The 1,015,831-nt window shown below is 41.4% G+C and overlaps 6 protein-coding genes and 2 non-coding genes across 25 annotated transcripts; 6 read left to right on the forward strand and 2 right to left on the reverse strand.

The window, feature by feature from the left end:
• Positions 1-42,288: 42,288 nt before the first annotated feature.
• Positions 42,289-284,386, forward strand: baz2ba (bromodomain adjacent to zinc finger domain, 2Ba). 14 transcript variants are annotated; one of them, XM_034195291.1, is made up of 41 exons: positions 89,038-89,043; positions 96,003-96,009; positions 99,647-99,651; positions 106,307-106,317; positions 109,412-109,457; positions 217,229-217,414; positions 228,701-228,892; positions 228,989-229,150; positions 229,750-229,946; positions 230,062-230,259; positions 232,556-233,170; positions 245,536-246,283; positions 246,401-246,664; positions 249,665-249,725; positions 250,428-250,536; positions 251,354-251,455; positions 252,092-252,314; positions 253,083-253,175; positions 254,359-254,420; positions 254,685-254,750; positions 255,433-255,498; positions 255,781-255,825; positions 256,075-256,107; positions 257,942-258,007; positions 258,298-258,438; positions 258,785-259,039; positions 259,298-259,521; positions 260,446-260,520; positions 260,601-260,832; positions 260,948-261,010; positions 267,684-267,828; positions 269,057-269,850; positions 270,003-270,255; positions 272,903-273,058; positions 275,524-275,684; positions 275,806-276,134; positions 276,483-276,618; positions 276,724-276,870; positions 279,863-280,164; positions 282,627-282,770; positions 282,905-283,061. In XM_034195291.1, the coding sequence occupies exons 6-41, from the start codon at positions 217,231-217,233 to the stop codon at positions 283,059-283,061; spliced, it is 7,200 nt and encodes a 2,399-aa protein (XP_034051182.1). In that variant the 5' UTR covers positions 89,038-89,043; positions 96,003-96,009; positions 99,647-99,651; positions 106,307-106,317; positions 109,412-109,457; positions 217,229-217,230. The 14 variants fall into 14 exon arrangements, with proteins under 14 accessions (XP_034051169.1, XP_034051176.1, XP_034051218.1 ...); XM_034195278.1 differs by lacking the exons at positions 89,038-89,043; positions 96,003-96,009; positions 99,647-99,651; positions 106,307-106,317 and adding exons at positions 42,289-42,307; positions 45,120-45,203; positions 75,550-75,560 and having other exon boundaries at positions 109,415-109,457; XM_034195285.1 differs by lacking the exons at positions 89,038-89,043; positions 96,003-96,009; positions 99,647-99,651; positions 106,307-106,317 and adding exons at positions 44,866-45,203; positions 75,550-75,560 and having other exon boundaries at positions 109,415-109,457; positions 282,905-284,386.
• Positions 284,387-285,992: 1,606 nt separating this feature from the next.
• Positions 285,993-366,122, forward strand: wdsub1 (WD repeat, sterile alpha motif and U-box domain containing 1). Of its 2 annotated transcripts, XM_034195457.1 has the most exons (15): positions 290,743-290,747; positions 299,497-299,502; positions 307,893-308,304; positions 317,058-317,245; positions 320,933-321,019; positions 326,345-326,438; positions 330,091-330,124; positions 330,205-330,245; positions 345,085-345,191; positions 345,312-345,329; positions 346,184-346,363; positions 347,516-347,650; positions 348,327-348,488; positions 350,673-350,675; positions 366,112-366,122. In XM_034195457.1, the coding sequence occupies exons 3-13, from the start codon at positions 307,907-307,909 to the stop codon at positions 348,476-348,478; spliced, it is 1,434 nt and encodes a 477-aa protein (XP_034051348.1). In that variant the 5' UTR covers positions 290,743-290,747; positions 299,497-299,502; positions 307,893-307,906; the 3' UTR covers positions 348,479-348,488; positions 350,673-350,675; positions 366,112-366,122. The 2 variants fall into 2 exon arrangements, with proteins under 2 accessions (XP_034051340.1, XP_034051348.1); XM_034195449.1 differs by lacking the exons at positions 290,743-290,747; positions 299,497-299,502 and adding an exon at positions 285,993-286,074 and having other exon boundaries at positions 307,891-308,304.
• On the reverse strand, positions 354,148-531,750 carry LOC117532145 (protein TANC1-like). Its single transcript, XM_034195439.1, is given in 29 exon segments — positions 354,148-355,527; positions 355,680-355,780; positions 364,812-364,958; positions 365,070-365,161; positions 365,244-365,273; positions 382,036-382,168; positions 392,694-392,869; positions 392,956-393,079; positions 394,914-395,050; positions 397,214-397,292; positions 397,491-397,700; positions 397,969-398,205; positions 398,302-398,424; positions 399,481-399,589; positions 399,723-399,826; positions 401,608-401,808; positions 404,019-404,327; positions 407,015-407,181; positions 412,231-412,462; positions 448,768-448,895; positions 464,892-465,053; positions 465,056-465,181; positions 466,442-466,558; positions 496,025-496,306; positions 504,224-504,500; positions 512,785-512,915; positions 514,280-514,372; positions 524,141-524,338; positions 531,666-531,750. Coding segments are annotated over 29 exon segments (5,634 nt in total). The 5' UTR covers positions 531,736-531,750; the 3' UTR covers positions 354,148-354,188.
• A 22,471-nt stretch (positions 531,751-554,221) lies between these two features.
• socs4 (suppressor of cytokine signaling 4) lies at positions 554,222-555,400 on the reverse strand. The gene has a single exon (XM_034195466.1). It carries the CDS (start codon positions 555,398-555,400, stop codon positions 554,222-554,224), a length of 1,179 nt encoding a protein of 392 aa, XP_034051357.1.
• An 88,486-nt stretch (positions 555,401-643,886) lies between these two features.
• On the forward strand, positions 643,887-886,925 carry LOC117532123 (C-myc promoter-binding protein-like). Of its 4 annotated transcripts, XM_034195403.1 has the most exons (35): positions 643,887-644,139; positions 745,078-745,408; positions 761,078-761,324; positions 765,923-765,992; positions 780,332-780,501; positions 782,405-782,664; positions 789,389-789,455; positions 789,669-789,727; positions 794,806-794,950; positions 797,375-797,550; positions 797,794-797,894; positions 800,679-800,894; positions 803,453-803,598; positions 804,657-804,695; positions 806,763-806,896; positions 810,177-810,309; positions 811,568-811,774; positions 811,973-812,101; positions 813,768-813,909; positions 816,092-816,211; positions 816,489-816,581; positions 827,834-827,953; positions 838,388-838,537; positions 838,619-839,775; positions 842,396-842,609; positions 845,096-845,199; positions 845,551-845,726; positions 849,262-849,429; positions 852,599-852,779; positions 856,991-857,245; positions 858,984-859,101; positions 862,183-862,209; positions 881,957-882,119; positions 883,236-883,300; positions 886,111-886,925. In XM_034195403.1, exons 2-35 carry the CDS (start codon positions 745,098-745,100, stop codon positions 886,245-886,247), a joined length of 6,000 nt encoding a protein of 1,999 aa, XP_034051294.1. In that variant the 5' UTR covers positions 643,887-644,139; positions 745,078-745,097; the 3' UTR covers positions 886,248-886,925. The 4 variants fall into 4 exon arrangements, with proteins under 4 accessions (XP_034051294.1, XP_034051303.1, XP_034051311.1 ...); XM_034195412.1 differs by lacking the exon at positions 862,183-862,209; XM_034195420.1 differs by lacking the exon at positions 816,489-816,581.
• An 8,157-nt stretch (positions 886,926-895,082) lies between these two features.
• LOC117532118 (cytoskeleton-associated protein 5-like) lies at positions 895,083-1,001,289 on the forward strand. Its single transcript, XM_034195391.1, has 46 exons — positions 895,083-895,144; positions 902,338-902,428; positions 907,546-907,739; positions 908,402-908,608; positions 908,714-908,885; positions 909,033-909,168; positions 910,800-910,894; positions 910,988-911,101; positions 911,182-911,286; positions 911,684-911,773; positions 913,051-913,215; positions 913,316-913,444; positions 915,666-915,809; positions 915,898-916,011; positions 917,369-917,479; positions 926,508-926,600; positions 935,298-935,483; positions 935,622-935,716; positions 935,818-935,875; positions 936,037-936,162; positions 936,366-936,502; positions 936,593-936,767; positions 940,111-940,224; positions 940,490-940,618; positions 941,163-941,357; positions 942,539-942,656; positions 942,771-942,856; positions 942,970-943,077; positions 943,316-943,438; positions 944,687-944,836; positions 962,408-962,611; positions 966,722-966,857; positions 968,205-968,398; positions 968,632-968,801; positions 984,503-984,688; positions 985,451-985,568; positions 988,646-988,825; positions 991,281-991,468; positions 991,884-991,956; positions 993,359-993,547; positions 993,796-993,909; positions 994,002-994,076; positions 997,961-998,123; positions 998,210-998,329; positions 1,000,321-1,000,433; positions 1,000,997-1,001,289. The coding sequence occupies exons 2-46, from the start codon at positions 902,372-902,374 to the stop codon at positions 1,001,192-1,001,194; spliced, it is 6,147 nt and encodes a 2,048-aa protein (XP_034051282.1). The 5' UTR covers positions 895,083-895,144; positions 902,338-902,371; the 3' UTR covers positions 1,001,195-1,001,289.
• LOC117504685 lies at positions 944,890-945,001 on the forward strand. Its single transcript, XR_004558879.1, has one exon. It is a non-coding gene; the product is annotated as a small nucleolar RNA SNORD67 (small nucleolar RNA).
• On the forward strand, positions 966,518-966,630 carry LOC117504691. Its single transcript, XR_004558882.1, has one exon. It is a non-coding gene; the product is annotated as a small nucleolar RNA SNORD67 (small nucleolar RNA).
• Positions 1,001,290-1,015,831: the final 14,542 nt, after the last annotated feature.

Consider the following 1,015,831-nt stretch of genomic DNA (forward strand, 5'->3'; position numbering starts at 1 on the left):
TCAGTTGTGTATACAGAGCACCAGATTCTTGTGTTGTGAAATTTACAGATAAAATAATTGAATTATTCCATCAAATTAAAAACAAAACACTTTTTATGTGTGGGGACTTTAATATTAACATAGAAAGCTCCAGCTGCCAAAGATTAAGTGATTTTGTGAATTCAATGTATAGTTTGGGGTTATTCCCCTTGATAACAAAACCAACCAGAATTACATCGCAAAGTGCAACGGTAATTGATAATATATTTACAAACAGAACAGATGAAATTATCAAGAATGGGATCTTCATGACAGATATTAGCGACCATTTACCAATTTTTTCAATATTTAAATCTAAAAATAGGTACAATAAAAAAACTGATATAAACTTTAAAAGAGATAAGTCAGTAAAAGCCTTAGAGGCATTAAAATATGACCTTAAAAATCAAAACTGGGAAGAAGTTTATGTCAGTGATGTTAATGTAGCATATAACTCATTTATGAAAATTTTGATGAAATCATACAATAAAAATTGTAAATTAATTGAAATTAGTAAGAAAAGAGTAAATAAACCATGGCTGACAAAGGGAATAAAAAATGCTTGTGCAAAGAAAAACTGTTTATACAGGTGCTTTTTAAAATTGCAAACAAAGGAATCAGAACATAAATACAAAAAATATAAAAAATAAACTATTAACAATAATTAGGAAACAAAAAAAAGATTATTACAGTGAAAAACTAAATAAGAGTAAAGATAATATGAGGGTAACATGGGGAATTATAAAAAGTGTGATTGATAGTGATGGAACGAAAGAAACTATTACAAATTACTTTGTTAAGGAAAATAAAGAGATATATGATATAAAAGAAGTTGCAAATGGGTTTAATGATTATTTTTCAAATGTAGGGTCAAGTCTGGTGGGAAATAAACCAATAATAGAAGATAAATTATGTACATTGGTAAATACGGTCAATAGTATTTTCCTGGACAATGTGGAAAAAGATGAAATAAGAAATATTGTAAAAAACTGTGTAAGCAAAAGATCAACTGACCATGAAGATTTAGACATGGTGACTGTATAATAGAAATTGTTATTGAACCATTTACTTATATTTGTAATCTGTCTCTGTCAACTGGGGTTTTTCCAGATGAAATGAAAATTGCTAAGGTAGTCCCATTATATAAAAATGGAGACAAACATAATTTTTCTAATTACAGGCCAGTATCATTGCTTCCACAGTTTTCTAAAATTATGGAAAAAGTTTTTGTAACAAGATTGGATAAATTTATTGAGAAACATCATATTTTAAATAATGCTCAGTATGGATTCAGAACAAAACATTCGACAGCTATGGCAATTATGGAACTAATAGAGAAAATATCAACAACAATAGATAATAAGGATTATTTTGTAAGTATTTTTATTGACCTGAAAAAGGCTTTTGATGTTATAGACCACTCAAGATTGCTCCACAAATTACAACAATATGGAATAAGAGGTGTTGCACATCAGTGGGTAAAAAGCTACTTAGAAAATAGAAAACAGTTTGTTCAGATAAATAATACCAAATCAGAATTGTGTAACATTATTTATGGAGTACCACAAGGATCGGTACTTGGACCCAAACTGTTTATTTTGTATATCAATGATTTTGTGAATGTATCCAATGTGCTTGGCAGCATTTTATTTGCTGATGATACAACGCTGTTTTACTCTGGATCAGATATACAGGAAGTAGCACAAGTGATAAATACAGAGTTGGAAAAAGTTAAACATTGGTTTGATATAAACAGATTGTCACTAAATATTAATAAGACAAATTTCATATTGTTTAATGATAGAGCGAAAAAAAATAATGTGTCATTACAAATAGATGGAATGGATATACAAAGGGTAAAAGAAATGAAATTTTTAGGAGTCATGATTGATGAAGATCTTACATGGAAGTCACACATAAATTACATAAAAGGAAAAATAGCGAAAGCCATTGCTGTTTTGCATAAAGTAAAATATTCATTAAATAGTTATGGTTTATTAACATTGTACAATTCATTGATTGTCCCATATTTAACTTACTGTGTAGAAATCTGGGGATCAACATATACAACCTATATACAACCTTTATTTATTTTGCAGAAAAGAGCTTTAAAAGTGATTAGTAACAGTGGTTTTAGAGATCCATCTAATCCATTGTTTATTAAGTATAGGGTACTTAAATTTCATGATTTAGTCGATTTGAAAATATTACAAACGATGTACCAAGTTAATAAAAATACTTTACCAACAAACATTCAAAATATGTTTGAAAAAAGAGTAAGTAGTTATAAATTGAAAGGAATAGAAGTCTTTAAAAAAACAAGATTTAGAACCAAAGTAAAGGAAAGGAGTATTGCAGTAAATGGTGTCAAATTATGGAACAATCTTAATAAAGAAATTAAAGAATTAAGGTTGCTTAAATTATTTAAAAAACATATTAAATTAGATGTATTAAGTAAGTATGAAACTATGAAGTAAGTCAGTGGGCTGCAAGAAAGTAAAAAAAAAAAAAGTAAACTTAATAATGTTTGGAGTGTCTTAAGTTTAAATGTAACCTATCAGTGATGTAATCTGTTAATTAATGGTCATAATTATGAAATGGGTCAGTGGTATGTGACAAGTTAAAGAAATGCAATCTGTTAAATAATGTTGACTATGATGCTGTATATTGAAAGATTGTATTGTTAAAAGGGGCAGAAATCATAAGACTTGTTCTTCTTTCTGCTCCTTTTCATTCTGGTATTGTGGTGCTTTTGTTTTTTGCTTTTCTGTTTTTCTTTTAAATGAATGAAATAAATATTAAAAACTCAAAAAAAAAACTCAAAATGTCCAATTTAGAGCACAAATAAACATGTTTACAGCCTGGTACAAAAAACAAACAAAAAACGGTTTTGGTCTCTATAGATACAAGTAGTTTCCCCCTCCATGACAACTGTGTGTGTGTATGTTAGAAAAAAAAAACATTTAGGGGCGTGGTTGCTTTGAGTGGCAGATGCTAGGCTGAATGCCTCCAAGTCGCATAATCTTGGTGGAGTTGATCTAACTTACAAACTTAAATTCAAACAACTTCATTCATTCTGGTTTTACCAGTTGTAACACTTTTTTATGTTGGTTCAACTATTCTCTTTTTTCAGTGTAGCTCAAAGGCGCTCGATATGGTCGTTAGCTGTTGTGGAGGGTCTGTCATTACCTCCGCCAAGGAGGTTATGTTTTCGGTCGCGTTTGTTTGTTTGTCTGTCTGTTTGTCTGTTTGTCAGCAGGATAACTCAAAACATTTTGAACGGATTTTGATGAAATTTTGTGGACTGGTTGGAAATGACAAGAGGAACAAGTGATTAAATTTTAGTGGTGATCCGGATCACGATCTGGATCCAGGAATTTTTAAAATGATTTTTCACCATTGAGGGATAGGGGGAATTTTGACATTCTAGTTTCTAACTCCAGAAAAACAAGGCAGAAAGGCTTGAAAAAAATTAGGGTGTAACATAGTCAAATGTTCTATCAAACAACAAAGTTTGGTGATGATCGGATCCGGATTCTGGATCTGGTGATCCAGAATATGCAAAAATATAGGGAAAATAGAAAATGTGTCAGTGTGAGGTGACAAATGAAGCTAGAGATGCAGAACTAACACCAAATTGTAGCTGAATCTGTACTGATTCAGTAAGGTGTCATCAGATTTGATGTAGCTTCAAATGTTATGGTCCATAGATCCAGAACAAAACCGCCATTACCAAAAAATCGTTTTTATACAATAACGTTTGAACTAATAAAGACATAAAAGTGATTCCAAGTTCTAGTGGTATGTTTTCATGGTCAAGGATGTCAAATATAATGGAAAGAAAAGTGTATGTATCATAGTTTTGGTTGTAACACTGAATTGTTGAATAGATCACTGTGCCAAGGAGGGAATCTCTTTAGGGTCAGTGACTCTATGGCCTTGTTTAGAGAAGTGTTTCATAAATGTTAAAAAATTCATATATTTGCAGTTTAGTTGAATAATAAATTGAATTTTGTGTCTTATTTGTGTTTGTCTATAAGCACATGCAATATCAATATCAGTGCTCAGATGACAGTAGCTTCTGGGAAAGGTGCAAGTTGCAATAAACTGTGATGCCAAGCACTAAGGATACATGCTATCCATTCACAGCAGATGAAACTTTTTTTTACTACTGAGCAAACATCATTGTTAGACTTTTTTAGGTTCAATGATTCCACGGCGTGTAGATGTTATGGCGTCAGTGACCCCATGGCCTTGGCGGAGGTTTGCACTCTCTGAGTGCTTCTAGTTTTGAGTATTTTATTACAAATACCAGGAAAAATATGGCTTGCTGTGTGGAGATATGTCCGAATGGATCATTGAAGACATCCCTGCTGCAGTATTAGCGCTGAGTGAAATTCTCGTCTTATTTATTGTTGCATGCTAATTGTGTTAGCCCATTTAGCAGTGATTGGTAGCTTGATCCATTAGGCCCATTAATGCACGATTACAAACAAAATAAGCAGCTCATAACTTTTAATGCCCACACCAGAGCAAACTGTTATGAAAACCACTGTGCAATCCCCAAAAATATGATAGGGGAGGTGATGGTCTAGTGGTTAAGGTGTTGGGCTTGAGTCCAGAAGATCATGGGTTCAAATCCCCGCCTGACTGGAAAATCACTAAGGGCCCTTCGCCTTGTGTGGCAGCACCCTGACATCAGGGTGAATGTGAGGCGTCTGATGCAGATGGAAAAGTGTTATATAAATACAGTCCATTTAGGATTTATTCAACATCCGACTCAAGATTAGCTGGTTCAGACTCAAAGATAGGGTGTGTTCAAGCTTCTTTGTCACACATTGAGCCACTCTCTACCTCCACCAGAGATGGTGCTGCCAACGCTGCCAACATGGCGACGCCCAGATCTGGGCTTCATATGGACGCTTATGGGTGTCTATAGAAAACCTACGGTTGACGTCATGCAGGGTTTGTCCAGTCTACAGCTGTTACATGCTGCTCGACTTTCAGAATAAGCATGCTCCCCTCGAGCAGGAGGCTACAGTCCATCCGGACCAGAACCTCCCGCCATAAGAACAGTTTCTTCCCCTCTGCCGTTAGACTCATGAACACCTCATAACTCAGTCACCTTAAGCTTAACTCTGTCACTTTATCATTTTATCACGGGTCACTTTAGACAATGTACTTTGGTTTTTAATTGCACTCCTCCCACTGCACTGTTTTTTCTGTTTCTCTGTTTTTCTGTTGCACACAGCCTTTCATATTTCATATTTCTTTTTTTATTATCTTATATTTTATCTTATTTTGACACATATGTTATATTTTATCCTAGCATTTTATCTCTTCTTAATGTTGCACCATTGTACCGAAGCAAATTCCTAGTCTGTGAATCCTGTTCACTGGCAATGGCAATAAACTTCTTCTGATTCTGATTCTGATTCTGATTCTTTGGCTCTACACAAGAGAAGCCATTGCATTTATTTAAAACCTTTCTCAGTGAAGGACAGTCAGATCAATAACAGCATTCATTTGGCATAATTGCTGAATTTCAAGTCAGTGAGTGAATATGGGTGCACACCGATATTCTACATACAGCAGCCGCAAATTGGTCCCATGTGCATCAGTCACACAGGCAGTCCAAATCATTGACTCTGTAAATCACTATATCTCATAAAGCAGTGTATTCAACAGCACTGATGTACTACGATGACAAGATGTTTGCACGGATTGGAAGAATAATTACAGTCCGTCTGAAACAATCAAAAACAAAAGATTGAATTAGAATCAACTATTATAGCGCTGTAACATGTCAGCGGCAAAGAAACAATAGCGCTCAACTCATTCAGTGCAGCAAAACATTGCCTTAATTTAATTTATTGGCTGTTTATTTAAAACATAGTATGTAGGACACGACAATCAGCGAAGCATAATTCAGTTGTATAAAAAGACATCCTTGGGCCACTTTTGCTGTGTATGTGAACAACACACTATATTTTAAGCTCCATTTATGTTGTTCAAATTAAATATCTCACAGTTGCTGGGAGCTTCTTGTGTTAATGGCGTGCCACATAGTGCACGGTGCGTGCAGCAGATGAATCTGTATTCCCTGAATGTGTCTGGGCAAAAATCAATAAATGCAAGCACAGCTCCTCGCTTGTAACGGCTGTCCCTGTCTTTGCATCGTGGACTAATAGAAAAATAATAATTAAATCCAAATCACCAGATTAATTTGTTTTCCCATCAGTCTCAGGAGAGATTTTTTTTCTTCCCTGTGTCTTTAGTGGCTTATTATACTTTCTAATCAAGAACAAAAAAAAAGAAGTCCCTCTTTTAGACAGACATGCTGTCTCCCTTCCCCCCTTTCCTTCCCTGTGGTGTGCTTTCTCGCATTGCAGTCATTGTGCTGGCACTTATTATGTTACAAATGACCGAGGTACGGCAGGCATTCTCAGTGTGCATGCAAAGAGGGCCCACCCTTCCAGGCTGATAGTGCCTTCTCCTAATGACAGTGCTCCGAGTGCACCCCAACACCACCCCGTGCAGCCATTTCCACCCCATGCGCTCTCTTTAATGAAGATTCTCCAATGCAATTAAAAATTCTTGCTTCTTGCTGCTACTGTATGACAAACAGAGCCACTGTCATTCTTCATCGGCTGTCAGCGCTTCAACGAGAGGCGGACGTGAAGGAGAAATACACCAGGGTGCCGGAGAGACAGATCCAGAGGAGTGTGTGTGTGTGCATGTTTAGAGAAAAGAGAGGAAAAAAAACAACACATCTCAACAGGTAATGGAAAGGAGCAGAGAGAAAATCAATGACCAAAGAACATGGAGACCAACCTTTTATAAAATGGCTTTAACAGCACAGTACAAGCTGAATAAGGGCTTCTGTGTTCACCCTCCAAAAATCAGCCGATCACTAATGTTGCATGGAACCCCCTCCCGTTTACACACACACACACACACACACACACACACACACACACACACACACACACACACATGCAAATACTTAATTTTTTCTGTTTATTACATTATACGTTTAGTCTACATGTGGCGTAGGCGCAAGCTCACACAATGGTAGAGCGATGCCAAAACCGGAAATGCCAAATGTTGAACTCTTCCTGGAGCGATAATAGGGGAGATCTCACATAAATTCAGTGGGTAGCTGACACAACACCGGAAATGCCAAATGTTGAACTCTTCCTGGAGCGATAATAGGGGAGATCTCACATAAATTCAGTGGGTAGCTGACACAACACCGGAAATGCCAAATGTTGAACTCTTCCTGGAACAATAATAGGGGAGATCTCACATGAATTCAGTGGGTAGTTGACACTGAAACTGAAAATACCAAACGTTGAACTCTTCCAGGTGCAATAATAGAGGAGATCTCTCGTGAATTCAGTGGGCATTTGACACAAAACTGGAAATACTAAATGCTGAACTGTTCCTGGAGCGACAATAGAGGAGATCTCATGTGAATTCAGTGGGCATTTGACACAAAACCGGAAATGCCAAATGTTGAACTCTTCCTGGAGCGATAATGGTGGAGATCTCACACGAATTCAGTGGGCAGTCGACACAAAGTCAGAAATACTAAATGTTGAACTCTTCCTGGAGCGATAATAGAGATCTCACGCAAATTCAGTGGACAGTCGACACTGAAACCGGAAATGCCAAATGTTGAACTCTTCCTGGAGTGATAATAGAGGAGATCTCACGTGAATTCAGTGGGAAGTCGACACTGAAACTGAAAATACCAAATGTTGAACTCTTCCTGGAGTGATAATAGAGGAGATCTCACATCAATTCAGTGGGAAGTCGACACTGAAACCCAAAATACCAAATATTGAACTCTTCCTGGAGCGATAATAGGGGAGATCTCATGTGAATTCAGTGACCAGTCGACACTGACACCGGAAATGCCAAATGTTGAACTCTTCCTGGAGCGATAATAGAGGAGATCTCATGTGAATTCAGTGGGCATTTGACACAAAACCGGAAATGCCAAATGTTGAACTCTTCCTGGAGCGATAATGGTGGAGATCTCACACGAATTCAGTGGGCAGTCGACACAAAGTCAGAAATACTAAATGTTGAACTCTTCCTGGAGCAATAATAGAGATCTCACGCAAATTCAGTGGACAGTCGACACTGAAACCGGAAATGCCAAATGTTGAACTCTTCCTGGAGTGATAATAGAGGAGATCTCACGTGAATTCAGTGGGAAGTCGACACTGAAACTGAAAATACCAAATGTTGAACTCTTCCTGGAGTGATAATAGAGGAGATCTCACATCAATTCAGTGGGAAGTCGACACTGAAACCCAAAATACCAAATATTGAACTCTTCCTGGAGCGATAATAGGGGAGATCTCATGTGAATTCAGTGACCAGTCGACACTGACACCGGAAATGCCAAATGTTGAACTCTTCGTGGAGCGATAATAGAGGAGATCTCACGTGAATTCAATGGCCAGTCGATACTGACACCAGAAATACCAAATACTGAACTCTTCCTGGAGCTATAATAGAGGAGATCTCACGTGAATTCAGTCGCCAGTCGACACTGACACCGGAAATGCCAAATGTTGAATTCTTTCTGGAGCGATATTAGAGGAGATCTCACATCAATTCAGTGGGAAGTCGACACTGAAACCGAAAATACCAAATGTTGAACTCTTCCTGGAGCGATAATGGAGAAGTTCTCATGTGAATTCAGTGGACATTTGACACTGACACCGGAAATGCCAAATGTTGAACTCTTCCTGAAGTGATAATAGAGGAGATCTCACGTGAATTCAGTGGGAAGTCGACACTGAAACCGAAAATACCAAATGTTGAACTCTTCCTGGAGCGATAATGGAGGAGATCTCACACAAATTCAGTGGGCAGTCGACACAAAGTCAGAAATACTAAATGTTGAACTCTTCCTGGAGCGATAATAGAGATCTCACGCAAATTCAGTGGACAGTCGACACTGAAACCGGAAATGCCAAATGTTGAACTCTTCCTGGAGTGATAATAGAGGAGATCTCACGTGAATTCAGTGGGAAGTCGACACTGAAACCCAAAATACCAAATATTGAACTCTTCCTGGAGCGATAATAGGGGAGATCTCATGTGAATTCAGTGACCAGTCGACACTGACACCGGAAATGCCAAATACTGAACTCTTTCTGGAGCGATAATAGAGGAGATCTCACGTGAATTCAGTCGCCAGTCGACACTGACACCGGAAATGCCAAATGTTGAATTCTTTCTGGAGCGATATTAGGGGGGGGGGAGATCTCACATCAATTCAGTGGGAAGTTGACACTGAAACCGAAAATACCAAATGTTGAACTCTTCCTGGAGCGATAATGGAGAAGTTCTCATGTGAATTCAATCAATCAATCAACTTTTTTCTTATATAGCGCCAAATCACAACAAACAGTTGCCCCAAGGCGCTCCATATTGTAAGGCAAGGCCATACAATAATTATGAAAAACCCCAACGGTCAAAACGACCCCCTATGAGCAAGCACTTGGCCACAGTGGGAAGGAAAAACTCCCTTTTAACAGGAAGAAACCTCCAGCAGAACCAGGCTCAGGGAGGGGCAGTCTTCTGCTGAGACTGGTTGGGGCTGAGGGAAAGAACCAGGAAAAAGATGCAGAGAAGGGGGGTAGAGATCGATCACTAATGATTAAATGCAGAGTGATGCATACTGAGCAAAAAGAGAAAGAAACAGTGCATCATGGGAACCCCCCCACAGTCTACGTCTAAAGCAACATAACCAAGGGATGGTCCAGGGTCACCCGATCCAGCCCTAACTATAAGCCTTAGCGAAAAGGAAAGTTTTAAGCCTAATCTTAAAAGTAGAGAGGGTATCTGTCTCCCTGATCTGAATTGGGAGCTGGTTCCACAGGAGAGGAGCCTGAAAGCTGAAGGCTCTGCCTCCCATTCTACTCTTACAAACCCTAGGAACCACAAGTAAGCCCGCAGTCTGAGAGCGAAGCGCTCTAATGGGGTAATATGGTACTACGAGGTCCCTAAGATAAGATGGGACCTGATTATTCAAAACCTTATAAGTAAGAAGAAGAATTTTAAATTCTATTCTAGAATTAACAGGAAGCCAATGAAGAGAGGCCAACACGGGTGAGATATGCTCTCTCCTGCTAGTCCCCGTCAGTACTCTAGCTGCAGCATTCTGAACCAACTAAAGGCTTTTTAGGGAACTTTTAGGACAACCTGATAATAATGAATTACAATAGTCCAGCCTAGAGGAAATAAATGCATGAATTAGTTTTTCAGCATCACTCTGAGACAAGACCTTTCTGATTTTAGAGATATTGCGTAAATGCAAAAAGGCAGTCCTACATATTTGTTTAATATGCGCTTTGAATGACATATCCTGATCAAAAATGACTCCAAGATTTCTCACAGTATTACTAGAGATCAGGGAAATGCCATCCAGAGTAAGGATCTGGTTAGACACCATGCTTCTAAGATTTGTGGGGCCAAGTACAATAACTTCAGTTTTATCTGAGTTTAAAAGCAGGAAATTAGAGGTCATCCATGTCTTTATGTCTGTAAGACAATCCTGCAGTTTAGCTAATTGGTGTGTATCCTCTGGCTTCATGGATAGATAAAGCTGGGTATCATCTGCGTAACAATGAAAATTTAAGCAATACCGTCTAATAATACTGCCTAAGGGAAGCATGTATAAAGTGAATAAAATTGGTCCTAGCACAGAACCTTGTGGAACTCCATAATTAACTTTAGTCTGTGAAGAAGATTCCCCATTTACATGAACAAACTGTAATCTATTAGACAAATATGATTCAAACCACCGCAGCGCAGTGCCCTTAATACCTATGACATGCTCTAATCTCTGTAATAAAATTTTATGGTCAACAGTATCAAAAGCAGCACTGAGGTCCAACAGAACAAGCACAGAGATAAGTCCACTGTCCGAAGCCATAAGAAGATCATTTGTAACCTTCACTAATGCTGTTTCTGTACTATGATGAATTCTAAAACCTGACTGAAACTCTTCAAATAGACCATTCCTCTGCAGGTGATCAGTTAGCTGTTTTACAACTACCCTCTCAAGAATCTTTGAGAGAAAAGGAAGGTTGGAGATTGGCCTATAATTAGCTAAAATAGCTGGGTCAAGTGATGGCTTTTTAAGTAATGGTTTAATTACTGCCACCTTAAAGGCCTGTGGTACATAACCAACTAACAAAGATAGATTGATCATATTTAAGATTGAAGCATTAAATAATGGTAGGACTTCCTTGAGCAGCCTGGCAGGAATGGGGTCTAATAAACATGTTGATGGTTTGGATGAAGTAACTAATGAAAATAACTCAGACAGAACAATCGGAGAGAAAGAGTCTAACCAAATACCGGCATCACTGAAAGCAGCCAAAGATAACGATACATCTTTGGGATGGTTATGAGTAATTTTTTCTCTAATAGTCAAAATTTTGTTAGCAAAGAAAGTCATGAAGTCATTACTAGTTAAAGTTAATGGAATACTCAGCTCAATAGAGCTCTGACTCTTTGTCAGCCTGGCTACAGTGCTGAAAAGAAACCTGGGGTTGTTCTTATTTTCTTCAATTAGTGATGAGTAGAAAGATGTCCTAGCTTTACGGAGGGCTTTTTTATAGAGCAACAAACTCTTTTTCCAGGCTAAGTGAAGATCTTCTAAATTAGTGAGACGCCATTTCCTCTCCAACTTACGGGTTATCTGCTTTAAGATACGAGTTTGTGAGTTATACCACGGAGTCAGACACTTCTGATTTAAAGCTCTCTTTTTCAGAGGAGCTACAGCATCCAAAGTTGTCTTCAATGAGGATGTAAAACTATTGACGAGATACTCTAACTCCCTTACAGAGTTTAGGTAGCTACTCTGCTCTGTGTTGGTATATGACATTAGAGAACATAAAGAAGGAATCATATCCTTAAACCTAGTTACAGCGCTTTCTGAAAGACTTCTAGTGTAATGAAACTTATTCCCCACTGCAGGGTAGTCCAACAGGGTAAATGTAAATGTTATTAAAAAATGATCAGACAGAAGGGAGTTTTCAGGGAATACTGTTAAGTCTTCTATTTCCATACCATAAGTCAGAACAAGATCTAAAATATGATTAAAGTGGTGGGTGGACTCATTTACCTTTTGAGCAAAGCCGATAGAGTCTAATAATAGATTAAATGCAGTGTTGAGGCTGTCATTCTCAGCATCTGTGTGGATGTTAAAATCGCCCACTATAATTATCTTATCTGAGCTAAGCACTAAGTCAGACAAAAGGTCTGAAAATTCACAGAGAAACTCACAGTAACGACCAGGTGGACGATAGATAATAACAAATAAAACTGGTTTTTGGGACTTCCAATTTGGATGGACAAGACTAAGAGACAAGCTTTCAAATGAATTAAAGCTCTGTCTAGGTTTTTGATTAATTAATAGGCTGGAATGGAAGATTGCTGCTAATCCTCCGCCCCGGCCCGTGCTACGAGCATTCTGACAGTTAGTGTGACTCGGGGGGTGTTGACTGATTTAAACTAACATATTCATCCTGCTGTAACCAGGTTTCTGTTAGGCAGAATAAATCAATACGTTGATCAATTATTATATCATTTACCAACAGGGACTTAGAAGAGAGAGACCTAATGTTTAATAGACCACATTTAACTGTTTTAGTCTGTGGTGCAATTGAAGGTGCTACATTATTTTTTCTTTTTGAATTTTTATGCTTAAATAGATTTTTGCTGGTTATTGGTGGTCTGGGAGCAGGCACCGTCTCTACGGGGATGGGGTAATGAGGGGATGGCAGGGGGAGAGAAGCTGCAGAGAGGTGTATAAGACCACAGCGCTGCCTCCTGGTCCCAACGCTAGACAGTCACAGTTTGGAGGATCCAAAAAAATTGGCCAGATTTCTAGAAATGAGAGCTGCTCCCTCTAAAGTGGGATGGATGCCGTCTCAGTGGACATTTGACACTGACACCGGAAATGCCAAATGTTGAACTCTTCCTGAAGTGATAATAGAGGAGATCTCACGTGAATTCAGTGGGAAGTCGACACTGAAACCGAAAATACCAAATGTTGAACTCTTCCTGGAGCGATAATGGAGGAGATCTCACACAAATTCAGTGGGCAGTCAACACAAAGTCAGAAATACTAAATGTTGAACTCTTCCAGGTGCAATAATAGAGGAGATCTCATGTGAATTCAGTGGGCATTTGACACAAAACTGGAAATACGAGTACTAAATGCTGAACTTTTCCTGGAGCAACAATAGAGGAGAACTCACGTGAATTCAGTGGGAAGTCGACACTGAAACCGAAAATACCAAATGTTGAACTCTTCCTGGGGTGATAATAGAGGAGATCTCACATCAATTCAGTGGGAAGTCGACACTGAAACCCAAAATACTAAATATTGAACTCTTCCTGGACCGATAATAGGGGAGATCTCACGTGAATTCAGTGGCCAGTCGACACTGACACCGGAAATGCCAAATGTTGAACTCTTCCTGGAGCAATAATAGAGGAGATCTCACGTGAATTCAGTGGCCAGTCAACACTGACACCGGAAATGCCAAATGTTGAACTCTTCCTGGAGTGATAATAGAGGAGATCTCACATGAATTCAGTGGACAGTCAACACTGAAACCGGAAATGCCAAATGTTGAACTCTTCCTGGAGTGACAATTGGGGAGAGGTCACATGAATTCAGTGGGCAGTTGACATGAAACGGGAAATGCCAAATGTTGAACTCTTCCTGGAGTGATAATAGAGGAGATCTCACGTGAATTCAGTGGCCAGTCGACACTGACACCGGAAATGCCAAATGTTGAACTCTTCCTGGAGCAATAATAGAGGAGATCTCACGTGAATTCAGTGGCCAGTCAACACTGACACCGGAAATGCCAAATGTTGAACTCTTCCTGGAGTGATAATAGAGGAGATCTCACATGAATTCAGTGGACAGTCAACACTGAAACCGGAAATACCAAATGTTGAACTCTTCCTGGAGTGACAATTGGGGAGAGGTCACATGAATTCAGTGGGCAGTTGACATGAAACGGGAAATGCCAAATGTTGAACTGTTCCTGGAGCGATAATAGAGGAGATCTCATGTGAATTCAGTGGGCATTTGACACAAACTGGAAATACTAAATGCTGAACTGTTCCTGGAGCGACAATAGAGGAGATCTCATGTGAATTCAGTGGGCATTTGACACAAAACCGGAAATGCCAAATGTTGAACTCTTCCTGGAGCGATAATGGTGGAGATCTCACACGAATTCAGTGGGCAGTCGACACAAAATCAGAAATACTAAATGTTGAACTCTTCCTGGAGCGATAATAGAGATCTCACGCAAATTCAGTGGACAGTCGACACTGAAACCGGAAATGCCAAATGTTGAACTCTTCCTGGAGTGATAATAGAGGAGATCTCACGTGAATTCAGTGGGAAGTCGACACCGAAACTGAAAATACCAAATGTTGAACTCTTCCTGGAGTGATAATAGAGGAGATCTCACATCAATTCAGTGGGAAGTCGACACTGAAACCCAAAATACCAAATATTGAACTCTTCCTGGAGTGACAATTGGGGAGAGGTCACATGAATTCAGTGGGCAGTTGACACGAAACGGGAAATGCCAAATGTTGAACTGTTCCTGGAGCGATAATAGAGGAGATCTCATGTGAATTCAGTGGGCAGTTGACACGAAACGGGAAATGCCAAATGTTGAACTGTTCCTGGAGCGATAATAGAGGAGATCTCACGTGAATTCAGTGGACAGTCGACACTGAAACTGGAAACGTTAACCTGAGAGGCGGTGCTCACCTTGACAGCCCTTGAGGTCAGTCAGTGACTATCTAGTGTGTAAATTACATGTAAAAAATATTTGGATATTTGAAAATAAGTAAACTTCTCTACCCTGAATCGTCAAAATTGATCCTGAAAAAAGTCTGAAGGACCAAGGTGAGATGGTGAGGAATGTCGGCGACATGAAACATATTAAAATGTTGTAAAATGTTTAAAAACATCAACCCATCCCATATTCTATTAACTAAATACGTTATAAATTAACTGTTTCAACCACACAGTATTCCAATGTCCAAAGAGGGAGTTTCCCCTGACTACCGCTGGCAGTGTGCTTGCTCAGAGGGTGGACAAGGTTAGATCTTGTGAAGCACTTTGGTGTGAGTTATGTTGTGATTTGGCACTGGATGAATAAACTGAATTAAACTGAATGAAATTAAACATCAACTAGTTCTTCATATTTAACTATTTTCAGTTCATTTGCAAGCACTTTGTGATTGATTTTGTGCTTAAATTTAATGCTAAAATCCATTTGTATTGGTAATAAACAATTAACCAGTCTGTCCTTGGTTCAAAATAGCTCAACACAAAATGTTATATTGATCATAGCCAGTAAATCAGTTTTTGACATTTCAAAGTGTTCATATTATACACTTTATCAGCAAGCTACTATACTTTGGGTGTCTTTAAAACTGACCATACATTTGTGGATAAAAGTACCCCATAGACACAAATGTGACATATCATAAAATAATGTCAGAGATATTTTGTGGTTTTGGCTTTAAAGGGGTATGCTGGTATTATTCAAGCTGACCTGCATTTTTAGATGTTTTTCAGTTTGTGTTTTCACTCGACAAAAACTATTTTAATTGGTACTGCATCGTGTGCCTGTCTGAGTGGAGAGCAGTGCCCTATAATGTACTGGAAGCTAAGGATAGTGGCTCACTGTATAACCGGACATTTTAAAAAAGTTTCTTTAACTTTAATGAGGTAAACATGCACATTTACGTCAGTAGACACCATATCAATGCTACCCAATATTTCTAATGACATTTTCACCTGTTAAATGGTGACAAGAAGCCATTCATGAGTGTTTTTAACTTGCCACGAACAACTATGTTTTTAGCCATATGGTTTGTGATGGTGTTTGCATTCAAAATCAGTACTGCCCCTTTAAAATTATGCATGTCCTGAGCAGTGTTGCCACAGTTACTTTGAAAAGTAATCCAATTACTGATTACATCTTGAAACAGTAACTTAGTTACTTTACTGATTACTCAATTTTAAAAGTAACTAAGTTAGATTACTAGTTACTTTATTAGTTACTTTCAGCGGCTGCCAACAACAAACCCCTGCCACCTCAACATGAAAATGATAACCCATTTTACCAATACTCACTTTATAGGAAGTGCATTTTAACAGTAATGTGAAGTAAACAATGTATGTCCTGACATTTTAAGTTGAACTTAATATTATTTCCTGAATAAAAAGTTTTTGTAAAACATGAAATAAAGTCAGTCTTTCTTGACTTCAATGACCATAAATGCTTGTTTTATAAAAATAAAATAAAGAGTCTTTTGTGACCTCATAATTAACTGTTGACAGCACTGTAACAATTTCAATTTATTTTCATTTATATAGCGCCAAATCACACAGAGTTGCCTCAAAGTGCTTCACACAGGTAAGGTCTGACCTTACCAACCCCCAGAGCAACAGTGGTAAGGAAAAACTCCCTCTGATTTTGAGGAAGAAACCTCAAGCAGACCAGACTCAAAGGGGTGACCCTCTGCTTGGGCCATGCTACAAACATAAATTACAGAACAATTCATGGACGAATATACAAGAAATGCTATTGGCGCACAGGACAGGAGGGTCGCCAACACAAATACAACTCCCATCTCTGGATGGAGCTGCACCTTAAACAGAGAAAAAACAGAATCAGAAGGAGGACATCAGAAGGACAAAAAATACAGTATAATTTGCCAGCATTAAACAACAAGAAAAACAGAAAAAATACTAAGGTGATCGCCGGCCGCTAGCCCTAAGCTTCACTAAAAGACCCAGAATTTAGGTAAAGTTGAGGCCGCGGCCCGCTCCAATTACTAATAAATGAATTAAAAGAGTAAAAAGCGTAAAACAAAACTGTACCAGTATGCTAGCCATATGAAAGGGAAAATAAGTGTGTCTTAAGTCTGGACTTGAAAGTCTCCATAGAATCTGACTGTTTTATTTACGCAGGGAGATCATTCCACAGAACAGGGGCACGATAAGAGAAAGCTCTGTGACCCGCAGACTTCTTATTCACCTTAGGGACACAAAGTAGTCCTGTACCCTGAGAACGTAAAGCCCGGGCCGGTACGTAATAAGGTTTAAGTAGGTCAGCTAGGTAGGGAGGTGCCAGTCCATGAATAATTTTATAGACTAGTAGCAGAACCTTAAAATCTGATCTCACTGGGACAGGAAGGCAGTGAAGAGACGCCAAAATGGGTGTAATGTGGTCAAACTTTCTGCTTCATGTCAAGTCTGGCCGCAGCATTTTGAACCAATTAGAGAGCCCTAATGCTATGTAACAGTAAAACTTACAATTTATAATCTACTTTGTTTATAAATGTAACAATTACATTTTTTCTACCATTTTCTAACATTTAAATTCTTTCTAAACATTTTAGTTATTCAAATTATTATTATTATTATTATTACTCATAACCATCCCAAAGACGTATCGTTATCTTTGGCTGCTTTCAGTGATGCCGGTATTTGGTTAGACTCTTTCTCTCCGATTGTTCTGTCTGAGTTATTTTCATTAGTTACTTCATCCAAACCATCAACATGTTTATTAGACCCCATTCCTACCAGGCTGCTCAAGGAAGCCCTACCATTATTTAATGCTTCGATCTTAAATATGATCAATCTATCTTTATTAGTTGGCTATGTACCACAGGCTTTTAAGGTGGCAGTAATTAAACCATTACTTAAAAAGCCATCACTTGACCCAGCTATCTTAGCTAATTATAGGCCAATCTCCAACCTTCCTTTTCTCTCAAAAATTCTTGAAAGGGTAGTTGTAAAACAGCTAACTGATCATCTGCAGAGGAATGGTCTATTTGAAGAGTTTCAGTCAGGTTTTAGAATTCATCATAGTACAGAAACAGCATTAGTGAAGGTTACAAATGATCTTCTTATGGCCTCGGACAGTGGACTCATCTCTGTGCTTGTTCTGTTAGACCTCAGTGCTGCTTTTGATACTGTTGACCATAAAATTTTATTACAGAGATTAGAGCATGCCATAGGTATTAAAGGCACTGCGCTGCGGTGGTTTGAATCATTTGTTTGAATAGATTACAATTTGTTCATGTAAATGGGGAATCTTCTTCACAGACTAAAGTTAATTATGGAGTTCCACAAGGTTCTGTGCTAGGACCAATTTTATTCACTTTATACATGCTTCCCTTAGGCAGTATTATTAGACGGTATTGCTTAAATTTTCATTGTTACGCAGATGATACCCAGCTTTATCTATCCATGAAGCCAGAGGACACACACCAATTAGCTAAACTGCAGGATTGTTTTACAGACATAAAGACATGGATGACCTCTAATTTCCTGCTTTTAAACTCAGATAAAACTGAAGTTATTGTACTTGGCCCCACAAATCTTAGAAACATGGTGTCTAACCAGATCCTTACTCTGGATGGCATTACCCTGACCTCTAGTAATACTGTGAGAAATCTTGGAGTCATTTCTGATCAGGATATGTCATTCAAAGCGCATATTAAACAAATATGTAGGACTGCTTTTTTGCATTTATGCAATATCTCTAAAATCAGAAAGGTCTTGTCTCAGAGTGATGCTGAAAAACTAATTCATGCATTTATTTCCTCTAGGCTGGACTATTGTAATTCATTATTATCAGGTTGTCCTAAAAGTTCCCTAAAAAGCCTTCAGTTAATTCAAAATGCTGCAGCTAGAGTACTAACGGGGACTAGAAGGAGAGAGCATATCTCACCCATATTGGCCTCTCTTCATTGGCTTCCTGTTAATTCTAGAATAGAATTTAAAATTCTTCTTCTTACTTATAAGGTTTTGAATAATCAGGTCCCATCTTATCTTAGGGACCTCGTAGTACCATATCACCCCAATAGAGCGCTTCGCTCTCAGACTGCAGGCTTACTTGTAGTTCCTAGGGTTTGTAAGAGTAGAATGGGAGGCAGAGCCTTCAGCTTTCAGGCTCCTCTCCTGTGGAACCAGCTCCCAATTCAGATCAGGGAGACAGACACCCTCTCTACTTTTAAGATTAGGCTTAAACTTTCCTTTTTGCTAAAGCTTATAGTTAGGGCTGGATCAGGTGACCCTGAACCATCCCTTAGTTATGCTGCTATAGACGTAGACTGCTGGGGGGTTCCCATGATGCACTGTTTCTTTCTCTTTTTGCTCTGTATGCACCACTCTGCATTTAATCATTAGTGATCGATCTCTGTTCCCCTCCACAGCATGTCATTTTCCTGGTTCTCTCTCTCAGCCCCAACCAGTCCCAGCAGAAGACTGCCCCTCCCTGAGCCTGATTCTGCTGGAGGTTTCTTCCTGTTAAAAGGGAGTTTTTCCTTCCCACTGTAGCCAAGTGCTTGCTCACAGGGGGTCGTTTTGACCGTTGGGGTTTTACATAATTATTGTATGGCCTTGCCTTACAATATAAAGCGCCTTGGGGCAACTGTTTGTTGTGATTTGGCGCTATATAAAAAATTGATTGATTGATTGATTGATTATTATTATTATTATTATTATTATTAGTAGTAGTAGTAGTAGTAGTAGTAGTAGTATAAAAAATGTCTTCAAAAGTGGACCGTTTAAACTTCAAAAGTTTGTCGTTTGAGCAGGAAGAATGTGTATTTATGCAGAAAGCACCATGAAATTGACAGGTAAGAAAGTTTAATCAGCGTTTTTTACACCATATCATCCTCAGAGGTCTTTAGGTGCATTTGGGTGGGAAACGAGCATTACTTTTTGTTGTTAAAAAACAGGTCCCGGGTCTTCAGCTGTTTTTACAGATGACACTCAAAGCAGCACAGTTTTTTTTTTAAAAAAAGCATAAAAATGTTTTTGTAAAACTCAGTGCAGGTGTGCTGCCATCGCTGTGCTTTGAGATACGACGACTGTTTTTTCAACTCAGAGCTGCTCTGCCCACAGGCCAGTTTTAATGCTGTGATCAACCCACGCTATTTCTATGTCTGCGATCGACTGGTCAGACACCCCTGATTCATACTATATAAAATAAAAAATAATAGTAACGCACAGTGATTTGGAGAAGTAACTTTAATCTGATTACTTATTTGGAAATATTAACGCGTTAGATTACTCATTACTGAAAAAAGCAGTCAGATTAGAGTAACATGTTATCTATTCTACTCAGTTTCCCTGAGGGAGTCTTAACAAGGGATTAATAAGGTTCCATCCAATCTAATTTAATCTGGTCCTGAGTGAAAAGACGAACCTCAAAACATCTAAAAAATAAAAATAAAACAGACCACAGACCTTTAAGTAGAAAAACACCCACTGAGAAAGAACCGGGTGTGTCTTAAAAAGCAAGCGGGAGTCCGAATATGGATTTCTGTGACATATGTCGCTGAGGTCTAAAATGAGCCATTTACGGCCAACATTTTACAAGAGAGTTTCTGCATGTGCAGGCATAGAATTTTGGGAATCAGATCCATATAGGATCTGCTGTGGTGACCCCAAGTGAAAAAGGGAGAAGCCTAAAGAATTTATATTTAAAACTCCAATGCTATTTAAATCCAAAATTGGGGTGGGGGGGGGGGGTGAAGATTGGTAAATGAACTGCATTTATATTGCGCTTTTTCCATCTGAATCAGAAGCCCAGAGCACTTTACAATGATGCCTTGCATTCACACCGATGTCAGGGTGCTGCCATGCAAGGCGTTCACTACAAACCAGGAGCAGTTTGTGGATTAAGGACCTTTCCCAAGGGCCCTTAGTGATATTCCAGTCAGGCTGGGGTTCGAACTGAGGATCTGCTGGTCTCAAGCCCAACACTTAACCACTAGACCATCACCTCCACAGAATACTGCCCTTTGAAAACATGTTCAAGTGATACCACATATTATAAAAGATCAGTTCTGCAATCAGATGACAATTCTGTGTTCTGTCAGTCGACTAATCATGTCTGTTCTTGATACCATGATGTAGCAGTGAAAACAGAGAAGAAAAGACACAGTCATGGTAATTTATAATGTTTATGAAGCATTAATATGAATGTGCCTGTAAACCAACACTCCATCATGCTGGTAACAATGAGTTCATTGAGTGTGTGTGTGTGTGTGTGTGTGTGTGTGTGTGTGTGTGTGTGTGTGTGTGTGTGTGTGTGTGTGTGTGTGTGTGTGTGTGTGTGTGTGTGTGTGTGTGTGTGTGTGTGTGATTTATGAGGTGTCTATAAACTAACAGTGAACACTTTGTTAATCCTGATAATACCTGTTAAAATGAATACAGCTCGTGGTGATGTGACATGTGCAAACACACCAGTTGGCTCTGTGACCCTCCCCGTCAGAATGGGGTGGAGAGGGGCAGTTGCCCACTCCATCTGTAAAAGCCCCCTCCCCTCCCCACCCTCTTGTTGTTTTCCAGTTGAATGAAATAATCTTCCCCCGTCTGGAAGCCCAGTCTGGGTCAGAGGGCCTGCATTCAGCCTGTTGCTTATTGTGTGCTCAGAAGAGGAGGTAAAGCACACAATTAGGCACAGATGGCAGTCTTTGCCAGCCAATGTATTGATCCTACACACAGAGGAGGATCTGTACCACTTTTTGTTGTTGTTGTTGTTGTTTTGTTTAGCAAATGGAGTCACTGATTTGTCTTCCATTGATCCCAATCTTCTGATGGCACAGTGTTTGGTAGATTTACGTGTAGGCTGTACACGTTTTTGCCAGAAAAGCACTGAAATCCAGGAAACAACTATTCTACAGAAGTAACTTTCCCCAAAATTATATTTATAGTTTGGTTGAAACTTTAAAATACACAATAAAAAGTCTTTGATTGTACAGTATTATGAATGAGATGGAACTTCATTTACCTCTGCGCGCTCACCTGACAGTATGGTTTGTTACGAATTTCACTGATGTATTGAAACAAGTGTGTTTCTTCATTCTTTTGGAGCCAGGTCAAAGATTTCTGCCCCAAACACTTTTTTCAAAGCAGAAAAACAATCACACCACACTTTCCAGTAGACTTTAATAGAGAATTTAATATTAGCGATATATATATTCTGGCAATGGAAAGAGCACAGCTTAATCTTCAGTTTAACTTATTTTAGTGATATAACAATGTAAAATTAATTTTTTAGATGTGTCAGGTTTTTTTTTGACAATTTATATGTTAAAGCTGTACTGCCTTTCAAATTTCACAAGACTGGCTTGTGTCTTGTTGAAACTATATACACAACCCCTGGCAAAAATTATGGAATCACCAGCCTCGGAGGATGTTCATTCAGTTGTTTAATTTTGTAGAAAAAAAGCAGATCACAGACATGACACAAAACTAAAGTCATTTCAAATGGCAACTTTCTGGCTTTAAGAAACACTATAAGAAATCAAGAAAAAAAGATTGTGGCAGTCAGTAACGGTTACTTTTTTAGACCAAGCAGAGGAAAAAAATATGGACTCACTCAATTCTGAGGAAAAAATTATGGAATCACCCTGTAAATTTTCATCCCCAAAACTAAGACCTGCATCAAATCACATCTGCTTGTTAGTCTACATCTAAAAAGGAGTGATCACACCTTGGAGAGCTGTTGCACCAAGTGGACTGACATGAATCATGGCTCCAACACGAGAGATGTCAATTGAAACAAAGGAGAGGATTATCAAACTCTTAAAAGAGGGTAAATCATCACACAACGTTGCAAAAGATGTTGGTTGTTCACAGTCAGCTGTGTCTAAACTCTGGACCAAATACAAACAACATGGGAAGGTTGTTAAAGGCAAACATACTGGTAGACCAAGGAAGACATCAAAGCGTCAAGACAGAAAACTTAAAGCAATATGTCTCAAAAATCAAAAATGCACAACAAAACAAATGAGGAACGAATGTGAGGAAACTGGAGTCAACGTCTGTGACCGAACTGTAAGAAACCGCCTAAGGAAATGGGATTTACATACAGAAAAGCTAAACGAAAGCCATCATTAACACCTAAACAGAAAAAAAACAAGGTTACAGTGGGCTAAGGAAAAGCAATCGTGGACTTTGGATGACTGGATGAAAGTCATATTCAGTGATGAATCTCGAATCTGCATTGGGCAAGGTGATGATGCTGGAACTTTTGTTTGGTGCCGTTCCAATGAGATTTATAAAGATGACTGCCTGAAGAGAACATGTAAATTTCCACAGTCATTGATGATATGGGGCTGCATGTCAGGTAAAGGCACTGGGGAGATGGCTGTCATTACATCATCAATAAATGCACAAGTTTACGTTGATATTTTGGACACTTTTCTGATGTTTGGGGATGATGAAATCATTTTTCAAGATGATAATGCATCTTGCCATAGAGCAAAAACTGTGAAAACATTCCTTGCAAAAAGACACATAGGGTCAATGTCAATGCGCAGATGTGATTTGATGCAGGTGTTAGTTTTGGGGATGGAAATGTACAGGGTGATTCCATAATTTTTTCCTCAGAATTGAGTGATTCCATATTTTTTTTCCTCTGCTTGGTCTATAAAAGTAACCCTTACTGACTGCCACAATCTTTTTTCTTGATTTCTTATAGTGTTTCTTAAAGCCAGAAAGTTGCCATTTGAAATGACTTTAGTTTTGTGTCATGTCTGTTTTCTGCTTTTTTTCTACAAAATTAAACAACAGAATGAACATCCTCCGAGGCCGGTGATTCCATAATTTTTGCCAGGGGTTGTGTGTATATATATATATATATATATATATATATATATATATATATATATATATATATATATATATATATATATATATATATATATATATATATATATATATATATATATATAAAACCCACATGAAACAGCTTCATTTGAATTCAGTTGCATGTTGCATCCATCCCCCATAATCAGGAACCGGCAGCGATGACCCGCGTCCCTGTGGGGGTAGGGGCACGGTTGGAGAGCCTCTGTGGTATACAAATGTGATTTTCCACCTTAACTTCAGAGCCAGAAATACTAAAGACTCAGTTAGAAATTTCATTGTTTAAATAGATACTAACTTAAAAAAAAAAAAGCTCAAGCCCACAAACCACTTTAGTTTCCAGTTAGTTGGATTACTTAGTGCAGCAGATAACGGAAACAATCCTTCACATGGCGATACAAGCATCACATTTGGCACGAAGGTTCTTCATAAATCAGTGTTTGAGAAAAAAGTGCTGACCACGTGAAAATCCAATATGACGGCCAGGTAGGGGTCAATGAAGAATGACACGGGTCAAAATTTAGAAATGCTCCAATCATATTGAAAGCTATACCAAATTATGTGTCTGATCACAAAGATTCCAAAAAGGTATAGTTTGGACTATCTATGACTGAATGTTATGGAGTTATGGGGTAAAAGCAGCAAGAATGGTAAGAAAGGTCAGTTTCAGTTTGTACAGGAGTCAGAGGTTAAAGTTGCTCCAATTTTGGTAGAAAGTGGTACAAATTATTGGTTGAACTAATAGGATTAATAAATGGAATAGTTCTGCTGTGTTGAATGCTTTGTTTGCAGAGGAAATGTCAAACAATGTTGACGTACATTGGATTCTATGGCATATGACGTATGTTACCCTGTAAAGTGACAACTAAGCATGACACATGGTGCAAACTATTCATTTTTAAACCCTGATTAACTCAACCAATAATTTGCATCACATTTTTCAAAAATTGGAGCAACTTTAACTTTTGACTCCTGTACAAACTGAAACTGACCTTTGTCACCATTTTTGCTGTTTTTACCTCGTAACTCCATAACATTCAGTCATAGATAGTCCAAACTATACCTTTTTGGAATTGTTATGATCAGACAAATAATGTGTTATACTTTTCAATATGATTGGAGCATTCACCCTTAATGCCCACCCAGGAAAACTGGGTGGGCATTAAGGGTGTTGTTTTAGACTGGTTTAGATCCTACCTATCAGAGAGACATTTTTGCGTCCATATTGGAGCTGTTGAATCTTGTGCAGCACCCCTTACATGTGGGGTGCCTCAAGGCTCCATACTTGGTCCGCTTCTTTTTTCTTTGTATCTACTCCCAATGGGATCAATTTTTAGGAGACATATCTCTCTTCATTTTTATGCTGATGACTGTCAAATTTATCTGCCACTGAAGCAGCAAAATGCATACTCTGCGAACCATCTCCTAGAGTGCATTGGTGACATTAAGGCATGGTTGTAAATAAATTTTCTACACCTGAATGATAAAAAGACAAAAGATAGATCTCAAAGATAAAAGGTGTTGCTGTTTGGACCTAGTGACACTTCCAAAATCAATGTTGATCTGGGTCCCATGAGTCAGTATCTGACACAGACAGCAACAAACCTGGGTGTAAAACTGGACAGTGATCTTAAATTCGATGCTCAGATTAGGTCAGTAGTCAAGTCTAGTTTCTATCAACTTAGACAACTGGCCAAGGTGAAGCGATTTCTTTCACGGCATCATTGTGAGATTTTAATCCATGCTTTTATCACTAATCGCCTGGACTATTGCAATGCACTTTACATTGGGCTGAATCAGACTCTGCTTACTCGCCTACAGATGGTGCAAAATGCTGCTGCTCGACTTTTGGCTGGTGTTAGAAGGTGCGAGCACATTACACCAGTTTTGGCCTCACTTCATTGGCTCCTAGTTCGTTTTAGAATTGATTTTAAAATTCTTTTATTTGTTTTTAAATGTCTTCATGGCTTTGCCCCGTTATATCTGTCTGACCTGCTCCATTATATGTCCCTTCACGCTCACTCAGGTCAGCTGATTTGTCACTGTTGGTTATCCCAAGGTCAAAGAGGAAGCGTAGAGGTGACCGAGCTTTTTCAGTCGTTGCCCCGAGACTGTGGAATGATCTTCCTTTGCACATTGGGCAGGCTGATTCTCTTTGGCTTTTAAATCTTCTCTTAAAACACATTTCTTCTCTTTGGCTTTTAACGCAGTTTGACACGTTTTGTTTTGTTTTTTTTTTTGTTTTTTTTTGTTTTTTTTAATGTTTCTGCTTTTAACTGTGGTTTATTTATTTATTTATTTTAACTTGCCTGTTCTTGTTGTGTACAGCGCTTTGGTTGTTGGTATGCATTTGAAAGTGCTTTATAAATAAATTGAAATTGAGATTGAGATTTTTTAATTTTGACCCCTACCTGGCCACCATATTGGATTTTCAAGTGGCCAGCACTTTTTTTCTCAAACACTGATTAATGAAGAACATTCATGCCAAATCTGATGCTTGTATGACCAAGTGAACAATTCTGGCCAAAAGTCATACTTATCTGCTCCACTAACTGTGGTATACTCTGATCCTCGTTTTCCCAAAAAGAACACTGGACACCTGCATCACATTCAGAATGCTGTACAATTTTAGGGCCCTATCTTGACGGTGTGTGCATAACGTGTATCTCTAATGCTTTTGGGGGCTCCAGGGCTGTGTCCACCTGTCTTATTTCACTAATGCCGCATTCACCTATTGACTGTAGAAAAACTGTCATTTTTTGGTATAAACGAGATGGATAATAATTTACTTAATTGAAAAACATAACAGTTTTAGCCTTTTACACAGTGTTATATAAAACAGGAAGCTTTACATCAAATGGTTGTTTAAAAAGTCAAGTTTTTATGAGGTTATAGATTGATTCCTCACTGCAAATTGTTCATGTTTACCTGTTTAAACCTGGGTGACTCTCTGCACTTAAATAATCCCTCTCTCACTGCCTGTTTTCCTTTTCCTTGTTAATGATAAAACAACATCAGATTTGTCCTTGTTACTGTGACAGGTAGCAAAAGTTGAGAACTTTTAACTTTTGACAGCAAGTGCCGTTGTGGTGCGTGGTTGCCTTCCACACATAGATGTGGCATAATTTTCCATCATGTTTTCATTGAAAACAATAGAACATCCAGTTTACTGTCTGCCGGTTTGTGCAAAGGCTCTGGATTACATCTCCACATTATTCAGGGTCATGTTTTAGGTATACCACAAATTCAACCAATCAGAGTGCTACCTGTGGGAATGCACCAAGTCCTAGACTCCTGTTATCAAGAGGGCAAGTGACAAGTTTTCTGGAATGAGTTTTTGTGCACAAAGCAAGTTAAGGTATCACAAAAATACTGGAGGTATAGTGACTTGCTATGACAGCTGGATTAACTGTATAGTTCATTACTAGGGTTGAGCCGGATACTCGTTTCAGACGAGTATCCGGATAAAGCATTTTTGATGAGCATGAGCATGATACAAGTAAACCTCATGCTGAAGGAAAATCCTGATTGGCTAACTTACTGTCTTCATGCTCTGTGATTGGCCAGTCACTCACATGCCTCCCTAGAGGCATTTCTCTGCAGCCTCTCGCACACACACAGACAGGAACTCTCTCTCTGTGCTTGGCTTGATTCTACCTCACGTTACTCTCTCAGTACTCCTTAGGTTTTCTTCAGTTTGCCTCTGTTTTGGTTTGTATGATATTTAAAGTTACTTGGTGAATTTGTTTCATAACGTACGTAGCACATTTGACAAGACAGAGCTGAAAATGGCTTGTGCTGTGTCGGTCACTGCCTCCACTCTGGTCTGGTATTTTTTTAACCATTTGTTTGCTCTTAGTTTGGCTGGTGATATAAAGTCAGTTGGAAAACTTTACTCGTACTGAATGCAGTACTTTTGAGAAGAATACAGTGAACAAGGCTGACATATTTTTTCCTTGTTTGCCATCACTGGATGTTTGCATGAATCACCATGTTTACACAGATCATTAAAAAATAAACAGTCTTAGAACAACCTCTCTCTCAGTCACACACACATGCACACGGACACACACACACAGACACCTTAATCAACATTGTTTAACTTTGTGTGAAAAAAAATCCCAAGAACGTTAGGTAGTAAAAATAAATAAATAATTGAAAAAATCACAGTTTGATCATAAAATAAAATAATAATAATAATAAAAAGTTGTGTTGAGCATGACAACTCTTGTTCATGCATACTTAGTGGTTCATAATTTCCTACTACATTAAATGTCAATTGTGAGGCTGTCGTGTAAATATTAATTCATACACTTGAATATTCATGTTTTGAGTTTATAAAAACTTGTTCTGTAAAATAGTTCCTTTACTATTGTGATCAAAAACACAGAATCTCAATTCTGAGACTGTTCTGTAAATATTCATTCATACACTTAAGAATATTCATGTTCTGAATTCATAAAAAACTTGTTCTGTAAATAGTTATCTTACTTTTGTGATCAAAATCATTGATTTGAATCTCAAATTTGAGGCTGTTCTGTAAATATTCATTCATACACTTAAGAATATTCATGTTTTGAGTTTATAAAAAACTTGTTCTGTAAAATAGTTCCTTTACTATTGTCATCAAAAACATTGAATCTCAATTTTGAGGCTGTTCTGTGAATTGTTTTCAAGTAAACAATAAATATAGCAACTTCTGATCAATCCATATCAATTTCAGATTTCAAATAATGTACTGATGTAAGCCACGCCTATTTCTAATCAAACCACACCCACTTTCGGTTTAGGCCCCGCCCACTCAATACAGATACAGATCATTTAGATGGTTGAACAGATACAGATAGTGGTGTACTTGCTTATCCCTAGTCATTACTTTGTATAATGATTGTTCACTGACCAAAGTGTAACTGTGTAACTCTTTCAGCTTTTGCAAGGGACCACACACACACACACACACACACACACACACACACACACACACACACACACACACACACACACACACACACACACACACACACACACACACACACACACACACACACACACACACACACACACATTCCTGAATTAATGCATGTACCGACACCCATTACCTGTAGTACTTTTTAAGGTAAGTGGAAAACTCTTCAGTTTGTTCTTAACTTGGCATTTGTTGTCATGCTTAATCTGGCACAGAAGTGAGATTTATTTTTGCTGTAAAGGTTGAAGCGTGATTATAGCTTTAGTATGTTTTTGTATTGTTACATTATCAGCAGTGTGTGTTTTCATGTCAAACATGTTCAAAGTCCAGACCCTGTAAAACCAACAACTCCCCCCCACACACACACAGATACACCCCACGCCGTCCTGTCCAACCACCCCAGTTGTGGACAGGAAAAAAAAAGCAGAACACGATTTCTATCTTTTTTTATTCATTGCATCAAATGAATCATGTAATATTTATTTTTCTATACAAATACAGAACAGTTATTAAAGTATTAGTTATTAATTTGTTTTTCATTGTTTATTACTTTCTTTGTTATTTTGTGTTCAATTCAGTTTCACGGTCCCATGATGTGCTACTGTGTGTGTGTGTGTGTGTGTGTGTGTGTGTGTGTGTGTGTGTGTGTGTGTGTGTGTGTGTGTGTGTGTGTGTGTGTGTGTGTGCCACAGACCCAATATGTGAGGCTTTGTGACTATTGTGCTCTTTAAATATATAAAACTACAAGGTTTTTGGAGATCTATAGTGCAAATGTTTCCTAGTGCCATAAAAAAAAGTTAAAATATGAACCACGAGAACTGAGTGCATTACACGTCTGCTTGTGTTTACGGAGTAGCATCTATAGTTAGTTACAGAGCAGGTTTTGAATAATATGATATCAACATGCAGTACACAGCCTCGGGCCAAAACACAATTTAGAGATCTAGATTTAATAGAAGCATACACAGCAACTCTGTGACTCAGGTCTTTCCTGCAACCTTGTGCTGTTCACCAGGTGTCCCGAAAACAGGTATTAAAATTTGCAGGCCAAAAATATCCTACAAACACGATGCATGAAAAAACTAGTCATTTTCAGCCAATCAAAAATATCCTGTTTCTCTTACTTTAAATATGAAGGAGCTGCTGACGGTGCTCTTGTTCTCTTTGGAGAAGGAGCATTGATGACTCCATTGCACAAACAGAAGTGTGGGCATGTCATTGGGATCTTACCCTATGGTCACATTAGCTACAAATGAGGACGACAGGCAGTTAGCGTTTGTTGCTTGATTGGCGTTTCCGAGGCGTGGCCAGCTCCTGGGTACTTGGAGTTGATGTGCACAATTTTTCATGATAGATTATAAAAGATGGAAAAAACCTGACACTGTCACTAAGATTTTTTTCCTCCATGCTTGGCTGTTTAACGGAACCAAATTTTGCTTGATTTGTTTCATTCCAAAGTCGTTCACAATGATGTTCCTGTATCGCTAGTTAGCATGCTAACATCGCTGTGCGATGCCCTGTAAATCACTTCAGAGGTGTTATCTGGTTCCAAAATCAGTGTTTTCAGATTTAGAAGTGTTTACAAAACACAGTAGTGTTCAGAATAATAGTAGTGCTATGTGACTAAAAAGATTAATCCAGGTTTTGAGTATATTTCTTATTGTTACATGGGAAACAAGGTACCAGTAGATTCATGATATGCACACTCTTAAGGCTATGAAATTGGGCTATTAGTAAAAAAAAAAAAGTAGAAAAGGGGGTGTTCACAATAATAGTAGTGTGGCATTCAGTCAGTGAGTTCGTCAATTTTGTGGAACAAATAGGTGTGAATCAGGTGTCCCCTATTTAAGGATGAAGCCAGCACCTGTTGAACATGCTTTTCTCTTTGAAAGCCTGAGGAAAATAGGACGTTCAAGACATTGTTCAGAAGAACAGCGTAGTTTGATTAAAAAGTTGATTGGAGAGGGGAAAACTTATATGCAGGTGCAAAAAATTATAGGCTGTTCATCTACAATGATCTCCAATGCTTTAAAATGGACAAAAAAAAAAACAGAGACGCGTGGAAGAAAACAGAAAACAACCATCAAAATGAATAGAGGAATAACCAGAATGGCAAAGGCTCACCCATTGATCAGCTCCAGGATGATCAAAGACAGTCTGAGTTACCTGTAAGTGCTGTGACAGTTAGAAGACACCTGTGTGAAGCTGATTTATTTGCAAGAATCCCCCGCAAAGTCCCTCTGTTAAATAAAAGACATGTGCAGCAGAGGTTACAATTTGCCAAAGAACACATCAACTGGACTAAAGAGAAATGGAGGAATATTTAGTGGACTGATGAGAGTAAAATTGTTCTTTTTGCGTCCAAGGGTCGCAGACAGTTTGTGAGACGACCCCCAAACTCTGAATTCAAGCCACAGTTCACAGTGAAGACAGTGAAGCATGGTGGTGCAAGCATCATGATATGGGCATGTTTCTCCTACTATGGTGTTGGGCCTATATATCGCATACCAGGTATCATGGATATGTCAAAATAATTGAAGAGGTCATGTTGCCTTATGCTGAAGAGGACATGCCCTTGAAATGGGTGTTTCAACAAGACAATGACCCCAAGCACACTAGTAAACAATCAAAATCTTGATTCCAAACCAACAAAATTAATGCCTCGCAGATGTGAAGAAATCATGAAAAATTGTGGTTATACAACTAAAACTAGTTTAGTGATTCACAGGATTGCTAAAAAGGCAGTTTGAACATAAAAGTTTTGAGTTTGTAGCGTCAACAGCAGATGCTACTATTATTGTGAACACCCCCTTTTCTACTTTTTTTTAACTAATAGCCCAATTTCATAGCCTTAAGAGTGTGCATATCATGAATGCTTGGTCTTGTTGGATTTGTGAGAATCTACTGAATCTACTGGCACCTTGTTTCCCATGTAACAATAAGAAATATACTCAAAACCTGGATTAATCTTTGTAGTCACATAGCACTACGATTATTCTAAACACTACTGTATATAAGGAAAATACAACACAATGCAACGTCTCTTCACTGGCTTGCTGTCTGTGAGATCAGATTTTAAGGTTCTGCAATTAGCCTATAAAATTATTACTAGCCCCTCCCTACTTAGCTAACCTAATTAAACCCTACGTACCAGCCTGGGCTCTGCGTTCTCAGGGTGCAGGACTACTTTGTGTTTCTAGGGTGAATAAAAAGTTTGCGGGTCACTGAGCTTTCTCTTATCATGCACCTGTTCCATGGAATGATCTTCCTGTGCCAATAAAACAGTCAGATTCTGTAGAGACTTTCAAGTCCAGACTTAAGACGCCCTTATTTTCCCTTTTGTATGGCTAGCATACTGGCATAGTATGTTACTATTGTGACCGTAGGATCTTTGTGGCCAGGACGGCGGTGGGATCGAACCTCGGACAGCTCACACCAAATACCATTCCGCTACCAGGTCAGCCAAAGGGGAATTCCCCGTTAGCCAAGCTAGCGGGAACCTCTTTTCAATCAGTACCTGGGACCTTCATCCCGCTACATATCTCCCCACCATTTCTGACTTCGTCCCGAAGTCACAGGTGCATTTAAGCATGTTCTGTGACTACCCACATCCTACCGATAACACCAGTTGTGACCGTAGGACCTTTGTGGCCGGGACGGCAGTGGGATTGACCCCGGACGGCTCGCACTAAAGACCATTCCTCTACCAGGTCAGCCAAAGGGGAATTCCCCGTTAGCCAAGCTAGCGGGAACATCTTTTCAATCAGGACCCGGGACCTTCATCCCACTACACTATGCTTCCTACCGTTTTAAATTCATTTTATTAGTAAACAGAACGGGTCATGGCCTCAACTTTATCTAAAGTCTGGATCTGTTAGTGAAGCTTGGGGCTAGCAGCTGGTGATCACCTTAGTATTTATTCTGTTTTTCTTTTGCTGCTTAATGCTGACAAATTATGTATACATTATTTGTAGTTTTTCTGCTGCCTGATTCTGTTTTTCTGTCTAAAAAAGGGCCGTTCTATTTGAAAATGAGTGGCAAGTCATTGCTTTGCCTCTTTTGCTTGTAGCTATAATGTGCCCATAGGGTGAGGTGTCACAGAGCTAGGATAAGTCAACATGTAAACTTCCTTTTTTTTTTTACAGTGCTAATCAGAGTTATTGGCAGCCATGAATTTTAAGTGAAGAATTAAAAAAAAATCCTAATGAAGGAATTTTGTCTAATCAGAAAATGTAATAAAACAGCCAAAGTTACTGAATGATGATGATAACAGTAAAAATGCTGTTATATGATGAACTATGAAATACAGACATATAATGGACATAGTTACTGGGACAGATCAGATAAGGTCTGGGAGCATGCGCTGGTGAGGCATCTGCCACTCTACGAAACCGCCTTGCATCCTGAATGGCACATATGTACCTGGCAGTCCATACCTACCTGTCGAAAGTAGTCATTTATTCCACAGCCAGGTAAAACTGGGGTGTCTCCTTGGCATTTTCCAGTTGCTGGGGTCGCTTTAGCTCACTGATTAGCACTGGTTAATTCTCACATCCACACACTAGGACAAAAAGCAAAAGTACCATAAAGACTTGGATCTTCTTTCTTCTGCAACAATATTGGCATTGCCAAACACCTCTGTCAAGGGAAATCATGACTCTACAAGTTCTTCCAGGGTGTTTCTCGGTCTCCAAGGCCAAGGACCCAGAGACATGAACATCAGTATTGAGAGAATTGAACAAGCCTGAAATTTTGATGGCATTTCGGTATGATGTTGTTGGATGAGTCCAGGAAGTCAATAAAAACCTGGGTCTTAGTCTTGGTCCAGGGCAATCACAAACCAAGACACTCCAACTCATCACACAGCTTCTCAAGGGCATCTATTGGCTCCGCAAAAATCATGGCATTGCCTGTGAAATTAAGGGTAGCAGACCCTTGCTCACTAAGAGCTATTGAAACAAAATTACTGAGCACCCAGTCTATTTATAAGCCACGACACATTCCTGATCATCAGGAAAGATCATAGGGAAAATCATCAGGAAAAGTCAGACTGTGCTCCTACTCGCCATAACACTCATGCTGTGGCTTTAGTACCTACCTATTAATAGAACTTGTTGGCCATCCTGTGAACTCTGACGTTGACAACTGACTCAAACACTTTGTGAAAATTAAAATAGGCTGCAAAACAAACAAACACAAAAACCCATGATCAATTTAGGACACAGAAACAAAAACTCATCTGTGATAGTAGACTGGACAGATGCTTGATTCTGTCTTGGGTAACTACTTTTTAATCGCTGTACATTATAAACTAGATTAGCTGTTTGTGATAGTCATAGAAATACGTCATAACAAACATGTCATGTCAGGGTGCTGCCATACAAGGCGCTCACTACACACCGGGAGCAACTAGGGGATTAAAGGCCTTGCCCTTAGTGATTTTCCAGTCAGGCGGGGATTTGAACCCATGATCTTCTGGACTCAAGCCCAACACCTTAACCACTAGACCATCACCTCCCCCACCTCTTTAACTCCTCCACAGTGGCTCCTAGTACCTTAAAGGCTCTGTGTCAGTGAATTTTTTTTCCTCCTGTGCAGCAGCATCTTTTAAGTTGAAAATCCCAGGATTTCAGACTGAGTGACGCTGTTACGTAACTGTAGCACTGTTGCAGGCAACCAATCGCACTGAGTATCTATATTCTGCACTATATTCTGCTGAGTGAGGGTGAGTACATCAGTGCATGTGAGACAGCGAGCGTGGAGCAGACAGGTAGGAATTTAGCTCCACTGTGAAGTAACAAATTACGAAAAAACATAACTGTGGAGCTGCCTTATTTGTCACTCCACTTTCAGTAACGGTGTGACACTGACGTACCGTCCTGTTCACACCATGTGCACATGCCAGTGACAATTATACTGAATTTATGAGATGACATTGATGTCAATTTATGCATTAAGCATCATCACAGGCAAATTAAATAATCAAAATTCCTTTAAAATGCAAAAATATATGAATGCATTGAAGAAAAAACATACATACATGCTTTAAAAAAACTGCAGTGATGTTCAGAAGCAGAAATCACATTAAACAGGTGAGGCCTCTGTCCTTTATTAGGCTGTTATTTTACAAATTTTAGATCTTGAGTTAATGTAGTTGTTTTTTTTCAAGCACAAAACATGACTGAGGAGGAGAAAAAAACAGGACGACTTCCATCACACTAAAATGAATTCAAGTCATAATAAAAATACAAGATAACTGATTTTTATGTTATTTTTCAAAATTACAGTTGTATGTAAAGGTTTGGGTACCCCTGATGATTTCCATGATTTTCCTTTATAAATCATTGGTTGTTTGGATCAGCAATTTCAGTTAAATATATCATATATCAGACAAACACACTGATATTTGAGAAGTGAAATGAAGTTTATAGGATTTACAGAAAGTGCACAATAATTCTTTAAACAAAATTAGTCAGATGCATAAATTTGGGCACCCCAACAGAAAAAAATACATACATTTTTAGTAGATCCTCCTTTTGCAGAAATAACAGTCTCTAATTGCTTCCTATAGCTTCCAGTGAGAGTCTGGATTCTGGTTGAAGGTATTTTGGACCATTCTTCTTTACAAAACATCTCACCTTTGTTGGTTTCTGAGCATGGACAGACCGCTTAAATCACACCACAGATTTTCAATAATATTCAGGTCTGGGGACTGAGATTCCAGAACGTTGTACTTGTTCCTCTGTATGAATGCCTTAGTAGATTTTGGGCAGTGTTTAGGGTCGTTGTCTTGTTGAAAGATCCAGCTCCGGCGCAACTTCAACTTTGTCACTGATTCTTGAACATTGTTCTAAAGAATTTGCTGATATTGACTGGAATCCATGTGACCCTCAACTTTAACAAGATTCCCAGTACCTGCACTGGCCACACAGCCCCACAGCATGATGGAAACACCTCCACATTTTACTTTAGGTAGCAATTGTTTTTCTTGGAATGCTGTGTTCTTTTTCAGCCATGCATACAGCCCCTTGTTATGTCCAAATAATTCAATTTTAGTTTCATCAGTCCACAGCACCTTATTCCAAAATGAAGCTGGCTTGTCCAAATTTGCTTTAGCATACCTCAAGCAACTCTGTGGTGTGTACGCAGAAAAGGCTTCCTCTGCATTACAGCATCATACAGCATCTCTTTGTGCAACGTGCACTGTATAGATGAATGATGCACAGAGACACTATCTGCAGCAAGATCATGTTGTAGGTCTTTGGAGCAGGTCTGTGGGTTGACTATGACTGTTCTCACCATCCTTCGCTTCAGCTTATCTGAGCTTTTTCTTGGCCTGCCACTTAACGTCACTTTGAGCAGGTGGGATGAGTTCATCAGTGAAATCACCTGCTGGAGTCAATGGCTGCAAAGAAAACCTGCACCCTCTCAGCCTTTTCTGGAATAGTTTGGACACCACTGACCTAAACCATGATGTTGAACAATCTTTGTTTTCAGGTCATTTGAGAGTTGTTTAGAGGCTCCCATGTTTCCACTCATTAGAAGAGATGCAAAGAGGGGAAACATTTGCAAATGGCCACCTTAAATACCCTTTCTCAAGATTGGATTAACCTGCGTAAGAAGGTCAAGCTAAATGATTGTGCTACAGTTACGTAACAGCGTCACTCAGTCTGAAATCCTGGGATTTTCAACTTAAAAGATGCTGCTGCACAGGAGTAAAAAAAAAGGTCAATGAGCTTACCAAACCAATTTTGTGTTCCAGTACTTAGTGCTAAATGTATTCAAATCAATAAAATGACAAGGGTGCCCAAATTTATCCACCTGCCCAATTTTGTTTAAATAATTATTGCACACTTTCTGTAAATACTAGAAACTTCATTTCACTTCTCAAATATCAGTGTATTTGTCTGCTATATGATATATTTAACTGAAATTTCTAATCCAGACAACCAATGATTTATAAGAGAAAATCATGAAAATTATCAGGGGTGTCCAAACGTTTGCATACAACTGTATTAGGCTGCACCTAAATGTTTTGGGCAGCACAGTGAGCTAGTGGTTAGCACTGTTGCCTCATTGCAAGACGGTCATGGGTTCGAGTCCCACCTGTGACCTTTTGTGTGTAGTTCGTGTGGGTTCCCTCCTGGTGCTCCGGCTTCCTCCCACATCCACAGACATGCAGGTTAGGTTGATTGGAAGCTTTAAAAATTGTCCAGGTCTCCCTTGTGAAAGAGATTGCAATGGGACTAACCTGGTTAAACTGATTTATTTCAAAGTGAGTTACCTCTTATTTTATTCTTACTTATTTTCAAAAAATATGGGAAGTCAAATAAACTTGCGCTGTTCTGTTCAGTTTATATCAAAGTTTGCCCGCATGTGCACATGTACTTTTTTCCTTCTTTATAAGAGTTTGGTGTTTGCATTTGTTCTACAGAGTTTTTAAAAACAATAAAATGTCAACACTTTTCTTTATAGCAGGTCTGTAATTTCAGAAATGCAACAGAAACAACCTCAAATCAGAAAAAGTTGGGACTAAATGTAAAATAAAAATTAAAAAAACAAAATGTTGCACTGTTCCCAGTTTCTCCACTCACACCCACAGAAACCAAAAATTATTTCAGAGTTGTGTCTTGGTGGCTTCCCTCACTCGTCTCTTCCCAGCATGGACATTTAGTTTTTGAGAACTATCTACGTGACAGCTTTACTGTTCGTATTTCTTAATGATTGATGCAAATGAAGTCCAAGAAATATTCAGTGACTTGGTATCCATCCCCCTGACATTCCTCAAGAAAACTAGCTGTAAAAATGATGAAATAATTCTTACATTTAGAATAAACTGCCCTGTCCCAACCTTCTTCTTTTATATATATTTAATATATTTTGAGGCCTTAAATGTAGTATTGAATGTATATATAACAAATACAATAAAGCTGACCACACAAAACATGAAATATGTTGGTTTCATACTGTTTGCACAGTGACATAAATAGAAGTCAAAGAAAAATCCATATAGTTGAACTGTATATAGAAAAACATTATAAGCTGTATTATCTTTATCCAGTCCATTTTGAGGTCAAATATGTTTCCAGAAGAATTTTATTTGTGGAAAACGGGACAAAAATGGTTCTTTTGACAGTAAAGGTTGCAGACCTCTGGGCTAGGTTCTTCCAGCTCTCTCATGTTATTTTACAAATAACTTTCCAGTGTTTTTGCTTCTCCGTTGGAGATCTTTGCTGCCGTTTTGTGTTCCTGAGTATTTGCCTCTCGTCTTTGAATTATTCACTCAGTATGATTCATCTCTGTTGTACCGATCAGCCGTGTACCTGATGTCTGCCTGTTTCCAGCCTTTTCCCAGCTATACTACTCATATCCCCGTGGGGCAATAAAGCTGCTTTTACTTACCTTCTGTTGTGGTTCTCTTCGTTGGGGTCCTCTGCCTAGCTTTTACAGTAGCACAGCATCAATCTATAGATCAGTTATTTGTGAGGATGCCACAAACAGACATGAACTGTCAGTTGAATCATTATAAGTTACCAAAACTTGTCTTCTCTAGTTCTTTCAATTTATTTGTAATTTATTTGTATGTTACTGCTGCAAATAAGTATTTGAACACCCTGCGATTTTCCCACTTAGAAATCATGGAGGGATCTGAAATTTTCATCTTAGGTGCATGTCCACTGTGAGAGACATAATCTAAAAAAAAAAAAATGTTACTGTTGCAAATAAGTATTTCAACACCTGTGAAAATCAATGTTAATATTTGGTACAGTAGCCTTTGCTTGCAATTACAGAGGTCAAACGTTTCCTGTAGTTTTTCACCAGGTTTGCACACACTGCAGCAGGGATTTTGGCCCATTCCTCCACACAGATCTTCTCTAGATCAACCAGGTTACTGGGCTGTCGCTGAGAAACACAGAGTTTTAGCTCCCGCCAAAGATTTTCTGTTTGGTTTACGTCTGCAGACTGGTCAGGCCACTCCACTCCAGAACCTTGATATGCTTCTTACGGAGCCACTCCTTGGTTATCCTGGCTGTGTGCTTCGGGTCATTGTCATGTTGGAAGACCCATCCACGACCCATCTTCAGTGCTCTAACTGAGGGAAGGAGGTTGTTCTCCAAAATCTCGCAATACATGGCCCCGGTCATCCTCTCCTAAATAGGGTGCAGTCGTCCTGTCCCATGTGCAGAAAAACACACCCAAAGCATGATGCTTCCACCCCAATGCTTCACAGTAGGTACGGTGTTTTTGGGATGGTACTCAGCATTCCTCTTCCTCCAAACACGGCGAGTGGAATTAAGACCAAAAAGTTCTATTTTGGTCTCATCTGAGCACATAACTTTCTCCAATGACTCCTCTGGATCATCCAAATGGTCAAGGGCAAGCTTAAGATGGGCCTGGACGTTTGCTGATTTAAGCAGGGGAACCTTCCGTGCCATGCATGATTTTAACCCATGACGTCTTAGTGTATTACCCACAGTAACCTTGGAAACAGTGGTGCCACCTCTCTTCAGGTCATTGACCAGCTCCTCCCGGGCAGTTCTGGGCTGATTCCTCACCTTTCTTAGGATCATTGATACGCCACGAGGTGGGATCTTGCATGGAGCCCCAGTCCGAGGGAGATTGGCAGTCATGTTTAGCTTCTTCCATTTTCTAATAATTGCTCCAGCAGTTGATATTTTTTCCCCAAACTGCTTGGCAATTGCCCTGTAGCCCTTTCCAGCCTTGTGGAGGTCTACAATTTTGTCTCTGGTGTCTTTGGACAGCTCTTTGGTCTTAGCCATGTTGTCTTTATGCAGCTAACAACCTCAAATAGGTGCTTCTAATTTGGAATAATAAGTGGAGTGGAGGTGGACTTTCTAAAGGCGGACTAATGGGTCCTGTGGCGTAGCGTCGACGCGCGGACCCGTCCGCATGTCTTTCATTAAAAAAATCTCCTTTAACAGTGGAATATCCGGAAAAAATGCTGAAACCGACTTCTTCTGAAACTTCTCTGTTCTCTCACGACGTCCTGGATCAATAGAGCCTGAAATGTGGAGGTTTTCAGCTTGAAACAGGCTGACGATGGCGCCTGAGAGCGCTGAGCGACGTCTCGCTCCGTGGGAAGTCCTTAAAGCGACAGTATCACCTCAAAATCTCTCATCAGCCGTTAAAATTTTCACTGAAAACCAGCTTAATTTTTCGAACCATGTCCACTTCGATGTGTCTCACAGGTTTAGAAAAAATTTTGATCAAACAACGCGCCAGTCTCTCAGCAACTTCTCAGACAAAGGAATTCCGACGAGGGGCTGGATGACTCCTCCCACAAGGAGTGCTCACAGGCGAATGACGTCACCGACAGGCGTGGAAAAACTCACGCATGCGCACGAGGGTTCAAGCATGTCTGACGTAAAAACATATGAATGAAATCCATATAGTTTTTGAAAAAAATAAAAAGGACCGTTACTTTATTGACAGCCCTTGTGTGTATATATATATATATATATATATATATATATATAGCTAGAGTGCTAGCAGGGACTAGAAGGAGAGAGCATATCTCACCCATATTGGCCTCTCTTCATTGGCTTCCTGTTAATTCTAGAATAGAATTTAAAATTCTTCTTCTTACTTATAAGCTTTTGAATAATCAGGTCCCATCTTATCTTAGGGACCTCATAGTACCATACCACCCCAATAGAGCGCTTCGCTCTCAGACTGCAGGCTTACTTGTAGTTCCTAGGGTTTGTAAGAGTAGAATGGGAGGCAGAGCCTTCAGCTTTCAGGCTCCTCTCCTGTGGAACCAGCTCCCAATTCAGATCAGGGAGACAGACACCCTCTCTACTTTTAAGATTAGGCTTAAAACTTTCCTTTTTGCTAAAGCCTATAGTTAGGGCTGGATCAGGTGACCCTGAACCATCCCTTAGTTATGCTGCTATAGACTTAGACTGCTGGGGGGTTCCCATGATGCACTGAGTGTTTCTTTCTCTTTTTGCTCTGTATGCACCACTCTGCATTTAATCATTAGTGATTGATCTCTGCTCCCCTCCACAGCATGACTTTTTCCTGGTTCTCTCCCTCAGCCCCAACCAGTCCCAGCAGATGACTGCCCCTCCCTGAGCCTGGTTCTGCTGGAGGTTTCTTCCTGTTAAAAGGGAGTTTTTCCTTCCCACTGTCGCCAAGTGCTTGCTCACAGGGGGTCGTTTTGACCGTTGGGGTTTTTCTGTAATTATTGTATGGCCTTGCCTTACAATATAAAGCGCCTTGGGGCAACTGTTTGTTGTGATTTGGCGCTATATAAATAAAATTGATTTGATTTGATATATATAAAATAATTATTAATTTATTAAAATTATATCAATTTAGAATAATTATAAATAAATAATCCTCCACACAAGGTGCACGAGACAACCTGCAGCTGTAGATACTTTCTCTGTGATTCTGGGAGCAGAATGGTTAGATCAGCCAAATTCTGAGAGCAAATGCGTCATTGGGTATGAAATGATATGGCACAGGCTTTATTTTATATAGTGTGGCGTCAAGTGGGAAACGTGGGACACATTGGCACGACGAATTGCATGGCAGTGCGGGTATCAAATTTGTGCAGGTGTCAAGGTGCCTATATTCAGTGATTTGGAAATGTTCATGTATCCAGTCATCTTTAAATAAAACTGGCTGTGAAAGTACTTCTTGCTCTTTCAGCTGCTCCCGTTTTGGTCGTGTTACCACAGCAGATACAACCACATCTGCTTTGGTATTTGGCAGAAGTTTTACACTGATGCCCTTCCTGACACAACTCCAGATTTACTTGGAGAAACACACACAGCCGCTGGTCTTCTAAAGAGGTCTCCCATCCAAGTAATAACCAGGCCCACACTACGTACGTAGGCTGACACAGAGCAGATTGGCTGTGAAAGTAGCGATTTACCGCAAATTAATAAAGGTGTCATTTTTGACTCCTATCAACATACATGTGGACATCACACCTCCAGATATACTGCTGCTTTACAGACGTTTGTTCATGAAATACTCTCCATCCGCATGATCTGTTGGTGCTGTTAAAACTCCTCAATAAATCCTGTTCACAAGAGGCATCTGTGCTGCTAAATCCAAAATCTCACTTAAAAAAGTAGAAAACTTTGTGATTCTTAATGTGATTGTGTTTGTCAGTCAGCAGCTTGTTAAATCAGTCACTGTGCTTTGGCTCAATCAGGGTCACTAACTTGCGGTCCGTGGGCCACGTTTGACTTGGCCTTCTTCTCTGTAGACATGTTTAATCCGGGTGTCTGGAGTTAAACTTTGAAGAAAAAAATAGGTACGCATGCACTCTGAGATCCACAGGTGAGTACACAATTAATTAACTGGAATCTGGTGTCTGATTTTTTTTTTTTTTGCAACCAACTGACACTACATAACTAAGATGCTCTTCACGTTGAAGAATAAAATTTTATACTAGTTTTCATTAAATTTATTGCAGACGTCACGTGAAAGTGACTTTAAAGTCCACCACAGTCACACTAAAATGTACTTTGTGTTTAACACACAAAAAAAATGCAAAATCCTTTCCACATGGAGTGAAAGAAAGAAAGGTACATCTTTGCCAAAAAATACAAGTTAAAGAAATGAAGGAACTGAATTAATCTTTATCCTTTTCTTGTATCTGATTGAATATACATTTTTTTTTCCAATCTCAATATGTTTAGTCATGAGGTGTTTTGAGCTCATCAGACGAAACACACACACGGGAGGATGAGCCCCCCCATTGACATTTCATAACCCTGAAAACATTACTTTATCTTTTAAGTCAATTAGCAGGTCTGAGTCCTTGAAATTCCGTCCTTGAATTTCTGTCTGGTTTCATTAAATAAGAGACTTTTTCATTCTTTTATTCATTTTCTGACACTTATCCCGGGCCGGACAGCAACTGTCTACATGTATATTCATAGAAGTATGGGACTTTGGAAAGGTTTATCATGAAAACCAACCAAATGTAACTGCAGAGGCTTAATTATAATACATTTTTTGCACAATATGACCTCAGTTTTCCGTAAGTCAGAACCAAATTGTCAAGCTGCATTTTGCTACTATACATCAAACAATCCTTTATTACCGAGCCACTACAACAGTTGTACCGAAACGTTAATTTCTGCTTCTTTATTCAGAATGTTTCTACTTTTATTGCAGTTCATAAAAAGTTAAAAGTATATATATATATATATATATATATATATATATATATATATATATATATATAGCCTTCTAAGTATTATGTTAATTTAAAATCTATACCATATTTAAAACACTTTTTGATATCGTTATGCTATACACATATGCACTCATCTGCCATTTTATTAGATACACCTGTTCATAATTGCTTGTTAACACAAATAGCTAATCATCCAATCACATGGCAGCAACTCAATTTCAACTCAATTCAAATAATTTTATTTATATAGCGCCAAATCACAACAAAGCTGCCTCAACGCGCTTCACACAAGTAAGATCTAACCTTACCAACCCCTAGAGCAAGCACACAGGTGACAGTGGTAAGGGAAAAAAACTGCCTCTGATGATTTGAGGAAGAAACCTCAAGCAGACCAGACTCAAAGGGGTCTGCTTAAGCCATTCTCACAATTACAAGGTTTTTGCAAAGTTTTACAAAGGTGAAGAAACAACAAATAGAAAATCAAACAACATAAAGAAGATGAGAACTCAATCGCCGGACTGTGGCCACTGCCCACTGCTTCTAGTGGTTGGATGGGTTAAATGCAGAGGACAGATTTTATTGTATGTATGTATATACAGTGACAATAAAGGCTCTATTCATTCAATGCATTTAGGCACGTACACGTGGTGAAGACGCCTTGCTGAAGTTCAAACTGAGCATCACAATGGGGAAGAGATTTAAGTGACATTGAACGTGGCGTGCTACAGTAGTTGTAGCATGATAATATCGATACCAACGCTGAATAATAATAATAAAATAATAATTTGCACAAGAGCAGGTATAGGAGTTGGACTACCAGGTTTAATTCCCAGTCACGCAACCTGTCTGTGTCCTTGGACAAGACACTTCATCTGCACTGCCCCAGTCCATTCAGTTGTACATGGGTATTGGCCTTGCCTGGGGAAATACCCTGCAGTGGACTGGAATCCCATCCAGGGGGAGCATTGGGACCAGTGTGTGTCAGAGCCTATACTGGACTTATTTCTTCTCCCTCTCTGCTGGACACCAAGGTGTTGTAAATTTGGTTGAAATTAACAACAGAACCTAAGCACTTCTGCATATGGTACGGGTACGGACATATTTGTGCGTTCTGATTGGTCGGTAAGACACTCTCCGTATCTTTAAAACGAAGTTCACTGAAGATACAATGTACGGATGAATTTTGAAGCCTTGCCGGACCTTTAGCCACATATGGTACGGGTACGGACATATTTGCGCTTTCTGATTGGTCGGTAAGACACCCTCCGTATCTTTAGAACGGTGTTCACTGAAGATACGGACAATGTACGGATGAGTTTTGAAGCCTTGCCAGACCTGGTAAGACACACTCCGTATCTTTAGAACGGTCTCTGTAGATACGGGTCCGTACCCATAGCCACGGCCTATATTTTAAGCAAATTCAAATCAGGTTAGGTGCCAAGGCAGACCTCCTGACTGAGAACGAGCGATAAAAATTTTGCAGGAGATCCCAATCTGATTTATCAACATTTCTTCAACATTTGAGAGAGAGAGAGAGAGAAAAAAAAAAATCAAGTTTGTCCAAATAAATAAATAAATAATAATAAAATACCAAACAACATCAACTCAGAATGATGTGGCTGTGTCTTAGTTGTTTTAAGATTAAAATTGTAGAAATGCACTTAAAAAAAAAAAGAAGTATCAATCACGAGTGATTTGTGTCAAATGAACAAATATTAAAAGTGCGCATGCAAACATAATGTGCATTCATGATAAAAGAATCCGACTTGTAATAAAAAGCAAAGCATCCGCTGGATTGTTTATTATTATTGTTATTTATTTACTGTTTTCGAAGATGTGTGAAAATGAAGCCATAGTATTATTATTTTTTTAAGATGCCACCGACACGGCAGGTAGACTTTCCGTGGGCACCGGTGCCAATAATAACGGTCACTAAGTGTGTCTGTGGTTTAGCTCACACGGCCGCTGCACAGTAATAAGTTTTCTTTGTGTGGCAGCAGTGAGCTGACGTCAGGTCGGTTCCTTGAAGTGGAGCTGAATAAACCTTGAGAAGAGTCTCCTTCAATCCGCTGTTAGTAACTAACACACAGTCACACACCGAGACTCAATTACTGCCCACTTCTCTTCTTTATCATTCGTCCTCGACCTCTTCCACAACCAAAAAGCGACCGAGGGGGAAAAAAAAAAAAAAAAAGAGGTGAGAGGAACATCAGCACAAGTGTTTAGCGGAGCGTCAAACCACGTTGGACATAAGTAAAGTGTCGAAAGTAAAAAAAAAGGTAAGTGTTTTTTATTTATTTTTAATCTTCCTCCCCCCTCCACCTCCTCCTCTTCCAGCGATAGGGCCGGCTGGCTTCGACTTTGGTTGTTTTCCACGCTAACGTTTAATTCATTTGGTGTGTAGCCGCAATCCAACATTTAGTCATGCCCGTAAAGTTTCTTTTTATTCCGTAAAAGCGACTGTGTTTCTTCCGAGCGGCGACCCGATAGTGGGAATCGTCTTTGTGTGTCCCTCTCTGCTTCTCTTCCCCCCCCCTTCCATGTACAGCTCACTCCTCTTATATGATAACAACTTGTCTTTTTGAGTTTTTTTTTTTTTTAAACTTGCCTTGTCTTTTTGTTTGTTTGTTTTTTTTAATCGTCATGTTACGCGTTGGGTTTGTTGGTCGCGGCTCCGTTTATGTGCTGGATGCGAACACCGAGTAGTTGTAAGTATATATGACGCTCCGGACTGTCTTTGGTCCTTCGCTGTCCGCTTTAAATCCATCCACTTTAATAGTCCCACGACGCCAAAATAAAACAATTAACGACAAAAACATAAATATGCCCTTCGCTTGGTTGGGATCGGGCTGTGGTGTCGCCGTGTCCGTGGGCAGCCTACGGAGGTGCCGCTGCTCGTCGCGGTGGCTTCCTCAAACGGTTGCAGCAGGCTAGCAGCCGCTTGGCCCAGTTGTTGAAATTTATCCCTTTGTGTATATTACAATATCCTCCATTTTTTTCTGCCCCTTCCAAAACAACAAGCCTCTCGCCATCTTGGCTGTTTTTAAATTCGTCCCCCCAGCAGCAGCACCTTTCGCCTCTCACCCACACACGCTACTCGAAAGGAAATTGATCCACGTTGTGTGTGTGTGTGTGTGTGTGTGTGTGTGTGTGTGTGTGTGTGTGTGTGTGTGTGTGTGTGTGTGTGTGTGTATTTTTTTTTCTTCCCTTCTGCTTCTTGCAAGTTTTACCAAAGTTTTTAGACTTGTTAGAAAAAGCTGTCGGAGGGTGGCGAAGGAAAGAAATAAAGATGATTGTGATTTTGTCAGCGATGACGTGAAAAACGTTTTGCCCGCACACTTTGTTGTGTAGACATTTGCTTTGAAAAGCAAACAAAACGTGACGTAAGTCTTCTTATGTCAGAAGCGTGCTTTTTTTTTGGAGGGAGACATCTGCGATTTTTTTTTTTTCGTAAATCAGTTGTGTAGTTTGTTCTGAGTGTTTTGGTTGCTGTTATTTCAGTGTTGTTACTGTTTTGTTGCCGTATCTGACTGAAACTCACCTTTCAATCACTTTTAAAGCAGTGGTGTCATTGTTAACTGCTTGGTCACAATAATATGGCTGATTATTTGTTTTGTTTCATAAAGTTAAGTTATAGGATTTAAACCAAGGGTGATAAATTACTGGTCCAAGGGCCAGATCTGGTCCACAACACAAGGCCCACAAAGATGGCATGTTGTTTGAGTTGTGTTGCCTGCAGCGCAACCGGATAAAATAATTAGTTCACAAGTTGCCTTTTGAGTGCTGTGCATATACCTGTGTTTAATTATGGATACAAATGTATCCAAACATACTGAATATTAATTTTTTACCCTTTTACTTTGTAAGTAGTACATCTATAACTGCACAATCATTATGTCATCTGTATAAAACTATCATTGTCAGACTCTGGTAGGCGATACCGGGAATTTTGGTATTGATCCAATACCAAGTAAATACAGGCCCAGTATTGCTGATATCGATACCGATACAGATACTTTTTCATATTTAAGCTTCATAGATCCAAAGGATCCAAAACACGTAGGATAGAATTTCGCAAAAAAGTTATACGTGACAACAAAATACTTTATTATCACAATCAACATTTTTGTTTAAAAAAATATCACACAACACAACTTAAAACAAAATCTCCTGAGGTAGAGGGCTGACAAACCACAATACAAGGGTGCACTGCTCCGTGTTGTATGACACATCGCAACACTGCTCTTACAGACAGAGAGTAGAGTTTGAATCTGCTTGCGCAGCAGTCAGTGCGTGTGGGAGAGAAAAAAGCTTGAGTATCGATCTTTTTACACAAGCATTATTCAATATCAATACCAGTGTTGGTATCGATATTATCGATATTAGGATCGATCCGCCCACCTCTACTGGTTACATGAGAACTGTGTTTGGATACAAGCTAGACCTCACTGCACATGTGGAGTACCAGTTGGTAGCCATGACTGAAATGGTCCATACATTCTAGATGGTCCACAGATTTTAGATGTGCACTTGTTCAAAGGTATTTAAACATTAACACATTAGAGAGCTGCTTAAAGCCCTGCTTAAATGTGTTCATCACCGGCCCCCGTAGTTCGCCGTCACACTGCACTGATCGGCTGACAAAAGCATACAAGTAAGTTTATAAGGATCTATATCCTTATCCTGAACCTATATCTAATTAACACATTAAAAAAAAAAATTATTCATTATTTTTGTTCATCAAAAGACAAAACACTAGCACTAGGGATGCACCGATCCACAATTTTTCACTTCCGATCTGATCCCGATACCTGAATTTGGATATCTGCTGATACCGATACTTTTCCGATCCGATACAGAGCTCTTTTTCCTTTAATATTATTATATTATTATTGTTGTTGATGGATTTTCTTAAAAAGGAGACCTGAAAGTTGAGCTACAATTTGGCAGAAGGTGTATCTAAGATGAAAGCCTAGATTTACTGTTTTCGTGAAAGAATTAAGTACTTTTATTTTTTATAGATGTTTATAGTAGAGCCCGACCGATATATCGGCTGGCCGATATTATCGGCCGATATAAGCCCTTTTCAAAGTACTCACTATCGGCCAAAATTTTGCCGATAGAGTGCCGATAATTTCTCATAAACAGAAAAGTTACTGAAATAATGTTTGTGTCTGCAATGTAAAATGTCCTTGCACCGTTTGTCCAGTAGATGGAGCTCTGACTCCATTCAACTGAGAGCTGCTTAAAGCCCTGCTTAAATGTGTTCATCACCGGCCCCCGTAGTTCGCCGTCACACTGCACTGATCGGCTGACAAAAGCATACAAGTAAGTTTATAAGGATCTATATCCTTATCTTGAACCTATATCTAAGTTTCAAGAACAATAGGTACAAGATCAGATGTATTTCACAACTCTTTTTAAGGATATGTATTTGCTAATTTCACAAAGGTTTAATTCTTTATTGCATTTTTTGAACTTGAAAATTCTTCATCATCAATAAGAGGTCAAATCTTCAGCTTTTAGCTCATACCTTTTTCGTTAAGGGTCCAAAAAAGAACATTTTATTCATTTAAAAAAAAAATCGGCTGATTTATCGGCTATCCGCAAATCAGCCAATTTATCGATTATCTGCATTTTTTTCATCCAAATATCATTATCGGCATCGGCCTCAAAAAATCCATATCGGTCTGGCTCTAGTTTATAGCCTTATTTTATAGAGTTAAAGAGAAAAGACAGCACTCTCTCTCCCTGCCTGTCTCTCTGTCTCTTTCTCCCTCTGTCTCTCTCCCTTTCTTTCTCTGTGCCTGTCTCCCTCTCTCTATCCCTCTCTGTCTCTCTCTTGCTTGCTCTCTCTGTCTGTCTCTCGCTCGCTCTCTCTCTTTCTCTCTCTCACTCACTTTCTCCCTCCATCTCTCTTTTTCTCTCTCACTGTTTTCGTGCTGTGCAAACTTCGGACTTTTGGGAAATATGAAGCCTTTCAACTGTGAAATAAATATCATCAGTGACGCTCACGCACAAGATTTTAATGGAGACCCTTTTCCCTTCCAGCGGACAGAATCTCTGTTCGGGTTCTCCTCCTCGGCTGCATGCTGAGCTGGCGTTTACAGCCTCGGGACAGTGAAGCGGCTAACTTTTTAGCACACATTTTCAGCAACAATTCGTGATAAATGCAGCCTGTGTACTTCTTTAAATTTAATTAGGGAAAGTCTTTCACAAGATGATGACGTACCAATCCTTATCCTTGAAACCTTCCCCGAACTCCAGACCCAACTCTTGTTCCCAATTACAAATAGTGTTATTGACTGGATGATTGTCCATTGAAAGAACAAGATTATATGTCCACGATATAAGAGCTTTCATATGAGACATAAGTTCAAAGAGTTCAAACTCCCATGAGTCACACCCTGGAACAAGGAAGAGGTTCTGAGACTTATTGATAGCGGCTCTATTGCTAAAGCAAAAAGTAAAAGGGAGAGGGGACAACCTTAACGTGTACCATGTGTTTTTGTCTAGCTCTCCTGGGCCTAGACAGGTGAGCCAGGGTGACCAAAATGTACAAAGCTACAGTAGTTGTAGTCGCACTGAGTTCCTGCAAGAGGTTGGTGTTGTCCAAGCAGGTGAAGAGAAACAAACAGGCATTATACATGGCAAATCAGTACAAATTGGGGTCCTTTAGCGCAATTCTGGCTGAGATATTTTTTTCCCCTCCCCTCGTCCTTCTTCAGTGATCATATCAGCATTTTTGGCAGAGTTAGTCACTGTGCTCAGTCAACAAAAGCTAACACTGAATGATATTGGGGGGAGCTGTGGGAGGACTGATGATGATAAAACAGGTGTCTCTGACCAACAAAAAGGCAGAAGCATCAATGACCATTACAAAAAAACCCAAAACATAAAACTGGGATTCCAAACAAAAAGTGCGAGGTTTGCACGGCAAAAAATTGTATAGTGCAGCGGATCATGGCGAATATGCCTGTACAATCTAAATGCCATACCGGAAGTCCCCAGGGATTAACACATTTGACTGTGAACCTATCAAATACTATGTGTTACAATGTCTTGTCACAGTAAATTGACCTACTTAGCAATATGGTCCTGCCCCGTCTTTACAAAGATTAAAACATAAATCTTATTCATGACCTTACCCATGGGAAGTACCTTGGGGCAGCTTATGTTGTGATTTGGCACTATATAAATAAACTGAATTTAATTACTATATTTTACAAGCGTAGAGTGCAGGTTTTTCCCAAAAAATGTTAGATGTGCATGTATGTGAATTAACATGCTTTAACATAGACCATTCAAGTGGTTTGAGTTGCGATGTGTTATAGTAGCAACCTGGTGCACCCATCTTTACAAAGGGTAAAACAAGTACTTCATAAGCACAGAGTACAGGCTTTTCCCCCATACTGCAGATGTGCATTTACATGGATTAACCTATTTTAGCATGGACTGATCAAATACTTTGTGTTATGATGTGTTGTCGCAGTCATGTGACCGGTGCAGCAACCCAGTTCTACGATCTGTACAATGGACGGATCCTTTATGTTGAAGTATGGCAGCAAATCCCTGGCTGCTGCTTTGGACAGTACGGTACACATGAAAATGAAGCACTGCATCGGGTTTAAACTTATAAAACTATTGTTAAAAGACTATTTTGGTATCCACATTAATAATTCACAAATAGTTTGATACAAAGCCCTGACACTGATATTAAAATATGCAGTTAAAATAGTTAAAATGTTAATTAACACCACACTCGCAGAGGTAGAATTCAAATCAACAGCACCTCTTGTTTGAAATGTGAAATAATGGTCCAGTTTGGGCTGCCATACTTTAGTGTGCTAGTTGGTATAGCACCTTTATTAATCTCCTGGAACCATTGCTTTCTTCTTTTTGCCTCAGTTGTTTTCTCGGGATCAAGTAAAATGAGAGATCTTCCCTTTTGTTGATGGAATGGCCGCCTGCCCGAGAATGTATCGTTCATGTGTTGTTTCACAGTGTTTGCACGCAAAGATTAAACGGCACAATTATCATTGGTGATGATGAAGCAAAATACCATTTTGTAAATCACAGAAATGGAAGAAGAAGAAAATGCAGTACTTTCTGTTCTGTGCAGTATGAGTATATGGACAAACTCAGAAGATTTTGCACTACTGAAACTGACCGCCACTTCCGGAATAACACTCTGGACGGCACATTGCTTAATGCTCATGTGTCTCTTGCATAGCAACCTTACACATTGCTTTCTCATTAATGGTTTAGGATGAAGACAAATGCAAAATTTCACTTAAATGCATCAAACGTCTGGAATTTTGAACAATACTTGCAGATCCATAGCATGGCTTTGTGCACTTTTGGAAGTCTTGTGCAGTAGCAGAATACTGATATGGTAAAATTATGGATGCTTCCACTTTCCCATACTGTGCTGAACATCTTCGACAACTCTTATGCCTGGGAGACACACAAAGGACTTTTTTTTTTCAGATGTCGTGACCTGTAACGGTACCTGAAGGCCCGTGCAGGCGTCAGGTTCAGACATGTAATTCTGTACATTACTGAATGTTACATCTGTGTAAACGTGCCTGCTGGCGCCTGGCACTTAGCTCTGGTAGCTAACACAACCTTCTTTCACCCTACATACATGTTACCTTCTCTATGTGTCCTTTTATCACTTTTTCAGTTTCCTCTAAGGATGCATTGCTCTGTCATTGCAATACTGATACTTAGCACAGTGGATGGGAGCCATTTACACAAACATGTCCTCAGAGATCATTGATAATGTAAAAAATGTGTATCCAGAGTAAAATAACGTATATAGGACAGGAGAAGCTGGTCTTAGCCACCACAGCTCCGTGCTGCACATTTGCAGCAATGTATATTTATTTATTGCACTTGTTGGGTAATCTTTATTCCCACTTTATTTTGCTTCTCTTCTTTTGACCAGTCGTCTATCTGCATGAGTTTTTGTCACTCTGGCAGCTCTCCGCATTGTTTTAGAAATTGCCTGTAGGGCACCCGAGTGAATGGCCCCCCATAGGCAGTTGTTTTGCTGATGTGCTTTGGCTGCAGTTGTACCCACATGCACATCTCACCTGTTCACAATACATTATTTAATGTACGAGGTCTGTTAGAAAAGTATCCGACCTTATTATTTTTTTCAAAAACCATATGGATTTGAATCACATGTGATTACATCAGACATGCTTGAACCCTCATGGGCATGTGAGAGTTTTTTCACGCCTGTCGGTTACGTCATTTGCCTGTGGGCAGTCTTTGAGTGAGGAGTGGCCCACCCTCTCGTCGATTTTTCATTGTTTAGGAATGGCTCAGAGACTGCTGCTTTGTTTGATAAAAAATTTTTCATAACTGTAAGGCACAACTGAGTGGACACCGATAAATTCATCTGGTTTTCGGTAAAAATTTTAACGGCTGATGAGAGATTTTGGTGTGGTAGTGTCGCTTTAAGGACGGCCCACGGCGCCTGACGGCGATCTGTGCTTCGAGGCGGCAGCGTCTCGCCGTTTCAAGTTGAAAACTTCCACATTTCAGGCTCTGTTGACCCAGTAACAGAGAACAAAGAACTTTCAGAAGAAGTTGGCATGAGGAGTTTATTCAGACATTCCATTGTTAACGGACATTTTGTAATGAAAGAACGTGCGAGCAGAGTCACATGTCGGGCCAGACCCGAGCGCGGGGGGTCGCGACAGGAAAAACACCTCCGTTGGAAACCTTAACGGGCAAGTTGGAACATACCCAAGCTGTTAAACAATTTCTCAGTTACTCACTTGTTGAAAGCCATCAAAAGCCGCCTGAATTTTACAAATGGTTTTCAACACGGAGGCGTTTTTCCTGTTGTGGCACAGACGGGTGACGACTCGGCGAATTTGCGCGCACGTCTTTCATTACAAAATGTCCTTAAACAGTGGAATGTCCGCATAAAGTCCTCATGCTGGCCTCTTCTGAATCTTCTCTGTTCTCTCACGACGTCCTGGGTGAATTAAGCCTTAAATTAGGATGTTTTCAGGTTGAAACAGGCCGACGACGGTGCCTGGGAGCGCTGCGCGACGTCCCGCTCCGTGGGAAGTCCTTACACCGACAGAAACACCCCATAATCTCTCATCAGCCGTTAAACTTTTCACCGAAAACCAGCTAAATTTCTCGAATAGTGTCCACTCGGATATCCCTCACAGGTCCAGAAAAAATTTTGATAAAGCAACGCGCGCCGTCTCGAGCAGCGTGTGAAACAAAGGAATTCAGCCGAGAGGGCTGAACCACATCTCAGTCAAGGCCTGCCCACAGGGAAATGACGTCACCGACACGCATGAAAAAACTCACGCATGCGCACGAGGGTTCAAGCATGATTGGTGTAATCGCACATCATTCAAATCCATATAGTTAAAAAAATAAATAAAAGTGTCGGTTTCTTATCTTATAGACCTCGTAGCTTGCAAAAAAATTTGTTTTTTTCCCCCCCAATTTGAATTCAGGGATTGATTATTTTTTTGTATTTTTGGGGGGGTAATCCTTTGATTTCCAATCAAAGTTGCATAATATTAATTTATATAAAGTTATCATTTAGCAAGTGGTTCTGTGAAACACATTGGCCAAGAGCAACAGCAACCTGACCACTGACACCACAACAGCTGTTTTTAAACCTCACCCACATTGATGTGTTTACTAGGTAGCAGGATTTTAGATGCCATACTGAACCAGTTTTCATGAAGCTTGGTGGAAAGGGTTGTCCATGTGTCAGAAAATAAAACACAACGGTTTGGATTTGGGTAAAGAGACAGATTCAGGACATTTTAAAATACCAGAAACAAGATGGCAGTGGGGAAAGAGGTTTGATATGTCGTAGAGAAGTACGATCAAGCTTAGAGGCTTAATAGAGTTGTACCAGTTTGCTGCTGCATCCAGGCGTTGGATAATGTGGTTAAAGGGGCTGTTACATCTTGGCGGAGTAATGCACTTTATTGACTGTCTAGTTGTTATTGAATTTGATGTGTCAGTTCCCAATGGCAAAGTTCATTTTCTTTTAAAGTAATAAGAGTTTAAAACATGACAACAGCAAAGATGAAGTTTTCATTTTCCTGCTGAGTGTTCACATGGGAGCAACCTGGCTTATGTCCCACAGGTAATATAGATTTGAGAACCCTCATTTTTACAAATTTGCATAAAGCTGGGCATTAATACTATATTATTTAACTGGTTGGACACATATCGTGATGATTGGACCTCATCTTGATCTGTGATTATATCCCAAAATAATCCATTTAACGTGGCAATGATTTCAACTATATTTCCAAATGCTAACTCTTCCCATTCACAAAACTGGCAGCCAGAGTATATTTTTAGACGTGTACGTTTTCACATGTAGCACTTGTCTTTCTCACAAACAACTCACACTTCAAGTATTTGGGAGAAACATTGGTGTAACGTAGTTCCAGCTACCTATTACAGCTGAGATGGGACATAAATTTACCAGTTCATGAATCAATTTGAATACTTGTCTGAGGCTGCCAAATATTAGTGCTGCTAATCTACATAACATATCCTAATACACACACACGCACGCACACACACACGCACACACACACACACACACACACACACCACACACACACACACACACACACACACACACACACACACACACACACACACACACACACACACACACACACACACAAACATATGCTATGCGACAGCCCTGACAGAGCTGTAATACTGGTTTGCAACCGTTTAGATCAGAGGCTCTTTGCAGAAACAGTTGTCTGCTGACTGGAAAACAGCGACATTATTCCATTTGTATAATCTATCTTGCAAACGGTCTTATTTTATCAGATGCATTTGCTCTGTCCTTAAGAGTTAGATTTGATCTCACTTTTGCTTCATGTCCAGTAAGCAGTTTAAGAACGAGGAGAGAGAAGAAAGCGGACAAATGCTTTGAAATGGAAAATCTGATCATTTCACCTCCCACCTCTTTTGTTTGCCCATTTATTGCTGCAAAGCTGGAGTGCAGAGGAGCAGATGTTTAGCCAAACACGAAGGCGCGGTGCCTCTGTCCTTATGGGGACGGCTCTCTCCCTCCTCTCACTGTGCTGATGCGTCGACATGACAGCTGCTTGATTTTGTGGTGCTGCTAAGAAGCCATTAGTAGTATCAGTGAATTGAAACAGAGTGGTGTCTTCCAGTTTACATCTTTTTTTTTTTTTTTTTTTTTTTGGTGGGGTAATTTTCGTGGAAATTTTGCTTGAACATGTATGCGTGAGCATGCGTGCATGTGGATGTGCATGTGCCACAGCTGAACATACAAAACAAATGGGCACTGATATACTTTTTCCGATAATTTGAGAGGGAGCGAGAGCAAAAGAGAAGGAAGGGGAACAAATCTGTCAGAGTTTATTTGCCATGTTGGTTGGAAATGAAAGCACACTGTGCTACCTCAAGCACACTCAAATCAGAGACGTCTCTTCTTGCCAGGCCAGTCGAAAGAAAAAAAAATCAACTCTTGGCTGGAGTTTTATTGCCCCCTCCTCCCTTTCCCTCTCAAATTGGAACTGTTGTTTTTGAAGAGATAAAGAAGGACTTCCGCTTGACTTGAACATTTAGGAATTAAGGATAGACATAGTTAAGCCCTATTTGCATGTCTACCAAAGTCACAGCAAACAGTTGCTATTGACTAAGCTGATTAGGTGAAATTAGGTTCACGAGCTCTGTGTCTGGGGGTGCTGAATCTGACAGAACTTGGACAGCTTTTGGAAAGACAATCCCCAGTGTACACTGGGCTGTATTCTCTATAATCCTTTGCTACTTAATATCTCTTTTTTTAAGTTAATGCTTTGTGTTTTCTGAAAAGAAATGAAGTGAGATCTATTAGGTGTGCATGATACTGTACATTGGTCATCTCACTGGCATCAGCCAGGAATTACTTAAAAGTGTTCTGGCTGGACTGGCATCAGGATCATGGCCAGTATATTAATGCAGCAGATAACAGAATATTTGCAGAGGAATCCTTCAAATCCGGTTACAAGCACCTTTTGGTACATATTTTAGAAAAATAACATTAGCCATTTGAATTTTCAATAGGGGGCCAAGTAGGGGTCAATTGAAGAACTGCATAGGGGTCAAAAAATGTTCCAGTCATATTGAAAGCTACACCACATTATGTGTCTAATCACAAAGATTCCACAAAGGTATAGTTTGGACTATCTATGACTGAATGTTCTGGAGTTATGGGGTAAAAACAGCATACATGGTGACAGAGGTCACTTTCAGTTTGTACAGGGGTCAAAAGATAAAGTTGCTCCAATTATGGTAAAACATGATGAAAATTATTGGTTGAGTTAGTAGGATTTTAAAAAGGAATAGTTTGCACCATGTGTCATGTGTCATGCTTAGTTATCATGTTACGGGGTAACATATGTCATAGGTCATAGAATCAATCAATCAATCAATCAATTTTTTTATATAGCGCCAAATCACAACAAACAGTTGCCCCAAGGCGCTTTATATTGTAATGCAAGGCCATACAATAATTATGTAAAACCCCAACGGTCAAAACGACCCCCTGTGAGCAAGCACTTGGCTACAGTGGGAAGGAAAAACTCCCTTTTAACAAGAAGAAACCTCCAGCAGAACCAGGCTCAGGGAGGGGCAGTCTTCTGCTGGGACTGGTTGGGGCTGAGGGAGAGAACCAGGAAAAAGACATGCTGTGGAGGGGAGCAGAGATCGATCACTAATGATTAAATGCAGAGTGGTGCATACAGAGCAAAAAGAGAAAGAAACAGTGCATCATGGGAACCCCCCAGCAGTCTACGTCTATAGCAGCATAACTAAGGGATGGTTCAGGGTCACCTGATCCAGCCCTAACTATAAGCTTTAGCAAAAAGGAAAGTTTTAAGCCTAATCTTAAAAGTAGAGAGGGTGTCTGTCTCCCTGATCTGAATTGGGAGCTGGTTCCACAGGAGAGGAGCCTGAAAGCTGAAGGCTCTGCCTCCCATTCTACTCTTACAAACCCTAGGAACTACAAGTAAGCCTGCAGTCTGAGAGCGAAGCGCTCTATTGGGGTGATATGGTACTACGAGGTCCCTAAGATAAGATGGGACCTGATTATTCAGAACCTTATAAGTAAGAAGAAGAATTGTAAATTCTATTCTAGAATTAACAGGAAGCCAATGAAGAGAGGCCAATATGGGTGAGATATGCTCTCTCCTTCTAGTCCCCGTCAGTACTCTAGCTGCAGCATTTTGAATTAACTGAAGGCTTTTTAGGGAACTTTTAGGACAACCTGATAATAATGAATTACAATAGTCCAGCCTAGAGGAAATAAATGCATGAATTAGTTTTTCAGCATCACTCTTAGACAAGACCTTTCTGATTTTAGAGATATTGCGTAAATGCAAAAAAGCAGTCCTACATATTTGTTTAATATGCGCTTTGAATGACATATCCTGATCAAAAATGACTCCAAGAGTTCTCACAGTATTATTAGAGGTCAGGGTAATGCCATCCAGAGTAAGGATCTGGTTAGACACCATGTTTCTAAGATTTGTGGGGCCAAGTACAATAACGTCAGTTTTATCTGAGTTTAAAAGCAGGAAATTAGAGGTCATCCCTGTTTTTATGTCTGTAAGACAATCCTGCAGTTTAGCTAATTGGTGTGTGTCCTCTGGCTTCATGGATAGATAAAGCTGGGTATCATCTGCGTAACAATGAAAATTTAAGCAATACCGTCTAATAATACTGCCTAAGGGAAGCATGTATAAAGTGAATAAAATTGGTCCTAGCACAGAACCTTGTGGAACTCCATAATTAACTTTAGTCTGTGAAGAAGATTCCCCATTTACATGAACAAATTGTAATCTATTAGACAAATATGATTCAAACCACCGCAGTGCAGTGCCTTTAATACCTATGGCATGCTCTAATCTCTGTAATAAAATTTTATGGTCAACAGTATCAAAAGCAGCACTGAGGTCTAACAGAACAAGCACAGAGATGAGTCCACTGTCCGAGGCCATAAGAAGATCATTTGTAACCTTTACTAATGCTGTTTCTGTACTATGATGAATTCTAAAACCTGACTGAAACTCTTCAAATAGACCATTCCTCTGCAGATGATCAATTAGCTGTTTTACAACTACCCTTTCAAGAATTTTTGAGAGAAAAGGAAGGTTGGAGATTGGCCTATAATTAGCTAAGATAGCTGGGTCAAGTGATGGCTTTTTAAGTAATGGTTTAATTACTGCCACCTTAAAAGCCTGTGGTACATAGCCAACTAACAAAGATAGATTGATCATATTTAAGATCGAAGCATTAAATAATGGTAGGGCTTCCTTGAGCAGCCTGGTAGGAATGGGGTCTAATAAACATGTTGATGGTTTGGATGAAGTAACTAATGAAAATAACTCAGACAGAACAATCGGAGAGAAAGAGTCTAACCAAATACCGGCATCACTGAAAGCAGCCAAAGATAACGATACGTCTTTGGGATGGTTATGAGTAATTTTTTCTCTAATAGTTAAAATTTTGTTAGCAAAGAAAGTCATGAAGTCATTACTAGTTAAAGTTAATGGAATACTCAGCTCAATAGAGCTCTGACTCTTTGTCAGCCTGGCTACAGTGCTGAAAAGAAACCTGGGGTTGTTCTTATTTTCTTCAATTAGTGATGAGTAGAAAGATGTCCTAGCTTTACGGAGGGCTTTTTTATAGAGCAACAGACTCTTTTTCCAGGCTAAGTGAAGATCTTCTAAATTAGTGAGACGCCATTTCCTCTCCAACTTACGGGTTATCTGCTTTAAGCTACGAGTTTGTGAGTTATACCACGGAGTCAGACACTTCTGATTTAAAGCTCTCTTTTTCAGAGGAGCTACAGCATCCAAAGTTGTCTTCAATGAGGATGTAAAACTATTGACGAGATACTCTATCTCCCTTACAGAGTTTAGGTAGCTACTCTGCACTGTGTTGGTATATGGCATTAGAGAACATAAAGAAGGAATCATATCCTTAAACCTAGTTACAGCGCTTTCTGAAAGACTTCTAGTGTAATGAAACTTATTCCCTACTGCTGGGTAGTCCATCAGAGTAAATGTAAATGTTATTAAGAAATGATCAGACAGAAGGGAGTTTTCAGGGAATACTGTTAAGTCTTCTATTTCCATACCATAAGTCAGAACAAGATCTAAGATATGATTAAAGTGGTGGGTGGACTCATTTACTTTTTGAGCAAAGCCAATAGAGTCTAATAATAGATTAAATGCAGTGTTGAGGCTGTCATTGTCAGCATCTGTGTGGATGTTAAAATCGGCCACTATAATTATCTTATCTGAGCTAAGCACTAAGAATCCAATGGACGTTGGTATTGTTTGACCTTTACTTTGGAGACCAAACATTCAACACAGTCAGAACTATTCCATTTGTTAATCCTATTAGTTCAATCAATAATTTGCACCACGTTTTACCAAAACTGGAGCAACTTGAACTTTTTACCCCTGTACAAACTGAAACTAACCTTTGTCACTATTCTTGCTGTTTTTACCCCATAACTCCAGAACATACAGTTATAGATAGTCCAAACTATACCTTTTTGGAATCATTGTTATCAGATACATCATGTGGTATCACTTTCAATATGATTGGAACATTTTTTAATTTTGACCCAGTGCAATTCTTCAATTGACCCCTACTTGGCCCCTATTGTAAAATTCAAATGGCTAAAGTTATTTTTCTACAATACGAGGTCTATTAGATAAGAAACCGACACTTTTATTTATTTTTTAACTATATGGATTTGAATGACGTGCGATTACACCAATCATGCTTGAACCCTCGTGCGCATGCGTGAGTTTTTTCACGCGTGTCGGTGACGTAATTTCCCCGTGGGCAGGCCATGAGTGAGATGTGGTTCAGCCCTCTCGGCTGAATTCCTTTGTTTCACACGCTGCTCGAGACGGCGCGCGTTGCTTTATCAAAAAATTTTCTGGACCTGTGAGGAATATCCGAGTAGACACTATTCGAGAAATTAAGCTGGTTTTCTGTGAAAAGTTTAACGGCTGATGAGAGATTATGGGGTGTTTCTATCGGTGTAAGGACTTCCCACGGAGCGGGACATCGCGCATTGCTTCCAGGCGCCGTCGTCGGCCTGTTTCGACCTGAAAACATCCTAATTTAAGGCTTAATTCACCCAGGATGTCATGAGGGAACAGAGAAGATTCAGAAGAGGCCGGCATGAGGACTTTATGCGGACATTCCACTGTTTAAGGACATTTTGTAATGAAAGACGTGCGCGCAAATTCGCCGAGTCGGTTCCGTGACGACTCGGCGAATCTGTGTGTGCCGCGACAGGAAAAACACCTCCGTGTTGAAAACCATTTGTAAAATTCAGGCGGCTTTTGATGGCTTTCAACAAGTGAGTAACTGAGAAATTGTTTAACAGCTTGGGCATGTTCCAACTTGCCCATTAAGGTTTCCAATGGAGGTGTTTTTCCTGTCGCGACCCCCCGCGGTCGGGTCCGGCCCGACATGCGACTCTGCCCGCACGTTCTTTCATTACAAAATGTCCGTTAACAATGGAATGTCCGAATAAACTCCTCATGCCGACTTCTTCTGAAAGTTCTCTGTTCTCTGACGACTTACTGGGTCAACAGAGCCCGAAATGTGGAAGTTTTCAACTTGAAACGGCGAGACGCTGCCGCCTCGAAGTGCAGATCGCCGTCAGGCGCCGTGGGCCGTCCTTACGGCGACACTACCAGACCAAAATCTCTCATCAGCTGTTAAAATTTTTACTGAAAACCAGCTGAATTTATCGAATGGTGTCCACTCAGTTGTGCCTTACAGTTTTGAAAAAATTTTGATCAAACAAAGCAGCAGTCTCTGAGCCATTCCTAAACAATGAAAAAATCGACGAGAGGGTGGGCCACTCCTCACTCAAAGACTGCCCACAGGCAAATGACGTAACCGATAGGCATGAAAAAACTGTTGCATGCCCACGAGGGTTCAAGCATGTCTGATGTAATCACACGTGATTCAAATCCATATGGTTTTTGAAAAAAATAATAAGGTCGGATACTTTTCTAATAGACCTCGTATGTACCAAAATGTATACACAGTCAAATTTTGGTGCTTGTAACTGGATTTGAACGATTCTTACAGTTATCTGCTGTACTATATTGCAAATTTTGAATATATGAATAATTTGTTTATTCTAAGCATGTGTGTGAGTTGTAATTTTTTGTGGACATATAGGGCAAGTCCAATTGAATTGCTTTGTTGTAGTATTTTGTTGACATTCTGAAAACACAACTTTCTGTAATCTGTAATGGAAACCCAACTATTGATATCACAGGTTTGATACATTTGTTAGCTCCAGGACAGTAGACGTATACAGAGATCTAGTTCCACAGATTTGTTGACCAAGTCTGATTGAAATTATGGAATAGGCTCCAGCCCGCCGCGACCCTTAATTGGAGAAAGTGGTTGAACATGAGTGAGTGAGTGAGGCTCAAAGTGCAATATAAGTAGCTAACAGTAAGAGCCATAATCCCAAAGGATCAAAGTCTGGTAAAATTATGAGAGAAACCATCAAACATGTCAGCACCAAATCTCCTGAATATTCTTAGAAAGTGTATTTAACCTGCATGTTTAATTCTTTACATATATATATATATATATATATATATATATATATATATATATAATGTTTACTAAATTTAGGGTGATTGCTACCACCTGTCCAGGGACTGCAGATGAAAAATAGCCGCTAAGGCTAATTCTGGTGCATTTACAGAAATGTTCATTAATGTACATTGTCCCTGTCAAATAAACTAATAAATAAATAAATGGTGTGAATATTTTAAGTTGCAGCCAATTCATATTAAACACAGTAGAGATAGCGCTCACTACCTGTAACCTGTAGTCTAATGACAGAACACTCATTTTAGTCCATCCATCCATCCATCCATCCATCCATCCATCCATCCATCCATCCATCCATCCATCCATCCATCCATCCATCCAGCAGGGTGGTGGCCAAGTGGTTAATGCGCTTGGTTTCAGTTCAGAAGGTTCCGGGTTCAAATCCCACCCCTGCCACATTTCTCCATGTAATGTGGAGTTGCGTCAGGAAGGGCATCCGGTGTAAAACCTGTGCCAATCCAACATGCAGATCCACCTTGGATTTGCTGTGGCGACTCCAAGTGCAAAAGAAGGGAGCAGCTGAAGGGACTTACATCCATCCATCCATCCATCCATTTTCTTCCTCTTTATCCGGAGTCGGGTCACGGGGGCAGCAGCTCAAGCACCAGCCGCCCAGACCTCCCGATCCACACACACCTCCCCCAGCTCCTCCGGGGGAACCCCAAGGCGTTCCCAAGCCAGCCGCAAAAATGAGCATATAGACTAAACATAGCTGGCAACTGCTAAGAAATAAAACAGGCAAAACAGAGAATCCTTACTCGGTATTTGCCATAATAATAATAATAATAATGATAGACCCACTTTTTATGTACATGGAATCTGTAGACTGCCGGCAAGATGGAAATCATCTGAAAATGCAGATACTGATTTTTCAAGAATTATTTATTACCACGAGAACATGTGATTGGACAAAGTCTTCTGGTAATAGCTGTGGAGTTTCAGCCAGCTGTGCTGCGCACGCTCGATTCAGTGGACTCAAGACAGAGTCAGTTAAAATCAGTCTTGGTGTCAAACTACTTACTTTATTATTAAATATTACAAATAATAATAATAATTATAATAACATGACCTGGACGTGGATTGCAGTTGAAAAAGAATGAATGAATGAATGAATTAATAATAATATATAAAATTAATTAAATTAATTATTAATATTAATAAATTAATAAATTAAATAATTCATTAAATATATATATTTTTTCAAATGAGTATAATCTGGTTATTATTATTTGCAAAAACTGCCTTTAAAATATCTTTGAAAGTGGACTTTTTCTCTTTTTGGGTTGGGGGAGAGCTTCCCCACCCCTCACCCTTGTGAGTCCGCCCGTGCTTGGTCTGTGTGCGAACTACAGAACATGTTACAAGAAAGAGAGTGCACTGGTTGTTTTTAAATCACTGTATTGACTCTGCAAGTTTGTGCTATAAAACAGTGAGGGGGACGCACACTGCTGACAATCGAAAAGAGACTTATTGTATATTTAAAATGAAGTACGAGGGCTGTCCGTAAAGTATAGGTCCTTTTTATTTTTTTCAAAAACTATATGGATTTCATTCATATGTTTTTAAGTCAGACATGCTTGAACCCTCGTGCGCATGCGTGAGTTTTTCCACGCCTGTCAGGAGATTTTTTTAATGAAAGACGTGCGGACGGGTCCGCGCGTCGGGACGCAGCCGACGCGGTGCGGCGGCACAGGAAAAACACCTCCGTGTTGATAACCATTTGTTAAAATCCAGTTGGCTTTTGATGGCTTTCAGTGGAGTGAGTATATGAGAAATTGTTTATCAGCTGGAGATGTTCCAACTTGTCCTCAAGGCTTCCAACAGAGGTGTTTTTCCTGTGACGGAGCGGACCCGTCCGCACGTCTTTCATTAAAAAAATCTCCTTTAACAGTGGAATATCCGGATAAAATGCTGAAACCGACTTCTTCTGAAACTTCTCTGTTCTCTCACGATGTCCTGGATCAATAGAGCCTGAAATGTGGAGGTTTTAAGCTTGAAACAGGCTGATGACGCTGCCTGAGAGCGCTGTGCGACGTCTCGCACTGTGAAAAGTCCTTAAAGCGACAGAATCACCTCAAAATCTCTCACCAGCTGTTAAAATTTTCACTGAAAACCAGCTTAATTTTTCGAACCATGTCCACTTCGATGTGTCTCACAGGTTTAGAAAAAATTTTGATCAAACAAAGCGCCAGTCTCTCATCAACTTCTCAGACAAAGGAATTCCGACGAGGGGCTGGACGACTCCTCCCACAAGGAGTGCTCACAGGCGAATGACGTCACCGACAGGCATGGAAAAACTCACGCATGCGCACGAGGGTTCAAGCATGTCTGACGTAAAAACATATGAATGAAATCCATATAGTTTTTGAAAAAAATAAAAAGGACCTATACTTTACTGACAGCCCTCGTATACTCTGAACTAGTTGATGACTCATTTTTAAAGTTATGAACCAGTAGAGTAAAGTAGTTATGCTGCTACATCTGCATCTTCAAGCTCTCATAAAAGGTCAAAGGTAAGTATGAGACCACAAAATCAAATCTTTGGAACAGATTTAAGAAAATAAAAAAGACCTATACTTTATTGACAGCCCTCGTAGTGTGTTTATCTATTTTTTAAAATCACAACGCTGTGTGCTGATCAAACACTGGCTGTTCACTCCACCTTGCAGATGAAGGGAGAAGACACACTTTTTCAGTGCACCAAGTTTTAAGTGATTAATCAAAAAATGCCTTTATCGGGCTGATTCTCATTGGATTCGATCAAAGTTTTGAGCTGTTCATCAACAGGGTGCACAGTGGATTTGTCAATGCTGCTTTGGAGGAATCAGTGTGGAAAAGCTGCACTCCACAGCTAGACAAACACAAGGCTGTTTTCAGGTTAAAAATGTGTTGTCATGAGTATAACATTACTGTAAATTTATTCGTAATGCCTTACATTACTGTGTTACAACAAAAATGAACACAGGACTGTGATTACATTACTTTTGTAACACATTGCTCCCAACACTGTCCAGATGATTGTGGTGCCTCACCACCACCAGCTCATTTTGTTTTTGCCTTTACTTGACATTAGGGCTGAAACAATTACTCGAATAACTCAAATAATTCTATTACAAAAAATGATCGAGGCAAATTCTGTGCCTCAAAGCTTCGTTTAAACGTTGTAGTACATATGCCAGGCCTGTGTGTGGCACTGTAATGTCCCCAGAAACACAACAGAAGAAGACTAGAGCATGCAATCAGGCTGTGTAACAGCTAATAATTTAGCCCTTAAAGCTACCGCTTTCCATTGCGACACAGAGTAAAATAAAGCCTTTTAAGAGAAAGAAGGTCCACACCGATCATCTGAAATAGACTTACTGTGCATTTAAAGCGAAGCAGTGTGTTTGTCTATTATTAAAAAACACATGGTGTGCTCGACGTGGTGAGTGACTATTGACCCGACGGCTGGGTCAAGTGTTTTGCTTTTTCTGGGCAATGCACAACGCTTCACAAACACGGTAACTTAAAACAAACAAAAAAAAACAACAGTAACTGCGAGGCTTGCATGTTCAACCTACTGCTGAAATGCATCTGACGGTGGTTGACGGTGTACACCGTCAACCCGTTCACATCTCTAACCGTTTTTCCCCACTCGACGATACACTCGCCGAGGATCAAACTCTGGTTATTGGCGACTCTGTTTTGAGAAATGTGAAGTTAGCGACACCAGCAACCATTGTCAATTGTCTTCCGGGGGCCAGAGCAGGCGACATCGAAGGACATTTGAAATTGCTGGCTAAGGCTAAGCGTAAATTTGGTAAGATTGTAATTCACGTCGGCAGTAATGACACTCGGTTACGCCAATCGGAGGTCACTAAAATTAACATTGAATCGGTGTGTAACTTTGCAAAAACAATGTCGGACTCTGTTGTTTTCTCTGGGCCCCTCCCCAATCAGACCGGGAGTGACATGTTTAGCCGCATGTTCTTGAATTGCTGGCTGTCTGAGTGGTGTCCAAAAAATGAGGTGGGCTTCATTGATAATTGGCAAAGCTTCTGGGGAAAACCTGGTCTTGTTAGGAGAGACGGCATCCATCCCACTTTAGAGGGAGCAGCTCTCATTTCTAGAAATCTGGCCAATTTTTTGGGATCCTCCAAACTGTGACTGTCTAGCGTTGGGACCAGGAGGCAGAGCTGTGGTCTTATACACCTCTCTGCAGCTTCTCTCCCCCTGCCATCCCCCTATTACCCCATCCCCGTAGAGACGGTGCCTGCTCCCAGACCACCAATAACTAGCAAAAATCTATTTAAGCATAAAAATTCAAAAGAAAAAATAATATAGCACCTTCAATTGCACCACAGACTAAAACAGTTAAATGTGGTCTATTAAACATTAGGTCTCTTTCTTCTAAGTCCCTGTTGGTAAATGATATAATAATTGATCAACGTATTGATTTATTCTGCCTAACAGAAACTTGGTTACAGCAGGATGAATATGTTAGTTTAAATGAGTCAACACCCCCGAGTCACACTAACTGTCAGAATGCTCGTAGCACGGGCCGGGGCGGAGGATTAGCAGCAATCTTCCATTCCAGCTTATTAATTAATCAAAAACCTAGACAGAGCTTTAATTCATTTGAAAGCTTGTCTCTTAGTCTTGTCCATCCAAATTGGAAGTCCCAAAAACCAGTTTTATTTGTTATTATCTATCGTCCACCTGGTCGTTACTGTGAGTTTCTCTGTGAATTTTCAGACCTTTTGTCTGACTTAGTGCTTAGCTCAGATAAGATAATTATAGTGGGCGATTTTAACATCCACACAGATGCTGAGAATGACAGCCTCAACACTGCATTTAATCTATTATTAGACTCTATCGGCTTTGCTCAAAAAGTAAATGAGTCCACCCACCACTTTAATCATATTTTAGATCTTGTTCTGACTTATGGTATGGAAATAGAAGACTTAACAGTATTCCCTGAAAACTCCCTTTTGTCTGATCATTTTTTAATAACATTTACATTTACCCTGATGGACTACCCTGCAGTGGGGAATAAGTTTCATTACACTAGAAGTCTTTCAGAAAGCGCTGTAACTAGGTTTAAGGATATGATTCCTTCTTTATGTTCTCTAATGTCATATACCAACATAGAGCAGAGTAGCTACCTAAACTCTGTAAGGGAGTTAGAGTATCTTGTCAATAGTTTTACATCCTCATTGAAGACAACTTTGGATGCTGTAGCTCCTCTGAAAAAGAGAGCTTTAAATCAGAAGTGTCTGACTCCGTGGTATAACTCACAAACTCGTAGCTTAAAGCTGATAACCCGTAAGTTGGAGAGGAAATGGCGTCTCACTAATTTAGAAGATCTTCACTTAGCCTGGAAAAAGAGTTTGTTGCTCTATAAGAAAGCCCTTCGTGAAGCTAGGACATCTTTCTACTCATCACTAATTGAAGAAAATAAGAACAACCCCAGGTTTCTTTTCAGCACTGTAGCCAGGCTGACAAAGAGTCAGAGCTCTATTGAGCTGAGTATTCCATTAACTTTAACTAGTAATGACTTCATGACTTTCTTTGCTAACAAAATTTTGACTATTAGAGAAAAAATTACTCATAACCATCCCAAAGATGTATCGTTATCTTTGGCTGCTTTCAGTGATGCCGGTATTTGGTTAGACTCTTTCTCTCCGATTGTTCTGTCTGAGTTATTTTCATTAGTTACTTCATCCAAACCATCAACATGCTTATTAGACCCCATTCCTGCCAGGCTGCTCAAGGAAGTCCTACCATTATTTAATGCTTCAATCTTAAATATGATCAATCTATCTTTGTTAGTTGGTTATGTACCACAGGCCTTTAAGGTGGCAGTAATTAAACCATTACTTAAAAAGCCATCACTTGACCCAGCTATCTTAGCTAATTATAGGCCAATCTCCAACCTTCCTTTTCTCTCAAAGATTCTTGAGAGGGTAGTTGTAAAACAGCTAACTGATCACCTGCAGAGGAATGGTCTATTTGAAGAGTTTCAGTCAGGTTTTAGAATTCATCATAGTACAGAAACAGCATTAGTGAAGGTTACAAATGATCTTCTTATGGCTTCGGACAGTGGACTTATCTCTGTGCTTGTTCTGTTGGACCTCAGTGCTGCTTTTGATACTGTTGACCATAAAATTTTATTACAGAGATTAGAGCATGTCATAGGTATTAAAGGCATTGCGCTGCGGTGGTTTGAATCATATTTGTCTAATAGATTACAGTTTGTTCATGTAAATGGGGAATCTTCTTCACAGACTAAAGTTAATTATGGAGTTCCACAAGGTTCTGTGCTAGGACCAATTTTATTCACTTTATACATGCTTCCCTTAGGCAGTATTATTAGACGGTATTGCTTAAATTTTCATTGTTACGCAGATGATACCCAGCTTTATCTATCCATGAAGCCAGAGGATACGCACCAATTAGCTAAACTGCAGGATTGTCTTACAGACATAAAGACATGGATGACCTCTAATTTCCTGCTTTTAAACTCAGATAAAACTGAAGTTATTGTACTTGGCCCCACAAATCTTAGAAGCATGGTGTCTAACCAGATCGTTACTCTGGATGGCATTTCCCTGATCTCTAGTAATACTGTGAGAAATCTTGGAGTTATTTTTGATCAGGATATGTCATTCAAAGCGCATATTAAACAAATATGTAGGACTGCCTTTTTGCATTTACGCAATATCTCTAAAATCAGAAAGGTCTTGTCTCAGAGTGATGCTGAAAAACTAATTCATGCATTTATTTCCTCTAGGCTGGACTATTGTAATTCATTATTATCAGGTTGTCCTAAAGGTTCCCTAAAAGCCTTCAGTTGGTTCAGAATGCTGCAGCTAGAGTACTGACGGGGACTAGCAGGAGAGAGCATATCTCACCCGTGTTGGCCTCCCTTCATTGGCTTCCTGTTAATGCTAGAATAGAATTTAAAATTCTTCTTCTTACTTATAAGGTTTTGAATAATCAGGTCCCATCTTATCTTAGGGACCTCGTAGTACCATATTACCCCATTAGAGCGCTTCGCTCTCAGACTGCGGGCTTACTTGTAGTTCCTAGGGTTTGTAAGAGTAGAATGGGAGGCAGAGCCTTCAGCTTTCAGGCTCCTCTCCTGTGGAACCAGCTCCCAATTCAGATCAGGGAGACAGATACCCTCTCTACTTTTAAGATTAGGCTTAAAACTTTCCTTTTCGCTAAGGCTTATAGTTAGGGCTGGATCGGGTGACCCTGGACCATCCCTTGGTTATGTTGCTTTAGACGTAGACTGTGTTTCATAATTATTGTATGGCCTTGCCTTGCAGTGTGGAGCGCCTTGGGGCAACTGTTTGTTGTGATTTGGCGCTATACAAGAAAAAAAGTTGATTGATTGATTGATTGATCTGCTGAATCGCAGAGAGACAGGGATAAAAAAAAAAATCACGTAGGAATCCAGTCCACCAACCTTAAAAAATCCCAACTCAAAATAGTTACATTTTACAAGTTAGGGAAAAAAAAAACAGAACAGAAAGCCACATCCCATCGCCATTTCAGCAAAATGTCAAGATTTTTTCACAGGGACATTGTGCCATTGCTTAGGGAAAGAGAGCCCCAGACTATTGATGTTTAAAAACACAAAAGTACTTTTTGTCCAATTACTCGATTAATTGCCAGAATAATCGGTAGAATACTTGATTACAAAAATAATCGATAGGTGCAGCCCTACTTGACATACTTGACATCACATTTGTTGGGGCCAGGAGAGGAGTATTTTAGATGATTACAACTGATTTCCTTAGACCTAGGATATTGACATTGACATTACCTGTGTTGCAAGAGAAACACAGGTAATTCTCACTTTGCATATTGAAGATATCACTGTGGACAGACAGGCAGACAGACACAACCTTTACAGTGAAGATAAAACGTGTGTAGGAGTGTGACAGTTGGCATTAAAGGGTGGACAACTGGTGTATAACAGCTAATAGAAACTTGTGCTGAAATAAATTGAATTGAATTGTTGTTAATGTGCATTCATCTGACTTGACTGACTGTAGAAACAGAGTTGAACTGTGAACTGTAGAAAACAAGTAGAGGTGTGATGAAATGATTCAGTGGTTATTATTAGTGTTGTGTTCATACTTCTTCAGCCTTCACCAGTGGTCACTTATTTACTTTATAGTGAATATGCATGCAGACACACTGAAAACAAGGACAAATCTAATAATCTGCCAAGAACTGAAGACCTTTGCAGGTGTTTTTGAAGCAGACATTAATCCTATTAAGGCTAATGGATCTTTAAGAAACAAACATATTGTAGAAAAGCCCTAAAAGCTTTTAGGCATTAGTTTAATAATGCGTCTCATTGTTACAAATCGAATTGGTGCTGCTCTTTGGCTCTGTTGGACTGCTGTTTGGTGCCGTTACAGGCCCACGCAGACAGCTCATTTATTGATACATGTTTACCTGGCTTCACACAAAGGTGACTCACGATTGATATACTTAAATGGCTTTGAGAGGGCTTAATGTCCTTTCACTTGAAAAGTTGGTTGCCTTGATATTTTGATAATACGATATGGCAGTCATTGGTTGTTTAAAATGCATGGAGCATCCCATTTAAAAGGGGGTGATATTATGAGCCTTTTCAGCAAAATAATGCACGTCACCGGCAACTTAAAAACAGATTAAAGTCTGAAGGCATAATGTCCCATAGGGGATGCATTAAAAACAAACAACGGTGGCAGCTGCAGTGGCCACCAGGACCCTGTGATGAGTAACAAGATTTCACAAGCAACTTGATAGAACTTTCCATTTTTATTTGCATGTTCAGAGATACCAACATGGGCCAAATTATGAGGTCCACCAAACCTCACCTCTGTCTATCAGGACCCGAAATTGAAGAGCTGAGCATGCAGTAGTTTTTACACTTGTAGAAAGTTTGTGGACTAACTGACTCACTAATTAATTGACCCTCATTAATCCTATGCTCGCCCTGCTCATCACAGGTTAAAAAAATAATCAGGTCTCAGAAAAGATCTGCTTCCATGCCTGTCGGTTTAACCTGAAAAGAGCCTCCACTTGCCGTGTCTTCTATTCCTTTGCAAAAGGGACCATGTGTTCCTTTTTCTCCAGGTGTATCATAGAGCCCTCAGGCTTGTTGGATGATCAAGCAGGAGTCCAGGTATAGACTTACTTTAAATATATTGAGCTGTTTCAGGTCTGCGTTTTGATCCTACCAGGATATTTTCCAGGGCCACAGTCATAGAATTGTGGGATTTTTTTTGTAATAGTTGTAGCAATAATAATAATAATTTTATTCTTGTAGCACTGTCAGGCAAATAATTAAAAGTCCTCTATGTAATAAAACTTCAAATGCAAAACTAAAAAGATAAAACATCCATTAGAACAAATTAAAATTCCAAACCAAATGCCCCCCCCCCCCACCCCCCCAAAAAGTAGTTAAAATGACGTAAAACCATGAACTACTTATACGAGGTCTGTCCAAAAAGTAACGGACCTTTTTATTTTTTTCAAACACTATATGGATTTGAATCACGTGTGATTGCATCAGCCAAGCTTGAACCTTGGTGCGCATGCGTGAGTTTTTCCACGTCTGTCGGTTGCGTCATTCGCCTGTGGGCAGGCTTTGAGTGAGCACTGGTCCACCCCTCCCGTCGGATTTCTTTTGTCTGAGAACTTGCTGAGAGACTGCCGCTTTGCTCCATGAAATTTTTTTCAGAAACTGTAGAGACAGGCAGTTGGAAACGATTCGATAGATTCAGTTGGATATCGGTGAAGATTCTGTCGGCGTCACGCGGATTGTGGACTGTTAAAACCTTTTTAAAGACGGCCCACAGCGGCGGAGGGCGCGCGGTGCGCCGAGCGGCCATTCGACAGGCTGGATCGACCAGATCATTTCTAAACTGAACGCTGTGTTGATCCGGGACATCATGTGACTACCACAGAAATGGCAACAGAGCTGGACATAGCACTTTTGTGGCACATTCCACTGTTACAGGAGATTTTGTAATGAAAGACGTGCGGAGGATTTTGTGCGTCGGCACGAAGCAGCTCAGGACACATAGCAAAAAAACACCTCCGTCTTGGAAGTCTCACAGGACATGTTGGGGCATGTCGAGCTGTTACACAATTTCTCGGATACTCACTCGACTGAAAGCCATCGAAAGCCGTCTGAATCTTCTGAATGGTTTCCAACACGGAGGTGTTTTTTTTTTTTAACTATTACTATCTTACTATTTTATTACTATCTTACTTACTCTTACTATTACTTACTACTATTACTATTACTATATATATTACTATCCTGTAATTTTGGCTTACTGTCTGATAATTATGAGTAAATCATGTCAAACATGAAATCTCAACCATATGTAACTGTAAATGGTAGATTTAAACTAGATTTTAGTCAGGATGACCCCATTAAATGTCAGATTTTTCACTTTTTCTGGATTTAAGGATATCTATCTGCATTTATTTGTAAAATGGGAAACGTGAATTGCCTTCGAGGCACTGGGCCAATGCCTTAAAAGGTATAGGACCACTAAACGTTTTAAGATTTAAGGCATAAAAATAATTTTATTTGACACCACTATAATTTTATTTTGCTGAAAGTTTGCTGGCAGTGGGCCAAGCAGTCACACCATGCATCAGATGGAGCCTTTGCAGTGAACTTTAATTTCCTTTTTCCTTTTTACTTACTTCAGGAGCACAACACATCTCTGTACACGTGATGTTGGTTGGATTATCACATGGGATTTAATTTTTGCAGCTGGGGTGAGGCTTTTCACCACAGGCTGTGGTTTGGTTCCAGTGTGCTCTGCGCTGTGAAAGGATCGTTGTTCCATGCTGGAGGTGAGTTTCATGTTTAATAGCGTTGTCACGGCCTGGGATACAGTTCCACAATCACACCTCCTACAGAGTTTAGATAATGATCTGGTAATAATATGTATATTACAGCGGTGAGATCCGTTCAGCTCTGACCTGCACCATGACACATTACTGCGTATGAGACCATGGAGCGGCGCAGTGGCACACGGTGCTTTTGGTTTGATTGTGCGCTGTTCACATTCACTGTATATGATGAATGTGTGCTGCATACATGTTATTACATATCAACATTTCCTTTGCCCTCCCTGGCCGGGGTCCAGTGGAGGTGGACATCTGTGGCACAACATGCCAACAGGCTTTACTGTGACCGATCAAGCTTAGAGCTCAATCAACTGCGATCACATCGTTTCAGATGCTGTTTTGATGCCATCAGAATATGTTGTCTGCGATCAGATGACGCAACAAGTGCATGTAGACCGCTATCAGATGTGTGTTCCATCTCAATGGCACCAAGAGTGTTTTGAACATGTGCAACACTCTCTGGCCAGCTAAGCGAATGGGACCAAATACGTAGATGCTCAGAATGCTGTCCGTTGGTCTTCAGACCGCAAGTCAATATTTCCCGATTGTGGCTGGATGTGTCATTCTGACGCCATTGGTGCATGTCTGATGGGGGTATTAACCGCTCCGGCCCGAACCATACGTACCATACCGACCCGGACTGCTCAGTGGAAACAGGGCTGTCAGCATACGCTGGCTAAATCATCATGGTGTGACAGCTGCATAACTTATTCAACATATACAACATATTCAACAAATTTTTCAAAACTCAACATACGCTGGCTAAATCGTCAAGGTCTGACAAGCCCCTAAAATACATCACCATAATAATGGTTGGCTTTCAGTAGAAACTACATTTTGTCAGTTTAGTGAAATTTTGGTGGCCCTATACCTTTAAGCATTTCCTATGTAATTGCTATAAACAACCAACAGTGGCCTATTTAAAAATAAAATTCTGTTTAAATGATTCAGCATGTATAGCAAATGTGTGGCAGTTGGTATTCAGACTCCCATCCAGGTTCTGGCAGTGTTCATGGCAGTGTGAATACCAATTGCCACACATTTGCTATACATGCTGAATCACACTTAAACAGAATTTTCAGTTTTAAAATTGCCTCTTTTTTTTTTACAAATGAAAAAAAGACATATTTACAAATACAGATTTATTTGTAAAAACCAACACACGTTACAATAACGTGTTGGTTTTTATAAACCGACCAACCACTGATGACAGGAAGCTCCATTTTCACATAAAGCCTTTTGGCATGTGTGTCTGTAAACGCTAAAACCATCAAAATTAGTGCATTACTTTAAAATATATAGCTGATATTTTCACTTTGTAAAAATGACAGAAGTGACATTAATTTTGATAACCTGTCCGGAATTAGTTTGTTTAAAATTTTAACCATAAGTCAAAACTGCCTTACTGTGCATGACTCCACACTGTAAAAAAAAGACTGTTGTTTTTACAGGGAAACACTGGCAGCTATGGTTACCACGGAATTCCTGTAAAAATGCAACAGCACAGTAGATAACATTACAGACATAATATGTAAATGGATTTACAGTGAATGAACCACGGCTGACTCACATTAAACAAACTGTTAAATCTACAAACAAGTATCAGTAGCTGCCAGAGTACTGGAGTCAATATTAAAAATTATTGGTTTAGCTTTTAGCTGTAACTTCTGCTAAAATTTTTAGGGGTTTATCGGTTTAGCTTTATAAAGTCAACTTTTCAGTTAGCGAATTAACGGTTATTGAAGCTAACTTTTTGGTTAGCTGTTCCCACCACTGGGAACACACTGCTCACAGAGGAGCCATTCGATTATGCTAATATTAGCCTTTGGCATCAATTTCAATTTATTTAATTTATATAATGCCAAATCACAACAAAGCTGCCTCAAGGTGCTTCACGAGTAAGGTCTAACTTTACCAACCCCTAGAGCGAGCACACAGGTGGCAGTGGTAAGGAAAAACTCCCTCTAATGATATTGAGGAAGAAACCTCAAGCAGACCAGACTCAGATGGGTGACCCACTGTTTAGGCCACTCTAAGAGTTACAAGGTTTTATTATAAAGTTTGCCTGTCACCATGGCAAACTTTATTCCAAACACAGACTGTAGTGTGTTACATCAGCTTCCGGTATAGCATCTCATGGTCAGTCTAGCGCAGAGGTGGGACGGAGTCACTGTCAAGTCATTCTCAGGTCAACAATCTACAAGTCCCAAGTCAAATCTCAAGTCAGCTTACAAACAACTGGTGGCCATTATGACTTGAGACTTGGACTTGCTGATTCATGACTTGAGAGTGACTTGATGGTGACTTCGTGCCACCTCTGGTCTAGCGCCCTGTGGTTTGCAGCTATCTATCTTGTGTGACATCATCAGTACCTCAGACAGAGAGAAAAAGAGCTGAATCAGTCGGCCAGAAAAACTACACCTAAAGTATAATTCAGCAGCAGTAAATTGACAGGAAAGCAGGGAGATTACTAATGTGGCTGCCAGCAGCTGGCCGTAAGCTTCACTAGCACACCCAGAATTTAGATATAGTTGACACCGAGACCTATTCCGTTGCTAATAAAATTAATTTAAAAGGATAGGAAGCATAGTAACATACTATGCCAGTCTGCTAGCCATACAAGAGGGAGAATAAATCGTCTCAAGTCTGGACTTGAATGTCTCTACAGAATCTGTTTTATTGATGCAGGGAGATCATTCCACAAAACAGGTGCACAATAAGAGAAAGCTCTGTGCCCCACAAACTTTTTATTCACCATAGGGACACAAAGTAGTCGTGCTCGGGCCGGTACATAGGGTTTAATTTGGCCAGCTAAGTAGGAAGGCGCTAGTCCATGAATAATTTTATTGGTTAATAGGAGAACCTGATCTCACAGAGACAGTAACCCAGTGAAGAGATGCCATAATGGGTGTAATGTGGTCCAAATTTCTGCTTCCTGTCAAGAATCTGGCACCAGTACTTTGAACCAATTGGAGACCCCTAATGCTGGAAAAAACCAGAAAATAGAGCAAAAAGAGGTCAGGGTAATGCCATCCAGAGTAAGGATCTGGTTAGACACCATGTTTCTAAGATTTGTGGGGCCAAGTACAATAACTTCAGTTTATCTGAGTTTAAAAGCAGGAAATTAGAGGTCATCCATGTCTTTATGTCTGTAAGACAATCCTGCAGTTTAGCTAATTGGTGTGTGTCCTCTGGCTTCATGGATAGATAAAGCTGGGTATCATCTGCGTAACAATGACAATTTAAGCAATGCTGTCTAATAATACTGCCTAAGGGAAGCATGTATAAAGTGAATAAAATTGGTCCTAGCACAGAACCTTGTGGAACTCCATAATTAACCTTAGTCTGTGAAGAAGATTCCCCATTTACATGAACAAATTGTAATCTATTAGATAAATATGATTCAAACCACCGCAGCGCAGTGCCTTTAATACCTATGGCATGCTCTAATCTCTGTAATAAAATTTTATGGTCAACAGTATCAAAAGCAGCACTGAGGTCTAACAGAACAAGCACAGAGATGAGTCCACTGTCTGAGGCCATTAGAAGATCATTTGTAACCTTCACTAATGCTGTTTCTATACTGTGATGAATTCTAAACCCTGACTGAAACTCTTCAAATAGACCATTCCTCTGCAGATGATCAATTAGCTGTTTTACAACTACCCTTTCAAGAATTTTTGAGAGAAAAGGAAGGTTGGAGATTGGCCTATAATTAGCTAAGATAGCTGGGTCAAGTGATGGCTTTTTAAGTAATGGTTTAATTACTGCCACCTTAAAAGCCTGTGGTACATAGCCAACTAATAAAGACAGATTGATCATATTTAAGATTGAAGCATTAATTAATGTTAGGGCTTCCTTGAGCAGCCATCCCCTCATTACCCCATCCCCGTAGAGACGGTGCCTGCTCCCAGACCACCAATAACCAGCAAAAATCTATTTAAGCATAAAAATTCAAAAAGAAAAAATAATATAGCACCTTCAATTGCACCACAGACTAAAACAGTTAAATGTGGTCTATTAAACATTAGGTCTCTTTCTTCTAAGTCCCTGTTGGTAAATGATATAATAATTGATCAACGTATTGATTTATTCTGCCTAACAGAAACTTGGTTACAGCAGGATGAATATGTTAGTTTAAATGAGTCAACACCCCCGAGTCACACTAACTGTCAGAATGCTCGTAGCACGGGCCGGGGCGGAGGATTAGCAGCAATCTTCCATTCCAGCTTATTAATTAATCAAAAACCTAGACAGAGCTTTAATTCATTTGAAAGCTTGTATCTTAGTCTTGTCCATCCAAATTGGAAGTCCCAAAAACCAGTTTTATTTGTTATTATCTATCGTCCACCTGGTCGTTACTGTGAGTTTCTCTGTGAATTTTCAGACCTTTTGTCTGACTTAGTGCTTAGCTCAGATAAGATAATTATAGTGGGCGATTTTAACATCCACACAGATGCTGAGAATGACAGCCTCAACACTTCATTTAATCTATTATTAGACTCTATCGGCTTTGCTCAAAAAGTAAATGAGTCCACCCACCACTTTAATCATATTTTAGATCTTGTTCTGACTTATGGTATGGAAATAGAAGACTTAACAGTATTCCCTGAAAACTCCCTTTTGTCTGATCATTTTTTAATAACATTTACATTTACCCTGATGGACTACCCTGCAGTGGGGAATAAGTTTCATTACACTAGAAGTCTTTCAGAAAGCGCTGTAACTAGGTTTAAGGATATGATTCCTTCTTTATGTTCTCTAATGTCATATACCAACACAGAGCAGAGTAGCTACCTAAACTCTGTAAGGGAGTTAGAGTATCTTGTCAATAGTTTTACATCCTCATTGAAGACAACTTTGGATGCTGTAGCTCCTCTGAAAAAGAGAGCTTTAAATCAGAAGTGTCTGACTCCGTGGTATAACTCACAAACTCGTAGCTTAAAGCAGATAACCCGTAAGTTGGAGAGGAAATGGCGTCTCACTAATTTAGAAGATCTTCACTTAGCCTGGAAAAAGAGTTTGTTGCTCTATAAGAAAGCCCTTCGTGAAGCTAGGACATCTTTCTACTCATCACTAATTGAAGAAAATAAGAACAACCCCAGGTTTCTTTTCAGCACTGTAGCCAGGCTGACAAAGAGTCAGAGCTCTATTGAGCTGAGTATTCCATTAACTTTAACTAGTAATGACTTCATGACTTTCTTTGCTAACAAAATTTTGACTATTAGAGAAAAATTACTCATAACCATCCCAAAGATGTATCGTTATCTTTGGCTGCTTTCAGTGATGCCGGTATTTGGTTAGACTCTTTCTCTCCGATTGTTCTGTCTGAGTTATTTTCATTAGTTACTTCATCCAAACCATCAACATGCTTATTAGACCCCATTCCTGCCAGGCTGCTCAAGGAAGTCCTACCATTATTTAATGCTTCAATCTTAAATATGATCAATCTATCTTTGTTAGTTGGTTATGTACCACAGGCCTTTAAGGTGGCAGTAATTAAACCATTACTTAAAAAGCCATCACTTGACCCAGCTATCTTAGCTAATTATAGGCCAATCTCCAACCTTCCTTTTCTCTCAAAGATTCTTGAGAGGGTAGTTGTAAAACAGCTAACTGATCACCTGCAGAGGAATGGTCTATTTGAAGAGTTTCAGTCAGGTTTTAGAATTCATCATAGTACAGAAACAGCATTAGTGAAGGTTACAAATGATCTTCTTATGGCTTCGGACAGTGGACTTATCTCTGTGCTTGTTCTGTTGGACCTCAGTGCTGCTTTTGATACTGTTGACCATAAATTTTATTACAGAGATTAGAGCATGTCATAGGTATTAAAGGCATTGCGCTGCGGTGGTTTGAATCATATTTGTCTAATAGATTACAGTTTGTTCATGTAAATGGGGAATCTTCTTCACAGACTAAAGTTAATTATGGAGTTCCACAAGGTTCTGTGCTAGGACCAATTTTATTCACTTTATACATGCTTCCCTTGGGCAGTATTATTAGACGGTATTGCTTAAATTTTCATTGTTACGCAGATGATACCCAGCTTTATCTATCCATGAAGCCAGAGGATACGCACCAATTAGCTAAACTGCAGGATTGTCTTACAGACATAAAGACATGGATGACCTCTAATTTCCTGCTTTTAAACTCAGATAAAACTGAAGTTATTGTACTTGGCCCCACAAATCTTAGAAGCATGGTGTCTAACCAGATCGTTACTCTGGATGGCATTTCCCTGATCTCTAGTAATACTGTGAGAAATCTTGGAGTTATTTTTGATCAGGATATGTCATTCAAAGCGCATATTAAACAAATATGTAGGACTGCCTTTTTGCATTTACGCAATATCTCTAAAATCAGAAAGGTCTTGTCTCAGAGTGATGCTGAAAAACTAATTCATGCATTTGTTTCCTCTAGGCTGGACTATTGTAATTCATTATTATCAGGTTGTCCTAAAAGTTCCCTAAAAAGCCTTCAGTTGGTTCAGAATGCTGCAGCTAGAGTACTGACGGGGACTAGCAGGAGAGAGCATATCTCACCCGTGTTGGCCTCCCTTCATTGGCTTCCTGTTAATGCTAGAATAGAATTTAAAATTCTTCTTCTTACTTATAAGGTTTTGAATAATCAGGTCCCATCTTATCTTAGGGACCTCATAGTACCATATTACCCCATTAGAGCGCTTCGCTCTCAGACTGCGGGCTTACTTGTAGTTCCTAGGGTTTGTAAGAGTAGAATGGGAGGCAGAGCCTTCAGCTTTCAGGCTCCTCTCCTGTGGAACCAGCTCCCAATTCAGATCAGGGAGACAGATACCCTCTCTACTTTTAAGATTAGGCTTAAAACTTTCCTTTTCGCTAAGGCTTATAGTTAGGGCTGGATCGGGTGACCCTGGACCATCCCTTGGTTATGTTGCTTTAGACGTAGACTGTGTTTCATAATTATTGTATGGCCTTGCCTTGCAATGTGGAGCGCCTTGGGGCAACTGTTTGTTGTGATTTGGCGCTATACAAGAAAAAAGTTGATTGATTGATTGATGGTAGGAATGGGGTCTAATAGACATGTTGATGGTTTGGAGGAAGTAACTAATGAAAATAACTCAGACAGAACAATCGGAGAGAAAGAGTCTAACCAAATACCGGCATCACTGAAAGCAGCCAAAGAGAACGATATGTCTTTGGGATGGTTATGAGTAATTTTTTCTCTAATAGTTAAAATTTTATTAGCAAAGAAAGTCATGAAGTCATTACTAGTTAAAGTTAAAGGAATACTTGGCTCAATAGAGCTCTGACTCTTTGTCAGCCTGGCTACAGTGGTGAAAAGAAACCTGGGGTTGTTCTTATTTTCTTCAATTAGTGATGAGTAGTAAGATGTCCTAGCTTTACGGAGGGCTTTTTTATAGAGCAACAGAGTCTTTTTCCAGGCTAAGTGAAGATCTTCTAAATTAGTGAGACGCCATTTCCTCTCCAACTTACAGGTTATCTGCTTTAAGATGCGAGTTTGTGAGTTATACCACAGATTCAGGCACTTCTGATTTAAGGCTCTCTTTTTCAGAGGAGCTACAGCATCCAAAGTTGTCCTCAATGAGGATATAAAACTATTGACGAGATAATCTATCTCACTCACAGAGTTTAGGTAGCTACTCTGCCCTGTGCTGGTATATGGCATTGGAGAACATAAAGAATGAATCATATCCTTAAACCTAGTTACAGCTCTTTCTGAAAAACCTCTACTGTAATGAAACTTATTCCCCACTGCTGGGTAGTCCATCAGAGTAAATGTAAATGTTATTAAGAAATGATCAGACAGATGGGGGTTTTCAGGGAATACTGTTAAGTCTTCAATTTCCATACCATAAGTCAGAACAAGATCTAAGGTATGATTAAAGTGATGGGTGGACTCATTTACAATTTGAGCAAAGCCAATCAAGTCTAACAATAGATTAAATGCAGTGTTGAGGCTGTCATTCTCAGCATCTGCGTGGATGTTAAAATCGCCCACTATAATTATCTTATCTGAGCTAAGCACTAAATCAGACAAAAGGTCTGAAAATTCACAGAGAAACTCACAGTAACGACCAGGTGGACGATAGATAACAACAAATAAAACTGGTTTTTGGGACTTCCAATTTGGATGGACAAGACTGAGACAAGCTTTCAAATGAATTAAAGCTCTGTCTGGGTTTTTGATTAATTAATAAGCTGGAGTGGAAGATTGCTGGTAATCCTCCGCCTCGGCCCGTGCTTCAAGCGTTCTGGCAGTTAGTGTGACTCGGGGTATTCTGTGTAAGGCAGAATAAATCAATATGTTGATCAATTATTATATCATTTACTAACAGGGACTTAGAAGAGAGAGACCTAATGTTTAATAGACCACATTTAACTGTTTTAGTCTGTGGTGCAGTTGAAGGTGCTATATTATTTTTTCTTTTTGATTTTTTATGCTTAAATAGATTTTTGCTGGTTATTGGTGGTCTGGGAGCAGGCACTGTCTCTACGGGATGGGGTAATGAGGGGATGGCAGGGGGAGAGAAGCTGCAGAGAGGTGTGTAAGACTACAACTCTGCTTCCTGGTCCCAACCCTGGATAGTCACGGTTTGGAGGATTTAAGAAAATTAGCCAGATTTCTAGAAATGAGAACTGCTCCATCCAAAGTGGGATGGATGCCGTCTCTCCTAACAAGACCAGGTTTTCCCCAGAAGCTTTGCCAATTATCGATGAAGCCCACCTCATTTTTTCAACACCACTCAGACAGCAAAGCAATTCATGGAGAACATGCGGCTAAACATGTCACTCCCGGTCCGATTGGGGAGGGGCCCAGAGAAAACTACAGAGTCCGACATTGTTTTTGCAAAGTTACACACCGATTCAATGTTAATTTTAGTGACCTCCGATTGGCGTAACCAGGTGTCATTACTGCCGACGTGAATTACAATCTTACCAAATTTACGCTTAGCCTTAGCCAGCAGTTTCAAATTTCCTTCAATGTCGCCTGCTCTGGCCCCCGGAAGACAATTGACTATGGTTGCTGGTGTCACTAACTTCACATTGCTCAAAACAGAGTCGCCAATAACCAGAGTTTGTTCCTCGGTGGGTGTGTCGCCGAGTGGGGAAAAATGGTTAGAGATGTGAACGGGTTGGCGGTGTACACGGGGCTTCTGTTTAGGACTACGCTTCCTCCTCACAGTCACCCAGTCGGCCTGCTTTCCCGGCTGCTCGGGATCTGCCGGAGGGGAACTAACGGCGGCTAAGCTACCTTGGTCCGCACCGACTACAGGGGCCTGGCTAGCTGTAGGATTTTCCAAGGTGCGGAGCCGAGTCTCCAATTCTCTCAGCCTGGCCTCCAAAGCTACGAATAAGCTACACTTATTACAAGTACCATTACAGCTAAAGGAGGCCGAGGAATAACTAAACATTTCACACCCAGAGCAGAAAAGTGCGGGAGAGACAGGAGAAGCCGCCATGCTAAACCGGCTAAGAGCTAGTAGCTGCACTAAGCTAGCGGATTCCTAAAAACACACAAAGTAAATAATGTGTAAATAATTTAGAGGTGATTCAGCAGAGGGAGTGCTTTAGTTAAGGCATGTGAAGATTACACTGTGAAACAAATCGTTATCTAGTTAACTAGATCAATCTAACTGCACAGATTAAACAGCTAACAGATACAGCAAAACACCGCTGTGCTCCGGAACAGGAAGTGATACAATACCGCAGTGAGAGCCAACCACCAGACCATTTAACCACTGTTAAATAAATATAGAGAATAACCGTTGTACAGTCTTGAATAAAGAGTGGGAATAGCCTTCATTCTACTCAGACCTCCACTTGTTTGCGTTTTGTGGACAGCCAGAACAGCAACAAGGACAACAGCTAGGCTAAGAATAGAAGAATAGAATAGAATAGAATAGAATGCTTTTTATTGTCATTATACACAAGGTACATTGAAATTAAACGACAACTCCCGTAGTGCAAAGGTGTAAAAAAGTTCATATAAAAAAATATAAAAAGACAAATAAGAATATATACATGCATTTACAAAGGAGCCAGTAGGTGCACATAAATAGAAGTCTGCACTATTCATTGCATTCACCTTTATAAAAATAAAGGATGTTTCAAAAATGTTTAGGAGTTTTAAAACCTGTATTTTTAGTGAAGTAGATTAGTAGAAGATTAATAGAAGATTTTTAGTGATGTCCATACGTTTCATGCTCAAAAAAATGTTTTTATCTGTTCAGTGGTGACAAAAAGCAGTTTAATTTTGAGTTCTTTGTGCCTCGTACAGTAACATTAACTAGCCTGTTTGCTTCTGCTTGCTAACATGGCATTTGAGTTATAAAAAAATATGCCCATTTCTTGTTGCATGAAGCAGTAGCACCAAGATTCTGTATATATGTTTTTTCCTCTTTATTTTTGGACAGATGTGACTCATACTCTAGTGCAACATACTGTCTAGAAATTACAGTAACAGCTATGCAAATTTTTCTCTCTCATTATGATTATTATTATTATTGCTATGTTTTACTGGATTACATATGGCAGATTATTTGCAAGAACAATAAGCACTGTAAAGTGCAAGTGGGTCACCCCATGTTGACTTTCAGGGGACAGAACACGGAGCAGCCATATTTGGGAGGGAAAGACGATAAGCTGCGCTTCTTTGCCTTTTGTCCCGTGGGCTTCTATTTATCATTCAATGTGAGAATTTCCTTCATGAAAGTCAAGGTTGTTTGTGCATGTTCTGTCTCGTTGGGATGCCTGTTTTTCCACCAGCAAGGTGAAAAGGTTGATTTTTTTTGTTGTTTTCACTCCAAAGAGATGCCTTGTTTGGAAAGTCCAGTCTAGTTTGGTTTAATGAAGTCTCAAAAGGTCTTGATGATTTTTCCACTTCAGGCCTGTTTTTCTTTTGTACAAAGTGAGGAAGTGAAAATACAATTTGTGTTATTTGCTTTGTGGAATCATAATGCAACATGTTGCCAAATTGTCATAAGTCAATGTTTGTCTCACAAAGACATTCAGGTGGTCTCTTTACATTAGCAGAGCTGTGCTCAGCGAGCGTCAACGTCAACATGTTGTTAACACTTTTGTTTGATTTAGTTTGTCCAGGACACCAAACATTAAGATTTTCATTAGTATGTTCCTCTCCCTTCTGTTTTCTCTTGGTGGGCATCCTTTTGTTTCAGAATCAGCAGGGACTCGATTATGGAAATGGAAATGAGGTCTGCAGAACCTGCTGTTTAGTTTGATATTTACTGCACCTTGACATTCTCATTCTGCAGTAGTGGTCCAGTATTTACACTTTTCTCTGGGATACACCTGTGCTGGTCGTGCTCAGATGGGAAAGGAGACTGGGATTGTAAAAGAAATAGGAAAAAGGTTTCGGATGTGGGAATGGGAATAATATTGGTTTCTCCACTGGTGTGCCTCCTGGGTCACTGGAGTTCTTGATGATACTAGAAAATAAGCTTGTAGCAGGTGGGGGAAGCGCTGAGCCTGCGATGTTGTTAAGGCGCATGTACACTCACAGACACACAAACACACACTTGCTATCAGAACACAGACGTTCACACATAGGGACAGGGCGTGCGCGCGCACACACACTCAAACACACACACACACACACACACACACACACACACACACACACACACACACACACACACACACACACACACACAAAAAAAATGCATGAGATTGTGCTTCAACTGCCCTCATTTATTGATCTTTTTCAGCATTTAAAATCTGGTCACTGCTGCCACAAATGCTTTTTATTTTAGCTGTGCTGCAATGGCTGCTCTAAGCCAAGACAGAATTTTAAATATTAAATCTTTATGTAACACCAGAAGAAATGGCAAGAATAGAGGAAACTCAAACAGAGAAGCAGTTTTCAGCTGTGCAATACCTCGTAGCGTGAAAAAGGTTGGGCATACATGGGCGTTTAGAAATGTCCCAAACTTTTCCGCACCTGTGCATCTAGCTCTATATTGTTTCTCAAAAGTCGCTAAAATACATATGATTCATTGGATGTCCAATATGTGATACATTTATGTTTTTAATACAGCTCATATACATGTTATTTGAATGCATGCATAAATTGCAGTGTGTGTTGTTGATGTGTAACCCAGATTTTTAATACTTTAATTATACTGCTTAGTGTATGTTGTATTTGCATTTTGCACCTTTTCACCTTTTCTTTGCCTTTATCCCAAATTGTCATCACAACCTACATGTTTGTTTGATGAGATTACTAACCCAAAGAATCTTAATCATTTTCATATTTATAGCTTCCCTAACCCTAACTGACCTGATTTTCAAGTGAGAACCCCAAACACACCTAGTTATGTCCTAGCTTAGAGATTGCTTTAAAAAGGGCATTCTGACCAGCTTTCCGTCTGGCTGCACCCCTGGCCTGCCCAACACAATCTATGAGTAGGAAGAATGGAAACCTATGTATTTTTGTGGAAACCGCTACCTGATTGACAGGTCAGAAGGTTTTACCTGTGCTTTTATCTTGTGCCATCTTCAGAAAGAGACTGCATTTTTTGGGGGGGGGGGAGCAGTGTTAGTATTGTTTTTTTAACTCACGCGGGTGTGCTGCTGTTGTTATTAGCTGATGTACCCGCCGTGCTAACACAGCCAGATGATGTACAAAGTTTAAAAGAAGCACAACCTGGTGCGCTGTTTTTGAGACGGCGCAGACTGTTTTAAAACGATCGGAGCTGTTGCACAAACTGCTCACCACTTCCAGTACTACTGTACTGACAATATGGGGACGGGTTTTCCGTTAGGCATACCAAATATACCGTGCTTTGATAATACTGTGATCTGGTATAGACCTGTGGTACATGTATATTAAATATACATTTTACATGTATATTTGTGCAAAAGTATACATTTTTTTGGTACTGAGCAAATTTTGCTCAGTGCCAAAAATGTTAGCGTTAGAGTTTATGAGCAGAGCCAGTACAGTTTATGTAAAACATAAACTGTAAAACATAAACTGTACTGGTGCAGTCAAGTGTGTCTTTGTACGCCTTTTAAATGGCCAGTTTGGAATTAAAAAAAATAAAAAATCTGCATGTACAGCAAGTTACACACACACACATGAACACATGCAAAACTTTAAAGTGGATGTGACACTTAAAGACAACGTAGTCTTATTACATGTAACAAAGGATATATAATTCGGTCAACCTAAGCGTTTTGGGAAAATGGACGTGGTTCTCCTGTTATATACAACATTTGAACGTCCCGCCACTGAAAAATGTGCACGTCCCGTGACCAGCTTCCCGCTGAGCACAAAACCTGAAATACGTCACTGTGTGTAGACTGTATCGGCTTGCACGCCTGGCGGGCGTTGTTTACACTTTTTTTAGCGACAGAAACTTTGATTAAACACAGCTCTCAGGGACTTGTTTGTCGACATGCCTGACCAGTGTGTCGCAGCATATTGCACAAACACAAGGGCGAAAGGTTTTATCCTTTTCAAGTCCAGGCAGACTGATCGAAAGCCGCGGTGTTGTGCGATGCACAAAATGTCAGGCTGCCGCTCGCTCTGCTCACACACTTGCATTTGCTCCTGACAACAGACACTTTCCTCTACCGTCTCCATGTTCTCACCGCTCACAAGAACACCTAAAATGTCAACCCCAAATAATATGTTCACAATAATCTTGAAATGGTCAAAGAACTTGTAAAAATATCAGTGCAATACTAGTAAACACTGCGGCAGCGTGTTCACTGTTGTTTTCGGCGATCTTTTTCGAAACTTTTGCCGTTTATTTCCTATTTTTTCATGAAAATAACGTAACTAAACACAGATGAATGCAATGCCAGGCACTCGAAAATGGCAAAAACCCGAAGGTAATGACGTTGGTTGTAGTAGTTTCACTATCACGGCTCCGGAACAATAACAAAGGTGGTAAACAGACGCTAGAATTGAAAATGCCATAATTATAGTGTTATAAACAGTAGCAACAAAAATCAAAGCCTCCCTTACCATTCCGTATTCTGCAGCCTTTCAAAATCCATCGGAATTGGCACGTCTCTTGCCTCTGCTTCGGCTCCACCATAAGCACCGTTGGCATTATTTTCGCTGCCAGAATGCTCCTGGTTTGAATGTTCGTCCGAAAGATACGGCTCCAATCTGTAGGGTCTAATCACTGCTGCGACATCCTCAGGATCCGAGTCAGAAATAATCCACACTTGAAGAGTCAGAAAAGTTCTCGATCTCGTCACTGTCCATGCTGAGGGCTATCTGTTCCTGTTGTCAATCGAACAGACAAAGACGGGAGTCTACACGTTGTGACGTCACGGCATCACATGACCGCTGATGGAACGCTGCCAGTGCGCTTTCCAAGAAACACAGTTTTGAGAAGCTGTACAAACTTTATTTGTGATAATAATTAAAACCACTTTCAACTTACTATGCTGTCTGTATATTTTGATATTTATAGTAGTTTTACCTAATTTTTTTAGGTGTCATATCCACTTTAATCTTCAGTTATCATTTTGGGTAACTGTCAGTGTGTAGTTAGTATCAGGTGTTACAGAGGAAATGCCTGACTTATTCTATTCATACTGCATAGAGAAATAATTTGTCATGAAAAGGTCAGTGCACATTTCAGTGGGTTTGTAATGCTTCCACATTGCAGTGAGTATTCAGGTTACATTAACATTACTTATAAAGATTTTCATCAGAGAGCTAAACCACAATGTTTTCCTTGTTCGGTTGAGCCTCCTGTTATTTTTGTTCTGTCCACTCATGAAAGCATGGCCCACTCCCTCTGTCTGATGCAGTGGCATTGTCCTGTTTTCCCCCTCTCTGTCTGTCCGTCTGTCTCTCCCTCTCTCCACTTGGGCTCTCTCTTTCTGAACGATGACACTGAGAGACAGCTGTAACGTGAGACGCCTCTCGATCCTGGCAGGGGCTTCGAAAGTCGAGGAAGAGGGAGGGAGAGGCCTTTATCTGAGACTGGGGGCGCTGACCTCCCTCATTCTGCTTCTCTTTTTCTCCTCCTTTCTCTCCGTGTCTCTACATCTGGTAACCTCGCCTATCCTCCCCCACCAGCAGAAGCCAACCATTCTTCAAAAATGTAATGCGAAAACAATGTCGCTCCGTAGCAGTGAGAAACCCGATGAATGAAATAGTGCGTGTTGGTTCTGTTTATACCATGTAGAGCTGCATGTGGTGATTTTCCTTCAGTGATTGTTGGGACATAGAAACGCCTATGCTACTTTTAAATTCTCAACATCTAACTGACTATTCTGAGTTTGATTGAACTCGTCATATTTTGTCCAGAGTTTGCAGAAAGTAGGGAGTGATATTTATTAAGTACCCACATGAGTGCACACAAAGGTGTAAGATTCTGTCCGAACAAGCCTTAGTTATCTGTACAAATAAGTTATATGTACTGACACCCCACAATATATTAACCTGTTTAGGTTCACATAATAATAATAAGTCCCTCATTCAGCTCTGTTTTTTGTTCACCCCCGCTGACACTTACCACCGTCATTACAGTCACATAAATGGACATTCAACTCAATTTCCTCTCCATGGCAGAGGTACATGATAGGCTCAGTGTATCCTTCTGGTCCCATCATGCAGTGCGCGGTGTTGCTAGGTTGGGTAAATCAACAGTGTAGCAGCTCTTATCTGTAGTTTACTGTCAGGCAGGTTTCATGTTAAAACTAGTTACAATGTCACATTAGGGTGCAACAGTCGGCTATAACAGCCACAAAGTGCCTTTCTATCAATTTCAAACAGAAACGGAAGGAATGCTTGGGTTCAAGAAGTGAAGCGACACACCCCGGGCTGATCTCCATGCATTCTGGAAAATAGTGCCATATTATGTGGGTTTTACTGTAGTACGTGGTTTAACAGATCATAGTTGATCCTTGATGCGAGCTGATTATGAGTGGAGCAAAAACTTGTGCGTTTATATTCGCACCATTTTCGTGAGCGCGCAGCGGGTTAGAGCAAAGTTGCTTTCCCGTACACAGAGCAGAGTCGAGTGCGCACAGGATATTTCTGTTTACTCAGATTAATATTTTCTCTTCAAAATATAATATATGCGCTTGTGAGAGTCCCACTGCACGCTCACGAAGGAGGTGAACGGAGCATGATAAAAGCAGACAGACTGCCGCTGCTTGTGCTCCATTAAGAGACAGCTTGTGAAGCAGAGACGTACTCACAGAACTCAAACACTGTCTTGTATTTCAGACCGATAACATAAAATATATAAAAAAATATTATACGGACTTGAAAGTGAAACTCCCGGTCTTGTTTAAATGTTGCTCATCATTAGTTTTACCTGCAATGAAAGAAATTCCAAATCTGTTCCAAAGATTTGATTTTGTGGTCTCATACTTACCTTTGACCTTTTATGAGAGCTTGAAGATGCAGATGTAGCAGCATAACTACTTTACTCTACTGGTTCATAACTTTAAAAATGAGTCATCAACTAGTTCAGAGTATACGAGGGCTGTCAGTAAAGTATAGGTCCTTTTTATTTTTTTCAAAAACTATATGGATTTCATTCATATGTTTTTACGTCAGACATGCTTGAACCCTCGTGCGCATGCGTGAGTTTTTCCATGCCTGTCGGTGACGTCATTTGCCTGTGAGCACTCCTTGTGGGAGGAGTCATCCAGCCCCTCCTCGGAATTCCTTTGTCTGAGAAGTTGCTGAGAGACTGGCGCTTTGTTTGATCAAAAATTTTTCTAAACCTGTGAGGCACATCGTAGTGGACACGGTTAGAAAAATTAAGCTGGTTTTCGGTGAAAATTTTAACAGCTGATGAGAGATTTTGAGGTGATACTGTCGCTTTAAGGACTTCCCACGGAGCGGGACGTCATGCAGCACTCTCAGGCGCCGTCGTCAGCCTGTTTCAAGCTGAAAACCTCCACATTACAGGCTCTATTGATCCAGGACGTCGTGAGAGAACAGAGAAGTTTCAGAAGAAGTCGGTTTCAGCATTTTATCCGGATATTCCACTGTTAAAGGAGATTTTTTTAATAAAAGACGTGCGGACGGGTCCGCGCGTCGGGACACAGCCGGCGCGGTGCGGCGGCACAGGAAAAACACCTCCGTGTTGATAACCATTTGTAAAATCCAGGCGGCTTTTGATGGCTTTCAGTGGAGTGAGTATATGAGAAATTGTTTAACAGCTGGACATGTTCCAACTTGTCCTTAAGGCTTCCAACAGAGGTGTTTTTCCTGTGGCGTAGCGTCGCAGCGGCTGCGAGCCGACGCTGCAGTCCGTCCGCATGTCTTTCATTAAAAAAATCTCCTTTAACAGTGGAATATCTGGATAAAATGCTGAAACTGACTTCTTCTGAAACTTCTCTGTTCTCTCACGACGTCCTGGATCAATAGAGCCTGAAATGTGGAGGTTTTCAGCTTGAAACAGGCTGACGACGGCGCCTGAGAGTGCTGCATGATGTCCCGCTCCGTGGGAAGTCCTTAAAGCGACAGAATCACCTCAAAATCTCTCACCAGCTGTTAAAATTTTCACCGAAAACTAGCTTATTTTTTCGAACCGTGTCCACTTCGATGTGCCTCACAGGTTTAGAAAAAATTTTGATCAAACAAAGCGCCAGTCTCTCAGCAACTTCTCAGACAAAGGAATTCCGACGAGGGGCTGGACGACTCCTCCCACAAGGAGTGCTCACAGGCGAATGACGTCACCGACAGGCGTGGAAAAACTCACGCATGTGCACGAGGGTTCAAGCATGTCTGACGTAAAAACATATGAATGAAATCCATATAGTTTTTGAAAAAAATAAAAAGGACCTATACTTTATTGACAGACCTCGTATTTAGGTCGATTCAGGGAATCTGCTTATTGATAATGTCACATCTTTTACTTTAAAACCAATTTCCATTTCTCCCCTACTTTATGTCAAATGAATGGTTACTTATTGAGACTCAGACTACTTGCATTGTGATCAGCTCCAATATTTGGTCATGTGACACGTTTCCCTGGGCATGATCCAGCACGCAGGTGCTTCAGTATTAAGGATCCAAGCAAATGCAAAAGACCAAGGGGATAACTGCATTTCACCTGGCTGGGGTATATAGGTGGCTGCTTTAGAGAGGTGGAGATGCACTGGTTTTCTGTCTGAGTGGTTGCTATCTGGGACCCAAGATGGTTCCGTGGAGGATGCAGAGATGGGCCCTACTTGTGCATGCTTGCACACCTGAGCTGGCCTGGCAGTTATGATTTAAATATGCTCATGAAGCTTGGGTATTGACCAAGCCCCAACCTTCGGCAGTCAGAAATGAAGCAAAATCATAAGCGAAAAATCTTGCAGTTCCTCAATTGGCCACTTGAGGCTGGCTCCCAAAAGGAGCTGCTTCCCATGGACTCCCATGTTAAAATATTTCACTTCGCTGCATAAGTAATCATTTTTACAACCTGGTACAAAAAAACAATTGTGGTCTACAGTTAGTTTCCCTGTTCATGGCAGTTGTACATGGAGTATTTTTTAAATAACTCATAAGTTTAATATATTTTAAGATACAAAATTATGAATAATTAGGTGCCGAGTTGTTTTGAGTGACATGTAGTGTGTGCAGTGAGCTGAGTCTAGAGCCCTGCTAGCAGAGTGAGCTAGCAACGGGTGCTAACTGTTGTGGACCAACCCTGTCTTTAGAAGTATGGCTTGTGGTGTGGTTATCTAACAAGTCAGTGCTCCAGTATTTCTGTTGAGTGAATTTTCAATTTGTTATGTTTACACCGATAGCAGGTATGGGTAGCTTAGCAACATTACCTCCACAGTTACTCATTGGTTACAAAGGCAGTAAGCTTGTCATAGTTTTTTTATACCCACACCCAAGTCACCCATCATGAAAACCATCTCCCAGTCCAAAAAAAGACTCTTTAATTAAATACTTGATGCAAAAGGTAGCCTGTTAACTTTAACTTGTTTGGTAACTCTCAAATGGAGACACATTCTGGTTTCATTCATCCCACCCAGGTCATGCAGGATTTTGCTCACGCTCCACATCGTTACCCATTTATAGGTTGGCTAGAATGTAGGTGAAATAAGCACTGCCATGATTTTAACCCCTTCAACACAGCTCTTCAGAAAACCTTTGTGTGACATCAGGGAGGGTTTGTCCAGTGTATAGTCTGTGGTATTGACTGAAAGATTGAGATTTCAGGTAGAAATGGCTGAAATGAGTTTACTTTACAGCACTGCTGGGCTCATCCTTAGAGAGAGGGATGAGGCGTCGCTCTGAGCACAGAGTAGAACCACTGTGCTTTTGTGTTGAAATGAGCCAGTTTGGTTATTTTGAACATTTCTCCCTGGGGTGCTTCCCATTGGACATGTCCAGTTGGAGGGACACCTTGGAGTAGACCCAGAACATGCAGGTGTGGCCTGGGAATGCCTTAGTATCCCACGGGAGGATTGAGAGGATGTGTCTGTGGAGAGAGAGATGTTTGAGCTCTCTTGCTTGGCCTTCTGCCACCTGACCACAGATAAGTTGTTGAAAATGGATGCATTGGTTAATCCTCTGGGGCCAATGCCATTGTATACGACGGCTAAGACCAAGTTTTACTAAATTATAAATAATGTTTGAATGATATGAGATTGAAACTTACTTTTTTTTTGCTGAAAAGTTAACTCAGCTGACTTTCGAGCCAGTCATCGGCCATCTTTGTACTCCTCATAGAAGCTGTGTGATGTGCCAATGTGAGTGTCCAATCGGAATTGGTTCACCGTCACATGGTTTTCCAAAATTCAATCGTTGTGCAGATTTACCTCACGTGAAAAGCCAAAGATCGTTTTCAGGAGTGATGTGTTACTAGTTGGCCCATTTGAATAGCCCCCTGGGTGCTCCAATGAGTGCATACTATTAGTACATACTCATTGCGCCCTGCGCCATTATGTTCAGTGATCAGTGAAAGCAGGAGCAGACGGAGAGCCTCTGATGACAATCTCACATGCTCAAACAAAGAGTGTGTAACTATCAGGATTGCTCCACTAGTTTGCATGTGAATGTTACTGGATAACTCTGTTGCTTTCTCTGTGTAAAGCACTGTTTACCATATCAATGGACAAAAAAAATGCATAGACCATTTTGTATATATTGTTCAAAATGTGCATTTGTGTTTATTGTTTGAACCTTTTTGTTGTACAATCTTTCACACAAGACCTCAAACTACCTTTATAAAGTGTCAAAACAGTTGTTTATTCTAGTTTGCTGTGTGTTTTGAATAAATGTGTGTGGAAAATTATTTTTCGCTTAATTTTTTCCTTGTCTATTTTTGATTGTAAACCTTTATTACACTTATAAAACACAACAAAAACATCTACATTCTGAAAGCACAGGTTGTCCTGAAAAAAGAGACATAAAACTTGATTGTGGGATGCAGGGAGAGCTGTTAACAGCAATAATAAAACATTTATGCCAGGTGAGTGAACTGTCCAAAAAATGCCCTCGGACCCCAGAGGATTAATTTTCCATTATATTATAGAAACTAAACTCCAGATTTATATTGGTGCTCTACACAGGCAGTTAACTATTTACAATTTCACCAGTTTATCTCATCCCAGCTAAGAATTTGTCTATTTGCACTACTGAATCATTTGCAGCTCTGTAATCATAACGAGACATAATAATCATAACAAGGTTGCACAATATTTATTGATAAGACTGACATAATTGACCACTGAAAACTGCCGTTAAAATCACATTTAACAGCGACAATAATGTTGATAAACTGACTCATGCCTGCAATTATAATGACAGTTGACATCGTGGCTCATTCTCCACATACGTGCATGTGTGTGTGTGTGTTCAACGCCACTCAATTGTTTGTGCGACTGATGTAGAAAACAGCTTTAAAATGTTAACCGACATCTCCGCAAACACAAAGACAATAATTCATTTTCTACTGTCCTTTGTGGAGTAAATTGACGCAACATTCAGATAGCTTAAATCACAGGATAGAGACCAGGCATGTACTCCCAAACTGTCAAACTGTCACAGTGTGTGTGCATACGCATGTATGTTTGCATGTGGATGGAGATACAAGCAACAACACATCCCCCAGACTGTAGGCTATAGTTGCTAAATCCTCTGTGAGAGCTCCCGTGTGTAATCCAAACATTTAGAGCTAATTTAAGCATGCAGGCAGGAGCGGCAGCATCCTTTAGGAAACATCTCTCTCACTCTGTCTGTCTCCTCTCGCTCTCTCCCCTTCACTGTGTGTGTTTGTGTGCACACTTCTGCTACGCATGTGTTTACGTGTGCATGTCTTGTTGTCGCTGGAGGGAAATGAAAGCACTCAATCACTCACCTGTCAGAGTCAGAGTACCTCAAATTCTGTCCATAACACACAAACTACACTGGCACACACACACACACACACACACACGGACACACGGACACACGTGCATACACACTTAGCCCGAAGGGTTTGACAGGACCGGCCCTTTATTGACTCCCTTGATCAAGGAGACAGCAGATCCATTTAATAGAAGCTCCACACACAGGCAAAGAAATCAAAGTGGCTTCACATCTGCTCTTCACTGTATCCCTTTCTTCTCATACAAAAGACCTAGGAGTCATTTAAAATTGTGGCTATATTGAATATTAGATTACTTTGAAAATCCAGTGCTAACATGAACAATGATTTTCATTACTGAGTTGTGCAAAATCGGCTAACAGTTTTCTTATCACTGTGTAATGTCTAACACATGGGGCTGCTGCTATTGAATTTTTTTGGAATAGAGTATTCTATCAATTATTTTATCGATTAATCGAGTAATCAGATAAAAAGTAGTGTTTGCATTTTTAAACAATATCAGTAATGGCAAGGCGCTCCCTAAGCAATGGCACAATGTCGCTGTGCCATCATGCAGATTTTTAAGTTTAGGATGTTTCCTCTCTCTGTTTTCCCGTGTAATTATTTATTTTTTTCACATTGTTAAGATTTTTGGAGCTTTGCCAAACCATAAGCCCAGGCGGTCTGTGAAATCTTCAGTCTGCAGACAGGACATTTTTTTTCTCTTATTGCACATTTTATTTGCATTTTTTATTACTGTAATTTATTCAGTGTATATTTATACATGCTGCACAGAGAGCAACTCAAACCAAAGTCAAATTCCTTTGCAACATTGCAACATTTCCACAAAAGCTGCCTGTTGATAAAGACTCTTACCAAATCTGAATAAAGGCTGTTTTTTTTTGAATAGTTAAACATGATTCATTTCCTTTCGCTTCATCTGTGGAGGTGAACAGCCAGTGGAGCAAACCGTGTTTTTAAAAAATATATACAAACACACTGCCTCACTTTAAATGCGCAATAAGACCGGTTCAGACGATCCGCGTAGACCCTTTCTCTTAAAAGGCGTTATTTTACTCAGCGTGTGGCTTTGTAAACTTGTAGCATCGCCTGCTACATTGATTAGCACTTACATTAGTTATGTGCATGCTCTATGGGCTTCTTCTGTGTTTTTTGTGGGGGTGTTACAGTGCCACATACAGGCCTGGCTTATGTACTACAGCTTTAAATGAAGCCTCGAGGCAAAGAATTTGCCTCGAACATATTTTTAGAATTGAATTCTTCAAATTACTCGATGAATTGTTTCAGCCCTACACAACCTTTCTCCATATCTTGGTGAAAAAGGGGAATGGTGTCCTCATACTACCATTTTGGTTGTAGGTAGTGACTCTGTCATCTGTCATACCCTTGAGGGGTTGGAGTATACTGGAACCTGGCACACTGCTACTTACAATGTGGACTTGAGTGAGAGGTTTTTTGGCTAGTTAACAGATTTGTGTGCAATACATCAAAACACAGTCACAGTGTCATGTCACAGTCACCAATGCTCCCTGATGTGACGCAATAAGATGAAGTTTTGTATTTTTTCACAAGTGCTTAATTTTATTTCGTGTATCTGGAATATTATTCGAGTATAAATGTATAAAAACTAAAAATACAATGTGCTCGATGTTCGACTAAATTTTATTTATTTATTTATTTTTTCTGTGGCGCAGTCGGTTTCTGCTGATTGACAGTAGAAAGGTTCCAACACAGCTTCTGACCACACCCTGTTTTAAAAACATGAACTGTCAAATGAATGCAAATGCATTGTCAATTTATAAATGTAGGCGCACTGGGCAAGAACATACGAAACTGCTTTGGTATGAAACTAATAATAACATTTGCAATGCGTTGTCCACTGCCTTGCACCAGGTGTTAGATTGGGCCCAAAGTCATCCCTTCAGTACCAAAGGATTCTCCAGTGAGATCTAGTAGCAAAGTCTGCCATTCATTTTCTTATGGTCACTAGTTAATTTCTAGGTCTCCAAACATACTGTAAGAGCAGTAATCAATCATTTCTGTTTAAAAGATGTTTCAAAAAATCTGTCATCATTCAGGCTCATGTTTTTGTAAAAAAGGAAAAGAGAATGGGACTGTGTTCAGCTCGTTTTCATGACAGAAAATAAGTACATAAAAGTACACATAAATATACTTTAAAAGACTCATACCCACTTTATTGCTTAAGCCATAAAAACCATGTGTTGCAAAAGTGCTATGACATTTGTATTTAGTTAGCTCATAATTTTGGCTTTATACAACTTAAAGCACAAACATGTTTTATTTTCACTGTTTGACATAATACAAAATCATGTGTCACAGGTTTTATGAAAACATGATGCTTTCTTATAAAGAAATTAAAAATACAGACATAGAATTTACCCATAACAGTTATTGACACACATGAATGAATTTACAGTAAAACATCACTTTTAAAGCCATTTTTTCCTGAAGATTTCTGAGTCACTAAATATTTCTTGAGAAATGGGAAATCTGTCTCAAATAGGTCAGACATCAGCCTAGATGTATTTACGTTTCCAGTGAAATCACTGGAAGCAGAATTAGTATTTTAACATTTTAGGGTTTGGCTTCCACCTTAAAACAGTTGTTTCTGGGCTGATTTCAACAGAATGAAATTACCAGTAAATATTGTTCATTGTAAGGCTGTGTGATATAACAGGATGTATCTTTTGGATGTTATAAAAGCAAAGGTGTCATATAAATCAGCACTTCCTGTCAGATACTTTAGGACAATAGGATACGGTAGTAGGGCTTCTCTGTCAACCCACCATACTGTCAAAGAGGACGGTTGGTCAGAACAACTTCAAACATGGTAAATAGCCCTACATTAATGTTATGAATGTAATTTTACATTTTATGTTTTGTGGCCGTACATGACGCAACACAAAACACAGAAATACCCGCTAAAAACTGTATGTCTCTACATCCGTCCATAGTTTTACATTTTGAGGCTGTTAGGGTGAGAATTGAGATCACCCCTTTTAAGGTTTGCGAGGAATTTTTTGACAACATTTTATATTTTGGAGTGTTTTTCATTTTGCGGCTGTACAGCCTACGTATCCCCTGGCTGTGGCAAATAGTTGGCTACTTTTGGGAAATGGGATAGAACACATGACTCTCTGGGTGTTTGCAAACTAAGACCCAGGTGCTTCCATAGTGGTGGATGTAGCAACTGGTGATGCAAGCACATACTCCAAGACCTGACATAACCCCATAGTTTAAAATAGGACTGACAATCAGGACCAATAATGCTGACTGAGACGGCACTTGTTTTCCTTGCATGAGGCTGAAGAATTAGAAACGTTCTCCATCAGATGGCACAGTAGTACCGAATTACCTCTGACAGACAGAAGAATATCTTCCCTTGTGATGTCACAGCTGCTTTTTTTGGCATATTTGTAACTCATGAGCTACATGGTAGGATATTTGTTGAGGTCAAGTAATTTCTGGCCAGAACCTTTTGCCGTTTTTGTTTTGTTATTTTTTAAGTAGAATATTTTCCTCTTTGTACTTCCTGCTGCTTTCGTGGTTTTATTGCCTCATAATACTTCTCCCACTGTTAACAGACATATTCTATCTAGCAGCTATGCTTTGTTAATTGTAGAGAATGTGCACATAGAATGCTTGAAACAAACTGAGGATAGTGTTACATCATATGTGTTGTCACTTAATTCATAGCAAATATGATTTTGCCCTTAGGTTATGGCTATGGTTTGACATTGTGAATTTATTAATGCAGTCTAATGGAACAGGTGCAACTGGGGGTTTTATGATATAGGGAGCATTTGTGGCTATTGTGTAGTTGGTGTTGTGCTAATTATTATGGTAATCAAACATCATGTTTTTACCCGGAGCAATTCTATAAACTATATTTAATTATAATTTTTTTTTTTTTTTTTTATAAATATCTTGCCCTATCTTGAAAAAGAACTTCCTGATTTGTTTTATGTATGTACCGATAATGAAGAGAATAATTTAGTGGATCAAGCTTATTTTTAAATGAACTAAATGCTTCCTGGCCTATATTGCTGCCTTGGTAAGCCATTTTAGTAACCCTGCCAAGGTGTCTTGGGTGCTAACTTAGTCAATATCCAGATAGTAAGTAGAACAGTAATTAAGTAGGTATAAGTAAGTAATAAATATGCCTTATCAAGTTAGCCGTCAAAGCTGTCAAAAGATAACATCACACTATTCAACATTTTGACACCTATCGATATAAAAGTTGGACATGATCCCCACCCCCCTCCCTTCTGGGATGTATTTGGCCCTGTGGACATCTTTTCTTATGAAATGCTTCCTCGCCAATTATGGTTTAAAGCGATCTGCCTCCTCAACACCTTTTTGCACATCACACGACTGCATCGATGAAGGTAAATTGTCATGAAAAAGGAATAAAACTTTGTGATTCATGAGCTGTGTTAAAGTTTGGTCATGACGGATGAATAGCAGCTCGTTAACTCATTGCTGTGTACCACCTCAAACTGTTTAAATGAGGACTACAAATTAGTGGCTTGTAGGCTATATTTGGCCTACCCTACCTTTGTTTTTTTTTCTGATTTCGTAGGGGTGCCTGGAGTTAAACTTTGAGGAAAAGTGGAGCCCATACACCCTTAGATTTGCCAGTGATGACCAGGGGATGGTTTCAGTAATTTTGCACATGGAGTGTTGCTTAAAATAAATATATATATTTTTGCATCCATGGCTGGTGGTGGTGGTGGTGGTGGGTGTTTACTGTTTGTGAAAATGCTCTTTGAGTATTCTTTGATATGTTCAGGTGCTTTTTGATGTGATGTATATTTTAATTTTGGTATTATTATTTTAACCAGTGATCAACCTTTGCAGAACAGTGGTAGAATTACACAAAGAATGAACACATCAGTTTAATGTAATTCTTGGAATAACAATCTCACATTAAAGCCAAAAGTGACAGGATGTGCCACGGATAGACTATTGGGATAGCCACAAACCTAAAGATTTTCTTTCACCAAAATGTCAAATCTAGGCTTGCATCTCAGATGTACCTTCTGGCAATTTGAAGCTAAACTTTCAGGTTTTCTTTTAAGAAAATCCTCCTCTATACCACTTCATCATGAAGCTATATAAACTGGGGTTACAAAATACAAAACATGGACAATGCACAATTTCTCCAATCACAGCCACAGAAGCCTATAACTTCTGGGTTGTCTGGGTGTCTTGGTGGCTTTTCTCAGACTTCTCCTTGTTGCACAGTCACTCGGTTTTTGAGAACTGTCTACTCCGTACAGATTAACCATAGAGTGCCATACTGTTTGTAATTCTGATGTAAATAAGGTCTAAGACATATTCAGTGACTTGGAAATGTTCATGTATCCATCGCCTGACTTGTCTGAAGAAAACTGGCAATAAAACTGATTATTTACAGGTATAATACCAAAGTGTTCCATTAATTATGCCACCCATCATCTTGGCTTTTATATTTTTAATTAATTTATATCAAGTTGTAGAGATTTGCTTTAAGTTTGAGTTTAAGGAAGATCATTTTATTAATTTAATTTTAATTTTTTTTATTCTAATTTTATTTTAATTTTCAGATAATTTTATTTTTTTTTATTTTGAGAAGCCTGATTTACTTTTTTTTGTATTTGAAATGGCATAAACAAATTAAAATGTCTGAAATTCCAAGGGGCCGAAAACCTTTGTAAGGCATGTGAAAACACAGCGGAACGCATTGATCGTGCTCAAGAAATGTTTCAGCCTTCTAAGAAGACAAAGTCCAAAGTGTGGGCATATTTCAGTTTTTAGCAAAGGAATGTTGAGGGGAAGTTGGTTGAAGCTGGTAACCCTGAAAACCCAGTTATCACTTTCTACACAGTAAAATCACCAGTGTAAAACTAACACTGACAGTGTTAAATTAACACTGCCATTGTACATATGGTCCCACTCTGGCCAGAGTGGGACCATATGTTCACTGTCAGTGTAACAGTACTGTGATAATACTAACTGTGAAAACATTAGTCTCTATAATCACAATATGACATTTTCATACCATTTCCTCTCCAAATCAGATTGTGTGGCTACTTACTTGTGTGATAGTTGCTTCTTTTGTCTCAAAGATTAGCAGTAACAACAAATTTTAGGAGTCAGAGTTGATCAGTATTAGACTCAGTGTGATTGCAGACGTCATGTTCTCTTTGAAAATAACATTTAGGTGCTCAATTTAAACATATTTAGGTGAATATATGAGGATTTCCTTTTATTGCACCAATCGTAGATAAATAGCAGAACAGCGGATTATGTGAACGGAAAAGTTTCTGTTGATGTCCTAATCCTTGGTTCTTTCAACATGTCTAAAACAGTCAGCACTCATCTCTGACTGAGCCATATTTCTATGCAGTTTATTCAGTAAATGCACTGATTTCCTCCATTCAGTTTTTTTTCTCTCATATGCATTTTAATAGTCAACTTCTGTTCCTTCATCTGGTTAGATGCATGTTCATCTGACCTCAGCGCTTCACAGTTTGCCTTTTTTTTTTTTTTTTGCACTGAGTGCTTTGGAAGGCCCGTTAGCAAAGTGGTTGCTGGGAAGAGATATGACATCTGTGTTGGTCACGGCTGCTCTGACCTTCACACGTCGCTGTGATGGATCATCAAGGCTGTAACAATACACTGAATTTGCTGTTCAGCTCTCTGCTCGCCCGATTATCCACTGGTGATGATCGAGTCACGTACTGTAGTGATATTATTGTTGTAAATGCAGCCGTGGACAATCGGCAATCAGGCTAGATAGGCTGACTCAGTGAGTGAAGAGGATATATTTTTCAAGGGATAGCAAGAAAGGAAGTGCCTTGAAGAAGAACCACAAACATACTTACATAGATGAGCAACACATGCACGCAAACACACACTGACCTGGTATTTCGCTTGTCCTTTATCTTCTTTCACAAATGGATTGCACTAATGTGCTGAGCTTTTCGCGAGTTGCAAAGCGCCTTTACTTTGCGTGTGGTGTGGTGTAACTCGTTCCCTTGAGATGGCACTTGCTCCATCAAGTCAAGGAAGAAACCATTTAGTGAGAAGACAAACACACACACACCCAGCACTTGTGAGAAAGCAGGGAGGATTTGAAGTGAATTTAGACTAAGTTTTCACGTGCAACTTTATTCCTGCACCGGTTTCCTACTCAAACATGCACAAAATGACATGCTAAGGTACTAACGCAGCTTCGGCTTTCAGCTTCAGATCATGTAACGATAAAAGATGCTGCCCTGCAGTTAAACACTGCCAGTAAATCACAGGGCAAGGAAAGCTGGGAGAAGCACTTATTTTTAAGCAGCATGAGAGACCACACTGGGGGAAGGGGGTTGAGATAGATAGACTATGAAAGAGAGAGAGAGAGAGAGAGAGAGCTTCTTTGTGCACTGTGTACTGGCATTGTGTGTGATGAAGAGATGAATCACTGCTATTTAGGGATTGGTTTCCTGCAACTGATTGTGTGACGACTCGATGGCGGACAGACTGTCAAGACTTGCCTGTTTTGTTCTGGGGGCTTCAGGAAAATGTCTGCGGCCAAGTCTCGCTCGCTCACTCCCACAGGGCTCGACGTGCCAGAGATCAACAGAGACAAACATCTCACCAGTGTCGCTCTTCTAACAAGACATCAAATATTAAAAAGCAAGGGATTTTAGGCCAATCTCAATGTGTGCATTTTCAGAGTACACTTGTTTCTCATGCAACAATACTAACACACTTGTTTGTGCAGCAGGAGCGAAATCTTATTCTTTCTTTCTTTCTTTCTTGCCTGCAAACATATGACCTGGACTGATCCTAAAACAACATCTGTGTGTCTGATGCAGAAGGTAGATTAGGGAAACCAAACAAGCCGTTTCAGAGTGATGCCATAACAGTTGGATTGTACATTGTCCATGTGCAAGCATGCCTGGAGTGCAGTAATTATAAGTTTGAGGCTCTCTGCTGTTATCCTGCAAGTTAATAAGGTGGAAGTAACTAAGTAATCATGATGGCTGCTGAAAGGGTGCCGCTTGGAGTGTCACTCAAAAAGAAATACAGTGGTCCCTCGTTTATCGCGTGAGTTACGTTCTAAAAATAACCCGCAATAGGTGAAATCCGCGAAGTAGTCAGCGTTATTTTTTACAATTATTATAGACGTTTTGAGGCTGCAAACCCCCTCACTGCACACTTTATACACTTTTCTCAAACAGGCATTAACATTTTCTTACTTTTCTCTCCTGTGTAAACACTCTCAAAAGTTCAGACCTTAGTAGAAAAATAAGTCCAGTATTATAGAATGAAACCAAAGATCAAAACCTGTTTTCAGGCCCAAACATTTGTTTGAGAAATAAAAATAGAATGTTTTCCTATACATTCCTATAAATAATTATGATGGCTTTTCGAACTAACAAATTTAATTTTAACGATCAACCTACAAGGTTGGACACATAAAAAATTATTAATAGTGACTCACCAGTATTTCATAGTTCCTCTGATCATGCCTCTTCGTCCTGGCGCCGCTCCGCTGTAGCATCTTTTTCCACTGAGTGACACCTCGGTGCAGGTGCCTTTTTCTGAGTGAAGAACACAGTTATGAGTAGTTGTTGGTGCTCTTTTTTCTTCTGGGCGAGAAGATTATAAACAGACACACGCAGAACACAATGCGTGTGTTGTCTAGAGCCCGACCGATATATCGGCCGACCGATATTTTCGGCCGATATAAGCCCTTTTCATAGTACTCACTATCGGTCTAAATTTTGCCGATAGAACGCCGTTAATTTCTCATAAACAGAACAGTTACTGAAATAATGTTTGTGTCGGCAATGTAAAATGGCCTTGCACCGTTTGTCCAGTAGATGGAGCTCTGACTCCATTCAACTGAGAGCTGCTTACACCCCTGCTTAAATTTGTTCATCACCGGCCCCCGTAGTTCACTGTCACACTGCACTGATCGGCTGACAAAAGCATACAAGTGAGTTTATAAGAATGTTGTTTGTAATAACTTTGTGCTTACATTCACCCCACATTTCTCCTGTTTCAGTTCAACTCAGTTTGATTAACTCAGTTTATGTAGTAAGATCAGATGTATTTCACAACTCTTTTTAAGGATATGTATTTGCTAATTTCACAAAGGTTTAATTCTTGATTGCATTTTTTGAACTTGAAAATTCTTCTCTGTTATAAAGTTAATCAATATGATGACAAAGCTTTTAGCTCATACCTTTTTTGTTAAGGGTCCAAACAAGAATATATCGGCTGATTTATCGGCTATCGGCAAATCAGCCGATTTATCAATTATTGGCATTTTTTTCATCCAAATATTGTTATCGGCACCGGCCTCAAAAAATCCATATCAGTCGGGCTCTAGTGCTGTCCCTTCGCAGTGATGCTTACTGGTGCTGCAACCGGCCTGCTTGATGAGGGCGCAGAACACAATGCACTGTTAAAAAAAAAAAAAACATGCAAAATTGGACTAAAAAAATCCGCGAAACTGCGAGGCCGTGAAAGGTGAACCGTGTTATAGTGAGGGACCACTGTATATTTATTATTGTAGTTTATTTTCCTGTTACTCTCCTAAAACAAGCAAAGTGTGTAGTTCTTATAATAGTAGAACTCATGAGGTGACCTTTGTGTTTACTTGTGTGTGGAATTAATGAAATTAATCATTGCAGCAGTGCTGTTATTGGTAATAAACATTTCACTTTTCTGTATGCTGTCGTAAGTATCAGCATTTGTTTTTGTGTATCGACGGTGTAATGTATACGGTGACATTTCTTCTGCTAGTCTTTGGTCATATCGTCCTGCTAAATGAAGGTAATTAGACTAACAGCCTGAATGTTTCTCAGGCAAATGATGGCAGACAGCACCAGCTTTCTAACGCAGTGTAATTCACCTGCATCGTGGCTGGAAAATCATTTTTTTGTGCTGAAGTCCTGTGAGCAGAAATCCTTTAATCATCTGCTAACAGGCCTTTATGAAAAAGCTGAAGATGAATTCAGCCTACCTGGCTCTCTGTTATCATTATCACTGCTCTGAATTATCAAAGTATTTGTGTGTCTCTGTAGTCTGTGCATGCGTGCGTCTGTCTGTCTGTGCAAGAGCGTGGTGATAATGAGTAGAACCTTTACAGGCCGATCAGTACGGTTATTAACACAGCGGTCACAGTGATACCTGTTCAGTGATAAATTGAGCTGTAATATATTATGTGCCGCAGACTTTGACATGGTTGATTGGCAGCCACAGGGGCAGAGAGACCCAGAGATTTTCTTTTTTAAAACACATGCCATGGTTCCTTTGAGGCAGATATAATAACAACAACAACAATAATGTAAGTCCCTTCGGCTGCTCCCTTGTTTTGCACTCGGGGTCGCCACAGCAAATCCAAGGTGGATCTGCATGTTGAATTGGCACAAATTTTACGCCAGATGCCCTTCCTGACGCAAGTCCACATTACATGGAGAAATGTGGTAGGGGTGGGATTCGAACCGGGAACCTTCCGCACTGAAACCAAGTGCATTAACCACTTGGCCACCACCCCTATTATTCATTCATTCATTCATCTTCTACTGCTTAGTCCAATTAAGGGTCGCGGGAGGCTGGAGCCTATCCCAGCAGACATAGAGCGCAAGGCGGGGTACACCCAGGACAGGACGCCAGTCTGTCGTGCTGTATTTTACTTCTATTTCAGTTTTTGTTGACACAAATATTGTACAAATTGACCAGATGTCATTGATGTGGTAATTGATATGAAAAAATACATGAATTAAAATGATAAACTGCTTTTAAATACATGATATCTGTACGTGAACTGTCACAGGAGTGATATACACTCAACAAAAATATAAACGCAACACTTTTGATTTTGCTCCCATTTTGTATGAGATGAACTCAAAGATCTAAAACTTTTTCCACATACACAATATCACCATTTCCCTCAAATATTGTTCACAAACCAGTCTAAATCTGTGATAGTGAGCACTTCTCCTTTGCTGAGATAATCCATCCCACCTCACAGGTGTGCCATATCAAGATGCTGATTAGACACCATGATTAGTGCACAGGTGTGCCTTAGACTGTCCACAATAAAAGGCCATTCTGAAAGGTGCAGTTTTGTTTTATTGGGGGGGGGGGGGGGGGGATACCAGTCAGTATCTGGTGTGACCACCATTTGCCTCATGCAGTGCAACACATCTCCTTCGCATAGAGTTGATCAGGTTGTCAATTGTGGCCTGTGGAATGTTGGCCCACTCCTCTTCAATGGCTGTGCGAAGTTGCTGGATATTGCAGGAACTGGTACACGCTGTCGTATACGCTGGTCCAGAGCATCCCAAACATGCTCAATGGGTGACATTTCCGGTGAGTATGCTGGCCATGCAAGAACTGGGACATTTTCAGCTTCCACGAATTGTGTACAGATCCTTGCAACATGGGGCCGTGCATTATCCTGCTGCAACATGAGGTGATGTTCTTGGATGTATGGCACAACAATGGGCCTCAGGATCTCGTCACGGTATCTCTGTGCATTCAAAATGCCATCAATAAAATGCACCTGTGTTCTTCGTCCATAACAGACGCCTGCCCATACCATAACCCCACCGCCACCATGGGCCACTCGATCCACAACATTGACATCAGAAAACCGCTCACCCATACGACGCCACACACGCTGTCTGCCATCTGCCCTGGACAATGTGAATCGGGATTCATCCGTGAAGAGAACACCTCTCCAACGTGCCAAACACCAGTGAATGTGAGCATTTGCCCACTCAAGTCGGTTACGACGATGAACTGGAGTCAGGTCGAGACCCCGATGAGGACGACGAGCATGCAGATGAGCTTCCCTGAGATGGTTTCTGACAGTTTGTGCAGAAATTCTTTGGTTATGCAAACCGATTGTTTCAGCAGCTGTCCGAGTGGCTGGTCTCAGACGATCTTGGAAGTGAACATGCTGGATGTGGAGGTCCTGGGCTGGTGTGGTTACACGTGGTCTGCGGTTGTGAAGCTGGTTGGATGTACTGCCAGATTCTCTGAAATGCCTTTGCAGACGGCTTATGGTAGAGAAATGAACATTCAATACACGAGCAACAGCTCTGGTTGACATTCCTGCTGTCAGCATGCCAATTGCACGCTCTCTCAAATCTTGCGACATCTGTGGCATTGTGCTGTGTGATAAAACTGCACCTTTCAGAGTGGCCTTTTATTGTGGGCAGTCTAAGGCACACCTGTGCACTAATCATGGTGTCTAATCAGCATCTTGATATGGCACACCTGTGAGGTGGGATGGATTATCTCAGCAAAGGAGAAGTGCTCACTATCACAGATTTAGACTGGTTTGTGAACAATATTTGAGGGAAATGGTGATATTGTGTATGTGGAAAAAGTTTTAGATCTTTGAGTTCATCTCATACAAAATGGAAGCAAAACCAAAAGTGTTGCGTTTATATTTTTGTTGAGTGTATATACTTGGGTAATATCATGGAGCGATCATCGTCGTACTCTTGTCAACACGTGAATGCACGGATTTCCCTGATTTGTCATGTTGTGTTTTTGTATTATTTCCTGTATTTTGGTAGTTCCTTGTTTTTTTAAGTGGCAAACACACTGTATTTCTCAGGAACAGCAGCATTATGATCATTCATTTGAACAAGATACTAAACTGTTAATGTGCATGAAGTGTAGCCTGTTATGTTGTCAGAATGAATTTAGGATATTCTGATGTGCTTCCGTAGGCCTGATTATGGGGTTCAGTCACCTGTGGTTCACCTATTAAATGTTTGTGTGAGTAAGTCCCTTCGGCTGCTACCTTGTTTTTCCTCTCGGGGTCGCCACAGCAGATCCGAGGTGGATTTGCATGTTGAATTGGCACAAGTTTTACGCCGGATGCCCTTCCTGACGCAACTCCTCATTACATGGAGAAATGTGGCAGGTGTGGGGTTTGAACCAGGAATCTTCCGTACTGAAACCAAGTGGACTAACCACTCGGCCATGTTTGTGTGAAAACTGTCTGAAATAGACAGTTATAAATGTAACGGTATCACATTATCATTTGTTCCGGTTCAGATGACCAGAACTAAAGCAGCCTTCAGCCGCTGAACAGAAATTACCCACTTTGTTACTTTAGTGCAGCAGGTTTTTTTTTTTTACAGTGTGCTGCTGTGGCACAGCAGTGTGAAAGCTTCATCAGATCAAGTTGAAACTGTCCACAGCACTTTCAGAAGCACAAATGTAATTGTGATAGCTGACCACAAGTCAAATTCAAATTTAAAATCAAATGTATTAATTTGTATAGCACCAATTTACGACAGAGTCGCCTCAAGGCACTTCACACAACACGATTCGAGAAACAGAATAAAATGAATTAAAAGATCAAAAGGCACAATAAAAGAATAAAAACATAAAAGAATAAAAAAAGATAAAAAACGCATAAAACATAATATACTAACAATAAGATTGGGAAAACAAATGGATCTTGAGTCTAGATTTAAAAATCTCCACAGAATCCAACTGCTTTATTTGTGTTGGAAGATCATTCCACAGAGCAGGGGCATGATAAGAGAAAGCTCTGTAACCCGCAGACTTTTTAATTCACCCTAGGAACATAAAGTAGTCCTGCACCCTGCAAACACAAGGCCCAGGCTGGTACGTAGGGCTCAACCAGGTCAGCCAGGTAGGGAGGTGCCAGTCCGTGAACAATTTTATAGGCCATTAACAGAAGCTTAAAATCTGATCTCACGGAGACAAGAAGCCAATAAAGGCATGCCAGAATAGGTGTAATGTGGTCAAACTTTCTGCTTCATGGTAAAAGTCTGGCAGCAGCATTTTGAACCAAGTGAAGACCCTTAATCCTGGACTGCGGCAAACCAGAAAATAGAGCATTGCAATAGTCCACATCAGTATTGAGCCACTGCATCCACCAGACTTTATTGTGTCGCTGCTGACCAGATGGATACGTTTAATATCAACACAACCTTATTAGATAGCTAACTGCACATGCTATAACACTCTTTATGTGTTGGAAAACGTGTGTCCGCTTCCCTGTATGTGCATCTGGGTGATGGTCAGCGGAGGTTGGAAGTATTTATTTATTTGTTTATTATGCACAAACAAGTTGTAACTGTTAGTGTGACTGTTTTAAACCCATCAGTTGTAATTAATTTCAATAAACGGCTAACAGCAAGTGTTAGCGGGAATTGGAATGCTTGAATAAGAGTTAATGTGTTAACGTGCAGCTATACATAACAGTTATCTGGCGTGAGGGTGGTGTGTGTCTGTTTATGGCGAGCTGCTTGGATCACACTCTGGCTCTATGAGCACAGGAGGGCCTTTGAGACAAGGTATGAGAGATGGGCGTGAGAACGCCAGCGAGGCTTGGTTCTCTGCAAGAACTGTCTTGTGTTTGGGAAAATATCCTCACACACTCAAAGCTCCAGTGTCTAGATCCATTTCTAACAAACAGGTTTGGCAAGAAAAGGCCCACGGAGAAAGAAAGCTTTGCTTCTTTTTTTTTTTTTAATTGTGAATATATTTCTGTGTTGTTTTTACATCCGCAGCCACAGCTGTGTTTTACACATCACTTTGTACTTTTTGTCTGATGCATATGGCTCACAATATGCTAAACTGTTATGAAAGTGTAACACAAAGGTCAATTTTTCAAGTTACATGTTTTTATTGCAGACTAGTTTGAAATTGTAGTACACATATTTCTTTCATAAACCACAAAGCTCAAGATAACTCATTAACTATTAACTTTAAAAAAAATAGAAATTAATAAGAGTATGGACCCTTGCGGATGTTATTTTTGACGGACAATTCTCAGGTTGTTTTCAACTTGTTATAATTTCTTAATACGCGTATATTTTATACAAATTGACGATGTATATCGGAGAATACATATTTCAAAGTAGAATGCCCATCTAAGTGTAAATGTTAGCTATAGTTTATGCGACTTTTAACCATCTATATCTCCCACTTGGTTTTGACAGACGGTGTAACATCCGCAAGGGTCATTTTAATTTAATTTTTTTGTATTAAAATTGACTCAAGGGCCTTTTATTTACTTTTAATTTTTCATTTCATGGGTTTTCTATTGACTAACGCACAATGCAATTGAATTGAGGTTGGTTTGAAAAAAATATGACCTGGTTGAAAAAGTGAGGTCCAATCGTGTTATAATTTCTTCTTTTCAATTTTTCTTTATTTTATGAGCAACGAAATGCACTCAAATTATGCGTACGATATATACATTAGTTACATTAGTGTTAACAAACTTTTCTATTCAACAATCCATATTTAATAAACACATTCATGAAGTACCTCAGGTGTAATATAACGGTTTAGCATATTGTGAGCCATATGCAGACAGCAAATAGTCATCTTTCTAACATATATAAAAGCAGTTTGTGGACTCTGTCCCTTGTGGAGATTCACACCTATGAGCACAGGCAGTAAAATATAACCCTTTAATGCTCAGTGTTGTTTTTATGAGAATCGCTTTAATGTTTTATTTCTGTTTTTTTTTATTTCCAGGTGTTACAGCAGTTATGTCAAAGAGCTGAAGACATCTCTAACAGTGAGTACACAGCACACTAATGAGGATTTAGAGTTCATATTTTAGATTCTATGATAGCCATGTATGTCATAAAATGATTGACGCCTGACTTATTAAAATATATATTTTTACACACGTCTGCTTTTTGCAGTTTGTTTTATGGTATGCCAGAACAAACTTGCAGACTCCTTGAGTTTAAGGCCTAATTTGATTTTCATTTATTCAGCGAAAGAGGATGTTTTCTGTTTTTTTTCTCTCTCTTTCCCCCAATTAAATTTAACAAGAGCCCCTTGAAAAGCAGTTGTTATGATTACATTACAAATCCGGAGTTCATTCAGTGAATCAAGCAATTAATTAGATTTCCCCCTTTCTAATCAGAATATTTGTCTGAATTGTACGAGCCTAATAAACATCCTCTGAGTTTGCTATCTATTCAGCGCTAACTCTGAATATAAATGGTTGTTACCGTGCCCTATGGTGCTTCTGGGTCGGGCTCTTGGATTGCGTGCAGTTGTTTATTCCCCTGTATTTTTTCCCCCCTTTCCTCTCTCTCACTCTTATTCTGTGTGTGTGTGTGTGTGTGTGTGTGTGTGTGTGTGTGTGTGTGTGTGTGTGTGTGTGTGTGTGTGTGTGTGTGTGTGAGTTGTACTCAGGGGCGCGGCTGCATCCTCAAGGCTTCACTTCACACACACACCAAGGTGGCAGTTTGTTGTTGCACAGACAATGACTTGCACTTTTCTTCCTTACTTGACTCGATGGCCTTGTGCCTGTGAGCGTGCCACCAGATCAAATGGGCTCTTTTATAAGAAGCTCAAGAAAGCGGTAGTTTTGGCTGAGACTGGTGCCGGAGCCTCCTACGAATCGAGTCCGCCGCTTGCTTGAATGATGCATTATCTCGCAGGTTGATGGTAGCCGCTTGGATCATTTATGATAAGTATTGATGAGTTCTCTCCTGGGAAATCAGTTTCTAGGGGCTGCAGCCTTGCAACTCGACCCCCTCTCCCACCGCTGGCTGCTTCTAAACTGGTGTCTGACTCTTCCTACAGCCTGTAGAGAACACACACGCCAGACAGAGCACGGGGAAAGATGGAGCTCATCCAAACAGCCATGGTGTAATTAGCTGACATTTGTTGCTTGGAAGACAAGAGAAAGAAAAAGGAAAGAGCTGTTCAGCTCAAACACCCAAAGGGATATGCAAATGCTGAGAGGGGGAGAAAACGAAAGAGAGAAATGTGTCTAATGGCGCTGATGTATAATTTTATTACAGTCCTGAGTGCGTCACTGTGAGCGCGTGTGTTGTGAACCCGTTGAACTTTCATATTTTTCCCACTAGAATACAGGGACCATTGTTCTCCAGAAAGGATGAGTAAATAGATCAGGCAGGACCAGAGTGACGAACCAGGATCACTCTGCCAAGAGATGTTACCTCATCAGAATGTGCAAAAAGCATTTGACTGCATCAGCTAACACAACTGCCCATATGAAACAGCCAGTCAAATCACTGTGGCCCCGGGTGCGAATCTCTGTTTCCGTTAACGTGGTGCATTCGCATGTATGTTTTGTTTGTGTGCTTTGGAGACAAACCACCGTACTGCGTGTGCGCCGTGTTTAAGCCGAGGTGCTACGTGATGGAGCGGCGCCGCTCACACGGCCCCATCTGCTTGAACCGAGCTTGAAATGCATTAAAGCCTTTTAATGACAAAATGCGGCGCGACTGGGAGGTGTGCAGAATAGCGGGATGTGTGCGTTGTGTCAGTGTGAAATACAGAGGAATAAAGGGAGCCAGGGAAGGAGAGAGAAAAACATCTCGAAGGTCAGGAGCAGCGGGCGGCCGTAGGGGAGAGACACGTGAGACAGAGATAGTCTTGCGTCAGCCCCACAGCAGTCCGCTGTGTGTGTGTGTGTGTGTGTCCTGTGGGACCAGCATTTCCATCTGCATCCCACTGTGTGTTGCAAAGGAGCAGCTTGTCTGTGTTTCTATTCTGAGTGCCTCAAACTGCAATAGATAGATAGATAGATAGATAGATAGATAGATAGATAGATAGATAGATAGATAGATAGATAGATAGATAGATAGATAGATAGATAGATAGATAGATAGATAGATAGATAGATAGATAGATAGATAGATTCTTGTTTTGTACATTGCATGCAAATGACTTAGAGGCAGTTACTCATTGAGCTACAGATAATTTTTTATGCACTCTTGTGACAGTGAAGGGGAAATTACACCTTGTAGCCTGAGGGGAAAGAATTTGTGTGTCTCGCCGCCTGTCACAAAATCTGAACGTGAATTCATCAATCCGAGCAACTGCTTTCATTTCTCAGCTCTAACTTGTGAGCCCTCAATGTTTCTCACACTTTTTTTTTCCCAGTACCCTTTAAACTGGGTTCTCTGTTAGAATGGGGAAGTGTTAAGAGATAACACCTAAACATTTAGTACTTTGTACTTGCCTCGGAGCTAAGATTGTTAAAAAGCTGCTCAGAGATTGTCCTCGGGTTATGGAGCAACGTAGATTTAACAGACACGCTGGAGCATTAGTTTGAGATTACGGTGCATGTCTCTAGGTCTCTCCCGTATTCGTGCTCTCTCTTTCTCTCTCCACACACACAGCCCGCACACACTCGGATACAAACATTCTGTCGAGAATGCACTGACCATTCCCCTTAACCCTCCCTTGGGCCACTTGGTCTCAACAGGATTCAGTCCTCTAGCGAGGCTTTGATTCATCCGCACTTCCAAACAGCCTCTGCTTCCCTTGTCCACATACAGCTTGGGGAGAGGCTGCGCTTTTATAGACCCTTGTGCCATGAATCACTGTGTGCACCCAGGGAGCCTCAGTCCACTCAGGATCTGCCTACCCTTCTGATAATGTGCGTGGTCATGAGGGGCCCATTTTGAATACAGGCCCAGACAAAACAGGGGCTAAAAGCGCAAGCTCTGTGTTTTCCTATAGAGGAAAGCGTCTGCGTATATGGAAGTGACAGGAGTGTTTGTGACACTACTGTGACCGAAATCTGTACAGAGGGATGGACGGTATGCAGGACAATACATAAAGTACCAGTCAACCATTAGGACACACTACATTGCCCTGAAATTTAGCCACATCATCAAAACCAGGAAATAAAATTCTGTAGTGACAAAAAGGTTCCAACACATATTTAAACTATGATGTTTAGGACTCATTGAACTTGTCATTGTTTTTTGTTATTTGTATTAAAATGTTAGTTATGGAAAGAAATCACATGAGGGTGGTGACTGGTATCAATGCAAAATTCAACACTCATCCATCAAAGAAACAAAGACTTGAACACACAGAAGCAAAGACTTGAAATGAATTTATAGACACCAGCTTGATTTTATATATTTGTTAAAAAATTCTTTTTGGTCATTGAAAAACAAGATTTAAGCCCTTGGCTTAAATTACCAATATGTACCGATTATGTTTGCGATTAGTCGACTAATCGGATCATATGTAATTTGCGTCTTAATGCACCAGCATGCAGCTGCTCTTAAATAACCATCATTAGCTTCAAGTTAAAGTGTTTAAGGTATGTGCTAACTAAAAAGAAAGACAATTAAGATGATAGTTCATTCAACTTTTACTTGGTAACAAAGTCGTTTATTGAAGAGGAACATATTTTTTAGCACTGTACGTAGCGTTATAAAACATTAACAGATTTCCCAGTCAAACATGACATCACTGTTATAACGTTATAGCAAACACATATGTATGCTAAGGCTAATGAAATTGTCATTGTCAATGTTAACGTTTACAGCTAAGTAAGTATAGCTCACTATAGATGTTAATGTTAGCAGCTAACTAGCTAAGTAGCTTACCAAGATGACTCTCGCGTTGTCAGAATCAGCCACAACGTGTTTCCTTCTCAGATGCGCTTGCATCGCCATTGTACTGCTGTGGAAGGCATGTTCGGCCTTGCAGATTTTGCATTTTTCTCTTTAATTTGGTTAAAATGCTACAGAACCATTGAGCTTTGTTGCCAACTAGCCATAATATTGTTTGGGTATAACTTTTCCGGTGACATCATAGCTGACCCGAATTACCACGACTGCACATGTGTGTCAAGGACAGAAAGGCAACGGACGACACAGCAGCAGTTTTGAGAGAAAAACAAAGTTTAAAAAAATAAACAATGACATAAATTAGTTGCCGACTATTTTGACAGTTGACGTAATCGTGACTAGTCGGCTAATCTTGGCAGCCCTAATGTACAGTGCTGGAATATCTCCTATGGAACAGCTGTGATCAGGTTCTATTGCAAATGTACATTTGATACAATGTCAACAAGAGTGACACAAGAGCAGCCAGGCCTTTGATTTGCTTTCATTCAGCAACTTTTCTGCAGCAGCCATGGCTTATTAGCTTCTTTTCCCCTCTCCTTTGTTTGCACCTACTTTATTTTTTATGTTCAGTGTGAAAAAGATGCTATGTATGTTTAATATATTAATGATCAAGCTTAGAAGAACATTAATTTTTGGCATGCCTCAGAATAAATACATCCAAATATATACAATCCCATATGCATTTGTCACTTAAGAGATGTGAGCCTTTCTGACTAAAATAGACAAGTTTCATAAAAATAAATGAAACAGAGAAAATAGTAGAGAAGCTTGAATCTTCGACTGGACTTCTCTACTATGGAAACCACCTGGACAACTGAGAGCCTACATACACAGAAACAGAGAAAAGGTGTGTGCGATTTGGAACTGTCACATACATGTTTGAGTACACAGAAACGTTGGATAAAATGTAAGATAAACAACTTGAGCTTAAAGTACAGATGTTCAGCCTGAATATTGGTGGAGAGTCAGTGAAAATGACTTGAAGCCAAGTGGCTTTAGTTAGTCTGCAGGTTTCAAAGTTGAAATGTACATTTTGGGTTTAATATACATGTGCATGGAGTGATACCTCCATCATGCCGCTGAAGTTGTTCATGAGACCGCTGACAAACACATCAGAATTAGTGTTATACTATTGATTCATATTGAGTTAGATATTTACAAACCCATTTTTAATGTGTATGGACACTGACCTGAATCGTGCCCAGTGGGGACCCAAGGCTTTTTTAAGGGAAAGAAGCAGAGTGTTGTGCAGTAGCCAGGATGATCGGTTGTACTGGATCCAACCGAGTGTACTTTTCACTTGTAGAAGGCAAAGCTAAGTGTATAATGCACCAACAATAAGCAGGAGGTGAATATAGTTACAGTGGAAGCCTCATAGAGCAAAAACGCAGCACCTGATGATGTCTATAGAGGAAATGATGCACGATGTCTCGCCTACTGAACACGTGAACGTGCTACCGGGCTGGAGGGCAAAAAGCTGGCAGCGCCATTGTCGAATTGTTGTTTATAACAATTTGACAATGATTTGAAGAGTGAAAATAGCCTCAATTCTTCATTTACAATGATGGTTGACACATGTAGTGTCATAGGATATATGGGTGACCGAATACGTGAACGAGAAAAAAAAAAAAATTCTAGCACATGGGGGCCAAGGGGCATGAAATCAAAGGGAAACTCTGTGACATTCTTATTTTTCTTTTAAAACAAATAAATAAAATAGGAGAGTTTAAACTTATCCAGCTTTACATGTACAGTTTTGTGCAACTGTTTCTTGTCTGTGCTCTTCTGGGAGTACACAATCTTCAGTTTTTAAGAAGCATGCTTTTTTACAAGCATCACAGTAGAGCACTCCATGCACATACCCAGAGATGAAGACGTTGTAGCCATGTAGACATTTGTATGCTTTCATAGATTCAGCAATGTAAAGTCTTGGGTGTTCACAAGGTAATTCCAAACGTCACCATATTTCACACAAGGCCACTTAGAAACACAGTATTAACACAGATTGTCCTGCACTAAAAACAGATCACACAAAGTTACGACACTAACAGAGTTTTTCAAGGTATCTGTTGCAATCTGCTGCTGAGAGATGTTCAAGATGTGGGTCATTTGATGAAATATCCAACTGCATTTTTGCTACTTTCTCTTTGTGCGAGTCAGACGGAAGTGAGGTTTTCTGGCCTCTGGTGTGCACGCACACGCGGACTCACCCGGATGTAAACAACAATAACCACTGCCTTTATCGGATCCAAACTTCAAGCTTTTGTTGACAGTAAAGAACTTGAAACCAGGTGCTTAAAACCTGCAGAAACTTTTTTTCAGCTGCTCCCCTCGGACACTCAGGGTCATCACAGCAGATCTAGAACAAATCCGCTTTGGGCTTCAACCCAGGTTTTACACCAGACACCCTTCCTAATGCAATTCCAGTTCTGCACAGAGAAACACTCTCAGAGATCTTGGTGTTCCCACGTGGTCTCCCAGCCTGCTCCTAATCAGGATGTACTCTGCTGCACTTTTGAGATCTGACAGGATCAGGTGTAGTCAGAGTGACTTGGATGTATCAGTACAGTAGTTGCAGTTTAGTTTGTTATTATACCCCCCCTCCACCCAGCGCACATGCACACACACACACAAATGATTGTGAAGACATATACTGTAAGCGTCACCCTGTCCATCCATCTGTCTGTACATGAGCTTTGCAAGCACAGCTCCTCCTAAACCATTTGTTTGTACTGAATGAAACATCACACAATGGTACCACACCATACAAAGATGTGTATGAAGTACGAGGTGTATTAGAAAACTAACCGGCAGTTTTATAAAAAAAAAAAAACACTATATGGATTTGAATCACGTGCGATTACACCAGACATTCTTGAACCCTCGTGCGCATGCGTGAGTTTTTTCACGCGTGTCGGTGACGTCATTCACCTGTGGGCAGGCTTTGAGTGAGCACTGGTCCAGCCCTCTCGGCTGAAATCCTTTGTCTGAGACGCTGCTGGAGACGGCGCGCGTTGCTTTATGAAACTTTTTTCGGGACCTGTGAGGGATATCCGAGTGGACACTATTCGAGAAATTCTGCTGGTTTTCGGTGAAAAGTTTAACGGCTGATGAGAGGTTGTGGAGTTTCTTTCGCTTTAAGGACAGCTCACAAAGCGGATCGGCGCGGCGCGGTCGGAGGTGGTGTCCGTCTGGCTGTTTCGAGCTGAAAACTTCCTAATTTAAGGCTCTGTTCACCCAGGTCGTCGTCAGAGAACAGAGACGTTTCAGAAGAAGTCGGCATGAGGAGTTTATGCGGACATTCCACTGTTAAAGGAGATTTTGTAAAGAACGTGCGGGCAAATTCACCGAGTCGGTTCCGTGACGACGCCGCAAATCTGTCTGCGCCGCGACAGGAAAAACACCTCCGTGTTGAAAACCATTTGTAAAATTCAGGCGGCTTTTGATGGCTTTCAACAAGAGAAATTGTTTAACAGCTGGGCATGTTCCAACTTGTCCGTAAAGGTTTCCAATGGAGGTGTTTTTCCTGTCCCGACCCCCCGCGGTCAGGTCCGGCCCGACATGCGAATCTGCCCGCACGTTCTTTCATTACAAAATCTCCTTTAACAGTGGAATGTCTGCATAAACTCCTCATGCCGACCTCTTCTGAAACTTCTCTGTTCTCTGACGATGACCTGGGTGAACAGAGCCTGAAATGTGGAAGTTTTCAGCTTGAAACTGCGAGACGCCGCCGCCTCGGAGCGCAGATCGCCGTCAGGCGCCGTGGGCCGTCCTTAAAGTGACACTTACACACCAAAATCTCTCATCAGCCGTTAAAATTTTCACCGAAAACCAGCTGAATTTATCAAATGGTGTGCCACTCAGTTGTGCCTTACAGTTTTTGAAAAATTTTTTATCAAACAAAGCAACAGTCTCTGAGCCATTACTAAAAAATGAAAAAAACGACGAGAGGGTGGGCCACTCCTCACTCAAAGACTGCCCACAGGCGAATGACGTAACCGACAGGCGTGAAAAAACTCTTGCATGCCCACAAGGGTTAAAGCATGTCTGATGTAATCACACGTGATTCAAATCCATATGGTTTTTGAAAAAAAAAATAAGGTCGGATACTTTTCTAACAGACCTCGTAAAAATAATACAGCTATAACATCTTCAAGAGCACATAATTGGATTTTTGTATGTTTAATTGAATCATTACATGATAATAATCTCTCAAGTGCACATTTGTGTTTATATCTTAAACTTTGAGGAGGATGTTTACATTGTCTGGTGAGAGGATAACAATAATAATAATAATTTTATTTCTATCCTTTCTGGATAAATACTGCACATTCATCCTCCTCACTGATCATAATTCATGCAGATCATTGGTCCTGGCAAGCCAGGACTAATCTAACTGGGTAGATCTAAATGTGCTCTGTTACACCAATAGTGGCATACATGTGACAATGTTGAAGCAGTGAAATACTGTAAATCTTACATTGGCACTGAGGTCCATTGGTGTCAGTGCTGAGTCATCTTCACCGTAGTATGATGTGGATGAGAGTCCATGGCGGCCCCTGGACAGGACACGCCATTCATCACAGGTTACTTCCCCAGCTGAGGTTGATACCTGTTTCCAGCTTGGAGGACTGGGACAATACAAAGTGTCTTTAGCAAGAACACAAACAGTGGATCCAGCAAGTATTCACAGTGCTTCACTTTTCCACATTTTGTTATGTTACAGCCTTATTCAAAAATTTAGTAAATTAATTTTTTCCCCTAAAAATTCTACTCACAACACCCCATAATGACAACATAAAAAAGTAAAAAATAAATCTGCAAATTTATTAAAACTAAAAACTAAAAACAAAACAAAAAAACCTCAGAAATCATTCAGACCCTTTGCTCAGTACGGTGTTGATGAACCTTTGGCAGCAATTACAGCCTCAAGTCTTCTTGAATATGATGCCACAAGCTTGGCACACATATCTTTTGGCAGTTTTGTCCACTCCTCTTTGCAGCACATCTCAAGCTCCATCAGGTTGGATGGGGACCGTCAATGCACAGCCATTTTCAGATCTCTCCAGAGATATTCAATCAGATTCAGGTCTGGGCTCTGGCTGGGCCACTCAAGGACACTCACAGAGTTGTCCTGAAGCCACCCCTTTGATATCTTGGCTGTGTCCTTAGTGTCATTGTCCTGCTGAAAGATGAACCATCGCCCCATTCTGGGGTCAAGAGCGCTCTGGAGCAGGTTTTCATCCAGGATGTCTCTGTACATTGCTGAATTCATCTTTCCCTCAATTCTGACTAGTCTCCCAGTTCCTGCAAACGAATAACATCCCCACAGCATGATGCTGCCACCACCATGCTTCACTGTAGGGATGGTGCCTGCTTTCCTCCAAACATGACACCTGGCATTCACGCCAAAGAGCTCAATCTTTGTCTCGTCAGACCAGAGAATTTTGTTTTTTGTGGTCTGAGATTCAGAACTCAGCCACATGGGGTGTGCAGCCAGTACATTCTGAGTGCCGGTCCCAAGCCCAGATAAATGAAGAGGGTTGCGTCAGAATACTGTTGGAAAAGTACAGAGAAGGACAGAAAGAGTTACATTATGTGTTTGTGGACTTAGAAAAAGCTTATGATAGGGTGCCAAGAGAAGAGTTGTGGCATTGTATGAGGAAGTCTGGAGTGGCAGAGAAGTATGTTAGGGTAGTGCAGGACATGTACAAGAATAGTGTGACAGCGGTGAGATGCGCAGTCGGAATGACAGACTCATTCAAGGTGGAGGTGGGGTTACACCAAGGATCAGCTCTGAGTCCTTTCTTGTTTGCAGTGGTGATGGACAGGTTGACAGATGAGATCAGACAGGAGTCCCCATGGACTATGATGTTTGCAGATGACATTGTGATCTGTAGTGAGAGTAGAGAGCAAGTTGAGTCTAGTCTGGAGAAGTGGAGATATGCTTTGGAGAGAAGGGGAATGAAAGTCAGTAGAAGCAAGACTGAGTACATGTGTGTGAATGAGAGGGAGCCCAGTGGAATAGTGCAGTTACAAGGAGTAGAAGTGGTGAAAGTAGATGAGTTTAAATATTTGGGGTCAGCTGTTCAAAGTAATGGAGAGTGTGGTAGAGAGGTGAAGAAGAGAGTGCAGGCAGGGTGGAGTGGGTGGAGAAAGGTGGCAGGAGTGATTTGTGACCGAAGAATATTAGGAAGAGTGAAGGGGAAAGTTTACAAAACAGTAGTGAGACCAGCTATGTTGTATGGTTTAGAGACAGTGGCACTAACAAAAAGACAGGAGGCAGAGCTGGAGGTGGCAGAGCTGAAGATGTTGAGATTGTCTTTGGGAGTGACAAGAATGGACAAGATTAGGAATGAACATATCAGAGGGACAGCTCAGGTGGGACGGTTTGGAGACAAAGTCAGAGAGGGGAGATTGAGATGGTTTGGACATGTGCAGAGGAGGGACCCAGGGTATATAGGGAGAAGGATGCTGAGGATGGAGCCACCAGGCAGGAGGAGAAGAGGGAGACCAAAGAGGAGGTTCATGGATGTGCTGAGAGAAGACATGCAGGTGGTTGGTGTGACAGAGGAAGATACAGAGGACAGGGTGAGATGGAAACGATTGATCTGCTGTGGCGACCCCTAACGGGAACAGCCGAAAGACAAAGAAGAAGAAGTGGTCTGAGATTCAGGTGCCTTTCGGCAAACTCCAGATGGGCTTCCATGTGCCTTTTACTAAGGAGCAGTGTTGTCACAGTTACTTTAGTTACTTTAGTAACTAATAAAGTAATTAGTAATCTAATTTATGTACTCTTAAAATTGAGTAATCAGTAAAGTAATAAGGTACTTTTTCAAGGAGTAATCATTAATGCGATTACTTTTTCAAGGAGTAATCATTAATGCGATTACTTTTTCAAAGTAACTGTGACAACACTGTTAAGGAGTGGCTTCCGTCTGGACACTCTACCATACAGGCCTGATTTATGAATTGCTGCAGAGATGTTTTTTTCTTGAAGGTTCTCCTCTCTCCACAGAGGAATGCTGGAGCTCTGACAGAATGACCATTGGGTTCTTGGTCACTTTCCTGACTAAGGCCCTTCTCCCCTGATCGCTCAGTTTAGAAGGGCGACCAGCTCTAGAAAGAGTCCGGGTGGATCTGAACTTATTCCATTTACGGATGATGGAGGTCACTGTGCTCATTAGGACCGTCAAAGCAGCAGAAATATTTCTGTAGACTTCATGCTTGGTTTGTGCTCTGACATGCTCTGTAAACTGTGGGACACCTGCATCAAATCAGATCTGCTCATTAGTCTGCATCTAAAAAGGAGTGATCACACCTTGGAGAGCAGTTGCACCAAGTGGACTGACATGAATCATGGCTCCAACATGAGAGATGTCAATTGAAACAAAGGAGAGGATTATCAAACTCTTAAAAGCGGGTAAATCATCACGCAATGTTACAAAAGATGTTGGTTGTTCACAGTCAGCTGTGTCTAAACTCTGGACCAAATACAAACAACATGGGAAGGTTATTAAAGGCAAACATACTGGTAGACCAAGGAAGATATCAAAGCGTCAAGACAGAAAACTTAAAGCAATATGTCTCAAAAATCGAAAATGCACAACAAAAGAAATGAGGAATGAATGGGAGGAAACTGGAGTCAACACCTGTGACCGAACTGTAAGAAACTGCTTAAAGGAAATGGGATTTACATACAGAAAAGCTAAACGAAAGCCATCATTAACACCTAAACAGAAAAAACAAGGTTACAATGGGCTAAGGAAAAGCAATCGTGGACTGTGGATGACTGGATGAAAGTCATATTCAGTGATGAATCTCGAATCTGCATTGGGCAAGGTGATGATGCTGGAACTTTTGTTTGGTGCTGTTCCAATGAGATTTATAAAGATGACTGCCTGAAGAGAACATGTAAATTTCCACAATCATTGATGATATGGGGAATTTCCACAATCATTGATGATATGGGGCTGCATGTCAGGTAAAGGCACTGGGGAGATGGCTGTCATTACATCATGAATAAATGCACAAGTTTACGTTGATATTTTGGACACTTTTCTTATCCCATCAATTGAAAGGATGTTTGGGGATGATGAAATCATTTTTCAAGATGATAATGCATCTTGCCATAGAGCAAAAACTGTGAAAACATCCCTTGCAAAAAGACACATAGGGTCAATGTCATGGCCTGTAAATAGTCCGGATCTTAATCCAATTGAAAATCTTTGGTGGAAGTTGAAGAAAACGGTCCATGACAAGGCTCCAACCTGCAAAGCTGATCTGGCAACAGCAATCAGAGAAAGTTGGAGCCAGATTGATGAAGAGTACTGTTTGTCACTCATTAAGTCCATGCCTCAGAGACTGCAAGCTGTTATAAAAGCCAGAGGTGGTGCAACAAAATACTAGTGATGTGTTGGAATATTCTTTTGTTTTTCATGATTCCATAATTTTTTCCTCAGAATTGAGTGATTCCATATTTTTTCCCCTCTGCTTGGTCTAAAAAAGTAACCGTTACTGACTGCCACAATTTTTTTTCCTGATTTCTTATAGTGTTTCTTAAAACCAGAAAGTTGCCATTTGAAATGACTTTAGTTTTGTGTTATGTCTGTGATCTGCTTTTTTTCTACAAAATTAAACAACTGAATGAACATCCTCCGAGGCCGGTGATTCCATAATTTTTGCCAGGGGTTGTAATAATTGACATTTAAGACATTTGTTCAGATAATAATAATAGTAACTATATTATTAATAATAAATGGGGGAGGTGTTTGGGGGAGGTGATGGTCTAGTGGTTAAGGTGTTGGGCTTGAGTCCAGAAGATCATGGGTTCAAATCCCTGCCTGACTGGAAAATCACTAAGGGCCCTTGGGCAAGGCCTTTAATCCCCTATTGCTCCCGGTGTGTAGTGAGCACCTTGTATGGCAGCACCCTGACATCGGGGTGAATGTGAGGCATTATTGTAAAGCGCTTTGAGCATCTGATACAGATGGAAAAGCCCTATATAAATGCAGTCCATTTACCATTTACCATAAAAATAATGATAACTAATTTATTTTTAACAGCTAAAAGATTAGAAGAAGAAGTGCCTTTATTGTCATTGTACATGCAACAAATTTGTCCTCTGCGTTTAACCCATTATAATTACAGTTAGAGGGAATCCGACCACTCGGAGCAGCGGCCGGCCACAGACACACTGTAGACATGCTGCCTTGGTCAGGAGAAAGCAGCAGACCCTAAATAAGCATGTTTTTGATTGTGGGAGGAAACCAACACAGACATGGGGAGAACATGCAAACTCCACACAGAAAGGACCAGACAGGCAGCAATCCCAGGGCTTACTTGCTGTGAGGCAACAGTGCTAACCACTAATCAACCGGGCCAATTGTTTGTTCAGTCAGTATTACGCCGTGTGTCCTAGTTTTACTGCTGCAGTGCTGCATTAAGTGGAGTCGATGAGCCATATACACATCTGTTTACTTAAATTTTAATAAATGAATAAACTGTTTTTTCAAAGTAAGATTTCACCAGAGGGCCCCAAATTTGCTTCAGTATTTCATGTTTTCCTGGGAGCAGCATGACTCCGGACCCCCCTAGCAGTCATCCTGCCTACATGAAGTATGCATTTCAGACTTGATGTCTCAGTCATACAACACCGCTTTCTCATGTTTTAGATACACCCTGATAATTACATGTCAGTTATTTCTAAAAAAACAAACAAACAAAAAAAAAGATCCTTTTACTTGATATATCATTGATATTCTAACAAATTTGGCTCTTTGGATTGAGATTTTGCTATTTCTTTCATGATCAATCAGCTCAGACTTAACTCATTTAGGAGGCATTTAGGAGGAGTATTAAAAATCATCATGGCAAGTTTTCTTCATTTAAATATTTTATTGATGGAACTATTACATGCCAGGGGAGTGAGTGCCCAGATGGTATTTATTTATGCATCTAGATGTTTTGGCCGTAGTCCGACCATGCTAGAATGTCAATAATGACTCTTGAACCTTTCCAAACTGCTTATGCCATTATCCTCCGCACTATGGGAGAGTATGGTAAACATAATGATAATTTGAAGGAATGGAGTTAGAGAAACAGGCAGTATGGTGCACTCTGCACAAGAAGGTCCTGTGTTCAATTCCTCCAGGGCCCACCTCCTTTCTGTGTGGAGTCTGCATGGGTTTTCTCCCACCATCAAAAAAGTGCCTTTGACTGCTTTTGACCCAAACAGGGTCTGTAGATGTAGAGCTGGTCCACGGGTGCTGGGCCATGGTTTGGGTGGTGGTTGTGGTTAACTGCAATTAGGATGGGTTAATTACAGAAGACTAACACCATTGTGTGCTATTTATAATGACAGTAAAGGCTTTTTGCTGGAGCATTCCTAGTCTGGCAGGAATGATTTAGATAGCTACCGATTATAATGCGTGAAACTGCCTTTGTAAACAGAAAAAGAGGGAATTGTTCTCATATATGTGTCTTTCTCCTAAAATACTTCTGCCTCCGTACCTTAGGGGTTGGCTTGTAATGGCTGTAAACATAATTGGTTTCAGCACATTTTGAATAAATATAGCTTTTGCAATAAACTGGACAGTCGAGTAAGCAGTGGAGATACATTATATGCTGCAGGATTTTGTCTGAGAATTACTGTATCAGTGCGCTTTGTCTTTTGTGGTAAAATTACTACTGCAACTTATACTCCATTGTGACTTATTTACCACAAAAATCACACATTCGACATTGAGAATATGATCAACAATGAATGCAAAGAAACCAATTTTGTATAATCATAATATTTAATAACATGTCCAGATTCATTGAACAACAGCACATTGTATTGATATAATGAAATAGAAAAAAATACAGACATAAAAAGTATGCCTAACACCATTATTAACACCATTAACACCATATTTTGAGGAATTTATAGGAAATCATCACTTTTATAGACAGTCTTGTTGATACTGGTCAGTGGATGGATACACGAACATTTCAAAGTCACTAATTAAGCAATAGACTGAGTGCTTTATCATTATTTTGTAGGGAGAGGGCAGTTCTCAAAAGCTACATGAATATGCAAGAAGTCAGGGTTTTCCAACCAGGCAGATAGAACCAGCTAACATTTAATGAGAGACTGCGGTGCTGATGTGCACCAAGAAATTTTGTGAAATGGTGCAATCTGACATTTTTTGAGGGGGGCTGTGCACAATCAATTTTTGCATCAGTATTTTTCATATACCTGGACATGGCCAGCAAAACCCCTTACCATTTGCTTACAGCCATCTATAATTGATGGACATAATTTCCACATTGAACATTTGAGCTTGACTTGGTGAAATGTTCTGAATTCCTTTCTACTGCAGTATATGCACTCCGTCTAACTATTCTATACCTTACTTTACTTAATAAACAATGTATGTGTGAAGCTCCTGAATTTTAGGCAAAATTACTTTATGCTTAAATATTACGAACAAACAGTAAGTCAATAATAATAATAATAATAGTAATAATTTATCCATCCATCCATCCATTTTCTATACTTGCTTACACCCCTGTCACACCTTGACGATTTAGGCAGTGTATGTCTACCGTATTAAAAATGCTGACATATGCTGGCGTACGTTTAATAAGTTATGGGTAAGTTTTGTTTAAATTAAGAGCATACTGAAGCAAGCTGATATTCGGGAATACGTTGTAGGTAAGTTATGCAATTGTTGACACATGTTTCTTGTAAGTTACTCATAAATAAAAATATGTCCATTGATGCTGTCAATTGATTGGCTCAATGCTGCAGTCCTTATGCAGACAGACTGTTTAAAATATTAAAACCATTCACACATCGAGTAAATATAAAGTTTTAATCTTACCTATTCATTTCAGTCAGATTCATCATCACAGCCTGATGAAAACCTATCCATATAAAGAGTCCTTATGTTGGAAAATGACATCTGAAAATACTTTAATTCCTTGTCATGGCTGAAGAAATGTAGCATTTTAAAGCAAGTCCTTCAGCGGTTTTTCGGCTCCAGGTGCGTTTCTCAGCCTGAACCAGGGTACACCTGCTCTTTGCGCCACAATTCAATTTAATTTCAATTTATTAATTTATATAGCGCCAAATCACGACAGAGTCACCCCATGGCGCTTCACATAATTCACAACAACACAAATTAATCTAAAATCAAAATTAAAAGCAAGAAAAGCACAGTAAACAGATAAAACACAGTAGAATATAAAGAAATTACAAAGCAAACACAAACAGATTAAAAAATTAATGATAAGACAGTCTAAAAAAGTGGGTCTTAAGTCTTGATTTAAAAATCTCCACTGTGTCAGACTGCCGAATAACAGCAGGTAGATCGTTCCAAAGAGCCGGACCACGGTAGGAGAAGGAACAATGCCAAGACAACAAGACAATTAACTTATTTTAACAGTTGAAAGAGTCACAACACCTCATTCATTCACGTCAGTGTTTACCACAGGCATCAGGATTCTTCAGCATTCTGCATGTGATGAAAATAAATCCCACGATCCACCAAGACAAAAATCAAATAAAATAATGTTAAATTACTCTGTTTTGTTTCTGTGTGGAAAAGAAATGGTTAGCACTGTTGCCTCACAGCAAGAATGTCATGGGATCAATTCCCTCCTGTGGCCTTTCTGTAGGGAGTTTGCATGTTCTCCCCGTGTTTGCGTGGATTTCTTCCAGGTGCTCTGGTTTCCTCCCACATTTAAAGACATGCAGGATAGGTGTATTGAAAACTTTATTATTGCCCAGGTCTCCCTTGCAAAAGAGAGCTTGATCTCAATGGGACTAACCTGGTTAAATAAAGGTTAAATTAAATTAAATAGGGCGTGAGGCAGGGTACACCCTGAACAGAATGCCAGTTGATCACAGGGCCATAATAATAAATTATTATTATTAAATTATGTTTTTCTTTTGAAGTAGTAGAATCTGGTTAATAGTGTTATTATTATTATGTACAAAAATGTCTAACATGGCTAAAGTGGACCTTTTAAGGGGTTTGTTTGGTGGGGGCACTTTCAGTTCAATTCAGTTTATTTATGTAGCGCCAAATCACAACAACACTGCGTCAATTTGCCCCCCCCTCCCACACACACACACACACACACACACCCTTTCCCATTTCTCACCCCTGTTGGTCTGCCCCTGCATTTCAGGCCTGCAGTCTTTGTGCAGCTGAAAAACAGACATGAAGAGTAAGAGGGTTCGCTGGCTGTTCTTATCAACTTTGCAAGTCCGTGCTATCAAACAGTGAGACAACCACATACTGTTGATGATTTAAAAGAGATTTATTGCATAAAGTGAAGCAGATAATTTATCAGTGAAGTTTTTGAGGAAATCATTGCGAAAACACTGCACTCCACAGCCCCACACAAAGCTGTTTTTCACAGGCTGTGTTCACAATGTGCATGTGCTGCCCTCCACGACTGTAATTTTACAGCGAATGCATCGAAATGAACACCTTTATCCTTTTAAAAACAAGTCACCATGACAGGAAAAAATCACACTCATGTAAACTTTGCAAATAATCCACGGTTCACCTGTGTGCTGATCCATGGCGGCCTGTAAGGATGAGGGATCAGCCATCATTCATTACGCCGGTATTGGGGTCTGTTGATGTAACTGGAGAAATATTCTGACCGTAACTGTACAGTTAAGGGCAGCCACATTAACAGTCTGTGTTTCTCACTTTCCCTCCATAATTCCATCTCTTGCCCTTTTTTCGTGTTGAAATTTTCAACAACTTCCTAACGTTAGTTTGCATCTCTGATATTTTCTCCCATTCTTTACTTAAAACAGCCACATGCCAAACGCAGGTGTTGCTTGTCCACTGGGTCGACATAGCAGGCTTCAACTCAACAGAGTCACACCCTGATTTTATGGATTGCTCTTTCTGCTCTTACAGCAAAATATACCCATGCTGGCCTGTGAAACTGTGACCGTACTAAGCAGCAGGGCAGATTTTCAATGGCTTCCAGAGGTATAGTGGTGCTTGTGTTGAGTACAGCATATATCTGATTTTACACGGATAGATCAGTGGTCAGTGTTAATGCTTAAGTTAGTCATGATAAAACCCAGTTTTTTTTTTATTTTGCATTTTTGGCATTTACTGCTGAAGAGACCATTTCTTACTCTTTCAGCCAGCCAGAGCATCATCCCAGGCAATGAAGATATTAAAATTAAAATAGCAGTAACTCTAAAGCGAAATCATGCCTCGAGGAAAAACTGTGGGAACTAGAAGGTGCACATGGACTGTGGATATCTCCTTCAGGATGGCAGTGGCTAACTATTATTATCTCAAATGTTTGACAGAAAAAGACTAGTAGAAATCTGACTTTTGGGCAAATCCACCTCAGGTTTACACTAGTCTTTTTCCTACCAGGCGGGAAATGATGCCAGCACCTTCTTGCTTTGAGGGCCACAGTGCTAACCCTAAGCCACCATGTCTTGAGTGAGTATACATTTTTTACTCATGTGGATGAGCTGTTTTGATGTTAGAAATGGGTTTACCAAAGTCTTTAAGTCACAAACGCAATGCTGTTGTTGTTTGGTTTTTGGCTGCTCCCATTTGAGTGGGGTCGCCACAGCGGATCCAGCACAAATCCATATAGAGGGTGTGCACTGGCGCCATCAGACCACACTCTGAGAAGGTACATCTTCATGCTGGATGGAAATTTGTGGAACAAAATCATTTACAACAGCTGAAAGTTCCAAAATTCCGCAACGTAAGAGCAAAATTCTTTTTTCAAGCAAAGTCAGACTGATCGATCAGGGCGTTTGTTGAGCGCACCGACATGCAGCAAGTGCGCGTTTATTTTAAAGAGTCACAGCTCTGATTAGACACACACAGAGAGAGAGAGAGAGGGAGGGAGAGCGTGCGCGCGCGAGAGAGCGGGTTTATTTTATTTTATTTTAAGGAGTCTGATAGAGGAGAGAGAGCAGGTTTATTTTAAGGAGACTCAGACTCCTCAAAATAAGAAAATCTCTCTCTCTGACAGAGAGAGAGAGAGCGAGAGCGAGAGAGAGCGCTTTTATGAAATGATGCGACACAGTGAAACAGTCCTCATATATAATTAGTCCAGTATGATAAAGTGACGCAATGATCTTGTGATACAGTGTTATAGGTGGAGATCACATCGACTAAATATAAACCTTATATGGTCTGACAGTTCAATGGACATAGAACATTGGATTATACATGTACATGTATTTGAGGATATACGAGGGCTGTCAATAAAGTAACGGTCCTTTTTATTTTTTTCAAAAACTATATGGATTTCATTCATATGTTTTTACGTCAGACATGCTTGAACCCTCGTGCGCATGCGTGAGTTTTTCCACGCCTGTCGGTGACGTCATTCACCTGTGAGCACTCCTTGTGGGAGGAGTCGTCCAGCCCCTCGTCGGAATTCCTTTGTCTGAGAAGTTGCTGAGAGACTGGCGCGTTGTTTGATCAAAATTTTTTCTAAACCTGTGAGACACATCGAAGTGGACACGGTTCGAAAAATTAAGCTGGTTTTCAGTGAAAATTTTAACGGCTGATGAGAGATTTTGAGGTGATTCTGTCGCTTTAAGGACTTTTCACGGTGCGAGACGTCTCGCAGCGCTCTCAGGCGGCGTCATCAGCCTGTTCAAGCTGAAAACCTCCACATTTCAGGCTCTATTGATCCAGGACGTCGTGAGAGAACAGAGAAGTTTCAGAAGAAGTCGGTTTCAGCATTTTATCCGGATATTCCACTGTTAAAGGAGATTTTTTTAATGAAAGACGTGCGGACGGGTCCGCGCGTCGGGACGCAGCCGACGCGGTGCGGCGGCACAGGAAAAACACCTCTGTGTTGATAACCATTTGTAAAATCCAGGCGGCTTTTGATGGCTTTCAGTGGAGTGAGTATATGAGAAATTGTTTAACAGGCAGGACATGTTCCAACTTGTCCTTAAGGCTTTCAACAGAGGTGTTTTTCCTGTGGCGGAGCGTCGCGGCGGCTGCGTCCCGACGCGCGGACCCTTCCGCACGTCTTTCATTAAAAAAATCTCCTTTAACAGTGGAATATCCAGATAAAATGCTGAAACCGACTTCTTCTGAAACTTCTCTGTTCTCTCACGACGTCCTGGATCAATAGAGCCTGAAATGTGGAGGTTTTCAGCTTGAACAGGCTGATGACGCCGCCTGAGAGCGCTGCGCGACGTCTCGCACCGTGAAAAGTCCTTAAAGCGACAGTCTCACCTCAAAATCTCTCATCAGCCGTTAAAATTTTCACTGAAAACCAGCTTAATTTTTCGAACCGTGTCCACTTCAATGTGTCTCACAGGTTTAGAAAAAATTTTGATCAAACAAAGCGCCAGTCTCTCAGCAACTTCTCAGACAAAGGAATTCCGACGAGGGGCTGGACGACTCCTCCCACAAGGAGTGCTCACAGGCGAATGACGTCACCGACAGGCGTGGAAAAACTCACGCATGCGCACGAGGGTTCAAGCATGTCTGACGTAAAAACATATGAATGAAATCCATATAGTTTTTGAAAAAAATAAAAAGGACCGTTACTTTATTGACAGCCCTCGTACATGTACATGTATGTTTGTTGACAAGTGTGCCATGCTGAAAGTGGAGAATGCTGAAAATCAAGTAAGTCTAGGTATGAAAAAATATTTTGGTCACAAAAATACACATGTACAGTAGATGGTCTTAGTAAGGGTTTACAGTTTGAATTATAGATATGAACACCTGGCATTTATAGTAGCTTTTAATATCATTTTAGTGCAATTTACATAGTAGAGAAGCTTGAATCTTTGACTGGACTGGGTTGCTTGACGTGAGGACATCCTCACGTCAAGCAACCCAGTCCAGTCAAAGATTCAAGCTTCTCTACTATGGAAACCACCTGGACCACTGAGAGCCTACACAGAAACATTGCAATTTACATGTTTTAAAACAGCAAAAATGCTTTGGCTCCGCGCTGGACCCGCCGGGGCCTGTGGCCCCTGGACCCTGGCTTATTTTCCTCTGAAAATCGAATTTGCCAATCTCATCCCTGAGTTTTGTTTTACGCTTTTTAGTCTTTTAATTTATTTATTAGTAATTGGAGTGGGCCGCGGCCTCAACTTTACCTAAATTCTGGGTATTTTAGTGAAGTTTAGGGCTAGTGACCGGCGATCACCTTAGTATTTCTTCTGTTTTTCTTGTTGTTTAATGCTGGAAAATTATACAGTATTTTTGTCTTTCTGATGCCTGATTCTGTTTTTTCTCTCTGTTTAAGGTGCAGCTCCATCCAGAGATGGGAGTTGTGTTTGTGTTTGTGACCCTCCTGCCCTGTGCGCCAACAGCATTTCTTGTATATTCGTCCGTGAATTGTTCTGTGAATAGTTCTGTAATTTATGTCTGTAGCATGGCCCAAGGAGAGGGTCACCTCTTTGAGTCTGGTCTGCTTGAGGTTTCTTCCTCAGAGGGAGTTTTTCCTTACCACTGTTGCTCTGGGGGTTGGTAAGGTTAGACCTTACCTGTGTGAAGCGCTTTGAGGCAACTCTGTTGTGATTTGGCACTATATAAATGAAAATAAATTGAAATTGAAAATTGTGTGTGTGTGTTTGGGGGGGGTGGGGGGGGGGGGGGGTCGATCCTGGAAAAATATCAGTACATGCATTTTCCGTGGCAGTTTTCTTTCTCTGTAGTACTAAATTAAAAACAAGGAAAAGGTGTTTTCAGGCTGACTGGACCATCTTTTTAGCATTTATGAATGTTTAGTGGCTCCACAAAGACACGCTGCACTCTGGATGCAGCCTCTGGCAAGCAGAGAGAGAGAGAGAGAGCGCGCGCGACATAACCATGTGACATTCTCTGACCTCTAGGATTGGCTATGAATCAAAGATTGTCTACAGCAGGGAATGAAACAAGAGGTGACACTGTAGTTTCAGGAGGTGGTTGAATGAACTCTTTGTGACATTCTGTCACTGATCTGTTAATTGTAATATGACCAAAACAGAACTGGACACACATGCATGGATCCCAGAGGGTTAAGACACAAATACAACAGTATCTGGTGTACTGCTATTCAGAAGGTGCACCTCAGAAGTGACAGGTTTTCTTGTGAGGAAACAAATTTACTCACTCAAATCACATGAACAGAAGCAAAAGAGTCATTTGCAACACTAAAACTCCTGTCAGAGTTGCATCACAAAATGCTAGTGACTGCTAAGAGACTTAGATCAAAACATGTAGCATAGCCTACAGTGTGTGAAGAATCCGTCTCAGTATTTTGTAATGTCTTGACTCAGGCATGTACATCAGGGGCAGCTGATTCAGATGGCCTTTGAGACAGGCCTCTCAAATTACCAAATGAATGGAGGGACGAGGTCCTTAGGAGTGCCTATGCCAAGATGGCTGCAGCTCCTACAACAGGATGGAAAGTGTTCACTCTGACTCAAGCTGATACTGGTTATGCCACACATCTGACGCACACATGGAGTGACTGAGTTTTTCTAATTTTAGGGTGTATGATTAGAGCCTATCATGGGTTTTTGTATCAAAGCATGGGGTTGAAACGCAGACTAAAGATTTATTATCTGTGGCCTTTGTTTGTGATTCAAACCATATTTAACATCCTCCTTGTTCAGTAATATTGGGCATTTTATTATCTACAGGTGGATATAATGATCAGCATGTCCGTCCGTCTGTCCGGTTGCACTTGGTAGCACAATATCTCACGGGCCAGTTGACCAGTTTCATTCATATTGAGCATAAGGGTGTACTTGGGTGATCTCCCGACACCAGTCGATTACCTTGACCTTGGGGTTAATTTCAAGGTCACAGAGATATTCAGGATATTGACATTTCCAATCTTTCTAGCATGATATCTCAAGAGCTGGCTGGCCAGTTTCATTCATATTAAGCATAAGGTGTACTTGGGGGATCCCCGACACTTTGTATTACTGTTTTGTGGGGACGGGGGGGGGGTGTCATCTCCTGATGACTCTTGTTAAACAAGCAGCTGTGACCTTGGTGGGCTCTAAAGCTCTGGTCTGGAAATGAAAGAAACAGACAGACTCATTTCAAGCTAAGAGGAGATGATGGTCTAGTGGTTAAGTGTTGGGCTTCAGACCAGAGGCTCCTCGGTTCAAAACCCAGCAAGACAGGGAAAATCGCTAAGGCCCTTTGGGCAAGGTTCTTAATCCCTAAGTTGCTCCCGGTGTGTAGTGAGTACTAGGGTTGGGTATCGAGACCCGGTTGTTTTCAAGTATCGTTAAGAAATGATTCGATCCACCCATATCAATAGCCTTTTTGCTTAACTATTCCCTTATCGGTCCTTCAGAGTGGCCGTTGTTTTTGAGGGTGTTTGTCGGGAAAATGATCTGCAGCGGCTCTGTAATCAACTGTTTCTGCAACGCGACACCACTTTGAAGCGTGAACCTTTGACGCAATGCTTCAATCCACTAGCTCATTGGTTCTTTGATTCTGCTCTTCAGAAACGGCAAGTCCGCTTCTTAACCCCTCTCAAAGCCATTAAAATATCGTGTTTCACTTTTGTGTGGATTTAAGTCACTAAATGGGACTCATGTCTTGTTGCAGTCAAGAAGCGAGAATCGTCCTCCGTTCCGTTGGCACAGCTCCAAATGCTGCGCAGCTCTCTGCTGAAACAGAGCCGGAATTAATAACTTCAAAACAAATTGCCGCTTTAAATAAAATGACACCTCTTACAGACATTGTAAGACAGACAAGAAACTGCAATAGACTAAAACGTTTTTTTTTTTTCGTCTCAAAATGATACATCCTGCATTCTTTATGAATTACATCCTGACGTACAGCACAGCCAGCTGCAAGAGCTCAGGTCAGATGTATGGAAAGACATTCATGTCAATAATGTCTGAAAGGAAAAGTTTTTGACAAAAACTACAGATTTTGTTTATTTCTGTTTATGTCCAGAGATCAAGGATCCACCATGTAGAGTTTATTATGTCCAACGTTTAAGGATCCAGTGACCAATTTCATATTTATTTACTTTAAGACTCAATAAAATGTTGTTTAATTTCAATTCAGTTTCAATTTAATCGGCTTATAAAGCGCCAAATCACAACAAAAGCCATCTCAAGGCACCTCACATAGAACAGTTCAACATAAAAATTAAAATAAATAAATAAAAATTAAAAAATTCAAATACATAATTAAAAACAGAAGTAAAAGAATAAAGCAGATAAAAAAAAAAAACTATTCATAAGAAAGAGAATAAAATAGGCTTTAAGTCTTGACTTAAAAATGTCCACGGACTCCGACTGCCTTACGGTCGCAGGAAGACCGTTCCATAGAGCTGGTGCACAATATGAAAAAGCTCTTTGACCCACTGACATAGAAAACCTGTAAAGCCTACTTTTAGTACACCAAAAATTCACAAGAGGTATCGATAAGGGAATCGATAAGGAATCGGATCGATAAACGGAATCGATAATGGTATCGATACCCATCCCTAGTGAGTACCTTGTATGGAAGCACCCTGACATCGAGTGTGTCTTTGTGAATGGATGAATGTGAGGCATAATTGTAAAGCGCTTTGAGCTTCTGATGCAGACGGAAAAGTTCCATACAAATGCAGTCCATTTACCATTTACACAACAGCAGAAGTTCCCAAATTCTCTTCTTTGAATGGTCACAAATTAATTCAGAATAAGTGTTAATATTGTGTGAAATACAAAAGTACAATTACATTACACCCACTCACTCAGTCATCTTCAACCGCTTACATCAATTAAGGTTCACGGGGAGGGTCGGAGTCTATCCCAGCAGTCATAGGGCTTGAGGCAGGGTACACCCAGGACAGGACGTCAGTCTGTCACAGAGCCACATATAGACAAACAAACACATTCACACCAACGCGCAGACCTACGGACAATTTAAAGTTTCTAGTTCACCTAACCGGCATGTCTTTGGAAGTGGGAGAAAGCCAGAGCACCCAGATGGAACGCACACCAACACAGGTAGAACATGCAAGCTCCACACAGAAAGGCCACAGGTGGGAATTGATCCCATGACCTTCTTACTGTGAGGCAACAGTACGAACCACAAAAACACCGTGCTGCCCCACTATTACATTACAATTGAATATATATCATACCCCAAGGTATCAAAGTGATTCCATAAAGGGTGCAGGGTTTCTCTGCATCCACCGACTCCAGCAAGTGGTTTCATTGATTCATCAGTCTGCTCAAAGTGATGTTAATCAGTGAAGTCACCTGGTGGAGTTGGTGTTTGCAAAGAAAACCTGCACCTGCTTGGCCCTTTGTGGAATCAGTTTGACAGCTATGTCATAGACAATTAACATTCCAAAGCTGAAATAAAATTTCTATATAATAAATACACGACAGTACTGTTAAATCTGCTTAACAGTGATTTATGAATTTGTAGCAAAATTTTCAATTGCCACACTTTGCCAAAATGTAAGAACTGCTGACTGTGGCCCGCGTTGAGTAGCCTGGATTGAGAGAGAGATAGGAAAAGAAGAACTCTGCTTTGGTTGCCAAGTCTTTCTTATTCTGTGGAATAAGAAATAAGATATTCTGTGTTATTCTGTGGAATAACAGCTATTTTCTATTTATTTAAGGCATAACAGGTTAGGAAAACACACTGTGTATGTTATGTGTCGGACGCAGCTCGGAGAACCGACCAGCATTTGAAGGACCCAGTATGAAATAAGCAGAGCACGGTACAAAGGCTAACTGAATTTAATACATAACAGTGATACAAAATACAACAAAAGAAAGTGCGATCTGGCGTGGTGCGCTCCCAGCAGCGCTAACGGTCCGGAGCCAGAAGCTGTTCGGACCCAAGGACCCCGCCGACACCCCCCAGGTGGCCGCAACAAACCGAGTCTCAGGAAGTGTGCTGACGAGCGTGAGACCTCACCCCCTCCTCTTTCACAGACCGTGCATCAAACCCTGGACGTTCTCTGCATCCACTGATGATGAGATGGCTCCCGAGACGACGATCTCACCCGTCTGGTCACAAGGTCGAGTCTCTGGCAAATACACACTGTATACTCCAGTCTTAAATGCCACCATGTTCCAATCCATATAGATGCACCTCAGCTGTGAGTCCTGACGAGCCGCAGGTGATCAGGGTGAGGTCCTGATAACCTCAGCAACACAGCCACTCAGTCCCAAATGCAAGCCACCTGGAAGGAAAAACAAAAGACAGAAACAAAAAGGCAGCCAGGCCCCCCAGCCATACAACAGTACCCCACCCTCACGAGAAGCCTCCCGGCGACCACACAAACCTGGCCCAGGAGAAACACCCCCCTCCAGGGACCATGGCTGGAAACCGCATCTGCATTCGTCTTCCAATAGAATGGTTGATGTCCTCTCCTCTGGCTGCATCCTTGCCTTTGTTTCAGTCAGTCACTTAGCACAGGTGTGGCCAGGAGTTCTTAAACCTGTGCAGTCAGCCTTTATCCAACCATGTGCGGTCATTAGTCATAAAACAAAAAAGACAAACACAAACAACCAAACCACCCCCCCCCCCCTCCCCAGGGGACCGTCCTATCAAACCCCGGGATGAGGAGAAAAGAAAAACCACAAAGTTACGCTTACAAATAAAAGCGCTAACTACGACACTACGGCTCACACGGCTGGAGTCAGAGGAGAAGAGAGGGCATAACAAAAAACAAAACAAAAAAAAAGAAAGAAAAAACAACAACCCAAATACCCCCCCCATGACCCCCCAGGGGACCGTCCCATCAAACCCTGGGAGGTGAAACTGAAAAAAAAAATAAAATAAAAAGAAAGACTAACAGACTGACATAAGGTTGCTCGGGTCCTTTTTTTTTTTTTTTTTTTTTTTTTTGGCAGAACTGCAGGGTCACAACCCCAGACACTAAATAGTGAAAAACAAAAAAATAAAATCCCACACAAAAACCAACTCAAAAAACACCCACACAAAATGAACTAACACAAAACAAATAAGTGATTTATACCGTCAAGCTCCAACAAATGGAACACACCTGTTCCAACTTAAGAGCTTGACGGTAATGTGACTCAGTCACCAAAAGAGGGAGCCAAAGTGCTAAAAATGAAAAACCCCCTTTGGTAACTGAGAAAACAAACTCATGCTGCCTTTCTGTGAACAGCACACAACCAAAAATGTGATTCAACTAAATAACACCGGAGCTGACACAACAGACGCAGTAGCTATCATTACCCGGGGAAACGGGGCTACGACTGTAACACAGGAAGCACCGCGACCCGTGCCACAGAGCTCCGCCGTGCGCGTTCACCCATTACAGACTCACTCCTGCAGCTCCCGTTCAAACCTCTTATCCGGTCGAAGTGCGACGCAAAGCCGTCGCCAGTCACACTCCACTACGACCCACGGATAAGGCACACACAGGAACACGGCTGCAAGAGAGCACGAATCAGTATTCAGTAATGGGTTCTCAAACACGCACCATCCGGGCGGAGAGCACCCGCAACTGATCCGGATAACTTCTGAACGTCTGCTGCCGCCTTCCCGGCGCGTTACCGTCTCTGCTACCACTGGGTCCGTGATGTTTGGCCAGAGACTACTGTTATGTGTCGGACGCAGCTCGGAGAACCGACCAGCGTTTGAAGGACCCAGTATGAAATAAGCAGAGCACGGTACAAAGGCTAACTGAATTTAATACATAACAGTGATACAAAATACAACAAAAGAAAGTGCGGTCTGGCGTGGTGCGCTCCCAGCAGCGCTAACGGTCCGGAGCCAGAAGCTGTTCGGACCCAAGGACCCCGCCGACACCCCCCAGGTGGCCGCAACAAACCGAGTCTCAGGAAGTGTGCTGACGAGCGTGAGACCTCACCCCCTCCTCTTTCACAGACCGTGCATCAAACCCTGGACGTTCTCTGCATCCACTGATGATGAGATGGCTCCCGAGACGACGATCTCACCCGTCTGGTCACAAGGTCAAGTCTCTGGCAAATACACACTGTATACTCCAGTCTTAAATGCCACCATGTTCCAATCCATATAGATGCACCTCAGCTGTGAGTCCTGACGAGCCGCAGGTGATCAGGGTGAGGTCCTGATAACCTCAGCAACACAGCCACTCAGTCCCAAATGCAAGCAACCTGGAAGGAAAAACAAAAGACTGAAACAAAAAGGCAGCCAGGCCCCCCAGCCATACAACAGTGTACCCAGGAACAAAACAAAAATAAAAATTTGTTACATAGTGTTATTCACTGACATTGATAGTGAGGTACACCATCACATGTGGTGTGCCAGTGGGGCTTTTACAAAGCTTCATAGAAGAGTCTTTGCAAATTCTGACCTGTTTCTAAAGACAAAGTTACTTGTATAGAGTGCTGTCATCTTGTATAGTGCAGAGGCTTGGTTTACCTACAGTAGGAATATCAGAGTCCTATTGAGATACCTACAAAAAAAAAAATCTTGCATAGCAGCTGGAAAGAGAAGTGCACTAACATCAGTGTTCTTGAGGAAGCAAATAATTAACAGCATAGCCACCTCCATCACTAATTACAGAATACATGCCTCCTTAAACAACACTGGAAAAAAGAGAATGTTTGAACCAACTTAAAAAAGTGTTACAATTTGTAAAAAAGTTGTTTGAACTTAAGTTTGAAAGTTAAATCAACTCTAACTTACAAACATAAGTTCAAACAACTTAATTCATTCAGGTTTTTACAAATTGTCACACTTTGTTAAGTTGGTTCAAACATTCTCTTTTCAGTGAAGGTACATACCACAAAGACGATCTCCAACAGGCTCCAAGAGACAAGCAGCAACATAGAAAGGAGAAAGTCTCCATAAAAGAGGCTCTTCCTCATGTTTCATGTTTTTGATTCCAGGATTGGCCTTTTCTGCTATTTTAAGATCCACCACAAGGTTCTCTCCCAGGAGAGCCGTCTTACTCTGTTTAGAGAGGTCATCGATGATGATGATTCAGTGAATATTATCACGTGTGTTGTTGTTGTTCTTTTTTAAATCATGCATTGTGTTGCAAACATACAAAATATTTAGATGTTTCCAAATCTGACAGGTTCCATAAATACTTGTATATTTTTTCATTAAGTAAAATTAGCATCTTATCATTTAATTCATTTTTAGAAATAAACTTTTGGAGCATTCGCTGATATACTTGTTCAAGGAAAAAAAACTTTTTTGAGGAGTGTTTTGATGGGGATACATTATACATTATACACCCTTTCAGCAAGTTAATGTAGGTGACCAGGTGCAGCCATGCCTCTCTGAGCACACTTGATCCCACCAGATCTCAGAAGTGAAGCAGAGTAAGTCCTGAATGGTTGGAAGGCTGCTTGGGAACACCCAGAGCTATGAGCATGTTTCTCCATGTCCAACTTAAAGTTGCATCAGGAAAAAAACTTGTGCCAAATCCTAATGTAGTCACTGTGGTGATTCCAAGGAACTGGGGGCAGCTGAAAGGAAAGGGGAAAAAAAGAAGAATAAGTAGGTTACCAGATTCCTTAAAAACAGATCAGCAAAAAAAAAAAAAAAAAAAAAAATCCCAGGTTGAAGCTGATCAGATTGTGGCACACACACTGAGCTAAGTATTATCACATCCCTACAAGGATGACACCTTAACACTGCACCAGTCTCCAGCTTCTCATGCTTTCCAACTGGGTGAGTGTTTTTATACTGACTGGAGTATCAAATGTGCCACCAGCCATTGTACAGAGATGAACCCTAACATGTTTGGTGGTGAGGGAAAAGAAAAATCACACAGACTTGGACAGAACATGCAAAATTCTGCAGGTCAGTAAAACAAAGCTATGACTGTTTAGCACTTAATGCTGCCCGTGAAATAAATGTAAAGTATATGAAGCTAACAGAAAATTACTTTTTTTGTTTAGAATAAACTTAAAATCTACATTTGTTAATTTATTTATGTATTTTTAGATTGGATTAATAAGGTGATGCACCCTTAAAAAAGGCAAAACATTGTATTGGATGTGTGTCACACGGTGTAGATTGCCTCACTGGTAGCCTGACAGGGTAAATAGGTATGTGGACTTCCGTGACATGTCACACATCTCTAAAGTGCCATTTCAGACCTAATTTGTTTTGTTGTTGTTTATAGTCACAGTGAAAGCATTTCATCCCTTGAAGATGTGTGCACAGTACTCCATCTGTGGTGGTTTACCACTGGTATTTTTTTTTTATTAAATTTAGAACTGAGGAAGCTGAGGAGGTGTTAGAAGTTTTATCAGTACTGTTCTTGTGGACACAATATGGGACCTCTAATTGAATATAAAGCTTGAAAATGTTTTTATAAATTTTCTGTGGCCTGCAGTTTATTTGCTTGAATTGTACATTAAACAGACAGCATTCAACTCTTATGTCACAGGACAACCTTTCTGTTTGCTTTATAACAAGCATTTGACTCCATGGTTAGTTTGATTGATCCCATCAAACAGCAGGTATTATTTCTTCTGATTGCTGTAATTGTGTTATGTGTCGGACGCAGCCCGGAGAACCGACCAGCGTTTGAAGGACCCAGTATAAAATAAGCAGAGCACGGTACAAAGGATAACAGAGTTTAATGAACATAACAGTGCTGTGAAAAAAGTGCGCGGTCTGGCGTGGTGGTTTTGCGGTGCGCTCCCAGCAGCGCTAACGGTCCGGAGCCAGAACCAATTCGGACCCAAGGACCCCGCCGACACCCCCCAGGTGGCCGCGACAAACCGAGTCTGTGAAAGAAGGAATCATTATGTGAGTCCACACTCAACACACAGAGAGAACGCTCAAAGGTGCACAAACAGCAAACACTCCCTGGCTTAATTACTAATCAGCTTCCCACCCTGCAGGCATGGAACACCCAGTTCACAAAACTCCACTGCAGTGGAAGCTGATTACACGACCAACATACAGCTCAATATAATAAGGTGTGAGGGACACCACATTTACTGACTGTATAAATGTTAGTCACAAAATCTAACGTACCTCAGTAAGTGTACTGACGAGCGTGAGACCTCACCCCCTCCTCTTTCACAGACCATGCATCAAACCTGGACGTTCTCTGCATCCACTGATGATGAGATGGCTCCCGAGACGACGATCTCACCCGTCTGGTCACAAGGTCGAGTCTCTGGCAAATACACACTGTGTACTCCAGTCTTAAATGCCACCATGTTCCAATCCATGTAGATGCACCACAGCCGTGAGTCCTGACGAGCTGCAGGTGATCAGCCTCAGGTGATCAGGGTGAGGTCCTGATAAACTCAGCTACACAGCCACTCAGTCCCAAATGCAAGCCACCTGGAAGGAAAAACAAAAGACAGGACAAAAGACAGAAACAAAAAGGCAGCCAGGCCCCCCCAGCCATACAACATTTATACAGTGATTTGTTGAGGCATAGTCCAGTGAGCCCCATTGTTCTTCATGATGAAGATGTCCCACACAGAGCGCTGCTTCGGTTGCCCCTTCTCCCCACATTTGGACCTGTGCTGTCCTGCTAAATTGGTAGCATGGTAGTGACCTGCAGAAGGTTGTGGATCGCGAGAGTTCTCTTCTACGGGCATGGAGCCAAACACACCAGTGGCTTCTTGTCATTCTCCAGTTCGTGCTTGTGTTTAACATCGCATTTCATGCAGCGGACAAAGTCCCCTTCTTGTTCAAAGTAGCCCCTCATGGCTCCAGCTTGAGCTACAAATAACAACTGCTGATGGGTACCTGTGATAAAACAAAAAAACATTTGACACAATGGCTTCACTGCAGAATCCTGCTATAAATTTTATATATATATATATATATATATATATATATATATATATATATATATATATATATATATATATATATATATATATATATATATATATATATAAATGTTTAGTGTTCTTAAGAAGCAACAACATTTTGTCTTTTTCTTTTCTGTTAAATGGCTAGCTGTAATGTACATAACAGCACAGTACCACCAACTGTGATACCAGTTGGAAATAGCAAGCGTTATGTTTAAAATCTCACTGGATGTCAGGATTTGGATGTTTAGTTCATGTTTGTTATTCTTGTCATCAAGTTTGCATTGTTTTTCTTTGTGGTGAATTTTCTTGCTGGTCCTTTTTTCTTGCTTGGGGTTTTCTGTCTCTATCTCTCTTGTCTGTCTCCTGGTATTTGGTGGTGGACATCACTCTCTGTCTGGCCACATCCTCATTCTGGGTCTTTCTCATGCACCTGCTTCTCATTTCTAACTAATCACCTGGGTGTATATAAACCTCACCTGGTGCACCTGTTCTCTGCCAGATCGATGCGCCTTGTGCCTTCAGTTCTAGCTCTGTTTCTTGTGTTTTCTCATACTGCCTGCTTCCTTGTATTTTTTGACCATCTGCCTGTTTTTTTGACCATGCCATTTCACCTGATGTTTTTGGTATATTTGCTGTTTTTGGTATATTTGCTGATTTTGAACTGCCTCTTTGTGTACCAGACCCAGCTGACAACCAAAGTAAACTGTCTTAACCCCAAGAGCTTGTTGTTTGAGTCTTGCAATTCTGTCCAACCATCTTTGACTGCAAAAATTGATACTGGACACTAATAAGAACTATTTTATTTATTTTTTAGTTTTTTTTATGTTATTATTTCTATGAACTTTGTGTTTGAAATAAACTGTTTGATTGATAATAACAACAACAATAGCAATCCTACTACTACTAATATTAATAATAATAGTAATAATAATCCATGCATCCAGTTTTGATACACATTTACTGCTATTATTACTCCTGGGGTAATAATAATAATAATAATAATAATAATAATAATGATAATAATCACATGCTGTAACATTGTACAATGCAACTATTACAAAAATGGACAAGGAATGTGTTACTGCTATGATAGGAAAGAACAATAACAAAGAATAATAAAGAACAGCATTCAGATTGTCATAATGTGTCAATATATCGATATACAAAACAGGATGTCAGTGATAGTCGTAGCATACATCTTGATGATATGACATGTCAGGCTTGTACTATGCGATGTGTGCAGAAACAACTGCAACACCCCCATTGTACATTTTTAACATTCTCAATCTACCTATAGCTGCCAGAAGTACGAACTACATTACCATTAAAAATAATTTCACTTGGCACAAATATTGCAGCACAGAGGTCTCAGATTACTCATTTGAAGATTTGACGAAATTTGAAGACATATTATGACGGATATTTGACATAAAATGGTCAAAACTATAGACACGTCCCTCCATAACAGCGAGCAAGCCACGCTCTCGAAGTCGAACTTTGGCTCAGCAACCTGTCACTCAAAGTGACCACGGCTCTAATTTTGCATATCTTTTATCGCTTCAGATGTCTTTAAAAAAACTCACCACACCCCTCATACAGTTGTCATAGAGGATCAAAGTAGCTATAGCGACTAAAATGGTTTACTGTACCAGGTTGTAAACATGTTTATTTCTGCTCTACAACTGGACATTTTAACATGGTCTTCAACAGCAACACTTTAACTGCATACAGATACACTTCTAATGGTGGTGTCCAGGATGTCATTGAAAGCCTGGAATTTAGTCTTTATCCAGCGCACTCAAACTCAGAAACCCAGATGCTATGAGTCCTCACTCAGCTGCTAAAGTGCTGCAATCAGTGTATCTGTTGCTTACGCAAAGATTACAGCCTTGGCCACAAAATCAAGTTCAGTTAACCTTTACTATCCGAAAAAGGCACTTACATTGTTGAACCTTTTAGCCATACCCAACACCCTGCCCATGCAAACACAGAACAACATAGAAACCAGAACACATCCTTGATCATTGGCAGTGTTCACTGAGAAGTCAGTGAACACTGAATCACTCATTATAGCTCTCACAGTTTCTGTGTTTTTGACCGTGAATGGTGTCCAGCAACTTATTGGGGATCCCAAGAATTCTCAGGATATCCCAGAAAGCAGGGGATATCATGCCCTTCAGCCTCCCCACACCCACCCAAAACAGCCACCATTTTGCATAAACTGCCATTTTTTAAAACTGATGTTTGATATCTAATGTCTGAATGTTTAGATCTATCATTTGTTACTTCAGCTGGACTGAAAACTGCCATCCTATGTATAAACAATGCATATGCATAGCAAGAACCTAATAAACATAAGACTTGAACGAATAAATTTTAGCTTCTCTCATTGCATGCATAATATCTATGGGTGGGAATCTCAGGGTTCCTTTTGATTCGATCACATTATGATTCAGTGGGCTGCAATTTGCTTATAAAATGATTAACTTTTTTCGATTTCTTTTTTCCTCATTGTGTATCAATTTGGTATCTTCCAAAGCAAAGTATTTCAAATGATCCGTAATGGATTTACAGTGGATCTGGAAAGTATTCACAGCGCTTCACTTTTTCCATATTTTGTTATGTTACAGCCTTATTCCAAAATGGATGAAATTCATTTTTTTTCCCCCCTCAAAATTCTACGCACAATATCAAAAATTTTTTTTTTGAGATTTTTGGAAATGTATTAAAAAAAACAACTAAGAAATCACATGTACGTAAATATTCACAGCCTTTGCCATGAAACTCAAAACTGAGCTCACGTGCAAGCTGTTTCCATTGATCATCCTTGAGATGTTTCTACAGCTTAATTGGAGTCCACCTGGGGTAAATTCAGTTAGTTGGACATGATTTGGAAGTGCACACACCTGTCTACATATAAGGTCCCACAGTTTACAGTGCATGGCAGAGCACAAACCAAGCATGAAGTCTACAGAAACATTTTTGCTGCTTGGAAGGTCCCAGTGAGCACAGTGGCCTTCATCATCTGTAAATGGAAGAAGTTCAGATCCACCTGGACTCTTCTTAGAGCTGGCCGCCCGTCTAAACTGAGCGATCAGGGGAGAAGGGCCTTAGTCAGGGAGGTGATGGTCACTCAGTCAGAGATCTAGCTTTCCTCTGTGGAGAGAGGAGAACCTTCCAAAAGGACAACCATTTCTGCAGCAATCCCCCAATCAGGCCTGTATGGTAGAGTGGCCAGACGGAAGCCACTTTTTAGTAAAAGGCACATGGCAGCCTGTCCGGTGTTTGCTAAAAGGCACCTGAAGGACTCTCAGACCAGGAGAAACAAAATTCTCTTGTCTGATGGGATAAAGATTGAACTCTTTGGGGTCACAGTAGCAGTTTGAGTGCTCAATAAAACATGGCTTTACTACATACACTCAACAAAAATATAAACGCAACACTTTTGGTTTTGCTCCCATTTTGTATGAGATGAACTCAAAGATCTAAAACTTTTTCCACATACACAATATCACCATTTCCCTCAAATTTTGTTCACAAACCAGTCTAAATCTGTGATAGTGAGCACTTCTCCTTTGCTGAGATAATCCATCCCACCTCACAGGTGTGCCATATCAAGATGTTGATTAGACACCATGATTAGTGCACCGGTGTGCCTTAGACTGTCCACAATAAAAGGCCACTCTGAAAGGTGCAGTTTTATCACACAGCACAATGCCACAGATGTCGCAAGATTTGAGGGAGCGTGCAATTGGCATGCTGACAGCAGGAATGTCAACCAGAGCTGTTGCTCGTGTATTGAATGTTCATTTCTCTACCATAAGCCGTCTCCAAAGGCGTTTCAGAGAATTTGGCAGTACATCCAGCCAGCCTCACAACTGCAGACCACGTGTAACCACACCAGCCCAGGACCTCCACATCCAGCATGTTCACCTCCAAGATCGTCTGAGACCAGCCATTCAGACAGCTGCTGAAACAGTCGGTTTGCATAACCAAAGAATTTCTGCACAAACTGTCAGAAACCGTCTCAGGGAAGCTCATCTGCATGCTCGTCGTCCTCATCGGGGTCTCGACCTGACTCCAGTTTGTCATTGTAACCGACTTGAGCGGGCAAATGCTCACATTCGCTGGCATTTGGCACGTTGGAGAGGTGTTCTCTTCACGGATGAATCCTGGTTCACACTGTCCAGGGCAGATGGCAGATAGCGTGTGTGGCGTCATGTGGGTGAGCGGTTTTCTGATGTCAATGTTGTGGATCGAGTGGCACATGGTGGCGGTGGGGTTATGGTATGGGCAGGCGTCTGTTATGGACGAAGAACACAGGTGCATTTTATTGATAGCATTTTGAATGCACAGAGATATCGTGATGAGATCCTGAGGCCCATTGTTGTGCCATACATCCAAGAACATCACCTCATGTTGCAGCAGGATAATGCACGGCCCCATGTTGCAAGGATCTGTACACAATTCTTAGAAGCTGAAAATGTCCTAGTTCTTGCATGGCCGGCATACTCACCCGACATGTCACCCGTTGAGCATGTTTGGGATGCTCTGGACCGGCGTATACGACAGCGTGTACCAGTTCCTGCCAATATCCAGCAACTTCGCACAGCCATTGAAGAGGAGTGGACCAACATTCCACAGGCCACAATTGACAACCTGATCAACTCTATGCGAAGGAGATGTGTTGCACTGCATGAGGCAAATGGTGGTCACACCAGATACTGACTGGTATCCCCCCCCCCCCAATAAAACAAAACTGCACCTTTCAGAGTGGCCTTTTATTGTGGGCAGTCTAAGGCACACCTGTGCACTAATCATGGTGTCTAATCAGCATCTTGATATGGCACACCTGTGAGGTGGGATGGATTATCTCAGCAAAGGAGAAGTGCTCACTATCACAGATTTAGACTGGTTTGTGAACAATATTTGAGGGAAATGGTGATATTGTGTGTGTGGAAAAAGTGGGACAAACTGCACTACTGTACAGCCCCTACTTGTCCTTCATTGAAGGGATCAAGGTACACACCACAGTGTGTACTGTGTTGTGCAGTTCTTCTGTAATACTCTTCCTTCCATAATACGACAGTATATCATTGTATCATTGTGTCATGTATGGCCGGCTACAGTGTAAATTTCTCCAAAGTGTGTGTGCACGTGTGCGTGCGTGTGTGCGTGAGTGTGTGTGTGTGTGTGTGTGTGTGTGTGTGTGTGTGTAAGATTTTGGTTTTGTAATTGAACTTGATTCAGTCCTTTATGCTGATCACATATACTGATAGATCTATTATTCAGCTTTAATTGATTTATATTTCATACATAAATGATTACTACCAGATAGAAGCAAATCAGCTAAATAAATCAGAAATATTCACATTGAAGAAACTGGAAAAAATGTATTACAAAAAACAACTTCAAATTATTTAATTAGTCATTAATTAATAGTAATTAATAGTTGTCAATTAATTTAACAGCTGATTAATAATCAGTTAAACATTGATCACTGCACCTCTAACTGCAGTCCTGAAATCCTAACGTGTTCAAATCAGTTGGCCCGGACATTAAGTGGATTTTAACCTGCCAGCTCTCGCTTGTAAAAAGTCAGCGTAACGTCTGATTGTGTGAACAGCGGAAATTGTTATCCTGAGGATTGACAGCCGGTGAGTGGGCATGTTTGTGATGGGAATGATGCAAAAACAGAAGAATACAAACATCCGAGGTTGAAGAAAAAGTGCCATTTACACGAAGCCACCACCGAAAACACTTAATTGAAGAGATAATGAAGTTAAGGTGTCAGAAAATTCAAGATACAACAAGAGTGATTTCCACAGTGTATATTTGGCTCGTGACCTCCTGCACGCCCGACACATGCACAGACCCCTTATCTTAGCCAGAGTATTGCAGTAAGTGGGAATGCGTCTGACGCAGACAGTCTCCTGTTGTGCGCTACATGTGTGAAAGGTCAACCGCAGACAGTGCTGGGACCTGATTCTCTGGACGTTGTCCGGAGTTCATATGAGAAAACAGTTCCGGCTACAGCTGCAGTCCAGAGGAGCCATTAGCAGTGCCAGGAGGCCGCCAGTTCCCAGCGAGAGCTCATTACTGTATTTGTGCTGTCGCACGTCTCCCTATGAAACACAGCAGTGTGTCTGGTGAAACTAGCCAGGACATCGAGCCTCGGGGAAACCATTACTGCTCCATTTGGAGTTCTGCGAGAGAGAGAACGAAACAGACAGACAGCGAGCGAATGAGAGTGTTTTATTGAAAGAGGAGAATAAATACTACGAATATTAATCATTAGACCAGCTTCCTCTTTACTCACGTAGCTGCAAGAGTGTTTATAGGAGTTGATGTGCTCTTTGTTATGTGTGTGTGTGTGTGTGTGTAGTCTCTGAGGCCCAGTTCAGCCGTCTGGTCTGGTGTGCAGATGGCCGATCTGGGGCCTGCTCAACGAGATACCCCATGTCTTTTCTTTCCTCTGTCGCTTTTTCTGTTCTTGTTTCCTTTCCTCACCTCTTGTTTCCTTGTTATTTTTTTTGTTTTTGTTTTTTGTCCCCCCACCTTGCTGGGTTTCGTTTACCAGTTTCATCCCTGGCTGCCTCCTCTCTTTCATCACTGCATCTGCTGAGGGCCATCTTAAGCAGAGTTTTGCACCACTCTGTTTTCTCCTGTCTCCTTCTCTACGTGCCTCTCAGGGCTCAGTGCAGCAGCCGTACGTGGTGGCTTTGGAATTAAATGTCTCTTAACCGAGCCATGTGCCCCGGAGCTACGGTAATTGCAGGTGAATTTCGGCTTCCTCTTTAAAATGCCATCTCTCATTTCCAGTTACCGGCCCCCTCTGTATCTCTCTCTCTCTCTTTCTTTCTCTCCCTCCCCTTCTCTCCCCCCTCCCCCCCGGCTGTCTTTCAGAGGCTTGTGAATCCCTCAGACTCCTGTGTGTCTTTCTGCCCCAACAGACACTCCCACAATGCACAGCGTTGATGGTTGCACAGTGATATCAGCCGTGCAGAGGACAGGGAGGGCCACTGCGTCGACACATGCACACTAAATGTGTGTATGCGTGCATAAGAGGGAGTGAAAAGACGCTATGGCTGACAAAGTAAAACTGTGTGTGTGTGTGTGTGTGTGTGTGTATGCGTGGGGGGGGTGGGGGGGTGTTTGAGTGCGCTTGTGTGTGAAAGAGAGACGGACACAGTGGGAAAAGAATTGTGCTGTGAGTGTGTGTGTGTATACAGCGTCAGCAAGGCGTGAGCTGTGCAGAGGTGACATCAAGGTGAACGCGGCGTGCAGAATGCACTGCCGACTCGGGAGGCAGCAAATGGCTCTGTGGCAGATGGAGTCGTTGTCAGGGAAGAAAAATGGCAGCGCGAGAGCGTCAGAGAGCGCCCCTCACCCCCACCTCAACACACACATCCGCCATAATGCACACAATACATGCATGTACACACACACACACACACACACACACACACAAGTAATAGACAAACGCACATATTGACACACATACATCTCCCCCACCCCATCCTTCCCCCCTGTCAGTGAGCTGGGCCGGCGAGCGGTGACCTTCCCCTGCTCAGAGGGTTCCCTGGCTGTTTGATCAATTATCCCTCTGCCATTGTTTATCAGGAAGCGAGAGTAGAGAGGAGAGACGGCTCAAAATGGCCACTGTCAGGTGGAGGGATCCATTTCCCTGCCAGCATAGGGGTGGGGGTAAGAGACGGCGAGACCAGAGCTGTGAAGCATGTTCAGCGGGAAGGGAGGAGCATCACTCCCTGGCAGCTGAGATGATATGACATTATAACTGGAGGTACAGCTCTGGCAAGAGAGCTTCTGTTTGTTTTTGCTGAACATGTTCTTAAATCACGACTGTTAGATCCCTAAACTTTGGGAAACCAACAACCGCTGCTTGTTTTTGTTCTAACACCCCCAAACATTTCTTTCACTCACTCACAGTGCATTTTCTGCATAAATCAATGCTAAATGAATTCCTGAGAAGTAATGTCAGGCTGTGTGATGCTGCATACAAACACGCCTGTTTGTAAAATGCCACAGTGCTGCAGGTACACCTCCTATTTTTAGTGTGGTGAAGTTGGGGGGGGGGTACTCTAAAGGTCAGGTGGCAGAGAGAGAGAAAAAAATGAGTGGGAACAAATGATGCACTAAGCGAATGACACTCTGAGGTCCTGCTTTAATATGTATGTATCGCAGGTTGATGGCTGATTTCATTAGCGCCTCTCATTGTTATGCATAGATTGTCCTCCTGCAGCAAAATGAATATTGTATTCACACGCACGCACACACAACAGCCATTTTTCCAGGGAATACTATACGTCCGGATCTTGCAGAAGGCTTGAACAAAAAAGGTTGATGTTTCCAGCGGCTGTAATCTGTGTCGGCTATAATTAAAACAATTTACTGTGCTGTCATTGTAACATAGGTTTTTGGTGCTCCTGTGCACAATTCCTGTCAGGTAGTGTGTATGATTATTTAGGTGTATTTGTTGATGTTATAGTGACATGAGGAAAGAAAAGTTGTCTTTGTTGAGATGTCTTGAGCAAAATAAGTTATGTCTACTGGATCAGTTTACACAGTTTAGTTTACTTAAATCTGTTTGTATGAGATAAAGCAAAAGATAGATTGATAAATTCATAGAGAGAGAGAGAGAGGAAGATGGAAGCACTCTGAAATTTTGCGATGGTGCAAAAAATCCTGCTCTAAAAAGTGAATAACTGGATTCATTTGGAGTAGATTGGAATAATGTGTAAAAGTAGGTGACAGTGGAAATCAGGTACAACATGCAGTAATTCTGATTTGCATTCTCTGATCAGAAACCCCCTTCTCAAATCTCAGATCCTCCTCTGTAGCATGAAACCCGTGTAAAGTGTGTTGCACGCTCTGACAGAAGACATTTTGGGGATTTTAACAGGAAACAAACTCAGCTTTTTGAAAAAAATGGGAAAATGCAGAAGTAGCATTTTGAGCACGTGCAAAGCAATCGTATAATGAAAATCATACGTAATCAGGTGTAATCTGCAATAATTGATTTCAGTGCAAACAGTTAATAGTAAGTGCTTTAATTCCATGAAAATTTTGGGTATGATTTTTAAAAATTTGGCACTATTTATTAAATTTTTAAATCAAGATGTAAACCTGGGCCAAAAATCATCATGGGAGGCCATCCTAAAGCCCCCGTCACACATAGCAAGAATTTGCCGGAAGCATGCCCGACACGGCAAATATTGCCATAATCCAACTCAGTTGGGAGGAATAGAGGCGTGGCCAGCAGTGTCGGAGCGCAGACAGACTGCCTAGTCCACACCTGTCAGATCGCATCCAGTGCATATGTAGATAACACAGACTGCTGTCAGATGGCCATGAAAGGTGCTGCAGCAGGGGTCGAATTAGTACGTGCATGTGCTAGTTTGTGCACGTGTTATTTGAGCGGTGTATGTAATTTTATACTGCACTAGCATTGGTGCAAGTAACTTTGTCCAAGTTTTATCAACTATAAGCACCAGTAGAATGAACCAATAAAGGAATAAATAAGGAAAGAACAATTTCCATTGTGTTGCCTTTGTCTTCCCTATGTTTTATGACTCTCACACACAGAGTGAGTTACCGTGCTCTTTGTTGTGAAAAGCTGACAAACGTTGCCAGCGGCGCCGTCCCTGGGTTCACCATAGCCTCATGAGACATTCCCAATTTGGGGAGATTCATTATTTGCTGCAGGAGCTGCAGCAAATATCTGGAGCTGCAGGAGCTCCAGTTTGAGGACCTCCTGTCCCGTTTGCGCGTGTACATGTAAACAAAGAAAAGAAAAAAATGGCTGCCGCTGCGGTTCTTTGCTCTGTCTCCCCTCAAACTCTGTCATAATTGTGTTATAAACCAGTCACATTTGTTTTATTATACATCTGTGTAGTTAATAAAATTATCTTCACAGACGATTAGTTCGTGTGCGCACATGAAAAAAAAACTGGCTGCCGCTCCGGTTCCTCACTCTCTCTCTCCTCAAACTCTGTCATAATTGTGTTATAAACCAGTCATCATTTGTTTTATTATGCATCTGTGTAGTTAATAAATAAAATAATCTTCATGGATGATTCGTTCGTGCTCGCACGTGAAAAAAAAACTGTCTGCTGCTGCTGCCACTGCTGCTGCTCTCCTCTCAGACTGTCCCCAGAGAGGAAGAGCCTGACACATCAGAGGATGAGTTTTAAGGTTGATAGAAGACTGACTTTTGGTTGTGCGAGTAACTTGTTTTGGTGCAAGTAATTTTTTTGTTACTAGCACCGGTGCAAGTAGGTTAAAAAATGTATTTCGAACCCTGTGCAGACTGCCCGATCTCCAAATGTCTGGATGGCAAACACGGGACCGCAGTGCTGTGTTCCTCACGCTCGCGTACACGCAAGTGTGCAGCCTGTGTGTGCGTGGGGCACACACGCGTGGGGCTGCAATTGTCACTCAGCCGTGTATGTGTGTATACATAATGCTCCATGGGCCACTAAGAGCACGCGTGCCACTAGACAACTTAGCTCAAAGTTTGCTGGCATTGGGCCATGCAATCCCCTGGTTCAGATGGAGCGCCTTTCCAGGGAGCCTTCTTTTTTCTTTTTTGCACCCTTCAGCAGCACAACACAACTGTGGAAACCGCGATGGTTAGATTATCACATGGGATTAATATTTTTATTTTGGGTGAGAGGATTCTAACCGCAGGCGGCTGTCCTGGCTTCATGTCCACATCGGCGCTGTGAAACACTCCTGGACCACTGTTGGAGGTGAGATTCATGTTTATTAATGGTGTAACGGCGTGGCACAAGTTCCATGTCATATCTCCTACAGAGTTATTCTCTCTGTATTATCTCTGTATTTATTATTCAGGGATCATTTATTACAGTGTGAGATCTGGGGTGGACATTATTATACCTGACACGTCCAGGTCATACCGGCAGGCTTTGTGGTGCCAGATCTATCTCGAGTTTCCCTCATATGTGCTCAAATCATTTTGGATCCCGTTTTGCCGCCATTTAAATATATAAATTGTGGTCAGATGGTCGTCAGATTATACATGGAACCTGTGCGTCACACTTGGCGCCGCCGGCCGATTTTGACCAACTGTGTCTGTCGACTTCCGCAGATGGCTGTCAAAACGTTTTGGAACTGAAATCCAACACTTTTCGGATGAGTGCTGATTCATAATTCTGACACCACTCTGCGTGATTCTGGCTATGTGTGACGGGGGTGTAAGACTCCCCAACTTTTTTGGGTGACGTTGGGTGACAATTAGACCTATATTGTCTATGGCGGATGCTGAAACATTGAAAAGAGTACCAAATGTCTTCAGATGAGTCATGCTGTAATACGGCTACTAGATTTTTGACTATAACTCCAGTGAAATTTGATCACATCTCACCTGTTTTGGCCTCATTCATTGGCTTCCTGTGTGAATGTTAGAGAAGGTTGTGTGGTTCACTTTATTGGAGGCATGTATAAATCACTTCCCCTTTTCCGTCAAAAATCTCATTTATAGGAAAACTTCACAACTAATAAATACCATGACTGGTTATGATGGACCCACCCAAAACACACTTGGTCACCATTTCGATGTTTTCACTGTCAAAGTCCACAAAAAACACTGATTTTGAGCTGGAAAAAAATGTTGTTTTCTTATTCAATAATGTCTCTGAGGTGGTGGTGTCTCACATGGTGTTGTCACTCATGTCAACCTTTCCTACAGGCTCACATTTCTGAGCATTTATCAGCAGCAGATGAAATCAAGCTAGTTTCCCCATGTTTATGACTTAATTTCTCACGGCATATGGCACCAAAAATAAAGCACAATACATCAATATTTTCATAATCCTTTATTTATTTGCACCGGCTTCCTCTCACATCCAGAGACATGCAGGGAGTCATAAAAATTCTGTAAGTGTGCGTGCGGATGTGAATGTGTTTGTCTATATGTAGCCCTGTGACAGACTGGTGTCCTGTCCAGGGTGTATCCCGCCTCACGACCTATGGCTGCTGGGATAGGCTCCAGCTCCCCCCACGACCCGAACTTGGATAAGTCATTGAAGGTGTGTGTGTGTTTGTATAGGCTTAACAGTATGTTAATGCATGGTAAATCTGTCAGGAATAGGCTGTTCCCGAAAATTAGGTGGCCTTCCAAAAAGGAGACTAGTGAGAGAAGTCACCAAGACACCTATGAGACTATTGAAGGAGTTACAGCAGACCTGGGCAAACTGCGGCCCGGGGGCCACATGCGGCCCTTTGCATGTCTCTGTCCGGCCCTCATGAGGTCTGTCATTATTATTACATATATTAAAAATGTCAAGCTTGTGTGTTGCAAATCATTAAAGAGGCTTATTTAGGTATATTTAAATATTTACATATTATTACAAGAATAAAAATTACCCATAAAAGCTATTAAATAGGTAATTATTTGTAAAATTTGTAATGGAGACAACCGAGTTATCGATGGTGTGGCCCTCGGACATAATTCAGGTTCCCTATGTGGCCCCTTGTAAAAATTAATTGCCCACCCCTGAGTTACAGGCTTCTATGGCTGTGATAGGAGAAACTGCATAGCGCAACGTTGCTAGTTATACAACCTCATGGTGTTGTGGAGCTTTATGTTGTCTACCATGAAACTGTAATTGGTGATGCAATAGGCAAGAGTTGCACTATGCACAGCAGAAGCCTATAAATCATTCACAGTTGTCGTGGGTGTCTTGGTAGCTTCCTTCACTTGGCCTACTTTTTGTTTGGTTACACAGACAGGTGTGCCATGCAGTACAATGCTGTTTCTATTTCACAATATCTTATTGTCAAACAACTGGTTAACTTAGGAAGGCTCAGATGAGGCCTACAGCTTGAATTGTGAGGTAACGTCAGGTATGACATTTTGGCCATGTGACATATGTCAATCAACTGGCTGTGGTAGATAGATGGCAACTTTCCAGAGGTAGGAATGGATCAGTGGGTAATTGCCAACCAGGGCTCAGGGCAGTTCAGTAGTGTGTTTGATGCATGACGCACGGCACCAGCGCATGCTACCAGACCTGACTTGAAATCAGTGAAGTACAAGACATAGTCAGTGACTTGGAAGTGTTCATCTTCTGACCTGTCTCAAGAAAACTGGCTGTGAAACTGATGGCACAACATGTCTGTAGTTTTATATTTTTATATTAAGTCATTATTTAAAAGTTTCTTGTTGTTGTTGTAGTAGTTGTTCCGTAACTTTCAGCATTTTATTATATTTTCTTAGTATCCTCAGTGGTTATATTTTCATGTATTTCTGAACATTTTTTAAAAATCTCTTTAAAAATCAGAGGTTTCCGTATAATGGAGAGATGACTCAGTAATGGAAATAATCATTAGTTGTGGCTCTAGCGCATATATGTTGATGTATTTATTTCCATGAGTATGTGTGCGTATGCTTATTCTTACCCGCTGAGAATGCACATGGTGAGTGCATGAAAATGTCTTCTTTCAGCTTCTTTCTAATCCTCCAAGATGACTGTGTTTCAGATGGAATTCCAGTCCTTAGTGGGACATGAGCAACTGTTCTCTGGGAGATATTAATAGCTATTGTGGGCGGAAAAGAGAGAGCAAAAAAAAAAAAAAAAGCTCCTGCATTTTTCCATATGTTTTGTAAGGAAACAATCCAGAGGAATTCCTCCTGGTCCAAAGCTTTTCCTTTCCTCTACCAGATGGAGTTCAGGTGGCGTTGGAGCCACACATTCTCACACTCCTCCCATTTGAAGTACAACAGACTATTGCTGATTAACACATCTAAACTGGGCTAGTTGAGAGAACCATTCTAAATCCGTTTCCATCTTGCTTCTCATGTGACTCATGGATGATGTGACTGTCTTTCTTCCTAACGTACCTCACGTTCCTCACAGTCACAGAGATATGTTTGTTGCCTTTCTGTTTGATGCCTGAGAAACCATGTTGGCTTGTCTTCTCACATTTCACACTTGGTTTCATCCCCTTAACCCGTAATGCTGAGACTGGATGGGCCGCCTGACCTCTCGAGTCACGGATGTTAGACACGTCGGCATCACAACAGCCACAGTCGGGCTTCATTTTACCCAGAGATTGCTAGCGAGCGACAAGAGCAAAACTCTGTAGTTCAAGAAAATCTTTACGTTATCATTTCAAAGATATGGGTGCAGTCAGTTTTTAAACATAACTTGTTAGATTTTCATTATGGTCTGTAATTTTTGAAGCTATATGTATTATCCCCTCAGTGTTCTCAGAACTACCAGGCAACAACCTTCACACTTGCACCTTTCCTGTGTGTGCACATGCACCCTCTCATTTGGTGGTGTGATGGGACGTCACATAGTTTTACACTGAGCTGGCACACTCAGACAGCAAAGAAGAGATGGTGTCAGGGCACTGCTGGTTAAGTCACTGTTTTATCCTGTTTCGGGGCCACAAAGCGTGAAAGGTGTCTGTTTATGACACACACATGTCACATACAAACACACACCTTATGCAGACCTCTTTGCCTTTCGCTGCCTGTTTGTTGACAAAAGCTTAAAATCCCTCCGTCAGTGACAAACGAGGCCCACAGATGCTACTTACAGCAACAGACAAAAGCTATGTGTGAATGCATGTGACTTTTCTTTTTTAGACACATGGTTTGTGGAACCAGGAAGTGTGCCACACTGACTGATCGCCTGCTGGATGATGTTTTGTCTGTGTTGAAGTGGGGCTCGGGATTTGTCGAAGCCACCGTCCCCTAAAATAGCTTTTATCTTGTGGGGCAGACAGGCTTTGTACTGATTGTAGGTTGTTGACTTCACGTCCAAGTCATGCTATTTTTAAATCAACAAATCGTGAAATTCAGCGATGCAGTAGCCAGGGCAGGGGGACTTCCCTCTCCAAACGGCACACATTGCTTTCAGCCTTGTTATGACTTGTTTCTCTTTGATTGGAGGATTTTGTCTTCTTCCAGAACAACTCCACTTAAAAAGGCTCAGCTCCAGAGGACGGGAGCTGGTTACACAGTAACAGAAGAGAAGCAAAGGCACGAGTGAAGACTCTGAGGAAGAAAACTGGAAAATAGTCTCAGCCTCTCTCTGTGTGCTTGTCAGGTGTGTGCTTACTGTTGTTGCTTTCATCAGTGCTGTGTGTTGTCATGTGCAGCTGTTTGCTCTCCGGTTAGTGTACCGTGTAGTGACTTAGTAGACTTACAACAGTGTGGCACTTCTCTTCACTCACAGCTTCTCTCTGATTTATTCTTAACATCTGTCTTTGGCAGGTGTGTGGAACCACAAGGTCCTCTCTGTGTGTCTGTGATGTAGCTATCAGTGGGCAGTAAGTGTGCACACTGCAGTGTGTATATACGCATTTGTGCAACACAACACATACTTTCTCCACCCCCTCCTTGGGATGAGTCATATTTGAACCCTGTGTAATCCAAGTCTGTGTGAGCAGACGGACCCTGAGCAGTGGTCTTGGTCCTGACTCCCTGTGGAGCAGTGAGTGGGTGAGATGCAGGTATCAACAACAGGCCCAGGCAGCTTTGGTTTCAGCCTCACCGCATGAGGAATCCACTTGATGACATGACATACGCATAAGCTCCCACAGGCCAACCGTGCCCATACATACATCCATACACACATACAGTGCATCCGGAAAGTATTCACAGCACTTCACTTTTCCACATTTTGTTATTTACATCCTTATTCCAAAATGGAGTAAGTAAATTTTCACCCTCAAAATTCTACTCACAACACCCCATAATGACAACATGAAAAACTTTTTTTTTTTTTTTTTTTTGCAAATTTATTAAAATGAAAAAACTAACAAATCACATGTACGTAACATATGTACAAACATATGGCCCTTGACAGATCCTTAGCCTGGTCTGATGGCTGGGAAATCCCAGGCAATCAGGGTCTGAGGACCTGGTGCAGCCTCCATCCACTTTCACAACTGTTTGGTTATAAGCCGTCACCTTTTCCATCTGATCTGTGATCAGTTGAGAACTTCTTGTTTCACCAAAGCCCTGTTTTTTGTCTCATGTTCAGGGTTGGGCCTTCATGGCTACTGTAGCAGCCACGGGCTCCAGCAATAAAATAATAAACACCAAAATTGAAAGAATGCACAAAAATCCCAAAAATAAAGAGCTGAGGGGAAAAATAAACAAAATCTACTTAAAGTTTTATTGTAGTTTTTCCAGTGCTGTGAGTGAGCAGTCCATGATCCTCTGCATCAGATAGAATCCTAAATGTTGTCTATCGCACATTTTATTTGTCCATCTGATGATTCTTTTTGCCCAAACTGCATTAAACAACATCAATTCCTTGTCCAGTGCATGTATGTTTGTTCATATTGCATATTTTTGGATTTTAAAAGTCCTTATAGCACACACTGTGGTGTCCCCATGTGCTATTGAGTTCCTGTCAGTTGCCAAACTTATTACCAGGGAAACTGCTCAAAAGTGAGTTTCACATACAAAAAAAAAAAAAAAAAATAAAAAACCTTATACAACATACTACAGTGCAACTTAAATATATGTGTCCCCCCAGGAATATGGACAGCATGTATATAGGTGACATTTACATGACAATTTATATGACAATATTGAGATACGATAATTTGGCCATATTGTACAGCCCTACTGTCAACTAGCTGAAAACTTATTAATTTACATCTACATTAAAAAATGCTTAAAGTGGCAGGGGGTTAAGAGGGCTGTAATTGGGAGGTCAATCAATCAATCAATCAATTTTATTTATATAGCGCCAAATCACAACAAACAGTTGCCCCAAGGTGCTTTATATTGTAAGGCAAGGCGATACAATAATTACGTAAAAACCCCAACGGTCAAAACGACCCCCTGTGAGCAAGCACTTGGCGACAGTGGGAAGGAAAAACTCCCTTTTAACAGGAAGAAACCTCCAGCAGAACCAGGCTCAGGGAGGGGCAGTCTTCTGCTGGGACTGGTTGGGGCTGAGGGAGAGAACCAGGAAAAAGACATGCTGTGGAGGGGAGCAGAGATCAATCACTAATGATTAAATGCAGAGTGGTGCATACAGAGCAAAAGGAGAAAGAAACACTCAGTGCATCATGGGAACCCCCCAGCAGTCTAAGTCTATAGCAGCATAACTAAGGGATGGTTCAGGGTCACCTGATCCAGCCCTAACTATAAGCTTTAGCAAAAAGGAAAGTTTTAAGCCTAATCTTAAAAGTAGAGAGGGTATCTGTCTCCCTGATCTGAATTGGGAGCTGGTTCCACAGGAGAGGAGCCTGAAAGCTGAAGGCTCTGCCTCCCATTCTACTCTTACAAACCTTAGGAACTACAAGTAAGCCTGCAGTCTGAGAGCGAAGCGCTCTATTGGGGTGATATTGTACTATGAGGTCCCTAAGATAAGATGGGACCTGATTATTCAAAACCTTATATAAGTAAGAAGAAGAATTTTAAATTCTATTCTAGAATTAACAGGAAGCCAATGAAGAGAGGCCAATATGGGTGAGATATGCTCTCTCCTTCTCGTCCTTGTTAGTACTCTAGCTGCAGCATTTTGAATTAACTGAAGGCTTTTCAGGGAACTTTTAGGACAACCTGATAATAATGAATTACAATAGTCCAGCCTAGAGGAAATAAATGCATGAATTAGTTTTGCAGCATCACTCTGAGACAAGACCTTTCTAATTTTAGAGATATTGCGTAAATGCAAAAAAGCAGTCCTACATATTTTTTAATATGTGCATTGAATGACATATCCTGATCAAAAATGACTCCAAGATTTCTCACAGTATTACTAGAGGTCAGGGTAATGCCATCCAGAGTAAGGATCTGGTTAGACACCATGTTTCTAAGATTTGTGGGGCCAAGTACAATAACTTCAGTTTTATCTGAGTTTCAAAGCAGGAAATTAGAGGTCATCCATGTCTTTATGTCTGTAAGACAATCCTGCAGTTTAGCTAATTGGTGTGTGTCCTCTGGCTTCATGGATAGATAAAGCTGGGTATCATCTGCGTAACAATGAAAATTTAAGCAATGCCGTCTAATAATACTGCCTAAGGGAAGCATGTATAAAGTGAATGCTGTTTCTGTACTATGATGAATTCTAAAACCTGACTGAAACTCTTCAAATAGACCATTCCTCTGCAGATGATCAGTTAGCTGTTTTACAACTACCCTTTCAAGAATTTTTGAGAGAAAAGGAAGGTTGGAGATTGGCCTATAATTAGCTAAGATGGCTGGGTCAAGTGATGGCTTTTTAGGTAATGGTTTAATTACTGCCACCTTAAAAGCCTGTGGTACATAGCCAACTAATAAAGATAGATTGATCATATTTAAGATCAAAGCATTAAATAATGGTAGGGCTTCCTTGAGCAGCCTGGTAGGAATGGGGTCTAATAGACATGTTGATGGTTTGGATGAAGTAACTAATGAAAATAACTCAGACAGAACAATCGGAGAGAAAGAGTCTAACCAAATACCGGCATCACTGAAAGCAGCCAAAGATAACGATACGTCTTTGGGATGGTTATGAGTCATTTTTTCTCTAATAGTTAAAATTTTATTAGCAAAGAAAGTCATGAAGTCATTACTAGTTAAAGTTAAAGGAATACTCGGCTCAATAGAGCTCTGACTCTTTGTCAGCCTGCCTACAGTGCTGAAAAGAAACCTGGGGTTATAATTAGTGATGAGTAGTAAGATGTCCTAGCTTTACGGAGGGCTTTTTTGTAGAGCAACAGACTCTTTTTCCAGGCTAAGTGAAGATCTTCTAAATTAGTGAGACACCATTTCCTCTCCAACTTACGGGTTATCTGCTTTAAGCTGCGAGTTTGTGAGTTATACCACAGAGTCAGGCACTTCTGATTTAAAGCTCTCTTTTTCAGAGGAGCTACAGCATCCAAAGTTGTCTTCAATGAGGATGTAAAACTATTGACGAGATACTCTATCTCACTTACAGAGTTTAGGTAGCTACTCTGCACTGTGTTGGTATATGGCATTAGAGAACATAAAGAAGGAATCATATCCTTAAACCTAGTTACAGTGCTTTCTGAAAGACTTCTAGTGTAATGAAACTTATTCCCCACTGCTGGGTAGTCCATCAGAGTAAATGTAAATGTTATTAAGAAATGATCAGACAGAAGGGAGTTTTCAGGGAATACTGTTAAGTCTTCTATTTCCATACCATAAGTCAGAACAAGATCTAAGATATGATTAAAGTGGTGGGTGGACTCATTTACATTTTGAGCAAAGCCAATTGAGTCTAATAATAGATTAAATGCAGTGTTGAGGCTGTCATTCTCAGCATCTGTGTGAATGTTAAAATCACCCACTATAATTATCTTATCTGAGCTAAGCACTAAGTCAGACAAAAGGTCTGAAAATTCACAGAGAAACTCACAGTAACGACCAGGTGGACGATAGATAATAACAAATAAAACTGGTTTTTGGGACTTCCAATTTGGATGGACAAGACTAAGAGTCAAGCTTTCAAATGAATTAAAGCTCTGTCTGGGTTTTTGATTAATTAATAAGCTGGAATGGAAGATTGCTGCTAATCCTCCGCCTCGGCCCGTGCTACGAGCATTCTGGCAGTTAGTGTGACTCGGGGGTGTTGACTCATTTAAACTAACATATTCATCCTGCTGTAACCAGGTTTCTGTAAGGCAGAATAAATCAATATGTTGATCAATTATTATATCATTTACTAACAGGGACTTAGAAGAGAGAGACCTAATGTTTAATAGACCACATTTAACTGTTTTAGTCTGTGGTGCAGTTGAAGGTGCTATATTATTTTTTCTTTTTGAATTTTTATGCTTAAATAGATTTTTGCTGGTTATTGGTGGTCTGGGAGCAGGCACTGTCTCTACGGGGATGGGGTAATGAGGGGATGGCAGGGGGAGAGAAGCTGCAGAGAGGTGTGTAAGACTAGGTCACATGAAAAGGAAAAAAAAGAAAAATGCTTAAAAAGGTGGGGAGTATGGGGGGCAGAGCCCCTCCAGAAGCTGAAAGGCAAAATAAGGAAAATGCTTGGGGCGGTCTACGCTCCCCGACCCCCCGCATCCATTTGCTTATTTGTCTATTTGACTCATTTTTTCCTTTTCTTTTTATTGTTGTTTATGCACCAATGACACCAGATCAAATTCCTTGTATGTGAGAACTTGGCAATAAATTTGATTCTGATTCTGCAGCCCCTGCTGCAATATTCATGCTGACTTAAATTCTCAACTTATTTAATGTTGTATACTAACGGCATTAGCATTTTTAACAGTTACTGGGAGCTTGATCTGTTAGGTCCTGTTAATGCAAGATCACTGAGAAAATAAGCGGCTTGTTACTTTTTATGCCCAAATGAAAGCAAAATGTTATGAGAACCACTGCTCAGTGTCCAAAAATATGATTTATTAAACACCGGGTCTGAGGTTAGCCTGTTAGCTTATGTGGTTCGGACTTGAAAATAGGGGTGTGTTCAGGCTTCTTTCATTACACAACTGAGTCACCCGTGTTCCACCTCTTTATCTATTTGTGGGCTTGTCATGACGAAAGCAGAATAAGCACTGCCAACATGGTGACATCCAGATATGGGCTTCATTTCGACTCTTCTGGGTCTCTGTAGACAACTTATGGGTGACCTCAGGCAGGGTTTGTCCAGTATTTATATATATATATATATTTGTTGTCTGTGCTTTTTTTTCTTCTTCAAGAGGCCTGTTTTACAGGTGTAACTTGTACTTTGGTGTGACTTGTCCTCTGGAGAATATGGTAATTCTGCGATCATGAGGACAGTTTAAAAAATATGTTGCGCTGATGTGACAAGTGGAATTGTTGGATGCTACTAGGATGTACTCGTGTGTCATTTTACATGCAAACGGGTGCCTTAACACAGTAGGAATGGATGTTTTGAAACAGCAGAAAACATACTAATGCTGAATGTTATGTTTCCTGACACAAAACTGGAATACTTAGACAAGTGCAGACAGGAGCCTTGTTAAATTAATGTTTCTTTAAATATAACTATTTTTGTGAATGTTTTAACATTATTATTATTAAATTGTTGTTTTATATCACATGCAAGAGAAACAAACAAACAAAAACATATTGGCATTATATATCAGCCATCATGTGTTCTATTGTCTAAAAAAAAAAATCAGCATTGTTCATTGAAAAACCCACAGTGGTCGAACAGTCTTTCACAGTCACTGTGACTCAGTCAGTCCAGTCTGACTCAAGGAATACTCATATACACTCATCTTCAGCCGCTTAGTCCAATTAGTGGTCACGTGGGGGCTGGAGCCAATCCCAGCAGTTATAGAGCGCGAGGCGGGGTACACCCAACAGGACGCCAGTCTGTCACAGGGCCACAAACAAACAAACAAACACATCCACACCCACTCGCACACCTACGGACAATTTAAAGATTCCAGTCCACTTAACCCGCATGTCTTTGGATGTGGGAGGAAACCGGAGCAACACGGGGAGAACATGCAAACTCCACACAGAAAGGCCACAGGCGGGAATTGAACCCATGACCTTCTCGCTGTGAGGCAACAGTGCTAACCACTAAGCCACCGTGCTGCCAGAATACTCATATGTATAGTATATATATCACACACACACACACACACACACACAGATCTCAGTATATAATTGTGGGAGTGTGATGATAGTGCAGCATTGTAAAAATAGGGCTTTCAGCAGCCAATTGAGGCTTAAATATTTTGACTTTTCAAGAGAAATCATACAGGGAAAGTGTAGTGACACAGGAAATAAGGCCATGTCACAGAGAAAAATGATTTCTGTTCCGTCAAAATTATCACTAGCATTTTGTAGCACCTCATTGCTAGTGTGACAAACTCTTTGAAAAGCAAAGCAGCGCTTTTAAACAGGTCTTTTACATTTGCCTGCAGGGAGGCAAAAAAGTGTCCTGGATAGAACAGCAGAAAGGTGATATGGGGGAAAAAATGGCAGCGTGAAGCTGTTCCCAGCTCTGATGCTCATTTATTACCTTCTTTTCTGGTATATAAAGGAAAGCGTGTCATATTTTATAGAGTGATGACATGTCATGCAGAAAACCACAGTCAAGTAAAGAATATTAAATGCTTTATGATGGCTGCTTGGAACAAGTTTCACTTAAAATTTTACATTCAAATGCATGCAAAATGATTTTGGTATTTTGCAACAACATGATTGGAGATTTATTTTTATCCCTTGTGGAAAAGATTCTTGGAATCTGTTGAGAACGGTTTTTGTTTTTCCCCAGGTGACCACCAGAGAGAAAAGGCAAATTACGAGGTCTATTAGAAAAGTATACGACCTTATTATTTTTTTCAAAAACCATATGGATTTGAATCACGTGTGATTACATCAGACATGCTTGAACCCTCGTGGGCATGCGAGAGTTTTTTCACGCCTGTCGGTTACGTTATTCGCCTGTGAGCAGTCTTTGAGTGAGGAGTGGCCCACCCTCTCGTCGTTTTTTTCATTGTTTAGGAATGGCTCAGAGACTGCTGCTTTGTTTGATCAAAATTTTTTCAAAACTGTAAGGCACAACTGAGTGGACACCATTCGATAAATTCAGCTGGTTTTCGGTAAAAATTTTAACGGCTGATGAGAGATTTTGGTCTGGTAGTGTCGCCGTAAGGACGGCCCACGGCGCCTGACAGCGATCTGCGCTTCGAGGCGGCAGCGTCTCGCCGTTTCAAGTTGAAAACTTCCACATTTCAGGCTCTGTTGACCCAGTAAGTCGTCAGAGAACAGAGAACTTTCAGAAGAAGTCGGCATGAGGAGTTTATTCGGACATTCCATTGTTAACGGACATTTTGTAATGAAAGAACATGCGGGCAGAGTCACATGTCGGGCCGGACCCGACCGCGGGGGGTCGCGACAGGAAAAACACCTCCGTTGGAAACCTTAACGGGCAAGTTGGAACATGCCCAAGCTGTTAAACAATTTCTCAGTTACTCACTTGTTGAAAGCCATCAAAAGCCGCCTGAATTTTACAAATGGTTTTCAACACCATTGGAGGAATTGGAGGAACAATTTGAGCCAAACTGGACGTTTTTATGGTGTGTGTTTACACTGAGACTGCTACCTGCTGCTTTGGACTTGAATTAACAGTCTTTTTCAAGACTTTTTTACTTTTTTACCTTTTTACTTTTTTTTTTTTTACTTTTTTACTGTGCTCCAACGCCTAAGGAAGACCTCTAACGGTCGAAACATCGCGACGGAGCACTTTTATCTGCTAACTTTCATCAGCGTTGGCAAGCTAACTAGCTTGCTAACGCTTTCGTTTTTTTATTTATTTATTTATTTATTTTTTTTATTTTTCTCTTTTAGCACTGTTGTCGTGCGTTGCCTGTGCTGCTTCATGGCCTGTTTGGTGCCTTGATTGGGGCACTCCTTCTGCTGAATCACCTTTAAATTATTTACACATTATTCACTTTGTGTGTTTTTAGGAATCCGCTAGGTTGCGTAGCTACTAGCTCTTAGCCGATTTAGCATGGCGGCTTCTCCTGTCTCTCCCGTACTTTTCTGCTCTGGGTGTGAAATGTTTAGTTATTCCTCGGCCTCCTTTAGCAGTAACGGTACTTGTAATAAGTGCAGCTTATTCGTAGCTTTGGAGGCCAGGCTGGGCGAATTGGAGACTCGGCTCCGCACCGTGGAAAATTCTACAGCTAGCCTGGCCCCTGTAGTCGGTGCGGACCAAGGTAGCTTAGCTGCCGTTAGTTCCCCCCTGGCAGATCCCGGGCAGTCGGGAAAGCAGGCTGACTGGGTGACTGTGAGGAGGAAGCGTAGCCCTAAACAGAAGCCCCGTGTACACCGTCAACCCGTTCACATCTCTAACCGTTTTTCCCCACTCGACGATACACTCGCCGAGGATCAAACTCTGGTTATTGGCGACTCTGTTTTGAGAAATGTGAAGTTAGCGACACCAGCAACCATTGTCAATTGTCTTCCGGGGGCCAGAGCAGGCGACATCGAAGGACATTTGAAATTGCTGGCTAAGGCTAAGCGTAAATTTGGTAAGATTGTAATTCACGTCGGCAGTAATGACACTCGGTTACGCCAATCGGAGGTCACTAAAATTAACATTAAATCGGTGTGTAACTTTGCAAAAACAATGTCGGACTCTGTTGTTTTCTCTGGGCCCCTCCCCAATCGGACCGGGAGTGACATGTTTAGCCGCATGTTCTCCTTGAATTGCTGGCTGTCTGAGTGGTGTCCAAAAAATGAGGTGGGCTTCATTGATAATTGGCAAAGCTTCAGGGGAAAACCTGGTCTTGTTAGGAGAGACGGCATCCATCCCACTTTAGATGGAGCAGTTCTTATTTCTAGAAATCTGGCCAATTTTCTTGGATCCTCCAAACTGTGACTGTCCAGCGTGGGACCAGGAGGCAGAGCTGTGGTCTTATACACCTCTCTGCAGCTTCTCTCCCCCTGCCATCCCCTCATTACCCCATCCCCGTAGAGACGGTGCCTGCTCCCAGACCACCAATAACCAGCAAAAATCTATTTAAGCATAAAAATTCAAAAAGAAAAAATAATATAGCACCTTCAATTGCACCACAGACTAAAACAGTTAAATGTGGTCTATTAAACATTAGGTCTCTCTCTTCTAAGTCCCTGTTGGTAAATGATATAATAATTGATCAACGTATTGATTTATTCTGCCTAACAGAAACCTGGTTACAGCAGGATGAATATGTTAGTTTAAATGAGTCAACACCCCCGAGTCACACTAACTGTCAGAATGCTCGTAGCACGGGCCGTGGCGGAGGATTAGCAGCAATCTTCCATTCCAGCTTATTAATTAATCAAAAACCTAGACAGAGCTTTAATTCATTTGAAAGCTTGTCTCTTAGTCTTGTCCATCCAAATTGGAAGTCCCAAAAACCAGTTTTATTTGTTATTATCTATCGTCCACCTGGTCGTTACTGTGAGTTTCTCTGTGAATTTTCAGACCTTTTGTCTGACTTAGTGCTTAGCTCAGATAAGATAATTATAGTGGGCGATTTTAATATCCACACAGATGCTGAGAATGACAGCCTCAACACTGCATTTAATCTATTATTAGACTCTATCGGCTTTGCTCAAAAAGTAAATGAGTCCACCCACCACTTTAATCATATCTTAGATCTTGTTCTGACTTATGGTATGGAAATAGAAGATTTAACAGTATTCCCTGAAAACTCCCTTCTGTCTGATCATTTTTTAATAACATTTACATTTACCCTGATGGACTACCCTGCAGTGGGGAATAAGTTTCATTACACTAGAAGTCTTTCAGAAAGCGCTGTAACTAGGTTTAAGGATATGATTCCTTCGTTATGTTCTCTAATGTCATATACCAACACAGAGCAGAGTAGCTACCTAAACTCTGTAAGGGAGTTAGAGTATCTCGTCAATAGTTTTACATCCTCTTTGAAGACAACTTTGGATGCTGTAGCTCCTCTGAAAAAGAGAGCTTTAAATCAGAAGTGTCTGACTCCGTGGTATAACTCACAAACTCGTAGCTTAAAGCAGATAACCCTTAAGTTGGAGAGGAAATGGCGTCTCACTAACTTAGAAGATCTTCACTTAGCCTGGAAAAAGAGTTTGTTGCTCTATAAAAAAGCCCTCCGTAAAGCTAGGACATCTTTCTACTCATCACTAATTGAAGAAAATAAGAATAACCTCAGGTTTCTTTTCAGCACTGTAGCTAGGCTGACAAAGAGTCAGAGCTCTATTGAGCTGAGTATTCCATTAACTTTAACTAGTAATGACTTCATGACTTTCTTTGCTAACAAAATTTTGACTATTAGAGAAAAAATTACTCATAACCATCCCAAAGATGTATCGTTATCTTTGGCTGCTTTCAGTGATGCCGGTATTTGGTTAGACTCTTTCTCTCCGGTTGTTCTGTCTGAGTTATTTTCATTGGTTGCTTCGTCCAAACCATCGGCATGTTTATTGGACCCCATTCCTGCCAGGCTGCTCAAGGAAGTCCTACCATTATTTAATGCTTCAATCTTAAATATGATCAATCTATCTTTGTTAGTTGGTTATGTACCACAGGCCTTTAAGGTGGCAGTAATTAAACCATTACTTAAAAAGCCATCACTTGACCCAGCTATCTTAGCTAATTATAGGCCAATTTCCAACCTTCCTTTTCTCTCAAAGATTCTTGAGAGGGTAGTTGTAAAACAGTTAACTGATCACCTGCAGAGGAATGGTCTATTTGAAGAGTTTCAGTCAGGTTTTAGAATTCATCATAGTACAGAAACAGCATTAGTGAAGGTTACAAATGATCTTCTTATGGCTTCGGACAGTGGACTTATCTCTGTGCTTGTTCTGTTGGACCTCAGTGCTGCTTTTGATACTGTTGACCATAAAATTTTATTACAGAGATTAGAGCATGTCATAGGTATTAAAGGCACTGCGCTGCGGTGGTTTGAATCATATTTGTCTAATAGATTACAGTTTGTTCATGTAAATGGGGAATCTTCTTCACAGACTAAAGTTAATTATGGAGTTCCACAAGGTTCTGTGCTAGGACCAATTTTATTCACTTTATCCATGCTTCCCTTAGGCAGTATTATTAGACGGTATTGCTTAAATTTTCATTGTTACGCAGATGATACCCAGCTTTATCTATCCATGAAGCCAGAGGATACACACCAATTAGCTAAACTGCAGGATTGTCTTACAGACATAAAGACATGGATGACCTCTGATTTCCTGCTTTTAAACTCAGATAAAACTGAAGTTATTGTACTTGGCCCCACAAATCTTAGAAGCATGGTGTCTAACCAGATCGTTACTCTGGATGGCATTTCCCTGATCTCTAGTAATACTGTGAGAAATCTTGGAGTAATTTTTGATCAGGATATGTCATTCAAAGCGCATATTAAACAAATATGTAGGACTGCCTTTTTGCATTTACGCAATATCTCTAAAATCAGAAAGGTCTTGTCTCAGAGTGATGCTGAAAAACTAATTCATGCATTTATTTCCTCTAGGCTGGACTATTGTAATTCATTATTATCAGGTTGTCCTAAAAGTTCCCTAAAAAGCCTTCAGTTGGTTCAGAATGCTGCAGCTAGAGTACTGACGGGGACTAGCAGGAGAGAGCATATCTCACCCGTGTTGGCCTCTCTTCATTGGCTTCCTGTTAATTCTAGAATAGAATTTAAAATTCTTCTTCTTACTTATAAGGTTTTGAATAATCAGGTCCCATCTTATCTTAGGGACCTTGTAGTACCATATTACCCCATTAGAGCGCTTCGCTCTCAGACTGCGGGCTTACTTGTAGTTCCTAGGGTTTGTAAGAGTAGAATGGGAGGCAGAGCCTTCAGCTTTCAGGCTCCTCTCCTGTGGAACCAGCTCCCAATTCAGATCAGGGAGACAGATACCCTCTCTACTTTTAAGATTAGGCTTAAAACTTTCCTTTTCGCTAAGGCTTATAGTTAGGGCTGGATCGGGTGACCCTGGACCATCCCTTGGTTATGCTGCTTTAGACGTAGATTGTGGGGGGGTTCCCATGATGCACTGTTTCTTTCTCTTTTTGCTCCGTATGCATCACTCTGTATTTAATCATTAGTGATCGATCTCTGCCCCCCTTCACGGCATGTCTTTTTCCTGGTTTTTTCCCTCAGCCCCAACCAGTCTCAGCAGAAGACTGCCCCTCCCTGAGCCTGGTTCTGCTGGAGGTTTCTTCCTGTTAAAAGGGAGTTTTTCCTTCCCACTGTTGCCAAGTGCTTGCTCATAGGGGGTCGTTTTGACCGTTGGGGTTTTTCATAATTATTGTATGGCCTTGCCTTACAATATGGAGCGCCTTGGGGCAACTGTTTGTTGTGATTTGGCGCTATATAAGAAAAAAGTTGAAGTTGAACACAGAGGTGTTTTTCCTGTCGCGGCGCACACAGATTCGCCGAGTGGTCACGGAAACGACTCGGCGAATTTGCGCGCACATCTTTCATTAAAAAATGTCTTTAAACAGTGGAATGTCCGCATAAAGTCCTCATGCCGGCCTCTTCTGAATCTTCTCTGTTCTCTCACGACGTCCTGGGTGAATTAAGCCTTAAATTAGGATGTTTTCAGCTCTAAACAGGCCGACAACAGCACCTGGAAGCGCTGCAGGACGTCCCGCTCCGTGGGAAGTCCTTACAGCGACAGAAACACCCCATAATCTCTCATCAGCCGTTAAACTTTTCACCGAAAACCAGCTTAATTTCTCGAATAGTGTCCACTCGGATATTCCTCACAGGTCCTGAAAAAATTTTGATAAAGCAACGCGCGCCGTCTCGAGCAGCGTGTGAAACAAAGGAATTCAGCCGAGAGGGCGGGACCACATCTCACTCAAGGCCTGCCCACAGGGAAATGACGTCACCGACATGCGTGAAAAAACTCACGCATGCGCACAAGGGTTCAAGCATGATTGGTGTAATCGCATGTCATTCAAATCCATATAGTTAAAAAAAAAAAAAGGGTCGGTTTATTATCTAAGAGACCTCGTATGTGGAAAAAAATTGGTGTCGTGGTTTCTATTATACAACTCAACTTATGTGACTGATTTTCTTGAATTTATCATTCTAAGGCCCCTTCACACATAGTGCGAAGTTTGGTCGAATACGGCGAAACAGTTTGAATTAACGCACCACGAAACATCGCGTCGACAGGCAGGTGTGCACGATCCCAGTGTGAGGGTTCATGCATGCGGCGGTGTCTTTCAAGCAGGAGCACAGTGCGAGGTGCACCACATTGTGGCGCTTATGTGGAATAAAAAAAACAAAAACAAAACCAACTGGTACCTGAGGAACCTCATTGCACCGCTTATGTGGAATAAATAAAACAAAAACCAACTGGTACCTGAGGAACCACATTGCACCGCTTATGTGGAATAAATAAAACATAAAACCAGCCAGTACCTGTGGAACCACATTGTGGCGCTTATGCGGAATAAATAAAACATAAAAAAACAACTGGTACCTAAGGAACCACATCGCTCCACTTATGTGGAATAAATAAAACATAAAAACCAGCCAGTACCCGTGGAACCACATCGCACCTCTTATGTGGAATAAATAAAACATAGAAACCAGCTTGTAACTGAGGAACCACATCGTGCCGCTTATGTGGAATAAATAAAACATAGAAACCAGCCGGTACCCATGGAACCACATCGCGCCGCTTATGTGGAATAAATAAAACATAAAAACCAGCCGGTACCTGAGGAACCACATCGCGCCGCTTAAGTGGAATAAATAAAACATAAAAACCAGCCGGTACCTGTGGAACCGGGCGGCCCGTGCGTGTGTCCTGGCCGACATGCGGACAGGCGCGCCAGAACTGACACGCATCATATGGAACAGAGCTCACGTGGGTGACGTGAAAGTCAGATCACTCGTTGCGTGTTCTGACTGTTCTGGGCAGTCTATCAATGGGCTGTAGCGAGGGAGCGCGCACATGCCGCAGCCCACAGCATATGTCGCCACAGCGATATATGTTTTTATTTATGTTCATGTGATGACAGCAAACAGACACACGTGCGTCACAGTGGGCAGTTGTTAGTCCATGTCTGTCCAAACACAGTACGTGTTGTCCAGCTGGGATGTCCAGATCCACAGATCTCCACAGCTGCTTCTGTCGGCGGACACACCTCCTGTCAGTTCAGCACACAGGCAAAAGCCAGACTCATGGGGAACTTAGACAAATTTCACTGCCAGCAAAACAGTGATTGTCTACACTGTTGTCGTACCAAGAGTGCGAATGGCCACACATTTTCGAAGTGCCAAACGAGAGGTGTTAGATGTTTGTGCATGTCATCTGGAATTAGGCCAACACCTGCCGTGAGAGGGTTTGATGGGCTCGCACAGCGCACACTCTGTCTTTCAGCCGCTGGGGTGCGCAAATTGTTGTAGCAACAGGTGTACGAGGTTTTTGACCCAGGGACGATTTTACACGTTTTGCACACAATTCCTGCTTCATGCGCACTTTGAGCGAACTTCGCAGAATGTGTGAAGGGGCCCTTAATTGTAGCCAAAAGACTCCTTGTAGATAAATGCCTGAGTGGTTTGTGTTGTAGTTAAAGTTTTTGTCATTGATCTCTAAAATTGTCCATTTTGCACAATTAGGACAGTTTTACAGCAGCAGAAGTGTTTGGATTCACTGCAAACTGAACTACTGGCACATTTTCCTCCACACTCCACTGGCATACACCCAGAGAATACATTTGCATCCACACACCCCCAGTTTAGCACACATTTGTTTCAACTTTTCATCTATGTACAAAGAAAGCAAACAAATTTCTTAACAAGTGTGTGGATCAGTGCACTAAGATTATTAATGAGTGTTTATCAACGCCGATGTGTTCTGGACTAGCATTTTACTTTGATTTTTTTAAGCTAACATTTAAGGGCGTCCAGCATAAAACTTTTACCCCAATGCAACATGTAGATCCACCTCAGATCTGCTGTGGTGACCCTGAGTGAAAAGAGGGGAGCACCCGGAGGTACTATTTGGAATCCAGTTGAAGTGGATTTAAATGGCTTTTTCCAAGTTATGTATTAATTTTCTCTCACTGCCTTCTATACAGGTAACATAGGAATTCTGTGACTTTTTTGTAATAGTTCTCTTTCTTACTCTTTCGCTGTAACCCTTCCTCTTTTTTGAACTTTCATCAAGTGTCTTTTTTGGGGATAGCGAGTCAAGTCCGACCTGGTCTTTTCCATGTGGAGTTTGTGTGGTTTCACTCTGGGTCCTCCGGCTTCCTCACACTTACAAAGGCATGGAGATTTTGAAATTGACCAGGTGAATTGGAAATTGACCATAGGTCTGAGGCCGAGTCCACATTACCTCGTTTTCGTTACAAGTGCCACCTTGAAACAAATGACACCCAGCCATATCTAAAAAAAAATATGCACATCGATATGGACCTGTGTTAACTTCTTTGGCATTTGGAGCAATTTATGCTGCATTTACACATAGGCAGGATGCACTAACGAATGTCATATTTGCGTTATTTTTGGCAGATTGCTGACATTCTTAACGTGACTTAACGCATCCGAATAGGTTTCTGAATAGTGCATGTTGGTGCGTGATATTTGAGATGATTTTTGTGGAGCATGTTTTTGGCTGTCAAAAAAACTTCCACGAATGTCACGCACCACCCTCATTTTGGCTCATGTCGTGGAGGTCGCAACTGAGCATGTTGTATGTATGCTGAAAAAGGACAGTGACGCCAAGTGGGCTAAAAGTCTCGTTCCAATGCTCATCGGTGCGCTCCTGCAGGTGTTCCACCTGCTGCTGTGCGTGATGTTTGGGAAAACGAGCGAGACGAGAGCTGAGTGGAGCCACACATTTGGCTCTCTCTGTCTCCTCCTCCTCCTCTCTGCACCACTCCATGGCTCAGAGCCCAACTAAGCATGCAATCACAAAGTTCTCCAGCTGTGGATTAATCTAGATTTTGAGGAGCAAACTGGAGCGATCTGAATTGCTCAGCAGCTGATGGTAGGATCAATATGGGTGTGTGTGTGTGTGTAGACAATTCGTCTCATTCACAGCGTGACAGAATATAACAGTGCGCTGTTACGTGCAATAGAGCAGAAGAGCGCGGAACATTATTCTTGACCGTGTGTAATGGATCCTGATAATTCCCCAGCAACACGTGTCATTAATCGTAACGCGTGGTAACAGGTTGCAGCAGTTCCTGAGGAGACCTGACGCCTCTGCCACAAATCATCACATTCGTGATCAGCAGCCAAGAATGTATACTTCGTGGCATTCATGACTTATCGTCCTTATGTGTAAACGCAGCATTAACTGCCAATGTAGCAGGAGGTTATCTGACAGACAAGCAGACATTAATGTTTAAAATGTGCTTGTTTGGGGAAATTAATGCATTTGTTCAGGTCTGTCATATTTAAACAATCTATGAACATATCTTTATTCCAGTTGTGTGTAAATACGTATCTGCTTTGGCCTCATTTTGATGGAGGAACACTTCTCTAAAACATCACTGGACCATAACAACATCTACACAAATGTGCAAACAACAATGCCAAAGTACACGAAATATGACATATTTAAAGGCATGTAAATAATAATGTTTATGAATGAAGGAATAAAAATTAAAGGACGGAGTAACGCTTGAGAATTATGCATGTTTGTGTGTAACTGACAAATCTGAAAAACAAACACCAAAGTAGATCAGTAAAATACAGCAAATAAATGAAACATTTAATTACACATGGGATGCACATGGCAGATGATGGAAAACGTAAATGGAAACTTTCTGGGGAATAAAATGTGCAAGTACCGTCACATTCCAAAATATTTTTTTCATTCGGTCATTGGAAAATATGTTTTTATCTTTACCTCATTATGATTAAGATTCTGTATTAGTGACACAAGAAAAAACACATAGGGAAATAGTATTTCAACTTTTGTCAGACATGAAAAAAACATTATTCATTTCCAATCAAGAAAAACTTTTTCAAAAATGTTTACCACAAAAAAGAACACACTTCCAGGCCTGGCTAATAATAGACCTTGACCTAAAATGACATTAAGTGCAAATTTTATGCAAAACTTTCTGCCCAAAGCATTCTGCATAAAAAATCTGCCTGTGCAGCACATTTTGTCTTTTCTTTCTTTTTTTAAATTTGGTTTTATGTTGTTTGGCTTGTCAAGCTAAAACAGCCTTCATTATTTTGTCCATTTTAAGTTTGTCAGAAAAACCTCACCCTGTACAAATTTGAAGTCATTGTACATGGCGTCGCTATTCATGGACAGCTTATTCATGAAATGTTACACTGATTAATGTAAAACATCAACTTTTGTCATAACTTGGTGCCGTTGTCTGTCTGGACTCAAATGATTGGACTCATACGGGGACAGTGATTCAGTCAGGGATACAGTCTGTGGACATGAACTGAGTAGGCTATATCAGTAGGGTAGAACAGATGCATGAAGCTGACCAGTGTATTGCATACACAGCACACAGTTATTGCACTTGGCTTCCAACCAGATTATCATTGGCTCAAGGTTGGCCATGTCCGATACTCCTTTTACAGCTGCAGTTGCCTTAGTAAAGCCAAATCAACATGTGGATCCCAAACTGAACCACCTGTGGTGATCCCAAGCAAAATGGAAGACGCCAAATGAAATTGAATTTAATGGTTTTACTTTTTGTTTGTTTGTTTGTTTGTTTTAAATAGAATTAGACTGATAACCCAGCTGCTTATTGTATTTAACAGTGGGGCAGTACCGTAATCTTTTTACAATAAGAAGCTGTTTTATGTTACAGTAGGATCACTATAGAATAACAGTATAATGCTGGCAACTCCAGCTGCCAGTAGGTTGCTGTAAATTAAAATGGATTTCTTTTTTTTTACAGTGAGCACTACACACGGGCACAAACTTGACCAGCTGTTGCACACTCGGCACATTGCCTGTGCATGATGGCTGCTTTGCTGAATTGTCTGAGCTCATGTGTAAAAGTGTATTTTCACTAAAGACATTTCTACTACAGCTTTGCTTAGCTTTACTTTACTACCATTCAGGGGGGGGCGAGACAGGGGGAGAGAGAGAGAGAGAGAGAGCATGTAGGGAAACACTGCTGTCTGTCGCCTATGTTCTGGTAACGTAATGTAATTATAGCTCACATTGGGTTTATGCTCCGAATGGATACAGTGCATCTGGAAAGTATTCACACTGCTTCACTTTCTCTAAATTTTGTTATGTTATAATTCATTTTTTTCCTCAAAATTGTAGTCACAACACCCCATAATGACAACATGAAAAAAAGTTTTTTTTTGTTTTTTTTGTTTTTTTTGCAAATTTATATATATATATATATATATATATATATATATATATATATATATATATATATATATATATATATATATATATATATATATATATATATATATATATATATATATATATATATATATATATAACCAACTAAGAAATCGCATGTACGTAAGTATTCACACCCTTTGCACAGTTTTGTCCATTCCTCTTTGCAGCACCTCTCAAGCTCCATCAGGTTGGATAGGGAGCGTTGGTGCACAGCCATTTTCAGATCTCTCCAGAGATGTTCAATCAGATTCAGGTCTGGGCTGTGGCTGGGCCACTCAAGGACATTCACAGAGTTGTCCTGAAGACACTCCTTTGATATCTTGGCTGTGTGCTTAGGGTCATTGTCCTGTTGAAAGATGAACCATCACCCCAGTCTGAGGTCAAGAGCGCTCTGGAGCAGGTTTTCATCCAGGATGTCTCTGTACATTGCTGCATTCATGTTTCCCTCAATCCTGAATAGTCTCCCAGTTCCTGCCGATGACAAACATCCCCACAGCATGATGGTGCCACCACCATGCTTCACTGTAGGGATGGTGCCAGGTTTCCTCCAAACATGACACCTGGCACTCATGTTAAAGAGTTCAATCTTTGTCTCATCAGACCGGAGAATTTTGCTTCTCATGGTCTGAGAGTCCTTCAGGTGCCTTTTGGCAAACACCAGGTGGGCTGCCATGTGCCTTTTACTAAGGAGTGGCTTCCATCTGGCCACCTTATCATACAAGCTTGATTGATGGATTACTGCAGATTTTGGAAGGTTTTCCTGTCTCCATAGATGAATGCTGGAGCTCTTACAGAGTGACCATCAGGTTCTTGGTCAGGTGCCCGACTGCTCTGTTTAATACCAGATGTGAATGTAATCTGGTTAAAATAATATCCAGATAGATATGAGACACATTAATGTAGGTGTAATAGGGGCCATCTGCACCAACCTATCAGAGCTCACTAGTAAATAGTGTGAACCAAAGCTCCCTGCAGTGAAGCATTATGGTGAAGTTTTGTATTTTTTCCATGTGTTTACTTTTATTTATTTTAATGGTTGTTCTTAATTCAGTTTTGTTGTGTGTACAAGCAGGGTGTACGTGTGTTGTGAACCCATTTATCTAAGACTTATCTGAGTTTTGGGCTGTTTAAGTATCAGAAATTCACTCTGCAGGATTGTAGACCAAGTTGTTGCTAACCTTTGGTGCAAGCACGTTCTGCTGCCAGGCAACATGAATATATCGATGTTGACCATCCCTCATTTAAAGGCCAACGTACCCATGGGTGCAAAAAAGAAGCCACTTAAACACAATGTGTAGGCCTGAGTGTGAAGACTACAAGTACATTAGGTGGTAACTGCAAATGACTCGTGCATTTCGCTGTGTTACTTTGTGACAAGTGGAGAATTGGCAGTCTGAAGTTTTACTTGTTAAGAGCATAATTAGATTTGTGTCAGATTTCTTACAGAGGCACAACTCTTTGTGAAGAAAGGCATATTGTCCATCAGTGGGCATGGAAGGGTGCAGTAGACCTGTACAACATGTTTTGTGCTGTTTTTGTTGTGTATAAACCATTTTTGCAAGCTCCTGAAGTGATGCTAACTTTAACTTGATCACACAGATCAAATCCAGTTAAAGTTTCAGATATTGATCTGGATCATATATTTGCAAACTTCAAATAATTTAATTAAATACTTGTGAGTTAATCTGATTCTGAAATTAGAAAATGGCTCAGCATTCTTGCTCAGAATGAAATAATGAGGCAGCTAAGTGGAGCCAAGAGACAGGACTGATGTTGTACCAAAGTTTGCCATTTGAATAGCATGGCCTGTATGATGCATACACATATGCACTTTCTGTAAAAGTCTTGTGATTTTAACAGAGTCTTGACGGAACTTACTTTACAGCAGATAAGATGCTTGTTTGACTCTTTAAATGCAACCAATATAACATCAAAAATGTGACTGTAATTTTACAGCATCCATATCTGAAAGGGGCTTTTCCCCCACTGTATGTAATGAAGTCACCATATATAGCATTTTTCCTTTAGATATTAGTAAATTCAATGTCGCTGTGTCTGCAGGGTACAACCCCAATTCCAATGAAGTTGGGCCATTGTGTAAAATGTAAATAAAAAGAGAATACAATGATTTGCAAATCCTCTTCAACCTATATTCAATTGAATACATGTTTCTGGATGTTGTTAATGTATGACTTTCACTTTGCATGTTAGAGTTTTAACTTGCACTTGTAGATGTAGTGACAAACTGTGTTAACTGACAATGGTTTTCTGAAGTGTTCCTGAGCCCACACGGTAAGATCCTTTACACAATGATGTCGGTTTTTAATGCAGTGCTGCCTGAGGGATTAAAGGTTATGGGCATTCAATGTTGGTTTTCAGCCTTGCCGCTTACGTGTAGAAAGTTCTCCAGATTCTCTGAATCTTCTGATTATATTATGGACTGTAGATGATGGAATCACTAAATTCCTTGCAGTTGAACATTGAGGAACATTGTTCTTAAACTGTTGGACTATTTTTTCATGCATTTGTTCACAAAGTGGTGATCCTCGCCCCATCTTTGCTTGTGAACAGCTGAGCCTTTTGGGGATGCTCCTTTTATACCCAGTCATGACACTCACGTGTTTCCAATTCGGTGTTCTTTGAGCATTCATCAACTTTCACAGTCTTTTGTTGCCCCGTCCCAACTTTTTTGAAAAGTGTTGCAGGCTTCTATTTCAAAATGAGCAAATATTTGCACAAAAACAACAAAGTCTATCAGTTTGAACAATAAATATCTTGTCTTTGTGGTGTATTCAATTGAATATAGGTTGAAGAGGATTTTCAAATCATTGTATTCTGTTTTATTTACATTTTACACAACATCCCAACTTCATTGGAATTGGGGTTGTAGTTTAAGAAATATATTTACATCTAAAAGTGCTACATTGAATCCCTTCATCAAAAACTCCAATATCAGTCAGCTTCAGCAGTAGGTCAGTAGGTCATGGATCCACTGACACACACACACACACACACACACACACACACACACACACACACACACACACACACACACACACACACACACACACACACACACACACACACACACACACACACACAATGTTTAAACTAATCAAACAGCGTCATTGGCCAGGCCCTAAAGCTGCTTTGGTCACTCTGGTCATGTGCAGCTCAATATTGACTTAATGAAAACCTTACAGTCACTTATCCAGTAAATCAACATGCAGATACTTGCCAGCATTGCTTCTAACTCTGAAAATAGGAGCCATAAAACATGCTAGTATAATGTAAGTGATTACTTTGTAGAAGGATAAACAAGGAGTGTGGACACTTTTGTCACACGGAATAACATGAGCTCAGAACCAGGGAGCATCACAGATATGCACTTAAGAAATAATAATAATAATAATAAAAAGACAAGATTCTGAAAGATTTGCACTTGACACTGTCGTACTCTCTTTCTTTGAGTCTAGAGCTGCAGTGTGGGAGTGAGTGCCGGGCTCTATTTGTGTGGAATTATCCACTCATTTCCTCAGTAAAGGTTGAACAGATTTACTAACTGTCATAGTTAGTTTAGAGAGACTAAGCTGTGATATTTAATTATAGAACCTACACAAATATAACGTTTCCTGGCTTCTGTGGTTTGGCTGCAGTTTGTGATTCATGAATAATATGGATGTAAATGAGTGCCTGATATTGAGGCTAGTGAGTGTGTGTGTGTGTGGTGGGGGGGTGCTTTTGCCACAGTATGAAAATGTGTATATTATATCAATTTATTTTTTTACCCCATTCCCCTTCTCATTACAAATACTAATGTCACGCTAATAAAATCGGCTTAGTTTAATGTTTATATCATTGCCTACACTCAGAGATTTGGCCTTGAAACTTCCCACATATTTCATGATGAATCACATGTTTTTTGCGGGCATACTATTCTGAAATCCTTCAAAAGGCATGAGCCCAAAGCTTGTTTTTTTGGCGGGGGGAATTATAGCATGGGTGCCAATATTTGTCACTGTTGCCAAACGTTGAGCCACAGCCTGCCATCCGTCCAGCATCTGAAGATGACAGTTAGTTTAGCTACAGCAGTAATGGCTTCAATGAGGGGCCTGCTAATGTAAACACTGTGCTAATGTGCTAACAGAGGTTTGTGGAGTCACTAGTTGTTAATCATTGCCCAACAGAGAGCTTGTCAGGCCCAACAACACGTCAGAGAGTAAATCATGGCTTTTGATTCCTGTTTTTATACAGAGGACATCTGTGGTGTTTATGAACCATTAGACTTTTCATGTGAACCTGTACAGTATTGATTAAATGGGAAAGTGTCTCCAAACATTTGCCTGGTAGTGTGTGTGTATATGTAAAGATGAAAGTGTGTGTGTGTGTGTGTGTGTGTGTGTGTGTGTGTGTGTGTGTGTGTGTGTGTGTGTGTGTGTGTGTGTGTGTGTGTGTGTGTGTGTGTGTGTGTGTGTGTGTGTAATGCTTATAGAAATCTACAAATTTGATCCAATCTACACCAAATTTGGTGTGGTGTTGGCTTTGTCACTTGGCTGCATATGGGCATATTTAAAATGTGTTTAATTACACATTTAACAGAACATTAACATTTCTTCTTCTGTACTGTTTAATCAGTGGGCAGCCATGCAGTGGCTATAAATAGCTTGGTAGTTCAGGCCAACCCGTCAATGGGAAACAAGGTAAAGCATGGGCAAGACTGCTTCATCTGGGCAGCACGAACATGGCATCATCTCAGAGTTACCGAACAAAGGTAACACATAACCTTAGGGGTGATTTATTAAAGCATATTTTTGAGGACTGGATGGTGGTTTTCTTGATGGGTGGCTTAGTGGGCTGTGGTGTTCAAAATGATCACCATCTTAGTACCTCATGATGGAGTGTTAGGATAGGGTGAGTGTGGAGTGGAGAAAATGTCAGCTAAACTATGATAAATGCTAGCATGCTAACATAAATTAAATATGAACATTTCACTCTGGAAATACTAGGCTGTAGACTTCTTCGATGATCTGTTTGGACAGTTTACCACAAACAAGCCATATTATTACAGATATTTCCCACAAAATGCTCAGAGAGGAGACACTCAGCTCATGCTAATATTAGCCCATTTGCATCACATTATATGATGCTAGCCATCTTAAAACCACATTTCCCATGATGCATTTGCAGTTCCCTGGCAAATCATGATGCAGTTTCTTCCTCGTCTACTTCCATCTTCAAACAAGGGAAAGAATGATTTCCTTAATTTCCAAAAACAAGTTCAGTACAGTGAAGAATGTGAAACAATGAAGTGAAAAATAAAATAAAACATGGACAGACTACGTGGTGAGGGGTGCCAGGAGTCCACCTGACAATTTGACCAAGAAGTTTATCGCGCATTTTTTTGGTCTGTTCAAAAATCTAGATAGATACTAGCCTAATGGCACACTGCAAATATTCTTATAAAAGTACCTGCCATTTAATGAAAACTCAGATTCTTTAAGTCACTTAGAAATTGCACATAAAGTGTCATTAGCTTCCCTAATGGGACATACGAGGGACGATTGAGATGTTTTGAGCCTAACCCGGAAAGGGCGTGGTTTTCCATCTTTTGCATTCTGAGAAACCATTTCTTGAGAATGTGTGAATTTTGCCTCACTGGATGCAATGTAGAGAAGTGTTATACCCCGTCACACATAGCCAGAATCATGCAGAGTGGCGTCGGACTTATGAATTGGTGCACATCCGAAAGGTGTCGGATTTCAGTTCCAAAACATTCTGACAGCCATCTGCGTAAGTCAACACAGTTGGTCAAAATCGACTGGCGGCCCCGAGTGTGACACACATGTTCAAAACTTTCCGGGCTCAGTCGAGATGGGACACCTATCTGACGGCAGTCCATGTGTTATCTTATGACCATCTGACTGCAATTTACATATTCTGATGGCTGCAAAACAGGATCTGAAATGATTTGAGCGCATATGAGGGAATCTCGGGATAGATCTGGCACCGTAAAGCCTGCCGGTATGACCTGCAGTGCCACATATACAACCCCATTTCCACTGAAGTTGGGACGTTGTGTGAAATGTAAATAAAAACAGAAGACAATGATTTGCAAATCCTCTTCAACCTATATTCAGTTGAATACACCACAAAGACAAGATATTTAATGTTCAAACTGATAATCGTTATTGTTTTTGTGCAAATATTTGGTCATTTTGAAACACATTTCAAAAAACGTTGCAACACGTTTCAAAAAAGCTGGGACAGTGGTATATTTACCACTGTGTTACATCACCTTTCCTTCTAACAACACTCAATAAGCATTTGGGAACTGAGGACATTAATTGTGAGTGTCGTGACTGGGTATCAAAAGGAGCATCCCCAAAAGGCTCAGTCGTTCAAAAGCAAAGATGGGGCGAGGATCACCAGTTTGTAAACAACTGCATGAAAAAAATAGTCCAACAGTTTAAGAACAGTGTTTCTCAATGTTCAGTTGCAAGGAATTTAGGGATTCCATCATCTGCAGTCCATAATATAATCAGAAGATTCAGAGAATCTGGCAAACTTTCTACGCGTAAGTGGCAAGGCCAAAAACCAACATTGAATGCCTGTGACCTTTGATTGCTCAGGCGGCACTGCATTAAAAACCAACATAATTGTGTAAAGGATCTTACTGCGTGGGCTCGGGAACACTTCAGAAAACCATTGTCAGTTAACACAGTTCGTCGCTACTTCTACAAGTGTAAGTTAAAACTCTACCATCTTCCTCAGAGGGAGTTTTTCCTTACCACTGTTGCTCTGGGGGTTGGTAAGGTTAGACCTTACCTGTGTGAAGCTCTTTGAGGCAACTCTGTTGTGGTTTGGCGCTGTATAAATGTAAATAAATTCAAAATTGAAAATTACCATGCAAAGTGAAAGCCATACATCAACAACATCCAGAAACACCACTGCCTTCTCTGGGCCCAAGCTCATTTGAAATGGAGAGACACAAAGTGGAAAAGTGTGCTGTGGTCTGATGAGTCTACATTTCAAATTGTTTTTGGAAATCATGGACATTGTGTCCTCTGGACAAAAGAGGAAAAAGCCCATTCAGATTGTTACCAGCGCAAAGTTCAAAAGCCAGCATCTGTGATGGTATGGGGGTGTGTTAGTGCCCATGGCATGAGCAACTTACACATCTGTGATGGCACCATCAATGCTGAAAGGTACATCCAGGTTTTGGTGCAACACCTGCTGCCATCCAAGCAACGTCTTTTTCAGGGACGTCCCTGCTTCTTTCAGCAAGACAATGCCAAGCCACATTCTGCACGTGTTACAACATCGTGGCTTCGTAGTAAAAGAGTGCAGTCCAGACCTGTCTCCCATTGAAATTGTGTGGTGCATTATGAAGCGCAAAATACGTCAATGGAGACCCCGGACTGTTGAACAACTGAAGTCGTACATCAAGCAAGAATGGGAAAGAATTCCACCTACAAAGCTTCAACAATTAGTGTCCTCAGTTCCCAAACGCTTATTGAGTGTTGTTAGAAGGAAAGGTGATGTAACACAGTGGTAAACATACAACTATCCCAGCTTTTTTGAAATGTGTTGCAGACATCCATTTCAAAATGAGCAAATATTTGCACAAAAACAATAAAGTTTATTAGTTTGAACATTAAATATCTTGTTTTTGTGGTGTATTCAATTGACTATAGGTTGAAGAGGATTTGTGAATCATTGTATTCTGTTTTTATTTACATTTTACACAACATTCCCAACTTCATTGGAATTGGGGTTGTAATAATGTACAGATATTTGTCCATTCCTTCCCATGGCCGACATAAATAATGTGAACTATTGTTTCCATCATAACACAGGCAGCTGTGCCTCTCCATGGTGCGCAGTAAGGCTTCATTGCACATGTCAGGCTCGGAGCTGGATGGATCTTACGCTGTAATAAATGATCACCGTCTAACTCTGTAGGAGATATGACATGGAACTTGTGCCAGGCAGTTACAGTATTAATAAACATGAATCTCACCTCCAACAGCAGTCTAGGTTTGTTTCACAGCGCAGACGTGGACATGAAGCTGGACAGCAGCCTGCGGTTAGAATCCTCTCACCCAAATAAAAACGTTACTTCCATGTGATAATCTAACCATCGCGGTGTCCAGAGTTGTGTTCTGCTCCTGAATTGGGCAAACAAGAAAAAAGAAAGTTCCCTGGAAAGGCGCTTTGTCTGGGGTTCTGCATGGCCCAATGCCAGCAAACTTTGGAGCGAAGCTGTCCTGTGGCAGGCACATGCACGTGTGCCCACATGCGCGCTTAGTGGCCCATGCAGCATTATGCATACACGCGCACACGCACACACACACACACACACACGGCTGAGTGATAATTACAGCCATACACTTGTGCACATGTGCGTGAGGAGCACAGCGCTCCCGTCTGCCATCCAGACATTTGGAGATCGGGTAGTCTGCAGTGCCTTTTACGGCTGTCTGACACCAGTCTGTGTCATCTACATATGTTCTGGATGCGATCTGACAGTTGTGCATCAGGCAGGCAGTCTGCGCTCCAACACTGTAGACCACACCTCTTTTCCTCCTGACTGCGTCGGATTATGGCAGTATTTGCCATATCAGGCATGCTTCTGGCACATTCTTGCTATGTGTGACATGGCTTTAGTTTCTCAGAGTGCAAAAGATGGAAAACCACACCCTAGTTTTTCTGGGTCAGGGTCAAAATGTCTCAATTGCCCTTCGTACATTAGTGTGAAAAAAATTGCTGAAACTTTTTAAAATAATGAAAAGCTGACAAATATTTAATCAGTTAACTGTGTGCCCATTTTCATTCATAGAAAACTACACTTGTATTTAAAAAATTTTTTTACACTTATAATCTTCAGAGGTAATCATTTGTTTTTCAAATTTGAAAATGAGATTTGTAACTTGATAATTGAGTTGATTTATTGAAATTAATTAATTTTTTTATGAAATAGAACAAATAAAATTTACCATTTGATTTAGTTGTAAAAGGAAAATTTGGTCATGCATTTTTTCAGTTGCCCTAAAAATCAAACGCTATATTTAAATTAATAAAATTATAGAGTGCTCTATGTTTATTTTGCACATTACAGTATGGCCATGTAAAATATGATTCAGTATTTCAGCCTGGCAGTCTTTCCAGGGTGTATCCCACCTCTCTGTGCTGGGATTGGCTTTGGCTTTCCACGGCCGTAGACAGAATAAACTGGTATTGGAATTTTTTTTAAGTAATGCTCAGATGATGCTGGATGATACGATTCCCAGCAGTGCCAGGGAGTTCTCTGATTTCATGCCATACTGTTGTTATGAACAGACACATTTACTCGTACTTGCTGTGCAATCTTGGACTTTCATCATGCTTAAAATTTGAGACCCTGTATACAACAAATCACACAAACATCAGAAAGACTGAGAGCATACTTTCCACAGATCGCTTGCTTGAATGCAGGGATAGTTAGTTCATAAACAGTCAACAGCAGGTGCAGCAGGTACTTCATAATAGGTTATTTCTTTTGTTTTTGTAACTTTTATAAGTAGGTTTATTTTTAAAAGTTAACAGAAAAAAGACATTACGTGAAAATGAGCTGCAAAACATTCACTCCTGTCACACTATCATAGGCCTAAGCTGTTAAGTAATTTTCTGGAATAAAGATGAATAAATATGTTTAGAGATACACCACTGATGATGTGATATTAATGTACTTATCAGACTAATTTGGATACTACATATATCACCATATTCTGCTGTTGCTTAGGATTTGCTGTCATTTTTACAGACATCTGCCGACCGGCTGCTTATACGAGTATACCCCAGTCCACGCACCCTCTAGTTTAGCTGAATATTGGTGCTTTGCGTCATTGTCTAGGTCATCAAAGTAGTTGCGACTCATCATGACGGTGCTTTTAGGAAACATTGTTTTAATTATCAAAATTTACTTGCATATGCCATGCGAGACCAACAATGGATCCTGTGTTGTTTTAAAAGCAGCTTTTGCCATGGTTGCTGCCAGTTGGAAGTGATATTGCAAACACCCCCCCAATCACAGACTGATGGATAGCTGAAGAAAAACATTGAATCAAAGCTGGTTGATTGATTGACATTACACACACATGTTCAACCCACAGCTGCTCTCAGCCCTCATACTGCAGGCAACTCCTTGACGTGAATAAATGTTGCTCGATCGGTAAAAACTGGGACATTGCAAAATAGAAACAGGGATTTTTTTTTTCTGACTTCCAAATGCACATCCTTAACCCACAATGCACTCCGCCAGCTGTTACAGATGACAACATCATTTAACATTGTGGTTTCTTTAATGGGAGGGGTTGGCTGTTTGCCACAAATCACAATCAGATGGAGTAAGTTTGAGTCACAAGATGAGTCATCGTCATTGTCTGTGCGAGAGAACACTGGGATTTTGAAACGTAAATAGGGCTGTCACGATTAGGAATTTCTGGAGACGATTAATTGTCAGGCAAACAATTGCGATTGACGATTATATTGTCTATTTTTTTCTTTTTTTTTCCTTTATATTCTACTATCACAGTATGATTACACAACTCTGGAAGAACGTTTGGCTTCTCCGAGTGGAGAAATAGTGCAACATTTTCATTTTTATCTTCATTTTACATATAGTCCCAACTTTTTCTGATTTGTGGTTGTTTCTGTTGCATTTCTGAAATTACAGAACTGCTATAAAGAAAAGTGTGAACATTTTATTGTGTTTTAAAACTTTGTGGAGCAAACGCAAACACCAAACTCTTATAAAGAAGGAAAAAATACCTGGACATGTGCAGGAAAACTGATAAAACTTAACAGAACAATGCAGGCTGATTAGACTCCCCATATTTTTTTTTTTTTGTATAAATAAATCATAATACAACAAGAGGCAACTCACTTTTAAAGAATTAAAACATATAGCTGCAGCTTAATAACTTTGAAAAATAACAGAAATCAGCAGCTTGTATTTTTATTCTGACTCCAGTTCATTTTACTGTGATGAAGTCATCCTTTTTTTCCTCATCAATCACGTTTTGTGCTTGAACATGACATTGGTTGTAAAACAGCTAACTGATCACCTGCAGAGGAATGGTCTATTTGAAGAGTTTCAGTCAGGTTTTAGAATTCATCATAGTACAGAAACAGCATTAGTGAAGGTTACAAATGATCTTCTTATGGCTTCGGACAGTGGACTTATCTCTGTGCTTGTTCTGTTGGACCTCAGTGCTGCTTTTGATACTGTTGACCATAAAATTTTATTACAGAGATTAGAGCATGTCATAGGTATTAAAGGCACTGCGCTGCGGTGGTTTGAATCATATTTGTCTAATAGATTACAGTTTGTTCATGTAAATGGGGAATCTTCTTCACAGACTAAAGTTAATTATGGAGTTCCACAAGGTTCTGTGCTAGGACCAATTTTATTCACTTTATACATGCTTCCCTTAGGCAGTATTATTAGACGGTATTGCTTAAATTTTCATTGTTACGCAGATGATACCCAGCTTTATCTATCCATGAAGCCAGAGGATACACACCAATTAGCTAAACTGCAGGATTGTCTTACAGACATAAAGACATGGATGACCTCTAATTTCCTGCTTTTAAACTCAGATAAAACTGAAGTTATTGTACTTGGCCCCACAAATCTTAGAAGCATGGTGTCTAACCAGATCGTTACTCTGGATGGCATTTCCCTGATCTCTAGTAATACTGTGAGAAATCTTGGAGTCATTTTTGATCAGGATATGTCATTCAAAGCGCATATTAAACAAATATGTAGGACTGCCTTTTTGCATTTACGCAATATCTCTAAAATCAGAAAGGTCTTGTCTCAGAGTGATGCTGAAAAACTAATTCATGCATTTATTTCCTCTAGGCTGGACTATTGTAATTCATTATTATCAGGTTGTCCTAAAAGTTCCCTAAAAAGCCTTCAGTTGGTTCAGAATGCTGCAGCTAGAGTACTGACGGGGACTAGCAGGAGAGAGCATATCTCACCCGTGTTGGCCTCTCTTCATTGGCTTCCTGTTAATTCTAGAATAGAATTTAAAATTCTTCTTCTTACTTATAAGGTTTTGAATAATCAGGTCCCATCTTATCTTAGGGACCTCGTAGTACCATATTACCCCATTAGAGCGCTTCGCTCTCAGACTGCGGGCTTACTTGTAGTTCCTAGGGTTTGTAAGAGTAGAATGGGAGGCACAGCCTTCAGCTTTCAGGCTCCTCTCCTGTGGAACCAGCTCCCAGTTCAGATCAGGGAGACAGATACCCTCTCTACTTTTAGGATTAGGCTTAAAACTTTCCTTTTCGCTAAGGCTTATAGTTAGGGCTGGGTCGGGTGACCCTGGACCATCCCTTGGTTATGTTGCTTTAGACGTAGATTGTGGGGGGGTTCCCATGATGCACTGTTTCTTTCTCTTTTTGCTCCGTATGCATCACTCTGCATTTAATCATTAGTGATCGATCTCTGCCCCCCTTCACGGCATGTCTTTTTCCTGGTTTTTTCCCTCAGCCCCAACCAGTCTCAGCAGAAGACTGCCCCTCCCTGAGCCTGGTTCTGCTGGAGGTTTCTTCCTGTTAAAGGGGAGTTTTTCCTTCCCGCTGTTGCCAAGTGCTTGCTCATAGGGGGTCGTTTTGACCATTGGGGTTTTTCATAGTTGTTGTATGGCCTTGCCTTACAGTGTGGAGCGCCTTGGGGCAACTGTTTGTTGTGATTTGGCGCTATATAAGAAAAAAGTTGATTGATTGATTGATTGATTGATTAAGCTCAAGATTGAACAAATACATACCTTTGGAAAATAACAGCTGTGCCTCTGAACATCACTGCACAGCTTTTCTGTAATTTTTGCTCAGTTCATTCATATATATTCTCATTTTTTAAGGATTTTTTTAAGGATATTTGACCGTTTATTTCATCTCATGATCTCATAAATTCAGTATACGAAGCGCACATGGTGTGAACAGGATGGCAACTCCACGGTTTGGTTTTGTTTTTTTATATATATGTTCACTCAGGTTAAAATCTTCTCTCTCTTCTCCGCGCTCGCTGTCTCACGTGATGGTTCACAGCAGAACTTAACGTCTCGTGCCTCCGTTCAGGAATCTCAGTCTGTCAGTCCGTCAGTCTGCCACGAGTTGACTCCGCGCACACACACACACACACACACACACACACACACACACACACACACACACACACACACACACACACACACACACACACACACACACACACACACACAGCTCCTTCGGTAAACGCACCACGTACACATTTTAAAAGGTTTTGAACAAGACGGCTGCTGTTTTAATCAGCCGTCTTATTCAAAATTTGAACGTCCAAATAACGGCAGGACGGCTCGCTGCCTAAAACTATGAATTGAGAGAAAAATCAAAGACTTAAATAAAATAAACGACTCGTCGACTACTAAATTAGTTGTTAACGATTTCAATCGTCGACGTAGTCGTGACTAGTCGAGCCAGCCCTACAAAACCGAAATGCATCCACAGCTGTGCCGTGGCTTTGGAACCAGAACCTCCTCACGCTCCATGTTATTATCCGAGCCTCGCTAACCATCCGACCAAGACGAGAGGAAACAGAGTGAGTGAGGCAGTGTGCGTCTGCTGCTGCACGATGACGTCAGATTCCAAGTCGTTTTATGCAACTTTGTTGATAAAATATATAATTCACGGTAATTGCGATTATGAAAAATATTCGCGAATATGAAAAATAATCGCGATTGGCGAATATTGTAATAATTGTGACTGCCCTAAACGTAAATATGATATGGACACTCTTTCCTATTCAGCTGAAGGGGAAAGTCTGTCCAAACCTTTGACTGTTACTCACTCTCTCTCTCTCTCTGTCTCTCTCTCTCTCTCTCTCTCTCTCTCTCTCTATATATATATATATGTATATATATATATATATATATATATATATACATACACACACATATAGTGTGTGTGTGTGTGTGTGTGTTTTGAGTTTGAGGGATACCAAGAGACAGCAGTCTCTCAATTATGGACACAGGACCAGCATATTAAAATGTTTGTTCATTTCACAGCAACTTCAATGGGATTTGTATCGTTTTATTTGCAGTCAATAACAGCTAATTTATCAACTAATTTCTCTTGGATCTAACGGGTAGCATTCTCTAACGTGCATTTTACTAGAATCTGAGAAGTGCTTGTTCTTTACATATTTAGAATACAGTTTTGTAAAATTGATTAGATTATGCTAATCAGAGAGATTCTGTCTTTAAAGCAGCATGAGAGGGCATTAGGAGTGTGAAGAGTGAAAAGGAGTGACAGTCCAGCCGCCATTACAAGCTGCTGATTTCTGCAGAGTGCTTCATAAAATGTCAGAGCGCTTCTCCCTGAGCAAGACACTGAAAAATGGCAGCGCTGTGATGTGCTGGCACCTCACCTGCTGCACTCTGTGTGTGTGTGTGTGTCTGCGTGCAGGCAAGATGTGCATGTCTCTATGTACATGCCCATATGTCTGTTGATACAGCTGTGTGTGTGTGTGTGTGTGTTTGTGTTCATGCTGGCCTCCCTCCCATGTTGCAGTGAAGCGGAACAGAGTGGCCGACTGCCCGCTGCTTTGCCTTTCTCTCTGTCAATACAACACTATTCTTCTTCCAGCCAGCCATTTTCACAAGTTTAACATTAAGTAAAGCGTCTATTTGAAGAGATGAAAGCAGCTGATTGGCATATTGAGTTTAATGCTTGTAGATTTCCTCCTGTCAGAGCTCATTTTGCCAGATTGTTGTTCTGAATCCACTGAATAGTTTTTGTGACTTTCATCTGATTTCAGTGTACATGTAAAGCACGTGTGCTACCTCTGGTTATCTCTCTCTGTATACACCTCACCTGATGTTATGCATGTTATACTTCACCTGTCATGGTGTATTTTGCTGTGTCCTTAGCAGGCGAACAAGGTCTTTTATTGGAATTATTACATGTGGTGTTTGCTGTTCAATAAAAAGAGACGTGATGGCTCCATCAACAGATTAGATTGTCAACATCTCATCTGATCAACAGAAGAGAGGTCAGGTCAGGTTATGGAGCATGCACTGATGGGATGCATGACTGTATCCACCACACCAAAGAATCACCTGGGGTCTTGGATGTTTTCCACAGTTCACGAAAGTAGCCATATATCTGCAGCAGTCTGGTGAAAACCCTTGTATTCCATTGGCCTTTTCCAGGTAGATTAGATTAGATTAGAACTTTATTAATCCCTTGGGAAGACTTCCTCAGGGAATTTGAGGTTCTAGCTGCATTGTATAGCAGCACAAAGGGTAAGAAGCACACAGAGCATCAAAAGTAGAAGGAAAAAACAATTTGCAACAAGTAAATACAAATATAAATACCAGAAATACTGCTCGCTACTGGCTTAATGGCTACTACTGTTCCTCTCCTTCCCGTCCCCTGTCTTCCTGTTACTCCTCCTCCTGCTGAGTGAGGAGTTGTACAGTCTGATGGTCTGAGGGACAAAGGATTCTTTCAGTCTGTTGGTCCTGCACTTGGGAAGGAGCAGTCTGTGGCTGAAGAGGCTCCTCTGGTTGCTGATGACGGTGTGCAGAGGGTGACTGTCATCGTCCGTAATGAAACTAAAGAGAAAACTAAAGAGATCATCGTGGACTACAGGACAACTAAGAGAACTGCACATACACCCCTACTCATACATGGTGTTGAAGTGGAGCGTGTGAACGACATCAAGTACCTCAGACTCTACATCACAGCTGATCTCACCTGGACTCTCAACACCTCATACCTCATTAAGAAGGCCCATCAAAGACTTTTTTTTTTGAGGAAACTCAAGCAGACAGGACTCCCCCCACAATTACTTGTGAACTTTTATAAGAGCACAATCGAAAGTATCCTTTGTCTCTGCATGACTGTATGGTATTCCAGCTGTACAGTGCAAGACAGAAAGGACCTGACCCGGGTGGTGAGAATAGCGCAGAGGATCATTGGAAGTCCACTCCCAGATCTGGACTTAGTGTATGCTGACCGCCTACGCAAGAAAGCCAACAGCATTACCAAAGATCCCACCCACCCAGGACATGATCTTTTTTTCCTCTTCCTTCTGGACGGAGATACCGAACAATAAAATCTCGGACTAGGAGGCTGAGGAACATTTTCTTTCCCAGAGCTGCATCATCCATCACTCCCTCTGTATTACATAAAACTTAAAATAAATACTGTCATATGTTGTCTTCCTTTGTTAAAGAGGTACCAGCCGGAATTTCGATGCATCATATATAAGGACAATAAAAGCTCAATTCAATTGAATTCAACAACTTATTCATTTATACCTTGCACTAACTCCATATTTTGCACTATTTTCTCTCTGCCATTTTGCACCACCTGTACGTTGTTATTATTATTATTATTTTGTATTTTTATTCTTATTTTTCTATTTTATTATACCAAAGTGCTGTATGTTGTCTTCTGTTGTAATATGTTATTGTATGCTGTTGTATGTTTTCCTCTGTTGTCTTTTGTTGTCATATGTTGTGTTCTTTTGTTAAGAGGTACCACATGGAATTTCATTGTATCATATACAATGACAATAAAGCTCAATTCTATTCTATTCTATTCTATTCTATTCTATTCTATTCTATTCTATTCTAATGTCCAGCAGTTTGTCCAGTGTTCTCTTCTCTGCCACCATCACCAGAAAGTTCAGCTTCATGCCATACTGAACACTGAGGCACCTGAGTATTCGATGATGCTTCAAGAAGCACACCACATTGATGTTTCCATCCATCCATTTTCTTCCGCTTTATCCGGAGTCGGGTCGCGGGGGCAGCAGCTCAAGCAAAGCCGCCCAGACCTCCCGATCCACACACACCTCCTCCAGCTCCTCCGGGGGAACCCCAAGGCATTCCCAAGCCAGCCAAGAGATGCAGTCCCTCCAGCGTGTCCTGGGTCTTCCCCGGGGCCTCCTCCCAGTGGGATGTGCCCGGAACACCTCTCCAGCGAGGCGTCCAGGGGGCATCCGGAAAAGATGCCCGAGCCACCTCAACTGACTCCTTTCAACGTGGAGGAGCAGCGGCTCGACTCCGAGCTCCTCCCGAGTGACCGAGCTCCTCACCCTATCTCTAAGTTAGCGCCCAGCCACCCTGCGGAGGAAACTCATCTCGGCCGCTTGTACTCGCGATCTTGTTCTTTCGGTCATGAGCCAAATCTCATGACCATAGGTGAGGATCGTAACATAGATCGATCGGTAAATCGAGAGCTTTGCCGCCCTACTCATCTCTCTCTTCACCACGACGGTCCGATACAGCGACTGCATCACTGCAGATGCTGCACTGATCCGTCTATCGATCTCACGCTCCATCCGTCCCTCACTCGTGAACAAGACCCCGAGATACTTAAACTCCTCCACTTGTGGCAAGGACACTCCACCGACCTGAATAGGGCAAAGCACCTTTTTCCGGTTGAGAACCATGGCCTCGGATTTGGAGGTGCTGATTTTCATCCCGGACGCTTCACACTCGGCTGCAAACCGCCCCAGTGCACGCTGAAGGTCCTGATTTGACGAAGCCAACAGAACCACATCGTCCGCAAACAGCAGAGACGAGATTCTGTGGTTCCCAAACCAGACCCCCTCTACACCCTGGCTGCGCCTAGAAATTCTGTCCATAAAAATAATGAACAGAACAGGTGACAAAGGGCAGCCCTGGCAGAGGCCAACGTGCACTGGAAACAGGTTTGACTTACTAAAGGCAATGCGAACCAAGCTCCTGCTGCGGTCGTACAGGGACCGGATAGCCCTTAGCAAAGGACCCCGGACCCCGTACTCCCGGAGCACTCCCCACAGGGTGCGCCGAGGGACACGGTCGAATGCCTTCTCCAGATCCACAAAATACATGTGGACTGGTTGGGCAAACTCCCATGAACCCTCGAGCACCCGATGGAGCGTGTAGAGCTGGTCCAGTGTGCCACGACCAGGACGAAAACCACACTGCTCCTCCTGAATCCGAGGTTCAACCATCGGTCGAATTCTCCTCTCCAGTACTCTGGAATAGACCTTACCGGGGAGGCTGAGGAGTGTGATCCCCCTATAGTTGGAACACACCCTCCGGTCCCCCTTCTTAAACAGAGGGACCACCACCCCGGTCTGCCAATCCAGAGGCACTGTCCCCAATCGCCACGCGATGTTGCAGATGCGTGTCAGCCAAGACAGCCCCACAACATCCAGAGACTTAAGGTACTCAGGACGGATTTCATCCACCCCAGGAGCCTTGCCACCGAGGAGCTTTCTAAGCACCTCAGTGACTTCAGCCTGGGTAATGGATGAGTCCGCCTCCGAGTCCCCAGTCTCTGCTTCCTCTTCGGAAGACGTGACGATGGGATTGAGGAGATCCTCGAAGTACTCCTTCCACCGCCCGACAACATCCCCAGTCAGGGTCAACAGCTCCCCACCCGCACTGTAAACAGTGCTGGTGGAGATCTGCTTCCGCCTCCTGAGGCGTCGGACGGTTTGCCAGAATCTCTTCGAGGCCGACCGATAGTCCTCCATAGCCTCCCCGAACTCCTCCCAGACCCGAGTTTTTGCCTCTGCGACTGCACGGGCTGCGGCACGCTTTGCCTGCTGGTACCTGTCAGCTGCCTCTGGGGTCCCACCTTCCAACAAAGATAAGTAGGACTCCTTCTTCAGCTTGATGGCATCCCTTACTTCCGGTGTCCACCACCGGGTTCGGGGATTGCCGCCGCGACAGGCACCAGAGACCTTGCGACCACAGCTACGAGCAGCCGCATCGACAGTGGAGGTGGAGAACATGGTCCACTCGGACTCCATGTCTCCAACCTCCCCCGGGATCTGGAAGAAGCTCTCCCAGAGGTGGGAGTTGAAGACCTCGCTGACAGAGGGTTCCTCCAGTCGTTCCCAGCAGACCCTCATGATACGTTTGGGCCTGCCAGGTCTTACCGGCCTCCTACCCTCCCAGCGGATCCAACTCACCACCAGGTGGTGATCAGTCGACAGCTCTGCCCCTCTCTTCACTCGAGTGTCCTAGACACGTGGCCGAAGGTCAGATGATACGACTACAAAGTCGATCATCGACCTCCGGCTCAGGGTGTCTGGTGCCACGTGCACTTATGGACAGCCATGTGCTCGAACATGGTGTTCGTGATGGACAAACTGTGACTAGCACAGAGGTCCAACAACTGAACACCACTCGGGTTCAGATCGGGGACATAAACGTCACTGCTGAGTAGAAATGCAACAAGAACAAGTTAAATAGTTTGCATGTACTGAACCATGACAAACTGTGCGGCCTACAACATGAATTATATTGTCATATTCAGATGTTTGTTTTAATGTGATTTTGCAAAATACAATGTAAAAACTTTAGGAAGAATGTTCAGGATGTGGAAACTGACAAGCCATTTGTTGAACATTTCAAGTGATTTTTAAAAAAAAAACTCAGTACTTGTGAGGAACCCTAACAAGAATGTAGCGTGAGTTCAACCGTACCATGACCTTGAAGCTGTGAATCGTACCAAACCATAAGTGAATGTTCACCACACATACACACTTGTGATGGCTGAGTCCAGAAAGTCTTTGAAATTCTGGGTCTTAGTTTTGATCCAGAACAATATATACAGATGAAAGATGAGTGTGAAATGTAATAAAGTGGAGAAAGGTTGTATGATTCAGTGTTGTGTTATGTACATTAAAAAGAGTTATTCACTCTGTGCGTAGCACAGGAAACCATTGACTTTAAGCTCGAGGTCTCAAATTCAAAACTTTGGAACTGAGGCCAAGTGGGCCCATAGAATTGTTATCCGACCCTGGACGTGCTGTAAAGTGTATTACAAAAAATAGAGATTGAATCCAAAAGTAATCCAGTTGTTGAGACCTGAGAATTGAGAACTGTCCTAAACTAAATATTTTTTAAGATTTTTAAATCTAGATTGAAGACCCATCTTTTTTCCCTGTTTTATTGTTAGTATTTTATGTTATTGTGTGTGTGTGTGTGTTTATTCTTTTTTCTTTTTTATGTTATTCTTTTATTGTGCTTTTTAATCTTTTACTTCCTTTTGTTCTGTTTTTCAAGTTGTGTTGTGTGAAGTGCCTTGAGGTGACCCTGTCGTGAATTGGCGCTATATAAATTAATAATAAATTTAAATACCAAAACACGACCAGAATTATGGAAAGTGCATGCATGCGTGCATACACACACACACACACACACACACACACACACACACACACACACACACACACACACACACACACGCACAGTGCTTTGTAATGCACCAGTTGCTAATGAGCAGTGGATATTAAAAGAGCAGCAACAGACAGTCTGATATTTTATTGATTCTGACACTTAATTAACTCGACTTTAGGAAACATAGTAGAGAAGCTCCAAATAATCACATATGAAGAAGGTGATAATTTATCCACTGAACTGCATCCTGATCAAGAATGCACACTTTTTTAATCTCTTCTCAGAGGAGCGCAGTCATGGTTGAATTTTTTCCACATATACGAGGTCTGTCCATAAAGTATAGGTCCTTTTTATTTTTTTCAAAAACTATATGGATTTCATTCATATGTTTTTACGTCAGACATGCTTGAACCCTCGTGCGCATGCGTGAGTTTTTTCACGCCTGTCGGTGACGTCATTCGCCTGTGAGCACTCCTTGTGGGAGGAGTCGTCCAGCCCCTCGTCGCAATTCCTTTGTCTGAGAAGTTGCTGAGAGACTGGCGCTTTGTTTGATCAAAATTTTTTCTAAACCTGTGAGACACATCGAAGTGGACATGGTTCGAAAAATTAAGCTGGTTTTCGGTAAAAATTTTAACAGCTGATGAGAGATTTTGAGGTGATACTGTCGCTTTAAGGACTTCCCACGGTGCGAGACGTCGTAAAAACATATGAATGAAATCCATATAGTTTTTGAAAAAAATAAAAAGGACCTATACTTTATGGACAGCCCTCATACATGCATGTACCAGAGAACTGCAGATCCTTAAAGTGCAGAGAATTAAAATATTCTCTTCCTGAAAATCCAGCAGTGACAATGGAACTGATCACAACCTGTGAATGTAGACACAATGTTTAAGGAAAAGACAAAGATTGGTGCCATGAGTCACATTTGATAAAATTGTCTGCTTCATATGTGATAATTTGCTATACAGCACTTGACAAAATGAGTTAACTGTTGGGAAAGAACGACAGACAGAAGAGGGAGCTGTGTGACGCTCTGTGCGTAACTGATGCGGTCAGTGATTAAAGTTCTCTGTAACCTGGTTGGCAAAAGGCAGGTTTCACGCTGACGCCGTCCTGATGCAGAATCAAGGCCGGACGCAAAATATAAAATTCACCGCGTTCAAAATGTTCAAAATCGATTTTTAGAATGACGTCTATTTTGTTTTTTTTTTTTCTCCTGGCAGTGAGTTGTGTCGTGTCTGCAGGAGGGTTTTCTATCAAAGTCTGCTCTGAGTGTCTCTGTGAGTGTCCGCGCTGTGGTTAAACTAAAAAAACGACCCGCGATGCAGTAACAACAAACACTAACACTCTTTTCTTCCCCCATAACCTAAAATCTCTTTCTGAGGACGCCATGACATAAATGCACTGATTAAAACCTTCTTACCTTTCAATCAGGTCACGCTTTCCACATAAATACACAAATTCTTGATTGTTCCTGCTGGGAGACTGGCAAAACAGGGGCGTATCCAGATGGAAAGAGGGTGTTGGGGGGGGTATCAGGGTAGAAAATAGTCATCAAAAAACCCTCCAGAATGCATCCCTGGACAGCAAATACACAAAATTTTCTGGGGGCCTTTAGCACCCCCAGACCACCTTCCATTAAATTAAATTTTATGTAGTTTAATCATCTTATAATGTGCCAAATCACAACAAAAGCCATCTCAAGGCGCCTCACACAGAACAATTCAATATAAAAATTGAATAAATAATTAAAAATGAATAAAAAATTCAAATACATAATTAAAAACCAAAGGAAAAGAATAAAACTGATAAAAAAAATAAAAACTATTCATATGAAAGAGAATAAAAATGGGTTTTAAGTCTTGACTTAAAAATGTCCACGGACTCCGATTGCCTCACGGTCGCAGGAATACTGTTCCACAGGGTGGGTGCACGATGAGAAAAAGCTCTTTGACCCGCTGACTTCTTCTTCACCCTGGGAACACAGAGAAGTCCCGCATCCTGCGACCGCAAAGCCTGGGCCGGCACATAAGGTTCCACCAGATCAACCAGCTAAGATGGCTCCAGTCCATGAACAACTTTATAAGTCAATAACAAAACCTTAAAATGTGCTCTCACAGCGATAGGGAGCCAGTGTAACAATGTCAAAATGGGTGTCATGTGGTCAGACCTTCTGCTACGTGTCAAAAGTCTGGTGGCAGCCAGCTGAAGACCCCTAGTGCTGGACTGCGGTAACCCTGAAAGTAAAAGTTAAAGGTCTGGTATCACCAATAAAGGACCCCCCCCCCCCCCCCCTACACACACACACACCCCCCCCTCCATTTCAGATCCTGAAAACAGGCCTGAGTCCTGAGATTTTAATTGGTATTGAATTATGTAAAAGCTGTAGAAAAGCTGTCCCCTTTAAAACGTGTTTATCCTGAAGTATTTAAATAATGTGTAGGTTAATGTCTTTCTGTAATATGATGCTGTGTTAGAAAGGAGCAGCAGTGGTTAGTGAGTGAAATATAATCTTGTTCAGCAGGAGAACAATTTGCTGTTTTCTTGGCTGTCTCCACCTTGTTCTAAGTTAAACTCTAGGATGCGATCACAAACGTGTTTCTACAAAGAAGTAGATGGTGAATACTGTCAGCTCGTGATTTTAAAAAATTTACAGTCAAAAGATTAAGATTATTTTATTTATTTATTTATTTATTTATTTATTTTGCTTTAATCCCGGTGCAGCTCATCGCGTGGTTTCAAGACTCATGCTGTCATCAAAATCCACACCACTGTAATATTCAGCTCATATTCTTTTTAGTTTGCATGAGGACCCTGCACTCTCTGCTGTTCATGTCTTCTCTCTCCTGTGGTGTGCACATGCTAACCGCTGGCTCCGTGTGTGGTCTGATCCTTTGGAACATCTGACAGTCATGGAAACAGAATGAGAACTGACCTGATCTCAACTAGAAAGACTGCTTTTTGGGTTTGATTTGGCTTGAGTCTTGGACCAGGTCTTGGGGTGTCAGTCCTGGAGGGATCCATGAAGCCTTGGACTTCAAACATTCCTTAATGTCATTATGCAACAGCTGTGATTTTGTAGACTTTTGTAGGGCCCGGTTTCATAAAGCGGTCTAATCTTGTTTAGTCGATTAAACTGACTTAAGTCAACTAATCTTTTGATGGTACTCATTGCACAAAGCACTTAGTCCGCTAACGTTTTGCGTTAGCCAGCTAAAGTTTTTAGCCTGCTACAGAGGAGGCTAATCTTATTTTAGTTGACAAAATGTCTGGCGGTTATGTACCACCATTTGATGGAGCAGGAAGGAAGGAGAGCCTTGCAGCAGGAGCGGGTGTTCTGGGACATGGAATAATCCATTGGAGATGTTTATGGATGGCGAGGCCGGGAGCGCGTCTCCTCAGGGACTGGTCACAGCCATAGTTGTACCAGATGACCGACCTGTACGTAATAAACTCTCACGCATTGGAGGCATTTCTTGGCGACGGCACTCGCAAGGCTGTTTTGCCCATGAAAATCATCGACTAATGTTAGATGGCTAATCTACAAGTTTAGTTGTCTATGTGAAACGGAGATTAGACACCTAATGTTGGGCGACAAACCTTAGTCGACCAAGTAAGTTTAGTAGACTAAAAGGTTAGACCACTTTATGAAACCGGGCCCAGAAGTCAAAGGTCATATTAGTAGGGAGGTGATGGTCTAGTGGTTAAGCTGTTGGGCTTGAGACCAGAGAATCCTTGGTTCAAATCCCAGCCTGACCGGAAAATCACTAGGGGATTAAGGCAAGGTCCTTAATCCCCTAGTTGCACGCAATGTGTCGTGAGCGCCTTGTGTGGCAGCACCCTCACATCGGGGTGAATGTAGTTATAGTAATAGTATAGTTATAGTAAAGCACTTTGAGCATCTGATGCAGATGGAAAAAGATGGAAAAGCGCTATATAAATGCAGTCCATTTACCATTTACCATGTTGTCACCTGTGCTGAGCTGCTACTGATTAGTACAGTATGTGGAGTTGTGTCAGGAAGGGCATCCAGCTCAAAACTTATGCCAGATCCCAATGTGGATCTGTAAAGGATCTGCAGCGGCAACCCCCAGTGATCAGAAGCAGCCAGAGTAAAAAAAAAAAAAACAGTCACAAAGGTAAATCAGCTAAAGAAGGCAGTAAAGATTGTAAAGCAGTAATTTCATAATGGATGTTGGTGTTTTGTACTTTGTTTGCGTGCATGAGTCAGTACAGTTGGTCACGTGAAGAAGCAGCTTTGTGCACAGCAGCAGAAAATTATTTGTATTTGCAATACCTATTCTGTTGTGTTACACAGCACACATTGTGTGTTTGAGGAAAAGTGAACTACAAATTTGTAAATTGTAGTCATGAATAATCTATTTTTGCCATCACACCACTTATCTGAAATCCTGTTACATATTTGAACAGTGATATCAGTTATCTGCAAGCAAAGCTGCATTTCAGCAGAACCGACTATAAACAGTTTCCTTGTATGGAAACGGACAGAAGGAGCTCCGACAACTGCTTAGGCAAGGCTTGCTGCTCTGTAAATATTCCATTGTTCTGCCGGTGTCAGTTTGTTGTGGTATTTGATGTGCATGTCATTTGCTTTATGTTTATCCAAAGTACTGTGCATGCTCATTCTTTCACTTCCTGTCTCTGTCCCTTCCTTGATAAAATCTCTTCCCTGATTGTACTGGTCACAATTCAGTAATTGATCCTATGGCCTATTATTTAGGTTCATATTTTTTTTATTTCCCCCTAAATCTATGCAGCTTGCAGAATAGTGTGTGCTCACTCATTACATGGAGCTAATCAAATTCAGCAGTTACAGTTTATAGATTATATCAGAATTGCATCAGGTTTTGCAGTATTATGCCATAGATTTCCCGTAGTGGTGGAGTTAATAGCCGTATATTCTTGTAACAGTTTATAAGTGTGTAACATCAGGGTTATTATGTTGTGGGAAATTGTGCACCTAGTAACTGCAATATAAGCCTCAAGGTAAATTTTTAGAGAATCGTCAGTTTGACACTTTGCATTTAATTATGCACAATAAAACTGTGAAAATTACACCAAAGGAATTGTTAAATATTATAATGCTTTCTAATTAACATTAATAGTCACTCACACCTCATATACCTTTTGTCGAGTTTATGTTGTGTACACGTGCGTGCATGTGTGTGTGTATGTTTTGTTCTTCCAAAACTGCTCCAGAGTCATTACGGACTCTTGTAGATGCATGCAGCCGAGGCCGAACGTATCTAGTTTCATCTGCTGAAAGTCCGTAATGAGCATTGAGACTGGCAGATGAGTGTGAGTGGCGAGCAGAGGGAGAAGGGCAGATTCATCAGGGATGATTGCCTGATGCACACTTCTGCTTTTTTGATGTGAAGACCCTGCTTGGTTACCATGGGGAGAACAATTAGCTTTGGCTGGATGCAGATGCGAGTGAGCGCAGAGATGGGAATTTTCTTGTTGGGCTTACTTCATGATAGTCACAATGGTGCATAGGAGTGTGACCGTGTGCAAACGAGGACACACACACACATAGTCGCTTTCCGCCAGCTCATTCTCTTCTATTTATGGCCAGGAAATGGGAGAAGTGCTATGTCTTATTGAGCTGAGTAACACTATTCTGTCACACATACGTTTGACATCAAACACAAGTGACAAGCCTGTCCCATTCCTCTCTACCGAGTCATCACCATGTCCCAAAATCACATTATTGTCACTGGGAACCCAGCAGAGCTGGATGGTGAGTAGGGGTGTTGATTCCCGCCCTTGGCATCTACAGTGTGCTTGAAAAGGCAAATAAAGCTATTTGGCAAGAGTGGATGTCTTGTCATTTCAAACATATACAAAATATGTGTGGCACGGTGTTCTGCTTTCTATTTGATCTAAAGCCGCTTACAGTCTTATGGATACACGTGTTTTTACAACTGGGGCTGGCGAATATAGAAGCTGGAAACAGTTGTTTGCTAACGCCGTGCTTTGCCTTTTCGACACACGTGCAGACCGTACCATGTCATTACCTTTTTGGCCTGGCAGGCAGTAAGCAGCTCTAGTGTGCTAAGCTCTCGTGTTATATGGAGGCAGGCCGTAGTGTGGCTGTAATAAGACCTGTAGCCAGCACCACTGCCAAGGCGGGGTGAGAGATGGTGCCCATCCCCTATATGCCCTGCTCTGCCATCTGTCACTGGGTCGGGCAGAGGGAGGAGACTGAGTCATTCTAGTTGTTGTCACCTACAGAGGCCACACTGGGACATGCTGCTTCTTTGTGCTGCATTCAGACCTTGGCTCAGTCTGCTGCCACTTCACGGAATGAATGCTTTGGCAAAATATTCTATTTACTGTCAGGAGTCACTGACCCTTCTTTTTGTAGGACTCCAACTATTAGTTATTTTTGTTATTGAGTATACTTGTGATTATTTTTATGATTGTGTTTGAGTAGTCAGACAGTTCTCTGGCATTTATTGAAAATAAGATGTATGAAATAGATTTGTTTAGAAGGGTGAAGTGTGCTCTCTGAAAGTAGGTCATCTACGTTGAAATTTCAGAGGGAAGTACTAAAATGTGTGTTGCTGTTCAGACTAAACTAGAAGCTGGGCAAATATCCGATTATCAATTTCACAGTGTACCGCAGTTTGAAAACACCACGGTTCCAAAACCGCACATATTTCCTGTTCTAAAATGTGAACTCCGTGAACAAGTCTGACATCATTCTACACAGTTTAGTGAGTAAGCATGACTGAGTAGCTGAGACATCTTTACTGAAGAATTGTGGGAATATTTTGGTTATTAAAAAAACAGACCACTACCACAACTTAACGGAGGAAATCCAATTAATGTGCAACGTGAGGTTTTGAAGAGTGACTGAAAGAGGACGAAGAAACATTGCACCACCCACAGCTCTTTGCTCAATTCACTTTAATGTTATTTTGAAATTATCTTCATCAAGAAATCAGTAGGGAGCTGTTATATTAGTGAAATAAATGCTCCAGCCTCAATAATGATGCAGATAATGTGGTTAATTACCAAGCTAACATCAGTAAGTTTACTGTGGTCAGAAAATGCCACCGAGTCAGCATGCTGTTCAGCAAAGTTTATCACGTTTTCCAGTCATGAAAGACGCCTCTAACTTAATAACTTCTTTCAGATTTTCCCTTTTTCCTAGGGGTCACCACAGCAGATAGGATGGGGTCTTTCTGAGGCAGCACCACATTACATAGAGAATGAGCGCAGGTGATCTTGAACCAGGAGCCTTCTGTTTTGGAAGGAGGAACACGAACCTGCATGTGGAAAACTACTTCTGTCTGATGTAAAGCAAATTAAGTGGACTAGCTGCTTTGTGACACTGCTTTGAATGTAGTTCGAACAAACTTTATTATCTGCACGAGTCAGTTTAATCTTCACTGAAAAAAAATTAATTCAAACTATGGTTTACATGAGCATTACAAACTGTGAATGTGCTGTGAGACAGGCGAGAGAGAGAGAGAGAGAAAGAGAGAATGTGTGCATCATCATTGAAATTGCATCCACAGAGGTGTGCAGCATTACATACTCTAGACTGGGTCATGTTTATAAAATAAGTAGCTGACATTTTTCAAGGGTGGTAATAAATTATGCAAGGTTTCTGTAATGATTTGGAATGCCGTGTGAGCCCAGAATGTAATTATCAACATTCATTGTTCACTGTTGTTAGCTAATATTCGTACTTTCTCCAAAAATATTAGTCCTATCAACGTTCCATTTTAGCGGCGTTCATCCTTGCCCCAAAATTTGTAAGCATCCAAACGGCAAATGTCAGCTCTCCCCAGTTTGTCCGTAGTCAAAATTGCATGCCATGCACACACTTTAATTTTTACACACCCACAAACAGAGACGGTCGTGGAAGACATCAAATGCTGTGTCCTTCTCACTCATGGTAACGGCAAGATGACACATAACTAAACTGACTAAACCAATTGAACTTCAAAGTCCAATTAATCAATAACACTAACAACGCTGTTACACTCATTTAAACTCATATAAAAATACAAAACCCTGAACTCCCATGGTACATTACAGCACAATGTCCATTGTTCATTGTTAGCTAATTTTGCTAATTTCTCCAAAAATATTAGTCCTAACAACTTTCCATTTTCACAGCATTCATCCTTGACTAAAAATACATAAACCTACCAAACAGCAAGTGTCAACTCCTCCCAGTTTCTCTGTGATCGAAGCCATACACACGCACGCATGCATACAGGCACACAGAGGCCTTTCATATGGCTATTATCATATAGCTTATTATGTAACGGCTGAGTGGATCCTCCTGATTTGGATCCATTTGATTGGTGGCTTGTATGTCACATGACTTGGATTATTCGTACCATTTGCCACTGTGTTTCATTGACTGCGCTTTTTAGCATGCAATTTTGGTGCTATATGAAATGTGCTACTGCATGCCCCGACTACTGTGCATGCTCACACTACCGGGGGCGGTTTTTAGCTAATCATGGCGGACAACGATTTGAAGGAGCTAATTGACACTGCTAATTCTTTTAACACACACACAAAAAAAAACACAAATCCACCACGCCATAAGCTGTCTGGAGACATTCACTGTTTTGCAGCAGTCTTGCGGTCTGTGCATGTTGTGAGAGGCTGGTTTCAGCAGAGTTACTGTTCAGGGCACAATGCCAACAAACCTCGTGAAGTGTTGACAACAAGACAACATTGGGGCATGGCAGAAGTCCATCAGAAATGCTGCACCTCCTCTAGATAACCCTCTCAACTTGGGAAAATGTGTCATCATAATCACCCATGAACTTGCAGGATCAATGCCATCCACATCCTCGCTCACCATTGTTTACATGCATTGTGAGACGCCGGAACTCTGCTGGCGCCGCGGTGCATTCTGGGAAGTGCAGGGGGCCACCAGCGGGATTATGGGAAATTTTAAAGTACCGAATGAAGAGCTGTTAGGATGAAGTTAGGATAAAAGCAGGACAAATTTCTGATGCCATTATTCGCTGGAGTGAGAAAGCAGATGGCAGTCTGTACACAAGGTCAGTGGATGGCAGCATGGACTGCTGAGAACAATTTTGGACTCCTGTTTGGACTGTTAAGAACCAGTGATGATCGCCAAAATGTAAGTCCCTTTTCTGTTGTATATAAATTAATAAAATATCAAATGACAAGGATCTATTATTCCCATTATATAAAACAAATAATGTTTTTACATTTTTCAATGAAAGAAGTTGTAGAGCACCAGGAGCGGCTGGACCCGCAGACTCCCACACTAGGCTTAGGTGTGGAGGAAATCATGGTCTTTATTCCAGCATCGGGTTTGGTGCACATGTAGGCAGTCATCGCGGCAGAGGTACAAGCAGGGTCAGGCTGAGACACAGTCATAAACGAGCAGAGTTCAGAGACACGAGCAAACACCGACATCTGGGATGAGGCAAGAGGCATGGTCGAAGAATACAGAGCAGGATTTGTAACATGGCAAGACAAAAATCAGGAAAATGAATGGTGCTGGAAAGTGTACGAGACAACAATCTGGCGGGGAAGCGAAGGACTGTGGGGTTTAAATACATGTGGACTAATTAGGATGTGAGATGAGGAACAGGTGGTGTTAATGAGGTGCACAGGAAAGATCTAGAAAGGGGGTGTGGCTAGTGAACAAAGATAATGCACGGGTAAGATTGTGAGGTGCACAAACCGGAGTGAAGTAATACACAAAGATATGCTAGCAGGTGCAAAGAGCGTGAGTGAAATGGAAACACAAAGCAGACAGAATCAAAGTGAGAGAAAAAACATAATGTCAGGTGCAGGGTGTGGAGTGAACATAAATAACTGGGCGTGAGAGCAAACTAAGAACAAAACTGAAAAGCAAACCCAAGCATAACAAACACAGAAGATAAACGACATAAAAACTGATCAGAGAATAATAGGAAATAAAACACTAAGACAAAACTAAACTGGAACAGACTGAGAAATAAACTATAAGTAAAACAGAGACTAAGTGATAACAAAACCTGATATTAAAGTACTACAGATAACAGAAATGAGATAAGCAGATGACTAAATGATAAACAAAACAAGAGCAGAACTGAAACATGGCTAAAGTATAAAAGTAACAAAGAAACAAAGTGACAAAGCAAAACTAGAACAGAGAATAACTGCATCATGAAAATAACAATTAATAGAACAAGGCTGGGGCAGAAGGAGAAAAAACAAATAAATAGGGAAAATGAGGATTAAAGCCTGGACCCGGGCCGGGCATGACAGAAATATTCATTATTTGTATGCCATGTACTGTTATATATTCCACGCTGAGGTGCTATACACTGTATATACGAGGTCTGTCAATAAAGTAACAGTCCTTTTTATTTTTTTCAAAAACTATATGGATTTCATTCATATGTTTTTACGTCAGACATGCTTGAACCCTCGTGCGCATGCGTGAGTTTTTCCATGCCTGTCGGTGACGTCATTCACCTGTGAGCACTCCTTGTGGGAGGAGTCGTCCAGCCCCTCGTCGGAATTCCTTTGTCTGAGAAGTTGCTGAGAGACTGGCGCGTTGTTTGATCAAAATTTTTTCTAAACCTGTGAGACACATCGAAGTGGACACGGTTCGAAAAATTAAGCTGGTTTTCAGTGAAAATTTTAACGGCTGATGAGAGATTTTGAGGTGATTCTGTCGCTTTAAGGACTTCCCACGGTGCGAGACGTCGCTCAGCGCTCTCAGGCGCCGTCGTCAGCCTGTTCAAGCTGAAAACCTCCACATTTCAGGCTCTATTGATCCAGGACGTCGTGAGAGAACAGAGAAGTTTCAGAAGAAGTCGGTTTCAGCATTTTATCCGGATATTCCACTGTTAAAGGAGATTTTTTTAATGAAAGACGTGCGGACGGGTCCGCGCGTCGGGACGCAGCCGCCGCGACACTCCGCCACAGGAAAAACACCTCTGTTGAAAGCCTTAAGGACAAGTTGGAACATGTCCTGCCTGTTAAACAATTTCTCATATACTCACTCCACTGAAAGCCATCAAAAGCCGCCTGGATTTTACAAATGGTTATCAACACGGAGGTGTTTTTCCTGTGCCGCCGCACCGCGTCGGCTGCGTCCCGACGCGCGGATCCGTCCGCACGTCTTTCATTAAAAAAATCTCCTTTAACAGTGGAATATCCGGATAAAATGCTGAAACCGACTTCTTCTGAAACTTCTCTTTTCTCTCACGACGTCCTGGATCAATAGAGCCTGAAATGTGGAGGTTTTCAGCTTGAACAGGCTGATGACGGCGGCTGAGAGCACTGAGCGACGTCTCGCACCGTGGGAAGTCCTTAAAGTGACAGAATCACCTCAAAATCTCTCATCAGCTGTTAAAATTTTCACTGAAAACCAGCTTAATTTTTCGAACCGTGTCCACTTCGATGTGTCTCACAGGTTTAGAAAGAATTTTGATCAAACAAAGCGCCAGTCTCTCAGCAACTTCTCAGACAAAGGAATTCCGACGAGGGGCTGGACGACTCCTCCCACAAGGAGTGCTCACAGGCGAATGACATCACCGACAGGCGTGGAAAAACTCACGCATGCGCACGAGGGTTCAAGCATGTCTGACGTAAAAACATATGAATGAAATCCATATAGTTTTTGAAAAAAATAAAAAGGACCCTTACTTTATTGACAGCCCTCGTATCACCATTCAAGAACAGATATTACAGCTTCACGCTCAAAAAATAAAAGCGTTAAAATCAACAATTGAAATATGATAATTTTTTTTTAAAGGTACAGCTAACCTTGGTCTTGAGCTGGTGGGTCTTGAGCTTGTTTTTAAAAATATCCACAGCATATGTTCAGATTGTTTGCCTGTTTTAGGACAACAATCTCAAAAGCACAGTCTGTTGTAGTTTTCAGTCTAGATTCAGAGGCTATGTTGACAAGGCCTCACAGACCTGCCCATCACTTAATTATCATCAAACACACAAACATTTTAAAAGTTAATATACCGCAATGCTAAAATACTCTCAGCCATAGGAGCATAAAAATACGAAACAGAATGTGACCTTTTGACCTCTTAAAATAAGTTAAGGTTAGCCATAAGCAAATGAGTGAGTTTTAAAATACAGATAAAGTTATTTTTATTAATTCAGATAAGGGAAGAGGAGCTCAACCCTTTCATTTGTTATTAATAGGAATTTTAGTTCAAATCTTTAGCCGATCTCCTAGTCCATTGTTTTTCTAGTCCTAATTTTGGTGCTAGATTTGTTGTTGTGTGTACATATCTATATGTATACAGTTGCTATTTACATTAATTATTAAGATCTTATTGTCTTCTTTATAATTTGCACTTGTTTAATTGGTATCCCAGTGCAAACTCTCTCTCTCTCTCTCTCTCTCTCTCTCTCTCTCTCTCTCTCTCTCTCTCTCTCTCTCTCTCTCTGTCTCTCTCTCTCTCTCTCTCTGATTCTTTAATATATAAGTGAATTTGCATGATTCATGCTGTTGGCTGTGTGAGCATAAAATAGGAAACAGAATGTAACCTTTTGACCTCTTAAAATAGGTCAAGGTTAGCCATCTTTGAACTTGACCACAGGCTGTGTCCGAAGAATGGTCTGTGTGAATTTGAAGACCCTGGCAGTAATAGGACTGGATTTATGCTGAGCACAGACATGCGGACGGATGGATGGACACGAGGCCTTCGTAATACCTGATGGCTATATTTTGGCCTCAGGTAAAAATTGGGTGGTAGTCTTGTAGATGAAAAGCCAAAGACTGATTTGCAGTTATTTCAGTCCTAAATTTAATTTTCTCATTTTCAGAATAATTTCTCTTATACCCTTTTTTCACAGTGTTGAAGTACTTATTAGTGTATTGAATGTCACAGTCATGTATATCTGTCACTGCTTATTGGTGTTTTTGGTGAGGCTTTATATCACACACACATACTGTGTCTTTAAATGACTGTGTTTTCTCAGCTGATATTTGACACTGGACAAAGGTTGTGGTATAATTTTTGCCAAGAACTCGGGTTATGTCATTTCCTGGCTGATGGTGTGTGTTTGTGAGTGTATGGAGGGAGGGGGTAGAGACTAGCAAGCATGTGCATGCTCTCTGCCCTAAGCAAAATGATCTTGCTCAGTTAGTGTATGTTATCAGAGAATGTGCAAAGTACAGACATCTACTTGCACTCATAAAAACAGAGAGAGAGAGAGAGAGAGAGAGAAAACTCTAAATGTGAAATTAGCAAACTGCAATAACAGGTACTGGATCTCTGACTACACACCAGAGATAAGACAAAGTCATCATCAAGTCACTTTCAAGTCATGAATCAGCAAGTCTCAAGTCAAGTCTCAAGTCAGCTTGCAAACAATTGGTGGTCATTCTGACTTGAGACTTGACTTGAGACTTGCTGATTCATGACTTGAGAGTGACTTGATGGTGACTTTGTCCCACCTCTGCTACAGACTGATGTCCATCAAATAATTTTTCCCATCAGTGTCTGTTTTCTCACACACATACTACTTGAGTGGACTGTCCACATGACTGTCCACTGACTGTATATTTTACAGTGTAGTACGGCAGTTTTAATTTTTCTGTCATTCTGATAGAATGACTCCATCTGCCACACCTTGATGATTTAGCCGGTGTATGCCGAGCACAATCGGGATCGGGTGGATCGGGAGGTCTGGGCGGCTTTGCTTGAGCTGCTGCCCCCGCGACTCGACTCCGGATAAAGCGCAGGCAAATGGATGGATGGATGGATGCCGAGCACATTAAAACACTGGCGTATGCCTAATAAGTTATGGGTAAATTTTGTATAAGAGCACACTGATATACGCAGAGTACCTCGAAAAATTTTGGGCAAGCACAATATTTTCGATGTATGCCAGGGTATGTCTCATATGTTCCGCACATGCGGGGCATAAGTTAAGATAAGATTAACTTTATTGTCCCTCTCGGGGAAATTGATCTTGAGACGAAGCACAGGAAGCTGCCACATACAGCAAAAAACAGACATGTAAGGGCCACAAGGACAACAATACAGTACAAATAAGTACAAATAATTAAAGTACCATAAAATTGCAGTGCAAAACCTGTACAACACAACACCATAAAAAAAAGCTGTAGGTAAGTTATGCGATTGTTGACACGTTTCTAATAAGTTACACATAACTAGAAATATGTCCATTAGTACTGTCCATTGATTGGTTGAAAATGGCAGTCCTCATGCAAACAGACTGTTTCAGATATTAAAACCATTCACACACAGAGTAAAGTAATCTTACCTGTTATGTCGTTTCAGTCACATTCATCATCACAGCCTAACAGAAAGTTAGGCACATAAAGCGTCCTGATTTTTTTAATGTTTTAATGCAAGTCCAGCAGTAGTTTTTCTGCTCCCGGTGCGCTTCTGAGCCTGAACCAGGCAGGGGTCTTATCAGACAGGGCCGGGGGGACCAATCAGGCCACGACGCCAGTATCTTGTGCCACAACAAGGCAATTAACTTATTTTAAAAGTTGAAAGAGTCACAGCTCCTCACTCATTCACGTTCAGCGTTTATCCCAGACATCAGTTGATTCTTCATCCGTCTGCACACAATGAAAGTAAATCTCATGATCCACCAAGACAATAATAAAAAAATAAATAAAACAATGTTAAATTACACTGTTTTGCCTCCGTGTGGAGAAGAGATGCCGCGTGACAGCATATGCGCATTTGATGAGGTGCTCGTCAGTATTTAAGTGTTCCACCTTCCAAACAAAAGGGTTCCGTCGGTGGTGGAAATGCAAACCAAGCCAGTCTTAACTTTTCTGACTCGCACCATACCATGCAGTACTGACCATGACCACTCGATGGAAATGGGGCTGTCAGCATATCCTGGCTAAATCATCAAGGTGTCTGCAAATTACATTGGTACACTTTTTCTTAACACAGCCTTTAACTATTTACTGTTGAATAAATCAAAAAGAAAGGAAAATATCAAAAAACTGTAATATTTCAGATTCTCAATTCTGGGTAGTTACTGATTTCTCAGTTCTCTAAATGTAAATGATTGCTGAGTCATCATCATCATCTTTCCTTTGGCTGCTCCTGTTTTTGGCTTTGGGTCAGGTGTGGATTTACATGGTGATTTGACACAAACAAGTGTTCTACATGGAGACTGGGACACGTGTGGCATTGAAACAGTAACTTTATGCTTGATTGATGGGTAATGAGGCTATTCCACAGAGCATCATTACTTACTGTTTAATCCCGAATAGCAAATCGGGGCACATTTTGAAGCTTCATAGTAGCTTCTTGATTCTTCTGTGTCAGTCTTGAACAAGCTTGGTACAGGTGAACCCCGTTACCTCGCGTATGCATTAACACGCCTTTCAGCTTAACTTATTTAGACTACTGTATAAAGGTCAACATTTTTGTCAAATTTTACCATTTTTAGGAGGGACAAGGCACGAGTATAAATTTGCGCCCGCCCCATGCGCAAATTTATACTGTATAAATTCTGGCCTGATCTGAACCAAATCAGATCATTGTTTCATTGTCATAGCATCCATGTCATCTCCAACAAGTTCTACGAAGCAAGCAAGTTCTGGTTGTTAAAGCAAGCACGTTTTCAAGGGTGCAAGTGGCCGTCATGCCCAGTCTTCGGAAGCATCTAAAGAGAAAGGTCAGATACAGAAATCCACAAATGAAAAACTTCTCGTCCAGAATCGCCTGCACTGATGAAGCCCTAAAGTGCAACATTCCAAGTAGGGACAAGATCCTGAACGTGCTCCATATGAAGAAATCATCACTATCCAGGAAGGAATCACACTTCAAATGGTCGAAATTATTGTAATATGACAAGGTAAGCTGATTTGAACTTTTTTGGCCAGCTTCATTAACTCGCGCTTTGAGCTAATTCGCAGGTCGATTTTGTGGACCCCAATTTGAGCGTGTTAACATGGTTTTCCTGTATATGTCGTAGTTACAGCCATCGTCAGCACCAGATTTGAAATCAGGATGAAAACCAATTGCAAGTTCATCCCGATTCTTGAAATTTTGTGCTGATGATGGTTGATTGACTTCGATGTATTCACAGGCTTAAAGGCTTCAGTCATGTTCGAACTTCTTCAAATGGGGTATTTGTCATGACTACAGCTTGAAACTTCTTTGATCGCGCTCCATCGGGGTAAAAATTTGAAGCCGATGCCACGTTGCTTGCAGTTTTTGTTCAGTTTTGAACGGCTCGATCATGTCTGCCCAAGGTCTGCACTTTATAAGCCAGCCAGTTGCCAGGTGTGCGTTTTATGAACCAGTTTATAAGGAGGCAAGCTGGATTAAGTCGTTTCATCCTGTTTTTGCACTTTTTCGGATTGTGGCTGATCTTAGTAGAATAGCGCCCTGTGGAATAGCTGTCTAAAAATATCATTTGGCCGTGTAACTATAATGTTTTTCGTTGCAACAAATCCTTTTGAGCTTTGAGTGAAAAGGTGTGCTGAAAACAACATTACTGTTGGCAAAATGAGCATTTTTCAACTCCATTTGGGACGTGGCTAACCACATTTGCGCGCACACATTTCAACACATAGTTGGCAAGTTTGGAGTTTCCAAAACAGAATTTACAGGTGCTCCATCCACCATACTAGTTTTTCCATGTGTGGTCATCCTTGTCAAGCGGTTCTGAATTGATTTAGCTTTGCAATTTATTTGAACTAAATTTGTTGATCAAATGCTGCGTGCAAGTGCAAGTGATTCAGAGGATGCAACAATGACAATTGCGTAGGATATAAACTAGGTATGACACTTGAAATGTGCACAACTTTGCTGTTGGTGGAAGATGGAAGCACTAATTGTGGATCACACAATTGTGATCTTGTTTATCAGCAGCATTCGTCATAACACATGTGATGCCTGCATTTCTCCTGTTTGTTTTTTACACTTGTAGATCACAATAAAAGGCAGGGAGCTGGAAATGTAGAGCAGGCAGTGGATGTTGCAGGTGATACAGTCTTTGTGGGCTGTGGGAAAGAGAAAAAAGAATGAGAGCTGGGAGTCACCATGCGTCTTTGAATGGGGTCAGGTCATCATGGGGAATAATGCATTTCCTTTCCCTTGCGCCTTGCGCTCCTTCCATTTCTGCTGGAGAAGAGACATTGTGTCCACACTCTGATTACCACTGATCCATGCTGATGACTTTGTTGGCGGATTATCTCAGTTAGTATCAGCCATCTGTTACTGTGTGTGTGTGTGTGGGTGTGTGTGCTTTATGCATGTGTGTGTGTTGAAGGAGTGAGGAGGGAAGGAAGAGCAGCAGGAGTGAGGAACACAGGAGGTTGAACAGTTCGACATACTCTTCTATAGGCGATCCTATTTGCAACCACTGCCTGTGTAACTGGGCACCATTTACACACACGTGACCTAAATATACAATACTACAAAAACAAATGCGCTGCTGTAAGGAAACATCCCAAGCAGAACGCGCCATTTTATTAGCACGTCTTATCACTCCCTTATGCCTTTCTGCACAGACTCCCTCCTTTCAGATGATACTGATGTGAGGGTTATACATGAAGGCCACATGCAATGACAAAACCGCAGAGCTGTTTATAGCTCCGCTATCTCCTGAAGGGCTTCTGCATCCAGCCGCTATTAGCGGCACTATTTGACAGCTGGGTGCTGTGTTGTATTTGTGGACATGATGGTGAACGCGGCGCTGGAACACATCTTATAAATCATAGTTCGGCCATTAGCATAAATTCTCCGTCTTCCTGCATCTGCGAGTCCTGCTGTTTGGAGTTGCACCTCTCCGCACTGATTGGTCGGTGTTGTTCAAGTCAAATTGATTTACCCGTTCACGGAGATTATAACACTCGCCTTGCACCCCGCCACTGTGGTTTGCTGTTAATTACCTATAAAATCAAGTCAATTCTGATGCTAAATCCATTTTAATTTCTCATAATTAAGTCAGGATTGGATCCTTAAATACCTCCGTTCTTTATTATTGTTGCAATCATTGTTGTGGTTGTGCATTTGGTGGTACATTGCAGAGGCTCAATCTTATTATTGTTATTAGATTTAATTGCACTAAGTGATCAGTTTGTAGTTGTCAGAGGGAAATGGACTTGCTTTGCAGTCGGGTTCTTTTTTTTAAATTTATTTATTTATTTATTTCCCACTGCTGTCCTTTCTCTCTCTCTCTTTGCGTGTCTCATCCCAGAAAGAGGCCCTTTGAGAGATTGTGAGAGATGAGAGGAGATGAGGGGGAGGGTAGCTCTGCTTTACACCTCTGCAAAGGAGCGATTGCTTTTTTGTTGTTTGTTAGAGGGAAATCAATTCTGTTCACATCATCACATTTTGACAAGGCGAGGCATTAAGTGCAGATATTGAGAAACGACAAAAATGGTTTAGAGCCTGTCCTTCATTTTCTTGTCTTTTTTTTCCTTCCTGCAGAATCAGAGTGTACTTTCTAGGTTATCCTTCCTCCCTCGTCCCATCTCTCTCGTTTGCATTCTCTTCCTTTCTTTCCTTTTTCTTTTCCCCCTGAAAAGGTAGGGAATGATCCGCTTCACTTACCAGCTGACACCACATAAGCTTGCTTGTCCTCTGAGACGTGAGCCTTTTGTTTTCATGTGCATTATGATAATTATGAAGGGCCACAGCTCCTCTCCGTTTTTATCACACGTATAATGATACCTACATTGTTTTGTTTTGTTTTTTGTCAGGAGTAACCATGAAAATCTCATCTTTTTTTTAAATAATGTGAGAAAATCTCTTCTATGCACTAACCTGACATTTAAAGGGTGACAGCAGAAGTGAAAGAGCACAAAGTGTGACAGCCGCTCATGCAACAAAATGTGTCGCACAGGTACACCGTTTTGGTTGAGATTACAATAAAAACACTTATCTTCATGTGGCCAGGAATTAGTTCAGATAATAATAACGATGGATTCACTGTTTTCCTGTGGTGGCTGATATTTTTGCTCCTTAACCCACATTCTGTCACCTTTCAGGAGAGGCCATTCGAAAGACCTTTGACCTTGCTCATAATTACACACCCGCCATCTTTCCACTGCAGCAGTGGCAGCCATGGCTGCCCAAGTCCGGCACACCAGCCTCCTCCCCGTGGACTGCAGCAGGTTTTCTTGTCATCCTCGCCTCTCTCTCCCTCTCTCTCTTTCTCTCCCCTCTCCCTCTCTCTTGTCAGTGTTGCTCCTGGCGAAAGGCTGATACTTGATATTCAGAGGATAGCAGCTTTTGTCTCAGAGATTTAATCAGTGGCTTTGCTCCCACTGCAGAGGAGAGCGGGAGGAGGGCGGCAGAGGGGGGAGCGGGAGCAAGGGAAGGAAAGAGAGAGATGGAGGCAGAGACTGTTTATGTGTAATGACACAATAACAAAGCCTGCCTGTAAAACACAATCTGCAAACTGTGCTTTTGAAGGGGATTTTCAGTCCTGGATTAGTGTCAGGCAGAGGGATATGGAAAAAGAGAAGAAAGAGAGAGAGAGAGAAAGAGTTAGGTCAAAGTGATAGACAGCGGAGGTGATTTTCTGTGTGTCTCTGTGAGTGCGTGTACACATTCATGTGTTTTGAGACTGTCGTTGTGTTTGTTTGTCCGTGCGTGTTAGCAGATGCGTGGGCACAGCCACATTGTGTTTTTCACTCGTAAGCAAAAGGGGATTATAGTTGAATAGTGTAAGTAAAATATTTGGTGGCAGAACGGCCGCATGTTTCTTGCGAGGGTTTATGTTGTTGGTTGGTTGATAATGACATTTCTGTGAGATTGATAATGGAAAACTAGTGTGTGGTTAATGCAGCCGTCAATTAAATGCCTCTTTATTTAGTTCCAGCTTCAAGTGAAAGGACTCCGGGAGCAACGTGGTCTTTAAAGGCCTCAGAGAGCACTTACATTAAAATGACATTCTTCTTCATCAATGAAGTTATCAAACACAGGTGTGTCCATGTGCGTGTGCACACGCGTGTGGCTGCGCAAATATATATGTGTGCCTGAGAAAACACTAAAGCAGGATCTTGAGATTCAAGAAAGATTTATTACATGAGCAGATCAGTCTATGCGTAATTACATTTGGTTCTTCTTGGTACTTAGCAAGATAACAACGAGAGCATAAAACAAGTTAAATTCCTTTAAATGAGCTACACCGCAGGATAGCAGATGCTAAAGGAGACCGGGATCAAGGCCACTGCGTACTTCATCACCCAACATCTTTTTTTGATAGCAGAAAGAGAGGGACAGAATTTGTAATTTTCCGACTGTCACATTTGTATTTTGGCGTCAGCACACGTTGTGTACATGTTGAAGTTTATTCACGCTGTTTCATCTGTAGATGAACACTTGCTATGAACATAAATTAAAAATGGATGTGATCACCTTAGTATTTCCTGTTTTTTGTTGTTGTTGTTTAATGCTAATAAGTTATACTGTATTTCTTGTCTTTCTGATGCCTGATTCTGTTTTTTCTCTCTGTTTAAGGTGCAGCTCCACCCAGAGATGGGTGTGGTATTTGTGCTGGAGACCCTCCTGTCCTGTGCACCAACAGCATTTCCTGTATATTCATTTTGTGAATTGTTCTGTAATTTATGTCTGTAGCATGGCCCAAGCAGAGGGTCACCCCTTTGAGTCTGGTCTGCTTGAGGTTTCTTCCTCAGAGGGAGTTTTTCCTCACCACTGCTGCTCTGGGGGTTGGTAAGGTTAGACCTTACTTGTGTGAAGCGCCTTGAGGCAACTCTGTTGTGATTTGGCGCTATATAAATGAAAATAAATTGAATTGAAAAATGGATCACAACAATGACAAAAGCGCAGCACTTGTCCACCATGTGTACAACAGGCATTTTCAAACAACATACATACATACAGTGTGCATGCCTATTTGATCTAGTCCAACAGGGGTCATGTGACCTTTGTCATGTGACGTTTGTCTGAAGTACGCTTCGTTTGAGTGCTGTACATTGCCTACATTTACCATGTACAGGTGCAGAAGCAGACCCTCAAAGCGCTTTACAGTGATGCCTCACATTCACCCATTCACACAAATCAGTGTCAGCGTGCTGCCATGCAAGGTGCTCAACTGCATACTGATTTTCCAGTCATTTCAGGGAATTGAACCCCTAACCCTCTGATTACAAGCCTGTGTCTCTATCCTTTAGGTCACCAAGGTGGCAGCCCATTATTCTTCATCTGTGGCAGTTTATCTTTGCAATCCAAGTGGCTAAGACAGTTTCTTTTGTAACAGAATGCATGATCTTGTTTAGAAATTCAAAAGTAGTTGTTAAATTGTGCCTTTTAAAATATTTTGAAGTGCTTCAGGAAATGGGTGCGGAATCTTTGAACATTTGAGCATGTTCTAAATGATGTGACCTTGTATGTGCTTGCCAAACAGATTTGCACAAAGTGAAATACAGTAGGAAAGCACGCTCTCCAAGTATTTTATTCCAGCCGCATTTGAAACCAGTCTGACCCGTGGTGGCAGAGACAGTAAATGGACAGATGCAGGCTAAAAGGTGTTGTAAGATATATGAGAAAGGAATTTCCTCATGCTCTGTTTAGGCTGTAGAGTCAAAGGTCTGTAAGATACTGAAATAGTCTTAATTTTTCATCTGTTGTCACTTTGGATATATAGATTATTTCAGCTATTTGTTTTAATTCAGAAGCTTTTTCAAATTGTCCATTATTGGCCATTTTTCTTCATGTTTGGACCATTTGCTCAGGCCCCATGCACTCAGTCTCACTTTGTAAGCCAAAAGTCAAGAGTGTAAACCCTTTCTGTTGCCCTCGTGCAGAGCTCCGTCTCAGCACGAGTGTTTTCCTGCATCAAAATGTAAAAACCTTTTGATGTCCTGCATCCTGAAAGTTATTGGCCTTCTTCTTAGCCCCGTATGGAATCAATAGACGCTGTGAGCCAGTGAGCGTGGCTAAATAGAAATATTGTTTCGGAGAACTCAGATGTGAAAAGAAAAGTGTCATGATGTAGCGAGTGTGTTCATGTGTGTGTGTGTGTGTGTGTGTGTGTGTGTGCGCTCCAGTGTGTTGTGTAGGTGGGACACCATACATTTGTGTAGGTGTTTGTGCGTGTACACACGGGTCTGCTTTGCTATTGTAAGCCCGCTGATTGGATTTTGTTTGACAGATATGGAGTCTGGAGAGCGGCTGGCCTCCCCTGCGCCCACCCAGTCTGCTGCTCGCACCTCCTCCCCTGCGGCCTCTTCCTCCTCCTCCTGCTCTTCCTCATCCTCTTCGTCATCCCCTGCTCCCAACTCTAAGAGCAGCTTGGCCCAGAGTCCCTCAGCACTGGGATCCACCCTCAGCACCTCTGGTACGAGACTCTTTTTTTTTTTTGGCTCTCCTTTCCTGTCAGTCTTCTGGTTCTCAAACATCACGCTCCCTTAAGAAAACTACCAGCACACTTTCCGTGTAATCATAAAACATTCCACGCAGGGTCACCTTTAAGTCCAGATTGAATTCCTCATTTCTTAAACAGGAAGAAATGAGTTTCCTCCCGTATTAATTATACAGTTATTTTGCAGCTTGTATGAATACACCTCTCTCTGCTACCAGGAATTGTTTTTTTTTTTTTTCCCTGACAGCTTGGGTTGCAATTGAAAAGCTGCTGCATTAATGAATCCCAAACAATTAGGGGGCTCTTTTGTGTGAGAAACACACACATGCTTCGCCATGTCTCCTGACAACCTTCAGCTCCAGCTGCCTCAGAGTCAGGCTCAGCGTGACATTGAGAGAAAAAAAAAAAAAAAAAAAAACCTCTGCCTGCATGATTCCTACTTTGTCAGGCCCTTGGTGTCTGGTCTGTCCACACTCCATCTTTCGTTCTAGGTATCGGTCAGTGCTTTTTGTTGTATATGTATAATTATTTGCTTTTACTCCGTCCTCATCCCTCAGTCTTTTTTCTTTTAAAGGCCAGTCGTAAGATACAGTCACGCTACTTGCGCTTAGTATTGGAAAAGCATGTGTTTCGTGTCTTTCATGAATGTTGTTTTCCTTCTTATGAAAAGAGAAAGAAGTGCAGGGAGAAATAAAATCCCTTGTTTTGTCCTCCATCTCCTCAGTGTTGCCCCAAAGAAGAAGCCATTAGGTGCATCTCTTCCTAATCCATTATACATGCCTTTTATCCCTCTGTGCCATTACGTGTGCTCAGATTTTCTAGATAAGCGATTTTGGACTGAGCGTCAAATGAAATGCTGAGAGGCAGGCTGTTAGCGCTGAAGTTCTGCTACATTTTTTGAGGGATCCAGCAAGACTTTTATTTATTTATATTTATATCTCACTGTGCAGACTGTAGCACAGTCATATGTATGTGTCTGTAATGAGCCTCATATTGTATGTGCGCTGTGCGTCATGTAAGTCGGTAACGTTGTGGAGGTGCAGCATCGCTTCAGATTTTACAGGCATTGATCCAAGGTCTCCTGCCATCGCGCCAGTTAACACTTAAGAAAAAAAAAGTAGAAGAAGAACATTAAAATGAGCACAGACTGTGCATGTGTGTCATTGATGAGGATATCACTCTGAGAATAAAAGCTGATCGGCGCTTGTAGCACTTTTGGGATCAACTCACGGATGCAATTAACTTAAATCTGTCTGTGGAAATTTGATTGACTGCAACAAACAACAAATTAATCCCCCTTCGGCAGCATCCAAACATGAAAAAAGCAGGCGGTGCAGTTTGTCAGAGTGGAGGGAAGGATTGAAACAGAATGAGAAAGAGGGTGAGGGAGGCAAAGACAGAGAGAGTACGGTGGAGTGACAGAGAGAGAGAGAGAGAGTGACGAGGTAATCCTAGGTATGTGTTTCCTGTGTTTCCTTCTTGTTTCAAATTTTTAGATTTAATTATTCACCTTCTGGAAGCCAGCATTAATATTGAAAAGGCATTTGCAGATGTCACTTTGTGTTGGCTGGAAAAGAAAGGGGGGTGTGCAGTGGGGGTGGTGGTGGTGGTGGGGTGGGCACCCCAGGCATAAGCGAATGCTGTGGCTGGCCTTTCTGAGGGTTGCAGTGCAGTCGTTTATCTTCGTATCCGCTCGCTGACGCTGGCAAAGCAGGCCCTACATATTCAGCATATTCTAATCCCATTCAAAAGGCACATTTTGCTGTCCTGGGGTACGAGGGCCTTCAACACAACACAAAAGACGACTGTCGCATGCGTCACACTACGGGCACGCCGGCGAGGTTTTGTTTCTCGCTGCAGAACTACATGCAGTCTGATTTTCACTTAAAAATGATGTGTGAGATACATGTGTACAGTGATGTTCACTGACAGCACTCTTCAGTGATTTGATGTCGCACACACACATACAGACACACACACACACACACACACACAGTGCAATGTAAAGCCCACTGGTTTATTAGATCTGCACTGCATTTGTTCAGAAACAGTGTTGTTTGACATTTTCAACCGCTCCATGCACAACGTTTTCCTTTTTTTTCTTCCAGTCAACACTTTTTTTGCATGTGTATTACCTGCCTTATGCAGAGGCATCGAGCAGACCCGCTCTCTCCTTTTCTGGAATAGAAATTGAATTTGCATGAAATATGCTCAGACCAAATTGCATCCGACGCGTGTAGAAGGTAATACGTGGCACTCGCTCCTGCCAGAAGTGATTGTGCTCAGAAAAACGCTGCACAGTGATGATGTTGATGAAGTATTCTTCTGTGCTGAAATTGAATGACAAAAGTGCAGAATGAGGTTGGCTTTATATATCTTATACAAACTTTATCAACACAGTATCCAGTCTTTCTCATGGTTTTTTTCCCCCGACACACAGTTTATACTGGAAAGTGTCTAAACATGAGCAGCTCTATGTTTAGATAGCATTGTGATAAAAAGGCTCTGTAATGTCATTCTGCCTGTTTTAAGTATATAGATAAGCATCATGCGGAAGCAATAGGCAGTCTGTCATATGCTAAAAGCGCTATTGCCACTTTTTAAAATTCTGTGCAATGTGTGCTCCCTGAAAGATAAGTCTGAAGGTAATTCTTGCACAAATAAAAGACAGCTGGTCTTCCTTTCTTGGAATTTTAATTATTCTCTTGTTAGGATGCGTAAACTTTATCTTCGAAAGCTGTTTACATCTAGTTTTGACACACTGTCAATCCCTACATCAGGGCCTTAGTGAGGTAACAGTGCCCTCACACTGAGAAGATGCCAGTGCTGCTAATGCAAAAATGGAATTTAAAGAAAATGATTCATAAACCAGGTCAGGTTTTTCTCATGGTGCATGACCCCTAATAGTCTATGTGCCCGTCATCAATTTTGACCTTATTGGTACCACTTATGGTGACAAAACAACACTTAGAGTCCAGCCTCAGTGTACTGTGGCCTATATAAAAATATCGTGCAGCCATCCCAGGGTGGCAGCTGTAGCCAGTTATGGGTCAGTGAAGAATTACACAGAGGTCAAAATTTAAAAAAGCTCCAATCATATTGACAGACACCCTCTCTACTTTTAAGATTAGGCTTAAAACTTTCCTTTTTGCTAAAGCTTATAGTTAGGGCTGGATCAGGTGACCCTGAACCATCCCTTAGTTATGCTGCTATAGACGTAGACTGCTGGGGGGTTCCCATGATGCACTGTTTCTTTCTCTTTTTGCTCTGTATGCACCACTCTGCATTTAATCATTAGTGATCGATCTCTGCTCCCCTCCACAGCATGTCTTTTTCCTGGTTCTCTCCCTCAGCCCCAACCAGTCCCAGCAGAAGACTGCCCCTCCCTGAGCCTGGTTCTGCTGGAGGTTTCTTCCTGTTAAAAGGGAGTTTTTCCTTCCCACTGTAGTCAAGTGCTTGCTCACAGGGGGTCGTTTTGACCGTTGGGGTTTTACATAATTATTGTATGGCCTTGCCTTACAATATAAAGCGCCTTGGGGCAACTGTTTGTTGTGATTTGGCGCTATATAAAAAAAATTGATTGATTGATTGATTGATACAACTATACCACATTATTTATCTGATCATAATGATTCCAAAAAAGTATAGTTTGGACTATCTATGACTGAATGTTCTGGAGTTATGGGGTAAAAACAGCAAAAATGGTGACAAAGTGTTGTGTGGGCCGCCAGAAGAGGAGGTACTGCTGGCCCACCACCAGAGGGCGCCCTGTCTGGAGTACGGGCTCCAGGCACCAGAGGGCGCAGCCGCCTCACAGGAGCAGCCAGGGTGACAGCTGTCACGCATCACCTGCAACAGCTGTTACCAATCATCTGATCGGCAGGGGTATATCAGCAGGACGACGTCTCCACCTCTTTGCCGAGATATCGTTCTACCTGGAAGGTAACGTACCTCAGCTGACTGATTGACAGTGCTATTTTTGTGACTTTGTGCGTTGTAGTGTGGACTACTTTTCCAACGAGAGGTGGAGGTAGTTTTTCCTGCCGTACGGATTCCTGGGTGCAAACGCGCCCTCCTTTAATTGCTTTTTTGTTCCTCGCCAGCAGTACCAGGTCTGACACGCAGAGGCAGTGGCCACCTGGGAGTTCGGGACTTGGCGGCTCCAGTATTCCCGGGGTCTGGTGGCGGAGGAAATCGTGTGGTTCCGGTTCTGCTTTGGACAGGCGTCTCCTATCTTCGAGCCCGCCCACACGACACCTTTGTGAATTGACACCTGTCTATTGTTGTAATCTGTTGTATTTGTTGTGCACATTCACAACAGTAAAGTGTTGTTATTTGACCTACTCCATTGTCCGTTCATTTGCGCCCCCTGTTGTGGGTCCGTGTACCTACACTTTCCCAACAGGATATCTCGGCCAGCGTCATGGATCCCGAGGGGCGTCAACCGGCTGTTGAACGGCCAATGGAAGAACAGGGCGCACAGGCGTCCGCAGGAGGAATGATCAGTGAGTTGCAGCGGATCCTCACCGCTTTCACGGCTCGGTTGGATTTAATGACCGAGCAGAACGTCCTCCTTAACCGCAGGGTGGAGGCTCTCGCCGCGCAGGTGGAAGCGCGCCCTCAGGGCGCTGCTGCGGCTCTCCCTCCTGTCGACCCTGTGCGTAACAGTGTCCACAGGTCGTTCAACGACCCCTCCCACCTTCCCCGGAAGCATACATAAGCCCTCCAGAGCCGTACAGAGGTTGTGTGGAGACGTGCGCGGACTTCCTTATGCAGTGTTCGCTCGTCTTCGCACAACGTCCTGTCATGTACGCAACTGATGCCAGCAAGATAGCTTATGTAATAAACCTGCTTCGCGGTGAGGCACGCACTTGGGCTACAGCGCTCTGGGAGCAGAATTCACGGCTCCTTCAGACATATGATGGGTTTGTGAGGGAGTTTAGAACAGTGTTCGATCACCCAAATAGAGGAGAGACCGCTTCAGCCGTGCTGCTGTCAATGAGACAGGGGCGCCGGAGCGCAGCTGCCTATGCAGTCGACTTCCGCATCGCGGCTGCGAGGTCCGGCTGGAATAGCACTGCCCTCCGCGCCGCCTTTGTACACGGACTGTCGTTGGTTCTAAAGGAGCACCTGGTGGCTAAGGACGAACCGCGGGATTTAGATGGGCTTATCGATCTCGTTATACGATTAGACAATCGGTTAGAAGAACACCGTCGGGAACGAGACGAAGGGCGTGGCCGGGCACGCGCCGTCCCTCTCCCTTCCGGTTCCGACCGCGTTCCGCCCTCCCCACGCTCCACGGCCCCTATGCTCCGTGTGGTTACAGCTCCCCCTGCTGACGAAGCTATGGACACGAGCAGGGCCACATTTAGGGCACCAGATAGACAGAGGAGGCTGGCCCGCGGAGCGTGTTTTGTTTGTGGCTCAATAGAGCATCAGGTAAGAGACTGCCCCGAGCGGTTAAACACCAACGCCCGCCCCTAGAAACTGGGCTAGGGGTGGGCCGAGACATTCACGTGGGACACACCCACATTGCCACACGACTCCCAGTTACAATCCTTTATGAGGATTTAACCCTGAAGGCCCCAGCACTGGTGGACACGGGCTCTGAAGGGAATCTGTTAGACAGCAGATGGGCCAGGGAGATAGGGCTCCCTCTGGTGGCGCTTACCTCGCCTGTGCAGGTGCGGGCACTAGATGGCTCCCTACTCCCTCCAATCACACATAAGACACCACCTGTAACTCTGGTGGTGTCAGGAAATCACCGGGAGGAGATCGAGTTTTTTGTGACTCCTGCTACCTCCCGTGTGATTTTAGGATTTCCCTGGATGTTAAAACACAATCCCCGGATCGATTGGCCATCCGGGGTAGTGGTGCAGTGGAGCGAGACCTGCCATCGGGTATGCTTAGGTTCCTCGGTTCCTCCCGGTTCCCAGGCTAAGGAGGAGGTCAGAGTCCCGCCCAATCTAGGGACGGTGCCGGTGGAGTACCATGACCTTGTGGATGTGTTCAGTAAGGATCTGGCGCTCACCCTTCCCCCCCACCGTCCGTATGATTGTGCCATTGATTTGGTTCCAGGCGTTGAGTTCCCGTCCAGCAGGCTGTACAACCTCTCACGACCTGAGCGCGAATCAATGGAGACCTACATCCGGGACTCTTTAGCTGCCGGGTTGATCCGGAATTCCACTTCTCCGATGGGTGCAGGTTTCTTTTTTGTGGGGAAAAAGGATGTCGGACTACGTCCATGCATTGATTACAGGGGGCTGAACGAAATCACGGTTCGCAACCGATACCCATTGCCCTTGTTGGATTCAGTGTTCACGCCCCTGCATGGAGCCCAAATGTTCACCAAGCTCGATCTCAGGAATGCATATCACCTGGTTCGGATCCGGAAGGGAGACGAGTGGAAGACGGCATTTAACACCCCGTTAGGTCACTTTGAGTACCTGGTCATGCCGTTCGGTCTTACAAACGCCCCCGCGACGTTCCAAGCATTGGTTGATGTCTTGCGGGATTTCCTGCACAGATTCGTCTTCGTATATCTGGACGACATACTCATCTTTTCTCCGGATCCTGAGACCCATGTCCGGCATGTACGTCAGGTCCTGCAGCGGTTATTAGAGAACCGGCTGTTTGTGAAGGGCGAGAAGTGCGAGTTTCACCGCACTTCTTTGTCCTTCCTGGGGTTTATCATCTCCCCTAACTCCGTCGCTCCTGATCCGGCCAAGGTCGCGGCGGTGAGAGACTGGCCCCAACCCACCAGCCGTAGGAAGCTGCAACAGTTCCTCGGCTTTGCTAATTTTTACAGGAGGTTCATTAAGGGCTACAGTCAGGTAGTTAGCCCCCTGACAGCCCTGACCTCACCAAAAGTCCCCTTCACCTGGTCGGATCGTTGCGATGCCGCGTTCAAGGAGTTGAAACGGCGCTTCTCGTCTGCACCCGTTCTGGTGCAGCCCGATCCTAGTCGCCAGTTAGTGGTTGAAGTGGACGCCTCGGACTCAGGGATAGGAGCTGTGCTTTCCCAGAGCGGGAAGACCGATAAGGTCCTTCACCCGTGTGCCTATTTTTCCTGCAGGTTGACCCCGGCTGAACGGAACTATGACGTCGGCAATCGAGAACTCCTTGCGGTGAAAGAGGCTCTTGAAGAGTGGAGACATCTGTTGGAGGGAACGTCCGTGCCATTCACGGTTTTCACTGACCACCGGAACCTGGAGTATATCAGGACTGCCAAGCGGCTGAACCCCAGGCAAGCCCGCTGGTCACTGTTCTTCGGCCGTTTTGACTTCCGGATCACCTACCGTCCCGGGACCAAAAACCAGAGATCGGATGCCTTGTCCCGGGTACATGAAGAAGAAGTCAAAGCGGAGTTGTCGGATCCACCGGAACCCATCATCCCGGAGTCCACTATCGTGGCCACCCTTACCTGGGACGTAGAGAGAACCGTCCGGGAGGCCCTGGCACGAAACCCGGACCCCGGAACTGGGCCGAAGAACAGACTCTACGTCCCACCAGAAGCTAGGGCTGCAGTCCTGGATTTCTGTCACGGCTCTAAGCTCTCCTGTCATCCAGGGGTGCGAAGAACCGTGGCAGTTGTCCGGCAGCGCTTCTGGTGGGCGTCCCTAGAGGCCGACGTCCGGGATTATATCCAGGCCTGCACCACCTGCGCCAGGGGCAAGGCTGATCATCGCAGGGCTTCGTGACTGCTCCAGCCGCTGCCTGTGCCCCATCGCCCCTGGTCCCACATCGGCCTGGATTTTGTCACGGGCCTCCCGCCATCCCAGGGCAACACCACCATCCTCACGATAGTGGACCGATTCTCCAAGGCGGCCCACTTCGTGGCCCTCCCGAAGCTCCCGACGGCCCAGGAGACAGCGGACCTCCTGGTCCACCACGTCGTCCGGCTGCATGGGATCCCAACAGACATCGTCTCCGATCGCGGCCCCCAGTTCTCCTCGCAAGTCTGGAGGAGCTTCTGCCGGGAACTGGGGGCCTGGTGAGTCTCTCATCCGGGTATCATCCCCAGACCAACGGGCAAGCAGAACGGGCCAATCAGGAGGTGGAGCAGGCCCTGCGTTGCGTGACAGCCACGCACCCGGCGGCCTGGAGTACCCATCTGGCCTGGATCGAGTATGCCGATAACAGCCAGGTGTCGTCAGCCACCGGCCTCTCCCCTTTCGAGGTGTGTCTGGGGTACCAACCTCCTTTGTTTCCGGTGGTTGAGGGAGAGGTCGGTGTGCCCTCAGTCCAGGCCCACCTACGGAAGTGCCGTCGGGTTCCGTTCTGCCTTGCTGAGGGCCCGGATGAGGACGAAGGCCCATGCAGACCGTCGGCGGACCCTGGCCCCTACGTACCGGCCAGGGCAGGCAGTGTGGTTGTCTACTAAGGACATACCCCTTCAAGTGGACTCCCCTAAACTGCAGGACTGGTATATCGGTCCATTCAAGATCATCAAGGTCATCAGTCCAGCCGCAGTGAGGCTTCAGCTTCCGGCCTCACTGCGGATCCATCCCGTTTTCCACGTGTCCCGGATCAAGCCCCATCACACCTCACCCCTCTGTACTCCCGGTCCGGCACCACCTCCTGCCCGGATCATCGATGGCGAGCCGGCTTGGACTGTGCGGCGGCTCTTAGATGTCCGTAGGATGGGCCGGGGCTTCCAGTATTTGGTGGACTGGGAGGGGTACGGACCTGAAGAACGCTCCTGGGTGAAGAGGAGCTTCATCCTGGACCCGGCCCTCCTGGCCGATTTCTACCGCTGCCACCCGGACAAGCCTGGTCGGGCGCCAGGAGGCGCCCGTTGAGGGGGGGGGGTCCTGTTGTGTGGGCCGCCAGAAGAGGAGGTACTGCTGGCCCACCACCAGAGGGCGCCCTGTCTGGAGTGCGGGCTCCAGGCACCAGAGGGCGCAGCCGCCTCACAGGAGCAGCCAGGGTGACAGCTGTCGCGCATCACCTGCAACAGCTGTTACCAATCATCTGATCGGCAGGGGTATATCAGCAGGACGACGTCTCCACCTCTTTGCCGAGATATCGTTCTACCTGGAAGGTAACGTACCTCAGCTGACTGATTGACAGTGCTATTTTTGTGACTTTGTGCGTTGTAGTGTGGACTACTTTTCCAACGAGAGGTGGACGTAGTTTTTCCTGCCGTACGGATTCCTAGGTGCAAACGCGCCCTCCTTTAATTGCTTTTTTGTTCCTCGCCAGCAGTACCAGGTCCGACACGCGGAGGCAGTGGCCACCTGGGAGTTCGGGACTTGGCGGCTCCAGTATTCCCGGGGTCTGGTGGCGGAGGAAATCGTGTGGTTCCGGTTCTGCTTTGGACAGGCGTCTCCTATCTTCGAGCCTGCCCACACGACACCTTTGTGAATTGACACCTGTCTATTGTTGTAATCTGTTGTATTTGTTGTGCACATTCACAACAGTAAAGTGTTGTTATTTGACCTACTCCATTGTCCGTTCATTTGCGCCCCCTGTTGTGGGTCCGTGTACCTACACTTTCCCAACACAAAGGTCACTTTGTTTGTACAGGGGTCAAAAATTAAAGTTGCTCCAATTTCAGTAAAAAATTATGCAAATTATTGGTTGAAATAAAAGGATTAGTTTTAGAATAGTTTTGACTGTGTTGAATGTTTGGTCTCCAAAGTAAAGGTCAGACAAGGTCACCGCCCATTGGATTCTATGACATGTGACATGTTACCTTGCAACATGATACCTAAGCATGACAGATGGTGCAAACTATTCCTTTTTAAAACCTTGTTAACTCAACTAATAATTTGCATCTTATTTATTTATTTATTTATTTATTTTTTTTTACTGAAATTGGAGCAACTCTGTATAAACTGAAACTGACCTTTGTCACCATTTTTGCTGTTTTAACCCCATAACTCCAGAACATTCAGTCATAGATAGTCTAAACTAGACCTTTTTGGAATCGTTATGATCAGACAAATAATGTGGTATAGTTGTCAACATGATTGGATCATTTTACATTTTGACCTCTGTGTAATTCTTCATTGACCCCTCACTGGCTACAGCTTCCATCCCGGGATGGTTGCACTATATTTTTGTGTAGGCCATGGTAAGCGTTGTTTCTTCACCTTAAGTGGTACTGAAAACCTGCTTGGCCTCTGGACTATAAAACAGATTTTGGTGTTGAATTGGTTCCAACATGCAACACATTGTAGCTTCTGCATTATGGTACCATAAGTGGAAAAATAGGCATTCCATTTACATTCTGTCATGTTTATCTTTTCAATTAAATAAGGACTTAAAACTGAAATTGGGCATCGGGTTCAGAAGGTTCAAATGTCAGTGTCAGTACATGAATTTCCTGTGATTTTCCAGAAAATATTCATTTGCATAAAATGGAAAATAGTGGTTGCTGATTATTTTAATACTACCTAAAATCTGCTCTGTAACCTCAGTAGCTACTCAGAGCAAAATCATAGGTGAATTTCATTGTTTTTGACCATTACTGTGGTGATGCTTCAGTTTCTGGCAAAGGGTTGCATGAGAGCTTAGAGAAACATGCATATTGCCGCCAAGCTAAAACCAGACAAAGAAAATATCCAAAATTTGGTATAATGTTCAGAAGCACAGGGTTAATGGATGGAGAAGCAGATGGAATAAAGTGGACTATGTGTAGATTATTTACTTTTTATGTAAATAATAAAATTCTAGCATAAGCGAGTAAAGCAGATTTTGTGTCTTTAGTGACCTAATTACATGATGTTGGATTGTTTGGTCAGTCTGTATGCATGTTAACAGTTCTGTTCTAGACCTTAATCTGACACACCTACATGAATATTTAAGGGCAAAACAACAGTTTTAAAACAAAAAGAATGCCATGATACTTTGGGAAACTAAGATTTTGAGACATGGTTTCCATTTAAACTACTCTGAAAGTAGACTGTCTGGCCTGCTAAAGTTGTTCAACTACTACAATTTCTTCACTTGTGGCCTTCATTCAGTACCTGGCCTGTTGAATGATCGATTAGATGTACTCGTACTCATACTCATCTTCAACCGCTTATCTGGAATCGGGTCACTGAGGCAACAGCTCCAGCAGGGGACCCCAGACCTCCCTCTCCTGGGCCATATTGACCACCTCCGACTGGTGGATCCCGAGGCGTTCCTAGGCCAGTCTGGAACACATCCCTAGGGAAGCGTCCAGGGGCCATCCTTACCAGATCTCCGAACCACCTCCTTGATTAGATGTTAAAAACAGATATTCACCTGGCTCTTTGCGTGTCTTTACCTCAGGGCGTATGTTTGGCCCAGTGGGAGAGCAGCCTTTCATTGGCTCCACATTGTCAAGTGCCTTCCCTCTGGTCAACCACCCAGCCTTCGGAGCCCTCTACGCTGCCGGAGCAGGCAGGCCTGAGTTTGGAGGCCTGGGCTCACTGGGCGTGCCAGCGGCACTTGCTGCCCACCCCCAGCTAGGAGCCCTCTCTGGTAAGACGATAGGACTACAAGATTGGAGAGTGTTGTGGCTAAGTAGACGTGTATCTACAGCTTTATGTGTTGTCTGTGTCTCCTTTCCTCCAATAGAATGGTGGCGAGCTGCTGAAGCCCATGGACGAGGATCTGCTGCCTTTATCCCTTCCTTCATTAGTTTCCCTCCATTCTTCACACCTCACATCCAGCCCAACCACAGCACCACCCCTGTTCAGATGAGGGTGGCAAGCAAGAATAGCCACAGCCCATCAAAAGGTACAGTCCAGGTCCAAGTGGCATAACAGAAATAAATCATTGTATTTGTTTTGAATGAAACGTCATTATTTTATTTAAAAAAATATTCTCAAAATTACCCTATAATATGTGTTAATGATGCTCTGGCTCTTTTGAAGTATGTGACTGAAATAATTACTTTCCAAGAGATAATGGAAAAGTTAAGTCTATCTCCTCTTCCACTATCTCTTTCTTTTTCTTCTCTCGTTCATAGCTGCTACTCTTATTCCATAACCCAAATGCACTTTGTCCTGTGATGGGATTTCTCATTTTCTCCAGAAATTTAATGATTTTCAGTCCTCAGTTAGCAATTTTGTCACCCTTATTCTCATGTTTTTCCTCTTGTAATCTCTCGCACTCTTTTAATTTTACCATATCTTTTAATTTATCTTTTATTATGTAAACCGGTCATGTTGGGGCTGGGCTGCACAGACTGCATGCAAGATATGTTTGATAGGGTTCTTTATTTTCTTTTAAATGTCTTATACTCTTAGTTCCAGATTTTTCATTAGTCTGTGTAGCATCTTCACAGAAGAGCCCAGGCTGATCAGCACTACAGTAGATCTGTTTTGTGTTTCTAGGAGTAAATGGAGCAGTAAATGGCAGTGGAGTCTGTCTTCCCACAACACAATTAGGGAGTGTTTCTGCAATGCCAGCCTCAGTTCAAGCATCAAGCAAGCCCACCAAAAATCTAGACATCTCTCAAAGTCAATGTAGCAGCCCTCAGAACAGTGCGGCTGAGGCAGTGATAAAGTTACCTCAGAAACCTGAAGATAAGGTCAGTGCCAGAGCTTTTATTTAGTCAAGCATTATAAAAGAAGCAACATGTCAACACACAGACGTTACGAGTATACAGTGAGGCTCATTCTCCCCCATTTTGCTTCTACATTTAGAAGTCTCGAAAGAAGCCAGTTGATGCTTCTGTGGTGAACAACAGTGAGTCAGGCACATCTTCAGACAGCTCCAGTGATGGGTCCGTCAGCAGTGAAGAGGATTACGAAGACGAAGATGACGACGACGAAGACGATGATGAAGAGGACAAACTGAGTGAATTGTCAGACTCTGAGAAGCTGGCAAAGAAAAGAGTAAAGGTAACAAAGAACATCAGATAATCAGTGGTAACTCCAGGTTGATGTCACGCCCACAAGTATTTAGAGCGTTTTTGTAATTCTGCCTCTGTGCTTGTAGAGTACAATTTGTGCTTTAAGTTAAGAGGCTTAATGCAAATGTTCCATTAACCTTTGGGGATTGCAGCCATTTTTATAAACAGTGCCTCCATGCCCAGAGCTCATAAGTAATTAGACAAGCTGAATATCACTTTTCTTTAAACAACAAATCATAACGAAATACAAACAGTATGGTACTCTGTAGTAAATTTGTCTTGACTCTGTAGTTTTCAAAAGCTGACTAACTCAGTGACTGTACAAGAAGGAGGGATGCTAGTGAGGGACACCCACACAATTCTGAAGAGGTTATAGCAGAAGTATTCAACTCATTCCAAAAAGGGCTGAGAGGGTGCTGGTTTTCTTTGCAACCACCCACTCCACCAGGTGATATCACTGATTAACATCACTTTGAGCAGATGGAATCAGTTAATCAGTGAAATCACTTGGTGGAGTGGGTGGTTGCAAAGAAGTAAGTAAGTAAAGTTTATTTATATATCACCTTTCAAGATAAATTCACAAAGTGCTTCACATCAGAACAAAGAAATTAAAAACAGCAGATACATAAAGCTAGGTAAAAGCCACCTTATACAAATGCGTCTTGAACTTCACTTTAAACATTTCGATTGAGTCCACAGATCGTAGGCCCAAAGGCAATGCATTCCACATTTTAGGAGCCACCACTTCAAAAGTACAGTCTCCCCTCTCTCCATATTGTGAATGCACAAAATTTTTCGACGACCTGGCTGTACTACAACATATACCAGTGTGCTTCAACATGCTCTTACCTTATATAACACTTACCCACAACTTATTAGCTCTATGCTAGCGGATTCAGTGTATTTGTAATATGCCGGCATACAGCAGCTAAATTGTCAAGGTTCACACCTTTGGTCTCCTTTCTGTTTTGTAACACTGTGCTCATTTACCAAGAAAGCAGACAGAGGAGCACCTTTAATGGGATATTTTGTTTGAACTCTTTGAATTAAAGCTGAAAGTCTATGCTGCAAACACATATTAATTGTTTCATTTTACGTCCACTATGGTGACTCGCAGATGAAAATGTACAAAAAAATGGTGTCTCTGTCCACCTAGTTGTGGATCTGACTGTATGTCTGAATAGTGTTATTTGTTTCTATATTTAAAAGTCTTGAAAGAAGCCAGCTGATGCTTCTTTGGTGAACAACAGTGAATCAGGCACATCTTCAGACAGCTCCAGTGATGGGTCCCTATTATAATAGAAACTCGGTATTATAATAGTAGTGTCTGTAATATGCTGTTTTTTTTTAAAAAAAACCTTTCATTGAGAGGTCTTAGAGATAAATCTTAGTATTGAATTATTTCTAGTTTTATGAATTCTTAGTCTTATTTATTACCCTGACATTTTTAAACGAGGCCAAAATAGGACCACCGGGTATTGCGGAGGCTTTGCGTCTGTCCGTCTGTCTGTGCTCATCATAAATCCATTTCTATTACTGCCAGGGTCTTCAAATGTACAGGGAACATTCTTGGGACACAGACCTTGGACAAGTTCAAAGATGGCTAACCATGACCTATTTTAAGAGGTCAAAAGGTCACATTCTGTTTCCTATTTTTATGCTCATATGGCCGAGGGTATTTCAGCATTGCGTTATGTTATTATATGCTGCTGGGGCTGAGTCATCAGTTTCTTTCTTTTCATGTGTCACTATGTTGTTGAATGACAATAAATGCAACTTGACCTTGACTTTGACTTTGATATGGAGATAAAGCCCAGACAGCAGTAGTATTATTGTAATTTCCTGATTCACATATTGTTGTATTTACATTTGCCTATATGGTTATCATGTTTGAGTTTGATTAGCTTTGAAACCTTGCATATTATCACTTGCACATTGTGGCTCAGAATATTCACTAATTAAAAAAAAACATCTGAAAGTTTCCTCTGCAGCACTGATAAAGCTACTTTTGAAGAACAACACAAAATCTAGTTGTTGTGGTGTAAACTTTAAGATATCTCCTACCTGGATGATTGAGAACCTTTATTGACTCATCAGAAGGAAGTACAGTATGTGGACTCCAGGCCACTGTGGGAATGAAAATTTATTAGATCCTTCAAATGTGTGCATCTTTGTGAAGACATGTCCTCAGCACACTGTGTACAATCTATTGGACTTGGATTTGGTTAATTATTGTAAGGCTGTTCTTTGCTTGAGAAATTATTAAAGTTTCCCTTTCTCCCCAGGTTTTGATACCAAGCACTGGAACCGCAAAGACTGACAGACCACTCTCTGGGGTCCCCATAGCGGAGCCCCAAGACAGGAAAGATATTAAGCCCCATAAGTCTCCTTCCAACCCTCCAACTCTGGTGCCCTTGCCCTGCTCTCTCTCCCCGCCGGTGCTGACTCAAACCATGCCACTCCCCCTGCACAGTTCCATGACCCGGACTGAACGTCCACAGCAACACTTCAGTGTGATCCAGTCTACTGGGCTGGCTGCTAACCCAAAGCCCCTGGCACTCCTCACCCAACCTCGTAGAGAGTCTTCCCCATCTTCCTTGCCCTTAGCCCTCAACACATCTCCAAAGGCACCATCCAGTACTGTCTCTCCTAAACCTCCCAAATTGCTGCCTTCATCCTCTCCCCAACACCTGCCGCTCTCACTCTGTTCCTCTCCGAAGCCGCTTTCTGTCCCCTCAACTCTCCCACCATCTACCTCCCCTAAACCATTTGGTTTAACCTCATCTGTTACGAGCTCCCAGAAGCCTTCAGTGAAGCATCCACCGCACAGTGCTGTGAAATCCAAGAGGAAACTGTTGGAAGCATCACTTGCACAGATCAATGAGTTCAGACTGAAACAGGTAAGGTACAAAGACACATTAAGATACTGAACTATGTTGCACATTAATCATTACGGTATAAAATTTAAACTGGAGAAATACAACTGTACCATCAGCTTGAAGTTGCTGGTTTATTCTGCAACAAATTTAGCTATTGGAGCTGAGCGTGCGGTTACATATTTTGTTTGATTGTTCATCATTACCACAGAATAACCACCATTTCTTTTATTCTGGTGTCTTGCACTATAACACAGACTACTGCACAGCTGCACAGTCAGTTCAAATATGAAATTTTCACTTTGACTTCTGCAGTTTGTCATTTGTAAGAGGTTGTTATAGTGTATGGTAGTGAAGCGTCTTCCAAAGGGCCTCTTGAAGTTATACCACAGCCTTTAGCAATTTCTTAAATCTGTGGTTGAACATCACAAGAGAGATTCTTTGTTTTGTACGGAGGCAGAAAAATATTATAATGATGTTTAGATAAATTAGACTTCAAAAAAATCTTTCTGTTTATATATTTTCTGTGACAGTTTTTGTTCTCATTGTACTGTTGGGACAGGAAAGGATTTATAACTCAGTAAATGATATCTTGTGGTCTGTAATTCCCTGCAAGATTAATGTAGTCACTTGTCGAGACAGTGAGTTCAGACCTGCAAGCATTCCATCAGTTACCTCATTTAAGAGCTACTGCATATTCGCCTCTGAAATTTTTCAGTGATGATATTCACATGCCTGTTGCACAGCATTCGCAGAGTGGTTGAACAGGTGGGCACAGTCATGCGGCTGCCCCAAATGTCGAAATCCCGACACACTAGAAGCCAAATGAAAACTCGACTGCCATTCGGCCAAAGTCGCACCGCAATCAAACACCTCGGACAGCTATCTCAGTGCATCCCACACAGTCAGGCGCATTCACGCGACCAGGCCGAATGGAGAGCACATGCACCCAACTGTCGAGTTGCGTTTGAGTCTGACTACAGTCTCAGCATTTGAAACAGCTGAACGGGGTCGGCCGGCATACTGCAGTGGCCAGCCAGCCAATATAGAACACGTCCAAATGCCCTGGATGTGGCATGGATGAGCCAGAGTGCACCTGAGTGCCCCCACAATGTCCCAAGGGGGGACCAAATGCAACACCAATGCTGGTCTAATGTCCCCAGTGGCCCCTCAATGCAGCATGACTGCCCCTGGACACTGCAATACGCATGAGGCGGGAACCGCCCCTTGAGCGTAGACCATGGTCAGACCACATTGACTGCAACAGCGGATAGTCTTGAAAGATGGGATGTTTGTGTGCCATCCAGCCACCACACGAGAGAGGGGGGGGAGAGAGAGAGAGGGAGATAGAGTTGCAGCACTCCAAATGTGCACAAATTAGTCGAGGCGGCTTCAGCCCACGTTCTGGGTATTTGCATGGCATTCCAACCTGGTCTCATGGCAAGTCGTGATTCAGCAGCACAAAATATACATTAATCTATTGGTTTGTCATATTGTGATGAAAAGCGCCTCATTTTCGTCACGGCAGCACGAATTCATTCTCATTCATTCCGTGATGGCTTCACAAAATTAAAAGTGAAGCGGGGGGGGGGGGGGGGGGGGGGGTGGGGGTCGTGGTGGTTATGGTTAGGGTGGGGGGAAGGAGTGAGATTAGGTTATGGTTAAGGTTAGGGTTGGGGTAGGAGTAGGGTTAGTAATAGTGCCCCGTCACGAAAATTTGACTCATTTTGTCACGGGAGCACGGAAAAAAAACAAAACAAAAACATGAGACTGGGCTGGGCATTAGTACATAGCTGGCTGAATATTTTTCTCTCCCAACTGCGTCACAAATTTTGGCTTTTTTTTTTTTTTTTTTTTGCTGATTCAGCTTCATTCGTGCTTTCGTGCTAAGTCCTTAAAGAAAGTAAGACATTTGAAGTTCTAATAGATCCAGGTGAGGACCAGTGAACCTCCTATTTTGGACCATGTTGTCATCTTTTGGTACGCAAAATAAAATAGACAAGATGTGGTTGGCTCTCACTGTGGTATTGTATCACTTCCTGTTCCGGAGCACAGCGGTGTTTTTCTGTATCTGTTAGCTGTTTAATCTGCGCAGTTAGATTGATCTAGTTATCTAGATTACGATTTGTTTCCCAGTGTAATCTTTACGTGCCTTAACTAAAGCACTCCTTCTGCTGAATCACCTCTAAATTATTTACACATTATTCACTTTGCGTGTTTTTAGGAATCCGCTAGCTTAGCGTAGCTACTAGCTCTTAGCCGATTTAGCATGGCGGCTTCTCCTGTCTCTCCCGCACTTTTCTGCTCTGGGTGTGAAATGTTTAGTTATTCCTCGGCCTCCTTTAGCAGTAACGGTACTTGTAATAAGTGTAGCTTATTCGTAGCTTTGGAGGCCAGGCTGGGCGAATTGGAGACTCGGCTCCGCACCGTGGAAAATTCTACAGCTAGCCAGGCCCCTGTAGTCGGTGCGGACCAAGGTAGCTTAGCCGCCGTTAGTTCCCCCCTGGCAGATCCCGAGCAGCCGGGAAAGCAGGCTGACTGGGTGACTGTGAGGAGGAAGCGTAGCCCTAAACAGAAGCCCCGTGTACACCGCCAACCCGTTCACATCTCTAACCGTTTTTCCCCACTCGACGACACACCCGCCGAGGATCAAACTCTGGTTATTGGCGACTCTGTTTTGCGAAATGTGAAGTTAGCGACACCAGCAACCATAGTCAATTGTCTTCCGGGGGCCAGAGCAGGCGACATTGAAGGAAATTTGAAACTGCTGGCTAAGGCTAAGCGTAAATTTGGTAAGATTGTAATTCACGTCGGCAGTAATGACACCCGGTTACGCCAATCGGAGGTCACTAAAATTAACATTAAATCGGTGTGTAACTTTGCAAAAACAATGTCGGACTCTGTAGTTTTCTCTGGGCCCCTCCCCAATCAGACCGGGAGTGACATGTTTAGCCGCATGTTCTCCTTGAATTGCTGGCTGTCTGAGTGGTGTCCAAAAAATGAGGTGGGCTTCATAGATAATTGGCAAAGCTTCTGGGGAAAACCTGGTCTTGTTAGGAGAGACGGCATCCATCCCACTTTGGATGGAGCAGCTCTCATTCCTAGAAATCTGGCCAATTTTCTTAAATCCTCCAAACCGTGACTATCCAGGGTTGGGACCAGGAAGCAGAGTTGTAGTCTTACACACCTCTCTGCAGCTTCTCTCCCCCTGCCATCCCCTCATTACCCCATCCCCGTAGAGACGGTGCCTGCTCCCAGACCACCAATAACCAGCAAAAATCTATTTAAGCATAAAAATTCAAAAAGAAAAAATAATATAGCACCTTCAACTGCACCACAGACTAAAACAGTTAAATGTGGTCTATTAAACATTAGGTCTCTCTCTTCTAAGTCCCTGTTGGTAAATGATATAATAATTGATCAACATATTGATTTATTCTGCCTTACAGAAACCTGGTTACAGCAGGATGAATATGTTAGTTTAAATGAGTCAACACCCCCGAGTCACACTAACTGTCAGAATGCTCGTAGCATGGGCCGGGGCGGAGGATTAGCAGCAATCTTCCATTCCAGCTTATTAATTAATCAAAAACCCAGACAGAGCTTTAATTCATTTGAAAGCTTGACTCTTAGTCTTGTCCATCCAAATTGGAAGTCCCAAAAAAACAGTTTTATTTGTTATTATCTATCGTCCACCTGGTCGTTACTGTGAGTTTCTCTGTGAATTTTCAGACCTTTTGTCTGACTTAGTGCTTAGCTCAGATAAGATAATTATAGTGGGCGATTTTAACATCCACACAGATGCTGAGAATGACAGCCTCAACACTGCATTTAATCTATTATTAGACTCTATTGGCTTTGCTCACAGTGCAGTGTATACCAACACAGTGCAGAGTAGCTACCTAAACTCTGTAAGTGAGATAGAGTATCTCGTCAATAGTTTTACATCCTCATTGAAGACAACTTTGGATGCTGTAGCTCCTCTAAAAAAGAGAGCTTTAAATCAGAAGTGCCTGACTCCGTGGTATAACTCACAAACTCGTAGCTTAAAGCAGATAACCCGTAAGTTGGAGAGGAAATGGCGTCTCACTAACTTAGAAGATCTTCACTTAGCCTGGAAAAAGAGTCTGTTGCTCTATAAAAAAGCCCTCCATAAAGCTAGGACATCTTTCTACTCATCACTAATTGAAGAAAATAAGAACAACCCCAGGTTTCTTTTCAGCACTGTAGCCAGGCTGACAAAGAGTCAGAGCTCTATTGAGCTGAGTATTCCATTAACTTTAACTAGTAATGACTTCATGACTTTCTTTGCTAACAAAATTTTAACTATTAGAGAAAAAATTACTCATAACCATCCCAAAGACGTATCGTTATCTTTGGCTGCTTTCAGTGATGCCGGTATTTGGTTAGACTCTTTCTCTCCGATTGTTCTGTCTGAGTTATTTTCATTAGTTACTTCATCCAAACCATCAACATGTTTATTAGACCCCATTCCTACCAGGCTGCTCAAGGAAGCCCTACCATTATTTAATGCTTCGATCTTAAATATGATCAATCTATCTTTGTTAGTTGGCTATGTACCACAGGCTTTTAAGGTGGCAGTAATTAAACCATTACTTAAAAAGCCATCACTTGACCCAGCTATCTTAGCTAATTATAGGCCAATCTCCAACCTTCCTTTTCTCTCAAAAATTCTTGAAGGGTAGTTGTAAAACAGCTAACTGATCATCTGCAGAGGAATGGTCTATTTGAAGAGTTTCAGTCAGGTTTTAGAATTCATCATAGTACAGAAACAGCATTAGTGAAGGTTACAAATGATCTTCTTATGGCCTCGGACAGTGGACTCATCTCTGTGCTTGTTCTGTTAGACCTCAGTGCTGCTTTTGATACTGTTGACCATAAAATTTTATTACAGAGATTTGAGCATGCCATAGGTATTAAAGGCACTGCGCTGCGGTGGTTTGAATCATATTTGTCTAATAGATTACAATTTGTTCATGTAAATGGGGAATCTTCTTCACAGACTAAAGTTAATTATGGAGTTCCACAAGGTTCTGTGCTAGGACCAATTTTATTCACTTTATACATGCTTCCCTTAGGCAGTATTATTAGACGGTATTGCTTAAATTTTCATTGTTACGCAGATGATACCCAGCTTTATCTATCCATGAAGCCAGAGGACACACACCAATTAGCTAAACTGCAGGATTGTCTTACAGACATAAAGACATGGATGACCTCTAATTTCCTGCTTTTAAACTCAGATAAAACTGAAGTTATTGTACTTGGCCCCACAAATCTTAGAAACATGGTGTCTAACCAGATCCTTACTGTGGATGGCATTACCCTGACCTCTAGTAATACTGTGAGAAATCTTGGAGTCATTTTTGATCAGGATATGTCATTCAAAGCGCATATTAAACAAATATGTAGGACTGCTTTTTTGCATTTACGCAATATCTCTAAAATCAGAAAGGTCTTGTCTCAGAGTGATGCTGAAAAACTAATTCATGCATTTATTTCCTCTAGGCTGGACTATTGTAATTCATTATTATCAGGTTGTCCTAAAAGTTCCCTAAAAAGCCTTCAGTTAATTCAAAATGCTGCAGCTAGAGTACTGACGGGGACTAGAAGGAGAGAGCATATCTCACCCATATTGGCCTCTCTTCATTGGCTTCCTGTTAATTCTAGAATAGAATTTAAAATTCTTCTTCTTACTTATAAGGTTTTGAATAATCAGGTCCCATCTTATCTTAGGGACCTCGTAGTACCATATCACCCCAATAGAGCGCTTCGCTCTCAGACTGCAGGCTTACTTGTAGTTCCTAGGGTTTGTAAGAGTAGAATGGGAGGCAGAGCCTTCAGCTTTCAGGCTCCTCTCCTGTGGAACCAGCTCCCAATTCAGATCAGGGAGACAGACACCCTCTCTACTTTTAAGATTATCTCTGCTCCCCTCCACAGCATGTCTTTTTCCTGGTTCTCTCCCTCAGCCCCAACCAGTCCCAGCAGAGGACTGCCCCTCCCTGGGCCTGGTTCTGCTGGAGGTTTCTTCCTGTTAAAAGGGAGTTTTTCCTTCCCACTGTAGCCAAGTGCTTTGCTCACAGGGGGTCGTTTTTGACCGTTGGGGTTTTACATAATTATTGTATGGCCTTGCCTTACAATATAAAGCGCCTTGGGGCAACTGTTTGTTGTGATTTGGCGCTATATAAAAAAAATTGATTGATTGATTGATTGATGTTCACCAGAACAGGCAGCACGGTGGATTAGTGGTTAGCACTGATGCCTCACAACAAGAAGGTCGTGGAATTGCTTCCCGCCGTTTCTGTGTGAAGTTTGAATGTTCTGTCTTTTTTTGTTGTTGATTTTTTTGCATGTTGCCTTTCAAAGCTGCAAATGTCATCCCACCCCCACCAAACAATTACATCTTTCTGAGCGATTGTTGATATTGAGGAACCACATCATAAAATGGTGGAATTCAACCTGACCTTATTGAACTAATGCTGCATAAACGGTACATTTCTTTTTACTTCACACAAGTTAGTCATATAGTTTTTACAGTCAATACATGTTTCTCTTTAGTGACAGTGAAACTGGAAGTAAGAAGGATTCTTCAAATATTCTTTTTTTTTTTTTAAATGCTACAAAGCAGTAGCTTAGTGGTTAGCACTGTTGCCTCACAGCAAGAAGGTCATGGATTTGATTCCCACCTATGGCCTTCCTGTGTGGAGTTTGCATGTTCTCCCCGTGTTTGCATGGGTTTCCTCTCACATTTAAAGAGATGTAGGTTAGGTGAATAGGAAACTTTAGAATTGCCCAGAAGAGGTCTCGATCTCAATGGACTAACCTGGTTAAATCACATTTTTCCCATGTGAAACAGACATCTGACATATTTATTTATTTATTTTTATTTTTATTTGTCAACTATTTGGATAGTTGACTAATTAACGATCATAGCAATAATTAATTTGTTAATCTGCCAATTAAGGCATCAGTTAATCACGAGCTTTGAATTGAACATTCAGCTTTTGCCTCCTTCCCTGTCTTAGTGTATAGCACGTACTGACAGGCAATAAAGATAAAAATTTAAACCAAATGATCAAAATACATTTATTGAATGACCCTTAATGAATTACAGGTTGTTGCTCGTGGCCTGTTATATAAACATGCAGAGTTCCTGAAATGCCCACAACTGTGTGTATATACATACTATGTGACCCTCATTTTTCAACCTCTAAAATGTCAAGCTGTGTGTGAAAATACCCTCTACAATCCCAATCTGTGATTGTAATAACCCTCTAAAATTCAATCTAGTGTGTAGGCCATTTAGCTCAGTCACGAAGCCCCTCACTCATTACCACATTTTAATCTTACCGGTGTTCACCTGACAGAGCAACGGAAACTCTTCCACTGCTGTCCACATCATTACAGTCAGACCTTTCAGTAGAAGGTGCCAGGCTTCAGAATCTGACATCCACCCCACAGATTTTAACTGATAAAATAAAAAAAGTCAGACAGCATAAAAAGTCAGATATTAACCTCCACCTGTAACGTGTGCAGTGCACATAATTTTTCATGAAACGCTCTCTCACTATTCACACTTTCAATAACTCCTGTTTCATATGAGACATTTGTGCTGCCAACGTGTCATTAAAAAAAAACAAAAAAAAAAAAACTGATTTGTAACGTGTTACAAGTCTGCATGAATGAGGGTTACTAACCGGCGTTCCACGGTGTCTCCTTTTGTGTGGACAGGATTTACCAAGGTGTCTGGACTTAAACTTCCAAGATAAAAGTGGGTGCACATGCACCCTGAGATCTGTCAGTGATGACTGCAGGATTCTGACAATAAATATGCACATTAAATATGCTTCTACCGAAATATATTGTTTCAACCCGATCTCATGCCAAGTTTGTGATGGCGTCACAAAAAGTGATTTCATTTTCATTTCATTTTATTTCATTCATATAGCGCCAAATCACAACAAAGCTGCCTCAAGGTGCTTCACACAAGTACGGTCTAACCTTACCAACCCCCAGAGCAAGCCCACGGGCGACAGTGGTAAGGAAAAACTCTTTCTGATGATTTGAGGAAGAAACCTCAAGCAGACCAGACTCATAGGGGTGACCCTCTGCTTGGGCCATGCTACAGACACAGTTGACAATACTGTTACACAGGGAATTTTTGGAGTACTTGCTGGTGCACAGGACAGGAGGCCTGCAGAAGAAGACAGTGATTTAGTGATTAAATCTATTACGAGGTCTGTGAGAAAAGTATCCAACCTTTTTACTTTTTCAAAAACCGTATGGATTTCAATCACGTGTGATTGCATCAGCCAAGCTTGAACCTTTGTGCGCATGCGTGAGTTTTTTCACACCTGTCGGTTGCATCATTCGCCTGTGAGCAGGCTTTGTGTGAGCAGTGGTCCACCCCCCTCATCGTTTTTTTATTGCGAATAAATGTCTGAAGCATTTGAAGCTTTGCTGCATCAAGTTTTTTTCCAGAAACTGTGAGACCTCCAGGTGGACACCGGAAAATTAATATGGCTTTCAGGGACAATTTTATGGGGATTACACAGATTAAGGAGTGATCCAGACGGTTTAAAGACCGCCCACAACTGCTGAGAGTGCGCTGCGCTCCGAGCGCCGATCGACAGGCTGACACCCCTCTGAAACAACCAGATCATTTCTAACGTGAAGGCTTTGTTGATCCGGGACGTCGTCTGACTTTCACAAAAAAGGCAGAAGGCGTGGACATCACCACTTTTTCGGCACATTCCACTGTTACAGGAGTTTTTTTCATGGAAAGAAAAGCGGAGGGACGCGCCACGGAGCCGTTCATTACGTGGCACAAAACCACCTCCCTGTTGGTCTCTCAGGACGGCTTTCAGGTGGATTTCAGATGGCTGTCGGTTGCTTTTCAGTTGTGTGATTATCCGAGAAATTGAGCATGAGCTAGTCATGCCCCAACATGTCCTGTGAGGCTTGATCACGGCGTTGCTTTGCGCCATGCGGCTCCACCGCGACGCGCGGAACTCCTCCGCACGTCTGTCTCAATGTGCCAAAAAAGTGCTGATGTCCACGTCTTTTCACAATTCCTGTGCTAGTCAGACGACATACCGGATCAAGACAGCATCCAGTTTAGAAATGAACGCCACATTCCACTGTTACAGGAGTTTTTGTCATGGAAAGAGGAGCGGAGTTGAAGATCAGCACCTCCAAATCCGAGGCCATGGTTCTCGACCGGAAAAAGGTGCCTTGCCCTCTTCAGGTCGGTGGAATGTCCTTGCCTCAGGTGGAGGAGTTTAGGTATCTTGGGGTCTTGTTCACAAGTGAGGGACGGATGGAGCGTGAGATCGATAGACGCATCGGTGCAGCATCTGCAGTGATGCGGTCGCTGTATCGGACCGTCGTGGTGAAGAGAGAGCTGAGAAGGGGGGCAGAGCTCTCGATTTACCAGACGTTCCGACCCTCACCTATGGTCATGAGATTTGGCTCATGACCGAAAGAACAAGATCGCGAGTACAAGTGGCCGAGATGAGTTTCCTCCGCAGGGTGGCTGGGCGCTCCCTTAGAGATAGGGTGAGGAGCTCTGTCACTCGGGAGGAGCTTGGAGTCGAGCCGCTGCTGCTCCACGTCGAAAGGAGCCAGCTGAGGTGGCTCAGGCATCTTTTTCGGATGCCCCCTGGACGCCTCGCTGGAGAGCTGTTCCGGGCACATCCCATCGGGAGGAGGCCCCGGGGAAGACCCAGATCACGCTGGAGGGACTACATCTCTCAGCTGGCTTGGGAACGCCTCGGGGTTCCCCCGGAGGAGCTGGGGGAGGTGTGTGGGGATCGGGAGGTCTGGGCGGCTTTGCTTGAGCTCCTGCCCCCGCGACCCGACCAAGGATAAGCGGAAGAAAAAGAAGTTAGACTGGCCTGTATTGTTTGCACCAATACAGTTGATGGCACAGTTGGTGAAGCTGAAATGGGTTGATCCTACTCTCTGGGTACTCTTTAGTATGAAAAATATGTGTGCATTGTTTTGTGAAAAGTATTTTTGTTTAGATTTTTTTAATCAATCTTTGCAGGACTATGGCAGGATTACATGAATCTTAAGCATGTCCCTTAATTTTGGCTTTTTCATTCTAAGCACTGCACATTTTTCTATGCAATGTAACTCACGATTTGATGGGGTAGAGTACAACCTGGCCTAAAAACATTCAAGGGAAACACTGGTATAACTATATTTCTTGTTGTTATTATAGATAGCATGTATTATAATGATTACGTTTGAGTTGCATGTACAGAAATTTAATAAATGTGAGGAATTCAAGTCAACATAATTAACTGTGAACTTTTGACATCTTTAAGCTTTATGAATAATTTTGCGTCTTTGTGTCCCTATGTATGTAAAATGGAAAGGCTATTTTAATTTAGTGCTGTGTTTTAATGCAGTTTCAATTATTTTTACAACCTGAAGGTTATTAAAAAAACAACAGATATGCTTTGATTTGCATGATTGGTTTGCATGACGAACAAAACAATTGCACTGTGTTTTCCACACTTCATAACCATGCACACAGCGCAATGCAAGTGTCATTCCTAGTTTCCACCTGACATGTTTATGGCTGTAGCAGAGGCTGTAAGGAGATCAGGTGGATGAATAGGCGGGCTTCTGGACTTGAAGAATTGTTCAAAAATACTCGTACATCATCAAGATATATTACAACCAGTGTTTTGATGCATTAGAAACAGGAATCACACACTCCCACCTTAACAGAAAAAGAATATTCACGCAATCCATCTGCACAACAGCACACACAATGACAGTGGATTTCCAGTTAGTCAGAAGGAACAGTTTTTAACTTACCTTAAAAAGTGATGCAGGCAGCCTTTGTTGATACTTCCATTCATTCAGGAATTTGTGTGAGAGAGTCACCTCAAATCCCAGCTATGACAGCAGTATCTTACATGCATATGTAACGAGGTCATCAGGTGCTGTGCGGTTAGTAACCCTTGCTATCTGACTCCAAAAGGACATTCTAGCAACAAATGTCATTACCCTCTGGTTTTCCCCTCCTTGTAAGAGTTTTCACCTCCCAGCCCAAGGTTGTGAGTTTGCATCCAGTGAGGCACAGACATAATGCAGTTTATACATTGCTCATGCAAAGTGGCCAATGAACAATCTTCATAAAGCAGTTGATATGACAGGTGTTAATCCAACTATAATACCAGTTGCTACTCTTCAAGTGTTATGTCTCTTTTGTCTTCTGATTCTATGGTGTTCATTATGCTCACAACTTCATGCACTCACCAGTAATCCTTTCATTTCTGAGTGTGTCCTTTTAATTTTTATTCACAATCTCTTAGTTCACCTGTGTCTTAAAGGCAGTAGAAGGTGATGGAGTGCTCTCTTAAAAATCAATGGCATCACATTTCTACCTGATGGCACTAATGTCTTGATTGGTTCCTCAGTTGTGATCCTGAGGTTTTGTCAAACTTTTTAGAAAACATTCTTGGATGTTGAATGTTCTTCCTCAATTATTTAAAATCTGTGTATAGATTGTACATTTGCTTGTGGCACCACACATCTTTTTGGACTAGTTCTGGAGATGAACGAGATGATGAAAGAACTGGACATGAAGAGATCCAAAATTGTGCTCTGGAAGCCTTAGTCTAATTCTTTAGGGTTTTTTTTCCCTCCTGCTCTTAAATCAAGAAGGCACTGGTTCTTCAGTTAGGCTCTTAAATACAAGCAAAGGTTCCCCTGTTACCCCCAGATTATGCTAAATAGTCTTTCAAAAGCTTTTACAAGTAATTCCATCAATTTATGGAATCTTCTGGACTCATCCATGCTGTCTAAAGAGGCATTCATCTTACTATATGTAAACCGTTGATCTACTGATAATCTTCACACTCAAGTCAAATGTGGGAGCACATGTGCGGACTGATATGTGTCAGTGCATAATAAGTGAAAACTGGGATAGCTATCTTACAGCTATTATTTTTAAATAACTTCATATGGAAATAAAACAAACATTTTAACTGACTTAACACACACATTTCTTAATAACATGGACTATGTGGAATAGCGGAAAAGTGTATATAGATGTATAACCCTGAGAGATACTCACTCAGTACCTCTTTATGTGAACTCAGCCCAGTATAATGCATTTGTATTGTTTGTGTTTTGCAAGAAACACAAAGACACAGTTAGGAACAGATAAGTGTACCAGACCAGTGGTTGTCATTATAGTTTTGTCACCTGCTCAAATGGTCAGTAGTGATGGAAGCTTACAGGTGGAGCCACTCCACATTGTTTGTCTTTTTCTTCTAATTTTTCTTTCATTTCTCCTTCTTTCTATCTCACTCTTTGTCTCTCTTTTATCTCCCCACTCTTCTTCTCAGATCACCCAAGGGCAGGCATTCCCAGCAGATCTTAAAAAACAGCAGCAGGGTCCAAACAAGTCTCCAAAGAAGACATCACTGTCTTCATTACCATTGCCACCCACTCTGCCTCCTCCACCCCAAAACAATCACTCCAACCTCTTTCTCTCTAGTGCCCTGCTTGGGCTTCCCGAACCCCATCATCCCAACGGAGTCATCCAAAACACCACTCAGGACGCACCTCTGGCCCTCATCACCAAACCTCGCAAAGACTGTCAAGGTAAATCCCCTCAGTCCGACTGTGATGCTGGTTCTATGCCTGTCAATCTGTGCACAGGGGCAACTAGGAGCCAGACCACTGCCCAGGTTGGGCCTCCGTCACAGCCCCCCACTACCTCACCCCATGCCACAGGCCATGGATCTAGAAAGAGCAAGACCCCCAAGGTTAAGGGACAGACACCAAGTCTGGTCCAGGGACAGGGCCAGGGACAAGCAAACCCTTTAGCTGACTGGAAGGGCTTCTCTCAAAACCATCTTGTGCAGTCTCTGGTAGATTTGTTTCGTGGAGGAGAATCTGGTATCGGGATTCCTGGAGTTAGTATCCCTGGGGTTGGAATTCCTGAGGTTGGGATCCCTGGGACTTGTAATCCCACAGCTGGTCTACCTGCTAACAAAGAGTCTGATGACTCAGTGGATGACGACGAGGAGGAGGAGGACAATGAACTTGAGGAAGATGATGATGAAGAAGAGTCGGATGACAGTTTGTCAGGTTGGTTTTGTTTTTCAAGAATCACAGAAATCCAGTTGAAAGTCACATTTCTAATTAGCCTTTTTAATTTTGTATTAACTCCTTATTTTTGTCTTTGTTTCCCCCCCCACAATTCAGAATCTGATAGCAACTCAGATAGTGACATCTCTGGGAAGAAAGTGAAGGACTTAAAGCTGCTGCCATCTGGATTGTCTTCTAAGAAGGAGATGACCCCTCGCAGGCTAACCAAAGGCCCAGAACTACTGAAAACCTCAACCAATCACACAGCCACCAGCTGCTCCCCTCTCAACCTACAGGTCATAAAGACTCCCACCAGTGACACCAGCTCCAGTGCCTTGGCCTATCCGGGCTCTTCCTCTTACAGCCTAGCTACTCCATTAGGTAAGGTGTTTAAAGTTTTGGTAATAATAATAAATTTTTAAAAATGCAGTTGATTTTTTTATGTGATTCTAGCCCACAAATTAATGATATCTATTACAGACCAGGTATAACCTCTTCACCAGTTTTTATGAAAATGTCTTCTAGCAGCACACGCTGTTTCGATTTTGAATTTTTTTGTTTTGTTTTACATCTTGCCTCAATCTCCATTCAAAAATGTTTTGAGTTCTTTCAGCTTATTTTAACCATTTCCTACTTAAAAACAAAAACCACCCACAAAGGAGATGTCTGCAAAAATACTTTATTGATAGAGGTCACAAATATTTGCTTACGGGTTAGTGTGTAGCTGTTTACTGATTATTTGAATAGGGGCCTTGACCACACTGTTACTGTGTGTTATACTGTGTAGAATAGAGAAGGATTGCAGCGCTTCTGGAATAACAGAACATCCTTCTCTGATGACTGAATGAAGAAGGCTGTTGTTTTTGTAGAGGCAGGAAGAAGGCTGTTGGTTGTCATGGTTCTGAGGTCCTGTAGGGGCATGCCTAACAACCATGACAACTTGTTTAGGACAATGAAGTTAATTTCTGCCTTCTTTCATTGCAGCAAGATTATACGATCAGAGAAAATACGATGCATTTAACTTACTAGGAATGTTCTAAACAAAAAAATCCAGCCCTTTGCCTTTAGGCTTTCTTTCTTTCATCTCTTCTTAAGTAGAATTTATTTACAAGATAATAGGATATGATTTAAACACTGAAAGAAAAAGGATTCCTATTTTCAGGATTGACATTTGAGGGGGGTTTTGGGGGGCGATCGAGCAGTGTTTAACTGTGCATATTTACCCTTTGTACTGATGAGTATGGTTTTGAGTGGTTACATCTAAGTTCTACATGTGGACTACACATTAATGAAATAGGAAACACTACCAGTATATGGCACTGTATGGTAAACCTGTTTGGCATAGGTAGCTCTCAAAAACTGAGTGATCGTGTAAGAAGAAGACTAATGAGAGAAGCCAACAAGACAACCAGGGAACTCTGAAGGAGTTACACGCTTCTGTTGCTGTGATTGGAATACCTGTGCATGGTGCAGCTTTTGATGGTAGATTGGAATACAGACGGATTTTCCTGCAAGAAAACAAGTCAGTTTGAGGATTGTGCACTGAAAAACGTGAAACACAGTGCACTTCATTCAAAGTACTTATTTACATTGGTCTAATGAAAAATTGTGGTTTCCAGTTTAAATCTGCTGGAACCACTTTACAAAATCATAAATATACATTGTGAGAAACTAAAAAAATTAGCTGTAACAAATTACATCATTTTTTTAAAGTTGATCCAAAGTAGCATTTTTTTCAGTGTGTCTCTTGTCTGCTTTGTGGTAATCTGTAGCTGTATTCAACAATATCCTTCTCTGTGCCACCCAAGAGGCAAAATTGTGTCACTGTCCAAACATTTATGTATTTCATTGCATTTCTGTTAAAGGTGTTAACATTTGGAATAATTGACCTGATAACATCAAACATCTAACATTATCTGGTACCTTAGTCAGCTTTTAAAAGGCTCTATAAGAACAATATAATTACTTGTTATAATCTGATGAACTATGTTTAAAGGATTTTTGTATTGTTTTTGGGTATTGTGCACAGTGTTTGGAATTTTTGTTTGATTAATTTATACTGTTTGTGCTGGCGATTGCTGTATGTGTATGTATGTATGTATGTATGTGTGTATATATATATATATATATATATATATATATATATATATATATATATATATATATATATATATATATATATATATATATATATATACAACCCCTGGCAAAGATTATGGAATCACCGGCCTCGGAGGATGTTCATTCAGTTGTTTAATTTTGTAGAAAAAAAACTGATCACAGACATGACACAAAACTAAAGTCATTTCAAATGGCAACTTTCTGGCTTTAAGAAACACTATAAGAAATCAAGAAAAAAAATTGTGGCAGTCAGTAACGGTTACTTTTTTAGACCAAGCAGAGGGAAAAAAAAAATATGGAATCACTCAATTCTGAGGAAAAAATTATGGAATCATGAAAAACAAAAGAACGCTCCAACACATCACTATTATTTTGTTGCACTACCTCTGGCTTTTATAACAGCTTGCAGTCTCTGAGGCATGGACTTAATGAGTGACAAACAATACTCTTCATCAATCTGGCTCCAACTTTCTCTGATTGCTGTTGCCAGATCAGCTTTGCAGGTTGGAGCCTTGTCATGGACCATTTTCTTCAACTTCCACCAAAGATTTTCAATTGGATTAAGATCCGGACTATTTGCAGGCCATGACATTGACCCTATGTGTCTTTTTGCAAGGAATGTTTTCACAGTTTTTGCTCTATGGCAAGATGCATTATCATCTTGAAAAATTATTTCATCATCCCCAAACATCCTTTCAATTGATGGGATAAGAAAAGTGTCCAAAATATCAATGTAAACTTGTGCATTTATTGATGATGTAATGACAGCCATCTCCCCAGTTCCTTTACCTGACATGCAGCTCCATATCATCAATGACTGAGCTCTCCAAGGTGTGATCACTCCTTTTTAGATGCAGACTAACGAGCAGATCTGATTTGATGCAGGTGTTAGTTTTGGGGATGAAAATTTACAGGGTGATTCATATATATATGTGTGTGTGTGTGTGTGTGTGTGTGTGTGTGTGTGTGTGTGTGTGTGTGTATACACTTATACACTTTACTTTTGTGGTAAAAGGGTTGGGCATTCATAAGCTTTTGCTTCTGCCCGCACCCTTTCAGTCACACAGGTTCACTGTTAAATTGTCCTGTTTATGAGTTTTTTGTTATTGTTGAGTCTGTGTGCCGAATAAATTCATTCATTCATGTACCTGACCATATGTTGTTAGTTACCTGGTATGATGAGGTTGTGGAATGTTACAGTACATTATGGATTCAGTCATACATGGTGCTGTTGTGACAATGGCTGAACTCTGTCTGCAGGTTTTGAAAAGAGGAAGAGGGTGACGGATGAGAAGGATTTGAGGATACCTCTGGAGTTAGGGTATGTACGGGAGCCTAAGAGAAAGAAAACTCCAGTTTCTAAAATGCAGACTGTGTATTTGGTTTTGTTGCTTAATCGTACACTGCCAATGTGCTGTTTTCACTGGCACAGAAGAGCAGATTTTAGCCAAACCATGTGGTAATCCTATGCTTTTCCACTTTGCCCATGCGGCAAGTGATACTCGAGCCAACCTGTGAAACTGTGGCCATGTGCAGGGTTCGGAGCGAGCAAGTAATCATGTTCTCTGGCCTCAGCCATGCCTGCTACATCTTGATCAAATCTCCATCAAGTGATGAGATAGCTCAATTTGTTCCCTCAATTCTTCTCTTGTTGACAGTTTTATTTTGTTTTGTTGCCATTACTACAAATTCAGAACTTAAAAAGAAAAGCACTATGAGATTCATGCAGAAAGCAACACACAGCAGCATTATGTTTCGTGTTACCGTTTGTTGTTCATATAGTAAAACCTAAAACACTGCTCACTCTAGTTGTAAAGTTGAGCTGCCGCAGTCAGACTATGGGTTCTGGTCACACTTGTTGATGTTACTGTACAGCTCAGGTATTTCAGCTGTGTGTAAAAGCAGCACTAAAATACAGGAATGCTCACATGAACATGCGAGTGCCTGCACAGTCACATGCACTATGCAGACTGTTTTTGATGAAAAACTGTTTTTTTTTTTCTTCTATTCTTAAAAAACTCAGGTGGCGGAGAGAAACAAGGATCAAAACACTGGCTGAGCGGCCTCAGGGTGATGTGGCCTATTATGCCCCCTGTGGCAAGAAACTAAGGCAGTATCCAGATGTTGTGAAGGTACCTTGGTCTAGTGACCCTTTAGTATCAACTAAAGCTGTGATGCAGAGGCAAATGTGTTGAGGCAAAGTAGATGAGCCACTTTGCACCTGAGATTACAGAGAGAAGGCAAAATCACTGTCATGAGTACGGCTTTTGATTTGCCGCGGATAAGATTTGCAACACTGCCCATCCACTTTACTCAAATGATTGCTTGTGCATCAGGATTTGTTTTGTTAGCTGCACAATCACTCCAGCTGCACCCCCCCCACCCCACCCCACTCCCCCACTTTCTGTGACCCCATTAGTGAGAGATTATATTCACTCCCTGTGCCACTTTTTCCACTCTTATTTTCAACACACACACAAAAAAGGAGTGGTTCATGTTGGGATGCACAGCTTTGGCCCCTTTGCGCCAGCATCTTATAATCTACAGCTTTCTCTCTTTTCTTCTTTTAAAGCTACAAATATGTTTGTCACAGCTGCCTCAGACTGCAGCGTCCAAACTGAAAAACAAAACAAAACAAAAAAAAAAAACAAAGATTCACTCACTAGGCAGCAAAAAGCCTAGCATGGCCACACATAAATATGAAAGGGTCTGAATTGTGCACCCCAAGGTCAAAACTGTTTCTGTCTTCTGAGAGCGTTTGCTCTTTTTTTGCACCCCCTCCCCTCCCCTTGCTTTTATAGTGATTAGTAGCGCTGCACAGATCCACGCTGTAATATTAGTCTCTCTCCAATATAGTGTCTTCCATTTACTTTCACATGTCGCTAATTTCCCAATAATTTTATTTTTATATCTGCCTAAACCAACATCAATATATTTTCTCTTCTGTAGTATCTATCCAGAAATGGAATAAGTGGCATCACGCGTGATAATTTTAGCTTCAGTGCAAAGATCAGGGTTGGTGACTTCTATGAAGCCAGAGAAGGACCCCAGGTGACTGCCTTTCATCTCTCTCTCTCTCTCTCTCTATCTATCTATCTATCTCTCTCTGTATCTCTGTCTCTCTCTCTGTCCCCTGATCCCTGTTCATCTTTTCATCTAGCGACAGGCTAAGCTTCATGCAGCAGTCACTGTCAGGGCCTGGATAGGTATCTGCCAAAACCTTCAGTAGTTGTAGCTCATAGCTCTGTCACTGTGCATGAAAAAGAATGTAATGATCAGTTCACATTACTTCCACAGGTGACCAGTCATATATCTCAAACTGTGTGTCTGTGATACTGAGATATCCTAAAAGTGGATGATTGTGTACAATGGGGAAAAACCAGAGGGGAAACAATTTAATTCATATCATTCTTAGGTGTTATGAAGTACATTATTAAGAGGTTGCCCCCAGTGCTGATAAGTAAAGTTATTTTAATTTAATTTATTATTTAATGATGCCTTACCTGGGCATTGTAGCAGGATTGTGATTAAAAAAGTGACATAGTGACAGAAAATTCTTAATTTAATCTTAATTAAATCTCTTGGAAACCAGATGAAAGTCTATTTTCGTATTGTTGTCAACAATTGATTTACTGTTTTCTCTCCACCCCTCCCAATGTCTCCATCTCTACCCTTCGCTCTATGAAGGGTTTACAGTGGAGCTTGTTGAAGGAAGAGGAGGTCATTCCTCGTATTTTGGCGATGGAAGGTCGCAGGGGACGACCCCCAAATTCAGAACGATCGTTGGGGACTGAAGGAGCCAAAGGTACACGGCGGAGAAAGGGGCGACCCCCTAATGTGGGCGATCCACTAGTCCCAGAGGGGCCCAGTCCCAGTGAGGTCAAACTTCTGCGGAAACTTGAGGCTCAAGGTTAGAAGAGGAAATTAGCCCTGAAATATGTTTGTCATAAGTGCATTTCCCATTAATCAACCAAGTATTATGCAGGTAGCCAAGGCCAGGCAGGGATTACGGTAATATTTCACTTTTCCTATAGTGGGCTATCCAGAATGCAGGGTAAACACACAAATTCTAAAATGCTAGTTTCCTAATTTCTTACTGTGTAGACATAGCTGGATACAATTGAAGTAGGATAATAGGACCTTGTACCAAACAAGATTCTTAGTGTTTGCACATGCGGGGCTTTTGTTTATCTTTGATAATATAACTGCCAGCAGAAGCAGATGCTGGAGGATGATGACAGTGGAAATACATTTTTTAGTATAGCAGCAGAACCCTCTAGTGGTGTTACACAGTTGACCGTACTGTACTAAAGTTACTTAAACAATGCATAAAAATTCAGTAAGGTATATCTTATAAATTATATTCCAATTCTAAGGTGGAACTATGCCAGTATACAAAGGTATATCTAAATATCTAAAAAGGAAGAGTAAAATAGGAGAGTAGAAAAGAGTAGAGTAGAGCCACTTAGACTAGAGTAGAGCATGACTTTAAATTAATAAAGAGGATGTTGATTTCTATTGGAAAAGTGTTTGTTTTGTAACATGCCTATAATTCTGCAGATATTTTACAGGAGTTATAGAAATGTCTCATTGAAACTGCTCAGCAGATTGTACATTGTTCAGCAGCATTTTAGGGAATCTCCTGAAATTTATACTGTTGTCTTTTTGTTCTGTTTAGAAATAGCCCGACAAGCTGCCCAGATGAAACTGATGAGGAAACTGGAAAAGCAAGCACTGGCGCGTGCAGCCAAAGAAGCAAGGAAACAGCAAGGTAAATGCTTTTTGTTGTGCCACTGTTTACAAGACCTCTGGTCTGCCACAGCACAGGGCTGGTGATTGTTTGGGTGGAACAGAGTCTCTGGGACTAGTTGTCCAACTTGTAAACTGTGGACCTTACAGTCCTAACCATTCCAGCGTGCTTCCCTGTTTTCAGTTTGCTTTTGTCATATGTTTTACACATACTGTATATAGTAGTCTGTCTCTGGGGGGGGTCTACAGAAAACATAATAGGCTGTAATATTAACATTACACTGTTGCAGGCGACTGGCAGCGATATGTGAAGGCAAGCTGAGTGTACGTATTATATATGTCATATTAACCTGCTTATGTAAGGTGCGACTGAGTGTTGCGCTTGAGACAGGACCGGATTTTAGATCTGGTTTTTGCTGGTTTAATGTGCAACTGTTTTGGGTTACCAGATGATGGCAATGCACCAGATCTGTACACAACCACACCTGATTTTCAGAACAACACGCTCTCAAGAGTACAAGTACTACTTAATTGTAAAAGACTGACCCGTTAAAAAATTTTAAATTAAACTTTACCATTTGCCGACTTCTCTGCTGTGTGGAATATGAGGTTGTTTTCCATCGCCATTATCCAACAGATGTGCAACGAGTAAAGTAAAACTTCTGATATTGTGCCTCAGGCTTAGATCTGGTCCAAGCTGTCTTGGTCAGACCTGGTGATTGGTCTAGCCAGTGTTGTGGATGATACTGTTGACTGGATTGACTTAAGAAAATATTGTGCTTTTGTTAGTTTACCCGAGATTAAGTTGTTAATCTTAACTTTTTAAAAAATCTATATCATTTACATATTTTCAAATGGTAATTTGCTTTACAGCCTTCTACTTTCTGTTTGCACTCTCTGACAGAGCTTCACTTACTTGAGTTTTACATGCTGATATTTGTAATGATGTTGTTGGATGTTATAATTAGCATGTCTGTAAGTGTGATGATAGTTTGTGGAAATGACTCATCTTAATTGTGATCTTGTTTGCATGTAATTTGTTCTCAGGTTTCTCTTTATGAAAGCACTTTGAACTTTGTGACGATTAAAGACGGAATGAAAGAAGTCTAATAATTGTAATTCTCCTGGATATGGATGTTATTTGTGCGGCTGGTTTGTAGGTCATGTGTGCGGTTACTAATACGAAACGGGCTTTTCTCTTGTAGCTATCAGGGCAGCAGAGGAGAGGAGGAAGCAGAAAGAGCAGATCAAGATTCTCAAGCAGCAGGTGGGTCTGCTTTACGAGTGTGCTGACAAATCTTTTTCTTTCTCCTCACCTCAGTGTTCTGACACACGTCGTCCCTGTTTGCACAGCAAGAAATGCTGAATGCTGCTTTTTCGGTGCTTTTAACCCTTCAATTACATCATTACTGCTAGCACTAACCTTATTGCGTTTTTTTTTTTGTTTGTGTGTGTTTGAAAAGTGATGTTATCAAAGGATGTTTTTCAGTTTCTGAAATATCAAGAGATTATGCTTCTTTTTTTTCAACAGGAGAAGATCAAGCGTATTCAGCAAATTCGAATGGAGAAGGAACTGAAAGCGCAGCAAATTTTGGAGGTACAGAATCAGATCCAACAGCACATTCCTGGATAGCTTCAGCCCCTCAGTCTATAGTGTTTTAATCTTCCTAAAGCTCATTACTGAACTGCAGCATGCATTGGAGGAGCTGCGTCTTCTTAGGCATAATTCCACATGGAACTAATGCTAAATTGGTCTTGGTTGATGGCTGTTGAATATTAAAATGGCTGTTGCTGCCTCTTCAGACCTTATTTAAATTGGACAGAAAAGTCCTTTTTTTCCATCACACAACACACAACAGTTTAGCATAAGTGGGTCGATAGAAAAAGGGGGTGGGGGGTGTGCTGTTTTTTTTTTTTTCACACACACAGAAACATGCAAAGGTGCATGCATGTTGACTTGCACAGGCACAATCTTTCACAGGCACATGCAATTATTCTCTAGGAGCTTCAAAGTGTTTTAGCAGGACTAAATCAATTTAGACTTCACACGGTTGGCAAGTCACTCTTAACAGGACGCTTCAGAAATTTCACAATTACATATTAAAGAGATACATTATTCATTTTCCTGTGTTTTACAAATTTGACTGGCATTCGGGGGCAGGAAATCGTTACTTAAACCAGAAAACTGCAAACAATCAGGGTGCAGAAAAGCCCTAACTAAAGACAAGCTGATTGATGCGTGTCTTTCTATGATTCTTGACCTTCATCTTTATTCACAGGCAAAGCGGAGAAAGAAGGAAGAAGCTGCCAATGCCAAAATATTAGAGGCTGAAAAACGGATAAAGGTACCATATGTGTAGATTTTCCGTAAAATCCTCCAAGCAGATGTAGGATAGCAATTAGTTTAATAAGGACAAGTGTCAATTGGAACATGGGGCAATTTTTTTCTCTCTAAAATTGCATTAATTAAAACATGTGCATTTACCGATATATGGAGCCTTGTTTTACTTGAGTTGTACATTTACATCAGTATGTCGACATGGGCTGAAATTCTATCAAGTTTCATGATATCGGCACTATGAAAGTGTATTGATTTTTTGCTCATCTTCTCTTTTTCTGCTTTCAAGGAGAAGGAGCTGAGAAGACAGCAGGCAGAGATTTTGAAACACCAGGTAGGCATTCAAGACAACTTACAGACCTCTTGAACATAATAGTTTATTGCTGAGTTACGTGTGTGTGTGTTTGTGTGTGTGTGCGCGTGCATACTATATGCGCATTTAACTGCAGGCATGTGTGAGTATATGTGTAAGCAGCTAGTATTCATGATAAAACTCTTCAGTATTTCTTTTCATGGAATCCTGTGCTTAATGGTAATTGATATGACTTCTGTTCCATAATATTTTGCCAACTCTCTCTGCCAGGAGTTGGAGAGGCATAGACTAGATATGGTATGGGTATGTTTATTTTTGTACATCTAACACCTGCATCGTGTAACTGGTTGTGTTATGGTTGTCATAGCAATGCATTAAGTGTAGCACTGGCTGCTGTCATACTACATTCTTCTGCATGGCTTTCCAGCAAAACCAACAAAAGAGAAACGAGTCAGTATGCTGCCTCCATCTGCTCGTCCTGAGGGACAACTGACCCTGTCACGGTGGCCCAGGCAGCTTCTGCCCCCCCCCCCCCCCCATCCTCCTCCCTTCTACTCAGAATGCATTGCAAAGACTGCTAGCCAATCCACACTCACTGTCTCAAAGTGCACTCGAGGAGTTTCCATCCATCACATTGCAATGTTTCACTGTTGTATTGGAGTAGCCTGTGTTGCCCGTGAGTGCTTGACAATTCGGCCCCCCCCCCCTCCCCTCCGACGTTAAGCTTCTGTCTGTTCGTCCGTGCATCTTTTCTGCAGTCCACAGAGTGCTGGACTTTAACCCGCCTCGTTCCAGCCTCTCTGGCGTTCACTGTTCCTTGTACTCTGCACAAAGAATGAGAAGAGCTACCAGGAATCATCTTGTCTTTATGGTGGAGTTGCATCAAGACAGAGTAGACCTCACAGGGTGCTGAAAACAACAGCGTAACCAATTCCACGATGAGGACAAATATGGTTCTGTGTTGCATTTTGTGGCCTGGCTGTCCCTGCTTGTAGCTCTTCTCACTCATGCACAGTTGCAGCTGACTCATAGGGTCTTCCTTCATCTTTTAACAGTGGGTTTGATTGTGCAATCAATCCCCGGCACCTTCAGTTGTAGGTTATTATGTGCAGTTTTACTGTTTAAATATCAGTTAAAATTTAATTAATGCAGTTTAATTATCGATTTAATTGTCCTCTTGTGGTCAATGAAGTGTTATTACATTGTGTTTACTGTAGCCTGATATGATCATTATCCTCATGTCTCTGAGCAGCAAAACAATCCAAATGCAGCAGGCTCTATGAGTGCAGACATTTTTTAACTCTATATTTATTAGGCATTCCGATTGGAGATGAATCAGGCCAGTATGGATACAAATCTGTTGTAATCAGGCGGTTGGCATCCACAGACATTTGTTTATTACAATGATGTCATTAATTAGCCTGTCTGGAAATGTCCTTTCTATTTAAGTCCTAATAGAGGCTGTTGTGTGAGGAGGTTGGATTTTTATTTATTTATTTACTTTTTAAAATCTCGGAGGGAATGACAGCTTGATATGTTACAGCAGAGAGTTGAAAGAGATCATACAGAATGATTGTCACTCACTTGTGATTCCTGTGTCCTTTTGGACTCTTCCATGCTTAAAAGGAAAAACAAATTATCCCATCGTGTTGTTTAAGCTGCCGGCAGCAGCAAAACGAGCCTGCTGTTTACAACTGCTCTTTACTATGCATTCCACCTCCTCATCCACTCAACACATTATCTGAATGATGCATCATATAAGCATCAGTGTTGGAGTTTAATATTTTTGGCAAGTCAGAAGACCTCTGACGGCCAGTATTTTGTTGCTTTTGTTGCGTCAGCTGTAGTCTAGAGGCACCGTCACCGATTCCAGCTGCTTCTTGTTTTTGAGCCTGTCATCACATCTACTTTGTATCGCATCTATATGTTGCTTTTGGTTGTCATTGTACTACTGTATTCTTCACTTATGCTTCCACCATACATGTGAAAGTGTATACATGTGAAGCATTGTACTGTGTTTGTTTAAGTACTGTATGGTGCCGCTATTGAATTTAGTATCAGCACACATTTATCTGTCATCGGATACTTTATGTACATGGTGTGCTTGTTAATGTATTTTTGTTTTCTTCTACTCCAGGAGAGGGAGAGGAGGAGGCAACATGTAATGCTGATGAAGGCTGTTGAGGCTCGTAAGAAAGCAGAGGTAGGTCACATGCAGCCCAGTACTTAAAAAGAGTCCAAGTCTTTATTTACTGGATGAGTTCCTGTTTCTCTCTCTCTTGTGTGCTCTTTCCGTCCATTCATTTTTTTTTACACGCTTACCAAGTCAAAGGATTGTGGCCCTCAAGCACTTTTTCCTTTGAATGCACTGCAGCATCAGGCTGAATTCTAATAGCACTCAGAAAACTCAAGCAAACCTTCGTGTCAGTTTTTTTTTTACACACGCACACACATTTCACTTCCTAAAGTTTCCCCGAATTTTGGATTCTCTAGGAGCGTGAGCGCTTGCGCCAGGAGAAAAGAGATGAGAAGCGCCTGAACAAAGAGCGCAAACTGGAGCAACGGCGGCTGGAGCTGGAGATAGCGAGGGAACTAAAGAAACCCAATGAAGACATGTGTCTCTCTGATCATAAGGTAATTAAAACAAAAAATAATACATCCTGTAAACACTTCTGTAGGCAAAAATGTCAACCTAATAAATGTTCATGTGTGTGGTGTATGTTATCATACATGATGTCCAATAAATGGTCAGTGCTTGCATGTAGTTGCTAGTAAAAATAGTAACTTTGACCAACAGAGAGGTATAGTCCTGAGGCTTCTAAGTTAATGAACTAAATAAATCATATGTTGGGTGTAAAACACTAAGCAGCAATTCTGTGAACATGTGTGCCCCCTAGTGGGTACATGATTGTATTACATAATGAAGATTTGAATTGCTGCAAATTGGGATGCACCATCACACGCACCTCTTTTTGTGCAGTCTCTTCCAGAGTTCTCACGGATTCCAGGGCTAATATTGCCAGGGAGAGCCGTGGCAGATTGCTTGATGCTGATGCAATTCCTGAGAGGTTTTGGGAAGGTTTTAGGGCTGGACTTGAATGCGGATATTCCCACGCTGGGCATGCTGCAAGAGGGCTTGCTCAATGTTGGGGACAGCATGGGTCATGTCCAAGATCTTCTGGTGAAACTGCTTTCTCTGGCTGTCTGTGATCCCGGTTTGCCACCAGGACAAAAGGTGAGCTACTTTACTTTGTGAAACAAAAGGCACATACACACAAACTGGTGAAGTTTATATAAAGTGCACTTTAATTTTGCACAGCTTTGAATTACCAAATCAAAAACACGTGTAATATTTGTTACATGCGTTATACATGTGAGGCGAAGGTCGAGCACTCTTGCACCATCTTTTGCAAACTTTCAGAAGTCAGATTAACTTGATTTTGTATTGACAATAAACCTTTTAACTTTTCTTGTATGTATCATCTTGTGTCAGACAAAGACTATGCTGGGGGACCACCTGACCAACGTTGGCATTAACAGGGATAATGTGTCTGAGGTGCTGCAGATGTACATGACCGCCCATTGTGCCAATACAGAATTGGATCCTCTGGCTCTCAGTCTGAAGACTAAGGCCTTTCAGGCCCACACGCCTGAACAGAAGGCCTCAATTTTGGGCTTCTTGGGTAATGAACTATCCTGCAGCAAAGCTGTCATCAGGTACGAAAATCATCTGAAGCATGAAAATCAACGTCCCAGTGAGCACGGTTCAGCCATCATATTTACTGAACTCAGTGCCATTTGATCCAGATTCACCGTCTTAATCTTTCACTCAATGTTTTTGCATAATTTCCAAGTAGTAGTATTTTTTATAATATAGTGAAAGTCTCACAGAGTTGTCATTTACAGTAGAGATTTATAATAATAATAATAATAATAATCTTGCTTATTTGTTCAATCATTCATTCATTCATGTCATTTCATGTCATTTCCCATGAATATTTTCCATGAACACAAAGGAACAGAAAGAAGATAAATCTTTTGTTCTCTGCTCCTTATAACAAAATAAAAAAAACAAATAAATAAAAAGAGAAAATCATTTGTTTCTTCAATTCCAACCCAAAGTCCCAAACGCCGTCACCTCGTCAAGTCATCAAACATCAAATAAACATCATGAACAATAATGCGATTGTCTTATATTTCAGCAGTTACGTCCATTTTCTTCTAATTTTCTCTATTTTCTCATGATTTTGTTCTTATACATTTTTTTTAATTTATAAACATTTGTACAACCTTTAAATTCTTCATTCAGTACATTCCAAAGTTTAACAGGACACTTCTGTTTCATAGCAGTCCATGCAGACGTAGTCCAAAAATGATATTTTCTTCTATGACAAATGGCCTGTGTAACAAGACTAAACAAATTTTAGAGATCATGTTGCTTAGCTTTCCACATAATAAGTACAATTTTTAAGTCAAGATCCTTAAATTTTAATTGACTAGTTGCAACAAACAAATTATTGGTATTCTCTCTGTAACCTTTTTTGTTGATAATTCTAATGGCTCTTTTTTGTAACACATAGCTGAACTTATTTACATGTAAAAGAATCAATGCAGCTGATGAGATTGTATTCCTTCTTCCAGTGAGATTGACAAAAGCCTGGATCAGATGGCCAATATGAGGAAGGACAAGATCATTTTGGAGGGAAAACTGAAGAAGTAAGCTTTCTCTAACTGTCAGAAATGAAAATCTTGTTTGTTGGGATGCAGTCATGCTGACTGTTTGCCTGTTGGTCCAGGCTGAGGGCAGTTTATGCCAAGCTTACAGGAAAGAGAGAAGCCAGTGTGGGTGTAGACGAGAACCAGTCTGTTGGCACGCCATCCTCTGGCCTGAAGCGCAAGAGAAAACTGGGCGGAGACAGCGAGGATGATGACGATGAAGATGAGTACAGTGAAGACCAGGCTGAGGACGAGGATGATGATGAGGAAGATGAAATAAAGAAGGCCAAAAAAATAGAAACATGTGATGAGGTAAAAATAAAAGGCGGTCGTGTCTGAACTTCATTGTGATGCTCCACAGATCCATCAATGAAGCTGATGTCTGATAGCGGCTCATGGACTGTTTTTATTTGTTCTATCCTCTCAGGATGACATGGAACAAACCACCACTGTCGAGGAAGTGGAGAAACAGATAGAAAAACTAACCAAGGTGTGTTCTTTGACATTTCATAATGCATAGTACAACTCACTTCAATTTAAGAGCATCATTATATACATTATATCTGACATCTGAACAAGGGAAAGTGATCAAATGGCCTCATTGGAGACTATAATGTAACTGCAGAAACATGAAGTAATGTTTGATTTCCCACCATCCTGATGAATGGCATGCTGCACATTCCTCTGTGTTTCTGTGCCTCTTCCATGCCTATTGATTTTAATAAAGAATAGATTTAAGTGATATGATTCAGTGTTGAAAATCACAGATGAATAAGTTGTAATATTAATTATAAAAAACACTTTATTTAATTTCATCCATATCAATCAATCAATCAATTTTTTTATATAGCGCCAAATCACAACAAACAGTTGCCCCAAGGCGCTGTATATTGTAAGGCAAGGCCATACAATAATTATGTAAAACCCCAACGGTCAAAACGACCCCCTGTGAGCAAGCACTTGGCTACAGTGGGAAGGAAAAACTCCCTTTTAACAGGAAGAAACCTCCAGCAGAACCAGGCTCAGGGAGGGGCAGTCTTCTGCTGGGACTGGTTGGGGCTGAGGGAGAGAACCAGGAAAAAGACATGCTGTGGAGGGGAGCAGAGATCGATCACTAATGATTAAATGCAGAGTGGTGCATACAGAGCAAAAAGAGAAAGAAACAGTGCATCATGGGAACCCCCCAGCAGTCTACGTCTATAGCAGCATAACTAAGGGATGGTTCAGGGTCACCTGATCCAGCCCTAACTATAAGTTTTAGCAAAAAGGAAAGTTTTAAGCCTAATCTTAAATGTAGAGAGGGTGTCTGTCTCCCTGATCTGAATTGGGAGCTGGTTCCACAGGAGAGGAGCCTGAAAGCTGAAGGCTCTGCCTCCCATTCTACTCTTACAAACCCTAGGAACTACAAGTAAGCCTGCAGTCTGAGAGCGAAGCGCTCTATTGGGGTGATATGGTACTACGAGGTCCCTAAGATAAGATGGGACCTGATTATTCAAAACCTTATAAGTAAGAAGAAGAATTTTAAATTCTATTCTAGAATTAACAGGAAGCCAATGAAGAGAGGCCAATATGGGTGAGATATGCTCTCTCCTTCTAGTCCCTGTCAGTACTCTAGCTGCAGCATTTTGAATTAACTGAAGGCTTTTTAGGGAACTTTTAGGACAACCTGATAATAACGAATTACAATAGTCCAGCCTAGAGGAAATAAATGCATGAATTAGTTTTTCAGCATCACTCTGAGACAAGACCTTTCTGATTTTAGAGATATTGCGTAAATGCAAAAAAGCAGTCCTACATATTTGTTTAATATGCGCTTTGAATGACATATCCTGATCAAAAATGACTCCAAGATTTCTCACAGTATTACTAGAGGTCAGGGTAATGCCATCCAGAGTAAGGATCTGGTTAGACACCATGTTTCTAAGATTTGTGGGGCCAAGTACAATAACTTCAGTTTTATCTGAGTTTAAAAGCAGGAAATTAGAGGTCATCCATGTCTTTATGTCTGTAAGACAATCCTGCAGTTTAGCTAATTGGTGTGTGTCCTCTGGCTTCATGGATAGATAAAGCTGGGTATCATCTGCGTAACAATGAAAATTTAAGCAATACCATCTAATAATACTGCCTAAGGGAAGCATGTATAAAGTGAATAAAATTGGTCCTAGCACAGAACCTTGTGGAACTCCATAATTAACTTTAGTCTGTGAAGAAGATTCCCCATTTACATGAACAAATTGTAATCTATTAGACAAATATGATTCAAACCACCGCAGTGCAGTGCCTTTAATACCTATGGCATGCTCTAATCTCTGTAATAAAATTTTATGGTCAACAGTATCAAAAGCAGCACTGAGGTCTAACAGAACAAGCACAGAGATGAGTCCACTGTCCGAGGCCATAAGATCATTTGTAACCTTCACTAATGCTGTTTCTGTACTATGATGAATTCTAAAACCTGACTGAAACTCTTCAAATAGACCATTCCTCTGCAGATGATCAGTTAGCTGTTTTACAACTACCCTTTCAAGAATTTTTGAGAGAAAAGGAAGGTTGGAGATTGGCCTATAATTAGCTAAGATAGCTGGGTCAAGTGATGGCTTTTTAAGTAATGGTTTAATTACTGCCACCTTAAAAGCCTGTGGTACATAGCCAACTAACAAAGATAGATTGATCATATTTAAGATCGAAGCATTAAATAATGGTAGGGCTTCCTTGAGCAGCCTGGTAGGAATGGGGTCTAATAAACATGTTGATGGTTTGGATGAAGTAACTAATGAAAATAACTCAGACAGAACAATCGGAGAGAAAGAGTCTAACCAAATACCGGCATCACTGAAAGCAGCCAAAGATAACGATACGTCTTTGGGATGGTTATGAGTAATTTTTTCTCTAATAGTTAAAATTTTGTTAGCAAAGAAAGTCATGAAGTCATTACTAGTTAAAGTTAATGGAATACTCAGCTCAATAGAGCTCTGACTCTTTGTCAGCCTGGCTACAGTGCTGAAAAGAAACCTGGGGTTGTTCTTATTTTCTTCAATTAGTGATGAGTAGAAAGATGTCCTAGCTTTACGGAGGGCTTTTTTATAGAGCAACAGACTCTTTTTCCAGGCTAAGTGAAGATCTTCTAAATTAGTGAGACGCCATTTCCTCTCCAACTTACGGGTTATCTGCTTTAAGCTACGAGTTTGTGAGTTATACCACGGAGTCAGGCACTTCTGATTTAAAGCTCTCTTTTTTAGAGGAGCTACAGCATCCAAAGTTGTCTTCAATGAGGATGTAAAACTATTGACGAGATACTCTATCTCACTTACAGAGTTTAGGTAGCTACTCTGCACTGTGTTGGTATATGGCATTAGAGAACATAAAGAAGGAATCATATCCTTAAACCTAGTTACAGCGCTTTCTGAAAGACTTCTAGTGTAATGAAACTTATTCCCCACTGCTGGGTAGTCCATCAGAGTAAATGTAAACGTTATTAAGAAATGATCAGACAGAAGGGAGTTTTCAGGGAATACTGTTAAGTCTTCTATTTCCATACCATAAGTCAGAACAAGATCTAAGATATGATTAAAGTGGTGGGTGGACTCATTTACTTTTTGAGCAAAGCCAATAGAGTCTAATAATAGATTAAATGCAGTGTTGAGGCTGTCATTCTCAGCATCTTTGTGGATGTTAAAATCGCCCACTATAATTATCTTATCTGAGCTAAGCACTAAGTCAGACAAAAGGTCTGAAAATTCACAGAGAAACTCACAGTAACGACCAGGTGGACGATAGATAATAACAAATAAAACTGGTTTTTGGGACTTCCAATTTGGATGGACAAGACTAAGAGTCAAGCTTTCAAATGAATTAAAGCTCTGTCTGGGTTTCTGATTAATTAATAAGCTGGAATGGAAGATTGCTGCTAATCCTCCGCCCCGGCCCGTGCTACGAGCATTCTGACAGTTAGTGTGACTCGGGGGTGTTGACTCATTTAAACTAACATATTCATCCTGCTGTAACCAGGTTTCTGTAAGGCAGAATAAATCAATATGTTGATCAATTATTATATAATTTACCAACAGGGACTTAGAAGAGAGAGACCTAATGTTTAATAGACCACATTTAACTGTTTGAGTCTGTGGTGCAGTTGAAGGTGCTATATTATTTTTTCTTTTTGAATTTTTATGCTTAAATCGATTTTTGCTGGTTATTGGTAGTCTGGGAGCAGGCGCCGTCTCTACGGGGATGGGGTAATGAGGGGATGGCAGGGGGAGAGAAGCTGCAGAGAGGTGTGTAAGACTACAACTCTGCTTCCTGGTCCCAACCCTGGATAGTCACGGTTTGGAGGATTTAAGAAAATTGGCCAGATTTCTAGAAATGAGAGCTGCTCCATCCAAAGTGGGATGGATGCCGTCTCTCCTAACAAGACCAGGTTTTCCCCAGAAGCTTTGCCAATTATCTATGAAGCCCACCTCATTTTCTGGACACCACTCAGACAGCCAGCAATTCAAGGAGAACATGCGGCTAAACATGTCACTCCCGGTCTGATTGGGGAGGGGCCCAGAGAAAACTACAGAGTCCGACATTGTTTTTGCAAAGTTACACACCGATTTAATGTTAATTTTAGTGACCTCTGATTGGCGTAACCGGGTGTCATTACTGCCGACGTGAATTACAATCTTACCAAATTTAAGCTTAGCCTTAGCCAGCAGTTTCAAATTTCCTTCAATGTCGCCTGCTCTGGCCCCCGGAAGACAATTGACTATGGTTGCTGGTGTCACTAACTTCACATTTCGCAAAACAGAGTCGCCAATAACCAGAGTTTGATCCTCGGCGGGTGTGTCGTCGAGTGGGGAAAAACGGTTAGAGATGTGAACGGGTTGGCGGTGTACACGGGGCTTCTGTTTAGGGCTACGCTTCCTCCTCACAGTCACCCAGTCAGCCTGCTTTCCCGGCTGCTTGGGATCTGCCAGGGGGTAACTAACGGCGGCTAAGCTACCTTGGTCCGCACCGACTACAGGGGCCTGGCTAGCTGTAGAATTTTCCACGGTGCGGAGCCGAGTCTCCAATTCGCCCAGCCTGGCCTCCAAAGCTACGAATAAGCTACACTTATTACAAGTACCATTACTGCTAAAGGAGGCCGAGGAATAACTAAACATTTCACACCCAGAGCAGAAAAGTGCGGGAGAGACAGGAGAAGCTGCCATGCTAAATCGGCTAAGAGCTAGTAGCTACGCTAAGCTAGCGGATTCCTAAAAACACGCAAAGTGAATAATGTGTAAATAATTTAGAGGTGATTCAGCAGAAGGAGTGCTTTAGTTAAGGCACGTAAAGATTACACTGGGAAACAAACCGTAATCTAGATAACTAGATCAATCTAACTGCGCAGATTAAACAGCTAACAGATACAGAAAAACACCGCTGTGCTCCAGAACAGGAAGTGATACAATACCGCAGTGAGAGCCAACCACCAGTAGAGGCCAATCTTAAAGCACTTAATAGAGTGTGCATTAATACTGTAAAATATGTACAGTAGTGTTCAGAATAATAGTAGTGCTATGTGACTAAAAAGATTAATCCAGGTTTTGAGTATATTTCTTATTGTTACATGGGAAACAATGTACCAGTAGATTCAGTAGATTCTCACAAATCCAACAAGACCAAGCATTCATGATATGCACACTCTTAAGGCTATGAAATTGGGCTATTAGTAAAAAAAAAAAAAGTAGAAAAGGGGGTGTTCACAATAAGAGTAGTGTGGCATTCAGTCAGTGAGTTTGTCAATGTTGTGTAACAAACAGGTGTGAATCAGGTGTCCCCTATTTAAGAATGAAGCCAGCACTTGTTGAAAATGCTTTTCTCTTTGAAAGCCTGAGGAAAATGGGACGTTCAAGACATTGTTCATAAGAACAGCGTAGTTTGATTAAAAAGTTGATTGGAGAGGGGAAAACTTATACGCAGGTACAAAAAATTATAGGCTGTTCATCTGCAATGATCTCCAATGCTTTAAAATGGACAAAAAAAACAGAGACGCGTGGAAGAAAATGGAAAACAACCATCAAAATGGATAGAAGAATAACCAGAATGGCAAAGGCTCACCCATTGATCAGCTCCAGGATGATCAAAGACAGTCTGGAGTTACCTGTAAGTGCTGTGACAGTTAGAAGACGCCTGTGTGAAGTTAATTTATTTGCAAGAATCCCCTGCAAAGTCCCTCTGTTAAATAAAAGACATGTGCAGAAGAGGTTACAATTTGCCAAAGAACACATCAACTGGCCTAAAGAGAAATGGAGGAATATTTTGTGGACTGATGAGAGTAAAATTGTATCTTTTTGGGTCCAAGGGCCGCAGACAGTTTGTGAGATGACCCCCAAACTCTGAATTCAAGCCACAGTTCATAGTGAAGATAGTGAAGCATGGTGGTGCAAGCATCATGATATGGGCATGTTTCTCCTGCTATGGTGTTGGGTCTATATATCACATACCAGGTATCATGGATCAGTTCGGATATGTCAAAATACTTGATGAGGTCATGTTGCCTTATGCTGAAGAGGACATGCCCTTGAAATGGGTGTTTCAACAAGACAATGACCCCAAGCACACTAGTAAACAAGCAAAATCTTGGTTCCAAACCTACAAAATTAATGCCTCGCGGATGTGAAGAAATCATGAAAAACTGTGGTTATAAAACTAAATACAGGATTGCTAAAAAAGCAGTTTGAACATAATAATTTTGAGTTTGTAGCGTCAACAGCAGATGCTAGTATTATTGAGAACACGCCCTTTTCTACTTTTTTTTTTACTAATAGCCCAATTTCATAGCCTTAAGAGTGTGCATATCATGAATGCTTGGTCTTGTTGGATTTGTGAGAATCTACTGAATCTACTGGTACCTTGTTTCCCATGTAACGATAAGAAATACACTCAAAACCTGGATTAATCTTTTTAGTCACATAGCACTACTATTATTCTGAACACTACTGTATGTAACATGTATATGTTACATGAGACATACACAAGCAAGTTCCAGGTCTATAAACAATTTAGTGTGTACAACTTTTAAAATGTCTCAGTGGTGTAGCATTATTGTTATTATTATTGCTAAATATTTGTTTTCCTGAAGTTCTGTGGAGCAAATAATGTTTAATAATCACAGGTTGCATTTTGTGTCACTGTAGCAACATCATCAAATCAGAAGAAAGCTGTTTGAGATTTCTCATTCTCTGCACTCCATGATGTACGGCCAGGACCGTTACCGCCGCCGGTACTGGGTCCTTCCTCACTGTGGAGGCGTCTTCATTGAAGCCATGCAGAGTGGAGAAGGTTGTCACACTATGAACAAGTCTCACATAAAAAGATTGGCACTTCCATTTGTGCAATCCACTGAATACTCAACATGGCTAGTGCGCACCGTGTTCCAAAAAAGCAAACAATCTGCAGATGCAAAGAACGGGCAGAAAGTTAAACAAGTAAAGTACATGTTAAGCACATACAGACTCTGCACTGACTTTAGTCTTCAAATATGAAATTCACCAACAGTGGGATCTTAGTTCATTCACTTGTGTGTTTTAATGTTTCATCTCCAAACCAGCTGGAAAGTTTCAAAGCATTTGTTATTAATCAGTTGGCAGTGTATTCATACAGACTTCAGAACAATGTTTGAAACATGTTTTGGAATTCTCAGGAGCACTGTTTCTGGTCAGCATCAATAATTTGTGTAGCCAGTCAAAGGTTCTAGCACTATCCACAGCCACGCATGCCATCTAATGTTTCATTTCAATTTCATCTACAGTTTAAATATGTAGAGGCCATCGTGTTTTTCCCAGTAGGTGCTAGCTCATTAGCTAGGCATAAAACACGTGTGGATTTTAAACACAACATCCACTAACCATCTGGTATTTGACATCAACAAAACAAAGTTGCTCTTTCAGTTGATGTGGTGCATCAGTGTTCACCAGATGCAATAGGGCTTCTCCTAATTAAGTTTTCTTTCAGTTTGGTGAGTTACAAAATGACATGTTTAATATTTTTTAATTATTGTCTACAGAAGCTGACTGGGAAGGACTAACTCACCCACTCATCTACATTTTTGCTTTTCTAGCGCGGCATTGGTAACAGTTCAGGGAAAGATTTTTTTTTGTTTTGTTTTGCGGGAGGTGATGATCTAGTGGTTAAATGTTGGGCTTGAGACCAGAGGATCCTCGGTTCAAACCCCTGCCAGACCATAAAATCATGAAGGGCCCTTGGGTAAGGTCCTTAATCCCCCAGTTGCTCCCGTTGTGCAGTTGAGCACCTTGCATAGCAACGCCCTGGAATCTGTGTGTGGGTGAATGTAAGGCATTGTTGTAAAGCACTTTGAGCTTCTGGTTCAGATGGAAAAGTGCTATATAAATGCAGTCCATTTACCACTTTATCTGCAAGTCGCTGTTATATTCTAAGAAATGCCTGCTTAGCTTCTAGACTGATCAGCACTTAATTATGAAGACTACACTAAACTATGGTACGTGACTTTTCGTCTGAATTCACATTGTGCAATCCACATTCCCACCAGCTCCAGAGGACTTAGAGGAGGAACGACGGAAGAGGAAGAGACAAGCAGAAGAGGTCAGTGTCAAAGAGGAACCTCAGGAGATGGAAGTCGACGAGGCAGAATCCACCAGCCATGATGGACCATGTATATACACACAAGGCCTGGGGCAAAAGAAAGAGGAAAAAAAGGAGCATGATGGAATGAAAAACTCTCCAACCCTTTTCTACCAGCAAGCAGGCTGTGTTTCCAAACTGTGCACACTTGAAAATGTTAGTAAAGACATTGTAGAGGCAATGGAAATAGACTGTTCCCACCCCCCAAAAAATCGTAGCCCAGTGGGCACTGCTATCGCCAAGTCTACAGTAATGTCCTCCTCACCTCCTCACAATACCTCTGAGCCAGCTGTAGCAACAACACCTTCCATGATGACCACTAATGTCCCTCCCCCGGCCTCATGTTTGTCATCAGTCCCGTGCCTACCAGTTCCACATGAAAGCCCAGAGAACACTCCTCCGGCTTCATCACCTGCCCCATCTCCACACCTCCCATTTCAAGCCAGTGACCAGCTACTTAGGGTCTTGACAGAGCGGAGCGGACATTGGTTCAGTCTGCTGCCTCGTTCCCCTTGTGACCTTTCTTCCCTCACTACAATTCCTCCAGGAGCTCCTCGTATGTCTCCACACATATCCACGCCAGCCAAGCCCAGATCTCCACCTCCGTCACCTGCGCTGCCTCTTACTCCTTCTGCTGCCTCAGCCTCTGCCAGCCCTCACCACCCTGCGGGCCTCCTCACCTACCCGCTGTCAGCCCTGCAGGTGAAGTTGTTGGCTGCACACCTAGAAAGATAGACATTTGTCTGTCATGTATCAGATCACCTGAATTGCTTCAGATATGACTCGGTGTTATATTCCTTTCTCTCTACGTCTGTCTCCACACCTCACACCTAAGTTTCTCCTTTTCTCCCCAGGTAAAGTCAGGTGGTTCCTTACTTGGAGTTTCGTTTGGAGGCTGGACCAGTGGTGTGATAAGTCCGAGCCTGCCTCTGTGCAGCAGTCCCAGCCCTATGGCAGGTCAGACTCTAGAGAGCAACACAGCAGCAAGTGTCTCCAGTAAAAGTGAGTCACCATTACCTCGAATTGAAAAACCCTCGTCCATGCCCTCTCCTGCTGTGGAGATTCCCAAATCACTGGACTACCCCACACCTCGGCCCATCCCAGAGGGTGAGTCCCAAAGAAACATGAAAACACTAAATTTAAGTGAAACTATTTAACCTGTTTGTGAAGACTTTTGTCCAGGATTAGTTGTAGACAGTTTCTGCATTGAATGCACATATTTTTATGCCGATATACAGTGGTATGTAAAAGTTTGGGCACCCCTGATGATTTCCATGATTTTCAACATTTTCAGTTAAATATATCACATAGCAGACAAACACAGTGATATTTGAGAAGTGAAATGAACTTTATAGGATTTACAGAAAGTGTGCAATAATTCTTTAAACAAAATTAGGCGGGTGCATAAATTTGGGCACCCCAACAGAAAAAAATACATCAATATTTAGTAGATCCTCCTTTTGCAGAAATAACAGCCTCTAAATGCTTCCTATAGCTTCCAGTGAGATTCTGGATTCTGGTTGAAGGTATTTTGGACCATTATTCTTTACAAAACATCTCAGGTTTGTTGGTTTCCGAGCATAGACAGCCCGCTTAAAATTATACCACAGATTTTCAATAATATTCAGGTCTGGGGACTGAGATGGCCATTCCAGAACATTGTACTTGTTCCTCTGCATGAATGCCTTAGTAGATTTTGAGCAGTGTTTTGGGTCATTGTCTTGTTGAAAGATCCAGCCCCGGCGCAACTTCAACTTTGTCACTGATTCTTGAACATTGTTCTCAAGAATCTGCTGATATTGACTGGAATCCATGTGACCCTCAACTTTAACAAGATTCCCAGTACCTGCACTGGCCACACAGCCCCACAGCATGATGGAACCACCTCCAAATTTTACTGTAGGTAGCAAGTGTTTTTCTTGGAGTGCTGTCTTCTTTTTCAGCCATGCATACCGCCCCTTGTTATGTCCAAATAACTCAATTTTAGTTTCATCAGTCCACAGCACCTTATTCCAAAATGAAGCTGGCTTGTCCAAATGTGCTTTAGCATACCTCAAGTGACTCTGTTTGTGGCGTGTATTCAGAAAAGGCTTCCTCTACATTACAGCATTATACAGCATCTGTTTGTGCAAAGTGCGCTGTGTAGTTGAACGATGCGCAGAGACACTATCTGCAGCAAGATCGTGTTGTAGGTCTTTGGAGCAGGTCTCTGGGTTGACTATGACTGTTATCACCATCTAAGATTTTTCTTGGCCTGCCACTTCGGGCCTTAACTAGTACTATGCCTGTGGTCTTCCATTTCCTCACTATGTTCCTCACAGTGGAAACTGACAGATGAAATCTCTGAGATAGCTTTTTGTATCCTTCCCTTAAACCATGATGTTGAACAATCTTTGTTTACAGGTCATTTGAGAGTTGTTTAGAGGCTCCCATGTTTCCACTCATTAGAAGAGATACAAAGAGGGGAAACATTTGCAAATGGCCTGTTATGTGCCGACGCGGGTTGAGGAGCGGACCTGCGTCTGACTGAACCCAGCGGTAAATAACCAGAAAGCGGTTCCAGAAAAAACAAAACAATTTATTTTCCCCCTTTTGTGCAATACTCATTGTACAAACAAAAAGTGCGTTTATCTGGCGGAGCGAAGGACGGCGCGCTCTCCAGCGCCCAAAGGGATCGAAGCCCGGTGCTTCTGGACTCACGTTCACTGCCAAACACCCCCCAGGTGGACACGACAAACCGACTCTGCAAAGGATAGAAAAGGTGAGGTAAGTCAGCAGCTACAACTAATATCCTTCAAAGGCACACACTATCAGCAACACATTCAGGTCTGAATTTAAGCTTTATGTAAATGAGCAGCTTCTCACAACAGGTGGAGGATCATCTGTCCGCACGCCATGGCCGTGAGAAGCGAGCTGCACAATTCTCATCAATATTCACATATACTGCGTAACAAAATACCAAATTACTGTTAACACTTTTTCAGACAATCAATCACCTCTGATGTGTGCTGACAGCATGTGTCCCTCACCCGTCCTCCTTCACAGGCACGATGTGTCAAACCCAGGCGCGGTCCTCAGCGTCTCACAAACGTCACAAGGTCGAGTTCCCGGCAATTCTGCTCGAATCACACATGGCTTAAATGCAGAACGCCATCTCATTATCTGCCTCAGCTGAAAGTCTTTAAGGTTGCACGTGAGCATCATCCACAGGTGCTGCATATCACGCTGATGAGGGTGAAGGACTCTTTTGCCAGCACCTTCTCCACAGACAAAAACCAGTTTGCATACCACCTCGAGAGCAAAGAAAAGAAAAGAACACCAAAATGTCCAGCCAAACCCCCCAACACACAACATGGCCACCTTAAATATCCTTTCTCATGATTGGAGTCACCCGTGTAAGGAGGTCAAGGGTCAATGAGCTTACCACACCAATTTTGTGTTCCAATAATTAGTGCTAAATGTATTCAAATCAATAAAATGACAAGGGTGCCCAAATCTATTCACCTGCCTAATTTTGTTTAAATAATTATTGCACAATTTCTATAAATACTATAAACTTCATTTCACTTCTCAAATATCAGTGTGTTCGTCTGCTATATGATATATTTAACTGATATTTCTAACCCAGACAACCAAAGATTTATAAAGGAAAATCATGAAAATTATCAGGGGTGCCCAAACTTGTGCATACAACTGTATCTTTGTGCTTACTTTGCTCTGACCTTCTCTTTTGTGCTTGCATGTACTCGTGCAGAGATGCTAACAGGCTGGTGGCGGGTGTCTGACATTGAGGAGCTGAGGGCTCTTGTCAATGCTCTCCACACCCGAGGCATAAGAGAAAAGTCCCTTCAGAGGCAGATCCAAAAATACATGGACATCATCCCCCAGGTGTGCACCAAACACAAAGACGGTAAGTGTTCTACTTCTCCTTCCAGCACATATGCATTCATTCCATTCATTTTCTATACCTGCTTACTCCAAATAAGGGTCACAGAGGCTGGAGCATATCCCAGCAGTCATAGGGCATGAGGCGGGGTACACCCTGGACAGGACACCTGTCTGTTGCAGAGCTCCAGCACATATATTGCTGTCATTTGTCTTACTTACGGACTGTTTGTCTCTTTGCTACCACCTTCACCACTAAAAGTCAGATAAGTTTCAAAACTTATTATCGTATTTGTGGAAAATAATTCTTCAAGAGGCTTATGTAAATTTTGATCTGCTCTGAAGTTTTTGCTGACATTATTCACTTTGAGAAAAGCAGCAGCTGGCTTCTTTTTTCAGTTAATGCAGTACTTGTACATTGTCAAAGCCTCCCAGCATGCCTCATGTCAGAACTTGATTTATTGTCTCCTGGTTGGTGCCATTATTGTTCAGATGACATAGTCATTGTTTGTGATGGTTGTTGACTTGTAGCTATTTAATGTGCAGTTACTAAGTTCAACATCAGTGAAAGTGGTAGTTTGATTCTCAACCATTCAGGAGGATAATTAGTGTGGTTATAATTACAGTAGTAATTTAATTTGCAGCCCTGTGAAATATAACACCTAAAAACTTTATAACGCTTGAAACCTTAATGGAATTTGTTCAGAAAAGATGTATTGTACCCCAGATATTTATAGTTGTTTCGCAAATATTTTCAGAAACAACAGTTGATTTATGGCAGTGGAAAAAATTGCAGAATCTTCCATAATATGGTTGGTTTTGTAGGCATACAAAGCCATGCTTGGTTTTGTAGCTCCATGACTCTGCTCCTGCTCCAACAAAAGGCTGACAACAGAGCTGAATAATATTAGGAAAAATATACTGTGAAATTTTAGGATTTTATCAAACGTACTGCAAAAGTTAGTAAGGAGAAAACTGGACACTACCCACTTGCACACGAGGAAAACCCTGGTGTTTGATTTACTTTGCCTGATGTAATATTGATGTAATATAGCACATTCCTCTGTGATTACTGCATGTAGGCACATCCTTTTATTAATACTAAAAATTTTATATCCTGCCACTGACAGTCACTGTATTGTGATCAAATTTTATGATGTGGTGTTTTTCATAGACACTCTGAAAATCAATGGTCAGAGAAAAGAGGGGCGTAAAACAGTGAGTGTCTGGATTTGTGGTTTCCTACATTAAAGCTAACATCCAAGTTTTCAATGACTACCTGGACTCTGTATGCAGGGAACATGTCAAGCTTGTAGCGATGTTCACTTATCTCGGCTGTGAGGTTCATGTCTCTGGGTCCTTGACCTTTGAGATCAAAAGACATCTGGGAAGATCTCATGGAGTCTTGAAGTTCCTGGACAGAGATGTTTGGTGATGCTGATACCTTTGATTGAGACTGAAGGTCCAAGACTTTGTGGTCTTGGTGCTTCCTGTCTCACTAGATGGTTGTGAAACGTAGGGAACCAACCAGTGACTTAAGGTGATGACTGGATGCCTTTGGTACAAGATCACTTCAGAGGATCCTTGGGCGCTACTGAAATTACTTAAAACAAATGGTTATTTAGGGAAACTCCGATGAGATATTGCATTGTACGGGAGCTATGATGTTTGACATATGATCCAGCACACACAGTGTTAAGGACATCAGCTGCTGTTAAAGGCCAAGTGCCCACATTCACCTGGCAGCATCACTGGTACATCATCAACTACTGACCATTGATCCTCGAGGTGTGAAGGGACCAACTCAACACAGACAAAATCAAAGAGATGATTATTGACCCAAGGAAGAGGAAGATACAGCAAATATTCCCATTCACATTGGAGCGCCTGAGGTGGAGAGAGTGAAAACTTAAATTCCTTGGAACCCACATCAGTGAAAATCTCACCTAGGCCACCACGACATAATTAAAGACAATGCACATCCTTAACACACCCTCTTCACACTACTTCCCTCTCAGGGAGGTGCTACAGGAGTGTGAATTGACAAACAGGGTTTTTCCCCACAAGCTGTAAGACTCCTGAATAATGTTAAAAGTTAACTCGAACCGTCATCCTCGTGCTGACTGCCACTGGATGTCATTAGGCACTGTGCAATTTATTGCATTTTTACTTTTTAATTTATGCTTTTTTAACTTTCTTACCATTATTTATTTAAGTGAAGGGAAGCAAGCAAAGTAAGAATTTCATTGCATGGTTTAAACATGTTTTTACTGTGTATATGGCAATAAACATCTTGAAAGTCAAGTTTTCAAAGAAGTATGTTTTTCTGTAAGAGGTTCTGGCTGTTAAATGCCAAAAAGACATTGATGACCAAATGCCTGATATTAAACCAAATGAATTAACAGTATACGTAAATGCTGCACACCTCTGCTGTTTACATAAGCAAATTGTAAAGTGTCTCATTTCAAGTTGGACATTTCTTCACTGCAGTGGCCATGATCGAGCTGTGTGAACTTGAAGAGAGCCAGGTCAGTGTGGAGTCTGTGCGTGGCTGGTGTGTGGAGGAGCAGGCGATGGAGATGGACATTGCCATGCTGCAGCAGGTCGAGGAACTGGAGAGGAAGGTCACTGCAGCCAGCCTACAGGTCAAGGTAAAATGCATGTCCACAAATACAACCATAGATGTGTTGTTGCCAATATTAAAGAAACTCCTCAACATTGCTCATTGTTGCATCCAGACATCAAATTACAACTCGGTTCCTCCTTTCCTAGGGCTGGACATATCCAGACCCTCAATCCGAGCGAGAAGACCTAGTTTATTATGAGCACAAGCCCCTCACATTATCAGGACCCGTGTCGGCACACACAGGAGACAAGGACTCCAAGGACTATCACGAGGACCGGCTGGAGAAAGGCGGGATGATGCGTCACCCAGACAACCCGCTGGACATAGCGGTGACACGTCTGGCTGATTTGGAGCGCAACATCGAGAGAAGGTACCTGAGGAGCCCCTTAGGTACCACCATTCAGATCAGACTGGATAATGTGGGTACGGTCACTGTCCCTGCCCCCGCCCCATCCACTAGTGCTGACAGGGAAGGGTAGGTCATTTCTCCAACCATACCTCTCCTCTCTCCCACTGAGACCCTTTCCACTCTGTGTGTGCTCTTCACTTCCTCATGCTGTTTAAAAGTGAGGGATTTTCACAAGAGATTTCCATGTTTGCTTGTTGCATTCTTATTTTCCCACTGTTTTGTCCCGGTTTCAGGTTTCCTGGCATTGCTTGTCTGCAGTCATCTGCATGCTGTTATGCATCACTGTCCTTAGTTATGGATATACTCCTGCCCCCCCATTTTTCAGAATACGCCTGCCAGCTTTCTGCATGAACGTCGTGTTTACCTGATAATATCAGTACAGGTAATATCTGTTCTCCTCATCTATTTTCTCAGGTGTGAGGAGGAGGTGGCCCATGGAATGAAGGTGTGGAGGAAAGCCCTGAGCGAAGTACGAAGTGCTGCCCAGTTGGCCATGTGCATCCAGCAGTTGCAAAAGTCAATTGCATGGGAAAGATCTATCATGAAAGTGGTGAGCAGCAGAGGAACCAAAACAATGTCTGATCACACTGTTTGACAGGCAGCATTGCATCATTTTACAGCTGTAAATTTGATTTAAATGTAACATTTTTTTTAGTATTGCCAAATGTGCAAGAAGGGTGATAACGAGGACCTTCTCCTGCTGTGTGATGGCTGTGACAAAGGCTGCCACACTTACTGCCACAAACCTAAGATCACCAGTATACCTGAGGGAGACTGGTACTGCCCCGCCTGCATAACAAAGGTAGACATAACAAAAATGCGTGCCATCATAATATCATACTTTTATTTAAATCTTACAATGGGGCGGTATGCTGTGGTTTGACAAACACAAATTGACACAAACCTCACAGAACCCTGGGGGTGATTAGAAACTAAAACATACCATAATGATAATAGTCAAACTAACAGGAGAACCACAAAATAACCAATTCCAAAAAAAAAGAAGAAAAGGGCAGCAAACCAACATGGAACGCAAAGATACCAACGAGTGCAGACAGGGAAAAACAGCACGACTGACAGACATGGACACAGGACTGAAACACAATGACTATTAATATAAGGAAGACTGACAAAGGACAGACCACAGACACGGACCAAGGACAGGGAACAGATCACAACAAAAAGTAATAAAAAAAATTATTACAAGTACAACCCCTGGCAAAAATTATGGAATCACCGGCCTCGGAGGATGTTCATTCAGTTGTTTAATTTTGTAGAAAAAAAGCAGATCACAGACATGACACAAAACTAAAGTCATTTCAAATGGCAACTTTCTGGCTTTAAGAAACACTATAAGAAATCAGGAAAAAAAATTGTGGCAGTCAGTAACGGTTACTTTTTTAGACCAAGCAGAGGGAAAAAAATATGGAATCGCTCAATTCTGAGGAATAAATTATGGAATCATGAAAAACAAAAGAACACTCCAACACATCACTAGTATTTTGTTGCACCACCTCTGGCTTTTATAACAGCTTGAGTCTCTGAGGCATGGACTTAATGAGTGACAAACAGTACTCTTCATCAATCTGGCTCCAACTTTCTCTGATTGCTGATGCCAGATCAGCTTTGCAGGTTGGAGCCTTGTCATGGACCGTTTTGTTCAACTTCCACCAAAGATTTTCAATTGGATTAAGATCCGGACTATTTACAGGCCATGACATTGACCTTGCCCAATGCAGATTCAAGATTCATCACTGAATATGACTTTCATCCAGTCATCCACAGTCCACGATTGCTTTTCCTTAGCCCATTGTAACCTTGTTTTTTTCTGTTTAGGTGTTAATGATGGCTTTCGTTTAGCTTTTCTGGATGTAAATCCCATTTCCTTTAGGCGGTTTCTTACAGTTCGGTCACAGACGTTGACTCCAGTTTCCTCCCATTCGTTCCTCATTTGTTTTGTTGTGCATTTTTGATTTTTGAGACATATTGCTTTACGTTTTCTGTCTTGACGCTTTGATGTCTTCCTTGGTCTACCAGTATGTTTGCCTTTAACAACCTTCCCATGTTGTTTGTATTTGGTCCAGAGTTTAGACACAGCTGACTGTGAAAAACCAACATCTTTTGCAACATTGCGTGATGATTTACCCTCTTTTAAGAGTTTGATAATCCTCTCCTTTGTTTCAATTGACATCTCTCGTGTTGGAGCCATGATTCATGTCAGTCCACTTGGTGCAACAGCTCTCCAAGGTGTGATCACTCCTTTTTAGATGCAGACTAACAAGCAGATCTGATTTGATGCAGGTGTTAGTTTTGGGGATGAAAATTTACAGGGTGATTCCATAATTTATTCCTCAGAATTGAGTGAGTCCATATTTTTTTCCCTCTGCTTGGTCTAAAAAAGTAACCGTTACTGACTGCCACAAATTTTTTTTTCTTGATTTCTTATAGTGTTTCTTAAAGCCAGAAAGTTGCCATTTGAAATGACTTTAGTTTTGTGTCATGTCTGTGATCTGCTTTTTTCCTACAAAATTAAACAACTGAATGAACATCCTCAGAGGCCAGTGATTCCATAATTTTTGCCAGGGGTTGTAGATTTGGTGTTTCCTCTTCTTAGGCCCCTGTCACACCTTGATGATTTATCCAGCGTATGACAACCATAGTAAAAAGGCTGCCATACGCGGGCGTACGTCTAATACGTTATGCAACTGTCACATCTTGACAGTTTAGCTAGTGTATGTTGACAGCTCCGTTTCCACCGAGGGGTTTGGGTTGTACTGCACGGTATGATACATGTCAGAACAGTTAAATCTGGCTTGGTTTGCATTTCCACTACCGTCAGAACCCTTTTGTTTGGCAGGTGGAACACTTAAATATCGACGGGCACATCATCAAGCGCACATATGCTGTTGCGCAGTGTCTCCTCTCCTCATGGAGACAAAATAGAGTAATTTATCATTATTTTATTTTAGGTTTGTCTTGGTGGATCATGGGGTTTATTTTCATCACGTGCAGACTGCTGAAGCATCGATTGATGCCTGTGACAAACGCTGACATGAATGAATGAGGTGCTGTTACTCTTCCTACGTTTAAAATAAGTTAATTGTAATGAGCCAGTGTTCTCTGTTTCAGGCTCAGAAAACCCACTGAGGGACTTCTTTAAAAACGCTATGTTTCTTCAACTACGACAAGGAATTAAAGTAGTATCAGACGTCATTTTCCAAAATCAGGATGCTTTACGTGGATAAGTTTTTGTCAGGCTGTGATGATGAATCCAGCTGAAATGAACAGGTATATTTACTCCATGTGCGAATGGTTTTAATATTCTAGTCTGTTCTCATGAGGACTGCAGCATTGAGCCAATCAATGGACACCATCAATGGGCATATTTCGACTTATGAGTAACTTATAAGAAACGTGTGTCTGCAGTCGCATAACTTGCCTACAACTTATGTCCCTCATATGGAACGTGTGGAACGTACCACACATACGCTGACATATGTCGAAAATATTGTGCATGCCCAGAATTTTTTGAGGTGTTTCAATTTGAGCTGGTGTTTATGTAGGTGTCATGATCAAAAAGCCAAAGTGATATTTCAAAATGAGAAACTGATCAGAGCAATGATCTGAATGCCCTTATTTCTCTTAAACGTAGAAAAGAACAACTTTCAATAATGTTATGAATAACTTGATATTTAATGTGTGTTTGTGTATGGGGCGGGGGGGTGTGTCCAATATTAGCAGGATATCTGTTTGTCTTTGTTGCACTCCTAAACCCCACTATTTATGCTGTCCAGGCAAGTGGCCCTTCTCCCAAAAACAAAAGGCCTCCAAGCAAGCTTGTAGCCTCTAGCGGAGGAGGCAGTAAAAAATGTGGAGAGGCAAAGAAGAACGGGAAGCAGGCCGGTAATGGGGAAGTGTCAGAGGAGGATTCAGCCAGTGCCAACAGCACACCCAAGAAAGGAGCAAAGGACACCAGCAGGAAAAAGAAAACAGAGGAGGGCTCACTCACACTGCAGTCGACCAATCAGGAGAGTCCTGTTTGTATCAAACGAGCGAAGACAGCCCGAGACAACAACAGGGACCTGGGATTATGCAGGTTTGTGCTCGTGGATTATCACATTACATTTGTCTTTATCTGGAAATGTTGCTTGTTCTGAATCTTTTAAACAACGATACAGTAGGATGAGCGGTGTCACAGTCATCATTGTTGTGGTAGCTTTGCATGATATGGACTATACAACCCGATCTCATGCCAAATTTGAGATAGTGTCACAAATGTTGGGGTAAGGTGGGGGGTTGGGGGGGGGGGGGGGGGTTAGGGTTGGGGTTAGGGTTAAGCTTAAAAACAGTGACTAAAACTTGACAGCATTTTGTGATGGTATCACAAAAAAACCATGTGACACTGGGCACATGGTTTTTATATATATATATATATATATATATATATATATATATATATATATATATATATATATATATATATATATATATATTTATAAAGTGCATCCAGAAAGTATTAGCGGCGCATCACTGACAACATTTTGTTATACTACAGCCTTATTCATACAAATGTCAAGGTGGCTTAACACTAGGGTTGGGTATCGAGAACCGGTTCTTTTCAAGTATCGTTAAGAAATGATTCGATCCACCGATATCAATAGCCTTTGTGCTTAACGATTCCCTTATCGGTCCTTCAGAGCGGCCCTTGTTTTTAAGTGTGTTTGTTGGGAAAATGATCATTTTTCTGTGTTGATTACAGACCCTGTAGCGGCTCTGTAATCAACCGTTTCTGCAGACACCGCTTTGAAGCGTGAACCAATGAAGCAGTGCTTTGATCCACTGGCTCGTTGGTTCTTTGATTCGCTGCTCTTCAGAAACAGCAAGTCTGCTTCTTAACTCCTATCAAAGCCATTAAAATATCGTGAATCACTTTTGTGTGGATTAAAGTCACTAACTGGGACTCTTGTCTTGTTGTAGTCAAGAAACGGGAATTGTCCTCCGTTTCATTGGCACAGCTCCACACGCTGCGAGTCCAGTTGGAATTAATAACTTCAGAACAAACTGCCTTTTTAAATAAAATGACACCTTTTTCCAAACGCTGTAATGCAGACAAGAAACTACAGTAGACTAAAACGTTTTTTTGTCCCAAAATGAGATGTCCTGCATTCTTTATGAATTACATCCTGACGTGCAGCACAGCCAGCTGCAAGAGCTCAGCTCAGATGTATGGAAAGACATTCATGCCAATAATGTCTGAAAGGAAATGCTTTTGACAGAAACTACAGATTTTGTTTATTTCTATTTATGTCCAGAGGTCAAGGATCCACCATGTAGAGTTTATTATGTCTAATGTTTAAGGATCCAGTAACCAATTTCATATTTATTTACTTTAAGACTCAATAAAATGTTCAGTTTCAATTCAGTATCATTTTAATCAGCCTATAAAGCGCCAAATCACAACAAAAGCCGTCTCAAGGCGCCTCACACAGAACAGTTCAACATAAAAAATTCAAATAAATAAAGAAAAAAAATTCAAATACATAATTAAAAGCAGAAGTAAAAGAATAAAACAAGTCTTGGCTTAAAAATGTCCACGGACTCTGACTGCCTGACGGTCGCAGAAAGACCGTTCTACAGAGCGGGTGCACAATAAGAAAAAGCTCTTTGACCCGCTGACATAGAAAACCTGTAAAGCCTACTTTTTAGTACAGAAAAAATTCACAAGAGGTATCGATAAGGATTTGGATCGATAACTGGAATCGATAATGGTATCGATATTGATAAAATCTCATCGATACCCATCCCTACTTAACACAGCACCAAACAGATTCTGTAGGCACCTTGATACTTGCATGAATTTGATCCCCGTATTGGCACACAATCTGGCGTGCCAGCAAATAAACTCATTGTACTGTTGCACTGTTGTACTGTTGTACTGTTGCAAACTGTGCGTGAACTGTGCGAGACTGCGTGCAAGTGCGCATAAAAAACTTTGAAATGTTCAAAGCTTCTGCCACAAATTAATTTTGTGAACTAGTCGTGAACATTGCCCAACCTATTCAAAAACAGTGTGTCACTGCGTGTCAGTGCGTCTCACTGCCGCAGCACAGCACATCTGAGCAGTTGTGACAAGATGTTACGTCCATAATGAACATAATTTTATATATAGATTATAAAACTCATGAGAAAGAATGAAAATGCAGCTGTTTTACCACTCCATTGCTATATATATATTATAAATAATTACCTTTGAGACGGTTCCAAAAGCATTCTTCACCGCACGATGCACACGAGACAATAAGAGATGGTTTCATCAGCCAAGTTCTGAGAGCAAATTCTTCATCAGCTACGAAATATTTATTTTATATAACGTGGTGTAAAAATGGTACAAAGTGCGGCTTCCAGCAGGACAAAGTGGGTCGCATTTGGTCTGTAAATTGTGCAGCAATGACGTGATCAAATTCGTGCAAGTGTCAAGGTACCTTTAGTGTGATCCAAGACATTAACCTTTTACCTAATAACCTTTTACCTAATTAAGCTTTTTTTTCCCCCCACCAGGGTGCTCCTTGCTGAGTTGGAGCGACATCAGGATGCGTGGCCTTTTCTTACACCCGTCAACCTGAAATCAGTTCCCGGATACAGGAAAGTCATCAAGAAACCTATGGACTTCTCTACCATACGTGAAAAGCTTGTGAGCAGCCAGTAAGTTCTGTCCACATAATTAGACGTCAGGTTAGAGTTAGTGAGACAATATGTTATTTCATTTTTCTTAATGTTGTGCATCATTAATTTTGTGTAAATATCTTCAGCTGTAAGTTTGCCTTTTTCTTTTTCAGGTATCAAAACTTGGAGACATTTATCATTGATGTCAATTTGGTCTTTGATAACTGCGAAAAGTTCAATGAAGACAATTCAGACATTGGCAGAGCTGGTCATAACATGAGGAAATTCTTCGAGAAGCGCTGGACTGAGCTTCTGAAGCAAACCAACTGAGTCTGTTCAGATTCACTCCATTCATACTCATGCGGCTTTTCAAATTGGAGCACGAGGTTTTCGTTTTTGTTTAATTTCCTTTTTTTATGTTTTTATTTGTGTTGTAGAGAATGTGACTTTGCAGGATGGAAAAAGTCTGTTCCTTCATAAAGACCCCAGCATGTTTGGAGAGATGTCACCTTGAAATAAAAATACATTTGTTACATGAGGTGCGCTGGAATCATACAACAGGGATATAAACCCCAAAGAGTCCCAGAGAAATGGGGTGTCGTAGTGCAATACCATTCCCTGTCTCAGAACACTGCACTGAATGAACCCTCAACTATCACTGTTGTGTCTGCGCTAAAAAAATGCTTTCCACTACTTGTAAATAAATGTTTTGTTATTTAATCGTATTATAGTGAATGTATTTAATTTTGTAATAATTATTTATGAATCAAGGTCCACTTCATTTTCTATGAAAAGGAAGAATCAGCTGAACTACTTTGAATTGAAAAGGAATGTGTCTTTGTGTTAATTTTCCCCCCAAATATCAAACAAAGCCAAGAAAAAAAAACCTGGAAAAAAAAAAAAAACAACTGTTTACACTGTTCAGTGCTTTGGAGCATCAGAGGACTGTATTCATTTGTTCAACTGTAAAACTGCATTTATTTACAGGAACAGCAGAGGAACAGTTAGACAATGGTGATTTATGTGTATATACTGTTTATTAATGTCAATATTACGTCTTGTTTGGAACGATGTGTAAAAATTGTTTAAGAATATTAAGATATTGTTTATGCCTTAGAATGATTGTAGCATTCTATTTTAGTGAACGTGATGAAAACATCATAAATATTGTTTGTACAGTATATACATATCCTCTGCAAACACTGTGGTATCCTTAATCTTGGTAGTGCCTACCCTTCCAACAGGGGCATGTAGGGGATGTTATTGTTTTTAGTTTTCATTCTTATGACAACCTTACTTTTTTTGTATGCGTTCAAACCAACAGGGCCTCCAAAGTTGGACAGTGACACAGAAATCATTCCTCACCATAGCAGAAAAACTGAACATCGGGCGTCCGGTTATGATTCCAAGATGCATTTCCTCAAACTTTGCCACAGTACAGACGACCTAACCTAAGGCCATTTGTTACCACTGTGTTGAACCTTGCTGTGTGTTGTGGCCTGATGGAGGCAGCTAGATTTTTTTGTACCCAAGTCAAGAGTACTTGAAGTTTCTTTATTTAAGATATTGTGGAATAAAAGTATCATTCTTTTGTAGGAGCTTTATTTTTCACTAGTGTGTGGCACGGACCTATTAAAAGGATGTTTTTCAATGTAGAAGGACTTGTTTTATTTTACTCTCACTCCACACTACTGCTTTTAATTAAATTGCCATATGTTACAACACGGAGCTTCCTTTTGGTGCTGATCATGTTTTGCATCTAACTCCATGGTAACTGACTACAATTTCCAGCCATAGGATGCTCCAGAAATAGCATGCTTTTTAAACATTTCAGAAATCATATTTTTCTTTTGAGCATTTTAGTGAAGACATGTTTGCTCAATCAAACATGGAAACCTTTAAGTTCTTAGATACATCATTAGAAATATTTATAAGCACATGTTCAAATTATGTAAATTCCAACAAACAAAACAAATATCTAGGTATTTATAACAAAGACTGAAATTCTTGAAATTTGATTTCTATTCTGTATTTTAGTATTTGTTTAAAATTGTTGTGAATTTATTGTCAAATTTGAGTAACAAAAATAGCTTTTTATTTCACATTTATTCATGAAGCCTTATATGACAGGTGCTTGGTTAGGTTCAACAAATAAATACTTGAATAACACAAAATGTTTCACGAACGTCTTCAATACTGGGTTATTTCCTTGTAACTAAAATTATTACAGGAATGCAATGTTTTCAAAGGCTGAAGAGTAAACTGATGAAGATAATCACAGGTAAACACCACTTTGAACTACTAAATTCAGTAAATTTATAACTGAGTCTAATTGTAGCAAATTTCCCCAACTTTTTAAGTAAATGAAAGTTTTGATATGGCAGGAGATACAGGCAATCTGACATTTTTTGGCTTTTACATAAATTAATAAAAAACATGCATACATTAAATATATGCAAAATTTATAAGCACATACTTCAGTACAGTATGTTACATGATAATATGTACAAAAGCCTTTATTCATTATATGGCATCTATACACACCTGTATTTCAACCAAATATCTATTTTTGTTAAATCCAATTAAGGGTCACACCTACAGACAATTTTAAGTTTCCAAACCTGCCTGTCTTTGGATGCGGGAGGAAGCCAGAGCAGGAAGGCCAAAATACATGAATTGATCCCATGACCTTCTTGCTGTGAGGCAACAGTACTAACCACTAAACCACCATGCTGCTGAGAGAACTGTGAAAGCTAAATAAAAGTCAGCATTGGTTTTTAAAAAGGTAATCTCAAGACCGATGCATAATAATTATAAGAAAAACATACATAGAAAAAAAGGTGCAATAATTATATTACAGGAGTATTTGTCATGTATGTGCAGTACTTTCAATAAAGAAAGTGTTTGAAATTTGCCCCAAATACAGCATGTCATCAACAATATGGAATAATTTAATATTTAAACAATTTTGAAAAACAAAATCTAATCCCATGTTTAAAAGTAAATTGTCTTTTCTGCTGTTAATTTTGAATTGAATCATTGACCTGTAAGACATTATCGAGTAATAATAATTTATAAATATAATAGTAACAGTAATAGTAATAGTCATTTATAAGCATAATAGTAATATTAATAGATATTTCTAAATATAATTTATAATAGTAATTTGTAGTAATATTATCGATTACTACAAAGACCATATTTTGACCAAATTCTGAACAAGATATTCATAATTATCATTATTATTGCTGTTGTTTGCAATATAATTGGTGACGTAGTCATACATTACGTCATAGCCGTGCACCAGGAAGTAAGGAACAGGCTCGAACTGACAGCACGGAGGAAGGTAAACAAATTTCTTTATAACTTACATTTTTATCTCATTTAGCTTATGTTGTGTTTTTTTATTTTTATTTTTTATTGGGGGGGGGGGGGGGGGCGCTGTGTTGTCGCCTCCATTTTTTTGTTTGTTAGATATAATGTGATACAGTCTGTGATGCTACCTTCTGTATCGTTAGCGCTATGTTAGCTAAACTGTTTATGTTTTAGTTTTTCTTTTGCCCTCCAGCCCCCCCAGCCCTTTGTTTGCGCCGTATAATTAGTGTAATCTCTGCCAAATCGTGTTTTATAGTCTCCAAAGTATAATGCTAATAACGTGTAATAACTGTAATGTAATGTTAGCTTTAACTCTCCAGCAGTCGCTATAAGTGTGTGCCAGAAAAAATAAATGCACAAGTTCCGTAGGATTCAAGTAGTGAGTGCTTCTTCAAACTAACCGCACAGACTGAATTCTGAGGCAGATCAGGGTTAAAATTCTAATCAGTCCTTGCTTATGGGCAATTTTTCCAAAAAAAAAAAAAAAAAGTCCAGTTTTTTAAATATCTTGCTTTCACATACCCTTCACCTTCTGTCAGTCAATGGGAGACTGTTGTACTCCAGTCTGACTGAGGAAAATCAAGCCAAGCATTGCCACAACAAAGGGATTCCACTTGTGATTTTTATTGCAGTATTAATAATAGTAAACTATTGCTTACAATACTGGAGTTAGTGGAGTACATCAGTTTTCACAGTTTGCCGCACCAGTGATTAAAATGCTTTCTATTAAAACACTAAATGCACATTTCAAATCTTTTGAACCCTCCAGACCTCTTTTGTCCTATGATCCAGATGTGCTTATCGTCTTAAGGGTCAGAGCTAAACACAGGGTAGCATCATTTATAGTCCTTTCAGAAAGTTCACAGTGCTTCACTTTTTTCCCCACATTTTATGTTACAGCCTTATTCCAAAATGGAAAAAAAAATCATTTTTTTCCTTAAAATTCTACACATGTGCCCCATTATGACTATTTGAAAAAGTTTGGTTTTTGTTTTATTTTGATTTTTGTTTTTAAGATATTTGCAATTGTATTAAAAATAGGTACAGTCACTTGCCCAGTTCCGGATCATTGCAGGTGTTGTGCCGAAATCAGCACCCCTGTCGTGAAAAGCACCCCCTTCGCGGGAATGTGCATTTGAACCTCGTTGCCTTAAACTCACATTTGACAGCACAGATACACAGTTTGTGCCGAAAAAATGTACACAAACCAATATGATTCTTATTCTATGTTACGTTGTCTCCAGATATGTGGGAGTGAAGAGAATATGTTCAGATTTACGAGTTTATTTTATTTTATGACATTTCATCACATGTGATGGTGTTTGTTTTAGTGTTTATTTGTTAAAATGATTTTAATTTTATTAATTGACGTTATTAATGACTATGCAGCTTGAATCACTGTGGAACGTTTGAGGACCCTGTTGAAATTAGTGTCCATTCCTAGTTGTCTGTGTGTGTATTATATCTGTATATAATATATTAATTTATTCACAGTATCCTAATCATCAACATCAGAATTATTGTTATGATTATTATGATGATGATGATGATGATTATTATTATTATAAAAATGTACACAAAACAATGGTTGTCATTCTACATTACTTAATTTCCAAATACAACACAAAAGTGAAAAGAACATGTGTATTTTTGGAAGTGTCTGAAATATATTTTCTGTCTAACTAGTTACATATGGAAACAGATTTATTGGCGGGGAAGCGGAGAGCAGTGGCAGTTCTACAATGAGTTACTCCCCAGGCGAGACCCCCTTCAAGCCCCCACCCCCCCAAAAAACCCACAAAACTTTGCACAAACAGTCATTTTTTTAAATTATTTTATTTATTTAGATATTTTAGAAGTGCCCCTGAAATTGCAATTGAAATTGACACCAAAAGACAGCAGGCTTCAATATAAATTAGCCCTGGATTGCAAGTTTGAATAAACACGCCCTTACATGCTAAATGTCTGCTATTAGATGCTTCATTAATCTGTCTTTCAGGGAGGAACAATTAGTTTTTAATGTCCATATTTGTCTCAACATTTAGCTAAATATGTAACTTGATGTTTGTAAATATTTGGATGAATGTGTAAATAACTAATCTAAAGAAAAGTTTTATGTTTCACAGAATTGTGACACTCTAGTGTTTTCCTTTTTGTCTCCCTAATTTTTGGTCTTCATCTGTGGGTCAAAAGAAAATCTAAACTGAAATGTTACCAGCATTCCCATGTCAATGAAATCTAATGTGATTCTTTTTCTCCATCAAATAAACCAGTCAGTTATGAAGATAAGCCTCATTTTAAATGTCATCATTTTTAATATTATTATTATCATTATATTAAGTGTGTGAAATATATTTTCTGTCTACATACACTGAACAAAAATATAAATGCAACACTTTTGTTTTTGCACCCATTTTTTTTCATGAGCTGAACTTGAGCACTTCTTTGCCGAGATCATCCATCCCACCTCACATGTGTGGCATATCAAGATGCTGTTTAGACGGCATGATTATTACACAGGTAGGACTCAATCCCACAGCCTTCTAACTGTGAGGTAACAGTGGGGTAACCACAAAACCACCATGCTACCCATGAATGAAATGTTGTGAAAGTGTCGTGACACGGACCCACAACAGGGGGCGTAAATGAACGGACAGTGGATAAGCCAAAAGTAACAATTTAATGTTGTGAATCACACAACGACAGAGACAGTCTTGATGAGTGTGAGGTCGCACACTCAGTAATCCCACAGTCTGTATTCAGTAAGGAGGGAGCACCTCCACCTCCAATCACACACTCATGCAGCTCCTGTCTAACCACTTATCTGGATGGGGTGTGAAGCGAAGCCGTCGCTGATCACACCAAACGCCAATCCCACAGATAAGGACACACCACAGGAAAACAGCTGCAAAGAAGTTCAGATTATTACTCAATGTTTTGAGTCAGCAGAGAAAATTACCTGATTGGTAGTTGATTTCTCGGCAGGGAGGTGGAGTTGCAGTCCGGCCTTTAAGGTGGTGGTGATGATGTGGATGAGTGACAGCTGATGCTGATGACGAGTAACAGCTGTCACTCCCGGTTGCTATGACGCCCTCTCGTGCTTGAAGCCCGCACTTCAAGCAGGGCGCCATCTGGTGGTGGTGGGCCAGCAGTACGTCCTCTTCAGTGGCCCACACAACAGGACCCCCCCCTCAACGGGCGCCTCCTGGCGCCCGACCAGGCTTGTCTGGGTGCCGCCTGTAGAAGTCGGCCAGGAGGGCCGGGTCCAGGATGAAGCTCCTCTTCACCCAGGAGCGTTCTTCGGGTCCATACCCCTCCCAGTCCACCAAATACTGGAACCCCCGGCCCTTCCGACGGACGTCCAGGAGCCGGCGCACGGTCCAAGCCGGCTCCCCGTCGATGATCCGGGCAGGAGGCGGCGCCGGTCCGGGGCTGCAGAGGGGTGAAACGTGGTGTGGTTTGATGCGTGACACATGGAAAACCGGGTGGATCCGCAGTGAAGCTGGCAGCTTCAGCTTCACTGCGGCTGGACTGAGGATCTTGAGTATGGGGAAAGGTCCAATGTATCTGTCCTTCAACTTCTGGGATTCCACTTGCAGGGGAATGTCCTTTGTGGAAAGCCAAACCTCCTGCCCAGGCTGATACGCAGGGGCCGGGGCACGCCGGCGGTCCGCATGGTTCTTGGCCCTCGTCCGGGCTTTGAGCAGGGCAGAGCGGGCGGTACGCCACACCCGACGGCACCTTCTCAGATGGGCCTGGACTGAGGGCACCCCGACCTCTCCCTCCACTAGCGGGAACAATGGGGGCTGGTACCCCAAACACACTTCAAACGAGGAGAGGCCGGTGGCAGACAAGACTTGGCTGTTATGAGCGTACTCGATCCAGGCCAGATGGTCACTCCAGGCCGTCGGGTGCGCGGAGGTCACGCAGCGGAGGGCCTGCTCCAGTTCCTGGTTAGTCCGCTGTGCCTGCCCGTTCGTCTGGGGGTGGTACCCAGACGAGAGACTGACGGTGGCCCCCAGTTCCCTGCAGAAACTCCTCCAGACCTGGGAGGAGAACTGAGGACCACGATCTGAGACAATGTCTGCTGGAATCCCATGCAGACGCACTACGTGGTGGACCAGGAGGTCTGCAGTCTCCTGGGCCGTCGGGAGCTTCGGGAGGGCCACAAAGTGGGCCGCCTTGGAGAACCGGTCCACTATTGTTAAGATGGTGGTGTTGCCCTGGGATGGCGGGAGGCCCGTGACAAAGTCCAGGCCGATATGAGACCAGGGGCGACGAGGCACAGGCAGAGGCTGGAGGAGGCCTTGGGCCTTGTGATGGTCGGCTTTGTCCCTGGCACAGGTGGTGCAGGCCTGGACATACTCCCGGACGTCGGCTTCCATAGACGCCCACCAGAAGCGCTGCCGGACCACTGCCACGGTCCTTCGCACCCCTGGGTGACAGGAGAGCTTGGAACCATGACAGAAGTCAAGGACCGCAGCCCTGGCCTCTGGTGGGACGTACAGTTTGTCCTTCGGACCTGTCCCCGGGTCCGGACTCTGTGTCAGGGCCTCCTGGACGGTCTTCTCCACGTCCCAGGTAAGGGTGGCCACGACAGTTGACTCAGGGATGATGGTTTCAGGGGGGTCTGACAGCTCGGTCTTGACCTCCTCTTCATGCACCTGGGACAGGGCGTCAGATCGTTGGTTCTTTGTCCCGGGGCGGTAGGTGATCCGGAAGTCAAAACGCCCGAAGAACAGCGACCAGCGGGCTTGCCTGGGGTTCAGACGCTTCGCGGTCCGGATGTACTCCAGGTTCCGATGGTCCGTGAAAACCGTAAATGGTACAGATGCTCCCTCCAACAGGTGTCTCCACTCCTCAAGAGCCTCATTCACCGCAAGAAGTTCCTGATTGCCGACGTCATAGTTCCGTTCAGCTGGGGTCAACTTGCGGGAAAAGTAGGCACAAGGATGGAGAACCTTGTCAGACTCCCCGCTCTGGGACAGCACGGCTCCTATCCCTGAGTCAGAGGCATCCACTTCAACAACAAACTGGCGCTTGGGATCGGGCTGCACCAGAACCAGTGCAGTCGAGAACCACGTTTCAACTCCCTAAACGCGGCTTCGCACCGATCCGACCAGGTGAAGGGGACTTTTGTGGAGGTCAGGGCTGTCAGGGGGCTAACTACCTGACTGTAGCCCTTTATGAACCTCCGGTAGAAATTTGCAAAACTGAGGAACTGTTGTAGTTTCCTACGGTTTGTTGGTTGGGGCCAGAAGAACAATTTAAGGACTATAAAATTAATGATGGAGATTTTTCAATAATACATTTTAATAGTAGAAGTCTTTCTCGGAATTTTTGAAGAATAAATGATTGTTTAGACACAATTAGCAAAAGTTTTTCAGTGATCGCTATATCTGAAACTTGGTTAACTAAGGATAATTATGATTTTGTGCAGTTGAATGGCTATCAATTGTTTTCTGTAAATCGATCGAAGAGAAGAGGCGGTGGTGTGGCATTATATGTTAGGTCTGATTATGACTGTGAATTGGTTTATAATATGTCATTTACAATTGATAATATCATGGAATGTGTTACAGTTAAGATCACATCTATAAATTCAAATAATAGGTTTGTTAGTTGTATATACAGAGCTCCTGGAGCAAATATTGATAATTTTGAAGAAGTAATTATGAATATGTATAATAAAATAAATAAGAATTCTCATTTATTTATCTGCGGTGACTTTAATATTGATTTTTTAAATCCTCATAATCATTCACAAACTATTTCATTTATTAATTCGTTATATTGCATGGGATTATTTCCGACCATCATTCATCCAAGTAGAATAACTTCGAATACTGCAACCCTTATTGATAATATTTTAACTAATGTTATAACTTGTAATCTTAATGCGGGAATATTGTTAAATGATATTAGTGATCATCTGCCTGTATTTACTGTCCTTGCATCTCAAGTTTGAGTGCTCCAAAAGGATTGCAATAGAAGGAGTAGGAATGTAACACCAAGGACTGTTGATAATTTTAGGGAGGATTTATTATGTCAGAATTGGAATAATGTTTATGTTGAGGATGTTGATGAATCTTATGATGGGTTTATTTCTATTATTTCTAAGTTATATGATAAACATTGTCCTCTTGTAAATAAGTTAGATAATAATAGATTTAGTAATAAACCATGGATGTCTAAGGGTCTTCAGAGGGCATGTAAAAAGAAGAATCGATTGTATAAGCAATTCATTAAATTGAGAACAAATGAAGCTGAAAGTCAATCAATCAGTCAATCAACTTGTTTCTTATATAGCGCCAAATCACAACAAACAGTTGCCCCAAGGCGCTCCACATTGCAAGGCAAGGCCATACAACAATCATGAAAAACCCCAACGGTCAAAACGACCCCCTATGAGCAAGCACTTGGCCACAGTGGGAAGGAAAAACTCCCTTTTAACAGGAAGAAACCTCCAGCAGAACCAGGCTCAGGGAGGGGCAGTCTTCTGCTGAGACTGGTTGGGGCTGAGGGAAAGAACCAGGAAAAAGAGATCGATCACTAATGATTAAATGCAGAGTGATGCATACGGAGCAAAAAGAGAAAGAAACAGTGCATCATGGGAACCCCCCCACAGTCTACGTCTAAAGCAACATAACCAAGGGATGGTCCAGGGTCACCCGATCCAGCCCTAACTATAAGCCTTAGCGAAAAGGAAAGTTTTAAGCCTAATCTTAAAAGTAGAGAGGGTATCTGTCTCCCTGATCTGAATTGGGAGCTGGTTCCACAGGAGAGGAGCCTGAAAGCTGAAGGCTCTGCCTCTCATTCTACTCTTACAAACCCTAGGAACTACAAGTAAGCCCGCAGTCTGAGAGCGAAGCGCTCTAATGGGGTAATATGGTACTACGAGGTCCCTAAGATAAGATGGGACCTGATTATTCAAAACCTTATAAGTAAGAAGAAGAATTTTAAATTCTATTCTAGCATTAACAGGAAGCCAATGAAGGGAGGCCAACACGGGTGAGATATGCTCTCTCCTGCTAGTCCCCGTCAGTACTCTAGCTGCAGCATTCTGAACCAACTGAAGGCTTTTTAGGGAACTTTTAGGACAACCTGATAATAATGAATTACAATAGTCCAGCCTAGAGGAAATAAATGCATGAATTAGTTTTTCAGCATCACTCTGAGACAAGACCTTTCTGATTTTAGAGATATTGCGTAAATGCAAAAAGGCAGTCCTACATATTTGTTTAATATGCGCTTTGAATGACATATCCTGATCAAAAATAACTCCAAGATTTCTCACAGTATTACCAGAGATCAGGGAAATGCCATCCAGAGTAACGATCTGGTTAGACACCATGCTTCTAAGATTTGTGGGGCCAAGTACAATAACTTCAGTTTTATCTGAGTTTAAAAGCAGGAAATTAGAGGTCATCCATGTCTTTATGTCTGTAAGACAATCCTGCAGTTTAGCTAATTGGTGTGTATCCTCTGGCTTCATGGATAGATAAAGCTGGGTATCATCTGCGTAACAATGAAAATTTAAGCAATACCGTCTAATAATACTGCCCAAGGGAAGCATGTATAAAGTGAATAAAATTGGTCCTAGCACAGAACCTTGTGGAACTCCATAATTAACTTTAGTCTGTGAAGAAGATTCCCCATTTACATGAACAAACTGTAATCTATTAGACAAATATGATTCAAACCACCGCAGCGCAATGCCTTTAATACCTATGACATGCTCTAATCTCTGTAATAAAATTTTATGGTCAACAGTATCAAAAGCAGCACTGAGGTCCAACAGAACAAGCACAGAGATAAGTCCACTGTCCGAAGCCATAAGAAGATCATTTGTAACCTTCACTAATGCTGTTTCTGTACTATGATGAATTCTAAAACCTGACTGAAACTCTTCAAATAGACCATTCCTCTGCAGGTGATCAGTTAGCTGTTTTACAACTACCCTCTCAAGAATCTTTGAGAGAAAAGGAAGGTTGGAGATTGGCCTATAATTAGCTAAGATAGCTGGGTCAAGTGATGGCTTTTTAAGTAATGGTTTAATTACTGCCACCTTAAAGGCCTGTGGTACATAACCAACTAACAAAGATAGATTGATCATATTTAAGATTGAAGCATTAAATAATGGTAGGACTTCCTTGAGCAGCCTGGCAGGAATGGGGTCTAATAAGCATGTTGATGGTTTGGATGAAGTAACTAATGAAAATAACTCAGACAGAACAATCGGAGAGAAAGAGTCTAACCAAATACCGGCATCACTGAAAGCAGCCAAAGATAACGATACATCTTTGGGATGGTTATGAGTAATTTTTTCTCTAATAGTCAAAATTTTGTTAGCAAAGAAAGTCATGAAGTCATTACTAGTTAAAGTTAATGGAATACTCAGCTCAATAGAGCTCTGACTCTTTGTCAGCCTGGCTACAGTGCTGAAAAGAAACCTGGGGTTGTTCTTATTTTCTTCAATTAGTGATGAGTAAAAAGATGTCCTAGCTTCACGAAGGGCTTTCTTATAGAGCAACAAACTCTTTTTCCAGGCTAAGTGAAGATCTTCTAAATTAGTGAGACGCCATTTCCTCTCCAACTTACGGGTTATCTGCTTTAAGCTACGAGTTTGTGAGTTATACCACAGAGTCAGACACTTCTGATTTAAAGCTCTCTTTTTCAGAGGAGCTACAGCATCCAAAGTTGTCTTCAATAAGGATGTAAAACTATTGACAAGATACTCTAACTCCCTTACAGAGTTTAGGTAGCTACTCTGCTCTGTGTTGGTATATGACATTAGAGAACATAAAGAAGGAATCATATCCTTAAACCTAGTTACAGCGCTTTCTGAAAGACTTCTAGTGTAATGAAACTTATTCCCCACTGCAGGGTAGTCCATCAGGGTAAATGTAAATGTTATTAAAAAAATGATCAGACAAAAGGGAGTTTTCAGGGAATACTGTTAAGTCTTCTATTTCCATACCATAAGTCAGAACAAGATCTAAAATATGATTAAAGTGGTGGGTGGACTCATTTACTTTTTGAGCAAAGCCGATAGAGTCTAATAATAGATTAAATGCAGTGTTGAGGCTATCAGTATAAAATGTATATAAAATGTATAAGAACAAATTAATTCATATTATGAGATCTAGTAAGAAAGAATATTACGGTGAGTTACTTATTAAAAGCAAGAATAATATAAAAAAATACATGGAATATATTAAATGATATAATTAAAAAGAATAAAAAAGGTAGAGATTATCCTTCTTATTTTCTTTTTAATAATACTGTGATAGATGATAATGTGATGATTGCTGATCATTTTAATGAATATTTTGTTAATGTAGGTAGAAATCTTGATACTAAGATTGATCCAATGAGTGATAAATTCATTGCAAATAAGATAATATTTAATAAAAATGTGTCAATGTTTGTTGGTGCAACGAATGAAAAAGAATTATTGATTTGGTGCAGAACTCAAAAAGTAAGAAATCTACGGATTTTAATAATTTGGATATGGCTCTTTTGAAAAAAATTGTTGATTGTATTGTAAAACCTTTTACTTACATTTGTAATAAATCCTTAAGTTTAGGTAAATTCCCTTCACGAATGAAAATAGCCAAAGTAATTCCTTTATTTAAGTCTGGTGACAAACATATTTTTTCTAATTATAGACCTATTTCACTTTTACCTCAATTTTCAAAAATATTGGAGAAAATTTTTGTTAAAAGGTTAAATAATTATTTACTTAAGTATGAGATATTGTGTGAAGAGCAATATGGGTTTAGAAAATCTAGGACTACTTCACATGCACTGATGGATTTTGTGGAAAATATTGCGACTGCAGTTGATAATAAGCAATATACTGTAGGTGTTTTTTTTGATTTGCAGAAAGCGTTTGATACTGTTAATTCTGAAATTCTGAAAAATAAATTGGTGAAATATGGAATCAGAGGTTTAGCATATGATTGGATTGATAGTTATTTACATGGTCGGTATCAGTATGTTCAATATAATAGCATTGATTCTGAATTCAGGGAAATCACGTGTGGGGTGCCTCAAGGTTCGGTGTTAGGTCCTTTGTTATTTATTTTATATATAAATGATATTTGTTTGGTTTCACGGGTATTGAGGTGCATTCTTTTTGCTGATGATACGACTGTGTTTTGTAGCGGGGATAATCTTGAACAGCTTTTGGACATTATGGAAGATGAACTGGGGAAATTTATGGCTTGGTTTAATGCTAATAAATTGTCACTTCATCTTGGAAAAACTAAATGCATGATTTTTGGAAATAAATTTATGTCCAAATGTAAAAATGTTACTATCAATAATATCGAAATACAGACAGTATCTGAGTATAAATTCTTAGGTGTTATAATTGATAATAGACTTTGTTGGAAACCCCATATAAATTATATAAAGTTAAAAATGTCCAAATCTATTGCTATTATGTATAGGGTTCGGGACATATTGTCCCAGGTTGGGTTACTTACATTATATCATGCTTTAATTGTACCATATATGATATATTGTATTGAACTTTGGGGTAATACCTATAAATCTAACACTAATCCTGTATTTCTTCTACAAAAACGTGCCATCAGAATTATTGGTAATATACATCGTTTTGAGTCAACACATTCCATGTTTAGGAATTTAAATTTATTGAAATTTAGGGATTTAGTGGATTATATTCTGATACAAACTTTGTACAAAGCTAATAACCAGGCTTTGCCCTTTTATGTCCAGAACTTGTTTAAGAGTAGGGAATTGGGATATAGATTACGTGGTTGTATGGTATTTAAGAAGCCTCCTGTACGTACTAATGTTAAGGGGTTTTGTGCTTCAGTTAGAGGGGTGAAGATTTGGAATGAATGTCCTGTGGAAATTAAATTATGTGGTTCATTGGCCTGTTTTAAGAAGTGTTATAAAAAATTAATAATTTCTGGTTATAATAATGGTGAATAATATATTTGTTTCTTTTTTGCCTTTGTATTTTGGTTTGTTAATAGTGCTACATTTGTATTGTGTGTGATTGTGTTTGCATTTAAATATTGTATGATGTACGGGGTGGGCGTTTAGAAGCTTCTGCGTCTGCCCACACCCTTTCAGTTGCATTGTTGGGTTATTTGTTTGTTATTTGTTTGAGTTTGTTTTATATGTTTAAATTTTTTGTGTTTTTTGATGTGTCTTATAAATTACAGACTCTGTTGCTGTTGTAGTTGCTGCAGTTGCTGCTGATGCTGCTGCTGCTATTTCTGTCGCTGAATAAAAATAAATAAATTCAAATAAAAAAAAAATCTCTCACCGCCGCAACCTTGGCCGGATCAGGGGCGACGGAGTTGGAGGAGATTATGAACCGCAGGAAAGACAAAGAAGTGCGGTGGAACTCACACTTCTCGCCCTTCACAAACAGCCGGTTCTCCAACAACCGCTGTAGGACCTGACGTACATGCTTGACATGGGTCTCCGGATCCGGAGAAAAGATGAGTATATCGTCTAGATATAGGAAGACAAACCGATGCAGGAAGTCCCGCAAGACGTCATTAACCAATGCTTGGAACGTCGCGGGCGCATTGGTGAGGCCGAACGGCATGACCAGGTACTCAAAGTGACCTGACGGGGTGTTAAATGCCGTCTTCCACTCGTCTCCCTCCCGGATCCGAACCAGGTGATAAGCATTCCTAAGATCCAATTTCGTGAAAATTTGGGCTCCATGCAGGGGCGTGAACACTGAATCCAAGAGGTAACGGGTATCGGTTGCGAACCGTGATCTCGTTCAGCCCTCTGTAATCAATGCATGGACGGAGTCCGCCGTCCTTCTTGCCCACAAAAAAGAAACCAGCACCCATCGGGGAGGTGGAGTTCCGGATCAACCCGGCAGCTAACGAGTCCCGGATGTAGGTCTCCATTGATTCGCGTTCCGGACGTGAGAGGTTGTACAGCCTGCTGGACGGGTACTCAGCGCCCGGTATCAAATCAATGGCACAATCGTACGGACGGTGCGGGGGCAGCGTGAGTGCCAGATCCTTGCTGAAGACGTCAGCAAGGTCGTGGTACTCGGCTGGCACCGCCGCCAGATTGGGGGGGACTAAAACCTCCTCCTTAGCTGTCACACCGGGTGGAACCGAGGATCCTAAACACTCCCGGTGGCAGGTTTCGCTCCACTGAACCACAACCCCAGACGGCCAATCAATCCGGGGATTGTGTTTTAACACCCATGGAAAACCCAAAATTACTCGGGAGGTAGAAGGTGTTACATAAAACACAATCTCCTCCCTGTGATTCCCAGACACCACCAATGTCACTGGCTGTGTCTGGTGTGTGATTAGTGGAAGAAGGGTGCCATCTAGCGCCCACACCGACAATGGTGACGGTAAGGCCACTAGAGAGAGCCCAACCTCCTTTGCCCATCTGCTATCCAGCAGATTCCCCTCCGACCCCGTGTCCACCAGTGCTGGGGCGTGAAGGGTTAGATCCCCACTCAGGATCGTGACTGGGATTCATGCAGATCGTCGGGGTTTCCCCACGTGGGTGTTGTGACCCACCCTTAGCCCAGTCTCTAAGGACGAGTGCTGCTGTTTTGACCGTTTGGGGCATTCTCTCTGTGTGTGCTCGGTAGAGCTGCAGAGAAAACACTCTCAACGGATCAGCCTCCTTTGTCTCTGATATGATCGTTTTTTGGCCCTGCTCGTTTCCATAGCAACGTCAGCAGGGGGAGCCGTTGTCACGTGGAGAGCCCTGGCAGTGGGGAAGTCGGCTTCCTTTCGGACCCAGGAGGAAGAGGGACGGCTTGTGCCTGACCACGCCCCTCGTCTCGATCCCGTCGGTGTTCCGTTAATCGGTTGTCTAACCGTATAACCAGGTCGATAAGCCCATCTAAATCCCGCGGCTCGTCCTTCGCCACCAGGTCCTCCTTAAGGACCAGAGACAGTCCGTTTACAAAGGCGGCGCGGAGCGCAACAGCATTCCAGCCGGCTCGCGATGCAGAAGTCGACTGCATACTTCGCTGCGCTCCGACGCCCCTGCCGTATCGACAGCAGCACACTTGAAGCGGTCTCGCCTCTATGAGGGTGGTCAAACACCTGTCGGAACTCCCTCACAAACTCAGTATAAACCGTTAGGAGCCGTGAATTGTGCTCCCAAAGCGCCGTAGCCCAGGCGCGTGCCTCTCCTCGAAGCAAATTGATCACATAAGCCACCCGGCTAGCGTCTGCTGCGTACATGACGGGACGCTGTGAAAAGACGAGCGAGCACTGCATCAAGAAGTCCGCGCACGTCTCCACACAGCCTCCGTACGGCTCCGGAGGGCTTATGTATGCTTCAGGGGAAGGTGGGGGGGTTCGTTGAACGACCAGCGGAATGTCTGTTTCTGGTATACGGTCAGCAGGAGGAGGTGCTGCAGCAGCGCCCTGAGCACGCGCTTCCACCTGGGCGGTGAGAGCCTCCATCCTACGATTGAGAACACTGCTCTGCTCGGTAACTAAGTCCAACCGAGCAGTAAAGGCGGTTAAGATGTGCTGCAGCTCACCCAACACGCCTCCTGCTGGCGCCTGTGCACCTCGCTCTTCCATTGGCTGTTCAAGCGATGGTTGACGCCCCTCAGGATCCATGACGCTGGCCGAGAAATCCTGTTGTGAAAGTGTCGTGACACGGACCCACAACAGGGGGCGTAAATGAACGGACAATGGATAAGCCAAAAGTAACAATTTAATGTTGTGAATCACACAACGACGTACAGACAATAACAATATAGTGACTGTCAATCATTCACCAGGTGACGTGTGGGCAGGCTTGACGATAGAAGACGCCTGGCGAGAGAAGAGCCGGATCCACACAGCTTCCACTGCCAACGGAGCTGAAGAACACCGGAGCCGCCAAGCCCTGCGCCCCAGGTGGCCGCTGTCCTCAGCAGTCAGACCCGGTACTGCTGGCAGAGAACAGAGACAGCCTTGATGAGTGTGAGGTCGCACACTCAGTAATCCCACAGTCTGTATTCAGTAAGGAGGGAGCACCTCCACCTCCAATCACACACCCGTGCAGCTCCTGTCTAACCACTTATCTGGATGGGGTGTGAAGCGAAGCCGTCGCTGATCACACCAAACGCCAATCCCACAGATAAGGACACACCACAGGAAAACGGCTGCAAAGAAGTTCAGATTATTACTCAATGTTTTGAGTCAGCAGAGAAAATTACCTGATTGGTAGTTGATTTCTCGGCGGGGAGGTGGAGTTGCAGTCCGGCCTTTAAGGTGGTGGTGATGATGTGGATGAGTGACAGCTGATGCTGATGACGAGTAACAGCTGTCACTCCCGGTTGCTATGATGCCCTCTAGTGCTTGAAGCCCGCACTTCAAGCAGGGCGCCATCTGGTGGTGGTGGGCCAGCAGTACCTCCTCTTCAGCGGCCCACACAACATGAATACTCTTATCGTTAACTGTTTTGTTTTCTTTATACATTCCAGTTTTATTATATATAATTATGGGTCCAAGCCAAAAGTGCTGGAGCCCTCTTGAAATTGCTACTATTATTATTATTATTATCTATTTCCAACAGTTTAAGAACAATGTTTCTCAACATTCAATTTCAAGGAATTTATGCATTCCATCATCTACTGTCCATAATATAATCGGAAAATTCAGAGAATCTGGAGAACTTTCTACAAGTAAGTGAAAAAGGCTGAAACCAACATTGAATGCCCATGACCTTCGATCCCTCAGGCACACACATAGGTACAGTCCTTTAAGTCACAATTCACCTACATGTCTTTAGAAGTGGGGCGCACACACACACACATCAAAATATTTGAGCAATTCCATAAGAAACCTAAATGAATAAACTGTTTATTGTATTTGAAACACCACTTTAAACATGACAATAAAATTAAACTATTTAAGCAATAATATAAAAAGTTAGCAAATAAACTGTCTTGTAATTATAACACCACTGTAAATATGATTAGAAATACAATATTAAAATAAATATTTAGACGATAACATAAAAAGTTAGCAAATAAACTGTCTTGTAATTATAACACCACTGTAAATATGATTAGAAATACAATATTAAAATAAATATTTAGACGATAACATAAAAAGTTAAGAAATACACTGTCTGGTAATTATAACTCCACTGTAAATATGATTAGAAATACAATATTAAAATAAATATTTAGATGATAACATAAAAAGTTAGCAAATAAACTGTCTTGTAATTATAACACCACTGTAAATATGATTAGAAATACAATATTAAAATAAATATTTAGACGATAACATAAAAAATTAAGAAATACACTGTCTGGTAATTATAACTCCACTGTAAATATGATTAGAAATACAATATTAAAATAAATATTTAGACGATAACATAAAAAGTTAACAAATACACTGTCTGGTAATTATAACTCCACTGTAAATATGATTAGAAATACAATATTAAAATAAATATTTAGACGATAACATAAAAAGTTAACAAATACACTGTCTTGTAGTTATAACTCCACTGTAAATATGATTAAAAATACAATATTAAAATAATTATTTAGACGATAACATAAAGTTAACAAATACACTGTCTTGTAATTATAACTCCACTGTAAATATGATTAGAAATGCAATATTAAAATAAATATTTAGACGATAACATAAAAAGTTAACAAATACACTGTCTTGTAATTATAACTCCACTGTAAAAATGATTAGAAATACAATATTAAAATAAATATTTAGACGATATCATAAAAAGTTAACAAATACACTGTCTTGTAATTATAACTCTACTGTAAATATGATTAGAAATACAATATTAAAATAAATATTTAGGCAATAACATAGTTAACCAATAAACCGTCTTGTAATTATAACTCCACTGCAAATATGATTAGAAATACAATAATAAAATAAATATTTAGGCAATAACATAAAAAATGGACACTGACTTGTAATTATAACACCACTTTAAACATAAGAAATACAATACTAAAATAAGTATTTAAGCCATTATATGAAAACCTTCATCAATGTGACACCCTTCAGTGGGGAGATACAGTAAGGAAAATAAGTATTTGAACACCCTGTGATTTTGCAAGTTCTCCCACTTAGAAATTATGGAGGGGTCTGAAAGTTTCAGTTTAGGTGCATGTCCACTGTGAGAGACATAATCTAAAAAAAAAAAAATCCGGAAATCACAGTGTATGATTTTTTTGAATAATTTATTTGTATGTTACTGCTGCAAATAAGTATTTGAACACCTGTGAAAATCAGTGTTAATATTTGGTACAGTAGCCTTTGTTTGCAGTTAGGGGAGGTGATGGTCTAGTGGTTAAGGTATTGGGCTTGAATCCAGAAGATCATGGGTTCAAATCCCTGCCTGACTGGAAAATCACTAAGGGCCCTTGGGCAAGGCCTTTAATTGCTCCTGGTGTGTAGTGAGCGCCTTGTATGGCATCACCCTGACATTGGGGTGAATGTGAGGCATAATTGTAAAGCGCTTTGAGCGTCTGATGCAGATGGAAAAGCGCTATATAAATGCAGTCCATTTACCATTTACCAATTACAGAGGTCAAACGTTTCCTGTAGTTTTTCACCAGGTTTGCACACACTGCAGCAGGGATTTTGGTCCACTCCTCCATACAGATCTTCTCCAAATCTTTCAGGTTTAGAGTTTCAGCTCCCTCCAAAGAGTTTCTATTGAGTTCAGGTCTGGAGACTGGCCAGGCCACTCCAGGACTTTGAAATGCTTCTTACGGAGCCCCTCCTTAGTTGCCCTGGCTGTGTGTTTGGGGTCATTGTCATGCTGGAAGACCCAGCCATGACCCATCTTCAATGCTCTTACTGAGGGAATGAGATTGTTTGCCAAAATCTCACAATACATGACCCCATCCATCCTCCCTTCAATACGGTGCAGTCGTCCTGTCCCCTTTGCAGAAGAGCACCCCCAGAGTATGATGTTTCCACCCCCATGCTTCACGGTTGGGATGGTTTTCTTGGGGTTGTTCTCATCCTCTAAACATGGTAAGTGGAGTTGATTCCAAAAAACTCTATTCTGGTCTCATCTGACCACATGACCTTCTCCCATGCCTCCTCTGGATCATCCAGATGGTCACTGGTGAACTTCAAACGGGCCTGGACATGTGCTGGCTTGAGCAGGGGGACCTTGCTGGCCTGCAGGATTTTAAACCTAAAATAAATGGACCTTAAATGCAGTCCATTTAAACCATGACAGCATCATGTGCTACTAATGTGATCTTTGTGACTGTGGTCCCAGCTCTCTTCAGGTCATTGACCAGGTACTTCTGTGTAGTTCTGAGCTTTCTCAGAATCATCCTTACCCCACAAAGTGAGATCTTGCATGGAATCCCAGACCCAAGGAGATTGACAGTCATCTTGTGTTTCTTCCACTTTGTAATAAATAATCATAACAGTTGTTGTCTTCTACCAAGCTGCTTGCCTGTTGTCCTGTAGTCCATCCCAGCCTTGTGCAGGTCTACAGTTTTGTCTGTGGTGTCCTTAGACAGCTCTTTGGTCTTGGCTATGGTGGACAGGTTGGAGTGTGATTGAGTGTCTGAACAGGTGTCTTTTATACAGGTAACAAGTTCAAACAGGTGCAGTTAATACAGGTAAAGAGTGCAGAATAAGAGGGCTTCTTAAAGAAAAATGAACAGGTCTGTGTGAGCCAGAATTCTTGCTGGTTGGTTGGTGTTCAAATACTTATTTGCAGCAGTAACATACAAATAAATTATTAAAAATCATACATTGTGATTTCTGGATTTTCATTTTTTTTTAGATTATGTCTCTCACAGTGGACATGCACCTAAGATGAAAATTTCAGACCCCTCCATGATTTCTAAGTGAGAGAACTTGCAAAATTGCAGGGTGTTCAAACACTTATTTTCCTCCCTGTAGGAGGGGGTGCATTTCGTGACAGACTGGCTTGCACCCCCCTAAAAAATATCCTTCTGTTAGTCCCAGCGTGAAATGCTTTTAGGAGTACATTCATAGCACATATACTGATAGATACAACAAACTTCATCAACGTGACACCTTCCAGGGGGGAGATAAGAGGGGGTGCATATCGTGTCAGACTGGCTTATGGCAAAATGCAACCCCCCCCCCCCCCCCCCCCAAAAAAAAATCCTTCATGACACCTACTTTTTACAACCCCAATTCCAATGAAGTTGGGACATTGTGTAAAATGTAAATAAAAACAGAATACATTGATTTGCAAATCCGCTTCAGCCTATATTCAATTGAATACACGACAAAGACGATAATAATTTTAATTTTCAAACTGATAAACTTTATTGTTTTTGTGCAAATATTTGAAATGGATGCCTGCAACACCTTTCAAAAAAGCTGGGACAGTGGTATGTTTACCACTGTGTTACATCAGCTTTCCTTCTAACAACACTCAATATGTGTTTGGGAACTGAGGACACTCATGATTTGGTATAAAAGGAGCATCCCCAAAAGTCTCAGCCATTCACAAGCAAGGATGACGCGAGGATCACCACTTTGTAAACAACTGCATGAAAAAATAGTCCAACAGTTTAAGAACAGTGTTTCTCAACATTCAATTTCAAGGAATTTATGCATTCCACCATCTACTGTGCATAATATAATCAGAAAATTCAGAGAATCTGGAGAACTTTCTACACGTAAGTGAAAAAGGCTGAAAACCAACATTGAATGCCCGTGACCTTCGATCCCTCAGGCAGCACTGCATTAAAAACCAACATCATTGTGTAAAGGATCTTACCGCGTGGGCTCAGAAACACTTCAGAAAACTATTGTCAGTTAACACAGTTCGTCGCTACATCTACATGTGCAAGTTAAAACTCTACCATGCAAAGCGAAAGCCATACATCAACAACATCCAGAAACGCCACCGCCTTCTCTGGGCCAGAGCTCATTTGAAATGGACAGACGCAAAGTGGAAAAGTGTGCTGTGGTCTGATGAGTCCACATTTCAAATTGTTTTTGCAAATCATGGATGTCGTGTCCTCCGGACAAAAGAGGAAAAAGACCATCCAGATTGTTGCCAGCGCTAAGTTCAAAAACGAGCATCTGTGATGGTATGGGGACGTGTTAGTGCCCATGGCATGGGCAACTCTGTGATGGCATCATCAATGCTAAAAGCTACATCCAGGTTTTGGAGCAACACATGCTGCCATCCAAGCAACGTGTTTTTCAGGGACGTCCCTGCTTATTTCAGCAAGACAATGCCAAGCCACATTCTGCATGTGTTACAACAGCGTGGCTTCGTAGTAACCTGCCTGCAGTCCAGACCTGTCACCCACTGATAATGTGTGGTGTATTATGAAGCACAAAATATGACAATGTAGTACATTCATAGCACATATACTGATAGATACAGCACATTTCATCAACGTGACACCTTCCAGGGGGCAGATAGGAGGGGGTGCATTTCGTGGCAGACTGGCTTGCCTGACTGTTGAACAACTGAAGTTGTACATCAAGCAAGAATGGGAAAGAATTTCACCTACAAAGCTTCAACAATTAGTGTCCTCAGTTCCCAAATGTTTATTGAGTGTTGTTAGAAGGAAAGGTGATGTAACACAGTGGTACACATACCACTGTCCCAGCTTTTTTGAAACATGTTGCAGGCATCCATTTCAAAATGAGCAAATATTTGCACAAAAACAATAAAGTTTATCAGTTTGAACATTAAATATCTTGTCTTTGTGGTGTATTCAATTGAATATAGGTTGAAGAGGATTTGCAAATCATTGTATTCTGTTTTTATTTACATTTTACACAACGTCCCGACTTCATTGGAATTGGGGTTGTATGTTTTATGTACTTTAAGGATGCTAAAATCTATGGTCAATTTGACAGAGGAGGCCAAAATAATAGTAATAATAATGATGATGATGATAATGATAATAATAATAATAATAATAATAAATAATAATAATAAATGATGACATTTAAAATGAGGCTTATCTTCATAATTAACTGGTTTATTTGATAGAGAAAAAGAATCACATTAAATTTCATTGACATGGGAATGCTGGTAACATTTCAGTTTAGATTTTCTTTTGACCCACAGATGAAGACCAAAAGTTATGGAGACAAAATTCTGTGAAACCTCAAACTTTTCTTTAGATTAGTTAATGTTCAGTATTTACACATTTAGCCAAATATTTACAAACATTAGGTTACATATTTAGCTAAATGTTGAGACAAATATGCACATTGATAAAGAGCTAATTGTTCCTCCCTGAAAGATGCACGTAGTGATATTTGACCGAATCTCCTCGCTGATTTGCTAGTTCAAATGACATCATCGTAGAGTTTATTTCAACATGGCGCCGCCCTTGGCAAAGTTGAGCTGGTCGATATTTCGCCGTATATGGCACCGACAAAATGGCAGGTTGCCAGCCGTCTAAATTTATTCACGACGGACGGAATGGCCACGGTTGGGCGGGAACTTAAAGGCGATTGGAGTTTAAGATCTCCTTATTTTACATTCATGATAGTAGCTCGATATTGGTGATTTTCATTATTGAAAATTGGCATATGTTACATTCACTATTTTCAGTGGTGGACTCTTCCAAGAGCTGGCTGCCCCTCTAAACTGAGCAATCAGGGGAGAAGGGCCTTAGTCAGGGAGGTGACCAAGAACCCGATGGTCACTCTGTCAAAGCTCCAGCATTCATCTATGGAGAGAGGAAAACATTCCAAAAGGACAACCATCTCTGCAGTAATCCATCAATCTAGCTTGTATGGTCAGGTGGCCAGATGAAAGCCACTCCTTATTAAAAGGCACATGGCAGCCCACCTGGTGTTTGCCAAAAGGCACCTGAAGGACTCTCAGACCATGAGAAACAAAATTCTCTGGTCTGATGAGACAAAGATTGAACTCTTTGGTGTGAAACCAGGCACCATCCCTACACTGAAGCATGGTGGTGGCAGCATCATGCTGTGGGGATGTGTTTCACCAGCAGGAACTGAGAGACTAGTCAGGACTGAGAGAAAGATGAATGCAACAATGTACAGAGACATCCCGGATGAAAACCTCTTGACTTCAGACTGGTGCAACAGTTCATCTTTCAACAGCGACCCTAAACACACAACCAAGATATCAAAGGAGTGGCTTCGGGACAACTCTGTGAATGTCCTTGAGTGGCCCAGCCAGAGCCCAGACCTGAATCTGATTGAAGATCTCTGGAGAGATCTGAAAATGGCCATGCACCGACGCTCCCCATCCAACCTGAGCTTGAGAGGTGCTGCAAAGAGGAATTGACAAAACTGCCCAAATATAGGTGCAGCAAGCTTGTTGCATCATATTCAAGAAGACTTGAGGCTGTAATTGCTGCCAAATATGCATCAACAAAGTATTGAGCAAAGGCTGTGAATATAATATAAATGAATGTAAATGTCATTTAATGGTATTTTATTTTTAATAAATTTGCAGACATTTAATAATAATATAATAAATAATAATAAATTTAATAATAATTTTGGAATAAGGCTGTAACATAACAACATGTAGAATAAGTGAAGCGCTGTGAATACTTTCTGGATGCTCTGTATTAATTTTATGCACTACTTATGTGGTACATTGTCGAGGCTAATTTATGTCAGGGCTCGAAGTTTTCATGTTCAACACAATAAATCCAGGTTTATGAGATTTGTGTATCACATGTTCCAGAACCTCACACCCTTCTGGGTTCAACAGTTTGCATTAGAGTGTAACATTCTCACTTCCCCCATTTTTATTTTTTGTATTTCCTTCATTTTTTTTCTATCTGCACTTTAGATCCAGCTCTGCAAATGGTGTCTCTGATATGCACTTTGCAAGACCACCAAGACGATGTCAACTGGTGTGCTTTCTCAGCAAAACTGTTGGCCACTTGCTCTGGGGACAAAACTCTCCGAATTTACAACACTCGTAACTTCTCTGAGTTGCCCTTCTCACCTCTGACAGGACACGGCTACAGTGTCCACTGTTGTTGTTTCAGTGCCTGTGGAGAGTTCCTCATCTCCTGTTCCACAGATGCCACTACAGTTGTCTGGTCCATGGTCACAGGTGAGATTGAGGCCATCTTGGAGCATCCTGGTCGCAGCCCTGTTAGGATCTGTGCACTTTCTCCTAACTCAGCCCACTTGGTTTCTGGTGCATCTGATGGCACTTTGGCTCTGTGGGATTTCCCCTCTAAACAGCTGCAGAGGTAAACGCTGACAGTGTTCAAACGCTTCCAGGTTTGTTATCTGTTTATATAAATATGCAATTAATGGCACATCTATGTTTTAAGATAGCTGTTCCATTATCCAGCACACAGCTGCCTCAGTATTAAAGACCTCAGTGGTTGGACAAGGCCAAGAGGATGTGGTAGATAGATGGTTACTTGTCCTTTCAAGAAGTGGGGATGAAACATTTGTCTGCCATCCAGGACCCAAGGTGGTTCTGTGGCGTGGTGGACGCAGCGACACATGGCACAAGCACATGCTCCCTAACCTGTTAAAGAAGCATAAATACAACAACTGTGTGTGATTCCTTAAACACCTGTGAATCTCTAACTTGTTCTTCCCTATGTGTAGATTAGGATTGTTATAGTATTTGGCTGCATGTTCCAGCAGAAAGGTCATTGATACAGGGAAATGTCCAGACAGTCCCAGCTAAGACTATACTCCAGAGTGCAATGAGCAAGCCTTCGATCTGTGTGTACTCCACTGTAAATATCCATGTGGATAATATAGGAATACAATAAAAAATAATCTGCAAAATGGATTAAATTGCAACACAGTGGTTGAATTTCATTGCCTTTGCATTATGTATCACCTTCTTCTTCCTTGAGCTGCTCCCGTTAGGGGTCACCATGGTAGGCCAGCCGTTTCATCTCACCCTGTCCTCTGTATCTTCCTCTGTCACACCAACCACCTGCGTGTCCTCCCTCAGCACATCTATTAACCTCCTCTTTGGCCTCCCTCTTCTCCTCCTGCCTGGTGGCTCCATCCTCAGCATCTGTCTCCCGATATAACCCTGGGTCCCTCCTCTGCACATGTCCAAACCATCTCAATCTCACCTCTCTGACTTTGTCTCCAAAATGTCGCACCTGAGCTGTCCCTCTGATATGTTCATCCCTAATCCTGTCTATTTTTGTCACTCCTGAAGAAGATCACAGCACCTTCAGCTCTGCCACCTCCAGCTCTACCTCCTGTCTTTTTGTTAGTGCTACCGTCTCGAAGCCGTACAACATAGCTGGTCTCACTACTGTCTTGTAAACTTTCTCCACCCTGCCCGCACTCTCTTTTCCACCTCTGTACCACACTTTTCATTACTTTGGGTAGTTGACTCTAAGTATTTAAATTCATCTGCTTCACCACCTCTACTCCATGTAACTGCACCATTCCACCTGGCTCCCTCTTATTCACAGACATGTACTCAGTCTTGCTCCTACTGACTTCATTCTCCTTCTGTCTAGAGCATACCTCCACATGTCCTGGCTAGTCTCAACCTGCTCTCTACTCTCATTACAGATCACAATGTCATCTGCAAACATCATAATCCATGGAGACTCCTGTCTGATCTCATCCACCAACCTGCCCATCATCATTGTGAACAAGAAAGGGCTCAGAACTGATGCTTGATGACGCAAATATAAAAATGGCATGGATACATCGTGTCTGCAGAGCTCATGAAGGCATTGTACTCTGTAGTTTGACAGTACAAATGCCTACAGCACATCCATTAGAGAACTCAATACTACAGATAATGGGCAATTATATTAAATATTTAAATGATGGCAGATAATATATTCACTGCAAAGCACATCTTTCAAGCGTTCCAAAAACACTTTATCAAATTGTAAATTGTGATTACTTTGTATTATGCTTGAGTGATTCTTTAAAAGTGATTTTTAACAAAGCATTTGAATTCATTGCATCACCACTGGCAGTTAAATTATTATTATTTTTATGTCGTGTCACTGTGTGACACTGTTTATGTCAGAGGTTTGATGCATTTGTTCACGACACGCATGCAAATATCTATGCAGAAAACTGTTTCATGTACTTCCAGAGATATGGTCATTTATGTATTCCAGATCCATAGTTCTCAATCTGTGCTACGAGCACCAGTGGTGGTACGCCGAGTCAACTGAATAAACAAATTTTTTTTATGCCCCTCCTCCAGGGAGGAGCACAGGGCTGAGCCGCAGGGACAAAGAGGGGCTCATGCCCAGGTGGGCGCATGTCAGTCTGGGTGCCCTGTGCTCCCCCCTGGAGGGATTTCATTCACCCAGGAATACTTTAGGGGAAAACCCACAATTTGTGTCCGATCACAGTGCACCATCGTCTGTTACAAATCAGCAGATTTTTGATTATGACTCGGGAATTCTGAGGTTACAGAGGCAGGGCTATGATGTTTCACAAAAATCCTGTATGTTCAGTGTCTTTGTTTATTTGTTTATTTATTTGGATCCCCATTAGCTGCAGCTACTCTTCCTGGGGTCCACACAAGTTTACAAACACAAATCAAAATACATTCAAAAATATATATAAAAAGACAAAAAAAGGAAGAAAAAAAAATAAAACAAATTCCAGTCAGATTAAATTAATCATCACACATGGTCAGTCTACACAAAAAACATCTATACATGATCAAAGGTCAAACCCAGAATGCTTATACCAACAGATGCAGTCAGGTAATAAATTTCTTTCCTTCATACCCCTGAATATGCCAGTGTTTATGGCATAGTCCTGGCCACAGGTAGCGTAAAGTTTCCCACCACAGCATGTCTAGTTATGTATCTATGAATTTCTGAACTGAAAGAAAAATTCCTGTACAAAATACAAGGTAACTTAGTGACAATAATCTTTCTGGTAAAAATAATCAGTGAATATAAAAGTCTGTCTTTAACTAACAGCAAGTTTAAGTTTTTATGCACTGTAGTGATGTTAGTCCTGTAACTGCACTTAAGTGCTATACGAGCAGCCCTATTTTGAATAATCTGTAATTTATGTATCATTTCTCCAGAGGCATTTGACCAAACTGCCTGGCAATAGTCAGTCTTTGTGCTGACGTGACCGAACACGACACAGTCTGAGTACATTTTGAAATATTTGTCTGAACCGAACCAACCCGTTGGGCCCGGATTGGGTATCCACACTTTAATTTGCAAGGACATGCAGTCATTTTGACAACTTCTCTGTCCTTCTCCTCTGTCAAAATGCACTGCAGATGCTCCACCGATGCTGTGTATGTGAGAGAAATCAGTTCTTCTTTAAATAAATAAATGGTAAATGGACTGCATTTATATAGCGCTTTTCCATCTGCATCAGACGCTCAAAGTGCTTTATAAATAATGCCTCACATTCTCCCTGATATGAGGCTGCTGCCATACAAGGTACTCACTACACACTGGGAGCAATAGGGGATTAAGGACCTTGCCCAAGGGCCCTTAGTGATTTTTTTCCAGTCAGGTCGGGATTTGAACCAAGGATCTTCTGGTCTCAAGCCCAATGCCTTAACCACGAGACCATCACCTCCCCCACCTCTCTCTCTTCACTGCTGGACACAGTTCTGGATGTTACAGGCGGTCAGCGATGAATATAACAACACTTTAAGCTCTCAACTTCAGTTTCAAGTGATCTAAATCATTTCTGCTTTCTGCTATTCTGAGCTGTTGTGGTGTAACCAAGATGCCACAATGCAATGGCCAGGTCAAAATATGTACACTCACAAATCACTCTATGGTAGCCTAGTTTCTTTGCACACTTTAGTTCTTCCAAGGAGTTTTCCTCATCACTGTTGCTAATATGCTTGCTCAGGGGGCTGGGTAAGGACCTTCGCCCTGTGAAGTGCTTTGGGGCAACCATCTTGTGATTTGGCACTATATAAATAAATTGAGTTGAATTGAAATATTTTAGTTCCAGTTGTAATGGTGGTATTGAAAATCCAAATATTTTCTAAGGTGATACTTATTAGTGCAGTAGTTAGGTCAAGTTTCTTTTACCTCAGGCAGCTTGTTAAAGTGAAGCCTTTTCTTACACATCGGCATTTTGAAACAGTAGTTCATGCCTTCATTACGTCTCGGCTGGATTATGGAAATGCACTTTATTTTGGAGTTAGCCAGTCCTCCCTTGCACCTCTCCAGTTAGTTCAGAACGCTGCCGCTCGCCTGTTAACTGGAGTATGAAAGAGGGAGCAATTACACCTATCCTGGCCTCCCTCCACTGGCTGCCTGTGTACTTTAGGGTTCCTTTTAAAATTCTTTTATTTGTTTTTAAATCTTTAAATGACCTTGCCCCACCCTACCTCTCTGAGCTACTTCACCCCTACGCACCTGCACGCTGCCTCCAGTCAGCTGATCAGTTGCTTCTTGAGGTACTTAGGTCCAAGCGAACGCTCAGATGGGACCGAGCATTTTCTGTTGCATCTCCAAAATTTTGTTTTTATTGTTATTGGGTTGCTTTCTTGTTTTTTATGACCCCCATGTACAGCACTTTGTTTCAGTTGGCTATTCAAAAGTGCTCTATAAATAAAGTTGAGTAACTGTAAAAAGATTGAGAACCGCTGTTCTAGATGATGACCTCTGGTTTGACCTAAACTCAGACATATGACTTTGACATGAGCTGTGTTATGAGAGGATGGTCCATTTAGTTTAGCCACCAAGTTTGATTGAAATGTCTCAGACAGACTGACAGCCAGACATAGATGTTGCCTCTTTCCACTTTGTGGCATGGCTAATTGTATAATTAATATTTGGTGTTTTTTTTTTTTCTTTTTTTCTGTCTCTTTGTGTTATTTTTTCAGTTTTATGGTTACAACTCACAATCAGAATGCTATTGATTTCTGAATGGATTTTATGACCAATAGAAGTATTTGTTCTTGCCTGCAAACATTTTTGAACATTGTAGTAAGATATTAATATTGATAAATCACACTAAAATATAACATTTATTTTAACTGTCCAGACTGGCAGTCTGTACAGGATGTGCCGTGCTGCATGCTCAGTGACTGGTTTGAGCTCCCTGTGACCCTTAACTAGAATAAACGGGTTCAGAAAATGGATGGATGGATTTTAATTGTCCCCTGTAGTTTGGTTTTAAGTGTTTCATGTGTATTACTATTATGCTGATAACACTTCATTTCTCTTCTCGCGATTACAATTTAATTCAATTTATTTCCTTTATATAGCGCCAAATCACAACAGAGTTGCCTCAAGGCGCTTCACACAGGTAAGGTCTAACCTTACCAACCCCCAGAGCAACAGTGGTAAGGAAAAACTCCCTCTGAGGAAGAAACCTCAAGCAGACCAGACTCAAAGGGGTGACCCTCTGCTTGGGCCATGCTACAAACATAAATTACAGAAATAATTCACACAACAATTCACGGACGAATATACAAGAATTGCTGTTGGTGCACAGGACAGGAGGATCGCCAACACAAACACAACTCCCATCTCTGGATGGAGCTGCACCTTAAACAGAGAAAAAACAGAATCAGGCATCAGAAAGACAAAAAATACTGTATAATTTGCCAGCATTAATCAACAAGAAAAACAAAAGAAATACTAAGGTGATCGCCGGCTGCTAGCCCTAAGCTTCACTAAAAGACCCAGAATTTAGGTGAAGTTGAGGCCGCAGCCCACTTCAATTACTAATAACATGAATTAAAAGAGTAAAAAGCGTAAAACAAAACTGCACCAGTATGCTAGCCATATGAAAGGGAAAATAAGTGCGTCTTAAGTCTGGACTTGAAAGTCTCCACAGAATCTGATTGTTTTATTGACGCAGGGAGATCATTCCACAGAACAGGGGCACGATAAGAGAAAGCTCTGTGACCCGCAGACTTCTTATTCACCTTAGGGACACAAAGTAGTCCTGCACCCTGCGAACGTAAAGCCCGGGCCGGTACGTAAGGTTTAATTAGGTCAGCTAGGTAGGGAGGTGCCAGTCCATGAATAATTTTATAGGTTAGTAGCAGTACCTTAAAATCTGATCTCAGTGGGACAGGAAGCCAGTGAAGAGACGCCAAAATGGGTGTAATGTGGTCAAACTTTCTGCTTCGTGTCAAAAGTCTGGCTGCAGCATTCTGAACCAATTGGAGACCCCTAATGCTAGACTGCGGTAAACCAGAAAATAGAACATTGCAGTAGTCCAATCTAGAAGAGATGAACGCATAGATCAGGGTCTCAACATCAGCCATAGACAGGATGGGACGAATCTTCGCTATATTTCGTAGGTGGAAGAAAGCAATCCTAGTAATATTTCTAATATGGAGACCAAAGGACAACGAAGGATCAAAAATTACCTCAAGGTTCCTCACTTTGTCAGTGTGATGTATGACACACAGGCCTAGGCTGAGTGTTAACTGGTCAAATTGATGCCGATGTCTCACTGGACCAAGAACCATCATTTCAGTCTTTTCAGAGTTTAAAAGTAGGAAGTTTCTAGACATCCAACTTCTCACTGATGCAAGGCAATCTTCTAAGGATTTTATGTGAACGAGATTACCAGCAGTTATCGGCATATATAACTGAGTATCATCTCCATAGCAGTGAAAGGTAATCCCAAAATGCCGCAATATGTGCCCAAGGGGTGCTATATAAAGGGAGAAAAGCAGGGGGCCTAAGACAGACCCCTGAGGAACCCCAAATTTCATGTCACTAAGGTTAGAGGTAGTGTTACTGTACAAAACACAGTGAGAACGACTGGTCAAGTATGACGTCAGCCATGCAAGTAATCCCAAAATGATTTTCCAGCCTATCAAGTAGAATATGATGATCCACTGTATCAAATGCAGCACTGAGATCTAACAGCAACAGAACCGTAGTAGCGGCCGAATCCATTGTAAGCAGAAGATCATTCACTACTTTAGTGAGAGCCGTTTCTGTGGAATGATATTTTCTACAAGCAGACTGCAGCGGCTCAAAGAGATTATTTTCAGTAAGATAGTCTACAAGCTGCCGTGACACCCTTTTTCCAGAATTTTAGAGCAAAATGATAGATTTGATATCGGCCGATAGTTTTTCAATACACTAGGGTCAAGATTAGGTTTCTTAAGTAATGGTTTAATCACTGCATATTTGAAACGTTTAGGAACAGATCCAGAAGTTAAAGAAAGATTAATAATTTCCAGCACAGTTGGTATAGGATCAAATAAACAGGTTGTGCTTTTTGTTGACGTTACGAGTTTCATCAGCATGTCTAGAGAGATACCATCAAATTCTGTAAATCTAGGTAATACCTCAGTAGTAGCGCCCACCTCAATAGCAGGGTGTAGTGGCTGGGTTAAGGCATGCTGGGATATGTTCAACCTAATGTTATCTATTTTCTTCTCAAAGTAATCCAGGAAATCTTGTGCTGTAAAAGGAGAGCGAACTACAGGTGGTTGTCCATGAATAAGTGTTGCCACCGTGTTGAACAAGAACTTTGAGTTATGCTTGTTTTTGTTGATCAAATCAGAGTACTAGGGCCGCTTTGTAGCCAATAGTGCATGCTTATAGTCTAAAATAACATCACGCCATGCAAGGTGGAATACTTCTAATTTTGAATGACGCCATTTCCGTTCTAGACCTCTCGCTTTATGCTTGAGGTCACACAGGTAATCACTGAACCAAGGTGACTGCGATTTGGGGGAGCGCGGTTTCAACACAGGTGGTGCAATCATGTCGAGTGTCGTTTTGAACACTGAGTTTAAACTATCCACAAGTCTGTCTACTGACTGGGTATTTGTCAGAAGTGAGGCTAAGACATCAGGCAGTCTAGCTTCTAGTTTAGTCTTAGTTGAGGAGTTGATGCATCGCCGTAATGATAAATAAGGTTGTTGTTCCACTAAACACGGCAGTGAAACTGTAAACTTAATAAGTGAGTGATCAGAGACCACTGATGTAAGAGGCATGATGTCAATATTCGTGACAGCAATACCACGTACGAGAACCAGATCCAGGGTATTTCCACTAATGTGCGTCGAATCCCGAATGCATTGCCGAAATCCTAATGCATCCACAATTTCCATAAATGATTTGCAGAGGGGATCAGAAGGCTTATTTATATGAACGTTAAAGTCTCCAATGACCAGAATGTTATCTTCTCTCATTGACAAGTTAGAAATGAACGCACCAATTCATCTAAGAATTCATAATATGGGCCAGGAGGCCTATATACAGTGACAAAGTAATACGGCTGATTTTTATTCTTCTGACCTTGGCAATGCGTAATATCCTGAGCGGAATGGAGAATCAGATGCTCAAACAAGTTATATTTGTGACCCCCAACCGCTAATAAGCTAAACCTAGATTTATAAATAAGAGCTACACGAGGGACGTGACTAAATGTATATGCTGGTGGGCAGGCCTCATTTAAGGGGAGGACAGCTGTAGGTTTAAGCCAGGTTTCACATAACCCAATCATATCTAAGTGATGATCAATAATTAAATCATTAATCAACAATGATTTTGAGGACAGTGATCTTATGTTAATGAGACCCAGTCTAAGGACCTCAGTGGGGTTGAAAGTTGAGCTGTTTGGGTTTATGGGTGGTTCCAGAGTGGCATATATAAGATGCCTAGAAGTAGGTTTAGGTTTGAGACATTCCACACGCGTTTATATTGCTGGAACAACCAGTGGGCCATCCTCAATTTCAACATGATCCAATATAGTAATGGGTATTAAGTTTGCAAAGCATATCCCTCTATGATTTTAATGGACACGTCTACGGGAGCAGGCCACAGTCTCAACTTATTGAAAATCTCTCCCTGGCAGATAAACTGCACTATCACCATAGTGGATTTTCTGCACTAATTTCCCCGCTAAGCTAATGGATTCCACACCCACATTTGTCATAAGCCTTGCAGGGTCTCTAATCACCTGCTCCGTGGCCTGCTGTAGATTCCTAATGATACATTGTTAATTCCTGATTCCTAATAATTACATTGTTAATGTCTGAACGCAGCTTGTGTTGTTTGTGTCTGTGAAGGACCGGGGCAGTAAGTGACACAACGATGGTGGCCTGCTCCTTCAGTCCCTGTGGTCAGCTCTTCATGACTGGCTCCACCTACGGAGATCTGCGCCTGTGGGACCTGCATATGAACCAGCTTTATGTCCAGAAGAACGCCCATGATCTGGGTGTTACCTGCTGCACTTTTGCTCCCGGCATCTTCAGTGGTGAGAATAAGCTGTGTAGTATGTGATTTTAGTGTGTAATTGACTGAGTAGAGTGACAGCACATTTTAAAGAGTGCACTTTACTGGAAATTGTATAGTACAAGCAATGCACATGGTAGTGCACGTGCAGACATTATGAACATGTTGAACATTGAGCATGCAGAAAATGCTGGAATATACGGTATGTAATGACTTAGAACCAAAGCCATTAGATATTGTGGTGGATTTTAAGGCAGCAGCTGAGTCAGGTATTTCAGAGAATCCAGTTTATCACAGTGAGAAAGGCTTTTTGCTAATTAAACAATTTTTCAAAAGGAAAAAATGGAGACACACCATCTGTGTGTTTATTTTTTTATTTTTTTAAATAAACCCTCTCCCCCCCAGATGAATCAGCACTGTGTTCATTGCACCCCAGTCATTGCAAGTGCTGGCGTGGTCCTGACATATGACCCTGCTGTACTCTCCTGACTACTTTGTCCAGTCATATAAGGCTGATCCTCCTGGTTTTGGTGGCTGATCTGCCAGTCAGCTGCAAACCACAGTATCACAGTGATATTGCAAAAGTGGTCAGGCAGCAGAGGGTGGGGAACGCTGCAGGGATTATTGGCTTCAGGGCTGAACGCCTTCAGGTTGGCAGTGGTCTTGTTTTCCTAGTGTTTTAAACAATCTTTGCTCCCATTTGTGAGAAGAAATGATCCCAGCAGTCTGGAAGAAAGGACTGTCTGTGGAGGGGTAAGGCTCATCACCCAGATGACAGCCCCAAGAACATTACACTTCTCTGTGCATAGAAAAGGTGCTTGCAAGGATCATTCTCTGCAGGATGCTTGCAACTACTTGCCGAACAGTAAGTAGCTGCAAGCATCAAGTCCTTAGGACACCAGCAACTGGGGATACATGGCTGCATTTGGAAGGCGCGTGTAGTTGGTAACCAGGACACTGGGCAGTTCTGTCGTGTGGTGGATGCAGCAACATTCAGCACCAGTGCATGCTTCTTGACCTGTCCTGATGAAAGCATTGTTTACATAGCAGCCATTGCAGTGTGGGGAGCATTTGCCGCCCCCCCTCCCAAAAAAAACCCCCCAAAACAAAACAAAAAAAAAAACAGCAGCAGTTATTCATTTACTTAGTTATTTATTGCAGTTTTGGCTGCTTTAGACCTGGGTAGAGGTGTACAGTAGTGTTCAGAATAATAGTAGTGCTATGTGACTAAAAAGATTAATCCAGGTTTTGAGTATATTTCTTATTGTTACATGGGAAACAAGGTACAATAATTGTCTTAATAATAATCTTGTTGACAATAATAGTAGCATCTGCTGTTGACGCTACAAACTCAAAACTATTATGTTCAAACTGCTTTTTTAGCAATCCTGTGAATCACTAAACTAGTATTTAGTTGTATAACCACAGTTTTTCATGATTTCTTCACATCTGCGAGGCATTAATTTTGTTGGTTTGGAACCAAGATTTTGCTCATTTACTCGTGTGCTTGGGGTCATTGTCTTGTTGAAACACCCATTTCAAGGGCATGTCCTCTTCAGCATAAGGCAAGATGACTACTTCAAGTATTTTGACATGTTCAAACTGATCCATGATACCTGGTATGCGATATATAGGCCTAACACCATAGTAGGAGAAACATGCCCATATCATGATGCTTGCACCACCATGCTTCACTGTGAACTGTGGCTTGAATTCAGAGTTTGGGGGTCGTCTCATAAACTGTCTGCGGCCCTTGGACCTAAAAAGAACAATTTTACTCTCATCAGTCCACAAAATATTCCTCCAATTCTCTTTAGGCCAGTTGATGTGTTCTTTGGCAAATTGTAACCTCTTCTGCACATGTCTTTTATTTAACAGAGGGACTTTGCGGGGGATTCTTGCAAATAAATTAGCTTCACACAGACGTCTTCTAACAGGTAACTCCAGACTGTCTTTGATCATCCTGGAGCTGATCAGTGGGTGAGCCTTTGCCATTCTGGTTATTCTTCTATAAATTTTGATGGTTGTTTTCTGCGTGACACGTCTGTTTTTTTTTTTTGTTTTTTTTTGTCCATTTTAAAGCATTGGAGATCACTGTAGATGAACAGCCTATAATATTTTGCACCTGCATACACGTTTTCGCCTCTCCAATCAACTTTTTAGTCAAACTACACTGTTCTTTTGAACAATGTCTTGAACGTCCCATTTTCCTCAGGCTTTCAAAGAGAAAAGCATGTTCAACAGGTGCTGGCTTCATCCTTAAATAGGGAACACCTGATTCACACCTATTTGTTCCACAAAATTGACAAACTCACTGACTGAATGCCACACTACTATTATTGTGAACACCCCCTTTTCTACTTTTTTTTTTACTAATAGCCCAATTTCATAGCCTTAAGAGTGTGCATATCATGAATGCTTGGTCTTGTTGGATTTGTGAGAATCTACTGAATCTACTGGTACCTTGTTTCCCATGTAACAATAAGAAATATACTCAAAACCTGGATTAATCTTTTTAGTCACATAGCACTACTATTATTCTGAACACTACTGTACATGTGTAACGGAGGCCAGCAGGTGTCGCTGTGCATGTGTAGTTAGTAAACCTCACTCCTAACAGCTGAAAAGGATTCTCTGGTCACAAGGCCAGAGCCCAGGGTTTTAGCCTTCTGGTTAGAGAGTCCGACTTCCATGCCGGAGATCGTGAGTTTGAGTCCCGAGGAGAGTGAATGGGCGGAGTCATAAAACACAACACAGAGTGCAGCCGCTACACATGTAGTTAGTGAAATTTGGTGAATTCATTTTTGATGAGTCTTGCAGGTGCAAATATATATAAAATATATGGCAAGGGTGGTGGACAAGTGGTTAGTGTGACTGGTTTCAGTGCAGAATGTTCCCAGTTCAAACCCCACCCCTGCCACATTTCTCCACACAATGTGTAGTTGCGTCCTGAAGGGCATCTGGTGTAAATCTTGTGCCAAATCAACATGCAGATCCACTCTGGATCTGTAGTGACCCTGAGTGAAAACGAGGGAGCAGCTGAAGGGACTTACTCATATATATATATATATATATATATATGTATATATATATATATATATGTATATATATGTATATATATATATATATATATATATATATGTATATATATGTATATATATGTATATATGTATATATATGTATATATATGTATATATATATATATATGTATATATATGTATATATGTATATATGTATATATATGTATATATATGTATATATATGTATATATGTGTATATATGTATATATATGTATATATGTATGTATATATATGTATATATATGTATATATGTATATATATGTGTGTATATGTATATATATATATGTATATATATGTATATATTTATATATTTTATTGTGGGCAGTCTAAGGCACACCTGTGCACTAATCATGGTGTCTAATCAGCATCTTGATATGGCACACCTGTGAGGTGGGATGGATTATCTCAGCAAAGGAGATGTGCTCACTATCACAGATTTAGACTGGTTTGTGAACAATATTTGAGAGAAATGGTGATATTGTATATGTGGAAAAAGTTTTAGATCTTTGAGTTCATCTCATACAAAATGGGAGCAAAACCAAAAGTGTTGCGTTTATATTTTTGTTGAGTGTATATGTATATGTGTATGTGTGTGTGTGTGTGTCATTAAACTCTGTTTTATGTTTTAGACTGTCAGATCGTACGGTTTCATTTGGCATCTTGTGGGCAAGACAGTCATCTGAAGGTCTGGGCTGTTAACAAGTTAAACTCCAGAGGTAAACGGAATATTACAAATTGGACAAGTTTTGTCTCTTTCCTTGTCTCAGATTTTTAACATAATAATGTGTATTTTTACCCTAAGTTTTGTTGTTGCCAGCACAGTTCAAATTTCATTTTCTGTTCATTTAGTTTGATGTTATTGATGTGAATACAGTCAGCTACATAAGTGCTTGAAATCCCCCCCCCCCCCCCCAAAAAAAAAATATGTGACTGACGTGGACTTTTGTGTTTAATTCAAAGGGTTTTAATGAAAATATCACATTAATTATTGAGGAATTACAGCTATTTTCATATGCCGTCCCTGTGTTATCAAAGCCCAAAAAATAATTGGATAAACATATATTGGTATTATTTTTAATATTTGGATGAAAATCCTCTGTTGTCAATGACTATCTGAAGTCTACAACCCGTGGACATGACTGGGTTTCCTCCCTTGATATGCTTTACCAGGTAGGAATGGTGACGTAGGGTTAAAATGATAACTAGCTCGTTGCCTATGGGGATCCACAGGCAACACGCTAGTTATCATTTAGATCTAGATCTAATTATCATTTAGATATAGATTGGGTCGTGTTTATAAAATAGGTAGTTGGCATTTTTCAAGTTTGGTAATAAATTATGCAAGTTTCTGTAATGAGTTGCAATGACATGTGAGTCCAGAATGTTTTGAGAACATTAGACCTCAACAGTTTTTAGTGAAAGAACTCACCCCTTTTATTTCCTGTTAATTACATATTTCTTTATGTTAATTTACTGTCCGAATGTATTTCTAAATTGTTTAAGTGTTTGTTATCATATACACGCTATTATCGTTATTATTACTTCTATTTTCAGAACTCAGAAGAAGTTTATTGTCATTTCATATTTCATAGTATTTGTGATGCTAAAAATATAAATAACAATATGCAACTAATGCTATTCATCACACTCACCTGTGGCCGAAATCCACTGGACTTCCACAAAGAATTTGTGTGAAGTGGAGATGAATGCTTTAATCATTTAAAATCCTTCATGACAGTTGCTGAAAACATAAAAAAGCTTCACGTCTTTAAAGGACCTGTTTTCCAAAATGCACACTTGAACATGTCCAAGACAGAGCCCCAGAAGGGCCATGGAGAGGAAATGATAGAAAACAAAAAAATGTAGGGCTTGACATGCTGTATGGTAGCACAGTGCATAATCCATATCCACCGGTTGATTTGGTTTGATTCATTTGTACACACAAGTTAATAGTTAAAAAGTTTTGTCAGCTCCTACACCAAGACATTCACATGCAAAAATCTATTCTGTGCTCAGTAAATGTATTATTGTTATTATTTACATAAATGCACAATAATAATGTCTGTCACTCTTAATTTAGCATGCAGTATGTGCCACAACTTGGCAGAGTGCACAAACTAATCAAATGTAGTAACTAATCACCATATGTTCCGGACTATAAGTTGCACCAGAGTTTTAGTCACATCTGTCCTAAAATGCATCATGAAGAGGGGAAAACATATGTGAGTTGCACCCATCCATAAGTTGCATTTATTTTTTTAAACACTGTGGTATCACTTCATGCAACAAAAAGCAAAACAGTTTTAATTGGTGCATTGTTTATAATGCAAACATCATGTCAGTCAGCAGAAGCTAATGAGCTAATTAATATTACAGCAGGAGGCACAAAGAACTCGAGTAAACTGCTTCTTGTCAGCACTGAACAGATATCATAGGTGAGGAAAACACAATGTTATTAAACGTTTGAAAACTTGGCACATTATCTATCTATCTATCTATCTATCTATCTATCTATCTATCTATCTATCTATCTATCTATCTATCTATCTATCTATCTATCTATCTATCTATCTATCTATCTATCTATCTATCTATCTATCTATCTATCTATCTATCTATCTATCATCTATCTATCTATCTATCTATCAAACAAACAAACAAACACAAACAAACACTGGCTTGGTGATCAGAAGCACCTCGTCAGTTTGTAGCCATAGATTACAATGCAGGTTTTGTTTTTGTTTTTCATATGTGACTCACTTTGGAATATATGTTGCAGGATCTCCACACCTATTAATAAAAACGTATCCCTATGACGTGTAGTTCGGAAAACATGGTCATGTGTAAATAAATTAACGTACCATTTGCATACATAGCTATGAATTGTAGTCATATATATATATATATATATATATATAATTTTTTTTTTCCCTCTCACTCTGGACCTCTGCGTTGAGCACAGATTTGAACAAAGTGCTCTACAATGTGCATTCCCTCTGCCCTCCTCCACTATACAAAGCATATATGATTCATGACATTATTCTGTCATATTCCAACATGTGGATGTGTTTGTGATATGGTAGTATCGTCACGTAGTTTGTTCCTCATGTGCTTTGAACTCTGTCTTCCACCATCCTTCTGCATGAGCTGCCTATATGCAGTGCATATGAAAACCCATCATCAATAGGTGTGCAACGATGCAGAGTGAGTCCTGATATTCATATAGTGAAGCCTGTATTGAATGTAGTTTTAAGTTTGTTTTCTGTTTCATAAATGTTTCAGAATATATACAAATGTTGAAACGGATAACATCAGGGAATTAGGGAATAACCTTGTTGTGTCTGATGATTTGCGGACGTTAATGCTGGAATTTATGGTCGCAAATATCTGTTTTACCAGCTCCGCGTTATTCCCATTCTAATCCAATGCCATCATTTGCACGGTTTATTTTTCTGTAAGTAATTTGGTCAGTGAAGCTTACCGTAGCAACAGCATCTTCATGCCAAACTGGAAATTCTGTGAGCAGACCCACAGAGTTCTCCATCTGGTCAACTACATTGAGTAATTCCGTATCAGAATCCACATCAATACTTTCGTACGGTAGTTTAAATCCACTTATTTCAGCATCGTCGCCGCTCCGCCAGTTTCTCTCGCTCTCAACTTATATTGCCATTATTGACCCACACACAGCAGCACAGTCAGGGCGTGGAGTAATACATCAAATGTGAAACAGTTGAATATTTTGCCACATCTACTTGATATTTTATGGTCTGAAATCTCACACGATTAACCAAACAGATCTGCGGAACAAATGTAATTGGATTCGAATACAATTTATACTTCAGAATAAGTTAAAAAAAACATTCAATAGATTACTTTCTACATTATTAGTGGGAATAGTGATGCCATTGTATAGCGAAATGTCCATTGGATCCTGATAAGTGTTTCATATCGCGTGGCTTGTCTATTCTACCACCCCTAGTTATCAATTACAGTTATAATGTGGGGTGACAAATTCTTACTGGTATAATAATTTCTACCATTATATTGATAACGGTAGGTTATGACCTATCCCTAATTCCAGGCTTTTACTGCAGCCTCCTTCAGTTACTTATTGTTTGTGGGTTTTTCTACATTCAGTTTTGTCCTCGGTCAGTGAAAATCATGGTCTGTTGTGCTGAGGTCAGTTGACTTGGCTTAATTTCTTTGCTTTGAGAAGCTCTTTGTTTGCTTTGGCAGAAAGCTTTTGTTGATTATTAGTTGTACTGTAATGCATCACCCTATCAGTTTGGCAGGGTTTGGCTGTATTGCCTGATACACTACAGAATGCATTTTGCTACTTCTATCAGCTGTCACATTATCAATAAACATCAGTGACCCAGTTTCACTGGCAGACATACAGACCAATGCAAGGACTCCAGACTATGTTTCTCTCTCTCTCTCTCTCTCTCTCTCTCTCTCTCTCTCTCTCTCTCTCTTAGTAGGTTCATTGGAGCTGCTTATTCCAACTTTTAGCAGCATAAGTAGTAGATTTAGGCACTCAAACTATAAATCATCCTGCAATGTAATTATTCACATTTTACCCCATTTTAACTAGATTAATGATCAATGCTTTGGTAATAAATTACTCCCTCATTTATTTCTGTCAGAAACATTGTTTTCTTGTGATTGCAATTAATATATTCAAATATTACATTTATTTGAGAAAACCAATAAATTAGAAACTCAGACTCTACTTCTGAGACATTAAATTACTGCTCCGTATATATCTGATCCTCAATTGCAGTTATTGAAGTGAGACTTTAAGTACCAAAGTTGTTGTTGTATCTAACCAGTTACATGTTTTAACAAAAGGTCCTGGTCATATTTTGATGGGGATTCATCTTTAATGAGATATGAAACAGTGACTTCATAAAGTCTAGATCCCCCCCCCCCCCCCTTTCGCTTAAAATCGCTGTAAATTCATTGTGCTTCATATTTTAGAGGATAATTCAAACAAAACTCATCTGTATCAATGGTTTAAACACATGGATTAGTATTATTATAGAGGTGATATTCATTTCAAAATTCTTTTGGTGTTTCTATCTTTAAAACAAAGTTACTGTGTTTTTAATCACTTTTTTATTAACTGAAAACCCTTTGATAACTACAAGAGTATAAAATATGACAGAAAAATATCAGCATGAAGGAAAAAATACATGGCAGATTGGTAGGTCATTCATGTGCATGAGCACTTGTGTTAAAAATAAATAAATAAAACGCTCACACGTCTTCAAAAAATGGAGCCACTTGCAGGCGTTCGTGAGCCGTGCATGTCATAACACTCACGAAGTGGTGTATTTTAGATTTTGAGATGTTCCTTTCCTTCTCTGTACTCTTCTATCTTTCTGGTACAGGTTCATCATGATTTCATCCAGGAAAGAATTCTGTCATCATGCACTTTCATTGTTTTGTTTGGACTTCCAGGCTTTTTGGTGTTACTGAGCTCACCAGTGCGTTCCCTGTTTTAATCATTTCCTAAGTTGTTGTTTTGATGGTCCTACACTTTCTGCTGTTTCTCATAGTTATTTTTTATTGTTTTTTAATTTGGCCTAATTATGGCTTCCTTCACTTGCATGAACACCTCTGCAGACCTCGTATTCAGATTTCCAGTGAACAGCTACTAAATGTAAATTCAACACTTGTTCAACTCCAGACCTCATATCTGCTAAATTTGTAATTTGCCATGTAATTACAAGTGAACCGACCACAAAAAGCCAAGAAACATTTAATTATCCAGTTACTTATCACCTTGAAAATGGAGGGACTGCGTAAAAAGATAAATAAATAAAACGCTGTAATTCATAAATGTTGAATTTAATATTTGTGTTACACTCGTTGATAGTCCACAGTACAATCAGACATTGACTGCTTCATTTTGATGCCACCGTGGTGGTGCAAAGAGGAAAAATTATACAAATTGTCACTGTCCAAATATTTACCTGACTAAGTCCTTTTGTCTTATTTAATTTATAAATGATTGATGTGTCTCTGCATTCTAGCCTATAAGATGCAACTCCTTCACAAATTAACTGGCCAATCAGCTCCAGTCCTGTCATGTGCTTTCTCATTCGATGGACAGCTGCTCGTGTCTGGGTAAGATTTTGCCTGAAAATGTGAGCATATTTTAGCCCTAAAGATTGTTTTGAGAATGTTTTAGGGATCAAAGTATTGTGTTAAATAGCAGTTGCTGATTTTGTTCTCTTCATTGGTTTGTGAACATAAATCCATATTTGAAATGCCAATATATATATGGATTTGAATCACGTGCAATTACGTCAGACAAGCTTGAACCCTCGTGCGCATGCGTGAGTTTTTTCACGCCTGTCGGTTGCGTCATTCGCCTGTGGGCAGGCTTTGAATGAGCACTGGTCCACCCCCCTCGTCGGAATTCCTTTGTCTGACTTCTTCCTGAGAGACTGCCGCTTTGCTTGATCAAAATTTTTTCTGAAACTGTGAGGCACATCCAAGTGGACACCATTCGAGAAATTCAGACAGTTTTCGGTGAAAATTTTAACAGCTGATGAGAGATTATGGAGTGTTACTGTCGCTTTAAGGACTGCCCACGGAGCCGGACGGCACGGCGCGCCCCGAGTCGCCGTCGCCAGCCTTCCAAACTTTAAGCCTCTGTTGACCCAGGACGTTGTGAGAGAACAGAGAAGTTTCAGAAGAGGTCGGGATCAGCAGTTTATCCGGACATTCCACTGTTACAGGAGATTTTGTAATGAAAGACGTGTGGATGGATTCGCGCGTCAGCACCCAGCCGTTCATGGCGCGGCGCCACAGAAAAACACCTCCATGTTGATAACCATTCGTAAGATTCAGGCGGTTTTCGATGGCTTTCAGTCGAGTGAGTATCCGAGAAATTGTTTAACAGCTGGGCATGTTCAAACTTGTCCTGTAATGCTTCCAACGGAGGTGTTTTGCTGTGGCGCCGCGCAATGAGCGGCTGGGTGGCGACGCGCGAATCCGTCTGCACGTCTTTCATTACAGTGGAATGTCCGGATAAACTGCTGATCCCGAACTCTTCTGAAATTTCTCTGTTCTCTCACGACGTCCTGGGTCACCAGAGGCTTAAATTTGGAAGTTTTCAGCTCGAAACAGGCTGACGACGGTGGCTCGGGGTGCAGCGCGCCGTCTGGCTCCGTGGGCAGTCCTTAAAGCGACAGTAACACTCCATAATCTCTCATCAGCCGTTAAAATTTTCACCGAAAACCGTCTGAATTTCTCGAATGGTGTCCACTTGGATGTGCCTTACAGTTTCAGAAAAAATTTTGATCAAGCAAAGCGCCAGTCTCTCAGGAAGAAGTCAGACAAAGGAATTCCGACGAGGGGGGTGGACCAGTGCTCACTCAAAGCCTGCCCACAGGCGAATGACGCAACCGACAGGCGTGAAAAAACTCAGGCATGCGCACGAGGGTTCAAGCTTGTCTGACGCAATCACACGTGATTCAAATCCATATAGTTTTTGAAAAAATAAAAAGGTCGGTTTCTTTTCTAATAGACCTCGTGTGTGTGTGTGTGTGTGTGTGTGTGTGTGTGTGTGTGTGTGTGTGTGTATATATATATATATATATATATATATATATATATATATATATATATATATATATATATATATATAACTTGGGTGCATTTGACAGTGAGACAAGGTTTTCTGACTTTGACAAAATGGACAACACTGTGATCATTGTGGAATCAATGGACACCTTGATTGCAGCACTTCAAAAGCTGACTGAGAAATTGGAGTGTCTAGATTTGCTATTTTACTGGATCAAGGCCGTCTCTAACACCCACCTCTGCTGTGGTGAGCATGAACAAGATATTTGATGGTGTTGTCTAGCCTCACTGTCAAATGACAAACTAATAAAAATAGTCTTTAAAAATGTGTACGACCGATATGTCACGTAGTTAAACATATTATGTGGCTGAGAAAGCGAGACCTGTTTTTGAACGCTGTCTCTCCCAGAACTAATTATACTGAAGGGGTTTGTACGCTGATGAAGGGCTCGGCGCGAAACATTAGCTATATATAAGTCATACAGAACTTACACTGTAGTGTTATCCTCTTGGTACTGTAATAATCTGAGGTAAAATTATAGCATTTTCTGGGTGTGGAGCTATTTCTGTTACATTAATCACAGATGTCGCAAATAACTGTTTCAGAACTAAATCGCATTTATAACAGGAGGATATCTGTCAGAACACTCATGAAATTGTGGGAGTTTGAGAATGTTTTTCAATAATGATCTTATTTGATTAAAAAGTTATTACGCTATTTTAATTTTCATATATGCTCCTTGAAAATTAAAACCTGAATAGAAAAACTTTATTGAATCATTTCATTAAAAACGTTAACATAATTTTCAAAAAAATCATATTTACTTATTGGACAAAATATAAAAACACACACAAAGGCAGTGGTTGGTCAGAGTTTTGAGTCAGTGATATTGTACTAAAGCTTCATAAAAGGGCGAGACGACTTCCTGTAAGACTCCATTTAACTGTCTCCTTCACATGTGGTCTTACAAATGTCACCACTGGTATCTGGTGCAGATGATGGTCTTTGGGCAATGAAGATCTGACTACATGTTGGACTAGATGTGGTTTCAGAGTAATTTTTAATTAATATTTTTATCTCCCAATAATTTCCTTGCACATCATTGTTGTCGTGGCTCTGTGCTCTCTGAGCGCCCTGTAGTTTGTAAATGTTCACATGGTCATGTTCTGGAGGGTTGAAGGCTTGTACTGTATATGGTATTTTTTTTATTTTGGTATAATTGTGTTGGGAAGCCAAACTGAAAAGTTGCAGGAAGCTGTGATAACACAGCAGCTGCGTTGTTTTGTTCTCTGATTTCAAATATGTGCTTCATATAAGCAACATGAATTTGTGTTTTTTACATTTATATTAACATAATAGCTGGATCTTTGAGCAGCTGTGTGTTGTTTTTAGCAGAATGTGGAGGGTGTTTGTGCCATCACTGCCATGTTGTACAGATACACGCTGTACTCGTGAACACAACATGAGATTTTGTTTTGTCTGTTTTGACTGTTTTTGTCACTTTGGCTTGTTTCACTTTAATTCATGACACATTACTTTGCTGTGCTTTTTGGACACTCACTGGTTCTCACGCCCTGAAAACACCTTTAACCCATTTGATTGGAAACTGTAAGTTGTATAGTGGTATATATTTAGTTGAATATATATATATATTTTAATCTGATGCCAGCAAGAACATATAGTAATATAAAATTTACAAAATGCATAAAAATAAATTACATTTATCTCCTGTACAATTTCTATAAGTACTGAACAATCACATGGATTTTGTTGCAGAATTTGCAGAAATTTGTGACAGTGTGCAAATATGAATGTTGATTTTTACTTTGAGCTGTAACAGTGTGTTAGTTTTATGTGGAAATGACACATTTTTAATTAGACTGAGCGGTATTATATAAGACAGAAAATCCATAAAAGTATAATGTTGTTCAGCTGTTTGTCATTTGCTCCATCTGTGATAGATTTGAAGGCCACAGCTTCATCCTAATAGAGGATTGATCCAGAATTATTTATCATTTGTTCTATTCAGGATCCAAACATGAAAACAAGATTGTGTTTATGTGCACATGCTGTCAGTGACCACTGGAGGGAGCCATACATCACTCTTTGTGGAAATGTGGCTGTAAACATCAGGAGCACTACAGGGTTTTTATTTTTTAATGTTTTTAATCTCTTTCTTTCTTTCAGCTCTGTGGATAAAACTATTGCAGTCTATGATGCTGTGAGTATCTGACCTCAGCACGTCTTTACCAGCTTTCTGTCACACACTTTTTTTTAATATCATTCATTCTTTGTTTTCAGACTAACGGAGTTTTGCTTTACACACTGAACCAGCATGAGAGGTAAATATTTAGATTTATTATTCTGGTTACATTTTGATATATATTTTGCCAGTATTAGCTGGGTGTTATTCATATGTTCACCCTCACTAATCATCCAGAACAAAACACACACACACACACACTCCATCCAACAGGTTTTGCTTTCACAATTGATTAACTGAGAAAATAATCATGATTGACTAATGGATTAGTTGTTAGGTGCATGAAATGTAAGAAAATGGTGTAAATTGTCGATCGGTGTTTTCCGGACCCCATGATGATGCCTTCAGATGTCTTGTTTTGTCCTCGACCCAGAGACGTTCACTTTACTGGGAGAAAGGAGTAAAGAAACTAATAAAATAAACCTGAAAGTATTCACAAGCTGAAATCAGAGAATGTGGATTAATTATTTTAAATGACTCAAACAATAAATGGGTTATCAAAATAGTTGTTGACTATTTTAATATTAACGGTCGATTAATCGTTGCAGCTCTAATGTACACGCACACGTGTTTTGGCAGTGATACAGCTGACTGTTTTTATTTCCAAATACAGGAGCCGATACCAAAAGACTTGCCAGTGAATATTTGTATAAATAAACATAATTTATCTCCCAAAGCGGTCAAGCCGACACGAAGGTGGTTGAATGCTGTTGTACGAAATGAGGCCAGAGGATACTTGGTGCACAAGAGTTCAGTCCTGTTCATTTAACGTTTGTATGGAGTTTAGCATTCAAAAAACTGTGAAAGTTTGTTTCTGTCCAAGAGCTTGTTCTCTGTCTGTGTGTGTGTGTGTGTGTGTGTGTGTGTGTGTGTGTGTGTGTGTGTGTGTGTGTGTGTGTGTGTGTGTGTGTGTGTGTGTGTGTGTGTGTGTGTGTGTTGGCCTTCCAGTATATTCACATATATCAGCTTCATGGTTGTCTTAAAGTCATCAAACATTTACAACCATGTTGTTCATAAATATAAATGCGGTGTTCAATATTGCAAAGGTGCTTTATTTAAAATCAGTTCATGAATAGAAATATGTGAATCCGGAGTTCAGATGCTCTTATTGATTGATTTAAACAGGCTTGTGGTTGTGGCTATGCCTCGCTTGTTCACAGATTAAACAAGGTTGATGTGTGATGACATGAAGACATTAGGACCAGCTGTGGCCACGTGCTTGTCGTTGGGCAACTCGTTTCTTTCAAATGGAGCCGGGTTGTTGATTGTACGTAGCCTGTGGAACATTGTGTTACATGTGTTGATGCATAAAGTAATACACAGAGTCGAGCCGTGTCTCTCAATAGCGTGTATTCACGAGCCGCTGCACAGAGCAACACACACGAACATCTGACAAGAGCAAGCACTGAACATGTACACCGCCAGGGGTGCTGGTCGCTGCATGATTCTACCTCACAACATCTCCCTTTCTTTTAACAGAATACAACACCGAACAACATCATGAAATTAGTGCAGCGGAGATAGGAATTCAGAACAGTAATACACTTAACATTTTAAATGAACATCACTTTTTTTTTTTTTTTTGTAATATATATATATATATTGTGTGAGTGTGTTAGTCCCACCTCAGTGCATGACCTAGAGGTCAAGTCTGTCTGGAGGCTTAATATGCCTCCCACTCCGGGAGAAGGCCCGGACCTGTAACTCAGGATGGCGAGGTCACAGTCTGTGGGGAAGGTAGCAATGGTTCCTGGACTGACGACCTCAGAGATGTTGCTGGGCTGTTGATGACTTCCTCCGTGCTGCCCCGACTCATATGGCCGCTCAGGTGGCCATTCCGTGTGGGCTGATGGCTGCGGAGGTGCATACTCCGCTGGTCGGAGATCAACTCTGTTGCGATGATAAGCCGTTCCCTCCACGTTGACGATGTATGACCGTGGCCCTACCTGCTGCAGGCATATGCCTCTCCTCCATCGGCCCGTCCTGTCACCAGGAAGTGGCTTCATCCTGATGGGCTGGCTCATGTTCAGTTCTGGTAGATCCCTCGTGGATCTGTCATACAGCAGCTTTGCAGCCTGACGCTTCATTCTCAGCTTGTCAGTGACCCCAGTGACGACCCGAGGCTCCAGCAGCTGGTTGGCCACAGGGAGAAGAGTTCTCAGCCTCTGCAACATCAGCCACTGTGCTGGGCTGCAATGCATGCCCTCAGTGGGCATATTCCTCCAGTGTAGAAAAGCCTTCCAGGGGTCCTCGTCACCACAGTCCGCCTTTCTGCACAGGCCCTTCACAATTTTTACTGCAGACGTCGCTTTGCCGTTGGCCTTCGGGTGCCTTGGGGAAGATATGATATGTTCAAAGCCCCACTCCCTCACAAACGCACGAAACTCTCCACAGTCAAACTGACTCCCACAGTCGGAAATGACGCGGTCAGGGATGCCATACCGTGCAAACTGTGCCTTGCACCGTCGGATAGTTGTTTCAGCTGCTAGGTCTGGGAGCAAATCAATCTCCCAGAAGTCAGAATAGTGATCCACCATGAGGAAGAAGTCCTGTCTAGCGTAGCTGAACAGGTCTGTGCTCACCAGCTGCCAAGGACGCGTGGGGAGCGGGTGTGACATCTGCTGCTCATGTGCATACTCATTGCACGCGTACGTACGTACGCGTGCAATGAGTATGCACGTACGTAGTCTGTACGTAGTCTGTACGTACGTAGTCTTTAATTGCCCCCTGCGTATTAGGCCAGTAGAGAGTATCGCGGGCCTGCCGGTAGCAAGCCTCACCTCCCACGTGGTTGTAGTGGAGCCGTCTCAGCATCTCAGGACGCATAGCTTTCGGGATGATGACACGCTGGCTCCTGAAAAGCACACCGTCCTGCGCACTTATTTCATCCCTGATGGCCCAGTATTCTCTGATGGCCCTGGGACTCTCCTCTTTGTGCATTGGCCATCCCTCCAACACAACTGACTTGAGTGTTTGAAGACACACATCCTCTTCTGTGTGTCGTCGAATCTGGGCGAAGCGCTGGCCGGTGACGTTTAGGTAGTCTGCTTGCTGAATGACCGCCACGTCCTGCTGCATGCTGCAGACCATGTCATGTCTGTACTGAGAGTCCGTCCCCTGCGGCGGGGTGGTGGCCCTGCTCAATGTGTCACTGATGTACATTTCAGGGCCCAGCTTATACACCACCGTGAGGCAATAATTCTGGAGTGTAAGGAGCATGTTTTGAACGCGTTTAGGCATGCTGAGGAGGGGCTTAGTAAAGATTGACACTAGTGGGCGGTGGTTGGTCTCCGCAGTAGCATCACTCCTCCCATATAAGTAGTAGTGGAAGCGTTGACAAGCGAATACAATGCTTAGGCACTCCTTCTCGATCTGCGCGTAGTTCTGCTCTGTCTGGGTCAGCTCGCGAGAGGCAAATGCAACCGGCTGTCCCCCTTGGAGTAGACAACAGCCCAAGCCTGTCTGACTGGCGTCGCTCTGTATGGTGACAGGCTTGCTGACATCATAGTACCACAGAACTGGCACTGCTGTGACTAATGTCTTGATCTCCTTCATAGCAGCACCATGCTTGGGCAACCAGTGCCATGGCACCTCTTTGTCCAGCAGCCTCCTCAGCAGCTCACACACTTCCAACAGGTGGGGCATGAACCTTGACAGATAGTTAACGAAGCCAACACAGCGCTGAACACTCTTTGCATCCATGGGGTTTGGCATGTCCTAGACTGCCCTGACCTTCTCTGGGTCAGCCTTGAGGCCCTCCGCTGACAGAATGTGGCCGTGGAAGCGGACCTCTCTCACACGAAACTGCAGCTTTTTTATGCTCAGCCTCAGCTTCACTTCCCTGCATCTGTCCATTAGAGCCAAGAGGTTTGCATCGTGGTCCCGAACTGCCTCCTCCTCGTCCCCACAGCCGACTATGAGGATGTCATCAGCTATGGGCTCAATCCCTCTCAGGCCGGACAGCAGTTCATGTTGTTTCCTCTGATACAGCTCCGGAGCGACCGACACGCCAAAAGGGAGTTTCAGCCACCGCATTTTACCCCATGGAGTCCAGACCGTTGTCATCAGGCTACTCTCCTCATCCAGGCGACATTGTAAGAACATGTGCATCCACCAGGGTGAAGATCCGCGCCTTTGGCAGCTTGTATAGCACATCATCTAAAGTGGGCATGAGGTAGTGGGACCTTTTCAGAGCGCGGTTGAGGGGTTTAGGGTCAATACATAGTCTCAAATTGTCTGGTTTCTTTCTTCACTATGACCAAATTCCTGTTCCAGTCTGTGGGCTGTGTGACTGTGGTTAGGTGTCCGTCCTTTACATATTGGTCAAGCTGTGCCTTAACAGCCGCCTTGAGGGCCACCGGAACGTTCCTTGGTGCACACTGGACAGGCGCCACAGACCTATCCAACACAAACTGGACGACGCCGGGCAGCGATTCGACTGGGCTGGTAAACACGTGATTGTAGGTGTTAATGAGACTGTCTTTGGTTAGTGCACCTGTCTTGCAGTGCTCCACTTTGTTCAGCTCATCTGGGATGGTGAAACATATCAGGCCAAGTCTCACGCATGTCTCCCCTGAAAGCAATGGCTTCTGACTGGTACGCACAATCTCAAAGTCCAGTTTATGTGCTCTGCCTCCAATGACACACTGTGTGCTATAAACACCCATTGAGCTCATCCACTCGCTGTTGTACAGCCTCAGTCTGGTGAGACTTTTCTTAAGAGGCGCTCTTGGTGCCAGTCTAATCTTATCTTTAATGCTCATCACGTTACAGGTGGCGCCAGAGTCAAGCTGGCACCGCTGGACCCCTCCGAGCAGTGGAAGGTTTATAAACCACTTCTTTCCTTCACTGTTCACTGCCCCCACGCTCTCTGCTGTGTACACATCTCTCTCATCAAGGTCGCTGTTCCCCCGGTACACTAGCAGTGGGTCCTCCACAGCATTCACCTGACGTGCTCGCTGGCCCGTTTTCATGCATACCTTGGCAAAGTGATTAGCGGTGCCACACAGGCGACATGATTTTCCAAACGCAGGGCACAAGCCTCTCCCCCGTCTGTGCAGTGTACCACAATACTTGCAGTCATCTGTGCCTCTTTGTGGTTGTGCAGATGTATTTGTGGACTCGGGTGTCCTGCTGGTCGGTTTCCGTCCTGGTCACTGTCCATATGCCACATTGATGCTCTCCCCAGGCACGGAGCTACCGTGCGACATGGATTTTAATTTATTGTCCCGCACGGCCAATGTCAATAGCCCCCTCCAGCGTAAGGTCCTTCTCTCTTAGCATGCGTCGTCTGGCGCCTTCATCCGATATTCCAAGCACAAGCCTGTCCCTAATGAGCTCATCTCTTATAGCCCCGTAGTCACAAGTGGCAGCTTTCTCCCTCGGTTTTGTGACAATGGCATCCACAGGTTCTCCATCCTCTTGTTTAAGGTTGCCAAAAACGTACCTCTCAAAAATGACATTACTGGTTGGTGTGAAGTATTGTCCCAGTTTATCAAGTATCACTCGTGTGTCTTTCTGCTCATCCGCTGCGAGTCCCAGGTTGTGCTTGTAGACATGATGGCAGTCTTTCCCCATTAGCCTCCTGAGCATCGCTGCCTGCACCAGCTTCTCTGCCTTGTCAAGCTTGGTCGCAAGCAAATAGTCCTCAAACTCAGAGCGAAAGCTAACCCAGTTGTTGTAAAGATCGTCGGTCATCTTCATGGGCTCCGGCGGTGGAATGTTGGGTGTAAAGTTGGAAGCCATTGTTCTGTCGCGATGCGGTGCTGATGCTAGCAGGCTAGCTAACTGAAACTTATAATAATCAAGCCTATCAAAACGAATCGATGTACGTTGTCCCAGTGACAAACAGCGTCACTCTCACTCCGGGTTCCAGCGCAGCATCTGACACCATGTTACATGCGTTGATGCATAAAGTAATACACAGAGTCGAGTCGTGTCTCTCAATAGCGTGTATTCACGAGCCGCTGCACAGAGCAACACACACGAACATCTGACAAGAGCAAGCAGTGAACATGTACGCCGCCACGGGTGCTGTTCGCTGCATGACTCTACCTCACAACACATCGCCCCACTTTTCTGCTAATGCTGTGAAACTGTGTTGGATCTGCATCAGTCCAGAGGCTCCCAGGGATGCTCAGTGACACATCTGATGAATCTGCAGGTCATGAAGAACTGGGACATTTTAATTTGTCATCATCAGTGTTCGGATCTCTGTAGTATGAGGACGCGCACAATGATTCCTTCAGATTTGTCGTCAGCCTTGCGCCACGTTATCTCCGCTCATTGATGAGATGCACTCAGAACCCGCTGGCATCACGGACCATAATAAACGGTCAGCAACGGTGAGCATCACTAAAATGTTTAATCCTGTCTGTCTGACACAGCTGACATCAGGAGGCATCCAAGGATGGTGACTCTTTTTCTGGTGTGATGTGTTCTGCCAAAGTCTCTAAAATGACGTTAAATAATTGCCAAATGAGCATTAATGACTCTGTCAAATGCATTATCATCCCTACAGATCGGAGGAAAGGACTTGTTGTCCCACTCTAGAAAGCAAACTGTGACCCCCTGGATTACAACCTTTACAGGGGAGCTTCTCTCCAGTTCCAGTTACTTACCATGCAGTAAACAGAATAGTCTGGTTGTACACCCAAGAAGTTAACTACTTACCAACATTCTAGTTCTGCAAGTACTCATTAAAAGCAAGCATGTGCTTCTTCACAACTTGCATATGCTCCAATTATATTGAAAATTATACCACATTATTTGTCTGATTGTAAAGATTCCAAAAAGGTATAGTTTGGACTATCTATGACTGTATTCTATAGAATTATGGGGTAAAAACAACAAGAATGGTGACAAAGTTCAGTTTCAGTTTGTATAGGGGTCAAAAGTTAAAGTTGCTCCAATTTTGTTCAAAGGTGATGCAAATTATTGGTTGAGTTAATAGGGTTTCAAAAAGGAATAGTTTGCACCATGTATCATGCTTAGTTATCACGTTATGTGGTAACATATGTCACATGTCATAGAATTCAATGGACGTCAACATTATTGACCTTTACTTTAGAGACCAAGCATTCAACACAGTAAAAACTATTCCATTTATTAATCCACGTAACTCAATCAACAATTTGCACCATTTTTTTAAACAATATTTTTATTTGTTTTAACAGTTAAAGTACAATCACATTGAACAGAATTATACATGAAATATAAGAAGAGAAACAAAACAAACAAAAATACATGAATTGACAACATATTTGCCTAATTAAGTAGCCATACACGTAATAAAATAATAATAATAATAAAAAATAAAAAATAAAGGGGTGGGTGGAATGGCGGAAAACTAAGCACTATTGCTCTCCCAGACATAGATCAGATATTTTTTTTATGTTAATTAATCCGTTTTAGGATTTGTTAGTTACTTTAAATGTATCTGAATAAAAAGAAAAAAGAAATCACAATTTGTCTATATAGCTAGAATAGAAAGTTGAGAGCTTGACAGCACAATTAGATTCCATCACCATACCACCCAGCCCCAATAAATGGTGTCACATATATGAATTATACAATTAAAACAAAAATATTCCCAGATTAATTTCAATCATTTCTCCTCATTATTTCCTATATTTAGATTCCCAGCGAAAACCTTAAATGGGCCCCACATATCTTCAAATAGCTTTAATTTCCCTTTCCTAATACATGTAATTTTTTTCAGTGGAAAGATGATAAGCATTTGTTTTACCCAGTGTATCATGTTGGGCCTATGAGTCTTTTTCCAAAATATTGCAATTGTTCTTTTTGCTTGTAAAAAACACATATTAATCATGATTTGTTCACACTTGGTAAACTTATGTCTTTCAGGATAAATTCCTAAAATAAACATTGCAGGATTTGTTGAAACCTTCTTGGAAATGATTATTTCTACTGCTGTTCTAACCTCCTCCCAAAAAAGTCTTATCTCTGGAATTTGCCACATGCAATGGAATAATGTTCCTTTAGCATCAGTGCACTTACTACATACATCTGATATATTACTATTATAACGGTTCAATTTGACTGGTGTTACATAAGTTCTCATAAGCCATTTGATCAGATCGTAAGCCAGATCGTTACTCTGGATGGCATTTCCCTGATCTCTAGTAATACTGTGAGAAATCTTGGAGTCATTTTTGATCAGGATATGTCATTCAAAGCGCATATTAAACAAATATGTAGGACTGCTTTTTTGCATTTACGCAATATCTCTAAAATCAGAAAGGTCTTGTCTCAGAGTGATGCTGAAAAACTAATTCATGCATTTATTTCCTCTAGGCTGGACTATTGTAATTCATTATTATCAGGTTGTCCTAAAAGTTCCCTAAAAAGCCTTCAGTTAATTCAAAATGCTGCAGCTAGAGTACTGACGGGGACTAGAAGGAGAGAGCATATCTCACCCATATTGGCCTCTCTTCATTGGCTTCCTGTTAATTCTAGAATAGAATTTAAAATTCTTCTTCTTACTTATAAGGTTTTGAATAATCAGGTCCCATCTTATCTTAGGGACCTCGTAGTACCATATCACCCCAATAGAGCGCTTCGCCCTCAGACTGCAGGCTTACTTGTAGTTCCTAGGGTTTGTACGAGTAGAATGGGAGGCAGAGCCTTCAGCTTTCAGGCTCCTCTCCTCTGGAACCAGCTCCCAATTCAGATCAGGGAGACAGACACCCTCTCTACTTTTAAGATTAGGCTTAAAACTTTCCTTTTTGCTAAAGCTTATAGTTAGGGCTGGATCAGGTGACCCTGAACCATCCCTTAGTTATGCTGCTATAGACGTAGACTGCTGGGAGGTTCCCATGATGCACTGTTTCTTTCTCTTTTTGCTCTGTATGCACCACTCTGCATTTAATCATTAGTGATCGATCTCTGCTCCCCTCCACAGCATGTCTTTTTCCTGGTTCTCTCCCTCAGCCCCAACCAGTCCCAGCAGAAGACTGCCCCTCCCTGAGCCTGGTTCTGCTGGAGGTTTCTTCCTGTTAAAAGGGAGTTTTTCCTTCCCACTGTAGCCAAGTGCTTGCTCACAGGGGGTCGTTTTGACCGTTGGGGTTTTACATAATTATTGTATGGCCTTGACTTACAATATAAAGTGCCTTGGGGCAACTGTTTGTTGTGATTTGGCGCTATATAAAAAAATTGATTGATTGATTGATTGCTCTTCCAGGGATAAAATACTTGTTTCCCCAAATTGGAGAGTATAAAGATAACCCACTTGGCTCATTGATGTATTTACGTACTTTAGACCAGACTTTTATTGTGTGCTTTACTATTGGATTATTTGGGTTTTTTTTGTTTTTTTATTAGATTAGTAATCTTATCTGAGTAAAGGTATTGAGGCAATGGTAAATCTAAGCCATCTGATTCCATTTCTTTCCATTGTGGGGCTTTATTTGTTTCAAAATAAAATTTGAGTGATCTTAATTGTATAGCCCAGTAATACAGAATTATATTTGGACACTTTAAGCCTCCCTGATTATATGGTAGGTGCAATAATGATAGTCTAGTTCGAGCTTTATTATTTTTCCAAATAAATGAAATTAATATTTTGTTTATTTTTAAATCTTTAAATGTCTAATGTCTTATCTTTAAATGTAAAAAAATCTGTAGGTGGGGGTAGTGGCACATTCTGAAAAAGGTATAACATTTCGGGGAGTATATTCATTTTTATAACATTGATTCTTCCTATTAAAGACAATGGTAATGTCATCCACCGATCAGTTGAACTCATTACGTCATTCATTAAAGACTCATAGTTAGAGTTAACAAGAAGATTGATTTTGCGTCTGATATCAATACCTAAATATGTAAAGTTATCAACCACTTTAAAGGACAAAACCTGTTAGTCAGGATTACTGGCATCTTTTTCATCAAGTAATAAGATGGAGGATTTGCTCTTATTAATGGTATAACCTGAAACCAAACTAAAGGCTCTTATCAATTTTAGGATTGTTGGAATTGTTCTACTAATGTTTTAAATAAAAAGGATAACGTCATCTGCATATAATGCTATTTTATGTTCAGTTTGGTGTACAGGTATTCCACATATGTCAGGATGTTTTCTAATGGCAATGGCTAAAGGTTCTATTGCCAGTGTGAAAAGGAGAGGTGACAGAAGACAGCCCTGTCTACATCCCCTCTTTATTTCAGTTGGCTGTGCAATATTTTTGTTAGTATTTCTGCAGTAGAATTTACAGCAATCGAACCCATTTTAGAAAATTATTTCCAAAGCCGAATTGTCTCAGAACACTAAACAGATAAGGCCACAACTTTATCAAAGGCCTTTTTGGCATCTCAAGATAAAAGGGCCTTATCTACAGTACTGTCCAAACCTTGAATAATATTAAGAACCCTCCTAACATTATGAAACCCCTGTCGTCCCAAGAGAAATCCATTTTGATCCCTATGTATAACGTAAGGTAATGTTTCTTGGAGTCGCATTGCCTAGAATTTTACATAAAATTTTTAAATCTGCATTTAGGAGACTTATTGGTCTCATATTTCCACAACAATTGCTTGGTTTTCCAGGTTTGGGTAGTAATGTTATTAGTGCTGCCGTCATTGATTTTGATAGGCTTCCTGTATTGGAATGCTTCTAAAAACATATCCAGCAGAGGTTTAAGTAATTTTGACTTGAATTTTTTTATAAAAGTCTATTGGAACTCCATCAGGCCCGGGAGTTTTTCTTGCCCTCATACCGTCAATGGCCTTACTAATTTCTTTTTCCAAACTGGCTTTGAGCCTTTCATTTAAATCCTTTGGGATTTGAGGAATTTCCAAAGTGTCTAAAAACACATTTTTATAATTAGAGCCTTTCTCTGAAGCATATAATTTTTTATAGAATTCTCTGAACTCTTGGTTTATTGCTATAGGATCAGTAAAAGTCACGCTGTTATTCTTAATAATAGAAGTGATTGCTTTCCTTGTCTCCAGTTGTTTGATTTGCCATGCCAACAATGACCCTGTTTTCTCCCCCTGTTCATAAAGTGTCTGATTAAGCCTGATAATATCAGAAGCTGCCCTATCAGCAGATAGTTTTTTATATTCTGCTTTTAGTGTTAGTAATTCTTTTTCAGCATTAGTGATATTATTATTTATTAATTGGTTTTCAAGTATTTTTATTTTGGTCTCAAGAATCAATCTCTTTTCCCGAAATTCTTTAGATTTAGACGAGGTGTAACTAATTATGTGACCTCTCAACACGGCTTTAAATGCCTCCCACTTTATTACAGCACTTGTTTCAGATGTGTTATCTTCAAAGTAGTTTTCGATTATCTTGTCAATATACTGGAGAAAATCATCATCCAACAACAATTTTTGTCTTAGACTCCATCTTGGTGGATCTTTAACAAGAGAATCATCTATTAAAATAATTTCACGCAATCCTCAATTTTTGACAGTAGGGAAGCTGAAATTAAAAAGTAATCAATACGAGAAAAAGTTCGGTGTGGCCCAGAATAGCAAGAGAAGACAATGTCATTGGGTTTTAAATGCCTCCATATGTCAGTTAAATTTAGCTCATTCATAACATTTTTGATAGTTGTCCTACTTTTACTATGGGTGTTGTCTACACCAGTAGATTGGTCCTTAATTGGTTCCAGGGTGCAATTCCAATCGCCTGCAATTATTTATGCCCCTGGAAGATTAGAAAGAGTAAAAAAAAAAGATCAGTAAAAATTTTTTGATCATCTGTATTTGGACCATATATATTCATCAAATTTAAATTAGTTTTAAGGAGTGAACCTTGGACAATTAAATACCTTCCAAATTTATCTTCAATTATGCCAGATACTTGAAATGGATGGAGTTATGGATGAGAGTCATGACTCCCCTAGCTTGTGAGTTAAAAGATATTTCATATACCTCCCCCTGCCATCTCCTTCTTATTTTGAGGAGATCCTTCTTAATAGTATGAGTCTCCTGTAAAAATATAATTTTTGCACAAGAATCTTTTAGCTGGTTCATTACTTGTTTCAACTTTCTTGTTTTCTGTAAACCTCTACAATTCCAGGATATACATTTTAGTTTTAATTTTTGTGACATTCAAACGCAATCATCTTAATTTTGATGGCTGACTGTATGAAAAGGTTGACTGCTGAACTAAAAAAAATAAATAAATACAATGAACACCCTGAACTCTAACAGTAAGAACGAACCCCATCCCCACGTCAAGTGGTTCTTCCTCCGCTTATGTAACTCCCTTGTTTTTGGGACAGATCTTAAACTTGATCAATCCCCTTGACTTTGTGGCATTAATCACAATTCTGAAGTAAAAATAAAATAATAAAAATACCTAAGAAAAAACAACCTCCTCTGCTCTTTCTAATGTAAATATTGAATCTCTGCTTTTGTAGAAAATTGACCACATAAAAATAAATCTAAGTTAAATATTAGAGAAGGTTAACCATATTCAATGCAAAATAAAATAACAACACATTAATGTGCAATCTTGCCTTACCAAAATCCAAATATAACATTTATGAATTAGTCAGTTAAGCATAAACCGTCATAAAAAAAATGAATAAATAAATAAAACAGAAGTTTGAACAGTACTTTGCAAAACATGTAGCACATTGTACCCTAACTGCTATGAATGAACTCTTCTACCTGTGACGCGTTGTCAAACGTGAAAGTATGTTCTTTGTGTGTTACCAGCAATTTAGCGGGCAGTCTTATTCTGTGTCTCAGTCTCATCTGCCGTAGCTATTGACGCACCGAATCAGACTGCCTCCTCTGTTTGTGCACCTCCGTGGCAAAATCATTGTAGAGCCGCACTTTGACGTTCTTGTACAAAAAGTCAGTTTTCTTTCTTGCGGCGTTCATCACAGCAACTTTTTGTTTATAGTTCAGAAACTTCATTATTAGCGGTCTTGGCGGGTCCTCCATCCCTCGCTTTGGTCCGATGCGGTGTGGTCTCTCCAGTACCAAGGGCTCTCGCAGGGGTGCCATATCCAGCACCTCCAGTAGCCAGTTCTCGAGAAATGCACACGGATCTGGCCCCTCAGCCCCCTCTGGCAAAGAAACCAGGCGTGCATTGCAAAGGCGTGATCTTGTTTTCGTGTCAGTCACCTTTTCTTCCAGGATTCGGTTTCTCTTTTCCAGTTTCTCCACCTTGCCTTTGAGTGTGCAGGACTCATCCTCCACAGTGGCGACGCGCACCTCCGCCTCACTGATCCTCTTGGTGCAGTCACCCAGTTGTTTCGCTTTCAGGATTTCATTCTTAACGAGCTTGAGTTCACTGTCATGAACCGCAGTGGAGGAACTTTAACTTTTGACCCCTGTACAAACTGAAATTGACCTTTGTCACCCTTCTTAAGGTTTTTGCCCCATAACTCTATAGAATTCAGTCATAGATAGTCCAAACTATACCTTTTTGGAATCTGTACAATCAGACAAATAATGTGGTATAGTTTTCAATATGATTGGAGCATTTTTATATCTTACCCCTGTGTAATTATTCAGTTGAACCCTACGTGGCCACCTATTGAAAATTCAAGTGGCCTGTCGGTTTTTGCAAAAGAGCAATGTCTAAGGAGAATATGTGCTGTATTTGGTCCTTGTATCACCATGTGAAGTATTGTTTCAGTTATTTGCTGCACTATCTGGGACATCTTGAGAAAAAGTGGCATCTCCAAGAAGTTGCCTAAATATCACAGTCAGTCTATATGCAGGTATATGTCAGCATAATTATACTACAAACTTAAGTGTTTCTGGGACTTACAATAATAATTTGTGTCTTTATGTATTGTGCATCTGTTCCAGCACTTCTATGTACAAATCATAAAAATGTTACAGGTAGTGCTCAGGCTTTTGTTCAGTCGGAGATGATGCCTGACACACTTGTCCAGCGTAAAGGCGCGTGCGCTCTTTAGACGCGTAGCCATGTTAACGTTAAACTGAGATCAGTTCAGCTTCATGTAAAGTGACGAGCAGATTGAATGTTTCAGAATCAAAGGGTAAGAGCTTCCTTTCAGCCTGTGATGTTCACTACATGTATAAAAGAAGAAGTGCGCTGTAGACGAGGCGCACGCACTGCAGCAAAGCACAATAGGCCTTAATGTGGTGAGGTGACGAATCAGAAAACACTGTCACCTCACACTAAACACTTATCTTTCAGCCACAGCTGAGCCACGACACTTACAGATATTTATACATTACGTCCATCCAGCCCGCTGCTGAAAAGCAGCAAGCTCACCGTCATTGTGCGGCTCATTTAAAACCACTTCTCAGATTCACACTGAAGTGGAAGTCGATGACGGGGAACGAGGAGAACTGACAAAAGACAACAAAAAATGAAAGTAAAATGCAGCACTTAACCAAATCCTGATGCACATCTGTCACTGACCCTGTAATCGCTTTTTAAATCAGGTAAGCAGCGTTTTGAGCTGCAGCTATTAGACGGTTTGTGACTGAACCCGTCTTCCTTCTCCGACTGAAGAGTTTAAGTTTAAATGTGCGATACAAACCTGATGCATCTCACAGATACGGGACGTTTGCCGTCACTGCTGCGTATTTAGATCTGGTGTGTGAACATTTTCACTGCAGCTCTTTGGTTTGCAGACACTCGGCGGCTGAGGCACCATGTTTGTAGTCGAGAAGATTTTTTTTTTCTCTTCAGTCATCAGTCGCTTTGAAGCAGCTTGTTTTAAGTTCTAAACCAAGCAGAATTACTGTCGTCTTTCATCGTGTTTTCAATCACTTGGTTATAGCAGATATTTTTAGTCGAGTATTTCTGTTTCTCTTTAAATCCCTTCACTCGTTTGTTCTTCAACCATCCTGACGCCGTACCCTATAAACCAAATGTGCTTTTTTTTTAAATCTCATTTTGCAGTGATGAGAAAAACCAGTTAGCTGTCACTGATGAGTTGTGTCTTGTACTGTAGGTACGTGACGGCGTGCTCCTTCTCTCCATCCTCACCACTAATTGCTACAGGATCTATGGATAAGACCGTAAACATCTGGAGGATAGAGGATGGATGTATTGGACATGGTGGGAAACCCAGACATGAATTAATCTCTAGATGATGATGAGTTGCAATTTTTTATTTTTTAATCTCATGACCTGTTTTTGTGTCCACTTCTTCTCATTCGTGGCTTCTCCATCTGACAGATGCGGAGCCGGCGCCTGGTTAGTCACCTTGTCTTTGTTTTCAAAAAACGCAGTTAGAAACAGGTTGTGCACGTACTCTAAAGCAGCAGTCAGCAACAACCCTGACCCTTCACCAGGTTTCACGGAAATCTGTTTGCATGGTTTTAAGTAATCCTGATTGACAAAATAACCAAACCAGTGAAAGCTTACTTCTACCTCCACGGTGGAAGTAAGAAAAATCTGTTTTTCACCCTGTTTGAGGCCGTATGTTTACATACCCACTGGCTTTAAAAAAAGAAAATAAATCAAATTCAGTTTTACCCCCAAGCCCTCGTGTTTAAGTCGGTTATCATTTCAACTTCATTTATATTATATATTTTAAAGCAATAATGATTATCCAAATCTGAAATATCAAATGAATAATTTGGATATTTCCACAATTCAGATTCCTTCCTGATGTTCATCAGGAGCGACTGTACAAGCTTTTGTATGAAAATATAAGAATTTTGGCATCAATCAGAATTTCAAGTGTTCAGGAAAGAACCCCCAAATTAACAAGAGATGAACGATGTTTGGTCTCAAAGGTCCAACAGACAGAAACGCAGCATCGTCCACCTTTGAGAGTGAGCGCGCTGGCTGCCATCTTAGAGTAACCCTTTAGTCCAACATCAGATCGGAATTTTCTACAGGGCTGTTGGGGGGGGGGGATTTGTGTTTGGAGTGTGTAAACGTACGGCCTCAGATGTATCAAAGGACTCTCCAAGATATACATCAGTCAGCAAGATCTCAAGATAGTTGTTGCACGAAGAGCATTTTGATTTTTTTTTTTTTTTGAAGCTTCTTCAGCTGGTCAAAGAAGAAGTCGTAGCTTTGAATTTATTTATTTCCCTCAGGAAGAGCCACGTCGGGCCAACCCAAGCTGCTGGTCAACGACTGGTCTGAAGAGGATGTGTTGGTGTGGTTGGTGGAGGAGGATCTGGGAGTGCTGGTGGACAATTTCAAAGCCAACAACATCGATGGGACGGAGCTGCTCAGCCTCACCAAGGAAACTCTGGCATCAGATCTCCAGATAGGTGAGACAGAAAACACCGGCAGTCTGTTCTCCGATGTTTAAAGGACTCTGTGTGCAACGTCAGTGTTAACTGAGCATTCTGGGTATTTTACAGGCCTCGTCTCTTGTTAGAATTTACAAGGATTTACTTGGATTAGGATTTTTTTTTTTCTTCCTGGATATGGAAGCAGGACATTAAATTAAAGTAGGGGTGAAGGAATAAGTAAATGTTGGGTTTTATTCTGCCAGATTACATATTAGACGGCAAAAGCATTAAGCTTTGGAACTTCAGCACTTTAATCTGGAGCATGTTGTCAGTCACACAATCCGTACTAAATATATTTAATCAGAATATCATCACAATTTCACATCCAAGTCTGTAAATTTAGATATTTCAGATTTTGGGTATATTTCAACACCCCCCTCCCCTCCCGACCCTACTTTTCCTTCAGTCACAGGGCTGCTGGAGGAGGATTGTTGTTGATGTCAATCCAGCAGCTGGGCCAGGATTCATCACTAGGTTGTCAGCAAATGTTTGTTGTATTGCCATGCCGTCATTACCGTCGCACAGTCGCTGTCAATCACTGCTGCGTCTACACCGTTTTAGCTTCAGTGCACTGACAGCATCTGTGTGCACGTCGGCTTCGAGAGCAGCGTCCAACCTCTCTGACACAACCGGCTTTGATAAGAACATTACTGAGAAATCAGCATCTTCTCTCACCGGGTAGGAGGAGGAACATCAGTAAGTTTCACTCCTTTCAGAGGAGTCCAGCTAATCAGATAAAAGAGCAGCGTTTTGTGTGTGTTTAGCTGGCAGTTCTTTTTGCTGGAAAACCAGATTTGCTCTGTAGAAATTCTTGATGTGAGCTGTAAGCGTTTGAGTGGCTCTGCCTACTTTGAATTGGACAGATATTCAGCTGACACGTCCTGCTCCCACCATGCTCACACTCACCCACGCTCACATTTGCCACCCAAGAGCGAAAAGTGCTAAACACAGGAATAAGAAATGCTCCCCATCCTGGTACTGATTTTATCACGTTTGCTCGTCGTGCTCGGATCAGCCCACTCTGTTCCTCTTGACACTCCAGCAGTTCCCATTTTAATGAGGTCACGCAAAACTCCATGTTCTTCTTTCGCCACCATCCCCGGTTTTGTTTTCTGTGTGCTCTTTCAGAGTCTGTAGGTCTGCGCAGCAAAGTCCTGAGGAAGGTGGAGAAGCTGAAGAGTGGATTAGCGTGTGAAGGGATTCCCGACGAGTTCCTGTGTCCCATCACAAGGGAGCTGATGAAGGAGCCGGTCATAGCTGCAGGTGAGCATCAGACCACACAAACGCGTGGAAAAAAAAATGCAACATAATGTGTGGAAATTAATCTGGGGAAGGGGACAAAGACACCTTAGCAACAGAATCTGTCAAGAATTAGACATATTGAGAAACAGACCCAAGACCCGAGGGAATCTGATGGGACCCAATTTGTAATCAATTCCATTTCCATCTATATATTAAAAGCCAAGTGGCCTCTGTGTGTATATGGCTTCGATCACAGAGAAACTGGGGAGAGCTCACATTTGCCATTGCATGTTTATGTATTTTGGGTCAAGGATGAACGCTGCAAAAACAAAAAGTTGATTCGACCAATATTTTTGGAGAAATTACAGATATTAGCTGACAGTAGTGAACAATGGATTTTGATAATTACATTCTGGACTCACACACCGTTCCAGATCATTATAGAAACTTTGCATAATTTACTACCACCCTTGAAAAATTTTGGCTACCTATTTTATAAACATGATCCATTCTAAAGCCCATGGATTCCCACAGGCAACACGCGAGTTTATTTTTATTTGTATAGCACTAAATCACAACAAAGCTGTCTCAAGGCACTTCACATGAGTAAGGTCTAACCTTACTAACCCCCGAGCAGGGAGGTTGGAAGGGTTTTTTTTTTTTTTTCTACTGAACTGAACTGATGTTTGTCCAACAGATGGCTATTCTTATGAGAAGGACGCCATTGAGAGCTGGATCAAGACCAAGAACCGCTCCAGCCCCATGACCAACCTGCCATTACTAACCACTCAGCTCACCCCCAACTACACACTGAAGATGGCTATTGGCCGCTTCAAGAGCAGCCAGTAGCATCCTAAAGGTCGAGCATGCCCAAGCATTTTGATGTAAATGAGACGGAAACCAGAACGCAGTGCTATGAGGTAAACCACAACAATCTAGCTACAGGTGTACTTTGTCGTGGTAGACTGGGAATGCCTGTTACAAGCCAACGTGTATTTTACAGTTAACATGAAGTGCAGGAGATTCAGAGCAACACGAGTGTCCCAGTGCACTGCTGTGTTCAGAGAATAAACAGTCACTGTTCATGACTTTGGGTTCTGATTCTGTCTGCACAGAGATTTTAGGAGTACATTTCATTTGTTCAATTTTCCGCTGGGTTGCATTTATATTTAAATTGGCCAGTATCTTCTCTCTTTTTTTTTTCTCCTTCCTCATATTGGATTTGAATCACTTGCATAAATGGTACAAGATCAGATTCATAATTACACTTGTTGAAAACAGATCATAAATAGGGCACGTACAGACATAAAGCGGCAAACCCTCCTGATAAAAACACAAGATCTGACATGGCACCTAAGTGGCTCTACTCTATTCTACTCTTCTTTTCTACTGATCTTTTTTTAAGATATTTAGATATACCTTAGTATAGACTAGTAGAGTTCTACTTTAGAATTGGAATATATTATAGAAGACTGAATTTTCATGTTTGTTTATACATATATACAGTTATATGCAAACGTTTTGGCACCCCTTATAATTTTCATGATTTTCCTTTATAAATCATTGGTTGTCTGGATCAGAAATTTCAGTTAAATATATCATATAGCAGATGAACACACTGACATTTGAGAAGTAAAATGAAGTTTCTAGTATTTACAGAAAGTGTGCAATAATTATTGAAACAAAATTAGACGGGTGCATAAATTTGGGCACTCTTGTAATTTTATTGATTTGAATACATTTAGCACTAATTATTGGAACACAAAATTGGTTTGGTAAGTTCATTGACCCTTGACCTCCTTACACAGGCGAATCCAGTCATGAGAAAGGGTATTTTAGGTGGCCATTTACAAATGATTCCCCTCTTTGCATCTCTTCTAATGAGTGGCAACATGGGAGCCTCTAAACCAGTGGTTTTCAAACTGTGAGGCACCCCCACCCCACCCCCCAGTTGGGTGCCAGAGTTCTTCACGGGGGTGCGAGGGATGGGTATCATGAACCGGTTCTGTTCGAGAATCGTTAAGAAAAAATAATTCGATCCACCGACAACAATAGCCTTTTTGCTTAACGAGTCCCTTATTGGTCCTTCAGAGCGGCCGTTGTTTCTGAGGGTGTTTTATTGTGAAAATGATCCATTTCTCTTCTGTAACAGCTCCGCTTTGAAGCTTGAAACAATGAAGCCCACTGTTTCGTGGGTTCATTGCTTTGTGCTTTTCAGAAGTGACAAGTCCGCTTCTTAACCCCTCTCAAAGCCATTTAAAAATGTCAATCGTGAGTCGCTTTTGTGTGGATTAAAGTTACTAACTGGGAATCTTGTCGTCTTGCAGGTAAGAAATGAGAATAGTCCTCCGTTCCGTTCACACAGCTCTAAACACTGCGCCAGAATCTGGTCAGAATTAATACCTTCAAAGTGAATCATCGTTTAAATCAAATTACAGTGGTCCCTCGCTATAACGCGGTTCACCTTTCGCGGCCTCGCAGTTTCGTGGATTTTTTTTTTGTGCAATTTTGCATGCTGCTTTTTTTTTTTTTTTTACAGTGCATTGTGTTCTGCGTCCTTATCAGGTGGGCCGGTCGCAGCACCGGTCGGCATCACCGTGATTGCTCTCACTGCCTCCAATGCGCTTACTGAATCTGTGGGCTCGATAAGCGCCGCAGCGGGCCACTCACACTGCCCCCGTCTGCTGTGCGGAGCTGCGGACAACTCTGGCAATAGGTCCAGAGACTACGCTCGCTGTTTTGATGCGGAGCACTCCGGCAGCCCGCAAGGAAAGACTTTTGAAAAATCCGCAGCGCCGCTGCATGGTCTCGGTAACCGCAGCCACAGAGCTCCATGGCCATGACTTGGATTCTTTGCGGGTCCCGCATCCGTACCCTCAGAGGCAGTGAGCGAAGGCATTGTGAAAAAGAGGGTGTTTACACAGAAGAGAAAAGTGTATAAAGTGTGTAATGAGGGGTTTTACAGCCTTAAAACATCTATAATAATTGTAAAAAAATAATGTTGACTACTTCGCAGATTTCGCCCATTGCAGGTTATTTTTAGAACGTAACTTCCGCGATAAACGAGGGACCACCTCTTTTCAAGCGTTGAAACACAGACAACAGACTAAAATGTTTTGGGGTTTTTTCCCTCCCAAAATGAGACATCCTGAACTTTTTATGAATGAGATTAATGTTGATGTGCAGCACAGCCGGCTGTAAGAGCTCAGCTCAGAGGTATGGAGTTAGATTTGTGCCATTAATGTGTGAAAGTAAATGCTTTTGACAAAAACTACATATTTTGATTATTTCTATTTATGTCCAGAGATCAAGGATACAATGACCAATTTCATATTTATTTGCTTTAAGACTCAGTAAAATGTTTTTGACATAGAAAACCTGTAAAGCCCAGTTTTAGTACACAGAAAATTCACAGGAGGTATTGATAAGGGAATCGATAAGGAATTGGATCAATAAGCGGAATCGATAGATAAAATCTTATCAATACCCATCCCTTATTATTTATGTTAAAATGTGTTTGTTATGCCAGATACATTTAAAACTACACAGATGTTTGTTTAAAAAAACTGTTTAAAATATGACAAAAGAAAAATAGAATAGAAAGTTCTTTAAAAATACATGTTTAAAATGTTTACAAAGGCTGTAAAATGTGTAAATACATAGACGGTTCCTTAAAAACACACAAATAATTTTAAAATGTATTTAAGATGTGTACAAGAGTAAAAAGAAACACAGATATTGAAATCTTGTGTCAGTGGGGGAGGGGGGTGCAGCTATTCATTTATTCTCTGAGGGGGCTCACTCTCCCTTTGAAAACATCATGGTTTAGGGGAAGATACAAAGAACTATCTCAGAGATTTCAGCTGTTAGTTTCCACTGTGAGGAACAGTGAAGAAACAGAAGACCACAGGCACAGTACTAGTTAAGGCCCAAAGTGGCAGGCCAAGAAAAATCTCGGATAAGCTGAAGTGAAGGATGGTGAGAACAGTCATAGTCAACTCACAGACCTGCTCCAAAGACCTACAACATGATCTTGCTGCAGATAGTGTCTCTGTGCAACGTTCAACTATACAGCGCACTTTGCACAAGGAGATGCTGTATGATGCTGTAATGCAGAGGAAGCCTTTTCTGCGTACACACCACAAACATTGTCGCTTGAGGTATGCTAAAGCACATTTGGACAAGCCAGCTTCATTTTGGAATAAGGTGCTGTGGAGTGATGAAACTAAAATTGAGTTATTTGGACATAACAAGGGGCGGTATGCATGGCTAAAAAAGAACACAGTATTTCAAGAAAAACACTTGCTACCTACAGTCAAATTTGGAGGTGGTTTCATCATGCTGTGCGGCTGTGTGCCCAGTGCAGGAACTGGGAATCTTTTTGAAGTTGAGGGTCACATGTATTCCAGTCAATATCAGCAGATTCTTGATAATAATGTTCAAGAATCGGTGACAAAGTTGAAGTTGCGATGGGGCTGTCCATGCTCGGAAACTAACAAACCTGAGATGTTTTGTAAAGAAGAATGGTCCAAAATACCTTCAACGAGAATCCAGACTCTCATTGGAAAGCTATAGGAAGTGTTTTAGAGGCTGTTATTTCTGCAAAAGAAGGATCTACTAAATATTTATGTATTTTTTTCTGTCGGGGGCCCAAATTTATGCACCTTCCTAATTTTGTTTAAAGAATTATTGCACACTTTCTGTAAATTCTATAAACTTCATTTTACTTCTCAAATATCACTGTTTGTTTGCTATGTGATAATATTTAACTGAAATTGCTGATCCAAACAACCAATGATTTACAAAGGAAAATCATGGAAATCATCAGGGGTGCCCAAACTTTTACACACACACACAACTATATATGTGTGTACACACACACACATATATATATATATATATGATTATATGAATAACACAAACTTTTATTTCACTCAAGGTTATTGGTTGGGTGACGCCGTTTATTGTCAAACAAGTGTGTTTCTTTTTAAATCATAATGACAACAGAAACTACCCAAATGACCCTGATCAAAGGTTTACATACACTGGTTCTTAATACTGTGTATTGCTCCCTTTAATATCAGTGACAGCTTGGAGTCTTTTGTGGTAGTTGTGGACGAGGCTCTTTATTTCCTCTGTTGGTAAATCTGCCCATTCCTCTTGGCAAAAAGCCTCCAATTGCTGTAAATTCTTTCATGAACTGCATGTTTGAGATCTCCCAGAGTAGCTCAATGATATTGAGGTCAGGAGACTGAGATGGCCACTCCAGAACCTCCACTTTATTCTGCTGTATCCAATGACAGGTCAACTTATCTTTTGCTTTGGATTGTTGTGATGTTGGAATGTCCAAGTATGTGCAAATTTACATACGTGATGAGTGCAAATTTTCCTGTTTTTGAGAACTGTCTACTCCATGCAGATTCACCATAGAGTGTCATACTGTTTGTACTTCTTCATAACTGATGTAAATAAAGTCCAAGACATATTCAATGGCAGCTTTATCATCAGAGAGCCTCGTCCACAAACTACCACAAAGCTGTCATTGATGTTAAAGGGGGCAACACACAGTATTAAGAATGTATGTCATTATGATTTGAAAAGAGTAAACACAGTTGTTTGACAATAAATGGCTTCACCCAACCACTAACAATGAGTGAAATTTTTTTGTGTGTGTGTTATCATTCATATTCTCTGAAAAGTTAGTATTTGAATCTAAATTTTGGTGACATTTCCTTATTACACCGTGAAAAAAGTAGATGGAGAAAAGTTGTAGTACTGCCATAAATATTTTTATTATACCACAATAATAATGTGGTAATATTCTGTAACAATATTATTACTGAAAAAGTTGTAAGACAGCTGTTATAGTTTTTTCCTTTACTGTTACTTCTGTAAATGCTCTGTGTTCAAATAAACCCATAAACACATCATGTGAATGTGCTCTACTATGCAAAAATAAACATAATGTGAATAGTGAAGCCAATATGTCAATATTTGTGGTTCCAACGATGTCATGTTGCCTTTTAAATGCACCTCTAGTACACAATTTATGTTGAAGCCTGGAATGCTGAAAGAGGAACACTTTCAGGGAAATATATCATCTTCAATATAGTATACACAGTACAAATATAAATGTTTTTTAAAAGACACGACACTAGAAATGGTCATATTCTTCATCTAATAACATGAGGTTTTATATATTCGTGCACAAAGCTTTCTCTGACATATATATATATATATATATATATATATTTTTTTTTTTTTTCTATAATAAACCAAAGTTTGAGACACTCTAATACTTACTGTTTGGAACTCTGTAATTAAGGTATGTGTGGTTTTCTTGAATACACTTGTGTAGCTGTAGACATGTAAGCAAAAGCAGAGCAGCCTGAGTGGAACACTGGTTCTCCGTTTAAATGCAGCACAGCAGCATATTTCTACAAAACAGGCTCAGGGTGAGACGCTGCCCGTCGACTAGCCTCCTGTTCTTCCTAAAGCGGAGTGGGTTTTTTGTTGTTGTTCTTTTAACAGCTTGTTTCTGTGCTTTGATAAACTATATTCAGACATTGGACTCTATGAATGAGCGTTTTGGTTTCATGGGAGCCATGTGAAGGGCCGGGTTGTCTCTCGTCAAGCTGGCCTGTCGGTTCCTCCCATCGGGGAAGCGTTGCTGGGAGGATGTGGTGGCTCTGGCGTCCCGCTGGTGGAGTCGGTCTCCAAACTCCCTGCCGTGCTGCTGACTGTTGGCCTGACTTACAGAAAGCTGCTCCTGGAACGAAGCGTGTTTGAACTCGCTGTTTAAACCTTGTAATTCCATCATGGACATATTGAAACTCTCTGCCCCTCCACCTCCCTGCCCCTGTCGACCCACACTACCGGTCTGCTGGCCCTGGACTCGCACCACTTTGTCCGTGACGCCCATGAAAGGGCGGGGCTTAAGATCTGGTTTTCCTTTGAAGCTTCCACTGTTTTTAATGGGACACGGGACATCTGGAACTTGTCTGCCGCTGTCTGAGAGGTTCCCACTGGAGGCCTGACTGGAGCTAGAGCCCCGTGAGCCTGCTGTTCCTCCACCGCCCTCCCTCCTGACCTCCATACCGGACGCCAGAGCCAGACTATCCAGAGCCACAGAATGTGTGGAGAGTCTGTCAGAGCCCCTGGAGAAGCTGGCGGAGCGAGGATGGTAAAGCGGGATTGGACCGGGTGGTGAAGCGTTGCTGGGGGACATGGGGTGAAAGTGGTCGGTGGGACTGTGTGCAGACTGTTCACTGGTTGGTACGGAGCCAATGTCAACACCGAGCACGGGTGCAGGCCTCAGGGAGGTGGAAATGTGTCTACCTGGCAGTGGGCTGGAGGAGCCGCACAGAGACTGAGGCCTGCCCCCGTCTCTGCTCACTGACTGGAGCGAGTGGCAGTGGTGGTGAGTTCTGCTGCCCTGGTTTTGGGTCTGCCTGGTGACTGCAGGAACAGGCTCGGGCATGTCCACAAACAGCTGGTTCTGTACATAGTCCTTCCGAGGAAAACATGGCCCCTGATCTGCCAAACCAAAGGCGACACCTCCAGGGGGAGTCTTGTTGGGCGCGTATGGATTTAGAGGCCAAACGTCTGGGCTTTTGCCACACTGGAGTCTCGCCTTCTCCTCGTCAGCATCTTCCTTCTCTTCCTCCTTCTCTGCATCAGCAGGGGTTGGCCTCTCTAGACTTGCCTGTGAATAGGGGTCCATCTCCTCCTCTGGAGGTGGACGGTGGTGTGTGTGAGGGTCCCTGGTGCTGGTGTTTGATATCTTCTGGTGATGTTTGCATTCCTCCTCCACCCTTCCCAGCAGACGGCGGATTTCGCGGTTGGACGGGCAGAGTCGTGCCGCTTCATGGAGATCTGCCAGTGCTGCTGCAAACTGCCTGTTAACAACGGGGGGGAGAAACAAACAAAAACTTTCAAGTCACGTTCATGTACCATCACGACATCCCAGTGCTGTGATTGACTTTTTAGAAATTATGCTGTTTTTTTCTACATGGTTTGAAGTTCTCCACATCACGGATCAGTGTCGTACCTGCTGCTCCTCTTGGCTCGAGCTCTGGCATAATACGCTTCATAAGATCTGGGTTTCAATTCCAAAGCTTTTGTTGCAAATTCTTCTGCAATCCCAAAGTCCTGTATTTTCAGTCAAAAAAGCACATTTAATTTTAAAGCCATTAGAGAGAACTCTGAAACAAGACAACACCCAGTGAAGGAGTTAGTCACACACAGAAAGAGATCAAAGACTGACAACCATAAGGGCCCCTTCACATATAGTGCGAATAAGTACAACTCAGAGCGACTCACAGCAAAACAGATCGTATGAGCGAACTACGAAAACATTGCGCCGACGGCAGGCGTGCACAATCCCGGTGCGACGGTTCGTGCATGCGACTGTGTCTTTCGAGCAGGAACACAGTGTGAGCAGCTGCACCACATCACGCCGCTGATGTGGAGAACAATAAAATAAAAACCAGCTGCATAATTAGTGAATATCACTGGGTTGATATAAATAATAATAAATGTCACTCACGGGGTTAGAACCCATAAACTCTGATTACTGGACGTTGTAACTTCATATCCTTCCAAACACGGAACGTGTTCTCAAACTGGGGCATCCAGAAGCGGAGATCTTTACAGCCGCTGCTGTGAGTGGACACTCCCCCCTCCCCAGCACCCAGACCACACAGCGTTATTTGGTCATTCATTTTCGTTATTTGTTATGTAGTTGCGTATATAGGTGTTATATAACTGTCCTGGCGGTGTTTTCTGTGTTTGTAATGTGTGCACTGAGCCATCATCCAGCTGTCAGTGTGCTGTGATCAGCTGACAGGCCCCTCCTCCTGCTGTGTGCAGTCAGACCTCACTGTCTGGCCCCCACATGATCAGATCTGTACATACAAAGGGGGGAGCACACGCACACACGTGCGAGACACATGCACCACGTGTGTGGTTTTTGCAACTCCAGTTGTGGGGCACTGTGACAAATTTAACATCCAGCTCGACAGTGATTGTCTGCTGACTGTTTTTGTGATGATAATGTGACTGGCCACACATTTTCTAAGTGCCAAACAAATGGTGTTAGATGTTTGTGTGTGTCAGCTGAAATTTGGCCGACACCTGCTGCGAAAGGGTTCAATGGGCTCTCACAGCGCACACACTGTCTTTCAGACGCTGGTGTGCGCAAATAGTTGTAGCAACAGCTGTACGAGTCGTTAGAGGCAGCTACAATTTTACACGTTTTGTAAACAATTCCTGCTTCATGCACAATTCAACCACATGCGCACTATGCGTGATGGGGCCCTAAGGAAGGGGGACTCTATAGCCATGCCTGCATCATATACAGTGGGGTAAAAAAGTATTTAGTCAGCCCCTGATTGTACAAGTTCTCCTACTTTGGAAAATGAGAGGTCTGTCATAGGTACACTTCAACTATGAGACAAAATGAGAAAAAAAAAATCCAGGAAATCACTTTCAATTTGTAAATTATGGTGGAAAATAAGTATTTGGTCAATAACAAAAGTTCAACTCAATACATTGTAACATAATCTTTATTGGCAATGACAGAGGTCAGACGTTTCCTGTAAGTCTTCACAGGGTTTGCACACACTGTAGCTGGTATTTTGGCCCATTCCTCCATGCAGATCTCCTCTAGAGCAGTGATGTTTTGGGGCTGTCACTGGGCAACACTGACTTTCAACTCCCTCAACAAATTTTCTATGGGTTGAGGTCTGGAGTCTGGCTTGGCCACTCCAGGACCTTGAAATGCTTTTTACGGAGCCACTTCTTCATTGCCCGAGTGGTGTGTTTGGGATCATTGTCATGCTGGAAGACCCAGCCACGTTGCATCTTCAATGCTCTCACTGATGGAAGGAGGTTTTGGCTTAAAATCTCATGATACATGGCCACGTTCATTCTTCCCTTAACACGGATCAGTCGTCCTGTGCCCTTTGCAGAAAAACAGCCCCAAAGTATGATGTTTCCACCCCCAGGCTTCACAGTAGGTATGATGTTCTTGGAATGCAATTCAGCATTCTTCTTCCTCCAAACACGACAAGTTGAGTTTTTACTAAAAAGTTCTATTTTGGTTTCATCTGACCACATGATATTCTCCCAATTCTCTTCTGGATCATCCATATGCTCTCTGGCAAACTTCAGATGGGCCTGGACATATACTGGCTTAAGCAGGGGGACACGCCTGGCACTGCAGGATTTGAGTCCCTCTCTGTGTGTAGCCTTTGTTACTTTGGTCCCAGCTCTCTGCAGGTCATTCATCAGTCAGGTCCCTCCATGTAGTTCTGGGATTTTTGCTCACCATTCTCATGATCATTTTGACCCCACAGGATGAGATCTTGCGTGGAGCCCCAGATCGAGGGAGATTATCAATGGTCTTGTATGTCTTCCATTTTCTTACAATTGCTCCCATAGTTGATTTATTCACACCACCCTGCTTGACTATTGTTGATTCGCTCTTCCCAGCCTGGTGCACATCTACAATTTTCTTCCTGGTGTCCGACAGCTCTTTGGTCTTGGCCATGGTTGAGTTTGAAGTCTGACTGTTTGAGGCTGTGGACACATGTCTTTTATACAGATAACGAGTTCCAAGAGATGCCATTAATACAGGTAACAGGTGGAGGACAGAAGAGCTTCTTAAAGAAGAGGTTACAGGTCTGTGAGAGCCAGAAATCTTGCTTGTTTGTGGGTGACCAAATACTTATTTTCCACCATAATTTACAAATAAATTCTTTAAAAATCCTACAATGTGATTTCCTGGATTTTTTTTCTCATTTTGTTTCTCAGTTGAAGTGTACCTATGTTGAAAATTACAGACCTCTCTCATCTTTCTAAGTATGAGAACTTGCACAATCAGGGACCAACTAAATACTTTTTGGCCCCACTGTATCAACTGGCCATTCATGTCTGCACCCCAGACATTATACAGTGGCTTGCAAAAGTATTCAGCCCCTTGGTATTTCATGCATTTTAAATTATTTTTGGCATTTCAAATGCAAAATATAGCTCAGGCTTCTCAGTATGAAAGTTTCTAAAATTATCTTCCTTGGACTCAAACTCAATCTGTACAATTTGATATAAATTAATTAAAACTATAAAAGTCAAGATGATGGGTTGCATAAGTAACCAGCCCCTTTGGTATTATATATATATATATAAAATCTTAAAACAATAAAGTTGCTGAACATTCCTTTCAAATCCTCTTTATTCTGTTTTACACAAAGGTGTGTAAATGGTCAAAGACAATATAAACATTTTGTTGTTGTTGTTGTTGTTGTTGTTGTTGAATCTGAAGAAATGGTGAACATGTGACCTCACCTAAATAAACTAATGCTACATTCCAGACAGGTAAGTCCTATACAGTCCCTCCGCTAAGTGTTTATTTGAATTGCACACTCGTCTATCACCAGACACCAGTTATGACTCCTGCCAAGGCTGATACCCATTTACAGCTGGTGGTGGACTGGGACAATGCAGATGAAGTATCTTGTCCAAGGACACAGGGGAGTAGTGTAACACACAGACATGAAATTGAACCTGGTCTACATACTGTACTGGTAGTCCAACTCCTGTCCCACACAGTCAGCTTGGACATTAACACTTGTCACCTTATTTAGAAGAAGCACGTTGTAACAGCACTTGGAAGTCTGCAAGATCTGACAGAAGCAGATCCATTGACCCTGAAATCATTTTGGTGTCAAATATTTGGGCCATAATGTTAATTAACACCAAGTATACCTCACAAAATTCCCAATAAATATATTCAGCTTTTAAATAATAATACTGATCATGCTTCATCTTGTTTTCATTTGGCGTTTTGGAGCTAGAACACTTTGCAGCTAGAATTAGGAATTTTAAATTGATAAATTACAACCTGTCACTTTGTCTGGATTGTCGAGGGGGGTTGTGATGTCCAAATCCAAATTACATAGGGGCCACTGGGGGGTGGGGTTTTGTCTCCCACTTGATGTGTGATGTGACACAAGAGCAGCTGCTTTCCAACACTAAACTATTGAACTGCTGCTTTTAGTGTTGTATTTGGGTGTTTTTAGTACTCTTATTCGTTTGGAGTCACCTCAGCAGATGATCCATCCCTATTGGAGCTCTGATTTTAGGTTTTACACCAGATGCTCTTCCTGATGCAACTCTGGATCTACACGGAGAAATAAGCTAGTGTGCATGTTCACTGAAGTCTAGGACAAAATGAGAAATAAAAGTGTTGGCCACGATTTAATTCTAAGCACGAGCAAGTTCTTGTGACAATACTTTGGGGACCAGATCTGGCCCCCAGAATGGTAGTTTGAGAACCCTGTTGCCAAATATCACCAGCTGCGTGTTTTTAGCACTAATAGTAATTATGGTCGTGTTTGTTTGCCTCCACATCCTGTGAGTGTGAGGGATGAAACGGAAGCAGTGTAGACGGGAAGAGAAACAACAGAGAGCTGCTTGTTTTCCTCATCGTCACCCTCAGGTGAATATTTAATGACCTGACTGAACGGTGATTCTGTCCTTCGGTCGAGTCAAAGTGGCGCCTTTCAGTGTGAGCTTGTGCGCATTGCTGCTGAATATTTAATGACGGTATCATGTCGTTTCTCTCCTGGACCTTTCTGCTTGCATTCTGATAGAAAATGTGGATTTAGTCTGTGCACCCGGACCATGGAGGCACAGAAAGGGGAGAAAAAGGGGGCTGCAGCTCTCGACCTTATTACTTACTTACTTCACATTATCTGCTCCATTATTCACAGTGACCCAGAGGATGGCATTTTTACACAGTCCTTTAGGATGCCTGTAATCAACGGGGGGCGATTCTAAACCTGGCTAAAGGCCACACACATGCACAAACAGCAGACAGCCATTCATGGTGTCACCACCTACTTCCAGGTCTCACACACACGCACAGTAATTCTACAGTCGTCTGTTGACACGGTTTTAGGAAATGCTTGCCAACGTCATTAAGAAATCAGATTTAAAGGAGACTTTAAACATTTTTCAATCTCGGCTCTATTTTTAGTTATTTGGGGGTCATGTTTTCACTGGGGACTAAAATGAATTAAACCAGAACGTTATTGATTTTTGAGCACAAATGCAGCAATGAAAGGGGCAGTAATAAACAACACGCAGATCAAACCACTTCTAGTTGCCAGTGAACAGCTGAAAACGTCACTAGAAGTGTCTGGTTGCATCGACTTATAAGTATTCACTTCATTTTTCTTAACTATTAATTTTCCCTATGATTATGTATATTTATGATACCGTATTTTATTGTAACTGTGATGAATTTTATTTTTAATGTTTGCAGGGAAAGGCAGAAATGACACCCCCACTCAGTCCTGCAGAGTCTCACCGTGATGAGAGTACTGATGAGGAATGAATAGACAAACTAATATCCTTGTAGAGATGACATGATACTCACAATACATACAGTAGTGTTCAGAATAATAGTAGTGTGGCATTCAGTCAGTGAGTTCGTCAATTTTGTGTAACAAACAGGTGTGAATCAGGTGTCCCCTATTTAAGGATGAAGCCAGCACCTGTTGAACATGCTTTTCTCTTTGAAAGCCTGAGGAAAATGGGACGTTCAAGACATTGTTCAGAAGAACAGCGTAATTTGATTAAAAAGTTGATTGGAGAGGGGAAAACTTATACGCAGGTGCAAAAAATTATAGGCTGTTCATCTACAATGATCTCCAATGCTTTAAAATGGACAAAAAAAAAACAGATACGCGTAAAAGAAAATGGAAAACAACCATCAAAATGGATAGAAGAATAACCAGAATGGCAAAGGCTCACCCATTGATCAGCTCCAGGATGATCAAAGACAGTCTGGAGTTACCTGTAAGTGCTGTGACAGTTAGAAGACGCCTGTGTGAAGCTAATTTATTTGCAAGAATCCCCTGCAAAGTCCCTCTGTTAAATAAAAGACATGCAGAAGAGGTTACAATTTGCCAAAGAACACATCAACTGGCCGAAAGAGAAATGGAGGAATATTTTGTGGACTGATGAGAGTAAAATTGCTCTTTTTGGGTCCAAGGGCCGCAGACAGTTTGTGAGACGACCCCCAAACTCTGAATTCAAGCCACAGTTCACAGTGAAGACAGTGAAGCATGGTGGTGCAAGCATCATGATATGGGCATGTTTCTCCTACTATGGTGTTGAGCCTATATATCGCATACCAGGTATCATGGATCAGTTTGGATATGTCAAAATACTTGAAGAGGTCATGTTGCCTTATGCTGAAAGGACATGCCCTTGAAATGGGTGTTTCAACAAGACAATGACCCCAAGCACACCAGTAAACGAGCGAAATCTTGGTTACAAACCAACAAAATTAATGCCTTGCAGATGTGAAGAAATCATGAAAAACTGTGGTTATACAACTAAATACTAGTTTAGTGATTCACAGGATTGCTAAAAAAGCAGTTTGAACATAACAGTTTTGAGTTTGTAGCGTCAACAGCAGATGTTACTATTATTGTGAACACCCCCTTTTCTACTTTTTTTTTTACTAATAGCCCAATTTCATAGCCTTGAGAGTGTGCATATCATGAATGCTTGGTCTTGTTGGATTTGTGAGAATCTACTGAATCTACTGGTACCTTGTTTCCCATGTAACAATAAGAAATATACTCAAAACCTGGATTAATCTTTTTAGTCACATATCACTACTATTATTCTGAACACTACTGTACAAGTGAAGATCAGGCACTTTATTGTAAAGATGCATATAAATGGCTAGAATAAAGATATACACACACACACACTCAACAAAAATATAATCGGAACACTTTTGGTTTTGCTCCCAATTTGTATGAGATGAACTCAAAGATCTAAAACTTTTTCCACATACACAATATCACCATTTCCCTCAAATATTGTTCACAAACCAGTCTAAATCTGTGATAGTGAGCACTTCTCCTTTGCTGAGATAATCCATCCCACCTCACAGGTGTGCCATATCAAGATGCTGATTAGACACCATGATTAGTGCACAGGTGTGCCTGAGACTGTCCACAATAAAAGGCCACTCTAAAAGGTGCAGTTTTGTTTTATTGGGGGGGGATACCAGTCAGTATCTGGTGTGACCACCATTTGCCTCATGCAGTGCAACACATCTCCTTCGCATAGAGTTGATCAGGTTGTCAATTGTGGCCTGTGGAATGTTGGTCCACTCCTCTTCAATGGCTGTGCGAAGTTGCTGGATATTGACAGGTACTGGTACACGCTGTCGTATACGCCGGTCCAGAGCATCCCAAACATGCTCAATGGGTGACATGTCCGGTGAGTATGCCGGCCATGCAAGAACTGGGACATTTTCAGCTTCCAAGAATTGTGTACAGATCCTTGTAACATGGAGCCGTGCATTATCCTGCTGCAACATGAGGTGATGTTCTTGGATGTATGGCACAACAATGGGCCTCAGGATCTCGTCACGGTATCTCTGTGCATTCAAAATGCCATCAATAAAATGCACCTGTGTTCTTAATCCATAACAGACGCCTGCCCATACCATAACCCCACCGCCACCATGGGCCACTCGATCCACAACAATGACATCAGAAAACCGCTCACCCACATGATGCCACACACGCTGTCTGCCATCTGCCCTGAACAGTGTGAACCGGGATTGATCTGTGAAGAGAACACCTCTCCAACATGCCAAACGCCAGCGAATGTGAGCATTTGCCCACTCAAGTCGGTTACGAGGACGAACTGGAGTCAGGTCGAGACCCCGATGAGGATGACGAGCATGCAGATGAGCTTCCCTGAGACGGTTTCTGACAGTTTGTGCAGAAATTCTTTGGTTATGCAAACCGATTGTTTCAGCAGCTGTCCGAGTGGCTAGTCTCAGACGATCTTGGAGGTGAACATGCTGGATGTGGAGGTCCTGGGCTGGTGTGGTTACACGTGGTCTGCGGTTGTGAGGCTGGTTGGATGTACTGCCAAATTCTCTGAAACGCCTTTGGAGACGGCTTATGGTAGAGAAATGAACATTCAATACACGAGCAACAGCTCTGGTTGACATTCCTGCTGTCAGCATGCCAATTGCAGGCTCCCTCAAATCTTGCGACATCTGTGGCATTGTGCTGTGTGATAAAACTGCACCTTTCAGAGTGGCCTTTTATTGTGGGAAGTCTAAGGCACACCTGTGCACTAATCAGCATCTTGGTATGGCACACCTGTGAGGTGGGATGGATTATCTCAGCAAAGGAGAAGTGCTCACTATCACAGATTTAGACTGGTTTGTGAACAATATTTGAGGGAAATGGTGATATTGTGTATGTGGAAAAAGTTTTAGATCTTTGAGTTCATCTCATACAAATTGGGAGCAAAACCAAAAGTGTTGCATTTCTATTTTTGTTGAGGGTATATATATATATATATATATATATATATATATATATATATTAATAATCCAGTGAGATTTTATTATTGAAATATTGATTGAGAAAGGTTTTTGTGGAGCTGCATCAGGAAGGGCATCCAGCGTAAAACTTGTGTAATTCAGCATGCAGATTTGCCGTGGTGACCCCGAGTGAAAACAAGAGAGCAGCCGAAGGGACTTACTTTTTGATCAAGAAAGAGTTACAAAACATTATAGTTGCACTGCCACAAAACATTTTCCAAAACATTTTCAAGATATTCTACCAACCAAACCAAAATGTTTCTGAGATGTTTTCAAAACATCAAATTGTTTCCTGGGACCGTAACTGAACTCAAATCTGTTTCAAAGTGAATGTTTCTATTGGACTTTTTCATCTGATGCAGCTCGTCGTAGTGCTTTACAATGATGCATCTCACTCACACACACTTGCATGAAGCATGATGCTCTGCAAGGCGCTCAACTGCACACCAGGAGGTTCCTTGAACTGATGATGTTCTGGCTACAAGCCCGCCTCACTGTCCTCCAGGTCACACCATTCTACACTGTTCATCTGACAGCTTGATGATGAGGGAATAACACACACACACACTGAAACAGCTCAGCAGCCACCTGTCCAAGTCCCTCTTATGTCATTAATTACACCCAAATTGAAGCAGGCAGTGTGCATGACAAGCTCTTATTCATTATTTGCTTTCAACTCTAACGTGCTGTGAACAACTACATCAGTGTCCAAACACACATGAACCTAATGTGCTGTACTGCATGGCGTACATTGGTTTTCCTGCGGCAGCGAGAAAGGTTGAGATAGAGGGAGACTCGCAGGTCTTTCAGGCCCTTCAGTTCGTCTCCTTGTCCCTCTCGAGGTAACTTCCTCAGAGCGTACTGGTAACGCTGGCCCGCCTCCTTCATACGTCCCTTCTGAGAGAAAGACACCACTCATGGAAGAAAATTGCTGAGAAATCTAAAAATAAACCACGTTTGATGTTGATGATGCTTCTTGTTGTCATAACAGCATTCAGTGTCACGTACCTTGTAGAGCATGTTGCCTTCTTCCATCAACTTCTGCAGCAGGATAAGGAGGATGTCTGGTTTGGAGGAAGCCATGGCCCACGTAGCGTGACCTGAACGGGTGGCACAAATATTAATCTTTCTCTGATCTGTCTCGCTTCATCTCTTTCACCGTGTCTTCCATACATCACTTACCTGATCGATCGTGTTGAGCCGTCCTGAAACCTTTAATGTAAAGGACAGAGAAGAAATTGAGACACTTATTTCAAGACTTTAAAGGAGCATGGGGGCCAGTCAATGGTATCACTTCCTTCATTCTCCAGGAACTGCCTGCATCCTCTCACCACATGTGGGTGGGCACTGTTGTGCACCAGGAGGAACCCAGGATCCACTGCACCAGTGTAGGTTCTGACAGTGGGTCCAAGGATTTCATCCCAATACCTACGTTGTAATAGCAGACAGGGGACCGTTGTCTAGCCTGTAGAGGTCTACGGGTCCTTCCAGGATTATGCCTCCCCAGACCATCACTGACCCACCACTAAATCGGTCATGCTGAATGATGTTGCAAGCAGCATAACACTCTCGACGGCATCTCTAGACCCTTTCACATCTGTCGCTCAACCTGCTCTCATCTGTGAAAAGTGCAGGGCACCAACAGCAGACCCGCCAATTACTTCTATGGCAAATGACAATTGAGCTCCACGGTGCCAGCTAGTGAGCACAGGGCCCACTGTTGACGTAGGACCCTCAAGCCACCCTCATGAAGTCTGATTGTTTGGTCAGAGACATTCACACCAGTGGCCGGCTGATTAACACTCTCCCCCCAACTACTTTACTGACCAGATCAATATCCCAGAAGGTGAATTGACTTCAATCAATCAATCAACTTTTTTCTTATATAGCGCCAAATCACAACAAACAGTTGCCCCAAGGCGCTCCATATTGTAAGGCAAGGCCATACAATAATTATGAAAAACCCCAACGGTCAAAACGACCCGCTATGAGCAAGCACTTGGCCACAGTGGGAAGGAAAAACTCCCTTTTAACTGGAAGAAACCTCCAGCAGAACCAGGCTCAGGGAGGGGCAGTCTTCTGCTGAGACTGGTTGGGGCTGAGGGAAAGAACCAGGAAAAAGACATGCCGAGAAGGGGGGCAGAGATCGATCACTAATGATTAAATGCAGAGTGATGCATACGGAGCAAAAAGAGAAAGAAACAGTGCATCATGGGAACCCCCCACAGTCTACGTCTAAAGCAACATAACCAAGGGATGGTCCAGGGTCACCCGATCCAGCCCTAACTATAAGCCTTAGCGAAAAGGAAACTTTTAAGCCTAATCTTAAAAGTAGAGAGGGTATCTGTTTCCCTGATCTGAATTGGGAGCTGGTTCCACAGGAGAGGAGCCTGAAAGCTGAAGGCTCTGCCTCCCATTCTACTCTTACAAACCCTAGGAACTACAAGTAAGCCCGCAGTCTGAGAGCGAAGCGCTCTAATGGGGTAATATGGTACTACGAGGTCCCTAAGATAAGATGGGACCTGATTATTCAAAACCTTATAAGTAAGAAGAAGAGTTTTAAATTCTATTCTAGAATTAACAGGAAGCCAATGAAGAGAAGCCAACACGGGTGAGATATGCTCTCTCCTGCTAGTCCCCATCAGTACTCTAGCTGCAGCATTCTGAACCAACTGAAGGCTTTTTAGGGAACTTTTAGGACAACCTGATAATAATGAATTACAATAGTCCAGCCTAGAGGAAATAAATGCATGAATTAGTTTTTCAGCATCACTCTGAGACAAGACCTTTCTGATTTTAGAGATATTGCGTAAATGCAAAAAGGCAGTCCTACATATTAGTTTAATATGCGCTTTGAATGACATATCCTGATCAAAAATGACTCCAAGATTTCTCACAGTATTACTAGAGATCAGGGAAATGCCATCCAGAGTAACGATCTGGTTAGACACCATGCTTCTAAGATTTGTGGGGCCAAGTACAATAACTTCAGTTTATCTGAGTTTAAAAGCAGGAAATTAGAGGTCATCCATGTCTTTATGTCTGTAAGACAATCCTGCAGTTAGCTAATTGGTGTGTATCCTCTGGCTTCATGGATAGGATAAAGCTGGGTATCATCTGCGTAACAATGAAAATTTAAGCAATACCGTCTAATAATACTGCCTAAGGGAAGCATGTTATAAAGTGAATAAAATTGGTCCTAGCACAGAACCTTGTGGAACTCCATAATTAACTTTAGTCTGTGAAGAAGATTCCCCATTTACATGAACAAACTGTAATCTATTAGACAAATATGATTCAAACCACCGCAGCGCAGTGCCTTTAATACCTATGACATGCTCTAATCTCTGTAATAAAATTTTATGGTCAACAGTATCAAAAGCAGCACTGAGGTCCAACAGAACAAGCACAGAGATAAGTCCACCTGTCCGAAGCCATAAGAAGATCATTTGTAACCTTCACTAATGCTGTTTCTGTACTATGATGAATTCTAAAACCTGACTGAAACTCTTCAAATAGACCATTCCTCTGCAGGTGATCAGTTAGCTGTTTTACAACTACCCTCTCAAGAATCTTGAGAGAAAAGGAAGGTTGGAGATTGGCCTATAATTAGCTAAGATAGCTGGGTCAAGTGATGGCTTTTTAAGTAATGGTTTAATTACTGCCACCTTAAAGGCCTGTGGTACATAACCAACTAACAAAGATAGATTGATCATATTAAGATTGAAGCATTAAATAATGGTAGGACTTCCTTGAGCAGCCTGGCAGGAATGGGGTCTAATAAACATGTTGATGGTTTGGATGAAGTAACTAATGAAAATAACTCAGACAGAACAATCGAGAGAAAGAGTCTAACCAAATACCGGCATCACTGAAAGCAGCAAATTGTAATCTATTAGACAAAATATGATTCAAACCACCGCAGCGCAGTGCCTTTAATACCTATGGCATGCTCTAATCTCTGTAATAAAATTTTATGGTCAACAGTATCAAAAGCAGCATTGAGGTCTAACAGAACAAGCACAGAGATGAGTCCACTGTCCGAGGCCATAAGAAGATCATTGTAACCTTCACTAATGCTGTTTAATAAACATGTTGATGGTTTGGATGAAGTAACTAATGAAAATAACTCAGACAGGACAATCGAGAGAAGAGTCTAACCAAATACCGGCATCACTGAAAGCAGCCAAAGATAACGATACGTCTTTGGGATGGTTATGAGTATTTTTTTCTCTAATAGTTAACATTTTTGTTAGCAAAGAAAGTCATGAAGTCATTACTAGTTAAAGTTAATGGAATACTCAGCTCAATAGAGCTCTGACTCTTAGTCAGCCTGGCTACAGTGCTGAAAAGAAACCTGGGTTGTTCTTATTTTCTTCAATTAGTGAATGAGTAGAAAGATGTCCTAGCTTTACGGAGGGCTTTTGTTATAGAGCAACAAACTCTTTTTCCAGGCTAAGTGAAGATCTTCTAAATTAGTGAGACGCCATTTCCTCTCCAACTTAAGGGTTTATCTGCTTTAAGCTACGAGTTTGTGAGTTATACCACGGAGTCAGACACTTCTGAGTTAAAGCTCTCTTTTGTCAGAGGAGCCTACAGCATCCAAAGTTGTCTTCAATGAGGATGTAAAACTATTGACGAGATACTCTAACTCCCTTACAGAGTTTAGGTAGCTACTCTGCCTGTGTTGGTATATGACATTAGAGAACATAAGAAGGAATCATATCCTAAACCTAGTTAACAGCGCTTTCTGAAAGACTTCTAGTGTAATGAAACTTATTCCCCACTGCAGGGTAGTCCATCAGGGTAAATGTAAATGTTATTAAAAAATGATCAGACAGAAGGGAGTTTTCAGGGAATACGGTTAAGTCTTCTATTTCCAGACCATAGAGTCAGACAAGATCGAAAATATGATTAAAGTGGTGGGTGGACTCATTTACTTTTTGAGCAAAGCCGATAGAGTCTAATAATAGATTAAATGCAGTGTTGAGGCCTGTCATTCTCACATCTGTGTGGATGTTAAAATCGCCCACTATAATTATCTTATTCTGAGCTAAGCACTAAGGTCAGACAAAAGGTCTGAAAATCACAGAGAAACTCACAGTACGACCAGGTGGACGATAGATAATAACAAATAAAACTGGTTTTGGGACTTCCAATTTGGATGGACAAGACGAAGAGACAAGCTTTCAAATGAATTAAGCTCTGTCTAGGTTTTTGATTAATTAATAAGCTGGAATGGAAGAGTGCTGCTAATCCTCCGCCCCGCCCGTGCTACGAGCATTCTGACAGTTAGTGTGCTCGGGGGTGTTGACTCATTTAAACTAACATATTCATCCTGCTGTAACCAGGTTTCTGTTAGGCAGAATAAATCAATACGTTGATCAATTATTATATCATTTACCAACAGGGACTTAGAAGAGAGAGACCTAATGTTTAATAGACCACATTTAACTGTTTTAGTCTGTGGTGCAATTGAGGTGCTATATTATTTTTTCTTTTTGGAATTTTTATGCTGTAAATAGATTTTTGCTGGTTATGGTGGTCTGGGAGCAGGCACCGTCTCTACGGGGATGGGGTAATGAGGGATGGCAGGGGAGAGAAGAAGCTTGCAGAGAGGTGTATAAGACCACAGCTCTGCCTCCTGGTCCCAACGCTAGACAGTCACAGTTGGAGGATCCAAAAAATTGGCCAGATTTCTAGAAAGAGAGCTGCTTCCCTCTAAAGTGGGATGGATGCCGTCTCTCCTAACAAGACCAGGTTTTCCCCAGAAGCTTTTGCCAATTATCATGAAGCCCACCTCATTTTTGGACACCACTCAGACAGCCAGCAATCCAAGGAGAACATGCGGCTAAACATGTCACTCCCGGTCTGATTGGGGGAGGGGCCCAGAGAAAACAACAGAGTCCGACATTGTTTTTGCAAAGTTACACACCGATTTAATGTTAATTTTAGTGACCTCCGATTGGCGTAACCGAGTGTCATTACTGCCGACGTGAATTACAATCTTACCAAATTTACGCTTAGCCTTAGCCAGCAGTTTCAAATGTCCTTCGATGTCGCCTGCTCTGGCCCCCGGAAGACAATTGACTATGGTTGCTGGTGTCGCTAACTTCACATTTCTCAAAACAGAGTCGCCAATAACCAGAGTTTGATCCTCGGCGAGTGTATCGTCGAGTGGGAAAACGGTTAGAGATGTAGAACGGTGTTGACGGTGTACACGGGGCTTCTGTTTAGGGCTACGCTTCCTCCTCACAGTCACCCAGTCAGCCTGCTTTCCCGATCTGCACGGGATCTGGCCAGGGGGGAACTAACGGCGGCTAAGCTACCTTGGTCCGCACCGACTACAGGGGCCTGGCTAGCTGTAGAATTTTCCACGGTGCGGAGCTGAGCCTCCAATTCGCCCAGCCTGGCCTCCAAAGCTACGAATAAGCTGCACTTATTACAAGTACCGTTACTGCTAAAGGAGGCCGAGGAATAACTAAACATTTCACACCCAGAGCAGAAAAGTACGGGAGAGACAGGAGAAGCCGCCATGCTAAATCGGCTAAGAGCTAGTAGCTGCGCTAAGCTAGCAGATTCCCAAAAACACACAAAGTGAATAATGTGTAAATAATTTAGAGGTGATTCAGCAGAAGGAGTGCCCCAATCAAGGCACCAAACAGGCCACGAAGCAGCACAGGCAACGCACGACAACAGCGAACGCACGACAACGGTGCTAAAATAAAATAAAAATAAAAAAATAAAAACGAAAGAGTTAGCAAGCTAATGAAAGTTAGCTGATAAAAGTGCTCCGTCGCGATGTTTCGACCGTTAGAGGTCTTCCTTAGGCGTTGGAGCACAGTAAAAAAGTTAAAAAAAGTAAAAAGGTAAAAAAGTCTTGAAAAAGACTGTTAGTTCAAGTCCAAGCAGCAGGTAGCAGTCTCTGTGTAAACAGTCCCAACAGAGAGCCAAAATTCTGATGCAATCTCACTCCGAAGACTTGATACCAATGCTCTGATATTAATAAGTGTTCCTTTAATTTTTTTTGAGCAGTGTATATTGGGCGGCACGGTGTCTTAGTGGTTGGCACTGTTGCCTCACAGGAAGAAGGTCCTGGGATTGCTTCCAACTGGTCCTTTCTGTGTTGAGTTTGCACATTCTCCCCATGTTTGCGTGGGTTCCTTCTGGGTGCTCTGGCTTCCACCTCACTTTTAAAGCATGCGTGTTTATCAACATTCTAATTTGACCTTGAACATGTTAAAGATCAGGCCCAGGTTGCTGTAATAAAGCAGAATGTTACAGTTGTATGTAAAGGTTTGGGCATCCCTGATGATTCCATGATTTTTCCTTTATAAGTCATTGGTTATTTGGATCACCAATTTCAGTTAAATATATCATATACGAGGTCGGTTAGAAAAGTATCCGACCTTATTATTTAAAAAAAAAAAACGTGGATTTGAATCACGTGTGATTACATCAGCCAAGCTTGAACCCTCGTGGGCATGCGAGAGTTTTTTCACACCTGTCGGTGACGTCATTCACCTGTGAGCATGCCTTGTGGAAGGAGTGGTCCACCCCCCTCGTCGGAATTCCTTTGTCTGAGAAGTTGCTGAGAGACTGGCGCTGTGCTTGATCAAAATTTTTTCAGAAACTGTGAGGCACATCCGAGTGGACGCCATTCGAGAAATTCAGCTGGTTTTCTGTGAAAATTTTAACGGCTGATGAGAGATTTTGGATTGTTTCTATCGCTGTAAGGACTTCCCACGGAGCGGGACGTCGCGCAGCGCTCCGAGGCGACGTCGTCATCCTGTTTCAAGCTGAAAACCTCCAAATTTAAGCCTCTGTAGACCCAGGATGTCGTGAGAGAACAGAGAACTTTCAGAAGAGGTCGGAATCAGCAGTTTATCCGGACATTCCACTGTTAAAGGAGATTTTTTTTTTAATGAAATACGTGCGGACGGATTGGCACGTCGGCTCACAGCCGGTGCGGCACGCCCGCCACAGGAAAAACACCTCCGTTGGAAGCCTTAAGGACAAGTTGGAACATGCCCTGCTGTTAAACAATTTCTCAGATACTCACTCAACTGAAAGCCACCAAAAGCCGCCTGGTTTTACAAATGGTTATCAACACGGAGGGTTTTTCCTGTGCCGCCGCACTGCGCCGGCTGCGTCCCGACGCGCGGACCCGTCCGCCACGTCTTTCATTAAAAAAATCTCCTTAACAGTGGAATGTCCGGATAAACTGCTGATCCCCACCTCTTCTGAAAGTTCTCTGTTCTCTCACGACGTCCTGGGTCTACAGAGGCTTAAATTTGGAGGTTTTCAGCTTGAAACAGGATGACGATGTTGCCTCGGAGCGCTGCGCGACGTCCCGCTCCGTGGGAAGTCCTTACAGCGATAGAAACAATCCAAAATCTCTCATCAGCCGTTAAAATTTTCACCGAAAACCAGCTTAATTTGTCGAATGGCGTCCACTCGGATGTGCCTCACAGTTTCTGAAAAAATTTTGATCAAGCACAGCGCCAGTCTCTCAGCAACTTCTCAGACAATGAAAATCCGACGAGGGGGCTGGACCACTCCTTCCACAAGGCATGCTCACAGGCGAATGACGTCACCGACAGGAGTGACAAAACTCACGCATGCGCACAAGGGTTCAAGCTTGGCTGATGTAATCACACGTGATTCAAATCCATATAGTTTTTAAAAAAAGTAAAACTGTTGGTTTCTTTTCTAATAGACCTCGTAGCAGACAAACACACTGATATTTCAGAAGTGAAATGAAGTTTATACAACCCCTGGCAAAACTTATGGAATCACCGGCCTCGGAGGATGTTCATTCAGTTGTTTAATTTTGTAGAAAAAAAGCAGATCACAGACATGACACAAAACTAAAGTCATTTCAAATGGTAACTTTCTGGCTTTAAGAAACACTATAAGAAATCAGGAAAAAAAAATTGTGGCAGTCAGTAACGGTTACTTTTTTAGACCAAGCAGAGGGAAAAAAATATGGAATCACTCAATTCTGAGGAAAAAATTATGGAATCATGAAAAACAAAAGAACGCTCCAACACATCACTAGTACTTTGTTGCACCACCTCTGGCTTTTATAACAGCTTGCAGTCTCTGAGGCATGGACTTAATGAGTGACAAACAGTACTCTTCATCAATCTGGCTCCAACTTTCTCTGATTGCTGTTGCCAGATCAGCTTTGCAGGTCGGAGCCTTGTCATGGACCATTTTCTTCAACTTCCACCAAAGATTTTCAATTGGATTAAGATCCGGACTATTTGCAAGCCATGACATTGACCCTATGTGTCTTTTTGCAAGGAATGTTTTCACAGTTTTTGCTCTATGGCAAGATGCATTATCATCTTGAGAAATGATTTCATCATCCCCAAACATCCTTTCAATTGATGGGATAAGAAAAGTGTCCAAAATATCAACGTAAACTTGTGCATTTATTGATGATGTAATGACAGCCATCTCCCCAGTGCCTTTACCTGACATGCAGCCCCATATCATCAATGACTGTGGAAATTTACATGTTCTCTTCAGGCAGTCATCTTTATAAATCTCATTGGAACAGCACCAAACAAAAGTTCCAGCATCATCACCTTGCCCAATGCAGATTCGAGATTCATCACTGAATATGACTTTCATCCAGTCATCCACAGTCCACGATTGCTTTTCCTTAGCCCATTGTAACCTTGTTTTTTTCTGTTTAGGTGTTAATGATGGCTTTCGCTTAGCTTTTCTGTATGTAAATCCCATTTCCTTTAGGCGGTTTCTTACAGTTCGGTCACAGACGTTGACTCCAGTTTCTTCCCATTCGTTCCTCATTTGTTTTGTTGTGCGTTTTCGATTTTTGAGACATATTTTTCTGTCTTGATGCTTTGATGTCTTCCTTGGTCTACCAGTATGTTTGCCTTTAACAACCTTCCCATGTTGTTTGTATTTGGTCCAGAGTTTAGACACAGCTGACTGTGAACAACCAACATCTTTTGCAACACTGCATGATGATTTACCCTCTTTTAAGAGTTTGATAATCCTCTCCTTTGTTTCAATTGACATCTCTCGTGTTGGAGCCATGATTCATGTCAGTCCACTTGGTGCAACAGCTCTCCAAGGTGTGATCACTCCTTTTTAGATGCAGACTAACGAGCAGATCTGATCTGATGCAGGTGTTAGTTTAGGGGATGAAAATTTACAGAGTGATTCCATAATTTATTCCTCAGAATTGAGTGATTCCATATTTTTTCCCTCTGCTTGGTCTAAAAAAGTAACCGTTACTGACTGCCACAATTTTTTTTCTTGATTTCTTATAGTGTTTCTTAAAGCCAGAAAGTTGCCATTTGAAATGACTTTAGTTTTGTGTCATGTCTGTGATCTGCTTTTTTTCTACAAAATTAAACAACTGAATGAACATCCTCCGAGGCCGGTGATTCCATAATTATTGCCAGGGGTTGTAGGATTTAAAGAAAGTGTGCAATAATTCTTTAAACAAAATTTGGCAGTTGCATAAATTTGGACAACAGAAAAAATACATCAATATTTAGTAGATCCTCCTTTTTCAGAAATAAGTAACTAGTAAGTCCCTTCGGCAGTTCCCTTGTTTGCACTTGGGGTTGCCACAGCAAATCCAAGGTGGATCTGCATGTTGAATTGGCACAGGTTTTACGCCAGATGCCTTTCCTGACGCAAATCCACATGGAGGAATGTGGCAGGGGTGGGATTTGAACCGGAACCTTCTGCACTGAAACCAAGTGCACTAACCACTTGTTCTCCTTTTCAGAAATAACAGCCTCTAAATGCTTCCTATAGCTTCCAATCAGAGTCTGGATTCTGGTTGAAGGTATTTTGGACCATTCTTCTTTAGAAAACATCTCAGGTTTGTTGGTTGCAGAGCGTGTACAGCCCTCTTAAAATCACACCACAGATTTTCAATAATATTCAGGTCCGGGGACTGAGATGGCCATTCCAGAACGTTGTACTTGTTCCTCTGCATGAATGCCTTAGTAGATTTTGAGCAGTGTTTAGGGTTGTTGTCTTGTTGAAAGATACAGCCGTGGCACAACTTCAACTTTGTCACTGATTGATGAACATTGTTCTCAAGAATCTGCTGATATTGACTGGAATCCATGTGACCCTCAACTTTAACAAGATTCCCAGTACCCACACTGGCTACACAGCCCCACAGCATGATGGAACCACCTCCCAATTTTACTGTAGGTAGCAAGTGTTTTTCTTGAAATGCTGTGTTCTTTTTCAGCCATGCCCCTTATGTCCAAATAACTCAATTTTAGTTTGATCAGTCCACAGCACCTTATTCCAAAATGAAGCTGGCGTGTTGAAATGTGCTTTAGCATACCTCAAGCAACTCTGTTTGTGGCATGTACGCAGAAAAGGCTTCCTCTGCATTACAGCATCATACAGTGTCTTTATGTGCAAAGTGCGCTGTATAGTTGAACGAAGCACAGAGACACTATCTGAAGCAAGATCATGTTGTAGGTCTTTGGAGCAGGTCTGTGCGTTAACTATGACTGTTCTCACCATATTTCATTTCAGCTTATCTGAGATTTTTCTTGGCCTGCCACTTCAGGCCTTACAGTGGGGGAAATAAGTATTTGACCCCCTGTCAGTTTTGCAGGTTTTCCCACCTACAAAGAATGGAGAGGTCTGTAATTTTTATCGTAGGTTGTCACGGCCCTCCCCTGCCTGTTGTGGGAGGCTCCCCATGGCAGGCAGGGGTGGGGCTGCTTGAGTGGTGGCACCTGTGCTGTGCTGTTAAATTGTTTGTGCTGTGATCATTCACTCTCTCTGCTCTCTCCCCACCAGGTAACATATTTGGTTTGTCTTCAGTTCATCTTTCATTCCACTTACCTTTGGTTTTCACATGCCAACACATTGGCTCTGACATATTCACTCGCATTCATGCACTGCATACACCACTGATCCTTACTCACATTTGCATACCTTGTATTTATGTTGCATTTTATTGTTTGTCAAATAAACCATTTTAATTGGCCTGAACCTCTTGAGTTATTTCCCCACAGTTAGTTTGTTTGGGTTGTGACTTGCCGTTGAGCCAGGCTTGTTACAAGGTACACTTCAACTGTGAGACAGAATCTAAAAAAAAAAAATCCAGAAAATCACATTGTATGATTTTAAACGAGTAATTGCATTTTATTGCATAAAATAAGTATTTGACCCCCTACCACCAGCAAGACTTCGGGCTCTCATGAACCGGTTAATTTTCTTTAAGAAGCCCTCTTATTCTGCACTCTTTACCTGTATTAATTGCACCTGTTTGAAGTTGTTACCAGTATAAAAGACACCTGTTCACACACTCAATCAATCACACTCCAACCTGTCCACCAAAGGCCAAAAAGCAAAGAGCTGTCTAAGGACATCAGGGACAAAACTGTAGACCTGCACAAGGCTGGGATGGACTACAGGACAACAGGGCAAGCATCTTGGTAGAAGACAACACTGTTATGATTATATATTACCAAGTGTAAAGAAACACAAGATGACTGTCAATCTGATTGTGGAGTTGTGGGGTAAGGAGGATTCTGAGAAAGCTCAGAACTACACAGGAGGACCTGGTCAATGACCTGAAGAGAGCTGGGACCACAGTCACAAAGATTACATATAGTAACACATGATGCTGTCATGGTTAAAAATCCTGCAGGGCAGCAAGGTCCCCCTGCTCAGCCAGTACAGTGCCAGGCCCCATTTGAAGTTCACCAGTGACCATCTGGATGATCCAGAGGAGGCACGGAGAAGGTCATATGGTCAGATGAGCTGAAAATAGAGCTTTTTGGAATCAACCTCCACTTACCATGTTTAGAGGATGAGAACAACCCCAAAAAACCATCCCATTGTAAGCATGGGGGCAGAACATCATACTCTGGGGGTGCTCTTCTGTTCGCAAAGGGACAGGACGACTGCACGTAAATTGGAAGGGAGGATGGATGGGGTCATATATTGTGAGATTTTGGCAAACAACCTCCTTCCCTCAGTAAGAGCACTGAAGATGGGTCATGGCTGGGTCTTCCAGCATGACCCAAACACACAGCCAGGGCAACTAAGGATGGGCTCCATAAGAAGCCCATCCTGGAATGTAGTCCATCCCAGCCTTGTGCAGGTCTACAGTTTTGTCCCTGATGTCCTTAGACAGCTCTTTGGTTTTGGCTATGGTGGACAGGTTGGAGTGTGATTGATTGAGTGTGTGAACAGGTGTCTTTTATACTTGTAACAACTTCAAACAGGTGCAATTAATACAGGTAAAGAGTGCAGAATAAGAGGGCTTCTTAAAGAAAAATTAACAGGTTCGTGAGAGCCAGAAGTCTTGCTGGTTGGGAGGGTGTCAAATACTTATTTTATGCAATAAAATGCTAATTAATCATTTAAAAATAATACAATGTGATTTTCTGGATTTTTTTTTTTTTTTGATTCTGTCTCTCACAGTTGAAGTGTACCTACGATAAAAATTACAGACCTCTCCATTCTTTGTAGGTGGGAAAACCTGCAAAACTGACAGGGGGTCAAATACTTATTTTCCCCACCGTAATTACGAGTAGTACTGTGCCTGCAGTCTTCCATTTCCTCACTATGTTCCTCACAGTGGAAATTGACAGCTGAAATCTCTAAGATAGTTTTTTTGTATCCTTCCCCAAACCATGGTGTTGAACAATCTTTGTTTTCAGGTCATTTGAGAGTTGTTTAGAGGCTCCCATGTTGCCACTCATTAGAAGAGATGCAAAGAGGGGAAACGTTTGCAAATGGCCACCTTAAATACCCTTTCTCATGACTGGATTCACCTGTGTAAGGAGGTCAAGGGTCAATGAGCTTACCAAACCAATTTTCTGTTCCAATAATTAGTGCTAAATGTATTCAAATCAATAAAATGACAAGGGTGCCCAAATTTATGCACCTGCCCAATTTTGTGAGAAGTCAGACTAAGAATGGTTCACAAGACACCATGATAGAACGAGGTAGAGGAAATGAGACTTGGCCCGGAGGAAGCCCGGGGACCTCATCTGGAGCCAGGACTGGATGTAGGCCCCGTCAGCGAGTACCTGGTGGGCTGGGTTTGTCACGAAGCCCAGTCAGGCACAATCCGAAAAAGCAATGTGGACTTGTCCATCTCCACGTGTGGGCTCACCACCGCAGGGGGAACCGCTGGTGTCAGGTGCGCTGTTCTTTGGGTGGCAGTGAAAGTCGAGGGCCTCGATGAACCAGACCCGGGCGGCAGGGGCTAGCTCTGGAGGTGTGGAATGTCACCTCCCTGTGGGGGAAGGAGCTGGAGCTCGTGCGGGAGGTGGAGCGACACCAGTTAGATCTGGTGGGTCTCGCCTCCACGCACAGCCTCGGCTCTGGAACCACTCTCCTTGATAGGGGGTTGGACCTTATTCTTCTCTGGAGTTGCCCAGGGGGTGAAGGGCGCCAGGCGGGTGTGGGGGATACTCACGAGTCCCTGGCGAGCACCGCTACATTGGAGTTTACTCCAGTAGGTGAGAGGGTCGCCTCCCTGCGTCTTCGCGTGGCAGGGGGAAAAACTCTGACTCTTGTTTGTGCATATGCACCGAACAGCATTTTGGAGCATTCTGTCTTCTGGAGTCCTGTAGGTGCTCCGGTGGGGACTCCATTGTTCGGCTGGGGGACTTCAACACACACATGGGCAATGACAGAGACACCTGGAGAGGTGTGATTGGGAGGAACGGCCTCACTGATTTAAACCCAAATGGTCGTTTGTTATTGGACTTCTGTGCTAGTCACGGACTGTCCATAATGAACACCATGTTCGAACATAAGGATGCTCATAAGTGTACATGGTACCAGAGCACCCTAGGCCAAAAATCGATGATTGATTTTGTGATTGTATCATCTGATTTGAGGCCACATGTTCTGGAAACTCAGGTGAAGACAGGGGCAGAGCTGTCAACTGATCACCAACTGGTGGTCAGTTGGATCAGAGGGTGGGGGAGGACTTTGGACAGACCTGGTAAGTCCAAACGGATAGTGACGGTGAACTGGGAACATCTGGAGGAGCCCACTGTCCGACAGATCTTCAACTCACACCTCCGGCAGAGTTTCTCTAGCATCCGTGTGGAGCTTGGGGGCATTGAACCAGAATGGGCAATGTTCAAAGCTTCCATTACTTAAGCTACAGTGGGGTGGCTTTCCAAAGAAACACCGTGGTGGACACTGGTGTTCATTGAAGCCGTCCAACTGAAGGAGGAGTCCTTCCGGGATATGTTATCTCAGAGGACTCCAGAGGCAGATGTAAGGTACAGACAGGCCCAAAGGGCAGCAGCCTCTGCTGTGGGGGAGGCAAAGCAGCGGGTGTGGGAGGAGTTCAGAGCAACCACGGAGAAGGACATTCGGTCGGCACCAAGGTGCTTCGCTCGGACCGTGAGGCACCTCAAGAGGGGAAAACAGGGAACCATCCAAGCTGTTTACAATAAGGATGGGACTCTGCTGACCTCAACTGAGGATGTAATCCGGCGCTGGAAGGAACACTTTGAGGAACTCCTGCATCAGACTGGAGCGCCATCTATAATAGGGGCAGAGCTGGAAGCTGATGGAGGATTTTCATCAATTTGCCTGGTGGAAGCCACTGAGGTAGTCAAACAACTCCGCAGTGGCAAGGCCCCGGGGGTTGATGAGATCTGTCCAGAAATGCTGAAGGCTCTGGGTGTGGTGGGATTGTCTTGGATGAGCCGTCTCTTCAACATTGCGTTGAGGTCTGGGACAGTGCCTAAGGAGTGGCAAACTGGGGTGGTGGTCCCCATATTTAAAAAGGGGGACCAGAGAGTGTGCGCCAACTACAGGGGCATCACACTACTCAGCCTCCTTGGTAAAGTCTACTCCAGGGTACTGGAAAGGAGGGGTTCAGCCGATAGTTGAACCTCTGATTGAAGAGGAACAATGCGTCCTGGTCGTGGAGCAACCGACCAGCTCTTTACTCTCACAAGGATCCTTGAGGGTGCCTGGGAGTATGCCCACCCAGTCTACATGTGTTTTGTGGACTTGGAGAAGGCGTATTATCGGGTACCCCGGGAGATACTGCGGGAGTATGGAGTGAGGAGGTTCCTTCTCAGGGCCATCCAATCTCTGTACTCGCACAGCAAGAGCTGTGTTTGGGTGCTCGGCAGTAAGTCGGACTCGTTTCCGGAGGAGGTTGGCCTCCGCCAGGGCTGCAGCTTGTCACCAATCCTGTTTGTGATATTCATGGCCAGGATATTGAGGCGTAGTCGGGGGAGGAGGGTTTCCAGATTGGTGGGCTCAGGGTCTCATCACTGCTTTGTGCAGATGATGTGGTCTTGTTGGTTTCATCGGCCGGTGACCTCCAACACTCACTGGATCAGTTCGCAGCTGAGTGTGAAGAGGCTGGGATGAGGATCAGCACCTCTAAATCTGAGGCCCTGCAATGGATTGCCTACTCCGGGTAGGGAATACGGCCTTGCCCCAAGTGAAGGAGTTCAAGTACTTTGGGGTCTTGTTCACGAGTGAGGGGACGATGGAGCGTGAGATTGGCTGGAGAGTCGGCGCAGCAGGGGCGGTATTGCAGCCACGCTACCGCACTGTTGTGACGAAAAGGGAGCTGACCCAAAAGGTGAAGCTCTCGATCTACTGGTCAATCTTTGTTCCTACTCTCACCTATGGTCAGAGTGTTGGGTCGTGACCGAAAGAACTAGATCGCGGGTACAAATGGCCGAAATGGGCTTCCTCAGGAAGGTGGCTGGTGTCTCCCTTAGAGACAGGGTGAGAAGTTCGGTCATCCGTGGGGAGCTCGGAGTAGCATCGCTGCTCCTTCGTGTTGAAAGGAGCCAGATGAGGTGGTTTGGGCCTTTGGGTTCGGATGCCTCCTGGGCGCCTCCCAAGGGAGGTTTCCTGACATGTCCATCTGGGAGGATACCCCAGGGAAGACCAAGGACTAGGTGGAGAGATTATATCTCCACAATGGCCTGGAAACACCTCGGGATCCCCCAGTCAGAGGTGGTCAATGTGGCCCAGGAAAGTGAAGTCTGGGGTCCCCTGCTGAAGCTGTTGCCCCCACGACCTGAATCCAGAAAAGCGGTTGAAGATGAGAAGAGATGAGATGCACACTTTCTGTAAATACTAGAAACTTCATTTCACTTCTCAAATATCAGCCTGTTTGCCTGCTATATGATATATTTAACTGAAATTTCTGATCCAGACAAATCAAAGATTTACAAAGGAAAATCATGAAAATGATCAGGGCTGCCCAGACCTTTGCATACAACTGTACTTCCCATGCTGGGACAGGTGGCAGGTGGTGTACTTGCTTGAGTATCACTATCTAGTTATTATTTTCAAGAATGCCAATCTGGTTTAGATCAGTCTTGATCGTTGAGGAGGACTGAGCCACAGTGACACCATCCCATACCTTTCATCAGCACATACCTTTCATGAGCACATTACCAAAAACAGAAGCCAAAATGTTGAAAATGTCCCCACCTACAAATAATAAGTAAGCTATAAACAGGAAATATTGCTACATAAATTAGATTTTATTTAGGTTTTCATTTTAACATGGTTGAGGTTTCATGCTCAACAGCCTTAAAGTCACTTTGCATGTCCATGAAGAAGACTGTGTTGCATAACGTGTACATGTGGACTTCTGTTGTCTCTGTCAGACACATCTTCTGAGCAGGACTCCCCTCTTTGTGACACACCCGCATAGTCTATGTGAAATAAATACAAATACATCTTCTCACCAATGGCATCGGGATCTTGCTCATTTCAAGGAAGACCCAAGCTCTTGTGACACTCTGAGTTAGGTAATTGATGAAAATACAGGTTTACAATACAGCTGAGTGTGTAAAAAATATTTCTTTGGAAAGCCATAATCCCCCTGCAGTCTGTGTGTTTTCTGACTGAAAGGGAACAAGTTTCATGCAGGACTCATCACAGAGCTGTGCCTTATAAAGTGGCAGTGTGGTGCAATAGCTGTGGTATTTACCCATTTTGGATCCTTTCTTGAGCAGCGAAGCCACCAGGGCTGGGTTCTGGCAGCCGACAGTCTGGTCTGGAGCTCTGGTCCCATTATTTTCAGCTCTCTCCAGCACTGCTCCATGTTCTACCAGGCAGTGCACCTGCCCCAGAACAAAAACATTTATTTTCATACTGGCACATGAGAAATGGGGCAGTACTGATTAAATGTCATGACCTAATAAATTATTTAAAGACCCTGGTAATAGTAAAAGCAGAGTTTTTGATTAGCAGTATCAGCCCATTTATGATTTTTCTGAAATTTTAAATCAGTGTGATTGCTGCCCTGTTGGTGAGCAGATTATGTAAATGACTATCAGTATGCTAAAGCGGTTTCTTCACTCCACAGTAACTCCCTGTGTTGCAGACCCATAAAAGGAAAAAGAATCAGATCAGGTCTGGAATCATGTGATGGTATTGAATGTTGCAGCATCCAACACACTACAGGAACTGCTGTGTTTCCTGGTCCATCAAGACCTCCACAAAAAAGTTATCTGTCTGCAGTAGTCAGGCGACAGGTTGGCACCCCCCCCCCCCCCTTGACTTTTTCCACTTGGAGGGTCCTCAGCACTGTTTTTCCATGTGTTGAATCAGGCACTGCTTTTGCAGTGCAGCATCCACACAATCAGAGTAGTACTGTACAGCTCAGATGAGATGTCAGACTTGCATTAATTAGAATAATTACCGTTTGATGTAGTTGAATTAAGTAATACTGAATATGAATGTGTTAAATATGACTGTTGTGTCAATCAAATTAACAAAAATACATTTTATGTTTGTTGTTTATAGTATTATTATGTTGATAGTACAGATGTAATACCTTTAAAAAGTGTTTTTTTTTTTCATAAACTGTCATTTGTACAACTCCAATTCCAATGAAGTTGGGACGTTGTGTAAAATGTAAATAAAAACAGAATACAATGATTTTCAAATCCTCTTCACCCTATATTCAATTGAATACACCACAAAGACATGATATTTAATGATCAAATTGATAAACTTTATTGTTTTTGTCCAAATATTTGCTCATTTTGAAATGGATGCCTGCAACATGTTTCAAAAAAGCTGGGACAGTGGTATGTTTACCACTGTTACATCACCTTTCCTTCTAACAACACTCAATAAGCGTTTGGGAACTGAGGACATTAATTGTTGAAGCTTTGTAGGTAGAATTCTTTCCCATTCTTGCTTGATGTACAACTTAAGTTGTTCAACAGTCCGGGGTCTCCGTTGTCGTATTTTGCACTTCGTAATGCGCCACACATTTTCAATTGGCGACAGGTCTGGATTGCAGGCAGGCCAGTCTAGTACCCGCACTCTGTTACTACGAAGCCACGCTGTTGTAACACATGTAGAATGTGGCTTGGCATTGTCTTGCTGAAATAAGCAGGGACGTCCCTGAAAAAGACGTTGCTTGGATGGCAGCATGTGTTGCTCCAAAACCTGGATGTACCTTTCAGCATTGATGGGCCCATCACAGATGTGTAAGTTGCCCATGCCATGGGCACTAACACACCCCCATACCATCACAGATGCTGGCAACAATCTGGATGGTCTTTTTCCTCTTTTGTCCAGAGGACACGACGTCCATGATTTCCAAAAACAATTTGAAATGTGGACCACAGCACACTTTTCCACTTTGCATCTGTCCATTTCAAATGAGCTTGGGTCCAGAGAAGGCGGTGGCGTTTCTGGATGTTGTTGATGTATGGCTTTCGCTTCGCATCGCAGAGTTTTAACTTGCACTTTTAGATGTAGCGACAACTGTGTTAACTGACAATAGCTGTCTGAAGTGTTCCTGAGCCCACGCGGTTAAATCCTTTACACAATGTCAGTTTTTAATGCAGTGCCGCCTGAAGGATCGAAGGTCACGGGCATTCAATGTTGGTTTTCGGCCTTGTCGCTTATGTGTAGAAAGTTCTCCAGATTTTCTGAATCTTCTGATTATATAATGGACTGTAGATGATGGAATCCCTAAATTCCTTGCAACTGAATGTTGAGAAACATTGTTCTTAAACTGTTGGACTATTTTTTCATGCAGTTATTCACAAAGTGGTGATCCTCACCCCATCTTTGCTTGCGATTGGCTGAGCCTTTTGGGGATGCTCCTTTTATACACAATCATGTCACTCACCTGTTTCCAATTAAATGTTCTTTGAGCATTCATCAACTTTCCCAGTCTTTTGTTGCCCTCTCCCAACTTTTTTGAAGTGTGTTGCAGGCATCCATTTCAAAATAAGCAAATATTTGCACAAAAACAACAAAGTTTATCAGTTTGAACATTAAATATCTTGTCTTTGTGGTGTATTCAATTGAATATAGGTTGAAGAGGATTTGCAAATCATTGTATTCTGTTTTTTACATTTTACACAATGTCCCAACTTCATTGGAATTGGGGTTGTACTCTGAATAAGCCACACATGCCACTGAACTATTTTCACTCTATTATTATCATGTTTATTAGGCTATCTATACTCACTCCATTACAAAACCAACATTAATGTAAAACTGGAGTTGTGAATTACTCAAGTGAGGTCAAATTTGCCAGCGGTCATGTATGTCTGTCTGTTGTTCTACTCCCATGGTCTTTGGCCGATTTATTTTTCTCACTAAACCTTGCATGTGTATGAAGGTTGACCCCAAAACTGCCCTGAAAGAGGTTATCTTAGCAAAAGACAAGGTCATTTGTGTCAAGGTCAAGAAACAGGATTTTCAAATCAGTGGCAATCCTAAGTGAAAAGAAGGGAGCAGCTGAAAAGACTGACTTCAAATGAACCCTAGAAAACATATGTAAGTGAATTCTGGAATTGCCCAAATAAAGCCCAGGTTACACATAGACGGTTTTGTCGGCAGGTAGTATGTAGACCGAAGTTCGCGGTAGTTCCAGCTGTTTTCGCGGTGGAAAGGGGTGGAGCATTTCGCCGGCGTTTTGAGCGCCGTACTAGCCGCAAATACGCGGATAAAACGCCGCTAAATCCGCCGAATAAAGCAGCGTTTTGACGCCGTAGCATCCGGTACACATCAGGCAACGGGGGTTAATACCCAGTTCTATCCTTTACAATCGCAGGTTAAGACGTGCGTGAGAACGGCGGTGTTCTGCTGCCGCCGATAATGCCCTGTGTACCGCTGGATTTATCCAGGCAAATCCTGCGTTACTCCAGGAACTTTTGCATATAGGCACCGCCCCCAGAGTATAATAGGTTGAAGCAGCTGTCACTGCAGGGGGAGGGAGCTCATCTCTCAGCCTTTTATTCTCCTTTCCTTTTCCCCTCCTCAACGTGTTGCTCGTCTCCACTACAGGGCTCTCCTCTGCTTCTGAACCAGACCTCTTGGTAAGTCCTTGCTGCTGCCAGTTTTCTTTTAGGAGGCATACTGGAGCTTCTCTGCAAAAATATCTGGAGCTGGCCGCGAGTGAGAGGCCTGCATGCAAAGCGCTAGCATTTTTATATTGACTGCCGCCTATCGGCCGTTTGGAACAACGTTAACCGGGAGGTGGCATTCAGAACGTCGTACTGTCCGCTAGCGCTGCCATTCTGTCTGCCTCTGTCGGCGGTTAAAACGCATTTGAGGACGCCGATGTGGGCTCTATCGCCGTTTTACACGCCATTGGTTAAGGATACAATGCCGGCCGCCAATTACGGCGGTGTAAACTGCGGCACTACAGGAAGCGGCAGGATGAAACGGCGATTAAAAAGTATCAAACGCCGTTGTTCGCATTGTCTCCGTCGTCACGCGAATTCTCAGGGAGCGCTCCTGGAATTATTCAACAAGTTGAATAATTTTTTCGACGATTCCCGGTGAAGCCGGAACTAAGCCACGCCCCCTAGTGCCGGCATTAACAACGGTGTGTGATCCTTAAGACGGCCAAAAACTCTTCCGGGATGCCTCCGGGAGCTCTTACCGTCTATGTGTAAACGGGGCTTAAGACAGCCAAAGGTCAACCATTCTAATGGAGGCCAAGGTCACTGAAGCCAGAGGTCAGAATTCCAGCAGCAGCAATTGTGTTTTGTGTTTTTTTTTTTGTTTTTTTTTAATAAAAATAGAAATAGAAATCATCCACCACAGCGCTCCTATAAAAAAAAGCTTTATTTAACAAGACATGACGTTGCGGGCAAACTGCCCTTCATCAGGCAGCTCACAAGGTGAAAAACACCTGTCTAAGTACTGACATTGATTGGCAATTGCCCTCACGTGAAGACTAATCAAGCCAAAATTAAGAACATCTTGTCATGATCTTCACAACAAACAAACTTACATATTAATGAGAGCAAGCAATAAACAAGCGCCACAGCCGACAAAGATATCAAACACACACAAAAAAGTTAAACCAAAATAAACACTGAGTAAAATATATACTTTGGTACTTGGGTATCGAGCATGTACAACTTAACAATCGTGGTGGTGATGTTAATAATTTGATCCTTAAAAGAGAGAATTTTTGGATTTATATTCTTAGTACACTTTCCTCCAGGGGTCTAAATGAGGACTTCGATCTCAGACTGTTTTTATAATATTTTTTTATGATTTTGTTTTTGTCCACCATGAAGTTGTTTTCCAGCCAGATTGATGAAGAGTACTGTTTGTCACTCATTAAGTCCATGCCTCAGAGACTGCAAGCTGTTATAAAAGCCAGAGGTGGTGCAACAAAATACTAGTGATGTGTTGGAGCGTTCTTTTGTTTTTGAGACTGGTGGTTGGCTCTCACTGCGGTACTGTATCACTTCCTGTTCCGGAGCACAGCGGTGTTTTGCTGTATCTGTTAGCTGTTTAATCTGCATAGTTAGATTGATCTAGATAACTAGATAACGATTTGTTTCACAGTGTAATCTTCACGTGCCTTAACTAAAGCACTCCCTCTGCTGAATCACCTCTAAATTATTTACACATTATTCACTTTGTGTGTTTTTAGGAAACTGCTAGCTTAGCGCAGCTACTAGCTCTTAGCCGGTTTAGCATGGCGGCTTCTCCTGTCTCTCCCGCACTTCTCTGCTCTGGGTGTGAAATATTTAGTTATTTCCTCGGCCTCCTTTAGCAGTAATGGTACTTGTAATAAGTGTAGCTTATTCGTAGCTTTGGAGGCCAGGCTGGGCGAACTGGAGACTCAGCTCCGCACCTTGGAAAATCCTACAGCTAGCCAGGCCCCTGTAGTCAGTGCGGACCAAGGTAGCTTAGCCGCCGTTAGCTGCCCCCCAGCAGATCCCGAGCAGCCGGGAAAGCAGGCCGGCTGGGTGACTGTGAGGAGGAAGCGTAGTCCTAAACACAAGCCCCCTGTACACCACCAACCCGTTCACATCTCTAACCGTTTTTCCCCACTCTGCGACACACCCGCAGAGGAACAAACTCTGGTTATTGGGGGCTCTGTTTTGAGATATGTGAAGTTAGCGACACCAGCAACCATAGTCAATTGTCTTCCGGGGGCCAGAGCAGGCGACATTTAGGGAAATTTGAAACTGCTGGCTAAGACTAAGTGTAAATTCGGTAAGATTGTAATTCACGTCGGCAGTAATGACACCCGGTTACGCCAATCGGAGGTCACTAAAATTAACAATGAATCGGTGTGTAACTTTGCAAAAACAATGTCGGACTCTGTAGTTTTCTCTGGGCCCCTCCCAAATCGGACCGGGAGTGACATGTTTAGCCGCATGTTCTCCTTAAATCACTGGCTGTCTGAGTGGTGTCCAAAAAATGAGGTGGGCTTCATAGATAATTGGCAAAGCTTCTGGGGAAAACCTGGTCTTGTTAGGAGAGACGGCATCCATCCCACTTTGGATGGAGCAGCTCTCATTTCTAGAAATCTGGCCAATTTTTTTAAACCCTCCAAACCGTGACTATCCAGGGTTGGGACCAGGAAGAAGAGTTGTAGTCTTACACACCTCTCTGCAGCTTCTCTCCCCCTGCCATCCCCCCAATACCCCATCCCCGTAGAAACGGTGCCTGCTCCCAGACCACCAACAACCAGTAAAAATCTATTTAAGCATAAAAATTCAAAAAGAAAAAATAATATAGCACTTCAACTGCACCACAGACTAAAACAGTTAAATGTGGTCTATTAAACATTAGGTCTCTCTCTTCTTAGTCCCTGTTGGTAAATTATATAATAATTGATCAACATATTGATTTATTCTGCCTTACAGAAACCTGGTTACGGCAGGATGAATATGTTAGTTTAAATGAGTCAACACCCCCGAGTCACACTAACTGTCAGAATGCTCGTAGCACGGGCCGAGGGGAAGGATTAGCAGCAATCTTCCACTCCAGCTTATTAATTAATCAAAACCCAGACAGAGCTTTAATTCATTTGAAAGCTTGACTCTTAGTCTTGTCCATCCAAATTGGAAGTCTCAAAAACCAGTTTTATTTGTTGTTATCTATCGTCCACATGGTCGTTACTGTGAGTTTCTCTGTGAATTTTCAGACCTTTTGTCTGACTTAGTGCTTAGCTCAGATAATTATAGTGGGTGATTTTAACATCCACATAGATGCTGAGAATGACAGCCTCAGCACTGCATTTAATCTATTATTAGACTCAATTGGCTTTGATCAAAATGTAAATGAGTCCACCCACCACTTTAATCATACTTTAGATCTTGTTTTGACTTATGGTATGGAAATTGAAGCCTTAACAGTATTCCCTGAAAACCCCCTTCTGTCTGATCATTTCTTAATAACATTTACATTTACTTTAATGGACTACCCAGCAGTGGGGAATACGTTTCATTACAGTTGAAGTCTTTCAGAAAGCGCTCTAACTAGGTTTAAGGATATGATTCCTTCTTTGTTATGTTCTCCAATGCCATATACCAACACAGTGCAGAGTAGCTACCTAAACTCTGTAAGTGAGATAGATTATCTCGTCAATAGTTTTACATCCTCATTGAGCACAACTTTGGATGCTGTAGCTCCTCCAAAAAAGAGAGCCTTAAATCAGAAGCGCCTGACTCCGTGGTATAACTCTCAAACTCGCAGCTTAAAGCAGATAACCCGTAAGTTGGAGAGGAAATGGCGTCTCACTAATTTAGAAGATCTTCACTTAGCCTGGAAAAAGAGTTTGTTGCTCTATAAAAAAGCCCTCCGTAAAGCTAGGACATCTTACTATTCATCACTAATTGAAGAAAATAAGAACAACCCCAGGTTTCTTTTCAGCACTGTAGCCAGGCTGACAAAGAGTCAGAGCTCTATTGAGCCGAGTATTCCTTTAACTTTAACTAGTAATGACTTCATGACTTTCTTTGCTAATAAAATTTTAACTATTAGAGAAAAAATTACTCATATCCATCCCAAAGACATATCGTTATCTTTGGCTGCTTTCAGTAATGCTGGTATTTGGTTAGACTCTTTCTCTCCGATTGTTCTGTCTGAGTTATTTTCATTAGTCACTTCCTCCAAACCATCAACATGTCTATTAGACCCCATTCCTACCAGGCTGCTCAAGGAAGCCCTACCATTAATTAATGCTTCGATCTTAAATATGATCAATCTATCTTTATTAGTTGGCTATGTACCACAGGCTTTTAAGGTGGCAGTAATTAAACCATTACTTAAAAAGCCATCACTTGACCCAGCTATCTTAGCTAATTATAGGCCAATCTCCAACCTTCCTTTTCTCTCAAAAATTCTTGAAAGGGTAGTTGTAAAACAGCTAACTGATCATCTGCAGAGGAATGGTCTATTTGAAGAGTTTCAGTCAGGTTTCAGAATTCATCATAGTACATAAACAGCATTAGTGAAGGTTACAAATGATCTTCTTATGGCCTCAGACAGTGGACTCATCTCTGTGCTTATCCTGTTAGACCTCAGTGCTGCTTTTGATTTTGTTGACCATAAAATTTTATTACAGAGATTTGAGCATACCATAGGTATTAAAGCCACTGCGCTGCGGTGGTTTGAATCATATCTATCTAATAGATTACAATTTGTTCATGTAAATGGGGAGTCTTCTTCACAGACTAAGGTTAATTATGGAGTTCCACAAGGTTCTGTGCTAGGACCAATTTTATTCACTTTATACATGCTTCCCTTAGGCAGTATTATTAGAAAGCATTGCTTAAATTTTCATTGTTATGCAGATGATACCCAGCTTTATCTATCCATGAAGCCAGAGGACACACACCAATTAGTTAAACTGCAGGATTGTCTTACAGACATAAAGACATGGATGACCTCTAATTTCCTGCTTTTAAATTCAGATAAAACTGAAGTTATTGTACTTGGTCCCACAAATCTTAGAAACATGGTGTCTAACCAGATCCTTACTCTGGATGGCATTACCCTGACCTCTAGTAATACTGTGAGAAATCTTGGAGTAATTTTTGATCAGGATATGTCATTCAATGCGCATATTAAGCAAATATGTAGGACTGCTTTTTTACATTTGCGCAATATCTCTCAAATTAGAAAGGTCTTGTCTCAGAGTGATGCTGAAAAACTAATTCATGCATTTATTTCCTCTAGACTGGACTATTGTAATTCATTATTATCAGGTTGTCCTAAAAGTTCCCTGAAAAGCCTTCAGTTAATTCAAAATGCTGCAGCTAGAGTACTGACAGGAACTAGAAGGAGAGAGCATATTTCACCCATATTGGCCTCTCTTCATTGGCTTCCTGTTAATTCTAGAATAGAATTTAAAATTCTTCTTCTTACTTATAAGGTTTTGAATAATCAGGTCCCAACTTATCTTAGGGACCTCTTAGTACCATATCACCCCAATAGAGTGCTTCACTCTCAGACTGCAGGCTTACTTGTAGTTCCTAGGGTTTGTAAGAGTAGAATGGGAGGCAGAGCCTTCAGCTTTCAGGCTCCTCTCCTGTGGAACCAGCTCCCAATTCAGATCAGGGAGACAGACACCCTCTCTACTTTTAAGATTAGTCTTAAAACTTTCCTTTTTGCTAAAGCTTATAGTTAGGGCTGGATCAGGTGACCCTGAACCATCCCTTAGTTATGCTGCTATAGACTTAGACTGCTGGGGGGTTCCCATGAGGCACTGAGTGTTTCTTTCTCTTTTTGCTCTGTATGCACCACTCTGCATTTAATCATTAGTGATTGATCTCTGCTGTCTTCCACAGCATGTCTTTTTCCTGATTCTCTCCCCTCAGCCCCAACCAGTCCCAGCAGAAGACTGCCCCTCCATGAGCCTGGTTCTGCTGGAGGTTTCTTCCTGTTAAAAGGGAGTTTTTCCTTCCCACTGTCGCCAAGTGCTTCCTCATAGGGTCATTTTGACCATTGGGGTTTTTCTGTAATTACTGTATGGCTTTTACCTTGCAATATAAAGCGCCTTGGGGCAACTGTTGTTGTGATTTGGCACTATATAAATAAAATTGATTTGATTTGATTTTTCATGATTCCATAATTTTTTCCTCAGAATTGAGTGATTCCATATTTTTTTCCCTCTGTTTGGTCTAAAAAAGTAACCGTTACTGACTGCCACAATTTTTTTTTCCTGATTTCTTATAGTGTTTCTTAAAGCCAGAAAGTTGCCATTTGAAATGACTTTAGTTTTGTGTCATGTCTGTGATCTGCTTTTTTTCTACAACATTAAACAACTGAATGAACATCCTCAGAGGCCGGTGATTCCATAATATTTGCCAGGGGTTGTCGACAGGTGTTTTTCACCTTGTGAGCTGTCTGATGAAGGGCAGTTTGCCTGAAACGTCACGTCTTGTTAAATAAAGCTTTTTTGTATGGGGGCGCTGTGGTGGTGCGGATCATTCTATTTCTATTTTTGGTACAATTTTTCTTGATCCAGCACATCTTTTACATGTTCTGGATGTACGTGTCTTTGCTGCATCACTTGTGTTTTTTTTATAACCCAAAATGTAAAAAGTTGTGAAAGTATGGAAAATGGAAGGGGTGGGGGGCGGCCCTGCAGTGAGTTTTAATTTTTTTACTCTGATTTCTGTTTCATTGCAGATACCACGAACCCAAGATATTTTATGTTTTGTGTGGTCATCTTCATTTGATTTGTTATTATACATCCATTTCTGCATTTCAGACCTGGAACACAATAGAAGCAGATAAATCTAAGAATCACTGTGCGTCCCAACTTATGATTTGAGGTTGTACCAGGAAATTCTTTCCTAAACAAGGTCACCACATCCTTGTTGATGCCACACTGACCCTATGAATTTACCATAGATCTCCACACAACTGCTATTACCTACATACTAAAAAAAACAACTGTGTGTGTGTCTCTGTATTCTTCTTTTGTTCAAATGGCACCTTGGAACTTAGCCAAACTTTGCATTGATATACAGTGCGTGACATAGGCTACTGAGCACTTTAGTAGTAGTGGTAGTAGTAGTAGTAGTAGTAGTAGTAGTAGTACGTAAGGGGAGAGACACTTTTGTGCTGCAGAATTGAGCCAAACTTAACACACACATATTTTGACATACAGGGAGTGACATAGGGTATTGAGCAATTTAGTAGTCATAGTAGTTGTAGCAGTAGTATTAATAGCAGCTGTCTCTTCTTGAGGCAGTCTTAGTTGTGCCTTAAAAGGTCTCTGGAATCCACAATAGGTGGGAAGTGATAGCTTTGTTGGTGAAGATGAAGTTTTCTTTTCAGTCTCTGAATCAAACACACCCTGCGGTGGGTAATCAGCTACTAATCTCGAAATCACAGCATAAAACCTACTATATCTGCATCTCCATGTAGGGCAGCCAAATCAAGAGGAGTCCGTCCCTGTCTGTCTGGGTGGTTTAGGTCTGCACCTGCATCCACCAGAAGCTGTAGCACCCCTTTCTGGCCCTTCAAACAGGCCCAGCTAACCGCAGTCAGCCCTTCATGATCCGTAGACGACAGAGACACACCTGAAGTAGCACAACATAAATATTTTTTTATAATTCATATGGTTTGAAAATGTTTAGATCCTGTGAGTAGTGTCAGGACATCTCACCCTTGGACAGCAGGAGTTCTGCAGTGCTCATATGGCCCTCAGATGCAGCCAGCATGAGGGCGGTGCGACCCTGTTTGTCACTGACGTTAATGTCGGCACCATGCTTCAGCAGCAACTCTGCAACCTGGGAGCAGAAGAAATCAATCAATCCTAAAATAGCATACAGATCATCTAACAGCCTTTGGCCTCAGGCACGTTGGTTCTGCTGGGGGGGAGGGTGATGATGCAGTATATTTTGTGAGGAAATAAATCATGTCATGCATGATGCTGAGTAAGAGTAAGCACTGCCTAAAGAATATTTGGCATAAAGATGCCAAGAAGTTGCAATTAATAAAGAATAAACTACTTTATGCCTGTTGCCACAGAATCATAACATCAACATAATTTGCTGTAGATATTTGTTGTGTTAAACCAGCAAAATCACACAATGACCATCCTGTACCATTCTTACTGTACTGTCTTATTGAACACTGAATGAACATAGAAAACGCAATGCTAAGATACCCTCGGTCGTATGAGCATAAAAATAGGAAACGCAACATATAGCGTCACTTGGGCAACTTATGTAATAGTGCCAATATACTGTCCTAGTGGGCAAACCCTAACATAAAATGTGACCTTTTGATCGTAAAAGTAGGCCAAGGTCAGCTACCTTCAATGTCTTGCAAGTTCATTATCCTGAGATTGCACCCTGTAAATGTAATGTTGCGACAACATAGAGAATGGATGTAATGAATGAAAGAGTGTGTCAAAAGAATGTGACCACTGGACCACTTAAAATAGGTCAAGGTTAGCCATCTTTGAACTTGTCCAAGGTCTGTGTCCCAAGAATGCTCCCTGCGAATTTGAAGACCCTGGCAGTAATAGGTCCTATGCTGATCACAGACAGACAGACGGACGGAAAGTCTTTGCAATACCCAATGGCCATATTTTTACCTTGGGTTAAAAAAAATCAAAACAAATGTGTCTGTAGTCACTAGACAAGATTTTTAGTCATTAGAGAAGGTCAAAAAGTCACAAAATCTACAGTCAAAGTTGTTAAACTGGCAACACCAATAAAATTTTAGCTCACGCCTTCTCAGTCCACTGTCCATTCAAACGCAGTCATCAGGAACAATGATGCTGTGACTTTCATAGTAAAAGTTTTTGTTGTTACACTGCCATTGTTTTTGTATTAAAACACTTTTAGTGTCAAGTTCCTTCAGTTATCTGAGATGTTATTTAGTTTTGCTAGCAGTAGCATCAGGAACAGACACTTAACTTGACTGTTCTCAAAACTCACCCTCATAGAGGTTTTTTTTTCTGATACCCCAAAGGATAGTCTCACGTCATTCTGGCATTAAGGTTGTTACCATTAAATTACGGACATTCACTATAACACAAGGGGAAGGTGGGGCTTTACTTCATTTGTGACGCCCTACACATGGTGGATATTGAGCATATAGGGAGGCTCAGCCATGACTAAACCAATGTGAAAATTTCTTTAAACTGTATTAATTCTGGCTGAAAAGAAACAAGCTGTTTTAAAATTATACTACGTCAAAGATAGACTGATTTATCATGCTGTTAAGTTGACTTAAATGGACTTTAAGCTCTTTGAAGAAGATGTTTGCTATTATAAACAGGTTTCAATTAGATTTAAATCAATACAAAACAAGTTTTAACTACGGTAAGTGTTTTTGGATGTTGGACAAGAAATGCCAAGCTCATTGTAAAACTAATAAATGAATTATAAAAGTAACCATTACCTTAAACCCTTATCAGGATTATTGCTGTCACATTTTGTATGTTATTTGAATAAAAAGTGATGCAATAATGCAGACTGTAATAATCATATAAAGTGGCAGTAGTTATATCATGTAATAGACAGGTAATAAACAGGAGTAACTTCAAGTAATCATACTGTTCCCTGTGACCTCTGACAAAATAAAAAAACACATTCTAACAGAACACTGTACCTGTGTGTGTCCGTGTTTGGTGGCGCTGAGCAAAGGGACCATCCCCCTGCGGTTGGGTACCTCCAGCCCTGCTCCTCTCTCCAGGAGGAGTGCACACATCTCTGCCCTCCCTCTGCTGGTGGCTGCACTCAGCACTGAAAGAGATCAGGCCACGATCATAGACACATTTTGGACAAAAACAGTTTAAACAGAAAAGAATCTCAGCCTGATTTCATTCATTATTTTAGCTTGAGCTTGAGAGATGCTGCAAAGAGGAATGGGCAAAACTGTCCAAAGATAGGTGCACCAAGCTTATGTCATTATATTCAAGAATTCTTGAAGCTGTAATTGCTGCCAAAGGTGCATCAACAAAGTATTGAGCACATCGTGTGAATACTTATGTTCATGTGATTTCTTAGTTTTTTATTTTTAATAAATTTACAAAAACTTCAAATAAACTTTTTTCATGTTGTCCTTATGGGGTGTTGTGAGTGGAATTTTGAGGAAGAAAAAAATGAATTTACTCCATTTTGGAATAAAGCCGTAACTTAACAAAATGTGGAAAAACTGAAGTGCTGTGAATACTTTCCGGAATGTACCGTACCTTTGATAATTGATGTTATTTTAAAAGTGGCTGCATACTGAAGTAAACACATCAATACTATCCTGAAAGTGAAAACTGCATTTAGTGAGTTTTTAAATGACTTTTGAATATGCTGGTACAGAGTGTACACACTCTGTACACAACATTCATCTTTAAAAGAACAACTGAACTAACAGTGAAGCAAAAGTTAAGGTTTTATGTGTCTACCTTTTTATCTCATCTCCACACTGGAGGAGAAAATATAACAGAATTACACTCTAATAGTGATGTACGGAGAGGCATAGACCTGCTCTCAGGAAATGGACCTAACAACATTCTGCACGTTGCACTTGCATCTATGATCATGGTAAAAGTTTTACAATGCAATAACATATGCTTCTTGGGTCCTGCACATATAGCTGTGCACAATATTCTAAATGATAAATGTGACACAGAAGCAAAGAAACGGCACTTTGGTCTTGTTAATATGGTGAGACAGCTTGATGTCTGAAATGTAAATTATCTGTTTCTCCATGGAAACACACTAAACTGTGATTGATTAGACTATACAAGTTAAATATATTAACTAGCCAAGGTATTACAGTGTGTAAAATAACTATGATTATAGTACTTATTATGCAAACTGTTAATTAAAACATTCAAAGCACCAGCTTCACATGAGGTACCCACGTAACTGAAATTTCCACTGGTAAGCACTGGTAAGACAAGCCACAATGCCAAAAATATGCTCAATAATATGGAAATGTGAGAAAATATCACTGCAACATTCATACTGCAACATGAACTCAAACTAACCAAATTATCCAAACTCCCAAATTCTCATCACCTCTCATAAGTTTGCAATTTTTTGCACAGGACTACCTCAAAGCCCATATAGTCCTCATGGCCACCTATGCTATTAATTTCAAGTTTCAAATATACTGGTCTTGAGACAGTATGGAAATGTATGCAAATATCACAGTGACAAACCTGTTGCATCATCTACTCTGCGTGATATAATTCTGAATATTCCAATACTGAGCATCGGTGAGAGTGTCAGAACTACTAATGAGGCTCCTGTCATTAATATGCAAGTTTCCACAAACGTGACAGTGACACTCATGTTGCAGCTCTACTCTGCATATGGTATCCATGATGTGAGCATGAACTTTCCACTACTACAGGTTGTTGTGATATAGCCAAAACTCAAACATTGAAGTACCCTGTTTAGAATACATGAATATGGAAAGATCATATCAACAATGAAGCTGCAAATTCTCATCCACATGCAGTACACACAGTATAAATCTTAATCAGTAAGAACATGCAAATTTATGCGAATAATTTCCCCAATGTAATCAGCCCAACTACTTCCTAATGACCAGTTTATCTTGTTTAGAAACACACAAACAGACAAACACGACAATTATATCCCTCACACTGTGCCCAGATTGGCAAGACAAAAATTAAATAAAATAAAAAATATATATATAAATTAAAATCTAAATGTACTGGTGAACGTGTAAGTTGGCTGCTGGAAACATCTGTCATCCTGCAGTTACATTTTAAATAATTGATTATGCATCAATCAATGGTAAATTAGCTATGCCCAGAAATCATGTAGACAAGCATATGTTCAGCATGCAAAACCTTAAAGTCCTTGGTCGGATTCTAGAACAAACTGTGATGGCCTCAAACTAAATATGAGGAAACTAAATTTAGGATAAATGCCACCGTGTTTCTCCCCAGAGAGAGTCGTGAGTGTCCATCTGCACCACCAGCTGTTCATCATTCAAATCCAGCAAGCTCTTTACTGCCTGCAGAGAAACACAATTTTACAGTTCAGTGTACTGCTGCTCACTGTGCAACAAGAAACTGAGAACCAATCACAGACATTAACCACAGGAAATAGCACCTCGTTAATCTACTGCATCGAGGACGGACAGGCACCATGCCAGGCATTAAAGCACTAATTTCAGCCAAATGTTAAAAATATTTTCTCATTAGTATCCTACCTGTATGTGTCCCATGCTAGCTGCAGCTATAGCTGCCTGTTGTGCAGCCTGTGACTTTCCAATAACCATCTCACTACTGTGCTCCTGCTGACCCTCAGCAGGATTCTCTGCTCCCCAGTCTTGCCCCAGTAGGATGTGGATGATTTCTGTGTGGCCTTTTAACCCTGCATGGACTAGTGAACAGTGACCGCTTTTATCAACATGGCCCACCTGGCACAGAGAGGAACACAGATAGAATGAGTACAGGAGTTTACAAGAGCCTGGATCAGGCTGGTTCATATCATCTATATTCCAGAATAGATCCTGAAAATGTTGAATGCAAAACCAGTGCTTTAAAAAAGCTTTGGCAGTGTGTGTGTATGTATGTATATATACACACTGTGCTTTACTTCAATGGACAATGTTTTTCCAATCAAGTGATGTTGATCATGCCCTCTAAGCACATATTTATTCCTTTTGTGTGTTGAACAGAACTGACCATGGCCCCTTTCTTGCACAGCAGGTGGACAACCTCGGTGTGTCCTGCAGCAGCGGCAAAGCAGAGTGCTGTCATTCCGCTGTCAGTAGTTCCATTGACAGGTGCTCCCATTTCAAGGAGCAGAGCTACCATCTCCAAATGCCCCAAATTTGCATGAATGCACAGGATGGGAGCATGACCTAATATCTCTGTACACCAGGTCACACGGGCACCACCGAGCATCAACAGACGACTAACCTGAAGATCAGAAAAGAATTAGTGGTGTAACATGCAAACGTGTATCTCTATATGCATTTGTGAGTTGTTTGTTTTTATGGAGAGCAGGTGAGTCACCTTGATGTTAGGTGTGTAGAGGTTCCTCAGGGAAGCCAGCGCAGCTGAGAGGCTATCTGTGCTGCAAGTCACCCACATGGCCTGAAGAACACTGGAGGACACACCTGTTTTCTTACTCAAACCCTGATGCACATGTGAGAGACAGAGAGAAGTTTCAGAATGTGAACTATGTTCCAGCAGTATAACAGCATGTGCACAGTACAGTGCATCTGTGAAGTATTAACAGCACTTCATTTTTTTCCACAGCCTTATTCCAAAATGGAGCAAATAAATTTTTCCCTCAAGATTCTACTCACAACACCCCATACTGACAACATGAAAAATATTTTTTTGAAATTTTGGTAAATTGATTTAAAAAAAAACCTAAGAAATCACATGTACCGCCACCAATGCCACCTGGATGTATTTGTTTTTATTACACTCAAATGCCAGTTTGGTTTTGTATACTAGTGTAATAAAAATTAAACAATTAAACAAACAATTCAAACAAACTTATCATTTTCATCACCTGGTGAAAATGAAAACGCAGAGGACAACAGTCCAACACTGAAAGCGAGTTACAGAGAATAACCCCATCTAAAGAAGAGCAACCACAATCCAAATTGTGCCATTCCTTGATAACTGTGTAGGTTTTACATTATTTTGCATGTACTGCCTTTCATACCGTATTCTACATTTACATTTGGAGCCTGTCAGATGGGACAGGTTTCTAATAACAATTGCTGATGTTAGTTCCATCTACTGCATGTGTGTATTATATGTGCAAATTAACAGATATGTATGTAGTAGGCACTTGAATTTTCTTTGCAATTAATATTTGCACATTTACAACATTAATTAAATAATTGAAATAAGTAATATTCACACTGCTACCTAAACCCACCAAGAGAAAACAACAAGAACAAAACAAAAATGAAAAAATCCTGTGGTGTCTCCACTGTGTAGCAGCACTATTGTAAATGTCCAACTGGGGGAGATTAGGGTCTCAGTCGTTCAGTTTTCCAGGCTCCACTCAGCAGTTTGTATACTAACTGGAGAGTATTTAGCCTAGGTCAGAACTAAATAATGGTTCAGGAATAACAGTTTAAGAATTAAAACTGTCCCTGGTTTCTTGGTGCAACATTGCAGAAAGGTTCCTGGGTCCTGAAATAGTTCCTGTGTTAGTGGCCCCACAATTACCTTGAATATGTGAGCCTTGAGGATGTGATGGCCCAGTTCCATGGTCTGCTGCCGGTTCAACTTGCCATCCTGTCTGGAGAACATGAAGGCCAGGAGAGCGTGGCCACTCCTGTGGAAATATGCCATGACAGACGACTAACTACCGATCCAAAGCTGACTCATAACGTGCAGTTACATGTTTTCGCAACATATTCATTGTCTAGCACACATCAAATCATGCGATCTGTGACATTTAGTCTCACCTCGGGTCGCAGAGAAAATCAGTGCTTTCTCCATCTGCTCTCCAGACCAGCCACTCTCTGAAGGAGGGATGGCACAACATTCGTGTTCCATCCCGGCGTCTCACCTATAACCACAGCAGCTTCAGAAATTCTCTTAAAAACACAAGGAAGAGTCATCTGACTCAGAGAAACATGTCAACACAGAACTGCCCCTAGAAAAACAATGCATACATACTTACACAAAAGCAATGTTAATTAGGCCAAACCAAAACCAATAACCGGTTTCACCAATTTTTTGACCAAAAAAAAAAAAACAACTTACAGAAACAAAATAGTGTAATTGCATACGTGACTTGAAATACAGCATTTCCTCCATTAAAAGCCCCCCCCCCCATGTTTTTTTCCCAGCAACTTGCATGTAGTGAAATTGTTAATTCTTGAGAGAACAGTAAAATGAAAATGAAATAGTCCTACCATAGTTTTTTATTTTTAATAAATTAGTAAACATCTTTAAAAAAAAAGCTTTATCACATTGCCATTATTATGGGGTGTTGTGTGCAAAATTCTGAGGGGAAAAAACGAATTTCATTAATTTTTGAATAAGGCTGTGACATTAAAAAAATGTGGCTATACAGGGTGTTCAGAAAAAAAAATGCCACAAAAATAAAACCGTAGAAAATCTATGCACTTTTGGATACTGATATTTCTAATTTCACCTCAGTTTGTAAGAGTTTTGGCATTCACAAGATGTGCTCAATATGTGCAACGCTCCTCTAGTTCGGCCAGATCTGCCTTTGTTAACATTGTGAACAGTTCTGTCAGTGTGAAATGTCTTTAAAATCCTCCATATTGTCTTTCTGTCTTTTCTAACTGCAAAATGACATTGATATTAATACTGTCATTGGGTTTGCACGATCGACTTGGTCTCAAACTAGAATTCCATCAGTTTCCCTTTTTGCTCAGTTGTAAGCGGCATCCACATTGGATCTGTCTCAAAATACATCAGAAGAAATTCCTCATATATCTTTAGTTTAGTTTATTGTATAAAAATATAACAAGTATAAAACACACAAAAGGGAGCTAAAATGAAACATAAATGCTCACCCTACAAACAATAATATTAACTGTGTTGAGTTTTCTTTTAAAAGTCTACATTTCTTTAATTGACAATGTCAAGACTTAAGTTGTTCCAAAAATATCCTGTAAAACTTTCTTTTATCTGTTCTGCTATAGAATGTAAATAAATGCCTATTATGACCTCTTAACGCATTTACAATTCTGTATTGGTCATGTATGTCAACAAAAATTAGACTATTTATTAGGTTATAAAACAATATAAGTAAGTAAGTCCCGTTGGCTGCTCCCTTGTTTGCACTCGGGGTCGCCACAGCAAATCCAAGGTGGATCTGCATGTTGAACTGGCACAGGTTTTACGCCGGATGCCCTTCCTGACGCAACTTCACATTACATGGAGAAATGTGGCAGGGGTGGGATTTGAACCCGGTACCTTCTGAACTGAAACCAAGCGCATTAACCACTTGGCTACCAACCCTGCACTATAAAACAATATAAGATCTGAACAAATTCTGCTTTCTACTATCTTGATGTATGGGGGGGAAAAGCAGAAAAAAAAAACCATAATTCAGATTAACCGTCACAGAATGAGAGTCAAATGATTTTGTGGCACTTTTATATATATATATATATATACACACACACACACACACACATTTTTTTTGAGTGATTTCTGAGGTGTGTGTGTGTTGGGGGGGCGCAGAACTTGAAAACACTTGGTGAAGCAAATTTTATTATTATTACTTAATTATGGTCATTACAATACAACATAATGTAAAATAAAATCCAAATTAATTATATTAGTTGCCAGCAATGATCTGATGAGACTTACCATGAAACCAGCCAGGCTGTCCAGTCTCTGCTGGAAGTCCTTCCACTCCATCTCCCCATTCACACTGCCTGCATTCAGTGCCCTGAACATTTGTTCATCAGTAAGTGGGTGCAGAGACGCCAGTGCCACATTTAGCACTGGACACACCCGATCAAAGTCCTCTTTATCTGGAAAACTCTCGTGACACATCAGCAGGTAGACCTGTCACATCATTTTTTTGTTTTTTGTTTTTTTTTCAAGAAAGAGAAAGCAACCTGTTGTACATTTTGTTTACACTGATCACAGTCACAATGTACAGCCTCATTTTACAAGAATCTGTGTACAATTCTTGGAAGGTGAAAACATACCAGTTCCTGTGAAGCTTGCAAAGTCATCAGACATGTCACTAATTGAGCATTCTCTAGTTCAATGCCTAATAAATATCTTTTTTCAAGATCAGCTGAACATTTTAAAGTGGACTTTTACTGTGACAAGTCCAAGGAACACCTGTGCAATAATCATGCTGCATAATCAGCATCTTGATAAGCCAAACCTGCCGGGTTGGTTGTTTATCTTAGCAAAGTAAAATAACATGGATTTTAAACAATTTTCTGAACAAAATTTAAGAGAAATAAGCCTTTTGCATGTAAAGAAGTGTTGCCCCTTTTGTTTTTAAGTTTAACATAGGTATGATGAGAACTTAATTTTGGGTTGATGATTACCACTTTACCCATTTAATAAACATAAATACATATAAATCATATGGAAAAAAGACAACAGTGATGCTGAAGTAAGGTTTTGCAACCTATCATACACCAGGTCCAAAGCAACACACGATACAACGCAGGTGTTACTACTCCTGTACACCAGACACAGTTAGAGTTTTTACACTAAGTGCCAGAATTGTTTTAGAATTATAAGTCCATGTACACTTGTGAGTGTACATGGGCATCAGAAAAGGTTTGTGCCTTAAACCACCAAAAACCTGGTTGAACATCCAATGATGGGCATTTCAGAATTTACAAAGAGCAACACTCAGATGCACCTTACACAAGCAGATTCAGAATGTTCCTATATTTTATTCACAGCCATGTGCAATAATGCTTAACAGGACTGTGAAACTGAAATGAAGACAAAAACGAATAAAATTAAACTAGCGTGTTGCCCATGGGGATCCACGGGCTCTAGATTGGGTAGTGTTTATAACATAGCTGGCTGACATTTTTCAAGGGTGGTAATAAATTATGCAAAGTTTCTATAATGATTTGAAATGGCATGAGTCCAGAACATAGTTAACAGTGTCCACTGTTCACTGTTATTACGTAACATCTGTAATTTCTCCAAAAATATTAGTCATATCAATGTTCTGTTTTGGCGGCTTGACCCAAAATAAATAAGTATACCAAACAGCAAATGATAGATGTCCCCAGTTTCTCCATGTTCAAAGGTACACACATGCACACACGCATGAATACAAGCACACAGAGGCCACTTCGCTTTTAATATAAAGATGATTTACCGCCCCCGACTGGAATGGCATGTGTGTCCAGGATGTAATTAACAACATCCGTTGTTCACTGTTGTTAGTTAATATTGATAATTTCTCCAAAAAATGTTAGTCCTATCAACTTTCAGTTTTCGAAGTGTTCATGCCTGACCCAAAATACATAAGCATACCAAACGGCAAATGTTAGCGCTCCCCAGTTTCTCCGTGATTGAAGCCAAACACATGTACACATGCACTCACACAGAGGCCACTTCGCTATTATAATATAGATGCAAGAATCAGTCGGTTTGTTTGTTTGTTTGTTTGATTTGCATTTTCAAAGTCATCCTAATAGTAGTAATAAAGGCAGTGAATTCAGTCACATTTTTCTGAGTTAATCTTTGAATCAACTCAAAAATCAATACTGTGCTTCAGTTTGTCTAATCTACACATGTTAGCTGTTGTTTCCTACATCCATAAATCATTAAGTCGCTATATTTCTAATCTTTGGGTGCGTGTTAACACTTACTCCTCAGATGTGCTTCATACCATGAATAATTATGCACTGTACAAACGCTTCTGTCACAGTTGTTAATCTGTGACACGCTTGAGGCAGTGTATATAAAACATTTAGTTCCTGGCGTTGTTTAATCTTTACAGGACTTGATTGTTCCAAAGTGCATCATTTGTTGTGGGGAAAAATGCTTGGATAATAGTTTTTGTATGCACTGTATTCGATGTGGTTGCTATCAGAGACCATGATTGATTCAGCTTTAGGCAAGGTGCAGTTTCATTGCAGATAACTCAGCATGATAAGTGACAAGTGTTAAAAGACTGACCAGCTAAGTTGAGGACAGCATGTCTCACAATATGAGGTGTATTTTAATTTCCATGTAAAGTGCACTGAGAACATAATGAAACGTGTTACTCTTCATAGCTGACTGACCTCTGCCAGGGAGACAGGCACCACTAGGTAGTTTCCTCCTTTCAAAGCCAGATGGCCCTTGTGGAACAGATCCAGAGTCAGCCGAAGGTAGAGAATAGAGCCATGACTCCGTGTTGACAAGTGACTGCTGAATTTGCTGAGGAGCAGTGGATCAGGGGCCGTGCCTGTCGGCGTGGTGACATTAGCAGCTATCTGTGTACTGCTGCTAACTCGGTGATGAATGTAGTCACTTAGATCAGCTCCTAAGTCACTACTGTCTGGCAGGATGTCCAGAGAGATGCCAGAGAAAGGTAGAAGAGTTGTGATTTCCTGTTGGAAAGGAAAACCAGGGATCCAGTTAAGGAGGTGCCAATTTTTTTTTCAAAATGAGTCACAAGCACCTTTTAAATATAGCAAAAGTCAGAGTTTATCAAAGCTACAAATTAAGTGATGAGCTGATGGAAGTTCCTTTAGATGAGATGTTTGAGACCTTATTTGTAGATTTGTACATCAACAACAGTCAAGAAAAAAAAAATCAAAATCTAAGATTAAAATAGTATTCCCCTAGTCCGCACCACTTCTAAGTTAGCTGCTAGGTGCCAGGTAGGTAGCATGGCCCAAGCAGAGAGTCACCCCTTTGAGTCTGGTCTGCTTGAGGTTTCTTCCTCAAAATCAGAGGGAGTTTTTCCTTACCACTCACTGTCACCTGTGTGCTTGCTCTGGCGGTTAGTAACGTTAGACCTTACTTGTGTGAAGCACCTTGAGGCAACTTTGTTGTGATTTGGCGCTATATACATGAAAATAAATTAAAATTGTCACTTGACAAAAATTTGGGAAATTCTAAACAGAACTGCAGCTGAGGCCGAGTGAAGAGAAAGACCAAAATTGAGAATTATTACAGTAGAATAGAAAAAAGAAACAATTTAGGTACAACACTTAATAATTTTTACATTTTTAATATTAATCCCAAAAAACTGAAAATTAAGCATGATAATAAATGATAGGGCCTTGACTGTTTTGCTTGCAGGTTACATGGAATAGGACAAACAACAAGTACACTTTTTATATGCTAATTCCTGAAAATAGAATGTGTTGCTGCCTTTCTTGGCCTGGTCATCCTTGTAAAAGAGGTTTCGATCTCAATGGAATGCTACCTGGTTAAATAAAGGTTATTATTATTATTATTATTATTATCATTATTATTATATGTTGCAGAACAGTGATGTGATATGCTATTGGTTATTATTATCACTTTACCGAGACGCTGCTAGGCCGGTAGCGTAGATTTACGTCGAAGCTACCTGGCTATACCCGCCCGCAGTAGCGAACGAGTATCGGCATACCTGCCCGCTGTGCATAAACAAATGATGTCATAGCGTGCACAGCCCAAGAACTGTCCACAGAGGAAAAGATAAAAAGGCGAGAAGTGCGTGTTGCTCCCAATACGGATGATTTTCTCATGGACAGTCCAACAAAGAACAGCAGCCAAAGCAGCCAGCTTGACGAGGTCGCACTGGCGAATTTGGAGAGCAGCGTGGTACCAGCTAGCATGACAAAATCCACCGAGTCTGGAATGCGCAAGTTCCGTGACTGGCTCGCGCAGCGCAATATTGAATGCGACCTGCATACTGTTACGCCACGTGTTGTGTATCTCAGTAAAGTGATAATAATGCAAATAACACACTGTTGTTGTGCGGTATGCATTTTCTGAGTCCCTCCGTTCATGCCCAGTCGCCCAAAATGACCGATATTTGCCCTTGTCTAACTCGGGCGAATATCGGTCATTTTGGGTGACCCGGGAAATGAACATCGGGCCTCTGAAAATGCATACCGCCCTCCAAAAGCATGTTATTGTATTATTATTTCGTTAAAATTAAATAACAGAAGATAATTTCACAAGGCTATGTGATTTTACCCACCAGCTCCAACTAGCCCCAAGCCAGAATTATTTGAGCTTACAAACAATTTTGACCCAAATCACTTGTTGATTAGAGATGATTCAGATTCCACAGTTTAGTTTTAGGGCAGAAGAAAACAGATTTGTTATTGGTACTTATTTTGAAAGCAGTTATCACAGAGAGAGGCAGTAGGCACAAACACCTTGATATTGACAGAACTCAGAGCCCCGTGTCTTTTGTAAGAAAAAAATTAAAAGAACCATAATCAAAATCCATTCCTACCATGGTGTTGCATCTGACTCACACAGAGCCATTGGACTCAGTACAGTAAATAGTGTGACAATGACTCCAGCTCCAGCATTGCTCACAGGCACCTCTCACATTCACAATTCATCACCTCACTTGCCATCCGCAACTGCTCAAGACGGGCTAAAGCCAGCGATGATGGATGAAAAAAATCCATGTTACTGCAGCTCACTTCCTCGTTACCCAAAAATTACATTTTGGTTCCACAACAAGCAAATTACTTGTGCTCACAGACTGTGCTCCATTTCACAATATTCCACAATTTATGAAATGTCCAGGTCGTCTTACAAGTGTCAGCACTGACAGTGAATTGGTGAGTAATGGGAAATGAAGAAAAATGATCCAGTCACGAAGGAGGGTACAAGGAGGGTGGGCTAATATCTTTCTTTTTCATCTTTAAATGAAAACAGTTTCATGTGTGCCAACTTCAAATGGATCATAAAAACAATAACAGCAAATGTTTTGTTTATTCTAAAACATTAACCCAGTGATACTACCAGCTTACTGGCTCTAAGACTCTCAGAAGTAATACCATCCATTCTGGGCATAATGCATGTAGCATTTGGAAACTTGGCTTTGGCATGAGACAGATGTGTGGCTGTTTGGTGAGATTACCACGCAGTTTGAGGAAACAACAGACTAGCTTCTGCTACAGAGCCAAACACCACAAAGTCTGTAACCATGGCAGCTAATGCACATCTAATCTCACCACAGTGCATGAGACCAAAAGAAATGAGTGACAGAAATGCGTCTGTGATTTGGTCAAAGTGAAGAGACGTGAGACTTAAAACAGTTATGCTTAACATCACTTACCAGCAGGCCTGTCCTGACAGTGACCACCATCTTGAGCCATTGGGGAAATTTCGAGATAATCTTTGTTATAAAGGTGGCAACTGTGTCACCATAGTCCGGTTTATGGAATTCTGCTTCATTTAGACTGTCGACCAATATGATGTAGTCTTCTTCAGGTAGCCTCCTCTCTGTGGACAAGAGACAAATTGAGGTTAACTGTTAAAGGATGGATGTGGAGATGGCACAACCCCCACTGTGTAGATATTAGCTTGAACCCCAATGTCCACCTTTTTACATCAATTCACCCATGACCATTCCATCATAGTCTTGGTCATTGATACCTGAGACGCCCAACAAACTCACATCATAAAAGTAACAACACAGCCATGCTGTAATCCTTTGTAAGAATGAATCTAAGGAACCTCAGATCTACGTACCTTATTTGTCAAATGTGTCCATGTACAAAAACTCCACACTAAGCTCTACATTCTCTGCAAATTTCTGAGGGGGGTGTCGTACAAGGTGCACAATAGACAAGGCATTTGTCTCATGGGTAGAAAGGATTGTTGTTATTAATGAGTCATCAGCTGCAGGTGCTTCTCCACAACAGGGACTAGTGTTGTAATCAAGAAGTAACATTTGACTTGTGGATGCAATATGCATGTTTCCACCTGAGGAACCAGTAGTAATGTTCAAAGTAAGAGTGGTTGGCTTTCTTTGGGCTCTAACTCCCTGAAAAGGACCTAGAGAGGTAAAATTTTCATATGCTGTAGTGTAAACATGGAGGTTCCCAAAACATTTTAGTCTGCAAAGATCATGTCTAGATCAAGATAATAATAATAATAATTAAATAATAATAATTAAATTAACATTTGAAATGAAATGCTAGTTTGCATTTATCATACAGTTTATTCGCCAGTACAGAAAGTATTAAATAAATACAAAATATTAAGATAGTTAAAATGTACATGAAAAGACCTTTGATAAACTCAAACAAGAGTTTAAACTTGAAAACAGAGATTTGTTCCGGCACCTACAGCTACGACAGTTTTATGAAAAAGAAGTACACAAGCACTTATCAGTGAAGATTAATGACATGATTTTATTTTTGACAGATGCATATAAAAGAACTCACATTAAGATTGTATCAAAATTGTATAACTGTCTTCAAAGGGGCAATGGGTTGAACTCCATATATGTAAAATCAAAATGAGAACGTTAACTCAATTTGTCATTGTCTGGGAGTGATTCACTTTCCATGTGCAACACATAACAATCCACAACTAGCTCAAGAAGATGGCGAGAATTCGGATGGAAAAATCTCAATACATTTTTTATTACCCCACATACAAAGACCAAACAATTACAACAACAGCAGAAATGTCGGAGAGGATGTGGGCATGAGAACACCAATCACTCCCATATCTTTTGGTCATGTGCAAAAATACAAACGTTTTGGAACAAGGCAATACAACTGAAGAAAGAAATTTTAAATTGTAAAATACCTAGGGATCCACGGACTGTTTATCTGGGACTTATAACACGGTGAAATAATTAAAAAGAAAGACACATACCTTTTCAAAATTCTGTCAAGCGTTACTAAAAAGGCCTTGACAAGGAAGTGGCTGAAAAGCGACACTCCAACGACAAGACAATGGCTGGATATTGTCGAGGAAATATATACTATAGAAAGATTAACTTGAGAATCAGAGGACTTAAAAATGGCAGAAATAGAGTGCATTCAAGACTAAATTCCAGCCATAACAGACTTAAAATATTTGACTGTGAAATTCTCCCCCAGTATGCTTTTGTTTTTGTTATTTCCTGTGTTCTGAGTATGTGTTACTACTTTTTTTGAAAAATTGGTTAAATAAAAAAATGATTTAAAAAAATGTACATGAAAAATGATTTGCTGTGGCTTGACTCCTCCTTGCTCCTCTCCTTGAGGTGGTGTTTGTTACCTTTGCACAATGTGTGGATTGCGCTTACTGAATTCATGTATTAGTTCCATGGTTCTTTTTAGGGCTGCGGCACGCATCTGTGATGAAATAAAATGTAAAATGTTGCACTGGCTCCCCCAATGGAAACATCCACTGTCCATGGTTAAGATCAATTTAAAAGCCCTCGATGTGGCGACTAGGCAGTCTCCAATTTTATTTTGCCAAGAAGACACATACATACACACACACACACACACACACACACACACACACATTATAATACGAGGTCTGTTAGAAAAGTATCCAACCTTTTTATTTTTTGCAAAAACCTGATGGATTTGAATCACGTGTGCTTGCATGAGCCAACCTTGAACCTTCATGCGCATGCGTGATTTTTTTCACGCCTGTCGATTGCGTCATTTGCTGGCAAGCAGCCTTTGTGTGAGGACATGTGTAGTGCTCTCGGCGGATTTTCATTGCAAGGAAAATGACTGAATGACTGGAGCAGCGCTTCTGCATCAAATTTTGCCAGAAACTGGGTGACAGCCAGGTGGAAACCATTCGGAAGATTCAGACGGCTTTCGGTGGCTTTTCAGTCGTGTGACTATCCGAGAAATTGTGGAAGAGGTGGACATCATTTTTCAGAGTCCAGCATGTCCTGAGAGACTTCAACACGGAGGTGCTTTTGCTCCGCCGTCAGCAGCTTCGGCACGAATTTCGCCGTCACTCTTTTCATGGCAAAATCTTCCGTAACAGTGGAATGTACCGAAAGTGCTGATGTCCACCTCTTCCGCAATTTCTCGGATAGTCACACGACGGTCCCGCATCACCACAGCGTGTACTTTGGAAATGATCTGGTCATTTCAGCATGTTGATGGCCGACCGGAGCGCGGCACGCTCTCCACCGTTGTGCGGACCTCTTTAAACCGGTTGTACCACTCCTTAATCTGTGTGATGCCCATAGCATCATCACCGAAAGCCGTCTGAATCTTCCGAATGGTTTCCACCTGGCAGTTGCCCAGTTTCTGGCAAAATTTGATGCAGTAGCGCTGCTCCAGTTGTTCTGCCATTTTCCTTGCAATGAAAATCCGCCGAGAGCACTACACATGGCCTCACACAAAGGCTGCTTGCCAACAAATGACGCAATCGACAGGCGTGAAAAAAATCACGCATGCGCATGAAGGTTCAAGGTTGGCTCATGCAAGCAACGTGATTCAAATCCATCAGGCTTTTGCAAAAAATAAAAAGGTCGGATACTTTTCTAACAGACCTCGTACAGTAATTTAAAAACATCTTAGCACAGAGCACAAGAAAGCCACAAAATTGTGAATTATTTCCATCGTGGACCCATTGCAGTCCATGCTCAGGCTGCAAAAAACAATCAAACAAACAAACAAAAAAAAGAAAGAAAAAATACACTACAACAAAACAAACTGAGCAAAAGACCAAACTAACAAAGAAACAAACAAAAAAGGCCACCTCTAATAAGGCCTAGTTCAAAAATAATGAAGCCTAACTGCTGATTTGCATTGCATTTGTCATGAACAAGCCATTATATTTTATTTAGCACCATCCAGATTTATCTGAGTTGCCTATAGTCTCTTTGACAGGTACTGAAAATTTCATGGAAAATAGAGATATGCACGAAATTTACCCCCAAAATAGCACTTTTTTCATCAATTTTGTGTGACATTGATATTTAGCATTATCATTTAAAGTTGAATGTTAAAGAAATAACTTTGTATTTTGTCAGTTTGTGCTTCATACTAACACACAGTAATACATTTTTGTAAAGGTAGAAATGTCATTTCCTAGAAAAAAACATCACGTTTCTAAAGCAAGGTAAAACTTTCACAAGCGTAACGCTGAGAATAAGTCCTTGATTTATTTGTGTCAAAACCTTAGCTATATCTCCTACTCTGCTTCAATAGAATAATTATATTACTTGTTCAATAATACCAGGAACTAATGGACAGAATTTCTTTGTTTCAGGCTTCTGCAGACTAAAGAAGATACCTCCAACTGTTGTGGCAAGCGTTACACTCTAGCACATTATAGTACAAGTATATATGCACTGATCATTTCTAGCAATGACTGAACCGAGACTAATAGAAATATTGAAACTCTGATATATAACCATACCTAAAATGATAACGTTTCACAAAAAAGAGCCACTTTTAAACTTTGATGGTTATGTCATACTTTGGCTTCATTATTTTTGAACTAGGCCATAAAAGTGTTTAAAAGAACTTAAAATTGTGTTCTTTTAGTACAGAAAGAGCTACACATAATAAATATCAACAATTTTTCATAGACTGGATTGCTGGCTGTCCTCCTTTGCAAATGTTTGTGGTGTAAGCAGTAAGCGTGCTTTGTCAACATTGTGTGACATCATTCATTCCTTCTTCCAAGATGGCGACCCAAGTTATCGCAACTGACTGCTTCAAATGAATGCCAGTGTCCCCTCTAGTCATTTTAATCTCTATAGGTTTAACCAACAAAACACAAAAATGTATTTAAAACTTTGATATCTTTGAATATGTGATTTAATAACTGTTCAAGTGCAGCATTGAACTAATATGTGGTTTTGTTAGACACACCTGTGTATTTGGTGTTGAGAAAAGTTGACAAATGCGATATTGAATATATTCTGATTAAAGAGGCCACTGGCCTCTGGTGTTTATTGGCTAGAAATACAGGCCACAGCAGAAGCATAGCCATCATATTTCACATCACCTAAGTTGTCAATGCACCTCTGCACGTCTGTGAGGACTCTCATGCCCAGACACAAGGGCTCTCCATTTTTTTCCAAGCTGCTTAATAGATATGGAGCAGACTAAACACTCCAGCTCTCAGACCGTGGAAGGCCCAGCAATAATAACACATCAATCCGGCTGACTGACTATATCATGAGATACTGAGCTGCCTAAGATTCCTGTAACATTCACAGTCCCTCCAGAGCATTTTGTGTGACCTTGAAATCCTGTAGGGTGATGATGATTCACTGGGGCAAAAATAACACTCATTGTTCCTCTATGTAAATGACCTTAGATCTGTTACACACTCTTTGATGTTTCAAATTAGACATTAACTGGCAAAACTAATCTATGGGCCCATCACAGAGCCATTAATGAGATATTTCACACAGGAAATGGCAATACACTCAGTAATTGCAACACAAGGGAAGGAGACAGTTTCCAATTTAAAATTGATATTTTAAACTTTTAAAGGTCTTTAAAATTGCATATCACATTTGTCTTCAAGTGTGTGAGACAATGTGTATTTACACCTTATTACCTTTGCGGAGGTTAGTGATGGGCTCGAGGACACCTTTGCGGAAGGCAGCGAAGGGGTCTTGCACACATGATCGAAGACTAAGTGTGTTTTGCAAGTGAGGTTCTTGTACCAGTAGTTCCCTGTAGGGGGTGAGCTGTGGTGCTCTGGCCAGCAGGGCGGCGACACTATGAACAAACTCTGGTACTAGACAGGTGTAAGTATTATCAGCCTGACAAAAATGGTACGCTACCACCTGGGGAGAAAAAAATGTGGAAGATGAATAACAAAAGAAGGCAAATAGACAATTAAAAAATATGAGACTAATACAGAATATTTTATGCAAATTAATTCTCTCTAAAACTTTACAAAATAATAAATTTCCGCAAAAATGTAACATTATAAATAACTAAAGAAGTAAATGTGATCAAATTAAGTATTAGTTGTGTATTGCTGCGGCCTGATGGGGATGACAGAGTGGATGACACCAGCCTTCGCCCTCATGTAGTTTCTCAAGTGAATGTGAATGAATGGAGCAGCGTGATCGACAAGCAGGTCATTGTGGTTGACAAGCACATCAGCGTGGTCAACAAGGGGGTCAACGTGGTTGACAAGCAGATAGTGCGCTTGTTTCCAGAGCAGAAGATTTCCTGTTCAAACCCACCCCTCCCCACTCTCAATGTAATGTGGACTTGCATCAGGAAGGGCTTCCGGTGTAAAACTTGTGCAAAATAAACAGGCAGATTCATAACTGATCTGCTGTGGTGACCCAGAGTGAAACAGGGAAAAGCCAAAAGAACTTACTAGTATCATTACAGTTGTCAAATAACCCTTTGACATCACTATGCTACTGTCTTTATTAAGATAAAATCACTCCTAAAGAAATTTGAGAAGCTAAAATAACATGAATGCATTGTCTATATAAAATTGTGAGAGCAAAACCAGTTGATTCATGCCTTGTCATAATAGGTAGAGATTGAGCTCCAATAATGGCATACCGGGCTTGGTTGGGTGGCCACTTGCGCACTGAGAGCACAATTTCCGCTGCTGGCAAATGCTGCTTTGGTACAAGTGCTTGCTACATTCTGATAACAGTTCAAGGTTTGTGATAGTTGATTTCAGAATGCAGACACCAACTCATGAAACTGGCAGCATCTAGGTTTATTAATCAAGGGCCATAACTCTGCCAAAATGTGTCAATCTTGCAAAATATTATAATGTGGACATTATCAACTTATAACAAAGAATTGGACCAAGTTTTCACAAAATTACTCCTAAAATGTGAGAGGAGTTGATTTCAGAATGCAGGTGCCACCACTCATGAATCTGACGGAGTCTAGATTTGTTAATCAAGGGCAATAACTCTGGTAAAATGGGTCCAACTCAAACAATATGATAATATGCATATTACCAATCTATAACAAGACTTGTACCAAGTTTCATGAAATTCCTCCTAAAAGTGGGAGATGAGTGATTTCAGAACATTATACTCTTTTTGGGACAAATGGACGGACAGACAGACAGACGGAAGGAAATCGCCATGACATAAACCCCCTTCAGGATAATTAACATAAACAATACAAACTACAGAGATTAGTCAAACACAGACACATACAATACATAACACAAACAATGCAGCTAGCAACCAATAAACAGGGAGGTGATGGTGAAGTTTTTAAAGCGGGGGACTTAAAAAAAAAACAAAATGGGCCATTAGGCAAGGTCCTTAATCCCCCAAGTTAGTCCGGGTCGGTCAAGTGTGCACTGAAAACAGGTGATTTCACTGATTAGCTCGTCTACCTGCCTGAAGAGTAGAACCTATTAGAATCAGCTGGTTTAGTGAGTGGATGTAACAAATAACCTGCACTCTAATGAGTCCCCAGAATCAGATGATCTTGATGGGCAAAGGGTGCATGAAAAGGAAAGGCTCTTTGGCCCGCTGATTTCTTCTTCAGCCTCGACCAACACGGCAATCCGTGATCCAGAGAATGCACAGTACGAACTGGTTTGTAGGGTATGAGCGCTTCGATCACAAGTGCACTGGTCCATGAAGAATTTTATATATTAATAATAACAATACGTTAAAATCAGACTACACATAAAGAGAAAACTGGTGAAGAAAGAATAACGTGGGAATATTGTGGTCATCAGGTTTTGGGCCCTGTTTCAATTCAATTTCAATTCAATTCAATTTCAATTCAATTTATTTCCTTTATATAGCACCAAATCACAACAGAGTTGCCTCAAGGCGCTTCACACAGGTACGGTCTAACCTTACCAACCCCCAGAGCAACAGTGGTAAAGAAAAACTCCCTCTGAGGAAGAAACCTCAAGCAGACCAGACTCAAAGGTTTGTGTTTCAGTTTGTGTTCCAGTTTTCATTTGTCCCCTTTTCTTTTCCATCTGTCTGCCCCAGTCTTGAATTATTAGTTGTTTTATTTTTGTCACTTGTTTATTCTCATTCTAGTTTGGTTCTGATCATCCCTTTTTGTGTATTATTCTTTGGTCCCTGGTTTTGGTTCTTATTGTATTCTCTGTTCAGTCATTTACTGCATTATCTGTTATCACTGGTCTCAGATTTTGGTTTCTGTTTTTCATTTACCCTCCATGTTGCTTTTAGTTTGCTCTGCCACTTTGTTTTATTACTTTTATTACTCTAGTCATTTTTCAGCCCTGTCTAATTTTGTCCTGCCAGCCTGTGTTGTCATTGGTTGTAATAATTTGTTTGTTCTGTTCTTATCATAAGTTGAATTATCTGTTATTTATTTTTGCCACTAGTGAGTTCCAAAACTTGTTTTATCTTAGCGTTTATTTACTGGTTGTTTCCTTTTCAGTTTTTATAGTTGTTTCTTTGTACAGTTCTTGTCATGTTAGTATTGCAGTCTGTCTTTGGTTTTTGATTTATCTTTGTTTGTTACATCATGTCACTATCTTGCACTTGCTTTGGTATCTTTGTATCATTCAGCACTTGAGTTCTGTCTGCTTTGTGTTCTCCTTCCCTAACACTCTTGCACCTGTTCTGTCCTCATCCTCATCTTTCTGCCATGCCACCTTTCCAGATCCTTCCCCTACACATGCGTCTCATTATCCAATCACCACCTTCCTTATTTAAGCTGCTGCTGTTCATTCCTTCCTTGCATGTTTATTGAACTCGTTCACCCACCAGCTCTCTGTCACAGTCCTGTTGTTACCTAGCTGTGTTTTGACCCTGCTCTGCTTTCTGCCTTTTGCCTCAGCCCTGAAAACCCAGTATGCTTGTATACTGAACCCTGCTCGTTTTTGACCAGGGTTTTTTGTCTTTTGTCTCACCCCTGCCTGTTACATTTGCTCCGTGGACTACTTACCTGTATAATGAACCCTTGCCTGAATTACAGACTCTGCCTTTTTACTCATACGCCTCTCCTGAAAGTCTGAGTTGTGGCTCTTCTTCTCAGAGCCAAAACTCTTGCTGCAGAATTCTGAACCAACTGAAAAACTGACTGCATTTATATAGCGCTTTTCCTTCTGCATCAGACGCTCGAAACGCTTTACAATAATGCCTCACATTCACCCTGATGTCAGGGTGCTGCCATGCAAGGTGCTCACTACACACCAGGAGAAATTAGGGGATTGAGGATCTTGCCCAAGGGCACTTATTTATTTTCGGGTCAGTCTGGGATTTGAACCAAGGATCCTTTGGTTTCAAGCCCAATGCTTAACCACTAGACCATCAGCTCCCCAAATGCTGCTTTTGTACAAGTGCAACTGAAGGCGCCTAATGCTTGTATGTGGCAAGCCAGAAAACAAAACAATACAATAATCAATTTGAGATTGCACAAAGTGTTTCTGTATCCACTATTGACAGAACAAGACAATTAAATAGTTTCGCATTATCTGTCTAAGCAGTGTTATGTAGAGAGAGAACAGCAATGGCTCCAATATAGAACCCTGTGGTACCCAGAAAGAGTTTTGAGGTGACGCTGTTCTACAAAACACATTGGTATTGGTTAAATAAGTATGACGTTAACCATGATGGAACCCAACCAGTAATAGTAAAGTGGTTTTCAAGCCTATCCAACAATATATGGTGATCAATCAAATCAATGCACTACCATCGAGCAACAGCAGCACTGTGATGGGATCTCAATCCATCCCAAGGAGGAGATCATTCATCACCATAGTACTTACTTTCTGTAGAATGAAATGTTTTAAAAGTTAGCTGAAAAGATCAAGACCACACCATCTTTGGCTTAAAATACCAAAGAGTACAGTTGGTATGAATGGAGAAACTAGCACCAGAAATCAAAACAATGGGATTCTATAGGGAGCCTGCCTTCAAGGAATTTTGAATATGAATTTATTAGACACCCATGCATAACATAAATTCACTCATGTACAAACAACCAAACTCATAACAGAATAGTCAAAGGTGAAAAGAAATATAAGAAAATAAACAAAATACATAGTGCCTAAAGCGTAGGCAGAAGCAGCGCTTATCAATGCCTACACCCCTGTATAAAGTCAAATCAAACCAGGGATATTTGCCTGATCACAGACATTTATATCCAACACAATCTGAACAATAGCAGCACATAGCTACAGATAAAAGAAGTCAAATACTTCTCCAGACAGCTTCCAAAACAAACTTTTAAAAAAATAAATAAATAAACAAACTAACGTTCCAGTATAACAGCATCTACATATAACACAACTCAACCACATTCATCTAACACATATCTAGAAAATACCATTTCTTTCTTTGTATAAATATTTGAACCGGTTGCTATCTGGATATCTGGACATTTCTCTGGTAAATTATTCCATTTTGGGGGGCCACAAATGGAGACACAGAAGCACCTCCTAGTCATCCCAGTTCCAGCAATTTTAAAATAATACGAACCCCTTAAATTATACATTCCTTCCCTCTGCCTAATATTCTTGAATTCTGAAAAGTAATTGTTTATTGTTTGCTTTATGCATTAACTGAACAGTCTAAAGTTTTAATATCTTTGATTTAATAAACAAGGGATTGGTATGATCCCGAAACCCTGAATTGTGAATTATTGTTAATGCTCTTTTTTGAAGGATGAATAATGATTGTAATGTAGTTTTATAGTTATTACCCTAAAAGTCAGCACAGTAAGTCAAGTAAGGTGCAGTCAATGCACAATACAGAGTATGTAGTGATTTACCATCTAGAATGTACTTTGCCTTATTTAATACTGCATTACTTTTAGAAACTTTCTTTTGGATATGTTGAATATACACTTTCCAGTTAATTCTATCATCACTAATCACACCTAACAACTTATTTTCCTTGACATAATCAATATTTACCCCAAGTATATTTAACTGTATTTGCACAAAGCCAAAGCAGTGGACCTTTTCTCTCTGAACCCATACTGACTGCAGGTTGTGTAGTTCAATAAATCTATCCAGTTTGTTACTGTAAAGTTTTTTCAGTATCTTAGAAAATTTTGACAATAAAGACATAGGCCTGTAGTTAGTAAAAAGATGTTTGTCACCAGATTTAAATAAAGGTACCACCTTTGCCACTTTCATACCATTTGGAACAATTCCCGATTGAAACGATTTATTAAATATATATTTAAAAAATGTATTAAAACGGTTCACTACTTGGTTCATGTCATAGTCATCTTTATTATTATTATAAGTAAAGTAAGTTGGCTAATTCTTTGATTTGGGTTTATTTCTTAAAATACTATTCAGTATTTTCCATGTTTCCTTTATGTTATTTTTATTATCGTTTAAAATTTTTCCAAAGTATGATTTTTTTTTTTTTTACAATTCCGCATAATGGTTGTTAATTTATTTTTTATAGTACTTATATTTAATCTCAGCCTCTCTTGATTTACTTCTAATAAACTCTGTATATAACATGTTTTTCTTCTTACATGCCTTTTGCAGTCCCTTTGTTATCCATGGATGGGCCTTATACTTGTTATTTACACTGCAATGTAGAATTGTACAATTTTTGTTATATATATCAAGAAACATATTTTCAAATTCGACATATGCTAAATTAGCATTGTTCTCCATATAAATGAAATTTCAATCCTGCAGACGTAAATCATTTTTTTTGGCAGTAATAGCTTCTTGAGATTGCAAACGTTTTCGATATTGTATTTTCTCCTTCCATTTAGTATTCAAATTCAGCTCCGTTACTATAAAATTGGTAAGTGGTCACTGATATCATTGATCAATAAACCACTTATTGTTTTAGTATCGGTATCATTTGTAAGTATATTATCAATAAGGGTACTTTTATGAAGGTGCTGGGTCTTTAAGTATGTTAGTGTTGTCATTATATGTTCTAAGTTGGATGCTTTCTGTGATTGCAACACAAATCTACCCACGGTTATTAATAAAGTAACCTGAACCTGAGGGTAGCTGACTGAGAAGTTATTCTTGAAGGCCTAGTAATTTTTGGATATAAATTTAAGCTGTACAAGGTATTAATAAAATCATCTGTCACCTTATGTTGATGCGGATTTAAAAGATCAATATTTATATCTCCACAGACAAATACTCGCTTATTACCCATCTGTGAAAAATATTTCTCAATCCAATTTTAAAATTCTTCCATTTTTGAGCCAGGAGCTCTATAAATACAACTAATAATTATATTTTTACCTACCGTATTTTCCGGACTATAAGTCGCACTTTTTTACATGTTTTGGCCGGGGGTGCGACCTATACTCCGGTGCGACTTATAAATGAAAAATATACCGGTAGGATCTCAATTAATTTACTGTAACAAAACAATTTTACGTGACAGAGTCAATCTATGTTTTAAAATCGCCACCGGAAAAGGAAATGCAATGCATCATGGGCACTGTAGTATGGCAACCGTCCTATAGGTCACGCTGGTCGCGATAACCAATCAGAGAACAGAACGTTGGACGCGTATTCCTCACCTCACCCACAGCGTGTGAAGCTGACGAACACGGTGCTTGCTATTATTCCGGCATGGCAAACAAAACAGCTTCAACCCTTGGATATCAGTGTGAGCAGAGTGTTTAAGTTGACGCTGAGAGCTGTGTGGGAGCATTGGGTGAGCGACGGCGGAGGATTAGCATGTGCACTTGGAAGGAGCTGGCGTTGATGATTGTGAAAAGCGTTTGAAGCAGACGAACATGGTGTTTATTCCGGGACGACTAACAAAACAACTTCAACCCTTGGATATCAGTGTGAGCAGAGTTGACGCTGAGAGCTGCATGGGAGCACTGAGCGACGGCGGAGGATTAGCGTCTGCACTTGGAAGGAGCTGGATCGACACCACTGGGTGGTCATGAGCTGCGCAGGTAGGTGCTGCATGGTTCGGCTCGCAATGTGGTCCGCAAAATACAAACATATCCGTAGGTAAAATGCAGCTCACGAGAGGGCACTCGAGGCTTGTGTGACTGTTCCTGCGACTTCTGACTACCATAGAAAAATAAAAATTTCAACGTTACTGATAACTTAACAAGACAATGGAGAAGGCCCGAAAAAATGCCACCAAAAAGAAAATCATACTCTGCAGATTACAAGTTACGACTGGTGAAATATGCATCTGAAAACGGTAGCCGTCACAATATTATCATCTGAACTTTTCATGTTAAGTTAACATACCTGTATGTCCATGGGACTTATAGTCCAGTGCAACTTATTTATGGTTTATTTTTCTTTATAATGGATAAAGTGACTGGTGCGACTTATACTCCGGTGCGACTTATAGTCCGGAAAAATACGGTATTCCCAAACATATTTCAATTTTTGGCACTACCACATTGAATTCATTATTCAGCACTGGTGGTCGGGGCTTGGTCAACAGGGCTGTGCAAAATCCATCTATTTTCTATATTCCAATTAAGGGCGGGGGGTGCTGGAGCCTATCCCAGCAGTCAGAGTGTGAGGCAGGGTACACCCTGGACAGGACAACAGCCTGTCAGGATTTGAGTTTTGTTTGCTTTTACTTCTTGGCTTTGTGTTTTTTCAGGTACTTTCTGTTTTGTTTATTCTCTTGCTGGGGTTTTTCTGTTTGGGTCTGTCTGTCACTTTCTCTCTTGTCTGTCTCTGCTGGCTCTTGATGGTGGGTGCTTCCCTCTCTCTGGCCACACCCTCCTTCTGGTGTGTTCCACGCACACCTGCTCTCAATCTACACCTCATCACCTGGGTGTATTTAAGCTCCTCATTTTGCCTTACTCCCTCGCCAGATTGCAGTGCGTTGTGCTTCTTTCCAGCTCAATATCTTGTATTTCCTTGCCTTGATTCATTTGCCTCATCATGTTTTTGACTACCTGCCTGTGTACCTCGACCACGCCTAAGCCTGATGATTTTGTCACTGTTGCTCTTTTTGCACTGCCTTTCTGTGTACCGACTCCAGCCTGTTAACCAAATAAACGCTTTAACTCCACTGAGCTGTGTACCTGCGTCCTGCATTTGTGTCCAGCCCGTCTTGTCTGTCAAACCTGATAGTAAAATCTGGTCAATTATGGACACAGCAGATGCACACGCCTTCCAGCTGGCGGTATGCCACCACAGTCGGCAGCTCGCTCAGCAAGAGGACCAGCTAACCGCTCTGAACTCAGGAATCAGTGAGTTAGCCAAGCGGCAGGATACCTTCATGGCCTCAGTGAGCTCTCAGATGGAGCAACTACTTACTACCATAAAGCATCAGGCTATGACCAGTACAGCTCCCGCCGCCACACCACTTCCAGGACCATCGATAGCCCCGCCGGCTCCTGTACCCGAAGTCTGTAATCAACTCTCCCAGCCTGAGCATTTTACCGGAGAGTCCGAGGACGTCAAGCCATTCATTACACAATGCGAACTACACTTTGAATTAATGCCATCAATGTTTCCATCAGAAAGGGCGAAGACAGCATTTATCATTACTCACCTGACCAGCCGGGCAGCAGCGTGGGCTGCGACTGAGTGGAGCCACGGTTCACCATCTTGCTCCTCCCTGGCAGCCTTCACTCACGCTCTAGAGCAGGTATTCCAGCACACCTCCCCGGGGCGGAAACCGACGCGCTCGTTGATGAGGTTAAATCAAGGCAACCGCCGGGTGGCAAATTACGCTATAGATTTTCGCATCCTGGCCACAAAGAGCGAGTGGAACCCGGCAGCGCTCCAAGATGTCTTCTTCTGGGGCTTAAGCGACAAGATCAGCTGGTGGCAGCAGACTTGGCGAATGACCTCAATGGACTGATACCACTAGCTATCCGAACTGATCGCCGTCTAACTGACCACCCTCACCAAGACAGTCATCATCCCACCCAGCGATTTCTCACGTCGTCTGATCGATCATCTACTTCCTTCTAGCCGTTCCAGCGGCAATGCCCCCCCCCCCCCCCCAGCACTGCAGAGGAGCCCATGCAAGTGGGACGGACACGCCTCTCCCTGGCGGATCGTGAGCGGCGTCGAGCGTAAGGACTTTGTTTTTATTGTGGTCGGTCAGGTCATGTCGTTACCCTCTGTCCAGTAAAGGTACCCCGGTGCGGCCAAAAACTGCAGTGCAGGTGAGTTCAACTAATACATCCTCTCAGAATGTATTAACCGCCACATTCTTGTCTGTCCATACCACCTTAAATTGTCCTGTATTCATTGATTCTGGGGCTGATTCTAATCTCATGTTATCTTCTCTTGCCAGGTCCCTCCATCTTAAATCCTATCAGCTTTCACGTCCCCTGGTGGTCTGTGCTGTGGACGGCTGTGAGTTAGGCCAAATTGTGCACCGCACATAATCAGTTTGCATGACAATTTCCGGCAATCATTCTGAACTAATTAGTTTTCACATATTTGATAATATGACTCACCCTGTGATTCTGGGGCACCCTTGGTTACAATGCCGTAAACCTAGTCTAGACTGGACTCAGGGTAAAACTGAAGCATGGGGATCTTCTTGCTTGTCTCCACCTGTGGTTCCATCAAATGTTAACTCTGATCTGGAGGGCGTACCCGTTTGTTACCATGATCTAGCGCTAGTCTTCAGCAAAGCTAAGGCTAAGTCGCTACCTCTACATCGGGAGTACAACTGTGCCATCGATCTTCATCCCCGGGTGACCCCTCCCTGGGGAAAACTGTTTTCTCTTTCAGCTCCGGAATGAGCGGCAATGAACACGTACATCCAGGAATCACTGGATGCTGGGTTGATTCATCCCTTGTCATCCCCCGCTGGGATGACGACGAAAAGAAAGATAAGTCACTTCGTCTTTGTATTGACTATTGGAGGTTAAATGACATCACAGTTAAGAATTGGTATCCTCTGCCACTGATTTTGGCAGCTTTTGAGCTGTTAGAGGATGCTAAAGTGTTCACTAAATTGGACCTTCGTAATGCCTACCATTTGGTCAGAATTAAACAGGGAGATGAATGGAAGACCGCTTTTAACACCCCAACCGGGCACTATGAGTATCTGGTGATGCCTTTCGGGCTCACAAATGCCCCAGCAGTTTTCCAAAATTTAGTAAATGACGTGTTGCGAGAGTACTTGAATAAATTTGTTTTGTTTACTTATCTCGTTGGGTGATCTTTTTCAGCCTATTCAATTTTGTCATCTTGTATCGGCCCGGTTCAAAAATGGGAAGCCCGATGCCTTGTTCAAGCAATACGACAAACCAGACACTCCTTCTGACCCCAGCAATATTCTCCCAGCAACATGCTTTGTCTTGGCCATTATGTGGGAAGTGGAATTGCGAGTTAAGGAAGCCCTCTGTGATGTTTGTGTGCCGTCTGACTGTCCACCGGGCAAGTTATTTGTTCCAGATGCCATCGGGGGGGGATCAAGTGGGCCCACAACAGCTGATTTTCATGTCATCCAGGAATCATTAAAACTGTTTATGTAGTTCAACAACGATTTTGGTGCCCGCATATGGTTGCGAATGTTACTGAATAGGTAAATGCCTGTCATATCTGTGCTATGCATAAGTCCTCATCACGCCCTCCTGCAGATTCATTACTGCCTCTGCCAATTCCCAAACAGCTATGGACTCATATTACAATGGACTTTGTCACTGGTCTTCCCCCCTCATGAGGCAACACTGATCTTGACTGTGGTCGACAGATTATCCAAAATGTGTCATTTTGTGCCTTTATCCAGATTGCCTTCTGCCAAGGAAACTGCTGAGATTATGTTAACTCATGTGTTTCTTCTCCGTAGTTTTCCCCAGGATATTGTCTCCGACCGGGGCCGCAGTTTGTTTCCATATTTTGGAGGGAGTTCTGCTGCTTACTCAGGGCCACCTCAAATCTCACGTCCGGCTATCATCCCCAAGCAAACGAGATTTAATCAAGAGTTAGAGAAGTGTCTTAGAATTCTGTGTTCTCAGCATCCCTCTACCTGGTCCACCCAACTGCCTTGGATTGAGCTAGCCCACAACAGTCTGCCCTCTGCTTCTTCTGATTTTTCCCATTTTCATGTAGTGTTTGTTCATCCTCCCTCTCTATTTTCTTCCCCCACCCTTCGCTCCCCAGTCCCGTCTGCCCTAAGTCTAGTTGTCAGGTGCCAACAAACCTGGGAGCAGGCACGTCGGGCCATATGTCATTTCTCTGCCCAATATAAGGCTGCCGTGGACAGCAAATGGTCCATGGCTCCTATCTACACGCCTGGTCAAAAGGTCTGGCTCTCTACTCGGCATCTGCCACTACGGGGTGCTCCTCAGAAACTGGCTCCCAGGTTCGTTGGTCCCTTCCCTGTGTCTAAGGTCATTAACCCTTTTTCCATTCGTCTCTGTTTGCCTGGTTCCATGCGTGTTCACCCCACTTTTCATGTCAGTCATGTCAAGCCTTTTAAGTCTAGCCCTTTGTCAACCTCGATACACTCTGTCACAGGGCAGCTGTGAAAAATTCAGAATTGATTTAAAATTGACTTAAATTTCAATTCAGTTAAATTTGAGTAGGATTGTGAACTGTGGCTGCAAACACTATGCAGAATTACAATTGTAAAATTTAGAATTTTTCACAGACCTGTATCAGCACATTCTCAATCTTTGGAAGATTTCTTATGTAACCATGTGGTAAGCTGGAGAATAAAATACTGCATAAATCAGTTCTAGAAGACACAAAAACTTGAATCAGTGTATCTGCATCAGCCAGAGACACCATCAGTCTTAATCATTGCAATGTTGCAGAAATGAAAAAACAAAACAAAACAGTTCTTGCCACCAATCTAAAATATGCAGGTCAAAAAACAAATATTGATCAAAAATCACACCAAGATTTTCCACCCTTTCACTATGACGAATAACCCAGTCACCCAGTGATGGTCTTAAATGATCATAAACATGTCTAGCAGGGTCAGTAAGTCATCTCAGTCTTCTTCACAACTTACAGTTGTGCAATGTGAGACACATTACCTGCACCAACAGGCATTTAATCTGCGTATCATCAGTATGCGTGACAATGAAAGCGAACATCACCTTGTGTTTATTTGCTGTATGGCATTCAACGGCATTAGTGTTGGGTTGATTGCTTTTGGGGGCAGCACGGTGGCTTAGTGGTTAGCACTGTTGCCTCACAGCGAGAAGGTTGTGGGTTCAATTCCCGTGGCCTTTCTGTGTGGAGTTTGCATGTTCTCCCCATGTTTGCGTGGGTTTCCTCCGGGTGCTCTGGTTTCCTCCCACATCCAAAGACATGCATGTTAGGTGGATTAGTAACTTTAAATTGTCCATAGGTGGGTGTGTCTGTGTTTGTTTGTCTGTTTGTGGCCCTGCGACAGACTGGCGTCCTGTCCTGGGTGTACCCCGCCTCGCGCTCTATGGCTGCTGGGATAGGCTCCAGCCCCCCGCAACCCTTAATTGGACTAAGCGGTAGAAGATGAATGAATGATTGCTTTTGTCGTTTATTTAGAGATATTCACTGGCATGTCTTTTGTGTTCTCATACTGTATCTCATAAAAGCAACCACCTCTGATACTAACCTACAATACCAATTTGGAACTTGGATAAATAGAATACTGACAGTTCTGCTTTCAAAATTTTAAGTTGGAAGGTTTAGAATTTATGGAGAGACCAAATTTAGGTTTTTTTTTTTAATACCACACTGACAATAAGGTCAGAAGGGGGCTATCAAAACACACTCACACAGTCACTCACTGGCATCATCTGCACACCTGTCAGTCTCATTTTGTTGTGACCACAATCATTTGAACATAACTTATTTACTATTCATCAAATTTGAAACAGAGTTCCCAGTGTGTATCTCGAATGATTTCTAATTTGAGCATATTCATGTTTCACCAAGACCCTCTAAGGACTGCCTGCTTTTCTGAACAGTGTTAATATCTGTGCACATGATAACTTGAACAAAAAATGTATCAAATTATCAAAAAAAAATCTGAACTGGGCATCTCAAATGCATGTATATCTAGGAGTGCACATAACTGGTACTCATGGTGCTTGTGCGTGCTGAAAATAAATGATGTGTAGCAGAAAACACAAGGGAAGCGCTTCATAAGAGGAAAGCAATGACATTGTAGAAAAAGTGTTTCCCCAATGATGTTTAGTAGACGCGAGCACAATGAGTACCAGTTATGTGCACCCCTGTGTCTATCAGATGAATTCAGAGCATAATCAGCATGATCAGTTTTCACTAAGACCCTGTAAGGACCGCCCACTTTAATGAGCAGAATATTGGCTTGTCACCAAATCTGAACTGAACATTTCACCAAGACCTTCTAAGGCCTGCCCATTTGTGAATTTCTCCTCTGTGTCATGGCCCTCCCCTGCCTGTTGTGGGAGGCTCCCCACAGCAGGCAGGGGTGGGGCTGCTTGAGTGGTGGCACCTGTGCTGTGCTGTTAAATTGTTTGTGCTGTGCTCATTCACTCTCTCTGCTCTCTCCCCACCAGGTAACATATTTGGTTTGTCTTCAGTTCATCTTTCATTCCAGTTACCTTTGGCTTTCACATGCTAACACATTCGCACTGATATATTCACTCGCGTTCATGCACTGCATACACTAGTGATGGCAATTTCGAAGCCTCATGAACCAATGAGCCACTGCGACACAACTGGCTGAAAATCGACACACTGCTTCGACGTGTTTGATACAGTTTGAAGGGTGACATCTGCTGGATTGCTTTGAGAATTACCCTGAGCGAGTGCCCTGACAAATGTTTGCATTAATTTATGACTGATGTGGTTTATTCTTGAAAAGTAATAATAATTAAAAAAATGTCATATGTATTATTGTTTGTTAATGTAATAAATAGTCCATACAGATGCATACATAATGGTTATGAAAGCCTTCATTGTAGACGATATGTAGATTTGTGTTATCATTCCTCAAACTATATTTGGATAAAATGTGACCGGTAAAGTGAGAAAGGCATGTGCTTCTGCAACTGGTGCTTATGTTACTGTAATTTGTAAGTTAGAATAGAGGGGATAGGAGACGGTGATTGTGCAACTTTCAATTTTATTCAAAAAAATAATAATTTCAACGGTGCTGGGATTTAATCGGCTCCTCTTCTGCCTCACTACCTCTCCTTCTAACTATGCTTTCCCTGGCTCCGATTCACGTGGTAATTGGCAATAACAATGTCGCTAGCAATCTCCTCCTCTCAAAAATACACGGTTTGAGCCACGATTCAGATCTCATTTAAATACTTGGCGGGTCGTATTGGAACGCCCAGACTATTCGAATTTCCCGCGAAGCTCGACATGTGGTGTGACGTAATGAGGCCTCGCTCGCAGTGGTCACGTGATGGGGGCGTGCTCGAAACGCTGCTCAGTGACACTTCCGGTTCAAAAAGCTCAATGCCGTGTCGAGCACACCGACTCGAGCTTAACATCACTAGCATACACCACTGATCCTTACTCACATTTGCATACCTTGTATTTATGTTGCATTTTATTGTTTGTTGAATAAACCATTTTAATTGGCCTGAACCTCTTGAGTTATTTCCCCACAGTTAGTTTGTTTGGGTTGTGACTTGCCGTTGAGCCAGGCTTGTTACAAGTGGGGGCTCATCTAATTTAAAGCTAATTTAACTTAATATTTGGGTTAAATATTGGTTAGTTTATTTTGTGGTTTTGCATTTGTAGTTTGGCCTTGTGTGACCTAATTTGTAATTAACTTTGTTTGCAGTAGTTTCAGTAGGTTACTTTGACTGCCAGTTTTGTATGGGGAAATTTGGTTTAGGCCAGTTGGGGTTGAGAGCAGTTAGCATTTTTCTTTTGTGCTACTTTAGTTAGAAGCTCACATCTGGGCCTAGTACTGGTTTTAGCCTGGTGGGAGTCCTCCCCTGTTAGGTTTATCAGCGGGTCACATTAGGTGGCTTGTGGTGGGGTTTTTTTTGTAGGTGGCAGCGAGGTGGGTAGAGCTTCCCTATCACCTCTCCCCTTTCATCGGCTCGGGTTCACGTCCGTGGGATCTTGTGGGTGGCTGCATGTGCAGGAGCTCACAGCCCCATTGGTACAGTGGCCTTTAGGGTCACTGGTGATTAAAAACCTCCCGCCAGACTGCACAGAGACTAAGGGGCAGTTAGTTAGCTTTTTCTTGAGTTTAGTGGGGTGGGGCTCTTTACCAATAACCCAGTCGGGGCAGCGGGTGAGTTTTCTAAATTTGTTTGGTTAATTTGGTTGGTCTTTCTGACATGATGTTCTCCATGTTAGCTAGTTTTGTTCAGTCATCTTCAGAGTTGGCTTTAGAATTGTGCACAAAAGAACAGTTATTGGAGATTGCAGAGCATTACAAAATTGTTATAGTGGATAGGAAGTTAAAGGAAACAGTTAGGGATTCACTAAAACAAGGTCTTTTGGACGCTGGTGTTCTCTTTCAGTCGGGTGCCAGTCAAGGGGCAGCCGTTCAGCCTAGTCCAGTCATGTTAACTTTTGAGCAGCAGCGGGAGCTGTTGCAGATGCAGCTAAAACTGGAAAGACTGAGAAGTGGCAACAGACTAGGGGTTGAAAGGGAGACTCAGTTTGATGTTTCACAGAATCTTCGTTTACTACCTAAATTTGATGAATCAGATCCGGATACGTACTTTATTTTGTTTGAACGCATTGCTGATACTAGGGCCTGGTCAGATGTGGATAGAACTACATTGTTACAGTGTGTGCTTACAGGGAAAGCATTGGAGGCTTTTTCAGCATTAAATGTTGCAGATAGTAAAGTTTATGCTACTGTTAAAGCGGCAGTCCTTAAAGTCTACGAGCTGCTACCAGAAGCGTATCGTCAACGTTTTCGGTACAGGAAGAAACAGGATTCACAGACTTATTCTGAGTTTGTAAGGGACTTGTCAAATACCTTTAGTCGATGGTCTACAGCTGCTGAAGTGGTTACTTTACAGGATTTGTCTAATTTAATTGTGTTGGAGCAATTCAAAAATTCTGTACCAGATTCTGTTGCCACATATGTTAACGAACGGAAAGTCAAGTCTCCTGGGGAAGCAGCTATTCTGGCAGATGAATGTGTTGACCCATAAAACTCGTTTTGACTCATATAGGGAAGGTCGTAATAAAAGTGAGTCTGTTAAAAAATAAGGCACCACTGCCTGGGGTTTCTTTCCAAAAACCTCAGCGAAAGTTTGCTAATGTGGGATCAAAAGGACCAGTTAATGCAAATACCTGTAGATACTGTTTGGGTGAGGGACATTAGAAAAAAGACTGTCCTTTGCTTAGCTCCAAAAGGTCGGAACAAGTAAAGCTGGCTGTGATGGCAGCTCGGGTTACAAGTCCTGTTGCCACACCTGTCCACCAGGGTGAGCTCTACCACCAACAGGGTAAGGCTGGTTCTGAATCTACCCAGGGTGAATTTTCAGCTTTCATTTCCGATGATGTTGTCTTTGTTAGATGGGAATCAACAAGTTCCAATTAAAATTTTGAGGGATACAGGAGCTTTGGATTCTTTTATTTTAGAGTCTGTGTTGCCATTTTCAAAATTGTCAAATACAGGAAGTTGTGTTCTACTGTGGAATGGGTTTGGTTCCTTTTTCATCCCCTTTACATAAAGTCAATCTTGTGTGGTTTGGTCGAGGGTGATGTTGTGGTTGGTGTCAGACCCAGGTTGCCAGTGGATGGTGTCCACATGATTCTGGGAAATGATCTGGCAGGTGGGAAAGTGTGGGTGGGTGGCAAGCCTAACATTTTTAAGGAGTTAACCGTGCCCTCTGCTGGTGGGCTCCCAGATTACAGTCTAGATGTTTTCCCAAGTTGCGTTACTACTCGTGCTGTTTCTCGGCGTAAGGAGGCAGAGAGCCGGCCTGATAATCTTGAGTTGCCAACTGATCTTCAAATTGGAAGCTTGACAAATTCTAGAGATTCCTTGATAGCAGAGCAAAAGGGTGTCAAATCTTTGGTTGAAATTTGTGATAAAGCTGTTCCTGAAGTAGCAGTGAGGGATAGTGCTCAATGTTGTTTTCTTCTTGATGGATTGTTGGTTAGAAAATATGTTCTACATAATGATCAAGGTTTGGGAGAAGCAGTTTTTCAAATAGTTGTAACAACCTCCTTGCATGGTAAAGTCCTTCAGACATCGCATGGTGTTGTGGCTGGTCATCTAGGTGTGCGGAAAACTTATGACAGAATTTTGCGTCATTTTTTTCTGGCCACACTTAAAGAGGGACGTATCAAAGTTTATTAAAACATGTCATACTTGTCAACTTACTGGTAAACCTAATCAAGTTGCTAAGCCAGCACCCTTGTATCCGATACCGGCAATTGGTCAGCCATTTGAGCATCTCATCACTGATTGTGTTGGGCCTTTACCACGTTCGAAATCGGGTCATAGCTACTTGCTGACGGTAATGTGTCAAGCAACTAGATATCCGGCTGCCTTTCCTTTGCGTACTATCACTACCAAGTCTGTAGTTAAAGCTTTGACTCAGTTTATTTCTACATTTGGTATTCCGAGGATCATTCAGTCAGATGAAGGTTCAAATTATACTTCCAAAATGTTTGCTCAGATTCTGAAGCAGTTAAAAGTTAAGCATAACAAGTCAACAGCGTATCATGCTCAGAATCAAGGAGCATTAGAGCATTTTCATCAAACTTTGAAGTTGTTGCTTCGTGCATATTGCACTGAACTATCTGCTGATTGGGAAGAGGGTTTACCTTGGCTTTTGTTGGCTGCTCGTGAGGTAGTGCAGGAAAGTACAGGGTTTAGCCCTAATGACTTAGTGTTTGGGCATAAGGTTAGGGGTCTTCTAGCTGTTCTCCAGGAGGGTTGTTTACCTGAGGAGCCACCACAGAACCTTATTGCTTTTGTCAGTGGGTTTAGGTTTAAGTTGTACCGAGCAATTGAACTTGCAAAACAGAAATTGGAGTGTTTTCAAAAGAAAATGAAGCAAAAGTATGATAGGGAATGTGAATTGCGTGAGTTTTGTCCTGGGGACAGAGTACTTGCTCTTTTGCTGTTGGTTAATTCTCCGTTTCAGGCAAAGTATTCTGGTCCTTATACAGTTCTGCGAAAAGTGTCTGATCTAAACTATCTCATTGAAACTCCTGGACATAGGAAAACTTCTAAATTGTATCACGTGAATCTATTGAAATCTTACCACTCTCGAGATTCTGATCAGAGAGATACTGGTCATGTGGAGAGGGCAACATTGGCTGTTGTGCCTGTTACTGCCCCTGGTGGTCTTGATCGTGAGGAGGGGGGAGAAGAGGTAGCTTTGGCTGCAGATGAGATTTTGAGAGGACGGTTAAAGAATTCGCAGACTTTGGAAAATCTTGGTACTTTAGTAGACCACTTGGATGTTGAGAAGCGTACTCAGTTAGTTGGGCTAATTAAAAAGTATCCAACTTTATTTTCTGATACTCCAACTCAAACTCATTTAATTGAACATGACACAGACATCAATCAATCAATCAATCAACAGAGATGCTAAGCCTATTAAACAAAAATTTTATAGGGTTTCTGAAGAGAAGAGGCGACAGTTGGATTCTGAGGTACAGTATATGTTAAATAATGGTATTGCAGAACCATCCCATTCTGATTGGGCTTCACCTTGTTTGCTTGTTGAAAAGCCAGACTCTACTTTTCGACCATGTACAGATTACTGAAAAGTAAATGGCATTACAAAAGCAGATCTCTATCCCCTGCCTAGGATGGAGGACTGTATTGATCAGGTTGGGTCTGCCAAGTATGCAAGTAAGTTTGATCTTTTGAAAGGATATTGGCAGGTTCCACTTTCTCAACAGGCACATGAGATTGCTGCTTTTATAACACCATCTGGTTTGTTTTCATACGCAGTGATGCCTTTTGGACTCCGGAATGCTCCTGCCACCTTTCAGAGGCTGATGAACCGTGTAGTCTCTGGTCTAGAAGGGTGTGCAGTGTATCTTGACGATGTGGTTGTCTACTTGGATTCCTGGGAGGAGCATGTCCGCAGAGTGCAAGCCTTGTTTGATCGGCTGGTGTGGGCCAGGTTGACTGTAAACTTGGCAAAGTGTGAGTTTGCCAGAGCCACAGTCACCTACCTTGGTAAAGTGGTGGGTCAAGGTTTTGTCCGTCCCGTGGAGGCTAAAATACAGGCCGTAAAGCAATTTCCTCCTCCGACTACTAAAAAGGAGCTTATGCGCTTCCTTAGGATGGCCTCATTTGGGCTTTACAGCACTTCGAGGTCTATGTAGGGTTCGGGTCAACTCCATTGACTGTATTCACTGATCATAATCCACTGACCTTTTTGAAATCTCTGCAGAATCACAACCAGTGCCTTATGCGTTGGGCTTTGTTTTTACAACCGTACACTCTTGACATAAGACATCAGTGATAAAGATAACATTATTGCTGATGCTCTTTCCCGTGCTCCTTTAACCTAATGTGTTTCTCTGCTCCTTTTTGCTTCACTGTTTGTCCTCCTGCTCTTAAACTGCTCCCCAGGTACCAGGGCTGCTGGGTGGAGGTACGGACAGCTGGTGGAAGGGTGCAGAAAGTACTGTATGCACGGGTATTATTTTGGTTGGGTCTTATGTACGTAGGCCTGTTTGGATGAGAGTAGTACCCTCATTTTAAGGAGGGGGGTGTCACGGCCCTCCCCTGCCTGTTGTGGGAGGCTCCCCATGGCAGGCAGGGGTGGGGCTGCTTGAGTGGTGGCACCTGTGCTGTTAAATTGTTTTTGCTGTGCTCATTCACTCTCTCTGCTCTCTCCCCACCAGGTAACATATTTGGTTTGTCTTCAGTTCATCTTTCGTTCCAGTTACCTTTGGTTTTCACATGCCAAAACATTCGCACTGACATATTCACTCGCATTCATGCACTGCATACACCACTGATCCTTACTCACATTTGCATACCTTGTATTTATGTTGCATTTTGTTTGTTGAATAAACCATTTTAATTGGCCTGAACCTCTTGAGTTATTTCCCCACAGTTAGTTTGTTTGGGTTGTGACTTGCCGTTGAGCCAGGCTTGTTACATCTGTGAGATCAATAAAGTTAATCTTTAACTGTACAGATTACTGACTTGTGTGCCCATGATAATGAACAAAAATGACCAGATTTTCATTAAAACTGAACTCGAACTCCCAGATGCCTGTATTGCATTTTCAAATTTAAACATGTTAGAGAAACACTAATTTGGGATTTACAGTTGGAATTTGGTGAAAATCTAATAAATTGTGTTCACATTATATAAAAAGCGCCTTGGGGCAACTGTTTGTTGTGATTTGGCGCTATATAAAAAAAAAATTGATTGATTGATTATCGCTGGCAAAATAAAATGTGACTGGCACATGGTGACATGGAAGAAATGCATTTCTATACAATTATTAATAATTGAGAGAGCATTCATTGATAATGCTCTCACTCGTCTTGTGAACCCACTTATTACTGTGGTTTCCTGTGGGGGGGCTGGAGCCTATTTCAGCAGTCATTGGGTGAGAGGTGAGGTGCACCCTGGACAGGGCACCAGTCTATTGCAGGACTGACGCATAAAGACAATATGGTCAATTCAGACTCACAAATTCACCTAACCTGCATGTCTTTGGAAGTGGAAGGAAGCAGGAGCAGCCGGAGGGAACCCACACAAACATGGGGCCAACATGCAAACTCCACACAAAGGACCAGGTCGTAAGTCAAACTGGGACATTCACGCTATGAGGCAGCAGTACAAACCACTAACCCACCATACCACCCTAATTGTTATCAGTGATGTAATTCATTCTAATCCAATTACATTTTTCCTGTAAATCTGATTGGTTAATCGTGTGAGATTTCAGACCATATAATACTGGGTGTAAGGTCGCAAAATATTTGACCGTTTCACATTTAATGTATAACTCCATGCCCTGACAAGCCACGCTGCTACGCAGATGTGAATAATGGTGCCATTAGTTGAGTGAGAAAGATGCTGAAATGGGTGAATTTAAGCGACCGTATGCAAGTACTGATGTGGATTCTGATACAGAATTACCATTTCACATTTGATGGATTTTCACATTTGATGGATTACTCCGCGCCCTGTTGGAGCGACGCTGCCTCGATGGTAAGCCTCGCCAACCGAACTACCTACAGAAAAATAAACCGTGTAAACGATGGAATTGGATTAGAATGGTAATAACCCCCTTGTGTCTGATTTGCAAATGTTATTGCTGGATTACAGTCGCAAATGTTTTTCAAACGCCTTTTCCTGTAAAGCTCAATTTGCAACCATATAACCAGCATGAACGTCTGCAAATCATCAGAAACAGGGTTATTCCCTAATTAATTTATAAAATCTGCCGACTTATCCGACCAAAAGGTGCTATATAGCGACAGGATAAAAATGGACACAGAACTGACCTGAGTACCCCACAGTTCACTGTGGAAAAACAGACATAATGCTGTGGCAAGTCCACAACAACAAGAATATTAGACATTAGTTTTCAATTACTGTATGTCCAACAACATGGAGCGAAGAACTGTATAAAATGCAGCGCTCAGACCTAATTGCAGTCAGTCTAAGTGGAGTCGGCATCCATAGCTGGTAACGGAGCCACATGTTACATTCTCCACATGCAACATTACGAATCATTTCACCTTAGGATTAGCAACCTCTATCAGATGTCGTCTGAGTTGTTCCCATGGAAACTCTTATTGAGGCCAAGTTAGTAAATTTAGAAGCCTCCGTGTCATCTGTGTGATGCAATGAGCAGCATGTTCTACATGAAATCCAAAAGAAAGCACTCTGACATTAACTGTGTGACCTGACAGTTCTTAAATAAATAAAAAAAACATACACTGATTTATTCATTTTTAACAGGCAGTGTTCTTCCTTCAGTATTTGGTGAGTGCATGTAGCAGTCATTTGCAGTTCTTGAGGTTACTGTAAGACATTCTTTATGGTTCTGATGTGAAGTGCAAATGTAAAAATCCCGTGCTGTTGAAACAACCATTGTGAGAAGGTAATACAAGTGACATGAGCATCATGGAAGCCTAACAACTTCTTGTCTGTTAAAGTCACTGAGAGCCAAATGTAAGGATAAAACTGGTATATGAGTAGAGAAAGTAATGGTGCATGTGGTTCTTGTTATTTAAGTAAAGAGCAGGGCCTGGCAATAAAACTACCATTAAAACACATTGCGATAAAATTAACGTCGACAATAAAAACCGACTGTGAACGTGAACATGAGCATCATCCTCGAAAGCTGAAGAAACTGTTGACAAAAAGGTTGTCAAATTGAGGGCTGTACAGTAGTTGCACTGATACTTATCACAGGATGACAAAATGAAAACCCAGTGTGTGAACAGAGATTACAGAAAACATTACTGCGCTAAAGTCACTATTCAGGCTAGTATCTCAATGGGCTGTGACAGCCTGCGAACGGCATTCGCAAGGAAATTTGGGTAGTTTGGCGAGAGGTTCACATCCGGTCACTGTCCCCTCAACTTAGTCATGGCGCAGTGCCCCCACATCACTTGATTTTTGAACAGATCAAATAAACTTCCTCGCCAAATCATCAGGTGGGTGCCTTGTACCCCTCACCACATAGTCTCTGTGACAGAATGCGCGCAACACGTGAGACAACTTGTGATGGGTTGACACACACTTTTCCTTTTATATGATCAGAGAGGAACAGTGCTTCTGGAAGCGGACGAACGAGTCAACCAGCCTCCAGCCACCTGGCTCTGCAGTCGGGCCGGCAACCACCTGCCATGCACGTGCATGAGAGGGCAGGATGCGTCCTGTTGGTGCGATTTTGTGTCTCCACATGAGATACTAGCCTAAGTGACACATAAGGAGAAACACATACACTTGCCATAGTGACCTTTCACAATAAAAGAATGAGACATGAACTCTTGCTATTCATTCATTTTCTATACCTGCTTATTGCATTTCAATACAGTCACATCTTTAGCCAATTTAAAGTTTCCAATTCACCTAATCTGTATAACTCTGAAGGTGGGAGGAAGCCAGAATATCCACCCAAACACAGAGACAACATGTGCACTCCACCACAGAAAGAACCAGGTGGGAAGCGATCCCAGGACCTTCGTACTGTGAGGCAACAGTGCTATCCACTACGCCATAGCGCTGCCCACTGTAGCTATAATTCTAATAATTTATTATTATTGTTGCCCTGCAATAAACTGCCATCCTGATCATGGTTTATTCCGCCTTTCATCCTATGGCTGCCAGGATAGGTTCCAGCACCCCCGTGAACACTGATTGGACTCGGTAAAGAAAATAAAGAAAATTAATGGATGGAATAATATTATTGTTGTTATTTACATAGGACTTTCATATATATATATACAGAGTGCTCCCTAAAATAAAATACAATAAAAACATAAGTTTAATGGGGGGCACAAGTGAGCACCGTATGGAGTAGACGTGTTTTAGTTGAGCTCTCCAAACTTTCGCTTTATTTGATAAATTCCAGACTTTTTTGACATATTTCCTGGGCTATTTTAGTTAAGCCAGCTCCTAAAGACTTTAACATGACCAACCAAAGGGTAAGAAGCCAGATAAATCGGAAAATAACAGCGAGGAGACAGTCGTGATAGCCGAAAACTCGGGGCTAATGCTAGCTGAGTCCGAGCAGCCAACTTCTGATGCTAACGAGGAATCCATGGTCCTTTCTGCAATCCGAGACTTGAAGACTTCAATGAATGAGAGATTTAATGCACTCGAAGAGTCAATTGACGCTACTAAAGCAACAATTGCAGACCTGCTTATGCGCACACAGGAGGTTGAAATGGCTAGCTCTGACCATGATCATTGCCTAGCACTTGTCGAAAAGGCTCTCTTGTCTATTCGTTCTGAAAATGACTCGCTTCGCCTGAAGGTTGTGGACCTCGAGGCTCGGTCCAGACGCTCCAGACGCTCCAGGCCCATCAAAATCGTGGGCCTGCCTGAGAATATTGAAAAGGGGCATATGGAGCAGTTTCTGACAACGTTTCTCCCCGAGCTATTGGGAGCTGAGCACTTTAACAAGCCGCTGAAAGTAGATCGAGCACACCGCTTGGGCGCCCGGGCTCCAGAGGCTGACGGCTGCCCATGCGTAACTATAGTGCGCATCCGCCTCTACCCAGTTAAGGAGAAGATTTTACAACTTGCACGCCAGAAATTCCCTCTGCACTTCAATGGAAAACCTATCTACATCTTCCCTGACTACCCGGCAGAGGTGATGAAGCAGCGCCAGGCTTTTTCAGACGTGCGTAAATGTCTACAAGCTGGTGGTGCGCGATGAGGCTTCATCTATCCTGCCCAGCTCAGAGTCTCTCACGGATCTGCGATCAAGGTGTTTTCCACCCCACGTGAAGCGGAGACCTATGTGGGGACCCTATAGGATGACTGAGCCATGTGGAATCTGTGGAGTAGTTTGCCCAGGACTGGATAACTTTTGACCACATCTGGACGCTCATATTTTAAGTTCGAGAGTTTGGAACAGGCTCTTCTTCGTTTTAGAAGTACTGTATTTTTTTTATTCTTTTTCCCTATGGTCCAAGCAGCCCTACGTGAGTATGTGCGGGACAAGTTCTCACTTTGTTTGGGAAAGTGGGATGGTGGGAGGGGGATGATCTTGTTTGTTCCTTTATTTACATGTTCAATAGTTTTATGTCGTATAAGGGCAACATTGTTAAGCACTGCATTTGCATTTGTCAATTTTTGTCATGCTTTCTAATGCATCAGTTAAGAGTGGTGGCATAAAATTTGTGAGTTGGAACGTGCGTGGACTGGGACATGTGTTGAAACAGGCTAAGGTGTTCTCTCATTTAAAATCAATTTCTGCAGATATTATCTTCCTTCAAGAGACCCATATTAGGCCATCTAAGAAACAACTACTCAAATGTAGTTGGGCAAATCAAATTTTCCAATCTACATTTTCTATAGTGTGGCTATATTGATTGGAAAAAACATCCCTTTCAGATATGTCTCTACTATACGTGATCCAAATGGTCGATTTCTTTTGGTCACGGGTTATATTCAATCTCATCATCTAACACTTATAAACATTTACGCCCCAAATTTTGATGATCCTTCCTTTTTTCGCAAAATTTTCAATTTGATGTCTGATTTTTCTAACTTAAATATAATTATGGCTGGAGATTTTAATTGTCCCCCTGATTTGCATCTCGATAAATCTGTCCAGACATCTCAGGTGTCCTCTTCCTCTGTGGTTTTAAAAAATTTAATGAATGGTATGAATTTGGTTGATATTTGGAGGTTATGTAATCCCACGGCCAGGGATTATTCTTTTTTTTCTCAAGTACATAAGTCCTATTATAGGATAGATTAATTTTTACTTAATTCAAAATTGATTTCTAATGTAATATCCTCAAAATATCACAATATTTTGATTTCTGACCATTCCCCAACATCTCTAGAACTTAACTTGCGTGAGATGAGGCCTTCATATAGTTGGAGATTCAACCCTTTATTACTGAATGAAGTGTCATTTTGCCCATTCATAAATACTAAAATCACAGAGTTTTTTGAGAATAATGATAAATCGGATGTAACCGATTCAATGTTGTGGGAGACATTTAAAGTTGTTCTACGAGGACATATTATTTCTTTTGAATCCTCTCTGAATAAAGAACGGAGACAGCGCCTTCAGGAAACAGAGGTAAAATTAACTCAATTGGAACAAGCTCATAAATTATCCTCTTGTCTTTCTACTTACCAGGCCATCCTTAAATTGAAATATGAGTATAATTCAATTTTGTCCACCAAAGTGAATAATCAATTAAGAATTAGACAAAAATATTTTGAACTAGGGGATAAACCTCATAAATTGCTATCACACCAGCTGCAAGGTTTGCAAGCCAGTAGAGCAATACACAAAATACGATCAAAATCTGGCAAAATTTTAATTGACCCTAAAGCTATCAATAGGCGTTTTAGAGAATACTATACAGAGCTTTATGAGTCAAAAGCTAAAGGTAATATCTTTGATTGGCTTGATAAGTTTGAACTCGCCAAAGTGAATGACACAGCGAGAGAAGCATTGAATTCTGACATTACCTTAGAAGAAATCAATCAATCAATCAATTTTTTTATATAGCGCCAAATCACAACAAACAGTTGCCCCAAGGCGCTTTATATTGTAAGGCAAGGCCATACAATAATTATGTAAAACCCCAACGGTCAAAAACGACCCCCTGTGAGCAAGCACTTGGCTACAGTGGGAAGGAAAAACTCCCTTTTAACAGGAAGAAACCTCCAGCAGAACCAGGCCCAGGGAGGGGCAGTCCTCTGCTGGGACTGGTTGGGGCTGAGGGAGAGAACCAGGAAAAAGACATGCTGTGGAGGGGAGCAGAGATCGATCACTAATGATTAAATGCAGAGTGGTGCATACAGAGCAAAAAGAGAAAGAAACAGTGCATCATGGGAACCCCCCAGCAGTCTACGTCTATAGCAGCATAACTAAGGGATGGTTCAGGGTCACCTGATCCAGCCCTAACTATAAGCTTTAGCAAAAAGGAAAGTTTTAAGCCTAATCTTAAAAGTAGAGAGGGTGTCTGTCTCCCTGATCTGAATTGGGAGCTGGTTCCACAGGAGAGGAGCCTGAAAGCTGAAGGCTCTGCCTCCCATTCTACTCTTACAAACCCTAGGAACTACAAGTAAGCCTGCAGTCTGAGAGCGAAACGCTCTATTGGGGTGATATGGTACTACGAGGTCCCTAAGATAAGATGGGACCTGATTATTCAAAACCTTATAAGTAAGAAGAAGAATTTTAAATTCTATTCTAGAATTAACAGGAAGCCAATGAAGAGAGGCCAATATGGGTGAGATATGCTCTCTCCTTCTAGTCCCCGTCAGTACTCTAGCTGCAGCATTTTGAATTAACTGAAGGCTTTTTAGGGAACTTTTAGGACAACCTGATAATAATAAATTACAATAGTCCAGCCTAGAGGAAATAAATGCATGAATTAGTTTTTCAGCATCACTCTGAGACAAGACCTTTCTGATTTTAGAGATATTGCGTAAATGCAAAAAAGCAGTCCTACATATTTGTTTAATATGCGCTTTGAATGACATATCCTGATCAAAAATGACTCCAAGATTTCTCACAGTATTACTAGAGGTCAGGGTAATGCCATCCACAGTAAGGATCTGGTTAGACACCATGTTTCTAAGATTTGTGGGGCCAAGTACAATAACTTCAGTTTTATCTGAGTTTAAAAGCAGGAAATTAGAGGTCATCCTCTAATTTAAAAATAAAAATAAATAAAAATAAAATATGCAAATAAAAAATGCTATTAAATCTTTCCCAAATGGAAAAACGGCGGGCCCAGATGGCTATGGCATTGAATTTTACAAACAGTATGCGGACAAAATTTCCCCTGTTTTACTCAGGATGTTTACTCACTCTTCCCAAGTCTCAGGATTTCTGAACACACTCTATGAAGCCAATATTTCACTGTTATTAAAAGATGGGAAAGATGAGATGGAGTCGTCTTCATATCGTCCCATTGCTCTGTTGAATATGGATATGAAAATCTTCACAAAATTTCTAGCAAACAGACTAAATAAACATATTAGTTCGATTGTACACCCTGATCAAACAGGATTTATACCTCATAGATTTTCATTTTTTAATGTAAGAAGATTGATGAATATCATGTACCACAGACACTGGGGAAATGAAAAGGTGGCCGTACTTAGCCTTGATGCCAAAAAGGCTTTTGACCAAGTGGAATGGGCATACATTTTAGCTGTATTGGACAGGTTTGGTCTAGGTAGTCGATTTATATCATGGATCACTTTATTGTATGCATGTCCTTCCTCCTGTATTCTCACTAACCAAGAATGATCAGAGCCTTTTCTTCTGCACCGTGGGACACGTCAGGGGTGTCCTTTAAGCCTCCTGCTTTTCGCTATTGCAATCAAACCTCTTGCCATTGCAATCAGGAACAGCCCATCTATTCACCCTGTCCATCTGGGGAACATGCCTCACTCAAGTTCACTTTATGCAGATGATGTTGTTTTGTTTTTATCTCAACCAGAACAATCTCTTCTTGCTTTGCTTGAGTTGGTGAAATTATTTGGTGAAATTTCTGGCTATGCTATCAACTGGCAAAAAAGTGAATATATGGTGCTAGGTGCAACCCTCAACGCAGACTTTTTACAGTTCCTTCCTTTTAAAACTACTGACAAATTAAAGTATCTTGGTGTAATATTGCCTAAAAATCCCAAATTGATTTTGAAACTGAATGTCCTTGACAAAGTAGATAAATTAAAACAAGATATTGAGAAATGGAGGACTCTTCCCTTATCTATGGTGGGTCGGATTAATGCTATCAAGATGGTTCCTCTTCCTAAATTCCTGTATCTCTTTCAGAATTTACCAATTTATTTGAGTATACTGTTTTTTAAAAAAGTGGATTCAATTGTCCTTCCTTTTGTCTGGGGTTTTAAAAATCATAGAATATCAAAAAAACATTTATGTAAACCCAGAGGAGGGGGAGGACTTGGTTTACTTAATTTCCAACATTATTATTGGGCTGCAAATTGCAGGGCATTGATATACTGGCAGAAGGCTCACAAAGATTTATCATCAAATATACCCCCATGGGTAGCAATTGAAAATAGTGGTGTTCACTGTAGTAGTCTCTCAGCTCTTCTCTTTTCGTCTCCAATTCAAAATTCTAAAATAGATCATTTTATTCTTTCTAACTGTATAAAAATATTTTTTCAAATTAAGAAAGTTTGTGCATTACCAATGACTTCTGCTCCAATTTCTCATAACCATGCCTTTCCACCGTCTTCGCTAGATACAGTATTTAATTTGTGGAAACAAAAGGGAATCGCAACTATCAAAGATTTGTATATTGAGAAACACTTTGCCTCTTACAATCAGTTAAAAGACAAATATTCTCTCCCACCTTCTCACTTTTTCCGGTATTTGCAAATCAGGAACTTTGTTCGGCAAAATATTCCATAATTTGAGTCGCTCCCAGAGGAAAATCCAGTTTATAAATCCCTCCTGAGTCCTCCAGACTCAAGGAAACTGGTTACTGGTTTTGTAAATTTATTTACTGAGCAGCTGGATTACAATACCATTTCTATAAAGAATGCATGGGAAGAAGAGCTCGGCTTGCAGATGGAGAATGAAGTCTGGGAGGAGTGTCTTGCTAAGGTTCAATCCTGTTCAATAAATGCTAGACATCAATTAATTCAGTTTAAAGTACTGCACAGACTTCATTATTCAAAAACAAAATTGCACAAAATTTTTCCTACTACGTCACCTATGTGTGACCATTGTAAATTGGCAGAAGGCACACTGACCCACTTATTCTGGACTTGTCCCAAACTTAAAACATTCTGGTATGATATTTTTAATTGGTACTCAACAATTTATAAATGTTCATTAAGTCCAGACCCAAAAATTGCTCTATTTGGAAACTCCCCTTCTCTTTTACGCATGAGCTCCTCTGAACGGCATACTGTCACTTACGGGATGATAATTGCAAAAAAGGTTATTTTAACACTATGGAAAACAGACACAGTTCCTCTGTTTAAGATGTGGCTAACTGAAATCATTAATATTTTTTTCATATGGAGAAGATTCGGTATAATTTACAGAATAAAACTGACAGTTTTGACAAAATTTGGAAAACTTTTATTGATTATGTCTCACAATATAATGCCACATCTTAAATTTTTAGTTTGAATTCCACCACTCTTTTGTTTGTTTTGTATTGTACGAGTATTCTTTTTTCAGCTCTAAAAAGTGAAATGATGCAGTGCAACCTTTTATTTTGGTGAAAACCCTTATATAAGTGTTGTTTTGTCTCTTATATGAAAAAGTTCAATAAACATATTTGACAAAAAAACAAAACAAAACATAAGTTTGATGAACCCTTTAGTTTCTTCAGGCTTCAGGCATTACACTCTTAAAATTGGCAGTATTATTAAACATATTGTGATAAATATTGATATCACAATAAATGAAAAAATATGATTTTTTTTTTTTTTTTAGGTTAGACCTTGCTTTTAAATTGCCTTGGGGCAATTTATGTTTGATGCTGTATCAATAAATAGAATGGAATTACTTTGCCAGGTGGAGCATGTATAAGTGCAACAGCTTGAACATGGCTGCATATTACTATTGTCATATTAATTATCATTTGTGTTACCTGGGCAAGAAGGGCTTTTGTGTTTAGGCGTGTCGGAGTGAGACAAGAGAGTGAGCTCTGTCTCAATGACATGCTGTCAGACTCCGTAGTGCAAAGTGGTTGGACACAATTACAGGATTCAGTCGTGAGTTTAATGTCAGTTCGAGCAGGGTTGGGTACACAAAAAGGTTGGCTGTTACAAGCAAAAATATCCGAAGCATTATGCAGAGAAAAGGGCCCAAAAAACAGGCAGGAAGGACAACAACACAGGAAAGCAATCTCACAACCAAGTGAGGAAAAAGGTGCAACTAATAAAGAAGGAGTGATTAATGGAAATGGAGGACAGGTGTGGTGGAAGGATCTGGAATGGGGTGTGACAAGCAGGATGGAGGACAGGAGGGAAACACCCAACACCCCCAAATCCCCAACACATTTATTAACACATTATTATTAACACATATATAACAGCATTTACATGTAGTCATGTTAAAGATTTTGTACAATTCATGTTGACAATGCAGTGCTTTATCCAATTGTAAAGTGCAGCCTTGTGATTCTGTGATGACCCACCCACCCACCCCCGCCTGCACCCCAAAATATATTAAATATTTAACTTAATATTTAATTTATTTATTTAAAAAATTCTGGGTTATTTTCCCTCTTACATTTGTTACTTTAGGGCCATTTCACACATAACATGACTGAAGCTGACTCGCACATGAAGGAGGAATTGCATGCCATTTGTGAAAAATTAGAGCTGCCTCCAACGCCTTGTATACCTGTCACTACAACCATTCGTGCACACAAGCAACAGAAACACAGAGAGTGCCCTGTGAGAGCCATTCAATCCCTCTCGTGTCAGCCAAATTCCAGGTGACACACATGAACATCTAATACCACTCGCAGAGCACTTAGGAAATGTGTGGCCATTCGCACTGTTAGCACGAAAATAGTGAACAGGTGACCACTTTCAAGCTGGATGTAAAATTTGTCTAAGTGCCCCCATGACTGTGGGGTTGCCAAGTACACATGGCGTGCCAGAGTGTCGGCTCCCCCCCAACACGTGGCACGCGTGTGGTTCACGCACCTCTCATCTGATCACAGAGTGACACCTTGGTCTGTGCACTGAACGGACAGGGGCGTGGCTGGCTGCCAACAGCAGCAGCTGTTGACATCTCTGGTCTTGGATGTCACAGCTGCAGAACATGTACCATGGACAGGACCTTACAACTGTCCACCGTGACACACGTGTGTGCGCTTGCTGTCCTCACATGGAAATACATAAAAACATATATCGCTTTTGTGATGGGCTGGAGAGCGCGCACAGCACGCACAGTGAGAGGCTGTCCCAGTTGAAATGGACGGTCAGTTCATGTGGATATGCAGCAGACGATCTAAATGTCATGTCTGTCTGACAGGACATGCGTGTTGGGCCGGACACGTGTCTTGTGCTCGGTACGCCACAGGACTATATAACAAGCCAACAGTGTGACAAATACGCCACTTTCACTCATGTATCAGCCGAAATACACAGTAACAAAAGCCATTTGGTCAGTTATCACGGCGCTTTTTTATCTTTTTTAAAAAATACATTCATCTCCTTGTTGATTTTAGCCAGTTTATGCTCCTGTTATAAGACAGCGATTGTAGCACAGTGGTAAAGTTTCCATCTGGTAATCAGAGGTTTTGTAAACTGTAGGTTCGAATCCCATGAGTGGCATTTATTTTTTATTTAACCGTGGGGTTCTGTATTGCATCCCCTTTTATTTATTATTTATATCAACTCAGTGATTTTCACTAATTATACGACTGGTGTTGTATGGCTGGGGGGACCTGGCTGCCTTTTTGTTTCTGTCTTTTGTCCTGTCTTTTGTTTTTCCTTCCAGGTGGCTTGCATTTGGGACTGAGTGGCTGTGTAGCTGAGTTTATCAGGACCTCACCCTGATCACCTGAGGCTGATCACCTGCGGCTCGTCAGGACTCACAGCTGTGGTGCATCTACATGGATTGGAACATGGTGGCATTTAAGACTGGAGTACACAGTGTGTATTTGCCAGAGACTCCACCTTGTGACCAGACGGGTGAGATCGTCGTCTCGGGAGCCATCTCATCATCAGTGGATGCAGAGAACGTCCAGGTTTGATGCATGGTCTGTGAAAGAGGAGGGGGTGAGGTCTCACGCTCGTCAGCACACTTCCTGAGGTACGTTAGATTTTGTGACTAACATTTATACAGTCAGTAAATGTGGTGTCCCTCACACCTTATTATATTGAGCTGTATGTTGGTCGTGTAATCAGCTTCCTCTGCAGTGGAGTTTTGTGAACTGGGTGTTCCATGCCTGCAGGGTGGGAAGCTGATTAGTAATTAAGCCAGGAAGTGTTTGCTGTTTGTGCACCTTTGAGCGTTCTCTCTGTGTGTTGAGTGTGGACTCACATAATGATTCCTTTTTTCACAGACTCGGTTTGTCGCGGCCACCTGGGTGGTGTCGGCGGGGTCCTTGGGTCCGGGTTGGTTCTGGCTCCGGACCGTTGGCGCTGCTGGGAGCGCACCGCAAAACCACCACGCCAGACCGCGCACTTTTATATTTTTTCACAGCACTGTTATGTTCATTAAACCCTGTTATCCTTTGTACCGTGCTCTGCTTATTTTATACTGGGTCCTTCAAACGCTGGTCGGTTCTCCGGGCTGCGTCCGACACATAACAACTGGTATATTTTATTTTTCTCCACATCAGCGGCGTGATGTGGTGCAACATGTCCTACCTGCTCGCACTGTGTTCGTGCATGCCCCATTTCCATTCCCCATTTCATGTTTGGTTTGTGGATTTTCTTCTGGTTTCTGCATCTTTCGTGTTATGTGTGAAGGAGCCCTTAATCTAAGAGAATCTGTTTTTTTTTTTTCCAAATTTATAACTTTATACTCTCTGAGAATATAATATAACATACAAGGAGGAGGCGTTAAAGCGTTGGGCTTGAAACCAGAGGATCCTCAGTTCAATTCCCAGCCTGACCGGAAAATCACTAAGGGCCCTTGCGCAAGGTCCTTAATCCCCTAGTTGCTCCCCGTGTATAGTGGGCGCCTTGCATGGCAGTAGCCTCATATCGGGATGAATGTGAGGCACTGATGTGTAAAGCGCTTTGAGTGTCTGATGCAGATGGAAAAGCACTATATAAATGCAGTCCATTTAAGGACAAATCCTTGTATGTTTCTTTTCTTTGTCTTTCGGCTGTTCCCGTTAGGGGTCGCCACAACAGATCAATCATTTCCATCTCACGCTGTCCTCTTTATCTTCCTCTGTAACACCAACCACCTGCATGTCCTCCCTCAGCACATCCATAAACCTCCTCTTTGGCCTCCCTGTTCTCCGCCTGCCTAGTGGCTCCATCCTCAGCATCCTTCTCCCTATATACCCTGGGTCCCTCCTCTGCACATGTCCAAACCATCTCAATCTTGCCTCTCTGACTTTGTCTCCAAACCGTCCCACCTGAGCTGTCCCTCTGATATGTTCATTCCTAATCTTGTCCATTCTTGTCACTCCCAAAGAGAATCTCAACATCTTCAGCTCTGCCACCTCCAGCTCTGCCTCCTGTGTTTTTGTTAGTGCCGTCTGTAAGCCGTACAACATAGCTGGTCTCACTACTGTCTTGTAAACTTTCCCCTTCCCTCTTGCTGATATTCTTCGTTCACAAATCACTCCTGCCACCTTTCTCCACCTACTCCACCCTGCTTGCACTCTCTTCACCTCTCTATCACATGCTCCATTACTTTGAACAGTTGACCCCAAATATTTAAACTCATCTACTTTCACCACTTCTACTCCTTGTAACTGCATTATTCCACTGGGCTCCCTCCCATTCACACACATGTACTCAGTCTTGCTTCTACTGACTTTCATTCCCCTTCTCTCCAAAGCATATCTCCACCTCTCCAGACTAGACTCAACTTGCTCTCTACTCTCACTACAGATCACAATGTCATCTGCAAACATCACAGTCCATGGGGACTCCTGTCTGATCTCATCCATCAACCTCTGCATCACCACTGCAAACAAGAAAGGACTCAGAGCTGATCCTTGGTGTAGTCCCACCTCCACCTTGAATGAGTCTGTCATTCCGGCTGCGCATCTCACCGCTGTCACACTATTCTTGTACATGTCCTGCACTACCCTAACATATTTCTCTGCCACTCCAGACTTCCTCATACAATACCACATCTCTTCTCTTGGCACCCTATCATAAGCTTTTTCTAAGTCCACAAACACACAATGTAACTCTTTCTGGCCTTCTCTGTACTTCTCCAACAGTATTCTCATAGCAAACATTGCATCTGTAGTGCTCTTTCTCGGCATGAAACCATATTGCTGCTCACAGACCTTCACCTGTTTTCTAAGTCTAGCTTCTACCATCTTTCCCATAACTTCATTCCTTACTATTCAACTTCTTGTACAGCTTGCAATATGCCTTTTCCTTCACTTTTTGCCACTTCTCTTTTCACCTTACACCACATCTCCTTGTACTCCTGTCTACTTTCTTCATCTCTCCGACTATCCCAAAACTTTTTCGCCAACCTCTTTCTCCTTATGCTTTCCTGGACCTCTTCATTCCACCACCAAGTCTCCTTGTCTTCCTTCCACTGTCCAGATGTCATACCCAGTACTGTCTTAGCTGTCTCCCTCACCACATCTGCAGTAGTTTTCCAGTTGTCCAAAATTGCTTCCCCTCCAACCAGTGCTTCTCTCACCTGCTCGCTAAATTTCACAAAACAGTGTTCTTCCTTCAGCTTCCATGTGATCCTTTGTTGAGCGCTCACTCTCTTCTTCTTCTTTACCTCTAAAGTCATCCTACAAACAACATCCTATGCTGTCTAACAACACTCTCTCCTGCCACCACCTTACAGTCTCTGATTTCTTTTAGCTTGCATCTCCTATAAAGAATGTAGTCCACCTGTGTGCACCTTCCTCCACTCTTATATGTTACCCTGTGCTCCTCCCTTTTCTTAAAGTAGGTATTCACCACAGCCATTTCCATCCTTTTTACAAAATCAACTACCATCTGTCCTATCCCAATTCCTATCCTTGATACCATATTGACCCATTACTTCCTCATCACCTCTGTTCCCTTCACCAACATGCCCACTGAAGTCCACTCCTATCACCACTCTTTCATGCTTGGGCACACTCTCCGCCACCTCATCTAACACACTCCAGAAATCTTCTTTCTCCTTCATCTCACAACCTACCTGTGGGGCATATGCACTGATGATATTCATCATCACCCCTTCAATTTCAAACTTCACACTCATCACCCTGTCAGACACTCACTTGACCTCCAACACACTTTTAACATACTCTTCCTTTAAAATGACCCCAACACAATTTCTCTTCCTATCCTCACCATGGTACAACAACTTGTACCCACCGCCGATGCTCCTGCTCTTACTTCCCTTCCACTTGGTCTCTTGCACACACAATATGTCTACCTGTCAACAGTGTCAATCATCTTTACCATAAGCACTACTCATCGAGTGCTTCTTTTTTTCCTTAACTGAATTGTCTGTCACACTCATTATAATTTTATTTTTATTTAACATAACTGCATGCAGATTTTTTTCCCACTTGGTCCAGGTCATTTAAATACATATCAAACTTCACGGTGTCAGAAACAGATGTTTGGGAGGCATAAAAATCAATGTTGCAAGCTGTGACAGATGGTATAATAAGAGTCAGTTAAAGTAAGTGATTTTTCAATAGCAAGCATGTGTGTATGAATATTCTGATCATTTTTATTGCAAATGATTCTCTCATAACTAATGCTGCGTCATGTTTATAGATGGACCTCGGTAGTGTAATCAAGGGAAGAAATGGTGGGTCACAGATGAGCAGTGCATCCACAATTTCAAAAGGACACAGAACACATTTCTGCACAGCTGCCATCAATTGCAAGCAACTAACCAGTGACATCACAAGTATATAAATTCAGGTTTTGTGTGTGTGTATTTATTTATATATGAGAGAGAGAGAGAGAGAGAGAGAGAGAGAGAGAGAGAGAGAGAGAGAGCAAGGGAGAGAGAATATGTGCGTGTGTACGTCTACCTTAGCAGCCAGACAATTTTCAGCCTCCTCCCTGTGTGATGTGGTATCATTTGTCCCAGCAGCAGCACTGTGGTTGGCTTGGGAATCAGACGCCCGCTTGGAGGCTGCTTTTCCCAGCCCATCCCCACCTGAACAGATGACACAAAGCAACATGAAAAACAGAGCTGTCATTTACTCTGGCAAGATGAAGTCTCCCGGGTATGAATATGGCACAACAACAGTTAACAGCACCATTTTTGAAACCCTCACATCTAAATGCCATACTCTAATAAAACAGCAAACACCCTGACAACAAAGGTGTATATACTGCAATAATGCCATGGTATTCATTAATTTTCTATACCCACTTACTCTAATAATGGTCACAGGGGAGTTAGAGTCTATCCCAGCAGTGATTGGGTAAGAGGCAGGGTACACCCTGGACATGAGGGCAGTCTATAGCAGGGTCACGTACAGAGAAACAAACACATTTACACTCTCAGTCACATCTACAGTCAATTTAGAGTCACCAATCCACCTAACTTGTATGTCTTTGGGAGGAAGCCAAAGCACCCGGATGGAACCCGCACAAACACGAGGAGAACATGCAAACTCCACACACAAAGGACCTAGCTGTGAGGCAACAGTGCTTACCCACTAAGCCACCTTGCTGCCCTATTACTTCATTATTTTAGACAAGTATGGATTAAAACCTTGTGTCCAAATTTATTGTTATTCTAAATTTGGATTCCATCTTTCCCTTTGTGTATTTTATTTTGAAGTAAGTGATGAAAGCAGAGCTACAGCACTACTGCAAATGATATGTCTGTTTGTGATGAAATATTGATTTAATGATCAATTATTCTGGTACTAAATAGAAATTGTTGTGTGTGTGATAGTTGTGACAGTCACTGCTCTCATTCCAATGATTGATGCACAGAATGACAGTTGACAGGTGCCTTTGTATTCTTATTTAACTGGAAGGTTATTTGGCAGAGCAAATACCTATGCCAACATGCAACAGGCCCTTCAACCATGTTAACCTCAGCTCATATTCCAGTTCGTTGATCTTGGGTGGGTAGGGAGAGTTCCCATAGGATAAAAAAACTTTTTAACCTACCATCCCTGGTTCTCAACACCAGGCACCTAAGTGGCTCTACTCTACTCTTTTCTACTCTCCTATTTTACTCTTCCTTTTTAGATATTTAGATATACCTTTGTATAGTGGCATAGTTCCACCTTAGAATTGGAATATAATATATAAGATATACCTTACTGAATTTTCATATGCTTATTGTTTTTTTTTCAATGAGGTCCTTGCATTATATTCATGGGAACTTGGCAAAAAAGCTGGAATATGCCAGATCTCAGAATAGTGACAAATAAACCAAATAATACCCCGAGCTCCAACACAGTAGCTGCATGTATCGGCAAGAGCTCATTACATGCAAGCCTGTTGAATTGAAATACCCGAATTAAAAATTTATTAATTAAAAAAGTAACACAAAACAGCAGTCCAATTACCTTCGCTAAAAATCCTGGGCTGATATTACTTTTTTTCACACACATTTTCATGTGCCGTTGCATGAAATGCCGCTGAAATTCGTGCAGCAGTTTTGGAGCTGCGCTTACATGGTTGTTATCATGTGATGGATGCATTAAATACAATATTCAAAATATTTTACCTTGGAAATATGAGACTGCAATTATTTTCCTCCATGCACATCTTCATTCATTCATCAGTCAGTTGGGCCAGCAACATGCATGGACAGACAACAGTTCTCCAAGTGGCAGTAATTACAGCTTGTCTTGGTCTAGACTTCTCCATAAATACAGAAGTATTATGCAGAATCAGCAATAAATATGATCAACACCCTGGGTAACAGCTTGCAACAGCAGGTGAAACTCCAGGCTACGTTAAATGCATTTTGCAGTCTCAATGCTCCTCCTTTATGAAGTGTTACAGGCACACACATACATCCTTACTAGTCTTAACAGCAGCTACTTTGTCCTTCTCGTTGCCCTTATCTAATATTGGTAGTGTTGTCTTCATTCCTTGATTCTGTGGTGATCATATTATTGCTTGCTTGCCTCTACTGGTGGTTGGCTCTCACTGCGGTATTGTATCACTTCCTGTTCCGGAGCACAGCGGTGTTTTTCTGTATCTGTTAGCTGTTTAATCTGCGCAGTTAGATTGATCTAGTTATCTAGATTACGATTTGTAGTGTAATCTTTACGTGCCTTAACTAAAGCACTCCTTCTGCTGAATCACCTCTAAATTATTTACACATTATTCACTTTGCGTGTTTTTAGGAATCCGCTAGCTTAGCGTAGCTACTAGCTCTTAGCCGATTTAGCATGGCGGCTTCTCCTGTCTCTCCCGCACTTTTCTGCTCTGGGTGTGAAATGTTTAGTTATTCCTCGGCCTCCTTTAGCAGTAATGGTACTTGTAATAAGTGTAGCTTATTCGTAGCTTTGGAGGCCAGGCTGGGCGAATTGGAGACTCGGCTCCGCACAGTGGAAAATTCTACAGCTAGCCAGGCCCCTGTAGTCGGTGCGGACCAAGGTAGCTTAGCCGCCGTTAGTTACCCCCTGGCAGATCCCGAGCAGCCGGGAAAGCAGGCTGACTGGGTGACTGTGAGGAGGAAGCGTAGCCCTAAACAGAAGCCCCGTGTACACCGCCAACCCGTTCACATCTCTAACCGTTTTTCCCCACTCGACGACACACCTGCCGAGGATCAAACTCTGGTTATTGGCGACTCTGTTTTGCGAAATGTGAAGTTAGCGACACCAGCAACCATAGTCAATTGTCTTTCGGGGGCCAGAGCAGGCGACATTGAAGGAAATTTGAAACTGCTGGCTAAGGCTAAGCGTAAATTTGGTAAGATTGTAATTCACGTCGGCAGTAATGACACCCGGTTACGCCAATCGGAGGTCACTAAAATTAACATTAAATCGGTGTGTAACTTTGCAAAAACAATGTCGGACTCTGTAGTTTTCTCTGGGCCCCTCCCCAATCGGACCGGGAGTGACATGTTTAGCCGCATGTTCTCCTTGAATTGCTGGCTGTCTGAGTGGTGTCCAAAAAATGAGGTGGGCTTCATAGATAATTGGCAAAGCTTCTGGGGAAAACCTGGTCTTGTTAGGAGAGACGGCATCCATCCCACTTTGGATGGAGCAGCTCTCATTTCTAGAAATCTGGCCAATTTTCTTAAATCCTCCCAAACCGTGACTATCCAGGGTTGGGACCACGCAGCAGAGCTGTAGTCTTACACACCTCTCTGCAGCTTCTCTCCCCCTGCCATCCCCTCATTACCCCCATCCCTGTAGAGACGGTGCCTGCTCCCAGACTACCAATAACCAGCAAAATCTATTTAAGCATAAAAATTCAAAAAGAAAAAATAATATAGCACCTTCAACTGCACCACAGACTAAAACAGTTAAATGTGGTCTATTAAACATTAGGTCTCTCTCTTCTAAGTCCCTGTTGGTAAATGATATAATAATTGATCAACATATTGATTACTCTGCCTTACAGAAACCTGGTTACAGCAGGATGAATATGTTAGTTTAAATGAGTCAACACCCCCCCCGAGTCACACTAACTGTCAGAATGCTCGTAGCATGGGCCGGGGCGGAGGATTAGCAGCAATCTTCCATTCCAGCTTATTAATTAATCAAAAACCCAGACAGAGCTTTAATTCATTTGAAAGCTTGACTCTTAGTCTTGTCCATCCAAATTGGAAGTCCCAAAAACCAGTTTTATTTGTTATTATCTATCGTCCACCTGGTCGTTACTGTGAGTTTCTCTGTGAATTTTCAGACCTTTTGTCTGACTTAGTGCTTAGCTCAGATAAGATAATTATAGTGGGCGATTTAACATCCACACAGATGCTGAGAATGACAGCCTCAACACTGCATTTAATCTATTATTAGACTCTATTGGCTTTGCTCAAAAAGTAAATGAGTCCACCCACCACTTTAATCATATCTTAGATCTTGTTCTGACTTATGGTATGGAAATAGAAGACTTAACAGTATTCCCTGAAAACTCCCTTCTGTCTGATCATTTCTTAATAACATTTACATTTACTCTGATGGACTACCCAGCAGTGGGGAATAAGTTTCATTACACTAGAAGTCTTTCAGAAAGCGCTGTAACTAGGTTTAAGGATATGATTCCTTCTTTATGTTCTCTAATGCCATATACCAACACAGTGCAGAGTAGCTACCTAAACTCTGTAAGTGAGATAGAGTATCTCGTCAATAGTTTTACATCCTCATTGAAGACAACTTTGGATGCTGTAGCTCCTCTAAAAAAGAGAGCTTTAATCAGAAGTGCCTGACTCCGTGGTATAACTCACAAACTCGTAGCTTAAAGCAGATAACCCGTAAGTTGGAGAGGAAATGGCGTCTCACTAATTTAGAAGATCTTCACTTAGCCTGGAAAAAGAGTCTGTTGCTCTATAAAAAAAGCCCTCCGTAAAGCTAGGACATCTTTCTACTCATCACTAATTGAAGAAAATAAGAACCCCAGTTTTCTTTTCAGCACTGTAGCCAGGCTGACAAAGAGTCAGAGCTCTATTGAGCTGAGTATTCCATTAACTTTAACTAGTAATGACTTCATGACTTTCTTTGCTAACAAAATTTTAACTATTAGAGAAAAAATTACTCATAACAATCCCAGTGATGCCGGTATTTGGTTAGACTCTTTCTCTCCGATTGTTCTGTCTGAGTTATTTTCATTAGTTACTTCATCCAAACCATCAACATGTTTATTAAACAGCATTAGTGAAGGTTACAAATGATCTTCTTATGGCCTCGGACAGTGGACTCATCTCTGTGCTTGTTCTGTTAGACCTCAGTGCTGCTTTTGATACTGTTGACCATAAAATTTTATTACAGAGATTAGAGCATACCATAGGTATTAAAGGCACTGCGCTGCGGTGGTTTGAATCATATTTGTCTAATAGATTACAATTTGTTAATGTAAATGGGGAATCTTCTTCACAGACTAAAGTTAATTCTGGAGTTCCACAAGGTTCTGTGCTAGGACCAATTTTATTCACTTTATACATGCTTCCCTTAGGCAGTATTATTAGACGGTATTGCTTAAATTTTCATTGTTACGCAGATGATACCCAGCTTTATCTATCCATGAAGCCAGAGGACACACACCAATTAGCTAAACTGCAGGATTGTCTTACAGACATAAAGACATGGATGACCTCTAATTTCCTGCTTTTAAACTCAGATAAAACTGAAGTTATTGTACTTGGCCCCACAAATCTTAGAAACATGGTGTCTAACCAGATCCTTACTCTGGATGGCATTACCCTGACCTCTAGTAATACTGTGAGAAATCTTGGAGTCATTTTGATCAGGATATGTCATTCAAAGCGCATATTAAACAAATATGTAGGACTGCTTTTTTGCATTTACGCAATATCTCTAAAATCAGAAAGGTCTTGTCTCAGAGTGATGCTGAAAAACTAATTCATGCATTTATTTCCTCTAGGCTGGACTATTGTAATTCATTATTATCAGGTTGTCCTAAAAGTTCCCTAAAAAGCCTTCAGTTAATTCAAAATGCTGCAGCTAGAGTACTGACGGGACTAGAAGGAGAGAGCATATCTCACCCATATTGGCCTCTCTTCATTGGCTTCCTGTTAATTCTAGAATAGAATTTAAAATTCTTCTTCTTACTTATAAGGTTTTGAATAATCAGGTCCCATCTTATCTTAGGGACCTCGTAGTACCATATCACCCCAATAGAGCGCTTCGCTCTCAGACTGCAGGCTTACTTGTAGTTCCTAGGGTTTGTAAGAGTAGAATGGGAGGCAGAGCCTTCAGCTTTCAGGCTCCTCTCCTGTGGAACCAGCTCCCAATTCAGATCAGGGAGACAGACACCCTCTCTACTTTTAAGATTAGGCTTAAAACTTTCCTTTTTGCTAAAGCTTATAGTTAGGGCTGGATCAGGTGACCCTGAACCATCCCTTAGTTATGCTGCTATAGACGTAGACTGCTGGGGGGGTTCCCATGATGCACTGTTTCTTTCTCTTTTTGCTCTGTATGCACCACTCTGCATTTAATCATTAGTGATCGATCTCTGCTCCCTTCCACAGCATGTCTTTTTCCTGGTTATCTCCCTCAGCCCCAACCAGTCCCAGCAGAAGACTGCCCCTCCCTGAGCCTGGTTCTGCTGGAGGTTTCTTCCTGTTAAAAGGGAGTTTTTCCTTCCCACTGTTGCCAAGTGCTTGCTCACAGGGGGTCGTTTTGACCGTTGGGGTTTTACATAATTATTGTATGGCCTTGCCTTACAATATAAAGCGCCTTGGGGCAACTGTTTGTTGTGATTTGGCGCTATATAAAAAAAATTGATTGATTGATTGATTAAATATTCTTGATGAAACATGATACGGATGAGACGTTGCTGCTTTATATTATATTTGCCAGACATTCATCTATTTCTATGGAAGCATTTTTTGGCAGCTTTCTTTAGGTTGTGCTCTTGGCAGAGGTGGGAGTAAGTCACTGTGAAGTCATTCTCAAGTCATCCATCTGCAAGTCCCAAGTCAAGTCTCAAGTCAGCTAGCAAACAATTGGTGGTCATTACAACTTGAGACTTCACTTGGGACTTGCTGATTCATGACTTGAGAGTGACTTGATGGTGACTTACTCCCACTTCTGGCTCTTGGTACCCTTTCTGTAGGACTGGTGCAGAATTTAGAGACATGTTTGCAGTGAGGACGAGGCTGTTAAAAGCCCATTATCTGAGCACCTGACAACTACGAGGACAGGACAGGCCATTTTGGACAGGCTATTTTGGCTCAATCCTCTTGCGTACTACAATCTCACCTGCTTTGTGCGCCAGACGCTATATATAAAATAATTATTTTGTAGTGGATTAATCATTTTCTGTCAGTTTGGATGGTAATAGTAAATGGACTGCATTTATATAGCACTTTTCCATCTGCATACGCTCAAAGCACTTTACAAATAATGCCTCACATTCACCCCGATGTGGGGGTGCTGCCATACAAGGCGCTCACCACACACCGGGAGCATAGTGGATTAAAACCTTGTCCAAGGGCCCTTAGTGATTTTCCAGTCAGGCTGGGATTTCAACCGAGCCCAATGCCTTAACCACTAGACCATCACCTCTCCGATGTTGAAAACACCTGTAATCGCTTCTGGAATCACAGAGGACCATTTCATTTGGTGCTTTTTTCCCTCTCTCTGTCTCATGCGCTGAGGTGGAGAACATATTTGGAACAGATGTATTTTTTTTTGGGGGGGGGGGGGGGGGGATCCACACAAGTGCAGGTGTATATAATTAAAGCGGCCACCTCATTGTGGTGTCTTTTTTTGGTCACAGAGAGCTGGGTGAACGTGCACAACTGCTCTAGACTCTAGAACACAGGTGAACTGCAGCCTGGCACACAGATAGGCACACCGGCCGGACTGTGCAGGAGCGTCTTTTTTTGGACTGCGTTTAAAAAATGTGACAATACCTTGAATTGAAAACCTACACTTTAAAGGGACCAAGTGTGGGAGGGCTGGAGGTTTGGACCAAACCCATGCCTAAACGTGCACCAACATCATGTTACATGGTGCTACATGGATCATGTGGCTTGCCGTGGATCATATCCGGTGACACGAGCCATTCGAGGCTGGACAGGGCTCAAATGACAGGTCCGTTGGACCTCATTAGAGGCTGATACCCAGCACATGCAAAGTACTTAGAGGCAAATACAGGCTTCTTCATAATGGATATGTGATAGATTTAAACGTGGATCATTATTCAAATAATGACTGACAAATCCATACGTGGCTCATTATTCATGGCTTTATTATTTGGTGGGACCGAGGCTAGACTCTTCCTTGGCCTATGGTACACCACCAAATTTCATCAAAACCAATAAATAGGTTTTCAGTCATTTTTGTGACACGTAAAGAAACAAAACAATTTGTTTCCGCATAAACGTGACAACAAACAAACTGGTGAACAAAGCTTCTTTGGCAGAAGTAATCACAATAAAGGTGCATCCTTGTGACTAAAGATCAATGATCAGGATTAAAGTTCACTAAAGTGGATGTTGGAGGTCACCTGATTCACTCAAACTGAACTTTGCTACCTCTTCAATAATTATGGGATTTAATAAACATTTTCATACAACCCCTGGCAAAAATTATGGAATCACCGGCCTCGGAGGATGTTCATTCAGTTGTTTAATTTTGTAGAAAAAAAGCAGATCACAGACATGACATAAAACTAAAGTCATTTCAAATGGCAACTTTCTGGCTTTAAGAAACACTATAAGAAATCAAGAAAAAAAAATTGTGGCAGTCAGTAACGGTTACTTTTTTAGACCAAGCAGAGGGAAAAAAATATGGACTCACTCAACTCTGAGGAATAAATTATGGAATCACCCTGTAAATTTTCATCCCCTAAACTAACACCTGCGTCAAATCAGATCTGCTCGTTAGTCTGGATCTAAAAAGGAGTGATCACACCTTGGAGAGCTGTTGCACCAAGTAGACTGACATGAATATGGCTCCAACACGAGAGATGTCAATTGAAACAAAGGAGAGGATTATCAAACTCTTAAAAGAGGGTAAATCATCACACAATGTTGCAAAAGATGTTGGTTGTTCACAGTCAGCTGTGTCTAAACTCTGGACCAAATACAAACAACATGGGAAGGTTGTTAAAGGCAAACATACGGGTAGACCAAGGAAGACATCAAAGCGTCAAGACAGAAAACTTAAAGCAATATGTCTCAAAAATCGAAAATGCACAACAAAACAAATGAGGAATGAATGGGAGGAAACTGGAGTCAACGTCTGTGACCAAACTGTAAGAAACCGCTTAATGGAAATGGGATTTACATACAGAAAAGCTAAACGAAAGCCATCATTAACACCTAAACAGAAAAAACAAGGTTACAATGGGCTAAGGAAAAGCAATCGTGGACTGCGGATGACTGGATGAAAGTCATATTCAGTGATGAATCTCGAATCTGCATTGGGCAAGGTGATGATGCTGGAACTTTTGTTTGGTGCCGTTCCAATGAGATTTATAAAGATGACTGCCTGAAGAGAACATGTAAATTTCCACAGTCATTGATGATATGGGGCTGCATGTCAGGTAAAGTCACTGGGGAGATGGCTGTCATTACATCATCAATAAATGCAGAAGTTTACGATGATATTTTGGACACTTTTCTTATCCCATCAATTGAAAGGATGTTTGGGGATGATGAAATCATTTTTCAAGATGATAATGCATCTTGCCATAGAGCAAAAACTGTGAAAACATTCCTTGCAAAAAGACACATAGGGTCAATGTCATGGCCTGCAAATAGTCCGGATCTTAATCCAATTGAAAATCTTTGGTGGAAGTTGAAGAAAATGGTCCATGACAAGGCTCCAACCTGCAAAGCTGATCTGACAACAGCAATCAGAGAAAGTTGGAGCCAGATTGATGAAGAGTATTGTTTGTCACTCATTAAGTCCATGCCTCAGAGACTGCAAGCTGTTATAAAAGCCAGAGGTGGTGCAACAAAATACTAGTGATGTGTTGGAGCGTTCTTTTGTTTTCATGATTTCCATAATTTTTCCTCAGAATTGAGTGATTCCATATTTTTTTTTCCCTCTGCTTGGTCTAAAAAAGTAACTGTTACTGACTGCCACAATTTTTTTCCTGATTTCTTATAGTGTTTCTTAAAGCCAGAAAGTTGCCATTTGAAATGATTTTAGATTTGTGTCATGTCTGTGATCTGCTTTTTTTCTACAAAATTAAACAACGAATGAACATCCTCCGAGGCCGGTGATTCCATAATTTTTGCCAGGGGTGTATGACAGTGGTACCCAAAGTGGGGGGCACGGAGCCAATGCAGGAAGCTGGGCGGGGGGGGGCATAGTGCCAAGGCGAATTAATTTGGTTTGTTGCAAATAAACATCTTGTTGCCAGAGGCCTTTTCTGGTATCCTTCAGCTGCATTGCTTGTTATGACAGACGAAGCAACCAGGACACTCATTCACTCATCTTCAGCCGCTTACTGCAATTAAGGGTCACCGGGGCTGGAGCCTATGTTCCAGCAGTTATAGGGCGTGAGGTGGGTACACCCTCGCAGGGGCGCCAGTCTGTCGCAGGGCCACATATAGATAAACAAACACATTCACGCCCGCACGCAGACCTACAGACAATTTCAAGTTTCCAATCTAACCTGCATGTATGTCTTTAGATGTGGGAGGAAGCCGGAGCACCCGGAGGGAACCCACACAAAACATGGGAGAACATGTAATCTCCACACAGAAAGGTGGGAATCGTGGGATCAATCCCTTCAGAATTGATTCCATTACCTTCTTGTTGTGAGGCAACAATGTTAACCACTAATCCACTGTGCTGCTGCAACCGGAACAGTTAAAATATTTATTTATAATATTCTTCTTCTTTTTCTTTTGGCTATTCCCATTAGGGGTCGCCACAGCAGATCAATCGTTTCCATCTCACCCTGTCCTCTGTATCTTCCTCTTTTACACCAACCACCTGCATGTCCTCCCTCAGCACATCCATAAACCTCCTCTTTGGCCTCCCTCTTCTCCTGCCTGGTGGCTCCATCCTCAGCATCCTTCTCCCTATATATTCTGGGTCCTCCTCTGCACATGTCCAAACCATCTCAATCTCTCACCTCTCTGACTTTGTCTCCAAACCGTCCCACCTGAGCTGTCCCTCTGATACTGTATGTTCATTCCTAATCTTGTCCATTCTCGTCACTCCCAAAGAGAATATATTCTGGGTCCCTCCTCTGCACATGTCCAAACCATCTCAATCTCGCCTCTCTGACTTTGTCTCCAAACCGTCCCACCTGAGCTGTCCCTCTGATACTGTATGTTCATTCCTAATCTTGTCCATTCTCGTCACTCCCAAAGAGAATTTCAACATCTTCAGCTCTGCCTCCTGTCTTTTTGTTAGCGCCACCGTCTCTAAACCGTACAACATTGCTGGTCTCACTGCTGTCTTGTTAACTTTCCCCTTCACTCTTGCTGATATTCTTCGGTCACAAATCACTCCTGCCACCTTTCTCCACCCACTCCACCCGGCCTGCACTCTCTTCTTCACCTCTCTACCACACTCTCTTCTTCACCTCTCTACCACACTCTCCATTACTTGCTCCTACTGACTTTCATTCCCCTGCTCTCCAGAGCATATCTCCACCTCTCCAGACTAGACTCAACTTGCTCTCTACTCTCACTACAGATGACAATGTCATCTGCAAACATCATAGTCCATGGGGACTCCTGTCTGATCTCATCCGTCAACCTGTCCATCAGCATTGCAAACAAGAAAGGACTCAGAGCTGATCCTTGGTGTAATCCCACCTCCACCTTGAATGAGTCTGTCATTCCGACAGCGCATCTCACCGCTGTCACACTATTCTTGTACACGTGTTGCACTACCATAACATACTTCTCTGCTACTCCAGACTTCCTCATACAATAGCACAGCTCTTCTCTTGGCACCCTATCATAAGCTTTTTCTAAGTCCACAAACACACAATGTAACTCCTTCTGGCCTTCTCTGTACTTCTCCAACAGTATTCTCAGAGCAAACATTGCATCTGTAGTGCTCTTTCTCGGCATGAAACCATATTGCTGCTCACAGATCTTCAACTGTTTTCTAAGCCTAGCTTCTACTACTCTTTCCCATAACTTTGTGCTGTGGCTGATCAACTTTATGCCTCTGGAGTTACTGCAGCTCTGCACATCACCCTTGTTCTTGAAAATAGCAACCAGCACACTTCGTCTCCACTCCTCAGGCATCCTTTCACTTTCCAAGATTTTATTACAGTCTGGTTAGAAACTCCACTGCCATCTCTCCTAGACATTTCCATGCCTCCACTGGAATGTCATGTGGACTAACTGCCTTTCCACTCTTCATCCTTTTCATAGCAGCCCTCACTTCTTCCTTACTAATCTCTTGTACTTCCTGACTTACTCTCACCACATCATCCACCCTAATATCATGCTCATTTTCGTCATACATCAGCTCCTCAAAATATTCCCTCCACCTTCTCAACACACACTCCTCACTTGTCAGCACATTACCATGTGCATCTTTTACCACCCTAACCTGCTCCACATCCTTTCCAGCTCTGTCCCTTTGTCTGGCCAATCAGTACAAGTCCTTTTCGCCTTCTTTACTATTCAACTTCTTGTACAGCTTGCAATATGCCTTTTCCTTCACTTTTTGCCACTTCTCTTTTTGCCATACGCCGCATCTCCTCGTACTCCTGTCTACTTTCTTCATCTTCCGAAAATCCCAAAACTTTTTTCCAACCTCTTTCCTCCTTATGTTCCTGGACCTCTTCGTTCCAACCACCAAGTCTCGTCTTCCTTCCACTGTCCAGATGTCACACCCAATACTGAACTCGCTGTCTCCCTCACCACATCTGCAGTACTTTTCCAGTTGTCCAAAATTGCTTTCCCTCCATCCATGCTCCTCTCACCTACTCGCTAAATTTCAGCAGAACAGTCTTCCTCCTTCAGCTTCCACCATCTGATCCTTTGTTGAGCTCTCACTCTCTTCTTCTTCTTTACCTCTAAAGTCATCCTACAACCATCCTATGCTGCCTAACAACACTCTCTCCTGCCACCACCTTACAGTCTCTGATTTTAGCATGCATCTCCTATAAAGAATGTAGTCCACCTGTGTGCACCTTCCTCCACTCTTCAATCAATCAATCAAGTTTTATTTCTATAGCACTTTACAACAGTTTTCACTGAACCAAAGTGCTTTCTAATAGCACCAACTAAAGAAAAAATAAAAAGAACAGCATGAAAAACACACATAAAAGCATAGTAAGAGCATCCAAAGAGAATAAAAACAGACGAAAAAGTGTCAAAGCAATTATGTGCAAAAAGCTGCCCTGAACAAGTACGTTTTTAACTCTTATATGTTACCCTGTGCTCCTCCCTTTTCTTAAAGTAGGTATTCACCACAGCCATTTCCATCCTTTTTGCAAAATCAACTACCATCTGTCCTTCCACATTCCTATCCTTGATACCATATCTACCCATTATTTCCTCATCACCTCTGTTCCCTTCACCAACATACCCACTGAAGTCCGCTCTTATCACCACTCATTCATGCTTGGGCACACTCTCCACCACCTCATCTAACACACTCCAGAAATCTTCTTTCTCCTTCATCTCACAACCTACTTGAGGGGCATATGCACTGATAATATTCATCATCACCCCTTCAATTTCCAACTTCACACTCATCACCCTGTCAGACACTCACTTAACCTCCAACTTTTTAACATACTCTTCCTTTGTGGAAACATTCTCCTCCTCTTCTTTGTCTTTGGCCAGCAGTAGCCCAATTTCCACTAGCACCCTGTTGGGCAACAGCACCAGTGGCGGATGTTGTTAACCCGGGCCTCGACCAAGCCGGTACCGAAATTTCAATTCTTAGTCTTCATAGTTGGGTTGGATTGTTTTACGCCGGATGCCCTTCCTCACGCAACCCTCCTCATTTTTACTGGCTGCACACCCCATGTGGCTGAGTTATTTATTTATAATATTACATATAATATTTATATATTAAATAATATTTTATTGTTATACAGTTTTGGGTAAGCTTTAGCAGCTTCAGAAGTATCTGGCAACAATGATGATCATGCTTTACCAATAGTACCAGAACATGGAAAAGTTCATCTTGCAGCAGGACAATGACCCTAAGCACACAGCCAATGTATCAAAGAAGTGGCTTGAGGACAACTCTGTGAATGTTCTTGAGTGGCCGAACCAGAGTCCAGACCGGAATCGAATTGAATATTTCCGGAAAGATCTGAAAATGGCTGTGCACCAACGCTCCCCATCCAACCTGATGGAGCTTGAGAGGTGCTGCAAAAATGAATGGGCTACACTGCCCAGAGACAAGTGCGCCAAGCTTGTGGCATCATATTGAAGAAGTATTGAGCAAAGGGTGTGAATACTTACGTACATGTGATTTCTTAATTTTATTGTTAATACATTTGGAAACATTAAAAATATATATATTTTCACATTGTTATTATGGGTTTTGTAAGTAGTATTTTGAGGGGAAAAATTAATTTGCTCCATTTTGGAATAAGGGTGGAAAATGTGAAGCGCTGTAAATACTCTCTGGATGCCATCAACCATCAACATGTCTATTAGACCCCATTCCTACCAGGCTGCTCAAGGAAGCCCTACCATTAATTAATGCTTTGATCTTAAATATGATCAATCTATCTTATTAGTTGGCTATGTACCACAGGCTTTTAAGGTGGCAGTAATTAAACCATTACTTAAAAAGTCATCACTTGACCCAGCTATCTTAGCTAATTATAGGCCAATCTCCAACCTTCCTTTTCTCTCAAAAATTCTTGAAAGGGTAGTTGTAAAACAGCTAACTGATCATCTGCAGAGGAATGGTCTATTTGAAGAGTTTCAGTCAGGTTTTAGATTCATCATAGTACAGAAACAGCATTAGTGAAGGTTACAAATGATCTTCTTATGGCCTCAGACAGTGGACTCATCTCTGTGCTTGTTCTGTTAGACATCAGTGCTGCTTTTGATACTGTTGACCATAAAATTTTATTATAGAGATTAGAGCATGCCATAGGTATTAAAGGCACTGCACTGCGGTGGTTTGAATCATATTTATCTAATAGATTACAATTTGTTCATGTAAATGGGGAATCTTCTTCACAGACTAAGGTTAATTATGGAGTTCCACAAGGTTCTGTGCTAGGACCAATTTTATTCACTTTATACATGCTTCCCTTAGGCAGTATTATTAGACAGCATTGCTTAAATTTTCATTGTTACGCAGATGATACCCAGCTTTATCTATCCATGAAGCCAGAGGACACACACCAATTAGCTATACTGCAGGATTGTCTTACAGACATAAAGACATGGATGACCTCTAATTTCCTGCTTTTAAACTCAGATAAAACTGAAGTTATTGTACTTGGCCCCACAAATCTTAGAAACATGGTGTCTAACCAGATCCTTACTCTGGATGGCATTACCCTGACCTCTGAGAAATCTTGGAGTCATTTTTGATCAGGATATGTCATTCAATGCGGATATTAAACAAATATGTAGGACTGCTTTTTTGCATTTGCGCAATATCTCTAAAATTAGAAAGGTCTTGTCTCAGAGTGATGCTGAAAAACTAATTCATGCATTTATTTCCTCTAGGCTGGACTATTGTAATTCATTATTATCAGGTTGTCCTAAAAGTTCCCTGCTAGAGTACTGACAGGGACTAGAAGGAGAGAGCATATCTCACCCATATCGGCCTCTCTTCATTGGCTTCCTGTTAATTCTAGAACAGAATTTAAAATTCTTCTTCTTACTTATAAGGTTTTGAATAATCAGGTCCCATCTTATCTTATGGACCTCATAGTACCATATCACTCCAATAGAGCGCTTCGCTCTCAGACTGCAGGCTTACTTGTAGTTCCTAGGGTTTGTAAGAGTAGAATGGGAGGCAGAGCCTTCAGCTTTCAGGCTCCTCTCCTCTGGAACCAGCTCCCAATTCGGATCAGGGAGACAGACACCCTCTCTACTTTTAAGATTAGGCTTAAAACTTTCCTTTTTGCTAAAGCTTATAGTTAGGGGTGGATCAGGTGACCCTGAACCATCCCTTATTTATGCTGCTATAGACTTAGACTGCTGGGGGGTTCCCATGATGCACTGAGTGTTTCTTTCTCTTTTTGCTCTGTATGCACCACTCTGCATTTAATCATTAGTGATTGATCTCTGCTCCCCTCCACAGCATGTCTTTTTCCTGGTTCTCTCCCTCAGCCCCAACCAGTCCCAGCAGAGGACTGCCCCTCCCTGAGCCTGGTTCTGCTGGAGGTTTCTTCCTGTTAAAAGGGAGTTTTTCCTTCCCACTGTCGCCAAGTGCTTGCTCACAGAGGGTCATTTTGACCATTGGGGTTTTTCCGTAATTATTGTATGGCCTTGCCTTACAATATAAAGCGCCTTGGGGCAACTGTCTGTTGTGATTTGGCGCTATATACATAAAATTGATTTGATTTGATGCACCGTACATTAACACACAAATATAACAACACTGAGTTAGAACATAACTCTTACATCTAGGGGATGAACTGGGGCTGTGAGGGATTGTAGGACCTCCTTGTGATGTGCGCATGGAATGGCTGCTGAGTGTCATCAGACGCCAGATAATCGCAGTCTTGCCGGAACCTGCGTTACCCACAATAACAGCACCTCGTCCCTCACAGCTGCTGGTTTTCTCAAGACCTCCTCCAGTCGTACAAACAGCCAATCCCGGCCCACAAAGGGTGTTTCTGAAGTGATGCCAGGGACTTCAAACAATAGCGGCTTCAGCATGATGTCACCTTGCCTAAATGTTACCAGTCTCCCTGAACAGAGTGAGAGGAGAAATAAAAATGAATGTTTAGACAACGCTTCAGTCAACACAAATGTGCTTGTGTATGTGTTCCACGATTTTCTTAGATGTTTCTGCACCGAGCTACATTTATACTCAACAAAAATATAAACGCAACACTTTTGGTTTTGCTCCCATTTTGTATGAGATGAACTCAAAGATCTAAAACTTTTTCCACATACACAATATCACCATTTCCCTCAAATATTGTTCACAAAACAGTCTAAATCTGTGATAGTGAGCACTTCTCCTTTGCTGAGATAATCCATCCCACCTCACAGGTGTGCCATATCAAGATGCTGATTAGACACCATGATTAGTGCACAGGTGTGCCTTAGACTGTCCACAATAAAAGGCCACTCTGAAAGGTGCAGTTTTGTTTTATTGGGGGGGGATACCAGTCAGTATCTGGTGTGACCACCATTTGCCTCATGCAGTGCAACACATCTCCGCATAGTTGATCAGGTTGTCAATTGTGGCCTGTGGAATGTTGGTCCACTCCTCTTCAATGGCTGTGCGAAGTTGCGACGACGAACTGGAGTCAGGTCGAGACCCCGATGAGGACGACGAGCATGCAGATGAGCTTCCCTGAGACGGTTTCTGACAGTTTGTGCAGAAATTCTTTGGTTATGCAAACCGGTTGTTTCAGCAGCTGTCCGAGTGGCTGGTCTCAGACAATCTTGGAGGTGAACATGCTGGATGTGGAGGTCCTGGGCTGGTGTGGTTACACGTGGTCTGCGGTTGTGAGGCTGGTTGGATGTACTGCCAAATTCTCTGAAACGCCTTTGGAGACGGCTTATGGTAGAGAAATGAACATTCAATACACGAGCAACAGCTCTGGTTGACATTCCTGCTGTCAGCATGCCAACTGCACGCTCCCTCAAATCTTGCGACATCTGTGGCATTGTGCTGTGTGATAAAACTGCACCTTTCAGAGTGGCCTTTTATTGTGGGCAGTCTAAGGCACACCTGTGCACTAATCATGGTGCCTAATCAGCATCTTGATATGGCACACCTGTGAGGTGGGATGGATTATCTCAGCAAAGGAGAAGTGCTCACTATCACAGATTTAGACTGGTTTGTGAACAATATTTGAGGGAAATGGTGATACTGTGTATGTGGAAAAAGTTTTAGATCTTTGAGTTCATCTCATACAAAATGGGAGCAAAACCAAAAGTGTTGTGTTTATATTTTTGTTGAGTGTATATATGCTGATGTTTAATCCTTGTACTACCTTTGGATTCGTCACTTGTGCGTCCAGCTGTACAGTGTTTGCGAATGGAGCCCTTTTGTCCAGCAGCCCTTTGGGTGTCCAGAAAACTCAAATCCTCCAGTCTAGTGGTGCTTGTAGCTGAAAAGAGAAAGCAGGTTTAGAATAAAAAGACAGTGTGAAAGCCTCAGTAAATTGGCAGTGATAGACAGATACGCATACCGCACAAGTGTCAGATTCATTACTGAAGTCAATATTTTGTATCCATAGAGACGAGAGGCATGAATGCTTTTTGCTCTCAAAGATAAATGCTCAATGACCCTGAGCGAGAAACAGATAGAAAAAAAAAAAAAACTAAACATTTGTGTAATCTGTTTCCTGATTTGTGAGAACTCACAAGATTACAAACTCATCTAAAAATGATTTGCATGCAGATTATTTTGATCACATTAAAGGCAGCTGAAACAGCAGCATTGGTGATTTTTTTGTGGGCAAATAAAAGCACAACTTTAACTTAATTTAACCCTGATTTCACCTTAAATCTGACTCTTAGCTCTTCTACAGTTGAGCACAAAGATACACCTATAAATATTTATGAGCTAAATACAAAGCTTTGTTTGTACATCCATGCTTTTGAAATGGACTAAAATGCTTATGGGCAAATGAAGAAGTTTTTTTCTGTTTCTGTGATCTATCCCTTTATCCACTTCATTTCCCACAATGGAAAGGTTTATATTCCTGACCAGGATCACACTTTCAACACATTTTCTGAAAACCTCATTTGCGTTTGAATTAAATGTCTAATAAACTAAGAGAGGTGGTAAAACTGGCGCCTTCAGTGGAAACAACACCATAGTGCTATACTTGCATGCTAACGTCATTTGATAACCTCACAGAACCCTCTGCCCCCTTAGTAGTGGTGGTGATGGTGGTGGGCAATCCATTCAATTGTAACTTTTGTAATTTTTGTATGTTAATTTTTGAAGAATGCTATATCTTGATTCCTGTGGTTTGTAGAAATAAAAAAGCCTCCATTTTTCTGTTGGGTTTTGTTTGTCATTTACGTAATTAGCAAATGGCTATCGCTTTGTTTGTGAAAGGTGAGATAAGAGGCTAAGTCCATGTTTGTGTTAAGTCCAAAAATTAATCTATTACCATGGTCCAAAAATTCATCTATTACCATGGTGCAGTGGTATAACTATTCCTCATTGACAATTTGTATACATTCTGTAAAAAAATATGGTAGAAATCAGAAAAATGTTGCATTTTTCACTTATAGTCAATGTAAGGAGATGATCTTAGGCTCTCATAGACTTTAACTCTATTTTACATATGAAGATATTTGTCCCATAACTAAATCATGCAACCTTTTGTCATTACTATGATAAATTATTTAATGATTAGGCTGAAACAAAGAAAAAGCTATATTCTGGCTTTTAGTTCATTTAGAAATACGATCTTACAGTCTAAGTCTGTCTGAATATCCAGATATTAATACGGTCCATCTGGAAAGTATTCACAGTGCTTCACTTTTTCCACATTTTGTTATTTTGCAGCCTTATTCCAAAATGGAGTAAATTATTTTTTTTTACCTCTAAATTCTACTCACAACACCCCATAATGACAACATGAAAAAAGTTTTTTTTTTTTTTTTTTTTTTTTTGCAAATTTATTAAAAATACAAAAGTATACAGTTCCTAGTTCCCTCATGTGGTTTCCCAGCCAACTGCAAATCAGGACCTACTTTGCTTTACTTCTGAGATTTGACCAGATCAGGTGTGTTGAGAGCAATACAGCCTCAGCTCATTCACAACAGAAAGTTTTCAAAACTCTGCAAAATCAAGAAATCCTGCATTTCTGCTACCTCAAATCAGTGAGAGGGTGAATCACAAACTGAATCAACTGGATAAAGAATGACATAATACTGTATTAACATAATCATCAGTACATATTAAATGCCACCATTGTTTATCTTAGAGCATTTAAGGGAACTGCAGTTCATCTTTGACCTGAGACTTAACATTTTAAAGCAGCAATAATGATTGCAGCCTGAAGACATTGGCCAGCCTCATCCCTAAGCATCATTTTTCCAAACACAAGATCTCTCTACATTCATGATCCATAAAACTTGAAGTGATGTTCCAGACTCTGAATTGAAAAGTTTTCTACAATTCCCTGTTTTGCAGTATTGAAATACTGGATTATATCATCAACATTGCCGTTATAGATCGATACCACTGGAGAACACCAAGGGACCTGTCTCTGGAGCGTGGCAATTAGTGCAGTGCAGCAGAGATGAACCTGCTGCTGAGGGTGCTCAGAAAGTTCAGCATTGCTGAGGGAGCACTCAGATCTCATCAGTGATTGATGTGTCAAGGGAGCGGCAGTTGCTGTGGTGGCTCAAGATGTTTTAAGATGTTAATTTATGAGGCTGAAACTTAGGGCATTCAAAGAATACCTTGTCTCTTGTAACAGTCTATGCCCCAACTGTGGTGGATCTCTCAGTGTAGCCAAGCGGTAATTTTATAATGGACTCTTAATCCTGTCCTACCACTCAGGTTTATCAAGGGTTGAAAGTAGGTGGCCTGGTGTTACAAATGATAGCCAGGGGTTGGCAGTGTTGTGCCACTTTAGATGATGACTCTGTCTAGACCTCGCCAGGTGCATCCTAACACCGTCCTAATTTATTCAGGTGTGTTCTGGCTTAGCATTCAGTTCACATCTGAGCCAAGCTGGGGACGTGTGGAGGACGGTGCTGGGTAGCTCTGGAGTTACAGCCAAAGGTAAATATGCCTGAAATTGGTTTGGAAGATCCATGTCATAACATTTTAGAGTTGGTGATTCATCAGTGTTTGAATGATAATGGTATTTTGTCAAAGCTGTCAACATTTGTGGTGTGTCCTTGTGGTGTACTGGGTAGCAAGGCCAGTATGTTAGACATGTCAACTTCAGGGTGTCCAGCGTGGTGTGCGAGAAAGTGCTGGAACATGTAAGTGTTGTCAAGAACGTATAAGCTAATATGTGACAGTTGTTGCAGTGGGTTGATGGGAATTATGAACTTGTGTTGCTGTGTGATTTCCAGCTGCCCACTGTCATATTTTGTGCTTCATTTTGTACCATATTTTCTTTTACCATATTTTGTGTGCCGTCTTTTGTATTTTAAAGGCACTGCCAATTTGTTTTATATCAACTGTTATGAGTGGCAACAAAACTCCCCGGGCTACACAATTTTGGCACCAGGAGTGGGATTCTTTTGCAGCTAAGAAGATTGGCTGATATTGGCAGTAACGTTTTTTATTGTTGGGAATTAAGATACTGCAGTGGTGAAGTTTGCAGGTGATGCCCATGGATGGCGGAGTGTGAGTCCAGCCGATGGGTGAGGTGCCACTTAAAAGGTAACAATCTGAGGTGCTGGATTTCTGGTTGAATGTGATCCATCTGGACCTGCGTAGAGGATTCCAGCATTGCTCACGGCTTGAGCGCTACAAGTCAGTGGTGCTATAAGCAAAATCTGTTTCCATAGGATCCTTGATGGTCACTTTGGACTGAAAATTTGCATTTAAAGGGGGACTGGAATAGATATTGTGTTGAATCATGTCTAATGAATCTGGTGATGAAGAGACTTTGGGTAATGGTAATGGTGGCCTGAGTCAGGTTTGAGATGGGGCCACAGGAACAAATGGGGAATAAAGAAAGAAATGTTACATGATGAGACAAGGGCTCAGGGAGAGAACGTTAATCGTACCCACTCACGTACATACATTTATGCCCCAAGAGAACACCAAGTCCAAGCATTTAGCAGGAAGTATGGTACAGACGTGAGGTCTCTGGAGGAGTTTATTGAAGAGGCTGAAAGGGTTTTAAGATTTAGAAAACAGACAACAGATTTAGAGAACAGACAGCAGAAGAGCAGTGTGATTTCATATTATCCCTGTTGCATGGCCCTGCATTAGTAGAAGTGAAACTATGTATGAGGGGGCAGTTATTGAAGCCCAGTGATGTGTATACTTGGTTGAGAAATACATCTGGGGAAAAATGTAGCACCGCTCAGCTTTTGCAGACCTTATACAACTGTAAACAGAGGACCAACTGTAATTACTCCCATGCACTGTCACAGATCTTGGACGTCGTAGCAAAACAGTCCGCAAATGCAGTAGCTGAGAAAACTGTCCTTCGAGCCCAGTTCTTTGAGGGTTTGAGGGATGAGGCTCTCAGATGTCAAATCAGGAAAATGAATAGGGACAAACCCAACTCCAGTTTATTAGAGGTTAATAACAAAGCCCTCCTTTTGGAGATGGAGGATGGCAAGTCTTGTCGTTTCAGAGTTGTAAGAAATTACCAGGTTCGGTCTAAACATGTACAATCGCAATGTTCAGTGATTAACGGGGATGATGGGCAACATGTTTTAAGGTTGAAACAGCTGGTGCAGATCAAGAGACATGATTAGCCAAATTCAGTAAAACCTTGGCTGAACTAACTAGTACTGTAAGTGAAATCTGTAGACTTAGCACCTTACACACTGGTAAGGAGGCTAAATCCCAGGCTGGGTTACTGCCTAAGGTCATGTCTGAAGAGAGCATACAGCGGTGGCGGCTGGTGAAAAAAAAAAATCTTGGTGGGGCTTGTGTGCCAATAGATTTCCCTGCGTTCTCCAGTACAGGCATTCAAATGAACAGTTGGAAAACTGCTACAATTTCACAATAATCATTTCATGTCCTTCTCAAAATCAGCAGTTTCAGAGATAAAGTTAACCATTTACAGCTATATTAGGCCTCATTTATACTTTGGAAAGAAACAGTATCAAATACAACCCCTGGCAATAATTATGGAATCACCAGCCTCGGAGGATGTTCATTCAGTTGTTTAATTTTGTAGAAAAAAAGCAGATCACAGACATGACACAAAACTAAAGTCATTTCAAATGGCAACTTTCTGGCTTTAAGAAACACTATAAGACATCAGGAAAAATAATTGTGGCAGTCAGTAACGGTGACTTTTTTAGACCAAGCAGAGGGAAAAAAATATGGACTCACTCAATTCTGAGGAATAAATTATGGAATCACCCTGTAAATTTTCATCCCCAAAACTAACACCTGCATCAAATCAGATCTGCTCGTTAGTCTGCATCTAAAAAGGAGTGATCACACCTTGGAGAGCTGTTGCACCAAGTGGACTGACATGAATCATGGCTCCAACACGAGCGATGTCAATTGAAACAAAGGAGAGGATTATTAAACTCTTAAAAGAGGGTAAATCATCACGCAATGTTGCAAAAGATGTTGGTTGTTCACAGTCAGCTGTGTCTAAACTCTGGACCAAATACAAACAACATGGGAAGGTTGTTAAAGGCAAACATACTGGTAGACCAAGGAAGACATCAAAGCGTCAAGACTGAAAACTTAAAGCAATATGTCTCAAAAATTGAAAATGCACAACAAAACAAATGAGGAACGAATGGGAGGAAACTGGAGTCAACGTCTGTGACCAAACTGTAAGAAACCGCCTAAATGAAATGGGATTTACATCCAGAAAAGCTAAACGAAAGCCATCATTAACACCTAAACAGAAAAAAACAAGATTACAATGGGCTAAGGAAAAGCAATCATGGACTGTGGATGACTGGATGAAAGTCATATTCAGTGATTAATCTCGAATCTGCATTGGGCAAGGTGATGATGCTGGAACTTTTGTTTGGTGCCGTTCCAATGAGATTTATAAAGATGACTGCCTGAAGAGAACATGTAAATTTCCACAGTCATTGATGATATGGGGCTGCATGTCAGGTAAAGGCACTGGGGAGATGGCTGTCATTACATCATCAATAAATGCACAAGTTTACGTTGATATTTTGGACACTTTTCTTATCCCATCAATTGAAAGGATGTTTGGGGATGATGAAATCATTTTTCAAGATGATAATGCATTGCCATAGAGCAAAAACTGTGAAAACATTCTTTGCAAAAAGACACATAGGGTCAATGTCATGGCCTGCAAATAGTCCGGATCTTAATCCAATTGAAAATCTTTGGTGGAAATTGAAGAAAATGGTCCATGACAAGGCTCCAACCTGCAAAGCTAATCTGGCAACAGCAATCAGAGAAAGTTGGAGCCAGATTGATGAAGAGTACTGTTTGTCTTTCATTAAGTCCACGCCTCAGAGACTGCAAGCTGTTATAAAAGCCAGAGGTGGTGCAACAAAATATTAGTGATGTGTTGGAGCGTTCTTTTGTTTTTCATGATTCCATAATTTTTTCCTCAGAATTGAGTGATTCCATATTTTTTTCCATCTGCTTGGTCTAAAAAGTAACCGTTACTGACTGCCACAATTTTTTCCTGATTTCTCATAGTGTTTCTTAAAGCCAGAAAGTTGCCATTTGAAATGACTTTAGTTTTGTGTCATGTCTGTGATCTGCTTTTTTCCTACAAAATTAAACAACTGAATGAACATCCTCTGAGGCCGGTGATTCCATAATTTTCGCCAGGGGTTGTACAACACTCAAGTTCTTGAGCAAGGAACATTTCACCATTTGACACCACTTACACACATAGTACGAGGTCTGTCCATAAAGTAACGGACCTTTTTATTTTTTTCAAATACTATATGGATTTGAATCACGTGTGCTTGCATCAGCCAAGCTTGAACCTTCGTGCGCATGCGTGAGTTTTTCCACGCCTGTCGGTTGCGTCATTCGCCTGTGGGCAGGCTTTGAGTGAGCACTGGTCCACCCCTCCCGTCGGATTTCTTTTGTCTGAGAACTTGCTGAGAGACTACCGCTTTGCTCCATGAAATTTTTTTCAGAAACTGTTAGAGACAGGCAGTTGGAAACCATTCGATAGATTCAGTTGGATATCAGTGAAGATTCTGTCGGCGTCACGCGGATTAAGGACTGTTAAAACCTTTTTAAAGACGGCCCACAGCGGTGGAGGGTGGGCGGCACGCCAAGCGACCATCGACAGAGTGGATCGACCAGATCATTTCTAAACTGAACGCTGTGTTGATCCGGGACATCATGTGACTACCACAGAAATGGCAAGATAGCTGGACATAGCACTTTAGCCGCACATTCCACTGTTACAGGAGATTTTGTAATGAAAGACGTGCGGAGGATTTTGCGCGTCGGCACGAAGCAGCTCAAGACACGCAGCAAAAAAAAAAAAAAACACCTCCGTGTTGGAAACCATTCAAAAGATTCAGCTTTCGATGGCTTTCAGTCGAGTGAGTATCCGAGAAATTGTGTAACAGCTGGACATGCCCCAACATGTCCTGTGAGACTTCCAACACGGAGGTGTTTTTTTGCTGCGCGTCCTGAGCTGCTTCGTGCCGACGCACAAAATCCTCCGCACGTCTTTCATTACAAAATCTTCTGTAACAGTGGAATGTGCCGCAAAAGTGCTATGTTAACACTGTAGAGGACAAAGCAAACTAAGTATACAAAACCACTTAATTAAATGCTTTGCTAAACTTGAGTTAGTCTGTCTATAAGCGTCTTGTGTGTACTCAGTAGTGGCTGAGTTAGAATTTCTTTAAAAAAAACATGCAAATTGCTATTTTATTTTTATTATTTTTTTAACTGAGCAAATCATTCAATTTAGACTGTGGAATACTCCAAAGAATATTTCACTTCTGAGGGCTGATCCTCATTACGTGTAAACTGAAATCAAGTTGGAACTACTCCAAAATGCCACCATGGCTGCAGCTTTGAACACTTAGAAACAGCCCGGTCTCCCCTAACAGTTATAACTGGTCCGCTGTACCAATAAAGATCACAGCTTTGACCCCCTAAAGCAAACAAACAAACATCACTCATTCGTTTTATCTTAAATTTTCATCCTCATTTCCACACTAGGAGCAACATTCGGGAGTAAATCCTAACAGCTCCTTGGCTCACCTGACCTGAAGTGGATCCAAAGGTGAATCCGTGGCTGAAAACCACCGAGGCATAACGGCCAGGAGGAGCAGCAATTGTAAAGTCCCAAAGTTCTTCAACTTACTCCAGAGGGTGCAGTAGAACATTGTAGAACTGCTGAGGTGAAACTCCAGGGGTTTGCAGTGACCTGTTTGCTTGATACTGGTAGTCAGGTCAGTACAATCTCAGAGAAGTTCTTTAGGAAGCACTGGTCATTGGAAGATGAGAGCATTCAGCCCATCTTACTGCAGCTAATGGATTGGATATACAATATTTGGGCAATGCAGAGCTTGAGGTGGAGGTCATGGATGTGACTATCCACAAGCAGGGTTTTGTGACTCTTAAATATTCAGTATACTATTCCTCTGTTCCGGGTCTGATAGGTATGAACGTGATCAAATGTAGGAATTAGTGCACACTGAGTTTGATCTGAGTGTCACTTTTTCCCTGTCCAAGTCAAGTCCTGTCCTAGCTTTATTGCTGGAAAAGTATTCATTTGTGTTCATTTGGATTTGGGGTACGAGCAGGTGGAGCATGAGATACATCTTACAGATGACACTCCTGTAACACAGCCATACAGATGAATCCCACCCACACAGTACCATGAGGTTAGGGAACACATTGCTAGGTGTTGAAAAAAGGGGTCATCAAGGAGAGTTCCAGTTCCCATGCTTCACCCATAGCGTTGGTGAGGAAGGCAAATGGAAGTCTGAGGTTGTGTCGATTTTAGAAGACTTAATTCCAAGACAAGGCGTGATACTTTTCCACTTCCTAGGATTGATGCGAGTTTTGATGCACTGAGAGGGGTGACATTCTTCAACAACTGACCTACTGAGTGATGACATGATTTCCATCCATGTTTTTATCGCCGGGCTCTCTTGTGATAGCCATTTCCATCTTATGGCCTTTTTAGTAGTTATCAGCAGAAAGTTCAGGACGTTATTTGTCTTTTTTCCAGCCATTCTTCAGGTGTGAGTCCAAAAACATGGTCTTGCTTTCTCAGGGCATAAGACACTTGAAAATATCTTTCAAGTGTTTGTTGTGTATTTCCCTTCAAAATTCTGCAGTGACTGGACATTCCCAGAAAATGTAATAATGGTTTACAATCAAAGTTCCGCAGTTTCTCCAACAAACTAGAGAACTGTCATCTTTACAGTTCTGTACAGCTCAGCTTTATGCCCCCCCGCCCAACACACACACACACACACACCATCATTTAGGTCTCATCTCAAGTTGGGGACTGTCTTCTGAAGGAGCACAGTTTCTCCCAAATATTGTGCTCCTGTTCCTTGGCTGTCCTTTGCGGTTTGGGTCTACACATCATCTCCCACACAGGACGGGACAGTTGTTCTCTTTTGTCTTGATCATTTCGATGGTGAATCCTCTCCACCTCATATCAGAAGTCACCTCCTCCGCAGTCTGGTACATGTGTGTTCCGTCATCATAAAACACCCGTGTCTTAGCGAGGAACGGAGTCTGGAAACAAATCTTGTTCTCCTTTAACATCCATTTTGCTTCTGAATATTATTTGTGCTTCTGCAGCACAGCTGGGGCATAATCCTGTTCAACGACACTTTAAAATGATGCCTCACATTCAGGGAGGGATTAAAGACCTTGCTCAAGGGCACCTTAGTGAATTTCCTGCCTGAAAGAGAACAGAACTGAGTATCTTTTGGTCACAAGCCCACCTCTAACTGCCAGAAACCACCTCTCCAATGGTGAAGGTACTTGCATTGGTCATTCTCTACAGGTTTAAGTCTAGGTGACTTGCTGTAGAGTGACCACAGCAATCAAGCTTCACATCAGTTGCTGTTCCTGTGCTTTCTGAATACAAATGTGAATGTCACCAGTATTTCTGCAGAGGCTCTGACTTCTGATTAAGTGAATTCTGATATTCATCATACTCATGACTTAGAAATGAGGACTGGCTCCTACTCTAGTCAACACCAGTCCATGCAAGTGTTGACTAGAGTAGAGTAGGAGGTTGTGGAGTCCACCTTTGTTGTTGAGGAAATGTTCACTGACATTGGTTTTTGCAGATGATGCTGTAACCTACATGGAATTAATAGATGCCCTCATTTTTACACTCGCGAAGCTGAGTGAGGGGGCAGAGTGCCTCAGTTTGTGATTGTCCTGGAGCAAGACTAAAATCCAGGCTTCTAATGATTTCCTGGACTTGTTTGTCAGAAATGTGTGTATGTGGTGAAATGTTGACTGTATTGAGAGATTCACTTATCTCAACAGTGACATTCACATTTTGGGACCTCGGCCTTTGAGGTCAAGAGACACAAGGAGCTATGAGCTCACTGGGCAGACGTCTTTGGTGATCTTTACAAGATAATGTTGTATCAACACTTCAAGGTCCTGGTGGTTCAAGTCTTAGTGTTAAGTACTTACGCAGTTATGAGACCTGGATGCCAACCAGTGATCAAAGGCTGGATGTCTTTGGTAGTAGGTCTCTCAGAAGAATTCTCATATAGTGCTGGAATGACTTTGCACCCTATTTTAACTTGAACAGAGGGTGCACACTGCTATTTAAGCTGCAGGAAATACTACTTTTGTAGTATGAATATGATATGAAGCAATCAGAGTGACACCTGTCCTTCCCTTTAAAATAAGAACCCACCAACACCTCATTGTTAGATCAACACACCCACAGGAATGCAAGTGGTATTTTTATTTAGATAACACAAGATGAGCACAAAAATTATACTCAGTCAGCTGTTAACTAGCAATGCCATGCTGTTTTTCACTGAGTGTACAATAGGACCTTTTCTAACAAATGAATGGGTACTTAGGGAAGTATACTATTTTCATTGTGAAGTAATGTCACCTGTGACACAATGGCCGCAGAGCGCAAACAGGTGCCTCAGTAATAAGGACTCCAGCAGCTGGAAAGAAGCCAAGGGAATGCTGACATTTCACCTGGCTGCATAAAATAAATGGCTGCTTTTGGGAAGTGGGGATGGATGTCTGCAAATGTGTCTATATAATATTTCATGGGTATAAGCTGCACTGGAGTATAAGTTACATTTACCACTTCATGCAACAAGAAGCAGAATGAATTTAATCAGCGTGTTATTCATTTACACAGCAGAGACGCCATTAAGGGCCCCTTCACACGTAGTACGACTAAGTACAAATCAGGGCGAATCACAGCGCAACAGCTCATATGAGTGAACCACGAAAACATTGAGCTGATGGGCAGGCATGCATGATGCCTCTGCTGCAGTTCATGCATGCGGGAACACAGTGCGAGCAGCTGCCCGATATGTGGTTACATATCGGGCAGCTGCTCTGAAACAAAAAAATATATAAAAATTACATGCCACCCACAAGATTCGAACCTGCACTTTCTAAAGGCTCTGATTGCCAGCCAGAAACTTTACCACTGAGCTACCATCCCTGTCCTGTAAAAGGTGTGGGAAAATGGCTGATATCAAGAAGGACACTGACGTATTAAAAAAAAATAAAATCACACACCATATAAAAACACCGAATTTTATTGAATCTATCTTATCAAGTGGGCAATACAAGTATGATCCATCTGTTCCTCTGGAGAAGACCCATGGTCACAGAGGTATAGTCATGAAATGACGTGAATGATGAAGCAGTGTGCTCTTATCATGTCTACATCTGCTGACGGTGTGTCCAGCTGGCCCTGCGCGCATGTCCTGCTCGACACGCGTGTCTTGTGGATGGCATGTTGCAGGGCAGACACCACATCATGTGGAACAGAGCTCACGTGGGTGACATAACATTCAGATCGCCCGCTGCATGTTATGATCTGATGGTCCATTTCACCTGGGGTAGCGCACGCACGCTCACTGCAGCCCAGTGTGACAGCGATATGTTTTTATTAGGGGTGAGAAAAAAATCTATTCACATAAGTATTGCAATTTTCTGTTTTACGATTTTTAAATCTATTTTTTTAACAAAAATATCGATATTTTTCTAAATATGAATGCTTCATGTTAGACTACGTTTATCAGCCGGGTTTGTAAAAGTTACCTTTTTTCTCCAGTAGAGGGCAAAATGCTTTTCTTCGACTCTACCTGGCAACGCGACATCACATCCATCCGCGTGGGGAAAAAACTTAAACGGAAAGCAGAGAATGGCGGACAACTCACTACTAGGGCTGCCACAACTAGTCGAATAGTCACGACTAGGTCGACTATTGAAATCGTCGACAACTAATTTAGTAGTCGACGAGTTGTTTATTTTATTTAAGTCTTTCTTTTTCTCTCAATTTATAGTATTAGGCAGTGAGCCGTCCTGTCATCATTTGGACGTTCAAATTTTGAAAAAGACGGCCGATTAAAAATAGTGGCCGTCGTTTTCAAAGCCATCTAAAATGCACAGTTTACTGAAGGAGCTGTCTGTATGTGTGTGTGTGTGTGTGCGCGCGTGTGCGGAGTCAACTGGCTGCAGACTGCGAGGGAGGGAGAGAGGGAGATTCCGGAGGCATGAAACGTTACATTCTGCTGAGAACCATCAGTGCATTAGAGACAGCGAGTGCGGAGCAGAGAGAGAGGATTTTAACCCGAGTGAACATGTTAAAAAAACAAAACAAAACCGTGGAGCTGCATTTACTTCTCTCTGCACTTTCTCTATCTGTGCGGGTCCGACAGTACCACCCTGCTCACACCATGTGCGTGTTGTATACTGAATTTATGAGATCATGAGATGAAATAAACGGTCAAATATCCTTAAAAATGAGAATATATAAATGAACTGTGCAAAAATTACGCATACACGGGTTAAAAAAAAAACCCTGTTGTGGAGAAGCTGTGCAGTGATGTTCAGAGGCACAGATCACATAAAGCAGGTGAAAACTCTGAACTTTAACTGCTGTTATTTTCTAAAGGTATGTATTTGTTCAATCTTGAGCTTAATGTAGTGTTCAAGCACAAAACGTGACTGATGAGTAGAAAAAAAGGATGACTTTGTCACACCAAAATGAACTGGAGTCAGAATAAAAATACAAGCTGCTGATTTGTTATTTTCAAAGTTATTAAGCTGCAGCTATATGTTTTATTAATTTCAAAGTGAGTTACCTCTTATTTTATTCTGATTTATTTGTACAAAAAATATGGGGCGTCAAATCAAATCAGGATTGTTCTGTTCAGTTTACATCAAAATTTTCCTGCAGATGTCCGTGTATTTTTTCCTTCTTGATAAGAGTTTGGTGTTTGCATTTGTTCTACAAAGTTTTAAAACACAATAAAATGTTCACACTTTTCTTTATAGCAGTTCTGTAATTTCAGAAATGCAACAAAAACAACCACAAATCAGAAAAAGTTGGGACTATATGTAAAATGAAAATAAAAATAAAAATGTTGCACTATTCCCAGTTTCTCTACTCACAGAAGCCAAAAGTTCTTCCACAGTTGTGTCTTGGTGGCTTCCCTCACTTGTCTCCTTCCAGCATGGACATTTAGTTTTTGAGAACTGCCTACCTGACAGTGGATAACCAAAAAAGTAACTTCGATAACAGATAATCAGATAACTGAAAAGATATTTTTGATAAACATAAAACGATAAACCACCCAAAAATGTATCGGAAGTTACCGATAAGCGGTAATTCCAGTATTGTCTCTGGGACACTTGCAACCACTAACAAGCTGACCACAATCGCTTCTGGTAGCATCAAAAGCGACAATAGACCCAAACAATGAGCCAACACTTCTGTCTTTGTCTCTGGGACACTTGCAACTACTAACAAGCTGACCACAATCGCTTCTGGTAGCATCAAAAGCGACAATAGACCCAAACAATGAGCCAACACTTCTGTCTTTGAACATCTTGCCACCTGCTGGAAGCTCCTGTTTACTACATGGCTTCCAGCACAGAAGCAAGCTGAGAGGAGCCACAAAGTTCAACTCTCTACTCAATCACAATGCTGCCATCAGGCCGAGGTCTTGGAAAATAAAGCAATGCCGAGTTATGGTTTGGTGTATAAATAAAATGAATACTGATAGAATAACTCCATTAATGTCAATTCTGTCATTTGTACAAAGTTAAAATATAACATATATCTTTTAATGTTGAATAATGCACTAATTCTGAAGTTTTTTAACAAACACAGACAGATCGCAAAGGATTCTGGGTAAAATGTGCCTCCGCTAACACTGATTTGGTTGAGTCATTCATTATGTAAACCAACACGTTAATGTGACGTGTGTCATGTGTTGGTGTTTACAGATAAATGTGCTTTTGTAAAATATTCCATTTTTTATTTGTAAAAACAGGCATTTTCCAAAAAAAAAGCCAAGTTGTAATTAGATAACCGTCTGATATAACCGGTGTCAAAAATAAATAGAACACTGCTATGATCTACTGGTGCCAGACATTCAGGACTTAAACTGGGTTTACACTGTGCGAGTTTTGGCACTTTTTCAGCTGATTTTTCATTTGTGCGAGAATTTTTCTGATCGCACTGAATTTCAGGTTAATCGCGCGTCCTGCATCGTTTCGTATACATGGAGTAACAAGCTGTGTTTAACATCTCACGACCACCTCTTGATCGGCGACCGTATGGTCAGATGAAAATCAAACCTGTTTGATATTCTGGTCAGCTGTCGTGAGGGTATCCCGCTGCTGAAGAGCTACAAGCATCCAACCTCTCACACTGTGCATGTGCAAACACCACAGACCTGTCTTGTAATGTTTTTTTTTTACTTTGATGTCTCCCATCGAGAGGTTTTGTAAAAAATAAGAAATGTAAATTAAATTTGAAAAAAAAGCTTCTGTTTACGTTTTGCTTCTGGAAACACGAGTCCGACATGTGGTTTTTGAACGTACAATGTGTGTGAGAACATAAATCGGGCACTCTGAACTTTTACACCGTGCGGTTCTGCGGTACAGTTTGAGCTGGAACCGAGTACAGTGATTGAAAATATCAGCCCAGCTTCAGTTTGAATACTGCCATGAACACTACTGGCCAGTAGATGGCAGTAGAGATTTGCCAAAACAAAATTCCAGATAATGTGTCTGCTGCTACCCTGCTGCGTTTAAGATGCGTGGCATTTAATAAACGCAAACACAATAACGTCTATAAACCCAGAGAATATATTCACAAGAGTTTTAGGCACTAGAGGTTAATGCTGTTATCAGTGGAGCCTGATTATCCTATACCCATAATAATGCACCTGGACACAGCATGTCCACACTAAAACCTTACAAATTAGCGCATTACTTTAAAACTAAAACATATATCTGATATTTTCACTTTATAAAACTTCAGACATGACGTTAATTTAAATAACTTGTCCAAAATTAGTTTGGTTAAAATTTGAACCATAAGTTAAAAATGTATGCCTCTGGATGACTTGGGTGATATTGCCAGCATATCAGTATGGGGTTAAATGAAATCAAACTTTTTTTGTGACCAGTTCTCCTTTGCCTCTAGAGGATAGAGCAGTTTCTCCTAGAAGCAGCTCTCCTCTGTTTTGCAGAGGATAGAACTACACATCTGCTACGAAACATTTAACAGGTAGGCACTCAACTGATTTTAAATTTTAGAAATGTTTGTAGCTGTTCAGCTTTATTTATCACGTTATCGTCTAAAAATTATCGGACAAAAATTTACCACAAGATAATTAGTCCGATAAAGATAAGATAATTATAGTGGGCGATTTTAACATCCACACAGATGCTGAGAATGACAGTCTCAACACTGCATTTAATCTATTATTAGACTCTATTGGCTTTGCTCAAAATGTAAATGAGTCCACCCACCACTTTAATCATATCTTAGATCTTGTTCTGACTTATGGTATGGAAATAGAAGACTTAACAGTATTCCCTGAAAACTCCCTTCTGTCTGATCATTTCTTAATAACATTTACATTTACTCTGATGGACTACCCAGCAGTGGGGAATAAGTTTTTGTTCTCTAATGCCATATACCAACACAGTGCAGAGTAGCTACCTAAACTCTGTAAGTGAGATAGAGTATCTCGTCAATAGTTTTACTTCCTCATTGAAGACAACTTTGGATGCTGTAGCTCCTCTGAAAAAGAGAGCTTTAAATCAGAAGTGCCTGACTCCGTGGTATAACTCACAAACTCGTAGCTTAAAGCAGATAACCCGTACGTTGGAGAGGAAATGGCGTCTCACTAATTTAGAAGATCTTCACTTAGCCTGGAAAAAGAGTCTGTTGCTCTATAAAAAAGCCCTCCGTAAAGCTAGGACATCTTTCTACTCATCACTAATTGAAGAAAATAAGAACAACCCCAGGTTTCTTTTCAGCACTGTAGCCAGGCTGACTAAGAGTCAGAGCTCTATTGAGCTGAGTATTCCATTAACTTTAACTAGTAATGACTTCATGACTTTCTTTGCTAACAAAATTTTAACTATTAGAGAAAAAATTACTCATAACTTCCCAAAGACGTATCGTTATCTTTGGCTGCTTTCAGTGATGCCGGTATTTGGTTAGACTCTTTCTCTCCGATTGTCCTGTCTGAGTTATTTTCATTAGTTACTTCATCCAAACCATCAACATGTTTATTAAACAGCATTAGTGAAGGTTACAAATGATCTTCTTATGGCCTCGGACAGTGGACTCATCTCTGTGCTTGTTCTGTTAGACCTCAATGCTGCTTTTGATACTGTTGACCATAAAATTTTATTACAGAGATTAGAGCATGCCATAGGTATTAAAGGCACTGCGCTGCGGTGGTTTGAATCATATTTGTCTAATAGATTACAATTTGTTCATGTAAATGGGGAATCTTCTTCACAGACTAAAGTTAATTATGGAGTTCCACAAGGTTCTGTGCTAGGACCAATTTTATTCACTTTATACATGCTTCCCTTAGGCAGTATTATTAGACGGTATTGCTTAAATTTTCATTGTTACGCAGATGATACCCAGCTTTATCTATCCATGAAGCCAGAGGACACACACCAATTAGCTAAACTGCAGGATTGTCTTACAGACATAAAGACATGGATGACCTCTAATTTCCTGCTTTTAAACTCAGATAAAACTGAAGTTATTGTACTTGGCCCCACAAATCTTAGAAACATGGTGTCTAACCAGATCCTTACTCTGGATGGCATTACCCTGACCTCTAGTAATACTGTGAGAAATCTTGGAGTCATTTTGATCAGGATATGTCATTCAAAGCGCATATTAAACAAATATGTAGGACTGCTTTTTTGCATTTACGCAATATCTCTAAAATTAGAAGGTCTTGTCTCAGAGTGATGCTGAAAAACTAATTCATGCATTTATTTTCTCTAGGCTGGACTATTGTAATTCATTATTATCAGGTTGTCCTAAAAGTTCCCTAAAAAGCCTTCAGTTAATTCAAAATGCTGCAGCTAGAGTACTAGCGGGGACTAGAAGGAGAGAGCATATCTCACCCATATTGGCCTCTCTTCATTGGCTTCCTGTTAATTCTAGAATAGAATTTAAAATTCTTCTTCTTACTTATAAGGTTTTGAATAATCAGGTCCCATCTTATCTTAGGGACCTCGTAGTACCATATCACCCCAATAGAGCGCTTCGCTCTCAGACTGCAGGCTTACTTGTAGTTCCTAGGGTTTGTAAGAGTAGAATGGGAGGCAGAGCCTTCAGCTTTCAAGCTCCTCTCCTGTGGAACCAGCTCCCAATTCAGATCAGGGAGACAGACACCCTCTCTACTTTTAAGATTAGGCTTAAAACTTTCCTTTTTGCTAAAGCTTATAGTTAGGGCTGGATCAGGTGACCCTGAACCATCCCTTAGTTATGCTGCTATAGACGCAGACTGCTGGGGGTTCCCATGATGCACTGTTTCTTTCTCTTTTTGCTCTGTATGCACCACTCTGCATTTAATCATTAGTGATCGATCTCTACTCCCCTCCACAGCATGTCTTTTTCCTGGTTCTCTCCCTCAGCCCCAACCAGTCCCAGCAGAAGACTGCCCCTCCCTGAGCCTGGTTCTGCTGGAGGTTTCTTCCTGTTAAAAGGGAGTTTTTCCTTCCCACTGTAGCCAAGTGCTTGCTCACAGGGGGTCGTTTTGACCGTTGGGGTTTTACATAATTATTGTATGGCCTTGCCTTACAATATAAAGCGCCTTGGGGCAACTGTTTGTTGTGATTTGGCGCTATCTAAAAAAAAAAATTGATTGATTGATTGATAATGGTTTTTAAAGATATCTAAAAAGATAATCCGATAATGAAAACATTATATTCGATAATTATCAGTTATGGGATTATCGGAACTGTGCCCACCACCGCTACCTGACACACATTTACTACAAAGTACCACAATGTTTGTATTTCTGAATGATTGACGTTCAAATTTTGAAAAAGACCATTTAAATGAAATGAAATGTAAATGAAGTATAAGAAACAGTCACTGATTTGGAAATGTTCATGTTTTCATCATCTGACGTTTCTCGGAAAATGCTGCAGGCCTTAAATTTAGGAAATTACATATGATCCGATAGTCAACTAATCTCAAAAATAATCGATGATGAGTCGACTATCAAAATAGTCATTTGTAGCAGCCCTACTCGCTACGTGGTGCGGGGATAAAACCCCCACCATCACATTTTGGATTTTTTTGCTTTGAAGGGAAAAGCAGAACTGGACATGTCGAAAGCTATTTGTAAAATCTGTAATGCACACGTTGTGTACTGCGGAAATACGACAAACCTCAAAGCCCACCTAGCAAGGCACCATCCTGAAGTAAATGCAGAGCTACCAGCCAAACGTCCTGCAGCAGCAAGCCAGCAGACGCTGGGCAGATTTTCTAATCTACCCAGCAGTTCTGACAAAGCGAAACGCACTTTACGAGGGCTGTCAATAAAGTAACAGTCCTTTTTATTTTTTTCAAAAACTATATGGATTTCATTCATATGTTTTTACGTCAGACATGCTTGAACCCTCGTGCGCATGCGTGAGTTTTTCCACGCCTGTCGGTGACGTCATTCGCCTGTGACCACTCCTTGTGGGAGGAGTCGTCCAGCCCCTCGTCGGAATTCCTTTGTCTGAGAAGTTGCTGAGAGACTGGCGCGTTGTTTGATCAAAATTTTTTCTAAACCTGTGAGACACATCGAAGTGGACACGGTTCGAAAAATTAAGCTGGTTTTCAGTGAAAATTTTAACGGCTGATGAGAGATTTTGAGGTGATTCTGTCGCTTTAAGGACTTTTCACGGTGCGAGACGTCGCGCAGCACTCTCAGGCGGTGCGGCGGCACAGGAAAAACATCTCTGTTGAAAGCCTTAAGGACAAGTTGGAACATGTCCTGCCTGTTAAACAATTTCTCATATACTCACTCCACTGAAAGCCATCAAAAGCCGCCTGGATTTTACAAATGGTTATCAACACGGAGGAGTTTTTCCTGTGCGGCCGCACCGCGTCGGCTGCGTCCCGACGCTCGGACCCGTCCGCACGTCTTTCATTAAAAAAATCTCCTTTAACAGTGGAATATACAGATAAAATGCTGAAACCGACTTCTTCTGAAACTTCTCTGTTCTCTCACGACGTCCTGGATCAATAGAGCCTGAAATGTGGAGGTTTTCAGCTTGAACAGGCTGATGATGGCGCCTGAGAGCGCTGAGCGACGTCTCGCACCGTGAAAAGTCCTTAAAGCGACAGTATCACCTCAAAATCTCTCATCAGCCGTTAAAATTTTCACTGAAAACCAGCTTAATTTTTCGAACCGTGTCCACTTCGATGTGTCTCACAGGTTTAGAAAAAATTTTGATCAAACAACGCGCCAGTCTCTCAGCAACTTCTCAGACAAAGGAATTCCGACGAGGGGCTGGACGACTCCTCCCACAAGGAGTGCTCACAGGCGAATGACGTCACCGACAGGCGTGGAAAAACTCACGCATGCGCACAAGGGTTCAAGCATGTCTGAAGTAAAAACATATGAATGAAATCCATATAGTTTTTGAAAAAAATAAAAAGGACCGTTACTTTATTGACAGCCCTCGTATTTGCAAAGGCCTGCGGCCTTATGGTGTTGTGGAAAACACAGGTTTTAGGAACATGCTACACATGCTGGAGCCAAAGTACATGATACCTTCTAGAAAGTATTTCTCTGAAACGTATTGCATATGATTCCTGTTTCATGCGCACTTCATGTGCAATTCGACTACATTTGTACTATAGCTGCCATAAGAAGCACAGCCAACAACCTAATGTTGCTATACCTGGCATAAAACATGAGTAAACTGCTTCTTCAAGTTACTGAACTGACAATCATATGTGAGATAAATGTGCAATGCAACTAAATGTTTAAAAAATCTGGTGTACTTGGAAAAGGTATTAAGCTCATCTGTAATTTTCTCCTTGTTCAGTTTTTGCACAGGACTTTTTAAAGAGCTATCCTTGTTTATTAACGCAGTCCAAATACATGAGCTTCCAAACACAATTTTTTTAAAAAATTATATAACGCCTAAATAGATACTTGTCATTTGATTGGTGGCTTGTACGTTGTGATATGGATCATTTGTCCCATTTCAATCAATCAGTCAACTTTTATTTATTAAGCGCTTTATACCACCAGATGGTGTCCAAAGTGCTTAACAGTAAAAACACAGATTCACAAAAATAAAACACATACAATAAATTTAAAACAGCACATAAAGACAGAACGTGTCACTTCCCCACTAGGTGTTAAAAGCCAGCTTAAATAAATAAGTCTTTAACTTAGATTTAAAAAGTGCTGGGTCAGGAATAGTGTGCAAGTCAAGAGGTAGCTTGTTCCACAGTCTGGGGCCAGCTACTGCAAAAGCATGATCACCCCAGAATTTATATTTTAACCTCGGAACATCTCAGTAAAGCTGGCCAGATGCCCGTAATGTCCTACTGTAAGTGCAGAGAGTTTAAATTTCAGACAGGTAAGGAGATGCAAGGCTATTAACAGCTTTAAAAACAAATATTAAAATCAATTCTAAAATGAACTGGAAGCCAGTGGAGTGAGTACAGGACAGGTGTAATATGTTCACGTCTAAAAGTGTTTGTTAAAAGACATTCTGTACCAAGGTGGTGGAGGTGTGCAAGAGAAAACTGGTTAATGCCAGTATAAAGTGCATTATAATAATCAAGTCAAGAGCTGATGAAAGCATGAGTGGCTGTCTCAAGATCACATCTGCTAAGAAAGTGTTTTACTTTAGCCAGAAGACGAAGCTGGAAGAAACTTGCTTTGACAACAGTGTTTATCTGTCAAGCAAACCTCAAACACCTGTCAAATATCACTCCCAAATTCTTGACAGCTGGTTTTACATAATTAGCCAGAGCACCAACGTTTGGTGTAGCCGCATTCGGTATGCCAGAACACTCAAACACAATGGTCTCATTATTCAGGTAAAGGAAGTTTTGGGACAGCCACCATTTGTCACTGTTTCATTGACCATGAAAATGTGGTTCCATTTACCATGCAATTTCGCTTCTATACATTTTGTACCATTGCACAGCACCACCACCGCGCGCGCTCACATTAGCGGTGGCGGTGCTTAGTTTAAAAACAAACATGGCGGGGGGTTTTTTATTGATGTGCTCACTCTTGTAACACAAAAAAGAAATTGAGTACACCGCAAGCTGTCTAGAGGCATTTACAATATTCGCTTGGACGTCTCTACCTGAAGTACAAGCACGGTCTGATTATGAGCACTACAAATTTCTGTAGTGATTTTTCGCTGGACAGCAGTCTGACCACAAAGAAGGTAATGCACAGCATCAGGTATGGACTACATTGTCAGGATTGTTAGGTGTTATATAAAACAAATAATAAATGTTTTCAAATCCATAGAGGCAGAAGTCTACCACAGCCAACAAGACCTAAGTTGCAGGGTCTGCAAATGTGCCCCAGAGACAGTCCAGCACATAGTAGCTGGATGCAAGCTGGGACAGCATACACTGAGAGGGACAGCATACACAGAGGCACAAGCATCAGGAATTGTGTACAGAAACATTTGTCGCATACGGATTGGAGGTCCCCAAGTCCCGATGGGAGACGCCATCAAAGGGGGTTGAGAACAACAGGGGTGAGGTACTGTGGGACTTCAAATTCCAGACAAACAAGCAGCTGCTGGCCAACCAACAAGATACAGTGGTGGTTGACAAGGGTAAGAAAACTGCAGTTGTGATTGATGTGGCCGTGCCAGGTGACAGCAATATATGAAAGAAGGAGCATGAGAAAATGGAGAAGTACCAAGGGAAGAAGGAGCAACTGGAGCAGATGTAAAAGGTAAAGTCCTAAGTGGTCCCAGTGGTAATAGGAGCACTAAGAGCTGTAACCCACAAATTGAAGAGTGACTCCTAGTGTTATTGATTTATTGCATTTTTGTAGTTCAGCTGGGTTAGTCAGTTTAGATAAGTGTTGTGTTGCTGTCACCATAAGTGAGTTAAGTGTTATGTTGGCACCATAAGTGAAATGTGTAGTGTTTTAATGTCTTCCGCCACTGTCTGTCAAATTAAAAGCACCTGCATACAGCAAAATGCAGAAAAGACAACCAGCTGTGCATACGTGCAATTTTAATCATGCAGAAACTGGGAGAGCTGACATTTGCCATTTGGGTCAAGGATAAACGATGCAAAAATTGAATGTTGACAGGACTAATATTTTTAGAGAAGCTACATATATTAACAAACAGCACTGAAAAATGGACAGTGATATTTACATTCTGGACTCACATACCAAGCCATCAGGGGGTGGTAAATCATCTATATATTAAAAACGTGAGTGCGTGATTTTATTTAGTAAGGTCAATGTAAGTACATAATATAATTGTAAATACATGGTTACCACAAGAAAATGAAAACACTTATTTCTATTTTGGTCCATTTAAAAAAAAAATCAAATGACAAAAATAAAAGTACAAATAAAATAATAATAATAATAATAATAATAATAATGGTAATAGTGTGTATATGATAATAAGAACCTAAACAATTTATTAATACATTAAAACAGTAAATTAACAGGAAATAAAAGGGCTGAGTTCTTCTTCTAAAAACTGTTGATGTTATATGGCTGGGGGGGCCTGGCTGCCGGTTTGTTTGTCTTTTTGTTTTCCTCCCAGGTGGCGTGCATTTGGGACTGAGTGGCTGTGTTGCTGAGGCTGTCAGGACCTCACCCTGATCACCTGCGACTCGTCAGGACTCACAGCTGAGGTGCATCTGGATGGATTGGAGCATGTTGGCATTTAAGACTGGAGTGCACAGTGTGTATTTGCCAGAGACTCGACCTTGTGACCAGACGGGTGAGATCGTCGTCTTGGGAGCCATCTCATCAGCAGCGGACGCTGAGAATGTCCAGGTTTGATGCACGGTCTGTGAAAGAGGAGGGGGTGAGGTCTCACGCTCGTCAGCACACTTCCTGAGGTACGTTGGATTTTGTGACTAACAGTTATACAGTCAGTAAATGTGGTGTCCCTCACACCTTATTGTATTGAGCTGTATGTTAGTCATGTATCAGCTTCCACTGCGGTGGAGTTTTGTGAACGGGATGTTCCATGCCTGCAGGTTGGGAAGCTGATCAGTAATCAAGCCAGGAAGTGTTTGCTGTTTGTACACCTTTAAGTGTTCTGTGTGTAGAGTGTGGACTCACATAATGGTTCCTTCTTTCACAGACTCGGTTGTTGCGGCCACCTGGGGGGTGTCGGCGGGGTCCTTGGGTCCGAAACAGCTTCTGGCTCCGGACCGTTAGCGCTGCTGGGAGCGCACCACGCCAGACCGCACCTTTCTGTATTATCACTGTTATGTATTAAATTCAGTTAGCCTTTGTACCGTGCTCTGCTTATTTCATACTGGGTCCTTCAAACGCTGGTCGGTTCTCCGAGCTGCGTCCGACACATAACAGTTGAGGTCTAACGTCTAAGGTTCTAAAAACATTCTAGAGTCACACACCATTCCAAGTCATTATAGAAACTTTGCACAATTTATTACCACCCTTGAAAAAATGTCAGCTACCTATTTTACAACCCCTGGCAAAAATTATGAATCACCGGCCTCGGTGGATGTTCATTCAGTTGTTTAATTTTGTAGAAAAAAAGCAGATCACAGACATGACACAAAACTAAAGTCATTTCAAATGGCAACTTTCTGGCTTTAAGAAACACTATAAGAAATCAGGAAAAAAAATTGTGGCAGTCAGTAACAGTTACTTTTTTAGACCAAGCAGAGGGAAAAAAATATGGAATCACTCAATTCTGTGGAAAAAATTATGGAATCATGAAAAACAAAAGAACGCTCCAACACATCACTAGTATTTTGTTGCACCACCTCTGGCTTTTATAACAGCTTGCAGTCTCTGAGGCATGGACTTAATGAGTGACAAACAGTACTCTTCATCAATCTGGCTCCAACTTTCTCTGATTGCTGTTGCCAGATCAGCTTTGCAGGTTGGAACCTTGTCATGGACCATTTTCTTCAACTTCCACCAAAGATTTTCAATTGGATTAAGATCCGGACTATTTGCAGGCCATGACATTGACCCTATGTGTCTTTTTGCAAGGAATGTTTTCACAGTTTTTGCTCTATGGCAAGATGCATTATCATCTTGAAAAATGATTTCATCATCCCCAAACATCCTTTCAATTGATGGGATAAGAAAAGTGTCCAAAATATCAACGTAAACTTGTGCATTTATTGATGATGTAATGACAGCCATCTCCCCAGTGCCTTTACCTGACATGCAGCCCCATATCATCAATGACTGTGGAAATTTACATGTTCTCCTCAGGCAGTCATCTTTATAAATCTCATTGGAACGGCACCAAACAAAAGTTCCAGCATCATCACCTTGCCCAATGCAGATTCGAGATTCATCACTGAATATGACTTTCATCCACAGTCCATGATTGATTTTCCTTAGCCCATTGTAACCTTGTTTTTTTCTGTTAAGGTGTTATGATGGCTTTCGTTTAGCTTTTCTGTATGTAAATCCCATTTCCTTTAGGCGGTTTCTTACAGTTTGGTCACAGACGTTGACTCCAGTTTCCTCCCATTCGTTCCTCATTTGTTTTGTTGTGCATTTTTGATTTTTGAGACATACTGCTTTGTTTTCGGTCTTGACGCTTTGATGTCTTCCTTGGTCTACCAGTATGTTTGCCTTTAACAACCTTCCCATGTTGTTTGTATTTGGTCCAGAGTTTAGACACAGCTGACTGTGAACAACCAACATCTTTTGCAACATTGCATGATGATTTACCCTCTTTTAAGAGTTTGATAATCCTCTCCTTTGTTTCAATTGACATCTCTTGTGTTGGAGCCATGATTCATGTCAGTCCACTTGGTGCAACAGCTCTCCAAGGTGTGATCACTCCTTTTTAGATGCAGACTAACGAGCAGATCTGATCTGATCCAGGTGTTAGTTTTGGGGTTGAAAATTTACAGGGTGATTCCATAATTTATTCCTCAGAATTGAGTGATTCCATATTTTTTTCCCTCTGCTTTGTCTAAAAAAGTAACCGTTACTGACTGCCACAATTTTTTTTCCTGATTTCTTATAGTGTTTCTTAAAGCCAGAAAGTTGCCATTTGAAATGACTTTAGTTTTGTGTCATGCCTGTGATCTGCTTTTTTTCTACAAAATTAAACAACTGAATAAACATCCTCCGAGGCCGGTGATTCCATAATTATTGCCAGGGGTTGTATAAACACTACCCAATCTAGAGCATGTGGTACTCCACGGGCAACACGCTTGTGTATGCATATGTACACACATTGTATACTATGTGTGTGCGTGTAAATAAAATGTTATAGGAACATCATTTCATCATCAAAGGTACATACAGTTCCAACACTTTAGCAAATGAGACCATAATTTGGCACATCGATCGTCCCTGCATGTGTTCATCATCTTGCAGGAGCAGAATGAGAGAGTGGTCGTGTGATATTTTAAGGACATTGGAAAGCACACAGAATCTGTTCTGCAGGGGATCCAGTGAACATCCTGAGGCCTGATAATGCACAATTCACTTACAGTGAGAACACGGTACTCAGAATAAAGATATTTTTAACTGCAAATAATAAACTCTGAAATACTCAAGAAAATTATTTTAAAGAGGTGGGAAAAGGCTTTTAGGTTTGTGACATGGAGAAAATGATCTTTGTTTATTAGAAGCAGAAGTGGAAAACTGAGGATTGAAAATACACCTACAGTGAGATGATGGAGAACAGTCTGCAATCACACAGCGTGAAGGAGGTGTGGAGTGGGATGAGAAAGATTGCAGGCTAAAGACAGCTAGGCCAAATGGTTGAGGACCAAGTGAAAGAGTTATAAGTGGTATTCAGTCTCAGAATTCTCATATGATGAGTAAGCCATCAACCAATGGTTTTCCAGAACATTTTGAACCTATAATTTAATTTTGAAGACTACAGAAAACCTCTTACATGTCCAGTAACAAAAGAAGTATTGTTGCAGGGTTATTGGGTCATGGCTCAGAATTATTACAAGATAAAAAATGTCAGCAGTGTCTTATTCTCTTACACAAACACTACAAGACTCAAAGGATTATCCAATCATTATCCCTAGCTCATTGTACAGTATGTATCACGTATGCATTTTGTTATCAATCTATTCAATAGAACACCTTTCTCAAAGATGAGTATTGGGTACTCTGTGCTGCATTATTTTTTAATTTGTGTTAAAAGTGCAAGCACTCTTACAATAACTTTTCTTAATTGTATTCTTTCTTTGCTGTATACAACTACAGCTCGTTTTCCATGTGGGAATAAATTAGACGTGCCTTTCTTGCTCTTCCATCTCATAATAAATTATATACCATTTCTCTATCAATCCTTTCAATGTGGACTATACTGTTGCAGATATAGTACTATCAGGCTTGCTTCATCTTTATTCTGCTTAAATGAACGCACCAGCTGACAGAGGAAACTGGCAGGCGTTACTGTGAATTCACTCCTTAGGGAAGCTCTTCTTTTGCTCCCAACACAAATGAACTGACATCTAAGGAAAGTGGAAAAATAAAGCTTTGTGCACTTGCAAAGATCGTGACTAGAGAGGGATTTTTATATATATATATATATAAATATATATTTTTGACAACTGGAGTTCTCCCAGGACCTTTAACTGGTACTGTGTGTATCCAGCCTCAGTGATTAAGTGGGGCAGCACATGTTACAATGACGTATCATTCAGCATCACAGAATCCTTGCTACTTCTGCTTTCTCTGTGTCAGATGAAAAATGGAAAGTGCCATTCAGGCAATACTGACCAATGGCTCAACACTATTCACATCCTATGTTGTAGGAACAATTTTGTCAGCCATAACTTTCTTTATGGATTTGTGGCTTTGGTTGAAGTCCAAATGACACTTGTGATTTACGTAATTAAATATATTGTGCAAATATATAGGCATTCTTCAATCAAATCTGCTCGCATTTTTTGGGCTTTAGAATGTCAAATATATATATACACTCAACAAAAATATAAACGCAACACTTTTGGTTTTGCTCCCATTTTGTATGAGATGAACTCAAAGATCTAAAACTTTTTCCACATACACAATATCACCATTTCCCTCAAATATTGTTCACAAACCAGTCTAAATCTGTGATAGTGAGCACTTCTCCTTTGCTGAGATAATCCATCCCATCTCACAGGTGTGCCATATCAAGATGCTGATTAAACACCATGATTAGTGCACAGGTGTGCCTTAGACTGCCCACAATAAAAGGCCACTCTGAAAGGTGCAGTTTTGTTTTATTGGGGGGGGATACCAGTCAGTATCTGGTGTGACCACCATTTGCCTCATGCAGTGCAACACATCTCCTTCGCATAGAGTTGATCAGGTTGTCAATTGTGGCCTGTGGAATGTTGGTCCACTCCTCTTCACTGGCTCTGCGAAGTTGCTGGATATTGGCAAGAACTGGCACACGCTGTCGTATACGCCGGTCCAGAGCATCCCAAACATGCTCAATGGGTGACATGTCCGGTGAGTATGCTGGCCATGCAAGAACTGGGACATTTTCAGCTTCCAAGAATTGTGTACAGATCCTTGCAACATGGGGCCGTGCATTATCCTGCTGCAACATGAGGTGATGGTCTTGGATTGGCACAACAATGGGCCTCAGGATCTCGTCACGGTATCTCTGTGCATTCAAAATGCCATCAATAAAATGCACCTGTGTTCTTCGTCCATAACAGACGCCTGCCCATACCATAACCCCACCGCCACCATGGGCCACTTGTTCCACAACACTGACATCAGAAAACCGCTCACCCACACGATGCCACACACGCTGTCTGCCATCTGCCATGAACAGTGTGAACCGGGATTCATCCGTGAAGAGAACACCTCTCCAATGTGCCAAACACCAGCGAATGTGAGCATTTGCCCACTCAAGTCGGTTACGACGACAAACTGGAGTCAGGTCGAGACCCCGATGAGGACGACGAGCATGCAGATGAGCTTCCCTGAGATGGTTTCTGACAGTTTGTGCAGAAATTCTTTGAGTATGCAAACCGATTGTTTCAGCAGCTGTCCGAGTGGCTGGTCTGAGATGATCTTGGAGGTGAACATGCTGGATGTGGAGGTCCTGGGCTGGTGTGGTTACACGTGGTCTGCAGTTGTGAGGCTGGTTGGATGTACTGCCAAATTCTCTGAAAGGCCTTTGGAGACGGCTTATGGTAGAGAAATGAACATTCAATACACGAGCAACAGCTCTGGTTGACATTCCTACTGTCAGCATGCCAATTGCGCGCTCCCTCAAATCTTGCGACATCTGTGGCATTGTGCTGTGTGATAAAACTGCACCTTTCAGAGTGGCCTTTTATTGTGGGCAGTCTAAGGCACACCTGTGCACTAATCATGGTGTCTAATCAGCATCTTGATATGGCACACCTGTGAGGTGGGATGGATTATCTCAGCAAAGGAGAAGTGCTCACTATCACAGATTTAGACTGGTTTGTGAACAATATTTGAGGGAAATGGTGATATTGTGTATGTGGAAAAAGTTTTAGATCTTTGAGTTCATCTCATACAAAATGGGAGCAAAACCAATTTAACTGAAATTGCTGATCCAAACAACCAATGATTTATAAAGGAAAATCATGGAAATCATCAGGGGTGCCCAAACCTAACCTTTTGTTTAAAACAGTTAAACAATTGTTCTAAAGCAAAACAATGAATAAATACAGCATTAAATTTTACAGCTGGTAATGCTACAAATCCAATGAGATAGTCTCTCCACATAAGTGACCACAACACAAAAATACAACATGCTCTATTTACTGGTTGTACATAAAAGTAAAGAACACCCCCCAAAAAACTTGTCTCTTACATGCATAATAAAAGATACGTACAAAACAAAGGCTAAGATTTAATATCCTCATATTTGGCTCCAATAAAGCATTCTCTCCTCCTTTCATTCTTTATCAAGTGCATAAATACCAACCTGGTCTCACGGCAAGTCATGATTCAGCAGCACTAAATATACATTAATCTATTGGTTCGTAATACTGTGACGAAAAGCGTCTCATTTTCGTCATGGCAGCACAAATTCATTCTCATTCATTCCGTGATGACTGCACATCACTGGGGTGGTTATGGTTAAGGTGGGGGGAAGGAGTAAGACGGTTAAGGTTAGTGCTGGGGGTGGGAGTAGGGTTAGGAATAGTGAGTTAAAAAAAAGCCCCGTCACGAAAATTTGACTCATTTCATCACGGGAGCATGAAAAAAAATGTGAGACTGGGCTGTAAATACACACAGTGATTCAACAAAATATAAATTACCTGCCACAGAATTTGGCCGCGGCATCACTGGGGAGGAGGTGCTGTGGATGTGATGCTGTGGAAGGGGTCTCTTTGGTGGGGGAGGAGTCCTGGTATCCATGATGTCAGTTCTAGGTAAGGCCTCATCTGGTTGGGCAGTCAGAGTGTCCCTGGTAGGCCCAGCATGGCAGCTTTCGTTTGCATGGCCCATCACCACAGTGCCACCCCCTGAGCCTTCATCCTTTGTCACATCCGCACTGGAGGCGTTGCGCTCCTCATTCTCAGAAGAACTTGTGTTGGTAGCTAAGACATGCACACAGTGTAGGTTAAGAACTAAACTTGTTGTCCTAAATATGGTATACTGTGTGAATTGTCAATTACATTTTTAATCAGTCATTAAAATAAAATAAATAAATTATCTGGCTTTAATTTGCATATTCTTAGTCAACACAAAAGGAGGCAGCTCATTGTTTCATTAGTGAAGCACTCAAGGAATCAGTCAACAGGTTTTATTTTACTTGACGTTCCCTTTGGCCTTTTGTATTTAACTATAAATACAATATCTATTTCTGGACAAAAAAAGTGTCCTATTTTAGGAAAATCAGAGCCACAAGCGACAAAGGCAACAGTGTCCCAGTTTTGATGGGAGGGTGCTGAAGCCTTGAGGCTGAAGTGGCAGAAGAAAACAGAGAAACTCATTGTAGGGTATTGGTAGATAGCACATTTAACAAGGAACTGAAGTTAAGTGACACTACATCTAAATTAGTGTTTTCTTTAAGTTGGCGTGGACATGAGATGCAGTCAGTCAAGTTTTGTTATACAAATAATGAATGTTTATGAGTTCAATGGTACAAATATTTCATGAGGTGAAAGCTGGAACATACCATTCAACGAGGCGAATTAAATATTCGTACCATTGAAAGAATGTAAAAACATTCATTATTTGTTTTATACGAGGGCTGTCAATAAAGTAAGGGTCCTTTTTATTTTTTTCAAAAACTATATGGATTTCATTCATATGTTTTTACGTCAGACATGCTTGAACCCTCGTGCGCATGCGTGAGTTTTTCCACGCCTGTCGGTGACGTCATTCGCCTGTGAGCACTCCTTGTGGGAGGGGTCGTCCAGCCCCTCCTCGGAATTCCTTTGTCTGAGAAGTTGCTGAGAGACTGGCGCTTTGTTTGATCAAAATTTTTTCTAAACCTGTGAGACACATCGAAGTGGACACGGTTCGAAAAATTAAGCTGGTTTTCAGTGAAAATTTTAACAGCTGATGAGAGATTTTGAGGTGATTCTGTCGCTTTAAGGACTTCCCACGGTGCGAGACGTCGCTCAGCGCTCTCAGGCGCCGTCGTCAGCCTGTTTCAAGCTGAAAACCTCCACATTTCAGGCTCTATTGATCCAGGACGTCGTAAGAGAACAGAGAAGTTTCAGAAGATGTCGGTTTCAGCATTTTATCCGGATATTCCACTGTTAAAGGAGATTTTTTTAATGAAAGACGTGCGGGCGGATTGCAGCGTCGGCTCGCAGCCGCCGCGACGCTCCGCCACAGGAAAAACACCTCCGTGTTGATAACCATTTGTAAAATCCAGGCGGCTTTTGATGGCTTTCAGTGGAGTGAGTATATGAGAAATTGTTTAACAGGCAGGACATGTTCCAACTTGTCCTTAAGGCTTTCAACAGAGGTGTTTTTCCTGTGGCGGAGCGTCGCGGCGGCTGCGTCCCGACGCGTGGACCCGTCCGCACGTCTTTCATTAAAAAAATCTCCTTTAACAGTGGAATATCCGGATAAAATGCTGAAACCGACTTCTTCTGAAGCTTCTCTGTTCTCTCACGATGTCCTGGATCAATAGAACCTGAAATGTGGAGGTTTTCAGCTTGAAACAGGCTGACGACGGCGGCTGAGAGCGCTGAGCGACGTCTCGCACCGTGGGAAGTCCTTAAAGCGACAGAATCACCTCAAAATCTCTCATCAGCCGTTAAAATTTTCACTGAAAACCAGCTTAATTTTTCGAACCGTGTCCACTTCGATGTGTCTCACAGGTTTAGAAAAAATTTTGATCAAACAAAGCGCCAGTCTCTCAGCAACTTCTCAGACAAAGGAATTCCGACGAGGGGCTGGACGACTCCTCCCACAAGGAGTGCTCACAGGCGAATGACGTCACCGACAGGCGTGGAAAAACTCACGCATGCGCACGAGGGTTCAAGCATGTCTGACGTAAAAACATATGAATGAAATCCATATAGTTTTTGAAAAAGTAAAAAGGACCGTTACTTTATTGACAGCCCTCGTATAACAGCTAAAATAGATCATTGTCATTTGATATTTTATTAATTTATAAACAACAGAAAAGGGACTTACATTTTGGTGTTCCACTGTGACGTGTAGTCCAGTGATGCTGTGCACTGACTTTGGATTTCCATAAAAAAAAAAAAAAAGACTTTGTGTAGTTCCTCAGTTCAGCCAAAAATCACATCAGTGTTTCATGTTAGCAGCTGTTCATGCATCCAGACAGCTTACAGGGGAGAGGATTTTGTGTGTGTGTGTGTGTGTGTGTAGCAGCGTCAGTAATCAAATCATCATGTCGCTGTCCCGTGCGCGCGCACGCCACGCAACCTGCTCGGTCCAGCTGTACCTCCTCAGTGCAGCAAAAAAAAAAAGTCACGTCAGAAATGAGTCCAGGTTTTCTTTCTGTTCCTGCTAACAGGCAGCACAGTGGATTTGTTTTGTGTGTGTGTCTGTATCTTACAAGAATTAGCAGTGTCAGTTAGCTCAAATTATGTCTCAGGAGAATCGTGTTCCCCGCACACGCGTGCACACACGCAACCTGGTCGGCGCTTGTGCGTGCGTGAACAACAAAAATAAGACTGTATACGTCCTCAGTGCAGCAAAAAATAAATAAATTAAAAATCACGTCAAAAATGAGTCCAGCTTTTGTTCTCTCTTCCTGCTAACAACCTCCAGGCAGCACAGTGGATTGGTTTTGTGTGTGCGCGTGCACGAGCATACGTGGGCCTGCGTGTTTTGCGACATGCGACTATCTCATATAGGGAAAAATTGACAGAGAAAGCACTGCTTCATCAACATCTCTTTTCTTTTTGCAGTCAGCCAAATTTCTGGTTCTATTCTTTACAGGGCTTGACAATACGTTTTATTTCTTCATGTCTCTATAAGAAAGCCACGCAGGTTTATCTGAAGAGTGTGACCATGAATTTTTGGAGAGAAAGTGACAGTGGGTTAGCAGTCTCAATGCGACAGCTATGCTATGGATACAGGATTTTGGAGCAGTTAGCACTGCTCACTGTTAAAATTTCTAATTTATTAATTTATATAGCACCAGTTGAGGTTGAGGTCCTCTTATTTAATGTGGGTGACCAACAAAAGCCTCAATGAAGGACTTATTTCCAGAAGGGCCCATGGCATGTGTCTCTCACTCCTCCCTAGCACTGTTGTCAAGACTGCCAGTAGGGAGCGTGGCTGCAATGGGGAAGCAAACCAGAATTGCTGGCGTCCCAGTCCAACGTGCAAACCGTTACGCCACCACTTCCCTAGTTCACGACCATATCGCTTCAAGGCGCTTCCCACGACACAGAAAACACAACAAAACAATTAAGATTAAAACATGATAAAAAGCAATCCATAAAAAAGAAATAAAAATTAAGAAATACATAATAACATACATAAAATACTATTGATAAAACAGGGAAAACAAGTGGGTTTTAAGTTTAGATTTAAAAGTCTCCACAGTGTCCGACTGCCGTATGTGCAGTATGTGGCCGCTGTATGCCACTTCAAAAGTAAAATTACTAGGATGCAGTTGTGCTGCAATATATGTACAGTTGTGGTCAGATGTTTATATACACTCTCTATGGGCATGAATGTCATGGTAATTTTAATAATAATAAAGCCTTTGTCATTGTACATATGCATACATACAACGAAATGTGTCCTCTGCATTTAACCCATCCTAATTACAGTTAGACACAATCCAAGCACTACGATCAGTGGGCAGAGAGTCTGGTGCCCGGGGACCAATTCCAGATGTAGCGATGCTGCCTTGGTCAGGGGCAGAGAAAGGAGTAGACCTTAAATAAGCAAGGAGAACATGGAAACGCCACACAAAGGGCGGAACGCGATCCCATGATCTTCTTGCTGTGAGGCATTAGTGCTAACCACCAATCAACCATGCTGCCACCGTGTGTGCCATTGATGTCCCTGTTTTTTTTTTTTTTGGGGGGGGGGGGGGGGGGGGGATAACTGTACAGCATATTCATATATATATCATTAATGATAATGAATGAAATGAGCATATATCATTAATGACTAAAAACAATAATTATACATCTAGGCTCAAATACATATATACACCCCCACTAATATTTGGTTAAATGTCCCATAGGAAGCCACACCATGACCAAACACCTTTGGTAGCCATCAACAAGCTTCTGGCCTAATTCTGGTTGGGTATTTGAACACTCACCTTGACAGAATTACTCATTTAAATTGGTTGGTTTCCTGGCATGGACCCGGCTTTTAAGAGTAGTACACAAATTTTCAATGGGGTTGAGGTTGGGGCTTTGGGAAGGCCATTCCAGATTCTTGCTTTATCCAACCCAGAACCAGTTTTGATGTGTGATGTGAGCATACTGGCATATGATAACATCAACTGAGAAGAAAGTGGACAGGAATACAAGAAGATGTGTTGTGAGGGGATAGGAGAGGAGGCAAAAGCTAAAGAGATGGTATATAGCACACTGCAAATGAAGCTGAACATTATGTTAAGAGAAAGAACCTTGATTGGCCAGAGAGACTGACCTGGAATAGATGTATAGGAGGTTAAGGCAATAAAGGTTACAAATGGAAATGTGTTGACAAGTAAGGAGAGTGTGTTAAGAAAGTGGAGGGAGTACATTAAGGAACTGATGAATGAGGAAAATGAGAAGGAGGGAAGATTGGATTATCTGCAAAGAGTGAATCTGTTGTGAAAGTGTAGTGACACGGACCCACAACAGGGGGCGTAAATGAACGGTCAATAGATGAGCCAAAAAGTAACAATTTAATGTTGTGAAATGTGCACAACGAAATACAGACAATCTCAGAATATAATTACAGTCAAATCACAAAGGTGACGTGTGGGCAGGCTCGAGGATAGAAGACGTCTGTCCTGAGAAGAGCCGGAACCACACGATTTCCGCCGCCTCCGAACCTGGTGAATACTGGAGCCGCCAAGTCCCGAATTCCCAGGTGATCACCGTCCCCGACTGTCGGATCTGGTACTGCTGGCGAGAACAAAGACAGTCAAGTGTAGGTGTGTGCACACCCAGTAACAATAACGGTGGGAATGCCACCTCCACCTCTCACTCAATATGTAGCAGAGTACCGCAGTGATCCCTCAGAGGAAAAGAGTGCCGTCCTGCACTCACTCAGCCTCCACAGGAAGAGGGACCGGTACTCCTGCAAACACTCACAATATACAGCTTATTAGTAACACAAATGGCTGAGGATATTACCTCCAATGAAGTACGATATCTCGGCAACGAGGTGGAGATGACGTCTGGTCTTTATGGAGTGAGATGATGTTGAGTAGATGGGTGACAGCTGTCAAGAGATAATGAGTGACAGCTGTCACCCCCGGCTGTGTCCATGGCGGCAGCACCCTCTCGTGCCTGAAGCCCGCACTTCAGTCAGGGCGCCCACTGGTGGTGGGCCAGCAGTACCTCCTCTTCTGGCGGCCCACACACAACAGAATCAGGTAGTCCAATGAATTAGTGAGGATGAAGTGAGGACAGCTGTGACGAGGATGAAGAGCAAAAAGGCAGTTGGTTCAGATGACCTACCAGTGGAGGCCTACAGAAGTTTAGAAAAGATAGCAGTGATGTTTTTACCCACATTGTTTTGTAAAATTTTGGAAAGTGAGTGGATGAGAGAAACCTTATGACAGAGTGCCAAGAGAAGAGCTGTGGTATTGTACGAAGAAGTCAATAATGGCAGAGAAGTACCTGTGGTCATGCAGGATATGTATGAGAACAGTGTGAAAATGGTGATGCATGCATCAGGAATGATGCACGCATTCACAAGGGAGGTTGATCATATCGAGGACTGCCTTTGAGGCTGTTCTTATTTGCCATGGTGATGGACAAGATTCCACAGGGCCCACCATGGATATATGTTTGCAGATGTCATTGTAATCTGTAGAGCAGGAAGCAAGTTGACGTAAGAATGGAGAAGTGACAATACATTCTGGAGAAAAGGGAAATTAAACTTAGGATCAAGATTAAGTAAATTTGTGTAAATAAGAGTGAGGACGGTGCAATATTGGGGTTGCATATATTAGAAGAGGTGAAGGTAGACAAGTTTAATACTTAGAGTCAAGTGTTCAAAGTAATAGGGTATGTAGTAAAGAGGTGAAGATGAATGTGCAGGCAGGGTGGAGTGGGTGGAGAAGAGTGCCAGGAGTGATTTAGGATAGACGTGTATCAGCAAGAATAAAAAGAAAGTTCAGAAGACAGTAGTGAGTCCAGCTATGTTACAGGGCGTGGAGGTGGTGTCACAACTGAAAAGACAGGAGGATGACGTAGAGGTGGCAGAGCTGAAAATTTGATTTTTTTTTCTGGAGTGACAAGGATGGAAAGCATTAGGCATGAACATATCAGTGGGGCAGCACAGTGAGGATGGTTTGGACACAAAGTGACAGAGATGGTCTGGGCATGTGCAAATGAGGATGCAGGATTTATTGGGAGAATGATGTTGAGGATGGAAGGAACCACAAGGCAGGAGGAAAAGAGGGAGGCCAAACAGAAGGTTCATGAATGTGGTGAGACAGGGCAGGTGGTGAGCTATTGGTGTTACAGAAGATGATGCATTTGTAGGGCAGGGTGAGATGGAGACTTATGATCTGCTGTGGCGACCCCTAACGAGAGAAGTAGATTATAATTATCAACCAATCAGTCTCACCTGTCATCCCCTTTAAAACAGAGCACAAGCACTGTGGTATTGAACGGAAGCAAGGAAAGGTGCGGAGAGGATTTGTGGTGAGAAAACACATCTGCACAAACAGAGCAATTGAGATAACGCTGGACTTTACTGTGAGTTAATGTTAATATTGTATCCTTTCACACATCTTACTCTGCTGTGTGAAGAATATGAGCGAGACATTAAGGTTTGACCTCACCTACACAGATAGACACACTCTTTAAGGAAAGTTAAGAGTTGTTGTATAATGTGCAGTGTTTTAATCAAAGTACAGGATGTTAAGCACATTAATGATGTCATGTCTACAGATACATTTTCCTTTCAATGTTTGATATCCGACTCCCTGTGAAAACTAAATCCCCCGTTCATTCACCTAATCACCACACAGCCCCAGCTGCCGGGAAGAACAAAAACAGTGTTAAAAACAGAGTAGAAACTGTTTTTTAAATTGCGCTTTTTTCCATTACTTATTTCTTTTGTTATTATCTTTGTGTTCAATTTAGTTTTATCTTCATACTGTGTGATTTTTATGGTGTACAGCATGTACATTTGTGGTGAACCTGCTTATGTAAGGCACAACTGAGTATTGTGCTCATATAATAACTACAAAGTCACTGCGCTAGATGTGCTTGACCTTAGACCTGTTTTTGGGTGGCCAAGAGGGCTAACACCTTCTTGTATGTGGATCAATATTGCAGAAAAAATGGGTGGTGGGTGTGAAAACGACAACTGTGTCAAATGGAAACTAGCAAAGATACTTGTGCTGAGTCATGTGCAGGTTTGTGCCCATCTTTTATGTTGGATATACTTTAACTGGTGTGAATAACAATCTGAATCCAACTGATGCCATCTAATATAGATGAGTTTATCTGTCAAGGAACCTAACATAGAGAACAAGAGCAATCAGAGATTTATGACATCCACCAATCCGGATCCGGATCACCTCAAAATTCAGTGGAGTCTTCCATGCCCTAATATCTATCTGTGGTGCAAATTTGGTGAGACTCCGTGAAGTAGTTTGACGGAATCATTCGACGCGTACATAAAGTGAAATCTTGATCCAGAATCCATATTCGGATCTGGATCATCTCCAAAATATAATGGAGTCTTCCATGGCCTAATATGTATCCGTGCTGAAAATTTTCTCAAAATCTGTGCAGTAGTTTAGATGTAATCCCGTTGACAGACAGACAAATAAATAAACGCTGATGATTTTATAACATCCTTGGTTGATGTAAAAATCTCACCTATTATTCCACTGTCCTTGCTCTCCAGGGTGGAAGAGGGGCTTTGGGGAGGAGGACCAGGGCTGTTTGCACTGAGGGGGCCAGCAGAAGGCCAGGGTACAGGGACGGCTACAGGGCTGGAAAGGCTTCCACTGGTGCTGGAGCCACAATGAGGCAAAGGAAGAGGGAACTGTTGACCACCAGCGTTCAAGGTAGAAGAGGGGCTTTCTGAAGAGGGTGAGGCCGTGCTACAGGTCAGAGTGGAGCAGGGACTCCCCCCCTGCGCTGAAGAATCACACTGGAGAAGAGTGAGCAGAAACAAAAATGATGACCAGAGGGAAGACAGTGACGCAGACTTTAGGCAAGTAGAGAAACAGGAGTGTTGAGTGAAAAAGTATTTGCATGTGTATTTTTAACTGGTCATGTATGGAAGGGAAGTGTAGAAAAAAAAACATACTCATGTGACAATATGTAGTATTACAAATATATGTAATAAGCAGTAAAAGGTTTTTTCAGTAGTATTTTGAAACCTATTAAAACAATACACTGTTTTGTAGTGTCAAGAGCACATCTGCAGTTATTAAAGCATAGTTTCAGACATTTTCATATTTACCATTAGACAGTTTTAGGTATTGACAACTGATTGTGGTTAAAATTTTATCACTCACCTTTGAAATATTTACAATTTAAATCATAAAATAACAGGTGGAGCAGGTAGCTATCAGTCTACCAATATGTGGACCTGTATTTGTTTCCCTGACCCACTACATGTCCTTGGACACAGCACTTTATCTCCAATGTTTCAGGGTCAGTGGCACGAAGTGGCTGGACACAAATGCAAAGCTCAAACACAGAAGGGTCACGTTTAAAAGGTTTTAGTGTAGGTACTGGCAGCGTTCAGTATACTAGGAGGCAGTCCAAAACCAGCAACGGTATCAGAAACATCAGGCAAAAACAAGGTAAAAAAAAAAAAAAGACAGACAGGCAGTTCAATAACACAACAGGCAATCAAGACAAGACTCAAAGAAAAGGCGGTGAGGCACAACGATCTGGCACAGAAAGAGTGAACAGTGTGAGTGAAGCTTAAATACAGAGCAATAATGAGCAGCAGATGCGGAACAGGTGTGAAGGAACACTCCAGGGCATTGGAGTGGAAAGACAGAATGAAACGCCCACTACCAAAGCACCAAGTGACGGACAAGAGAAAGCAGTGCAGCAAAACCCAAGCAGAAAAAAATAACAGAAAAACATAACACAAGAAGACATCATAGTCCCAATCCTGACATAATGTTTGACTCCACCCAGGGATGGTCTCGGGGCTTAAAGACTTACAACTTACAACTCAGTCATGAAAACAATTTTCTTTCACATCGCATCATATAATGTTGTTCCTTAGTACAACCCCATTTCCAATAAAGTTTGGACGTTGTGTGAAATGTAAATAAAAACACAATACAATGATTTGCAAATCCTCTTCAACCTATATTCAACTGAATACAGTTGGGAAAGTTGGGACAGGGCAACAAAAGACTGGGAAAGTTGATGAATGCTCAAAGAACACCTAATTCAGGGCTGGAATTGAGGCAATATGGCTAAGCCTGAAACTAATTTGTCGAGGGGTTTGGGGGCCGCCTAGGTCCTCAATGGGGTCCAGGGGCAAAGCCATGGGCTGGGGGCTGTGATTTTAGGCCTTTTCAAACCTGTTTGGAAAGCTCTCAGGAACACCCAATGTTAAAGATTTTAAACAATCATTACCATCTTTGAGGTAAAGTGGTTTGTGTTTTACAATGCAGTTTTCTAAGGCAAAAATAAAATAACCACAAACAATGAAGCTATGAGAACTGTAATTTAATAAAACATAAACAACATCATCAGTACTGTAGTTAATCCGAACATCAGAGCAGTGTGTGTAATGAACTAAACTTTACAGACTAGAATATAAAATGGCTTTTCAATAACTTTGTTCATATAGATACACATATTTGACACCAGTGGTGTCAAAACATAGATAAAAAAACATAAAATACTACTTATGGCAATTGGCTGCACTGGTCGAAATCATATCCACTAAATAATCTCTTTCTTCAATTTGATCGCTTTGTCTAACAGACGCCTGCAAAATGCTAAGAAAAGATTTTTGTTCTGATACAGATCGAACCACATTAAAACACGTTCAATGATTGGTTATCACATCAAGCTAGACCAATCAAAAATCGTGTTATTAAACAAAGAACAGGGTATATTTTGCAGCTCTTATTAAACAAAGAACCGGTATATTTCCCGGCGCTAAACATCATTCACGGACCATCCCCTCAAACTCTGTCATAATTGTGTTATAAACCAGTCACCATTTATTTTATTATACATCTGAGTAATAAAATTATCTTCATGGATGATTTGTTCGCACACGCGAACAAAAAAAAAGACGACTGCTGCTGCACTTCCTCGCTTTCTCCCCTCAAACTCTGTCATAATTGTGTTATAAACCACTCGCCATTTGTTTTATTATACATCTGTGTAATTAATAAAATTATCTTCACGGGCGATTCGTTCACGCACGCACACACATGAAAAAAAAAAACACCGGCTGCTGCTGCACTTCCTCGCTTTCTCCCCTCAAACTCTATCATAATTGTGTTATAAACCAGTCACGATTTGTTTTATTATACATCTGTCTAATTAATAAAATAATCTTCACAGACTATTCGTTTGGGCGCGCACACATAAAAAAAAAAAAAAAAACACCGGCTGCTGCTGCACTTCCTCGCTTTCTCCCCTCAAACTCTGGCATAACTGTGTTATAAACCAAGTCGCCATTTGTTTTATTATACATCTGTGTATTTAATAAAATTATCTTCACGGACGATTTGTTCACGCGCGCACACATTAAAAAAAAAAAAAACACCGGCTGCTGCTGCACTTCCTCGCTTTCTCCCCTCAAACTCTGTCATAATTGTGTTAAATAAAAGACAAAAGGGACATAAGTCCTGCTCACAGGCTGATTGCTAGAGAACGACATCTCCACGTCACTACATATCCAGTCCCTGATTGGTCATTGTGGCGCAACAAGATGAAAAAGTTCCAATTTTTCAACTTGGGAAGGAGGGCAACGCGACGCGATATCGCACCACAAATGCCCCAATCGCTCAAAATCACTTCATTCGCGTTGCTTCATTCATGTCCATCGCGAAGCTTGAACTTTTGTGGCGCCACAACGCGTCCTTCCATAGGGATTACATGGCAATCTGTCACCTCCGTTGCATTATATGCGGATCCAAAAGCCGGAAATCCGGGTCAGGCCAGAAAAATATGAGGCCTGCTAATTGGAAACAGGTGAGTGTCATGATTGGGTATAAAAGGAACATCCCCAAAAGGCTCAGCCGTTCACAAGCAAAGATGGGGCGAGGATCACCACTTTGTGAACAACTGTGTGAAAAATAGTCCAACAGTTTAAGAACGTTTCAATGTTCAATTGCAAGGAATTTAGGGATTCCATCATCTACAATCCATAATATAATCAGAAGATTCAGAGAATCTGGAGAACTTTCTACACATTGGTGACAAGGCCAAAAACCAACATTGAATGCCCGTGATCTTCGATCCCTCAGGCGGCATTGCATTAAAAACTTCCATCATTGTGTACAGGATCTTACCACGTGGGTTCAGGAACACTTCAGAAAACCACTGTCAGTTAACAGAGTTCGTCGCTACATCTACAAGTTTAAGTTAAAACTCTTCCATGCAAAGCGAAACCCATACATCAACAATATCCAGAAACGCCGCCACCTTCTCTGGGCCAGAGCTCATTTGAAATGGACAGACGCAAAGTGGAAAAGTGTGCTGTGGTCTGATGAGTGCACATTTCAAATTGTTTTTGGAAATCATGGACGTCGTGTCTTCTGGACAAAAGAGGACAAACACCATCCAGACTGATGCCAGCACAAAGTTCAAAAGCCAGCATCTGTGATGGTATGGGGGGGGGGGGTGTGTTAGTGCCCATGGCATGGGCAACTTACACATCTGTGATGGCACCATCAATGCTGAAAGGTACATTCAGGTTTAGGAGCAACACATGCTGCCATCCAAGCAACGTCTTTTTCAGGGACGTCCCTGCTTATTTCAGCAAGACAATGCCAAGACAGCGTGGCTTCGTAGTAAACGAGTGCAGGTACTAGACTGGCCTGTCTGCAGTCCAGGCCTGTAGCCCATTGAAAATGTGTGGCGCATTATGAAGCACAAAATACGACAACAGAGACCCCAGACTGTTGAACAACTGAAGCCGAACATTAAGCAAGAATGGGAAAGAATTGCACCTGCAAAGCTTCAACAATTAGTGTCCTCAGTTCCCAAACGCTTATTGAGTGTTGTCAGAAGGAAAGGTGATATAAGGAAAGGTGATTTTGAAACATGTTGCAGGTATCCATTTCAAAATGAGCAAATATTTGCACAAAAACAATCAAGTTTATCAGTTTGAACATTAAATATCCTGTCTTTGTGGTGTATTCAATTGAACATAGGTTGAAGAGGATTTGCAAATCATTGTATTCTGTTTTTATTTACACTTTACACAACGTCCCAACTTCACTGGAATTGGGGTTGTACTAGTATTATTTTTAATATTAATCATTAATTTTACAGCCAGTTGTCTTTAAACAAGTGAAGAGATGAACACTGTAACCATTCCAAATCACTGAATATGTATGAATATGAACACCACTACTTATAGAGATGACATGAAACAATCCAGCAGCAGAAATGTTTCTGTATCGTTCCTCAGATTTGTGACTCAAGGCAATCCTGTCTCAGAGGTCTACAACAATTTCTTTGACTTCACGCTTGGTTTTTGCTCTGACATCCACTGTCAACTGTGGGACCTTATATGTAGACGGGTGTGTGCCTTTCCAAATCATGTCCAATCAACTACATTTACCCCAGGTGGACTCCAATTAAGCTGTAGAAACATCTCCGGATGATCAGTGGAAACAAAATGCACCTGAGCTCAATTTTGAGCTTTATGGCAAAGGCTGTGAATACTTATGACCATGTGATTTTTTTCTTTTTTTAGTAAATTTGCAAAAGTTGGGGAAAAAAACTTCTTTCACATTGTCATTATGGAGTATTGTATGTACACCTTCGACGAAAAAAGTAATTTCATCCATTTTGGAACAAGAGCAATCGTGACCCAGACTTTACCTGGATCCGGATTCCACAACACAATGCAATAATTGAACATTGATCCAGAATGGTCCGACTGAGCACAATGTTGCAGTGTGATATTTAATTCACAAGCTGAAACAAAATAGTGTCTTCCTGATCTTGGTTTTACATTGTGATGCCATATGCAGAACTTGATTGATCCAAATCACTCCCAACATCCAACACTAACATGGTCTTCCTTTTTATAATAGCCACATGTGATTTAAATTTTGTCAAGAGCCATTAAGCAGATTTGAGATGATCCTTGAAATGGTGACATTTTAAGAAATGATCCAGAATCGGGCTCTTGATCCCGATCTACTCCAAAATTTAATGGAGTCTTCCATGGCCTAATATCTATCTGTGGTGAAAATTTCATCTAAATCAGTGCAATAGTTTTGAAATTTCTCCATGTAATGTGGAGTTGTGTCAGGAAGGGCATACAGCGTAAAACTTGTGCCAAATCAATATGCAGATCCGCATTGGATCTGCTGTGGCAACCCTGAGTGAAATCAAGGGAGCAGCTGAAGAGATTTACTCTAATAAGTAAGTGCACCCTTTAATATAATCCATATAAACCATCACTTTTACATCCAGTTTTCTTCAGACAAGTCAGGGGATGGATCCATGAACATTTCCGAGACACTAATTATGTCTCGGACTTTATGTACATTAGTTATGAAGAAATACAAACAGTATGGTACTCTATGGTTAGTTAATCTTTGTGGAGCAGAGAGTTCTCAAAAACTATGGGACTGTGCAAGAAGAAGACGAGTGAGGAAAGCCACCAAGACGTTATAGGCTTCTGTGACTGTGATTGAAACTGTGTTCTGTATTTTACATCACCAGTCATAGCTTCATAGTGAAGTGGAGCAGAGAAGAATTTTCTTTCAACAAAACAGATCAAATCTAGGCTTGCATCTTTGATATGCCTTCTGGCTAGTGGTGGGCACAGTTCCGCTAACTGCTAATTAGAGAAGCTAACTCTTTTCGTTAGTGGATTATCTTTACAGCTAATTTTGAAAACCATCAGTGGATTAATTAGCTTCCGCTAAATATAGTTTCGCTAACTTTCAGATCGCTAACATTTCTTTGCTGGCATAGTGAGTAAGACCGAATGGTTAAAAATGTTTGTAAACCTTAAAACCCAACATTAATTCCTGTCTGTTGGGTGTTTTGCAACGGCCAGGCTGCCATAAGGAACTCAGCCCTCCGCCCTCCTCCAACAGAAGGAGGCGGGCTGGCTGCCGGTGCGGGTGGAAAAAGACATAATTTAGGGAATAACCCTGTTTTGTTGATGATTTGTGGATGTTCATGCTGGTTATATGGTTGCAAATAAAGCTTTACCGGATATATGCGAATGTGATCCAGCATGAACTTCCACAAATAATCAGACACAAGGGGATTATTCCCATTCTAGTCCAATTCCATCGTTTGAACGGTTTATTTTTCTGTAGGTAATTCGGTCGGCGGGGCCTACCGTCAAGGCAGTGTCGCACCAACTTGTGGTGGACCGCTGATCACGCTGTCTTGAGCCGGTATGTCATCTGACTAGCACAGGAATTGTGAAAAGATGTGGACATCAGCACTTTTCCGGCACATTAAGACAGACGTGCGGAGGAGTTCCACGCGTCGTGGTGCAGCCGCTCGGCGCAAAGCAACGCCGTGATGAAGCCTCACGGGACATGTTCTGGCATGTCCAGCTCATGCACAATCACAATCGGATATTCACACGACTGGAAAGCAACCGGAATCCATCTGAAATCCACCTTTAAGCCGTCCTGAGAGACCAACACTGAGGTGGTTTTGTCCCGCGTAATGAACGGCTCCGTGGCGCCTCCCTCCGCTTTTCTTTCCATGAAAAAAACTCCTGTAACGGTGGAATGTGTCGGAAAAGTGCTGATGTCCACGTCTTTTCACAATTCCTGTGCTAGTCAGATGACAGACCGGATCAAGACAGCGTCCAGTTTAAAAATGAACGGCACATTTCACTGTTACAGGAGTTTTTGTCATGGAAAGAGAAGCTTCTCCACCGCGCGTCACGGTGCAGCCGCTCGTCGCAAAGTAATGCCGTGATGAAGCCTCACGGGACATGTTCTGGCATGTCCAGCTCATGCACAATCACAATCGGATATTCACACGACTGGAAAGCAACCGGAATCCGTCTGAAATCCACCTGAAAGCTGTCCTGAGAGACCAACACCGAGGTGGTTTTGTCCCGCGTAATGAACGGAGCTGTGGCGCATCCCTCCGCTTTTCTTTCCATGAAAAAAACTCCTGTAACGGTGGAATGTGCCGGAAAAAGTGCTGATGTCCACATCTTCTGCCTTTTTGAGAAAGTCAGACGAGGTCCCGGATCAACAAAGCCTTCACGTTGGAAATGATCTGGTTGTTCCAGCGGGGTGTCAGCCTGTCGATGGGGGCTGGGAGCGCGCCGCGCTCTCAGCAGTTGTGGGCCGTCCTTAAAGCGGCAGTAACACCCCGTAATCTGTTTAATCCCCATAAAATCGTCCGTGAAAGCCATATTAATTTTTCGAACGGTGTCCACCTGGAGGTCTCTCACAGTTTCTGAAAAACAATTGATGCAGCAAAGCTCCAAATCATTCAGACAATTATTCTCAATAAAAAATAGACGAGAGGGGTGGACCACACCTCACTCAAAGCCTGCTCACAGGCGAATGACACAACCGACAGGCATGAAAAAACTCACGCATGCGCAAGAGGGTTCAAGCTTGTCTGACGCAATCACACATGATTCAAATCCATATGGTTTTTTAAAAAAATAATAAGGTCGGATACTTTTCTAACAGATCTCGTGTATATATATATATATATATATATATATATATATATATATATATATATATATACATATATATATATATATATACATATATATATATATACATATATATATATATATATACATATATATATATGCTGGTACATTAGTACAGCACTGAGACTGTGGACTGCTCCCCACACCGCTGCTCCCTGAAAGGCTCACTGTTATTCCCTTTGTACCAGAGCCTCATCTATCTTAGCCACAATGAATGTGGAGTTCAGGTGGTGGAATGAGGTCGAGAAAATGGGCCAAGGCTGAGCAAAAAAAAAAACATGAGCACATACTATAATAAAAAGGTACAAAACACAGTAACGGAATTAGGCACAGAGACATATGATATTCCAAATGATTTATCTTCATCTGCTAGTCTGAGGGGAATTTAACTATATAGATCACACACTGAGCACAATGTTTATTTCCACAGAATCATTTAAAAATCTGACTTGCTGGGATCTTCATGGCAATGTGAGGGATTATTTAATAAATCACCTTTATATATGGCATGACAGCAAAAGGCCAGTGAATCATTGTGCTGCCCTACCTTCTTTTCCCTCCTGTCCTCCATAGGACAGCTAGCTGTGCTGGGCGTTGCTTCTCCCAATAAGAAGCATAGTCTGGTCATCAGTTCCTGGGGAGAAAGGGAGGAGCCTGTCTGGGGCTCCACATGAAGGTCTGGGACACACACACACACAGGGCAGATTAACAGGCAAATGGAAACTCATCAGTCCAAAAAAAAAAAAAAAAGCAAACCACTGTCTAACTGATGCTGCAAATTTAGTGCAGTGTTTTTGAACTGTTCCCATCCAGCAGCATCAACAGTGGTCTGCGTGAAACATGTACGTGCACAGGTCAGCACTGTCCCAGCTGCCCTGATTACATATGCAGAAACAGTGGCTTTCCAGTCCCTGGTTTGGGCAGCATCAAGACGTGTGAGGTTGCGAGTGTGCCTGTGCAGACGCCTGCCAGGTGCTCTGCGTTGGGAGACGGGCTGTGAATTTCAATGAGCTCGGTGTCGACTGTGGAGCAGAAAGGAGGAGTGCCTTGGCTCTGCTGTTGCTTCTGAAGGGACTGGCTGACACGGGCCATGTGGTGAATTAATTTATTACTGTTTAAAGATCCCTGATGCTCTGCCATCCATCCTCAACTGCCTTAAGGTCCACCCTGACCCATGCAGATAAGATCTTAAACAGTTCTCAAATCTTACCACTGTGCCAAATTTCTTATGCACGCTTGTATACTCTTATCAGCTGATGACGGGACATCACAGATTACAAAAACAGCTCGCCATTCCTCACAAACATCTTAGCATTTAGACCTCACAGTCACTTCTCCCTATACTGATGCTTTTTCCATTCCATCTTGTGGCTGCCACTCTACTTTTGAGACAGACAGATACCCCTAATTATTTTTTTCCCATAAGGCATCAAAACTTAAAGGCTTAAATTAACATCTTGAAAAATGCCTGGAGACTTGTGTATTTTGTGAGTGTGTATTTCAAAGGAGACACAGAAAAGTTTGCACTCAGTGAGCCAAGCATGAAGAACCAATCTGGAGTAACATGAGGACACACTGCATGTCCAGTACTATTCATCAAACCACCTAGCAGTTGCCATTGGAAACGGGAAGCTGAGAAGTGCCTGGCAACCAGGGAAAAGAAGATGCCTCATAAAATCTGTTTAGTCTGAGGACAACCCTTTGGTCAAAAACACACACAAAAAGGAGACCTCTGGTACTGGTATTATATACCATTATTCCTTTAATGTAGCCTTAACCAATCAAGCTTCATGCAAGAGTAAAAGTAAAGACTCAAAACAAACTGTGATATCAAAAGAATTGCACAGATAGCACCACACCTACATACATCCGAGAAAAAAAACTTAATCCAAGCATATGAAGACATCATGAAATCATGCACCTACTTTCACCTGCCTCTCACATCCCACCTTTTCTCACCTCTACACCATCCGTTGGCATTCAGCCCTTCTGATCAGAGCTCAAAAATGCAAAACGGCTGCCTTGCACACTCCTGTTCTCACCTCTGTGCTCTGTCTTGTCACGGCAAAAGGCAAAGAAAAGAGAGTTTCTTGGATTAGAAGAGCCATCCACATACTCCTGCTTCCTTACCAGTCCTTTGGCCACAGCAAAGAGGGAGAAGGAAGAGAGAGGGAGAGGAGGCAGGGAGGGAGGAAATGAGAGCTAGGAAGGGAGGGATATGAAACAAAGTGAGCGCGAGAGAGATTAAACCTCCACAGATGAGATCTGTGGTGTAGAATTTGAATTGTGTCCCAGGAGTAAAGCAGTCCGCAAAGAGTGCAAACCGTGCATACAAACAGCACAGTATCCTCCATATCGTGGGTGTTTGTCTGTAGCATATGAACAGTGTTAAAATATGTGTGCGTAAGTGTGTGTGTCGTGGCAAGGACAGCAGTGCATTCATTGATGTGTGTGGGTGTGTCTCAATTTATGCATCAACATCTAAGGCTTCTTGGGTGAGCAGGATCTTTAGCGCATAAGATCTTTCATGGGTATAAATGGACTAAACACCCAGAATTTTCACAGTCATGCATTTCTGGGTTTAAATCATGCACATGGCCACACTCTGACACAGTCATTATAGTCTAACTTGCATTTAAAATTTTAATTTACATGAGTGGCACACAAATGATGACTGTGACCTTTTTGAGATTCACCAGTTCCATTTATTTTCCTTATGTGGAAAAACAAGGCAGTGCTGCATGCAATAAGATGTCATACCTTCTTCTGTTGAACACCCTTAACTGCTGCAGGACACTGCCACCTAGTGTTTGCTTTCTTTAGCGCGAGGCTTGGGCATTTGTCCTTTTAAGTGGAGCATTATGAATACAAAGAAAGTTGCCAATGATCAATCAATATTAAAATGCTGCTATTGGAATGATGCGTGTTTTATTTATTTTTAGTCTTCTGCTCTGTATTTTAAAGAACCGAATTATCAATTTGCAGACCTCATAAAAAAAGAAAAGATTTCTTTGTAGAGTACGTAAGAGCACAAAACCGCTGTAGATGATCCCTCAGTAACAAGATGATTGTAAAATTATGACTGAATACAAGTCAGTTTATTGTAAACTGTAAGAGATTACACAAAGAAATATTATATTTTTAAAGATCAAAAAGTGGGACTTTCCAAGATGGCGGCATAAGGAGTGGTCAGTATCACTTCACTGCGCACCACATTTCTTTTATTTGAGCATAACCTGACGCTCCCCCCGGTGCTCTCTGATTTTCCTTGATACTATGAGTATTGAGAGATATTTTTTTAATTGACCCAGCACGATGCCGCCTAAAAGCGCCAAGAAAAATGTGAAAACAACTGAAGCCGAGACAGCTGCTACCACGGTGGCTAGCGTTAGCATGGATGCTAACACAGAGTCAACTTCAGAGCCACCAGCTGAGCCTGGTCCGGTCGGCACGCTTGACCCTGCCCTTCGTCAAGTTATCGAAGAAGTTACTAACAACATCAATCAATCAATCAATCAATTTTTTTATATAGCGCCAAATCACAACAAACAGTTGCCCCAAGGCGCTTTATATTGTAAGGCAAGGCCATACAATAATTATGTAAAACCCCAACGGTCAAAACGACCCCCTGTGAGCAAGCACTTGGCTACAGTGGGAAGGAAAAACTCCCTTTTAACAGGAAGAAACCTCCAGCAGAACCAGGCTCAGGGAGGGGCAGTCTTCTGCTGGGACTGGTTGGGGCTGAGGGAGAGAACCAGGAAAAAGACATGCTGTGGAGGGGAGCAGAGATCGATCACTAATGATTAAATGCAGAGTGGTGCATACAGAGCAAAAAGAGAAAGAAACAGTGCATCATGGGAACCCCCCAGCAGTCTACGTCTATAGCAGCATAACTAAGGGATGGTTCAGGGTCACCTGATCCAGCCCTAACTATAAGCTTTAGCAAAAAGGAAAGTTTTAAGCCTAATCTTAAAAGTAGAGAGGGTGTCTGTCTCCCTGATCTGAATTGGGAGCTGGTTCCACAGGAGAGGAGCCTGAAAGCTGAAGGCTCTGCCTCCCATTCTACTCTTACAAACCCTAGGAACTACAAGTAAGCCTGCAGTCTGAGAGCGAAGCGCTCTATTGGGGTGATATGGTACTACGAGGTCCCTAAGATAAGATGGGACCTGATTATTCAAAACCTTATAAGTAAGAAGAAGAATTTTAAATTCTATTCTAGAATTAACAGGAAGCCAATGAAGAGAGGCCAATATGGGTGAGATATGCTCTCTCCTTCTAGTCCCCGTCAGTACTCTAGCTGCAGCATTTTGAATTAACTGAAGGCTTTTTAGGGAACTTTTAGGACAACCTGATAATAATGAATTACAATAGTCCAGCCTAGAGGAAATAAATGCATGAATTAGTTTTTCAGCATCACTCTGAGACAAGACCTTTCTGATTTTAGAGATATTGCGTAAATGCAAAAAAGCAGTCCTACATATTTGTTTAATATGCGCTTTGAATGACATATCCTGATCAAAAATGACTCCAAGATTTCTCACAGTATTACTAGAGGTCAGGGTAATGCCATCCACAGTAAGGATCTGGTTAGACACCATGTTTCTAAGATTTGTGGGGCCAAGTACAATAACTTCAGTTTTATCTGAGTTTAAAAGCAGGAAATTAGAGGTCATCCATGTCTTTATGTCTGTAAGACAATCCTGCAGTTTAGCTAATTGGTGTGTGTCCTCTGGCTTCATGGATAGATAAAGCTGGGTATCATCTGCGTAACAATGAAAATTTAAGCAATACCGTCTAATAATACTGCCTAAGGGAAGCATGTATAAAGTGAATAAAATTGGTCCTAGCACAGAACCTTGTGGAACTCCATAATTAACTTTAGTCTGTGAAGAAGATTCCCCATTTACATGAACAAATTGTAATCTATTAGACAAATATGATTCAAACCACCGCAGCGCAGTGCCTTTAATACCTATGGCATGCTCTAATCTCTGTAAAAAAATTTTATGGTCAACAGTATCAAAAGCAGCACTGAGGTCTAACAGAACAAGCACAGAGATGAGTCCACTGTCCGAGGCCATAAGAAGATCATTTGTAACCTTCACTAATGCTGTTTCTGTACTATGATGAATTCTAAAACCTGACTGAAACTCTTCAAATAGACCATTCCTCTGCAGATTATCAGTTAGCTGTTTTACAACTACCCTTTCAAGAATTTTTGAGAGAAAAGGAAGGTTGGAGATTGGCCTATAATTAGCTAAGATAGCTGGGTCAAGTGATGGCTTTTTAAGTAATGGTTTAATTACTGCCACCTTAAAAGCCTGTGGTACATAGCCAACTAACAAAGATAGATTGATCATATTTAAGATCGAAGCATTAAATAATGGTAGGGCTTCCTTGAGCAGCCTGGTAGGAATGGGGTCTAATAAACATGTTGATGGTTTGGATGAAGTAACTAATGAAAATAACTCAGACAGAACAATCGGAGAGAAAGAGTCTAACCAAATACCGGCATCACTGAAAGCAGCCAAAGATAACGATACGTCTTTGGGATGGTTATGAGTAATTTTTTCTCTAATAGTTAAAATTTTGTTAGCAAAGAAAGTCATGAAGTCATTACTAGTTAAAGTTAATGGAATACTCAGCTCAATAGAGCTCTGACTCTTTGTCAGCCTGGCTACAGTGCTGAAAAGAAACCTGGGGTTGTTCTTATTTTCTTCAATTAGTGATGAGTAGAAAGATGTCCTAGCTTTACGGAGGGCTTTTTTATAGAGCAACAGACTCTTTTTCCAGGCTAAGTGAAGATCTTCTAAGTTAGTGAGACGCCATTTCCTCTCCAACATAACAGCTGTTGTCACCCAAAAAATAGACGCGCTGTCTGAAATGTTTAAGACCCAGTCCGGGGAAATCAAGGAGCTGAGTAAACGCACTACTGAAGCGGAGGACAGAATCGCAGCCCAGGAAGACGAGCTGGAGCAAGCCACGGATCGCATCCAAACTCTGGAGAACAAGGTCCTCTTCATAACACAGCGCATTGACAATTTTGAGGATAGAGGCAGGAGGAAAAATGTTCGTGTGATCGGGCTGCCTGAATGCACTTTTTTGAGAAATGGCTGCCAGAGTTCCTGCAAATCGAGGCTAAAGGCGGGCGCATAAAGACTGAATGAGCACACCGTACACTGGCACAGCGGCCCGAGACCGGATCAACGCGTCAGCCCCCGAGACCCGTGCTCATACGGTTCCATAACTTCAGAGACAAACAACGAGTGCTGGAGGCATCACAGAGGAGCGGCACCACCGACAAGATGTATAAAGGCTCCAGGATCATGTTCTTCCAAGATTTCTCGGCTGACACAACGTGGAAACGGAGGAGATTTGATGCTGTGAAGCGGAGGCTGCGTGATGCGGGAATCCAATAGTCTCTTCTCTATCCTGCGAGACTGAGAGTCACTCATGAAGGGTCAATTACAGTTTTTGACTCTCCGGAAAAGGCATCAGCGTTTGTGGACAGTCTGAAATGAAGACCCCGAGATTTGCTTCAATAGAACAAATTGATTTGAGTTGGATTGTATATCACGGACGTAGGTTTTTTTTTTTCTTTTCTTTTTATATTTTTAGCTACTGTTTTGGACTAAAGAGACGTGAGTATACTTATTATATATAATTAGCTCTCTCTATTTGCTCATCCTGTATAGTGGTGCGCGGTGGCGATGAACAGAATGTTAGTTGGGAAAAGCTGATCTCCGAGTGGACGGAGGAATGCTTCTGGAAAGCTAAAGTTTTTGTTTTTGTTCATGTTCATTTAGTTATGCAGTGCTGTTTCCTGCAAATGTGTTTTTGTTATGGTTTTAGCTCAGCACACTATTATTCAGACTCATCATCGACACTGGAGCATAAGTATATGAATATATGGTCATGGCTGTAAACACCTTTAAACTCTGTACTTGGAATATTAAGGGGAGTCATTCACCAATTAAAAGAAACAAAGTTCTTCTATCTTTAAAGAAGGAAAGGGTTGACATAGCGTTATTACAAGAAACGCACTTAAATGACACAGAGCATTTAAAGCTGCAAATGTGTGGTTTTGATCAGGTTTTCTTTTCTTCGTTTACAAGTAATAGTCGAGGGGTTGCGATCCTTATTAGAAATTCTCTGAACTTTAAGCTCTTAGAATGCCATAAAGATTCCAATGGAAGATATGTACTAATTAAAGCAGTTATACATGGTGAAGAATTTGCTATACTTAATGTTTATCTCCCACCTGGCCACCCTATTACATTTCTGACTGAAATCGTCACAAAACTTTCAGGTTTTCCAATTGAGAACACCATTACTGCTGGTGATTTTAACTCTCTTATGAATCCGTTGACTGACCGGCTCCCCGTTGGCTCTCCCTCTATCCCAAAACAAGCAAAACAAGTATCAAACCTTGTGGAAGAAGTAGGTTTTGTGGATGTGTGGAGGAGACTCCACCCTGCTGGAAAGGCGTACACCTTTTATTCTAACCCACATAAATGCCACACACGTATTGATTACTTCTTTCTTCCTAAAACTGTCTTAAAGCAAGTGATTTCTTGCACAATTGGACATATAGTTTTATCTGATCATGCAGCTGTTTATTTGAATTTTGCCCCCAAAAATGCAGACAAAACTTCCAACTACTGGAAAATGAATCCTACTATTTTGAAAGATTCTAAGTTCGTGGAATATTTTTCAACAGAATTTAAACACTTTCTAACTATTAATTCACCCACGGCTAGTAGTCCTTCTCTTCTCTGGGAGACTATTAAAACCTACAGTAGAGGACTGATTCTGTCTTACACGGCCAGTAAGAAGCGTAAAATCACAGAGCAGCAAAACATTTTAGAAAGAAGACTTCGTTTTGGGGAAAAAGAGTATATTAAAAGACCCACACCGTCTAAATTGAAGGAACTTAATGCCATTCGATGTTCACTCAATACTTTATTAACCCAAAATGCAACAGATAAAATAAAATTTGCCAAACAAAAATTATTTGAACATGGAGATAAACCAGGAAGATACCTTGCGTACCTTACTAAATCCCAAATTGCTTCCCGAACAATAGCCTCCATCACTGATAGGAATGGCTCCTACTCCACTGACCCTGGGGTCATTAATGCAACATTTTCTGAATTTTATAGCAACTTATATAAGTCTGAGCAATGCAAACATTCCCAATCTAAGATGGAAGCTTTCTTTTCTAAAATTAATCTTCCCACTGTTTCAAAAGACAAAAAAAATACTAAACGCAGATATTTCAGAGTTGGAGATACACAGAGCTATTAAGTCCCTTCGGAGTGGGAAGGCACCGGGTACAGATGGATTAACATCCGAATTTTATAAAGAATTCAAGGATTTATTAACCAAACCATATATGGAAATGCTCAATGACTCGTTTAGGGCAGGTTTCCTCCCCCCTTCTCTTAGGGAAGCAAATATATCCTTAATTCTCAAAAAGGGCAAAGCTCCTAAAAATTGTAGCTCTTATAGGCCTATTTCATTACTTAATGTAGATCTTAAAATATTGTCTAAAATTCTCTCGGTACATCTCGAAGGTGTCTTACCTCAGTTAATAAAGAATGATCAAACCGGTTTTATAAAGGGTCGCAACTCGGGTAATAATGTTAGGCGTCTTCTTAATGTAGTTCAATTGTGTCAGCAACGTGCAGTTGACGGCATGGTAGTTTCCCTTGACGCAGAGAAGGCGTTCGACCGTGTTGAGTGGTCATATTTATTTTATTCTCTGCAGACGTTTGGGCTAGGTCCTAAATTTATCAAATGGATTGAAGTTTTCTATCAGGATCCCAGAGCAGCAGTTATTACAAACAGACTCAGATCCAAACATTTTTTGGTGGGGAGGGGCAACAGACAAGGCTGTCCCCTTTCGCCCCTTCTGTTTACCCTCGCCATCAAACCCTTGGCTGAAGCAGTTAGATGTGATCATGCAGTGTGTGGCATTTTAGTTAAAAATGCAGTTCACAAAATTTTGTTATATGCAGACGATGTTTTATTATTTCTGTCTAACCCATCTACATCAGTCCACAGGGTCATAACCATTATTAACAATTTTAGTTATTTTCTGGTTATAAAATTAATTTCTCAAAGTCTGAGGCGATGCCTCTAGGTAATCAACAGCCCATTTCCACATCTCCCTTCAAATGGTCTCCTGCAGGATTCACAAATCTGGGTATTTTTATTACACCTAATTTTGACCAAATGTTCAAAGAAAATTTCGTCCCACTACTAGATAGAATCAAATTGGATTTGGAAAGGTGGCACTGCCTCCTTATATCATGGATTGGTAGGATTTCTCTTCTTAAAATGAATATTCTCCCTCGCTTACTCTATCCGATGAGAATGATCCTTTATTTTCACACAAATTAATCCAAAAAATAAAAGGGTGGTTTAGTTCATTTATATGGAGCAAAAGAAGGGCGCTCATTAAAATGTCTACTCTGCAGCTCCCTACCCACAGTGGAGGTTTGGATCTCCCAGATTTGAAAAAGTATCAATTGAGTTCTCTCCTAATGTATGCACAAGAGTGGATCTGTAGGAGCTCTTCAACCATTTGGTTAGATGTGGAGGCCTCCCTGTGTGAATGCCCACTTAAAAGCTTACTCTTTTTAAGAAGTATGAAAACAGTTACTAAATACTGCAATAACCCAGTTATTATAAATACAGTGCGGGCATGGAGAGCCGTACGATATGTTGAAGGGAGAACTGGAATTACATCATCGTTTTCACCTATTGTTAATAACCCAGACTTTCCTCCTGGCGTAATGGATCTGGGTTTCAGGGACTGGGAATCTGCGGGAATCTCTACCCTTGGTTGTTTATTCAAAGAAGGAACACTTATGTCCTTCACACAAGTTATGGAGGAGTTTAATATCGGGAGGAACAACCTTTTTAGATTCTTCCAAATAAGGGACTTTATTAAAAAAGGCACCTCTCTTTTGAGGGACACTAGGGTTTCAGATGTAGAAAGGCTGTTCTTTGGATCAAAAGATGTGTCACTTAGCATGTACTACAAAACATTAAAAGACTGTCAGACTGTTGCTCCTGTCGTAGCTCAGACATGGGGAAGAGATTTAGAGATTGACATAACCGAAGAAAACTGGGGCATTATTTGAAATGCAGCCAAACAAATTACTATTTGTAATCGTTCTTGGGCTCTTCAGTTAAAAGTGTTGCATAGATCACACATGGCCCCGAACAGGCTGTCCAAATTCAAAACAAGCTCCTCTTCACTATGTCCAAAATGTGCATTGCGAGAAGAAAGTCTCACACACTGTTTCTGGTCGTGGCCTAGAATCCTGAAATATTGGAAAGATATTAATACTGAAATTCAAAAGATTATTAAAATTAATTTGGAACTTGATCCTTTATCTCTTCTCCTTGGTCTACCTAATAAATGCATCAAAAATAAACACAACAGTAAATTATATAATATTTTAACTTACTGCGCCAGGAAAAATATTTTCCTTCAATGGATATCTCCACGGCTTTCTGGGTGGAAAAAGTTCATTCTGGAGCATATTCCACTTGTTTTTCTGACAGCTTTGAGCCATGCCAAGACTGACACATTTTATCTCATATGGAAACCCCTTTTAGATTATTTTGAGGGAAATGTCTCTTCTATTTTGTCCCGCGCTCTTGTCTAATGTTTTATGTATTGATGGGTTTGAGATGCCATCTCAACATCCCATGGGCCAGTGCTGTGCTGTTTGGTACCGATGATGTTGTTGTTTGCATATGGCTATATGTGCAGTTGTTGGTGTGTTGCTGAGCAGATGTGTGTTTTGTTTTGTGTTGAATTTGTTGTATTAAGAGAAAATTGAATAAACATTAAAAAAAAAAAAGCAAAAAGTGGTCAAACATTGCAATATAGCTTTCAAAAAAGCTATATTGCACATTTAACAACTTTCATTGTTTCCAAATGTTTTAGGCATATTAAATGGGAGTTTGTACATAGGATTGTATACGTATACAGGACTTACACCTCTCTCTAGCTATCTCTCTCTCCTTCACTCCCTCCCTCCCAATTGTGGCCATAAATGTTAAAAAAGTGTAAAGGTACAACCATGGCAGTCCAAACTGGATAACCTGTCACAAGGAACTCCACACACTCATAACACATCCCGAAGAACCCGGTCATATGCCTTATCAAAGTCCACAAAACACATGCAAACATAAGAGTAAACTCCTAACCATCAGTAAGACCTTCAGCTTCAGCAGCATCCAAACTGATCCAAAGATGAAACCTGGGAAATCTGACAAGGGGTTAGCACCCTGTACTCCCAGTCAACAACAAGAAAGGAAAGATATTGGTGCAGGGCAACAACAACACACAAATACAAGAATGGACAATACCACACTCCCAGACTTTATTTAGGTTACCAGGTAAATACTGAAATGGTAGACAGATCGCCATTTTAAATAACTTTGCACAAGAATTTCTCACATCCATACAAAAACCAAACAGTTGTCATGCAAAGTTCTGACTTGCATGCTGACAAAAAAAAAATCAGGGCTTCACAAATAAGCAACACAGCCTCATTTGAAGGCCTCTTTGGTATCAGTAGCCACAGTGGGATTCAAATGATCTCAGAACTGACCTACCTAACCAAAACCCTTGTTATCACTGGAGGAACACATGCCTTGAGCTAGCTTGTTCAATCATTTACCCTGACAATCTGTCACGTTTCTAGGCCCTCAGGGTACCGCCTGTGTGCACTCATGTCTCTTGTCACATGGAAGACACAACTGAATGCATTGAAACTCTGTTGCAATAATAAATCCACAAAAGCAACAACTTCCAGCTTCTTGTCATCTTCATTTATACATAATGAGCTCCTACTTTAATGTGACTTAATGTCACCAACCTGGGGACTTTCCGCAGGACTGGAAGGGAACTAAGTAACTCTGACGAGGGAGAACAGGGGAGGACGGTAAGGAAATGGACACTCCCTTGGATAGTCTCTTCTGTTTTGCTGAGCTTTCAGTGTCGTCACTGTCTTTCTCATGTGTAGCGTGCCCACCAGTATTCCTCTGCAAGGTTCCATGAGCAAACACCTCCTGACCTTCAGTGAAAACACAGAAATGCACAGAGAGGTTATGAATAAGCACTACAACAAGTATGGGCAAGAAAGAAATACAATGGAAAAATCTGTAGCATTGTTAAAATGGCCAATTCTACACCATTTTGATGACAGCACTGTTTAAAGTACTGTAGCGTACTGTTAAAAATGTCTCACATAAAATGGCTGAATGGCTACCTTGTCTTGAAAGCACATTGATAAATGAGTTTATGGAACCTACAAATTCCAAAACACCTTGACTTAAAGCAATGGGATCACACGTGACTCACAATTAAGTTTTCTTTATCGTGGTACTGGATAAAGGAACGACTGGTCATACCTAACCAGTCGTTCTCACTGTGTTTTGTACAACAGCACTACCACTAACCTTAGTGACATGAAATCTGGGATTCCACAGGAGTCTGTCTTAGGCCCCCTGCTCTTGTCAGCACCCCTTGGGCACATATTGCGGTGTTGTGGAATTAGCTTTCATTGCAATACTGATGATACATGGTTACAGTGGCTTGCAAAAGTATTCAGCCCCTTGGTATTTCATGCATTTTAATTTGTTTATGGCGTTTCAAATACAAAAAGTAAATCAGGCTTCTCAATATAAACATTTCTAAAATTATCTTCCTTAGAGTCAAACTGAAAACAAATCTCTACAACTTGATATAAATTAATTAAAAACATAAAAGCCAAGATGATGGGTTGCAGTGAGGAAAGCCACCAAGACACCCAGACAACCCAGAAAAAGTTTAGCTCACCTCAGAGGTATGGAGAGACATTCATGCCTAAATGTCTGAAACAAAATGCTTTTGACAAAAACTACAGATTTTGTTTATTTTTATTTATGTCCAGAGATCAAGGATCCAGTGACCAACTTCAAATATACGAGGTCTATTAGAAAAGTATCCAACCTTTTTTTTTTTTTTTTTTTTAAACCATATGGATTTGAATCACGTGTGATTGCGTCAGACAAGCTTGAACCTTCGTGCGCATGCGTGAGTTCGCTCCTCTTTCCATGACAAAAACTCTAACTCTAAAAGTGGAAGGTGCCGTTCATTTCCAAACTGGACGCTGTGTTTTATCCGGGATGTCATCTGACTAGCACAGGAATTGTGAAAAGAAGTGGACATCAGCACTTTTCGGCACACTGAGACAGACGTGTGGAGGAATTCCGCACGTCGCGGAGGTGCCTCATGGCGCAAAGCAACGCCATGATGAAGCCTCACAGGACATGTTCTGGCATGTCCAGGCACATCCACAATTTCTCGGATAATCACTCGATGGAAAAACCACCGACAGCTGTCTGAACGCCATCTCAAAGCCGTCCTGTGAGACCAAAACAGAGGTGGTTTTGTCTCGCTCCAGTAGCGAATCCATCGTGACGCGCGAAGCCTCCGCTCGGCTTTCCATGACAAAATCTCTTGTCAAAAGTGAAATCTGCTGTAAAATGGTTGATGTCCAGTGATAACCAGAGAAATGGCACACGATGGTCATGGATCCAGACAGCCATCCGTTTAGAAATGAAATGGTCGTTCAACCTGTCGATGGCGGCTTCGGAGCGCAGCGCGCCCCACAGCCACTGGGGGCCGTCCTTAAAGCGACAGTAACACTCCTTATTCTCTACCAAGCCCGTAACATTTTCACCGAAAGCCAGATAAATTTTTCTAATGGTTTCCAGCTGCCAGTTTCTAACAGTTTCTGAAAAAATTCTGATGGGAAAAAAAGCCCAAATCATTCCGCCATTTCCTGGCAATGAAACAGGGAGCTGGACCACTCCTCACTCAAAGCCTGCTCACAGGCGAATGACGCAACCGACAGGCGTGAAAAAACTCACGCATGCGCACAAAGGGTCAAGCTTGTCTGATGCAATCACACGTGATTCAAATCCATATGGTTTTTGAAAAAAATAATAAGGTCGGATACTTTTCTAATAGACCTCGTATTTGTGTTTTTTAAGGAACGGTCTATGCATTTACACATTTTACAGCCTTTGTAAACATTTTAAACATATTTTTAAAGAACTTTCTATTCTTTCACACATTTTACACCCTTTTCAAACATTTTAAACGTGTTTTTAAAAAAACTTTCTATTCTATTTTCTTTTTGTCAAATTTTAACATTTAAACATTTCTGTGTTTTTAAATGCCTTTGGCATAATTAACACATTTTAACATAAATAATATTAATTCAGCTTTTATACATAGATAGACTCTCATCTAGTCTCACTGTTTAGTGCGAGCAATGAGGCAGCTGATGCGGGGATGCACTGTGGAGAGGAGCAATCGTAGATGGTCCTCTACTTTCTTCTTATTTTGGTTGCCCCAAACTCTGTCTTCCCACTGGTAGATTTAGGCTACACATTAAAAATGTATCCATTTTGCTCCTGGTATGTAAGCTAACAATGTTTTCCTTTTCCTTTTTCCCCCTTCTTCTTTTGTTGGTTAACAGTGTTTAGTTATTTTTTTGACCCCCACACGAAGAACTCTTGCGCCTCAGTTTAAAAACCACTGCTCCAGAGGTTGGTAGGGTTAGACCTTACTTGGGTGAAGCGCCTTGGGGCAACTTTGTTGTGATTTGGTGCTATATAAATGAAATAAATTGAATTGAAATTAACAAAATCAGTGAATTATTTTGTGTTCAATGGTATTATGTTGAAAAACTGAAAAAGTCACAAGTCCACACAACCCAAGAATTTTAGCTGAGGAAGCTTCTGCGATTTGAAGCGAAACGTCCTTGCGTCAAGCAACCCAGTCTAGTCGAAGATTCAAGCTTCTCTACTATGTTTGTTTGATGTCACTAGATTGAAATTTGTTATGACATGACACAGATTCAATTTCTCCCACCATACAGGAAATGACATGTATTGTGGGAAAACAACCTGCCACCTATGTCTCAAAGTTAAAACAATAGCTAATTGGTTGCCACCTATATGTTAAAACAATAACTAGTTGGCTGACTGAGTAACTTTGTGGTTCAGTGATGAAGTGAGTGTTACTCACATTACACGTTACTCACGTTACAGTGTTACTCACGTTACAGATTTTGAAGCACTTCTGCCCAAAGGCTATGAGGGATTTTTCTGGTTTTGTTTCGTGAATATAATAATTCTGGGTGGAAGAGATGAATGAAGGAATCTGGCTGTCATATCTACCAGCACTGTCAAACTAGAGAAAACTTCATCATTTTTTGTTACTCAGGTTACCTAGAAGGACTACCTCATTTTCGTCACCCAGGCTAAAAAACACAAGGCTTACTTTTGAAATTAATATGTTGTTCTCAATACTCTAATAAGAATACTAATGGAAAATAGTTGTAAATTCTGTATTAAGCTCAGGACTTGTGTAATACAATGAGGAAGAAAAACTGTGTTTTGGGCTTGAAACTTGCTGTTTTGTTGGGGCAAAAATGAGATGTGCAGCCAAAAACCTAAGGTCGGCTGAACTGGTAGAAATCCTTGTGTTTCTCATACTTGGGTACCCAAAGGACATAACCGAGTGGTATTTGTGGTATTTACATTTTGAAATTTCACCTGCCATGTTACCTTTTTGCTGGAATTGCCCTTGTGCTATGTGACTAAAAAGATTAATCCAGGTTTTGAGTATATTTCTTATTGTTACATGGGAAACAAGGTACCAGTAGATTCAGTAGATTCTCACAAATCCAACAAGACCAAGCATTCATGATATGCACACTCTTAAGGCTATGAAATTGGGCTATTAGTAAAAAAAAAGTAGAAAAGGGGGTGTTCACGATAATAGTAGTGTGGCATTCAGTCAGTGAGTTCCTCAGTTTTGTGGAACAAACAGGTGTGAATCAGGTGTCCCCTATTTAAGGATGAAGCCAGCACCTGTTGAATACGCTTTTCTCTTTGAAAGCCTGAGGAAAATGGGACGTTCAAGACATTGTTCAGAAGAACAGCGTAGTTTGATTAAAAAGTTGATTGGAGAGGGGAAAACCTATACGCAGGTGCAATAAATTATAGGCTGTTCAGCTACAATGATCTCCAATAATTTAAAATGGACAAAAAAAAAAACGGACGCGTGGAAGAGAATGGAAAACAACCATCAAAATGGATAGAAGAATAACCAGAATGGCAAAGGCTCACCCACTGGTCAGCTCCAGGATGATCAAAGACAGTCTGGAGTTACCTGTAAGTCCTGTGACAGTTAGAAGATGCCTGTGTGAAGCTAATTTATTTGCAAGAATCCCCCGCAAAGTCCCTCTGTTAAAAGACGTGCAGAAGAAGTTACAATTTGCCAAAGAACACATCAACTGGCCTAAAGAGAAATGGAGGAATATTCTGTAGACTGATGAGAGTAAAATTGTTCTTTTTGGGTCCAAGGGCCGCAGACAGTTTGTGAGACGACCCCCAAAGTCTGAATTCAAGCCACAGTTCACAGTGAAGACAGTGAAGCATGGTGGTGCAAGCATCATGATATGGGCATGTTTCTCCTACTATGGTGTTGGGCCTATATATCACATACCAGGTATCATGGATCAGTTTGGATATGTCAAAATACTTGAAGAGGTCTTATGCTGAAGAGGACATGCTCTTGAAATGGGTGTTTCAACAAGACAATGACCCCAAGCACACTAGTAAACGAGCAAAATCTTGGTTCCAAACCAACAAAATTAATGCCTCGCAGATGTGAAGAAATCATGAAAAACTGTGGTTATACAACTAAATACTAGTTTAGTGATTCACAGGATTGCTAAAAAAGCAGTTTGAACATAATAGTTTTGAGTTTGTAGCGGCAACAGCAGATGCCACTATTATTGTGAACACCCCCTTTTCTACTTTTTTTACTAATAGCCCAATTTCATAGCCTTAAGAGTGTGCATATCATGAATGCTTGGTCTTGTTGGATTTGTGAGAATCTACTGAATCTACTGGTACTTTGTTTCCCATGTAACAATAAGAAATATACTCAAAACCTGGATTAATCTTTTTAGTCACATAGCACTACTATTATTCTGAACACTACTGTAGATGAGTCGACCCCCTCAATTTTGTTAAAAGATAACTAAAAAGTAAGAAATGACTATCTAAAAGTGGAAGTCTTTAAAATGAAATGGCATATTATGAGATTACCACTGGTTCTCAAACCGGTCCTCAAGGACCACCAAACCTACACATTTTCCATCTCTTCCTGCCCTGCCACAAGTGATCCTTGGGAACCAGTTTGAGGATCACTGGAATAGACAGATTAAACTTTTATTTACTGTGATGCACCTCATCTACATAGTAAACAAGTTCATTTTGCTTTTGTGATATACCCATATACCTGTCATCTGTGTGACTGAATAATATGTAACTCGAATTGATTTTATTGTGGTGTGGGCTTTTTTGTGTGTGTCAGTTTGTTTAATTTAATTTCCAAAGCCTAAGTCTGGCTTGTTTTAATTTGTCATCATGAAATGATGAAAACATCTAAAAGCCTGAGGGAGTGAGCATTTTTATAGGTACTACATCACTGTGCAAATTGCCACAGCCATCCATCAGTTTTCAGAAAATGTGGCTTTAATGAAACGGGCACAGTTTTCTATCTCCCTCTGTGTTCTTGCTCCCCAAAGCAGAATATTATTAATTATTACTGAGCAGCATGGTTGCTCCAGTACTGAGCTCTACTTTTGTGCAGACTAACTTGCCCTCTGTACTATGTGGAATGTTAACAAGTTCACCCCAAAAGCCAAATATCTATAATCCTAGCATTCACATTTAACAAGTTACATCTTATAGTGCAGCAAATAACTGAAACAATACTTCACACGGCGATACAAGCACCAAATCCAGCACAAATTCTCCTTAGACATTGTTCTTTTGAAAAAAACAACAGGCCACTTGAATTTTCAATAGGCGGCCACGTAGGGGTCAATTGAATAATTACTCAGGGGTTAAAATATAAAAATGCTCCAATCATATTGAAAACTATACCACATTATTTGCCTGATCATAAAGATTACACAAAGGTATAGTTTGGACTATCGATGACTGAATGTTATGGAGTTATGGGGTAAAAACTTTAAGAATGGTGACAAAGGTCAATTTCAGTTTGTACAGGGGTCAAAAATTAAAGTTGCTCCAGTTTTAGTAAAAAATTGTGCAAATTGTTGATTGACCTACTTGGATTAATAAATGTAATAGTTTTTACTGTGTTGAATGCTTGGTCTCTAAAGTAAAGGTCAAATAATGTTGACGTCCATTAAATTCTACACTCTTATAGAAATGAAACATACACTCTTAGGCATAAAATGTTGAATTTAATTGATAAAGTTAAGGTAACTTTTTCCACATAACATTGTTAATTAAGTGCAAAACAACATTGTCACTGACATTAATTAAATCAAATGAAACATTATTACTTAAATCCCAATATTGTGTTGCACTTAACTGACAAAGTTATGTGGAAAAAGTTACCTTAACTTTATCAATTAAATTCAACATTATATTTCTTAGAGTGTATGACATATGTTACCCCGTAATGTGATAACTAAGCATGATACATGGTGCAAACTATTCCTTTTTGAAATCCTATTAACTCAACCAATAATTTGCATCACCTTTGAACAACATTGGAGTAACTCTAACTTTTGACCCCTGTACAAACTGAAACTGAACTTTGTCATCATTCTTGTTGTTTTTACCCCGTAACTCTACAGAATTCAGTCATAGATCATCCAAACTATACCTTTTTGGAATCTGTACAATCAGACACATAATGTGGTATAATTTTCAATATGACTGGAGCATTTTTATATTTTGACCCCTATGTAATTCTTCAATTGACCCCTACATGGCCGCCTATTGAAAATACAACTGACCCGTCGGTTTTTTCAAAAGAGTAATATCTAATATCTTGGTGCTTGTATCACCATTTGAAGGATTCCTCTAAATATTCTGTTACCTGCTGCACTATTGGTATGAAATGAACAAAACCTTGATTTTGTTTACACTGAGACGTGCACGTTCATGTAACTGGTTGCTCAAAAATCTCTGTGGAAAAACCCAGAATATTTTTAGTAGGTCATACTGTTTGCCTAAGCCACTCTAAGTTCTCCTGACACACTTTGGATGGAGGCAGAGGGGCGCTAAGAGGAGGACAGCCGCCCTGAGGAATCGGGCTAATTGAAAAGGCTTTACTTAAACCACTCCAGAGAAGTTAACCTCAATATTACCGTCGAACAACACACAACAAAACAGCCACTGTTCTCAGTGTGAGAGAAATACACAATATTCAGGAGTGATTAATAAAAAAGCAAGGCCACACGGTGCCAGTTATAACCTTGTTATTACAAGTTGGGTTCTCGTTGACGACAGTACCTGGACATTTCTGCTCCGCTTCTTTTCCTCTCGCCTCTCTCCGGCTGCTTCCAAACACTGCTCTGAACATAGCTGGCTTTCACTTTATAAACCTCCACAGAAGAAAATAACAACATAGTAAATTGAATGATTAACTCAAATTATGCACTGTTTTTAACTCAAGTGCGGAGCTGGTTGGGTTAATTCACAGTCAGTCGACGTAATTAACGTCAGACAACAAGGAGAAATATTTTGACATGCTCAAAAAAAAAAAAAGACAGAGAGTTACCTGTTCTTAAGTCTTCTTTGACAAGTGTCGAAATTGAAATAAATACATAAATAGATAGTCCAGACGAAGCTGATTGAGAACTACTTCGTCTCGCGGAGTCCAATTAAGCGCCGCTGCGCCTCCTCCTGCAACTCCTGGAGGCAAGCGGTCAGCGCGCGCATGACTGTTTGCGCCCCTCCTCCCACGCCCATGACGTCAGCATGTGTTTATAAACTCAAGAAATACTTTTCAAATGTAAACTTTGTAAGTAAACTATGAAAAAGAGATGTAGATGGCAGTAAAAAGCATTGTGTAGAATAAAACTAACATATACATGTGATTTCTTTGTAGAAGAAAAGTGTTGAAATTACAATTAAAATACTGAACCTTAGGTTCAAAAGGGGAAGGGGTGGGGGGGTGCCCGACTGAGGTGGGGCACAGGGTGTGTGTGTGATTAATTTGTGAACAAGAGACAAATAATTAAATAAGAGTGGCCACACATACAGCAAAGAAATTCATTCATCTGCAGACACAGTCTCTGAATAAACAAAATGTATTTTGTGCTTGATAAATGTATTTCTGTGTTTGCTGTTATCCAGGTCCGGATCTATAGGTAAAATTTTTTTACGCATCGTTCGTCATCGGTAAAAAAAAAAAAAAAAAAAAAAATCTTGAATAATCCCGATAGTGCCAAACGTGTCCCTGCGGTGAACACAGCTTTTCGGTGGTTTTCATGTCAACCTATAGTCCATAAATTATACGGATTTTTCCGAGTTTCAGAGTCATATGGATGTACAAATAAAGTCGGATATTCAGGGTTTGGTCTGCAGCGGCTCTGTAATCAACCGTTTCTGCAGCGCGACTCATTGAAGCAATGCTTCGATCCACTAGCTTGTTGGTTCTTTGATTCGCTGCTCTTCAGAAACGACAAGTCCGCTTCTTAACTCCTCTCAAAACCATTAAAATATTGTGAGTCACTTCTGTGTAGATTAAAGTCACTAACTGGGACTCTTGTCTTGTTGCAGTCAAGAAACAAGAATCGTCCTCTGTTACATTCGCACAGCTAGAAACGCTGCGCGGCTCTCTGCCAAGACAGAGTGCGGTCGGAATTAATGAAATGGACTGCATTTATATAGCGCTTTTCCATCTGTATCAGACGCTCAAAGCACTTTACAATAATGCCTCACATTCACCCCGATGTCAGGGTGCTGCCATACAAGGCGATCACTACACACCGGGAGCAATAGGGGATTAAAGGCCTTGCCCAAGGGCCCTTAGTGATTTTCCAGTCAGGCGAGGATTTGAACCCATGATCTTCTGGACTCAAGCCCAACACCTTAACCACTAGACCATCACCTCCCCCAAATAACTTAATAACTTCAAAAAGAATTGCCGCTTTAAATAAAATGACACCTCTTTCCAAAAGTTGTAATACAGATAAGAAACTGTAATCGACTAAAACGTTTTTTCCTCCCAAAATGAAATGTGCTGTATTTCTTTACAAATTACATCCTGAAGTGAAGCACAGCAGCTGTAAGAGCTCAGATATATGGAAAGACATTCATGCCAACGTCTGAAAGGAAATGCTTATGACAAAAACTACAGATTTTGTTTATTCCTATTCATGTCCAGAGATCAAGGATCCACCATGTAGAGTTTATTATGTCCAAAGTTTAAGGATCCAGTGACCAATTTCATATTTATTTACTTTAGGACTCAATAAAATGTTCAATTTCAATTTAATCGGCTTATAAAGTGCCAAATCACAACAAAATCTAAATATATTAAAACAAATAGATCACAATTGTACACATATTGTTGTGTGGGCCGCCAGAAGAGGAGGTACTGCTGGCCCACCACCAGAGGGCGCCCTGCCTGAAGTGCGGGCTTCAGGCACGAGAGGGCGCTGCCGCCACGGACACAACCGGGAGTGACAGCTGTCACACATCAACTCATGACAGCTGTCACCCATCATTTCATCACTCCATAAAAGCCGGATGTCATCTCCACCTCACTGCCGAGATATCATCTACCTGTGAAGGTAATATTCTCTGCTGTATCTGAACTTAACACTGACTTTATAGTCTGAACTTCTTTGCAGTCGTTTTCCTGTGGGTGTTGCCTTATCTGTGGGATTGGCGTTTTGGTGTGATCAGCGATGGCTTCGCTTCACACCCCAACCAGATAAGTGGTTAACAGGAGCTGAACGGGTGTGTGATTAGAGGTGGAGGTGACTTTCCACCTTCTGACTGTTTTTGTTACTGGGTGTGCACACACCCACATCTCACTGTTTGTGCTCCTCGCCAGCAGTACCAGATCCGACAGTCGGGGACGGTGATCACCTGGGAATTCGGGACTTGGCGGCTCCAGTATTCACCAGGTTCGGTGGCGACGGAAATCGTGTGGTTCCGGCTCTTCTCAGGACAGACGTCTTCTATCCTCGAGCCTGCCCACACGTCACCTTTGTGTATTGACTGCTATCAGATTCTGAGATTGTCTGTATATTCGTTGTGCACATTCACAACATTAAATTGTTACCTTTTGGCTCATCTATTGACCGTTCATTTGCGCCCCCTGTTGTGGGTCCGTGTCACTACACTTTCCCCAACACATCACAATTGTGATATGTGTACAATTGTGATCTATTTGTTTTATATACTATATACTAATAAATATACTAAAACAAATACATCACAATTGTACACATATCACAATTGTGATGTATTTGTTTTAGTATATTTAGTCATGGACATGACAAATATTGTTACCTGCCGTCAAGGGAGCCATCAGGGGAGGCTTCCATCCCATCATTAGGAGACTGCACAATAGGTGCTAATTAGAGCTATTGTTTAGTCACTAGCCTGTAGCAGTCGGCCTCTCGGTAGGAGGGGTCTGGTTAGGTTAAAAAACTCCAGCTTTTGTTGGCTTCTGGTTTATTCTTCTCTACAAGAGTCAAGACAGAAGTCAGACTACCAGAGCAAGAATTTTAGCTGAGGAAGCTTCTGTGATTTGAAGTGAAACGTCCTCACGTCAAGCAACCCAGTCCAGTCGAAGATTCAAGCTTCTCTATTACCTGCTGGACTGTTTCTAATTTTGATTGGTATCAATGGAAAATGTCTTCTATGAACTGTCTGTATCTCAATATATTATTATTAAGAATATATGCAGTCATATTTTTATTGATTTTATCAATTGAAAAAAAAATCATATATAGATTCAGGTATAATTGAAAGATTTTGGCAATAAATTTGATCCTGTTTACAGTCAATTTTTATTATAGTGTTGTTTTTTAGGACATCATATTTATATAAATAAGAAGTGTTCACTACGGTCCATGAAGTATAATAAATATATTAAAAGAAGTGTGACAGTGTATGTTGCACACAAATAAAAGAATGAAGATTATTGAATAACAAGACGCGTATGATTTTTATTTTATCATTGGGCAAAAATGCATCTGTCAGATTTTCACTCTGGATCCAGCCCTGGTTATCCACATACGTAACATAAAAATAATGTCTGTCACTCTCATTTTAGCACACTTTGTGAGTACTGAAATTGACACAGTACATGAACTAATCAAACTGTGGGAACGAATTAATTAAATCTTGCCATTACATTGTGTCTTATGCACACGCAATAACATTTTTGAGTGCTCTGTATTATACAAATAATGAATGCTTATGAGTTCTATGATGCCAAGATTTCATGAGGTGAAACCATTCAACGAGGCTATAGACTACATGTGTAGGTCTGTGGATATTTGTATTGAACAGTAGCCTAGGTTTGTGTGTGATTTTGGTCATTCTGTATGTCATTAGTGACTGTTGCAGATCAGAATGTGGCTATGTGTATGCACGCCCGTGAATGTGGCAGAGGTGTAGCAGAGAGCCGTCGCAACACGTGAGTCTATAACACCTTCATAAAAATGCCAAGCTCCCCATAGCACCTGCAGAAAAAAAATCTCTGGAGCCGCCACTGGATTTAACAGGTGCGCATCAGGCTTCAGGTCCCAGTCTGTACACGTTTTGAAAAAATAAACGGTCAGACTTTTAATCACGGACATGACTCTGGTTCACATGCGGGGGGTTTAATGGAAATACATTGTGATCAGATAGGACATTTTACCTGATGTAAGGGAAAATTAGTTGTACAAAATCCATATGGTGTTTATTACATGGAAAACAATACAAAAACATTGGGACTCTTTTTGTCCGGTGACTGTAAATATCTGGTTTATACAGTGACGTTTTAGGTGAGTTTTACTGTACATGGGACTGAACAATAAATTTACCCCTCAAAGCTTTGACGATGAAGCTGGCTTCCATCCCACACGGTTGACTTTATTTTCCCAAATTTTTCTAATGTTCAGATCTGAAGGGAATCTATACATTTTGAAGCCCTTGTTGTGTCTATTTGTGCCTCCAAATGCACAGCAACCTAACATTTTCAGCAAATAAATAAATAAAATAGCTGGATTTACATGCAGATAGATTAACAGTGAACACTATTTTGAACCCAAGATGGCACCATGTGTCGTGTGACCGATTTTTTTTTCTCGACTTGTCAAGTCCCCACTCTCTCAATTTAGGCACAGTAAGTACATGTACTCAGGGCAAGAGATAATACTTTAGCCACTGTGTCTGTCTGCTCGTTACATTTTACCCCATTTCGCTAAAAAAATTAAAGTAGATTATTCAATCATATTTGGAGTCAGTCTGGTTCATTTCGTTATATTTTACCCCATTTCATGATTATCAGGCTCCACTTTGTCCATTTCATATTTTAGTGTAGCCGCTTTGTGTGTGAATATTTATAATGGGAAACTGCATGTCTGCTTGTATGGGCAGTTAGTCATATGGCATGACGTCAAATGATTGAGGCATCATATAGGCAATGGAATCCATTTAAAAAGTGCATGATTCTCCATGACCTTCAGTGTCTCTATCCTTGTATGTTTCTTCCACCAAGTCTCAATCAGTCATTCGCTAAGCGACAAAATGGAACATAAATCGATATGCTATATATCTTACAAATTGAGATCATGCAAATTACTATATTTGTTTATAAATAATTACAGTCTATGTAATAAATATGAAAACATGTTTTCATGTCCAGTGTTAATTTTCTTTGCAGGTGCTAAAGTCAATGAGCCTTTTTATCCAGACTACGTACCCTCTGTATTTCCCAAAACATCAAGAAGTCTTGTGGGATGTTGGACTGCTACATAACAGCTGCCAATAGATCAACCGCCAAAGGTATTTGTTTTGTTATGCCTATGGATACATTTGCAATTCATGATTAAAGATGCTTCACAGATGCATCAGTTTGGGAATTATTATTTGCCATATCTGCTGTGATCTTATATTTGAAGTTGCTCTAGTTCATTATAATTGTGGATGGTTATGTGTAAAAAAAAAAAAAAAAAAAAAGTCAAACCAATAGAACTGTGGTTCACATTTATTATGTAAACAATGTTGCTCAAATGGGATTAACACTATGCATTATGATGCAATTTATTAATTATACAAAAATATCAGTGAAACTGTATAGACAAGGAGAAAATGATAGCTGTTTTTGAATAAAGATACTCAAAACAGTAATACAACTGCAAAACTATAAGGGCAAAAATAAGAAACAACCACAGGTACAAACAATTCATTGTATACGTAGCAATTTTTTTATATGTCTTTTAGTACCAGAAAGGAAGACATCCAAGGTGAAGAGAAAACTTGGCCTACAAGATGATTCAACACAAAGTTCAGAGAATCATGAAACTGCAGTCAGTGAAGATGAGAATGACACAGCTAGTCTGACTGCTGCTCCAGAAACACTGATGCAGAAGGCACTCACAGTCAGAGTGCGAAAATGGAAAACTTGCGACGAGAGAGAAATGCAGCTTTGGAAAAAGTGTCACAGCTTGAACATTCACTTACTGCTTCTACCCTCTCTTCAGTTTATGTGGAACACAATACTGAATCAAGCCAGATGCTTACTGGCATAACTTGGAATGTTTTCCTCAAATTGTTTCTGAATCTGGAATCGTGTAGGGAGTTGGAGTACAAACAATTCAAGTTTACCACCAAGAGAACAGCTGTTTGTGACACTTGTTCGATGTTCCATGATTTGTCATTCAGAATGAATCAGAATCAGAATAAGAATTACCTTTATTGTCATTGTAATTCGCATTACAACGAGATTTGAGTGCAACTCCAAAAAGGTGCTTTCCGTGGTGCGAGTAATTTTTAGCCAATATAAAAGATAGTGAAATTTAACGGTAAATTATTCCGAGTATATGTACAACTAATATAAACATAAGGTAAAATGAAAGAAAATAAAATGTGGACCAAGAAAAAAGTAAAACGAGAATTATATACAACTGTGGAATCATATTGCATGGGAAACTTGCACATGGTTTACACATATTGCACAAGAAACTTGAAAGGTGTGGGTTAGAGTGATTTGTTCAGTGCAGTGATCGCTCTGGGGAGAAAGCTGTCCCTGAGTCTGTTTGTCCTAGTTTTGATTGACCTATACCGTCGGCCAGATTCGAATTTCTAGCATATGTCAAAGGCATTCCAAAAACAAGTATGATAGACTATTATTGGAAATTGATAGACATAATGCACAAAGATATTTTTCTTATCAGATGGATAGACAGGGAGACAATTTTCAAAGTCATCCCTCCAGTCTGCAAAACACACTTTCCAAGACTGACTTCAATTATCGACTGTCTTGAGATAGTTATTGATTCTCCTAAAAACCTGTTAGCACGAGCCCAGTGTTATAGCTTGTATCAAAAGCACTGCACTATAAAAGTTTTGATATCATGTTCACCACAAGGTAACATCAACTTCATTTCAAAGGCTTGCAGTGGTAGTAGGGCTTCAGATGTAGAAATAGTTAGTCAGGTTTCATTAGTAACAAACATCACTTGCCAGGAGATCAAATACTAGCAGATCAGAGGTTCACACTGAAAGATGATTTTGCTGTAAAATGCAGTGCGGAACTTTTAACCACTGCATTCACTAAAGGACAGAAGCAAATGTCTGCAAGAGATCTAGAAATTTCAAATAAAATATCTTCTGTTGGTGTTCACATTGAACATGTGATAGGACTATTAAAAACAGATTTAAAATCCTACAAGGGACAATGCCTGTTCGTTTTGCAAAAAGCATTGATGATGAAAGCCTGGAATCAATGTTGTCTACTTGTGACAAAACTTAACTATGTGCACTACACAAATCTTGGAGGTAGCGCATTTGCATCTACAACCCCTGGCAAAAACTATGGAATCTCCTGCCTCGGAGGATGTTCATTCAGTTGTTTAATTTTGTAGAAAAAAAGCAGATCACAGACATGACACAAAACTAAAGTCATTTCAAATGGCAACTTTCTGGCTTTAAGAAACACTATAAGAAATCAAGAAAAAAAATTGTGGCAGTCAGTAACGGTTACTTTTTTAGACCAAGCAGAGAGAAAAAAATATGGACTCACTCAATTCTGAGGAATAAATTATGGAATCACCCTGTAAATTTTCAACCCCAAAACTAACACCTGCATCAAATCAGATCTGCTCGTTAGTCTGCATCTAAAAAGGAGTGATCACACCTTGGAGAGCTGTTGCACCAAGTGGACTGACATGAATCATGGCTTCAACACGAGAGATGTCAATTGAAACAAAGGAGAGGATTATCAAACTCTTAAAAGAGGGTAAATCATCACGCAATGTTGCAAAAGATGTTGGTTGTTCACAGTCAGCTGTGTCTAAACTCTGGACCAAATACAAACAACATGGGAAGGTTGTTAAAGGCAAACATACTGGTAGACCAAGGAAGACATCAAAGCGTCAAGACAGAAAACTTAAAGCAATATGTCTCAAAAATCAAAAATGCACAACAAATGAGGAACGAATGGGGGGAAACTGGAGTCAATGTCTGTGACCCAACGGTAAGAAACTGCCTAAAGGAAATGGGATTTACATACAGAAAAGCTAAACAAAAGCCATCATTAACACCTAAACAGAAAAAAACAAGGTTACAATGGGCTAAGGAAAAGCAATTGTGGACTGTGGATGACTGGATGAAAGTCATATTCAGTGATTAATCTCGAATCTGCATTGGGCAAGGTGATGATGCTGGAACTTTTGTTTGGTGCCGTTCCAATGAGATTTATAAAGATGACTGCCTGAAGAGAACATGTAAATTTCCAGTCATTGATGATATGGGGCTGCATGTCAGGTAAAGGCACTGGGGAGATGGCTGTCATTACATCATCAATAAATGCACAAGTTTACGATGATATTTTGGACACTTTTCTTATCCCATCAATTGAAAGGATGTTTGGGGATGATGAAATCATTTTTCAAGATGATAATGCATCTTGCCATAGAGCAAAAACTGTGAAAACATTCCTTGCAAAAAGACACATAGGGTCAATGTCATGGCCTGCAAATAGTCCAGATCTTAATCCAATTGAAAATCTTTGGTAGAAGTTGAAGAAAATGGTCCATGACAAGGCTCCAACCTGAAAGCTGATCTGGCAACAGCAATCAGAGAAAGTTGGAGCCAGATTGATGAAGAGTACTGTTTGTCACTCATTAAGTCCATGCCTCAGAGACTGCAAGCTGTTATAAAAGCCAGAGATGGTGCAACAAAATACTAGTGATGTGTTGGAGCGTTCTTTTGTTATTCATGATTCAATAATTTTTTCCTCAGAATTGAGCGATTCCATATTTTTTTTTCCCTCTGCTTGGTGTGGCATGTTGGTGCACGGCATACCTTCAAGGTGAAGGTGGGCGGCGCCAACAGGGTATTTAAAGTGAACAGGGCGCGCTCAGAGAGATATGCCACCTGGATGGGTTTGTGGTGGCGGCGTGCTGCAGGTTCTGTGCCGATTTGTTTGGGCACGGTTGCATCAGACTCTGAGGGTTCCAGTCGTTTTTACAGGTCAGTTTTGTGCTTCTTCTGTAGCCTCGGTTGATATTGGTGTTAGTTAATTGCATGTGTCTCGGGTTCAGGGCAGCAGCCTGGTTGGAGTGCATCTGTTTGATTTCTGGTTGTTGGAAGTGCGTTTTGTCGGGCACGCATCGTGGGCTCGGGGCTCTCTCCTGTGGTAAGTTCGTTCATGGCATGGTCTTGCTGGCTTTGCGTGTTGTGTCACGGCTAATGTCAAATTTTGCTTCAGAACCTTAGTTGTTGTGGGCTCTTTCCCCCTCCTCCGTCTGCTGCCTGCGGGTGCATGCGTCTACACTGGCAGGTAAGATTTCAATTACACAGGCTGAGTTGATATGGGGGTGTGTGGTTTTTTTTTTTTTTTTAATTGCCCCTGTCTTTTGTTTAGGCACAAGGAACCATGGTGTGCAGAATGTACGTTTGAGTCGCCACGGCATATGAAAGGGCCGTTGCTTCGTCCACATTTCATCAGTTGCCAGCAGCTGTGAACACTGGTTTGCAGAGAGCGCCCTCTGCGGGTGCTGTTGACCCACTACATGGGATTGATTTCATCTGCTGTGATTGATGTGGTGGGGTGAGGGGTTTATTCCTCAGCTGGGTTTGATGCATGTTTGGTTGTTTTTCTTTTGTGGTGTTCATGTTTGGTTTGCAGTGGCTTTTTTGTATTAATTTGGATTTTTTTTTGTTGTTGTCTGGGTTGGACCCTTGCTCAACCACATTAATTTAGTTGAGGGTGAATAATTTAATGCGGTTAAGTGCAATGGGAAATTTGGTGGAAAGCTGAATCATTCCACTCAGTCAAGTGCAATATAAGATCTGGTTAAAGGTGAACAAGACGAATGTGAAATTTGTTTTATTTATATTTTTAAACTAATTTGATAAAATAAAAATACCTTGTGATCAGTACATGTTTCCCGTATCTTGCACTGCCTCCTGTTACGGATTGGGTTTTGATTGATCCTTGGGCCATATCCCTGGGTGGTGTTGTCGGTCCTCTTTTAAAATTGGAATTAAATTAGTGTTTTTAATTAGGATAAACAAACAAATAACCCTAGCCCAGGAGCGAGACTCCACTTTGCCACATTGGTCTAAAAAAAGTAACCGTTACTGACTGCCACAATTTTTTTTATTTTTTTTTTTTCCTGATTCCTTAAAGCCAGAAAGTTGCCATTTGAAATGACTTTAGTTTTGTGTCATGTGATCTGCTTTTTTTTATTTATTTATTTATTTTCCTACAAAATTAAACTGAACATCGGCCGGTGATTCCATAATTTTTGCCAGGGGTTGTAATATATAGGCAGTTCAACAAACTAGGCAATAAACCCAATAGCAAAGTAAGTTCGGGGTATGTTTTTATAATGGAGTTCAACCGGACGAATGCTTGAAATGAAAGTTTGGAGAGTTTTAAACATGGTAATGAGACATACATGTAGCCCCTACACACACATATGGCATTACTTTCACTGCTTGTGCAATGTCATTTCTGATTTTGCACTTTCTGTACCATATGATTCTGTGAGTTTTGTTTTGTGAAATATGTACACTTATGCACATGCATGTCACACACATGTCAGGAATATACATAAATTAAAGGATAACATCCAGCTTGGGTTTGTGTTTAGGAGTGATTCTCATTGTAACACTGTATCTACACTCAACAAAAATATAAACGCAACACTTTTGGTTTTGCTCCCATTTTGTATGAGATGAACTCAAAGATCTAAAACTTTTTCCACATACACAATATCACCATTTCCCTCAAATATTGTTCACAAACCAGTCTAAATCTGTGATAGTGAGCACTTCTCCTTTGCTGAGATAATCCATCCCACCACACAGGTGTGCCATATCAAGATGCTGATTAGACACCATGATTAGTGCTCAGGTGTGCCTTAGACTGCCCACAATAAAAGGCCACTCTGAAAGGTGCAGTTTTATCACACAGCACAATGCCACGGATGTCAAGATTTGAGGGAGCATGCAGTTGGCATGCTGACAGCAGGAATGTCAACCAGAGCTGTTGCTCGTGTATTGAATGTTCATTTCTCTACCATAAGCCGTCTCCAAAGGTGTTTCATAGAATTTGGCAGTACATCCAACCAGCCTCACAACCGCAGACCATGTGTAACCACACCAACCCAGGACCTCCACATCCAGCATGTTCACCTCCAAGATCGTCTGAGACCAGCCACTCGGACAGCTGCTGAAACAATCGGTTTGCATAACCAAAGAATTTCTGCACAAACTGTCAGAAACCGTCTCAGGGAAGCTCATCTGCATGCTCGTCATCCTCATCGGGGTCTCGACCTGACTCCAGTTCGTCGTCGTAACCGACTTGAGTGGACAAATGCTCACCTTCGCTGGCGTTTGGCACGTTGAAGAGGTGTTCTCTTCACGGATGAATCCCGGTTCACACTGTCCAGGGCAGATGGCAGACAGCGTGTGTGGCGTTGTGTGGGTGAGCGGTTTTCTGATGTCAATGTTGTGGATCGAGTGGCCCATGGTGGGGTTATGGTATGGGCAGGCGTCTGTTATGGACGAAGAACACAGGTGCATTTTATTGACGGCATTTTGAATGCACAGAGATACCGTGACGAGATCCTGAGGCCCATTGTTGTGCCATACATCCAAGAACATCACCTCATGTTGCAGCAGGATAATGCACGGCCCCATGTTGCAAGGATCTGTACACAATTCTTAGAAGCTGAAAATGTCCCAGTTCTTGCATGGCCGGCATACTCACCGGACATGTCACCCATTGAGCATTTTTGAGATGCTCTGGACCGGCGTATACGACAGCGTGTACCAGTTCCTGCCAATATCCAGCAGTTTCGCACAGCCATTGAAGAGGAGTGGACCAACCTTCCACAGGCCACAATGACAACCTGATCAACTCTATGCGAAGATGTGTTGCACTGCGTGAGGCAAATGGTGGTCACACCAGATACTGACTGGTATCCCCCCCCAATAAAACAAAACTGCACCTTTCAGAGTGGCCTTTTATTGTGGGCAGTCTAAGGCACACCTGTGCACTAATCATGGTGTCTAATCAGCATCTTGATATGGCACACCTGTGAGGTGGGATGGATTATCTCAGCAAAGGAGAAGTGCTCACTATCACAGATTTAGACTGGTTTGTGAACAATATTTGAGGGAAATGGTGATATTGTGTATGTGGAAAAAGTTTTAGATCTTTGAGTTCATCTCATACAAAATGGGAGCAAAACCAAAAGTGTTGCGTTTATATTTTTGTTGAGTGTAGAAGTATTATGTAATTAACATCACTTTGAGAAGATGGGATGAGGTCATCTTGAACTCATCTTCTGGAGTCAGTGGCTGCAACGAAAAGCTGCACCCTCGTCCCATTCTGGGATGTTTTTGAACACCACTGACCGAGACGCTTGGAACTGTGCTTGGGGTCTGTTTTGCGTCTGTGTAGAATTGGGAGTAGAGTCTGTAGGCATCGTCTTTGTGTTTACTTCCTCACTGTAATGCTTCGCTTTTAAATTGGCTGAACTGCAGAATGCACGTTTTCGTCAACAAGGAAGCAGAAGGACTCATCAAATCAGTCTTGCAGCACTGCCCTGCTATAGATGCAACCAGCTCTTTGTGTCATGAAGCTGAAGATGATTGATTCCATTTCAGCATTGTTTACTCTAAAATTCGCTGATATGGAATCGCAAAGATCAAGTAACTTCTGTCCATTGAAATGGTTGTATGAAGGCTCATATGGCAAGCGAGCAAGGGATGGAGTTGGACCAACATGCACAAAATGATACGCTTACTTTTTGAATGAACACAAACCAACAACATTGTCATTTTAGCTGGCCAGGGAGTGTAGAATGTGCACTGTTTGTGGTCGTCTGCAGCTTCCATAACTGGTAAATTACCTCCGCCAGTGAAGGTGGGTGGAGATTGTTTTCACTGCTGTTTTTGTCTGTCAGCAGTCTGTACCCCACAGTTTTTCATATATCATGAAATTTTTTTAACAGAAGATTCATATCCTGATAGACAGGAACTGATTCAATTTTCAAGGTCAAAGGTGAAAGTCTTGAAAAATCCCTATCTTAACATTGAACAAATTTTCCAAAAAACATAAATGTCAAAGATCAAATTTCTTTAATATTTGAGAGCATTATGTAGGATGGTATCGTTTATCAACTGGCAAAGTTTGACCCGGATCTGATCCAGGTTACAGATATTGTGGCCATTTAAATTTAACATTGCAAACTGCATTGAATGTATATTTTACATTATACGAGTATCTTAAACAAACATGCCTCAATCACTCTCATATTTGAAAGTGGGGTGCAGACTGGCACTCACTATCACCTGACAGAGTTTGATCCGGATTGTGGATCTTGTGGACATTTGAATTTAATATTGAGACTCTAATAGACTGTATTTTTTTGGAATCTTGATGATCAGACAAATAATGTGGTATAGTTTTTAATATGATTGGAGCATTTTAAAATTTTGACCGCTGTGTAATTCTTCAACTGACCCCTATCTGGCTGCCTTTTCAAAAGGTGTATTTGTGCCAAATTTGGTCCTTGTATCACCATTTGAAGGATTTTTTTTTTCTTTCAGTTATCCATTGCTATAATGTGAATGATACTGAGGAGTGTTTCCTGAAATTGCTGCCCATCACTTCCCAGACTGTTTACATCTGTCTTGAATGTGCTACAAGAGGTGGACAATACTTTCCGGATGCACTGTATATCATGACACTGCCACTTTGGAATGTCACAGTGAGCAAAAAGCGACATTTCCACGTCATACCAGTGTAGAAATGTTTGCTGCTAAATTCATACAAAAATCCTTTGTGCCGGCTTGTGTGAACGTGTGACTGTATTGTAGAACTTTTAGAACCTAACCATCGCAGTGAAACAATCACAAAACAGAATTGGTTGATTTCTGTGCAGAAATTCTCATTAATTGAGCAGCTACAGCTAATCCATCATTAATCCAGCATCCAGTAACCATCCAGCAGGTGGCAGACATGTCTATGGGATATTACACAGGCAAAACAAAATTGCTTTTTCAAATGATGTGATGCGTCAAAGTTCACAACATGCACAAGGGTTTGTCTTCATTATACGTTAGACTTATGTTTTAAAAAAAAATTGGTGATAATGTAATAGTACTTCTTAATTCTGAGTTATTGCATTAACGAAGTGGAGGGGATGGGCTCATTCACCTATTCATTCACTGGATTTTAGAGGGCATATGTCTAGGATTTTCCAAAGCCAAGGATTAAAAAAAAACAAACAGCTCATGTGACCTTACAATCAATCACAGTGCAGGGAAGTTATAATCAATGCATTATTACTTATACAAGTATTGTTTGTTAATCAAAACACTGATCCTCATTCATTTACTTGTGTTTTATTGTTTTTGCCACCACATTGGGGGGGCACACACATATACAGCATTAAAAATTACAGAACAGTTGGTGACGTATTGAAGTTTTATTTAGCACAAAAAAATGACACTTCTTCCTTTATATGGACTTCAAAACAATGGTTCAGAACACAGATATTGCAAAGGTTTGAAACACTGTTTTCACCATTAAACAAAGCTTGTTTTGTCATGACAATGATTTAATTATTTAGTTATTGTGAGAATGCTGAAACATAATTTTACTGAGCTTATTTATTTCAATATATCATCAAAATATCTGGGTCAATGAACTATTTTATTACTATTATTATATTATTATTTATTACTATAACTATTTATTTAAGTTTAAAAAAAAGACAGCATGGCTGTTGTCATATACCATACCTTTTCCACACACACACAAAAATCCTTGTTTTTTTTGATAGCACAGCAGAGAGAGATACAAGCCAGCTGGAAATTGAACTGACGTCGATGAGGCACATGGGTCAGCATTTCAAACTCCCTTGGGCGTCCTCTTATACAGGCCATTTATTCACTATTTTTTTTCATTACACTGGTCACAATCTTTTCTTCACATTCACGTTTTCAACTGATGTTCTGATTTTCATTACGTACATATTTAGGCTAGGTTTTCATCCATAGTCAAAACATAAACTATGATCTCTTTTTTCTACTTTTAACATACACATCAACAAAAGTTTTGCAGTGGTAAGAAATCAGACTGAAGGGCATCAGGATTAACAAAGGAAAGCAAATGACAAATACCTCAATTTTGTTCAGCATGTTCCAGCCACTGAAACAAAAACTGATTTGATGAATCCAAAGAACTGAAGAGTGAAGACACAAACTCTAAACACTGTCAAACATCTGTGTTTTTCAACCAGGGGCAATAAATTGTAAGACCTGAATAGGCCCTGAGGCCTGTCGGTGTTTGTCTCCTGATTCTGAAGCGTCAAGTGAATGAGGGTCTACGATTCCCCCTGGACAGGACGCCAGTCTGACGGGAGGTTACTTCCCCAGCTGTGGCTGGTACCCATTTGCAGCTGGGTGGACTGAGTCAATACAGAAGTGTCTTGTCCAAGGACACAGAGAGACGGTGTGTGTGAGATTCTAACCCAGTTAAAACAACCAAACAAAAGATTTTAGAGTCAAATGAATTACAGTAAAATTTGCATATAATAGATTAATGTGGACCAGCTAATTTTGTCCGCTATAATCTAAATCTGTTATATGTATAAAACGGCCAAAATCCGCCATATGTATAAAATGGACAAATTTGTTTTTTGTCTAAGTCCGCTGTGGACTGGTACCTTAAAACCCTAAAGCCTGATTTATGCTTCTGTAACTCTGTGGCCATGCAATGACGTCAATGTTTACATGACCCTTTAAAGTTCTTCGTTGCATCTTTATGTAATTTACCACAGGAACAGCTGTTTTTTCTGGATTAATTTGTCCCTCAACGAGCTCCACTTCTTTTCACAATCATCAACCTCCAAACCAAGGATACAATATGTGCAATTTCCCTCCATAAACTGCAGGTCATTTCAGTGTCTTTTTCTGACTTTGTATTGTGAAGTTGGTCATATTTGCAGACTTTTCTGCTAAATGTATTTGATCTGTGATCAAAATGTAATTGGCATGTGCACTGCAAAAAGTTTAAAAATATGACAGGAGAGGAAGGAATGAAAACGTAAAAGTGACAAATCACAGCCCTTGCGGTCTCAGTGGTTTAGCAGGTGCGCGTCAGGCTCCGGGGAGGCTTCGCAGCCAGGCAGAGGGCTGTGATCTAAAGTGGTTTGGTTTGTCACACCCAAGGATATGTGTGAAAATAAACACCATATTATAGTGCAGGCAGCAAGCAGCATTTTGTTAATCACCGGCTTTCGTTTAGGTCCTGGGTCTGAGTACGGTTTGAAGAAATAAACAGCTGGTCTTTTAATTAAGGAAATACAGTACCCACTTTACTCGAAAAGGCGAGTGTCAGTGCTGAACTTCATTTTATACCCCTGTTACTGGGCATGACCAGACTGCTGTTTCTGGTATATGCAAGGGGTTTTTAATGGGAATGCATTGAGATCGGACAGGATGTTTTATCCAATGTGAAAGAAAATCCGTTATACACAGTCCGTCAGATATGGTGTTTACTACATGGAAAACCCCACAAAAGCATTGGGACTTTTGCTTTTGTCCGATGATTCTGATTATCCAGGTTATATGATGATGGTTTAGGCGAGTTTTACTGTACTCATCTTCAAATCAGCTTTTCCCGTCACACCCATGTCCAGTGTTGCTCTCTGTTTGATGTTGTGATTGTGGTCCTGTGTCTTGTGGCTGCTTCTCTCCCATGTGTGCAGAGTTTAGGAACACTCTTTCCTTAGATAGCTGGTCTGCAACACCCACCACTACTTCTCACCTTCAGATAGGGTGAAGTGCCATCTCTTGGGTGCTTTGGGCTCTCTAATGCTTGCTACGGCTATGAGGCGCCATGAGGATGTGTGTTGAATGTGTGATGTATACAGGCAAGGGGGGTTTAAAAAAATCTTTTCCTGTCAAAATGTTCTTATATTCATATATTTAAAAAAAATCTTAGTTATTCCAGCCAGAATTAACAATCATTTACGGTAACACTTTATATTAACTGTACGCTATGAAGCATTAGTGAAGCATTTATAAAGTGTAAGTAAATGCTTAAGTAACTACTTGTAGAACATTTACAAAGCTTTCTTTGTTATTAGCTACTCATTGGTAAGAACATAAATAGATGGCTTAATAAGTATTAATAACAAAATATGTAATGTCTTTATAAAACATTTACAGATGATTTTTAAATTCTCTATAAACCATTTAAGAAAAGTTATAGTTACTTAAGCATGTACTTACACTTTATAAATGCTTTACCTTTACCTGTTCACCTCAGCAGCAAACTGGACTGGACTCACAACACTGACACCCTGTACAAAAAAGGCCAGAGTCGCCTCCACCTCCTGAGGAGACTGAGATCCTTTGGAGTGAGCAGGCCTCTGCTTAAGACCTTCTATGACTCTGTTGTAGCCTCTGCTCTCCTCTATGCTGTCGTCTGTTGGGCCCCGGACAGCACACAGCGGGAGAGAAAGAGACTGAACTAGCTGGTCAGGAAGTCCTGGCTGTCCTCTGGACTCTCTGGAGGAGGTGGCTGAAAGGAGGGTGTTAACCAAGTTCAAATCCATCATGCACAGTAAAATCACCAGTGTAAAAATAACACTGGCAGTGTTACTTTAACACTGCCAGTGTACATATGGTCCTACTCTGGCCAGAGTGAGACCATATGTTCACTGGCAGTGTTAATTTAACACTGGTGATTTTACTGTGTGAACAACTCCTCTCACCCTCTGCACCGGACTGTAGTGGAGCTGAACAGCTCGTTCAGTGACAGACTGAGGCACCCTCGGTGCAAGAAGGAACAATACCGCAGGTCGTTCCTCCCTGTTGCTGTCAGACTATACAATAACACTGTGAAATAACCACATGCAATAATATGTCCCCAAATCATGTGCAATATCAATATGTGCACAAATCATGTGCAATAACGACTCGTTTAGAAATCCCTGCACTAATGTCACCTTACCACATCCAAACTCCATTTCACATATTGTAAATAAGATGCTCCTATCTCTTTCAATCCCAATCATGTTTAGATATATGCATATGTACGTATATATAGATATGCATATGTATCGTATGTGTATGTGTATAGGTATGTGTGTGCATATGTGTATGCGTGTATGTACTGTATGTGTGTGTGTATGTATATATGTATATATATATATATAAGTATGTGTGTGTATATATTTTTTTTATCTTATAAAGTTTTATCTAATGCTTTATAGCATGCAGTTAATATAAAGTGTTACCTCATTTACATTTCCTCCAGTAAACATGACTTGAAAAGAATTTGTTAGCGTTAAGTTGCTGGTTTGCTAGTTAGCATTCCCAGCCCTCACAAGTACAGAACACAAGTAATGCATACTAATGAGTACAAGTATAGGCAGTACGGTGGCTTAGTGATTAGCCCTGTTGCATCACAGCAAGAAGGTCATGGGGTCGTTTCCCACCTACGGCTTTTCTGTGTGGTGTTTGCCCTTGTTCCCTCTATGTGCTTCGGCTTCTTCCCACATCCAAAGATATGCAGAATTGGAAACTTTAGATTTTCTGTGTGCAGGTGTGAATGAGTTTGTCTGTCTACGAGGGCTGTCCGTAAAGTATAGGTCCTTTTTATTTTTTTCAAAAACTATATGGATTTCATTCATATGTTTTTACGTCAGACATGCTTGCACCCTCGTGCGCATGCGTGAGTTTTTCCACGCCTGTCGGTGACGTCATTCGCCTGTGAGCACTCCTTGTGGGAGGAGTCGTCCAGCCCCTCGTCGGAATTCCTTTGTCTGAGAAGTTGCTGAGAGACTGGCGCTTTGTTTGATCAAAATTTTTTCTAAACCTGTGAGACACATCGAAGTGGACATGGTTCGAAAAATTAAGCTGGTTTTCAGTGAAAATTTTAACAGCTGATGAGAGATTTTGAGGTGATTCTGTCGCTTTAAGGACTTTTCACGGTGCGAGATGTCGTGCAGCGCTCTCAGGCGGCATCATCAGCCTGTTTCAAGCTTAAAACCTCCACATTTCAGGCTCAATTGATCCAGGACGTCGTGAGAGAACAGAGAAGTTTCAGAAGAAGTCGGTTTCAGCATTTTATCCGGATATTCCACTGTTAAAGGAGATTTTTTTTTAATGAAAGACGTGCGGACGGGTCCGCGCATCGGGACGCAGCCGACGCGGTGCGGCGGCACAGGAAAAACACCTCCGTGTTGATAACCATTTGTAAAATCCAGGCGGCTTTTGATGGCTTTCAGTGGAGTGAGTATATGAGAAATTGTTTATCAGCTGGAGATGTTCCAACTTGTCCTCAAGGCTTCCAACAGAGGTGTTTAATTGTGTATTGGGTATTTGGATGTTATTTAGCTGAAAGTCTGGGTGGAGTAGCGTTTCTACTTAAAGTGTGAAGCCACATTATGTGTGACGCAAACATTTGCCAGAAATGGATCACTTTTGCCGGTTCCGGATCACGACAGTCTGTGTCACTTTGGGGTCATTCCTGGCTTCTGGCTGGAGCCCTTCTAAGAGAAGGAATGATACACACTGTGCTCGAGAATGTGTTTTGAACATAAAATGATAGAAATTATACTTATTAAATGAGAATTGACTTAGTTTTGAAAGGCGCCGTTATACGTTTTTACGAGCAAAAAATGAAGTGTGGAGGTGAGATTTCTCCCAAATTAAAAAGTAAAAGCCCCCACATTCATGCCCATTCGTGATGTTGAGATGACCCCCAAAGTCCACATGACTCACAACTACAGACACGAAGCTGCTGCTTCAGTGATCCACAACCGGAAAAATGTTCACGTCGGAGATAAATGCGCGCAGCAATTAAACAGCAAGACATAACGCACTAACATTTTCTACCCAAGTAAGTAAGTATTTTCCCACTCTAGAACCAAAAACACTGAATGGCTAACTCACCTTTGCAACGTTTTAGAGGTCGTTACTTCCAGGAATGAGTGAGTCAGAAAAAGCGCGCACACCGCAGACACCAGGAAGTTTTGATTCCTCTGCTGGTCACAAGGATGGCTGGATCCGGTCGAGTTTGTGGTCGTTTGTAGACAAAACATCAATCTTTCCATTGATACCAAGTATTAGCCTATTCATGCTGATTACGAGAAACGGTGGCGCGAAAACTACAGTAGTGATCCGGAACTGGGCAAGTGACTGTATTACAATTTTTGTTGTCATTATTTGCGAAATGCTCCGTTCGTTTAGTGTAAAGTGCTTTAGGTGTCTAAAGTCAGAGGCGACTGCAAGGGAAGCACAGCTTCCCCTAAAATGTCAAAAAATAAGTGATCAAATATATACTGTTGTGTGTACATGTCATTGACTAAATATGCGCTACAACGCGCTCAACTTTTGTTCAGAATCAGCTTCTTATCACTGGTAACGACGTGGCTTTCCTCTCACTCAAACCCGCAGCTTCACAGTGCTTTAAACAGTGTAGCGACACAAAGCTTGCAGCGAAACGAGATGAGGATAAATGCTGGACTTTGTCCCGCCCATCGGACGCTCAGCGTGTCTGGGGGTCTATGGGGCAGTGGGCTGGCCTCGGCTGGCCCGGACGCTCAGCTTCTGCATGATGATTGGATGATCTGTCTGAGGCTGAATCCCTTTTTGATTGACAGCGAAATGAGCGAATCAGCGATCTTTTGGTGTAAACATCCGTGGGAGCGTTTTCATTCTGTTCTGAGTTGAACCGGAGACTTTCCTAATCCTCTTAGTGGCATTTACTTTTCTGTTAAAAACGACTAGCGACAAATCGAGCTTCTATTTCTGGTGTTTTTTTTGTAGCTGCTTGTGTTTGGAGACTGACTAATATCACTCTTTCTGACTTCTATCGCAGTTTCTGTCCCTACCGAGCAGCGGGTGCTGCTGAGCTCCTCCACCGTCACAAAGCACTCACAGGCGGATACACTTCACACTAGCCTCGCGCCAGTCCCAGCTAGCGAGCTAGCTAAGTAGCAAGCTGCACATAATTGCAGACAGTTTGAATGTTGTGGACCGGATTTTGGCGAAGCCATTTGATAGTCTTCCTTACGAAGAAAAAACAGCAGGGCAGATCAACTCCTCAGATTAATTTGGTGCAAAAGGTGGGAAAAGTGCCTCAGCTCTCTGGTTTGCAGGCCAAACTTAAAGCAATAGCCCCCAGTGCAATGTTTGTGCATTGCTATGCACAAACATTCCTGTTATGTTGTGGATTTCAATGTTCATTTCGGAGATTATTTAAGTATTTATTATTTAAGTATTTAATTTTGATTACAACTTTATTTTTCTGTAAGATAATGTGAATGTCATTTGATTCTATTTTGTATTTGGATATTGAACATTTTGCACACCATTGCACATCTGAAAGAAATTAAACTATTTAACGTGTTTACTATAAATGCAGTCTCCTGCCTGCTGATGTTACTTTCAAATAGTTAAATTAATGAGCCATACTTATACATCACTCTGTATGTAGAAGTTAATTAAAACATATTTATGAGTTTGCTACCCCTTTAAGGTTAAAAACAAGAATGACACCTGTATGATGTAAGATAATTACAAATAATGCTAATGATTGTGGGTATGTTACACACATAACAGTGTAGCCTATGGAATAATGAGGCATCTGGTGCTCAGGTGATGGTAGGGGGGCAAACCAAATGAAATTCTGCTTAAGGCCCCATAAAGGCTTGGGCCAGCCCTGCTGCAACAAACTGCCATCTTCTCCAGGGTGTACCCTGCCTCACTCCCTATGACTACTAGGATAGCCTCCAGCCCCCCATGACCCTTAATTGGAGTAAGCAGGTATAGAAAATTAATGGATGGATGGATGCAAATATGGAATCATAAATTAATCCACAATTATGTCACCCATAACAAATAACCTTATTATACCAGTATGAATACTTTATTAGTTGATCATCGATGTGACGATAAGTACGCCTTGGCCGGTGTCAGAACCAGTCCCGAGGACGCTAAGGTGCATATTTCATCTTTACTTGATTAACAGGTGTAGCAGCCGATCAGTCAGCTGCTGTAAAAAAAAAAAAAAAGGAAACCACAAAGTCCAACATACAGGATTCAAAACAATCCCGCTTCAACTCTGTGACATCACAGATGCTATGTACAAGTTCTCCCAGAGCATCTAGTCTCAGATATGCATAAAAATCTAATTTTCAAGTTTGCTTTTGTTGCATAAAAATTGATAGATATTGTTAAATGTTCATCTCCATATCATCATTCACTTTTCAGAATTCAAAGACACTTTTCCCTCTGTCTAAGACGCCACGCTTCTGCTCGTCCCATCGGCACTGTCCTGTGAGGTCTGGCGATTAAACGGCACAGGCCCCATCACACTTGATGTGGTACTGACGGAGGTAGTCCCTGAGTTGCGGCGGCAGTGGCAGACTCTCGACACCCTGGTAGGTGGTGCAGCTGCAGATTACGGCCCTGCAGAGGTGCTGCAGGGAGAAAGGGAAGGTCCTGGGTAATGGCCGGGACAGCAGGGGTTCAAAGAAGAGGCAGGTAGCTGGATCACTGTAATGTCTCAGTAGTCCTGTCACGCTCGGGTCCCGGTACATGCACGGGTCACGCACATCAAAGCTGAAGCGCTTGCCGTTCTGCTCAATGCGCGCATGCAAAGAGCGGCTATAACGACGAAAGCTAACTGAAAACAGGAATTCATCCTGGGCCGAGTCTCTGAGGAGGAAGGTGCCCTCTGGTTGGCCTTCAAGGAGTTCCTCTGCTTCAAATCGGTTCAGCACACCCCAGTAGCAAGAGCTGTTGTTGATCTGGAGAAGATCTGGGACCAGGATGTAATCAGTGTGGCCACAGCTGCCTTCTGCTCCCTTATGAGGGCAAGAAGGATCCCAGTCATCCAGGCTGGTGTTTCCAGGCCCAGGGGAGCAGCAGATGTCATCCCAGGAGAGAGGTGTCACTGGTGGGGAGGTAGAGGAGGTAGAGACACTGGGTCTGAGGGGAGCGTCCATATCCTTGATGGCACCTGGATGGGAGGTGTGATTTTTAATCAAGTGCCAACAGCGGGCAAGTTCAGACTTCGGTGAGAAGGGACACTTGTCCTGCATGAGCTCCGAGACGTGAATCTTGCGTTTGGACCAGAAGAGCACTGAGAAGGGACGTGAGGAGCCCATCAGGTGGTGATGATGATGATGGTGGTGATGGTGAGAGCGCAGAGGAAAACACTGTCCCACGGCATCCTGGAATTTCTGCCGAAGGGAGCGGTGAGACAAGGCCTTCCGACACATGACGTCTGGTGTCAGGGAGTCCCCCAAAGTGCTGCAGCTACACTTTCTCTCTCTGCGTCGCCTCGGGCAGGATGTTGACCGGATACCCACCTCCTCTGTGCCATCTGCATCCACCCCTCCAGGACTTGAACCACTGTGAGAGCTACGGGAACGTTTCTTTCCCCGGAAGATGTAGCTGTCTGCACTCCAGCTGCGGAGGCCACTTTTGGGACGAGTGTCTGAGCTCCGAGGCTTCTTTTCTGACATGGCTGCTTTTCTTACCCTGTTACAAAATGAAGAACAGACAGTTGTCTCACAACAGTATTAAAGGATCATATGTCAGATTTGCAGTAAATCTCTTCCCATTTTTATCTGTTCACTAATCAAAGCCCCATTAACCAGAGCACCGCTCTCGTAGAGCGCAAACCGCCGCCAACACTAGTTTCAAATTCCACAAATTTTTACCTTGGAAAAAAATGGTCAAGGTCAAAGTCCTGTTAGATGTTGCTAAAAATATAATACAAAATATAGCTCAAAAGGTCTTTTCAATGTTAAAATCAAATATCCGCTAAATCTGCAGTACGGATCAGATGCAGATCAAACTTAGTTTGTTCATTTAGTGTGCCAGTTTGCACATCACTGTCACAAATGAGAGTGATTGAGGCACTTTTGATTGAGATATAATGCAAAATATACACCAAATGGGCTTTTCAATCTAAAATTAAAATATCCACAAAATCCACATTCTGGATCAGATCTGGATCAACCGTTGTCAGGTGGCAGAGAGTGCCAGTCTGCACCTCACTTTCAAATATGAGCGTGATTGGGGCACGTTTGTTTAAGATATAATGTAAAATATACATTAAATGGGGCTTTCAATGTTAAATATACATTTGGGCTCAAAATCTATAATCTGAATTAGGTCGAGATCAAATTTGGTCAGTCAATAAAGGATATCATCCTACATATCACTTTCAAATATGAAAGCAATTTGATCTTTTTTGACAGAGTTATGAATTTTTGAAAATTCATTTAATGTTAAAGGATAGGGATTTTTTTATCATTTTCTATGATTTTTCCTGACTTTGACTTTGAAAATTGAATCAGTTCTTCCCTATCAGGATATCAATCCTCTGTAAAAAATTTCACAATATATGAAAAATTGTGGGTTCCAGGCTGTTCACAAGCAAACAAACAAACAAGCAGGGGCGAAAATATAACCTTCGTTATACACACAGTGGTACCTTTTATCTGTTTTAATATTTTGTGTGAATAGCAGGTCAAACACGGGATTAATGGTTAGTCAGTCAGTGAATGGATCCACAATGTTTCCATGAGCGTCTCCATAAAACTACTGCACCACTGAGACCCCAGTTTCTTGTTACCTCGGCCAAAGAAGTTGGGCGGCGGTAATGTTTTCCCTCTGTGTGTTTGTCTGTTTGTCAACAGCCTGCAACGGTTGTAACGCACAATTTTTCACATATCATTATGAAATTTTTACAGAGGATTCAGATCCTCCCAAGTTTGATCCAGATCTGATCCAGATTGTGGATTCTGTGGACATTTGAATTTAATATTGAAAAGCCCATTTGCTGTACATTTTGCATTATATCTCAATCAAAAGTGCCTCAGTCACTCATTTTTTTCTGTTATGGATTTACCTACACCACCTAAATTGGATGAAGGTTCCAATTTTATGCCTGTTTGTCTGTCTTCCAGTTATGTCAGAAACCAAGTGCCAAAAAGTAATGACAGATTGTGCATAGCAGAGAAAACCAATGTTCTGTCAAAATTATCTGAAAAAGAATTCAGAAACCAAAAAAATTTGGAAAAAAAATGAAACCTCTGACAACACCACAAAAAACACTTCCATTCAAGTGCATAAACTAAATCTATACTACTGACATTTGATCACATCTCATTTAGCTTGTGAAAAGTCACTTCTAACAGGACTTTGACCTTGAAATTTTTTTCAAGGTCAAAATAGGTTTGTACTCCATGAGTGCAGTGCTCTAGTTTATTTAGTTGTAGTATGGGGGGAAAAATAGAAAAAAACAAAACAAAACTAATTGCAGCAGTATCTTTTGCTGATAAAGATTGCAGTGAACATTCAAGTGTAGAATCAACACTGCAGTCAGCACATATGGTCCCATTCAACTCTACAGCTTCAGCTTCAAGCAGTGTAGTTTTTTGCTGCAACCCATGCAAGGATCCCAATACTCAAGATCAAAATTACAAAAATATTGTATGTGTGTGTGTGTATGTATATATATGTTGCAAACTGTTTTACTAAAACATTGTATAGCCTGCAATAAAGATCTATCTATCTATCCATCCATCTCTCTATCTCTCTCCAGACAGTTGGGAAGTGGTGATCAGTTTTCTTACCAGCAAAGAAAAAAGTTAAACATTTGCCCAACTCAGTGCATTTTTGTTATGATGCATGAAAAGGTTTTTGCTTTTTTGTTTTGTTTTGCCCCCCAGATTTTTAGTCATTATAAAAACAGGCTAAAGAGTAGATTTTTACTAATTCTGTATTTATCATTCATCTTTCTGTGGATGAAATAAGGGGTTTCTTACCTTGCAGAGAGTGTCAGACCCACAGCTCCATGTCCATGCTCTGAGCAGTGGATGCATTAGCAGACATGTGGGACCATCCTGCAGCCTGTGCAGCTCTAACACACGGCAGCCTCTTCTGCTCTCCTATATAAAATCCCAGAGGAGGCGGCAGTTTCCTCTCTGCCAGGGACTGAATGCATGAAGGGAGGTGGAGCAGGGGTCTGACCGGACCAGGAGAGGTGGGGGGTGTCTGACACTAAAAGCAGTGAGACATCCTCTCCCATCTCCTGCATCACATTTTCATTGATGACTCCCATCTCCAGCAGAGATAGGCATCAGGATCCACAGCATCCAGTGTGTGCGTCTGCCATTCACAAAACAAATCCTGCTTCTGCGTGCTGACTTCAGATCAGCTTCACTGACAGAACATTTCATGGGTAAAATGTGGATCTTTGTAATCTGCCAGTGCAGGATGCCAGACAATAAATGGTCTACATGTTACACATTAGACTGGATAATTAACGATTGAGCCCAGCAGAGGAAACAAACAAGCATTTTAAAAAGCTTTACTTATTGATTGGATAACCTTTGAGATTCCCAGTTAAAACTTCCAGCAATTGCTGAAAGGACTCGGGGTGATGTCATGCACACATGTGTGCCAGAGTGAGCACACGCTACATGCTCTGCATGACATTTTGGAAGATCTATAATTCATGAAACAAACAGGACTTACTTCATCTATAAGACAAATATTACTCCCACTGGTTTTTCTCTCCCTCTCTTTCAGCTCCAGCAGATAAGGGGTGGTCATCAATAAATGCCCAACATCTCAGATAATGTAGTGACACTCAGCTTCCTCTTAACTGAATATTTAATGCGCTTCACATTATCACGTAGCCCTGATAACACATGTTCTGTCTTACAGTCAGATCAATTTATCTGACTCCAAACCCTTCTTGTGGAGATCTGGATGAAAATGTGAAGGAAGTGAGCTCTGAAGTCTACGACATAAACTGCAACAATCTGAATTGTTCTAATTAACCCATAGAATCCCAAGTACTTTCTGAGTTTGATTTGCTCCTGTTGTTTGGGCTCATTTTTCACTGCACCTGCAAGTCCTGCACCTCTACAGAAACAACACAATCATGGCGAGAAGTTGACTGAATTAAAAAAAGAAATCTTACATGCAGAATGACAGAGCTGTAATATCAAAATCATAAAAGTGTAAGGTGAATTTCTTTCACAATTTATTTTACAAGAACGTGATAGAATTGATATAGAATTGATTTTCTAAGTGCCCATAAGTGTTACTAATATTGGAGAGGAGGGCTCCACCCAGTGTTGCCACAGTTACTTTTAGTTACTTTATACAGTTACTTTATATAGTTACTTCATTAGCAGCATTATGCAGCTACTTTATTAGGAGCTACAGACAACTTGTAACTAATAAGTAATGTAACACTGTGGAAAAAAAAATACATGCCACCCACAGGATTTGAACCAGCACTTTCCAAAAGCTCTGATTGCCAGTCAGAAACTTTACCACTGTGCTAACATTGCTGTCCTGTGAAAAGTGTGGGAAAATGCCTGATATCAAGAAGGACATGGATATATATATATATATAAAAAATACAACTACACACCATATAAAAACATCACTTTTTTCAGGTAACTAGTAATCTAACTTGGTTATTCTTAAGCTTGAGTAATGAGCAAAGTAACTAATCAGCAAAGTAACTAATAGTTACTTTTCTGAGTACTCAGTCTTAAAAATAACCAAGTTAGATTACTAGTTACTCTATTAGTCACATTCAGCAGCTGCCGACAAGTTGTCCACAACTGCTAATGAAGTAGCTGTATAAAATAACTGTAAAATGTCAAAAGTAAGTAATAAAGTAACTTTTCAAAGTTACTGTGGCAACACTGGCTCCACCTGTTATATACATTAGCATGTTTCTTTTTCTCTGCTGTCTTCACTGCTGTAGCATTTGAAAATTTGCTGAATTTTATCATGTTACTGTTAGTGTCAGTGAAGTTATTCAAGGCTTTACACTTACACTGTGATGTGCAGAATCTAGATATTAAAAGTCAAGTAGCCTTTGTGTGCCTGTGTATGGCTTTGATCACGGATAAACTGGGGAGAGCTGACTTTTGCCATTTGATATGCTTATGTATTTTGGGTCAAGGATGAATGCCACCAAAATGGAACATTGATAGGACTAATATTTGTGGAGAAATTAGGGATATTAGCTAACAACAGTGAACAACAGACCTTGATAATTACATTCTGGACTCCCACACTATTTCAGCAGGGGCAGTAAATCATGTATATATTAAAAGCAAAGTGGCCTCTGTGTATGTGTGTATGGGAATTTTTTGGTATTTTTTCTATTTGTTTTAAAGAAAACAAATGATTCAAATCCACTAGTGGATTATGGAATTTAAAGTTAATAATAAGCAGATGTAGCCTTCATGGCCACCAGACCATTTCAATTCATTTGACTATTTCATTTCAGCATGTCTACATGCAATCACACCTGCTCCCATTTTCCATCATGTATGCAATAAAAAAAATGATTTCCTTCAACAAGCCCACACATGTTCAGGAGGTTGCAGACATGTATATATATACATACAAGCAAAATAAGGCTGTTTTTGGACTGACCTGATGCATAAAACTTAGCCAATGTCTCATCACTTTATACTCATGAAATGTTCTTTTAATATAGAGATTTACAAGAAAATTGCATTTATTCTTTTTAGGTATCTTATTTATCTTTTCATTCACTCAATGTATTTTACAAGGTAAATGCTTAGGCTTGTCCAAAGACTAGGAACAACAATAAATAAATTTACACTAAGCACATTTCATGCAGCTCTTGTAAGTGTTCTACATCAATAAATACTTGATTTAAAACAATTTCCAAAAATATTACAAGAAAGAAGACTATAGTCAATGAAATCTGATATGGTTATATTAAGAGGCACAGCTCATAGTGTTTTATATCAATATAAAAGTGATTTAAAATGAAGCCAGAAACATTTAAAGTGCACATGCATTAACATTTTTACAAAGAACAATAACATATTGGAGAACCAGAACAAAATTTCAGCATTTACAAGCCAACCAGGAGTCTCCAGTTAAACTGGTGGGACTTGGAAGGCATCACTTACTGTTTATTACAAATATAAGGCATTTAGTTTAACTCAAAGCAACTGGACTTTGGAAGTTAGACAATTTTGACATCTTGGAGACAGAGACAGTTGCCGATGATCAGTTCTTGTCATTGTCCTCAACAACTAATGCAATAAAGACACACACATCCAAAAACACGTAAGAAGGCGTGCGGGACCATAAAAAAAATTATACCAAAAATAGAGACCAACAACAACATAACCGATGTTCAGATGTTCAGTTATGCCCCTGTCCACTGCCTATAGAACAGCACACCAGACCAGTTAGTCTCTCCATGTGGATTGTGAGCCCACATCCAGGTAACATCATGCTGTGTCTTTAGTGGCTGTAGACCCGACCACTAAGGGGTTGCCTTTGAAAAAAGTACATATGAAAGGCTTAAAGGAGAAAAAGTTTGGGACCTACGTATTTGAGTCTTTGTATATTTTCTGTTATAACAGTTCTTACTTTATTCTTACTCTTATGTTTGTGTGTATTGGGTTATAAAATATGTGACAAATCATATTACTCAATCATGCATCCATAATTGATGAAGAACATAATTATAATCCCTAAAGTCCAGTGTTGTTTTCCTCTCGGCTGCTCCCATTTGTTCTTGGTCGCCACAGGGGCTCCAGCGCAGATTTAATTTTAATTTAATTTAACCAGGTTGGTCCCATTGAGCTCAAGACCTCTTTTGCAAGGGAGACCTAGACAATTATAAAGTTTCTAATTCACCTAACCTGCAAGTCTCTAAATGTGGGAGGAAACCAGAGCATTTGGAGGAAACCCACTCAAACACGGTGAGAACATGTAAACTCCACACAGAAAGGCCACAGGTGGGGATCAATTCCATGACCTTCTATGAGGCAACAGTGCTAATCACTTACAATGTCAGATTTGCATTGGCATATGATTTATGCCAGATGCCCTTCCTGACACACCTCCAGTTTTACCTGGAGAAATGCATGCAGCCCCTGTTCTTCTGAAGAGGTCTCCCATTAAAGTACTAACCAGGACCCACTCCGCTTACCTATTGAGATCTGACGGAATCATATCTACAGAGAGCAGACTGGCTGCCCACGACCCCCTAATACAATACTATTGTGAAAAGTATTTTAAAAATACCTAGTTTAGCCTGAAGTGAGTTTAGAGTCATTCTATAAAGCTCATTCTAGATATTGTCCTTTTTTAATTTTAGGGCCCCTTCACACATAGTACGAATAAGTACAAGTCAGGGTGACTCATGGTGGAACAGCTCGTATGAGCGAACCACGATAACATTGAGCTGATGCGCAGGTGTAAATGATGCCACTGTGATGGTTCATGCACGCAGGAACTGTGTTCCTGCTGTGAAAATAAAAAATACATGCCACCCACAGGATTCGAACCTGCACTTTCCAAAAGCTCCGATTGCCAGTCAGAAACTTTACCACTGAGCTACCATCGCTGTCCTGTGAAAGGTGCGGGAAAATACCTGATATCAAGAAAGACATGGATGTATTTAAAAAAATACAACCACTCACCATATAAAAACAGCACATTTTATTGAATCTCTCTTATCAAGCAAGCAATACAAATATGAACCATCTGTTCCTTTGTAGATGACCCATGGCCACAGATGTACAGTCATGAAATGACATGAATGAGAAGCAGGGCACTCTTGTCATGTCCACATCTGCTGGCGGCGTGTCCAGCCGGCCCCCGTGCACATCCTGCCCAACACGTGTGTTTTGTGGACGGTGTGCCACAGCACAGACACGGCATCATGTGGAACAAAGCTCACGTGGGTGACGTGACAGTCAGATCACCCGCTGCATGTTATGATCTGACGGTCCTGATCACCTGGGGTAGCCTGTCAATGTGCATGGTGTGCGCACACTCGCTGCAGCCCATTGCAACAGCGATATGTTTTTATGTATGTCCACACGAGGACAGAAAGCAGACACGCGCGTTACAGTGGACAGTTGTTAGTTCATGTCCATCCAAACACGGTACGTGTTCCCCAGCCGTGACATCCAGAACCACAGATCTCCACAGCCACTCCTGTTGGTGGAAACACACCCTGTCCATTCAGAGCACAGACCAATCTATCACTGTGTCTGTGTCTAACTGCCACAGTTGTGGGGCACTTAGACAAATTTCACATCCAGCTCGACAGTGATCATCTGCTGACCATTGTCATGTTAACAGTACGAATGGCCACACATTTTCTAAGTGCCATGTGAGCGGTGTTAGATGTTTATGCGTGTCACATCCCGCGAGAGGGTTTGATGTGCTCTCACAGCGCTCACTCTGTCCTTCAGGAGTGGCAAATAGTTGTAGCAACAGGTGTAAGAGGCAGCTACGATTTTACACGTTTTGCATACGATTCCTGTTTCATGCGCACTTCATGCGCAATTCACCCAAATGCGCACTATGTGTGGGCCCTTAAAAATGACCATTTGTATATGTGAATCTGTGATAGTAGTCCACACAGCGATAACACTATGACTAGGTTTGTAGATTCTCAGAAATGTCCCAAAAAAGGTTTAACCGCTGGATGAAATTAATGCACAAAGTGAGGGACGCACAAAATTGTGCACTGAGATGAAGCATGGAGAGAGAAAAAACAACAGCCTGAGCTGACATGGAAGGCTTCATTTCACACACAGCCAATTCCACGCTTCCAGACGCCCCAATAGCTCAGTTAGTCAGTATTTCTACCCAGCAGATACTGATCAGATGGTCTGGATTATTTTATTAGGATGACTGTGGCTTGGCCTTCACTAACATCCACTGCATCCAGAAAGTATTCACAGTGCTGCTTTTCCACATTTTGTTATGTGACAGCCTTATTCCAAAATAGCCTTATTCCAAAATAGATGGCATTCATTTTTTTCCCCTCAAAATTCTACACACAATACCCAATAATGGCAATATGAAAAACATTGTTTTCCAAATTTATTAAACATAAAATAAAAATATTTTTAAAAAACCTAAGACATCACATAATGTACATCAGTATTCACAGCCTTTGCCATGAAGCTCAAAATTGCGCTCAGGTGCATCCTGTTTCCACTGATCATCCTTGAGATATTTCTACAGCTTAATTGGAGTCCACCTGAGGTAAATTCAGTTGATTAGACATGATTTGGAAAGACACACACCTGTCTACATATAAGGTTCTATAGTTGATGGTGCATGTCAGAGCACAAACCAAGCATGAAGTCAAAGGAATTGTCTGAAAACTTCTGAGACAGGACAGTCTCAAGGCGCAAATCTGGGGAAGGATACCAAAACATCTCTGCTGCTTTGAAGGTCCCAGTGAGCTCAGTGGCCTACAGAATGACTAGACAGAAGCCACTCCTTAGTAAAAGGCACAAGGCAGCCCACCTGGAGTTTGCCTAAAAGCACCTGAAGGACTCTCAGACCATAAGAAACTAAATTCTCTGGTCTGATGAGACAAAGATTGAACTCTTTGGTGTGAATGCCAGGCATCATGTTTGGAGGAAACCAGGCACCATCCCCACAGTCAAGCATGGTCATGGCAACATCATGTTGTGGAGATCTTTTTCAGCAGCAGGAACTGGGAGACTACTCAGGATTGAGGGAAAGATGAATGCAACAATGTACAGAGACATCCTGAATGAAAACCTGCTCCAGACCGCTCTTGACCTCAGACTGGGCTGACAGTTCATCTTTCAGCAGGACAATGACCTGAAGCACACAGCCAAGATATCAAAACAGTGGCTTCAGGACAACTCTGTGAATGTTCTTAAGTGGCCCAGCCAGAGCCCAGACCTAAATCCAATTGAACATCCCTGGAGAGATCTGAAAATGGCTGTGCACCGACGCTCCCCATCCAACCTGATGGAGATTAAGTGGTGCTGCAAAGAGGAATGGACAAAACTGCCCAAAGATAGGGGCACCAAGCTTGTTGTATCATATTAAAGAAGACTTGAGGCTGTAATTGCTGCCAAAGGTGCATCAACAAAGTATTGAGCAAAGGGTGTGAATACTTATGTACACAGTACATGTGATGTCTTAGTTTTTATTTTTAATAAATTTGCAAAAATTTCAAAATAGCTTTTTTCATGTTATGGGGTGTTGTGGGTAGAATTTTGAGGGAATAAAATGAATTTACTCCATTTTCGGATAAGGCTGTAACATAATAAAATGTGGAAACGTGAAGGGGTGTCAATACTTCTGGATGTAAGTGGGATCTGAACATGTAACAATTTTAATTCATAATTTATTTTATTGTGTAAAATAGTATATATGATTTGTATATAATGACACATTTCAATTTCAGTTTCAATTTATTTTCATTTATATAGTCACAACAAGGTTGCCTCAAGGCGCTTCACACAAGTAAGGTCTAATCATACTAACCTCCAGAGCAACAGTGGTAAGGAAAAACTCCCTCTGAGAAAGAAACCTCAAGCAGACCAGACTCAAAGGGGTGACCCTCTGCTTGGGCCATGCTATAGACACAAATTACAAAACAATTCACAAAACAAATATACAGGAAATGTTGCCAGTGCACAGGACAGTTTCTGGAACAGATACCACACCCATCTCTGGATGGAGCCGCACCTCAAACAGAGAGAAAAGAAAAAAGCAAAATCAAGCATCAGAAAGACAAATACAGAGTAATTTGTCAGCATTAAACAACAAGAAAAACAAAAGAAATATGAAGGTGATCGCCAACCACGAGCCCTAAGCTTCACTAAAAGACCCAGAACTTAGACAAAGTTGAGGCCGCAGCACGCTCCATTTCCTAATAAAATGAATTAAAAGAGTAAAAAGCGTAAAACTATACTATGCCAGTATGCTAGCCATACGAAAGGGAAAATAAGTGCAAAAAATAAAACATAATAAAAACTGTTATAACATGGACTTTTTGAGTGTTTAAAAAGATGCATGAGAACATGATTAATGTTGGACTCGGTGTGCTCTTCCTGCAGCGTCTGACTTGCCTGTGCTGACATGCACAGGATTTTGTTTCTGTGTGAAGTCTGATCAGCCTCTGCTGATAACAGCACTAACCACATAATACAACTGAAATCTGGCTTTTCTGGTTGCATGAACTGACAAATATGATGGCAAGAAACAAAATCATTTTTTCCCCTAAATGCATATCACAAATCTGCCGATAAGGTGACCGATCCACATCCATATTTGTGTGGTTTTTCCATCCTGGTCCTCAAGTACCCCCTAACCTACACATTTTCCATCTCTTCCAGTTCTGCTAAAACATGATTAACTCATTCAGGTGTCTGTTAGTACTTCATTGACTGATCACCTGAATGAGATAATCAGCTTGTGGCAGAGCAGGGAGAGATGGAAAATGTGTAGGGTTGGTAGTACTTGAGGAGCAAGGTTGAGAACCACCAGAAAAGGCCTCCAGCAATGAATAAGATCCAGTGGACCCTTTAACTTGCTGCAGCCAGAACTCGACCAGGGGCTTGGATCAGTCCACGTTGCAGAAGCACTGATCCCAAGAGCAGAACAGCATCTATTAATAATTAATGCAATGCTAAATGAATGGAGTCTCTGCTCTGCTTTTATTTTATATGGATGCTGTTACAGTGTTCATTGTCATTAAAGAATTTACAAACGGTAAAGTGTTGCAGATTTATAGGCTTTTTAAACTCTGTGTCTTAAAGTAATCTCATTTTGATTTACAACCCCAAATCAGAAAAAAAAAAGTTGGGATTGTACAGTAGCTGGAAAAAAACAGCAACATAGTAGTGATCGTTACATTTACTTTACTTCCATTTCATTGCAGACAGTATGAACTCAAGATATTTAATATTTTGTGTGGTCAACTTTATTTAATATGTTGATATATATCTATTTCTGCATTTCAGTTTTGCAACACATTCCAAAAACATTGGAGCAGTTTAGTGCTAGTAATGAGGTAAAACATTTAAATAATGATGTTATTTCAAACAGGTGATTGTAACCATGATTTTGTACGAGGCACCATCCCTACAGTGAAGCATGGTAGTGGCAGCATCATGCTGTGGAGATGTTTTTCAGCAGCAGGAACCGGGAGACTAGTCAGGATTGAGGGAAAGATGAATACAACAATGTACAGAGACATCCTGGATGAAAACCTGCTCCAGAGCACTTTTGACATCACACTGGGGCGATAGTTCATCTTTCAGCAGGACAATTATTGTATGGCCTTGCCTTACAATATAAAGCGCATTGGGGCAACTGTTTGTTGTGATTTGGCGCTATATAAATAAAATTGATTGATTGATTGATTGACAATGTCCCTAAACACACAGCCAAGATATCAAAGGAGTGGCTTCAGGACAACTCTGTGAATGTCCTTGAGTGGCCCAGCAAGAGCCCAGACCTGAATCTGATTGAACATCTCTGGAGAGATCTGAAAATGGCTGTGCACCGATGATCCCCATCCAACGTTGGAGCTTGAGAGGTGCTACAAAGAGTAATGGACAAAACTGCCCAAAGATAGGTGCACCAAGCTTGTGGCATCATATTCGAGACTTAAGGCTGCAATTGCTAACAAAGGTGCATCAACAAAGTATTGAGCAAAGGGTGTGAATACTTAAGTAGATGTGATTTTTTAATAAATTTGCAAAAATAAAGAAAGAACATTTTTCATAGTCAAAAAGATTTGAAACTGTAATTTTTTAAAATAAATTTGCAAAAATTTCAAAACAAATTTTTCATCTTGTCATTATGGGGTGTTGTGTTGAGGAGGAAAATGAATTTACTCCATTTTTGAATAAGTCTGTAACATAAAATGTGGAAAAAGTGAAGCGCTGTGAATACTTTCAGGATTCACGGTAACTACACAAGAAAACTGAAACCTGTGGAACCTCTTCTACCTCTGTCCTATTGATACTTATTTATTTCCCCTTCAGCAGTTTGTGGAAACAGGATTTCTCTGGAATGACACAACTGTCAAAGGTGAGTTGAGTACTCTGAGATGATGTTTTAATGTCACTAAGGTTATCAATCAATCAATCAACTTTTTTCTTGTATAGCGCCAAATCACAACAAACAGTTGCCCCAAGGCGCTCCACATTGCAAGGCAAGGCCATACAATAATTATGAAACACAGTCTACGTCTAAAGCAACATAACCAAGGGATGGTCCAGGGTCACCCGATCCAGCCCTAACTATAAGCCTTAGCGAAAAGGAAAGTTTTAAGCCTAATCTTAAAAGTAGAGAGGGTATCTGTCTCCCTGATCTGAATTGGGAGCTGGTTCCACAGGAGAGGAGCCTGAAAGCTGAAGGCTCTGCCTCCCATTCTACTCTTACAAACCCTAGGAACTACAAGTAAGCCCGCAGTCTGAGAGCGAAGCGCTCTAATGGGGTAATATGGTACTACGAGGTCCCTAAGATAAGATGGGACCTGATTATTCAAAACCTTATAAGTAAGAAGAAGAATTTTAAATTCTATTCTAGCATTAACAGGAAGCCAATGAAGGGAGGCCAACACGGGTGAGATATGCTCTCTCCTGCTAGTCCCCGTCAGTACTCTAGCTGCAGCATTCTGAACCAACTGAAGGCTTTTTAGGGAACTTTTAGGACAACCTGATAATAATGAATTACAATAGTCCAGCCTAGAGGAAATAAATGCATGAATTAGTTTTTCAGCATCACTCTGAGACAAGACCTTTCTGATTTTAGAGATATTGCGTAAATGCAAAAAGGCAGTCCTACATATTTGTTTAATATGCACTTTGAATGACATATCCTGATCAAAAATAACTCCAAGATTTCTCACAGTATTACTAGAGATCAGGGAAATGCCATCCAGAGTAACGATCTGGTTAGACACCATGTTATAAAAAGGAGACCTTGTCCTTTGAATCTACTTTGAGTCTATCCCAGATTGAGTTACACGGTGTCACCTTTCCATGGTAGAAAATACATTTTTATGATCGTATTTCAGAATGGTCACACTCGTCGATCTGCAGACTCCTCAGGTAATCAGTACTCTTCTTTATACTACCAGACAAAAGTTGGTACACACTTTCAAATGGGAAACTGTGTCCAAACCTTGTACTGCACATGTGGTAGGTGGTCACTGTAACTCAAGGTTCTCTTTTCCTGTATGCTTTCCATGTGTACCTGCTGCAGCGACAGTCACGTCTGGTGTTTCCTAGTTCTGGATTGGCTGAGCACACCTGACTTAATTAACTAGCAGTGGGCGGAGCAGTAGAGCAGGGCTGGTTACCCCTGCTGTAAATCATATATGGTTGGATTAAATTCGGAAGTGGTACAAGGAGCCAGCAGGAGCTTCCTGATGGAGCGCCAAGAAAGGAATGGGGACCTGACCTCATAACATCATAGATCTCATTATCATGCTACCATTCTTATCACCTGACTGATTTACAGGCAGGCTAAGCAACCAGGACACAACCAAATATCTTGGGTTTGACAACACCTGTCAAAAGTAGTGAATAATTTTGCTCTTTTGTCACTTGGAGATGTTACTGGAGCTGTAAACCTTCATGATATAGATACAAATAAAGGGACTCCAAGAAAAAAAAGCAGTTGGGAGCCAGTGTTCTACATCATTTGATCCTGTGAATGTGCTTTTATTTTTTGGTGAGAAAGTGTAACAGAGCCACTGTGTAAGATGTTTTTATCGTATTTTCTGAAGCCAGCCACTGTCAGAGGATAGTATCGGAACACAGCATTATCATGACTACCAACAGAGATTAAAATAAATAAAAGGTGGATTCAATGCTGTTTTGCCACATATTAGCTTCTTTCTCCATGAAGATCTTCTGTCTCCCTTTTTAATAGGAAGAAGCACGCTGAGTATCCCGGTGACGACGTTCTGTGTGGTTGCGTGAAGGTCAACTCTGTCTCAGGAGTCATGACTGTGGGTGGCTGGACTGAGAGTGTGTCTGATGTCGAAAAACACAGGAGTGAGTCATGAGGATCAGGGGAGCACAAAAAGTCCATGGGATCATCAATGCAAGCGGGGACACATTGCTGGATAAAGAGTGTTCTAACGCAGTGGAGGTCAGGGTATGCAGATATAATGTCAGGTTCGGCGTGGGTAATGTTTTCTACTGAGTCCAATATTGTGTTTTGTTCATGCAGGACTGTGCTGTCTATGTAATCCAGATATAACTCAAGGATTTGAAAAAAAAACTTCAGTATTACATAGGTCTGGAGCCTCTGAGTTGTCCATGGGATCCAACATATAGTCCTCCTCCGCATCCGAAGGAAAGCCGTCTTCAGAATCTGAGCACATGAGCAGAGGTCAAACAGTGTCACTGGGAAGTGAGTCAAATACACAAGGGAACACACTAAAGCACAAACAGGTAAGTGGGCAAAGTCAGAATGCTCACCATCCAAGGGGAAGCATGTGACACAACTGGCAAACTAACAAGAACAGAGGTGTGGCTTAAATGCAAAACAAACTGATGAGTAAATGAAAGACAGGTGTGTGAAAAAGTCAAAGGTCAAGTGACAACAAAAAGGTGGCAAAAACTAACAGCATAAGATGGTTTGTAAAGGAAAAAACATAATAATTAAACCTCACAGATGCCAAAAACCACAGAACCAAAAGGAACACAAAAGGAAAACAATCATGGGACTCAAAAGTGCAAACACTGTAACATAAGGGAATACTTAGAAGATTAACATATGAAATAAACTAACACATAAAAAGAGGCAGTCAAAAACAATAACAACTGAACAAAAACCAATGAACTCAAACAGGAAAGCAAAATGGAACTCAGGAGTGCATTATTGGCAACGGAGGAAAAAACTTACACATGAAAAGTAACAATCATGAATCTAATAGCAAAGAGAACTGAACCACATCCAAAAAGCACATCCAGAAATATAAACACAAAAACAACGTGGAACTGAGAAGTGGCAGAGTAATCAGACAAGATGAACAAAACATGAAACACCAAAGAAACACATGCGGGAGACAAAACACAGACCGAGGATGGAACAGAGGCAGGGAAAAGACCAGGGACAAAGACAAAGGATGACCCACCAAAAGGCATACACAGATAACAAACAATGACAGGGGAAATGACACTAACTCTATGACACAGACATGAACGCAGAACCCGAAGCACGCACACAAACACACAGCAATTAATGTCCTCTTGAGCAGAACTAACACAACAACAAAAAAATTAGATTGTTAAGACTGAATCTTTACCAGTAAAGGTTTTGAAAGATGAAGGTGAAAGCATATCCATTTCGTTTTACAGGTCATTAGAACTATATGTTAGTGAAAACAGATGTCTTCAGTCTTTGAAGGACTCTGTGAAGCAGGGGTCGCTTATCTCTGCTGGCAGAGGAATCCACAGAAAAACTCCATGATAAGAGAAAGCTATGTAGCCTGCTGTCTTCTTTTTCACTTTTGGGACATAAAGTAACCCTGCATTCTGAGAACATGGCAGTGGAAGATACACGAGGCTTTACAAGATCTCCAAAATTAGATGGTGCTTGACCATTTATAATGATACAGGTCAACAACACAACCTTTATGTTTGATATCATGTGAACCAATCAAATGGGGCTAAAATTGGGGTGATATGATGAATGCTTTGGGTTAGAACTCTGCCATGAGCTCATGTTTATCTTGTTTTACAGTGTTTTTCTTTTTGCCTAGAAACTATCCAGTAATCATTGTTGTAGCACTTTTTTCTAATACAGTCATGAACACTGACCTCACCTGTGGTTAATGACATCTTTAGTGATACGAGTGAAGTGCTGCGAAGCTCGCCCATGGTACAGGGAGTCCCGAACAGGAAGTGCCAAATTTTGAGTCAACAGTGAAACGGGAAATGTCAAATCTCAAACACTTCCTCGTCCAACATTTCCTGGATTGACAGATGAGATCTCATGGAATCTTGCAGGAACTCATTGGCAAGTTCACACTGAAACAGGAAGTGCCAAATTTTGAGTCCACAGTGAAACAGGAAATGTCAAATGTTGAACCAATCCTGGTATGGGTGGTGCTAGAACGGAGGCCAGGGTTGAACTGGACTCCCCTAAAATCTGATTGGGCACAGATGATTGACATGTCACTGCACTGCACATCTGGTTGAAAAGAGCTGCATTTTGAAATCAGTGAATCATAGTGACTGCTAGGTTCCTCCAGTAGTTGGTACTGTGTACCACAAAAATTCTAATCCACCTTAGTAGAAGAAGAAAAATGTTTGCCTCAGATTTGAACTGAACACGTCATTTGAAACATGGACTAGTAATGCCACCAAAGTGTTATTGGTTGAGTAAACGACCGTATTTTATGTCAGAAATGAGCTCCAGGTTGTTAAACGCGGCATTTCTCCTTGAATTCGGGTTGCCTTGCTGGATCGCAGATCAAATCAACTTTATTTATATAGCGCCAAATCACAACAAACAGTTGCCCCAAGGCGCTTTATATTGTAAGGCAAGGCCATACAATAATTACGGAAAAACCCCAATGATCAAAACGACCCCCTGTGAGCAAGCATTTGGTGACAGTGGGAAGGAAAAACTCCCTTTTAACAGGAAGAAATCTCCAGCAGAACCAAGTTCAGGGAGGGGCAGTCTTCTCCTGGGACTGGTTGGGGCTGAGGGAGAGAACCAGGAAAAAGACATGCTGTGGAGGGGAGCAGAGATCGATCACTAATGATTAAATGCAGAGTGGTGCATACAGAGCAAAAAGAGAAAGAAACACTCAGTGCATCATGGGAACCCCCCAGCAATCTAAGTCTATAGCAGCATAACTAAGGGATGGTTCAGGGTCACCTGATCCAGTCCTAACTATAAGCTTTAGCAAAAAGGAAAGTTTTAAACCTAATCTTAAAAGTAGAGAGGGTGTCTGTCTCCCTGATCTGAATTGGGAGCTGGTTCCAGAGGAGAGGAGCCTGAAAGCTGAAGGCTCTGCCTCCCATTCTACTCTTACAAACCCTAGGAACTACAAGTAAGCCTGCAGTCTGAGAGCGAAGCGCTCTATTGGGGTGATATGGTACTACGAGGTCCCTAAGATAAGATGGGACCTGATTATTCAAAACCTTATAAGTAAGAAGAAGAATTTTAAATTCTATTCTAGAATTAACAGGAAGCCAATGAAGAGAGGCCAATATGCGTGAGATATGCTCTCTCCTTCTAGTCCCCGTTAGTACTCTAGCTGCAGCATTTTGAATTAACTGAAGGCTTTTCAGGGAACTTTTAGGACAACCTGATAATAATGAATTACAATAGTCCAGCCTAGAGGAAATAAATGCATGAATTAGTTTTTCAGCATCACTCTGAGACAAGACCTTTCTGATTTTAGAGATATTGCGTAAATGCAAAAAAGCAGTCCTACATATTTGTTTAATATGCGCTTTGAATGACATATCCTGATCAAAAATGACTCCAAGATTTCTCACAGTATTACTAGAGGTCAGGGTAATGCCATCCAGAGTAAGGATCTGTTTAGACACCATGTTTCTAAGATTTGTGGGGCCAAGTACAATAACTTCAGTTTTATCTGAGTTTAAAAGCAGGAAATTAGAGGTCATCCATGTCTTTATGTCTGTAAGACAATCCTGCAGTTTAGCTAATTGGTGTGTGTCCTCTGGCTTCATGGATAGATAAAGCTGGGTATCATCTGCGTAACAATGAAAATTTAAGCAATACCGTCTAATAATACTGCCTAAGGGAAGCATGTATAAAGTGAATAAAATTGGTCCTAGCACAGAACCTTGTGGAACTCCATAATTAACTTTAGTCTGTGAAGAAGATTCCCCATTTACATGAACAAATTGTAATCTATTAGACAAATATGATTCAAACCACCGCAACACAGTGCCTTTAATACCTATGGCATGCTCTAATCTCTGTAATAAAATTTTATGGTCAACAGTATCAAAAGCAGCACTGAGGTCTAACAGAACAAGCACAGAGATGAGTCCACTGTCCGAGGCCATAAGAAGATCATTTGTAACCTTCACTAATGCTGTTTCTGTACTATGATGAATTCTAAAACCTGACTGAAACTCTTCAAATAGACCATTCCTCTGCAGATGATCAGTTAGCTGTTTTACAACTACCCTTTCAAGAATTTTTGAGAGAAAAGGAATATATATATATATATATTTATTTTATTTATTATATGTATTTTACAACTACCCTTTCAAGAATTTTTGAGAGAAAAGGAATATATATATATATATATATATATATATATATTTTATGGCAGTGGTAGGTCCATGACCTATACGGGATCTAGGCGCTCCCACCATCACGAGCCTCCCAGCTGACTGGGTTATAGCAGTGGGTAGATGGGACTCATTAGCCCTGTTAAGGCGGTCCACCTAGGGGAAGGAAAACCCTGATGTTAAACCCCCAGCCTGGGTTACTGCCCCCATGCCTCCGAGGAAGGTTCTTTAGCCAGAGGCTAGGAGAAGGTCACTCTGATGTAAAACCTACAGCCTGGTGGTCGCCACAGCCATCTCAGCTTGTCTGTGCCACTGTGGAGTGCCACCTTGCCTAAAGAGTGGAATTGGTGTGCGCGAGCTGATCCCCACTTTAAGCAACGAGCGCAGGCGGGAAGGAAAGCCCTGCAGCAATGGGAAGAGGCGAAAATAGCAGGTGCATGATGGCACTGGGAGCTGCAGTCTCGATCCTGCATGCAGGCGGCTCAGTAGCTATGGTCGTTTGATTGCTGACCTGAGACAACAGCATCGTCCGGCAGGGCCCTGGGTGACCAAGCAGCCCTGTTTAGGGATACCCTTACCAAAAAGTAGTACATGCAAGTATGTTTCAAGTATACTTCCAGTTTACTTTTTATATACTTATCAGTACTATTTTTTGGTAAGGGTAGCCCTGCTTGCTCCACATGGAGACAGACCTAGAAAAGGTGGTCTAAACATGGCTTGTCTCACTAGACCCGGTTGGCTCACTGCTGCCAAGCGGCATCACTACACGCGGTGCGAAAAGAAAAACAAAGAACATGAAAATCGCGTGCTGGAATGTACGCACAATGATGGACTCAGACAATAGCGATCGTCCTCGAAGACGCTCAGCCTTAGTCGCCAAAGAGCTAGCAAGGCTTGACATAGACATTGCTGCAATCAGCGAGGTGCGCTTTGCAGACTAAGGGTCACTCACAGAGGAAGGTACAGGCTACACACTGTTCTGGTCAGGGAAGGCTAAAGAAGATCGTCGACTCTCAGGGGTCGGGTTCATGATTAAGAGCGCCATAGCACATAGGTTACACAGTTTGCCAGTTGGACATTGGCTGACTCATGTCACTCCGGCTCCCCATCAACAACAAGGATTTTGCCACTATTGTTAGTGTGTATGCCCCAACCATGCAGGCCGACATCGGAGTTAAGGAGGCTTTCTATAGCGATCTGTACAACCTTCTACAGCGTGTCCACACCCAGGACAAGCTCCTCATCATGGGAGATTTCAACGCCAGAGTGGGCCGCGACTCTGATGTATGGAAGGACGTGCTAGGGAAACATGGCATAAGCAACTGTAACGACAATGGCTGCCTGCTGCTGGAGTTCTGCTCTGCACATGACTTGACGATCACCAACAGCCTGTTCCAACAGAAAGAGAGATTCAAAGCAACCTGGAGACACCCATGCTCCAAACACTGGCACCTTCTGGACTACGTTCTGACGCGACAGTGTGATAGACGTACTACATACCAGGGTGATGCCTAGCGCGGATTGCTATACGGATCATTGCTTGGTCCGTTCCAAGATTGCTTTCATTTTCAAGCCCCCTCCTAAGAAGAAAGGCCCACAGTTTAAGAAGCTACAAGTCCACAAGCTGCAAGACATAGACACAAAAATGGAATTCCAGGCCAAACTAGAGGAGAGACTGGGTGGAGAAGAAGGCCTGCCTGACGATCCTGAACAACAGTGGATGAGATTAAAGACCATCCTTCAGGAGACAGCAGCAGAAGTAGTGGGCTTCTCAGCCAGGAAAAATAAAGACTGGTTTGATGAGTCTGATGCACAGATCCAGGAACTACTAGAAAAGAAACGTGCAAGCCACAATACTCTTTTAGCTAAACCTGATGACCGCTCTGCCAAGACAGCTTACAGAAATGCCTGCTCCACACTGCAAAGCAAGCTCCGCATACTGCAGAACGACTGGTGGCTAGCTTTTGCGGAGAAGACACAACAACATGCCGATGCCGGAGACATGCACTCCTTTTATGAAGCCCTTAAGACCATCCATGAGCTAGCACATCAAGTGCAAGCACCCCTGCGCTCTTCAGACGGCTCCACCCTTCTGACGGATAAGGAAACCATTATGCAGCGTTGGTCAGAATATTTTGAAAACCTCTTCAGTGACAAGTGCACTGTGCAAGAGTCATCAATCGAGAAGATTCCCCAGGTGGAGGTGAATTGGGAACTTGATGACCCCCCAACACTTGAAGAGATCCGAAAGGTCACCACGCAGCTGAATCCAAGGAAGTCTCCTGGCATAGATGGCATCCCAGCAGAGGTGTACCAAAATGGAGGTGAGGCAGTCCTCGACAAGCTTCAGATTCTATTCTCCAGTTGCTGGGAAAAGGAAATGGTTCCACATGACCTTCGGGATGCGGTCATTGTCTCCCTGTACAAGAACAAGGGCGACAAGTCCGACTGTTCTAATTACGGGGGCATCACTCTCCTCTCAATAGCATGTAAGATCTTTTGAGTGCTGCTCAACAGGCTTACCACTACCATAGTGCATGAAAATACTCCCGAGAGTCAGTGTGGATTTCGGGCCAACAAGGGAACCACCGACATGATCTTCGTCCTGAGACAGATCCAGGAGAAGTGCAGAGAACAGAACATGGCCCTTTATGCAGCCTTCATAGACCTAACAAAGGCTTTTGACACGGTCAGTCATGAGGGTTTGTGGAAGATTCTTGCACGCCTTGGCTGCCCTCCAAAGCTCCTCACCATCATCCGCCAGCTGCATGAAGGCCAGATGGGACAAGTGAAGTACAACGGGACTCTGTCTGGCAGCTTCCCCATCTCAAATGGCGTCAAACAAGGTTGCATCCTCGCGCCCACTCTGTTCTCCATCTTCTTCAGCATGATGCTTCGTGAGGCCAAAGAAGACTTGACAGACGGCATCGATATCCGCTTCAGAACCGACGGAATTCTGTTTAATTTGCGGCGCCTTCTGTCCTACACTAAGATCACAGAACAGCTAATCATGGAGCTGCTCTTCGCAGATGACTGCGCCCTCGACGCCCATACGGAGCAAGCCTTGCAGCACATTGTCAACTGTTTTGCTGAAGCAGCAAGAGCCTTCGGCCTCACCATCAGCCTGAGAAAGACAGAAGTGCTATATCAACTGGTCCCCCATACAGCATATACGCCACCCCAAATCAACATCGAGGGTACAAGCCTGAATGCAGTAGAGCACTTCACGTATCTCGGTAGTGTTATCTCAAACGACGCATCTGTTGCCAAGGACCTAGACAGTCGCCTTGCCAAGGCCAGCAGTTCTTTTGGTCAACTCTCAAAGAAAGTCTGGCAGAATCATGCACTGTGCCTTTCCACAAAAGTGCAGGTCTACAGAGCCATTGTGGTACCTACCCTCCTGTATGGAGCTGAAACCTGGGTTCTGTATTGCCAGCAGATCAGATTACTGGAACGCATTCATCAGTGTTGTCTCCGAAACATCTTCGGGATCAAGTGGCAGGACTACGTCTCAAATGAGGACATCCTTACCAGAGCCAAATTGCCCAGCATGGAGTCTAATATACTCAAACAACAGCTTTGTTGGGCAGGCAATGTAGCCAGGATGGATGATACATGCATGCCAAAATTAATTCTCTTTGGCAAGCTCAAGGAATGGAGACGAAACCAAGGGGCCCCCAAAAAGCGCTATAAGGACCAGCTGAAGAAACAGCTCTCCCTTGCAGGCATTCAGCATCAGTCATGGCAGCATCTAGCTACAGATAGACTCAGCTGGCGTTCCAGCATCAAATCCGCCAGCCTGAAGTTTGAGGCAGAAAGAAGTGAGGCCTCACACCAGAAGCGTCAAAGACAGAAAGAGCGGGCAGCAGCACAAGCCCAGCCTACTCAAGTGTTCATTTGCCCCAAGTGTAACAGGTCTTGTGCATCCCGCATCGGACATTTCAGCCACCAGAGGGCTTGTAGAAAATAAACTAAAAAAAAGGCCTTCCCACTATCCTCACAAGCGAGGAAACTGCCAACAACAACATATATATTTACTGTTCCTACATTTCTAATACTTCTGCTACTGCTGTGAACTTTAATTCATTTATTTGCAGGAGCCTTACGAGTGGTTAGGTTATCCATTATTGGTAAGCTTGTGCTTGCTTGGCTATACTCTTGAATTTCCTAGTGCACAAAGTACACTACTTTACACCCTCCATAAATCCTACATGATGTTGGAAGATAGGGTGGCTCTCTTAGAGAGCTGTGTCCGTAAGTTAGTGCAGTTTCTTAGCGCAGTGGAGTTAGATGTTAGGGGCACTCCAGATGAGGTTAGTGTTGGCCCGGCTAGTGAGCCCATTAGCATCAGCCTAGAAACGCCGGCTGTGGAGGATGGTTTTCGGACTGTGGCAAGGCGGATGAAGCACCGTAGGGCTTGGTGCCCGGTTGTGGCACCCCGATCACACTCGCCACTGCGAACTGTGAATCGGTTCTCCTCCTTGGTTGTACCTGATGTGAATTCTCCGTGCCCACAAGTGACTTCCACTCCTATCTCCAGGCCGAAACACCGGACTTTAGTGATAGGGGATTCTATCACCTGCAAAGTCAGATTACAGACGCCGGCTGACGTTAAATGTATTCCTCGGGCCAGAGCTCCCAACATTGCATCCCATCTTAGGGTGCTGACGCTGCAGAAGGGAAGACAGACGAATGAGATGAGATATAGTCACATAGTTATTCACATTGGCACCAATGATATCAGGATGAAGCACTCAGAGGTCACAAAATTGGACATAGAGAGGACTTGTGACCTTGCCAGAAAGATGTGTCGGCATCGATTAATAGTCTCTGGTCCCCTCCACTCCTGGGGTACTGATGAGGTGTTTAGCAGGCTGACATCATTAAACAGGTGGCTGGCGCAGTTTTGTCAACAGCAAGGCTTTAGCTTTATTGATAACGGGCCTTCGTTCTGGAGCCGCTGTGGCCTGCTGATGCCGGACGGCCTCCACCCTACTGGGGAAGTCACCACCATCTTGTCTGCGAACATAGATAGAGCTCTACAGGGAGGGTAACATTAGGAATCTACAGCAGGCCACGGAGCAGGTGATTAGAGACCCTGCAAGGCTTATGACGAATGTGGATGTGGAATCCATTAGCTTAGTGGGGAAATTAGTGTAGAAAATCCACTATGGTGATAGTACAGTTTATCTGGTAGGGAGGGAAATTCAACAAGTTGAGACTGTGGCCTGCTCCCGTAGACGCGTCCACAAAAATCATAGAGGGATATGCTTTGCAAACGTAATACCCATTACTATATTGGATCATGTTGAAATTGAGGATGGCTCAGTGGTTGTTCCAGTAATAGCAAAGATTTTGTGTCTGCTACCTACAACGCGCGTGGAATGTCTCAAACCTAAACCTACTTCTAGGCATCTTATATATGCTACTCTGGAACCACCCCTAAACCCAAACAGTTCAACTGTCAACCCCACTGAGGTCCTTAGACTGGGTCTCATTAACATAAGATCACTGTCCTCAAAATCATTGTTGATTAATGATTTAATTATTGATCGTCACTTAGATATGATTGGGTTATGTGAAACCTGGCTTAAACCTACAGCTGTCCTCCCCTTAAATGAAGCCTGCCCACCAGCATATACATTTAGTCACGTCCCTCATGATGCGAAGCAAGGCGGGGGTGTTGCTCTTATTTATAAATCTAGGTTCAGCTTATTAGCTTTTGGGGGTCACAAATATAACTCGTTTGAGCATCTGATTCTCCGCTCCGCTCAGGATATTATGCATTGCCAAGGTCAGAAGAATAAAAATCAGCCATATTACTTTGTCACTGTTTATAGGCCTCCTGGCCCATATTCTGAATTCTTAGATGAATTTAGTGCGTTCATCTCTAACTTGTCAACTAGTGCAGATAACATTCTGATCATTGGTGACTTTAACGTTCATATAAATAAGCCTTCTGATCCCCTCTGCAAATCATTTATGGAAATTGTGGCTGCATTAGGATTTCGGCAATGCATTCGGGATTCGACGCACATTAGTGGAAATACCCTGGATCTGGTTCTCGCACATGGTATTGCTGTCATGAATATTGACATCATGCCTCTTACATCAGTGGTCTCTGATCACTCACTTATTAAGTTTACAGTTTAGCTGCCGTGTTTAGTGGAACAACAACCTTATTTATCACTGCAGCGATGTATCAACTCCTCAACTAAGACTGAACTACAAGCTAGACTGCCTGATGTCTTAGCCTCACTTTTGACAAATACCCAGTCAGTAGACAGACTTGTAGATAGTTTAAACTCAGTGCTCAAAGTAACACTCGACATGATTACACCACCTGCGTTGAACCTGTGCTCCCCCAGTTCGCAGTCACCTTGGTTCAATGATTATGTGTGTGACCTCAAGCATAAAGCAAGAGGTCTAGAACGGAAATCGCATCGTTCAAAAATAGAAGTATTCCACCTTGCGTGGCGTGATGCTATCTTAGACTATAAGCATGCATTATTGGCTACAAAGCGGACCTATTACTCTGATTTGATCAACAAAAATAAGCATAACTCAAAGTTTTTGTTCGACACGGTGGCAACACTTATTCATGGACAACCACCTGTAGCTCGCTCCCCTCTTACAGCACAAGATTTCCTAGATTACTTTGAGAAGAAAATAGATGACATTAGGTTGAACATATCCCAGCATGCCTTAACCCAGCCACTACACCCTGCTATTGAGGTGGGCGCCAATACTGAGGTATTACCTAGATTTACAGAATTTGCTAGTATCTCTCTAGACATGCTGACGAAACTCGTAACGTCAACAAAAAGCACAACCTGTTTATTTGATCCTATACCAACAAAACTGTTTAAGGACCTGTAGCCCACTCTTGGGCCGATTGTGCTGGAAATTATTAATCTTTCTTTAACTTCTGGATCTGTTCCTAAACGTTTCAAATCTGCAGTGAATAAACCATTACTTAAGAAACCTAATCTTGACGCATTTGATACGGTGGATCATCATATTCTACTTGATAGGCTGGAGAATCATTTTGGGATTACTGGGAGTGCCCTTGCATGGCTGACATCATATTTGACCAGTCATTCTCACTGTGTTTTGTACAGTAACAGTACCTCTAACCTTAGTGACATGAAATTTGGGGTTCCGCAGGGGTCTGTCTTAGGCCCCCTGCTTTTCTCCCTTTATATAGCACCCCTTGGGCACATATTGCGACGTTTTGGGATTACCTTTCACTGCTATGCAGATGATACTCAGTTATATACGCCGATAACTGCTGGTAATCTCGTTCACATAAAATCCTTAGAAGGTTGCCTTGCAGCAGTGAGAAGTTGGATGTCTAGAAACGTCCTACTTTTAAACTCTGAAAAGACTGAAATGATGGTTCTTGGTCCAGTGAGATATCTGCATCAATTTGACCAGTTAACACTCAGCCTAGGCTCGTGTGTCATACATCACACTGACAAAGTGAGGAACTTTGGGGTAATTTTTGATCCTTCGCTGTCCTTTGGCCTCCATATTAGAAATATTCATCTCTTCTAGATTGGACTACTGCAATGTTCTATTTTCTGGTTTACCGCAGTCTAGCATTAGGGCTCTCCAATTGGTTCAAAATGCTTCAGCCTGACTTTTGACACGAAGCAGAAAGTTCGACCACATTACACCCATTCTGGTGTCTCTTCACTGGCTTCCTGTCCCAGTGACATCAGATTTTAAGGTTCTGCTACTAACCTATAAAATCATTCATGGCCTGGCATCTCCCTACCTAGCTGACATAATCAAACCTTACGTACCGGCCCGGGCTTTACATTCTCAGGGTGCAGGACTGCTTTGTGTCCCTAGGGTGAATAAGAAGTCTGCGGGTCACAGAGCTTTCTCTTATCGTGCCCCTGTTCTGTGGAATGGTCTCCCTGCATCAATAAAACAGTCAGATTCTGTGGAGATTTTCAAGTCCAGACTTAAGACGCACTTATTTTCCCTTTCATATGGCTAGCATACTGGTACAGTTTTGTTTTATGCTTTTTACTCTTTAAATTCATGCTATTAGTAATTGGAGCAGGCCGCGGCCTCAACTTCACCTAAATTCTGTGTCTTTTAGTGAAGCTTAGGGCTAGGGCTGGCGATCAACTTAGTATTTCTTCTGTTTTACTTGTTGATTAATGCTGGCAAATTATACAGTATTTTTTGTCTTTCTGATGCCTGATTCTGTTTTTTCTCTGTTTAAGGTGCAGCTCCATCCAGAGATGGGAGTTGTGTTTGTGTTGGCGATCCTCCTGTCCTGTGCACCAACAGCAATTCTTGTATATTCGTCCGTGAATTGTTCTGTGAATTATTTCTGTAATTTATGTCTGTAGCATGGCCCAAGCAGAGGGTCACCCCTTTGAGTCTGGTCTGCTTGAGGTTTCTTTCTCAGAGGGAGTTTTTCCTTACCACTGTTGCACTGGGGGTTGGTAAGGTTAGACCTTACCTGTGTGAAGCGCCTTGAGGCAACTCTGTTGTGATTTGGCACTATATAAAGGAAAATAAATTGAAATTGAAATTGCCTTATACGAGGTCTGTTAGAAAAGTATCCGACCTTATTATTTTTTCAAAAACCATATGGATTTGAATCACGTGTGATTACATCAGACATGCTTGAACCCTTGTGGGCATGCGAGAGTTTTTTCACGCCTGTCGGTTACGTCATTCGCCTGTGGGCAGTCTTTGAGTGAGGAGTGGCCCACCCTCTCGTCCATTTTTCATTGTTTAGGAATGGCTCAGAGACTGCTGCTTTGTTTGATAAAAATTTTTTCAAAAGCTGTAAGGCACAACTGATAAATTCTTCGATAAATTCAGCTTGTTTTCGGTAAAAATTTTAACGGCTGATGAGAGATTTTGGTCTGGTAGTGTCGCCATAAGGATGGCCCACCGTGCCTGACGGCGATCTGCGCTTCGAGGCGGCAGCGTCTCGCCATTTCAAGTTGAAAACTTCCACATTTCAGGCTCTGTTGACCCAGTAAGTCGTCAGAGAACAGAGAACTTTCAGAAGAAGTTGGCATGAGGAGTTTATTCGGACATTCCATTGTTAACGGACATTTTGTAATGAAAGAACGTGTGGGCAGAGTCGCATGTCGGGCCGGACCCGACCGCGGGGGGGTCGCGACAGGAAAAACACCTCCATTGGAAACCTTAACGGGCAAGTTGGAACATGCCCAAGCTGTTAAACAATTTCTCAGTTACTCACTTGTTGAAAGCCATCAAAAGCTGCCTGAATTTTACAAATGGTTTTCAACACGGAGGTATTTTTCCTGTCGCGGCGCACACAGATTCGCCGAGTCGTCACGGAAACGACTCGGCGAATTTGCGCGCACATCTTTCATTACAAAATGTCCTTAAACAGTGGAATGTCCGCATAAAGTCCTATGCTGGCCTCTTCTGAATCTTCTCTGTTCTCTCACGACGTCCTGGGTGAATTAAGCCTTAAATTAGGATGTTTTCAGGTCGAAACAGGCCGACGACGGCGCCTGGAAGCGCTGCACGACATCCCGCTCCATGGGAAGTCCTTACAGCGACAGAAACACCCCATAATCTCTCATCAGCCGTTAAACTTTTCACCGAAAACCAGCTAAATTTCTCGAATAGTGTCCACTCGGATATTCCTCACAGGTACAGAAAAAAGTTTGATAAAGCAACGTGCGCCGTCTCGAGCAGTGTGTGAAACAAAGGAATTCAGCCGAGAAGGCGGAACCACATCTCACTCAAGGCCTGCCCACAGGGAAATGACGTCAGCGACACGCATGAAAAAACTCACGCATGCGCACGAGGGTTCAAGCATGATTGGTGTAATCGCACGTCATTCAAATCCATATAGTTAAAAAAAAAATAAGTGTCGGTTTCTTATCTAATACACCTCGTATATACGAGGTCTGTCAATAAAGTATAGGTCCTTTTTATTTTTTTCAAAAACTATATGGATTTCATTCATATGTTTTTACGTCAGACATGCTTGAACCCTCGTGCGCATGCGTGAGTTTTTCCACGCCTGTCGGTGACGTCATTCGCCTGTGAGCACTCCTTGTGGGAGGAGTCGTCCAGCCCCTCGTTGGAATTCCTTTGTCTGAGAAGTTGCTGAGAGACTGGCGCTTTGTTTGATCAAAATTTTTTCTAAACCTGTGAGACACATCGAAGTGGACACGGTTCGAAAAATTAAGCTGGTTTTCAGTGAAAATTTTAACGGCTGATGAGAGATTTTGAGGTGATTCTGTCGCTTTAAGGACTTCCCACGGTGCGAGACGTCGCTCAGCGCTCTCAGCCGCCGTCGTCAGCCTGTTCAAGCTGAAAACCTTCACATTTCAGGCTCTATTGATCCAGGACGTCGTGAGAGAACAGAGAAGTTTCAGAAGAAGTCGGTTTCAGCATTTTATCCGGATATTCCACTGTTAAAGGAGATTTTTTTAATGAAAGACGTGCGGACAGGTCCGCGCGTCGGGACGCAGCCGTCGCGATGCTCCGCCACAGGAAAAACACCTCTGTTGGAAGCCTTAAGGACAAGTTGGAACATGTCCTGCTGTTAAACAATTTCTCATATACTCACTCCACTGAAAGCCATCAAAAGCCGCCTGGATTTACAAATGGTTATCAACACGGAGGTGTTTTTCCTGTGCCGCCGCACCGCGTCGGCTGCGTCCCGACGCGCAGACCCGTCCGCACGTCTTTCATTAAAAAAATCTCCTTTAACAGTGGAATATCCGGATAAAATGCTGAAACCGACTTCTTCTGAAACTTCTCTGGCTCTCTTCTCTTCACAGGCGAATGACGTCACCGACAGGCGTGGAAAAACTCACGCATGCGCACAAGGGTTCAAGCATGTCTGACGTAAAAACATATAAATGAAATCCATATAGTTTTTGAAAAAATAAAAAGGACCTATACTTTATTGACAGCCCTCGTACGTGTTTCTCCAGTGATTTTTAAATGAGCAGGCAGCTGTTGATTAAATAACCTCTTAATTTTGCTCTCTGAAGGACTTATTTTTAAATAACCTCTTAATTCTGCTGTCTGAGTGACACACCAGTTACACAACTTTAGATAAATAAATCTTAAGTTATCTTCCTTAAACTCAAACTGAAAGCAAATCTCTACAAATATCTCTACAATATAAATTAATTAAAAACATAAAATCCAGCTTCCTGATGAAGTGGTGTAGAGGAGGATTTTCTTAAAAAGAAGACCCAATAGCTCAGCTACAATTTGCCAGAAAGTACAGATGCAAGCCTAGATATGATGTTTTGGTGAAAGAAACTTTTGTATTTCTTCATAACTGATGTAAAATAAAGTCCAAGACATATTCAGTGACTTGGAAATGTTCATGTTTCCATCCCCTGACATGTCTGAAAAAAACCTGATTATTATTTAAAAGGTATTACCAACTTTTAGAGATTTGCTTTGAGTTTGAGTTTGAGGAAGATCATTTTAGAAATTTTTATTCTTTATATTTTTTGTATTTCTTGTATTTGAAATGGCATAAACAAATTAAAATGTGTGAAATACCAAGTGTTCTAATACTTTTGGAGGGTACAGTAACCTAACCTTATGATGAGTGCAAAATGAGTGTGGTATTATTACTGTTTTGTTTAAGAATGTTTAATTTTCACTGTTGCTGCACTTTCTGTGAAATCATAGTCATATCGTATATCATATTGATATGACAATATTGAGATATGATCATTTGACCATATTGTACAGCCCTACTGCCAACTAGCTGAAAACTTTGAATATTAATTTACATCTACATTTTAAAAAAAATGCTTAAAGTGGCAGGGGGTTAAGAGGGCTGTAATTAGGGGAGGGGGGTCTGGGGTGGAGCCCCCTCCAGAAGCTGAAAGGTTTTAACCATGCTAATGCTCCCCTGAAGCATTTGCTAAAAAAAAAAAAAAAACAGTCTGAAAGACCTCAATGACATGGTGAGATGCTGAAGAGCTTCACTCATTCATGTCTGTGACATATACTGTATACGAGTACATTATAGATGTGTATTTTGATTAGTTACTGATGTCTTGGATGAGTCATTGTGCTAATGGTGGAATTTTTGTCACTCCACAGATTAAGTACTGTTCCAGGTTTTGTACATTTGGACAGGATGGCTCTGCATGTCGGTCTCTGGACTCCCAGAGCCAGAAATGACTTTACAACTCTTTCCAAATTGATATACTTCAATACTGGTCTTTCTTGTAGCTTGTTACAGGATGGTGCTTGCCGAAACCGGTTTTGAGATTTTTGCAGATGTTCTACCTAAGTGATCTTTGGATTCAACAAAATATCAATAAACAAGCTTGGGTGTGTTTAGTCTAATTAAGTCGAATTAGAAAAGCTTTATAATTCGTAGTTAAGTGGCTGAAATATCCATTTCTGTTCATCCTTCTCTTTGAGTTTACATGCATTCTAATTGAAACATATTCCGTGGTAGCTTCTGCATTCAGTGATGTGTGTGTGTGTGTGTGTGTGTGTGTGTGTGTGTGTGTGTGTGTGTGTGTGTGTGTGTGTGTGTGTGTGTGTGTGTGTGTGTGTGTGTGTGTGTTGGCTGAGAGGAAGTATGATCATATGAATTACAGAGATGGTAGATTGAATCAGGAGGGAGTCTCTGGCTCCACTGGTCTCAGATGTTTGAATTGATCTGTATCAGAAGACTCCAGCAGCAGCACTGCAACTCTCACTTCATACACCACCGGGTCTTATTACAACTGCACTGAACACAGATTATGTCTTTTTAAGTCTCTTCAGTGCAGTTACTTTTTGTGTGTGTGAACAAGATTAATGCCACGATGAATTATTTATTCATCAGAATATATTTACGATCAAAGAACAAGACCTTGAGGAACATCTGCACTTGCATTCTGTTTAAAAAATAAATCCTCTGCCATTCTGAGGTTGCTTTTGATGTTACTATCATTTGCAGCTACTGGGGGGCAGTATTTTGTCATTGGTGGGTGAAGGTGTGATTGTTCTGGAAGTTACAAACTGGTCACACTGGAATCAACAGCAGCGAAATTTTGAGCTGAAATCAACAAAATCATGATTAGTGGACGGACTCACAATCAATCAGTTATTTTAAATTCAAATTTACGTGAATCCCAAATTTATAATCTGTATTGTTAGTGCAGACCTTAAGCGGGGCAGATATGTAAAGTTATTAATTTATGGTATGACATATGACAAAAAGAATTTAGATATTTCATTTGTTTTGAGGAGATTTTAGAAAAATTTAATTTTAATACAGACAGAAAATTTCTAATATACAGTCTTCAAACACATTTACATTTCATCAACACATCTGTCCGGCAAATGACAGATGTGTCTGACACTGTTGATCCCATGAGAGGAGAATGGACTTCCAGGTGTTTAAGGTCCAGGTGCTTCTTGTCTTATTGTATGTTTATGAGACTTGGACATGAATAAGTGACCGAAGTTGATGACTGGATGTCTTAGAAGCTATGTCTCTTTGGAGGATCCTTGGGTACAGCTGGAAGGACTTTGTGTCAAATGAAGTGTTACGATGGGATACTTAGATGAGGAGTAGGAGTTGCACTGTGAGACAATGTCATGCATGATGTGTTGGCCATCCTGCATACCTTCTCTGGCCATAATCCATTGGGCAGGTACCGCAGTATCGAGAACCCCAGTGACTGTAGAAGGCCAAGGTCAACCCCATGTTTCACGTGGCTGAAGCAGAGAGATGGCTACTTTTGGGAGGCAGGGATAGACCTGTAATCTACCTGGCTGGTTGCCATCCAGCACCCAAGAAGGTTCTGTACTGTGGTGGACATTGTGAGATGTGGCATCAGTGCATGCTCCAGACATGACCAGATGTTGCCAGAATTTCTTTGGGTACTGCTGGACTGACTTCGTGACAAATGTTTTGTTACTGTAGCGAGAGCTTGATGAGGCGTCATACTCGTATTGTGGGGGAACTTCAGTTATGATATACCTGACGGACAAGCGCTCCAATTTACTGAACCCGTTTAAGGATGCAGCTTATCTGATAATGCGTGACACCTTGACGATTTAGCCTGCATATGCTGATGTATGAAAAATACTCAGAATATGCTGACATATGTCTATTAAGTTATGGGTAGGTTTTGTGTAAGTTAAGAGCAGGTTGAAGGACACTGGTATATGCCGTAGTATGGTGAGTATGCTTCACTTTTTCCACATTTTGTTATGTAACAGCTTTATTCCAAAATGGAACAAATTCATTTTTTCCTGAAAATTCTACTCAAAACACCCCATAATGACAACATGGAAAAAAAATTTTTGTTGTTGTTGTTTGTTGTTTTTTTTTTTGCAAATTTATAAAAAAACAAATAAGAAATCACGTCTACATAAGTATTCACACCCTTTGCTCAATACTTTGTTGATGCACCTTTGGCAGCAGTTACAGCCTCAAGTCTTGAATATAATGCCATAAGCTTGGTGCACCTATCTTTGGGCAGTTTTGCCCATTCCTCTTTGCAGCACCTCTCAAGTTCTGAAGCATCAATGCACAGCCGTTTTCAGATCTCTCCAGAGATGTTCATTCAGATTCAGGTCAAGGCTTTGGCTGGGCCACTCAAGGACATTCACAGAGTTGTCCTGAAGCCACTCCTTTGATATCTTGAAGTGTGCTTAGGGTCATTGTGCTGCTGAGAGATAACCCATCACCCCAGTCTGAGGTCAAGAGCACTCTGGAGCAGGTTTTCATCTAGGATGTCTCTGTACATTGTTGCATTCATCTTTCCCTCAATCTTGACTCGTTTCCCAGTTCATGCCATTGAATAACATCTCCACAGCATGATGCTGCCACCACCATGCTTCAATGGTGATGGTGCCTGGTTTCCTCCAAACATGATGCCTGATATTCACACCAAAGAGTTCAATCTTTGTCTCATCAGACCAGAGAATTTTTTTCTTGATGGTCTGAGAGTCTTTCAGGTGCCTTCTGTCAAACTCCAGGTGGGCTGCCATGTGCCATTTACTAAGGAGTGGCTTCTGTCTGGCCACTCTACCATACAGGCCTGATTGGTGGATTGCTGCTGGATGGTTGTCCTTCTGGAAAGTTCTCCTTTCTCCACATAGGAATGCTGGAGCACTGACAGAGTCACCATCAGGTCCTTGATCCCTGTCTAAGGCCCTTCTCCCCTGATGGATCAGTTTAGACAGGTGGACAGCTCTAGGAAGAGTCCTGGTGGAGCTGAACATCTTCCATTTATGGATGATGGAAGCCACTGTGCTCATTGGGACCTTCAAAACAGCAAAAATGTTTCTATACCCTTCCCTAGATTTGTGCCTCAAGACAATCCTGTCTCCGAGATCTATAGACAATTCCTCTGACTTCATGCACCTTCAACTGTATGACGTTATATATAGACAGGTGTGTGCCTTTCCAAATCATGTACAATCAGTTGGATTTACCCCAGGTGGACTCCAATTGAGTTGTAGAAACATCTCATGAATGATTTTTATTTTTGTCATATTTTTCCCCCTATCTTAGTCTGCTTCCCTCTCTTTGTTCTTCTGTCTGGTCCTGGTCGTTGATGTTCTGTGTTACCACTTCAGTCATTGGTTGTATAATGTTAATGTTAACAACATGGTGAGTTCTATTCTATATTCTATTCTAGTTTAGTCTCTATCCTTTATTTTCTTGTTGTTCTTTCATTCTGTTTTTACCACGTTTAAACCTTGAATGCACAGTGTGTGATTGCCAGAGACTCGACCTTGTGAGCAGACGTGTGAGATCGACGTCAGGAGAACAATCTCACCATCACAGACGCAGAGACCGCTCCAGGTTTGACGCCACAGTCTGTGAAGGAGGATTGGGTGAGGTCTCACGCTCTTCAGCACACTTCCTGAGGTAATTTGGTTTTGGTGACTTTTATGAAGTAATGACAGTGGATTTGGTGTCCCTCACACCTTGTGTTAGTGAGCTGTCACGTTATGCTAATTGTCTAATCAGCTTCTGCTGCAGTGGAGATTTGAACTGAGTTGTTCCGTGCCTGCAGGGTGAGAAGCTGATGTATAGCTTTAAGCCAGGAAGTGTTTGCTGATTGCGTGCACCTTTGAGTTGTGTCTCTCTGTGTGGAGTTGGACTCACACACACACAGAGAGGCCACCTGGGGGGTGTCGGCGGGGTCCCTGGGTCCGAACTGCTGTGGCTCCGGACTGTTTGCGCTGTTAAGAGCGCGCCGTGTTTCCACCTCACCAGACCGCGGACTGTTTAGTTGGTTAGCACTTCTCACTGTTATGTTTATTAAATTCTGTTATCCTTTGAACCGTGCTCTGCTTATTTTATGCTGGCTCCTTCAAACGCTGGGTCGGTGCTCCGACCACGTCCGAAACATAACAGTAGTCTCTGGCCATTTAGCAATGGACCAGCGGAAGCAGAGACGGTATTTTTGCCAGGAAGGCTGCAGCAGATGTTGGAGTTGATCCGGGATCAGTTGCGGGTGCTCTCCGCCTGGTTTGTGCGCGTTGGTGCGCGCATGGCGGAGTTTACAGCTTGGGTCGCGTCGCACCCCGCTGTTATGGCTGTAGCCCCATCTCCTCCCGTGCAGCTGGCTCCGACACCTGTTGTAGCAGCCCCGGTGGTATTTAGTTTGCACGTTAAGCTGTTTGGTATAACCTGCTGTCGTTTGCAGCAGTGTGAATGGGTTTTTGCTCTTTTACCACGGGGATTTTCTTATTTGGCACTTTGGCTCCCTCTGTTGGTGACAGAGTCACATTACCGTCCAGGTTCAAAGGATGGAAAACAATGTTTTTCCATTCTTTGCACTTGACGATGTAGGCCAATGTTAGTTTTTTTTATTGGTCTATTATCTGTTTCTTGTTTTAGTATGAGGTGTTTTTATCAGGGGTTAATTTGTTGTTTTTTGTGGGTTTTTAAGCACTGTCTGTGGTCTGGTGGAGTTGAAAATGCAGGCTGTCTGGAGCATAGTTTGACCCAGGTGACTATGTTAGTCTGTTAGTCTTTCTTTTTTATTTGTTTTGGTTTCACCTCCCAGGGTTTGATGGGACGGCCCTCTGGGGGGTGATGGGGGGGTAATTGGGTTGTTTTTTCTTTTTTTGTTTTTGTTGTTCCCTCTCTTCTCCTCTGGCTCCAGCCGTGTGAGCCGTACGTTGTCGGCGTTGCTGGAGTGGTGCAGTTTGGTTATGCTGGGCGTTTCCCAGGTAACCTCTGCACCCGGGGGGGGGGTTTGGGTTTTTTTTTAAGTCCCTTTACAACCTCCAGCCTTGGCGCGCCTCTGTGCCGTTTGCCATTGGCGTTGCTGGGGTGGTGCAGTTCGGTTATGCTGGGCGTTTCCCAGGTAACCTCTGCACCCGGGTGGGGGGAGGTTTAGGGGTGTTTTTTGTTACTTCCCTGTTCCACCTCCGGCTTCAGCGCGCCTTTGAGCCGTACGCCATCGGCGTAGCTGAGGTTTGGGGCAGTGGAATATACCCGCAGCTGGTGGCTGGTGTAAAAGTCGGAGGGGTGGCGCCGTCTTGTGCTGTATGCCATTACCGCTGTTCCACTCCTCCCGGTTGACTTTTGGGGTATAGTCGTGGTTGGTGACACTGGACGTACTTCCAGTTTCCACTGCGCTGAGGGGGTGGGGTTGGGGTTGTTGTTTTGTTTGTATGTTTTTTTTGTTTTTCCCCCAGTTTCTGCCCTCAGGGTGTGACTGTGGTGTCCTCTGGGGGGGAAAGGACTGTGGGTCCATCTAGCCGTAGACGGCCGGGGCTGGGTCTGTTAGTCATGAGGGGGGGCGTCTCCTGGGGTTTGATGGAACGGTCCTCTGGGAGGCGCTGGGAGTCCCCGTGGGTGACTTTGGATCCCAGAGGGACCTTGGCTGTGGTTATTACTCCTGGAGCTGGCGGGATGTCCTCTGGGGGTGTTGGTCCCTACATGTCGTCGGGGGGGGGGGGGGGGGGGGGGGGGGTGTTAGTGTTTTTTTTGTTTGCAAGCTTAAGTTTGGGTTGTGTTTTTTCTTTTCTCCTCTTCCCGGGGTTTGATGGAACGGTCCTCTGGGGAGGGGGGTTGGTATGGTTGTTTGTGTTTGTCTTTTTTTTTTTTTGTTTATGACTAAGCAGATTTTAACACATAGTCGGAAGAAGGCTGAGTGCACAGGTTTAAGAACTCCTGGCCAAACTTATGCAAAGTGAACTAAAGCAAGAGTCGACAGGAATGAACGCAAAGGTGGAGACTCTAACAGGTTTGCTAAATGAAACAGAGGGCAAGACCATTCAAGTCAACAAGGGATGTCTCTGCACTGGAGTGTCAGCTGCGGAGCAGTCTGCTGCAGACAGGCTCAGGATGGGAAAGGACGGGCTCCAGGATGAGAGTGATGGTCTCGGTACGGAGTTCCCTGTTGACAGAGAAGAGGCGGCTGGGAGCGTGCGTTATCCAGCTGAGGGAAGAGCTGGAGAGGCTCAACATTGAGATGATCAATGACTGCATGAAGAGATTAACGTTCCAGGTGGAGCAGCTGATGATGGAGCTGTCATCAGAGCACAGTATCGCACAGCTCCTGGAGATGGGCCTTTCCCAGCTGGATCATCAGCACAAGGAGCTGAAGCTGCAGGAGGTGTTTTTTGTTCCCAGCCAACATTCCAGCCATGGTCTCTGGAGGGGGGCTTTGTTTTTCCTGGCCCAGGTCCGTGTGGTCGCCGGGAGGCTTCCCGTGAGGGTGGGGTACTGTTGTGGGCTGGGGTGTTTGGCTGGTTTGGTTTTTGTTTTCTGTTTCTCCCACCAGGTGGTATGCATTCAGGACTGAGTGGCTGAGCATCAGGACCTCACCCTGAACACCTGAGGCTTGTTATCACGTGCAGGTCATCAGGACTCACAGCTGTGGTGTATTTTGTCTTAATCAGAGATTGCTGCATTTAAACCTTGAATGCACAGTGTGTGATTGCCAGAGACTCGACCTTGTGAGCAGACGTGTGAGATCGACGTCAGGAGAACAATCTCACCATCACGGACGCAGAGACCGCTCCAGGTTTGACGCCACAGTCTGTGAAGGAGGATTGGGTGAGGTCTCACGCTCTTCAGCACACTTCCTGAGGTAATTTGGTTTTGGTGACTTTTATGAAGTAATGACAGTGGATTAGGTGTCCCTCACACCTTGTGTTAGTGAGCTGTCACGTTATGCTAATTGTCTAATCAGCTTCTGCTGCAGTGGAGATTTGAACTGAGTTGTTCCGTGCCTGCAGGGTGAGAAGCTGATGTATAGCTTTAAGCCAGGAAGTGTTTGCTGATTGCGTGCACCTTTGAGTTGTGTCTCTCTGTGTGGAGTTGGACTCACCTCATGTTTCCTTTCTTCACAGACTCGGTTTGTCGCGGCCACCTGGGGGGTGTCGGCGGGGTCCCTGGGTCTGAACTGCTGTGGCTCCGGACCGTTTGCGCTGTTAAGAGCGCGCCGTGTTTCCACCTCACCAGACCGCGGACTGTTTAGTTGGTTAGCACTTCTCACTGTTATGTTTATTAAATTCTGTTATCCTTTGAACCGTGCTCTGCTTATTTTATGCTGGCTCCTTCAAACGCTGGGTCGGTGCTCCAACCACGTCCGAAACATAACATATTATCTGTTATACTCCAGCCACATGGTGTCTTCTGTTCTAGTTTAGACTCAGCCTTTTATTTTCTGTTGATCTTTTTCCAATTCTTACATTTGTTGATTCTGTGCTCCTTTCATGATTGGATTTTCTGTGTCTTTATTTCTTAGGCCTTCAACTCATCCAGCCACGCCTTCTTCCCTGCACCTGTTTCACATCACACCCTGATTAGCCCTCTGTGTATTTAAGTTCTGTGTGACCTGTTGTCCTTTGCTAGTTTGTTGCTGTGTGCATTTGCCCTCGTTCCAAGCCGTCCTTGTTTTGCCATAGTTCTGTCCTCTCGTCTTGTTCAACCCTTGCTCGCTTTTTTGACCTCGCTTCTGTCTTTGCCTGTGAGCCTGCTTCTCCGTTACTGAACCTCACTTGTTTTTTTCCCTAGTTTTTGCCACCACCTGTGTACCTGCATGTTTGAATCCCACTCCCTTTTTGACCACCCGTCCACCTCATGACTGTCTGTACCTCCGCCTGTTTGATTGACATCCTGTGCACCGACCTCAGCCTGTTTTTTTGATAAAGCCTTTTACAAATCCAACATCTGAGTCATGAGTCTGTGTCCATTTGTGTCCATCTCCCTGCTGTGCCACGCCTCCTCAGTTCCTGACAATTTTTTAAAAATTTGCAAACATCTAAAAAAAATAATGTTGTCATTATGGGGTATTGTGTGTAGAATTTTGAGTAAATTTTAGAATATGTCTGTAACATAACAAAAAGTGAAGTGCTGTGAATACTTTCTGGATGCAGTGTAGAGTGGTTGATGCTGTGATTCACTTTATCAGCACATGCTCCCTGACCTATCAGATGGACTGTGGCACCTCAGTGGATCCACTACTTAAGACCTTCCTTCCGCTTTCAAATGGCAAGAAAAATACTATTATTGTATTGAAATATAACATTTTCATTAAACCAGAATTTGCCTCTTCATTTTAAGAATGATGGTGGTTAACTAAATGTAAATGTTTGTGTTTAAGTAAAATGCTCACACATGCATTAACACAAACAAAGTTGTGCGGTCATTAGATGTATGCAGTCGTGCATATAATCTGTTGTGGACATCCAAGCTGTGGTATCAGTTTTCCACAGGGGAGCTTTATTTATGCCTGCAGCCGACCCACTTCCCGCAAGCAAGGTGGATTCAGAGAGGCATCTCCTCTCGGTCACATTAGAAAGTAACCCAAACCAGGCCAGTCACGACTCTGATACACAAGGGTACAGACAAACTGCACCAGTACTTCATCTACATACTGTCTGACGTGACGTGACGATGTGGCTGAGGTCTACAGGGACCGTTTCTTCAGAATACCTTATGTCCATCATTACAAACTCCTCTTGTGTGAATGACTAATACATTTGAAAATATACTTTAGATTTAAAAAGTTCTCTGTGAAATGTCCCGTGCTTGGACTGAAACTCTCTGAGCTGGTCAGGGTGTTGGTAACAGCCAGTTTATTTCTCACCATCCCTGCATTGGTGGACAAAGGCATTTAATTCAGTCATCATGTGGATAACGGCTCATTCTCCATCATGGTGAATCCTTCATTGCACTGAGGATCACCCATAATTAATATTCTGTACAATACATTAACATTGTGATTGTATAGTGGATTTAGCCTTCATGGAATTAAAAATGAAAATAAAATACAACCTCATAAATTTGTATAAATTAAATTCAGGGACTTCATATAAAGCAACCAATTAAAAATTAAGAAAATTATTTAAAATGGAGTTTTCACTTTTGGACTTTTGCTGTTACCTTTTTTAAACATTTTACATTGAGAACAAATTAGTATTTCAAACCAATACAAAAATATATGACAAAATATTTGCTAAATTTCCCACTCGTGGACTACACACTAACATACCTACATTGGTGGACAAAGGCATTTAAAGTGGATATGACACTTAAAGACAACATAGTCTTATTACATGTAACAAAGGTTATATAATTCGGTCAACCTAAAGGTTTTGGGAAGATGGATGCGGTTCTCCCGTTATATACAACACTGAATGTCCCGCCACTGAAAAATGTGCACGCCCCGTGACCAGCTTCCCGCTGAGCACCAAACCTGAAATACGTCACTGTGTGTAGACCGTATCGGCTTGTGTGCCTGGCGCCCGTTGTTTACACTTTTTTTAGCGGCAGAAACTTTGATTAAACACAGCTCTCAGGGACTTGTTTGTCGACATGCCTGACCAGTGTGTCGCAGCATATTGCACAAACACAAGGGCAAAAGGTTTTGGCCGCGGTGTTGTGCGATGCACGAAATGTCCGCTCACACACCCGCATTTGCTCCAGACAACAGACACTTTACCGTCTCCATGTTCTAACCGCTCACAGGAACACATAAAATGTCAACCCCAAATAATATGTTCACAATAATCTTGAAACGGTCAAGGAACTTGTAAAAATATCAGTGCAATACGTAATAAACACGGCGGCGCCATGTTCGCTGTTGTTTTCAGCGATCTTATTCGAAACTTTCGCTGTTTATTTCCTATTCTTTTGTGAAAATAATGTAACTAAACACAGATGAATGCAATGCCAGGCACTCGAAAATGGCAAAAACCTGACAGTAATGACGGTGGTCCGCAAGTAGTAGTTACACTATCGCAGCTCCCGAACAATAACAAAGGCAGTAAACAGACGCTAGAATCGAAAATGCTGTAATTATAGTGTTATAAACAGCAGCAACAAAAATCAAAGCCTCTCTTACCATTCCATATTCTGCAGCCTTTCAAAATCCATCGGAATTGGCATGTCTCTTTCCTCTGCTTCGGTTCCACCATAAGCACCGTCAGCATTATTTTCGCTGCCAGAATGCTCCTGGTTTGAATGTTCGTCCGAAAGATACGGCTCCAATCTATAGGGTCTAATCACTGCTGCGACATCCTCAGGATCCGAGTCAGTCTCGATTTCCTCACAGAAATAATCCACACTTGAAGAGTCAGAAAAGTTCTCGATCTTGTCACTGTCCATGCTGAGGGCTATCTGTTCCTGTTGTCAATCGAACAGACAAAGACGGGACTCTACACGTCGTGACATCAAGGCATCACATGACCGCTGATGGAACGCTGCCAGCGTGCTTTCCAAGAAACACACTTTTGAGAAACTGTACAAACTTTATTTCTCAGTGATAATGATTAAAACCACTTTCAACTTACTATACTGTATGTATATTTTTTGATATTTATATCAGTTTTACCTAATTTTTTAGCTGTCATATCCACTTTAATTCAGTCATCATGTGGCTAACAGCTCATTCTCCATCTGGAAAAATGGTACCATGTGGGCGTTAGCTAACTATGCTAACCGGCAATAAAATATCTCAAACGATTTCTTGACGTCACTAAAACTTTGCGAAAATACTGTCAAGTTAAACAAGATCCAACCAAAGAAAAAGATCTTGGTGTTGTGTGTTGGGGGGTTTGGCTGGACATTTTGGTGTTCTTTTCTTTTCTTTGCTCTCCAGGTGGTATGCAAACTGGTTTTTGTCTGTGGAGAAGGTGCTGGCAGAAGAGTCCTTCACCCTCATCAGCATGATTTGCAGCACCTGTGGATGATGCTCACATGCAAACTTAAAGACTTTCAGCTGAAGCAGATAATGAGATGGCGTTCTGCATTTAAGCCATGAGTGATTCAAGCAGAATTGCCGGGAACTCGACCTTGTGACGTTCGTTTGTGAGACGCTGACGACCGCGCCTGGGTTTGACACATCGTGCCTGTGAAGGAGGATGGGTGAGGGACACATGCTGTCAGCACACATCTGAGGTGATTGATTGTCTGAATAAGTGTTAATAGTAATTTGATATTTTGTTGCGCAGTGTATTTGAACATTGATGAGAATTGTGCAGCTCGCTTCTCACTGCCGTGGCGTGTGGACTGATGATCCTCCACCTGTTGTGAGAAGCTGCTCATTTACATAAAGCTTAAATTCAGACCTGAATGTGTTGCTGATAGTGTGTGCCTTTGAAGGATATTAGTTGTAGCTGTTGACTTACCTCACCTTTTCCATCCTTCACAGAATCAGTTTGTCGTATCCACCTGGGGGGTGTTCGGCGGGGAGTCTGGGTCCAGAAGCGCTGGGCTTCGATCCATTTCGGCGCTGGAGAGCGCGCCGTCCTTCACTCCGCCAGACAAACGCACTTTTATGTTGTACACAATTATTGCACGAAAGGGAAATAAATGTTTTGTTTTTGGAACCGCTTTCTGGTTATTTAGCGCTGGGTTCAGTCAGACGCAGGTCCGCTCCTCAACCCGCGTCTGCACATAACACTTGGTGTAACAGAGTTAGAAATGACCTCTGTTGAATTTCTGCAAAATTGATGTGAATGTCATTCTATATGTTTTGTATTCGCCATCTTGTGGTTAAACCGTGCAACTGCAGCTGCAGGGCTTTGCCTCACATTTTTTTGGGCTGCCCAAAACATATCGTGTAAAAGTTCAATATTTTTGTCAAGAATTTCAGAGAATGAAAATTTTAAATATTCTAGTTTCAGTCCATAGAAACTAAAATGTTTCATTTTTTATTGTAATATTGGTAGTTAGAGCCTACAGCTTCAAAAAAATAGAAAGTGCATATCTCAAAATATTAGAATGCTTAATTTCAAGTCACAATTTATGCAGCATGAATCCCTCAAATCTGGTTCAGTACACAACCACAATCATGGGGAAGACTGCTGAAGTGACCGTCGTCCACAAGACACACATGAACACTTTTCACAAGGATGTTAAGCCACAGAAGGTCATTGCTGAAAGCCCCAGCTATTCAGAGTTTTGGATCAAAGAATATTAATGGAAAGTCAACTGGAGGGGAGAAGTGTTGCCAGAGAAGAAGCACAAGCAGCAGGGGCAACCGCAGCCTTGAGAAGACTGTAAGGCAAAGCCGATTTCAGAACTTTGGGGAGCTTCAGAAGTGGACTGAGGCTGGAGTCAATGCATAAAGAGCCACCGTACACAGACATGTCCAGGAAATGGACGTGTTGTATTCGTGGTGCCAATCCACTCTTGAACCAGAGTCAGTCAGAGGCGTTGTACCTGGGCTAAGGAGAAAAAGAACTGGACTGTTGCTCTGTAGTCCAAAGTCCTCTTTTCTGATAAAAGTCAATTTTACATTTCATTTTGAAATCAAGGTCCTAGAGTCTGGAGAAGGAGTGGAGAGGCACATGCTTCCATATGCTGACAAGCTTTATGGAGATGATGATTTCTGTTTCCAGCAGGACTTGGCACCTGCCTACATCACCAAACCTCCGAGTACCTATTTAACTTACCATGGCATTACTTTACTTGACTGATCCCACAAACAATCCCTCATAGATTGTTTAAGGGGTATTGTCAAGAAGAACATGAGCGACACCAGAACCAACAATCCAGATGAGCTGAAGGCTGCTATCAAAGCAACCTGGGCTTCCAGAAGACCTCAGCAGTGCAACAGGCTGATCACCTCTATGCCACATGCAGGAATTAATTCAGAAGGAGCCACAACCATCCATTGTCTTTACCCACTTACTCCAATGAAGGGTCACCGGGGGCTGGAGCCTATGTAAATGAACATGCAGTGTAAATTAACATACTTTTCAGAAGTTAGATATTTCTGTATTATAAATCCCTTTTTTAAACTGATCTTCTGAAATATTATAATATTTTGCGATATGGATTTTCTGTTTGTTGGAGCTGTAGGCCGTAATTATAAAAAAATGAAAAATAACGGAATGTTAAAATACCCTCGGCTGTATGAGCATAAAAATAGGAAACAGAATGTGACCTTTGGACCTCTTAAAATATGTCAAGGTGAGCCATCTTTGAACTTGTCCAAGGTCTGTGTCCCAAGAATGGTCCCTGTGAATTTGAAGACCCTAGCAGTAATAGGAATGGACTTATGTTGAGCACAGACAGACTCAAGGCCTTCGCAATACCCGATGGCCATATTTTGGCCTCTGGTAAAAAAAAGACTGAAACATTTTAATTTATATGTTCTGAAACTAGAATAGGCAAAATTTTCACTCTCTGAAATACCTGGAAAAAATTTTAACTTTTTCACAATATTCAAATTTTTTAGATGCACCTGTATACACACACACGGTATACACTGTTCACACATCTTCCAAACACATGTGTACATAATATTTTGGAAAAGCTAATGAGTAAATTCAATTCAATTTAATACATTTATATAGCGCTAAATGACAACAGAGTTGCCTGATGGCACTTCACACAAGTAAGGTCTAACCTTACAAAACCCCTAGAGCAAGCACACAGGTGACAGTGGTAAGGGAAAAACTCCCTCTGATGATGTTGAGGAAGAAACCTCAAGCAGACCAGACTTCACGGAGGTGTGCAATCCATCCTTTGATTGAGAAAAAAATTGCATAGCATGTAATCCACCCTCAATGGGGATATTAGTATACAAAGAGTCAATATCCATAGTCACTAAAAGGCATTGGTCTGAAACAATCATAGTATGTAATAATTTCAAAAAATCCATTGAATCTTTAATAAAGGATGGGAGGGAAAGACCAAGGGTTAAAGAAAACAATCCACAAAGGCCGAAATCTTTTCTGTTAAGGAACCCATGGCAGATACAATCGTCCCACCAAGTGGCATATCTGTATACTGTTTATGAATCTTAGGAAGAATGTACAGAACAGGAGTTACTGGACAGCTCACCGTCATTAGGGAATGTTCAGATTTATTGATCTGATGAGTTTCTAACAGATGATCCAGAGTATTTTGAATTTTCTGCTGTAGGATTAGACTGAAGTTTTTTTATAAAAACATTATTGACACTAACACTTTTCTGTGAAACAGCATAATGTGAGTGCACGTAGGTACTTGGGCATTGAGCATGTACAACTTAACAATCGTGGTGGTGACATTAACAATGTGCTCATGAAAAGGGAGACTTTTTGGATTTATACTCTCAGTACACTTTCTCCCTGCGGGTTAAATGAGGATTTCGATCTTTTAGACCGTTTCTATAATATATTTCTTTATGATTCTTTGTCCACTATGTAATTATTATTATTATTATTTATTTTATTTTTTTTTTAAGTTGTTTTATGATGTAGTTTTCTCTGCAGGATGTGCCTTGTCTGTACTTTCCCATTACTTTTGTCATCTTGTTTTTTATTTAGATATTTGGTCTGTATTTATATGAGGGTTTTTGTTTGTTTTGCTTGATGTCTTTCTCGGCTGGGGTGCTTATTTATCTGTTTGCTCTCACTAATTTGTGATTTTGATTATAGCAGATAATATAACAAGATGTTTAATTTTGGTTTGATTAGTCTTCAGGTGAGGGCAATCATCAAATTATGTTTGTATTTAGACAGGTGTTTTACACTGAGCATGCTGTCTGAAGAAGGGCTGGTCACCCGAAACGTACATTTATGTCTTGTTAAATGAAGCCTTTTTTTGTATTGGAGCGCTGTGGCAGTGCGGATCATTCGGTTTCTATCTTTGGTATATTTTTCTTGGTCCTGCACGCCTTTTTACATGATTTGTATATGTGTGTCTTCACTGCATCACTAGCATAGTTCCACTGTCCTTAATTCCAGTTTGTTTGTATCCTTTGAAATTTACCTACAGATATGTACGAAATACACATCCTTCGAACCCACGAGAAAAACAGAAATTAGCATTTTATTATATTCCTAATGCACTTTGAGATAATTTTATTTTGCTCTAGGTTTTTAAAAAAGGCTTAATATAATGTTCTACATGAAGAGTTGATCAGCTGGCTTATTGTATATTTACTGATTTAAAATGTTTGTTTTTTTATAGACTTTACTTTTAATTTCAGGTTGAGTGAAATATGTTGAAATCTGGAAGGACACCGACTGCACATAAACAGTTTATTGTTAAATTATACAGGATATTTTACTTGTGTTTGGGTGAGGCTGTAGATTCTGTGTTGCTGCTGTTTTACTTTCCATCAGGTCTTCATGTAAAGATGCTTTGACAGGACTTCATAACAGGTGAGTCTGAATCAATAGTAAGAGGATGAAGAGGATAGGACTGCGACAAGTTAATGTAATTACTTCATATAATACTGCATGTCAATGAGTACAGATAGCAGAAATCAAATTACGGGTCATTAACATCACGCCCCCCTCTTGCTGAGCTATAAGGATAGCCTGATCATCATAGATTATCTTACTGTGCCGCTGGGATACAAGTCGGCGCTTGTTCAAACCGGCTGGGTCGCATGGGAGAGGGTGCATGATGTTGTGAGACCCAAAATATGCAATGAGCCCCGGAAACATCACTGACGATTTGTCCCAGTGCATCCACAGACATATCTTTTATCTTTACTCATTGAAAGTTGGGAATTTCTTTTTTCATTCCGTGCTGAACAGTTGGTACAGTGTTCCAGATGTTGAATGCTTCACCTTAATGCCTCCAAACATATCTCTAACAAATAATAACTATTTAGTGTCCCAATTCTTTTGGAATGTGCTGCCATCCTTAAATGCAAGAATGGATGTATAGTAACAAATTAAATGAACTGGAACCAAAAAACACTGAAATATCTTGGGTTCATATGGTCTGCAATAAAATAAAAATAATGCAATGCTATAATACCCCTCTTTGAACTTGTCCAAGGTCTGTGTCCCAAGAATGTTCCCTGTGAATCTGAAGACTCTGGCAGTAACAGGACTGGACTTACGCTGAGCACACACAGATGGATGGACGGACGCAAGGCTTTTGCAATACTCAATGGCCATATTTTGGCCTTGGGTAAAAGTCAAAGTAAATGTAAGAACCACTGTGAGTTTTTTAAATTAATTTGTTAATTTATTTATTTTTGCAGTGTCCATACCATCCCAACTTTTTCTGATTTGGGGTTGCATGTGGACCTAACTGAAATAAAGCAATGTTCAAAGCACCACAATGGTGGACATGGGTGAGTGTTGACATATGATCTCATACGTCATTGAGTCACACTATGTGTGGTGTACGTCGTGCGTCACGTTGTGTATTCAAGTTCCTTTGTTAATAAAGTTTTCCTCTTCCGGTCCACAGCAACCAACACGACTTTGCTGAAGTGGATTGCAGAGGTCGGTACACAAGTAGGCAGTCAAAGAAAAACAGCAGTACAAAAATCATCAGGCAAAAAGGTATGGTCGTTACAACAGGCTGGAGGTCAGGAGCACACAAGGAGGCAGGCAGGACTATGGAACGTAGGTACAGAGCTGGAATGAAGGACACAAGGCACAACAAACTGGTGAGGAACTAACACACCCAGTAAGTTTATATAACATCAGGTGTGCATGGAAAGCACCAGAACAAGAGCATGGCCAGAGAGAGAAAGAAAAACACCAAGAACTAAGAGAAAGACAAGAGCAGCAGAGACAGACAGACCCAAGCAGTAAAACCCAGCAAGAGAATAAACAAACAAAATCCAATGAGATATGAAAAATAACAAACGGATCAAAGGAAAGAAATAAAAACAGACAACCAAACAAAACTCAAACCCTGACAACGACATCCTTTCTTGTAATTATGAGATGTTTTCTCGTAATTACAAGATCAAGTGTCTCCTGCTCTCGTAATTATGAGATCTTTTCTGGTAATTACGAGATCAGGGGTCTATTTTTTATTTTTAATCCAGGGAATGCAGTGTGCTTCCATGCTAAAGGTCCTACCGACATAAAATTTTCTCCAGATCTCGGTAACAACCCAAGTAATCCAAACATGCAAAGAAACAAAGACTATACAAAGACATATACAAACATACAAAGAATATTTTGGTTTCTTTATATGTGTAGATTACATGGATTAATACCGAAATCTGGTGAAAATTTCATGTCAATAGCACCTTTACAAATGTTTTTACTGAGAAAAATGGTGATATCTTAAATACCCAGTCCAGTGCTCTTCACGCAAAATTCTGCCTGAAGAGGGGGTGGTGTTGGGAAAGTGAATGCACGGACCCACGTTAGGGGGTGTAAATGAGCGGTCAATAGGAATACCAATAAATAACAATTTATTATGCAAAGGTGCAAACAGAGTCCAAAATATGCAGAGTGCAATTAATAATAAATGGTGACACGTGGGCAGGCCCGAGGGTAGGAGACGCCTATCCAGAGAAGAGCCAGGACCCACGAAGTTCCACCGCCAGCCGGAGGCCTGCAACACACCAGAGCCGCCAAGTCCTGGTACCCCCAGGTGGCCACCGCTCAAGGCTATCGGACCGATACTGCTGGCAGGAGCAAAAACAGATTAGGTGGGTGTGTGTACACCCAGCAAACAGTCAGCAGAAACTCAGTAATCCTCCTGAAGGAATAAATCCAAATACTACCAGAGTGCAGAGGAAAACTGGAAAACGTGCAGTGTCAATTGTTATACTTAGCAAGTAAGAAGTGAGGAGTGGAGACGCCAACTCCTCCAAACTTCCCACAAACTCGGCTCCAAGCTGCAAGTATATAATCACAATGAATGTGCGTACGGCACAAAACGGCTGAGTAGGTTTACCTGTGTGGTAAGCTGATAACTCTGCAGAGTTATGGTGTCTTTCCCAGGCTTTTATGGAGTGATGATGAGGATGAGAAACAGCTGACAGGCAGCGGAGCGCACCTGGTGGTGTCCAAGGAGGCCAATAGGCCCGTGCGCCCTCTAAGGGCCAAAAAGTGCCAGCATGGCAGGGTGCCATCTGGTGGTGGGCCAGCAGTACCTCCTCTTCAGCGGCCCACATAACAGGTGGGTCAGTGCACGACTATGGGCAATATCATGTACTTTGGAAAGCCAGTTTCAATAAAATGTCTAATTTCATCACAAATAAAAAATATCACAAATAACTCCTGACTATGTACATTTTTTTTTGTTCTTTTCTCATTCTTTAAATGTATTCCATGTAATTAATTTAATTTTAGGTGGGTGTTTAACCAACTTTCCAACCAAAAGGGGGTGGGCTGATGCTTGGCCCTGGGCCCTTTGACGGGCAAATACGGTACTTATTTTACCCACTGTATGTTTTAGCTTTTACAGATGACTATTCAGGTACAGTGTTTGTGTATCTCCTGTAAGCTAAGAGTGATGCAGTAAAGGCCACAGAAACATTTTTTCCAGATGTAATTCCTATGGGAGTGTGACATGCATTAGGTCAAATAATGGCACTGAGTTTAAGGGAGTTGCAATCTTTGCTTACCAAGAATAGCAATAGACATGAGTTCACAGTGCCATATTAGCCACATCAAAAAGGCACGGCAGAGAGGAACTGGCGTACACTTTTTGACATGGTAAGATGCATGTTGATTGAGAGTAACCTACCAAAAGAGTTGAGGACGTATGGTGTAATGACCATTGCTGTAATACGTAACAGATGTTTTTAATGTCAGAGCTGATCAACGCCATGCTACACACTTACAGGTAAGAAACCAAATTTGTCCTGGGTGAGAGTATATAGATCTATGTGCTTGAGATGACTTGAGATGTGACAAGAGAGTTTTCGTAGAGTATGACATATCTAGTGTACTACCCTGACACCAAGTTGAGAAAGGAATCCAGACCGATCCACTGATCACTGATAATAATTTTCTTGAGAGTAGATATGTTTCATTCAGGTTAAGAGAACAAGGAAACCGAACATAATCAAGCGAAGACAAAGTATCCCAAGGAATTTCATATGACGTGGCTCTAACTGACACAGCTCAGATTGAGGGTAATGAGTCTCTCTACCCAAAAAAGAGACTGGAAAACGCCACAGTACCTCTCTGATTATGTTACTGATGCGAAATCCGATGACCACGTGTCATTTAACATAAACTGTTGTTACAGAAAGTGCGATGTGCCACAAATGTTCAAAGAAGTTATGAAGTCATAGAGTGATAGATTTGGGCATAGATTTGGGCTGAGGCTATGACCAAGGAACTTGATTGTATTTGGGAAAATAATAACTTCACACTGACTACTCTACCAGAGGGGGGAAAAGGGAGAAAAAAAGTGGCTGGGCAGATGGGTCTATGTTATCGAAACTAATGCAGATCAGTGAGAAACCTACAAGGCCAGATATGTTGCCAAATGTTATAATCTTTGGGAATAGATTAGATCTACAGCTGCTAATCTCACTTCAATACGTGTGCTTATGCAAATGGAAACACAATATGATCTTAACTAACACTAGATGGATGTTGAGACAGCATACTTGCATGTTCCTATTGATTGTGACGTGTTTATGGAGCAACCGGAAGGAACTGGAAGGATGTGAGGTGAAATCTGACACAGGTGAAAAACCAGTCTGTAAACTGAACAAGTCACTTTACGGTCGAAAGCAATCAGGTAGAAACTGGAACAAAATATTGAATGACTACTTGACTAAGAATGATTTTGTGCAAAACCCTGCAGATCACTGTGTCTACACTAAACAATCTGGAAAAAGGAGAGCAATAGTTACCTCCACCAGTGAAGTTGGGCAGAGGTAATGTTTTCGCCCGTTTGTTTGTGTGTTTGTTTGTGAACAGCCTGTAACCCACAATTTTTCATATATCATTATGAAATTTTTACTGAAGATTTATATCCTGATAGACAAGAACTGATTCAGTTTTCAAGGTCATAGGTCAAAGGTTAAAGTCAGGAAAAATAATGGGAAAATCTCTATCCTTTAACATTGAATGAATTTTCAAAAACTCATAACTCTCAAAAAAGATCAAATTTCTTTGATATTTGAGAGTGTTATGTAGGATTACATCCTTTATCAACTGACAGTTTGATCTGGCTCTAATCCAGATTACAGATTTTGTAGCCATTTAAATCACACATTGAAAACCCCATTTAATGTACATTTTACATTATATCTTAACCAAACATGCCCCAATCACTCTCATATTTGAGTGTGAGGTGCAGACTGGCACTCACTATCGACTGACAAAGTTTGACCCAGTTCTGATCCGGATTGTGGATTTTGTGGACATTTGAATTTTAATATTGAAAAGCCCATTTGGTGTACATTTTGCATCATAGCAAAGACAACAAATGTACTGTGAAAATTATCTGAAAAAGAATTCAGAAACTGAAAAAGTTGTAAAAAAAAACTGACAACACCACAAAAACTTTGGTTCAAGTACATTAACTAAATACATACTCCTGACATTTGATCACATTTAATTTAGCTTATGAAAAGCCACTTCTAACAAGACTTTGACCTGGAAACTTTTTCCAAGGTAAAAATTTGTGGTCCTTTCAAAATGTCAGACTAGCATTATTTTCCTGTGAACAGATAAACAGGATGATTGTCCTGTTTTCCAGCTGTCTGTGCAGGTCTGTGCAGAGTGACTGACAGCCTTTCCCTCTGATCTGCAGCTTAGTGTCCGGCTCACATCCTGCCCATCTCCTGACCTTTAATGCATTGATGAGAATAAGCAGGGGAGGAGATCATTTGAAAAAGCTTGCGTGTCTCTTGCTCATCATGTAAACATTTGTAAAACCCATCAAAAATCAATAGCAGAGAGAAGAAATTCCAGTAACTGAGTCTGTGCACACAGCTTGTCTTACAGCGGAAGCCTCAACCCAAGTGACACAGACACAATCATGGGGAATGTTCACGATGTACACTGGAGATTGACCAGCCATCCAATAATCACCCATATTTAGCTGTTTATTGACATACAGTAGTGCTCAGAATAATAGTAGTGCTATGTGACTAAAAAGATTAATCCAGGTGTTGAGTATATTTCTTATTGTTACATGGGAAACAAGGTACCAGTAGATTCAGTAGATTCTCACAAATCCACACTCTTAAGGCTATGAAATTGGGCTGTTAGTAAAAAAAAGTAGAAAAGGGGGTGTTCACAATAATAGTAGCATCTGCTGTTGACGCTACAAACTCAAAACTATTATGTTCAAACTGCTTTTTTAGCAATCCTGTGAATCAATAAACTAGTATTTAGTTGTATAACCACAGTTTTTCATGATTTCTTCACATCTGTGAGGCATTAATTTTGTTGGTTTGGAACCAAGATTTTGCTCATTTACTCGTGTGCTTGGGGTCATTGTCTTGTTGAAACACCTATTTCAAGGGCATGTCCTCTTCAGCATAAGGCAACATGACCTCTTCAAGTATTTTGACATATCCAAACTGATCCATGATACCTGGTATGCGATATATAGACCCAACACCGTAGTAGGAGAAACATGCCCATATCATGATGCTTGCACCACCATGCTTCACTGTCTTCACTGTGAACTGTGGCTTGAATTTAGAGTTTGGGGGTCGTCTCACAAACTGTCTGCGGCCCTTGGACCCAAAAAGAACAATTTTACTCTCATCAGTCCACAAAATATTCCTCCATTTCTCTTTAGGCCAGCTGATGTGTTCTTTGGCAAATTGTGACCTCTTCTGCACATGTCTTTTATTTAACAGAGGGACTTTGCGGGGGATTCTTGCAAATAAATTAACTTCACACAGGCGTCTTCTGTCACAGCACTTACAGGTAACTCCAGACTGTCTTTCATCATCCTGGAGCTGGGTGAGCCTTTGCCATTCTGGTTATTCTTCTATCCATTTTGATGGTTGTTTTCCGTTTTCTTCCACGCGTCCGTTTAAAGCATTGGAGATCATTGTAGATAAACAGCCTATAATTTTTTGCACCTGCGTATAGGTTTTCCCCTCTCCAATCAACTTTTTAATCAAACTACACTGTTCTTCTGAACAATGTCTTGAACATCCCATTTCCCTCAGGCTTTCAAAGAGAAAAGCATGTTCAACAGGTGCTGGCTTCATCCTTAAATAGGGGACACCTGATTCACACCTGTTTGTTCCACAAAACTGACGAGCTCACTGACTGAATACCACACTACTATTATTGTGAACACCCCCTTTTCTACTTTTTTTTAACTAATAGCCCAATTTCATAGCCTTAAGAGTGTGCATATCATGAATGCTTGGTCTTGTTGGATTTGTGAGAATCTACTGAATCTACTGGTACCTTGTTTCCCATGTAACAATAAGAAATATACTCAAAACCTGGATTAATCTTTTTAGTCACTTCTATTATTCTGAACACTACTGTACAATTAGTGTCGCTGTAACCTACTGAAGAAAATAGATAACGGTATCTTTTAATGAATTAATTTGGATTCTATGACATGTGACATATGTTACCCTGTAATATAACTAAGCATGACAGATGGTGCAAAGTATTCCTTTTTAAAACTCTACTAACTCAATCAATAATTTGCATCACTTTTTACCAAAATTGGAACAACTTTATCTTTTGACCCGTGTACAAACTGAATTTTTTTTTTTTTTGCCGTTTCTACTCTGTAACTCCACAACATTTAGTCAAGAACAGTCTATCCATCCATCCATCCATCCATCTTCTTCCGCTTATCCTAGGTCGGGTCGCGGGGGCAGCAACTCAAGCAAAGCCGCCCAGACCTCCCGATACACACACACCTCCCCCAGGTCCTCCGGGGTAACCCCGAGGCGTTCTCAAGCCAGCTGAGAGACGTAATCCCTCCAGCGTGATCTGGGTCTTCCCCGGGACCTCCTCCCGATGGGACGTGCCCGGAACACCTCTCCAGCGAGGCGTCCAGGGGCATCTGGAAAAGATGCCCGAACCACCTCAGCTGGCTCCTTTCAACGTGGAGGAGCAGCGGCTCGACTCCGAGCTCCTCCCGAGTGACCGAGCTCCTCACCCTATCTCTAAGGGAGTGCCCAGCCACCCTGCGGAGGAAACTCATCTCGGCCGCTTGTACTCGCGATCTTGTTCTTTCGGTCATGAGCCAAATCTCATGACCATAGGTGAGGGTCGGAATGTAGATCGATCAGTAAATTGAGAGCTTTGCCCCCCTGCTCAGCTCTCTCATCATCACAATGGTCCAATACAGCGACCGCATCACTGCAGATGCTGCACCGATCCATCTATCGGTCTCACGCTCCATCCGTCCCTCACTCGTGAACAAGACCCCGAGATACTTAAACTCCTCCACCTGAGGCAAGGACACCCCACCGACCTGAAGAGGACAAGGCACCTTTTTCTGGTCGAGAACCATGGCCTCGGATTTGGAGGTGCTGATCTTCATCCCGGACGCTTCACACTCGGCTGCAAACTTACCCAGTTCACTCTGAAGGTACTGGTTTGATGAAGCCAACAGGACCACATCATCCGCAAACAGCAGAGACGAGATTCTGTGGTTCCCAAACCGGACCCCCTCTACACCCTGGCTGTGCCTAGAAATTCTGTCCATAAAGGTAATGAACAGAACTGGTGCCAAAGCCATCGTGCACTGGAAACAGGTTTGACTTACTACCAGCAATGCAAACCAAGCTCCTGCTGCAGTCGTACAGGGACCGGATAGCCCTTAGCAAAGGACCCTGGACCCCGTACTCCCGGAGCACCCCCCACAGGGCGCCTCGAGGGACACGGTCAAACGCCTTCTCCAGATCCACAAAGCATATGTGGACTGGTTGGGCGAACTCCCATGAACCCTTGAGCACCCAATGGAGGGTGTAGAGCTGGTCCAGTGTGCCGCGACCAGGACGAAAAACACACTGCTCTCCACAGTTTCCACATATCCACAATTTCAGTTGCATAAATGAAATGATGTCCACTTTATGGTCTTCTCAAAACATTAAAATTACTGTTCTGGATGCTCAGAATGCATTTGAGCTTATCTAGAAACCGCTGGCTTCTGGGGGCCTAAAGCGACCCCCAGACACCCGGCCTGCGGGCCTCGCACTTTGTCCCCCCCCAGTTTCTAGTTCTAAATTGCACCCTTGCAGATAGAAACTCACCATCTGGGGTCTAGTGACCCTTGGCCTTCTAACTCAGGAATCAAATCATGTTGTCTATCAAACCCTATACTTCTTCTCATCACAGTTATGCGACAGCAACAGCTCGGTCCTGACAGACGTCTCTTCTGTGCTGTCCTACTGAATTGGCCACTTGGAGCATTTGCACAAGTTAAACAGCAGAGTGCCTTGATGCACTGAGCAGTCCGTTAGTTAAAGTCCTCTGGACAGACGCCTCCATTTGTGTTGTGAGTGTGCCTGTATTGTTGTTACTACCTTCATCATGTTCTGAGTACTTACATTGTGTTTTTGATACGTCTGTTGTGTTGTGAAGCTTTGTAAAGTGTTTGGGGGCATTGTCTTGAATTTACAGAATTACAGAAATTATTACATGTGCTGCAGGTTAAATTTGTTTAATTTTCTCTGTGTTTGCAAGTCTTTTTTTTCAATTTGCATGTTTTTTATTTGTTTTTCATGCAGCTACTTTTGTTTTTTAATAGGGGCGACCTACCTACATACGAGGGGTGACGTTTTGAGCCTGGCCCAGAATAAGTAGGGTGTGGTTCTCCATCTTTTACATTCTGAGAAACCAACATTTCTCTTGAGATGGTGTGAAATTTTGACTTACTGGGTGGAATGTTGCAGACACAATATTTCAGTGAAGCGAGTAGGGGTGTGTCAGCTTGGCAAAGTAGACAAAGCTGCTGGATGTGCAGTGATTCAGTATCTCACGAAATCAAGGATGTCTCTGAAGACATCAAGAGCCTGCTGACGTATTGCTGTACAGTGTGGCACGGCAGCTGCACGGAACACAACAGGAGGGTGATGAGGACAGTTCGGCTTGTGATTGGAACCACACTGCCATCCTAAGAGGACATCTATACTGGCTGACTGAAAAAGAAAGCCAGCTGCATCATAAGTGACACATCTCAGTCTGGACACTGCCTGAGTGAGATCTTCCCCTTCAGGAAGACATACAGAGCCATCAAATGGAGACCTGACACCCCCCCCCCCCCCCCCCCAAAAAAAACAAAAAAAAGCTGTAAGCTCTCTCACCCCGTCTCCTTCCCCCACCTTAACAGCAACACTGAAATCTATTAACCTATATGCACTGGTCACTTTCTGCACTTTTAATCGTTATCATTTTTTAGTGTTTTTGTATGATTTTTTTGTGCCCTCTTAAAAAACTGCCAAACAGATTTTCTGTTGTAATTTTTAAATTCTATCTAGTTCATGACCTTGCAACAGGTAAAATAAAATGGATTGCTGATGTCTGTTAGTTTTTGTAAGATCGGCTGGCTGAGGTTTTGCAGCTGTTCCATGCTGTTTTCAGTAAGCGTGTCCAGAAGATGGCAGCACACCAACATGACTGAGACATGGACACATCCAATGATGTCTCATGCCACTTTTTATTTATTTTTTTTCTTAAAATTTATTTCACTTCTCACTTATATATACGTATATATATATATATATATATATATATATATATATATATATATATATATATATATATATATATATATATATATATATATATCATTAAACAATAATTTAAAATTGAACAATTGTTGCAAGACCTCAAAGTAATGATAGGCACTTCACAAATGTTACAATTCTTTGCTTTTTTTTTTTACAGTAATATTGTAAAAATGTAAAGAAAGAAGTTTGTGCCATTTCTGGTTTGTGCCGTCGTCTACCGCTGAGCGAGCTCACGAGATTTTTTTTTTTTTTTTTGTGCCATTTCCATTTGAACGTGATTTCATCCAGTTGGCAGGTTTTTTTGTGCCATTTCCGGTTTGTGCTTTTGTCTACCATTGAGCAAGCCCACGACGACAGCGCTCATATTACTTGACCTTTTATTCCTTGTGCTGTGAAAAGAACTGTGCTCAAAGAGAATTTCATTGTAGAGCAACGTGCAATCAAAGAATGCTTGTAAGTAGCAGAAGAGGCCACACATGAAGGAGGTCAAGAGTACAACCCATAACATGGAGGTTTGTATAAAGGCAGACCCTCTGATCTCGAACAAGCCTGAAAGACCTGTGGCCCTCATGTCCAAGGTTATAATGATATATTCTTGACCTACTTCATATGTGGCATATATGAAGTAGGTCATATGAAGGCATCTTGCGGGCATTCTTTGACAGTTTTGTATTCCATAATAGGGTGGTTAATGATAGAGTAGTAATCCAATGTTGTAGTGAATCTCAGTATTTTTGGAATCTAGATGTCCTAAGCTTTCTAATGATACCAAATTTATGAGGGGAGAGCACGTAGGACTATGCTAGCCCATGGCCCAGTTCTTCTCATGGGTGAGTTTAGGAAGTCATTGAAAGCCTGTATCTTACTCTTGATCCAGGACCCATCCCAAAACCAGACACTCTGACCCTTCACTTGGATTCTCAAGTGCTGCATTTTGGATATGCATACAGTGGGGCAAAAAAGTATTTAGTGAGTCCCTGACTGTGCAAGTTCTCCTACGTAGAAAGATGAGAGAGGTCTGTAATTTTCATCATAGGTACACTTCAACTATGAGAGACAAAATGAAAAAAAAAAAAATCCAAGAAATCACATTGTAGAATTTTTTAAAGAATTTATTTGTAAATTATGGCCAAGTGGTTAATGCGCTTGGTTTCAGTTCAGAAGGCTCCGGGTTCAAATCCCACCCCTGCCACATTTCTCCATGTAATGTGGAGTTGCGTCAGGAAGGGCATCCGGCGTAAAACCTGTGCCAATTCAACATGCAGATCCACCTTGGATTTGCTGTGGCAACCCCGAGTGCAAACAAGGGAGCAGCCAAAGGGACTTTACTTTTTATTTGTAAATTATGGTGGAAAATAAGTATTTGGTCAATAACAAAAGTTCAACTCAATACTGTGAATACACGTGAACACCGAATCCAACAAAGGTAATGGGTATCGATTGCGAACCGTAATCTCGTTCAGCCCTCTGTAATCGATGCATGGACAGAGTCCGCCGTCCTTCTTACCCACAAAGAAGAAACTCGCGCCCATCGGGGAGGTGGAGTTCCGGATCAACCCGGCAGCTAAGGAGTCCCGGATGTAGGTCTCCATTGATTCGCGTTCCGGACGTGAGAGGTTGTACAGCCTGCTGGACGGATACTCAGCGCCCGGGATCAAATCGATGGCGCAATCGTACGGTCGGTGCGGGGGAAGGGCGAGTGCCAGATCTTTGCTGAAGACGTCAGCAAGATCATGGTACTCCTCCGGTACCGCCGTCAGATTGGGGGGGACTTTGACCTCCTCTTTAGCTGTCACACCGGGTGGAACCGAGCATCCTAAACACTCCCGGTGGCAGGTTTCGCTCCACTGCGTCACAACCCCAGACGGCCAATCAATCCGAGACTTGTGTTTCAACACCCATGGAAAACCCAAAATCACTCGGGAGGTAGAAGGTGTTACATAAAACACAATCTCCTCCCTGTGATTCCCAGACACCACCAATGTCACGGGCTGTGTCTGGTGTGTGATTAATGGAAGAAGGGTGCCATCTAGTGCCCGTACCTTCAAAGGTGAAGGCAGAGCCACCAGAGGGAGCCCTACGTCCTTTGCCCATCTGCTGTCCAGCAGATTCCCTTCCGACCCCGTGTCTACGAGTGCTGGGGCGTGAAGGCTTAACTCCTCACTAAGGATCGTGACTGGGATTCGTGCGGATCTACGGGGTTTCCCCGCGTGCGTGTTATGGCCCACCCTTAGCCCAGTTTCTAAGGACGGGTGTTGTAGTTTGACCGTTTGGGGCAGTTCCTCTGTATGTGACCACTAGAGCCACAGAAAAAACACTCCCCGCGGGCCAGCCTCCTTTCTCTGTCATTTGGTTTCACTTTGGCCCTGCTCGTGTCCATAGCTTCATCAGCAGGGGGAGCTGTTGCCACACGGGGCCCTCTGGCTGTGGAGCGTGGGGACGACGGCACCCTTTCGGACCCGGAAGGAAGAGGGACGGCTCGTGCCCGGTCACGCCCCCCGCCCTGCTCCCGACGGTGTTCCTCTAAGCCAGGGGTGGGCAACGAGGGCCAAGACACTGCAGGTTTTCCTTGCAACCAATCACCTCACCAGGTGGGTTGCTGATGAGCTTCTCCCCTGCACATAAACACCTGGTCATCAATGAAATCACCTGCTGAGACACCTGAACATTAATGAAATCACCTGTGAAGGTGACTGGTAGCAAGGAAAACCTGCAATGTCTCGGCCCTTTATGGCACATGATTGCCCACCCCTGCTCTAAGCGGTTGTCTAAGCGTATAACCAGGTCGACAAGCCCGTCAAAATCCCGCGGTTCCTCCTTAGCCAGCAGATGCTCCTTTAGGACCATAGACAGTCCGTTTATGAAGGCGGTGCGGAGTGCAACAGTATTCCAGCCGGACCTCGCAGCCGCGATGCGGAAGTCGACTGCATACTCGGCTGCACTCCGGCGCCCCTGTCTCATTGACAGTAGCACGCTCGAAGCGGTCTCGCCTCTGTTGGGATGATCAAAAACCTGTTTGAACTCCCTTACAAACCCAGCGTATGACGTTAGGAGCCGTGAGTTCTGCTCCCAGAGCGCCGTAGCCCAGGCACGTGCCTCTCCTCGAAGCAGATTAATAACATAAGCCACCCGGCTAGCGTCTGACATGTACATGACGGGACGCTGTGCAAAGACGAGCGAACACTGCATTAGGAAGTCCGCGCACATCTCGACACAACCTCCGTACGGCTCCGGAGGGCTTATGTATGCTTCAGGGGACGGTGGGGGGGGGTCGTTGAACGACCAGTGGAACGTCTGTGTCTGACAAGGGACCAGCAGGAGGAGGTGCTGCAGCAGCACTTTGATCGTGCGCCTCCATCCTGGCGGTGAGAGCCTCCATCCTCCGATTGAGAATAACGTTCTGCTCGATTACCAGATCCAACCGAGCAGTGAAAGCCGTTAGAATTTGCTGCAGCTCACCTAACACGCCTCCTGCTGGCGCCTGGGCACCTCGCTCTGCCTCTGAAGGATATTTGTTGTAGCTCTGTTGACTTACCTCACCTTTTCCGTCCTTCACAGAGTCAGTTTGTCGTATCCACCTGGGGGGTGTTCGGCGGTGAATCTGAGTCCAGAAGTGCCGGGCTTTGATCCATTTGGGCGCTGGAGAGCGCGCCGTCCTTCACCTTGCCAAGACAGCTGAATATTTATGTTATACACGAATTATTGCACATGAAGGGGGAATAAATTTGTTTCTTGGAACCGCTTTCTGGTTATTTAGCGCTGGGCCATTGTCAGATGCTGGTTCGGTTCTCTGACCTGCGTCAGCACATAACACTTTGTTGGCAATGACAGAGGTCAAACATTTCCTGTAAGTCTTCACCAGGTTTGCACACACTGTAGCTGGTATTTTGGCCCATTCCTCCATGCAGATCTCCTCTAGAGCAGTGATGTTTTAGGGCTGTCGCTGGGCAACATGGACTTTCAACTCCCTCAACAAATTTTCTATGGGGTTGAGGTCTGGAGACTGGCTCAGCCACTCCAGGACCTTGAAATGCTTTCTACAGAGCCACTCCTTCGTTACCCGAGCGGTGTGTTTGGGATCATTGTCATGCTGGAAGACCCAGCCATGTTGCATCTTCAATGATCTCACTGATGGAAGGAGGTTTTGGCTTAAAATCTCATGATACATGGCCCTGTTCATTCTTCCCTTAACACAGATCATTTGTCTTGTCCCCTTTGCAGAAAAACAGCCCCAAAGGAGGATGTTTCCACCCCCATGTTTCACAGTAGATATGGTGTTCTTGGAATGCAACTCAGCATTCTTCTTCCTCCAAACATTACGAGTTGAGTTTTTACCAAAAAGTTCTATTTTGGTTTAATCTGACCACATGATATTCTCCCAATCCTCTTCTGGATCATCCATATGCTCTCTGGCAAACTTCAGATGGGCCTGGACACATACTGTCTTAAGCAGGGGGACACGTCTGGCACTGCAGGATTTGAGTCCCTCTCTGCATAGTGTGTAGCCTTTGTAACTTTGGTCCCAGCTTTCTGCAGGTCAGTCATCAGGTCCCTTTGTGTAGTTCTGGGATTTTTGCTCACTGTTCTCATGGTTGTTTTGACCCCACAGGATGACATCTTGCATGGAGCCCCAGATCGAGGGAGATTAACAATGGTCTTGTATGTCTTCCATTTTCTTACAATTGCTCCCACAGTTGATTTATTCACACCAACCTGTTTGTTGTAGATTCACTCTTTCCAGCCTGGTGCAGGTCTACAATTTTATTCGTGTTGTCCTTCGAGAGATCTTTGGTCTTGGCCATGGTTGAGTTTGGAGTCTGACTGTTTGAGGCTGTGGATAGGTGTCTTTTATACAGATAACGAGTTCCAACAGATGCCATTAATACAGGTAACAGGTGGGCGACAGAAGAGCTTCTTAAAGAAGAAGATACAGGTCTGTGAGAGCCAGAAATCTTGCTTGTTTGTTATTGACCAAATACTTATTTTCCACCATAATTTACAAATAAATTCTTTAAAAATCCTACAGTGTTATTTCCTGGATTTTTTTTTTTCTCATTTTGTCTCTCATAATTGAAGTGTACCTATGATGAAAATTACAGACCTCTCTCATCTTTCTAAGTAGAAGAACTTGCACAATCAGGGGCTGAATAAATACTTTTTTGCCCCACTGTAGATTTCGCAATGATCACATCGTCTGGAAAGTCAAGGTCAGTATGTCCTTCTTTTTTAATAAAGGCACCTAAACCCCTGTTTTCTACAACATTCCTAATACTCAGTCCATGTGAGTGTTGAACAGAATTAGAGCCAGAACACATCCATGATGAACCCCAGATTTCACTGGGAAGAAGTCGGAGGTTTTGGCCCTGCTCCATACAGCATACGCAGTACCTGTGTATAGGCCACTAAGATGCCCAGTAATTTGTTGGAGATTTCATAAATATTCAGGATTTCCCAGAGTGCCAGTGCAAATAAGAACCACCGTTCTATGAATTTATACTCTCTGCGTTGTGTTGTTATGACTCCGCCAATTCGCCCCCCCTGCTGGGACGCAAACTCACCATCTCCGGCATGGGACTGGGACTCTCTAACCAGAAGGCTAAAACCCAGGGCTCTGGCCTTGTGACCAGAGAATCCTTTTGAGCTTTAAGGGTTTTAACAATAAATTTGAAATAGACACAATCAAGTTTTGGGATTGGTCAGATATTGGAATATTTAGCCATTTCTGTGTGGAATGTCTTTATAAATCATTACTTGTTCTTTAAAATCTCAGTGAAAAATCTTTAGAATAACTTGTTCATTTTTCCACAAACCAAGGTGATGGCTTCAGTTTATTTTTGTCTGACCAGCAGTCTAAATCACAAAGGTACTTACAGTGATGTAAACCAGAAAAGGGGTGAATCCACTGGAAACAGTCAATGTTTGGCATTTTTCAATCTTTTCCTGACAAAAGCTTGATTACTAGGATAGCAGGATTATTTTTCTTTTGATTTAGTCTCTAATTAACTGAGTAATTGCTTCAGCAATATTATATATTAACTATGTTATCAAATAATAATGTATGCCTTTGAAGGATCAAATGCTAAACTTTATTTATATATTTATCTTTTGCGACACCCCTGGAGGTGAAGGTTAAAAATCAATGAGGAATTCCGTAAAAACAAAAGTGAGACTTATTCTTCATATTTCTTCATAACTGATGTAAATAAAGTCCAAGACATATTGAGTGAGTGTAAAGAATAAATGAAAATATATGCTATTTTACTCATAATTAGCTTTGCATGCTAACAATGCTAAAAGTTGCCAAACTGAATGAATAAAAGGTTTTGTGTTCATTATTTTCAAAAAGTAACAAATGTTTAGAAGTATGTACACCATGCTGGTTTAAATAAACTAGTTATTGTACAGAATGAATGAAGTTGAATAGCGTGTATACTTGTGCCATAATGTGTTTAAGGGTTTTATCATGATGTCAAATGAATGAAAATGTGTATGCCTGTGCTTTGATAGGTGTTCAACTGATTTATGATGGTTTTCAAATTATATAATATTATATATATAATATATGGTTTTCAAATTATATATATAATATTATATAATTTGAAAACCATCATAAATCAGTTGAACACCTAGGGTGGTGGCCAAGTGGTTAATGTGCTTGGTTTCAGTTCGGAAGGTTCTGGGTTCAAATCCCACCCCTGCCACATTTCTCCATGTAATGTGGAGTTGCGTCAGGAAGGGCATCCGGCGTAAAACCTGTGCCAAATCAACATGCAGATCCACCTTGGATTTGATATGGCGATCCCGAGTGCAAACAAGGGAGCAGCCGAAGGGACTTACTTTTACTTACTTCAAATTATATAATATTATACGGTTTGATTAATGATTGAAATATGTGCTTATGATGAATTGTATTGAACATGTTGAACTGCTGACAGGTTTGTTGACTCTCAAATCAGTAAAGGTTTTTGGTTTAAGGTTTTCATAAATAACATATGCTTAAGTAGGGTGTAACATGTTGGTTTAAAACATGTCAGACATTGACCATTTTTAATAAAGTCATGAGTAATGCCTGACATGATATTTCATGATATGTTCAAAGGTCATGAGGTCAAGATGTGTACTGCAAATAATATTGTTGTTGCCTCCGTTTATAATCAAAGGGTTTGTACATTTATGTTTGAACTATGCTTATCAATAATGTACAGTTGAATGATTGTCCTGTTCAAAATTAATTGCTGCTTGACCGCATACTTTGACTGTGTGAAAGAATTTTGCTTCCAGAGGGAAAACAATGACTGGGTTATTTCTTATCTGAAGCCAACCTTGAAAGTGTCTGGAGAAATACAATAATACCACTGTGAACTGAACTGAACATGGACCTGTTCTCATACGGAGCTGTAAACAATAATAAGAAGAGAGTGATTCTTTAACACTGATCTACACTTGCCACAAAGGCAAAGTTTGGGTGTATGTGCTTGTAACCTCTGCACCCAGGGTGATTATCAGATCAGTTTCCATCACAACGAAGGACTAAGGATTAATACACTGTTCCACCTCTACCATGAAGTATATGTTTGTGCTCTGACCGAGGACGTGTGGGAGTCGGTGCCCCTCCCGGACAGATTTCTGGACTGCAAGTTTAAAAACTCTGTTTTTTAAAAGAAGAGTGTTCATTTTACTGCACAATGCTGTGGGTATCGGTTTTGTAGCATTATTAAAGATGTGTATGCATTCTGAACCCATTATGAGCAAAGATGAAGCACTGATGATGAATATCATCAGTGCTTCATCTTTAATTGGGAAACACGTTTATAACGCCACAATCAATGAGCTTGTCAAAACAGGTCTCTAGTACCTTTTAAAAACTGTACTTTGAGTGCTTTTGGGTTTATTCAAACTCAGAATACCAGAAAAAAACATCAAAGATAGCATTTTTGCTCAAACTGTTGCATAACAATATGATGTGCATGTTGCTTTAAATAGCAGACATGTCTCCATGGTAACCAGACAACAATTCATCTGCTGACGTTGGAGCAGCAAACTGACGTTGCTAAGAGAAAACACACAGACTTTGAATTCAGAGCCACATCAACCACCAAACTGTCAACACCTTTGGAGAAATAAGAAACATTTATCTCTCAGTTTTGTCAAACAGGTAAACTGAAATGATTTAAATGGCATAAATACACACCAAATAATGAATAAGTACTGTATGTAAATTACTAAGATGCTGTAAATGAACAGGATAACGTGTTCAAACTGAAATCAATTAATCAAAAGTACAAACAGTAAGTACACAGTTTATTTCCATCTGAATTTACTGTATCTGAGTAAAATATTATGAAGCAACATGATAATATCATTGAGATAAAACAAGTTTCTACATGACTGACAGTAAATTAACATGAATTAAGTCCTGCTGCAGGTGAGAAAAACAACTTTCTTTTGCTGGGTAACACTTTCATAACGCCACAATCAATCAGCTTGTAAAAAAGGTGTCTCGCCCCTTAAAAAAAGCAAAAAAAACTGTACTTTGAGTACATTTGGGTTTCCATTTATTTAAGCTCAGAATACCAGAAAAAACATCAAAGATAGCATTTTTGCTCAAACTGTTGAGTAACATATATGATGTGCATGTTGCTTTAAATAGCAGACATGTCTCCATGGTAACCAGACAACAATTCATCTGCTGACGTTGGAGCAGCAAACTGACGTTGCTAAGAGAAAACACACAGACTTTGAATTCAGAACCACATCAACCACCAAACTGTCAACACCTTTGGAGAAATAAGAAACATTTATCTCTCAGTTTTGTCAAACAGGTAAATTGAAATGATTTAAATGGCATAAATACACACCAAATAATGAATAAGTATTGTATGTAAATTACTAAGATGCTGCAAATGAACAGGATAACGTGTTCAAACTGAAATCACTTAATCAAAAGTACAAACAGTAAGTACACAGTTTATTTCCATCTGAATTTACTGTATCTGAGTAAAATATTATGAAGCAACATGATAATATCATTGAGATAAAACAAGTTTCTACATGACTGACAGTAAATTAACATGAATTAAGTCCTGCTGCAGGTGAGAAAAACAACTTTCTTTTGCTGGGTAACACTTTCATAACGCCACAATCAATCAGCTTGTAAAAAAGGTGTCTGGCCCCTTAAAAAAACAAAACAAAACTGTACTTTGAGTACATTTGGGTTTCCATTTATTTAAGCTCAGAATACCAGAAAAAACATCAAAGATAGCATTTTTGCTCAAACTGTTGAGTAACATATATGATGTGCATGTTGCTTTAAATAGCAGACATGTCTCCATGGTAACCAGACAACAATTCATCTGCTGACGTTGGAGCAGCAAACTGACGTTGCTAAGAGAAAACACACAGACTTTGAATTCAGAACCACATCAACCACCAAACTGTCAACACCTTTGGAGAAATAAGAAACATTTATCTCTCAGTTTTGTCAAACAGGTAAACTGAAATGATTTAAATGGCATAAATACACACCAAATAATGAATAAGTATTGTATGTAAATTACTAAGATGCTGCAAATGAACAGGATAACGTGTTCAAACTGAAATCAATTAATCAAAAGTACAAACAGTAAGTACACAGTTTATTTCCATCTGAATTTACTGTATCTGAGTAAAATATTATGAAGCAACATGATAATATCATTGAGATAAAACAAGTTTCTACATGACTGACAGTAAATTAACATGAATTAAGTCCTGCTGCAGGTGAGAAAAACAACTTTCTTTTGCTGGGTAACACTTTCATAATGCCACAATCAATCAGCTTGTAAAAAAGGTGTCTGGCCCCTTAAAAAAACAAAACAAAACTGTACTTTGAGTACATTTGGGTTTCCATTTATTTAAGCTCAGAATACCAGAAAAAACATCAAAGATAGCATTTTTGCTCAAACTGTTGAGTAACATATATGATGTGCATGTTACTTTAAATATCAGACATGTCTCCATGGTAACCAGACAACAATTCATCTGCTGACGTTGGAGCAGCAAACTGACGTTGCTATGAGAAAACACACAGACTTTTAATTCAGAACCACATCAACCACCAAACTGTCAACACCTTTGGAGAAATAAGAAACATTTATCTCTCAGTTTTGTCAAACAGGTAAATTGAAATGATTTATCTGAGTAAAATATTATGAAGCAATATGATAAAGTCACTGAGATGAAACAAGTTTTTTTCTATAAATGAGAGTAAATTAATATGAATTAAAAACAGAATGTTCCTGCTGTCCAGGCAGCAGGTGAGACAAACATAATAGAAAGCAGTTTAGTTTCTTTTCACAGTTACATTTTATTTATAATAACATCATTTTAATGTTGGCACACTAAACATTTATGGCAGTGACACCCAAAACGTTGCTGAAGGCAATTAGGATTAGAAACAGAACGTGAATAAAACTATAATTCATCCACTTAATGTAATCACCTGTTTGCATTACACATGTTTGTATTTAGACCAGTTCATTGTATTCAAAACACCTTCAAAATAAACCTTTACACAATTAGTTTAAATCCGTAGGTTCAGTGGTCAAATACTGCATGTGTTTGGGGTTTTTTTTTTCTCTTATCTGAGCAGGTTTCACATCTGCTTACTATAATCTGGCATTGAATTTAATTTTTCCAGTAAAATTATGAAACTGTTTGATTTTGTACCAGAAGGGACCTTCATAATGTTTTGGTTGTGCATTCAGATTAGATCTCACTTTACATATACAAATTAAATGGGCCTAAAGGATTTGCACAGTGTTGCACATGTGTAGAAGGAGCAGAAAAAAAAAACATAATAATAAAAAAACTCCCAAAGACAAAACTACCTTTTTTTTTAAATAGGTGCAGAACATGACCTCTGCTGTCTGTTTCATGCAACTGCAGGTTCACACCTGGTACTTCATGAATTTCTCAGAAAACAGATTTGTGATTTTTCGATAATTGCTTCTCGGTTAACTAGTGAGGAGGATGGAGGTGTAACATCTGCACCTCTCCACAGGGGCGGTGCTGTACATCTAAAATTTTGTCAAGAATTTTGGCTGAATTTTGTCAGTATGTTTTGCACAGATGGTCTTTGTATCAGGGAATATTTGAATTTTGAGGAAGTTTCAAATTTGCCTCAAGACTATTTTTCATCCCTTTTTCTTGGGTTCTTTCAAGAGTTCCCTTAATGAAATGTTAAACTCAATAAATTAATATCCTGCTGAATTCAGGCTTAAAAGTCATTTTAATCCACTGGCAGAGGTACAGACCCACTCTGTTATTTTCTTGCCATTAAAGGTGAGCTATTTTGTGCACAATATTAAATTTGTCGTTACTTTTCTTCAGGGGTTCATCCAAGGATCCTCTGGTGTCTCAAGTCCAACGCTTAACCACTAGACCATCACCTCCTCCATAAAACAGAACACAGGAACATTAAAACCAGGTAAAGGTTGGTTGTTATTATTCGGCTGAGTCGTGTTCTGTCCAAGTACTTTTCTAGTTTTTATATTGAAATTTTAGCTTGAATTGTCTGTGTAAATCATTTAACTTTTCTTAAAGTGTTTCATTTTTCACATTAGTTCCATGTGAACTAATCTTGTTTTATGGTCATTTAAATTTTAAACTGTTGTACACTCAACAAAAATATAAACGCAACACTTTTGGTTTTGCTCCCATTTTGTATGAGATGAACTCAAAGATCTAAAACTTTTTCCACATACACAATATCACCATTTCCCTCAAATATTGTTCACAAACCAGTCTAAATCTGTGATAGTGAGCACTTCTCTTTTACTGAGATAATCCATCCCACCTCACAGGTGTGCCATACCAAGATGCTGATTAGACACCATGATTAGTGCACAGGTGTGCCTTAGACTGCCCACAATAAAAGGCCACTCTGAAAGGTGCAGTTTTATCACACAGCACAATGCCACAGATGTCGCAAGATTTGAGGGAGCGTGCAATTGGCATGCTGACAGCAGGAATGTCAACCAGAGCTGTTGCTCGTGTATTGAATGTTCATTTCTCTACCATAAGCCGTCTCCAAAGTCGTTTCAGAGAATTTGGCAGTACATCCAACCAGCCTCACAACCGCAGACCACGTGTAACCACACCAGCCCAGCACCTCCACATCCAGCATGTTCACCTCCAAGATCGTCTGAGACCAGCCACTCGGACAGTTGCTGAAACAATCGGTTTGCATAACCAAAGAATTTCTGCACAAACTGTCAGAAACCGTCTCAGGGAAGCTCATCTGCATGCTCGTGGTCCTCATCGGGGTCTCGACCTGACTCCAGTTCGTCGTCATAACCGACTTGAGTGGGCAAATGCTCACATTCGCTGGCGTTTGGCACGTTGGAGAGGTGTTCTCTTCAAGGATGAATCCCGGTTCACACTGTCCAGGGCAGATGGCAGACAGCGTGTGTGGTGTCGTGTGGGTGAGCGGTCTTCTGATGTCAATGTTGTGGATCGAGTGGCCCATGGTGGTGGTGGGGTTATGGTATGGGCAGGCGTCTGTTATGGACGAAGAACACAGGTGCATTTTATTGATGGCATTTTGAATGGACAGAGATACTGTGACGAGATCCTGAGGCCCATTGTTGTGCCATACATCCAAGAACATCACCTCATGTTGCAGCAGGATAATGCACGGCCCCATGTTGCAAGGATCTGTACACAGTTCTTGGAAACTGAAAATGTCCCAGTTCTTGCATGGCCGGCATACTCACCGGACATGTCACCCACTGAGCATGTTTGGGATGCTCTGGACTGGCGTATACGACAGCGTGTACCAGTTCCTGCCAATATCCAGCAACTTCGCACAGCCATTGAAGAGGAGTGGACCAACATTCCACAGGCCACAATTGACAACCTGATCAACTCTATGCGAAGGAGATGTGTTGCACTGCATGAGGCAAATGGTGGTCACACCAGATACTGACTGGTATCCCCCCCCCAATAAAACAAAACTGCACCTTTCAGAGTGGCCTTTTATTGTGGGCAGTCTAAGGCACACCTGTGCACTAATCATGGTGTCTAATCAGCATCTTGATATGGCACACCTGTGAGGTGGGATGGATTATCTCAGCAAAGGAGAAGTGCTCACTATCACAGATTTAGACTGGTTTGTGAACAATATTTGAGGGAAATAGTGATATTGTGTATGTGGAAAAAGTTTTAGATCTTTGAGTTCATCTCATACAAAATGGGATCAAAACCAAAAGTGTTGCGTTTATATTTTTGTTGAGTGTATTTTATGTTTTTGTTATGTCTGTAATTTTCTATAACTAAAATAATGACGATTATTGATGTTGTGTTCTGACTCTAGTGGACGTCATGGATTACTCTCAGACGTTCTTCATGGATCTTCATCATGACAGTGAGACTGACCGGCTGGTGCACATGGTCGAGGTCATGATGTGTTGTTTCCGCGACCCCAGAGACCCTGAGCACACAGCACCCCCTCCTGCACCTCCTGTGGAAGAACAGGTAGAGTTGGACAGAACACACAGCAGTATCTTGTCATTACATCATAAATGAAAAGTTGCAAAACCGTTTAAAGTGTCATAAAAGCAGGACGTTTGATGCAACAAATAAAAACAACATTAAGTACTGTGTGTTCAGTAACACATGGATGTAGATTTTACAGATCCACCACTCACACAGTATCACAAACAGATGAGTACTAATACTTCTCAGTACTCCTAATGATACTTTATTTTGTAAATGAGAAAAGCAGCTGTTGTGATTAAAAATTTTAATGAATGGAGAGATGAATTTGTGAAAATGTGGACAGATGACATCTTGTAATCACTGGTTGTGTTTGTTTGTATCTCCAGGATCAGGATCTCCTGATCATGGACCTCGGAGGTCCCCAGACTGTCAGCGCTCCTGGTCCACTGTCTACCTTGTTGCCGGTTGCCCCTCCCACATTGTACCCGGCTCCCTACACCGCTGCCCCTCCCACATTGTACCCGGCTCCCTACACCGCTGCCCCTCCCACATTGTACACAGCTCCCTCCATTCCTGCTGCTTCTACCTCCGTTGCTCCTCCCAGTCTTCCCGCCTCTCCGAGACCCGACATCCCTCCCTGCACTTCTGACTCCAAACCTTACGTTAAAAAACCCCCCAATGCATTCATGATCTTCAGGAAGGAGCAGCATCCTTTTGTGGTGGCACGACATAATGTTAGAGACTGTGCCATCGTCAACAAACTTCTGGGGCAGATGGTGAGTGTGTGCACGTGCATGTGCATGATCTGGTGGTGGTGTCAGTGAGCGCGTTAACTGACCGTGTGTTGTCTTGTGTTTGCAGTGGCATTCTCTTTCTTCAGCACAGAAGGAGAAATATTATGAAGAGGCAAGAAAAGAAAGCCAGCTGCATTACCAGCTCCACCCAACATGGAAGCCCAACAGGAAGGTGAGTAAAGAGTCGGAAAACACACGTTGGGTGTTGACATCACTCACATATGGGATTTGTTTTTAGCAGCTGGAAAGTCATAATATGTTTCTTTTTGTTTCTGTGTGCAGGTTAAAAATGTCAAAGAGTCTCGACCCTGACCCTCAGGCAGCAGATCATCCAGTCCACTTAATTTTTTTATTACCTTGTAAATATGTCATTTTAATAAATTGTCTTTTTAACATAAAATGTTTGCTTTGTTTTGTTTTTCTGCATTTTTCAAAGATGCAGCAGGTCACTGATTTAAATTCTTACGTCATACAAAAAGTAAAAACGGATCAATTTAAAGGATATGCTGCACCGAATAGAAAGTCCATATCTCCTGAAATTAACAGACCTGTAACAGATTGGCCTCCTGTCCTGGGTCTACCCCTCCACGTGTGCCGGGATTACCCCCCCGTTACCCTTGATTGGAGTGAACAGGTACAGAAAATTAATGAATGTTCATCTACTGCCAGTGTTGATCAGTTTCATCTTCTGGTACCTGGCACTCTGTGTGTGTGTGTGTGTGTGTGTGTGTGTGTGTGTGTGTGTGTGTGTGTGTGTGTGTGTGTGTGTGTGTGTGTGTGTGTGTGTGTGTGTGTGTGTGTGTGTGTGTGTGTGTGTGTGTTTTGAATTTCAATTTATTTCATTTTATATTGCGTCAAATCACAACAAAGCTGCCCCAAGGAGCTTCACACAAGTAAGGTCTAACCTTACCAACCCCTAGAGCAAGCACACAGGAGACAGTGGTCAGGAAAAACTCACCCTGATCATGTTGAGGAAGAAACCTCAAGCAGACCAGACTCAGAGGAGTGACCCACTGCTTAGGCCATTCTAACAGTTTCAAGGTTTTTACAAAGCTTTACAAAGGTGAAGAAACAGAAAAGAAGAAATCAAAACATGATATAATAACAAAACAATATGTATTTGATGAGAAATCCACACAGGTTATGCCACAGGCAGGGGTCATCCAGCAGTCCTCATGCTGTCAGTGGGTCTGTTCCCGCAGCAGTGTCCATTCCAAATGCAAACTACAGTGTGTGGCACCAGCATCAGGCGTGGCATCTCACGGTCAGTCTGGCACCCTGTCCTCAGTAGCCATCCCACTATCCGTGCCTTGGACAGAGAGAAAAAGAGCAGAATCAGTCGGCCAGAAAAATTATACCTAAGGTGTAATTCATCAGCAGTAAATTAACAGGAACACAGAGAAAATACTAAGGTGATCGCCGGCCACTAACCCTAAGCTTCAATAACAGACCCAGCATTTAAATAAAGTTAAGGCTGAGACCTGTTCCATTACTAATTAAATAAATTTAAAAGGATAGGAGGCATCATTCCATGCTATGTCAGTATGACAGCCATATGAAAGGAAGAATAAATGTATCTTAAGTCTGGATTTGAATGTCACTACAGAATCAGACTTTTTTTTATCTCCATAGGGAGATCGTTCCACAAAACAGGTGCACAACGAGAAAAGGCTCTGTGGTCTGCAGACTTTTTTTTCACCCTAGGGACACAAAGTAGTCCTGCGCCTGTGTGTGTGTGTGTGTGTGTGTGTGTGTGTGTGTGTGTGTGTGTGTGTGTGTGTGTGTGTGTGTGTGTGTGTGTGTGTGTGTGTGTGTGTGTGTGTGTGTGTGTGTGGTTTTTCCTTCATTTCACATTTTAGTTCCCACATGTTAACTTAATGACACGTGACCATAGACATCCCATACGCGACGACCACGCGACGTTAATCTGGCAACATTTGAAAGTGTTGAACCACTGTTTGTTCACTACCCGAAGCTTCATTCATTGGACTTGTGGAGGACATCTGGTGGAGAAATGACTGTAGTACAGCAGAAATACACATTTGGTAAAAACAAAATTTTTTCTGTTCACGTCACTGATCTGTATATAACAGTGGATAGCTCATTGGCCTACACACTCTGTACAAACCACTGAAGCAAACTGGCTGCCATCTTACCAATCGCATGTTCTGTAGACCGCACATATAGGCAGCTTATTAGAACATCAATAATTTTGAATAATAACCGAGCTGATTCTCTCATTTCCTTCTTTTTGATCTCCAGTTAATGTAACCTTCTTACCTCCTAATCTATGTCTGCCATGATTAGCTATTTGATTTATTTCCTTTCTTTATTTTAGTATTTTGACACTTTCTCCCCTTCTATTCTCAATTACTCATATCTCACTGGGACAAATACTCAGATCTAAAAAAAAATTATGATTCTTTAATCAAAGTTTATTTACACACAAGCCACTTACTATTATTATTATTATGTTCAATGTCACTGACAATAAGCAAAGCAGGATTTGGATGGTAATTTTTTTTAATGTCTTCTTTCACCTTAAGGTAGATTTTGATGAAGAGTCGTCATTTTTGGTTTGCAGACTGTGAAGCCTAACATCATATTACCACAAACAAATGCATAATGTTCACTGAGGTGTTGTATGGCTGGGGGGCCTGGCTGCCTTTTTTGTTTCTGTCTTTTGTTTTTCCTTTCAGGTGGCTTGCATTTGGGACTGAGTGGCTGTGTAGCTGAGTTTATCAGGACCTCACCCTGATCACCTGAGGCTGATCACCTGCGGCTCACCAGGACTCACAGCTGTGGTGCATCTACATGGATTGGAACATGGTGGCATTTAAGACTGGAGTACACAGTGTGTATTTGCCAGAGACTCGACCTTGTGACCAGACGGGTGAGATCGTCGTCTCGGGAGCCATCTCATCATCAGTGGATGCAGAGAACGTCCAGGTTTGATGCATGGTCTGTGAAAGAGGAGAGGGTGAGGTCTCACGCTCGTCAGCACACTTCCTGAGGTACGTTAGATTTTGTGACTAACATTTATACAGTCAGTAAATGTGGTGTCCCTCACACCTTATTATATTGAGCTGTATGTTGGTCGTTTAAATCAGCTTCCGCTGCAGTGAGTTTTGTGAACTGGATGTTCTATGCCTGCAGGGTTGGAAGCTGATTAGTAATTAAGCCAGGAAGTGTTTGCTGTTTGTACACCTTTGAGCGTTCTCTCTGTGTGTTGAGTGTGGACTCACATAATGATTCCTTCTTTCACAGACTCGGTTTGTCGCGGCCACCTGGGGGGTGTCGGCGGGGTCCTTGGGTCCGAACCAGTTCTGGCTCCGGACCATTAGCGCTGCTGGGAGCGCACCGCAATCCACCACGCCAGACCGCGCACTTTTATATTTTTCACAGCACTGTTATGTTCATTAAACTCTGTTATCCTTTGTACCATGCTCTGCTTATTTTATACTGGGTCCTTCAAACGCTGGTCGGTTCTCCGGGCTGCGTCCGACACATAACATGAGGGACAGATCCCATGTCAAGATGTAAAAAAACCAAAACAAAAGGCTGCTAAAAACTCCAACCCAATAAAAAAAAAAAAAAAAACATGTCTCCTCACCTGTCACTAAATGACACAATAGGGCTCCCTAAGTAGTCACATAATGGCAGAAAGGGGCACTGAGCAAACATAAAAATGTGATGAGTTGGAACTAAGAATGTGTTGTTCCATCATGAAAGCAGCCTCAGTATTCAGGTTTTGTCTCTGATTCACCATAAGGACGGCTCTCACACGCTCAACGTCAATGTGCCGAATGTGAACAAGAGACTTCCCAATCATCCCTCATGGGCCACCGTTGGACATTAAAAGTGACTGAAACAAAATTCACTGGTAAGGTTCATTAGTATGCTACATATGTCTTGGAGTAACTTATGTAGCATACTAATGGTTATGTTGTATGTAGGTACAGTTATATAAGTTTGTAGGTATATTTTGAGTATGTTGTGATTTGGAGCTCTATAAATAAAGTGGAGAAAGAGCTGCAAGTTGAATCACCATAGTACTTGGCCTTCAAAGCCCCTGTGTCTATGGTGCAACCTTGTTGAAATAATTAGATAAGATTAAATAGAATTTTATTCATCCCTTGGGAAGACTGACATTTAAATTGAGTTTCCAGCAGCACTGTAAAGCAGCACACAGGGCTGGATCGGGTGACCCTGGACCATCCCTTGGTTATGTTGCTTTAGACGTAGACTGTGTTTCATAATTATTGTATGGCCTTGCCTTGCAATGTGGAGCGCCTTGGGGCAACTGTTTGTTGTGATTTGGCGCTATACAAGAAAAAAGTTGATTGATTGAGTTGAAATACCAGACATATTGATCAATACTGGTTTACTGGCTACTACTGTTCCTCTTCTTCCCATCCTTTGTCTTCCTGTTACTCCTCCTCCCCCCGAGTAAGGAGTTGTACGGTCAGATGGTCTGTGGGACAAAGGAGTTTTTGAGTCAGTTGGTCCTGCACTTGGGAAGGAGCAGTCTGTGGCTGAAGAGGATCCGCTGGTTGCTGATGACAGTGTGCAGAGGGTGACTTACATTTATTTGTTTAAAATTTATTTTACTTTAAAATCAGTTTGGGGTTGTAATATAAAGGGTTCGGACCAGTGGACCCTCCCCGTTCAGCATGGGTTCATATGTTGATTTGGCATGGGTTTTACACCAGATGCCCTTCCTCAGGCAACTCCACATTACAAGCCCAATGGGCACAGGTGGTCTTGAACTGGGAACCTGCTGTTTTGGAAGCAAGTGCACTGACCACTTTGCCACAGTTTGCTAATACTGTTTTAACTGAGTATTTTTTTTTTGACCACTGCATTTCTGTCTGAGGTTCCCACATGCATTCTGCACAGAGAGGCCTCGTATAATGCTTAATAGTTGGAACACTGACATTTAAATACAGTTCTGACCCACAGCTTATTGAGTCAGAGGTGCAGTGCAGTCTGGGAATTGAACAGAAATAGACACAAGTATCACTTCTCTGGGTGTAGTGCTGCAGACTGACGTAGCTGTTACTTGAAGACCCTGCAGCAAATGCTCACTTGCTCTCACACTCTGAAGTCATTTTTTAATTATGGTTGGGGTTTGTGGGGATGTTTTAAGTTGTTGTGGTGTTTATTTCATGTGTGCATTTTTCTTTGTCTGGTTGGTACTGTATTTTCTTGTTTTGCTGTTTGGGCTTGGTTTGGGTGTGTCTGGTCCTGTTTGCCATGCCCTCCTCCCCTGCACCTGTCTCTGATTATCCCTCATCACACCTGTTATTGAAGCTGCACCTTTCTCTCAGGTCACCGCCAGATTGTTTGTGCTCCGTGCCAGCATTTCTCCACAGTGTCCTCTTCTCCTTGTTTATGTCCTACCTTTTTGTGGCTGAGTCCTGCCTTTGTGTCCAACTACTTCTTGTCTGAACCCTTGACATTATATTTGGATTATACCAAAAGGTTAAAGGTCAAACACAACTACCTGCAGATTACTACATCGGTGTGTGTGGACACATTATATAATTAATATTTTGAAATGACAACTCCAACCTCATATCATTACACACTATAAGATATAATTGCAAGAAGAATGGGTCAAAATAACACCTGAAACACTCTGTGGCTTGGTATCTTCAAACCCAAAATGTCTTAAGTGTTAGAAAGTGGGACATGCTTTAGCATCTCAACTTTTTTTTGGAATGTGTTGCAGACTCTGAAAGTTGACCACACAAAAATGAAATCTCTTGGGTTCATACGGTCTGCAGTGAAACTGAAATCAAAGTAAATCTAAGAGACCCTGCAGGTTTTTTTGTTTGCTTGTTTTGTGTTCTCCAACTTTTTCCTGATTTTGGGGTTGTATATCTGGACATTTGCACCCTGGAAAACATTGCTGCTGGAGAGGAATGGGCAGGGGGCTTCTGGACAGTGACTGCCTTCTGGTGTTGGGATCTTGGCCTTTAGGGGCTCATTGGTGTGTGGGGCTGGTGCCAGCTCCGGTCCCAGTGGGTGGCCTCAGGGTGGCCTGTCTGGTGTTGGGATTGTGGTTTTATGTGTCCCTTCTCTCTCATAGTCATAGGCTTGGTCTGCTCTCACATGTAGTGGTCCTTTGGTGAACCTCTTTGTGACTATCACGAAAATGGGTCCAGTTAGCTTGTAAATTATAACGAATATGAACCATTAAAGTTCTGCAAAACAAAACAAACAAAAAAACAACAAAAAAACAACAAGCACAAAACTAAAGCACCACACTCAGATTGCAAACCTCCACCAACACTAGTTTCCAATTCTGCAAAATTTTATCCCGGAAAAAATGTTAGTCAAAGTGCTGTTGGAAGTGACTTCTCATAAGCCTTTTTTAGATGCGATCAAATGTCAGGAGCATGTATTTAGTTTGTGCACTTGAATTGAAGTTTTTGTTGTGGTGTTGTATTTTTTTTCAACCTTTTCAGTTTCTGAATTCTTTATCAGATAATTTTCACAGAACATTCGTTATCTCTGCTATGCACAATTTGACATTGCTTTTTGACACTTGGTTTCTGACTGATAACTGAAAGATAAACAGGCATAAAATTTGAACCTCCATCCAGTTTTGGTGGTGTAGGTAAATTCACAACAGAAACATGAGTGATTGAGGTACTTTTGTTTGCGATATAATGCAAAATGTACACCAAATGAGCTTTTCAATATTAAATTCAAATGTCCAAAAAAAAACAAAAAAAAAAAATCTACAATCTGGATCAGATTCTGATCTAACTTTTCCAGGTGGTAGAGAGTGCCAGTCTGCACCCCACTTTCAAATATGAGAGTGATTGGGGCACGTTTGATTAAGATATAATGTAAAATATACATTAAATGGGATTTTCAGCGTTAAATTTGAATAGCCACAAAATCTGTAATCTAGAACAGATCTGGATTAACCTTTGTCAGTTGATAAAGGATACCATCCCACATAATGCCATCAAATATGAAAGAGATTTGATCTTTTTTAACAGCGGTATGCATTTTTGAAAATTCGTTCAATGTTAAAGATAGGGATATTTTCCAAGATTTTTCCTGACTTTGACCTTTGACCTATAACCTTGAAAATTCAATCACTTCTTGGCTATCAAGATACGAATCTTCAGTAAAAATTTCATCATGATATATGAAAAATTGTGGGTTACAGGCTGTTCACAAACAAACAAACAGGGACGAAACATAATATTCCGACTGTTATACTGGTTGCTTGCATTTGGTAAACTTGAACAACTTCAGGTATAGTCTTCAGTTTGCACAAAAGACAAAAAAAAAAAAGAAAAGAAAGATGAAGGCAACCCACCTCCAAACAGTTGTAGAAGAATTTTTAGGTCCATATTTGAACTGTGATGAACTATCAAGTGTCCTGATCCGAACTGTATGTCCTCTGGTTGAACTAGCAGGTGTTCAACCCAAAAAAAGGGCTCTATTAGTCATTTAGTCTGTCAGGGGCTTTCCAAGGCCTTTTAGGTGCTTTCCCGCAGGCCACGTGCGGGGGCCTCAGGCCAGCTGCACGTGTGGCTGAGGCCACGTGCGGAGGGGGCCTCAGGCCAGCTGCACCTGTGGCTGAAGGCCTTTTAAAAAAATCAGTTGTAAATCCTTCATGTTTTAATGGGAGCATTTGTCACATTGAAATAATGGCCTAACACCTGCTTAGGGTTCACTAGAGGACGCTTCCAATAGAAAACCATGTCTTGGGAATGAAATAAATAAAAAAGTCGAAGGAGGAGCGATGCCCGCGGGTCTCCAATAAATAGACGAGCGCGGTTGTCATATTCAGTCTCTCTAGAGGACTCAGTTTGTCTAAGCTTTGTGTCGAAGGCTTAAATAAACTTAAAAACTCTGTGCATTTTATCTTGCTTAAGGCTGAATTATTCTAAAGTGTTGTATCCTTTTTCTAGCATATCACTTGCAATTAGTTTGTGTTATCTAAAAGAAGACATCCCGAGAAGACTAAAGACGAGCCGCGACACAGTCTTCAACAAACCACATGCACACGTTGTAGAAAGTTTAAAGGGTTCCACTTATCTGTCAATAACCCTAAAACAGGAGAGGGGATCTGAATTTTTCACAACAGACACATTAGTGTGCACATAATAACGCGTGTACACAGAGGAACACAGCACGGCTAAGTGACTCACAGGTCTGCATTACCATGTTAGAATACTTTTCCAGCTCTCCACCCCAAACCTCACACCTACTCACAGCCTGTGTGCTACAGCTCCCATTTCATCATTTAGCACAAAGTAAGGTTGAAACAGACTTTATTCGTCTTGAAAAAGATGCTGCTGGAAGGTTGTACAATATAGTAATGTCATGATAACAAAATAATTCAGTACAAACTTGGAAGCTATGAAGGAAATGTGGTGGATTTTTTTTTTCACCCATTCCTTGATTTTCCATATCCATCTACAGTCTTTGTTTTAACATAGATGGGCCAAACCCAGCAGCCATGTGGGTTATTAATCACAGTGGCAACCTGTTGTGTATGCGTGTGCATGTGTGTGTGCACTTGTTTTGATGACAATTCAGGACATTTTTATGTCACGTCCTCATTTTTCCAAGCACTCTAAAGCATTCTAGGACCCCCCCCAAAACCACACAAAAATGCTCCCAGACCAAAAATCTCTAATGTCCTTAAATATCACAATTTTTAGATGTGTGTTTATTGTTTTTGCTCTTCAATTTCACTGCCTAGTAGTCACTTTTGGAACTTAACACACTTTCAGTGTGATGTTATTGTACTTGCAGGAACCTGACAGTGTCCTCATATGTAGCATAAACATCAGGTTTGGCCAAATTATAGCCCTAGCCAAAGTCTCAACAGATGGACATACGAGGTCTGTCCATAAAGTATCGTACCTTTTTATTTTATTTTTTTATGTTTATTTTGTCATGGAAAGCCGCGCGGAGGCTTCGCGCGTCACGACCAATTCGCTTTGGAAGTGAGACAAAGGAACACCTCCGTTTCGGCGTGTCAGAGGACAAGTTTGGACATGTCTATCTCGGCTTTCAATGCTTACCAGTCCAGTAAGTATCAGTGAAATTGTGGAGAGCTGGACATGTCCAAACTTGTCCTCTGACACGCCGAAACGGAGGTGTTCCTTTGTCTCACTTCCAAAGCGAATTGGTCGTGACGCGCGAAGCCTCCGCGCGGCTTTCCATGACAAAATCTCTTGTTAAAAGTGAAATCTGCCGGAAAATGGCTGATGTCCAGCTCTTGTGATAACCAGAGAAAGAGCACACGACGGTCTCGTATCCATAGAGCCATCAGCTCAGAAATGGTCCGGTGGCTTGTGCCATGTTGTCGCAGCTCGCAGCGCGGTGTGCTGAGCATCCTTAAAGGGGTCCTTAAAGCTGTACTACCAGACCTTATTCTCTGTGAAGCCCGTAAAATTTTCATCGAAAGCCAGATAAATTTTTCGAATAGTTTCCAGGTGCCAGTCTCTAACAGCTTCTGAAAAAATTCTGATGGAAAAAAAACCCAAATCATTCCGCCATTTCCAGACAATGAAAATCCGACGACAGGGCGGGACCACTCCTTCCACAAGGCGTGCTCACAGTCGAATGGCATCACCGACAGGCGTGGAAAAACTCACGCATGTGCACAAGGGTTCAAGCATGTCTGACGTAAAAACATATGAATCAAATCCATATAGTTTAAAAAAAAATAAAAAGGTACGATACTTTATGGACAGACCTCGTATTTTGTAAGCATGTGTCTGAATCAGTTTGATTCCCAGGCCTCTAGGACCTTGGGAAAGGCATGTTCCCATTTTTCATATTTCTGTCATATGTCCTGATATGTCATGAAAACAGGTGTGTGTGTGTGTGTGTGTGTGTGTGTGTGCGGGGCGAGAGAGAACTCTAAAGGGATCAAATCTAGGATCCTGCACTGGTGCTTCACATTACTGCATCACCTAACTTCTGAGTCCCAAGTGGCAACCAAACAGGCAGACCAATGGTTTATCTCGATCTCTCAAAAGTAGCTATACATCTGCCGCAGACAGGTAATACATGGGCGCCCCCATCACTAAGGTGCATGTGTGCAAGATTGTAGGCATAGAAACATCAATCAATCAATCAATCAATTTTTTTATATAGCGCCAAATCACAACAAACAGTTGCCCCAAGGCGATTTATATTGTAAGGCAAGGCCATACAATAATTATGTAAAACCCCAACGGTCAAAACGACCCCCTGTGAGCAAGCACTTGGCTACAGTGGGAAGGAAAAACTCCCTTTTAACAGGAAGAAACCTCCAGCAGAACCAGGCTCAGGGAGGGGCAGTCTTCTGCTGGGACTGGTTGGGGCTGAGGGAGAGAACCAGGAAAAAGACATGCTGTGGAGGGGAGCAGAGATCGAACACTAATGATTAAATGCAGAGTGGTGCATACAGAGCAAAAAGAGAAAGAAACAGTGCATCATGGGAACCCCCCAGCAGTCTACGTCTATAGCAGCATAACTAAGGGATGGTTCAGGGTCACCTGATCCAGCCCTAACTATAAGCTTTAGCAAAAGGAAAGTTTTAAGCCTAATCTTAAAAGTAGAGAGGGTGTCTGTCTCCCTGATCTGAATTGGGAGCTGGTTCCACAGGAGAGGAGCCTGAAAGCTGAAGGCTCTGCCTCCCATTCTACTCTTACAAACCCTAGGAACTACAAGTAAGCCTGCAGTCTGAGAGCGAAGCGCTCTATTGGGGTGATATGGTACTACGAGGTCCCTAAGATAAGATGGGACCTGATTATTCAAAACCTTATAAGTAAGAAGAAGAATTTTAAATTCTATTCTAGAATTAACAGGAAGCCAATGAAGAGAAGCCAATATGGGTGAGATATGCTCTCTCCTTCTAGTCCCCGTCAGTACTCTAGCTGCAGCATTTTGAATTAACTGAAGGCTTTTTAGGGAACTTTTAGGACAACCTGATAATAATGAATTACAATAGTCCAGCCTAGAGGAAATAAATGCATGAATTAGTTTTTCAGCATCACTCTGAGACAAGACCTTTCTGATTTTAGAGATATTGCGTAAATGCAAAAAAGCAGTCCTACATATTTGTTTAATATGCGCTTTGAATGACATATCCTGATCAAAAATGACTCCAAGATTTCTCACAGTATTACTAGAGGTCAGGGTAATGCCATCCAGAGTAAGGATCTGGTTAGACACCATGTTTCTAAGATTTGTGGGGCCAAGTACAATAACTTCAGTTTTATCTGAGTTTAAAAGCAGGAAATTAGAGGTCATCCATGTCTTTATGTCTGTAAGACAATCCTGCAGTTTAGCTAATTGGTGTGTGTCCTCTGGCTTCATGGATAGATAAAGCTGGGTATCATCTGCGTAACAATGAAAATTTAAGCAATACCGTCTAATAATACTGCCTAAGGGAAGCATGTATAAAGTGAATAAAATTGGTCCTAGCACAGAACCTTGTGGAACTCCATAATTAACTTTAGTCTGTGAAGAAGATTCCCCATTTACATGAACAAATTGTAATCTATTAGACAAATATGATTCAAACAAATATGATTCAAACATGACCATAATGTCTTACTAAATGTTCGCACACAATGCAAATTGTCCACTTCATCTGGGACTCAATAAGTCACTAGTCATTTGATTCAAAATCATTCCAGTAGTACTCCTCAAGGATTCTCCAGAACATCCTAGTTCCAAATAAAGTCAGTCACTAGTTATTGTCTAAGTCTCGTTACCATACAATAAGGCTGGAAGCTCCAGGACTCGAGGTGGGAAACCTTCAGTTATTAGGATGACCACATACTATTTGTTCCATCCTCCCATAAAACCAGCTGATCCTAATTAGTTCAACTTTTCAGGCCAGTAGATGAGCTGGTCCTTGAAATTACCTATTTTAGGTGCACAGGTAGAAGCAAAAAATGGTAGGGCTTTTCACTGAAGCCCAAGTTACCCACCTCTGACCAGGATTCTCCTGCAAAGATACTTGCAACTATATAAACTCTTCCCAGATGACTCATGACCTTATAAGCCAAGCTCCCAGAGACATCAATGTCAATGTCAAGATTAGCAAATCTGTCAAAGGTTTTGACATTTTCACCACATACAGATACATTTCTTATGGCTGAGACCATGACCATCATCTGGATCTTAGTTTTGATGAAAGACAGCCACAAACCCAGACACTAGGACTCCTCATTCAGCTTCTCAAGTGTTGTAATCAGGTCACCTGTTGACTCCACAACAATCACAACATCATCCTCAAAAATCAAGGTCTGTGCACCTTTCATCAAAGACAAACACACCCGAATCATGGGATGTCGTCTTCTTACCCAAAATCTACTCCATGGAAGCACTGGACAGAGTAAGAGCCAGAACACATCCCTGATGAAGGTCAGAATTCACTGGGAACACTGCCTGCATTCCACACAGCAACCGCAGTGCCTGTGTGGAATTTACGCTGAAGTAGTTATAGGTTAAGGGTCATGTATCAAGTGTTGGGGCACCCGATGTTTCTGTTAAGTGTTTAACAAGCTCAAACAGAAAGGAAGTGCCTTTTCCTGTTAAATAGCTTCTCTGTTACTACTCCCAACCCAAATCTGGTTATACTGCCAGATGTATCACTGGCTGGGTAGGCGGATAAAACTGTTGAAATTTTCAAAATATACATACCTTGGCATGAGATCTGGGACAAGTCCACATATGGAGATCAGACCAGGTTCGGAATCGGGGCAAGCACTCGTGCTGTGCATTGCTGTATCCACAACACTATGAAACAAACTTGGGTCCTAAATGGCAAACACCCATGAAGGCAACCGGTCCATTCCCCACCATTCAAAACGTAGCCAACTAACTGACACAACCGGGTGAAACTTTTTTGTGTCCTTGGCCTGGCCTCTGCACAATGGATCATCCCCAGAGTGCCACGTGGCCAAAATGCCTTAGCTGACATTCTCTCGCAGCATAAATAGCATGCATCATCCGAGTCAACCTCAGTATGCATTAATTTACCACCAAGTGATTCCATCACTATCCCAGGATCCTCCAAAGAGACCTAGTACCAAATACATCCATTTTAGTGACATTTTAGGTCACTAGTTAAAGTCCAGAGTTCACAACCACATAGTAAGACAAGAGGCACCAGGTCCAAACAGACTCGGACCTTCATTCTCCAGTAACATTTTCAGCATCGCCAAACACTCTGTCCCAGGTTTCTCTTGATCTCTAATGAAGAGGATCACTGTCGAGATCACACAGCTAAGTACCTATGAATGGAAACTATCTCATATAAGGAATTTAGAGGATTGTCTGGGTTCAGTGAAAAAAATGGATCTTGTGGAATTTACTTCATCCAAATTGAGAAAAGACCAAGATGATAGTCATGAGTCTTGAAGATCCGGCGGCTTCCTGTTGTATTGCATGGATGTAAGACCTGGAAGTTAGCCACATACCTAAGGCTGGTTTGACATAGGTCACTGGTTAGGTCAAAGACAGCTGGTGTCTTTGATACTAGGTGTCTTCATACAATCCTTGAGTCCCACTGAAATGACTTCCATGCTTGCTTTGTTTTGCCCTCGTGCATGTGACAATTTGACAGTCAGCCAGCCTTAATGCCTCACTGACTTAGTATGAACGCGACTCAAAGTTTATGAGATGGTGAGTGTGGATGTTATGTATAGTATGAGAAGGTGGCAAACACTGACGTTTTCTGCACACCAAAACTGGTGGCCACTTCTAGGAGGGCTCTCTGCACCTTTTGATTCACGAAAAGGTTCTAAACCGATATCTGAGCTGCCTAGTACCTTTGCAAACTACTTTCTCTTAAATGGATCAGGGTGAGGATGAAAGATGTTTTGAAAAGCATAAAAATCTGGAAATCTGAACAATTATTCCGCCTCCAGTCCACACAACAGATTGGCACACTTCAATATGGTCCTGGTCAAATTCCAGAAGATTTCATTATCTCAGAGTGCAGAGAGCATCAACACTGAGATTGGACCAGAGACTCTGCCACCACACCACAGTGTACATCTTAGAGGTCACAGGTCAATGTCAAGGTCCCAGGTGATGCAGTCGCTTTACTTGTACTAGTTACAGTGAGGAAAATAAGTATTTCAACACCCTGCGATTTTGCAAGTTCTCCCACTTAGAAATCATGGAGGGGTCTGAAATTTTCATCTTAGGTGCATGTCCACTGTGAGAGACATAATCTAAAAAAAAAAATCCGGAAATCACAATGTATGATTTTTAATAATTTATTTGTATGTTACTGCTGCAAATAAGTATTTGAACACCTGTGAAAATCAATGTTAATATTTGATACAGTAACCTTTGTTTGCAATTACAGAGTTCAAATGTTTCCTGTAGTTTTTCACCAGGTTTCACACACTGCAGCAGGGATTTTGGTCCATTCCTCCATACAGATCTTCTCCAAATCTTTCAGGTTTGGAGTTTCAGCTCCCTCCAAAGATTTTCTATTGAGTTCAGGTCTGAAGACTGACCAGGCCACTCCAGAACCTTGAAATGCTTCTTATGGAGCCCCTCCTTAGTTGCCCTGGCTGTGTGTTTGGGGTCACTGTCATGCTGGAAGACCCAGCCATGACCCATCTTCAATGCTCTTACTGAGGGAAGGAGGTTGTTTGCCAAAATCTCACAATACATGACCCCATCCATCCTCCCTTCAATACGGTGCAGTCGTCCTGTCCCCCTTGCAGAAGAGCACCCCCAGAGTATGATGTTTCCACCCCCATGCTTCACGGTTGGGGTGGTTTTCTTGGGGTTGTTCTCATCCTCTAAACATGGTAAGTGGAGTTGATTCCAAAAAACTCTATTCTGGTCTCATCTGGCCACATGACCTTCTCCCATGCCTCCTCTGGATCATCCAGATGGTCACTGGTGAACTTCAAACAGGCCGTGTTACTAATGTAATCTTTGTGACTGTGGTCCCAGCTCTCTTCAGGTCATTGACCAGGTCCTCCTGTGTAGTTCTGCGCTTTCTCAGAATCATCCTTACCCCACAAAGTGAGATCTTGTATGGAATCCCAGACCCAAGGAGATTGACAGTCATCTTGTGTTTCTTCCACTTTCTAATAAATAATCATAGCAGTTGTTGTCTTCTACCAAGCTGCTTGCCTGTTGTACTGTAGTCCATCCCAGCCTTGTGCAGGTCTACAGTTTTGTCTCTGGTGTCCTTAGACAGCTCTTTGGTCTTGGCTATGGTGGACACGTTGGAGTGTGATTGACTGAGTGTGTGAACAGGTGTCTTTTATACAGGTAACAAGTTCAAACAGGTGCAATTAATACAGGTAAAGAGTGCAGAATAAGAGGGCTTCTTAAAGAAAAATTAACAGGTGTGTGTGAGCCAAAATTCTTGCTGGTTGGTAGGGGATCAGATACTTATTTGCAGCAGTAACATACAAATAAATTATTAAAAAAATCATACATTGTGATTTCCAGATTTTATTTTTTTAGATTATGTCTCTCACAGTGGACATGCACCTAAGATGAAAATTTCAGACCCCTCCATGATTTCTAAGTGGGAGAACTTGCAAAACTGCAGGGTGTTCAAATACTTATTTTCCTCACTGTATATTTACTCGTATTGCTGTAAATGTCTTTTCATGATTTTAAAACATTATGATCTGCGTGTCTTGTAAGAAAGGTGTCTTATTTAATTCTAGAATTTAAAATTCTTCTTCTTACTTATAAGGTTTTGAATAATCAGGTCCCATCTTATCTTAGGGACCTCATAGTACCTTATCACCCCAATAGGGCGCTTCGCTCTCAGACTGCAGGCTTACTTGTAGTTCCTAGGGTTTGTAAGAGTAGAATGGGAGGCAGAGCCTTCAGCTTTCAGGCTCCTCTCCTGTGGAACCAGCTCCCAATTCGGATCAGGGAGACAGACACCCTCTCTACTTTTAAGATTAGGCTTAAAACTTTCCTTTTTGCTAAAGCTTATAGTTAGGGCTGGATCAGGTGACCCTGAACCATCCCTTAGTTATGCTGCTATAGACTTAGACTGCTGGGGGGTTCCCATGATGCACTGTTTCTTTCTCTTTTTGCTCTGTATGCACCACTCTGCATTTAATCATTAGTGATTGATCTCTGCTCCCCTCCACAGCATGTCTTTTTCCTGGTTCTCTCCCTCAGCCCCAACCAGTCCCAGCAGAAGACTGCCCCTCCCTGAGCCTGGTTCTGCTGGAGGTTTCTTCCTGTTAAAAGGGAGTTTTTCCTTCCCACTGTAGCCAAGTGCTTGCTCACAGGGGGTCGTTTTGACCGTTGGGGTTTTACATAATTATTGTATGGCCTTGCCTTACAATATAAAGCGCCTTGGGGCAACTGTTTGTTGTGATTTGGCGCTATATAAATAAAATTGATACTGATTGATGCTTATTTTGTTCTAATAAACAGTCATAAACCTTTGACAGTAACAGTGACTGTACCTTTTATATTCTCAAAATAATTTTAGTTTTTATCAGCTTATTGTATCTAAATGTCAGAGTTGTTCTCTCAATGATCTGCCCGGAATGAGGTACGAAACTGGACGGACACACACACAACCAGAGACACAAACACAAAGACAGACAGGCACGGACACACACACAACCAGAGACACACACACACAGACAGACAGGCACAGACAGAAACAGACATGCACACACACACACAGGCACACAGACAGGCACACACACACACACAGACAGACAGGCACAGACAGAAACAGACATGCACACACACACACACAGGCACACAGACAGGCACACACACACAGAGACAGACAGGCACACACACACACAGACAGACAGGCACACACACACACACACACAGACAGACAGGCACAGACAGAAACAGACATGCACACACACACACAGGCACACAGACAGGCACACACACACAGAGACAGACAGGCACACACACACAGAGACAGACAGGCACACACACACACACACACACAGAGACAGACAGGCACACACACACACACACACACACAGGCACACACACACAGAGACAGACAGGCACACACACACACACACACACACACAGGCACACACACACAGAGACAGACAGGCACACACACACACACACACACAGACAGACAGGCACACACACACACAGACAGACAGGCACACACACACACACAGACAGACAGGCACAGACAGAAACAGACATGCACACACACACACACAGACAGACAGGCACACACACACACACACACAGACAGACAGGCACAGACAGAAACAGACATGCACACACACACACAGACAGGCACACACACACAGAGACAGACAGGCACACACACACACACACACAGACAGGCACACAGACAGGCACACACACACAGAGACAGACAGGCACACACACACACACACACAGACAGGCACACACACAGGCACACACACACAGAGACAGACAGGCGCACACACACACACACACACACAGACAGGCACACACACACACACAGACAGACAGGCACAGACAGAAACAGACATGCACACACACACACACAGGCACACAGACAGGCACACACACACAGAGACAGACAGGCACACACACACACACACAGGCACACAGACAGGCACACACACACAGAGACAGACAGGCACACACACACACACACACACACAGGCACACAGACAGGCACACACACACAGAGACAGACAGGCACACACACACACAGGCACACACACACACACACAGGCACACACACAGACAGACAGGCACACACAGATAAACAAAGGCATAGACACAAATATAAACACAGAAGGCGAGAGAGAGAGAGAGAGAGAGAGAGAGAGAGAGAGAGACGGGGGGGCAGAGAGGGTTCCCATCACACCAAGATGGCGGCGGAGCCTCCAGCCGGCTCGGCGCTCCTACTGTCAGAATCCTGCGGGGCTCCGACAGCTAACTGACGGTTACAGACAGAGGAGGAAGCCCTGAGCTCGTGTCCGTGTCGAAGGCGCCGTGATGGAGCAGCAGCCTCCGTGTGTGAGTCTCCGTGAGGACTGAAGCAGCGTTCGAGCAGCCGGTAAGAACTGAACGGAGACTGAAGGATTTAACAGCCAACAGCTGCTGGGACGAGACACGCTGTCACTCTGCGTGTGTGTCCGTGTGCGTGTCGATGTCCAGCAGTCACTCTGAGCTGCTGTTTTAATCACACACGTGCCACAGGTTGTTTGACTCGGTGCTGCGGGGTTTTTCTGGCACGTGTCGTGCGTGACGTGCTGAGAAACGTTCCACGGACAGTCACACGTCATGTCAACATGATTCAAACATTTCAACTCCACGTGAAATCTTCATCTTCTAACTCAAAATTCCATTTATGTTCCTTCTAAAATGCAGGTCGTAGGTAAATGAATGAGTCCGACCTCCACACCATTTCACACAAAAAAATAGTAAACGTTAATCGCCTTGTGGCCTCATCACATTAAAAGTGCCTTTATAATGAGAACTGATTCACTACATTTCGTGAACTTTGATGTGACAGAGCAATTAAAAAATAACTTTTGTCTATGTGATATCCCATAGACGTGTCTGCCTCCTGCTGGATGGTTAGGGTCTTCTTCTTTGCTTTTCGGCTGTTCCCGTTAGGGGTCGCCACAGCAGATCAATCATTTCTATCTCACCCTGTCCTCTGTATCTTCCTCTGTCACACCAACCACCTGCATGTCCTCTCTCAGCACATCCATGAACCTCCTCTTTGGTCTCCCTCTTCTCTCCTGCCTGGTGGCTCCATCCTCAGCATCCTTCTCCCTATATATCCTGGGTCCCTCCTCTGCACATGTCCAAACCATCTCAGTCTCACCTCTCTGACTTTGTCTCCAAACGTCCCACCTGAGTTGTCCCTCTGATATGTTCATTCCTAATCTTGTCCATTCTTGTCACTCCCAAAGAGAATCTCAACATCTTCAGCTCTGCCACCTCCAGCTCTGCCTTTTGTCTTTTTGTTAGTACCACCGTCTCTAAACCATACAACATAGCTGGTCTCACTACTGTTTTGTAAACTTTCCCCTTCACACTTGCTGATATTCTTCGGTCACAAATCACTCCTGCCACCTTTCTCCACCCACTCCACCCTGCCTGCACTCTCTTCTTCACCTCTCTACCACACTCTCCATTACTTTGAACAGTTGACCCCAAATATTTAAACTCATCTACTTTCATCACTTCTACTCCTTGTAACTGCACTATTCCACTGGGCTCCCTCTCATTCACACACATGTACTGTCTTGCTTCTACTGACTTTCATTCCCCTTCTCTCCAAAGCATATCTTCACTTCTCCAGACTAGACTCAACTTGCTCTCTACTCTCACTACAGATCACAATTGCATCTGCAAACATCATAGTCCATGGGGACTCCTGTCTGATCTCATCCGTCAACCTGTCAATCACCACTGCAAACAAGAAAGGACTCAGAGCTGATCCTTGGTGTAATCCCACCTCCACCTTGAATGAGTCTGTCATTCCGACTGCGCATCTCACCGCTGTCACACTATTCTTGTACATGTCCTGCACTACCCTAAAATACTTCTCTGCCACTCCAGACTTCCTCATACAATACCACAACTCTTCTCTTGGCACCATATCATAAGCTTTTTCTAAGTCCACAAACACACAATGTAACTCTTTCTGTCCTTCTCTGTACTTTTCCAACAGTATTCTCAGAGCAAACATTGCATCTGTAGTGCTCTTTCTCGGCATGAAACCATATTGCTGCTCACAGATCTTCACCTGTTTTCTAAGCCTAGCTTCTACTACTCTTTCCCATAACTTCATGCTGTGGCTGATCAGCTTTATGCCTCTGTAGTTACTGCAGCTCTGCACATCACCCTTGTTCTTGAAAATAGGAACCAGCACACTTCTTCTCCACTCCTCAGGCATCCTCTCACTTTCCAAGATTTTATTAAACAATCTGGTTAGAAACTCTACTGCCATCTCTCCTAGACATTTCCATGCCTCCACTGGAATGTCATCTGGACCAACTGCCTTTCCACTCTTCATCCTCTTCATAGCAGCCCTCACTTCCTTGCTAATCTCTTGTACTTCCTGATTTACTCTCACCACATCATCCAGCCTTTTCTCTCGCTCATTTTCTTTATTCATCAGCTCTTCAAAATATTCCCTCCACCTTCTCAGCACACACTCCTCACTTGTCAGCACATTACCATGTGCATCTTTTACCACCCTAACCTGCTGCACATCCTTTCCAGCTCTGTCCCTTTGTCTGGCCAATCGGTACAAGTCCTTTTCTCCTTCCTTACTATTCAACTTCTTGTACAGCTCACAATATGCCTTTTCCTTTGCTTTTGCCACTTCTCTTTTCGCCTTAGGCCACATCTCCTTGTACTCCTGTCTACTTTCTTCATCTCTCCGACTATCCCAAAACCTTTTCACCAACCTCTTTCTCCTTATGCTTTCCTGGACCTCTTCATTCCACCACCAAGTCTCCTTGTCTTCCTTCCACTGTCCAGATGTCATACCCAGTATTGCCCTAGCTGTCTCCCTCACCACATCTGCAGTACTTTTCCAGTTGTCCAAAATTGCTTCCCCTCCAACCAGTGCTTCTCTCACCTGCTCGCTAAATTTCACACAACAGTCTTCCTCCTTCAGCTTCCACCATCTGATCCTTTGTTGAGCTCTCACTCTCTTCTTCTTCTTTACCTCTAAAGTCATCCTACAAACAACCAACCATGTCACTGTCTAGTGACACTCTCTCCTGCTACCACCTTAGTCTGTGATTTCTTTTAGCTTGCATCTCCTATAAAGAATGTAGTCCACCTGTGTGCACCTTCCTCCACTCATGTTACCCTGTGCTCCTCCCTTTTCTTAAAGTAGGTATTCACCACAGCCATTTCCATCCTTTTTGCAAAATGAACTACCATCTGTTCTTCCCCATTCCTATCCTTGATACCATATCTACCCATTACTTCCTCATCACCTCTGTTCCCTTCACCAACATGCCCATTGAAGTCTGCTCCTATCACCACTCTTTCATCCTTGGGCACACTTTCCACCACCTCATCTAACACTCCAGAAATCTTCTTTCTCCTTCATCTCAGTGGGGCATATGCACTGATGATATTCATCATCACCCCTTCAATTTCCAACTTCACACTCATCACCCTGTCAGACACTCGCTTAACCTCCAACACACTTTTAACATACTCTTCCTTTAAAATGACCCCAACACCATTTCTCTTCCTGTCCTCACCATGGTACAACAACTTGTACCCACCGCTGATGCTCCTGCTCTTACTTCCCTTCCACTTGGTCTCTTGCACACACAATATGTCTACCTTTCTCCTCTCCATCATATCAGCCAGCTCTCTCCCTTTACCAGTCATACTACCAACATTCAAAGTCCCCACTCTCATTTCCACCCTTCTAGTTTTCTTCTTCTCCCGCTGTTCGTGGCAACGTTTTCCTCCTCTTCTTCGTGGTACAATGGATTAATGATGGAATACTTGCAGCTGTGCTCGTCAGTCAGCGCGAGACATTTTCTGCAGTGAAATGTACTAAATCAGAGATGTAAATCCTCATTTTCTGATTCTTGGACAGTGGTTAAATGCCCAAACTAAAATAATATGTTTGTAAATCCATATAAGTCTGCAGAAAGTGTTTGGATTTAGTGGCAACAAAGCAAAACAGTGAGGAAGTTGGTCAAAAAAGGTACAGAGTGAATGGAGTCTCTGAGAGAGACAAACATTTTTTGCACAGAAATGTAAGAAATAAGAATTAAAGATATATTTTCTGACTGTTGTGCGTCACGTCCTTTCTAAAACTCAATGAACCCACTCATAGGTCTGTGCATCCACATGGAAAGGGCCTTCTATGAATGCAGCCAAACAGTCACTTCTTCATTCTCTCTCTGTGGCTCTGAACATAAGTGTGTGTCAGTTGAAATTCACTTATCTTTACTTGTCACTTCCAAACCCTGGGTCTGATCACCAGCGAGGCTCCTGCTGCTTGTTTGTGACTTCTTAAAATTAGTTTGAGGTTTTGGAAAAGCAGAGCCAATGAATACACAGATAAAGAGTCCATCCTCCAGAGGTTGTTAACAGGTGAACTCAAAAACAATAAATCCATCTGCATCAGACGCTCAAAGCGCTTTATAAATAAAGCCTCACATTCACCCCAATGTCAAGGTGCTGCCACACAAGGCACCCACTACACACCGCGAGCAATAGGGGATTAAAGACCTTGCCCAAGGGCCCTTAGTGATTTTCCAGTCAGGCTGGGATTTGAACCAAGGATCTTCTTGTCCTAAGCCCAACACCTTAACCACTAGACCAGGGGTGGCCAAGTTCGGTCCTCGAGAGCTACCTTCCTGACACACTTAGTTGTCTCCCTGCTCCAACACACTTGAATCCAATGAAAGACTCCTTAGCAGACTTTTAATGAGCCTTTCATTGGATTCAGGTGTGTTGGAGCAGGGAGACAACTAAGAGTGTCAGGAAGGTAGCTCTCGAGGACCGAACTTGGCCACCCCTGCACTAGACCATCACCTCCCCCCAATTGAAAAGGCAAAATAATGTGGTTAGACTGATGTTAAAATAGGGCAAACTTTAAGTCAAAGCAGCAGTTTTGTCTTGCTTATGTGCATCTCAAAAATTAGAATTTCATACATGCATATGTACATACATACCTCTTCAACCGCTTATCTAGGATCAGGTCGTGGGGGCAGCAGCTCCTGCAGGGGACCCCAGACTTCCCTTTCCCAGGCCACATAAACCACCTTTGACTGTGGGATCCTGCAGTGTTCCCAGGCCAGTAATCTCTCCACCTAGTTGTGGGTCTTCCCCGGGGTCTCCTCCCAGCTGGACGTACCTGGAATGACTGAGCTTCTCACCTTAACTCTAAGGAAAACACCAGCCACCCTCTTGAGGAAACCAATTTTGGCCACTTGTACCCGCAATCTAGTTCTTTTGGTCATGACCTAGCCCTCATGACCATAGGTGAGAGCAGGAACAAAGATTGACCAGTAGATTGAGAGCTTCGCCTTTTGGCTCAGCTCCCCTTTCGTCACACTAGTACGGTAGAGCAAATGCAACACCATACCTGCTGTGCCGATTCAAGACCTTCTTCCCTACCTGGAGTAGGCAATTCATCAGTTTCCTGCTGAGAACCATGGCCTCAGATTTAGAGGTGCAGTCGCTTGGCTGCAAACTGACCCAGTGACTGCTGGAGGTCACAGGCCAATGAACCAAACAGGACCACATCATCCTGCAAAAAGCAGTGATGAGAACCTGAGCCCACCAAACTGAAGACCCTCCTCCCCCTGACTATGCCTTGATATCCTACCCATGAATATCACATACAAGATTGGTGACAAGGCGAAGCCCTGGCAGATGCCAACCTCCACCTGAAATGAGTCAGACCTACTGCCGAGCACCCGAACACAGCTCTCGTTTTGTGAGTATAGGGATTGGATGACTCTGAAAAGGGACCCCCCCCCCCCCACTCCATACTCCTGCTGACCTCCCATAGTAGAATTTTGTGAAAAAATTAAATAGATTTTTAGTCATTTATTTTAGAAATTTTATCCATTCTAGACTCATTATATATAAACTGGCCAGGCTTTAAACTAAAATGTTTCAAGCTGGTGTTTAAAATTTTAATGTTGGTAAGTATGACATACAGCTCCAAAAATAGAGGGAATATTTCAAAATAGAATATTTCACAAGATTAGTCCAAAAAAGGGATTTATAGTATTGAAACATCTTGGTTGGAGCTTCTTTGAGCATCTTCATAAAGTTTGTCAGCAGATGGGAGCATGAAATGCTCTAAAATCTTCTTGTAGACAGCTGTGTTGACTTTGGACTTGATAAAACACAGTGGACCAACACCAGCAGATGACATGGCACCCCAAATCACTTCAAACAACTTGGATTCTGTGCCTCACCAGTCTTCCTCCCTCCAAACACTGGGACCTTGATTTCCAAATAAAATGCAAAATTTATTTTCATTTGAAAAACATTTGGACCAATGGGCAACGGTCCAGTTATTTTTCTGCTTATCCCAGGAAGGACACTTCTGCCAGTGAGTAATCTTCAAATTGCGCAATTGAAGGTATCAAATTAAGAATTTTACACTCATGTGAGGCAGTTTTTTTTTTTAATCGAGTTAAAAAAAAGACATTTCTTAAAATTGGTATTGAAACATTTTTATCGCTATTATATTTCACGTGATATGCAGAAAGAATTCTGACATTGTAAAATTCATGGCACACTGTGTGGATAAGGGACAGAGAGCTTGTTAATCCTTTTATAAGACATGATGTCACTGCAGTATTGGATTAGAAAAATAATAAAGACATGGCAATAATGGCAGGATGTCATCGTGATGACAGAATTATAGTTCTCGCCCGAGGACAAACCCAGCAGTCCTATTCCATCACTCAGTGTCATTTCACTGTCATCTCTTAACCTTTCTGGAAATCTGTAATGGAAACCCAGCTTTTGTCTCGAGTTAAGGAGTAGCTTGGCAATGGCAGAGTGACACTTGCAGGCTATTTCCTGGATGCACTGACTCTAGTCAGTCCTCAGTCTGTTCTTAGTGTTCTTAAGTCAGCTTTACTTGGCAATCTTCTCAAAGCTGTTGCAGTCATCCCTGTTGCTTGTGCGTCTTTTCCTACCACACTTTTCCCTTGCAGTCAACTTTTCATGTATATGCTTCCAGACATCACTCTGTCAATAGCCACCCTTTCAGCAATGACCTTTTGTGGCATACCCTCCTTGTGGAGGGTGTCAATGAGTGTCTTATCTACAACTGTCAAGTCACCAGTCTACCCCGTGATTGTGGTTGTGTACTGAACCAGACAGAGATTCATAGAATTTTTAGTGCACATGTGGCAGGTGTATGAGGCATTAGAGGCAGCTCCGATTTTACATGTATTGCATACGATTCCTGCTTCATGTGCAATTCGACCACATTCGTACTATGTGTGAAGGGGCCCTAAGCAATGACACTATGTCACTGCACCATCATGCAGATTGTCAAATTTAGTGTATCCCTTTCTCTTTTCCTTGGCAATTTTTTTTTCACATCTTTACAAGTTTCAGATCTTTCCCGGTGTCAGGATCTCAGCTCAGCACTCCCCTGACACCGGACCGTAAGCACAGGTGGCCGGTGTAATCCTCAGTCAGTCAGGCTGCACGTGAACGTGAGCACAGCCTGTGAAAAACTGGGCTCTGGAGTGCAGCTTTTCCACAAAATCCACACTGATAAATCCGCTCTGCACCCTGTTGATGAAAACTTGACTCAAGGTGCACGTAGAGGGCTGAGTCTATTGTCTATTGTCTTGCGGCCAGGGATGCAAAGCCGTGTCAAAATGTCAAATCGCCCGATCGTCGGCTGAATAAGGCACAGTCTATTCGCCTGACCATGGTTGGGCCAAAAGTCTTGATAATTTGCTGAAATGACAATGACATGTGGCTTTCTGCCCCCCCCAAAACTTGTAAAATTTAACAATTTAAGTTTTTTTTTTGTTTGTTTTTTCAGGTTGGTGGACTGGGTCTCTGCATGATTTTTTTTTATCCCTCTTCCTCTGCGATTCAGCAAATGCATTTCAGCTGGAGGTTGAACATGCAAGCTTCCTAGTCACTGTTTTTTTTTTTATTATTTTATTTAAGTTACCGTGTGTGTGAAGCAATATGTGGTACCAAAAAAAAAAAAAAATTTAAAAAGCAAAACACTCAGTGTGAGTCTGAGCAAAACACAGAAGACAGAGTGGACTTCTGCTGAGAGGATCTTCTTTCAGATACTGTTTGTCAGTGTGGCCGGGGATGGAGCTGTGACTCGCCCGGTGTGAGGGAGTGCTGAGCCCCTCACACCGGGCAGAGAGAGACAGCAACACTCCCCACATAAAGCGGAGAGCAGCCAGCGGACCAAACCATGTGTTTTTTAAAAATAAACACACTGCTTTGCTTTAAATACGCAGTAAGCTATTTCAGATAATCAGCGTGGACACTCAAAGTGAGCTGCCCTAAGTTATGCGTAACTTTATGGCTTAATATCTTAAACTAAGAAGTTAGGGAACCCCCCCCCCCCCCCCCATTAGGGATGGGTATTGATAAGATTTTATCTATACCATTATCGATCCAATTCCTTATCGATTCCTCTTGTGAATTTTTTGTGTACTAAAAGTAGGCTTTACAGGTTTTCTGTGTCAGCGGGTCAAAGAGCTTTTTCTTATGCTGCGTTTACACATAACGACGACAAGTCACGAATGCCACGAAGTACACATTCTTGGCCGCTGATCACGAATGTGATGATTTGGGGCAGAGGCGTCAGGTGTCCTCAGGAACTGTTGCAAACTGTTACCACGCGTTACGATTAATGGCACATGTTGCTGGAGAATTATCAGGAACCATTATGCACGGTCAAGAATAATGTTCCACATTGTTGCGCGCTATTGCGCGTAACAGCGCATCGTTAAGTTCTGTCATGTTGTGAACGAGGTGAATTGTCTCCACACACACACCCATATTCATCCAACCGTTGCTAACAGTTCAGATCGCTCCAGTTTTTCAGAAGAACTTTGTGACTGCATGCGTAGTTGGGCTCTTTGCCATGGAGTGGCGCAGAGAGGAGGCGGAGGAGGAGGACAGAGCCAGATGTGTGGCTTCATGCAGCTTTCGTCTCGCGCGTTTTCCCAAACATCAGGCACATGCAGCAGGTGGAACACCTGCAGGAGCGTGCTGAGGAGCACTGAAATGAGACGTTTAGCCGACTTGGTGTCAGCAATCAAACTGAATGCAGTGCAGCAGGGTTTAATTGTGCGCACACTTCTTCCTCCGCCGGACTGGAGGACGTGCAGAGATGTCTGGCTCCACGTGAGTCTCCTCTCGCTCCTCTGGCTCAGACTCATTCTCCCGCTCATTGGTTACAACAGCAGGTGGAACACCTGCAGAAGCATCCTGAGGAGCTTCAGTAGGAACTGTGGAACGGCTGACTTTGCATCACTGTTCCTCTTCGGCATACTGCATCAAACTGAACACTATGGAGCCGAGTTTAATTGTGCGCACGTGACAGAAAACTGATTTGTCGTGGCGCGCAGTGAAATGTGACGCCGAGTTACAAGTCGTGTCAAAATTTGACAGTTTCTGTGTCACTTCGTAATAACGCGTGACCGTCTGAGCTCCAAGAACCATCACAGGAACCACTATGAACGCTGTTACGTTCTGTTAAGGATCACTACTCATCAAGACGGCTCAATACGCTCAGTTGCGACCTCCACGACGTGAGACGAAATGAGGCTGGTGTGTGACATTCGTGGAAGATTTTTTGACAGCCAAAAACATGCTCCACAAATATCAAGAATATCACGCACCAACAGGCACTGTTAAGAAACCTATTCAGATGCGTTAAGTCACGTTAAGAATGTCAGGAATGTGTCACGAATGACAGAAAAATGACATCTGTAATGCGTCTTGCTTATGTGTAAATGCACCATTATCGTGCACCCGCTCTGTGGAATGGTCTTCCTGCAGCCATGAGGCAGTCAGAGTCCGTGGACATTTTTAAGTCAAGACTTAAAGCCTATTTTTATTCTCTTTCTTATGAATAGTTTTTATTTTTTATCTGTTTTATTCTTTTACTTCTGTTTTTAATTATGTATTTGAATTTTTATTTATTTAAATTTTTATGTGAGGTGCCTTGAGATGGCTTTTGTCATGATTTGGCGCTTTATAAGCCGATTAATTGAAATTGAACAACATTTTATTGAGTCTTAAAGTAAATAAATATGAAATTGGTCACTTAAACTTTGGACATAATAAACTCTACATGGTGGATCCTTGATCTCTGAACATCTGAGCTGAGCTCTTAAAGCTGGCTGTGCTGCACGTCAGGATGTAATTCATAAAGAATGCAGGACATCTCATTTTGGGAGAAAAAAAAATTATTCCATTGTAGTTTCTTGTCTGTCTTACGTTTGTAAGCGGTGTAATTTTATTCAAAGCGGCAATTCGTTTTGAAGTTATTAATTCTGACTGGGCTCTGTCTCAGCAGAGAGCCGCGCAGCGTTTGGAGTTGTGCCAATGGGAAGGAGGACAATTCTCATTTCTTGACTGCAAGAAGTCCGAGTTAGTGACTTTAATCCACACAAAAGTGACTCACGATATTTTAATGGCTTTGAGAGGGTTAAGAAACTGACTTGCCATTTCTGAAGAGCAGCGAATCAAAGAACCATGAGCCAGTGAATCGAAGCATTGTTTCATTGGTTCACGCTTCAAAGTGGTGTTGCGCTGCAGAAACGGTTGATTACAGACCCGTAGAGGAATGATCATTTTCCCGACAAACACCCTCAAAAACAATGGCCGCTCTGAAGAACTGATAAGGGAATCGTTAAGCAAAAAGGCTATTGACATCGGTGGATCGAATCATTTCTTAACAATACTCAAAAAGAACCGGTTCTCGATACCCAACCCTACCCCCCATGCAGTTGTCATGGAGGTGAAGAGACTAAAACTGTTTTTTTATTTTGCTTTTTTTGTACCAGTTTTCTGCTATAAAGTTGGACATTTTAACGTGGGACCCTGCTAGCCTTTGGAGTCAGTCTCAATCAACCTGAGACCATTGAAGTTTACCGCTTGGAAGTAACCTACGCTGGACTGGCACCCATTGTAGACTGTCATCTGCTTCATGCTACGGAATCCAAAGATAAGCACTGATGTCGCCGACCGAACGGTCCCCCCTAAAAATTAGTCCGCCTTTGCATCTGCGCATGCGTCATTAGCGGCGGTTCACGGATTAAAACCTCATTTCTGCTTCAAACTGCACTCCAGTCATCATCTGTCTCAGTGACAGATATCTGAAGCTTTTGTACAACAGTCAGTTTCACATAAATTCAGCATTATTTCATTATAAAAGGCGGTGTTCTGTTGAGATGAGGTGCGTGGCACCTCATCTGGACAGATAAGTCTGTCCAGATGAGGTGCAGCGTCGAGATGAGGTGCCTTGCGTAACTGCACATGTGTGCACTGAAAAAATTACTTGACGAAGTTCGCTTATTTTGATGGGCAAGTAAATGCATAAATTGTTCATCCGAACGTAGTAATGTATAAAATCTACTCACTATAAAACAAAGTATTTTTAACCTGGAGTTAGCTTATTTTGACAGGCAAAATATACATATACATACATTTATGCTCCTAACGTAAAATACAGAAAATGTTTTACTTACTAGGCTATAAATACACTGAATACAATTAATAAAAAAAACTTTGACGGAAAAAACAACAACAAAAACAAACAAAATGCGCATGCGCAGTTGCATGTCGTGCGAGTTACATCATCTCCACATGTGCAGTTGCACGAGGCACCTCATCGACGGGTGACGCCTTCAAGTCCGGGGTAGCGCGACGCACCTCATCTCGACGTTCACCTCATCTCAATGGGACACCGGTGGAAGTGATCAGAATGCCACGGCTAAATGAACTGTTAGCTAATGCATTCACTGCGCGTTGGTCATTTCAAGGCATTGCGGAATTTCGCAGAGTTTTTTCTTAAAACGGCCTCGTTTCTGCTTAAAACTGACTTTGAATGATTTATGAGGTTTTACCTTTATCATCTGATAGTTAATAATCACATTAATCCATTTGATTGCTTTGGGTGAAGAGACTGCATCTCAGACATGCTGCTGTGATCCGAAATGACGCCTGCGCAGATGCAAAAGGCAGACCGATTGTTAGGGGTGGACCGTTCGGTCTGTGACACCAGCACCAATGGGCCTTGCGGCCTATATAGGACTTACTCTTATTTGGCTCACAATATGCTAAACCATTATATTACACCAGAGGTACTTCATGAATATGTTTATTAAATATGGATTGTTGAATAGAAATGTTTGTTATTGTTAACACTAATGTAACTAATGTATATATAGTATGCATAATTTGAGTGTATTTTGTTTCTCATAAAATAAAGAAAAATTGAAAAGAAGTTTGGAAAATCCACTTTTTTTCATCACATTATAACACGATTGGACCTCACTTTTTCAACCAGGTCATATTTTTTTCAAACCAACCTCAATTCAATTGCATTGTGCGTTAGTCAATAGAAAACCCATGAAATGAAAAATTAAAAGTAAATAAAAGGCCCTTGAGTAAATTTTAAGTACAAAAAAATTAAATTGAAAATGACCCTTGCAGATGTTATGCCATCTGTCAAAACCAAGTGGGAGATATAGATGGTTAAACGTCGCATAAACTATAACATTTACACTTGGATGGGCATTCTACTTTGAAATATGTATTCTCAGATATACATCGTCAATTTGTATAAAAGGTACGTGTATTAAGAAATTATAACAAGTTGAAAACAACCTGAGAATTGTCCGTCAAAAATAACATCCGCAAGGGTCCATACTCTTATTAATTTCACTTTTCCATAATGGAAAAGTGAAATTTTTAAAGTTAATAGTTAATGAGTTATCTTGAGCTTTGTGGTTTATGAAAGAAATATATGTGTACTACAATTTCAAACTAGTTTGCAATTAAAAACATGTAACTTGAAAAAATTGACCTTTGTGTTACACTTTCATAACAGTTTAGCATATTGTGAGCCATTTACATCACTCCAGGAACATTAAATACACAACTTAATTGTCTATGTCTGACACCCCACCCCACCCCAGTTGATAGTCTCCTTTGAAGTCATGTTTTTGAGAAAGGTGATGATCGTGATATTTGATAGTCACTATGAAAACAATTAAAAAAAAAAAAAAACTTCTCGAGTGCTGTGGTGAAGAAGAATGGTTACTCGTGTGAAGGGCCTTGAGGCAGCTTTATTGTGATTTGGAGCCATCTAAAATTAAATAAATTGAAATTGACTGGTTCTATTCTCAACATTTTTCTGTATCAGCCTGATTGAAGCATGTCTTGTGTTCTTGTATTTGGAAATAAAAGTAACCTGCTTTATTGCTGATCTCACCACACTACCGCGTTGGAATGTGGTTAAATAAAATATTGGCAGCTCTCCTTCCAAAATTTGAAGCTGGAAGGTTTATATTTATACAGACAAAATATTTTGTGGCTGATTAATGAGAGTATAGATATGAAAAAGCGGAATTTGGTACAAATAAAGCAAAGAAACTAAAACATGGATGCCAGGGAATAACAAATTACAATAATCAATATTCTGTGAATCCTAATGAAATTACAACAGGTCTGAGATACACTGTTTGGGAGGTCCAGTTCAAATATGATGAAAATCTCATTAATTTGGTTTAAGGTTGCGTGGGCATAATAAAGTGTGACAGACAGACAGTAACTTCTTGGATTACAGCCAGTTATATCTGGATATGTTGGTGGATTCATACGCTGCAGTAAAGGACCAGAAAAACACGTCAGTTAAGTTTTCCCTGAACTGATTATGGCTAAAAGTTTTTGTTGGTGTTGTAGTTTTTTAGTGTTTTCAATTATTAGTGCGGCTAAATGTAAAACTCGTTTTTAGGTTTTTGTGTCAGCAGGAAATGTCATGTGTATGCTGACAGAAAATGTGGTGAAAATAAAACTGTAAAGAGAAGCTTTTGTAGTTTTGTATGCAGAGGAACTGAGAGAAGGATTAAATGTTCCCTGGGAAAAAAAAAAAATCCACAAACACTCATTAGCTGTAAGCTCAGTGTTGTCTGCTGGGAAATAGATGGGATATCGCCTCAGCTGATTGTTGGCATCTGGTGTTGGAGAATATGATTTTGGGTGTTTGGTGCTGATCTCATCCTCTGAAATGTGAATCTTCGCTTCCAGCCAAGTCATCTGTGAGAAAACAAAAACACATTTCCTCATGGTTGTGTTACTTGTGCTTTTTGTCTCTGGGAAATTCTGCAACAGTCTGAAATATGCAAACCAGATGAATATATTTTTGCTCCAGTTAAGGTAATGGAAATATTTTAAGAATTTAATAGCCGTTTAAATAATAGGATGAACAGAAACCTGATGATCATAAGGAAATGTGCATAAATGACATCATGGATACATCTACAGTAGCATACCTGTTAACAAACAGAGTAACATGGGTATGTCACTGTAGTCATCTTCCCAGCACCCACTGTATTCAAGTTCACTTTATTCTCTGCCAACGAAGTTGGGTGGAGGTTGTTTTTTCACCCCACAACCCACAATTTTTCATATATCGTTATAAAGTTATTTTACAGGGGGTTTGGAACCTGATAGGCAAGAACTGATTAAATTTTCAAGGTCAAAGGTCAAAGTCAGGAAAAATATTGGAAAATAGGAAAAATCCCAATATTTAGCATTGAACGAATTTTCAAAATTTTCAAAAAAGATCAGATTTCTTTCATTCAATTTATTTAATTTATATAGTGCCAAATCACAACAAAGTTGCCTCAAGGCATTTCACACAAGTAAGGTCTAACCTTACCAACCCCAGATTTTGTGGCCATTTAAATTTAACATTGAAAGCCCAGTTTAATGTATATTTCACATTATATCTTAGTCAAACGTGCCCAAATCCCTCTCATATTACAAAGTGAGGTGCAGACTGGCACTCACTATCACCTGACGAAGTTTGATCCGCATTGTGGATTTTCTGAGCATTTGAATTTAATATTGAAAAGCCCATTTGGTGTACATTTGTCATTACAGCTCAATCAAAAGTGCCTCAGTCACTCTCATTTTTCTGTTATGGATTTACCTACACCATCAAAGTTGGATGGAGGTTCAACTTTTATGCCTGTTTGTCTGTCTTCCAGTTACCAGTCAGAAACCAAGTGCCAAAAACCAGTGCCAGATTGTGCATAGCAGAGATAATCAGTGTTCTGTGAAAATTATCTGAAAAAGAATTCAGAAATTGAAAAAGTTGGGGGAAAAAAAAAACCCGACAACACTTCCAAAAAACATTGATTCAAGTGCATGAACTAAGTCTATACTACTGACATTTGCTCACATCTAATTTAGCTTGTGAAAAGCCACTTCTAACAGGACTTTGATCTTGAAAAGTTTTTCCAAGGTCAAAATTTGTGGAATTGAAACCTAATGTTAGTGGAGGTTTGTGCTCTACAAGTGCAATGCTCTAGTTTTGCTTTGGTTTACCAGCCAATCAATCAATCAATCAATTTTATTTATATAGCGCGAAATCACAACAAACAGTTGCCCCAAGGTGCTTTATATTGTAAGGCAAGGCCATACAATAATTACGTAAAAACCCCAACGGTCAAAACGACCCCCTGTGAGCAAGCACTTGGCGACAGTGGGAAGGAAAAACTCCCTTTTAACACGAAGAAACCTCCAGCAGAACCAGGCTCAGGGAGGGGCAGTCTTCTGCTGGGACTGGTTGGGGCTGAGGGAGAGAACCAAAAAAAGACATGCTGTGGAGGGGAGCAGAGATCAATCACTAATGATTAAATGCAGAGTGGTGCATACAGAGCAAAAAGAGAAAGAAACACTCAGTGCATCATGGGAACCCCCCCGCAGTCTAAGTCTATAGCAGCATAACTAAGGGATGGTTCAGGGTCACCTGATCCAGCCCTAACTATAAGCTTTAGCAAAAAGGAAAGTTTTAAGCCTAATCTTAAAAGTAGAGAGGGTGTCTGTCTCCCTGATCTGAATTGGGAGCTGGTTCCACAGGAGAGGAGCCTGAAAGCTGAAGGCTCTGCCTCCCATTCTACTCTTACAAACCCTAGGAACTACAAGTAAGCCTGCAGTCTGAGAGCGAAGCGCTCTATTGGGGTGATATGGTACTATGAGGTCCCTAAGATAAGATGGGACCTGATTATTCAAAACCTTATAAGTAAGAAGAAGAATTTTAAATTCTATTCTAGAATTAACAGGAAGCCAATGAAGAGAGGCCAATATGGGTGAGATATGCTCTCTCCTTCTAGTCCCCGTCAGTACTCTAGCTGCAGCATTTTGAATTAACTGAAGGCTTTTCAGGGAACTTTTAGGACAACCTGATAATAATGAATTACAATAGTCTAGCCTAGAAGAAATAAATGCATGAATTAGTTTTTCAGCATCACTCTGAGACAAGACCTTTCTAATTTTAGAGATATTGCGTAAATGCAAAAAAGCAGTCCTACATATTTGTTTAATATGCGCATTGAATGACATATCCTGATCAAAAATGACTCCAAGATTTCTCACAGTATTACTAGAGGTCAGGGTAATGCCATCCAGAGTAAGGATCTGGTTAGACACCATGTTTCTAAGATTTGTGGGGCCAAGTACAATAACTTCAGTTTTATCTGAGTTTAAAAGCAGGAAATTAGAGGTCATCCATGTCTTTATGTCTGTAAGACAATCCTGCAGTTTAGCTAATTGGTGTGTGTCCTCTGGCTTCATGGATAGATAAAGCTGGGTATCATCTGCGTAACAATGAAAATTTAAGCAATGCCGTCTAATAATACTGCCTAAGGGAAGCATGTATAAAGTGAATAAAATTGGTCCTAGCACAGAACCTTGTGGAACTCCATAATTAACCTTAGTCTGTGAAGAAGATTCCCCATTTACATGAACAAATTGTAATCTATTAGATAAATATGATTCAAACCACCGCAGCGCAGTGCCTTTAATATCTATGGCATGCTCTAATCTCTGTAATAAATTTTATGGTCAACAGTATCAAAAGCAGCACTGAGGTCTAACAGAACAAGCACAGAGATGAGTCCACTGTCTGAGGCCATAAGAAGATCATTTGTAACCTTCACTAATGCTGTTTCTGTACTATGATGAATTCTAAAACCTGACTGAAACTCTTCAAATAGACCATTCCTCTGCAGATGATCAGTTAGCTGTTTTACAACTACCCTTTCAAGAATTTTTGAGAGAAAAGGAAGGTTGGAGATTGGCCTATAATTAGCTAAGATAGCTGGGTCAAGTGATGGCTTTTTAAGTAATGGTTTAATTACTGCCACCTTAAAAGCCTGTGTACATAGTCAACTAATAAGATAGATTGATCATATTTAAGATCGAAGCATTAATAATGGTAGGGCTTCCTTGAGCAGCCTGGTAGGAATGGGGTCTAATAGACATGTTGATGGTTTGGAGGAAGTAACTAATGAAAATAACTCAGAACAATCTGAGAGAAAGAGTCTAACCAAATACCGGCATCACTGAAAGCAGCCAAAGATAATGATACGTCTTTGGGATGGTTATGAGTAATTTTTTCTCTAATAGTTAAAATTTTATTAGCAAAGAAAGTCATGAAGTCATTACTAGTTAAAGTTAAAGGAATACTCGGCTCAATAGAGCTCTGACTCTTTGTCAGCCTGGCTACAGTGCTGAAAAGAAACCTGGGGTTGTTCTTATTTTCTTCAATTAGTGATGAGTAGTAAGATGTCCTAGCTTTACAGAGGGCTTTTTTATAGAGCAACAGACTCTTTTTCCAGGCTAAGTGAAGATCTTCTAAATTAGTGAGACGCCATTCCTCTCCAACTTACGGGTTATCTGCTTTAAGTTGCGAGTTTGTGAGTTATACCACGGAGTCAGGCACTTCTGATTTAAAGCTCTCTTTTTCAGAGGAGCTACAGCATCCAAAGTTGTCTTCAGTGAGGATGTAAAACTATTGACGAGATACTCTATCTCACTTACAGAGTTTAGGTAGCTACTCTGCACTGTGTTGGTATATGGCATTAGAGAACATAAAGAAGGAATCATATCCTTAAACCTAGTACAGCGCTTTCTGAAAGACTTCTAGTGTAATGAAACTTATTCCCCACTGCTGGGTAGTCCATCAGAGTAAATGTAAATGTTATTAAGAAATGATCAGACAGAAGGGAGTTTTCAGGGAATACTGTTAAGTCTTCAATTTCCATAACATAAGTCAGAACAAGATCTAAGATATGATTAAAGTGGTGGGTGGACTCATTTACATTTTGAGCAAAGCCAGTTGAGTCTAATAATAGATTAAATGCAGTGTTGAGGCTGTCATTCTCAGCATCTGTGTGGATGTTAAAATCGCCCACTATAATTATCTTATCTGAGCTAAGCACTAAGTCAGACAAAAGGTCTGAAAATTCACAGAGAAACTCACAGTAACGACCAGGTGGATGATAGATAATTACAAATAAAACTGGTTTTTGGGACTTCCAATTTGGATGGACAAGACTAAGAGTCAAGCTTTCAAATGAATTAAAGCTCTGTCTGGGTTTTTGATTAATTAATAAGCTGGAATGGAAGATTGCTGCTAATCCTCCGCCTCGGCCCTTGCTACGAGCATTCTGGCAGTTAGTGTGACTCGGGGGTGTTGACTCATTTAAACTAACATATTCATCCTGCTGTAACCAGGTTTCTGTAAGGCAGAATAAATCAATATGTTGATCAATTATTATATCATTTACTAACAGAGACTTAGAAGAGAGAGACCTAATGTTTAATAGACCACATTTAACTGTTTTAGTCTGTGGTGCAGTTGAAGGTGCTATATTATTTTTTCTTTTTGAATTTTTATGCTTAAATAGATTTTTGCTGGTTATTGGTGGTCTGGGAACAGGCACCATCTCTACGGGGATTGGGTAATGAGGGGATGGCAGGGGGAGAGAAGCTGCAGAGAGGTGTGTAAGACTACAACTCTGCTTCCTGGTCCCAACCCTGGATAGTCACGGTTTGGAGGATTTAAGAAAATTGGCCAGATTTCTAGAAATGAGAGCTGCTCCATCCAAAGTGGGATGGATGCCGTCTCTCCTAACAAGACCAGGTTTTCCCCAGAAGCTTTGCCAATTATCTATGAAGCCCACCTCATTTTTTGGACACCACTCAGACAGCCAGCAATTCAGGGAGAACATGCGGCTAAACATGTCACTCCCGGTCCGATTGGGGAGGGGCCCAGAGAAAACTACAGAGTCCGACATTGTTTTTGCAAAGTTACACACCGATTCAATGTTAATTTTAGTGACCTCCGATTGGCATAACCGGGTGTCATTACTGCCGACGTGAATTACAATCTTACCAAATTTACGCTTAGCCTTAGCCAGCAGTTTCAAATTTCCTTCAATGTCGCCTGCTCTGGCCCCCGGAAGACAATTGACTATGGTTGCTGGTGTCGCTAACTTCACATTTCTCAAAACAGAGTCGCCAATAACCAGAGTCTGGTCCAATGATCAAGGTTTTGCTTGGTCATTGGACCAGACAAGTGGCTTTCTTTGCAGAAGGTGGCAAGTTCAAATCCAGGTTGGGATACCCCCCCCCCCCCCCAGCTCACCCCACAGTAAAACTGACTTTTTTTTTTTCACCCATGCATTGGGTTGTTATAAGGTGATTAGGTAATTAACTGGCAACCCATATCAGTATATGTACTGAGATATGTGCTTGTCTGTGAGACACATCTAATGGACCTTTGTACATACAGTGTTTAAGAGAAAAGTGAAGACCCGGACAAAAGGAGACTGTTTCATTTGTAGGTGCCAACATGGCACACAGAACACATTAATAATAATAACAACAAAAAGAAGAATTCAAATCAATTTTGCTGCATTTGATACAGTGGATCATCATATCATTTTCTCATCATCATATTCTACTAGATAGGATGGAAAATCATTTTCGGATTACTGGGAGTGCCCTTGTTGTTCTCACTGTGTTTTGTACAGTAGCACTACCTCTAACCTTAGTGACATGAAATTTCGGGTTGCACAGGGGTCCATTTTAGGCCCCTGCTTTTCTCCCTTTATATAGCGCCCCTTGGGCACATATTGCAGCGTTTTGGGATTACCTTTCACTGCTATGCTGATGATACTCAGTTATACATGCTGATAACTGCTGGTAATCTCATTCACATAAAATCCTTAGAAGATTGCCTTGCATCAGTGAGAAGTTGGATGTCTAGAAACTTCTTACTTTTAAACTCTGATAAGACTGACATGATGGTTCTTGGTCCAGTGAGACATCGGCATCAATTTGATGAGTTAATGCTAGCCTAGGCTCGTGTGTCATACATTATACTGACAAAGTGCGGAACCTTGGGGTAATTTTTGATCCTACGTTGTCCTTTTACCTCCACATTAGAAATATTATGAGGACTACTTTCTTCCATCTGCAAAATATAGCGAAGATTTGTCCCATCCTGTCTATGGCTGATGCTTAGACCCTGATCCATGCGTTTATCTCTTCTAGATTGGACTACTGCAATGTTCTATTTTCTGGTTTACTGCAGCCCCGCTTTAGGGCTCTCCAATTGGTTCATAATGCTGCAGCCAGACTTTTGACATGAAGCAGAAAATTCAACCACATTACACACATTTTGGCATCTCTTCACTGGCTTCCTGTCCTGGTGAGATCAGATTTTAAGGTTCTGCTACTAGTCTGTAAAATTGTTCATGGACTGGCACCTCCCTACTTAGCTGACATAATTAAACCCTAAGTACCGGCCTGGGTTTTGCGTTCTCAGGGTGCAGGACTACTTTTTGTCCCTAAGGTGAATAAGAAGTCTGCAGGTCATAGAGCTTTCTCTTATCGTGCCCCTGTTCTGTGGAATGATCTCCTTGTGTCAATAAACAGTCAGATTCTGTGGAGACTTCATGGTCCAGGACTTAAGACGCACTTATGTTCCCTTTCATATGGATAGCATACTGGCATAGTATAGTTTTATGCTTTTCACTCTTTTAATTCATTTTATTAGGAAACGGAGCTTGCCGTGGCCTCAAATGTACCTAAATCCTGGGTCTTTTAGTGAAGCTTAGGACTAGTGGCTGGCGATCACCTTAGTATTTCCTGTTTTTCTTGTTCTTTAATGCTGGCAAATTATACAGTATTTCTTGTCTTTCTGATGCCTGATTGTGTTTTTTTTTTTTTCTCTCTCTCTCGGTTTAAGGTGTGGCTCCACCCAGAGATATGGGTATGGGTATTTGTGCTGGCGACCCTCCTGTCTTGTGCACCAACAGCATTCCTGTATATCGTTTTGTGAATTGTTCTGTAATTTATGTCTGTAGCATGGCCCAAGCAGAGGGTCACCCCTTTGAGTCTGGTCTGCTTGAGGTTTCTTCCTCAGAGGGAGTTTTTCCTTACCACTGCTGCTCTGGGTGTTGGTAAGGTTAGACCTTACTTGTGTGAAGCGCCTTGAGGCAACTCTGTTGCGATTTGGCGCTAAATAAATGAAAAGAAATTGAAAATTTTACAGATTGATGAGCTTTTTTTTTAAGTTTTCTGATCACTCTTTACATTGCTGCCTCAAAGGCAATATAATGTAATTCATCATTACTGACAAAAAATAAATAATTAAAAACAAGATTTTTTGTATATGTATGATGCTTGCATAAATCTCATTTTAATGCTTCATTGGCCTGAAGCTCAGCATCCATGATAAGGTAGAAATACACAGATGATACTGACAAAGGCAATTTTTATTTTAAATGTGAAAAACATTGGACACCTTGTTTTTGGTCAGGTTCATGGGCAGATGTTCCTGGTATCATTGCTCATTAAGTTTTTGTTAAAAATAAAAGCAAAGTAGTATTTGTCTTTGTCTATTGTCTATAAAATAGGATTTTGGTGCGCTACATCTTTTTTGCCTCCCCCCAGGCCTCTCCAGGACTCCATAGGTATGGTCACTTTAGTATTGACACCTTAGAAGTTAGATCCTTTAGTGGTGCAGAACTTATCTATTTATTTTCTTTTGTGGTTTCAACAACGGAAAGATGCGTCTTCACCTCACAAAAATTATTTATGGGAACTATGGTGGACTTCTGCAGGTTTGAGTGTGTCATGTCTATCGTATGCCAACATGTAGTGCGTGTGCGTGCCTGTGTGTCTCTGCTTTTGTGCATTTTTACCTGCAGTGACAGGATTTACAGTGTAATACATGATATACGGTCATATCACAGAGTTTTATCAGTGAGCTCAAACTGTTGCATTATGGTTTGATGTCACCAACACACACCCATACATGCTGGAATATCTACAATCTCTTGGTATAACGCACATTCATACCTTTTTATCTTGTAGTGTATGAGTGACTTTAAACAAATAAATGCACTAGAATTTAACACTAACTTGGATGTTACAGCTATGACAATGATGCCTTCACGAATGGCTGCTCAAATTTGAAATGATATTTTAATGGAGAGTAAAATAAAGATGTGTGAGAACAGTCTTTGGAAAATCTGGTTTCTTTCATGCCCTGTTTTGAGTGCACACTGGTTATTAATGAGGCTCCCGGGCTGAACTCGAACCCATGGTGTCATGTTCACTTGCTATGTGTGTACCTGAATAAAGCAGGACACTCTGGTGTGTGAGCGCGGCTTCTGATGTCAGACAGACGTGTATTTTTGCACTGCATGTCTCACTGTGTGTGTTCATACTGCTGCTAATCAGCCCGTCAAAGGAGTTTTCTTTCTTGTGAGAAATCTTCATTTTACAGAAAAGACAATTGGCACACTTATGGCTGAAATGTAGAGCCAGAGTTATACCACATAACTTTGATTCATATCCTTTTAGTTCATTAGTTTCTGGTAGCTTTTTAATGCTTTTTTTGGGTTGTTTTTTTTAAACAGTCTATGAAATACAGATTGTACATGGCATTCAACGACAGCAGTGATTGGTGCTCTATGCAATATCTATTTCAGTCACCAGACTTCTATTACGGGAGAGTCCAACCTGCTGTCCTCCTCCACACTCCGAACCAGGGTATGATGAAGATAAATCCTCTTCAACTTTTCGTATTTGCTGATTTGTTACATATCATGCCAGTGCTTTTACTTTGATGGCCCTTTCTGCATGTACAAATAAGGCACACTGACACTTGCACGAATTTGATCGCCGCACTGCTGCACAGTTCGTTGTGCCAATGCGTCCCGCTTTGTCTCGCTTGATGCCATGCTATATAAACTAATAATTTCATAGCCGATGACACATTTGTTCTCAGAATTTGGCTGATGAAACCATTCTGTCATTGCTCCCAGACTCAGAGAAATTATCTACAGTTGTTGCAGGTTGTGTCGTGTGCATCATGCGGTGGAAAACACATATGGAATTTTGTCTCAAAGGTAATTTTTTATATTAGATATATTGTAATGGATTGGTAAAACAGTTGCATTTTCATTCCTTCTCGTGACTTGGATGTATCTGTTAAGTTATGTTAGATGTAACATCTCGTCATAGTTGTTCAGTTGCCCTGCGTGCAATGACACGCATGGACACGCTGTGTTCTCAAATAGGTTGCGCAGTGTTCATGACTAGTTCACGAAATGAATGCGTGCCAGAAATTTTGAACATTTTAAGATTTGCTTTGTGCACTGGCACACAGCTGCGCAGTTTACAGTGAGTTTACTCACTGGTAGGAAGCCGCGCACAGTTTATAACCGTGTATGGTGAGTTTACTCACTGGCACGCAATCTTGCAGAGATAAAATTTGTGGAAGTGTCAAGGTGCCTATAGAACATGCTGTTCTGGGATCAGTGGCTGACACTTTAAGGATGCCAGACTGAGGTGTGTCATACGGCTGCATCACCATCCTTCAATTGCTTGTGCTTAGGTAACCATAATGGGATAATTGTTTTAGACTCAGTTTGATAAGGAAATGGCATTTTCAACTTGTCGCATTCCCAGACGTCTTTTGAAATGCTGTGGTGACAAACATCTTGAACAAATCTTACTGTGCTCAGAATGACATTAATATCATAATATCAGTCTTTGGTATAGGTTAGTCCTGTATTTTTACATGTTAAACATCCATTATTTATTGATCATACTTTCTGGAGAGTACAAAGGACAATAATAAGTTGCAGCAGTTAGTCACATTGTTAATGTGAAGCCAGGCAGTGAGTGTTAATGGATGAAACCTCAGTGCCGCACCCTCAGTACCATCCCCTTGCTTTGGTGCCAATTTCACTTTGAGCATTTAATATGATATAGTGACACAGTAGAAAGTGATAATATTTTGGATAAAATGGTAAGTAATGCTGTCGCTTCCAGTTAAACCTTTGTCATCTTTATTGGAGGGATGGCCGGTTTTTGTCATCCTATAACCTTTTATCCTTGAGTTGCTCAGGTTCTGCTTTGAATAACATGCAGAATCTCCCAGTGCTGTTCTTGTTATGGAGGCAAGTAGTGTATAGTAGTGTAGTAGACTGTCAGCAGTACAAATAATGAAAAACAGAAGTTTAATCTTGAGTAGTTTCACAAAACTGTTTCCCAGTCCAGGGATAAGAAACCCTGCTGCTCCTGGATCACCTGACCTTCATGTTTTTCCATGTGTACCTAATATAACTAGGGATGGGTATTGATAAGATTTTATCGATACCATTATTGATTCCGCTTATCGATCCGATTTCTTTTCGATACCTCTTGTGAATTTTCTGTGTACTAAAAGTAGGCTATACGGGTTTTCTATGTCATCAACATTTTATTGAGTCTAAAGTAAATAAATATGAAATTAGTCACTGGATCCTTAACCTCTGGACATCATAAACTCTACGTGGTGGATCCTTGATCTCTGGACATACATAAAAATAAACAAAATCTGTAGTTTTTGTTAAAAGCATTTCCTTTCAGACATTATTGGCAGGAAGAGTTGGAACATATGCAGGGGAAGGGATCTGTGCGTCGGAATGCCTCCACCCCGAGCATACTCGTATGCCCACCTCCTTTATTAATGAAAGTGGCTTAGATGCCCACCCTAAATAAAATTAATTTTGTGACCTCCAACACATTGTAATAAGTAAAAGATGAGTTTTCATGAGGTTTTTCTTATCACTTTCACATCTTATCTGTAACAAAGTCATCATCATGTATGGGTCTTTCCCGAATTCCGTAAATGTACCCACAATAACTTTTGTTTTGCATGGGGAATTGTTGTTTTTTTTATTTTTTTTTCTATAAATTCGTTAATGATTTACATATGCACACAATTTAATTAATTAATTAATTTTAGCCAGTAGTAGTTTCATGACAGCGATGTCAATTTGAGGGTTTTCAGTACGAGATTTGCGCGCAAGATGTAACAGTTCTGACACCATTTGGCATGTAAATGGGTGTTATTTGTGATAAAATCAGAACTTTTTATTGAAATATATTTGGGGTGGGTGTCCTGATGAACATATTATTGGCTGCGTACATGCCACCCCCTTTTCAGGTAGAATTAGCGCAGAATGCCTTAGGCATTGCGACGTGCAGATATGGAATTTATCCAAGAGTTGAAGAAGAGGTCACTTTTCAGGAGTTGCTTGGACATGCGCTAAGGGTTCGAATTCTGGGGGCAACCCCCCCCAAACTTATCCGGACTTTTGCTGACTGGTACGGAGGATGTTGCTGCTCCAAACGCTGCCAGGCAACACGTACGTGGAAATAGAGATGCATCAGGTCATCACAAGCTGTGTGGGGCCTGAAGTGAGATAGACAGTTTGAACGAGCCTCAGTATGATGTCTTAGGGGGAAATGCTGTGCTGCCCAGTGGCCATGGTGGCGCACAATATGGAATCCAATTTTCTTGCCGTGGACAGAAAAATGTAATCTAAGATATGAAGACGAGTTCTGTTTCTTGGAGTTGTGCAGACATGCACTGTGGCCTTTGAAATAAATGACTTTTCCTGATTTTGCTCAGTGGTGAGGAGGCGACTGAAGCTTGTATTCAGTGAAAGTGTCAGGTTTTACAGATATTAGCTTGACACTGATGTTCATGGCTCTGGAGTATCTGTCTTTGTTATAGTGGTGCCACTTAGCTAAATTTCCATAACAATTGTTCATTTTGTGACTAAGGCACCAAATTTGGCGCACACATTCTAAATGGACTAATACTTATTTTCAACTGTGGAGGTATCCTGTAGCTGACTTCTCGTGACCTACAAGGGTCAATGAAGAATTACACAAGGGTCAAAATTTAAAAATATTCCAATCATATTGAATGGTATATCATATAATTTGTCTCATCATAACGATTCCAAAAATGTATAGTTTAGACTGTTCTTGACTAAATGTTGGGGAGTTACAGAGTAGAAATGGCAAAAAAAATTTCAGTTTGTACATGGGTCAAAAGATAAAGTTATTCCAATTTTGGTAAAAAGTGATGCAAATTATTGATTGAGTTAGCAGAGTTTTAAAAAGGAATACTTTGCACCATCTGTTATGCTTAGTTACACTCAACAAAAATATAAACGCAACACTTTTGGTTTTGCTCCCATTTTGTATGAGATGAACTCAAATATCTAAAACTTTTTCCACATACACAATATCACCATTTCCCTCAAATATTGTTCACAAACCAGTCTAAATCTGTGATAGTGAGCACTTCTCCCTTGCTGAGATAATCCATCCCACCTCACAGGTGTGCCATATCAAGATGCTGATTAGACACCATGATTAGTGCACAGGTGTGCCTTAGACTGCCCACAATAAAAGGCCACTCTGAAAGGTGCAGTTTTGTTTTATTGGGGGAGATACCAGTCAGTATCTGGTGTGACCACCATTTGCCTCATGCAGTGCAACACATATCCTTCGCATAGAGTTGATCAGGTTGTCAATTGTGGCCTGTGGAATGTTGGTCCACTCCTCTTCAATGGCTGTGCGAAGTTGCTGGATATTGGCAGGAACTGGTACACGCTGTCGTATACGCCAGTCCAGAGCATCCCAAACATGCTCAATGGGTGACATGTCCGGTGAGTATGCCGGCCATGCAAGAACTGGGACATTTTCAGCTTCCAAGAATTGTGTACTGATCCTTGCAACATAGGGCCGTGCATTATCCTGCTGCAACATGAGGTGATGTTCTTGGATGTATGGCACAACAATGGGCCTCAGCATCTCGTCACGGTATCTCTGTGCATTCAAAGTGCCATCAATAAAATGCATCTGTGTTCTTCGTCCATAACAGACGCCTGCCCATACCATAACCCCACCGCCACCATGGGCCACTCGATCCACAACATTGACATCAGAAAACCGCTCACCCACACGACGCCACACACGCTGTCTGCCATCTGCCCTGGACAAAACTGCACCTTTCAGAGTGGCCTTTATTGTGGGCAGTCTAAGGCACACCTGTGCACTAATCATGGTGTCTAATCAGCATCTTGGTATGGCACACCTGTGAGGTGGGATGGATTATCCAGCAAAGGAGAAGTGCTCACTATCACAGATTAGACTGGTTTGTGAACAATATTTGAGGGAAATGGTGATATTGTGTATGTGGAAAAGTTTTAGATCTTTGAGTTCATCTCGTACAAAATGGGAGCAAAACCAAAAGTGTTGCGTTTATATTTTTGTTGAGTGTATATTACAGGGTAACATATGTCACGTCATAGAATCCAATGGGCATCAACCTTGTTTGACCTTGTCTTTGGAGACAAAACATTCAACACAGACAAAACTATTATATTTATTAATCCTATTAGCTCAGCAGCCTAAGACAAATATTATGATTGATTGGAACATTTTTAAATTTTGACCCCTGTGTAATTCTTCATTGACCCCTGTATGTTATGAGAGGTCAGCTTCAGGATACCTCCACATCTGAAAATAAGTATTAGTTCATTTAGAATATGTGTGCCAAATTTCATGCTTTAGTTGCAAAATGCACAATTATTTTGCCTACCCACTGCACTATTACAGAGAAACACCTGGAAAGAGTTTATGGAGTCATTAGGTCCCTGGACAGAGGTGTTGGGCTTGTGTGATGACATGGGGAAAGTATAAATTGAATGAAAACTGGCTTTTCAGGGAAGATTTATCATCATGGCTTAAACCAGTAACCATGTTCTATGTTACAATAAATATTTGTCCCTAACTCTCAAACCCTCAGCCATTTGTATTTTTGGCTATTGTAAATTTCATTCTGACTGGCATTTAGAAAAAACAAGTTGCAAAGTCTTAATCTTTTTCTTTAAGTTGTAGGGACCCTGCACTTACATGTAGCTTGTTTTTCTTTCTTCCAATTCGAAAGCCAAGTGTTGATGGTACCACTGGGATGACTTTGTATCAAACGAACAGTTACGTAGGCAGACTCCGGTGGCAAATAAACTTGCATTATGAGGGAATGTAATCCAACATTTTTGGTTATGGTGTGCATTTGTGGCAGATTGTCCAGCACACAAGCACCTCAGTGTTGAGGACCGCAGCAGCTGGATAAGGTCAACTACTAGGATCCCTAGACTTCACATGGCTGCAGCAGATAGTGTTCAATTTAGAGAGGTTGAGATGAACTACAGTAAAATACGCCTAAACCAGCATAGTATAAACCAGATATTTGCACTCACCGGACAAAAGCAAAAGCCCCAATGCTTTTGTATGGTTTTGCATGTAATAAACACCGTATATACCGGATTTTGTATAATGGATTTTCATTCATATTGGACAAAACGTCCTTTCTGCTCTCAATGGATTTTCATTAAAAACCCCTTGACATAGACATAGCAGTCTGGATGTGCCCAGTAGCAGAGATATGAAATGAAGTTCAGCACTGACACTCGCCAAGTTGAGTAAAGTGGATACCGTATTTCCTTAATTAAAAGCCTGGGCATTTATTTTCTTTCAAACCGTGCTCAGTCCCGGCACATAAACGAGGCAGGTGATTACCAAAATGCTGCTTGCTGCCTGCACTCTAATATCGTGTTAAGTTTCACACATAACCCTGGGTGTTGCAAACCAAAGACAGCAGCTTTAGTTCAGAGCCCTCTGCATGTGTACTATGTCTGCTGTGAACCCGTGCAACTGCTAAATGATGGTGACCACAAAGGCTGTGATTGGTCATTTTTCAGGTTTCACTCCTTCCTCTCCCATCATGTTTTAAAAGTTTTTGCAGTGTGCACACTGATTACATTTCGATCATGGATCAAATACGTTTGGCAGAAAAGTCCGCAAATATGACCAACTTTATAACATGGAGTCAGAAAAAGACGCTCAAATGACCTGCAGTTTATGGAGGGAAATTGCACGTACCGTTGGTTTGGAGGTTGATGATTGTATAAAGAAGTGGAGCCTGTTGAGGGACAAATTGATCCAGAAAAAGCCACTGTTCCTACTTAGTAGAGAAGCTTGAATCTTCAACTGGACTGGGTTGCTTGACGCGAGGACGTTTCGCTTCAAATCGCAGAAGCTTCCTCAGCTAAAATTCTTGCACTGGTAGTCTGACTTATGTCTTGACTCTTGTAGAGAAGTCAGACTACCAGAGCAAGAATTTTAGCTGAGGAAGCTTTTGCGATTTGAAGCGAAACGTCCTCGCATCAAGCAACCCAGTCCAGTCGAAGATTCAAGCTTCTCTACTATGGAAACCACCTGGACAACTGAGAGCCTACACAGAAACTGTTCCTGCTGTAAATTGCATTAAGACGCAACAGACAACTTTAAAACTTGCATGGCCACAGAGTTGAATCTGACTTTAGGATTTTAAGGTACCACTCTGCAGCGGACTTAGAAAAAGAGTGACTCGACTAAATGCAATCTTTTTCATGCGCATAATGCCCAGCACTTATTTAAGGCAGGTGTTTTTTTATTCAGATAATGACTCGGCCACTAAATGAGGCAGGTCCCGATTCAAGGTCAGGTTTTTAATCAAATATGTAACCCTAATTGGAGCTGGGGTTTCTCTGTAGATTGTTCAGCGCCTCCTGTCTGTAACTAATCTGTTACACATAGCGGATTTTGTCCATTTTATGCAAATAGCAGATTTTGTCCGTTTTATACATGTAGAGGTTTTCAATTAGAACTAACAAAATTCACTGGTCCACCTGAATCCATTATATGCGAGTTTACTGTAGTTGCCTGTAGGCATGGGCCGGTATGAGATTTGGACGGTATGATAATCGTGGGCAAAAATACTGCAGCTTCACAGTATTATGTATAGCTTTAAAATGTGCTTTAACAACATTATGGCTATTTGCAAAATTTTGCATATGAAGCACGCGTGATTCAGGCGCACTAATTGACGCAATGTCTACCGCTACAAGCACTATACCACTGATAACTTCAGAGAAAATACCAAAATAATAGTCACTCTTTTAGACATGTAGCATCTGCCCCGTGGGAAACATGACTTACTTGCTGAGGGAGAAACGTGGCTGAAATAAGGTCCGGAACTCCGGATGCTCAATACTTGGCCCAGCTTCACCAACAAAGTGCTTGGAATAGATGGATTTGTCCTTCTTGACATGTTTGTGGAAGAAAGTTCATTGGTAGGCAGGTCAGAACACGGGTAGTCAAAAAACAGGACAAAAATGCTCAGAAGAATAAGTGCTCAAAAGTGGCTCAAGGCTCAACAATCTTGCGACCAGACAGGGTGACAGGTGTGACTAAAATAGAGGGAGTTATTGGCAGGAAATGCAGGACAGGTGTGTGTGGAAGGATCTGGAAAGGAGTGTGGCAAGCTGGAGAGAGGATCACAGGGAAACGCCCAACACTAAGCAGAAAACAACAGAGCAGAAAGATCCCTCCACCAAACATGACAGTGACAAAAAATGGCAGCAACAAAATGAAGAAAAACAAAAATACACTACATACAAACCCCAATCATGACATACAAAGTAACAGTAGTAATAAGCAACAATAGTTGTGTGACTCCATCCACGCCAAACACACATTTTAATGATTTTGACGTATTCACCATCAAAGTCCAAAATAAACACTGATTTCACACTATAAAAATGTACACCCCCCCCCATTTATTTCAGGGGCGTGACCTGAGATGATGTCACTAAAGGTCATATTCCTGAGAGTGTTTATGAGAGGCAGGTGAAATCATGCTGATTTCCCCATGTCTATGACTGAATTTCTCCTGGCATATGGCACTAAAAATAAAATGAAATGCATCAATATTTTCACGTTTCTTTATTGATAGTTGTCAGCTCATTTGACATTTACTAGTGATATGCACTTTAATACAGTTGTGCATTGAGGGAAAACAAAGTAATATGTGAATTGATGGCATTGAAAGGCACATGAAGTGAACGTCCACCCCTCTGGGCTGACTGGAAACGGATACTTGACTCGTGAGATTTCCTACTGGCTTGTGTTTGTGTATCTGAGCACATTCTTTTTTACCTCCTCCACGTGTCTGCCCTGCTGTGGCCGTCTCTACTAGATGTCTACTCATCACTAATTGAAGAAAATAAGAACAACCCCAGGTTTCTTTTCAGCACTGTAGCCAGGCTGACAAAGAGTCAGAGCTCTATTGAGCTGAGTATTCCATTAACTTTAACTAGTAATGACTTCATGACTTTCTTTGCTAACAAAATTTTAACTATTAGAGAAAAAATTACTCATAACCATCCCAAAGACGTATCGTTATCGTTGGCTGCTTTCAGTGATGCCGGTTTTTGGTTAGACTCTTTCTCTCCGATTGTTCTGTCTGAGTTATTTTCATTAGTTACTTCATCCAAACCATCAACATGTTTATTAGACCCCATTCCTACCAGGCTGCTCAAGGAAGCCCTACCATTATTTAATGCTTCGATCTTAAATATGATCAATCTATCTTTGTTAGTTGGCTATGTACCACAGGCTTTTAAGGTGGCAGTAATTAAACCATTACTTAAAAAGCCATCACTTGACCCAGCTATCTTAGCTAATTATAGGCCAATCTCCAACCTTCCTTTTCTCTCAAAAATTCTTGAAAGGGTAGTTGTAAAACAGCTAACTGATAATCTGCAGAGGAATGGTCTATTTGAAGAGTTTCAGTCAGGTTTTAGAATTCATCATAGTACAGAAACAGCATTAGTGAAGGTTACAAATGATCTTCTTATGGCCTCGGACAGTGGACTCATCTCTGTGCTTGTTCTGTTAGACCTCAGTGCTGCTTTTGATACTGTTGACCATAAAATTTTATACAGAGATTAGAGCATGCCATAGGTATTAAAGGCACTGCGTTGCGGTGGTTTGAATCATATTTGTCTAATAGATTACAATTTGTTCATGTAAAGGGGAATCTTCTTCACAGACTAAAGTTAATTATGGAGTTCCACAAGGTTCTGTGCTAGGACCAATTTTATTCACTTTATACATGCTTCCCTTAGGCAGTATTATTAGACGGTATTGCTTAAATTTCATTGTTACGCAGATGATACCCAGCTTTATCTATCCATGAAGCCAGAGGACACACACCAATTAGCTAAACTGCAGGATTGTCTTACAGACATAAAGACATGGATGACCTCTAATTTCCTGCTTTTAAACTCAGATAAAACTGAAGTTATTGTACTTGGCCCCACAAATCTTAGAAACATGGTGTCTAACCAGATCCTTACTCTGGATGGCATTACCCTGAGCTCTAGTAATACTGTGAGAAATCTTGGAGTCATTTTTGATCAGGATATGTCATTCAAAGCGCATATTAAACAAATATGTAGGACTGCTTTTTTGCATTTACGCAATATCTCTAAAATCAGAAAGGTCTTGTCTCAGAGTGATGCTGAAAAACTAATTCATGCATTTATTTCCTCTAGGCTGGACTATTGTAATTCATTATTATCAGGTTGTCCTAAAAGTTCCCTAAAAAGCCTTCAGTTAATTCAAAATGCTGCAGCTAGAGTACTGACGGGGACTAGAAGGAGAGAGCATATCTCACCCATATTGGCCTCTCTTCATTGGCTTCCTGTTAATTCTAGAATAGAATTTAAAATTCTTCTTACTTATAAGGTTTTGAATAATCAGGTCCCATCTTATCTTAGGGACCTCGTAGTACCATATCACCCCAATAGAGCGCTTCGCTCTCAGACTGCAGGCTTACTTGTAGTTCCTAGGGTTTGTAAGAGTAGAATGGGAGGCAGAGCCTTCAGCTTTCAGGCTCCTCTCCTGTGGAACCAGCTCCCAATTCAGATCAGGGAGACAGACACCCTCTCTACTTTTAAGATTAGGCTTAAAACTTTCCTTTTTGCTAAAGCTTATAGTTAGGGCTGGATCAGGTGACCCTGAACCATCCCTTAGTTATGCTGCTATAGACGTAGACTGCTGGGGGGTTCCCATGATGCATTGTTTCTTTCTCTTTTTGCTCTGTATGCACCACTCTGCATTTAATCATTAGTGATCGGTCTCTGCTCCCCTCCACAGCATGTCTTTTTCCTGGTTCTCTCCCTCAGCCCCAACCAGTCCCAGCAGAAGACTGCCCCTCCCTGAGCCTGGTTCTGCTGGAGGTTTCTTCCTGTTAAAAGGGAGTTTTTCCTTCCCACTGTAGCCAAGTGCTTGCTCACAGGGGGTCGTTTTGACCGTTGGGGTTTTACATAATTATTGTATGGCCTTACTTTACAATATAAAGCGCCTTGGGGCAACTGTTTGTTGTGATTTGGCGCTATATAAAAAAATTGATTGATTGATTGATTGATGTCTATTCAGCTGCAAACGGAGAGCAGCTGACGTCTCAAAAGCGGAGTGCCTTTGGTGAGTTTCTTTGGCCTCACTTCTCCTGAACCCCAGACAGCTGGAGCTTGTTCCCGTGTCACGTTGAGTCAAACTAGCCTCTCGTGAAAGCGAATAAAGCTCTGTTGGGTCTGGCCAGCTTGCTGAACTCCTCCCTGATGTCTTGCTGTGGTTCTAGGTCAGGGAGTTTGGGCAGGGAAGCTTTGTCCATGGCTTTGGCACCAGGCCCTGCATGTGGTACAGTTTAAAGTTTCTGGGCTCAAGTTTCTGCAAACTCCCCCAAAACCACGTACATTTCTCATACTTCAGCTCAGCTGCATAGCCTGCATGGCTTAATATCAGAATGGATTCAATCTGTTGCTTCAGACTGTATCACATTGATTTAATGTATTTAACATGAGTCACATAAAGTTTTAATCTCATTTTTAATCATGTCCTTTAAAAAAAAAAAAAAAATGTAATCATCAATTCACAGTTTCGAATTTCTCACATTTTATTGGTTATACACAAGCAGTCATCCTGCATTTGGGCTTGTGTGTACATTGCAAGGTTCCCCACTGTTGTACTGGCATGAAGGCCCAGCAGGCCAAAGCTGGACCTACCGTGCATCCAGAAAGTATTCACAGCGCTTCACTTTTTTCCATATTTTGTTACATTACAGCCTTATTCCAAAATTGAGTAAATTTATTTTCTCCGCAAAATTCTACTTGCAGCACCTCATAATGACAACAAGAAAACAAATGCATATTTATTAAAAGTAATACAACTAAGAAATGTCATCTACATAAGTATTCACACCCTTTGCTCAATACTTTGTTGATGCACCTTTGGCAGCAATTACAACCTCAAGTCTTCTTGAATATGATGTCACAAGCTTGGTTTGCACAATGTTTGCACAGCTGACAAAGAAATGGCTTTTATCAAAGCAAGTTTGTACCCACCACTGATGAATGGATGTGTATGAGAGCGTGTGCACGTGAGAGCACAGAGTGCAGGCGTCTGAAAAATATGATTTGTATATATGATGTGTGAGAATATAGTGTGAAGATGTTTGAAAAGTGTGACTGTGTGTGTATGTGTATATATGTATGTATGTATGTATGTATGTATGTATGTGTGTATGTATGTATGTATGTGTGTGTATATATGTGATATCTTTTGTATATGTCTTTGAATTGATAAAATGTTGAAAGTTTTTATGAATGGTATACTTGAGGGGTGAGGTATTATATGTTTATGGTATCAATAGTCTTTGTGCTAAATGGATTTTCTTTTCATTTACAAATGCTGTTATTTATAGTTAGACATCAACCTGTCCGGGGACTACAGGTGGAAATTATTATTTTTTTGCTATAACCTGGCACAATGCATCTTTCCTGTTTTTTTTTTTTTTTTAGGTCAGTGTATTATTGTGCACTGTCCCTGAGAAATAAAATCATACCATACCATACCATCTTTGGACAGTTTTGTCCATTCCTCTTTGTAGCACCTCTCAAGCTCCATCAGGTTGGATGGGGAGCATCAGTGCACAGACATTTTCAGTTCTCTCCAGAGATGTTCAGTGGGATTCAGGTCTGGGCTCTGGCTGCTGGGCCACTCAAGGACATTCACAGAGTTGTCCTGAAGCCTCTCTTTTGATATCTTGGCTGTGTGCTTAAGGCTGGTTTACACACAGACGGTTTTGTCGGCGAGTAGTACGTAGACCGAAGTTTGCGGTAGTTCCGGCTGTTTTCGCGGAGGAAAGGGGTGGAGCTCGCCGGCTCCGGTTGTCAGTCAAAATTAACATGACGGACCTTGATCACACGGAGCGAGTTGCTGTGGAAAGCTCCCAATACAGAGAGTATCATTATTATTATTTGCTCCAGGAGCTGTCTGGATGATGGCTGCTTTCAGCGGTCCTTCTGCCTCTGCAGGAGCCAGTTTGAGGATCAACTGTCCCGTTCACGCGCGCACATGTAAACAATTAAAAAAATAAAAAATAAACTCCGTTGCTTGCTGCAGCTCGCTCTATCCCCCAAAAAACTCTGTCGTAATTGTGTTTAGAAGCCAGTCACATTTGTTTTATTATACATCTGTGTAGCTAATAAGTAAAATAATCTCCAGGACGATTCGCGCGCGCACGCACGTAAAATAAAATTTAAAAGAACCTCCGCTCCCCGCTGCTGTGGTGCTGCTGCTCGCTCCAAAAACTCTGTCATGATTGTAAAATAAAGGACAAAAGAGACATAAGTCCTGCTCACAAGCTGCTACCAGATACAGGACATGTTCACATCTTAAAACTCCAGACATCTCCACGTCACTACATATTCAGTCCCTGATTGGTCATCGCGGCGCGACGAGAACTGCGGCACTACAGGAAGCGGCAGGATGAAACGGCGATTATAAAGTATCACACGCCGTTGTTTGTCATCACGGGAGGTCTCCGGGAGCGCTCCTGGAATTATTCAACATGTCGAATAATTCTGGGAGCGATTCCTGGTAAAGCCGGAACTAAACCACGCCCCCTAGTGCCGGCGTTAACAATGGCGTGTGATTCTTAAGACGGCCAAAAACTCTTCCAGGACGCTTCCAGGAGCTCTTAACGTCTGTGTGTAAACGGGGCTTAAGGGTCATTGTCCTGCTGAAAGATGGGGTCAAGAGCGCTCTGGAGCAGGTTTTCATCCAGGATGTCTCTGTACATTTCTGCATTCATCTTTGCCTCAGTCCTGAATGTCACAATATCACAATGTCAGCAAACATTGTCTAACCAACAAAAGCAACACCCAGTCCATTCAAGTATTGAACAGTGTTGGACTCAGAACACATCTTTGATGTACTGCAGCCTTCACTGGGAATTATAGCGTGCTGTATCTGTGTCTGTGTACAGGTACAACGGGCTATAATTCCCAGCAAGTTCTTGGGGATCCCACAAATTCTCAGGGTGTTGCGGTGAGCAGCCCACTCATCTAAATCAAATGCTTTGTGAAATTCAACTTAGGCTGCAGAGAAGCACTGCCAAGATTCAGTTAGTCTTTCTCAGTGTAGGCAGTAAAAGCAGTCCATAAATAAATGACTGATAACTCAATTTCTAAATGTTCTTCATAATTTAAGTGTCTTGGTGTCAAAGCTTGGCAGTTAAACTGTAAATAACTATTGTGAAAGGCTGAGGCTGTCATTACGGACCTGTCTGTGCCTGACATTCACAGGTGTTTGGGGCTAAACTGATGTTATTTAACCCTCTGGGGCCGACGGCATCGTATACGATGGCTAAGACCCAGCTTTACTAAATTATAAATAACTTTTGAATATGAGATAGAAACTTACTTTTCTTTTTTTTTGCTGAAAAGTTAACGCCACGGACTTTCGAGCCAGCCATCGGGCATCTTTGTACTCCTCATAGAAGCTGTGTGATGACGTGCGCAATGTAAGTGTCCAATCGTAATTGGTTCACTGTCACATGGTTTTCCAAAATCCAATCGTAGGGCAGATTTACCTCACGTGAAAAGCCAAAGATTGTCTTCAGGAGTGATGTGTTACTAGTTGGCCTGTTTGAATAGCCCCCTGGGTGCTCCAATGAGTACATACTATTAGTACATACTCAGTGTGCCCTGCACCATTACACACAGTGATCAGTGAAAGCAGAAGCACACGGAGAGCCTCTGATGACAATCTCACGTGCTCAAACACAGAGTTTGTAACTATCAGGATTGCTCCACTAGTTTGCATGTGAATGTTACTGGATAACTCTGTTGCTTTCTCTGTGTAAAGCACTGTTTACCATATCAATGGACAATAAAACGCATAGACCATTTTGTATATATTGTTCAAAATGTGCATTTGCGTTTATTGTTTGAACCTTATTGTTGTACAGTCTTTCACACAAGACCTCAAATTACCTTCATAAAGTGTCAAAACAGTTGTTTATTATAGTTTGCTATGTGTTTTGAATAAATCTGTGTGGAAAATTATTTTTTGCTTTATTTCTTCCTTGCCTATTTTTGATTGTAAACCTTTATTACACTGATAAAACACAACAAAAACATATATATTCTGAAAGCACAGGTTGTCCTGAAAAAAAGAGACATACAACTTGATTGTGGGATGCAGGGAGAGCTGTTAACAGCAATAATAAACCATTTATGCCAGGTGAGTGAACTGTCCAAAAAATGTCCTCAGACCCCAGAGGATTAAGTTCTCCTTCAACGGACATTAGATATCGTATTGAACACCTTTTCAGCCAATATTCACTAGGTCATCAGGCATCTTTAAAGCACATACTGGAGCTTGTAGGCTGCATCACCTCGGTGTCTGGGTTATTTTTTTTGCTACAAATGCCTATTTTCAGCTTCCTAACAAATGACCTGTTTATCTTTCTGGAAAGTAGCCACTGCTTCCTGGGCTACAAAGCCAACCAGGCATCTCTGTGGGGGTGATGGATTGAATTTAATCCACCAAATATTTTTTTGGGTTGACTGGCCTCTTATTGCTGACATCAAACTGCAATTGTCCTCATTCTTATGAAGAATGACATAATTCTAGAAGAATTATGCCATGGACTGGCGGTGTGTGATCGGATGCAACATGGTCAAAAATCAGGGATTTTGTAAGTGTTTATTGCTACAGTCAAAGTAGCTGGAAATGTTTTTATTTCAAAGAGGCTTGTCTAATACTGAGTTTGAATTTGGACTGGATGGAAAAAAAGTAATTCAGTACAATTGTGAAAATAAGGTGATATCCAGCTTTGTCAGTGTGGTTCTTCTGTTGGCATGCTAGTAATAGTTGCCAAATGTGATTATTAATTTTGATGAATTTACTCATTTAGATGAATAAATTATTTCTTGCCCTGGTATTGCAGGGTAAAAACCAGGCTATTAAAATGCCAGTTTCAAGCTAATGCTTACCTGAAAGTGCTAATATCTGAGAATCTCGGCACCTTGGGGTCAAACGGTGAAGGACCGTGTCTGAGCACTTACCATCTAACTAAGTGTTAAAACAATACGTACACACAAAACAGCTGCTCCAGTGATACAACAATTTATGAATCTCAGCAATACTAATCTGTCAACCTCACTTCAATTAACAATGTCCGTTTTTGGGTTGGCTATGTCAACTTAATTGGGGAATCACAATGTTTGCAATAAAACATCACAATGGCCGGGGTCAGCTTGTACTTGATACATACTCTTTAAAATGTCCTCTCATGAATTTAGAAAAAAAAATTTATTTACTGTTACTAATTTGCCTTAATGGGCCAAATAACAGAGCACTTTAGATGGTCTTCACAAGTAACTGTTGCCTGACTACATCCAGAGTACCTCCTGCACTATTCAGCCAGTTTGGAAAAGTAATTTATTTCCACACAGACAAATTCTTCTTGCTGTCTCAGATAATTTTTTTTCTGTATGCCAGGGTGGGGCTGCTTCAAGCAGCACAGCAGGAGACATTTGGTTGGAGGCACTCAATGTTATTTCAACCCAGACATGACTCATGACTCTCCGTGTATCTGCAGGCAGCGGAACTCTTCTTGATAGCTTGGATTCTTTTTTTCTGTGCATGGCTTGAAAATGTAATGTTACTTGCAGAGCAGCACACTATCTCTGCAGGACATTTGGCTGGAATGCCCTCAGGGTCCTTGCTCTTTTCAGCATGCATACAGCTCATGGATTGGCCAGCCTAGTCACTGTACATCTCCACCATTTCACTAAGAAATACAGACTTGCTGCCATCCTTCATTTAGGTATGGGCTCCCTGGCTAACAGTCTGTAAAGTACATGTCCCCAGTGAATAGGTACATATACACTGATGTTATAGCAGGGTCAGTGGAATTGTGTATGACAGCATAAGATCATGATGGTGGCTCCACATCGTGATGTTGGTCAGACATCAGTGATGCATGATCACTTCAGCAATTCCAATAATAAATCTTTGTGACAGCTAGATTACAGCAGGACCATTGAAAGTGGAAATGGACATTACAGTCTCATGGAATACCCCAACTGCTCCAATGGTCCAGACCCAGTTAGTTATCTTTTACAGCTCCCATAAAAGCATTAAACTACTCAAGATATGTGAACCAGACTGGTATGTGTGGATCCACATGTGGGACTGAAGAGAGGGAATAAGGGAAGGCCAGTATGTCGGCAACACTACGTGTTTCCTCAGCAGCCAGGTGCTGCTGGTATCCAGCAGTACTGCCAGGCTAGAGATGACATGCCTTCAGAGTGGCCAATTTAGGTTTTGCATTTTGTTCTCATACTATAATGAAAATGAACCGAACCGTGATTTTTGTGTATCGTTACACCCCCACTGTGTGTGTGTGTGTGTGTGTGTGTGTGTAGTGTAACACAAACGTGATTCACTGATTAGAGTGTGTCACATTCTTCTTTGTTTGTATTTTGGTCAAAGATGACATCAGAGCAGTTTCATGTGGCATCGCTATGGCTGGAAATTCCAACACTCTAGGCCATCTACATCCTTGTGACTCTTCAAATCCCATCAATCCCAATGTTAAGGTGTCACTCAGAAATACTGTGCATCCCAGAAGCTAAAGGTGGTCCAACTCTCTCTTTGTTGTCTTTAAAGCAAGGTATTCACATTATCTTAAAAATATAACGCAATGCTAAAATACCCACAGCTATTCGAGCGTAACCTAGGACAGCGCAGTCCTGTTTGGGGGTGGGCGCTAAAGGGGTAAAATATGACACATATGATGTATTATCTCAACTTCGGGGGTACAAATCACAGAATTTTTAATGGAGTTTTGGGCAAATTACACACAAAGTGAAAATACAAAGAAAAGTGACGATGCGGTGGGAAAGTGGACATGTGTTGCAGTTTGTTTATGATCTGAAGCTAAACGTGTCGAGGGGCGGTTTTTCAGGGCGAGAGAACGGAGCTACTCTGGTTAACTGTGTAGGCTAACACTTACCGACACAATGGTCTCCTCACCTTTTCTTCTCCACTGGGGAAACAAAAAAAAGCTTTCCGCAATTGCTTTGGTGATTGCAGACTGAAAACAAAAAACGTACACCATTTATCCTGTGTGAAGTATGCTGTATATCTATTAATGGAGGTTCCCGTAAGTGGGCCAAATCCTGTAATATCACGAGAAGAGTTCAACAAGACTACGTTGAAAGCTTGACTCTTAGTCTTGTCCATACCAAATTGGAAGTCCCAAAAACCAGTTTTATTTGTTATTATCTATCGTCCACTGGTCCGTTACTGTGAGTTTCTTTGTGATTTTTCAGACCATTTGTCTGACTTAGTGCTTAGCTCAGATAAGATAATTATAGTGGGCGATTTTAACATCCACACAGATGCTGAGAATGACAGCCTCAACACTGCATTTAATCTATTATTAGACTCAATTGGCTTTGCTCAAAATGTAAATGAGTCCACCCACCACTTTAATCATATCTTAGATCTTGTTCTGACTTATGGTATGGAAATTAAAGACTTAACAGTATTCCCTGAAAACTCCCTTCTGTCTGATCATTTGTTAACATTTACATTTACTCTGATGGACTACCCAGCAGTGGGAAATAAGTTTCATTACACTAGAAGTCTTTCAGAAAATGCTGTAACTAGGTTTAAGGATATGATTCTTTCTTTATGTTCTCTAATGCCATATACCAACACAGTGCAGAGTAGCTACCTAAACTCTGTGAGTGAGATAGAGTATCTCGTCAGTAGTTTTACATCCTCATTGAAGACAACTTTGGATGCTGTAGCTCCTCTGAAAAAGAGAGCCTTAAATCAGAAGTGCCTGACTCCGTGGTATAACTCACAAACTCGAAGCTTAAAGCAGATAAGCCGTAAGTTGGAGAGGAAATGGCATCTCACTAATTTAGAAGATCTTCACTTAGCCTGGAAAAAGAGTCTGTTGCTCTATAAAAAAGCCCTCCGTAAAGCTAGGACATCTTACTACTCATCACTAATTGAAGAAAATAAGAACAACCCCAGGTTTCTTTTCAGCACTGTAGCCGGGCTGACAAAGAGTCAGAGCTCTATTGAGCCAAGTATTCCTTTAACTTTAACTAGTAATGACTTCATGACTTTCTTTGCTAATAAAATGTTAACTATTAGAGAAAAAATTACTCATAACCATCCCAAAGACATATCGTTATCTTTGGCTGCTTTCAGTGATGCCGGTATTTGGTTAGACTCTTTCTCTCCGATTGTTCTGTCTGAGTTATTTTCATTAGTTACTTCCTCCAAACCATCAACATGTCTATTAGACCCCATTCCTACCAGGCTGCTCAAGGAAGCCCTACCGTTAATTAATGCTTCGATCTTAAATATGATCAATCTATCTTTATTAGTTGGCTATGTACCACAGGCTTTTAAGGTGGCAGTAATTAAACCATTACTTAAAAAGCCATCACTTGACCCAGCTATCTTAGCTAATTATAGGCCAATCTCCAACCTTCCTTTTCTCTCAAAAATTCTTGAAAGGGTAGTTGTAAAACAGCTAACTGATAATCTGCAGAGGAATGGTCTATTTGAAGAGTTGCAGTCAGGTTTTAGAATTCATCATAGTACAGAAACAGCATTAGTGAAGGTTACAAATGATCTTCTTATGGCCTCAGACAGTGGACTCATCTCTGTGCTTGTTCTGTTAGACCTCAGTGCTGCTTTTGATACTGTTGACCATAAAATTTTATTACAGAGATTAGAGCATGCTATAGGTATTAAAGGCACTGCGCTGCGGTGGTTTGAATCATATTTATCTAATAGATTACAATTTGTTCATGTAAATGGGGAATCTTCTTCACAGACTAAGGTTAATTATGGAGTTCCACAAGGTTCTGTGCTAGGACCAATTTTATTCACTTTATACATGTTTCCCTTAGGCAGTATTATTAGACAGCATTGCTTAAATTTTCATTGTTACGCAGATGATACCCAGCTTTATCTATCCATGAAGCCAGAGGACACACACCAATTAGCTAAACTGCAGGATTGTCTTACAGACATAAAGACATGGATGACCTCTAATTTCCTGCTTTTAAACTCAGATAAAACTGAAGTTATTGTACTTGGCCCCACAAATCTTAGAAACATGGTGTCTAACTAGATCCTTACTCTGGATGGCATTATCCTGACCTCTAGTATTACTGTGAGAAATCTTGGAGTAATTTTTGATCAGGATATGTAATTTAATGCGCATATTAAACAAATATGTAGGACTGCTTTTTTGCATTTGCGCAATATCTCTAAAATTAGAAAGGTCTTGTCTCAGAGTGATGCTGAAAAACTAATTCATGCATTTATTTCCTCTAGGCTGGACTATTGTAATTCATTATTATCAGGTTGTCCTAAAAGTTCCCTGAAAAGCCTTCAGTTAATTCAAAATGCTGCAGCTATAGTACTGACGGGGACTAGAAGGAGAGAGCATATCTCACCCATATTGGCCTCTCTTCATTGGCTTCCTGTTAATTCTAGAATAGAATTTAAAATTCTTCTTCTTACTTATAAGGTTTTGAATAATCAGGTCCCATCTTATCTTAGGGACCTCATAGTACCATATCACCCCAATAGAGCGCTTCGCTCTCAGACTGCAGGCTTACTTGTAGTTCCTAGGGTTTGTAAGAGTAGAATGGGAGGCAGAGCCTTCAGCTTTCAGGCTCCTCTCCTGTGGAACCAGCTCCCAATTCAGATCAGGGAGACAGACACCCTCTCTACTTTTAAGATTAGGCTTAAAACTTTCCTTATTGCTAAAGCTTATAGTTAGGGCTGGATCAGGTGACCCTGAACCATCCCTTAGTTATGCTGCTATAGACTTAGACTGCTGGGGGGTTCCCATGATGCACTGAGTGTTTCTTTCTCTTTTGCTCTGTATGCACCACTCTGCATTTAATCATTAGTGATTGATCTCTGCTCCCCTCCACAGCATGTCTTTTTCCTGATTCTCTCCCCTCAGCCCCAACCAGTCCCAGCAGAAGACTGCCCCTCCCTGAGCCTGGTTCTGCTGGAGGTTTCTTCCTGTTAAAAGGGAGTTTTTCCTTCCCACTGTCGCCAAGTGCTTGCTCACAGGGGGTCGTTTTGACCGTTGGGGTTTTCCCGTAATTATTGTATGGCCTTGCCTTCAATATAAAGCGCCTTGGGGCAACTGTTTGTTGTGATTTGGCGCTATATAAATAAAATTGATTTGATTTGATTTTGATTTGAATTTTAAGACTCTGGCAGTAATCGGACTGGACTTATGTTGAGCACGGACGGATGTATGGACGTACGGACGTGAGGCCTTTGCAATACCTGATGGCCATATTTTGGCCTCGGCTAATAACTTGCAGACAAATACTGCTGTTGCATTTGCAGTGTTGTAGTGTGCAAAAATCCAGGGGAATATCAATGAAGCATGTCTACATGATTCAGAAATACATCAGTATTTCTTTTAGTGACTTGGGACAGCTGCCAAGGCCGACTGTGACCTTTTAAAGAGGGATGTGGCTTGATCTCATCCAATCTTAAATGCTCACAGCTTTTTAAGCAGAAGGAACCAGTTATAACTTCTCTCTCTCAGCTCAGTCTGCCAGGAGGAAGTAGGGCAGCCAGCAACGGAGATATTTGGATTAGACCACTTAAACTCTGTTGCAAATTATTTTTAATGCTATGTGTCAGGGAATGGTGTGAGTTACAACTTCTTTTGTGTTCATTCTTGGCGAGGAATTCGCTGATGATCTGTCTGTGAAGATTCCTGTGCCAAACCTGAAATCCATGGGCGTTGTACGCACTTATGTCAGCTCAGCTTTTCCTAAACTTGTATCTCTTCAAGAACGACATTCTTTTTATTTCTTGATTTTCAGCATGTGAACAAAAAAGCATCTTGTGTCTGAAAACCGCTCTGTCACATTCACACACAAAACATGAAGAGTCTCTTTCTTTCTTCTGGAGTAATAACCACATTTGAGGTTGTAAGGTTTCCTACACTGCCTTTAAAAATGACTTTTGTGTGTGTGTGTTACTGTATTACTGTGGGGCATGGTGGATTAGTGGTTAGCACAGTTGCCTCACAGCGAGAAGGTCATGGGATCGGTTCCCACCTGTGAAAGTGGGTGGTCCGGCTTCCTCCCACATCCAAAGACATGCAGGTTAGGTGGATTGGGTGGACAGGTGTGCGTGTGAATGTGCTGCAACTGCAGACTCTATCCTCTCATTGACACAAAACATCGTCCAGTCTATTTTTCTCAACATTGTTCTAATTAAATTCTTATCCTGTGAGTCAAATGATCAATGGACTACATTTATACACTGCTTTTCCATCTGCATCAGAAGCCTAAAGTGCTTTACAATTATGCCTCACATTCACCTATTCACACCAACACACTGGTGTCAGGGTGCTGCCATGGAAGGCGCTCACAACGCACCGGGAGCAACCATTGGGTTCTTGGTCACCTCCCTGTCTAAGGCCCTTCTCCCCTGGTTGCTTAGTTTAGACGGGCAGCCAGCTCTAGGAAGCGTCCTGGTGGATCCAAACTTCTTCCATTTACAGATGATGGAGGCCACTGTGCTAATTGGGACCTTCAAAGCAGCAGAAATGTTTCTGTACCCTTCCCCAGTTTTGTGCCTCAAGACAATCCTATCTGAGATCTACAGACAGTTCCTTTGACGTCATGCTTGGTTTGTGCTCTGACTGTCAACTGTGCGACCTTATACGAGGTCTGTTAGAAAAGTATCTGACCTTTTTATTTTTTTCAAAAACCATATGGATTTGAATCACGTGTGATTGCATCAGCCAAGCTTGAACCTTCGTGCGCATGCGTGAGTTTTTTCACGCCTGTCGGTTGCGTCATTCACCTGTGAGCAGGCTTTGTGTGAGCAGTGGTCCACCCCTGTCGTCGGATTTTTATTGCGAATAAAATGTCTGAACGATTTGGAGCTTTGCTGCATCAATTTTTTCCAGAAACTGTGAGAGACCTCCAGGTGGACACCATTCGGAAAATTCAGATGGCTTTCAGGGACGATTTTATGGGGATCACACAGATTAAGGAGTGCTCCAGCCAGTTTAAAGACCGCCCACAGCTGCTGAGCGCGCGCCGCGCTGCAAGCGCCGATTGACAGGCTGAATCAACCAGATCATTTCCAACGTGAAGGCTTTGTTGATCCTAGACGTTGTCTGAATTACACAAAAATGGCAGGAGACGTGGACATCAGTACTTTTTCGGCACATTCCACTGTTACAGGAGTTTTTTTCATGGAAAGAGAAGCGGAGGGATGCGCCACGGAGCCGTTCATGGCGCGGCACAAAACCACCTCCATGTTGGTCTCACAGGACAGCTTTGAGATGGCTTTCAGACGGCTTTCGGTGGCTTTTCAGTCGTGTGACTATCCGAGAAATTGTGGATGACCCTGGACATGCCAGAACATGTCCTGTGAGGCTTCATCACGGCGTTGCTTTGCGCCATGCAGCACCGCCGTGACACGCGGAATTCCTCCGCTCCTCTTTCCATGACAAAAACTCCTGTAACAGTGGAATGTGCCGTTCATTTCCAAACTGGACGCTGTGTTTTATCCGGGATGTCGTCTGACTAGCACAGGAATTGCAGAAGACGTGGACATCAGCACTTTTTTGGCACATTGAGACAGACGTGAAAAAACTCACGCATGCGCACGAAGGTTCAGGCTTGGCTGATGTAATCACACGTGATTCAAATCCATATGTTTTTTGAAAAAAATAAAAAGGTCGGATACTTTTCTAACAGACATTGTATGTAGACCATACCTGTACCATGCTATAGGTATTAAAGGCACTGCGCTGCGGTGGTTTGAATCATATTTATCTAATAGATTACAATTTGTTCATGTAAATGGGGAATCTTCTTCACAGACTAAGGTTAATTATGGAGTTCCACAAGGTTCTGTGCTAGGACCAATTTTATTCACTTTATACGTGTTTCCCTTAGGCAGTATTATTAGACAGCATTGCTTAAATTTTCATTGTTACGCAGATGATACCCAGCTTTATCTGTCCATGAAGCCAGAGGACACACACCAATTAGCTAAACTGCAGGATTGTCTTACAGACATAAAGACATGGATGACCTCTAATTTCCTGCTTTTAAACTCAGATAAAACTGAAGTTATTGTACTTGGCCCCACAAATCTTAGAAACATGGTTTCTAACCAGATCCTTACTCTGGATGGCATTACCCTGACCTCTAGTAATACTGTGAGAAATCATGGAGTCATTTTTGATCAGGATATGTCATTCAATGCGCATATTAAACAAGTATGTAGGACTGCTTTTTTGCATTTGCGCAATATCTCTAAAATTAGAAAGGTCTTGTCTCAGAGTGATGCTGAAAAACTAATTCATGCATTTATTTCCTCTAGGCTGGACTATTGTCATTCATTATTATCAGGTTGTCCTAAAAGTTCCCTGAAAAGCCTTCAGTTAATTCAAAATGCTGCAGCTAGAGTACTGACAGGGACTAGAAGGAGAGAGCATATCTCACCCATATTGGCCTCTCTTCATTGGCTTCCTGTTAATTCTAGAATAGAATTTAAAATTCTTCTTCTTACTTATAAGGTTTTGAATAATCAGGTCCCATCTTATCTTAGGGACCTCATAGTACCACATCACCCCAATAGAGCGCTTCGCTCTCAGACTGCAGGCTTACTTGTAGTTCCTAGGGTTTGTAAGAGTAGAATGGGAGGCAGAGCCTTCAGCTTTCAGGCTCCTCTCCTGTGGAACCAGCTCCCAATTCAGATCAGGGAGACAGACACCCTCTCTACTTTTAAGATTAGGCTTAAAACTTTCCTTTTTGCTAAAGCTTATAGTTAGGGCTGGATCAGGTGACCCTGAACCATCCCTTAGTTATGCTGCTATAGACTTAGACTGCTGGGGGGTTCCCATGATGCACTGAGTGTTTCTTTCTCTTTTTGCTCTGTATGCACCACTCTGCATTTAATCATTAGTGATTGATCTCTGCTCCCCTCCACAGCATGTCTTTTTCCTGGTTCTCTCCTTCAGCCCCAACCAGTCCCAGCAGAAGACTGCCCCTCCCTGAGCCTGGTTCTGCTGGAGGTTTCTTCCTGTTAAAAGGGAGTTTTTCCTTCCCACTGTTGCCAAGTGCTTGCTCACAGGGGGTCGTTTTGACCGTTGGTTTTCCCGTAATTATTGTATGGCCTTGCCTTACAATATAAAGCGCCTTGGGGCAACTGTTTGCTGTGATTTGGCGCTATATAAATAAAATTGATTTGATTTGATTTGATTTAGACCAGTGTGTGTCTTTCCAAATCTTGTCCAATCAACTGAATTTACAGACATTGGACTCCAATTAAGCCGTAGAAACATCTCAAGGATGATCAGTAGAAACAGGATGCACCTGAGCTCAATTTTGAGCTTCATGGCAACGGCTGTGAATACTTACGTACATGTGATTCCTTAGGTTTGTTTTGTTTCATTTTTAATAAATTTACAAAAATCTCAGAAAACCTTTTTTCACATTGTCATTATACAGGATTATGTGTAGAATTTTGAAGGTAAAAATGAATTTCATCCATTTTGGAATAAGGCTGTAACGTAAAAAAATGAGGAAAAAGTGAAGCGCTGTGAATACTTTCTGGATGCACTGTACCGTGACCAGAAAAAATTCAAAAGTAATGACAATGGTTTACATTTACTGCTCCACATGCTCTCCAACATGGCTGTGGTACTGACAAAAATGTGCTCCTAATTTTGTATTGTAACAAAGAATTCTTCCAACAGTGTTCTTTCCAAGTACGTCATGATGTAGCAGTGATCATGAAGGGAAAAGAAGCCAATGAGTCATTGTCCCTGATTTTTTAAATTTTTTTTGGAAATCTGCTGGGACAATTTAATTTATAATGGGACAATTGTCAGATATCATGGTAACGCGTTTATAACATTCATTTTAACACAGAAAGTTGCATTTAGTCTTTTTTTTTTTTTTTTTTTTTACCAGCGCCTGAGGCAGTTCTTGCAGACTTGAGTGCATTTAATTATTCAATTCAATTTCAATTTATTTGAATTTTTATTTCCATTTTTTTGTTTTTATGTCTTACTCTTTATTTATTTAAAATAACTCTAAGGCTCAGTCATAAATAAATTTTCCAAGAGATAGCTCATTAACGCTCCGTTGAATGCATTATGCCACATGTTGCCCCTTCTTAATGAAGTATTGCAACAAACTCAGTTTCATCCTTTCTCAGTTTTGCACTCTTGCTCTCGCGACAGATCATGTTTATTTATAATAAATAAATAAATAAATATTCAGTTCTGGCGTAGCTATCATTAGGGCTTGAAAAGTGTGCATAATCTTTTTTAGAGGGATGATGCTCATTGCTGTCTCCAAATATGTATGATACTGAATTCTTTAAATGTTTGTTGTTTGTTGTATCTATCAGTGGTGGGCACAGCTAACCAAAAAGTTAGCTTTGATAACCATTAATCCGATTTTTTTATGACACTAAACCAGTTAACTGCTGAAAAATGTATCTTTATTACAGATAACAGATAACTTTTAGTATTGATTTGGACGCGCCCACATCAGATTACACTATCAGCTTCTGATAAACCAGTTTCACTTTAAGGATGGGTAAATTCAAGGATCACAAACACAAAAAGAACGCACGAAAAATGAATGAATAAAAGAATTAAACCCCACACACTGTCATCATCTTTCAAAAGCAGTAAAACAGTATTAGAAGTCACAGTTTATCTCTGTATTATATACGCCGTCATTTGCGAACTAAAAGCTTCTGCTTTTTTCACACGCTTTGAACCCTGCGGCTTAAACAACCGAAATACGTACATTAATGCATTGATTGGCAGAGTAAAAGACATGTAGCAAATATAAATTCTTACCTGTTAGTTTAAGTGGGATTCATTAAATTCTGAAGAAAATATTCCACATAAACCATCCTGATCATCCAAACGGTGTCTAACCGGTGAAGAAAAGTCCCTCACAGCTGCACCATGAGATCTCCTCTCTCCCACTGAGTCTTGGCGATTAAATTATCCCGTGCCACAAAGAAATAAAATAAAATGTTAAAATTAGTCTGTTTTGTTTGTGTCAAGTGGACGGTAACGGTGTAACATCCAAAGTAAACCTGAACTACACTACCTACAATGCTCCCTGCGTCGACCGGCCAATCACGTCTTGCACTTACTGATGACATCATCAGTAAGCAACAGCCAGTCTGCCATAAGCCACTGATCTACACATGACAGGAATTAAAATGTTTGATTTTAGGGTTTACAAACATTTTTGACTGTTAAACTTTGCTCACTTTACCAGCAAAAAAAATAAAAAATAAAAATGTTAGCGGACTGAAAGTTATCAGAACTAAATTTATTGGAAGATAATTAGTCCAATGATTTAAAACCTATCTGAAAACCTAATCCGCTAACAAAAACATTAGCTTCGATAATTATCGGTTATCAGATTAGCTGAACAGTTCCCACCACTGGTATCTATGTTACTATTGATTTCAATATTAAAGTCACCCCCACATATTAGAGCCCGACCGATATGGATTTTTTGAGGCCGATGCCGATAACGATATTTGGATGAAAAAAATGCTGATAATCGATAAATCGGTTGATTTGCCGATAGCTGATACATCAGCCGATATTTTTTTTTTTATGAATAAAATGTTCCTTTTTGGACCCTTAACAAAAAATGTACAAGCTAAAAGCTGAAGCTTTGTCCTCATATTAATTAACGTTATAACAGAGAAGAATTTTCAAGTTAAAAAAAAAATGCAAAAATGCAATTGGAGCAGTTAGGGGCTATTCAACCAGGCCAACTAGTAAGATGTCACTCCTGAAAACGATCTTTGCCATATCACATGAGGTAAATCTGCCCTACGATTGGATTTTGGAAAACCATGTGACGGAGAACCAATTCAGATTGGACACTCACATTATGCACGTCATCACACATCTTCTGTGAGGAGTACCAAGATGGCCGACGGTGGATCAAAAGTCTGCGGAGTTAACTTTTCAGCAAAAAAAGTACGTTTCTGTCTCATATCATTAAAAAGTTATTTACAGTTTAGTAAAGCTTGGTCCCAGCCGTTGTATACGACAGCGTCGGCCCCAGAGGGTTAATGGAGAATGGCAGTAATTCCCAGAACCTTTACGGACGACCAGTGAATCTGAATGTTTCAACCTCATAGCAGTAAACGAAAGTTTTTCATGCTAGAAATAAGGTTGACACAACGTGGGCTTAATAAAAAGCGCGACCGATGCAATGAAGCCCATTTGACACATAACTACATAAACTGAGTTAATCAAACTGAGTTGAACTGAAACGGGAGAAATGTGGGGTGAATGTAATCGCAAAGTTATTACAAACAACATCCTTATAAACTTACTTGTATGCTTTTGTCAGCCGATCAGTGCAGTGTGACGGCGAGCTACCGGGGCTGTGATGAACACATTTAAGCAGTTCTCAGTTGAATGGAGTCAGAGCTCTATCTACTGGAGAAACGGTGCAATGACATTTTACATTGCCGACACAAACATTATTTCAGTAACTGTTCTGTTTATGAGAAATTATCAGCGTTCTATTGGCAAAATTTCAGCCGATAGTGAGTACTTTGAAAAGGGCTTATATCGGCCGATAATATCGGCCGGGCTCTACCACATATTAATATTTCATCCATTTCTAAAATTATGTTGTCAACCAGAATTTTAAAGAAACTTTTCCCACCATTCCAATGTCACTATTTCATTCTCCACTTTTCCTTTCACAATAATGAATCTTCATTCTTTATCTGGGATGTCACTGAGTTGGGAATTGGTATAGCCACACCTCTTCTCCAACCATGACAAAATGGACTATAAAATGTGTTTGCGTAGCCAAACCTCTGAAGCGTCTCACTTCCCTGCCCAGACAAATGTGTCTCCTGTCGATATATAATCTGTGGTTTGTCCTTCCTTAATTTAGACATTATTTTACAACATTTAACACAGTTAATCAGACTGTTAAAATTCAGCAACAGCATCTTCATAATATTATCTGTCATTCATATTTGTGGAATTGTTTTGTAATCCAGATACAAACACAAAATTATATATGTACTTACAAAACATTGTTTGAACACAAAACCTTGTGGCTTCTAAAAACAAGGATGCATTTTGCCACCCTTTGTGTCCGCTGTTGGTGGGAGGAGGGTAAAGGGACCCTTCCTAGTAGAGGAAAAATAGCCACTTCTACAAGAAATGTCCAGCACTTGGTGCATGAGCTATTTTCTCAGTTGGTTTCACAAGCTTACTGAATTAGATCAGAAGTCTTTTTTTCCCTGTTTCTTCTTCTTTTTAGAAAGAAGTAAGTCACCTCTAAAGAAAGAATAGAAAAATATATAGTGGAATATAATAAATGTAAACTTTTAGGTTATCTGCTTTAGTGTAAATAAAATTATTAAGAGCTACATTCTTCAAATTTTATATTAAATTATCACAGGAAATTTGTAGATCTTATTTCAGTTAGCATAGTACCATTCAAATTCAGTTACCTTAAGTAACTCTGACAATTAAAATTATAGCTCTGGTTCATCAGGTGCTTCTTCCAGAATGAGATGCATCTTTTATTTTTTGTCTGGGCCACATTTATCTTAAACCTGTTAATTTCCAGTAGTGGAAAGGTGCATTGACACTTACACGCATTTAACCCCCGCACTGCGGTGTAATTCGTCGTGACAATGTCACCCTCTGTGTTCCCAGCTGGATGCTGCACTTTGTCCCGCTTGACTCTGCATATACAACCCCTGGCAAAAATTATGGAATCACCGGCCTTGGAGGATGTTCATTCAGTTGTTTAATTTTGTAGAAAAAAAGAAGATCACAGACATGACACAAAACTAAAGTCATTTCAAATGCCAACTATCTGGCTTTAAGAAACACTATAAGAAATCAGGAAAAAAAATTGTGGCAGTCAGTAACGGTTACTTTTTTAGACCAAGCAGAGGGAAAAAATATGGACTCACTCAATTCTGAGGAAAAAATTATGGAATCATGAAAAACAAAAGAACGCTCCAACACATCACTAGTATTTTGTTGCACAACCTCTGGCTTTTATAACAGCTTGCAGTCTCTGAGGCATGGACTTAATGAGTGACAAACAGTACTCTTCATCAATCTGGCTCCAACTTTCTCTGATTGCTGTTGCCAGATCAGCTTTGCAGGTTGGAGCCTTGTCATGGACCATTTTCTTCAACTTCCACCTTTCTTCAACTTCCACCAAAGATTTTCAATTGGATTAAGATCCGGACTATTCGCAGGCCATGACATTGACCCTATGTGTCTTTTGCAAGGAATGTTTTCACAGTTTTCGCTCTATGGCAAGATGCATTATCATCTTGAAAAATGATTTCATCATCCCCAAACATCCTTTCAATTGATGGGATAAGAAAAGTGTCCAAAATATCAACGTAAACTTGTGCATTTATTGATGATGTAATGACAGCCATCTCCCCAGTGCCTTTACCTGACATGCAGCCCCATATCATCAATGACTGTGGAAATTTACATGTTCTATTCAGGCAGTCATCTTTATAAATCTCATTGGAACGGCACCAAACAAAAGTTCCAGCATCATCATCTTGCCCAATGCAGATTCGAGATTCATCACTGAATATGACTTTCATCCAGTCATCCACAGTCCAAGATTGCTTTTCCTTAGCCCATTGTAGCCTTGTTTTTTTCTGTTTAGGTGTTAATGATGGCTTTCGTTTAGCTTTTCTGTATGTAAATCCCATTTCCTTTAGGCGCTTTCTTACAGTTCGGTCACAGACGTTGACTCCAGTTTCCTCCAGTTTCCTCCCATTCGTTCCTCATTTGTTTTGTTGTGCATTTTCGATTTTTGAGACATATTGCTTTAAGTTTTCTGTCTTGACGCTTTGATGTCTTCCTTGGTCTACCAGTATGTTTGCCTTTAACAACCTTCCCATGTTGTTTGTATTGGGTCCAGAGTTTAGACACAGCTGACTGTGAACAACCAACATCTTTTGCAACATTGCATGATGATTTACCCTCTTTCAAGAGTTTGATAATCCTCTCCTTTGTTTCAATTGACATCTCTCATGTTGGAGCCATGATTCATGTCAGTCCACTTGGTGCAACAGCTCTCCAAGGTGTGATCACTCCTTTTTAGATGCAGACTAACGAGCAGATCTGATTTGATGCAGGTGTTAGTTTTGGGGATGAAAATTTACAGGGTGATTCCATAATTTATTCCTCAGAATTGAGTGAGTCCATATTTTTTTCCCTCTGCTTTGTCTAAAAAAGTAACCGTTACTGACTGCCACAATTTTTTTTTCCTGATTTCTTATAGTGTTTCTTAAAGCCAGAAAATTGCCATTTGAAATGACTTTAGTTTTGTGTCATGTCTGTGATCTGCTTTTTTTCTACAAAATTAAACAACTGAATGAACATCCTCCGAGGCTGGTGATTCCATAATTATTGCCAGGGGTTGTATATATAAAAAAAAAATCATTATTTTGCAGTGGATTAATCATTTTCTCTCAGAGTTTGGCTGACGAAAACACAGCTAATTGCTTCCAGAACCACAGAGGACCATTACAGCTGCAGCCTTTCTCTCTCTCTCTCTCTCTCCTCCTCTCCTCTCTCTCTCCTCTCTCCTCTCTCTCTCTCTCTCTCTCTCTCATGCACTTCATGAAGTCTTCATGAGGTGAAGAACATATTTGGAATAGTCTAAAAGGTAATTATTTGTAATACTTATATTGTAATAGCTTGGTAAAACAGTTGCATGTTCATTCCTTTTTATGAGCAACTGTAAAATTATGTTTATGATAGACTTAATATCTTGTAATCGTTCAGATGAGCTGTGGTGCGGTGCACTGATGCAATCACTCACACTCACTTTTTTAATTGTTGGCGCAATGTTCAGAGATGTTGAACATTTCAAAATTTTCTTTGTACACTTGCATGAAGCCGCGAACAGTTTACGAGTTCACTCTCCTTCACGGCAGATTGTGTACCAGTGCGCGGATCAAATTTGTGTGTCAAGGCTAGGGCTGTCACGATTAGGAATTTCTGGAGACGATTAATTGTCAGGCAAATAATTGTGATTGATGATTATATTGTCTGTTTTTTTCTTTTTTCCCCCTTCTTTATATTCTACTATCATAGCATGATTACACAGCTCTGGAAAAATGTTTGGCTTTTGTGAGTGGAGAAACTGGGAATAGTGTAACATTTTTATTTTTATCTTCATTTTACATACAGTCCCAACTTTTTATGATTTGTGGTTGTTTCTCTTGAATTTCTGAAATTAAAGAACTGCTATAAAGAACAGTGTGAACATTTTATTGTGTTTTAAAACTTTGTGGAGCAAACGCAAACACCAAACTCTTATAAAGAATGAAAAACACCTGGTTATGTTCAGGAAAACTGATATAAACTTAACAGAACAATGCAGGCTGATTAGACTACCCATGTTGTTGTTTTTTTTTGTATAAATAAATCAGAATACAATAAGAGGCAACTCACTTTGAAATAATTAAAACATATAGCTGCAGCTTAATAACTTTGAAAAACAAAAGAAATCAGCAGCTTGTATTTTTATTCTGACTCCAGTTCATTTTAGTGTGATGAAGTCATCCTTTTTTCTCATCAGTCACGTTTTGTGCTTGAATATGACATTAAGCTCAAGATTGAACAAATACATACCTTTGGAAAATAAACAGCTGTTAAAGTTCAGCTTTTTGTAATCTGTGCCTCTGCACAACTTCTCCACAGCAGGGTTTTTTTTTTTTTTTTTTAACCCGTGTGTAATTTTTGCTCAGTTCATTTATATATTCTCATTTTTAAGGATGTTTTAAGGATATTTGACCGTTTATTTCATCTCGTGATCTCATAAATTCAGCATACGACGCGCACATGGTGTGAACAGATCGGTGCCATCAGAACCACACGTGTAGAGAAAGTACAGAGAGTAAAGGCAGCCCCAGGGTTTGTTTGTTCTTTTTTAAACATTTTTGCTCGGGTTAAAATCTTCCCTCTTTGCTCCGCGCTCGCTGTCTTAAGTACGCTGATGGTTCTCAGCAGAACATAACGTCTCGTGTGTCCGTTCAGGAATCTCACTCCCTCACCTGCTCACTCCCTCGCAGTCTGTAGCGAGTTGACTCCGCGCCCGCGCTCACACACACACACAGCTCCTTCAGTAAACTGCCCATTTTAAACAGCTTTGAATAAGACAGTTGCTGTTTTAATCGGCCATCTTATACAAAATTTGAACGTCCAAACGGGAGGATGGCTCGCTGCCTAAACTATGAATTGAGAGGAAAAACAAAGACTTAAATAAAATAAATGACTCGTCCACTACTAAATTAGCTGTTATGATTTCAATCATCAACGTAGCCGTGACTAGTCGACTAGTCGTGGCAGCCCTACTTAAAACCGAAATGCATCCACAGCGGTGCCGTGGCTTTGGAACCAGAACCTCCTCACGCTCCGTGTTATTATCCGAGCCTCGCTAACCATCCGACCAAGACGAGAGGAAACAGAGGCAGTGAGGCTGCGTGTGGCTGCTGCTGCACGGTGACGTCAGATTCTGAGTCGTTTTATGCAACTTTGTGGATAAAATAAGTAATTCACCGGTAATCGCGAATATGAAAAATAATCGCGATTGGCGAATATTGTAATAATTGTGACTGCCCTAGTCAAGGCACTTGAACACTGTAAGTCTTTTCTAAACTCTGAGACTCTCTCTTAAGGTCCCCTGACAAGAGCATGCCGTTAACATCACGCACAAGCATGACCTGTGTCGTGCTGGAGAGTAAACCAGTCTTTAACGGTGCAGACTGAACGTGAGAGGGGCACTGGTGCATGCTGTTGTGCACAGAGAATTTTGAAATGTTCAAAAAATCTTTCACACATAATGTCGTGCTACGTGGCGCAATCTAACTGCCAACATGATGTGCAGCTCATCAAGTGGAGTAAAGAAGAAGTGAACAGAATGAGTGATGACGTCAGCGCATCGCATCAGAGCGCAGCTCATTGGAAAGATTATAACAAGATGTTAAAGCTCTCATAAACATACTGTAACAGCTGCACACAAGAAGGAGAGCACGCATAACTCTTTTACCAAGCCATGACAATGTAAACATGACAAATAATTTCCTTTTTAGATGGCTCCAAATGCTTTCTGCAGCTCGTTAGGTGCACGCGAACGGCTGAAGCTGGAGCGGTCCTGTGTGATTCAGGAAGTGATTACAGCTGTTTCAACAGCCAATTTGAAGAGAAAATGATTAATCCGACACAAAATAATTGTTTTATATTCACACCGTCCAGCGCAGAGCACGTGGCAGATGGTACAACAAAGAGCGGCGTCCAGCTTGGAACACAGCGGGTGGAATTATCATGACGACATTCGTGGTATTCTGTGAATCAAGGACATGCTCGTGTCAGGGGGCCTTTACATGTTGACTTGCACTATCTGAAGTGTTGATGCCTTTCCACGGTAACTGCTCATTCATTTGCTCCACCCCGGCCATCGATGCGCTTGTCGTCATAATCACTGTCATCTGGAATCCTTGTTTATTTGGGTGCCGAGTTGCCCATGTCCTGCACTTTCGTAGGCCTGCAGTCTGGAGTCTCAGTGCCTCACATTTTTGTATAGGGTGTCTGGAATCAGATCCACTCCTGCTTTAATGTTGCTTTGATGGATCCCTATGCCTTGCACCTTTCCATGACATCAGACGTATAGTCATTATCAAAGTAAAGTCTCTTGCAATCAATTTTAATGTTCTTTTGCCAGGCTTTCTTCAGGACCAACTCTTTGACGTGGAACTATAAAACGTTCCCTGTTATTGATCTCTGGGATGAGGTTGTGATTGGCCTTGGGGCCATTCCTATTTGTGGAATTGTTTTACAATGTAGACACAAACATAAAAATATATATGAGCTCCACTTCCTCAAGCAGGGTGAGATGACTTGAGAAGCTCATTTACAAATTTTATGACCAATCTTCCCTCTTTCCCTTCTGGTACGCTATAGATTCAAAGGTTATTTTTTTCTAAACTGGCTGTTCAAATCAGTTACTGTAATTTCTGGACTATAAGCCGCTACCTTTTCACACGCTTTGAACGCTGCGGCTTAAACAATGATACAGCTAATTTATGGATTTTTACAGGCTTTCTCATAAGTTGAAATATGTCAGTTGATGCCATTGTGCAAACTTTCAAATTTAGGGTGTCCCTCTGTGTTTTCCTGGGTAATTATTATAATTATTATTTATTATTATTTTTAGATCGTTATGAGTTTCTGACTTTCCCAGACCGTAAGCACAGGTGCTCAGTGAAACCCTCAGTCAGTGAGGGGCTGAGTGTGAACGTGAATGCAGCCTGTGAAAAAAACGGCTCTGCAGTGCAGCTTTTCCACAAAAAGCCGCATTAATAATTTTGTTGTGCAGCTTGTTGATAAAAATTCACCGTGCACGTCCTTTGCTTCATCTGCGAGGTGGAGATTCAGCCAGTGGACCAAAACACAGTGTCACTTGGCCTAGGCTCGTGTGTCATACATCACACTGACAAAGTGAGGAACCTTGGGGTAATTTTTAATCCTGCATTGTCCTTTGATCTCCACATTAGAAATATTACTAGGACTGCTGTCTTCCACCTGCGAAATATAGCGAAGATTCGTCCCATCCTGTCTATGGCTGATGCTGAGACCCTGATTCATGTCATTTATCTCTTCTAGATTGGATTACTACAATGTTGTATTTTTGGTTTACACAGTCCAGCGTTAGGGGTCGCCAATTGGTTCAAAATGCTGCTGCCAGAGTTTAGACATGAAGCAGAAAGTTTGACCACATTACACCAATTTTGGCATCTCCTCACTGGCTTCCTGTCCCAGTAAGATGAGATTTTAAGGTTCTGCTACTAGCCTATAAAATTCTTCACAGACTGGGACCTCCCTACCTAGCTGACCTAATTAAACCCTACGTACCAGCCCAGGCTTTGCGTTCTCAAGGTGCAGGAATTCTTAGTGTCCCTAGGGTGAATAAAAAGTCTGTATGTCATAGAGCTTTCTCTTATCATGTCCCTGTTCTGTGGAATGATCTCCCTGTGTCAGTAGATTCTGTAGAGACTTTCAAGTCCAGACTTTTCAAGTCCAGAAACAGAGCGTGCTGCAGCCTCAATTTTATCTAATTTTGGGTCTTTTAGTGAAGCTTAGGGCTAGTGCCGGCGATCACCTTAGTATTTCTTCTGTTTCGCTTGTTGCTTAAAGCTGACAAATTACACTGTATTTATTGTCTTTCTGATGCTTGATTCTGCTTTTTTTTTTCTTTTCTCTCTGTGTGAGGTGCGGCTCCATCCAGAGATGGATGTGGTATCTGTTCCAGAAACCATCCTGTGCACCGGCAACATTGCCTGTATGTTTGTTTTGTGAATTGTTTTGTAATTTTTGTCTGTAGCATGGCCCAAGCAGAGGGTCACCCCTTTGAGTCTGGTCTGCTTGAGGTTTCTTCTTCAGAGGGAGTTTTTCCTTACCACTGTTGCTCTGGGGGTTGGTAAGGTTAGAACTTAGTTGTGTGAAGCGCCTTGAGGCGACCTTGTTGTGATTTGGAGCTATATAAATAAATGAAAATGAAATGAAATGACGTGCTTTTTAAAAAAATACACGACACATTGCTTGCTTTAAATACGGGTCTCTTAGATAATAAACCGACCCTTTTATTTTTTTTTTAACTAGATGGATTGAATGACATGCAATTACACCAATCATGCTTGAACCCTCGTGCGCATGCTGAGTTTTTTCACGCGTGTCGGTGACAGTCATTTCCCTGTGGCCAGCCTTGATGAGATGTGTCCCGCCCTCATCGGCTGAATTCCTTTGTTTCACACGCTGTTCGAGACGGCGCGCGTTGCTTTATCAAAATTTTTTCTGGACCTGTGAGGAATATCCGAGTGGACCTATTCGAGAAATTAGATGGTTTTCTGTGAAAAGTTTAAACGGCTGATGAGAGATTATGGGGGTGTTCTGTCGGTGTAAGGACTTCCCACGGAGCGGGACGTCCTGCAGCGCTTCCAGGCGCTGTCGTCGCCTGTTTCGAGCTTAAAACATCCTAATTAAGGCTTAATTCACCCAGGACATCGTGAGAGAACAGAGAAGATTCAGAGAGGCCGCATGAGGAATTTTATGCGGACATTCCACTGTTTAAGGACCATTTTTTAATGAAAAGACGTACGCGCAAATTCGCCGAGTCGTTTCCGTGACGACTCGGCAAATCTGTGTGCGCCGCGACAGGAAAAACACCTCCGTGTTGAAACCATTTGTAGAATTCAGGCGGCTTTTAATGGCTTATCAACAAGTGAGTAACTGAGAAATTGTTAACAGCTTGGCATGTTCCAACTTGCCCGTTAAGATTTCCAACGGAGGTGTTTTTCCTGCCGCGACCCCCCGCGGTCGGGTCCAGCCCGACAATGCGACTCTGCCCGCACGTTCTTTCATTACAAAATGACCGTTAACAATGGAATGTCCGAATAAACTCCTCATGCCGACTTCTTCTGAAAGTTCTCTGTTCTCTGACCGACCTTACTGCGTCAACAGAGCCTGAAATGTGAAGTTTCAACTTGAAAACGGCGAGACGTGCGCCTCGAAGCGCAGATCGCCGTCAGGCGCCGTGGACCGTCCTTAAAGCGACACTACCAGACCAAAATCTCTCATCAGCCGTTAAAATTTTTACCGAAAACCAGCTGAATTTATTGAATGGTGTCCACTCAGTTGTGCCTTACAGTTTTGAAAAAAGTTTTATCAAACAAAGCAACAGTCTCTGAGCCATTCCTAAACAATGAAAAAAATCGACGAGCGGGTGGACAACTCCTCACTCAAGCCTGCCCACAGGCGAATGACGTAACCGACAGGCGTGAAAAAAACTCTTGCATGCCCACGAGGGTTCAAGCATGTCTGATGTAATCACACGTGATTCAAATCCATATGGTTTTGAAAAAATAATAAGGTCGGATACTTTCTAATAGACCTCGTACACAATAAGTCTTTCAGGCCATCAGCAAGGACCCTCTTTCTCTTAAAGGCCTTATTTGCGCAGTGTGCTGCTTTGGAAAGTTGTAGCTTTGGCCCCTAAATTGATTATCTCCTTACAACCGGTTATGTGCATGCTCCTCGTCTTTTTCTCAGTTTTTTATGGGGTTGTTACAGCGCCACATATAGGCAGTATGAACAGCCATGCATTTGCTAAAAGTGCTGAATCACAAACAGAATTTTCAGTTTTAAAATAGCCTCTTTTTTAAACAAATGAAACAAATGGCATATTTACACATACAGATTTATTTGTAAAACCCACCACACGTTTCAGTAACTTGTGGCTTATACCGACCAGCCAACCACTGATGTCAGGAAACTAATCTTCCCATAATGCATTGCGGCATGTGTGTCTAAATGCTAAAACCTAGTGCATTAATTTAAAACCAAAACATATAACTGATATTTTCACTTTGTAAACGACAGACGTGACGTTAATTTCAGTAACTTGTCCGGAATTAGTTTTTTTCAAAACTGTCTGCCTGTGCATGACTCCAGTAAATACGCCGGCAGGTGTGTATTGTGTTAAAAATAAATTATCCTTTTTTTTCTTCCTCTTCTCTCTGGTAGTCAGCTCTCCTCTGCCTCCAGAGGATAGAACTCTACCATTCATGGCTGTCCGTCTGCTACAAAACATGTAACAGGCAGGCACTAAAATCTGTGATTTTAGACTTAACAACTGTTAAGCTTTAGTCACTGTGCCTACAGAAATATGTTACCAGTCTAAAAGTTATCGGAACTAAATTTATCGGAACCTAATTAGTCCGCTGATGGTTTTCAAAATTATCTGAAGTGCTAATCCGCTAATGAAAACATTAGCTTTGATAATTAGCAGTTAGCAGAGTAGCAGAAGTGTGCCCACCACTTCTGTCTATTTTAGCTACTTGCGGCATACATGACAAATGGGCACTGGGTCTGTCTCTGGAGGGGTGCAGCAGCCACGATGCAACACGTGCATCTGGGCGTCTTTGGGACTGTTTGTTGATGTTGGAAGTGTGAGTTAAAGCATTAAATCTGTCAAAATGAAAGTCAACACACAATGCAGTTTGTGACATGCACATGACATTTGGACTGTGTTGCAGGCCTTAGGCCTGTCATGTGACTACATTGGGGTTCCAAGGAGACGTGATGTTGCAGAGTTCTGCTTGGCATCTCTGGAACAGCAAAAAACTGAGGCTTGCATCTGTACCGCATTAGTATTATGTACTCACTGATGAAGTACTGGCTGTTCTAAAAAACACGTCTGTTGTTTGTCACTTGAGAGAACAAGCAGGAGTAATTTGAGTGAATTACGTATTCTTTGTAGACTGACCAACATCACCCAGAATTCCACTGATCCTTTTATTATACATTGTGGCGAGTATTCAAGATAGTTTTCTGTGCTGACTTGCTTGAAGTATGCTTGTGTTTTAAGGATTGGATTGGATTGCTTGGAATGTTTTGTGGTTATTAAAAAAACTATGTTCCCTGTGTTGGGTTCTGTCTCCTTATCCCCTAAAATCCAGGAATGTGGCCGTAGGATGTTATTTTTCACACAACAACTTTACTGCATGGTCTCACCCCCTTTTATTTTGTAAGGCTTTCTTGTTCATGTTCAGGCATTGATTTGTGAAGAAAGTTAGGGGAGACATGAATCTGAAACTGGAAATTTGCGTGATCACTGAAGACCATAAGCTTCATGCACAGAATTAATACTGTGGGTTATTATTATTTTCCTCAAATGTATGAAAACTTTTAGAGGGTTGATACAATATGTACAACCCCTGGCAAAAATTATGGAATCACCGGCCTCGGAGGATGTTTCATTCAGTTGTTTAATTTGTAGAAAAAAGCAGATCACAGACATGACTCAAATCTAAAGTCCATTTCAAATGGCAACTTTCTGGCTTTAACGAAACACTATAAGAAAATCAGGGAAAAAAAAAAATTGTGGCAGTCAGTACGGTTACTTTTTTAGACCAAGCAGAGGGAAAAAAAATATGGACTCACTCAATTCTGAGGAAAATATTTGGAATCATGAAAAACAAAAGAACGCTCCAACACATCACTAGTATTTGTTGCACCACCTCTGGCTTTTATAACAGCTTGCAGTCTCTGAGGCATGGACTTAATGAGTGACAAACAGTACTCTTCATCAATCTGGCTCCAACTTTCTCTGATTGCTGTTGCCAGATCAGCTTTGCAGGTTGGAGCCATGTCATGGACCATTTTCTTCAACTTCCACCAAAGATTTTCAATTGGATTAAGATCCGGACTATTTGCAGGCCATGACATTGACCCTATGTGTCTTTTTGCAAGGAATGTTTTCACAGTTTTTGCTCTATGGCAAGATGCATTATCATCTTGAAAAATGATTTCATCATCCCCAAACATCCTTTCAATTGATGGGATTAGAAACGTGTCCAAAATATCAACTTTTGAATGATAAGAGATAGAAACTTACTTTTTTTTTTCTAAAAAGTTAACTCTGCGGACTTTCGAGCCAGCCATAGGTTATAGGTTATCTTTGTACTCCTCATGTGCACAATGTGCGCAAAATCCAATTATAGGGCAGATATACCTCACGTGAAAAGCCAAAGATCCTTTTCAGGAGTGATGTGTTACTAGTTGGCCCATTGGAATAGCCCCCTGGGTGCTCCAATGAGTACATAGTATTACATACTCAGTGTTCCCTGCGCCATTACGCACAGCGATCAGTGAAAGCAGGAGAGCCTCTGATGACAATCTCACGTGCTCAAACAAAGAGTGTGTAACTATCAGGATTGCTCCACTAGTTTACATGTGAATGTTACTGGATAACTCTGTTGCTTTCTCTGCGTAAAGCACTGTTTACCATATCAGTGGACAACAAAACGCATAGACCATTTTCTATATATTGTTCAAAATGTGCACTTGTGTTTATTGTTTGAACCTTTTTGTTTTTCAGTCTTTCACACAAGATCTCAATTTACCTTTATAAAGTGTCAAAACAGTTGTTTATTCTAGTTTGCTGTGTGTTTGAATAAATGTGTGTGGAAAATTATTTTCCGCTTTACTTTTTTCTTTCTTATTTTTGAGTGTAAACCTTTATTACACTTATAAAAACACAACAAAAACAAATATATTCTGAAAGCACAGGTTGTCCTGAAAAAAAGAGACATAAAACTTGATTGTGGGATGCAGGGAGAGGTGTTAACAGCAATGATAAAACATGTATGCCAGCGAGTGAACTGTCCAAAAAATGCCCTCGGACCCCAGAGGGTTAAGTAAATAGTGTGGCTATTTTTTGTTTGTTTGTCTGTTGTATTCCTTTGTTTGTTTCACTGCGTTACATTGCTGACGGGTAATTGTTTTTCGTGTTTATTTTTTGTTTGTACACAGAAACTGATGTACGGGGTGGTCGTCTATAAGCTTTTGCTTCTGCCCCCACCCTTTCAGCCGCACTTAATTGGTAAATTGTTTGAGTTTTGTTCTATATGTTTTAATTTTTGTTTTCTCTTGACTTGTTTTGTAAATGAGAGATTTTGTTTGTGCGTGCTGAATAAATCATTCATTCATTCATTTATGTATGGCTTTCACTTTGCATGGTAGAGTTTTAACTTGCACTTGTAGATGTAGCGACGAACTGTGTTAACTGACAATGGTTTTCTGAAGTGTTCCCAAGCCCACGCTGTAAGATCCTTTACACAATGATGTTGGTTTTTAATGCAGTGCCGCCTGAAGGATCGAAGGTCACGGGCATTCAGTTTTGATTTTCAACCTTGCCGCTTAAACGCCGGTCACAACCCACCGTGCATTTTTTTTTTTTCGCTGTACATTTTCTGTGGATGCCATGGCCACTACGTTTTTGTGAAAATGTACGGAGGCAGTAGCAAGAGGAGGAGGGAGTACATTCAACGCATGTCTCTAGGAGTGTAACGATAAAGAGTTGACAATAAAGCAGTGTGTGTTATGAGCGGGACCGGAGCGGCATGTGTTTTTCGGCGATGCATGAGCATGTCCAGCCTGTTAGTGAAAAGTCACACAAGGTGTGAAACACTGATAGAGGAATATATTCACTACACACTTGATTACCAGCTTTTTAAATTTCAACTTAATTCTAATTTATATGTGTATCACAATCTTCAAGATCTGATACCTGCAATTTAATTCCATAATATATGGTGAGTAGCCTACTGCCTCCGTACGGATTTGGTTAATTCAGTAGTAATTGAATGAAAATGGTGCTGCTTTGAATCCGTACTGAGGCAGTACTCACAACGTACATCATCTGTACTGCTGGTGAATCCGCAGCCTGACCGCAGCGAAAGTTCTGCATGTACTAAAGCCTCTACGGTGTGTCTGCTTGCTCCTAAATTCGTACTGAGGCAGTACTTACGACATATGGATCACCAAATTTAGCCCACGTTTTTGCAAGTAGACTGCACGCACATGCAAGTACGGTGGGTTGTGACCATGGCTTTATGTGTAGAAAGTTCTCCAGATTCTCTGAATCTTCTGATTATATTATGGACTGTAGATGATGGAATCCTAAATTCCTTGCAATTGAATGTTGAGGGACATTGTTCTTAAACTGTTGGACTATTTTTTCATGCAGTTGTTCACAAAGTGGTGACCCTCGCCCCATCTTTACTTGTGAACAGCTGAGCCTTTTGGCGATGCCCCTTTTATACCCAATCATGACACTCACAATTAGTGACCTCAGCTCCCAAACTCTTATTGAGTGTTGTTAGAAGGAAAGGTGATGTAACACAGTGGTAAACATACCACTGTCCCAGCTTTTTTGAAATGTGTTGCAGGCATCCATTTCAAAATGGGCAAATATTTGCACAAAAACAAAAAGTCTATACCTTGTCTTTGTGGTGTATTCAAATGAATATAGGTTGAAGAGGATTTCAAAATCATTGTATTCTGTTTTATTTACATTTCACACAACGTCCCAACTTCATTGGAATTGGGGTTGTATTTTTGATAAACATACTGCAAATAACTGCAAGTTGTATGTTGTAGGTAATTGTCTACATTGCACTGAGGTCACAAATAAGGATATTGCAGTTTGGGAAACGTTGCAAAAATGTAGCTTAAACCCTAAGATATTCACATGTTAAACCAAAGTCAGTCACCAACTGTTGTATACTGTCCGTGCTTTCTAGGAATGTGTGTGGCCTTCGGTTCATACAGAAACGTACATGGTATCAAGAGTGAATGTTGAGCAAGATGCTCAAAACCGCTGTGATTTGATCTGTGCTGTATTTCATCATGCGACTTGTGACAAAGTGTTATAGACATGTTACGTACTGTCACAGGGGCACACACGGTTCACATTTGTACTTGATCGCCAAATACCGGAGTTTGTAAGTGCACCTTCTGAAATATGCTGTTCATTAAGAAGCATAGTTTCATAATTCCCATTCCAGTGAAGTGGAACAGTCTGTCCTCTCCTGCCAGTTTTACAAGATTTGACAACACAGCAACCACAGACAGGGCCACAACCAGTTGCACTGTGTGTGTTATCTCCTTTGCTGCAAGGAGCAAACTGTCATCCTAACATGCATGTGGTTATTCTGAGTCTTTTGTAAACTTTGCTGCAAGGAGCAAATTGTCATCCTAACATGCATGTGGTTATTCTGAGTCTTTTGTAAAGAACCAAATAAAAAAAAGGGGGAAAAAGAACACAACCAACAGCTGAAGTATCACATTTGTAATCATAAGTACTCATGAACATCAGAAATTACCTGCAGCAATGTTGTGATTGCAGACAAATATATATATTATATAAACTACTGTCATTTTTGTCACACTTGTGAGAGTTATTAGGCATTAAGTATAGCACATAGGGGCATGCCAGAGAAGGGTTAAATTAGGGTTGGTACCAACCACTAGTATCTGGTTTGATATTGATGTGATTAACGTATATCGGCGGGACTGCATCGATCTGCTGATTGATCGAAGCCCTTGTCATCTCGTCAAATGAATACATGATGTGGCGAGCCTGCTTTGCTTCTGAATCACCAAGGTGGTGAGTAAAGTAAAGTAAAAATAATCCCCAAAACTCTAGTACTTCTACAGGCAAAAGCTGTGATTTCGTCCTTTTTTGATGATCGTACATTTTCAAATCCTGGCGTACTGCAGCTGTGCTGTAGCTTCTGTATATAGAGACACTTAATTCAGATGCCACTGCCTGACAGAAATGTTTTTTTAATCAATCATTGTAAACATCAGGTCTATTTAAAGAGTTAATAGTTGGTGAAGAAAGGTAACAAGTCTCTGACTCCATGTTTAAAAGGTGAAGTGAATGTCTTTGCTTTGTCCCGCTGAATACGAAGGACTTTTTTTTACTGATTATTACTGTCATTTCTGATGAAGTCATTTTCATGTGTAGGTAGAAATAAGTTCTTTATTTTGAACCCAGTTACAGGTTTATTGGTGTCGTTCAGCGTCACTTCACCTGCAATAAAAACACACATACATGCACAAGAAAGACACGGACATGCACAAGCAGAAGCACGAGTGCACGTCCATATGAGTGTGAAAATGTTGCATGGTAACCTTATTTTTATTACGTAAAACCTCAACATCTGCAACATTAGTGACACACAGGTGAAATACCGCAGAGCAGCCAGCGAGGATGTTCTTCAGTGGTGTGAACTTTTCACCAATGGTGTAGTCAAATCATATAAAAATATAAAAAAAAAAATTATGTAATGAATGCCAAATCATAAATAATCTTCGTACAAAAAAATAACCTGTCTGATATTATGAAAGAATTGCATTTGTTTTGCTTTGTGTTTGCCTCCCAGCTCAGTGGTCCTGACAGTGTTCAGCACATTTCTCACATGTTGTCTTCTGGGTGTTGCACTCATGTTGAAGTGTGAATATTCTGGGGACATCTGAGCCTGCTCTGTGGGCCTGAACTCAGGATGTTGCCCAGATGTGCGGCCCTTGCACGTGATGCTAAACATAATTGCTGTCTAGCTGGAAATAAGTGTGAATACCAATTACCACACATTCGCTGTAAGTGCTGAATTACTTAAAAGTTTTCAGTGTTCAAATTGCCTTTTTTTTTTTTACAACTGAAAAAAGACATATTTACAAATACTGATTTATTTGTAAAAACCAACATACATGTTATAGTAACGTGTGTTTGGTTTTTACACATATAAACCGACCAACCACTGATGACAGGAAGCTCATTTTCCCATAATGCCTTTTGGAATGTGTGTCTGTAAATGCTCAAAACTTCAAAATTAGTGCATTACTTTAAATGTAAAATAAAGGACAAAAGAGACATAAGTCCTGCTCACAAGCTGCTACCAGATACAGGACATGTTCACATCTTCAAACTCCAGACATCTCCACGTCACTACATATTCAGTCCCTGATTGGTCATCGCGGCGCGACGAGAACTGCGGCACTACAGGAAGCGGCAGGATGAAACGGCGATTATAAAGTATCACACGCCGTTGTTTGTCATCACGGGAGGTCTCCGGGAGCGCTCCTGGAATTATTCAACATGTCGAATAATTCTGGGAGCGATTCCTGGTAAAGCCGGAACTAAACCACGCCCCCTAGTGCCGGCGTTAACAATGGCGTGTGATTCTTAAGACGGCCAAAAACTCTTCCAGGACGCTTCCAGGAGCTCTTAACGTCTGTGTGTAAACGGGGCTTAAGGGTCATTGTCCTGCTGAAAGATGGGGTCAAGAGCGCTCTGGAGCAGGTTTTCATCCAGGATGTCTCTGTACATTTCTGCATTCATCTTTGCCTCAGTCCTGAATGTCACAATATCACAATGTCAGCAAACATTGTCTAACCAACAAAAGCAACACCCAGTCCATTCAAGTATTGAACAGTGTTGGACTCAGAACACATCTTTGATGTACTGCAGCCTTCACTGGGAATTATAGCGTGCTGTATCTGTGTCTGTGTACAGGTACAACGGGCTATAATTCCCAGCAAGTTCTTGGGGATCCCACAAATTCTCAGGGTGTTGCGGTGAGCAGCCCACTCATCTAAATCAAATGCTTTGTGAAATTCAACTTAGGCTGCAGAGAAGCACTGCCAAGATTCAGTTAGTCTTTCTCAGTGTAGGCAGTAAAAGCAGTCCATAAATAAATGACTGATAACTCAATTTCTAAATGTTCTTCATAATTTAAGTGTCTTGGTGTCAAAGCTTGGCAGTTAAACTAAATAACTATTGTGAAAGGCTGAGGCTGTCATTACGGACCTGTCTGTGCCTGACATTCACAGGTGTTTGGGGCTAAACTGATGTTATTTAACCCTCTGGGGCCGACGGCATCGTATACGATGGCTAAGACCCAGCTTTACTAAATTATAAATAACTTTTGAATATTGAGATAGAAACTTACTTTTCTTTTTTTTTGCTGAAAAGTTAACGCCACGGACTTTCGAGCCAGCCATCGGGCATCTTTGTACTCCTCATAGAAGCTGTGTGATGACGTGCGCAATGTAAGTGTCCAATCGTAATTGGTTCACTGTCACATGGTTTTCCAAAATCCAATCGTAGGGCAGATTTACCTCACGTGAAAAGCCAAAGATTGTCTTCAGGAGTGATGTGTTACTAGTTGGCCTGTTTGAATAGCCCCCTGGGTGCTCCAATGAGTACATACTATTAGTACATACTCAGTGTGCCCTGCACCATTACACACAGTGATCAGTGAAAGCAGAAGCACACGGAGAGCCTCTGATGACAATCTCACGTGCTCAAACACAGAGTTTGTAACTATCAGGATTGCTCCACTAGTTTGCATGTGAATGTTACTGGATAACTCTGTTGCTTTCTCTGTGTAAAGCACTGTTTACCATATCAATGGACAATAAAACGCATAGACCATTTTGTATATATTGTTCAAAATGTGCATTTGCGTTTATTGTTTGAACCTTATTGTTGTACAGTCTTTCACACAAGACCTCAAATTACCTTCATAAAGTGTCAAAACAGTTGTTTATTATAGTTTGCTATGTGTTTGAATAAATCTGTGTGGAAAATTATTTTTTGCTTTATTTCTTCCTTGCCTATTTTTGATTGTAAACCTTTATTACACTGATAAAACACAACAAAAACATATATATTCTGAAAGCACAGGTTGTCCTGAAAAAAGAGACATACACCTTGATTGTGGGATGCAGGGAGAGCTGTTAACAGCAATAATAAACCATTTATGCCAGGTGAGTGAACTGTCCAAAAAATGTCCTCAGACCCCAGAGGATTAAGTTCTCCTTCAACGGACATTAGATATCGTATTGAACACCTTTTCAGCCAATATTCACTAGGTCATCAGGCATCTTTAAAGCACATACTGGAGCTTGTAGGCTGCATCACCTCGGTGTCTGGGTTATTTTTTTTGCTACAAATGCCTATTTTCAGCTTCCTAACAAATGACCTGTTTATCTTTCTGGAAAGTAGCCACTGCTTCCTGGGCTACAAAGCCAACCAGGCATCTCTGTGGGGGTGATGGATTGAATTTAATCCACCAAATATTTTTTTGGGTTGACTGGCCTCTTATTGCTGACATCAAACTGCAATTGTCCTCATTCTTATGAAGAATGACATAATTCTAGAAGAATTATGCCATGGACTGGCGGTGTGTGATCGGATGCAACATGGTCAAAAATCAGGGATTTTGTAAGTGTTTATTGCTACAGTCAAAGTAGCTGGAAATGTTTTTATTTCAAAGAGGCTTGTCTAATACTGAGTTTGAATTTGGACTGGATGGAAAAAAAGTAATTCAGTACAATTGTGAAAATAAGGTGATATCCAGCTTTGTCAGTGTGGTTCTTCTGTTGGCATGCTAGTAATAGTTGCCAAATGTGATTATTAATTTTGATGAATTTACTCATTTAGATGAATAAATTATTTCTTGCCCTGGTATTGCAGGGTAAAAACCAGGCTATTAAAATGCCAGTTTCAAGCTAATGCTTACCTGAAAGTGCTAATATCTGAGAATCTCGGCACCTTGGGGTCAAACGGTGAAGGACCGTGTCTGAGCACTTACCATCTAACTAAGTGTTAAAACAATACGTACACACAAAACAGCTGCTCCAGTGATACAACAATTTATGAATCTCAGCAATACTAATCTGTCAACCTCACTTCAATTAACAATGTCCGTTTTTGGGTTGGCTATGTCAACTTAATTGGGGAATCACAATGTTTGCAATAAAACATCACAATGGCCGGGGTCAGCTTGTACTTGATACATACTCTTTAAAATGTCCTCTCATGAATTTAGAAAAAAAAATTATTTACTGTTACTAATTTGCCTTAATGGGCCAAATAACAGAGCACTTTAGATGGTCTTCACAAGTAACTGTTGCCTGACTACATCCAGAGTACCTCCTGCACTATTCAGCCAGTTTGGAAAAGTAATTTATTTCCACACAGACAAATTCTTCTTGCTGTCTCAGATAATTTTTTTTCTGTATGCCAGGGTGGGGCTGCTTCAAGCAGCACAGCAGGAGACATTTGGTTGGAGGCACTCAATGTTATTTCAACCCAGACATGACTCATGACTCTCCGTGTATCTGCAGGCAGCGGAACTCTTCTTGATAGCTTGGATTCTTTTTTTCTGTGCATGGCTTGAAAATGTAATGTTACTTGCAGAGCAGCACACTATCTCTGCAGGACATTTGGCTGGAATGCCCTCAGGGTCCTTGCTCTTTTCAGCATGCATACAGCTCATGGATTGGCCAGCCTAGTCACTGTACATCTCCACCATTTCACTAAGAAATACAGACTTGCTGCCATCCTTCATTTAGGTATGGGCTCCCTGGCTAACAGTCTGTAAAGTACATGTCCCCAGTGAATAGGTACATATACTGATGTTATAGCAGGGTCAGTGGAATTGTGTTATGACAGCATAAGATCATGATGGTGGCTCCACATCGTGATGTTGGTCAGACATCAGTGATGCATGATCACTTCAGCAATTCCAATAATAATCTTTGTGACAGCTAGATTACAGCAGGACCATTGAAAGTGGAAATGGACATTACAGTCTCATGGAATACCCCAACTGCTCCAATGGTCCAGACCCAGTTAGTTATCTTTTACAGCTCCCATAAAAGCATTAAACTACTCAAGATATGTGAACCAGACTGGTATGTGTGGATCCACATGTGGGACTGAAGAGAGGGAATAAGGGAAGGCCAGTATGTCGGCAACACTACGTGTTTCCTCAGCAGCCAGGTGCTGCTGGTATCCAGCAGTACTGCCAGGCTAGAGATGACATGCCTTCAGAGTGGCCAAATTTAGGTTTTGCATTTTGTTCTCATACTATAATGAAAATGAACCGAACCGTGATTTTTGTGTATCGTTACACCCCCACTGTGTGTGTGTGTGTGTGTGTGTGTGTGTTAGTGTAACACAAACGTGATTCACTGATTAGAGTGTGTCACCATTCTTCTTTGTTTGTATTTTGGTCAAAGATGACATCGAGCAGTTCATGTGGCATCGCTATGGCTGGAAATTCAAACACTCCTAGGCCATCTACATTCCTTGTGACTCTTCAAACCCATCAATCCAATGTTAAGGTGTCACTCGAATACTGTGCATCCAGAAGCTAAAGGTGGTCCAACCTCTCTCTTGGTTGTCTTTAAAGCAAGGTATTCACATTATCTCTAAAAATATAACGCAATGCTAAAATACCCACAGCTATTCGAGCGTAACAATAGGACAGCGCAGTCCTGTTTTGGGGGTGGGCGCTAAAGGGTAACAATATTGACACATATGATGTATTATCTCAACTTCGGGGGTACAAATCACAGAATTTTTAATGGAGTTTTGGGCAATTACACACAAAGTGAAAATACAAAGAAAAGTGACGATGCGGTGGGAAAGTGGACATGTGTTGCAGTTTTGTTTATGATCTGACAGCATAAACGTGTCGAGGCGGTTTTTCAGGCGAGTAGAACGGAGCTACTCTGGTTAACTGTGTAGGCTAAACACTTACCGACACAATGTCTCCTCACCTTTTCTTCTCCACTGGGAACCCAAAAAAAGCTTTTCCGCAATTGCTTTGGTGATTGCAGCTGAAACAAAAACGTACACCATTTATCCGTGTGAAGTTATGCTGTATATATATTAAATGGAGGTTTCCCGTAAGTGGCCAAATCCTGTAATATCACGGAGAGTTCAAACAAGACTACGTTGAAAGCTTGACTCTTAGTCCTTGTCCATCCAAATTGGAAGTCCCAAAAACCAGTTTTATTTGTTATTATCTATCCGTCCACCTGGTCGTTACTGTGAGTTTCTTTGTGATTTTTCAGACCATTGTCTGACTTAGTGCTTAGCTCAGATAAGATAATTATAGTGGGCGATTTTAACATCCACACAGATGCTGAGAATGACAGCCTCAACACTGCATTTAATCTATTATTAGACTCAATTGGCTTTGCCTCAAAATGTAAATGAGTCCACCCACCACTTTAATCATATCTTAGATCTTGTTCTGACTTATGGTATGGAAATTAAAGACTTAACAGTATTCCCTGAAAACTCCCTTCTGTCTGATCATTTGTTAACATTTACATTTACTCTGATGGACTACCCAGCAGTGGGAAATAAGTTTCATTACACTAGAAGTCTTTCAGAAAATGCTGTAACTAGGTTTAAGGATATGATTCTTTCTTTATGTTCTCTAATGCCATATACCAACACAGTGCAGAGTAGCTACCTAAACTCTGTGAGTGAGATAGAGTATCTCGTCAGTAGTTTTACATCCCATTGAAGACAACTTTGGATGCTGTAGCTCTCTGAAAAGAGAGCCTTAAATCAGAAGTGCCTGACTCCGTGGTATAACTCACAAACCGAAGCTTAAAGCAGATAAGCCGTAAGTTGGAGAGGAATGGCATCTCACTAATTTAGAAGATCTTCACTTAGCCTGGAAAAAAGAGTCTGTTGCTCTATAAAAAAGCCCTCCGTAAAGCTAGGACATCTTACTACTCACACTAATTGAAGAAATAAGAACAACCCCAGGTTTCTTTTCAGCACTGGTAGCCGGGCTGACAAAGAGTCAGAGCTCTATTGAGCCAAGTATTCCTGTAACTTTAACTAGTAATGACTGTCATGACTTTCTTTGCTAATAAAATGTTAACTATTAGAGAAAAAATTACTCATAACCATCCAAAGACATATCGTTATCTTTGGCTGCTTTCAGTGATGCCGGTATTTGGTTAGACCTCTTTCTCTCCGATTGTTCTGTCTGAGTTATTTTCATTAGTTACTTCCCTCCAAACCATCAACATGTCTATAGACCCCATTCCTACCAGGCTGCTCAAGGAAGCCCTACCGTTAATTAATGCTTCGATCTTAAATATGATCAATCTATCTTTATTATTTGGCTATGTACCACAGGCTTTTAAGGTGGCAGTAATTAAACCATTACTTAAAAAGCCATCACTTGACCCAGCTATCTTAGCTAATTATAGGCCCAATCTCCACCTTCCTTTTCTCTCAAAAATTCTTGAAAGGGTAGTTGTAAAACAGCTAACTGATAATCTGCGAGGAATGGTCTATTTGAAGAGTTGCAGTCAGGTTTTAGAATTCTCATAGTACAGAAACAGCATAGGTGAAGGTTACAAATGATCTTCTTATGGCCTCAGACAGTGGACTCATCTCTGTGCTTGTTCTGTTAGACCTCAGTGCTGCTTTTGATACTGTTGACCATAAAATTTTATTACAGAGATTAGAGCATGCTATAGGTATTAAAGGCACTGCGGCTGCGGTGTTTGAATCATATTTATCTAAATAGATTACAATTTGTTCATGTAAATGGGGAATCTTCTTCACAGACTAAGGTTAATTAGTGAGTTCCAGCAAGGTTCTGTGCTAGGACCAATTTTATTCACTTTATACATGTTTCCCTTAGGCAGTATTATTAGACAGCATTGCTTAAATTTTCATTGTTACGCAGATGATACCCAGCTTTATCTATCCATGAAGCCAGAGGACACACACCAATTAGCTAAACTGCAGGATTGTCTTACAGACATAAAGACATGGATGACCTCTAATTTCCTGCTTTTAAACTCAGATAAAACTGAAGTTGTACTTGGCCCCACAAATCTTAGAAACATGGGTCTAACTAGATCCTTACTCTGGATGGCATTATCCTGACCTCTAGTATTACTGTGAGAAATCTTGGAGTAATTTTTGATCAGGATATGTCATTAATGCGCATATTAAACAAATATGTAGGACTGCTTTTTGCATTTGCGCAATATCTCTAAAATTAGAAAGGTCTTGTCTCAGAGTGATGCTGAAAAACTAATTCATGCATTATTTCCTCTAGGCTGGACTATTGTAATTCATTATTATCAGGTTGTCCTAAAAGTTCCCTGAAAAGCCTTCAGTTAATTCAAAAAATGCTGCAGCTATAGTACTGCCGGGGACTAGAAGGAGAGAGCATATCTCACCCATATGGCCTCTCTTCATTGGCTTCCTGTTAATTCTAGAATAGAAGTTTAAATATTCTCTTCTTACTTATAAGGTTTTGAATAATCAGGTCCCATCTTATCTTAGGGACCTCATAGTACCATATCACCCCCACTAGAGCGCTTCGCTCTCAGACTGCAGCTTACTTGTAGTCCTAGGGTTTGTAAGAGTAGAATGGGAGGCAGAGCCTTCAGCTTTCAGGCTCCTGCTCCTGTGGAACCAGCGTCCCAATTCAGATCAGGGAGACAGACAGCCTCTCTACTTTTTAAGATATAGGCCTTAATACACTTTCCTTATTGCTAAAGCTATATAGATTTAGGGGCTGGATCCGGTGACCCTGAACCATCCCTTGAGTGTATGCCGGCTATAGACTTAGACTGCTGGGGGGTTCCCATGATGCACTGAGTGTTTCTTTCTCTTTTTGCTCTGTATGCACCACTCTGCATTTAATCATTAGTGATTGATCTCTGCTCCCCTCCACAGCATGTCTTTTTCCTGATTCTCTCCCCTCAGCCCCAACCAGTCCCAGCAGAAGACTGCCCCTCCCTGAGCTGGTTCTGCTGGAGTTTCTTCCTGTTAAAAGGGAGTTTTTCCTTCCACTGTCAGCCAAGTGCTTGCTCACAGGGGGTCGTTTTGACCGTTGGGGTTTTCCCGTAATTATTGTATGGCCTTGCCTTCAATATAAAGCGCCTTGGGGCAACTGTTTGTTGTGATTTGGCGCTATATAAATAAAATTGATTTGATTTGATTTTGATTTGAATTTTTAAGACTCTGGCAGTAATCGGACTGGACTTATGTTGAGCACGGACGGATGTATGGACGTACGGACGTGAGTCCTTTGCAATACCTGATGGCCATATTTTGGCCTCGGCTAATAACTTGCAGACAAATACTGCTGTTGCATTTGCAGTGTTGTAGTGTGCAAAAATCCAGTGGGAATATCAATGAAGCATGTCTACATGATTCAGAAATACATCAGTATTTCTTTTAGTGACCTTGGGACAGCTGCCAAGGCCGACTGTGACCTTTAAAGAGGGATGTGGCTTGATCTCATCCAATCTTAAATGCTCACAGCTTTTTAAGCAGAAGGAACCAGTTATAACTTCTCTCTCTCAGCTCAGTCTGCCAGGAGGAAGTAGGGCAGCCAGCAACGGAGATATTGGATTAGACCACTTAAACTCTGTTGCAAATTATTTTTAATGCTATGTGTCAGGGAATGGTGTGAGTTACAACTTCTTTTGTGTTCATTCTTGGCGAGGAATTCGCTGATGATCTGTCTGTGAAGATTCCTGTGCCAAACCTGAAATCCATGGGCGTTGTACGCACATTATGTCAGCTCAGCTTTTCCCTAAACTTGTATCTCTTCAAGAACGACATTCTTTTTATTTCTTGATTTTCAGCATGTGAACAAAAAAGCATCTTGTGTCTGAAAAACCGCTCTGTCACATTCACACACAAACATGAAGAGTCTCTTTCTTTCTTCTGGAGTAATAACCACATTTGAGGTTGTAAGGTTTCCTACACTGCCTTTAAAAATGACTTTTGTGGTGTGTTTACTGTATTACTGTGGGCATGGTGGATTAGTGGTTAGCACAGTTGCCTCACAGCGAGAAAGGTCATGGGATCGGTTTCCCACCTGTGAAAGTGGGTGGTCCGGCTTCCTCCCACATCCAAAGACATGCAGGTTAGGTGGATTGGGTGGACAGGTGTGCGTGGTGAAATGTGCTGCAAACTGCAGGACTCTATCCTCTCATTGACACAAAACATCGTCCAGTCTATTTTTCTCAACATTGTTCTAATTAAATCGTTATCCTGTGAGTCAAAGATCAATGGACTACATTTATACACTGCTTTTCCATCTGCATCAGAAGCCGAAAGTGCTTTACAATTATGCCTCACATTCACCTATTCACACCAACACACTGGTGCCAGGGTGCTGCATGGAAGGCGCTCACAACGCACCGGGAGCAACCATTGGGTTCTTGGTCACCTCCCCTGTCTAAGGCCCTTCTCCCCTGGTTGCTTAGTTAGACGGGCAGCCAGCTCTAGGAAGCGTCCTGGTGGATCCAAACTTCTTTCCATTTACAGATGATTGAGGCCACTGTGCTAATTGGGACCTTCAAAGCAGCAGAATGTTTCTGTACCCTTCCCCCAGTTTTGTGCCTCAAGACAATCCTATCTGAGATCTACAGACAGTTCCTTTGACGTCATGCTTGGTTTGTTCTCTGACTGCAACTGTGCGACCTTATACGAGGTCTGTTAGAAAGTATCTGACCTTTTTAATTTTTTTCAAAAACCATATGGATTTGAATCACGTGTGATTGCAGCAGCCAAGCTTGAACTTCGTGCGCATGCGTGAGTTTTTCACGGCCTGTCGGTTGGTCATTCACTGTGAGCAGGCTTTTGTGTGAGCAGTGGTCCACCCCTGTCGTCGGATTTTTATTGCGAATAAAATGTCTGAACGATTTGGAGCTTTGCTGCATCATTTTTTCCAGAAACTGGGAGAGACCTCCAGGTGGACACCATTCGGAAAATTCAGATGGCTTTCAGGGACGATTTTATGGGATCACACAGAGTAAGGAGTGCTCCAGCCAGTTTAAAGACCGCCCACAGCTGCTGAGCGCGCGCCGCGCTGCAAGCGCCGATTGACAGGCTGAATCACCAGATCATTCCAACGTGAAGCTTGGTTGATCCTAGACGTTGTCTGAATTACACAAAAATGGCAGGAGACGTGGACATCAGTAACTTTTTCGGCACATTCCACTGTTACAGGAGTTTTTTTCATGGAAAGAGAAGCGGAGGGGATGCGCCACGGAGACGTTCATGGCGCGGCACAAAACCACCTCCATGTTGGTCTCACAGGACAGCTTGAGAGGCTTTCAGACGGCTTTCGGGTGGCTTTTCAGTCGTGTTGACTATCCGAGAAATTGGGATGACCCTGGACATGCCAGAACATGTCCTGTGAGGCTTCATCACGGCGTTGCTTTGCGCCATGCAGCACCGCCGTGACACGCGGAATTCCTCGCTCCTCTTTCCATGACAAAAACTCCTGTAACAGTGGAATGTGCCGTTCATTTCCAAACTGGACGCTGGTGTTTTATTCCGGGATGTCGTCTGACTAGCACAGGAATTGCAGAAGACGTGGACATCAGCACTTTTTTGGCACATTGAGACAGACGTGAAAAAACTCACGCATGCGCACGAAGGTTCAGGCTTGGCTGGATGTAATCACACGTGATTCAAATCCATATGTTTTTGAAAAAAATAAAAAGGGTCGGATACTTTTCTAACAGACATTGTATGTAGACCATACCTGTACCATGCTATAGGTATTAAAGGCACTGCGCTGCGGTGGTTTGAATCATATTTATCTAATAGATTACAATTTGTTCATGTAAATGGGGAATCTTCTTCACAGACTAAGGTTAATTATGGAGTTCCACAAGGTTCTGTGCTAGGGACCAATTTATTCACTTATACGTGTTTCCCTTAGGCAGTATTATTAGACAGCATTGCTTAAATTTTCATTGTTACGCAGATGATACCCAGCTTTATCTGTCCATGAAGCCAGAGGACACACCCAATAGCTAAACTGCAGGATTGTCTTACAGACATAAAGACATGGATGACCTCTAATTTCCTGCTTTTAAACTCAGATAAAACTGAAGTTATTGTACTTGGCCCCACAAATCTTAGAAACATGGTTTCTAACCAGATCCTACTCTGGATGGCATTACCCTGACCTCTAGTAATACTGTGAGAAATCATGGAGTCATTTTTGATCAGGATATGTCATTCAATGCGCATATAAACAAGTATGTAGGACTTGCTTTTTTGCATTTGCGCAATATCTCTAAAATTAGAAAGGTCTTGTCTCAGAGTGATGCTGAAAAAACTAATTCATGCATTTATTTCCTCTAGGCTGGACTATTGTCATTCATTATTATCAGGTTGTCCTAAAAGTTCCCTGAAAAGCCTTCAGTTAATTCAAAATGCTGCAGCTAGAGTACTGACAGGGACTAGAAGGAGAGAGCATATCTCACCCATATTGGCCTCTCTTCATTGGCTTCCTGTTAATTCTAGAATAGAATTTAAAATTCTTCTTCTTACTTATAAGGTTTTGAATAATCAGGTCCCATCTTATCTTAGGGACCTCATAGTACCACATCACCCCAATAGAGCGCTTCGCTCTCAGACTGCAGGCTTACTTGTAGTTCCTAGGGTTTGTAAGAGTAGAATGGGAGGCAGAGCCTTCAGCTTTCAGGCTCTCTCCTGTGGAACCAGCTCCCAATTCAGATCAGGGAGACAGACACCCTCTCTACTTTTAAGATTAGGCTTAAAACTTTCCTTTTTGCTAAAGCTTATAGTTAGGGCTGGATCAGGTGACCCTGAACCATCCCTTAGTTATGCTGCTATAGACTTAGACTGCTGGGGGTTCCCATGATGCACTGAGTGTTTCTTTCTCTTTTTGCTCTGTATGCACCACTCTGCATTTAATCATTAGTGATTGATCTCTGCTCCCCTCCACAGCATGTCTTTTCCTGGTTCTCTCCTTCAGCCCCAACCCAGTCCCAGCAGAAGACTGCCCCTCCCTGAGCCTGGTTCTGCTGGAGGTTTTCTTCCTGTTAAAGGGAGTTTTTCCTTCCCACTGTTGCCAAGTGCTTGCTCACAGGGGGTCGTTTTGACCGTTGGGTTTTCCCGTAATTATTGTATGGCCTTGCCTTACAATATAAAGCGCCTTGGGGCAACTGTTTTGCTGTGATTTGGCGCTATATAAATAAAATTGATTTGATTTGATTTGATTTAGACCAGTGTGTGTCTTTCCAAATCTTGTCCAATCAACTGAATTTACAGACATTGGACTCCAATTAAGCCGTAGAAACATCTCAAGGATGATCAGTAGAAACAGATGCACCTGAGCTCAATTTTGAGCTTCATGGCAACGGCTGTGAATACTTACGTACATGTGATTCCTTAGGTTTGTTTTGTTTCATTTTTAATAAATTTACAAAAATCTCAGAAAACCTTTTTTCACATTGTCATTATACAGGATTATGTGTAGAATTTTGAAGGTAAAAAATGAATTTCATTCCATTTTGGAATAAGGCTGTAACGTAAAAAAATGAGGAAAAAGTGAAGCGCTGTGAATACTTTCTGGATGCACTGTACCGTGACCAGAAAAAATTCAAAAGTAATGACAATGGTTTACATTTACTGCTCCACATGCTCTCCAACATGGCTGTGGTACTGACAAAAATGTGCTCCTAATTTTGTATTGTAACAAAGAATCTTCCAACAGTGTTCTTTCCAAGTACGTCATGATGTAGCAGTGATCATGAAGGGAAAAGAAGCCAATGAGTCATTGTCCCTGATTTTTTAAAATTTTTTTTGGAAATCTGCTGGGACAATTTAATTTATAATGGGACAATTGTCAGATATCATGGTAACGCGTTTATAACATTCATTTTAACACAGAAAGTTGCATTTAGTCTTTTTTTTTTTTTTTTTTTTTACCAGCGCCTGAGGCAGTTCTTGCAGACTTGAGTGCATTTAATTATTCAATTCAATTTTAATTTATTTGAATTTTTATTTCCATTTTTTTTGTTTTTATGTCTTACTCTTTATTTATTTAAAATAACTCTAAGGCTCAGTCATAAATAAATTTTCCAAGAGATAGCTCATTAACGCTCCGTTGAATGCATTATGCCACATGTTGCCCCTTCTTAATGAAGTATTGCAACAAACTCAGTTTCATCCTTCTCAGTTTTGCACTCTTGCTCTCGCGACAGATCATGTTTATTTATAATAAATAAATAAATAATATTCAGTTCTGGCGTAGCTATCATTAGGGCTTGAAAAGTGTGCATATCTTTTTTAGAGGGATGATGCTCATTGCTGTCTCCAAATATGTATGATACTGAATTCTTTAAATGTTTGTTGTTTGTTGTATCTATCAGTGGTGGGCACAGCTAACCAAAAAGTTAGCTTTGATAACCATTATAATCCGATTTTTTTTATGACACCTAAACCAGTTAACTGCTGAAAAATGTATCTTTATTACAGATAACAGATAACTTTTAGTATTGATTTGGACGCGCCCACATCAGATTACACTATCAGCTTCTGATAAACCAGTTCACTTTAAGGATGGGTAAATTCAAGGATCACAAACACAAAAAGAACGCACGAAAATGAATGAATAAAGAATTAAACCCCACACACTGTCATCATCTTTCAAAAGCAGTAAAACAGTATTAGAAGTCACAGTTTATCTCTGTATTATATACGCCGTCATTTGCGAACTAAAAGCTTCTGCTTTTTTCACACGCTTTGAACCCTGCGGCTTAAACAACCGAAATACGTACATTAATGCATTGATTGGCAGAGTAAAAGAACATGTAGCAAATATAAATTCTTACCTGTTAGTTTAAGTGGGATTCATTAAATTCTGAAGAAAATATTCCACATAAACCATCCTGATCATCCAAACGGTGTCTAACCGGTGAAGAAAAGTCCCTCACAGCTGCACCATGAGATCTCCTCTCTCCCACTGAGTCTTGGCGATTAAATTATCCCGTGCCACAAAGAAATAAAATAAATGTTAAAATTAGTCTGTTTTGTTTGTGTCAAGTGGACGGTAACGGTGTAACATCCAAAGTAAACCTGAACTACACTACCTACAATGCTCCTGCGTTCGATCCGGCCAATCACGTCTTGCACTTACTGATGACATCATCAGTAAGCAACAGCCAGTCTGCCATAAGCCACTGATCTACACATGACAGGAATTAAAATGTTTGATTTTAGGGTTTACAAACATTTTTGACTGTTAAACTTTGCTCACTTTACCAGCAAAAAAATAAAAAATAAAAAATGTTAGCGGACTGAAAGTTATCAGAACTAAATTTATTGGAAGATAATTAGTCCAATGATTTAAAACCTATCTGAAAACCTAATCCGCTAACAAAACATTAGCTTCGATAATTATCGGTTATCAGATTAGCTGAAACAGTTCCCACCACTGGTATCTATGTTACTATTGATTTCAATATTAAAGTTCACCCCCACATATTAGAGCCCGACCGATATGGATTTTTTTGAGGCCGATGCCGATAACGATATTGGATGAAAAAAATGCAGATAATCGATAAATCGGTTGATTTGCCGATAGCTGATACATCAGCCGATATTTTTTTTTTATGAATAAAATGTTCCTTTTTGGACCCTTAACAAAAAATGTACAGCTAAAAGCTGAAGCTTTGTCCTCATATTAATTAACGTTATAACAGAGAAGAATTTTCAAGTTAAAAAAAAAATGCAAAAATGCAATTGGAGCAGTTAGGGGGCTATTCAACCAGGCCAACTAGTAAGATGTCACTCCTGAAAACGATCTTTGCCATATCACATGAGGTAATCTGCCCTACGATTGGATTTTGGAAAACCATGTGACGGAGAACCAATTCAGAGTGGACACTCCATTATGCCACGTCATCACACATCTTCTGTGAGGAGTACCAAGATGGCCGACGGTGGATCAAAAGTCGGCGGAGTTAACTTTTCAGCAAAAAAAGTACGTTTCTGTCTCATATCATTAAAAGTTTATTACAGTTTAGTAAAGCTTGGTCCCAGCCGTGTTAGCGGACAGCGTCGGCCCCAGAGGTTAATGGAGAATGGCAGTAAGTTCCCAGAACCTTTACGGACGGACCAGTGAATCTGAATGTTTCAACCTCATAGCAGTAAACGAAAGTTTTTCATGCTAGAAATAAGGTTGACACAAACGTGGGCTTAATAAAAAGCGCGACCGATGGCAATGAAGCCATTGGACACATAACTACATAAACTGAGTTAATCAAACTGAGTTGAACTGAAACGGGAGAAATGTGGGGTGAATGTAATCGCAATAGTTATTACAAACAACATCCTTATAAACTTACTTGTATGCTTTTGTCAGCCGATCAGTGCAGTGTGACGGCGAGCTACCGGGGCTGTGATGAACACATTTAAGCAGTTTCTCAGTGAATGGAGTCAGAGCTCTATCTACTGGAGAAACGGTGGCAATGACATTTTACATTGCCGACACAAACATTATTTCAGTAACCTGTTCTGTTTATGAGAAATTATCAGCGTCATTGGCAAAATTTCAGCGATAGTGAGTACTTTGAAAAGGGCTTATATCGGCCCGATAATATCGGCCGGGCTCTACCACATATTAATATTTCATCCATTTCTAAAATTATGTTGTCAACCAGATTTTAAAGAAACTTTTCCCACCATTCCATGTCACTATTTCATTCTCCACTTTTCCTTTCACAATAATGAATCTTCATTCTTTATCTGGGATGTCACTGAGTTGGGAATTGGTATAGCCACACCTCTTCTCCAACCATGACAAAATGGACTATAAAATGTGTTTGCGTAGCCAAACCTCTGAAGCGTCTCACTTCCCTGCCCAGACAATGTGTCTCCTGTCGATATATAATCTGTGGTTTGTCCTTCCTTAATTTAGACATTATTTTACAACATTTAACACAGTTAATCAGACTGTTAAAATTCAGCAACAGCATCTTCATAATATTATCTGTCATTCATATTTGTGGAATTGTTTTGTAATCCAGATACAAACACAAAATTATATATGGACTTACAAAACATTGTTTGAACACAAAACCTTGGTGGCTTCTTAAAAACAAGGATGCATTTTGCCACCCTTTGTGTCCGCTGTTGGTGGGAGGAGGGTAAGGGACCCCTTCCCTAGTAGAGGAAAAATAGCCACTTCTAACAGAAATGTCCAGCACTTGGTGCATGAGCTATTTTCTCAGTTGGTTTCACAAGCTTACTGAATTAGATCAGAAGTCTTTTTTTCCCTGTTTCTTCTTCTTTTTAGAAAGAAGTAAGTCACCTCTAAAGAAAGAATAGAAAAATATATAGTGGAATATAATAAATGTAAACTTTAGGTTATCTGCTTAGTGTAAATAAAATTATTAAGAGCTACATTCTTCAAATTTTATATTAAATTATCACAGGAAATTTGTAGATCTTATTTCAGTTAGCATAGTACCATTCAAATTCAGTTACCTTAAGTAACTCTGACAATTAAAATTATAGCTCTGGTTCATCAGGTGCTTCTTCCAGAATGAGATGCATCTTTTATTTTTTGTCTGGGCCACTTTATCTTAAACCTGTTAATTTCCAGTAGTGGAAAGGTGCATTGACACTTACACGCATTTAACCCCCGCACTGCGGTGTAATTCGTCGTGACAATGTCACCCTCTGTGTTCCCAGCTGGATGCTGCACTTTGTCCCGCTTGACTCTGCATATACAACCCCTGGCAAAAATTATGGAATCACCGGCCTTGGAGGATGTTCATTCAGTTGTTTAATTTTGTAGAAAAAAAAGAAGATCACAGACATGACACAAAACTAAAGTCATTTCAAAATGCCAACTATCTGGCTTTAAGAAACACTATAAGAAATCAGGAAAAAAAATTGTGGCAGTCAGTAACGGTTACTTTTTAGACCAAGCAGAGGGAAAAAATATGGACTCACTCAATTCTGAGGAAAAAATTATGGAATCATGAAAAACAAAAGAACGCTCCAACACATCACTAGTATTTTGTTGCACAACCTCTGGCTTTTATAACAGCTTGCAGTCTCTGAGGCATGGACTTAATGAGTGACAAACAGTACTCTTCATCAATCTGGCTCCAACTTTCTCTGATTGCTGTTGCCAGATCAGCTTTGCAGGTTGGAGCCTTGTCATGGACCATTTTCTTCAACTTCCACCTTTCTTCAACTTCCACCAAAGATTTTCAATTGGATTAAGATCCGGACTATTCGCAGGCCATGACATTGACCCTATGTGTCTTTTTGCAAGGAATGTTTTCACAGTTTTCGCTCTATGGCAAGATGCATTATCATCTTGAAAAATGATTTCATCATCCCCAAACATCCTTTCAATTGATGGGATAAGAAAAGTGTCCAAAATATCAACGTAAACTTGTGCATTTATTGATGATGTAATGACAGCCATCTCCCCAGTGCCTTTACCTGACATGCAGCCCCATATCATCAATGACTGTGGAAATTTACATGTTCTATTCAGGCAGTCATCTTTATAAATCTCATTGGAACGGCACCAAACAAAAGTTCCAGCATCATCATCTTGCCCAATGCAGATTCGAGATTCATCACTGAATATGACTTTCATCCAGTCATCCACAGTCCAAGATTGCTTTTCCTTAGCCCATTGTAGCCTTGTTTTTTTTCTGTTTAGGTGTTAATGATGGCTTTCGTTTAGCTTTTCTGTATGTAAATCCCATTTCCTTTAGGCGCTTTCTTACAGTTCGGTCACAGACGTTGACTCCAGTTTCCTCCAGTTTCCTCCCATTCGTTCCTCATTTGTTTTGTTGTGCATTTTCGATTTTTGAGACATATTGCTTTAAGTTTTCTGTCTTGACGCTTTGATGTCTTCCGTGGTCTACCAGTATGTTTGCCTTTAACAACCTTCCCATGTGTTTGTATTGGGTCCAGAGTTTAGACACAGCTGACTGTGAACAACCAACATCTTTTGCAACATTGCATGATGATTTACCCTCTTTCAAGAGTTTGATAATCCTCTCCTTTGTTTCAATTGACATCTCTCATGTTGGAGCCATGATTCATGTCAGTCCACTTGGTGCAACAGCTCTCCAAGGTGTGATCACTCCTTTTTAGATGCAGACTAACGAGCAGATCTGATTTGATGCAGGTGTTAGTTTTGGGGATGAAATTTACAGGGTGATTCCATAATTTATTCCTCAGAATTGAGTGAGTCCATATTTTTTTCCCTCTGCTTTGTCTAAAAAGTAACCGGTTACTGACTGCCACAATTTTTTTTTCCTGATTTCTTATAGTGTTTCTTAAAGCCAGAAAATTGCCATTTGAAATGACTTTAGTTTTGTGTCATGTCTGTGATCTGCTTTTTTTCTACAAAATTAAACAACTGAATGAACATCCTCCGAGGCTGGTGATTCCATAATTATTGCCAGGGGTTGTATATATAAAAAAAAAATCATTATTTTGCAGTGGATTAATCATTTTCTCTCAGAGTTTGGCTGACGAAAACACAGCTAATTGCTTCCAGAACCACAGAGGACCATTACAGCTGCAGCCTTTCTCTCTCTCTCTCTCTCTCTCTCTCTCTCTCTCTCTCTCTCTCTCTCTCTCTCTCTCATGCACTTCATGAAGTCTTCATGAGGTGAAGAACATATTTGGAATAGTCTAAAAGGTAATTATTTGTAATACTTATATTGTAATAGCTTGGTAAAACAGTTGCATGTTCATTCCTTTTTATGAGCAACTGTAAAATTATGTTTATGATAGACTTAATATCTTGTAATCGTTCAGATGAGCTGTGGTGCGGTGCACTGATGCAATCACTCACACTCACTTTTTTAATTGTTGGCGCAATGTTCAGAGATGTTGAACATTTCAAAAATTTTCTTTGTACACTTGCATGAAGCCGCGAACAGTTTACGAGTTCACTCTCCTTCACGGCAGATGGTGTACCAGTGCGCGGATCAAATTTGTGTGTCAAGGCTAGGGCTGTCACGATTAGGAATTTCTGGAGACGATTAATTGTCAGGCAAATAATTGTGATTGATGATTATATTGTCTGTTTTTTTCTTTTTTCCCCTCTTTATATTCTACTATCATAGCATGATTACACAGCTCTGGAAAAATGTTTGGCTTTTGTGAGTGGAGAAACTGGGAATAGTGTAACATTTTTATTTTTATCTTCATTTTACATACAGTCCCAACTTTTATGATTTGTGGTTGTTTCTCTTGAATTTCTGAAATTAAAGAACTGCTATAAAGAACAGTGTGAACATTTTATTGTGTTTTAAAACTTTGTGGAGCAAACGCAAACACCAAACTCTTATAAAGAATGAAAAACACCTGGTTATGTTCAGGAAAACTGATATAAACTTAACAGAACAATGCAGGCTGATTAGACTACCCATGTTGTTGTTTTTTTTTGTATAAATAAATCAGAATACAATAAGAGGCAACTCACTTTGAAATAATTAAAACATATAGCTGCAGCTTAATAACTTTGAAAAACAAAAGAAATCAGCAGCTTGTATTTTTATTCTGACTCCAGTTCATTTAGTGTGATGAAGTCATCCTTTTTTCTCATCAGTCACGTTTGTGCTTGAATATGACATTAAGCTCAAGATTGAACAAATACATACCTTTGGAAAATAAACAGCTGTTAAAGTTCAGCTTTTTGTAATCTGTGCCTCTGCACAACTTCTCCACAGCAGGGTTTTTTTTTTTTTTTTTTTAACCCGTGTGTAATTTTTGCTCAGTTCATTTATATATTCTCATTTTTAAGGATGTTTTAAGGATATTTGACCGTTTATTTCATCTCGTGATCTCATAAATTCAGCATACGACGCGCACATGGTGTGAACAGATCGGTGCCATCAGAACCACACGTGTAGAGAAAGTACAGAGAGTAAAGGCAGCCCCAGGGTTTGTTTGTTCTTTTTTAAACATTTTTGCTCGGGTTAAAATCTTCCCTCTTTGCTCCGCGCTCGCTGTCTTAAGTACGCTGATGGTTCTCAGCAGAACATAACGTCTCGTGTGTCCGTTCAGGAATCTCACTCCCTCACCTGCTCACTCCCTCGCAGTCTGTAGCGAGTTGACTCCGCGCCCGCGCTCACACACACACACAGCTCCTTCAGTAAACTGCCCATTTTAAACAGCTTTGAATAAGACAGTTGCTGTTTTAATCGGCCATCTTATACAAAATTTGAACGTCCAAACGGGAGGATGGCTCGCTGCCTAAAACTATGAATTGAGAGGAAAAACAAAGACTTAAATAAAATAAATGACTCGTCCACTACTAAATTAGCTGTTAATGATTTCAATCATCAACGTAGCCGTGACTAGTCGACTAGTCGTGGCAGCCCTACTTAAAACCGAAATGCATCCACAGCGGTGCCGTGGCTTTGGAACCAGAACCTCCTCACGCTCCGTGTTATTATCCGAGCCTCGCTAACCATCCGACCAAGACGAGAGGAAACAGAGGCAGTGAGGCTGCGTGTGGCTGCTGCTGCACGGTGACGTCAGATTCTGAGTCGTTTTATGCAACTTTGTGGATAAAATAAGTAATTCACGGTAATCGCGAATATGAAAAATAATCGCGATTGGCGAATATTGTAATAATTGTGACTGCCCTAGTCAAGGCACTTGAACACTGTAAGTCTTTTCTAAACTCTGAGACTCTCTCTTAAGGTCCCCTGACAAGAGCATGCCGTTAACTCACGCACAAGCATGACCTGTGTCGTGCTGGAGAGTAAACCAGTCTTTAACGGTGCAGACTGAACGTGAGAGGGGCACTGGTGCATGCTGTTGTGCACAGAGAATTTTGAAATGTTCAAAAAATCTTTCACACATAAATGTCGTGCTACGTGGCGCAATCTAACTGCCAACATGATGTGCAGCTCATCAAGTGGAGTAAAGAAGAAGTGAACAGAATGAGTGATGACGTCAGCGCATCGCATCAGAGCGCAGCTCATTGGAAAGATTATAACAAGATGTTAAAGCTCTCATAAACATACTGTAACAGCTGCACACAAGAAGGAGAGCACGCATAACTCTTTTACCAAGCCATGACAATGTAAACATGACAAATAATTTCCTTTTTAGATGGCTCCAAATGCTTTCTGCAGCTCGTTAGGTGCACGCGAACGGCTGAAGCTGGAGCGGTCCTGTGTGATTCAGGAAGTGATTACAGCTGTTTCAACAGCCAATTTGAAGAGAAAATGATTAATCCGACACAAAATAATTGTTTTATATTCACACCGTCCAGCGCAGAGCACGTGGCAGATGGTACAACAAAGAGCGGCGTCCAGCTTGGAACACAGCGGGTGGAATTATCATGACGACATTCGTGGTATTCTGTGAATCAAGGACATGCTCGTGTCAGGGGGCCTTTACATGTTGACTTGCACTATCTGAAGTGTTGATGCCTTTCCACGGTAACTGCTCATTCATTTGCTCCACCCCGGCCATCGATGCGCTTGTCGTCATAATCACTGTCATCTGGAATCCTTGTTTATTTGGGTGCCGAGTTGCCCTGTCTGCACTTTCGTAGGCCTGCAGTCTGGAGTCTCAGTGCACTCACATTTTTGTATAGGGTGTCTGGAATCAGATCCACTCCTGCTTTAATGTTGCTTTGATGGATCCCTATGCCTTGCACCTTTCCATGACATCAGACGTATAGTCATTATCAAAGTAAAGTCTCTTGCAATCAATTTTAATGTTCTTTTGCCAGGCTTTCTTCAGGACCAACTCTTTGACGTGGAACTATAAAACGTTCCCTGTTATTGATCTCTGGGATGAGGTTGTGATTGGCCTTGGGGCCATTCCTATTTGTGGAATTGTTTTACAATGTAGACACAAACATAAAAATATATATGAGCTCCACTTCCTCAAGCAGGGTGAGATGACTTGAGAAGCTCATTTACAAATTTTATGACCAATCTTCCCTCTTTCCCTTCTGGTACGCTATAGATTCAAAGGTTATTTTTTTCTAAACTGGCTGTTCAAATCAGTTACTGTAATTTCTGGACTATAAGCCGCTACCTTTTCACACGCTTTGAACGCTGCGGCTTAAACAATGATACAGCTAATTTATGGATTTTTACAGGCTTTCTCATAAGTTGAAATATGTCAGTTGATGCCATTGTGCAAACTTTCAAATTTAGGGTGTCCCTCTGTGTTTTCCTGGGTAATTATTATAATTATTATTATTATTATTATTTTAGATCGTTATGAGTTTCTGAGCTTTCCCAGACCGTAAGCACAGGTGCTCAGTGAAACCCTCAGTCAGTGAGGGGCTGAGTGTGAACGTGAATGCAGCCTGTGAAAAAAATGGCTCTGCAGTGCAGCTTTTCCACAAAAAGCCGCATTAATAATTTTGTTGTGCAGCTTGTTGATAAAAATTCACGTGCACGTCCTTTTGCTTCATCTGCGAGGTGGAGATCAGCCAGTGGACCAAAACACAGTGTCACTTGGCCTAGGCTCGTGTGTCATACATCACACTGACAAAGTGAGGAACCTTGGGGTAATTTTTAATCCTACATTGTCCTTTGATCTCCACATTAGAAATATTACTAGGACTGCTGTCTTCCACCTGCGAAATATAGCGAAGATTCGTCCCATCCTGTCTATGGCTGATGCTGAGACCCTGATTCATTCATTTATCTCTTCTAGATTGGATTACTACAATGTTGTATTTTTTGGTTTACCACAGTCCAGCGTTAGGGGTCTCCAATTGGTTCAAAATGCTGCTGCCAGAGTTTAGACATGAAGCAGAAAGTTTGACCACATTACACCAATTTTGGCATCTCCTCACTGGCTTCCTGTCCCAGTAAGATGAGATTTTAAGGTTCTGCTACTAGCCTATAAAATTCTTCACAGACTGGGACCTCCCTACCTAGCTGACCTAATTAAACCCTACGTACCAGCCCAGGCTTTGCGTTCTCAAGGTGCAGGAATTCTTAGTGTCCCTAGGGTGAATAAAAAGTCTGTATGTCATAGAGCTTTCTCTTATCATGTCCCTGTTCTGTGGAATGATCTCCCTGTGTCAGTAGATTCTGTAGAGACTTTCAAGTCCAGACTTTTCAAGTCCAGAAACAGAGCGTGCTGCAGCCTCAATTTTATCTAAATTTTGGGTCTTTTAGTGAAGCTTAGGGCTAGTGGCCGGCGATCACCTTAGTATTTCTTCTGTTTCGCTTGTTGCTTAAAGCTGACAAATTACACTGTATTTATTGTCTTTCTGATGCTTGATTCTGCTTTTTTTTTCTTTTCTCTCTGTGTGAGGTGCGGCTCCATCCAGAGATGGATGTGGTATCTGTTCCAGAAACCATCCTGTGCACCGGCAACATTGCCTGTATGTTTGTTTTGTGAATTGTTTTGTAATTTTTGTCTGTAGCATGGCCCAAGCAGAGGGTCACCCCTTTGAGTCTGGTCTGCTTGAGGTTTCTTCTTCAGAGGGAGTTTTTCCTTACCACTGTTGCTCTGGGGGTTGGTAAGGTTAGAACTTAGTTGTGTGAAGCGCCTTGAGGCGACCTTGTTGTGATTTGGAGCTATATAAATAAATGAAAATGAAATGAAATGACGTGCTTTTTAAAAAAATACACGACACATTGCTTTGCTTTAAATACGAGGTCTCTTAGATAATAAACCGACCCTTTTATTTTTTTTTTTAACTATATGGATTTGAATGACATGCAATTACACCAATCATGCTTGAACCCTCGTGCGCATGCGTGAGTTTTTTCACGCGTGTCGGTGACGTCATTTCCCTGTGGCCAGGCCTTGAGTGAGATGTGGTCCCGCCCTCTCGGCTGAATTCCTTTGTTTCACACGCTGTTCGAGACGGCGCGCGTTGCTTTATCAAAATTTTTTCTGGACCTGTGAGGAATATCCGAGTGGACACTATTCGAGAAATTAAGATGGTTTTCTGTGAAAAGTTTAACGGCTGATGAGAGATTATGGGGTGTTTCTGTCGGTGTAAGGACTTCCCACGGAGCGGGACGTCCTGCAGCGCTTCCAGGCGCTGTCGTCGGCCTGTTTCGAGCTTAAAACATCCTAATTTAAGGCTTAATTCACCCAGGACATCGTGAGAGAACAGAGAAGATTCAGAAGAGGCCGGCATGAGGAATTTATGCGGACATTCCACTGTTTAAGGACATTTTTTTAATGAAAGACGTACGCGCAAATTCGCCGAGTCGTTTCCGTGACGACTCGGCAAATCTGTGTGCGCCGCGACAGGAAAAACACCTCCGTGTTGAAAACCATTTGTAGAATTCAGGCGGCTTTTAATGGCTTTCAACAAGTGAGTAACTGAGAAATTGTTTAACAGCTTGGGCATGTTCCAACTTGCCCGTTAAGATTTCCAACGGAGGTGTTTTTCCTGCCGCGACCCCCCGCGGTCGGGTCCAGCCCGACATGCGACTCTGCCCGCACGTTCTTTCATTACAAAATGACCGTTAACAATGGAATGTCCGAATAAACTCCTCATGCCGACTTCTTCTGAAAGTTCTCTGTTCTCTGACGACTTACTGCGTCAACAGAGCCTGAAATGTGGAAGTTTTCAACTTGAAACGGCGAGACGGTGCCGCCTCGAAGCGCAGATCGCCGTCAGGCGCCGTGGACCGTCCTTAAAGCGACACTACCAGACCAAAATCTCTCATCAGCCGTTAAAATTTTTACCGAAAACCAGCTGAATTTATTGAATGGTGTCCACTCAGTTGTGCCTTACAGTTTTGAAAAAATTTTTATCAAACAAAGCAACAGTCTCTGAGCCATTCCTAAACAATGAAAAAAATCGACGAGCGGGTGGACAACTCCTCACTCAAAGCCTGCCCACAGGCGAATGACGTAACCGACAGGCGTGAAAAAACTCTTGCATGCCCACGAGGGTTCAAGCATGTCTGATGTAATCACACGTGATTCAAATCCATATGGTTTTTGAAAAAATAATAAGGTCGGATACTTTTCTAATAGACCTCGTACACAATAAGTCTTTCAGGCCATCAGCAAGGACCCTCTTTCTCTTAAAAGGCCTTATTTTGCGCAGTGTGCTGCTTTGGAAAGTTGTAGCTTTGGCCCCTAAATTGATTATCTCCTTACACCGGTTATGTGCATGCTCCTCGTCTTTTTCTCAGTTTTTTATGGGGTTGTTACAGCGCCACATATAGGCAGTATGAACAGCCACACATTCGCTAAAAGTGCTGAATCACAAACAGAATTTTCAGTTTTGAAATTGCCTTTTTTTTTCTTTTTTTTTTACAAATGAAACAAATGACATATTTACACATACAGATTTATTTGTAAAACCCACCACACGTTTCAGTAACTTGTGGCTTATACCGACCAGCCAACCACTGATGTCAGGAAACTAATCTTCCCATAATGCATTGCGGAATGTGTGTCTAAATGCTAAAACCTTCAAAATTAGTGCATTACTTTAAAACTAAAACATATAGCTGATGTTTTCACTTTGTAAACGACAGACGTGACGTTAATTTCAGTAACTTGTCCGGAATTAGTTTTTTTCAAAACTGTCTGCCTGTGCATGACTCCAGTAATACGCCGGCAGGTGTGTATTGTGTTAAAAATAAATTATCCTTTTTTTTCTTCCTCTTCTCTCTGGTAGTCAGCTCTCCTCTGCCTCCAGAGGATAGAACTCTACCATTCATGGTTGTCCGTCTTCTACAAAACATGTAACAGGCAGGCACGACAGTCTTTGATTTTAGACTTAACAAATGTTAACCTTTATTCACTATGCACGCAAAAATATGTTAGCAGTCTAAAAGTTATCGGAACTAAATTTATCGGAAGCTAATTGGTCCGCTGATGGTTTTCAACGTTATCTGAAAAGCTGATCCGCTAATGAAAACGTTAGCGTTGATCATTAGCGGTTAGCGGATTAGCAGAACTGTGCCCACCACTTCTGTCTATTTTAGCTACTTGCGGCATACATGACAAATGGGCACTGGGTCTGTTCTCTGGAGGGGTGCAGCAGCCACGATGCAACACGTGCATCTGGGCGTCTTTGGGACTGTTTGTTGATGTTGGAAGTGTGAGTTAAGCATTAAATCTGTCAAAATGAAAGTCAACACACAATGCAGTTGTGACATGCACATGACATTTGGACTGTGTTGCAGGCCTTAGGCCTGTCATGTGACTACATTGGGTTCCAAGGAGACGTGATGTTGCAGAGTTCTGCTTTGCATCTCTGGAACAGCAAAAACTGAGGCTTGCATCTTTACCGCATTAGTATTATGTACTCACTGATGAAGTACTGGCTGTTCTAAAAAACACGTCTGTTGTTTGTCACTTGAGAGAACAAGCAGGAGTAATTTGAGTGAAATTACTTATTCTTTGTAGACTGACCAACATCACCCAGAATTCCACTGATCCTTTTATTATACATTGTGGCGAGTATTCAAGATAGTTTTCTGTGCTGACTTGCTTGAAGTATGCTTGTGTTTTAAGGATTGGATTGGATTGCTTGGAATTGTTTTGTGGTTATTAAAAAACTATGTTCCCTGTGTTGGGTTCTGTCTCCTTATCCCCTAAAATCCAGGAATGTGGCCGTAGGATGTTATTTTTCACACACAACTTTACTGATGGTCTCACCCCCTTTTATTTTGTAAGGCTTTCTTGTTCATGTTCAGGCATTGATTTGTGAAGAAAGTTAGGGGAGACATGAATCTGAAACTGGAAAATTTGCGTGATCACTGAAGACCATAAGCTTCATGCACAGAATTAATACTGTGGGTTATTATTATTTTCCTCAAATGTATGAAAACTTTTAGAGGGTTGATACAATATGTACAACCCCTGGCAAAAATTATGGAATCACCGGCCTCGGAGGATGTTCATTCAGTTGTTTAATTTTGTAGAAAAAAGCAGATCACAGACATGACTCAAATCTAAAGTCATTTCAAATGGCAACTTTCTGGCTTTAAGAAACACTATAAGAAATCAGGAAAAAAAATTGTGGCAGTCAGTAACGGTTACTTTTTTAGACCAAGCAGAGGGAAAAAAAATATGGACTCACTCAATTCTGAGGAAAATATTATGGAATCATGAAAAACAAAAGAACGCTCCAACACATCACTAGTATTTTGTTGCACCACCTCTGGCTTTTATAACAGCTTGCAGTCTCTGAGGCATGGACTTAATGAGTGACAAACAGTACTCTTCATCAATCTGGCTCCAACTTTCTCTGATTGCTGTTGCCAGATCAGCTTTGCAGGTTGGAGCCTTGTCATGGACCATTTTCTTCAACTTCCACCAAAGATTTTCAATTGGATTAAGATCCGGACTATTTGCAGGCCATGACATTGACCCTATGTGTCTTTTTGCAAGGAATGTTTTCACAGTTTTTGCTCTATGGCAAGATGCATTATCATCTTGAAAAATGATTTCATCATCCCCAAACATCCTTTCAATTGATGGGATTAGAAACGTGTCCAAAATATCAACTTTTGAATGATAAGAGATAGAAACTTACTTTTTTTTTTTCTAAAAAGTTAACTCTGCGGACTTTCGAGCCAGCCATAGGTTATAGGTTATCTTTGTACTCCTCATGTGCACAATGTGCGCAAAATCCAATTATAGGGCAGATATACCTCACGTGAAAAGCCAAAGATCCTTTTCAGGAGTGATGTGTTACTAGTTGGCCCATTGGAATAGCCCCCTGGGTGCTCCAATGAGTACATAGTATTAGTACATACTCAGTGTTCCCTGCGCCATTACGCACAGCGATCAGTGAAAGCAGGAGAGCCTCTGATGACAATCTCACGTGCTCAAACAAAGAGTGTGTAACTATCAGGATTGCTCCACTAGTTTACATGTGAATGTTACTGGATAACTCTGTTGCTTTCTCTGCGTAAAGCACTGTTTACCATATCAGTGGACAACAAAACGCATAGACCATTTTCTATATATTGTTCAAAATGTGCACTTGTGTTTATTGTTTGAACCTTTTTGTTTTTCAGTCTTTCACACAAGATCTCAATTTACCTTTATAAAGTGTCAAAACAGTTGTTTATTCTAGTTTGCTGTGTGTTTTGAATAAATGTGTGTGGAAAATTATTTTCCGCTTTACTTTTTTCTTTCTTATTTTTGAGTGTAAACCTTTATTACACTTATAAAAACACAACAAAAACAAATATATTCTGAAAGCACAGGTTGTCCTGAAAAAAAGAGACATAAAACTTGATTGTGGGATGCAGGGAGAGGTGTTAACAGCAATGATAAAACATGTATGCCAGCGAGTGAACTGTCCAAAAAATGCCCTCGGACCCCAGAGGGTTAAGTAAATAGTGTGGCTATTTTTTGTTTGTTTGTCTGTTGTATTCCTTTGTTTGTTTCACTGCGTTACATTGCTGACGGGTAATTGTTTTTCGTGTTTATTTTTTGTTTGTACACAGAAACTGATGTACGGGGTGGTCGTCTATAAGCTTTTGCTTCTGCCCCCACCCTTTCAGCCGCACTTAATTGGTAAATTGTTTGAGTTTTGTTCTATATGTTTTAATTTTTGTTTTCTCTTGACTTGTTTTGTAAATGAGAGATTTTGTTTGTGCGTGCTGAATAAATCATTCATTCATTCATTTATGTATGGCTTTCACTTTGCATGGTAGAGTTTTAACTTGCACTTGTAGATGTAGCGACGAACTGTGTTAACTGACAATGGTTTTCTGAAGTGTTCCCAAGCCCACGCTGTAAGATCCTTTACACAATGATGTTGGTTTTTAATGCAGTGCCGCCTGAAGGATCGAAGGTCACGGGCATTCAGTTTTGATTTTCAACCTTGCCGCTTAAACGCCGGTCACAACCCACCGTGCATTTTTTTTTTTTTCGCTGTACATTTTCTGTGGATGCCATGGCCACTACGTTTTTGTGAAAATGTACGGAGGCAGTAGCAAGAGGAGGGAGGGAGTACATTCAACGCATGTCTCTAGGAGTGTAACGATAAAGAGAGTTGACAATAAAGCAGTGTGTGTTATGAGCGGGACCGGAGCGGCATGTGTTTTTCGGCGATGCATGAGCATGTCCAGCCTGTTAGTGAAAAGTCACACAAGGTGTGAAACACTGATAGAGGAATATATTCACTACACACTTGATTACCAGCTTTTTAAATTTCAACTTAATTCTAATTTATATATGTGTATCACAATCTTCAAGATCTGATACCTGCAATTTAATTCCATAATATATGGTGAGTAGCCTACTGCCTCCGTACGGATTTGGTTAATTCAGTAGTAATTGAATGAAAATGGTGCTGCTTTGAATCCGTACTGAGGCAGTACTCACAACGTACATCATCTGTACTGCTGGTGAATCCGCAGCCTGACCGCAGCGAAAGTTCTGCATGTACTAAAGCCTCTACGGTGTGTCTGCTTGCTCCTAAATTCGTACTGAGGCAGTACTTACGACATATGGATCACCAAATTTAGCCCACGTTTTTGCAAGTAGACTGCACGCACATGCAAGTACGGTGGGTTGTGACCATGGCTTTATGTGTAGAAAGTTCTCCAGATTCTCTGAATCTTCTGATTATATTATGGACTGTAGATGATGGAATCCTAAATTCCTTGCAATTGAATGTTGAGGGACATTGTTCTTAAACTGTTGGACTATTTTTTCATGCAGTTGTTCACAAAGTGGTGACCCTCGCCCCATCTTTACTTGTGAACAGCTGAGCCTTTTGGCGATGCCCCTTTTATACCCAATCATGACACTCACAATTAGTGACCTCAGCTCCCAAACTCTTATTGAGTGTTGTTAGAAGGAAAGGTGATGTAACACAGTGGTAAACATACCACTGTCCCAGCTTTTTTGAAATGTGTTGCAGGCATCCATTTCAAAATGGGCAAATATTTGCACAAAAACAAAAAAGTCTATACCTTGTCTTTGTGGTGTATTCAAATGAATATAGGTTGAAGAGGATTTCAAAATCATTGTATTCTGTTTTATTTACATTTCACACAACGTCCCAACTTCATTGGAATTGGGGTTGTATTTTTGATAAACATACTGCAAATAACTGCAAGTTGTATGTTGTAGGTAATTGTCTACATTGCACTGAGGTCACAAATAAGGATATTGCAGTTTGGGAAACGTTGCAAAAATGTAGCTTAAACCCTAAGATATTCACATGTTAAACCAAAGTCAGTCACCAACTGTTGTATACTGTCCGTGCTTTCTAGGAATGTGTGTGGCCTTCGGTTCATACAGAAACGTACATGGTATCAAGAGAGTGAATGTTGAGCAAGATGCTCAAAACCGCTGTGATTTGATCTGTGCTGTATTTCATCATGCGACTTGTGACAAAGTGTTATAGACATGTTACGTACTGTCACAGGGGCACACACGGTTCACATTTGTACTTGATCGCCAAATACCGGAGTTTGTAAGTGCACCTTCTGAAATATGCTGTTCATTAAGAAGCATAGTTTCATAATTCCCATTCCAGTGAAGTGGAACAGTCTGTCCTCTCCTGCCAGTTTTACAAGATTTGACAACACAGCAACCACAGACAGGGCCACAACCAGTTGCACTGTGTGTGTTATCTCCTTTGCTGCAAGGAGCAAACTGTCATCCTAACATGCATGTGGTTATTCTGAGTCTTTTGTAAACTTTGCTGCAAGGAGCAAATTGTCATCCTAACATGCATGTGGTTATTCTGAGTCTTTTGTAAAGAACCAAATAAAAGAAAAAGGGGGAAAAAGAACACAACCAACAGCTGAAGTATCACATTTGTAATCATAAGTACTCATGAACATCAGAAATTACCTGCAGCAATGTTGTGATTGCAGACAAATATATATATTATATAAACTACTGTCATTTTTGTCACACTTGTGAGAGTTATTAGGCATTAAGTATAGCACATAGGGGCATGCCAGAGAAGGGTTAAATTAGGGTTGGTACCAATCCAACACTAGTATCTGGTTTGATATTGATGTGATTAACGTATATCGGCGGGACTGCATCGATCTGCTGATTGATCGAAGCCCTTGTCATCTCGTCAAATGAATACATGATGTGGCGAGCCTGCTTTGCTTCTGAATCACCAAGGTGGTGAGTAAAGTAAAGTAAAAATAATCCCCAAAACTCTAGTACTTCTACAGGCAAAAGCTGTGATTTCTGTCCTTTTTTGATGATCGTACATTTTCAAATCCTGGCGTACTGCAGCTGTGCTGTAGCTTCTGTATATAGAGACACTTAATTCAGATGCCACTGCCTGACAGAAATGTTTTTTTAATCAATCATTGTAAACATCAGGTCTATTTAAAGAGTTAATAGTTGGTGAAGAAAGGTAACAAGTCTCTGACTCCATGTTTAAAAGGTGAAGTGAATGTCTTTGCTTTGTCCCGCTGAATACGAAGGACTTTTTTTTACTGATTATTACTGTCATTTCTGATGAAGTCATTTTCATGTGTAGGTAGAAATAAGTTCTTTATTTTGAACCCAGTTACAGGTTTATTGGTGTCGTTCAGCGTCACTTCACCTGCAATAAAAACACACACATACATGCACAAGAAAGACACGGACATGCACAAGCAGAAGCACGAGTGCACGTCCATATGAGTGTGAAAATGTTGCATGGTAACCTTATTTTTATTACGTAAAACCTCAACATCTGCAACATTAGTGACACACAGGTGAAATACCGCAGAGCAGCCAGCGAGGATGTTCTTCAGTGGTGTGAACTTTTCACCAATGGTGTAGTCAAATCATATAAAAATATAAAAAAAAAATTATGTAATGAATGCCAAATCATAAATAATCTTCGTACAAAAAAATAACCTGTCTGGTATTATGAAAGAATTGCATTTGTTTTGCTTTGTGTTTGCCTCCCAGCTCAGTGGTCCTGACAGTGTTCAGCACATTTCTCACATGTTGTCTTCTGGGTGTTGCACTCATGTTGAAGTGTGAATATTCTGGGGACATCTGAGCCTGCTCTGTGGGCCTGAACTCAGGATGTTGCCCAGATGTGCGGCCCTTGCACGTGATGCTAAACATAATTGCTGTCTAGCTGGAAATAAGTGTGAATACCAATTACCACACATTCGCTATAAGTGCTGAATTACTTAAAAGTTTTCAGTGTTCAAATTGCCTTTTTCTTTTTTTTACAACTGAAAAAAAGACATATTTACAAATACTGATTTATTTGTAAAAACCAACATACATGTTATAGTAACGTGTGTTTTGGTTTTTACACATATAAACCGACCAACCACTGATGACAGGAAGCTCATTTTCCCATAATGCCTTTTGGAATGTGTGTCTGTAAATGCTCAAAACTTCAAAATTAGTGCATTACTTTAAAACTAAAACATATTGCTAATATTTTCTCTTTGTAAAAATGACAAGAGGTGACCTTAATTTCAATAACTTGTCTGGAATTAGTTTGTTAAAAATTTTAACCATAAGTCAAAACTGCCTTGCTGTGCATGTCTCCTGCGACACATCTGCAAGACTTTGAAAATAATCTGTGAAAATAAATGATCCTTTTTTCTCCCCTTTTTTTCCTCCGTGGTCACCAGGTCTCTTTTGCTGAGAGAAGGCTGATCTTTAGACAGAAGCGCTGGCTCGTTATTGTTTGTGATTGCCTTTGAATTTACTCAGAATTATCAGTAGCTGCCAGTGGCCTGGAGTCAATACTGAAAGTTATCAGTTTAGCCTTTAGCTGTAAATTTTGCTAAATTCTTTTAGGGGTTTATTGGTTTAGCTTTGTAAAAAGCAACTTTTTAGTCAGTGGATTAATGGTTATCGAAGCTAACCTTTTGGTTATCTGTGCCCACCACTGGATTTATGTAAGTAAACTGTTTTCTCTTCCAGCTGTTATGTCTGTCACAGTGTGTAAGCACCCAGCGGACTCAACCTTTCATTAGACTTTGAAAGGTTCTCTGCAAGTAATGAATATACAGAAAAACAAAGCGTTGTTTTGTCATCTACAGCCTTGACTTGGTTCATTTTAGTTGTCAGCCCACTACCATGTTTTCCTCCACCAACAAAGCTGGCTGGAGGTTGTTTTTGCATTAATGAGCAGTTGAACATGTTTATCTCATGAAGTGGAAGGTATTGTGTTGTGTTGTTAAGTTATGCTTTTATTTAGTAGATTAAGAATAAAATACTGTTTCTTAGTCAGTTTACTTGTCTCTGTAGGGTATCACAGCCCGTTTAGTGAGTAACTCTTTGCCAGCTTGTAACTGGGGTAATTTTGTTTATTCATTAATTTATTTAAAAGAGGACAAACTAATCTGCTATTTAAGTCAGAAAATAAAGCTAGGATGTGTGAACAAGCCAGGATTTGCTTGCACTTTTATTTAGAAATAGACAGTGGTTCAGTAACCTCATTCCAGCAAAATAGCAACATTTCAAGAGGAACATGTTCTTCCTGTGTCCTTGAGGTAGCACAGGGAATTTTCACTGCATCATGTGAACTGAAACTCCTCCAGTCAAGGGCTATATTATTACTGCCTTCACTGCAATTTGCAGGAAGAACAATTCTAAATCTCCAAATATTCCCACTTACTTTTCAGTTGTCCTTCTACTGACCTCTTTTCAATAACATTTGACTTTTCAGGTTGAGTATTTTACAGCCAAAGCAAGGACACAAACAGTTTATAATCTGCAACTATACCTAGGTTTAATCTCCTCTCTCTCCATCTGTGTGTCTCTTTGTCCTTCCTTTAACTAATATGCAGGCCCTTGGTGGGAATGGGAGATGATGGAGGACAAAGGCCCACGTGTAGCCGACTACTTTGTGGTGGCTGGTTTAACGGACGCTTCCACGCCACTGGACCAGGAGATCCACTTTGACGATGTCTGCCACAAGACGGCCAAACCCAAGGCACCCATAACTGATGTGGCAGTGATAATCCGCTCACTGGGTGAGGAAGTGCCACCAGGATTCTCTTGTATTGAGGCCACACCAACCGGTCTGTCAGCTGATCTTAACAGCGGTGGCCTCATGGCACCTCAGATCTTCCTGTGCTATAAACGAGGTCGTGACAAGCCACCCCTCACTGATCTTGGGTAAGTATCAAGGAACAAATTTGCTTCATTTTTTTTAAGTTAGGAACAAGTCTAGTAAATCTGTTTTTATTTTATTTTCTGTAAGATATGCCCTTTACCTTTACAAAATACTTCAGCATAGTGCAGATCTCAGCTGTCATCTTATCCACACATACAGTGAGGCTCTAATTTTACATCCACCTCAGCTAAAAACCTTCAGTGTCAATTTTTCACAGCTTCACACATTTCATGTCCAAATATATGTCTTATTCAGTTAAGATATTTAGTTTATTTTCAGTAAATAAAAATAAATAAGTAAAGATTTACTATGGATGGGGGAAAAGCAATATGCACAACATCTCGATATTTAATTTTAGAATATGAAATCGATTTTAAAAAGTCCAAAAAAATCTATATATTTAACCCTCTGGGGCCGACACCATCGTATACGACGGCTGAGACCAAGTTTTACTAAATTATAAATAACTTTTTAATGATATAAGATAGAAACTTACTCTTTTTTTTTTTTTTTGCTGAAATGTTAACTCCACAGACTTTCAAGCCAGGACAGGGTTGTACAGGACAGTCAGGTGCTCAACAGTTGAGAACATAAAGTAGCTGAAGGAAGGGATTAAATAAACAGAGATGGCCAACACATATACAGGGCTGGAAATTTGAATCTGCCTGGTCATACCCACAGCCGGCTATTTTGGGGGTAATTTTCAGTTCAGCTTTTAAAAAAATGGTACCAGTTTATTCCCCATGTCATGAGGATTCAGAATATATATATATATATATATATATATATATATATATATATATATATATATATATATATATATATATATATATATATATATATATATATATATATATATATATATATATATATATATATATATATACGTGGTGTGTCCATAAAGTAACGGTCCTTTTTATTTTTTTTTTCAGTGCTTCATATTTTTTTCAGTGTTAGAGGACAAGTTTGGACATGTCCAGCTCTCCACAAGTTCTCTTATACTCACTCGACTGGTAAGCACTGAAAGCCGAGATAGGCATGTCCAAACTTGTCCTCTAACACTCCGAAACGGAGGTGTTCCTTTGCCTCGCTTCATCAGCGAATGTGAAAGTGAAATCTGCCGGAAAATGGCTGATGTCCAGCTCTTGTGATAACCAGAGAAAGAGCACACGACGGTCTCGTATCCACAGAGCCATCAGCTTAGAAATGATCCAGTGGTTTGTGCCGCGACCGTCCTTAACGGGGTCCTTAAAGCTGTAGTTAAAGTCCTTATTCTCTGTGAAGCCCGTAAAATTTTCACCAAAAGCCAGATAACTTTTTCGAATGGTTTCCAGGTGCCAGTCTCTAACAGCTTCTGAAAAAATTCTGATGGAAAAAAAGTCCTTTTCATTCCGTCATTTCCAGACAATGAAAATCCAACGAGGGGGCGGGACCACTCCTTCCACAAGGCGTGCTCACAGGTGAATGACGTCACCAACAGGTGTGGAAAAACTCACGCATGCGCACGAGGGTTCAAGCATGTCTGACGTAAAAACATATGAATATATATATGTATGTATGTGTGTATATATATGTATGTATGTGTGTATATATATGTATGTATGTGTGTATATATATGTATGTATGTGTGTGTATATATGTATGTATGTGTGTATGTGTGTATATATATGTATGTATGTGTGTATATATATGTATGTATGTGTGTATGTGTGTATATATATGTGTGTATGTGTGTATGTGTGTATATATATGTATGTGTGTGTATGTATGTGTGTATATATATGTGTGTATGTGTGTATGTGTGTATATATATGTATGTGTGTGTATGTATGTGTGTATATATATGTATGTGTGTGTATGTATGTGTGTATATATATGTATGTGTGTGTATGTATGTGTGTATATATATGTATATATATATGTATGTATGTGTGTATATATATGTATATATATATGTATGTATGTGTGTATATATATGTATGTATGTGTGTATATATATGTATGTATGTGTGTATATATATGTATGTATGTGTGTATGTATGTGTGTATGTGTATATGTGTGTGTGTGTGTGTTTGTTCCCAGTTTAAGTAGTTTATGGATTTCAGTTTATGGATCAGTTACTGCAGGATTGCAAACCCGATCACCACAAAAATTATTATTATTTTTTGGTGGAGGTCATAACAGCCTGAGGAGGTGATCTGAACAGCTTGTGTGACGCTGGGTGTGTCCTGTTCCGGGGACTGTGTCAGGTGAGGTGTTTGACTGGGACGGTCCACCTGTCAAACTCACAGAGGACAGAAACCTCCCCCTTCAGTAAACGGCTCAATAATCTTAAGAGAAACGTTGTTGAAAACAAACACAAGTTTCTAACAATGAGCTACAACCTTATTTTATCCATATGAGCCGTCCTTTGAGCTGGAAAAACAATATTGACCCGAACAAGCAGACAGCAGAGAGACGGAAGAGTAGGGACCGTCTACAAAGTGGAAAAACAAGACACCAGAAAACTATTTAATAAAGTCAGGTGTGGTGTCACCGAATTCACTGAACACATCAATGGTCTCCTGCTGGTTATATGACAGCTCGTCGCATGAGCAGTTCGGATCACCTCGTCGGGCTGCAGTGACCTCCGCAAAAAAAAAAAAAAAAATTTGCGGTGATAGGGTTTGCAATCAAGAATTCCTGCAGTAATTGATCTGTAAACTGAAACTCATAAACTACTTAAATTGGAAACAAAATACATATATATCATGAATGATTTTCACATTTTGCCAGACCCTCGTTCACATTTTGTGAGACTCGCGTTCACGTTTTGATAGATATTTTTTCATTATTCACGTTTCGCATTTAATGGTGTTTGCATAATTCACGATTTGCAGCTGATTGACGTTTTGGGGGTCAACAAAGCTCACATAAATTTGGGTCTCTGTCAGTGGAGCAGCTGAGGAATGGAGACTAGTTTTATGAAAACAGTCCAGAAAAATATTAGAAAAATGTTTCTTCAGGCTTCAAGCAGAATCCTGCTCAACATCGATTTAAATTTTGTTTATTCGAGCTTTCAGAAAGAACCACAAATCTCCTGTTGAGACACACAATGAAGCTTTGAGTGAAATTGAGTACTTGTGCTTTTCTGTACTTGTGTGTGTGTGTGTGTGTGTGTGTGTGTGTGTGTGTGTGTGTGTGTGTGTGTGTGTGTGTGTGTGTGTGTGTGTGTGTGTGTGTGAGAGTGCAACTTTTCTTTTTTCCAAAAAAAAAAAAAAAAAATCTGTGTCCATTGAAGAAGTTGCAGAATCTGTCTCTGAGTTGTTGCTGACAGTTGCATCTCTGTGTGACTGGACCATTAAATTTTCTGACCTTGATTTCATAGATGCTGCTTTGATCTAACATTAACAATGGATACCCTGATTGCAGCCCTGAAAAAAAAAAATTAAAAAATATGTAGGCACAATAAAAAATTTTTATTTAAACTGGCTTTTAATACACAGTGGTGCTATGGAATGTTTTATTTTTATGTGCCTCTTTAACTCTATTGTGCAGTGCATCTGAAATGTATTCACAGTGCTTCACTTTTTCAACTTTTTATGTTACAGCCGTATTCCAAAATAGAGTAAATTTTTTTTTTTTTTTTTTTTTTTTTTTTTTTTTTGGATCGTTTCGTGGGTCCCCATTTAATTTTTGGTTTGCAGATTTTCTTCTGGGTTCTGCGTCTTTCGTGTTATGTGTTGTAGATCATTTCGTAAATGATTCTATGCATTGTTTGTTTACCACTGGCCACCGTACTTGTATTACGTGGCCCAATCAGAATGCTCCTCTCCCGGCTGTATTCTGTTATATGCTTCTGGTGTCAGTTATATTTTCAGTTGTATTAAACTACAGTAACAGTAAACCTGGTGTGATCATTGACTCATACCTTCAGTGAACTTTTTACATGGTGTCAGAAGCCGGATCAACCCTCTCGCCTGTGAGTATTTTTTTTGTTGTTGCCGCGTACAGTGTATAGTGTTTTTTTGTTTCATTCTGCTTAAAGTTAGCTGCCACAACAACAAGTCACTCTTCTTCTCCGCAATGGCGGACGGATTTCGCAGACCTGACCCCCTCATCTTCAACGAGAACATCACCGAGAATTAGCGAGTTTTTGAAAGGGAGTACGACATTTTTATTGCCGCGGCGCACTACAACAAGCCAGCCAAGACCCAGGCTTACATCCTCCTCAACATCACTGGGCCAGAGGCCATCAAGCGGGAGCGGTCATTCATCTATGCCCCAGAGGTGCGTGTTCCTGACGGAGACGGAGGCTTCAGGATTGTCACTCCTGCCGAGTCAGAGAGGATCCGGAGTGCCTGAAAAAAAAGATTGGTGAAATCTGAAACCCACAAAACAACAGGACAATGGACAGACACAAGTTTCACATAAGAAATCAGAATCAAGGTGAAACAATTTAATCATTTATTAGTGATCTGAGGATTAAGGCCAAGTGTTGTCACTTTGGAGAGATAACAGATGAGCTAATCTGTGACCGCATCGTCTGCGAAGTTACCAGTGACACCTTGAGGAAAGCCTTGCTAAGGGATAGCGAGCTCACTCTAGCCAAAGCCATTTCAATCGCCCGCATTCACGAAATGACCGAGGAAAGCAGTAAGACACTAGTAACAGCAGCTACCAGTGTTGATGCGGTTAAGCCAGCCCCAAGCAGTTTACCAAACCCAAGCCACAGTCCGCTCCACAGACCATCACAAATTGCTTGAATTGTGGAGGTAGCCACGCGGCTAGGCGGGAAAATTGCCCGGCATTCAGAAAGCAATGCCACGGCTGCAGGAAGCTTAATCATTACAAACAGTGCTGCAAATCTAAACCACGCAGCCAGCTCGGTAGAGCCACGAGACGATCGGTGAACGAAATTGAAGTGGATGAATCAACATGCGACGACGAGACATTTTATGTGGATGGTGTCGAGACAGACAGCCAGGTGGACTGTGTTAACTCTGAAACAAATGAGAAAGATGAGGGATTTGTCACTATGGACATAAACAACAAATGCATTGAAATGAAAGTTGACACGGGAGCAAGATGCAATGTAATGTCACTAAAGACTTTCAAAAGAGTGACAAATGGAGAACAACTGATTAAGCAAGGGAAAACCTTCAGCCTTGTCGCTTATGGAGGCACCAGAATCGAGACTTGTGGCACAGTCACACTGCTATGTCGCTTAAAGGAGCAGTACCACCCCTTGCCTTTCTTTGTGGTGGACAGAGAGGTCCAACCACTGCTAGGTTTTAGGGCGTGCAAGAACATGGGCATAGTCAAAATGAGCCCTGATGTCCACCAGGTCAGCATGGAAAGCAACACTGACTTCAGCTCACAGATACTAGCTCAGTACAAGGATCTGTTCAGCGATGAGCTGGGAGAACTTCCTGTCACGTACTCCATGAAGCTGGATCCGAATGTACAGCCTGTGGTCCGCCCTGCCCACCACGTCCCTATTGCAATGCAAGAGAGAGTCAGGGGTGAGCTTGAGCGCATGCAGCGCATCGGCGTCATAACACCAGTCACAGAGCCAACCGACTGGGTCTCATCTATGGTAGCAGCACACAAGAAGGACAAGCACGAGATCAGGCTGTGCATCAATCCAAAAGACCTCAACACGGCGTTGAAGAGACCCCACCACCCAATGCGCAGCATGGAAGAAGTAGCTGCACAGATGTCGGGAGCGACAGTGTTCTCAGTTTTGGATGCCAAGAATTCTTTCTGGCAGATACGCCTTGACAAGAAATCTTCGATGCTGACCACCTTCAGTACCCCGTTTGGGCGCTTCAGATTCCTGCGCATGCCCTTCGGCATCAACTCTGCAAGCGAAGTGTTTTAGCGCTCAATGGAACAGCTGTTCACGGGCTACCCATGTTCAGTCATCGTCGATGACATCATCATCGGAGGACGCAGTGTTGCTGAGCACGATGCCAACCTACACAGTGCTCGAACGTGCAAGAGAGGTCAACCTCGGGCTAAATCCTGTCAAGTGCAAGTTCCGGCTAGACCAGGTGTCCTATGTGGGACACATCTTCACCCACGATGGCCTCAAAGCAGACCCCGCGAAAACAGCAGCGATCAACGCAATGCCAGTCCCCACGGACGTCACATCCCTGCAGCGGTTCCTCGGCATGGTCAACTACCTTGGCAAGTACATTCAGAACCTCAGTGAGATCGCAGCACCCCTGAGACAGCACACCCACAAAGAGACTGCATAGTGTTGGTTCCAGCAGCGCCAAGAGGCTTTTGACCACCTGAAAGCCTGTCTGTCTAGCCCTCTGGTCCTGGCATACTACAATGTCGAGGAGCCACTCACACTCACCTGTGATGCATCGTCCCATGGTCTAGGTGCGACGTGTGTGCAAAACGGCAGACCAACAGCCTTCGCTTCACGTGCTCTCACAGACACTGAAACACGGTATGCCCAAATCGAAAAGGAGTTACTGGCCGTTGTCTTCGCCTGCACTAAATTCAGAGACTATGTTTACGGAAAGCCCATCATCGTGGAAACGGACCACCAACCCTTGGTCACCATAATGAAGAAGCCCATCTATGTTGCTCCTGCCCGTCTCCAGAGGATGCTACTACGCCTGCAGAGCTACGACATCAGCCTGGTCCACAAAAAGGGCAAACACATGTATCTTGCAGATACTCTTTCCAGAGCTCCATGCACGAAGACCTCACAAAGCCGATCCGAGACCACAGAGTTTGAAGTCATGACTGTGGGGTATATCTCCACGGCCCGTCTGGAGGAACTGAAAAGGCATACAGCACAAGATGACGTGCTACAAGCCCTCAGCTCAGTCATCCACAGAGGGTGACCATCCAGAGAAGGCCAGCTCCAGGCCGCCATCGCGCCTTTCTTTCCTTACCAGGACGAACTCAGCGTGGATAACGGCGTCATCATGAAAGGCCACAAAGCAGTCATTCCCCGTTCCCTGCACAGAGAATACATCAGCATTGTCCACAACGGTCACCCGGGTATCGACGCAACCAAGCGCAGAGCCAGAAGTGTCATCTTCTGGCCGGACATGTCAAAGGACATAACGGAGGAGCTGCTCTCATGCGCAGTGTGCAATAGCTCCAAACCACATCAACAGAAGGAACCACTCAAGCTCCGCCCCGTCCCAGACCTCCCATGGTCTACAGTAGCAGCCGACATTTTCGATTGGCACGGAAAACATTACCAGGTCCTTGTTGATTCCTACTCAGGCTGGTTCGAGGTGGACCTCCTCCGCGACAGGACATCGACGGCAGTCATCTTGAAGATCAAGAGACATTTCTCTGTGCATGGCGTGCCACACACACTTTTCACTGATAATGGTCGACAATACACAAGCCAGCAGTTCCAGGAGTTTGCCAAACAATGGGACTTTACTCACTCCACAATCAGCCCAGAGTTCCCACATTCGAACGGGCTTGCTGAGAGGGCTGTACGCAGTGCCAAGCAGCTCATGGAGAAGTCACATAGAGATGGGACTGATGTTTTCCTCAACCTGTTGAACCTGAGAAATGTGCCCCGCGACATGACACTGGGATCCCCTGCTGAACGCCTCATGTCCAGACAGACTCGCACTGACATTCCGGTGAGCAGCAAACTGTTGCAGCCTGCTGCAAGGCACAGCAGGCACATCCACGACCAGCTCCTCAATAAGAGACTGACAGTGAAACGTCACTATGACAAGTCAAGCCGCCCGCTACAGCCTCTCCAGGAGGGGCAAGTCGTCCACATGCAGACAGAAAAGGGCTACGACAAACTTGGCACTCTGACAGAGGTGAGCAAGGAACCACGGTCCTACATCATCCAGGCCAACGGCAAGACCTACAGGAGAAACCGTCGCCACATCCTCCCTGTGGCAGAGCCTCCACCGCCTCAGCTCCAGCCCCACGACTCGGAGTGGCAGGATGCCAGCTCTCCTCCCATGGGAGGCACAACACACACACACCACACACCAGAGCCCAACACCCCAAGCCCACCAACCCCGCCCTCTCCCACTCCCAACTTACCTGCGCAGGTCCCCATCCAGAACAGCAGACCATACACTACACGTGCAGGTCGCACCTGCAAGCCCAACCTGAAATACATGTGAAAAGAGACTTACCTGTTTAAAAAAAAACAAAAAACAAAACAGGAGTAAAGCTGTGGAAAAAAGAGAGAAAAGCTGTGGGAAAAAAAAAAACTTTTGTCATGTTCAGCATTATTTCAGTCTCTTGTGTAATGCCTGATATGTTTTGCATTGTTGAATGTCAATAGGTTATTATGTCTGTTGGCCATGTGCATTACTAGTCAATTGGGGCATTCCCATTACATTAAGTTAAAACTGAAGTTAACGTTGTTATATCGAGTTAGAATGGTGTCAAGGACCTGTCCTGGATCACTTCATGGTAATGCAAAAAAAAAAAAAAAAAAAAAAGGGACGTTCTGTTTTGTCGAGTTCATCAATTTTTTAATGTATATTATTTGGCTAAAAAGAAGGGATGTAGATCATTTCGTAAATGAGTCTATGCATTGTTTGTTTACCACTGGCCACCGTACTTGTATTACGTGGCCCAATCAGAATGCTCCTCTCCCAGCTCTATTCTGTTATATGCATCTGGTGTCAGTTATATTTTCAGTTGGATTAAACTACAGTAACAGTAAACCTGGTGTGATCATCGACTCATACCCTCAGTGAACTTTTTACATGTGTGAAGGGGCCCTAAGTATTCACACGCTTTCCTTAACACTTTGTTGAGGCACCTTTGGCACCAATTACAGCCTCAAGTTTTCTTGAATATGATGCCACAAGCTTGGTGCACCTATCTTTAGGTAGTTTTGTCCACTTCTCTTTGCAGCGCCTCTTAAGCTCCATCAGGTTGGATGGGGAGTGTCGGTGCACAGACATTTTGTTGGATGGGGAGTGTCGGTGCACAGACATTTTCAGATCTCTCCAGAGATGTTCAATCAGATTCAGGTCTGTGCTCTGGCTGGGCCACTCAAGGACATTCACAGAGTTGTCCTGAAGCCACTCCTTTGATATCTTGGCTGTGTGCTTCAGGTCATTGTCCTGCTGAAAGATGATCCATCACCCGAGTCTGAGGTCAAGGGCACTCTGGAGCAGGTTTTCATCCAGGATGTCTCTGTACATTGCTGCATTCATCTTTCCCTCAATCCTGACTAGTTTCCCAGTTCTTCCTGCTGAAAAACATCCCCACAGTGTGATGCTGCCACCACCATGCTTCACTGTAGGGATGGTGCCTGGTTTCCTCCAAACATGATACCTGGCATTCACACCAAAGAATTCAATCTGTGTCTCATCAAATGAGAGAATTTTGTTTCCCTCAGGTGCCTTTTGGCAAACTCCAGGTGGGCTGTCGTGCCTTTTACTAAGGAGTGGCTTCCATCTGGCCACTCTACCACACAGGCCTGATTCATGGATTGCTACAGAGATGGTTGTCCTTCTGGAAAGTTCTTCTCTCTCCACAGAGGACTGGTGGAGCACTGACAGAGTGGCGATCGGGTTGTTGGTCACCTCCCTGACTAAGGTCCTTCTCGCCCAATTGCTCAGTTTAGACGGGCAGCCAGCTCTAGGAAGCGTCCTGGTGGATCCAAACTTCTTCCATTTATGGATAATGAAGGCCACTGTGCTCATTGGGACCTTCAAAGCAGCACCAATGTTTCTGTACCCTTCCCCAGATTTGTGCCTCGAGACAATCCTGTCTCGGAGGTCTACTGATGATTCCTTTGACTTCATGCTTGGTTTGTGCTCTGACATGCACTGTCAACTGTGGGACCTCATATGTAGACAGGTGTGTGTCTTTCGAAATCATGTCAAGTCAACTGAATTTACCCCAGGTGGACTCCAGTTAAGCTGTCGAAACATCTCAAGGATGATCAGTGGAAACAGGATGCACCTGAGCTTTGCAAAAATCTCAAAGAAACTTTTTTCACATTGTCATAATGGGGTGTTGCTTGTAGAATTTTGAGGAAAAAATGAATTTCATCCATTTTGGAAGAAAGCTATAACATAAAAAATGTGAAGAAGAGCAGCACTGTGAATACTTTATGGACGCACTGTATGCACTCCATGTCCATACAACCTTTGAACAGTTTAGGCTCCAGAACACATCCCTGAGGAATGCCAGAATTCACTGGGTGAAAAATCATAAGGAAAGACAAGTTAAATCAGAATCACCAAGAAGACTTACCTCACCTGAGGACCATCTTTGTGTTAGCATTTATTTGAAATTTGTCCTATTTTTTTAGATACAGGATAGAAGTAACAAAACAACTAAGTGGCAAAGCAAAATGGAACATAGAATAAACACATGATGAAAATAAACAACTAATAAAACAAAGCTGGGGCAGATGGGGAGCAAAAGAAAGGAGGAAAAAGGGAATCGAAACTTGGATCCGGGCCTAAACCTGACACCTTGACCTATTATAAAAGGTCACATTTTGCTTCCTATAGGAGACCGAAGTCTCCTTTGAACCCTCCATGATATCGCTGGATTTTACCACTTATGGGGACCTCCATTTAATATTCAGTTGTATGTAAAGGTTTGGGTGCCCCTGATGATTTTCATGATTTTCCTTTATAAATCATTGGTTGTTTGGAACAGCAATTTCAGTTAAATATATCATATAGCAGACAAACACATTGATATTTGAGAAGTGAAATGAAGTTTATAGGATTTACAGAAAGTGTGTAATAATTCTTTAATCAAAATTAGGCAGGTGCATAAATTTGGGCACCCCAACAGAAAAAAATACATCAATATTTAGTAGATCCTCCTTTTGCAGAAATAACAGTCTCTAAACGCTTCCTATAGCTTCCGATGAGAGTCTGGATTCTGCTTGAAGGTATTTTGGACCATTCTTCTTTACAAAACATCTCCAGTTCAGTCAGGTTTGTTGGTTTCCAAGCATGGACAGCCCACTTAAAATCACACCACAGATTTTCAATAATATTCAGGTCTGGAGACTGAGATGGCCATTCCAGAAAGTTGTACTTCTTCTTCTGCATGAATGCCTTAATAGATTTTGAGCAGCGTTTCGGGTCATTGTCTTGTTGAAAGATCTAGCCCCGGCGCAACTTCAACATTGTCACTGATTCATGATATGAGATGAGATATACTTTATTGATATCACAGTGGAGAAATTATGTTTACACTCCAGTTACCTCAGACAGCAATTAGTCCACAATTATTACTTGTTTACCGTAATAATGGCACACATCAGAATTAAAGACAGCACATACACATTTGACATTGTTTGTGTACTAAATTTGAAGAAGTCCGTTATCCGAATTGAGGCAAGTGGGTGAAGGCCACGCAGCAACCCTGAGATGCGCCACTGTCAGCTTGGGGGGAAGAACGGGGGCTGCAGCTAAAACTGCACCGCCTCCGCCAAAGGGGAAAGGAGTGACGTCAGCAGGCGCCGGAGAGGGAATGTTGATGGGGGATAGGAGGCGGGTGGGGGGAGGGAATGAAGAATGCTCCAGTCCTGTGAAAAGCAGTTTATTGTCTTTGTGAGTTGACATAAGAAACAGCCAATGTTCCCCAGGCCGAAAAAAATTCCTCTGTAGGAAAACAGTCGGGCAATTTATCCTTCAGGCTTGATAAGCCTGTAATGTTATGGTTTGAGCAGTGAAAAATACTTTTTAACAGTTCCACTTGCACAACCAAATCCCATTTATGAATTAAAAATATTCCCAATTATGAATTAAGAATATTCACCGGCCTCTGAAATCTTCAACTTCAACTGCAAGGCACGCATCTGCTTCAAGATGTCATCCAATTTGCGTCTGAGTTCAAGACTCATCGCAGTCTGAGAATGCACTGCCTTACCAACCTCGTTAATCATGACGGAAAAGCGAGGGGCTGTGGTTCTTGATGTCGCCTTCTTGCCAATTTTCCGGTAGATCAGGGCAGCACATAAGCCAAAACGTACCAGCCCTGCTACCATAAGACCAAAAATGAATAAATCCTCGATGTCCTCAGTGGAGAAAGGCGCCAAGCATGCCACACGCCAGGAGCTCCAGGAGTCGAGAACATAGCCCGCAGGATACGTAACATCTGGGCAGGTAGGATCCCCCGGTCCTGACCTTCTTGTAGAAAAAATGGTGTCGATAGTGTTCAGAGACCAGCTAATTAATTCCATGGTTAGTCCAATAGATCCAGAATCCAATATAATCTGAGGAATTCACAGTCTGGTGAGGTAGGGACTTGAAGGTTAAAAGCAGAGAACAGAGATAAGGGAGAGTGGAGGAGATGTGACGGAGGAGATGTGACCGCCCTTGTCAGAGTCCCAACCTGAAAACAATATTGTTCTCAAGAATCTGCTGATATTGACTGGAATCCATGTGAGCCTCAACTTTAACAAGATTCCCAGTACCTGCACGGGCCACACAGCATGATGGAACCACCTCCAAATTTTACTGTAGGTAGCAAGTGTTTTTCTTGGAATGCTGTGTTCTTTTTCTGCCATGCATACCACCCCTTGTTATGTCCAAATAACTCAATTTTAGTTTCATCAGTCCACAGCACCTTATTCCAAAATGAAGCTGGCTTGTCCAAATGTGCTTTAGCATAACTCAAGCGACTCTGTTTGTGGCGTGTACGCAGAAAAGGCTTCCTCTGCATTACAGCATCATACAACATCTCTTTGTGCAAAGTGCGCTGTATAGTTGAACGATGCACAGAGACACTATCTGCAGCAAGGTCATGTCATAAGTCTTTGGAGCAGGTGTATGGGTTGACTATGACTGTTCTCACCATCCTTCACTTCAGCTTATCTCAGATTTTTCTTGGCCTGCCACTTCGGGCCTTAACTAGTACTGTGCCTGCGGGCTTCCATTTTCTCACTATGTTCCTCACAGTGGAAACTCACAGCTGCAATCTCTGAGATAGCTTTTTGTATCCTTCCCCTAAACCATGATGTTGAACAGTCTTTGTTTTCAGGTCATTTGAGAATTGTTTAGAAGCTCCAATGTTGCCACTCATTAGAAGAGATGCAAAGAAGGGAAACATTTGCAAATGGCCACCTTAAATACCCTTTCTCATGATTGGATTCACCTGTGTAAGGAGGTCAAGGAGTTACTGAGCTTACCAAACCAATTTTGTGTTCCAATAATTAGTGCTAAATGTATTCAAATCAATAAAATGACAAGGGTGCAAAAATTTTATGTACCTTCCCAATTTTGTTAAAATAATTATTGCACACTTTCTGTAAATACTAGAAACTTCATTTCACTTCTCAAATATCAGTGTGTTCGTCTGCTGTATGATATATTTAACTGAAATTTATGAACCAGACAACCAATGATTTATAAAGGAAAATCATGAAAATTAGCAGTGGTTCCCAAACATTTGCATACAACTGTATGTTGTTCACAGACACAAGTGGTTAGGGTCACCTAACTGCCACACTCCTCTGTCAGCTGGCAGAGGTCAAAATCACTTTTTTTGCCACCTCATCATGGACAGTACACACCCCCAACACTCACTCTTCACACTCCTACCAAAAGGTCGACTAGGCTGGTGAACAGCTTCTACCCACAGGCCATTAGGCTTCTCAACAACTCTCTTACACACTGACCCCTCCACCACCTGAGTGACTGTTATTCTTCTCCTTATCATTATTACTATCATCCTCTAAGTATTTATTATAATAGCTGTGTTCACGATTTATGCACCCGTGTACCTGCTGCACAGCAGGAATGCTGCTTAAAACTACACAATATTGCACAAAATTGGCAATACTGCATAAACTGCACACCCACACATCCTCTAAAATGTACATCCTTTAAATAGTGTATCTAATGCATTCTTCAGTCTAATAATGTGGATTTTTTAATGTGTTTTCTCATTTATAAATCATCTGATGTGAACTTTCTATATGGATTTTCTAGGTAGAATAAAGAGTAAGAATTTCATTGTGTGGTATAACTGCGTGTTTTTACTGTGCACATGACAATAAAAACTCTTAACTCTTAACCGTATATGTAGTTTAATGCAGAACATAATAATAATACTCAGTTAAAAACAAAACAGACACAAACAATTATGTCGTCATGCCTGTTTGACAAAGTGTGCATGTGGGGGCACATTTTTGTGAACATGATGACTTGAACAATACATGAGTGATGCTTCGTACATAATCGAAACACTCTGTAGAGTGGATAATTTGACATTAGCATTATTTTCTGCATATATTTTAATAATAATGAGGGTTAAGCACTTTCTCTTCTGGAACTTGTGATGCAGTAATGATACACAGGAGAGTACTTGCAGGGCAGGAAGTCGATGAGCTGCTTAGGTATTGCCTTAAGGTTTTTTTGGTGCATGTGTTTGTGTTTAAATAATGAAAAAGTAATTTCATTTTTACATATTATAACTCAGTGATGTTAGAAAGTTGTGGTTACACCATAGGTACACACTGGGAATTAGACATGATTGATTTTAGGGGTATTGCGGTCACATATTTGCTTATTAATGAGGTGACTTTTTTGCGTACATTGGTAACAACGTATAATTTGGGTGGCAAAAATGTGGAAGAGTACATATGTATAAGTAATTTAAAAGAACTTCTCACATTCACTAATTTTCTTGTGTTCAGAATTTTTTAGAAGTATGAATAAAATCTACAAGTGGGTCATATCTGGAGTTGGAGTCATGTGGGCTTAGTCTGAAATCTTCCAAACCTGATTGGATGTTTACTTTGAAGCGGTTTTAGTTTCGAAATCGTACATGAATTGCATCATAATTGCTTTGATGAACGGTTTAACATGTATGTAGTACAAATGTAGCAATTCAGAATTTATTTATATACAACAATTTTAAAAAAATTTCACTTTTTAATGTATTTATTTATTTGTGTCAGCGCGTGGCTTAGTGGTTAGCACTTTGCACGGGTTCCCTCTGGGTGATTCGGCTTTCTTTGACTTTCAAAGACATGCAAGTTAAGCCCCTTTTACAACAGGCCAACGTAGAGTTGCGTAATGCGGTGTACGGACTACGCTGAGTTTATGCAACCCTACGTGGCAGTACGTTGAGGGATGCAAAGGGGTCGCCTCAGGTATAGGAAAAAGAATGATTTAAAAGAAAACCAAAGTTTTATTTATTTATTTGTATGTACGCAGCTGACCCCAGTTACTTTGGGTCTCAACAGCGGATCCAGTTGAGATCTACATTGGGATACTGTACAAGATTCACACAACATGTCGTTGATGACTCCAATCTAGTCCTAAATGTAGAAATCGATGCAGCTCCTGGTTTTCTCAAGTTGTCTCCCAGCCAATCCGGACCTGCTGGGATATCTGACAAACAGAGTGACCTGGTTGCACCATTTAACAGTCTAACTATATAAATTTGAGATAAGATATTTCTGTGTTAGTCCCACAGTGGGGAAATATGTAAAGCTCACTCTGAGCGCTGTGCACAGGTAAGACCCCGTGCTGACATGATGAGACTTTAACATAGACATTAAACCATTTATGGCATGAAGTATTCATTTATATCCATGAAGGAGCCTTAACGAAGGCAACTTCTCAAGGGATCAATAAAGTTCTATCTAATCCAGTCTAATCTACTGAGTAGATGTGTTAATTTGTGTGGAGGTTGGTTGTTTTTGGAGGTGATTGTTGTGTTCTGGCTCTTTTCCCAGTGTTCTTTATGAGTGGAAGGAGCGTCTGAAGCAGGGCTGCCATCTCATCCAGACCACACCCTCAGGTCTACCAGCCAACATCAGCAGTAACTCCTCCCAGCGCATCTACATGACCTACCGGCGGGCGCCTGAGAGCCAGCCACACGTTGCCCTGGCTGTCACTGATATCTGTATCATCATTCCCAGCAAAGGAGAGACGCCACCCCACACCTTCTGCAAGGTGGACAAGAATCTCAACAGCAGCATGGTGAGACACCGCTGAACCGCACAGTCTGAACACTGAGCAGCGGTGGAATGTCAGGGCCTTGCTGGCTGCTTCTTTATGCCACCTGACGGTCATGTTAAATCTGTTTTACAAAAATAATTTCAGTCATTTATTCATTTACTGATTTATTGACATTTATTTGCATTTCTACTCTCCCTGAGCTGTGCTGCTTCCAGATCAGCTCACTTGCATGAGCGTTAACTTTTATCCAATCAGATTTCCTCCTGCTGTCTCCGGGTGAAAAATCTTCTCTGAAGCCTTCAGATTTTTCAATTTCAATTTCAATTTATTTTCATTTATATAGCTCCAAATCACAACAGAGTTGCCTCAAAGGCGCTTCACACAAGTAACTTTTTTAACTTTGTAACTTTTCTTTTTAAAGGAGACCTGCATTGAAAAAAATGCAGTCAGATTTTTTGAACAAAAAATGACATTTACACATAAGATCCTTCTGAATGTAGTAAAGTAAATCTGCAAGCCCAGATCTGTCATTCAACGGAGAAATCTTCATTTGAAAATGACAAATTTACAGCTAACATTTAGCCCTCCGCAAATTGTCCCTCTCATCATGGACACTGCCGAGACGTCACGGACAAGACCCTCTCCCAACATGCATTGCGCCAATTGTAATTAGTGGATTTACATCAGTTTGCATCGCTTACCTTTTTGTCTTATACGGAAGGATTTTAAAACTTCATATTGTCTTGCGGTACGTTTGGTGAGTATACATTTATTTTTATTTTTGCCTGAAAATTATTTTGGGGGACTTTTTCATATGCCCATTTGATTGAGTGGTGTCGCAATGAAAATCTACTGTCTTTCGCCTCCGGTACCATCGCGGGATATGGAGGCGAGACCCGCAAAGAATCCCAGTCATTAAAAATATATAAACCTCTCTCAACGTCCATGGAGCTCTGGGGCTGCGATTGCCGAGACGTGCGGTGCTGTGGATTTTGCCGCAAGAAGTCTGTCCTTGCAGCAACAGGTGTACCGGCCGCTTCGCATTAAAACAGCGAGCGTAATCACAGGACTTGTGCCAAGTGTGCTGCAGCTCCATTCAGTAGACAGAGAGGTGATGCCGGTGTGCGCTGAATCTGGCACAACACCGGCTGCAAAGCAGACACGGGCGGTGTGAGTGGCCCGCGTCGGCGGTTAACGAGCCCGCAGACTTAATAAGCGTAGCGGAGGCAGAGAGCAGGAGAGGAAGAACGTTGCCCGCTGTCGATGTCATTGCTGATCTGAGCACACAGATCTGTATCTCACATTCATTGCAGCTTACTTTTGGATGTTGAAACCAGGATGTGTATAAGTAACATTACTAACAGATAAAATCAATTTCAATGCGGGATCGGACTGAAGGCGGGAGCGCGTCGTCTTGTCCCTGACGTCATGGAAATGATACGGCTGTACAAACTGTTTTCACAGAGGGCTAAATTTTAGCTGCAAATTTGTCATTTTTAAACGAAGATTTCTCCGCTGAATTACAAATTTTGGCTTACAGATTTACTTTACTGCATTCACAAGGGTCTTATAAATACATATCAGCTATTTCTTTCTGAAATCTGACCACATTTATTTCAATGCAGGTCTACTTTAACACACAATGACTGAAGGGAGAGAAGAAACTGATTTGTTGGATTTATTTAACTTGTTATAAAGAAATAAAGAGACAGACAGACTGTCTTGAAGTGACGAGCAGCTTTTGTAAGTTTAATTGTTTTTACGTATTGTCAGTGGTCTGGCTCAGTCGGTGTCTGTGTGTCAGGTATACACACACACACACACACACATGCATCTGTGTTTGCATTTCTTGCATTTTTTTGTTTGTTTGGTGGTTTTGTGAGTAAATGTGACTGTGTTTTCTCTTGTTTCTTTGTGTTAATGTTTCTGCTTCAGCTCTCCAATGTAGGCAGAATGCTTTTCTTTTTTCTTGTGTTCTCTCTGTCTGTCTCGCTCTCTCTTTCTCTCTCGGCCATCCACTCTGTACATACACACGTGCAGCCTTGTCTACTAAAATGGAAATGCTACTCTTCTAACATTTTGTAATGACAGCGAATTGGAATATACCTTATTTTACAGACAGTAAGTCATGCTTTTTTAATGTTTGGCTGGTCGTGCAAGTTATATTTTGAAGGGAATTGAGGAAAAAAAAATGCATTCTCATCTATGGACACATGATGGCACCATCTACACTAGTGGTGTAATGGATCACTGTTGATCCGTGATCTGTACGGCGCTCCTTCTATAGCTGCACGCTTTTTAGCCTCGTGCTCCGCTAAAGACAACAGGCTCATCACAAAAAAATCTCAGTTCGTGTTTAAGGAATTGAAGACAAATGATAAATGGACTACATTTATATAGCGCTTTTCCATCTGCATCAGAAGCTCAAAGCGCTTTACAATGATGCCTCACATTCACCCATTCACACAGACACACTCACACACCGATTTCAGGGTGCTGCCATGCAAGGTGCTCATTACACACCGGGAGCAACTAGAGGATTAAGGACCTTGCCCAAGGGCCCTTAATGATTTTTCGGTCTAGCTGGGTTTTGGACTGAGGATCCTTCAGTCTGAACCAAACGCTTAAACACTCAGCCAGGTGTATTCAACTCATCCCAGAAAGGGCCAAGATAACTGATTCCATCTACTCAAAGTGATGTTAATCAGTGAAATCACCTGATGGAGTGGGTGGTTGCAAAGAAAACCTCCACTCTCTTGGCCCTTTCTCGAATGAGCCTCTGCTTGCTGGGATTACATGAATGCATTTATCCAGAAAGGGTTACAAATAAGATTATTATTGTTATCTTATCCTCATGTCTTGTAAAAAAAAAAAAAAGAAAAAAAAGAAAAAGAGTTGAAGCTATCGGTTTTTAATCCTCTGATACTGCTCATATTCCAGTTTAACACAACACTTAAGTGTTATATTTTAAAATATTCTGTTAAACACTGGACACCTTGTTTTCATTCAGTACAGAGTCAGGATACAAGACTGGCTAGGCAGATGCCACACACTAAAAATCTGTTACCCTGCGGAGGAATCTAAAACATCCAATTCATCTCTTGACCTTGGACTCTGTGGGCTTGGCCTTAAGTTGGCCTTTGCACCATTATGCTCTTGTTTTGTAACTGCTTGTAGCTGATAGAATGGCCTAAGCAGTGGGTCTGAGTCTGGTCTGCTTGAGGTTTCTTCCTCTAAAAGGCCAGAAGGAGTTTTTCCTTACCACTATGTGCTTGCCCGGGCGGGGGTGGGGGTGGGGGGGGGGGGGTGGTGGTGGTAATATTACCCTTGTGTAGCGCTTTGGGGCAGCTTTGTTTTGATTTGGCAATATATAAATTAATTTCATTGACCACAGGTAAAAGGTCCTTGTTTTCATTACTCATTAAGGTATTTTAATAAAGTAAAAAACACATTATCATTTGTGATCTGTGACACCCCTAATCTGCAGACATGACAGACTGCTCCTTTATACTTATCTGAATGAGGGACTGTCTGATCCACACTCCGGAGCAGAAGGTGACAGTAATGCACTATTAAACTAGATACCAACTGGTGTAAAACAGGAAGAAGAAAAAAATCTCACTGAGGCCATGCTAGGCCTTAAAGAACAAATTAAATGAATACATCATGATTTAAAACTCAAAAGGCCGTGCTTTGAATAACGTGAGGAAATAACATTGACATACTCTTGAATAAAAAGAGGGAAGAACAGTCATAGTACTCAGCACTCAACTTGTTTGCTCTTTCTGGGACAGGCAGCGGACAACAAGGATGATGGCTAGGCTACGGTAAGGCTAACTATAATCTTTCAAAAATGTATAATCAATTAAAATGTGTATTTGCATTTAATGAGTTATATGTACACATTTAGCAAGAAGCAGTTTAATTGGAGTTCTTTGAGTGTCATACATTGCCCATTATCTTTTGTTCGCTAAGGAATGTGTGGATAATTTTGAAATGGGAAAAATGCAAGAAAAATGGGCCTGTAGCGTTGCATATCACAAGGTGTGTTTGCAGGAAGAATGGGGCAAAATAACTCCTGAAATGCTTTAATGCTTGGTATCCTCAATTCCACAATGTCTTTTCAGTGTTGTGTAAATGAATGACAACATTACAAAGTGCTAAATGCTTTGTTGGTTGCCTTAAATGCAGAAATGGATGTATACTACCAAATGATCAATTATTTAACAAAAGAATGATTAACCAATGCAACAAAGTTTAAAATTCAAATTTTAATTTTTTTTTTACATTATTTTTAAAATTATTATTATTATTTTTGGAGAGTGGAGGTATTTAAAACAGCTGATACAAGAATTACTGAATTGGAAAAACTACAGCTTTTAACCTAGTGACCACTGTGTCTCACAGCAGCCTGTACATGAGGTTCCACCTGTTGGACATTTACTATTAATGAAGGTACAATAGGATTTTGACACACGTAAGAGCAACAAAGTAGATGTCCAATTGCATTTATCTAAATGTATAGATAATATATATTGTACCTGAGAAACAGTAGCAACTTAGACACTTTCTAGTTCTGTGTCCAAACATTTTTCCTTTGTCTGTTTTCCCTGTTTCAGTGGGGATCTTCTGTCTACCTGTGTTATAAGAAGTCTGTGGCCAAAACCAACACGATAGCCTACAAAGCAGGTAAACCCTTTGAATTCAGTAACTGCCGCTGTGCACAGATCCAAATATTTATGTGTACTTCTTTTTTTTGAACAAAATGTTTATTCACATTCTTATTTCAAGCTTTACAGTTGTTCCTACATATGTACATTTGTAGAGTAAGAAGTTCAAATTCTTATCCAGAAATGTCTTAATAGTCAAAAACAAAAACAAAAAGTGTTACATAAATAATAATGTAAAGTTAAAGAACTTCTTGGCAACAACGACGTAAAAATAAATTACCAGGAAATGAAACAAGTAAAAATCAAGTAGTGTAAGTACATCAATATTGTTCATCTTATCATGTCAATGTCAAATGATTTTTCACTGGTTTCCATCTTTTTTCGAATTGGTCCATGGTTAAATTGAGGCTTGCTGTTATTTTTTCCATCGTATACACTTTAGTTACTCTTTCTTTCCATTGTGCAACAGTAGGGGGCAGTGGTTTCAACCATAAAGTACTAATCATTTTCTTTGCCACCAAAACAAAAATTCTGAATAAGTGCACGATTTCTATTTAAGTAGTCACAGAGGAGCACTCCGAAGACAAACACCTTTGGATCCCAGTCGATATAAATCTGCAAAATTTTAGAAATTTCATGCCTAATTTCCTCCCAGAATGTTTTTAATGTTGGACAATCCCAGAACACGTGTGTGATCTACAATCTGTCCACATTGTCTCCAGCATTTGTTTGTCTTAGATTTGTCAAATTTAGAAATAATAAGTGGAGTTTTAAAATATCTTAAATTTACTTTCCATGCAAATTCTTTCCAAGTTGGACTACTAGTAACTTTGTGAGCATTTTCACAGATTTGCTCCCAGACCTGGTCATCAATTACCACATTCATTTCAAGCTCCCACTTTTCCTTTATCTCCGGAGAGCCCCCCTTTAAAAAGCGATTGAAGACATCTGTACAAATTTGACACTAGTTTTTCATATCTTCCTTTTTTGTAGGATTGAATTAAGAAAACCTCTAAGTCATTAGCTTGCATTTTAAGAGAGGACCATTCTTTGTGTGACATCAGATAACTCCTCAACTGTAAGAATCTGTAAAAGTCAGTAGATTTCAAATCAAATTTTTCTTGTAGTTGGTTAAAGGATAACATAATTTCTCCTTCAAATAAGTCATTTAAAACTGTTAGGCCTTTATCTTTCCACTCTTTGAATCTTGAATCAGTTTTCACAGGTAAGAAGTCTAAAATATCAATTATCCTTGTTGCCCTGGACATTGATAGCGGGGCTCTTATTTTTTTCCGTATAGTATTTAATACTTTGTGGGTACATCTCATCCAAGAGTTTGTAATTTTGTTTTTGTTCCAAATTTCAGTCGAACTAAAAAGCAGAGCTTCAATGGAATTCCAGAGATTGAACTTTGTTCCAGAGTTAACCAGGTTGTCTCTTCACTTTGTTTTATCCACTCCATGGCACTCCTTAATTGTGCTGCCCAGTAGTGTAATTTTAGGTTAGGTAGATTGAGACCTCCATTTTCTTTACTACTGGTCAGCTGAAAGAATTTAATCCTGGGTTTTTTCTTTTGCCAAATAAAGGAAGAAAACATTTTTTGTATATTTTTAAATGTGGCAGGAATCATAAGAAGTGACATGAACAGATATAGCAATCGTGGGAGTACATTCATTCTGATGGTTTCCACTCTCCCAAAGAGTGATAGAGGTAATACTTCCCATCTTTCTAAATCTTTTTTGATCTGAGTGATTACTTTTCCAATATTTTCTTTGTATAGTTGAGAGGGATCTGTGGTTATTATAATACCTAAGTATCGAAATCCTTGAGGAGAACAGGTTAAATTTAACTTTGTGCGACAGCTCCACAGGCCAAGTTCCCTTAATCATCATGGCTTCAGATTTGGATTCATTTACTTTATATCCGGAAACTTTACTGAAAGTCCTGAGGCAATTTAAAAGTACAGGTATTGAGGTGGCGGGATTACTAATATATAATATAACATCATCTGCGTACAATGATAGTTTATGAGATCTAATTTTATCTGGTATTCCTAATATATGTGGGTTATTCCTGATTAGCACGGCCAAGGGTTCAATACTGATAGCAAATAAAATTGGCGAAAGGCAGCAACCCTGACGGGTTCCCCTTTTCAAGAGAAAGCTATTTGAAATATAACCATTTACTCGCACTCTGGATTTGGGATTTGAATATAAGACATCAAACCAGTCATTAAACATTGAATTAAAGCCCATCTTTTCTAACACTAGTTTCAGAAAGGACCAATCCACCCTATCAAATGCCTTCTCAGCATCAAGGGTGAGAAGCATTGAAGGGTGGGGTAGTTCTCGGGCTATAGATATAATATTGAGAGTTTGATCTGGATCAGTCAGTTTATTTATCACTGTTTTGATTCTCTTTGCCAGTATAGCACTCAGGATCTTTACATCATTACACAATAAACTTATTGGCCTGTAGGAGGCGCACAGAGTGGGGTCCTTTCCCTGTTTATAAATCATAGAGATAATTGCTTCAGACCATGTTTTAGGGGGGTCCATCTTGTTTAATGCATAATTGAACACTCTGTATAATATGGGGGTGAGTTCTTCTTCAAAACATTTGTAAAATTCGCCAGGGAACCCATTGGGCCCTGGCGTCCTATTGCTTTTAAGGTTTTTTATTGTTGGTTTAATTTCCTCTGTGGATATGTTCCTTATTATTGATTTAGAATCAATCTCGTTAAGTTTTGGTAAATCTAATTGGTTAAGAAATGTTTTGATGTCTTTCAATTTATTTAGTGAACTCATCGAGTCATATAGTTGTTCATAGTATTTGGAAAAAGCGTTTGCTACTGCCTTGGGTTGCGATACCAAGTTCCCTGAGGAGGGACACATTACTTTTTGGACTATTCAACTAGCTTGGGTTTTTTTTAATTGGAAGGAGAGTAATCTACTCGCCTTATTACCTTGTTCATAGTATTTTTGATTGGTGAAATGTAAAGCGCCTTCTGCCTTATATGTTAAAATGTCATTTAATTTCTGTCTGCAGTTAAGATCAGACAAGGTAGTGTCTTTATTTGATCTTTTGTGATCTGCCTCTAGCTGCTTAATTTTTTCTTCTAGAGTTTTTTGGCTGTTCTCTCTTTCTCTTTTCAAGTGGGAAGAAATTGATATAATTTTACCCCTAAGTACTGCCTTAGCAGCATCCCACAGAGTAGAGGGAGATACATTTCCATCATCATTCATATCTAAGTATTTACTTATTTCATCTTTTATACATTTTACAACATCAGGATTGTTTAAAATTGACACATTTAGTCTCCATAGTTTTGATGGAATTTCTTGATCCAGACACATCTTCATTACTACAGGTCCATGATCTGTTATTGTCTGAGGCTCAATATGACAACTCTCTACTCTGTGGGCATCCTGCCTGGAAATAATAAACATATCACATCTATTCTGGAGTGACTTTTGTGAGCTCTTGAAAAGTGAGTGTAGTCCCTGACCCTTGGATTCTTTACTCTCCAGATATCAAGTCCAAACTCCTCCATCATGCCGAATAATGCTTTGGATTTTGAAGATTGGCCTTTTTGATCAGGAGGGAATTTATCAACATGCCCATTAGCCACACAATTGAAATCCCCTGCTATTATAATTATTCCTTTAGAATGACCTGCCAAAAGTTGTGCCATCTCTCTGAAGAAGCCTGGGTTGTCCTCATTTGGTGCGTATAGGTTAAGTATTGTTAAGGTAGTTTCACCAATAGTTCCTACCCAGTGTCCACTCTTATCTTTAAGAACCTCACAGCGATTTATGACAAAGAATAGAGACTCCCCTTTTTTATAGTTCTCATATGAGGCACAAAATATTTGTCGCACCCATTCTCTTTTTAATTTGGCGTGTTCTTTTTCATTCAAGTGGGTTTCTTGTAGTAGCCCAGTAGTGCAATTCTGTCTTTTTAACTGTGCCAATATTTTCTTACGCTTTATAGGATGATTTAGACCATTTATGTTATAACTAACCAGTTTAATATTTGCCATTTTTGTGATAAAGTAGGATAAGTCCCTGTACATTTCCTGTCAATGATACTTGCATAATATTATTGCCGAGAAACACATAGAACGAACAATTGACAAAACAGAACTTCCAAAAGAACTGGTGGAAGTTATTTGAAATAAACATTATGATGTCTAATTCACAAGAACCCCTCCACCCTCGATATAACACGGGCAGGGAGATGTACCTCCCTGGAACAGGTACACCAACAGTGTAAACAGCAGTCCTCATCTAGTCCTTGTCTCTTCTGCTTCCCACACCCGATGATGATAGTCATTAAGAAAAGAAAATAGTGTGCAGTCACCCGATTTATAATCAGAACTTATAGCTGCTGTTGCTTATATATGAGGTCTGTTAGAAAAGTATCGTACCTTTTTATTTGAGCACTGGTCCACCCCTCTCGTCATTGTTTCATTGCGAGGAAATGGCGGAATGATTTGGGCTTTTTTTCCCCATCAGAATTTTTTCAGAAACTGTTAGAGATTGTGGGCCGTCCTTAAAGCTGTAGTAACAGTCCTTATTCTCTGTGAAGCCCGTAAAATTTTCACAGAAAGCCAGATACATTTTTCGAATGGTTTCCAGCTGCCTGTCTCTAACAGTTTCTGAAAAAAATCTGATGGAACAAAGCACAAATCAGTCCGCCATTTCCTCGCAATGAAAATCCGCCGAGGGGGCTGGACCACTCCTCCCCCAAAGCCTGCCCACAGGCGAATGATGCAACCTACAGGCGTGAAAAAACTCACGCATGCGCACGAAGGTTCAAGCTTGGCTGACGTAAAAACATATGAATCAAATCCATATAGTTTTTGAAAAAAATAAAAAGGTACGATACTTTTCTAACAGACATCGTATATATTGAAATAAAATTACTGTTCACCGTCACACCACTAACCTTTCATGTATATGCTTTTATAAATCTTCAATCAAATCTAATGTCCTCAGAAAATTCTCTCTCACTGCCTTCTGCCTTCATGATGGCTCTGATTTCCTTAGGTGTCAAAACACTCTGTTTTTGCTTGTCCTCCTTGAATTCGCCATCTATTGTGGAACTCCCTCTCCAGGATATCACATTCCTCCACATGCACTTTCACTCCAAGGTCGTTCAGAGTTGGTTGTGCTTCCCACAGTGATGGGAAGGTTTTGACCCCATTGTACAAAAACACCTTCAACTGTGCTGGGTACGGCGCTTGTGCCTTGATGTCACACTATTTGAGTTTTTTAATCACTTCTTGTACCTGCTTTCTTTTTCTCTGGAGCTCAGGTGAGTAGTCCTGGTTGAAATACACTCTTTTGCCTCTGAACTGCACTTCTTGTTGCTTCCATGCTTGCTGAAGGACCACCTGCTTCACACTGAAATCCAGAATGCGGATTATTATGGATCTCGGAGGGGCTGTGCTTTTTGGCTTTGGTATTGTGGCTCTGTGAGCCCTTTCTAGTCGGATGTTCAAGTCATCTTGTAGCTTCAGACTTGTTTTGAAGAATTCAGTGACAAATTGTATCATGTCCACGCCATTTTCTTCATCCTCAGCAATCCCGTAAACTCAAATGTTATTTCTGCGTGATCTATTCTCCAGTTCTTCTTGCCTTGCCGTTATTTTGGCTTCTCTGTTCAGCAAGTACGCAAGTGCCCTTTCCTGTCTCAGGCCTCTGTCCTCCTTGTCAATCACTCGGGTTTCCACGGTGAACAGCCTCTTTTCAAGTACGTCAATTCTTGTATTCACTTCTTTTATTGACTCCTCTAAACATTTCTGTGACTCCATTATGTCTTTTTGAGCCAGACCAGACTCTTGTCGAAACCTGCAGAGTTCTGTTTGCATCACAGTCGCTCATCTCACTGTTAAGCTGCGTTCACACCAGGCGCAATGCGAGTGACTGCAGCCACAGGTTGCCATGTAATCCCTATGTAAGGACGCGTTTTGGCGCCAAACCGTGCAGCGCGACGCGATGGATGCGAGTGAAGGGATTTTGAGCGTTTTGTGCATTTGTGGCGCGATATTGCGTCTGTAGAGAATATTTTATTAATTAACTACACAGATGTATAATAAAACAAATGGTGACTGGTTTCTAAAACACAATTATGACAGTTTTTTGGGGGAAGAGCCAGCTGCAGCAAGCAGCGGAGTTTCTTTCTTTTTTTTACATTTTTTTTATTGTTTACATGTGTGCGCGTGAACGGGACAGTTGGTCCTCAAACTGGGTCCCACAGAGGTGGAAGGACCACTGAAAGCGGCCGTCACCCAGACACAGCTCCTGCAGCAAATAATGATACTCTCTGTATTGGGAGCTTTTCACAGCAACTCGCTCCGTGTGATCAAGGTCCGTCATGTTAGCTTGAGTGACAACCGGAGCCGGCGGGCGGAATGGAAGCTCCTCCTATTTGATGACGCACCGGGGCGAATTTTCGCAGCGAAAGTCCACCCACAACGGGCAAAGGAGGCGTGTCCATCGCCTGGCGACCCACGCGAATTTGTAGCGTCTGATCGCGCCCGGTGTGAACGCGGCATTAGCCAGAGTAGCATCTAGCGTTAACTGTTTTTGATTCGTCTTGGCTTCCTCACTTTTGCCGGCTTTAGAATCTGCTTTTGGCTCGAACTCATCGTCAGTGTTGTCCGATCTTATATGTGGTGGGTGTCAGTGGCGTTTAATAGTTATTTATAAGCAATTTAAATGAAAAATTGGGTTAGCCATTCAGCTATGCGTCTGACTCGGGCATGACCGGAACCGGAAGTCTTATGTGTACTTCTTATTCTTAAAAATACAAGAGCCACTAACTGCTGTGTGTGTAAATACCTTGTCTCTATTCTCAGAAAATTTCCATGTCCATGGCATATTTATATAAGTAGGGAGGGGTGTTATTTCCAAAAATTTGGAAATCTATAAATGTTTGCATGGAATATGGAAATAAACACGGAATAAACCATAGCAGGATACATTTTGGGTCATTTTGTTCCAAAAACCAATATGGACGGAGCGTTTGAAAATTTCAAGTAACGCGTGTGTCGTATATGTGCTGTTGACGTAGAAAACCACTCTGTTGCTTATAATTAGTTCATTGTGGCCATGTCATTCTTTACATGTGATGATTATACTCAGCTGATGTTCCTGAAATAAAAACTACATAGATTTTGTTTGTTACAGTTGATCGTAACATATGTACTGAAATTAGGGTTTTGTCAATTACTCTTAAAAACACCAGATAGGCTTATTGTTACTATAGAAGTTGAATATAACCTTGGGATCAAGCAACATTTGGAGCCACATTTTAAGTCTCTAGGTGCAGCGGTTCTCAAGATATGACATTTTCTTCGATATTTTTGGTGATTTTTGAACCCGATATCTTCACTGGCTCCGTCCATATGGGTTTTTGGAACCACATGACCCAAAATTGATCCTGCTATGGTTTATTCCATGTATATTTTCGTATTCCATGCAAACATTTATAGATTTCCAATTTTTTTGAAATAACACCCCTCCCTAATATAAGAAACTGAGCCAGTATGCACATTTCTACCATAGAATCATTTAGCTGTTGTTTGTTAAAAATGGTTTTTGTGACATTCTGGATTTTCTGGTCACAGTCCTGCTTCAATTCCTTATTCTATGAGCATTCACAACAAATGGAAAAGCACTATAGAAATGTAGTCCATGTCAACCTATTTATATTTTAGTTATTGCCAGAAACTTGCTGATCAGTCCAGTTCTGCAACTTTGGAGCTAAGTGTTACCTTGAATAATGAGAAAACTGTTACTCAGGGGTTCTTGACGTTTCAGAGTACGAGTACTACTTTGTTGGGAAACTTCTTGGTTAGTGCAGTGATCGGTCAAACATGTCAAGACCTTCATTATAATGTGTGCATGATCTAGCATGTAGTTGACTCATTGCTGAGGACTTCAGTTGCTAGATGAGTCTAAGGGGTGTTCATGTATTCATGTGTCACCTGGCTGCTTCAGATACGTAGATTGTTGCTTTGGGAAGACAGCCACGATAGGTCTGCCTGTGTGGGTTCTAATGGAGAGAGCAGTTGTGTGAGGTGTTTTGTGTCTTAATATGCAGCACCAGTGCATGCTGTCTTCTTTCTGGCCCGACTTCAAACTGGGTCATGAAAACAAATGAACACGCTGAGCAATGCTATGAAAACTATACACGTGCGACCGGATAGTTTGTCCCGAATTTGTGAGATCACATTTAGTTATTGCAAAGTCATTTCTGTTCACTATAATCCACCACATGACATCAACTCATCATGCAAGTAGTACACCTCATATGGGTTTAAGCATTTACAGTAGTGTTCAGAATAATAGTAGTGCTATGTGACTAAAAAGATTAATCCAGGTTTTGAGTATATTTCTTATTGTTACACGGGAAACAAGGTACCAGTAGATTCAGTAGATTCTCACAAATCCAACAAGACCAAGCATTCATGATATGCACACTCTTAAGGCTATGAAATTGGGCTATTAGTAAAAACAAAAGTAGAAAATGGGGTGTTCACAATAATAGTAGCATCTGCTGTTGATGCTACAAACTCAAAACTATTATGTTCAAACTGCTTTTTTTAGCAATCCTGTGAATCACTAAACTAGTATTTAGTTGTATAACCACAGTTTTTCATGATTTCTTCACATCTGCGAGGCATTGATTTTGCTCGTTTACTAGTGTGCTTGGGGTCACTGTCTTGTTGAAACATCCATTTCAAGGGCATGTCCTCTTCAGCATAAGGCAACATGACCTCTTCAAGTATTCTGACATATCCAAACTGATCCATGATACCTGGTATGCGATATATAGACCCAACACCATAGTAGGAGAAACATGCCCATATCATGATGCTTACACCACCATGCTTCACTGTCTTCACTGTGAACTGTGGCTTGAATTCAGAGTTTGGGGGTCATATCACAAACTGTCTGCAGCTCTTGGACCCAAAAAGAACAATTTTACTCTCATCAGTCCACAAAATATTCCTCCATTTCTCTTTAGGCCAGTTGATGTGTTCTTTGGCAAATTGTAACCTCTTCTGCACGTCTTTTATTTAACAGAGGGACTTTGCGGGGGATTCTTGCAAATAAATTAGCTTCACACAGGCATCTTCTAACTGTCACAGCACTTACGGGTAACTCCAGACTTTCTTTGATCATCCTGGAGCTGATCAATGGGTGAGCCTTTGCCATTCTGGTTATTCTTCTATCCATTTTGATGGTTGTTTTCCATTTTCTTCTCCGTGTCTCTTTTTTTTTTTTTTTGTCCATTTTAAAGCATTGGAGATCATTGTAGATGAACAGCCTATAATTTTTTGCACCTGCGTATACGTTTTCCCCTCTCCAATCAACTTTTTAATCAAGCTACACTGTTCTTCTTAACAATGTCTTGAACGTCCCATTTTCCTCAGGCTGTCAAAGAGAAAAGCATGTTCAACAGGTGATGGCTTCATCCTTAAATAGGGGACACCTGATTCACACCTGTTTGTTCCACAAATTTGACAAACTCACTGACTGAATGCCACACTACTATTATTGTGAACACCCCCTTTTCTACTTTTTTTTTACTAATAGCCCAATTTCATAGCCTTAAGAGTGTGCATATCACGAATGCTTGGTCTTGTTGGATTTGTGAGAATCTACTGAATCTACTGGTACCTTGTTTCCCATGTAACAATAAGAAATATACTCAAAACCTGGATTAATCTTTTTAGTCACATAGCACTACTATTATTCTGAACACTACTGTATGTGACAGAAAGTCATTCTAGCAGTACCTCAAAGATTCTCCAGAGAGACACAATACCAATAGCATCCAGGTCTCACACCCATACAGTTAAAGGTAAAGCACGAGGGGTCTTTAAGACTTGAATGAATGAATGAATTTATTTAGAACACAAATCGACAATAACGAAAAATCATAACAAAACAACTCAACAACAAACCCTACTTGTACCATACCTTTGCCTTCCTGCAAAAGTATAAACAGTGCCATACATCTGTGCAGCACCCTCATTACTACCATATTTTCTGGACGAAAAGTCACACCAGAGTGTTACTCGTATAAGAAAAAATCACCAGTCTATAAGTCACATTTACTTTTTAAAAGTTGTAGTCCTGTTTCAAACAACAAAAAGCAAAATGAATTAAATCTGTGCATTATTTATTAATAACATAAACACCTCAATAGCAACCAAAGGCTGACAGGCTAATTAATGTTATTGTACAAGGAACTTCATGTGCCCACTGAATAGATGCACATTGGTGAAGTAAACATGCCATGTAATTAAATGTGTGAAAACGCAGCACATTATTTAGTTATAACACAAATATTGCATCAGTGAACAGAAGCTAACGAGCAAACATTTGAGTAAACCACTTCCTGTGACCTCTGAACAAACCATCATAGGTGAGGTAAAGTTTGAAAACTCAACTAGCTAATTAATGTTATTGTAGAAGGCACAAAAATGTAAGCATAAATTGCTTGTTGTGGCCACTAAACAGACAGAAGCTGATCTGCTGATTGGCTCTGTTCACTGTAATTAAATGTTTGAAAACCCTTGTGGAAGACATTTGTAAAACTTAATAGCCTTAACGTAGCTTAGCCTAGCTGTCCTTCTCATTGCTGTTGATGCAGTCTCTCACACTCCAAATAAGTGGAGTGCCACGTAGTATGAAAATTATATTCCCTCTTTATTCAAGAGTGTGGTCTTTCAGTTTGAGAACATGATATATTAAATTCACTCATTCTCAAAGATGCAATACATCTCTCTCATTCAGATCTTCTTATTTTGCCAAGGTTGGCATCCAGCTTAATGATGCATTACCTCCACCTTCTGCTGTGGAGTTTGAATCACAGTATCTCATTAAGTATACAGGAGCAGATTGTCACACATGTATTTTCAAAATGCAACTTATGGAAAATATGGTACATAAAGATTTCCCAGACATGTTCTGGCATTGGCTGAGCTCCCGGAGATATAAATGGCACTGCTGAGGTAGCAAACACAATGCTGACAGCCGAGTTTAGAAAGCATTAAAAGGACTGATTCTGGTCATGATCCAGGACAGTTGCAGGCCTAACCAGAATAAATTGACATTCATAGTTCATTTTGAAATGAAACATCAAGTTCTGTGAACACTGGCAATTCCAGTGTAGTGCTGAGCAGCCTTATGTCAGGGTTTTAGCAGGGAAGGTCTCCCTCATTCCATTGGGTTTTGTCATGTCCATGTATGGCTCATCAATTTTACAAGATTTTGTATCTGGTATTATCAACTCTGAATATTTACTTGATCTGTTAATGTTTACAACATTTACTCTGGTTTGGTGACCTCCAATTTACATCTCTACTTTTTGTGGATAACTGTGACCTCGGATGTGTACTGGGGGAAAGGAAAAGTGTGAAACGAGGATGTTACCCAACAGGGTGCCGGCGGAAATTGGGCCACTGCTAGGTGAAGAAGAGGAGGAGGGAAAAGTGTCCAGAGGTAGTGGGAGAGGAAGAAATTTAGAAATTTGGACATCCAGTAGTCAGAGAGATGATGAAAGTAGAGAGGATTACAAGGAGATGTCATATAAGGTGAAAAGAAAACTGACAAAGACTAAAGCAAGGGCATCTTGCGAACTGTACATTAAATTGAACACCAAAGAATGAGAAAAGGATTTCTGCTGACTGAAAAGACAAAGTGACTGAACTGGAAATGATCTGCAGAAGGTTAGGGTAATTAAGGATGAAGATGGTAATATGCTGACAAGCGAAATCAGTGTATTAAGAAGGTGGAGGGAATATTTTGGAGAGCTGATGAATGAAGAAAATCAGAGGGTGAGAAGGCTGGATAATGTGAAGAGAGTTAATCAGGAAGTGTAAGAGGTCATGAGGTAGGAAGTCAGGACAGCTATGAAGAGGATAAAGAGTGGAAAGGCAGTTGGTCCAGATGAAATACCAGTGGAGGCATGGAAATGTTTAGGAGAGATGGCAGTGGGGCATTTAACCAAATTGTTTAATAAAATCTTGGAAAGTGTGGGGATGCCTGAGGAGTGGAGAAGTGTTCTATATCCCATTTTTAAGAACAAGGGTGATGTGCACAGTTGCAATAGCTACAAAGGCATAATGTTGATCAGCCACAGCATGAAGTTATAGGCAAGAATCATGTAAGCTCGGCTTTAAAAATATTGGTTTAATTAAATGTTAAATTTGATGTTGCTTACGTTTAGGAAGATTTGTTTCATAATGTACATGCTGTGTTGGACAACTAATTAAAAGCATTTTAATTTTCATCAGCACTTTGATCAGTAATTTCTAACGTTGCATTTAAATAACTATAGAAAAGCCTGTAGCCTCACAGCGAGAAGGTCCCAGGTTTGCTTCTGAGCTGGTCCTTGTGTGGAGTTTGCATGTTGTTTGTGTGGTTTCCGTGCAGGTGCGCTGGCTTCCTTCCTCCTTGGTGACTTTGATATTGACTGTAGGTATGAGTGAGAGCGTGACTGTGTCTGTCGGTCTGTCTGTCTGTCGGTCTGTGCTGCATTAGATTGGCAGCCAGTCCAGGGTGTACCTCGCTTGTCGCCCAGTGACTGCTGGGATGGGCTCCAGTGCTGTGCAGAGTGGAGGCAGAATTCACGTATTTGTCATAGATGTGTTCTGACTTCTACTCTGTTTCTTTCTATTTTTTTATGCTCCATCATAAAGCATCCTTTGGAATAACCAGGCCAATCTTTCTCCTCTTATTCCCCCCACAAAAGGTCTGTTCAAAGGTGTCATACAGCAGAAAACTTTATTTATTAAAAACTTTATTTTATTTATACAGCACCAAGTCACATGTCACTCCAAGGCGCTTCACAAAGGTAGGGGTCGAACCTTAATCCCCCCCCCCCCCCCCCCATAAAAACACATCTGGAACAGTGGGAAGGTACAACTCCCTTAGGTATTATTTGATTGTAAGAAGAGGACATTAGCTGGTAAAAATTGTGTCTGTGTCTCACAGGATAAATGACCATCACCTCGGTCTTGTCAGAATTTAAGAGGAAGAAATTACTGTACATCAGATTTTTCACTGATGCCAGATAATCCTCTAAAGTTCTCGTGTGACAGATTAACTGCATTTATCTGCATGTAACGGTGTCATTTGCATAGCAATGATAATTAATTCAGTCGCATTTGCAGTATCTGTTCGAGGAGTGCTGTTTAAAGAAAGTATTGCAGAGGGCCTTGTAAGGAGCCCTGCGATCTCCCATATTTTACCAGAAGTTTTGAAGCATCATTATTATAAAGATGGAATCAATCAATCAATCAATCAATCAATTTTTTTATATAGCGCCAAATCACAACAAACAGTTGCCCCAAGGCGCTTTATATTGTAAGGCAAGGCCATACAATAATTATGTAAAACCCCAACGGTCAAAACGACCCCCTGTGAGCAAGCACTTGGCTACAGTGGGAAGGAAAAACTCCCTTTTAACAGGAAGAAACCTCCAGCAGAACCAGGCTCAGGGAGGGGCAGTCTTCTGCTGGGACTGGTTGGGGCTGACGTCACCGACAGGCGTGGAAAAACTCACGCATGCGCACGAGGGTTCAAGCATGTCTGACGTAAAAACATATGAATGAAATCCATATAGTTTTTGAAAAAAATAAAAAGTACCTATACTTTACGGACAGACCTCGTACATGTGATTTGTTAGGATTTTTTTGTTGTTGTTGTTAGTTTTTTAAATAAATTTTCAAAAATCTTAAAAAAAAAAAAAAAAACTTTTTTTCCACATTGTCATTATGGATTATTGTGTGTAGAGTTTTGAAAAATTAATTTCATTTTGGAATAAAGTTGTAACATAACAAAATGTGGAAAAAGTGCAGCGCTGTGAATACGTGGTTGCGCTGTATGCAGTCAAACCTGAGGTTTGCACACACGTCAACTCGTTTAATCACTGGTTCAAGTCCTTTGAAAACGTTTCACTGTACGTATGGTGTTGATTCTGTTTTGTGTAATGCCAGCTTTCTTCCACAGCTTGCTGCAGCACGAAGTTCTAAAATCAGAGGTTTACTCTGCCTCATTAGTTTTCATTAGCTGTTTCAGGGACTAATTACCCAACTGACTCATTGTTTTTGAATAATTGCTGGAATCAAAGGCAGATGTTTCCAGTTAAACACAGACTGTTGCACATTATCACTGTGATTATAGTAAACCGACCTTGTTTTACTCCATATTAAGCTGAGTGGATTGGTGGTTTAACATCTACATTAGCTGTTGATCAGTCATCACAGGGGAGAGTTTGCATTTGGTCGTTCTGTTAACTAAGTCCTCATTTGCTTTTGTATTTTCCTGATAGGTTTATTCAGCAGATATCCAGAGGAGGACTATGATTCATTCCCTCTGCCCGAGTCTGTTCCTCTCTTCTGCCTTCCCATGGGGGCCACAATTGAGTGCTGGCCAGCAAACACCAAGTACTCCCTCCCTGTTTTCTCCACTTTTGTGCTGACTGGAGCATCTGGAGAGAAGGTAAAATGAAGAAATGGAGACATTCGTCCTTTGCTTTTCTCAAGTAGAAAAGTAAGAGCAGAAACAAACCTAAAGCTGCTGCTGCTGACTGTTATCTCCCATCCTGACCACATATGCAACTGGTAGGACCACAACCCAGCACCTCAGTGTAGAACGAGAAAGCCCCAGTGCACTGCAGATGTTCTCCTGTCAAAACGGCACACATGGGTTTGTTGTTTCCGCCACCAAATACCGGTGCATCATATTTCCACATGCGTCGCTCTGCTTTTGTTTTGCAGGAAATAAGACAACCCCAATCTAACTGTGCAATACTTCTGATTTATTTGACACAAACTGTTCCCTGCTGGCAGTGCACACAGTTTTTTTCTTGATTTGCCATTCTAGGCATTTGTTTGCCTTCTATTTGCACGTGTTATTCTGCCCTACTGTAGCACAGTGCTACTATCACTGCTGCTGCAAATTTCACCAAGCAGGACTAATAAAGGAATATCTTAAAATAAGTCGATCCTCCTTTTTCAAGACACATTTATGGAAAAATACTTTCTGAAATATTTTTTTGTTGTTTCTTAGAAAGAAACTGCTTTTATATGGAAAATAATCTTGTTAAAATAGAGGGAGGGACAAGCTACAACCCTAAATCAGAAAGATTTGTGGTTGAAGCCTGCAGATCTGCATCAGGATTTTCTGTCGGATTCCCTTCCTGATGCAACTCCAGTTCTACCCGGAGAGAAACACACACACACACACACCCCCCGGTCTTCCTAAGGACTAATCAGGATGGACTCTGCTGTGCTCTTGGGATCTGACTGGATCGGCAGTTTGGCTGCTTGTCTGACATATTTTTCAGCATTACAAATGTAATTGTATTAATTTTTCCACACCCACAAAAAGGTTAAACAACACAGAACCAATTTGTGCATTTCACCAGTAAAGCCCCAGTCACACGCCACTAACGAAGAACACTGAAGCCCAAAAGAAACGAGAAATCTGGACTTGCGTTGACTTTCGGATGCATCGTTTAACCGTTGCCCAGCTTTGTTCCTGCAGTTGGCACTTCGTCAGAATTTCCAAACTGTTGAAAAATGTGAACGAATCCCAACGACAACCTCAGTTCATCCGTATTCCGTTTTGATGTCTGTCTTGATGATTCCTACGGTAGTTCCCGTAACATCAGCGTTCCGTTTGACTGTCATCCAACTTTGTCCAACCTCCCAAGTCCAACGTCTTGCACAAAGGTTGACTTTATCTGAACGGATCATTAACCAAAGCTGCGACAAGCTGCACGTAACATCCTTGTATTGCTGATGACTCGTCCATGTGTGGGACGAAAAGCAACTCTGTCATACGGAAACAATAGCGGTAAGAACGTTTTATCAACTACTTTAACTATTTACGCACGTTCCAACTGTTTGTGGCTGGCCTGCGTGTGCGCATGCGTTGTTGTTGTGAAGACAAACCACATCTCTCACCTGTTGTCAAGACAACCAGATATTGCACCTGCAAGTACTGTGGACACGAGGACAGGGCTGGCTGCGCTCAGTCTCATACCCGCTGTTAGTCACGTCATTGTGAATGTTTTATTTTTATTTCGTTTAAAGCGTCGAGGTTGACGTTCGCTTCATTTTTTTTCATTAGTTTCGGTTTTGTTTTGTTCCTTTTTGCGCTCTTGAGTCACAGGATCATTCGTCCACCGTTTATCAACCATTTGTGACATTTTGACCTTTTTTCCTTAGTTCAGCTTTGGCCGCGTGCCATTTGACCGGGTCCTAAGGCTCTTCATAGAAAACTGTTTGCATACATCAGGGAAATAGTTGTGTGAATAAGAGATTTTTGAATGCTGTATGTACCACTGTACTAGAATAACATCTGTTCAGCTGTGTATCCAACGTGTCTTTTGCCTCAGGTTTATGGTGCTGCCATCCAGTTCTACGAGCCCTACTCACAGGAGTGTCTGACGGACCAGCAACACTCTCAGCTTGGCCTGCTGAGCTCGGATCCCCCAAAATCTTATACAGCAGCCAACAGCAGTACCCCCCATTCAGTGTACACAAACAAGTGCATATGCCTGCTCTCCCACTGGCCCTTCTTTGATGCTTTCCGCAAGTTCCTCACATTCCTTTATCGCTACTCCATCTCTGGGCCTCATGCTCTGCCCATTGAGAAGTGAGTTATCTTTTTAATGATTTTATTTATTTATTTGGGGTTTTATCTAACGTAGCCACTCACTGTCAGAGCAAGATGCGCTGAGTATCTGTAGCCCCTGCCATTTGGGATGTCAGTGTCATACCTGTACTCACTCACATGTGCAATAAGTACCTTTTGAAATAAACCATTTTTCTTTGATTTTGACATCTTGACATAAGACAGGCAGTATCAAAATAATCAGATCTTTTTCCGTCCGACAAGGAGGTCATATAGTCATGGCTGTGTATGCCACCTAATTAATTAATTAGTTAGTTAATTAGTTAGTATGTCTGCAGGACATCTTAAAAGGACATCAACAAATTTCAATGACATTTGGTTGACAGGTAAACCTTGGACCCAGAATGAGCTGATTACATTTTGATGTAGATTTCAATTCATTTCAGTTAAATTTCATCTATATAGCACCAAATCACAACACAAGTTGCTCCAAGGCACTTCATAGGAGCAAGGTCCAACATTAGCAAGATAGTCAGTAAGGGTTGACCACCCATTCAGGCTACCCCAACCCAACAATAAAACAATGAGTTAAATCTATTCACATATCAAAGAAAATACAAAAACCGTGGACTAAAAAAGTACTAACAAAAATGTCAACACAACTAAGTCCACATCAGTTGTATGATAGAAAAGCAGATGCATTTTTTAAAGTTTTTTTAATCCTGAATAAGGCCACAGAATCTGATCTTAATGTGCAAACTCACTCACTCACTCATCTTCAACCACTTACTCCAATGAAGGGTCATGCGGGTCTGGAGCCTATCCCAGCAGTCATAGTGCATGAGGCGGTACACCCTGAAAAGGATGCCAGTCTCATGCAGGGCCACATATAGACAGACAAACACATGCACACCCACTCGCACACCTACGGACAATTTAAAGTTTTCAACCCACCTAATGTGCGTGTCTTTGGATGTGGGAGGAAGCCGGAGCACCAAGAGTGAACCCACACAAACACAGAGAGAACATGCAAACTCCACACAGAAAGGCCACAGGTGGAAATCAATCCCATGACCTTCTTGCTGTGTGGCAACAGTGCTAACCACTAAGCCACCGTGCTGCCCAATGTGCAAATTGTTCCACAAAGAGGTGCACAATAAAAAAGGCCTCTGTGAACAACTGATTTCTGCTTCACCCTCAGAACACACAGCAGTTCTTTGTCCCAAAAATGCAGAGCGCAAGACAGTAAATAAGGTTTAAGTAGGTCAGCCAAATGTGAGGCAGATACACCATGTAAAATTTTATATGTCAGTAGCAGTATCTTAATGTTGTGGGGTCCCAAGGGCATTTTCTTGATTTTTACCATACCATCAGTAATTTCCATTCTACGGTGCATGTGTAATGCTCATCTGCAATATGAGATATATTTGTTTAGAACACTATGTAAAATATATAATTAAGCTCTAAAACTGAAAATATGAAATGTTTTTAGAAATTCTTCAATTTTTTAGTGAATATACATTTTTATTCATATGGATGACTTGTTTTGGGGTTAGAAATGGGTTTACCAAAGTCTTTAAGTCAAAACGTAGTGTCATGTATGAAAAGATTTTTTTAAACTATGTATAATAAACTTAAATGCAGTGCAGCAGCACCACCTGCTGGGAACTACACTGCTGAGATCTGGAATATTCCAAAACAGTATATTTGTAAAATAATATCACTTACCAGTCTACTGGTCTTTTTCTGTAAGGCCAAATAAAAATAAAGTTTTATCAGGTCAGCAGGATCGTTCTTTTCTTTAAAAAAAAAAAGGAAAAAAGAAAAGAACCATTCTTTTTGAGCGTCAGGACTTAATTCAGATCAAAGCTTCTTTGCTGAGAAGTGGCAGTTAATACACCAAAATGAGAGTTACCTATGCAACTACGGTTCTATGAATTGTGGATGACCGCCAGAGGCTAGTGCTTTAGCACCTGAATGACCTTATACCAGTGCTTCTCAATTATTTTCTGTTACGCCCCCCCTAACCTGACCTGGGATAACAGGCAGAGTGTGTAGTGATCCCCTGCAAGCCTCAGACAGAGGGGACTGAGCCAACCACACCTGGCACCGGGCTGTGGTCAGAGTGGACATCAGTCTGCCAAGCTCCCGTGACATGTAGTCGAAAGCCAAAGAGAAGCATCACTCAGGCTCTGTGTGTCAGTCAGCTTCATTATCCTGGCGAGACCGGGAAAGTGCAAGGGCAAGGTGAGACAGGGAGTGCCCCAGATGACCAATTTGAGCTGCATTGTCAAAGCTCTTGGTAAGGAGGACATCAGTGACCCTACATTGAAGTCTTAGACAACGGGCCTCTGGCCGGGCAGCATCAGCAGGCGCTACAATAAGGCTACTAACAACACTGTCCACTGAAGGCATGTGGTCTAAACCATGCTGCGGTGCATCCGACATTGTGCACAGCACCCTGCAATTCTGTGGCATATGGGTGAAGGATTTAGGGTCAGGCCAGCAACTCTGCAGCTCTTCAGTATGTCAAGGAGGATGAGACACTGAAAGTTGGCTTTCGAGTATCTCTAAAAAAGGACTAGAAGAGGTAGTCTCCATGGGAGGAGCATCCACACCAAGCCATGACAAGGCCAACTGAATGGCCCGTGTAACAACGAACAGGCCAGACTCAGACGCCTGAGGAGCATCACCGTGGGAGGTTGTGGTGGAAGGACAGAGGGAACGCTTCCCTTGTCCTTGAGCTCCACTTCAACCCGGCGGGTCCCCACAAAATAATGACTCTGATGCCGCAATTGACATCACATCATCATCACGATGGTTGGCAGTAGAGTCAGCCCCTCCTCAGTATAAGCGAAGTGCGCAACGCATCTGCGCATGTGTGGGTCAAATGGGGGAAAAAATCCCAACTACCAAACTCGCACCACTCCCATTGAATTTTGTATACAGTAGAATTAGTGGACTGTAAAAGTTAAGGCTTACAGGGATTGTTTCAAAGGCTGTAAGCCTTAAACGACACATAAAATAATGACAGGGGCGCATTGTGCTGTTTTCAAATGCTCAAACGGAATTTATTGGCTTGAAAGTTGGCTGAGAACACAAGATTGCAAAGCTCCGCCGAGTACACACAAAGACGGAAAGAAAAAGAACTGTGGTTGTAAACCTCCGTTCATTCTACACAATTTCGCCACAGAAAAGAAAGATCCAGACGGACGTAAAAGATTGACTAAAATTGTAAGTTTCTTGCGCATATTTATTTTGTCAGTATCCTGAAACTGTGCCACCGTTTTCGTGCATCGGCTTATGACTGTAATGTCGCGCCATGAATGACGTGGCGCATAATATTGTAAAATTGACATGTTCTATAAACAAACTGCATACATGCACATATCATATGTCTGTCAACTTATCAGAACAAACGTGACACCAAAGAGGTTATATCAATCAATCAATCAATTTTTTTTTTATATAGCGCCAAATCACAACAAACAGTTGCCCCAAGGCGCTTTATATTGTAAGGCAAGGCCATACAATAATGATGTAAAACCCCAACGGTCAAAACGACCCCCTGTGAGCAAGCACTTGGCTACAGTGGGAAGGAAAAACTCCCTTTTAACAGGAAGAAACCTCCAGCAGAACCAGGCTCAGGGAGGGGCAGTCTTCTGCTGGGACTGGTTGGGGCTGAGGGAGAGAACCAGGAAAAAGACATGCTGTGGAGGGGAGCAGAGATCGATCACTAATGATTAAATGCAGAGTGGTGCATACAGAGCAAAAAGAGAAAGAAACAGTGCATCATGGGAACCCCCCAGCAGTCTACGTCTATAGCAGCATAACTAAGGGATGGTTCAGGGTCACCTGATCCAGCCCTAACTATAAGCTTTAGCAAAAAGGAAAGTTTTAAGCCTAATCTTAAAAGTAGAGAGGGTGTCTGTCTCCCTGATCTGAATTGGGAGCTGGCTATATGTGAGACCCACCTTCATTGTCGTCATTATGAAGCCAGCGGAGTCGCGATATCTCATCCCTGCTTAGCAAATATTCTGCAGTATCCACAGTTTCAGACTCTGGACTTCGTCTAACCATACGCCAGTTGCCTTCAAGGGGTCAGAAATTGGTTTGTCTCCAACTATCAACAAGGACTGGTCATTTTCGACTCTTTGGCATTAACGGTAGTTTCTGTAACAATGCAGCACACGCAAGCACGGCCAGCTCTTCTTTCTGCTTCTGTCCACTGCCGTACGTAGTCCTGGTTGTAACAGGCAATCCGCGGAGCTTACAAAAAACGCTTTAAATTGGCAACTTTCCAGTGGTTGAAATGATCCAAATCACAGCACTCCTCGCTGCTTTCTGCCGCCATAGCTTGTGGGTTGGTAGTCGAAAACTTTAGCCTACCCATAATGCACCGCACGGCCTGAGATGCACACTTCGCTTATAGTCACAGGAAGGTGTCAACTGCTCTGTGAACCAATGACTTTCTCTGAGCAAATTCAGAGGCTCGGTTGTCAACCTTATCAGACAAGATCAAGTCATGGACACCCTTCTTCGCCATAGCAGAAAGGGGCTCAGCATGCGGTCCCTTACGTGAGTGTGGTGCCAGTGTTGCAGAGGAGATCTCTGCTTCAAGCCTGGACAGTCAAGCCATTCTGTCAGTCAATGGCATAGAAACACAGTTGAAGCAAGCATCGTCTATGAGTGCTTGTTTCAAGTGTCCATGTCCGAGACAGGATGGGCATAAAGTATAGCCATCCTCTGGGCTCAGAGGCACCAGACAGCTACTGCACGCATGCACCAACGCAGTAGACATTAGCGCGTGTGGGTACAGTGAGCGAGAGCACTCACAGTGTTCCAGACTCACACCCAAATGTTGAAAGGTACTCGCAGAGCAGCAGGCAAACACAGCCTGTGAAAAACAACTGCTGTAGGAAAAGAGCGAAAAACACTCACAACCAGCAGGGCAGTCAGAGAATACTCCACACATAACAGTGCAACAGGAGCGCAGACGCTCACAGCACAGCACCCAAACTCGGCACGTGTAGCAACAGCCGTAGAGCAGGAGCAAAAAAAACACAATTACAGCACAAACTCAAAGAAGACGTCAACGAGCTGCATGTTTGGAGCAAGTGACGAGGGAGCGGAAAAACACAGCAGCGTCCAAACTCATAACAGTGTTTTCAAAGCAGCAAAGCAAAGCAGGCACGTGGGCGTGAACGGCGTGGGAAAAAAAGAGCTGGGGGTGTGTGATAAACACTGACCGACAAATTAACATTCATACCACAGCATCAAGACAGTGCGGCATGTCCTACATGTCCTACAGCGCGACATGCCCCGGCATGTCCCACACACATTAGAATTGCTAACAAATGAACTTGCACTCATAGGAAAACGAGAGCGACACATCCCGCAGACAGTAGCAGAAAACATGTGAAGCCACAACCGCTCACTTGTAGGAAAACAGAATTACTCACCGAGAGCTGAGGCCAATTCAGTCGGACACCTTCAGCAAACGGGGGTCACTCACCCACAGCGGTAAGCAGAACAGAGTAAGAACTCATGGTCTTGCAGCCTGTGGAGGGCGCGTATGCACAGCGCCAACCACGGAAGGTTGCAAGGCTCTGATCAACAAGCAATCCGAAAAAGTTCGATCTTCTGCTTCTCATGCGAGAGATGGACAAAGAACTGAATGCTGGGTAACGTGTGCGCATATACTGTCGCTGACATCACCCAGGTCACACCTACTGGCTTGACTTTGTTGGTATAAGACTTGACCTCTGAGCATGTGCGCATGGAATAATCCAGGTGCTAAAGCACCGCCCTCTGGCGGTCAGGAGGAATGAAACCAAAACTGCTTCAAAAGGCTTCTCTGAAATGAAGGCAGTCTTAAGAAATACCATTTAAACAAAGCTGAAGTGTCCTGAAAATAGAATATAAGCAGACTGCAGTCTTTTGACAGTCTATTTAAAAGAAAAGTCTAAATAATTTAAATTGTCCAAAAGGAGAATGATAAAAACAAGGTCAAAAACAGGACACCCATTAAAAACAGACTGAAAAGTTAAACCACAATCGAAATGTGGCCCAAGCAGAGGGTCGCCCCTTTGAGTCTGGTCTGCTTGAGGTTTCTTCCTCAAATCATCAGAGGGAGTTTTTCCTTATCACTGTTGGCTGTGTACTTGCTCTGGAGGTTGGTAAGGTTAGACCTTACTTGAGGCAATTTTGTTCTGATTTGGCGCTATATAAATGAAAATAAATTAAATTAAAAATACCAAGCACAAAAATAAAGTTAAAAAACGGCCAGGCTGTCATGCAGTAAGTGGCCCCTGCACCTTTTTCATACAACTCTGCCCTTTAAACATCCTGATTACACCACTGGGTATAACCCTTTGAAAAGGAAACAGACAAAAAAAAATAAATGTCAACAGAGGATTGTGGACTTTGTTAGTTGTGTGCACTCTTAAGTGCACACTTAGTTTTTTTGTTTGAACTACATACCTTTGGAATCATTTTGGTCTTTTTTGATGCTCTCTATGTTTGGCTGGTTAAATTAAATGGATAATATAAAATGCAAAGATAACCACGTCAAGGTGTTTGTATTATTTTTTGATGTCAGTTAATCATTGGATTCATTGGACGTCTTATGTTTTGCTGCTGCTCATATCTATTTCATATGAGATGGGAGCACTAACTGATTATTCTGCAGCCCAGTGGTGTTATTTTTGGCCTCACATCCTCAAATTATTTTTCTTTCTCCCAGGCACATCTCTCATTTTATGCACAAAGTTCCCTTCCCTTCCTCTCAGAGGCCTCGGATCCTAGTGCAGGTATGTTTGGGTGGCAAGGGGGGTGGTAAAGATGACAAGAACAAATGGTCTTTAACATCTGGTTATCTATTATTTGTTTATTAATTATCTTGCCTGTGTCATGTTGCCTGTGGTGTAGTTAAATATATGTATTACAGATGAAAATTTGAAGTATTCAGTGCAGACATTGTATGCTTGGGGAAGTTTTCATACAAAGTTCCAGTTTTTCCGCAGCTCTCCCCTCATGACAGCCTGATGCTGAGCCAGCCTGTGTCTTCTCCTTTGCCACTCAGGTAAGAGAAGCTGTGTTTTTGAAGCTCACATCTAAAACCTGGATTCAATCCATCCATTTGATGAACTCACTTATTCCAGTTAAACATCATTGGGGCAGTCATTGTGTCCCAGCTGTCATTGTGTAAGAGGCGGGGTATACCCTAGACCGTCTGCCAGTCTATTAGTAGCAGGAATCTTGTGCTTAAATCTAAATATATATGTATCAACTGGCTCAGGAAAAGTCTATCAAACATTATAGTATGTGCCTTTGGTTAGATTTTAGATTGTAAACAAAATATGTGAAGTGTACTGTACCATGGTGGATCAAAATGAACAATTATGATAGGGAAGAGTTGTAGTATAGCCAGTGTGGACATTCTTTTCTATTTCTTAAACTTGATGTTAGTAGCAATGTCCTAGTCATGTTTTCCAAACAGAGTCCTGCTCCATACACTGCTCACAGACCTGGATATTGACCAGTTACAATGATTATCAGCTTGTGGGGGATACCACCAATTCTCAGGATGTTGTAGAGAGCAGCCCGATCAACCAAGTTGAAGGCTTTCTGAATGTCACCATAGGTTGCAAAGAAGCAGTGGTTATACTCTCGCTTGCGTTCAATGTGTCCTAGAAAAACTAGGTTGCAATCAACTTACTGAATTATTGGTGTGAATCCAGACTGCTTGTTGGCTGACCGTTACTAATTTAGTTCAAACTAATCAACGTCTGCTCGATTCAGCCTTTCAGTCAGCTCAGAGGTGTCTTCATTGTCCATATTAAACAGCTCAGGTCAAACACTGATGTTAAAAAAGTTTAGATTACAAACCCAAACCAAAAACAGTTGGGACGGTATGGAAAATGCAAAATAAATAAACAACAAATAAATGCTGTGATTGTTACATTTACTTTGACTTCAGTTTCATTGGAGACAGTATGAGCCCAAGATATTATTTTTTTGTGGTCAGCTTCATTAAATTTTTTTAATATATGTCCATTCCTGAGTTTAAGGCCTGCAACACATTCCATAAAAAGGTTGTGTTGGAGGCAATTTAGGAATATTAATGAGGTTAAAAAAATTAATAATGATTTGAACGATACATGATAATGATGATGATGATGATCAATAATGATTCAAATGGGTAATGTCAACAGGCGGTATTGTGATTTGGTACAAAAGCTGTATCCATGAAAGACTGAAGCTCAGAGGCATAAAAATGGGCAGAGGATCTCTAGTTTGTCAACAAATGTGTGAGAAAATCATTGAAATGTTTAAAAATAATGTTCCTCAGCTGTGTGGTTAAACGTTGGGCTTGAGACCAGAGGGTCTTCGGTTCAAATCCCAGCCTGGCCTGAAAATCACTAAGGGCCCTTGGGCAAGGTCCTTAATCCCCTAGTTGCTCCCGGTGTGTAGTGGGCGCCTTGCATGGCAGCAGCCTGACATCGTGGTGAATGTGAGGCATTGTTGTGTAAAGCACTTTGAGCGTCTGATGTAGATGGAAAAGTGCTATATAAATGCAGCCCATTTCCTCAACGAAAGATTGGAAAGAATTTGCATTATTGTCCCTCTATAGTCCATAATGTCATTAAATGATTCAATAAATCTGAAGAACTTTCAGTGCATAACGGGCAAGGTTGCACACCTAAGCTGAACAGCCATGAATTCAGATCCTGCAGATCGCAATGCGTGACGAACAATCATCAATTCATCAATAGCTGATATAACCACATGGTCAAGGTCACATGGTTGGCAATCCCTCGTCAGGCACTACAATACGGAGTTACGTTCACAAATACCACTTAAACCTTTACTGTGCAAAAAAGAAGTCTTATGTTAACTTTATCCAGACGCGGCATCAGTTTCTCTGGGTTCAGAGGCGTCACACAGTAGAATTATGCATTGTGGTCACATGACGTAGTATTTCAGATCTTTTGTTGAGGAGATTAACGCTTTGCGCTCCAGACAAAAGACGACAAGGACCATTCCGACTGTTATTACAAACAAGTTCAAAAGCCAGGGTCTGTCATGGTATGGGGTTTTCTCTGTAACCCTGGCAAAGACACCTGACAATTCTGTGATGGCAGCATTAATGCAAAAAAGTACATTGAGGTGTTAGAGAGGGTTTTAGAATAAAGTATCTATCTATCTATCTAGAGCAAAATATGCTGCCTACAAGGCAACCTCTTTTTCAGGAACAGCCATGCATTTTGAAGAAGAGTTGAAACTGCATTCTGCACACATTACAAATGCATTTCTGCAGAAGAAAGAGACCTGACCTCAGTCGAGAATGTGTGGAGAATTTTGAAACAAAAACTCGACCAACTACTCTGTGCTGTTGCACACCTTAAGGGCCATTCACACATAGTGCAAAGTTTGGTCGACATCTGGTCAATTACGGCCGCTTATGTGGAATAAATAAAAAAATAAAAACCAGTCGGTACCTGTGGGACCACATTGCGCCGCGTATGTAGAATAAATAAAAAAAAAAAACAGCTGGTACGTGTGGAACCACATTGCACCGCTTATGTGGAATAAATAGAAAAAGAAAAAAACACAACACACCACCTGGGATGCGAACCCATGCCTTTCAAAAGTTCTGATTCCCAGTCAGAGACTTTACCACTAAGCTATGGAGCGGTTCTTTGAAAGCTGCTGGAAGCTGCCTCATATCAGAAAGAACAGGAAGTATTACAAAAAAGATTAAAATCTCACACCATATAAAAAGACATTTATCAACTAAGCAATACAAATATGATCTGTCTGTTCCTCTGGTGATGACCCATGGTCACAGACATACAGTCATGAAATGACATGAATGAGAAGCAGTGTGCTCTGATCATGTCCACATCTACTGCTCAGGTGCGTCCAGTCGGCTGTGCGTGTTCTACCCGACACGTGCGTCTTGTGGACGGAGTGCCGCAGCACAGACACTGCATCATGTGGAACTGAGCTCACATGGGCGACATGGCAGTCAGATGACGGTCTGTTTCAACCTGGGGGGGCTGTCAGTGTCCACTCCATGCGTGCGCTCATTTGCTGCTGCTTGTCGCCACCACAGCGATATATGTTTTTATTTATATCCACATAAATACAGCAATCAGACATATGTGCCTCACAGTGGACAGTTGTTAGTCCATGTCTGTCCAAGCACAGTAGGTGTTGTCCAGCTGGAATGTCCAGAATGACAGATCACCACTGCTGCTCCTGTCGGAAGCCACGCCTCATGTGAGTGGAGCACACACACCCACATGTCTGTGTGTGTGTTTGCAAAGTCACACTCGTGGGGAACTTAGACAAATTTCACAGCAGTATGACAGTGATTGTCTACAGTCTGTTGTCGTGCCAAGAGTGCGACTGGTCACACATTTTCTAAGTGCCATGCGAGCGGTGTTAGATGTTTGTGCGTGTCACCTGGAATTTGGCCGGCACCTACTGCGAGAGGGTGCAATGGATTTGCACAACACACAGGCGCTTGTGTGCGCAAATAGTTGTAGCAACGGGTGTAAGAGGCGTTGGGGGCAGGGACAACATTACACGGTTTGCACACGATTCCTGCGTCATGCGCACTAAATGTGCACTTCGTCCAAACTTCGCACTGTGTGTGAAGGGGCCCTAAGACATGTTTGCATTAGGAAAAGGACAAAATAGCACCCTGACATGCTTCATTGCTTGGTATCCTCAGTGCCTAAACATCTACGTGTTGTGAGAAGGAATGGCATCATTAGAAAGTGGTAGATGCTTTATTCTGCCAGCTTTTTCTGGAACATGTCGCAGGCCTGAAATCCAAGGAATGAATGTATATTATTAAATGAAATTGTTGACCACACAAATCATCAAATATCTTTGGTTCATACACTCTGCAATTAACTTGAAGTGAAAGAATAACTTTTTTTTTGCATTTGCTATACCATCTCAAGTTTTTCGTGATTTGGGGTTGTATACTAACATTGCAGAGATGCTGAGAAATTGATTCAACCTTCCAATACAGCTTTCAGTGTATGAAATTAAATAATATTAATGAAATAGGAAGTAAAAGTCCCAACAAGGCTCTCTGCTCTGCTTCCACATGCAGCTTGCTGTGTTAGATTCCTTGAAGTCACCACTTACCACAGAGTGGCCGTACCGTGGTCGACACACAACCTCTTTATCACTGCTGGATACAGCTAATGGAGATAGAGAATCAAGAGCCAGCTGGGGTGCACACTGCTGATACCAGTATTTTGAAAAATGTGTCTTTGCCACAACAATACCCAGCTCAGTATCAGTCTTCATTGTACTTGTTGTTGTATCTGGTGCATTTGTCATCCTTTTATCCAAGCTTGAAATCCTCTTTGGGTTCGTTTTTTTGATGGCATTTCCTGGCTCATAGCATCAGAGTTGTGATATATTAGCAAAAATACTGCTTTTTAAAACTCCATTGATCATTTTCTAACATAATACATCATCTTAGATGCTTATAAGCTGCCCGTGGAGTTCACTAACTGAGGAATCTAATATCTTTGAACCATATTGCTCTTTGTTTAAGCTTTCCACTGACTGTATGTAACAATGGACATGCAAAACAGCAAATATATAACACCTATCATCATCACCCATTTAACCCCTTAACGCCTATTGTCGCATATATGCTACAATATTTGACTCAAATATGCAACATACCAAATTGACCAGTATGCCTGTTGTTGCAAATTTTGCAACATACCATTATTATTATAACATTATAACATAAAGTCATTACCAAAATACCAAAATTACTATTTATTTTTTGTGCAAAAGTGAAATTAATAATCTCAACATTATTTACCATCTATTTAAAGGCAAAAACACACACAAAACATTTTTTTATATACAGCTATATAAATTTAGGCGTTAAGGGGTTAAATGGAGATTTTACAAAGGTTGGAGGCATTAGTAAACGTACACATTAGCTTTCTTGGTTCATTCCTTGTAATAAAATACGAGTACCATGTGACCATGATAAACCTCTTTTAAATGTTGAGTGATGAGTATTTTGTGTAATAATAATTTGGATATTAGCATTTTTAATACAAATATTGGGTAATGTTTCACAAGTTTGCTCCTTGGTGTGTCTCCCCCCAGTGGTGGCCGATTTTCCACACTACTTCAGAACCTGGGCCCAGAAAACACAGTCACTCTGCTGGTGTTTGCCGTCACTGAACACAAAATCTTGGTTCACTCATTACGACCAGCCACACTGACCAGTGTCACTGAAGCTCTCGTGTCTGTAAGTTGCTGTATTCAGCTGTACTTTAACATCTGCATGCGTTCAATTTATTCAGTCTCCTACCAGTCAGAATGTGTTTCATTGTTACATGAATTAATTGGAAGTTTCGTCGAAGACATTCCTTCCAGGGTACATTGGTTTCTCTTCTGGGTCATATGGCTCTCATGGTTGAAGTGTGTGTGTGTGTGTGTGTGTGTGTGTGTGTGTGTGTGTGTGTGTGTGTGTGTGTGTGTGTGTGTGTGTGTGTGTGTGTGTGTGTGTGTGTGTGTGTGTGTGTGTGTGTGTGCGTGTGTGTGCGTGTGCGTGTGTGTGTGTGTGTGTGAGATTAGCCATAGGATCAAATGATCTTGCTATGCTGATGATATATTGCTGTATATACCTGTCTGCTGGAGTGTTTTGTCTTTTTTTTTTTACTGCTGTTAAAAGCTGAATGATGATGGGTATTTGATTTAACATTATCATTTGGTGATTGATTTTTGACCAGTCTTCTTATATTTACATGGAGTGTGCTTTTTCATTTGCATAACATTGCAATAATTAGACAATTTCTGTGTATATGCATTGTATCTTCCAGCATTGACTACTGTATCATGTTATTCTCTGGCTTACCATGAAATAGTATAAGGAGTTTTGGGTGTCAAAATTCAAGCCCTTGTCCGTATTGTGACACCTGGATAATGGATCAAGTAGTGCATTGCATGTTGGTCTGAAATATGGTGGGGACCTTTAAGCTCAGACAAATAATGTGGTATACGAGGTCTGTCAATAAAGTATAGGTCCTTTTTATTTTATTCAAAAACTATATGGATTTCATTCATATGTTTTTACGTCAGACATGCTTGAACCCTCGTGCGCATGCGTGAGTTTTTCCACGCCTGTCGGTGACGTCATTCGCCTGTGAGCACTCCTTGTGGGAGGAGTTGTCCAGCCCCTCGTCAGAATTCCTTTGTCTGAGAAGTTGCTGAGAGACTGGCGCTTTGTTTGATCAAAATTTTTTCTAAACCTGTGAGACACATCGAAGTGGACACGGTTCAAAAAATTAAGCTGGTTTTTGGTGAAAATTTTAACAGCTGATGAGAGATTTTGAGGTGATACTGTCACTTTAAGGACCTCCCACGGTGCGAGACGTCGCGCAGCGCGCTCAGTCGCCGTCGTCAGCCTGTTTCAAGCTGAAAACCTCCACATTTCAGGTTCTATTGTTCCAGGACGTCGTGAGAGAACAGAGAAGTTTCAGAAGAAGTCGGTTTCAGCATTTTATCCGGATATTCCACTGTTAAAGGAGATTTTTTTAATGAAAGACGTGCGGGCGGATTGCAGCGTCGGGACGCAGCTGCCGCGACGCTCCGCCACAGGAAAAACACCTCCGTTGGAAGCCTTAAGGACAAGTTGGAACATGTCCAGCTGTTAAACAATTTCTCATATACTCACTCCACTGAAAGCCATCAAAAGCCGCCTGGATTTTACAAATGGTTATCAACACGGCGGCTGCGTCCCGACGCGCGGACCCGTCTGCACATCTTTCATTAAAAAAATCTCCTTTAACAGTGGAATATCCGGATAAAATGCTGAAACCGACTTCTTCTGAAACTTCTCTGTTCTCTCACGACGTCCTGGATCAATAGAGCCTGAAATGTGGAGGTTTTCAGCTTGAAACAGGCTGACGATGGCGCCTGGGACCGCTGCGCGACGTCTCGCACCGTGGGAAGTGCTTAAAGCGACAGTATCACCTCAAAATCTCTCATCAGCCGTTAAAATTTTCACCGAAAACCAGCTTAATTTTTCGAACCGTGTCCACTTCGATGTGTCTCACAGGTTTAGAAAAAATTTTGATCAAACAAAGCACCAGTCTCTCAACAACTTCTCAGACAAAGGCTGGACGACTCCTCCCACAAGGAGTGCTCACAGGCGAATGACGTCACCGACAGGCGTGGAAAAACTCACGCATGCACACGAGGGTTCAAGCATGTCTGATGTAAAAACATATGAATGAAATCCATATAGTTTTGAAAAAACTAAAAAGGACCTATACTTTATTGACAGCCCTCGAAGTTTTCAATATGATTGGAGCATCTTTTAATTTTGAGACCTGTATAATTCTTCCATTGACCCCGACCTGGCTGCCTATTGAAAATTCAAGTGGCCAATTGGTTTTCTTCAAAAGAGGAATGTCTAAGGAGTATTTGATGCTTGTATCACCATTTGCAGGATTCCGCTCTAAATATTCTCTTACCAGCTGCACTATGATCTTCAGCCTTTCTTCAGAGGATTTGAAACAGTGCTGTCTTTGCACCCATTTAAAACAAGATGATGTTGATATGTGATTGACTGAATTCTATTTCACTTTTTGGACCTTGAAACATGAGGTGACAAAGAACAAACAAAAATCAACCCACATCTTTTGATTTCTGTTGTCATCCTCTTCAGATGATCTTCCCATTTCACTGGCCCTGTCCTTATATTCCTCTGTGTCCGCTGGCACTAGCTGATGTGCTGAGCGCCCCGTGTCCATTCATCGTAGGTGTGGACTCCCGATACTTTGATCTTTATGATCCCCCACCAGATGTGACATGCATCGACTTGGATACAAACACCATCTTCTAGTAAGTGTATGGCTAATGTCAGTGTACGTTGGATTATGAATTGTTCACATACAAGAGGCCAGGCCACTCTGTAGATGTTTTTGTTTTTGCCCCCCCCGTAATGAGAAAAGAATGTACGCAAGTCAGCCATGGTTCACATTTTTCTTGGCAATCAGATGTCTTTAGGGTGGTCTTATCTCCACTGTCCATATTGGTTTTGGATGCAAACCTCTCCACATCACAGCGTGTGCTTACACTTTCCAGCAACGAAGATAAACAGGCTCTCACATGGAAGATTCTGCCAAAGAAGCCCTGCAAAACTCTAATGAAAGTGCTGAGCAATCTCTACCAGGAACTAGTTGATGGTGAGTAGTGATGTAATATCCATACACATGCACTGGAATGACATCCTGGATGTTGTGTTTGAATGTAACACACCAGGAGATCCAGTATATCTTGGCCATGCTTTATTCATGGAGTGAAAAAGTGATGTAGTGCCTGAGGCAACACTTCAGACGGCTTACGCTGCATTAGGACCACTCGTATATCCCAGTTCACTGCTTATCAGCAGCCGTTTTATTCACGTTGGTAATTTTAAGGTTCAAGGTTTTACATTGATGTTCCAAACATTAACATGCTAAAGGAAATGGTGCATTTCCTGATGAGTGCACTTTCCTTCAGTGTTTTGCAACATGCTAAAGCATCTTTACAGAGGATTATTGAAAATTAATTCACAGCTTCACCTTTTGGCTCAACTCTCTTTTCATCACAACAGTACAGTAGAGTGAATGCAATGCCGCCCCTGCTGCACCAATTCTCCGGCCTCTCACACTCCATTGTCCCCTCACTCGTAAACAAGACCCCGAAGTACTTGGGGGCCTTCACTTAGGGCAAGACCACATTCCCTACTCGGAGTAGGCAATCCATCGGTTTCCTGCTGAGAACCATGGCCTCAGATTTAGAGGTGCTTTACCTCATCCGAGCCACTCCACACTCAGCTGTGAACCGATCCAGTGAGTGTTGGAGGTCACAGGCCGATGAAGCCAGCAGGACCACATCATCTGCAAAAAGCAGTGATGAGAACCTGAGCCAAAGAAACTGAAGACCCTCCTCCCCCCGACTATGCCTCTAGTCCTGTCCATGAATATCACAAACAGGATTGGTGACCAGGCGCAGCCCTGGCGGAGGCCAACCTCCCCCGGAAACGAGTCTGACTGCCAAAAACCCGAACACAACTCTCGCTTTGTGAATAGAATGAATGAATGAATGATTAGATCCTTTATTGTCATTGTACATATACATACATTCAGTGAAATTTGTCCTCTGCATTTAACCCATCCTAGTTACAGTTAGACACAATCCAACCACTAACAGCAGTGGGCAGCCACAGTCCGGAGCCACAGAGCCAAAGCTACAGAGATTGGATAGCCCTGAGAAGGGACCTCCTCACTCCATACTCCCACAGTACCTCCCACAGTATCTCCCAGGGTACCCGATCATACACCTTCTCCAAGTCCACAAAACACATGTAGACTGGATGGGCATACTCCCAGGCACCCTCCAGGATCTTTGTGAGAGTGAAGAGCTGGTCAGTTGTTCCACGGCCAGGACGGAACCAGCATGCTCCTCTTCAATCTGAGGTTTGGCTATTAGTCCAACCCTTCTTTCCAGCACCCTGGAGTAGACTTTACCAGGGAGGCTGAGTAGTGTGATGCCCCTGTAACTGGCACACACTCTCTGGTCCCCTTTTTTAAATATGGGGACCACCACCCCAGTGTTGAAGACACATCTCATCCAAGACAGTTCCTCCACACCCAGAGCCTTCAGCATTTATGGACAGATCTTTTCAACCCCCGGGGCTTTGCTGCAGCAAAATTGTTTGACTACCTCAGTGACCTCTACCAGGGAAATTGATGATGATCCCCATCAGCTTCCAGTTCTGCCCCTCCTATAGAGGGCTCTCCAGTCTGATGCAGGAGTTCCTCAATGGGCTTCTTCCAGTGCTCATTTTCCTCCTCATTTGAGGTTAACAGAGTCCCATCCTTACTGTATAAAGCCTGGAAAGCCCGTTTTCCTTTCCTGAGGTGCCCCACAGTCCTCTAGAAGCACGTTGGTGCCGAGCGAAAGTCCGTGGTTGCTCTGAACTCCTCCCACACCCATTACTTTGCCTCCCTCACAGCAGAGGCTGCTGCCCATCGGGCCTGTCGATACCTTGCAAGTGCCTCCAGAGTCCTCCAAGATAACCCAGTCACGCCTTTCCTGATGTCTCTGTCATTGCCTGCGTATGCGTTGAAGTCCCACAGCAGAACAATGGAGTCCTCCACTAGAGCCCCATGCAGGACTCAAGTCAGGGACTCCAAGAAGGTTGAACACTCAGAACTTCTGTTCGGTGTATATGCACAAACAACAGTTGGAACTCCCCATCCACAAACAGAAAGTGCAGGAAGGTGACCCTCTTGTCTACCGGGGTAAACTCCATTGTAGTGGAGCTCAACCAGGGACCCGAGATGGTTCCTGGAGAGGCAGTTAATTTATTTATTTATTTTTTTTTTTAATGAGTCATAGCTCTACCAGTTCGGGATTGGTGCAACACCTCTTCCTTAAGCCAGAGGGCTGTAGTTACTAGTTAACCATGTGAGCGGTTAATATTCTCATTATTTATGCTAGCTGCAGTCAAGACCATGAGCCAGAATCTCTTTCTTATCCAATTACTTCAAACAGAATCATGATTCTGGCTGTACTCTATATTGATGTAAATCCCTCTTACAATCATAACAAATTTTAAATCACTTTTGTTGTGTTTTCTTAATATTTTTTTCCGTATTCAGTCTGTACTGTTCTGTGTTTTAAATGACAGTAACCCCATGAATATGTCAATTGATACTGATGTACTGGAGAATATAAGCAGCCAGTCTGCTCTGTGTCAGCTTGATCCCGTCAGATCTCAAAAACTAAGCAGAGCGGGTCCTGGTTAGTACTTGGATGGGAGACCTCATCAGAAGGTCACCACCCAACCTGGTGTTTCTTGAGCTGTGGAAATTAATTCAGTGAGATTTCTGAGATTTTTCAGGTTTTAGCTTTTGCATGGATGCGAGCATGTTGACATGTTCCTTGTAGTGAGAGCAGCAGTGAATATTTCCTGTGTTTAGGTCAGTACAGGTCTGACGGGCTGCTGGAACTGTGCATGAGTGATTCATCAGAGCTGAGCAGTGGGAAGAGCCTCCACACACTGGAGCTGGAGATCCAGGAAGCCTTCCTGCGCTTCATGGCAGCCATCCTCAAAGGCTATCGCTCCTTCTTAAGACCTATCACCCAGGCACCTTCTGAGAAAGCGACCGACGCTAGCTCGCTTTTTGACTTGCAAGGTAAGGCCACTGTTGATGTAACACGGACGCCATACATCTCTGGATGTCCATGTCTCAGTTTCACAGGAGATGATACATGTAAAACAACCTTTTTAATCCTTTCAGCTTTCTCGACCTTGTAATATTAGCACTGTTGATTGAGGCGACTTGAACAAAGTATTTCCTTTTCCAAAACAGATTGCTCAGAATTGCAGTTCCCACAGTAACTGTTACACAGCCACAGATGGAGTCTCTGGTTTCAGTAGTAGCAGTTAACAAGAAGGTTTGCGTCATGCAGAATATCAAATCCAGTAGATCCATTATCAACAACCTTTTAAAGGAAAGATTGATTGATATATGTAGAGCGGATCTTTACTCAGCAGATAAACTCAGCAAAAAGCAACAGCTACAAAAATACAGCATTGCTCTTGAATTAATCAGATACAGACAGTTTAAAATATGTATATTAGTGTGCACACAGTGCGTGCGTGTGTGTGCGCAGAGTGCAATTGTACCAATCGTATGGAACCAAATTTGCACTCTAAATGGAACCACATTGCACTCTAAATGCAATGCGACACAAATGGGACGAATAATCCATGTCACGTGACATACATATCTTTGTTAGTTGGCTATGTACCACAGGCTTTTAAGGTGGCAGTAATTAAACCATTACTTAAAAAGCCATCACTTGACCCAGCTATCTTAGCTAATTATAGGCCAATCTCCAACCTTCCTTTTCTCTCAAAAATTCTTGAAAGGGTAGTTGTAAAACAGCTAACTGATCATCTGCAGAGGAATGGTCTATTTGAAGAGTTTCAGTCAGGTTTTAGAATTCATCATAGTACAGAAACAGCATTAGTGAAGGTTACAAATGATCTTCTTATGGCCTCGGACAGTGGACTCATCTCTGTGCTTGTTCTGTTAGACCTCAGTGCTGCTTTTGATGCTGTTGACCATAAAATTTTATTACAGAGATTAGAGCATGCCATAGGTATTAAAGGCACTGCGCTGCGGTGGTTTGAATCATATTTGTCTAATAGATTACAATTTGTTCATGTAAATGGGGAATCTTCTTCACAGACTAAAGTTAATTATGGAGTTCCACAAGGTTCTGTGCTAGGACCAATTTTATTCACTTTATATATGCTTCCCTTAGGCAGTATTATTAGACGGTATTGCTTAAATTTTCATTGTTACGCAGATGATACCCAGCTTTATCTATCCATGAAGCCAGAGGACACACACCAATTAGCTAAACTGCAGGATTGTCTTACAGACATAAAGACATGGATGACCTCTAATTTCCTGCTTTTAAACTCAGATAAAACTGAAGTTATTGTACTTGGCCCCACAAATCTTAGAAACATGGTGTCTAACCAGATCCTTACTCTGGATGGCATTACCCTGACCTCTAGTAATACTGTGAGAAATCTTGGAGTCATTTTGATCAGGATATGTTATTCAAAGCGCATATTAAACAAATATGTAGGACTGCTTTTTTGCATTTACGCAATATCTCTAAAATCAGAAAGGTCTTGTCTCAGAGTGATGCTGAAAAACTAATTCATGCATTTATTTCCTCTAGGCTGGACTATTGTAATTCATTATTATCAGGTTGTCCTAAAAGTTCCCTAAAAAGCCTTCAGTTAATTCAAAATGCTGCAGCTAGAGTACTGACGGGGACTAGAAGGAGAGAGCATATCTCACCCATATTGGCCTCTCTTCATTGGCTTCCTGTTAATTCTAGAATAGAATTTAAAATTCTTCTTCTTACTTATAAGGTTTTGAATAATCAGGTCCCATCTTATCTTAGGGACCTCGTAGTACCATATCACCCCAATAGAGCGCTTCGCTCTCAGACTGCAGGCTTACTTGTAGTTCCTAGGGTTTGTAAGAGTAGAATGGGAGGCAGAGCCTTCAGCTTTCAGGCTCCTCTCCTGTGGAACCAGCTCCCAAGTCAGATCAGGGAGACAGACACCCTCTCTACTTTTAAGATTAGGCTTAAAACTTTCCTTTTTGCTAAAGCTTATAGTTAGGGCTGGATCAGGTGACCCTGAACCATCCCTTAGTTATGCTGCTATAGACGTAGACTGCTGGGGGGTTCCCATGATGCACTGTTTCTTTCTCTTTTTGCTCTGTATGCACCACTCTGCATTTAATCATTAGTGATCGATCTCTGCTCCCCTCCACAGCATGTCTTTTTCCTGGTTCTCTCCCTCAGCCCCAGCAGAAGACTGCCCCTCCCTGAGCCTGGTTCTGCTGGAGGTTTCTTCCTGTTAAAAGGGAGTTTTTCCTTCCCACTGTAGCCAAGTGCTTGCTCACAGGGGGTCGTTTTGACCGTTGGGGTTTTACATAATTATTGTATGGCCTTGCCTTACAATATAAAGCGCCTTGGGGCAACTGTTTGTTGTGATTTGGCGCTATATAAAAAAAAATTGATTGATTGATTGATTGATACAAAGCACCAATCAAATGACAAGGATCCACTCAGCCGTTATATAAAATAAACTAATTTACTGCCACTCCGCTTCTCATGTTTGTTGAATACATGAAGCTAACAGTATTTCTGTCCTCAGGATTCCTGAAGAGCCGTGATCGTTCACACCAGAAGTTCTACTCACTGATGACCAAGACTCAGATGTTCATCCGTTTTATTGAGGAGTGCTCCTTTGTCAGTGATAAAGACACCAGCCTGGCCTTCTTTGATGACTGTGTGGACAAAGTGAGTTTGTTAGTCATATATATAAGGTCTTAGAATCTTTGATGCGTTGCACTTCCCGAGCATGACTCAGCACACGGGTCCCTCAGTGCTGACACCCCTGACAAGTGGAAAAGGCCAAGCGAGCACCCTTTGATGACTGTGTGGACAAAGTGAGTTTGTTAGTCATATATATAAGGTCTTAGAATCTTTGATGCGTTGCACTTCCCGAGCATGACTCAGCACACGGGTCCCTCAGTGCTGACACCCCTGACAAGTGGAAAAGGCCAAGCGAGCACCCGCGTGTCACTTGGCCACAGCAGATCGATGGCTTGTTTTGGGAGATGGGGATGGACTGGTGCTCTGCCTGGGTGGTTGTCAGTCATGACCCAAGGCAGTTCTTTAAGGTGGTGCAGTGTAGATGTGGTGATGTGTGACGCAGCACATGCTCTGTAAAATGACCCTTATGTGCAGTTTTAATATTTTATCCTTTCAATACATTGGAACCAAGTGGATTGGAAAATCCATCAAACACTTGTGCAGTTTTCTTATCTGGCTTTTCTGTTACTCTGCCACACATCCTTCTATGAAAGTAGTTATAGTCACGATAAAGTATCAGGCATGTGGATAAAATATTTTTATTCAAAGATAATTTTACTTGTCAATTCTGTTACATGTACAGGACATAGAGTATTTAAACTGTTTCTGTCTGACCCACAATGGAGTACAATATATAAAAGTCGAATTAACAGTAAAGACTATAACAACCCTGAGTAAATTGTGCTCTGTAATGGAGTTAAATAATTTTGTGGTCTGGAAAGGAAAACTGTAAAACCATATGTATTGAGGGAACCTGCAAGATTAGCTGCATCCACACCTTGCAACATCAAAAAAGCTTCTCCCCTCACCTGGTGTGAATTCCAAACTGACAGATTTGCCTTTTGTCATGTTCAACTCAGATTAGATTTTCTTATTTATTTGTGTCACTCTTTCTGTGTAAAGACCATTATTTACCACCTTCATTCCTACACTCTGGAAAATTCTTGACTTTTTTTCCCCTTTCTTCTTGCATTCATGAGCAGCTCTTCAGTTCAGAGAGGAGTGCAGACAAAGGGGGGAAGGTAGGTCTTTTAATATGTGCTTTTTAGAATTTTGTGATTTGGAGATGGTTAATATATTCCAGATTCTAATCCAATTACATTTTTCCACAAATCTGATCGGTTAATTGTGTCATATTTCGGACCGTATAATATCGGGTGTAAGGTCACAAAATAATTGACGGTTTCATATTTCCTGTATTACTCTGCACCCTGACCGCACGCGCTGCTACACATATGTCAATAATAACGGTGTCAGCTCAGAGCGAGAGAAAATTGCGTACCGACGACAATGCCAAAATGGGTGATTTTTTTTTTTTTTTTAAGATACCATACGAAAGTACTGATGTGGATTCTGATACAGAATTACCGCGTCACATTTGATGGATTTTCACATTTCATGGATTCCTCCGCGCCCTGATCGCTGTTGGAGTGACGCTGCCTCGATGGTAAGCCTCGCCAACCGAATTACCTACAGAAAAATAAACCGTGCAAATATAGAATAGAATGGGAATAACCCCCTTGTGTCAGATTTTAACGCACCGCCGGTAAAACTCAATTTGCAACGGTATAACCAGCATGAACATCTGCAAATCATCAAACACAACAGGGTTATTCCCTAAATGTAGGTGTGTGGTCAAAGTCGGCACACATCTGGAACAGTCTGGTGAAAAGAGGCAGCACGGTGGCTTAGTAGTTAGCACTGTTGCCTCGCAACAAGGTCATGCAATCGATTCCCACCTGTGACTTTTCTGTATGGAGTTCGCATGTTCTTCCCGTGTTTGCGTGGGTTTCCTCCGGTTTCCTCCTACATTTAAAGACAAGCAGGTTAGGTAGATTGGAAACTTTAGAATTGTCCAGGTCTCCCTTGGAAAAGAGATCTCAGTCTCAATGGGACTAACCTGGTCAAATTATAATTAAATTAAGCTGATTTTAGGTCCAGGGTTTGCTATTTGGACAGTTAACAACCCTTTTTAGTTGGAACGATAAGGTCCACACAAAATGTGATGTATGATGATACATAATCACAGAGATGATCAGTATTATTTCCACAGGCATCATATAAACACAGTCCGCACAATCAAAACAGGCCTGAAGGGAAGCAGCACTGTTGTCTGACCAGCAGCTCACCAACTTCTCCAGACCAAGGAGTCGCCTGTAGGCGAGGATGTAAAGGAGGATAAAATACACACTGTAAATATATTGTTACGACCAGGCCTAGGGGTGACCCACGGCATAACTTAAGAGGGACTCCACCTCCTTCCAGCACCAAGGATGACCAACCACAAGGTCTGCAGTCCAAAACATAACAAATTTATTATCCTTGAATTAAAAACTTCAGGGTGAGAAAAAGGCCAAAATAACAAACCAAAAAAAAAAAAAAAAACTACCAAAACCCCTGCTCTTACCTACTGCTCAACCAAGAACAGTAGTCTTACCTAAACTCCTAAACAGGAGAAAACAGTGTAAAAAAAAAAAAAAAAAAAAAAAAAAAATGGTTTCTCACCCCTAATAACAAACTTGTTGGACTGCTACAAAAACGAATGGTTACAGAAGTAGACAAAAATAACTGCAACAACAAAAGTGTCCTCAGACACACGCCACCAGTGTTGGACCAATCAGGCTGTGCCATCTGTACAAGCTCACCTGGGAGAAAAAAAAAAAGAAACTCACGCACAGCACCCAAAATGAGCAGCGCCTCACCTAGCTGGGGAGGGTAAATGCACCTATGTGCCACAAAAAAAAAAAAACTACCTATGACCTCAGGGTCATACCAATATGATGAGATAAATATATACACACACGCACATGCACAATCTTTTTGTCTCATCAGACCAGAGAGTTTGGTTTCTCATGGTCTGAGAGTCCTTCAGGTGCTCTTTAACAAACTCCAGGTGGGCTGCCATGTGCCTTTTACTAAAGAGTGGCTTCTGTCTGGCCACTCTACTATACAGGCCTGATTGGTGGATTGCTGCAGAGATGGTTGTCCTTCTGGAAGGTTCTCCTGTTTTCTTGCAGCTGTAATGGTAAACAGGTACAGTACAACCTTACAAAGAGCTCCAGTCAAGGATTGTGTCCTTTGTTCGGCAGGTGGACAGTGATCGACCAGAGGAGACCAGACTGATAGAGATTGATGAATCCCAGCGCAGTGAACACACGGTCTTCATCACTCCGCCAGAGTTGCCTCCACTACCTGAGGGGGAGGAGCATCCACTCCACTACTTGTAAGAAATATATTGATGGAATTTAAGTTTTTCACTCATACAATGTTTCACAGCAGGATATTGTATTGTGATGTATCATGCTTGTGGTAAGTTGTTACAGTTTCTATTCTTTAGTCTTTTACAAAAAATGTTGATCCTGTGTTTCAAAAACTTATTTGGAGTTGGCTAGTTGAGCTTCCGGGGGCTGGAGATGTCTCCATACTTTTTTAAATTGAAGATTCAACCACTGGGAAGCGAGTATCTGACAGCTACACTTCTGCACATTTTTCTGGAAGTAGCATGAAGCTTAAATTTGTTTGGAAGCTTCAAAATGGAAATGGTGACATTTTTGTTAGTATGCAAATACTCAATTTCTCTTTACTTATTTAAAAGCTCATATTACTGTGTACACAGTTTCACCTTTTTTGTATCAGATACTACACCCAATGAGAGTTTTAAATTCTGAGTTGAAATTAGTGCATTAGTGATCTTACTCTTTATTGAAGACAATCCCAGACCATCAGAGGGCAGCATGTACAGTTGTGCTCAAAGGTTTACATACCCTGACAGAATTTTTGCTTTTTTTGGCCATTTTTAAGAAAATATGAATGACAACACAAAAACTTTTTTCCACTCATGGTTAGTGGTTGGGTGAAGCCATTTATTGTCAAACAACTGTGTTTCCTCTTTTTAAATCAAAATGACAAGAGAACTACCCAAATGACCCTGGTCAAAAGTTTACATACCCCTGTTCTTAATACTGTGTGTTGCCCTCTTTAACATCAACGACGTTTGTGGACGAGGCTGTCTGATGGTAAAGCTGCCACTGAACATGTTTCGAACTTTATTTACATCAGTTACAAAGAAATACAAACAATATGGCACTCTATGGTAAATCTGCATGGAGTAGACATTTACTCAAAAACTCAGTGACTGTGTAAGAAGGAGAAGAGTGGGGAAAGCCACCAAGACACCCAGACAAACCTGAAGAAGTTATAGGCTTATGTGGCTGTGATTGGAGAAACTGCACTGTGCAAGCTTTGCATTTGTATCACCAGTTATCCATCTTCATGATGAAGTGGTACAGAGGAGGATTTTCTTAAAAAGACCACCTGAAAGTTTAGCTACAAATTGGCAGAAGGTACATCTGAGATGCAAGCCTGGATTTGATCTGTTTTGGTGAAAGAAAATCCTTCTCTGCTCTACTCCACTATGAAGCTAAGAGTAGTGATACAAAATGCAAAGCTTGCACTGTGCACAATTTCTCCAATCACAGCCACATAAGCCTATAACTTCTTCTGGGTTGTCTGGGTGTCTTGGTGACTTTCCTCACTCTTCTACTTCTTGCAGAGTCACTCAGTTTTTGAGAACTGTCTATTCCATGCAGATTTACCATAGAGTGCCATATTCAGTGGCAGCTTTACCATCAGAGAGCCTCGTCCACAAACTACCACGAAAGACTCCAAGCTGTTGTTGATGTTAAAGGGGGCAACACACAGTATTAAGAACAGGGGTATGTAAACTTTTGATCAGGATAATTCAGGTAGTTCTCTTGTCATTTTGATTTAAAAAGAGGAAACACAGTTGTTTGACAATAAATAGCTTCACCTAACTACTAACCATGAGTAGGGGAAAAAAAGTTTTTGTGTTGTCATTCATATTCTCTTAAAAATGGCCAAAAAGGCAAAAAAAATTTGCCAGGGTATGTAAACTTTTGAGCACAACTGTATATGAAAGGAATGAGGAAAAGTTGCTTGGATCTTCATCCCTGGAAAATAAGACAGATGTGGCACTGAGGGGTTGTTCATTGCAGAACGGTGCCTCGGTCCAAACTATGGTGACTCATGCAGGTGGGCAACTGGATCACTGTAGCTTAGAAAGCTCTGCATTGCACTGGCAGAGTGAGGAGTTTGATCGTCTCGGTTTACAATACTCCTGACTCAAGACCAAGAGCAGGCTTTCAGTTATTTCAAACTTCTTTGGAGATTCACTTATCTCAGCAAATTATGTTTCCCTCATGTCATTCTGTGAGGGTGAGACAGTTAAATGCAATAAATTTGTAGGATCTCAGACCAGAACTGGCTGGACACAAATGCAGGACTCAGGCACAAAAGGTAAGATCAAAAGAAAAGCAACAGTGTCCACAACTTGAGGAGATAGGTGAGGTCAAAACACGAGCGAAAAAACGGTACACGGCAGGACATGAACGAGGAGACTAGGACACTGTGAAAAAAGGCTGGAAACGCTGGCATGGAGCACAAATGATCTGGCAGTGACAAGAGGGAAATGTGCTGCTTAAATAACAGGTGTGATGAGGGAAAATCAGACACAGGTGCAGGGGAACAAGCGGGAGAGGGCGTGGCACACAAACAGGACCAGACTCACCCAAACCGAACTCTAACAGCAAAAGAAGAATGTACAGACAAGAAAACCCCAACATAAACATCCCCACAAACCCCAACCATGAGAAAATCTAAACAAAAATTATAAACCAGGAGCATCGATTACTGCAAGAGGGGTTGAGCAGCACAGCTAAAAATAGAACATCTACACAATGGCTCTAATATAAATACAAATCAGGTTACATTTAAATCATAACTAGTGCTTCATCACTATTCACACGCGGATGATTTGTTGGTTATACAGGCTGAAGTCACCAAACTCCTCAGAATGACTTTGTTGTTTCAAAATTATAATAAATTGCACAGTTTAAACAAATTATTTAAACAGATACATCTGACTGTTTTCTGCAGCTGTGTTAGAGTAAAGCTTGGGTATAATTGTTTTGGGCAGGATTCTCCATCAAAGACGCCTAACTGGCAGCTCCATGTGATCAGGACATTTCTGTGCACACGACTGTCGTTCTGTGCAGACATCTTGAAGAAGGGATCTGGTAGCCTGCAGAGGCAGATTTTTATATTTGCTTGCTAATATAACAGCATTCTTTTATAAAATAAATAGCGGTTGCAGGCAGCAGTAAATGCAGGTGGCAACACGTAGAAGAGGGAGCTGTAGTGTAGTGTGCATACGCTGCCCCCTCAAAATAATTTTGTAAACTCCACATCTATAGAAGCAGAATTTGGAATACATACGTACAATTCTTGAATTTATAATGAAAAATAAGTTTGTCATATGTTCTAGGAGACCATGAAATGAAATGTATCTCTGTTTGTTTCTCCCTCTTTGTGTGTGTGTGTGTGTGTGTGTGTGTGTGTGTGTGTGTGTGTGTGTGCGTGCGTGCGTGCGTGCGTGCGTGCGTGCGTGCGTGCGTGCGTGTGTGTGTGCGTGTGTGATTTATCAGGTATGATGGCTTCCCAGTGTTGAGCCTGGACCTATTTGACCCAGTGGAGGGTCTGCGGACAGCCTCCTCTCGTCTCGCTGCCCGGCACAGTTGTCCCACGAGCCCAGCACCCATGTTCAGACGCACTAAGCAGGTGAACAGAGCAGTAGCCTCTCTATTGTTTGACATTATGGAGTTACTAATATCAGATCATTATTCACAAATCGTTGCTCCTCAATGTTAAGGTGTGAGAACACAATTTAGATATGTTAGGCTTGTGTGAAACATGGCTGCAGTCAGATTTCTACAGGCCATTACGTGAGGCCTCTGTGCCTTGCACTGTTTCTAACCTTCACATTGCTTTATGTCCTGGCAGACAAGTGTGTCTGATTTTGCAGGTCAGACTTCAGTCTGAAATCAAAATTTGATGTTAAATGTAGCTCATTAGCTCCCAGGACACTGATGTTGGTACAGTAGTCTTTCCACCTGATGCAGAGGGTAGTCCTTATGTAGCATTGGTGGAATCGCTTGAAGGTCTTCATGTGGTAGTGATAGGTAGTGAAGGTCTTGAATTATGTGTAATAAAATGGATTGACATAGGGAAAAAGTATTGAACACACTCACTGAAATTTATTTAATACTTTATACAAAAGCCTTTGTTGGTAATGACAGCTTCAAGACGTCTCCTGTATGGAGAAACTAGCATTGGTCAGGTGTGATTTTGGCCCATTCTTCCACACAAACAGTCTTCAAATCTTGAAGGTTCTGTGGACTTCTTCTATGAACTCTAATCTTTACTCTATTGATTTTTTTCACGTGATTGGCTCGACCATTCTAGCAGCTTTATTTTCATTCTCGGACCCCAAATGAGACTTTCTTTGGTTGTGCGTTTGGGATCATTGTCTTGCTGAAATGTCCACCCTGGTTTCTTCAAGACAATGATCCCATGAGATGTTTCTTTTGTGACACATTGGAAGTGAGACACCTTTTTATTGACCATCATTTGGGACTGAACCAGCTGTTAATTTACACTGACAAGGGGCAGGATTGCTTTCTAATTACAGATAGATTTCAGCTGGTATCTTGACTTTCTATGCATTTTTTTCACCTGTTTCTTCAGGTGTTCAATACTTTTTACCTGTGTCATTTCACATTTTATGGACATTAATTTATGGACATCTATGGTTTAATTTCTTTGTGTGTATGGATTACTTGTTACCGACATCTGGTGAACATTTTATGTTAATAGCACCTTTAGAAACATACTTACTGAGAAAAGTGGTGATGTGTTAAATACTTATTTCCCCCACTCTATACTCCAGAAAATATAGTTCTGTGCTCAGGTAACTTCATTGATAATGACACAAACATCTCGTATCTTGAATTCAAACCTAACCTCTCTTCATACAAAGGAAATCAAATCAGCCCAGAAGATAGCCAAAAAGTACTCATCCATCCCTCAACTGTGGTCCAAGTGCCTTCTCCGTCACTGCTACGGTCTGTGGTTCATCTGTCTGCCAGCATATGTAAAGGTTTGCCATTCCAAAGTGCGAGCGCTGCGCACCGCCTACGATGTTCTCAGGAAGATGCAGGCTAAGAAGCTTCAACCCCCTGATGAGGTACAATAGCTTGAAATAAGCTGTTGTAATTACACACTCAGTGGTTCCAAAAATATTCAGTGATACACCCTCAATTACACATTACAAACCAACAGAGGCTCGTGTCGCTGTACTTTCCACTCTGTTAGTTATGTTCCATTTTGGCGCAGCAGTGGGGGTAGACTACGCAGGGCTTCAAGTCTGTGTCTGTTGCTTCAGGTGTGTTACCGTGTGCTGATGCAGCTCTGTGGTCAGTATGGACAGCCTGTCTTAGCTGTCCGTGTCCTCTTTGAGATGAAGAAGGCTGGAGTCCATCCCAATGCCATCACTTATGGCTACTATAACAAGGTACACGTCTCCAATTATTTTAAGGATTATCCAAGTCATTTCCCACAGTCCCATGAACAATTTACTTTTTGTATTCCAAGACTTTGGAAAGTGAGCAAAGAGAGATGGATGAATGAGTCCTTCCCTTCCATTTTAACAAGATAACTCAAAAAAGTCAAAGTACTGCAGATGGAAGACAGCTAGGAAGGTACTGAGTGTGACATCAGGACAGTGGAAGGAAGACAAGGAGACTTGGTGGTGAAGATGTTCAGGAAAGCATAAGGAGAAAGAGGTTGGTGAAAAATAATTGGAATAGTCAGAGAGATGAAGAAAGTAGACATCAATTGCCTAATGGAACAACATACTTAAAGATTCAAAAGTGTACTGCATTTTGTTAAACTACTTGGTGTCTCTGTAGTGCAGTGATTACACAGCAGGTGGCTCTGTGGGATAGGATTTGGGCTACTAATATATAGAATGGTCTTAGTTTCTCTGTATCATTGGAGAAGACTCTTCATCTGCATTATCCCGGCCAACTCAGCTGTAAATGCCTGCCAGCCTTAGCTGGGGGAGTAATCTGCTATGGACTGGCGTCCCATCTGGGAATAATTGGTGGTCCTGGTGGGCCTCAGGACATGTATAGAACTTCTCTACTTCTGAGTGACAAGTGAAAAGCCTCACTGACATTGCTAATTAGAAGTGTTGCCTTCCTTATTATCTATATCACTCATCAAGAAACTCCCTCCCTCGGTCTGGTTTAAATTAATTTCAAAATAAAATTAGCTATATGGTAACCTATTAATGCACCATTTTCCATTACTCTTCAAAAGCACACTTAGCACATTTGGTGGCTTCCATCCTCTAGGATGGAGTGGTGGGTGTGTGAGTGTGTGCGTGTGCGTGTGCTCATGCACTTGTTTGTTATTTCAGCAGAATACTGTGAAACCAGTCATTCATCAGCCATGCTGATGAAATAAACAAGAAAATGTGACTTTTTTAAAGTCTCTCATCCAATCCCAGTTGGCCATCTGGTTCTGTCTCTTCAGCCGTCGGGGATATTTTGCTAAATCACTGTGTCACTGTGGTTTAGTTTTCATAACAACACTGCTTATGTCTTTGTCATCGGTCTTCATGAGCGCAGCCTCATTTCACCTGCCTCAAGTCTTCTGAGGCTTCAAAGCAGAGCAGGCACCATAATGAAGCCACCTCCGTTAGCTCTGCATATCAATCAGAGACGAGCCGTCTTTGTCTCAGGAGGTTCCTGAAGTGTTTTTTAGGAACAGAGACTGCTGAACGTGACTTGGCCACCAAAGGCTACGGTGGTGTCCGTTTTTGGAGTGTGCCTATGGATCACTACAGTTAACTCCTTTGATCAGAAATTAACTCCACATGCTTTATTATGGAATACAATTTGGGTAAACTTCAGTTCACACTTTAAAATGTTGAAACAAAATGAATGTGGATGGAGATGCTTTGTTCATTCATTTTGTGGTCAAATAGAACATTTCATTGTGAAATATTGTTTGAAAATATCCTACATTGCTTAATCATTTCAGCTGGAAAATGATTCCAGCACGACCACACAAAATCTGATGTAAAACAGTTTGAGTAATTTGATAATAACATTTTTCCTAAATGTTGCATTTATTTGCTCACGCTCCTCCTGTCGCCCCGTACGAATGTCCAGGCGGTGTTGGAGAGCAAGTGGCCCTCCAGTACCAGAGGAGGCTACTTTCTCTGGATGAAGCTGAGGAATGTCGTTCTGAGCGTGGCTCAGTTCAAACGGGCACTACGGAGGCACCAACCCCTCACCCAGAGCCCTCTGTCAGGTAACAACGCACTGCAGGCCTGACTACAAATGCGTTTGTTCGTTAATTAAGAACATCTAATGTGCACACTTAGATATGCCACAAGCCTGTTTCACACCACATCAACACAATCAAACCTTTTTTGGTAAACATGCAGTATCTTCTTTACTGTCCAACCTTTAAGATTCCCCTTAAGACCTTGGTTGTACTTTCCACTGGGCTGTCTTGTGGTGCATGTGCACTTCAAAACAGCAGGTGGAAGTAGAGGTAATACTCAAAGCAAGTGGCAGCAGAGCAAAAGTGCTCTCATTAAGGCCCCATTACACAGGGCATGCCATCCTGTGTAATGTTTGAGAGTCTATTTGTGAGTCTATTATGAGCCCATTGTGCATTCCAAAACTTTTGCATATTAACCCTCTGGGGTCCGAGAGCATTTTTTGGACAGTTCACTCGCCTGGCATAAATGTTTTATTATTGCTGTTAAAAGCTCACCCTGCATCCCACAATCAAGTGGTATGTCTCTTTTTTTTTTTCAGGACAACTTGTACTTTCAGAATATATATGCTATAGTGGTGTTTTATAAGTGTAATAAAGGTTTACAATCAGAAATAAGAAAGGAAAAAATAAATCAGAAAATAATTTTCACACACATTTATTCAAAACACACAGCAAACTATAATAAACAACTATTTTGACACTTTCTAAAGTTAGTTTGGGATCTTGTACAAAAGACTGTACAGTATAAATGTTCTAACAATAAACACAAATGCACATTTTGAACAATATATATACAAAATGGTCTATGCGTTTTGTTGGCTGTTGTTGAATTGGAGGGTATTTGTGGCACTGTGGTGGCCAAGCAGTTAGTGCGCTTGCTTTGAAATCAGAAGGTTCCTGGTTCAAGACCACCCCTGCCCATTCTCATGTAATGTGGAGTTGTGTCAGGTAGGGCATCTGGCATAAAACTTGTGCCAAATCAACATCCATATCAGATCTGCTGTGACCCTGAACAAAAAAAGGGAGAAGCTGAAAGAACTAATCTTAAACACATTAAATACTGCTGAGTTGGTTTCAGGTTAGGCAAATGACTTGGTCACCGCAGAACATTCCACTTGTTTTTTGCCTTAGAAGCCTTCAGTTGTTGCAGGTCTACCTCATGGAACTGTTTGATTTTAACACATGTGAAGTGTTGGTCCCGTTAAAGAATGTTCCAGATAGTGATTTGGTGACACCCAATGTGTTGCTATGCCTGTGATGGGTTTGTTTTGGTTTTCCAACCCAATACAGTGCCTTTTGCACCATCACTGCACCCGATCAGCTTCCAGGTTTAGACCAAAATGCGCATGAGTGGACAGATGTGCACAACGTAGGTGCTGAGTGTGAAAGCTGCAACAGTGTTGGGTGGAAACAACTGATGGCGTCAGTTTGATGTATTTTATCAAATATCCAATGCTACACATATTTAACAGAAAGTCTAAATCCATCCATCCTTTTTTTTATACCCGCTTACTCCAATTAAGGGTTATATGGGGGCCTATAAATAAAAAACAATTCACATTTTTATTTTCTTAGAACCATTTTTAATTATGTAACATTCACAGTATCATTGCAAATTTTCAACCATATGCAAGTGTGCTCTGTCCACTTCTGTACCTTACACATCCATCATAACCACAGAAACTGCAGTGTTCATACTGTTTCATCAGAGTAAGTGGAATTTGTTAATTGGGATGACAGAACTGTGACATCTCATTGTTTTACAAATTTTTAATTTGAAATGCTAAAATTAAAGTAAATAAAACAAGTTGCCGTCAGAATGTTCTCCTTTTTTTGGATTTTAAAGCCAATAAAGAGCCAGTTGAGGGGGCCAGGCATCTGGGGAAGATGCCACTTGGTCTTCGTCCTGGGGAGGTCTTCCAGGCACATCCAACTAGAGGAGGACCCACGGAATTTTATTTCCCAGATGTCTTGAGAACACCTCAGAAGCCCACAGGAAGAGTTGAAGAAATTGTCTGAGGATAGGGAAGTGTGGGATGAGCTGCTGTGCAGGTGGCAGAAAATGAATGAATGAATAGAGCCTTGCAGGGAAAATGCTTGTTGTTCATTATCACCACTTAAACAGAACATTAAAAAAAATCAGAACACCAGTTATCCAGCAGTGGAGCAGAGCAGCTTCCTTTAACCCCTTTCTGTCTTCAAGCAGATGGCTGTGACCTGGATGCTGTGAGTCACTGCAGCCTGGAAACCTCTGCCAGCACTAACCTGGCCGGGCAGGATGCCTACGCCACCAGAGTAGACCCCACTGACGATAAATCTAGCACAGGTACACTTAAAAAGGCTGCCGCATATTCCACCTTTCACAGGCAGCCATTTGTTCTGCATCTTTTTGTTTTTCCTTCTTCATTATTTGTCCCACTCACCAACTGGTGTCTTCCTCAATTTTCTCTTATACGTCCTCTCCCTAACCACCTGTTTCCGCCTTCCTTTTGCCCCCGTTTCCATCCCTATTGCTCCCTAATTTTGCGGCCTAATTCTGGTTTCTGCTCTGACTCCAAACCTGCCCTTCACTCTGGCCCTGCCTGTGTTGCCCTTGCATGCAGTTGGCCGTGGGGATGGCAGCGTGAGCACCAGGGGCTTTGTGGCCCACTCACAGTGGGGGGGCTCTGAGCTCAGAGAAGCTACTCTCTGCACAGGTAAACCTCTTTGTCACTCTGTGTGGATTTCTTCTTTTTTTGCTGTGCAATTTATTTCTTTATTTTTAAATTTCTGACTTAATCTTTGTCCAGACACACACTTTGTGAAATTAATGTTGTATGTTGTGTTTGATAAGATTACAAATTTTATGTGGACATCTTACTGGCAGTTTGAATGGTAGGACCTTCACCTGAAATAGGCAGATTACTAATAGTAAAACATAGAGTTGTGGTCCACACTTATAGACAGTCATCATGAACATGATTCTCACGGCAATATTGGGCTCATTGATTTCTGTGAATAGTTCTTTTTCTGGAGCAGAACAACATAGAGTTTTAATAGAAAAAAATAATAGGGTGCACAAGCTATTTTGGTTTTTCTCAATTTGACAAGGTCAGATCTACACAAACACGTACCATCACAAGCTGTCTCAAGCGCCTCACACAGAACAATTCAATATAAAAATTAAATAAATAATTAAAAATGAAAAAAAAATTCTAATATAGAATTAAAAACAGAATTAAAAGAATAAAAGATAAAAACTCTTCATAAGAAAGAGAATAAAAATGGGTTTTAAGTCTTGACTGAAAAATGTCCATGGACTCTGACTGCCTCACAGTTGCAGGAAGACTGTTCCACAGGGTGGGTGCATGATGAGAAAAAGCTGTTTGACCCACTGACTTCTTCTTCACCCTGGGAACACAGAGAAGTCCCGCATCCTGCGACCGCAAAGCCCGGGCCGGCACGTAAGGTTCCACCAGATCAGCCAGATAATACGGCGCCAGTCCATGAACAACTTTATAAGTCAACAACAAATCTTAAAATCTGTTCTCACAGAGACAGGGAGCCAGTGTGAAGATGCCAAAACGGGTGTGATATGTTCAAACCTTATGTTACGTGTCAAAAGTCTTCTGAACCAGCTGAAGACCTCTAATGCTGGACTGCGGTAACTCTGAAAATAGAACATTACAATAATCTAGTCTAGAAGAAACGCAAAATGAATTTAATCAGGGCATTATTTATTTGTAATGCAAACCCCATGTTAGTGATGCAGAAGCTAATGAGCTAATTAATGTTATCATGCGAGGCATACGATCCAAAAAATTAGTTCTTGTCGCTACTGAACAGATGATCATAGGTGAGATAAGCGCGCAGTGTAATTAAATGTTTGAAGAGTATTTTGTAAAATATAATAGCCTTACATTACCAGATTAGCATAGCTGACCTGCCATTGCTGTTCTTATGGCACACAGTCAGAACAGCTGCAGCATCAAGTAGTATGAATATGTAATTTATTCCCTCTTTTTTATTTCAGAATGTGGTCTTTCAGTTTGAGAGCATGATTTCTTAAATGTCCTTATTTTCTAAGACACAGAACATCTCATTTATTTGACATCCATCTTAATGGTGCATTACCACCACCTTCTCTTCTTGAGTGTGAATCACAGTACCTCATTTAATATACAAGAGCAGCTTGTCACACATGTAGACTGTGCCATCTTGTGGCCATAGATGATGATGCAGTATTTTTTCCATGTGTACGTTGCTTTGGAATATAAATGACAGACCCTCCCAAATTAGTAACAAATGCAATGTATATTCTGGAAAATACTCAGATTATTACTTCAGTGGTGCTGGAAGTTTAAAAATATCTTTTTATTTGCCAAGGCCTCCTAGCTTCCTGTTCATGATCATGTTTCACGATAGCTTGTAGCTTCTTTGTACCAGCATAAAACGAGTTTGTTTGACAGCATTCATTAGATGGACCAACACACAATACAATGGGAAAATCCAAGTTGCTCAGTGCACGTGTGAGAAAGATTTACACCAGCTGTAGACAACTGCAGATTCCAATAACATTATTTCAAACACTGTTCATGAGTAGAAGTTAATGGGAGCCCAACTCAAGTTTGTTGTTGACCAGATAGACAAAGGGAAAAAAAAAAAAAATCCTTTCTAGAGGAAACTTTTAAGATCAGATGAAACAAATATGTCAACAGTGAGAATGGTTCAGTGTCCCTTGGCTTTGTAAAAAGTTGGGGTATGAGCAGCTGGATCCTGGTTTCAGAGTCCAGAAAGGCACCAATGGATATGGTACTCCTTACTCCTTAGGACTTACTACTTCTACTTGTTCATCTTCTTCTCTCGCTCCTGTCCTGTGCTCAATTCAAAAAGAAAAAATAATATAGCACCTTCAACTGCACCACAGACTAAAACAGTTAAATGTGGTTTATTAAACATTAGGTCTCTCTCTTCTAAGTCCCTGTTAGTAAATGATATAATAATTGATCAACATATTGATTTATTCTGCCTTACAGAAACCTGGTTACAGCAGGATGAATATGTTAGTTTAAATGAGTCAACACCCCCGAGTCACACTGACTGTCAAAATGCTCGAAGTACGGGTCGAGGAGGAGGATTAGCAGCAATCTTCCACTCCAGCTTATTAATTAATCAAAGACCCAGACAGCGCTTTAATTCATTTGAAAGCTTGACTCTTAGTCTTGTCCATCCAAATTGGAAGTCTCAAAAACCAGTTGTATTTGTTATTATCTATCGTCCACCTGGTCGCTACTGTGAGTTTCTCTGTGAATTTTCAGACCTTTTGTCTGACTTAGTGCTTAGCTCAGATAAGATAATTATAGTGGGTGATTTTAACATCCATTTTAACAATGACTCAACACTGCATTTAATCTATTGTTAGACTCAGTTGGCTTCGCTCAAAATGTAAATGAGCCCACCCACCACCTTAGCCACACTTTAGGTCTTGTTCTGACATATGGCATAGAAATTGAAGACTTAACAGTATTCCCTGAAAACCCCTTTTTGCCTGTTTCTTAATAACATTTACATTTACTTTAATGGACTACCCAGCAGTGGGGAATAAGTTTCATGACAGTAGAAGTCTTTCTGAAAGCACTGTAACTAGGTTTATGGATATGATTCCTTCTTTATGTTCTCCAATGCCATATACCAACACAGTGCAGAGTAGCTACCTAAACTCTGTGAGTGAGATAGATTATCTCGTCAATAGCTTTACATCCTCATTGAGCACAACTTTGGATGCTGTAGCTCCTCTGAAAAAGAGAGCCTTAAATCAGAAGCGCCTGACTCCATGGTATAACTCACAAACTCGCAGCTTAAAGCAGATAACCCGTAAGTTGGAGAGGAAATGGCATCTCACTAATTTAGAAGATCTTCATTTAGCCTGGAAAAAGAGTCTGTTGCTCTATAAAAAAGCCCTCCATAAAGCTAGGACATCTTACTATTCATCACTAATTGAAGAAAATAAGAACAACCCCAGGTTTCTTTTCAGCACTGTAGCCAGGCTGACAGAGTCAGAGCTCTATTGAGCCGAGTATTCCTTTAACTTTAACTAGTAATGACTTCATGACTTTCTTTGCAAATAAAATTTTAACTATTAGAGAAAAAATTATTCATAACCATCCCAAAGACATATGTTTATGTTCGACTGCTTTCAGTAATGCTGGTATTTGGTTAGACTCTTTCTCTCCGATTGTTCTGTCTGAGTTACTTTCATTAGTCACTTCCTCCAAACCATCAACATGTCTATTAGACCCCATTCCTACCAGGCTGCTCAAGGAAGCCCTACCGTTAATTAATGCTTCAATCTTAAATATGATCAATCTATCTTTATTAGTTGGCTATGTACCACAGGCTTTTAAGGTGGCAGTAATTAAACCATTACTTAAAAAGCCATCACTTGACCCAGCTATCTTAGCTAATTATAGGCCTCCAACCTTCCTTTTCTCTCAAAAAGTCTTGAAAGGGTAGTTGTAAAACAGCTAACTGATCATCTGCAGAGGAATGGTCTATTTGAAGAGTTTCAGTCAGGTTTCAGAATTCATCATAGTACAGAAACAGCATTAGTGAAGGTTACAAATGATCTTCTTATGGCCTCAGACAGTGGGCTCATCTCTGTGTTCGTCCTGTTAGACCTCAGTGCAGCTTTTGATACTGTTGATCATAAAATTTTATTACAGAGATTAGAGCATGCCATAGGTATTAAAGGCACTGCGCTGCAGTGGTTTTAATCATATTTATCTAGTAGATTACAATTTGTTCATGTAAATGGGGAGTCTTCTTCGCGGACTAAGGTTAATTATGGAGTTCCACAAGGTTCTGTGCTAGAACCGATTTTATTCACTTTATACATGTTTCCCTTAGGCAGTATTATTAGAAAGCATTGCTTAAATTTTCATTGTTACGCAGATGATACCCAGCTTTATCTATCCATGAAGCCAGAGGACACACACCAATTAGCTAAACCGCAGGAATGTCTTTCAGACATAAAGACATGGATGACCTCTAATTTCCTGCTTTTAAATTCAGATAAAACTGAAGTTATTGTACTTGGCCCCACAAATCTTAGAAACATGGTGTCTAACCAGATCCTTACTCTGGATGGCATTACCCTGACCTCCAGTAATACTGTGAGAAATCTTGGAGTCATTTTTGATCAGGATATGTCCTTCAATGTGCATATTAAGTAAATATGTAGGACTGCTTTTTTGCATTTGCGCAATATCTCTAAAATGAGAAAGGTCTTGTCTCAGAGTGATGCTGAAAAGCTAATTCATGCATTTATTTCTTCTAGGCTGGACTATTGTAATTCATTATCATCAGGTTGTCCTAAAAGTTCCCTGAAAAGCCTTCAGTTAATTCAAAATGCTGCAGCTAGAGTACTGACAGGGACTAGTTGGAGAGAGCATATTTCACCCATATTGGCTTCTCTTCATTGGCTCCCTGTTAATTCCAGAATAGAATTTAAAATTCTTCTTCTTACTTATAAGGTTTTGAATAATCATGTCCCATCTTATCTTAGGGACCTCATAGTACCATATCACCCCAATAGAGCGCTTCACTCTCAGAGTAGAATGGGAGGCAGAGCCTTCAGCTTTCAGGCTCCTCTCCTGTGGAACCAGCTCCCAATTCAGATTAGGGAGACAGACACCCTCTCTACTTTTAAGATTAAGCTTAAAACTTTCCTTTTTGAAAAAGCTTATAATTAGGGCTGGATCAGGTGACCCTGAACCATCCCTTAGTTATGCTGTTATAGACTTAGACTGCTGGGGGGTTCCCATGATGCACCCAGTTTCTTTTATTCACCTCTTTTTGCTCTGTATGTACCACTCTGCTTTTAATCATTGGTGATTGATCTCTGCTCTCTTCCACAGCATGTCTTTTTCCTGGTTCTCTCCCCTCAGCCCCCACCAGTCCCAGCAGAAGACTGCCCCTCCATGAGCCTGGTTCTGCTGGAGGTTTCTTCCTGTTAAAAGGGAGTTTTCCTTCCCACTGTCGCCAAGTGGTTGCTCATAGGGGGTCGTTTTGACCGTTGGGGTTTTTCTGTAATTATTGTATGGCTTTTGCCTTACAATATAAAGCGCCTTGGGGCGACTGTTTATTGTGATTTGGCGCTATATAAATAAAATTCATTTGATTTGATTTGGTGTCCCCCATGATTGGGACCTGTTTTTGGTTGCTCTGTGTATATTTATACAGTTGTATGTAAAAACGTTTGGGCACTCCTAATGATTTCCAAGATTTTTCTTTATAAATCATTGGTTGTTTGGAACAGCAGTTTCAGTTAAATATATCATATAGCAGATGAACACACTGATATTTGAGAAGTGAAATTAAGTTTCTAGGATTTACAGAAAGTGTGCAATAATTCTTTAAACAAAATTAGGCAGGTGCATAAATTTGGGCACCCCAACAGAAAAAATACATCAATATTTAGTAGATCCTTCTTTTGCAGAAATAATAGCCTCTAAACGCTTCCTGTAGCTTCCAATGAGAGTCTGGATTCTGGTTGAAGGTATTTTGGACCATTCTTCTTTACAAAACATCTCCAGTTCAGTCAGGTTTGTTGGTTTCCAAGCATGGACAGCCCGCTTGTTGAACAGTCTTTGTTTTCAGGTAATTTTAGAGTTATTTAGAGGCTCCCATGTTGCCACTCATTAGAAGAGATGCAAAGAGGGGAAACATTTGTAAATGCCCACCTTAAATACCCTTTCTCATGATTGGATTCATCTGTGTAATGTGGCCAAGGGTCAGTGAGCTTACCAAACCAATTTTGTGTTCCAATAATTAGTGCTAAATGTATTCAAATCAATAAAATGACAATCCTGCCCAATTTTGTTTAAATAATTATTGCACGCTTTCTGTAAATACTAGAAAATTCACTTCACTTCTCCAATATGAGTATGTTTATCTGCTATATGATATATTTAAGTGAACTTTATGATCCAGACAATGAATGATTTATAAAGGAAACTCATGAAAATTATCAGGCGTGCCAAAACTTTTGCATACGTTTGTACTTGGACACTAGACCTGTTCAAAATGTCAAATGTTACAAAATCTTTTGGGCCACACTTTGTTCTTGTTCCACTAATAAAATAAAACATCTGTGGCAAATTTTATTGTAATCGGACATAGTTTAGGGCTCCCCCACAAAGCAACAATTTTCTCCAAACAAGCAATCTAGTAATCCAGTAATTCCAGTAATGTTCTCCTCTGGGTGACCAATCAACCAGCACTTTTTGCGATTAGAAGCCATCACATGTACCTGTGAAAGAAAAACAATGGCATCAAAGTCTTCCCCTGTTAGGGGGAAGTTGCCTTGCCAACGGAGGGAGAGGAAAATGTGTCACTCTGGGGGACCTCGAAATCTTATCTGATTGAGTTCAAATTTGATCTGCACAAAAGTGGAACAAAACAGCATGTGGCCCGAAGTCTCTTGCAACTTTTATTTTTTCACTATATAACATGAACCTATTGGACACATTTGGAGTACTGTTGAGAGCATCTGATAGCTGTGCATTGATAGCCTTGATGATGACTGTGTAGGAAAATGAGTTCATCCACTGTATTTGGTTTCACACATGCCCAGTTTTTGGCAGCTGTGATGCCACCAGCAGAAAAATAGTCTCTGTGATGGAACTGAAGTGAATGGGCAGCAAATGTAATCATTTGAAGCAGATTCTTTTGTGTATGATTTGTCCTTAAATTGTAGGATAATCTTGCTGTTGGGTTTACCCAACTCAAAGTATTTTCTAGACTATAAATCCTATTTTTGTTGTTTTTGTTTTTCACTAGTTTGGGAGGTCCTGCAACTTAAATTCCATTGCAGCTCATGTACAGAAAAATTACATTTATTATTAATACTATAATCCATCCATCCACTTTCTGTTAAGGGTCACGGTTGGGGGGGGTGGGGAAGCTGGAGCCTATCCCAGTAGTCAGGGTGTGAGGCAGGGAACACCCTGGACAGGATGCTCGTCTGTCGCAGGGCATTAATACTATAGTGGTATTAGATATTGGTATAGAGTTTTCCCATGAGTTAAGTCAAGTCTGGGGGCATGCATTGGTGCAGTGCTTTGTCGCATCCGCAACACTGCAGAACCGCCTTGGGTCCTGGATAGGAACCAGCCAGGCAGACAACCAGTCCATTCCCACATATCTAAAATAACCATCTCTCTGCCGCAACCAGGTGAAACATGGGGACCCCCTTGTCCGCTCTAGATACTGGGGTCCTCAACACTCAGGCAGTTGCATGTTGGATCATTCACAGAAAAACAGGATTCAAACACTAAACAAAATAAACATTAATAATAAAATGATCAATGCCAGAAATAAAAGTACACTACAGCAATGCACAAAAATACCAAATTAAAGAGCTAGGAAAAATCTGATGTACTCGTGTTTGTATTGTAGTGTTTCCAGCACTGTCAGCCATCATGTTCATGTTCATCTGCATCAAAATAAAATAAAATATCAAATGACAAGGATCTATTTTAGGCATTATATAAAACAAATAATGAATGTTTAGGAGGGCAATGGTAAGAATATTTCATGAGGTGAAAGGTGGAATGTTCCATTCAGCAAGGCGCAATCGGACAAACATGAAAAGACATAATGTTTATGATTTGTCATGAAAACTCTACAATCAACACAATATAATTATGTAGATGTAAATGTAATAACTTAAATATCTTGGAAAGAGTAGCCAATCAGCCATTTTTTGGTCCTATTTGAATTCAGCATGCCAAAATCCATGGAGGATTGAACGCAAGGCCTTTGCAATACCCGATGACCGATGTCGGACAAAAACAATCTCAAAAATAATGTAAAGTATGAGTTGCACCTTTACTGCTCCAAGCTTTAGTATGTTGCAACTAAAGAATCACTTTTAGAGCCAAAGTCAGTGGAATCTGGTGGATACATGAACATCAGTTACTTAAAATTTCTTTGATTTTATTGACATCAATCATTAGCAAATGAATGATTAATCTGATTATAGTATGCAATTTTCAAAAACTGTGTGACAATGCAAGGAGGAAACCCATGGTTTAAGGCACACAGATGCCCATGACAGCTCTGAAGGAGATACAGGCTTGAGTGACTGTGATTGGAGAAGCTGGACATAGTGCAACTTTTGTCTGTTGCATCACCAGTTATGCAGTAAAATGTGATGGTGACATGGAGCAGGGACATATTTTATTTGAGAAGATGTGAAATTTGAGCTGCAGATTGCCAAAATTCACATGGGAGACTTGAGCCTAAGTTTGGTCAGTTTTCCTGTAACAAAGTCCTTTGCTTTTCAGCTTCAGTAAGAAGCTGTGACTGGTGATGTAATGGGTAAAAGTGACACTTTGAAACTCAGCTTGTAGATTCAGTCTGCCTTTACTTATCTCTCTCACTATCCACCTATTGATTTGTCATTGTCAATTAAGGGGAGTAATTACTCAAAGGCATATTTTTGATTACGGAAATAATTGTAATCATGAAGATGGCACCTCTTCAGCCGAGGAAGCAGAGCTCATGGAACAGCAGGAGATCCGGAATATGGAGATCATTATTGTGATTTCTGGATGAGCTTTGTCGCTTGCTGTGAGTTGGCAGTTCTGTCACATTGTAATCAGTTGGTCCATCTGCATTTATTTCGAGGTGTTGGTCACAAACTATAAAGCGAAACCGCAACCAAACCATCAAACATCTGGTTGCCTGAACACTTGAGGATGTTTTAGAGACCAATGGTGAAGACAGCTACTCAAAGACACACTTTGAGTAATGGCATATTGTTCCTGCTAAAAAAAAAAAAAAAAAGGTCTTCACAGCAGAGTTCATTTGCAATTGTGGCATTCATTAATTATTTATGCATGCTTGAACAGAGAGAGTACAGTTCAAACTGAAGTCAGATTCCTTGCATTCTTTCAAGGTACTTGGCGAGTAAAAGCTATTCTGATTGTTCTGATTCTGATTCCAATTTTTAACAAATTTGAAAAAAACAAAACAACTTTTTCACATGTTGTTATGGGGTATTGTGTGAAATTTCATCCATTTTAGAATAAGCCTGTAACATAACAAAATGTGGACAACGTGAAGTGCTGTGAATACTTTCTGGATGCACCGTACAGCAGACTGCCACCTTTACTGAATTGATAAAATTTTTAGAAAATAATTTTTGTAGTGCAACAATATATCATGCTCAGTATGTTCATGATGCCCCATATTTGCAAAGTTCATAACCTACGCAATTTATTTTTATGCAGTAAAATATTTCTATAATTGTTTTGAAAAGTCAGTTTTTTTTCTTCTTTTTTTTGTGTTTCTGAGTGCCTGTGTATGTGTTTTGTGATTTTGAGGGATGATATTTTAGAAAAAAATTGTACATGCAATTAAATGATTAATTTAGATTAATTGCAATCCTTATAATTAATTACATAAATTTTTTAATCACCTGACAGCACTGATATAGAGTTAAGTTAGGGGTGGGGGGGGAAATCAGTTCTTAGAGTCATCACAATGTGGACAATTTTAAGTCTATTTACAAATATCTTTCGATTTTATAAATGTTAATTGCAGGGGTACGATTGTGCTGGCCAGTTTTAAGGAACACTTTTTTCCGATTCCTTATGTATTTCTTTAATTACTGGACTGTCCTTTTAATTTTGGTACATTCGTCATGTGACTTCACTGCAGCCAATCTGTCAGTGCGCTGTCGGTTTGGAGAACACAGCATGAAGCAGCTGCAGGTGTAGCGATCTGTAATGAAGCTGAAAAAAATGGACTATATGCGACAAACCACAGGACAAGAAGGACATAGTCACAAGTTCTGTCTCCATACTCACAGTTTTAAATAAAACTTTTACGTGACTGAGCTCTTGTTTGCGCTGCTAAAGAAAATCTCCTGTTTTATCTTCACCCATCTGTCAGTGCGTTAGAGGTTCAGCTGACTGCTCCTCTGAATGCAGACTCATGCTTTTGTTTCATAAAGGGCTAATAAACAATCAAAATAGCTTATTTGCTGAGTATCATAGATGTTGTGTACAGTTGTGGTTTGGAAGTTTACCTACACTCATAATGTTGTGGTAATTTTGGGCTTTGAATGATGTCCTTGAACTGTTCTTCTGCCAGGATGGTATGATTCTACAGCATACATCATTAATGACTTTTAAAAACAAGAACTTGGTGCACAAGTTTGAATTTTTTTTGGGGGGGATTTTCTTTAATCCACACAAGGTCAAAATTATACATACATGCTCAAATACATACATACATTCACTTAACACCTGACATGAACAAACATTTGTTCTGAACTTCAACCAGAAGCTCAGGATCACAACTCAGGCAAGGATGGAGTTGGAGGCATCAGATAGAAATGTGACATCATCATCATCCATTTTTAAGAGAGCGCTCCATCACCGTGACCTCAAATGTTTTTGAACACAGAGAAAGTCATTAATCCCAGATTAACATAAAAAAATTGGTTGGAAATCTTTTGTCCAACTTTCTGATGTAGATTTTAGAGTGATGACTTTGTCTGTTGTATTTTGAAGTGTAGTAGTCAGTCCTCCTGACTTAATGCACATAATTTTTGATAAATCGGAATGTGTAGTTGGGGAAGGTGATAAATATTTAGCGTATGTAAAGTTATTTCCACAACTGTATATTATCCGTGTATGTGAAAACTGATTTCTTTTTTCTTTTTTTGTCTTGCACTCATAATTAATGTGAGCCATCAAATATTAATATTTAACATTGCAAATTCTGCTATTTAGCACATGAATGTAAGAAATTTTCTCTTTTAAAAAAATCTACACGTCGGTCATTTCTCTGCAATTTATCTCAGAATTTTGCTGTAAAGTTTGTTTTTTTTTATATCAGTGGCTTTCTTGTCTAACTAACCCTTTTGCCTTCTGTTTGATGTGTTTTGAATCTGCAGGGGATCAGTCAGATTTAGGTTATAACTCACTGTCCAAAGAGGAGGTGAGGAGAGGAGACACCAAAGCCCCAGACTCCATTCCTGACAAAGACGACAAGAAGGAGAGCGACTGCAGCTCCTGTCAGTCGGGTTTCTCATCTGTGTGTGTGTGTGTGTGTGTGTGTATGTGTGTGTGTGTGTGTTTGTTTGTTTGTTTGTTTGTTTGTTGGGGGGGAGAGATTGTAGCCAAACAGGATTTCCTGTTCCTTGCTTTGATTGTGCCATCTCCTTCAAAATTGTTAAATTTATATTGTCTGTCTGCGTACATCAAGGCATTTCTGTCTGGTTAGAAAGATCATGTGCTCTTCACTCTCATAGTTTCATTAATTTGGTTCACACAAAGCATTATTGCCTTTGTGTTTGGATCATGTTCAAACTAATGTCTCATTAACCTCCCAGAGTTATTCAGTATTGCGTCACATAGATTAACAGATATAATATTGATTAGTTCATGTTGATGACTGTTATCCTTGGTCATTAGTAATTAGTAATATTAGCACTGTTGCCTCACAGCAAGAAGGTCATGGGATCGATTCCCACCTGTGGACTTCTGTGGGTTTCCTCTTGGTGCGCCAATTTCCTCCCACATCTAAAGACATGCAGGTTAGGTGAATTGGAAACTTTATAAATTGTCCACATCACCTTGCAAAAGAGATCTCAATCTCAGTGGGACCAACCTAGTTAAATAAAGGTTAAATAAAAAAAAAAAATAGTACTACATGGAACAGAGGAAGAAAGACAAATGTATTCTGGCTCAGGTCATACAGTTCAGGTCACACTGCACTTAGTGTTCAGTAACTTCATGAAATTTGTGGTTGTTGATGGGCTGTGGACATCTTCTGCCATAAATGATGAGGTAGAGATAAGGGTTCTTGTACCATAGCATTACTTGTACTGCAGAATAAATAGTAACATAATAATATGAGGTCAGGCAGTGGATGCTGGAAACTCTAAAATGGTGGGTAAGTTTAACTAGGTTAATGATAAACTACTCAAATACATGAAATTGGACACAAACAGTGACGTGTCTGGTGGACAAGAACATACCCACACTCAGGTGCTTGTGTGTGTGTGTGTGTCTTACTATTTATGCCCTATGATCTTGCCGCATTATATCACTTCCTTGAGTGCTGCCACAATCTGCAGGGTCGTAGTAATGTTTTTATCTCTCACGTTATCACCTATACACACATGACTTAAAGAGCATATCTCACTCCAGTCTGCTTCTTCTTCTTCTTTGTCTTTCGGCTGTTCCCGTTAGGGGTCGCCACTGCAGATCAATCATTTCCATCTCACCCTGTCCTCTGTATCTTCCTCTGTCACACCAACCACCTGCATGTCCTCTCTCAGCACATCCATGAACCTCCTCTTTGGTCTCCCTCTTCTCCTCCTGCCTGGTGGCTCCATCCTCAGCATCCTTCTCCCTATATACCCTGGGTCCCTCCTCTGCACATGTCCAAACCATCTCAATCTCGCCTCTCTGACTTTGTCTCCAAACCGTCCCACCTGAGCTGTCCCTCTGATATGTTCATTCCTAATCTTGTCCATTCTTGTCACTCCCAAGAGAATCTCAACATCTTCAGCTCTGCCACCTCCAGCTCTGCCTCCTGTCTTTTTGTTAGTGCCACTGTCTCTAAAGCATACAACATAGCTGGTCTCACTACTGTTTTGTAAACTTTCCCCTTCACTCTTGCTGATATTCTTCGGTCACAAATCATTCCTGCCACCTTTCTCCAACCACTCCACCCTGCCTGCACTCTCTTCTTCACCTCTCTACCACACTCTCCATTACTTTGAACAGTTGACCCCAAATATTTAAACTCATCTACTTTCACCACTTCTACTCCTTGTAACTGCACTATTCCACTGGGCTCCCTCTCATTCACACACATGTACTCAGTCTTGCTTCTACTGACTTTCATTCCCCTTCTCTCCAAAGCATATCTCCACTTCTCCAGACTAGACTCAACTTGCTCTCTACTCTCACTACAGATCACAATGTCATCTGCAAACATCATACTCTATGGGGACTCCTGTCTGATCTCATCTGCCAACCTGTCCATCACCACTGCAAACAAGAAAGGACTCAGAGCTGATCCTTGGTGTAACCCCACCTCCACCTTGAATGAGTCTGTCATTCTGACTGCGCATCTCACCGCTGTCACACTATTCTTGTACATGTCCTGCACTACCCTAACATACTTCTCTGCCACTCCAGACTTCCTCATACAATGCCACAACTCTTCTCTTGGCACCCTATCATAAGCTTTTTCTAAGTCCACAAACACACAATGTAACTCTTTCTGTCCTTCTCTGTACTTTTCCAACAGTATTCTCAGAGCAAACATTGCATCTGTAGTGCTCTTTCTCGGCATGAAACCATATTGCTGCTCACAGATCTTCACCTGTTTTCTAAGCCTACCTTCTACTACTCTTTCCCATAACTTCATGCTGTGGCTGATCAGCTTTATGCCTCTGTAGTTACTGCAGCTCTGCACATCACCCTTGTTCTTGAAAATAGGAACCAGCACACTTCGTCTCCACTCCTCAGGCATCCTCTCACTTTCCAAGATTTTATTAAACAATCTGGTTAGAAACTCTACTGCCATCTCTCCTAGACATTTCCATGCCTCCATTGGAATGTCATCTGGACCAACTGCCTTTCCACTCTTCATCCTCTTCATAGCAGCCCTCACTTCTTCCTTGCTAATCTCTTTTACTTCCTGATTTACTCTCACCACATCATCCAGCCTTTTCTCTCGCTCATTTTCTTTATTCATCAACTCTTCAAAATATTCCCTCCACCTTCTCAGCACACACTCCTCACTTGTCAGCACATTACCATGTGCATCTTTTACCACCCTAACCTGCTGCATATCCTTTCCAGCTCTATCCCTTTGTCTGGCCAATCGGTACAAGTCCTTTTCTCCTTCCTTACTATTCAACTTCTTGTACAGCTCGCAATATGCCTTTTCCTTTGCTTTTGCCACTTTTCTTCTCGCCTTACGCCGCATCTCCTTGTTCTCCTGTCTACTTTCTTCATCTCTCCGACTATCCCAAAACTTTTTTGCCAACCTCTTTCTCCTTATGCTTTCCTGGACCTCTTCATTCCACCACCAAGTCTCCTTGTCTTCCTTCCACTGTCCAGATGTCATACCCAGTACTGCCCTAGCTGTCTCCCTCACCACATCTGCAGTACTTTTCCAGTTGTCCAAAATTACTTCCCCTCCAACTAGTGCTTCTCTCACCTGCTCGCTAAATTTCACACAACAGTCTTCCTCCTTCAGCTTCCACCATCTGATCCTTTGTTGAGCTCTCACTCTCTTCTTCTTCTTTACCTCTAAAGTCATCCTACAAACAACCATCCTATGCTGTCTAGTGACACTCTCTCCTGCTACCACCTTACAGTCTGTGATTTCTTTTAGCTTGCATCTCCTATAAAGAATGTAGTCCACCTGTGTGCACCTTCCTCCACTCTTATATGTTACCCTGTGCTCCTCCCTTTTCTTAAAGTAGGTATTCACCACAGCCATTTCCATCCTTTTTGCAAAATCAACTACCATCTGTCCTTCCCCATTCCTATCCTTGATACCATATCTACCCATTACTTCCTCATCACCTCTGTTCCCTTCACCAACATGCCCGTTGAAGTCTGCTCCTATCACCACTCTTTCATGCTTGGGCACACTCTCCACCACCTCATCTAACACACTCCAGAAATCTTCTTTCTCCTTCATCTCACAGCCTACCTGTGGGGCATATGCACTGATGATATTCATCATCACCCCTTCAATTTCCAACTTCACACTCATCACCCTGTCAGACACTCGCTTAACCTCCAACACACTTTTAACATACTCTTCCTTTAAAATGACCCCAACACCATTTCTCTTCCTATCCTCACCATGGTACAACAACTTGTACCCACTGCCGATGCTCCTGCTCTTACTTCCCTTCCACTTGGTCTCTTGCACACACAATATGTCTACCTTTCTCCTCTCCATCATATCAGCCAGCTCTCTCCCTTTACCAGTCATACTACCAACATTCAAAGTCCCCACTCTCATTTCCACCCTTCTAGTTTTCTTCTTCTCCCGCTGTTCGTGGCAACGTTTTCCTCCTCTTCTTCGTCGTCTTCTGCGCTATGTTTTAAAAATTCTATTCCAGATTATAAATCATTTCTTCCAAGTCTTAATCTTGTGCGGGCCCTGATTTAGCTGATAAAGTAAAATTATCTGGTGTGCGTCTGAAAAATGTATGACAGATCCACACCCAATTTTGATCCAGAACGATGACGTCACCTTCGGAACCGACTTTAGTTGTCTTAAACTCAGACTTTCACCAGTACACATAGTCAGTTTTTTGGTACACAAATGTAACTTTAATTTAACTTTAATTTGACTTTCAAGTCAAATTGTTGGGGTTTTTTTTTTGGGGGGGGGGGGGGGGTTGCCAATTGTTGTCTCCGCCTTCTATGTAACCTGCGGCGTATTCAGAAAAAAAGCCCCACAAAACATCAAATACGCATAAATAAGACTGGATAAGCACAAAGTAATAATAAATACAAACCCTCAGAGATGCCTCCTGATGTTACTCCTCCCATGTTCATGCACAGCAGCCATGTTGAATATCGTTCAGCTGTCTGCGCCGCTCCGATTCCACACGGCTCCATACGTAAACAAAGTCGCCATCTCCTTTCGATAGTTCCAAATTCTACAAGTTCCACATGACCATCAGTAAACATCTGATCATCGTCGTCTGGTTTGTGCTGCTTTATTCTTTCATTTGTCCACCCACAATCACCGGTAAACATCAACGTTGCTACGAACGGCTGGGAGCTGGTCCAAGTATCAAGGAGAGCTTTCCTGATATGGTCACAAGCAGAACTGTCCACTGTCATCGACGACTGTCGCCTTTCTGCAACTCTACTTCTCTAAAATAAACTTCTACAGCTTTCTCCATGAGACTCACCAGCTCCCAGTGTAGCCTATCATAGTCTGGATGAGACGCCATTTCGTCTCCATGATGGCGACACAAATGCCGCCTGCTCCCACACTTTGGGACACGCTTTGTTAGAGTTCAGCTGTTTTTGAAGCTCATTTCTCACACTGTGTTCAGGTGCATGTCTCCAATCTTTCTGCGTGCTGCGGACAAAATGCTCCCATTTTCCCCTCACTTTCCCCTTTCTTGAAGACACACTCTGAAAGCTTTGTACCTTTGTTTCACCACCTGATCAATTTATGTATTAGACTGTCTGTGTTCCCATCTTCCTGGAAAACTGCCCTGATCATTCCCATATTTAAATCAGACAGCCCTACATGCATTTCAAATTACAGACCAATAGCTATACTTTTAACAATATCAAAATTACTAGAAAAACTCTGTATAGTCAACTTACCAGCTTCCTGGAGAAAAACCACCTGCTTAGTGACTTTCAGTATGGCTTTCGGTCCAAACGTTCCACTATGTCTGTTCTTCTACTGTTCACTGAACACATACGTTCTGCTTTAAACAGAGGACAGGTTACAGGTGTTGTATGGCTGGGGGGGCCTGGCTGCCTTTTTGTTTCTGTCTTTTGTTTTTCCTTCCAGGTGGCTTGCATTTGGGACTGAGTGGCTGTGTAGCTGAGTTTATCAGGACCTCACCCTGATCACCTGAGGCTGATCACCTGCGGCTCGTCAGGACTCACAGCTGTGGTGCATCTACATGGATTGGAACATGGTGGCATTTAAGACTGGAGTACACAGTGTGTATTTGCCAGAGACTCGACCTTGTGACCAGACGGGTGAGATCGTCGTCTCGGGAGCCATCTCATCATCAGTGGATGCAGAGAACGTCCAGGTTTGATGCATGGTCTGTGAAAGAGGAGGGGGTGAGGTCTCACGCTCGTCAGCACACTTCCTGAGGTACGTTAGATTTTGTGACTAACATTTATACAGTCAGTAAATGTGGTGTCCCTCACACCTTATTATATTGAGCTGTATGTTGGTCGTGTAATCAGCTTCCTCTGCAGTGGAGTTTTGTGAACTGGATGTTCCATGCCTGCAGGGTGGGAAGCTGATTAGTAATTAAGCCAGGAAGTGTTTGCTGTTTGTGCACCTTTGAGCGTTCTCTCTGTGTGTTGAGTGTGGACTCACATAATGATTCCTTCTTTCACAGACTCGGTTTGTCGCGGCCACCTGGGGTGTGTCGGCGGGTCCTTGGGTCCGAACTGGTTCTGGCTCCGGACCGTTTTGTGCTGCTGGGAGCACACCGCAAATCCGCCACGCCAGACCGCGCACTTATTTGTTTGTATTTTTTCACATCACTGTTATGTTCATTAAACTCTGTTATCCTTTGTACCGTGTTCTGCTTATTTTATACTGGGTCCTTCAAACGCTGGTCGGTTCTCCGGGCTGCGTCCTACACATAACAACAGGTGCAGTTTTTATAGATTTCCGTAAAGCATTTGATATAGTAAATCATCTCTTTTTATTAAGTAAACTTCAGTCCTTTAAGCTTTCCCAAAGTGTGCTTCACATTCATTACATCCTATCTGAGTGGCAGGTCTCAAATAGTCAAAATCGGTAAAACTAAAACTTATCCTCTTAAATACAGTATCGGAATGCCACAAGGGAGTACTCTTGGTCCATTACTGTTTCTTCTCTATATTAATGATCTTCCACTTATATGCAACTATTCTAATATTTTATTGTATGCAGATGACACTGTACTCTTTTACTCCGATTCAAACCCCAATCTTGTAAATACTAAATTGTCATCTGATCTCAAAACACTCCAAAATTGGCTAACGGATCATCATCTTAGTATTAACATGAAAAAGACTGAATGTATGTGTTTTCATTCCCCCAGGAAGCAACTTCAAATGTGCAACACAATCATGTTCTCTGATTACAAACTGCACATAACAACAACCTATAAATATCTTGGTGTACTCTTGGATTCACATCTTAATTATAAAGAACATGTCAACTCTTTTACCAAGAAACTGCAACAAAAACTGTATGTCTACAATAAAATCAGACCATATTTGACAACCACTGTTTCTCACATGTACCTCCATGCCGTAGTCCTCTCCTCTCTCTCCTACTGTCTGCCTATATGGTCTCTCACCACAGATGATGTTCTTGATCCTGTGGCTCGACTGTACAACAGAGCTTTCAAAATACACTGTCGACTTCCAGGCTGGACCCATCATTGTATAGCCCTGTCCAGATCAAATGCTCTGACTTTCAACAACTATATAAGCAGTACTGCTATTAGATTTTATTTTCGGTTAAAAAACTTCAACCTCCCACCAGCTCTGTTGGCTCTAGCACTGACTACAGACTCTCAAAGGAGCACCAGATCAACATCGGCGGAACAGCTCCAAGTCCCTTCTTTTAAAAACACTTATGGACAAAGATCATTCTTCTACATCTACACTAAAGTGTGGAATGATATCCCTCTGGGCACTAGATCTATCAGCTCAGAGATACTATTTAAAAAAAACTTACAGTGACGATTTAATGAATAGTTACTCGTGTAACCACTAACCTACCTCTCTTACTTGACTGATCACTTTATGATTGTGTGCTGTACATGTTAGGTCTATTGTCCAAATGATTGAATGAAATATGATCAATCTATCTTTGTTAGTTGGTTATGTACCACAGGCCTTTAAGGTGGCAGTAATTAAACCATTACTTAAAAAGCCATCACTTGACCCAGCTATCTTAGCTAATTATAGGCCAATTTCCAACCTTCCTTTTCTCTCAAAGATTCTTGAGAGGGTAGTTGTAAAACAGCTAACTGATCACCTGCAGAGGAATGGTCTATTTGAAGAGTTTCAGTCAGGTTTTAGAATTCATCATAGTACAGAAACAGCATTAGTGAAGGTTACAAATGATCTTCTTATGGCTTCGGACAGTGGACTTATCTCTGTGCTTGTTCTGTTGGACCTCAGTGCTGCTTTTGATACTGTTGACCATAAAATTTTATTACAGAGATTAGAGCATGCCATAGGTATTAAAGGCACTGCGCTGCGGTGGTTTGAATCATATTTGTCTAATAGATTACAATTTGTTCATGTAAATGGGGAATCTTCTTCACAGACTAAAGTTAATTATGGAGTTCCACAAGGTTCTGTGCTAGGACCAATTTTATTCACTTTATACATGCTTCCCTTAGGCAGTATTATTAGACGGTATTGCTTAAATTTTCATTGTTACGCAGATGATACCCAGCTTTATCTATCCATGAAGCCAGAGGATACACACTAATTAGCTAAACTGCAGGATTGTCTTACAGACATAAAGACATGGATGACCTCTAATTTCCTGCTTTTAAACTCAGATAAAACTGAAGTTATTGTACTTGGCCCCACAAATCTTAGAAGCATGGTGTCTAACCAGATCGTTACTCTGGATGGCATTTCCCTGATCTCTAGTAATACTGTGAGAAATCTTGGAGTCATTTTTGATCAGGATATGTCATTCAAAGCGCATATTAAACAAATATGTAGGACTGCCTTTTTGCATTTACGCAATATCTCTAAAATCAGAAAGGTCTTGTCTCAGAGTGATGCTGAAAAACTAATTCATGCATTTATTTCCTCTAGGCTGGACTATTGTAATTCATTATTATCAGGTTGTCCTAAAAGTTCCCTAAAAAGCCTTCAGTTGGTTCAGAATGCTGCAGCTAGAGTACTGACGGGGACTAGCAGGAGAGAGCATATCTCACCCGTGTTGGCCTCTCTTCATTGGCTTCCTGTTAATTCTAGAATAGAATTTAAAATTCTTCTTCTTACTTATAAGGTTTTGAATAATCAGGTCCCATCTTATCTTAGGGACCAAGGTAGTACCATATTACCCCATTAGAGCGCTTCGTTCTCAGACTGCGGGCTTACTTGTAGTTCCTAGGGTTTGTAAGAGTAGAATGGGAGGCAGAGCATTCAGCTTTCAGGCTCCTCTCGTGTGGAACCAGCTCCCAATTCAGATCAGGGAGACAGATACCCTCTCTACTTTTAAGATTAGGCTTAAAACTTTCCTTTTCGCTAAGGCTTATAGTTAGGGCTGGATCGGGTGACCCTGGACCATCCCTTGGTTATGCTGCTTTAGACGTAGATTGTGGGGGGGTTCCCATGATGCACTGTTTCTTTCTCTTTTTGCTCCGTATGCATCACTCTGCATTTAATCATTAGTGATCGATCTCTGCCCCCCTTCACGGCATGTCTTTTTCCTGTTTTTTTCCCTCAGCCCCAACCAGTCTCAGCAGAAGACTGCCCCTCCCTGAGCCTGGTTCTGCTGGAGGTTTCTTCCTGTTAAAAGGGAGTTTTTCCTTCCCACTGTTGCCAAGTGCTTGCTCATAGGGGGTCGTTTTGACCGTTGGGGTTTTTCATAATTATTGTATGGCCTTGCCTTGCAATATGGAGCGCCTTGGGGCAACTGTTTGTTGTGATTTGGCACTATATAAGAAAAAAGTTGATTGATTGATTGAATGAAATGTTTTTGTGTGTAGGTTTGTGTGTAAACAGGAACCTGCTGTAAAACAGTGTTACTGAGTCAGGCCTGGGGTAATGTGCACTTGTGCTTTTTAACCTTTTCCTGTATAAATAAATGAAATGAAATGAAGATCTTCTTCTTGGGGAAACTGTGCACATTATAGTCATCTGCAACACACCTGTTCACCATTTTGACATAAAGTGAAACTCCATCAAAAACACAGAATTCTTAATGTAAAAATGTCCTCTTTTCCCCGTCCGCTTCAACACACAAGTCAAAATGGCTCTGATGGGCGGGTCCCCAAGGTGACATCGCACAAATCAACGTTTCCTTCAGACTAATAGTTCTGAGCTTTTCAAACAGCAGGTGAAATCAGTATAAATTCTCCATGTTTATGGCTTAATATCTCAGGACATATGGCACCAAAAATAACACAAAACACTAATATTCTCATAATTCTTTATTAATTTTAAGTAGTCAGCTCATTTGGCATTTCATTTCCCGGAAATATACACTCCAACATTATATGGAGTAAATATTCTTTAGCACATCCATACATGAATTGGTAACAGGGCATTTGATCCCCCCACCACATCAACCAGAAAGTAACAAGTGCAAAAAATACTTTGTGTAATATGAATTGGATATTCATCAAAAAATACAGTTGCCATATTCAAAATTGAATGGCCAAAATAATTCAAAGTAAATATTGGCATTTTGTCCAGGGTGTACCCAGCTTCACGCCCTGAGATGCTGGGATAGGCTCCAGCCCCTCCTTGACTGTTGATTGGCATAAGCGGGTATAGAAAATGAATATATATAAAATCTAAATTTGCCTCTGGACAACCAAAAATGGCGAGTGTGTCCGCACCCTTGAAATACTTTGTGTGTGTGTGTGTGTGTGTGTGTGTGTGTGTGTGTGTGTGTGTGTGTGTGTGTGTGTGTGTGTGTGTGTGTGTGTGTGTGTGTGTGTGTGTGTGTGTGTGTGTGTGTGTGTGTGTGTGTGTGTGTGTGTGTGTGTGTGTGTGTGCAGTGTCCGAAACAGAAAGTGCCAAGGGAAGTGGAGAGTGCCTCCCTGAGATGGACATGGATGTCAGTTCATCCTTCAAACCCCGTAGCATTGTTCGTAGCAGCTCTACCCATGATGACTCGGCCTGTAACCTCCAGACTTCCACTCGTGCAGGTACAGAAGACACTTTCATTTAACCTTCAATTCATATCAAGTCTAGCAGATGGAATTCATTTCTTTGTCCTTCTCTTGAAGGTCATATTGCTGGTCTTCTTTTTACTTCCTCCCTGGACGATATTGGTGAAGTCCAGACCAACAGCTTCCTCAGAAAACAGCAGACTGCCCCGGATGATGTGGTGGGTAGTAGCTCGAGGATGAGAGGCCGTCCTTTGAGCAGTGACATGATAAACAGCGGTGGCATCACTGTTCTGGGACTTGGCATGAAACAGGGTGAAACTGATCCCGATAAGATTGCAGGGCACCTGGGTGCTGATGCCAAAATTCTCTTTGGCACCAATTTCAGTAAAAGTAAGATGTCTCACTCACTGGCCATGAGCCGGCTCGAAGAGGTGACTGTTAATGCAGGTGCAGCTAGAAGCCAGGCGAACAGAGAGGAAGAAGAACTGGAGGAAGGTGATTCAAGTGATGAAGACCGAAACAATGCAGAGGACATTTTTGATTTGGAAGACTTGGATTTGGATGGAACCAATGGAGATGCTAGGGTCTGCTTACACAAAAATAGCAAACCTTACAAGAAACATGTGGGACGCAGTGCCAGCTACAGTTGCATGAGCGCCATGGCCTCTAGAGGATCTGCAAAGCGCACCGGTATCAAGATGGGGTATGATCCATTATCCCTACTAGCTGCACAGTCTCAGTCTAAACAGCAACCTGAGGACGAATACATGGAGCGGATGGAGGTCAGCACACCTACTACCCGTAGGCACCTGGCTAGAGAAATTGAGCTCTACATGAACCACTTGGGCAGCCCGCTGAGCAGCCGGACCCCCAGCTTGGACCTGCAGGATCAAACCAGCCCTCTTCTCCATTCACAACGCCGACCTAGCTTGCCTCCCAGTTCCCCTCTCAGGACTGGTGTGGTACCACGCTCTCGCACCTACCACTTGCCTTCACCCTCTCAACCTAGCTCACACCAACGTCTTTGGTCATCAGCATCCTGTCACAGCTCAAGCACCACCCCAAGTCCGAGCCCACTAACCAGCCCTTACAGGGCAGACAGAGGAATGAGCCTAGCGTCACCTTCACCCTCCTCTTCCTCATTTGCCCTGGACACTCTGCTTACACCAACCTTGGATGTCTTCAAGACCAACGTCTTCTCTGCTGGAAAGGGTGTGGCAGAGAAGGCTAGTCGCTGGTATTCCCGTCTGGCAACCTACACCACACCTACCAAGGTACAGTGCCTTGTTATATTTACTGTACTCACACTGGTTGCAGAAAATTATTCTTTCTCTTAAAAGTTATTGTTGTTGTCTTGTTTTGTTTTTTTGTCATACAATCAAAAATTCATTCCCATATTTTTCAGAATTTAGAATTGTGGATCAAATGCACTGTCCAGGTCATTTAATACCGACACAGCAGTAAATTCAAAAGATGGTTTCACATCAGCACCAGTCATGTTATTTGTTCACAAAAACGCCCCAATGTTATTTGTGTCAACTTATAAAGCACGTGCCATATCAGATAAATGGTTGTGATTGCTCCAGCTGGTTTTTGGCACCACCCCTCACTGTTCAGCACACATATTATTCATTAATTTTCTGCCACTTATTTGGGTTCGGGTCATGGTGGGCTGGCATCCTTTGCCAGGCCTTCTAATTATGAAGAAATGTAAAGCCCAGAAATGCCTCATCTGGCTCAATCAGAATGGTGATTACAGGATTTGGGTGTGCCCCAGATCATTGTCAGGTTTCAAAGTGGGCCCTGGTCTTCTTAAGTTTGGGAATGGGCTGATCTAGAATATTTAGAAGTTGACTCAAAACCAACATGGCTTTGTGTTTTTGTCTTCAGTATATGACTTCTTCGATTCTTAGATAAACTTAAAAAGCCACTTATAAAAGTGGTCAAACATGTAGAAGACTAAATAAGGAGTAAACTTTTTAAATGTTTTTCCTGGATGAGTGAGAACATTCTTTTTCAGTATCCAGTGTCATTTTAAGGGGGTGCTGTGCATTACGCACAGCTAGTTTGAAGTGTATTTAAACACAGACACACACACACACACACACACACAAGTAGAAAGACTGGCATTTCAGAATGTAGGAAAATGAAGTAATTAAATGAATTTGAGATTTTCCACCTTTTGTGACACCTGATGCTCTTTGTTACTCAGAAAAAGCTCACACCCTCAGCATGTCCACAAGCTATTCAGGGAGGGATGTGAATTTTTGGAAAGTTTAGTGTTGTGTTCTGTTTTAAAGCGCTTTTTTTTTTAAGTGCACCCCAGAAAGATGATATATGAAAAGGCAAGAAAATGTCAAAACATGAATATTAGAAATCTGTTTTTAATTTGGGTAATTCTCCAAATAACAGAATTTAGCTTTGATGCAAGGTTTGAAAACCTCTAGGTATCTGAAGTACTGGTGCTGAGCCTCCAAGCGAGTAGAAATGTTGTTCTGCTGGCATTGTAAACAATCTTTTTCAATCGACGAACAGGAAGAAAGGACTTGTTGTGTTTAACTTTGGATCGGAAAGTGTATTTCTCTGGATTGCAATAACTACAGAGAAATTACACAACTGTCTGTCCTGGGAAAAGTGCTTTCAAGGATTGTTCTAAACAGGATTAATTTCCAGTTACGTGCCTGTCAATGACAGGAACAATTTGACTTTACACCCAAGAAGTAAACCATTGACCAAATCCTAGGTCTGCGAATACTGACTGAACATGATTTCATTCCTGGATTTGGCCATTAGAACTGTATGTAGTTAAAATGTTGAACTTGTGGGGACATTCAGTTATTTCTGCAGTGACATTTATGTGTCTTGGTCCTTGGCATTTGAAATGAGCAGATGCCTAATAAAAGCTTATTTCTATCATGAGGTTGCTGGACAGAGGTGTCGCGAGGCCAACAACTTTGCATGAGGTCTTTAGGGTCCTGGTGCTTTCTTGGATGCTAATGAGTGAGTAATGCCATGACTAGGTGTCTTTGGTAATAGTTTTATTTGGTGGATGTGTGGGTGCCTCTGACATGAGTGTGTCAAATGAATGATTAGTTTGGGACACTCAGATGACTGATATCACTTCCACTGTGGGGGACCTTCAGCTATTACACTGTGGTCATGTGGTGTGTTTCACTGGATGTGATCCAGCACACAGGAGTAAAGGACCCCACCTCATATTTCATCTGGTTACAGCAGATAGATGGGTACTTTAGAGAGACAGGAATGGGCTGGTTGCACACTTGGGTGGCTACCATCCAGGATTCATGGGGTTCCTTTGTGTGGTAAATGCAGTGAGACGTGGTTCCAGCATATATGTTCCCAGTCCTGAGCTGACCTGGCAGATTTTAGCTTGCGTCAATATTATAAATTCGAAATAAGTGCAAGATGATAAGCACCAATATCACAATTGAAGTGCTAATTTATTCTATGTATTTATTGCTAAACTGTAGCATAACAGTGCGCTGTTCACACTATATGAACAATTTATTTATTTATTTATTTTTTACAGTTGAGTTAATCTTTTACCTTTGTTGAAGCTCATGGTGATAAAATGATGATTGCTGCTCCTACCTTTGGGCCATTTAAATGTATGATGTGTTTTTTGGCCTATTTTATCACTTTGCATTTTTGTTTATAAGTTTTTTTTCTGGTCTTCACGTTGCTGTTTTGTACTACTTTGTGCGAGACAACAAAGAAAAATGGTCAAGAGTATATTGCACATTTGCTAAAATTCCATACCTGAAATTCCAGAACATGCAAAGTGTTGCACACCATCATCAGCTCACCTGGTTTTACTTGTGGTCTTTTCACTGCTTGAATTAATGGTGTGTTTATTCTCTTTTGGCCTCCTAGGATGGTCACAGTGATGGTATGAGTGTGTCCTCTCTGGGTGTTGCTGAACAAGACTCCTCCTCCCTCCTGGATGAGGACGTCCAACGTGAGCCAGACAGCTGCCTGGCTTCCCCACACAGAAATGGCTCAGTCAACCCCCGCAGGAGCCCTCGACGTAGCCCCCTCCGCAGCAGGCAGGACAGCCCCACCATGAGCTCCAAATCTTTGCTCCCCGGTAAAATTAAGTTGCTCTACAGTACATGTAAAATAGCAACAACGATAATTACTTAAATGATGCAAAGAACCGGGTCTTATCACAGCTGGAGGGGTATGTACATATTAAAAAAAATATGGGACAGTATGAAAAATGCTAATTTAAAAAAAATGCGGTATTACTTTGTCTTTTATTTCATTTCAGACTACAGTGAGGAAAATAAGTATTTGAACACCCTACGATTTTGCAAGTTCTCCCACTTAGAAATCATGGAGGGGTCTGAAATTTTCATCTTAGGTGCATGTCCACTGTGAGAGACATAATCTAAAAAAAAAAAAAAAATCTGGAAATCACAATGTATGATTTTTTTACTAATTTATTTGTATGTTACTGCTGCAAATAAGTATTTGAACACCTGTAAAAATCAATGTTAATATTTGGTACAGTAGCCTTTGTTTGCAATTACAGAGGTCAAACGTTTCCTGTAGTTCTTGACCAAGTTTGCACACACTGCAGCAGGGATTTTGGTCCACTCCTCCATACAGATCTTCTCTAGATCTTTCAGGTTTGTAGTTTCAGCTCCCTCCAAAGATTTTCTATTGAGTTCAGGTCTGGAGACTGGCCAGGCCACTCCAGGACCTTGAAATGCTTCTTACGGAGCCCCTCCTTAGTTGCCCTGGCTGTGTGTTTGGGGTCATTGTCATGCTGGAAGACCCAGCCATGACCCATCTTCAATGCTCTTACTGAGGGAAGGAGGTTGTTTGCCAAAATCTCACAATACATGACCCCATCCATCCTCCCTTCAATACGGTGCAGTCGTCCTGTCCCCTTTGCAGAAGAGCACCCCCAGACTGATGTTTCCACCCCCATGCTTCACGGTTGGGATGGTTTTCTTGGGGTTGTTCTCATCCTCTAAACATAAGTGGAGTTGATTCCAAAAAAACTCTATTCTGGTCTCATCTGACCACATGACCTTCTCCCTTGCCTCCTCTGGATCATCCAGATGGTCACTGGTGTACTTCAGACCGGCCTGCACATGTGCTGGCTTGAGCAGGGGGACCTTGCTGCCCTGCAGGATTTTAAACCATGACAGCATCATGTGTTACTAATGTAATCTTTGTGACTGTGGTCCCAGCTCTCTTCAGGTCATTGACCAGGTCCTCCTGTGTAGTTCTGAGCTTTCTCAGAATCATCCTTACCCCACAAAGTGAGATCTTGCATGAAATCCCAGACCGAGGGAGATTGACAGTCATCTTGTATTTCTTCCACTTTCTAATAAATAATCATAACAGTTGTTGTCTTCTACCAAGCTGCTTGCCTGTTGTCCTGTAGTCCATCCCAGCCTTGTGCAGGTCTACAGTTTAGTCCCTGGTGTCCTTAGACAGCTCTTTGGTCTTGGCTATGGTGGACAGGTTGGAGTGTGATTGATTGAGTGTGTGAACAGGTGTCTTTTATACAGGTAACAAGTTCAAACAGGTGCAATTAATACAGGTAAAGAGTGCAGAATAAGAGGGCTTCTTAAAGAAAAATTAACAGGTCTGTGTGAGCCAAAATTCTTGCTGGTTGGTAGGGGGTCAAATACTTATTTGCAGCAGTAACATACAAATAAATTATTAAAAAAATCATACATTGTGATTTCCAGATTTTTTTTTTTTTTTTTTTTTAGATTAGGCCCCTCTATGATTTCTAAGTGGGAGAACTTGCAAAATCGCAGGGTGTTCAAATACTTATTTTCCTCACTGTATACTATATATATATATATATATAAGCCACATTCTGCACATGTTACAACAGTGTGGCTTCATAGTAAAAGAGTGCGGGTACTAGACTGGCCTGCCTGCAGTCCAGACCTGTCGTTCATTGACAGTGTGTGGCGTTGTTTTTCATTTGCATTCGCCATACCATCCCAACTTTTTCTGATTTTGTGTTGTACTTGTAATAAAACAAAATTTTAAACACAGCTCATTAAAAAATAAAATTTGCATAATGCATATCTTTTTGGGGGTTCCCATGATGCACTGTTTCTTTCTCTTTTTGCTCCGTATACATCACTCTGCATTTAATCATTAGTGATCGATCTCTTTTTCCTGGTTCTTTCCCTCAGCCCCAACCAGTCTCAGCAGAAGACTGCCCCTCCCTGAGCCTGGTTCTGCTGGAGGTTTCTTCCTGTTAAAAGGGAGTTTTTCCTTCCCACTGTGGCCAAGTGCTTGCTCATAGGGGGTCGTTTTGACCGTTGGGGTTTTTCATAATTATTGTATGGCCTTGCCTTGCAATGTGGAGCGCCTTGGGGCAACTGTTTGTTGTGATTTGGCGCTATATAAGAAAAAAGTTGATTGATTGATTGATTGATTGTACTTCTCAAACACAATTTAAAGTCATCACCAAGCGGCAGTGCAGCAGCATCAGAAAGCACCTGTCATTTCCTCACTGTTTGTCTCAGTGTGTGTCTGAAGTCTGATTCATTGTGTTTTGTCACATGTTCTTTTTTGTTCATTGCGATGCTACAGGTTTCACCCTCTCACCTCCTGGATTCTCTCTCCCTGACAAGTCTGACCTTGGCTCTTCACGCTACACCAGCAACACCAGCATCTTCAACAACTATGCCATGGAGGTAAACATTTACAGTGGACAGGGCCCAACGCAGAGGTCACCCGTGGTTCCATGATAAGTGAAAAACCTAACCTTTTTAGGGGTGGTGGCCAAGTGGTTAGTGCACTTGGTTTCAGTCCGGAAGGTTCCCAGTTCAAACCCCACCCCCTGCCACATTTCTCCATGTAATGTGGAGTTGTATCAAGAAGAGTATCTGGTGTAAAACTTGTGCCAAATCCACATGCAGACCCACCTTATATCAGCTGTGGCCACAAGAGAGAAAAACAAGAGAGCAGCCGAAGGGTCTTACTTTTTGACTTTGGCCTTTTTGTTCACCTGCAACAAGCGTTGTTTCTGTGGCATCTGTCCCCAGCTGCTGATCTCCAGCTGCTCACGCTGTAAGACTTGTGACTGTCTCGTGTACGATGAGGAGATCATGGCCGGCTGGACAGCAGACGACTCCAACCTGAACACCACATGTCCGTTCTGTGGAAACCCCTTCCTGCCTTTCCTGAATGTGGAGATACGGGACATGAGGGGGCCCGGCAGGTACTCAGTACTGCACCGCTTTATCACTGTCAACACATACACGTGTGTGTGTATGTGTGTGTGTGTGTGTGTGTTAAAGTGTAGGTGACACCAAAAAATGTGCACAAATAATCGCTAAAAATGATGAAATGTTGATATTTTAAAAATCCAGAACAATAAAAGTCGATAAGTGCGCAGGTGAAGGATAAACTACAGCTGTCTGAGTCCTGCACTCTATTTCAGCCCCCAGCCGTGGCCATGTTGTTGCTATGTCATCACCTGAACGGCACCTGCTGATTCAAGTCCAAATCAATTGTGGACTTGGCAGAGGTCGAGCTGGTTTCATATGATTTTTTTTTTTTTTTTTTTAAGTCCAGTCTGGAAGATGATTTTTTTTTTCTAGTGTGGAGCTTTTTTTTTTTTTTTTTTTTTTTTTTTAAGTCCAGCCTGAAGGTGTTTCTGAAGCAGCTGTGGGGGACACATTATTTATGGTTTAGAGCCTTATTTTGTGACAATAAACTTTAGAGTACAATCTTCAGTCTGACAACAGTGGCGATATTGGCAGAATTCAGAACACAAAATGGTACTGTACGTTAATAGTGTAACATAAATATTAAAACCATTCACACAAGAAGTAAATATATAGTCTTATCTGTCCGTTTCAGTGAGATCATCTATAAACTTATCCACCTTGACAAACGACACATCTGAAAATAATTTAATTCATGGTGCCAGGTTCCAGGGCCACCGGTAATCCATTATTGCGGCTGTTGCGTTAACAAGCCGTTTTGCGCTGCAAGAAGAAGACACTGAGCTCATAACATCTCAATCTGCAAGCAACAACATTATCCCATGATCCAGAATACAATAAAGTAATCTGAAAATACTGTTTTGTCTCAGTGTGGGGTGGAGCAGCCATGGACACCGTGCAAGTGCGCGCACCTCAAAATAAGTGTTCCACTTGTTTCCATTCTGCCAACGAAAATTAATCATTCTGAGACGGAAAACATGGTGCAGCTCTGACCAGAACCACTCGGTGGAATCAGGATTGTCAGTAGCCCGTAAAAATCCATAAATTAATGGGGCTATTAAGATAATGGTTCTCATGCTGACGCCACTTCTTCCTTCTTCTTCAATGTCGGCACTTGCCGGGAAGTTCCTGTTTTTTTAGTGGCGCACAGTTCAAAATCCGAATAGTTATCTCTTCAAGAACTGCACACGAGGAAAGGATAAATTGTTTAATTTTAGTCTTAAATATTCATGAAAACATGGCATTACGTGTCACCTACACTTTAATTCCAGTGTTTTCAGGAACATTTTTCTGTACTGTGGAATAATTTTCTTTTTTATTCAGGCTGACATCCTTATTTGTCTTAAACATGTCCAGTGTCCTTACCAGTGACTTAAATTTCTACAATTAATACTTGCTTAATTTTGATGTTGGACAAATTCTGTTAAAGATAATTGGGTGCCCATTAAAACATCCAATGTGTGGATGACTTTTTCACCCAACATTATTTTGAATGGATAATATGGTAGATTAACTGAGATACACTGAGAACTGGTTTCAATAGTCCAACACTACTGCACGTATACGTACAGTGCTTTGTTAAAGTTTTAGGCTCTCTAGAATTTTGAAAATATAATTCCTCCCCATATGGAGGGGTTTATTATCTTAAATTTCATTTAAGATAATAAACATTTACAAGTTATAAGTCTCATTTTAACATTAACAACAACTAAACAAAAACAAAAGTAAATGATAATAAATGCAGTTCTTTATCGTTGTGCGGTATGGTACATGACAACAGAGACAGTTGTCTGTGGTTATTCAATAATAAATTTATAAAATAAAAAAAAATTCAGATTAAATCATTCCCATTTTGTTACATATTTCTGCAAACCACCAAAAATTATATTTGTAGTTTTATCAAAACTCTAATCTTTATCTAAAACATCATGTCAGGCATAGCATAGAACGGCTCAAAATGGGTGGACACAAATGCAAACTCTCACCAAGGATGAAGTAAGAAAAAGGTTTAATGGTCAAAACAAGCAGAGTCGGTACACGGGTGGTCCAGCAGCGAGGCAATGGTAACAGACAGGCATAAGGCTGAGGCATAGTTCAACAAACAGACACAGGCCAAATACACAGCGAGGAGGCAATCAGAAGCAAAGACAAATTCAAGGTCGAGGACAAAGCAAGGTCAAAATTCCGGCAGGCAAAAAACAGCACAAAGGAGAGCTTGGAACAAAGGCTGGAAAGTGACATGAAATCAACAATCTGGTGGTGAGCAGTAGAACTGTGAGGGCTTAAATAGGGAGCAGGCTAATCAAGGTGTAAACAGGGGCGAGGAAGGGGCAAGGAAGGGGCTGGAAGGGGCGTGACCAAAAAAGACAAGGGCAGGTGCAAGAAAGTGCAGTGAAATGAACAGCAAAGTGGACTGGGGCAAGATAAATAAGTGATAGAAAAAACAATGGGTGGAAAATGTGACGTGCTCAAGACAAACAATAATTAACATGAACAAAACAAAAGGGGACAAAGCTAGGAAATAATGTGACTACACTAAAAGCAGAACACAAGGAGATCAATGAATATAATAAGAACTAGTACGGAACTGATACCCATAACATGTAAAAGTAAATGCAGTAACCGGTATTGAGATGATAACATAACTGATGACTATACTGGAAATAAATGAACAGAGAGACCAAACCAGAGACTACAGAATAATGCAATAAATAAACAGAACATAATCAGATAAGAAACGCTGAACAAAAAATAATAACCAAATCCAGTGACTTAATACTACTAATAATAAATGTGATAAAGCTAAACTAAGACTGAAGTAACAAGAAGGGACCACGAGTGAAAGAATACAAAGGTAATAAGCAATCAGGCAAAACAAACTACAGGCAAGACAGGAACTAAGACAAAATTAAATACATGGCAACCAAGTGAAACACAGAAAATAAATGAAACAAAACTCATCATAAATAGAGCATGACCAAGATGACATGAGATAACATAACATGAATTAAAAACTCAGAAGGCAAAGAACCCGGAAGCCAGTGAGAACCCACAACCAAACAGAAGCCCCTTGTGGCAGGAGCATGACATATCACATATTTTTAACAATAAAATGTGGTCACAGATTTTACCAACAAATATTTATTAGTATATTACATGCTTTTTCATAATATTTATGGAACACCTCACTTTAAAAATAGATTCTAATCAGGCAAATCTGGATCTCAATTTGGACTGTGACCAAATTCTGTTTGTGATATCAGTCATGTGACACATGATTTTATTATTCTGGAGTGGTAGACATGTGACTCCAGCATGTTGAGTCAGGTCACCCTAACTTCTTTCCTTTCTTGAAGATGTTTTGCTCTTCATTCAGAAAAGCTTCATCAGTTCATGAACTGATGAGACTAATAAGTTTCTGCATTTATTGGAGCAGCATAAAGCACCAGACAGAAAAATGACACCAGACATGGCTTTTAGAACGAAGTGGAAATTCATTGTGCCATTTTTGCTTTTCTCATTTAGACTATTCCTCAAAGGTAGTCCATCAGTAGAGGAGGCAATGAGCTTGTCATGCTCAGCATCCACAGGTTTAGACACGGGGACATCCACCTTGTCCACCCCCTGTCCCACAAATGCCACCTCTCCTCCGTTCCCAGTGATTCCTATCCAGGATTGCTCAGGAAGCAGAAGGTATTACTATCTTACTATTATTATCCGTTTACATGCTGATGATGAATTTTGTTTGAAGTGTAATGCACAAATGCAGATTTCATAAAAACTAAAAAGATTCTATGAAGATGGTAAAATGTTTCATTCAGTAAACCATGTTTAAATGCAATCAGACAAGAACAGTTCTATTTAGGGATACATTTCTGTGAGCATTATTTCTAGAACATACTTTTTTCTTCCAAACTTAATAGCTCATCCATATTGGTGGAAATATAAATGAGATGCAAAGTCTCACCTGTCTGAGTATATTAATACTTATACCATCTGGACCATTTGCCTTGTTGGCCTTTAGTTTTCTAAGGGCCTGGTCGCACGGCACATGGCTTTAGCTGAATGAAGGAAAAAAGTCACAAATCGTTCAGAAAGAGTGGACGAATGAGCCTGGACTTCTCCCATCACCGACAAGCCTGCAAGTGCAAAGCGCATAAAAGACCGAAACAAAACTGAAACTAACAATAGAAAAATGAAGCAAACTTGGACCTTGACACTTTAAACAAAATCACAATGTAACATTCATGATGACGCGAGCGGGTATCAGACCGAGTGCCAGCTGTGATCATTTCTGCAGCGAGTCTGTGCGCTCCACAGCCACTTGTAGCTGCGTTGTCTTGACAATGTGTGCACACACACGCACGTTGGAGCCAGAGATGGCATTCGAATGTGCGTAAATAGTTAAAGTTGTTGATAAAACGTTCATGCCGCTATTGTTTCTGTATGAAAACGTTACTTTTTGTCTCATACATGGACATTCAGCTTGTCGGATCTTTAGTTATTGATCCATTCAGATATTGTCAATGTTCGTGAAAGACGTTGGACTTGGGAGGTTGGACGAAGTTGGACGACAATCAAATGGAACGCTGACGGTACGGGAACTACGTAAACGATGTGGAACCGTCCAGACAGAAAGCAAAATGGAATACGGACGAAGGATTCGTTCACATTTTTCAACAGTTTGAAAATTCTGACAAAGCGCCAGCTACAGGAACAAAGCTGGATGACAGTTAAACAATGTCTCAGAAAGTCAGCGTAAGTCCAGATTTCTTGTTTTGTTTTGGCTTCTGTGTCCTTCGTTAGTGCCATGTGACTGGGGCTTAAGTTTGCGTCTGACTTCTTCTGGTGTAACTATAAGATCTGTGATAAAGTTGTCCACATTTTCTCTTTCTGGTACTAAGTCTAATGGGGGCTTTTTTGTGTTCACCGATGTGGAAAGGTTATTCAATATGGTTGCTTTGGAAGAATCTTCAGTGACCTGTACACCTTCATGGACGAGGATATCCACTGTTGCTTTGGTATTTGTATAATGTTTCGAATAATTCCAGATAGGTTTAGGATCGTCTTTGATCCTTTCTATCAATTTGTCTTCGAAATGGGCTTTGGCTTTATTTATTTTGACCTCCAGATTTGTCTTTTCTGCCTCGGATAGAATCTGATCTGAGTAAAGGGTTGACTTTCTTACCTTGACTCATTCTTGTCTCTTTTGCTTCTTGGCTTTTTCTACTGATTTATACATACTCCAGGGAAGTTTGCATCATTCTCTTTGTCTGATCATTTTATGCGGTATATAAATATCTAGCAATTTGTAGTGTTTGTTTTTGAAGAGTTTCCAGTTGTCTTCAATGTTTCCTCTCTTCAGCAATGTAGGCCAGTCTGCTTCTTTTAAAGCTTCATTGAACCCTTCATAATCTCCTTTTGAGTTTAGGTGAACTTTCCTTCTGTTTTTTTAATTCTAGAAGTTGGGCATTTCATGGTCATCCAGACCGATCTATGGTCACTAGTTGAAAAAGATGCTCTGACTGAGCAATCAGTTACGAGGGAAAGGTCGTTCACAAAGGCAAGGTCTAGAATGTTGTCACCTCTGGTTGGTTCTTTTACAACCTGGTATAACAGATTGTCATTAATCGTATTTATGAAGTTTGTCAAGTTCTCTAGAACTCGGAAGGCTATCCCAGTTTATTCTTCTCAGATTAAAATTCCCAAGTAAAATGCAGACATTAGTGTTTATGGTATTTATAGAATTATTTATCTTTGTCATAATCTGTGCTTTGTCCTCCTCAGTCCGATAGCAGCCACCTATAAGTCAGGATGTATTTGATCTGAGGTGTATAGAAATCCACAGTATTTCTGCATCTACATCTCCATCGGAATAGGGAGTTGGATTGAAGAGGCTCTTTACTAAAATAAGAACTCCTCCACGGTTTAACCGAGTGTATTTGCCTTTAGTATAAAAGGATACATTTCTATCTTTCCTGAATGTTGTATACCCTGGTAGGGTGAACTCGGAGTCTAGTATAGTTTTGTCAAAGTGTGTTTCAGTTACCACTACAATGTCTGGATTTTGTTCATATATAAAATCCCTAAGTTGTGCAAGTTTGGATGCTAAGCCGTGAGCATTAAGAGTACATATTTTCAAGGATGTAGAATCTTTCCCATTAGTCAAGATGGTAGTAGGTTTGTTGGGTTTAAGTAGTTGGTGGTTTGTCTGAGTAGAGGTTATATCTTTATTACTTTGCCTTTCCTGATCAATGTAGAGAAATTATCATTTTCTTCATTAAAAACCCTCAAAAACAACAGCTGCCGAACCATCCCTGGTGCATTCAGTGTGACTCGGAAAAAAATCGATGCAAGCAGGCAGCAATCGATGCAACACAATTTCACCCATCAATAGAATCAATGCACACTGAATGAATCGATGCACATTTGTATCTAGATACGGATTCGTATCGATTAATCTCCGCATTCAAAGTACAAAACATATGGAACAAAAATTGCACAGTAAATGGAACCAAATTTGCACGGTCAGTGGAACACAATTGCAAATGGGATGAATGATCCATATCACATGACATATAATCAAATGACAAGGATCTATTCAGGTGTTATATAATAATTCCTAACTTATAAGAAAGTGATCTTATGGCAGCAGATACCGGCTAAAATAATGTTTGGGTGGATGTCAGGGTCATTTAAGGCAGTGGATATGTCATCATTTATCACTGGTTAGGTGTGAAGTGTGACCTTATTTGTTTTCCCTTACTTACCTTTTTTTCCCTCCAAAGCAAAGGCACATCCAAAATGTGGTTTGTGTTCTTGTGTCACAACCTAAATGTTGGAATATCGTGTGTCACCCCAGGACACGGTCAACCAGTACTAAGGGTATGGACATCTCCACAGAGCGACGGCAGGGGGCGCCAGATGCTGGGGCATCTATGGCCCGCAGTGTCAGTGCCTACAGCCCTCTGGAGAATGTATCTCACCTCAACTACTATTTGCCAACTTCCGGCAGCCTGCCCAGCCGCCTCAATGAAACCAGTGTAAGTCGCAAGTTTTTTATAATAAATCATAATCAGTGTAAGTAGGCTTTTAGATGGTTGCCATGGTAACCAAGGAAAACATTTCTTAAAACAAAAAGGCTTTGCTAAGAAATACTTTTTAAAAAAAATGGTACTTTGTGTCAGTGCAGTAAAACCTATATAGTGTGTATGTTTGTCCAGTACATTTGATGTACTGGACAAACTGTGTGATGTCACCCATAGCTTTTCTATAGATAGTCTGACAGCCATGGAAATGAACCTTGTTTAGTCTGATCTAGTCTTTTTCCTCTGCTGATAATGTATTGTTAGAATCGCCAGAATAACATTCAGATGGGTGTTGAGCTCTCACCTTTGAGCAGTTTGCATAGCGCTCAAAAATCCAGTATGGCCACCAGCACAACATGAATATCTGCTAAATATATCTCCAAAACTAAGCAAGTGAGAGACTTCATCTTGGTGTCTAATCATGTGACATGTAAGCTTACAATCCTGCATTGCAACATCATGAAAATGCAAAAAAAATGATTAATTGAAAGTCTGGTAGTACTGAGATATGACAGTGTTATGTAGTTATGAACTCTTTGGCGTGAATGCCAGGCATCATGTTTGGAGGAAACCAGGCACCATCACTACAGTAAAGTGTGGTGGTGGCAGCATCGTGCTATGGGGATGTTTTTCAGTGGCAGCAACTGGGAGACTAGTCAGGATTGAGGGAACGCTGAATGCAGCAATGTACAGAGACATCCTGGATGAAAACCTGCTCCAGAGCGCTCTTGACCTCATACTGGGGCAACAGTTCATCTTTCAGCAGGACAATGACCCTTAACACACAGTCAAGATGTCAGTGGAGTGGCTTCAGGACAACTTGAGTTGTCCTTGAGTGGCCCAGCCAGAGCCCAGGCCTGAATCTGATTGAACATCTCTTGAGAGATCTGACAATAGCTGTGCACCGACGCTCCCCATCCAACCTGATGGAGCTTGAGAGGTGCTGCAAAGAGGAATGGACAAAACTGGCCAAAGATAGGTGCACCAAGATTGTGGCATCATATTCAAGAAGATTTGATGGTGTAATTGCTGCCAAAGGTCCATCAACAAAGTGTTGAGGAAAGGGTGTGAATACTTGTACGTGCGATTTCTTAGTTGTTTTTTTTTTTTTAATAAATTTGCAAGAACTTCAAAGTAACTTTTTTCCACACTCACTCACTCACTCATCATTCATCTTCAACCACTTTTCTGGGTTCGGGTTGCAGGGGCAACAGCTCCATCAGGGGACCCCAGATTTCCCTTTCCCGTGCCACTTTTTTCATAACTTTTTTCATGTTGTCATAATGGGCTATTGTGTGTAACATTTTGAGGGCAAAAATGAATTTACTTCATTTTGTAATAAGGCTGTAACAAAAATGTGGAAAAGTGAAGGGCCATGAATTCTTTCCAGATGCACTGTAAGTTACAGGGCTTCCTGAACTAGTATTAGGAACGGCTGACTAATACAGTACTTTGTTTAGTCAAAAGAACAGTGTTACGGGGGGAATGACCTCTAAATGACGATATGTTTTTCAGGCTTTTCTTGCTTCACTCTTTTGCTCAGCTTGTAAAGCTCAAGATCTTGCTTATGGATTTGACTGTGTTGAGGCCGAAAGATTTTCAGGCTTGTCTGTGAAAGAAAAGAGTCAAGACATTGACCATTTATCAAATAACAGGCTTTTTAATATGAAGTACTTTGGACGCTGTGCAAACCAGGGTATCCTGATTGGAACAGTGTAAAGTGTGGCTTTCTGAGCTCTGCTTTTATCCACATCAGGGCAGGAGGAAATAACGCATACAGTGTTAACAGAATGCATCTGTTCACAGAATTAATTAAAAAGAAACAATGGTTGGTATGAGAGTGACAGAGCTGTGATGATTAAAGGGTCCTTTTCATTTACAAGAATTCATTGTGGCGTGAATCAGGAGTTCTTGGGGGTCCCGGAGCCACGTCCTATTGTGAGACTGTCTGGGTGGCATTGTGATCCACCTCAGGTCAAGGCGGTTGTTACATCCAGCTTTTATCAGCTTCGTCTTTTAACCAAAATTAAATCAATTTTATCCTTTTCTGACTTGGAGCGCGTCGTGCATGCTTTTATTTCTTCACACCTGGACTACTGCAATTCACTTTTTTTTGGAATTAATCAAAATACACTTCACAGATTGCAGTTAGTCCAGAACGCTGCTGCACGCCTCTTAACTGGGAGCAAAAAACATGAACATATTACACCCATTCTTGCGTCTTTGCACTGGCTCCCTGTTAATTTTAGAATTGATTTTAAAATTTTATTATTTGTTTTTAAAGCTTTAAATGGACTGGCCCCACAATATATTGTAGACATCCTCCAAATTTACTCGCCAGCACGTGCTCTGAGGTCTGAGGGCCAGTTCCAGCTTGTGGTGCCTAGGACGAGACTTAAGACCAGGGGGGATAGGGCCTTCTCTGTGGCCAGGCCCAGACTCTGGAACGCTCTGCCTCTCCACATTCGAACAGCCCCCACAATGGAGTGTTTTAAGTCTCGTCTGAAGACCCACTTTTATTCTCTGGCTTTTAGCTCTGCATGAGTTGTATGGTCCTCTGTTGTCTTTGGCCTAGTGTTTTATTTATTTATTGTTTTATTGTTTTTATGTTTATTTATTTATTAGTATCTGAGTGGGTTTATTGTTTTGTATAGTTGTATAATCATTTTTATGTGCAGCACTTTGGAAACTGTTCTGTTGTTTAAATGTGCTATATAAATAAAGTGGATTGGATTGATTGATCAGGGTTTTGCAGTGTGACACGGAGCCATTTGTGTAACAAGGCAAGGGAAGGCTGGAGGAATGTCTGTTAAGCCCCTTTCACACCGGGGCTTCTCCCGGTTGCTCCCTGTGGCGTCATGACGACGCAGGAATGTCTGTGTCAGGTGCACGGAGCAGGGGGCAGAGAGGAGGTGACAACGCAGCCTGCAGGTTTTCTGCACAGAGAAGTCAGAGTGCACAGTTTGGCTGCAGACAGACTGTGCACTCTGACTTCTCTTCTACTTGTTGTTGTGCTGAGCTGCAGGGCTGCACTCTGAGTTTTGTTATAGTTTATCTTTCCTCCTTTGAGCGCGAGATGCGCGCCCACGTGAACGAACCGTCCTTGAGCAAATGTGGAGATGCCTGGAGTTCTACTTAATGTTGACATGTCCTGTCTCTGGCAATCAGTCTGTGAGCAGGACATATGTCCTTTTTTGTCCTTTTTTTTAACTGTGATGAGAGAGTTTGAGGAGAGAAAGGAACTAACTGCCTGCAGACAATTTTTTTTCTTTTAATTGTTCACATGGGCGTGTGAATGAACCGTCCCGTCCATGAGTGGACTGGAGATGTCCGGACTTTTTACTGGATGTCTCTGGCAATCAGTCTGTGAGCAGGACCTTTATGGATTTTATTTAAACACATTTGTGAGAGAAGAAGCTGCAGCTGTTTCACAGTGCCTCTCTTCACCAGACAGCTCCACACCGAGAGGAGCAGCAGCTGCAATCAGCATTTTTTTTTTCCTGTGGTCTTTTTTTGTTTGTTTGTTTTTACTGCATTGAGTACACAGTATAAAAACAATCCTGTGTGATTTATACTTCGGGAACAACGGAACACAGCAGAAATCATAAATTGGCATCGGGTAGCGTGGTCTTTCAAGGGTGTGGCTTCTGAGTCACACCAAGTAACGCCTCTTTGCCCCGAGTTACACCTCTTTGCCCCAACTTGTGCTGGAACCACTTCCTTTCTGCGTCAAGCACAGGATGCAAAAAAATTAAACAGGTTTAATTTTTCAGTGCCTGACTTGCTTCCTCCTTTGCGCCCCTCGCGCTGTTGTGACACCGAGCTGCATCGTCTCAGCACTGAGTTGCTTCCACGCGGCATCATCATAATGATGCACGGCGCAACTGGGAGCAACCGGGAGCACCCCCGGTGGGAAAGGGGCTATAGGTACAGAAAGGTGACAGGGCTGTCGAACAGTACATTTAGTTCAAACAAAACATTTAGTAAAACATGCAATATTTATCATTTTAACAACTGAGTGCAAGACTGTTTAGCATTCAAAAATGCAAACCCTGGACTATGTTGTAGACATTTTGGATAGCTCCAACTTCATACTTCCCAGGCTTATTTCCACTGAATGTAATTGTGGCACTGAACCTTACCTGTAGTGCTACTCTCCGTGGCAGGACCCACTGAGTATGGACTGGAGGCTTCATAACCCTGAGCCAGTTACAGTTCCCTACCTGAGCCCACTGGTGCTTTGGAAAGAGCTGGAGAGCCTGCTAGAGAATGAGGGCGACCCGGTGATCACAGAGGCTGACATGGTGGACTATCATCCCATCATCTATTGGAACCTAGTCTGGTACTTCAGACGGCTGGACCTGCCCAGCAACCTGCCTGGACTCATCCTCACCTCAGAGCACTGCAACAGAGGCTCACAGGTTTGACCCAAACATACACTCATACATAGAGATTATCATCGTCATCAACTTACAGTACGGCTCTGAATACAAGGCGGCCCGATTATAAAATAACCCCTTTTTTCAAGACGCATGATTTGAAAATTATTTTCTTAGGCCAATTCTTGTTTTTTGAAAAGAAAATATTTTTATTTTAAAATAACACGAATCAAAGCACGAGAGACAAAAATGCTAAATTACACAAGATAGCAGTGCATAAAAAAAGACGTGCAGTAAACTCTGAACTGTCCTGCACTGGCTCCTCAGATCATTGTGTCAGTCAGTCAGTTTTGCACAGACCAAACTTTCTGTGCTCAACTCAAACAACTCTGGGGTCTCTGTTGTCATATTTTGAGCTTCATAATGCACCACACATTTTCAATGAGCGACAGGTCTGGACTGCAGGCAGGCCAGTCTAGTACCTGCACTGTAGATGATGGAATCCCTAAATTCCTTGCAGTTGAATGTTGAGAAACATTGTTCTTAAACTGTTTTTCATGCAGTTGTTCACAAAGTGGTGATCCTCACACCATCTTGTGAACGGCTGAGCCTTTTGGGGATGCTCCTTTTATACGCAGTCATGATACTCACCTGTTTCCAATTAACCTGTTCACCTGTTGAATCTTCCAAACAGGCGTTCTTTGAGCATTCATCAACTTTCCCAGTCTTCTGTTGCCACTGTCCCAGCTTTTTTGAAATGTGTTGCAGGCATCCATTTCAAAATGAGCAAATATTTGCACAAAACAAAAAAGTTTATCAGTTTGAACATTAAATATCTTGTCTTTGTGGTGTATTCAATTGAATATAGGTTGAAGAGAATTTGCAAATCATTGCATTCTGTTTTTATTTACATTTCACACAACGTCCCAACTTCACTGGAATTGGGGTTGTAGAAACAAAGAAATGTTATTGTAAATACCAGTAAAATCCCAACTGTATTTGTTACTGTATCTGATTGATATGTTTGCATTTTCTGTAGTACTATGAAAAAAACTCATCTTCACAATCAGAGCGAAAGTTAGAGGATTTTGGTTTCTTTGTGAGACACTGTACAAGTAAAGGGCCAGGGCAACATGGTGGCTTCCAAAACAGAAGGTTCTACATTCAAAACCATCTGTGTCATTCTCTTTGTAATGTGGAGTTGTGTCAGGAAGGGCATGCAATGAAAAACATTTGCCAAATCATCATGCAGATCCATATCTGATTTGCTGTGGCAACCCAAAAGGGAGAAGCCTAAAGGACTTGGTTTTACTATACAGGCAAATTGTCGGTGGGCTGGTTTCATGTTCAGGGTACTAGCTCGTTCAATACTAGTTTGAAAGGTAATTCAACTAGTTGGTGAAATGCTGCATTGCTCTTCCAGAACTTGACTTTCTTCTTGCTGTATTTTCTGTTTATCACAGGACTGGTTGGTAGAAAAGTTCACCTCATCTTCAATGCCTATAGAGTGACTTAAAATATGACAAAGATCTGCCTGTCGGTCCTGATTAAATGGAAAGAATTAGGACCAAACTTGATTTACAGTTGCTTGTTGTTGTTGATAGTAAAAACCTTTAGAAAAAAAACTATTAATTCTCATCAACAGGGGTTGATTTTATACCTGATTTGGTTGTGTTGACTCCTCCTGTGGTTTCTCACCCTGTTATGTTGCAGAAATGTCAGATATCAGTGGTGTCAGATTTTAATGTGACTGTAGTCTCTGTTTTTTTGTTCGTTACAGATCCCTCATCACTGGATGTCTGAAGACAGTAAACACGTGTTGATTCAGATCCTGTGGGACAACCTGAAGCTGCACCAGGACCCCATCCAGCCTCTCTATATCCTGTGGAACACATACAGTGAGTGGCCCTGCAGACCAGTTTACAATCTTTAAATGTGATGAAACATTTTCTTGTGATTCACAAAGGAGCCAGTTGGGAAATACTGAAAATATTATGTAAATAAGACATAATAAGCACTGCATGTGCATCTGATGGTTTGACGCTCCGAAGTGATAAGTAGCTGGAACTGTGGAGGCATGTGTGGGCCACAAACAATCATGTATAGAATGAAATATACCATCTGTGTTTTCTTATTCCTGCTGAGAATAACAGGACGCTGGAGACTCAACCAAAGGCAGGAAGAGACAATGATTCACAAGTGTGTCCCAGAGGTCTGCAACAACACACCAGCATGATATTAATAATAATCATCATTAGTGAGTTATCTGAATCATTGTCAGATATCTTTACTGAGCTTTGATACACAAATCAATTCAGATATTGGACCAGAACACTTGTCTGCTTCATTAAATGAGGACATTGAACACAACAGAGTTCTGGAATTTCACCCTTATAGAATCAATAGCTGCAGCCTCATTTTCTGTTGCAACATTGGCGAAAAATGTGCAGAAACGGATCTCTGATTACTAAGATTTCCTCAACACATAAATCATTCAATCAGAACAGGATCATACATTATTTTAGTGGACTCACACAAGATTGAATTGAACGTTGACTAATCTACACAGAAATAAAACTCCAGTGGATTGTTAGAGGAAGGAAAATGTATTCAGGTTTATTCAGACTGGGGAAAACCTTTGTGTTACTTCAGCATTTCACTTTTGCATGTTTGGATCTTTATTTGCTTTTGTCTTGCTGGTTTATTTTGAATCAGTGGACCTCGGCACTTCTCCAGGATGCGTCTATGAAGAGGTGATTGGTCTCACTATTATGAGCCCCTCTCCTTTTTCCACACATGTAATAGAATCTGGTTTTGGAAATGCAGTGTTTCTGTACACCTTCAATAAAAATGTGTTGCTCATATTTAAGACAGTTTTTACAAAAATCTGAGCATCAGTTTTACAATTAAGTCGATGAATGTTGGCACCTAACAGCGACACATCTCTTTCTGTCACACTAAAAAACTGCCACTGCTTCAGGAAAATGCAGCATAAACTCTCAGCACTATCTCTGGCAGTTCTTGGCAGGCTGTCCTTTGTTTTTGCATTTTGAAAATTTACGTTCTGAAATTTTCACATCTTACACCTTAAACATGAACTAGTATGTTGCCCGTGAGGATCCATGGGCTCTAGATTGGTTAGTGTTTCTAAAATAGATAGCTGACATTTTTCAAGAGCAGTAATAAATTATTCAAAGTTTCTATAATGAGTTGGAATGGTGTGTGAGTCGAGAATGTTTTTAGAACCCTAGACCTCAACAGTTTTTAGAGGAAGAACTCAACCCTTTTATTTCCAGTTAATTACATAATTTTTCAATGTTAATTTAATGTTAGCTTAATGTATTTATAAATTGTTTAGTAGGTTCTTGTGATACATTAGTATCATGCTATTAGTATATGGCTACGACAATATGCACACTCTGATTGGCTGATTTCTGCTCTGATATTTTCCCATATCACACCGTTATCATGGCAATAGATCCAGATCTCATATCAGATTTGCAACTTTGTTTACAATTTTCACAGCACAAAATAAAACAAAATGCGAACAAAGAAATTATGAGTGACGAAGAGGACCATTCTCCAAGCTAATTTTATTACACTGACGAGTTTGAATTGGAGGAATTAACAGCAAACAAGCTCAAAGTGCACATGCAAATTGAAGACCAACAAGAGGAAAACACAGCTCCAAACAGCCATATAATAAACAAATTATTAACCTCGCTTGCTCAGTCTGTACGGGAATATCAGACCCCGGTGTTTTTTGCACTGTCCGAGAGTAGCGAGGTCTGTACTGTTAAACACCTCGGCCTGATATTTTCCCGGTACAGACCTTGCACTTGGTTAATAATTCTTTTATTATTAGTAGTAGTATTATTATTGTTTTATATTACTTCTGTTTTGTTATTTGATTTTTAAATGGACCACAATGGAAATAAGTGTTTTCACTTTCTTTTGTCATCCATGTATGTGTAACGTATTTACAATTATATTATGTACTTACATTGAACTTACTAAATAAAATCATGTACGCACGCACACACAGACGCCACTTTGTTTTCAATATATAGATGATTTACTGCCCCTGCTGGAATGGCGTGTGAGTCCAGAATGTAATTATAAATGTCCATTGTTCAGTGTTGTCAGCTAATATCCGTAGTTTCTCCAAAAATATTAGTCCTATCAGTGTTCATCCTTGACCCAAAATACATAAGCATACCAAACGGCAAATATCAGCTCTCCCCAGTTTGTCCGTGATCGAGGTTATATACATGCACGCACACGTACACGTACACATACACAGATGCCACTTGGATTTTAATATATAGATGATTTAGCACCCTCTGCTGGAATGGTGTATGAGTCCAGAATTTAATTATCAGCGTCCGTTGTTCACTGTAGCTAGATAATATCCCTAATTTCTCAAACACGTTAGTTCTGTCAACTTTCTGTCTTTGTAGCATTAATCCTTGACCCAAAATACACAAGCATACCAAACAGCAAATATCAGCTTTACCCAGTTTCTCTGTGATCTAAGCCATACACACGCATGCACACATACATGCACACAGAGACCACTTGCTATTGATATATACATTGCCTAATTTAATGTGTGTTACCTAATTAAACACTTACACATTGTATAATAAAATTAAATATTTACTTGTCTACTTGCAATAGACTGCCATCCTGCACAGGGTGTACCCCGCCTCATGCACTATGACTGCTGGGATAGGTTCCAGCCCCTCTATGACCCTTAATTGGAGTGAGCGGGAATAGAAAATGGATGGATGGATGGATAGTTGTCTAAACTGCGTGGCGAGTTCAGTTCTGTTTTTTAGTTGACTTGTTCTCACAGAAAAGACGAGCAGGTTAATGTGTATGTTGCTTTAGCTCAGTGTGTAGCGTGTTGGATGGTGGCGCGGATGCAGTGGGCTAATACATGTGCTAACAGGCTGTGTCTGCTCTCTGTCTTCCAGGGCTTAACTGTACTCTGTTGTTAGAAAGTGAGTGTTAATCTCTGGCTGCAGACTCCCTCAGATGAGTCCTGTTGTTTGTGTTCTCTCTGTCTTCATTTGTGATGTGTGCTTGATGTATTGCAGTGTTGTCTGTCTGTCAAATGTTGGCCTTTGCGCTCTGTAATTTCACTCTGTGATTTTGATAGAGCGGCTGTTTTGGTTTTGTGGCACATTGTCAATACAGACGTGTTTGTCTCAAATACTGCTCCACACTATGCATGAGGCAATGTAAATTAGCATGATGCTTCTTTTGTATATACGAGGTCTGTTAGAAAAGTAACGGACCTTTTTATTTTTTTCAAAAACTATATGGATTTGATTCATATGTTTTTACGTCAGCCAAGCTTGAACCTTCGTGCGCATGCGTGAGTTTTTCCACGCCTGTCGGTTGCGTCATTCACCTGTGGGCAGGCTTTGAGTGAGCACTGCTCCACCTCTCTCGTCGTCGTTTCATTGCGAGGAAATGGCGGAATGATTTGGGCTTTTTTTCCATCAGAATTTTTTCAGAAACTGTTAGAGACAGGCAGTTGGAAACCATTCGAAAAATTTATCTGGCTTTCGGTGAAAATTTTATGGGCTTCACAGAGAATAAGGAGTGTTACTACCGCTTTAAGGACGGCCCACAATGGCGCACAGCGCGCTGCACTCCAAGCCGCCATCGAGAGGCAGAAACCACCACATCATTTCTAAACGGATGGATGTGTGGAGCCGGGACCATCGTGTGCAATTCTCTGGTTATCACAAGAGCTGGACATCAGCCATTTTCCGGCAGATTTCACTTTTAACAAGAGATTTTTGTCATGGAAAGCCACGTGGAGGCTTCGCGCGTCACGACCCGATTCGCTGATGAAGCGAGGACAAAGGAACACCTCCGTTTCGGAGTGTCAGAGGACAAGTTGGGACGTGCACAGCTCTCCACAATTTCTCTTCTACTCACTCGACTGGTAAGCACTGAAAGCCGAGATAGGCACGTCCCAACTTGTCCTCTGACACTCCGAAACGGAGGTGATCCTTTGTCTCGCTTCATCAGCGAATCGGTCGTGACGCGCGAAGCCTCCGCGCGGCTTTCCATGACAAAATCTCTTGTTAAAAGTGAAATCTGCCGGAAAATGGCTGATGTCCAGCTCTTGTGATAACCAGAGAAATTGCACACGACGGTCCCTGCTCCACACAGCGATCCGTTTAGAAATGATGTGGTGGTTTCTGCCTCTCGATGGCGGCTCAGAGCACGGCGCACCGTGCTCCATTGTGGGCTGCCCTTAAAGCTGTAGTAACACTCCTTATTCTCTGTGAAGCCCATAAAATTTTCACCGAAAGCCAGATAAATTTTTCAAATGGTTTCCAGCTGCCTGTCTCTAACAGTTTCTGAAAAAATTCTGATGGAAAAAAAAGCCCAAATCATTGCGCCATTTCCTCGCAATGAAACAACGACGAGAGGGGTGGAGCAGTGCTCACTCAAAGCCTGCCCACAGGCGAATGACGCAACCGACAGGCGTGGAAAAACTCACGCATGCGCACGAAGGTTCAAGCTTGGCTGACGTAAAAACATATGAATCAAATCCATATAGTTTTTGAAAAAAAATAAAAGGTCGTTACTTTCTAACAGACCTTGTAGTTATCATTTTAGATGGGGTGCCGTCCAAAGTATTTTTAGAATCTCCATTAAAAGGCCAAATCAAGACTTGAAAATTCAGTGTTTTAGGAACTCCCGATGTCTAACCACGAACCAAACTGAGAAGGAAAGATGTAGGGGAAAAAACAAGATGATATTAATGTACAGATAATACAAAATGAAATACGGTCAGTGTCATAATAGATGTGGATGATGAATGAAGAAAATGGGAGAAAAGTGTGAAAGATGTGGAGAGAGTAAATCAGGAAGTGCAAGAGGATGAAGTGATGGGCAGCTATGTAGAGGATGAAGAGTGGAAAAGCAGTTGGTCCAGTTGACATTCCAGCAGAGGGACGGAAGGGTTTAGCAGAGATGGCATTAGAGTTTCTAACCACATTGTTTCATAAAATCTTGGAAAGTGAGAGGATGCCTGAGGTTTGGAGTGAAAATGTGCTGGTTCCTATTTTTAAGAACAAGGGTGATGTGCAGAGCTGCAGTAACTACAGACACATAAAGCTAGTCAGCCACAGCATGAAGTTATGGGGTTATGGGAAAGAGTAGTAGAAGCTAGGCTTAGAAAACAGGTGAAGATCTGTGAGCAGCAATATGGTTTTATGCTGAGAAAGAGTGCTATAGACCTAATGTTTACTCTGAGAGTACAGATGGAGAAGTATAGAGAAGGCCATTAGGAGTTACATTGTGTGTTTGTGGATTTAAGGCCCGGTCCCACTGGGGAGAGGATTAATTGCGCATGAATTTATACAAATTTCTGGCATTCATTGTCGTCAGCAACAAAATTGGCCAGGAATGACAAATTTCTCAGTACGAATTATGGATATATTAATAATGTATAGTGAATATTTGACGAACAATCACGGATGTACAACCCCTGGCAAAAATTATGGAATCACCGGCCTCGGAGGATGTTCATTCAGTTGTTTAATTTTGTAGAAAAAAAGCAGATCATCAGACATGACACAAAACTAAAGTAATTTCAAATGGCAACTTTCTGGCTTTAAGAAACACTATAAGAAATCAGGAAACAAAAAATTGTGGCAGTCAGTAACGGTTACTTTTTTAGACCAAGCAGAGGGAAAAAAATATGGAATCACTCAATTCTGAGGAAAAAATTATGGAATCATGAAAACAAAAGAACGCTCCAACACATCACTAGTATTTTCTTGCACCACCTCTGGCTTTTATAACAGCTTGCAGTCTCTGAGGCATGGACTTAATGAGTGACAAACAGTACTCTTCATCAATCTGGCTCCAACTTTCTCTAATTGCTGTTGCCAGATCAGCTTTGCAGGTTGGAGCCTTGTCATGGACCATTTTCTTCAACTTCTACCAAAGATTTTCAATTGGATTAAGATCCGGACTATTTGCAGGCCATGACATTGACCCTATGTGTCTTTTTGCAAGGAATGTTTTCACAGTTTTCGCTCTATGGCAAGATGCATTATCATCTTGAAAAACGATTTCATCATCCCCAAACATCCTTTCAATTGATGGGATAAGAAAAGTGTCCAAAATATCAACGTAAACTTGTGCATTTATTGAATGTAATGACAGCCATCTACCCAGTGCCTTTACCTGACATGCAGCCCCATATCATCAATGACTGTGGAAATTTACATGTTCTCTTCAGGCAGTCATCTTTATAAATCTCATTGGAACGGCACCAAACAAAAGTTGCAGCATCATCACCTTGCCCAATGCAGATTCGAGATTCATCACTGAATGTGACTTTCATCCAGTCATCCACAGTGCACGATTGCTTTTCCTTAGCCCATTGTAACCTTGTTTTTTTCTGTTTAGGTGTTAATGATGGCTTTCGTTTAGCTTTTCTGTATGTAAATCCCATTTCCTTTAGGCGGTTTCTTACAGTTCGGTCACAGACGTTGACTCCAATTTCCTCCCATTCGTTCCTCATTTGTTTTTTGTGCATTTTTGATTTTTGAGACATATTGCTTTAAGTTTTCAGTCTTGACGCTTTGATGTCTTCCTTGGTCTACCAGTATGTTTGCCTTTAACAACCTTCCCATGTTGTTTGTATTTGGTCCAGAGTTTAGACACAGCTGACTGTGAACAACCAACATCTTTTGCAACATTGCGTGATGATTTACCCTCTTTTAAGAGTTTGATAATCCTCTCCTTTGTTTCAATTAACATCTCTCGTGTTGGAGCCATGATTCATGTCAGTCCACTTGGTGCAACAGCTCTCCAAGGTGTGATCACTCCTTTTTAGATACAGACTAACGAGCAGATCTGATATGATGCAGGTACTAGTTTTGGAGATGAAAATGTACAGGGTGATTCCATAATTTATTCCTCAGAATTGAGTGAGTCCATATTTTTTTCCCTCTGCTTGGTCTAAAAAAGTAACCGTTACTGACTGCCACAATTTTTTTCCTGATTTCTTATAGTGTTTCTTAAAGCCAGAAAGTTGCCATTTGAAATGACTTTAGTTTTGTGTCATGTCTGTGATCTGCTTTTCTTCTACAAAATTAAACAACTGAATGAACATCCTCCGAGGCCGGTGATTCCATAATTATTGCTAGGGGTTGTATAACGCATGTATTGAGGAAACGGATCGGATGCATTGTGATTATCACAGAAGTATTACAGATGTATTGAGAATGCATTGCGCATGTGTTGCGGAAACAGCGTTTGTATTGCGCATGCGTGGCATCTGCATTGTGGTCATAATAGAAGCGCACTCTGGACTTTTGGCATCACTGTTCACACCAACATCACAGCCTCTGGAGCAATTGCTGGACTTGGACAAGTTGATTGGCATGTTGTTGGATGGCAGCAACTATCACACTACGTCTTTGGGGATCCATAACTACATCTGTACGTCTCTACAGCTGGACTGGCAATCAGTGGCAAGTATGTCGATTTCTGCCACATTTATATAGTACTTTGGATTTACGTGAAGTGTTTGTTATGCATTCGCAAATTGTCCGCAAATCAGATGCAAAGCAGACGTAATACAAACGCTTTGTCCATGGCCACTCTGTATGCATTCGCTACAACCTATTTTAGTTAGTCATGTGGATGTGATAGGCACCCTATATATCCATTTTACAAACTGTTCCAGTCCGCTGCCAAGCCGCAATACCCTGTCAGTTGGACGGCGGATATACAGTGCATAGATTGAGTATGTATTGCGTATGTAAGGCAGATGTGAAAAATTTGGGCAGCTCAAAAATCCTGGCAATGGAAAAACGTGCCTCTGCCGATAAATGCGAACGTGTGCGGATGTCGGCTGACTCATACAAGCATGTTTCATGGATATTACGGATGTTTAGCGAATATAAACCAAGTTTGTGCGCAATTCATGCGCAAATCCTCCTAAACGCCAGTGGGACTGGGCCTTTAGCCTTTAGAGAAAGCTTATGACAGGGTGCTAAGAGAAGAGTTGTGGTATTGTATGAGGTAGTCTGGAGTGGCAGAGAAGTATGTGAGGGTATGTACAAGGACTGTGTGTGATGCGCAGTAGGAATGATAGACTCCTTCAAGGGGGGGTGGGGTTACACCAAGGACCAGGTTGACTGATGAAATAAGACAGGAGTCTCCATGGACTATGATGTTTGTAGATGACATTGTGATCTGCAGTGAGAGTAGGGAGCAGGTAGAGTCTAGCCTGGAAAGGTGGAGATGTGCTCTGGAGAGCAGCGGAATGAAAGTCAGTAGGAGCAAGACTGAGTACTGGTTGTGTGAATGAGAGGGAGCCCAATGGAGTAGAAGTTACAAGGAGTAGAAGTTGTGAAGTAGATGAGTTTAAATACTTGGGGTCAACTATCCAAAGTAAGGGAAACTCTGGTAGAGAGAGGTGAAAAAGAGAGTCCAGGCAAGGTGGAGTGGTGTGGACAAAGGTGGCAGTTGTGATTTGAGACCGAAGAATATCTGCAAGAGTGAAGGGGAAAGTTTACAAGACAGCAGTGAGACGAACTATGTTGTGCAGCTTAGAGACAGTGGCACTAACAAAAGACAGGAAGAGCTGGAAGTGGCAGAGCTGAAGATACGTGAAGCTGTGATTTGAGAGTGATGAGGATGGACAACATTAGGAATGAACATATCAGAGGGACAGCTCAGGTGGGACAGTTTAGAGGCAGTCAGAGAGGTGAAATTGAGATGGTTTGGACATGTACAGAGGAGGGACCCAAGTTATATAGGGAGAAGGATGCTGAGGATGGGGCCACCTGGTAGGAGGAGAAGGGGGAGGCCAAAGAGAAGGTTTATGGATGTGGTGAGGGAGGACATGCAGGTGGATGGTGAGACAGAGGAAGATACAGAGGACAGGGTGAGATGGAAACAAGTGATTTCCTGTGTCGACACCTAATGGGAGCAGCCAAAAGAAGAAGTCGAAGTCATAAACAGGTGTGGAAGTCTTTGATGCCATCTGGTGGAGAGTGCCTCTCCTTACAGCTGTACTGCTTGAATCATCCGGACTGACTGAGAAGGAACCATAAAAGCTGAAATGGTGAATAACAGAAAGAATTATGTGCCCAGCAGCAACCGTCATTAACAATAGACAGTGGACCATGTGATGATCTGGACTTTGGCTGTGAGTGTGAAGGAGACCAGCAGGAATTGCTGTGCATGTGGTAGTCAGTAGGCCTCAATTCACCGACAACCAAAGGGATACTCTGGCCACTCAGGCCAGAGCCCGGGTTTTTAGCTGATCAGATCAGAAGAAATAATAATCTAACCACTAGGAGCAGTGAGCAGCCACAGTCCAGCACCCAGGGACCAACTCCAGATGTAGAGACGCTGCCTTGGTCAGGGGCAAAGGAAGGAGCAGACCCTAAATAAGCATGTTTTCGAGAAGAAATAATTTATTGTCCCTTTCTGGGATGGAAAAGGTGAACACATGGATTTGAACATTTACAGAGGTATTACAATTCTTTCTGTGCCATGTAAGCTAGTACTTGGCAGCACGGCTTAGTGGTAGCACTGTTGCCTCACAGCAAGGATGGTCATGGGTTCAATTCCCACCTGTGAACCTTTCTGTGTGGAGTTTGCATGTTTCTCAATGGGACTAACCTGGTTGAAATAATATTTTAAATTAACAATAAAGTAGCTAGAAGCACATGGCAGCTGGTCAGCAATAGGGTTGAGTAACAAACTCTGTTGTTCCTGTAAATTTTGGTACAAGAGCACATCTGTTGCACTTGCGTGGGCTATTGGGTACGGTTGTGGAGTCTCGCGACCTGGGTGCCTTTGTCTGTGAGGACAGGTTCACTGATCTTGACTTTGCAGATGATGCTTTGATGTTTGTCAAATCAATTGTTGTCTTGCTGCGACATCTAATGTGATGACCATCAAGTGAGAGTGTGTGGGTTTGCAGTTGTCCTTGGTCAAGAGTAAGATCCAAGTGTGTGTGCATGAGGCGAAAGCATTGAACTTGTTTATAGAGTTACTCATCTCAGCAGTGATACTCATGTCTGTGATCTCAGCCAGTAACTCCTTCAGTGTCTTGGTGGCTTCTCTTAGTCTTCTCTTTGCATACTTGCTCAGTGTTTTGGAACTGCCTCCTCCAGATTGATTTACTATATAGAATCAGCTTCGGTAGGTGGGTCACATCATTCGGATGGATGACAGCCAACTTCTCAAGCAGATCTTTTACTCCCAGCTGAAGAAAATGTTCCAGAGGAGGGCAGAAGAAATGCTACAAGAACCTCCTGAAGCACAACCTTAAGAGCTGCTGATGGGAAGACCTGGGAAGAACAAGTGAGGGGACGAGCCAGCTGGCAAGGAATGATCCAAAAGGGAAAGGAAGTCTTTAAATAATGCAGATGAATGACACAGAGAAGAAAGAGGAAGGAGAGAAAGAGCAAGATCCTTAATGGCAGAAGCTTCCTGCAGCAACCGTGTGCAGTGTCTGTCAGAAAGAGTGTGTCTGTCAAGGCTGGGCCTGTTCAGTCATCTCTGCATCCATCACCCTGTCCAGAAATTGATAGACAGTCTTCCTCACCACAGAGGAATGCCATGACTGAGCATACTGTTTGTATTTCTTAATGATTAGTGAGAAGTGCAAAGGATACAATTCCAATGAAGTTGGGGTGTTGTGTAAAATGCAGTGATGCCGGTAATGCGTTACTTAGTAACACGTTACTCTAATCTAACCACTTTTTTTAGTAACGAGTAATCTAACACGTTAATCTTTCCAAATCGCTAATCAGATTAAAGTTACTTCTCCAAGTCACTGTGCGTTACTGTTATTTTTGCATTGTGGGTCGATAGCAGCATTAAACTTGGTCAGGAGGTTGGGGTTCGACTGCACTGCCCGCTTTAAGGCGGGCTTACACTGTGCGCGTTTTGGCCCTTTTTCAGCCGATTTTTCACTTGTGTGAGAATTTTTTGGATCGCGCCGAGTTTCACCTTAATCGTGCGTCCTGCATCATGCAGTCTACATGGAGTAACGAGCTGCGATTAACATGTCACGACCACCTCCCGATCAGGAATCGTATGGTCGGATGAAAATCAAACCTGTTTGATATTTTGGTCGGCCGTCGTGGCTCGTGAGGGTTCCATGCTGATGAAGCTGCGCTACAAGCATCTACACACTGATTACTTCGCGCACTGTCCGTGAGCAAACACTGGAGAGAGCAAACAGTGATCGCATGTAAAGTCGTTTTTTTTTTTTTTTTTTGCATTCCCTCGCAATAACCTAATATCGTATTAAAGTTGATGCCTATCAGCGCGCACAGTGAGTGGAATCAGGTGGGGGAGACTGAACGTATATGCGCGCGCGCACACACAGCAGACAACAGGATTTACGACAGATGAGGGAGTAACTTGCTACACCTTGCACAGCTGTAAGACTCTCTATGAAATATAGTTGAATGTTTTTCTTTTTTTACCGTCCTCTCGTGAATCATGTTGCTGTCTGTTGTGTGTGCGCGCGTGCAGTCTCCCCACCTGATTTCACTCACTGTGCGCATTGATAGGCATGAAATAATTTTTTTTTTTAAAGAAAAATAAAAGCTTCCGACGTGTGGTTTTTAACGTACAATGTGAGCAGTCAGATCACATCAGAGCATTGGGCCGTACAGTGTGAGACCATGAATCGTGCGTTCTGAACTTTTAAACCCTGCGGTTTTGTCGCACAGTTTGAGCTGGAGCAAAATTATATTATATTAACAAAACCTACTGAAGCCTCATTTCAGTATCTGCCTTAATTAAAACAATTTAAACCACAATGTGAACAATTATAATGCAATAGAAAACTGCAATGTTTAATGTGAAGTGTGGGCTTGACTGGATGCACACAGCTCAGTAATGTTAGGCTCAATGTGTGAAAGGCTGAGTCTCAAGTCATTTTCAACATTAAGTCTGGCTCTGTATTTTGTTTTCCTGTTCGTCAGTGTGGAAAATCCACCTTCACACAAATACGTAGTTGCGAATGGCATGAGAGTCTTAATAGCGCGCTTTGCAAGTGCAGGTTGCTCCACGCGCAGGCCAATCCAAAAGTCAGTCAGTGTCTTCTGATTAAATTCTGCTTTTAGCGATCCATCTGTTGCAATGTCAATAAGGCTCTCCTGTTCCGCTGTTGATAAAGACGTGGTCACGGCACTAAATGGATGACGTATCCACTCGATTGACCCGTCCGCCTCAGGAAAATATCTGCGCAACTCTGCAGACAGTGCGCCAAGGTGCGCCTTCATCTCTGCTTTCACGCAGCCTCTCAGTCTGAGTTTGTTTGAGCACAAAAACTCATGCAACACTGGGAAAACTTCGGTATTGTTTGACTCAAGGGAGTTTATCCAGAGTTTTACCTTTTTGATCATGGCCTCAATTTTATCTTGAACATTGAATATTGTTACAGTTAGCCCTTGTAGTCCAAGATTTAATTCATTCAGATGTGAAAAAATGTCACAAAGATAAGCCAGACTAGTGAGAAATTCTTCGTTGTGCAAATGTTCTGACAGGGCAAAATCATGTTTACTGAAGAAAACTTTAAGTTCATCTCTCAACTCAAAAAAGCGAGTTAATACCCTGCCTCTTGAAAGCCAGCGCATCTCTGTGTGTAATAACAGCGTCTCATACTCACTGCCCATTTCATTACACAACGCAGCAAACAAGCGCGAGTTCATGGGCCTGGCTTTCACAAAGTTGACCATCTTTATGGTGATGTCCAAAACATTCTTGAGGTTAGCAGGTATTCCCTTTGCAGCCAGCGCCTCACGGTGGATGCTGCAGTGTACCCATGTGGCATCTGGTGCCACTGCTTGAATGCGTGTCACCACACCCCCATGTCTACCTGTCATTGCCCGTGCGCCATCTGTGCATATACCCACACATCTATCCCACATTAGGCCGTTTGTGTTCACAAAGTTATCCAGCTTTTGAAAAATGTCAAGTGCAGTGGTCCTTTCCTCAAGAGGTTTACAAAAGAGCATGTCCTCTGTTACTGTCCCTTCATGTATGTAACGCACGTATACAAGGAGGTGTGCAAGGCCAGCAACATCTGTGGACTCATCCAGCTGCAGAGAATAATACTCGCTGCCTCTTACCCACTGAAGAAGCTGTTTCAAAACGTCCTCAGCCATAGCACTGATGCATCGAGAAACTGTGTTGTTCGATGACGGGATAGTCCGTATAGTCTTTTTTGCCTTTTCCCCCAACATTGCTCCAACCATATCTGAGGCAGCAGGGAGTATTAAATCCTCCACTATAGTGTGTGGCTTGTTAGTTTTAGCAACTCTATAGCTGACCATGTATGATGCTCGCAGCCGGTTCCTGTTGGCAGTGTCTGTCTCTGCAATACAACTTTTACTTGCAGATAATAGTTTAAGCTGACGCTCAAAGTATTCATGTGGTTTATTTTTCAAATGGGGATGACTGGTCTCTAAATGCCTGCACAATAGTGATGGCTTCATTGCATTTTGCGATAGAACTTTTGCACAATTAACACACTGAGGGCGAAGAAATCCACCCGTGTTAACACACGTGAAACCAAGAGCAATGTAGTTGTCATCATATTTGCGATTCTTTGATGTCTTATTCTCTTGATTAAATAGTCTTTGGTCTCGATCAAAAGTCTGCTGTCTCACACTGCGATGCTCTGCGTCTCTGTCACCGCTGTCCTCTTTGATGCTGCTGGCTACGCTAGCTTGACTCTCGCTAGCCACACAAACATCGGGGTCATCGATCAGATCTTAGTCCGTCATAGTCGCTGTAGTTGGACAATCAGCTGGACTGTTATCGCTAGCACCAAGCTGACTAGTTGTGGCAGGTGTCTTGGCACTGGGCTTCCCGTTAGCCACTTTTCCATATTGCCGCTCATGTGGCGGGCTCATGGGGCGGCTAAGTGAGCTGCGCTGGTATGACAACAGGTGTCAATCACCCAGATAGTCACACCCATCTGTTGCAATAAATTGACTCAACACTAGATGGAAGCATTTACACACATCTATAATAGTATTGTTTCAGACAGCTTATCACAATTACAGCGTGTTATGACATTTTTTTTCTTTTTGCTCATTGCCCCGCGTACCCCCCACAGGCACTCACGTACCCCCGGGGGTACGCGTACCACCATTTGGGAACCACTGCATTAGAGAACATAAAGAAGGAATCATATCCTTAAACCTAGTTACAGCGCTTTCTGAAAGACTTCTAGTGTAATGAAACTTATTCCCCACTGCTGGGTAGTCCATCAGAGTAAATGTAAATGTTATTAAGAAATGATCAGACAGAAGGGAGTTTTCAGGGAATACTGTTAAGTCTTCAGTTTCTATACCATAAGTCAGAACAAGATCTAAGATATGATTAAAGTGGTGGGTGGACTCATTTACATTTTGAGCAAAGCCAATAGAGTCTAATAATAGATTAAATGCAGTGTTGAGGCTGTCATTCTCAGCATCTGTGTGGATGTTAAAATCGCCCACTATAATTATCTTATCTGAGCTAAGCACTAAGTCAGACAAAAGTTCTGAAAATTCACAGAGAAACTCACAGTAACAACCAGGTGGACGATAGATAATAACAAATAAAACTGTTTTTTGGGACTTCCAATTTGGATGGACAAGACTAAAAGTCAAGCTTTCAAATGAATTAAAGCTCTGTCTGGGTTTTTGATTAATTAATAAGCTGGAATGGAAGATTGCTGCTAATCCTCCGCCTTGGCCCGTGCTACGAGCATTCTGGCAGTTAGTGTGACTCGGGGGTGTTGACTCATTTAAACTAACATATTCATCCTGCTGTAACCAGGTTTCTGTAAGGCAGAATAAATCAATATGTTGATCAATTATTATATCATTTACTAACAGGGACTTAGAAGAGAGAGACCTAATGTTTAATAGACCACATTTAACTGTTTTAGTCTGTGGTGCAGTTGAAAGTGCTAGATTATTTTTTCTTTTTGAATTTTTATGCTTAAATAGATTTTTACTGGTTATTGGTGGTCTGGGAGCAGGCACCGTCTCTACGGGGATGGGGTAATGAGGGGATGGCAGGGGGAGAGAAGCTGCAGAGAGGTGTGTAAGACTACAACTCTGCTTCCTGGTCCCAACCCTGGATAGTCAGATTTCTAGAAATGAGAGCTGCTCCATCCAAAGTGGGATGGATGCCGTCTCTCCTAACAAGACCAGGTTTTCCCCAGAAGCTTTGCCAATTATCTATGAAGCCCACCTAATTTTTTGGACACCACTCAGACAGCCAGCAATTCAGGGAGAACATGCGGCTAAACATGTCACTCCCGGTCCGATTGGGGAGGGGCCCAGAGAAAACTACAGAGTCCGACATTGTTTTTGCAAAGTTACACACCGATTCAATGTTAATTTTAGTGACCTCCGATTGGCGTAACTGCGTGTCATTACTGCCGACGTGAATTACAATCTTACCAAATTTACGCTTAGCCTTAGCCAGCAGTTTCAAATTTCCTTCAATGTCGCCTGCTCTGGCTCCCGGAAGACAATTGACTATGGTTGCTGGTGTCGCTAACTTCACATTTCTCAAAACAGAGTCGCCAATAACCAGAGTTTGATCCTCGGCGGGTGTGTCACTGAGTGGGGAAAAATGGTTACAAATGTGAACGGGTTGGCGGTATACACAGGGCTTCTGTTTAGGGCTACGCTTCCTCCTCACAGTCACCCAGTCGGCCTGCTTTCCCGGCTGCTTGGTATCTGCTGGAAGGGAACTAACGGTGGCTAAGCTACCTTGGTCCGCACCGACTACAGGGGCCTGGCTAGCTGTAGAATTTTCCACAGTGCGGAGCCGAGTCTCCAATTCGCCCAGCCTGGCTTCCAAAGCTACGAATAAGCTACACTTATTACAAGTACCATTACTGCTAAAGGAGGCCGAGGAATAACTAAACATTTCACACCCAGAGCAGAAAAGTGCGGGAGAGACAGGAGAAGCCGCCATGCTAAATCGGCTAAGAGCTAGTAGCTGCGCTAAGCTAGCGGATTCCTAAAAACACACAAAGTGAATAATGTGTAAATAATTTAGAGGTGATTCAGCAGAGGGAGTGCTTTAGTTAAGGCACGTGAAGATTACACTGTGAAACAAATCGTTATCTAGTTAACTAGATCAATCTAACTGCGCAGATTAAACAGCTAACAGATACAGCAAAACACAGATGTGCTCCGGAACAGGAAGTGATACAATACCACAGTGAGAGCCAACCACCAGTAGAGGCAAGCAAGAACGCTCCAATACATCACTAGTATTTTGTTGCACCACCTCTGGCTTTTATAACAGCTTGCAGTCTCTGAGGCATGGACTTAATGAGTGACAAACAGTACTCTTCATCAATCTGGCTCCAACTTTCTCTGATTGCTGTTGCCAGATCAGCTTTGCAGGTTGGAGCCTTGTCATGGACCATTTTCTTCAACTTCCACCAAAGATTTTCAATTGGATTAAGATCCGGACTATTTGCAGGCCATGACATTGACCCTCTCCCCCTCTAGCTGCCACCTTATCGTGGTGGGGGAGTTTGCGTACCCGGATGATCCTAGGAGCTATGTTGTTGGGGGCTTTGTGCTCCCTGTAGGGTCTCCCAAGGCAAACAGGTCCTAGGTGATGGGTCAGACTAAGGGCAGTTCAGAACCTCCATGACCAGTAAAAGATCAAGGACCGTAACGTCGCCCGGTATGGCGGAGCCGGGGTCCCACCCTGGAGCCAGGCCTGGGGAGCCCCTGGTGGTTGGGCCTTAGCCCATGGGGCCCGGCCGGGCTCAGCCCGAAAGAGTGACATGGGCCCGCCCTCCTGTGGGTTCACCACCTGCAGAGGGGGCCATGGGGGTCGGGTGCAGAGAGAATTGGGTGGCGGTCGAGGGCGGGTGGCCCGGCAGCCCGGTCCATGCTCACAGCCCCTGGCTGTTGGGACGTGGAATGTCACCTCGCTAGGGGGGAAGGAGCCTGAGCTTGTGCGGGAGGTTGAGAGATACCGACTAGAGATAGTCGGGCTCACCTCCACGCACAGCTTGGGCTCTGGTACCCAACTCCTGGAGAGGGGCTGGACGCTTCATTTTTCTGGCGTCGCCCACGGGGAGAGGCGGAGAGCTGGGGTCACATTACTTATTGCTCCCCAGCTCAGTCGCCAAGTGTTGGAGTTCACTCCGGTGAACGAGAGGGTCGCGTCCCTACGCCTTCGGGTCGGGGACAGGTCTCTCACCGTTGTCTCAGCCTACGGGCCGAGCGGCAGTGCAGAGTACCCGACCTTCCTGGAGTCCCTGGGAGGGGTACTAGATAGCGCTCCGACTGGGGACTCCATTGTTCTCCTGGGGGATTTCAACGCCCACGTGGGCGGCGACAGTGAGACCTGGAGGGGGGTGATCGGGAAGCACGGCCTCCCCGATCTGAACCCGAGTGGTGTTCAGTTGTTGGACTTCTGTGCTAGTCACAGTTTGTCCATAACGAACAACATGTTCGGGCACAAGGGTGTCCATAAGTGCACGTGGCACCAGGACACCCTGAGCCGGAGGTCGATGATCGACTTTGTAGTTGTATCATCTGACCTTCGGCCACGTGTCTCGGACACTCGAGTGAAGAGAGGGGCAGAGCTGTTGACTGATCACCACCTGGTGGTGAGTTGGATCCGCTGGGAGGATAGGAAGCCGGTAAGACCTGGCAGGCCCAAACGTATCGTGAGGGTCTGCTGGGAACGACTGGCGGAACCCTCTGTCAGCGAGGTCTTCAACTCCCACCTCCGGGAGAGCTTCTCCCAGATCCCGGGGGAGGTTGGAGACATGGAGTCCGAGTGGACCATGTTCTCCACTTCCATTGTCGATGCGGCTGCTCGTAGGTGTGGTCGCAAGGTCTCTGGTGCCTGTCGCAGCAGCAATCCCCGAACCCGGTGGTGGACACCGGAAGTAAGGGATGCCATCAAGCTGAAGAAGGAGTCCTACTTATCTTTGTTGGTAGGTGGGACTCCAAAGGCAGCTGACAGGTACCGGCAGGCCAAGCGTGCCGCAGCCCGTGCAGTCGCAGAGGCAAAAACTCGGGTCTGGGAGGAGTTCGGGGAGGCTATGGAGGAGGACTATCGGCCGGCCTCGAAGAGATTCTGTCAAACCGTCCGACGCCTCAGGGGGCGGAAGCAGCTCTCCACCAGCACTGTTTACGGTGCGGGTGGGGAGCTGTTGACCCTGACTGGGGATGTTGTCGGTTTGTGGAAGGAGTACTTCGAGGATCTCCTCAATCCCATCGTCACGTCTTCCGAAGAGGAAGCAGAGACTGGGGACTCGGAGGCGGACTCATCCATTACCCAGGCCGAAGTCACCGAGGTGGTTAGAAAGCTCCTCGGTGGCAAGGCTCCTGGGGTGGATGAAGTCCGTCCTGAGTACCTTAAGTCTCTGGATGTTGTGGGTCTGTCTTGGCTGACACGCCTCTGCAACATCACGTGGCGATCGGGGACAGTGCCTCTGGATTGGCAGACCGGGGTGGTGGTCCCTCTGTTTAAGAAGGGGGACCGGAGGGTGTGTTCCAACTATAGGGGGATCACACTCCTCAGCCTCCCCGGTAAGGTCTATTCCAGAGTACTGAAGAGGAGATTCGACCGATGGTCGAACCTCGGATTCAGGAGGAGCAGTGTGGTTTTCATCCTGGTCGTGGCACACTGGACCAGCTCTACTCGCTCCATCGGGTGCTCGAGGGTTCATGGGAGTTTGCCCAACCAATCCACATGTGTTTTGTGGATCTGGAGAAGGCATTCGACCGTGTCCCTCAGCGCACCCTGTGGGGAGTGCTCCGGGAGTATGGGGCCCGGGGTCCTTTGCTAAGGGCTATCCGGTCCCTGTACAGCCGCAGCAGGAGCTTGGTTCGCATTGCCAGTAGTAAGTCAACCCTGTTTCCAGTGCACGTTGGCCTTCGCCAGGGCTGCCCTTTGTCACCGGTTCTGTTCATTATTTTTATGGACAGAATTTCTAGGCACAGCCAGGGTGTAGAGGGGGTCTGGTTTGGGAACCACAGAATCTCGTCTCTGCTGTTTGCGGACAATGTGGTTCCCTTTGGCTTTGTCAAATCAGGACCTTCAGCGTGCACTGGGGCAGTTTGCAGCCGAGTGTGAAGCGTCCGGGATGAAAATCAGCACCTCCAAATCCGAGGCCATGGTTCTTGACCGGAAAAAGGTGCTTTGCCGTCTTCAGGTCGGTGGAGTGTCCTTGCCTCAATTGGAGGAGTTTAAGTATCTCTGGGTCTTGTTCACGAGTGAGGGACGGATGGAGCGTGAGATCGATAGACGGATTGGTGCAGCATCTGCAGTGACACGGTCGCTGTATCGGACCGTCGTGGTGAATAGAAAGCTGAGTAGGGGGCCAAAGCTCTCGATTTACCGATCGATCTACGTTCCGATCCTCATGGCTCATGACCGAAAGAACGAGATCGCGAGTACAAGCGGCCGAGATGAGTTTCCTCCGCTGGGTGGCTGGGCGCTCCCTTAGAGATAGGGTTAGGAGCTCGGTCACTCGGGAGGAGCTCGGAGTCGAGCCGCTTCTCCTCCACGTCGAAAGGAGTCAGTTGAGGTGGCTCGGGCATCTTTTCTGGATGCCCCCTGGACGCCTCACTGGAGAGGTGTTCTGGGCATGTCCCACTGGGAGGAGGCCCCGGGGGAAGACCCAGGACACGCTGGAGGGACTACATCTCTCGGCTGGCTTGGGAACGCCTTGGGGTTCCCCCGGAGGAGCTGGAGGAGGTGTGTGTGGATCGGGAGGTCTGGGCGGCTTTGCTTGAGCTGCTGCCCCCGCAACCCGACTCCGGATAAAGCGGAAGAAAATGGATGGATGGATGGACATTGACCCTATGTGTCTTTTTGCAAGGAATGTTTTCACAGTTTTTGCTCTATGGCAAGATGCATTATCATCTTGAAAAATGATTTCATCATCCCCAAACATCCTTTCAATTGATGGGATAAGAAAAGTGTCCAAAATATCAACATAAACTTGTGCATTTATTGATGATGTAATGACAGCCACCTCCCCAGTGCCGTTACCTCACATGCAGCCCCATATCATCAATGACTGTGGAAATTTACATGTTCTCTTCAGGCAGTCATCTTTATAAATCTCATTGGAACGGCACCAAACAAAAGTTCCAGCATCGTCACCTTGCCCAATGCAGATTTGAGATTCATCACTGAATATGACTTTCATCCAGTCATCCACAGTCCATGATTGCTTTTCCTTAGCCCATTGTAACCTTGTTTGTTTTTTTTGCTTTAAGTTTTCTGACTTGACGCTTTGATGTCTTCCTTGGTCTACCAAGGAACAACCAGCATCTTTTGCAACATTGCGTGATGATTTACCCTCTTTTAAGAGATAATCCTCTCCTTTGTTTCAATTGACATCTCTCATGTTGGAGCCATGATTCATGTCAGTCCACTTGGTGCAACAGCTCTCCAAGGTGTGATCACTCCTTTTTAGATGCAGACTAAGGAGCAGATCCGATTTGATGCAGGTGTTAGTTTTATGGATGAAAATTTACAGGGTGATTCCATAATTTATTCCTCAGAATTGAGTGAGTCCATAATTTTTTCCCTCTGCTTGGTCTAAAAAGTAACCGTTACTGACTGCCACAATTTTTTTTCCTGATTTCTTATAGTGTTTCTTAAATCCAGAAAGTTGCCATTTGAAATGACTTTAGTTTTGTGTCATGTCTGTGATCTGCTTTTTTTCTATAAAATTAAACAACTGAATGAACATCCTCCGAGGCCGGTGATTCCATAATTATTGCCAGGGGTTGTGTATATATATATATAAAGAATAAAAATTTCTAAAATTATCTTCCTCAAACTGAAGGCAAATCTCTAAAACTTGATAATACCTGTAATTAATAATCAGTTTTATTCCCAGTTTTCTTCAGACATGTCAGGGGATGGAAACATGAACATTTCCAAATCACTGAATATATCTTGGACTTTATTTACATCAATTATGAAGAAATACAAGTTTCTTTCACCAAAACATCAAATCTAGGCTTGAATCTCAAATGTACTTTCTAGCAAATTGTAGCTGAACTATCGGGTCTTCTTTTTAAGAAAATCCTCCTCTACACCACTTCATCAGGAAGCTGGATTTTATATTTTTGAATAATTTATATCAAGTTGCCAAGATCTGCTTTCAGATTGAGTTTAAGGAAGATAACTTTAGATTTATTTATCTAAAGTTGTGTCATTGGTGTGTCACCCAGATAGCAAAATTAAGAGGTTATTTAAAAATAAGTCCTTCAGAGAGCAAAATTTGTGTCATAAAATACAGTTGTTTACTCACCAATATAACTTTGGTGTGATTTGGAGTCTGGTTCAGGCGACATGTTCAGTTTCAAATGAGTCAAACATTTTTCTTCTTCTGCTAAGGTGGATTACAACTTTTTGTGGTAAACAGCACCATCTACTGTACAGGATGGGCCTAGCAGTTAATGTGTCACCGATTTCAAAATGCAGCTCTTTTTTTGTTTGTTTGTTTTTTGCATGTGCCGTGACATGTCAATCATCTGTGTCCAATCAGATTTCAGGGGAGTCCAGTGCAACCCTGGCCTCCAGTGTAGCTCCACCTAGCCAGGATTTGACATTTCCTGCTTCACTGTGGATTCAAAATTTGGCACTTCCTGTTTCAGTGTGAACTTGCCACTGAGTTCCCGCGAGTTTCCACGAGCACTTGTCTGTCGATCCAGGAAGTGTCGATCCAGGAAGTGTTCAACATTTGACATTTCCTGTTTCACTGTGGACTCAAAATTGGGCACTTCATGTTTGGGACTCCCTGTACCATGAACAAGGTTCGTGCCGCTGCCCGTCACTGCGCGTCTCTTCACTCTTATAAAATACTTGTAGATAGAATAATGCTGATGTATTGCACGTCAAAATGTTCAAAACAGTCTCCGCTATCTGAAAGTGAGACTGTGTAACAGACACTCTAAAACTGAAAATATGAAATGTTTTTAGAAATTCTGAAAATCTTTTTATTCGTGTGGATGAACTCTTTTGATGTTAGAAATGGGTTTTTCAAACTCTTTAGTTTACAAAAGCAGTGTAATACATGGGAGGAAAAAGATTTGAAAACAATGTATTATAAATTTAAAAAAAATGGTACATTCAAAAACAGTATATTTGTCAAATATCTTTTGATCCTGTCTGCTCAAATATTTTCAGGCCAACATGACCATTCTTTCAGAGTTTCAGCATTTAGTGGCTCATTTCAGTGAAGATCTTGCAGCCAAAGTGCAGCCTCTTGAAGGACAGAGGAAACACAACCATGTGATCTCCTCCAGCCTCTAAGATTGTGAGTCAAAGATCACCAAGAGGAGAGATGCATTTTACAGTTAACAATTTGTAGTTTCAGTAAGTGGTCGAATGAAGTCTCTGTGATGTTCGGTCATTGATCTATAAGTACAAACATGATGAAAAGCACACTTATTTGTTCTTGCGCATCCGTGTACCTCAGAGGGTTAATTTACAGCACTGATAAAAGTGCTCATCACCTTGGGTTTTAGGTTTTTGTTCTATGATGTCAAATAAAAAAAAATTCTATATAAAAATGACTACTGCTGAACTGTGTGTGTGTGTGTGTGTGTGTGTGTGTGTGTGTGTGTGTGTGTGTGTGTGTGTGTGTGTGTGTGTGTGTGTGTGTGTGTGTGTGTGTGTGTGTGTGTGTGTGTGTGTGTGTGTGTGTGTGTTTAGATGTAGGTTACCCTTTGTCGCGACCGGTTCTTCAGGAGGAGAAGCCGTTCAGTGAGGAGTTACTGCAAAGCGTGGTGAAAAGCATCCAGCGGAACGACATTAGCAGGCCTATGGCTCAGTTGCTTCAGTTGCTGGGCCAGACACTCAGGGTCAAAAGACAAAGGTCAGCAGCTGTTATCAAACCTGTTACATTATGTCTGTGAGTGGTAGACAGTGATGAGTATAACATGGATGGAGATTTTGCTGACAGGGAAGAAAAAAATATGCAAATGCATAAGTCAAAACTGAAATTGTCTGTGAAGTCTGTCTTGATCTGCAGTTTACATTCAGCGGATAATAGTCTTTTCAGAACAAACCAAAACACTGCAGTTTAGGAAAAGCCTCATTTCTTTTATAAAACCGTATTTGTGTGTCTGAGGGCCCAGGGTTGAGCATAAGCCCACTCCCTTTTTTGAATAAAGCTGGTTGAACACCCACCCAAAATGGATTTTTTTTTTTATTAAAGTTTGTTAAACACCCACCTAAAATAAATTATGTGACCCCAACACATCGTAAAAAAAAATTCACATTTTTCTTGTGTCTTCCGCATCTGACTTTTGATGTCATCAGTTTGACCTGTGCTCTTATTTTGAAAGACTCTTGTGCAAGAAACAGGAAGTGTTCTGAGACAATGGTTAGCTTTGCACGACTCAGTCACACGGTGACTCTTATGCCGTGTTCACACCGGACGACACGCCAGCGACGGTGGGGACGGGTTGCCATGTATTCCCTATGGAAGGACACGTGGCGCCACAAAAGTCCAAGCTACGCAATGCGACATGATGGACGCAAATGAAGTTCCCCCTCCTTCACCTCAGCAAGGAGGTGTGGGCGTGCACGGACAGTGAGGAAACATCACGTCATACTTTAAGACCCCCAAACTCTGCTCTTCTCACTGCATATTCTCCATAGAATGTGCCATTATCTTTTCATTAGCACCCCAACTCCATGGGAGACCGATGAATTTGTCAACGGACAAATATTTCGTCCGTTGACAAATTCACCGGAGTCAAATATTTGGCTGAGTTTGTGCAAACGTCAAGCAGAATTTTACGCAAAACGCTCAGGGTGCTCTGACAAACGAATACAGTAAGTCCTGCAGCAGTGAAATATTAAGTTAATGTTTTATTCTACTTTACATTCAATCTGACCTTTAATTTTTTTTTTTTTCAAAAATATTTTCCTAATAAAAAAGACAAAAGATTGCACTTTGAAGTTTCCCGATGACTCTCACCTTCAGGAGTTTGTACAGAGACATCCTGTTCCTCTCCCTGGTGGCTTTGGGAAAAGACAACATCGACATAGGTGAGTGCCACATGTCATTTTAGTGCAACAGTTAAAGTCATCTGTGATGTCATCTGTTATCAGAAAACATTCGTACCTTAGACCAGCAAAACCCTCCTCTAAAGTCCCCCACTTTCTTGCTCAGTATAAAGTACACAACACTCATATTCACAGTGCACAGTAATGCAGAATAACACCCAATAGGAACAGGAATCTCGACTGAACACAAAGTTAGCATCAAAATAACTCTATAATAAATAACTCTCAATAAAATAACTAATAGAAAAATCTTTAATAACTGCTTTGTATCATATTTTAACATCGGTTTTACTCCTTCCCCTCAACTACACGGAAGAAGAAAATCACTGATGGAAAGGGGTGGATTCTGCTGTCACAGTGGGTCAGGACATTAAACTTGGTTTGAAAGGAAAGTTTAGATGCTGATAATACATCATTAAAGGAACATCATCATCAACAAACAAAACATTTTAGGAATTCATGTTGGTAACCAATACAAAGCCTCATTCACTTACTCATCTTCAACTGCTTGCTCCAATTAAGGGTCACGCGGGGCTGGAGCCTATCCCAGCAGTCATAGAGCGTGAGGCGGGGTACACGCTAGACAGGATGCCAGTCTGTCTCAGGGCCACATACAGTTGTATGCAAAAGTTCATGATTTTCCTTTATAAATCATTGGTTGTCTGGATTAGAAATTTCAGTTAAATATATCATATAGCAGATGAACACACTGATATTTGAGAAGTGAAATGAAGTTTCTAGTTTTACAGTAAGTGTGTAATAATTATTTAAACAAAATTGGGCAGGTGCATAAATTTGGGCACTCTTGTCATTTTATTGATTTGAATACATTTAGCACTAATTATTGGAACACAAAATTGGTTTGATAAGCTCATTGACCCTTGACCTCCTTACACAGGTGAATCCAATCATGAGAAAGGGTATTTAAGGTGGCCATTTACAAATGTTTCCCCTCATTGGATCTCCTGTAATGAGTGGCAACATAGGAGCCTCTAAACAACTCTCAAATGACCTGAAAACAAAGATTGTTCAACATCATGGTTTAGGAGAAGTATACAAAAACCTATCTCAGAGAATTCATCTGTCAGTTTCCACTGTGAGGAACATAGTGAGGAAATGGAAGACCGCAGGCATAGTACCAGTTAGGGCCCGAAGTGGCAGGCCAAGAAAAATTTCAGATAAGCTGAAGCGAAGGATGGTGAGAACAGTAATAGTCAACCTACAGACCTGCCCCAAAGACCTACAACATGATCTTGCTGCAGATAGTGTCTCTGTGCATCGTTCAACTATACAGCGCATTTTGCACAAAGAGATGCTGTATGATTCTGTAGTGCAGAGGAAACCTTTTCTGCGTACACGCCACAAACAGAGTTGCTTGAGGTATGCTAAAGCACATTTGGACACGCCAGCTTCATTTTGGAATAAGGTGCTATGGACTGATGAAACTAAAATTGAGTTATTTGGACATAACAAGGGGCGATATGCATGGCTGAAAAAGAACACAGCATTCCAAGAAAAACACTTGCTACCTACAGTAAAATTTGGAGCTGGTTCCATAATGCTGTGGGGCTGTCTTGCCAGTGCAGGTACTGGGAATCTTGTTAAAGTTGAAGGTCACATGGATTCCAATCAATATCAGAAGATTCATAAGAACAACGTTCATGAATCAGTGACCAAGTTGAAATTGCGCTGGAGTTGGATCTTTCAACAAGACGACGACCCTAAATGCTGCTCAAAATCTACTAAGGCATTCATACAGAGGAAGAGGAAGTACAACATTCTGGAATGGCCAACTCAGTCCCCAGACCTGAATATTATTGAAAATCTGTGGTGTGATTTTAAGCGGGCTGTCCATGCTCAGACACCAACAAACATGACTGAACTGGAGATGGATTGTAAAGAAGAATGGTCCAGAATACCTTAATTCAAAATCCAGACTCTCATTGGAAGCTATAGGAAGCGATTAGAGGGTTTTAGTTCTGAAAAAGGAGGATCTACTAAATATTGATGTATTTTTTTCTGTTGGGGTGCCCAAATTTATGTACCTGGCTAATTTTGTTTAAAGAATTATTGCACACTTTCTGTAAATCCTAGAAACTTCATTTCACTTCTCAAATATCACTGTTTGTCTGATATATGATATATTTAACTGAAATTGCTGATCCAAACAACCACTGATTTATAAAGGAAAATCATGGAAATCATTAGGGGTGCCCAAACCTTTACACACAACTGTACAGACAAGCAAACACATTCACACCCACACCCACATCTATGGACAATTTAAAGTTTCCAGTCCACCTAGCCTGCATGTCTTTGGATGTTGGGTTACAAAGAGACTGTGCCAGAGGTTTACAGACGACACTGTGCCAGAGGTTTACAGACGACACTGTGCCAGAGGTTTACAGACGACACTGTGCCAGAGGGTTACAAATGACACTGTGCCAGAGGTTTACAGACGACACTGTGCCAGAGGTTTACAGACGACACTGTGCCAGAGGTTTACAGACGACACTGTGCCAGAGGGTTACAGACGACACTGTGCCAGAGGGTTACAGACGACACTGTGCCAGAGGGTTACAGACGACACTGTGCCAGAGGTTTACAGACGACACTGTGCCAGAGGTTTACAGACGACACTGTGCCAGACGTTTACAGACGACACTGTGCCAGACGTTTACAAAGGAGACTGTGCCAGACGTTTACAAAGAGACTATGCCACTGTCTTGAATGCTCTTTTATTTTTTCTTGACATTGTATGAATGTTGACATGCATATTCTTCTTCCTTCAGATGCTTTTGACCGTGAATACAAGCTGGCGTATGACCGCCTGAGGCCAAGCCTGGTGAAACTGAGCCATAACTGTGACCGTCCTCCTAGCACGGGGGTAATGGAGTGTCGGAGGACATTTGGGGAGCCTTACCTGTGAATGCTCACTATGACGACATGCACAACAGAGATATTCTCAGCATGCATGCCAGTGCTTTCAGGTCAGCTCAGGAAACCTGTGTCGGAGGATTGTGAATGTGAACTGCAGTGACATTTTGTCAAACTTCAAACAATGAAAAGGCGCTACTGTCATTGGTCAGCTTTCTGTGTGCTGACTCAAAAACCACAACTTTACAGATGTCATCTCACTGGCATAGCAGTGACAGAAACACCAGTGTTTATACAGTGTTGTTGAGACTCTCATCTGTTTTCTATGTTGTAAATCCTGTGCAAATATATAAAACACTGTATATACAGAGACTTTTTTAAAAATGTTTGTATTGTATAGTCATATATGAAGACTATTATTAGCAATATTTTAACTTGAATTCTATTTATACAAAGTAAGCTTTATTTATTGTAGTGTCTTCTCTTTCCTATATATTGTGTAAACATTTTAAACCTGGAGCTGGAAGCATAAAACAGATTCAAAACTGTACGTACAAAAACAGAAAAATGCAGAAGTCCATTTTTTCTTTTTTTTTTCTTTTTTGCCAGATGCAAATGTCTGTCTTTTTACTCTGCGTGTAAATCTGTCTGTACATGTAAGAGCCAGATCTCCACTCCCATATTTAACCTGATATGGTCATAGACACTCCTTTAATCATCTGTTTGCTTATCAAAGCATATCGACTTTCCCTTCTGTCAGTAAAATAACAGCAGAGAAGAAGAGCAATTTCATGTGCTCTAAGGAGAAGTGTGTTTGTTTATTCCATTAACAGTAAATGGGCATAAGCTCAATTTAAAACGGCCTGCCGCTATCTTATTTTTATAAAATACATACAGTGTACAGGCGTTTCAATAGTTACCATCAGTTGTCACCATTATCGGGCTACTACAAAATTCAAAGGTAAGGGCCCTGTCCCACTGGCGTTTAGGAGGATTTGCGTATGGATTGCACACAAAATTGGCCCATATTCACCAAACATCCGCAATATCCATGAAACATGCCTGTATGAGTCGGCTGTCATCCGAACACATCTGTGATCATCCGCAGAGGCACGCATGTCCGCAGCCAAGATTTTGAGCTGCTCAAAATTTGGATGCGGATGACATCCGCCTTAAATACTCCATATATACTCAATTCATACACAATACATACTCACTCTATGCGCTGTATATCTGCCGTTAACTGTTGATATCCGCAACTGACGGGGATTTGTGGATTGGCAGTGGACCGGGACAGTGTGTAAAACAGATATACAGTAGTGTTCAGAATAATAGTAGTGCTATGTGATTAAAAAGATTAATCCAGGTTTTGAGTATATTTCTTATTGTTACATGGGAAACAAGGTACCAGTAGATTCAGTAGATTCTCACAAATCTAACAAGACCAAGCATTCATGATATGCACACTCTTAAGGCTATGAAATTGGGCTATTAGTTAAATAAAAAGTAGAAAAGGGGGTGTTCACAATAATAGTAGTGTGGCATTCAGTCAGTGAGTTTGTCAATTTTGTGGAACAAACAGGTGTGAATCAGGTGTTCCCTATTTAAGGATGAAGCCAGCACCTGTTGAACATGCTTTTCTCTTTGAAAGCCTGAGGAAAATGGGACATTCAAGACATTGTTCAGAAGAACAGCGTAGTTTGATTAAAAAGTTGATTGGAGAGGGGAAAACTTATACGCAGGTGTAAAAAATTATAGGCTGTTCATCTACAATGATCTCCAATGCTTTAAAACGGACAAAAAAACAGAGACGCGTGAAAGAAAATGGAAAACAACCATCAAAATGGATAGAGGAATAACCAGAATGGCAAAGGCTCACCCACTTCCCAAACTCATGAACAGTTAACCCTCACATGACATGAACATTAACTCTGTGATCAACTTGTCCAAGTCCAGCACTTGCTCCAGAGGCTGTATTGTTGGTGTGAATAGTGATGCCGAAAGGCCCGAGTGAGCTTATTTTATGACCACAATACAGAGGCCGTGCACGCGCAACACGTGCGCGATGCATTCATAATACACCCGTAATACTGCCGTGATAATCTCAATGTGTCGGATCCGTTTCCTCACTACATGCGTTATATGACCGTGATTGTTCATCATATATTCACTATATATTATTAATATATTTGTAATTCATACTGGACATTTGTCATTTTTGGCCATTTTTGTTGCGGACAACAACAAATGCCCGCAATTTGTATACTCAATTCATGCACAATTAATCCTCTCCGCAGTGGGACAGGGCCCTAACCTTTATTGGTGTAGCACATCATAGTTTATCCATACAGACTGAATATGGACCATGGATTAATTGTAATGTTTACATAATGGTGTAAAATACAGATTTATTGTCACAGTGAATTATCTGCTTTCTTTAATTCCAATTTTTTTTTTTACTTGAAATAGTAACTTGTCCAGTTCTTCATCTGACAGCACTTCTGCCTCCTCTAAAGCCGTCTCTGTGAACACCGTGGCTACTGGTGTCGCCGACCGAACGGTCCCACCTAAAGTCATTGTGAGTCATTAACCGGGGTTCACGGATTACCACCTCGTTTCTGCTTCAAACTGCACTCCAGTCATCATCTATCTCAGTGACAGATATCTGAAGTTTTTATACAACAGTCATTTCCACACAATTCAGCATTATTTCATCATAAAAGACAGAGGAAGCGATCAGAGCACTGCGCCGACGCAAGCTGCTTGCTGATGTGTTCACTGTGCGTTGGTCATTTCAAAGCGTCAAAGAGTATCGCCTTGTTTCTGCTTAAAATGGCCTCGTTTCTGCTTAAAACTGACTTTAGAATGATTTAAGAGGTTTTACCTTCATCATCTGATGGTTAATAATCCCATTAATCCATTTGATCGATTTGGGTGAAGAGACTCAGTCTCAGACGGGCGGCTGAGCTCCGAAATGACGCATACGCAGTGGAGGCAGGGCAGACTGTTTGGTCTGCGACATTGGATTTAGCTTTTTCATATTATACAGTTGGTGTTAGAGAAATCAGAATAATATACTGGCAGCAAACAAGGCATGTTTGTTGTCCCTTATCCAATCATATGACAAATCTCCAGTCATGAGCATCACCATTTACACTCCAGACATACATTTACATAGAACTCAGAGCATTGAAGATGGGTCGTGGCTGGGTCTTCCAGCATGACAATAACCCAAAACATACAGCCAGGGCAACTAAGGAGGGGCTCCGTAAGAAGCATTTCAAGGTTCTGGTGTGGCCGAGCCAGTCTCCAGAGCTGAACTCAACAACAGAAAATTTTTTGTAGGGAGCTGAAGCTTGAAACCTGAAACATCTGGAGGAGTGGACCAAAATTCCTGCTGCAGTGTGCAAACCTGGTCAAGAACTACAGGAAACGTGTGACCTCTGTAACTGCAAATAAAGGTTTCTGTACCAAATATTAAGGTCTGTTTTTCTATTGTATCAAATTCTTATTTCATGCCATAAAATGCAAGTTAATTATTAAAAAGTCATACAATGTGATTTTCTGAATTTTTTATTAGATTCTATCTCTCACAGTTGAAGTGTACCTATGATAAATATTACACATAGCACTACTATTATTCTGAACATTATTGTATGTTTGCATGTTTACTTGATGCTTGTAAATCTTTTGATAGGGTAAACCTGTTTATGGCTGATGCTGAGACTTTGATTGGATTATTGTAATGTAATATTTTCTGGTTTCCCGCAGTCCAGGATTAGGGGTCTTCAACTGGTTCAAAATGCTGCTGCCAAACTTTTGACACAAAGCAGAAAGTTTGACCACATCACGCCCATTTTGGCATCCCTGCGCTGGCTTACAGTCACTGCAAGATCAGATTTTAAGGTGCTGTTATTAGTTTATAAAATTGTTCATGGACTTGCACCTCCCTATCTGGCTGACCTGGTAAGTCCTATGTACCAACTCGAGCCCTGCTTTTGCAAGGTGCAGGACTTTTTTTGTGTTCCCAGGGTTTCTTCTACAGTTCCCCAGCTCTGTGGAACGATCTCCCGGCACTCGTAAGACACTCGGATACTGTGGAGACTTTCAAATCATGTTTAAAGACTCATTTGTTTTCCTTGTTTTATCATTCATTTTGTTGTGTTATGATGTGTTTTTATTCTTGTGTTCTTTTATTGTTTTTGTCTTATTATTGTGTTTTTAAATTTTAATTCAGTTTTCTCTGTTTTTGCTGTGTGAAGCGTCTTGAGGCAATCTCATCGTGAATTGGCACTATAAATTAATACATTTGAATATAAATCACTCAGTGTTATACAAAGCTCTCATTAGAAGAGGAATTCCTGATTATTTTGTCACTGGTGGTGTGGTATGCTAACCAGAAAATGTGTATTAGGTGGATTTCTCAGAGTTCTTTGGAGTATTTAATGGAGTCAGACAGGGTGGCATTTTGTCCCCTCATTTATTTAATATCTACGTGGATGACCTGAAACACAGGCTAAATGTTTGTCATGTTTGCTGCTGTTATAGTGTCACACTAATTAACCACAGGGCTCAACAAACTGTTTTTGGTGATGACCACTGTGTACTGTAATGTCCTTAGGGGCGAGCTATTTAAAAGGGATAATGGTGGAGTACTGAAAGAAGCTGACTCATGTAGATATCTCGGATACATAACACTGGTAAAAAACGAACAAAATTCTTGCAAGGACTTTGAGAACTGATTTAGAGTAATTTTGGGGTGCTGAATCCGAATCTGAGCTCAGATTTCTTCTATCACATCACATTATTTTTGCACTTTGCATGTTCTGTTGTTGATGGATTACGCAAAAGCTGGTCATTCACTCATGAGTTTGACACCACTAATCATGCACAAAAGCATCTTCAAAAGCATCGTTTTATACCAGGTTCGCGAAATGTGAACAAAGCCGTAATATCGTTTATGGCGCCAAAGAGGTCTGTGAGACTGCAGCTTTTGCTTCAGTGCTTGATATGATAAATATGTTTTCATATCTCAAAAACATGATATGATTGGCAAAAACTAACACCAGATTCAGATTTAGTGCCCACAAATGACCCACAATCCAGTGGCGGCTGGTGAAAAACAGTCTTGGTGGGGCTGCTATGCCAATAGATTCCCTTGCCTTGTCCAGTACAGGCATTCAAGAGAACAGTCAGAAAATTACTACAATTCCACAATAATCATTACATGTCCTTCTCAAAATCAGCAGTTTTACAGATCAAGTTAACCATTTACAGCTATATTAGGCCCCATTTCTACTTTGGAAAGGAACAGTATCAAATACAACACTCAAGTTCTTGAGCAAAGAACATTTCACCATTTGACACCAATTACACACATACAACCCCTGGCAAAAATTATGGAATCACCGGCCTCAGAGGATGTTCATTCAGTTGTTTAATTTTATAGAAAAAAAGCAGATCACAGACATGACACAAAACTAAAGTCATTTCAAATGGCAACTTTCTGGCTTTAAGAAACACTATAAGAAATCAAGAAAAAAAGATTGTGGCAGTCAGTAACGGTTACTTTTTTAGACCAAGCAGAGGAAAAAAATATGTTATCACTCAACTCTGAGGAATAAATTATGGAATCACCATGTAAATTTTCATCCCCAAAACTAACACCTGCATCAAATCAGATCTGCTCGTTAGTCTGCATCTAAAAAGGAGTGATCACACCTTGGAGAGCTGTTGCACCAAGTGGACTGACATGAATCATGGCTCCAACACGAGAGATGTCAATTGAAACAAAGGAGAGGATTATCAAACTCTTAAAAGAGGGTAAATCATCACGCAATGTTGCAAAAGATGTTGGTTGTTCAGTCAGCTGTGTCTAAACTCTGGACCAAATACAAACAACATGGGAAGGTTGTTAAAGGCAAACATACTGGTAGACCAAGGAAGACATCAAAGCGTCAAGACAGAAAACTTAAAGCAATATGTCTCAAAAATCGAAAAATGCACAACAAAACAAATGAGGAACGAATGGGAGGAAACTGGAGTCAACGTCTGTCACCGAACTGTAAGAAACCGTCTAAAGGAAATGGGATTTACATACAGAAAAGCTAAACGAAAGCCATCATTAACACCTAAACAGAAAAAAACAAGGTTACAATGGGCTAAGGAAAAGCAATCGTGGACTGTGGATGACTGGATGAAAGTCATATTCAGTGATGAGTCTCGAATCTGCATTGGGCAAGGTGATGATGCTGGAACTTTTGTTTGGTGCTGTTCCAATGAGATTTATAAAGATGACTGCCTGAAGAGAACATGTAAATTTCCACAGTCATTGATGATATGGGGCTGCATGTCAGGTAAAGGCACTGGGGAGATGGTTGTCATTACATCATCAATAAATGCAATAAATAAACGTTTATTTATTGCAATAAATGCAATAAATAAACGTTGATATTTTGGAGACTTTTCGTATCCCATCAATTGAAAGGATGTTTGGGGATGATTAAATCATTTTTCAAGATGATAATGCATCTTGCCATAGAGCAAAAACTGTGAAAACATTCCTTGCAAAAAGACACATAGGGTCAATGTCATGGCCTGCAAATAGTCCGGATCTTAATCCAATTGAAAACCTTTGGTGGAAGTTGAAGAAAACGGTCCATGACAAGGCTCCAACCTGCAAAGCTGATCTGGCAACACCAATCAGAGAAAGTTGGAGCCAGATTGATGAAGAGTACTGTTTGTCACTCATTAAGTCCATGCCTCAGAGACTGCAAGCTGTTATAAAAGCCAGAGGTGGTGCAACAAAATACTAGTGATGTGTTGGAGTGTTCTTTTGTTTTTCATGATTCCATAATTTTTTCCTAAGAATTGAGTGATTCCATATTTTTTCCTCTGCTTGGTCTAAAAAAGTAACCGTTACTGACTGCCACAATTTTTTTCCTGATTTCTTATAGTGTTTCTTAAAGCCAGAAAGTTACCATTTGAACTGAATGAACATCCTCCGAGGCCGGTGATTCCATAATTTTTGCCAGGGGTTGTATTACTAGGACTGCTTTCTTCCACCTGCGAAATATAGCGAAGATTCGTCCCATCCTGTCTATGGCTGATGCTGAAACCCTGATCCATGCATTTATCTCTTCTAGATTGGACTACTGCAATGTATTTTCTGGTTTACCGCAGTCTAGCATTAGGGGTCTCCAATTGGTTCAAAATGCTGCAGCCAGACTTTTGACACAAAGCAGAAAGTTCAACCACATTACACCCATCTTGGCATCTCTTCACTGGCTTCCTGTCCCAGTGAGATCAGATTTTAAGGTTCTGCTATTAACCTATAAAATTATTCATGGACTGGCACCCTCCTACCTAGCTGACCTAATTAAACCTTACGTACCGGCTCAGGCTTTACATTCTCAGGGTGCAGGACTACTTTGTGTCCCTAAGGTGAATAAGAAGTCTCCGGGTCACAGAGCTTTCTCTTATCGTGCCCCTGTTCTGTGGAATGATCTCCCTGCGTCAATAAAACAGTCAGATTCTATGGAGACTTTCAAGTCCAGACATAAGATGCACTTATTTTCCCTTTCATATGGCTAGCATACTGGTACAGTTTTGTTTTACACTTTTTACTCTTTTAATTAATTTTATTTGTAATTGGAGCGGGCCGCAGCCTCAACTTTACCTAAATTCTGGGTCTTTTAGTGACGTTTAGGGCTAGTGGCCGGCGATCACCTTAGTATTTTTCTGTTTTTCTTGTTGTTCTCTGTTTAAGGTGCAGCTCCATCCAGAGATGGGAGTTGTGTTCGTGTTGGCGATCCTCCTGTCCTGTGCGCCAATAGCATTTCTTGTATATTCGTCCGTGAATTGTTCTGTGAATTGTTCTGTAATTTATGTTTTGTAGCATGGCCCAAGCAGAGGGTCACCCCTTTGAGTCTGGTCTGCTTGAGGTTTCTTCCTCAGAGGGAGTTTTTTCTTACCACTGTTGCTCTGGGGGTTGGTAAGGTTAGACCTTACCTGTGTGAAGCACTTTGAGGCAACTCTGTTGTGATTTGGCACTATATAAATGAAAATAAATTGAAAATTGAAAAATTGAAGGTCCCGGGTCCTGATTGAAAAGACGCTCCCGTTAGCTTGGCTAACAGGGGAGTTCCACTTTGGCTGACCTGGTAAAGGAATGGTCTTTAGTGCGAGCCGTCCGGGTTCGATCCCACTGCCGTCCCAGCCACAAAGGTCCTGCGGTCACATACATAACATGTACGTAGTGCAAGCAGTGTGGTGGATGAGTGGTTAGCACTGTTGCCTCACAGCAAGATCATGGGTTCACTTCCCACCTGTGGCCTTTCTGTGTGGTGTTTGCATGTTTTCCTCTTGTTTGCACTGGTTTACTCCCACAGTTAGACATGTAGGTTAGGTGAATTGGAAACTTTCGAATTGTCCAGGTCTCCCTTGCAAAAGACATCTCAGTGGGACTAACTTGGTTAAATAAAGGTCAAATACATGTACTCTTGAGTATGGAGTAAAGCCATTATTTAATGTTTGTTTTAATTCACATTCACTCAGGTTTATTTGTAGTTTTGCGCCTTCGTCTTTTCCGTGAAACGTGTACACACTACTCGTGACAATCTCTCTCCCAAAATGGCGCATGAAAATATTACTGGAATGAGCTTCTGTCCCCTCCAGTCGTTATTAATCTCTATGTATAAAATAAAGCGTGTTCTGGTTGGTCAGCAAATTTTTGCGCATGCGCATTTTCATAGCTGCTGGGGCTATTTATGGGAAGTGTGTTTGAACTGTCCAGTGAGCGGCCGCCATCGCCCAGGCGGAGGAACCAATCACGTACCAGCTTTATAGAACGCAGTCGTTCAAACCGACAAAAAGTCTTGTTTTCGAACTGGCTTTTGTCATAAGACTACAAGTTATTTATAAGGGAAGCAACACCTCCGAGATTTTTTGGTAAGATGCTATTGCGAGTACTGTTGATTTACTTTACTAGGAAGCATTTGAGTTTTCCAGCGTTCGTAGCATTTCTGTGTGCTGAATTAGCAGTAGCTGTTTTGCTACTAGCTCATACATCTGTGAGCTCACGTTGAATATTCTTTCGGCCTACTTCGCTTTTTCCTTGGCTTCACAAACGTTTATTCCACCTCGTGTGGTGCGATGCTGTTTGAAACGGGCCTATTACTCTGATTTGATCAATAAAACAAGCATAATTCAAAGTGCCTGTTCAACACGGTGGCAACACTTATTCATGGACAACCACCTGTAAGTCCTTTTACAGCCTAAGATTTTCAAAATTAGAAATCTAATTTTTACCCTAGTGTATTGAAAAATTATAGGCCGATATCAAATCTATCATTTTGTTTCAAAATTCTGGAAAAAGTAGTTTCACAGCAGTTTGTGCACCACCTTACTGAAAATGATCTCTTTGATCTACTGATAGATAGTCTTTATTGTCATTGTTACTTTTTACAAAGTCACAACGAAATTGAAAGTGCTTCCGCTCGTGAGTTAAGAGTAATAAATAGTTTAAAAACATTAAAACATATTGCACTGACTACGAACAGGAATAAAACATCTAAAAAACAAACAAATTGCATTGTTTATGGACAGGAATGGTACGGTCACAGGTTGCACTAGGTGAAAAAGACTGCCACCAGATGTATTGCATACTGAACATACTATTTCACCTTGAAGAGTTAAGTGCCATGATTGCCTTTGGATAAAAACTATTTTTTAGACGGTTTGTTCTGGTTTGTAATATTCTATATCTCCTGCCTGATGGCATGAGCTGAAACTGACAATGTCCAGGGTGTGAGACGTCCTTTGAAATATCTATTGCCTTCTTGAGACATCTGGACGTGCAAATGTCTTCCAGTGTTTGGGGGGGGGGGCAGCCTATGATCTCTGCTGCCCTAACGACCCTATGTAGCACCTTCTTCTCTGAGGATGTGCAGCTGCCGTACCAAACACACAGTCCATATGTGAGCACACTCCTATGGAGCAGTGATAGAAGGTGAGAAGCAGATTCTGAGGAAGACTGTTCCTCCTGAGGATTTTCAGAAAGTACAGTCTCTGCTGCGCCTTCTTCAGCAGCTCCTTGGTGTTGGCGCACCATGTCAGGCTGTTCTCCAGCTCAATGCCGAGAAACCTGAACACCGGCACCCGCTCCACACAGATCCCCCCCGATAAAAAGTGGTTGGATGTCAGACTTGTTCCTTCTAAAGTCAACAACAAGCTCCTTTGTTTTTGTAGTGTTAAGAAGCAGGTTGTTGACTGAACACCACTCTGCCAGCCGCTCCACCTCGTCCCTGTAGGCTAGCTCACCTATGTCGTCTGAGATGAGTCCGACTACTGTCGTGTCATCTGTGAACTTTATCTTATTACTAGGGTGGGTAGGGACACAGTCATAGGTGTAAGAGTGTAGAGGAGCGGGCTAAGCACACAGTCCTGTGGTGAGCCGGTGTTAAGACTAAGAGCAGTGGAGATGTTGGAACTCAGCCTGACCCTCTGGGAGCGGTCTGTCAAAAAGTCCAATATCCAGCTGCAGGTGAGTGGAGGGAATCCAAGGTCTGCCAGCTTGGACACCAGACGTTGTGGAAGGATGGTGTTAAATGCTGAGCTGAAATCCACAAAGAGCATTCTTGCGTAGCTCCCTCGTTGTTCCAGGTGGGTCAGCGCGGCATGAAGTGCTGTAGAAACAGTATCCTCTGTAGATCTCTTTGCTTTATAAGCAAATTGAAAAGGGTCCAAATCAGCTGGCAGGCAGGAGATGATATGACTCCAGTCTCCTGGAGTCCATAGTCCATACTGCAGTCTTTATTTAGAACATATTGTTCCGCAGAGACAGCTCTCACTAAAGTGGTAAATAGGGCTGAAACGATTAATCAAGTAATTCGATTACAAAAAATGTTCGAAGCAAATTCTTTGCCTCGTTGCTTCGTTTAAAGCTGTAATACATATGCCAGGCCTGTAGGTGGCACTGTAACGCTCCCACAGAAAACCGAGAAGACCGTGGAGCATGCCCATAACTATTGTAAGCACTAATCAATGTAGCAGGCGATGCTACAAGTTTACAAAGCCACATGCTGAGTAAAATTAAGCCTTTTAAGAGAAAGGGTCTGTGCTGATCGTCTGAAACGGACTTATGCGTTTAAAGTGAGGCAGTGTGTTTATATCTTTTTAAAACGTGGTTTGCTCCACTGGCTGCTCTCCACCTCCACAGATGAAGCTAAAGGAAGCGCACTTTACACTCAACAAAAATATAAACGCAACACTTTTGGTTTTGCTCCCATTTTGTATGAGATGAACTTAAAGATCTAAAACGTTGTCCACATACACAATATCACCATTTCCTTCAAATATTGTTCACAAACCAGTCTAAATCTGAGATAGTGAGCACTTCTCCTTTGCTGAGATAATCCATCCCACCTCACAGGTGTGCCATATCAAGATGCTGATTAGACACCATGATTATCAATCATCATCATTTTTTTTTTTTATATAGCGCCAAATCACAACAAACAGTTGCCCCAAGGCGCTTTATATTGTAAGGCAAGGCCATACAATAATTATGTAAAACCCCAACGGTCAAAACGACCCCCTGTGAGCAAGCACTTGGCTACAGTGGGAAGGAAAAACTCCCTTTTAACAGGAAGAAACCTCCAGCAGAACCAGGCTCAGGGAGGGGGCAGTCTTCTGCTGGGACTGGTTGGGGCTGAGGGAGAGAACCAGGAAAAAGACATGCTGTGGAGGGGAGCAGAGATCGATCACTAATGATTAAATGCAGAGTGGTGCATACAGAGCAAAAAGAGAAAGAAACAGTGCATCATGGGAACCCCCCAGCAGTCTACGTCTATAGCAGCATAACTAAGGGATGGTTCAGGGTTACCCGATCCAGCCCTAACTATAAGCTTTAGTAAAAAGGAAAGTTTTAAGCCTAATCTTAAAAGTAGAGAGGGTGTCTGTCTCCCTGATCTGAATTGGGAGCTGGTTCCACAGGAGAGGAGCCTGAAAGCTGAAGGCTCTGCCTCCCATTCTACTCTTACAAACCCTAGGAACTACAAGTAAGCCTGCAGTCTGAGAGCGAAGCGCTCTATTGGGGTGATATGGTACTACGAGGTCCCTAAGATAAGATGGGACCTGATTATTCAAAACCTTATAAGTAAGAAGAAGAATTTTAAATTCTATTCTAGAATTAAAAGGAAGCCAATGAAGAGAGGCCAATATGGGTGAGATATGCTCTCTCCTTCTAGTCCCCATTAGTACTCTAGCTGCAGCATTTTGAATTAACTGAAGGCTTTTTAGGGAACTTTTAGGACAACCTGGTAATAATGAATTACAATAGTCCAGCCTAGAGGAAATAAATGCATGAATTAGTTTTTCAGCATCACTCTGAGACAAGACCTTTCTAATTTTAGAGATATTGCGTAAATGTAAAAAAGCAGTCCTACATATTTGTTTAATATGCGCATTAAATTACATATCCTGATCAAAAATGACTCCAAGATTTCTCACAGTATTACTAGAGCTCAGGGTAATGCCATCCAGAGTAAGGATCTGGTTAGACACCATGTTTCTAAGATTTGTGGGGCCAAGTACAATAACTTCAGTTTTATCTGAGTTTAAAAGCAGGAAATTAGAGGTCATCCATGTCTTTGTCTGTAAGACAATCCTGCAGTTTAGCTAATTGGTGTGTGTCCTCTGGCTTCATGGATAGATAAAGCTGGGTATCATCTGCGTAACAATGAAAATTTAAGCAATGCTTTCTAATAACACTGCCTAAGGGAAGCATGTATAAAGTGAATAAAATTGGTCCTAGCACAGAACCTTGTGGAACTCCATAATTAACTTTAGTCTGTGAAGAAGATTCCCCATTTACATGAACAAATTGTAATCTATTAGACAAATATGATTCAAACCAGCGCAGTGCCTTTAATACCTATGGCATGCTCTAATCTCTAGTAAAATTTTATGGTCAACAGTATCAAAAGCAGCACTGAGGTCTAACAGAACAAGCACAGAGATGAGTCCACTGTCCGAGGCCATAAGAAGATCATTTGTAACCTTCACTAATGCTGTTTCTGTACTATGATGAATTCTAAAACCTGACTGAAACTCTTCAAATAGACCATTCCTCTGCAGATGATCAGTTAGCTGTTTTACAACTACCCTTTCAAGAATTTTTGAGAGAAAAGGAAGGTTGGAAATTGGCCTATAATTAGCTAAGATAGCTTAGTGCACAGGTATGCCGTTGACTGCCCACAATAAAAGGCCACTCTGAAAGGTGCAGTTTTATCACACAGCACAATGCCACAGATGTCGCAAGATTTGAGGGAGCGTGCAATTGGCATGCTGACAGCAGGAATGTCAACCAGAGCTGTTGCTCGTGTATTGAATGTTCATTTCTCTACCAGAGGCGTTTCAGAGACTTTGGCAGTACATCCAACCAGCCTCACAACTGCAGACCACGTGTAACCACACCAGCCCAGGACCTCCACATCCAGCATGTTCACCTCCAAGATCATCTGAGACCAGCCACTCGGACAGCTGCTGAAACAATCGGTTTGCATAACCAAAGAATTTCTGCACAAACTGTCAGAAACCGTCTCAGGGAGCTCATCTGCATGCTCATCGTCCTCATCGGGGTCTCGACCTGACTCCAGTTCGTCGTCGTAACCGACTTGAGTGGGCACATGCTTACATTTGCTGACGTTTGGCACGTTGAAGAGGTGTTCTCTTCACGGAAGAATCCCGGTTCACACTGTTCAGGGCAGATGGCAGACAGCGTGTGTGGCGTCGTGTGGGTGAGCAGTTTTCTGATGTCAATGTTGTGGATCGAGTGGCCCATGGTGGCGGTGGGGTTATGGTATGGGCAGGCGTCTGTTATGGACGAAGAACACAGGTGCATTTTATTGATGGCATTTTGAATGCACAGAGATACCGTAACGAGATCCTGAGGCCCATTGTTGTGCCATACATCCAAGAACATCGCCTCATGTTGCAGCAGGATAATGCACGGCCCCATGTTGCAAGGATCTGTACACAATTCTTGGAAGCTGAAAATGTCCCAGTTCTTGCATGGCCGGAATACTCACCGGACATGTCACCCATTGAGCATGTTTGGGATGCTCTGGACCGGCGTATACGACAGCGTGTACCAGTTCCTGCCAATATCCAGCAACTTTGCACAGCCATTGAAGAGGAGTGGACCAACATTCCACAGGCCACAATTAACAACGTGATCAACTCTATGCGAAGGAGATGTGTTGCACTGCATGAGGCAAATGATGGTCACACCAGATACTGACTGGTATCCCCCCCCCAATAAAACAAAACTGCACCTTTCAGAGTGGCCTTTTATTGTGGGCAGTCTAAGGCACACCTGTGCACTAATCATGGTGTCTAATCAGCATCTTGATATGGCATACCTGTGAGGTGGGATGGATTATCTCAGCAAAGGAGAAGTGCTCACTATCACAGATTGACCGGTTTGTGAACAATATTTGAGGGAAATGGTGATATTGTGTATGTGGGAAAAGTTTTAGATCTTTGAGTTCATCTCATACAAAATGGGAGCAAAACCAAAAGTGTTGCGTTTATATTTTTGTTGAGTGTAAATTAATCATGTTTAACTGTTTTAAATTTTTTTTTTTTCTTTTTTCAGATTTGATAAGAGTTGTTATCAACAGGCTGTAGAGTTAATTTGTCAGTGCACCTGTTGTGGAAATGTTGTACTCCACAGCCGTTTTTTCAAAGGCTTTGTTATTCGCCAAGTATCCACAGAAACCAAGGAATTTGACTTCAGTTTGAGCTGCTCTCTGTACAGCATGTAGAAATATACACTAAACACTGAATAAATCACAGCAATAAAAAGTGCAAATGAAATGTTCAGTAAGGAAAAAAAAAGAATGTCCTGTCCGCAGACTGAAGATTTCACAGAGCGCCTGGGCTTATGGTTTGGTAAAGCGCCAAAACTTAATGTGAAAAAATAATTACCTGGGAAAACAGAGAGAGGGAACATCCTAAACTTAAAAATCTGCATGATGGGATAGCGACATTGTGCCATTGCTCAGGGAGAGTCCTGCCACTACTGATATTGTTTAAAAATACAAAAGTACTTTTTTATCTGATTACTCAATTAATCGATAAAATAATCGATAGAATACTCGATTCCAAAAATATTTGATAGCTGCAGCCCTAGTGGTAAATGATTTTTGCTTGCTGCAGATTCAGACACCACTACAGTTCTGGTGTTGTTAGATCTTAGTGCTGCATTTGATATGGTGGATCATCCTATTCTACTCGATAGGTTGGAGAATCATTTTGGGATTACTGGGAATGTCCTTGCATGGTTGACATCTTATCTAATCAGCCGCTCCTGTAGTTGGCAGTGTTCTATGCATTTTGGAAGGGGGGTGGGGGGGGGTGATACTCATTTTTCCCATAATGCCTTTTGGCGCATGTCTGTTAATGCTCAGACCTTCAGAATTAGCGCATTACTTTAAAAGATATGTGCAATATTTTTACTTTGTAAAAATGACAGTCACCATTAATGTCTAAACTGTCTGGAATTAGTTGTTTATAACTGAAACCTTGAGTGAAAAGTGCTTTGTGTTTCATGTCTACTGCCCACTGTCTGTTGTTGCATGTGAAAAGTAAATGACACTTTTTTTTTTTTTTTTTTTAAACAGCAGCTGCCCTGTCCCCTTCTGCTGGGGGAGGATTGAGCTCACAGTAGTCTGACTGTTGCAAAACACGCAGGAACTAACATATATGATTTTAATGTTTACAAAAGTTTTTGACTGTTAAGGTTTACTCACTGTGCCAGCAAAAAAATTGTAGTGGACTGAAAGTTAGTGGAACTAAATTTAGCTGAAGTGAATTGGTCCTCTAATGGTTTTCAAAATTAGTTGAAAAATGAATCCGCTAACAATAAAGTTAGCTTCGCTAATTAGAGGCTAGCGGAACTGTGCCCACCACTGGATTTGGCGCTGTATAAATGTAATATATTGAAATTTTTTTCTATGTGTTGTTCCATTGTTTTTCCAGTGTGCACAATTTATATGTGGAAATTGATTAGTTCTTTATGCTGTTAAATTCTACAGAGAAGTTGTAGGAATGAGATTTTGTCTGTGATGTGTTTGCAGTGACACGACAGCCTGAATAAAAGACAAAATCATCATGGGGGATGACAGTGAGTGGATGAAACTGGCTGTGGACCAGAAATGTGAACACAAGGTAAAGAAACCCACCAGACAGTTTGATGCTTTCAATTGATTTTTTTTTTTTTTTTTAATTCAAAACACCAAGCTGGAATGGGAATAAACTTATAATGCACATACACATAATAGCCTTTTTATCAAAAAGGCACCATGGAAACTTAAAATTAAATAATATACATCAGTGATAGTCCTGACATGTATAAACTCTGTGGATCCACAGAATTCTGCGGATTTCATCATGGGTGGGGGTGTTAGTTTTGTACTCTGTAATCGTGATCATCACCGAGTTTTTAAAATGCCTCAATCAAAGTGTGGCTGTTACGACCATAGACATTATAAAGAGTAGACACCGCATCGACCATTACTGCCTATTGACTCTGACAAGCCATGGGGCTGCCATCTTAGATGGTCATTTGACCCTTCTCCACTCAGTGCTTTTCGACAGGCGCAGTGCATTTAATCCATCGTAACTCTCTGAGTACTAAATTGATTTTCAGGCAGGTTTTTATTTTTTTTCTGCAAACGACATACATGTAGCTATTATACAGGACAAATGGTTCAGCATATTTTAAAAGGCCACTCTGAAAGGTGCAGTTGTTGGTGCAGTTTATTGTGGGCAGTCTAAGGCACACCTGTGCACTAATCATGGTGTCTAATCAGCATCTTGGTATGGCACACCTGTGAGGTGGGATGGATTATCTCAGCAAAGGAGAAGTGCTCACTATCACAGATTTAGACTGGTTTGTGAACAATATTTGAGGGAAATGGTGATATTGTGTATGTGGAAAAAGTTTTAGATCTTTGAGTTCATCTCATACAAAATGGGAGCAAAACCAAAAGTGTTGCGTTTATATTTTTGTTGAGTGTGTGTATATGTATGTATGTGTGTATATGTATGTATGTGTGTATATGTATGTGTGTGTGTGTGTGTGTGTGTGTATACATGATTGGAATGGAATAAAAAAAAAAATAGGAGCATCTTATTTACAATATGTGAAGGTGACATTAGTGCTGGGATTTGTAAACAAGTTGTTATTGCACATGATTTGTGGACATATTATTGCATGTGATTATTTCACAGTGTTATTGTACAGTCTGACAGCAGCAGGGAGGAACGACTTGCGATATTGTTCCTTCTTGCACTGAGGATGCCTCAGTCTGTCACTGAACGAGCTGTTCAGCTCCACTACAGTCCGGTGCAGAGGGTGAGACGAGTTGTTCATGATGGATTTGAACTTGGTTAACACCCTCCTCTCGGTCACCTCCTCCAGAGAGTCCAGAGAACAGCCCAGGGCGGAGCTGGACTTCCTGACCAGCTTATTCAGTCTCTTTCTCTCCCGCTCTGTGCTGTCCGGGGCCCAACAGACGACAGCATAGAGGAGAGCAGAGGCTACAACAGAGACATAGAAGGTCTTAAGCAGAGGCCTGCTCAAGGATCTCAGTCTCCTCAGGAGGTGGAGGCGACTCTGGCCTTTTTTGTACAGGGCGTCAGTGTTGAGTCCAGTCCAGTTTGTTGTTCAGGTGAACACCCAGGTATTTGAACCTGTCCACGGTCTCTATGTCCTCCCCCTGGATGTTCACCAGTGAGTGAGGTGTTGGTTTCCTCCTGAAGTTGATCACTGTCTCCTTCGTCTTACTGGTGATGAGACACAATGGTTGTGCTCACACCAGTCCACAAAGTCTGTGCTGACCGACCGGTACTCCAGCTCGTTCCCCTCAGACACACGACCCACAATGGTGGAGTCATCAGAGAACTTCTGGAGGTGGCAGCTGTCTGTGTTGTAGGTGAAGGGTGAAGAGGAAAGGCGAGAGGACGGTGCCCTGGGGGACCCCGGTAATGCACCTTACCACCTCAGACTGACAGCCGCGCAGCTGCAAGTACTGCGGGCGGTCAGTGAGGTAGTCGATGGGCCAGGCTGCAAGATGTCCATCCACACCTGCTGGCACCCTGCCCAAATCCGGAGGCGGTCTTGAGGCCTCTCCTCACGTCCCTGACGTTGTTCTGGGCCAGCTGCTCCACCATCTTCCTTCCATACTCCTTGGCTGCCCGGATCCTCCACTGGAGTTCCTATTGGACTCTACGCTGCTCCTCTCTGTCTCCCGAGTTGAAAGCCCTCTTCTTCTGGCTCATCAGGACCGTCAGCTCGGGGGTCACCCAGGGGTGGTTGTTGGGAAAGCACCGTACCCTCCGGGTGGGCACGGTGCTCTCCAAACAGAAGTTCATGTAGTCAGTGACACACTGAGTCAGGCCGTTGATGTCTTCGCCGTGAGAGTTTTGAAACATGCTCCAGTCTGTGGTTCTGAAACAGTCCCTCAGCCTCTCGGTGGCCTCTTCAGTCCAGAGTTTCACTGACCTTTTCTGCACTGGCTCTCTTCTCATCCTGGGTGTGTATTGGGGGATCTGAGGGGGTGGAGGTGTAAGTGTCCTCCACATTAGCGTAAAAAAAGTCTAGTATTCTATTGTCCCTGGTTTTACATGTGACGTACTGGGTGAACGCGGGGAGGGTGGCGGAGTGGGAGGCGTGGTTAAAGTCCCCGGTGATGAGGAGGGGGGCACGGGGGTGTTGTGTCTGCAGCCGCCTGACTGTACTTTGGATCCACTCACAGGCAGCGGTGGCGTCTGCCGAGAGAGGAATATACTCGCAGAGCATAATCACACTTCCAAACTCCCGTGGGAGGTAGTACGGCTTCATACTCACCACGAGTAGCTCCACGTCCGAGGAGCATATCTGATCCTTCGCGTGAACATGAACTACGCTGCACCATCTCTCACTCACATAAACGGCGAGCCCCCCCCCTTTTCTTCCCACTCTCCGCCAACGTCCTGTCCGCGTGGATAAGTGTGAAGCCGTCCATATTAATAACAGAGTCTGGTACATGTTCATCCAACCATGTCTCCATGAAGCACATGAGATTGCAGCCCCTATACAGCCTCTGTAAATGGGTTAGCGCTGATAGCTCCTCAGTCTTGTTGCGGAGAGGCCTTACATTTCCCATGACCACAGATGCAATATATGTCCGGCCACTCCGGCAGCCTCTCCGTCTCCTTCGTATGTCTGCAGGTATGTCCAGGTGCTCAGCATAGTGGGGACCCGGCCCACTGCACATAGTCTCTTTGTCCAAGCACCTGATCCCGGATGTAAGCAATGGGACGTCCGGAGCCGGAGACAAAGGGATTTCCCCGCGCTGTCTCAAAGTGCCAAAGAAGCAGAAAACTAATCACAAGAGTTACAAAAGTGGGTTTCCCATGTGCACACTTGCACAGGGTACCACCCACTGCAAATAAAAACAATAAAGCACTATTAGAGAGTATTTAAAAATAGCGAAAGTAGGAAAAGAGGGGGCAGAGCTAAAATAACAGGCAGCTGCATCGACAGCACCATCTTGGGGGAAAAAAGTATATGGAGTATCAATAGTGTGTGTGTGTGTGTGTGTGTGTATATATATACACACGTTACATACAGATTGATACTTCATATCAGGTCAGGGAGAGAAAGCGTTCCAAGGCTGTAAAAAGCATGCAACATTACATCTGAAGAGAATTGCACTCGCCGTGAATATTGCCACAGAAATGTTAGAAGATTCTTTAGGATGTTTCACCACACAACAAGCCATATTATTCCAAGTGTTTGTAATAAATTACTCCAACATGATAGACATAGTCTCCATTACCAGCTTCCTTGAGTGGAGTTTGAGCTAAAGCCCCTTTCACACGGGACCTGCATAGAGTTGCATTGTGCTGCGTATCTAGTACGCAGGAATTGCACGCAGTGGGAGCTTGGCAGGAATGCACACGGGTGGGGGGCTTGGCTCCATGACACTGTTAATACAGACTGCTTGGATGCACAGATGGATTTGATACATTGGAGAGAGTCAGAATTTCCAGGAGGTAATGGACTTTATTTAATATGCCACAATCGTGAGAGAACTTGAGGTGAAGGCAGAGTTGCAGCCAGTGATTGCATGTGTGATCTGTCCATGAGGAGTTATAATAGAGGTGGACATGTCCTCTCTCTGGCCATCTTTCCGTGAGGAGTTATAGTGGACGTGGGAGCTTGGCCCGCCTCGTCGTCTTCCGTGGTTTTGAAGCGTCAATCCCAGCAAAGTTCAGTGGGATGAATAAAATCTAGCAATGTAGGTACCTAAAGTGACTTTTTTTTTAACCTATGCTCCACCTCTTTGCCCATATATGGGTTGACAGTTGAGCTATTTTTGCCACAGCATACTTGCTCAGTGCTCATAGATTAAGCAGTATCATTCAAAAAATTTGAATATTCTGGTAAATATCAAATAAAACATTAAATATACCCATAAGCAGCACAGTAACCCAAACTATCAGCACTCCAAATTTGGTGTAGGTGGTATCACAACTGTACATTTCTGTACACATCACACATGTATACAACTTCTGGGAGCATGTGATGTTGCTGCGCTTTGTCACATCCACAACACCACAAAACCACATTGGGTCCTGGATGGCAACCACCCAGGCAGACAGCGGGTCCATTCCCACATCGCTAAAATGATTCTCTCTCTCTGCTGCAGCCAGGTGAAATGCGTACACACTACCAGTCAAATGTTTGGACATGCCTTTGCCATTCTATAGAGGCTGTGGGAGTTATGTGTGCTGTCACCTAGCAGGCAAAAATTTGTGTCCTATTCAGGCAACTAGTCAACACACACAGTCCAACACAGCTTCTGATGTACCACTGTTAAAGTTAACCAGGAAACGCCTGCAAGAAATTCTGTCTCGGAAAGGACGATATGTCTCCAAAAAAAGTTATCATTTTTAGAACAGGTAGAGGGCAGACATGAGGATCTTGGAGTGTGATCACGACGTGTCTGAACATAAATGGAGAAGCTGACACTTGACATCCGCAGGTCAATGTCCAGCATTTTCAGTTTGCTTGTGTCGCACATTCTGCAGCTTTACAGATGAAAACCATGAACGCCATTAAATCGCCTTAAGCACACAGCAGATAAACAAAATGCTTTGTGGTGACACACATTTTTACCTATACGTCTGGCAGCCTCTATTGAATGGCACGGTGTGTGTGTGTGTGTGTGTGTAAACCAACATTTCTCATTTTAATTGAGAAACACTGACATTTGATGGCACTACGTACATTGCAGGTTTGGAAGGCCAGGCTGGCAGGCTATGGAGAGGCGCTAAACCTTTTTCAGAGGATTGATGTTGAGAAGAGCCCAGAGTGGGGGAAGTTCCTCAGCCTAATCAAGAAATTTGTGACAGAACCCAATGCAGTTGCCCAGCTGAAGGGTTTAGAAGCAGCACTGGTTTTTATAGAGAATGCACATGTAGCCAGCAGGTAAAACTGATGCACCAAAACACTCCTCGCTGATCCGTGCTCTGTTTGTGATGTTCTTTGGGGGTAACCTAACAGTAAACAAGACAAATCATGTCAGTGTATTCCTTTACAATGGTTTAAAAAACAAAAAACAAAAAAACAAAACAAATGTAGATCCCTGTTCACCACGTGTGGCTGTGTTTGATTACTTATTCTTGAGTCTTAAACTAGTATGCAGTAGGGGTGTGTAACTGTACACAGAAACACCCTTCATACAGGGAAAGTTGCAAAAATGCTGAACAAGAAGACATGAGTGCAGTGCAAACCCAGCTCCCCATGCCATTTATGCTGCCTCTTATAGGGGGTGTAACCACAAATCCTGTTGACTGAATTGTGTGTGTGTGTGTGGAGGGGGGTGGGGGAGTTAAAAGTTGTGATTTTAGTTTCCACTGTATCCAAAGCGTACTGAACCATGACCTCAAATCAATGGTATGTACTGATCTGTGATTTTTGGAACTTCATACACCTAAAATGTAAGAGAACTTCCATAGGAAATGTGAAGTTCTGTCCTTGTTGAGTAGTATTTGTACCCCACCCCCCGTGGCAAATATTCATTGTTGTAATGGAACAAAAGCCAGCTCCGTTGGGCCTCCAGTGTCATTGCTCTTGTTTGTTTTCTACAGGACGGTGGGTGAGGTGGTGAGTGGCATTGTGTCCAAAGTGTTTAACCAACCAAAAGCTCGTGCCAAGGAGCTCGGTGCCGATATCTGTCTCATGTACATTGAAATTGAGAAGGTGGATGCTGTACAGGAAGAGCTTATCAAGGGTCTTGACAACAAAAACCCAAAGATCGTATTGGTCTGTGTCGAGACTATCCGCAGAGCTCTCTTGTGAGTGCCATGTCATACTTGCCTACATACTCAGTTTTACTCTTGGGCAATTTTATTTATTTTTTTATAACTTCCCTAACATCTCACAATTTGTCTTCATCACAGTGAATTTGGAGCCAAAACAGTTTCTGTGAAACCTATTGTGAAGGTTTTGCCAAAGCTGTTTGAATCCCGTGAGAAGGCAGTGCGGGATGAAGCAAAACTGCTCTCTGTTGAGGTTTACAGATGGATCAGAGATGCTCTGCGGCCATCACTTCAGAATATCAACTCTGTACAGGTGTGTGTTGGGGGGGGGTTGGACTGTTTTATGCTTCAACTCATCTGATTTATGCTGCTCTGTCAATGTCATATAACTGAAGGCGGTAATCATGTTCTCTTGCCATATTTGTATTTTTTTTTTCTTTTTTCTTTTTTTCTTCTTCAGCTGAAGGAACTGGAAGAGGAGTGGGCTAAACTGCCTGCTGGAGCACCCAGACCGAGCCGCTTCCTTCGCTCCCAGCAAGCAGTACAAGCTAAATATGAGCAACAGCAAGCAGAGCCCAGTGCTGATCCAACTGATGGTAGATCAGTTTTCTTACAGAGAACTACAGCCTGTATTTGTGAAACTGACTAAAATGCGGTGGTCTCACAGGTGTGCTTGGTATTGAAAACTGCAGTCTGACAACTACATAAACTATTAGCGAAATTAATCCCAGGCTTTGTGGTCTCTAATAATGGTTATTAGCTTTACATCTTGTGACGTAAAGATCAAGCCTGTGGGCTACAATATGGTTCAGTGCAGTGTAGTTGGACATTAATTAAAAGTGGCATTGCTTGCTTGCAACTGCAGTGGCATCTGCAAATTTGCTCATGTGGGACAAATAAAGGTGTATCTTAACTGATCATCTTCAAATGCATATTCATGAAAATCCAGACACCCCCCCCCCCCCCCCCCCCATGTTGCAAAATATGGGCCAAGCAAGTTTTTGGTACCAGAACAACACAATTCAGCCTCAGTATAGCATGGCTTATACAAAAATGAATGCTGGCCATCCCAGGGTATATATTACATGGGGCTCAGAACTTAAAAATGCTCCATTTGAAAGGTATTCTACATTATTTGTCTTATCATGAAGATTCCATAAAGTTTGTTTGGTCTATCTTTGTATGTTATGGGGTAAAAGAGGTGACAAAGGTCAATGTCACTTTGTACAGGAGTCAAAAGGTAACGTAGTATTCCTCCTCCCAATTCTGGTTTATTTGTAATCTTTAAACCGTTATACTAGAAAATAAGAGTTATCTAACTTTTAAATTACTTTTTACCCATGTTTCCTAAGACTCACCCACTTTGTCACAGTTTTTCAATGCAGATTTTATTAACTTCAAATTCTTTCACATCCCAGATGCAAAATATGCTCTTCCTTCTGTTTCTGCTTGATTTGAGTGCATTTGTATTCTGTTGGAATGTTAAAGGTACTTTTCTAGGAAACGGTACGCAAGTTAGGATTGAAACTAAGCCTTGTTTTACATAAAGAAAAAAGTTGAAAGTAGCTTCAGCTTCCTGCATTCAAAAAAAAAAAAAAAAATCTTTTCACAGGTGTGTGCAGAGTTGTGTGCAGTGTTTTTGGTCTTTTGAATGTAATTGCTGAGAAGCTACAGCATTTTATTTCGCTGCTGCTCTGTTCTAACAAACCCCTCTTGCTGACTCAATCACTGCTGTTAAGATGGGAGAAGGAGCCAGTCTTGAATGGTGTAGATTTCCATTAGCTGCCTTTCACTTGTGGCAACACTAATTAATGTTAGACTACACTTAAAAACATCATTTCTAACTAGACATGCATAAATCTTTCATGGTGGTGAATGGGTATAATTAGGTAAAACCTGTGTGAAATGGTTCTTTCATTATTAGATTTCATGTGAAGATATGTCAGTTATATTTTCTCAGAAAGAGGCAAAACGGTGTGAAATACCCTCCCTTATGGGTCACTTTGTGTACTTCTGTTGGCATTTTCTCTTCTTTTGGTAAAATTGTTAATTTTACATTTGTTTGAAAATTATTGGTGTCAGTTATGGTTATTTATCAGGTAAATTAACCAAAAGATTGACTAATCAGAAAATGTTAGATTTTTCAGTGAGTAAACTGATAAAAAGGGTCGTTAGTTGCAGCCCTAATCTGAGCTTGTATGAATGACTTAAAATGTGCTTTCTTCAGAAACGGATGGATCTGCTCAGCAGGTGGACCCATATGAGCTCTTGGATCCAGTCGACATTCTCTCAAAACTGCCCAAAGACTTCTATGAAAAAATTGTAAGTTTTGTGTTTGTGCAGGAAAACCTAATTCAAAGAATAATGATGATTATTAATATTATTTTGCATCTGTGCATTCTTTTTTACTTTTAGGAAGCAAAGAAATGGCAGGAGAGGAAAGAAGCATTGGAGGCATTGGAGACGCTTGTAAAAAATCCGAAGCTAGAGGCAGGAGACTATGGGGATTTGGTAAAAGCCCTGAAAAAGGTAGCAATCTTATTTAAAGTCTTGCAGGCTTTAAAGTCTAGTACGAGCTGTTGCTTAAGGTGATTTTTATTTTGTTCTAGGTTATTGGAAAAGACACAAATGTGATGTTGGTCTCCATGGCTGCTAAATGCCTTGCTGGTCTTGCAGTGGGTTTAAGGAAGAAGTTTGGAATGTATGCTGGCCACGTAAGTGCCCTCATGAGAGTGTACGCTGGGAAAATCAAGGCCTGAAAGCATCACGCTTGCATTGGGACTGAGTTGCTTGTTGATTTCCATTCAGATGTGCATGTTAACAAAGTTGGGGGAGGGGCAGTTTGCTCATCTGAAAATGATCAGATCCATTGATTTTTATAAAAAAAGCTGTCTGATCTGTATCACCTCTGTTGTATACCTGTTTATATAAGGCTTTCAGTGGGAGGCTGTCAGTTAAAAAAAAAAAAAAAGAAACTACAAACAAGAGCATCCTGAACTGAAAAACTGTCACACAAGACCCAAGTGTGGAATAAGTCATCAAAAACAAATGTGAACAGATATCAGAAATGACTCTTACCAGCTGGTAACATATGGTTCTTCCTCCTCCAAGGTGTTGCCGACTATTTTGGGAAAATTTAAGGAGAAGAAGCCCCTGGTGGTGCAGGCTCTCCAAGAAGCTATTGATGCAGTATTCCTGACAGTGAGTTGGATGTCAATTGGTCGAGTTTGTTGTCCTAAAAAAAAATAAAGTTGCAGGTGGTTTTAACGATGTTGAGTTTGTGCAGTAGTATATTTTGTTTAACATGTATTTATTAGATTGTGGACCATATAGCACAATATCATATAAAGGTCCAACATTTAGTAAATTTATATTACCATTGATTTCCTTAGTTTCAATATTCATTTTAGCTGTAAACACACCATGTCAGTTGCTTCACCGGACATCCACAAATGCATTCAGCCAACCATACACCAGTCAATTTTGTGTGTTCAGATAATTACTAGTAATTAAAAATTTATCATTGCATGTTAAGTATTAAAGGGGAACAGAAATGCTGTTTGAGAATTTGTTTGTGCATTCTTTGGTAAAAAAAAAAAAGTGGTGTTCATACACTTGTAGAATGTTTGAGGGCAGTGTAGATAATATTTGAATCAAACTTTCCGCTAAATTGACATGTAACTCGCCATTGGCTGAAGTCAGTGGAGGGCACTTCTGGTTGACGTCACTGGATGGGGTCTCCTCTGCTGGGGACGAGTGCAGTTTACTGAGCTCGCTCATTGAAGTTCTATTAGTCTCGTCAAGAAAATAGGTGGAATATGCCGGAAAGCTGCACATGTTGGCAAAGCCACAAACGGAGGAACAAGGGAGAAAATATTTCCTTCCTTAAGTGGTTTTGGTTATTCTTGTCACTTTGTCCGTGACATTTGTTCGATAAACAGGTGTATGTTTCCTGCTTGTCGTCCCAGGACACGGATGACACTTACACACTCCACTCGCACAGAGCTCTGCCCTCACACCACTGACTTCATGAATTAAACTCTGCCAGTAAAGGATAATTGTGTTTTTAAAAAAAAAAGTGTCTGTATGAGGTCAGAATGGCATTTTAACACGTATTTTGTGAATGTTTTTCTGAGTGCGTTCAGTTGCGAATCCCCATTGAAAATGCATTAAGTAAATGCCTCTGGCAGGGAATCTCAGAAAGAGGCTCATCGTCCCCCAACCAGTGACGTCACCTGCCTGACCTTCATAAATGGCAGCAGCCGGTTGATGTCAAAGCCTCTCAGACCACGACTCTAAAACAATGTTTTCTGTAGATGCTTTATGATCTTTAGTGTTTCTTGAACTATCAAAAAGAACACAGTTTTTGTGTTTATTCATGCTATAAATAATCTTTGGGCATTTCTGTTCCCCTTTAAGTCTTGATTGCCTTGAGGTTTAATGATCTTGAGCTCTTGCAGCATGTTGTCTTCACTTAGACATCTCTTCAAAACCTGAGTGATGATGTGTTGGCTGTGATGGACGACAAAAATCCTTCCATAAAGCAACAAGCCTCATTGTTCCTGGCCAGGAGTATTCTTTTGTGTCCTCCTTCAGCCCTGCCAAAAACACTGGTCAAACCCATCTGTACCGCTGTGCTTAAGGTTTGATCATTTAATGCCAAACTCTGCTCTGATCTATTTCTTCTTCTTGAGCACTTTTAAGAAAGTTTGCATCTGAATCCATTTGCTCTCTTCCCCATAGCAAGTCAATGATTCCTCACCTGAAGTGCGAGATGCTGCATTTGCTGTTATGGCGAGCTTCATGAAGGTTGTTGGAGAGAAGGTCATTAGCCCCATCCTGGCTGATCTTGATAAACCCAAGCTTGACAAAGTAAGCTGGAGGTTTCACTTTGTAATTTCTCTCATTACTCTAAAAGGTTTTGGGGGCTGGTGGGCAAACAAAACCTTTAAAAAATGAAATCTTGTTTAAATAAAATTATGCTTTCATGGCACAAGCAAGCTAGGAAGTGTTCTAAATGCACATAATGTAATCCGTATTAGGGGTGGGGAAAAAAATCAATCGGTGGTGCGCAGTCAGCAGCCTTGTGTGATGTCATCAGTGCCTTAGACAGAGAGAAAAAGAGCAGAATCATTTGGCCGGAAATGACTACACTAGAGCTGCAGCTATCAAATATTTTTGGAATTGAGTATTCTGTTGATTATTTAATCAAGTAATGGGATAAAAAGTACTTTTGCGTTTTTAAACTATCAGTAGTGGCAGGGCTCTCCCTAAGCAATGCCACAGTGTTGCTGTACCAGCATGCAGATTTTAAGCTTAAGGTGTTTTCTCTCTCTGTTTTCTTGGGTAATTTCTTTTTTCACATCGTTATGAGTTTTGGAGCGTTCTCAAACTATAAGCACAGATGATCAGCGTGGACCCTCTTCCTCTGAAAAGGCTTTATTTTACTCAGTGTGCTGATTTGTAAAGTTGTAGCGTCACCGGCTACAATGATTAGCGCAATCCTCTAAACACTTTGTGTATGAGGTTACCATTAGTTATCGGCATGTACAACTGTCATGAGCGTAGCAATGAAAATTAATTCCATAACGCCACAGTATGCGTCCAAGGGGTGCTATATAAAGGGAGAAAAGCAGGGGACCTAAGATGGAACACTGTTATTTCATGTCAGCAAGGTTAGAGGTAGTGTTGTACAAGACACGGTGAGAGCGGCTGATTAGGTATGATGTGAACCATTCAAGGACATTCCCAGTACTCCCAAAATGATTCTCCAACTTTTCAAGTTGAATACAATGATCCACCATATCAAATCAAGCGCTAAGATGTAACAGCACCAGAACTGTAGTGGTGTCTGAATCCATTGCAAGCAGAAGATCATTGACCACTTTAGTGAGAGCTGTCTCTGGAATGGTACCTTCTAAGTACAGACTACAGTGGCTCAAAGAGGTCATTCTCAGTAAGGTGGTCCACGAGCTGCTGTGAAACTACTTTTTCAAGAATTTTAGAACAAAATGATATCAGCCTATAATTTTTCAGTAGACTAGGGTCAACATTCTATTTAAGTAATGGTTTAATCACTGCAGATTTGAAACATTTAGGAACAGATGCAGAAGTTAGTGACACTAATCATTTCCAACACAGTCGGCCCAAGAGTGGGCCACAGATCCTTGAACAGTTTTCTTGGTATAGGATCAAATAAGCAGGTTGTACATTTCACTGAAGTTACAAGTTTCATCAGCACACCCAATGAAATAATATAAAATTCAGTAACTCTAGGTAACGTATCAGTGATGACACGCCCGTCAATAACAGGGTATAGTTGTTGGACTAAGGCATGCTGGGATATATTTAACCGAATGTCATCTATTTTCTTTTCGAAGTAATCTAAGAAATCTTGTGCTGTAAATGGAGAGCGACTTACAGGTGGTTGTCCATGAATAAGTGAAAAGTATTTCTAATGGATCATTACAAATACTTTGCTTTGCAAAGTACCAACTAGTTGCACATTGAGGGGAAAAATAAATCCTCCAAAGAGAGGGCAAAAAGATGCATTGAAATCATTTCACAATTTAATTTGCTAGAAAAAAAATGCATGGTGTTTTACCCACAGGATGAGCATATTTATAAAATATGGGGCGTATTCACATTGTTCATAAATCTCATAAGTATACCTCAAATGGTTTTTGATTTCAGTGAAACTTTGCACGATTTTAGCACACCATGTGAATATCTCTGTGAATGAAAACTATTCCTGTCAGATGTCTTCAAAGGAAATTAAAAAATTATGTATCATTTTCATTTGCAGAAATTGACCAGTACGTCAATTGAGTATTTTTTTTTATTTTTTTAATAAAAGATTTACTACTACGCCTGTATAACATATGCAGGCCATTAGTCTGGTATGGGGTGGGGTGGTATCATTTTGTGTGTGTGATCATAGATCTCTAGTTTTACTGTAAGCAGATAAAATCTGTAAAGTTGAATAAGTTATTCCTGCAAGTGAAGGAATCTTTGAAGTGAAATCCTGTTCTACAGGTGGTGAATGAGTGCTGTTCCAGTAGATCTTGGATTTAACATTTTGTTTGGCATTCAGATCAAAGAAAGTGCCAACAAGCTTGAACCTACAAGGGGGAAGAAAGCAGGAACTGAACAGGAGAACACAATGTCCTATCCACAGCCGGCACCTGAAGCTTCCTCCAAACCCGTAGGACATCTCAAACAGGTTTCTTTGGCTCAGCTGATGCCTGACATCTCTGGTCTCTTGTTCTGCTTTTGTGGTGTCAATCAATGAATGTGAGAATAATGGCCTTGTTTCTACTTGGTAGGGTGCTGGGCCTCCAAGGAAAACCAAACCTACAACCGCTGGTACCAAGCCTGATGCAGGAAAGAGAAAGAAACAGCCAGCAGAGACCAAAGAAGTGGTGGAACCAGAGCTTTCTGTGAGAATCTGATACAAATTATTTGAATTTCAGTTTGCTGTGTCCTACCCCACTATCAGTCTAGTGTGTTTTCTAATTTGTTAGACATATATATTAACCCTAGAAATTTTCTCAGATGTGTTTGCTGTTGCTATTTGATGTGATTAAAACATTTTGTCAACATGATTTCACTTAATATACTCAACAAAAATATAAACGCAACACTTTTGGTTTTGCTCCCATTTTGTATGAAATGAACTCAAAGATCTAAAACTTTTTCCACATACACAATATCACCATTTCCCCTCAAATATTGTTCACAAACCAGTTGAAATCTGTGATAGTGAGCACTTCTCCTTTGCTGAGATAATCCATCCCACCTCACAGGTGTGCCATACCAAGATGCTGATTAGACACCATGATTAGTGCACAGGTGTGCCTTAAACTGCCCACAATAAAAGGCCACTCTGAAAGGTGCAGTTTTGTTTTATTGGGGGGGATACCAGTCAGTATCTGGTGTGACCACCATTTGCCTCATGCAGTGCAACACATCTCCTTCGCATCATCCGTGAAGAGAACACCTCTCCAACGTGCCAAACGCCAGCGAATGTGAGCATTTGCCCACTCAAGTCGGTTACGACAACAAACTGGAGTCAGGTCGAGACCACGATGAGGACGACAAGCATGCAGATGAGCTTCCCTGAGACGGTTTCTGACAGTTTGTGCAGAAATTCTTTGGTTATGCAAACCGATTGTTTCAGCAGCTCTCCGAGTGGCTGGTCTCAGACGATCTTGGAGGTGAACATGCTGGATGTGGAGGTCCTGGGCTGGTGTGGTTACACGTGGTCTGCGGTTGTGAGGCTGGTTGGATGTACTGCCAAATTCTCTGAAACGACTTTGGAGACGGCTTATGGTAGAGACATGAACATTCAATACACGAGCAACATCTCTGGTTGACATTCCTGCTGTCAGCATGCCAACTGCACGCTCCCTCAAATCTTGCGACATCTGTGGCATTGTGCTGTGTGATAAAACTGCACCTTTCAGAGTGGCCTTTTATTGTGGGCAGTCTAAGGCACACCTGTGCACTAATCATGGTGTCTAATCAGCATCTTGGTATGGCACACCTGTGAGGTGGGATGGATTTTCTCAGCAAAGGAGAAGTGCTCACTATCACAGATTTCAACTGGTTTGTGAACAATATTTGAGGGGAAATGGTGATATTGTGTATGTGGAAAAAGATTTAGATCTTTGAGTTCATCTCATACAAAATGGGAGCAAAACCAAAAGTGTTGCATTTATATTTTTGTTGAGTGTATAAACCAGAAAATGAAGCTAGAATTTTGGATTGACTCGCCTCACTTTTGATGGTTGTTAGATGGAAGTGTGTGAAGAAAAGGCAGCTGCTGTCCTCCCCGCTTTGTGCATTCAACAACTTGACAGTGCCAATTGGAGAGAGAGACTGCAGGCCATGGAGGAGTTTTTGAAGGTCAGCCAATCAACTGATACCCATGTTAAAATGTTTTCCATGAAATTTCAAATGTGGAAGTACATGTTAATACTTTTGATACACTGACATGGCACATTTGACAACTGATGTGCAAAATTCAAGATAATCTGATATCTTTGATCATATTTTGTTTATGCCAATTCCTTGTATTTTTGAGAGTAAGTGACACCAACGGATAAGTTGCACATGTCCAAAAATGCCTCTTTAAGAGAAAATATATGTATACAAGTCGTGGGGGAGTGTAATTCTCTTTTACCCCTTCACGCAAGATGAATTCACCTGCTGCATTAATTATTTATGAGGCACACAATGCGGTAAGGAGCACAGCTAGCGAGATAATTAATGTCACTATATCAGACACATAGCACAAGTACCGTATTTTCCGCACCATAAGGCGCACCTAAAAGCCTTAAATTTTCACAAAAATCGGCCGTGCGCCCTATAATCCGGTACGCCTTATGTGCACACTGAATTACAAAATCTGTAAAAACGACCAACGTTGTCTTTGACCGTCGGAATATTGGACCATTTCCCGCTGATACAGGGACGTAATACGTAAAGTACGTACGCTGGCAGTGTAGAGTACGTACCCTGGCAGCGATAAACCAATCAGAGAACAGTACATACGCTGGTAGCGTAGAGTACGGACGCTGCCAGCGATAAACCAATCAGAGAAGAGTCCGTGGTACGTACACTTACCTCCGCCACTCCTCCGGTAGTTATACTACAGGTATTCTGCAAAACATTTGTTTGTCTAAGGACCCCCGAAAATGGCGCCAGCGAAGAGTCATGCTTACGAGGCAGAATTCAAACTGCAGGCTATCAGTTAGGCGGTTGTTCATGGGAATAGAGCAGCTGCGAGAGAATTCAAGATCAATGAATCAATGGTACGTAAGTGGAGGAAACAAGAAAATGAACTGTGCCAAGTTAAAAAGACCAAACGGAGTTTCCACAGAAACAAAGCGAGATGGCCACAGTTGGAAGACCAACTCGAGCAATGGGTCATCAAACAAAGAACAGCCGGGAGAAGCGTCTCTACAGTCACCATTCGGCTGAAGGCAAAAATGATAGCACAAGACATGAGCATCGAAAACTTTGATGGCGGTCCGTCTTGGTGCTTTCGTTTTATGAAAAGGCGCCAGCTCTCTATCCGCACGAGGACTACCGTGGCGCAGCAACTCCCAGCGGATTACAAAGAAAAGCTGGCCATCTTCTGCACCTACTACAGACACAAGATTACCGAAAAAAAGATCCAGCCCAGCTGTTCAATTCAGACACAGAAGATGAGGACTTCGATGGATTTGTGACAGAACCATAATAAAAAATACTGTACCATATTTTTAAATACCAGTAGTTCAAATTGTTAAAAAGTTCAAATAAACTCACTAATTGCTTCCGTGACAATAGATACTAGAATAAAGTTCAAACAAACTCACTGTTTTGCTTCCGTGACCTTTTTTTTGTAGACTATGTTTTGGCGTGCGCCTTTTGTAAGGGTTAAGTACCTGCTAATTGAGGGCGTGATTTATGGTGCAGAAAATACGGTAAACTAATTCTTTAAGCCACTGAACAGACAATCACATGTGATGTGATTGTGTGCAATGCAGCACCCCCCTGACCCCAAATCCACTTAGAGTAAAGATCCACTTTTGAACATTTCCTCCCACACACGTAATTCCGATGAGGCATATACGAGTATTCACTAAAAAAAATGCTTACGTTCTGATTTTACTTCCTCAATTTTGAATTAGGTGTAGCCATGGCAAAAAAAGGTTACTTGAAATGATACCAAGGTGAGAATAGATGTCACATGCCATGTTTTCTACAGTTTAGTTTATGCAAATTAGCGGTGCACAAATGTTTCACCATTATCACAACACACTTCGTTTTAAGTACTCTTACACCAGTAAATGGACTGCATTTATATAGTGCTTTTCCATCTACATCAGATGCTCAGAGTGCTTTACAGTTATGCCTCACATTCACATTATGCACTCACTACACACCGGGATCACTGTGGATTAAGGACCTTGCCCAAGGGGCCCTAGCAATTCTCAAGTCAGGCTGGGGTTTGAGCCAAGGTTCCTCTGGTCTCAAGCCCAATGCTCAACCACTGGACCATCACCTCCCCAAGTACAAAATGAATTGGTGCAGTACAGCCAGTGTGTGTGTGTGTGTGTGTATGTATATATATATGTGTGTGTGTGTGTGTATGTATATGTGTATATATATATATATATATATATATATATATATATATATATATATATATATATATATACACACTCAACAAAAATATAAACTCAACACTTTTGCTCCCATTTTGTATGAGATGAACTCAAAGATCTAAAACTTTTTCCACATACACAATATCACCATTTCCCTCAAATATTGTTCACAAACAGTCTAAATCTGTGATAGTGAGCACTTCTCCTTTGCTGAGATAATCCATCCCACCTCACAGGTGTGCCATACCAAGATGCTGATTAGACACCATGATTAGTGCACAGGTGTGCCTTAGACTGCCCACAATAAAAGGCCACTCTGAAAGGTGCAGTTTTATCACACAGCACAATGCCACCGATGTCGCAAGATTTGAGGGAGCGTGCAATTGGCATGCTGACAGCAGGAATGTCAACCAGAGCTGTTGCTCGTGTATTGAATGTTCATTTCTCTACCATAAGCCGTCTCCAAAGGCGTTTCAGAGAATTTAGCTGTACATCCAACCAGCCTCACAACCGCAGACCACGTGTAACCACACCAGCCCAGGACCTCCACATCCAGCATGTTCACCTCCAAGATCGTCTGAGACCAGCCACTCGGACAGCTGCTGAAACAATCGGTTTGCATAACCAAATAATTTCTGCACAATCTGTCAGAAACCATCTCAGGGAAGCTCATCTGCATTCTCGTCGTCCTCATCGGGGTCTCGACCTGGCTCCAGTTCGTCATCGTAGCCGACTTGAGTGGACAAATGCTCACATTCACTGGCATTTGGCACGTTGGAGAGGTGTTCTCTTCACGGATGATGCAAAGGAGATGTGTTGCACTGCATGAGGCAAATGGTGGTCACACCAGATACTGACTGGTATCCCCCCCCCAATAAAACAAAACTGCACCTTTCAGAGTGGCCTTTTATTGTGGGCAGTCTAAGGCACACCTGTGCACTAATCATGGTGTCTAATCAGCATCTTGGTATGGCACACCTGTGAGGTGGGATGGATTATCTCAGCAAAGGAGAAGTGCTCACTATCACAGATTTCGACTGGTTTCTGAACAATATTTGAGGGAAATGGTGATATTGTGTATGTGGAAAAAGTTTTAGATCTTTGAGTTCATCTCATACAAAATGGGAGCAAAAGCAAAAGTGTTGCGTTTATATTTTTGGTGTGTGTGTGTGTGTGTGTGTATATATATATATATATATATATATATATATATATATATATATATATATATATATATATATATATATATATATATATATATATATATATATACACACACACACACATACAGTGGTGGGCACAGATAACCAAAAAAATATCTTCGATAACATAATCAGATAACTGAAAAGTTATCTTCGATAAAGATAAAACAATAAACCACCCAAAAATGTATCGGAAGTTACAGATAACAGATAAATTCCAATATTACCTCTGACACATCTACAACTAGTAGTAGAACAAATTTAATAGCTTATAATAATATTAAAAACAACATACCCAACAATGAGACCAGACTTTTCTTTCAACATTTGGCCTCTGCTGGAGTTCCCAGCACAGAGGCACTCCAAGAGCAGCCAAAAAACCAACTCTCTATCAATTACGACACTCCGGTCAGGCGTAGGTCTTGACAAATAGTCATGCTGACTTATGGTTTTGATTATAAATAACATTAATACCGATAGAATAACTCCATTAATGTCAATTATGTCGTTTGTACAAAGTTAAAATATAGCATATCTTTTAATGTTGAATAATGCACTAATTCTGAGGTTTTGTAACAAACAGATCGCAAAGGATTCTGGGTAAAAGTGCCTCTGCTAAACACTGGCTGAGTCTCTCTTTTTGGAGCGAGGTGTAGGGGAAGGCGAAGGGCTACAAATCCCTCTGTTTGGAGGGGTAGGAGGAGCTTACTGCTGTCTCTGAAAAAACAAACATGGTGCCGAAAGAGCTGCATAAATGAATATCGATTTCATTACAAATTACGCTGTTTAGAAAGTTATAACTTGCCAAAAAACTTTACAGGCAGTTGTCTGACAGCAGCGTGTATGCTGCTGGATGCATGTTGCGTATGTTGTCGTTCTGAGGAATATCGTAACGTCGCTCGTGTGCTGCGTTATAATGCACATACACACGAACGATACGATAAGACACTTTTATATCTCACAATGGAGAAAATCATGATAAAGTGTAAGTACGTTAATTTGTATGTTCATAAATCTTTGGATAATATCAATCCCTGCTGTTGGATTTCAAGGTCTGTAACGTGTGTATTTTGTAAACAAACGGAGCCCTGAACTCACTCATCTAATAAGCTTTCAGGCAGAAAATGAAAAGTTTCATCAATGGGAATAAGTTGAAAAATATATACACACGTATACGTGTAACACATAACCTGACGTCCTAATAGACTATTATTTGTCAAGGAAATTTCTAAAGGAAATGAGGCTGGATGCAAAAAATGGGAGAATTTGAAAAAGAAATAAGGTTGTAATTCCATTAAAAAAGTGAAACTTGTATAATGTATACATTCATTGCACACAAAAAAAGCCATTTGCAAAGCCAAAAAGTTGATTTGACAATCATCTGACATAACCAGGGTCAAAATAAATAGAACACTGCTGTCTACTGGTTCCCACACGCTTAGTGAACACTACTGACCAGTAGATGGCAGTAGAGGCCTTGAAAACAAAATTCCAGATACAGTAATCCCTGTCTGCTACATTTAAAATGCGTGGAATTTAACAAACGCAAATAAAACCAACATCTATAAACGCAGTGAATATATTCGAGCGTTTTAGGCACTAGAGTTTAATGCTGTTGTTCGTGGAGCCTGAACAGAGTGTCTGAAATGCATTTGTCCTGTCGTGATGTACTGAGATTACATCATCCTACCCAAAATGCATTGCGGGTCACAGGATGTGCTCACAAAACCTTAAAAATTAGCACATTACTTTAAAACTAAAACATATATCTGATATTTTTACTTAATAAAACTTCAGACATGACAGTAATTTTAAATAACTTGTCCAAAATTTGTTTGGTTTAATTTGAACCATAAGTTAAAAATGTATGCCTGTGGATGACTTGGGTGATATCACCAGGCTATTGGCACGGTGTTAAAGGAAATGTTTTTTTGGGGGGGGCTGTTTCTCCTTTGTCTGCAGAGGATTGAGATGCTTTTTATACAAGCGGCTCTCTTCTGTTTGCAAAGGTTATAGCTGTGCGTCGGTTACAAAACTTTTAACAGGTGAGTGCTAAACTAATTTTAAAAATGCTTGTCGCTGTTCAGCTTTGTTTATTTTGTTTATCGGTTTAAAAGTTATCGGACAAAGATTAATCGGAAGATAATTGGTCCGATAATGGTTTTTAAAGTTATCTAAAAAGATAATCCGATAAAGAAAACATTATCTTATCTGTTGTGTGCCCACCACTGTATATATATAATGTATGTATGAGGAAAATAAGTATTTGAACACCCTGCGACTTTGCAAGTTCTCCCACTTAGAAATCATGGAGGGGTCTGAAATTTTCATCTAAGGTGCATGTCCACTGTTAGACATAATCTAAAAAAAAATCATATGATTTTTTTTTTTTTTTTATAATTTATTTGTATGTTACTGCTGCAAATAATATTTGAATACCTACCAACCAGCAAGAATTCTGGCTCACACAGACCTGTTAATTTTTCTTTAAGAAGCCCTCTTATTCTGCACTCTTTACCTGTATTAATTGCACCTGTTTGAACTTTTTACCTGTATAAAAGACACCTGTTCACACACTCAATCAATCACACTCCAACCTGTCCACCATAGCCAAAACCAAAGAGCTGTCTAAGGACACCAGGGACAAAACTGTAGACCTGCACAAGCCTGGGATGGACTAAAGGGCAACAGGCAAGCAGCTTGGTAGAAGATAACAACTGTTATGATGATGTATTAGAAAGTGGAAGAAATACAAGATGACTGTCAATCTTCCTCGGTCTGGGATTCCATGCAAGAGCTCACTTTGTGGGGTAAGGATGATTCTGAGAAAGCTCAGAACTACACAGGAGGACCTGGTCAATGACCTGAAGAGAGCTGGGACCACAGTCACAAAGATTACATTAGTAACACATGATGCTGTCATGGTTTAAAATCCTGCATGTCAGCAAGGTCCCCCTGCTCAAGCCAGCACATGTCCAGGCCTGTTTGAAGTTCACCAGTGATCATTTGGATGATCAGAGGAGGCATGCGAGAAGGTCATCTGGTCAGATGAGACTAGAATAGAGCTTTTTGGAATCAACTCCACTTACCAGGTTTAGAGGATGAGAACAACCCCAAGAAAACTATCTCAACCGTGAAGCATGGGGGTGGAAACATCAGTCTGGGGGTGCTCTTCTGCAAAAGTGACAGGACGACTGCACCATATTGAAGGGAGGATGGATGGGGTCATGTATTGCGAGATTTTGACAAACAACCTCCTTCCCTCAGTAAGAGCATTGAAGATGGGTCATGGCTGGGTCTTCCAGCATGACAGTGACCCCAAACACAGAGCCAGGGCAACTGAGGGGCTCCGTAAGAAGCATTTCAAGGTCCTGGAGTGGCCTGGTCAGTCTCCAGATCTGAACTCAATAGAAAATCTTTGGGGGAGCTGAAACTCCAAACCTGAAAGATTTGGAGAAGATCTACGATGGGGGAGTGGACCAAAATCCCTGCTGCAGTGTGTGCAAACCTGGTGAAAAACTACAGGAAATGTTTGACCTCTGTAATTGCCAACTAAGGCTACTGTACCAGATACTAACATTGATTTTCACAGGTGTTCAAATACTTATTTGCAGCAGTAACATACAAATAAAATATATTTAAAAAATCATACATTGTGATTGCCGGTTTTTTTTTGTTGTTGTTGTTTTTTTTTGTTTTGTTTTTTTTATTATTATGCCTCTCACAGTGGACATGCACCTTAGATGAAAATTTCAGACCCCTCCATAATTTCTAAGTGGGAGAACTTGCAAAATCGCCGGGTGTTCAAATACTTATTTTCCTCACTGTATATACTTGAACTATGAAAACAGAACAAATCAAAACACTAGAAGAAGACGGTGTGTTTATGTATATATGCACTGTCTTCTTTTGATAAAGATGACAGTGTTTGGGGCTTAAATTTTTTTATTTATTTATTTTTTCGTGTGTTCGTTTTGTGTTTATAGATCACCTTTGAATTTACTCAGAAGCCCTTGCAGTGCTTAAACTCAAAACTGGCTTATCAGTAGCCAACATTGTAGAGTCAGTACTAAAAGTTAGCAGTTGGCTGTATCTTCCACAAATTTTTTTTTCGCGATTTATCGGTCTAGCGTTATAAAACGTAACTTTTCAATTACCGTTTAGTGAAGCTAAGTTTTCAGTTTAGCTGTGCCCACCACTGTCCAAACATGAGATGGTCTGAATCCACACTTGGGTTGGGGGGACTTAGACTTGGTCAGTGACAAACAAACAGGTGCAAATATGCATGAGTTGTAAAAAAAAAAAAAAAAAAGTATTTCATCAATTATAAAAACTTTGATTTAAAAACAAAAAAATACAAATAGTAATACAGTAACAAAAATATTGTATACAAAAAAGATGCACCAGTTATTTTATAATTGAATCACAGCCCTCTGAATTGTAATCTAATCATGAGATGTCTAAAGAATCCCACCCCTGCAATTTAGTCTGTGTCCTGTACAGCACAGTTCGAATTGATTTTTTTTATCTTTTTGCTCGAAAAAGGCAACATCACAGTTATATTCTGAGTTTACAATTACAGTTAGTCCTTTTTCAGTTTTATACACTATAAAACAAGCAAATTAAGAACAGTAACAAACATGAACATTGTATCTGAACTAAGCACTAACAGTCATGGAACATTCATTAGAAAATGTAAATAAAATGGCGATCAACATCAAATTCCTGGATGAGTCATGAAAATTCTGCATGTGTAGGATATATGAAGGTGATCCATTTGTTCCAAATTTCATAGAAATAGTCCTTTTGAATTCTCAGAGAATATGTTAATTTTTCTGTTCTATAGATTTCAAATATAGCTTGAAACCAGTTTTCTAACTTTGGAGGTGCCGGGTTCAACTAATTTCCTGTAATTGCTTTCTTACTGGCCGCTAAAAGTGCCTGTAACAGTTTCACATCTCTCCTCCTCTCTATTGTTGACACAAGACTCAATTACAAATGTTTAAAATCACCGGTCACTTGAGTTCTAAACACTGAAGTTAACCTTATGAACGTCAACCCAGTATTGCTTCAGGTTGGGGCAGTCCCAGAATGTGTTAATTGTTCGCTTCTGTTGAGCCACATTGTCTCCAACACGCAGAGTTTGTATCTTTATGTTTGCCATGGTAGGGTGACCTAAAATATCTAATGACATTTTTCCAACAGTGTTCCGTCCATATCAGGGAGTTGGTAGACCATTGGAAGCGGCATACTTTCTCCCACTCTTCTGTAGTTGTTTATTCCTGCTTCACGTTCCCATTTGTCCTTTATATGTAAAGTGCTCCCATTTTTGGCCTGAAGCAACACATTATACAATCGAGAAATGGCAGCACAGTTCAAATTGTACTAAATAAATGTGCACTCTGTGTTAAACACAAACTGCATGTAAATGTTGGCTTCATTTCAGGTGGCTTACAGTGTAAATCCCACTTCACCCATTTTGTCTGTGTGTATAATCTGAGCTGTGTGATGTCCAGAGTGTGAACATAGAAAGGTATGTTTCTTGCAGAATGTTGAACATTTCATTGTATTTTTCAGACCATAGATCAGCTAGAGAGCAGTAGAATACCCTGTCAGGCTCTGGTGCGAATGCTGGCCAAGAAACCAGGCTGGAAAGAGACAAACCTTCAGGTAAACACTTCAAATTATAATATTTCAGAACATTCTATCAATGAGGAAATGTTAGCCATGATAATCATTTTCCCCAGTTGTGTATTTCCATTAAAATAAAGAAAAAGGTGGGGGTGACCTAATGGTTAGACAATTAGGTTTAAGTAAACTGCCTTTATTGTCATTGTACATTCATAGAATCATTCCTGTGCATTTAATCCATCCTAATTGCAGTTAGACACAATCCAACCACTAGGGGCAGTGGGCAGCCATAGTCCAGTGCCCCGGGACCAACTCTGGATGTAGAGACTCTGCCTGTCTGGAGCAGAGAAAGGAGCAGACCCTAAATAAGCATGTTTTTAATTGTGGGAGGAAACCCACGCAGAGATGGGGAGAATATGCAAACTCTACACAGAAAGGGCTGGAAGTGATCCCATGGCCGTCTTGCTGTGAGGCATCAGTGCTAACCACTAAGCCACCGTGCCGTTTGTCACCAGATCAGATGGCCTACTCATTAAGTAGACAATCTTGGCGATTGTCAGTCACTACTGTTTTTCAATTTATTTTCATTTATATAGCAGCAAATCACAACTGAGTTACCTCAAGGCGCTTCACACAAGTAAGGTCTAACATTATTAACCCCCAGAGCAACAGTGGTAAGGCAAAACTCCCTCTGAGGAAGAAACCTCAAGCAGGGTTAGACACAAATTACAGAACAATTCATAGAAACAATTCACAAAACGAATATACAGGAAATGCTGTTGGTGCACAGGACAGGGGGTCTCCAGCACAAATCCAAATCCCATCTCTGGATGGAGCTGCACCTTAAACAGAGGGAAAAAAAACCCAGAATCAGGTATCAAAGACAAGAAATACAGTATAATTTGTCAGCATTAAACAACAAGAAAAACAGGAAATACTAAGGTGATCACCGGCCACTAGCCCTAAGCTTCACTAAAAGACCCAGAATTTAGGTAAAATTGAGGCTGCTGCACGCTGTTTCCTAATAAAATGAATTAAGAGTAGAAAGTGTAAAACAAAACTATACCAGTATGCTAGCCATATGAAAGAGAAAATAAGTGCGTCTTAAGTCTGGACTTGAAAGTCTCTTCAGAATCTGACTGTTTTATTGACGCAAGGAGATCATTCCACAGATCAGGGGCACGATAAGAGAAAGCTCGGTGACCCACAGACTTCTTATTAGGGTGGTGGCCTAAGACGGACCCCTGTGGAACCCACCCTGTTACCTTCTAACAAGATTGTTTTAATCTATAGACTTCTATTTGAATTCATCGAGCTCAAACCTCTGTGTGTCAGTGCCCAGAACTTCAATAAATATTCACAGAAAACTTGCATTTACTTTGCTGCTTTGTTTCTGTTGCATTTAGACAAAAAAAGACAACTTCATGCCTGACATGTCTAAAGGGACTGGACTAAGCCAACTTTGCACTCTTATGTGCCTGTGTTAACTTTCTGGTGCACCTGCAGAGATCAGTAGGAATGTCTGCATGAGATTGAAAAGTGTTTTAAATACAGTGCATTTAACATTTTTAAATCAACATTCTAGTAAATTACATACATTTTGACAATTAAAATATCGTGCAGTATTGTTTTTATTGTACAGCTGATACAAGAAATGCTGAAGAGGAAAGGATTTCTGTCATTTTAGTATTTTATCACCCCCGCCCCCCCTTCCAAAAAAAAAAAAAAAAAATACTGCTGGAATTTACACACACACACTCAAGGACATGAATGCCATGGCTGTATTGGGCATTATTTCTTTTTACACCATCTCTCTGTTTCAGCAGCCCTTTCCCAGCTGACTCTTCCTCTTTGTTGTTTTGGATCTGGAGGAGATTTGTCATACATGTCTGAGGCCCGTTTCAGAAAGCAGATTTATTGAAAACTGTTGAGTTTAACCCCTAAAATGAGGGCAAAGTCTGAATTTTTTTTGTTTCAAAAGAAGGTGTGGTGATGCACGAGCCTGGGTTCCCATGCACGCAAATACGGTATAAGTTACTTTTTTCCTTATTTGAAAAATGATGCAATCCATGGTTTATATGCCATATTGAACCATGGTTTTTGTGATCCATGTCATCCAGAGTTAAAATCTGAGGTATGACACTCACAAATATAGAGTGGGTTTAATCCCCTATCTCTGCTGGTTGTTTTCTGAAACCAAAGTACTAAATTCGAGTAGCAGTTACTTGATTGAAGAATCTTAAGTACAACTCTCAGAATTTTGCTGCAGTGCACATAATAAGCGAAGTGCGTGTCTCAGGCCGCACGGTGCATTATGGGTATGCTAAATTTTTGGCAGCGGAAAGCAGCGAGGGGTGCTGTGATTTGGATCATTTCAACCGCTGGAAAGTTGACGATTTAAAGTGTTTTTGTAAGCTCCGCGGATTGCCTGTTACAACCAGGACTACATACGGCAGTGGACAGAAACGGAATAATGTGGGAGCTAGCTAAGATTTTATTCACATCTCAAGTATAAAAGGTTTGGGGTATGGAATTGTTAGGATGATGGCTAGGGACCAAAAAAATGCAATTTTTAAGTGACACTTTTGGGGACACCACCAGGGGGAGCTGCTGACAGACCCTTCAGAAATTGGTTTGTAACACATCTGAGTACATTCATCAATCCTGTTTTAAATGACTCCCTGATAGGGAAGGAACAACATGATATACTTCTTTAGCGGTTACCATGGGGACAAGTCCATTTGAGTGACCAGTAGAGGGTGCCCCTGCAACATTTAAATCACATCTTGAGTACATCCATAAAACCTGTTTTAAAATGTTCCTTGGGTCTAACTGCATCCATAACAATCCATCTGAGTTGTCACTTTTGGGGATTAATCCATTTCTGAGGGGGTCAGATGTTATCGTGGAGCGACCACGCCCACATGTCATTTTAAAGCACACACCATGTACATCCTCAAAACATGTGCTAAACTGTTCTCTGGGGTGTCCTTAACAAATATGTAGACTTCTGAGTTGTCACTTTTTGGGATAAACCCATTTCTGAGGGGGTCAAATGAGACAAAGACCTGCATTGCTTAGCTATAATACACAGTAGTGACCTCCAAAGTCTTCTATGATTTGTTTGGACAAGTAGCCAGTGAATGGTATCAGTGTTGTTTAGATAAGTTGCCAATGAATGAGGTTAGTATGCTACATTCTAAAGTATTTGCTACTGTGAATCTGTGTACACGTGGGGGCCCATCCCATGTGGTCTGGCATCAGTTGGATTTCTCATATGATCCAATGCGCTCAGTTCAAGGATTTGTGCTTCATGGAGTATTTTGTTTGACGATTCCTTTTGCCTGGATATGCTAATATTTGTTACAAGTTTCTGACAGTGGTTAGTGTTGGGACTTTTTACCAAGTCAGCTTACAAGTACTGGACAATAACTGGATAGTTCCCATTTAGGTGCACATCTTCTGAGATCTAGTCAGCGGTGAAATAGCTGTTTATATGCACATGGAGGTCAGAATCAGGTAAGTGACATTTTAAAATTATTTCAACTATAACAACCCAGCCAATGAATAGAAGCACAGCGGATCCTCCTTTCGAGAAACTTAGTTTTTTGAAGAACCTTCCTCCAATGTAACTCCAGGTCCCTGCTCTAGTAATCAAACTGAGGGAGATCAATGAGATCTTGAAAGAATGAAATAGATGTAACATTCATGTAAGCAATTCAGTAAGAAAAGAGTAAATAAACCATGGCTGACAAAGGTAATAAAAAATGCTTGTGCAAAGAAAAAATATTTATACAGGTGCTTTTTAAAATTGCAAACAAAGGAATCAGAACATTAAATACAAAAAATATAAAAATATACTATTAACAATAATTAGGAAACAAAAAAAGTTAATTATAGTGAACAATTAAATAAGAGTAAAGATAATGAGGGTAACATGGGGAATTATAAAAAGTGTGATTGATAGTGATGGAGTGAAAGCAACTATTCCAAACTATTTTAAGGAAAATAGATATATGACATAAAAGAAGTTGCAAATGGGTTTAATGATTATTTTTCAAATGTAGGATCAAGTCTGGTGGGAAATAAACCAATAATAGAAGATAAATTACATACACTGGTAAATACGGTCAATAGTATTTTCCTGGACAATGTGGAAAAATATGAAATAAGAAATACTGTAAAAAAAAAAAACTGTAAGCAAAAGATCAACTGACCATGAAGATTTAGACATGACTGTAAAAAGTATAATAGAAATTAACCATTTACTTATATTTGTAATGTGTCTCTGACAAATGGGATTTTTCCAGATGAAATGAAAATTGCTAAGGTAGTCACATTATATAAAAATGGAGACAAACATAATTTTTGTAATTACAGGCCAGTATCATTGCTTCCACAGTTTTCTAAAATTATGGAAAAAAGTTTTTGTGACAAGATTGGATAAATTTGAGAAACATCATATTTTAAATAATGCTCAGCATGGATTTAGAACAAAACATTCAACAGCTATGGCAATTATGGAACTAACAGAGAAAATATCAACAATAGATAATGATTATTTTGTAAGTATTTTTATCGACCTGAAAAAGGCTTTTGATGTTATAGACCACTCAAGATTGCTTCACAATTTACAACAGTATGGAATAAGAGGTGTTGCGCATCAGTGGGTAAAAAGCTACTTAGAAAATAGAAAACAGTTTGTTCAGATAAATACCAAATCAGAATTGTGTAACATTATTTATGGAGTACCACAAGGATCGGTACTTGGATCGGTACTCGGTACAATATCAATGATATTGTGAATGTATCCAATGTGCTTGGCAGCATTTTATTTGCTGATGATACAACGCTGTTTTACTCTGGATCAGATATACAGGAAGTAGCACAAGTGATAAATACAGAGTTGGAAAAAGTTAAACATTGGTTTGAAATGAACAGATTGTCACTAAATATTAATAAGACAAATTTTATATTAATGATGGAGCGAAAAAAAATAATGGCATTACAAATAGATAGAATGGATATACAAAGGGTAAAAGAAACAAAATTTTTAGGAGTCGTGATTGATGAAGAGCTTACATGGAAGTCACACATAAATTACATAAAAGAAAAATAGCGAAAGCCATTGCTGTTTTGCATAAAGTAAAATATTCATTAAATAGTCATGGTTTATTAACATTGTACAATTCATTGATTGTCCCATATTTAACTTATTGTGTAGAAATCTGGGGATCAACATATACAACCTTTATTTTGCAGAAAAGAGCTTTAAAAGTGATTAGTAACACTGGTTTTAGAGATCCATCTAATCCATTGTTTATTAAGTATAGGGTACTTAAATTTCATGATTTAGTCGATTTGGAAAATATTACAAATGTACCAAGATAATAAAAATACTTTACCAACAAACATTCAAAATATGTTTGAAAAAAGAGTAAATAGTTATAAATTGAAAGGAATAGAAGTCTTTAAAAACCAAGATTTAGAACCAAAGGAAAGGAGTATTGCAGTAAATGGTGTCAAATTATGGAACAATCTTAATAAAGAAATTAAAGAATTAAGGTCGCTTAAATTATTTAAAAAACTTATTAAATTAGATGTATTAAGTAAGTATGGAACTATGAAATAAGTCAGTGGGCTGCAAGAAAGTAAAAAAAAAAAAAAAAAAAAAGGTAATCTGTTAATGTTTGGAGCGTCATAAGTTTAAAATGTAACCTGTCAGAGGCGTAATCTATTAATTAATGGTCATAATTATGAAATGGGTCAGTGGTATGTGACAAGCAGTGTTGCCACAGTTACTTTGAAAAAGTAATCCAATTACTGATTACTCCTTGAAAAAGTAACTTAGTTACTTTTCCAATTGAGTAATCAGTAAAGTAACTAAGTTAGATTACTAGTTATTTTTTTTTTAGTTTCCCCAGCTGCTAACAACCCTCTGCCACCTCAACATGACAATACTTGTTTTGCCAAAACTCACTTTATAGTCACCCTTTCTTGACTTCAATGAAAATAAATACTTTTATATGTTTTATAAAAAGTAAAATAAAGACCTCTTTCTTGACCTCATATTTAACTGTTGATAGCACTGTAACAGTAAAACTTGCGATTTCTAACCTACATTGTTTATAAATATAACTATTAAATTCTTTCTAACATTTAAATTCTCTCTAAACATTTTACTTGTCGAAATTATTATTATTTTAAGTAGTATTAGTAGTTGTAGTAAAAAACGGCTTCAAAACTGGATCTTTAATCTAGGGGTGTTGTGGGGGGGGCACATCCCTGCCCCACGCCTCCATTCCATCTGGATTTGCCCCTGCTTTGGTGTTTGAGCACAAAGAATGGATAACATCTATTTATACAGAAAACATGACCAGATTTACAGGTCAAAGTTTATTGCGTTTTCACATCATATGGTCCTCAGAAAGGTGCATTTGAGTGAAAAATAGTTAGTTGTTGACGCGTCGCGGAGGATCAGCTGTTTTTAGCAGCAGATACTGAGCGGCTTGGAGGAAAAAAAAAAAGCATAAAAATGTCTTTGTAAAGCTCAGTGCAGGTGTGGTGTTGTCACCGCGCTTTAAGAGGTCTGGACGAGTCGTAGCTGCTGCAAAAAACCACGGATGAAAAGCTCACAGCTTGCTTAAAGTGGGCAGTTCAAACCCCGACCTCCTGCCCACGGATCAAGTTTAATGCTGCTATCGACCCACAATGCAAAAATAATAGTAACGCACATTGACTTGGAGAAGTAACTTTAATCTGATTACTGATTTGGAAAGATTAACGCGTTAGATTACTCGTTACTAAAAAAAAGTGGTCAGATTAGAGTAACGCGTTACCGGCATCACTGGTGACAAGTTAAAGAAATGCAATCTGTTAAATAATGTTGACTATGATGCTGGATATTGAAAGATTGTATTGTTAAAAGGGGCAGGAATCATAAGACTTGTTCTTCTTTCTGCTCCTTTTCATTCTGGTGTTGTGATGCTTTGTTTCTGCTTTGCTTTTCTGTTTTTTCTTTTAAATGAATGAAATAAATATTGAAGAAAGATGTCAGTCTGGAACAACCGGGACCGACATCTTGCAGTCAACCACATGTGCCAAAACTCTGCAAAACATGTATTTTTCAGGTGTTATCCTTAGAGAAATATCCCTGCAGCCATGATGGAGCCAACTTCAAGCACCAGTGTCCTGACACCAAGTAGAACATGTACGAGGTCTGTCCAAAAAGTATCAGACCTTTTTATTTTTTTCAAAAACCATATGGATTTGAATCATGTGTGCTTGCATGAGCCAACCTTGAACCTTCATGCGCATGCGTGATTTTTTTTCACGCCCGTCGGTTGCATCATTTGCCTGTGAGCAGGCTTTGTGTGTGCACTGGTCCTCCCCTCTCGTTGGATTTTCATTGCGAGGTGGAACGATTTGGAGCTTTGCTGCATCAAATTTTTCTAGAAACTGTGAGACAGCCAGGTGGAAACCATTCGGAAGATTCAGGCGGCTTTCGGTGACGATCCTATGGGCATCACACAGATTAAGGAGCGTTACAACCGGTTTAAAGACGGCGCACAATGGCAGAGGGTGCGCCGTGCTCCGATCGGCCATCGACATGCTGAAACGACCAGATCATTTCCAAAGTGAACACTGTGTTGATCCGGGACGTCGTCTGGCTGCCAGAGAAATTGCAGAAGAGGTGGACATCAGCACTTTTTCGGCACATTCCATTGTTACAGGAGATTTTGTAATGAAAGACGTGCGGAAGTTGGAAGTCTCACAGGACATGTTGTGACATGTCCAGCTCTTACACAATTCCTCGGATACTCACTCGACTGAAAAGCCACCGAAAGCCGTTTGAATCTTCCGAATGGTTTCCACCTGGCTGTCTGTCACAGTTTCTGGAAAAATTTGATTCAGCGCTGCTCCAATCGTTCAGACATTTTCCTCGAAATGAAAATCCAACGAGGGGGGAGGACCAGTGCTCACTCATAGCCTGCTCACAGGCGAATGACGCAACCGACAGGCATGAAAAAACTCACACATGCACACGAAGGTTCAAGGTTGGCTCATGCAAGCACACATGATTCAAATCCATAAGGTTTTTGAAAAAAATAAAAAGGTTGATACTTTTTGGACAGACCTCGTATACTACATGTGGATGATGGGGAAACCACCTGGGAAGAAGGTGTGTCAGGATGCCAGTTCGTTTAATGAAAAGAGCTGGGCATCCATGCTCAAAGCAGCACAGACAAGACAGTCTAAACCCAATTTCAAGGAGTCAAAATATTATGGAATTGTGAAGTTGCCGGAACAGCCTGGTGAAAAGGATGGATTTCACAAAAAGTGTTACCAATGCAGTGAAGGTGACCACTGACATCAGTGAAACTCCAAATGCAAAGATGCGATCCGTTGGCATTCGTGACAAGAATTCATGTCCCCTCTGTATATTTCCAGCAGTGTGTCTGTTTTGTGGACTTAAGCGAAATATTATTATATATAAATAAACCTAAATAACTAAATTGTTTGAGGCACTGGAATCACTTCCCATTGTGCCACAACCAAACAGTCATTATTCCATGAATAGTGCAAAAGCACACCCACATCAGTGCTAAACAGGTTTGATGAACTACACAACAGTTTAGAAACAAAATGGCTGTTGGAATAGAACTTGCTATAATTAGTTTGAAAAAGTTGATGATAAATAAGTCAACGTAAGGGACACTAAATGCCTGTTTACAGGTGATGCAGTTAAAGCTGCAGGTTGTGGTGGCAGTGGCCCAGAGAGGTCAGTTTTCCAAGACGTCAGCCTTGATGGTTCTGGATGCATTGGTGGACAAAGTGGGAGATGTGAAGTGTGGTATGAAGGCCAAGGAAGCTCTGACTGCCATCGGAGAAGCCTGTTCTCTCCCCTGGACAGCCGAACAGGTACAAATGGTCATTTCCAGTCAACTCTTGTAGATGGAGTTCTGTGTTATTACCTGTTGGAAATTCCACTGAGACATGTCTCGAAGACAAATTGTTTTTCTTAGCTGGTGGTCTTTATTTTTTTTCACTCCGTCTCAGATTGTCTCAATGGCCTTTTCTCAGAAGAATCCTAAAACTCAGGCTGAAACCTTGAATTGGCTTGCTAATGCCATCAAGGAGTTTGGTTTTTCGGGGTAAGTGTGCGATGTTACCAGACGATGATTTAGATGTCACAGCTGTTTGTTAGGCATTTGTTATTTTTGGTGGAATACAATTGTAAACATTCTACTTCCAGAATAAATGTGAAATCTTTTATCAACCACATCAAGACTGCTTTGGGAGCCACTAATCCTGTGAGTATTGCACATTGAAAGCTTATGCTTTGTTGTATATTTGTGTTTATCATGACTGACTTACGTTTCTTGTTGGAATTAGAACTTTTTTCTTTAGTGCAGCTTTAGAAGTAGCTAGAACTTTCTCTGTGCAATTGAATTGAGTGTCCTTTTGTCTCTAGGCTGTACGGACTGCAGCAATTTGTCTGTTAGGTGTCATGTATGTCTATATGGGAGCCCCTATCCGGATGTTCTTTGAGGACGAGAAGGCTGCTTTGCTCTCTCAAATCGATGCAGAGTTTAAGAAGGTATTGCAGATACCAATCCACTCACTTGGCATAGGGGTGCCAGGAACTCATCATAATTCATCATAAAAAAAAAGGTTGACGTATGATTCAAAGTTAATGGTCAAATGAACAGCAGTGCTAATCTGAGGTGACATCTGTGTCAAGAGTGAAGAAAGAACAGATTGCTTTATTCTTGAGAAATAATTTACTTTTGCTGTCCTCAGGTGCAGGGCCAGACTCCTCCTACTCCAATCAGGGGAACTAGCAAATTGGAGCCTCAGAAGGATGGGGAGCAGTCTGAAGAGCCGGATGATGGCGGTGCAGTAGATGTGATGGATCTCCTGCCACGCACTGACATTAGGTCAGTTTCCAATGCACTGAGAATGTTACACTAGTCACTTTGAGCCACACTACTTTTGCAAATTATAATGGTATGTTTCTGTCTATGCAGTACAAAGATTACAGATGAGATGGTTAATAAAATTGGGGATAAAAACTGGAAGATTCGGAAAGAGGGGTTAGATGAAATGGCTGCTGTCATCTCTGAAGCAAAATTCATCAAACCCACAGTTGGATTCCTGCCCACTGCACTCAAGGCTCGGCTTGGGGACTCGAACAAGATCCTGGTTTGTACTTGACTATTAAAAAAGAAAAAAATTCTTTGTTCCTCCTTTTCTGATGTAGTTACTTTATTGTTAGCGTTTAAGTAAGGGATTCATATTGTTATAATGCCAGTATGATCAAAATTCACACTGCCTGGAAACCATTTCAAGCAATTTGACAGTATAAAATACATTTGGTAGCAACATCAAAGATCACATTAGGCCTTACCCCAAGCTGCATGAGGATGCTGGGAAGGAAATTTAAACCAATCTCACAAATGACATAGACATGGAATAGAGGAGAGCTAAACATGGTAGACTTGCTAAAGTGGCTAAAAGTGCAAGAAAAAGATGCAAAGTTGAAGAGAGAAAGCTAAGAAGGCAGCTGATAAACAGGCAATCAGAGGAGACGTTGGGAAGATTTGTTAAACTGGGCAAATGTCCCATGACTGTTTTGTCAAATATCTGCTGGATAGGTAAGTCGCAGAGTGGTTGTGAAGATCTTGAGAGCTCTTTGCTTTTACCCATCATGAGATGTTCCTTGTGTGATACTGTGGTAATGAGACACCTTTTTATAGGACATTAGTGTGGACTGAACTAGCTGATATTAATTTGCCCTGCCAAGGGACAGGGCTGCTTTCTAAATTACTAATAGATTTTAGATGGTGTCTTGGATTTCCATGTCTTTTTTGCACCTCCCTTTCTTCAGGTGTTCAATACTTTTTTCCATGTCATTTCACATTATTACACAGACGTTTTGGACTTACAGACATCTTTAAAAAAAAAGACATTTATTTTAGAAAAGTACAAAACTGTAATCTCCTTCAATATAGGCTCCTTAGCCTTCAATGCACTTCTTTGTGAGCTCTAGTGACTTCTTCAAGGCCACCGGGAAGTCCTCCAAAGTGAAATTGTCAAGGTCTCTTGTCACCGCCTCCTTCATCTTCTCGGTGTCTTCAAAATGACTACCCCGGAGGTTCTCCTTTAATTGGGGGAACAACCAAAATTTACAGGGAGCAAGATCTGGACTGTAGTGAGGGTAAGGGACAGCTTTGATGCCCATATAGTACTTGCTTACCAGGATGAAATTGTGGTCTGCTGCATTTTCCTGGTGCAGGTGCCACTGACCTGTTTGGCCTTTTACAATTAAATCTCTTCCTGAAATCCCTGAAAACCTCCACATAGTATTTTTTTTTTTTTTTTTGTTGACTGTATGGTCAGAGGGAACCCGGTGGATATAGATGATGCCCTTGATGTAAAAAAAAAAAAAGGGATAATCTTGTGCCTCCCAGTGGACTTGCTCTGTCTGGCCTTCTTGGATCTGGCAGAGCTAGGATGCTTCCATTAGGCATTCTCTCTCTTAGTAGATCCAGTGTCCATCACAAGTATTTCACAAGTGAGAGACTAAAGTACTCCTGGATTGGAGAAAATGAGCTCAACCAGCTGTCAGTGTCTTTCCTTGTATTCATCACTGAGCACCCTGGGAGGAAACTTTGCAGACATTTTATGCATGTTGAGGTCTTCATGAATAATTGTGTTCAGTTGCCACACCCACCCCAATTGATGTAATATGATGATCCTCCAGAAAATTGCAAATTTTCTCAACCAACTCTGTCGCTCTGACGATCCTCTCCCTCCCTCACCTCTCATTGGCTCTCACCTCTCTGCTATCCTTGAAATTTTTGTGTCTTTTAAAAACAGATGCTCTACTCATACAAGTTTCTGTGGTGTTTTTGCCCTGTTTAACACAACTTTATTGCATCGGGAACTTCTTATTTGTCTTCTTGGCCCAACTGCATTCTGCAAACTAGTCAGTTGTGACAAGCTGTGCTTAGAAGGGTGTGTTCAAAGTGCTGTTTCTGCCATCAACAACGTAGCATAACAAAAGTTGGCCTGTCAGCTTATTAGCTGTATAGTAATGATAGAGGTATTATTACAATAATCTAGAACTATTATGTAACTGCTTCTCGTAAAACAGTCTCAAAATGTCTGGAATGCCCCACGTAACTTATTTTTAATGATTGCATAAATCTCTATGTAGAGTTGTAGTGAAGTGAAAGCAGTTGTGGCTCCATGTTTTAACTTCAAATTGTTTTTCAAAAGATTTATATCTTGGAAAAATGATTTCGTCTATGCGTTTTGTGAGTAGTTGGTGTGTGGAACAGAGGGAGTTTGACTTCCTACTGAAATCTGATATTCATCAGAGATGTGTTCTAGCTCCTACTGTTTAATGCAGTTGTGGAAACCGTTAGTTTAGGTGCCTCTGATGCCAATAAAAGGTTTGCTGACTTTGCAGATGACACTGTGATCTTTGTGATATCGATGGATACCTTGATTACAGTGCTTGCAAAGCTGAGCAATGACTCTGAGTGTTTGGGATTGTCCTGGATCTGGATGAAAATGCAGATTTTCAGTGACTCCCTGGGTTCAGTCACCACAGGTATAACTCTGTGCCATGAAAGTGTTGAACTTAAGACATTTACTTCTCCGGCAGTGACATTGTCTCTGGGTCCTTGACCTTTGAGGTTGAGAGATGCCTGGACAGAGGCATGTGGTCTGTTATCTATACAGGAGAACAAAGATCCTTTTTGACTATATTATTTTTATTTTATGCTTCCTGTCTTACTGTGTGGTTGTGAGATTGAGACTCTCACCAGTAACCTAAGCCAATGGTTCAAGGTCTTTCATGTGGGGTCTCTAGAGAATCTTTGTGTCCCACTGGAATGACTTTGTGCCAGATAAGTGGTTAAACAAAGCGAGTATCACTTGCGTAAGAATAGAAGGTTGTGAATTGTGACATTTTGACCATGTGGCACATTTCCCTAGGCATGATCCAGCACACAGGCGCCTCAGTGTTAAGGACCCCGGCAACTGGTAAAGACCGAGGGCATGTCCACATTTTCACCTGGCTGCAGCAGATAGAGGGCTGTTTTTGAAAAACTTTTGAAAAAGTCTGAGGGAACTGACTATAGAATGTTCATTTAAATTTTTGTTTTTTTTTTAATCCTGACCTATTCGGAAATATTCTGTTAACATCATGTAATGTGAAGTTCATGTGGTAGGTAAACCTCTTTAAACAAGTGAACATAATTGTAAAGTAGAACACCGAGAGCAGATGTTAGAGAAAAAAATGAGTCTTGTCCCAGGTATATATGATCATTGAGAGAGGTTGGTTTTGTTTCTAGAATCTGTTTAAATATAAAGAAATTTCTACCCAAACATTTGACTGCTTCTATGTCAGCTGTAATTTATTCATTTTTAAACACTTTTACATTATTTCTTATTGGTTACTGTTGCATGTCTTTTGCTTCAAATAGTCCAACTCTTAAACAGACTCTCAAATAGACCAACTCTTCATGTTTTTCAGGTACAGCAGACACTGTCCATCATTCAGCAGCTGGCCACAGCCATGGGTCCAGGCCTCAAACAGCACGTTAAATCTCTGGGCATACCAATCATCACAGTTTTGGGAGATGGCAAGGTGTCTCTTCCTATATTCTATGTTATTCACTGCCATATTTTAAATAACATTGATTAATGTGCGTTATGTTTTTTTTGTATTATTAGTTTTTTAAGTGTTATTTGTTTTTAAGAGATTTTCAAATATGACAGATGTGTTTGCATCTAAACTGTTAGCTGCACATTATTTGCCATTTGGGGACATAATAAAGTATTGAATTTGAAAGCATTGTGCAAGCTCTTTTGATGATAATTGAGTATTAACCAACTGTTGAAATTATTGTCAGAATACAGTGCGAGCTGCTGCTCTGGCTGCACTTTCAGCCTGGGTGGAGCAGACGGGCCTGAAGGAGTGGCTAGAGGGAGAGGAACTGTCTGAGGAGCTGAAGAAGGAGAACCCCTACCTCAGACAGGAGGTAGGATTTTGTCACACTTGTTGCAGAACATGAGGGGTCACTCCATATCAAGTAGACAAAGGGTGGGAAATTGATCTTTTTTTATAACTTTTAGAAAACCGTTGTAGTATGAAACCAAAAAGGAAAATTTTCAGCTTGAGGTGCCTATCCACATTCAGCTATAATATGGCGTATTTACGTCCTCCTAGTTTCCTTTATTCTTTAGTCATTGGAAAACCGATCATTGTACATAGAAGTTGAATTTGCAGTCATGACTAATTTAGGGAACAAACTTTACCATCTAAATGTCACTGAATCATTTGAAAATTAAAGTCACTTAATGTTTTTAGTGTTTCCAGAATTTAAATCATGTTGGTAAAATGGTCACAATTTTCTGTAGCTATAGATTTCACTAATGGTACAGATGGTCAAAAATGTCTGATATGAAAAATATGTTCACTATTGGTGTTTATCTATACAAGTATCTGTAGATACCTGGATGAAATTAGGCTGACCATTTTGTGTGTGTGTGTACTAAATAATTTTGTTTTTGATTGCTGATCAGGTTCTTGGCTTTCTGGCAGAGCATCTGGTCACAGTGCGCTCGGTGCCCCCTGATCTGATGCACTGTGTGGCTCCATTGTATGCCTGTCTTGAAGACCGCAACGGAGACGTCAGGAAGAAGGCTCAGGATGCTCTGCCTGTCTTTATGACTCACCTGGGCTTCGAGAAGATGAACAAGGCTGCAGGCAAACTTAAGGTGGGTAATTTGGACCTGAGAGAGTTGTGAAGTGATAAACAGTTTGTTTCAGAAATTGGTTACTACCATTTTTTCCGTAGTATCTTTTTTTTTTTTTTTTTCCCCTTTGAGCATCTTGGAGAAGAAAATTCCATGTGCAAGTTGAGCAACAAAAACACAATAAATCAATAACAGTAACAACACTGTTAAACTAATATGAATCACAATACCATTTAAAACCCCAAACTCCCATGATGCACTGCAGCACAACATCCATTGTATACTGGTTAACCAAAATTGCTGATTTTTACAAAAATATTTGTCCTATCAACTTTGTTTTTGCAGCGTTCATCCTTGATACATACATAAGCACACCAAACGGCAAATGTCAGCTTTCCCCGGTAAGCCGAAATTATCCCCTGTTCTGCGCAGTGTGTGGGTGGATCCGTGTGTGATGAAAAAAGCCTGAACGTTCCCCCCCCCCCCCGCCCTGTGTCCAAAGCACAAGCTAACAGCTTACTGCCATTTGGGTGTTTTATTTATTATTTTTGGGGGACTGCGGGGTTGTTCTAATAGTTTGCTTTGGTGTGGACAGCAAAAGTTATGTGCCGTGTATTTCCTCAGTTATCGTGTATTAAGTGGACCTACTGACGGCTGCTAAATCACGTCACCTTTTTTCTTTTTTGCTGCACCAAACAATGAACACATTTGATAAATGACAACAGGATCAGGAAAAAACACACCATTTATTCTTTGTGAGGAAATCTGACATTTTATTGAAATTGGCTGACAAACATAATAGTTGGCCGCGTTTGTGCAAACGCCCACCTCCACTTTAAGCAGAATTTTGTGCAGAGTGCCCAAGGTAATCAGATGCGCGAATATGGTATATTTTAAACTGAGGACCCAACTCTCCCACTTTGACTCTGTGTATCTTCCTTTTGTTCAATATTACAACGTTTTCTGAATACAAATCAAACTTTTTAGATAATTCAAGTTGAAGCTTAAAGATGAATTAGGATGTTTCTCACAAGAATGCTGTAGATTCAATTCCCTGATCAGATAAGAAAATCATGAAATTGCCTTTGAGTGAGATCCTCAGCCCCCAAGTTGCTCCCTTTGAACCAAACCAAGGGTGTAATTTTAGACACATCCTTCATAGGATCCATAATGATGATTGTACCTCTTTTTGTATTCTGCAGCCTGCATCTAAAGATCAGGTGGTAGCCCTGCTGGACAAAGCGAGAGCTGTGATGCCAGCCAAACCTGCTGCTCCCGTCAAAGCTGCCGCTGCTCCTCCTGCAAAACCTCCTCCTGCCGGTGTGTCAGAATAAATCTTTTCTTGCCAGCCCACAACCAGAGCACCAAACTAACTGGTCCCAATACTCATATTTAACCCATCATCCTTATCTGTTATCTTTGCTGTAAATGCAGTAGTGACTGTTCAAGACAACTCTGAAGCTACAGAGGACAAAAGTGATTCCAAAACTACCAAGGCAGCATCTGGGCAAAAAGGAAAAGTGAGAATGCTTATTAAAAATAATAAGTTTTACTGCCCTATTATTTGTTGCTTATTTCACTAACCTGAACTGTTCTTGCATCTGAGCTGTAATATTTTGTTGTTTTTTTTAAGCATCGGCGGTCTCAGGAGCTGAACACAAGCTCCAACAGCAGCTTGAACTCCAGTATAGAGAAAGACACTAAGACTTCAGCTTCCTCCAAAACGAATAAACCTAAAAGGGTACAGAAGCCCTGATTAAGTTCTTTGGGCTTAGAAATGGGGAAGCATGTAAAAAAAAAAAAAAAGAAAAAAAAAAAAAAAAAGTTTAGTCTTCACTGTCTTTGAATGAATCATTCTCACATGGGTGTACAGAGCTTTGTTTGCCAGAAAATAGTTGTGAGCACTTTTAATTTGTAGTTACTGCAGTTTTAAAAAGCACATTTAGCATTTTTTTTTTTTTTTTTTTTAACCTTTGTAGATTTTGGCATCTTTAAAGAAGCCTCCTGGAAGGAACAAAGAGGAAGAAGACAGGTCGGGACCACTTTTCATCCTTGTGTTCAACAAGAAAGAGCAGCGTATCAAAGAGGAGAGAAACCTAAAGGTGTGTCTCCATTAATATGCATTGATTGATGTATGATGCAAGTCTAAATAAAACGAGCTCAGATTTGCAGGTTTGTCAGGAAATCAGCATCCTGTCAGTGTGGATGTCCCAACTGAGCCTTTTGCATGTGATCAAAATAATTTTATATTGAGTATCTGCAGATACCAAGGCCTGGTCCAACTTGTTTACCTAAATATTAAACTTGTAAAGGGTACACTGTAAATATAGCCAATGCTTGTTGATGTTTGTTGGCTGAAGACCTGTGCAATGCATTAATACTAAAATTGCAAAAAAATAAAAATTAACCAGCCAAAGCTGCTCCTTCATTTTCTTTTTTTCTTTTTTTTTCTCTCTACAAAAGAACAAACTTGGCAAATGGGGAGTGTGTGTGTGCGTATAATGCTGATGAAATACAGGTGTCTTTGTATTTGTTGTTAAAAGTATATTCATATTCCAAAATATGTGTTGAAAAATAGGCCTTTACCCAGGGAAGCGGGGTATCTTCAAACACCTTCCCTTCTGGATATGGGGCTGCACACTACTTGTCAGAAATGGACTTTGTTCAAATTTGAACCAAAGCGTCGTGTAAATATGCTTTTAAACATGCTGCTGAAGCAGCACAAAGCTTTGTTTTAGTGGTGGCTCCAGCTGTGTCAGCACTGCATGTATGAAGCCAAATGAATGCAGGCTGACCTCTGACACTTGTATTTACATGTCAAATACGGTCTATCAGTACTAGATCTACTCGTCATAAATATGACACTTGGTTTCTCTCATATGAACTGATGGATATTTAACAATTTAGAGAGTTTGTTCTCAAATTTACTTTACACATTAGTTTTTCAGAGTAATCTATATATGTTTCACTCTGTAGTAGGAAGAATCTGTCCTTTGCAGAGGCCACTCAATTGCCCAGCTTTGACATTTCCAAACAGTTGTTATTGAGATGGTTTGGACATGTGCAGAGGAGGGACCCAGGGTATATAGGTAGATGGATGTTGAGGATGTAGTCACTAGGCATTAGGCGAAGAGGGAGGCCAAAGAGGTTTATGGATGTGCTGAAGGAGGACATGCAGGTGGTTGGTGTGATAGAGGACAGGGTGAGATGGAAACGATTGATCTGCTGTGGCGCCCCCTAACGGAAGTAGCCGAAAGAAGAAGCAGTTATTACAGACGAGCTGTTTGTCTGTGAAAATATTTCAACATTGTTTTCGCACATGTGTAATATGTTATGATCCTTTCTCTTAGGTACTGAAGTGGAACTTTTCTTCCCCCCGTGATGAATATGTTGCACAACTCAAAACACAGATGGCTCCCTGTGTGGCAAAGTGGTTACTGGAAGAATTATTTCATCCTGACTTCCAGCAACATATTAAAGCAATCTGTGCCATGATTGAGGTGAGTTTCCGCCTTTCTTCACATATTGTGATTTAAATGTAGGCTGGGGAAGGTGTGAGAATGACGAGTTGCACTTACAAAGTGGGGTGTCTGTTAGAGTGGTAACAGCTCCCCAAACTGACCCATCCTGAGGACACACTGTGCACAGGGGCCATCTGACTCATGCCTTCTCCCTGCTGGTATGACTCATTTATCAAATACCGTATTTTCTGCACCATAAGGCGCCCTGGAATAAGGAATAAGGCGCGCCCTCAATTAGTGGGTACTTAACCCTTACAAAAGGTGCACCGGATTATAAAGCTCAGCCTCAATTAGCGGGTACTTAACCCTTACAAAAGGCGCACGCTAAAACATATAGTCTACAAAAAAAAAAGTCACGGAAGCAAAACGGTGAGTTCATTTGAACTTTTTAACAACTTTGAACTACCGGTATTTAACAATATGGTGCTCACATTATTTTTTTATTATGGTTCTGTCACAAATCCATCGAAGTCTTCATCTTCTGTGTCTGAATTGAACAGCTGGTCTTCTAGCTGTGGCCACCTCGCTTTGTTTCTGCGGAAACTCCGTTTGGTCTTTTTAACTTGGCGCAGTTCATTTTCTTGTTTCCTCTCGCAGCTGCTCTATTCCCATGAACAACCGCGTAACTGATAGCCTGCAGTTTGACTTGTGCCTCGTAAGCATGTCTCTTCGCTCGCGCCATTTTCGGGGGTCCTTAGACAAACAAATGTTGTTTTACAGGATACATGTAGTATACGGTAACTACCGGAGGAGTGGCGGCGGTAAGTGTATGTACCACGGACTCACGGACTCTTCTCTGATTGGTTTATCGCTGGCAGCGTACGTACTCTACGCTACCAGCGTACGTACTTTACGTATTACGTCCTTGTGTCAGTGGGAAATGGTCCGATATTCCGACGGTCAAAGACAACGTTGGTCGTTTTTACAGATTTTGGAATCCAGTGCACACATAAGGCGCACCGGATTATAGGGCGCATGGCCGATTTGTTGTTTTTTTTTTTTTTTTTTTGTGAAAATTTAAGGCTTTTAGGTGCGCCTTATGGTGCAGAAAATACGATATTCCCCATATCTGTTCCTGGAGGGCACCAGTCCTGCATATTTTCATGTTTCCTGTTCCTCAGCTCTCAACTGGCTTAGCACACTTGATTTAATTAGCTTTGGGTGGAGCATGGAGAGTTTAAAAAAAAAAACAAAGAAACGTGCAGGGCGGTGCCTTGCATTAGAAAATTTTAGCATCCTTGGTCAAACGTTTTGTGGTCAAATAAGTGTTTGTAAAGAAATGTTCTTTGTAAATTCAAGTGTATGACTGTTTGTTTTCATATTATAGCACCAGCAAATCGTAATTCACACTTTAGCCGATAATTTTCAAATGCAAGTTTAGTTTTAGATACATGGTGAACCCACTGACCATAATTGACGGTACAACAGTAATTGAGTCCAAGATGAATTTCCCTTTTGGGATAATAAAGTACACTCAACAAAAATATAAGCTCAACACTTTTGGTTTTGCTCCCATTTTGTATGAGATGAATTCAAAGATCTAAAAGTTTTTCCACATACACAATATCCGCATTTCCCTCAAATATTGTTCACAAACCAGTCTAAATCTGTGATAGTGAGCACTTCTCCTTTGCTGAGATAATCCATCCCACCTCACAGGTGTGCCATATCAAGATGCTGATTAGACACCATCAGTAGTGCACAGGTGTGCCTTAGACTGCCCACAATAAAAGGCCACTTTGAAAGGTGCAGTTTTATCACACAGCACAATGCCACAGATGTCGCAAGATTTGAGGGAGCGTGCAATTGGCATGCTGACAGCAGGAATGTCAACCAGAGCTGTTACTCGTGTATTGAATGTTCATTTCTCTACCATAAGCTGTCTCCAAAGGCGTTTCAGAGAATTTGGCAGTACATCCAACCAGCCTCACAACCGCAGACCACGTGTAACCACACCAGCGCAGGACCTCCACATCCAGCATGTTAATCTCCAAGATCATCTGAGACCAGCCACTCGGACAGCTGCTGAAACAATCGGTTTGCATAACCAAAGAATTTCTGCACAAACTGTCAGAAACCGTCTCAGGGAAGCTCATCTGCATGCTCGTCGTCCTCATCGGGTTCTCGACCTGACTCCAGTTCGTCGTCGTAACCGACTTGAGTGGGCAAATGCTCACATTCGCTGGCGTTTGGCACGTTGGAGAGGTGTTCTCTTCACGGATGAATCCCGGTTCACACTGTCCAGGGCAGATGGCAGACAGCGTGTGTGGCGTCGTGTGGGTGAGCGGTTTTCTGATGTCAATGTTGTGGATCGAGTGGCCCATGGTGGCGGTGGGGTTATGGTATGGGCAGGCGTCTGTTATGGACGAAGAACACAGGTGCATTTTATTGATGGCATTTTGAATGCACAGAGATACCGTGACGAGATCCTGAGTCCCATTGTTGTGCTATCCAAGAACATCACCTCATGTTGCAGCAGGATAATGCACGGCCCCATGTTGCAAGGATCTGTACACAATTCTTGGAAGCTGAAAATGTCCCAGTTCTTGCATGGCCAGTGTTGGGTATTTTCTCCTCCAAACATTCTTAAAACCTTTGATAAGACAGAGTCAAGAAACACCAGTGAGACAGAAAGTCAAATTAATCACGCGCGGAGTGCGGCCAGGCTGTACACCAAGGCTACACTAAAGTCTGGCCTGTGCTCCCGCTCTTTTTATTAGAGATGCCCTCATTACATCATAAAACTTGTCCTAAGGGGGGGGGGGGGCAACGCGAGACAAGTTTCTTCCCGTAACATAAACACATACGTCAATAAGTGCAGCTGTAAGGAAAAACAGTTTCTTTCTTTTACTCTTATCGTCGGAGGTCAGCACATCTCGTTCGTCTGTTGCAGTTATCATCTGTTGTGCATCTGCCTGGAGTGTCCTGGTCTTCACGCTAAGCATCACATCACAACAGTCAAAACAACCTTCAGGTCTATTACTCCCAGTTCATGACTGACCCCGTCATGCTTCACTCCCAGTCGTTAGCAGCTACAAAAACAAGTTGTATAATAATAATAATAAGTACATCCAGCTCTTCATTCCCAGTTCAGATTGACCCCAGCATGCTAAAACAAGGTTGAATAACACGTACATTCTCAGGGTTAGTGCAAACAGCACAACACCGTTCTCATGAGAAAGAAGACAAAGGTCCAAATGTTTAACAGTGATAACATATATATATATATATATATATATATATATATATATATATATATATATATATATATATAAAATCCTTAACATTTCCCACCTGTTTATCGCCTGTTAAACATATAGTAGTAGTTATCACCTAACTTAGCACTTCTTTCTTGAGATTTTCACTAAGAGGTTCATCATGGTACGTAAAGCATCTATTTCAGTGTTTTGAGCTGCTACTATTTTTTCAGTTACATTCATGAACAGACCCAATCGATAATTCAGTGTTTCAATCATAAATGAAAATTTTTTTTTTTTCCCACTCCTATCCAGGGGAACAATGAATGTGCTATTTTATCTCTTACAGACCACAATTTTTGGTCCTTTGGTACATCCGAGCCCCACATGTGATCATGTGGTAACACATCTGGGTATATCAATCTCCTCCGTCTGGTGCTGCCATTCTTCTCTTTGGAGGTCCTTGGCACTACCACATATGTATGGTCAGTCACCTGGGTAGGTGCACACACACCACCCCAATTTGGTGGGAGACTCATGTGCAGTCTGGAACCACAAAGCCAATAGATGTCATCATACACCGGAGTACCATTTACAGGTGGTAGCAAAAACTAACATAAGCACATGATTCATCCGTTCCCCATGGACAGGAGCCTGTATAATTACATCCCCGTCCAATGTGATGAAGATAAGTACCATCCACATATTATGTTTTGGTTAGGCTTAAATTATTTGATAAAACATACGTTTGGGTACACAGACGTTTCTTAATTTTACCTACAGTTTTATTCCCTGTCCCGTAAAAGCAAATTGGGAATGGCCGTTGTGATGACAATTTAACGTGATGATATTTTTGCGTTTCCCTTCAGTCTAGTCAATGGAGCAGCACTTGGGCACGCTTGTACGTCCTCTGTTGAAATCCCTATCATATAAGTGGTTGCACTGAGGCAAGTGGTGTTACATCTTATCAGATTTGCTGAGAACTGCTGCCCCCGAAATACAGTTTGATTATGCATCCGTATGATAAGACATTCTGTCACCCTAGCAGGGTACGGTTTAGCCGTCAGAGCTGGGTGTGTTGAGGATATAGGTATTTGCGAATAAACATAACAATTAGTAACGTAATTCCATAGCCAATAAATGAACATATCTGTACCACATATTAGTATGGTATATATGAGGCTGTCCATCTGTCTCATTCACATTATGAATAAACCTCTTCTGACGTTGCTTGCGTTGTTCTCTGGCTCGGTCCACAGTGAGCTGCAATTCTTGGGTCAACCACCAGGCCAGGAATCCGAGGAGCACGAAACACACTAAGATCACAACGCAACCGGCTGCCCTACCAACAGTCCGGCAGCGGCGGCGCTGAGCACGCCGCTCCGGGGTCTGCTGTAGTTCAGTCATGATTGCTAGGATACAGTGTTGTTAACCACCTCACCTAATAGTGCAAGGATCTCCCTGCTTCTCTGGCATTGAGACAATCTATTGCTAATTAAATAGACTCCCTTTGTAGCCAGACTTCCCCTTACACTGTGGAGGCAGCCAACACACGCTGTATCTTACAGTGATGTATCCACGTTGATCTCTCCGCTATCTTTACTGCAGTTGGTGTTGTTAACAGCACTTGGTATGGACCTTCCCAACGAGGACTGGACCAGTTCTTCCTCTTAATCACTCTGATGATCACCCAGTCTCCTGGCTAGACTACTGGAAGGCCGTCCTGTGGAAGATCAAAATTATTCGGCAGTAAATGTGTTTAAGTTCTCTTTCTGTGTTAATGTCTTTTTCATAAAATTTGCTAATGTTTGTTCCTCATCTGCTGTTTTAGTATCCATGTCAAAATTGGTAGACGATATGGTCGTCCATAAAGTATCTCAAATGGTGTTAACCCTGATGGTGTTGGTGTTATTCTCATATACAATTTTACTAGGTCCAAACATTCAATCCAGGTTCGTTTTGTCTCTTCTATACATTTCCTTAATCTTATTTTTATTGTGCCCTTTGTCCTTTCCACTAATCCTGCACTGTGTGGATGATAAGCACAATGATTTTTTAGATTGACCTGTAGCGCTTCTCCTACGTATTGCACTATTGTATTAACAAAATGCGCTCCATTATCTGAATAGACTGTTTCTGGTATTCCAAATCGTGGAATGATGTCTTTGCACAATGCCTTAGCCACTGTAAGTGCATCTGCATGTTTTGTAGGGAACAATTCTACCCATTTTGAGAAGGCATCAGTTATGACTAAACAAAATTCCTTCCCTTCATGTTTACTCAGCTGTATATAATCCATATGAATCACTTGAAAGGGATATTGTGGTGTTGGAAATTTGCCTCTTTGGGGTCTCAAATTGCCTTGTGAGTTGTTTTGCACATATCATGCATGCTCTACAATGCTGTTTTGCATATGCATCGAACCCATAAAGACAAAAAATAGATTGCAATTGCGATATCATACCCCCTGATGAGACATGCGTCACGCCATGGCTCATAATAGCTGCCCATTTAAACATATTTTTTGGCAATATGGGTTTCTTTTGTGGTCATACGTACAAATCATTTGCATACGTTTATCCACATTTGTTTTTCTCTGTCAGTTGCCTGCTGTTGCATGTCAGCAAGCAGTGTATGACCTAAATGCAAATCCGGAGGGGTGTCCTGTACAACAAAAATAGAAGAAGCTGCTGCTGCCTCTTTTGCTGCTCTGTCAGCAAAATCATTTCCTTTTGACATACTGTCAGAGCCTTTGGTGTGAGCCGCACATTTGCATATAGCAATTTGTTGAGGCAATTTCACAGTCTTCAGTAGTGCAGTTAGGAGAGTGGCATGAGTCACTGGCTTTCCAGATGATGTCACCATTCCACGCTCTTCCCACAGTTTTGCAAACACATGCACTGTGCTGAAAGCGTACTGGCTGTCTGTATAAATTGATACAGCCGTACCTTTAAACAGATAGCAAGCTGCAGTTAAAGCAACTAATTCAGCTGCTTGTGCTGAAAATGACGATGGCAATGAAGCAGAATCCAATACTTCTGAATTTGTGACAACAGCATATCCAGATTGTGTTTGTCCATAAGCATTTTTAGTGGAAGAACCATCCACATACACAATTGTACTGTTTGGGATGGGTGTGTCCTGGAGGTCTGGGCGTGCTTTCGTACAGACCGTAGCTACATCAAGACAATTGTGCGGCTCACCATCCTCAGGTAAAGGTATCAATGTGGATGGATTCAATGTTGTACAGCGCTCTACCGTAAGATGTGGTTGTGGTAATAGCAAGGACATACACGAAAGATGTCTTGCTGGGGACAAAAGGCTCATGTTTGTCTGCAACAGAAGTGCAGAAACTGCATGTGGAACTTTCAGTGTCAACTGATGGAATAGAACAACATTACTGCTACTTTGAACAGCCATAGAGGCTGCAATAACAGCTTGTACGCATGGTGGTAAAGCACTTGCTACTGCATCCAATTTAGATGAGTAGTAGGCAACTGGCCTCAATTTTGAGCCATACACTTGAACCAAAACACTAGTCATGAACTTATTCTTACAATCAACTGTTTGAATGAATGGTTTACTATAATCTGGTAGTGCCAAAACTGTGGATGACACTAATGTTTGTTTGACTTTTACAAAGGCTTCCTCAGCATCTTTGTTCCATTCCAACACGGTTGACATTGAAATATCATCCTTGTACATCAAATCAGAAAGTGGACTAGTCAATTCTGCATAGCAGGGAATCCATGCCCTGCAGTAATTAGTCAGTCCAAGAAATGACATCATCTGCTTTTTGGTTTGTGGTTTTGGAGCGTGCAAAATTGCTTCCTTCCTGTCAGACAGGATCGTGCGCCCAGTGGCTGATAATTCATGTCCTAAATATTTTACTTTATCCCTACACAACTGAACTTTGTTTTTACTCACTTTGTGGCCATTATCAAATAAGAAACATAATAATGCTACTGTGTCAGTTATGCAGTTTTCTCGTGTGTCAGAGGCAATCAAAATGTCATCAACATACACCAATAGTTGGCTATCTGCCGGTGGAACGAAATTTGCTAAACATGCTGACATGACTTGAGAATAAATAGTTGGACTCTCTGCGTAACCCTGCGGTAATCTGGTGAATGTATATCGTTGTCCTTTAAAGGTAAAAGCAAACCAGAATTGACTATCTGGGTGTACTGGCACAGAGAAAAATGCATTACTTATGTCAATTACTGAGAAACTATTAGAATTTTGTCTCAGCGAATTTAACAAGGTGTGTGGATCTGGAACACATGGTGCTCTTTTAATCACAGCAGCATTTACTGCCTGCAGATCTTGAATCATTCTCCACCCTACTGAGGGCGGAGCCTTTTTTACAGGAAATATGGGTGTGTTACATGGTGAATCTGGACATGGCACTATTACTCCTGCTGTTAATAAATTCTCTATTACTGGCCTGATTCCTTCAATTGCATCAGGTTTCAATGGATACTGTCTTATACATGGTCTGTATTCTGTTTTTGGTCTTATAACTACAGGTTGTGCATTTTTTATCAGTCCTACGTCTGAAGGACCTGTTGTCCACAATCCTGATGGTACAGAAGAGAGAAGATCATCCTCTTCAGGACTCAACTGAAACACTCAGGATTGTGAAGTGGACACATCAATGTGTGTTCCAGCTGTCAGCACCAATGGGACATTAACTGGCACTTTATACAATTTAGTTGATGGACTGAACTCCGTTCGTGGTCCAACTCTGCTCCAATCAGTGGCTGACAAAGCTGTTATGACTGTCAGTCCCAATTCTTGCCATTCTGTCAAATATGGCTTACAAAGTGACACATGCAAAGGCATACCTGTGAATCTCAATTTTAAAATGTCTTCAGTGGCACCTGTCACTGTTATGACAGCTGTTGAGTTGCCATCATGAATCAAATCGGTCATTGTCAGCTTCACAGGTGAAACGTTTTTCAATTTGTTTTCATAGTCACCATCCGGACCTGGAGGATCTTTATGCCACATTGTGACATGCAGGTCAGGTGGTGACATCTTTTGTTCAGGATTTTTTAGTAGGGCTGTCGCTTGCAAGACGACATCTTTACCCCATCCAGCAGCATCTTCTTCTGAAATGTCAAATGTATAGTAATAGTGGAATGTGGGGTCATCGCTTTCTTCTCTTACCATGTTAACGCCTCCTGTGCGTTCAACAACTAATTTCCCTTGTTCCACAATTATGGACAAGCCCAATGCAGTCAATCCGTCTCGTCCTAAAAGGTTAACTGGACATTGTGGCATGTTCAACACTGACATAGTACATGTCAGGCCAAATGGATCTGCCAACGTTATGGGTTTAGTGATAGGGACGTCTGATGTTTGTCCATTTGCAGAGCGAACCCTAAAGATTTCGTTGCTTAATTGATGGACAGGTATGTTGTCATTACATGTGGTTCTACATGCTCCTGTATCACAAAGGAATGTCACTGGTCGTCCATTTACCAACAAAGTCACTTCTGGTTTTGGTACCGGATTTCCCAGTAAGGCACACAGATCCATATCACAATCAGACTGCCTATCTGATGTGGAATCATGGATTATGGATTCTAGTCATTGTGGATACTGTGGCTGCGGAGGATTATTCCGTTGTGGAATTCCTCCTGCTGCTCCCTCAGTAGGTGGATTCGGACAATTTCTACATATGTCCCTCTCTTCCACAGTTCCAACAAATCAGGGGACCACGTGGTGGCCCTCCCTGTCTGTGCTGCTGTTGTGGTTGCCATGGTCCTTGACGTTGTGGCTGTCCACCTTGTCTGTTTTGCCATGGCTTTTGGGGGCGTTTGCACTGCTTCTGCTGTCTTAAGTTACCCTGTTGGTAACATATTTCATCATCTCCGTGTGCTACATACACTCCTTTGTTGCTGTTTCCTGTCTTTTTCTGCTTTAAGACTCCTTCTGCATGACAGCAGTGTGTATGTGTTTCTTCCAATGTGCCTGTAGGCAATCCAATCCAATGTTTCTGTATCCAAGCATTTATATCCTTATTGGAATGTTGGATCAGAGCGTTTTTCAATTGTTGTTCATACACTGGTGTTCCTGGCAATATGCCACTATGGACCCTAAATACACTCTCAAATCTGCATCTAAACTCTGTCCATGGTTCTCCTTCTTTCTGTGTTGTCCTGGTAATTTCAGTGTAATTTATTTTTGGTCCTAACACACCTTTTGCTCGTGTAATCATAGCTTCCACTCTTGTTTTCAAGACTAGATCATCATGTGGCAATGGTACGCCATCCTGGTCTGCAGGATTCCAGTCTCCGCGTATCTGACTCCATTTAGGGCCACATGCTTTCATCCACACCTGTTGGACTTCAGGTCCATTAAGGTGGTAAGAATTTCGAATGTTTTCTATATCCTGCATAAATCCCTCAATATCGACATGTGGCGATGGTATCATGTCGACTGCTGCTTTGATATCATCAGCATTCCATGTTCGATATACGAGCATGGTTGATCGATGTCCTGCTGTTCCTGCACGAGGATTTGGTACTTCTATCATAGGATAGGCACCTCCCTGGTCACTGTGTTCCACCATGGGAGGGGCTGTGGGCACTTTCGCTTGACTGCGTGTTTGTGGTTTTTCTGGTTTTTCACTTTTTACTTTAGGTTTTACTGCCAAATCATACTGTGGTGGCGGTACATCGTCATCCTCTGGTAGAGGAGATAAAGGTGTTGTTGTCACCGACGATCCAGCCGGCGGTGGTTGTTCTGGTTCTCTGTGCTGAATTATCACATCTTCTTCTGCCTTACCTACAGCTTTCTTTTTCCTTGCTTTCTCTAATCGTTGCTTCTCTGCTCCCTTCCGTCTGTTCTCTGCTTCCTCCTCCCAAAATGCCACTAAATCTGCCCCTACTTTCTGCATCTTTTCTCATCACCTTTATGTTGCTGTTCTAACTCCTTCTTTAGCTTCTGTATACTGATCAGGTTCAGTCGTCCGTCAAAGTCATGTTTATTTATCCAGGTCTCCAATTTCTTTGTTGCTTTTGGATTTTTTGCTTCCATAAATTTCCAGTCAGTTGATAAATTTTCCTTATTTTTAGACGTCTTACCCCCCATTTTTATTATCCCTTGTTATAATTTGGACTTCAGACGGGGGCACACCTAGGGTGTTCTAAATCTGAAGTTTTCACTTCTTCGGACGTGACAATTAATTTGCCGTCGTGTGGTTGATTCCTTTCACCTCCCCGTAGGAAGCGGAATCACTTGCCTCCGCATCCACACGCGGTTGTCACTAACGTTGTCCAAAGTATTACACTTTCACACAGTTATTTACACTTACACAAAACACTATTTACACATAGAAACACTTTTAATAATCGTACGCGTATTCTTATGCCAGGGGAGCTCGCCCTCCCGTGAAATTTAACTAATGTCCTGCATTAGGGGACTCCGCCGTCCCTGCCAGATTTAACTGCTTTTTTACAGTGCACGTATTTCTACCCGGGATTTCCTTTACGTATTAAAACAGAGGAGTCCGTACCCTCCTCGCGGATTTTAACTGCTTTGCATTAACAGACGATTCCACGCCATCGCTTACGGAGTTTAACTGTTTATGTGATCACACTTTTATCCCCTACCGGTACGCGTATATAAACAGAGGAGTCCGCACCCTCCTTACAGAGTTTAACTGTGTTTCATTAACAGACGATTCTGTATCATCGCTTGCGGAATTTAACTGTTTTATGTGATCTGATCACCACTCACTCAGTACTGTTTACAAAGAAATTTTACTCACTGACTCGACTTCCTGTCTGTCTTCTTCGGGAAAATCTCGTCAACCAGACGATGCCAACGGTGGTCGACAATTGCAGACACGATCAATCGATCGGACCTTGGCCAAGGATTTACGTCTGGACTTGGCGACCCCCGCCGGACGCCTCCGGTATTGTTGAGATCCCGGACGTAGCCCCCAGTCAATGTTGGGTATTTTCTCCTCCAAACATTCTTAAAACCTTTGATAAGACAAACAGAGTCAAGAGACACCAGTGAGACAGTCAAATTAATCACGCGCGGAGTGCGGCCAGGCTGTACACCAAGGCTACACTAAAGTCTGGCCTGTGCTCCCGCTCTTTTTATTAGAGATGCCCTCATTACATCATAAAACTTGTCCTAAGGGGGTGGGGGGACAACGCGAGACAAGTTTCTTCCCGTAACATAAACACATACGTCAATAAGTGCAGCTGTAAGGAAAAAGTTTCTTTCTTTTACTCTTATCGTCGGAGGTCAGCACATCTCGTTCGTCTGTTGCAGTTATCATCTGTTGTGCATCTGCCTGGAGTGTCCTGGTCTTCACGCTAAGCATCACATCACAACAGTCAAAACAACCTTCAGGTCTATTACTCCCAGTTCATGACTGACCCCGTCATGCTTCACTCCCAGTCGTTAGCAGCTACAAAAACAAGTTGTATAATAATAATAATAAGTACATCCAGCTCTTCATTCCCAGTTCAGATTGACCCCAGCATGCTAAAACAAGGTTGAATAACACGTACATTCTCAGGGTTAGTGCAAACAGCACAACACCGTTCTCATGAGAAAGAAGACAAAGGTCCAAATGTTTAACAGTGATAACATATATATATAAAATCCTTAACAGCCAGCATACTCACCGGACATGTCACTCATTGAGCATGTTTGGGATGCTCTGGACCGGCGTATACGACAGCGTGTACCAGTTCCTGCCAATATCCAGCAACTTCGCACAGCCATTGAAGAGGAGTGGACCAACATTCCACAGGCCACAATTGACAACCTAATCAACTCTATGCGAAGATGTGTTGCACTGCATGAGGCAAATGGTGTTCACACCAGATACTGACTGGTATCCCTCCCCCCCAATAAAACAAAATTGCACCTTTCAGAGTGGCCTTTTATTGTGGACAGTCTAAGGCACACCTTTGCACTAATCATGGTGTCTAATCAGCATCTTGGTATGGCACACCTGTGAGGTGGGATGGATTATCTCAGCAAAGCAGAAGTGCTCACTATCACAGATTTAGACTGGTTTGTGAACAATATTTGAGGGAAATGGTGATATTGTGTATGTGGAAAAAGTTTTAGATCTTTGAGTTCATCTCATACAAAATGGGAGCAAAACCAAAAGTGTTGCGTTTATATTTTTGTTGAGTATATATCATGATCATGAATTAGAACACAAAGTATCCCCGACGTGTCGTGAACGACACATTTGTCAGAGATGTTGGTTTGTCTGCTGGACATAACCATGATGTGACCCCCTGCGGAGTTGTCATTTGGATTTGGACAGAGATTTTGTGGTGGACACACAAGTTCTACAGGGTGAAACATATCTTGGAGGTGTGGTAATCAAACTGACATTTGGATTAATTTTTTTAAAGGCCAAGGTAAAAGGTGCAACTAAATGCACACACTCCACCACCATCCCGTGTGTTGCTTCATAAATTATGCACTAATGCATTTATCGGTCATCTGGCACTCAGGATAAGACCACCAAAGGAGTGTTTAGATGTTTTTGTCTGTGCCATAAACTGTTCTATCAGACACAGACGTCTTTGACGACCCCATGGAGCAATGGTGGACTTATGTCAAAGTTTGAACATTTTGTGAACGGCAGTGATGTTCCTCCTGTGAAGCATCTGGCTGTGTTTTTGAATGTAATGGGGCTGATGATTCATGTGTTGCTGCCTAGCTTACTATCCCTGGGACAGCCTGGGAGCAAAACATATGATCAACTAACTGGTGGAGGTTTTGACTGCTGACTTCGCTCAGAAGCCCATTATTATTGCAGAGAGCTTACGGTTTTGCAAACGCAAATTGGGAAGATGGGGAGCGTGTGTCACAGTATGTCAGTGTTTTTAAGAAGCCGTTGGAGACCTATGATTATTGGCACACATTTGCAAGATGTACTGCGAGACAGACTGGTCAGGCATGAGAATTTTCACCTTTGTCTTGATCATTTTTGAGGTCTGTGTAAATCCACTGTGAAAATTTGGAGCAGGTTGGAGGTCCATTGGGGTAGTTCGACAGCTTTATCGCTTTGTCGATCACTCTCCTTAACCACTGTATAAATAAAACTGTTTTCTGGTGCCCTCTCACACATTTTACTGTTAAAATCCTTTTACATGTGAATAGGAACCAGGCTAGTTTTACCAGTTTACAAAATGCACAGTTTCATCAGAACGCATCTAATAAAAAGCCTTCCTGGATTTTTAAGCACCATCATTGAATTTCTGAGCTGTGGCAACCATTTATGCATGAGGGTTACGCTGTAATGGGGTATGGCCAAAATAACAGGAACGATGAGGGTCATGTCCAAGAGATTGACAAAGGTACTGAGAAACATTTTAAGTGGATTTGCCTTGAACGAAGTGGTGAGTCAGATGGAACGTGCTCGAGTTTACGAAAATTTGCCCGTGAGCTAGAGGTGCCCGGAAAAGCTTTGTGACGGACAAAGAGCAAGTAAAAGCAAAAACACAAACAAATGAAAGTCTTAATAGTGAATAATAATATTCTTATGATGACGTGATGGTTGGACGCTGGCGCCACGTCCCAGGACGTTGGATGACCCCCTGCCAATTACTATGTGCTCATCTCAGTAATGCACTTTGTTTTTATGCTATTCTGGTTGATCTGTTCCTGTTTCTTGTTTTTTTTTTTTTTTTAAACTTTGTAAAAACCTTGTAACTGTTACAGTTGCCTAAACAGTGGCTCACCCCTATAAGTCTGATCTGCTTAAGGTTTCTTCCCCAATATCATCAGAGGGAGTTTTGCCTTACCACTGTCACCTGTGGGATTGCTCTAGGGGTTGGTAAGGTTGGACATTATTGATGTGAAGCTGGTTGTTGTGGGCAAGGCTCTCTGATGGTAAAGCTGCCACTGAATAAGTCTTGGAGTTTATTTACATCAGTTACAAAGAAATACAAACAGAATGGCACTCTGTGGTAAATCTGCATGGAATAGACAGTTACAGTAGACCAACTGAGTGACTGTGTAAGAAGGAAAAGCGTGAGGAAAGCCACCAAGACACCCAGAAGTTGTTACAGGCTTATGTGGCTGTGATTGAAGAAATTGTGCACAGTGCAAGCTTTGCATTTTGTATCCCCAGTTATACAGCTTGATGAAGTGGTATAGGGGAGGATTTTCTTAAAAAGACCTGATAGTTTAGCTACAAATTGCCAGAAGATACAGTAGTGTTCAGAATAATAGTAGTGCTATGTGACTAAAAAGATTAATTCAGGTTTTGAGTATATTTCTTATTGTTACATGGGAAACAAGGTACCAGTAGATTCTCACAAATCCAACAAGACCAAGCATTCATGATATGCACACTCTTAAGGCTATGAAATTGGGCTATTAGTAAAAAAAAAAAAAAAGTAGAAAAGGGGGTGTTCACAATAATAGTAGTGTGGCATTCAGTCAGTGAGTTTGTCAATTTTGTGGAACAAACAGGTGTGAATCAGGTGTCCCCTATTTAAGGATGAAGCCAGCACCTGTTGAACATGCTTTTCTCTTTGAAAGCCTGGGGAAGATGGGATGTTCAAGACATTGTTTTGAAGAACAGCGTAGTTTGATTAAAAAGTTGATTGGAGAGGGGAAAACGTAAACGCAGGTGCAAAAAATTATAGGCTGTTCATCTACAATGATCTCCAAAGATTTAAAATGGACAAAAAAAAAAAAGAAAACAGACGTGTAGAAGAAAACGGAAAACAACCATCAAAATGGATAGAAGAATAACCAGAATGGCAAAGGCTCACCCATTGATCAGCTCCAGGATGATAAAAGACAGTCTGGAGTTACCTGAAAGTGCTGTGACAGTTAGCCGCCTGTGTGAAGCTGATTTATTTGCAAGAATCCCCCACAAAGTCCCTCTGTTAAATAAAAGACGTGCAGAAGAGGCTACAATTTGCCAAAGAACACATCAACTGGCCTAAAGAGAAATGGAGGAATATTTTGTGGACTGATGAGAGTAAAATTGTTCTTTCTTGGGTCCAAGGGCCGCAGACAGTTTGTGAGATGACCCCCAAACTCTGAATTCAAGCCACAGTTCACAGTGAAGACAGTAAAGCATGGTGGCGCAAGCATCATGATATGGGCATGTTTCTCCTACTATCGTGTTTTGCCTATATATCGCATACCAGGTATCATGGTTCAGTTTGGATATGTCATAATACTTGAAGAGGTCATGTTGCGTTATGCTGAAGAGGACATGTCCTTGAAATGGATGTTTCAACAAGACAGTGACCCCAAGCACACTAGTAATTGAGCAAATTCTTGGTTCCAAACCAACAAAATTAATGCCTTGCAGATGTGAAGAAATCAGGAAAAACTGGTTATACAACTAAATACTAATTTAGTGATTCACAGGATTGCTAAAAAAAAGCAGTTTGAACATAACAGTTTTGAGTTTGTAGCATCAACAGCAGATGCTACTGTTATTGTGAACACCCCCTTTTCTACTTTTTTTTTTTTTTTTTTTTTTACTGATAGCCCAATTTCATAGCCTTAAGAGTGTGCATATCATGAATGCTTGGTCTTGTTGGATTTGTGAGAATCTACTGGTACCTTGTTTCCCATGTAACAAAAAAAAAAACTGGATTAATCTTTTGTCACATAGCACTACTATTATTCTGAACACTACTGTACATCTGAGATGCAAGCCTGGATTTGATTAGTGCACAGGTGTGCCTTAGACTGTCCACAATAAAAGGCCACTCTGAAAGGTGCAGTTTTGTTTTATTGGGGTGGGGATACCAGTCAGTATCTGGTGTGACCACCATTTGCCTCATGTAGTGCAACACATCTCCTTCGCATAGAGTTGATCAGGTTCTCAATTGTGGCCTGTGGAATGTTGGTCCACTCCTCTTCAATGGCTGTGTGAAGTTGCTGGATATTGGCAGGAACTGGTACACGCTGTCGTATACGCCGGTCCAGAGCATCCCAAACATGCTCAATGGGTGACATGTCCGGTGAGTATGCCGGCCATGCAAGAACTGGGACATTTTCAGCTTCCAAGAATTGTGTACAGATCCTTGCAACATGGGGCCGTGCATTATCCTGCTGCAACATGAGGTGATGTTCTTGGATGTATGGCACAACAATGGGCCTCAGGATCTCGTCACGGTATATCTGTGCATTCAAAATGCCATCAATAAAATGCACCTGTGTTCTTCGTCCATAACAGACGCCTGCCCATACCATAACCCCACCGCCACCATGGGCCACTCGATCCACAACATTGACATCAGAAAACCGCTCACCCACACAACGCCACACACGCTGTCTGCCATCTGCCCTGGACAGTGTGAACCGTGATTCATCCGTGAAGAGAACACCTCTCCAACGTGCCAAACGCCAGCGAATGTGAGCATTTGCCCACTCAAGTCAGTTACAACGACGAATTGGAGTCAGGTCGAAACCCCGATGAGGACAACGAGCATGCAGATGAGCTTCCCTGAGACGGTTTCTGACAGTTTATGCAGAAATTCTTTGGTTATGCAAACCGATTGTTTCAGCAGCTGTCCGAGTGGCTGGTCTCAGACGATCTTGGAGGTGAACATGCTGGATGTGGAGGTCCTGGGCTGGTGTGGTTACACGTGGTCTGCGGTTGTGAGGCTGGTTGGATGTACTGCCAAATTCTCTGAAACGCCTTTGGAGACGGCTTATGGTAGAGAAATGCACATTCAATACACGAGCAACAGCTCTGGTTGACATTCCTGCTGTCAGCATGCCAATTGCACGCAACCTCAAATCTTGCGACATCTGTGGCATTGTGCTGTATGATAAAACTGCACCTTTCAGAGTGGCCTTTTATTGTGGGCAGTCTAAGGCACACCTGTGCACTAATCATGGTGTCTAATCAGCATCTTGATATGCCACACCTGTGAGGTGGGATGGATTATCTCATGTGTGAACATGGATGTTGCTATTTTCCTGCTTTTGAGTGCCTCAGAAAAAGCTCAAAGGACATTGCAGTATTTTCAAGTACTTGTGACAAATTGGCTGAAGGCAAATAAAACATTGGACATTTTACTATGAACACAACAATGAATGCAAAAGTACAAAAAGAACTGCATAAGTCTTTAGTATATGACTTGTAGTAAATGGATTCAACTGGTACAAAACCAGTGATGTGGCATTTATAAAATTATTCTGAGGACATTGTTATACTGGATAATGTTCTTTGATAACATGATTTCACAGCTGGAAATATGTTTGATTTCTAAGACAACTTTCTTTGCACTATTTATAGAGTCACTTTTAGTTAATTGGCTTTGTTTTGCTAGTGACTGATTTTTCTCTCTCTCTCTGCTTTCTCCATTTTGACTTGTAGTGTCTCGATGCAGAGAAAGATGCTGTGATGTCCTGCCTGGATCTAATCCTGAAGTGGTTCACATTGCGCTTCTTTGACACAAATACCAGTGTGCTAATGAAGGCGCTGGAGTTTTTGAAGCTCTTGTTCCTGTCCCTTATCAAGCAGGACTACCAACTCAGTGACTTTGAGGCAAACGCATTCCTGCCTTACCTCATCCTTAAGGTTTGTGCATTTATGCGTCTCTGCTGTTGACTAAAATTAGTGTTTTCCCTCTTGGGCATATTTTCATATTAAAGTCCTTTCAAGTTTCACAAAACTGAGAACATTTAGTTTCTATTGAAATCCAAGCATTATAATCTAGGTTTATTTTTGTAATATGTTCTAAAATTACAACTTATTTTAATGGACATATTTATCTGGGGGGAACTCCATAGTGAATATTGTCTTTTCCTTCATCACCGTCATGCAGACGGAGGAGGAAGTACACGTGGGCTTGCGTGAGGTTTTGAGATTACCAGTTGACCCATTTTACATTAACATCCATAAGGTTTCTTGTAAATCTTACAAATCTACCAACTTTTGGTCATAGCATCTAATCCGTTGAGTTTCTCCTCCTCAGGGGTTGAAAATCTAAATGGTCTCCAGATGGCCTGAATTTTGATCATATTAGCACTATCATATTATGAATCCCTTATCTAAATGGTAATAAATAAAATTATAGTGGGCTAATGCAAATTCTTTTTATGACAAATCTTAACGTCAGTGGCGCTATTACCTTTAAGTGTTAGTTGTCCTATAAGAGTAATGTGAGCATCAGTGTGACATTGGTCCACACAACAAGAAAAAATGAATAATAACACAAGCTAGGCTTCAGAATGCAGAACTTCATGAACAAACACTGCAAACTATAGCAGCTAGTTATTTGAGCTGCTAATAAAGCAGCGTTATGTGTGCTTGGTATATTTGAAATGGCTTTTCTTTTGGAGCATGGAGATGTTGATTATTCTGAAGGATTAGTGTGAGAATGTTCTTGTGGAAAAAAAATTTAGACTCAGTTTCCTTCATTAAGAAAGCCACTACTGGTTACTGCTAACTAAGACCCTAAACAGTTTTTTTTTTTTTTCTTCATTGAAACAAAATACTTGAATAACTGCTAAAATGCCAGATTATGAAAGTAATCAATAGCTGCCTTTAATCCAGATGCTACATATTCAGTAAGCATGGGTGTAACAGATAACAAAACCCATGGTTCAGATTGGATCACAGTTTTTAGTCATGGGCTAGCTCTGCTTTCAGATCAGCACAGAGACCAGTTTGCATTCAATTTTATAAAAAGAACTTGAACAGTGAAAACAAGGAACATTTGTTAATAGCCGTAAATTAAAACAAGGTGTCAAATGTTTTTAAATTTAAAAAACCTTTATATTACAGTAGATTGTAATATGAACAGTACCAGTGATGCCGGTAACGCGTTACTTAGTAATGCATTACTCTAATCTAACCACTTTTTTTGTAACGAGTAATCTAACGCGTTAATCTTTCCAAATCAGTAATCAGATTAAAGTTACTTCTCCAAGTCACTGTGCGTTACTATTATTTTTGCATTGTGGGTCGACAGCAGCATTAAACTTGGTCCGTGGGCAGGAGGTCGGGGTTCGACTGAACTGCCCACTTTAAGCGAGCTGTGAGCTTTTCATCAGATCCGACTTGTCCTCACCTCTTAAAGCGCGGTGAAAACAGCACACCTGCACTGAGCTTTACAAAGTCATTTTTATGCTTTATTTTTCTCCTTTATAATTCTGAGCTGAGCCGCTCTGTATCGTCTCGTTAAAAACAGCTGATCCTTCACGACGTGTCAACAACTAACACTATTTTCCACTCAAATGCACCTAAACTCTCTTTCTGAGGACCACATGATGTGAAAACACAATAAAACTTTACCTGTAAATCTGGTCATGTTTTCTGAATAAATAAATGTTATCCATTCTTTGTGCTCAAACGCCAAAGCAGGGGCGAATTCAGGTGGAATGGGGGCGTGGGGCAAGGATGTGCCCCCTCCCCCACAACACCCCTAGATTAAAGGTCCAGTTTTGAAGCCGTTTTTTTTACTACAACTACTAATACTATTTAAAATAATAATAATTTTGACAAGTAAAATGTTTATAGAGAATTTCAATGTTAGAAAAATGTTAGAATTTAATAGTTACATTTACAAACAATGTAGGTTAGAAATTGCAAGTTTTACTGTTACAGTGCTGTCAACAGTTAAATACGAGGTCAAGAAAGATTATTTTACTTTTTATAAAACAAGTATTTATTTTCATTGAAGTCAAGAAAGGGTGACTATAAAGCGAGTTTTGGCAAAACAGGTATCATTATCATGTTGAGGTGGCAGAGGGTTGTTGTCCGCAGCCGGGGAAAGTAACTAAAAAAGTAACTAGTAATCTAACTTAGTTACTTTTACAATTGAGTAATCAGTAAAGTAACTAAGTTACTTTTTCAAGGAGTAATCAGTAATCAGTAATTGGATTACTTTTTCAAAGTAACTGTGGCAACACTGAACAGTACTAATGAATAAAAACTGAGCCATTGTCAGCATTGTATAAAAAACCCTATTAAGAGAAATAAAGCAAACTTAAGTTTATAACTTCAAATTTGTTTTCAAAAAGATGAGGATTTCTGTATTGTCTGGTAAGAGGGTAATGGCTTTATTTGTTTGGCACTTTCAGTGTAAATATGGCACGCCCCTTGTTGAAAAGTTGTCCCCCCCCCCCCCCCCCCCCCAATCATGGCACACACTGACTGTTTGGAATAATCTGTGGTACCAGTGTGCCCATTCCTTCCAAAATGCCTGATAATTTGAAGCAATTCTTAACCCTCTGGGGCTGACACCATCGTATACGACTGCTGATTTAAGCTTTACAAAATTAGAAATAACTTTTTAATGATATGAGATAGAAACGTACTTTTTTTGTTTTTTGCTGAAAAGTTAACTCCGCGGACTTTTGAGCCAGCTGTCAGCCATCTTTGTACTCATCATAGATGCTATGTGATGACGTGCGCAATGTGAGTATCCAATCGGAATTGGTTCATCACATGGTTTTCCAAAATCCAATCGTAGGGCAGATTTACCTCACATGACAAACCAAAGATCGTTTTTAGGAGTGATGCGTTACTGGTTGGTCCATTTGAATAGCCATCTGGCTGCTTGCTCCAATGCGCCCTGTGCCATTAAGCCCAACAATTGGTGAGCAGAGGGAGGAGACGGAGGGCCTCTCACACAATCTCATGTGCTCAGTGTGTGAGTTTCAAAGATGCTCCACTCTTCATTACCTATGAATGTTATTGAATAAGCCTGTGCCATGCTCTTTCACTCCAGCATAAAGCACTGTTTACCATATCAATGGAGCGAGGGGAAGGGGCCGCTCCTCAGAGTGTAAATGGGCCAAAGTGTCAGAGCTGCTTTCAGAGCAGGACAGAACACTCCAAAAACACAGTAGTAGAAGTTTGTGATGTGACCTTTGTATAATAGCAGACAGAAATTGCTTTGAGATGAAGACAAACAAAACACATACACCATTTTGTATATATTGTTCAAAGTGTGCATTTGTTTTTTGTTTGAACTGTTTTGTTGTACAGTCTAACACAGAAGAGCCCAAATTACCTTTTATAAAGTGTCAAGAGTTGTCTACTGTTTTGAATAAATGTGTGTGGAAAATTATTTTCTGCTTTACTTTTTCCTTTATTTCTGATTATAAACTTTTATTACACTTATAAAACACAACTGTAGCATATATATTCTGAAAGTACAGGTTGTGAAAAAAGACATAAAACGTGATTGTGGGATGCAGAGCTGTTAACAGCAATAATAAAACATTTATGCTAGGCGCGTGAACTGTCCAAAAAATGCCCTCGGACCCCAGAGGGTTAAATAATATTTTAAGCTTGCAAACTTGACATGCTGCTTTTTTTCTTTTCTTTTTTTAAATGAATGGCTTCTTTAATAACTGGTTAGATGGTAAATAATCTTGACTTCTGACAAGTTATTAGGAGTTTTCACCTCCATCACTACATGATCTAATGACTGTAAAATAAAATCTTATTGGTGCAGTGAGAGAGGTGCTGGTGTGTGACGGTGATGAGTTGCACTGTTGGCAGAGCTGCTGATTGCAGTGGCACGGCTGCTCTGTCCTGATATCCTGTGGTGACACTTCATGTGCACAGGGGCCATCTGAGTCACACACACAGTGTCACGCAACACTTTGGCGCACCAATGACATAACCTACCTATATCTTGTTTTTATTGTGCTCTTATTCTATCACACCCTACAGATGGGGGAGTCAAAGGACGTGGTGAGGAAGGATGTTCGAGTTATTGCGAACATGATGTGCAAAATGTATCCAGCGAGTAAAATTTTTCCCTTCGTAATGGATGGAACAAAGTCAAAGAACTCCAAACAGAGAGCTGGTAAGGGACAGACTGTCTGCAACTTGAAATAAATTTTATTCTTCGAGCTAGAGGTGGCGCTCCTGTTGTTTTTTTTTTAATGCAGTTACTTGAACATTTTGCATACACAAAGTGTGCAGCTTGACTTCAACCTTTTAACTGTAACACTGTTCGGATTTTATTCATTTATTGCCAATTACCCGGCCCAGGGCGGGTTTGATTCAGAGACTGAAATGAAAAATTGATCTTCACCAACAAAGCTATCACCTGCCACCTATCCTGGATTCTAAAGAACTGTTAGGGTGCAAATAAAGCTGCCTCAGAAGAGACAGCAGCTGCTGCTACTACTACTCTACTACTGCTATTTGCAAGTATTAACATTTGTTAATAGCTGTGAATGAAAACAAGGTGGCAGTAGGGTAGTAGTGCTACTGCTAGTAGTTCAGTCCATGGTAAATGGACTGCATTTATATAGCACTTTTCCATCTGCATCAGACGCTCAAAGCACTTTACAGTTATGCTTCACATTCACCCTGATGTCAGGGTGCTGCCATAAAAGGCGCTCACTACACACCGGGAGCAATAGGGGATTAAAGACCCTGCCCAAGGGCCCTTAGTGATTTTCCAGTCAGGTGGGGATTTGATCTGAGAATCTTCTGGTCTCAAGCCCAACACCTTAACCACTAGACCATCACCTCCCTTAGTAGCGCTCTTTACCTGGAGGAAAAGAGCTCAAAGGAAATAGTGAATAGAAAAGTATGACACTAATCTTTCGGTACCTTTGCTGCTGCTGATGCAACACAAAAGTGTCTCTCCCCTTAACTACTACTACTAAAGTGCTCGATAGCCTTCGTCACTCTCTGTATATAAAAGTATAGGTGTGCCAAATTTGGCTCATTTCTGCAGCACAAAAGTGTCCTCTTAACAACAACAATTATTGCTACTACTGTTACTGTTATTGCTACTATTATTACTAAAGTGCTCAATAACCTGTATCACTCTCTGTATATCAAAGTATATGTGTGCCGAGTTGGCTCATTTCCAAGGTGCCCTTTGGACAGGAGAGGGACACACACATACACACACAGTTGTCTGCTAATATGTAGAAGAGCAGACAAATGCTTGTAAGGGTGTAGTTTTATTGTTTAAGTACACCATTGAACAGTTTTGTTAGAACATTTTTGTTTTTGTTTGATCTTTGGACCACAACATGAAATGCTTCACTTTTATAGTGTTATCCATGTATTTTTAATGTAAACTGTAAGATATGAAAATACTCACCCAAAATGTAAAGGCTTGTTTCTTTTCAGAGGTTTTTTTTTTTTTCCTTTCTTTCTTTCTTTCTTTCTCTGACTCTGTCTTGCCTAGAGTGCCTGGAAGAACTTGGTTGTCTGATTTTGCTATGCGGCATGTCTGTTTGCCAACCGACACCCGCTAAGGCTCTCAAGGAGATCGCAGTCCATATTGGTGACAGGGACACATCAGTTCGGAACGCCGCCCTAAACACCTTAGTGGTGGCTTACAATGTCTGTGGTGAACAGGTCTACAAATTTATTGGCAATGTAAGTAATGTTGAACCTTTTTGTCCCGCTCATTTAATTTGCTTTCTTTTTTGTTCCCTGATAATTGGAATACTAGAGTACTTCAATACTTTATCAGTCTTTTGCAAAATCCTGCTTAAAACAGATGTAAACTCCAGATGTTGTAGCTCTCAGACATTGTAATTTTGCAGCCGTCTCCACTGTTGCGTGCTGTGTGTGCAGAGAAGACACTGAAGTGTACTTTTTGTTTTCAGTTGTCTGACAAGGATATGAGCATGCTGGAGGAAAGGATAAAACGTTCTGCCAAGGAGGCTGTGCCACCGCTTAAAAACACAGAGGAAAAACTGAGCAGAGCCCCTCCTTTACAGGTCAACGCCAGCCTTCTACACAGACAAACATCTGAAAGTGATCTGTCGAATCTCAGGTAAGATTAATCTTGTCAAAACAAAATCCTCCAGGAAACTGAGGAATAATTGATTTCAATCGTATGGTGCATCCAGAAAGTATTCACAGCGCTTCAATTTTTTTCCACATTTTATGTTACAACCTTATTCCAAAATGGAGTAAATTCATTTTTTTCCCTCAAAATTCTACTCTCAACACTCCATATTGACGTGAATTTTGCAAATTTATTAAAAAAAATAGGAAACTAAGAAATCGCATGTACATAATTATTCACACCTGTCGGGTTTAGAATACTGTATCTTTGATAAGAGGAAGAGACAACCAGGCAATAAAACAAGTGAGAGATGGAATTCAATTTTAAGCTCGCGAGGAGTGCAGTCAGGCTGTACACCAAAGCTACACTAAAGTCTGGCCTGCGCTCCCGCTCTTTTTATTTAGGACTTCCCTACATACATGGGCGGTACAGCTCCTAAGGGGAAGAGTGATAGCGCGTGAGCTGTTGCCGCAGAACCGCTGATTGCACAATACATTCAGGACGTTCAGAACCTTTTTAATCTTGGGCTCGATTAAGATGTGTTTAAGACATCTAACGATTAATCACACTTCTTCTGACACAAGGACTAATGTATCATAATCACACTCTGGTTGGAACATTCAATTCTCTATTCTTTATCTCACTGCTCCGCTTACGGCTGCATCCTGCCTAGGTCATCTTCACATCAACTCAACTCAACTTTTTTTCTTATATAGCGCCAAATCACAACAAACAGTTGCCCCAAGGCGCTCCATATTGTAAGGCAAGGCCATACAATAATTATGAAAAACCCCAACTGTCAAAACGACCCCCTATGAGCAAGCACTTGGCAACAGTGGGAAGGAAAAAACTCCCTTTTAACAGGAAGAAACCTCCAGCAGAACCAGGCTCAGGGAGGGGCAGTCTTCTGCTGAGACTGGTTGGGGCTGAGGGAAAAAACCAGGAAAAAGACATGCCGTGAAGGGGGGCAGAGATCGATCACTAATGATTAAATGCAGAGTGATGCATACGGAGCAAACAGAGAAAGAAACAGTGCATCATGGGAACCCCCCCACAATCTACGTCTAAAGCAGCATAACCAAGGGATGGTCCAGGGTCACCCGATCCAGCCCCAACTATAAGCCTTAGCGAAAAGGAAAGTTTTAAGCCTAATCTTAAAAGTAGAGAGGGTATCTGTCTCCCTGATCTGAATTGGGAGCTGGTTCCACAGGAGAGGAGCCTGAAAGCTGAAGGCTCTGCCTCCCATTCTACTCTTACAAACCCAAGGAACTACAAGTAAGCCCGCAGTCTGAGAACGAAGCGCTCTAATGGGGTAATATGGTACTACGAGGTCCCTAAGATAAGATGGGACCTGATTATTCAAAACCTTATAAGTAAGAAGAAGAATTTTAAATTCTATTCTAGAATTAACAGGAAGCCAATGAAGAGAGGCCAACACGGGTGAGATATGCTCTCTCCTGCTAGTCCCCGTCAGTACTCTAGCTGCAGCATTCTGAACCAACTGAAGGCTTTTTAGGGAACTTTTAGGACAACCTGATAATAATGAATTACAATAGTCCAGCCTAGAGGAAATAAATGCATGGATTAGTTTTTCAGCATCACTCTGAGACAAGACCTTTCTGATTTTAGAGATATTGCGTAAATGCAAAAAGGCAGTCCTACATATTTGTTTAATATGCGCTTTGAATGACACATCCTGATCAAAAATGACTCCCAAGATTTCTCACAGTATTACTAGAGATCAGGGAAATGCCATCCAGAGTAACGATCTGGTTAGACACCATGCTTCTAAGATTTGTGGGGCCAAGTACAATAACTTCAGTTTTATCTGAGTTTAAAAGCAGGAAATTAGAGGTCATCCATGTCTTTATGTCTGTAAGACAATCCTGCAGTTTAGCTAATTGGTGTGTATCCTCTGGCTTCATGGATAGATAAAGCTGGGTATAATCTGCGTAACAATGAAAATTTAAGCAATACCGTCTAATAATACTGCCTAAGGGAAGCATGTATAAAGTGAATAAAATTGGTCCTAGCACAGAACCTTGTGGAACTCCATAATTAAGTTTAGTCTGTGAAGAAGATTCCCCATTTACATGAACAAACTGTAATCTATTAGACAAATATGATTCAAACCACCGCAGCGCAGTGCCTTTAATACCTATGACATGCTCTAATCTCTGTAATAAAATTTTATGGTCAACAGTATCAAAAGCAGCACTGAGGTCCAACAGAACAAGCACAGAGATAAGTCCACTGTCCGAAGCCATAAGAAGATCATTTGTAACCTTCACTAATGCTGTTTCTGTACTATGATGAATTCTAAAACCTGACTGAAACTCTTCAAATAGACCATTCCTCTGCAGGTGATCAGTTAGCTGTTTTACAACTACCCTCTCAAGAATCTTTGAGAGAAAAGGAAGGTTGGAAATTGGCCTATAATTAGCTAAGATAGCTGGGTCAAGTGATGGCTTTTTAAGTAATGGTTTAATTACTGCCAGCTTAAAGACCTGTGGTACATAACCAACTAACAAAGATAGATTGATTATATTTAAGATTGAAGCATTAAATAATGGTAAGACTTCCTTGAGCAGCCTGGCAGGAATGGGGTCCAATAAACATGCTGATGGTTTGGACGAAGCAACCAATGAAAATAACTCAGACAGAACAACCGGAGAGAAAGAGTCTAACCAAATACCGGCATCACTGAAAGCAGCCAAAGATAACGATACATCTTTGGGATGGTTATGAGTAATTTTTTCTCTAATAGTCAAAATTTTGTTAGCAAAGAAAGTCATGAAGTCATTACTAGTTAAAGTTAATGGAATACTCAGCTCAATAGAGCTCTGACTCTTTGTCAGCCTAGCTACAGTGCTGAAAAGAAACCTGAGGTTATTCTTATTTTCTTAAATTAGTGATGAGTAGAAAGATGTCCTAGCTTTACGGAGGGCTTTTTTATAGAGCAACAAACTCTTTTTCCAGGCTAAGTGAAGATCTTCTAAATTAGTGAGACGGCATTTCCTCTCCAACTTACGGGTTATCTGCTTTAAGCTACGAGTTTGTGAGTTATACCACGGAGTCAGACACTTCTGATTTAAAGCTCTCTTTTTCAGAGGAGCTACAGCATCCAAAGTTGTCTTCAAAGAGGATGTAAAACTATTGACGAGATACTCTAACTCCCTTACAGAGTTTAGGTAGCTACTCTGCTCTGTGTTGGTATATGACATTATAGAACATAACGAAGGAATCATATCCTTAAACCTAGTTACAGCGCTTTCTGAAAGACTTCTAGTGTAATGAAACTTATTCCCCACTGCAGGGTAGTCCATCAGGGTAAATGTTATTAAAAAATGATCAGACAGAAGGGAGTTTTCAGGGAATACTGTTAAGTCTTCTATTTCCATACCATAAGTCAGAACAAGATCTAAGATATGATTAAAGTGGTGGGTGGACTCATTTACTTTTTGAGCAAAGCCAATAGAGTCTAATAATAGATTAAATGCAGTGTTGAGGCTGTCATTCTCAGCATCTGTGTGGATATTAAAATCGCCCACTATAATTATCTTATCTGAGCTAAGCACTAAGTCAGACAAAAGGTCTGAAAATTCACAGAGAAACTCACAGTAACGACCAGGTGGACGATAGATAATAACAAATAAAACTGGTTTTTGGGACTTCCAATTTGGATGGACAAGACTAAGAGACAAGCTTTCAAATGAATTAAAGCTCTGTCTAGGTTTTTGATTAATTAATAAGCTGGAATGGAAGATTGCTGCTAATCCTCCGCCCCGGCCCGTGCTACGAGCATTCTGACAGTTAGTGTGACTCGGGGGTGTTGACTCATTTAAACTAACATATTCATCCTGCTGTAACCAGGTTTCTGTAAGGCAGAATAAATCAATACGTTGATCAATTATTATATCATTTACCAACAGGGACTTAGAAGAGAGAGACCTAATGTTTAATAGACCACATTTAACTGTTTTAGTCTGTGGTGCAATTGAAGGTGCTATATTATTTTTTCTTTTTGAATTTTTATGCTTAAATAGATTTTTGCTGGTTATTGGTAGTCTGGGAGCAGGCACCGTCTCTACGGGGATGGGGCAACGAGGGGATGGCAGGGGGAGAGAAGCTGCAGAGAGGTGTATAAGACCACAGCTCTGCCTCCTGGTCCCAACGCTGGACAGTCACAGTTTGGAGGATCCAAGAAAATTGGCCAGATTTCTAGAAATGAGAGCTGCTCCATCTAAAGTGGGATGGATGCCGTCTCTCCTAACAAGACCAGGTTTTCCCCAGAAGCTTTGCCAATTATCAATGAAGCCCACCTCATTTTTTGGACACCACTCAGACAGCCAGCAATTCAAGGAGAACATGCGGCTAAACATGTCACTCCCGGTCTGATTGGGGAGGGGCCCAGAGAAAACTACAAAGTCCGACATTGTTTTTGCAAAGTTACACACCGATTTAATGTTAATTTTAGTGACCTCCGATTGGCGTAACCGAGTGTCATTACTGCCGACGTGAATTACAATCTTACCAAATTTACGCTTAGCCTTAGCCAGCAATTTCAAATGTCCTTCGATGTCGCCTGCTCTGGCCCCCGGAAGACAATTGACAATGGTTGCTGGTGTCGCTAACTTCACATTTCTCAAAACAGAGTCGCCAATAACCAGAGTTTGATCCTCGGCGAGTGTGTCGCCGAGTGGGGAAAAACGGTTAGAGATGTGAACGGGTTGACGGTGTACACGGGGCTTCTGTTTAGGGCTACGCTTCCTCCTCACAGTCACCCAGTCAGCCTGCTTTCCCGACTGCCCGGGATCTGCCAGGGGGGAACTAGCGGCGGCTAAGCTACCTTGGTCCGCACCGACTACAGGGGCCTGGCTAGCTGTAGAATTTTCCACGGTGCGGAGCCGAGTCTCCAATTCGCCCAGCCTGGCCTCCAAAGCTACGAATAAGCTGCACTTATTACAAGTACCGTTACTGCTAAAGGAGGCCGAGGAATAACTAAACATTTCACACCCAGAGCAGAAAAGTACGGGAGAGACAGGAGAAGCCGCCATGCTAAATCGGCTAAGAGCTAGTAGCTACGCAACCCAGCGGACTCCTAAAAACACACAAAGTGAATAATGTGTAAATAATTTAAAGGCGATTCAGCAGGAGTGCCCCAATCAAGGCACCAAACAGGCCATGAAGCAGCACAGGCAACGCACGACAACGGTGCTAAAATAAAATAAAAATCAACTAAACACGCTGTGGAGCAGCACAGATAACGCACGACAACAGCGCCAAAAGAGGAAAAAATAAATAAATAAATAAATAAAAACGAAAGCGTTAGCAAGCTAGTTAGCTTGCCAACGCTGATGAAAGTTAACTGATAAAAGTGCTCCGTCGCAATGTTTTGACCGTTAGAGGTCTTCCTTAGGCGTTGGAGCACAGTAAAAAAGTAAAAAAAAGTAAAAAGGTAAAAAAAAGTCTTGAAAAAGACTGTTAATTCAAGTCCAAAGCAGCAGGTAGCAGTCTCTGTGTAAACAGTCCCAACAGAGAGCCAAAATTCTGATGCCAACACGTAAACCAACACGTATCTGAACACGTATCAACTTCCTCTGTCCTCCCAGCATAAATTCCCTTTCTGACCTGAAAAAGAGCTTAGCGTGCACACAGAGATACCACAACTTGCAGAAACACGTCATGTCACATATCTTAAGTAACCTTCACCCATCACACCGGTACAATACACTTTATCAGAGCAGAGAGAACTACATTCTACCAGAGCAGAGAACACGAAACATGCATGATAAAATAAAACAGTGTATCTACAGAATAACTCCAACATTTCCCCTCTGTTTATCATGCATTCCAACGGTATTACATCTTCACCTAAAAGTAAACAATTGTTACTAAGCAACCACTTCTTATTCAGATTTTCAGCTGCAGGGTCATTAAACAATGGTAAGAATACATTTACATTTGGGAGGTCTTATCGTTGGTGTTGAGGTCATCGTCAGGTTCACCATAATCACCTGGATCAGGGAACAGATCTGGAAGATAGTGGTCGTAGTCGTCTGCTTCATAGGCTAAGAGTGTGTTAACTCATCACGTCAACGTTCAAGCTTGAACTGGAGTTGTGAGCTTTTCAATATCATCATAATTCTCAGCACAGTCATTATGGTTTTCTCCACTAAGGTCTGACTGTTTCAATGGTTGATATTTTGGCATAGTTTGTTGGAAAGCCAGATTACACTGTACAAATGTATTTGACACCATTTTGCCAACCATTGTTTTGATATAAGGGATCACACAACACATGCAAAGTCCAATCTGAATTAGGACTATAATAACTGGTGTCACCATTTTCAATAGTAACTGCCACCATGGTCCTGAAGTCGACCAGGGATTCCACCGGTTCACGGCTAGGGTGTCTTTATGCATTGCATCACGAAGTTTATTCAGCTCTTCCAATGCGTCCTGCACATCCACTGAATGAATGGAGTCTGGGATGAAAGTACAGCATGTTGTGTTCAGCAGAACACAAACTCCTCCCTGTGAACCAGTAAGCAAGTCTAAAACCATGCGATTTTGCATCACCATGGTACGTAAAGCATCTATTTCAGTGTTTTGAGCTGCTACTATTTTCTCAGTTACATTCATGAACAGACCCAATCGATAATTCAGAGTTTCAATCATTAATGAATTTTTTTTTTTTTTCACTCCTATCCAGGGGAACAATGAATGTGCTATTTTATCTCCTACAGACCACAATTTTTGGTCCTTTGGTACATCTGAGCCCCACATGTGATCATGTGGTAACACATCTGGGTATATCAATCTCCTCCGTCTGGTGCTGCCATTCTTCTCTGTGAAGGTCCTTGGCACTACCACATATGTATGGTCAGTCACCTGGGTAGGTGCACACACACCACCCCAATTTGGTGGGAGACTCATGTACAGTCTGGAACCACAAAGCCAATAGATGTCATCATACACTGGAGTACCATTTACAGGTGGTAGCAAAAACTTACTAACATAAGCACATGCTTCATCCGTTCCCCATGGACAGGAGCCTGTATAATTACATCCCCGTCCAATGTGATGAAGATAAGTACCATCCACATATTATGTTTTGGTTAGGCTTAATTTATTTGATAAAACATACGTTTGGGTACACAGACGTTTCTTAATTTTACCTACAGTTTTATTCCCTGTCCCGTAAAAGCAAATTGGGAATGGCCGTTGTGATGACAATTTAACGTGATGATATTTTTGCATTTCCCTTCAGTCCACATCGATTTAGTTCAATAAAGTCCATATGAACAATTTGAAAAGGATACTGTGGTTTTGGGAATTGCCCTCTCCGGGGTCTTATACTTCCCTGTGGGTTGTGTTTCAATCAGGTAACACAGGCTTTACAAAAATTTTTTGAGTATAAATTAAATCCATAGGTAGTAAAGTATTGGTCTACCATATATACCATCCCCCCTGTCGACACACCCATGTGTTGCAGTTGCAGCTGCTTTGAATAAGCTTTTGGGTAGGATGGGTTTGTTATGTATACAATAAAGTCCTTTGGGGTTTGGGGTTGCCCCATTTTTCAACCACAAATGTCGTTCCTGCGCTGGTGCCTGTTTTTGCATATCCAATAAAAGGTCAGAATCTATTAATGGTTCATTGTCTGTCTGGCAGGCGATAAGAATGTATCCAAATGTTTGGAATAATAGCCAACTGGTTTATTTTTATTACCATGTTGTTGTAGCAAGACTGCACACATGAATCCCCGTTTTGTGTCCACCATGAGAGTGAATGGCTTGGCATAATTGGGCAGAGATAATACTGTGGAACTCACAAGTTCTTGTTTAAGAGCTGTAAACTGTTCTTCAGCTTCTTTATTCCATTGTGTTTTGTCAGTCATAGCCGTTGGTATAGAGTATTAAATCCTGCAATTTCTGCACCATCTCTGCATAACATGGAATCCAGGCTCTGCAATAATTACAGATACCTAGAAAAGTCATCATTTCCTTTTTCTGCTTCAGATTTTAACGGATATTGTTTGATCCGTGGTCTCCAATCAGATCGTGGCTTAATTTTGACTGGCGGAATATTTTTCAACAGTCCTACATCTGTGGGTGCTTTCACCCAGAGATGAGGAGGCAGTTTGGCCAATAAAGTCTCATCTTCCTGTGTCAACAACACAGATGTTGTTAAATTTCAATCATCCAGATCTACTTCATGTATCACCGGTGTCGTCCAAGCACTTACAAACTTGTATTTCCGATACAAGCCTGTGGATGGACTGAAATCCCACACCGACATTGCATCTGCTTCATGCCAATCAGTTGCTTCCTCAGCTATTTTAACAATTCTTCCAAGGTCCTTCCAGGACTGTCTGCCCTTATCAGTGAAATATGCGGCACAGCCTCAGGTTTTCCTCTGTACCATTTGTCTGCACTTTGGGTCAGCACTACACTACACACAGAGGTGATTTTTCTGTCTGTGTATAGGTGTGCTACTGTCTGTAATTCTGATGGAATTTTCAGAAATCCTGCTCCATACCTTTCATCCTTTCGTGGAGTGAATAGCATAGTTATGTGTAGATCTTTAGGTGACATCATTACTACATGTTCTCTGTTTTCACAGGTCATCAGACCTTCCTCCAATAATTGTTCAGTTTGTCTCAACTCCAACAGATCCAAAGAGTACTGCCAGGCCTGGGCCAAATTTGTATATACAGTAGCGGGCTGCCTTTTTTGTTTTCAGATTTCTTTCTGCGTGTATGGCGTGGTCTACATACTCTTGTAACCCAGCTGTTGGGAGCGTTATCATGTGTTTGTCTACCCATGCTCGGATATCTGATCTGGAGTTGGCATGGAGTGCATTTTTCAATTGTTGTTCATACACGCTATCATTTTTCAGTGGTAGACGACCACTGTGCACTTTAAAAACTTTTTCCATTTGATGTCGATAGTCTTCGAATGGTTCATCATCTTTCTGTTTTGTGCGATTTATTTCTGTGTAATTTGACTTCTGCTGGTATTTCTGCTTAATTCTCAGCAATAGTGCGGCCAATCGATCTTCCAATTCCTGACTATCATGGGCTAATGGAGTGTGGTCTGCCTCTGCAGGATCCCAATCTTCTTTTACATCAGCCCAGTCCTTTGTCACAGTTGCCATTATGACTTGTTGAACTTCATCCCCTCTAAGATTGTAGGATTTAACCAAAGCGGCTATGTCAATAATGTACTGGGCTATATCTTCTCGTGGGGGAGTTGCACCTTCCACAGCTGCCTTAACGTCTGCTTGTGTCCAAGTTCGGTACACAAGAATAGTTCTTGGTCCTAACGTATGTGGATTTGCCACATGAATCATTGGATAGACTCCTGATCCACCTGGTTCCTGATCAGCCGGTGGGGCTGATGGTCCAGGTTGTTTTTCTTCATCTTTTGGTGTTTTGGATCATGTTCTCATGACGTGTTGTGTAGGGTCTACATATGATGGGGGTTGTCCCTGTGGTAAATCTGGATAGAGTTTATTCTCCTTTATTTTAGCTTCTGGCTGACTGTGTTTTGTAGTATCCAATTTTACTACCATTTCTACTTTTGGAGCCGCAGGCCCTGTCTCATTATCTTCTTGTCTGTGAAACATCACGTTCCCCTGCTCCTTCTTATCATTTACTGTTTCTTTCTGTCTTTCCTTTGCTTCTCTAAGGCCCTTCTTTCGTTTCTCAACTTCTTTCCCATGCTACAATTTCACCTTGACCTTCTTTTTCTTTTTTTTTCACTTGTTCCACACTTCTTCTCAATACTGTTCTTTAGTTTAGTTAATGACTCTTTCTGCAGGCGTCCATCAAATCCATGATCTTTTATCCACTTATCTAAGTGTTTTGTTGAATTTGGATCAATTTTATTCATGTATATCCAATCTTTTGTTTTTAGATCGTCCCGGGACTTAGGTCTCTCATTTTTACTGTTAGATTTTCCCATTTTGTGTTTTCAGAACGTTTTAGACCAGTGATGGTTTTGCCCCTACAGGGTCCTAATCCACTGGTGGTGTTATAATCACAGGGTAGTAATCAACTATTCTGAGAAGTGCGTTCCCTTTCGCCACCCCGGAGGGCACGGGAAGGCCTTGCCTTTGCTTCTTCTCAAAACTTACTACTTACTTTCCTGTGAGATTTTCATTGAGGGGAGTCGAAGTGACTCTACACTCTCACTCAGTCACTTTTATTACACTCACACACAGTTATTTTATTTACACAAATACATAGAAACACTTTTAATAACCGTACGCGTATTCTTAGGCCAGGGGAGCTCGCCCTCCCGTGGAATTTAACTAATGTCCTGCATTAGGGGACTCCACCATCCCTGCGAGGTTTAACTGCCTTTTCACTGTGCACTTATTTCCCTGTTTAACCGTGACTTTCTGTCACTATTTCACTATTTCAACATTTCTATTTTACGCAGCCTACTGCCACCATTCACAACAAAAATTTTATCAGAATCAAATTCTATACTCACACTCCTGTCAGTCTCTTTCCCTCTCGGTGATCCCGTCAACCTTTCAGATCCCAGCCAACGGATTGAGCCAGTCCCGTCAAAGGGTCTGAGTTACCTTGGCCAAGGATTTCTCTGGTGTCGATCACGCTCGCTGGAACCGTCAGGTCTGTTGGGATCCCGGACGAGCCCCCAGTCTTTGTCGGGTTTAGAATACTGTATCTTTGATAAGAGGAAGAGACAACCAGGCAATAAAACAAGTGAGAGATAGAATTCAATTTTAAGCTCGCGAGGAGTGCAGTCAGGCTGTACACCAAAGCTACACTAAAGTCTGGCCTGCGCTCCCGCTCTTTTTATTTAGGACTTCCCTACATACATGGGCGGTACAGCTCCTAAGGGGAAGAGTGATAGCGTGTGAGCTGTTGCCGCAGAACCGCTGATTGCACAATACATTCAGGACGTTCAGAACCTTTTTAATCTTGGGCTCGATTAAGATGTGTTTAAGACATCTAATGATTAATCACACTTCTTCTGACACAAGGACTAATGTATCATAATCACACTGTGGTTGGAACATTCAATTCTCTATTCTTTATCTCACTGCTCCGCTTACGGCTGCATCCTGCCTGGGTCATCTTCACATGTCCTGAAAAAGAGCTTAGCGTGCACACAGAGATACCACAACTTGCAGAAACACGTCATGTCACATATCTTAAGTAACCTTCACCCATTACACCGGTACAATACACTTTATCAGAGCAGAGAGAACTACATTCTACCAGAGCAGAGAACACGAAACATGCATGATAAAATAAAAGTGTATCTACAGAATAACTCCAACACCCTTTGGCTTGGCACACCTGTCTTTGGGCAGTTAGGCCCATTCCTCTTTACAACGCCTCAAGCTCCATCAGGTTAAATGGGGATGTAGACAGGTGTGCGTCTTTCCAAATCATGTCCAATCAACTGAATTTGCCCCATGTGGACTCTAATTAAGCTCTAGAAACATCTCAAGGATCATCAGTGGAAACAGGATGCACCTGAGCTCAATTTTGTGCTTCTGGGCAAATGCTGTGAATACTTGTGTACATGTGATTTCTTAGTTTTTTTTTATTTTTAATAATTTTGCAAAAATCTTAAACTTTTCCAAATTGTCATTATGGGGTATTGTGTGTAGCATTTTGAGGACGGAATAATGTTGTAAGTAAATGTCAAAATGTGCAGCGCTGTGAATACTTTCTGGATGTACCGTATGTACGCCTTGGACTTGTATATGTGGTTCAGTTTGTTAGTACTGTCATCAGTTGAGAACGGGAAAGTTATGCTATTTATGCCAGGTGAATAACAGTGGGCTTCTTTGTTGCTGTTCTTTGTGCTATTGTGTGTGGTGCTGCCCCCAGTGGTGAACAAAAGTCAAGCAGAGGCAGCACAAATATGCTGCAACACAGTAATAAAAACCCGATAAAGGTCCCTGATTTTCATAAAATCTATTCATTTGAAGGTAAACTGTGACACTTTTGGCTTACTCATATTTATTGTGAAAGACTGACTACATTAAACAGATTTCTATGTGATTTAACACATCTTATTGGTGATTGTTGTTTCTAATTGTAACTGCTGTTATTGAATCCTATCGTAACCTGTTTATCTAGATGCATATAGTATTATTTGATTATGAGGCAGTGATGCACACTTCTAGCATACACAGCTCATTTTAAATGTGAGCCAGTGCTCAAGAAATGTTTTATTTACTTCTTTTACAAAACTGTAATTTTAGTTATTTAAAATTAAAAGCAGTGCAAGTTGTATGTTCTTACTTTTTGTCATGTTAGCTTACTAAAAGCCCTGGTCCCACCAAAAAATAATGGTTGCGCTACGAGAAGAGGTATTCAACCATCGCGGGAGAACCGAGGCTCTTAGAGGCAGTATATTTGGTTAACGAGGCTCATCTCTGAGCGTGGTGCTAATTTCAAGGTGTTCAAAATATAGCATCAACAGCAAGGGGCAGATTGTGTACAAGTTAAGCCCCTTTCACACCGGGGCTGCTTCGAGTTGTCGTCATGAGGACACCACCTGGAAGCAACTCAGTGCTGAGACGAGCTCAACGCCACAACAGCGCGAGGGGCACAAAGGATGAAGCAAATTCGACGGCAAAAATTAAACATGTTTAATTTTTTTGCGTTCTGTGCTCGACGCAGAAATTAAGTGGTTTCAGCGCAAGTCAGAGCAGCGCGACGGTACTCAACGTGACTGGAAGCCACACCCTCACAATACAACATTACCCGACACCAGTTTATGATTCCTGCTGTGTTCCATTGTTCCCGCAGTATAAATCATGCAGGATTGTATTTATACCATGTACACAATGCAGTAAAACTACACGCTCAAAAAAATACTGAAAAAATACTGATTGCAGCTGTTGCTGCAGCTCCTTGCTCTTCTACCACAAATGTGTTTAAAGTCCATAAAAGTCCTGCTCACAGACTGATTGCCAGAGACAGGACATGTCCACATCAAGTATAACTCCAGACATCTCCACATTTTCTCATGGACGGTGCATTCACGCACGTGAATGAGCATCTCATGGTCAAAGGAGTAAAGAAACTATAACAAAACAAGAACAAATATAAACTAGAAGAGAATATTGTAAGGCAAGGCCATACAATAATCACGGAAAAACCCCAATGGTCAAAACGACCCCCTGTGAGCAAGCACTTGGCAACAGTGGGAATGAAAAACTCCCTTTTAACAGGAAGAAACCTCCAGCAGAACCAGGCTCAGGGAGGGGCAGTCCTCTGCTGGGGCTGAGGGAGAGAACCAGGAAAAAGACATGCTGTGGAGGGGAGCAGAGATCAATCACTAATGATTAAATGCAGAGTGGTACATACAGAGCAAAAAGAGAAAGAAACACTCAGTGCATCATGGGAACCCCCCAGCAGTCTAAGTCTATAGCAGCATAACGAAGGGATGGTTCAGGGTCACGTGATCCAGCCCTAACTATAAGCTTTAGCAAAAAGGAAAGTTTTAAGCCTAATTTTAAAAGTAGAGAGGGTGTCTGTCTCCCTGATCTGAATTGGGAGCTGGTTCCACAGGAGAGGAGCCTGAAAGCTGAAGGCTCTGCCTCCCATTCTACTCTTACAAACCCTAGGAACTACAAGTAAGCCTGCAGTCTGAGAGCAAAGCGCTCTATTGGGCTGATATGGTACTAAGAGGTCTCTAAGATAAGATGGGACCTGATTATTCAATACCTTATAAGTAAGAAGAAGAATTTTAAATTCTATTCTAGAATTAACAGGAAACCAATGAAGAGAGGCCAATATGGGTGAGATATGCTCTCTCCTTCTAGTCCCTGCCAGCACTCTAGCTGCAGCATTTTGAATTAACTTAAGGCTTTTCAGGGAACTTTTAGGACAACCTGATAATAATGAATTACAATAGTCCAGCCTAGAGGAAAGAAATGCATGAATTAGTTTTTCAGCATCACTCTGAGACAAGACCTTTCTAATTTTAGAGATATTGCTCAAATGCAAAAAAGCAGTCCTACATGTTTAATATGCGCATTGAATGACATATCCTGATCAAAAATGACTCCAAGATTTCTCACAGTATTACTAGAGGTCAGGGTAATGCCATCCAGAGTAAGGATCTGGTTAGACACCATGTTTCTAAGATTTGTGGGGCCAAGTACAATAACTTCAGTTTTATCTGAGTTTAAAAGCAGGAAATTAGAGGTCATCCATGTCTTTGTAAGACAATCCTGCAGTTTAGCTAATTGGTGTGTGTCCTCTGGCTTCATGGATAGATAAAGCTGGGTATCATCTGCGTAACAATGAAAATTTAAGCAATGCTGTCTGATAATACTACCTAAGGGAAGCATGTATAAAGTGAATAAAATTGGTCCTAGCACAGAACCTTGTGGAACTCCATAATTAACCTTAGTCTGTGAAGAAGATTCCCCATTTACATGAACAAATTGTAATCTATTAGATAAATATGATTCAAACCACCGCAGCGCAGTGCCTTTAATACCTATGGCATGCTCTAATCTCTGTAATAAAATTTTATGGTCAACAGTATCAAAAGCAGCACTGAAGTCTAACAGAACAAGCACAGAGATGAGTCCACTGTCTGAGGCCATAAGAAGATCATTTGTAACCTTCACTAATGCTGTTTCTGTACTATGATGAATTCTAAACCCTGACTGAAACTCTTCAAATAGACCATTCCTCTGCAGATGATCAGTTAGCTGTTTTACAACTACCCTTTCAAGAATTTTTGAGAGAAAAGGAAGGTTGGAGATTGGCCTATAATTAGCTAAGATAGCTGGGTCAAGTGATGGCTTTTTAAGTAATGGTTTAATTACTGCCACCTTAAAAGCCTGTGGTACATAGCCAACTAATAAAGATAGATTGATCATATTTAAGATCAAAGCATTAATTAATGGTAGGGCTTCCTTGAGCAGCCTGGTAGGAATGGGGTCTAATAGACATGTTGACATGTTGTTCCCCCCTGTTTCCAGCTCCATGAGGAACGCATTTTGGAACAGCTTAAATGTAGCTATTTTTAATGTTTTAATAGCTTGGTAAAACAGTTGCATGTTCATTCCTAGCTGCAAAAGTATGTTTATGATAGATTTAACATCTTGTTAATGAATCAGATGAGGTGCACCACTGCAGCCAATGTTGTGCCAAAGTTATCCCCGTCAGAATTTGTATCCCCTGGCGCAGAAGCGCACTCACTCAGTGCAGCGTCTTTTTCTTTGGACTGCATTTAAAAAATGTGACATCTTGAATGGATACTGTGAATTCAAAACCCACACTTTAAAGGGACCAAGTGTGGCAGGGGTGAAGGTTTGGACCAACCCCATGCGTAAACGTGCATCAATGTTGCGTTAACATGGCACAGCATGGATCAAATGTGGCTTGACGTGGATCATATGCGGTGACACAAGCCATTTGAGGCTGGATAGGGCTCAAATGACAGTCAGTCGTGGCTCACTAGATGCTGATACCTGGCACATGTGAGGCACATAGATACGCCTTGGGCTTAAAACGTGAACCATTCTTTAAATAATCGCTGACACACCCATGCGTGGCTCATTATACATGGCTGATTATTCAATGGGGTAGAGGCTTAAAACTTTATGGTTGCCTTGAATTTCTATCATGTTTTTTTTGTTGTTGTTGTTTTTTTCCATCTATGCAGGCAGTTGCATGGCCAGAAAGGCCCAACATCCCAGGAGCAGGCATCACAGTCATCTCAGGTCCCTGCAGAGTTCAGCCTAGACCTTCACCTGCTGGATGATCTTGGCAATACACCTGCCCATCACTTACCTGACCTGGTTCAGCATAATCTGGATGACCTGGGGCCTCTACCTCTTCCAGTTTTAACGTAACTATATAAATTGTCTAAACACATCTGTGTAAATGTTGCGCATCTGCCACATAATGAAGTAGGCCTCGGGGGTCGTGGTTGAGAGTCACTAACTCGGGCAACCAGCCTGTCACCATTTGTCCTCTACAATCAGGTGATACATGGGTGTCCTCTTGGATGTTTCCAATTGCGTGGGTCCCTCTGAATATTTAGTCACTGACAAAAAGCACCCAAGTTGCTGAAACTCATGATCTAACCAAACGCTGTCTGCAAGTATTGAAAAGCCGAAGAGTCGAACACACAATTCACTGTGAAGACGTCAGACTCTGCCTCCACTTTACGTAGTACTCGCTTTGCCTGTGTAAAGGCTGCCAGACATCTTTCAGCACATCCCACAAAGCAGTTCGATGACCGTAGTGAAACACTTTGCGTAACTATAGACTGTCAATTATCTCTGTAGATTGTCACTCTTATGTTCAATGTGTACTTGTACAGCTAGAATGTGGTTGCTGGATCATTTCTTGGTTGTGAAGTCAAACTGCTGCAGTCACTGAGCAGCAGGTAGCTGACAAAAGTCACCACCCCTGCAAAGTGAACCTGCTGTGGACTGTCCCTCATTTGATCATATCAACACTGGCGAGGATGGCTGAAGGAAGCAACACTGATTCATGATTTCTAAAGCATTATTTTGTGCTTTGCTTTCAGCTTGTCGTACACAACAATTTCTTTTTTAAATTTTAAGATTGTGTCAAATTGTCTTAAGTGCTGTTTTCCTTGTAGGTCAGGTCCATTTACTCTTACCTCTGATCCCCACCTGAATTCCACCCCCACCATCAACTTAGTTGTATCAAAGATTGCATCTGGGGACCTGAATACCTGCATACAGGCCCTTAAGCAGGTATGGAAACAAAGAACTGGAAATATGGAGCGTTTGTCACTCTTATGGAAATCTTTTTCTTATACTCTGCATACTGTGCTTTTGGATTAGTGCTGTCAATATACAGTGGGGTAAAAAAGTATTTAGTTAGTCCCTGATTGTGCAAGTTCTCCTACTTAGACAGATGACAGAGGTCTGTAATTTTCAACATCGGTACACTTCAACTATGAGAGACAAAATGAGGGAAAAAAAAATCCAGGAAATCACATTGTAGGATTTTTAAAGAATTTATTTATAAATTATGGTGGAAAATAAGTATTTGGTCAATAACAAAAGTTCCACTCAATACTTTGTAACATAATCTTTGTTGGCAATGACAGAGGTCAAACGTTTCCTGTAAGTCTTCACCAGGTTTGCACACAATGTAGCTGGTATTTCTGCACATTCCTTCATGCAGATCTCCTCTAGAGGAGCGATGTTTTGGGGCTGTCGCTGGGCAACACGGACTTTCAACTCCCTCCACAAATCTTCTATGGGTTGAGGTCTGGAGACTGGCTTGGCCACTCCAGGACCTTGAAATGCTTTTTACAGAGCCACTCCTTCATTGCCCAAGTGGTGTGTTTGGGATCATTGTCACACTGGTAACCCAGCCATGTTGCATCTTCAATGCTCTCACTGAAGGAAAGAGGTTTTGGCTTAAAATCTCATGATACATGGACCTGTTCATTCTTCCCTCAACACGGATCAGTCGTCCTGTCCCCTTTGCAGAGAAACAGCCCCAAAGCATGATGTTTCCACCCCCATGCTTCACAGTAGGTATGGTGTTCTTGGGATGAAACTCAGCATTCTTCTTCCAAACACAACGAGTTGAGTTTTTACCAGAAAGTTCTATTTTGGTTTCATCTGACGAAATATTCTCCCAGTCCTCTTCTGGAACATCCATATGCTCTCTGGCAAACTTCAGATGGGCGTGGACATGTACTGGCTTAAGCAGGGGTACATGCCTGACACTGCAGGTTTTGAGTCCCTCTGCGTGTAGTGTGTAGCCTTTGTTACTTTGGTGCCAGCTCTCTGCAGGTCATTCATCAGGTCCCTCTGTGTAGTTCTGGGATTTTTGTTCACCGTTCTCATGATCATTTTGACCCCATGGGATGAGATCTTGCGTGGAGCCCCAGATCGAGGGAGATTATCAATGGTCCTGTATGTCTTCCATTTTCTTACAATTGTTCCCACAGTTGATTTATTCACACCAACCTGCTTGACTATTGTAGATTCACTCTTCCCAGCCTGGTGCAGGTCTACAATTTTCTTCCTGGTGTCCTTTGACAGCTCTTTGGTCTTGGCCATGGTTGAGTTTGGAGTCTGACTGTTTGAAGCTGTGGATAGATGTCTTTTACACAGATAATGAGTTCCAACAGGTGCCATTAATACAGGTAACAGTTCTAAGTAGGAGAACTTGCATAATCAGGGACTGACTAAATACTTTTTACCCCACTGTAAGCGTGCACAATAAACATCTCACAAAGTGAGTGTTTTTAACACTTGTTGCAACTCATCTCTCATCACAATAGTGAACAGTGATATCGCACATTGGAGGCTTTCCAAATTTGAATTGTATTTCTTGTTTCTTTTTTCATCTTTTGCTAAAACTCCTCTTCTGCTAACTCTTAACAAGAAGAAGAGGAGGATCATATTTAACGTGGGTAGCCACCTAAAGTGAAAAGCTTGTTTCCACGAGACTGTCACTCCTCCCCAGCACTGTTGTTGGGAGCGTGGCTGCAATCGGGAAGCAAACCCCGATCGCTGGCATCCCAGTCCAACGTGCAAACAACAATGTGGCCTTGACATTTCTTTATTTTTTTTTTCTTTTCTCCTTATCCATGTGGTGTACACAAGGATAAAGAGGTGGGCTAGAGTCTCTTTATATAGACAGCAGCAACGTGACGAGCCAAAAAAAATGGTTACACGACTCGTTGTGCCATCTTGGGGCCAAATTAGTGTTCACTCTTAAGTTATCTGCATGTAAATCCAACTTATTTATTTATTCAATGAAAATGCTGGGTTGTTGTGCATTTGGATGCACAATTAGCCACAACAAGGGATGCAAAATATACACATTCCCTTCAGATCCGTACAGAAGAAAAATATGGGAAAATAAAGTTAGCCATGTCAAAGCTTTGTGAAGTAGATGAATTTGGTGTTCAGTCACATGTACAGTAAAACCCGCCTAAACAGTCATCATATAAACGGGATATTCGCAGTCACCGGACAAATACAAAAATCCCAATGCTTTGGTATGGTTTCCCATCTAATATACACTGTATGTGACAGATTTTATATGACAGATTTTTAATCACATCGGACAAAACGTCCCGTCCGACCGCATTTCCATTAAAAAGCTCTTGTACATGGACATGCACAGTAACAGAGGTACAATATTAAAATTCAGGGCTTACACTCCAATTTGAGGAAAGAGGAACCAGAGTACTTTCCGTGATTAAAAGCTTAACTGTTTTTCTTTCAGATCATGCTCGGACCCGGACCCGCAGCCTGACATGTACCTGTTAAATCAGACACAGCAAAAGACTGTGATTTGACATTTTTCTCATTTCACCCTTTCCTCTCATATTTTGAAAATTTTGCAGTGTGCACGCTGATTACATTTCAATAATGGATCAATCAATCAATTTTAATCAATTTTATTTATATAGCTCCAAATCACAGCAAACAGTTGCCCCAAGGCGCTTTATATTGTAAGGCAAGGCCATACAATAATTACGTAAAAACCCCACTGGTCAAAACGACCCCCTGTGAGCAAGCACTTGGCGACAGTGGGAAGGAATCAATGGATCAACTGCGTTTGGCAGAAAAGTCCCCAAATATGACTAATATTTTAACAAGTACCAAACTACTGTAAATAAAGCAGTTGAGTATAAATAACTCCAAACTTTACTTCATCATCCTGTTAAATCAATGAAGCAGAGCAGAAACCAAAGGGTAGTAAACAGAATTATTTATCTTAATTTTATGCTCCTCTATCGATACTAACCATTTACAGAAACTATAACTTGACATCTCTTTTGGTCGTTATTTTCCAGGCGGACGAGGCTTTCTCGAGGCATGATGACTCTGGCATGATGGCAAAAAGCATCAATCAATTCCTCATTGCTGTGGTGTTACAGCTGCGCCTTGTCCACAGCACACACATGGCTGACAGATGCGTACCACGGGAAGAACTCTCCAGACTTTATAACAGCATTATCAGCACTATGATAACGGTAAGATCGAAAAGTACTTGGATTCATGGCATCACTTTAATTAAATTTGACAAGAAAGTAGTAGCAACAGTTTTATTAGGGAAGACTTGGCAACATTTCTTTGAAAAGTCAAACAAGTTTTCTCATGCCTTGTTTTAGAGGATGACATGCATTATGTAGGAAATACCGCAGATCTGCGCTCACACAGCCTGTTGATTTTATCAGGAAAAAAGATGGAAAGAAAAGAAAATGGCCTCCCTGAGACACGAGCTCCCACTGTAGGGCACACACGCAGGCCGCACCCTCGAGCTCTGCACAGACAACAAGCTCAGCACTTCTGAATTGAACCATAATAAAAATCTCTGTTAATGTGAAGGATAAAGTGTGCGTTGTCTCTATTGTTGCAGCCATGAGCCCAGTGAGCAAACCATTGTGCTTGAACCGCGTGCGCAGGCAAACTGGCACATCTCCAGAAAATAAGTTATTCCGACGGTTTCACCAGGACCACTGAGCTGAATGAATTGTGATTAGTGGACAGGATGAATGCATTTATCCAGAAAGGATAAATACATAATCTTTTCATCTTCTTGCCCCAATTTTATTTAAAAAAATCATTAAAGCGAGTGGATACTGTTTTTATTCAGGACCACAGGCAAAAGTCTTTATGTTCTTAGATCTTAGGTTTTATGTTCAGGTCTCATTAAGTTATTTTTAATGGGTGTATTTATTATTGTTACAATATCTCAGAATACCTTATATGTGCTGATATTGTTTCATTGCCTGTAATTCTAAGATGGATGTCTGCTATATGACTTATTTCTCTATTCAAACTGAACATTACTGTAGCAACAGGGCTTGCTGTATTATTTTTAATTGCTAAGTCAAGCTTTGTGTAATTGTCAGACTCTTTCTGTGTTAGTGCAATTGAATATTGAAGAATTTTAAGTACAGCTGTTACTTTTACTGCTGTTACATAATAGACCTATGATTGGAGATGGATGTATATTATTTACTGGACTGGCATGACGTGCAACTTTGCTAATAAGTACTCAGACTGCCGTATTTCCCAAGTTTTCTCAAATCTCATGAAAGTCTTGTGAAATTTCTTAAATTGCTGTGTTAAATGAGCCTTTGTAAAGACAGTTCTGCTTGTATTGTGATGTCAGTCATGATTCTGACTGTGGTGCGTTTTCCTGAGCACGATCCAGAGTGCCGGAGTCATTGCTGAGATCTATTGCAACTGGAAGAATCCTTCTGAATTATCCATTGATTGCAGTGGATAGCCAAATTTGAGAGATGGGTTTAGACCACAGCTAGTCTTCCGTCAATGTGTAGATGATTTTTAAACCTTGAGAATAATCTACTCATGCTTGAAAATTCTTAGTTGTGTTACTAATATTTCCTTAAACTGAAAATAAGTTATATTACACAAATGTCAGCAGTCACCTTATAAACCTATAAAAAGTGAGTGCATACTTGATGCTAATTTTTGCCCTTATAATGACGTATATTTGTATATTCATTGTAACCATGGGAACTTGAAGTTTGTAAATTCTTCTCCTGGTCACTTTGAGTTTGTTGTATTTTGCCTGTGCACTATAAAATACTTATAAGAGGACACCAAAAGCATCAGAATTGTGGAAAAATCAATCACATTAGCCTAATAATATGAGTATTGGGGGGGGGTGTCCGGAAATGGTACACAGGGGTCAGAAAATTTGAACCTGATCATTTTCCTGTAGTTTGACCACAAATTCTCATAGGTGCAAAAAAAAAAACAAAAAAACAAATCCTACATGACTACATGTTACACGACACATGATTCTCTTAATTTCAGAATAATTTAGGCCTGAAAGAACTTGTTTTAAAGTTGTCCATATTTTGACTGGTACTGTATGGAATACACCCAAATGTTTTAATTTTACATGAGATAGAGATAAATTAAAAAAAAAAAAAGACTATCCCTATGTGGGATGTTCACTCTTTTACAGAATCCTGGGACAAAACACAAACTGATGGGCAAAAAGAACTGCTGAATCACAGCGATTCCACCAGCTTGTTATATCAATGAAGTTGCTCAAATAATTTCAAATAAACTTGGTCGTGCTTTTGCTCACAAAGTTTTGATGGCTGTGAAAATACTCATGCCCATAAGTATCTGGACAGTGGCACAATTTTGTGTGGTTTAGCCTTTTTATACATAAGAGGTGAAATGAAAACATCTAAGTGGACCGTTGGCTTTAATTGAATGGATTTAACAAAGATAAATGAATTAAAGATTCTATTGTGTTGGTGTAATAAGAAATGATCACCATCTACGAGTAAATTCTTACAAACCATATTGGAAAATCACAATCACAGTATTTCCCATATTAATCACAATTCAACTTTCATCAAATCATGCGGCTGAATTTTCTTATTGATAATTAATAAGTGAGACCTGTTTGGCGTCTAACCAGTTGTGCTACCTCTACAGATGTTTGGAGTTGAGGTTCTAGTCCGGGAAGCCTCATCAGGTGTGCTGAAGGACCTGGTGGAGTGTTTGCTGACCGTGATGTTGGACCCCAGAGTGGAAGAGCTAAAGGATGGACAACATATCATCAGCATGGTCAACAACCTGCTTGGAAAGCTTTTGTCCAAAGCCAACCAGACAAGCATACTGAGGTATCGAAAGTCCAAAAAGCAGCCCCCAGTTTTACATTTCTAAATGTGGTGTACAGATCGTTTGGTGAGTTGGTTGCCAAGTAACCCAATACTGAGATGCCGCGGGGGGGGTGTTCCAGTCGTAATGTTGACCTCTGACTGTCTGCAGCAGCCTTGACACACTAACATCAGCACAGCGCTACTAAAATGTAATTGGAACTGGTATATGCTGGTATAACGTGTTTCTAGTGGCTTTCTGGATCTGTCAGTTCTCTTGATGTATGTCAATGCTTGGGAAAAGCCTCACAAATATATTTTAAGATTTTATTGATAATATTGTTTGTCCCAGAGCTCCATGTCCATCGTTTATTAACTGGGGTAAGAGTACACATAAGTTTGAAGGCTTATATAACTTTTTTTTTCCCCCATTGTGTAGTGCTCTGCTGGTGCTGCTGCAGGACGCCCTGTCATCCTCTGTGTCCTCTGAGTTCTGTGAACTTGTGATGAAGGTAATTACACAATGCATTTCTTAACAAAAAAAACGTGTGTGTATTTGCATACATATTTTGTAGATAATCACAGTTTTGTTAGTTATCCAAAGCGTTTGTTTTCCTGTTGTTCTGTGCCTGTTAGAACAACTTCTCGTTCCTGAACTGATGAACTGTTACTTTACTTGATTTCATGTGTCCAATATCCTCTTAAGTGGGAACTAGGTCCTTCTGAGATCCTGCTGATGGGTTCAAATAAAGGTGGAAAAATGCTCCACACAGGTGGTTTGATAACTTTCCTGAAAACAATTGGGCATCATGGTCTCATTTGATGGTGGGCAATAAAGGGGTTAAATGAAAGGGCATATGACGCAAAAATTGTACTTCCGGGGACAGCCCCATTATTATTATCCACATTAAATCTCATTAAAACCTGTCGACAACCTTTACCATTTTCCTTGTCTTCCCATCTCCACTGGGAACCGAAAAAACCCCTGCACTTGTCATGACTGCTTTGGTGATTGCAGCCGAAAACAAAAACAGTACACCATCTTTCTGTCTGAAGTGATGCTGTGTTTGTGTTGCGCACTGGCAGGCTGTCCCCGGAAGTGGCTGAATCCCACAAAATCACGCAGGGATTCAAAGGAGACTGTGCTGCCCCATTACAGAGAAGCAGAGCATCTCCAAACAGGGAAATGTAACTTCTGATCATGTCAGTTGTGTGTCTGCATTAGAAAAAAGGCTTTGAGAAGAAGATAATACATGAAAGTAAAAAGCAACATTTTTTTTTTTTCTCTCAGCTGACGTGGGAGTTCAACTCTGACCTGTGACATTGTTCTACTACAGCCCACAAAATCACCAGTACAATATAATGCTGTCCAGATTTATTGGCATCTCTGTATTTTAAATACAGAATTTAAAATGTTAAAGAAATGTAAATTAGTTATTTTTAGTATGAGAATTTTTAGTAAAATATCCAATGATTGGTACACGTTTATAACCGTAACATCACATTAGACAAGTCTGACGGATTCATGAATATGTTTGTCTTCATTCACATCGGTTCTTAAAAAATACAAACTGCATGATGACGCTGTACACATTTGGCAGCTCTCAAACACTGACTGCACAAAAAGTGAATGGACTGAGGGAAGCCATCAAGACACTGACACCTCCGAATGTGTTAATCTCCTCTGGCTGATTAGAGACACTGAGCGCAGTGCACAATTTTTGTTGCATTTCCAGTTACACTCCTCCATGAAGCTCTATAACAGAATTACATATCTTAAAAAGAATCTGAAATTTCAACTTAGTTTTGCCAGAAGGCACACGGGTGACTAAACTCTAGATTTGGTCTGGTTCTTTTATTAAAGTTCTTTTCTTTCACTACTCAGTGTGAATATTTTGCTTGTGTTTTGTTTAGTGTTTATGGAGGATGATCAGATTTCTCCCAGACACGGTCAGCAGTCTGAATCTAGACAAGATTTTACTTGACATGCACAACTTCATGAAGATCTTCCCCAGAGAGCGGCTCCGCCAGCTGCAGAACGACACGGCCCGGCGCACGCTCACCACCCTCCTGCACACGCTGTGCCGCCTCACCGGACCAAACGTGAGTACCTCAAGTCTGTTCTTCTGTAATGCCAGTAAGTGTGTACATGTTGGTGAGCAGCTTCCAGTACAGTCAGAAATAAGCAGAAGTTAATTCAGGTCCAGAGCAGCTCCAAATGCCTCTGAGCTTCTACAAGCTGCGTGAAGCAGCTGCTCGCCTTGTTAGTGTGGCTGATTTTATTTTGTGTGTGTGGAGAGGGGCGGGGTGTGTTACAGGTCTGACTGACAACATGGTGTGTTTCTGTTTAGATTCTGGACCATCTCACTTTGGTGGTGAACACAGAAGAGTCTGAACTCTTGACTTACCTGAGAAGGGCTGTGAAAACTACAGGAACCAAGTCAAACAGAACCCAAGAAAAAGAGGTCAGCAGGAAAAATTATCATGGTTTTTAAGTTCGTCTTTGTCCCGACTCATCATGCTAACAACGCAACCTTCGTTTTCCTCTCTTGTGTAGGTTCACAAATCAAAAGAGAGGGAAGAGCTGCTGGAAATATTAAAGAATTTCATGGATAAAGAAAGCTGTGGACAGGTCAGTTGTCAGTCACCACTTTATTGTGACAGAGGTGCCTGATCTCCTGCGGTGTTAGATGAAAGTAAAATGATAAGTGGACTGTATTTATGTCATGTTTTTCCATCTGCATCAGAGGCTCAAAAGGCTTTACAATTATGCCTCACATTCTCCCATTCACACACTGATGTCATAGTGCTGCCGTGCAAGGCGCTCATTTCACACCAAAAACAACTAGGGGATTACGGACCTTGCTCAAGGACCCTTAGTGATTTACCCAGTTCTAGTTAGGCTTTGAACCAAAGGTCCTCTGTCTACTGGTTAAGTGTTGGGCGTTAGACCAATCACATCCTAAATTCAGTCACAATATTAAATGTTTGTCAAAGGTTCCAGACCTGTAATCGTTGGGTCAGTGGGTCTGCTGATGTTTCCATTCTGAGTCAAACGGGGCATTGTGACATATGAAGTAGGTGCCATGTTTTTTTCCCCCTCCTATTTTATTTGTAATGTTTTATAGAACTATAGATTTGGGGGTGCTGACCTGTTATTTTCAGAATTTTATGATGGCTCTTGGCGTTTTTGTAGCACTATTCCAAGTACAGTGGCTGCTCAGAATAACTTAAAATGCTTGACATTCCCCTAATCACACACACACACACACGTGACACCTTAGTTGGGGTGAGAAGTGCTGAAAGGCACAAGAATTCCAGTCCGCTTGTACTTAAATACAAATGAAAATACATTTTATTCTATTATTGTAATTTACCCACCCATATTTATCTGTCTAGTCAAGAAGTTTGAAGGTGCAACCCTCCACTTACGAGGCCACTTTTCACCTTTGCATTATGATTTAATCATTTTATCAGTGGAGAACAAAACTGCAAAATGACACATTAATAACAGCTACAATCTGTATTTTAGTTTTAAGTGTCCATGCACTTACTGTCTTATTAACTTTTGTATCTGATCTTTTCCATATTTAATTTGATATGGGAATATAGTAATCACTTATTGTTGGTTGAGTGCAGAATTATCTAACAGATTAATCTTTGGAAATTGATGGGGAGATAATTCAATTCACATTCAATGGTCTTAAGAAATTTTAAAAGTTAGTGACAATTTGGACGTGACACCTTGAATGGTAGTTCCCTCTCACACCTTGCTGCCCCTGTCTTGATGGCATGTTGTCAGGCACGTGTGGAAGGCAGGATGGCTTATGACGGGTAAGATCCCACCTCAAAACCCGGGACGACCTAACAGGCACCGTCACGATTATGTCAATGTCTCAGAGAGACCCTGACTTATTACATGGGCTCCGTGAAGGAGCATCAGGATGGTGTCAGTTGATGGTTGCCTATGTGCCTACATGTTTGGCAGAAAATTGATTTGGTTGGAGTATCCGATCATACATGGGAATTGAATTATGCCAAAATGGTCTTTATTGTTGACATGATAGATTCATATCAAGAGGGGGAGTTGTTAAATAATATCTGTGCTAATTCTTTGTTTTATGTTAGCTATTAAGTATTTATGTTATTTGTTTGGAAGTTCTGAGAAATATGTGAAATATGTTAAGTTTTACTCTATCATGTGTCCAAGTTTCAGACACAGGGAGATCTTCCCCTGTTGGTGAGAGCCAGTAACATTACAAATGTGAGACTAAACCACACCCATGTTAACACCCACAAGGTAGAAAATGTGTTGTATGACTCATTTTAGGGGCCTTTCACAAGATGGACACTGTCTGTGAGGGTCCCAGGTCTGGTTTCTAACGTGACCTTTAATAAACTCAAAATGAGGAATACAGTGGTTTGGTTTTTGGTAAGGGGCAGAATCTTCACTAAAATCAAATCAATTTTATTTATATAGCGCCAAATCACAACAAACAGCGCTTTATATTGTAAGGCAAAGCCATACAATAATTACGGAAAAACCCCAACTGTCAAAACGACCCCCTGTGAGCAAGCACTTGGCGACAGTGGGAAGGAAAAACTCCCTTTTAACAGGAAGAAACCTCCAGCAGAACCAGGCTCAGGGAGGGGCAGTCCTCTGCTGGGACTGGTTGGGGCTGAGGGAGAGAACCAGGAAAAAGACATGCTGTGGAGGGGAGCAGAGATCAATCACTAATGATTAAATGCAGAGTAGTGCATACAGAGCAAAAAGAGAAAGAAACACTCAGTGCATCATGGGAACCCCCCAACAGTCTACGTCTATAGCAGCATAACTAAGGGATGGTTCAGGGTCACCTGATCCAGCCCTAACTATAAGCTTTAGCAAAAAGGAAAGTTTTAAGCCTAATCTTAAAAGTAGAGAGGGTGTCTGTCTCCCTGATCCGAATTGGGAGCTGGTTCCAGAGGAGAGGAGCCTGAAAGCTGAAGGCTCTGCCTCCCATTCTACTCTTACAAACCCTAGGAACTACAAGTAAGCCTGCAGTCTGAGAGCGAAGCGCTCTATTGGGGTGATTTGGTACTATGAGGTCCCTAAGATAAGATGGGGACCTGATTATTCAAAACCTTATAAGTAAGAAGAATAATTTTAAATTCTATTCTAGAATTAACAGGAAGCCAATGAAGAGAGGCCAATATGGGTGAGATATGCTCTCTCCTTCTAGTCCCTGTCAGTACTCTAGCTGCAGCATTTTGAATTAACTGAAGGCTTTTCAGGGAACTTTTAGGACAACCTGATAATAATGAATTACAGTAGTCCAGCCTACAGGAAATAAATGCATGAATTAGTTTTTCAGCATCACTCTGAGACAAGACCTTTCTAATTTTAGAGAGATTGCGCAAATGCAAAAAAGCAGTCCTACATATTTGTATTACTGGAGGTCAGGGTAATGCCATCGAGAGTAAGGATCTGATTAGACACCATGTTTCTAAGATTTGTGGGGCCAAGTACAATAACTTTAGTTTTATCTGAGTTTAAAAGCAGGAAATTAGAGGTCATCCATGTCTTTATGTCTGTAAGACAATCCTGCAGTTTAGCTAATTGGTGTGTGAACAATCGTAGAGAAAGTCTAACCAAATACCGGCATCACTGAAAGCAGCCAAAGACAACGATATGTCTTTGGGATGGTTATGAGTAATTTTTTCTCTAATAGTTAAAATTTTATTAGCAAAGAAAGTCATGAAGTCATTACTAGTTAAAGTTAAAGGAATACTCTGCTCAGTAGAGCTCTGACTCTTTGTCAGCCTGGCTACAGTGCCAAAAAGAAACCTGGGGTTCTTATTTTCTTCAATTAGTGATGAGTAGTAAGATGTCCTAGCTTTATAGAGGGCTTTTTTATAGAGCAACAGACTCTTTTTCCAGGCTAAGTGAAGATCTTCTAAATTAGTGAGACGCCATTTCTTATCAAACTTACGGGTTATCTGCTTTAAGTTGCGAGTTTGTGAGTTATACCATGGAGTCAGGCACTTCTGATTTAAGTTTTCTACCAGGTAGAAATAACACACTCGTGGCTGTGATGATGCTCTGAGATAGTTTGGCTAAATTTGTTTATATGAAGATTTGAGGTGTAAATGGAACCCAGTCAGAACAAGCCCCCTGTGACTTTTGAATCCACAGGTATCAGGGGCCTGTCACACCTTGATGATTTAGTCAGCGTATGCCGACGGCCCCATTTCCACTGAGCGGTCCGGGTCGGTATGGTACGTGCCGGAATGGTTAAGTATGGTTTGGCTTGCGTTTCTACCACCAACAGAACCCTTTTGTCTGGTAGGCAGAGCATGTAGATGTTGATGTTCCCACGTCATTGAGAGCGCGAACGCTTTAGCATGGCCTCACCAAAGTAGTTTAGAACGCTTAAAATTTTATTTTATTCTTGTCTTGGTGGATCATGGGATTTATTTTCATTGCGTGCAGAATGCTGATGTAACCCGTATTCAAGCACAGTTGTTTGATTGCAGGCTGTGGCAGAGCTGTGGGAGTACAAGCAGAAGTATCCTCAGGCAGACCTAGAGCCCGACTTGAAGAGGTTGCCTCAGTCTGTTCAAACGTTTGTTGAGCGGTCCCTCGCCAACATCAGCAATAAGAGCGAAGCCCAGGCTAGGCTGCAACCTCAACACTCGGGTATGCTCAACACCAGCATAGATGTTACTCGAGTTCCGTCTTTATTTGTAATCTTCTTTTTAAAACATTCCAACGTTTATCTGCAGGAGTGACCTGTGGGCTCCCTTCTAACTCTGTGCGCCTCCAACCATCTGCACACAATAAACCACTCAACGTTCTGCAGGAGGTCGCTGACTGTGACAATAAGGACAACGTCAGAAATACAGGTGTGGACTCGGGCACTTAATTTTGTAAATGTGTTACATGTTAACCCGACTTTATGCTACACAGTGATTCAGTATCTTAGAGAAATGCAGCCTGTTAGGAGTAATTGCGTGGGGGTCTTGTTTATTGCTGAGATGACGTGGTACTGCAGCGGTGCCATTTTTCTCATTTTGCATAATGTGTATTGGGTGGTGTTCCACATTGAGTGCTTCCCTACTGCATGGGTGCAAACACAGTATAACCTAAACTGAACGTGCATATTCAGCATTCCCATCACGCACAAAAGAGAATTATTTGCCGTTTCACAGCGTGCAGTTATTATTAGCTCCTTGTTAACGTGCCTTTTTCCGTGAGCCAACGGCACGGCCCTCTGGCGTCAGCTGTCCCACAACAATGGAGGATTATCATCATTATTATTATTATGTTTTATTTAACTTTTTCCCTTTTACACGGACGTAACTTCATGACCCAGCGAACCGGGAGATATTAACAGTCCAGCCAGCGCCAGAGGATCATCCCCAAGTAATCCCAGCATGCACCGCACCAAATCCAAAATGGGGGGTATCCATGAAACGGTCTATTGAAAATACATGCTAAGCTAGCCGCTGTACTCATATGTTAATTTTTTTAATGTAGTTGTAACTAAAGTTTTGACAGCTGCTGTTTGTCATTTTTTGTTGTTTTTTTTTTTTTGCCCCCAAATTAACAGGTTTTCTTGTTTCTTTGGGTGGTCTGCCTCTTCACTGTTAATTTCTGTCATGGTCTTAACTTGTGATATGTGTATAATGGTCTGTGTCATCGTATCACTATCTGAAAACAAAATTAAGTGATGAATGGAATCATGATGTAATCAGTATATTACTACAATATCTTAGTCATGAATAGAATAGAATACAATTGTAGAATAGAATTCTATGACGTAATCAGTATTTTACTACAAAATCTTTGAGTCATGAGAATGTGACTGTAAAAGAATTACAACAGCTTGACTCCCTTGTGGCCCAATGTCTGTTCTATGTTCACCATCTGCCAATAAGAGCTAAAAAAGTATTGGGGATTAAAGTTCTCCATTGCTACGATGGATTTCCGTCAATTGGGCTGCAGAAAGACGGTGTTCTCCCTGGCGCCGTCCTTACACAAAATCAAGACTGAATGCAAGATATAAAATTTACCGCATTCAAAACTTTCAAACATTTCTTTTGATGTAAAATGCAGTCATAAAACCTTTTTACCTCTCAATCAGTTCACGCTTTCCACATAAATACACAAATTCTTGATTGTTCCTGCTCAGAGATCGCAAACTAGGGGCGAATCCAGACGGAAAAATGGTATTATGGGGGGATGTGCCCTCCATGACACCCCTTGATTAAAGGCCCACTTTTGATGCTGCATTAGAAAGGAGCAGCAGTGGTTAGTTAGTGAAATATTATCTTTTCCAGCAGGAGAACAATTTGTTGTTTTCTTCGCCGTCTCCACCTTGTTTCACCTTAAACTTGAGGACATGATTGCTAAAGGCTTTCTATAAAGTGGTGCCCTAAATGGTGAAAACTTATGAAGTGTGGGGAAAAAAAATCAGTCAATTTTTTTTTCCCTTTAATCCCTGCAATATTAATTTTTAGCGAGTTAAGATTTTTTTTTTTTTTTGTACCCTAAAAATATCCACTGTACTCAGTTTTCATGACCAGTGGGTGCACGTACCCACAATTATCACCACGGGTTTGTAATGCTGATATTTATTGTCAGAAAATATTTACTACAATTTTAAATATTTTTCAGTAAATTTTATTAGGACTGATGGAAGATTGTCATTTGTTTCTCTAAAGGTTTGCCGTAGTAATATTTTTCAACCTCTTTGAACCCTTTAAGTTAAATCTTTTTTGTGTGGGGGGGGGGGGGGGGGGGTCTCATAATAGATAAAAAAAAATCAGTAATTATTGACCCCTGCAGAAATGTTTGTCAAAATTTGACTGATACTGGGGCTCTGCTGTGACAGGAGGGTTCAGCTCAAACACAAACCCTGAAAAATGGGACCAAAGCAAACTGTTGGCCAACCAGGAGAAACTCCAGATGTTCCGACAGCTGCACCACCTGGAGAACAAAACCAAGGTTAGTTTTAGTGTTTCTGCCTTCATGCTTCCATGTTCATGTCACTATTCTGTGGTCTTGTTCTTATTTAAATAGAATACAAAGGAATGGCATGGAATCCATTTTCTTTGATATATATTTTGGGGGGGGGGGGTGTTAACCTTTTATTATACATTTAGTGAAAACAGAAGGAAATGGGGAGAAACATACAGGAAGGACTTAGGCAGGATTCAAACCTAAGGACTCTGTGACAGGTGCTGCCTTAACCTCTCTGCCATGAGCACTGCCAGGGTTTTTGATTTTATTTACAATGTTCACGCAATGAGTTCAAATTAACTTATTTTATTTATTGTGGAACTGGACCTGCAGCACCAGGCATAGTTTGGACAATCACATGAAGTACGTAGCTACAATTTGAGCTGAAAGTTTTTAAATAAATGAATGTAAGTTTTCTGAGAAAATGTAAATGCTGCAGTTGATGGCTGTATATTTTCTTTTTCCCTTCACTCATCTCCGGGGCGTCAAATCCAGCATGTGAACACACTCTACTCGTCTCACTGATTTGAATCTTTTCTGTGTCTCAGCTTGTGGGACCACTGGATCCTGCTCCTCTGTCCACGTCCAGCACTCTTACCTCTGCGAAGGACATAAAGATCTCTGGTCTGCAGCAAACCCGCCAGCAAAGCCCCAGCCGGGGAGGCGGTTTCTCAAACTCCGCCCCCATGTCCACACTGGATGACCTGAGGAAGCGACTGGAGAGGATAAAAAGTGCTAAAGTCTAAGAACCACAATTCAGTTAGTGTTTCTTTGTGTTGTAACATATGCTTACAAATAACTTTAAATTTTAACAAATAAAATTTGAGTTTTAGTATTTTAACTGAAGTCTGGACTCTTGTCAGGATGGGTTTCCTCCACCGTTATCTAGTCTCAGCAGGACAGAGAAGTTCAAAAAATCTACTTTAAATAAGACTCGTTGCTCTGATCTGTTCCGTCCAAATTGCTGCCGTGTCATCACATTCTACTGAATGTGCTTCACAATAAAATAAATTAGTGAAACTTTTAATGCAAAAGTGGCACCAAAGCATCATTGTTGTGCAGGAATGTGTGTAAACATTAAACAGGAACACCAGGATTTTTCAACCTAAACCCTTTTTTTGGGGGGGGGTTCAACTTTTGACTCTGGATTAAAATGTCACTGGGTCTAGTTTAGAGATTGAACATGGTTAAAGAGTGGTACAATGCAAGTTGCTGTGGAAAGGTAAAAAAAAAAAAAAACTTGACAATGAATAAGCTAAACTGTTAGAGGTATCTGGTAGCCTGGAGAAGATCTTGGCTGATGTCTACCAGTGGTGGGCACAGTTCTGATAATCTGATAACCAATAATTATCCAAGATAATGTTTTCATTATCGGATTATCTTTTCAGATAACTTTGAGAACCATTATCGGACTAATTATCTTCCGATAAATTTTTGTCCGATAATTTTTAGATTAACGTGGTAAACAAAGCTGAACAGCTACAAACACTGTTAAATGTTTTGTAGCAGATGTGTAGTTCTACCCTCTGCAAACAGGAGAGCTATTTCTAGAAGAACCCGCGCAGGCAAAGGAGAACTGTTCACACACAAAAAAACCTCATTCCTTTTAACCCCATACTGATAGGAGGGCAATGTCATCAATCAATCAATCAATTTTTTTATATAGCGCCAAATCACAACAAACAGTTGCCCCAAGGCGCTTTATATTGTAAGGCAAGGCCATACAATAATTATGTAAAACCCCAACGGTCAAAACGACCCCCTGTGAGCAAGCACTTGGCTACAGTGGGAAGGGAAAAACTCCCTTTTAACAGGAAGAAACCTCCAGCAGAACCAGGCTCAGGGAGGGGCAGTCTTCTGCTGGGACTGGTTGGGGCTGAGGGAGAGAACCAAGAAAAAGACATGCTGTGGAGGGGAGCAGAGATCGATCACTAATGATTAAATGCAGAGTGGTGCATACAGAGCAAAAAGAGAAAGAAACAGTGCATCATGGGAACCCCCCAGCAGTCTACGTCTATAGCAGCATAACTAAGGGATGGTTCAGGGTCACCTGATCCAGCCCTAACTATAAGCTTTAGCAAAAAGGAAAGTTTTAAGCCTAATCTTAAAAGTAGAGAGGGTGTCTGTCTCCCTGATCTGAATTGGGAGCTGGTTCCACAGGAGAGGAGCCTGAAAGCTGAAGGCTCTGCCTCCCATTCTACTCTTACAAACCCTAGGAACTACAAGTAAGCCTGCAGTCTGAGAGCGAAGCGCTCTATTGGGGTGATATGGTACTACGAGGTCCCTAAGATAAGATGGGACCTGATTATTCAAAACCTTATAAGTAAGAAGAAGAATTTTAAATTCTATTCTAGAATTAACAGGAAGCCAATGAAGAGAGGCCAATATGGGTGAGATATGCTCTCTCCTTCTAGTCCCCGTCAGTACTCTAGCTGCAGCATTTTGAATTAACTGAAGGCTTTTTAGGGAACTTTTAGGACAACCTGATAATAATGAATTACAATAGTCCAGCCTAGAGGAAATAAATGCATGAATTAGTTTTTCAGCATCACTCTGAGACAAGACCTTTCTGATTTTAGAGATATTGCGTAAATGCAAAAAAGCAGTCCTACATATTTGTTTAATATGCGCTTTGAATGACATATCCTGATCAAAAATGACTCCAAGATTTCTCACAGTATTACTAGAGGTCAGGGTAATGCCATCCAGAGTAAGGATCTGGTTAGACACCATGTTTCTAAGATTTGTGGGGCCAAGTACAATAACTTCAGTTTTATCTGAGTTTAAAAGCAGGAAATTAGAGGTCATCCATGTCTTTATGTCTGTAAGACAATCCTGCAGTTTAGCTAATTGGTGTGTGTCCTCTGGCTTCATGGATAGATAAAGCTGGGTATCATCTGCGTAACAATGAAAATTTAAGCAATACCGTCTAATAATACTGCCTAAGGGAAGCATGTATAAAGTAAATAAAATTGGTCCTAGCACAGAACCTTGTGGAACTCCATAATTAACTTTAGTCTGTGAAGAAGATTCCCCATTTACATGAACAAATTGTAATCTATTAGACAAATATGATTCAAACCACCGCAGCGCAGTGCCTTTAATACCTATGGCATGCTCTAATCTCTGTAATAAAATTTTATGGTCAACAGTATCAAAAGCAGCACTGAGGTCTAACAGAACAAGCACAGAGATGAGTCCACTGTCCGAGGCCATAAGAAGATCATTTGTAACCTTCACTAATGCTGTTTCTGTACTATGATGAATTCTAAAACCTGACTGAAACTCTTCAAATAGACCATTCCTCTGCAGATGATCAGTTAGCTGTTTTACAACTACCCTTTCAAGAATTTTTGAGAGAAAAGGAAGGTTGGAGATTGGCCTATAATTAGCTAAGATAGCTGGGTCAAGTGATGGCTTTTTAAGTAATGGTTTAATTACTGCCACCTTAAAAGCCTGTGGTACATAGCCAACTAACAAAGATAGATTGATCATATTTAAGATCGAAGCATTAAATAATGGTAGGGCTTCCTTGAGCAGCCTGGTAGGAATGGGGTCTAATAAACATGTTGATGGTTTGGATGAAGTAACTAATGAGAATAACTCAGACAGAACAATCGGAGAGAAAGAGTCTAACCAAATACCGGCATCACTGAAAGCAGCCAAAGATAACGATACGTCTTTGGGATGGTTATGAGTAATTTTTTCTCTAATAGTTAAAATTTTGTTAGCAAAGAAAGTCATGAAGTCATTACTAGTTAAAGTTAATGGAATACTCAGCTCAATAGAGCTCTGACTCTTTGTCAGCCTGGCTACAGTGCTGAAAAGAAACCTGGGGTTGTTCTTATTTTCTTCAATTAGTGATGAGTAGAAAGATGTCCTAGCTTTACGGAGGGCTTTTTTATAGAGCAACAGACTCTTTTTCCAGGCTAAGTGAAGATCTTCTAAATTAGTGAGACGCCATTTCCTCTCCAACTTACGGGTTATCTGCTTTAAGCTACGAGTTTGTGAGTTATACCACGGAATCAGACACTTCTGATTTAAAGCTCTCTTTTTCAGAGGAGCTACAGCATCCAAAGTTGTCTTCAATGAGGATGTAAAACTATTGACGAGATACTCCCTTACAGAGTTTAGGTAGCTACTCTGCACTGTGTTGGTATATGGCATTAGAGAACATAAAGAAGGAATCATATCCTTAAACCTAGTTACAGCGCTTTCTGAAAGACTTCTAGTGTAATGAAACTTATTCCCCACTGCTGGGTAGTCCATCAGAGTAAATGTAAATGTTATTAAGAAATGATCAGACAGAAGGGAGTTTTCAGGGAATACTGTTAAGTCTTCTATTTCCATACCATAAGTCAGAACAAGATCTAAGATATGATTAAAGTGGTGGGTGGACTCATTTACTTTTTGAGCAAAGCCAATAGAGTCTAATAATAGATTAAATGCAGTGTTGAGGCTGTCATTCTCAGCATCTGTGTGGATGTTAAAATTGCCCACTATAATTATCTTATCTGAGCTAAGCACTAAGTCAGACAAAAGGTCTGAAAATTCACAGAGAAACTCACAGTAACGACCAGGTGGACGATAGATAATAACAAATAAAACTGGTTTTTGGGACTTCCAATTTGGATGGACAAGACTAAGAGACAAGCTTTCAAATGAATTAAAGCTCTGTCTGGGTTTTGGATTAATTAATAAGCTGGAATGGAAGATTGCTGCTAATCCTCCACCCCGGCCCGTGCTACGAGCATTCTGACAGTTAGTGTGACTCGGGGGTGTTGACTCATTTAAACTAACATATTCATCCTGCTGTAACCAGGTTTCTGTTAGGCAGAATAAATCAATATGTTGATCAATTATTATATCATTTACCAACAGGGACTTAGAAGAGAGAGACCTAATGTTTAATAGACCACATTTAACTGTTTTAGTCTGTGGTGCAGTTGAAGGTGCTATATTATTTTTTCTTTTTGAATTTTTATGCTTAAATAGATTTTTGCTGGTTATTGGTAGTCTGGGAGCAGGCACCGTCTCTACGGGGATGGGGTAATGAGGGGATGGCAGGGGGAGAGAAGCTGCAGAGAGGTGTGTAAGACTACAAACTGCTTCCTGGTCCCAACCCTGGATAGTCACGGTTTGGAGGATTTAAGAAAATTGGCCAGATTTCTAGAAATGAGAGCTGCTCCATCCAAAGTGGGATGGATGCCGTCTCTCCTAACAAGACCAGGTTTTCCCCAGAAGCTTTGCCAATTATCTATGAAGCCCACCTCATTTTTTGGACACCACTCAGACAGCCAGCAATTCAAGGAGAACATGCGGCTAAACATGTCACTCCCGGTCCGATTGGGGAGGGGCCCAGAGAAAACTACAGAGTCCGACATTGTTTTTGCAAAGTTACACACCGATTTAATGTTAATTTTAGTGACCTCCGATTGGCGTAACCGGGTGTCATTACTGCCGACGTGAATTACAATCTTACCAAATTTACGCTTAGCCTTAGCCAGCAGTTTCAAATTTCCTTCAATGTCGCCTGCTCTGGCCCCCGGAAGACAATTGACAATGGTTGCTGGTGTCGCTAACTTCACATTTCTCAAAACAGAGTCGCCAATAACCAGAGTTTGATCCTCGGCGGGTGTGTCGTCGAGTGGGAAAAAACGGTTAGAGATGTGAACGGGTTGGCGGTGTACACGGGGCTTCTGTTTAGGGCTACGCTTCCTCCTCACAGTCACCCAGTCGGCCTGCTTTCCCGGCTGCTCGGGATCTGCCAGGGGGGAACTAACGGCGGCTAAGCTACCTTGGTCCGCACCGACTACAGGGGCCTTGCTAGCTGTAGAATTTTCCACGGTGCGGAGCCGAGTCTCCAATTCGCCCAGCCTGGCCTCCAAAGCTACGAATAAGCTACACTTATTACAAGTACCATTACTGCTAAAGGAGGCCGAGGAATAACTAAACATTTCACACCCAGAGCAGAAAAGTGCGGGAGAGACAGGAGAAGCCGCCATGCTAAATCGGCTAAGAGCTAGTAGCTACGCTAAGCTAGCGGATTCCTAAAAACACGCAAAGTGAATAATGTGTAAATAATTTAGAGGTGATTCAGCAGAAGGAGTGCTTTAGTTAAGGCACGTAAAGATTACACTGGGAAACAAATCGTAATCTAGATAACTAGATCAATCTAACTGCGCAGATTAAACAGCTAACAGATACAGAAAAACACCGCTGTGCTCCGGAACAGGAAGTGATACAATACCGCAGTGAGAGCCAACCACCAGTAGAGGCAAGCAAACTAATTTCGGACAAGTTATTTAAATTAACATCATGTCTGAAGTTTTATAAAGTGAAAATATCAGATATGTTTTCATTTTAAAGTAATGCACTAATTTTTAAGGTTTTAGTGTGGACATGCTGTGTCCAGGTGCATTATGGGTATGATAGGGTAATCTCAGTACGTTCACGACATGAGAAATGCATTTGAGACACTCTGATCAGGCTCTATGGATAACAGCATTAAACTCTAGTGCCTAAAACTCTCGTGAATATATTCTCTGGGTTTATAGACATTATTATTGTTTGCGTTTATTAAATTCCACGCATCTTAAACATAGCAGAGTAGCAGCAGCCACAGATTGTCTGGAATTTTGTTTTGGCAAGTTTTCAAGGTCTCTACTGCCATCTACTGGCCAATAGTGTTCATGGCAGTATTCGCCTGAAACTGGGCTTATATTTTCAATCACTGTACTCGGTTCCAGCTCAAACTGTACCACAGAACCGCACGGTGTACAAGTTCAGAGCGCACGATTTATGCTCTCACACACATTGTACGTTCAAAAACCACACGTCGGACTCGTGTTTCCAGAAGCAAAACGTAAACAGAAGCTTTTTTTTTTAAATTTATTTTTTCAAACTTAATCTACAAAAACTCTCGATGGGAGACATCAAAGTTTAAAAACAACAAAAACATTACAAGACAGGTCTGCGGTGTTTGCACAGGCACAGTGTGAGAGTTTGGACGCTTGTAGCGCTTCAGCAGCGGGATACCCTCACGACTAGGGATGGGTATTGAGAACCGGTTCCTTTCGGGTATCGTTAAGAAATTATTCGATCCACTGACATCAATAAGCTTTGTGCTTAACGATTCTGTTATCGGTCCTTCAGAGTGGCCGTTGTTTTGGGGGGTGTTTGTCAGGAAAATTATAATTTCTCTACATTGATTACAGACCCTGCAGCAGGTCCGTAATCAACTTTTCTGCAGAACGGCTTTGCTTTGAACCTTGAACCAATCGAAGCAGTGGTTCGCAGATTGAAGCAATGCTTCGATCTGTTGCTTAGTTTATTCTTTCTTTCTTTCTTTCGCTTAATTTTCCCCAGCTAAAACCCTAAAGAGCATACATCTGAGTATTATTTACCTTTTCTATGTTAAAGCGACCTGTTATGGTCTTCTGAAACAGATAGATGTATTTTATAACTTAAACGGGAGTGATGCTATTGTGTTAGCATGTCTATGGCATTTTCTATGTTAAAAGTTAGCATTAAGCAGTTGCGGCTGTCTTCACGTTCGGGTGCATTTGTTTTCAAATTGTAATATTTCTTAAATTTATTTTTGTTTATATATTAATAATCTGATTATTATATACAATTTTAGAGAATGACAAAAAGAACCTGAATCGAAACACAACAGAAAATATAAAAGCAACTAACAATGAACATACATACATGCATAACGAGAGTTACGAATGTAACTACGGTTCTATGAATTCCGGATGACCGCCAGAGGGCCGTGCTTTAGCACCTGGATAACTACATGTGCGCAGCACAGAGGTCGAGAATATATACCAACAAAGTCACGCCATTGAATGTGACCTGGGTGACGTCACTGGTTGTCTTTATATACCAGATGCACCCAGCGCTCGCTTCTTTTCGGAATGAACTCGCAAGACTCTGAGTGACAAGCAACTCTGGCGGTCATCCGGAATTCATAGAACCGTAGTTACATTTGTAACTCTCGTTCTATTTCATTCCTCCTGACCGCCGGAGGGCACCTGGATGACTTAATACCAACAAGGTCACGAAGAGTCACACTCACCTTGCATCAGCAGTAGGGAGTGGAGGCAGACAACACCGCCGAAGTCACCGCAGGAGGAGCAGCCACATTCAGTCTGTAATAACGGGCGAAGGTACAGGACGAAGCCCACGTAGCAGCAGTACAAATATCACTCAAAGGGACACCTCTCAGTGCAGCCCAGGAGGTTGACACCCCTCTGGTGGAATGGCACGTAACCTTAGGAGGCTGAAGACCTCTGGACCTGTTTACTTGTTTAATGGCATCCACGACCCAATGCGAGAGTCGCTGCTTTGAGACAGCACAGCCTCTTTTGTGATCACCGTAACACACAAACAGGGCATCCGTTTTCCGGATCCCGGCAGTGGCACTAATGTACTGCTTCAACATTCGGACAGGACACAGGGAACCTGAAACAGATAATCCTGGATCAGAATGCGGGACATACACAGCCAAGGAAACTGGCTGGTTAACATGAAAAGCTGAAATTCTCTTGGGTAAAAAGGACGGATTAGGCCACAGCGTAACCCCAGATCCATCAGAATTCCATCCCAAACAGTCCCCAGCGACTGATAGGGCATGGAGATCTCCCACCCGCTTAGCCGAAGACGGTGCAAGTAAAAAGGCAGTCTTCACTGACACCCATTTAACATCAGCACTTTCAACTGGTTCGAAAGGGGATAAGCTTAAACCCTCCAGGACTAGAGGAAGGTCCCATGAAGGTATGCGTGCAAGCCTTGGAGGCCGCAAACGTAGAGCACCTTTCAAAAAACAACACACTAAGAGGTGTGAACCCACTGACTGGCCATCAACGTAGACGTGCCGGGCAGAGATTGCAGCAACGTAAACCTTCAAGGTAGCGACAAAGTCCTTTCTCCAGCAGTTCTTGTAAATATTTGAGGAGAATAGGCACAGGGCAACGCTCCGTGTCTAACTTTTGTTTCTCACCACCGCGCAAACAGCTTCCATCTGTTATACAAAGCCCTGGTAGAAGCAGTACATGAATTAAGGATAGTCTGAACAACAGTCTGGTCACAAGAACTTAACAAGGAGTCTGGCCCCTCAACGGCCACACATACAGTTGAAGGCGTTCTGGGTGAGGTGCCAAATCCTCCTGTGACAACAAATCCTTCCTCTCCGGGAGAGCCCAAGGTTCCCCCTCGAAGAGTTTGTAAATCATGGGAAACCAAAACCTCCCAGGCCAGAATGGTGCAACCAGCAGCACCCTGTGGCTGCACTGATCTATCCTGTGCAGTGTCAACATCAGCAGCGGGAGAGGAGGGAAGGCATAAAGGAGGCAATCCGGCCACGGGTGAGCCAATGCATCCTGCCCCAGCGGGCTGTCTGGTTCCAAGAGGGAGTACCACCGTGGGCAATGTGTCGAGGTGCTTGAAGCGAAAAGGTCCATTTCCGCTGCACCATATTTCTGCCAGCTCATTTGGACCACAATCGGGTTCAGTCTCCACTCTCCCGGTGGTGGTTTCTGTCTGGAGAGTAAATCCGCTGCGCTGTTCTGTACGCCGGGCAGATGAACTGCTGTGACACTCTGAAGGCGAGGCAACGCCCATAAGAGAAGCTTCCGAGTTTCTGCCAATGAGTGATTGGACCTGGTGCCCCATGATGGTTTATGTGATAGACTGTTGACGTGTTGTCCGACCGGACAAGAACATGTCTTCCTCTCAGGGTCAGGAGGAAATGCTTGAGAGCCAGTCGCACAGCGCGAAGCTCCAGCACGTTTATGTGTTGGAGTCTCTCCTGAGGACTCCAGACACCCCTTACCATCCTGTGGTTCCACACGGCCCCCCAACCTTTGAGTGATACATCTGTAACAACCACCTCTCGGCGAGAAGGAACGGAGCCTAGAGGGACACCCTTGCAGATGAAGTCCACGTTCCCCCAGGGTTTGAGGTGCAGAAGGCACTGGTTGAGAGTCGTACAAGCATGTGCTGATGCAACTTTGAGTTGAGGCCTAGGTTGTTGATCCAAATCTGTAGGGGACGTAAGAACAGAAGTCCCAAAGGTAACACTAGCGACATTGGCAGTCAATTTGCCCGTCAACCGGAGCAGCAAACCAAAAGGCAGCGTCACAGCCCGTTGAATGTGTTTGATGAGACGAATTACATCGTCCACTCTGTGGGGATGGCGATGCAGTCATAGTCAGGGAGTTGATGGCAATGCCGATGAAGGCCGTTTGTTTAGTGGGAATAAGAGAACTCTTTGCAAAGTTCACTGAGTCCTAAATGAGAGACATGGTTCAGTAGAAGAGCTGTGTCGTCGTGCGCCTGCTACTGAGTCGGAGCGCAGACAAGCCAAGCATCTAAGTAGGGTAGGATTCTTAATCCAAGAGCTTGCAGTGGGGCTAGTGCTGCAGCCATACATCTGGTAAATGTACGAGGGGCGAGAGAGAGGCCGAAAGGAAGTGTAAGCCCGGGTTTGCGGGTTTATTGTGGTTTTGAATTAATGAATGGAAACACAATCAAATAATGCGTGAAACTATAATAAAAATGGAGCTGGAGTAACCAAACAGAGCAAACTTAATATTACAATTTATTACAAATCACAAAATATATAATAAAAAAATAAAACAATTTAAACCAGAATTTATATATAAAATCAAATATAAAAAGAGTCACTCTGCGAGCAGTCAATCACGATGACAGCCAATCCACGAATACTTCCTGCTGTCGTCTCAGGGCGGGCCCTGCTGTCCTCCACTCGGCCCGTCGCTCTCTCTCTTGGCAGGGCGTGGCTTCCTCCAATCACCAAGCACGCGGCCTCCTCGTCACGGATCTCTCCTGGTAACACCTCTCTCCGTCGCCGCAGCTTCCGTGCACCTACACACACACACACAGGCCAGCAAGCGCACAGCTCCGACTCCAAGGAAACTCCGACTTTTCTGATTAAAACAGGCTCCTCACAACCATATCAAACGTACTCACAGACACGGCAGGGTCCTCCCCTGCCGTTGCGGATAATCCACGTCGTGGCGTCTCTTCAGCAGGAGTATTTCAACTGAAACCAGCCACGTCAGCGCCAGTATGGCTCCCTTTTTTTGATAATCACTTCCTCACCCGCTGCTCCTCCTGCTGTTCCACCAAAAATCTCTGTCCTCTCTCCAAAGAAGCGAGGTGGAACAGAGCAAAAAAAGTCCTCCTTCGTTCCACAAAACCCGTCTTATATCCACTCCTTCACGCTTACACCCCAGGTGAACTAATTACAATAATCCAAAAGGAATCAGGTGCGCCCACGGTCACCTTAGCAACCAAAAGGAACAGCACAGTTCAAGTCAAAAGCTGGATTACAGCCCCCCCCTCCTTATCATTGCCAGTCCCTGCAACGCACACAGTACTAATCAGGGTAACGGGCCGGTGGCCGGCCAAAATTTACACGGGTAGAACGGTGAAGCACGTCCTGGGGGGCCTCCACCGGTCGCTGTTCAACTGCGACCGGCCAAAACCCATACCATACGGGGATCTCACATTCCCCCTCCTTCCGGATCCCTTCTTCTACCCCTAATCCTAACTCTCCCTGGGGGGGCAGTACACACCTTTAGAGCATTCCGATGTACAGTCTGCTCCCTCCCCCCCCGCTCCGGACGCACCCTGTACACAACCCCAGTATCCCCTACGCAATCCAAAATTACATAGGGTTCAGGGTCCCACCAGGTACTCAACTTGCCCTTCCCCTCACGACGTCTATTTCGTATCCACACTCGTTCCCCCGGCACTAAGGGCAAAGCCCTAGCCCTCTTATCATATTGACCTTTACGTTGAGAAGCCTCAGCAGCTGCCCTCTGGCACGCAATCTTGTAAGCCAACAGCAATTTACAACGATGGTCTTTCACCCACCCCGTCAATCCAAACGCTACTGGCTCAGGACTCACCCCCAGGCCAACATCCACGGGAAGCCGCAGATGCCTACCAAACATCAAAAATGAAGGAGCATAGCCCATCGCACTGTGAACTGTATTATTGTAAGCATGAACCAACTCAGCAATATAATCTGGCCACCTCTGCTGCTTTTCTTCTTCCAATGAACGGAGCATATTCAAAAATGTCTGATTAAACCGCTCCACACCACCATTACCCGCAGGATGATACGATGTTGTCCTACTTTTACTTATCCCATATAACTTACAAAGCTGCTGCATCAGGGCCGATTTGAAATTTGGCCCACGATCAGAGTGGAACCGTGCAGGACAACCAAACTGCTGTATTACATGCTTCCACAGCACCTTAACCGTCGTCTGCGCGGCCTGATCTAATGTGGGAACTGCCCATGCAAAACGAGTGAACTGATCGGTCATAACCAAAATGTTCTGGTACACATCCGTCGGCCGGCCAAGGGTTAAAAAATCCAACCCAATGACCTCCAACGGATAAGTGGCCCCAATTGACCCCAACGGTGCCCTAGGCTCAACACGGCTCTTTTGAAGGCTACACCTGACACACTTCTCCTGGAACGTTCGTACCTCCCTTTCCATATCAGGCCAGTAAAACCTTTGACGAAGCTGAGCAAGAGTCCTATCCACCCCGAAATGAGCCCCAGCCTCATGAATCTTTCGCCACACTTCCTCACAACGACAGCCCGGACACACAATCTGACGATACTCCTCATGGCTCCTTCCATCGACAAAAATTCGGTATAATATACCCTCTATCACCATCAATCTTTCCCATTGCCGAAGCAATTTCTGAGCTCGGCCCGTTAACGCCAAACGTTGCGAGCGAGTTGGAACACTCCCCTCAACAACATACCCCTTCACAGCCTGGATATCCGAATCCTGATTCTGAGCCTCAATCCATCCACCCTCAGGTGTTACCTCAATACCTGCACTGACCGGCAACCCCCGGTCACATTCCTTCTCCAACACCATAGCCCGCTCTGATTGAACCGGACACCTTGACAAAACGTCAGCATTAACATTAGCTTTACCTGAACGATACTTCACTGTATAGTTAAAGGAAGCCAACTGTGCCACCCACCGCTGCTCCACTGCCCCAAGATGGGCAGTTTGCAAATGGGCCAAGGGGTTATTATCTGTATAAACAGTAAACTCCACCCCTGTCAAAAAATCTTTAAATTTTTCCGTCACTGCCCATTTCAACGCCAACAACTCCAATTTAAATGAGCTATAATTCGCATCATTCTGCTCACTGGGATGCAGGCTCCGACTGGCGTACGCCACAACACGTTCCTGTCCATCCTGAACCTGAGACAACACAGCCCCAAGCCCCTGGTTACTAGCATCGGTATACACAATAAAAGGCTTATCATAATGAGCATATGCCAGAACCGGAGCCTGTGTTAAGGCCTTCTTGAGGGCGTCAAACGAGACCTGGCATGCTGCAGTCCAATCCACCTTCCTCGACTGCGACTTCTTGTCTACCCGGACACCTGTCAAAAGCCTATTCAGGGGCCGAGCTAATTTAGCGAATCCTGCAACAAATCGTCTATAATACCCGGCTAATCCCAAAAATGCCCTGACCTGCTTAAGAGTATTCGGAATCGGCCAATCTAGAACAGCACGAACTTTCTCCCGATCTGGTCTCACGCCCTGCCGATCTACCACATGTCCCAGGAACGCTACTTCCGGCTGCAACAACTTACACTTATCCGGACGCAACTTTAAACCATGTCGCCACAACCGCTCAAACACCCGATCAAGATGCTGGAGATGGGAGGAGAAATCGGCAGAATATACGATGATGTCATCCAAATACACCAACAATGATTCCACCATCTGACCATTCAAACACTGCTGCATCAACCGTTGGAAAGTCGCGGGCGCATTACAAAGTCCAAATGGCATCCGCTCAAATTCATACAAACCCAACGGGGTAGCAAAAGCCGTCTTTTCCCGATCATCAGGATGCATCTCAACCTGCCAGTACCCACTAGCAAGATCCAATGTCGAAAACCATTCCGACTGGCCAAGACCAGTCAGTGTCTCCTCAATACGTGGCAAGGGAAATGCATCCTTATGCGTAACTGCATTCAATTTCCTATAGTCTACGCAAAACCGCCAACTACCATCCTTTTTCCGCACAAGAACTATAGGAGCTGCCCAAGGACTACTACTCTCCCTTATCACTCCCTTCTCAAGCATCCCTGACAAAAGGGTCTTCACTTCCTTATACAACATCGGCGGAATCGGACGATACCTCTCCCTTATGGGGGCAGCATCTCCCGTAGGGATCCTATGCTATACCACATTCGTCCGCCCAAAATCTTCTTCATCATGGGCAAATACCTTCTCCCATTTCCGCAACAAAGCTTGCAATTCCCATTGCTGTTGTTCGGACAACTCCGAACAATCCTCGCCCATACCAGTTACCACAGGCAGTTCCAAACCGGTATCAGCAGTGGCAATGTTCACCAGCGAGACCTGGACAACGCCATCTTCCCCAAGTGAGAAAGCCACATCATCAGATCCACACACATCAGAATCCTCAATCCCATAAAGCCGACCCAACTTGTGAAAGCGGCCAATCGACACACTATACGGGTGCGGATTACACACACGAACCGGGAGCCTCCCCTTCCTAACTCCCACCAAAGTCCTAGCCACACCCACAATCCCAGAACCAGGCATAGGCTCCATCAGCGCATCATAATCCACCCCCCTTTGTCCCATCCTAGTACGTCCCCACACTATCAACTCACTCTTCGGTGGAACAGAAATAGCATGTTTAGAGGCTAACCTCACATATCCCACAAACCCATCCACTCCCAAGGGGACCTTACCACTTCGACACGCCGCAAACGCATCCCTCCAGATCTTCTGTCTCTTGAAAGCCTGCGGACAGGCAGATTTTCCCGGACATTTAAACACGGTATCCCAGCAGGCTCCAATAATATTCATTCCAACAATCAAAGGGCTCGAGCACTTCTCATCCTTAACAACCACCACCCCTCGATCCGAGACCCTGATCCCCTCAACCTCCACATCCAATACCGCATAACCAACACACGGAATTTCCAACCCATTGACAGCACTCAGTCGAAACCACATCGGGGCCTGCCCAAGCTTGATCTGTCCAAAATACTTATTAAACAGGCTCTCAGCCATTATAGTGACTTGCGACCCTGTATCCAGCAAGCCACCCAACCGAATTCCCTCAATAGTTAGCTCTATAGTGGGACACTGACCAATAAGAGCATCAGAGGTCCTGGATAATGGTGGTATGGCAGCAGCCCCTGCAACTCGGACCTCAGCAGCAGGGTCTACCAGTTTAAAGCCGGTTCAACTACAGACACACAGTACCGAGCAATATGCCCCACCTTCCCACAGCGATAACAAATAGGTCGACCTTGCTCATCC

Source organism: Thalassophryne amazonica, chromosome 2 (assembly GCF_902500255.1).
Source record: "Thalassophryne amazonica chromosome 2, fThaAma1.1, whole genome shotgun sequence".
Classification (NCBI taxonomy): Eukaryota; Metazoa; Chordata; class Actinopteri; order Batrachoidiformes; family Batrachoididae; genus Thalassophryne; species Thalassophryne amazonica.

What these genes read in the sequence shown, in the direction of transcription:
- socs4 (XM_034195466.1), bottom strand. Translation starts at nt 555,400, where the DNA reads ATGTCAGAAAAGAAGCCTCGGAGCTCAGACACTCGTCCCAAAAGTGGC.
- baz2ba (XM_034195278.1), top strand. Translation starts at nt 217,231, where the DNA reads ATGGAGTCTGGAGAGCGGCTGGCCTCCCCTGCGCCCACCCAGTCTGCT. An exon ending in ATGAGTTCAGACTGAAACAG is followed by an intron (nt 233,171 to 245,535) that starts GTAAGGTACAAA and finishes TCTTCTTCTCAG; the next exon opens with ATCACCCAAGGGCAGGCATT. An exon ending in ACTAGTGCTGACAGGGAAGG is followed by an intron (nt 276,135 to 276,482) that starts GTAGGTCATTTC and finishes CTATTTTCTCAG; the next exon opens with GTGTGAGGAGGAGGTGGCCC.
- LOC117532118 (XM_034195391.1), top strand. Translation starts at nt 902,372, where the DNA reads ATGGGGGATGACAGTGAGTGGATGAAACTGGCTGTGGACCAGAAATGT. An exon ending in AAGACTTCTATGAAAAAATT is followed by an intron (nt 910,895 to 910,987) that starts GTAAGTTTTGTG and finishes TTTTACTTTTAG; the next exon opens with GAAGCAAAGAAATGGCAGGA. An exon ending in AACAGGTTTCTTTGGCTCAG is followed by an intron (nt 915,810 to 915,897) that starts CTGATGCCTGAC and finishes TCTACTTGGTAG; the next exon opens with GGTGCTGGGCCTCCAAGGAA.
- wdsub1 (XM_034195449.1), top strand. Translation starts at nt 307,907, where the DNA reads ATGGTGTCTCTGATATGCACTTTGCAAGACCACCAAGACGATGTCAAC. An exon ending in TAACAAGTTAAACTCCAGAG is followed by an intron (nt 321,020 to 326,344) that starts GTAAACGGAATA and finishes TCTGCATTCTAG; the next exon opens with CCTATAAGATGCAACTCCTT. An exon ending in GGACAGCTGCTCGTGTCTGG is followed by an intron (nt 326,439 to 330,090) that starts GTAAGATTTTGC and finishes TCTTTCTTTCAG; the next exon opens with CTCTGTGGATAAAACTATTG.
- LOC117532123 (XM_034195403.1), top strand. Translation starts at nt 745,098, where the DNA reads ATGATGGAGGACAAAGGCCCACGTGTAGCCGACTACTTTGTGGTGGCT. An exon ending in CACCCAGAGCCCTCTGTCAG is followed by an intron (nt 813,910 to 816,091) that starts GTAACAACGCAC and finishes GTCTTCAAGCAG; the next exon opens with ATGGCTGTGACCTGGATGCT. An exon ending in TATCCTGTGGAACACATACA is followed by an intron (nt 859,102 to 862,182) that starts GTGAGTGGCCCT and finishes TCTGTCTTCCAG; the next exon opens with GGCTTAACTGTACTCTGTTG.